Genomic DNA, 1,153,433 nt, shown 5'->3' with positions numbered 1-1,153,433 from the left:
ATGTGCTGTCAAAGCAGCTAGTTCAAAGGGAGTGTGTCAAACGCCAGGTGGTAATGTAATATCAAAAAAGAGAAAGGTGGCTAAACAGTGCTGATACCATGATTCAAACTAAATATGCAGGACAATCAAATGGTAATGGTGGCAATAAATAAATTATTGATGACTCTCCTAGTTGAAAATTCAATATGGCTTGGTTCATAATATGCAGTATATAATAGTAAACCTTGACATAAAAATGAATACATAAAAAATCAGTACATAAAAAATCAGAACATGGGGATTAGTAGACAACAATGTTCTGATCCTGAGACGGATAAAATGAATAAATGAGCTCAGTCTATTGCAATCCATAGTCCATTTAGAGTATGCAAATAAATAAAAGTTACCGTGACTGGGTCACATATAATTCACGTTTGTAAAGGGGAAACGGAGTCAGAAATTGGGGCAATCCGGATAATTATCCAGCAAATGATGGAGTGAATTACAGCCATCAGAGATAGTTTAGGGCTTGGTCTCCTATGCAGCAGGTGTATGCCAGTGCCGGTGGCTGGAACAGGATGATGAAAAGATGCTGGTCTGGAACCTCCCGTAAAGTCTCTGATACAGTAACAAATCCAGGGGTGCTAAACGCGTTTCGTTGTGGAAACCCCCCACAACTTCATCAGTAGCTTTATAAAAAATGCTTCCAATATGGGGCTTATATACCCTCTGTTGAAGCTGGTTTAGTGGCTGAGACAGAATCAGTGTAAAATTAGCTTGGAGCGATGCCATCTTGTGAATGGAAACCAGACTCCATCTTAAAAATAAGAATCTGCACGATGCCATTTTGCGAATGGCCATCCAGTGCCATTTTAAGTTACAACTCACGAGCTAAGTACAGATGGCAATGTTTTTGGTAATCCTTTTAGAAGCCATGACAAGCCCATTCTGGGGACAACCTTGCATAGAAAAATACCAAAACAACTAGAAAAAAACAGCTTCCTGAGAAAAGTAATTAGAAAAGACAATACACCAGGAACTGTGGGTGTTTTTGCACGTAAAGGGAGAGACCCCACATGTGGACAGGTGTAGCTGTGGCAATTGTAATATGGCCCAGACACTTGAATTTGACTGAACAATGGTAAGAAATCTGCATGAAAAGAACTGACACAGGTATCCTAATTAGGCTGAAGAAAACTTTTAAAGTCACTGCCAGACAGGCTGGCACCAGCAATTGGCAGGGGGTCTCCACCCTGTTTGAGAGTGAAGCTCACTGCCCATAACACATTGAATTGCAGTTTGTTAGTAAGGGATGAGATATATATATATATTAGGGATGTGCAGGCTCGGTTCTACTCGGTTCCGTTCGGTTTTTTTTCCCGAATCTTATTGGGTTTCAGCTGTCACGAGTTTTGAATAGCCAATAAGATTCGGTAAAAAAAACCGAACGGAACCGAGTAGAACCGAGCCTGCACATCCCTAATATATATATATATATTAAATCCATCATAAATAGACTCACATGCATAGACACCGCACATTACGCACAGTTTTGCTGTTAACATAACGCACATCAGTGAATGCATGATATCCTGCATGTGAACGCTGTTTATTAGCTTCATGCATATGCATCTGCCACAAGGTAACTAGCATCTTTTCCCAAACCCATAATACTTACACACTGCACGCTCACATAAAAGGTTCCATAGCTTCAAAGTGTAATATCCAGGGTTTATTCATTTATTGCTATTGTTGTGAAATAAAAGATTATTTGGTATCTAAGGTTTAGTACATGATAAGCAAACAGTGTTTGGTGTTGTACTGATCGACTCTTTCTCAACAGCTTTCCGGTATCATCGGTGAGAAGATCGCAACCTGCATTCTCAACTTATGAACAGTAGAGAGTTAAAACACTAAAATGTACTTTGTAAAATTAACAGCTTAGATTTGCATGCAGGGGGAATAGAGGAGACAATAGGCTGTCAGAGGCTGATCTGTGTCCATTTGAATCAACCTGGTAAATGTCCTGTAACAGATGCACCCGCACTGGGAACCAATGAAACCATGCCAAACTTTTCTATTGTGTTGCTTAATGTTGTAAGGGTATATAATTATATATATATATATATATATATATATATATATATATATATAATATGTGTGTTCTGACCCCAATCTGGAGTCTTCATGCTGATGCTGTTGATGGAGGTTTCTTATGGATGCCGGTAACTGGTCCCAGTGCGCGTGCATATGTATAACTGTACCTTGGGTCTGTATAATTTCTTTGCGCTAAATTGTCTTTACATCACAGCATGTAACCTACTGGTTTTATGTTGAGTTATATACTTTGAGCTTTGGAAACACATTTTCAAGGTCTGAAGGCTTTTATTTTACTGTATGACTGCGTACGCAAATAGCGTCAATTTTAGAAGGTATAGGCAGGAGCATATAGAGGTTTAAATTCAGTATCCTTACCTCCTACAGATTGTAAAGTGAAAACAGCTGCAAACATTGCAATCAATCAGAATTAAGCCGTATGAAACTAAAATATATGTACTCATAGAGAGCATCAACAGATATATCATACATGTATTGTGTTGTTAATTCATAATATAAAACATATATAAAGTAAAGTATAATGCATACCTGCACTCATTTACTTCTGTGTCACGTGACAGGGACCTCTCCTGTACAGTCACGTGCACCGCTAGAGACATAGATGGAGCAGCTCAGTACGTCAGCGGTCACGTGCTGTGAAAAAACCCGTGCCACTTAAACATTGCTCGTTCCATGAATAGCTCAGTCCGTCAGTGGTCACATGGTGTAAACAAACCAATGCCACTTGACGTCACTTGCTTATGAGATCTAACTTTCCATGCATAGCTTTGTTTTAATATCTAGGGAGAATCTCCCTGAAAATATCCTCTGTATTCATTAGTATATGTGTACATAAGCTCCATATTCAAATATCCCGGGCATCACATATGGTTATGGTCACAATCTATTACATAGTATCAATATTCTCATGCTATTAGTCAAAATGACTATTGATTTTAACAATAGTGTGGGCAAATGATACTATATAATATGACCAAAAATCAAACTACTTTACTCACAACTTATCATGATAATAAGAATATGGGTATAGAAAATGGTGAACATAATAACAATGATGTGTAACATCTGTACTGTGCATATATAGACCAAAGCGGTATACCAAACAGGTTATATACTAATATAGGGAAAATACCTGACAAAGTAATAAATCATATCTATCGAGTCTAACAAATCCATAATAGTGTGCAAGACATGTTCTGTAGAGAAGTATAGTATATATTGTGTTCTCTAATTAGTCAAAGCATTAATGTAAAATAATTCAAATCGAAGCTGATGTCCCTATTAATAAGAAGGGGGGAACAGAAAGTAGGTGATGGGGACCCTATCTACCTCATCTGACCCCGTAATATAGGGTTAGATAATGTAATTAAATTCAGCTTATTTGTTTAAGCCATCTGGATGCAATGAGTTTAATTTGAACATCCAGTAAACCTCTTGGCGACAGAGAGTCCTGAACCTATCCCAACCTCTGGGGGTGGTACTGATTATCTCAGGACCCACTATCCTCATTGTTTGAGCATCACTGTTATGTTTGTTCAAAAAATGTAAAGATAAACTATGTTCTCACAACTTTAATACTATTTTGATGGTGCTCCATGAACCGTGTCTTGAGTGGTCTAATGGTGCGGCCCACATACTTGAGGCCGCAATCACATGTAATAAGATAATAATATAAGAAGAATAACAGTTCATGAAGCTGCCTAATGTATATGAACCCTGATCTGTATCTAGAGGTATGGTAGTTGTTTTCTTGGATGTGTAAGCACACATCGTACATCTTCCCTTCCCACAACAGTGAAAACCAAGGGGTCTAATCGGGAGCCTTTGTTCTCAAGGCTCAGAGGTTAAAGTGTATGATAGATTCCTTGAGGTCTTTAAATAGCTGGATTTTAGGGACTTATTCTTTCTATAGGCCATAGAGGGTCTAATAGGTAAGACATTCCTTAAGATATTATCGTGGTGTAGGATTCGATAGTTTTTGTGAATAATCTCTTTAATTTCCTTATAACAGGAATTATATTTGCAGATAACGATATATCCCTTTTGGTTGCAGATTTTTATTTTTGGTAGTCAGAATCCTTCCTTTTGGCATGTAATAGATTGAATCTGTCCAGCTCAGAAACTTCCTCCACAGCCTTCTTTAGAATATGTGAAGGATATTCTCTCTTCTCAAAGGAAGCTAGCATATTGGATGCTTGTGTCTGGAAAACCTCCAATGTGGACTCTGTGGAGCAGTTTCTTTGAAGGCGCACCAACTGTCCCTTGGGGATATTACTTTTCCAAGATTGGTAATGACCGCTTTAGAAGTGTAGATACAATTGAGTATCCACTGACTTAATGAAGTTGGATGTATGGATAGCACCATCATGAACCTCAAGGGTCACATCTAGGAAGTCCATACGTGGCAAATGGTATTGATGAGTGAAGGAAAGATTAACTACTGCACCCAACATATTGCTGCTTTGGTTTTTATTAGCACAGCCATATAAATCTGCTAAGTAATTATCTACTGCACCCAACATACTGATTACATAGTATTTCACATTATTTTAAAATCTGTATCAAGGCAGGAAATTACTCTGTATCTGTGTTGGTATATAGTCCTCTCACCATTTGTTTATTTTACTGCTCACCATTTGTTGTGTGAGGAGGATGTTAGGGGTGGGGGTGGAATCAGTGTGGACACCTGGCTTGAGTCATAGTTATTTGTCACTACTAGGCTGCCATAGCCGGGGCTGCTATAACATCAGAGCCTAGATTTGAAGTGCTTAGTTTAAAGTGTAAATAGAACATTTAAGTTAAAGCTGGAGTTATTCAGGAGTTAAACAAGAGGAGAACAGAAGGAGAATTTAACAGATTAGCAAATTCTGCTATTAAAGACTGTTTTTACCTACCACCACACTTCCACCATGCCTATGGATTGTGCCTGCATCTGGATCTTTAATGCTGCCTGCATCTCTCATGATCTCCCCATGCAATCTGCTTATCCACTCCAACTATACCTTACCAAACCACGCAACAAGATGACCTCTCAAATGGTCCTTGGCTGTTGCCCCCAAACCATGAGGCTTGGTGCAATTTTGCTGTACTCGTTTGTTTTTGTTTTTTTCATTTACTCTTAAGTTTAGACTAACCTTTCCATAGATGTTAGACTACTGTGACCCTTGTACCCAGCCCATCTGTGTCACCCATGTTTGTCTGCCCCCTCCCCTTTAGAATGTAAGCTCTCACGAGCAGGGCCCTCTTCCCTCACGTGCTTCTCCTTCACTTAATTATACTCTAATTTACAACAGCACCCAACCCTTGGTTACACTCACCATGCTGCTTATCTTGTGCTGGGCATGCACTGTGCAGTTTTCTGTCGGATATCTGTCCTGTCTGGCTGGTTGGAATGAAAACCTGATAATGTATGGGAGCAAATGACAATAGAATTTTGCTCCCATGCACTAGAAAATAGACCTGGTTATCCTTCCCACCAGACAGATTTGGTGGGTATCTGATAGATGGTTGTGGGGTGTATGCCGAGCATTATTGTTATTCAGAAATGTATAAATCATGTCTCTGTCCTGCATTGTTTGTACTGTTAATATCTGTTTTCTTGTGTGCTTATTGGTTTATGTAATGTGTAAGGAGCTGTGGAACCCTTGTGGTGCCATATAAATAAAGGATAATAATAATAATAATAATAATAATAATAATAATAATAATAAAGTGATTATTGTTAAAAAAAAGAAGCAAAAAACTTAAAGCGGTAGATAGATCCCCATCCCAAATAAAAAATAGATCGTCTATGTACATAGAAAACCAGGTTTGTGCTGAACCCGCTTCCCCACACATTGGACCTCGAACTCTCCCATATATAGGTTCATGTAGCTTGGCGCAAACCTGGTTCCCATGGCCGTCCCCATGACTTGAAGGTAAAAGGTGTCTTGAAACAAAAAATAATTGTGAGAAAGGATAAAGGAAATAGAATCTATGGTGAATTCCTTATGTTCCCGGCGTAGGTTACTATCTGGGTACAACCAGGCAGAGATGTTTTCAATGCCAAACTGATGAGGGATGTCTATATATAGGACTTTAACATCCATGGTTAGTAAGTCATATGTAGGATTCCATTGAATAGACTGAATGCATTGAAGAAAGTGTGAGGTGTCCCTGAGATGCGACCTAAGCCGTGGAACATAAGGCTGTAAGAAAGTGTCAACGAGGAACAAGTTTAGGAACCTTTGGAATAGATGTAATATGCACTTTTTGGATTCCATGCACATATTTAGCATAATGTACAGTTAACTGTACCCAATAATTGGAGGCTATTTTCAGTCACCAGGTACGATATTTTATGGTTGACAATCCAGTAATGCTCATTAACAACCTGGTGCATCAAGGAAACCTGTTTCCAAAGATTTAAGTACAAAGAAACCTTGAGTCAGAGGGCATCCAGGTAAGGATATATGTTCAACCCCTCCAGTCTCTCCAGTCTTTCCAGTCAGTAGGGGATGAGCATATTTCCTTAACTGTTAAAACAAGTATCTTTTAACAAGATAATGACTGGTGATTGCATATCTCCATGTGCAATCAACAGTCATTATCTTGTTAAAGTGTGCTGAAGGCTGGCTGCAGGGCAGAGCCCATTACTGCTAATGAGAATCCACCTCTATAAAAGTGAACATAGGTGTTACGATCCTCTAGCAAGTGCTAGGACAGAGATGGAGGTATTGGAGACATGTGTAACATAGAAGAACAGTCACAAGCAGAATATTAGAATAATGGCAGTTTACTTAATAAATGATATGGTGGACCAGGAGGGCCAGTACAAACACAACATGCCCATGATGTAATAAGGAGTTGAAACAATAGGACAGTCAATAGAATATACTGTAGACTTACAGTCCAAACTGAAGTTGTTAAGTGGCCAGGAGGCCTAGTTGACAGCGATGCTTGAAACGTGGTGTTGAAGCAGGATTGCTGGATGGCCTGGAGGGCCTAGTAGACAGCGATGCTTGAAATGTGGTGTTGAAGCAGGATTGCTGTATGGCCTGGAGGTCCTAGTAGACAGTGATGCTTGAAACGTGGTATTGAAGCAGGATTGCTGTATGGCCTGGAGGGCCTAGTAGACAATGATGCTTGGAACGTGGTGTTGAAGCAGGATTGCTGTATGGCCTGGAGGGCCTAGTAGACAGCGATGCCTGAAACATGGTGTAGAAGCAGGATAGCTGTATGGCCTGGAGGGCCTAGTAGACAGCGATGCTTGAAATGTGGTATTGAAGCAGGGTAGCGTGTATGGCCTGGAGGGCTCTGCAGACAGCGATGATTGAACCCAGGGTACTTGGGTCACTTAGAAGCCGGTGAGCAGAATACACGCAGCATGTACAAATTATAGCTGGAAGTCTGGATGCACAGAGAGCAGGTGCATAACCAAAATTTCCACATGAAAACTCTATAGGTGACAGGGTGGCAACAGTCCAGGAAGTTCACATAGGATTAGCTGCCAATCAGGCAACACTAGGAGGAAACATGTGAAATCCTCTGATGTCTGGGTCTCCTAGCAACTGGCAACCTAGAAGCATGGTCAGGAGCAGGAGGAATACTGACTGGAGACAAGTCTTGGACTGGACTTGTAACAGTACCCCCCCTTGACGAGGGGTTGAAGAACCCCCAGATCCAGGTTTATCAGGAAACTTCTGAAAGAAAAGTCTTTTCAGTCTGGGAGCATGGAGTGCATCTTTCAAAACCCAGGAATGTTCCTCTGGGTCATAACCCCTCCAATGAACCAAAAACTGTACTTTACCTCTGGAAAACTTGGAGTCCAGAATTCTTTAAACAACAAATTCCTGTTGACCATGGACAGCCACTGGACCAGGTATGGCACTAGGCTTACTTCCAAATCTCGTGGAAGAAAAAAATAGTTTGAGGAGAGAGCAATGAAAAGTGTTGTTAATACGTAAATAATTGGGTAGTTGCAACTTGAAAGTGACAGGATTCACTTGAGCAATGATGCAAAAAGGCCCGATGAATCTAGGTCCCAATTTATGAGTTGGTTGGTGCAGCTTGATATTCTTAGTAGAAAGCCAGACCAAATCTCCCTTTTTAAATAAACACGGTCTTCTATGCCTGTCAGCAATACTCTTGGAACTAAGAGAAACTTTGCAGAGACTTTGATGAACTTTGCAGCAAATACGGCGTAGCTGAGACACAGATGATGGAGTAGACACACTGGAAACATTAGGTTCAAAGAAGTTAGCTCTGGGATGCTGACCAGTGACACAGAAAAATGGAGACACAGATGAAGGTGAATGACAAGCATTGTTGAACGCAAATTCTGTCAGAGGCAAATGCAGTGTCAAATCTGAATGACATCTGGAAATGAAACAACGTAAATATTGCTCAAGAGACTGGTTGGCACATTCCATCTGACCATTGGACTGTGGATGATATCCTGTAGAGAGACTGATAGAAATACCCATCGAGGAATAAAATGCTCTCCAAAATTGTGCAATGAATTGAGTGCCACGATCAGACACAATATCTAAAGGCAATCTATGAAGTCTAAAATGTGTTGTATAAATAATGAAGAAAGTTCTCTGGCCGATGGCAGCTTGGGCAAAGGAACAAAATGTGCCATTTTACTAAATCGGTCCACAACCATCCAGACAACCGAACATCAAGAGGAAACTGGAAGATCCACAATGAAGTCCATGGCATTGTGCGTCCAAGGTCTCTTAGGTGTAGACAATGGAAGAAGAAGACCAGGAGGAGCTGTCCGAGGAGTCTTATTATGGGCACAGACTTCACATGCTAACACAAACTCACGGACATCTTTAGCTAAGGATGGCCACCAGACAGAACAAGAGAGAATGTCCATAGTCTTAGTAATGCCTGGATGACCAAAGGCTTTTTTAGAATGAAAATCCAAAAGGACTGTTTTCCTAAGTCTCTCAGGAACAAAAAGAAGATGAGCAGGAACATTCGATGGAGCTTCAGATTGGCATCTCTGGAGTGTCTCAGCTAGAGTCCGGGTTAAGGCAAAATGAATGAAATCTTTAGGAATGATGGGTTCTTCAGAAACGGAGACTTGTTGGTCAGAGAAGAAACTTCTGGAGAGAGCATCAGCTTTAACATTTTTAGAACCAGGACGAAAGGAAATAACAAAATTTAAAGGAGTAAAAAATAAAGCCCAACGTGCTTGTCTGGAATTGAGATGCTTAGCTGTTTCAATATAGGCCAGATTTTTATGATCAGTGAGAAACATGACTTGATGTTTGGCCCCCTCAAGCCAGTGTCTCCAATCTTCAAAAGCCCATTTAATGGCTAGCAATTCTCTGTTCCCCACACCGTAATTACATTCAGCAGTGGCAAATTTGCGTGAAAAAAAAGCACATGGATGCAATTTCTTATCTGGAGGATTTCTTTGAGAAAGAATTATTCCAGCCCCAACCTCTGATGCATCAACTTCCAAAATAAATGGCAACTCAGGATCAGGATGATGTAGAACAGGTGCATGAGTAAAGGCAGTCTTCAGATCTTCAAAGGCCTGGATAGCCTTCAAAGGCCAATTAGCTGTATCCGCTCCTTTATTGGTAAGGTCCACAATAGGAGCCACAATGATAGAGAAAGAATTGATAAATCTCCTGTAATAATTAGCAAATCCAAGGAAACGCTGGATGCCCTTCAAAGTATTGGGCTGAACCCATTCAAGAACTGCTTTGACTTTACTGTGATCCATTGAAATCCCTCAGTAGAGCTGACATAACCCAGAAAGTATACTTGAGCGACGTGGAATTCACATTTCTCCAATTTAGCAAAAAGGTGATGCTCACGAAGCTGTTGCAAAACCAAACGAACATGTTGAACATGGAGCTCTTCTGTCTTGGAGTAAATAAGGATATCATCCAACTAGACAACCACGAAAACACCCAGGAACTCTCGAAGGATGTCATTAATTAATCCAGAAAAACAGGAGGAGCGTTAGCAAGTCCAAATGGCATGACGAGATATTCATAGTGACCTGAATGGGTGTTGCAAGCGGTCTTCCACTCATTACCTTCCTTAATGTGATTAAGGTTATAAGCTCCTCTGAGATCAATTTTGGAGAAAATTGTTGCTTCTCTGAGTTGATAAAAAAGTACAGACATAAGAGGTTGCGGGTATGAGTTCTTGATGGTTATATTGTTAAATCCTCTAAAGTCTATACATGGACGTAGAGACCAATCCTTCTTTTGGACAAAAAAGAATCCTGCACTGACCGGGGACTTGGATGGATGAATAAATCCTCTGCCTAAATCCACTTTAATATAATCCTCCATAGCTTTACTCTCAGGAATGGACAGAGAATACAAACGACCTTTAGGCAACTTGGCTCCAGGAACCAGATTGATGGCGCAATCATTAGGTTGATGTGGAGGCAATGCATTAGCTTTTTGTTTAGAAAACACATCAGCAAAATCCAAATATTGAGGAGGAATGCTACAAGCGGACAAAACTTCAGGACATTGTAGCATCCGCACACTGAGAGAAAGGCATGAGGACTGACATTCAGGGCTCCACTTAATAATCTCCCCAGAGGACCAGTCAATGGATGGATTGTGTAATTTAAGCCATGGAAGGCCCAATACAATTGGAACCAAAGGACAATGCAGAAGAAAAAATGAAACAAGTTCAATCTGTAAAACACCCACGGTAAGCCGAATAAGAGGTGTCATAGCCTTAAGAGTTCCTTTTGAGTTCAAGCCTCCATCCAGGCCACAAATGGAAACTTCTTGCTTTAATGGAACTGCTGGAATCTTTAACTTCTGAAAGAATGCATAGTCCATAAAATTAGCTGCTGCTCCTCTATCCAAAAAAGCCCATGTCTTGAACTCTTTATCAGCTAAATGAATGGATACAGGAACAAGTACTGAATTCTAGGAGGAAATTGAGGCTAGACCTAAGTGTAATCCCTTCTGTACACTTAGACCCTGCCTTTTAACGAATATCAAAGGACAGTCTTTTATGGAATGAGCCTTCCTCCACAGTATATACAGAGACCTTGTGAACGTCTTCTATGCCTTTCTCCCGGAGACAGGCAAGAAGCTCCAACTTGCATAGGCTCCTCACGATCCAGTGAAGGGGGCCACAAAGAATATCGGGGAGACCTAGTAGGCAACTGCTGCTCACTCCGTCTTTCACGTAAACGACGGTCAATAAGGATAACTGTCTGCATGAAGTCATCCACAGTCTTTGCCAGGGAATGTTATACAAGAATGTCCTTTATTACCTCAGAAAGACCAATCCGAAACTGACTACGCAAAGCTGAATCATTCCAGCCTGATTCCATTGCCCATCTACGAAATTCAGAACAGTTTTTTGAGCCTGTTTAAGAAAGCAAAGCTTGGATTCTGCAAGTAATACCTTATCTGGGTCATCATATAACAGGCCCAGCTGGAGGAAAAAGGCATCCACAGTCTGAAGGGCAACATGCGAGGAAGGCAGTCCAAATGCCCATTCTTGCAGATCACCCTGAAGCAGGGAAATAATAAGTCCAACTCTTTGTGTCTCAGAACCAGAAGAGACTGGATGCATGCAGAAATAAAGTTTACAACTATTACGGAAATTCACAAACAAGTTTCTGTCCCCAGCAAATCGATCAGGCAAGTTCATTTTGGGCTCTTTAAGAGCAGCTTGTAATGAGGAGGTACGGACATCTTCAACCTGAAGTGAGAGTTCATTAACTTTTTGAGTAAGTGTCTGAATTTGAGCTGCCAGAATTTGTGCTGGATTCTGTGCATGCTCCATCGTAGTCCAAAAATTTGGTCGGCTATAATGTTACAATCCTCTAGCAATTGCTAGGACCGAGATGGAGGTATTGGAGATACGTGGCACATTGAATAACAGTCACAAGCAGAATATTAGAATAATGGCAGTTTACTTAATAAATGATATGGTGGACCAGGAGGGCCAGTACAAACACAACATGTCCATGATGTAATAAGGAGTTTAAACAATAGGACAGTCAATAGAATATACTGTAGACTTACAGTCCAAATTAAAGTTGTTAAATGGCCTGGAGGCCTAGTTGACAGCGATGCTTGAAACGTGGTGTAGAAGCAGGATTTGCTGGATGGCCTGGAGGGCCTAGTAGACAGCGATGCTTGAAATGTGGAGTTGAAGCAGGATTGCTGTATGGCCTGGAGAGCCTAGTAGACAGCGATGCTTGAAACGTGGTGTTGAAGCAGGATTGCTGGATGGCCTGGAGGGCCTAGTAGACAGAGATGCTTGAAACGTGGTGTTGAGGCAGGTTTGCTGTATGGCCTGGAGGGCCTAGTAGACAGTGATGCTTGAAATGTAGTGTTGAAGCAGGCAGGATTGCTGTATGGCCTGGAGGGCCTAGTAGACAGTGATGCTTGAAATGTGGATGACAGCGATGCTTGAAATGTGGTGTTGAAGCAGGATTGCTGTATGGCCTGGAGGGCCTAGTAGACAGCGATGCTTGAAATGTGGTGTTGAAGCAGGATTGCTGTACAGCCTGGAGGGCCTAATTGACAGCGGTGCTTGAAACGTGGTATAGAAGCAGGATAGCTGTATGGCCTGGATGGCCTAGTAGACAGTTATGCCTGAAACATGGTGTAGAAGCAGGATAGCTGAATGGCCTGGAGGGCCTAGTAGACAGCAATGCCTGAAACGTGGTATTGAAGCAGGGTAGCGTGTATGGCCTGGAGGGCTCTATAGACAGCGATGCTTGGACCCAGGGTACTTGAGTCACTTAGTAGCCGGTGAGCAGAATACACGCAGCATGTACAAATTATAGCTGGAAGTCTGGATGCACAGAGAGCAGGTGCATAACCAGAAGTTCCACATGAAAACTCTACAGGCGACAGGGCGGCGACAGTCCAGGAAGTTCAAATAGGATCAGCTGCCAATCAGGCAACACTAGGAGGAAACATGTGACATCCTCTGACGTCTGGGTCTCCGAGCAACCGGCAACCTAGAAGCATGGTCAGGAGCAGGAGGAATACTGGCAGGAGACAAGTCCTGGACTGGACTTGTAACAATAGGGCTGTCACAATACCTAAAGAATGGAGACCCCCACCAAGTACAAACCCTAACTTAATACTGTTTCACACTCTACTTTAATAATTTAAATGACAGTGTTAATATACAGATGAATGAATAAAGTAGAGTGCAGAATTAGTGTATATTAATTTATTTACAGTTTATTATGTAACACAGAAAATTTCCATACGGTTTACAAATGGAGACAAAAGTTTGGAAATAACATGGGTAAGAACATTCAGACACAGAGGGTGAAAGGCCCTGCTTACAATCTTTAGATAAATAGCCATTAACTTTACCACATAATATTTAGCTGTTCCAGATAATCACTGGTACCTTTCAAATGTTCTACTCCATGGTTAAAATCATTTATTGTGGGATCAATTTGCAGACAAAGATTTGTTATCTCATTAACATCTAAGCAAATGGTATTATCTGGCACAACCACATTATTATTGGTTTGGATTGTGGCTATAGAGCCATAGTTATCTATGCCATACTCAGCAATGGTCACATCTGTGTCACACATAGGATTATGAAGCATTCCAATAGTCCATAACTGCATTGGGGAATGATATCGTTCAGTACTCATGGGGTGATTATTCCATTGTTGTACAAACTCTGTAACTGAACTGTTAATTATTCAAAAATATACATAATGCAAAGCAAATACATGGCACTCATTGATAGTATTAAGTATTCCTGTTTGCTCCATCCATGGAAATAAATCTTTAAAGTATTAGATAACAACTCTGTTTAATTCTGCCCATAAGCGTTCAATATGTTGATTGTGAAGCTCCCCTGTTAGGCCCTCTTCTGTTAATCATGTAACATGCTACTTATATCATATCCATTCCATCATATGACATATCCATTCAAGCATACCTCATATCCATTCCAGCATACGTCATATCCATTCCATCATACGTCATATCCATTCTATCATACCTCATATCCATTCCAGCATACCTCATATCCATTCCAGCATAAGTCATATCCATTCCATCATACCTCATATCCATTCCATCATACCTCATATCCATTCCATCATACCTCATATCCATTCCAGCATACGTCATATCCTTCCATCAAACCTCATATCCATTCCATCATACCACATATCCATTCCAGCATATGTCATATCCATTCCGTCATACGTCATATACATTCCATCATACCTCATATCCATTACAGCATATGTTATATCCATTCCATCATACCTCATATCCATTCCAGCATACCTCATATCCATTCCAACATATGTCATATCCATTCCAGCATATGTCATATCCATTCCATCATACGACATATCCATTCAAGCATACCTCATATCCATTCCAGCATACGTCATATCCATTCCATCATACCTCATATCCATTCCATAATACCTCATATCCATTCCAGCATACCTCTTATCCATTCCAGCATACGTCATATCCATTCCATCATACCTCATATCCATTCCATCATACCTCATATAAATTCCAGCATATGTCATATCCATTCCGTCATACGTCATATCCAATCCATCATACCTCATATCCATTCCATCATACCTCATATCCATTACAGCATATGTCATATCCATTCCATCATACCTCATATCCATTCCAGCATACCTCATATCCATTCCAACATATGTCATATCCATTCCGTCATACATCATATTCATTAAATTATACGTCATATCCATTCTAGCATTCCATATATCCATTCCAGCATACCGCATATACATTCCAGCATACGTCATATCTATTCCATCATATGTCCAATACATTACAGCATATGTCATATCCATTCCATCATATGTCCAATCCATTACAGCATATGTCATATCCATTCCAGCATATGTCACATCAATTATAGTATACATTACGTCATATCCATTCCATTATACGTCCTATCCATTACAGCATATGTCAAATCCATTACATCATACCTCATATCCATTCCAGCATATGTCATAACCATTCCATCATACATCATATCCATTCAAGCACACATCATATCCAATCCTACATATGTCATATCCATTCCAGCATACCTCATATAAATTCAAGTTTACATCATATCCATTCCATCATACCTCAAATCTATTACAGCTTACCTCACATCCATTCCAGCATACGTCATATCTATTCCAGCATACCGCATATCCATTCCAGCATACCTCATATCCATTCCATCATACGTCATATCCATTCCATCATACGTCATATCCATTCCATCATATGTCATATCTATTCCAGAATATGTCATATCCATTTCAGAATACGTCATATCCATTTCAGCATACGTCATATCCATTCCAGCTTTCCTCATATCCATTCCATGATACGTCATTTCCATTCCGGCATATCTCATATCCATTCTGGCAAACCTCATATCCATTCCATCATACGTCATATCCATTACATTATACCTCATATCCATTCCATCATACCTCATATCCATTCCAGCATTCCTCATATCCATTCCATTTAACCTCATATCCATTCCAGCATACCTCATATCCATTCCAGCATTCCTCATATCCATTCCATCATACCTCATATCCATTCCAGCATTCCTCATATCCATTCCATTATACCTCATATCCATTCCAGCATACCTCATATCCATTCCAGCATTCCTCATATCCATTCCATCATACCGCATATCCATTCTAGCATTCCTCATTTCCTTTCCATTTTACCTCCTATCCATTCCAGCATATGTCATATCCATTCCATCTTACCTCATATCCATTCCATCAGACCTTGAACATGTGTTCCAAAAGCATAAAGTATTATTCAAGTAAATTACAGTCAGTTAAACGCTGTGATCTAAATACAATTTAGCGCATTGAATTATACAGACCCAAGATACAGTCATACATACGCACGCGCTCTGGACCAGATCCCGGCATCAGCAAGAAACCTCCGTCAATCGGCAATCAGCAAGAAGACTCCAGACTGGGGTCACAACACACACATTTATACCCTTACAGAAACAGACAACACAATAGAGAAGTTTGTTGCTGATCCCATTGGTTCCGTATCGTGGTGCGCATGTTACAGGGCATTTAACAGGTTGATTCAAATGGACACCGAACAGCCTCTAACAGCTTGCTGCCTCCATTTTCCCACCTCATGCAAATCTTGGCTGTTGGTTTTACAATGTACATTCTGGTGCTTTAAGTCTCTACGGTCCATAAGTTGCAAATGCATGTTGCGATCTCCACACCAATGATACTGGGAAGCTGTTGAGAGAGTGCAGATCATATAATACCAAACACGGCTTACTTATCATGTATTAAACTTTAGAGAACAAAATAGCCTTTATTTCACAGCATTTGTAATAAATGAATAAAACTTGTATCTTTTACTTAATAGCTATGGAACCTTTTGTGTTTGTGTGCATTATGTAAGTATTAGGTATATGGGTAAAGACGCTAGTTTGCTTCGTGCAGAAGCGTGCGAACTAAGCTAATGAAAAGCGTTCGCATGCTGGGCATTATGCATTCGCTAATGTGCGACATTTTAACAGCGCAACTCTGTGTATTTCTCATATCCATTCCAGCATACATCATATCCATTCCAGCATACCTCATATCCATTCCAGCATACCTCATATCCATTCCATCAAACCTCATATCAATTCCAGCATATGTCATATCCATTCCACAATTCATCATATCCATTTCAGCATTCCATATATCCATTCCATCATACCTCATATCCATTTCAGCATACGTCATATCCATTCCAGCATACCTCATATCCATTCCTTCATACCTCATATACATTCCAGCAAACCTCATATCCATTCCATCAAACCTCATATCCTTTCCATCATACCTCATATCGATTCCAGCATACCACATATACATTTCAGCATAACTCATATCCATTCCAGCATTCGTCATATCCATTCCAGCATACCTCATATCCATTCCATCATACCTCATATCAATTCCAGCATGTGTCATATCCATTCCACAATTCGTCATATCCATTCCAGCATATGTCATATCCATTCCACAATTCATCATATCCATTTCAGCATTCCATATATCCATTCCATCATACCTCATATCCATTTCAGCATACGTCATATCCATTCCAGCATACCTCATATCCATTCCTTCATACCTCATATACATTCCAGCAAACCTCATATCCATTCCATCAAACCTCATATCCTTTCCATCATACCTCATATCGATTCCAGCATACCACATATACATTTCAGCATAACTCATATCCATTCCAGCATTCGTCATATCCATTCCAGCATACCTCATATCCATTCCATCATACCTCATATCCATTACAGCATACCTCATATCAATTCCAGCATGTGTCATATCCATTCCACAATTCGTCATATCCATTCCAGCATATGTCATATCCTTTCTATCATACCTCATATCCATTACAGCATATGTCATATCCATTGCATCATACCTTATATCCATTCCAGCATATGTCATATCCATTCCATCATTCCATATATCCATTCCAGCATACATCATATCCTTTCCAGCATACTAATATCCATTCCAGCATAACAGCGCAACTCTGTGTATTTCTCATACCCATTACAGCATACCTTATATCCATTCCAGCATATGTCATATCCATTCCACATTTCATCATATCCATTCCAGCATATGTCATATCCATTCCATCATACTTCATATCCATTACAGCATACGTCATATTCATTACATTATACATCATATCCATTCTAGTATTCCATATATCCATTCCAGCATACCGCATATAAATTCCACCATACGTCATATCCATTCCAGCATACGTCATAACCATTCCAGCATACGTCAAATCCATTCCAGCATACGTCAAATCCATTCCAGCATACCTCATATCCATTCCAGCTAAGGATACTGGATTTCTACCTCTATACGCACCTACCAATACCTTCTAAAACCTGCCTATATACCTCTAAAGTTGACGCTATTTGCGTACACAGTCATACAGTAAAATAAAGACTTTAGACCTTGAACATGTGTTCCAATAGCATAAAGTATTATTCAAGTAAAGTACAGTCAGTTACACGCTGTGATCTAAATAAAATATAGCGCATAGAATTATACAGACCCAAGATACAGTCATACATACGCACGCGCTCTGGACCAGATCCCGGCATCAGCAAGAAACCTCCGTCAATCAGCACATGTCATATCCATTCTATCATACGTCATAACCATTCCATCAAACCTCAAATCCATTCCAGCATACCTCAAATCCATTCCAGACAACACAATAGAGAAGTTTGTTGCTGATCCCATTGGTTCCCCATCGTGGTGCGCATGTTACAGGGCATTTAACAGGTTAATTCAAATGGACACAGAACAGCCTCTAACAGCTTGCTGCCTCCATTTTCCCACCTCATGCAAATCTTGGCTGTTGGTTTTACAATGTACATTCTGGTGCTTTAAGTCTCTATGGTCCTTAAGTTGTGAATGTATGTTGCGATCTCCACACCAATGATACCGGGAAGCTGTTGAGAGAGTGCAGATAAGTATAATATCAAACAACGCTTATTTATCATGTATTAAACCTTAGATACCAAAATAGCCTTTATTTCACAGCATTTGTAATAAATGAATAAAACTTGTATCTTTTACTTAATAGCTATGGAACCTTTTGTGTTTGTCTGCATTATGTAAGTATTAGGTATATGGGTAAAGACGCTAGTTTGCTTCGTGCAGAAGCGTGCGCACTAAGATAATGAAAAGCGTTCGCAAGCTGGGCATTATGCATTCGCTAATGTGCGACATTTTAACAGCGCAACTCTGTGTATTTCTCATATCCATTCTAGCATACATCATATCCATTCCAGCATACCTCATATCAATTCCATCATACCTCATATCAATTCCAGCATATGTCATATCCATTCCACAATTCATCATATCCATTCCAGCATATGTCATATCCATTCCAGCATACATCATATCCATTCCATCATACGTAATATCCATTCCAGCATACATCATATCCATTCCAGCATACCTCATATCAATTCCAGCATACCTCATATCAATTCCAGCATACGGCATATCCATTCCATCATACCTCATATCCAATCCATCATACCTCATATCAATTCCATCATACCTCATATCCATTTCAGCATACGTCAAATCCATTCCTTCATACCTCATATACATTCCAGCAAACCACATATCCATTCCATCAAACCTCATATCCTTTCCATCATACCTCATGTCCATTCCAGCATACGTCATATCCATTCCAGCATACGTCATATCCTTTGCATCATACGTCATATCTATTCCAGCATACCTCATATACATTCCAGCATAGGTAATATCCATTCCATCATACCTCATATTCATTCCATCATAAGTCATATCCATTCCAGCATATATCATATACATTCCAGCATAGGTCATATCCATTCCATCATACCTCATATTCATTCCATCATAAGTCATATCCATTCCAGCATACCTCAGATCCATTCCAGCAAACCTCATATACATTCCAGCATAGGTCATATCCATTCCAGCATATGTCATATCCATTCCATCATACCTCATATTCATTCCATCATAAGTCATATCCATTCCAGCATATGTCATATCCATTTTGCATACATCATAACCATTGCATCATACCTCATATCCATTCCAGTTTACATCATGTCCATTCCAGCATACGCCATATCTATTCCAGTATACAGTATGTCATATCCATTCCATCATATGTCCTATCCATTCCAGCATACGTCCTATCCATTCCAGCATGTGTTAAACCCATTCCATCATACTTAATATCTATTCAAGCATACAGTACATCATATCCGCTCCAGCATACATCATATCCATTCTAGAAAACCACATATCCATTCCAGCATACGTCATATCCATTCCAGCATACGTCATATCCATTCCAGCAATCCTCATTTCCATTCCATCATACGTCATATCCATTCCATCATACATCATATCCATTCCAGCATACGTCATATCCATTCCAGCATATATCATATCCATACCAGCATACGTCATATGCATTCCAGTATACCTCATATCCATTCCAGCATACACTATCCCATTCCTACATTCCTCATATCCATTCCAGCATTCGTCATATCCATTCCAGCACACCTCATATCCATTCCAGCATACGTCATATCCATTCCAGCATTCCTCATATCCATTCAATCATAACACATATCCATTCCAACATACGTCATATCCATTTCAGCATACCTCATTTCCAGTGCAGCATAACTCATATCCATTCCAGCATTACAGATATCCATTCCATCAAACCTGATATCCATTCCAGCATTCCTCATATCCGTTCCAGCATACGTCATATCAATTCCATCATATCTCATATCCATTCCATCATACCTCATATCCATTCCATCATACCTCATATCCATTCTTGAAAACCACAAATCCATTCCAGCATGTGTCATATCCATTCCATCATACCTCATATCCATTCCATCATACTTCATATCCATTCCATCATACCTCATATCCATTCCATCATACCTCATATCCATTCCATCTTACTTCATATCCATTCCATCATACCTCATATCCATTCCAGCATACCTCATATCCATTCCATCTTACCTCATATCCATTCTAGAAAACCACATATCCATTCCAGCATGCGTCATATCCATTCCAGCATTCCTCATATCCATTCCAGCATTCCTCAAATCCATTCCAGCATTCCTCAAATCCATTCCAGCATACGTCATATCCATTCCAGCATACGTCATATTCATTCCATTATATGTCATATCCATTACATCACACATTATATCCATAGCATCATATGTCATATCCATTCCATCTTACGTCATATCCATTTCCATTATACGTAATATCCATTTCCATCATACCTCATATCCATTCCAGCATACCTAAAATCCATTCCAGCATACGTCAGATCCATTCCATCATATGTCATATCCATTCCGGCATACGTTATATTCATTCCATCATAGTTCATTACCATTCCAGCATTCCTCATATCCATAATACCTAATATCCATTCCAGCATACTTCATTTCCATTCCAGCATTCCTCATATTCAGCATACCTCATATCCATTCTAGCATACGTCATATCCATTCCAGCATTCCTCATATCCATTCCAGCTTACATCAAATACATTTCATCATACCTAATGTTCATTCCATCATACATCACATACATTCCAGCATACATCATAACCATTCCTTCATACCTCATATTCATTCCATCATAGGTCGTAACCATTCCAGCATACGTCATATCCATTCCAGCATACGTCATATCTATTCCAGTATACAGTGCATCATATCAATTCCATCATATGTCCTATCCATTCCAGCATAAGTCATATCCGCTCCAGCATACATCATGTCCATCCCAGCATATGTCATATCCATGCTAGCATATGTAAAATCCATTCCAGAATAGGTCATATCCATTCCAGCATACGTCATAACCACTCCATCATACGTCATATCCATTCCATCATAAATCATATATATTCAAGCATACATCATATCCATTCCAGCATATGTCGTATCCTTCCCACCATTCTTCATATCCAGCATATCTCATATCCATTCCAGCATACATCAAATGTCTTCCAGCATACGTCATATCCATTCCAGCATACGTCATAACCATTCCAGCATTCCTCATATCCATTCCAGCATACCTCATATCCATTCCATCATACCTCATATCCATTCCATCATACGTCATATACATTTCATCATACTTCATATCCATTCCATCATACCTCATACCCATTCCATCATACCTCATGTCCATTCCATCATACGTCATAACCATTCCATCATACCTCATATCCATTTCAGCATAAGTCATATCCATTCCAGCATACGTCATATCCATTCCAGCATACGTTATATCCATTCAAGCATACATCATATCCATTCCAGCATATGTCATATCCATTCCAGCATCTCTCATATCCATTCCAGCATACCTCATATCCATTCCATCATACCCATTCCATCATACATCATATCCATTCCATCTTACATCATATCCATTCCATCATACATCATATCCATTCCAGCATACCTCATATCCATTCCAGCATACCTCATATCCATTCCAGTATACGTCTTATCAATTCCAGCATATGTCATATCCATTCCACAATTCATCATATCCATTCCAGCATATGTCATATCCATTCCAGCATACGTCATATCTATTCCAGTATACAGTGCATCATATCAATTCCATCATATGTCCTATCCATTCCAGCATACGTCATATCCACTCCAGCATACATCATGTCCATTCCAGCATATGTCATATCCATGCTAGCATATGTAAAATCCATTCCAGAATAGGTCATATCCATTCCAGCATACGTCATAACCACTCCATCATACGTCATATCCATTCCATCATAAATCATATATATTCAAGCATACATCATATCCATTCCAGCATATGTCGTATCCTTCTCACCATTCTTCATATCCAGCATATCTCATATCCATTCCAGCATACATCAAATGTCTTCCAGCATACGTCATATCCATTCCAGCATACCTCATATCCATTCCATCATACCTCATATCCATTCCATCATACGTCATATCCATTCCATCATACTTCATATCCATTCCATCATACCTCATGTCCATTCCATCATATGTCATAACCATTCCATCATACCTCATATCCATTTCAGCATACGTCATATCCATTCCAGCATACGTCATATCCAAACCAGCATACGTCATATCCATTCCAGCATATGTCATATCCAAACCATCATACGCCATATCTATTCAAGCATACATCATATCCATTCCAGCATATGTCATATCCATTCCAGCATCTCTCATATCCATTCCAGCATACGTCATATCAATTCCAGCATACGTCAAATCCATTCCATCATACCTCATATCCATTCCAGCATACGTCATAATCATTCCAGCATATCTCATGTCCATTCCAGCATACGTCATATCCATTCCAGCATACCTCATATCCATTCCAACATATGTCATATCCATTTCAGCATACCTCATATCCATTCCAACATACGTCATGTCCATTCCATCATACCTCATATCCATTCCATCATACGTCATATCCATTCCAGCATACGTCATATCTTTTCCAGCATATGTCATATCCATTCCAGCATATGTCACATCCATTCCAGCATTCCTCATATCCATTACAGCATACATCATATCCATTCCAGAATACGTCATATCCATTCCAGCATACTTCATATCCATTCCAGCATACGTCATATCCATAACAGCATACGTCATATCCATTCCAGCATATGTCATATCCATTCCAGCATACGTCATATCCATTTCAGCATACGTCATATCCATTCCATCATACATCATATCTATTCAAGCATATGTCATATCCATTCCACCATATGTCATATCCTTCGCACCATTCTTCATGTCCAGCATATCTCATATCCATTCCAGCATACGTCATATCAATTCCAGCATACCTCATATCCATTCCAGCCTACGTCATATCAATTCTAGCATACGTCATATCCATTCCATCATACCTCATATCCCTTTCATCATACCTCATATCCATTCCATCATACCTCATATCCATTCCATCATACCTCATATCTATTCCAGCATACATTATATCCATTTCAGCATACATCATATCCATTCCAGCATACATCATTTCCAGTGCAGCATACGTCATATCCATTTCAGCATAAGTCATATCCATTTCAGCATACGTCATATCTATTCCAGCATACCTCATATCCATTTCAGCATACCTCATATCCATTTCAGCATACGTCATATCCATTCCAGCATACGTCATATCTATTCCAGCATACCTCATATCCATTTCAGCATACCTCATATCCATTTCAGCATACGTCTTATCAATTTCAGCATACGTCATATCCATTTCAGCATACGTCATATCCATTCCAGCATCCATCATATCCTTTCCATCATACCTCACATCTATTCCAGCATACCTCATATCCATTTCAGCATACCTCATATCCATTTCAGCATAAGTCATATCCATTTCAGCATACGTCATATCTATTCCAGCATACCTCATATCCATTTCAGCATACCTCATATCCATTTCAGCATACGTCTTATCAATTTCAGCATACGTCATATCCATTTCAGCATACGTCATATCCATTCCAGCATCCATCATATCCTTTCCATCATACCTCACATCTATTCCAGCATACCTCATATCCATTCCAGCATACCTTATATCCATTTCAGCAAAGGATACTGGATTTCTACCTCTATACGCACCTACCTATACCTTCTAAAACCTGCCTATAAACCTTTAAAGTTGACGCTATTTGCGTACGCAGTCATACAGTAAAATAAAGACTTTAGACCTTGAACATGTGTTCCAAAAGCATAAAGTATTATTCAAGTAAAGTACAGTCAGTTACACGCTGTGATCTAAATAAAATATAGCGCATAGAATTATACAGACCCAAGATACAGTCATACATACGCACGCGCTCTGGACCAGATCCAGGCATCAGCAAGAAACCTCCGTCAATCAGCATATGTCATATCCATTCTATCATACGTCATAACCATTCCAGCATACCTCAAATCCATTCCAGACAACACAATAGAGAAGTTTGTTGCTGATCCCATTGGTTCCGTATCGTGGTGCGCATGTTACAGGGCATTTAACAGGTTAATTCAAATGGACACAGAACAGCCTCTAACAGCTTGCTGCCTCCATTTTCCCACCTAAGGCAAATCTTGGCTGTTAGTTTTACAATGTACATTCTGGTGCTTTAAGTCTCTATGGTTCATAAGTTGCGAATGTATGTTGCGATCTCCACACCAATGATACCGGGAAGCTGTTGAGAGAGTGCAGATAAGTATAATATCAAACAACGCTTATTTATCATGTATTAAACCTTAGATACCAAAATAGCCTTTATTTCACAGCATTTGTAATAAATGAATAAAACTTGTATCTTTTACTTAATAGCTATGGAACCTTTTGTGTTTGTCTACATTATGTAAGTATTAGGTATATGGGTAAAGACGCTAGTTTGCTTCGTGCAGAAGCGTGCGCACTAAGATAATGAAAAGCGTTCGCATGCTGGGCATTATGCATTCGCTAATGTGCGACATTTTAACAGCGCAACTCTGTGTATTTCTCATATCCATTCCAGCATACATCATATCCATTCCAGCATACCTCATATCCATTCCATCATACCTCATATCCATTCCAGCATATGTCATATCCATTCCACAATTCATCATATCCATTCAATAATACGTAATATCCATTCCAGCATACGTCATATCCATTCCAGCATACCTCATATCCAATACATCATACCTCATATCAATTCCAGCAAATGTCATATCCATTCCAGCATACGTCATATCCATTCAATCATACGTCAAATCCATTCCAGCATACCTCATATCCATTCAATCATAAAACATTTCCATTCCAGCATATGTCATATCCATTCCAGCATACGTCATGTCCATTCCTTCATACCTCATATACATTCCAGCAAACCTCATATCCATTCCATCAAACCTCATATCCATTCGATCATACCTCATGTCTATTCCAGCATAGGTCATATCCATTCCAGCATACGTCATATCCATTCCAGCATACGTCATATCCTTTGCATCATACGTCATATCCATTCCAGCATACGTCATATCCATTCCAGAATACGTCAAATCCATTCCAGCATACATCAGATCAATTCCATCATATGTCAAATCCATTCCAGCATACCTCATATCCATTCCATCATACCTCATATCAATTCCAGCATATGTCATATCCATTCCACAATTCATCATATCCATTCCAGCATATGTCATATCCATTCCAGCATACGTCATATCTATTCCAGTATACAGTGCGTCATATCAATTCCATCATATGTCCTATCCATTCCAGCATACGTCATATCCGCTCCAGCATACATCATGTCCATTCCAGCATATGTCATATCCATGCTAGCATATGTAAAATCCATTCCAGAATAGGTCATATCCATTCCAGCATACGTCATAACCACTCCATCATATGTCATATCCATTCCATCATAAATCATATATATTGAAGCATACATCATATCCATTCCAGCATATGTCGTATCCTTCCCACCATTCTTCATATCCAGCATATCTCATATCCATTCCAGAATACATCAAATGTCTTCCAGCATACGTCATATCCATTCCAGCATACGTCATAACCATTCCAGCATTCCTCATATCCATTCCAGCATACCTCATATCCATTCCATCATACCTCATATCCATTCCATCATACGTCATATCCATTCCATCATACTTTATATCCATTCCATCATACCTCATGTCCATTCCATCATATGTCATAACCATTCCATCATACCTCATATCCATTTCAGCATACGTCATATCCATTCCAGCATACCTCATATCCATTCCATCATACGTCATATCCATTTCAGCATACGTCATATCCATTCCAGCATACGTCATATACATTCCAGCATACGTCATATCCATTCCAGCATACATCATATCTATTCCAGCATACGTCATATCCAAACCAGCATACGCCATATCTATTCAAGCATACATCATATCCATTCCAGCATATGTCATATCCATTCCAGCATATGTCATATCCATTCCAGCATCTCTCATATCCATTCCAGCATACGTCATATCAATTCCAGCATACGTCATATCCATTCCATCATACCTCATATCCATTCCAGCATACGTCATAATCATTCCAGCATACCTCATATCCATTCCAGCATACGTCATATCCATTCCAGCATACCTCATATCCATTCCAACATATGTCATATCCATTTCAGCATACCTCATATCCATTCCAACATACGTCATGTCCATTCCATCATACCTCATATCCATTCCATCATACGTCATATCCATTCCAGCATACGTCATATCTTTTCCAGCATATGTCATATCCATTCCAGCATATGTCACATCCATTCCAGCATTCCTCATATCCATTACAGCATACATCATATACATTCCAGCATACGTCATATCCATTCCAGCATACGTCATATCCATAACAGCATACGTCATATCCATTTCAGCATACGTCATATCCATTCCATCATACATCATATCTATTCAAGCATATGTCATATCCATTCCACCATATGTCATATCCTTCGCACCATTCTTCATGTCCAGCATATCTCATATCCATTCCAGCATACGTCAAATGTCTTCCAGCATACGTCATATCAATTCCAGCATACCTCATATCCATTCCAGCATACGTCATATCAATTCTAGCATACGTCATATCCATTCCATCATACCTCATATCCCTTTCATCATAACTCATATCCATTCCATCATACCTCATATCCCTTTCATCATACCTCATATCTATTCCAGCATACATTATATCCATTTCAGCATACGTCATATCCATTCCAGCATATGTCATATCCATTCCAGCATACATCATATCCATTCCAGCATAACTCATATCCATTCCAGCATACTTCATTTCCAGTGCAGCATACGTCATATCCATTTCAGCATACGTCATATCCATTTCAGCATACGTCATATCTATTCCAGCATACCTCATATCCATTTCAGCATACCTCATATCCATTTCAGCATACGTCATATCCATTCCAGCATACGTCATATCCATTCCATCATACATCATATCTATTCAAGCATATGTCATATCCATTCCACCATATGTCATATCCTTCGCACCATTCTTCATGTCCAGCATATCTCATATCCATTCCAGCATACGTCAAATGTCTTCCAGCATACGTCATATCAATTCCAGCATACCTCATATCCATTCTAGCATACGTCATATCCATTCCATCATACCTCATATCCCTTTCATCATACCTCATATCCATTCCATCATACCTCATATCCCTTTCATCATACCTCATATCCATTTCAGCATACGTCATATCCATTCCAGCATATGTCATATCCATTCCAGCATACATCATATCCATTCCAGCATAACTCATATCCATTCCAGCATACTTCATTTCCAGTGCAGCATACGTCATATCCATTTCAGCATACGTCATATCCATTTCAGCATACGTCATATCTATTCCAGCATACCTCATATCCATTTCAGCATACCTCATATCCATTTCAGCATACGTCATATCCATTCCAGCATACGTATTATCCATTTCAGCATACGTCATATCCATTTCAGCATACGTCGTATCCATTCCATCATACCTCATATTCATTCCATCATAAGTCATATCCATTCCAGCATATGTCATATCCATTTAGCATACATCATTACCATTGCATCATACCTCATATTCTTTCCAGTTTACGTCATGTCCATTCCAGCATACGCCATATCTATTCCAGTATACAGTACGTCATATCCATTCCATCATATGTCCTATCCATTCCAGCATACGTTCTATCCATTCCAGCATATTTTAAATCCATTCCATCATACATCATATCTATTCAAGCATACAGTACATCATATCCGCTCCAGCATACATCATATCCATTCTAGAAAACCACATATCCATTCCAGCATACGTCATATCCATTCCAGCATACGTCAAATCCATTCCAGCAATCCTCATTTCCATTCCATCATACGTCATATCCACTCCATCATACATCATGTCCATTCCAGCATACGTCATATCCATTCCAGCATACATCATATCCGTACCAGCATACGTCATATGCATTCCAGTATACCTCATATCCATTCCAGCATACACTATCCCTTTCCAGCATTCCTCATATCCATTCCAGCATACGTCATATCCATTCCAGCACACCTCATATCCATTCCAGCAAACGTCATATCCATTCCAGCACACCTCATATCCATTCCAACATACGTCATATCCATTTCAGCATACGTCATTTCCAGTGCAGCATAACTCATATCCATTCCAGCATTCCTTATATCCATTCCATCAAACCTGATATCCATTCCAGCATACGTCATATCAATTCCATCATATCTCATATCCATTCCAGCATACCTCATATCCTTTCCATCATACCTCATATCCATTCTAGAAAACCACATATCCATTCCAGCATGCGTCATATGCATTCGATCATACCTCATATCCATTCGATAATACTTCATATCCATTCCATCATACCTCATATCCATTCCATCATACCTCATATCCATTCCATCATACTTCATATCCATTCCATCATACCTCATATCCATTCCAGCATACCTCATATCCATTCCATCATACCTCATATCCATTCTAGAAAACCACATATCCATTCCAGCATGCGTCATATCAATACCAGCATTCCTCATATCCATTCCAGCATACGTCATATCCATTCCTGCATACGTCATATTCATTCCATTATATGTCATATCCATTACATCACACATTATATCCGTAGCATCATACGTCTTATCCATTCCATCATACATCATATCCATTCCATCTTACGTCATATCCATTTCCATCATACCTCATATCCATTCCTGCATACATAAAATCCATTCCAGCATACGTCAGATCCATTCCATCATATGTCATATCCATTCCAGCATATGTCATATTCATTCCATCATAGGTCATAACCATTCCAGCATTCCTCATATCCATAATACCTAATATCCATTCCAGCATACTTAATTTCCATTCCAGCATTCCTCATATTCAGCATACCTCATATCCATACTAGCATATGTCATATCCATTCCTGCATTCCTCATATCCATTCCAGCTTACATCAAATACATTTCAGCATACCTAATGTTCATTCCATCATACTTCACATACATTCCAGCATACATCATAACCGTTCCTTCATACCTCATATTCAATCCATCATAGGTCGTAACCATTCCAGCATATGTCATATCCATTCCAGCATACGTCACATCCATTCCAGCATTCCTCATATCCATTACAGCATACTTCATATCCATTCCAGCATACGTCATATCCATTTCAGCATACGTCATATCCATTCCAGCATACGTCATATCCATTCCAGCATACCTCATATCCATTCCAGCATACGTCATATCCATTTTAGCATACCTCATATCCATGCCAGCATACGTCATATCCATTCCAGCATACGTCATATCCATTCCATCATACCTCATATCCATTCCATCATACATCATATCCATTCCAGCATACATCATATCCATTCCAGCATACGTCATTTCCATTCCATCATACGTCATATCCATTCCATCATACGTCATATCCATTCCAGCATACGTCATATCCATTCCATCATACGTCATTTCCATTCCATCATACGTCATATACATTAAATAAATAAATGAATAAAACTTGTATCTTTTACTTAATAGCTATGGAACCTTTTGTGTTTGTCTGCATTATGTAAGTATTAGGTATATGGGTAAAGACGCTAGATTGCTTCGTGCAGAAGCGTGCGCACTAAGATAATGAAAAGCGTTCGCATGCTGGGCCTTATGCATTCGCTAATGTGCGACATTTTAACAGCGCAACTCTGTGTATTTCTCATATCCATTCCAGCATACATCATATCCTTTCCAGCATTCAATCATAATGCATATCCATTCAAACATACGTCATATCCATTTCAGCAATCCTCATTTCCATTCCATCATGCGTCATATCCATTCCATCATACATCATGTCCATTCCAGCATACATCATATCCATTCCAGCATATATCATATCCATACCAGCATACATTATCCCTTTCCTACATTCCTCATATCCATTCCAGCATATGTCATATCCATTCCAGCACACCTCATATCCATTCCAGCATACGTCATATCCATTCCAGCATACCTAATATCCATTCAATCATAACGCTTATCCATTCCAGCATACGTCATATCCATTCCAGCAATCCTCATTTCCATTCCATCATGCGTCATATCCATTCCATCATACATCATATCCATTCCAGCACACGTTATCCCTTTCCTACATTCCTCATATCCATTCCAGCATACGTCATATCCATTCCAGCACACCTCATATCCATTCCAGCATATGTCATATCCATTCCAGCATACATAATATCCATTCAATCATAACGCATATCCATTCCAACATACGTCATATCCATTTCAGCATACGTCATTTCCAGTGCAGTATAACTCATATCCATTCCAGCATTCCTGATATCCATTCCATCAAACCTGATATCCATTCCTGCATTCCTCATATCCGTTCCAGCATACGTCATATCCATTCCATCATACCTCATATCCATTCCAACATAAGTCATGTCCATTCCATCATACCTCATATCCATTCCATCATACGTCATATCCATTCCAGCATACGTCATATCTATTCCAGCATATGTCATATCCATTCCAGCATACGTCACATCCATTCCAGCATTCCTCATATCCATTACAGCATACCTCATATCCATTCCAGCATACGTCATATCCATTCCAGCATACATCATATCCATTCCAGCATACGTCATATCCATTCCAGCATACGTCATATCCATAACAGCATACGACATATCCATTCCAGCATACGTCATATCCATAACAGCATACGTCATATCCATTCCAGCATATGTCATATCCATTCCAGAATACGTCATATCCATAACAGCATACGTCATATCCTTTGCATCATACGTCATATCCATTCCAGTATACGTCATATCCATTCCAACATACGTCATATTCTTTGCATCATACGTCATATCCATTCCAGCATACATCATATCCATTCCAGCATACGTCATATCCATTCCAGAATACGTCAAATCCATTGCAGTATACATCATATCAATTCCATCATATGTCATATCCATTCCAGCATACCTCATATTCATTCCATCATAAGTCATATCCATTCCAGCATATGTCATATCCATTTAGCATACATCATAACCATTGCATCATACCTCATATCCATTCCAGTTTACGTCATGTCCATTCCAGCATACGCCATATCTATTCCAGTATACAGTACGTCATATCCATTCCAGCATACGTTCTATCCATTCCAGCATAGGTTCTATCCATTCCAGCATATTTTAAATCCATTCCATCATACTTCATATCTATTCAAGCATACAGTACATCATATCCGCTCCAGCATACATCATATCCATTCTAGAAAAACACATATCCATTCCAGCATACGTCATATCCATTCCAGTATACGTCATATCCATTCCAGCAATCCTCATTTCCATTCCATCATACGTCATATCCATTCCATCATACATCATATCCATTCCAGTATACGTCATATCCATTCCAGCATACATCATATCCATACCAGCATACGTCATATGCATTCCAGTATACCTCATATCCATTCCATTATACATTATCCCTTTCCAGCATTCCTCATATCCATTCCAGCATACGTCATATCCATTCCAGCACACCTCATATCCTTTCCAGCATACGTCATATCCATTACAGCACACCTCATATCCATTCCAGCATTCGTCATATCCATTCAATCATAACGCATATCCATTCCAATATACGTCATATCCATTTCAGCATACGTCATTTACTTTGCGACATACGTCATATCCATTCCAGCATACGTCATATCCATTCCAGCATACGTCATATCTATTCCAGCATACTTCATATCCTTTGCATCATACGTCATATCCATTCCAGCATACGTCATATCCATTCCGGAATACGTCAAATCCATTCCAGCATAGGTCATATCCTTTCCAGCATAGGTCATATCCATTCCATCATATCTCATATTCATTCCATCATAAGTCATATCCATTCCAGCATACATCATATCCATTCCAGCATACCTCATATACATTCCAGCATAGGTCATTTCCATTCCAGCATATGTCATATCCATTCCATCATACCTCATATTCATTCCATCATAAATCATATCCATTCCAGCATATGTCATATCCATTTAGCATACATCATAACCATTGCATCATACCTCATATTCATTCCAGTTTACGTCATGTCCATTCCAGCATACGCCATATCTATTACAGTATACAGTACGTCATATCCATTCCATCATATGTCCTATCCATTCCAGCATACGTTCTATCCATTCCAGCATATTTTAAATCCATTCCATCATACTTCATATCTATTCAAGCATACAGTACATCATATCCGCTCCAGCATACATAATATCCATTCTAGAAAACCACATATCCATTCCAGCATACTTCATATCCATTCCAGCATACGTCATATCCATTCCAGCAATCCTCATTTCCATTCCATCATACGTCATATCCATTCCATCATACATCATGTCCATTCCAGCATACGTCATATCCATTCCAGCATACATCATATCCGTACCAGCATACGTCATATGCATTCCAGTATACCTCATATCCATTCCAGCATACACTATCCCTTTCCAGCATTCCTCATATCCATTCCAGCATACTTCATATCCATTCCAGCATACGTCATATCCATTCCAGCACACCTCATATCCATTCCAACAAACGTCATATCCATTCCAGCACACCTCATATCCATTCCAGCATACGTCATATCCATTCAATCATAACGCATATCCATTCCAACATACGTCATATCCATTTCAGCATACGTCATTTCCAGTGCAGCATAACTCATATCCATTCCAGCATTCCTGATATCCATTCCATCAAACCTGATATCCATTCCAGCATGCGTCATATCAATTCCATCATATCTCATATCCATTCCAGCATACCTCATATCCATTCCATCATACCTCATATCCATTCTAGAAAACCACATATCCATTCCAGCATGCGTCATATGCATTCGATCATACCTCATATCCATTCGATAATACTTCATATCCATTCCATCATACTTCATATCCATTCCATCATACCTCATATCCATTCCATAATACCTCATATCCATTCCATCATACTTCATATCCATTCCATCATACCTCATATCCATTCCAGCATACCTCATATCCATTCCATCATACCTCATATCCATTCTAGAAAACCACATATCCATTCCAGCATACGTCATATCCATTCCATCATACATCATATCCATTCCATCTTACGTCATATCCATTTCCATTATACGTAATATCCATTTCCATTATACCTCATATCCATTCCAGCATACATAAAATCCATTCCAGCATACGTCAGATCCATTCCATCATATGTCATATCCATTCGAGCATATGTCATATTCATTCCATCATAGGTCATAACCATTATAGCATTCCTCATATCCATAATACCTAATATCCATTCCAGCATACTTCATTTCCATTCCAGCATTCCTCATATTCAGCATACCTCATATCCATTCTAGCATATGTCATATTCATTCCAGCATTCCTCATATCCATTCCAGCTTACATCAAATATATTTCAGCATACCTAATGTTCATTCCATCATACTTCACATACATTCCAGCACACATCATAACCGTTCCTTCATACCTCATATTCATTCCATCATAGGTCGTAACCATTCCAGCATACGTCATATCCATTCCAGCATATGTCATATCTATTCCAGTATACAGTGCGTCATATCAATTCCATCATATGTCCTATCCATTCCAGCATATGTCATATCCATTCCAGCATACGTCACATCCATTCCAGCATTCCTCATATCCATTACAGCATACTTCATATCCTTTCCAGCATACGTCATACCATTTCAGCATACGTCATATCCATTCCAGCATACGTCATATCCATTCCAGCATACCTCATATCCATTCCAGCATACATCACATCCATTCCAGTATTCCTCATATCCATTACAGCATACTTCATATCCATTCCAGCATACGTCATATCCATTCCAGCATACGTCATATCCATTCCAGCATATGTCATATCCATAACAGCATACGTCATATCCATTCCAGCATACGTCATATCCATTCCAGCATACGTCATATCCATTCCAGCATATGTCATATCCATGCAAGCATATGTAAAATCCATTCAAGAATAGTTCATATCCATTCCAGCATACGTCATAACCACTCCATCATACGTCATATCCATTCCATCATAAATCATATATATTCAAGCATACATCATATCCATTCCAGCATATGTCATATCCTTCCCACCATTCTTCATATCCAGCATATCTCATATCCATTCCAGCATACGTCATAACCATTCCAGCATTCCTCATATCCATTCCAGCATACGTCATATCCATTTCAGCATACCTCATATCCATTCCATCATACGTCATATCCACTTCAGCATACGTCATATCCATTCCTGCATACATCATATCCATTCCAGCATATGTCATATCCATACCAGCATACGTCATATCTATTCAAGCATACATCATATCCATTCCAGCATATGTCATATCCATTCCAGCATCCCTCATATCCATTCCAGCATACGTCATATCCATTCCATCATACGTCATATCCATTCCATCATACGTCATATCCATTCCATCATACATCATATCCATTCCATCATTTGTCATATCCATTCCATCATACCTCATATCCATTCCAGCATACCTCGTATCCATTCCAGCATACCTCGTATCCATTCCAGCATACGTCATATCAATTCTAGCATATGTCATATCCATTCCATCATACCTCATATCCATTCCAGCATACCTCATATCCATTCCAGCATATGTCATATCCATTCCATCATACGTCATATCCATTCCTTCATACCTCATATCAATTCTAGCATACATCATATCCATTCCATCATACCTCATATCCATTCCAGCATACCTCATATCCATTCCAGCATATGTCAGATCCATTCCATCATACGACATATCCATTCCATCATACCTCTTCTCCATTCCAGCATACAGCATATCCATTTCAGCATACGTCATATCCATTCCATCATACGTCATATCCATTCCGTCATACGTCATATCCATTCCATCATACGTCATATCCATTGCAGCATACGTCACATCCATTGCAGCATACATCATATCCATTTCAGCATACGTCATATCCATTCCATCATATGTCATATCCATTCCCGCATACCTCATATCCATTCCAGCATACGTCATATCCATTCCAGCATACTTCATATCCATTCAGCATACGTAATATCCATTCCAGCATACCTCATATCCATTCCAGCATACGTCACATCCATTCCAGCATTCCTCATATTCATTACAGCATACTTCATATCTATTCCAGCATACGTCATATCCATTCCAGCATACGTCATATCCATACCAGCATACATCATATCCATTCCAGCATACGTCATATCCATTCCAGCATACGTCATATCCATTCCAGCATACGTCATATCCATAACAGCATACATCATATCCATTCCAGCATATGTCATATCCATTCCAGCATACGTCACATCCATAACAGCATACATCATATCCATTCCAGCATATGTCATATCTTTCCAACCATTCTTCATTTTCAGCATATCTCATATCCATTCCAGCATACGTCAAATGTCTTCCAGCATACGTCATATCCATTCCAGCATACGTCATATCAATTCTAGCATACGTCATATCCATTCCATCATACCTCATAGCCATTCCATCATACCTCATATCCCTTTCAACATACCTCATATCTATTCCAGCATACATCATATCCATTTCAGCATACGTCATATCCATTCCAGCTTACGTCATATCCATTCCGCATACGTCTTATCCATTCCAGCATACGTCATATCCATTCCAGCATACGTCATATCCATTCCATCATACCTCATATCCATTCCATCATACGTCATATCCATTCCAACATATGTCATATCCATTTCAGCATACATCATATCCATTCCATCATATGTCATATCCATTCCATCATACCTCATATCCATTCCAGCATACGTCATATCCATTCCAGCATACCTCATGTCCTTTCCAACATATGTCATATCCATTCCAGCATACCTCATATCCATTCCATCATAGGTCATATCCATTCCATCATAACTCATATCCATTCCAGCATACATAATTTCCAGTGCAGCATACCTCATATCCATTCCAGCATACGTCATATCCATTTCAGCATACATCATATCCATTCCAGCATACGTCATATCCATTTCAGCAAACGTCATATCCATTCCAGCATACGTCATATCCATTTCAGCATACGTCATGTCCATTCCAGCATACGTCACGTCCATTTCAGCATACGTCATGTCCATTTCAGCATACATCATGTCCATTCCAGCATACGTCATGTCCATTCCAGCATACGTCACGTCCATTTCAGCATACGTCACATCCATTTCATCATACCTCATATCCATTCCATCATACGTCACGTCCATTCCAGTATACGTCATATCCATTTCAGCATACGTCATATCCATTTCAGCATACGTCATGTCCATTTCAGCATACGTCATGTCCATTTCAGCATACGTCATGTCCATTTCAGCATACATCATGTCCATTCCAGCATACGTCATGTCCATTCCAGCATACGTCACGTCCATTTCAGCATACGTCACATCCATTTCATCATACCTCATATCCATTCCATCATACGTCACGTCCATTCCAGTATACGTCATATCCATTTCAGCATACGTCATGTCCATTTCAGCATACGTCATGTCCATTTCAGCATACGTCATGTCCATTCCAGCATACGTCATGTCCATTCCAGCATACGTCACGTCCATTTCAGCATACGTCACATCCATTTCATCATACCTCATATCCATTCCATCATACGTCATATCCATTCCAGCTTACGTCATATCCATTCCAGCATACGTCCTGTCCATTCCAGTCATGTCCATTCCAGCTTATGTCATATCCATTCCAGCATACGTCATATCCATTCCAGCATATGTCATACACAGAAAGCAATAACTTAGGTATATGATATATCCAGAAAGCGGTAATTTTTACTTGAGTGGCCCCTCATACACCTACAGTAAGTTATTGCTTTATAAATGTGATTTTGCGACCACAATTTAGCATATAGTGTACTATGACTGTACCATTTAAGATTTGAAATAATATGTAGATATTCTGTTTGGTCCCTATAGTGTCACTTTGTATTAGCTGCAGTAACTAATGTTGAAGTCAAATAATTGGTTATGATCACTTGCAAATTATGATCTGATGATCTCGTCGTCGATGGTCTGTTGAAGAGCGATTTGGATGCTACTCTGCATCGGCGCAATCCAATACACACAATTGTGTTCCCACCACACCCACATACACGGACGCACACTTTCACACATATGTATAGATGCATACACATAGACGATCGCATGTGTATCCTCATACATACACACAGACGCTTTTATGCGTACACACATATACACAGTTGCTATTACAATATATAGATGGACAACGCACTTTAGTGAATAAAATATAAACACACACACAGCGCATTTTTGCACTGTACACAACACATGCCCACAGCGCACATTTTGCGCTGCGTTCAGACGCACAACACATACTGGCAAATTCATGTAAATATTACACATCTTACAAATGTAAGCAGATATGCAAAGGTTCCCAAGCATGAAGGTTAATATTGAGGGTTTTGTTAGCCAATAATTAGGTTGCAAAATGTATGTATTTGATATTAAAGGTATAGAACATCGTAGATATGTCATGTTTAGCATTATACTGACACCATGTTTATTTGCAGTCTTCCGGTCCAATCAGCAAGGGAGTCGCATCATGCGCCCGCAAGATATGGCTTATAGGGAGATATTGGTTAGATATTGTCACTCTGGGCCTGATGCAAACCCGCTCACGAGCGAAGGACGCTCACAAGCGGGTTGACGGTGGCCGAATGCGCATGTGCACGATGGAGCTAGCTCCGTCGTGCGCATGCGCGAGACTTGGTGAGCGACGAGGAATTCGTCACTCGGGGTCTCACACCAAAGGCGGCGTGCTGTCGATGGTGACTGACAGCACGCCCCCTTTGGTGGGCGTGCCGTGGGCGTGGCTGCCAGGTGGAGGCGTTCCCATGGGAACGCCTACCATCTGAGTCCGGCCCCACTGACATCACTAGTGATGTCAGTGGGAGTGATTTTGGCTCTGATAGAGCCAAAATCACTCCAGGGCTTGCGGTTTCCAAGTCCCTACTGCAGGGTCTCGTTGCAAGCCCGATGGTCGTGATGGTCTTGACCATCGCGCCCATCATCATTGACGCACGCATAGCTGTGGGTTGTAATCCACAGCTATGTGAGCGTCCAAGAGGCCGCTCCATTTTTAGGGAGGAGGGCCCTGATTCAGAGCGAGCGCTCTGGTCAGAGCGTTTGGCTCTGAATCAGGCCCTCTGTATGTTGTGTCTTAGCTAGATTCAACCAGTTGTTTGGTGGGAAAACTGCATAAAGAGACATTTGGAGAATGAAGCCATACCCCTAGTGACACAGGGAGTCATTCAGACCCACTCGCGAGCGGCTGTCCGCTCGCAAGTGGGTCGATGGTCCCCAATGTGCATGCGCACGATGGATCGAGCTCCATCGTGCGCATGCGCGAGACCCGATGAGCGAAGGACTTTCCTTCGCTCGGAGTGTCTCATCAAAGGGGGCGTGCTGTCGATAGTGACTGACAGCACGCCCCCTTTGGTGGGCGTGCCGAGGGGGTGGCTGCCAGACGGAGGCGTTCCCAAGGGAACGCCTACCGTCTGAAGCCGGCCCCACTGACATCACTAGTGATGTCAGTGGGAGTGATTTTGGCTCTGATAGAGCCAAAATCACTCCTGGCCTTGTGGTTGAAAAACCCAACCGCAGGCTTTTACTCGCAGTTCTGATGGTCGCGATGGTCAAGACCATCGCGACCTTCATTTTGCACGCGCGTATATGCTGTGGGTGGTGACCCACAGCTATACGAGCGTCCAGGAGGACGCTCCATATTAATGGAGTTGGGCCCTGATTCAGAGCGAGCGCTCTGGTCAGAGCGTCCGGCTCTGAATGAGGGCCACAGTATGAACTGACCAATAACAAAGATCATCCAGAAGAATGAACCAATGAAGACCTGCAAACTAGCTCCTTTGTTTATGTAAGATTCTGTGAGGTATATAGCTTGCTTCCCGACCCCAGTCTACAGCCATTCTTTTGGATGACCACAGACCTCTGGATTGACGACTGTAGACTGGGACCAGTGCGCATGCGTATATATTGAGCTGTACCTTGTAATATACTTGCTTCTTTGCACTAATTGTTTAGATCAAAGCGCGTATTACTTTTTATTGAATAATATAACTTTTTGTGCTTTGAAATCACAATTGGACTGGAAAGCAATTATTTCTTTAGTGACTCGCAGCGCTAAAAAGCAACTAGCGATTAAGGGGTATCAATACTAAATATTTTTTACTTATGTAGTTATAAAGCAGAATGTGATAGTAAAGAGTTAGGATTTGGGTAGAGACAACGCAATTTACTTTTATTGGTTAGAAGCAACTTACTGTACACCCACAAACACCCCGACTTATATACAGACACTCCAATTGTAAGACTCACATAGCACTATATAGTATGTAGTTGGCATCCCAACATCCGTTCAGAATCTCGGTACCAGTATCCAGCTGTCTGCACCCTTACAATAAGTATTGGGGATAGGGGAGGGTTAGGATTAGGCTGTCTGGAGGTGTAGGTTTATGGTCAGGCACTCTGGGGTAGGGTTTGGTTTAGGCTGCAGGGGAGAGGGTTAGGTTTAGGCTGCAGGGGAGAGGGTTAGGTTTAGGCTGCAGGGGAGAGGGTTAGGTTTAGGCTCTGGGTAGGGAGGGTTAGGTTTAGGCTGCAGGGGGAGGGTTAGGTTTAGGCTGCAGGGGGAGGGTTAGGTTTAGGCTGCAGGGGGAGGGTTAGGTTTAGGCTCTGGGTAGGGAGGGTTAGGTTTAGGCTGCAGGGGGAGGGTTAGGTTTAGGCTGCAGGGGGGAGGGTTAGGTTTAGGCTCCGGGTAGGGAGGGTTAGGGTTATGGTAATGTAATGTAAACAGGAACAAAATAGCTGTTTCCTTTATTTTTAAGGAATTCAAAACTGAACCCAAACCAAAACACTTGAGGGTGGTTATTGCCAAAACACGATGATGACTTAGAACACAAAACAAAAACTCAGGGGTCTGCGCACATCTCTAGTTTTTAGATCCGATTTCCACACTTGGCGATAAGACCTGAGTCAGGACTCATTCTAATCTGAGTTCCAACGTTCGAATGTGTTCTGTTCTCAGTTATACAGAATCGCTCATCTCTATGTAGAACCTTTCCTGCTTTATATCATCTGTATGTTTCTCTGTAGTTATATCATTTATCATTTATTAATGTGTTATACTAAATATATAACTGCATATATATTGGAGGCATGAGACAGTGGTGGCAGCTTACACATGGAGGTAGTGTATATACCTATATACTGTATATAACGCATCACTACTGACTGCGAGCGCTCACTGCCGCAACCTATTCCTATAAACAAATGATACCCCCAGCAAGCCAGGGACACAATACAGACAAGACGGAGTAATGGATCTATTCATTACAATCACATACATGTGACCATCCTCAGGATAGACATGTACATGTACAACACGTATGTTACTGTGTAATGTGTGATAATGCTATGTAGCAAGTTTATGTGACACAATGTAATCAGAATCCCCACTTAGTGGTGAGGTGTAAACCGGCATCAGTGCTCATGCAGGATGGTAATAGTCTGGGGACAGTGTGTTGTGTCGCCCTAGTCCGTCAAAATACAGCAATAAGTATTAGAAAAGCAGTGTGCAACTGCGCAGTCTCCAGCAATATCAATCGCCAAGGGATACTTTGTTTCCCCTACCAAGATGGCCACCAATACTATACCTGGGCATGCACGGCAGCATCTTGTTCACTGTGTATGAGCGATACAGTGGAGGATGGCTGCATTTCCTTAGCTCCTGAGACCTCAGACATGTACACGAATTTCACCAAACTGTTACCACAATACCTGAGACAGTCATTGGCTGGTTGAGCTGCCTATCCCCGCTCCCCTACAAGCTCCACTACAAGCTCACCTATCAGCTCCCCTACAAGCTCTGATACAAGCTCGCCTACAAGCTCACCTACCAGCTCCCCTACAAGCTCTGATACAAGCTCCCCTACAAGCTCACCTATCAGCTCCCCTACAAGCTCTGATACAAGCTCCCCTACAAGCTCACCTACCAGCTCCCCTACAAGTTCTGATACAAGCTCCCCTACAAGCTCACCTATCAGCTCCCCTACAATCTCCCCTACAAGCTCACCTACCAGCTCCCCTACAAGCTCTCTACAAGCTCTGATACAAGCTCCCCCACAAGCTCCCGTACAAGCTCCCCTATATGCTCCCCTACATGCTCCTCTACAATCTCTGCTACAAGTTCCCCTACAAGCTCCCCTACAAGCTCACTACAAGCTCCCTTATAAGCTTCCCCATAAGCTCCCCTACAAGCTCCCCTACAAGCTCCCTTACAAGCTCCCCTACAAGCTCCCCCATAAGATCCCCTACAAGCTCCCCTACAAGCTCCCCTACATGCTCTCCTACATGCTCCCCTACATTCTCCCCTACATGATATCCTACAAACTCTCCTACAAGATCCCTACAAGCTCCTCTACTAGCTCTGCTAAAAGATCCCCTACATGCTCCCTGACAAGCTACCCTACAAGCTCACATAGATACTCCACTACATGCTCCACTACAAGATCCCCTACATGCACCCCTACATGCTCCCCTACAAGCTCCACTACATGGTCCCCTATAATCTCCCCTACATGCTACCCTACATGATCCCCTACAAGTACCACTACAAGCTCCAATACAAGCTCCCTTTTAAGCTCCTGTAAAAGCTCCCCTACATGCTCCCCTACATGCTCCCCGACAATATTCAGTAAATGTTCCCCTACATGCTCCCCTACAAGCTCCAATACAAACTCTCCTACAATCTCCCCCACAAGCTCCCCTACATGCTCTCCTACATGCACCCCTACATGCTCCCCTACATGATATCCTACAAACTCCCCTGCAAGATCCCTACAAGCTCCTCTACAAGTTCTGCTAAAAGATCCCCTACATGCTCCCTGACAAGCTCCCCTACAAGCTCCCATAGATACTCCCCTACATGCTCCACTACAAGATCCCCTACATGCACCCCTACATGCTCCCCTACAAGCTCCACTACATGGTCCCCTATAATCTCCCCTACATGCTACCCTTCATGCTCCCCTACAAGCACCACTACAAGCTCCGATACAAGCTCCCTTTTAAGCTCCCGTAAAAGCTCCCCTACATGCTCCCCGACAAGCTTCAGTAAATGCTCCCCTACATGCTCCCCTACAAGCTCCAATACAAACTCTCCTACAATCTCCCCCACAAGCTCCCATAGATACTCCCCTACATGCTCCACTACAAGATCCCCTACATGCACCCCTACATGCTCCCCTTCAAGCTCCACTACATGGTCCCCTATAATCTCCCCTACATGCTACCCTACATGTTCCCCTACAAGCACAACTACAAGCTCCGATACAAGCTCCCTTTTAAGCTCCCATAAAAGCTCCCCTACATGCTCCCTTACATGCTCCCCGACAAGCTTCAGTAAATGCTCCCCTACAAGCTCCAATACAAACTCTCCTACAATCTCCCCCACAAGCTCCCCTACATGCACCCCTACATGCTCCCCTACAAGGTCCCCTACAAACTCCCCTGCAAGATCCCTACAAGCTCCTCTACAAGCTCTGCTAAAAGATCCCCTACATGCTCCCTGACAAGCTACCCTACAAGCTCCCATAGATACTCCCCTACATGCTCCACTACAAGATCCCCTACATGCACCCCTACATGGTCCTCTATAATCTCCCCTACATGTTCCCCTACAAGCTCCCCTACAAGCTCCCATACAAGCTACCCTACATGCTCCCCTACAAGCACCACTACAAGCTCCAATACAAGCTCCCTTTTAAGCTCCCGTAAAAGCTCCCCTACATGCTCCCCCTACATGCTCCCCGACAAGCTTCAGTAAATGCTCCCCTACATGCTCCCCTACAAGCTCCTGTACATGCTCCCCTACAAGCTCCAATACAAACTCTCCTACAATCTCCCCCACAAGCTCCCCTACAAGCTCCCCTACATGCTCTCCTACATGCACCCCTACATGCTCCCCTACAAGCTCCCCTACATGATATCCTACAAACTCCCCTGCAAGATCCCTACAAGCTCCTCTACAAGCTCTGCTAAAAGATCCCCTACATGCTCCCATAGATACTCCCCTACATGCTCCCCCACAAGCTCCCCTACATGCTCCACTACATGCTCCCCTACAAGCTACCCCACAAGCTCCCCCACAAGCTGTGGACATCCAGTGTAGCAGTGACTACAGCTGTACACAATAAACCACACACTATGGACTTCCCTGGACTAGGCCGCTGGTTTGTACAAGAACAACACGGAATCATTTCCCCTCTGTTACTAGGAAGCTGCTGCCGTGGTTTAAAGAGAAGGGAGATCTGCTCAGCTCAGTACATTACATGTCACAATGGCAGGAGGAGATTGTTTTTACTGTAGTAATTGTGACTTATACATTCATCATCACTTAGGTCCATTTACTGCCAACTTATCATATTCAAGTGTAATTTATTAGTAACTGACCCATTTATCCAGCTTGTAATGCAGGAGATATCACTGTCATCTGTTATAATTGTTGCTCGATAGTGTGCGCCGTACACAGACTTAGGGGTATATTTACTATATAGTGAAGATTTTGCCCATAGCAACCAATCAGATTCTAGCTATATATGTGCTGTTATTATGCAGTAAATTAATTTGTAATTATATGACCCAGAGTGGGTGCTACTATTAGGTAACAATAATTATTTTGGGGTGAGCATTTGGGCGTGGGGCCCCCGGAGTTGCTCTGCCTGGGCCTTTTTCAGGGTATCATCACTTAATTCACATAGAAATATTTTCATCACCTTTCTATTTGTTTGTCTATTATTTATGTAATTTAAATTTTCTCTCATTATATTAACATTTATTGATTTATCTTTACACATCTATACTTTACACTTCACTATCACCATTCTTCCCTTTTTGTGTGATGCCCTGGGGATGGTCTTTGGCTGGATTATTATTGGGGTGCCTTGTGCCTCTGACGTGAACCCGTTAATGTTAGGGACGCCAGTATAGAGGAGCCTTGATGTTGGCCTGGCGCTTATTCATATATTTGCAAATGTATGTAACTAATACCTCTGAATTTCTATTATTATGTAGGATTCAAGTATTTTTGCTGACATTGCTGCAGTGTGCTGGTGGGAAAATAACTTTTTTTCTGTAGTTCAGTGTAACCCCCGCCCTTTACAAGCACCTGTGCTATATCATTAAGCTGATCTGAGCGACCACCATACTTTTTATTTGAGATTCTACTTATTATCTGCTAGAAGGTGGTAGAGAAATGTTAAGTAGAATATTATTGGTTGTTATGGGCAACATCTCCATTTCTAAAACCATTTAGTAAGGGGACAGAGGAATTATACCATTGATAAAGTTCCAAAAAAGGTTTTTCCTGGATAATGTGAGTGTTACTGTATAGCATACTGAGATGACGTACAGCTCCCATTTCCCTTCACAATCTGCGGTTTACATGCCAGATCCCTCCCCGCTATCTCCACACTTATCATCCGGGCACTACCAGCAGCAGGAGGGCAGCGACTGTCTTATGTATATACCTGTCAACCGGGAAATACTAGCAGCAGGAGGGCAGCGACTGCCTCATGTATATACCTGTCACCTGGGCAGTACCAGCAGTAGGAGGGCAGTAACTGTCTTATGTATATACCTGTCACCGGGGCAGTACCATCAGTAGGAGGGCAGCGACTGTCTTATGTATATACCTGTCACCAGGGCAGTATCAGCAGCAGGAGGACAGTGACTGCCTTATGTATATACCTGTCACCTGGGCAGTACCAGCAGCAGGAGGGCAGTGGCTGCCTCATGTATATACCTGTTACCCGGGCAGTACCAGCAGCAGGAGGGCAGTGGCTGCCTCATGTATATACCTGTTACCCGGGCAGTACCAGCAGCAGGAGGGCAGCGGTGCCTAATGTATATATCTGTCACCTGGGCAGTACCAGCAGCAGGAGGGCAGAGGTGCCTAATGTATATACCTGTCACACGGGCAGTACCAGCAGTAGGAGGACAATGACTGCCTCATGTATATACCTGTCACCCGGGCAGTATCAGCATAAGGATGGCAGCGGCTGCCTCATGTATATACATGTCACCCGGGCAGTACCAGCAGCAGGAGGGCAGCGGCTGCCTCATGTATATACATGTCACCTGGGCAGTACCAGCAGCAGGAGGGCAGCGGCTGCCTCATCTATATACCTGTCACCCGGGCAGTACTAGCAGCAGGAGGGCAGCGGCTTCCTCTTGTATATACCTGTCACCCGGGCAGTACCAGCAGCAGGAGGGCAGCGGCTGCCTCATGTATCTACCTGTCACCTGGGCAGTACCAGCAGTAGAATGACAGCGGCTGTCTCATATATATACCTGTCACCCGGGCAGTACCAGCAGCAGGAGGGCAGTGACTGTCTCATGGATATACCTGTCACCCAGCCAGTACCAGCAGCAGGAGGGCAGCAACTGCCTCATGTATCTACCAGTCAACTTGGCAGTACCTGAAGCAGGAGGGCAGCGACTGTCTCGTGTATATACCTTTCACCCGGGCAGTACCAGCAGCAGGATGGCAGTGGCTGCCTCATGTATACACTTGACACCCGGGAAATACCAGAAGCAGGAGTAAAGCGGTTGTCTCAGGTATATACATATAACCCGGGCAGTACCAGCAGAAGGAGGGCAGCGACTGTCTCGTGTATATACCAGTCAACCGGGCAGTAAATGCAGAAGGATGCAGCGGATGCCTCATGTATATACCTGTCACCATTACCAGCAGCAGGAGGGCAGCACCAGTCTCGTGTATATACCTGTCACCCGGGCAGTACCAGCAGCAGGAGGGCAACGGCTGCCTTATGTATCTACCAGTCAACTGGGCAGTACCAGCAGCAGGAGGGCAGCAACTCTTTTGTGTATATACCTTTCACCCGGGCAGTACCAGCCGCTGGATTGCAGCGGCTGCCTCATGTATTCACTTGTCACCCGTGAAGTACCAGCAGCAGGAGGGCAGCGACTGTCTCGTGTATATACCTGTCACCCGGGCACTAAAAGCAGAAGGATGCAGCGGCTGCCTGAAGTATATACCTGTCACCATTACCAGCAGCAGGAGGGCAGCACCTGTCTCATGTATATACCTGTCACCCGGGCAGTACCAGCAGCAGGAGGGCAGCAACTGTCTCTTGTATATACCTGTCACCCAGACAGGACCAGCAGGAGGAGGGCAGCGATTGCCTCATGTTTATACCTGTCACCCGGGCATTACCAGCAGCAGGTGGGCAGCGGCTGGCTCATGTATATACCAGTCACCCGGGTAGAACCAGTAGCAGGAGGGCAGCGGCTGTCTCATCTATATACCTGTCACCCGGGCAGTACCAGCAGCAGGAGGGCAGCGACTGTCTCATGTATATACCTGTCACCATTACCAGCAGCAGGAGGGCAGCACCTGTCTCATGTATATACCTGTCACCCGGGCAGTACCAGCAGCAGGAGGGCAGCGGCTGGCTCATGTATATACCAGTCACCCGGGTAGAACCAGTAGCAGGAGGGCAGCGGCTGTCTCATCTATATACCTGTCACCCGGGCAGTACCAGCAGCAGGAGGGCAGCGACTGTCTCATGTATATACCTGTCACCATTACCAGCAGCAGGAGGGCAGCACCTGTCTCATGTATATACCTGTCACCCGGGCAGTACCAGCAGCAGGTGGGCAGCGGCTGGCTCATGTATATACCAGTCACCCGGGTAGAACCAGTAGCAGGAGGGCAGCGGCTGTCTCATCTATATACCTGTCACCCGGGCAGTACCAGCAGCAGGAGGGCAGCGACTGTCTCATGTATATACCTGTCACCATTACCAGCAGCAGGAGGGCAGCACCTGTCTCGTGTATATACCTGTCACCCAGGCAGTACCAGCAGCAGTTGGGCAGCGGCTGGCTCATGTATATACCTGTCACCTGGGTAGAACCAGTAGCAGGAGGGCAGCGGCTGCATCAAATGTATACCTGTCACCCGGCCAGTTCAGTAGAAGGAGGGCAGCGGCTGCCTCATGTATCTACCTGTCAATTGGGCAGTAACAGCAGCAGGAGGGCAGTGACTGTCTCGTGTATATACCTTTCACCTGGGCAGTACCAGCAGCTGGATGGCAGTGGGTGCCTCATGTATACACTTGTCACCCGGGCAGTACCAGCAGCAGGAGGGCTGCGGCTGCCTCATGTATTTACCTGTCACCCGGGCAGTACCAGCAGCAGGAGGGCAGCGGTGTCTCACGTATATACCTGAAACCCAGGCAGTACCAGCAGTAGTAGGGCAGCGACTGTCTCGTGTATATACCTGTCACCTGGGTATTACCAGCAGCAGGAGGGCAGCGACTGTCTCTTGCATATACTTATCACCCAGACAGGACCAGCAGCAGGAGGGCAGCGATTGCCTCATGTATATACCTGTCACCCGGGCATTACCAGCAGTAGGTGGGCAGCAGGTGGCTCATGTATATACCTGTCACCCATGTAGAACCAGTAGCAGGAGGGCAGCGGCTGTCTCATCTATATACCTGTTACCCAGGCAGTACCAACTGCAAGAGGGCAGCGGCTACCTCATGTTTATACCTAAGACCTGGGCAGTACCAGCAGCAGGAGGGCAGCAGTGCCTCATGTTTCTACCTGTCACCTGGGCAGTACCAGCAGCAGGAGGGTAGCGGCTCCTTCATGTATATTCCTGTAATCCGGGCAGTACCACCAGCAGGAGGGCAGTGGCTGCATCATGTATATACCTGTCACCCGGGCAGTACCAGCAGCAGGGCAGCGGCTGCCTCATGCATATACCTGTCACCCGGGCAGTACCAGCAGCAGGAGGGTAGCGGCTCCTTCATGTATATACCTGTAATCCAGGCAGTACCACCAGCAGGAGGGCAGTGGCTGCATCATGTATATACCTGTTACCCTGGCAGTAATAGCAGCAGCAGGGCAGCGGCTGCCTCAGGTATATACCTATCACCCGGGCAGTACCAGCAGCAGGAGGGCAGTGACTGTCTCATGTATATACCTGTCATCCGGACATTACCAGCAGCAGGATGCCAGTGGCTTCCCCATGTTTCTACCTGTCAACCCGGCAGTACCAACAGCAGGAGGCAGAAGCTGTCTCATGTATATACCTGTCACCCGGGCAGTACCAGCAACAGGAGGGCAGCAGCTGTCTCATGTATATACCTGTCACCCGGGCAGTACCAACAGCAGAAGGGTAGCAACTGTCTCATGTATGTACCTGTCATCCAGGCAGAACCAGCAGCATGAGGGCAGCGGCTGTCTCACGTATATACCTGTCACCAGGGCAGTTCCAGCAGCATGAGGGCAGCGGCTGTCTCATGTATATACCTTTCACCCGGGCAGTACCAGTAGAAGGAGGGCAGCGACTGTCTCATGTACATACCTGGAGAGTTTAGTGATCCTGGACACACTTCCATAAATCTGTCTCCGCTGAGCAGTGGGTATAAACCATAAATATCACACATCACATTATGATCATGAGGAATAGGCCTAATAATGTGCATCTAATGACATTATCCAACGTGGGGGTAATGCTGTGGTGTCGGACATATTAATAGCTTTTATTTATATTGTGACACAAAATGTTCTCATCGATGTTCAGAGTAATACCAAACATTTCACATTAACAGGGTCCCATTTATCAAAGATACATATGACCTCATTCAGACCGGGTGTCAAGTGCTGAGCGCTCATAACAGGGTCAATGTTTGCCCACTGGGCATGCGCACGTCGGAGCCGGCTCTGACGTACGCATGCGTGAGACCTGGCTAGCAATGGGTGCTCTGTCGCTACAGGTCTCGCACCAAAGGGGGCGAACTGTCGATGGTGAATGACATCTCACTTCATTTGGGAGGCAAGCAGGGGGGGTGGTCAGCCAAATGGAGGCGTTCCCAACAGAACACTTGCCATTTGGGGGTGGCCCCACTGACATCAGCAGGAAGCTCCCTGGGGCTTCCGGTTGCCGAGACCCAACCTTAGGGTTCTCGTTGCAAGCCCCGATGGTCTCGATGGACTTGACCATCAACCTGGTCACTTGCTAGAGCTGTTGATGGTAACCCACAGCTTAGCTAGAGACCATGAAGCTGCACTTCACAACACAAGTGGCAACCCTCATTCAGAGTGACCGCTTCTATCTAGCGATCAACTCTGAATGAGGGCCATAATCCCTTTATCACTCGCTAATGGGGTTACATCCTCCTTTCAGTATTCACCATACAGCGGTAATATAAGATCACAGCTGTTTGTCACTGTACAAGCGCTAATGCCATCTTTACATGGCGAGAATGATATGACCCCCCCCTACCGGTAATGGTGTCCTAGCAGTGTCCTCTCCGGCTTCAGTGGACTGAACTGCGATCCTTACTGAATCAGGCCCTCAGAGTGATGTTCTACTCGAATGGAGGACTTGACATTAAGTGTTCTCACTATTCTGACCAGCCCAACAGGTCCTGAAACCCCTAATTACTACTGTTATGGGAAGCCAGAATGCCCTGTGATGAGGAGGGTGGTAGATATCTGCCCCTGGCAGGAATAGACCCTCATAATTTATTACTTTCCTAAAACATCTGGTGGACTTTTGAATCTTGGGTGGCTCTCCTGGATGCCCAGAAAAGTAGGTAAAAACTCCTGGGGCCCCTTACTGCCACCCATTTCCTGAGTGCAGGTGGCAGTATGGGTGACTTGTTCATGAGGTTGGTGATGAATTGCTTCATGGTGGCCTCTTCCCTGATTTACAATGTTGGCAATTACAGCTGTATGTATAAAAGGAGGTGGAAGGGGACAGCGAAGATGCCGCAACCATGTATTACAGGCAGGACTCAGCTCTGGGCTGTCTGGTGAGACTCAGTGCCACGCAATAAAGCCCCACTTGTCCATACAAAGGAGCCTGATTTCCCCAGAGACACTTCTTGGTTTATCATCTTAAAGTCTTCTTTATTTGCCTTAAGTTTCAGCCCAATTGGCACTTCTGGTGAAGTGTGGTGCCGGCACACTGGCGCGTTAAATAGAGCTAAGAACTAGAGCTGAGCTACAGGAGGCTCAGGAGATGCATCTGCTATGGAATCCATAAGTGGGGCAACTCCTAAGCTGGCACCAACACCCACTGTGCAGGCTAGAGCTTCATCACTGGTACACTACCCACATTATAAGGTTGGGGGTCTGCTCCTTGGAACAAGATCAGGGATGTCATGCACAGAGAATAAATAGTTTGCCCACTGTACACCCCCTTCTAGCCATACTGTGTAGTAATATTGCTGTAATGTGCATTTGTGTGTGCATTGTAATTTTGTAATGAATGACATCATTTTGTATGTATTATTATATGTCACCAGGCAGGGTGCCCACACTGCCATTGTGATGCCTATGTGTGATACCCCCAATCTTGGGAGTATCACTAATGGGTACCTGCTTTTGTGATACATTGTAAATGTGTTTTTATAAAGTATATTGGCATTGACATGCCCCATTATATGCCATCTGGATATTCTCTATGCCCCCCCTGGACTTATGGACTACTCCCTGCTATGGACTAGTGATATAGGTGGGGCACGAGGCCAGGACTTCCCCACTTGATTGAAGAGGGGAGCCCAGCTTTCCCTCCTGCAATAACATGGCCAGTGACTGTTTTGTAGCACGCGTGCCTGGCAGGAAGAACAGCCAGCTTGTGCCAAGTACCCAGAAGGAGTCTTCAAACGAAGCTGCACAGCTGACTCTGAGGAGAGTCCTGAAGTGGCCAAGTACAGTGCAGTGTCCGTGTGCTCACCTGTGGGGCGGAGGAAATCGCTGTTGGGAGTCAGAGGAGTGGGGTGAGCCCATTGCTAACTGGAAAGCAGCAGCGGAGTATGACATAAGAAGATCGGTGCCTGCTGGGAGAGTAGGCGGGCTAGAGCTATATCAAAGGTGGGCTGTGGGAGGTCCAAGTGGTGGAGGCTGCTCCAGAGAAGGGAGGATCCCTCTACCCTGCTGTCTGTGCAAGCTTCCAGAGAGGCCTGTAATAAACAAACACCTACACAAAGTTGCATTATATTGGTGCTACCCTTCAGCCAGGTTAGCTGAACATTTAGTGAAGAGAAGGGACAACTATTGTGCCACTGAGCTTCAGTGTTAATAAACTCTTTGGATAATTCCCTCAGGCAGTAATAGCCTTATAGACAGAATATAGACTGCGATCATCTACTGTCAGCATTAGACTCACCACTCAGTCAAGAACCCCCTCCCTCCGTCCGTGTGGGGAGTGTATAAGCTCCATAGTTCTGTCAATCAAACAAAGCCAAATTATCCTCCTATACTAAAGCACCAGCATATTGCAGAAAAGTTGCAGTTATAAAAGCAGGGATTATTTCCTAGACTGGTCACTGGTTAGCTGTAACTTACTGTCACAGATGCCCGCTATCGACATAAAGTATTAGCTGAAATTATCTTAATTGCAGCCAGCATGTGAGAGCAGGAAGTCTAAAATACTTATCAGGGTGGGTAATAGTGACAGTACAGCTGCCCCTACAGTTCAGAAAGCCATACAGGAAAAGATACCTAGAGAGTGTCTGGACACAGGAATTACTCACAGCCAGCGCCCTGTTGCCCTAGGAGTTACCATACTGTAACAAATACTAATTATCATCTGCATAGAGAGCGTATCCTCACTGAACTCAGCAAAGCCAGTACCAGAGCAGTAATATTGCAACAGTGTTGACAGTGCAAAGCTGTGTTTATAGGTAAGCAGGGATCTGCAAATGATTCCGATGCAGATAAGCGCTGTAGTATTGTGGGGATAGTGTGTAAGAGTTGTTCGGCTATCTGTAGTACACATGAAAGGAAGTAATGATTAGTGTGTCAGGGGACAGTGACTTCAGGAAAACGCAGGGTTAAAGGTGGAATTTCAAGACAAGGGAGGTCCAAGGGGCATGGAAGGGGTGGCGACTTGGAAGGACAAAAGGCTGATGTACAGATCCAGCATCCTCTTTTACAAGAGATCACGTGGGACAGGATAAGTACCAATCGCTGGGGCCTAGTTTGGGCTGATTGTTTAAATATCCCTTGTGGGCTTACACTGTTTTCTCTAGGGGTTTAATCCTTACCTCTGCATTCTAAGCTGCCCTACCACATTTCTCAGCTTTCATTTCCGTACCTTCCAGCTCTCACCCCTTTCCAAAAAAAAAAAAAAGAAAGAAACCTTTAAAAACATTTAGGGCCTGATTCAGACCCACTCGCGAGCGGCTGTCCGCTCGCAAGTGGGTCGATGTTATGCACTGAGCATGCGCACGACGGAGGGAGCTCCGTCGTGCGCATGCGCCAGACGCGACGAGCGAAGGAAAGTCCTTCGCTCATTGTGTCCGATCAAAGGGGGCGTGCTGTCAATGTTGATTGACAGCACGCCCCCTTTGGTGGGCGTGCCGGGGGCGTTCCCACGGGAACGCCTCCCGTCAGAAGCCGGCCCACTGACATCACTAGTGATGTCAGTGGGAGTGATTTTGGCTCTGATAGAGCCAAAATCACTCCGGAGCTTGCGGTTGAAAACCTCAACCGCAGGCTCCGGTTCGCAATTTCGATGGTCGCGATGGTCTCGACCATCGCGGCCATCACAAAGCACGCTTGTATAGCCTGTGGGTGGTGACCCACAGCTATACGAGCGTCCAGGAGGACGCTCCATGAAAATGGTGCCCGGCCCTCATTCAGAGCGTGCGCTCTGCTCAGAGCGTACGGCTATGAATGAGGGCCTTAGTCTCTCCCTCTACTTTTCATCCCATAACCCCTGTCTCTTTCTTCATACCTATTGAATACTGTCGTACCTTATCTGGGTTCTTTGCATCTTGTAACATCAATTGCTGTTGTTTCATAATCGCTGCATATCGTATTTTAAATTGTTATAAGTTAGAGTTTGCATTTGGTAACATCAATTGCTGCATGATTGTTATATAATCGCTGCATATCGTATTTTAAATTGTTAAATTGAGTTTAAGTTGTTGGGATTGGTTTTGCATTGGTTTTGCATTTGGAACATAGGGCCTGATTCAGAGCTGGACGCTATTTGTGCTCGCTCGTCAAGAAAATAGGGGTGGCTATTCAAATGAACCGTTCGCTGTTTGCGGGCTGTTCACGCCTCTAGGTCTGAACGAGCGTACAAAACTTGCGGTCGTTTTTTGGGAAACTACGCCCCCTGGCCACTCGCATCCTACGTCATATCCGCTATTTATTAGATTAATCGAGTACATCGAACAGGGTATGAGCTGCTCACTATTCTTGTGGTTGGTTTTTGCTACCACAATTTTGCGAGCAGTTCTGGCTATAAAATAGCCCAGTGACGTGGTCAATGACGCTGCTGTTTTAAATATTCACACCCATAAAACGCCCGTTTTGACCTTTAAGCACGTCTGCGATCGGATCTCCACTCCCCGTTTTCAAGCACCTTCCCCTGTTACCACCCACATACGCCTCCTCCTGTCACTCAAATTATCAGGCATTCGCTATTTTGCGAGCACATGAATTTCGGCCGCACTGAGTGGTTCACGCATGCGTATAACGATCCGTACGCATGCGCAGTTGGGCAAACATCGCTCTGAGCGAACGAGCAGCCACTTGCGTCCGGCTCTGAATCAGGGCCATAAATCGCTGCATGTATTGTTATATAAATGCTGTGCATTAGAATTTGAATTGTTAAACTAAGGTTTGCATTGTGCAACAACAATCGGTGCACATATGATTGAGAATCGCTGTATATCATAGTAAATGTAGTAAAACTATGGGTCAGATTAAGTTCCCTTTAACAGCCCTTACCATAAATGCCCCATCCCCCGACTGCCTTGTGCTCTCTGGTTTCACTGTCCCAGTTTGTCAGGCCATTTCCCCAAGCAACTGGGAGCCCCCTCTGCTGCATTTAATAGGAAGTAGGTGCAACTCCCCAACATTCTGTTTCGCTAAACTATTTCATAAAAACAACCAGCCTAATGACATTGGCCCGGCGAGGCCCATCCATTATACACTTTATAACAAAAACTGAGCCCTCCTGAGCAGGGAAATTGCTTCAGGCCAGCATTCAGTTTGTTCATTCACCAAGTTTCTGCCACATATATTTAGTTTTGTCCCCATCACCCCCCTTTTCTAAATAATTAGTAATTTGAGGTAGCTGTATATCTATTTGACTTATCGCCCGCTCTGTCCTCACCTATCTGTGGCTTGCTTTTCAAATGTCTGATAACAATATAAAGTATGTGGTCTTCTCTTCTGTTTTCTTGTAAGCAAAAAGACCCCCCTGTGTCCTTCCTTTGTTCATAACAACACACACTAATTTGAAGTCCTGAGTCTGGCATATTCGTGACAGTTTTCTACCCTAATGATTCTGCGCATGCTTTCTTTGGTCCCTATTTTCTGCTCTCTTGCGAACAATGTGGATTTTTCTTTGAATTCCTTAAAAATCTAAATTGTGCCTTTGTAGTCTCGTATGCATAGTTAACCAGGGCTTAGTAATCTGCCATATATGGTTTGACAAACAGCAATTGGCAGATGTTAAAAGAAGGGCCATGGCTTCATGGGGAAGGGCAAAGGAAGAGACAGGGGAGGCCAGGAGATGCTGGGGATATAGAGGGACATAATATAGTGCACCTGAGAGAGGGCCATGGCCTCATGGGGAAGGGCCAGGGAAGAGATAGGGGAGGCCAGGAGATGCTGGGGATATAGAGGGACATAATATAGTGCACCTGAGAGAGGGCCATGACCTCATGGGGAAGGGCCAGGGAAGAGATAGTGAGGCCAGGAGATGCTGGGGATAAATAGGGACATAATATAGTGCACCTGAGAGAGGGCCATGGCCTCAGGGAGAAGGGCCAGGGAAAAGATAGGAGAGGCCAGGAGATGCTGGGGATAAATAGGGACATAATATAATGCACCTGAGAGAGGGCCATGGCCTCATGGGGAAGGGCCAGGGAAGAGATAGGGGAGGCCTGGAGATGCTGGGGATATAGAGGGACATAATATAGTGCACCTGAGAGAGGGCCATGGCCTCATGGGGAAGGGCCAGGGAAGAGATAGGGGAGGCCAGGAGATGCTGGGGATATAGAGGGACATAATATAGTGCACCTGAGAGAGGGCCATGACCTCATGGGGAAGGGCCAGGGAAGAGATAGTGAGGCCAGGAGATGCTGGGGATAAATAGGGACATAATATAGTGCACCTGAGAGAGGGCCATGGCCTCAGGGAGAAGGGCCAGGGAAAAGATAGGAGAGGCCAGGAGATGCTGGGGATAAATAGGGACATAATATAATGCACCTGAGAGAGGGCCATGGCCTCATGGGGAAGGGCCAGGGAAGAGATAGGGGAGGCCTGGAGATGCTGGGGATATAGAGGGACATAATATAGTGCACCTGAGAGAGGGCCATGACCTCATGGGGAAGGGCCAAAAAGAGATAGGGGAGGCCAGGAGACGCTGGGGATAAATAGGGACATAATATAGTGCACCTGAGAGAGGGACATGGCATCATGGGGAAGGGTCAGGGAAGAGATAGGGGAGGCCAGGAGATGCTGGGGATAAATAGGGACATAATACAGTGCACCTGGGAGAGGGCCATGGCTTCATGGGGAAGGGCCAGGGAAGAGATAGTGAGGCCAGGAGATGCTGGGGATAAATAGGGACATAATATAGTGCACCTGAGAGAGGGCCATGGCTTCATGGTGAAGGGCCAGGGAAGAGATAGGGGAGGCCAGGAGATGCTGGGGATAAATAGGGACATAATATAGCGCACCTGAGAGAGGGCCATGACCTCATGGGGAAGGGCAAGGGAAGAGATAGGAGAGGCCAGGAGATGCTGGGGATAAATAGGGACATAATATAGTGCACCTGAGAGAGGGCCATGGCCTCATGGGGAAGGGCCAGGGAAGAGATAGGGGAGGCCTGGAGATGCTGGGGATATAGAGGGACATAATATAGTGCACCTGAGAGAGGGCCATGACCTCATGGGGAAGGGCCAGGGAAGAGATAGTGAGGCCAGGAGATGCTGGGGATAAATAGGGACATAAAATAGTGCACCTGAGAGAGGGCTATGGCCTCATGGGGAAGGGCCAGGGAAGAGATAGGAGAGGCCAGGAGATGCTGGGGATAAATAGGGACATAATGTAGTACACCTGTGAGAGGGCCATGGCCTCATGGGGAAGGGCCAGGGAAGAGATAGGGGAGGCCAGGAGATGCTGGGGATAAATAGGGACATAATATAGTGCACCTGAGAGAGGGCCATGGCCTCATGGGGATGGGCCAGGGTAGAGATAGGGGAGGCCAGGAGATGCTGGGGATAAGCAGGGACATAATATAGTGCACCTGAGAGAGGGCCATGGCCTGATGGGGAAGGGCCAGGGAAGAGATAGGGGAGGCCAGGAGATGCTGGGAATAAATAGGGACATAATATAGTGCACCTGAGAGAGGGCCATGGCCTCATGGGGAAGGGTCAGGGAAGAGATAGGGGAGGCCAGGAGATGCTGGGGATAAATAGGGACATAATATAGTGCACCTGAGAGAGGGCCATGGCCTCATGGGGAAGGGCCAGGGAAGAGATAGGGGAGGCCAGGAGATGCTGGGGATAAATAGGGACATAATATAGTGCACCTGAGAGAGGGCCATGGCCTCATGGGGAAGGGCCAGGGAAGAGATAGGGGAGGCCAGGAGATGCTGGGGATAAATAGGGACATAATATAGTGCACCTGAGAGAGGGCCATGGTCTCATGGGGAAGGGCCAGGGAAGAGATAGGAGAGGCCAGGAGATGCAGGGGATAAATAGGGACATAATGTAGTGCACCTGAGAGAGGGCCATGGCCTCATGGGGAAGGGCCAGGGAAGAGATAGGGGAGGCCAGGAGATGCTGGGGATGAAATAAGAGGAAGCTACAAGCAAGAATGAAAATAAACAGAAATATGAGAGGCCCAAACAGTGCCCCCTGACCTGTGGTGCCCTGTGCGATGGCACCGGCCGCACTACACCCTAGCTACGGCCCTCACTGAGAGACACGCATGGGTCAGTGCATATATGTAGGAATAATTAAATACTGTAGGCATGTTGCTATGTTATTGTGTCAATTATATAGGTAAGCTTATATATGAATATGTGCATGTATGTGTAGGTAGGTATATTGTAGTTGCATATATATGGGTGGGTATATATACAATTTTAAATTAGGTACATGGGGATATACATGTTTATGTGCACGGGCACATATGTTCAAATCTAGTGGAATGTAAGGGTATGCTTGCGGGTGTATATATATATATATATATATATATATGCTAGTAGGAAGCCATATGTACATAGATATAGAAATGTACACATATAGATAGAAGTTAGGCACTTAGGTATGTGTATAGATGGGTATACATATATAGATAGGTGTGGGTATATTCCTGGGCACAGCAAAGTGGAGACACATCATAGGCTAGATAAATTTAATATGTGGCTGCTTATGCACGAAGACTGGTGCAGTCCAAACCCTAATCTTTCTGCCTCCTCAGGTGAGGTGCAGGACAATGTACAGAAGCGGCTTAGCCTCGGATGACTCAAGAACAGAGACCTGGAATCGGGGTAGTAGCCGGTCCTCAACAGTGGCGTAAGTTCATCCCAGACGCCCAGAGTCAAGTTCTAATTTGGTGCCCCCCCTGTCACAGCTGCTGACACTGCAATGTAGCAATTTGCATGCAGACAGTCTATAGATAGACGAAGGCAGCAGCTGACTGTCTTACATGGAGCTCTCCACTAGTGTATTGTGACTTCTCAGGTGCCTGGAGGGGTGCCAAGTATTGGGCGGCCGTGACGGTACACTCTGGGTGCATAGTTACAGCCCTAAGTGGGGTGAATATGTTGTGGACAATGGAGGAGGTGCCCCTTCAGAGCTGGAGCCCGGCGGCAGGCGCCTCCATTGTCTTCCATAGTTCTGCCCCTGGTCCTCAATCCTGGCTGGCTCATGGGGTCACATGCTGGCAGCATATTTCCCATTGTAGATTTTGAGTATGATAATGTGCAAATCTTGGATTTGTACGTATTGCCTGGGTATATAAACTCTGATAACAAAACTCGGTCTAGGAAAGCTCATGTGCTTGGTGTTCCACAGAGTGCAGAACAGGCACAAATGCATGAGTACAGTGTCAGTAGTAAGGGTTAGATATTGGGGCCAAACAGAAGATGCCAAAGCAAGCAGACCTCATCCCTATACATCACTTCCTCTTACTTAGGTCTTACTTAAGTTTACCAGCCCCCTGCTTTCCTTTGGTGGGCAGGCTACATATTTAGCTTAGCCACAGTGTTTATCCACTGACTCCCCATTTACAGGCTGCTGTGGGCTGGAGGATTCTCCCCATCATTAAGCAGGCTCACTGTCTTGGCTGGGTATAATTTGAATCCTCACGGGACCAATGAACCCCTCATAGAAATATTGGAGCTCCCAGCTAAGATGTCCCCCCCCCTGTTCTCATCCACAGAAATCTCTACAGCTCAGCCCCTCATTCTCTGTAATAATATATGAATCAGAGTTTTCTATAATCTGATTCTCACAGCTTTGCTAACACTGACATTCTTACAAAGCAAACTGCGCAGGCAGACAGGAGTGTAAAGTAGGTGGTAAGGTCTGTCTGGTAGTGCCTATGCTCACATATAATAGAATGGGGATTAACCACAGGCTACAGTATACCAGTATATAACTGGGGTGATGTGTATCATGGTAGAAATAATCTGCCAATAGCAGTTCCAGCCCACAGTACAAACTGTGCAATCTTTGAGGGCAGCAAATGAGAGTCCTTTTTGCTTTAATAATTAATGAAAAAATCACTATGTGTACAAGAAAACATACCGAGTGTCATGGGTATGTACTATGTTGGGGCAGATAGAGGACATGTTGTCGAGATTTCAGTGGGAAAGTGTGGGTTCAGTTTCTCGATATGAATCTAGGTAAAACCAGAAGTCGAGTTATATTAGATTACATCTGGTAGAATTACATTTAAGGTCATTCATACTGTAGGTGTTGGTCCATGAACTTACGAGGTAAGAAGGACATCACCAGAGGTTTTCTGATCTCAAAAGCACCGGAAGTTTAGGTGAGATGTTAACCCATAAAAGAGGATATAGAGAGATCTATGGACCCACAAATGTTAACATTGGTGGGTTCGAGCAGCAGGGTTGCTAGAAACCCCATATGGGTGCCTTTTTCCACTGGCTTCGTGTGGGTGGCTGTACCAGAAATGATCAGGAGTTGGGAATGATTTCCACAGTTCACAAGTCTCAAACAAATTAGGGTATGGCACTGGCATAACATGAGAACAAGGAAATATGCCACTCCACCTGCCATCACATTACACAGTTCTAAAGCTGTGTAGTAGCAGGTGAGAAATGGCCGGGTGGTTTAACTTTTTTAATTTGCCTACTTCGGGGCTGTCAGGATGGAAGAATTGGTGGCAGCATTCAGAAGGTCACACAACAGAGTTTTGCTTTACGTTAGCATCATGATCAGGGAAGCAAGAGTGCTATAAAAAATTGAAAGATCCAGAATGGATCAGGCGGATTGGTGGTGTGGGAAATGCAGTTGCAAACTAAATCATCATAAAGTTACAATGATAATCATGTGGTGCGGGGATGATATGTCCTCGGGGGGCCGTGTAGCGATTTTGCAAGTTATTTGGCTCATCTGCCTAGCAACGGGAAGCGGGCACCTATGTCGATGGGTGACACCTATGCCAGTGCATGCAGCAATGCTGCGGTGATTGTCACAGCCCCCATTGATATTGGAGATCATGAAGGCTCCTCCCAAAATAAAGGACTGTGGGGCACTTTGCACTGCGCAGTGAGGTAAGAGTTTTGCTGACTTCATGATCAGTGGGATTGGAAGAACCCAATCCATGGGTAGGATTACCCATTCGGTTGACCAAATTTGAGTAGTACAGTTTGCAACTGTTTTTTTCCCTAGGCCACAAACTTTATTGAGGGAAATAGTTACAGGAGTTACATTAGACCAGGGAAATAGGCAGATGTGGACTCACACTCATCATGATTTCGGGTGAAGTGAGGGGACCTACCTCTGAGGGGGTTTTTATTTTTACTCATGTCGCTATAAATTCTAACTTCTCCAATTGGCTCTAGACATGAGGTTTTTGTTTTCACCCCCTTCAAGGGTCTTGAACCTCAAGTGAGCACGCATTAGTAGTAGTTAGAACAAAGGAAGAGGGGTTGAAAGTTTTCTGCATTACAATGTTACTGACATGTTTTTTCCAAATTTCAGAGTCGCACAGTGGCGGAGACACCTGGATCGTGGGGAATTCTTTTGTCTTATGGGCGGAGAGATATGTAACAGAGAATGGTTTAGTGCAAACTGCAGAGAGACAGTGGGGTCGGATCAGGTGGTTGGGAAGGAGAGGAATGAAGTGGGAACAACTAGACACAGAAATTGCTAGGGCGGCTAGGCAATATGGATATCCAAGGAAGATAATATTACACTTGGGGGAAATGACTTAGGCAAGACAAGTTTCTGGAGCCTAGTTAGGGCAATCAAAATAGACATAAACAAGGTACACTCATGTTGGCCAGACACACTTCTAGTTTGGTCAAACATAGTTCCTAGAAGGCAGTGGCAGGGACAAGCAGGGCAAGCTATGCTTAGGACAGGGTGGAAGGTAAATAGGATAATAGGCAAATTCATAACCAACTTAGGAGGTAGGGTCATTAGGCACCCTCAAATAGTGGCTTCGCTGGAATCACTATACAGGGCAGGTGGAGTACATCTGTCAGACCACGGAATGGCCTGGTTGATAGAGGATCTACTAGCAGAGGGCGGGGAGTAGGTGGTAAGTTGGTGGTGGGCTAGTTCCTAAAAAGGCTCTAGCTGTGGCGGGAAACGCAATTGCAAACTAAATCATAATAAAGTTACAATGATAATCATGTGGTGCGAGGATGATATGTCCTCCGGGGAGCGTGTAGTGATTTTGAAAGTGATTTGGCTCATCTGCCTAGCAACGGGCAGTGGGCACCTACGTCGATGTGTGACACCTATGCCGGTGAATGCAGCAGTGCTGCGGTGATTGTCACGGCCCCCATTGATATTGAAGATCGTGAAGGCTCCTCCCTAAACGAAGCGGTGCATGAGTCTAGATACGGACTTTACACTGCGTAGTGAGGGAGGAGTTTTGGCTGACTTCACGATCAGTGGGATTGGAAGAACCCAATCCGTGGGTAGGATTACCCACTTGGTTGACCAAATTTTGAGTAGTACAGTTTGCAATTGCTTATCCTAGGCCACCAACTTTATGGAAGTGATAAATAAAATTTGGACCTTCTTCCTGCCAGCTATGGTGTGTAGTGTCTTTATTTTATTGGGTTTTAAGAGGTAATGATGAAGGAATCTATAGGTGGCTAACAAATTATGCAAACACACAGAAGCCATCATACTTAAGCGGCTTATCAGCACTTCATTATACAGGGAGGCTTAAGAGGAGAGACAGGAAAGTACAGCAGAGACAGTAACAAAGACTTAACAAGTTTATTGAGGAAAGTCATCCATGTTTCTCATGAGCTAATAGACTCATTAAAACAACGATTGTGCACCACCGATTAGAGTAAAAGCTGGCCAGCAATTTCTGAACTCAATTGACATTATAACTGTTCTAGTTATTTATGATAAGTTGTAGGATCATATTGTATTGTTTAAGAATTATTGTCTGGTTAACCTTGATTCATGTTCTAGGAACTGTGAGCGGATGAATCAGCAGTCAGCAGAGTTCCAGCATAATAAAAGCTGACATGTTCTAGGTGTACTTACTTACCTACATATATATTTCTGTATTTCTATGTTACAAAGTATTGAGATTTGTTTTATTGCCTATACTGTTAGCTTAACAATTGTGAAGGCAAATAAAGCACCACAAACTCGTAGACACTTTTAGGTCACTTTATTGTGTGAGGACTTGGTTTTCCTAATCTCCATTTAGAAAGCACATCACTGAAGGGAAAGTTTGTGAGGGCTACCTACTCCATCAGTGGTAAGAAACCCACACCTCACTACACAATACAACCGCAGTTAGCTGGGTATTACAAATGTTCTACAGGAAATGCATCTTTGTACATCCAGTGGGCATCTCACATGGCAACAAGGATCATGGTGGCTGTAAATAGACTAAGAAGCCTCTACAAACTTGGTTACTTTGTGCACCCTCCAAACGGGGAAAGATGCTGGGCATCTTCCCCTTCACATGAAGATGAGACTCAGCAGATGGGATTGCACATTGGTGTGACTGAGACAAATGCACTGGTGAGTGATTGGGGAGGGGGGTGTAATTTAAAGCATAGTGAGCCCCCATATATTAATGCCATTTTTGGCTATTGTATAGTGTTGCAAATTTATATATACAGAACCTTTTACACTGGCTGAGAGTCTGTGTGAGACCCCAACGTGTCCAGATTAAAGTGAATATATTCATGGACATAGCACAGAGTACAGTGGTGCCTAGTAATGTGCTAACATTAATATATGACACATATAGAGCCTTGTGCTTAGCACAGACTAATAATACAGTAATAGTAATATTATGAAATATTTATACTGTGCTGAATCTGCAGTTGGTGTCTTTTAGGGATGTGCGGACAAACTCTCAACAATGATGAAACTAAACAATCTGACAAATTTCCTAATTCTGAAGAATTTTGAATGAAGGAGGAGGGAGTGGTGTAGGGCAAAGGAAAGGGGGTGACACATAAGGGCAGTAAGGTATATTAGAGTTTAAACATAAAAAATAATTGGGCCCCACCTTCTATATAAAAATATCTGCAGTCTACTAGCAGTAGCACTAAACTACAGCAGTAACAGATACAGAGGGGACCTGACACCAGGAGCTGATACCAGGAGAGGACACAGACAGAGCTGATACCAGGTGAGGACACAGAGCTGATTCTAGGTGAGCACAGAGACAGAGCTTATACCAGGTGAGGATAAAGACAGAGCTGATACCAGGTAAGGACACAGAACTGAGCAGATACCAGGTGATGGCACAGACAGAGCTGATACCAGGTAAGGATACAGAACTGAGCTGATACCAGGTGAGGGCACAGACAGAGCTGATACCAGGTGAGGGCACAGACAGAGCTGATACCAGGTGAGGGCACAGACAGAGCTGATACCAGGTGAGGGCACAGACAGAGCTGATACCAGGTGAGGGCACAGACAGAGCTGATACCAGGTGAGGGCACAGACAGAGCTGATACCAGGTGAGGGCACAGACAGAGCTGATACCAGGTGAGGACACAGACAGAGCTGATACCAGGTGAGGACACAGACAGAGCTGATACCAGGTGAGGACACAGACAGAGCTGATACCAGGTGAGGACACAGACAGAGCTGATACCAGGTGAGGACACAGACAGAGCTGATACCAGGTGAGGACACAGACAGAGCTGATACCTGGTGGGGGCACAGACAGAGCTGATACCAGGTGAGGGCACAGACAGAGCTGATACCAGGTGAGGGCACAGACAGAGCTGATACCAGGTGAGGGCACAGACAGAGCTGATACCAGGTGAGGGCACAGACAGAGCTGATACCAGGTGAGGGCACAGACAGAGCTGATACCAGGTGAGGGCACAGACAGAGCTGATACCAGGTGAGGGCACAGACAGAGCTGATACCAGGTGAGGACACAGACAGAGCTGATACCAGGTGAGGACACAGACAGAGCTGATACCAGGTGAGGACACAGACAGAGCTGATACCAGGTGAGGACACAGACAGAGCTGATACCAGGTGAGGACACAGACAGAGCTGATACCAGGTGAGGACACAGACAGAGCTGATATAAGGTGAGGACAAGAACAGAGCTAATACCAGGTGTGGAGATAGACAAAGCTGATACCAGGTGAGGACACAGACAAAGCTGATTCTAGGTGAGCACAGAGACAGAGCTTATACCAGGGGAGGACACAGACAGAGCTGATACCAGTAAGGACACAGAACTAAGCTGATTCCAGGTGAGGGCACAGACAGAGCTGATACGAGGTGAGGACAAGAACAGAGCTGATACCAGGTGTGGAGAAAGACAGAGCTGATACCAGGTGAGGACACAGACAGAGCTGATACGAGGTGAGGACAAGAAAAGAGCTGATACCAGGTGTGGAGAGAAACAGAGATGATACCAGGTGTGGAGATAGACAGAGCTGATACCAGGTGAGGGCACAGACAGAGCTGATACCAGGTGAGGACAGAGACAGAACTGATACCAGGTGAGGACAGAGACAGAGCTGATACCAAGTGAGGACACAAAGCTGATACCAGATGAGGATACAGAAAGAGCTTATACATGGTGATGACACAGCCATAGCTGATAACAAGTGAGGGTACAGACAGCTGATACTAGATGAGGGCTGAGACCGAGCTGATACCAGGTGAGGGCAAAGAAAGAGCTGATACCAGGTGAGGAGAGAGACAGATCTGATACAAGTGAGGCCATAGACAGAGCTGATACCAGGGTAGGACAGAGACAGAGCTGATACCAGGTGAGGTTAGAGACAGAGCTGATACCAGATGAGGGCACAGACAGAGCTGATACCAGGTGAGGGCACAGACAGAGCTTATACCAGGTGAGGGCACAGACAGAGCTGATACCAGGTGAGGACACAGACAGAGCTGATACCAGGTGAGGACACAGACAGAGCTGATACCAGGTGAGGACACAGACAGAGCTGATACCAGGTGAGGACACAGACAGAGCTGATACCAGGTGAGGACACAGACAGAGCTGATACCTGGTGAGGGCACAGACAGAGCTGATACCAGGTGAGGGCACAGACAGAGCTGATACCAGGTGAGGGCACAGACAGAGCTGATACCAGGTGAGGGCACAGACAGAGCTGATACCAGGTGAGGGCACAGACAGAGCTGATACCAGGTGAGGGCACAGACAGAGCTGATACCAGGTGAGGGCACAGACAGAGCTGATACCAGGTGAGGGCACAGACAGAGCTGATACCAGGTGAGGGCACAGACAGAGCTGATACCAGGTGAGGGCACAGACAGAGCTGATACCAGGTGAGGACACAGACAGAGCTGATACCAGGTGAGGACACAGACAGAGCTGATACCAGGTGAGGACACAGACAGAGCTGATACCAGGTGAGGACACAGACAGAGCTGATACCAGGTGAGGACACAGACAGAGCTGATACCAGGTGAGGACACAGACAGAGCTGATACCAGGTGAGGACACAGACAGAGCTGATATAAGGTGAGGACAAGAACAGAGCTAATACCTGGTGTGGAGATAGACAAAGCTGATACCAGGTGAGGACACAGACAAAGCTGATTCTAGGTGAGCACAGAGACAGAGCTTATACCAGGGGAGGACACAGACAGAGCTGATACCAGTAAGGACACAGAACTAAGCTGATTCCAGGTGAGGGCACAGACAGAGCTGATACGAGGTGAGGACAAGAACAGAGCTGATACCAGGTGTGGAGAAAGACAGAGCTGATACCAGGTGAGGACACAGACAGAGCTGATACGAGGTGAGGACAAGAAAAGAGCTGATACCAGGTGTGGAGAGAAACAGAGATGATACCAGGTGTGGAGATAGACAGAGCTGATACCAGGTGAGGGCACAGACAGAGCTGATACCAGGTGAGGACAGAGACAGAACTGATACCAGGTGAGGACAGAGACAGAGCTGATACCAAGTGAGGACACAAAGCTGATACCAGATGAGGATACAGAAAGAGCTTATACATGGTGATGACACAGCCATAGCTGATAACAAGTGAGGGTACAGACAGCTGATACTAGATGAGGGCTGAGACCGAGCTGATACCAGGTGAGGGCAAAGAAAGAGCTGATACCAGGTGAGGAGAGAGACAGATCTGATACAAGTGAGGCCACAGACAGAGCTGATACCAGGGTAGGACAGAGACAGAGCTCATACCAGGTGAGGTTAGAGACAGAGCTGATACCAGATGAGGACACAGAGAGAGCTGATACAAGTTGAGGACACAGAGCTGATACCAGGTGAGAACAGAGACAGAGCTGATACCAGGTGAGAATAGAAACAGTGCTGATAACAGGTGAGGACAGAGACAGAACTGATACCAGGTGTGGGCAAACACAGAGATGATAGCAGGTGAGGACATAGACAGAGTTTATACCAGGTGAGGACACAGAGCTGATACCAGATGAGGGCACATACAGAGCTGATCCCCGTTGAGGACACAGACAAAGCTGCAACCACGTGAGGACAGAGAAAGAGCTGATACTAGGTGAGGACACAGACAGCTAATACCAGGTGAGGGCACAGACAGAGCTGACACCAGGTGATGACACAGAGAGAGACAATTTCAGGTGAGGACACAGACAGAGCTTATACCAGGTGAGGACACAGAAAGAGTGGATACCAGGTGAGGACAGAGACAGAGACAGATGATACCAGGTGATGACACATACAGAGCTAATACCAGGTGATGACACTGAGAGAGACAATTTCAGGTGAGGACACAGACAGAGCTGTTACCAGGTGAGGACACAGAAAGAGTGGATACCAGGTGAGGACATACCGAGCTTATAACAGGTGAGGACAGAGACAGAGACAGATGATACCAGGTGATGACACATACAGAGCTAATACCAGGTGAGGACACAGAGCAGAGCTGATACCAGGTGAGGACAGAGACAGAGCTGATAACAGGTGAGGACAGAGACAGAGCTTATACCAGGTGAGGACACAGACAGAGCTTATACCAGGTGAGGACACAGACAGAGCTGATACCAGGTGAGGCCATAGACAGAGCTGATAACAGGTGAGGACACAGACAGAGCTGATACTAAGTGAGGAGAGAGACAGAGCTGATACCAGATAAGGACACAGAACAGAGCTGATACCAGGTGAGGAGACAGACAGAGCTGATACCAGATGAGGACACAGAGCAGAGCTGATACCAGGTGAGGAAACAGACAGAGCTGATACCAGGTGAGGGTATAGACAGAGCTGATAACAGGTGAGGACACAGACAGAGCTGATACTAAGTGAGGAGACAGACAGAGCTGATACCAGATAAGGACACAGAGCAGAGCTGATACCAGGTGAGGAGACAGACAGAGCTGATACCAGATAAGGACACAGAGCAGAGCTGATACCAGGTGAGGAGACAGACAGAGCTGATACCAGGTGAGGAGACAGACAGAGCTGATACCAGATGAGGACACAGACAGAGCTGATACCAGGTGAGGACACAGACAGTGCTGATACAAGGTGAGGACACAGACAGTGCTGTTACCAGGTGGGATGAGAGAGAGAGATAGAGAGACCAGAGATGACACCAAGGGCCCCATATAACAAGCCATGACACCTTTAGCAATTACTACAGTAGTTATGTCCTCCTTTCAGTAACAGCAGTAAAATAAGATTACCGCTGGTTGTCACTGTAATGTTTTGCCATATATATAGCAATTGGGGGCTCAGCACAACCTTCCTGGCTTTAGTGAATCTTTCCAGGCACTGCCAGCACCCCACTAGGTATTGTGTAATACACATGACATAGCAGCCCGTCACTGGCAGATTGACCGTACGCTCTTTCTGAGAGGTATCTGTACAGGGACCATGTAGATGCATAGAATCATTCTGTCTCATAGGACTCTATCTGGTGGTCTCTCTTTAGTCCTCTCTTCCCCGCCCCTCTACTGTTCTTTTTTATCTACCCTCCTCCTGGTTGTCACCTATCCCGCTCTCTTGTTACCACATTTATCTACCATAACTGGTCCTCTCTCACACCCCTTCCCATGTGTGGATCTGTTTTGCCTCCTCCCATCTGATTCCGCCCTGTCTTACCCCTCTCTTTTTCTCTGTTTTATCTCCCACCCTCCGAACCTCATTCTTACTACTCTTCTGGTCCTCTCTTCTTTCTCCACCTCTCTAGTTCTCTCTCCTTGTGATTCTTTATTATTCTAATCCCTCTAATACTTTGCTTCACCCTCAGACTCTCTCTCGTTCCCCTCTGAATCCCTGTGCCCCCTTTCTGATTCTCTCTGTATCTCTCTAATCTCCCTCTGTATCTCTCTGCTCCCCCCCTCCAAATCTCTGTGCTCCCATCTGATTCCCTCTGCTCAACCTGTGATTCTCTCTGATCCCCCGCTCACTCTCTCCGACCCCTCTGATTCCTCTGATCCACCTCTGTCTCTCTCTGACCCTCTCTGATTCCTCTGATCCCCCTCTGATTCCTCTGATCCCTCTCTAATTCCTCTGATCCCTCTCTAATTCCTCTGATCCCCCTCTGACTCTCTCCGACCCCCTCTGATTCCCCTGATCCCCCTCTGACCCTCTCTGATTCCTCTGATCCCCCTCTGACTCTCTCTACTCAACCCTCTGAATCTCTCTAATCTTCCTCTGTAACTCTCAGAAAAAAAAGTGGATTTTCCCTCCAGCACACTGCAGCAAAAACAAAAATACTTGAATCCTACATGATAATAGAAATTCAGAGGTATTGGTTTACATACATTTGCAAATATATGAATATGTAGGATTCAAGTATTTTTGTTTTTGCTGCAGTGTGCTGGAGGGAAAATCTCCTTTTTTTTTCTGTAGCTCAGTGTAAACCCCACCCTTTACAAGCACCTGTGCAATGTCATTAAGTTGATGTGAGCGACCACCATACTTTTTGTTTGCTCCCCTCTGATACTCTCTGCTCTCCCATCTGATTCTCTGCTCCCCCTCTCTGTTTCTTGCTGCTCTCCCCTCAGATTATCTCTGCTCTTTCCTCTGATTCTCTCTGCTCCCCTCTCTGATTCTTCTGCTCTCCCCTCTGAATCTCTCTGCTCTCCCCTCTGAATCTCTCTGCTCCCCCCTCTGATTCTCTCTGCTACCCCCTCTGATTCTCTCTGCTACCCCCTCTGATTCTCTCTTCTTACACCTCATATTCTCTCTGCTCTCCCCTCTGATTTTCTCTGCTACCCCTGATTCTCTGTTCTTATCCCTCAGTTTCTCTCTGATTCTATCTTCTCACCCAATGCATCTGTCTGCTACCCCTCTGATTCTGTCTGCTCCAGTTGATTATCTCTTCCCCCCCTCAGATTTTTTCTGCTCCACCTCTGATTCTGTGTACACTCTCTCTTATACTGTCTGCTTCCCCTGATTCTCTTTTCTCACCCATCAGATTCTGATTCCCCCTCTGATTCTTTCTGCTCCCCCTCAGATTATCACTATTCCCCCTCTGATTCTCTCTGCCCCAACCTCTGATTCTCTTTACTCCCCCTCTTATTCTCTGTGCTCCCCCCTCTGATTCTCGCTACTCACCCTCTGATTCTCTCTGCTCACCCTCTGATTCTCTCTGCTCACCCCCTCTGATTCTCTCTGCTCCCCCCCTCTGATTCTCTCTGCTTACCCTTTTAATTCTCTATGTTCACACTTTTATTGTCTCTGCTCCCCCTGATTCTCTATTCTTATCCATCAGACTCTCTCTGATTCCCCCTCTGATTCTCTCTTCTCACCCAATGCATCTGTCTGCTCCCCCTCTGATTCTGTCTGCTCCCCTTGATTAATTCTTCTCCCCCACTGATTCACTCTGCTCTACCTCAGATTCTCTCTGATTCCCCCTCTGATTCTATCTTCTCACCCAATGCATCCGTCTGCTACCCCTCTGATTCTGTCTACTCCAGTTGATTATCTTTGCTCCCCCTCTGATTTTTTCTGCTCTCCCTCTGATTCTGTATACTCTCCCTCTCATACTTTCTGCTCCCTCTGGTTCTCTTTTCTCACCATCTCAGATTCTCTGATTCCTCCTCTGATTCTCTCTGCTCCCCCCTCTTATTCTCTCTGCTTCTCCTTCTATTTCTCTCTGCTCCCTCCTCTGATTCTCTATGCTCCTGCCTTTGAATCTGTCTGCTCTCCCTGATTATCTCTGGTCCCCCGTCTGATTCTCCCTGCTCCCCATCTGATTCTCCCTGCTCTCCACTCTAAATCTCTCTGCTCCCCCCTCTGATTCTGTCTGCTCTCCCCACCCCCCCTCTGTTTCTGTCTGCTCTCCCCTCTGATTCTCTCTGCGCTCCCCCCTCAGAATCTCTCTGCTCTAACCTCTGATTCTCTCTGCTCCCCCCTCTGATTCCCTATATTCCCCCTCTGTTTCACTCTGCTCCCCCTCTGATTCTCTCTGCTCCCCCTTCTGTTTCTATCGACTCTCCCCTCAGATTATCTCTGCTCTCCCCTCTGATACTCTCTGCTCTCCCCTCTGATTCTCTGCTCTCCCTCTATGTTTCTTGCTGCTCTCCCCACAGATTTTCTCTGCTCTCCCCTCTGATTCTCTCTGCTCCCCTCCCTGATTCTTTCTGTACTCCCCTCTGATTTTCTCTGCTTCCCCCTCTAATTCTGTCTGCTCTCCCTCTGATTCTCTCTGCTCCCCCCTCTGATTCTCTCTGCTCTCCCCGCCCCCCTCTGTTTCTGTATGCTCTCCCCTCTGATTCTCTCTGCTCCCCCTCTGAATCTCTCTGCTCTCCCATCTGACTCTCTCTGCTCCCCCCTCTGATTCTCTCTGCTCCCCCCTCTGATTCACTCTGCTCCCCCCTCTGATTCACTCTGCTCCCCCTTCTTTTTCTATCTACTCTCCCCTCAGATTATCTCTGCTCTCCCCTCTGATACTCTCTGCCCCCCCATCTGATTCTCTCTGCTACCCCTGATTCTCTCTTCTTACACCTCAGATTCTCTCTGCTCTCCCCTCTGATTCTCTCTGCTACCCATGATTCTCTATTCTTATCCCTCAGTTTCTCTCTGATTCTATCTTCTCACCCAATGCATCAGTCTGCTACCCCTCTGATTCTGTCTGCTCCAGTTGATTATCTCTGCCCCCCCTCTGATTTTTTTCTGCTCCCCTTTTGATTCTGTTTACTCTCTTTCTCATACTGTCTGCTCCCCCTGATTCTCTCTTCTCACCCATCAGATTCTCTCTGATTCCCCTTCTGATTCTTTCTGCTCCCCCCTCTGATTCTCTCTGCTCCCCCTCTGATTCACTCTGCTCTCCCCTCTGATTCTCTCTACTCCCCCCTCTGATTCTCTCTACTCCCCCCTCTGATTCTCTCTACTCCCCCCTCTGATTCTCTCTACTCCCCCCTCTGATTCTCTCTTCTCTCCCCTCTGATTCTTTCTGCTCCCCCCTCTGATTCTTTCTGCTCCCCCCTCTGATTCTCTCTACTCTCTAAGGAAGACTGCTATAGATCATATACCAGGGATGTGTGTGTGTATACAGAATACACACACCTCCATGGTAATTACAATGACTAGCATAGACCAGTGAATTTTAATGAAGTTTTCTTCTCACAGAACATGTCAAAGGATTATCAAGAACTCCAGAACTTTCACAGGGACTCAACACAAGGCAGCATTGCAGGATCCAATTGGTGGAAAAAACAAGGTGATAGTAATATGGGAACGCTCTCTTGCGCCCTTACAATGCAAGAGAGTATTGTAAGGGTGCTGGCTCTCAATGTACCATATATGGCAAGTTTGTCCTTCTCTTTGCGGGGGGATCTGGGCACTTTTTATACAGAAGCATTCTGACTGGGCCCAGGAGGGAGGCGAGTCCTTTGCAGCATGAGACTGTTTTTAGGGGGGCATTTCAGTTGTCCCCCAAGTATGTCTCCATCTAGAAGGCTGGAACTGGAATTGCAGTGTCTCCTGGCCACTTTGGTTAGGTGAATTCATAAATAAAAGCTGTGACCTTTAGCCAAGCTGTGATTATGTCCATCTAGTTATTAGTTATGTTTGGTGTTAAGGTAAGTAAGGATGTTTTAAGGGGTTAATCAGCGATAAACCAATGGAGGTCTTAATATATTCCTGGAGTGGTTGATGAAATGTAGAACTTTCAGTCCCATCAGTGACCGGTCCTAGGGACAGGCCTGTGGCAGATCCTCTCATCCTTCTCCCTCTCCATCTCCGCAGGTGCCATGATGAGCAGAGGGGTCTCACAGTCCCCCTATCTGACCTGTGCTCTGTCCTTGCTCTGTGCTGGTCTCCTTGTCATCATCATCCTCATTGTGGCCATGACAAGTGAGTGCGTCACATCCACAGATTCATATTATAGTAACACTCACCTTATATCTACATACTATGGGGAATACTTACCAAACACATGATGCAGAGAACACCTTAAGTAAGTATCCCCAGATGTACATTGGAGGCGCCACAGCAGGTATTTCTGTAGTAGGAGTGTCACACAGTGATGTTACTGGGGTAGATGACATACAAAGGGAGCCAATTAGACTCCCTGCATTAGCACATGTGGCCAAAAAAGAGGATGTGGCACCATAGGGGAATTTTGAATGGATTCAGGGAAAGGATGTGGTGTCATAGGGGAAAGGGCATGGACTCAGGGAAAAGGACATGGCGTCATAGGGGAAAGGGCAGGGACTCAGGGAAAAAGATGTGGCATCTAAGGGGAAAGGGCAAGGACTCAGGGAAAAGGATGTGGTGTCATAAGGGAAAGGGCATGGACTCATGAAAAATGACGTGGCATCATAGGGGAAAGGGCATGGACTCAGGAAAAAGGACGTGGCATCATAGGGGAAAGGGCATGGACTCAGGGTAAAGGATGCGGTGTCATAGGGGAAAGGGCATGACTCAGGGAAAAGGATGTGGCGTTATAGGGGAAAGGGCATGGACTCAGGGAAAAGGATGTGGCGTTATAGGGGAAAGGGCATGGACTCAGGGAAAAGGACATTGCATCATAGGGGAAAGGGCTTGGACTCAGGGAAAAGGACATGGCATCATACGGGAAAGGGCTTGGACTCAGGGAGAAGGACGTGGCGTCATAGGGGAAAGGGCATGGATTCAGGAAGGACATGGCAACATAGAGGAAAGGGCATGGACACAGGGAAAAGGACGTTGCATCATAGGGGAAAGGACGTGGTGTCATAGGGGAAAAGGCATGGACTCATAGGGAACAGGGCATGGCACCACAACCCCTCCCCCCATTTTAATCACTCTAGGGGAAGGCCCAGCACTCACAGATATGCCCCGAGAGATTCTGCCCACACCACCAGCTCCTCAGTGACTGAGGAGATATAAATCACAGTGCAGCGCCCAGCTCTAGGTCAATGAGGAGGAGCCAGTATTTTGATTTCTCCCCTTAAGAGAAATCGTATGGTATCGTATGTACATATCAAGGCCGTAGCTAGGGCAGTGTGGCCGGTGCCATTGCACAGGGAACCACAGGTCAGGGGGCCTGTCAAATTTCTATTTATTATCATTCTTGCTTGTAGCTCCTCTTATTTCATCCCCAGCTTCTCCTGGCCTCTCCTATCTCTTCCCTGGCATTCCCCATGAGGCCATGGTCCTCGCTCAGGTGCCCTAACTTTTGTCCCTATTTATCCCCAGCATCTCCTGGCCACCCCTATCACTTCCCTTGCCCTTCCCCTTGATGCCATGACCCTCTCTCAGGTGCACAATATTATGTCCCTATTTATCCCCAGCATCTCCAGGCCTCCCCTATCTCTTCCCTGGCCCTTCCCCATGAGGCCATGGCCCTCTCTCAGGTGCACTATATTATGTCCCTATTTATCCCCAGTGTTTCCTGGCCTCCCCTGCCTCTTCCCTGGCTCTTCCCCAAGAGGCCATGGCCCTCTCTCAGGTGCACTATATTATGTCCCTATTTATCCCCTGCATCTCCTGGCCTCCCATATCTCTTCCCTGGCCCTTCCCCATGAGGCCTTGGCCCTCTCTCAGGTGCACTATATGATGTCCCAATTTATCCACAGCATCTCCTGGCCTCCCCTATCTCTTCCCCGGCCCTTCCCCATGAGGCCATGGCCCTCTCTCAGGTGCACTATATTGTGTCAGTATTTATCGACAGCATCTCCTGGCCTCCCCTATCTCTTCCCCGGCCCTTCCCAATGAGGCCATGGCTCTCTCTCAGGTGCACTATATTGTGTCAGTATTTATCCCCAGTATCTCCTGGCCTCCCCTATCTCTTCGCTGGCCCTTCTTTCAGGTGCACTATTATATATATCCCTATTTATCCCCAGCATCTCATGGCCTCCCCTATCTCTTCCCTGGCCCTTCCCCATGAGGCCATGGCCATCTCTCAGGTGCACAATATTATGTTCCTATTTATTCCCAGCATCTCCTGGTCTCCCCTATCTCTTCACTGGCCCTTCCCCATGAGGCCATGGCCCTCTCTCATGTGCACTATATTATGTCCCTATTTATCCCCAGCATCTCCTGGCCTCTTCTATCTCTTCCCTGGCCCTTCCCCATGAGGCCATGGCCCTCTCTCAGGTGCACTATATTATGTCCCTATTTATCCCCAGCATCTCCTGGCCTCTCCTATCTCTTCCCTGGCCCTTCCCCATGAGGCCATGGCCATCTCTCAGGTGCACTATATTATGTCCCTATTTATCCCCAGCATCTCCTGGCCTCCCCTATCTCTTCCCTGGCCCTTCCCCATGAGGCCATGGTCCTCTCTCAGGTGCACTATATTATGTCACTATTTATCCCCAGCATCTCCTGGCCTCCCCTATCTCTTCCCTGACTCTTCCACATAAGGCCATGGCCCTCTGTCATGTGCACTATATTATGTCCCTATTTATCCCCAGCATCTCCTGGCCTACCCTATCTCTTCCCTGGCCCTTCCCCATGAGGCCATGGTCCTCTCTCAGGTGCGCTATGTTATATCCATATTTATCCCCAGCATCTCCTGGCCTCCCCTATCTCTTCCCTGGCCCTTCCCCATGAGGCCATGGCCCTCTCTCAGGTGCACTATATTATGTCCCTGTTTATCCCAAGCTTCTCCTTGCCTCCCTATCACTTCCATGACCTTTCCCATGAGGCCATGGTCCTCTCTCAGGTGCACTATATTATGTTTCTATTTATCCCCAGCTTCTCCTGGCCTCCTCTTTCTCTTCCCTGGCCCTTCCCAAAGAGGCCATGGCGCTCTCTCAGGTGCACTATTTTATGTCCCTATTTATCCCAAGCATCTACTGGCCTCCCCTATCTCTTCGCTGGCCCTTCCCCATGAAGCTGTGTCCCTTTTTTGGATACATTATGTCCCTTTGAAAAATTATGGGGGCACCAATGCTCTTTCTGGCACAGGGCACCAAAAAGTCTACCTCCGGCTCTGGTACCTACTTTCCCTAGTGAAATCACTGGCACAATGTAACCTGAAGATATTTCATGTGTTACAGGAATGATAAATGGGGCTAACACTCAAATGATACAAAATTAGGTGAAAATGTTATTTTCCCCTTTTTTGGTATACATACAGGGGGTGATGTATGAAGCTCCAAAGCAGTATCAGTGCACGTTAAGTGCACTGATACCGCTTCTCCCCGATGTAAGCAGAGCCCCTGTCATTATCGGTGCTACTATCTACAAGATAGCAAAGCCGAATGGCAGGGCATGTATGAACGGTCAGTTATCCGGAAAGTTATGCCCACTGTAGCTGTCCCTATCAACAGCAGGGACAGCGATATCACTGTTGAAGGGGCTGCTGGCTCCAGGGCTGCACACGGGATCTTGCAATACTTGCGAGATCCGCGCATGCTCAGGGTAGCCAAACAGGACTGAGACACAGGGCATCAGCACTAGGCACCTGCACTGTGTACTCGGGCAGAGATCGCTGGAGGGGGGAGTTATCACTCCCCTGATCGGGCCGAAGAGATATTAATACATCTCATCATTAGTGCTTCCTGTTTCTCCTCGGTAAAGAGGCGAAGCAGGAATCAATATAGCGGCACTTAACATGCAGCTATAATACATCACCCCCTAAGTGAAGATGTATAGACTATCACACACATTGAGAATAAATGTTGCTTTCCTTTCTACCAAAGACAGTGCAGCAAACCGGACAGAGCTGAGCTTCAATTCCAGGCTGGATAATCTTAGTGTGATTCTAAACTCAATGGCGGAGCATCAGTCTCAGGATGGTGAGTGATTCTTCAGAGGGTGGTCTGGTCAGACGGGGTGCTTGTTATTCTAACCCTGTAACCAAATCCTGTCTACAGGTGCCGGCATGATGGAAAAACTAAACGACATTGAGACAACAATAACACAAATATCTAAAGGTGAGAGATGGAGCTGGCAATAATGTGTGTGACACTTACACATGGCTGGGGAGAGTGAGAGGTGAGAGATGGAGCTGGCAGTAATGTGTGTGACACTTATACATGGCTGGGGAGAGTGAGAGGTGAGAGATGGATCTGGCAGTAATGTGTGTGACACTTATACATGGCTGGGGAGAGTGAGAGGTGAGAGATGGTGCTGGCAGTAATGTGTGTGACACTTATACATGGCTAGGGAGAGTGAGAGGTGAGAGATGGAGCTGGCAATAATGTGTGTGACACTTATACATGGCTGGGGAGAGTGAGAGGTGAGAGATGGTGCTGGCAGTAATGTGTGTGACACTTATACATGGCTGGGGAGAGTGAGAGGTGAGAGATGGTGCTGGCAGTAATGTGTGTGACACTTATACATGGCTGGGGAGAGTGAGAGGTGTGAGATGGTGCTGGCAGTAATGTGTGTGACACTTATACATGGCTGAGGAGAGTGAGGGGTGAGAGATGGAGCTGGCAGTAATGTGTGTGACACTTATACATGGCTGGGGAGAGTGAGAGGTGAGAGATGGAGCTGGCAGTAATGTGTGTGACACTTATACATGTCTGGGGAGAGTGAGAGATGGAGCTGGCAGTAATGTGTGTGACACTTATACATGTCTGGGGAGAGTAAGAGATGGAGCTGGCAGTAATGTGTGTGACACTTATACATGTCTGGGGAGAGTGAGAGATGGAGCTGGCAGTAATGTGTGTGACACTTATACATGGCTGGGGAGAGTGAGAGGTGAGAGATGGTGCTGGCAGTAATGTGTGTGACACTTATACATGGCTGGGGAGAGTGAGAGGTGAGAGATGGTGCTGGCAGTAATGTGTGTGACACTTATACATGGCTGGGGAGAGTGAGAGGTGAGAGATGGAGCTGCAGTAATGTTTGTGACACTTATACATGGCTGGGGAGAGTGAGAGGTGAGAGATGAAGCTGGCAGTAATGTGTGTGACACTTATACATGGCTGGGGAGAGTGAGAGGTGAGAGATGGAGCTGGCAGTAATGTGTGTGACACTTATACACGGCTGGGGAGAGTGAGAGGTGAGAGATGGAGCTGGCAGTAATGTGTGTGACACTTATACATGGCTGGGGAGAGTGAGAGGTGAGAGATGGTGCTGGCAGTAATGTGTGTGACACCAATACATGGCTGGGGAGAGTGAGAGGTGAGAGATGGAGCTGCAGTAATGTTTGTGACACTTATACATGGCTGGGGAGAGTGAGAGGTGAGAGATGAAGCTGGCAGTAATGTGTGTGACACTTATACATGTCTGGGGAGAGTGAGAGATGGAGCTGGCAGTAATGTGTGTGACACTTATACATGGCTGGGGAGAGTGAGAGGTGAGAGATGGTGCTGGCAGTAATGTGTGTGACACTTATACATGGCTGGGGAGAGTGAGGGGTGAGAGATGGAGCTGGCAGTAATGTGTGTGACACTTATACATGGCTGGGGAGAGTGAGGGGTGAGAGATGGAGCTGGCAGTAATGTGTGTGACACTTATACATGGATGGGGAGAGTGAGAGGTGAGAGATGGTGCTGGCAGTAATGTGTGTGACACTTATACATGGCTTGGGAGAGGGAGAGGTGAGAGATGGATCTGGCAGTAATGTGTGTGACACTTATAAATGCTGGGGAGAGTGAGAGGTGAGAGATGGTGCTGGCAGTAAGGAGTTTGACACTTATACATGGCTGGGGAGAGTGAGAGGTGAGAGATGGAGCTGGCAGTAATGTGTGTGACACTTATAAATGCTGGGGAGAGTGAGAGTTGAGAGATGGAGCTGGCAGTAATGTGTGTGACACTTACACATGGCTGGGGAGAGTGAGGGGTGAGAGATGGTGCTGGCAGTAATGTGTGTGACACTTATACATGGCTGGGGAGAGTGAGAGGTTAGAGATGGAGCTCGCAGTAAGGTGTGTGACACTTATACAAGGCTGGGGAGAGTGAGGGGTGAGAGGTGGTGCTGGCAGTAATGTGTGTGACACTTATACACGGCTGGGGAGAGTGAGGGGTGAGAGGTGGTGCTGGCAGTAATGTGTGTGACACTTATACACGGCTGGGGAGAGTGAGAGGTGAGAGGTGGTGCTGGCAGTAATGTGTGTGACACTTATACATGGCTGGGGAGAGTGAGAGGTGAGAGATGGAGCTGGCAGTAAGGTGTGTGACACTTATACATGGCTGGGGAGAGTGAGAGGTGAGAGATGGAGCTGTCAGTAAGGTGGGTGACACTTATACATGGCTGGGGAGAGTGAGAGGTGTGAGATGGTGCTGGCAGTAATGTGTGTGACACTTATACATGGCTGGGGAGAGTGAGAGGTGAGAGATGGTGCTGGCAGTAATGTGTGTAACACTTATACATGGCTGGGGAGAGTGAGAGGTGAGAGGTGGTGCTGGCAGTGATGTGTGTGACACTTATACATGGCTGGGGAGAGTGAGAGGTGAGAGATGGAGCTGGCAGTGGTGTGTGTGACACTTATACATGGCTGGGAAGAGTGAGAGGTGAGAGATGGTGCTGGCAGTGGTGTGTGTGACACTTATACATGGCTGGGGAGAGTGAGAGGTGAGAGATGGAGCTGGCAGTAATGTGTGTGACACTTATACATGGCTGGGGAGAGTGAGAGGTGAGAGATGGTGCTGGCAGTAATATGTGTGACACTTATACATGGCTAGGGAGAGGGAGAGGTGAGAGATGGAGCTGGCAGTAATGTGTGTGACACTTATAAATGCTGGGGAGAGTGAGAGGTGAGAGATGGTGCTGGCAGTAAGGAGTTTGACACTTATACATGGCTGGGGAGAGTGAGAGGTGAGAGATGGAGCTGGCAGTAAGGTGTGTGACACTTATACATGGCTGGGGAGATTGAGAGGTGAGAGATGGTGCTGGCAGTTATGTGTGTGACACTTATACATGGCTGGGGAGAGTGAGGGGTGAGAGATGGTGCTGGCAGTAATGTGTGTGACACTTATACATGGCTGGGGAGAGTGAGAGGTGAGAGATGGAGCTGGAAGTAATGTGTGTGACACTTATACATGGCTGGGGAGAGTGAGAGGTGAGAGATGGTGCTGGCAGTAATGTGTGTGACACTTATACACGGCTGGGGAGAGTGAGAGGTGAGAGATGGTGCTGGCAGTAATGTGTGTGACACTTATACACGGCTGGGGAGAGTGAGAGGTGAGAGATGGAGCTGGCAGTAATGTGTGTGACACTTATACATGGCTGGGGAGAGTGAGAAGTGAGAGATGGAGCTGGCAGTAATGTGTGTGACACTTATACACGGCTGGGGAGAGTGAGAGGTGAGAGATGGAGCTGGCAGTAATGTGTGTGACACTTATACACGGCTGGGGAGAGTGAGAGGTGAGAGATGGTGCTGGCAGTAATGTGTGTGACACTTATACATGGCTGGGGAGAGTGAGGGGTGAGAGATGGAGCTGGCAGTAATGTGTGTGACACTTATACACGGCTGGGGAGAGTGAGAGGTGAGAGATGGTGCTGGCAGTAATGTGTGTGACACTTATACACGGCTGGGGAGAGAGAGAGGTGAGAGATGGTGCTGGCAGTAATGTGTGTGACACTTATACATGGCTGGGGAGAGTGAGAGTGAGAGATGGTGCTGGAAGTAATGTGTGTGACACTTATACATGGCTGGGGAGAGTGAGAGGTGAGAGATGGAGCTGGCAGTAATGTGTTTGACACTTATACATGGCTGGGGAGAGTGAGAGGTGAGAGATGGTGCTGGCAGTAATGTGTGTGACACTTATACATGGCTGGGGAGAGTGAGAGGTGAGAGATGGAGCTGGCAGTAATGTGTGTGACACTTATACATGGCTGGGGAGAGTGAGAGGTGAGAGATGGAGCTGGCAGTAATGTGTGTGACACTTATACACGGCTGGGGAGAGTGAGAGGTGAGAGATGGTGCTGGCAGTAATGTGTGTGACACTTATACACGGCTGGGGAGAGAGAGAGGTGAGAGATGGTGCTGGCAGTAATGTGTGTGACACTTATACACGGCTGGGGAGAGTGAGAGGTGAGAGATGGTGCTGGCAGTAATGTGTGTGACACTTATACATGGCTGGGGAGAGTGAGAGGTGAAAGATGGAGCTGGCAGTAATGTGTTTGACACTTATACATGGCTGGGGAGAGTGAGAGGTGAGAGATGGAGCTGGCAGTAATGTGTGTGACACTTATACATGGCTGGGGAGAGTGAGAGGTGAGAGATGGAGCTGGCAGTAATGTGTGTGACACTTATACATGGTTGGGGAGAGTGATGGGTTAGAGGTGGTGCTGGCAGTAATGTTTGTGACACTTATACACGGCTGGGGAGAGTGAGGGGTGAGAGATGGTGCTGGGAGTAATGTGTGTGACACTTATACATGGCTGGGGAGAGTGAGAGGTGAGAGATGGAGCTGGCAGTAATGTGTGTGACACTTATACATGGCTGGGGAGAGTGAGAGGTGAGAGATGGAGCTGGCAGTAATGTGTGTGACACTTATACACGGCTGGGGAGAGTGAGAGGTGAGAGATGGTGCTGGCAGTAATGTGTGTGACACTTATACACGGCTGGGGAGAGTGAGAGGTGAGAGATGGTGCTGGCAGTAATGTGTGTGACACTTATACATGGCTGGGGAGAGTGAGAGGTGAGAGATGGTGCTGGCAGTAATGTGTGTGACACTTATACATGGCTACGGAGAGTGACGGGTGAGAGATGGAGCTGGCAATAATGTGTGTGACACTTATACATGGCTGGGGAGAGTGAGGGGTGAGAGATGGTGTTGGCAATAATGTGTGTGACACTTATACATGGCTGGGGAGAGTGAGAGGTGAGAGATGGAGCTGGCAGTAATGTGTTTGACACTTATACATGGCTGGGGAGAGTGAGAGGTGAGAGATGGTGCTGGCAGTAATGTGTGTGACACTTATACACGGCTGGGGAGAGTGAGAGGTGAGAGATGGAGCTGGCAGTAATGTGTGTGACACTTATACATGGCTGGGGAGAGTGAGAGGTGAGAGATGGTGCTGGCAGTAATGTGTGTGACACTTATACATGGCTGGGGAGAGTGAGAGGTGAGAGATGGAGCTGGCAGTAATGTGTTTGACACTTATACATGGCTGGGGAGAGTGAGAGGTGAGAGATGGTGCTGGCAGTAATGTGTGTGACACTTATACATGGCTGGGGAGAGTGAGAGGTGAGAGATGGAGCTGGCAGTAATGTGTGTGACACTTATACATGGCTGGGGAGAGTGAGAGGTGAGAGATGGAGCTGGCAGTAATGTGTGTGACACTTATACATGGCTGGGGAGAGTGAGAGGTGAGAGATGGAGCTTGCAGTAATGTGTGTGACACTTATACATGGTTGGGGAGAGTGAGGGGTTAGAGGTGGTGCTGGCAGTAATGTTTGTGACACTTATACACGGCTGGGGAGAGTGAGAGGTGAGAGATGGAGCTGGCAGTAATGTGTGTGACACTTATACACGGCTGGGGAGAGTGAGAGGTGAGAGATGGTGCTGGCAGTAATGTGTGTGACACTTATACATGGCTAGGGAGAGTGACGGGTGAGAGATGGAGCTGGCAATAATGTGTGTGACACTTATACATGGCTGGGGAGAGTGAGGGGTGAGAGATGGAGCTGGCAATAATGTGTGTGACACTTATACATGGCTGGGGAGAGTGAGGGGTGAGAGATGGTGCTGGCAATAATGTGTGTGATACTTATACATGGCTGGGGAGAGTGAGGGGTATTAGATGGTGTTGGGTGTAAAGTGAGTTACATATAACATCTCTGTATCCCCTTCACCAGATTCCTCAGTGATGAACAAACTGACAGAGATCGATACATCGGTGAAGAGGATTCTTTCTGAAGAAGTCACAGGTAAGAGACAGGGAATGGAGATGACATATACTTTAGTTTTCTGAGTGTGCAGGCGGCTCAGTGAAAGGTTTGCACATACACACACACATATTTATAGGTTCCCATTGACCTACTTATACTGTATTTAGTCTGTGTGATTGTGGAATCTCCTTAGCTGAGGGAGGTCCCTGATAGGGAATGTAAATAATTCTCATAGCAGTTATTAACTATTGGGTTTGTTTTGTTACTGTCCCTGAGCCCCTGAGATCTCCCGGCCTGAGAGTCTGGTGACCGAGACATGGGTAATACGAAGTGTTATAGTGGGATGTAGTGATTGCTGCTTCCTATGGAGATTGGGTGGGTGAGATAGAGCTGTGGGGGGCAGCGTGTTATATACATGGGGCTGTGGGGGGCAGCATGTTATATACATGGGGCTGTGGGGGGCAGAGTATTATATACATGGGGCTGTGGGGGCAGCTTGTTATATACATGGGGCTGTGGGGGGCAATGTGTTATATACATGGGGCTGTGTGGGGCAGCATGCTATATACATGAGGCTGTGGAGGGCAGTGTGTTATATACATGGGGCTGTGGGGGGCAGCTTGTTATATACATGGGGATGTGGGGGGCAGCATGTTATATACATGGGGCTGTAGGGGCAGTGTGTCATATGTACATGGGGCTGTGGGGGGCAGTGTGTTATATACATGGGGCTGTGGGGGACAGTGTGTTATATACATGGGGCTGTGGGGGGCAGTGTGTTATATACATGGGGCTGTGGGGGACAGTGTTTTATATACATGGGGCTCTAGGGGGCAGCGTGTTATATACATGGGGCTGTGGGGGGCAGTGTGTTATATACATGGGGCTGTGTGGGGTAGCATGTTATATACATAGGGCTGTGGGGGGGCAGCATGTTATATACATGGGACTGTGGGTGGCAGCGTGTTATATACATGGGGCTCTAGGGGGCAGCGTGTTATATACATGGGGCTGTGGGTGGCAGCGTGTTATATACATGGGGCTTTTGGGGGCAGCATATTATATACATGGGGCTGTGGGGGGCAGCGTATTATATACATGGGGATGTGGGGGGCAGCGTGTTATATACATGGGGATGTGGGGGGCAGTGTGTTATATACATGGGGTTGTGGGGGGCAGCATGTTACATACATGGGGCTGTGGGGGGCAGCGTGTTATATACATGGGGATGAGGGGAGCAGCGTGTCATATACATGGGGCTGAGTAACTGATATTCTCCATATCACAGGTGTATTGCAGAGCGATATACAGAGGATATTAAGTTCTATTGGAAGATTGAGAGAAGAGGTCCGTAAAGAGAATGGTGAGTAAATATTCTTCCATGCATCGGGGCACTTACCCACCAAGCCTATTTCCCAATACATGCTGCTCTATAAGTTACTAAACAAGTAACATTTTGCTGGAAAGGTCTATTCTATCTATGGGAAACCAGCACCGCTAGGGGTATAATTGTGTCAGATTGGTATGATGAAATAAGGACATGTATGAACAGCATAAAACGTGTGTGCAAAATACACACGGGTCTGATAATCGCTTTTAAGAGTATTTGCATTCTGGGCATGTTGCAGATTGAGTTCATGCGATGTGACTCAGCCCAGTACAACAGTGTCCATTGCTAATACTGAGGACTATGGTGATCATTGTGAGTACTGAAGACTGTGGTAACCATTGCTAATACTGGAGCCTGCAGGATCATTGCTAATACTGGTGACTGTGGTAACCATTGCTAATACTGGGGCCTGTGGTATCATTGCTAATACTGGGGACTGTTTCAACCATTGCTAATACTGGGGACTGCAGTATCCATTGTGAGTACTGAGGACTATGGTAACCATTGCTAATACTGGGGACTGTGGTAACCATTGCTAATACTGGGGCCTGTGGTATCATTGCTAATACTGGGGACTGTTTCAACCATTGCTAATACTGGGGACTGCAGTATCCATTGTGAGTACTGAGGACTATGGTAACCATTGCTAATACTGGGGACTATGGTAACTATTGCTAATACTGGAGCCTGCAGGATCATTGCTATTACTGGGGACTGTGGTAACCATTGCTAATACTGGGGCCTGCGGTAGCATTGCTAATACTGGGGACTGTGGTAACCATTGCTTATACTGGGGACTGCGGTATCCATTGTAAGTACAGAGGACTATGATAACCATTGTGAGTACTGGGGACTATAATAACCATTGTGAGTACTGGGGACTAGGGCTGGCAACAGAAATATTGGGGCCAGGTACTGTAGGTATATGGTGTGCGAATACATGGTTCTAGTTTCCATCACCAATATATTTTGCCAGGCCTGTGACAAATAGTGAGGACACTGAGGAAACAGACTTGAAGCTGAAATTGGGCGACTCAGTCAGTTGGCTCTGGCATTCATGCGGGTCAGTCCTCCTCTGCTGCTCATCTTCACACCACCATAAAAATGAGACACTGACAGACATCGCATCATAAGGTCACCTACAGTGCACCTCATTCATGGTATGCCATGAGTGGGGGAAGTTGGGCAACATGTAGTGTTAGTGCCACTCACAACATCTGTTAAATCAGGTGTCACAGCAGAAACCACAGTAAGCAATCTGGTCAGCAAGAATTGTGTGCAGGGTCACAACAGAGGCAGAACTCATTACCCCAAAAACAAATGATGGAAGGCAGCCCATTTTATCTCCCCATTGGTGTGACCATGAGTGGTTAGGGACTACCCAATATTGAGGGATACACTGAAAATGCAGTCCCTGTGCATTGCAAGTACTGTGGACTATGATATTTCTTAACAAAGTGGCTCACAGTGTTCCTAGTAATGGAAGCCTAATATGCCTGAACACAAAACAGTGCCACACAGTGCTCCTGGTAATGGCAGCCTAATGTGCCTGAACACAACACAGTGCCTCACAGTGCTCCTAGTAATGGAAGCCTAATGTGCCTGAACACAATACAGTGCCTCACAGTGCTCCTAGTAATGGAAGCCTAATGTGCCTGAACACAATACAGTGCCTCACAGTGCTCCTAGTAATGGAAGCCTAATGTGCCTGAACACAACACAGTGCATCACAGTGCTCCTGGTAATGGCAGCCTAATGTGCCTGAACACAACACAGTGCCTCACTGTGCTCCTAGTAATGACAGCCTAATGTGCCTGAACACAACACAATGCCTCCCAGTGCTCCTGGTAATGGCAGCCTAATGTGCCTGAACACAACACAGTGCCTCACAGTGCTCCTAGTAATGGCAGCCTAATGTGCCTGAACACAACACAGTGCCTCCCAGTGCTCCTGGAAATGGCAGCCTAATGTGCGTGAACACAACACAGTGCCTCACAGTGCTCCTGGTAATGGCAGCCTAATGTGCCTGAACACAACACAGTGCCTCCCAGTGCTCCTAGTAATGACAGCCTAATGTGCCTGAACACAACACAGTGCCTCCCAGTGCTCCTAGTAATGGCAGCCTAATGTGCTTGAACACAACAAAGTGCCTCACAGTGCTCCTGCTAATGGCAGCCTAATGTGCCTGGACACAACATAGTGGCTCACAGTGCTCCTGGTAATGGCAGTTTAATGTGCCTGAACACAAAACAGTGCCTCATAGTGCTCCTAGTAATGGCATCCTAATGTGCCTGAACACAAAACAGTGCCTTACAGTGTTCCTAGCAATGGCAGCTTAATGTTCCTGAACACAACACTGTGCCTCACAGTGCTCCTGGTAATGGCAGCCTACTGTGCCTGAACACAACATAGTGCACCACAATGCTCCTGGGAATGGCAGCCTAATGTGCTGGAACACATAATAGTGCATCACAGTGCTCCTGGTACTGGCAGCCTAATGTGCCTGAACACAACACAGTGCTTCACAGTGCTCCTAGTAATGGCAGCCTAATGTGCCTGAACACAACACAGTGGCTCACAGTGTTCCTAGTAATGGAAGCCTAATATGCCTGAACACAACACAGTGGCTCACAGTGTTCCAAGTAATGGAAACCTAATATGCCTGAACACAACACAGTGGCTCACAGTGCTCCTAGTAATGGCAGCCTAATGCGCCTGAACACAACACAGTGCCTCACAGTGCTCCTAGTAATGGAAGCCTAATGTGACTGAACACAACACAGTGCCTCTCAGTGCTCCTGGTAATGGCAGCCTAATGTACCTGAACACAACACAGTGCCTCACAGTGCTCCTGGTAAAGGCAGCCTTATGTGCCTGAACACAACACAGTGCCGCCCAGTGCTCCTAGTAATGGCAGCCTAATGTGCCTGGCCACAACACAGTGCCTCATAGTGCTCCTGGCATTGGCAGCCTAATGTACCTTAACACAACACAGTGCCTCACAGTACTCCTGGCAATGGCAGCCTAATGTGCATGAACACAACACAGTACCTCACTGTGCTCCTAGTAATGGAAGCCTAATATGCCTGAACACAACACAGTGGCTCACAGTGTTCCTAGTAATGGAAGCCTAATATGCCTGAACACAACACAGTGGCTCACAGTGTTCCTAGTAATGGAAGCCTAATATGCCTGAACACAACACAGTGGCTCACAGTGCTCCTGGTAATGGCAGCCTAATGTGCCTGAACACAACACAGAGCCTCACAGTGCTCCTTCTAATGGAAGCCTAATGTGCCTGAATACAACACAGTGCCTCCCAGTGCTCCTGGTAATGGCAGCCTAATGTGCCTGAACACAACACAGTGCTTCATAGTGCTCCTGGTAATGGCAGCCTAATGTACCTGAACACAACACAGTGCCTCACAGTGCTCCTGGTAATGGCAGCCTAATGTCCCTAAACACAACACAGTGCCTCACAGTGCTCCTGGTAATGGCAGCCTAATGTACCTGAACACAACACAGTGCCTCACAGTGCTCCTGGTAATGGCAGCCTAATGTCCCTAAACACAACACAGTGCCTCACAGTGCTCCTGGTAATGGCAGCCTAATGTGCCTGAACACAACACAGTGGCTCACAGTACTCCTAGTAATGGCAGCCTGAAGTGCCTGAACACAACTCAGTACCACACAGTGCTACTAGTAATGGTAGCCTAATGTGCCTGAACACAGCACAGTACCTCACAGTGCTCCTAGTAATGTATTAATAACTCTGTACATGCAGTAGTGCTTGAGTGAAATTTTTTGTTTCAACACAGTGCCTTCTTGTACCTACATACACAATGCAGTTATTTTTTGAATCTCTGAACACATAACACAGTGCCTCACAGTGCTCATATGGCACTTTTTTATATAGCATAGTACCACTTTAACATGGCTCTCCTAGGGGTATTTTTAGCTCCTGATAGTGAAGTGACAATGCATCAAAGTGCTACAGCCCACAGCCTTACACCCTCTTCCTCTGATCTCCTGTGTGAAATGTCACCCAATCACAAGAGAGGTACTTTTATATTCATTCTAAAAAAAAAATAATCTGATGCCAGGGAGATGATGTTTTGCCTCATTTTGGGATCTAAAGTTGTCAGGAACCCTGAGGTGGGGCTCAATTCGACTCATAATCCCTTTGTTCGGGTGTGTTGGTATTCTAGTAATCCAAAACTGCACATCTCTAGTCCTTACAGCCACAAAAGTTGGGACAATCATAGTGTGCCTTAAAATTAAAAGTAAAACCATAGTCACTGGCATCCAGGATGTGTTATTTGTACCAGGTTTGGGGACCAACTCATAGCTATATGTGTCCTAGAAGATGAAGGATTAAAGGTCAAATTCACTAAGGACGACAACTGTGTTGTGCAGACCTATAATGGGACTGTGATAGTAACAGCAACCCAGTGCCAGCAACCGTATGTCCTAGACATGGAGGAGTGTTATGTGATGGCAGCCTCTGATTCCACACAACCTATGGAGCTGTTACACAGGTGATTAGGTCAGCCAGGGTGTTATAATGTCCAGGATCTCCTTCATGAATAGACATGAGCAATTCAGAGAGACTGGCATGTGAGAGCTGTATAAAGGGTAAACAGCCCCGTTGCCCCTTTCCGAAGTCAGTGACCAGTGCTGAGGCTCCCCTAGCATTGGTGCATACAGATGTGTGTGGTCTAATGGAGGTGGAATTAATAGGTGAATACCAATACTTCTTTATATTCATTGATGACTTTATAAGAATAACACACAGTTACTTATAATGATTATATTAATAGTAATAAACAACATTTCACACTAGAAGAGTTTAGTAAAGGCTCAAACAGATCAGTAACTGAAGAACTTGAGATCTTACAATGGTGGGCAATATGAGAATAAAATTCTAGCCATCTTCTTAAAGAAATATGGCATTGAGCACCAGCTAACTATTGCACACATGCCATAACAAATTGAGAGAGCGCAGACTATGCTGAGTGACTCTGGCCTAGAAAAGCATTTTGGGCAGAAGCAGACATGCACCCACATTAGCTGCGAAAAGCAGAACACCACTACTGGTGTGGTATGGAAGGAAGCTAAGTGACAATCATCTCAGAGTCTTTGGGTGCAAAGCATATGTACAAATCCCTAAGGAGAAGAGTTTTAGGGGCCTATTCATGATGTTAATTATTGGGTTCCAATGCAAAATCAGCAGTCCATGCAAGTGGCTTCACTGCTCCTTTTTGGAGCAGTGAATCTTTTCACTGCCTCCGTTGTGACTCTGCACACAGTTCTTGCTGACCTACTGGTCATGCATGCACACAGTAGCCCCTACATCTGCCCGAAGGAACCAGACAGGGGCGGATGGATCCAGAAGGACAGGAACGGGTTTCAGGAGCATTCACCTTCTGAAGATGGCAAATGCTACCACAATCAAGCTCCAAAAATGTTATATTTTTGGAGCTTGATGAATTATGTCCCTATATTAGTATGTGGGGACAGTGGGCCATTCCGCAAAAGGGAGGTAAGTAGAAGATATCTGTGATATTTCCTGCTTTACCTTCTTGATGAATGGCCCAAAAACTTAATTTTTACAATTGCTGTTGAAAATGTTCACTTTCACCTGCTTTTGTAAAAAGTAAGTGATGATGAATAGGTCCCATAAACTGGAATCCAAGTCAGTTTATCATGTTACGATACTGCCAGAAAAGTAAAGGATACAGACTATGTGACATTACAAACAAAAAGCTTATAAAATCCAGGTATGTTGTGTTCCATGAAACAGTATCACTATAATGTAAAGATGGAACAAGAACCACAAAACAAGTTTATTATACTTGATATGCCGACAACTGGATGCCTTATTGAGTTAGAGACAACCAATTGGGATATCCAATTACAGTGCAGGAGCTCTCTAAAAGCAATAAAAAGAAAAGCCCCTTGGAGATATAATGAGGAGTTAGAAAATAAAATTTTCTTAGAACCGCAAAATAACCAAGAGGCAAAATCAAAGAACAACTGCAAGAAATGGAAATCAGCAATAGATAAAGACTGAACTATTATAAGTTACAGATCCTATCTTTATGCTAAATGTTATACACAATACTTGGGATTGACTAAGGTGAAATCTACTCTCCTGTTGCCAGGTACAGTACATTACATTTAGTCATTGCCATATCTTCCATGCATAATTTACTGCTGTACTAATTAGATTTTGATTCAGCTTTCATAAATTGAGAATTAGTTGAGTAAATTTATATAAAACCATATCAGAGTATGTTCCAAGAGGAAATAGCATTGTATGGTCTAAAACAGAGTGGTCATTGTTGGTACATTAAGCTAGATGTTGTACTATTAATAATGGACTTTATATGCTCAGAGACTGATCACTGTCTATACTACAAGATAATAGAGCAAAACATTTTTTATCATCATTAAAACATGGATAATCTGTTTGTAGCAGGTCAGGAGAAACACATAGCCAGTGTCAAGCATCTGTTAGAACGAAAAGTCAAGTTAAAAAACCGAGGGGTAAACATTATTAAGAAATGTGTCTGATCATGATATCATTCACTGGTGTGTTTGGCTATTTTTGTACAACTCGCAAATTTACTAAAGGCAAATTCAGGTGAGAAATATTGAAATATTGAAGCTCTCTGGAACAAATAAGTGAAAACGCAAAAAAAAATAAATGCACCATCGGCCAAACTCGCAGCAAATTTCCTTAGACAGGAATACAACACGGAATATACCAAGAATCATGATTATAATCAGGAGTGTAATTTTAGCAAACTCTGTCATAATTAGAAGTTTTACATAGATTACCTCCCGAGCAGCTTATTTAACAGAAACATACATAGATCAGTGTGATCCGTGTATGGTTCTGCCTCTAAATAATGGAAAAAGGGTTCATTTTAGAAAAAAAACAGCATGCAGTTCCCCCCCAAATGCATAACCAGCCCCAGATCCTGTGAGAGAGTCCTGGTTCTAAAAAAACAGGGGTCAAAATGTTTAGAGGTCCCCCATATTTTATTAACCAACACTGGACTCTGTGAGCTAGCTCTGGTTTTTATAATAATACGGTTTGATCTGGTTGCTGGTTTTAAAAATACAGCGAACACCATTCAATTTTTCCCCATTATTTTAAAAAACAGGAAAAGCTCAAGGAGCCTGGTGCCAGTTTGTAAATTACGGGGGACCCCTACACATTTTGTTTCCCATATTTTTAAACCCAGTACTTGCTCACAGAGCCTGTAGCAGGTTATGTTTATTTGGTGAAAACCCAAACCTTTTTTTCTTACATTTTACACTTTTAAAAAAAATGCAAGCAACCTGCTTGAACATGGGAAGGAAACAGGATCACATACAACATCAGAAAACACGATTCAGCAAAATATGATTCCTAGTAAATTTTGTTTGTGTCTGCTAACACAAGTCACCAGAGTTCCTTGCGATGCTGTGCGGGTTTAAGCTTGGGCAATCTCAGGCCAGACATGATTCTTAGTAAATTTACCCCTATGGCCTGCACTTCACCTATTCGGCTTAAATATCTTACAAAACTTGAATGCAGGAACTGTCACAATTGATCAGCAAATATAGATATAATGATAACGTATGGGTGTGACATTACATATCAATCTTAAAATAAGGAGCGTACACAGTCCCACAATTCATTTCCATATATATAGATGCAGTGTTTTTGGAAACTTCAAATCTTTATGAAAAATTCTCTCTTCTCCAAGACATTAACCCAAATATGGATGAAGGTGGTAGTATTACTTCATGAAAAGATACAATAAAAAAATGCACCAATAGGGCATTATGGTAAAATCTATAAGGATGCTAACAAGTCTGCACCACAAATTTCCAATGTTATGTTTGAATAATTATAATAATCACTTACTGCAGAGACCCAGAATCCTCTGTGCAGCCAAGACTGGAGACATTCTGCGATGAGCTGCTATTATCTGTCCAAGCGAATCCGAACATGGGCTGGGGCCAAGAAAGACTGTGAAGATAAGAAGTCTCATCTGGTCGTAATCACCAGTGCTGAGGAGCAGGTGAGCTAATAGGGAGCAGCCCAGAACAGGAAATCATTCAATATAATAGAAGAGACTGAAAGGTGTGTAAAAAAACTGTGAGAGTACAGAGATGGTGTATAAGTAACTGTGGGAGCACAGAGATGGTGTATAAGTAACTGTGGGAGCATAGAGTACAGAGATGGTGTATTAGTAACTGTGGGAGCATAGAGTACAGAGATGGTGTATAAGTAAATGTGGGAGCACAGAGTACAGAGATGGTGTATTAGTAACTGTGGGAGCATAGAGTACAGAGATGGTGTATTAGTAACTGTGGGAGCATAGAGTACAGAGATGATGTATAAGTAAATGTGGGAGCACAGAGTACAGAAATGGTGTATAAGTAACTGTGGGAGAACAGAGTACAGAGATGGTGTATAAGTAACTGTGGGAGCACAGAGTACAGAGATGGTGTATAAGTAACTGTGGGAGCACAGAGTACAGAGATGGTGTATAAGTAACTGTGGGAGCACAGAGTACAGAGATGGTGTATAAGTAACTGTGGGAGCACAGAGTACAGAGATGGTGTATAAGTAACTGTGGGAGCACAGATTACAGAGATGGTGTATAAGTAACTGTGGGAGAACAGAGTACAGAGATGGTGTATAAGTAACTGTGGGAGCAAAGAGTACAGAGATGGTGTATAAGTAACTGTGGGAGCACAGAGTACAGAGATGGTGTATAAGTAACTGTGGGAGCACAGAGTACAGAGATGATGTATAAGTAACTGTGGGAGAACAGAGTACAGAGATGGTGTATAAGTAACTGTGGGAGCAAAGAGTACTGAGATGGTGTATAAGTAACTGTGGGAGCACAGAGTACAGAGATGGTGTATAAGTTACAGTGGGAGCACAGAGTACAGAGATGGTGTTTAAGTAACTGTGGGAGCAAAGAGTACTGAGATGGTGTATAAGTAACTGTGGGAGTACAGAGATGGTGTATAAGTAACTGTGGGAGCACAGAGTACAGAGATGGTGTATAAGTAACTGTGGGAGCACAGACTACAGAGATGATGTATAAGTGACTGTGAGAGCACAGAGTACAGAGATGGTGTATTAGTAACTGTGGGAGCACAGAGTACAGATATGGTGTATAAGTAACTGTGGGAGCACAGAGTACAGAGATGGTGTATAAGTAACTGTGGGAGCACAGAGTACAGAGATGGTGTATAAGTAACTGTGGGAGCACAGAGTACAGAGATGGTGTATAAGTAACTGTGGGAGCACAGAGTACAGTGATGGTGTATAAGTAACTGTGGGAGCACAGAGTACTGAGATGGTGTATAAGTAACTGTGGGAGCACAGAGTACAGAGATGGTGTATAAGTAACTGTGGGAGCACAGAGTACAGAGATGTTGTATTAGTAACTGTGGGAGCACAGAGTACAGATATGGTGTATAAGTAACTGTGGGAGCATAGAGTACAGAGATGGTGTATAAGTAACTGTGGGAGCACAGAGTACAGAAACGGTGTATAAGTAACTGTGAGAGCACAGAGTACAGAGATGGTGTATAAGTAACTATGGGAGCACATATTACAGAGATGGTGTATAAGTAATTGTGGGAGTACAGAGATGGTGTATAAGTAACTGTGGGAGTACAGAGATGGTGTCTAAGTAACTGTGGGAGCACAGAGTATAGAGATGGTGTATAAGTAACTGTGGGAGCACAGAGTACAGAGATGGTGTATAAGTAACTGTGGGAGCACAGAGTATAGAGATGGTGTATAAGTAACTGTTGGAGCACAGAGTACAGAGATGGTGTGTAAGTAACTGTGGGAGCACAGAGTATAGAGATGGTGTATAAGTAACTGTGGGAGCACAGAGTACAGAGATGGTGTATAAGTAACTGTTGGAGCACAGAGTACAGAGATGGTGTATAAGTAACTATGGGAGCACAGAGTATAGAGATGGTGTTTAGGTAACTGTGGGAGCACAGAGATGGTGTATAAGTAACTGTAGGAGCACAGAGTACAGAGATGGTGTAAAAGTAACTGTGGGAGCACAGAGTACAGAGATGGTGTAAAAGTAACTGTGGGAGCACAGAGTACAGAGATGGTGTAAAAGTAACTGTGGGAGCACAGAGTACAGAGATGGTGTATAAGTAACTGTAGGAGCACAGAGTACAGAGATGGTGTAAAAGTAACTGTGGGAGCACAGAGTACAGAGATGGTGTATAAGTAACTGTAGGAGCACAGAGTACAGAGATGGTGTAAAAGTAACTGTAGGAGCACAGAGTACAGAGATGGTGTATAAGTAACTGTGGGAGCACAGAGTATAGAGATGGTGTATAAATAACTGTGGGAGTACAGAGTACAGAGATGATGTATAAGTAACTGTGGGAGTACAGAGCACAGAGATGGTGTATAAGTAACTGTGGGAGCAAAGAGTATAGAGATGGTGTATAAGTAACTATGGGAGCACAGAGTATAGAGATGGTGTATAAGTAACTATGGGAGCAAAGAGTATAGAGATGGTGTATAAGTAACTATGGGAGTACAGAGTACAGAGATGGTGTATAAGTAACTGTGGGAGCACAGAGTACAGAGATGGTGTATAAGTAACTGTGGGAGCACAGAGTACAGAGATGGTGTATAACTAATTGTGGGAGTACAGAGTACATAGATGGTGTATAGGTAACTGTGGGAGCACAGAGATGCTGTATAAGTAACTGTGGGAGCAAAGAGTATAGAGATGGTGTATAAGTAACTATGGGAGCACAGAGTATAGAGATGGTGTATAAGTAACTGTCGGAGCACAGAGTACAGAGATGGTGTATAAGTAACTATGGGAGCACAGAGTATAGAGATGGTGTATAAGTAACTGTGAGAGCACAGAGTACAGAGATGGTGTATAAGTAACTGTGAGAGCACAGAGTACAGAGATGGTGTATAAGTAACTGTCGGAGCACAGAGTACAGAGATGGTGTATAAGTAACTGTGGGAGCACAGAGTACAGAGATGATGTATAAGTAACTGTGTGAGCACAGAGTACAGAGATGGTGTTTAAGTAACTGTGAGAGCACAGAGTACAGAGATGGTGTATAAATAAAAGTAGGAGTACAGAGTACAGAGATGGTGTATAAGTAACTGTGGGAGCACAGAGTACAGAGATGGTGTATAAGTAACTGTCGGAGCACAGAGTACAGAGATGGTGTATAAGTAACTGTGGGAGCACAGAGTACAGAGATGATGTATAAGTAACTGTGAGAGCACAGAGTACAGAGATGGTGTATAAATAAAAGTAGGAGTACAGAGTACAGAGATGGTGTATAAGTAACTGTGAGAGCACAGAGTACAGAGATGGTGTATAAGTAACTGTGGGAGCAAAGAGTATAGAGATGGTGTATAAGTAACTATGGGAGCACAGAGTATAGAGATGGTGTATAAATAACTGTGGGAGCACAGAGTACAGAGATAGTGTATAAGTAACTGTGGGAGCACAGAGTACAGAGATGGTGTATAAGTAACTGTGGGAGCACAGAGTACAGAGATGGTGTATAACTAATTGTGGGAGTACAGAGTACATAGATGGTGTATAGGTAACTGTGAGAGCACAGAGATGCTGTATAAGTAACTGTGGGAGCAAAGAGTATAGAGATGGTGTATAAGTAACTATGGGAGCACAGAGTATAGAGATGGTGTATAAGTAAATGTAGGAGCACATAGTACAGAGATGGTGTATAAGTAACTGTGGGAGCAAAGAGTATAGAGATGGTGTATAAGTAACTATGGGAGCACAGAGTATAGAGATGGTGTATAAATAACTGTGGGAGCACAGAGTACAGAGATAGTGTATAAGTAACTGTGGGAGCACAGAGTACAGAGATGGTGTATAAGTAACTGTGGGAGCACAGAGTACAGAGATGGTGTATAACTAATTGTGGGAGTACAGAGTACATAGATGGTGTATAGGTAACTGTGAGAGCACAGAGATGCTGTATAAGTAACTGTGGGAGCAAAGAGTATAGAGATGGTGTATAAGTAACTATGGGAGCACAGAGTATAGAGATGGTGTATAAGTAACTGTCGGAGCACAGAGTACAGAGATGGTGTATAAGTAACTGTGAGAGCACAGAGTACAGAGATGGTGTATAAGTAACTGTGGGAGCACAGAGTACAGAGATGGTGTATAAGTAACTGTGGGAGCACAGAGTACAGAGATGGTGTATAAGTAACTGTGGGAGTACAGAGTACAGAGAGGGTGTATAAGTAACTGTGGGAGCAGAGAGTACAGAGAGGGTGTATAAGTAACTGTGGGAGCACAGAGTACAGAGATGGTGTATAAGTAACTGTGGGAGCACAGAGTACAGAGATGGTGTATAAGTAACTGTGGGAGCACAGAGTACAGAGATGGTGTATAAGTAACTGTGGGAGCACAGAGTACAGAGATGGTGTATAAGTAACTGTGGGAGCACAGAGTACAGAGATGGTGTATAAGTAACTGTGGGAGCACAGAGTACAGAGATGGTGTATAAGTAACTGTGGGAGCACAGAGTACAGAGATGGTGTATAAGTAAATGTGGGAGCACAGAGTACAGAGATGGTGTATAAGTAACTGGGAGTACAGAGTACAGAGATGGTGTATAAGTAACTGTGGGAGCACAGAGAACAGAGATGGTGTATAAGTAACTGTGGGATTACAGAGTATAGAGATGATGTATAAGTAAATGTGGGAGCACAGAGTACAGAGATGGTGTATAAGTAACTGGGAGTACAGAGTACAGAGATGGTGTATAAGTAACTGTGGGAGCACAGAGAACAGAGATGGTGTATAAGTAACTCTGGGAGAACAGAGTACAGAGATGGTGTATAAGTAACTGTGGGAGCACAGAGTACAGAGATGGTGTATAAGTAACTGTTGGAGCACAGAGTACAGAGATGGTGTATAAGTAACTGTGGGAGCACAGAGTACAGAGATGGTGTATAAGTAATTGTGGGAGTACAGAGATGGTGTATAAGTAACTGTGGGAGCACAGAGTACAGAGATGATGTATAAGTAACTGTGGGAGCACAGAGTGCAGAGATGGTGTATAAGTAACTTTGGGAGCACAGAGTACAGAGATGGTGTATAAGTAACTGTGGGAGCAAAGAGTACAGAGATGGTGTATAAGTAACTGTTGGAGCACAGAGTACAGAGATGGTGTATAAGTAACTGTGGGAGCACAGAGTACAGAGATGGTGTATAAGTAACTGTGGGAGTACAGAGATGGTGTATAAGTAACTGTGGGAGCACAGAGTACAGAGATGGTGTATAAGTAACTGTGGGAGTACAGAGATGGTGTATAAGTAACTGTGGGAGTACAGAGATGGTGTCTAAGTAACTTTGAGAGCACAGAGTACAGAGATGGTGTATAAGTAACTGTGGGAGCACAGAGTATAGAGATGGTGTATAAGTAACTGTGGGAGCACAGAGTACAGAGATGGTGTATAAGTAACTGTCGGAGCACAGATTACAGAGATGGTGTATAAGTAACTGTGAGAGCACAGAGTACAGAGATGGTGTATAAGTAACTGTCGGAGCACAGATTACAGAGATGGTGTATAAGTAACTGTGGGAGCACAGAGTATAGAGATGGTGTATAAGTAACTGTGGGAGCACAGAGTACAGAGATGGTGTATAAGTAACTGTAGGAGCACAGAGTACAGAGATGGTGTATAAGTAACTGTGGGAGCACAGAGTACAGAGATGGTGTATAAGTAACTGTGGGAGCAAAGAGTACAGAGATGGTGTATAAGTAACTGTTGGAGCACAGAGTACAGAGATGGTGTATAAGTAACTGTGGGAGCACAGAGTACAGAGATGGTGTATAAGTAACTGTGGGAGTACAGAGATGGTGTATAAGTAACTGTGGGAGTACAGAGATGGTGTATAAGTAACTGTGGGAGCACAGAGTATAGAGATGGTGTATAAGTAACTGTGGGAGCACAGAGTACAGAGATGGTGTATAAGTAACTGTCGGAGCACAGAGTACAGAGATGGTGTATAAGTAACTGTGGGAGCACAGAGTATAGAGATGGTGTATAAGTAACTCTGGGAGAACAGAGTACAGAGATGGTGTATAAGTAAATGTAGGAGCACATAGTACAGAGATGGTGTATAAGTAAATGTGGGAGCACAGAGTACAGAGATGGTGTATAAGTAACTGTGGGAGCACATAGTACAGAGATGGTGTATAAGTAACTGTGGGAGCACAGAGTACAGAGATGGTGTATAAGTAACTGTGGGAGCACAGAGTACAGAGATGGTGTATAAGTAACTGTGGGAGCACAGAGTACAGAGATGGTGTATAAGTAACTGTGGGAGCACAGAGTACAGAGATGGTGTATAAGTAACTGTGGGAGCACAGAGTACAGAGATGGTGTTTAAGTAACTGTGGGAGCACAGAGTACAGAGATGGTGTATAAGTAACTGTGGGAGTACAGAGTACAGAGATGGTGTATAAGTAACTGTGGGAGCAAAGAGTATAGAGATGGTGTATAAATAACTGTGGGAGTACAGAGTACAGAGATGGTGTATAAGTAACTGTGGGAGCACAGAGTACAGAGATGGTGTATAAATAACTGTGGGAGTACAGAGTACAGAGATGGTGTATAAGTAACTGTGGGAGCACAGAGTACAGAGATGGTGTATAAGTAACTGTGGGAGCACAGAGTACAGAGATGGTGTATAAGTAACTGTGGGAGCACAGAGTACAGAGATGGTGTATAACTAATTGTGGGAGTACAGAGTACATAGATGGTGTATAGGTAACTGTGGGAGCACAGAGATGCTGTATAAGTAACTGTGGGAGCAAAGAGTATAGAGATGGTGTATAAGTAACTATGGGAGCACAGAGTATAGAGATGGTGTATAAGTAACTGTCGGAGCACAGAGTACAGAGATGGTGTATAAGTAACTGTGAGAGCACAGAGTACAGAGATGGTGTATATGTAACTGTGGGAGCACAGAGTACAGAGATGGTGTATAAGTAACTGTGGGAGCAGAGAGTACAGAGATGGTGTATAAGTAACTGTGGGAGCACAGAGTACAGAGATGGTGTATAAGTAACTGTGGGAGCAGAGAGTACAGAGATGGTGTATAAGTAACTGTGGGAGCACAGAGTACAGAGATGGTGTATAAGTAACTGTGGGAGCACAGAGAACAGAGATGGTGTATAAGTAACTGTGGGAGCACAGAGTATAGAGATGGTGTATAAGTAAATGTAGGAGCACATAGTACAGAGATGGTGTATAAGTAAATGTGGGAGCACATAGTACAGAGATGGTGTATAAGTAACTGTGGGAGCACAGAGTACAGAGATGGTGTATAAGTAACTGTGGGAGCACAGAGTACAGAGATGGTGTATAAGTAACTGTGGGAGCACATAGTACAGAGATGGTGTATAAGTAACTGTGGGAGCACAGAGTACAGAGATGGTGTATAAGTAACTGTGGGAGCATAGAGTACAGAGATGGTGTATAAGTAACTGTGGGAGCACAGAGTACAGAGATGGTGTATAAGTAACTGTGGGAGCACAGAGTACAGAGATGGTGTATAAGTAACTGTGGGAGCATAGAGTACAGAGATGGTGTATAAGTAACTGTGGGAGCACAGAGTACAGAGATGGTGTATAAGTAAATGTGGGAGCACATAGTACAGAGATGGTGTATAAGTAACTGTGGGAGCACAGAGTACAGAGATGGTGTATAAGTAACTGTGGGAGCACAGAGTACAGAGATGGTGTATAAGTAACTGTGGGAGCACAGAGTACAGAGATGGTGTATAAGTAACTGTGGGAGCACATAGTACAGAGATGGTGTATAAGTAACTGTGGGAGCAAAGAGTATAGAGATGGTGTATAAGTAACTGTCGGAGCACAGAGTACAGAGATGGTGTATAAGTAACTGTGAGAGCACAGAGTACAGAGATGGTGTATAAGTAACTGTGGGAGCACAGAGTACAGAGATTGTGTATAAGTAACTGTGGGAGCACAGAGTACAGAGATGGTGTATAAGTAACTGTTAGAGCACAGAGTACAGAGATGGTGTATAAGTAATTGTGGGAGTACAGAGATGGTGTATAAGTAACTGTGGGAGCACAGAGTACAGAGATGGTGTATAAGTAACTTTGGGAGCACAGAGTACAGAGATGGTGTATAAGTAACTGTTGGAGCACAGAGTACAGAGATGGTGTATAAGTAACTGTGGGAGCAAAGAGTACAGAGATGGTGTATAAGTAACTGTTGGAGCACAGAGTACAGAGATGGTGTATAAGTAATTGTGGGAGCACAGAGTACAGAGATGGTGTATAAGTAACTGTTGGAGCACAGAGTACAGAGATGGTGTATAAGTAACTGTTGGAGCACAGAGTACAGAGATGGTGTATAAGTAATTGTGGGAGCACAGAGTACAGAGATGGTGTATAAGTAACTGTGGGAGTACAGAGATGGTGTATAAGTAACTGTGGGAGCACAGAGTACAGAGATGGTGTATAAGTAACTGTGGGAGCACAGAGTACAGAGATGGTGTATAAGTAACTGTGGGAGCACAGAGTACAGAGATGGTGTATAAGTAACTGTGGGAGCACAGAGTACAGAGATGGTGTATAAGTAACTGTGGGAGCACAGAGTACAGAGATGGTGTATAAGTAACTGTGGGAGCACATAGTACAGAGATGGTGTATAAGTAACTGTGGGAGCACATAGTACAGAGATGGTGTATAAGTAACTGTGGGAGCACAGAGTACAGAGATGGTGTATAAGTAACTGTGGGAGCACAGAGTACAGAGATGGTGTATAAGTAACTGTGGGAGCACAGAGTACAGAGATGGTGTATAAGTAACTGTGGGAGCAAAGAGTACAGAGATGGTGTATAAGTAACTGTTGGAGCACAGAGTACAGAGATGGTGTATAAGTAACTGTGGGAGCACAGAGTACAGAGATGGTGTGTAAGTAACTGTGGGAGCACAGAGTACAGAGATGATGTATAAGTAACTGTGGGAGCACATAGTACAGAGATGGTGTATAAGTAACTGTGGGAGCACATAGTACAGAGATGGTGTATAAGTAACTGTGGGAGCACAGAGTACAGAGATGGTGTATAAGTAACTGTGGGAGCAAAGAGTACAGAGATGGTGTATAAGTAACTGTTGGAGCACAGAGTACAGAGATGGTGTATAAGTAACTGTTGGAGCACAGAGTACAGAGATGGTGTATAAGTAATTGTGGGAGCACAGAGTACAGAGATGGTGTATAAGTAACTGTGGGAGTACAGAGATGGTGTATAAGTAACTGTGGGAGCACAGAGTACAGAGATGGTGTATAAGTAACTGTGGGAGCACAGAGTACAGAGATGGTGTGTAAGTAACTGTGGGAGCACAGAGTACAGAGATGGTGTATAAGTAACTGTGGGAGCAAAGAGTACAGAGATGGTGTATAAGTAACTGTTGGAGCACAGAGTACAGAGATGGTGTATAAGTAACTGTGGGAGCACAGAGTACAGAGATGGTGTATAAGTATCTGTGGGAGCACAGAGTACAGAGATGGTGTATAAGTAACTGTGGGAGCACAGAGTACAGAGATGGTGTATAAGTAACTGTCAGAGCGCAGAGTACAGAGATGGTGTATAAGTAACTGTGGGAGCACAGAGTATAGAGATGGTGTATAAGTAACTGTGGGAGCACAGAGTACAGAGATGGTGTATAAGTAACTGTCAGAGCGCAGAGTACAGAGATGGTGTATAAGTAACTGTGGGAGAACAGAGTACAGAGATGGTGCATAAGTAACTGTGGGAGCACAGAGTACAGAGATGGTGTATAAGTAACTGTGGGAGCACAGAGTACAGAGATGGTGTATAAGTAACTGTGGGAGAACAGAGTACAGAGATGGTGTATAAGTAACTGTGGGAGAACAGAGTACAGAGATGGTGTATAAGTAACTGTGGGAGCACAGAGTACAGAGATGGTGTATAAGTAACTGTGGGAGAACAGAGTACAGAGATGGTGTATAAGTAACTGTGGGAGCACAGAGTACAGAGATGGTGTATAAGTAACTGTGGGAGCACAGAGTACAGAGATGGTGTATAAGTAACTGTGGGAGCAAAGAGTACTGAGATGGTGTATAAGTAACTGTGGGAGCACAGAGTACAGAGATGGTGTATAAGTAACTGTGGGAGCAAAGAGTACTGAGATGGTGTATAAGTAACTGTGGGAGCACAGAGTACAGAGATGGTGTATAAGTTACAGTGGGAGCACAGAGTACAGAGATGGTGTATAAGTAACTGTGGGAGCAAAGAGTACTGAGATGGTGTATAAGTAACTGTGGGAGTACAGAGATGGTGTATAAGTAACTGTGGGAGCACAGAGTACAGAGATGGTGTATAAGTAACTGTGGGAGCACAGACTACAGAGATGATGTATAAGTGACTGTGAGAGCACAGAGTACAGAGATGGTGTATTAGTAACTGTGGGAGCACAGAGTACAGATATGGTGTATAAGTAACTGTGGGAGCACAGAGTACAGAGATGGTGTATAAGTAACTGTGGGAGCACAGAGTACAGAGATGGTGTATAAGTAACTGTGGGAGCACAGAGTACAGAGATGGTGTATAAGTAACTGTGGGAGCACAGAGTACAGTGATGGTGTATAAGTAACTGTGGGAGCACAGAGTACTGAGATGGTGTATAAGTAACTGTGGGAGCACAGAGTACAGAGATGGTGTATAAGTAACTGTGGGAGCACAGAGTACAGAGATGTTGTATTAGTAACTGTGGGAGCACAGAGTACAGATATGGTGTATAAGTAACTGTGGGAGCATAGAGTACAGAGATGGTGTATAAGTAACTGTGGGAGCACAGAGTACAGAAACGGTGTATAAGTAACTGTGAGAGCACAGAGTACAGAGATGGTGTATAAGTAACTATGGGAGCACATATTACAGAGATGGTGTATAAGTAATTGTGGGAGTACAGAGATGGTGTATAACTAATTGTGGGAGTACAGAGTACATAGATGGTGTATAAGTAACTGTGGGAGCACAGAGTATAGAGATGGTGTACAGGTAACTGTGGGAGCACAGAGATGGTGTATAAGTAACTGTGGCAGCACAGAGTACAGAGATGGTGTATAAGTAACAGTGGGAGCACAGAGTACAGAGATGGTGTATAAGTATCTGTGGGAGCACAGAGTACAGAGATGGTGTATAAGTAACTGTGGGAGCACAGAGTACAGAGATGGTGTATAAGTAACTCTGGGAGCACAGAGTACAGAGATGGTGTATAAGTAACTGTGGGAGCACAGAGTACAGAGATGGTTTATAAGTAACTGTTGGAGCACAGAGTACAGAGATGGTGTATAAGTAACTGTGGGAGCACAGAGTACAGAGATGGTGTATAAGTAACTGTGGGAGTACAGAGATGGTGTCTAAGTAACTGTGGGAGCACAGAGTATAGAGATGGTGTATAAGTAACTGTGGGAGCACAGAGTACAGAGATGGTGTATAAGTAACTGTGGGAGCACAGAGTATAGAGATGGTGTATAAGTAACTGTTGGAGCACAGAGTACAGAGATGGTGTGTAAGTAACTGTGGGAGCACAGAGTATAGAGATGGTGTATAAGTAACTGTGGGAGCACAGAGTACAGAGATGGTGTATAAGTAACTGTTGGAGCACAGAGTACAGAGATGGTGTATAAGTAACTATGGGAGCACAGAGTATAGAGATGGTGTTTAGGTAACTGTGGGAGCACAGAGATGGTGTATAAGTAACTGTAGGAGCACAGAGTACAGAGATGGTGTAAAAGTAACTGTGGGAGCACAGAGTACAGAGATGGTGTAAAAGTAACTGTGGGAGCACAGAGTACAGAGATGGTGTAAAAGTAACTGTGGGAGCACAGAGTACAGAGATGGTGTATAAGTAACTGTAGGAGCACAGAGTACAGAGATGGTGTAAAAGTAACTGTAGGAGCACAGAGTACAGAGATGGTGTAAAAGTAACTGTGGGAGCACAGAGTACAGAGATGGTGTATAAGTAACTGAAAGAGCGCAGAGTACAGAGATGGTGTATAAGTAACTATGGGAGCACAGAGTATAGAGATGGTGTATAAATAACTATAGGAGCAAAGAGTATAGAGATGGTGTATAAGTAACTGTGGGAGCAAAGAGTATAGAGATGGTGTATAAGTAACTGTGGGAGCACAGAGTATAGAGATGGTGTATAAATAACTGTGGGAGTACAGAGTACAGAGATGATGTATAAGTAACTGTGGGAGTACAGAGCACAGAGATGGTGTATAAGTAACTGTGGGAGCAAAGAGTATAGAGATGGTGTATAAGTAACTATGGGAGCACAGAGTATAGAGATGGTGTATAAATAACTGTGGGAGTACAGAGTACAGAGATGGTGTATAAGTAACTGTGGGAGCACAGAGTACAGAGATGGTGTATAAGTAACTGTGGGAGTACAGAGTACAGAGATGGTGTATAAGTAACTGTGGGAGCACAGAGTACAGAGATGGTGTATAAGTAACTGTGGGAGCACAGAGTACAGAGATGGTGTATAAGTACCTGTGGGAGTACAGAGTACAGAGAGGGTGTATAAGTAACTGTGGGAGCAGAGAGTACAGAGAGGGTGTATAAGTAACTGTGGGAGCACAGAGTACAGAGATGGTGTATAAGTAACTGTGGGAGCACAGAGTACAGAGATGGTGTATAAGTAACTGTGGGAGCACAGAGTACAGAGATGGTGTATAAGTAACTGTGGGAGCACAGAGTACAGAGATGGTGTATAAGTAACTGTGGGAGCACAGAGTACAGAGATGGTGTATAAGTAACTGTGGGAGCACAGAGTACAGAGATGGTGTATAAGTAACTGTGGGAGCACAGAGTACAGAGATGGTGTATAAGTAAATGTGGGAGCACAGAGTACAGAGATGGTGTATAAGTAACTGGGAGTACAGAGTACAGAGATGGTGTATAAGTAACTGTGGGAGCACATAGTACAGAGATGGTGTATAAGTAACTGTGGGAGCACAGAGTACAGAGATGGTGTATAAGTAACTGTGGGAGCACAGAGAACAGAGATGGTGTATAAGTAACTGTGGGAGCACAGAGTATAGAGATGGTGTATAAGTAACTCTGGGAGAACAGAGTACAGAGATGGTGTATAAGTAAAAGTAGGAGTACAGAGTACAGAGATGGTGTATAAGTAACTGTGGGAGCACAGAGTACAGAGATGGTGTATAAGTAAATGTAGGAGCACATAGTACAGAGATGGTGTATAAGTAAATGTGGGAGCACAGAGTACAGAGATGGTGTATAAGTAACTGTGGGAGCACATAGTACAGAGATGGTGTATAAGTAACTGTGGGAGCACAGAGTACAGAGATGGTGTATAAGTAACTGTGGGAGCACATAGTACAGAGATGGTGTTTAAGTAACTGTGGGAGCACAGAGTACAGAGATGGTGTATAAGTAACTGTGGGAGCACAGAGTACAGAGATGGTGTATAAGTAACTGTGGGAGCACAGAGTACAGAGATGGTGTATAAGTAACTGTGGGAGCACAGAGTACAGAGATGGTGTATAAGTAACTGTGGGAGCACATAGTACAGAGATGGTGTATAAGTAACTGTGGGAGCACAGAGTACAGAGATGGTGTATAAGTAACTGTGGGAGCACATAGTACAGAGATGGTGTATAAGTAACTGTGGGAGCACATAGTACAGAGATGGTGTATAAGTAACTGTGGGAGCACAGAGTACAGAGATTGTGTATAAGTAACTGTGGGAGCACAGAGTACAGAGATGGTGTATAAGTAACTGTTAGAGCACAGAGTACAGAGATGGTGTATAAGTAATTGTGGGAGTACAGAGATGGTGTATAAGTAACTGTGGGAGCACAGAGTACAGAGATGGTGTATAAGTAACTTTGGGAGCACAGAGTACAGAGATGGTGTATAAGTAACTGTGGGAGCAAAGAGTACATAGATGGTGTATAAGTAACTGTTGGAGCACAGAGTACAGAGATGGTGTATAAGTAATTGTGGGAGCACAGAGTACAGAGATGGTGTATAAGTAACTGTGGGAGCACAGAGTACAGAGATGGTGTATAAGTAACTTTGAGAGCACAGAGTACAGAGATGGTGTATAAGTAACTGTGGGAGCACAGAGTATAGAGATGGTGTATAAGTAACTGTGGGAGCACAGAGTACAGAGATGGTGTATAAGTAACTGTGGGAGCACAGAGTACAGAGATGGTGTGTAAGTAACTGTGGGAGCACAGAGTACAGAGATGGTGTATAAGTAACTGTGGGAGCACAGAGTACAGAGATGGTGTATAAGTAACTGTGGGAGCAAAGAGTACAGAGATGGTGTATAAGTAACTGTGGGAGCACAGAGTACAGAGATGGTGTATAAGTAACTGTGGGAGCACAGAGTACAGAGATGGTGTATAAGTAACTGTGGGAGTACAGAGATGGTGTATAAGTAACTGTGGGAGTACAGAGATGGTGTATAAGTAACTTTGAGAGCACAGAGTACAGAGATGGTGTATAAGTAACTGTGGGAGCACAGAGTATAGAGATGGTGTATAAGTAACTGTGGGAGCACAGAGTACAGAGATGGTGTATAAGTAACTGTAAGAGCGCAGAGTACAGAGATGGTGTATAAGTAACTGTGGGAGCACAGAGTACAGAGATGGTGTATAAGTAACTGTGGGAGCAAAGAGTACAGAGATGGTGTATAAGTAACTGTTGGAGCACAGAGTACAGAGATGGTGTATAAGTAACTGTGGGAGCACAGAGTACAGAGATGGTGTATAAGTAACTGTGGGAGTACAGAGATGGTGTATAAGTAACTGTGGGAGTACAGAGATGGTGTATAAGTAACTTTGAGAGCACAGAGTACAGAGATGGTGTATAAGTAACTGTGGGAGCACAGAGTATAGAGATGGTGTATAAGTAACTGTGGGAGCACAGAGTACAGAGATGGTGTATAAGTAACTGTGGGAGCACAGAGTACAGAGATGGTGTGTAAGTATCTGTGGGAGCAAAGAGTACAGAGATGGTGTATAAGTAACTGTGGGAGCACAGAGTACAGAGATGGTGTATAAGTAACTGTGGGAGCACAGAGTACAGAGATGGTGTATAAGTAACTGTGGGAGCACAGAGATGGTGTATAATTAACTGTGGGAGCACAGAGTACAGAGATGGTGTATAAGTAACTGTGAGAGCACAGAGTACAGAGATGGTGTATAAGTAACATTGGGAGCACAGAGTACAGAGATGGTGTATAAGTAACTGTGGGAGCACTGAGTAAAGAGATGGAGTATAAGTAAAAGTGGGAATACAGAGTAAAGAGATGGTGTATAAGTAACTGTGAGAGCACAGAGTACAGAGATGGTGTATAAGTAACTGTGGGAGCACAGAGTACAGAGATGGAGTATAAGTAAAAGTGGGAATACAGAGTAAAGAGATGGTGTATAAGTAATTGTGGGAGCACAGAGTACAGAGATGGTGTATAAGTAACTGTGGGAGCACAGAGTACAGAGATGGTGTATTAGTAACTGTGGGAGCACAGAGTACAGAGATGATGTATAAGTAACTGTGGGAGCACAGAGTACAGAGATGGTGTATAAGTAACTGTGGGAGCACAGAGTACAGAGATGATGTATAAGTAACTGTGGGAGCACAGAGTACAGAGATGGTGTATAAGTAACTGTGGGAATACAGAGTACAGAGATGGTGTATAAGTAAAAGTGGGAATACAGAGTACAGAGATGTGTATAAGTAACTGTGAGAGCACAGAGTACAGAGATGGTGTATAAGTAACTGTGGGAGCACAGAGTACAGAGATGGTGTATAAGTAACTGTGGGAGCACAGAGTACAGAGATGGTGTATAAGTAACTGTGGGAGCACAGAGTACAGAGATGGTGTATAAGTAACTGTGAGAGCACAGAGTATAGAGATGGTGTATAAGTAACTGTGGGAGCACAGAGTACAGAGATGGTGTATAAGTAACTGTGGGAGCACAGAGTACAGAGATGGTGTATAAGTAACTGTGGGAGCACAGAGTACAGAGATGGTGTATAAGTAACTGTGGGAGCACAGAGTACAGAGATGGTGTATAAGTAACTGTAGGAGCACAGAGTACAGAGATGGTGTAAAAGTAACTGTAGGAGCACAGAGTACAGAGATGGTGTATAAGTAACTGTAAGAGCGCAGAGTACAGAGATGGTGTATAAGTAACTGTGGGAGCACAGAGTGCAGAGATGGTGTATAAGTAACTGTGGGAGCACAGAGTGCAGAGATGGTGTATAAGTAACTGTGGGAGCACAGAGTACAGATATGGTGTAAAAGTAACTGTGGGAGCACAGAGTACAGAGATGGTGTATAAGTAACTGTGGGAGCACAGAGTACAGAGATGATGTATAAGTAACTGTGGGAGCACAGAGTACAGAGATGGTGTATAAGTAACTGTGAGAGCACAGAGTACAGAGATGGTGTATAAGTAACTGTGGGAGCACAGAGTATAGAGATGGTGTATAAGTAACTGTCGGAGCACAGAGTACAGAGATGGTGTATAAGTAACTGTGAGAGCACAGAGTACAGAGATGGTGTATAAGTAACTGTCGGAGCACAGAGTACAGAGATGGTGTATAAGTAACTGTGGGAGCACAGAGTACAGAGATGGTGTATAAGTAACTGTGGGAGTACAGAGTACAGAGAGGGTGTATAAGTAACTGTGGGAGCACAGAGTACAGAGATGGTGTATAAGTAACTGTGGGAGCACAGAGTACAGAGATGGTGTATAAGTAACTGTGGGAGCACAGAGTACAGAGATGGTGTATAAGTAACTGTAGGAGCACAGAGTACAGAAATGGTGTATAAGTAACTGTGGGAGCACAGAGTACAGAGATGGTGTATAAGTAACTGTGAGAGCACAGAGTATAGAGATGGTGTATAAGTAACTGTGGGAGCACAGAGTACAGAGATGGTGTATAAGTAACTGTGGGAGTACAGAGTACAGAGAGGGTGTATAAGTAACTGTGGGAGCACAGAGTACAGAGATGGTGTATAAGTAACTGTGGGAGCACAGAGTACAGAGATGGTGTATAAGTAACTGTGGGAGCACAGAGTACAGAGAGGGTGTATAAGTAACTGTGGGAGCACAGAGAACAGAGATGGTGTATAAGTAACTGTGGGAGCACAGAGTATAGAGATGGTGTATAAGTAACTCTGGGAGAACAGAGTACAGAGATGGTGTATAAGTAAAAGTAGGAGTACAGATTACAGAGATGGTGTATAAGTAACTGTGGGAGCACAGAGTACAGAGATGGTGTATAAGTAACTCTGGGAGAACAGAGTACAGAGATGGTGTATAAGTAACTCTGGGAGAACAGAGTACAGAGATGGTGTATAAGTAAAAGTAGGAGTACAGAGTACAGAGATGGTGTATAAGTAACTGTGGGAGCACAGAGTACAGAGATGGTGTATAAGTAAATGTAGGAGCACATAGTACAGAGATGGTGTATAAGTAAATGTGGGAGCACAGAGTACAGAGATGGTGTATAAGTAACTGTGGGAGCACATAGTACAGAGATGGTGTATAAGTAACTGTGGGAGCACATAGTACAGAGATGGTGTATAAGTAACTGTGGGAGCACAGAGTACAGAGATGGTGTATAAGTAACTGTGGGAGCACAGAGTACAGAGATGGTGTATAAGTAACTGTGGGAGCACATAGTACAGAGATGGTGTATAAGTAACTGTGGGAGCACAGAGTACAGAGATGGTGTATAAGTAACTGTGGGAGCACAGAGTACAGAGATGGTGTATAAGTAACTGTGGGAGCACAGAGTACAGAGATGGTGTATAAGTAACTGTGGGAGCACAGAGTACAGAGATGGTGTATAAGTAACTGTGGGAGCACATAGTACAGAGATGGTGTATAAGTAACTGTGGGAGCACAGAGTACAGAGATGGTGTATAAGTAACTGTGGGAGCACAGAGTACAGAGATGGTGTATAAGTAACTGTGGGAGCACAGAGTACAGAGATTGTGTATAAGTAACTGTGGGAGCACAGAGTACAGAGATGGTATATAAGTAATTGTGGGAGTACAGAGATGGTGTATAAGTAACTGTGGGAGCACAGAGTACAGAGATGGTGTATAAGTAACTGTGGGAGCACAGAGTACAGAGATGATGTATAAGTAACTGTGGGAGCACAGAGTACAGAGATGGTGTATAAGTAACTGTGGGAATACAGAGTACAGAGATGGTGTATAAGTAAAAGTGGGAATACAGAGTACAGAGATGGTGTATAAGTAATTGTGGGAGTACAGAGATGGTGTATAAGTAACTGTGGGAGCACAGAGTACAGAGATGGTGTATAAGTAACTGTGGGAGCACAGAGTACAGAGATGATGTATAAGTAACTGTGGGAGCACAGAGTACAGAGATGGTGTATAAGTAACTGTGGGAATACAGAGTACAGAGATGGTGTATAAGTAAAAGTGGGAATACAGAGTACAGAGATGGTGTATAAGTAACTGTGAGAGCACAGAGTACAGAGATGGTGTATAAGTAACTGTGGGAGCACAGAGTACAGAGATGGTGTATAAGTAACTGTGGGAGCACAGAGTACAGAGATGGTGTATAAGTAACTGTGGGAGCACAGAATACAGAGATGGTGTATAAGTAACTGTTAGAGCACAGAGTACAGAGATGGTGTATAAGTAATTGTGGGAGTACAGAGATGGTGTATAAGTAACTGTGGGAGCACAGAGTACAGAGATGGTGTATAAGTAATTGTGGGAGTACAGAGATGGTGTATAAGTAACTGTGGGAGCACAGAGTACAGAGATGGTGTATAAGTAATTGTGGGAGTACAGAGATGGTGTATAAGTAACTGTGGGAGCACAGAGTACAGAGATGGTGTATAAGTAACTTTGGGAGCACAGAGTACAGAGATGGTGTATAAGTAACTGTTGGAGCACAGAGTACAGAGATGGTGTATAAGTAACTGTGGGAGCACAGAGTACAGAGATGGTGTATAAGTAACTGTGGGAGTACAGAGATGGTGTATAAGTAACTGTGGGAGCACAGAGTACAGAGATGGTGTATAAGTAACTGTGGGAGTACAGAGATGGTGTATAAGTAACTGTGGGAGCACAGAGTACAGAGATGGTGTATAAGTAACTGTGGGAGCACAGAGTACAGAGATGGTGTATAAGTAACTGTGGGAGCACATAGTACAGAGATGGTGTATAAGTAACTGTGGGAGCACAGAGTACAGAGATGGTGTATAAGTAACTGTGGGAGCACTGAGTAAAGAGATGGAGTATAAGTAACTGTGAGAGCACAGAGTACAGAGATGGTGTATAAGTAACTGTGGGAGCACAGAGTACAGAGATGGTGTATAAGTAACTGTGGGAGCACAGAGTACAGAGATGGAGTATAAGTAAAAGTGGGAGCACAGAGTAAAGAGATGGTGTATAAGTAACTGTGGGAGCACAGAGTACAGAGATGGTGTATAAGTAACTGTGGGAGCACAGAGTACAGAGATGGTGTATAAGTAACTGTGAGAGCACAGAGTATAGAGATGGTGTATAAGTAACTGTGGGAGCACAGAGTACAGAGATGGTGTATAAGTAACTGTGGGAGCACAGAGTACAGAGATGGTGTATAAGTAACTGTAGGAGCACAGAGTACAGAAATGGTGTATAAGTAACTGTGGGAGCACAGAGTACAGAGATGGTGTATAAGTAACTGTGAGAGCACAGAGTATAGAGATGGTGTATAAGTAACTGTGGGAGCACAGAGTACAGAGATGGTGTATAAGTAACTGTGGGAGCACAGAGTACAGAGATGGTGTATTAGTAACTGTGGGAGCACAGAGTACAGAGATGGTGTATAAGTAACTGTGGGAGCACAGAGTACAGAGATGATGTATAAGTAACTGTTGGAGCACAGAGTACAGAGATGGTGTATAAGTAACTGTGGGAGCACAGAGTACAGAGATGGTGTATAAGTAACTGTGGGAGTACAGAGATGGTGTATAATTAACTGTGGGAGTACAGAGATGGTGTCTAAGTAACTTTGAGAGCACAGAGTACAGAGATGGTGTATAAGTAACTGTGGGAGCACAGAGTATAGAGATGGTGTATAAGTAACTGTGGGAGCACAGAGTACAGAGATGGTGTATAAGTAACTGTGGGAGCACAGAGTACAGAGATGGTGTGTAAGTATCTGTGGGAGCAAAGAGTACAGAGATGGTGTATAAGTAACTGTGGGAGCACAGAGTACAGAGATGGTGTATAAGTAACTGTGGGAGCACAGAGTACAGAGATGGTGTATAAGTAACTGTGGGAGCACAGAGATGGTGTATAATTAACTGTGGGAGCACAGAGTACAGAGATGGTGTATAAGTAACTGTGAGAGCACAGAGTACAGAGATGGTGTATAAGTAACTGTGGGAGCACAGAGTACAGAGATGGTGTATAAGTAACTGTGGGAGCACTGAGTAAAGAGATGGAGTATAAGTAAAAGTGGGAATACAGAGTAAAGAGATGGTGTATAAGTAACTGTGAGAGCACAGAGTACAGAGATGGTGTATAAGTAACTGTGGGAGCACAGAGTACAGAGATGGAGTATAAGTAAAAGTGGGAATACAGAGTAAAGAGATGGTGTATAAGTAATTGTGGGAGCACAGAGTACAGAGATGGTGTATAAGTAACTGTGGGAGCACAGAGTACAGAGATGGTGTATTAGTAACTGTGGGAGCACAGAGTACAGAGATGGTGTATAAGTAACTGTGGGAGCACAGAGTACAGAGATGATGTATAAGTAACTGTGGGAGCACAGAGTACAGAGATGGTGTATAAGTAACTGTGGGAATACAGAGTACAGAGATGGTGTATAAGTAACTGTGAGAGCACAGAGTACAGAGATGGTGTATAAGTAACTGTGGGAGCACAGAGTACAGAGATGGTGTATAAGTAACTGTGGGAGCACAGAGTACAGAGATGGTGTATAAGTAACTGTGAGAGCACAGAGTATAGAGATGGTGTATAAGTAACTGTGGGAGCACAGAGTACAGAGATGGTGTATAAGTAACTGTGGGAGCACAGAGTACAGAGATGGTGTATAAGTAATTGTGGGAGCACAGAGTACAGAGATGGTGTATAAGTAACTGTGGGAGCACAGAGTACAGAGATGGTGTATTAGTAACTGTGGGAGCACAGAGTACAGAGATGGTGTATAAGTAACTGTGGGAGCACAGAGTACAGAGATGATGTATAAGTAACTGTGAGAGCACAGAGTATAGAGATGGTGTATAAGTAACTGTGGGAGCACAGAGTACAGAGATGGTGTATAAGTAACTGTGGGAGCACAGAGTACAGAGATTGTGTATAAGTAACTGTGGGAGCACAGAGTACAGAGATGGTGTATAAGTAACTGTTAGAGCACAGAGTACAGAGATGGTGTATAAGTAATTGTGGGAGTACAGAGATGGTGTATAAGTAACTGTGGGAGCACAGAGTACAGAGATGGTGTATAAGTAACTGTGGGAGCACAAAATACAGAGATGGTGTATAAGTAATTGTGGGAGTACAGAGATGGTGTATAAGTAACTGTGGGAGCACAGAGTACAGAGATGGTGTATAAGTAACTTTGGGAGCACAGAGTACAGAGATGGTGTATAAGTAACTGTGAGAGCACAGAGTATAGAGATGGTGTATAAGTAATTGTGAGAGAACAGAGTACAGAGATGCTGTATAAGTAACTGTGGGAGCACAGAGTACAGAGATTGTGTATAAGTAACTGTGGGAGCACAGAGTACAGAGATGGTGTATAAGTAACTGTTAGAGCACAGAGTACAGAGATGGTGTATAAGTAATTGTGGGAGTACAGAGATGGTGTATAAGTAACTGTGGGAGCACAGAGTACAGAGATGGTGTATAAGTAACTTTGGGAGCACAGAGTACAGAGATGGTGTATAAGTAACTGTGGGAGCAAAGAGTACAGAGATGATGTATAAGTAACTGTTGGAGCACAGAGTACAGAGATGGTGTATAAGTAATTGTGGGAGCACAGAGTACAGAGATGTTGTATAAGTAACTGTGGGAGTACAGAGATGGTGTATAAGTAACTGTGGGAGCAAAGAGTACAGAGATGGTGTATAAGTAACTGTTGGAGCACAGAGTACAGAGATGGTGTATAAGTAACTGTGGGAGCACAGAGTACAGAGATGGTGTATAAGTAACTGTGGGAGCACAGAGTACAGAGATGGTGTGTAAGTAACTGTGGGAGTACAGAGATGGTGTCTAAGTAACTTTGAGAGCACAGAGTACAGAGATGGTGTATAAGTAACTGTGGGAGCACAGAGTATAGAGATGGTGTATAAGTAACTGTGGGAGTACAGAGATGGTGTATAAGTAACTGTGGGAGCACAGAGTATAGAGATGGTGTATAAGTAACTGTGGGAGCACAGAGATGGTGTCTAAGTAACTTTGAGAGCACAGAGTACAGAGATGGTGTATAAGTAACTGTGGGAGCACAGAGTACAGAGATGGTGTATAAGTAACTGTTAGAGCACAGAGTACAGAGATGGTGTATAAGTAACTGTGGGAGCAAAGAGTATAGAGATGGTGTATAAGTAACTGTCGGAGCACAGAGTACAGAGATGGTGTATAAGTAACTGTGAGAGCACAGAGTACAGAGATGGTGTATAAGTAACTGTGGGAGCACAGAGTACAGAGATGGTGTATAAGTAACTGTGGGAGCACAGAGTACAGAGATGGTGTATAAGTAAATGTGGGAGTACAGAGATGGTGTATAAGTAACTGTGGGAGCACAGAGATGGTGTATAAGTAACTGTGGGAGCACAGAGTACAGAGATGGTGTATAAGTAACTGTGGGAGTACAGAGATGGTGTATAAGTAACTGTGGGAGTACAGAGATGGTGTATAAGTAACTGTGGGAGTACAGAGATGGTGTATAAGTAACTGAGGGAGTACAGAGATGGTGTATAAGTAACTGTGGGAGTACAGAGATGGTGTATAAGTAACTGTGGGAGCACAGAGTACAGAGATTGTGTATAAGTAACTGTGGGAGCACAGAGTACAGAGATGGTGTATAAGTAACTGTTAGAGCACAGAGTACAGAGATGGTGTATAAGTAATTGTGGGAGTACAGAGATGGTGTATAAGTAACTGTTAGAGCACATAGTATAGAGATGGTGTATAAGTAACTGTGGGAGCACAGAGTACAGAGATGGTGTATAAGTAACTGTGGGAGCACAGAGTACAGAGATGGTGTATAAGTAACTGTGGGAGCACAGAGTACAGAGATGGTGTATAAGTAACTGTGGGAGCACAGAGTACATAGATGGTGTATAAGTAACTGTGGGAGCACAGAGTACAGAGATGGTGTATAAGTAACTGTGGGAGCACAGAGTACAGAGATGGTGTATAAGTAACTGTTAGAGCACAGAGTACAGAGATGGTGTATAAGTAACTGTGGGAGCACAGAGTACAGAGATGGTGTATAAGTAACTGTGGGAGCACAGAGTACAGAGATGGTGTATAAGTAACTGTTAGAGCACAGAGTACAGAGATGGTGTATAAGTAACTGTGGGAGTACAGAGATGGTGTATAAGTAACTGTGGGAGCACAGAGTATAGAGATGGTGTATAAGTAACTGTTAGAGCACAGAGTACAGAGATGGTGTATAAGTAACTGTGGGAGCACAGAGTATAGAGATGGTGTATAAGTAACTGTGGGAGCACAGAGTATAGAGATGGTGTATAAGTAACTGTGGGAGCACAGAGTACAGAGATGGTGTATAAGTAACTGTGGGAGCAAAGAGTACAGAGATGGTGTATAAGTAACTGTGAGAGTACAGAGATGGTGTATAAGTAACTGTGGGAGTACAGAGATGGTGTATAAGTAACTGTGGGAGCACAGAGTACAGAGATGGTGTATAAGTAACTGTGGGAGCACAGAGTACAGAGATGGTGTATAAGTAACTGTGGGAGCAAAGAGTATAGAGATGGTGTATAAGTAACTGTCGGAGCACAGAGTACAGAGATGGTGTATAAGTAACTGTGAGAGCACAGAGTACAGAGATGGTGTATAAGTAACTGTGGGAGCACAGAGTACAGAGATGGTGTATAAGTAACTGTGGGAGCACAGAGTACAGAGATGGTGTATAAGTAACTGTGGGAGCACAGAGTACAGAGATGGTGTATAAGTAACTGTGGGAGCACAGAGTACAGAGATGGTGTATAAGTAACTGTGGGAGCACAGAGTACAGAGATGGTGTATAAGTAACTGTGGGAGCACAGAGTACAGAGATGGTGTATAAGTAAATGTGGGAGCACAGAGTACAGAGATGGTGTATAAGTAACTGTGGGAGTACAGAGATGGTGTATAAGTAACTGTGGGAGTACAGAGATGGTGTATAAGTAACTGTGGGAGTACAGAGATGGTGTATAAGTAACTGTGGGAGCACAGAGTACAGAGATTGTGTATAAGTAACTGTGGGAGCACAGAGTACAGAGATGGTGTATAAGTAACTGTTAGAGCACAGAGTACAGAGATGGTGTATAAGTAATTGTGGGAGTACAGAGATGGTGTATAAGTAACTGTGGGAGCACAGAGTACAGAGATGGTGTATAAGTAACTGTGGGAGCACAGAGTACAGAGATGGTGTATAAGTAACTGTGGGAGCAAAGAGTACAGAGATTGTGTATAAGTAACTGTGGGAGCACAGAGTACAGAGATGGTGTATAAGTAACTGTTAGAGCACAGAGTACAGAGATGGTGTATAAGTAACTGTGGGAGCACAGAATACAGAGATGGTGTATAAGTAACTGTGGGAGCACAGAGTATAGAGATGGTGTATAAGTAACTGTGGGAGCACAGAGTACAGAGAGGGTGTATAAGTAACTGTGGGAGCACAGAATACAGAGATGGTGTATAAGTAACTGTGGGAGCACAGAGTATAGAGATGGTGTATAAGTAACTGTGGGAGCAAAGAGTACAGAGATGGTGTATAAGTAACTGTTGGAGCACAGAGTACAGAGATGGTGTATAAGTAACTGTGGGAGCACAGAGTACAGAGATGGTGTATAAGTAACTGTGGGAGTACAGAGATGGTGTATAAGTAACTGTGGGAGCACAGAGTACAGAGATGGTGTATAAGTAACTGTGGGAGCACAGAGTACAGAGATGGTGTATAAGTAACTGTGGGAGCAAAGAGTACAGAGATGGTGTATAAGTAACTGTGGGAGCACAGAGTACAGAGATGGTGTATAAGTAACTGTGGGAGTACAGAGATGGTGTCTAAGTAACTTTGAGAGCACAGAGTACAGAGATGGTGTATAAGTAACTGTGGGAGCACAGAGTATAGAGATGGTGTATAAGTAACTGTGGGAGCACAGAGTACAGAGATGGTGTATAAGTAACTGTGGGAGCACAGAGTACAGAGATGGTGTATAAGTAACTGTAGGAGCACAGAGTACAGAGATGGTGTAAAAGTAACTGTAGGAGCACAGAGTACAGAGATGGTGTAAAAGTAACTGTGGGAGCACAGAGTATAGAGATGGTGTATAAGTAACTGTGGGAGCACAGAGTACAGAGATGGTGTATAAGTAACTGTGGGAGCACAGAGTACAGAGATGGTGTGTAAGTAACTGTGGGAGCACAGAGTACAGAGATGGTGTATAAGTAACTGTAGGAGCACAGAGTACAGAGATGGTGTATAAGTAACTGTCAGAGCGCAGAGTACAGAGATGGTTTATAAGTAACTGTAAGAGCGCAGAGTACAGAGATGGTGTATAAGTAACTGTGGGAGCTCATAGTACAGAGATGGTGTATAAGTAACTGTGGGAGCACAGAGTACAGAGATGGTGTATAAGTAACTGTTGGAGCACAGAGTACAGAGATGGTGTATAAGTAACTGTGGGAGCACAGAGTACAGAGATGGTGTATAAGTAACTGTGGGAGCAAAGAGTACAGAGATGGTGTATAAGTAACTGTTGGAGCACAGAGTACAGAGATGGTGTATAAGTAACTGTGGGAGCACAGAGTACAGAGATGGTGTATAAGTAACTGTGGGAGTACAGAGATGGTGTATAATTAACTGTGGGAGTACAGAGATGGTGTCTAAGTAACTTTGAGAGCACAGAGTACAGAGATGGTGTATAAGTAACTGTGGGAGCACAGAGTATAGAGATGGTGTATAAGTAACTGTGGGAGCACAGAGTACAGAGATGGTGTATAAGTAACTGTGGGAGCACAGAGTACAGAGATGGTGTGTAAGTATCTGTGGGAGCAAAGAGTACAGAGATGGTGTATAAGTAACTGTGGGAGCACAGAGTACAGAGATGGTGTATAAGTAACTGTGGGAGCACAGAGTACAGAGATGGTGTATAAGTAACTGTGGGAGCACAGAGATGGTGTATAATTAACTGTGGGAGCACAGAGTACAGAGATGGTGTATAAGTAACTGTGAGAGCACAGAGTACAGAGATGGTGTATAAGTAACTGTGGGAGCACTGAGTAAAGAGATGGAGTATAAGTAAAAGTGGGAATACAGAGTAAAGAGATGGTGTATAAGTAACTGTGAGAGCACAGAGTACAGAGATGGTGTATAAGTAACTGTGGGAGCACAGAGTACAGAGATGGAGTATAAGTAAAAGTGGGAATACAGAGTAAAGAGATGGTGTATAAGTAATTGTGGGAGCACAGAGTACAGAGATGGTGTATAAGTAACTGTGGGAGCACAGAGTACAGAGATGGTGTATTAGTAACTGTGGGAGCACAGAGTACAGAGATGGTGTATAAGTAACTGTGGGAGCACAGAGTACAGAGATGATGTATAAGTAACTGTGGGAGCACAGAGTACAGAGATGGTGTATAAGTAACTGTGGGAATACAGAGTACAGAGATGGTGTATAAGTAAAAGTGGGAATACAGAGTAAAGAGATGGTGTATAAGTAATTGTGGGAGCACAGAGTACAGAGATGGTGTATAAGTAACTGTGGGAGCACAGAGTACAGAGATGGTGTATTAGTAACTGTGGGAGCACAGAGTACAGAGATGGTGTATAAGTAACTGTGAGAGCACAGAGTACAGAGATGGTGTATAAGTAACTGTGGGAGCACAGAGTACAGAGATGGTGTATAAGTAACTGTGGGAGCACAGAGTACAGAGATGGTGTATAAGTAACTGTGAGAGCACAGAGTATAGAGATGGTGTATAAGTAACTGTGGGAGCACAGAGTACAGAGATGGTGTATAAGTAATTGTGGGAGCACAGAGTACAGAGATGGTGTATAAGTAACTGTGGGAGCACAGAGTACAGAGATGGTGTATTAGTAACTGTGGGAGCACAGAGTACAGAGATGGTGTATAAGTAACTGTGGGAGCACAGAGTACAGAGATGATGTATAAGTAACTGTGAGAGCACAGAGTATAGAGATGGTGTATAAGTAACTGTGGGAGCACAGAGTACAGAGATGGTGTATAAGTAATTGTGAGAGAACAGAGTACAGAGATGCTGTATAAGTAACTGTGGGAGCACAGAGTACAGAGATTGTGTATAAGTAACTGTGGGAGCACAGAGTACAGAGATGGTGTATAAGTAACTGTTAGAGCACAGAGTACAGAGATGGTGTATAAGTAATTGTGGGAGTACAGAGATGGTGTATAAGTAACTGTGGGAGCACAGAGTACAGAGATGGTGTATAAGTAACTCTGGGAGCACAGAGTACAGAGATGGTGTATAAGTAACTGTGGGAGCAAAGAGTACAGAGATGGTGTATAAGTAACTGTTGGAGCACAGAGTACAGAGATGGTGTATAAGTAATTGTGGGAGCACAGAGTACAGAGATGGTGTATAAGTAACTGTGGGAGTACAGAGATGGTGTATAAGTAACTGTGGGAGCACAGAGTACAGAGATGGTGTATAAGTAACTGTGGGAGTACAGAGATGGTGTATAAGTAACTGTGGGAGTACAGAGATGGTGTCTAAGTAACTTTGAGAGCACAGAGTACAGAGATGGTGTATAAGTAACTGTGGGAGCACAGAGTATAGAGATGGTGTATAAGTAACTGTGGGAGCACAGAGTACAGAGATGGTGTATAAGTAACTGTGGGAGCACAGAGTACAGAGATGGTGTGTAAGTAACTGTGGGAGCACAGAGTACAGAGATGGTGTATAAGTAACTGTAGGAGCACAGAGTACAGAGATGGTGTAAAAGTAACTGTAGGAGCACAGAGTACAGAGAAGGTGTATAAGTAACTGTGGGAGCACAGAGTACAGAGATGGTGTATAAGTAACTGTAAGAGCGCAGAGTACAGAGATGGTGTATAAGTAACTATGGGAGCACAGAGTGCAGAGATGGTGTATAAGTAACTGTGGGAGTACAGAGTGCAGAGATGGTGTATAAGTAACTGTGGGAGCACAGAGTACAGATATGGTGTAAAAGTAACTGTGGGAGCACAGAGTACAGAGATGGTGTATAACTAATTGTGGGAGTACAGAGTACATAGATGGTGTATAGGTAACTGTGGGAGCACAGAGATGGTGTATAAGTAACTGTGGGAGCAAAGAGTATAGAGATGGTGTATAAGTAACTGTCGGAGCACAGAGTACAGAGATGGTGTATAAGTAACTGTGAGAGCACAGAGTACAGAGATGGTGTATAAGTAACTGTGGGAGCACAGAGTACAGAGATGGTGTATAAGTAACTGTGGGAGCACAGAGTACAGAGAGGGTGTATAAGTAACTGTGGGAGCAGAGAGTACAGAGAGGGTGTATAAGTAACTGTGGGAGCACAGAGTACAGAGAGGGTGTATAAGTAACTGTGGGAGCACAGAGTACAGAGATGGTGTATAAGTAACTGTGGGAGCACAGAGTACAGAGATGGTGTATAAGTAACTGTGGGAGCACAGAGTACAGAGATGGTGTATAAGTAACTGTGGGAGCACAAAGTACAGAGATGGTGTATAAGTAACTGTGGGAGCACAGAGTACAGAGATGGTGTATAAGTAAATGTGGGAGCACAGAGTACAGAGATGGTGTATAAGTAACTGGGAGTACAGAGTACAGAGATGGTGTATAAGTAACTGTGGGAGCACAGAGAACAGAGATGGTGTATAAGTAACTGTGGGAGCACAGAGTACAGAGATGGTGTATAAGTAACTGTGGGAGCACAGAGTATAGAGATGGTGTATAAGTAACTCTGGGAGAACAGAGTACAGAGATGGTGTATAAGTAAAAGTAGGAGTACAGAGTACAGAGATGGTGTATAAGTAACTGTGGGAGCACAGAGTACAGAGATGGTGTATAAGTAACTCTGGGAGAACAGAGTACAGAGATGGTGTATAAGTAACTCTGGGAGAACAGAGTACAGAGATGGTGTATAAGTAACTCTGGGAGAACAGAGTACAGAGATGGTGTATAAGTAACTGTGGGAGCACAGAGTACAGAGATGGTGTATAAGTAAATGTAGGAGCACATAGTACAGAGATGGTGTATAAGTAACTGTGGGAGCACATAGTACAGTGATGGTGTATAAGTAACTGTGGGAGCACAGAGTACAGATATGGTGTATAAGTAACTGTGGGAGCACATAGTACAGAGATGGTGTATAAGTAACTGTGGGAGCACAGAGTACAGAGATGGTGTATAAGTAACTGTGGGAGCACAGAGTACAGAGATGGTGTATAAGTAACTGTGGGAGCACATAGTACAGAGATGGTGTATAAGTAACTGTGGGAGCACAGAGTACAGAGATGGTGTATAAGTAACTGTGGGAGCACAGAGTACAGAGATGGTGTATAAGTAACTGTGGGAGCACATAGTACAGAGATGGTGTATAAGTAACTGTGGGAGCACAGAGTACAGAGATGGTGTATAAGTAACTGTGGGAGCACATAGTACAGAGATGGTGTATAAGTAACTGTGGGAGCACATAGTACAGAGATGGTGTATAAGTAACTGTGGGAGCACAGAGTACAGAGATGGTGTATAAGTAACTGTGGGAGCACAGAGTACAGAGATTGTGTATAAGTAACTGTTAGAGCACAGAGTACAGAGATGGTGTATAAGTAACTGTCGGAGCACAGAGTACAGAGATGGTGTATAAGTAACTGTCGGAGCACAGAGTACAGAGATGGTGTATAAGTAACTGTGGGAGCAAAGAGTACAGAGATGGTGTATAAGTAACTGTTGGAGCACAGAGTACAGAGATGGTGTATAAGTAACTGTGGGAGCACAGAGTACAGAGATGGTGTATAAGTAACTGTCGGAGCAAAGAGTACAGAGATGGTGTATAAGTAACTGTCGGAGCAAAGAGTACAGAGATGGTGTATAAGTAACTGTGGGAGCAAAGAGTACAGAGATGGTGTATAAGTAACTGTTGGAGCACAGAGTACAGAGATGGTGTATAAGTAACTGTGGGAGCACAGAGTACAGAGATGGTGTATAAGTAACTGTGGGAGCACAGAGTACAGAGATGGTGTATAAGTAACTGTGGGAGTACAGAGATGGTGTCTAAGTAACTTTGAGAGCACAGAGTACAGAGATGGTGTATAAGTAACTGTGGGAGCACAGAGTATAGAGATGGTGTATAAGTAACTGTTTGAGCACAGAGTACAGAGATGGTGTATAAGTAACTGTGGGAGCAAAGAGTACAGAGATGGTGTATAAGTAACTGTGGGAGCACAGAGTACAGAGATGGTGTATAAGTAACTGTGGGAGCACAGAGTACAGAGATGGTGTATAAGTAACTGTGGGAGCACAGAGTACAGAGATGGTGTATAAGTAACTGTGGGAGCACAGAGATGGTGTATAATTAACTGTGGGAGCACAGAGTACAGAGATGGTGTATAAGTAACTGTGAGAGCACAGAGTACAGAGATGGTGTATAAGTAACTGTGGGAGCACAGAGTACAGAGATGGTGTATAAGTAACTGTGGGAGCACAGAGTACAGAGATGGTGTATAAGTAACTGTGGGAGCACAGAGTACAGAGATGGAGTATAAGTAAAAGTGGGAATACAGAGTAAAGAGATGGTGTATAAGTAATTGTGGGAGCACAGAGTACAGAGATGGTGTATAAGTAACTGTGGGAGCACAGAGTACAGAGATGGTGTATAAGTAACTGTGGGAGCACAGAGTACAGAGATGGTGTATAAGTAACTGTGGGAGCACAGAGTACAGAGATGGTGTATTAGTAACTGTGGGAGCACAGAGTACAGAGATGGTGTATAAGTAACTGTTGGAGCACAGAGTACAGAGATGATGTATAAGTAACTGTGGGAGCACAGAGTACAGAGATGGTGTATAAGTAACTGTGGGAATACAGAGTACAGAGATGGTGTATAAGTAAAAGTGGGAATACAGAGTACAGAGATGGTGTATAAGTAACTGTGAGAGCACAGAGTACAGAGATGGTGTATAAGTAACTGTGGGAGCACAGAGTACAGAGATGGTGTATAAGTAACTGTGGGAGCACAGAGTACAGAGATGGTGTATAAGTAACTGTGAGAGCACAGAGTATAGAGATGGTGTATAAGTAACTGTGGGAGCACAGAGTACAGAGATGGTGTATAAGTAATTGTGAGAGAACAGAGTACAGAGATGCTGTATAAGTAACTGTGGGAGCACAGAGTACAGAGATGGTGTATAAGTAACTGTTAGAGCACAGAGTACAGAGATGGTGTATAAGTAACTGTTAGAGCACAGAGTACAGAGATGGTGTATAAGTAACTGTTAGAGCACAGAGTACAGAGATGGTGTATAAGTAACTGTGGGAGCACAGAGTACAGGGATGGTGTATAAGTAACTGTGGGAGCACATAGTACAGAGATGGTGTATAAGTAACTGTGGGAGCACATAGTACAGAGATGATGTATAAGTAACTGTGGGAGCACAGAGTACAGAGATGGTGTATAAGTAACTGTGGGAGCACATAGTACAGAGATGGTGTATAAGTAACTGTGGGAGCACATAGTACAGAGATGGTGTATAAGTAACTGTGGGAGCACAGAGTACAGAGATGGTGTATAAGTAACTGTGGGAGCACAGAGTACAGAGATGGTGTATAAGTAACTGTGGGAGCACAGAGTATAGAGATGGTGTATAAGTAACTGTGGGAGCAAAGAGTACAGAGATGGTGTATAAGTAACTGTGGGAGCAAAGAGTACAGAGATGGTGTATAAGTAACTGTTGGAGCACAGAGTACAGAGATGGTGTATAAGTAACTGTTAGAGCACAGAGTACAGAGATGGTGTATAAGTAACTGTGGGAGTACAGAGTATAGAGATGGTGTATAAGTAACTGTGGGAGTACAGAGATGGTGTATAAGTAACTGTGGGAGCACAGAGATGGTGTATAAGTAACTGTGGGAGCACAGAGATGGTGTATAAGTAACTGTGGGAGCACAGAGATGGTGTATAAGTAACTGTGGGAGCACAGAGATGGTGTATAAGTAACTGTGGGAGTACAGAGATGGTGTATAAGTAACTGTGGGAGCACAGAGATGGTGTATAAGTAACTGTGGGAGCACAGAGTACAGAGATGGTGTATAAGTAACTGTGGGAGCACAGAGATGGTGTATAAGTAACTGTGGGAGTACAGAGATGGTGTATAAGTAACTGTGGGAGTACAGAGATGGTGTATAAGTAACTGTGGGAGCACAGAGATGGTGTATAAGTAACTGTGGGAGTACAGAGATGGTGTATAAGTAACTGTGGGAGCACAGAGATGGTGTATAAGTAACTGTGGGAGCACAGAGTACAGAGATGGTGTATAAGTAACTGTGGGAGCACAGAGTACAGAGATGGTGTATAAGTAACTGTGGGAGCACAGAGTACAGAGATGGTGTATAAGTAACTGTGGGAGCAAAGAGTACAGAGATGGTGTATAAGTAACTGTTGGAGCACAGAGTACAGAGATGGTGTATAAGTAACTGTGGGAGCACAGAGTACAGAGATGGTGTACAAGTAACTGTGGGAGCACAGAGTACAGAGATGGTGTATAAGTAACTGTGGGAGTACAGAGATGGTGTATAAGTAACTGTGGGAGCACAGAGATGGTGTATAAGTAACTGTGGGAGCACAGAGTACAGAGATGGTGTATAAGTAACTGTGGGAGCAAAGAGTACAGAGATGGTGTATAAGTAACTGTTGGAGCACAGAGTACAGAGATGGTGTATAAGTAACTGTGGGAGCACAGAGTACAGAGATGGTGTATAAGTAACTGTGGGAGTACAGAGATGGTGTATAAGTAACTGTGGGAGTACAGAGATGGTGTCTAAGTAACTTTGAGAGCACAGAGTACAGAGATGGTGTATAAGTAACTGTGGGAGCAAAGAGTACAGAGATGGTGTATAAGTAACTGTGGGAGCACAGAGTACAGAGATGGTGTGTAAGTAACTGTGGGAGCAAAGAGTACAGAGATGGTGTATAAGTAACTGTGAGAGCACAGAGTACAGAGATGGTGTATAAGTAACTGTGGGAGCACAGAGTACAGAGATGGTGTATAAGTAACTGTGGGAGCACTGAGTAAAGAGATGGAGTATAAGTAAAAGTGGGAATACAGAGTAAAGAGATGGAGTATAAGTAAAAGTGGGAATACAGAGTAAAGAGATGGTGTATAAGTAATTGTGGGAGCACAGAGTACAGAGATGGTGTATAAGTAACTGTGGGAGCACAGAGTACAGAGATGGTGTATTAGTAACTGTGGGAGCACAGAGTACAGAGATGGTGTATAAGTAACTGTGGGAATACAGAGTAAAGAGATGGTGTATAAGTAAAAGTGGGAATACAGAGTAAAGAGATGGTGTATAAGTAATTGTGAGAGCACAGAGTACAGAGATGGTGTATAAGTAACTGTGGGAGCACAGAGTAAAGAGATGGTGTATAAGTAAAAGTGGGAATACAAAGTAAAGAGATGGTGTATAAGTAATTATGAGAGCACAGAGTACAGAGATGGTGTATAAGTAAATGTAGGAGCACAGAGTACAGAGATGGTGTATAAGTAACTGTGGGAGCACAGAGTACAGAGATGGTGTATAAGTAAATGTAGGAGCACATAGTACAGAGATGGTGTATAAGTAACTGTGGGAGCACAGAGTATAGAGATGGTGTATAAGTAACTGTGGGAGCAAAGAGTACAGAGATGGTGTATAAGTAACTGTTGGAGCACAGAGTACAGAGATGGTGTACAAGTAACTGTGGGAGCACAGAGTACAGAGATGGTGTATAAGTAACTGTGGGAGTACAGAGATGGTGTATAAGTAACTGTGGGAGCACAGAGATGGTGTATAAGTAACTGTGGGAGCACAGAGTACAGAGATGGTGTATAAGTAACTGTGGGAGCAAAGAGTACAGAGATGGTGTATAAGTAACTGTTGGAGCACAGAGTACAGAGATGGTGTATAAGTAACTGTGGGAGCACAGAGTACAGAGATGGTGTACAAGTAACTGTGGGAGCACAGAGTACAGAGATGGTGTATAAGTAACTGTGGGAGTACAGAGATGGTGTATAAGTAACTGTGGGAGCACAGAGATGGTGTATAAGTAACTGTGGGAGCACAGAGTACAGAGATGGTGTATAAGTAACTGTGGGAGCACAGAGTACAGAGATGGTGTATAAGTAACTGTGGGAGCACAGAGTACAGAGATGGTGTATAAGTAACTGTGGGAGCAAAGAGTACAGAGATGGTGTATAAGTAACTGTTGGAGCACAGAGTACAGAGATGGTGTATAAGTAACTGTGGGAGCACATAGTACAGAGATGGTGTATAAGTAACTGTGAGAGCACAGAGTACAGAGATGGTGTATAAGTAACTGTGGGAGCACAGAGTACAGAGATGGTGTATAAGTAACTGTGGGAGCACTGAGTAAAGAGATGGAGTATAAGTAAAAGTGGGAATACAGAGTAAAGAGATGGAGTATAAGTAAAAGTGGGAATACAGAGTAAAGAGATGGTGTATAAGTAATTGTGGGAGCACAGAGTACAGAGATGGTGTATAAGTAACTGTGGGAGCACAGAGTACAGAGATGGTGTATTAGTAACTGTGGGAGCACAGAGTACAGAGATGGTGTATAAGTAACTGTGGGAATACAGAGTAAAGAGATGGTGTATAAGTAATTGTGAGAGCACAGAGTACAGAGATGGTGTATAAGTAACTGTGGGAGCACAGAGTAAAGAGATGGTGTATAAGTAAAAGTGGGAATACAAAGTAAAGAGATGGTGTATAAGTAATTATGAGAGCACAGAGTACAGAGATGGTGTATAAGTAACTGTGGGAGCACAGAGTACGGAGATGGTGTATTAGTAACTGTGGGAGCACAGAGTACAGAGATGGTGTATAAGTAATTGTGAGAGCACAGAGTACAGAGATGGTGTATAAGTAATTGTGGGAGCACAGAGTACAGAGATCGTGTTTAAGTAACTGTGGGAGCACAGAGTACAGAGAGGGTGTATAAGTAACTGTGGGAGCACAGAGTACAGAGATGGTGTATAAGTATCTGTGAGAGCACAGAGTATAGAGATGGTGTATAAGTAACTGTGGGAGCAGAGAGTACAGAGATGGTGTATAAGTATCTGTGAGAGCACAGAGTACAGAGATGGTGTATAAGTATCTGTGAGAGCACAGAGTATAGAGATGGTGTATAAGTAACTATGGGAGCACATATTACAGAGATGGTGTATAAGTAATTGTGGGAGTACAGAGATGGTGTATAAGTAACTGTGGGAGCACAGAGTATAGAGATGGTGTATAGGTAACTGTGGGAGCACAGAGATGGTGTATAAGTAACTGTGGGAGCACAGAGTACAGAGATGGTGTATAAGTAACTGTGGGAGCACAGAGTACAGAGATGGTGTATAAGTAACTGTGAGAGCAGAGTACAGAGATGGTGTATAAGTAACTGTGGGAGCACAGAGTACAGAGATGGTGTATAAGTAACTGTGGGAGCACAGAGTACAGAGATGGTGTATAAGTAACTGTGGGAGCACAGAGTACAGAGATGGTGTATAAGTAACTGTGAGAGCACAGAGTACAGAGATGGTGTATAAGTAACTGTGGGAGCACAGAGTACAGAGATGGTGTATAAGTAACTGTGAGAGCACAGAGTACAGAGATGCTGTATAAGTAACTGTGGGAGCACAGAGTACAGGGATAGTGTAAAAGTAAAAGTGGGAATACAGAGTAAAGAGATGGTGTATAAGTAACTGTGGGAGCACAGAGTACAGATATGGTGTATAAGTAACTGTGAGAGCACAGAGTACAGAGATGGTGTATAAGTAACTGTGAGAGCACAGAGTACAGAGATGGTGTGTAAGTAACTGTGGGACCACAGAGTACAGAGATGGTGAATATGTTACTGGGAGAGCACAGAGTACAGAGATGGTGTACAAGTAACTGTGAGAGCACAGAGTACAGAGATGGTGTATTAGTATCTGTGAGAGCACAGAGTACAGAGATGGTGCATTAGTAACTGTGAGAGCACAGAGTACAGAGATGGTGTATAAGTAACTGTGGGAGCACAGAGTACAGAGATGGTGTATAAGTAACTGTGGGAGCACAGAGTACAGAGATGGTGTGTAAGTAACTGTGGGACCACAGAGTACAGAGATGGTGAATATGTTACTGGGAGAGCACAGAGTACAGAGATGATGTATAAGTAACTGTGGGAGCACAGAGAACAGAGATGTTGTATAAGTAACTGTGTGAGCACAGAGTACAGAGATGGTGTTTAAGTAACTGTGAGAGCACATAGTACAGAGATGATGTATAAGTAACTGTGGGAGCACAGACTACAGAGATGGTGTATAAGTAACTGTGGGAGCACAGAGTACAGAGATGGTGTATAAGTAACTGTGGGAGCACAGAGTACAGAGATGGTGTATAAGTAACTGTGGGACCACAGAGTACAGAGATGGTGAATATGTTACTTGGAGAGCACAGAGTACAGAGATGGTGTTTAAGTAACTGTGAGAGCACAGAGTACAGAGATGATGTATAAGTAACTGTGGGAGCACAGACTACAGAGATGGTGTATAAGTAACTGTGGGAGCACAGAGTACAGAGATGGTGTATAAGTAACTGTGGGAGCACAGAATACAGAGATCGTGTATAAGTAACTGTGGGACCACAGAGTACAGAGATGGTGAATATGTTACTTGGAGAGCACAGAGTACAGAGATGATGTATAAGTAACTGTGGGAGCACAGAGAACAGAGATGGTGTATAAGTAACTGTGTGAGCACAGAGTACAGAGATGGTGTTTAAGTAACTGTGAGAGCACAGAGTACAGAGATGGTGTATAAGTAACTGTGAGAGCACAGAGTACAGAGATGATGTATAAGTAACGGTGTGAGCACAGAGTACAGAGATGGTGTATAAGTAACTGTGAGAGCACAGAGTACAGAGATAGTGTAAAAGTAACTGTGGGAGCACAGAATACAGAGATGGTGTATAAGTAACTGTGGGAGCACAGAGTACAGAGATGATGTATAAGTAACTGTGGTTGTACAGAGTACAGAGATGGTGTATAAGTAACTGTGGGAGCACAGAGTACAGAGATAGTGTAAAAGTAACTGTGGGATCACAGAATACAGAGATGGTCTATAAGTAACTGTGAGAGCACAGAGTACAGAGATGGTGTATAAGTAACTGTGGGAGCACAGAGTACAGAGATGGTGTATAAGTAACTGTGGGAGCACAGAGTACAGAGATGGTGTATAAGTAACTGTGGGAGCACAGAGTACAGAGATGGTGTATAAGTAACTGTGGGAGCACAGAGTACAGAGATAGTGTAAAAGTAACTGTGGGAGCACAGAGTACAGAGATGATGTATAAGTAACTGTGGGAGCACAGACTACAGAGATGGTGTATAAGTAACTGTGAGAGCACAGAGTACAGAGATGATGTATAAGTAACTGTGGGAGCACAGACTACAGAGATGGTGTATAAGTAACGGTGGGAGCACAGAGTATAGAGATGTTGTATAAGTAACTGTGAGAGCACAGAGTACAGAGATGATGTATAAGTAACTGTGGGAGCACAGACTACAGAGATAGTGTAAAAGTAACTGTGGGAGCACAGAGTACAGAGATGGTGTATAAGTAACTGTGGGAGCACAGAGTACAGATATGGTGGATAAGTAACTGTGAGAGCACAGAGTACAGAGATGTTGTATAAGTAACTGTGGGAGCACAGAGTACAGATATGGTGGATAAGTAACTGTGAGAGCACAGAGTACAGAGATGGTGTATAAGTAACTGTGGGAATACAGAGTACAGAGATGGTGAATATGTTAATGGGAGAGCACAGAGTACAGAGATGTTGTATAAGTAACTGTGGGAGCACAGAGTACAGATATGGTGGATAAGTAACTGTGAGAGCACAGAGTACAGAGATGGTGTATAAGTAACTGTGGGACCACAGAGTACAGAGATGGTGAATATGTTACTGGGAGAGCACAGAGTACAGAGATGATGTATAAGTAACTGTGGGAGCACAGAGTACAGAGATGGTGTATAAGTAACTGTGGGAGCACTGAGTACAGAGATGGTGTATAAGTAACTGTGGGAGCACAGAGTACAGAGATGGTGTATAAGTAACTGTGGGAGCACAGAGTACAGAGATGGTGTATAAGTAACAGTGGGAGCACAGAGTACAGAGATGGTGTATTAGTAACTGTGGGAGCACAGAGTACAGAGATGGTGTATAAGTAACTGTGGGAGCACAGAGTACAGAGATGATGTATAAGTAACTGTGGGAGCACAGAGTACAGAGATGGTGTTTAAGTAACTGTGAGAGCACAGAGTACAGAGATGATGTATAAGTAACTGTGGGAGCACAGAGTACAGAGATGGTGTATAAGTAACTGTGGGAGCACAGAGTACAGAGATGGTGTATAAGTAACTGTGGGAGCACAGAGTACAGAGATGGTGTATAAGTAACTGTGGGAGCACAGAGTACAGAGATGATGTATAAGTAACTGTGTGAGCACAGAGTACAGAGATGGTGTTTAAGTAACTGTGAGAGCACAGAGTACAGAGATGATGTATAAGTAACTGTGGGAGCACAGACTACAGAGATGGTGTATAAGTAACTGTGGGAGCACAGAGTACAGAGATGATGTATAAGTAACTGTGGGAGCACAGAGTACAGAGATGGTGTATAAGTAACTGTGGGAGCACAGAGTACAGAGATGGTGTATAAGTAACTGTGAGAGCACAGAGGACAGAGATGGTGTATAAGTAACTGTGGGAGCACAGAGTACAGAGATGATGTATAAGTAACTGTGAGAGCACAAAGTACAGAGATGGTGTATAAGTAACTGTGGGAGCACAGAGTACAGAGATGGTGTATAAGTAACTGTGGGACCACAGAGTACAGAGATGGTGAATATGTTACTGGGAGAGCACAGAGTACAGAGATGATGTATAAGTAATTGTGGGAGCACAGAGAACAGAGATGTTGTATAAGTAACTGTGGGAGCACAGAGTACAGAGATGGTGTTTAAGTAACTGTGAGAGCACAGAGTACAGAGATGATGTATAAGTAACTGTGGGAGCACAGACTACAGAGATGGTGTATATGTTACTGTGGGAGCACTGAGTACAGAGATAGTGTATAAGTAACTGTGGGAGCACAGAGTACAGAGATAGTGTATAAGTAACTGTGGGAGCACAGAGTACAGAAATGGTGTATAAGTAAAAGTGGGAATACAGAGTAAAAAGATGGTGTATAAGTAATTGTGAGAGCACAGAGTACAGAGATGGTGTATAAGTAACTGTGGGAGCACAGAGTAAAGAGATGGTGTATTAGTAACTGTGGGAGCACAGAGTACAGAGATGATGTATAAGTAACTGTGGGAGCCCAGACTACAGAGATGATGTATAAGTAACTGTGGGAGCACATAGCACAGAGATGGTCTATAAGTAACTGTGGGAGCACAGAGTACAGAGATGGTGTATAAGTAACTGTGGGACCACAGAGTACAGAGATGGTGAATATGTTACTGGGAGAGCACAGAGTACAGAGATCGTGTATAAGTAACTGTGGGACCACAGAGTACAGAGATGGTGTATAAGTAAATGTGGGAGCACATAGTACAGAGATTGTCTATAAGTAAATGTGGGAGCACAGAGTACAGAGATGATGTATAAGTAACTGTGGGAGCCCTGACTACAGAGATGATGTATAAGTAACTGTGGGAGCACAGAGTACAGAGATGGTGTATAAGTAAATGTGGGAGCACATAGCACTGAGATGGTCTAAAAGTAAATGTGGGAGCACAGAGTACAGAGATGGTGTATAAGTAACTGTGGGAGCACAGACTACAGAGATGGTGTATAAGTAACTGTGGGAGCACAGAGTACAGAGATGGTGTATAAGTAACTGTGGGAGCACAGACTACAGAGATGGTGTATAAGTAACTGTGAGAGCACAGAGTACAGAGATGGTGTATAAGTAACTGTGGGAGCACAGAGTACAGAGATGATGTATAAGTAACTGTGGGAGCACAGAGAACAGAGATGGTGTATAAGTAACTGTGTGAGCAAAGAGTACAGAGATGGTGTATAAGTAACTGTGGGAGCACATAGTACAGAGATGGTGTATAAGTAACTGTGGGAGCACAGAGTACAGAGATGGTGTTTAAGTAACTGTGAGAGCACAGAGTACAGAGATGGTGTATAAGTAAATGTGGGAGCACAGAGTACAGAGATGGTGTATAAGTAACTGTGGGAGCACAGAGTACAGAGATGATGTATAAGTAACTGTGGGAGCACAGAGAACAGAGATGGTGTATAAGTAACTGTGTGAGCAAAGAGTACAGAGATGGTGTATAAGTAACTGTGGGAGCACAGAGTACAGAGTTGATGTATAAGTAACTGTGGGAGCACAGAGTACAGAGATGGTGTTTAAGTAACTGTGAGAGCACAGAGTACAGAGATGGTGTATAAGTAAATGTGGGAGCACAGAGTACAGAGATGGTGTATAAGTAACTGTGGGAGCACAGACTACAGAGATGGTGTATAAGTAACTGTGGGAGCACAGAGTACAGAGATGGTGTATAAGTAACTGTGGGAGCACAGAGTACAGAGATGGTGTATAAGTAAATGTGGGAGCACATAGCACAGAGATGGTCTAAAAGTAAATGTGGGAGCACAGAGTACAGAGATGGTGTATAAGTAACTGTGAGAGCACAGAGTACAGAGATGGTCTATAAATAACTGTGAGAGCACAGAGTACAGAGATGGTGTATAAGTAACTGTGGGAGCACAGAGTACAGAGATGGTGTATAAGTAACTGTGGGAGCACATAGTACAGATATGGTGGATAAGTAACTGTGGGAGCACAGAGTACAGAGATGGTGTATAAGTAACTGTGGGAGCACAGAGTACAGAGATGGTGTATTAGTAACTGTGGGAACACAGAGTACAGAGATGGTGTATAAGTAACTGTGGGAGCACAGAGTACAGAGATGGTGTATAAGTAACTGTGGGAGCACTGAGTACAGAGATGGTGTATAAGTAACTGTGGGAGCACAGAGTACAGAGATGGTGTATAAGTAACTGTGGGAGCACAGAGTACAGAGATGGTGTATAAGTAACTGTGGGAGCACAGAGTACAGAGATGGTGTATAAGTAACTGTGGGACCACAGAGTACAGAGATGGTGAATATGTTACTTGGAGAGCACAGAGTACAGAGATGGTGTATAAGTAACTGTGGGAGCACAGAGTACAGAGATGGTGTTTAAGTAACTGTGAGAGCACAGAGTACCGAGATGATGTATAAGTAACTGTGGGAGCACAGACTACAGAGATGGTGTATAAGTAACTGTGGGAGCACAGAGTACAGAGATGGTGTATAAGTAACTGTGAGAGCACAGAGTACAGAGATGATGTATAAGTAACTGTGAGAGCACAGAGTACAGAGATGGTGTATAAGTAACTGTGGGAGCACAGAGTACAGAGATGGTGTATAAGTAACTGTGGGAGCACAGAGTACAGAGATGGTGTATAAGTAACTGTGGGAGCACAGAGTACAGAGATGGTGTATAAGTAACTGTGGGAGCACAGAGTACAGAGATGGTGTATTAGTAACTGTGGGAGCACAGAGTACAGAGATGGTGTATAAGTAACTGTGGGAGCACAGAGTACAGAGATGGTGTATTAGTAACTGTGGGAGCACAGAGTACAGAGATGGTGTATTAGTAACTGTGGGAGCACAGAGTACAGAGATGGTGAATATGTTACTTGGAGAGCACAGAGTACAGAGATGGTGTATAAGTAACTGTGGGAGCACAGAGTACAGAGATGGTGTTTAAGTAACTGTGAGAGCACAGAGTACAGAGATGATGTATAAGTAACTGTGGGAGCACAGACTACAGAGATGGTGTATAAGTAACTGTGGGAGCACAGAGTACAGAGATGGTGAATATGTTACTTGTAGAGCACAGAGTACAGAGATGATGTATAAGTAACTGTGGGAGCATTGAGTACAGAGATGATGTATAAGTAACTGTGAGAGCACAGAGTACAGAGATGGTGTATAAGTAACTGTGGGAGCACAGAGTACAGAGATGATGTATAAGTAACTGTGAGAGCACATAGTACAGAGATGATGTATAAGTAACTGTGAGAGCACATAGTACAGAGATGGTGTTTAAGTAACTGTGGGAGCACAGAGTACAGAGATGATGTATAAGTAACTGTGAGAGCACAGAGTACAGAGATGATGTATAAGTAACTGTGGGAGCACAGACTACAGAGATGGTGTATAAGTAACTGTGGGAGAACAGAGTACAGAGATGGTGTATAAGTAACTGTGAGAGCACAGAGTACAGAGATGGTGTATAAGTAACTGTGGGAGCACAGAGTACAGAGATGGTGTATAAGTAACTGTGGGAGCACAGAGTACAGAGATGGTGTATAAGTAACTGTGGGAGCACAGAGTACAGAGATGGTGTTTAAGTAACTGTGAGAGCACAGAGTACAGAGATGATGTATAAGTAACTGTGGGAGCACAGACTACAGAGATGGTGTATAAGTAACTGTGGGAGCATTGAGTACAGAGATGATGTATAAGTAACTGTGGTGGCATTGAGTACAGAGATGGTGAATATGTTACTGGGAGAGCACAGAGTACAGAGATGATGTATAAGTAACTGTGTGAGCACAGAGTACAGAGATGGTGTTTAAGTAACTGTGAGAGCACAGAGTACAGAGATGATGTATAAGTAACTGTGGGAGCACAGACTACAGAGATGGTGTATAAGTAACTGTGGGAGCATTGAGTACAGAGATGATGTATAAGTAACTGTGGTGGCATTGAGTACAGAGATGGTGAATATGTTACTGGGAGAGCACAGAGTACAGAGATGATGTATAAGTAACTGTGAGAGCACAGAGTACAGAGATGATGTATAAGTAACTGTGGGAGCACAGACTACAGTGATGGTGTATAAGTAACTGTGGGAGCACAGAGTACAGAGATGGTGTATAAGTAACTGTGGGAGCACAGAGTACAGAGATGGTGTATAAGTAACTGTGGGAGCACAGAGTACAGAGATGGTGCATAAGTAACTGTGGGAGCACAGAGTACAGAGATGGTGTATAAGTAACTGTGTGAGCACAGAGTACAGAGATGATGTATAAGTAACTGTGGGAGCACAGACTACAGTGATGGTGTATAAGTAACTGTGGGAGCACAGAGTACAGAGATGGTGTATAAGTAACTGTGGGAGCACAGAGTACAGAGATGGTGTATAAGTAACTGTGGGAGCACAGAGTACAGAGATGGTGTATAAGTAACTGTGAGAGCACAGAGTACAGAGATGGTGTATTAGTAACTGTGGGAGCACAGAGTACAGAGATGGTGTATAAGTAACTGTGGGAGCACAGAGTACAGAGTTGATGTATAAGTAACTGTGGGAGCACAGAGTACAGAGATGGTGTTTAAGTAACTGTGAGAGCACAGAGTACAGAGATGGTGTATAAGTAACTGTGGGAGCACAGACTACAGAGATGGTGTATAAGTAACTGTGGGAGCACAGAGTACAGAGATGGTGTATAAGTAACTGTGGGACCACAGAGTACAGAGATGGTGAATATGTTACTTGTAGAGCACAGAGTACAGAGATGATGTATAAGTAACTGTGGGAGCACAGACTACAGAGATGGTGTATAAGTAACTGTGGGAGCATTGAGTACAGAGATGATGTATAAGTAACTGTGAGAGCACAGAGTACAGAGATGGTGTATAAGTAACTGTGGGAGCACAGAGTACAGAGATGATGTATAAGTAACTGTGAGAGCACAGAGTACAAAGATGATGTATAAGTAACTGTGGGAGCACAGAGTACAGAGATGATGTATAAGTAACTGTGAGAGCACAGAGTACAGAGATGATGTATAAGTAACTGTGGGAGCACAGACTACAGAGATGGTGTATAAGTAACTGTGGGAGAACAGAGTACAGAGATGGTGTATAAGTAACTGTGGGAGCACAGAGTACAGAGATGGTGTATAAGTAACTGTGGGAGCACAGAGTACAGAGATGGTGTATAAGTAACTGTGGGAGCACAGAGTACAGAGATGGTGTATAAGTAACTGTGGGAGCACAGACTACAGAGATGGTGTATAAGTAACTGTGGGAGCATTGAGTACAGAGATGATGTATAAGTAACTGTGGTGGCATTGAGTACAGAGATGGTGAATATGTTACTGGGAGAGCACAGAGTACAGAGATGATGTATAAGTAACTGTGTGAGCACAGAGTACAGAGATGGTGTTTAAGTAACTGTGAGAGCACAGAGTACAGAGATGATGTATAAGTAACTGTGGGAGCACAGACTACAGAGATGGTGTATAAGTAACTGTGGGAGCATTGAGTACAGAGATGATGTATAAGTAACTGTGGTGGCATTGAGTACAGAGATGGTGAATATGTTACTGGGAGAGCACAGAGTACAGAGATGATGTATAAGTAACTGTGAGAGCACAGAGTACAGAGATGATGTATAAGTAACTGTGGGAGCACAGACTACAGTGATGGTGTATAAGTAACTGTGGGAGCACAGAGTACAGAGATGGTGTATAAGTAACTGTGGGAGCACAGAGTACAGAGATGGTGTATACGTAACTGTGGGAGCACAGAGTACAGAGATGGTGCATAAGTAACTGTGGGAGCACAGAGTACAGAGATGGTGCATAAGTAACTGTGGGAGCACAGAGTACAGAGATGGTGTATAAGTAACTGTGTGAGCACAGAGTACAGAGATGTTGTTTAAGTAACTGTGAGAGCACAGAGTACAGAGATGATGTACTAGTAACTGTGAGAGCACAGAGTACAGAGATGGTGTACAAGTAACTGTGGGAGCACAGAGTACAGAGATGGTGTATAAGTAACTGTGGGAGCACAGAGTACAGAGATGGTGTACAAGTAACTGTGGGAGCACAGAGTACAGAGATGGTGTATAAGTAACTGTGGGAGCACAGAGTACAGAGATGGTGTATTAGTAACTGTGGGAGCACAGAGTACAGAGATGGTGTATAAGTAACTGTGGGAGCACAGAGTACAGAGTTGATGTATAAGTAACTGTGGGAGCACAGAGTACAGAGATGGTGTTTAAGTAACTGTGAGAGCACAGAGTACAGAGATGGTGTATAAGTAACTGTGGGAGCACAGACTACAGAGATGGTGTATAAGTAACTGTGGGAGCACAGAGTACAGAGATGGTGAATATGTTACTTGTAGAGCACAGAGTACAGAGATGATGTATAAGTAACTGTGGGAGCACAGACTACAGAGATGGTGTATAAGTAACTGTGGGAGCATTGAGTACAGAGATGATGTATAAGTAACTGTGAGAGCACAGAGTACAGAGATGGTGTATAAGTAACTGTGGGAGCACAGAGTACAGAGATGATGTATAAGTAACTGTGAGAGCACAGAGTACAGAGATGATGTATAAGTAACTGTGGGAGCACAGAGTACAGAGATGATGTTTAAGTAACTGTGAGAGCACAGAGTACAGAGATGATGTATAAGTAACTGTGGGAGCACAGACTACAGAGATGGTGTATAAGTAACTGTGGGAGAACAGAGTACAGAGATGGTGTATAAGTAACTGTGGGAGCACAGAGTACAGAGATGGTGTATAAGTAACTGTGGGAGCACAGAGTACAGAGATGGTGTATAAGTAACTGTGGGAGCACAGAGTACAGAGATGGTGTATAAGTAACTGTGGGAGCACAGACTACAGAGATGGTGTATAAGTAACTGTGGGAGCATTGAGTACAGAGATGATGTATAAGTAACTGTGGTGGCATTGAGTACAGAGATGGTGAATATGTTACTGGGAGAGCACAGAGTACAGAGATGATGTATAAGTAACTGTGTGAGCACAGAGTACAGAGATGGTGTTTAAGTAACTGTGAGAGCACAGAGTACAGAGATGATGTATAAGTAACTGTGGGAGCACAGACTACAGAGATGGTGTATAAGTAACTGTGGGAGCATTGAGTACAGAGATGATGTATAAGTAACTGTGGTGGCATTGAGTACAGAGATGGTGAATATGTTACTGGGAGAGCACAGAGTACAGAGATGATGTATAAGTAACTGTGAGAGCACAGAGTACAGAGATGATGTATAAGTAACTGTGGGAGCACAGACTACAGTGATGGTGTATAAGTAACTGTGGGAGCACAGAGTACAGAGATGGTGTATAAGTAACTGTGGGAGCACAGAGTACAGAGATGGTGTATAAGTAACTGTGGGAGCACAGAGTACAGAGATGGTGCATAAGTAACTGTGGGAGCACAGAGTACAGAGATGGTGTATAAGTAACTGTGAGAGCACAGAGTACAGAGATGGTGTATAAGTAACTGTGGGAGCACAGAGTACAGAGATGGTGTATAAGTAACTGTGGGAGCACAGACTACAGAGATGGTGTATAAGTAACTGTGGGAGCACAGAGTACAGAGATGATGTATAAGTAACTGTGGGAGCACAGAGTACAGAGATGGTGTATAAGTAACTGTGGGAGCACAGAGTACAGAGATGGTGTATAAGTAACTGTGGGAGCACAGAGTACAGAGATGGTGAATATGTTACTTGTAGAGCACAGAGTACAGAGATGACGTATAAGTAACTGTGGGAGCACAGAGTACAGAGATGGTGCATAAGTAACTGTGGGAGCACAGAGTACAGAGATGGTGTATAAGTAACTGTGGGAGCACAGAGTACAGAGATGGTGTATAAGTAACTGTGGGAGCACAGAGTACAGAGATGGTGTATAAGTAACTGTGTGAGCACAGAGTACAGAGATGTTGTTTAAGTAACTGTGAGAGCACAGAGTACAGAGATGGTGTACAAGTAACTGTGGGAGCACAGAGTACAGAGATGGTGTATAAGTAACTGTGGGAGCACAGAGTACAGAGATGGTGTATAAGTAACTGTGGGAGCACAGAGTACAGAGATGGTGTATAAGTAACTGTGGGAGCACAGAGTACAGAGATGGTGTATTAGTAACTGTGGGAGCACAGAGTACAGAGATGGTGTATAAGTAACTGTGGGAGCACAGAGTACAGAGTTGATGTATAAGTAACTGTGGGAGCACAGAGTACAGAGATGGTGTATAAGTAACTGTGGGAGCACAGAGTACAGAGTTGATGTATAAGTAACTGTGGGAGCACAGAGTACAGAGATGGTGTTTAAGTAACTGTGAGAGCACAGAGTACAGAGATGGTGTATAAGTAACTGTGGGAGCACAGACTACAGAGATGGTGTATAAGTAACTGTGGGAGCACAGAGTACAGAGATGGTGTATAAGTAACTGTGGGACCACAGAGTACAGAGATGGTGAATATGTGACTTGTAGAGCACAGAGTACAGAGATGATGTATAAGTAACTGTGGGAGCACAGACTACAGAGATGGTGTATAAGTAACTGTGGGAGCATTGAGTACAGAGATGATGTATAAGTAACTGTGAGAGCACAGAGTACAGAGATGGTGTATAAGTAACTGTGGGAGCACAGAGTACAGAGATGATGTATAAGTAACTGTGAGAGCACAGAGTACAAAGATGATGTATAAGTAACTGTGGGAGCACAGAGTACAGAGATGATGTATAAGTAACTGTGAGAGCACAGAGTACAGAGATGATGTATAAGTAACTGTGGGAGCACAGACTACAGAGATGGTGTATAAGTAACTGTGGGAGAACAGAGTACAGAGATGGTGTATAAGTAACTGTGGGAGCACAGAGTACAGAGATGGTGTATAAGTAACTGTGGGAGCACAGAGTACAGAGATGGTGTATAAGTAACTGTGGGAGCACAGAGTACAGAGATGGTGTATAAGTAACTGTGGGAGCACAGACTACAGAGATGGTGTATAAGTAACTGTGGGAGCATTGAGTACAGAGATGATGTATAAGTAACTGTGGTGGCATTGAGTACAGAGATGGTGAATATGTTACTGGGAGAGCACAGAGTACAGAGATGATGTATAAGTAACTGTGTGAGCACAGAGTACAGAGATGGTGTTTAAGTAACTGTGAGAGCACAGAGTACAGAGATGATGTATAAGTAACTGTGGGAGCACAGACTACAGAGATGGTGTATAAGTAACTGTGGGAGCATTGAGTACAGAGATGATGTATAAGTAACTGTGGTGGCATTGAGTACAGAGATGGTGAATATGTTACTGTGAGAGCACAGAGTACAGAGATGATGTATAAGTAACTGTGAGAGCACAGAGTACAGAGATGATGTATAAGTAACTGTGGGAGCACAGACTACAGTGATGGTGTATAAGTAACTGTGGGAGCACAGAGTACAGAGATGGTGTATAAGTAACTGTGGGAGCACAGAGTACAGAGATGGTGTATACGTAACTGTGGGAGCACAGAGTACAGAGATGGTGCATAAGTAACTGTGGGAGCACAGAGTACAGAGATGGTGCATAAGTAACTGTGGGAGCACAGAGTACAGAGATGGTGTATAAGTAACTGTGTGAGCACAGAGTACAGAGATGTTGTTTAAGTAACTGTGAGAGCACAGAGTACAGAGATGATGTACTAGTAACTGTGAGAGCACAGAGTACAGAGATGGTGCACAAGTAACTGTGGGAGCACAGAGTACAGAGATGGTGTATAAGTAACTGTGGGAGCACAGAGTACAGAGATGGTGTACAAGTAACTGTGGGAGCACAGAGTACAGAGATGGTGTATAAGTAACTGTGGGAGCACAGAGTACAGAGATGGTGTATTAGTAACTGTGGGAGCACAGAGTACAGAGATGGTGTATAAGTAACTGTGGGAGCACAGAGTACAGAGTTGATGTATAAGTAACTGTGGGAGCACAGAGTACAGAGATGGTGTTTAAGTAACTGTGAGAGCACAGAGTACAGAGATGGTGTATAAGTAACTGTGGGAGCACAGACTACAGAGATGGTGTATAAGTAACTGTGGGAGCACAGAGTACAGAGATGGTGAATATGTTACTTGTAGAGCACAGAGTACAGAGATGATGTATAAGTAACTGTGGGAGCACAGACTACAGAGATGGTGTATAAGTAACTGTGGGAGCATTGAGTACAGAGATGATGTATAAGTAACTGTGAGAGCACAGAGTACAGAGATGGTGTATAAGTAACTGTGGGAGCACAGAGTACAGAGATGATGTATAAGTAACTGTGAGAGCACAGAGTACAGAGATGATGTATAAGTAACTGTGGGAGCACAGAGTACAGAGATGATGTTTAAGTAACTGTGAGAGCACAGAGTACAGAGATGATGTATAAGTAACTGTGGGAGCACAGACTACAGAGATGGTGTATAAGTAACTGTGGGAGAACAGAGTACAGAGATGGTGTATAAGTAACTGTGGGAGCACAGAGTACAGAGATGGTGTATAAGTAACTGTGGGAGCACAGAGTACAGAGATGGTGTATAAGTAACTGTGGGAGCACAGAGTACAGAGATGGTGTATAAGTAACTGTGGGAGCACAGACTACAGAGATGGTGTATAAGTAACTGTGGGAGCATTGAGTACAGAGATGATGTATAAGTAACTGTGGTGGCATTGAGTACAGAGATGGTGAATATGTTACTGGGAGAGCACAGAGTACAGAGATGATGTATAAGTAACTGTGTGAGCACAGAGTACAGAGATGGTGTTTAAGTAACTGTGAGAGCACAGAGTACAGAGATGATGTATAAGTAACTGTGGGAGCACAGACTACAGAGATGGTGTATAAGTAACTGTGGTGGCATTGAGTACAGAGATGGTGAATATGTTACTGGGAGAGCACAGAGTACAGAGATGATGTATAAGTAACTGTGAGAGCACAGAGTACAGAGATGATGTATAAGTAACTGTGGGAGCACAGACTACAGTGATGGTGTATAAGTAACTGTGGGAGCACATAGTACAGAGATAGTGTATAAGTAACTGTAGGAGCACATAGTACAGAGATGGTGTATAAGTAACTGTGGGAGCACAGAGTACAGAGATGGTGTATAAGTAACTGTGGGAGCACAGAGTACAGAGATGGTGCATAAGTAACTGTGGGAGCACAGAGTACAGAGATGGTGTATAAGTAACTGTGGGAGCACAGAGTACAGAGATGGTGTATAAGTAACTGTGAGAGCACAGAGTACAGAGATGGTGTATAAGTAACTGTGGGAGCACAGAGTACAGAGATGGTGTATAAGTAACTGTGAGAGCACAGAGTACAGAGATGGTGTATAAGTAACTGTGGGAGCACAGACTACAGAGATGGTGTATAAGTAACTGTGGGAGCACAGAGTACAGAGATGATGTATAAGTAACTGTGGGAGCACAGAGTACAGAGATGGTGTATAAGTAACTGTGGGAGCACAGAGTACAGAGATGGTGTATAAGTAACTGTGGGAGCACAGAGTACAGAGATGGTGAATATGTTACTTGTAGAGCACAGAGTACAGAGATGACGTATAAGTAACTGTGGGAGCACAGAGTACAGAGATGGTGTATAAGTAACTGTGGGAGCACAGAGTACAGAGATGGTGTATAAGTAACTATGGGAGCACAGAGTACAGAGATGGTGTATAAGTAACTGTGGGAGCACAGAGTACAGAGATGGTGTATAAGTAACTGTGAGAGCACAGAGTACAGAGATGGTGTATAAGTAACTGTGGGAGCACAGAGTACAGAGATGGTGTATAAGTAACTGTGGGAGCACAGAGTACAGAGATGGTGTATAAGTAACTGTGAGAGCACAGAGTACAGAGATGGTGAATATGTTACTTGTAGAGCACAGAGTACAGAGATGACGTATAAGTAACTGTGGGAGCACAGAGTACAGAGATGGTGTATAAGTAACTGTAGGAGCACAGAGTACAGAGATGGTGTATAAGTAACTGTGAGAGCACAGAGTACAGAGATGGTGTATAAGTAACTGTGGGAGCACAGAGTACAGAGATGGTGTATAAGTAACTGTGGGAGCACAGAGTACAGAGATGATGTATAAGTAACTGTGGGAGCACAGAGTACAGAGATGGTGTATAAGTAACTGTGGGAGCACAGAGTACAGAGATGGTGTATAAGTAACTGTGGGAGCACAGAGTACAGAGATGGTGAATATGTTACTTGTAGAGCACAGAGTACAGAGATGACGTATAAGTAACTGTGGGAGCACAGAGTACAGAGATGGTGTATAAGTAACTGTGGGAGCACAGAGTACAGAGATGGTGTATAAGTAACTGTGGGAGCACAGAGTACAGAGATGGTGAATATGTTACTTGTAGAGCACAGAGTACAGAGATGACGTATAAGTAACTATGGGAGCACAGAGTACAGAGATGGTGTATAAGTAACTGTGGGAGCACAGAGTATAGAGATGGTGTATAAGTAACTGTGGGAGCACAGAGTACAGAGATGGTGTATAAGTAACTGTGGGTGCACAGTGTACAGAGATGGTGTATAAGTAACTGTGGGAGCACAGAGTACAGAGATGGTGTATAAGTAACTGTGGGAGCACAGAGTACAGAGATGGTGTATAAGTAACTGTGGGAGCACAGAGTACAGAGATGGTGTATAAGTAACAGTGGGAGCTCAGAGTACAGAGATGGTGTATAAGTAACTGTGGGAGCACAGAGTACAGAGATGGTGTATAAGTAACTGTGGGAGCACAGAGTACAGAGATGGTGTATAAGTAACTATGGGAGCACAGAGTACAGAGATGGTGTATAAGTAAGTGTAGGAGCACAGAGTACAGAGATGTTGTATAAGTAGCACAGAGTACAGAGATGATGTATAAGTAACTGTGGGAGCACAGAGTACAGAGATGGTGTATAAGTAACTGTGGGAGCACAGAGTACAGAGATGGTGTATAAGTAACTGTGGGAGCACAGAGTACAGAGATGGTGTATAAGTAACTGTGGGAGCACAGAGTACAGAGATGGTGTATAAGTAACTGTGGGAGCACAGAGTACAGAGATGGTGTATAAGTAACTGTGGGACCACAGAGTACAGAGATGATGTATAAGTAACTGTGGGAGCACAGAGTACAGAGATGGTGTATAAGTAACTGTGGGAGCACAGAGTACAGAGATGGTGTATAAGTAACTGTGGGAGCACAGAGTACAGAGATGGTGTATAAGTAACTGTGGGAGCACAGAGTACAGAGATGGTGTATAAGTAACTGTGGGAGCACAGAGTACAGAGATGGTGTATAAGTAACTGTGGGAGCACAGAGTACAGAGATAGTGTATAAGTAACTGTGGGACCACAGAGTACAGAGATGATGTATAAGTAACTGTGGGAGCACAGAGTACAGAGATGGTGTATAAGTAACTGTGGGAGCACAGAGTACAGAGATGGTGTATAAGTAACTGTGGGAGCACATAGTACAGAGATAGTGTATAAGTAACTGTGGGAGCACATAGTACAGAGATGGTGTATAAGTAACTGTGGGAGCACAGAGTACAGAGATGGTGTATAAGTAGCACAGAGTACAGAGACGGTGTATAAGTAACTGTGGGAGTACAGAGTACAGAGATCTATATAATCAAGTACAGTATGTAGATAGAACTGAAATGTGTTTTCATTATTATGTACTGACCTCTTAATATACTTTATGCAGGAGTTTGTAAGTCTGATGACCCAGCAGATGAGAACATGGATTGGTCTATCCTTACAGGGTGGCAGCTGGAAATGGGAGGACGGGACACCCTTTAGCTCCTCACCAAAGTAAGATATTGAACAGTCCATCTACCATGTACAGAATAGTAATTGTTACTGACCCCATGTATGTAGTGTGATGGACACACTATTACTTTATTCACAATGAGGGAGTAGTCAGTCTGACTTATAGTAAAATCTGAATGGAGCTCTCCAGAAAGGCTCTGGCTATCCCCTGATTGGTAGTACAGTCAGATTGGAAACATATTTATTTTGAAAAAAATACAACAATAAAATATGATGCAAAAATAATCATTAGATGAAATGAAACAATTTAAAATAAACAATTTTTGTTAATGAACTCTGTGATGTTATAATACTCAGGGGCCTATTCATTAAACCTTAATATTCTCTGGAGATAATTAGGTTTAGAGCTCTCATGGAGTTCTAGCTAATTCTAGGTGGAATTCATCATTCCACCTCTCCATAAGTATCTATTCCGAAAAGCTGTCATTTTTGCGATGACAGCTTTTCGTGAAATAGATACTTTTCCTGCCTGCACTACCTTATCGCATCTGGAAACAGTGCTGCGCATGCGCTGTTACATCTGTAAAACCAGCGCATGCCTACAGATGCGTTAAGTTTCGTACCCCCCCCGATTCCCCCCCACCCCCCTCCGCTCACCTCCCCCCCCCGACTTACCTGTCCGCGCAGCAGCCTCCGGCTCCGTCCTGCTGCGCTGTCATGTGGTTTCCCAGCAGATCACATGACAGATTAGAAAAAAAAAATATATATTTTTTTTTTGTCTGAACTTTCTTGTGCTCTGCTGGGGAGCACACATGTCCGACCAGCCTCCGGAGCCTGAGGATGGAGCAGAGTGCCGGAGTGACTCATCGGGGGACCTGCACACGCTGATACAGGTAAGTGTTACCTGCTATTCGCTACCTCACAGTGGTGAATAGTAACTGCATCAAATTCCGAAAATTGATAATTTTCGTAATTTGATTAATACCACAATTTTCACAAATTAATTAACGCAGGGGAACTTAGCAAGGAGATATCTGTGATATCTCCTGTGCTAAGTCTGTTCATGAATACCAAAATAATGTTATTTAAGGAAAATGTCCTTAAAACCTTATTTTAGTGTTGATGAATAGGCCCCTCAGTGAGACAATAATGCCTCAAATTATATTCAAAGGTTATATGAATAAACAAACAGTGCAGTCCATGAGAGTGCTGAATCTTCAGCTAACCACAGAGTGTGATAGCACCAGATCTGTATTGCACAAGGAATACGACCATTAAGGCATCATCCATAATGATTGGATTTTCATTGCTTTTTGAGTTTGAGTTGAAGAGTCACAACATGTTCCTAAAATTTCGGATCATGTGTAAGAAGCCTTAATGGGACATGTGACACCGTAAGGCTTTTTGTCTATGGATTTTCATTGTTTTTTAATTTTTTTTCTTTTTTCTTTTTAACTTCAATAAACAAATTTTATTACCATAAAAAAAATTCTGCTTAATTTTTTTTTAGAATTCTTGAAATTATTATTGTAACATTTCTTCCATTCCTTTACTATGCAGAATTAAAAAAATATTTAATTTCTATACACTATTATCTTTGTCCTAAAATGCTTTGCATCCTTTAAATATCATGTAAAATGTCTGCTACAAGGTCTTATAAATAGGGGACACTTTTTATTTCTTTTGTCTACATGTTTAACTCAGCACAGTCTGTACACGTGACACATCTCTGGCACACAGCAACCCCCCTATCCCCGCGTACTGCTTTGTCTAGGTACACAGACAGCCACAGGGGTATGTAGTCACATTGCCGGTGGACAGAATGCCAGGCGTCGATATCCCAAAACCTGAATCCTGCCACCCGGCAATATACAGTACAGTACAGGATACCGACTCCAGCATCATGAAGCAGCAGAGTCCTGAACATCCAAACGGGTAAGTAATGGCAAAACCCACGGGGAAGGGGGGGTTAGGTTTAGGCACCACTGGGGGGGTTAGAATCAGGCACCCCCTTGGAGGGTTAGGGTTAGGCTAGTAGAAGGGAGGTTAGGGTTTGGCACCACTGCGGGGGGGTTAGGCACCACCTAGGGAGGGTTAAGGTTAGGCACCACCAAGAGAGGGCTAGGGTTTGGGAGGGTAGGATTAGGTTAGCCTACTTGCCCACCACTGCCAGCATTCTGATCCACCTGGCATTTCGCTGTAGGGATTTCAGCCAGCGGCTATCCAGCTACTGGCTAATCATACCGATTCTGCCACAGGGAATCGGTATGAATTACCGCTGGCCGCATGGCCGGCGGCTCAATGCCTGGCATCAGCAGGCCGACAGAAGCAGAGTTCCCGGCAGCGGAAGCCCGACAGCTTTGGAATCCTGATCGTCCCTAAGGTAAGTATAAACTTACCGAACCTAACCCCTAACCCTAACCCTCCTTCGGGGTGCCTAACCCTAACCTCCCACCCAAGTGCCTAACCCTAATATCCCTTCCAAGTGCCTAACCCTAACACCCCCTTCCCCACTGCCTAAACCTAAGTTCCCCGGGGGGGTGCCTAACCCTAAATTGCCCCTGGGGGTGCCTAACCCTAACCCTCCCTCTCCCTAGTCTAACCCTAATCCTTCTCGGAGGGTGCCTAACCATAAGTCTGCCCCAGGTGCCTAAACCTAACCCTCCCCCTGCAGCTGTCCGCTCGCAGAGCCCGGCATCCCTTAGATCGGAATGCCGGGCGCCTGTCTCCCGGCGTCGGGAAAATGTCAGGCAACTACATTTGGATGCCTGGCATTTCACCCTCACAGGGATATGACAGTTGGGAAGCCGGCTGCCGGTGTTAAGGCAGCCGGTTTCCCGATTGCATCCCCGCCACAGGAGCCACCCATGTGAGAATGAATTCTATTGCGTGCTGAATTTTCCCATTAAAGCCTCTTCTGCGCATGTGGATTATTATATAATGTATACTATGAGGCGGGATAATGTAGTATTATATAATGTGTAGTATGAGGCAGCATAGTGGAGTATTATAGAATGTGTAGTATGAAACTGGATAATGGACTATTATATAATGTGTAGTATGAGGCAGGATAATGGAGTATTATACAATGTGTAGTATGAGGAAGGATAATCGTGTATTATAGAATGTGTAGTATGGTGCAGGATAATGGAGTATTTTAGAATGTGTAGTTGTTATGATATCCGATGCCTACTCCCTGTGAAAAACTCTAGATCCAGGCTAGCAAGATCTTCTGCCACTAACAACCGCCCTTTGTTCCCTTAGAACTGGGATATGTTCACCTGTACTTAGGCAGCCACCAGGACTTATAGCTCAAGTACGGTTAGGGTAGTAGCAATTCACATGGAGGAGCGAAAGGATACAATGGTGAGAGCAACAGTAGGAATGGAGACAAAATCGTGGATAGTAGATATGAGTATAGATCCAGAAAAGAAGGTGGTTCAATATCGATGCGGCAAGAAGCTGGTTCAAGATGCTGTTGGTCGTAATTGTGGTATGATTATAAGAATAGAAAAGGCAGCATGAGGCCCATACTGAAGAGTCAAATAATTGATTTTGCTTTTAGAGCTGTTGTTGTGGCTTGGAGCCAGTGCTGAGGAGAGGAAGATATTTGAGATGACTTTGAGAGCCGATGGTGCGGTTTGTAGCCGATGCTGAAGAGTTTGACAATTGATTTGGTTTGGAGAGCCGATGTTGTGACTTGAGCACTGAACTAGATACAATGTCCTGATAAATAGTACACAGATTTGAGTACGAGTTTATGTACAAGTTTGTGTACAAATTAGCATCCACAGTCCTGACAGAAAATGAATAGGTTTGAGTACAAGTTTAAGTACAGGTTTGTACAAATTAGCATCCATAGTCCTGATGGACAATACATAAAGTTGAGTACAAGTTAGTGTACAAATTAGCATCCCCTGACCTGCCGAGAATGCTGCTTCAGCCTGGAGGGCAGTCACTGCCAGTACAACTAGGAAGCCGTAGGTAGAATAACGAAGCCAGAGCACAGCACAGGAGTTGATGGTGCAGTGAGGAAGCCGTAGGTGGAATAACGAAGCCAGAGCACAGCACAGGAGTTGATGGTGCGGTGAGGAAGCCGTAGGTGGGATAACAAAGCCGGAGCACAGCACAGGAGTTGATGGTGCAGCTAGGAAGCCGTAGGTGGGATAACAAAGCTGGAGCACAGCACGGGAGTTGATGGTGCAGCTAGGGAGCCGTAGGTGGGATAACAAAGCCGGAGCACAGCACAGGAGTTGATGGTGCGGCTTGGAAGCCATAGGTGGGATAACAAAGCTGGAGCACAGCATGGGAGTTGATGGTGCAGCTAGGGAGCCGTAGGTGGGATAACAAAGCCGGAGCACAGCACAGGAGTTGATGGTGTGGCTAGGAAGCAGTAGGTGGGATAACAAAGCCAGAGCACAGCACGGGAGTTGATGGTGCGGCTAGGAAGCCATAGGAGAAGCCACAAGAGCCGGAGACAGCTGGAAGACAAAACCAAAGAGACGGAGATCCTTCCAACAGAGTCGACAGGATACTGCTCATGCCACTGAGCCAAGAGAACCCACAGGAATGCTATAGTCAGCGAGGCGGCAAAAGTCCAATTAGTACAATTAGGAGGATGGACCAATCAACTGCACTGAGGATGATACAACACTTTCTGAGGTGTGCCGATCACCTAGCAACAGAAGAAACTGAAGTATCCCTGTCCTGACTGGGTAATCTGCTTGAAGGAGACAAGTCATGACCGTGACTTGTAACAGTAGTATGAGGCAGGATAGCAGGGTATTATATATTATGTATTGTGTGGAAGGAGAATTACATTTTATATAAGTAGTAAAAAATAAATTAGATACATCTATATTCTCATTTGTTTTTTACAGGTTCTGGCAGAAGAATGAGCCCGATAACTGGTTTGGTCAAGAAGACTGCGTCCATTTGCAGAATGATGAAGATGGCTCTCCATGGAATGATGACCTCTGTTCTTGGAGCTTTCAGTACATTTGTGAAAAGAAAATTTAGTGTATCATCTAATCTCCTGGATCAACCTCATTTTTCTATACCCGCACATAGGCTGCTCAGATGTTTAGTCTGATGAGAACTGTATCTACTAATGTTAATTTCAGTTACCTTAAAGTATTACAGGATATGTCCATGTTATGCCCCTGATATCCCATATTTGGTAGTAAGAATGTTCTGGCTTTCACATCCATATAGAGCACAAAGTGTAGTTCACATGTAGTCATTTAGTGTCACCTCAAACAGGACCTCCATCATTAGTGCCATCCACTCAGGATTACCTTCAATAATTCCATTCATTCAGATTCTTTATGTGTGATGCCCCCTCCTTTACACCTCCATCATAAATGGACTGTACTCATATCCTGCATCATCAATTTTCTCCTTACAAGACCTTCAGCAAAAATGCAACTAAATCAGAACCTCTTTCATTAATGCCACCCACTCTGCACATTCTTTCTTAAAGCCTTTCTCTAAGGACATTCATCAATATAGGATTTCACCCTTATGTCCATACACTCTGGTCCTCCATCATTAGGGCCGTACACTCTGGTCCTCCATCATTAGGGCTGTACACTCTGGTCCTCCATTATGAAGGTCGTACACTCTTGTCCACCATAATTAGGTCTGCACACTCTTGTCCACCATAATTAAGGCCGTACACTCTGGTCCTCCATTACTAGATCCATACACTCTGGTCCTCCATCATTAGGTCCATACACTCTGGTCTTCAATCTTTAGGGTTGTACACATTCACTCTGGTCCTCCATTGTTAGGGCTGTACACTCTGTTCCTCAATCATTAAGGCTGTATACTCTGGTCCTTCATCATTAGGGCTATACACTCCGGTCCTCTATCATTAGGGCTATACACTCCGGTCCTCTATCATTAGGGCTATACACTCTGGTCCCCCATCACGAAGGCCGTAACTCTATTCCTCCATCATTTTGGCTATATACTCTGTTCCTCCATCATTAAGGCCGTACTCTCTGGTCCTCCATCATTAGGGCTATACACTCTGTTCCTCCATCATTATGGCCATACTCTCTGGTCCTACATCATTAGGGCTATACACTCTGTTCCTCCATCATTAAGGCTGTACACTCTGGTCCTCCATCATTAGGGTTATATACTCTCTTGCTCCATCATTAGGGCTATACACTTTGGTTCTCCATTATTAGGTCTGTACACTTTGGTACTCCATCATTAAAGCTGTACAGTCTGGTCCTTCATCCTTAAGGCTGTACAATTTGGTCCTCCATCATTAGAGCCATACACTCTGGTCCTCAATCATTAGGGCTGTACACTCTCTTACTCCATTACGGCTGTACACTCTGGTCCTCCATCTTTAGGGCTGTACACTCTCTTACTCCATCATTAAGGCTGTACACTCTAGTCCTCCATCATTAGAGCTGTACACTCTAGTCCTCCATCATTAGGGCTGTACTCTCTCTTACTCCATTACGGCTGTACACTCTGGTCCTCCATCTTTAGGGCTGTACACTGTCTTACTCCATCATTAGGGCTGTACATTCTGGTTCTACATCATTAAGGCTGTACAATCTCGTCCTCCATCATTAATGCCTTGCACTCTTTTCCTCTATCACACTTCTATCATTAGGGCCATAAACTCTTAGCATCCATCATTAATGCTGCCCACTCTGGACTAACACAATTTACTCTGCACTGACATCATAAATTTCTTCCATTTTGGGTCTCCTTCATTCAACCATCCACTCTGTGCCTCCAATATTCAGACCATCTATTCTAACCTCTTTCATTCTGGCCTCCATCATTAAGGTCATCCACTCTCAGCCACCATCATTCAGGCCATGCACACTGAGCCACCATCATTTAGGTCATCCACTATGGGTCTCCATCATTCACTCTAAACTTTAATAATATCCAATGATAAATACCAACGCCTATGTTAATACTGACACTGGAAGACATACAGACGCCAGACCAATCAAGGTTAGTCCTGCACATCTGAACTGTAAGCTGTGGGGTGGGGGTGTTAGGTATAGGAACCCCTGGGGGGATTTAGAGTTAGGCACCTCCTCAGGAAATATTAGGCTAGGGGAAAGTGGGGTTAGGGTTAGGCGCCACTGGGGGGTGGTTAGGGATAGACACCCCTCAAGAGGGTTAGGTTTAGGGTGCAGGAAGGGGGGTTAGGATTAGGCACCCCAAAAGGATTTAGGGTTAGGCACCACCCTGAGAGTTTAAGGGTTAGGCACCACCAAGGGAGGGTAAGGGGGGTAGAAAGGAGGATTGAAATGCTTACCACACCCAATCAGGATATTCTTCTTTTGGGCTTGTGCAGTTCAGATTTCAATCCCAATCCCTGTACTGCACCTGCCTCCTGCCCTGCACAGCACAGGCTTCCTGCTCCATACAGAACTGGCCTCCTGCCCTGCACAGCAATGGCCTCCTGCTCCGTACAGAACTGGCCTCCTGCACCGCACATCACTGGCCTCCTGCACTGCACAGCACTTTCCTCCTGCATTATAAAGCACTAGCCTCCTGCACCATACAGGACCAGCCATCTGCACCAAAGAACACCTGCCTCCTGCACAGTACCTGCCTCCTGCACTACACAGCACCTGCCTTCTGTACATCACCTGCCTCCTGCACTACACAGCACCTGCCTTCTGTACATCACCTGCCTCCTGCACTACACAGCACCTGCCTTCTGTACATCACCTGCCTCCTGCACTACACAGCACCTGCCTGCTGTACATCACCTGCCTCCTGCACTACACAGCACCTTCCTTCTGTACATCACCTGCCTCCTGAACCACAAAGCACTTACCTCCTGCCATACACAACACCTGCCTTCTGCACAGTAACTGCCTCTTGCACAGCAACTGCCTCTTGGACCACAAGGCACTTACCTCCTGCACCACACAGCACCTGCCAACTAGACAGCACCTGCCTCCTGCACAGCACCTACCACCTGGACCACAAAGCACTTACCTCCTGCACCGCACAGCACCAACCTCCTGCACAGTACCTACCACCTGGACCACAAAGCACTTACCTCCTGCACCGCACAGCACCAGCCTCCTGCACAGTACCTACCACCTGGACCACAAAGCACTTACCTCCTGCACCGCACAGCACCAGCCTCCTGCACAGTACCTGCTTCCTGGACCCAAAGCACTTACCTCCTGCAGGGCACCTGCCTCCTAGACCCAAAGCATTTACCTCCTGCACAGCACCTGCCTCCTGCAAAGCACCTGCAATCTGGACCCAAACACTTACCTCCTGCACAGCACCTGCCCCTGTGGTCCAAGTTACTGGTGATGGTCAGAATAAAGGGACATTACTGAGGCTCACTGCTACACAGCCACTCTCTGCACTAATGTAGGCCAAGCTTCATAGTCTTTCTGTGAGAAGACGGTCCAGGAAGTCATTTATAATTTAAAGTATGTGAAAAAGGTGATTAATAACTTGTTTTATCTGACAGTATTACATCGGCCATCAGGATATGTATTATACATTGCTCTTTTTTCTGTTTTTCCTAAAAAATAAATTATACTTTGTTTAAAGTCAAAATGCTTTGAAGAATGTTTCCTTAATTGCACAAAGATGTTAAAATGCCGTATTTAGAAAACACAATAATAACTGTCATGAAAAAAAATATTTAAGATTCGCTAGTAATGAGCTGATGTATTTATATGTGAAACAATATAATGTGGTCAAAAAGATCTGACAATGAGGAGCAGTGAGAGATTTATTGGTGACTGACATGTTACAATAAACAAAGGGCCCGATTCAGACCCACTCGCTAAGCCGCGTTCACCTGCAGCTGTACAGCTCCAAGTATGCAAATCATGTGATCACATGGCAAGACATTAGTATGTATACTATATCTTAGCTTGCGATTGCGGACTGTATTAAAGACGCCCACCAGCCAGTCATAAGACGCCCCCTTTATCTTCGCAGCATACATCATCTCCAGGAAGTGTATAAGACAATCGGTAACATTGAGCACCATTGGAGGTATACGCTGCATTTGTGGTTATACCTACCCTATCGCAAGCATTGCGAGTGCTGCAGTGTTTTAAACAGCCAGGTGACGTGTACAGTGACGCTTCTTCTGAATTATGCATGGCCTAGGAATGGCGATTTGACACTCAGGCACGCCTGCATTCCCACCACCACACCCCCTGTCACCACCCACAAACGGCACATTCTGTCACTCAAACTAGCGGGCCATCTGTGTATTCTGTGTGATCACTTCCCAATCACAATAACTGGTTCACCCACATGCACAGATAGCAAAAATCATCCATCAGCGTGCGAATGCAGCCTATCGATGGATCTGAATCAGGCCCAAAGTCCCATCTGAAAAGTTATCATCCAGTCCGATAGGGATATCAGCATCCATCAGTTGTGATACAGCTATAATTGCACAATAATACTTCCCCCAGTACTCATACAGTAGCATATTGTGGTGTATTGCGGGATATTGCTATAGGTTTTCTTGATTACTTACATAATAGTCAGATCTTACCAGTGACAATTAGACAAAGAGAAGATAATGGCTGCTTGTTATGGTTACCTAGTGTACCCCATGTAAACCCCTAGAACCCAATGTATAAGGTCTTCCGCCACTAACAAACGCCCACTGTTTCCTTAGAATAAATTTTGTTCACCCATACTCAGGCAGTCGCATGGACTTGGGGTATTAGCAGTATACACAGATCCCCTAGGAAGACCCAAGTTACATGTGACAGCTAAAGAACAGTTAGGCCACCTGAAGGCTTAGATGTGGCTAGTATCGCCAGAGGTGATGCAATCTGGTGACTGAGGTGGAGCTTTGGGAGCTGATGGAGCAGCTTGAGAGACGGAGATGCGGCTGTGCGCATGTGATGTGGCTAAAGAGCCGGTAGTGCGGCTTTGAGAGCCGGTGATGTGATGCAGCTTAGAGAATCGGAAGTGTGGCTGAGAACCGGTGCAGTGACTTCAGAGCTGGTTTTGTGATGTAGCTTTGAAAGCCGTAGGTGCAGCTGAGAGCCGGTGGAGTGGCTAGTGAGCCAGCGATTTGTTGCGGATATGAGAGCCGGAGGTGTGGCTGATTGTTGGTAGTGTGGCTTTAGAGCCGGTGATTTGATGCAGCTTTTTGAGCTGGTGAAGTGACTTGAGAGCCAGTAATGTGATTCGACCTTGACAGCAGGAGGTGCGGCTAAGAACCGGTGGAGTGACTTGAGAGCTGTTGGTGCAGCTTGAGAGCCCGAGAAGCACGTGGAAGCTGGAAAGAGGGGATCCACTTCAAAAACCAGGTTCTAGGAGACACCCAGACCATGCAGCAATGCACCAGGAATGGTAGATGTCCTCGAGAGAACCTGAAATCTAAAATCATCTCAATCACGAACTCCTGTTGTCCTTGAACCATGATCAGAGAAGGTCTAACTGGACATCTGGACTTAAATGTTGTTGAGGAAAAGACCAGTTTCAATAAGGAACAATGAAAAGCATTATTAATACACAGAGACTTAGGCAGTTTAAGGGGGGTATTCAATTAGTTTTGCGTCCGTGAAAAAGTATCACCTGCCAGACTTTATGCCTCATGTTTTGGAAATGGATACTTATCATGCACACCCCTGCTATTTGCCCTATTCAATTCCAAACCACGCAAAAGTGGCAAGCAGAAAGTCAGAACCGGCGGAAAGTGCTGTTAGAATTGGGGAAATTAGCCTGAACCCCCCAAAAAGATGCACTAACATTGGAGATCAATGTAGATGTGTCCGAATAGCCCTAATAAAACTATTTGAGGTACTGAAGTTGTTTCAATATCTTCTTATTAGTGTCTTTGCAGTGGTAAAGAATAGCATTAAGCAGTAGTTTTTGGAGAAAATAAGTAGTCCAGTCAAATTTTGGGTAATTAAAAATGGGTGCTACCATATTTTAAAGTCTTTAAAGTGAAGTTTTAAAATTGTGAAAAACACTGTTGCAAGCACCTGCAATCCTAAAAACACCTGACCCATCCTCGCTAGTCTATTTAGCTAGTTTTAACGCTTGTGCCCCCACTTTGTACTTTTTCATTCCCAAAATGAAAGTACTTTTTTGGGGTGTTCTTAAGTTTTTGTTCAGGATTTTTTTACATATTTATTTTATTTATTACCAGTTATTTATAAGTCGGAAAGCAACAGTATTAACCTAAGCAATAATCCGGAAAGGACCAATGAATCTGGAACCTAATTTTTGTGTTGGTTGTCACAGTTTGATATTCTTCGTAGCCAGACAAACCCAATCTCCAATCTTGAATCCACATGGTCTCCAATGTTTGTCTGCATGGTTCTTTGAGGGTATGGAGGATTTAAGCAGACACTGGTGAACCTAGTTCCAAATGGAGCGCAGCTGGATAATGGAGGATAGAGATGTAGACCCCCTGGAATTGGGCTCAAATGCATTGCCTCTGGGATGTTGTCCAGTGACACAGAACAGAGAAACTGAGAATGCAGAATGACATGAGCTATTAAAGGCAAACTCTGCCAAAGGCAAATGTGCAACCCCATGATATATAGACAAAACAACAGAGATATTGCTCCAGAGACTGATTGGCTAGTTCCGTCTGACCGCTGGACTGCAGGTTATAACCAGAGGAAAGTGTAAGGCAAATCCCTAATGAGGAACAAAAATTCTTCCAGATTTGGGCAATGAACTGTGGCCCTGATTCAGAGCCAGTCGCTCTGACAGAGCGCTCGCTCTGAATCAGGGCCAGTCTTTTTTTTTTTAGAACGGCCTGCTGGTCGCTCGCATAGCTGTGGGTGACCACCCACAGCTATAGCGAGCAGGCCATGATCATGGTTGTGATGGTCAAGACCATCGCAATCATTGGGCTTGTGACAAGACCCTTGTGGTAGGGTCTCATTGCCGCAAGCCCCAGAGAGCTTTCGGCTCAAACAGAGCTGAAAGCTCTCCCACTGACATCACTTGTGATGTCAGTGGGGCCACCCACAGACAGTAAATGTTCTCATGGGAATGCCTCCATCTGGGCAGCCACCCCCCCGGCCCGCCCACCAAAGGGGGCATGCTGTTACTCAACATTGACAGCATGCCTCCTTTGGTGCGAGACCCGGAGTGACGGATTGCCCAGCTCCATCATGCGCATGCACTCTGGGCCACCATCAACCCAGTTGCGAGTGCTCAGCGCTTGCGACCGGGTATGAATCAGGCCCTGTGTTCCCCGGTCGGACATAATATCTGAAGGTAAACCGTGAAGATGGAAAATATGCTGGAGAAACAAGACAGAAAGTTCCTTGGCAGTAAGAAGCTTGAGCAGAGCAATGCAATATGCCATTTTGCTGAAGCGATACACCACTGTCCAAATAACATAACATTGAGAAAATGTAGGGAGATCGACAATGAAGTTATGGCAATGTGCATCCACGGTCTCCTGGGTATGGATAATGATAGCAGGAAGCCAAGAGGGGCTACCCGTGGAGTCTTATTCCAAGCACAGGTGTCATAGGCAAGAACAAACACACAGGTGTCTCTAGACAATGAAGGCCACCATACCAAGCAGGAAAGTAATTCCATCATCTTGGAAATGCCCGGAAGGCATGGCCTTTTGGGAGTAGAATTCCAACAGAACTGCTTCTCAAAGTCTATCCAGAACGAACAATAGTTCGGTAGGTTTTTCAGATGAAGCTGCTGACTGACAAGTTTGAAGTAATCAGCCAAATTGCGTGCAACAGCCAGATGAATACCAGAAGTGGGAGTAATAGGTTAATCTGAGAACACAGTATGTTGGGCAGGTAAAAAAACTCCTGGAAAGTGCCTGCACCTTGATATTCTTTGACCCTGGATGAAAATAGATGAAAAAATTGAAACGAGTGAAAAATAAAGCCCAAAATGCCTGCCTAGAATTGACTTATTTTGCTGTCTCGATATATGCCAAATTCTTATAATTGGTAAGAACAGTGATCTGAAACTTGGCCCCCTCTAACCAGTGCCTCCAGTCCTCAAAAGCCTATTTGATTGCCTGTAACTCACGATTGCCCACATCGTAGTTCCTTTTGGCAGAAGAAAATTATTAGGAGAAAAAGCACAAATATGGAGCTTTATGTCTTGAGGATCTTTCTGGGATAATATGGCTCCTGCTCCAACTTCTGAGGCATCAACTTCAATAATAAATGGCAGGTCCAGAATAGGGTGATGAAGAACTGAGGCATTCATAAAAGCTACTTTCAGGGCATCAAAAGCTTGCACAGCATTGAGAGGCCAGTTAATGGTATCGGCTCCTTTTTTGGTCAATTCAACTATTGGGGCCAAGATGGTAGAAAACAAATTGATGAACCTCCGATAATAAATGGCGAACCTGATAAAGCATTGGATGGCTTTTAAAGTCATGGGCTGTACCCAAACTAGGATAGCCTCGACCTTACTCGTGTTCATGGAGAAACCCCAAGAGGAAGTGACGTATCCTAGGAAGGAATCCTCTGTGACTTCAAATTCACATTTCTCGAGTTTAGCAAAGAGATGGTTTTCACACAGCTTCTGCAATACCTGCTGGACATGAAGATGATGTCAATCAAGAGATTGGGAAAAGATCAGGATATTGTCTAGATAAACGACTGCAAAGTCACCCAAGAATTCCTGGAGAACATCATTTATAAAATCCTGGAAGACATCTGGAGCATTAGAAAGCCCAAATGGCATGACCAGGTACTTATAATGGCCAGAATGAGTATTAAATGCTGTCTTCCCTTCATCTCCTCTTCGAATCAAATTGTAAGCTCCCCGGAGGTTGATCTTGGAGAAGTATTTGCTCAAACAGAATGGAAATTAAAGGCAGAGGATAGGAATTTTTTACTCTTATGTTGTTTAGACCCCTGTAATCAAAACAAGGTCTGAGTGACCCATCTTTCTTCTCAACAAAAAGGAATCGCACCCTGGCAGGTAACTTGGAAGGGCAGATGAACCCCTTGGCCAATGTGTCTTGAATATATTCTTCCATGGCCTTACTTTCTGGAATTGACAAGGCATAAAGGTATCCCTTAGGAATCTTAGGGCCAGGTAACAGGACATTGACTTTTTGTTTAGAAAAAACATCAAAGAAATCATAGTATTAAAGATGAAACACGGAAGATGGTTCTAGAGCAGACAGTTGTAATACCCGAACAGGTACTGAGAGGAACTGAGAAAAACATCTGTAGCTCCACATGGTGATATCACCGGTCTTCCAGTTAATAATGGGATTATGAACCCTGAGCCAGGGAAGACCCAGGATGATTGGTGCCAAGGGGCAGTGTATAAGAAAAAAGAAGATCTCTTCGGAATGTAATAGACTAACAGTAAGACGGATGGGTGGCGTTCGAGAAGTTACAACTCCATCAGGGAAGATCTGTCCATCTAAACAGCAAATGGAAATTGATTGATTCGGAGCCGCTCCACTATCCGTAAATGCGGTGGTAGAAAATTTATTTCCAGAGATCCGATGAAGTGCAGGAACTAGAACAGAATCCATCCAGGAAACTGAAATGAGACCTAAGTGTAATTCCCCTGAACTCTTAGGCCCTCCTTTTTACTGGTTTGTTTGGACAGTTATTAACTGAGTGTCCTCTGGCACCACAGCACATACAAAGACCAGATGCCTTCTATGTTTCTCCTCAGGAGGCAAATGGAAGGCTCCTGTGAGGATATGGGGTTCTCTCAATCACCCAGACACCGAGCAGATGAAATCAAAGCGGTGGATTATTTTTCATGGCACATAGGAATAGGTAATATGCAATGGCAAAGGGGTAAATATAGCGAACAGGCTATACGCAGGTAGCAGTCCAGACAGAGGCAGTCCCAGCAGAGTATAAAATACCAGAACAATTGCACTAAATAGCTAGAAACACACAGTCCCCACAGGAGAAACTATTACCCAATCCACACAGCAGTAATAGCATATTCTTCCACACAGAATTTCCAAAGTATAAATCCACACATAACTGGGAATGCGTTCCACTAAGCACCTTTGTAAGAGTGATACCTCTCAGCCAAGGTCAGTGACTAACATGAGGAGCTGCCTTCGGTGAACTCTTTTGAAAATGTCCAATTTCTCATGGTCCTTGTGACTACCTAGGGGAGTTGCACCATTTCCTGATTGGTGTGGGTCACTTATCCTCTAAGGTCCTCCTACCTCCCGCAGATATTACTTTCTTGAAGAACACCTGCTGGGTCAGCTTCATGCAGTCTGACAGGTTCCCGTGAGGGACAAAGGCAGGCAAAAGGAAGGAGGTGTAAGTGCTGAGTGCACTTGTAGAGGTGGAAATTAACCCATGAGGTCTTTTGTCCTGTGAGGTGTTACCTTGCTCTACTGGTTAGGAATAAAACAGGCATATGGACAAGAGCTAAACAAAGGCTAAAAAGTATTGCACAGTACATTTCCTCATATTATTACAGTATATAATATACCTGCTACTACAAATGTATAAGTCCTGTCAATGAACACACATCTCATTTCCTTACATTCCTCCCTCACTTTTTTGGCCCTGTTACCTTGGGTGATCAGAAAGCATTACTGACTGGGTGAGGTGGTGATTGGTCCTCCAGTGTTGCGTAGAACTGGGTCTGGTTCCTACTGATGCGACAAGCATTCCGCGTTTCCATGAACCCTACCCTTTTTGTGGGAAATAGAGAAGTTTTACAGTTGCAGGACCAAACTCCATCTTAGCAATCATCTGTTGTCTCCTGCGGTACGTTGTAGCCAACTAAGGGGGTTATGATCTGTGAACACAGAGAACTCGCACCCATATACATATGGCTGCAGCTTCTTAAGGGCCCAGTCTGTGGCCAGACACTCCTTTTCAATAGTGGTGTAAGCTACCTCACAGTCGACAAGCTTCCGTGAGAGAAAGGCCACTTGGTTTTCACATCCATCTTCCTCTACTTGGCTCAACACAGCTCCTATTCCATAACCTGAGGCATCTGTTTTCACAATGAACCGCTTGCGAAATTTGGGGGGCTGCTAATACTGGGAACTGGAACAAAATAAGCTGGGAAAAAGCCAGTTCACACTCAGGGGTCCAGTCAATTTCTTGGGTGTACTTTTTCGTTGTCAGGTCAGTTAATGGCTTGGCAATGGTGCTGTACTGGGGCACAAACTTCTGATAGTATCCTGCCATCCCAAGGAAGGCATGTACCTGTTTTTGGTAAGTGGGGTGATGCCACTTTTTTGATGGCTCTGGATGAATTTGGCCTCCACCATCCGTGTGCCCGAGATACAACACCTCTGCCACCCCATATGACATTTGTCAGGTCTGATAGTCAACCCTGCCTGGTTAATTCGTGCTAGCACCTGGGAAACATGCTGCAGATGTTCCTCGCAGGTCTCACTAAAAATGGCTATGTCATCCAGGTATGCATGGGTGAACTCCTGACACCCTGTCAGCATGTGATCTACTGTATGCTAAAAGGTGGCTGGGGCATACTTTATTCCAAAGGGCATGGCTGCAAATTCGAATAGCCCAAATGGGGTGCTGAATGCAGACCTCTCTTGAGCCTCCCTGGTAAGGGGTATCTGCCAGTACCCCTTACTAAGGTTCACAGTGGACACATAGTGCACCATCCCCAACCTGTCTAGCAACTCATCTACCCGGGGCATGGGGTATGCATCCATCACATTCACCTCATTCAGCTTTCTATAGTCCACACAGAAGTGGGTGCTCCCATCCTTCTTAGGCACTAAGACTAGACTGGCAGCCCAGGGACTATTGGACGATACAATGACCCCAAGCACCAGCATTTCATCATCCTCTTTTTTGATCATGTCAAGCACCTCGGTACTCACCAAATATGCAGGTTGCCTAATGGGCCGAGCCTCCTCAGTGTCGACATGATGGGCCACTACATGGGTGTGCCCTGGTCTGCTGGTGAATTGAGGTCTTTCTACCTACAACACCTCCCTCATCTCTCTGGCCTGGGTTTCTGTTAACTGTTAGCCTATGGGCACTGCCTCTACCCCTAGATCCTTTTTGGTTGCTGCTAAAATGTCAGGGATAGGGTCAGTCTCTGGGTCATCCATAGGTGGAAGGCAAATTGCCACAGCCCCTATTTCCCTGGTGACATACTCCTTTAACCTATTTATGTGGTTATTTACCCACCCACTTCCCTGTTGGACCTAGGGCAATAATATAATCTACCTGGCCCTGATGACCCACTTTGGTATAAAGCCCTGCCCAGGTTGCCTGTAACTTGTGCTTTCGGGCAGGTACTAGAACCATCACTTTCTGCCCAATGTCTAGCTCCATTTCTTGTGTCTGCTGGATATAGTACTGGTGCTGCCATTCCTGTGCCCCCAGCATGTGGTCATGCACAAGCTGCATCAAACGCTGCAATCTCTCCCTCATTTGGACTACGTACTCCAGGACGGGAACCTCAGGATCCTGAAATGTCCCTTCCCAGCTTCCCCAGACTAGGTCTAGAAACCCTCGTACCTTTCATGCATATAATAACTCAAAAGGAGAGAATCCGGTGGAATCTTGCAGCACTTCACAGTATGTGAATAATAGCTGCTGCAATGACTTCTCCCAATCGGTATGCAGTCATGATGCCAACAGTCTACATGCTGACCGTCAGCATCCTGACTGTCTAATCCCGGCACATGTCTAATGACTGGCATCGAAATCCTGATGCCTGTCATTAGACCTACACTGGGAGCTTGACACCCAGCTTACCAATTGAAGGTAAGCCGGGCATGGACAGCCGTGGGGGGAGGGTTAGATTAGGGGCTAGGGAGGAATTAAATTAGTTGATACTTACCTTTAGACAATTGGGATCTTCACCTCTGTCAGGTTTCTGCTGCCTGCAGTAAATCATACTGATTCCTCCCAATCCCCCCCTCTGATTCAGCATATGCCCGCAGCAACTGCTTTAGGGTTCCATTAAACCTCTCGCATAGCCCATTCGTCTGGGGATGGAAGACTGTCGAGTGGAAGGGATGGACCCCAAATTTGTCCCAAACTGTTTGCAGCAAGTCCCCTTGAAATTGTGTACCCTGATCGGTAACTACTTCTTGGGGAAATCCTACATGGCTTAAGATATCCAAAAGAGCCTGGGCGATATGCTCATCATTTATGGATGCCAGGGCTACTGCCTCAGGGTATCTAGTCATGTAGTCAACTATGGTCAGTATGTATTTCTTCCCTTTACATCTTGGCTTCTTAAAAGGCCCTACAATATCCATGGCCACTCTCTTAAATAGCTCGCTTATGATAGGCATGGGTTGTAGGGGAGCACAAAGTGGTGGTCCCCCGAGGCATTGGCATACCTCACAGAATTCCCTATACCATTTTACCTCCTGGCTTATTCCAGGCCAGAAGAAGTGCCGTAACAGCCAGGCACTGGTTTTACAAACCCCTAAGTGTCCTACTAAGGGAGTGTCATGGGCAAGTGCTAGAAACTGGGTATGGTACTGCTGGGGAACAATTAACTGTTTCTTTAAAACTTTGGGCTCTAAGGGGTCTACTTTTGCAGGAACCCTGTACAGTCTCCCCTCCTCCCACTTGATGCAATCCTCCTGAGGTCCCCAATCTGTCCGTTCTGTCACCCTGTGGAGACTAGTTAGAGAAGGGTCTGTTCGATGGGCTTCCCTAAATGCCGCTGTATATAACTCCCCTAGATTCCCATTACAGTCAAGCAAGTCTGTTATAGTGTTACTCACCAGTGACAGGTCAGGGGTTGAGGCCATTGATCCAACCAAGACCCCCAGTGCTGGCCTGAGAGGGTCCTCCTTTGCTGTCACCAATGACTGTGCTTGGCTCTGGGTGATAGCTCCATCAAAATATCTAGCCAATCCACTGCCCAGATCATTTCCCAGAATAACATGGGTGGATAACCAACTCAAAAGTACCCAGGCCATGGGGTTAACTGTGATCTGCTCTCCTGCCATGGATATTTTAATTTTCTGTTTATCCAACATTTGGCAGGAAGGAATTAACTCCGGTTGGACTAGGGTGATGGAGGCCCCAGAATCTCTCAACACTTGCAGTTCCTGCCCATTGACTTTAACAGGCTGTAGGTGGGCCTTCATGTTATCCGGGGTAGCTTTCTCAATATTTGTTACCACCTCCACTTGGTATGCTACTTCATCCACCTTTGGCGCATCAGGAACGCAGTTCCCCTCCCAACCCCCAAATGTAATTTCCTGGCACACAGCTACCATGGACAGTCTCATTGCACATGCCCTACCTGGTGACAGTTGTAGCACCACTAATGCTCAGGAAGTGCTGGGACCCGTGGCCTTGAATTGGTCGTTTACAGAGCTGGGCTGTGTAGTGAGGCTGGGTGCTGGGTTGCCAGGGAATGATTCTGGTCTTGTTGGGGCCATTGGGGGGGCTGACCTCTCCACTGAGGCCTGTTAGCTGTGATCTTGTCGGCTATTTGTGCTGCTTGGGTTCCAATCCACTACCCACACTCTAATTTATGGGGGCATCTTGTTAAGCAACTGTTCCAGGATAATAACATTATTAACATCCACCACAGTAAGTGCCTGCATTCCGGCCAGCCACCTGTCATAGTTCCACCACAACATGTTATTAAACTCCATTAATGAGGAATCCCCTTTCCATGACATTGACCGGAACTTGGTGTGGTACAATTCAGCAGTCACCACATATCTGGCAAGCAGCACCCCCTGTACCTCCTCATATGCCAATATCTGTTCTGGACTCAAAGCATGGCATGCATCCAGTGCCCATCCCCTCAGACTGGGTAGTAAATATCAAGGCCACTCTGCTTCCTCAATCCCATGCATAGTCATTACTGATTCAAATATCTGCAAATGGGTATAAATATCCAAGCTGGCCTCATCAAAAGGTGGGATGTCATGATATCGCAGCCTGGCTGTCTGCCTTACTGATACTGATCAGGCAGGGGTCTAGGTTTGTGCTCCCAAGGTGGGCACAAGTACCACTGCTTCTTGTCCTAGTGCTGCCAGCAACTCCTGCAACTGATCTGCCCCTCCAATGGTAGGCATAGCCCCTGAAGCAGTTGTCCCACTGATTCCCTGACCCTTGGTCGGCTCCGGTACATCATCCTCATCATCCTCCTCTTCTGGGTGATCTTAGTCCCACTGGGCTAGTTTTGCCATTAATATTTATCTGGTGTCCTGTGCATAAAACTCAATCTGTTTTGTTCGGCAGAGATCCTGCAGTTGGCTTTTCTTGAGGTATCGGTAGCATAGTGGTGCTGATTCCATTCCCTGCTGTATTTTATGACTTTATGCTCGAAGGCTGGTGTCAGAATGATCCCACTGTTGCTGCCACCAAATGTGTGGATATGGGGTTCTCTCAATCACCCAGACACAGAGCAGATGAAACTAAAGTGGTGGTTCATTTTTCACAGCACACAGGAATATGTAATATGCAATGGCAAAGGGGTAAATACAGTGAACAGGCAATACGCAGGTAGCAGTCCAGACGGAGGCAGTCCCAGAACAATTTCACAAAATACTGTAGCTAGAGACACACAGCCCCCACAGGAGAAGCTATCACCAAATCCACACAGCTGTAATAGCGTATTTGTCCACACAGAATTTCCAAAGTATAAATCCACACAGAACTGGTGATGCATTCCACTAAGCACCTTTGCAAGAGTGATACGTCTTAGCCAAGGTCAGTGACTAACATGAGGAGCTGCCTTTGGTGACCTCTTTTGAAACCTTCCGATTTACCATGGACCTTGTGACCACCCAGGGGAATTGTACCATTTCGTGATTGGTGTGGGACCCTTAACCTCTAACTTCCTCCTTCCTCTCCTAGATATTACTTCCCTGAGGAACATCTGCTGGGTTGGCTCCATTCAGTCTGCCAGACAACAGTGAGGGACAAAGGCAGGCAAATCGTAGGAGGTGTAAGTCCTAAGTGTCCCATGTGGAGGACACTATCTTATGTCTATGTATTTATCTATCTGTCTCATACTGTATCTATTTCATATATTTTTCTCTCTCTCTCTTATCTATCTATCTATCTATCTATCTATTGTTATGGTCAGGATAGGGGTCCCCTGTCCTGGGGTAGGTGGACTCCATCTCTACACACACACAACAGCTGGGAAAACAGCACACCAATCCATGGTTCTCATTCAAGATGGTCAGAGTCAGACTTTATTGTGCCAGATAAATATAACAAAACATAAAATAAACTCCTAGCCCGTCTGTGCACTAACTGAACAGTAGTTACCCTCACTACAAGAATGGTAGGGCCTTCTGCCCTCACCATCAACAACAGCATGTGCACAGTACTCACAGTGTCTCTGGACATGCTAGCCTGCATGTCTGCCTCAGCAGGTGTGAGACACTGCATCTAAACTCTTTCACAGCTATATTGAGCCACTTCCAGGTGTAAGGCTAATTAGCTTGCTCTCAGGTGGATAGGCCTAACACCTGAAATGGACTTGTGGATGGAGCCCTCCCTTCTCTCTCACATCCACACCCCCAGGACCCATTTTCCGGCTTTTACCAAAAGCTGACTCTCAAATCTGTTTGCAAAACAGACTTTTCCTGGGGGTTACAATACATATTAGAGGAATCTGGGACACATATACTCACCATCCCTAACTTTTCCAGTGATTCTGTCAGATATCCCCTCCTTTGTTTCGACCTGTGGGTGGAACAATTGCAACCCCAAAACAATGGGCTCGTGACAGAGAATCTGCATTGACCAGCTGGCTTCCTGGCCAGCTGTGGCTTTATTATACCTCTGCCAATGGTGTAACCAAGACACTCTACTTCTTCCACCCATAGGCAACATTTCTTTGGGTTGGCTGTCAATCCTGCCCTATAGATGGAGTCCAGCACTGCTTGTACTCTGGGAAAATGAGACTGCCAATCAGGACTATGAATAACTACCTCACCCAGACAAGTCACAGCATACCATCTATGGGGTCCTAGAATTCTGTCCATCATCCTTTGGAAGGTAGCCGGTGCCCCACGTAACCCAAAGGGCAACATCTTGTACTGGAACAACCCTTCTGGCATTGAAAAAAGTTGTCTTTTCTTTGGCATTCTCAGTTAACGGCACTTGCCAATACTCTTTGGTTAAGTCTACAGTGGTTAAATACATGGCTGTTCCTAGCCTTTAAATTAGCTTATCCACCCTGAGCACTGGGTAGGCATCGAACTTTGACACACTGTTCAATTTTCAAAAATCGTTGCTGAAACTTACACTCCCATCAGGCTTTGGAATAAGCACAATGGGTCTTGACCACTCACTATGCGATTTTTCAATTACACCCAGATCCAACATTTTTGAAATTTCTTTAGACACTGAAGGCCTGATTCAGACCCGCTCACGAGCACTGAGCGCTCGCAAGCGGGTCGATGTTGGGCAAGTGCGCATGCGCATGACGGAGGCTGCTCCATCATGCGCATGCGCGAGACCCGAATAACGATGGCCATGCCATCATTATGGGTCTTGCACCAAAGGGGGCATGCTGTCGATGGTGAGTGACAGTACGCCCCCTTTTGTGGGCATGCTGGGGGCGTTGCTGCCCAGATGGAGGCGTTCCCATGGGAACGCCTAATGTCCCACACAGTGGGAGTGCTTTGGGCTCTGATAGAGCCAAAAGCACTCCTGGGCTTGCGGAAGACGAGACCCTACCTCAAGGGTCTCGTCGCAAGCCCAATGGTGGCGTTTGATTTGACCATTGCAACCATCATCATGGATGCTCGCATAAGCAGTGGGCGGTAACCCACAGCTATGTGAGCGTCCAAGAGGCCGCTACAAAAAATGAGAAAAAAAAACGCCCTGATTCAGAGCGGGCGCTCGTTCAGAGCGTCTGGCTCTGAATCAGGCCCTGATTCTCTTAGGGCTTCTGGTAACCTATAGGACTGTAGGTTTATTTTAACCCCTGGGTTAGTAATTATGTCATGTTTAATGACTGTGGTTTTTCCTGGTATGTCAGAAAACAACACCCTATTTCTGATAAGAAATTCCTTAACTTCCGGCTGTTGAACTTGTTTTTAAATACATCAGAAACCACACAGACTCTAAGTGAGTCGCAAGACTGTATACTCTGCAACAATTTGTGTTTTTAATGTTTATGTTAAAACATGTACTAATAGAGGCATAATATATGTTTTGATACATTTTTGACAATAAATATTATACAAAACTAACGAACCTGTTACATTGTTTACACAACCTGATTTTTCCAGCTGCTTCTTCTATTTTATGCTGTTGAACTGCTGACAGGGTTTTTGCTACTGTCAGCCAAATGCCCTAAGTTTACTGGCTTTCTTTTCCTAGGCTTAATGATAGTTTCATAGGGACTGGACTGCCCCTCCCATGTCTCTTTGGCAATGTCAGGTAATCCCCTTGGATCTCTCCCGTACAAAAAATCCTGGCATACTGCCATGTGAGGACCTGACAATGGACTATCAGGGTCTATGGATTTACCATCGATAACATTTACATTTTCCCTGGCTTTCAGCAGAGTAGGGTCAATTAACTGCTCCACCACCAAGATCTCTTTTCTGACCTCAAGATCAGTCAGACGACCAACTGGCTTAGCAATACTTCCCATCTCAGAAATCTCTGGTGCACCAATCACACTAGAAACAGAACATTTCTCAGACTTGGAAGAAACTTCCCCTGCTACTGCGTCAGCAACCTTCTCAAACACACAGAGACTATAGCAGAACCACACTGTGTTTCTATGTTCACTTCCACAGTAACATAATACCGAGTATCCCCATGTATGCAGGTCACACCAACAGCTCTTCCCTTGCGCTTTAAGGGCAGTTCAGCTCTCATAAGTGTAACCAGGCTACCAGAATCTAATAGAGCTGCTACCTTGATTGCCTTCTACAGTAACCTTACACATTTGCTTATCTGTCTCAGCCTGTCAGTCAGCAGCACAGGCAGGCTGTGTAAAGAAAGACATTCTTCGACGGACATAAGCAGTATCACATTGCATAGGTTCAGAAGTGAGTGGACAATTAGCACAATATGGCCCAATTCACTACATTGAAAACATTGTATCATTGTATCATATTATCATCAAGTCTATGGGGTAAGAACCTTCCTGGCCTGGCTGGTCTGTCCCCAGGTTCCAAACCCACAGTCTTAAGTTCATTCCACCACCCAGCACCCTTCGCCCCTGGAACAGTCTTACCAGAATTCACAGGAGATCACCATTGCAGAATCAGGGCCCGGTGGGACACATTCAACAGTTCCTCAGCCACCACGTTCCTCTCCACCAGTTTGACTAACTGGTCTGGGGATTTAGGGTCTACATGGCTCACCCACTTGCGCAGAGATGCAGGTAACGATCGCAGATACTGGTCCATCACGACTCTTTCCACTATTTGTGGTCCTGTCAGCGTCTTGGGCTGTAGCCATTTGGTGGTCAGATGGATGAGGTCATGCATCTGTAAGTATGGAGGATTTTTTATTTGGAACTCCCAGCGGTGGACTCATTGGGCCCAAACAAATGAGGTAACTCCCGAGCGAGTTAGGATCTCCCATTTTAGCTTTGCATAGTCCTTGGCATCAGCCAGGCACAAATTATACTAGGCCTTTTGTGGTTCTCCAGACAGGAAGAGACAGGAAGTGTGCCAACTCTTCCTTTCTGCGGTTCTCTCAAAGGTCGCAAGATACGCTTCAACATCATCACCCTCGGTCATCTTTTGCAGAAAGAGACCGAAGCGTATGGAGCGAGTCTTGTTTGGAAGTCCAGTGGAAGGAACTCCAGACCTAACTACTAGCTGTTGTACCACGTCTTTTAAGGCCTGGCGGGTTTCCTCTATGGCGACTTGCTGAGCCCTGTTTGTTTCCTGCTGAGCAATGATAGCTTCTTGCAGAGTTTTGTTAGACTGCAGCAAGGCCTTAACTATATCCTCCATGCAGTCGTTATGTGTAGGTTTGTAGCAAAACCTGGCTTCTCTCAGCATCTGCCGACAACACCTCTATAGACCTCAAAAGACACAGTTTTTATCCACACTGAGGAACTGGTGTCTGTCCATTTCAATTTTAAATATAAAAAATGTTCTTGATGCACCTTTCAGTGTGTAGATGCCCACATTCTCCACCATATGTGACGGTCAGGATAGGGGTCCCCTCTCCTGGGGTAGGCGGACTCCCTCTCTGCACACACTGCAGCTGGGAAAACAGCACACCAGTCCATGGTTCTCATGCAAGCTGGTCAGAGCCAGACTTTATTGTGCCAGATAAATATTATTATTATTATTATTATTAAAATTATTATCCTTTATTTATATGTCACTACAAGGGTTCCACAGCGCCTAACAAGTACATAAAAAAGTACAGAAACAGTTGAACAGAACAAGAAAACACTGACATACAGTATCAGACATTGCAGGACAAGTACATGGTATATAAACATTGCTGCAACAGTAGCAGGATGGCAAAAGTCACAGGTTAGGTGCTGTTATAAGGAGTATAGAGTAGATAACAATATAAGTAAGGGAAGGAAAACCACATGAGGGAAGAGGGCCCTGCTCGTGAGAGCTTACATTCTAAAGGGAAAGGCCATACAAATAGGGGTGACACAAATGGGGTAGACAGTGAGCATGGAACAGAGGGTTAGGATGACAGATGGGTGGATTCCTGTTTTACATTATGTGAGCAAGTAAGATGGAGTAAGATTTACACCTCTGACATTCTACTTTACATGACAGTTTTTGTAGGTGTCTGTTGAAAGCCATGGTTGTTACTATAGGTGTCTGGGGAAAGCCATGGTTGTTACTGTAGGTGCCTGGGGAGAGCCATGGTTGTTACTGTAGGTGTCTGGGGAAAGCCATGGTTGTTACTGTAGGTGTCTGGGGAGAGCCATGGTTGTTAATGTAGGTGTCTGTGGAAAGCCATGGTTGCTACTGCAGGTGTCTGTGGAAAGCCATGGTTGCTACTGTAGGTGTCTGTGGAAAGCCATGGTTGTTATTCTAGGTGTCTGTGATAAGACATGTTTGTTACTGTAGGTGTCTGTTGAAGCCATGGTTGTTACTGTAGGTGTCTGGGGAGAGCCATGGTTGTTACTGTAGGTGTCTGGGGAAAGTCATGGTTGTTACTGTAGGTGTCTGGGGAAAGCCATGGCTGTTACTGTAGGTGTCTGTGGAGAGCCATGGTTGTTACTGTAGGTGTCTGGGGAAAGCCATGGTTGTTACTATAGGAGTCTGGGGAGAGCCATGGTTGTTACTGTAGGTGCCTTGGGAGAGCCATGGTTGTTACTGTAGGTGTCTGGGGAAAGCCATGGTTGTTACTGTAGGTGTCTGGGGAAAGCCATGGTTGTTACTGTAGGTGTCTGGGGAAAGCCATGGTTGTTAATGTAGGTGTCTGGGGAAAGCCATGGTTGTTAATGTAGGTGTCTGTGGAAAGCCATGGTTGCTACTGTAGATGTCTGTGGAAAGCCATGGTTGCTACTGTAGGTGTCCGTGGAAAGCCATGGTTGTTTCTCTAGGTGTCTGGGGAAAAGCCATGGTTGTTATTCTTGGTGTCTGTGATAAGCCATGTTTGTTACTGTAGGTGTCTGTTGAAAGCCATGGTTGTTACTGTAGGTGTCTGGGGAGAGCCATGGTTGTTACTGTAGGTGTCTGGGGAAAGCCATGGTTGTTACTGTAGGTGTCTCGGGAAAGTCATGGTTGTTACTGTAGGTCTCTGGGGAAAGCCATGGCTGTTACTGTAGGTCTCTGGGGAAAGCCATGGTTGTTACTGTAGGTGTCTGTGGAGAGCCATGGTTGTTACTGTAGGTGTCTGTGGAGAGCCATGGTTGTTACTGTAGGTGTCTGGGGAAAGCCATGGTTGTTACTGTAGGTGTCTGGGGAAAGCCATGGTTGTTACTGTAGGTGTCTGGGGAGATCAATGGTCGTTACTGTAGGTGTTTGTGGAAAGCCATGGTTATTACTGTAGGTGTCTGGGGAAAGCCATGGTTGTTAATGTAGGTGTCTGTGGAAAGCCATGGTTGCTACTGTAGGTGTCTGTGGAAAGCCATGGTTGCTACTGTAGGTGTCTGTGGAAAGCCATGGTTGTTACTGTAGGTGTCTAGGGAAATACATGGTTGTTACTGTAGGTGTCTGTGGAAAGCCATGGTTGTTACTGTAGGTGTCTGTGGAAAGCCATGGTTGTTACTGTAGGTGTCTGGGGAAAGCCACAGTTGTTACTGTAAGTGTCTGGGGAAAGACTCGGTTGTTATTGTAGGTGTCTGGGGAAAGACATGGTTGTTACTGTATGGTTAAGGTGTGAACCAGCAGTCTCAGGTACATGTTGAAATTGGTGAAAGTAGTTGTTGTAAAGAGATTTTCAGATGTAAAATAATGATAAGTTGTGATGGAGTGTGGATTCCATAAGGCACATTTATTGATTTGGAGGGTGATGGGGGACACATGGGGTTTGCAGGGTATTTATTCCATATTAAAACCGCTGTGTATGTGTGTGGGGCCTGGATTTGGTGATATGTCACCAGATAATAAAAGCAGAAGTAGATATAGTTGTAGGTGTGTAAAAGTTTTTTTATAGTGACACAATGAGGCTGTAATAGTCAGTGTATGATGAAAAGAAAGCTCATGAATTTTAAGAGGAAGGGAGAGAATCAATACGGCTGCAATCAGCACAGAGAGGTGAGATAGAGGGAGAGTTAAGGATGTTATAGCCTTAGAGAAAATATAAAGAATAGTTTTGATGAAAAGAAATGTGTAGTACATGGTGAGTATTAGGTTTTTCACTTTAAAACTGATTTCCTTATAAATTTCTAAAACTTAAATTACCTTAGATGTTGGTCAATGTTTGTTCAACTGTTTGATGAACTGTTATGTTATCACACTATTAGGGGTATTCAATATGGGAGCGAAAACTCAGTTTTTGCATTAATATCGCACCTATGATGTAATTATCGCAGGTTTTAGTTTTACACCGTATTCAATTTCAAAGACTTTTCGCAGGTTCGAAAAGTCTTTGAAAAAAAATGGGGATAACTTTTCACCACTGAATAGGTGGTGAAAAGAATAGAATTGGAGTTTTAGGGGCGCAGGCTTAAAAAAAATAGCCTGCACCCTTCAGAATGAAGCCTTGAAACGATCTGTGTCCAAAAAAAAAATGGGGACACCCCAAAAAAAGCACTTTGAATTTGGGGGCCCAAATAAAAAATGTTGGGGAACAAAGTTAAAAAATAGCGAACTTGACTCTGGGGGGGTCCCCAAGTATGCCCCAGGTGTTTTTTCATTGCAGCTCCTTGCGCAAGTGGGTTTTTCACATTTTTTCAAGTCTCTTTAGCAACTTTAAAATATGCTGACCCCCATTTTAAAGTACCCCAAATTTGCTGGTCATAGTTATTTCCCCCCCCAAAAAAAATCTAAATGCTCTTCTGCACCACTTTCTTCAAAGTCGCATTTATGCACTTGCCGCGGCTATTAGAAACCCCGACTTCCTTCAGGAGTTAAAAATGGGGGTACCCATAGTGATCCCCCATGTCTAGACATCATTAGGGGGGTCCCTAGAATATTTCCCGAAAATTCCTGTTTTTGTTAACCTCTAAAAAAAATTTGTAAAAATTTAGAAAAAAAATGACATAAGGTCCCCCCCCCAAAAGCCAAACCAGCCCCAGGCTAGCCAGCCAGTGGTGGATTCTAAAAATACGGGGAACAAAATGTGTAGGGTTCCATCGTATTTTAGAAACCAACACCAGGCTGCAGGGACTAGTGCTGGTTTTAAATATAGGAGGCAAAAACGACGTGGGGTACCTCCTATATTTAAGACCAGCACCAGACCCAACCAACCAGGGTGTAATGCCACAGCCCGGAGACCCAATCACTGGGGCTCCAGGTCCAAAGCATTAGCAGCCCAAGTCGGTCAGCGCAAGCCGGTGATCTCGGGGGAGTTGGAGTATCCCTTAATAAAAATAAAAAAAAAAATTGGGTAAAAAAAAAAAAATTTAGGTAAAAAAATTGCCAAACTAACGAAATTATTTCTGGTGGGGTCCCCAAGTATGGGGCAGGTGTTTTATTCATTGCGCAAAGTAGCGGCAGGTGCATTTTTTGCAAAATTTTTACAAATTACCTTTAGGGACTTAAAAATATGCTAGTACCCATTTTCATGTACCCCAAATTTGATGGGACCACTTAAAAAAATGAAAAAAAAAACCTAAGTGCTCTTCTGCATCACTTCTTCAATGTCGGGAAATAAAACACCTGCGCTGCTATTTAAAAAACCCGACTTTCTTCTGCAGGCAAAAATGGGGGTACCCATAGTGATCCCCGAGGTCTGGACAACTTTAGGTGGCTCCTACGATTATTTCCAGAAAATTCCATTTTTTTTTCGCCGATCAAAGTATCGCTGGGTCCCGTTTTCGAAGATTTCAAATTGAATACGGGGATAAGCGGATGCGCGCGTGATACTTTTTCGCTGGCAAAACCTCCGAAGTGTGGCGAAAATCTCGCTAGCGAGGTTAACGTTTCATATTGAATAACCCTCTTTGTGCCTTTAACACTTGGTGCTTTTAACCCCAGCTGCCAAATAGCCCCAGCTGCCCCTATACTGAATATAAAGGAATTTTATCCTTGATTAAGACAGGCTATATCTGGCTCAATTGGTATGCTGATCAAAGGAGATAACTTGCTCTGAGTTGGAGCAAAAACCAGGCCAGATATATACCATAAACTAAGCTTCACTGACCAATATAGACTACACATATACAAACAAATCTATGCAAGAGATGAAATATCACATACATTTAAAAACTGCACCTGATTGCATGAAGGTCTATGCAGAGTATATATGCAGTAGGCAGGATGAGATAACAAAAAATATAACAAAACATAAAATAAACTCCTAGCCTGTCTGGGCACTAACTAAACAGTAGTTACCCTCACTACCAGAACGGTAGGGCCTACCGCAATCACCGTCAAAACAGCACGTGCACAGTACTCACAGTGTCTCTGGACATGCTAGCCTGCATGCCTGCCTCTGCAGGTGTGAGACACTGCATCTAAACTCTTTCACAGCTATATTGAGCCACTTCCAGGTGTAAGCCTAATTAGCCTGCTCTTAGGTGGATAGGCCTAACACCTGAAATGGACTTGTGGATGGAGCCCTCCCTACTCTTTCACATCCACACCCCCAGAACCCATTCTCCGGCTTCTACAAAAAGCCGACTCTCAAATCTGTTTGCAAAACAGACTTTTCCTGGGGGTTACAATACATATTAGAGGAATCTGGGACACATATACATGCCATCCTTAACTTCTCCAGTGATTCTATAACACTATCTATCTATATAGCTATATATATCTATCTATTTTTCTTTATATATATATATATATACATACAAGCAGCGGCACTCGAGCATAAATCAAAAATAACCACACGGAAGATCCGTATCCAGTCAACGTTTCAATTCAATAAATGACTTTTCATCAGGACAAAGAACAAGTAAAAGTGACTTACCTAAATACATCCCTACACCAAAGACACCCAATGTGCAGACCAACTCCGTCTCTCTGAACAGACCCCATCAGCGTCCGCGCGGCACTCCATCGCTGCCATATGATGTCAGTCTGTCAGAGCCCGGTTGCTGGGAAACCAAAATACATAAAAATGAATGAACATGAAAAAACAACATTGCAATGTCAACAAATAACACAGGGATGTCCAAAAAGCACAATGGTATTATCCTAAAGGCATAGAATGGCCTGCATACTATTAGAGTATTGATGACAAATATGTTAATAAAAATACATGCATGGCCAGCTAACTAACAAATACTGAATACCAGATGTCAAAAATTCATAAATGAAATCTAATAGGATCATAAATGAATAAAATGCCATAATTAGGGCAATATTCATGAGAAATATAAAATGTTCATTAAATAGTATAATATACTGCTTAACACAACAATCTCAGATAAAACAATTTAGAACTAATTGTTCATTGAGACCCTTAGGACTAAGGGTCCCTAATTCATGGATCCAGCGTGCCTCCTTCTGCAACAATAATTTCGATCGATCTCCACCCCGTAGGGATTCCTGTACAGTGTCAATCATTTTGTACCTTAGTGATGATAGGTTATGCTTTTTATCACGGAAATGCTTTGCTACCGGTTGATCACATGTTCTGCCTTCTAAGGCCAAACGTATCGCACTCCTATGTAGCGCCATACGCTCTTTAAATTGGCGCATTGTTTTGCCTATTTAAAGAAATCCGCCTGGACAATGGATAAAATAAATTACGCATTTAGAGGTACAGGTAAAAATATGATGAATCTTGATCTTTTTCCTAGTAAAAGGATGCGGAAAGGTGTCTCCAACTTCTAGGAAACTACATGTTGTGCACCCTAGGCATCGATAGTTGCCTGGTTTTTTAGTTAGAAAGTGTGGAACAGATGTTTTATCCCAGCCGGAGATATCCGTTCTCACGACCCAATCCTTGATATTTTTAGCACGTTTATAACAAGGTAGTAAAGTGGCCTCTTTTCATAGCGTCAGGTCACGTTCATTATTAATTAAAGTCCAATAAATTTCGATTGACGATTGACGATTGAATTTGCTTATTTCAATTTTACTTTGGAAGCTATTGTGGTAATTAGTTGGTACAAAGCTCAATCCTCGTTTCAATACTTTAAGTTCATCAGCAGTTAAAGTGCGCGCGGAGAGATTAAAAATTATTTTTTCTTCTTTAAACTCTGCTTTCCTCTGCCGCGCAGATGAACTTAAATAAGCAAATTCAATCGTCAATTAAGATTAAAGGAAATTTTTGGTAATAATGAAACAGCTAAAATGGTTCTCTCTTCAAGTGAAAGCTGCCCGATTAAAACTAAATCATTTTTTGATCCACCTTCCAACAATATGAATATTAGATATTTTACTAAAGCAATGCAGAAAACTATTGAGCAGGTGGAATCAGGTCCAAGCAAACATTTGTATAATCTGACCCATGGAGAACGTACGGCATTGAAGAACCTGTCTGGGTATAATGATATAGTGATACGCCAGGCAGATAAAGGTGGAGGCATTGTGGTTTGGGGGATCAATGAGTATAAATATGAAGCGTATCGTCAGCTCAATGATACGTCTGTATATAAACGGCTGAAGAAAGATCCAACTCAAATGTGTTACAATGAATTAAAAGATCTACTGGAGGAAGCAGTACTCAATAATGTGATTAAAAGAGAAGTGTTAGAAACTCTCTTGTCGGAAACACCAAAAGTGCCTGTATTTTATTTGTTACCAAAACTGCATAAAAACAGTGAACAACCTCCGGGAAGGCCGATAATCTCGGCAAGGGATTCGTTATACTACGTGATATCCAAATACTTGGATATATATCTGCAGCCTGTTATACAAGATGAACGAACCTATTTAAGGGATACCACGATGTTCATTAATGAGCTTAAAAAGTTACAATACTTACCTCGTAATTTCTGTATGGCGACCATCGATGTTGTAAGTCTGTACACGAGTCTCCCCCACATAACGGGGTTAGATGCCATGAAAAGATTATTGACTAACAATCTGAATTATGTAGGACCGGATATTAATTTCTTTTTAGACTTACTCAATTTAGTTTTGACAAGGAATTTTTTCATTTTTAATGGAGAATTATTTATGCAACTACAAGGTTGCGCTATGGGCTCATGTGTAGCTCCAGCCTATTCTAATGCCTTTATGTTTTCTTTGGAAAGAGATTTATTTTTCAGCGATCTGGAAAGTGCGGCTAAACTACTGTTCTTCAAAAGGTACATAGATGACATTTTTGTGATCTGGACAGGTACCAAGGCTGAATTTAATGATTTAATGATGAAAATCAATGGGCTGGACGCAGATATTAAATTTACATACGAAGTAAGTGAGGAAAGTGTGCATTTTTTGGATGTATTGATACAACAAAAGTAAGGAAAATTGATTTAATCCATCTATCATAAACCCACAGATTGCAATTCCATCTTCTCTGCTACCAGTCATCATCCACTGGCACTAAAAAAAGGATTACCATACTCACAATTTTTGAGGGTACACAGAATTTGTGATGATGACATGGATGTGATAAAGCAACTTGATATAATGCAGAACCGTTTTCTACAAAGGGGCTATTCCAGGACTTCTGTGATTGCTGCAAGGAACAAGGCTATGGAAATACCCAGAGAGAACACTTAATAAACAAAGTGACTCAACAAAGAAGAATTCTATTATCTGGATTAATCAATTTTCTACAGCAAGTTCTGCAATCACGAGAGCTGCTAAAAATTATTGGCCTTTAATTAATAATGAACCTGACCTGCCATTATTAAAAGAGGCTACTTTACTACCTCGTAATAAACGTGCCCAAAATATCAAGGATTGGGTCGTGAGAACGGATATCTCTGGCTGGGATAAAACATCTGTTCCACACTTTCTAACTAAAAAGCCAGGCAACTATCGATGCCTAGGGTGCACAACATGTAGTTTCCTAGAAGTTGGAGACACCTTTCCGCATCCTCTTACTGGGAAAAAGATCAAGATTCATCATATTTTTACTTGTACCTCTAAATGCGTAATTTATTTTATCCATTGTCCTTGCAGATTTCTTTAAATAGGCAAAATAATGCGCCAATTTAAAGAGCGTATGGCGCTACATAGGAGTGCTATACGTTTGGCCTTAGAAGGCAGAACATGTGATCAACCGGTAGCAAAGCATTTCCGTGATAAAAAGCATAACCTATCATCACTAAGGTACAAAATGATTGACACTGTACAGGAATCCCTACGGGGTGGAGATCGATCGAAATTATTGTTGCAGAAGGAGGCACGCTGGATCCATGAATTAGGGACCCTTAGTCCTAAGGGTCTCAATGAACAATTAGTTCTAAATTGTTTTTTCTGAGATTGTTGTGTTAAAGCAGTATATTATACTATTTAATCAACATTTTATATTTCTCATGAATATTGCCCTAATTATGGCATTTTATTCATTTATGATCCTATTAGATTTCATTTATGAATTTTTGACATCTGGTATTCAGTATTTGTTAGTTAGCTGGCCATGCATGTATTTTTATTAACGTATTTGTCATCGATACTCTAATAGTATGCAGGCCATTATATGCCTTTAGGATAATACCATTGTGCTTTTTGGACATCCCTGTGTTATTTGTTGACATTGCAATGTTGTTTTTTCATGTTCATTCATTTTTATGTATTTTGGTTTCCCAGCAACCGGGATCTGACAGACTGACGTAATACGGCAGCGACGGAGTGCCGCGCGGACGCTGACGGGGTCTGTTCAGAGAGACGGAGTTGGTCTGCACATTGGGTGTCTTTGGTGTGGGGATGTAGTTAGGTAAATCACTTTAACTTGTTCTTTGTCCTGATGTAAAGTCGTTTATTGAATTGAAACGTTGACTGGATACGGATCTTCCGTGTGGTTATTTTTGATTTATGCTCGAGTGCCGCCGTTTGTATGTATACCTGTTATTTATTAAGGAGGTCACCGGCAGCAGTTGACATACATATAGGCCAGTGCCGAGTATTTGGACTCATATATATATATATATATATATATATATAGATAGATATAGACAGTGGTCGAAGTGGGAATTTTGTAGTGGGGGTATGGAAAATCCAAGACAGCACCTATGTGTGCGCCAGAGGCACGCATGCACCAGAAAAGGGGGTGTGACCACTCAAATGGGGGCGTGTCCGTAAACACACACCCTTTTCATTAGTGTAGTGTACCATACCGTAGTACCCCTTACACACATTATGCCACACAATAGTAGTGCCCCTTATAACACATTATGCCACACATCAAAGCCCCTTATACACATTATGCCGCACACAGAGTAATGCCCTTTAAAAGTAATGTCCTTTACAAAATTTGTAGTACACATTATGCCACCAAGTATATAAATGTCCCTTACACATTATGCCACATAGTAATGCCCCTTATGCTGCTATTTCTCCATCCATGGATGTCATCCAGTGTGCCGTGTGCCAGTAATAAGCTGGCGGCCTGGCACCAGACCTTTCGCATGATGGATACAATTAGAGCAACTCTCACTATAGGGGGATCATTGATCTATATCTATTAAGTGCAACCTAAGAGCAGAGTACACTAGCTAAAATAATACATACAAAATTTTAAATGTGAAAGTACATCCCCCCGTGCACAGTCTCTGTGCCCACCTCCCCTCTCTGGATGAGGGCTTGGTCTAAACAGCAGGTCAGTATCTGTAGTGCAGTGTAATAAGGATGGAAAGCAAGGGACTGACCTGCAGCCTGATCCAGAAATCCAGTGTGGCTCCAGGACCACACACAGCCCAGGAGGGAGAGACTGGGGAGTCATGTCTGCAATCCTTGCTTTGTTTCCCTGTCACCACCCCCACTACTCGCTCCCGCACCACTAAAACCACCCCCACTACTCGCTCCCAGCACCACTAAAACCACCCCCACTACTCACCACTAAAAGGGAGGCAATCGGGAAGCCGACTGCCTAAATACCGGCAGCCGGCTTCCCGACTGTCATTTCCCGGCAAGGGTGAAATGCCGGGCATCTAGATGTAGACGCCCGCATTTCCCCGACGCTGGGAGAACGGCGCCCTGCATCCCGATCGTAGGGATGCCGGACAGCCGCGAGCGGACAGCAACGGGGGGAGGGTTAGGTTTAGGGCTCCCGGGGGGGACTTAGGGTTAGGCACCCCCCTGGGAGGGTTAGGGTTAGGCTAGGGGGAGGGAGGGTTAGGGTTAGGCACCCCCAGGGGGGACATAGGGTTAGGCACCCCTGGGGGGGACATAGGATTAGGCACCCCCTCCCCGGGGGACTTAGGTTTAGACAGTGGGGAAGGGGGTGGTTAGGGTTAGGTACTTAGAGGGGGGATTAGGGTTAGGCACTTGGGGGGAGGTTAGGTTTAGGCACCCCTAAGGAAGGTTAGGGTTAGGGGGGTTAGGTTAGGTTAGTAAATACTTACCTATCCACAATCGGGATTTCCAACGCTGTCGGGCTTCTGCTGCGTCGCACTCTGCTCCTGTCGGGCTGCCGCAGACGGGAATCGAACCGCCGGTTTCATACCGATTCCCCACTAAAACCATCCCCACTACTCGCTCCCAGCACCACTAAAACCACCCCCACTACTCGCTCCCAGCACCATTAACAACACCCCAAATACTCGCTCCCAGCACCACTAACACCACCCCCACTACTCGCTCCCAGCACCACTAACACCACCCCCACTACTCGCTCCCAGCACCACTAACACCACCCCCACTACTTGCTCCCAGCACCAATAACACCACCCCCACTACTCCCTCCCAGCACCACTAACCCCACCCCCACTACTCCCTCCCAGCACCACTAGCACCACCCCCACTACTCCCTCCCAGCACCACTAACACCACCCCCACTACTCCCTCCCAGCACCACTAACCCCACCCCCACTACTCCCTCCCAGCACCACTAACACCACCCCACTACTCGCTCCCAGCACCACTAACACCACCCCCAATTCTCGCTCCCAGCACCACTAACACCACCCCCACTACTCGCTCCCAGCACCACTAACACCACCCCCACTACTCCCTCCCAGCACCACTAACCCCACCCCCACTACTCCCTCCCAGCACCATTAACACCACCCCCACTATCCCTCCCAGCACCACTAACACCACCCCCACTACTCGCTCCCAGCACCACTAACACCACCCCCAATACTCCCTCCCAGCACACCCCCAATGCTCCCTCCCAGCACTACTATCACCAGCCCCACTACTCCCTCCCAGCACTACTGTCACCAACCCCACTACTCCCTCCCAGCACCAATAACACCACCCCCACTACTCCCTCCCAACACCACTAACACCACCCCCACTACTCACTCCCAGCACCACTAACACCACCCCCAATACTCCCTCCCAGCACACCCCCAATGCTCCCTCCCAGCACTACTATCACCACCCCCACTACTCCCTCCCAGCACCACTAACACCACCCCCACTACTCCCTCCCAACACCACTAACACCACCCCCACTACTCACTCCCAGCACCACTAACACCACCCCCACTACTCACTCCCAGCACCAATAACACCACCCCCACTACTCCCTCCTAGAACCACAAACACCACCCCCGCTACTCCCTCCCAGCACCACTAACACCACCCCTGCTACTCCCTCCCAGCACCACTAACACCACCCCCACTACTCACTCCAAGCACCAATAACACCACCACCAATACTCCCTCCCAGCACCACTAACACCACCCCCACTGCTCCCTCCCAGCACCACTAACACCACCCCCACTACTCACTCCCAGCACCAATAACACCACCCCCGCTACTCCCTCCTAGTACCACTAACACCACCCCCACTACTCACTCCCAGCACCAATAACACCACCCCCAATACTCCCTCCTAGAACCACTAACACCACCCCCACTACTCCCTCCTAGAACCACTAACACCACCCCCGCTACTCCCTCCCAGCACCACTAACACCACCCCTAATACTCCCTCCCAGCACCACTAACACCACCCCCACTACTCACTCCCAGCACCACTAACATCACCCCCAAAACTCACTCCCTGCACCAATAACACCACCCCCACTACTCCCTCCTAGAACCACTAACACCACCCCCAATACTCCCTCCTAGCACCAATAACACCACCCCCACTACTCACTCCCAGCACCACTAACACCACCCCCGCTACTCCCTCCCAACACCACTAACACCACCCCCACTACTCCCTCCTAGCACCAATAACACCACCCCCACTACTCCCTCCCAGCACCAATAACACCACCCCCGCTACTCCCTCCCAGCACCACTAACACCACCCCCACTACTCCCTCCCAACACCACTAACACCACCCCCACTACTCCCTCCCAACACCACTAACACCACCCCCACTACTCACTCCCAGCACCAATAACACCACCCCCACTACTCACTCCTAGAACCACTAACACCACCCCCACTACTCACTCCCAGCACCAATAACACCACCCCCACTACTCGCTCCCAGCACCACTAACACCACCCCCAATACTCCCTCCCAGCACCACTAACACCACCCCCACTACTCAATCCCAGCACCACTAACACCACCCCCACTACTCCCTCCCAGCACCACTAACACCACCCCCACTACTCGCTCCCACCACCACTAACACCACCCCCACTACTCCCTCCCAGCACCATTAACAAGAACCAACAACCTGCACTACTCCCAACATCATTAACCTGCCTCCACCGCTGTCATTATTTTTCTTTAGGGAGGAAGCAGCTGCCAAGGAGCGCCGGCTCCCGACATTGAATCCAGCAAGCGCCGCTCCGTGAAGGGTATCTACTGTAGCTGATGCCGACAGGAGAGATGCGCCCAGACCCCAGGCTGCTTTGTGCCAGATGTGGAAGCGTGATGTGACGTCATGACGTCACCCTCACGCTTCCATAAGCCCAAGAAGGCTGGAAGGTACTGCAGGAGGCAGCGGAGCCGGAGATGCTGTCACAATGCCGAGCACCATGTACTTGCTTGGCGGCGCAGTCTGGGTCTGGCAGCAATGGCTCGCTAATGGCGGCTACATAGTGAGTGGTGATGCGGCGTACCGGCAGCAAAATTCTTAACAGTACGTCGCACCCATGCTTGAAACTTTTAGAAAAAAAACATAAAAATGTTTAGTGCTGGAAGTGGCGGTATGCCATACCGCTGCATACCGCCACACTTCGAGCACTGGATATAGATATAGATATATATATATTAGGGGTGTGCACCGGCCACTTTTCGTGTTTTGTGTTTTGGTTTTGGATCTGGATCTTTCTTCGTGTTTTGGATCTGGATTGGTTTTGCCAAAACCACCCTTCCGTGTTTTGGGTTCTGGGTTTTGTGTTTTGGATCTGTATTTTTTTGAAAAAAGCATAAAAACAGCTTAAATCACAGAATTTGTGGGTTTTTCTGCTCCTATGCTATTATTAACCTCAATAACCTTAATTTCCACTCATTTCCAGTCTATTCTGAACACCTCACAATAGTGTTTTTATGTCCAAAAAGTTGCACTGAGGTAGCTGGAAGACTATGCTAAGAGATATGAGTGGGTGGCACAAACACGTGGCCCATCTAGGAGTGGCACTGCAGTGGCAGACAGGATGGCAGTTTGAAAAACTAGGCCCCAAACAGTACATACTGCAAAGAAAAAAAAGAGGTGCAAGATGGAATTGTATCTCATATCTATCTATCTATCTATCTATCTATCTATCTATCTATCTATCTATCTATCTATCTATCTATCTATCTATCTATCTATCTCAATCTCATATATATCTATCTATCATATCTATCTATCTCATATCTATCTATCTATCTATCTTATATCTATATCATATCTATCAATCTATCTATCTCATATCTATCTATCCAATTTATATCCATCTATCTCAAATCTATCTATCCAATTTTGAACCATTTCATATCTATATATATTAGGGGTGAGCGGGTTCGGATTTCTGAAATCCAAACCCCCCCGAGCCCCCCCGATCCGAGTCCGATCCGAATCAGGCTCGACTTTTCCCGCCTGACTCGGATCTGAAATCGAGGCAAAACGTCATCATCCCGCCTTCCGAGTCTCGCGGGTTTTGGATCCTATATAAGGTACCCGCGTCGGCGCCATTTTCTCACTCGGCTGTGGACAGTGAAGAGGGAGGGTGGGAGTTAGGGCTGTGTAGTTTAGTGTAGTGTAGTGCTGCTGTTGTCCACTACTTCAAAGTCCATAGGGGCTGGCTGTGTTGTGCTGTGCTGATGTTGTTAATAGGGGCTGTGTCCACTACTTCAAAGTCCATAGGGGCTGGCTGGACTGTGTTGTGCAGTCAGTTCTCCATAGGGGCTGTGTCCACTCCAAAGTCCTGTGCAGTGTCCCAGTCCTAAAGGGGTGCTGTAGTGTTGTCCAGGGGGTGCTCTGTCCATCAGGGGTGCTCCCCCCAAGTGCTAAAAAAATAATATATTTTCTGTGTTTGTGAATTGTGTGCGCAGTAGCCGCACGTGCATCAACAAAGTAGTGCCAAGCGTGTGCCTGTGTCATAAGTAAAGGGCCGGCTGGCTTGACCGTTAAAGGGTGCTGTAACCCCCGAAAGTACACTCCAATCCAAACCAAAAAAAAATTATTTTCTGTGTTTGTGAATTGTGTGCGCAGTAGCCGCACGTGCATCAACAAAGTAGTGCCAAGCGTGCGCCTGTGTCATAAGTAAAGGGCCGGCTGGCTTGACCATTAAGGGTGCTGGAACCCCCGAAAGTACACTCCAGTCCAAACCAAAAAAAAAAATATTTTCTGTGTTTGTGAATTGTGTGCGCAGTAGCCGCACGTGCATCAACAAAGTAGTGACAAGAGTGCGCCTGTGTCATAAGTAAAGGGCCGGCTGGCTTGACCGTTAAAGGGTGCTGTATCCCCCAAAGTACACTCCAGTCCAAACCAAAAAAAAAATTATTTTCTGTGTTTGTGAATTGTGTGCGCAGTAGCCGCACGTGCATCAGCAAAGTAGTGCCAAGCGTGCGCCTGTGTCATAAGTAAAGGGCCGGCTGGCTTGACCGGTAATGGGTGCTGTAACCCCCGAAAGTACACTCCAGTCCAAACCAAAAAAAAATTATTTTCTGTGTTTGTGAATTGTGTGCGCAGGAGCCGCACGTGCATCAACAAAGTAGTGCCAAGCGTGCGCCTGTGTCATAAGTAAAGGGCCGGCTGGCTTGACCGTTAAAGGGTGCTGTAACCCCCGAAAGTACACTCCAGTCCAAACCAAAAAAAAATTATTTTCTGTGTTTGTGAATTGTGTGCGCAGTAGCCGCACGTGCATCAACAAAGTAGTGCCAAGCGTGTGCCTGTGTCATAAGTAAAGTGCCGGCTGGCTTGACCGTTAAAGGGTGCTGTAACCCCCAAAGTACACTCCAGTCCAAACCAAAAAAAAAATTATTTTCTGTGTTTGTGAATTGTGTGCGCAGTAGCCGCACGTGCATCAACAAAGTAGTGCCAAGCGTGCGCCTGTGTCATAAGTAAAGGGCCGGCTGGCTTGACCGTTAAGGGTGCTGTAACCCCCAAAAGTACACTCCAGTCCAAACCAAAAAAAAAATTATTTTCTGTGTTTAGCCGCACGTATATATCAAATCGATATAACATAAATGGAGGACCAAACTTTCTCCGATAAAAATAAAATAGAGAAAGATCAAGAACCACTTCCTCCTAGTGCTGAAGCTGCTGCCACTAGTCATGACATAGACGATAACATGCCATCAACGTCGTCTGCCAAGGCTGATGCCCAATGTCATAGTAGAGGGCACATACAATCCCAAATGGCAAAGTTCAGGAAAATGACCTTGAAAAAGACATTTAAATCATCTGAAGAGAAACGTAAACTTGCCAATATGCCATTTACGACACGGAGTGGCAAGGAACGGCTAAGGTCGATCCCTAGTATGTTCATGACTAGTGGTTCAGCTTCACATGACGATGGAAGCCCTCCTCCCACTAAAAAAATCAAAAGAGTTAAGCTGGCAAAAGCACAGCGAAGAACTGTGCATTCTAAGAAGATATCACAAATCCCCAAGGAGAGTCCAAGTGTGGTGGTGGTTGCGATGCCTGACCTTCCCAGCACTGGACGGGAAGAGGTGGCTCTTTCCACCATTTGCACGCCCCCTGCAAGTGCTGAAAGGAGCACCCACAGTCCACTTGCTGATATGCAAATTGAAGATGTCACTGTTGAAGTACAACAGGATGAGGATACTGGTGTAGCTGGCGCTGAGGAGGAAGTTGGCGAGGAGGATTCTGATGGTGATGTGGTTTGTTTAAATCAGGCTCCGGGGGAGACAGTTGTTGTCCGTGGGATGAAAAAGCCCATCACGGTCATGCCTGGGCAGAAGACCAAACATTCCACCTCTTTGGTCTGGCAATATTTCTATCCAAATCCGGACAACTGTCTTGCCATATGTACCATATGTAAAGGTGAAATAAGTAGGGGTAGGGACGTCAACCACCTAGGAACATCCTCCCTTATACGGCACCTGCAGCGCGTTCATAAAAAGTTACTGTCAAGTTCAGAAACTTTGGCTAAGACCGTAAGCAGTCCAGGGACACCTAAATCCCGTTGTCCTGTTGTATCCAAGCGCCTGCAAACCACACCGTCAACTCCCTCCTCGTCAATTTCCTCCTTAGTCAGGATCGGAAGTAGTCCTGCAGGCCATGTCACTGGCATGACTGACTCTCCTATCCGGGATTCCTCTGGAGGATCCTGCATTGCTACGCCTACTGCTGCCGCTGCTGCTGTTGCTGCTGCTGGGAGTCGTTCATCATCCCAGAGAGGAAGAAGGAACACCACTACTTTTACTAAACAATTGACCCTCCAACAGTCCTTAGCGAGGAGGATGAAGTACGACAGCAGTCATCCTGAAGCAAAACGTATAACTGAGGCCTTGACTGCTATGTTGGTGCTAGACGTGCATCCGGTATCCGCCATTAGTGCAGTGGGATTTAGACAATTGATGGAGGTAGTGTGTCCCCGGTTCCAAATCCCGTCTAGATTCCACTTCACTAGGCAGGCGATACCGAGACTGTACAGAAACGTCAGAAAAAGTGTCCTCAGTGTCCTGAAAAATGCCATTGTACACAATGTCCACTTAACCACGGACATGTGGACAAGTGGAACAGGGCAGACTAAGGACTATATGACTGTGACAGCCCACTGGGTAGATGTATCACCTTACGCAGCAACAGCAGCAGCGTCACCAGTAGCAGCATCTCAGAAACGCCAGCTCGTTACAAGGCAGGCTACGCTGTGTATCACCGGTTTCAGTAAGAGGCACACCGCCGACAACCTCTTAGAGAAACTGAGGGAAATCATCACCCAGTGGCTTACCCCACTTAGACTCTCCTGGGGATTTGTGATATCTGACAACGCCACCAATATTGTGCGGGCATTACATCTGGGCAAATTCCAGCACGTCCCATGTTTTGCTCACACAATAAACTTGGTGGTGCAGAATTTTCTGAAAAGCGACAGGGGCGTGCAGGAGACGCTTTGGGTGGCCCGAAAAATTTCTGGCCACTTTCGCCATTCAGCGACTGCGTGCCGAAGACTGGAGCGCCAGCAAACACTCTTGAACCTGCCCCGCCATCACCTGAAGCAAGAGGTTGTGACGCGGTGGAACTCAACCCTCTATATGCTTCAGAGGATGGAGGAGCAGCAAAAGGCCATACAAGCCTATACATCCACCTATGACATAGGCAAAGGAGGGGGTATGCACCTGACTCAAGCGCAGTGGAGAATGATTTCCGTGTTGTGCAAGGTTCTCCAGTCCTTCGAACTTGCCACACGTGAAGTCAGTTCAGACACAGCCAGCTTGAGTCAGGTCATTCCCCTCATCAGGCTTTTGCAGAAGCAGCTGGAGAAAGTGAAGGAGGAGCTAAGACGGAGCGATTCCGCTCGGCATGTGGGACTTGTGGATGAAGCCCTTCATTCGCTTTGCCAGGATTCCAGGGTGATCAATCTGTTGAAATCAGACCACTACATTTTGGCCACCGTGCTTGATCCTAGGTTTAAAGCCTATGTGGTGTCTCTCTTTCCGGCCGACACAAGCCTGCAGAGGTGCAAAGACCTGCTGGTGAACACACTGTCAGCTGAAGCGGAACGTGACATGTCAACGGCTCCTTCTTCATTTTCTCCCGCAACTGGGGCTGCCAGGAAAAAACTTAGGTATCCTAAGCAACCCGCTGGCGGTGATGCAGGGCAGGCAGGACCAAGTTTGGACATCTGGTCCGGACTGAAGGACCTGGCAACAATTTCTGACATGTCTACTGTCACTGCATATGATACTGTCACCATTGACAGAATGGTGGAGGATTACATCGGTGACAGCATCCAAGTAGGCATGTCAGACAGTCCATACCTGTACTGGCAGGAAAAAGAGGCAATTTGGAGGCCCCTGTACAAGCTGGCTATATTTTACCTGAGTTGCCCCCCCTCCAGTGTGTACTCCGAAAGAGTGTTTAGTGCAGCCGGGAACCTTGTCAGCGAAAGGCGTAGGAGGTTGCTTCCTCAGAATGTGGAGAAGATGATGTTCATCAAAATGAATTATCAGCTCTTCCAGGGAGACCAGCCTCCAGAAGGTACAGAGGGACCTGTGGTGGTGGATTCAAGTGGGGACGAGTTAATACTTTGTGAGGATGAGGATGTACACACTGAAGAGGGTGAGGAATCGGTGGATGAGGAGGATGAGGATGACATCTTGCCTCCGTAGAGCCAGTTTGTGCAGGGACACATTAATTGCCAGCTTGTTTTGTGGGGGCCCAAACGAACCAATCATTTCAGCCACAGTTGTGTGGCAGACCCTGGCGCTGAAATGATTGATTTGTTAAAGTGTGCATGTCCTGTTTATACAACATAAGGGTGGGTGGGAGGGCCCAAGGACAATTAAATCTTGCACTTCTTTTTTTTCTTTGCATTATGTACAGTTTGGGGCCTAGTTTTTCTAACTGCCATCCTGTCTGCCACTGCAGTGTCACTCCTAGATGGGTCACGTGTTTGTGCTGCCCACTCGTGTTGCTTAGCATAGTCATCCAGCTACCTCGGTGCAACCTTTTGGACATAAAAACACTATTGTGAGGTGTGAGGTGTTCAGAATAGACTGGAAATGAGTGGAAATTAAGGTTATCGAGGTTAATAATAGCATAGGAGCAGAGAAACCAACAAATTCTGTGATTTTAGCTGTTTTTATGCTTTTTTAAAAAAAAATACAGATCCAAAACACAAAACCCCGAACCCAAAACACGGAAGGGTGGTTTTGGCAAAACCAATCCAGATCCAAAACACGAAGAAAGATCCAGATCCAAAACCAAAACACTAAAAGTGGCCGGTGCACACCCCTAATATATATATATATATATATATATATATATATATATATATATATATATTCAATTTCTATCCATCTATCTCATATCTATCTATCTATCTATCTATCTCATTTCTATCTATCTATCTATCTATCTATCTATCTATCTATCTATCTATCTATCTATCTATCTATCTATCTATCTATCTTTCTATCCAATTTCTATCTCATATCTATCTATCTATCTATCTATCTCATATCTATCTATCTATCTATCTATCTATCTATCTCATATCATATGGCTTGGGCATGAGAGCGGGCGTTCAAAGGATTCTGTGTCTTGCACTTTCCTATTTCTCATGGCTGAATGGTTTGACTGATCCTACAAAGTCCTTTATTATTACTTTAGCCCTTAGATGCTGGGTGAGGGAGCAGGCAACTTTAGGTGATTTATGTTGGCCACAGGTTCTCAAACTCGGTCCTCAGGACCCCAAACAGTGCATGTTTTCCATGTCTCTTCACAGAATCACAAGTGAAATAATTAGCTCCACCTGTGGATCTTTTAAAATGTGTCAGTGAGTAATGAATACACCTGTGCACCTGCTGGGTGACCTACAAAACGTGACCTGTGTGGGGTCCTGAGGACCGAGTTTGAGAAGCACTGATGTAGGCCAATAGATGTGGGTATGTTGAAGGATTTAGTTTTTGCAGTGTCAGGCATTGCTAGGAATAATTTTGAAGTGGCTTTGTTAGCTTGTCCTTTCTGCTGGCATTTTTTGGTGCAGTATGGGTTGGGGAGTAAGTAGCAGTGAGTAAAAAATCAGTCAACTCAGGGTCGCTAATGGGTAATGTTATAGTTAAGGCTAATTTAATTTTGTTAAAAATTCAAAAGTCAAAAATGGATCAGATGGAGAGGGGGCATTGGATTTCTGTCCCCTCAAATCCAGAGCCGAGCATCTGCCCAGTAACTCTGGCCAACAAGTATAATCAGCAGCATCCAAAAGGGGGGGCTCAATGGTTTGTTCATGAAGATCTTTGCCCACTATCTAAGTACCAGTTTACAAGAGTATTCAATAGTTGCCTAATAGCCTTAGACATGCTGACTGAAGATTATGGCACCCATTTGTTTAGGATTGGGGAGGCAACTTGTGCTGCAGCATCAGGTTCATCCGCGGAGTCAATTAAGCACTTAGGTAGATGGAAATCTTTGGCTTACAAGAGTTATTTAAGGGGGGATAAGTTGCAGAAGTAGTAGAGCTCCTGTGGGTTTGTTCTTTGGGAAACCCAGTGCCTTGTGCTTCCTGCCACTAGGGGGGATTGGAGTTCTTTTCACTTTTGCCCTCAAATATAGAGGTTTGTGTTGTTCACCTCCATCTGGGTCACCTAAACAACTCAGTTCCCCCCCTGTTTTCGTTACTGGTTAAGAATTGTTTAATATTAATTTTATATCTTAATAATGCTATATTATATGATTTTTTTTCCACTGCAGGTTTTTTGAGGAAAGATTGCCAGGTGTGGATTGTTGTCCATTATTTTGTGTACTGGGCTAACAGGCATAACTGTGCCAGCTTTGCCCATTTTAAGGTCAAATGGATTGGGTTAAGAGGTTTCAGGTAGAGCGGCCTTTGGAACTTCTGTGGCAGTCTGAGAGCACTTGGGGGACCCCTGACTGTCTAGTCATGCACTTAGGTAGTACTGACCTGGGCACATGTAAAGGAGTTAAACAAATAATCGCCATTAATTCCTAGGAGATTCTTGCATGGTACCCAAGGTGGGGCAGCCCTAGAGAGAGTTAGAAGGAAGCTGAACTCTGCGGTGTCTAAGTTTGTGGTTGGTTTGGATGGACATGTTATCAGGCACCCTCGTCTTCATTACGAGGAAGCACATTTATACAGGCCGGATGGAGTGCACCTCACTGAGGAAGGTTTGGAGATTTTTGTATTGGATATCATGGCCTCATTGGAATAATTCAGAGGGGCTAGGTTTTTTCTTTGGTGGCATTATGTGGCCAATTGCTTGACCACGTCATTGGCAGAAAGCAGTGCTCCTCGGTGGCTCAATTTAGCGCAGCAGAACTTGGCTAGCATTCCTCTTTTGAGAGAGGCAAGTTGGTTTCTACTTTAGGGGAGAACCAGGTCTTCATCCTAGGGAGGGATCAGCACTATGCTAGTTAAGGGGAGGTGGTACTACCCAGGATGGCTAGCGCACGGGGTGGAAAACTCCACCCATTTTGGTAAAGTGAATAATTAATTACGAGCTGTAGACCGAGGTAGCACTGCTTTTTCACCACCAGGACTAATTAATGATTAAATGCTAATTCATATAAATAAATTGGCTGTGACCTCTTGTTCCAATTCTATACAGTTGTCTGTGTCTTATTTATCTAGTTAAGTTAAGCTTAAGAGTGGTGTTTAAAATAATAAAACTATGGGGGACTTAACAATATTTGTAGTTTACACAAAAACAAACCTTGCACTAGTTTTCTTTTGGACATTCCATACATTGGCAAACTGACCAAACCAACTAACATAGGCCAACAGCTGGAGATAGTTCACTTAGGGGGAGATGTATCATCAGCAAAAATGCAGTAAAACCCCCGAAAATGCAGTTTTCGGGGGTTTTACCGCATTCCCTGTATGTATTAAGCAGCAGAATGTGCTGCATTCTGCTGCTTTGCGTTGCTAGGCAATGCCACCTTCAGGTGGTATTACCCAATAGAAGCCCATGGGCTTCTTAGCGCGATGCTTGGGGCTGGGAGGGATCTGAACAGATCCCTCCCATGAGCCCCTGTGGCCCACAGAAGTCCCTCTGCCCGGCAGCATCGCAAAGGACAGCTCTCATTGAGAGAGCTGTTCTTTGCGATATTCTTGGTACATACCGTGGTAATTAACCTTGGTATGTATGCGAAGTCAGGGGGAATGTACTGCATCGGCGATGATACATCTCCCCCTTAGTCCATGAAATTATATTAAACACAGTTATTCTATCACTTATTTAAGATATATGTGATATTTATTATCTAATTTCCTTGTTTGTGAAAATTTAAACATTGATTCTAATGGAAAAACCACATTAATTACCCAGGTGTCTCTTATAGATTCTCCGGAACAACCTGGACTTCCACAAGACACCTTTTCAGATGTTGAAGGGCTCTATGAAAATGAAGATAATGAAACATTAACAGTAATCCCTCAAACTCCAACTATGCCAACAAAAAATACTGTGCCATCTACCCCACCCATTTTACTCTGTACAGCACAACCTCCACCTCCACCTCCCCCTCCCCAGCCAGAATCAATATTGTGGCAAGATACGTTTACTTCCCAACAGCAACAAATTGATTTACTAAGTACACACATCACTCAAAATCAAACCATAAATAAAATAGGCCACTGACACAACAAGAACCAGATGGCTCAGAGGGAGAAGCCAACACTATGGAGCATTGTTCATTTGGAGTGGTGACACTTACGGCAAACTGATCTTTCTAATAGGTTCATTGATAATTTTCTGCGCCTAATAGAAACTAAAAACGCTGCATTTAGGGATTTTTCAGGCATTTAACAAAAATTAGGAACACAAATTTTTGGCCGCTTACATGAAAGTACTCGAACAAGAGGTGGCAGCCAGCAAAGTCTGGGTGGCACGGGCCACTGTAAGTGAGTTCTGGCAGATTGTAAATAAAAAGTCTTTGTTAAAATATGCTGGGTACAGAACATATATTGCCATTGCAAACATTGCAGAACCAATCTAATCTACCTCAAGCATTGTACATTATTTTTGTTTTGTTGCAAAAAACACTCCTAACCATTGTGTGTAGTCAAAAACTGAAGATGTTTCTGATGTGGTTGTACATTTTATCAGTTTGCCAAACATTATGGGCAATTTGTTTGGTTTGTTTTCACAATGATGGGTTAACATATCTTTCATAAAAGTACAATGTAAAAATATGTTCTTTTATTATGTGAACTAACCTTTATCATTATTATTTTTGTGTAACAAAAAAACCAAAAAGTTTGCTGACCAAACATCAAAAATAAACTTGATGAAAAGCAAAGACATGTCTCATTTTTATGCTTACATCCCATATTCTATGTTCTTACCTTTAAGCTAAGTTTAAAGTTTGGATTGGGATGTTACAGTGTGAAAATCTTTCCAAGGTGGCCAAAAAATACATTGGCCACCATTGTTCTTTCTCTCTCTGAGTCACAAGCTGTGTTATGCCTGGTTATTTATTTCCCAGTAGTCCTGTTTCCCCTCAGTTCGGTCCCTGGCTCTATTCATTTTACCCTGTCCGCGCAGTCAACCCCCACCACCAGCTGTCTGGCTTGCTCCCACCCGCTGTGCCGTGCTTGTGCACGTGTTCAGCTCACCCCCTCTTCTCCCTGCCATTAAGCACCCTCATTCTAGGTTCAGGCTCCCCAGCATGCCTTACCCGGGAGTCACGCTATTTGTCCATGCCAGCGGGTATGGTGGCTCCCACTTGGCGCACTGCATGGGTAATCTTCCCCCTACCGGTGTCCACCTCACCTCCTCCACCTTCTTGGGCTCCCTCATGTCTGCGGGTCCCCCTGCCTACCCGGCCCCGGTGGCACTACCGCCTCCGCGTGCCAGTGGGAGCTCCCGCGGCTCCCACTGTGCATCCTTTGACCTGCCCTCCAGCCTCCCCCTGGCTCCTCCTGTGGGGGCGAGCGCTCCCTCCCCCCCGCCGGCGCCGTTTTACCCGCTGCTTGCCGGTGCCCTTTATCCTTGCCCTCGGGGTGCCCCCCTCACCTGCCAGGGCCCCCTGTGCTTGAGGGGCCCTCCCTGCCTCCCAGCAGTGGCCATTTCCCATGGCAGCCATTTTGCATCCCACCTTTGAAGTGGGATCCAGCCCCAGCGTTCATTCCCCAGGCTGTGTTTGCAGTTACGCTAGCATTTTCAGCCATATACTGGCCCTCATCCCGTCTTTTTCCTATTTGTTCTTTCTTCACCCCCTACAACCTGCTATTTCATGTCCCTTTCTCTACCTCACCCCCCCTCTTACTCACTCCAAACCCCACCCATTTCCCCCCCTTCTTACCTCAGGTTCATTGTTTCCTTGCTCTGTCACCGCCCAATTTTTGTTTCTGATCTGCTGCCCCTCCTTCCTCTGGCTATCTTAACTTTAACCTTCTTCCCTGCCTGCACCAAATAAAAAAAAAATCTCCAATTTGGACCCTGCTCCTCTTTTATGTATTCTGCTCCCTGTACTCCATCTTCCGCATTCATCCATTATCCTCCCACCCCCTGTTGGTCCCCTGTACCCTCCCTGCCTGCACCCCCGCTTCTGCACCAGGGGTTGCCACCATCCCAACCAAGCGGCAGATGCACCCCTGTCTTCGTGTCTTTAACACCCTGGTAGGTTTATCGTGGCAGGGCGTGCGATCATTCAAGTTTATTTAGTGGTCCTGTATGGGTTGCGCAAGTGTGTGCGAGTTAACATTGGCGTAGGTATGTATATAATTTTTTCTTTCTTTCCGTTTTTATTACATAGGTCGGGTGCTTGCTAGGGCCCAGGTTATGTACTGTAGGTAGGGAAGCGTATTTTGGAGGCACTTTCTTAGCTACATACCAAGGATGATTCTTATTTTGTACTTTTTCTTTATAGATCTTTGTCTTTGCTACTTGCTATCTTGTATACACGTATTTAGGGACATGTTAACTTGTTAAAAACTTCTATTTGGTTCCTGATATTTTCATCCGGGCAATGGGCCTCCTTGTGGGGTATGTAATTAGTATTTCTTTTTTACTTATTATAGCTCTAAGAACACTTTAAGGGGGGTTTAGCTCCCGACTTAGAGATTAGCTTCAAGGGAGGTAGTTAAGGCTCAGTCTCCATTTTGTTTGGATATTTTTTCTTTGTCGTTGGTATAGCCCCTCCTTGACAGGACGAACCGTAGTTTGCACTTGGTCGGGATTTATTACTGAGGTTGGTGGCCAATGTTGGGACGTAGGGGTTGCGGGGGCGAATTGAGGTGCTTTTCCTCATTCCCCTTCGCAGGATCTCTTTATCTCTATGGTGGGGTGGTCCCCACGCAGGTTGCGGATTAGTTTCAGTTAGTGCAGCATTCATTGCTTTCCTATACTTGGAGGTATCTTCTATTTTGTGTAGTTCCATTAATTATGCCATCCCCGTAGGTCCTTCAGAGCAGTTTCCACATTTGGACAATTTTTGGTTTTAGTTCGCAGTTTTGGTTATGTTTATGTTCTGGTTACGTTAATTCAGGGTCGGCTTTTCATTTGTTTTGCTCTCGGAGGCCGGCCAATGCATGGGGGTCGGCAGGTTTTCAGGTGAATTAGCAAATAAATGTTTGCCTTCGGGCGGTGCGGTTTCCAGCACCTATTTCGAGGAATCGATTTTCTCTTTTTTTGGTGTGTTCATGCCAGCACAGAACAGGTCAGTGTAGCACGTCATCTGTCCTGGTTTCTCTTCATAGGTACAGGAAGGAGTTTCGTCTTTTCGTACCTCCTCTTTTCTTCACAGCACCTTCTTTCCATGTTTTGGGGGTTTCAGTTGCACATGACATGATTGTAGGTTTTGTATCCTGTTTGTCTGTTGGTGTTTGAGATATATCGCGATAGCAGGTAATGGTTGTTTGGTAGGTTTTGTAGCATTCACATTAGACATTTAGGTTTCAAGTCTCAGTGGAAACACTTATAAAAAAAAAAGTGACTGGGTTTGTAAGTTGTTTGTTATAGTGCGGGTTGTTTATAGGTTTACACAGTTGGAGCAAGCACTTAGTTGTTTGCTTATAGTGCGGGTTGTTTATAGGTTTACACAGTTGGAGCGAGCACTTAGTTGTTTGTTTATAGTGCGGGTTGTTTATAGGTTTACACAGTTGGAGCGAGCACTTAGTTGTTTGCTTATAGTGCGGGTTGTTTATAGGTTTACACAGTTGGAGCGAGCACTTAGTTGTTTGCTTATAGTGCGGGTTGTTTATAGGTTTACACAGTTGGAGCGAGCACTTAGTTGTTTGCTTATAGTGCGGGTTGTTTATAGGTTTACACAGTTGGAGTGAGCACTTAGTTGTTTGTTTATAGTGCGGGTTGTTTATAGGTTTACACAGTTGGAGTGAGCACTTAGTTGTCTGTTTATAGTGCGGGTTGTTTATAGGTTTACACAGTTGGAGCGAGCACTTAGTTGTTTGCTTATAGTGCGGGTTGTTTATAGGTTTACACAGTTGGAGTGAGCACTTAGTTGTTTGCTTATAGTGCGGGTTGTTTATAGGTTTACACAGTTGGAGCGAGCACTTAGTTGTTTGTTTATAGTGCGGGTTGTTTATAGGTTTACACAGTTGGAGTGAGCACTTAGTTGTTTGCTTATAGTGCGGGTTGTTTATAGGTTTACACAGTTGGAGTGAGTACTTAGTTGTTTGCTTATAGTGCGGGTTGTTTATAGGTTTACACAGTTGGAGCGAGCACTTAGTTGTTTGCTTATAGTGCGGGTTGTTTATAGGTTTACACAGTTGGAGCGAGCACTTAGTTGTTGGGCCAGGTTTCTGTTTCAATTTAACGGTGAACTAATTCGGCCTCCAGTGGCAATTTGTGCTGCAAATTTATTTTTACCAATGTGGCTGGCTGGCCAGTATTTTTGGCTTTCAGATGTAGGGAAATGTTTCTGCGTGGTTTATTACGATGCACGTCTTGCGAGTAATTGTTGCTTTTGGATTCTTTCCCAATTTTCGTGGCCATATAAATATGGTCAGGGCTACTGAGTTTTTGGAATTATTTTTTAGTGCAAAAGAATTGGGTTTGGCTCATCTTATCAACAACCGAGGCTCGTGCTTTTGGCGTTTTCGTCATCGTTTATTTTTGTGTGTTCAGTGTCCGAAGTTTAGATTTCGTACATACAATTTGGCGCTGCAGTCTCTAGTTCCAATGATACCCGGGACGTAATCGCCGCCTGGCAATCTTGGCTATCTTCGGAGGGTAGTTTTTCAATCTTGAACAAGAATATCTATAAATCTGATGGCGCTAAAAAATTCCAATGTATCACATATAATTCGATCAAAATCACCCACAGTTTGCAGCAATGAAAGAGCTAACTGCAACCTCCAAAAAAAAGGGGTGGGGACCAAATATACAAATTATTGCGCTATACTTGAGGGTGTTAATGATCAAAAAATCCGGTCTGGTTTATAAACAATTTATTAGAAACATACACAGAATAATGACTAAAACATTTAAATACACATAAATGAAAAATAATTAAGGAATAAGTTATTAAAATTAAAATGAATAAATGAATACAATATACTCAACAAAAGTATTTAGCTTCAATAAGTATTAGAAAAGCACATATGCACTATTTATATGCTTGTGAATCATGTCCACTCTGTAAAATTGTATCAACTTAGCTGTTATTTGGTTTTCACATCAGCAGCTGGAGAAGTAAAAAAACTTATTATGTTGTTGAAATGTTGCAAAAAAAAAAAAGGGGGATAATTAATCAGTTTTGCTTCCCTGATAAGTAATTGTAGCGTTTATCACTGGCTGTGCACAAGCACAGTGATCATCACAATACAATCAATTAATAGCCACCAGAATAAGCTGCGGTGATTAGATAATGTGGTTACTAATCGGGGGGCGAATCTCAACCCTCAGTCCAACAGTGCCAGATCACTGATAAGTACAAATAGAGTCTAGCAATCCACAGTGAATAATACACTTACTGCGTCCTAACCGGACATGCCGTTTGTTCCAGCCTGGTAGCGTGACGGAGAATAATGTTCCCTACAGCGGGGATACTTTACTTTGCCTCAGCGAAATTCATTTGAATAGGCATCTAGATGTGTCAGTGCCTGTAGTAGATGTGTCAGTCCCTGTAGTAGATGTGTCAGTGCCTGTAGTAGATGTGTCAGTGGCTGTAGTAGATGTGTCAGTGGCTGTAGTAGATGTGTCAGTGCCTGTAGGAGATGTGTCAGTGCCTGTAGGAGATGTGTCAGTGCCTGTAGGAGATGTGTCAGTGCCTGTAGGAGATGTGTCAGTGCCTGTAGTAGATGTGTCAGTCCCTCTAGTAGATGTGTCAGTGCCTGTAGTAGATGTGTCAGTGCCTGTAGTAGATGTGTCAGTCCCTATAATAGATGTGTCAGTGCCTGTAGTACATGTGTCAGTGCCTGTAGAAGATGTGTCAGTGCCTGTAGTAGAAGTGTCAGTGCCTGTAGTACATGTGTCAGTGCCTGTAGTACATGTGTCAGTGCCTGTAGTAGATGTGTCAGTGCCTGTAGTAGATGTGTCAGTCCCTGTAGTACATGTGTCAGTGCCTGTAGCAGATGTGTCAGTGCCTGTAGTACATGTGTCAGTACCTGTAGTAGATGTGTCAGTCCCTGTAGTACATGTGTCAGTGCATGTAGTACATGTGTCAGTGCCTGTAGTAGATGTGTCAGTGCCTGTAGTGCATGTGTCAGTGCCTGTAGTACATGTGTCAGTGCCTGTTGTAGATGTGTCAGTGCATGTAGTAGATGTGTCAGTGCCTGTAGTAGATGTGTCAGTGCCTGTAGTAGATGTGTCAGTCCCTGTAGTAGATGTGTCAGTGCCTGTAGTAGATGTGTCAGTGCCTGTAGTAGATGTGTCAGTCCCTGTAGTAGATGTGTCAGTGCCTGTAGTAGATGTGTCAGTGCCTGTAGTAGATGTGTCAGTGCCTGTAGTACATGTGTCAGTGCCTGTAGTAAATGTGTCAGTGCCTGTAGTAGATGTGTCAGTCCCTGTAGTACATGTGTCAGTGCCTGTACCAGATGTGTCAGTGCCTGTAGTACATGTGTCAGTGCCTGTAGCAGATTTGTCAGTGCCTGTAGCACATGTGTCAGTGCCTGTAGTAGATGTGTCAGTCCCGGTAGTAGATGTGTCAGTGCCTGTAGTAGATGTGTCAGTGCCTGTAGTACATGTGTCAGTGCATGTAGTAGATGTGTCAGTTCTTGTAGTAGATGTGTCAGTGCCTGTAGCAGATGTGTCAGTGCCTGTAGTACCTGTGTCAGTGCCTGTAGCAGATTTGTCAGTGCCTGTAGCACATGTGTCAGTGCCTGTAGTAGATGGGTCAGTCCCGGTAGTAGATGTGTCAGTGCCTGTAGTACATGTGTCAGTGCATGTTGTAGATGTGTCAGTGCCTGTAGTAGGTGTCAGTGCCTGTAGGAGATGTGTCAGTGCCTGTTGTAGATGTGTCAGTGCCTGTAGTAGATGTGTCAGTCCCTGTAGTAGATGTGTCAGTGCCTGTAGTAGATGTGTCAGTGCCTGTAGTACATGTGTCAGTGGCTGTAGTACATGTGTCAGTGCCTGTAGTACATGTGTCAGTACCTGTAGTAGATGTGTCAGTCCCTGTAGTACATGTGTCAGTGCCTGTAGTAGATGTGTCAGTGCCTGTAGTACATGTGTCAGTGCCTGTAGTAGATGTGTCAGTGCCTGTAGTAGATGTGTCAGTGCCTTTAGTACATGTGTCAGTGCCTGTAGTACATGTGTCAGTGCCTGTAGTAGATGTGTCAGTGCCTGTAGTAGATGTGTCAGTGCCTGTAGTAGATGTGTCAGTGCCTGTAGTACATGTGTCAGTGCCTGTAGTACATGTGTCAGTGCCTGTAGTACATGTGTCAGTGCCTGTAGTACATGTGTCAGTGCCTGTAGTAGATGTGTATGTGCCTGTAGTATGTCTGACCTGACAGTCAGTGTGCCGTAAGAGAGCAAGGGCTGGCGTGTCCAATCATGTCTCCATAAGTCCCGTCAGTGCCAGAATATGTAGCTGGTAGTTACCAGTGGTAATACCCGTTAATGATATTGGATCAGAACCTCTATACACACCTTCCTATACCTCCTAATATCCTGCCTATACCTTCTAATGATGATGCTAATTTGCGTACACAGTCAGTCCATAAATAAAGACTTAGACGTGGAATCTGTGGTTCCAAAGCACAAGTGTTATTCAGGAAAAAGTTAAGACAGTTACACGCAATTGATCAAGACACAATTTAGGCGCAAAAGGAAATAATACAGACCCAAGTACAGTATACATACGCAGTTCTTCCGGACCCGGAGTTAGGCATTAGCAAGAGACCCCTAGTCATACAGCATTCAGCATGAAGACTAAAAACTAGCGTTCGGGCACACATATTTATACCCCCCCAGAATAAACAGGACAATAGGGAAGTTTGTTGCTGATATCATTGGTTCCCAGGGGAGAAGCATCTGTTACAGCACATTTAACAGGCTGGTTCAAATAGACTCTCCCTGGCTCTAACAGCTGGGGATCTTTCTATTCACGCCCCCTGCAACATCCTAACAGTTGTTCCTAAAATATACATTTTGTTGCTTGTAGGCTCTGCGATCCATAACTTGAGTTTGCATGATGCGACCTCCCCACCGATAACACCGGAATACTGTAAAAAGAATACGCATCAGTACAAAACCAAACACAACTTGTTTAGCATGTATAATACCTTAGATATCAAATATCTTTATTTCTCAGCTTTTAAATTAATTGAACAAACTTAAATCATACACTTTAAAGCTTAATGAACCTTATGTGTGAATATGTAATGTGTGGGTATTCAGGGTTTGATATAAGGATGCTAGTTAACTTGGGGCAGACTCGTGCACATAAAGCTAATAATACAGCGGTTTCATACAAAGTCTTATGCATTCGCTAATATGCGACTTGTTAACAGCGCAATTGTGAGTATTAATGTGTGTATGAGAAATAATGAAAGATGCAATCGCATGTTGCTAATAGTAATATCGCCACATGCACTAAAGGGTAAGTTTATCTAAAATGGTGCTTAGGCGGCCATTCTCAAAATGGCATCTTGCGATCTTATTTCCAAAATGGAGTCTTGCGGCCAGTCGCAAGATGGCGTCGCTGCGATTAAATTTCAAACTGAACTTGTCTCAGCCAATTATTCAGCTTCGACATTAAATGATGGTATTTCCTAGCTCAGAGTTGTAATGCAGTTCTGTATCTACCTCGGTATACATATTGTCATTTCTGACCACCATCATAGTTTCATTCTTTCGTTTCACTCTGTTCTTACATTTTCCACACTTCAACACAATAGGAACACAACGGACGCATATGCCAATTATTGTGATGACAATCAGTATAAGGATTAAGAATTTGCCTATGCTGGCGATCACTTCCTGGACCCATTCCCCTAGACCTGAGAACCATTTCACTGGGTTCAGCCTTGACACCCATCCTTCTATCTATTCCCCTACTTCAGCCACTGAAGCATTATGGTTCTTTCGAAATTCCCATTTTAGCTGCAGGATCTCATCCATCTTCCGGTCTATCACCTCCTTGGGGTCACTGGTATCATTGGTGACATAGGTGCAACATTTCACTCCAAATTGGGTGGCCAAGGTTACGCAATATCCTCTAGTAACAGCAGTTAAATAATTCAACACTAGCCTATGTTGCACCAGTTCTTTCTTGTGCGCTTGCAATTCTCTCCCTGTATACCTGAATGTGTCATCTTACATCTCGGTGATATTATCTATTAATTTAGCAAGTTCCTGGATATATCTAAAATTTAATGTACCCCGAGCGATCCTGGTGGGGTCCAATGCGACCAGAACTTGAAAGCCAGTTGTCTCACTGATTAACTGAGTGGCTTTATGTATATCACCAGGTACCATATTTCTTTTGCCTCTGTGTTCATATTGTGTGTGAAGATATGGTGACGGTGTGTTTTTATGTATTCCCAGCATTTCTACATGTGTGAGGGTCATAACTTCTGGGACTACTCTTCCCAGGTAACACATAGCTTCGGAATTCGGGGAGAGCCATTTATACGCTTTTCTTCCACAGATGAAATATACATTATCAGGGAGAACATAAGGAATGGTATGCATCAGTATCATTAAGCACATTTCCCTTGCAAACAATCCTATTTCTGGTTCCTCCATCTGGTATATGCAAGTTTCTGGCTGTATTTTTTTACCACAATAACCATTTGGAACCTTACCAATAATTTCTTTGGTGGAACTCAATGTATACCGATACCTAAAATGTTTCCCACCAGACTTAATGGAGCGTAACAGATCATGGTTTATGGACTCATTATCAGCTCTTTGTGAGAAGGTCATCGTCTGATTATTCCCCGTCACTTCCCAACTCCCGGGTTTATTGGGGTTGGTTATGTTTAGACACAAAAATGATCTATCTACTTGTAATTGATAGAGTTTGAAATGAGGTGGTTTGGATGAGAGGAATTTTCCATCCAATGTTTTCCCTTTTTGTAATTCTAAAATTTCCGTGATATTCAGCGGAAATGGCACCAACCCTACATTATGCTGTCCCTGTGGCACATGTGAACACACCCAGCAATCAGTTTGATTTAACACTTTGCCTACCATCCTATGATAATCCTCTAGAGGATACCCACCCCAGTATGGATTATATTTAGGTTGGCACCATTGGATACAGTTCTCATCAACTAGGGACCCACAAAGCTCACAAACACAGGAATCTTCAGATGATAAACCTCCACACCTTCCCCGAGTATCTGGAATGACAGCTCTCTTAACAATAACAGTACTAAGATTGGTCAGACACTCCCCTGATTGGCATTGCACTCCTCCTGTCTCCACTCCATCAGCACTGCCATCAGCTCCTGTTTCCTCAACTGGTCCCCCATCACAGACACTGGATATCCCCGAACTGACTAGGATGGTGAACACTCTAAAAGAGAATATGAAAATGAACACAGCAGAAGCCCCATCCACTTTAACAACAAGTCCTGCAAAATTTCTCTCAGTTCAGGTATCTCACTACGACCTTTTCAATCCTCCCGGAACAAGCTCGCGAGCGACAGGTCCACACTATCAGCCTTGTCTCCAACTTGTTTCTCCACTGGTTGATTTACCTTTTTGCAGTGAGTGCAATGGACCCAGGTATCTCTCTCGGCCACCTTCAAAGATGTAGTACTTGTCAGCAGCACCTGGTATGGACCTTCCCAGCAATCAGTCAAACAACCTGAATGCAAGAAATTTCTGATCATAACATATTCTCCTGGTTCAACATCATGACAGTTAGTTTCAGGCATATCATTAGACAACAATTTCAGTTTCTGCTGCTGCTGTTGCTTTAACTGCTTACTCATTGATATAAGATACTTTACAGTTACCTCGTTGTTACCCTTCAAGTCTTCCTGAGGACTTATAATCAAATTAGGTTGTCTACCGAATAGTATTTCAAATGGGGACAGATTTAGAGGGGGTCTAGGAGTGGTCCTTATGCTATGTAGGACCAAAGGTAACGCTTCTGGCCATCCTAGTCCAGTCTCTGCCATAATTTTACTTAATTTATTTTTAATAATCCCGTTCATCCTCTCTACCTTGGCACTGGCTTGCGGTCGGTAGGGGGTATGAAGTCGGCTATTAATACCCATCAGCTTACACATATTTTGGAACACATCACCTGTGAAATGAGTACCCCTGTCACTTTCGATGATCTTAGGGATACCGTACCTGCATACAAATTCCTGGACTATTTTCTTGGCAGTAAACGCAGCAGAATTAGTGGCCACTGGGTAGGCCTCAACCCAGTTACAAAATAAGTCTGTGCACACTAATACATACTTAAGGTTCCTGCAGGGTGGTAATTGGATGAAATCAACTCGTATCACCTGGAAAGGTCCATCAGTCGGTGGAATGTTGGATGGTTTGGTAGGGATCGCTTTCCCTATGTTCTTTCTCAAGCAGGTCAGAAAGGACATTGCTATCTTCTCTGCTTGTGAAGAAAAACCTGGTGCGCACCAGTATGCCCTCACCAATTTGCACATACCCTGTTTACCCAGATGAGTTAGACCATGTGCTGCCTTAGCCAGGCTGGGGTAATATGCCTTGGGGGCTACTGGCTTACCATGTCCGTCCCTCCAGAGCCCAGAGGACTCTTGCCCACATCCCTTGGACTTCCAAATGGATTTTTCATGAATTAAACACAAACTTTGCATCTCAATTAATTTCAGCATATCAATAGTTTGGAATTACATAATTGTTTCAGTTGGAGAAAACATTTTTAACCCTGCTGCCCATTTTGCAGCTTCGTCAGCTCTGTTGTTGCCCAGTGACACTGGGTCATCCTCACATGTGTGGGCTTTGCATTTAATTACTGCCACTGCCTTGGGCAGTTGGATTGCTTCTAAAAGATGTTTTATGTGTCGGGAATGTGCAACTGGTGTGCCTGCTGCTGTCATAAAATTTCTCAGACACCATAGAGCCCCAAAATCATGCACCACCCCGAACGCGTACCTCGAGTCAGTGTAAATGTTAGCAGATTTGCCTGCTGTCAGTTCACATTCTCTAGTCAGTGCTACTAACTCTGCCACCTGGGCTGAGTGAGGAGGACCGAGAGGTTTAGCTTCTATGATGTCTGTGTCATTTACAACAGCATAACCTGTACATAATTCACATGTCTGTTTGTCTATGACAACTCCCATCCGTATAAAAAGATACATCCACATTCTCTAAAGGTGTGCCATGTATGTCAGGTCTAGCAGTAAAGGTCTGATTCAGATATGTCATACAATCGTGCGTATCATTATGTCTGCCGAACTCACCTCCCACCAGCAACTCCTCTCCTTCCACCCTTTGTACATCATGTTGTACATATGGTAGGTATGTTGTTGGATTCAGTGTACTGCAATGTTTAACAGTAATATTTGCAGGAGCGATTAGAGCTAGTTCCCATTTGGTGAACCTAGCCGAGGAGACGTGTCTGGTTTGAGCTGAGTTCAACAGAGCAGATACAGCATGGGGAGTGTAGACAATCTTATCAAGGCCCAATACTACGTCCTCACTTTTACTCATCAATAGAGTGGTAGATGCTACACTTCTCAAACAGGTGGGGAGTGATCTTGGTACCGTGTCCAATTGGGCACTGTAGTATGCTACGGGCCTACTGGCATCACCATGTTTTTGTGTAAGGACACCTGCAGCACAACCATCGGCTTCCGTACAATACAAATCAAAGGTTTTTCATAATCGGGTATTCCCAATGCAGGAGCTTTTGTCAGGCTATCCTTAAGATTAAGGAAAGCCTGCTCCGATTCCTCTGTGTGTATGACATGTTCGGGCTTTGAGGAATAGACTAGTGCCTGTAAAGGTAAGGCCAGAATAGAAAAACCTGGCATCCACACTCTACAATATCCACACATTCCCAAGAAGGTACAAATTTGCTATTGATTCTGCGGCAGTGTCATGTTTTGTATGGCCTGGATTCTATCTGTTGTAAGGTGTCGTAACCCCTGGGTTAGGCAGTGTCCCAAAAATTTTACTCTGGATTGGCATGGTTGTAGCTTGTCCTTAGCCACCTTGTGTCCTGTATGCGAGAGATGAAGTAACAAAAGTTTAGTATCATTAAAACATGACATAAACGAGTCAGAACATAGCAATAAATTGTCCACATATTGAATTAGAACAGATCCATTGGCAGGTTGAAAAGATTGTAAACAGTCGTGCAATGCCTGGGAGAAGATACTGGGGCTGTCTATGAAATCTTGGGGTAATCGTGTCCATGTATATTGCACACCTCTGTATGTGAATGCGAATAGGTAATGACAGTCAGGATGGAGAGGCACAGAGAAGAAAGCAGAACAAAGGTCAATGACAGTGAAATGGGTTGCATTTGGTGGGATCTGCATCAGGATGACAGCTGGATTTGGCACTACAGGGAATTGGCTCTCTACTACCTTATTAACACCTCTAAGGTATTGCACCAGCCTATAACCCCTCCCACCACTCTTAATTACTGGAAAGATGGGACTGTTGGCTACACTAGCTGTACGAACTAAAATTCCCTGTTGCAATAATCGCTCAATTATTGGAAATACCCCTAATTCTACCTCCTGTTTTAGTGGGTACTGGGGAAATTTTGGAGCTTGCCTACCACTTTTTAAGTTTACCATTACAGGGCTTACATTTGCCATTAATCTAGTGTCCTGTCCATCCTTAGTCCAAAGAGAATTTGGAATTAGGGACAACATTTCATCTACTTGTGATGGATTTTCTTTTAAAACTGTAGAGTGATATATTATCCTTTGAGGAGTGTCTAACATTTCCCACACCTCGTATACCATTCTCCATGGGATATCTAAATATACACCGTCAGGGGTGCAATATATTACACATCCCATTTTACATAACAAGTCTCTTCCCATTAGGTTAGTAGGAGTCGCAGCAGCCAGAAGGAAAGAATGTCTGGTATGCAATGGCCCAATAGTAACCTCTGTGGACTTTGTTAAAGGATAACGTTCCACTTTACCTGTTACAACCATTGTTGGTACTGTCTCATTGGTCACCTGTAAATTAATGGGAGATTTCACCACTGACCTGGTCGCCCCTGTGTCTACAAGAAAAGGATATTCAGTACCAGCTACATCAACCATCATGACCGGTTCTTCCCTAGTACTTCCCGTTAACCTGACTATCTGTAGACTACAGGTATGACCTGACCCCTAGCGTTGGCTACCATTCTCCAGTAAAGCATTTACGGCTACAATTGGAGCTGGTGCCTGCTGAACATTTGCTGGCCTCTGTGCATATACTTTATGGGGATATCTAGGTCTTCCCTGATGTGGGAACCCTACTCCTTTTACTTTACAGTTTCTACTTAAGTGTCCTGTTTGTTTACAGTTAAAACATGTTTGTGTTTCGGGTGAAGTCATGTGTTGTTGTGAGGTTTGTGCAGAGGGTAAAGGTGGTGGATATGGGTAAGGATAGGCAGGGTAAGGGTATTGTGGGGGATAAGAAGTTGGTGGATAGCCTGGGACCTGTGGTTGCATCGGGATAGTGGGATAGAGTTATGTTTGTTGTTGCGTGGGGTTAGTGAGAGCACATACTTGTTCAGACATGAGTGTGTGTGCAAGTGCAAATGTGTCTGTTGGCTGTGATGTTACTGTCATTCCCTCCAGAGCTTGTATACTGACAGCCATTAGTTTTTTGCTCTGGGCTTCTCTCTTTTTGGAGATGTTTTTATCATGTTCAATGGCGGTTTCTATGAGGGTATCTATTGTGAGTCCCCGCCAGCCAGGCTGTGAGGTCTGAAGCTGAGTTTTTAAACTCTCTTTCAGACCATCCACAAGTACTGTGACTATCATCCCCTGGTGGTGAAGGCTATCTTTAATATCCTCTATCCCAGTGTACTGGGTGATAGCCTGCAGAGCCCAATCACAATAATCTTCTGCAGTCTCATTCTCTTTCTGTTTAATGGTGAAAATTTTGTTCCAGTTAACTACTACTGGAAAATATATACCCAATTGAGTTACAATGCGGGAAATGTTACCTTGGTTTACTTGGTCTTTTAAGGGAACATCACCATCCAATACACAATCCGTGATAAATTTTGTCACGTCGGTATTGCGTAGCAGACAGGCCCTTAACACCACATGCCAATCTTTATTGGTGGGCTCATGTGAACTACCCAAATTTCTCAAAAATCTTTGAGATTTGGCTAATTCCTTTTTGGGATCGGGGAAATCATTTATGATGGAATTTAGTTCTGCTCTTGTCCAAGGACAATGCATTACTACTTCCCTCGTGGGCACTACACCATTTGCATCTGCATTTCCATTTGGAACAGTTATTGTCCGAATGGGATGCAGACCGGTAGCGCTGCTACCTTTGACCTGGTTACCTGGCTGGGGGTTTAGTCTGCTGCTGCTACGTATGGTATTAACAACTTCCTCTATGGGTGCAGAGGGCACTAACACTACCCTTGCTGTCGTGATTGTGGTGATGCAGCATCCATCATCTGTACAGCAAGGGAAATGGCAGACATTACAATAGGCTCATCATCCGCATCATGAACATGTTCTTTATAGTTGCTTAAGAGAGGGTACAAGTTGCTTGTTACATTTTTATGGGTATTTTTGGTAACTGTACTTGCACCTCCATTCACATAAGGTGGGGGAGGTGAGTGTGAACTGCTGGCAATACTCTCCACGATGCTACCTTGCTGCACGTGTGCGCCATTTTGCAGCTCGCCCATATTGCAATTTAGCGTTGCGGATGTATTTTCTGGCAATGCGCTCACGACGCTAGTTTCCTTCATTTGCACATTTTTAAGCCACGCATCCCCTTCATGCTGCCACAGTTTTAAACATTCAAAATACTTAACCTTTTTCTCTCTGGAGCGCATCAAACTGATGTGATCCCGGATATTGTCTAACACATTTTTATCAAAACTACCAATTCTGGGAAACGGTCTAACACTCTTCCTTGTCATATTAAACCATAAATCACAATACCTTATTGCAAAAGTACCATACTTAGTATGCATGATTCGACGGGCTGATCTGATCGGCGCCTCCATTAGCAGCACATCATTGCCTAACATCTCTACTGTTTGCATGGCTCCCATTCTGAGACAACTCCTACACTTTTCAATAAAGATTTAAACCGGTGAAAGACAATCAAGATACTTTCACTTACCTGTGGATGATTTAAGTCGGCGGCGCCCCCACACCTGGATAAGATTTAGTAAGATTTACATGTCATCTACTCTCACGCACCTCTCTACAACAAAGACAACATGTACACCTGCTACTGTGTATAGAACGGTAAAGCTGCTTACCGAGCGGCTAGACTAACCCTTGCACCTAGCCCTTAAGGATCATATGATACCCTTAACTTTGTTCAACAAATATTCACTGTTACACACTTTTTTCCTGCGCAGAAAAATACACATTAACCAAGATATTGGTAATAGAAAAAAAAACTGTAAACCTCAATGGTTTTGTTTAAACACGTGGCAGCACAACCGGAAGTACGTATACGCTATTGTGCGACAAGTCGCATACACAATAATGCGACTACCACACAACCGTATAATGGCTTTTTAACTGCGTACACAAAAGTGTTTTTTTTTTCTATGCGCAAACCTGTGACTTAGCCATGTACTCAGTACTGCAACACCCCTTTAAACGTAAGGTTCTGTCAACAGAGGAAAACACTTTTTCCTCTTGTCCCTGGATTCTAGTCAGCTTCCTTGATTCACATGGAGACGGACAGTGATCTTTCAGCACAAAGCGGTTGCTGGCAAACCCTGCATGTGGCCACTCCACCCTTTGCTGAAATATCGATGGACGTATGTACCGTGTGAGTAGGTAAGTGACTTCACTACAAGCCTCCAACTAATGATACTGGATCAGAACCTCTATACACACCTTCCTATACCTCCTAATATCCTGCCTATACCTTCTAAGGATGACGCTAATTTGCGTACGCAGTCAGACCGTAAATAAAGACTTAGACGTGGAATCTATTGTTCCAAAGCACAAGTGTTATTCAGGTAAAATTTCAGACAGTTACACACAATTGATCCATACACAATTTAGGCGCAAAAGGAAATAATACAGACCCAAGTACAGTATACATACGCAGCGCTTCTGGACCCGGAGATAGGCATCAGCAAGAGACCCCTAGTCATACAGTATTCAGCACGAAGACTAAAAACTAGCATTCGGGCACACATATTTATACTCACCCAGAATAAACAGGACGATAGGGAAGTTTGTTGCTGATGTCATTGGTTCCCAGGGGAGAAGCATCTGTTACAGCACATTTAACAGGTTGGTTCAAATAGACTCTCCCTGCCTCTAACAGCTGGGGATCTTTCTCTTCACGCCCCTTGTAACATCCTAACAGTTGTTCCTGAAATATACATTTTGTTGCTAGTATGCTCTGCAATCCATAACTTGAGTTTGCATGATGCGATCTCCCCACTGATAACAACGGAATACTGTAAAAAGAGTACGCATCAGTACAACTCCAAACACGACTTGTTTAGCATGTATAATACCTTAGTTATCAAATACCTTTATTTCTCAGCATTTAAACTAACTGAACCAACTTAAATCCTACACTTTAAAGCTTATTGAACCATATGTGTGAATATGTAATGCGTGGGTATTCAGGGTTTGATATAAGGACGCTAGTTAACTTGGGGCAGACTCGTGCGCATAAAGCTAATAATACAGCGGTTTCATACAAAGTCCTAAGCATTCGCTAATATGCAACTAGTTAACAGCGCAATTGTGAGTATTAATGTGTGTATGAGAAATGATGTAAATGCAATCGCATGTTGCTAATAGTAATATCGCCACATGTACTAAAGGGTAAGTTTATCTAAAATGGCGCTTAGGCGGCCATTCGCAAAATGGTGTCTTGCAATCTTATTTCCAAAATGGAGTCTTGCGGCCAGTCGCAAGATGGCATCGCTGCGATTAAATTTCAAACTGAACTTGTCTCAGCCAACAATTCAGCTTTGACACCGTCAGTGCTGGAATATGCGGCTGGTAGTTACCGGTGGTAATACCCATCAGTGCCGGAATATGCTGCTGGTAGTTACCGGTGGTAATATCCGTCAGTGCCGGAATATGCGTCTGGTAGTTACCGTTGGTAATACCCGTCAGTGCTGGAATATGCTGCTGGTAGTTACCGGTGGTAATACCCGTCAGTGCCGGAATATGCTGCTGGTAGTTACCGGTGGTAATACCCGTCAGTGCCGGAATATGCGTCTGGTAGTTACCGGTGGTAATACCCATCAGTGCCGGAATATGCGGCTGGTAGTTACCGGTGGTAATACCCGTCAGTGCCGGAATATGCGTCTGGTAGTTACCGGTGGTGATACCTGTCAGTGCTGGAATATGCAGCTGGTAGTTACCGGTGGTGATACCCGTCAGTGCTGGAATATGCGGCTAATGATTGCCAGCAGTCATGCAGAGCAGGTAGATAGGTAGAGCCCAGGTACTTGCGCATTTCGCTTCATTCATGAAGGTTCATCAGAGTTTTTCAATCTTGCTTTACTTCTTTGTTTTGTACCAGTCATGTCAGGGTGGGTCCAAAGCCTCTGCGCTGGCGACATCGGTGTGGTTCCCTTCTATTGTAAGCTTTAAGGTATTTATGACAAACCCAGTCATTTATTTAATGTTGGGCTATGGGTTCCCCGCTTACGTCGTCCCCTTTCATGTGCAGCTTTTTATGCCATTGCTTTTGGTTCGGTCAGGTATCTTCTTACATTTGAACATTTCAGCTGCCTTTAGTTGGTTGCTTCCAATGAGGCATCTTCATTGTTAGGGATTTTGTTTACAGATATTGTTATAAGGAGATCAGTGGTGCTTTCCAAGTTGTCGGTGGGCAAAAGAGACCAAACAGGTGGGGTTGGATAGTTTACTTTTCTCAGAATTCAGAATAATTATTTGCCTGATACACCTTACAGTGCATTATTGATGTGGCATTCCGCAAGTAGAACACAAGGGTGGTTTACATGCCAATCTTACCCTGCCTACCATATTTCAATTAGAACACAAGTGCGGTTTAAAGACCAAGGTCGCTTCTATGCTTCAGCTTTTAGTACTCATTCCTTTCAAATGGGGGGCAGCTATTGGTGCAGCGATTGCAGGGGCATAACCTGCAGAGTTTAGAATGTTCAATCGGCTTCCTGTTGAGAAATATACCCATTGCAGCTAGGGCTAGTTGCGCACCAGGTGCCAACCTGAAACGTTGTTTGCCAACCAATCGTTGAATGTCTAGCATTCAACAATTGGGGGTGGTGAAGGGATTTTTTATTTTTTCCTCCCAGGAGCCTTGGTGTGATGCTCATGGTACAGAACTTTGTTGCTCACTGGGAGTGCAGCAGTTGACAGTTTGGTTGAGAATGACGTGCGCGGTTTGGGGTAGAATTTTGTGCTTGATTTTCTAGTGTCCTCGGTGGCTTGATAGGATGTGCCTGACTAGGGGGTGTTGCCTGTCAGGAGCAATGATGTGCGACAGCAGAAAGGTGCGAGGTGATCGTTCATGGTGAGAAATTTTTTTGGGATAAATGCCGAATGGAAGGATTGTGTGATCTGTATGGTGTATGATTTGACTTGGAGAGTTGTGTGTAAGATGGGTGCGTAAGACTGACATGGTGCGTTAAACACGGTGAGGAAGAAGGTGAATGTCAGAAGCCTGTCATGCTGTGTCACTGGGTGGCTTGGTTGTGAGTCATAGCTTTTAGTTGGGGATTTAACTCGATATTTGTGAGCCTGATTGAGGGCATCTTGATGACTTGGATTCAGTTTGCTAATTAAGGAATTCTTGTTCTGGGCTAGGTCGTGTTGGGTGGCGGGCCAGTTTCCTTTGGAGTCTAGCTTTGGCGGGAGTACGCTGCAGCTCAGTGGCTTTATGTGGCGTAAGATACGTTGTGGGGGCACTTGCCCTCGATGAACCTGGCAAATTTGTCCTGCTCCGCACGGGTGGACCCGGGCGCTTTTGTACGAAAGAGTCTTGGATTGGCCCAGGAGGGAAGTGGGACCCTCGCAGCGTTAGTGCATCTAGAGAGGGGACGTTTCAGTCGTTCCCCGAGTATTTGAGCAAAGTAAAAGCTAGAACTGAGTCTGCAGCGTCTCGTTGCCACCCTGGTTAGGTTAATTAATTAATTCATTATAAATAAAAGCTGTGACCTTTTAGCCAAGCTCTTGTTGTCTGTGTCGTTATTTATTAGTTTAATCTAAGTAAGCTATACAAGGTTGTTAGGGGTTAGAAGCAATAAACCAATGTATATCTTATGGTTTAAAAAAACATATTGTTACAAACATACAGCACAATCGATAAGGTGGAAATTACAAGTAAAAATACATATTGACTTAATATTGAAAGGCCAAATTATTTGGTGTACAGTTTATGCTTATGAATGCAACATGCAGGTATTTAAAAGGGACAACACAATGTAACAACAACAAAGTCCTCTGAAAATAAAGAACAATAATACACTTAGGAAACCAAACTATTATTACATTTAGAGAAGACGCATTTCAGCAAACATGTGATAAATGACACTTACCAGTAAAGTGCTCCACAATGAGATTCTGCCTCACCTGTCTTCCAGTCTCTGTGCTCACGCTGTCACCTGATGTGTCCAGAAATCCAGCCTGCTCGCTGTCCTCCACATAATCAGCAGATAAAGACCACTGCAAACACATATTATGCAAAATACAGCAGCAGAGCACAATATCTGACACTTTATTGGGCTCATACAATAAAATTCCACCAGATTTATCTAGACAATGGAACCTAGACTTTAACAGACCAAACGTACGTTCTATCACACATCTGGTGGACTTATGTGCATCATTATGCTTAAGCTCAGCTGGCGAATTTGTAAGTGACAGTGGAGTCAGTAACCAAGAGCAACAGCCATAGCCAGAGTCACCTATTGTGCAGAAAAGACAAATGTGTGTATTTAGATTGTACTTGCTCAAAAAGGTAGTTACAAATACTTACCCAGCAGCCATCCTTCCGGCATTTGACCAGCCTTGAATTTGTCATGGAGTGATGAATAACTGAGGACAAAGGCATCATGACATGAGCCAGGGTAGCCGACTACAACACTCATGATTTTGAGTTTGGCATCATAAGCCACCTGCACGTTGGTAGAATGGGCATGGTGCTGATTCAAATAAACGTGCGCCCTACCCAGAGGAGGTCTCAGCTCAATGTGTGTGCAGTCTATTGTACCCAGGACACTTGGCATGCCTGCAATGCCATAAAAACCTACCTTGACTGCATGTCAGTGTGACACTTGGTTAGGGAAGCAGATTAAGGCTTGGAGCAGGGGCAGAAATTAGCCCATAACCTGGGTTAAGTATCTAGAGAATGTGGACTGTATATAATTTAGAAGGGTTATGCTGTGTTTATTACCCATCCATATCATGTTGGATAATTCCATTTAAATACCCCTCTATGTACTAAAAAATACTGAAAGGGACAGCAGTAGTGATAACTGAAATTCCTGTGAGTTAGATCCTGTCTCAGTCACATTGGTGTGACTGAGACAAATGCACTGGTGAGTGATTGGGGAGGGGGGTGTAATTTGCAGGTAGTAAGCCCCCAGGTATTGATAACAATTTTTGGCTACTGTTTAGTGTTGTGTGCACAATTATATATGCACAGTACCTCTTACACTAGCTGAGAGTCTGTATGAGACCCCAACGTGCCCAGATTAAAGTGGATATATTCCTGGACATAGTAGAGAATACAGTGGTGCCTAGTAATTTGCTAACATTAATATATGATACATATAGAGCCCTGCGCTCAGCACAGACTAATAATAATAATAATAATACAGTAATAATAAGATTATGCAATATTTATACTGTGCTGATTCTGCAGTTACTGCACTTTTAGGGATGTTGTGAGGACAAACTGGCAACAATGAAATAAAAAAAACTGACAAATTTCCTAATTCTGAGGAATTTTGAATGTAGGAGGGGGGAGTGGAGGAATGCAGGGGAAATGGGGTCACACATGTGGACCGTAAAGGACATGAGAGTTTAAACTAAAATAATAATTGTGCCACTCCTTCTATATAAAAATATCTGCAGTTTACTAGCAGTAGCCCAAAACTATAGCAGTAACAGATACAGAGGGGACCTAACACCAGGAGCTGATACCAGGAGAGGACACAGACAGAGCTGATACCAGGTGAGGATACAGACAGAGCTGATACCAGATGAGGACAAAGACAGAGCTGATACCAGGTGAGGATACAGACAGAGCTGATACCAGATGAGGACAAAGACAGAGCTGATACCAGGTGAGAAAAACAGACAGAGCTGATACCAGGTGAGGACACAGACAGAGCTTATACCAGGTGAGGACACAGACAGAGCTGATACCAGGTGAGGGCAAAGACAGAGCTGATACCAGGTGAGAAAAACAGACAGAGCAGATACCAGGTGAGGACAAAGACAGAGCTGATACCAGGTGAGAAAAACAGACAGAGATGATACCAGGTGAGAAAAACAGACTGAGCTGATACCAGGTGAAGCCACAGACAGAGCTGATACCAGGTGAGGACACAGACAGAGCTTATACCAGGTGAGGACACAGACAGAGCTGATACCAGGAGAGAAAAACAGACAGAGCTTATATTAGGTGAGGATACAGACAGAGCTGATACCAGGTGAGGACACAGACAGTGCTGATACCAGGTGAGGACACAGACAGAGCTTATACCAGGTGAGGATACATACAGAGCTTATACCAGGTGAGAACACATACAGAGCTTATACCAGGTGAGGACACATACAGAGCTGATACCAGGTGAGAACACATACAGAGCAGATACCAGTTGAGGACACATACAGAGCTGATACCAGGTGAGAACACATACAGAGCTTATACCAGGTGAGGACATAGACAGAGCTGATACCAGGTGAGGACATAGACAGAGCTGATACCAGGCAAAGACACAGACAGAGCTGATACCTGGTGAGGACACAGACAGAGCTGTTACCAGGTGAGGACACAGATAGTGCTGATAACAGGTGAGGACACAGACAGAGCTGATACCAGGTGAGGACACAGACAGAGCTGATACCAGGTGAGGACACAGACAGAGCTGATACCAGTTGAGGACACATACAGAGCTGATACCAGGTGAGAACACATACAGAGCTTATACCAGGTGAGGACATAGACAGAGCTAATACCAGGTGAGGACAGAGCAGAGCTGATACCAGGTGATACCAGGTGAGGAGACAGACAGAGCTGTTACCAGGTGAGTACACAGACAGAGCTGATACCAGGTGAGGACACAGACAGAGCTGATACCAGGTGAGGACAAAGACAGAGCTGATACCAGGTGAGGAGACAGACAGAGCTGATACCAGGTGAGAAAAACAGACAGAGCAGATACCAGGTGAGGACACAGACAGAGCTGATACCAAGTGATACCAGGTGAGGAGACAGACACAGCTGATACTAAGTGAGTACAGAGCAGAGCTGATACTAGGTGAGGACACAGACAGAGCTGATACAAGGTTGAGGACACAGACAGAGCTGATACAAGGTTGAGGACACATACAGAGCTGATACCAGGTGAGGACAAAGACAGAGCTGATACCAGGTGAGGAGACAGACAGAGCTGATACCATGTGAGAAAAACAGACAGAGCTGATACCAGGTGAGGACATAGACAGAGCTAATACCAGGTTAGGACACAGACAGAACTGATACCAGGTGAAGACACAGACAGAGCTGTTACCAGGTGAGGACACAGATAGTGCTGATACCAGGTGAGGACACAGACAGAGCTGATACCAGGTGAGGACACAGACAGAGCTGACACCAGGTGAGGACACAGACAGAGCTGATACCAGTTGAGGACACATACAGAGCTGATACCAGGTGAGAACACATAAAGAGCTTATACCAGGTGAGGACATAGACAGAGCTAATACCAGGTGAGGACAGAGCAGAGCTGATACCACGTGATACCAGGTGAGGAGACAGACAGAGCTGATAACAGGTGAGGACACAGACACAGCTGTTACCAGGTGAGGACACAGACAGAGCTGATACCAGGTGAGGACACAGACAGAGCTGATAATAAGTGAGGACAGAGCAGAGCTGATACTAGGTGAGGACACAGACAGAGCTGATACAAGGTGAGAACACATACAGAGCTTGTACCAGGTGAGGACACAGACAGAGCTAATACCAGGTGAGGACACAGACACAGCTGTTACCATGTATGGACACAGACAGAGATGATACCAGGTGATGACACAGACAGAGCTGATACCAGGTGAGGACAAAGACAGAGCTGATACCAGGTGAGGAGACAGACAGAGCTGATACCAGGTGAGAAAAACAGACAGAGCTGATACCAGGTGAGGACACAGACAGAGCTTATACCAGATGAGGACACAGACAGAGCTGATACCAGGTGAGGGCAAAGACAGAGCTGATACCAGGTGAGAAAAACAGACAGAGCTTATACCAGGTGAGAAAAACAGACAGAGCTGATACCTGGTGAAGCCACAGACAGACAGTGGAGACTGTGTCCTCCAGGTGAGGACACAGACAGAGCTGATACTAGGTGAGGACACAGACAGAGCTGATACCAGGTGAGGACAAAGACAGAGCGGATACCAGGTGAGGAGACAGACAGAGCTGATACCAGGTGAGAAAAACAGACAGAGCTGATACCAGGTGAGGACACAGACAGAGCTTATACCAGGTGAGGACACAGACAGAGCTGATACCAGGTGAGGACACAGACAGAGCTGATACCAGGTGAGGACACAGACAGAGCTGATACCAGATGAGGACACAGACAGAGCTGATACCAGGTGAGGACACAGCCATAGCTGATACCAGGTGAGGACACAGACAGAGCTGATACCAGATGAGGACACAGACAAAGCTGATACCAGGTGAGGACAAAGACAGAGCTGATACCAGGTGAGGAGACAGACAGAGCTGATACCAAGTGAGAAAAACAGACAGAGCTGATACCAGGTGAGGACACAGACAGAGCTTATACCAGGTGAGGACACAGACAGAGCAGATACCAGGTGACGACAAAGACAGAGCTGATACCAGGTGAGAAAAACAGACAGAGCTGATACCAGGTGAGAAAAACAGACAGAGCTGATACCAGGTGAAGCCACAGACAGAGCTGATACCAGGTGAGGACACAGACAAAGCTGATACCAGGTGATGACACAGACAGAGCTTATACCAGGAGAGGACACAGACAGAGCTGATACCAGGAGAGACAAACAGACAGAGCTTATATTAGGTGAGGATACAGACAGAGCTGATACAAGGTGAGGACACAGACAGAGCTGATACCAGGTGAGGACACAGACAGTGCTGATACCAGGTGAGGACACAGACAGAGCTTATACCAGGTGAGGATACAAACAGAGCTTATACCAGGTGAGAACACATACAGAGCTTATACCAGGTGAGGACACATACAGAGCTGATACCAGGTGAGAACACATACAGAGCAGATACCAGTTGAGGACACATACAAAGCTGATACCAGGTGAGAACACATACAGAGCTTGTACCAGGTGAGGACATAGACAGAGCTAATACCAGGTGAGGACACAGACAGAGCTGATACCAGGTGAAGACACAGACAGAGCTGTTACCAGGTGAGGACACAGATAGTGCTGATACCAGGTGAGGACACAGACAGAGCTGGTACCAGGTGAGCACACAGACAGAGCTGATACCAGGTGAGCACACAGACAGAGCTGATACCAGGTGAGGACACAGACAGAGCTGATACCAGTTGAGGACACAGACAGAGCTGATACCAGGTGAGAACACATACAGAGCTTATACCAGGTGAGGACATAGACAGAGCTAATACCAGGTGTGGACAGAGCAGAGCTGATACCAGGTGATACCAGGTGAGGAGACAGACAGAGCTGACAACAGGTGAGGACACAGACAGAGCTGATACTAAGTGAGGACAGAGCAGAGCTGATACTAGATGAGGACACAGACAGAGCTGATACCAGTTGAGGACACATACAGAGCTGATACCAGGTTAGAACACATACAGAGCTTATTCCAGGTGAGGACATAGACAGAGCTAATACCAGGTGAAGACACAGACAGAGCTGTTACCAGGTGAGGACACAGATAGTGCTGATACCAGGTGAGGACACAGACAGAGCTGATACCAGGTGAGGACACAGACAGAGCTGATACCAGGTGAGGACACAGACAGAGCTTATACCAGTTGAGGACACATACATAGCTGATACCAGGTGAGAACACATACAGAGCTTATACCAGGTGAGGACATAGACAGAGCTAATACCAGGTGAGGACACAGACAGAGCTGATACCAGGTGAAGTAACAGACAGAGCTGATACCAGGTGAGGACACAGATAGTGCTGATACCAGGTGAGGACACAGAGTAGAGCTGATACCAGGTGAGGACAGAGCAGAGCTGAAACTAGGTGAGGACACAGACAGAGCTGATACCATGTAAGAACAGAGACAGAGCTGATACCAGGTGAGGAGACAGACAGAGTTGATACCAGGTGAGGAGACAGAGAGAGCTGATACCAGGTGAGGAGACAGACAGAGCTGATATACCAGGTGAGGAGACAGACAGAGCTGATACCAGGTGAGGAGACAGACAGAGCTGATACTAAGTGAGGACAGAGCAGAGCAGATACTAGGTGAGGACACAGACAGAGCTGATACCAGGTGAGGACACAGACAGAGCTGATACCAGGAGAGGACACAGACAGAGCTGATACCAGGTGTGGACACAGACAGTGCTGATACCAGGTGAGGACATAGATAGAGCTGATACCAGGTGAGGACACAGACAGAGCTGATACCAGGTGAGGACACAGACAGAGCTTATACCAGTTGAGGACACATACAGAGCTGATACCAGGTGAGAACACATACAGAGCTTATACCAGGTGAGGACATAGACAGAGCTAATACCAGGTGAGGACACAGACAGAGCTGATACCAGGTGTAGAAACAGACAGAGCTGATACCAGGTGAGGACACAGAGTAGAGCTGATACCAGGTGAGGACAGAGCAGAGCTGAAACTAGGTGAGGACACAGACAGAGCTGATACCATGTAAGAACAGAGACAGAGCTGATACCAGGTGAGGAAACAGACAGAGTTGATACCAGGTGAGGAGACAGAGAGAGCTGATACCAGGTGAGGAGACAGACAGAGCTGATATACCAGGTGAGGAGACAGACAGAGCTGATACCAGGTGAGGAGACAGACAGAGCTGATACTAAGTGAGGACAGAGCAGAGCAGATACTAGGTGAGGAGACAGACAGAGCTGATACCAGGTGAGGACACAGACAGAGCTTATACCAGGTGAGCACACAGACAGAGCTTATACCAGGTGAGCACACAGACAGAGCTGATACCAGGTGAGGACACAGACAGAGCTGATACCAGGAGAGGACACAGACAGAGCTGAAACCAGGTGAGGACACAGACAGTGCTGATACCAGGTGAGGACATAGATAGAGCTGATACCAGGTGAGGACACAGACAGAGCTGATACCAGGTGAGGACAGAGCAGAGCTGAAACTAGGTGAGTACACAGATAGAGCTGATACCATGTAAGAACAGAGACAGAGCTGATACCAGGTGAGGAGACAGACAGAGTTGATACCAGGTGAGGAGACAGAGAGAGCTGATACCAGGTGAGGAGACAGACAGAGCTGATATACCAGGTGAGGAGACAGACAGAGCTGATACCAGATGAGGACACAGACAGAGCTGATACCAGGTGAGGACACAGCCATAGCTGATACCAGGTGAGGACACAGATAGAGCTGATACCAGATGAGGACACAGACAGAGCTGGTACCAGGTGAGGACAAAGACAGAGCTGATACCAGGTGAGGAGACAGACAGAGCTGATACCAGGTGAGAAAAACAGACAGTGCTGATACCAGGTGAGGACACAGACAGAGCTTATAACAGGTGAGGACACAGACAGAGCTGATACCAGGTGAGGGCAAAGACAGAGCTGATACCAGGTGAGAAAAACAGACAGAGCAGATACCAGGTGAGGACAAAGACAGAGCTGATACCAGGTGAGAAAAACAGACAGAGCTGATACCAGGTGAGAAAAACAGACAGAGCTGATACCAGGTGAAGCCACAGACAGAGCTGATACCAGGTGAGGACACAGACAAAGCTGATACCAGGTGAGGACACAGACAGAGCTGATACCAGGAGAGAAAAACAGACAGAGCTTATATTAGGTGAGGATACAGACAGAGCTGATACAAGGTGAGGACACAGGCAGAGCTGATACCAGGTGAGGACACAGACAGTGCTGATACCAGGTGAGGACACAGACAGAGCTTATACCAGGTGAGGATACATACAGAGCTTATACCAGGTGAGAACACATACAGAGCTTATACCAGGTGAGGACACATACAGAGCTGATACCAGGTGAGAACACATACAGAGCAGATACCAGTTGAGGACACATACAAAGCTGATACCAGGTGAGAACACATACAGAGCTTGTACCAGGTGAGGACATAGACAGAGCTAATACCAGGTGAGGACACAGACAGAGCTGATACCAGGTGAAGACACAGACAGAGCTGTTACCAGGTGAGGACACAGATAGTGCTGATACCAGGTGAGGACACAGACAGAGCTGGTACCAGGTGAGCACACAGACAGAGCTGATACCAGGTGAGCACACAGACAGAGCTGATACCAGGTGAGGACACAGACAGAGCTGATACCAGTTGAGGACACAGACAGAGCTGATACCAGGTGAGAACACATACAGAGCTTATACCAGTTGAGGACATAGACAGAGCTAATACCAGGTGTGGACAGAGCAGAGCTGATACCAGGTGATACCAGGTGAGGAGACAGACAGAGCTGATAACAGGTGAGGACACAGACAGAGCTGATACTAAGTGAGGACAGAGCAGAGCTGATACTAGGTGAGGACACAGACAGAGCTGATACCAGTTGAGGACACATACAGAGCTGATACCAGGTGAGAACACATACAGAGCTTATTCCAGGTGAGGACATAGACAGAGCTAATACCAGGTGAAGACACAGACAGAGCTGTTACCAGGTGAGGACACAGATAGTGCTGATACCAGGTGAGGACACAGACAGAGCTGATACCAGGTGAGGACACAGACAGAGCTGATACCAGGTGAGGACACAGACAGAGCTTATACCAGTTGAGGACACATACAGAGCTGATACCAGGTGAGAACACATACAGAGCTTATACCAGGTGAGGACATAGACAGAGCTAATACCAGGTGAGGACACAGACAGAGCTGATACCAGGTGAAGTAACAGACAGAGCTGATATCAGGTGAGGACACAGATAGTGCTGATACCAGGTGAGGACACAGAGTAAAGCTGATACCAGGTGAGGACAGAGCAGAGCTGAAACTAGGTGAAGACACAGACAGAGCTGTTACCAGGTGAGGACACAGATAGTGCTGATACCAGGTGAGGACACAGACAGAGCTGGTACCAGGTGAGCACACAGACAGAGCTGATACCAGGTGAGCACACAGACAGAGCTGATACCAGGTGAGGACACAGACAGAGCTGATACCAGTTGAGGACACAGACAGAGCTGATACCAGGTGAGAACACATACAGAGCTTATACAAGGTGAGGACATAGACAGAGCTAATACCAGGTGTGGACAGAGCAGAGCTGATACCAGGTGATACCAGGTGAGGAGACAGACAGAGCTGATAACAGGTGAGGACACAGACAGAGCTGATACTAAGTGAGGACAGAGCAGAGCTGATACTAGGTGAGGACACAGACAGAGCTGATACCAGTTGAGGACACATACAGAGCTGATACCAGGTGAGAACACATACAGAGCTTATTCCAGGTGAGGACACAGATAGTGCTGATACCAGGTGAGGACACAGAGTAGAGCTGATACCAGGTGAGGACAGAGCAGAGCTGAAACTAGGTGAGGACACAGACAGAGCTGATACCATGTAAGAACAGAGACAGAGCTGATACCAGGTGAGGAGACAGACAGAGTTGATACCAGGTGAGGAGACAGAGAGAGCTGATACCAGGTGAGGAGACAGACAGAGCTGATATACCAGGTGAGGAGACAGACAGAGCTGATACCAGGTGAGGAGACAGACAGAGCTGATACTAAGTGAGGAGAGAGCAGAGCAGATACTAGGTGAGGACACAGACAGAGCTGATACCAGGTGAGGACACAGACAGAGCTGATACCAGGAGAGGACACAGACAGAGCTGATACCAGGTGTGGACACAGACAGTGCTGATACCAGGTGAGGACATAGATAGAGCTGATACCAGGTGAGGACACAGACAGAGCTGATACCAGGTGAGGACACAGACAGAGCTTATAACAGTTGAGGACACATACAGAGCTGATACCAGGTGAGAACACATACAGAGCTTATACCAGGTGAGGACATAGACAGAGCTAATACCAGGTGAGGACACAGACAGAGCTGATACTAGGTGAAGAAACAGACAGAGCTGAAACCAGGTGAGGACACAGAGTAGAGCTGATACCAGGTGAGGACAGAGCAGAGCTGAAACTAGTTGAGGACACAGATAGTGCTGATACCAGGTGAGGACACAGAGTAGAGCTGATACCAGGTGAGGACAGAGCAGAGCTGAAACTAGGTGAGTACACAGACAGAGCTGATACCATGTAAGAACAGAGACAGAGCTGATACCAGGTGAGGAGACAGACAGAGTTGATACCAGGTGAGGAGACAGAGAGAGCTGATACCAGGTGAGGAGACAGACAGAGCTGATGTACCAGGTGAGGAGACAGACAGAGCTGATACCAGGTGAGGAGACAGACAGAGCTGATACTAAGTGAGGACAGAGCAGAGCAGATACTAGGTGAGGACACAGACAGAGGTGATACCAGGTGAGGACACAGACAGAGCTTATACCAGGTGAGCACACAGACAGAGCTGATACCAGGTGAGGACACAGACAGAGCTGATACCAGTTGAGGACACAGACAGAGCTGATACCAGGAGAGAACACATACAGAGCTTATTCCAGGTGAGGACATAGACAGAGCTAATACCAGGTGAAGACACAGACAGAGCTGTTACCAGGTGAGGACACAGATAGTGCTGATACCAGGTGAGGACACAGACAGAGCTGATACCAGGTGAGGACACAGACAGAGCTGATACCAGGTGAGGACACAGACAGAGCTTATACCAGTTGAGGACACATACAGAGCTGATACCAGGTGAGAACACAAACAGAGCTTATACCAGGTGAGGACATAGACAGAGCTAATACCAGGTGAGGACACAGACAGAGCTGATACCAGGTGAAGTAACAGACAGAGCTGATACCAGGTGAGGACACAGATAGTGCTGATACCAGGTGAGGACACAGAGTAAAGCTGATACCAGGTGAGGACAGAGCAGAGCTGAAACTAGGTGAAGACACAGACAGAGCTGTTACCAGGTGAGGACACAGATAGTGCTGATACCAGGTGAGGACACAGACAGAGCTGGTACCAGGTGAGCACACAGACAGAGCTGATACCAGGTGAGCACACAGACAGAGCTGATACCAGGTGAGGACACAGACAGAGCTGATACCAGTTGAGGACACAGACAGAGCTGATACCAGGTGAGAACACATACAGAGCTTATACAAGGTGAGGACATAGACAGAGCTAATACCAGGTGTGGACAGAGCAGAGCTGATACCAGGTGATACCAGGTGAGGAGACAGACAGAGCTGATAACAGGTGAGGACACAGACAGAGCTGATACTAAGTGAGGACAGAGCAGAGCTGATACTAGGTGAGGACACAGACAGAGCTGATACCAGTTGAGGACACATACAGAGCTGATACCAGGTGAGAACACATACAGAGCTTATTCCAGGTGAGGACACAGATAGTGCTGATACCAGGTGAGGACACAGAGTAGAGCTGATACCAGGTGAGGACAGAGCAGAGCTGAAACTAGGTGAGGACACAGACAGAGCTGATACCATGTAAGAACAGAGACAGAGCTGATACCAGGTGAGGAGACAGACAGAGTTGATACCAGGTGAGGAGACAGAGAGAGCTGATACCAGGTGAGGAGACAGACAGAGCTGATATACCAGGTGAGGAGACAGACAGAGCTGATACCAGGTGAGGAGACAGACAGAGCTGATACTAAGTGAGGAGAGAGCAGAGCAGATACTAGGTGAGGACACAGACAGAGCTGATACCAGGTGAGGACACAGACAGAGCTGATACCAGGAGAGGACACAGACAGAGCTGATACCAGGTGTGGACACAGACAGTGCTGATACCAGGTGAGGACATAGATAGAGCTGATACCAGGTGAGGACACAGACAGAGCTGATACCAGGTGAGGACACAGACAGAGCTTATAACAGTTGAGGACACATACAGAGCTGATACCAGGTGAGAACACATACAGAGCTTATACCAGGTGAGGACATAGACAGAGCTAATACCAGGTGAGGACACAGACAGAGCTGATACTAGGTGAAGAAACAGACAGAGCTGAAACCAGGTGAGGACACAGAGTAGAGCTGATACCAGGTGAGGACAGAGCAGAGCTGAAACTAGTTGAGGACACAGATAGTGCTGATACCAGGTGAGGACACAGAGTAGAGCTGATACCAGGTGAGGACAGAGCAGAGCTGAAACTAGGTGAGTACACAGACAGAGCTGATACCATGTAAGAACAGAGACAGAGCTGATACCAGGTGAGGAGACAGACAGAGTTGATACCAGGTGAGGAGACAGAGAGAGCTGATACCAGGTGAGGAGACAGACAGAGCTGATGTACCAGGTGAGGAGACAGACAGAGCTGATACCAGGTGAGGAGACAGACAGAGCTGATACTAAGTGAGGACAGAGCAGAGCAGATACTAGGTGAGGACACAGACAGAGGTGATACCAGGTGAGGACACAGACAGAGCTTATACCAGGTGAGCACACAGACAGAGCTGATACCAGGTGAGGACACAGACAGAGCTGATACCAGTTGAGGACACAGACAGAGCTGATACCAGGAGAGAACACAGACAGAGCTTATTCCAGGTGAGGACATAGACAGAGCTAATACCAGGTGAAGACACAGACAGAGCTGTTACCAGGTGAGGACACAGATAGTGCTGATACCAGGTGAGGACACAGACAGAGCTGATACCAGGTGAGGACACAGACAGAGCTGATACCAGGTGAGGACACAGACAGAGCTTATACCAGTTGAGGACACATACAGAGCTGATACCAGGTGAGAACACAAACAGAGCTTATACCAGGTGAGGACATAGACAGAGCTAATACCAGGTGAGGACACAGACAGAGCTGATACCAGGTGAAGTAACAGACAGAGCTGATACCAGGTGAGGACACAGATAGTGCTGATACCAGGTGAGGACACATACAGAGCTGATACCAGGTGAGAACACATACAGAGCTGATACCAGGTGAGAACACATACAGAGCTTATACCAGGTGAGGACATAGACAGAGCTAATACCAGGTGAGGACACAGACAGAGCTGATACTAGGTGAAGAAACAGACAGAGCTGAATCCAGGTGAGGACACAGAGTAGAGCTGATACCAGGTGAGGACAGAGCAGAGCTGAAACTAGTTGAGGACACAGATAGTGCTGATACCAGGTGAGGACACAGAGTAGAGCTGATACCAGGTGAGGACAGAGCAGAGCTGAAACTAGGTGAGTACACAGACAGAGCTGATACCATGTAAGAACAGAGACAGAGCTGATACCAGGTGAGGAGACAGACAGAGTTGATACCAGGTGAGGAGACAGAGAGAGCTGATACCAGGTGAGGAGACAGACAGAGCTGATGTACCAGGTGAGGAGACAGACAGAGCTGATACCAGCTGAGGAGACAGACAGAGCTGATACTAAGTGAGGACAGAGCAGAGCAGATACTAGGTGAGGACACAGACAGAGGTGATACCAGGTGAGGACACAGACAGAGCTTATACCAGGTGAGCACACAGACAGAGCTGATACCAGGTGAGGACACAGACAGAGCTGATACCAGTTGAGGACACAGACAGAGCTGATACCAGGAGAGAACACATACAGAGCTTATTCCAGGTGAGGACATAGACAGAGCTAATACCAGGTGAAGACACAGACAGAGCTGTTACCAGGTGAGGACACAGATAGTGCTGATACCAGGTGAGGACACAGACAGAGCTGATACCAGGTGAGGACACAGACAGAGCTGATACCAGGTGAGGACACAGACAGAGCTTATACCAGTTGAGGACACATACAGAGCTGATACCAGGTGAGAACACAAACAGAGCTTATACCAGGTGAGGACATAGACAGAGCTAATACCAGGTGAGGACACAGACAGAGCTGATACCAGGTGAAGTAACAGACAGAGCTGATACCAGGTGAGGACACAGATAGTGCTGATACCAGGTGAGGACACAGAGTAGAGCTGATACCAGGTGAGGACAGAGCAGAGCTGAAACTAGGTGAGGACACAGACAGAGCTTATACCAGTTGAGGACACATACAGAGCTGATACCAGGTGAGAACACATACAGAGCTGATACCAGGTGAGGACATAGACAGAGCTAATACCAGGTGAGGACACAGACAGAGCTGATACCAGGTGAAGTAACAGACAGAGCTGATACCAGGTGAGGACACAGATAGTGCTGATACCAGGTGAGGACACAGAGTAGAGCTGATACCAGGTGAGGACAGAGCAGAGCTGAAACTAGGTGAAGACACAGACAGAGCTGTTACCAGGTGAGGACACAGATAGTGCTGATACCAGGTGAGGACACAGACAGAGCTGGTACCAGGTGAGCACACAGACAGAGCTGATACCAGGTGAGCACACAGACAGAGCTGATACCAGGTGAGGACACAGACAGAGCTGATACCAGTTGAGGACACAGACAGAGCTGATACCAGGTGAGAACACATACAGAGCTTATACAAGGTGAGGACATAGACAGAGCTAATACCAGGTGTGGACAGAGCAGAGCTGATACCAGGTGATACCAGGTGAGGAGACAGACAGAGCTGATACCAGGTGAGAACACATATAGAGCTTATACCAGGTGAGGACATAGAGAGAGCTAATACCAGGTGAGGACACAGACAGAGCTGATACTAGGTGAAGAAACAGACAGAGCTGAAACCAGGTGAGGACACAGAGTAGAGCTGATACCAGGTGAGGACAGAGCAGAGCTGAAACTAGTTGAGGACACAGATAGTGCTGATACCAGGTGAGGACACAGAGTAGAGCTGATACCAGGTGAGGACAGAGCAGAGCTGAAACTAGGTGAGTACACAGACAGAGCTGATACCATGTAAGAACAGAGACAGAGCTGATACCAGGTGAGGAGACAGACAGAGTTGATACCAGGTGAGGAGACAGAGAGAGCTGATACCAGGTGAGGAGACAGACAGAGCTGATATACCAGGTGAGGAGACAGACAGAGCTGATACCAGGTGAGGAGACAGACAGAGCTGATACTAAGTGAGGACAGAGCAGAGCAGATACTAGGTGAGGACACAGACAGAGGTGATACCAGGTGAGGACAGAGACAGAGCTTATACCAGGTGAGCACACAGACAGAGCTGATACCAGGTGAGGACACAGACAGAGCTGATACCAGGAGAGGACACAGACAGAGCTGATACCAGGTGAGGACACAGACAGTGCTGATACCAGGTGAGGACATAGATAGAGCTGAGACCAGGTGAGGACACAGACAGAGCTGATACCAGGTGAGGACACAGATAGAGCTTATACCAGTTGAGGACACATACAGAGCTGATACCAGGTGAGAACACATACAGAGCTTATACCAGGTGAAGACATAGACAGAGCTAATACCAGGTGAGGACACAGACAGAGCTGATACCAGGTGAAGAAACAGACAGAGCTGATACCAGGTGAGGACACAGATAGTGCTGATACCAGGTGAGGACACAGAGTAGAGCTGATACCAGGTGAAGAAACAGACAGAGCTGATACCAGGTGAGGACACAGATAGTGCTGATACCAGGTGAGGACACAGAGTAGAGCTGATACCAGGTGAGGACAGAGCAGAGCTGAAACTAGGTGAGGACACAGACAGAGCTGATACCATGTAAGAACAGAGACAGAGCTGATACCAGGTGAGGAGACAGACAGAGTTGATACCAGGTGAGGAGACAGAGAGAGCTGATACCAGGTGAGGAGACAGACAGAGCTGATATACCAGGTGAGGAGACAGACAGAGCTGATACCAGGTGAGGAAACAGACAGAGCTTATACCAGTTGAGGACACAGACAGAGCTTATACCAGGTGAGCACACAGACAGAGCTGATACCAGGTGAGGACACAGACAGAGCTGATACCAGGAGAGGACACAGACAGAGCTGATACCAGGTGAGGACACAGACAGTGCTGATACCAGGTGAGAACACAGACAGAGCTGATACCAGGTGAGGACACATACAGAGCTTATACCAGTTGAGGACACATACAGAGCTGATACCAGGTGAAAACACATGCAGAGCTTATACCAGGTGAGGACATAGACAGAGCTAATACCAGGTGAGGACACAGACAGAGCTTATACCAGGTGAAGAAACAGGCAGAGCTGATACCAGGTGAGGACACAGATAGTGCTGATACCAGGTGAGGACACAGAGTAGAGCTGATACCAGGTGAGGACAGAGCAGAGCTGAAACTAGGTGAGTACACAGACAGAGCTGATACCATGTAAGAACAGAGACAGAGCTGATACCAGGTGAGGAGACAGACAGAGTTGATACCAGGTGAGGAGACAGAGAGAGCTGATACCAGGTGAGGAGACAGACAGAGCTGATATACCAGGTGAGGAGACAGACAGAGCTGATACCAGGTGAGTAGACAGACAGAGCTGATACTAAGTGAGGAAAGAGCAGAGCAGATGCTAGGTGAGGACACAGACAGAGCTGATACCAGGTGAGGACACAGACAGAGCTTATACCAGGTGAGCACACAGACAGAACTGATACCAGGTGAGGACACAGACAGAGCTGATACCAGGAGAGGTCACAGACAGAGCTGATACCAGGTGTGGACACAGACAGTGCTGATACCAGGTGAGGACATAGATAGAGCTGATACCAGGTGAGGACACAGACAGAGCTGATACCAGGTGAGGACACAGACAGTGCTTATACCAGTTGAGGACACATACAGAGTTGATACCAGGTGAGAACACATACAGAGCTTATACCAGGTGAGGACATAGACAGAGCTAATACCAGGTGAGGACACAGACAGAGCTGATACCAGGTGAAATAACAGACAGAGCTGATACCAGGTGAGGACACAGATAGTGCTGATACCAGGTGAGGACACAGAGTAGAGCTGATACCAGGTGAGGACAGAGCAGAGCTGAAACTAGGTGAGGACACAGACAGAGCTGATACCATGTAAGAACAGAGACAGAGCTGATACCAGGTGAGGAGACAGACAGAGTTGATACCAGGTGAGGAGACAGAGAGAGCTGATACCAGGTGAGGAGACAGACAGAGCTGATATACCAGGTGAGGAGACAGACAGAGCTGATACCAGGTGAGGAGACAGACAGAGCTGATACTAAGTGAGGACAGAGCAGAGCAGATACTAGGTGAGGACACAGACAGCTGATACCAGGTGAGGACACAGACAGAGCTTAAACCAGGTGAGCACACAGACAGAGCTGATACCAGGTGAGGACACAGACAGAGCTGATACCAGGAGAGGACACAGACAGAGCTGATACCAGGTGAGGACACAGACAGTGCTGATACCAGGTGAGGACATAGCTAGAGCTGATACCAGGTGAGGACACAGACAGAGCTGATACCAGGTGAGGACACAGACAGAGCTTATACCAGTTGAGGACACATACAGAGCTGATACCAGGTGAGAACACATGCAGAGCTTATACCAGGTGAGGACATAGACAGAGCTAATACCAGGTGAGGACACAGACAGAGCTGATACCAGGTGAAGAAACAGACAGAGCTGATACCAGGTGAGGACACAGATAGTGCTGATACCAGGTGAGGACACAGAGTAGAGCTGATACCAGGTGAGGACAGAGCAGAGCTGAAACTAGGTGAGGACACAGACAGAGCTGATACCATGTAAGAACAGAGACAGAGCTGATACCAGGTGAGGAGACAGACAGAGCTGATACCAGGAGAGGACACAGACAGAGCTGATACCAGGTGTGGACACAGACAGTGCTGATACCAGGTGAGGACATAGATAGAGCTGATACCAGGTGAGGACACAGACAGAGCTGATACCAGGTGAGGACACAGACAGAGCTTATACCAGTTGAGGACACATACAGAGCTGATACCAGGTGAGAACACATACAGAGCTTATACTAGGTGAGGACATAGACAGAGCTAATACCAGGTGAGGACACAGACAGAGCTGATACTAGGTGAAGAAACAGACAGAGCTGAAACCAGGTGAGGACACAGAGTAGAGCTGATACCAGGTGAGGACAGAGCAGAGCTGAAACTAGTTGAGGACACAGATAGTGCTGATACCAGGTGAGGACACAGAGTAGAGCTGATACCAGGTGAGGACAGATCAGAGCTGAAACTAGGTGAGTACACAGACAGAGCTGATACCATGTAAGAACAGAGACAGAGCTGATACCAGGTGAGGAGACAGACAGAGTTGATACCAGGTGAGGAGACAGAGAGAGCTGATACCAGGTGAGGAGACAGACAGAGCTGATATACCAGGTGAGGAGACAGACAGAGCTGATACCAGGTGAGGAGACAGACAGAGCTGATACTAAGTGAGGACAGAGCAGAGCAGATACTAGGTGAGGACACAGACAGAGGTGATACCAGGTGAGGACACAGACAGAGCTTATACCAGGTGAGCACACAGACAGAGCTGATACCAGGTGAGGACACAGACAGAGCTGATACCAGTTGAGGACACAGACAGAGCTGATACCAGGTGAGAACACATACAGAGCTTATTCCTGGTGAGGACATAGACAGAGCTAATACCAGGTGAAGACACAGACAGAGCTGTTACCAGGTGAGGACACAGATAGTGCTGATACCAGGTGAGGACACAGACAGAGCTGATACCAGGTGAGGACACAGACAGAGCTGATACCAGGTGAGGACACAGACAGAGCTTATACCAGTTGAGGACACATACAGAGCTGATACCAGGTGAGAACACATACAGAGCTTATACCAGGTGAGGACATAGACAGAGCTAATACCAGGTGAGGACACAGACAGAGCTGATACCAGGTGAAGTAACAGACAGAGCTGATACCAGGTGAGGACACAGATAGTGCTGATACCAGGTGAGGACACAGAGTAGAGCTGATACCAGGTGAGGACAGAGCAGAGCTGAAACTAGGTGAAGACACAGACAGAGCTGTTACCAGGTGAGGACACAGATAGTGCTGATACCAGGTGAGGACACAGACAGAGCTGGTACCAGGTGAGCACACAGACAGAGCTGATACCAGTTGAGGACACATACAGAGCTGATACCAGGTGAGAACACATACAGAGCTGATACCAGGTGAGGACATAGACAGAGCTAATACCAGGTGAGGACACAGACAGAGCTGATACCAGGTGAAGTAACAGACAGAGCTGATACCAGGTGAGGACACAGATAGTGCTGATACCAGGTGAGGACACAGAGTAGAGCTGATACCAGGTGAGGACAGAGCAGAGCTGAAACTAGGTGAAGACACAGACAGAGCTGTTACCAGGTGAGGACACAGATAGTGCTGATACCAGGTGAGGACACAGACAGAGCTGGTACCAGGTGAGCACACAGACAGAGCTGATACCAGGTGAGCACACAGACAGAGCTGATACCAGGTGAGGACACAGACAGAGCTGATACCAGTTGAGGACACAGACAGAGCTGATACCAGGTGAGAACACATACAGAGCTTATACAAGGTGAGGACATAGACAGAGCTAATACCAGGTGTGGACAGAGCAGAGCTGATACCAGGTGATACCAGGTGAGGAGACAGACAGAGCTGATACCAGGTGAGAACACATATAGAGCTTATACCAGGTGAGGACATAGAGAGAGCTAATACCAGGTGAGGACACAGACAGAGCTGATACTAGGTGAAGAAACAGACAGAGCTGAAACCAGGTGAGGACACAGAGTAGAGCTGATACCAGGTGAGGACAGAGCAGAGCTGAAACTAGTTGAGGACACAGATAGTGCTGATACCAGGTGAGGACACAGAGTAGAGCTGATACCAGGTGAGGACAGAGCAGAGCTGAAACTAGGTGAGTACACAGACAGAGCTGATACCATGTAAGAACAGAGACAGAGCTGATACCAGGTGAGGAGACAGACAGAGTTGATACCAGGTGAGGAGACAGAGAGAGCTGATACCAGGTGAGGAGACAGACAGAGCTGATATACCAGGTGAGGAGACAGACAGAGCTGATACCAGGTGAGGAGACAGACAGAGCTGATACTAAGTGAGGACAGAGCAGAGCAGATACTAGGTGAGGACACAGACAGAGGTGATACCAGGTGAGGACAGAGACAGAGCTTATACCAGGTGAGCACACAGACAGAGCTGATACCAGGTGAGGACACAGACAGAGCTGATACCAGGAGAGGACACAGACAGAGCTGATACCAGGTGAGGACACAGACAGTGCTGATACCAGGTGAGGACATAGATAGAGCTGAGACCAGGTGAGGACACAGACAGAGCTGATACCAGGTGAGGACACAGATAGAGCTTATACCAGTTGAGGACACATACAGAGTTGATACCAGGTGAGAACACATACAGAGCTTATACCAGGTGAAGACATAGACAGAGCTAATACCAGGTGAGGACACAGACAGAGCTGATACCAGGTGAAGAAACAGACAGAGCTGATACCAGGTGAGGACACAGATAGTGCTGATACCAGGTGAGGACACAGAGTAGAGCTGATACCAGGTGAAGAAACAGACAGAGCTGATACCAGGTGAGGACACAGATAGTGCTGATACCAGGTGAGGACACAGAGTAGAGCTGATACCAGGTGAGGACAGAGCAGAGCTGAAACTAGGTGAGGACACAGACAGAGCTGATACCATGTAAGAACAGAGACAGAGCTGATACCAGGTGAGGAGACAGACAGAGTTGATACCAGGTGAGGAGACAGAGAGAGCTGATACCAGGTGAGGAGACAGACAGAGCTGATATACCAGGTGAGGAGACAGACAGAGCTGATACCAGGTGAGGAAACAGACAGAGCTTATACAAGTTGAGGACACAGACAGAGCTTATACCAGGTGAGCACACAGACAGAGCTGATACCAGGTGAGGACACAGACAGAGCTGATACCAGGAGAGGACACAGACAGAGCTGATACCAGGTGAGGACACAGACAGTGCTGATACCAGGTGAGAACACAGACAGAGCTGATACCAGGTGAGGACACATACAGAGCTTATACCAGTTGAGGACACATACAGAGCTGATACCAGGTGAAAACACATGCAGAGCTTATACCAGGTGAGGACATAGACAGAGCTAATACCAGGTGAGGACACAGACAGAGCTTATACCAGGTGAAGAAACAGGCAGAGCTGATACCAGGTGAGGACACAGATAGTGCTGATACCAGGTGAGGACACAGAGTAGAGCTGATACCAGGTGAGGACAGAGCAGAGCTGAAACTAGGTGAGTACACAGACAGAGCTGATACCATGTAAGAACAGAGACAGAGCTGATACCAGGTGAGGAGACAGACAGAGTTGATACCAGGTGAGGAGACAGAGAGAGCTGATACCAGGTGAGGAGACAGACAGAGCTGATATACCAGGTGAGGAGACAGACAGAGCTGATACCAGGTGAGTAGACAGACAGAGCTGATACTAAGTGAGGAAAGAGCAGAGCAGATGCTAGGTGAGGACACAGACAGAGCTGATACCAGGTGAGGACACAGACAGAGCTTATACCAGGTGAGCACACAGACAGAACTGATACCAGGTGAGGACACAGACAGAGCTGATACCAGGAGAGGTCACAGACAGAGCTGATACCAGGTGTGGACACAGACAGTGCTGATACCAGGTGAGGACATAGATAGAGCTGATACCAGGTGAGGACACAGACAGAGCTGATACCAGGTGAGGACACAGACAGTGCTTATACCAGTTGAGGACACATACAGAGTTGATACCAGGTGAGAACACATACAGAGCTTATACCAGGTGAGGACATAGACAGAGCTAATACCAGGTGAGGACACAGACAGAGCTGATACCAGGTGAAATAACAGACAGAGCTGATACCAGGTGAGGACACAGATAGTGCTGATACCAGGTGAGGACACAGAGTAGAGCTGATACCAGGTGAGGACAGAGCAGAGCTGAAACTAGGTGAGGACACAGACAGAGCTGATACCATGTAAGAACAGAGACAGAGCTGATACCAGGTGAGGAGACAGACAGAGTTGATACCAGGTGAGGAGACAGAGAGAGCTGATACCAGGTGAGGAGACAGACAGAGCTGATATACCAGGTGAGGAGACAGACAGAGCTGATACCAGGTGAGGAGACAGACAGAGCTGATACTAAGTGAGGACAGAGCAGAGCAGATACTAGGTGAGGACACAGACAGCTGATACCAGGTGAGGACACAGACAGAGCTTAAACCAGGTGAGCACACAGACAGAGCTGATACCAGGTGAGGACACAGACAGAGCTGATACCAGGAGAGGACACAGACAGAGCTGATACCAGGTGAGGACACAGACAGTGCTGATACCAGGTGAGGACATAGCTAGAGCTGATACCAGGTGAGGACACAGACAGAGCTGATACCAGGTGAGGACACAGACAGAGCTTATACCAGTTGAGGACACATACAGAGCTGATACCAGGTGAGAACACATGCAGAGCTTATACCAGGTGAGGACATAGACAGAGCTAATACCAGGTGAGGACACAGACAGAGCTGATACCAGGTGAAGAAACAGACAGAGCTGATACCAGGTGAGGACACAGATAGTGCTGATACCAGGTGAGGACACAGAGTAGAGCTGATACCAGGTGAGGACAGAGCAGAGCTGAAACTAGGTGAGGACACAGACAGAGCTGATACCATGTAAGAACAGAGACAGAGCTGATACCAGGTGAGGAGACAGACAGAGCTGATACCAGGAGAGGACACAGACAGAGCTGATACCAGGTGTGGACACAGACAGTGCTGATACCAGGTGAGGACATAGATAGAGCTGATACCAGGTGAGGACACAGACAGAGCTGATACCAGGTGAGGACACAGACAGAGCTTATACCAGTTGAGGACACATACAGAGCTGATACCAGGTGAGAACACATACAGAGCTTATACTAGGTGAGGACATAGACAGAGCTAATACCAGGTGAGGACACAGACAGAGCTGATACTAGGTGAAGAAACAGACAGAGCTGAAACCAGGTGAGGACACAGAGTAGAGCTGATACCAGGTGAGGACAGAGCAGAGCTGAAACTAGTTGAGGACACAGATAGTGCTGATACCAGGTGAGGACACAGAGTAGAGCTGATACCAGGTGAGGACAGATCAGAGCTGAAACTAGGTGAGTACACAGACAGAGCTGATACCATGTAAGAACAGAGACAGAGCTGATACCAGGTGAGGAGACAGACAGAGTTGATACCAGGTGAGGAGACAGAGAGAGCTGATACCAGGTGAGGAGACAGACAGAGCTGATATACCAGGTGAGGAGACAGACAGAGCTGATACCAGGTGAGGAGACAGACAGAGCTGATACTAAGTGAGGACAGAGCAGAGCAGATACTAGGTGAGGACACAGACAGAGGTGATACCAGGTGAGGACACAGACAGAGCTTATACCAGGTGAGCACACAGACAGAGCTGATACCAGGTGAGGACACAGACAGAGCTGATACCAGTTGAGGACACAGACAGAGCTGATACCAGGTGAGAACACATACAGAGCTTATTCCTGGTGAGGACATAGACAGAGCTAATACCAGGTGAAGACACAGACAGAGCTGTTACCAGGTGAGGACACAGATAGTGCTGATACCAGGTGAGGACACAGACAGAGCTGATACCAGGTGAGGACACAGACAGAGCTGATACCAGGTGAGGACACAGACAGAGCTTATACCAGTTGAGGACACATACAGAGCTGATACCAGGTGAGAACACATACAGAGCTTATACCAGGTGAGGACATAGACAGAGCTAATACCAGGTGAGGACACAGACAGAGCTGATACCAGGTGAAGTAACAGACAGAGCTGATACCAGGTGAGGACACAGATAGTGCTGATACCAGGTGAGGACACAGAGTAGAGCTGATACCAGGTGAGGACAGAGCAGAGCTGAAACTAGGTGAAGACACAGACAGAGCTGTTACCAGGTGAGGACACAGATAGTGCTGATACCAGGTGAGGACACAGACAGAGCTGGTACCAGGTGAGCACACAGACAGAGCTGATACCAGTTGAGGACACATACAGAGCTGATACCAGGTGAGAACACATACAGAGCTGATACCAGGTGAGGACATAGACAGAGCTAATACCAGGTGAGGACACAGACAGAGCTGATACCAGGTGAAGTAACAGACAGAGCTGATACCAGGTGAGGACACAGATAGTGCTGATACCAGGTGAGGACACAGAGTAGAGCTGATACCAGGTGAGGACAGAGCAGAGCTGAAACTAGGTGAAGACACAGACAGAGCTGTTACCAGGTGAGGACACAGATAGTGCTGATACCAGGTGAGGACACAGACAGAGCTGGTACCAGGTGAGCACACAGACAGAGCTGATACCAGGTGAGCACACAGACAGAGCTGATACCAGGTGAGGACACAGACAGAGCTGATACCAGTTGAGGACACAGACAGAGCTGATACCAGGTGAGAACACATACAGAGCTTATACAAGGTGAGGACACAGACAGAGCTAATACCAGGTGTGGACAGAGCAGAGCTGATACCAGGTGATACCAGTTGAGGAGACAGACAGAGCTGATACCAGGTGAGAACACATATAGAGCTTATACCAGGTGAGGACATAGACAGAGCTAATACCAGGTGAGGACACAGACAGAGCTGATACTAGGTGAAGAAACAGACAGAGCTGAAACCAGGTGAGGACACAGAGTAGAGCTGATACCAGGTGAGGACAGAGCAGAGCTGAAACTAGTTGAGGACACAGATAGTGCTGATACCAGGTGAGGACACAGAGTAGAGCTGATACCAGGTGAGGACAGAGCAGAGCTGAAACTAGGTGAGTACACAGACAGAGCTGTTACCATGTAAGAACAGAGACAGAGCTGATACCAGGTGAGGAGACAGACAGAGTTGATACCAGGTGAGGAGACAGAGAGAGCTGATACCAGGTGAGGAGACAGACAGAGCTGATATACCAGGTGAGGAGACAGACAGAGCTGATACCAGGTGAGGAGACAGACAGAGCTGATACTAAGTGAGGACAGAGCAGAGCAGATACTAGGTGAGGACACAGACAGAGTTGATACCAGGTGAGGACACAGACAGAGCTTATACCAGGTGAGCACACAGACAGAGCTGATACCAGGTGAGGACACAGACAGAGCTGATACCAGGAGAGGACACAGACAGAGCTGATACCAGGTGAGGACACAGACAGTGCTGATACCAGGTGAGGACATAGATAGAGCTGAGACCAGGTGAGGACACAGACAGAGCTGATACCAGGTGAGGACACAGATAGAGCTTATACCAGTTGAGGACACATACAGAGCTGATACCAGGTGAGAACACATACAGAGCTTATACCAGGTGAAGACATAGACAGAGCTAATACCAGGTGAGGACACAGACAGAGCTGATACCAGGTGAAGAAACAGACAGAGCTGATACCAGGTGAGGACACAGATAGTGCTGATACCAGGTGAGGACACAGAGTAGAGCTGATACCAGGTGAAGAAACAGACAGAGCTGATACCAGGTGAGGACACAGATAGTGCTGATACCAGTTGAGGACAAAGAGTAGAGCTGATACCAGGTGAGGACAGAGCAGAGCTGAAACTAGGTGAGGACACAGACAGAGCTGATACCATGTAAGAACAGAGACAGAGCTGATACCAGGTGAGGAGACAGACAGAGTTGATACCAGGTGAGGAGACAGAGAGAGCTGATACCAGGTGAGGAGACAGACAGAGCTGATATACCAGGTGAGGAGACAGACAGAGCTGATACCAGGTGAGGAAACAGACAGAGCTGATACTAAGTGAGGACAGAGCAGAGCAGATACTAGGTGAGGACACAGACAGAGCTGATACCAGGTGAGGACACAGACAGAGCTTATACCAGGTGAGCACACAGACAGAGCTGATACCAGGTGAGGAGACAGACAGAGCTGATACCAGGAGAGGACACAGACAGAGCTGATACCAGGTGAGGACACAGACAGTGCTGATACCAGGTGAGAACACAGACAGAGCTGATACCAGGTGAGGACACATACAGAGCTTATACCAGTTGAGGACACATACAGAGCTGATACCAGGTGAGAACACATGCAGAGCTTATACCAGGTGAGGACATAGACAGAGCTAATACCAGGTGAGGACACAGACAGAGCTTATACCAGGTGAAGAAACAGGCAGAGCTGATACCAGGTGAGGACACAGATAGTGCTGATACCAGGTGAGGACACAGAGTAGAGCTGATACCAGGTGAGGACAGAGCAGAGCTGAAACTAGGTGAGTACACAGACAGAGCTGATACCATGTAAGAACAGAGACAGAGCTGATACCAGGTGAGGAGACAGACAGAGTTGATACCAGGTGAGGAGACAGAGAGAGCTGATACCAGGTGAGGAGACAGACAGAGCTGATATACCAGGTGAGGAGACAGACAGAGCTGATACCAGGTGAGGAGACAGACAGAGCTGATACTAAGTGAGGACAGAGCAGAGCAGATACTAGGTGAGGACACAGACAGCTGATACCAGGTGAGGACACAGACATAGCTTAAACCAGGTGAGCACACAGACAGAGCTGATACCAGGTGAGGACACAGACAGAGCTGATACCAGGAGAGGACACAGACAGAGCTGATACCAGGTGAGGACACAGACAGTGCTGATACCAGGTGAGGACATAGCTAGAGCTGATACCAGGTGAGGACACAGACAGAGCTGATACCAGGTGAGGACACAGACAGAGCTTATACCAGTTGAGGACACATACAGAGCTGATACCAGGTGAGAACACATGCAGAGCTTATACCAGGTGAGGACATAGACAGAGCTAATACCAGGTGAGGACACAGACAGAGCTGATACCAGGTGAAGAAACAGACAGAGCTGATACCAGGTGAGGACACAGATAGTGCTGATACCAGGTGAGGACACAGAGTAGAGCTGATACCAGGTGAGGACAGAGCAGAGCTGAAACTAGGTGAGGACACAGACAGAGCTGATACCATGTAAGAACAGAGACAGAGCTGATACCAGGTGAGGAGACAGACAGAGTTGATACCAGGTGAGGAGACAGAGAGAGCTGATACCAGGTGAGGAGACAGACAGAGCTGATATACCAGGTGAGGAGACAGACAGAGCTGATACCAGGTGAGGAGACAGACAGAGCTGATACTAAGTGAGGACAGAGCAGAGCAGATACTAGGTGAGGACACAGACAGAGCTGATACCAGGTGAGGACACAGACAGAGCTTATACCAGGTGAGCACACAGACAGAGCTGATACCAGGTGAGGACACAGACAGAGCTGATACCAGGAGAGGACACAGACAGAGCTGATACCAGGTGAGGACACAGACAGTGCTGATACCAGGTGAGGACATAGATAGAGCTGATACCAGGTGAGGACACAGACAGAGCTGAACCAGGTGAGGACACAGACAGAGCTTATACCAGTTGAGGACACATACAGAGCTGATACCAGGTGAGAACACATGCAGAGCTTATACCAGGTGAGGACATAGACATACCTAATACCAGGTGAGGACACAGACAGAGCTGATACCAGGTGAAGAAACAGACAGAGCTGATACCAGGTGAGGACACAGATAGTGCTGATACCAGGTGAGGACACAGAGTAGAGCTGATACCAGGTGAGGACAGAGCAGAGCTGAAACTAGGTGAGGACACAGACAGAGCTGATACCATGTAAGAACAGAGACAGAGCTGATACCAGGTGAGGAGACAGACAGAGTTGATACCAGGTGAGGAGACAGAGAGAGCTGATACCAGGTGAGGAGACAGACAGAGCTGATATACCAGGTGAGGAGACAGACAGAGCTGATACCAGGTGAGGAGACAGACAGAGCTGATACTAAGTGAGGACAGAGCAGAGCAGATACTAGGTGAGGACACAGACAGAGCTGATACCAGGTGAGGACACAGACAGAGCTTATACCAGGTGAGCACACAGACAGTGCTTATACCAGTTGAGGACACATACAGAGCTGATACCAGGTGAGAACACATACAGAGCTTATACCAGGTGAGGACATAGACAGAGCTAATACCAGGTGAGGACACAGACAGAGCTGATACCAGGTGAAGAAACAGAAAGAGCTGATACCAGGTGAGGACACAGATAGTGCTGATACCAGGTGAGGACACAGAGTAGAGCTGATACCAGGTGAGGACAGAGCAGAGCTGAAACTAGGTGAGGACACAGACAGAGCTGATACCATGTAAGAACAGAGACAGAGCTGATACCAGGTGAGGAGACAGACAGAGTTGATACCAGGTGAGGAGACAGAGAGAGCTGATACCAGGTGAGGAGACAGACAGAGCTGATATACCAGGTGAGGAGACAGACAGAGCTGATACCAGGTGAGGAGACAGACAGAGCTGATACTAAGTGAGGACAGAGCAGAGCAGATACTAGGTGAGGACACAGACAGCTGATACCAGGTGAGGACACAGACAGAGCTTATACCAGGTGAGCACACAGACAGAGCTGATACCAGGTGAGGACACAGACAGAGCTGGTACCAGGTGAGGACACAGACAGTGCTGATACCAGGTGAGGACATAGATAGAGCTGATACCAGGTGAGGACACAGACAGAGCTGATACCAGGTGAGGACACAGACAGAGCTTATACCAGTTGAGGACACATACAGAGCTGATACCAGGTGAGAACACATGCAGAGCTTATACCAGGTGAGGACATAGACAGAGCTAATACCAGGTGAGGACACAGACAGAGCTGATACCAGGTGAAGAAACAGACAGAGCTGATATCAGGTGAGGACACAGATAGTGCTGATACCAGGTGAGGACACAGAGTAGAGCTGATACCAGGTGAGGACAGAGCAGAGCTGAAACTAGGTGAGGACACAGACAGAGCTGATACCATGTAAGAACAGAGACAGAGCTCATAAAAGGTGAGGAGACAGACAGAGTTGATACCAGGTGAGGAGACAGAGAGAGCTGATACCAGGTGAGGAGACAGACAGAGCTGATACTAAGTGAGGAGACAGAGAGAGCTGATACCAGGTGAGGAGACAGACAGAGCTGATACTAAGTGAGGACAGAGCAGAGCAGATACTAGGTGAGGACACAGACAGAGCTGATACCAGGTGAGGACACAGACAGAGCTTATACCAGGTGAGCACACAGACAGAGCTGATACCAGGTGAGGACACAGACAGAGCTGATACCAGGAGAGGACACAGACAGAGCTGATACCAGGTGAGGACACAGACAGTGCTGATACCAGGTGAGGACATAGATAGATCTGATACCAGGTGAGGACACAGACAGAGCTGATACCAGGTGAGGACACAGACAGAGCTTATACCAGTTGAGGACACATACAGAGCTGATACCAGGTGAGAACACATGCAGAGCTTATACCAGGTGAGGACACAGACAGTGCTGATACCAGGTAAGGACATAGATAGAGCTGATACCAGGTGAGGACACAGACAGAGCTGATAACAGGTGAGGACACAGACAGAGCTTATACCAGTTGAGGACACATACAGAGCTGATACCAGGTGAGAACACATGCAGAGCTTATACCAGGTGAGGACATAGACAGAGCTAATACCAGGTGAGGACACAGACAGAGCTGATACCAGGTGAAGAAACAGACAGAGCTGATACCAGGTGAGGACACAGATAGTGCTGATACCAGGTGAGGACACAGAGTAGAGCTGATACCAGGTGAGGACAGAGCAGAGCTGAAACTAGGTGAGGACACAGACAGAGCTGATACCATGTAAGAACAGAGACAGAGCTGATACCAGGTGAGGAGACAGACAGAGTTGATACCAGGTGAGGAGACAGAGAGAGCTGATACCAGGTGAGGAGACAGACAGAGCTGATATACCAGGTGAGGAGACAGACAGAGCTGATACCAGGTGAGGAGACAGACAGAGCTGATACTAAGTGAGGACAGAGCAGAGCAGATACTAGGTGAGGACACAGACAGAGCTGATACCAGGTGAGGACACAGACAGAGCTTATACCAGGTGAGCACACAGACAGAGCTGATACCAGGTGAGGACACAGACAGAGCTGATACCAGGAGAGGACACAGACAGAGCTGATACCAGGTGAGGACACAGACAGTGCTGATACCAGGTGAGGACATAGATAGAGCTGATACCAGGTGAGGACACAGACAGAGCTGATACCAGGTGAGGACACAGACAGAGCTTATACCAGTTGAGGACACATACAGAGCTGATACCAGGTGAGAACACATGCAGAGCTTATACCAGGTGAGGACACAGACAGTGCTGATACCAGGTGAGGACATAGATAGAGCTGATACCAGGTGAGGACACAGACAGAGCTGATACCAGCTGAGGACACAGACAGAGCTTATACCAGTTGAGGACACATACAGAGCTGATATTAGGTGAGAACACATACAGAGCTTATACCAGGTGAGGATATAGACAGAGCTAATACCAGGTGAGGACACAGACAGAGCTGATACCAGGTGAAGAAACAGACAGAGCTGATACCAGGTGAGGACACAGATAGTGCTGATACCTGGTGAGGACACAGAGTAGAGCTGATACCAGGTGAGGACAGAGCAGAGCTGAAACTAGGTGAGGACACAGACAGAGCTGATACCATGTAAGAACAGAGACAGAGCTGATACCAGGTGAGGAGACAGACAGAGTTGATACCAGGTGAGGAGACAGAGAGAGCTGATACCAGGAGAGGAGACAGACAGAGCTGATATACCAAGTGAGGAGACAGACAGAGCTGATACCAGGTGAGGAGACAGACAGAGCTGATACTAAGTGAGGACAGAGCAGAGCAGATACTAGGTGAGGACACAGACAGAGCTGATACCAGGTGAGGACACAGACAGAGCTTATACCAGGTGAGCACACAGACAGAGCTGATACCAGGTGAGGACACAGACAGAGCTGATACCAGGAGAGGACACAGACAGAGCTGATACCAGGTGAGGACACAGACAGTGCTGATACCAGGTGAGGACATAGATAGAGCTGATACCAGGTGAGGACACAGACAGAGCTTATACCAGGTGAGGACACAGACAGAGCTTATACCAGTTGAGGACACAGACAGAGCTGATACCAGGTGAGAACACAGGCAGAGCTTATACCAGGTGAGGACATAGACAGAGCTAATACCAGGTGAGGACACAGACAGAGCTGATACCAGGTGAAGAAACAGACAGAGCTGATACCAGGTGAGGACACAGATAGTGCTGATACCAGGTGAGGACACAGAGTAGAGCTGATACCAGGTGAGGACAGAGCAGAGCTGAAACTAGGTGAGGACACAGACAGAGCTGATACCATGTAAGAACAGAGACAGAGCTGATACCAGGTGAGGAGACAGACAGAGTTGATACCAGGTGAGGAGACAGAGAGAGCTGATGCCAGGTGAGGAGACAGACAGAGCTGATATAAAAGGTGAGGAGACAGACAGAGCTGATACCAGGTGAGGAGACAGACAGAGCTGATACTAAGTGAGGACAGAGCAGAGCAGATACTAGGTGAGGACACAGACAGAGCTTATACCAGGTGAGGACACAGACAGAGCTTATACCAGGTGAGCACACAGACAGAGCTGATACCAGGTGAGGACACAGACAGAGCTGATACCAGGAGAGGACACAGACAGAGCTGATACCAGGTGAGGACACAGACAGTGCTGATACCAGGTGAGGACATAGATAGAGCTGATACCAGGTGAGGACACAGACAGAGCTGATACCAGGTGAGGACACAGATAGAGCTTATACCAGTTGAGGACACATACAGAGCCGATACCAGGTGAGAACACATACAGAGCTTATACCAGGTGAGGACATAGACAGAGCTAATACCAGGTGAGGACACAGACAGAGCTGATACCAGGTGAAGAAACAGACAGAGCTGATACCAGGTGAGGACACAGATAGTGCTGATACCAGGTGAGGACACAGAGTAGAGCTGATACCAGGTGAATAAACAGACAGAGCTGATACCAGGTGAGGACACAGATAGTGCTGATACCAGGTGAGGACACAGAGTAGAGCTGATACCAGGTGAGGACAGAGCAGAGCTGAAACTAGGTGAGGACACAGACAGAGCTGATACCATGTAAGAACAGAGACAGAGCTGATACCAGGTGAGGAGACAGACAGAGTTGATACCAGGTGAGGAGACAGAGAGAGCTGATATACCAGGTGAGGAGACAGACAGAGCTGATACCAGGTGAGGAGACAGACAGAGCTGATACTAAGTGAGGACAGAGCAGAGCAGATACCAGGTGAGGACACAGACAGAGCTGATACCAGGTGAGGACACAGACAGAGCTTATACCAGGTGAGCACACAGACAGAGCTGATACCAGGAGAGGACACAGACAGAGCTGATACCAGGTGAGGACACAGACAGTGCTGATACCAGGTGAGGACATAGATAGAGCTGATACCAGGTGAGGACACAGACAGAGCTGATACCAGGTGAGGACACAGACAGAGCTTATACCAGTTGAGGACACAGACAGAGCTGATACCAGGTGAGAACACAGGCAGAGCTTATACCAGGTGAGGACATAGACAGAGCTAATACCAGGTGAGGACACAGACAGAGCTGATACCAGGTGAAGAAACAGACAGAACTGATACCAGGTGAGGACACAGATAGTGCTGATACCAGGTGAGGACACAGAGTAGAGCTGATACCAGGTGAGGACAGAGTAGAGCTGAAACTAGGTGAGGGTACAGACAGAGCTGATACCATGTAAGAACAGAGACAGAGCTGATACCAGGTGAGGAGACAGACAGAGTTGATACCAGTTGAGGAGACAGAGAGAGCTGATGCCAGGTGAGGAGACAGACAGAGCTGATATACCAGGTGAGGAGACAGACAGAGCTGATACCAGGTGAGGAGACAGACAGAGCTGATACTAAGTGAGGACAGAGCAGAGCAGATACTAGGTGAGGACACAGACAGAGCTTATACCAGGTGAGGACACAGACAGAGCTTATACCAGGTGAGCACACAGACAGAGCTGATACCAGGTGAGGACACAGACAGAGCTGATACCAGGAGAGGACACAGACAGAGCTGATACCAGGTGAGGACACAGACAGTGCTGATACCAGGTGAGGACATAGATAGAGCTGATACCAGGTGAGGACACAGACAGAGCTGATACCAGGTGAGGACACAGATAGAGCTTATACCAGTTGAGGACACATACAGAGCCGATACCAGGTGAGAACACATACAGAGCTTATACCAGGTGAGGACATAGACAGAGCTAATACCAGGTGAGGACACAGACAGAGCTGATACCAGGTGAAGAAACAGACAGAGCTGATACCAGGTGAGGACACAGATAGTGCTGATACCAGGTGAGGACACAGAGTAGAGCTGATACCAGGTGAATAAACAGACAGAGCTGATACCAGGTGAGGACACAGATAGTGCTGATACCAGGTGAGGACACAGAGTAGAGCTGATACCAGGTGAGGACAGAGCAGAGCTGAAACTAGGTGAGGACACAGACAGAGCTGATACCATGTAAGAACAGAGACAGAGCTGATACCAGGTGAGGAGACAGAGAGAGCTGATACCAGGTGAGGAGACAGAGAGAGCTGATACCAGGTGAGGAGACAGACAGAGCTGATATACCAGGTGAGGAGACAGACAGAGCTGATACCAGGTGAGGAGACAGACAGAGCTGATACTAAGTGAGGACAGAGCAGAGCAGATACTAGGTGAGGACACAGACAGAGCTGATACCAGGTGAGGACACAGACAGAGCTTATACCAGGTGAGCACACAGACAGAGCTGATACCAGGTGAGGACACAGACAGAGCTGATACCAGGAGTGGACACAGACAGAGCTGATACCAGGTGAGGACACAGACAGTGCTGATACCAGGTGAGGACACAGACAGAGCTGATACCAGGTGAGGACACAGACAGAGCTTATACCAGTTGAGGACACATACAGAGCTGATACCAGGTGAGAACACATGCAGAGCTTATACCAGGTGAGGACATAGACAGAGCTAATACCAGGTGAGGACACAGACAGAGCTGATACCAGGTGAAGAAACAGACAGAGCTGATACCAGGTGAGGACACAGATAGTGCTGATACCAGGTGAGGACACAGAGTAGAGCTGATACCAGGTGAGGACAGAGCAGAGCTGAAACTAGGTGAGTTCACAGACAGAGCTGATACCATGTAAGAACAGAGACAGAGCTGATACCAGGTGAGGAGACAGACAGAGTTGATACCAGGTGAGGAGACAGAGAGAGCTGATACCAGGTGAGGAGACAGACAGAGCTGATATACCAGGTGAGGAGACAGAAAGAGCTGATACTAAGTGAGGACAGAGCAGAGCAGATGCTAGGTGAGGACACAGACAGAGCTGATACCAGGTGAGGACACACACAGAGCTTATACCAGGTGAGCACACAGACAGAGCTGATACCAGGTGAGGACACAGACAGAGCTGATACCAGGTGAAGAGACAGACAGAGCTGATACCAGGTGAGGACACAGATAGTGCTGATACCAGGTGAGGACACAGAGTAGAGCTGATACCAGGTGAGGACAGAGCAGAGCTGAAACTAGGTGAGGACACAGACAGAGCTGATACCATGTAAGAACAGAGACAGAGCTGATACCAGGTGAGGAGACAGACAGAGTTGATACCAGGTGAGGAGACAGAGAGAGCTGATACCAGGTGAGTAGACAGACAGAGCTGATATACCAGGTGAGGAGACAGACAGAGCTGATATACCAGGTGAGGACACAGACAGAGCTGATACCAGGTGAGGAGACAGACAGAGCTGATACTAAGTGAGGACAGAGCAGAGCAGATACTAGGTGAGGACACAGACAGAGCTGATACCAGGTGAGGACACAGACAGAGCTTATACCAGGTGAGCACACAGACAGTGCTTATACCAGTTGAGGACACATACAGAGCTGATACCAGGTGAGAACACATACAGAGCTTATACCAGGTGAGGACATAGACAAAGCTAATACCAGGTGAGGACACAGACAGAGCTGATACCAGGTGAAGAAACAGACAGAGCTGATACCAGGTGAGGACACAGATAGTGCTGATACCAGGTGAGGACACAGAGTAAAGCTGATACCAGGTGAGGACAGAGCAGAGCTGAAACTAGGTGAGGACACAGACAGAGCTGATACCATGTAAGAACAGAGACAGAGCTGATACCAGGTGAGGAGACAGACAGAGTTGATACCAGGTGAGGAGACAGAGAGAGCTGATACCAGGTGAGGAGACAGACAGAGCTGATATACCAGGTGAGGAGACAGACAGAGCTGATACCATGTGAGGACACAGACAGAGCTGATACTAAGTGAGGACAGAGCAGAGCAGATACTAGGTGAGGACACAGACAGAGCTGATACCAGGTGAGGACACAGACAGAGCTGATACTAGGTGAGCACACAGTCAGAGCTGATACCAGGTGAGGACACAGACAGAGCTGATACCAGGAGAGGACACAGACAGAGCTGATACCAGGTGAGGACACAGACAGTGCTGATACCAGGTGAGGACATAGATAGAGCTGATACCAGGTGAGGACACAGACAGAGCTGATACCAGGTGAGGACACAGACAGAGCTTATACCAGTTGAGGACACATACAGAGCTGATACCAGGTGAGAACACATACAGAGCTTATACCAGGTGAGGACATAGACAGAGCTAATACCAGGTGGGGACAAAGACAGAGCTGATACCAGGTGAAGAAACAGACAGAGCTGATACCAGGTGAGGACACAGATAGTGCTGATACCAGGTGAGGACACAGAGTAGAGCTGATACCAGGTGAGGACAGAGCAGAGCTGAAACTAGGTGAGGACACAGACAGAGCTGATTCCATGTAAGAACAGAGACAGAGCTGATACCAGGTGAGGAGACAGACAGAGTTGATACCAGGTGAGGAGACAGAGAGAGCTGATACCAGGTGAGGAGACAGACAGAGCTGATATACCAGGTGAGGAGACAGACAGAGCTGATACCAGGTGAGGAGACAGACAGAGCTGATACTAAGTGAGGACAGAGCAGAGCAGATACTAGGTGAGGACACAGACAGAGCTGATACCAGGAGAGGACACAGACAGAGCTGATACCAGGAGAGGACACAGACAGAGCTGATACCAGGTGAGGACACAGACAGTGCTGATACCAGGTGAGGACATAGATAGAGCTGATACCAGGTGAGGACACAGACAGAGCTGATACCAGGTGAGGACACAGGCAGAGCTTATACCAGTTGAGGACACAGACAGAGCTTATACCAGTTGAGGACACATACAGAGCTGATACCAGGTGAGAACACATACAGAGCTTATACCAGGTGAGGACATAGACAGAGCTAATACCAGGTGAGGACACAGACAGAGCTGATAACAGGTGAAGAAACAGACAGAGCTGATACCAGGTGAGGACACAGATAGTGCTGATACCAGGTGAGGACAAAGAGTAGAGCTGATACCAGGTAAGTACAGAGCAGAGCTGAAACTAGGTGAGGACACAGACAGAGCTGATACCATGTAAGAACAGAGACAGAGCTGATACCAGGTGAGGAGACATACAGAGTTGATACCAGGTGAGGAGACAGAGAGAGCTGATACCAGGTGAGGAGACAGACAGAGCTGATATACCAGGTGAGGAGACAGACAGAGCTGATACCAGGTGAGGAGACAGACAGAGCTGATACTAAGTGAGGACAGAGCAGAGCAGATACCAGGTGAGGACACAGACAGAGCTGATACCAGGTGAGGACACAGACAGAGCTTATACCAGGTGAGCACACAGACAGAGCTGATACCAGGTGAGGACACAGACAGAGCTGATACCAGGAGAGGACACAGACAGAGCTGATACCAGGTGAGGACACAGACAGTGCTGATACCTGGTGAGGACATAGATAGAGCTGATACCAGGTGAGGACACAGACAGAGCTGATACCAGGTGAGGACACAGACAGAGCTTATACCAGTTGAGGACACATACAGAGCTGATACCAGGTGAGAACACATGCAGAGCTTATACCAGGTGAGGACATAGACAGAGCTAATACCAGGTGAGGACACAGACAGAGCTGATACCAGGTGAAGAAACAGACAGAGCTGATACCAGGTGAGGACACAGATAGTGCTGATACCAGGTGAGGACACAGAGTAGAGCTGATACCAGGTGAGGACAGAGCAGAGCTGAAACTAGGTGAGGACACAGACAGAGCTGATACCATGTAAGAACAGAGACAGAGCTGATACCAGGTGAGGAGACAGACAGAGTTGATACCAGGTGAGGAGACAGAGAGAGCTGATGCCAGGTGAGGAGACAGACAGAGCTGATATACCAGGTGAGGAGACAGACAGAGCTGATACCAGGTGAGGAGACAGACAGAGCTGATACTAAGTGAGGACAGAGCAGAGCAGATACCAGGTGAGGACACAGACAGAGCTGATACCAGGTGAGGACACAGACAGAGCTTATACCAGGTGAGCACACAGACAGAGCTGATACCAGGTGAGGACACAGACAGAGCTGATACCAGGAGAGGACACAGACAGAGCTGATACCAGGTGAGGACACAGACAGGGCTGATACCAGGTGAGGACATAGATAGAGCTGATACCAGGTGAGGACACAGACAGAGCTGATACCAGGTGAGGACACAGACAGAGCTGATACCAGTTGAGGACACATACAGAGCTGATACCAGGTGAGAACACATACAGAGCTTATACCATGTGAGGACATAGACAGAGCTAATACCAGGTTAGGACACAGACAGAGCTGATACCAGGTGAAGAAACAGACAGAGCTGATACCAGGTGAGGACACAGATAGTGCTGATACCAGGTGTGGACACAGATAGTGCTGATACCAGGTGAGGACACAGAGTAGAGCTGATACCAGGTGAGGACAGAGCAGAGCTGAAACTAGGTGAGGACACAGACAGAGCTGATACCATGTAAGAACAGAGACAGAGCTGATACCAGGTGAGGAGACAGACAGAGTTGATACCAGGTGAGGAGACAGAGAGAGCTGATACCAGGTGAGGAGACAGACAGAGCTGATATACCAGGTGAGGAGACAGACAGAGCTGATACCAGGTGAGGAGACAGACATAGCTGATACTAAGTGAGGAGACAGACATAGCTGATACTAAGTGAGGACAGAGCAGAGCAGATACTAGGTGAGGACACAGACAGAGCTGATACCAGGTGAGGACACAGACATAGCTTATACCAGGTGAGCACACAGACAGAGCTGATACCAGGTGAGGACACAGACAGAGCTGATACCAGGAGAGGACACAGACAGAGCTGATACCAGGTGAGGACACAGACAGTGCTGATACCAGGTGAGGACATAGATAGAGCTGATACCAGGTGAGGACATAGATAGAGCTGATACCAGGTGAGGACACAGACAGAGCTGATACCAGGAGAGGACACAGACAGAGCTGATACCAGGTGAGGACACAGACAGTGCTGATACCAGGTGAGGACATAGATAGAGCTGATACCAGGTGAGGACACAGACAGAGCTGATACCAGGTGAGGACACAGACAGAGCTTATACCAGTTGAGGACACATACAGAGCTGATACCAGGTGAGAACACATACAGAGTTTATACCAGGTGAGGACATAGACAGAGCTAATACCAGGTTAGGACACAGACAGAGCTGATACCAGGTGAAGAAACAGACAGAGCTGATACCAGGTGAGGACACAGATAGTGCTGATACCAGGTGAGGACACAGAGTAGAGCTGATACCAGGTGAGGAAAGAGCAGAGCTGAAACTAGGTGAGGACACAGACAGAGCTGATACCATGTAAGAACAGAGACAGAGCTGATACCAGGTGAGGAGACAGACAGAGTTGATACCAGGTGAGGAGACAGAGAGAGCTGATACCAGGTGAGGAGACAGACAGAGCTGATATACCAGGTGAGGAGACAGACAGAGCTGATACCAGGTGAGGAGACAGACAGAGCTGATACTAAGTGAGGACAGAGCAGAGCAGATACTAGGTGAGGACACAGACAGAGCTGATACCAGGTGAGGACACAGACAAAGCTTATACCAGGTGAGCACACAGACAGAGCTGATACCAGGTGAGGACAAAGACAGAGCTGATACCAGGAGAGGACACAGACAGAGCTGATACCAGGTGAGGACACAGACTGTGCTGATACCAGGTGAGGACATAGATAGAGCTGATACCAGGTGAGGACATAGATAGAGCTGATACCAGGTGAGGACACAGACAGAGCTGATACCAGGAGAGGACACAGACAGAGCTGATACCAGGTGAGGACACAGACAGTGCTGATACCAGGTGAGGACATAGATAGAGCTAATACCAGGTGAGGACACAGACAGAGCTGATACCAGGTGAGGACACAGACAGAGCTTATACCAGTTGAGGACACATACAGAGCTGATACCAGGTGAGAACACATACAGAGTTTATACCAGGTGAGGACATAGACAGAGCTAATACCAGGTGAGGACACAGACAGAGCTTATACCAGGTGAAGAAACAGGCAGAGCTGATACCAGGTGAGGACACAGATAGTGCTGATACCAGGTGCGGACACAGAGTAGAGCTGATACCAGGTGAGGACAGAGCAGAGCTGAAACTAGGTGAGTACACAGACAGAGCTGATACCATGTAAGAACAGAGACAGAGCTGATACCAGGTGAGGAGACAGACAGAGTTGATACCAGGTGAGGAGACAGAGAGAGCTGATACCAGGTGAGGAGACAGACAGAGCTGATATACCAGGTGAGGAGACAGACAGAGCTGATACCAGGTGAGGAGACAGACAGAGCTGATACTAAGTGAGGAAAGAGCAGAGCAGATGCTAGGTGAGGACACAGACAGAGCTGATACCAGGTGAGGACACAGACAGAGCTTATACCAGGTGAGCACACAGACAGAACTGATACCAGGTGAGGACACAGACAGAGCTGATACCAGGAGAGGTCACAGACAGAGCTGATACCAGGTGTGGACACAGACAGTGCTGATACCAGGTGAGGACATAGATAGAGCTGATACCAGGTGAGGACACAGACAGAGCTGATACCAGGTGAGGACACAGACAGTGCTTATACCAGTTTAGGACACATACAGAGTTGATACCAGGTGAGAACACATACAGAGCTTATACCAGGTGAGGACATAGACAGAGCTAATACCAGGTGAGGACACAGACAGAGCTGATACCAGGTGAAATAACAGACAGAGCTGATACCAGGTGAGGACACAGATAGTGCTGATACCAGGTGAGGACACAGAGTAGAGCTGATACCAGGTGAGGACAGAGCAGAGCTGAAACTAGGTGAGGACACAGACAGAGCTGATACCATGTAAGAACAGAGACAGAGCTGATACCAGGTGAGGAGACAGACAGAGTTGATACCAGGTGAGGAGACAGAGAGAGCTGATACCAGGTGAGGAGACAGACAGAGCTGATATACCAGGTGAGGAGACAGACAGAGCTGATATCAGGTGAGGAGACAGACAGAGCTGATACTAAGTGAGGACAGAGCAGAGCAGATACTAGGTGAGGACACAGACAGCTGATACCAGGTGAGGACACAGACAGAGCTTAAACCAGGTGAGCACACAGACAGAGCTGATACCAGGTGAGGACACAGACAGAGCTGATACCAGGAGAGGACACAGACAGAGCTGATACCAGGTGAGGACACAGACAGTGCTGATACCAGGTGAGGACATAGCTAGAGCTGATACCAGGTGAGGACACAGACAGAGCTGATACCAGGTGAGGACACAGACAGAGCTTATACCAGTTGAGGACACATACAGAGCTGATACCAGGTGAGAACACATGCAGAGCTTATACCAGGTGAGGACATAGACAGAGCTAATACCAGGTGAGGACACAGACAGAGCTGATACCAGGTGAAGAAACAGACAGAGCTGATACCAGGTGAGGACACAGATAGTGCTGATACCAGGTGAGTACACAGAGTAGAGCTGATACTAGGTGAGGACAGAGCAGAGCTGAAACTAGGTGAGGACACAGACAGAGCTGATACCATGTAAGAAAAGAGACAGAGCTGATACCAGGTGAGGAGACAGACAGAGTTGATACCAGGTGAGGAGACAGAGAGAGCTGATACCAGGTGAGGAGACAGACAGAGCTGATATACCAGGTGAGGAGACAGACAGAGCTGATACCAGGTGAGGAGACAGACAGAGCTGATACTAAGTGAGGACAGAGCAGAGCAGATACTAGGTGAGGACACAGACAGAGCTGATACCAGGTGAGGACACAGACAGAGCTTATACCAGGTGAGCACACAGACAGAGCTGATACCAGGTGAGGACACAGACAGAGCTGATACCAGGAGAGGACACAGACAGAGCTGATACCAGGTGAGGACACAGACAGTGCTGATACCAGGTGAGGACATAGATAGAGCTGATACCAGGTGAGGACACAGACAGAGCTGAACCAAGTGAGGACACAGACAGAGCTTATACCAGTTGAGGACACATACAGAGCTGATACCAGGTGAGAACACATGCAGAGCTTATACCAGGTGAGGACATAGACATACCTAATACCAGGTGAGGACACAGACAGAGCTGATACCAGGTGAAGAAACAGACAGAGCTGATACCAGGTGAGGACACAGATAGTGCTGATACCAGGTGAGGACACAGACAGAGCTGATACCAGGTGAGGACACAGACAGAGCTTATACCAGTTGAGGACACATACAGAGCTGATACCAGGTGAGAACACATACAGAGTTTATACCAGGTGAGGACATAGACAGAGCTAATACCAGGTGAGGACACAGACAGAGCTTATACCAGGTGAAGAAACAGGCAGAGCTGATACCAGGTGAGGACACAGATAGTGCTGATACCAGGTGCGGACACAGAGTAGAGCTGATACCAGGTGAGGACAGAGCAGAGCTGAAACTAGGTGAGTACACAGACAGAGCTGATACCATGTAAGAACAGAGACAGAGCTGATACCAGGTGAGGAGACAGACAGAGTTGATACCAGGTGAGGAGACAGAGAGAGCTGATACCAGGTGAGGAGACAGACAGAGCTGATATACCAGGTGAGGAGACAGACAGAGCTGATACCAGGTGAGGAGACAGACAGAGCTGATACTAAGTGAGGAAAGAGCAGAGCAGATGCTAGGTGAGGACACAGACAGAGCTGATACCAGGTGAGGACACAGATAGAGCTTATACCAGGTGAGCACACAGACAGAACTGATACCAGGTGAGGACACAGACAGAGCTGATACCAGGAGAGGTCACAGACAGAGCTGATACCAGGTGTGGACACAGACAGTGCTGATACCAGGTGAGGACATAGATAGAGCTGATACCAGGTGAGGACACAGACAGAGCTGATACCAGGTGAGGACACAGACAGTGCTTATACCAGTTTAGGACACATACAGAGTTGATACCAGGTGAGAACACATACAGAGCTTATACCAGGTGAGGACATAGACAGAGCTAATACCAGGTGAGGACACAGACAGAGCTGATACCAGGTGAAATAACAGACAGAGCTGATACCAGGTGAGGACACAGATAGTGCTGATACCAGGTGAGGACACAGAGTAGAGCTGATACCAGGTGAGGACAGAGCAGAGCTGAAACTAGGTGAGGACACAGACAGAGCTGATACCATGTAAGAACAGAGACAGAGCTGATACCAGGTGAGGAGACAGACAGAGTTGATACCAGGTGAGGAGACAGAGAGAGCTGATACCAGGTGAGGAGACAGACAGAGCTGATATACCAGGTGAGGAGACAGACAGAGCTGATATCAGGTGAGGAGACAGACAGAGCTGATACTAAGTGAGGACAGAGCAGAGCAGATACTAGGTGAGGACACAGACAGCTGATACCAGGTGAGGACACAGACAGAGCTTAAACCAGGTGAGCACACAGACAGAGCTGATACCAGGTGAGGACACAGACAGAGCTGATACCAGGAGAGGACACAGACAGAGCTGATACCAGGTGAGGACACAGACAGTGCTGATACCAGGTGAGGACATAGCTAGAGCTGATACCAGGTGAGGACACAGACAGAGCTGATACCAGGTGAGGACACAGACAGAGCTTATACCAGTTGAGGACACATACAGAGCTGATACCAGGTGAGAACACATGCAGAGCTTATACCAGGTGAGGACATAGACAGAGCTAATACCAGGTGAGGACACAGACAGAGCTGATACCAGGTGAAGAAACAGACAGAGCTGATACCAGGTGAGGACACAGATAGTGCTGATACCAGGTGAGTACACAGAGTAGAGCTGATACTAGGTGAGGACAGAGCAGAGCTGAAACTAGGTGAGGACACAGACAGAGCTGATACCATGTAAGAAAAGAGACAGAGCTGATACCAGGTGAGGAGACAGACAGAGTTGATACCAGGTGAGGAGACAGAGAGAGCTGATACCAGGTGAGGAGACAGACAGAGCTGATATACCAGGTGAGGAGACAGACAGAGCTGATACCAGGTGAGGAGACAGACAGAGCTGATACTAAGTGAGGACAGAGCAGAGCAGATACTAGGTGAGGACACAGACAGAGCTGATACCAGGTGAGGACACAGACAGAGCTTATACCAGGTGAGCACACAGACAGAGCTGATACCAGGTGAGGACACAGACAGAGCTGATACCAGGAGAGGACACAGACAGAGCTGATACCAGGTGAGGACACAGACAGTGCTGATACCAGGTGAGGACATAGATAGAGCTGATACCAGGTGAGGACACAGACAGAGCTGAACCAAGTGAGGACACAGACAGAGCTTATACCAGTTGAGGACACATACAGAGCTGATACCAGGTGAGAACACATGCAGAGCTTATACCAGGTGAGGACATAGACATACCTAATACCAGGTGAGGACACAGACAGAGCTGATACCAGGTGAAGAAACAGACAGAGCTGATACCAGGTGAGGACACAGATAGTGCTGATACCAGGTGAGGACACAGAGTAGAGCTGATACCAGGTGAGGACAGAGCAGAGCTGAAACTAGGTGAGGACACAGACAGAGCTGATACCATGTAAGAACAGAGACAGAGCTGATACCAGGTGAGGAGACAGACAGAGTTGATACCAGGTGAGGAGACAGAGAGAGCTGATACCAGGTGAGGAGACAGACAGAGCTGATATACCAGGTGAGGAGACAGACAGAGCTGATACCAGGTGAGGAGACAGACAGAGCTGATACTAAGTGAGGACAGAGCAGAGCAGATACTAGGTGAGGACACAGACAGAGCTGATACCAGGTGAGGACACAGACAGAGCTTATACCAGGTGAGCACACAGACAGTGCTTATACCAGTTGAGGACACATACAGAGCTGATACCAGGTGAGAACACATACAGAGCTTATACCAGGTGAGGACATAGACAGAGCTAATACCAGGTGAGGACACAGACAGAGCTGATACCAGGTGAAGAAACAGACAGAGCTGATACCAGGTGAGGACACAGATAGTGCTGATACCAGGTGAGTACACAGAGTAGAGCTGATACTAGGTGAGGACAGAGCAGAGCTGAAACTAGGTGAGGACACAGACAGAGCTGATACCATGTAAGAAAAGAGACAGAGCTGATACCAGGTGAGGAGACAGACAGAGTTGATACCAGGTGAGGAGACAGAGAGAGCTGATACCAGGTGAGGAGACAGACAGAGCTGATATACCAGGTGAGGAGACAGACAGAGCTGATACCAGGTGAGGAGACAGACAGAGCTGATACTAAGTGAGGACAGAGCAGAGCAGATACTAGGTGAGGACACAGACAGAGCTGATACCAGGTGAGGACACAGACAGAGCTTATACCAGGTGAGCACACAGACAGAGCTGATACCAGGTGAGGACACAGACAGAGCTGATACCAGGAGAGGACACAGACAGAGCTGATACCAGGTGAGGACACAGACAGTGCTGATACCAGGTGAGGACATAGATAGAGCTGATACCAGGTGAGGACACAGACAGAGCTGAACCAAGTGAGGACACAGACAGAGCTTATACCAGTTGAGGACACATACAGAGCTGATACCAGGTGAGAACACATGCAGAGCTTATACCAGGTGAGGACATAGACATACCTAATACCAGGTGAGGACACAGACAGAGCTGATACCAGGTGAAGAAACAGACAGAGCTGATACCAGGTGAGGACACAGATAGTGCTGATACCAGGTGAGGACACAGAGTAGAGCTGATACCAGGTGAGGACAGAGCAGAGCTGAAACTAGGTGAGGACACAGACAGAGCTGATACCATGTAAGAACAGAGACAGAGCTGATACCAGGTGAGGAGACAGACAGAGTTGATACCAGGTGAGGAGACAGAGAGAGCTGATACCAGGTGAGGAGACAGACAGAGCTGATATACCAGGTGAGGAGACAGACAGAGCTGATACCAGGTGAGGAGACAGACAGAGCTGATACTAAGTGAGGACAGAGCAGAGCAGATACTAGGTGAGGACACAGACAGAGCTGATACCAGGTGAGGACACAGACAGAGCTTATACCAGGTGAGCACACAGACAGTGCTTATACCAGTTGAGGACACATACAGAGCTGATACCAGGTGAGAACACATACAGAGCTTATACCAGGTGAGGACATAGACAGAGCTAATACCAGGTGAGGACACAGACAGAGCTGATACCAGGTGAAGAAACAGACAGAGCTGATACCAGGTGAGGACACAGATAGTGCTGATACCAGGTGAGGACACAGAGTAGAGCTGATACCAGGTGAGGACAGAGCAGAGCTGAAACTAGGTGAGGACACAGACAGAGCTGATACCATGTAAGAACAGAGACAGAGCTGATACCAGGTGAGGAGACAGACAGAGTTGATACCAGGTGAGGAGACAGAGAGAGCTGATACCAGGTGAGGAGACAGACAGAGCTGATATACCAGGTGAGGAGACAGACAGAGCTGATACCAGGTGAGGAGACAGACAGAGCTGATACTAAGTGAGGACAGAGCAGAGCAGATACTAGGTGAGGACACAGACAGCTGATACCAGGTGAGGACACAGACAGAGCTTATACCAGGTGAGCACACAGACAGAGCTGATACCAGGTGAGGACACAGACAGAGCTGGTACCAGGTGAGGACACAGACAGTGCTGATACCAGGTGAGGACATAGATAGAGCTGATACCAGGTGAGGACACAGACAGAGCTGATACCAGGTGAGGACACAGACAGAGCTTATACCAGTTGAGGACACATACAGAGCTGATACCAGGTGAGAACACATGCAGAGCTTATACCAGGTGAGGACATAGACAGAGCTAATACCAGGTGAGGACACAGACAGAGCTGATACCAGGTGAAGAAACAGACAGAGCTGATACCAGGTGAGGACACAGATTGTGCTGATACCAGGTGAGGACACAGAGTAGAGCTGATACCAGGTGAGGAAAGAGCAGAGCTGAAACTAGGTGAGGACACAGACAGAGCTGATACCATGTAAGAACAGAGACAGAGCTGATACCAGGTGAGGAGACAGACAGAGTTGATACCAGGTGAGGAGAGAGAGAGAGCTGATACCAGGTGAGGAGACAGACAGAGCTGATATACCAGGTGAGGAGACAGACAGAGCTGATACCAGGTGAGGAGACAGTCAGAGCTGATACTAAGTGAGGACAGAGCAGAGCAGATACTAGGTGAGGACACAGACAGAGCTGATACCAGGTGAGGACACAGACAGAGCTTATACCAGGTGAGCACACAGACAGAGCTGATACCAGGTGAGGACACAGACAGAGCTGATACCAGGAGAGGACACAGACAGAGCTGATACCAGGTGAGGACACAGACAGTGCTGATACCAGGTGAGGACATAGATAGAGCTGATACCAGGTGAGGACACAGACAGAGCTGATACCAGGTAAGGACACAGACAGAGCTTATACCAGTTGAGGACACATACAGAGCTGATACCAGGTGAGAACACATGCAGAGCTTATACCAGGTGAGGACACAGACAGTGCTGATACCAGGTGAGGACATAGATAGAGCTGATACCAGGTGAGGACACAGACAGAGCTGATACCAGGTGAGGACACAGACAGAGCTTATACCAGTTGAGGACACATACAGAGCTGATATTAGGTGAGAACACATACAGAGCTTATACCAGGTGAGGATATAGACAGAGCTAATACCAGGTGAGGACACAGACAGAGCTGATACCAGGTGAAGAAACAGACAGAGCTGATACCAGGTGAGGACACAGATAGTGCTGATACCTGGTGAGGACACAGAGTAGAGCTGATACCAGGTGAGGACAGAGCAGAGCTGAAACTAGGTGAGGACACAGACAGAGCTGATACCATGTAAGAACAGAGACAGAGCTGATACCAGGTGAGGAGACAGACAGAGTTGATACCAGGTGAGGAGACAGAGAGAGCTGATACCAGGAGAGGAGACAGACAGAGCTGATATACCAGGTGAGGAGACAGACAGAGCTGATACCAGGTGAGGAGACAGACAGAGCTGATACTAAGTGAGGACAGAGCAGAGCAGATACTAGGTGAGGACACAGACAGAGCTGATACCAGGTGAGGACACAGACAGAGCTTATACCAGGTGAGCACACAGACAGAGCTGATACCAGGTGAGGACACAGACAGAGCTGATACCAGGAGAGGACACAGACAGAGCTGATACCAGGTGAGGACACAGACAGTGCTGATACCAGGTGAGGACATAGATAGAGCTGATACCAGGTGAGGACACAGACAGAGCTGATACCAGGTGAGGACACAGACAGAGCTTATACCAGTTGAGGACACAGACAGAGCTGATACCAGGTGAGAACACAGGCAGAGCTTATACCAGGTGATGACATAGACAGAGCTAATACCAGGTGAGGACACAGACAGAGCTGATACCAGGTGAAGAAACAGACAGAGCTGATACCAGGTGAGGACACAGATAGTGCTGATACCAGGTGAGGACACAGAGTAGAGATTATACCAGGTGAGGACAGAGCAGAGCTGAAACTAGGTGAGGACACAGACAGAGCTGATACCATGTAAGAACAGAGACAGAGCTGATACCAGGTGAGGAGACAGACAGAGTTGATACCAGGTGAGGAGACAGAGAGAGCTGATGCCAGGTGAGGAGACAGACAGAGCTGATATACCAGGTGAGGAGACAGACAGAGCTGATACCAGGTGAGGAGACAGACAGAGCTGATACTAAGTGAGGACAGAGCAGAGCAGATACTAGGTGAGGACACAGACAGAGCTTATACCAGGTGAGGACACAGACAGAGCTTATACCAGGTGAGCACACAGACAGAGCTGATACCAGGTGAGGACACAGACAGAGCTGATACCAGGAGAGGACACAGACAGAGCTGATACCAGGTGAGGACACAGACAGTGCTGATACCAGGTGAGGACATAGATAGAGCTGATACCAGGTGAGGACACAGACAGAGCTGATACCAGGTGAGGACACAGATAGAGCTTATACCAGTTGAGGACACATACAGAGCCGATACCAGGTGAGAACACATACAGAGCTTATAACAGGTGAGGACATAGACAGAGCTAATACCAGGTGAGGACACAGACAGAGCTGATACCAGGTGAAGAAACAGACAGAGCTGATACCAGGTGAGGACACAGATAGTGCTGATACCAGGTGAGGACACAGAGTAGAGCTGATACCAGGTGAATAAACAGACAGAGCTGATACCAGGTGAGGACACAGATAGTGCTGATACCAGGTGAGGACACAGAGTAGAGCTGATACCAGGTGAGGACAGAGCAGAGCTGAAACTAGGTGAGGACACAGACAGAGCTGATACCATGTAAGAACAGAGACAGAGCTGATACCAGGTGAGGAGACAGACAGAGTTGATACCAGGTGAGGAGACAGAGAGAGCTGATACCAGGTGAGGAGACAGACAGAGCTGATATACCAGGTGAGGAGACAGACAGAGCTGATACTAAGTGAGGACAGAGCAGAGCAGATACTAGGTGAGGACACAGACAGAGCTGATACCAGGTGAGGACACAGACAGAGCTTATACCAGGTGAGCACACAGACAGAGCTGATACCAGGTGAGGACACAGACAGAGCTGATACCAGGAGAGGACACAGACAGAGCTGATACCAGGTGAGGACACAGTCAGTGCTGATACCAGGTGAGGACACAGACAGAGCTGATACCAGGTGAGGACACAGACAGAGCTTATACCAGTTGAGGACACATACAGAGCTGATACCAGGTGAGAACACATGCAGAGCTTATACCAGGTGAGGACATAGACAGAGCTAATACCAGGTGAGGACACAGACAGAGCTGATACCAGGTGAAGAAACAGACAGAGCTGATACCAGGTGAGGACACAGATAGTGCTGATACCAGGTGAGGACACAGAGTAGAGCTGATACCAGGTGAGGACAGAGCAGAGCTGAAACTAGGTGAGTTCACAGACAGAGCTGATACCATGTAAGAACAGAGACAGAGCTGATACCAGGTGAGGAGACAGACAGAGTTGATACCAGGTGAGGAGACAGAGAGAGCTGATACCAGGTGAGGAGACAGACAGAGCTGATATACCAGGTGAGGAGACAGACAGAGCTGATACTAAGTAAGGACAGAGCAGAGCAGATGCTAGGTGAGGACACAGACAGAGCTGATACCAGGTGAGGACACACACAGAGCTTATACCAGGTGAGCACACAGACAGAGCTGATACCAGGTGAGGACACAGACAGAGCTGATACCAGGTGAAGAAACAGACAGAGCTGATACCAGGTGAGGACACAGATAGTGCTGATACCAGGTGAGGACACAGAATAGAGCTGATACCAGGTGAGGACAGAGCAGAGCTGAAACTAGGTGAGGACACATACAGAGCTGATACCATGTAAGAACAGAGACAGAGCTGATACCAGGTGAGGAGACAGACAGAGTTGATACCAGGTGAGGAGACAGAGAGAGCTGATACCAGGTGAGTAGATAGACAGAGCTGATATACCAGGTGAGGAGACAGACAGAGCTGATATACCAGGTGAGGAGACAGACAGAGCTGATACCAGGTGAGGAGACAGACAGAGCTGATACTAAGTGAGGACAGAGCAGAGCAGATACTAGGTGAGGACACAGACAGAGCTGATACCAGGTGAGGACACAGACAGAGCTTATACCAGGTGAGCACACAGACAGTGCTTATACCAGTTGAGGACACATACAGAGCTGATACCAGGTGAGAACACATACAGAGCTTATACCAGGTGAGGACATAGACAGAGCTAATACCAGGTGAGGACACAGACAGAGCTGATACCAGGTGAAGAAACAGACAGAGCTGATACCAGGTGAGGACACAGATAGTGCTGATACCAGGTGAGGACACAGAGTAGAGCTGATACCAGGTGAGGACAGAGCAGAGCTGAAACTAGGTGAGGACACAGACAGAGCTGATACCATGTAAGAACAGAGACAGAGCTGATACCAGGTGAGGAGACAGACAGAGTTGATACCAGGTGAGAAGACAGAGAGAGCTGATACCAGGTGAGGAGACAGACAGAGCTGATATACCAGGTGAGGAGACAGACAGAGCTGATACCAGGTGAGGAGACAGACAGAGCTGATACTAAGTGAGGACAGAGCAGAGCAGATACTAGGTGAGGACACAGACAGCTGATACCAGGTGAGGACACAGACAGAGCTTATACCAGGTGAGCACACAGACAGAGCTGATACCAGGTGAGGACACAGACAGAGCTGATACCAGGAGAGGACACAGACAGAGCTGATACCAGGTGAGGACACAGACAGTGCTGATACCAGGTGAGGACATAGATAGAGCTGATACCAGGTGAGGACACAGACAGAGCTGATACCAGGTGAGGACACAGACAGAGCTGATACCAGGTGAGGACACAGACAGAGCTTATACCAGTTGAGGACACATACAGAGCTGATACCAGGTGAGAACACATGCAGAGCTTATACCAGGTGAGGACATAGACAGAGCTAATACCAGGTGAGGACACAGACAGAGCTGATACCAGGTGAAGAAACAGACAGAGCTGATACCAGGTGAGGACACAGATAGTGATGTTACCAGGTGAGGACACAGAGTAGAGCTGATACCAGGTGAGGACAGAGCAGAGCTGAAACTAGGTGAGGACACAGACAGAGCTGATACCATGTAAGAACAGAGACAGAGCTGATACCAGGTGAGGAGACAGACAGAGTTGATACCAGGTGGGGAGACAGAGAGAGCTGATACCAGGTGAGGAGCCAGACAGAGCTGATATACCAGGTGAGGAGACAGACAGAGCTCATACCAGGTGAGGAGACAGACAGAGCTGATACTAAGTGAGGACAGAGCAGAGCAGATACTAGGTGAGGACACAGACAGAGCTGATACCAGGTGAGGACACAGACAGAGCTTATACCAGGTGAGCACACTGACAGAGCTGATACCAGGTGAGGACACAGACAGAGCTGATACCAGGAGAGGACACAGACAGAGCTGATACCAGGTGAGGACACAGACAGTGCTGATACCAGGTGAGGACATAGATAGAGCTGATACCAGGTGAGGACACAGACAGAGCTGATACCAGGTGAGGACACAGACAGAGCTTATACCAGTTGAGGACACATACAGAGCTGATACCAGGTGAGAACACATGCAGAGCTTATACCAGGTGAGGACATAGACATAGCTAATACCAGGTGAGGACACAGACAGAGCTGATACCAGGTGAAGAAACAGACAGAGCTGATACCAGGTGAGGACACAGATAGTGCTGATACCAGGTGAGGACACAGAGTAGAGCTGATACCAGGTGAGGACAGAGCAGAGCTGAAACTAGGTGAGGACACAGACAGAGCTGATACCATGTAAGAACAGAGACAGAGCTGATACCAGGTGAGGAGACAGACAGAGTTGATACCAGGTGAGGAGACAGAGAGAGCTGATACCAGGTGAGGAGACAGACAGAGCTGATATACCAGGTGAGGAGACAGACAGAGCTGATACCAGGTGAGGAGACAGACAGAGCTGATACTAAGTGATGACAGAGCAGAGCAGATACTAGGTGAGGACACAGACAGAGCTGATACCAGGAGAGGACACAGACAGAGCTGATACCAGGAGAGGACACAGACAGAGCTGATACCAGGTGAGGACACAGACAGTGCTGATACCAGGTGAGGACATAGATAGAGCTGATACCAGGTGAGGACACAGACAGAGCTGATACCAGTTGAGGACACAGGCAGAGCTTATACCAGTTGAGGACACAGACAGAGCTTATACCAGTTGAGGACACATACAGAGCTGATACCAGGTGAGAACACATACAGAGCTTATACCAGTTGAGGACATAGACAGAGCTAATACCAGGTGAGGACACAGACAGAGCTGATACCAGGTGAAGAAACAGACAGAGCTGATACCAGGTGAGGACACAGATAGTGCTGATACCAGGTGAGGACAAAGATAGTGCTGATACCAGGTGAGGACACAGAGTAGAGCTAAAACCAGGTGAATACAGAGCAGAGCTGAAACTAGGTGAGGACACAGACAGAGCTGATACCATGTAAGAACAGAGACAGAGCTGATACCAGGTGAGGAGACAGACAGAGTTGATACCAGGTGAGGAGACAGAGAGAGCTGATACCAGGTGAGGAGACAGACAGAGCTGATATACCAGGTGAGGAGACAGACAGAGCTGATACCAGGTGAGGAGACAGACAGAGCTGATACTAAGTGAGGACAGAGCAGAGCAGATACCAGGTGAGGACACAGACAGAGCTGATACCAGGTGAGGACACAGACAGAGCTTATACCAGGTGAGCACACAGACAGAGCTGATACCAGGTGAGGACACAGACAGAGCTGATACCAGGAGAGGACACAGACAGAGCTGATACCAGGTGAGGACACAGACAGTGCTGATACCTGGTGAGGACATAGATAGAGCTGATACCAGGTGAGGACACAGACAGAGCTGATACCAGGTGAGGACACAGACAGAGCTTATACCAGTTGAGGACACATACAGAGCTGATACCAGGTGAGAACACATGCAGAGCTTATACCAGGTGAGGACATAGACAGAGCTAATACCAGGTGAGGACCCATACAGAGCTGATACCAGGTGAAGAAACAGACAGAGCTGATACCAGGTGAGGACACAGATAGTGCTGATACCAGGTGAGGACACAGAGTAGAGCTGATACCAGGTGAGGACAGAGCAGAGCTGAAACTAGGTGAGGACACAGACAGAGCTGATACCATGTAAGAACAGAGACAGAGCTGATACCAGGTGAGGAGACAGACAGAGTTGATACCAGGTGAGGAGACAGAGAGAGCTGATGCCAGGTGAGGAGACAGACAGAGCTGATATACCAGGTGAGGAGACAGACAGAGCTGATACCAGGTGAGGAGACAGACAGAGCTGATACTAAGTGAGGACAGAGCAGAGCAGATACCAGGTGAGGACACAGACAGAGCTGATACCAGGTGAGGACATTAGACAGAGCTTATACCAGGTGAGCACACAGACAGAGCTGATACCAGGTGAGGACACAGACAGAGCTGATACCAGGAGAGGACACAGACAGAGCTGATACCAAGTGAGGACACAGACAGTGCTGATACCAGGTGAGGACATAGATAGAGCTGATACCAGGTGAGGACACAGACAGAGCTGATACCAGGTGAGGACACAGACAGAGCTGATACCAGTTGAGGACACATACAGAGCTGATACCAGGTGAGAACACATACAGAGCTTATACCAGGTGAGGACATAGACAGAGCTAATACCAGGTTAGGACACAGACAGAGCTGATACCAGGTGAAGAAACAGACAGAGCTGATACCAGGTGAGGACACAGAAAGTGCTGATACCAGGTGAGGACACAGATAGTGCTGATACCAGGTGAGGACACAGAGTAGAGCTGATACCAGGTGAGGACAGAGCAGAGCTGAAACTAGGTGAATACACAGACAGAGCTGATACCATGTAAGAACAGAGACAGAGCTGATACTAGGTGAGGAGACAGACAGAGTTGATACCAGGTGAGGAGACAGAGAGAGCTGATACCAGGTGAGGAGACAGACAGAGCTGATATACCAGGTGAGGAGACAGACAGAGCTGATACCAGGTGAGGAGACAGACAGAGCTGATACTAAGTGAGGACAGAGCAGAGCAGGTACTAGGTGAGGACACAGACAGAGCTGATACCAGGTGAGGACACAGACATAGCTTATACCAGGTGAGCACACAGACAGAGCTGATACCAGGTGAGGACACAGACAGAGCTGATACCAGGAGAGGACACAGACAGAGCTGATACCAGGTGAGGACACAGACAGTGCTGATACCAGGTGAGGACATAGATAGAGCTGATACCAGGTGAGGACATAGATAGAGCCGATACCAGGTGAGGACACAGACAGAGCTGATACCAGGAGAGGACACAGACAGAGCTGATACCAGGTGAGGACACAGACAGTGCTGATACCAGGTGAGGACATAGATAGAGCTGATACCAGGTGAGGACACAGACAGAGCTGATACCAGGTGAGGACACAGACAGAGCTTATACCAGTTGAGGACACATACAGAGCTGATACCAGGTGAGAACACATACAGAGTTTATACCAGGTGAGGACATAGACAGAGCTAATACCAGGTTAGGACACAGACAGAGCTGATATCAGGTGAAGAAACAGACAGAGCTGATACCAGGTGAGGACACAGATAGTGCTGATACCAGGTGAGGACACAGAGTAGAGCTGATACCAGGTGAGGACAGAGCAGAGCTGAAACTAGGTGAGGACACAGACAGAGCTGATACCATGTAAGAACAGAGACAGAGCTGATACCAGGTGAGGAGACAGACAGAGTTGATACCAGGTGAGGAGACAGAGAGAGCTGATACCAGGTGAGGAGACAGACAGAGCTGATATACCAGGTGAGGAGACAGACAGAGCTGATACCAGGTGAGGAGACAGACAGAGCTGATACTAAGTGAGGACAGAGCAGAGCAGATACTAGGTGAGGACACAGACAGAGCTGATACCAGGTGAGGACACATACATAGCTTATACCAGGTGAGCACACAGACAGAGCTGATACCAGGTGAGGACCCAGACAGAGCTGATACCAGGAGAGGACACAGACAGAGCTGATACCAGGTGAGGACACAGACAGTGCTGATACCAGGTGAGGACATAGATAGAGCTGATACCAGGTGAGGACATAGATAGAGCTGATACCAGGTGAGGACACAGACAGAGCTGATACCAGGAGAGGACACAGACAGAGCTGATACCAGGTGAGGACACAGACAGTGCTGATACCAGGTGAGGACATAGATAGAGCTGATACCAGGTGAGGACACAGAAAGAGCTGATACCAGGTGAGGACACAGACAGAGCTTATACCAGTTGAGGACACATACAGAGCTGATACCAGGTGAGAACACATACAGAGTTTATACCAGGTGAGGACATAGACAGAGCTAATACCAGGTTAGGACACAGACAGAGCTGATACCAGGTGAAGAAACAGACAGAGCTGATACCAGGTGAGGACACAGATAGTGCTGATACCAGGTGAGGACACAGAGTAGAGCTGATACCAGGTGAGGACAGAGCAGAGCTGAAACTAGGTGAGGACACAGACAGAGCTGATACCATGTAAGAACAGAGACAGTGCTGATACCAGTTGAGGAGACAGACAGAGTTGATACCAGGTGAGGAGACAGAGAGAGCTGATACCAGGTGAGGAGACAGACAGAGCTGATATACCAGGTGAGGAGACAGACAGAGCTGATACCAGGTGAGGAGACAGACAGAGCTTATACCAGTTGAGGACACATACAGAGCTGATACCAGGTGAGAACACATACAGAGCTTATACCAAGTGAGGACATAGACAGAGCTAATACCAGGTGAGGACACAGACAGAGCTGATACCAGGTGAAGAAACAGACAGAGCTGATACCAGGTGAGGACACAGATAGTGCTGATACCAGGTGAGGACAGAGAGTAGAGCTGATATACCAGGTGAGGAGACAGACAGAGCTGATACCAGGTGAGGAGACAGACAGAGCTGATACTAAGTGAGGACAGAGCAGAGCAGATACCAGGTGAGGACACAGACAGAGCTGATACCAGGTGAGGACACAGACAGAGCTTATACCAGGTGAGCACACAGACAGAGCTGATACCAGGTGAGGACACAGACAGAGCTGATACCAGGAGAGGACACAGACAGAGCTGATACCAGGTGAGGACACAGACAGTGCTGATACCTTGTGAGGACATAGATAGAGCTGATACCAGGTGAGGACACAGACAGAGCTGATACCAGGTGAGGACACAGACAGAGCTTATACCAGTTGAGGACACATACAGAGCTGATACCAGGTGAGAACACATGCAGAGCTTATACCAGGTGAGGACATAGACAGAGCTAATACCAGGTGAGGACCCATACAGAGCTGATACCAGGTGAAGAAACAGACAGAGCTGATACCAGGTGAGGACACAGATAGTGCTGATACCAGGTGAGGACACAGAGTAGAGCTGATACCAGGTGAGGACAGAGCAGAGCTGAAACTAGGTGAGGACACAGACAGAGCTGATACCATGTAAGAACAGAGACAGAGCTGATACCAGGTGAGGAGACAGACAGAGTTGATACCAGGTGAGGAGACAGAGAGAGCTGATGCCAGGTGAGGAGACAGACAGAGCTGATATACCAGGTGAGGAGACAGACAGAGCTGATACCAGGTGAGGAGACAGACAGAGCTGATACTAAGTGAGGACAGAGCAGAGCAGATACCAGGTGAGGACACAGACAGAGCTGATACCAGGTGAGGACACAGACAGAGCTTATACCAGGTGAGCACACAGACAGAGCTGATACCAGGTGAGGACACAGACAGAGCTGATACCAGGAGAGGACACAGACAGAGCTGATACCAAGTGAGGACACAGACAGTGCTGATACCAGGTGAGGACATAGATAGAGCTGATACCAGGTGAGGACACAGACAGAGCTGATACCAGGTGAGGACACAGACAGAGCTGATACCAGTTGAGGACACATACAGAGCTGATACCAGGTGAGAACACATACTGAGCTTATACCAGGTGAGGACATAGACAGAGCTAATACCAGGTTAGGACACAGACAGAGCTGATACCAGGTGAAGAAACAGACAGAGCTGATACCAGGTGAGGACACAGAAAGTGCTGATACCAGGTGAGGACACAGATAGTGCTGATACCAGGTGAGGACACAGAGTAGAGCTGATACCAGGTGAGGACAGAGCAGAGCTGAAACTAGGTGAATACACAGACAGAGCTGATACCATGTAAGAACAGAGACAGAGCTGATACTAGGTGAGGAGACAGACAGAGTTGATACCAGGTGAGGAGACAGAGAGAGCTGATACCAGGTGAGGAGACAGACAGAGCTGATATACCAGGTGAGGAGACAGACAGAGCTGATACCAGGTGAGGAGACAGACAGAGCTGATACTAAGTGAGGACAGAGCAGAGCAGATACTAGGTGAGGACACAGACAGAGCTGATACCAGGTGAGGACACAGACATAGCTTATACCAGGTGAGCACACAGACAGAGCTGATACCAGGTGAGGACACAGACAGAGCTGATACCAGGAGAGGACACAGACAGAGCTGATACCAGGTGAGGACACAGACAGTGCTGATACCAGGTGAGGACATAGATAGAGCTGATACCAGGTGAGGACATAGATAGAGCCGATACCAGGTGAGGACACAGACAGAGCTGATACCAGGAGAGGACACAGACAGAGCTGATACCAGGTGAGGACACAGACAGTGCTGATACCAGGTGAGGACATAGATAGAGCTGATACCAGGTGAGGACACAGACAGAGCTGATACCAGGTGAGGACACAGACAGAGCTTATACCAGTTGAGGACACATACAGAGCTGATACCAGGTGAGAACACATACAGAGTTTATACCAGGTGAGGACATAGACAGAGCTAATACCAGGTTAGGACACAGACAGAGCTGATACCAGGTGAAGAAACAGACAGAGCTGATACCAGGTGAGGACACAGATAGTGCTGATACCAGGTGAGGACACAGAGTAGAGCTGATACCAGGTGAGGACAGAGCAGAGCTGAAACTAGGTGAGGACACAGACAGAGCTGATACCATGTAAGAACAGAGACAGAGCTGATACCAGGTGAGGAGACAGACAGAGTTGATACCAGGTGAGGAGACAGAGAGAGCTGATACCAGGTGAGGAGACAGACAGAGCTGATATACCAGGTGAGGAGACAGACAGAGCTGATACCAGGTGAGGAGACAGACAGAGCTGATACTAAGTGAGGACAGAGCAGAGCAGATACTAGGTGAGGACACAGACAGAGCTGATACCAGGTGAGGACACAGACATAGCTTATACCAGGTGAGCACACAGACAGAGCTGATACCAGGTGAGGACACAGACAGAGCTGATACCAGGAGAGGACACAGACAGAGCTGATACCAGGTGAGGACACAGACAGTGCTGATACCAGGTGAGGACATAGATAGAGCTGATACCAGGTGAGGACATAGATAGAGCTGATACCAGGTGAGGACACAGACAGAGCTGATACCAGGAGAGGACACAGACAGAGCTGATACCAGGTGAGGACACAGACAGTGCTGATACCAGGTGAGGACATAGATAGAGCTGATACCAGGTGAGGACACAGAAAGAGCTGATACCAGGTGAGGACACAGACAGAGCTTATACCAGTTGAGGACACATACAGAGCTGATACCAGGTGAGAACACATACAGAGTTTATACCAGGTGAGGACATAGACAGAGCTAATACCAGGTTAGTACACAGACAGAGCTGATACCAGGTGAAGAAACAGACAGAGCTGATACCAGGTGAGGACACAGATAGTGCTGATACCAGGTGAGGACACAGAGTAGAGCTGATACCAGGTGAGGACAGAGCAGAGCTGAAACTAGGTGAGGACACAGACAGAGCTGATACCATGTAAGAACAGAGACAGTGCTGATACCAGTTGAGGAGACAGACAGAGTTGATACCAGGTGAGGAGACAGAGAGAGCTGATACCAGGTGAGGAGACAGACAGAGCTGATATACCAGGTGAGGAGACAGACAGAGCTGATACCAGGTGAGGAGACAGACAGAGCTTATACCAGTTGAGGACACATACAGAGCTGATACCAGGTGAGAACACATACAGAGCTTATACCAAGTGAGGACATAGACAGAGCTAATACCAGGTGAGGACACAGACAGAGCTGATACCAGGTGAAGAAACAGACAGAGCTGATACCAGGTGAGGACACAGATAGTGCTGATACCAGGTGAGGACAGAGAGTAGAGCTGATACCAGGTGAGGACAGAGCAGAGCTGAAACTAGGTGAGGACACAGACAGAGCTGATACCATGTAAGAACACAGACAGAGCTGATACCAGGTGAGGAGACAGACAGAGCTGATACTAAGTGAGGACAGAGCAGAGCAGATACTAGGTGAGGACACAGACAGAGCTGATACCAGGTGAGGACACAGACAGAGCTTATACCAGGTGAGCACACAGACAGAGCTGATACCAGGTGAGGACACAGACAGAGCTGATACCAGGAGAGGACACAGACAGAGCTGATACCAGGAGAGGACACAGACAGAGCTGATACCAGGTGAGGACACAGACAGTGCTGATATCAGGTGAGGACATAGATAGAGCTGATACCAGGTGAGGACACAGACAGAGCTGATACCAGGTGAGGACACAGACAGAGCTTAAACCAGTTGAGGACACATACAGAGCTGATACCAGGTGAGAACACATACAGAGCTTATACCAGGTGAGGACATAGACAGAGCTAATACCATGTGAGGACACAGACAGAGCTGATACCAGGTGAAGAAACAGACAGAGCTGATACCAGGTGAGGACACAGAAAGTGCTGATACCAGATGAGGACACAGAGTAGAGCTGATACCAGGTGAGGACAGAGCAGAGCTGAAACTAGGTGAGGACACAGACAGAGCTGATACCATGTAAGAACAGAGACAGAGCTGATACCAGGTGAGGAGACAGACAGAGTTGATACCAGGTGAGGAGACAGAGAGAGCTGATACCTGGTGAGGAGACAGACAGAGCTGATATACCAGGTGAGGAGACAGACAGAGCTGATACCAGGTGAGGAGACAGACAGAGCTGATACTAAGTGAGGACAGAGCAGAGCAGATACTAGGTGAGGACACAGACAGAGCTGATACCAGGTGAGGACACAGACAGAGCTTATACCAGGTGAGCACACAGACAGAGCTGATACCAGGTGAGGACACAGACAGAGCTGATACCAGGAGAGGACACAGACAGAGCTGATACCAGGTGAGGACACAGACAGTGCTGATACCAGGTGAGGACATAGATAGAGCTGATACCAGGTGAGGACACAGACAGAGCTGATACCAAGTGAGGACACAGACAGAGCTTTTACCAGTTGAGGACACATACAGAGCTGATACCAGGTGAGAACACATACAGAGCTTATACCAGGTGAGGACATAGACAGAGCTAATACCCTGTGAGGACACAGACAGAGCTGATACCAGGTGAAGAAACAGACAGAGCTGATACCAGTTGAGGACACAGATAGTGCTGATACCAGGTGAGGACACAGAGTAGAGCTGATACCAGGTGAGGACAGAGCAGAGCTGAAACTAGGTGAGGACACAGACAGAGCTGATACCATGTAAGAACAGAGACAGAGCTGATACCAGGTGAGGAGACAGATGGAGTTGATACCAGGTGAGGAGACAGAGAGAGCTGATACCAGGTGAGGAGACAGACAGAGCTGATATACCAGGTGAGGAGACAGACAGAGCTGATACCAGGTGAGGAGACAGACAGAGCTGATACTAAGTGAGGACAGAGCAGAGCAGATACTAGGTGAGGACACAGACAGAGCTGATACCAGGTGAGGACACAGACAGAGCTTATACCAGGTGAGCACACAGACAGAACTGATACCAGGTGAGGACAGAGACAGAGCTGATACCAGGAGAGGACACAGACAGAGCTGATACCAGGTGAGGACACAGACAGTGCTGATACCAGGTGAGGACATAGATAGAGCTGATACCAGGTGAGGACACAGACAGAGCTGATACCAGGTGAGGACACAGACAGAGCTTATACCAGTTGAGGACACATACAGAGCTGATACCAGGTGAGAACACATACAGAGCTTATACCAGGTGAGGACATAGACAGAGCTAATACCAGGTGAGGACACAGATAGTGCTGATACCAGGTGAGGACACAGAGTAGAGCTGATACCAGGTGAGGACAGAGCAGAGCTGAAACTAGGTGAGGACACAGACAGAGCTGATACCAGGTGAGGACACAGACAGAGCTTATACCAGGTGAGCACACAGACAGAGTTGATACCCGGTGAGGACACAGACAGAGCTGATACCAAGTGAGGACAGAGACAGAGCTGATACCAGGTGGGATGAGAGAGAGAGATAGAGAGACCAGAGATGACACCAAGGGCCCCATATAACAAGCCATGACACCTTTAGCAATTACTACAGTAGTTATGTCCTCCCTTCAGTAACAGCAGTATAATAAGATTACCGCTGGTTGTCACTGTAATGTTTTGCCATATATATAGCAATTGGGGGCTCAGCACAACCTTTCCGGCTTTAGTGAATCTTTCCAGGCACTGCCAGCACCCCACTAGGTATTGTGTAATACACATGACATAGCAGCCCGTCACTGGCAGATTGACCGTACGCTCTTTCTGAGTGGTATCTGTACAGGGACCATGTAGATGCACAGAATCATTCTGTCTCATAGGACTCTATCTGGTGGTCTCTCTTTAGTCCTCTCTCCCCCTCTACTGTTCTTTCTGCTCTCCCCTCCACCTGGTTGCAGGGGTGCCGAGGAGGGGGGTGGGTACATATTACCCGGGCCTGGGTCTGGCACCACCCTCCTCCCTCACAGTAGTCCAGCACACTGCGTGTGCTGAGCTGCAGTGGAGACTGCTCGTGGCTGCTGAGCAGCAGCTACAGCAGTCTCCTATGCCCGTGGGGGGGAAAAATCACCCTGATCATGTCCCCCCTGGGCTTTGAGCAGGGCTGGAGGGGCTTAGAGTGCCCCCTCCCCAGAGCGCAGCGCCGCTGCAAAGTTTTTAGTTTTCTTTTCCGGGAAGGGAGCGTGGCCACGCCTCCTAAGATTAGGCCACGCCCCCTGTTACCCAGGCCCTCTGCTGCTCTTGGCAGGCCTGCCTGGTTGTCACCTATCCTGCTCTCTTGTTATCACATTTATCTACCATAACTGGTCCTCTCTCACTGCCCTTTCCATGTATGGATCTGATTTGCCTCCTCCCCTCTGATTCCGGCCTATCTTACCCCTCTCTTTTTCCCTTTTTTATCTCTGACCAAATGATCCTTATTCTTACTCTTCCTCTGGTTCTCTTGTAAGAGGGGCAAGGGGTGGACTATTGTGTGCGACTGCTGCCAAGCAGTTGTGGCAAGATACTTACCTCTCGCACCCCATGGCTCTCACTTTCAGGCCATCAAGGTACTCCTACTGATGGTCCTGGTCTCTCTCTGGTTCGACACAGCCAGGATGGTCTACACTGTAAGACACACTGAACCTCTAGAAGGGACCTTGGTGCCACAACTACTGACTGATAGATAGACCTTATGGGGACTAGAAGATGGTCATCATTGGCAATTTTGGCCTCAGACTGGTTACACCCACATGACAGGCACCAGGGTGCAACCCGAACGAGAACACCCGAGGAGGGAAAAGGGGTAGTAGGGATAACACACACAACAAAAATGCAACACACGAACACACAATGCGCTCACCGGGTATGCTCTTGTCCCCTTGATGGGCATGTGGTCCTGGTCACGACACCTGCTAAAGATCACAGCAGCCTTACACCATGTGAGAGCAATACCTGCAACCTAGTGCTGAACAACAATGATCCCTGTGACCCAGCGCCAAATGAGGGTGATCCCTGTGGCCTGGTGCCTAACAATAATGCCAGCTGTGGCCTAGCGCTGAAAGAGGGCAATCCCTGTGGCCTGGTGCCAAACAATAAAGCTACCTGTGGCCTAGTGCCACATAGTGAGTGACAATGGTACACAGCAGCCTAACAAAGGAAAACAATGGCTTTGGCCTAACACTGCATGGTGGTGATACAGTGGATGACAATGATGCACAGTAGCCTAACAAAAGAATACAGTGGATGACAATGATGCACAGTGCCTAACATAAGAAGCAAAAGAGCCTCACTGAGGGCTTACCTGACCTGCTGACCATGTCCTGGATTCCCTCCAGTGACAATGCGTGTCCTCAGCCTGCTACTGAACACACTACCATGCTGGGCCGTATGCAGGGGTTAAATAACCTGCCCCACAGCCTTCTGGGGTTGATGACGTGGTGGACCCTCATTGGCCCATCACGTTGCCTGTTGATGATGTGCCAAACCATGTGGGCATGCCCGGCAAAGCAGGGTACAGTCCTTGCCATCATCTTCATGGGAACAGGGGCGGCCTACCCTGGGCCTTCCACACTCTCCCCACAAAGACTGGGGTGGCACAACCACTCGAAGTTGGGGTCGGCGAACCATGGTGGCAGCACTCCCAGGATTGAACTTGTGAACCTCCGGACTGGAGCACGGGGGATGGGGTGGCTGGTTCGGCTGGTGGTGGGCTTCCTTATGGTCCGGGCTGTGGGATTCTTGCCCCCCATGCTTCTGGTAGGGGTGGTTCGGTTCCGGCCAGCTCCTCTGCGGAGACTGGAGCGTTCGGGTCCCTGGAATGGGTGAATGGGGTGACCTCGGGGACCCTGGTCCTGCAGGGAGGGTGGGTGGCTAAGTGTTGCAGCCCAGGTCCTGTGGCTCTGGCTCGAGTGAGTCCCCAAACTCCCAGGGTCGCAACATGTCTTGGTGCAGGGTGTGTGTGTGATCGCTGCCGTCTTTGGCATGCACCTCATAGACTGGGTTGTTGGGGGAAACTTGTCACTGCATGATATAGAGCAGTACCTCCCATTGCAGACTTAGCATATTCCTTGGGCGCTTCTCACTAACCAGTACTTGTTCTTCAACTGGGACGGACTCCGCCACATGCCCCCGGGCTGGGGGTGCCTTGAGGTATTGTTGTTGCACTCTGCCACTTCCAATGACTTCCTCAGCCATTGCCTTTCTGCAGTACAGCTCACTTGGGGACAGTGCTCTGCAGCTGGAGGCCACAACTGGTGGCTTCCGGGGGTCTGTGGGGTGGTCCCTAAGATCAGGGATTTCCAGGCCTTCCTGGTCTTCATCGAATGGGCCCTTGGTAAAACAGTACAGGGTATCGGCATTGGCATTGTCCTTCCCCGGACGGTACCTGATCTTGAGGGAAAACTTTGCCAGAAGGGCAATCCACCGCTACTCCAGTGCCCCCAACTTGGCCATGTCCAGGTGTGCCAAAGGGTTGTTATCCATAATGACCTCAAACTCTACCACAGTCAAGTACTTGGCAAACGTCTCCATCATGGCCCACACCACAGCCAGCAGCTTGAGTTTGAATGAGCTGTAGTTTTCCATGAGCAGTTGGAAGGTAGCTGGTGTATTGGAGAGTCCAAAGGGCATTCGGCAGAAATAAAATAGGTCCATGGGGGTGATAAAGGCCATCATTGATTGGCCCCTTTCAGCCACTGGCATTTGCCAATAGCCGCTGGCCAGGACTAGGGCTGCCAATGCTTATTTAATGCAGGGTAGAGGGTATGCATCCTGCATGGTGCAGTTGTTCAACTTCCGATAGTCCACGCAGAAGCATTCGGCCCTGTCCTTTCCTAAACCAGGACAATCAGAGTTGCCCACGGGCTCTTGCTCTCTTTGATGAAGTGGTTATCCAGCATCTGGCAGATCATGATCTTTACCTCCTGGTACGGCTTTTGTGGGATGGGTCTGTTTCACTCCCGGATGGGTGGCTGGTTCCCGCTGTTGATCTCATGTTCCAACACCCAGGTGTAACAAAAGTCATCTTTGCTGCGTGAGATTGCCTGTTGTCTCCTCCACAGTAGCCACTTGAGCTTCTTGACATCGGTTGGGCTGAGCTCTCCATGGGGCATGTCTATTTGTTTGAGTATTATTCACCCATTCCAGTCTTCATTGGGCTCTTCTCGTGCTTCCTCCCTCACAGCCAGCATCCATGGTTTCAGCACATTGGGCTTCGGGAGCATGTTTCACCCTGACTCAATGCTGCCATTGGGCACAGCCTCCACCTCTGATAAGATGGTCCTGGGGGAATCCAGGCAGGGGAGTCCCCCATCTTACAGATCCGGATGGGCACCACCCCATGCCTGACTGCTGCCATAGACTGAGGCACGTTCAATTAGGCATTGGTCTGGCCAAACCAGGAAGTTTCTATTATGACATCCCTTCCCTCCAGTGGCTGTTGCACCCACACAGGCAGGTCCAAGACAACCTCCTGCCTGGTGGGAATCCTCACCCATTGGCTATGGCTGGTCTTGATACATCCCAGGGGCCCTGAATTATTGGCTGGAGATGGTCCCTCACACAGCTGCATCACCTTTTGCAGGGCCTGCTGCACAAGCTTCTGCACCCCTAGGTGTCTCCAATACATGGGGCCTTTTCCAGGACTAGGGCTTGATCCAAGCAACAAAGTATATTCATTCCCAAGATGACAGACCCATGCTTCAAGTCCTCCCTGCGACAACCATGATGCCTTTCCTTCCCAGGGACTGGGCGTATAGTTCCACCTCGACCCACACCATGCCCAAGATGGGAATCGGTTGGTTGTTTGCGGCCATGAGGATTACAAAATGCCCCACGTTGGTTCACTGCAGGCAGGCCTAGTTCTCCTGGAAGCATTGCTGGCACATGGTCAACACTTGGATACCTGTATCCTGGAGACAGCACTGGCTTTTTCCCACCAGCTGGGCTATTACCATGGGGAAATCTCCAATGAGATCTGATGAGTGGGTAATGTCCAATCGTTTGTCTGTCCTTGCTTGTAGTTTGGCCCACAACTGCAAGGGACATTAGTTTGAAAGCCTTCGGTGGTTGTCCCAGATAGGTCGTACCACTGGACATTCACAGGCGAAATGGCCGGGTCGATCGCACTCCAAGCAGACTGGACCCCTAGTGTCCTGTTGGCCTGTTCCCATCAATTCCCTGCACCTGGATGGGTCTCGCTCGAGGGGCTTTTGACGTGGTGCCTCTCTTCTTCGGCTTAGTTCTCCGTCGTGGCCTGATGGTCCTCCAACTGCTCAACTCGCTGCCTAAGCTTTGATACTTCCTACTGGACCAGCAGGAGAGTGTTGGTCAACTCCTTGATGCAACTCTCCTGTGGGTTGAGGTGTGGTTTGGGGGTGTGGCCATCATGGTGCAGGAACCAAACTCCTTTGCCAAGGTCTTCTCCAGCACCTTGTGGAACATAAGCCAGGGGTCCCCTTCAATCCTGTCCTGGAGGTGGTGGCATAGAATACTACTCCTCAGACCTTCCATGAATATGTCCTCTAAGACTGTGTCTGGGTTTCTGGTCAGCCAGTCTGTGTCCTGCCGTGCCTATACCTGATCTGTGCAACATTGGAGGGCATTGGCAAATTAGGATATCGACACACTGGATCCAAGCGAATAGACGTTTCTGGAGGTTGGTCAGTGTGGACTGTTCCCCGTCAGTGGCCTTCAAGATTTTGAAAACCCCCTTGAGGTCCTTCCTCTGCTCAAGGGCTGGTTGCTGATGGATTGTTTTGCTTCCGCCAGCAGGGCCTGCAGCACCTTGTCTACCTGTACAATCATGGGGAGATGATACAGATGGATTGCCGACTCCACCTGGTCCATCCAGTCATCCAGTTCCATGTTCCGTCCATCGAACTTCTGGAGGAGTTGCATGGTGTCTCCAATGGCCGGGGTAACATGGAGGTCGAAAATTGGGTCCACCTTTTCTGATGGGTGTCCTTTGGTCAGAGGGTAGGAGGCTGGATCCAGCATCTTAATGGGTGGTCTTCCAGCTTGCGTCTATTTCCTGTCGAGGGGTGAGAGGGTGGACTATTGCAGGTGTAGAAGGACACTTTCCTCTCGCAACCCATAGCTCTCACTTCAGGCCACCAAGGTACTCCTACCGAGAGTCTGGGTCTCTCTCTGGTTCAACACAGCCGGGATGGTCTATTCTATAAGAGAGGTCGGACACACTGAGCTTCTAGAAGGGACCTTGGTTCCACAACTACTGACAGACAGACCTTACAGGGACTAGTAGATGGTCATCAATGGCAATTTTGGCCTCAGACTGGTTACATCCATGTGCCAGGCACCAGGGTGCAACCCATACTGAGCCTGAGGAGGGAAAAGGGGTAGAGGGGATAACATGCACAACAATATTGCAACACACGAACACAGAATGTATTCACTGGGTATGCTTTTGTCCCCTTGATGGGCAGGTGGTCCTGGTCAAAACTCCTGCAAGAGAGCACAGCAACCTAGCACCATGTGAGAGTAATACCTCTGGCCTAGCTCTGAACAACAATGATCCCTGTGGCCTAGCACTGAATGAGGGTGATCCCTGTTGCCTGGTGCCGAACAATAATACTAACTGTGGCCTAGCGCCACATGGTGGGGATACAGTGGGAGACAATGATACACAGTAGCCTAACAAAGGAAAACAATGGCCTTGGTTTAACGCCCGATGGTGGTGATTTAGTGGATGACAATGATGCACAGTAGCCTAGCAAAATAATACAGTGGATAACAATGATGCTCAGTGCCTAACAAAAGAAGCAGAAGGGCCTCACTGAGGGCTTACCTGACCCGCTGACTGCATCCAGAACTCCCTCCAGCGACAATGCGTGTCCTCCAGCTGCTACCAAACACACCACCTCTCCAGGCTGCACGTTTAAATAACCCATTGCATGACCTTTTGGGATTGATGACACAGTGGGCCCTCATTGGCCAACCACGTCATCTGGTGATGATGCGCCATACCCCCGAGGCATGCCCGGTGATGCAGGATCTGGTCCTAACCAGCATCTTCGTGGGAGGAGGGCCACCTTACCCAGGACCTCCCACATTGTCTTCTTTCTCCACCTCTCTAGTTCGCTCTCCATGTGATTTTTTATTATTCTCATCCCTCTAATTCACTTTGCTTCATCCTCTGACTCTCTCTCATTCCCCTCTGAATCACTGTGCCCCCTCTCTGATTCTCTCTATTTCCCTCTCTGAATCTCTCTAATCTCCCTCTGTATCTCTATGCCCACCTAAATCTCTGTGCTCCCCCTCTGATTCCCTCTGCTCCACATGTAATTATCTCTGATCCCCCTCTGATTCTCTTCGATTCCCTCTGATTCCTCTGATCCACCTTCTGATTCTCACTACTCCACCCTCTGAATCTCTCTAATTTCCTTCTATATCAATCTCATCCCCCCCACCATGGGAATCTCTGTGCTCTCTCCTATGAATCTTTGTAATCTCCCTCTATATCTCCCCCCACACCCCCTTAATATCTGTTCTCCTCTTATTTTCACTTCTCCAGGTCTGAATCTCTCTAAACCCCTTCTGAAGCTATCTGACTCCCATCTGATTATCTCTACTCCACCATCTGATTCACTCTTATACCCACCTGATTCTCTCTGCTCCACTTCTGATTCTCTCTGACCCCACTCTGATTACTCTGAACCCCCTCTCAATCTCTCTGACCCCCCTCTGATTCCTCTGACCCCCCTCTGATCCATTTCTTATTCCTCTGATCCATCTCTAATTACTCTGATCCTCTTATCGCTAATTCACCTTCTGATTCTCTCTGCTCCCCCTTTGATTTTTACTGCTCCTTCTCTGAATCTCTCTGTTCCGCATTTAAATCTCTATGCTCACCTTTCTGGTTCTCTCTGATCCCCATATTATTCGTTATGCTTCCCCTCTGATTCTCTCTACTCCCACGCTGATTATTTCTGCTCCCCCCTCTGATTATTTCTGCTCCCCCATCTGATTCTCTCTGCTCCTCCCTCTGATTCTCTCTGCTCCCCCCTCTGATTCTCTCTACTCTCCCTCTGAAGCTGTCTGCTCCTCCACTGATTCTCTCTGCTCCTCCACTGGTTCACTCTGCTCCCCACTCTGATTATCTCTGCTCCCCCATCTGATTCCCTCTGCTCGTCCCTCTGAATCTCTCTGCTCGTCCCTCTGATTCTCTCTAGTCTCCCTCTGAAGCTGTCTGCTCCTCCACTGATTCTCTCTGCTCCTCCACTGATTCTCTCTGCTCCCCCTCTAATTCTCTCTGCTTCCTCTGTGATTCTTTCTGCCCCCCTTTGATTCTATCTTCTCTCCCACTCTGATAATCCCTGCTCCCCCTCTGGTTCTCTCTGCTCACCCTCTGTATCTGTCTGCTCCCCCTCTGATTCTCTCTGTTCCCCCCTTTGATTTTCTCTGCTCCCCCTGTGATTCTCTTAGCTCTCCCCTGTGATTCTCCCAGCATCCCCTCTGATTCTGTCTGCTCCCCTTCTGATTCTGTCTACTCCCCCTCTGATTCTCTCTGCTCTCCCCTCTGATTGGATCTGCTCCCCCCTCTGATTGTCTCAGCTCCACCTCTGATTCTCTCTGCTCCCCCCTCTGATTCTCTCTGCTCATCCACTGATTTTCTCTGCTCTCCCCTCTGATTCTCTCAGCTCTCCATTTGATTCTCTCTGATCACCCTCTGATTCCCTCTGCTTCCCCTTTTAATTTTCTTTGTTCACACTCTGATTGTCTCTGCTCCCCCCTCTGATGCTCTCTACCCTTCCTCTGAATCTGTCTGCTCCTCCACTGATTCTCTCTACTCCTCCACTGATTCTCTCTGCTCACTATTTGATTATATCTTCTCACCCTCTGATTCTCTTTGCTCACCATTTGATTTTCTCTGTTCACACTGTGATTTTCTCTGCTCCACCCTCTGATACTCTCTATTCTCCATCTGAGTCTGTCTGCTCCTCCACTGATTCTCTCTGCTCCCCCCTCTAATTCTCTCTACTCTCTCTCTGATTCTCTCTGCTCCTCCGTTGATTCTCTCTGCTCCTCCTCTGATTCTCTCTGCTTCCCCCTCTTATTCTCTCTACTCTCCCTCTGATTCTCTCTGCTCCTCCACTGATTCTCTCTGCTCCTCCTCTGATTCTCTCTGCTTCCCCCTCTTATTCTCTCTACTCTCCCTCTGATTCTCTCTGCTCCTCCACTGATTCTCTCTGCTCCCCCCTCTGATTCTCTCTGCTTCCCACTCTGATTCTCTCTGCTCCTCCACTGATTCTCTCTGCTCCTCCTCTGATTCTCTCTGCTCACCCTTTGAGTCTATCTACTCTCCCACTCTGATAATCTCTGCTCCCCCTTTGGTTCTCTCTGCTCCCTTTGATTCTCTCTGCTCAACCCACTGATACTCTCTGGTCCCCCTCTGATTCTCCCTTCTACCTCCTCTGAATCTGTCTGCTCCCCCTCTAAATCTGTCTGCTCCCCCTCAGAATCTCTCTGTTCCCCCATCTAATTCTCTTTGCTTCCCTTTATTTTCTCTACTCCCCCTGTGATTCTCCCATCTCCCCCTTCTGATTCTCCCAGCTTCCACTCTGATTCTGTCTGCTCCCTTTCTGATTCTGTCTACTACCCCTCTGATTCTCTCTGCTCCCCCCCTCTGATTCTCTCTGCTCTCCCCTCTGATTCTCTCTGTTTACGTTTTTAATTCTCTCTGTTCACACTCTTATTCTCTCTACTCTCCCTCTGAATCTGTCTGCTCCCCCCTCTGATTCTTTCTGCTCCCACCTCTGATTCTCTCTGCTCCCCCCTCTGATTCTGTCTGCTCTACCTCTGATTCTGTCTACTACACCTCTGATTCTCTCTGCTCCCCCCCTCTGATTCTCTCTGCTCATCCACTGATTCTCTCTGCTCTCCCCTCTGATTATCTCTACTCCACTCTGTAATTCTCTCTTGTACTCACCTGACTCTCTCTGCTCCCCCCTCTGATTCTTTCTACTCTCCATCTGAATCTGTCTGCTCCTACACGGATTTTCTCTGCTCCACCCTGTGATTCTCCCAGCTCTCCCCTGTGATTCTCCCAGCTTCCCCTCTGATTCTGTCTGCACCCCTTCTGATTCTGTCTACTCACCCTCTGATTCTCTCTGCTCTCCCCTCTGATTCTTTGTGTTCCCCCCTCTGATTCTCTCTGCTCATCCACTGATTCTCTCTGCTCTCCCCTCTGATTCTCTCTGCTCTCCATTTGATTCTATCTGATCACCCTCTGATTCCCTCTGCTTCCCCTTTTAATTTTCATTGTTCACACTCTGATTGTCTCTGCTCCCCCCTCTGATGCTCTCTACCCTCCCTCTGAATCTGTCTGCTCCTCCACTGATTCTCTCTACTCCTCCACTGATTCTCTCTGCTCACTATTTGATTCTATCTTCTCACCCTCTGATTCTCTTTGCTCACCATTTGATTTTCTCTGGTCACACAGTGATTTTCTCTGCTCCACCCTCTGATACTCTCTATTCTCCATCTGAGTCTGTCTGCTCCTCCACTGATTCTCTCTGCTCCCCCCTCTAATTCTCTCTACTCTCCCTCTGATTCTCTCTGCTCCTCCTCTGATTCTCTCTGCTTCCCCCTCTTATTCTCTCTACTCTCCCTCTGATTCTCTCTGCTCCTCCTCTGATTCTCTCTGCTTCCCCCTCTGATTCTCTCTGCTCCTCCACTGATTCTCTCTGCTCCTCCTCTGATTCTCTCTGCTCACCCTTTGATTCTATCTACTCTCCCACTCTGATAATCTCTGCTCCCCCTCTGGTTCTCTCTGCTCCCTTTCTGATTCTCTCTGCTCAACCCACTGATACTCTCTGGTCCCCCTCTGAATCTCTCTGTTCCCCCATCTAATTCTCTTTGCTTCCCTTTATTTTCTCTACTCGCCCTGTGATTCTCCCATCTCCCCCCTCTGATTCTCCCAGCTTCCACTCTGATTCTGTCTGCTCCCCTTCTGATTCTGTCCACTACCCCTCTGATTCTCTCTGCTCCCCCCTCTGATTCTCTCTGCTCTCCCCTCTGATTCTCTCTGTTTACGCTTTTAATTCTCTCTGTTCACACTCTTATTCTCTCTACTCTCCCTCTGAATCTGTCTGCTCCTCCACTGATTCTCTCTACTCCTCCACTGATTCTCTCTGCTCACTATTTGATTCTATCTTCTCACCCTCTGATTCTCTTTGCTCACCATTTGATTTTCTCTGTTCACACTGTGATTTTCTCTGCTCCACCCTCTGATACTCTCTATTCTCCATCTGAGTCTGTCTGCTCCTCCACTGATTCTCTCTGCTCCCCCCTCTTATTCTCTCTACTCTCCCTCTGATTCTCTCTGCTCCTCCGCTGATTCTCTCTGCTCCTCCTCTGATTCTCTCTGCTTCCCCCTCTTATTCTCTCTTCTCTTCCTCTGATTCTCTCTGCTCCTCCTCTGATTCTCTCTGCTTCCCCCTCTGATTCTCTCTGCTTCCCCCTCTGATTCTCTCTGCTCACCCTTTGAGTCTATCTACTCTCCCACTCTGATAATCTCTGCTCCCCCTCTGGTTCTCTCTGCTCCCTTTCTGATTCTCTCTGCTCAACCGACTGATACTCTCTGGTCCCCCTCTGATTCTCCCTTCTACCTCCTCTGAATCTGTCTGCACCCCCTCTAAATGTGTCTGCTCCCCCTCTAAATCTGTCTGCTCCCCCTCTGAATCTCTCTGTTCCCCCATCTAATTCTCTTTGCTTCCCTTGATTTTCTCTACTCCCCCTGTGATTCTCCAATCTCCCCCCACTTATTCTCCTAGCTTCCACTCTGATTCTGTCTGCTCCCCTTCTGATTCTGTCTACTACCCCTCTGATTCTCTCTGCTCCCCCCTCTGATTCTCTCTGCTCTCCCCTCTGATTCTGTCTACTACCCCTCTGATTCTCTCTTCTCCCCCCCCTCTGATTCTCTCTGCTCCCCCACTCTGATTCTCTCTGCTCATCCCCTGATTCTCTCTGCTCTCCCCTCTGATTATTTCTACTCCACTCTGTAATTCTCTCTGCTCCCCCATGTTTTTCTACCTGCTTACCCTGTGGGTCTCTCTTCTCCCCACTCTGATTCGCGCTGCTCTCCCCTCTGATTCTCTCTGCTCCCCCCTCTGATTCTCTCTGCTCCCCCCTCTCATTCTGTCTGCTCCCTTCTGATTCTGTCTAATACCCCTCTGATTCTCTCTGATCCACCCTCTGATTCTTTCTGCTCCCCCATCTTATTCTCTCTGCTCCCCCCTCTGATTCTTTCTGCTCCCCCATCTTATTCTCTCTGAACTCCTTTGATTCTCTCTACTCTCCCCCTCTGATAATCTATGCTCCCTCTTGTGATTCTCTTTGCTAACCCTATGATTCTGTCTAGTCTCCCTCTGAATCTGTCTGTTCTCCCCCTAATTCTCTCTGCTCCCCCATCTTATTCTCTCTGCTCCCCCCTCTGATTCTCTCTGCTCCCCCCTCTTACTCTCTCTGCTCTCAGGAAGCCTGCCATAGATCATATACCAGGGATATGTGTGTATGTGTGTGTGTGTATGTATACAGTATACACCTTACTGGTAATTACAATGACTAGCATAGACCAGTGAGTGGTAATGAAGTTTTCTCCTCACAGAACATGTCACTGGATAATCAAGAATTCCAGAACTTTCACAGGGTCGCAACACAAGGCAGAATCACAGGATCCAATTGGTGGAAAAAACAAGGTGATAATAATATGGGAAGAAGATGGATCTCCGCTATAACGATGTATTTATTAGCAGTTCCTTATATAGCGCACACTTGTTACACAGCGCAGTAATGGGAGTGTTCCACAGCTATTCACATCAGTGACTGCCAAGTGGAGATTACAGCCCATGTTCCCTACCATGCACTGGGATCAAGGGCCTGACTCAGCAGCGTACACAAATGGAAATATGTACTGATTGTGATCAACTGATTGTTTGCACTGCATGTGCACTGCAATCACTCTGCAATTACACACACAGGTAGAGGTGTGGTATGAGCTTAGGGGTGGAGTAGGGGGCATGACTGTGATTATGGCCCTGCCCCTCTACACAGTGCTGAGATACCTGGCAATGTGCAGCTGAGGGCAGGGCCTCAGTGACACAATTTAGTGTGAATGGGATCTTCGGATCCCCCCAGACCACCCACTTGTATTGTTAATCACTTTTCTGTGGCTGTGCGCGGTGACTAAAGGCTTCCACCATAATATACACTGTACCCTATATAAACAGCAGTAACAGTATGCACTTATACACAGATCACGCTCAGGAACATGCCTTATACATGTACATACTAGTACACGCACCTTCATTTTACATTTGTGATTGTGACAGTACAGGAGACGGGAAACAGCTGAGGTTGGTAGCGAATATCCTCCTTTACCATTCATTATTAGGTTATACTGGGCCCAGTATGTACAGTATGTGGGATGTGACTCTGTAATGGGACCTCTCATCCTGACACGGGACCCGAATCTCCTTGTGTGGCGGATGTGTAGATCTCAGTGTTTCCGGTCCTCATAGCAATGGCACTGGAGGACGTGCTTGAAATCCTAAGACTAGATTGTTAGCTCTGCTGGATACAGAATCTGTGCCTGTGTAACTCATAGTGTGTTATAAACATGTTTTCTAACTTTTAAATTATTTTTTTTGTTTAATTTTTGTTTAATGCACCAATATAACAGACGAAAGCTGAATAGGCTGAGAATAGATAAGATTCCTGGGTTCTTTGCTAATTGGCTGGTTTGACAGCCTTGTTACTATGTAGATTAGCTTTTTGGTCAGGTGGTTGGTTGTCTGACCAATGAGCGGACTGTGGGTGTGTCTAAATTGGCTGTATAAAAGTGGTAGTGTTGCCTGTGTTTGGCCTCTTTTCATTTGTGGAGCCCATCCTCCCGCCCAAAGCCTTTACTGCTGTTTTGGTCACTATGCTAACTTTTTATTCATTTTTAGGGAAGGCGCAGCATTGACAGGAGATTGCTGCATCTTAGTAGCTTTATTGTGGCGCAAGAGAGCGTTGTGAGGGTGATGGCCCTCAATGTACAGTATATGGCGAGTTTGTCCATCTATGTGTGGGGGATCCGGGCACTTTTTATATGGAAGCATTTGGACTAGGCCCAGGAGGCAAGTCCTTTGCAGCAAGAGAGTGCCTTTAGAGGGGGTGTTTCAGTTGTCCCCCAAATATGTCTCCATCTAGAAGACTGGAACTGAGATTGCAGCGTCTCCTGGCAACCTCAGTTAGATAAATTCATAAATAAGAACTGTGACCTTAAGCCAAGGTGTGATTGTGTCCATCAATTTATTATAGGGATAAGTGGGTTTGGAATTCCAAAATCTGAAAACCCCCGACCCCCCCCTAATCCAAGTTGGCAACCGAGTCCAACTCGCGTTTTCCCGCCATACTCGGTTCCCAAAATGAGGCAAAACATCATCATCCAGCTGTCAGTTCTTGTGGGTTTTGGATTCTATAAAGGTCCTGTGATCGCCGCTATTTTTCATTCCAGCTGTGGAGTGTGCAGAGTTAGGGAGCTGGGAGCTCAGTGTTATGTGTTACTTACTTACACTTAGTTATAAAAAATAATAAAGTACTGCTGGCTGGCTACTGTGAAGAGGGAGGAAGGGAGCTGGGAGCTGCTGCTGATGCTGACCATAGGGGCTGACTGGCTACTGTTGTCCTTGTCCATATAGGGGCTGGCTGTCTGTAGTGCTGTGTTGTCCAGGGTGTGCTCTGTCCTTCAGAGGTGCTCTCTTCACCCACCCCCAGTGTGAAAAGCTGGGCTGGCTGGCTACTGTTGTCCATACACATAGGGCCTGGCAGGCTGCTGTTATCCTGTCCATAGGGGCTGACTGGCTGTAGTGCTGTGTTGTCCAGAGGGTGCTCTGTCCTTCAGGGGTGCTCTGTTGACCCACCCCCAGTGTGAAAAGCTGCCATTCATCAAACTATTTTTTATAGGAGCAGTCCTGTGGGTTGTACGCTGCCCTTCATCAAACTAATTTTTACAAGGGATGTCCTGTGGTGTACACTGCCCTTCATCAAACTAATTTTTACTGGGGATGTCCTGTGGGTTGTACGCTGCCATTCATCAAACTAATTTTTACCTAAAAATTTTTACACAAAAATAAAGCACTTCATAAAAAAAATGGAGGACAAAAATGTGGAGGATAAAATAGGGGAAGATCAAGAACCACTTCCTCCTAGTGCTGAAGCTGCTGCCACTAGTCATGACATAGACAATGAAATGCCATCAACGTCGGCTGCCAAGGCCGATGCCCACTGTTATAGTAGAGGGCATGTAAAATCCAAAAAGCCAAACTTCAGTAAAATGACCCTAAAAAAAAATGTAAATCATCTAATGAGAAACGTAAACTTGCCAGTATGCCATTTACGACACGGAGTGACAAGGAATGGCTAAGATCCTGGCCTATGTTCATTACTAGTGGTTCAGCTTCACATAATGATGGAAGTCCTCCTCCTACTACTAGAAAAATGAAAATTTTTAAGTTGGCAAAAGCACAGGAACCTACATTTCTACACCTACTGCTGCCACTGCTGCTGTTGTTGCTGGGAGTCATTCATCATCCTAGAGAGGAAGTAGGAACACTACTTCTTTTACTAAGCAATTGACCATCCAACAGTCCATTGTGAGGAGGATGAAGTACGATGGCAGTCATCCTGTTGCAAAGCAGATAACTGAGGCCTTGACAGCTATGTTGGTGTTAGACATGCATCCGGTACCCACCATTAGTGCAGTGGGATTTAGACAATTGATAGAGGTAGTGTGTACCTGGTACCAAATCCCATCTAGATTCCATTTCACTAGGCAGGTGATACTGGGAATGTACAGAGATGTCAGAAAAAGTGTCCTCAGTGTCCTAAAAAATGTGGTTGTACCCAATGTCCACTTAACCACAGACATGTGGACAAGTGGAACAGGGCAGACTAAGAACTATATCACTGTGACAGCCCATTGGGTAGATTTATACAGCAACAACAGCAGCGTCACAAGTAGCAGCATCTCAGAAACGCCAGCTCATTCCAAGGCAGGCTACGCTGTGTATCACCGGTTCCAGTAAGAGGCACACCACCGACAACCACTTAGAGAAACTGAGGGAAATCATCACCCAATGGCTTACCCCACTTAGACTCTCCTGCTGATTTGTGATATCTGACAATGCCACCAATATTGTGTGGGCATTACATCTGGGCAAATTCCAGCACATCCCATATTTTGCTCACACAATAAATCTGGTGGTGCAACTTTTTTTTAAAAATGACAGGGGCATGCAGGAGACTCTTTGGGTGGCCCCAAAATTTCTGGCCACTTTTGCCATTCAGCGACTGCGTGCCGAAGATTGGAGCGCCACCAAACACTCTTGAACTTCCCTGCCATCACCTGAAGCAAGAGGTTGTAATGTGGTGGAACTCAATGCTCTATATGCTACAGAGGATGGAGGAGCAGCAAAATGCCATTCAAGCCTATACATCCACCTATGACATAGGCAAAGGAGGGGGTATGCACCTGACTCAAGCATAGTGGAGAATGATTTCTGTGTTGTGCAAGGTTCTCCAGCCCCACATACTTGCCACATGTGAAGTCAGTTCAGACACTGCCAGCTTGAGTCAGATCATTCCCCTCATCAGACATTTGCAGAAGCAGCTGGATTAAGTGAAGGAGGAGCTAAGATGGAGTGATTCTGCTCGGCATGTGGGACTTGTGGATGAAGCCTTTCATTTGATTTCCCAGAATTCAAGGGTGGTCAATCTGTTGCAAGCAGACCACTACATTTTGCCCACTGTGCTTGATGCTAGATTTAAAGCCTACATGGTGTCTCTCTTTCTGGTGGACAAAAGCCTGCAGAGGTGCAAAGACATGCTGGTAAAAACACTGTCAGCTGAAGCGGAACGTGACACATCAACAGCTCCGTCTTCATTTTCTCCCGCAACTGGGGCTGCCAGGAAACAACTTAGGTATCCTAAGCAACCCGCTGGCGGTGATGCAGGGCAGGGCAGGCAGGACCAAGTTTGGACATCTGTTCCAGACTGAAGGACCTGGCAACAATTTCCGACATGTCTACTGTCACTGCATATGATACTGTCACCATTGACAGAATGGTGAAGGATTACATCAGTGACCGCATCCAAGTAGGTATGTCAGACAGTCCGTACTTGTACTGGCAGGAAAAAGAGGTAATTTGGAGGCCCCTGTACAAACTGGCTCTATTTTATCTAAGTTGCCCCCCCCCTCCAGAGTGTACTCCGAAAGAGTTTTTTAGTGCAGCCGGGAACCTTGTCAGTGAAAGGCGTAGGAGGTTGCTTCCACAAAATGTGGAGAAGATGATGTCCATGGAAATTAATTATTCTTCTAGGAAGACCAGCCTCCAGAAGACCAGCCTCCAGAACGTACAGAGGGACCTATGGTGGTGGATTCCAGCGGGGACGAATTAATACTCTGTAAGGATGAGGATGTAAATAACACTGAAGAGGGTGAGGAATTGGTGGATGAAGATGAGGACAACATCTTGCCTCCGTAGAGCCAGTTTGTACAGTGACAGATTCATTGCCAGCTTATTTTGTGGGGGCCCAAACAAAGTAATTTTTTCTGGCCACAGTCATGTGGCAGACCCTGCTGAAATGATTGGTTTGTTAAAGTGTGCATGTCCTGTTTAAGCAACATAATGGTGGGTGGGAGGGCCCAAGGACAATTCCATCTTGCATTTTTTTTTTTTCTTTGCATTATGTACTGTTTGGGGCCTAGTTTTTCAAATTGCCATCCTGTCTGCCACTGCAGTGTCACTCCTAGATGGGTCACGTGTTTGTGCCGCCCACTCGTGTCGCTTAGCATAGTCATCCAGCTACCTCGGTGCAACCTTTTGGACATAAAAACACTATTGTGAGGTGCAAGGTGTTCAGAATAGACTGAAAATTAGTATTATTGAGGTTAATAATAGTATAGGAACAAAAAAAATTGTGATTTTAGCTGTTTTTATGCTTTTTTCCAAAAAATACAGATCCAAAACACAAAACCCTAAATGCCCTATCGTTATATGTGAGCATAACTTAACTCAGTGCAGCATAACCTTAACCTTATCCTTAACTTATCTAAAATAAAGACACTGACAACTGTTTTGCTATAAAGAACTTGATCAGCCTTTATTTAAAATATCAAATCTCAAAATACTGGTGGCAAAAAGAAAGAGCGACATAAGACAAAAATGGTCAAATCCACTTAAGGCAATTCCACTGATCCTCCGCCATACTTGCAGGGCCAATTGCCGTTTAAGCAAGTAACATTATTCCGGTCTCCAAATTTGCACTAGTGCATTTGAACAAATGCCCGGCCAGTAGGCCAGTGCTGCTAAGCCCAGTAGGGTAAAATCAGCCATACAATGATGCACATTGCATCCGTAATTAATTACCGTAATATTAACCACCATTCTGACGCTCTTTCCCATCACCCAAAAAATTAACAATTGGGGAGGAAGGGAGGGAAAGTCCAAGAAAAAAGAGGCAGAGCCCTGCCTGACCTTGTACTAAATAAAATAAAACTCATCCCACAATCTATAACCCCACTGATTCTAATAGACTGACAAGAACCTCCAAATAATACCTTATAATTACCAGTACACTTTAACCTATTTATGCTCCTAAATACCTAGGGGTTTAAGCTTGTTCCTGTACATAAAGTACACTCTCTCCTCAGGAAGGGTGGTTTTGGCAAAACCAATCCAGATCCAAAACATGAAGAAAGATCCAGATCCAAAACCAAATCACAAAATATGAAAAGTGGCCGGTTCACACAGTCTGTACTTATTTATAAGTTATGTTTAATGTTAAATAAGGATGTTTTAAGAGGTTAATCAGCGATAAACCAATGGAGGTCTTAATATATTCCTGGAGTGGTTGATGAAATGGTCCCATGGACAGGAATGCGGCAGATCCACTCATCCTTCTCTCTCTCCATCTCTGCAGGTGCCATGATGAGCAGAGGGGTCTCACAGTCCCCCTATCTGACCTGTGCTCTGTCCTTGCTCTGTGCCGGTCTCCTCGTCATCATAATCCTCATTGTGGCCTTGACAAGTGAGTGCGTCACACAAACAGATTCATATTATAAAACACTCACCTTATATCTACATACTATGGGGAATACTTACCAAACACATGATGCAGAGAACACCTTAACTAAGTATCCCCAGATGTACAATGGTGGCACCACAGCAGGTATTTCTGTAGTAGGAGTGTCACATAGTGATGTTACTGGGGTCAGAGACACACAGGGAGAAAATTAAAATCATCACATTAATGCCTGTGGCCAAAAAAGAGGAGGTAGCCTCATAGGGGAAAGCATCTGCCCGCACTGCTGGCTCCTCAGAGGTTGACACCTGGTATCGTACTTACCTCCCTAGTGACATCACTGGAACATTGTTACCTGCAGATATTTCTAATATCTCCTCCGTTACAGGAATGATGAATAGGGCTGACACGTAAATTCTATAAAATTTTAAGCAAATTTTATTTTTCATCTGCTTGTGTATAAATGAAGTGATGATGAATAGACTATCACACACATGGAGAATAAATGTTGCTTTCCTTTCTACCATAGACAGTGCAGCAAACCGGACAGAGCTGAGCTTCAATTCCAGGCTGGATAATCTTAGTGTGATTCTAAACTCAATGGCGGAGCATCAGTCTCAGGATGGTGAGTGATTCTTCAGAGGGTGGTCTGGCCAGACGGGGTGCTTGTTATTCTAACCCTGTAACCAAATCCTGTCTACAGGTGACGGCATGATGGAAAAACTAAAGGACATTGAGATAACAATAAAAAAAAACTCTAAAGGTGAGAGATGGAGCTGACAGTAATGTGTGTGACACTTATACACGGCTGGGGAGAGTGAGAGGTGAGAGATGGAGCTGGCAGTAATGTGTGTGACACTTATACATAGCTGGGGAGAGTGAGAGGTGAGAGATGGAGCTGGCAGTAATGTGTGTGACACTTATACATGGCTGGGGAGAGTGAGAGGTGAGAGATGGAGCTGGCAGTAATGTGTGTGACACTTATACATGGCTGGGAAGAGTGAGAGGTGAGAGATGGAGCTGGCAGTAATGTGTGTGACACTTATACATGGCTGGGGAGAGTGAGAGGTGAGAGATGGTGCTGGCAGTAATGTGTGTCACTTATACACGGCTGGGGAGAGTGAGAGGTGAGAGATGGTGCTGGCAGTAATGTGTGTGACACTTATACATGGCTGGGGAGAGTGAGAGGTGAGAGATGGAGCTGGCAGTAATGTGTGTGACACTTATACATGGATGGGGAGAGTGAGAGGTGAGAGATGGAGCTGACAGTAATGTGTGTGACACTTATACATGGCTGGGGAGAGTGAGAGGTGAGAGATGGTGCTGGCAGTAATGTGTGTCACTTATACACGGCTGGGGAGAGTGAGAGGTGAGAGATGGTGCTGGCAGTAATGTGTGTGACACTTATACATGGCTGGGGAGAGTGAGAGGTGAGAGATGGAGCTGGCAGTAATGTGTGTGACACTTATACATGGATGGGGAGAGTGAGAGGTGAGAGATGGTGCTGGCAGTAATGTGTGTGACACTTATACATGGCTGGGGAGAGTGAGAGGTGAGAGATGGTGCTGGCAGTAATGTGTGTGACACTTATACATGGCTGGGGAGAGTGAGAGGTGAGAGATGGTGCTGGCAGTAATGTGTGTGACACATACATGGCTGGGGAGAGTGAGAGGTGAGAGATGGTGCTGGAAGTAATGTGTGTGACACTTATACATGGCAGGGGAGAGTGAGAGGTGAGAGATGGTGCGGGCAGTAATGTGTGTGACACTTATACATGGCTGGGGAGAGTGAGAGGTGAGAGATGGTGCTGGCAGTAATGTGTGTGACACTTATACATGGCTGGGGAGAGTGAGAGGTGAGAGATGGAGCTGGCAGTAATGTGTGTGACACTTCTACATGGATGGGGAGAGTGAGAGGTGAGAGATGGTGCTGGCAGTAATGTGTGTGACACTTATACATGGCTGGGGAGAGTGAGAGGTGAGAGATGGTGCTGGCAGTAATGTGTGTGACACTTATACATGGCTGGGGAGAGTGAGAGGTGAGAGATGGTGCTGGCAGTAATGTGTGTGACACATACATGGCTGGGGAGAGTGAGAGGTGAGAGATGGTGCTGGAAGTAATGTGTGTGACACTTATACATGGCAGGGGAGAGTGAGAGGTGAGAGATGGTGCGGGCAGTAATGTGTGTGACACTTATACATGGCTGGGGAGAGTGAGAGGTGAGAGATGGTGCTGGCAGTAATGTGTGTGACACATATACGGCTGGGGAGAGTGAGGGGTGAGAGATGGTGCTGGCAGTAATGTGTGTGACACTTAAACATGGATGGGGAGAGTGAGAGGTGAGAGATGGTGCTGGCAGTAAGGTGTGTGACACATAAACATGGATGGGGAGAGTGAGGGGTGAGAGATGGTGCTGGCAGTAAGGTGTGTGGCACATATACGGCTGGGGAGAGTGAGGGGTGAGAGATGGTGCTGGCAGTAATGTGTGTGACACTTAAACATGGATGGGGAGAGTGACGGGTGAGAGATGGAGCTGGCATTAAGGTGTTTGACACATATACGACTGGGGAGAGAGAGAGGTGAGAATGGTGCTGGCAGTAATGTGTGTGACACTTATACATGGCTGGGAAGAGTGAGAGGTGAGAGATGGAGCTGGCAGTAAGGTGTGTGACACTTATACATGACTGGGAAGAGTGAGAGGTAAGAGATGGAGCTGGCAGTAAGGTGTGTGACACTTATACATGGCTGGGAAGAGTGAGAGGTGAGAGATGGTGCTGGCAGTAATGTGTGGGACACTTATACATGGCTGCGGACAGTGACGGGTGAGAGATGGAGCTGGCAGTAATGTGTGGGACACATATACATGGCTGCGGACAGTGACGGGTGAGAGATGGAGCTGGCAGTAATGTGTGTGACACTTATACATGGCTGGGGAGAGTGAGAGGTGAGAGATGGATCTGGCAGTAATGTGTGTAACACTTATACATGGCTGGGGAGAGGTGAGAAGTGAGAGATGGAGCTGGCAGTAATGTGTGTGACACTTATACATGGCTGGGGAAAGTGACGGGTGAGAGAAGGAGCTGGCAGTAATGTGTGTGACACTTATACACGGCTGGGGAGAGTGAGAGGTAAGAGATGGAGCTGGCAGTAATGTATGTGACACTTATACATGGCTGGGGAGAGTGAGAGGTGAGAGATGGAGCTGGCAGTAAGGTGTGTGACACTTATACATGGCTGCGGAGAGTGACGGGTGAGAGATGGAGCTGGCAGTAATGTGTGTGACACTTATACATGGCTGAGGAGAGTGAGAGATGGAGCTGGCAGTAATGTGTGTGACACTAACACATGGCAGGGGAGAGTGAGAGGTGAGAGATGGTGCTGGCAGTAATGTGTGTGACAATTATACATGGCTGGGGAGAGTGAGAGGTGAGAGATGGTGCTGGCAGTAATGTGTGTGACACTTATACATGGCTGGGAAGAGTGAGAGGTGAGCGATGGAGCTGCCAGTAATGTGTGTGACACTTATACATGGCTGGGGAAAGTGAGAGCTGAGAGATGGTGCTGGCAGTAATGTGTGTGACACTTATACATGGCTGGGAAGAGTGAGAGGTGAGAGATGAAGCTGGCAGTAATGTGTGTGAAACACTTTTACATGGCTGGGGAGAGTGAGAGGTCTGAGATGGAGCTGGCAGTAATGTGTATGACACTTATACATGGCTGGGGAGAGTGAGGGGTGAGAGATGGTGCTGGCAGTAATGTGTGTGACACTTATACACGGCTGGGAAGAGTGAGAGGTGAGCGATGGAGCTGCCAGTAATGTGTGTGACACTTATACATGGCTGGGGAAAGTGAGAGCTGAGAGATGGTGCTGGCAGTAATGTGTGTGACACTTATACATGGCTGGGAAGAGTGAGAGGTGAGAGATGAAGCTGGCAGTAATGTGTGTGAAACACTTATACATGGCTGGGAAGAGTGAGAGGTGAGAGATGGTGCTGGCAGTAATGTGTGTGACACTTATACACGGTTGGGGAGAGTGAGAGGTGAGAGATGGTGCTGGCAGTAATGTGTGTGACACTTATACATGGCTGGGGAGAGTGAGAGGTGAGACATGGTGCTGGCAGTAATGTGTGTGACACTTATACATGGCTGGGGAGAGTGAGAGGTGAGAGATGGTGCTGGCAGTAATGTGTGTGACACTTATACATGGCTGGGGAGAGTGAGAGGTGAGAGATGGAGCTGGCAGTAATGTGTGTGACACTTATACATGGCTGGGGAGAGTGAGAGGTGAGAGATGGTGCTGGCAGTAATGTGTGTGACACTTATACATGGCTGGGGAGAGTGAGAGGTGAGAGATGGTGCTGGCAGTAATGTGTGTGACACTTGTACATGGCTGCGGAGAGTGACGGGTGAGAGATGGAGCTGGCAGTAATGTGTGTGACACTTATACATGGCTGGGGAGAGTGAGAGATGGAGCTGGCAGTAATGTGTGTGACACTTACACATGGCTGGGGAGAGTGAGAGGTGAGAGATGGTGCAGGCAGTAATGTGTGTGACACTTATACGTGGTTGGGGAGAGTGAGAGGTGAGAGATGGAGCTGGCAGTAATGTGTGTGACACTTATACATGGCTGGGGAGAGTGAGAGGTGAGAGATGGTGCTGGCAGTAATGTGTGTGACACTTATACATGGCTGGGGAGAGTGAGAGGTGAGAGATGGTGCTGGCAGTAATGTGTGTGACACTTATACATGGTTGGGGAGAGTGAGAGGTGAGAGATGGTGCTGGCAGTAATGTGTGTGACACTTATACATGGCTGGGGAGAGTGAGAGGTGAGAGATGGTGCTGGCAGTAATGTGTGTGACACTTATACATGGCTGGGGAGAGTGAGGGGTGAGAGATGGAGCTGGCAGTAATGTGTGTGACACTTATACATGGCAGGGGAGAGTGAGAGGTGAGAGATGGAGCTGGCAGTAATGTGTGTGACACTTATACACGGCTGGGGAGAGTGAGAGTTGAGAGATGGTGCTGGCAGTAATGTATGTGACACTTATACACGGCTAGGGAGAGTGAGAGGTGAGTGATGGTGCTGGCAGTAATGTGTTTGACACTTATACACGGCTGGGAAGAGTGGGGGGTGAGAGATGGTGCTGGCAGTAATGTGTGTGACACCTATACATGGCTGGGGAGAGTGAGAGGTGAGAGATTGTGCTGGCAGTAATGTGTGTGACACCTATACATGGCTGGGAAGAGTGAGAGGTGAGAGATGGAGCTGGCAGTAATGTGTGTGACACTTATACACGGCTGGGAAGAGTGAGAGGTGAGAGATGGTGCTGGCAGTAATGTGTGTGACACTTATACATGGCTGGGGAGAGTGAGAGGTGAGAGATGGTGCTGGCAGTAATGCGTGTGACACTTATACACGGTTGGGGAGAGTGAGAGGTGAGAGATGGTGCTGGCAGTAATGTGTGTGACACTTATACATGGCTGGGGAGAGTGAGAGGTGAGAGATGGTGCTGGCAGTAATGTGTGTGACACTTATACATGGCTGGGGAGAGTGAGAGGTGAGAGATGGTGCTGGCAGTAATGTGTGTGACACTTATACATGGCTGGGGAGAGTGAGAGGTGAGAGATGGTGCTGGCAGTAATGTGTGTGACACTTATACATGGCTGGGGACAGTGAGAGGTGAGAGATGGAGCTGGCAGTAATGTGTGTGACACTTATACATGGCTGGGAAGAGTGAGAGGTGAGAGATGGAGCTGGCAGTAATGTGTGTGACACTTATACATGGCTGGGGAGAGTGAGAGGTTTGCGATGGAGCTGCCAGTAATGTGTGTGACACTTATACATGGCTGGGGAGAGTGAGGGGTGAGAGATGGTGCTGGCAGTAATGTGTGTGACACTTATACACGGTTGGGGAGAGTGAGAGGTGAGAGATGGAGCTGGCAGTAATGTGTGTGACACTTATACACGGCTGGGAAGAGTGAGAGGTGAGCGATGGAGCTGGCAGTAATGTGTGTGACACTTATACATGGCTGGGGAAAGTGAGAGCTGAAAGATGGTGCTGGCAGTAATGTGTGTGACACTTATACATGGCTGGGAAGAGTGAGAGATGGAGCTGGCAGTAATGTGTGTGACACTTATACATGGCTGGGAAGAGTGAGAGGTGAGCGATGGAGCTGCCAGTATTGTGTGTGACACTAATACATGGCTGGGGAGAGTGAGAGGTGAGAGATGGTGATGGCAGTAATGTGTGTGACACTTATACATGGCTGGGAAGAGTGAGAGGTGAAAGATGGAGCTGGCAGTAATGTGTGTGACACTAATACATGGCTGGGGAGAGTGAGAGGTGAGAGATGGAGCTGGCAGTAATGTGTGTGACACTTATACATGGCTGGGAAGAGTGAGAGGTGAGAGATGGAGCTGGCAGTAATGTGTGTGACACTTATACATGGCTGGGGAAAGTGAGAGCTGAGAGATGGTGCTGGCAGTAATGTGTGTGACACTTATACATGGCTGGGGAGAGTGAGGGGTAAGATATGGTGCTGGCAGTAATGTGTGTGACACTTATACACGGCTGGGGAGAGTGAGAGGTGAGAGATGGTGCTGGCAGTAATGTGTGTGACTCTTATACATGGCTGGGGAGAGTGAGAGGTGAGAGATGGAGCTGGCAGTAATGTGTGTGACACTTATACATGGCTGGGAAGAGTGAGAGGTGAGAGATGGAGCTGGCAGTAATGTGTGTGACACTTATACATGGCTGGGGAGAGTGAGAGGTGAGAGATGTAGCTGGCAGTAATGTGTGTGACACTTATACATGGCTGGGGAGAGTGAGAGGTGAGAGATGGTGTTGGCAGTAATGTGTGTGACACATATACATGGCTAGGGAGAATTAGAGGTGAGCGATGGAGCTGCCAGTAATGTGTGTGACACTTATACATGGCAGGGGAGAGTGAGGGGTGAGAGATGGTGCTGGCAGTAATGTGTGTGACACTTATACATGGCTGGGGAGAGTGAGAGATGGAGCTGGCAGTAATGTGTGTGACACTTATACATGGCTGGGGAGAGAGAGAGGTGAGAGATGGAGCTGGCAGTAATGTGTGTGACACTTATACATGGCTGGGAAGAGTGAGGGGTGAGAGATGGTGCTGGCAGTAATGTGTGTGACACTTATACATGGCTGCGGAGAGTGACGGCTGAGAGATGGAGCTTGCAGTAATGTGTGTGACACTTATACATGGCTGGGGAGAGTGAGAGATGGAGCTGGCAGTAATGTGTGTGACACTTACACATGGCTGGGGAGAGTGAGAGGTTAGAGATGGTGCTGGCAGTAATGTGTGTGACACTTATACATGGCTGGGGAGAGTGAGGGGTGAGAGATGGTGCTGGCAGTAATGTGTGTGACACTTATACATGGTTGGGGAGAGTGAGAGGTGAGAGATGGAGCTGGCAGTAATGTGTGTGATACTTATACATGGCTGGGAAGAGTGAGAGGTAAGAGATGGTGCTGGCAGTAATGTGTGTGTCACTTATACATGGCTGGGGAGAGTGAGAGGTGAGTGATGGTGCTGGCAGTAATGTGTGTGACACTTATACATGGTTGGGGAGAGTGAGAGGTGAGAGATGGTGCTGGCAGTAATGTGTGTGACACTTATACATGGCTGGGGAGAGTGAGAGGTGAGAGATGGTGCTGGCAGTAATGTGTGTGACACTTATACATGGCTGGGGAGAGTGAGGGGTGAGAGATGGAGCTGGCAGTAATGTGTGTGACACTTATACATGGCAGGGGAGAGTGAGTTGTGAGAGCTGGAGCTGGCAGTAATGTGTGTGACACTTATACACGGCTGGGGAGAGTGAGAGGTGAGAGATGGTGCTGGCAGTAATGTGTGTGACACTTATACATGGCTGGGGAGAGAGAGAGGTGAGAGATGGAGCTGGCAGTAATGTGTGTGACACTTATACATGGCTGGGGAGAGAGAGAGGTGAGAGATGGAGCTGGCAGTAATGTGTGTGACACTTATACATGGCTGGGAAGAGTGAGAGGTGAGAGATGGAGCTGGCAGTAATGTGTGTGACACTTATACATGGCTGGGAAGAGTGAGGGGTGAGAGATGGTGCTGGCAGTAATGTGTGTGACACTTATACATGGCTGCGGAGAGTGACGGGTGAGAGATGGAGCTTGCAGTAATGTGTGTGACGCTTATACATGGCTGGGGAGAGTGAGAGATGGAGCTGACAGTAATGTGTGTGACACTTACACATGGCTGGGGAGAGTGAGAGGTGAGAGATGGTGCTGGCAGTAATGTGTGTGACACTTATACATGGCTGGGGAGAGTGAGGGGTGAGAGATGGTGCTGGCAGTAATGTGTGTGACACTTATACATGGTTGGGGAGAGTGAGAGGTGAGAGATGGAGCTGGCAGTAATGTGTGTGATACTTATACATGGCTGGGGAGAGTGAGAGGTGAGAGATGGTTCTGGCAGTAATGTGTGTGACACTTATACATGGCTGGGGAGAGTGAGAGGTGAGAGATGGTGCTGGCAGTAATGTGTGTGACACTTATACATGGTTGGGGAGAGTGAGAGGTGAGAGATGGTGATGGCAGTAATGTGAGTGACACTTATACATGGCTGGGGAGAGTGAGGGGTCTGAGATGGAGCTGGCAGTAATGTGTATGACACTTATACATGGCTGGGGAGAGTGATGGGTGAGAGATGGTGTTGGCAGTAATGTGTGTGACACTTATACACGGCTGGGAAGAGTGAGAGGTGAGCGATGGAGCTGCCAGTAATGTGTGTGACACTTATACATGGCTGGGGAAAGTGAGAGCTGAGAGATGGTGCTGGCAGTAATGTATGTGACACTTATACACGGCTAGGGAGAGTGAGAGGTGAGTGATGGTGCTGGCAGTAATGTGTTTGACACTTATACACGGCTGGGAAGAGTGGGGGGTGAGAGATGGTGCTGGCAGTAATGTGTGTGACACCTATACATGGCTGGGGAGAGTGAGAGGTGAGAGATTGTGCTGGCAGTAATGTGTGTGACACCTATACATGGCTGGGAAGAGTGAGAGGTGAGAGATGGAGCTGGCAGTAATGTGTGTGACACTTATACACGGCTGGGAAGAGTGAGAGGTGAGAGATGGTGCTGGCAGTAATGTGTGTGACACTTATACATGGCTGGGGAGAGTGAGAGGTGAGAGATGGTGCTGGCAGTAATGCGTGTGACACTTATACACGGTTGGGGAGAGTGAGAGGTGAGAGATGGTGCTTGCAGTAATGTGTGTGACACTTATACATGGCTGGGGAGAGTGAGAGGTGAGAGATGGTGCTGGCAGTAATGTGTGTGACACTTATACATGGCTGGGGAGAGTGAGAGGTGAGAGATGGTGCTGGCAGTAATGTGTGTGACACTTATACATGGCTGGGGAGAGTGAGAGGTGAGAGATGGTGCTGGCAGTAATGTGTGTGACACTTATACATGGCTGGGGACAGTGAGAGGTGAGAGATGGAGCTGGCAGTAATGTGTGTGACACTTATACATGGCTGGGAAGAGTGAGAGGTGAGAGATGGAGCTGGCAGTAATGTGTGTGACACTTATACATGGCTTGGGAGAGTGAGAGGTGAGAGATGGAGCTGGCAGTAATGTGTGTGACACTTATACATGGCTGGGGAGAGTGAGAGGTGAGAGATGGTGTTGGCAGTAATGTGTGTGACACTTATACATGGCTGGGGAGAGTGAGAGGTTTGCGATGGAGCTGCCAGTAATGTGTGTGACACTTATACACGGCTGGGAAGAGTGAGAGGTGAGCGATGGAGCTGGCAGTAATGTGTGTGACACTTATACATGGCTGGGGAAAGTGAGAGCTGAAAGATGGTGCTGGCAGTAATGTGTGTGACACTTATACATGGCTGGGAAGAGTGAGAGATGGAGCTGGCAGTAATGTGTGTGACACTTATACATGGCTGGGAAGAGTGAGAGGTGAGCGATGGAGCTGCCAGTATTGTGTGTGACACTAATACATGGCTGGGGAGAGTGAGAGGTGAGAGATGGTGATGGCAGTAATGTGTGTGACACTTATACATGGCTGGGAAGAGTGAGAGGTGAAAGATGGAGCTGGCAGTAATGTGTGTGACACTAATACATGGCTGGGGAGAGTGAGAGGTGAGAGATGGAGCTGGCAGTAATGTGTGTGACACTTATACATGGCTGGGAAGAGTGAGAGGTGAGAGATGGAGCTGGCAGTAATGTGTGTGACACTTATACATGGCTGGGGAAAGTGAGAGCTGAGAGATGGTGCTGGCAGTAATGTGTGTGACACTTATACATGGCTGGGGAGAGTGAGGGGTAAGAGATGGTGCTGGCAGTAATGTGTGTGACACTTATACACGGCTGGGGAGAGTGAGAGGTGAGAGATGGTGCTGGCAGTAATGTGTGTGACTCTTATACATGGATGGGGAGAGTGAGAGGTGAGAGATGGAGCTGGCAGTAATGTGTGTGACACTTATACATGGCTGGGAAGAGTGAGAGGTGAGAGATGGAGCTGGCAGTAATGTGTGTGACACTTATACATGGCTGGGGAGAGTGAGAGGTGAGAGATGTAGCTGGCAGTAATGTGTGTGACACTTATACATGGCTGGGGAGAGTGAGAGGTGAGAGATGGTGTTGGCAGTAATGTGTGTGACACATATACATGGCTAGGGAGAATTAGAGGTGAGCGATGGAGCTGCCAGTAATGTGTGTGACACTTATACATGGCAGGGGAGAGTGAGGGGTGAGAGATGGTGCTGGCAGTAATGTGTGTGACACTTATACATGGCTGGGGAGAGTGAGAGATGGAGCTGGCAGTAATGTGTGTGACACTTATACATGGCTGGGGAGAGAGAGAGGTGAGAGATGGAGCTGGCAGTAATGTGTGTGACACTTATACATGGCTGGGAAGAGTGAGGGGTGAGAGATGGTGCTGGCAGTAATGTGTGTGACACTTATACATGGCTGCGGAGAGTGACGGCTGAGAGATGGAGCTTGCAGTAATGTGTGTGACACTTATACATGGCTGGGGAGAGTGAGAGATGGAGCTGGCAGTAATGTGTGTGACACTTACACATGGCTGGGGAGAGTGAGAGGTTAGAGATGGTGCTGGCAGTAATGTGTGTGACACTTATACATGGCTGGGGAGAGTGAGGGGTGAGAGATGGTGCTGGCAGTAATGTGTGTGACACTTATACATGGTTGGGGAGAGTGAGAGGTGAGAGATGGAGCTGGCAGTAATGTGTGTGATACTTATACATGGCTGGGAAGAGTGAGAGGTAAGAGATGGTGCTGGCAGTAATGTGTGTGTCACTTATACATGGCTGGGGAGAGTGAGAGGTGAGAGATGGTGCTGGCAGTAATGTGTGTGACACTTATACATGGCTGGGGAGAGTGAGGGGTGAGAGATGGAGCTGGCAGTAATGTGTGTGACACTTATACATGGCAGGGGAGAGTGAGTTGTGAGAGCTGGAGCTGGCAGTAATGTGTGTGACACTTATACACGGCTGGGGAGAGTGAGAGGTGAGAGATGGTGCTGGCAGTAATGTGTGTGACACTTATACATGGCTGGGGAGAGAGAGAGGTGAGAGATGGAGCTGGCAGTAATGTGTGTGACACTTATACATGGCTGGGGAGAGAGAGAGGTGAGAGATGGAGCTGGCAGTAATGTGTGTGACACTTATACATGGCTGGGAAGAGTGAGAGGTGAGAGATGGAGCTGGCAGTAATGTGTGTGACACTTATACATGGCTGGGGAGAGTGAGAGGTGAGAGATGGAGCTGGCAGTAATGTGTGTGACACTTATACATGGCTGGGAAGAGTGAGGGGTGAGAGATGGTGCTGGCAGTAATGTGTGTGACACTTATACATGGCTGCGGAGAGTGACGGGTGAGAGATGGAGCTTGCAGTAATGTGTGTGACGCTTATACATGGCTGGGGAGAGTGAGAGATGGAGCTGACAGTAATGTGTGTGACACTTACACATGGCTGGGGAGAGTGAGAGGTGAGAGATGGTGCTGGCAGTAATGTGTGTGACACTTATACATGGCTGGGGAGAGTGAGGGGTGAGAGATGGTGCTGGCAGTAATGTGTGTGACACTTATACATGGTTGGGGAGAGTGAGAGGTGAGAGATGGAGCTGGCAGTAATGTGTGTGATACTTATACATGGCTGGGGAGAGTGAGAGGTGAGAGATGGTTCTGGCAGTAATGTGTGTGACACTTATACATGGCTGGGGAGAGTGAGAGGTGAGAGATGGTGCTGGCAGTAATGTGTGTGACACTTATACATGGTTGGGGAGAGTGAGAGGTGAGAGATGGTGATGGCAGTAATGTGAGTGACACTTATACATGGCTGGGGAGAGTGAGGGGTCTGAGATGGAGCTGGCAGTAATGTGTATGACACTTATACATGGCTGGGGAGAGTGAGGGGTGAGAGATGGTGTTGGCAGTAATGTGTGTGACACTTATACATGGCTGGGAAGAGTGAGAGGTGAGCGATGGAGCTGCCAGTAATGTGTGTGACACTTATACATGGCTGGGGAAAGTGAGAGCTGAGAGATGGTGCTGGCAGTAATGTGTGTGACACTTATACATGGCTGGGAAGAGTGAGAGGTGAGAGATGAAGCTGGCAGTAATGTGTGTGAAACACTTATACATGGCTGGGAAGAGTGAGGTGAGAGATGGTGCTGGCAGTAATGTGTGTGACACTTATACACGGTTGGGGAGAGTGAGAGGTGAGAGATGGTGCTGGCAGTAATGTGTGTGACACTTATACATGGCTGGGGAGAGTGAGAGGTGAGACATGGTGCTGGCAGTAATGTGTGTGACACTTATACATGGCTGGGGAGAGTGAGAGGTGAGAGATGGTGCTGGCAGTAATGTGTGTGACACTTATACATGGCTGCGGAGAGTGACGGGTGAGAGATGGAGCTGGCAGTAATGTGTGTGACACTTATACATGGCTGGGGAGAGTGAGAGGTGAGAGATGGAGCTGGCAGTAATGTGTGTGACACTTGTACATGGCTGCGGAGAGTGACGGGTGAGAGATGGAGCTGGCAGTAATGTGTGTGACACTTATACATGGCTGGGGAGAGTGAGAGATGGAGCTGGCAGTAATGTGTGTGACACTTATACGTGGTTGGGGAGAGTGAGAGGTGAGAGATGGAGCTGGCAGTAATGTGTGTGATACTTATATATGGCTGGGGAGAGTGAGAGGTGAGAGATGGTGCTGGCAGTAATGTGTGTGACACTTATACATGGCTGGGGAGAGTGAGAGGTGAGAGATGGTGCTGGCAGTAATGTGTATGACACTTATACATGGTTGGGGAGAGTGAGAGGTGAGAGATGGTGCTGGCAGTAATGTGTGTGACACTTATACATGGCTGGGGAGAGTGAGAGGTGAGAGATGGTGCTGGCAGTAATGTGTGTGACACTTATACATGGCTGGGGAGAGTGAGGGGTGAGAGATGGAGCTGGCAGTAATGTGTGTGACACTTATACATGGCAGGGGAGAGTGAGAGGTGAGAGATGGAGCTGGCAGTAATGTGTGTGACACTTATACACGGCTGGGGAGAATGAGAGGTGAGAGATGGTGCTGGCAGTAATGTATGTGACACTTATACACGGCTAGGGAGAGTGAGAGGTGAGTGATGGTGCTGGCAGTAATGTGTTTGACACTTATACACGGCTGGGAAGAGTGGGGGGTGAGAGATGGTGCTGGCAGTAATGTGTGTGACACCTATACATGGCTGGGGAGAGTGAGAGGTGAGAGATTGTGCTGGCAGTAATGTGTGTGACACCTATACATGGCTGGGGAGAGAGAGGGGTGACAGATGGAGCTGGCAGTAAAGTGTATGACACTTATACATGGCTGGGGAGAGTGAGGGGTGAGAGATGGTGCTGGCAGTAATGGGTGTGACACTTATACATGGCTGAGGAGAATGAGGGGTGAACAATGGTGCTGGCAGTAATGTGTGTGACACTTATACATGGCTGAGGACAGTGAGGGGTAAGAGATGGTGCTGGCAGTAATGTGTGTGACAATTATACATGGCTGGGGAGAGTGAGAGGTGAGAGATGGTGCTGGCAGTAATGTGTGTGACACTTATACATGTCTGGGGAGATTGAGAGGTGAGAGAAGGTGCTGGCAGTAATGTGTGTGACACTTTTACATGGCTGGGGAGAGTGGGGGGTGAGAGATGGAGCTGGTAGTAATGTGTATGACACTTATACATGGCTGGGGAGAGTGAGGGGTGAGCGATGGAGCTGCCAGTAATGTGTGTGACACTTATACACGGCTGGGAAGAGTGAGAGGTGAGCGATGGAGCTGCCAGTAATGTGTGTGACACTTATACATGGCTGGGGAGAGTGAGAGGTGAGAGATGGAGCTGGCAGTAATGTGTGTGACACTTATACATGGCTGGGGAGAGTGAGAGGTGAGAGATGGAGCTGGCAGTAATGTGTGTGACACTTAGACATGGCTGGGGAGAGTGAGAGGTGAGAGATGGAGCTGGCAGTAATGTGTGTGACACTTAGACATGGCTGGGGAAAGTGAGAGCTGAGAGATGGTGCTGGCAGTAATGTGTGTGACACTTATACATGGCTGGGAAGAGTGAGAGGTGAGAGATGGAGCTGGCAGTAATGTGTGTGACACTTATACACGGCTGGGAAGAGTGAGAGGTGAGCGATGGAGCTGCCAGTATTGTGTGTGACACTAATACATGGCTGGGGAGAGTGAGAGGTGAGCGATGGTGCTGGCAGTAATGTGTGTGACACTTATACATGGCTGGGGAGAGTGAGAGGTGAGAGATGGAGCTGGCAGTAATGTGTGTGACACTTATACATGGCTGGGAAGAGTGAGAGGTGAAAGATGGAGCTGGCTGTAATGTGTGTGACACTAATACATGGCTGGGGAGAGTGAGAGGTGAGAGATGGAGCTGGCAGTAAAGTGTGTGACACTTATACATGGCTGGGAAGAGTGAGAGGTGAGAGATGGAGCTGGCAGTAATGTGTGTGACACTTATACATGGCTGGGGAAAGTGAGAGCTGAGAGATGGTGCTGGCAGTAATGTGTGTGACACTTATACATGGCTGGGGAGAGTGAGGGGTGAGAGATGGTGCTGGCAGTAATGTGTGTGACACTTATACATGGCTGGGGAGAGTGAGAGGTGAGAGATGGTGCTGGCAGTAATGTGTGTGACACTTATACATGGCTGGGGTGAGTGAGAGGTGAGAGATGGAGCTGGCAGTAATGTGTGTGACACTTATATATGGCTGGGAAGAGTGAGAGGTGAGAGATGGAGCTGGCAGTAATGTGTGTGACACTTATACATGGCTGGGGAGAGTGAGAGGTGAGAGATGTAGCTGGCAGTAATGTGTGTGACATTTATACATGGCTGGGGAGAGTGAGAGGTGAGAGATGGTGTTGGCAGTAATGTGTGTGACACATATACATGGCTGGGGAGAGTGAGAGGTGAGCGATGGAGCTGCCAGTAATGTGTGTGACACTTATACATGGCAGGGGAGAGTGAGGGGTGAGAGATGGTGCTGGCAGTAATGTGTGTGACACTTATACATGGCTGGGGAGAGTGAGAGATGGAGCTGGCAGTAATGTGTGTGACACTTATACATGGCTGGGGAGAGAGAGAGGTGAGAGATGGAGCTGGCAGTAATGTGTGTGACACTTATACATGGCTGGGAAGAGTGAGGGGTGAGAGATGGTGCTGGCAGTAATGTGTGTGACACTTATACATGGCTGCGGAGAGTGACGGGTGAGAGATGGAGCTGGCAGTAATGTGTGTGACACTTATACATGGCTGGGGAGAGTGAGAGGTGAGAGATGGAGCTGGCAGTAATGTGTGTGACACTTATACATGGCTGGGAAGAGTGAGGGGTGAGAGATGGTGCTGGCAGTAATGTGTGTGACACTTATACATGGCTGCGGAGAGTGACGGGTGAGAGATGGAGCTTGCAGTAATGTGTGTGACGCTTATACATGGCTGGGGAGAGTGAGAGATGGAGCTGACAGTAATGTGTGTGACACTTACACATGGCTGGGGAGAGTGAGAGGTGAGAGATGGTGCTGGCAGTAATGTGTGTGACACTTATACATGGCTGGGGAGAGTGAGGGGTGAGAGATGGTGCTGGCAGTAATGTGTGTGACACTTATACATGGTTGGGGAGAGTGAGAGGTGAGAGATGGAGCTGGCAGTAATGTGTGTGATACTTATACATGGCTGGGGAGAGTGAGAGGTGAGAGATGGTTCTGGCAGTAATGTGTGTGACACTTATACATGGCTGGGGAGAGTGAGAGGTGAGAGATGGTGCTGGCAGTAATGTGTGTGACACTTATACATGGTTGGGGAGAGTGAGAGGTGAGAGATGGTGATGGCAGTAATGTGAGTGACACTTATACATGGCTGGGGAGAGTGAGGGGTCTGAGATGGAGCTGGCAGTAATGTGTATGACACTTATACATGGCTGGGGAGAGTGAGGGGTGAGAGATGGTGCTGGCAGTAATGTGTGTGACACTTATACACGGCTGGGAAGAGTGAGAGGTGAGCGATGGAGCTGCCAGTAATGTGTGTGACACTTATACATGGCTGGGGAAAGTGAGAGCTGAGAGATGGTGCTGGCAGTAATGTGTGTGACACTTATACATGGCTGGGAAGAGTGAGAGGTGAGAGATGAAGCTGGCAGTAATGTGTGAGAAACACTTATACATGGCTGGGAAGAGTGAGAGGTGAGAGATGGTGCTGGCAGTAATGTGTGTGACACTTATACACGGTTGGGGAGAGTGAGAGGTGAGAGATGGTGCTGGCAGTAATGTGTGTGACACTTATACATGGCTGGGGAGAGTGAGAGGTGAGACATGGTGCTGGCAGTAATGTGTGTGACACTTATACATGGCTGGGGAGAGTGAGAGGTGAGAGATGGTGCTGGCAGTAATGTGTGTGACACTTATACATGGCTGGGGAGAGTGAGAGGTGAGAGATGGAGCTGGCAGTAATGTGTGTGACACTTGTACATGGCTGCGGAGAGTGACGGGTGAGAGATGGAGCTGGCAGTAATGTGTGTGACACTTATACATGGCTGGGGAGAGTGAGAGATGGAGCTGGCAGTAATGTGTGTGACACTTACACATGGCTGGGGAGAGTGAGAGGTGAGAGATGGAGCTGGCAGTAATGTGTGTGACACTTACACATGGCTGGGAAGAGTGAGAGGTGAGAGATGGAGCTGGCAGTAATGTGTGTGACACTTATACATGGCTGGGAAGAGTGAGAGGTGAGCGATGGAGCTGCCAGTATTGTGTGTGACACTAATACATGGCTGGGGAGAGTGAGAGGTGAGCGATGGTGCTGGCAGTAATGTGTGTGACACTTATACATGGCTGGGGAGAGTGAGAGGTGAGAGATGGAGCTGGCAGTAATGTGTGTGACACTTATACATGGCTGGGAAGAGTGAGAGGTGAAAGATGGAGCTGGCAGTAATGTGTGTGACACTAATACATGGCTGGGGAGAGTGAGAGGTGAGAGATGGAGCTGGCAGTAAAGTGTGTGACACTTATACATGGCTGGGAAGAGTGAGAGGTGAGAGATGGAGCTGGCAGTAATGTGTGTGACACTTATACATGGCTGGGGAAAGTGAGAGCTGAGAGATGGTGCTGGCAGTAATGTGTGTGACACTTATACATGGCTGGGGAGAGTGAGGGGTGAGAGATGGTGCTGGCAGTAATGTGTGTGACACTTATACATGGCTGGGGAGAGTGAGAGGTGAGAGATGGTGCTGGCAGTAATGTGTGTGACACTTATACATGGCTGGGGTGAGTGAGAGGTGAGAGATGGAGCTGGCAGTAATGTGTGTGACACTTATATATGGCTGGGAAGAGTGAGAGGTGAGAGATGGAGCTGGCAGTAATGTGTGTGACACTTATACATGGCTGGGGAGAGTGAGAGGTGAGAGATGTAGCTGGCAGTAATGTGTGTGACATTTATACATGGCTGGGGAGAGTGAGAGGTGAGAGATGGTGTTGGCAGTAATGTGTGTGACACATATACATGGCTGGGGAGAGTGAGAGGTGAGCGATGGAGCTGCCAGTAATGTGTGTGACACTTATACATGGCAGGGGAGAGTGAGGGGTGAGAGATGGTGCTGGCAGTAATGTGTGTGACACTTATACATGGCTGGGGAGAGTGAGAGATGGAGCTGGCAGTAATGTGTGTGACACTTATACATGGCTGGGGAGAGAGAGAGGTGAGAGATGGAGCTGGCAGTAATGTGTGTGACACTTATACATGGCTGGGAAGAGTGAGGGGTGAGAGATGGTGCTGGCAGTAATGTGTGTGACACTTATACATGGCTGCGGAGAGTGACGGGTGAGAGATGGAGCTGGCAGTAATGTGTGTGACACTTATACATGGCTGGGGAGAGTGAGAGGTGAGAGATGGAGCTGGCAGTAATGTGTGTGACACTTATACATGGCTGGGAAGAGTGAGGGGTGAGAGATGGTGCTGGCAGTAATGTGTGTGACACTTATACATGGCTGCGGAGAGTGACGGGTGAGAGATGGAGCTTGCAGTAATGTGTGTGACGCTTATACATGGCTGGGGAGAGTGAGAGATGGAGCTGACAGTAATGTGTGTGACACTTACACATGGCTGGGGAGAGTGAGAGGTGAGAGATGGTGCTGGCAGTAATGTGTGTGACACTTATACATGGCTGGGGAGAGTGAGGGGTGAGAGATGGTGCTGGCAGTAATGTGTGTGACACTTATACATGGTTGGGGAGAGTGAGAGGTGAGAGATGGAGCTGGCAGTAATGTGTGTGATACTTATACATGGCTGGGGAGAGTGAGAGGTGAGAGATGGTTCTGGCAGTAATGTGTGTGACACTTATACATGGCTGGGGAGAGTGAGAGGTGAGAGATGGTGCTGGCAGTAATGTGTGTGACACTTATACATGGCTGGGGAGAGTGAGAGGTGAGAGATGGTGATGGCAGTAATGTGAGTGACACTTATACATGGCTGGGGAGAGTGAGGGGTCTGAGATGGAGCTGGCAGTAATGTGTATGACACTTATACATGGCTGGGGAGAGTGAGGGGTGAGAGATGGTGCTGGCAGTAATGTGTGTGACACTTATACACGGCTGGGAAGAGTGAGACGTGAGCGATGGAGCTGCCAGTAATGTGTGTGACACTTATACATGGCTGGGGAAAGTGAGAGCTGAGAGATGGTGCTGGCAGTAATGTGTGTGACACATATACATGGCTGGGGAGAGTGAGAGGTGAGCGATGGAGCTGCCAGTAATGTGTGTGACACTTATACATGGCAGGGGAGAGTGAGGGGTGAGAGATGGTGCTGGCAGTAATGTGTGTGACACTTATACATGGCTGGGGAGAGTGAGAGATGGAGCTGGCAGTAATGTGTGTGACACTTATACATGGCTGGGGAGAGAGAGAGGTGAGAGATGGAGCTGGCAGTAATGTGTGTGACACTTATACATGGCTGGGAAGAGTGAGGGGTGAGAGATGGTGCTGGCAGTAATGTGTGTGACACTTATACATGGCTGCGGAGAGTGACGGGTGAGAGATGGAGCTGGCAGTAATGTGTGTGACACTTATACATGGCTGGGGAGAGTGAGAGGTGAGAGATGGAGCTGGCAGTAATGTGTGTGACACTTATACATGGCTGGGAAGAGTGAGGGGTGAGAGATGGTGCTGGCAGTAATGTGTGTGACACTTATACATGGCTGCGGAGAGTGACGGGTGAGAGATGGAGCTTGCAGTAATGTGTGTGACGCTTATACATGGCTGGGGAGAGTGAGAGATGGAGCTGACAGTAATGTGTGTGACACTTACACATGGCTGGGGAGAGTGAGAGGTGAGAGATGGTGCTGGCAGTAATGTGTGTGACACTTATACATGGCTGGGGAGAGTGAGGGGTGAGAGATGGTGCTGGCAGTAATGTGTGTGACACTTATACATGGTTGGGGAGAGTGAGAGGTGAGAGATGGAGCTGGCAGTAATGTGTGTGATACTTATACATGGCTGGGGAGAGTGAGAGGTGAGAGATGGTTCTGGCAGTAATGTGTGTGACACTTATACATGGCTGGGGAGAGTGAGAGGTGAGAGATGGTGCTGGCAGTAATGTGTGTGACACTTATACATGGTTGGGGAGAGTGAGAGGTGAGAGATGGTGATGGCAGTAATGTGAGTGACACTTATACATGGCTGGGGAGAGTGAGGGGTCTGAGATGGAGCTGGCAGTAATGTGTATGACACTTATACATGGCTGGGGAGAGTGAGGGGTGAGAGATGGTGCTGGCAGTAATGTGTGTGACACTTATACACGGCTGGGAAGAGTGAGAGGTGAGCGATGGAGCTGCCAGTAATGTGTGTGACACTTATACATGGCTGGGGAAAGTGAGAGCTGAGAGATGGTGCTGGCAGTAATGTGTGTGACACTTATACATGGCTGGGAAGAGTGAGAGGTGAGAGATGAAGCTGGCAGTAATGTGTGAGAAACACTTATACATGGCTGGGAAGAGTGAGAGGTGAGAGATGGTGCTGGCAGTAATGTGTGTGACACTTATACACGGTTGGGGAGAGTGAGAGGTGAGAGATGGTGCTGGCAGTAATGTGTGTGACACTTATACATGGCTGGGGAGAGTGAGAGGTGAGACATGGTGCTGGCAGTAATGTGTGTGACACTTATACATGGCTGGGGAGAGTGAGAGGTGAGAGATGGTGCTGGCAGTAATGTGTGTGACACTTATACATGGCTGGGGAGAGTGAGAGGTGAGAGATGGAGCTGGCAGTAATGTGTGTGACACTTGTACATGGCTGCGGAGAGTGACGGGTGAGAGATGGAGCTGGCAGTAATGTGTGTGACACTTATACATGGCTGGGGAGAGTGAGAGATGGAGCTGGCAGTAATGTGTGTGACACTTACACATGGCTGGGGAGAGTGAGAGGTGAGAGATGGAGCTGGCAGTAATGTGTGTGACACTTACACATGGCTGGGAAGAGTGAGAGGTGAGAGATGGAGCTGGCAGTAATGTGTGTGACACTTATACATGGCTGGGAAGAGTGAGAGGTGAGCGATGGAGCTGCCAGTATTGTGTGTGACACTAATACATGGCTGGGGAGAGTGAGAGGTGAGCGATGGTGCTGGCAGTAATGTGTGTGACACTTATACATGGCTGGGGAGAGTGAGAGGTGAGAGATGGAGCTGGCAGTAATGTGTGTGACACTTATACATGGCTGGGAAGAGTGAGAGGTGAAAGATGGAGCTGGCAGTAATGTGTGTGACACTAATACATGGCTGGGGAGAGTGAGAGGTGAGAGATGGAGCTGGCAGTAAAGTGTGTGACACTTATACATGGCTGGGAAGAGTGAGAGGTGAGAGATGGAGCTGGCAGTAATGTGTGTGACACTTATACATGGCTGGGGAAAGTGAGAGCTGAGAGATGGTGCTGGCAGTAATGTGTGTGACACTTATACATGGCTGGGGAGAGTGAGGGGTGAGAGATGGTGCTGGCAGTAATGTGTGTGACACTTATACATGGCTGGGGAGAGTGAGAGGTGAGAGATGGTGCTGGCAGTAATGTGTGTGACACTTATACATGGCTGGGGTGAGTGAGAGGTGAGAGATGGAGCTGGCAGTAATGTGTGTGACACTTATATATGGCTGGGAAGAGTGAGAGGTGAGAGATGGAGCTGGCAGTAATGTGTGTGACACTTATACATGGCTGGGGAGAGTGAGAGGTGAGAGATGTAGCTGGCAGTAATGTGTGTGACATTTATACATGGCTGGGGAGAGTGAGAGGTGAGAGATGGTGTTGGCAGTAATGTGTGTGACACATATACATGGCTGGGGAGAGTGAGAGGTGAGCGATGGAGCTGCCAGTAATGTGTGTGACACTTATACATGGCAGGGGAGAGTGAGGGGTGAGAGATGGTGCTGGCAGTAATGTGTGTGACACTTATACATGGCTGGGGAGAGTGAGAGATGGAGCTGGCAGTAATGTGTGTGACACTTATACATGGCTGGGGAGAGAGAGAGGTGAGAGATGGAGCTGGCAGTAATGTGTGTGACACTTATACATGGCTGGGAAGAGTGAGGGGTGAGAGATGGTGCTGGCAGTAATGTGTGTGACACTTATACATGGCTGCGGAGAGTGACGGGTGAGAGATGGAGCTGGCAGTAATGTGTGTGACACTTATACATGGCTGGGGAGAGTGAGAGGTGAGAGATGGAGCTGGCAGTAATGTGTGTGACACTTATACATGGCTGGGAAGAGTGAGGGGTGAGAGATGGTGCTGGCAGTAATGTGTGTGACACTTATACATGGCTGCGGAGAGTGACGGGTGAGAGATGGAGCTTGCAGTAATGTGTGTGACGCTTATACATGGCTGGGGAGAGTGAGAGATGGAGCTGACAGTAATGTGTGTGACACTTACACATGGCTGGGGAGAGTGAGAGGTGAGAGATGGTGCTGGCAGTAATGTGTGTGACACTTATACATGGCTGGGGAGAGTGAGGGGTGAGAGATGGTGCTGGCAGTAATGTGTGTGACACTTATACATGGTTGGGGAGAGTGAGAGGTGAGAGATGGAGCTGGCAGTAATGTGTGTGATACTTATACATGGCTGGGGAGAGTGAGAGGTGAGAGATGGTTCTGGCAGTAATGTGTGTGACACTTATACATGGCTGGGGAGAGTGAGAGGTGAGAGATGGTGCTGGCAGTAATGTGTGTGACACTTATACATGGCTGGGGAGAGTGAGAGGTGAGAGATGGTGATGGCAGTAATGTGAGTGACACTTATACATGGCTGGGGAGAGTGAGGGGTCTGAGATGGAGCTGGCAGTAATGTGTATGACACTTATACATGGCTGGGGAGAGTGAGGGGTGAGAGATGGTGCTGGCAGTAATGTGTGTGACACTTATACACGGCTGGGAAGAGTGAGACGTGAGCGATGGAGCTGCCAGTAATGTGTGTGACACTTATACATGGCTGGGGAAAGTGAGAGCTGAGAGATGGTGCTGGCAGTAATGTGTGTGACACTTATACATGGCTGGGAAGAGTGAGAGGTGAGAGATGAAGCTGGCAGTAATGTGTGTGAAACACTTATACATGGCTGGGAAGAGTGAGAGGTGAGAGATGGTGCTGGCAGTAATGTGTGTGACACTTATACACGGTTGGGGAGAGTGAGAGGTGAGAGATGGTGCTGGCAGTAATGTGTGTGACACTTATACATGGCTGGGGAGAGTGAGAGGTGAGACATGGTGCTGGCAGTAATGTGTGTGACACTTATACATGGCTGGGGAGAGTGAGAGGTGAGAGATGGTGCTGGCAGTAATGTGTGTGACACTTATACATGGCTGGGGAGAGTGAGAGGTGAGAGATGGAGCTGGCAGTAATGTGTGTGACACTTGTACATGGCTGCGGAGAGTGACGGGTGAGAGATGGAGCTGGCAGTAATGTGTGTGACACTTATACATGGCTGGGGAGAGTGAGAGATGGAGCTGGCAGTAATGTGTGTGACACTTACACATGGCTGGGGAGAGTGAGAGGTGAGAGATGGTGCAGGCAGTAATGTGTGTGACACTTATACGTGGTTGGGGAGAGTGAGAGGTGAGAGATGGAGCTGGCAGTAATGTGTGTGATACTTATATATGGCTGGGGAGAGTGAGAGGTGAGAGATGGTGCTGGCAGTAATGTGTGTGACACTTATACATGGCTGGGGAGAGTGAGAGGTGAGAGATGGTGCTGGCAGTAATGTGTATGACACTTATACATGGTTGGGGAGAGTGAGAGGTGAGAGATGGTGCTGGCAGTAATGTGTGTGACACTTATACATGGCTGGGGAGAGTGAGAGGTGAGAGATGGTGCTGGCAGTAATGTGTGTGACACTTATACATGGCTGGGGAGAGTGAGGGGTGAGAGATGGAGCTGGCAGTAATGTGTGTGACACTTATACATGGCAGGGGAGAGTGAGAGGTGAGAGATGGAGCTGGCAGTAATGTGTGTGACACTTATACACGGCTGGGGAGAGTGAGAGGTGAGAGATGGTGCTGGCAGTAATGTGTGTGACACTTATACACGGCTAGGGAGAGTGAGAGGTGAGTGATGGTGCTGGCAGTAATGTGTTTGACACTTATACACGGCTGGGAAGAGTGGGGGGTGAGAGATGGTGCTGGCAGTAATGTGTGTGACACCTATACATGGCTGGGGAGAGTGAGAGGTGAGAGATTGTGCTGGCAGTAATGTGTGTGACACCTATACATGGCTGGGGAGAGAGAGGGGTGACAGATGGAGCTGGCAGTAAAGTGTATGACACTTATACATGGCTGGGGAGAGTGAGGGGTGAGAGATGGTGCTGGCAGTAATGTGTGTGACACTTATACATGGTTGGGGAGAGTGAGAGGTGAGAGATGGAGCTGGCAGTAATGTGTGTAATACTTATACATGGCTGGGGAGAGTGAGAGGTGAGAGATGGTTGTGGCAGTAATGTGTGTGACACTTATACATGGCTGGGGAGAGTGAGAGGTGAGAGATGGTGCTGGCAGTAATGTGTGTGACACTTATACATGGTTGGGGAGAGTGAGAGGTGAGAGATGGTGATGGCAGTAATGTGAGTGACACTTATACATGGCTGGGGAGAGTGAGGGGTCTGAGATGGAGCTGGCAGTAATGTTTATGACACTTATACATGGCTGGGGAGAGTGAGGGGTGAGAGATGGTGCTGGCAGTAATGTGTGTGACACTTATACACGGCTGGGAAGAGTGAGAGGTGAGCGATGGAGCTGCCAGTAATGTGTGTGACACTTATACATGGCTGGGGAAAGTGAGAGCTGAGAGATGGTGCTGGCAGTAATGTGTGTGACACTTATACATGGCTGGGAAGAGTGAGAGGTGAGAGATGAAGCTGGCAGTAATGTGTGTGAAACACTTATACATGGCTGGGAAGAGTGAGAGGTGAGAGATGGTGCTGGCAGTAATGTGTGTGACACTTATACACGGTTGGGGAGAGTGAGAGGTGAGAGATGGTGCTGGCAGTAATGTGTGTGACACTTATACATGGCTGGGGAGAGTGAGAGGTGAGACATGGTGCTGGCAGTAATGTGTGTGACACTTATACATGGCTGGGGAGAGTGAGAGGTGAGAGATGGTGCTGGCAGTAATGTGTGTGACACTTATACATGGCTGGGGAGAGTGAGAGGTGAGAGATGGAGCTGGCAGTAATGTGTGTGACACTTGTACATGGCTGCGGAGAGTGACGGGTGAGAGATGGAGCTGGCAGTAATGTGTGTGACACTTATACATGGCTGGGGAGAGTGAGAGATGGAGCTGGCAGTAATGTGTGTGACACTTACACATGGCTGGGGAGAGTGAGAGGTGAGAGATGGTGCAGGCAGTAATGTGTGTGACACTTATACGTGGTTGGGGAGAGTGAGAGGTGAGAGATGGAGCTGGCAGTAATGTGTGTGATACTTATATATGGCTGGGGAGAGTGAGAGGTGAGAGATGGTGCTGGCAGTAATGTGTGTGACACTTATACATGGCTGGGGAGAGTGAGAGGTGAGAGATGGTGCTGGCAGTAATGTGTATGACACTTATACATGGTTGGGGAGAGTGAGAGGTGAGAGATGGTGCTGGCAGTAATGTGTGTGACACTTATACATGGCTGGGGAGAGTGAGAGGTGAGAGATGGTGCTGGCAGTAATGTGTGTGACACTTATACATGGCTGGGGAGAGTGAGGGGTGAGAGATGGAGCTGGCAGTAATGTGTGTGACACTTATACATGGCAGGGGAGAGTGAGAGGTGAGAGATGGAGCTGGCAGTAATGTGTGTGACACTTATACACGGCTGGGGAGAGTGAGAGGTGAGAGATGGTGCTGGCAGTAATGTATGTGACACTTATACACGGCTAGGGAGAGTGAGAGGTGAGTGATGGTGCTGGCAGTAATGTGTTTGACACTTATACACGGCTGGGAAGAGTGGGGGGTGAGAGATGGTGCTGGCAGTAATGTGTGTGACACCTATACATGGCTGGGGAGAGTGAGAGGTGAGAGATTGTGCTGGCAGTAATGTGTGTGACACCTATACATGGCTGGGGAGAGAGAGGGGTGACAGATGGAGCTGGCAGTAAAGTGTATGACACTTATACATGGCTGGGGAGAGTGAGGGGTGAGAGATGGTGCTGGCAGTAATGGGTGTGACACTTATACATGGCTGAGGAGAATGAGGGGTGAACAATGGTGCTGGCAGTAATGTGTGTGACACTTATACATGGCTGAGGACAGTGAGGGGTAAGAGATGGTGCTGGCAGTGATGTGTGTGACAATTATACATGGCTGGGGAGAGTGAGAGGTGAGAGATGGTGCTGGCAGTAATGTGTGTGACACTTATACATGTCTGGGGAGATTGAGAGGTGAGAGAAGGTGCTGGCAGTAATGTGTGTGACACTTTTACATGGCTGGGGAGAGTGGGGGGTGAGAGATGGAGCTGGTAGTAATGTGTATGACACTTATACATGGCTGGGGAGAGTGAGGGGTGAGCGATGGAGCTGCCAGTAATGTGTGTGACACTTATACACGGCTGGGAAGAGTGAGAGGTGAGCGATGGAGCTGCCAGTAATGTGTGTGACACTTATACATGGCTGGGGAGAGTGAGAGGTGAGAGATGGAGCTGGCAGTAATGTGTGTGACACTTATACATGGCTGGGGAGAGTGAGAGGTGAGAGATGGAGCTGGCAGTAATGTGTGTGACACTTATACACGGCTGGGAAGAGTGAGAGGTGAGAGATGGAGCTGGCAGTAATGTGTGTGACACTTATACACGGCTGGGAAGAGTGAGAGGTGAGAGATGGTGCTGGCAGTAATGTGTGTGACACTTATACATGGCTGGGGAGAGTGAGAGGTGAGAGATGGTGCTGGCAGTAATGTGTGTGACACCTATACATGGCTGGGGAGAGTGAGAGGTGAGAGATGGTGCTGGCAGTAATGTGTGTGACACCTATACATGGCTGGGGAGAGTGAGAGGTGAGAGATTGTGCTGGCAGTAATGTGTGTGACACCTATACATGGCTGGGGAGAGAGAGGGGTGACAGATGGAGCTGGCAGTAAAGTGTATGACACTTATACATGGCTGGGGAGAGTGAGGGGTGACAGATGGTGCTGGCAGTAATGGGTGTGACACTTATACATGGCTGAGGAGAATGAGGGGTGAACAATGGTGCTGGCAGTAATGTGTGTGACACTTATACATGGCTGAGGACAGTGAGGGGTAAGAGATGGTGCTGGCAGTAATGTGTGTGACACTTTTACATGGCTGGGGACAGTGAGAGGTGAGAGATGGAGCTGGCAGTAATGTGTGTGACACTTATACATGGCTGGGAAGAGTGAGAGAAGAGATATGGAGCTGGCAGTAATGTGTGTGACACTTATACATGGCTGGGGAGAGTGAGGGGTGAGAGATGGTGCTGGCAGTAATGTGTGTGACACTTATACACGGTTGGGGAGAGTGAGAGGTGAGAGATGGAGCTGGCAGTAATGTGTGTGACACTTATACATGGCTGGGGAGAGTGAGAGGTGAGAGATGGTGCTGGCAGTAATGTGTGTGACACTTATACATGGCTGGGGAAAGTGAGAGCTGAAAGATGGTGCTGGCAGTAATGTGTGTGACACTTATACATGGCTGGGAAGAGTGAGAGGTGAGAGATGGAGCTGGCAGTAATGTGTGTGACACTTATACATGGCTGGGGAGAGTGAGAGGTGAGCGATGGTGCTGGCAGTAATGTGTGTGACACTTATACATGGCTGGGGAGAGTGAGAGGTGAGAGATGGAGCTGGCAGTAATGTGTGTAACACTTATACATGGCTGGGAAGAGTGAGAGGTGAAAGATGGAGCTGGCAGTAATGTGTGTGACACTAATACATGGCTGGGGAGAGTGAGAGGTGAGAGATGGAGCTGGCAGTAAAGTGTGTGACACTTATACATGGCTGGGAAGAGTGAGAGGTGAGAGATGGAGCTGGCAGTAATGTGTGTGACACTTATACATGGCTGGGGAAAGTGAGAGCTGAGAGATGGTGCTGGCAGTAATGTGTGTGACACTTATACATGGCTGGGGAGAGTGAGGGGTGAGAGATGGTGCTGGCAGTAATGTGTGTGACACTTATACATGGCTGGGGAGAGTGAGAGGTGAGAGATGGTGCTGGCAGTAATGTGTGTGACACTTATACATGGCTGGGGAGAGTGAGAGGTGAGAGATGGAGCTGGCAGTAATGTGTGTGACACTTATATATGGCTGGGAAGAGTGAGAGGTGAGAGATGGAGCTGGCAGTAATGTGTGTGACACTTATACATGGCTGGGGAGAGTGAGAGGTGAGAGATGTAGCTGGCAGTAATGTGTGTGACACTTATACATGGCTGGGGAGAGTGAGAGGTGAGAGATGTAGCTGGCAGTAATGTGTGTGACATTTATACATGGCTGGGGAGAGTGAGAGGTGAGAGATGGTGTTGGCAGTAATGTGTGTGACACATATACATGGCTGGGGAGAGTGAGAGGTGAGCGATGGAGCTGCCAGTAATGTGTGTGACACTTATACATGGCAGGGGAGAGTGAGGGGTGAGAGATGGTGCTGGCAGTAATGTGTGTGACACTTATACATGGCTGGGGAGAGTGAGAGATGGAGCTGGAAGTAATGTGTGTGACACTTATACATGGCTGGGGAGAGAGAGAGGTGAGAGATGGAGCTGGCAGTAATGTGTGTGACACTTATACATGGCTGGGAAGAGTGAGGGGTGAGAGATGGTGCTGGCAGTAATGTGTGTGACACTTATACATGGCTGCGGAGAGTGACGGGTGAGAGATGGAGCTGGCAGTAATGTGTGTGACACTTATACATGGCTGGGGAGAGTGAGAGGTGAGAGATGGAGCTGGCAGTAATGTGTGTGACACTTATACATGGCTGGGAAGAGTGAGGGGTGAGAGATGGTGCTGGCAGTAATGTGTGTGACACTTATACATGGCTGCGGAGAGTGACGGGTGAGAGATGGAGCTTGCAGTAATGTGTGTGACGCTTATACATGGCTGGGGAGAGTGAGAGATGGAGCTGACAGTAATGTGTGTGACACTTACACATGGCTGGGGAGAGTGAGAGGTGAGAGATGGTGCTGGCAGTAATGTGTGTGACACTTATACATGGCTGGGGAGAGTGAGGGGTGAGAGATGGTGCTGGCAGTAATGTGTGTGACACTTATACATGGTTGGGGAGAGTGAGAGGTGAGAGATGGAGCTGGCAGTAATGTGTGTGATACTTATACATGGCTGGGGAGAGTGAGAGGTGAGAGATGGTTCTGGCAGTAATGTGTGTGACACTTATACATGGCTGGGGAGAGTGAGAGGTGAGAGATGGTGCTGGCAGTAATGTGTGTGACACTTATACATGGTTGGGGAGAGTGAGAGGTGAGAGATGGTGATGGCAGTAATGTGAGTGACACTTATACATGGCTGGGGAGAGTGAGGGGTCTGAGATGGAGCTGGCAGTAATGTGTATGACACTTATACATGGCTGGGGAGAGTGAGGGGTGAGAGATGGTGCTGGCAGTAATGTGTGTGACACTTATACACGGCTGGGAAGAGTGAGAGGTGAGCGATGGAGCTGCCAGTAATGTGTGTGACACTTATACATGGCTGGGGAAAGTGAGAGCTGAGAGATGGTGCTGGCAGTAATGTGTGTGACACTTATACATGGCTGGGAAGAGTGAGAGGTGAGAGATGAAGCTGGCAGTAATGTGTGTGAAACACTTATACATGGCTGGGAAGAGTGAGAGGTGAGAGATGGTGCTGGCAGTAATGTGTGTGACACTTATACACGGTTGGGGAGAGTGAGAGGTGAGAGATGGTGCTGGCAGTAATGTGTGTGACACTTATACATGGCTGGGGAGAGTGAGAGGTGAGACATGGTGCTGGCAGTAATGTGTGTGACACTTATACATGGCTGGGGAGAGTGAGAGGTGAGAGATGGTGCTGGCAGTAATGTGTGTGACACTTATACATGGCTGGGGAGAGTGAGAGGTGAGAGATGGAGCTGGCAGTAATGTGTGTGACACTTGTACATGGCTGCGGAGAGTGACGGGTGAGAGATGGAGCTGGCAGTAATGTGTGTGACACTTATACATGGCTGGGGAGAGTGAGAGATGGAGCTGGCAGTAATGTGTGTGACACTTACACATGGCTGGGGAGAGTGAGAGGTGAGAGATGGTGCAGGCAGTAATGTGTGTGACACTTATACGTGGTTGGGGAGAGTGAGAGGTGAGAGATGGAGCTGGCAGTAATGTGTGTGATACTTATATATGGCTGGGGAGAGTGAGAGGTGAGAGATGGTGCTGGCAGTAATGTGTGTGACACTTATACATGGCTGGGGAGAGTGAGAGGTGAGAGATGGTGCTGGCAGTAATGTGTATGACACTTATACATGGTTGGGGAGAGTGAGAGGTGAGAGATGGTGCTGGCAGTAATGTGTGTGACACTTATACATGGCTGGGGAGAGTGAGAGGTGAGAGATGGAGCTGGCAGTAATGTGTGTGACACTTATATATGGCTGGGAAGAGTGAGAGGTGAGAGATGGAGCTGGCAGTAATGTGTGTGACACTTATACATGGCTGGGGAGAGTCAGAGGTGAAAGATGGAGCTGGCAGTAATGTGTGTGACACTAATACATGGCTGGGGAGAGTGAGAGGTGAGAGATGGAGCTGGCAGTAAAGTGTGTGACACTTATACATGGCTGGGAAGAGTGAGAGGTGAGAGATGGAGCTGGCAGTAATGTGTGTGACACTTATACATGGCTGGGGAAAGTGAGAGCTGAGAGATGGTGCTGGCAGTAATGTGTGTGACACTTATACATGGCTGGGGAGAGTGAGGGGTGAGAGATGGTGCTGGCAGTAATGTGTGTGACACTTATACATGGCTGGGGAGAGTGAGAGGTGAGAGATGGTGCTGGCAGTAATGTGTGTGACACTTATACATGGCTGGGGAGAGTGAGAGGTGAGAGATGGAGCTGGCAGTAATGTGTGTGACACTTATATATGGCTGGGAAGAGTGAGAGGTGAGAGATGGAGCTGGCAGTAATGTGTGTGACACTTATACATGGCTGGGGAGAGTGAGAGGTGAGAGATGGTGCTGGCAGTAATGTGTGTGACATTTATACATGGCTGGGGAGAGTGAGAGGTGAGAGATGGTGTTGGCAGTAATGTGTGTGACACATATACATGGCTGGGGAGAGTGAGAGGTGAGCGATGGAGCTGCCAGTAATGTGTGTGACACTTATACATGGCAGGGGAGAGTGAGGGGTGAGAGATGGTGCTGGCAGTAATGTGTGTGACACTTATACATGGCTGGGGAGAGTGAGAGATGGAGCTGGCAGTAATGTGTGTGACACTTATACATGGCTGGGGAGAGAGAGAGGTGAGAGATGGAGCTGGCAGTAATGTGTGTGACACTTATACATGGCTGGGAAGAGTGAGGGGTGAGAGATGGTGCTGGCAGTAATGTGTGTGACACTTATACATGGCTGCGGAGAGTGACGGGTGAGAGATGGAGCTGGCAGTAATGTGTGTGACACTTATACATGGCTGGGGAGAGTGAGAGGTGAGAGATGGAGCTGGCAGTAATGTGTGTGACACTTATACATGGCTGGGAAGAGTGAGGGGTGAGAGATGGTGCTGGCAGTAATGTGTGTGACACTTATACATGGCTGCGGAGAGTGACGGGTGAGAGATGGAGCTTGCAGTAATGTGTGTGACGCTTATACATGGCTGGGGAGAGTGAGAGATGGAGCTGACAGTAATGTGTGTGACACTTACACATGGCTGGGGAGAGTGAGAGGTGAGAGATGGTGCTGGCAGTAATGTGTGTGACACTTATACATGGCTGGGGAGAGTGAGGGGTGAGAGATGGTGCTGGCAGTAATGTGTGTGACACTTATACATGGTTGGGGAGAGTGAGAGGTGAGAGATGGAGCTGGCAGTAATGTGTGTGATACTTATACATGGCTGGGGAGAGTGAGAGGTGAGAGATGGTTCTGGCAGTAATGTGTGTGACACTTATACATGGCTGGGGAGAGTGAGAGGTGAGAGATGGTGCTGGCAGTAATGTATGTGACACTTATACATGGTTGGGGAGAGTGAGAGGTGAGAGATGGTGATGGCAGTAATGTGAGTGACACTTATACATGGCTGGGGAGAGTGAGGGGTCTGAGATGGAGCTGGCAGTAATGTGTATGACACTTATACATGGCTGGGGAGAGTGAGGGGTGAGAGATGGTGCTGGCAGTAATGTGTGTGACACTTATACATGGCTGGGAAGAGTGAGAGGTGAGCGATGGAGCTGCCAGTAATGTGTGTGACACTTATACATGGCTGGGGAAAGTGAGAGCTGAGAGATGGTGCTGGCAGTAATGTGTGTGACACTTATACATGGCTGGGAAGAGAGAGAGGTGAGAGATGAAGCTGGCAGTAATGTGTGTGAAACACTTATACATGGCTGGGAAGAGTGAGAGGTGAGAGATGGTGCTGGCAGTAATGTGTGTGACACTTATACACGGTTGGGGAGAGTGAGAGGTGAGAGATGGTGCTGGCAGTAATGTGTGTGACACTTATACATGGCTGGGGAGAGTGAGAGGTGAGACATGGTGCTGGCAGTAATGTGTGTGACACTTATACATGGCTGGGGAGAGTGAGAGGTGAGAGATGGTGCTGGCAGTAATGTGTGTGACACTTATACATGGCTGGGGAGAGTGAGAGGTGAGAGATGGAGCTGGCAGTAATGTGTGTGACACTTGTACATGGCTGCGGAGAGTGACGGGTGAGAGATGGAGCTGGCAGTAATGTGTGTGACACTTATACATGGCTGGGGAGAGTGAGAGATGGAGCTGGCAGTAATGTGTGTGACACTTACACATGGCTGGGGAGAGTGATAGGTGAGAGATGGTGCAGGCAGTAATGTGTGTGACACTTATACGTGGTTGGGGAGAGTGAGAGGTGAGAGATGGAGCTGGCAGTAATGTGTGTGATACTTATATATGGCTGGGGAGAGTGAGAGGTGAGAGATGGTGCTGGCAGTAATGTGTGTGACACTTATACATGGCTGGGGAGAGTGAGAGGTGAGAGATGGTGCTGGCAGTAATGTGTATGACACTTATACATGGTTGGGGAGAGTGAGAGGTGAGAGATGGTGCTGGCAGTAATGTGTGTGACACTTATACATGGCTGGGGAGAGTGAGAGGTGAGAGATGCTGCTGGCAGTAATGTGTGTGACACTTATACATGGCTGGGGAGAGTGAGGGGTGAGAGATGGAGCTGGCAGTAATGTGTGTGACACTTATACATGGCAGGGGAGAGTGAGAGGTGAGAGATGGAGCTGGCAGTAATGTGTGTGACACTTATACACGGCTGGGGAGAGTGAGAGGTGAGAGATGGTGCTGGCAGTAATGTATGTGACACTTATACACGGCTAGGGAGAGTGAGAGGTGAGTGATGGTGCTGGCAGTAATGTGTTTGACACTTATACACGGCTGGGAAGAGTGGGGGGTGAGAGATGGTGCTGGCAGTAATGTGTGTGACACCTATACATGGCTGGGGAGAGTGAGAGGTGAGAGATTGTGCTGGCAGTAATGTGTGTGACACCTATACATGGCTGGGGAGAGAGAGGGGTGACAGATGGAGCTGGCAGTAAAGTGTATGACACTTATACATGGCTGAGGAGAATGAGGGGTGAACAATGGTGCTGGCAGTAATGTGTGTGACACTTATACATGGCTGAGGACAGTGAGGGGTAAGAGATGGTGCTGGCAGTAATGTGTGTGACAATTATACATGGCTGGGGAGAGTGAGAGGTGAGAGATGGTGCTGGCAGTAATGTGTGTGACACTTATACATGTCTGGGGAGAGTGAGAGGTGAGAGAAGGTGCTGGCAGTAATGTGTGTGACACTTTTACATGGCTGGGGAGAGTGGGGGGTGAGAGATGGAGCTGGTAGTAATGTGTATGACACTTATACATGGCTGGGGAGAGTGAGGGGTGAGCGATGGAGCTGCCAGTAATGTGTGTGACACTTATACACGGCTGGGAAGAGTGAGAGGTGAGCGATGGAGCTACCAGTAATGTGTGTGACACTTATACATGGCTGGGGAGAGTGAGAGGTGAGAGATGGAGCTGGCAGTAATGTGTGTGACACTTATACATGGCTGGGGAGAGTGAGAGGTGAGAGATGGAGCTGGCAGTAATGTGTGTGACACTTAGACATGGCTGGGGAGAGTGAGAGGTGAGAGATGGAGCTGGCAGTAATGTGTGTGACACTTAGACATGGCTGGGGAAAGTGAGAGCTGAGAGATGGTGCTGGCAGTAATGTGTGTGACACTTATACATGGCTGGGAAGAGTGAGAGGTGAGAGATGGAGCTGGCAGTAATGTGTGTGACACTTATACACGGCTGGGAAGAGTGAGAGGTGAGAGATGGTGCTGGCAGTAATGTGTGTGACACTTATACATGGCTGGGGAGAGTGAGAGGTGAGAGATGGTGCTGGCAGTAATGTGTGTGACACCTATACATGGCTGGGGAGAGTGAGAGGTGAGAGATGGTGCTGGCAGTAATGTGTGTGACACCTATACATGGCTGGGGAGAGTGAGAGGTGAGAGATTGTGCTGGCAGTAATGTGTGTGACACCTATACATGGCTGGGGAGAGAGAGGGGTGACAGATGGAGCTGGCAGTAAAGTGTATGACACTTATACATGGCTGAGGAGAATGAGGGGTGAACAATGGTGCTGGCAGTAATGTGTGTGACACTTATACATGGCTGAGGACAGTGAGGGGTAAGAGATGGTGCTGGCAGTAATGTGTGTGACAATTATACATGGCTGGGGACAGTGAGAGGTGAGAGAAGGTGCTGGCAGTAATGTGTGTGACACTTTTACATGGCTGGGGACAGTGAGAGGTGAGAGATGGAGCTGGCAGTAATGTGTGTGACACTTATACATGGCTGGGAAGAGTGAGAGAAGAGATATGGAGCTGGCAGTAATGTGTGTGACACTTATACATGGCTGGGGAGAGTGAGAGGTTTGCGATGGAGCTGCCAGTAATGTGTGTGACACTTATACATGGCTGGGGAGAGTGAGGGGTGAGAGATGGTGCTGGCAGTAATGTGTGTGACACTTATACACGGTTGGGGAGAGTGAGAGGTGAGAGATGGAGCTGGCAGTAATGTGTGTGACACTTATACATGGCTGGGAAGAGTGAGAGGTGAGCGATGGAGCTGCCAGTAATGTGTGTGACACTTATACATGGCTGGGGAAAGTGAGAGCTGAAAGATGGTGCTGGCAGTAATGTGTGTGACACTTACACATGGCTGGGAAGAGTGAGAGGTGAGAGATGGAGCTGGCAGTAATGTGTGTGACACTTATACATGGCTGGGAAGAGTGAGAGGTGAGCGATGGAGCTGCCAGTATTGTGTGTGACACTAATACATGGCTGGGGAGAGTGAGAGGTGAGAGATGGTGCTGGCAGTAATGTGTGTGACACTTATACATGGCTGGGGAGAGTGAGAGGTGAGAGATGGAGCTGGCAGTAATGTGTGTGACACTTATACATGGCTGGGAAGAGTGAGAGGTGAAAGATGGAGCTGGCAGTAATGTGTGTGACACTAATACATGGCTGGGGAGAGTGAGAGGTGAGAGATGGAGCTGGCAGTAAAGTGTGTGACACTTATACATGGCTGGGAAGAGTGAGAGGTGAGAGATGGAGCTGGCAGTAATGTGTGTGACACTTATACATGGCTGGAGAAAGTGAGAGCTGAGAGATGGTGCTGGCAGTAATGTGTGTGACACTTATACATGGCTGGGGAGAGTGAGGGGTGAGAGATGGTGCTGGCAGTAATGTGTGTGACACTTATACATGGCTGGGGAGAGTGAGAGGTGAGAGATGGTGCTGGCAGTAATGTGTGTGACACTTATACATGGCTGGGGAGAGTGAGAGGTGAGAGATGGAGCTGGCAGTAATGTGTGTGACACTTATATATGGCTGGGAAGAGTGCGAGGTGAGAGATGGAGCTGGCAGTAATGTGTGTAACACTTATACATGGCTGGGGAGAGTGAGAGGTGAGAGATGTAGCTGGCAGTAATGTGTGTGACATTTATACATGGCTGGGGAGAGTGAGAGGTGTGAGATGGTGTTGGCAGTAATGTGTGTGACACATATACATGGCTGGGGAGAGTGAGAGGTGAGCGATGGAGCTGCCAGTAATGTGTGTGACACTTATACATGGCAGGGGAGAGTGAGGGGTGAGAGATGGTGCTGGCAGTAATGTGTGTGACACTTATACATGGCTGGGGAGAGTGAGAGATGGAGCTGGCAGTAATGTGTGTGACACTTATACATGGCTGGGGAGAGAGAGAGGTGAGAGATGGAGCTGGCAGTAATGTGTGTGACACTTATACATGGCTGGGAAGAGTGAGGGGTGAGAGATGGTGCTGGCAGTAATGTGTGTGACACTTATACATGGCTGCGGAGAGTGACGGCTGAGAGATGGAGCTTGCAGTAATGTGTGTGACACTTATACATGGCTGGGGAGAGTGAGAGATGGAGCTGGCAGTAATGTGTGTGACACTTACACATGGCTGGGGAGAGTGAGAGGTTAGAGATGGTGCTGGCAGTAATGTGTGTGACACTTATACATGGCTGGGGAGAGTGAGGGGTGAGAGATGGTGCTGGCAGTAATGTGTGTGACACTTATACATGGTTGGGGAGAGTGAGAGGTGAGAGATGGAGCTGGCAGTAATGTGTGTGATACTTATACATGGCTGGGAAGAGTGAGAGGTAAGAGATGGTGCTGGCAGTAATGTGTGTGTCACTTATACATGGCTGGGGAGAGTGAGAGGTGAGAGATGGTGCTGGCAGTAATGTGTGTGACACTTATACATGGTTGGGGAGAGTGAGAGGTGAGAGATGGTGCTGGCAGTAATGTGTGTGACACTTATACATGGCTGGGGAGAGTGAGAGGTGAGAGATGGTGCTGGCAGTAATGTGTGTGACACTTATACATGGCTGGGGAGAGTGAGGGGTGAGAGATGGAGCTGGCAGTAATGTGTGTGACACTTATACATGGCAGGGGAGAGTGAGAGGTGAGAGCTGGAGCTGGCAGTAATGTGTGTGACACTTATACACGGCTGGGGAGAGTGAGAGGTGAGAGATGGTGCTGGCAGTAATGTGTGTGACACCTATACATGGCTGGGGAGAGAGAGGGGTGACAGATGGAGCTGGCAGTAAAGTGTATGACACTTATACATGGCTGGGGAGAGTGAGGGGTGAGAGATGGTGCTGGCAGTAATGGGTGTGACACTTATACATGGCTGAGGACAGTGAGGGGTGAGAGATGGTGCTGGCAGTAATGTGTGTGACAATTATACATGGCTGGGGAGAGTGAGAGGTGAGAGAAGGTGCTGGCAGTAATGTGTGTGACACTTTTACATGGCTGGGGACAGTGAGAGGTGAGAGATGGAGCTGGCAGTAATGTGTGTGACACTTATACATGGCTGGGAAGAGTGAGAGAAGAGATATGGAGCTGGCAGTAATGTGTGTGACACTTATACATGGCTTGGGAGAGTGAGAGGTGAGAGATGGAGCTGGCAGTAATGTGTGTGACACTTATACATGGCTGGGGAGAGTGAGAGGTGAGAGATGGTGTTGGCAGTAATGTGTGTGACACTTATACATGGCTGGGGAGAGTGAGAGGTTTGCGATGGAGCTGCCAGTAATGTGTGTGACACTTATACATGGCTGGGGAGAGTGAGGGGTGAGAGATGGTGCTGGCAGTAATGTGTGTGACACTTATACACGGTTGGGGAGAGTGAGAGGTGAGAGATGGAGCTGGCAGTAATGTGTGTGACACTTATACACGGCTGGGAAGAGTGAGAGGTGAGCGATGGAGCTGCCAGTAATGTGTGTGACACTTATACATGGCTGGGGAAAGTGAGAGCTGAAAGATGGTGCTGGCAGTAATGTGTGTGACACTTATACATGGCTGGGAAGAGTGAGAGGTGAGAGATGGAGCTGGCAGTAATGTGTTTGACACTTATACATGGCTGGGAAGAGTGAGAGGTGAGCGATGGAGCTGCCAGTATTGTGTGTGACACTAATACATGGCTGGGGAGAGTGAGAGGTGAGAGATGGTGCTGGCCGTAATGTGTGTGACACTTATACATGGCTGGGGAGAGTGAGAGGTGAGAGATGGAGCTGGCAGTAATGTGTGTGACACTTATACATGGCTGGGAAGAGTGGGAGGTGAAAGATGGAGCTGGCAGTAATGTGTGTGACACTAATACATGGCTGGGGAGAGTGAGAGGTGAGAGATGGAGCTGGCAGTAAAGTGTGTGACACTTATACATGGCTGGGAAGAGTGAGAGGTGAGAGATGGTGCTGGCAGTAATGTGTGTGACACTTATACATGGCTGGGAAGAGTGAGAGGTGAGCGATGGAGCTGCCAGTATTGTGTGTGACACTAATACATGGCTGGGGAGAGTGAGAGGTGAGAGATGGTGCTGGCAGTAATGTGTGTGACACTTATACATGGCTGGGGAAAGTGAGAGCTGAGAGATGGTGCTGGCAGTAATGTGTGTGACACTTATACATGGCTGGGGAGAGTGAGGGGTGAGAGATGGTGCTGGCAGTAATGTGTGTGACACTTATACATGGCTGGGGAGAGTGAGAGGTGAGAGATGGTGCTGGCAGTAATGTGTGTGACACTTATACATGGCTGGGGAGAGTGAGAGGTGAGAGATGGAGCTGGCAGTAATGTGTGTGACACTTATATATGGCTGGGAAGAGTGAGAGGTGAGAGATGGAGCTGGCAGTAATGTGTGTGACACTTATACATGGCTGGGGAGAGTGAGAGGTGAGAGATGTAGCTGGCAGTAATGTGTGTGACATTTATACATGGCTGGGGAGAGTGAGAGGTGAGAGATGGTGTTGGCAGTAATGTGTGTGACACATATACATGGCTGGGGAGAGTGAGAGGTGAGCGATGGAGCTGCCAGTAATGTGTGTGACACTTATACATGGCAGGGGAGAGTGAGGGGTGAGAGATGGTGCTGGCAGTAATGTGTGTGACACTTATACATGGCTGGGGAGAGTGAGAGATGGAGCTGGCAGTAATGTGTGTGACACTTATACATGGCTGGGGAGAGAGAGAGGTGAGAGATGGAGCTGGCAGTAATGTGTGTGACACTTATACATGGCTGGGAAGAGTGAGGGGTGAGAGATGGTGCTGGCAGTAATGTGTGTGACACTTATACATGGCTGCGGAGAGTGACGGCTGAGAGATGGAGCTTGCAGTAATGTGTGTGACACTTATACATGGCTGGGGAGAGTGAGAGATGGAGCTGGCAGTAATGTGTGTGACACTTACACATGGCTGGGGAGAGTGAGAGGTTAGAGATGGTGCTGGCAGTAATGTGTGTGACACTTATACATGGCTGGGGAGAGTGAGGGGTGAGAGATGGTGCTGGCAGTAATGTGTGTGACACTTATACATGGTTGGGGAGAGTGAGAGGTGAGAGATGGAGCTGGCAGTAATGTGTGTGATACTTATACATGGCTGGGAAGAGTGAGAGGTAAGAGATGGTGCTGGCAGTAATGTGTGTGTCACTTATACATGGCTGGGGAGAGTGAGAGGTGAGAGATGGTGCTGGCAGTAATGTGTGTGACACTTATACATGGTTGGGGAGAGTGAGAGGGGAGAGATGGTGCTGGCAGTAATGTGTGTGACACTTATACATGGCTGGGGAGAGTGAGAGGTGAGAGATGGTGCTGGCAGTAATGTGTGTGACACTTATACATGGCTGGGGAGAGTGAGGGGTGAGAGATGGAGCTGGCAGTAATGTGTGTGACACTTATACATGGCAGGGGAGAGTGAGAGGTGAGAGCTGGAGCTGGCAGTAATGTGTGTGACACTTATACACGGCTTGGGAGAGTGAGAGGTGAGAGATGGTGCTGGCAGTAATGTGTGTGACACTTTTACATGGCTGGGGAGAGTGACGGGTGAGAGATGGAGCTTGCAATAATGTGTGTGACACTTATACATGGCTGGGGAGAGTGAGAGGTGAGAGATGGAGCTGGCAGTAATGTGTGTGACACTTATACATGGCTGGGGAGAGAGAGAGGTGAGAGATGGAGCTGGCAGTAATGTGTGTGACACTTATACATGGCTGGGAAGAGTGAGAGGTGAGAGATGGAGCTGGCAGTAATGTGTGTGACACTTATACATGGCTGTGGAGAGTGAGAGGTGAGAGATGGAGCTGGCAGTAATGTGTGTGACACTTATACATGGCTGGGAAGAGTGAGGGGTGAGAGATGGTGCTGGCAGTAATGTGTGTGACACTTATACATGGCTGCGGAGAGTGACGGGTGAGAGATGGAGCTTGCAGTAATGTGTGTGACACTTATACATGGCTGGGGAGAGTGAGAGATGGAGCTGACAGTAATTTGTGTGACACTTACACATGGCTGGGGAGAGTGAGAGGTGAGAGATGGTGCTGGCAGTAATGTGTGTGACACTTATACATGGCTGGGGAGAGTGAGGGGTGAGAGATGGTGCTGGCAGTAATGTGTGTGACACTTATACATGGTTGGGGAGAGTGAGAGGTGAGAGATGGAGCTGGCAGTAATGTGTGTGATACTTATACATGGCTGGGGAGAGTGAGAGGTGAGAGATGGTTCTGGCAGTAATGTGTGTGACACTTATACATGGCTGCGGAGAGTGAGAGGTGAGAGATGGTGCTGGCAGTAATGTGTGTGACACTTATACATGGTTGGGGAGAGTGAGAGGTGAGAGATGGTGATGGCAGTAATGTGTGTGACACTTATACATGGCTGGGGAGAGTGAGAGGTGAGAGATGGTGCTGGCAGTAATGTGTGTGACACTTATACATGGCAGGGGAGAGTGAGAGGTCAGAGATGGAGCTGGAAGTAATGTGTGTGACACTTATACACGGCTGGGGAGAGTGAGAGGTGAGAGATGGTGCTGGCAGTAATGTGTGTGACACTTATACATGGCTGGGAAGAGTGAGAGGTGAGAGATGGAGCTGGCAGTAACGTGTGTGACACTTATACACGGCTGGGAAGAGTGAGAGGTGAGAGATGGTGCTGGCAGTAACGTGTGTGACACTTATACATGGCTGGGGAGAGTGAGAGGTGAGAGATGGTGCTGGCAGTAATGTGTGTGACACTTATACATGGCTGGGGAGAGTGAGAGGTGAGAGATGGTGCTGGCAGTAATGTGTGTGACACTTATACATGGCTGGGGAGAGTGAGAGGTGAGAGATGGTGCTGGCAGTAATGTGTGTGACACTTATACATGGCTGGGGACAGTGAGAGGTGAGAGATGGAGCTGGCAGTAATGTGTGTGACACTTATACATGGCTGGGAAGAGTGAGAGGTGAGAGATGGAGCTGGCAGTAATGTGTGTGACACTTATACATGGCTTGGGAGAGTGAGAGGTGAGAGATGGAGCTGGCAGTCATGTGTGTGACACTTATACATGGCTGGGGAGAGTGAGAGGTGAGAGATGGTGTTGGCAGCAATGTGTGTGACACTTATACATGGCTGGGGAGAGTGAGAGGTTTGCGACGGAGCTGCAAGTAATGTGTGTGACACTTATACATGGCTGGGGAGAGTGAGGGGTGAGAGATGGTGCTGGCAGTAATGTGTGTGACACTTATACACGGTTGGGGAGAGTGAGAGGTGAGAGATGGAGCTGGCAGTAATGTGTGTGACACTTATACACGGCTGGGAAGAGTGAGAGGTGAGCGATGGAGCTGCCAGTAATGTGTGTGACACTTATACATGGCTGGGGAAAGTGAGAGCTGAAAGATGGTGCTGGCAGTAATGTGTGTGACACTTATACATGGCTGGGAAGAGTGAGAGGTGAGCGATGGAGCTGCCAGTATTGTGTGTGACACTAATACATGGCTGGGGAGAGTGAGAGGTGAGAGATGGTGCTGGCAGTAATGTGTGTGACACTTATACATGGCTGGGGAGAGTGAGGGGTGAGAGATGGTGCTGGCAGTAATGTGTGTGACACTTATACACGGCTGGGGAGAGTGAGAGGTGAGAGATGGTGCTGGCAGTAATGTGTGTGACACTTATACATGGCTGGGGAGAGTGAGAGGTGAGAGATGGAGCTGGCAGTAATGTGTGTGACACTTATACATGGCTGGGAAGAGTGAGAGGTGAGAGATGGAGCTGGCAGTAATGTGTGTGACACTTATACATGGCTGGGGAGAGTGAGAGGTGAGATATGTAGCTGGCAGTAATGTGTGTGACACTTATACATGGCTGGGGAGAGTGAGAGGTGAGAGATGGTGTTGGCAGTAATGTGTGTGACACATATACATGGCTGGGGAGAGTGAGAGGTGAGCGATGGAGCTGCCAGTAATGTGTGTGACACTTATACATGGCTGGGGAGAGTGAGAGATGGAGCTGGCAGTAATGTGTGTGACACTTATATATGGCTGGGGAGAGTGAGAGGTGAGAGATGTAGCTGGCAGTAATGTGTGTGACACTTATACATGGCTGGGGAGAGTGAGAGGTGAGAGATGGTTTTGGCAGTAATGTGTGTGACACATATACATGGCTGGGGAGAGTGAGAGGTGAGCGATGAAGCTGCCAGTAATGTGTGTGACACTTATACATGGCTGGGGAGAGTGAGGGGTGAGAGATGGTGCTGGCAGTAATGTGTGTGACACTTATACACGGCTGGGGAGAGTGACAGGTGAGAGATGGTGCTGGCAGTAATGTGTGTGACACTTATACATGGCTGGGGAGAGTGAGAGGTGAGAGATGGAGCTGGCAGTAATGTGTGTGACACTTATACATGGCTGGGAAGAGTGAGAGGTGAGAGATGGAGCTGGCAATAATGTGTGTGACACTTATACATGGCTGGGGAGAGTGAGAGGTGAGAGATGTAGCTGGCAGTAATGTGTGTGACACTTATACATGGCTGGGGAGAGTGAGAGGTGAGAGATGGTGTTGGCAGTAATGTGTGTGACACATATACATGGCTGGGGAGAGTGAGAGGTGAGCGATGGAGCTGCCAGTAATGTGTGTGACACTTATACATGGCAGGGGAGAGTGAGGGGTGAGAGATGGTGCTGGCAGTAATGTGTGTGACACTTATACATGGCTGGGGAGAGTGAGAGATGGAGCTGGCAGTAATGTGTGTGACACTTATACATGGCTGGGGAGAGAGAGAGGTGAGAGATGGAGCTGGCAGTAATGTGTGTGACACTTATACATGGCTGGGAAGAGTGAGGGGTGAGAGATGGTGCTGGCAGTAATGTGTGTGACACTTATACACGGCTGGGGAGAGTGAGAGGTGAGAGATGGTGCTGGCAGTAATGTGTGTGACACTTATACATGGCTGGGGAGAGTGAGAGGTGAGAGATGGAGCTGGCAGTAATGTGTGTGACACTTATACATGGCTGGGAAGAGTGAGAGGTGAGAGATGGAGCTGGCAGTAATGTGTGTGACACTTATACATGGCTGGGGAGAGTGAGAGGTGAGATATGTAGCTGGCAGTAATGTGTGTGACACTTATACATGGCTGGGGAGAGTGAGAGGTGAGAGATGGTGTTGGCAGTAATGTGTGTGACACATATACATGGCTGGGGAGAGTGAGAGGTGAGCGATGGAGCTGCCAGTAATGTGTGTGACACTTATACATGGCTGGGGAGAGTGAGAGATGGAGCTGGCAGTAATGTGTGTGACACTTATATATGGCTGGGGAGAGTGAGAGGTGAGAGATGTAGCTGGCAGTAATGTGTGTGACACTTATACATGGCTGGGGAGAGTGAGAGGTGAGAGATGGTTTTGGCAGTAATGTGTGTGACACATATACATGGCTGGGGAGAGTGAGAGGTGAGCGATGAAGCTGCCAGTAATGTGTGTGACACTTATACATGGCTGGGGAGAGTGAGGGGTGAGAGATGGTGCTGGCAGTAATGTGTGTGACACTTATACACGGCTGGGGAGAGTGACAGGTGAGAGATGGTGCTGGCAGTAATGTGTGTGACACTTATACATGGCTGGGGAGAGTGAGAGGTGAGAGATGGAGCTGGCAGTAATGTGTGTGACACTTATACATGGCTGGGAAGAGTGAGAGGTGAGAGATGGAGCTGGCAGTAATGTGTGTGACACTTATACATGGCTGGGGAGAGTGAGAGGTGAGAGATGTAGCTGGCAGTAATGTGTGTGACACTTATACATGGCTGGGGAGAGTGAGAGGTGAGAGATGGTGTTGGCAGTAATGTGTGTGACACATATACATGGCTGGGGAGAGTGAGAGGTGAGCGATGGAGCTGCCAGTAATGTGTGTGACACTTATACATGGCAGGGGAGAGTGAGGGGTGAGAGATGGTGCTGGCAGTAATGTGTGTGACACTTATACATGGCTGGGGAGAGTGAGAGATGGAGCTGGCAGTAATGTGTGTGACACTTATACATGGCTGGGGAGAGAGAGAGGTGAGAGATGGAGCTGGCAGTAATGTGTGTGACACTTATACATGGCTGGGAAGAGTGAGGGGTGAGAGATGGTGCTGGCAGTAATGTGTGTGACACTTATACATGGCTGCGGAGAGTGACGGGTGAGAGATGGAGCTTGCAGTAATGTGTGTGACACTTATACATGGCTGGGGAGAGTGAGAGATGGAGCTGACAGTAATTTGTGTGACACTTACACATGGCTGGGGAGAGTGAGAGGTGAGAGATGGTGCTGGCAGTAATGTGTGTGACACTTATACATGGCTGGGGAGAGTGAGGGGTGAGAGATGGTGCTGGCAGTAATGTGTGTGACACTTATACATGGTTGGGGAGAGTGAGAGGTGAGAGATGGAGCTGGCAGTAATGTGTGTGATACTTATACATGGCTGGGGAGAGTGAGAGGTGAGAGATGGTTCTGGCAGTAATGTGTGTGACACTTATACATGGCTGCGGAGAGTGAGAGGTGAGAGATGGTGCTGGCAGTAATGTGTGTGACACTTATACATGGTTGGGGAGAGTGAGAGGTGAGAGATGGTGATGGCAGTAATGTGTGTGACACTTATACATGGCTGGGGAGAGTGAGAGGTGAGAGATGGTGCTGGCAGTAATGTGTGTGACACTTATACATGGCAGGGGAGAGTGAGAGGTCAGAGATGGAGCTGGAAGTAATGTGTGTGACACTTATACACGGCTGGGGAGAGTGAGAGGTGAGAGATGGTGCTGGCAGTAATGTGTGTGACACTTATACATGGCTGGGAAGAGTGAGAGGTGAGAGATGGAGCTGGCAGTAACGTGTGTGACACTTATACACGGCTGGGAAGAGTGAGAGGTGAGAGATGGTGCTGGCAGTAACGTGTGTGACACTTATACATGGCTGGGGAGAGTGAGAGGTGAGAGATGGTGCTGGCAGTAATGTGTGTGACACTTATACATGGCTGGGGAGAGTGAGAGGTGAGAGATGGTGCTGGCAGTAATGTGTGTGACACTTATACATGGCTGGGGAGAGTGAGAGGTGAGAGATGGTGCTGGCAGTAATGTGTGTGACACTTATACATGGCTGGGGACAGTGAGAGGTGAGAGATGGAGCTGGCAGTAATGTGTGTGACACTTATACATGGCTGGGAAGAGTGAGAGGTGAGAGATGGAGCTGGCAGTAATGTGTGTGACACTTATACATGGCTTGGGAGAGTGAGAGGTGAGAGATGGAGCTGGCAGTCATGTGTGTGACACTTATACATGGCTGGGGAGAGTGAGAGGTGAGAGATGGTGTTGGCAGCAATGTGTGTGACACTTATACATGGCTGGGGAGAGTGAGAGGTTTGCGACGGAGCTGCAAGTAATGTGTGTGACACTTATACATGGCTGGGGAGAGTGAGGGGTGAGAGATGGTGCTGGCAGTAATGTGTGTGACACTTATACACGGTTGGGGAGAGTGAGAGGTGAGAGATGGAGCTGGCAGTAATGTGTGTGACACTTATACACGGCTGGGAAGAGTGAGAGGTGAGCGATGGAGATGCCAGTAATGTGTGTGACACTTATACATGGCTGGGGAAAGTGAGAGCTGAAAGATGGTGCTGGCAGTAATGTGTGTGACACTTATACATGGCTGGGAAGAGTGAGAGGTGAGCGATGGAGCTGCCAGTATTGTGTGTGACACTAATACATGGCTGGGGAGAGTGAGAGGTGAGAGATGGTGCTGGCAGTAATGTGTGTGACACTTATACATGGCTGGGGAGAGTGAGGGGTGAGAGATGGTGCTGGCAGTAATGTGTGTGACACTTATACACGGCTGGGGAGAGTGAGAGGTGAGAGATGGTGCTGGCAGTAATGTGTGTGACACTTATACATGGCTGGGGAGAGTGAGAGGTGAGAGATGGAGCTGGCAGTAATGTGTGTGACACTTATACATGGCTGGGAAGAGTGAGAGGTGAGAGATGGAGCTGGCAGTAATGTGTGTGACACTTATACATGGCTGGGGAGAGTGAGAGGTGAGATATGTAGCTGGCAGTAATGTGTGTGACACTTATACATGGCTGGGGAGAGTGAGAGGTGAGAGATGGTGTTGGCAGTAATGTGTGTGACACATATACATGGCTGGGGAGAGTGAGAGGTGAGCGATGGAGCTGCCAGTAATGTGTGTGACACTTATACATGGCTGGGGAGAGTGAGAGATGGAGCTGGCAGTAATGTGTGTGACACTTATATATGGCTGGGGAGAGTGAGAGGTGAGAGATGTAGCTGGCAGTAATGTGTGTGACACTTATACATGGCTGGGGAGAGTGAGAGGTGAGAGATGGTTTTGGCAGTAATGTGTGTGACACATATACATGGCTGGGGAGAGTGAGAGGTGAGCGATGAAGCTGCCAGTAATGTGTGTGACACTTATACATGGCTGGGGAGAGTGAGGGGTGAGAGATGGTGCTGGCAGTAATGTGTGTGACACTTATACACGGCTGGGGAGAGTGACAGGTGAGAGATGGTGCTGGCAGTAATGTGTGTGACACTTATACATGGCTGGGGAGAGTGAGAGGTGAGAGATGGAGCTGGCAGTAATGTGTGTGACACTTATACATGGCTGGGAAGAGTGAGAGGTGAGAGATGGAGCTGGCAGTAATGTGTGTGACACTTATACATGGCTGGGGAGAGTGAGAGGTGAGAGATGTAGCTGGCAGTAATGTGTGTGACACTTATACATGGCTGGGGAGAGTGAGAGGTGAGAGATGGTGTTGGCAGTAATGTGTGTGACACATATACATGGCTGGGGAGAGTGAGAGGTGAGCGATGGAGCTGCCAGTAATGTGTGTGACACTTATACATGGCAGGGGAGAGTGAGGGGTGAGAGATGGTGCTGGCAGTAATGTGTGTGACACTTATACATGGCTGGGGAGAGTGAGAGATGGAGCTGGCAGTAATGTGTGTGACACTTATACATGGCTGGGGAGAGAGAGAGGTGAGAGATGGAGCTGGCAGTAATGTGTGTGACACTTATACATGGCTGGGAAGAGTGAGGGGTGAGAGATGGTGCTGGCAGTAATGTGTGTGACACTTATACATGGCTGCGGAGAGTGACGGCTGAGAGATGGAGCTTGCAGTAATGTGTGTGACACTTATACATGGCTGGGGAGAGTGAGAGATGGAGCTGGCAGTAATGTGTGTGACACTTACACATGGCTTTAGAGAGTGAGAGGTTAGAGATGGTGCTGGCAGTAATGTGTGTGACACTTATACATGGCTGGGGAGAGTGAGGGGTGAGAGATGGTGCTGGCAGTAATGTGTGTGACACTTATACATGGTTGGCGAGAGTGAGAGGTGAGAGATGGAGCTGGCAGTAATGTGTGTGACACTTATACATGGCTGGGAAGAGTGAGAGGTAAGAGATGGTGCTGGCAGTAATGTGTGTGTCACTTATACATGGCTGGGGAGAGTGAGAGGTGAGAGATGGTGCTGGCAGTAATGTGTGTGACACTTATACATGGTTGGGGAGAGTGAGAGGTGAGAGATGGTGCTGGCAGTAATGTGTGTGACACTTATACATGGCTGGGGAGAGTGTGAGGTGAGAGATGGTGCTGGCAGTAATGTGTGTGACACTTATACATGGCTGGGGAGAGTGAGGGGTGAGAGATGGAGCTGGCAGTAATGTGTGTGACACTTATACATGGCAGGGGAGAGTGAGAGGTGAGAGCTGGAGCAGGCAGTAATGTGTGTGACACTTATACACGGCTGGGGAGAGTGAGAGGAGAGAGATGGTGCTGGCAGTAATGTGTGTGACACTTTTACATGGCTGGGGAGAGTGATGGGTGAGAGATGGAGATTGCAGTAATGTGTGTGACACTTATACATGGCTGGGGAGAGTGAGAGGTGAGAGATGGAGCTGGCAGTAATGTGTGTGACACTTATACATGGCTGGGGAGAGTGAGAGGTGAGAGATGGAGCTGGCAGTAATGTGTGTGACACTTATACATGGCTGGGAAGAGTGAGGGGTGAGAGATGGTGCTGGCAGTAATGTGTGTGACACTTATACATGGCTGGGGAGAGTGAGAGGTGAGAGATGGTGCTGGCAGTAATGTGTGTGACACTTATACATGGCTGGGGAGAGTGAGGGGTGAGAGATGGTGCTGGCAGTAATGTGTGTGATACTTATACATGGCTGGGGAGAGTGAGAGGTGAGAGATGGTTCTGGCAGTAATGTGTGTGACACTTATACATGGCTGGGGAGAGTGAGAGGTGAGAGATGGTGCTGGCAGTAATGTGTGTGACACTTATACATGGTTGGGGAGAGTGAGAGGTGAGAGATGGAGATGGCAGTAATGTGTGTGACACTTATACATGGTTGGGGAGAGTGAGAGGTGAGAGATGGAGATGGCAGTAATGTGTTTGACACATATACATGGTTGGGGAGAGTGAGAGGTGAGAGATGGAGCTGGCAGTAATGTGTGTGATACTTATACATGGCTGGGGAGAGTGAGAGGTGAGAGATGGTTCTGGCAGTAATGTGTGTGACACTTATACATGGCTGGGGAGAGTGAGAGGTGAGAGATGGTGCTGGCAGTAATGTGTGTGACACTTATACATGGCTGGGGAGAGAGAGAGGTGAGAGATGGAGATGGCAGTAATGTGTGTGACACTTATACATGGCTGGGGAGAGTGAGGGGTCTGAGATGGAGCTGGCAGTAATGTGTATGACACTTATACATGGCTGGGGAGAGTGAGGGGTGAGAGATGGTGCTGGCAGTAATGTGTGTGACACTTATACACGGCTGGGAAGAGTGAGAGGTGAGCGATGGAGCTGCCAGTAATGTGTGTGACACTTATACATGGCTGGGGAAAGTGAGAGCTGAGAGATGGTGCTGGCAGTAATGTGTGTGACACTTATACATGGCTGGGAAGAGTGAGAGGTGAGAGATGAAGCTGGCAGTAATGTGTGTGAAACACTTATACACGGCTGGGAAGAGTGAGAGGTGAGAGATGGTGCTGGCAGTAATGTGTGTGACACTTATACACGGTTGGGGAGAGTGAGAGGTGAGAGATGGTGCTGGCAGTAATGTGTGTGACACTTATACATGGCTGGGGAGAGTGAGAGGTGAGACATGGTGCTGGCAGTAATGTGTGTGACACTTATACATGGCTGGGGAGAGTGAGAGGTGAGAGATGGTGCTGGCAGTAATGTGTGTGACACTTATACATGGCTGGGGAGAGTGAGAGGTGAGAGATGGAGCTGGCAGTAATGTGTGTGACACTTGTACATGGCTGCGGAGAGTGACGGGTGAGAGATGGAGCTGGCAGTAATGTGTGTGACACTTATACATGGCTGGGGAGAGTGAGAGATGGAGCTGGCAGTAATTTGTGTGACACTTACACATGGCTGGGGAGAGTGAGAGGTGAGAGATGGTGCAGGCAGTAATGTGTGTGACACTTATACGTGGTTGGGGAGAGTGAGAGGTGAGAGATGGAGCTGGCAGTAATGTGTGTGATACTTATACATGGCTGGGGAGAGTGAGAGGTGAGAGATGGTGCTGGCAGTAATGTGTGTGACACTTATACATGGCTGGGGAGAGTGAGAGGTGAGAGATGGTGCTGGCAGTAATGTGTGTGACACTTATACATGGCTGGGGAGAGTGAGGGGTGAGAGATGGAGCTGGCAGTAATGTGTGTGACACTTATACATGGCAGGGGAGAGTGAGAGGTGAGAGATGGTGCTGGCAGTAATGTGTGTGACACTTATACACGGCTAGGGAGAGTGAGAGGTGAGTGATGGTGCTGGCAGTAATGTGTGTGACACTTATACACGGCTGGGAAGAGTGGGGGGTGAGAGATGGTGCTGGCAGTAATGTGTGTGACAATTATACATGGCTGGGGAGAGTGAGAGGTGAGAGATGGTGCTGGCAGTAATGTGTGTGACACTTATACATGTCTGGGGAGAGTGAGAGGTGAGAGAAGGTGCTGGCAGTAATGTGTGTGACACTTTTACATGGCTGGGGAGAGTGGGGGGTGAGAGATGGAGCTGGTAGTAATGTGTATGACACTTATACATGGCTGGGGAGAGTGAGGGGTGAGCGATGGAGCTGCCAGTAATGTGTATGACACTTATACACGGCTGAGAAGAGTGAGAGGTGAGCGATGGAGCTGCCAGTAATGTGTGTGACACTTAGACATGGCTGGGGAAAGTGAGAGCTGAGAGATGGTGCTGGCAGTAATGTGTGTGACACTTATACATGGCTGGGAAGAGTGAGAGGTGAGAGATGGAGCTGGCAGTAATGTGTGTGACACTTATACATGGCTGGGAAGAGTGAGAGGTGAGAGATGGTGCTGGCAGTAATGTGTGTGACACTTATACATGGCTGGGGAGAGTGAGAGGTGAGAGATGGAGCTGGCAGTAATGTGTGTGACACTTATACATGGCTGGGAAGAGTGAGAGGTGAAAGATGGAGCTGGCAGTAATGTGTGTGACACTAATACATGGCTGGGGAGAGTGAGAGGTGAGAGATGGAGCTGGCAGTAATGTGTGTGACACTTATACATGGCTGGGGAAAGTGAGAGCTGAGAGATGGTGCTGGCAGTAATGTGTGTGACACTTATACATGGCTGGGGAGAGTGAGGGGTGAGAGATGGTGCTGGCAGTAATGTGTGTGACACTTATACACGGCTGGGGAGAGTGAGAGGTGAGAGATGGTGCTGGCAGTAATGTGTGTGACACTTATACATGGCTGGGGAGAGTGAGAGGTGAGAGATGGAGCTGGCAGTAATGTGTGTGACACTTATACATGGCTGGGAAGAGTGAGAGGTGAGAGATGGAGCTGGCAGTAATGTGTGTGACACTTATACATGGCTGGGGAGAGTGAGAGGTGAGAGATGGAGCTGGCAGTAATGTGTGTGACACTTATACATGGCTGGGGAGAGTGAGAGGTGAGAGATGGTGTTGGCAGTAATGTGTGTGACACATATACATGGCTGGGGAGAGTGAGAGGTGAGCGATGGAGCTGCCAGTAATGTGTGTGACACTTATACATGGCAGGGGAGAGTGAGGGGTGAGAGATGGTGCTGGCAGTAATGTGTGTGACACTTATACATGGCTGGGGAGAGTGAGAGATGGAGCTGGCAGTAATGTGTGTGACACTTATACATGGCTGGGGAGAGAGAGAGGTGAGAGATGGAGCTGGCAGTAATGTGTGTGACACTTATACATGGCTGGGAAGAGTGAGGGGTGAGAGATGGTGCTGGCAGTAATGTGTGTGACACTTATACATGGCTGGGGAGAGTGATGGGTGAGAGATGGTGCTGGCAGTAATGTGTGTGACACTTATACATGGCTGGGGAGAGTGAGAGATGGAGCTGGCAGTAATGTGTGTGACACTTACACATGGCTGGGGAGAGTGAGAGGTTAGAGATGGTGCTGGCAGTAATGTGTGTGACACTTATACATGGCTGGGGAGAGTGATGGGTGAGAGATGGTGCTGGCAGTAATGTGTGTGACACTTATACATGGTTGGGGAGAGTGAGAGGTGAGAGATGGAGCTGGCAGTAATGTGTGTGATACTTATACATGGCTGGGAAGAGTGAGAGGTAAGAGATGGTGCTGGCAGTAATGTGTGTGTCACTTATACATGGCTGGGGAGAGTGAGAGGTGAGAGATGGTGCTGGCAGTAATGTGTGTGACACTTATACATGGTTGGGGAGAGTGAGAGGTGAGAGATGGTGCTGGCAGTAATGTGTGTGACACGTATACATGGCTGGGGAGAGTGAGAGGTGAGAGATGGTGCTGGCAGTAATGTGTGTGACACTTATACATGGCTGGGGAGAGTGAGGGGTGAGAGATGGAGCTGGCAGTAATGTGTGTGACACTTATACATGGCAGGGGAGAGTGAGAGGTGAGAGCTGGAGCTGGCAGTAATGTGTGTGACACTTATACACGGCTGGGGAGAGTGAGAGGTGAGAGATGGTGCTGGCAGTAATGTGTGTGACACTTTTACATGGCTGGGGAGAGTGACGGGTGAGAGATGGAGCTTGCAGTAATGTGTGTGACACTTATACATGGCTGGGGAGAGTGAGAGGTGAGAGATGGAGCTGGCAGTAATGTGTGTGACACTTATACATGGCTGGGGAGAGAGAGAGGTGAGAGATGGAGCTGGCAGTAATGTGTGTGACACTTATACATGGCTGGGAAGAGTGAGAGGTGAGAGATGGAGCTGGCAGTAATGTGTGTGACACTTATACATGGCTGAGGAGAGTGAGGGGTGAGAGATGGAGCTGGCAGTAATGTGTGTGACACTTATACATGGCTGCGGAGAGTGAGAGGTGAGTGATGGTGCTGGCAGTAATGTGTTTGACACTTATACACGGCTGGGAAGAGTGGGGGGTGAGAGATGGTGCTGGCAGTAATGTGTGTGACACCTATACATGGCTGGGGAGAGTGAGAGGGGAGAGATTGTGCTGGCAGTAATGTGTGTGACACCTATACATGGCTGGGGAGAGAGAGGGGTGAGAGATGGAGCTGGCAGAAAATTGTATGACACTTATACATGGCTGGGGAGAGTGAGGGGTGAGAGATGGTGCTGGCAGTAATGTGTGTGACACTTATACATGGCTGAGGAGAATGAGGGGTGAACAATGGTGCTGGCAGTAATTTGTGTGACACTTATACACGGCTGAGGACAGTGAGGGGTAAGAGATGTTGCTGGCAGTAATGTGTGTGACAATTATACATGGCTGGGGAGAGTGAGAGGTGAGAGATGGTGCTGGCAGTAATGTGTGTGACACTTATACATGTCTGGGCAGAGTGAGAGGTGAGAGATGGTGCTGGCAGTAATGTGTGTGACACTTATACATGGCTGGGGAGAGTGAGAGATGGAGCTGGCAGTAATGTGTGTGACACTTATACATGGCTGGGAAGAGTGAGAGGTGAGAGATGGAGCTGGCAGTAATGTGTGTGACACTTATACACGGCTGGGGAGAGTGAGAGGTGAGAGATGGTGCTGGCAGTAATGTGTGTGACACTTTTACATGGCTGGGGATAGTGACGGGTGAGAGATGGAGCTTGCAGTAATGTGTGTGACACTTATACATGGCTGGGGAGAGTGAGAGGTGAGAGATGGAGCTGGCAGTAATGTGTGTGACACTTATACATGGCTGGGGAGAGTGAGAGGTGAGAGATGGAGCTGGCAGTAATATGTTTGATACTTATACATGGCTGGGAAGAGTGAGAGATGGTGCTGGCAGTAATGTGTGTGACACTTATACATGGCTGCGGAGAGTGACGGGTGAGAGATGGAGCTTGCAGTAATGTGTGTGACACTTATACATGGCTGGGGAGAGTGAGAGATGGAGCTGACAGTAATGTGTGTGACACTTATACATGGCTGGGGAGAGTGAGGGGTGAGAGATGGTGCTGGCAGTAATGTGTGTGACACTTATACATGGTTGGGGAGAGTGAGAGGTGAGAGATGGAGCTGGCAGTAATGTGTGTGATACTTATACATGGCTGGGGAGAGTGAGAGGTGAGAGATTGTTCTGGCAGTAATGTGTGTGACACTTATACATGGCTGGGGAGAGTGAGAGGTGAGAGATGGTGCTGGCAGTAATGTGTGTGACACTTATACATGGTTGGGGAGAGTGAGAGGTGAGAGATGGTGATGGCAGTAATGTGTGTGACACTTATACATGGCTGGGGAGAGTGAGAGGTGAGAGATGGTGCTGGCAGTAATGTGTGTGACACTTATACATGGATGGGGAAAGTGAGGGGTGAGAGATGGAGCTGGCAGTAATGTGTGTGACACTTATACATGGCTGGGGAGAGTGAGAGGTGAGAGATGGTGTTGGCAGTAATGTGTGTGACACTTATACATGGCTGGGGAGAGTGAGAGGTTTGCGATGGAGCTGCCAGTAATGTGTGTGACACTTATTCATGGCTGGGGAGAGTGAGGGGTGAGAGATGGTGCTGGCAGTAATGTGTGTGACACTTATACACGGTTGGAGAGAGTGAGAGGTGAGAGATGGAGCTGGCAGTAATGTGTGTGACACTTATACACGGCTGGGAAGAGTGAGAGGTGAGCGATGGAGCTGCCAGTAATGTGTGTGACACTTATACATGGCTGGGGAAAGTGAGAGCTGAAAGATGGTGCTGGCAGTAATGTGTGTGACACTTATACATGGCTGGGAAGAGTGAGAGGTGAGAGATGGAGCTGGCAGTAATGTGTGTGACACTTATACATGGGTGGGAAGAGTGAGAGGTGAGCGATGGAGCTGCCAGTATTGTGTGTGACACTAATACATGGCTGGGGAGAGTGAGAGGTGAGAGATGGTGCTGGCAGTAATGTGTGTGACACTTATACATGGCTGGGGAGAGTGAGAGGTGAGAGATGGAGCTGGCAGTAATGTGTGTGACACTTATACATGGCTGGGGAGAGTGAGAGGTGAGAGATGTAGCTGGCAGTAATGTGTGTGACACTTATACATGGCTGAGGAGAGTGAGAGGTAAGAGATGGTGTAGGCAGTAATGTGTGTGACACATATACATGGCTGGGGAGAGTGAGAGGTGAGCGATGGAGCTGCCAGTAATGTGTGTGACACTTATACATGGCTGGGGAGAGTGAGGGGTGAGAGATGGTGCTGGCAGTAATGTGTGTGACACTTATACATGGCTGGGGAGAGTGAGAGATGGAGCTGGCAGTAATGTGTGTGACACTTATACATGGCTGGGGAGAGAGAGAGGTGAGAGATGGAGCTGGCAGTAATGTGTGTGACACTTATACATGGCTGGGGAAAGTGAGAGCTGAGAGATGGTGCTGGCAGTAATGTGTGTGACACTTATACATGGCTGGGAAGAGTGAGAGGTGAGAGATGGAGCTGGCAGTAATGTGTGTGACACTTATACACGGCTGGGAAGAGTGAGAGGTGAGAGATGGTGCTGGCAGTAATGTGTGTGACACTTATACATGGCTGGGGAGAGTGAGAGGTGAGAGATGGTGCTGGCAGTAATGTGTGTGACACTTATACATGGCTGGGGAGAGTGAGAGGTGAGAGATGGTGATGGCAGTAATGTGTGTCACACTTATACATGGCTTGGGAGAGTGAGAGGTGAGAGATGGTGCTGGCAGTAATGTGTGTGACACTTATACATGGCTGGGGAGAGTGAGAGGTGAGAGATGGTGCTGGCAGTAATGTGTGTGACACTTATACATGGCTGGGGACAGTGAGAGGTGAGAGATGGAGCTGGCAGTAATGTGTGTGACACTTATACATGGCTGGGAAGAGTGAGAAGAGATATGGAGCTGGCAGTAATGTGTGTGACACTTATACATGGCTTGGGAGAGTGAGAGGTGAGAGATGGAGCTGGCAGAAATGTGTGTGACACTTATACATGGCTGGGGAGAGTGAGAGGTGAGAGATGGTGTTGGCAGTAATGTGTGTGACACTTATACATGGCTGGGGAGAGTGAGAGGTTTGCAATGGAGCTGCCAGTAATGTGTGTGACACTTATACATGGCTGGGGAGAGTGAGGGGTGAGAGATGGTGCTGGCAGTAATGTGTGTGACACTTATACACGGTTGGAGAGAGTGAGAGGTGAGAGATGGAGCTGGCAGTAATGTGTGTGACACTTATACACGGCTGGGAAGAGTGAGAGGTGAGCGATGGAGCTGCCAGTAATGTGTGTGACACTTATACATGGCTGGGGAAAGTGAGAGCTGAAAGATGGTGCTGGCAGTAATGTGTGTGACACTTATACATGGCTGGGAAGAGTGAGAGGTGAGAGATGGAGCTGGCAGTAATGTGTGTGACACTTATACATGGCTGGGAAGAGTGAGAGGTGAGCGATGGAGCTGCCAGTATTGTGTGTGACACTAATACATGGCTGGGGAGAGTGAGAGGTGAGAGATGGTGCTGGCAGTAATGTGTGTGACACTTATACATGGCTGGGGAGAGTGAGAGGTGAGAGATGGAGCTGGCAGTAATGTGTGTGACACTTATACATGGCTGGGAAGAGTGAGAGGTGAAAGATGGAGCTGGCAGTAATGTGTGTGACACTAATACATGGCTGGGGAGAGTGAGAGGTGAGAGATGGTGCTGGCAGTAATGTGTTTGACACTTATACATGGCTGGGGAGAGTGAGAGGTGAGAGATGGTGCTGGCAGTAATGTGTGTGACACTTATACATGGCTGGGGACAGTGAGAGGTGAGAGATGGAGCTGGCAGTAATGTGTGTGACACTTATACATGGCTGGGAAGAGTGAGAGAAGAGATATGGAGCTGGCAGTAATGTGTGTGACACTTATACATGGCTTGGGAGAGTGAGAGGTGAGAGATGGAGCTGGCAGTAATGTGTGTGACACTTATACATGGCTGGGGAGAGTGAGAGGTGAGAGATGGTGTTGGCAGTAATGTGTGTGACACTTATACATGGCTGGGGAGAGTGTGGAGGTTTGCGATGGAGCTGCCAGTAATGTGTGTGACACTTATACATGGCTGGGGAGAGTGAGGGGTGAGAGATGGTGCTGGAAGTAATGTGTGTGACACTTATACACGGTTGGAGAGAGTGAGAGGTGAGAGATGGAGCTGGCAGTAATGTGTGTGACACTTATACACGGCTGGGAAGAGTGAGAGGTGAGCGATGGAGCTGCCAGTAATGTGTGTGACACTTATACATGGCTGGGGAAAGTGAGAGCTGAAAGATGGTGCTGGCAGTAATGTGTGTGACACTTATACATGGCTGGGAAGAGTGAGAGGTGAGAGATGGAGCTGGCAGTAATGTGTGTGACACTTATACATGGCTGGGAAGAGTGAGTGGTGAGCGATGGAGCTGCCAGTATTGTGTGTGACACTAATACATGGCTGGGGAGAGTGAGAGGTGAGAGATGGTGCTGGCAGTAATGTGTGTGACACTTATACATGGCTGGGGAGAGTGAGAGGTGAGAGATGGAGCTGGCAGTAATGTGTGTGACACTTATACATGGCTGGGAAGAGTGAGAGGTGAAAGATGGAGCTGGCAGTAATGTGTGTGACACTAATACATGGCTGGGGAGAGTGAGAGGTGAGAGATGGTGCTGGCAGTAATGTGTGTGACACTTATACATGGCTGGGGAGAGTGAGAGGTGAGAGATGGAGCTGGCAGTAATGTGTGTGACACTTATACATGGCTGGGGAGAGTGAGAGGTGAGAGATGGAGCTGGCAGTAATGTGTGTGACACTTATACATGGCTGGGGAAAGTGAGAGCTGAGAGATGGTGCTGGCAGTAATGTGTGTGACACTTATACATGGCTGGGGAGAGTGAGGGGTGAGAGATGGTGCTGGCAGTAATGTGTGTGACACTTATACACGGCTCGGGAGAGTGAGAGGTGAGAGATGGTTCTGGCAGTAATGTGTGTGACACTTATACATGGCTGGGGAGAGTGAGAGGTGAGAGATGGAGCTGGCAGTAATTTGTGTGACACTTATACATGGCTGGGAAGAGTGAGAGGTGAGAGATGGAGCTGGCAGTAATGTGTGTGACACTTATACATGGCTGGGGAGAGTGAGAGGTGAGAGATGTAGCTGGCAGTAATGTGTGTGACACTTATACATGGCTGGGGAGAGTGAGAGGTGAGAAATGGTGTTGGCAGTAATGTGTGTGACACATATACATGGCTGGGGAGAGTGAGAGGTGAGCGATGGAGCTGCCAGTAATGTGTGTGACACTTATACATGGCAGGGGAGAGTGAGGGGTGAGAGATGGTGCTGGCAGTAATGTGTGTGACACTTATACATGGCTGGGGAGAGTGAGAGATGGAGCTGGCAGTAATGTGTGTGACACTTATACATGGCTGGGAAGAGTGAGAGGTGAGAGATGGAGCTGGCAGTAATGTGTGTGACACTTATACATGGCTGGGGAGAGTGAGAGGTGAGAGATGTAGCTGGCAGTAATGTGTGTGACACTTATACATGGCTGGGGAGAGTGAGAGGTGAGAGATGGTGTAGGCAGTAATGTGTGTGACACATATACATGGCTGGGGAGAGTGAGAGGTGAGCGATGGAGCTGCCAGTAATGTGTGTGACACTTATACATGGCTGGGGAGAGTGAGGGGTGAGAGATGGTGCTGGCAGTAATGTGTGTGACACTTATACATGGCTGGGGAGAGTGAGAGATGGAGCTGGCAGTAATGTGTGTGACACTTATACATGGCTGGGGAGAGAGAGAGGTGAGAGATGGAGCTGGCAGTAATGTGTGTGACACTTATACATGGCTGGGGAAAGTGAGAGCTGAGAGATGGTGCTGGCAGTAATGTGTGTGACACTTATACATGGCTGGGAAGAGTGAGAGGTGAGAGATGGAGCTGGCAGTAATGTGTGTGACACTTATACACGGCTGGGAAGAGTGAGAGGTGAGAGATGGTGCTGGCAGTAATGTGTGTGACACTTATACATGGCTGGGGAGAGTGAGAGGTGAGAGATGGTGCTGGCAGTAATGTGTGTGACACTTATACATGGCTGGGGAGAGTGAGAGGTGAGAGATGGTGATGGCAGTAATGTGTGTCACACTTATACATGGCTAGGGAGAGTGAGAGGTGAGAGATGGTGCTGGCAGTAATGTGTGTGACACTTATACATGGCTGGGGACAGTGAGAGGTGAGAGATGGAGCTGGCAGTAATGTGTGTGACACTTATACATGGCTGGGAAGAGTGAGAAGAGATATGGAGCTGGCAGTAATGTGTGTGACACTTATACATGGCTTGGGAGAGTGAGAGGTGAGAGATGGAGCTGGCAGTAATGTGTGTGACACTTATACATGGCTGGGGAGAGTGAGAGGTGAGAGATGGTGTTGGCAGTAATGTGTGTGACACTTATACATGGCTGGGGAGAGTGAGAGGTTTGCGATGGAGCTGCCAGTAATGTGTGTGACACTTATACATGGCTGGGGAGAGTGAGGGGTGAGAGATGGTGCTGGCAGTAATGTGTGTGACACTTATACACGGTTGGAGAGAGTGAGAGGTGAGAGATGGAGCTGGCAGTAATGTGTGTGACACTTATACACGGCTGGGAAGAGTGAGAGGTGAGCGATGGAGCTGCCAGTAATGTGTGTGACACTTATACATGGCTGGGGAAAGTGAGAGCTGAAAGATGGTGCTGGCAGTAATGTGTGTGACACTTATACATGGCTGGGAAGAGTGAGAGGTGAGAGATGGAGCTGGCAGTAATGTGTGTGACACTTATACATGGCTGGGAAGAGTGAGAGGTGAGCGATGGAGCTGCCAGTATTGTGTGTGACACTAATACATGGCTGGGGAGAGTGAGAGGTGAGAGATGGTGCTGGCAGTAATGTGTGTGACACTTATACATGGCTGGGGAGAGTGAGAGGTGAGAGATGGAGCTGGCAGTAATGTGTGTGACACTTATACATGGCTGGGAAGAGTGAGAGGTGAATGATGGAGCTGGCAGTAATGTGTGTGACACTAATACATGGCTGGGGAGAGTGAGAGGTGAGAGATGGTGCTGGCAGTAATGTGTGTGAGACTTATACATGGATGGGGAGAGTGAGAGGTGAGAGATGGTGCTGGCAGTAATGTGTGTGACACTTATACATGGCTGGGGACAGTGAGAGGTGAGAGATGGAGCTGGCAGTAATGTGTGTGACACTTATACATGGCTGGGAAGAGTGAGAGAAGAGATATGGAGCTGGCAGTAATGTGTGTGACACTTATACATGGCTTGGGAGAGTGAGAGGTGAGAGATGGAGCTGGCAGTAATGTGTGTGACACTTATACATGGCTGGGGAGAGTGAGAGGTGAGAGATGGTGTTGGCAGTAATGTGTGTGACACTTATACATGGCTGGGGAGAGTGAGAGGTTTGCGATGGAGCTGCCAGTAATGTGTGTGACACTTATACATGGCTGGGGAGAGTGAGGGGTGAGAGATGGTGCTGGCAGTAATGTGTGTGACACTTATACACGGTTGGAGAGAGTGAGAGGTGAGAGATGGAGCTGGCAGTAATGTGTGTGACACTTATACACGGCTGGGAAGAGTGAGAGGTGAGCGATGGAGCTGCCAGTAATGTGTGTGACACTTATACATGGCTGGGGAAAGTGAGAGCTGAAAGATGGTGCTGGCAGTAATGTGTGTGACACTTATACATGGCTGGGAAGAGTGGGAGGTGAGAGATGGAGCTGGCAGTAATGTGTGTGACACTTATACATGGCTGGGAAGAGTGAGAGGTGAGCGATGGAGCTGCCAGTATTGTGTGTGACACTAATACATGGCTGGGGAGAGTGAGAGGTGAGAGATGGTGCTGGCAGTAATGTGTGTGACACTTATACATGGCTGGGGAGAGTGAGAGGTGAGAGATGGAGCTGGCAGTAATGTGTGTGACACTTATACATGGCTTGGAAGACTGAGAGGTGAAAGATGGAGCTGGCAGTAATGTGTGTGACACTAATACATGGCTGGGGAGAGTGAGAGGTGAGAGATGGAGCTGGCAGTAATGTGTGTGACACTTATACATGGCTGGGAAGAGTGAGAGGTGAGAGATGGAGCTGGCAGTAATGTGTGTGACACTTATACATGGCTGGGGAAAGTGAGAGCTGAGAGATGGTGCTGGCAGTAATGTGTGTGACACTTATACATGGCTGGGGAGAGTGAGGGGTGAGAGATGGTGCTGGCAGTAATGTGTGTGACACTTATACACGGCTGGGGAGAGTGAGAGGTGAGAGATGGTTCTGGCAGTAATGTGTGTGACACTTATACATGGCTGGGGAGAGTGAGAGGTGAGAGATGGAGCTGGCAGTAATGTGTGTGACACTTATACATGGCTGGGAAGAGTGAGAGGTGAGAGATGGAGCTGGCAGTAATGTGTGTGACACTTATACATGGCTGGGGAGAGTGAGAGGTGAGAGATGTAGCTGGCAGTAATGTGTGTGACACTTATACATGGCTGGGGAGAGTGAGAGGTGAGAAATGGTGTTGGCAGTAATGTGTGTGACACATATACATGGCTGGGGAGAGTGAGAGGTGAGCGATGGAGCTGCCAGTAATGTGTGTGACACTTATACATGGCAGGGGAGAGTGAGGGGTGAGAGATGGTGCTGGCAGTAATGTGTGTGACACTTATACATGGCTGGGGAGAGTGAGAGATGGAGCTGGCAGTAATGTGTGTGACACTTATACATGGCTGGGGAGAGAGAGAGGTGAGAGATGGAGCTGGCAGTAATGTGTGTGACACTTATACATGGCTGGGAAGAGTGAGGGGTGAGAGATGGTGCTGGCAGTAATGTGTGTGGCACTTATACATGGCTGCGGAGAGTGACGGCTGAGAGATGGAGCTTGCAGTAATGTGTGTGACACTTATACATGGCTGGGGAGAGTGAGAGATGGAGCTGGCAGTAATGTGTGTGACACTTACACATGGCTGGGGAGAGTGAGAGGTTAGAGATGGTGCTGGCAGTAATGTGTGTGACACTTATACATGGCTGGGGAGAGTGAGAGGTGAGAGATGGTGCTGGCTGTAATGTGTGTGACACTTATACATGGTTGGGGAGAGTGAGAGGTGTGAGATGGAGCTGGCAGTAATGTGTGTGATACTTATACATGGCTGGGAAGAGTGAGACTTAAGAGATGGTGCTGGCAGTAATGTGTGTGTCACTTATACATGGCTGGGGAGAGTGAGAGGTGAGAGATGGTGCTGGCAGTAATGTGTGTGACACTTATACATGGTTGGGGAGAGTGAGAGGTGAGAGATGGTGCTGGCAGTAATGTGTGTGACACTTATACATGGCTGGGGAGAGTGAGAGGTGAGAGATGGTGCTGGCAGTATTGTGTGTGACACTTATACATGGCTGGGGAGAGTGAGGGGTGAGAGATGGAGCTGGCAGTAATGTGTGTGACACTTATACATGGCTGGGAAGAGTGAGAAGAGATATGGAGCTGGCTGTAATGTGTGTGACACTTATACATGGCTTGGGAGAGTGAGAGGTGAGAGATGGAGCTGGCAGTAATGTGTGTGACACTTATACATGGCTGGGGAGAGTGAGAGGTGAGAGATGGTGTTGGCAGTAATGTGTGTGACACTTATACATGGCTGGGGAGAGTGAGAGGTTTGCGATGGAGCTGCCAGTAATGTGTGTGACACTTATACATGGCTGGGGAGAGTGAGGGGTGAGAGATGCTGCTGGCAGTAATGTGTGTGACACTTATACACGGTTGGAGAGAGTGAGAGGTGAGAGATGGAGCTGGCAGTAATGTGTGTGACACTTATACACGGCTGGGAAGAGTGAGAGGTGAGCGATGGAGCTGCCAGTAATGTGTGTGACACTTATACATGGCTGGGGAAAGTGAGAGCTGAAAGATGGTGCTGGCAGTAATGTGTGTGACACTTATACATGGCTGGGAAGAGTGAGAGGTGAGAGATGGAGCTGGCAGTAATGTGTGTGACACTTATACATGGCTGGGAAGAGTGAGAGGTGAGCGATGGAGCTGCCAGTATTGTGTGTGACACTAATACATGGCTGGGGAGAGTGAGAGGTGAGAGATGGTGCTGGCAGTAATGTGTGTGACACTTATACATGGCTGGGGAGAGTGATAGGTGAGAGATGGAGCTGGCAGTAATGTGTGTGACACTTATACATGGCTGGGAAGAGTGAGAGGTGAAAGATGGAGCTGGCAGTAATGTGTGTGACACTAATACATGGCTGGGGAGAGTGAGAGGTGAGAGATGGTGCTAGCAGTAATGTGTGTGACACTTATACATGGCTGGGGAGAGTGAGAGGTGAGAGATGGTGCTGGCAGTAATGTGTGTGACACTTATACATGGCTGGGGACAGTGAGAGGTGAGAGATGGAGCTGGCAGTAATGTGTGTGACACTTATACATGGCTGGGAAGAGTGAGAGAAGAGATATGGAGCTGGCAGTAATGTGTGTGACACTTATACATGGCTTGGGAGAGTGAGAGGTGAGAGATGGAGCTGGCAGTAATGTGTGTGACACTTATACATGGCTGGGGAGAGTGAGAGGTGAGAGATGGTGTTGGCAGTAATGTGTGTGACACTTATACATGGCTGGGGAGAGTGAGAGGTTTGCGATGGAGCTGCCAGTAATGTGTGTGACACTTATACATGGCTGGGGAGAGTGAGGGGTGAGAGATGGTGCTGGCAGTAATGTGTGTGACACTTATACACGGTTGGAGAGAGTGAGAGGTGAGAGATGGAGCTGGCAGTAATGTGTGTGACACTTATACACGGCTGGGAAGAGTGAGAGGTGAGCGATGGAGCTGCCAGTAATGTGTGTGACACTTATACATGGCTGGGGAAAGTGAGAGCTGAAAGATGGTGCTGGCAGTAATGTGTGTGACACTTATACATGGCTGGGAAGAGTGAGAGGTGAGAGATGGAGCTGGCAGTAATGTGTGTGACACTTATACATGGCTGGGAAGAGTGAGAGGTGAGCGATGGAGCTGCCAGTATTGTGTGTGACACTAATACATGGCTGGGGAGAGTGAGAGGTGAGAGATGGAGCTGGCAGTAATGTGTGTGACACTTATACATGGCTGGGGAGAGTGAGAGGTGAGAGATGGAGCTGGCAGTAATGTGTGTGACACTTATACATGGCTGGGAAGAGTGAGAGGTGAAAGATGGAGCTGGCAGTAATGTGTGTGACACTAATACATGGCTGGGGAGAGTGAGAGGTGAGAGATGGAGCTGGCAGTAATGTGTGTGACACTTATACATGGCTGGGAAGAGTGAGAGGTGAGAGATGGAGCTGGCAGTAATGTGTGTGACACTTATACATGGCTGGGGAAAGTGAGAGCTGAGAGATGGTGCTGGCAGTAATGTGTGTGACACTTATACATGGCTGGGGAGAGTGAGGGGTGAGAGATGGTGCTGGCAGTAATGTGTGTGACACTTATACACGGCTGGGGAGAGTGAGAGGTGAGAGATGGTTCTGGCAGTAATGTGTGTGACACGTATACATGGCTGGGGAGAGTGAGAGGTGAGAGATGGAGCTGGCAGTAATGTGTGTGACACTTATACATGGCTGGGAAGAGTGAGAGGTGAGAGATGGAGCTGGCAGTAATGTGTGTGACACTTATACATGGCTGGGGAGAGTGAGAGGTGAGAGATGTAGCTGGCAGTAATGTGTGTGACACTTATACATGGCTGGGGAGAGTGAGAGGTGAGAGATGGTGTTGGCAGTAATGTGTGTGACACATATACATGGCTGGGGAGAGTGAGAGGTGAGCGATGGAGCTGCCAGTAATGTGTGTGACACTTATACATGGCAGGGGAGAGTGAGGGGTGAGAGATGGTGCTGGCAGTAATGTGTGTGACACTTATACATGGCTGGGGAGAGTGAGAGATGGAGCTGGCAGTAATGTGTGTGACACTTATACATGGCTGGGGAGAGAGAGAGAGGTGAGAGATGGAGCTGGCAGTAATGTGTGTGACACTTATACATGGCTGGGAAGAGTGAGGGGTGAGAGATGGTGCTGGCAGTAATGTGTGTGGCACTTATACATGGCTGCGGAGAGTGACGGCTGAGAGATGGAGCTTGCAGTAATGTGTGTGACACTTATACATGGCTGGGGAGAGTGAGAGATGGAGCTGGCAGTAATGTGTGTGACACTTACACATGGCTGGGGAGAGTGAGAGGTTAGAGATGGTGCTGGCAGTAATGTGTGTGACACTTATACATGGCTGGGGAGAGTGAGGGGTGAGAGATGGTGCTGGCAGTAATGTGTGTGACACTTATACATGGTTGGGGAGAGTGAGAGGTGTGAGATGGAGCTGGCAGTAATGTGTGTGATACTTATACATGGCTGGGAAGAGTGAGAGGTAAGAGATGGTGCTGGCAGTAATGTGTGTGTCACTTATACATGGCTGGGGAGAGTGAGAGGTGAGAGATGGTGCTGGCAGTAATGTGTGTGACACTTATACATGGTTGGGGAGAGTGAGAGGTGAGAGATGGTGCTGGCAGTAATGTGTGTGACACTTATACATGGCTGGGGAGAGTGAGAGGTGAGAGATGGTGCTGGCAGTAATGTGTGTGACACTTATACATGGCTGGGGAGAGTGAGGGGTGAGAGATGGAGCTGGCAGTAATGTGTGTGACACTTATACATGGCAGGGGAGAGTGAGAGGTGAGAGCTGGAGCTGGCAGTAATGTGTGTGACACTTATACACAGCTGGGGAGAGTGAGAGGTGAGAGATGGTGCTGGCAGTAATGTGTGTGACACTTTTACATGGCTGGGGAGAGTGACGGGTGAGAGATGGAGCTTGCAGTAATGTGTGACACTTATACATGGCTGGGGAGAGTGAGAGGTGAGAGATGGAGCTGGCAGTAATGTGTGTGACACTTATACATGGCTGGGAAGAGTGAGGGGTGAGAGATGGTGCTGGCAGTAATGTGTGTGACACTTATACATGGCTGCGGAGAGTGACGGGTGAGAGATGGAGCTTGCAGTAATGTGTGTGACACTTATACATGGCTGGGGAGAGTGAGAGATGGAGCTGACAGTAATTTGTGTGACACTTACACATGGCTGGGGAGAGTGAGAGGTGAGAGATGGTGCTGGCAGTAATGTGTGTGACACTTATACATGGCTGGGGAGAGTGAGGGGTGAGAGATGGTGCTGGCAGTAATGTGTGTGACACTTATACATGGTTGGGGAGAGTGAGAGGTGAGAGATGGAGCTGGCAGTAATGTGTGTGATACTTATACATGGCTGGGGAGAGTGAGAGGTGAGAGATGGTTCTGGCAGTAATGTGTGTGACACTTATACATGGCTGGGGAGAGTGAGAGGTGAGAGATGGTGCTGGCAGTAATGTGTGTGACACTTATACATGGTTGGGGAGAGTGAGAAGTGAGAGATGGTGATGGCAGTAATGTGTGTGACACTTATACATGGCTGGGGAGAGTGAGAGGTGAGAGATGGTGCTGGCAGTAATGTGTGTGACACTTATACATGGCTGGGGAGAGTGAAGGGTGAGAGATGTAGCTGGCAGTAATGTGTGTGACACTTATACATGGCAGGGGAGAGTGAGAGGTCAGAGATGGAGCTGGCAGTAATGTGTGTGACACTTATACACGGCTGGGGAGAGTGAGAGGTGAGAGATGGTGCTGGCAGTAATGTATGTGACACTTATACATGGCTGCGGAGAGTGAGAGGTGAGTGATGGTGCTGGCAGTAATGTGTTTGACACTTATACACGGCTGGGAAGAGTGGGGGGTGAGAGATGGTGCTGGCAGTAATGTGTGTGACACCTATACATGGGTGGGGAGAGTGAGAGGGGAGAGATTGTGCTGGCAGTAATGTGTGTGACACCTATACATGGCTGGGGAGAGAGAGGGGTGAGATATGGAGCTGGCAGTAAATTGTATGACACTTATACATGGCTGGGGAGAGTGAGGGGTGAGAGATGGTGCTGGCAGTAATGTGTGTGACACTTATACATGGCTGAGGAGAATGAGGGGTGAACAATGGTGCTGGCAGTAATTTGTGTGACACTTATACACGGCTGAGGACAGTGAGGGGTAAGAGATGGTGCTGGCAGTAATGTGTGTGACAATTATACATGGCTGGGGAGAGTGAGAGGTGAGAGATGGTGCTGGCAGTAGTGTGTGTGACACTTATACATGTCTGGGCAGAGTGAGAGGTGAGAGATGGTGCTGGCAGTAATGTGTGTGACACTTTTACATGGCTGGGGAGAGTGAGGGGTGAGAGATGGAGCTGGCAGTAATGTGTATGACACTTATACATGGTTGGGGAGAGTGAGAGGTGAGAGATGGTTCTGGCAGTAATGTGTGTGACACTTATACATGGCTGGGGAGAGTGAGAGGTGAGAGATGGTGCTGGCAGTAATGTGTGTGACACTTATACATGGCTGGGGAGAGTGAGGGGTGAGAGATGGAGCTGGCAGTAATGTGTGTGACACTTATACATGGCAGGGGAGAGTGAGAGGTGAGAGCTGGAGCTGGCAGTAATGTGTGTGACACTTATACACGGCTGGGGAGAGTGAGAGGTGAGAGATGGTGCTGGCAGTAATGTGTGTGACACTTTTACATGGCTGGGGAGAGTGACGTGTGAGAGATGGAGCTTGCAGTAATGTGTGTGACACTTATACATGGCTGGGGAGAGTGAGAGGTGAGAGATGGAGCTGGCAGTAATGTGTGTGACACTTATACATGGCTGGGGAGAGTGAGAGGTGAGAGATGTAGCTGGCAGTAATGTGTGTGACACTTATACATGGCTGGGGAGAGTGAGAGGTGAGAGATGGTGTTGGCAGTAATGTGTGTGACACATATACATGGCTGGGGAGAGTGAGAGGTGAGCGATGGAGCTGCCAGTAATGTGTGTGACACTTATACATGGCAGGGGAGAGTGAGGGGTGAGAGATGGTGCTGGCAGTAATGTGTGTGACACTTATACATGGCTGGGGAGAGTGAGAGATGGAGCTGGCAGTAATGTGTGTGACACTTATACATGGCTGGGGAGAGAGAGAGAGGTGAGAGATGGAGCTGGCAGTAATGTGTGTGACACTTATACATGGCTGGGAAGAGTGAGGGGTGAGAGATGGTGCTGGCAGTAATGTGTGTGGCACTTATACATGGCTGCGGAGAGTGACGGCTGAGAGATGGAGCTTGCAGTAATGTGTGTGACACTTATACATGGCTGGGGAGAGTGAGAGATGGAGCTGGCAGTAATGTGTGTGACACTTACACATGGCTGGGGAGAGTGAGAGGTTAGAGATGGTGCTGGCAGTATTGTGTGTGACACTTATACATGGCTGGGGAGAGTGAGGGGTGAGAGATGGTGCTGGCAGTAATGTGTGTGACACTTATACATGGTTGGGGAGAGTGAGAGGTGTGAGATGGAGCTGGCAGTAATGTGTGTGATACTTATACATGGCTGGGAAGAGTGAGAGGTAAGAGATGGTGCAGGCAGTAATGTGTGTGTCACTTATACTTGGCTGGGGAGAGTGAGAGGTGAGAGATGGTGCTGGCAGTAATGTGTGTGACACTTATACATGGTTGGGGAGAGTGAGAGGTGAGAGATGGTGCTGGCAGTAATGTGTGTGACACTTATACATGGCTGGGGAGAGTGAGAGGTGAGAGATGGTGCTGGCAGTAATGTGTGTGACACTTATACATGGCTGGGGAGAGTGAGGGGTGAGAGATGGAGCTGGCAGTAATGTGTGTGACACTTATACATGGCAGGGGAGAGTGAGAGGTGAGAGCTGGAGCTGGCAGTAATGTGTGTGACACTTATACACGGCTGGGGAGAGTGAGAGGTGAGAGATGGTGCTGGCAGTAATGTGTGTGACACTTTTACATGGCTGGGGAGAGTGACGGGTGAGAGATGGAGCTTGCAGTAATGTGTGACACTTATACATGGCTGGGGAGAGTGAGAGGTGAGAGATGGAGCTGGCAGTAATGTGTGTGACACTTATACATGGCTGGGGAGAGAGAGAGGTGAGAGATGGAGCTGGCAGTAATGTGTGTGACACTTATACATGGCTGGGAAGAGTGAGAGGTGAGAGATGGAGCTGGCAGTAATGTGTGTGACACTTATACATGGCTGGGGAGAGTGAGAGGTGAGAGATGGAGCTGGCAGTAATGTGTGTGACACTTATACATGGCTGGGAAGAGTGAGGGGTGAGAGATGGTGCTGGCAGTAATGTGTGTGACACTTATACATGGCTGCGGAGAGTGACGGGTGAGAGATGGAGCTTGCAGTAATGTGTGTGACACTTATACATGGCTGGGGAGAGTGAGAGATGGAGCTGACAGTAATTTGTGTGACACTTACACATGGCTGGGGAGAGTGAGAGGTGAGTGATGGTGCTGGCAGTAATGTGTGTGACACTTATACATGGCTGGGGAGAGTGAGGGGTGAGAGATGGTGCTGGCAGTAATGTGTGTGACACTTATACATGGTTGGGGAGAGTGAGAGGTGAGAGATGGAGCTGGCAGTAATGTGTGTGATACTTATACATGGCTGGGGAGAGTGAGAGGTGAGAGATGGTTCTGGCAGTAATGTGTGTGACACTTATACATGGCTGGGGAGAGTGAGAGGTGAGAGATGGTGCTGGCAGTAATGTGTGTGACACTTATACATGGTTGGGGAGAGTGAGAGGTGAGAGATGGTGATGGCAGTAATGTGTGTGACACTTATACATGGCTGGGGAGAGTGAGAGGTGAGAGATGGTGCTGGCAGTAATGTGTGTGACACTTATACATGGCTGGGGAGAGTGAGGGGTGAGAGATGTAGCTGGCAGTAATGTGTGTGACACTTATACATGGCAGGGGAGAGTGAGAGGTCAGAGATGGAGCTGGCAGTAATGTGTGTGACACTTATACACGGCTGGGGAGAGTGAGAGGTGAGAGATGGTGCTGGCAGTAATGTATGTGACACTTATACATGGCTGCGGAGAGTGAGAGGTGAGTGATGGTGCTGGCAGTAATGTGTTTGACACTTATACACGGCTGGGAAGAGTGGGGGGTGAGAGATGGTGCTGGCAGTAATGTGTGTGACACCTATACATGGGTGGGGAAAGTGAGAGGGGAGAGATTGTGCTGGCAGTAATGTGTGTGACACCTATACATGGCTGGGGAGAGAGAGGGGTGAGAGATGGAGCTGTCAGTAAATTGTATGACACTTATACATGGCTGGGGAGAGTGAGGGGTGAGAGATGGTGCTGGCAGTAATGTGTGTGACACTTATACATGGCTGAGGAGAATAAGGGGTGAACAATGGTGCTGGCAGTAATTTGTGTGACACTTATACACGGCTGAGGACAGTGAGGGGTAAGAGATGGTGCTGGCAGTAATGTGTGTGACAATTATACATGGCTGGGGAGAGTGAGAGGTGAGAGATGGTGCTGGCAGTAGTGTGTGTGACACTTATACATGTCTGGGCAGAGTGAGAGGTGAGAGATGGTGCTGGCAGTAATGTGTGTGACACTTTTACATGGCTGGGGAGAGTGAGGGGTGAGAGATGGAGCTGGCAGTAATGTGTATGACACTTATACATGGTTGGGGAGAGTGAGAGGTGAGAGATGGTTCTGGCAGTAATGTGTGTGACACTTATACATGGCTGGGGAGAGTGAGAGGTGAGAGATGGTGCTGGCAGTAATGTGTGTGACACTTATACATGGCTGGGGAGAGTGAGGGGTGAGAGATGGAGCTGGCAGTAATGTGTGTGACACTTATACATGGCAGGGGAGAGTGAGAGGTGAGAGCTGGAGCTGGCAGTAATGTGTGTGACACTTATACACGGCTGGGGAGAGTGAGAGGTGAGAGATGGTGCTGGCAGTAATGTGTGTGACACTTTTACATGGCTGGGGAGAGTGACGTGTGAGAGATGGAGCTTGCAGTAATGTGTGTGACACTTATACATGGCTGGGGAGAGTGAGAGGTGAGAGATGGAGCTGGCAGTAATGTGTGTGACACTTATACATGGCTGGGGAGAGTGAGAGTTGAGAGATGGAGCTGGCAGTAATGTGTGTGACACTTATACATAGCTGGGAAGAGTGAGGGGTGAGAGAAGGTGCTGGCAGTAATGTGTGTGACACTTATACATGGCTGCGGAGAGTGACGGGTGAGAGATGGAGCTTGCAGTAATGTGTGTGACACTTATACATGGCTGGGGAGAGTGAGAGATGGAACTGACAGTAATGTGTGTGACACTTACACATGGCTGGGGAGAGTGAGAGGTGAGAGATGGTGCTGGCAGTAATGTGTGTGACACTTATACATGGCTGGGGAGAGTGAGGGGTGAGAGATGGTGCTGGCAGTAATGTGTGTGACACTTATACATGGTTGGGGAGAGTGAGAGGTGAGAGATGGAGCTGGCAGTAATGTGTGTAATACTTATACATGGCTGGGGAGAGTGAGAGGTGAGAGATGGTTCTGGCAGTAATGTGTGTGACACTTATACACGGCTGGGGAGAGTGAGAGGTGAGAGATGGTGCTGGCAGTAATGTGTGTGACACTTTTACATGGCTGGGGAGAGTGACGGGTGAGAGATGGAGCTTGCAGTAATGTGTGTGACACTTATACATGGCTGGGGAGAGTGAGAGGTGAGAGATGGAGCTGGCAGTAATGTGTGTGACACTTATACATGGCTGGGGAGAGAGAGAGGTGAGAGATGGAGCTGGCAGTAATGTGTGTGACACTTATACATGGCTGGGAAGAGTGAGAGGTGAGAGATGGAGCTGGCAGTAATGTGTGTGACACTTATACATGGCTGGGGAGAGTGAGAGGTGAGAGATGGAGCTGGCAGTAATGTGTGTGACACTTATACATGGCTGGGAAGAGTGAGGGGTGAGAGATGGTGCTGGCAGTAATGTGTGTGACACTTATACATGGCTGCGGAGAGTGACGGGTGAGAGATGGAGCTTGCAGTAATGTGTGTGACACTTATACATGGCTGGGGAGAGTGAGAGATGGAGCTGACAGTAATGTGTGTGACACTTACACATGGCTGGGGAGAGTGAGAGGTGAGAGATGGTGCTGGCAGTAATGTGTGTGACACTTATACATGGCTGGGGAGAGTGAGGGGTGAGAGATGGTGCTGGCAGTAATGTGTGTGACACTTATACATGGTTGGGGAGAGTGAGAGGTGAGAGATGGAGCTGGCAGTAATGTGTGTAATACTTATACATGGCTGGGGAGAGTGAGAGGTGAGAGATGGTTCTGGCAGTAATGTGTGTGACACTTATACATGGCTGGGGAGAGTGAGAGGTGAGAGATGGTGCAGGCAGTAATGTGTGTGACACTTATACATGGTTGGGGAGAGTGAGAGGTGAGAGATGGTGATGGCAGTAATGTGTGTGACACTTATACATGGCTGGGGAGAGTGAGAGGTGAGAGATGGAGCTGGCAGTAATGTGTGTGACACTTATACACGGCTGGGGAGAGTGAGAGGTGAGAGATGGTGCTGGCAGTAATGTGTGTGACACTTATACATGGCTGGGGAGAGTGAGGGGTGAGAGATGGAGCTGGCAGTAATGTGTGTGACACTTATACATGGCAGGGGAGAGTGAGAGGTCAGAGATGGAGCTGGCAGTAATGTGTGTGACACTTATACACGGCTGGGGAGAGTGAGAGGTGAGAGATGGTGCTGGCAGTAATGTATGTGACACTTATACATGGCTGCGGAGAGTGAGAGGTGAGTGATGGTGCTGGCAGTAATTTGTTTGACACTTATACACGGCTGGGAAGAGTGGGGGGTGAGAGATGGTGCTGGCAGTAATGTGTGTGACACCTATACATGGCTGGGGAGAGTGAGAGGGGAGAGATTGTGCTGGCAGTAATGTGTGTGACACCTATACATGGCTGGGGAGAGAGAGGGGTGAGAGATGGAGCTGGCAGTAAATTGTATGACACTTATACATGGCTGGGGAGAGTGAGGGGTGAGAGATGGTGCTGGCAGTAATGTGTGTGACACTTATACATGGCTGAGGAGAATGAGGGGTGAACAATGGTGCTGGCAGTAATGTGTGTGACACTTATACACGGCTGGGGAGAGTGAGAGGTGAGAGATGGTGCTGGCAGTAATGTATGTGACACTTATACATGGCTGCGGAGAGTGAGAGGTGAGTGATGGTGCTGGCAGTAATGTGTTTGACACTTATACATGGCTGGGAAGAGTGGGGGGTGAGAGATGGTGCTGGCAGTAATGTGTGTGACACCTATACATGGCTGGGGAGAGTGAGAGGGGAGAGATTGTGCTGGCAGTAAATTGTATGACACTTATACACGGCTGAGGACAGTGAGGGGTAAGAGATGGTGCTGGCAGTAATGTGTGTGACAATTATACATGTCTGGGCAGAGTGAGAGGTGAGAGATGGTGCTGGCAGTAATGTGTGTGACACTTTTACATGGCTGGGGAGAGTGAGGGGTGAGAGATGGAGCTGACAGTAATGTGTATGACACTTATACACGGCTGGGAAGAGTGAGAGGTGAGCGATGGAGCTGCCAGTAATGTGTGTGACACTTATACATGGCTGGGGAAAGTGAGAGCTGAGAGATGGTGCTGGCAGTAATGTGTTTGACACTTATACATGGCTGGGAAGAGTGAGAGGTGAGAGATGGAGCTGGCAGTAATGTGTGTGACACTTATACACGGCTGGGAAGAGTGAGAGGTGAGAGATGGTGCTGGCAGTAATGTGTCTGACACTTATACACGGTTGGGGAGAGTGAGAGGTGAGAGATGGTGCTGGCAGTAATGTGTGTGACACTTATACATGGCTGGGGAAAGTGAGAGCTGAGAGATGGTGCTGGCAGTAAAGTGTGTGACACTTATACATGGCTGGGGCGAGTGAGAGGTGAGAGATGAAGCTGGCAGTAATGTGTGTGACACTTATACATGGCTGGGGAGAGTGAGAGGTGAGAGATGGAGCTGGCAGTAATGTGTGTGACACTTATACATGGCTGGGGAAAGTGAGAGCTGAGAGATGGTGCTGGCAGTAATGTGTGTGACACTTATACATGACTGGGGAAAGTGAGAGCTGAGAGATGGTGCTGGCAGTAATGTGTGTGACACTTATACATGGTTGGGGAGAGTGAGAGGTGAGAGATGGAGCTGGCAGTAATGTGTGTGACACTTATACATGGCTGGGAAGAGTGAGAGGTGAGAGATGGAGCTTGCAGTAATGTGTGTGACACTTATACATGGCTGGGGAGAGTGAGAGATGGAGCTGACAGTAATTTGTGTGACACTTACACATGGCTGGGGAGAGTGAGAGGTGAGAGATGGTGCTGGCAGTAATGTGTGTGACACTTATACATGGCTGGGGAGAGTGAGGGGTGAGAGATGGTGCTGGCAGTAATGTGTGTGACACTTATACATGGTTGGGGAGAGTGAGAGGTGAGAGATGGAGCTGGCAGTAATGTGTGTGATACTTATACATGGCTGGGGAGAGTGAGAGGTGAGAGATGGTTCTGGCAGTAATGTGTGTGACACTTATACATGGCTGGGGAGAGTGAGAGGTGAGAGATGGTGCTGGCAGTAATGTGTGTGACACTTATACATGGTTGGGGAGAGTGAGAGGTGAGAGATGGTGATGGCAGTAATGTGTGTGACACTTATACATGGCTGGGGAGAGTGAGAGGTGAGAGATGGTGCTGGCAGTAATGTGTGTGACACTTATACATGGCTGGGGAGAGTGAGGGGTGAGAGATGTAGCTGGCAGTAATGTGTGTGACACTTATACATGGCTGGGGAGAGTGAGAGGTCAGAGATGGAGCTGGCAGTAATGTGTGTGACACTTATACACGGCTGGGGAGAGTGAGAGGTGAGAGATGGTGCTGGCAGTAATGTATGTGACACTTATACATGGCTGCGGAGAGTGAAAGGTGAGTGATGGTGCTGGCAGTAATGTGTTTGACACTTATACACGGCTGGGAAGAGTGGGGGGGGGAGAGATGGTGCTGGCAGTAATGTGTGTGACACCTATACATGGGTGGGGAGAGTGAGAGGGGAGAGATTGTGCTGGCAGTAATGTGTGTGACACCTATACATGGCTGGGGAGAGAGAGGGGTGAGAGATGGAGCTGGCAGTAAATTGTATGACACTTATACATGGCTGGGGAGAGTGAGGGGTGAGAGATGGTGCTGGCAGTAATGTGTGTGACACTTATACATGGCTCAGGAGAATGAGGGGTGAACAATGGTGCTGGCAGTAATTTGTGTGACACTTATACACGGCTGAGGACAGTGAGGGGTAAGAGATGGTGCTGGCAGTAATGTGTGTGACAATTATACATGGCTGGGGAGAGTGAGAGGTGAGAGATGGTGCTGGCAGTAATGTGTGTGACACTTTTACATGGCTGGGGAGAGTGAGGGGTGAGAGATGGAGCTGGCAGTAATGTGTATGACACTTATACATGGTTGGGGAGAGTGAGAGGTGAGAGATGGTTCTGGCAGTAATGTGTGTGACACTTATACATGGCTGGGGAGAGTGAGAGGTGAGAGATGGTGCTGGCAGTAATGTGTGTGACACTTATACATGGCTGGGGAGAGTGAGGGGTGAGAGATGGAGCTGGCAGTAATGTGTGTGACACTTATACATGGCAGGGGAGAGTGAGAGGTGAGAGCTGGAGCTGGCAGTAATGTGTGTGACACTTATACACGGCTGGGGAGAGTGAGAGGTGAGAGATGGTGCTGGCAGTAATGTGTGTGACACTTTTACATGGCTGGGGAGAGTGACGGGTGAGAGATGGAGCTTGCAGTAATGTGTGTGACACTTATACATGGCTGGGGAGAGTGAGAGGTGAGAGATGGAGCTGGCAGTAATGTGTGTGACACTTATACATGGCTGGGGAGAGAGAGAGGTGAGAGATGGAGCTGGCAGTAATGTGTGTGACACTTATACATGGCTGGGAAGAGTGAGAGGTGAGAGATGGAGCTGGCAGTAATGTGTGTGACACTTATACATGGCTGGGGAGAGTGAGAGGTGAGAGATGGAGCTGGCAGTAATGTGTGTGACACTTATACATGGCTGGGAAGAGTGAGGGGTGAGAGATGGTGCTGGCAGTAATGTGTGTGACACTTATACATGGCTGCGGAGAGTGACGGGTGAGAGATGGAGCTTGCAGTAATGTGTGTGACACTTATACATGGCTGTGGAGAGTGAGAGATGGAGCTGACAGTAATGTGTGTGACACTTACACATGGCTGGGGAGAGTGAGAGGTGAGAGATGGTGCTGGCAGTAATGTGTGTGACACTTATACACGGCTGGGGAGAGTGAGAGGTGAGAGATGGTGCTGGCAGTAATGTATGTGACACTTATACATGGCTGCGGAGAGTGAGTGGTGAGTGATGGTGCTGGCAGTAATGTGTTTGACACTTATACACGGCTGGGAAGAGTGGGGGGGGAGATATGGTGCTGGCAGTAATGTGTGTGACACCTATACATGGGTGGGGAGAGTGAGAGGGGAGAGATTGTGCTGGCAGTAATGTGTGTGACACCTATACATGGCTGGGGAGAGAGAGGGGTGAGAGATGGAGCTGGCAGTAAATTGTATGACACTTATACATGGCTGGGGAGAGTGAGGGGTGAGAGATGGTGCTGGCAGTAATGTGTGTGACACTTATACATGGCTGAGGAGAATGAGGGGTGAACAATGGTGCTGGCAGTAATTTGTGTGACACTTATACACGGCTGAGGACAGTGAGGGGTAAGAGATGGTGCTGGCAGTAATGTGTGTGACAATTATACATGGCTGGGGAGAGTGAGAGGTGAGAGATGGTGCTGGCAGTAGTGTGTGTGACACTTATACATGGCTGGGGAGAGTGAGGGGTGAGAGATGGAGCTGGCAGTAATGTGTATGACACTTATACATGGTTGGGGAGAGTGAGAGGTGAGAGATGGTTCTGGCAGTAATGTGTGTGACACTTATACATGGCTGGGGAGAGTGAGAGGTGAGAGATGGTGCTGGCAGTAATGTGTGTGACACTTATACATGGCTGGGGAGAGTGAGGGGTGAGAGATGGAGCTGGCAGTAATGTGTGTGACACTTATACATGGCAGGGGAGAGTGAGAGGTGAGAGCTGGAGCTGGCAGTAATGTGTGTGACACTTATACACGGCTGGGGAGAGTGAGAGGTGAGAGATGGTGCTGGCAGTAATGTGTGTGACACTTTTACATGGCTGGGGAGAGTGACGGGTGAGAGATGGAGCTTGCAGTAATGTGTGTGACACTTATACATGGCTGGGGAGAGTGAGAGGTGAGAGATGGAGCTGGCAGTAATGTGTGTGACACTTATACATGGCTGGGGAGAGAGAGAGGTGAGAGATGGAGCTGGCAGTAATGTGTGTGACACTTATACATGGCTGGGAAGAGTGAGAGGTGAGAGATGGAGCTGGCAGTAATGTGTGTGACACTTATACATGGCTGGGGAGAGTGAGAGGTGAGAGATGGAGCTGGCAGTAATGTGTGTGACACTTATACATGGCTGGGAAGAGTGAGGGGTGAGAGATGGTGCTGGCAGTAATGTGTGTGACACTTATACATGGCTGCGGAGAGTGACGGGTGGGAGATGGAGCTTGCAGTAATGTGTGTGACACTTATACATGGCTGGGGAGAGTGAGAGATGGAGCTGACAGTAATGTGTGTGACACTTACACATGGCTGGGGAGAGTGAGAGTTGAGAGATGGTGCTGGCAGTAATGTGTGTGACACTTATACACGGCTGGGGAGAGTGAGAGGTGAGAGATGGTGCTGGCAGTAATGTATGTGACACTTATACATGGCTGCGGAGAGTGAGTGGTGAGTGATGGTGCTGGCAGTAATGTGTTTGACACTTATACACGGCTGGGAAGAGTGGGGGGGGAGAGATGGTGCTGGCAGTAATGTGTGTGACACCTATACATGGGTGGGGAGAGTGAGAGGGGAGAGATTGTGCTGGCAGTAATGTGTGTGACACCTATACATGGCTGGGGAGAGAGAGGGGTGAGAGATGGAGCTGGCAGTAAATTGTATGACACTTATACATGGCTGGGGAGAGTGAGGGGTGAGAGATGGTGCTGGCAGTAATGTGTGTGACACTTATACATGGCTGAGGAGAATGAGGGGTGAACAATGGTGCTGGCAGTAATTTGTGTGACACTTATACACGGCTGAGGACAGTGAGGGGTAAGAGATGGTGCTGGCAGTAATGTGTGTGACAATTATACATGGCTGGGGAGAGTGAGAGGTGAGAGATGGTGCTGGCAGTAGTGTGTGTGACACTTATACATGGCTGGGGAGAGTGAGGGGTGAGAGATGGAGCTGGCAGTAATGTGTATGACACTTATACATGGTTGGGGAGAGTGAGAGGTGAGAGATGGTTCTGGCAGTAATGTGTGTGACACTTATACATGGCTGGGGAGAGTGAGAGGTGAGAGATGGTGCTGGCAGTAATGTGTGTGACACTTATACATGGCTGGGGAGAGTGAGGGGTGAGAGATGGAGCTGGCAGTAATGTGTGTGACACTTATACATGGCAGGGGAGAGTGAGAGGTGAGAGCTGGAGCTGGCAGTAATGTGTGTGACACTTATACACGGCTGGGGAGAGTGAGAGGTGAGAGATGGTGCTGGCAGTAATGTGTGTGACACTTATACATGGCTGGGGAGAGAGAGAGGTGAGAGATGGAGCTGGCAGTAATGTGTGTGACACTTATACATGGCTGGGAAGAGTGAGAGGTGAGAGATGGAGCTGGCAGTAATGTGTGTGACACTTATACATGGCTGGGGAGAGTGAGAGGTGAGAGATGGAGCTGGCAGTAATGTGTGTGACACTTATACATGGCTGGGAAGAGTGAGGGGTGAGAGATGGTGCTGGCAGTAATGTGTGTGACACTTATACATGGCTGGGGAGAGTGAGAGATTGAGCTGACAGTAATGTGTGTGACACTTACACATGGCTGGGGAGAGTGAGAGGTGAGAGATGGTGCTGGCAGTAATGTGTGTGACACTTATACATGGCTGGGGAGAGTGAGGGGTGAGAGATGGTGCTGGCAGTAATGTGTGTGACACTTATACATGGTTGGGGAGAGTGAGAGGTGAGAGATGGAGCTGGCAGTAATGTGTGTAATACTTATACATGGCTGGGGAGAGTGAGAGGTGAGAGATGGTTCTGGCAGTAATGTGTGTGACACTTATACATGGCTGGGGAGAGTGAGAGATGGAGCTGACAGTAATGTGTGTGACACTTACACATGGCTGGGGAGAGTGAGAGGTGAGAGATGGTGCTGGCAGTAATGTGTGTGACACTTATACATGGCTGGGGAGAGTGAGGGGTGAGAGATGGTGCTGGCAGTAATGTGTGTGACACTTATACATGGTTGGGGAGAGTGAGAGGTGAGAGATGGAGCTGGCAGTAATGTGTGTAATACTTATACATGGCTGGGGAGAGTGAGAGGTGAGAGATGGTTCTGGCAGTAATGTGTGTGACACTTATACATGGCTGGGGAGAGTGAGGGGTGAGAGATGGTGCTGGCAGTAATGTGTGTGACACTTATACATGGTTGGGGAGAGTGAGAGGTGAGAGATGGAGCTGGCAGTAATGTGTGTAATACTTATACACGGCTGGGGAGAGTGAGAGGTGAGAGATGGTGCTGGCAGTAATGTATGTGACACTTATACATGGCTGCGGAGAGTGAGAGGTGAGTGATGGTGCTGGCAGTAATTTGTTTGACACTTATACACGGCTGGGAAGAGTGGGGGGTGAGAGATGGTGCTGGCAGTAATGTGTGTGACACCTATACATGGCTGGGGAGAGTGAGAGGGGAGAGATTGTGCTGGCAGTAATGTGTGTGACACCTATACATGGCTGGGGAGAGAGAGGGGTGAGAGATGGAGCTGGCAGTAAATTGTATGACACTTATACATGGCTGGGGAGAGTGAGGGGTGAGAGATGGTGCTGGCAGTAATGTGTGTGACACTTATACATGGCTGAGGAGAATGAGGGGTGAACAATGGTGCTGGCAGTAATGTGTGTGACACTTATACACGGCTGGGGAGAGTGAGAGGTGAGAGATGGTGCTGGCAGTAATGTATGTGACACTTATACATGGCTGCGGAGAGTGAGAGGTGAGTGATGGTGCTGGCAGTAATGTGTTTGACACTTATACATGGCTGGGGAGAGTGAGGGGTGAGAGATGGAGCTGGCAGTAATGTGTGTGACACTTATACATGGCAGGGGAGAGTGAGAGGTGAGAGCTGGAGCTGGCAGTAATGTGTGTGACACTTATACACGGCTGGGGAGAGTGAGAGGTGAGAGATGGTGCTGGCAGTAATGTGTGTGACACTTATACATGGCTGAGGAGAATGAGGGGTGAACAATGGTGCTGGCAGTAATGTGTGTGACACTTATACATGGCTGGGGAGAGTGAGGGGTGAGAGCTGGAGCTGGCAGTAATGTGTGTGACACTTATACACGGCTGGGGAGAGTGAGAGGTGAGAGATGGTGCTGGCAGTAATGTGTGTGACACTTATACATGGCTGGGGAGAGTGAGAGGTGAGAGATGGTGCTGGCAGTAATGTGTGTGACAATTATACATGGCTGGGGAGAGTGAGAGGTGAGAGATGGTGCTGGCAGTAGTGTGTGTGACACTTATACATGGCTGGGGAGAGTGAGGGGTGAGAGATGGAGCTGGCAGTAATGTGTATGACACTTATACATGGTTGGGGAGAGTGAGGGGTGAGAGATGGAGCTGGCAGTAATGTGTGTGACACTTATACATGGCAGGGGAGAGTGAGAGGTGAGAGCTGGAGCTGGCAGTAATGTGTGTGACACTTATACACGGCTGGGGAGAGTGAGAGGTGAGAGATGGTGCTGGCAGTAATGTGTGTGACACTTATACATGGCTGGGGAGAGAGAGAGGTGAGAGATGGAGCTGGCAGTAATGTGTGTGACACTTATACATGGCTGGGAAGAGTGAGAGGTGAGAGATGGAGCTGGCAGTAATGTGTGTGACACTTATACATGGCTGGGGAGAGTGAGAGGTGAGAGATGGAGCTGGCAGTAATGTGTGTGACACTTATACATGGCTGGGAAGAGTGAGGGGTGAGAGATGGTGCTGGCAGTAATGTGTGTGACACTTATACATGGCTGGGGAGAGTGAGAGATTGAGCTGACAGTAATGTGTGTGACACTTACACATGGCTGGGGAGAGTGAGAGGTGAGAGATGGTGCTGGCAGTAATGTGTGTGACACTTATACATGGCTGGGGAGAGTGAGGGGTGAGAGATGGTGCTGGCAGTAATGTGTGTGACACTTATACATGGTTGGGGAGAGTGAGAGGTGAGAGATGGAGCTGGCAGTAATGTGTGTAATACTTATACATGGCTGGGGAGAGTGAGAGGTGAGAGATGGTTCTGGCAGTAATGTGTGTGACACTTATACATGGCTGGGGAGAGTGAGAGATGGAGCTGACAGTAATGTGTGTGACACTTACACATGGCTGGGGAGAGTGAGAGGTGAGAGATGGTGCTGGCAGTAATGTGTGTGACACTTATACATGGCTGGGGAGAGTGAGGGGTGAGAGATGGTGCTGGCAGTAATGTGTGTGACACTTATACATGGTTGGGGAGAGTGAGAGGTGAGAGATGGAGCTGGCAGTAATGTGTGTAATACTTATACATGGCTGGGGAGAGTGAGAGGTGAGAGATGGTTCTGGCAGTAATGTGTGTGACACTTATACATGGCTGGGGAGAGTGAGGGGTGAGAGATGGTGCTGGCAGTAATGTGTGTGACACTTATACATGGTTGGGGAGAGTGAGAGGTGAGAGATGGAGCTGGCAGTAATGTGTGTAATACTTATACACGGCTGGGGAGAGTGAGAGGTGAGAGATGGTGCTGGCAGTAATGTATGTGACACTTATACATGGCTGCGGAGAGTGAGAGGTGAGTGATGGTGCTGGCAGTAATTTGTTTGACACTTATACACGGCTGGGAAGAGTGGGGGGTGAGAGATGGTGCTGGCAGTAATGTGTGTGACACCTATACATGGCTGGGGAGAGTGAGAGGGGAGAGATTGTGCTGGCAGTAATGTGTGTGACACCTATACATGGCTGGGGAGAGAGAGGGGTGAGAGATGGAGCTGGCAGTAAATTGTATGACACTTATACATGGCTGGGGAGAGTGAGGGGTGAGAGATGGTGCTGGCAGTAATGTGTGTGACACTTATACATGGCTGAGGAGAATGAGGGGTGAACAATGGTGCTGGCAGTAATGTGTGTGACACTTATACACGGCTGGGGAGAGTGAGAGGTGAGAGATGGTGCTGGCAGTAATGTATGTGACACTTATACATGGCTGCGGAGAGTGAGAGGTGAGTGATGGTGCTGGCAGTAATGTGTTTTACACTTATACATGGCTGGGAAGAGTGGGGGGTGAGAGATGGTGCTGGCAGTAATGTGTGTGACACCTATACATGGCTGGGGAGAGTGAGAGGGGAGAGATTGTGCTGGCAGTAAATTGTATGACACTTATACACAGCTGAGGACAGTGAGGGGTAAGAGATGGTGCTGGCAGTAATGTGTGTGACACTTATACATGGCTTGGGAAAGTGAGAGCTGAGAGATGGTGCTGGCAGTAAAGTGTGTGACACTTATACATGGCTGGGGCGAGTGAGAGGTGAGAGATGAAGCTGGCAGTAATGTGTGTGACACTTATACATGGCTGGGAAGAGTGAGAGGTGAGAGATGGAGCTTGCAGTAATGTGTGTGACACTTATACATGGCTGGGGAGAGTGAGAGATGGAGCTGACAGTAATTTGTGTGACACTTACACATGGCTGGGGAGAGTGAGAGGTGAGAGATGGTGCTGGCAGTAATGTGTGTGACACTTATACATGGCTGGGGAGAGTGAGGGGTGAGAGATGGTGCTGGCAGTAATGTGTGTGACACTTATACATGGTTGGGGAGAGTGAGAGGTGAGAGATGGAGCTGGCAGTAATGTGTGTGATACTTATACATGGCTGGGGAGAGTGAGAGGTGAGAGATGGTTCTGGCAGTAATGTGTGTGACACTTATACATGGCTGGGGAGAGTGAGAGGTGAGAGATGGTGCTGGCAGTAATGTGTGTGACACTTATACATGGTTGGGGAGAGTGAGAGGTGAGAGATGGTGATGGCAGTAATGTGTGTGACACTTATACATGGCTGGGGAGAGTGAGAGGTGAGAGATGGTGCTGGCAGTAATGTGTGTGACACTTATACATGGTTGGGGAGAGTGAGAGGTGAGAGATGGTGATGGCAGTAATGTGTGTGACACTTATACATGGCTGGGGAGAGTGAGAGGTGAGTGATGGTGCTGGCAGTAATGTGTTTGACACTTATACACGGCTAGGAAGAGTGGGGGGGGAGAGATGGTGCTGGCAGTAATGTGTGTGACACCTATACATGGGTGGGGAGAGTGAGAGGGGAGAGATTGTGCTGGCAGTAATGTGTGTGACACTTATACATGGCTGGGGAGAGTGAGAGGTGAGAGATGGTGATGGCAGTAATGTGTGTGACACTTATACATGGTTGGGGAGAGTGAGAGGTGAGAGATGGTGATGGCAGTAATGTGTGTGACACTTATACATGGCTGGGGAGAGTGAGAGGTGAGAGATGGTGCTGGCAGTAATGTGTGTGACACTTATACATGGTTGGGGAGAGTGAGAGGTGAGAGATGGTGATGGCAGTAATGTGTGTGACACTTATACATGGCTGGGGAGAGTGAGAGGTGAGTGATGGTGCTGGCAGTAATGTGTTTGACACTTATACACGGCTAGGAAGAGTGGGGGGGGAGAGATGGTGCTGGCAGTAATGTGTGTGACACCTATACATGGGTGGGGAGAGTGAGAGGGGAGAGATTGTGCTGGCAGTAATGTGTGTGACACCTATACATGGCTGGGGAGAGAGAGGGGTGAGAGATGGAGCTGGCAGTAAATTGTATGACACTTATACATGGCTGGGGAGAGTGAGGGGTGAGAGATGGTGCTGGCAGTAATGTGTGTGACACTTATACATGGCTGAGGAGAATGAGGGGTGAACAATGGTGCTGGCAGTAATTTGTGTGACACTTATACACGGCTGAGGACAGTGAGGGGTAAGAGATGGTGCTGGCAGTAATGTGTGTGACAATTATACATGGCTGGGGAGAGTGAGAGGTGAGAGATGGTGCTGGCAGTAGTGTGTGTGACACTTATACATGTCTGGGCAGAGTGAGAGGTGAGAGATGGTGCTGGCAGTAATGTGTGTGACACTTTTACATGGCTGGGGAGAGTGAGGGGTGAGAGATGGAGCTGGCAGTAATGTGTATGACACTTATACATGGTTGGGGAGAGTGAGAGGTGAGAGATGGTTCTGGCAGTAATGTGTGTGACACTTATACATGGCTGGGGAGAGTGAGAGGTGAGAGATGGTGCTGGCAGTAATGTGTGTGACACTTATACATGGCTGGGGAGAGTGAGGGGTGAGAGATGGAGCTGGCAGTAATGTGTGTGACACTTATACATGGCAGGGGAGAGTGAGAGGTGAGAGCTGGAGCTGGCAGTAATGTGTGTGACACTTATACACGGCTGGGGAGAGTGAGAGGTGAGAGATGGTGCTGGCAGTAATGTGTGTGACACTTTTACATGGCTGGGGAGAGTGACGGGTGAGAGATGGAGCTTGCAGTAATGTGTGTGACACTTATACATGGCTGGGGAGAGTGAGAGGTGAGAGATGGAGCTGGCAGTAATGTGTGTGACACTTATACATGGCTGGGGAGAGAGAGAGGTGAGAGATGGAGCTGGCAGTAATGTGTGTGACACTTATACATGGCTGGGAAGAGTGAGAGGTGAGAGATGGAGCTGGCAGTAATGTGTGTGACACTTATACATGGCTGGGGAGAGTGAGAGGTGAGAGATGGAGCTGGCAGTAATGTGTGTGACACTTATACATGGCTGGGAAGAGTGAGGGGTGAGAGATGGTGCTGGCAGTAATGTGTGTGACACTTATACATGGCTGCGGAGAGTGACGGGTGAGAGATGGAGCTTGCAGTAATGTGTGTGACACTTATACATGGCTGGGGAGAGTGAGAGATGGAGCTGACAGTAATGTGTGTGACACTTACACATGGCTGGGGAGAGTGAGAGGTGAGAGATGGTGCTGGCAGTAATGTGTGTGACACTTATACATGGCTGGGGAGAGTGAGGGGTGAGAGATGGTGCTGGCAGTAATGTGTGTGACACTTATACATGGTTGGGGAGAGTGAGAGGTGAGAGATGGAGCTGGCAGTAATGTGTGTAATACTTATACATGGCTGGGGAGAGTGAGAGGTGAGAGATGGTTCTGGCAGTAATGTGTGTGACACTTATACATGGCTGGGGAGAGTGAGAGGTGAGAGATGGTGCTGGCAGTAATGTGTGTGACACTTTTACATGGCTGGGGAGAGTGACGGGTGAGAGATGGAGCTGGCAGTAATGTGTGTGACACTTATACATGGCTGGGGAGAGTGAGAGGTGAGAGATGGAGCTGGCAGTAATGTGTGTGACACTTATACATGGCTGGGGAGAGAGAGAGGTGAGAGATGGAGCTGGCAGTAATGTGTGTGACACTTATACATGGCTGGGAAGAGTGAGAGGTGAGAGATGGAGCTGGCAGTAATGTGTGTGACACTTATACATGGCTGGGGAGAGTGAGAGGTGAGAGATGGAGCTGGCAGTAATGTGTGTGACACTTATACATGGCTGGGAAGAGTGAGGGGTGAGAGATGGTGCTGGCAGTAATGTGTGTGACACTTATACATGGCTGCGGAGAGTGACGGGTGAGAGATGGAGCTTGCAGTAATGTGTGTGACACTTATACATGGCTGGGGAGAGTGAGAGATGGAGCTGACAGTAATGTGTGTGACACTTACACATGGCTGGGGAGAGTGAGAGGTGAGAGATGGTGCTGGCAGTAATGTGTGTGACACTTATACATGGCTGGGGAGAGTGAGGGGTGAGAGATGGTGCTGGCAGTAATGTGTGTGACACTTATACATGGTTGGGGAGAGTGAGAGGTGAGAGATGGAGCTGGCAGTAATGTGTGTAATACATATACATGGCTGGGGAGAGTGAGAGGTGAGAGATGGTTCTGGCAGTAATGTGTGTGACACTTATACATGGCTGGGGAGAGTGAGAGGTGAGAGATGGTGCAGGCAGTAATGTGTGTGACACTTATACATGGTTGGGGAGAGTGAGAGGTGAGAGATGGTGATGGCAGTAATGTGTGTGACACTTATACATGGCTGGGGAGAGTGAGAGGTGAGAGATGGTGCTGGCAGTAATGTGTGTGACACTTATACATGGCTGGGGAGAGTGAGGGGTGAGAGATGGAGCTGGCAGTAATGTGTGTGACACTTATACATGGCAGGGGAGAGTGAGAGGTCAGAGATGGAGCTGGCAGTAATGTGTGTGACACTTATACACAGCTGGGGAGAGTGAGAGGTGAGAGATGGTGCTGGAAGTAATGTATGTGACACTTATACATGGCTGCGGAGAGTGAGAGGTGAGTGATGGTGCTGGCAGTAATGTGTTTGACACTTATACACGGCTGGGAAGAGTGGGGGGTGAGAGATGGTGCTGGCAGTAATGTGTGTGACACCTATACATGGCTGGGGAGAGTGAGAGGGGAGAGATTGTGCTGGCAGTAATGTGTGTGACACCTATACATGGCTGGGGAGAGAGAGGGGTGAGAGATGGAGCTGGCAGTAAAGTGTATGACACTTATACATGGCTGGGGAGAGTGAGGGGTGAGAGATGGTGCTGGCAGTAATGTGTGTGACACTTATACATGGTTGGGGAGAGTGAGAGGTGAGAGATGGAGCTGGCAGTAATGTGTGTGACACTTATACATGGCTGGGGAGAGTGAGAGGTGAGAGATGGTTCTGGCAGTAATGTGTGTGACACTTATACATGGTTGGGGAGAGTGAGAGGTGAGAGATGGTGATGGCAGTAATGTGTGTGACACTTATACATGGCTGGGGAGAGTGAGAGGTGAGAGATGGTGCTGGCAGTAATGTGCGTGACACTTATACATGGCTGGGGAGAGTGAGGGGTGAGAGATGTAGCTGGCAGTAATGTGTGTGACACTTATACATGGCAGGGGAGAGTGAGAGGTCAGAGATGGAGCTGGCAGTAATGTGTGTGACACTTATACACGGCTGGGGAGAGTGAGAGGTGAGAGATGGTGCTGGCAGTAATGTATGTGACACTTATACATGGCTGCGGAGAGTGAGAGGTGAGTGATGGTGCTGGCAGTAATGTGTTTGACACTTATACACGGCTGGGAAGAGTGGGGGGTGAGAGATGGTGCTGGCAGTAATGTGTGTGACACCTATACATGGGTGGGGAGAGTGAGAGGGGAGAGATTGTGCTGGCAGTAATGTGTGTGACACCTATACATGGCTGGGGAGAGAGAGGGGTGAGAGATGGAGCTGGCAGTAAATTGTATGACACTTATACATGGCTGGGGAGAGTGAGGGGTGAGAGATGGTGCTGGCAGTAATGTGTGTGACACTTATACATGGCTGAGGAGAATGAGGGGTGAACAATGGTGCTGGCAGTAATTTGTGTGACACTTATACACGGCTGAGGACAGTGAGGGGTAAGAGATGGTGCTGGCAGTAATGTGTGTGACAATTATACATGGCTGGGGAGAGTGAGAGGTGAGAGATGGTGCTGGCAGTAGTGTGTGTGACACTTATACATGTCTGGGCAGAGTGAGAGGTGAGAGATGGTGCTGGCAGTAATGTGTGTGACACTTTTACATGGCTGGGGAGAGTGAGGGGTGAGAGATGGAGCTGGCAGTAATGTGTATGACACTTATACATGGTTGGGGAGAGTGAGAGGTGAGAGATGGTTCTGGCAGTAATGTGTGTGACACTTATACATGGCTGGGGAGAGTGAGAGGTGAGAGATGGTGCTGGCAGTAATGTGTGTGACACTTATACATGGCTGGGGAGAGTGAGGGGTGAGAGATGGAGCTGGCAGTAATGTGTGTGACACTTATACATGGCAGGGGAGAGTGAGAGGTGAGAGCTGGAGCTGGCAGTAATGTGTGTGACACTTATACACGGCTGGGGAGAGTGAGAGGTGAGAGATGGTGCTGGCAGTAATGTGTGTGACACTTTTACATGGCTGGGGAGAGTGACGGGTGAGAGATGGAGCTTGCAGTAATGTGTGTGACACTTATACATGGCTGGGGAGAGTGAGAGGTGAGAGATGGAGCTGGCAGTAATGTGTGTGACACTTATACATGGCTGGGGAGAGAGAGAGGTGAGAGATGGAGCTGGCAGTAATGTGAGTGACACTTATACATGGCTGGGAAGAGTGAGAGGTGAGAGATGGAGCTGGCAGTAATGTGTGTGACACTTATACATGGCTGGGGAGAGTGAGAGTTGAGAGATGGAGCTGGCAGTAATGTGTGTGACACTTATACATGGCTGGGAAGAGTGAGGGGTGAGAGATGGTGCTGGCAGTAATGTGTGTGACACTTATACATGGCTGCGGAGAGTGACGGGTGAGAGATGGAGCTTGCAGTAATGTGTGTGACACTTATACATGGCTGGGGAGAGTGAGAGATGGAGCTGACAGTAATGTGTGTGACACTTACACATGGCTGGGGAGAGTGAGAGGTGAGAGATGGTGCTGGCAGTAATGTGTGTGACACTTATACATGGCTGGGGAGAGTGAGGGGTGAGAGATGGTGCTGGCAGTAATGTGTGTGACACTTATACATGGTTGGGGAGAGTGAGAGGTGAGAGATGGAGCTGGCAGTAATGTGTGTGACACTTATACATGGTTGGGAAGAGTGAGAGGTGAGAGATGGTTCTGGCAGTAATGTGTGTGACACTTATACACGGCTGGGGAGAGTGAGAGGTGAGAGATGGTGCTGGCAGTAATGTGTGTGACACTTATACATGGCTAGGGAGAGTGACGGGTGAGAGATGGAGCTTGCAGTAATGTGTGTGACACTTATACATGGCTGGGGAGAGTGAGAGGTGAGAGATGGAGCTGGCAGTAATGTGTGTGACACTTATACATGGCTGGGGAGAGAGAGAGGTGAGAGATGGAGCTGGCAGTAATGTGTGTGACACTTATACATGGCTGGGAAGAGTGAGAGGTGAGAGATGGAGCTGGCAGTAATGTGTGTGACACTTATACATGGCTGGGGAGAGTGAGAGGTGAGAGATGGAGCTGGCAGTAATGTGTGTGACACTTATACATGGCTGGGAAGAGTGAGGGGTGAGAGATGGTGCTGGCAGTAATGTGTGTGACACTTATACATGGCTGCGGAGAGTGACGGGTGAGAGATGGAGCTTGCAGTAATGTGTGTGACACTTATACATGGCTGGGGAGAGTGAGAGATGGAGCTGACAGTAATGTGTGTGACACTTACACATGGCTGGGGAGAGTGAGAGGTGAGAGATGGTGCTGGCAGTAATGTGTGTGACACTTATACATGGCTGGGGAGAGTGAGGGGTGAGAGATGGTGCTGGCAGTAATGTGTGTGACACTTATACATGGTTGGGGAGAGTGAGAGGTGAGAGATGGAGCTGACAGTAATGTGTGTAATACTTATACATGGCTGGGGAGAGTGAGAGGTGAGAGATGGTTCTGGCAGTAATGTGTGTGACACTTATACATGGATGGGGAGAGTGAGAGGTGAGAGATGGTGCAGGCAGTAATGTGTGTGACACTTATACATGGTTGGGGAGAGTGAGAGGTGAGAGATGGTGATGGCAGTAATGTGTGTGACACTTATACATGGCTGGGGAGAGTGAGAGGTGAGAGATGGTGCTGGCAGTAATGTGTGTGACACTTATACATGGCTGGGGAGAGTGAGGGGTGAGAGATGGAGCTGGCAGTAATGTGTGTGACACTTATACATGGCAGGGGAGAGTGAGAGGTCAGAGATGGAGCTGGCAGTAATGTGTGTGACACTTATACATGGCTGGGGAGAGTGAGAGGTGAGAGATGGTGCTGGCAGTAATGTATGTGACACTTATACATGGCTGCGGAGAGTGAGAGGTGAGTGATGGTGCTGGCAGTAATGTGTTTGACACTTATACACGGCTGGGAAGAGTGGGGGGTGAGAGATGGTGCTGGCAGTAATGTGTGTGACACCTATACATGGCTGGGGAGAGTGAGAGGGGAGAGATTGTGCTGGCAGTAATGTGTGTGACACCTATACATGGCTGGGGAGAGAGAGGGGTGAGAGATGGAGCTGGCAGTAAATTGTATGACACTTATACATGGCTGGGGAGAGTGAGGGGTGAGAGATGGTGCTGGCAGTAATGTGTGTGACACTTATACATGGCTGAGGAGAATGAGGGGTGAACAATGGTGCTGGCAGTAATGTGTGTGACACTTATACACGGCTGGGGAGAGTGAGAGGTGAGAGATGGTGCTGGCAGTAATGTATGTGACACTTATACATGGCTGCGGAGAGTGAGAGGTGAGTGATGGTGCTGGCAGTAATGTGTTTGACACTTATACATGGCTGGGAAGAGTGGGGGGTGAGAGATGGTGCTGGCAGTAATGTGTGTGATTCCTATACATGGCTGGGGAGAGTGAGAGGGGAGAGATTGTGCTGGCAGTAATGTGTGTGACACCTATACATGGCTGGGGAGAGAGAGATGGGTGAGAGATGGAGCTGGCAGTAAATTGTATGACACTTATACACGGCTGAGGACAGTGAGGGGTAAGAGATGGTGCTGGCAGTAATGTGTGTGACAATTATACATGTCTGGGCAGAGTGAGAGGTGAGAGATGGTGCTGGCAGTAATGTGTGTGACACTTTTACATGGCTGGGGAGAGTGAGGGGTGAGAGATGGAGCTGACAGTAATGTGTATGACACTTATACACGGCTGGGAAGAGTGAGAGGTGACTGATGGAGCTGCCAGTAATGTGTGTGACACTTATACATGGCTGGGGAAAGTGAGAGCTGAGAGATGGTGCTGGCAGTAATGTGTTTGACACTTATACATGGCTGGGAAGAGTGAGAGGTGAGAGATGGAGCTGGCAGTAATGTGTGTGACACTTATACATGGCTGGGAAGAGTGAGAGGTGAGAGATGGTGCTGGCAGTAATGTGTCTGACACTTATACACGGTTGGGGAGAGTGAGAGGTGAGAGATGGTGCTGGCAGTAATGTGTGTGACACTTATACATGGCTGGGGAAAGTGAGAGCTGAGAGATGGTGCTGGCAGTAAAGTGTGTGACACTTATACATGGCTGGGGCGAGTGAGAGGTGAGAGATGAAGCTGGCAGTAATGTGTGTGACACTTATACATGGCTGGGGAAAGTGAGAGCTGAGAGATGGTGCTGGCAGTAATGTGTGTGACACTTATACATGACTGGGGAAAGTGAGAGCTGAGAGATGGTGCTGGCAGTAATGTGTGTGACACTTATACATGGCTGGGGAGAGTGAGAGGTGAGAGATGGAGCTGGCAGTAATGTGTGTGACACTTATACATGGCTGGGAAGAGTGAGAGGTGAGAGATGGAGCTTGCAGTAATGTGTGTGACACTTATACATGGCTGGGGAGAGTGAGAGATGGAGCTGACAGTAATTTGTGTGACACTTACACATGGCTGGGGAGAGTGAGAGGTGAGAGATGGAGCTGGCAGTAATGTGTATGATACTTATACATGGCTGGGGAGAGTGAGGGGTGAGAGATGTAGCTGGCAGTAATGTGTGTGACACTTATACACGGCTGGGGAGAGTGAGAGGTGAGAGATGGTGCTGGCAGTAATGTATGTGACACTTATACATGGCTGCGGAGAGTGAGAGGTGAGTGATGGTGCTGGCAGTAATGTGTTTGACACTTATACACGGCTGGGAAGAGTGGGGGGTGAGAGATGGTGCTGGCAGTAATGTGTGTGACACCTATACATGGGTGGGGAGAGTGAGAGGGGAGAGATTGTGCTGGCAGTAATGTGTGTGACACCTATACATGGCTGGGGAGAGAGAGGGGTGAGAGATGGAGCTGGCAGTAAATTGTATGACACTTATACATGGCTGGGGAGAGTGAGGGGTGAGAGATGGTGCTGGCAGTAATGTGTGTGACACTTATACATGGCTGAGGAGAATGAGGGGTGAACAATGGTGCTGGCAGTAATTTGTGTGACACTTATACACGGCTGAGGACAGTGAGGGGTAAGAGATGGTGCTGGCAGTAATGTGTGTGACAATTATACATGGCTGGGGAGAGTGAGAGGTGAGAGATGGTGCTGGCAGTAGTGTGTGTGACACTTATACATGTCTGGGCAGAGTGAGAGGTGAGAGATGGTGCTGGCAGTAATGTGTGTGACACTTTTACATGGCTGGGGAGAGTGAGGGGTGAGAGATGGAGCTGGCAGTAATGTGTATGACACTTATACATGGTTGGGGAGAGTGAGAGGTGAGAGATGGTTCTGGCAGTAATGTGTGTGACACTTATACATGGCTGGGGAGAGTGAGAGGTGAGAGATGGTGCTGGCAGTAATGTGTGTGACACTTATACATGGCTGGGGAGAGTGAGGGGTGAGAGATGGAGCTGGCAGTAATGTGTGTGACACTTATACATGGCAGGGGAGAGTGAGAGGTGAGAGCTGGAGCTGGCAGTAATGTGTGTGACACTTATACACGGCTGGGGAGAGTGAGAGGTGAGAGATGGTGCTGGCAGTAATGTGTGTGACACTTTTACATGGCTGGGGAGAGTGACGGGTGAGAGATGGAGCTTGCAGTAATGTGTGTGACACTTATACATGGCTGGGGAGAGTGAGAGGTGAGAGATGGAGCTGGCAGTAATGTGTGTGACACTTATACATGGCTGGGGAGAGAGAGAGGTGAGAGATGGAGCTGGCAGTAATGTGAGTGACACTTATACATGGCTGGGAAGAGTGAGAGGTGAGAGATGGAGCTGGCAGTAATGTGTGTGACACTTATACATGGCTGGGGAGAGTGAGAGTTGAGAGATGGAGCTGGCAGTAATGTGTGTGACACTTATACATGGCTGGGAAGAGTGAGGGGTGAGAGATGGTGCTGGCAGTAATGTGTGTGACACTTATACATGGCTGCGGAGAGTGACGGGTGAGAGATGGAGCTTGCAGTAATGTGTGTGACACTTATACATGGCTGGGGAGAGTGAGAGATGGAGCTGACAGTAATGTGTGTGACACTTACACATGGCTGGGGAGAGTGAGAGGTGAGAGATGGTGCTGGCAGTAATGTGTGTGACACTTATACATGGCTGGGGAGAGTGAGGGGTGAGAGATGGTGCTGGCAGTAATGTGTGTGACACTTATACATGGTTGGGGAGAGTGAGAGGTGAGAGATGGAGCTGGCAGTAATGTGTGTGACACTTATACATGGTTGGGAAGAGTGAGAGGTGAGAGATGGTTCTGGCAGTAATGTGTGTGACACTTATACACGGCTGGGGAGAGTGAGAGGTGAGAGATGGTGCTGGCAGTAATGTGTGTGACACTTATACATGGCTAGGGAGAGTGACGGGTGAGAGATGGAGCTTGCAGTAATGTGTGTGACACTTATACATGGCTGGGGAGAGTGAGAGGTGAGAGATGGAGCTGGCAGTAATGTGTGTGACACTTATACATGGCTGGGGAGAGAGAGAGGTGAGAGATGGAGCTGGCAGTAATGTGTGTGACACTTATACATGGCTGGGAAGAGTGAGAGGTGAGAGATGGAGCTGGCAGTAATGTGTGTGACACTTATACATGGCTGGGGAGAGTGAGAGGTGAGAGATGGAGCTGGCAGTAATGTGTGTGACACTTATACATGGCTGGGAAGAGTGAGGGGTGAGAGATGGTGCTGGCAGTAATGTGTGTGACACTTATACATGGCTGCGGAGAGTGACGGGTGAGAGATGGAGCTTGCAGTAATGTGTGTGACACTTATACATGGCTGGGGAGAGTGAGAGATGGAGCTGACAGTAATGTGTGTGACACTTACACATGGCTGGGGAGAGTGAGAGGTGAGAGATGGTGCTGGCAGTAATGTGTGTGACACTTATACATGGCTGGGGAGAGTGAGGGGTGAGAGATGGTGCTGGCAGTAATGTGTGTGACACTTATACATGGTTGGGGAGAGTGAGAGGTGAGAGATGGAGCTGACAGTAATGTGTGTAATACTTATACATGGCTGGGGAGAGTGAGAGGTGAGAGATGGTTCTGGCAGTAATGTGTGTGACACTTATACATGGATGGGGAGAGTGAGAGGTGAGAGATGGTGCAGGCAGTAATGTGTGTGACACTTATACATGGTTGGGGAGAGTGAGAGGTGAGAGATGGTGATGGCAGTAATGTGTGTGACACTTATACATGGCTGGGGAGAGTGAGAGGTGAGAGATGGTGCTGGCAGTAATGTGTGTGACACTTATACATGGCTGGGGAGAGTGAGGGGTGAGAGATGGAGCTGGCAGTAATGTGTGTGACACTTATACATGGCAGGGGAGAGTGAGAGGTCAGAGATGGAGCTGGCAGTAATGTGTGTGACACTTATACATGGCTGGGGAGAGTGAGAGGTGAGAGATGGTGCTGGCAGTAATGTATGTGACACTTATACATGGCTGCGGAGAGTGAGAGGTGAGTGATGGTGCTGGCAGTAATGTGTTTGACACTTATACACGGCTGGGAAGAGTGGGGGGTGAGAGATGGTGCTGGCAGTAATGTGTGTGACACCTATACATGGCTGGGGAGAGTGAGAGGGGAGAGATTGTGCTGGCAGTAATGTGTGTGACACCTATACATGGCTGGGGAGAGAGAGGGGTGAGAGATGGAGCTGGCAGTAAATTGTATGACACTTATACATGGCTGGGGAGAGTGAGGGGTGAGAGATGGTGCTGGCAGTAATGTGTGTGACACTTATACATGGCTGAGGAGAATGAGGGGTGAACAATGGTGCTGGCAGTAATGTGTGTGACACTTATACACGGCTGGGGAGAGTGAGAGGTGAGAGATGGTGCTGGCAGTAATGTATGTGACACTTATACATGGCTGCGGAGAGTGAGAGGTGAGTGATGGTGCTGGCAGTAATGTGTTTGACACTTATACATGGCTGGGAAGAGTGGGGGGTGAGAGATGGTGCTGGCAGTAATGTGTGTGATTCCTATACATGGCTGGGGAGAGTGAGAGGGGAGAGATTGTGCTGGCAGTAATGTGTGTGACACCTATACATGGCTGGGGAGAGAGAGATGGGTGAGAGATGGAGCTGGCAGTAAATTGTATGACACTTATACACGGCTGAGGACAGTGAGGGGTAAGAGATGGTGCTGGCAGTAATGTGTGTGACAATTATACATGTCTGGGCAGAGTGAGAGGTGAGAGATGGTGCTGGCAGTAATGTGTGTGACACTTTTACATGGCTGGGGAGAGTGAGGGGTGAGAGATGGAGCTGACAGTAATGTGTATGACACTTATACACGGCTGGGAAGAGTGAGAGGTGACTGATGGAGCTGCCAGTAATGTGTGTGACACTTATACATGGCTGGGGAAAGTGAGAGCTGAGAGATGGTGCTGGCAGTAATGTGTTTGACACTTATACATGGCTGGGAAGAGTGAGAGGTGAGAGATGGAGCTGGCAGTAATGTGTGTGACACTTATACATGGCTGGGAAGAGTGAGAGGTGAGAGATGGTGCTGGCAGTAATGTGTCTGACACTTATACACGGTTGGGGAGAGTGAGAGGTGAGAGATGGTGCTGGCAGTAATGTGTGTGACACTTATACATGGCTGGGGAAAGTGAGAGCTGAGAGATGGTGCTGGCAGTAAAGTGTGTGACACTTATACATGGCTGGGGCGAGTGAGAGGTGAGAGATGAAGCTGGCAGTAATGTGTGTGACACTTATACATGGCTGGGGAAAGTGAGAGCTGAGAGATGGTGCTGGCAGTAATGTGTGTGACACTTATACATGACTGGGGAAAGTGAGAGCTGAGAGATGGTGCTGGCAGTAATGTGTGTGACACTTATACATGGCTGGGGAGAGTGAGAGGTGAGAGATGGAGCTGGCAGTAATGTGTGTGACACTTATACATGGCTGGGAAGAGTGAGAGGTGAGAGATGGAGCTTGCAGTAATGTGTGTGACACTTATACATGGCTGGGGAGAGTGAGAGATGGAGCTGACAGTAATTTGTGTGACACTTACACATGGCTGGGGAGAGTGAGAGGTGAGAGATGGAGCTGGCAGTAATGTGTATGATACTTATACATGGCTGGGGAGAGTGAGAGGTGAGAGATGGTTCTGGCAGTAATGTGTGTGACACTTATACATGGCTGGGGAGAGTGAGAGGTGAGAGATGGTGCTGGCAGTAATGTGTGTGACACTTATACATGGTTGGGGAGAGTGAGAGGTGAGAGATGGTGATGGCAGTAATGTGTGTGACACTTATACATGGCTGGGGAGAGTGAGAGGTGAGAGATGGTGCTGGCAGTAATGTGTGTGACACTTATACATGGCTGGGGAGAGTGAGGGGTGAGAGATGTAGCTGGCAGTAATGTGTGTGACACTTATACATGGCTGGGGAGAGTGAGAGGTCAGAGATGGAGCTGGCAGTAATGTGTGTGACACTTATACACGGCTGGGGAGAGTGAGAGGTGAGAGATGGTGCTGGCAGTAATGTATGTGACACTTATACATGGCTGCGGAGAGTGAGAGGTGAGTGATGGTGCTGGCAGTAATGTGTTTGACACTTATACACGGCTGGGAAGAGTGGGGGGTGAGAGATGGTGCTGGCAGTAATGTGTGTGACACCTATACATGGGTGGGGAGAGTGAGAGGGGAGAGATTGTGCTGGCAGTAATGTGTGTGACACCTATACATGGCTGGGGAGAGAGAGGGGTGAGAGATGGAGCTGGCAGTAAATTGTATGACACTTATACATGGCTGGGGAGAGTGAGGGGTGAGAGATGGTGCTGGCAGTAATGTGTGTGACACTTATACATGGCTGAGGAGAATGAGGGGTGAACAATGGTGCTGGCAGTAATTTGTGTGACACTTATACACGGCTGAGGACAGTGAGATGTAAGAGATGGTGCTGGCAGTAATGTGTGTGACAATTATACATGGCTGGGGAGAGTGAGAGGTGAGAGATGGTGCTGGCAGTAGTGTGTGTGACACTTATACATGTCTGGGCAGAGTGAGAGGTGAGAGATGGTGCTGGCAGTAATGTGTGTGACACTTTTACATGGCTGGGGAGAGTGAGGGGTGAGAGATGGAGCTGGCAGTAATGTGTATGACACTTATACATGGTTGGGGAGAGTGAGAGGTGAGAGATGGTTCTGGCAGTAATGTGTGTGACACTTATACATGGCTGGGGAGAGTGAGAGGTGAGAGATGGTGCTGGCAGTAATGTGTGTGACACTTATACATGGCTGGGGAGAGTGAGGGGTGAGAGATGGAGCTGGCAGTAATGTGTGTGACACTTATACATGGCAGGGGAGAGTGAGAGGTGAGAGCTGGAGCTGGCAGTAATGTGTGTGACACTTATACACGGCTGGGGAGAGTGAGAGGTGAGAGATGGTGCTGGCAGTAATGTGTGTGACACTTTTACATGGCTGGGGAGAGTGACGGGTGAGAGATGGAGCTTGCAGTAATGTGTGTGACACTTATACATGGCTGGGGAGAGTGAGAGGTGAGAGATGGAGCTGGCAGTAATGTGTGTGACACTTATACATGGCTGGGGAGAGAGAGAGGTGAGAGATGGAGCTGGCAGTAATGTGTGTGACACTTATACATGGCTGGGAAGAGTGAGAGGTGAGAGATGGAGCTGGCAGTAATGTGTGTGACACTTATACATGGCTGGGGAGAGTGAGAGGTGAGAGATGGAGCTGGCAGTAATGTGTGTGACACTTATACATGGCTGGGAAGAGTGAGGGGTGAGAGATGGTGCTGGCAGTAATGTGTGTGACACTTATACATGGCTGCGGAGAGTGAGAGGTGAGTGATGGTGCTGGCAGTAATGTGTTTGACACTTATACACGGCTGGGAAGAGTGGGGGGTGAGAGATGGTGCTGGCAGTAATGTGTGTGACACCTATACATGGCTGGGGAGAGTGAGAGGGGAGAGATTGTGCTGGCAGTAATGTGTGTGACACCTATACATGGCTGGGGAGAGAGAGGGGTGAGAGATGGAGCTGGCAGTAAATTGTATGACACTTATACATGGCTGGGGAGAGTGAGGGGTGAGAGATGGTGCTGGCAGTAATGTGTGTGACACTTATACATGGCTGAGGAGAATGAGGGGTGAACAATGGTGCTGGCAGTAATGTGTGTGACACTTATACACGGCTGGGGAGAGTGAGAGGTGAGAGATGGTGCTGGCAGTAATGTATGTGACACTTATACATGGCTGCGGAGAGTGAGAGGTGAGTGATGGTGCTGGCAGTAATGTGTTTGACACTTATACATGGCTGGGAAGAGTGGGGGGTGAGAGATGGTGCTGGCAGTAATGTGTGTGATTCCTATACATGGCTGGGGAGAGTGAGAGGGGAGAGATTGTGCTGGCAGTAATGTGTGTGACACCTATACATGGCTGGGGAGAGAGAGATGGGTGAGAGATGGAGCTGGCAGTAAATTGTATGACACTTATACACGGCTGAGGACAGTGAGGGGTAAGAGATGGTGCTGGCAGTAATGTGTGTGACAATTATACATGTCTGGGCAGAGTGAGAGGTGAGAGATGGTGCTGGCAGTAATGTGTGTGACACTTTTACATGGCTGGGGAGAGTGAGGGGTGAGAGATGGAGCTGACAGTAATGTGTATGACACTTATACACGGCTGGGAAGAGTGAGAGGTGACTGATGGAGCTGCCAGTAATGTGTGTGACACTTATACATGGCTGGGGAAAGTGAGAGCTGAGAGATGGTGCTGGCAGTAATGTGTTTGACACTTATACATGGCTGGGAAGAGTGAGAGGTGAGAGATGGAGCTGGCAGTAATGTGTGTGACACTTATACATGGCTGGGAAGAGTGAGAGGTGAGAGATGGTGCTGGCAGTAATGTGTCTGACACTTATACACGGTTGGGGAGAGTGAGAGGTGAGAGATGGTGCTGGCAGTAATGTGTGTGACACTTATACATGGCTGGGGAAAGTGAGAGCTGAGAGATGGTGCTGGCAGTAAAGTGTGTGACACTTATACATGGCTGGGGCGAGTGAGAGGTGAGAGATGAAGCTGGCAGTAATGTGTGTGACACTTATACATGGCTGGGGAAAGTGAGAGCTGAGAGATGGTGCTGGCAGTAATGTGTGTGACACTTATACATGACTGGGGAAAGTGAGAGCTGAGAGATGGTGCTGGCAGTAATGTGTGTGACACTTATACATGGCTGGGGAGAGTGAGAGGTGAGAGATGGAGCTGGCAGTAATGTGTGTGACACTTATACATGGCTGGGAAGAGTGAGAGGTGAGAGATGGAGCTTGCAGTAATGTGTGTGACACTTATACATGGCTGGGGAGAGTGAGAGATGGAGCTGACAGTAATTTGTGTGACACTTACACATGGCTGGGGAGAGTGAGAGGTGAGAGATGGAGCTGGCAGTAATGTGTATGATACTTATACATGGCTGGGGAGAGTGAGAGGTGAGAGATGGTTCTGGCAGTAATGTGTGTGACACTTATACATGGCTGGGGAGAGTGAGAGGTGAGAGATGGTGCTGGCAGTAATGTGTGTGACACTTATACATGGTTGGGGAGAGTGAGAGGTGAGAGATGGTGATGGCAGTAATGTGTGTGACACTTATACATGGCTGGGGAGAGTGAGAGGTGAGAGATGGTGCTGGCAGTAATGTGTGTGACACTTATACATGGCTGGGGAGAGTGAGGGGTGAGAGATGTAGCTGGCAGTAATGTGTGTGACACTTATACATGGCTGGGGAGAGTGAGAGGTCAGAGATGGAGCTGGCAGTAATGTGTGTGACACTTATACACGGCTGGGGAGAGTGAGAGGTGAGAGATGGTGCTGGCAGTAATGTATGTGACACTTATACATGGCTGCGGAGAGTGAGAGGTGAGTGATGGTGCTGGCAGTAATGTGTTTGACACTTATACACGGCTGGGAAGAGTGGGGGGTGAGAGATGGTGCTGGCAGTAATGTGTGTGACACCTATACATGGGTGGGGAGAGTGAGAGGGGAGAGATTGTGCTGGCAGTAATGTGTGTGACACCTATACATGGCTGGGGAGAGAGAGGGGTGAGAGATGGAGCTGGCAGTAAATTGTATGACACTTATACATGGCTGGGGAGAGTGAGGGGTGAGAGATGGTGCTGGCAGTAATGTGTGTGACACTTATACATGGCTGAGGAGAATGAGGGGTGAACAATGGTGCTGGCAGTAATTTGTGTGACACTTATACACGGCTGAGGACAGTGAGATGTAAGAGATGGTGCTGGCAGTAATGTGTGTGACAATTATACATGGCTGGGGAGAGTGAGAGGTGAGAGATGGTGCTGGCAGTAGTGTGTGTGACACTTATACATGTCTGGGCAGAGTGAGAGGTGAGAGATGGTGCTGGCAGTAATGTGTGTGACACTTTTACATGGCTGGGGAGAGTGAGGGGTGAGAGATGGAGCTGGCAGTAATGTGTATGACACTTATACATGGTTGGGGAGAGTGAGAGGTGAGAGATGGTTCTGGCAGTAATGTGTGTGACACTTATACATGGCTGGGGAGAGTGAGAGGTGAGAGATGGTGCTGGCAGTAATGTGTGTGACACTTATACATGGCTGGGGAGAGTGAGGGGTGAGAGATGGAGCTGGCAGTAATGTGTGTGACACTTATACATGGCAGGGGAGAGTGAGAGGTGAGAGCTGGAGCTGGCAGTAATGTGTGTGACACTTATACACGGCTGGGGAGAGTGAGAGGTGAGAGATGGTGCTGGCAGTAATGTGTGTGACACTTTTACATGGCTGGGGAGAGTGACGGGTGAGAGATGGAGCTTGCAGTAATGTGTGTGACACTTATACATGGCTGGGGAGAGTGAGAGGTGAGAGATGGAGCTGGCAGTAATGTGTGTGACACTTATACATGGCTGGGGAGAGAGAGAGGTGAGAGATGGAGCTGGCAGTAATGTGTGTGACACTTATACATGGCTGGGAAGAGTGAGAGGTGAGAGATGGAGCTGGCAGTAATGTGTGTGACACTTATACATGGCTGGGGAGAGTGAGAGGTGAGAGATGGAGCTGGCAGTAATGTGTGTGACACTTATACATGGCTGGGAAGAGTGAGGGGTGAGAGATGGTGCTGGCAGTAATGTGTGTGACACTTATACATGGCTGCGGAGAGTGACGGGTGAGAGATGGAGCTTGCAGTAATGTGTGTGACACTTATACATGGCTGGGGAGAGTGAGAGATGGAGCTGACAGTAATGTGTGTGACACTTACACATGGCTGGGGAGAGTGAGACGTGAGAGATGGTGCTGGCAGTAATGTGTGTGACACTTATACATGGCTGGGGAGAGTGAGGGGTGAGAGATGGTGCTGGCAGTAATGTGTGTGACACTTATACATGGTTGGGGAGAGTGAGAGGTGAGAGATGGAGCTGGCAGTAATGTGTGTAATACTTATACATGGCTGGGGAGAGTGAGAGGTGAGAGATGGTTCTGGCAGTAATGTGTATGACACTTATACATGGCTGGGGAGAGTGAGAGGTGAGAGATGGTGCTGGCAGTAATGTGTGTGACACTTATACACGGCTGGGAAGAGTGAGAGGTGAGCGATGGAACTGCCAGTAATGTGTGTGACACTTATACATGGCTGGGGAAAGTGAGAGCTGAGAGATGGTGCTGGCAGTAATGTGTGTGACACTTATACATGACTGGGGAAAGTGAGAGCTGAGAGATGGTGCTGGCAGTAATGTGTGTGACACTTATACATGGCTGGGGAGAGTGAGAGGTGAGAGATGGAGCTGGCAGTAATGCGTGTGACACTTATACATGGCTGGGAAGAGTGAGAGGTGAGAGATGGAGCTGGCAGTATTGTGTGTGACGCTTATACATGGCTGGGGAGAGTGTGAGGTGAGAGATGGAGCTGGCAGTAATGTGTGTGACACTTATACATGGCTGGGGAGAGTGAGAGGTGAGAGATGGAGCTGGCAGTAATGTGTGTGACACTTATACATGGCTGGGAAGAGTGAGAGGTGAGAGATGGAGCTGGCAGTAATGTGTGTGACACTTATACATGGCTGGGGAGAGTGAGAGGTGAGAGATGGAGCTGGCAGTAATGTGTGTGACACTGATACATGGCTGGGGAGAGTGAGAGGTGAGAGATGGAGCTGGCAGTAATGTGTGTGACACTTATACATGGCTGGGAAGAGTGAGGGGTGAGAGATGGTGCTGGCAGTAATGTGTGTGACACTTATACATGGCTGCGGAGAGTGACGGGTGAGAGATGGAGCTTGCAGTAATGTGTGTGACACTTATACATGGCTGGGGAGAGTGAGAGATGGAGCTGACAGTAATGTGTGTGACACTTACACATGGCTGGGGAGAGTGAGAGGTGAGAGATGGTGCTGGCAGTAATGTGTGTGACACTTATACATGGCTGGGGAGAGTGAGGGGTGAGAGATGGTGCTGGCAGTAATGTGTGTGACACTTATACATGGTTGGGGAGAGTGAGAGGTGAGAGATGGAGCTGGCAGTAATGTGTGTAATACTTATACATGGCTGGGGAGAGTGAGAGGTGAGAGATGGTTCTGGCAGTAATGTGTGTGACACTTATACACGGCTGGGGAGAGTGAGAGGTGAGAGATGGTGCTGGCAGTAATGTGTGTGACACTTTTACATGGCTGGGGAGAGTGACGGGTGAGAGATGGAGCTTGCAGTAATGTGTGTGACACTTATACATGGCTGGGGAGAGTGAGAGGTGAGAGATGGAGCTGGCAGTAATGTGTGTGACACTTATACATGGCTGGGGAGAGAGAGAGGTGAGAGATGGAGCTGGCAGTAATGTGTGTGACACTTATACATGGCTGGGAAGAGTGAGAGGTGAGAGATGGAGCTGGCAGTAATGTGTGTGACACTTATACATGGCTGGGGAGAGTGAGAGGTGAGAGATGGAGCTGGCAGTAATGTGTGTGACACTTATACATGGCTGGGAAGAGTGAGGGGTGAGAGATGGTGCTGGCAGTAATGTGTGTGACACTTATACATGGCTGCGGAGAGTGACGGGTGAGAGATGGAGCTTGCAGTAATGTGTGTGACACTTATACATGACTGGGGAGAGTGAGAGATGGAGCTGACAGTAATGTGTGTGACACTTACACATGGCTGGGGAGAGTGAGAGGTGAGAAATGGTGCTGGCAGTAATGTGTGTGACACTTATACATGGCTGGGGAGAGTGAGGGGTGAGAGATGGTGCTGGCAGTAATGTGTGTGACACTTATACATGGTTGGGGAGAGTGAGAGGTGAGAGATGGAGCTGGCAGTAATGTGTGTAATACTTATACATGGCTGGGGAGAGTGAGAGGTGAGAGATGGTTCTGGCAGTAATGTGTGTGACACTTATACATGGCTGGGGAGAGTGAGAGGTGAGAGCTGGAGCTGGCAGTAATGTGTGTGACACTTATACATGGTTGGGGAGAGTGAGAGGTGAGAGATGGTGATGGCAGTAATGTGTGTGACACTTATACATGGCTGGGGAGAGTGAGAGGTGAGAGATGGTGCTGGCAGTAATGTGTGTGACACTTATACATGGCTGGGGAGAGTGAGGGGTGAGAGATGGAGCTGGCAGTAATGTGTGTGACACTTATACATGGCAGGGGAGAGTGAGAGGTCAGAGATGGAGCTGGCAGTAATGTGTGTGACACTTATACACGGCTGGGGAGAGTGAGAGGTGAGAGATGGTGCTGGCAGTAATGTATGTGACACTTATACATGGCTGCGGAGAGTGAGAGGTGAGTGATGGTGCTGGCAGTAATGTGTTTGACACTTATACACGGCTGGGAAGAGTGGGGGGTGAGAGATGGTGCTGGCAGTAATGTGTGTGACACCTATACATGGCTGGGGAGAGTGAGAGGGGAGAGATTGTGCTGGCAGTAATGTGTGTGACACCTATACATGGCTGGGGAGAGAGAGGGGTGAGAGATGGAGCTGGCAGTAAAGTGTATGACACTTATACATGGCTGGGGAGAGTGAGGGGTGAGAGATGGTGCTGGCAGTAATGTGTGTGACACTTATACATGGCTGAGGAGAATGAGGGGTGAACAATGGTGCTGGCAGTAATGTGTGTGACACTTATACACGGCTGGGGAGAGTGAGAGGTGAGAGATGGTGCTGGCAGTAATGTATGTGACACTTATACATGGCTGGGAAGAGTGAGAGGTGAGAGATGGAGCTGGCAGTAATGTGTGTGACACTTATACACGGCTGGGAAGAGTGAGAGGTGAGAGATGGTGCTGGCAGTAATGTGTCTGACACTTATACACGGTTGGGGAGAGTGAGAGGTGAGAGATGGTGCTGGCAGTAATGTGTGTGACACTTATACATGGCTGGGGAAAGTGAGAGCTGAGAGATGGTGCTGGCAGTAATGTGTGTGACACTTATACATGGCTGGGGAGAGTGAGAGGTGAGAGATGGAGCTGGCAGTAATGTGTGTGACACTTATACATGGCTGGGAAGAGTGAGAGGTGAGAGATGGAGCTGGCAGTATTGTGTGTGATTCTTATACATGGCTGGGGAGAGTGAGAGGTGAGAGATGGAGCTGGCAGTAATGTGTGTGACACTTATACATGGCTGGGAAGAGTGAGAGGTGAGAGATGGAGCTGGCAGTAATGTGTGTGACACTTATACATGGCTGGGGAGAGTGAGAGGTGAGAGATGGAGCTGGCAGTAATGTGTGTGACACTGATACATGGCTGGGAAGAGTGAGAGGTGAGCGATGGAGCTGCCAGTAATGTGTGTGACACTTATACATGGCTGGGGAAAGTGAGAGCTGATGGATGGTGCTGGCAGTAATGTGTGTGAAACTTACACATGGCTGGGGAGAGTGAGAGGTTAGAGATGGTGCTGGCAGTAATGTGTGTGACACTTATACATGGCTGGGGAGAGTGAGGGGTGAGAGATGGAGCTGGCAGTAATGTGTGTGACACTTAGACATGGCTGGGGAGAGTGAGAGGTGAGAGATGGTGCTGGCAGTAATGTGTGTGACACTTATACATGGCTGCGGAGAGTGAGAGGTGAGAGATGGTGCTGGCAGTAATGTGTGTGACACTTATACATGGCTGGGGAGAGTGAGGGGTGAGAGATGGAGCTGGCAGTAATGTGTGTGACACTTATACATGGCAGGGGAGAGTGAGAGGTCAGAGATGGAGCTGGCAGTAATGTGTGTGACACTTATACATGGCTGGGGAGAGTGAGAGGTGAGAGATGGTGCTGGCAGTAATGTATGTGACACTTATACATGGCTGCGGAGAGTGAGAGGTGAGTGATGGTGCTGGCAGTAATGTGTTTGACACTTATACACGGCTGGGAAGAGTGGGGGGTGAGAGATGGTGCTGGCAGTAATGTGTGTGACACCTATACATGGCTGGGGAGAGAGAGGGGTGAGAGATGGAGCTGGCAGTAAATTGTATGACACTTATACATGGCTGGGGAGAGTGAGGGGTGAGAGATGGTGCTGGCAGTAATGTGTGTGACACTTATACATGGCTGAGGAGAATGAGGGGTGAACAATGGTGCTGGCAGTAATTTGTGTGACACTTATACACGGCTGAGGACAGTGAGGGGTAAGAGATGGTGCTGGCAGTAATGTGTGTGACACTTATACATGTCTGGGCAGAGTGAGAGGTGAGAGATGGTGCTGGCAGTAATGTGTGTGACAATTATACATGTCTGGGCAGAGTGAGAGGTGAGAGATGGTGCTGGCAGTAATGTGTGTGACACTTTTACATGGCTGGGGAGAGTGAGGGGTGAGAGGTGGAGCTGGCAGTAATGTGTATGACACTTATACATGGCTGGGGAGAGTGAGGGGTGAGAGATGGTGCTGGCAGTAATGTGTGTGACACTTATACACGGCTGGGAAGAGTGAGAGGTGAGCGATGGAGCTGCCAGTAATGTGTGTGACACTTTTACATGGCTGGGGAAAGTGAGATCTGAGAGATGGTGCTGGCAGTAATGTGTTTGACACTTATACATGGCTGGGAAGAGTGAGAGGTGAGAGATGGAGCTGGCAGTAATGTGTGTGACACTTATACACGGCTGGGAAGAGTGAGAGGTGAGAGATGGTGCTGGCAGTAATGTGTGTGACACTTATACACGGTTGGGGAGAGTGAGAGGTGAGAGATGGTGCTGGCAGTAATGTGTGTGACACTTATACATGGCTGGGGAGAGTGAGAGGTGAGAGATGGAGCTGGCAGTAATGTGTGTGACACTTATACATGGCTGGGAAGAGTGAGAGGTGAGAGATGGAGCTGGCAGTAATGTGTGTGACACTTATACATTGCTGGGAAGAGTGAGAGGTGAGAGATGGAGCTGGCAGTAATGTGTGTGACACTTATACACGGCTGGGAAGAGTGAGAGGTGAGAGATGGTGCTGGCAGTAATGTGTGTGACACTTATACACGGTTGGGGAGAGTGAGAGGTGAGAGATGGTGCTGGCAGTAATGTGTGTGACACTTATACATGGCTGGGGAGAGTGAGAGGTGAGAGATGGAGCTGGCAGTAATGTGTATGACACTTATACATGGCTGGGGAGAGTGAGGGGTGAGAGATGGTGCTGGCAGTAATGTGTGTGACACTTATACATGGCTGGGGAGAGTGAGAGGTGAGAGATGGAGCTGGCAGTAATGTGTGTGACACTTATACATGGCTGGGAAGAGTGAGAGGTGAGAGATGGAGCTGGCAGTATTGTGTGTGACGCTTATACATGGCTGGGAAGAGTGAGAGGTGAGAGATGGAGCTGGCAGTAATGTGAGTGACACTTATACATGGCTGGGGAGAGTGAGAGGTGAGAGATGGAGCTGGCAGTAATGTGTGTGACACTTATACATGGCTGGGAAGAGTGAGAGGTGAGAGATGGAGCTGGCAGTAATGTGTGTGACACTTATACATGGCTGGGGAGAGTGAGAGGTGAGAGATGTAGCTGGCAGTAATGTGTGTGACACTTATACATGGCTGGGGAGAGTGAGGGGTGAGAGATGGTGCTGGCAGTAATGTGTGTGACACTTATACATGGCTGGGGAGAGTGAGAGGTGAGAGATGGTGTTGGCAGTAATGTGTGTGACACATATACATGGCTGGGGAGAGTGAGAGGTGAGCGATGGAGCTGCCAGTAATGTGTGTGACACTTATACATGGCTGGGGAGAGTGAGGGGTGAGAGATGGTGCTGGCAGTAATGTGTGTGACACTTATACATGGCTGGGGAGAGTGAGAGATGGAGCTGGCAGTAATGTGTGTGACACTTATACATGGCTGGGGAGAGAGAGAGGTGAGAGATGGAGCTGGCAGTAATGTGTGTGACACTTATACATGGCTGGGAAGAGTGAGGGGTGAGAGATGGTGCTGGCAGTAATGTGTGTGACACTTATACATGGCTGCGGAGAGTGACGGCTGAGAGATGGAGCTTGCAGTAATGTGTGTGACACTTATACATGGCCTGGGGAGAGTGAGAGATGGAGCTGGCAGTAATGTGTGTGACACTTACACATGGCTGGGGAGAGTGAGAGGTTAGAGATGGTGCTGGCAGTAATGTGTGTGACACTTATACATGGCTGGGGAGAGTGAGGGGTGAGAGATGGTGCTGGCAGTAATGTGTGTGACACTTATACATGGTTGGGGAGAGTGAGAGGTGAGAGATGGAGCTGGCAGTAATGTGTGTGATACTTATACATGGCTGGGAAGAGTGTGAGGTAAGAGATGGTGCTGGCAGTAATGTGTGTGTCACTTATACACGGCTGGGGAGAGTGAGAGGTGAGAGATGGAGCTGGCAGTCATGTGTGTGACACTTAGAAATGGCTGGGGAGAGTGAGAGGTGAGAGATGGTGCTGGCAGTAATGTGTGTGACACTTATACATGGCTGGGGAGAGTGAGAGGTGAGAGATGGAGCTGGCAGTAATGTGTATGACACTTATACATGGCTGGGGAGAGTGAGGGGTGAGAGATGGTGCTGGCAGTAATGTGTGTGACACTTATACATGGCTGGGGAGAGTGAGAGGTGAGAGATGGAGCTGGCAGTAATGTGTGTGACACTTATACATGGCTGGGAAGAGTGAGAGGTGAGAGATGGAGCTGGCAGTATTGTGTGTGACGCTTATACATGGCTGGGAAGAGTGAGAGGTGAGAGATGGAGCTGGCAGTAATGTGAGTGACACTTATACATGGCTGGGGAGAGTGAGAGGTGAGAGATGGAGCTGGCAGTAATGTGTGTGACACTTATACATGGCTGGGAAGAGTGAGAGGTGAGAGATGGAGCTGGCAGTAATGTGTGTGACACTTATACATGGCTGGGGAGAGTGAGAGGTGAGAGATGTAGCTGGCAGTAATGTGTGTGACACTTATACATGGCTGGGGAGAGTGAGGGGTGAGAGATGGTGCTGGCAGTAATGTGTGTGACACTTATACATGGCTGGGGAGAGTGAGAGGTGAGAGATGGTGTTGGCAGTAATGTGTGTGACACATATACATGGCTGGGGAGAGTGAGAGGTGAGCGATGGAGCTGCCAGTAATGTGTGTGACACTTATACATGGCTGGGGAGAGTGAGGGGTGAGAGATGGTGCTGGCAGTAATGTGTGTGACACTTATACATGGCTGGGGAGAGTGAGAGATGGTGCTGGCAGTAATGTGTGTGACACTTATACATGGCTGGGGAGAGTGAGAGGTGAGAGATGGAGCTGGCAGTAATGTGTGTGACACTTATACACGGCTGGGGAGAGTGAGAGGTAAGAGATGGAGCTGACAGTAATGTGTGTGACACTTATACATGGCTGCGGAGAGTGACGGATGAGAGATGGAGCTGGCAGTAATGTGTGTGACACTTATACATGGCTGGGGAGAGTGAGAGATGGAGCTTGCAGTAATGTGTGTGACACTTACACATGGCTGGGGAGAGTGAGAGGTGAGAGATGGAGCTGGCAGTAATGTGTGTGACACTTATACATGGCTGGGGAGAGTGAGGGGTGAGAGATGGTGCTGGCAGTAATGTGTGTGCCACTTATACATGGTTGGGGAGAGTGAGAGGTGAGAGATGGAGCTGGCAGTAATGTGTGTGATACTTATACATGGCAGGGGAGAGTGAGAGGTGAGAGATGGAGCTGGCAGTAATGTGTGTGACACTTATACATGGCTGGGGAGAGTGAGAGGTCAGAGATGGTGCTGGCAGTAATGTGTGTGACACTTATACATGGCTGGGGAGAGTGAGAGGTGAGAGATGGTGCTGGCAGTAATGTGTGTGACACTTATACATGGTTGCGGAGAGTGAGAGGTGAGAGATGGTGCTGGCAGTAATGTGTGTGACACTTATACATGGCTGGGGAGAGTGAGAGGTGAGAGATGGTGTTTGCAGTAATGTGTGTGACACTTATACATGGATGGGGAGAGTGAGGGGTGAGAGATGGAGCTGGCAGTAATGTGTGTGACACTTATACATGGCAGGGGAGAGTGAGAGGTGAGAGATGGAGCTGGCAGTAATGTGTGTGACACTTATACACGCATGGGGAGAGTGAGAGGTGAGAGATGGTGCTGGCAGTAATGTATGTGACACTTATACACGGCTAGGGAGAGTGAGAGGTGAGTGATGGTGCTGGCAGTAATGTGTGTGACACCTATACATGGCTGGGGAGAGAGAGGAGTGAGAGATGGAGCTGGCAGTAAAGTGTATGACACTTATACATGGCTGGGGAGAGAGAGGAGTGAGAGATGGTGCTGGCAGTAAGGTGTGTGACACTTATACATGGCTGGGGAGAGTGAGGGGTGAGAGATGGTGCTGGCAGTAATGTGTGTGACACTTATACATGGCTGAGGAGAGTGAGGGGTGAACAATGGTGCTGGCAGTAATGTGTGTGACACATACATGTCTGGGGAGAGTGAGAGGTGAGAGATGGTGCTGGCAGTAATGTGTGGGACACTTTTACATGGCTGGGGAGAGTGAGAGGTGAGAGATGGTGCTGGCAGTAATGTGTGTGACACTTATACATGGCTGGGGAGAGTGAGAGGTGAGAGATGGTGCTGGCAGTAATGTGTGTGACACTTATACATGGCTGGGGAGAGTGAGAGGTGAGAGATGGTGCTGGCAGTAATGTGTGTGACACATATACGGCTGGGGAGAGTGAGAGGTGAGAGATGGTGTTGGCAGTAATGTTTGTGACACTTATACATGGCTGGGGAGAGTGAGAGGTGTGAGATGGTGCTGGCAGTAATGTGTGTGACACTTATACATGGCTGGGGAGAGTGAGAGGTGAGAGATGGAGCTGGCAGTAATGTGTGTGACTCATACATGGCTGGGAAGAGTAAGAGGTGAGAGATGGAGCTGGCAGTAATGTGTGTGACACTTATACATGGCTGCGGAGAGTGACGGGTGAGAGATGGAGCTGGCAGTAATGTGTGTGACACTTATACATGGCTGGGGAGTGTGAGAGATGGAGCTGGCAGTAATGTGTGTGATACTTATACATGGCTGGGGAGAGTGAGAGGTGAGAGATGGTGCTGGCAGTAATGTGTGTGACACTTATACATGGCTGGGGAGAGTGAGAGGTGAGAGATGGTGCTGGCAGTAATGTGTGTGACACTTATACATGGCTGGGGAGAGTGGGAGGTGAGAGATGGTGTTGGCAGTAATGTGTGTGACACTTATACATGGCTGGGGAGAGTGAGAGGTGAGAGATGGTGCTGGCAGTAATGTGTGTGACACTTATACATGGCTGAGGACAGTGAGGGGTAAGAGATGGTGCTGGCAGTAATGTGTGTGACACTTATACATGTCTGGGGAGAGTGAGAGGTGAGAGATGGTGCTGGCAGTAATGTGTGTGACACTTTTACATGGCTGGCGAGAGTGAGGGGTGAGAGATGGAGCTGGCAGTAATGTGTATGACACTTATACATGGCTGGGGAGAGTGAGGGGTGAGAGATGGTGCTGGCAGTAATGTGTGTGACACTTATACACGGCTGGGAAGAGTGAGAGGTGAGCGATGGAGCTGCCAGTAATGTGTGTGACACTTATACATGGCTGGGGAGAGTGAGAGGTGAGAGATGGTGCTGGCAGTAATGTGTGTGACACTTATACATGGCTGGGGAAAGTGAGAGCTGAGAGATGGTGCTGGCAGTAATGTGTGTGACACTTATACATGGTTGGGGAGAGTGAGAGGTGAGAGATGGTGCTGGCAGTAATGTGTGTGACACTTATACATGGCTGGGGAGAGTGAGAGGTGAGAGATGGTGCTGGCAGTAATGTGTGTGACACTTATACATGGTTGGGGAGAGTGAGAGGTGAGAGATGGTGCTGGCAGTAATGTGTGTGACACTTATACATGGTTGGGGAGAGTGAGAGGTGAGAGATGGTGCTGGCAGTAATGTGTGTGACACTTATACATGGTTGGGGAGAGTGAGAGGTGAGAGATGGTGCTGGCAGTAATGTGTGTGACACTTATACATGGCTGGGGAGAGTGAGAGGTGAGAGATGGTGCTGGCAGTAATGTGTGTGACACTTATACATGGCTGGGGAGAGTGAGAGGTGAGAGATGGTGATGGCAGTAATGTGTGTCACACTTATACATGGCTAGGGAGAGTGAGAGGTGAGAGATGGTGCTGGCAGTAATGTGTGTGACACTTATACATGGCTGGGGAGAGTGAGAGGTGAGAGATGGAGCTGGCAGTAATGTGTGTGACACTTATACATGGCTGGGAAGAGTGAGAGGTGAGAGATGGAGCTGGCAGTAATGTGTGTGACACTTATACATGGCTGGGAAGAGTGAGAGGTGAGAGATGGAGCTGGCAGTAATGTTTGTGACACTTATACATGGCTGGGGAGAGTGAGAGGTGAGAGATGTAGCTGGCAGTAATGTGTGTGACACTTATACATGGCTGGGGAGAGTGAGAGGTGAGAGATGGTGTAGGCAGTAATGTGTGTGACACATATACATGGCTGGGGAGAGTGAGAGGTGAGCGATGGAGCTGCCAGTAATGTGTGTGACACTTATACATGGCTGGGGAGAGTGAGGGGTGAGAGATGGTGCTGGCAGAAATGTGTGTGACATTTATACATGGCTGGGGAGAGTGAGAGATGGAGCTGGCAGTAATGTGTGTGACACTTATACATGGCTGGGGAGAGAGAGAGGTGAGAGATGGAGCTGGCAGTAATGTGTGTGACACTTATACATGGCTGGGGAAAGTGAGAGCTGAGAGATGGTGCTGGCAGTAATGTGTGTGACACTTATACATGGCTGGGAAGAGTGAGAGGTGAGAGATGGAGCTGGCAGTAATGTGTGTGACACTTATACACGGCTGGGAAGAGTGAGAGGTGAGAGATGGTGCTGGCAGTAATGTGTGTGACACTTATACATGGCTGGGGAGAGTGAGAGGTGAGAGATGGTGCTGGCAGTAATGTGTGTGACACTTATACATGGCTGGGGAGAGTGAGAGGTGAGAGATGGTGATGGCAGTAATGTGTGTCACACTTATACATGGCTAGGGAGAGTGAGAGGTGAGAGATGGTGCTGGCAGTAATGTGTGTGACACTTATACATGGCTGGGGAGAGTGAGAGGTGAGAGATGGTGCTGGCAGTAATGTGTGTGACACTTATACATGGCTGGGGACAGTGAGAGGTGAGAGATGGAGCTGGCAGTAATGTGTGTGACACTTATACATGGCTGGGAAGAGTGAGAAGAGATATGGAGCTGGCAGTAATGTGTGTGACACTTATACATGGCTTGGGAGAGTGAGAGGTGAGAGATGGAGCTGGCAGTAATGTGTGTGACACTTATACATGGCTGGGGAGAGTGAGAGGTGAGAGATGGTGTTGGCAGTAATGTGTGTGACACTTATACATGGCTGGGGAGAGTGAGAGGTTTGCGATGGAGCTGCCAGTAATGTGTGTGACACTTATACATGGCTGGGGAGAGTGAGGGGTGAGAGATGGTGCTGGCAGTAATGTGTGTGACAATTATACACGGTTGGAGAGAGTGAGAGGTGAGAGATGGAGCTGGCAGTAATGTGTGTGACACTTATACACGGCTGGGAAGAGTGAGAGGTGAGCGATGGAGCTGCCAGTAATGTGTGTGACACTTATACATGGCTGGGGAAAGTGAGAGCTGAAAGATGGTGCTGGCAGTAATGTGTGTGACACTTATACATGGCTGGGAAGAGTGAGAGGTGAGAGACGGAGCTGGCAGTAATGTGTGTGACACTTATACATGGCTGGGAAGAGTGAGAGGTGAGCGATGGAGCTGCCAGTATTGTGTGTGACACTAATACATGGCTGGGGAGAGTGAGAGGTGAGAGATGGTGCTGGCAGTAATGTGTGTGACACTTATACATGGTTGGGGAGAGTGAGAGGTGAGAGATGGAGCTGGCAGTAATGTGTGTGACACTTATACATGGCTGGGAAGAGTGAGAGGTGAAAGATGGAGCTGGCAGTAATGTGTGTGACACTAATACATGGCTGGGGAGAGTGAGAGGTGAGAGATGGTGCTGGCAGTAATGTGTGTGACACTTATACATGGCTGGGGAGAGTGAGAGGTGAGAGATGGTGCTGGCAGTAATGTGTGTGACACTTATACATGGCTGGGGACAGTGAGAGGTGAGAGATGGAGCTGGCAGTAATGTGTGTGACACTTATACATGGCTGGGAAGAGTGATAGAAGAGATATGGAGCTGGCAGTAATGTGTGTGACACTTATACATGGCTTGGGAGAGTGAGAGGTGAGAGATGGAGCTGGCAGTAATGTGTGTGACACTTATACATGGCTGGGGAGAGTGAGAGGTGAGAGATGGTGTTGGCAGTAATGTGTGTGACACTTATACATGGCTGGGGAGAGTGAGAGGTTTGCGATGGAGCTGCCAGTAATGTGTGTGACACTTATACATGGCTGGGGAGAGTGAGGGGTGAGAGATGGTGCTGGCAGTAATGTGTGTGACACTTATACACGGTTGGAGAGAGTGAGAGGTGAGAGATGGAGCTGGCAGTAATGTGTGTGACACTTATACACGGCTGGGAAGAGTGAGAGGTGAGCGATGGAGCTGCCAGTAATGTGTGTGACACTTATACATGGCTGGGGAAAGTGAGAGCTGAAAGATGGTGCTGGCAGTAATGTGTGTGACACTTATACATGGCTGGGAAGAGTGAGAGGTGAGAGATGGAGCTGGCAGTAATGTGTGTGACACTTATACATGGCTGGGAAGAGTGAGAGGTGAGCGATGGAGCTGCCAGTATTGTGTGTGACACTAATACATGGCTGGGGAGAGTGAGAGGTGAGAGATGGTGCTGGCAGTAATGTGTGTGACACTTATACATGGCTGGGGAGAGTGAGAGGTGATGGAGCTGGCAGTAATGTCTGTGACACTTATACATGGCTGGGAAGAGTGAGAGGTGAAAGATGGAGCTGGCAGTAATGTGTGTGACACTAATACATGGCTGGGGAGAGTGAGAGGTGAGAGATGGAGCTGGCAGTAATGTGTGTGACACTTATACATGGCTGGGAAGAGTGAGAGGTGAGAGATTGAGCTGGCAGTAATGTGTGTGACACTTATACATGGCTGGGGAAAGTGAGAGCTGAGAGATGGTGCTGGCAGTAATGTGTGTGACACTTATACATGGCTGGGGAGAGTGAGGGGTGAGAGATGGTGCTGGCAGTAATGTGTGTGACACTTATACACGGCTGGGGAGAGTGAGAGGTGAGAGATGGTTCTGGCAGTAATGTGTGTGACACTTATACATGGCTGGGGAGAGTGAGAGGTGAGAGATGGAGCTGGCAGTAATGTGTGTGACACTTATACATGGCTGGGAAGAGTGAGAGGTGAGAGATGGAGCTGGCAGTAATGTGTGTGACACTTATACATGGCTGGGGAGAGTGAGAGGTGAGAGATGTAGCTGGCAGTAATGTGTGTGACACTTATACATGGCTGGGGAGAGTGAGAGGTGAGAGATGGTGTTGGCAGTAATGTGTGTGGCACATATACATGGCTGGGGAGAGTTAGAGGTGAGCGATGGAGCTGCCAGTAATGTGTGTGACACTTATACATGGCAGGGGAGAGTGAGGGGTGAGAGATGGTGCTGGCAGTAATGTGTGTGACACATACATGGCTGGGGAGAGTGAGAGATGGAGCTGGCAGTAATGTGTGTGACACTTATACATGGCTGGGGAGAGAGAGAGGTGAGAGATGGAGCTGGCAGTAATGTGTGTGACACTTATACATGGCTGGGAAGAGTGAGGGGTGAGAGATGGTGCTGGCAGTAATGTGTGTGACACTTATACATGGCTGCGGAGAGTGACGGCTGAGAGATGGAGCTTGCAGTAATGTGTGTGACACTTATACATGGCTGGGGAGAGTGAGAGATGGAGCTGGCAGAAATGTGTGTGACACTTACACATGGCTGGGGAGAGTGAGAGGTTAGAGATGGTGCTGGCAGTAATGTGTGTGACACTTATACATGGCTGGGGAGAGTGAGGGGTGAGAGATGGTGCTGGCAGTAATGTGTGTGACACTTATACATGGTTGGGGAGAGTGAGAGGTGTGAGATGGAGCTGGCAGTAATGTGTGTGATACTTATACATGGCTGGGAAGAGTGAGAGGTAAGAGATGGTGCTGGCAGTAATGTGTGTGTCACTTATACATGGCTGGGGAGAGTGAGAGGTGAGAGATGGTGCTGGCAGTAATGTGTGTGACACTTATACATGGTTGAGGAGAGTGAGAGGTGAGAGATGGTGCTGGCAGTAATGTGTGTGACACTTATACATGGCTGGGGAGAGTGAGAGGTGAGAGATGGTGCTGGCAGTAATGTGTGTGACACTTATACATGGCTGGGGAGAGTGAGGGGTGAGAGATGGAGCTGGCAGTAATGTGTGTGACACTTATACATGGCAGGGGAGAGTGAGAGGTGAGAGCTGGAGCTGGCAGTAATGTGTGTGACACTTATACACGGCTGGGGAGAGTGAGAGGTGAGAGATGGTGCTGGCAGTAATGTGTGTGACACTTTTACATGGCTGGGGAGAGTGACGGGTGAGAGATGGAGCTTGCAGTAATGTGTGACACTAATACATGGCTGGGGAGAGTGAGAGGTGAGAGATGGAGCTGGCAGTAATGTGTGTGACACTTATACATGGCTGGGGAGAGAGAGAGGTGAGAGATGGAGCTGGCAGTAATGTGTGTGACACTTATACATGGCTGGGAAGAGTGAGAGGTGAGAGATGGAGCTGGCAGTAATGTGTGTGACACTTATACATGGCTGGGGAGAGTGAGAGGTGAGAGATGGAGCTGGCAGTAATGTGTGTGACACTTATACATGGCTGGGAAGAGTGAGGGGTGAGAGATGGTGCTGGCAGTAATGTGTGTGACACTTATACATGGCTGCGGAGAGTGACGGGTGAGAGATGGAGCTTGCAGTAATGTGTGTGACACTTATACATGGCTGGGGAGAGTGAGAGATGGAGCTGACAGTAATTTGTGTGACACTTACACATGGCTGGGGAGAGTGAGAGGTGAGAGATGGTGCTGGCAGTAATGTGTGTGACACTTATACATGGCTGGGGAGAGTGAGGGGTGAGAGATGGTGCTGGCAGTAATGTGTGTGACACTTATACATGGTTGGGGAGAGTGAGAGGTGAGAGATGGAGCTGGCAGTAATGTGTGTGATACTTATACATGGCTGGGGAGAGTGAGAGGTGAGAGATGGTTCTGGCAGTAATGTGTGTGACACTTATACATGGCTGGGGAGAGTGAGAGGTGAGAGATGGTGCTGGCAGTAATGTGTGTGACACTTATACATGGCTGGGGAGAGTGAGGGGTGAGAGATGGAGCTGGCAGTAATGTGTGTGACACTTATACATGGCAGGGGAGAGTGAGAGGTGAGAGCTGGAGCTGGCAGTAATGTGTGTGACACTTATACACGGCTGGGGAGAGTGAGAGGTGAGAGATGGTGCTGGCAGTAATGTGTGTGACACTTTTACATGGCTGGGGAGAGTGACGGGTGAGAGATGGAGCTTGCAGTAATGTGTGTGACACTTATACATGGCTGGGGAGAGTGAGAGGTGAGAGATGGAGCTGGCAGTAATGTGTGTGACACTTATACATGGCTGGGGAGAGAGAGAGGTGAGAGATGGAGCTGGCAGTAATGTGTGTGACACTTATACATGGCTGGGAAGAGTGAGAGGTGAGAGATGGAGCTGGCAGTAATGTGTGTGACACTTATACATGGCTGGGGAGAGTGAGAGGTGAGAGATGGAGCTGGCAGTAATGTGTGTGACACTTATACATGGCTGGGAAGAGTGAGGGGTGAGAGATGGTGCTGGCAGTAATGTGTGTGACACTTATACATGGCTGCGGAGAGTGACGGGTGAGAGATGGAGCTTGCAGTAATGTGTGTGACACTTATACATGGCTGGGGAGAGTGAGAGATGGAGCTGACAGTAATGTGTGTGACACTTACACATGGCTGGGGAGAGTGAGAGGTGAGAGATGGTGCTGGCAGTAATGTGTGTGACACTTATACATGGCTGGGGAGAGTGAGAGGTGAGAGATGGAGCTGGCAGTAATGTGTGTGACACTTATACATGGCTGGGAAGAGTGAGGGGTGAGAGATGGTGCTGGCAGTAATGTGTGTGACACTTATACATGGCTGCGGAGAGTGACGGGTGAGAGATGGAGCTTGCAGTAATGTGTGTGACACTTATACATGGCTGGGGAGAGTGAGAGATGGAGCTGACAGTAATGTGTGTGACACTTACACATGGCTGGGGAGAGTGAGAGGTGAGAGATGGTGCTGGCAGTAATGTGTGTGACACTTATACATGGTTGGGGAGAGTGAGAGGTGAGAGATGGAGCTGGTAGTAATGTGTGTAATACTTATACATGGCTGGGGAGAGTGAGAGGTGAGAGATGGTTCTGGCAGTAATGTGTGTGACACTTATACACGGCTGGGGAGAGTGAGAGGTGAGAGATGGTGCTGGCAGTAATGTGTGTGACACTTATACATGGCTGGGGAGAGTGAGAGGTGAGAGATGGAGCTGGCAGTAATGTGTGTGACACTTATACATGGCTGGGGAGAGAGAGAGGTGAGAGATGGAGCTGGCAGTAATGTGTGTGACACTTATACATGGCTGGGAAGAGTGAGAGGTGAGAGATGGAGCTGGCAGTAATGTGTGTGACACTTATACATGGCTGGGGAGAGTGAGAGGTGAGAGATGGAGCTGGCAGTAATGTGTGTGACACTTATACATGGCTGGGAAGAGTGAGGGGTGAGAGATGGTGCTGGCAGTAATGTGTGTGACACTTATACATGGCTGCGGAGAGTGACGGGTGAGAGATGGAGCTTGCAGTAATGTGTGTGACACTTATACATGGCTGGGGAGAGTGAGAGATGGAGCTGACAGTAATGTGTGTGACACTTACACATGGCTGGGGAGAGTGAGAGGTGAGAGATGGTGCTGGCAGTATTGTGTGTGACACTTATACATGGCTGGGGAGAGTGAGAGGTGAGAGATGGAGCTGGCAGTAATGTGTGTGACACTTATACATGGCTGGGAAGAGTGAGGGGTGAGAGATGGTGCTGGCAGTAATGTGTGTGACACTTATACATGGCTGCGGAGAGTGACGGGTGAGAGATGGAGCTTGCAGTAATGTGTGTGACACTTATACATGGCTGGGGAGAGTGAGAGATGGAGCTGACAGTAATGTGTGTGACACTTACACATGGCTGGGGAGAGTGAGAGGTGAGAGATGGTGCTGGCAGTAATGTGTGTGACACTTATACATGGTTGGGGAGAGTGAGAGGTGAGAGATGGAGCTGGTAGTAATGTGTGTAATACTTATACATGGCTGGGGAGAGTGAGAGGTGAGAGATGGTTCTGGCAGTAATGTGTGTGACACTTATACACGGCTGGGGAGAGTGAGAGGTGAGAGATGGTGCTGGCAGTAATGTGTGTGACACTTTTACATGGCTGGGGAGAGTGACGGGTGAGAGATGGAGCTTGCAGTAATGTGTGTGACACTTATACATGGCTGGGGAGAGTGAGAGGTGAGAGATGGAGCTGGCAGTAATGTGTGTGACACTTATACATGGCTGGGGAGAGAGAGAGGTGAGAGATGGAGCTGGCAGTAATGTGTGTGACACTTATACATGGCTGGGAAGAGTGAGAGGTGAGAGATGGAGCTGGCAGTAATGTGTGTGACACTTATACATGGCTGGGGAGAGTGAGAGGTGAGAGATGGAGCTGGCAGTAATGTGTGTGACACTTATACATGGCTGGGAAGAGTGAGGGGTGAGAGATGGTGCTGGCAGTAATGTGTGTGACACTTATACATGGCTGCGGAGAGTGACGGGTGAGAGATGGAGCTTGCAGTAATGTGTGTGACACTTATACATGGCTGGGGAGAGTGAGAGATGGTGCTGGCAGTAATGTGTGTGACACTTATACATGGCTGGGGAGAGTGAGGGGTGAGAGATGGTGCTGGCAGTAATGTGTGTGACACTTATACATGGTTGGGGAGAGTGAGAGGTGAGAGATGGAGCTGGCAGTAATGTGTGTAATACTTATACATGGCTGGGGAGAGTGAGAGGTGAGAGATGGTTCTGGCAGTAATGTGTGTGACACTTATACATGGCTGGGGAGAGTGAGAGGTGAGAGATGGTGCAGGCAGTAATGTGTGTGACACTTATACATGGTTGGGGAGAGTGAGAGGTGAGAGATGGTGATGGCAGTAATGTGTGTGACACTTATACATGGCTGGGGAGAGTGAGAGGTGAGAGATGGTGCTGGCAGTAATGTGTGTGACACTTATACATGGCTGGGGAGAGTGAGGGGTGAGAGATGGAGCTGGCAGTAATGTGTGTGACACTTATACATGGCAGGGGAGAGTGAGAGGTCAGAGATGGAGCTGGCAGTAATGTGTGTGACACTTATACATGGCTGCGGAGAGTGAGAGGTGAGTGATGGTGCTGGCAGTAATGTGATTGACACTTATACACGGCTGGGAAGAGTGGGGGGTGAGAGATGGTGCTGGCAGTAATGTGTGTGACACCTATACATGGCTGGGGAGAGAGAGATGGGTGAGAGATGGAGCTGGCAGTAAATTGTATGACACTGATACACGGCTGAGGACAGTGAGGGGTAAGAGATGGTGCTGGCAGTAATGTGTGTGACAATTATACATGTCTGGGCAGAGTGAGAGGTGAGAGATGGTGCTGGCAGTAATGTGTGTGACACTTTTACATGGCTGGGGAGAGTGAGGGGTGAGAGATGGAGCTGACAGTAATGTGTATGACACTTATACATGGCTGGGGAGAGTGAGGGGTGAGAGATGGTGCTGGCAGTAATGTGTGTGACACTTATACACGGCTGGGAAGAGTGAGAGGTGAGCGATGGAGCTGCCAGTAATGTGTGTGACACTTATACATGGCTGGGAAGAGTGAGGGGTGAGAGATGGTGCTGGCAGTAATGTGTGTGACACTTATACATGGCTGCGGAGAGTGACGGGTGAGAGATGGAGCTTGCAGTAATGTGTGTGACACTTATACATGGCTGGGGAGAGTGAGAGATGGAGCTGACAGTAATGTGTGTGACACTTACACATGGCTGGGGAGAGTGAGAGGTGAGAGATGGTGCTGGCAGTAATGTGTGTGACACTTATACATGGCTGGGGAGAGTGAGGGGTGAGAGATGGTGCTGGCAGTAATGTGTGTGACACTTATACATGGTTGGGGAGAGTGAGAGGTGAGAGATGGAGCTGGTAGTAATGTGTGTAATACTTATACATGGCTGGGGAGAGTGAGAGGTGAGAGATGGTTCTGGCAGTAATGTGTGTGACACTTATACACGGCTGGGGAGAGTGAGAGGTGAGAGATGGTGCTGGCAGTAATGTGTGTGACACTTTTACATGGCTGGGGAGAGTGACGGGTGAGAGATGGAGCTTGCAGTAATGTGTGTGACACTTATACATGGCTGGGGAGAGTGAGAGGTGAGAGATGGAGCTGGCAGTAATGTGTGTGACACTTATACATGGCTGGGGAGAGAGAGAGGTGAGAGATGGAGCTGGCAGTAATGTGTGTGACACTTATACATGGCTGGGAAGAGTGAGAGGTGAGAGATGGAGCTGGCAGTAATGTGTGTGACACTTATACATGGCTGGGGAGAGTGAGAGGTGAGAGATGGAGCTGGCAGTAATGTGTGTGACACTTATACATGGCTGGGAAGAGTGAGGGGTGAGAGATGGTGCTGGCAGTAATGTGTGTGACACTTATACATGGCTGCGGAGAGTGACGGGTGAGAGATGGAGCTTGCAGTAATGTGTGTGACACTTATACATGGCTGGGGAGAGTGAGAGATGGTGCTGGCAGTAATGTGTGTGACACTTATACATGGCTGGGGAGAGTGAGGGGTGAGAGATGGTGCTGGCAGTAATGTGTGTGACACTTATACATGGTTGGGGAGAGTGAGAGGTGAGAGATGGAGCTGGCAGTAATGTGTGTAATACTTATACATGGCTGGGGAGAGTGAGAGGTGAGAGATGGTTCTGGCAGTAATGTGTGTGACACTTATACATGGCTGGGGAGAGTGAGAGGTGAGAGATGGTGCAGGCAGTAATGTGTGTGACACTTATACATGGTTGGGGAGAGTGAGAGGTGAGAGATGGTGATGGCAGTAATGTGTGTGACACTTGTACATGGCTGGGGAGAGTGAGAGGTGAGAGATGGTGCTGGCAGTAATGTGTGTGACACTTATACATGGCTGGGGAGAGTGAGGGGTGAGAGATGGAGCTGGCAGTAATGTGTGTGACACTTATACATGGCAGGGGAGAGTGAGAGGTCAGAGATGGAGCTGGCAGTAATGTGTGTGACACTTATACACAGCTGGGGAGAGTGAGAGGTGAGAGATGGTGCTGGCAGTAATGTATGTGACACTTATACATGGCTGCGGAGAGTGAGAGGTGAGTGATGGTGCTGGCAGTAATGTGATTGACACTTATACACGGCTGGGAAGAGTGGGGGGTGAGAGATGGTGCTGGCAGTAATGTGTGTGACACCTATACATGGCTGGGGAGAGAGAGATGGGTGAGAGATGGAGCTGGCAGTAAATTGTATGACACTGATACACGGCTGAGGACAGTGAGGGGTAAGAGATGGTTCTGGCAGTAATGTGTGTGACAATTATACATGTCTGGGCAGAGTGAGAGGTGAGAGATGGTGCTGGCAGTAATGTGTGTGACACTTTTACATGGCTGGGGAGAGTGAGGGGTGAGAGATGGAGCTGACAGTAATGTGTATGACACTTATACATGGCTGGGGAGAGTGAGGGGTGAGAGATGGTGCTGGCAGTAATGTGTGTGACACTTATACACGGCTGGGAAGAGTGAGAGGTGAGCGATGGAGCTGCCAGTAATGTGTGTGACACTTATACATGGCTGGGGAAAGTGAGAGCTGAGAGATGGTGCTGGCAGTAATGTGTTTGACACTTATACATGGCTGGGAAGAGTGAGAGGTGAGAGATGGAGCTGGCAGTAATGTGTGTGACACTTATACATGGCTGGGAAGAGTGAGAGGTGAGAGATGGTGCTGGCAGTAATGTGTCTGACACTTATACACGGTTGGGGAGAGTGAGAGGTGAGAGATGGTGCTGGCAGTAATGTGTGTGACACTTATACATGGCTGGGGAAAGTGAGAGCTGAGAGATGGTGCTGGCAGTAATGTGTGTGACACTTATACATGGCTGGGGCGAGTGAGAGGTGAGAGATGAAGCTGGCAGTAATGTGTGTGACACTTATACATGGCTGGGGAAAGTGAGAGCTGAGAGATGGTGCTGGCAGTAATGTGTGTGACACTTATACATGACTGGGGAAAGTGAGAGCTGAGAGATGGTGCTGGCAGTAATGTGTGTGACACTTATACATGGCTGGGGAGAGTGAGAGGTGAGAGATGGAGCTGGCAGTAATGTGTGTGACACTTATACATGGCTGGGAAGAGTGAGAGGTGAGAGATGGAGCTGGCAGTATTGTGTGTGACGCTTATACATGGCTGGGGAGAGTGAGAGGTGAGAGATGGAGCTGGCAGTAATGTGTGTGACACTTATACATGGCTGGGAAGAGTGAGAGGTGAGAGATGGAGCTGGCAGTAATGTGTGTGACACTTATACATGGCTGGGGAGAGTGAGAGGTGAGAGATGGAACTGGCAGTAATGTGTGTGACACTTATACATGGCTGGGAAGAGTGAGAGGTGAGAGATGGAGCTGGCAGTAATGTGTGTGACACTTATACATGGCTGGTGAGAGTGAGAGGTGAGAGATGTAGCTGGCAGTAATGTGTGTGACACTTATACACGGCTGGGGAGAGTGAGGGGTGAGAGATGGAGCTGGCAGTAATGTGTGTGACACTTATACACGGCTGGGAAGAGTGAGAGGTGAGCGATGGAGCTGCCAGTAATGTGTGTGACACTTATACATGGCTGGGGAAAGTGAGAGCTGATGGATGGTGCTGGCAGTAATGTGTGTGAAACTTACACATGGCTGGGGAGAGTGAGAGGTTAGAGATGGTGCTGGCAGTAATGTGTGTGACACTTATACATGGCTGGGGAGAGTGAGGGGTGAGAGATGGAGCTGGCAGTAATGTGTGTGACACTTAGACATGGCTGTGGAGAGTGAGAGGTGAGAGATGGTGCTGGCAGTAATGTGTGTGACACTTATACATGGCTGGGGAGAGTGAGAGGTGAGAGATGGTGCTGGCAGTAATGTGTGTGACACTTATACATGGCTGGGGAGAGTGAGGGGTGAGAGATGGAGCTGGCAGTAATGTGTGTGACACTTATACATGGCAGGGGAGAGTGAGAGGTCAGAGATGGAGCTGGCAGTAATGTGTGTGACACTTATACACGGCTGGGGAGAGTGAGAGGTGAGAGATGGTGCTGGCAGTAATGTATGTGACACTTATACATGGCTGCGGAGAGTGAGAGGTGAGTGATGGTGCTGGCAGTAATGTGTTTGACACTTATACACGGCTGGGAAGAGTGGGGGGTGAGAGATGGTGCTGGCAGTAATGTGTGTGACACCTATACATGGCTGGGGAGAGAGAGGGGTGAGAGATGGAGCTGGCAGTAAATTGTATGACACTTATACATGGCTGGGGAGAGTGAGGGGTGAGAGATGGTGCTGGCAGTAATGTGTGTGACACTTATACATGGCTGAGGAGAATGAGGGGTGAACAATGGTGCTGGCAGTAATTTGTGTGACACTTATACACGGCTGAGGACAGTGAGGGGTAAGAGATGGTGCTGGCAGTAATGTGTGTGACACTTATACATGTCTGGGCAGACTGAGAGGTGAGAGATGGTGCTGGCAGTAATGTGTGTGACACTTTTACATGGCTGGGGAGAGTGAGGGGTGAGAGATGGTGCTGGCAGTAATGTGTGGAACACTTATACATGGCTGGGAAGAGTGAGAGGTGAGCGATGGAGCTGCCAGTAATGTGTGTGACACTTTTACATGGCTGGGGAAAGTGAGAGCTGAGAGATGGTGCTGGCAGTAATGTGTTTGACACTTATACATGGCTGGGAAGAGTGAGAGGTGAGAGATGGAGCTGGCAGTAATGTGTGTGACACTTATACACGGCTGGGAAGAGTGAGAGGTGAGAGATGGTGCTGGCAGTAATGTGTGTGACACTTATACACGGTTGGGGAGAGTGAGAGGTGAGAGATGGTGCTGGCAGTAATGTGTGTGACACTTATACATGGCTGGGGAGAGTGAGAGGTGAGAGATGGAGCTGGCAGTAATGTGTGTGACACTTATACATGGCTGGGAAGAGTGAGAGGTGAGAGATGGAGCTGGCAGTAATGTGTGTGACACTTATACATGGCTGGGAAGAGTGAGAGGTGAGAGATGGAGCTGGCAGTAATGTGTGTGACACTTATACACGGCTGGGAAGAGTGAGAGGTGAGAGATGGTGCTGGCAGTAATGTGTGTGACACTTATACACGGTTGGGGAGAGTGAGAGGTGAGAGATGGTGCTGGCAGTAATGTGTGTGACACTTATACATGGCTGGGGAGAGTGAGAGGTGAGAGATGGAGCTGGCAGTAATGTGTGTGACACTTATACATGGCTGGGGAGAGTGAGGGGTGAGAGATGGTGCTGGCAGTAATGTGTGTGACACTTATACATGGCTGGGGAGAGTGAGAGGTGAGAGATGGAGCTGGCAGTAATGTGTGTGACACTTATACATGGCTGGGAAGAGTGAGAGGTGAGAGATGGAGCTGGCAGTATTGTGTGTGACGCTTATACATGGCTGGGGAGAGTGAGAGGTGAGAGATGGAGCTGGCAGTAATGTGTGTGACACTTATACATGGCTGGGAAGAGTGAGAGGTGAGAGATGGAGCTGGCAGTAATGTGTGTGACACTTATACATGGCTGGGGAGAGTGAGAGGTGAGAGATGGAGCTGGCAGTAATGTGTGTGACACTTATACATGGCTGGGAAGAGTGAGAGGTGAGAGATGGAGCTGGCAGTAATGTGTGTGACACTTATACATGGCTGGGGAGAGTGAGAGGTGAGAGATGTAGCTGGCAGTAATGTGTGTGACACTTATACATGGCTGGGGAGAGTGAGGGGTGAGAGATGGTGCTGGCAGTAATGTGTGTGACACTTATACATGGCTGGGGAGAGTGAGAGGTGAGAGATGGTGTTGGCAGTAATGTGTGTGACACATATACATGGCTGGGGAGAGTGAGAGGTGAGCGATGGAGCTGCCAGTAATGTGTGTGACACTTATACAAGGCTGGGGAGAGTGAGGGGTGAGAGATGGTGCTGGCAGTAATGTGTGTGACACTTTTACATGGCTGGGGAGAGTGAGAGATGGAGCTGGCAGTAATGTGTGTGACACTTATACATGGCTGGGGAGAGAGAGAGGTGAGAGATGGAGCTGGCAGTAATGTGTGTGACACTTATACATGGCTGGGAAGAGTGAGGGGTGAGAGATGGTGCTGGCAGTAATGTGTGTGACACTTATACATGGCTGCGGAGAGTGACGGCTGAGAGATGGAGCTTGCAGTAATGTGTGTGACACTTATACATGGCCTGGGGAGAGTGAGAGATGGAGCTGGCAGTAATGTGTGTGACACTTACACATGGCTGGGGAGAGTGAGAGGTTAGAGATGGTGCTGGCAGTAATGTGTGTGACACTTATACATGGCTGGGGAGAGTGAGGGGTGAGAGATGGTGCTGGCAGTAATGTGTGTGACACTTATACATGGTTGGGGAGAGTGAGAGGTGAGAGATGGAGCTGGCAGTAATGTGTGTGATACTTATACATGGCTGGGAAGAGTGTGAGGTAAGAGATGGTGCTGGCAGTAATGTGTGTGTCACTTATACACGGCTGGGGAGAGTGAGAGGTGAGAGATGGAGCTGGCAGTCATGTGTGTGACACTTAGAAATGGCTGGGGAGAGTGAGAGGTGAGAGATGGTGCTGGCAGTAATGTGTGTGACACTTATACATGGTTGGGGAGAGTGAGAGGTGAGAGATGGTGCTGGCAGTAATGTGTGTGACACTTATACATGGCTGGGGAGAGTGAGAGGTGAGAGATGGTGCTGGCAGTAATGTGTGTGACACTTATACATGGCTGGGGAGAGTGAGAGGTGAGAGATGGAGCTGGCAGTAATGTGTGTGACACTTATACATGGCAGGGGAGAGTGAGAGGTGAGAGCTGGAGCTGGCAGTAATGTGTGTGACACTTATACATGGCTGCGGAGAGTGAGAGGTGAGAGATGGTGCTGGCAGTAATGTGTGTGACACTTATACATGGCTGGGGAGAGTGAGGGGTGAGAGATGGAGCTGGCAGTAATGTGTGTGACACTTATACATGGCAGGGGAGAGTGAGAGGTGAGAGCTGGAGCTGGCAGTAATGTGTGTGACACTTATACATGGCTGCGGAGAGTGAGAGGTGAGAGATGGTGCTGGCAGTAATGTGTGTGACACTTTTACATGGCTGGGGAGAGTGATGGGTGAGAGATGGAGCTTGCAGTAATGTGTGTGACACTTATACATGGCAGGGGAGAGTGAGAGGTGAGAGCTGGAGCTGGCAGTAATGTGTGTGACACTTATACATGGCTGGGGAGAGTGAGAGGTGAGAGATGGAGCTGGCAGTAAGGTGTGTGACACTTATACACGGCTGGGGAGAGTGAGAGGTAAGAGATGGAGCTGACAGTAATGTGTGTGACACTTATACATGGCTGCGGAGAGTGACGGATGAGAGATGGAGCTGGCAGTAATGTGTGTGACACTTATACATGGCTGGGGAAAGTGAGAGCTGAGAGATGGTGCTGGCAGTAATGTGTGTGACACTTATACATGGCTGGGGCGAGTGAGAGGTGAGAGATGAAGCTGGCAGTAATGTGTGTGACACTTATACATGGCTGGGGAAAGTGAGAGCTGAGAGATGGTGCTGGCAGTAATGTGTGTGACACTTATACATGACTGGGGAAAGTGAGAGCTGAGAGATGGTGCTGGCAGTAATGTGTGTGACACTTATACATGGCTGGGGAGAGTGAGAGGTGAGAGATGGAGCTGGCAGTAATGTGTGTGACACTTATACATGGCTGGGAAGAGTGAGAGGTGAGAGATGGAGCTGGCAGTATTGTGTGTGATGCTTATACATGGCTGGGGAGAGTGAGAGGTGAGAGATGGAGCTGGCAGTAATGTGTGTGACACTTATACATGGCTGGGAAGAGTGAGAGGTGAGAGATGGAGCTGGCAGTAATGTGTGTGACACTTATACATGGCTGGGGAGAGTGAGAGGTGAGAGATGGAGCTGGCAGTAATGTGTGTGACACTTATACATGGCTGGGAAGAGTGAGAGGTGAGAGATGGAGCTGGCAGTAATGTGTGTGACACTTATACATGGCTGGGGAGAGTGAGAGGTGAGAGATGTAGCTGGCAGTAATGTGTGTGACACTTATACATGGCTGGGGAGAGTGAGGGGTGAGAGATGGAGCTGGCAGTAATGTGTGTGACACTTATACACGGCTGGGAAGAGTGAGAGGTGAGCGATGGAGCTGCCAGTAATGTGTGTGACACTTATACATGGCTGGGGAAAGTGAGAGCTGATGGATGGTGCTGGCAGTAATGTGTGTGAAACTTACACATGGCTGGGGAGAGTGAGAGGTTAGAGATGGTGCTGGCAGTAATGTGTGTGACACTTATACATGGCTGGGGAGAGTGAGGGGTGAGAGATGGAGCTGGCAGTAATGTGTGTGACACTTAGACATGGCTGGGGAGAGTGAGAGGTGAGAGATGGTGCTGGCAGTAATGTGTGTGACACTTATACATGGCTGGGGAGAGTGAGAGGTGAGAGATGGAGCTGGCAGTAATGTGTGTGACACTTATACATGGCTGGGGAGAGTGAGGGGTGAGAGATGGAGCTGGCAGTAATGTGTGTGACACTTATACATGGCAGGGGAGAGTGAGAGGTCAGAGATGGAGCTGGCAGTAATGTGTGTGACACTTATACACGGCTGGGGAGAGTGAGAGGTGAGAGATGGTGCTGGCAGTAATGTATGTGACACTTATACATGGCTGCGGAGAGTGAGAGGTGAGTGATGGTGCTGGCAGTAATGTGTTTGACACTTATACACGGCTGGGAAGAGTGGGGGGTGAGAGATGGTGCTGGCAGTAATGTGTGTGACACCTATACATGGCTGGGGAGAGAGAGGGGTGAGAGATGGAGCTGGCAGTAAATTGTATGACACTTATACATGGCTGGGGAGAGTGAGGGGTGAGAGATGGTGCTGGCAGTAATGTGTGTGACACTTATACATGGCTGAGGAGAATGAGGGGTGAACAATGGTGCTGGCAGTAATTTGTGTGACACTTATACACGGCTGAGGACAGTGAGGGGTAAGAGATGGTGCTGGCAGTAATGTGTGTGACACTTATACATGTCTGGGCAGAGTGAGAGGTGAGAGATGGTGCTGGCAGTAATGTGTGTGACAATTATACATGTCTGGGCAGAGTGAGAGGTGAGAGATGGTGCTGGCAGTAATGTGTGTGACACTTTTACATGGCTGGGGAGAGTGAGGGGTGAGAGATGGAGCTGGCAGTAATGTGTATGACACTTATACATGGCTGGGGAGAGTGAGCGGTGAGAGATGGTGCTGGCAGTAATGTGTGTGACACTTATACACGGCTGGGAAGAGTGAGAGGTGAGCGATGGAGCTGCCAGTAATGTGTGTGACACTTTTACATGGCTGGGGAAAGTGAGAGCTGAGAGATGGTGCTGGCAGTAATGTGTTTGACACTTATACATGGCTGGGAAGAGTGAGAGGTGAGAGATGGAGCTGGCAGTAATGTGTGTGACACTTATACACGGCTGGGAAGAGTGAGAGGTGAGAGATGGTGCTGGCAGTAATGTGTGTGACACTTATACACGGTTGGGGAGAGTGAGAGGTGAGAGATGGTGCTGGCAGTAATGTGTGTGACACTCATACATGGCTGGGGAGAGTGAGAGGTGAGAGATGGAGCTGGCAGTAATGTGTTTGACACTTATACATGGCTGGGAAGAGTGAGAGGTGAGAGATGGAGCTGGCAGTAATGTGTGTGACACTTATACATGGCTGGGAAGAGTGAGAGGTGAGAGATGGAGCTGGCAGTAATGTGTGTGACACTTATACACGGCTGGGAAGAGTGAGAGGTGAGAGATGGTGCTGGCAGTAATGTGTGTGACACTTATACATGGCTGGGGAGAGTGAGAGGTGAGAGATGGAGCTGGCAGTAATGTGTGTGACACTTATACATGGCTGGGGAGAGTGAGGGGTGAGAGATGGTGCTGGCAGTAATGTGTGTGACACTTATACATGGCTGGGGAGAGTGAGAGGTGAGAGATGGAGCTGGCAGTAATGTGTGTGACACTTATACATGGCTGGGAAGAGTGAGAGGTGAGAGATGGAGCTGGCAGTATTGTGTGTGACGCTTATACATGGCTGGGGAGAGTGAGAGGTGAGAGATGGAGCTGGCAGTAATGTGTGTGACACTTATACATGGCTGGGAAGAGTGAGAGGTGAGAGATGGAGCTGGCAGTAATGTGTGTGACACTTATACATGGCTGGGGAGAGTGAGAGGTGAGAGATGGAGCTGGCAGTAATGTGTGTGACACTTATACATGGCTGGGAAGAGTGAGAGGTGAGAGATGGAGCTGGCAGTAATGTGTGTGACACTTATACATGGCTGGGGAGAGTGAGAGGTGAGAGATGTAGCTGGCAGTAATGTGTGTGACACTTATACATGGCTGGGGAGAGTGAGGGGTGAGAGATGGTGCTGGCAGTAATGTGTGTGACACTTATACATGGCTGGGGAGAGTGAGAGGTGAGAGATGGTGTTGGCAGTAATGTGTGTGACACATATACATGGCTGGGAAGAGTGAGGGGTGAGAGATGGTGCTGGCAGTAATGTGTGTGACACTTATACATGGCTGCGGAGAGTGACGGCTGAGAGATGGAGCTTGCAGTAATGTGTGTGACACTTATACATGGCCTGGGGAGAGTGAGAGATGGAGCTGGCAGTAATGTGTGTGACACTTACACATGGCTGGGGAGAGTGAGAGGTTAGAGATGGTGCTGGCAGTAATGTGTGTGACACTTATACATGGCTGGGGAGAGTGAGGGGTGAGAGATGGTGCTGGCAGTAATGTGTGTGACACTTATACATGGTTGGGGAGAGTGAGAGGTGAGAGATGGAGCTGGCAGTAATGTGTGTGATACTTATACATGGCTGGGAAGAGTGTGAGGTAAGAGATGGTGCTGGCAGTAATGTGTGTGTCACTTATACACGGCTGGGGAGAGTGAGAGGTGAGAGATGGAGCTGGCAGTCATGTGTGTGACACTTAGAAATGGATGGGGAGAGTGAGAGGTGAGAGATGGTGCTGGCAGTAATGTGTGTGACACTTATACATGGTTGGGGAGAGTGAGAGGTGAGAGATGGTGCTGGCAGTAATGTGTGTGACACTTATACATGGCTGGGGAGAGTGAGAGGTGAGAGATGGTGCTGGCAGTAATGTGTGTGACACTTATACATGGCTGGGGAGAGTGAGAGGTGAGAGATGGAGCTGGCAGTAATGTGTGTGACACTTATACATGGCAGGGGAGAGTGAGAGGTGAGAGCTGGAGCTGGCAGTAATGTGTGTGACACTTATACATGGCTGCGGAGAGTGAGAGGTGAGAGATGGTGCTGGCAGTAATGTGTGTGACACTTATACATGGCTGGGGAGAGTGAGGTGTGAGAGATGGAGCTGGCAGTAATGTGTGTGACACTTATACATGGCAGGGGAGAGTGAGAGGTGAGAGATGGAGCTGGCAGTAATGTGTGTGACACTTATACATGGCTGCGGAGAGTGAGAGGTGAGAGATGGTGCTGGCAGTAATGTGTGTGACACTTTTACATGGCTGGGGAGAGTGATGGGTGAGAGATGGAGCTTGCAGTAATGTGTGTGACACTTATACATGGCAGGGGAGAGTGAGGGGTGAGAGATGGAGCTGGCAGTAATGTGTGTGACACTTATACACGGCTGGGAAGAGTGAGAGGTGAGCGATGGAGCTGCCAGTAATGTGTGTGACACTTATACATGGCTGGGGAAAGTGAGAGCTGATGGATGGTGCTGGCAGTAATGTGTGTGAAACTTACACATGGCTGGGGAGAGTGAGAGGTTAGAGATGGTGCTGGCAGTAATGTGTGTGACACTTATACATGGCTGGGGAGAGTGAGGGGTGAGAGATGGAGCTGGCAGTAATGTGTGTGACACTTAGACATGGCTGGGGAGAGTGAGAGGTGAGAGATGGTGCTGGCAGTAATGTGTGTGACACTTATACATGGCTGGGGAGAGTGAGAGGTGAGAGATGGTGCTGGCAGTAATGTGTGTGACACTTATACATGGCTGGGGAGAGTGAGGGGTGAGAGATGGAGCTGGCAGTAATGTGTGTGACACTTATACATGGCAGGGGAGAGTGAGAGGTCAGAGATGGAGCTGGCAGTAATGTGTGTGACACTTATACACGGCTGGGGAGAGTGAGAGGTGAGAGATGGTGCTGGCAGTAATGTATGTGACACTTATACATGGCTGCGGAGAGTGAGAGGTGAGTGATGGTGCTGGCAGTAATGTGTTTGACACTTATACACGGCTGGGAAGAGTGGGGGGTGAGAGATGGTGCTGGCAGTAATGTGTGTGACACCTATACATGGCTGGGGAGAGAGAGGGGTGAGAGATGGAGCTGGCAGTAAATTGTATGACACTTATACATGGCTGGGGAGAGTGAGGGGTGAGAGATGGTGCTGGCAGTAATGTGTGTGACACTTATACATGGCTGAGGAGAATGAGGGGTGAACAATGGTGCTGGCAGTAATTTGTGTGACACTTATACACGGCTGAGGACAGTGAGGGGTAAGAGATGGTGCTGGCAGTAATGTGTGTGACACTTATACATGTCTGGGCAGAGTGAGAGGTGAGAGATGGTGCTGGCAGTAATGTGTGTGACAATTATACATGTCTGGGCAGAGTGAGAGGTGAGAGATGGTGCTGGCAGTAATGTGTGTGACACTTATACACGGTTGGGGAGAGTGAGAGGTGAGAGATGGTGCTGGCAGTAATGTGTGTGACACTTATACATGGCTGGGAAGAGTGAGAGGTGAGAGATGGAGCTGGCAGTAATGTGTGTGACACTTATACATGGCTGGGAAGAGTGAGAGGTGAGAGATGGAGCTGGCAGTAATGTGTGTGACACTTATACACGGCTGGGAAGAGTGAGAGGTGAGAGATGGTGCTGGCAGTAATGTGTGTGACACTTATACATGGCTGGGGAGAGTGAGAGGTGAGAGATGGAGCTGGCAGTAATGTGTGTGACACTTATACATGGCTGGGGAGAGTGAGGGGTGAGAGATGGTGCTGGCAGTAATGTGTGTGACACTTATACATGGCTGGGGAGAGTGAGAGGTGAGAGATGGAGCTGGCAGTAATGTGTGTGACACTTATACATGGCTGGGAAGAGTGAGAGGTGAGAGATGGAGCTGGCAGTATTGTGTGTGACGCTTATACATGGCTGGGGAGAGTGAGAGGTGAGAGATGGAGCTGGCAGTAATGTGTGTGACACTTATACATGGCTGGGAAGAGTGAGAGGTGAGAGATGGAGCTGGCAGTAATGTGTGTGACACTTATACATGGCTGGGGAGAGTGAGAGGTGAGAGATGGAGCTGGCAGTAATGTGTGTGACACTTATACATGGCTGGGAAGAGTGAGAGGTGAGAGATGGAGCTGGCAGTAATGTGTGTGACACTTATACATGGCTGGGGAGAGTGAGAGGTGAGAGATGTAGCTGGCAGTAATGTGTGTGACACTTATACATGGCTGGGGAGAGTGAGGGGTGAGAGATGGTGCTGGCAGTAATGTGTGTGACACTTATACATGGCTGGGGAGAGTGAGAGGTGAGAGATGGTGTTGGCAGTAATGTGTGTGACACATATACATGGCTGGGAAGAGTGAGGGGTGAGAGATGGTGCTGGCAGTAATGTGTGTGACACTTATACATGGCTGCGGAGAGTGACGGCTGAGAGATGGAGCTTGCAGTAATGTGTGTGACACTTATACATGGCCTGGGGAGAGTGAGAGATGGAGCTGGCAGTAATGTGTGTGACACTTACACATGGCTGGGGAGAGTGAGAGGTTAGAGATGGTGCTGGCAGTAATGTGTGTGACACTTATACATGGCTGGGGAGAGTGAGGGGTGAGAGATGGTGCTGGCAGTAATGTGTGTGACACTTATACATGGTTGGGGAGAGTGAGAGGTGAGAGATGGAGCTGGCAGTAATGTGTGTGATACTTATACATGGCTGGGAAGAGTGTGAGGTAAGAGATGGTGCTGGCAGTAATGTGTGTGTCACTTATACACGGCTGGGGAGAGTGAGAGGTGAGAGATGGAGCTGGCAGTCATGTGTGTGACACTTAGAAATGGCTGGGGAGAGTGAGAGGTGAGAGATGGTGCTGGCAGTAATGTGTGTGACACTTATACATGGTTGGGGAGAGTGAGAGGTGAGAGATGGTGCTGGCAGTAATGTGTGTGACACTTATACATGGCTGGGGAGAGTGAGAGGTGAGAGATGGTGCTGGCAGTAATGTGTGTGACACTTATACATGGCTGGGGAGAGTGAGAGGTGAGAGATGGAGCTGGCAGTAATGTGTGTGACACTTATACATGGCAGGGGAGAGTGAGAGGTGAGAGCTGGAGCTGGCAGTAATGTGTGTGACACTTATACATGGCTGCGGAGAGTGAGAGGTGAGAGATGGTGCTGGCAGTAATGTGTGTGACACTTATACATGGCTGGGGAGAGTGAGGTGTGAGAGATGGAGCTGGCAGTAATGTGTGTGACACTTATACATGGCAGGGGAGAGTGAGAGGTGAGAGCTGGAGCTGGCAGTAATGTGTGTGACACTTATACATGGCTGCGGAGAGTGAGAGGTGAGAGATGGTGCTGGCAGTAATGTGTGTGACACTTTTACATGGCTGGGGAGAGTGATGGGTGAGAGATGGAGCTTGCAGTAATGTGTGTGACACTTATACATGGCAGGGGAGAGTGAGGGGTGAGAGATGGAGCTGGCAGTAATGTGTGTGACACTTATACACGGCTGGGAAGAGTGAGAGGTGAGCGATGGAGCTGCCAGTAATGTGTGTGACACTTATACATGGCTGGGGAAAGTGAGAGCTGATGGATGGTGCTGGCAGTAATGTGTGTGAAACTTACACATGGCTGGGGAGAGTGAGAGGATAGAGATGGTGCTGGCAGTAATGTGTGTGACACTTATACATGGCTGGGGAGAGTGAGGGGTGAGAGATGGAGCTGGCAGTAATGTGTGTGACACTTAGACATGGCTGGGGAGAGTGAGAGGTGAGAGATGGTGCTGGCAGTAATGTGTGTGACACTTATACATGGCTGGGGAGAGTGAGAGGTGAGAGATGGTGCTGGCAGTAATGTGTGTGACACTTATACATGGCTGGGGAGAGTGAGGGCTGGGGAGAGTGAGGGGTGAGAGATGGAGCTGGCAGTAATGTGTGTGACACTTATACATGGCAGGGGAGAGTGAGAGGTCAGAGATGGAGCTGGCAGTAATGTGTGTGACACTTATACACGGCTGGGGAGAGTGAGAGGTGAGAGATGGTGCTGGCAGTAATGTATGTGACACTTATACATGGCTGCGGAGAGTGAGAGGTGAGTGATGGTGCTGGCAGTAATGTGTTTGACACTTATACACGGCTGGGAAGAGTGGGGGGTGAGAGATGGTGCTGGCAGTAATGTGTGTGACACCTATACATGGCTGGGGAGAGAGAGGGGTGAGAGATGGAGCTGGCAGTAAATTGTATGACACTTATACATGGCTGGGGAGAGTGAGGGGTGAGAGATGGTGCTGGCAGTAATGTGTGTGACACTTATACATGGCTGAGGAGAATGAGGGGTGAACAATGGTGCTGGCAGTAATTTGTGTGACACTTATACACGGCTGAGGACAGTGAGGGGTAAGAGATGGTGCTGGCAGTAATGTGTGTGACACTTATACATGTCTGGGCAGAGTGAGAGGTGAGAGATGGTGCTGGCAGTAATGTGTGTGACAATTATACATGTCTGGGCAGAGTGAGAGGTGAGAGATGGTGCTGGCAGTAATGTGTGTGACACTTTTACATGGCTGGGGAGAGTGAGGGGTGAGAGATGGAGCTGGCAGTAATGTGTATGACACTTATACATGGCTGGGGAGAGTGAGGGGTGAGAGATGGTGCTGGCAGTAATGTGTGTGACACTTATACACGGCTGGGAAGAGTGAGAGGTGAGCGATGAAGCTGCCAGTAATGTGTGTGACACTTTTACATGGCTGGGGAAAGTGAGAGCTGAGAGATGGTGCTGGCAGTAATGTGTTTGACACTTATACATGGCTGGGAAGAGTGAGAGGTGAGAGATGGAGCTGGCAGTAATGTGTGTGACACTTATACACGGCTGGGAAGAGTGAGAGGTGAGAGATGGTGCTGGCAGTAATGTGTGTGACACTTATACACGGTTGGGGAGAGTGAGAGGTGAGAGATGGTGCTGGCAGTAATGTGTGTGACACTTATACATGGCTGGGGAGAGTGAGAGGTGAGAGATGGAGCTGGCAGTAATGTGTGTGACACTTATACATGGCTGGGAAGAGTGAGAGGTGAGAGATGGAGCTGGCAGTAATGTGTGTGACACTTATACATGGCTGGGAAGAGTGAGAGGTGAGAGATGGAGCTGGCAGTAATGTGTGTGACACTTATACACGGCTGGGAAGAGTGAGAGGTGAGAGATGGTGCTGGCAGTAATGTGTGTGACACTTATACATGGCTGGGGAGAGTGAGAGGTGAGAGATGGAGCTGGCAGTAATGTGTGTGACACTTATACATGGCTGGGGAGAGTGAGGGGTGAGAGATGGTGCTGGCAGTAATGTGTGTGACACTTATACATGGCTGGGGAGAGTGAGAGGTGAGAGATGGAGCTGGCAGTAATGTGTGTGACACTTATACATGGCTGGGAAGAGTGAGAGGTGAGAGATGGAGCTGGCAGTATTGTGTGTGACGCTTATACATGGCTGGGGAGAGTGAGAGGTGAGAGATGGAGCTGGCAGTAATGTGTGTGACACTTATACATGGCTGGGAAGAGTGAGAGGTGAGAGATGGAGCTGGCAGTAATGTGTGTGACACTTATACATGGCTGGGGAGAGTGAGAGGTGAGAGATGGAGCTGGCAGTAATGTGTGTGACACTTATACATGGCTGGGAAGAGTGAGAGGTGAGAGATGGAGCTGGCAGTAATGTGTGTGACACTTATACATGGCTGGGGAGAGTGAGAGGTGAGAGATGTAGCTGGCAGTAATGTGTGTGACACTTATACATGGCTGGGGAGAGTGAGGGGTGAGAGATGGTGCTGGCAGTAATGTGTGTGACACTTATACATGGCTGGGGAGAGTGAGAGGTGAGAGATGGTGTTGGCAGTAATGTGTGTGACACATATACATGGCTGGGAAGAGTGAGGGGTGAGAGATGGTGCTGGCAGTAATGTGTGTGACACTTATACATGGCTGCGGAGAGTGACGGCTGAGAGATGGAGCTTGCAGTAATGTGTGTGACACTTATACATGGCCTGGGGAGAGTGAGAGATGGAGCTGGCAGTAATGTGTGTGACACTTACACATGGCTGGGGAGAGTGAGAGGTTAGAGATGGTGCTGGCAGTAATGTGTGTGACACTTATACATGGCTGGGGAGAGTGAGGGGTGAGAGATGGTGCTGGCAGTAATGTGTGTGACACTTATACATGGTTGGGGAGAGTGAGAGGTGAGAGATGGAGCTGGCAGTAATGTGTGTGATACTTATACATGGCTGGGAAGAGTGTGAGGTAAGAGATGGTGCTGGCAGTAATGTGTGTGTCACTTATACATGGCTGGGGAGAGTGAGAGGTGAGAGATGGAGCTGGCAGTCATGTGTGTGACACTTAGAAATGGCTGGGGAGAGTGAGAGGTGAGAGATGGTGCTGGCAGTAATGTGTGTGACACTTATACATGGTTGGGGAGAGTGAGAGGTGAGAGATGGTGCTGGCAGTAATGTGTGTGACACTTATACATGGCTGGGGAGAGTGAGAGGTGAGAGATGGTGCTGGCAGTAATGTGTGTGACACTTATACATGGCTGGGGAGAGTGAGAGGTGAGAGATGGAGCTGGCAGTAATGCGTGTGACACTTATACATGGCAGGGGAGAGTGAGAGGTGAGAGCTGGAGCTGGCAGTAATGTGTGTGACACTTATACATGGCTGCGGAGAGTGAGAGGTGAGAGATGGTGCTGGCAGTAATGTGTGTGACACTTATACATGGCTGGGGAGAGTGAGGGGTGAGAGATGGAGCTGGCAGTAATGTGTGTGACACTTATACATGGCAGGGGAGAGTGAGAGGTGAGAGCTGGAGCTGGCAGTAATGTGTGTGACACTTATACATGGCTGCGGAGAGTGAGAGGTGAGAGATGGTGCTGGCAGTAATGTGTGTGACACTTTTACATGGCTGGGGAGAGTGATGGGTGAGAGATGGAGCTTGCAGTAATGTGTGTGACACTTATACATGGCAGGGGAGAGTGAGAGGTGAGAGCTGGAGCTGGCAGTAATGTGTGTGACACTTATACACGGCTGGGGAGAGTGAGAGGTGAGAGATGGTGCTGGCAGTAATGTGTGTGACACTTTTACATGGCTGGGGAGAGTGAGAGGTGAGAGATGGAGCTGGCAGTAATGTATGTGACACTTATACATGGCTGGGGAGAGAGAGAGGTGAGAGATGGAGCTGGCAGTAATGTGTGTGACACTTATACATGGCTGGGAAGAGTGAGAGGTGAGAGATGGAGCTGGCAGTAATGTGTGTGACACTTATACATGGCTGGGGAGAGTGAGAGGTGAGAGATGGAGCTGGCAGTAAGGTGTGTGACACTTATACACGGCAGGGGAGAGTGAGAGGTAAGAGATGGAGCTGACAGTAATGTGTGTGACACTTATACATGGCTGCGGAGAGTGACGGATGAGAGATGGAGCTGGCAGTAATGTGTGTGACACTTATACATGGCTGGGGAAAGTGAGAACTGAGAGATGGTGCTGGCAGTAATGTGTGTGACACTTATACATGGCTGGGGCGAGTGAGAGGTGAGAGATGAAGCTGGCAGTAATGTGTGTGACACTTATACATGGCTGGGGAAAGTGAGAGCTGAGAGATGGTGCTGGCAGTAATGTGTGTGACACTTATACATGACTGGGGAAAGTGAGAGCTGAGAGATGGTGCTGGCAGTAATGTGTGTGACACTTATACATGGCTGGGGAGAGTGAGGGGTGAGAGATGGAGCTGGCAGTAATGTGTGTGACACTTATACATGGCTGGGAAGAGTGAGAGGTGAGAGATGGAGCTGGCAGTATTGTGTGTGACGCTTATACATGGCTGGGGAGAGTGAGAGGTGAGAGATGGAGCTGGCAGTAATGTGTGTGACACTTATACATGGCTGGGAAGAGTGAGAGGTGAGAGATGGAGCTGGCAGTAATGTGTGTGACACTTATACATGGCTGGGGAGAGTGAGAGGTGAGAGATGGAGCTGGCAGTAATGTGTGTGACACTTATACATGGCTGGGAAGAGTGAGAGGTGAGAGATGGAGCTGGCAGTAATGTGTGTGACACTTATACATGGCTGGGGAGAGTGAGAGGTGAGAGATGTAGCTGGCAGTAATGTGTGTGACACTTATACACGGCTGGGGAGAGTGAGGGGTGAGAGATGGAGCTGGCAGTAATGTGTGTGACACTTATACACGGCTGGGAAGAGTGAGAGGTGAGCGATGGAGCTGCCAGTAATGTGTGTGACACTTATACATGGCTGGGGAAAGTGAGAGCTGATGGATGGTGCTGGCAGCAATGTGTGTGAAACTTACACATGGCTGGGGAGAGTGAGAGGTTAGAGATGGTGCTGGCAGTAATGTGTGTGACACTTATACATGGCTGGGGAGAGTGAGGGGTGAGAGATGGAGCTGGCAGTAATGTGTGTGACACTTAGACATGGCTGGGGAGAGTGAGAGGTGAGAGATGGTGCTGGCAGTAATGTGTGTGACACTTATACATGGCTGGGGAGAGTGAGAGGTGAGAGATGGTGCTGGCAGTAATGTGTGTGACACTTATACATGGCTGGGGAGAGTGAGGGGTGAGAGATGGAGCTGGCAGTAATGTGTGTGACACTTATACATGGCAGGGGAGAGTGAGAGGTCAGAGATGGAGCTGGCAGTAATGTGTGTGACACTTATACACGGCTGGGGAGAGTGAGAGGTGAGAGATGGTGCTGGCAGTAATGTATGTGACACTTATACATGGCTGCGGAGAGTGAGAGGTGAGTGATGGTGCTGGCAGTAATGTGTTTGACACTTATACACGGCTGGGAAGAGTGGGGGGTGAGAGATGGTGCTGGCAGTAATGTGTGTGACACCTATACATGGCTGGGGAGAGAGAGGGGTGAGAGATGGAGCTGGCAGTAAATTGTATGACACTTATACATGGCTGGGGAGAGTGAGGGGTGAGAGATGGTGCTGGCAGTAATGTGTGTGACACTTATACATGGCTGAGGAGAATGAGGGGTGAACAATGGTGCTGGCAGTAATTTGTGTGACACTTATACACGGCTGAGGACAGTGAGGGGTAAGAGATGGTGCTGGCAGTAATGTGTGTGACACTTATACATGTCTGGGCAGAGTGAGAGGTGAGAGATGGTGCTGGCAGTAATGTGTGTGACAATTATACATGTCTGGGCAGAGTGAGAGGTGAGAGATGGTGCTGGCAGTAATGTGTGTGACACTTTTACATGGCTGGGGAGAGTGAGGGGTGAGAGATGGAGCTGGCAGTAATGTGTATGACACTTATACATGGCTGGGGAGAGTGAGGGGTGAGAGATGGTGCTGGCAGTAATGTGTGTGACACTTATACACGGCTGGGAAGAGTGAGAGGTGAGCGATGGAGCTGCCAGTAATGTGTGTGACACTTTTACATGGCTGGGGAAAGTGAGAGCTGAGAGATGGTGCTGGCAGTAATGTGTTTGACACTTATACATGGCTGGGAAGAGTGAGAGGTGAGAGATGGAGCTGGCAGTAATGTGTGTGACACTTATACACGGCTGGGAAGAGTGAGAGGTGAGAGATGGTGCTGGCAGTAATGTGTGTGACACTTATACACGGTTGGGGAGAGTGAGAGGTGAGAGATGGTGCTGGCAGTAATGTGTGTGACACTTATACATGGCTGGGGAGAGTGAGAGGTGAGAGATGGAGCTGGCAGTAATGTGTGTGACACTTATACATGGCTGGGAAGAGTGAGAGGTGAGAGATGGAGCTGGCAGTAATGTGTGTGACACTTATACATGGCTGGGAAGAGTGAGAGGTGAGAGATGGAGCTGGCAGTAATGTGTGTGACACTTATACACGGCTGGGAAGAGTGAGAGGTGAGAGATGGTGCTGGCAGTAATGTGTGTGACACTTATACATGGCTGGGGAGAGTGAGAGGTGAGAGATGGAGCTGGCAGTAATGTGTGTGACACTTATACATGGCTGGGGAGAGTGAGGGGTGAGAGATGGTGCTGGCAGTAATGTGTGTGACACTTATACATGGCTGGGGAGAGTGAGAGGTGAGAGATGGAGCTGGCAGTAATGTGTGTGACACTTATACATGGCTGGGAAGAGTGAGAGGTGAGAGATGGAGCTGGCAGTATTGTGTGTGACGCTTATACATGGCTGGGGAGAGTGAGAGGTGAGAGATGGAGCTGGCAGTAATGTGTGTGACACTTATACATGGCTGGGAAGAGTGAGAGGTGAGAGATGGAGCTGGCAGTAATGTGTGTGACACTTATACATGGCTGGGGAGAGTGAGAGGTGAGAGATGGAGCTGGCAGTAATGTGTGTGACACTTATACATGGCTGGGAAGAGTGAGAGGTGAGAGATGGAGCTGGCAGTAATGTGTGTGACACTTATACATGGCTGGGGAGAGTGAGAGGTGAGAGATGTAGCTGGCAGTAATGTGTGTGACACTTATACATGGCTGGGGAGAGTGAGGGGTGAGAGATGGTGCTGGCAGTAATGTGTGTGACACTTATACATGGCTGGGGAGAGTGAGAGGTGAGAGATGGTGTTGGCAGTAATGTGTGTGACACATATACATGGCTGGGGAGAGTGAGAGGTGAGCGATGGAGCTGCCAGTAATGTGTGTGACACTTATACATGGCTGGGGAGAGTGAGGGGTGAGAGATGGTGCTGGCAGTAATGTGTGTGACACTTATACATGGCTGGGGAGAGTGAGAGATGGAGCTGGCAGTAATGTGTGTGACACTTATACATGGCTGGGGAGAGAGAGAGGTGAGAGATGGAGCTGGCAGTAATGTGTGTGACACTTATACATGGCTGGGAAGAGTGAGGGGTGAGAGATGGTGCTGGCAGTAATGTGTGTGACACTTATACATGGCTGCGGAGAGTGACGGCTGAGAGATGGAGCTTGCAGTAATGTGTGTGACACTTATACATGGCCTGGGGAGAGTGAGAGATGGAGCTGGCAGTAATGTGTGTGACACTTACACATGGCTGGGGAGAGTGAGAGGTTAGAGATGGTGCTGGCAGTAATGTGTGTGACACTTATACATGGCTGGGGAGAGTGAGGGGTGAGAGATGGTGCTGGCAGTAATGTGTGTGACACTTATACATGGTTGGGGAGAGTGAGAGGTGAGAGATGGAGCTGGCAGTAATGTGTGTGATACTTATACATGGCTGGGAAGAGTGTGAGGTAAGAGATGGTGCTGGCAGTAATGTGTGTGTCACTTATACACGGCTGGGGAGAGTGAGAGGTGAGAGATGGAGCTGGCAGTCATGTGTGTGACACTTAGAAATGGCTGGGGAGAGTGAGAGGTGAGAGATGGTGCTGGCAGTAATGTGTGTGACACTTATACATGGTTGGGGAGAGTGAGAGGTGAGAGATGGTGCTGGCAGTAATGTGTGTGACACTTATACATGGCTGGGGAGAGTGAGAGGTGAGAGATGGTGCTGGCAGTAATGTGTGTGACACTTATACATGGCTGGGGAGAGTGAGAGGTGAGAGATGGAGCTGGCAGTAATGTGTGTGACACTTATACATGGCAGGGGAGAGTGAGAGGTGAGAGCTGGAGCTGGCAGTAATGTGTGTGACACTTATACATGGCTGCGGAGAGTGAGAGGTGAGAGATGGTGCTGGCAGTAATGTGTGTGACACTTATACATGGCTGGGGAGAGTGAGGGGTGAGAGATGGAGCTGGCAGTAATGTGTGTGACACTTATACATGGCAGGGGAGAGTGAGAGGTGAGAGCTGGAGCTGGCAGTAATGTGTGTGACACTTATACATGGCTGGGGAGAGTGAGAGGTGAGAGATGGTGCTGGCAGTAATGTGTGTGACACTTATACATGGTTGGGGAGAGTGAGAGGTGAGAGATGGTGCTGGCAGTAATGTGTGTGACACTTATACATGGCTGGGGAGAGTGAGAGGTGAGAGATGGTGCTGGCAGTAATGTGTGTGACACTTATACATGGCAGGGGAGAGTGAGAGGTGAGAGCTGGAGCTGGCAGTAATGTGTGTGACACTTATGCACGGCTGGGGAGAGTGAGAGGTGAGAGATGGTGCTGGCAGTAATGTGTGTGACACTTTTACATGGCTGGGGAGAGTGAGAGGTGAGAGATGGAGCTGGCAGTAATGTATGTGACACTTATACATGGCTGGGGAGAGAGAGAGGTGAGAGATGGAGCTGGCAGTAATGTGTGTGACACTTATACATGGCTGGGAAGAGTGAGAGGTGAGAGATGGAGCTGGCAGTAATGTGTGTGACACTTACACATGGCTGGGGAGAGTGAGAGGTGAGAGATGGAGCTGGCAGTAAGGTGTGTGACACTTATACACGGCTGGGGAGAGTGAGAGGTAAGAGATGGAGCTGACAGTAATGTGTGTGACACTTATACATGGCTGCGGAGAGTGACGGATGATTGATGGAGCTGGCAGTAATGTGTGTGACACTTATACATGGCTGGGGAGAGTGAGAGATGGAGCTTGCAGTAATGTGTGTGACACTTACACATGGCTGGGGAGAGTGAGAGGTGAGAGATGGAGCTGGCAGTAATGTGTGTGACACTTACACATGGCTGGGGAGAGTGAGGGGTGAGAGATGGTGCTGGCAGTAATGTGTGTGCCACTTATACATGGTTGGGGAGAGTGAGAGGTGAGAGATGGAGCTGGCAGTAATGTGTGTGATACTTATACATGGCTGGGGAGAGTGAGAGGTGAGAGATGGTGCTGGCAGTAATGTGTGTGACACTTATACATGGTTGGGGAGAGTGAGAGGTGAGAGATGGTGCTGGCAGTAATGTGTGTGACACTTATACATGGCTGGGGAGAGTGAGAGGTGAGAGATGGTGTTTGCAGTAATGTGTGTGACACTTATACATGGATGGGGAGAGTGAGGGGTGAGAGATGGAGCTGGCAGTAATGTGTGTGACACTTATACATGGCAGGGGAGAGTGAGAGGTGAGAGATGGAGCTGGCAGTAATGTGTGTGACACTTATACACTCATGGGGAGAGTGAGAGGTGAGAGATGGTGCTGGCAGTAATGTATGTGACACTTATACACGGCTAGGGAGAGTGAGAGGTGAGTGATGGTGCTGGCAGTAATGTGTGTGACACCTATACATGGCTGGGGAGAGAGAGGAGTGAGAGATGGAGCTGGCAGTAAAGTGTATAACACTTATACATGGCTGGGGAGAGAGAGGAGTGAGAGATGGTGCTGGCAGTAAGGTGTGTGACACTTATACATGGCTGGGGAGAGTGAGGGGTGAGAGATGGTGCTGGCAGTAATGTGTGTGACACTTATACATGGCTGAGGAGAGTGAGGGGTGAACAATGGTGCTGGCAGTAATGTGTGTGACACATACATGTCTGGGGAGAGTGAGAGGTGAGAGATGGTGCTGGCAGTAATGTGTGGGACACTTTTACATGGCTGGGGAGAGTGAGAGGTGAGAGATGGTGCTGGCAGTAATGTGTGTGACACTTATACATGGCTGGGGAGAGTGAGAGGTGAGAGATGGTGCTGGCAGTAATGTGTGTGACACTTATACATGGCTGGGGAGAGTGAGAGGTGAGAGATGGTGCTGGCAGTAATGTGTGTGACACTTATACATGGCTGGGGAGAGTGAGAGGTGTGAGATGGTGCTGGCAGTAATGTGTGTGACACTTATACATGGCTGGGGAGAGTGAGAGGTGAGAGATGGAGCTGGCAGTAATGTGTGTGACACATACATGGCTGGGAAGAGTAAGAGGTGAGAGATGGAGCTGACAGTAATGTGTGTGACACTTATACATGGCTGCGGAGAGTGACGGGTGAGAGATGGAGCTGGCAGTAATGTGTGTGACACTTATACATGGCTGGGGAGTGTGAGAGATGGAGCTGGCAGTAATGTGTGTGATACTTATACATGGCTGGGGAGAGTGAGAGGTGAGAGATGGTGCTGGCAGTAATGTGTGTGACACTTATACATGGCTGGGGAGAGTGAGGGGTGAGAGATGGTGCTGGCAGTAATGTGTGTGACACTTATACATGGCTGGGGAGAGTGGGAGGTGAGAGATGGTGTTGGCAGTAATGTGTGTGACACTTATACATGGCTGGGGAGAGTGAGAGGTGAGAGATGGTGCTGGCAGTAATGTGTGTGACACTTATACATGGCTGAGGACAGTGAGGGGTAAGAGATGGTGCTGGCAGTAATGTGTGTGACACTTATACATGTCTGGGGAGAGTGAGAGGTGAGAGATGGTGCTGGCAGTAATGTGTGTGACACTTTTACATGGCTGGCGAGAGTGAGGGGTGAGAGATGGAGCTGGCAGTAATGTGTATGACACTTATACATGGCTGGGGAGAGTGAGGGGTGAGAGATGGTGCTGGCAGTAATGTGTGTGACACTTATACACGGCTGGGAAGAGTGAGAGGTGAGCGATGGAGCTGCCAGTAATGTGTGTGACACTTATACATGGCTGGGGAGAGTGAGAGGTGAGAGATGGTGCTGGCAGTAATGTGTGTGACACTTATACATGGCTGGGGAAAGTGAGAGCTGAGAGATGGTGCTGGCAGTAATGTGTGTGACACTTATACATGGTTGGAGAGAGTGAGAGGTGAGAGATGGTGCTGGCAGTAATGTGTGTGACACTTATACATGGCTGGGGAGAGTGAGAGGTGAGAGATGGTGCTGGCAGTAATGTGTGTGACACTTATACATGGTTGGGGAGAGTGAGAGGTGAGAGATGGTGCTGGCAGTAATGTGTGTGACACTTATACATGGCTGGGGAGAGTGAGAGGTGAGAGATGGTGCTGGCAGTAATGTGTGTGACACTTATACATGGTTGGGAGAGTGAGAAGTGAGAGATGGTGCTGGCAGTAATGTGTGTGACACTTATACATGGTTGGGGAGAGTGAGAGGTGAGAGATGGTGCTGGCAGTAATGTGTGTGACACTTATACATGGCTGGGGAGAGTGAGAGGTGAGAGATGGTGTTTGCAGTAATGTGTGTGACACTTATACATGGATGGGGAGAGTGAGGGGTGAGAGATGGAGCTGGCAGTATGGTGTGTGACACTTATACATGGCAGGGGAGAGTGAGAGGTGAGAGATGGAGCTGGCAGTAATGTGTGTGACACTTATACACGCATGGGGATAGTGAGAGGTGAGAGATGGTGCTGGCAGTAATGTATGTGACACTTATACACGGCTAGGGAGAGTGAGAGGTGAGTGATGGTGCTGGCAGTAATGTGTGTGACACTTATACATGGCTGGGGAGAGAGAGGAGTGAGAGATGGAGCTGGCAGTAAAGTGTATGACACTTATACATGGCTGGGGAGAGAGAGGAGTGAGAGATGGTGCTGGCAGTAAGGTGTGTGACACTTATACATGGCTGGGGAGAGTGAGGGGTGAGAGATGGTGCTGGCAGTAATGTGTGTGACACTTATACATGGCTGAGGAGAGTGAGGGTGAACAATGGTGCTGGCAGTAATGTGTGTGACACATACATGTCTGGGGAGAGTGAGAGGTGAGAGATGGTGCTGGCAGTAATGTGTGGGACACTTTTACATGGCTGGGGAGAGTGAGAGGTGAGAGATGGTGCTGGCAGTAATGTGTGTGACACTTATACATGGCTGGGGAGAGTGAGAGGTGAGAGATGGTGCTGGCAGTAATGTGTGTGACACTTATACATGGCTGGGGAGAGTGAGAGGTGAGAGATGGTGCTGGCAGTAATGTGTGTGACACATATACGGCTGGGGAGAGTGAGAGGTGAGAGATGGTGTTGGCAGTAATGTGTGTGACACTTATACATGGCTGGGGAGAGTGAGAGGTGTGAGATGGTGCTGGCAGTAATGTGTGTGACACTTATACATGGCTGGGGAGAGTGAGAGGTGAGAGATGGAGCTGGCAGTAATGTGTGTGACACATACATGGCTGGGAAGAGTAAGAGGTGAGAGATGGAGCTGGCAGTAATGTGTGTGACACTTATACATGGCTGCGGAGAGTGACGGGTGAGAGATGGAGCTGGCAGTAATGTGTGTGACACTTATACATGGCTGGGGAGTGTGAGAGATGGAGCTGGCAGTAATGTGTGTGATACTTATACATGGCTGGGGAGAGTGAGAGGTGAGAGATGGTGCTGGCAGTAATGTGTGTGACACTTATACATGGCTGGGGAGAGTGAGGGGTGAGAGATGGTGCTGGCAGTAATGTGTGTGACACTTATACATGGCTGGGGAGAGTGGGAGGTGAGAGATGGTGTTGGCAGTAATGTGTGTGACACTTATACATGGCTGGGGAGAGTGAGAGGTGAGAGATGGTGCTGGCAGTAATGTGTGTGACACTTATACATGGCTGAGGACAGTGAGGGGTAAGAGATGGTGCTGGCAGTAATGTGTTTGACACTTATACATGTCTGGGCAGAGTGAGAGGTGAGAGATGGTGCTGGCAGTAATGTGTGTGACACTTTTACATGGCTGGCGAGAGTGAGGGGTGAGAGATGGAGCTGGCAGTAATGTGTATGACACTTATACATGGCTGGGGAGAGTGAGGGGTGAGAGATGGTGCTGGCAGTAATGTGTGTGACACTTATACACGGCTGGGAAGAGTGAGAGGTGAGCGATGGAGCTGCCAGTAATGTGTGTGACACTTATACATGGCTGGGGAGAGTGAGAGGTGAGAGATGGTGCTGGCAGTAATGTGTGTGACACTTATACATGGCTGGGGAAAGTGAGAGTTGAGAGATGGTGCTGGCAGTAATGTGTGTGACACTTATACATGGCTGGGAAGAGTGAGAGGTGAGAGATGGAGCTGGCATTATTGTGTGTGACACTTATACATGGCTGCGGAGAGTGACGGGTGAGAGATGGAGCTTGCAGTAATGTGTGTGAAACATACATGGCTGGGGAGAGTGAGAGGTGAGAGATGGAGCTGCCATTAATGTGTGTGACACTTATACATGGCTGCAGAGAGTGACGGGTGAGAGATGGAGCTTGCAGTAATGTGTGTGACACTTATACACGGCTGGGGAGAGTGAGAGATGGAGCTGGCAGTAATGTGTGTGACACTTATACATGGCTGGGGAGAGTGAGAGGTGAGAGATGGAGCTGGCAGTAATGTGTGTGACACTTATAAATGGCTGGGAAGAGTGAGAGGTGAGAGATGGAGCTGGCAGTAATGTGTGTGACACTTATACATGGCTGGGAAGAGTGAGAGGTGAGAAATGGAGCTGCCAGTAATGTGTGTGACACTTATACATGGCTGGGGAGAGTGAGAGGTGAGAGATGGAGCTGGCAGTAATGTCTGTGACACTTATACATGGCTGGGGAGAGTGAGAGGTGAGAGATGGTGCTGGCAGTAATGTGTGTGACACTTATACATGGCTGGGGAGAGAGAGAGGTGAGAGATGGAGCTGGCAGTAATGTGTGTGACACTTATACATGGCTGGGAAGAGTGAGAGGTGAGAGATGGAGCTGGCAGTAATGTGTGTGACACATATACATGGCTGGGGAGAGTGAGAGGTGAGAGATGGAGCTGGCAGTAATGTGTGTGACACTTATACATGGCTGGGAAGAGTGAGAGGTGAGAGATGGAGCTGGCAGTAATGTGTGTGAGACTTATACATGGCTGGGAAGAGTGAGAGGTAAGAGATGGAGCTGGCAGTAATGTGTGGGACACTTATACATGGCTGCGGACAGTGACGGGTGAGAGATGGTGCTGGCAGTAATGTGTGTGACAATTATACATGGCTGGGGAGAGTGAGAGGTAAGAGATGGAGCTGGCAGTAATGTGTGGGACACTTATACATGGCTGCGGACAGTGACGGGTGAGAGATGGAGCTGGCAGTAATGTGTTTGACACTTATACATGGCTGGGGAGAGTGAGAGGTGAGAGATGGATCTGGCAGTAATGTGTGTAACACTTATACATGGCTGGGGGCAGTGAGAAGTGAGAGATGGAGCTGGCAGTAATGTGTGTGACACTTATACATGGCTGGGGAGAGTGAGAGGTGAGAGATGGATCTGGCAGTAATGTGTGTGACACTTATACATGGCAGGGGAGAGTGAGAGGTGAGAGATGGAGCTAGCAGTAATGTGTGTGATACTTATACATGGCTGGGGAGAGTGAGAGGTGAGAGATTGGATCTGGCTGTAATGTGTGTGACACTTATACATGGCTGGGGAGAGTGAGAGGTGAGAGATTGGATCTGGCAGTAATGTGTGTGACACTTATACACGGCTGAAGAGAGTGAGGGGTGAGAGATGGAGCTGGAAGTAATGTGTGTGACACTTATACATGGCTGGGGAGAGTGAGAGGTTAGAGATGGTGCTGGCAGTAATGTGTGTGACACTTACACACGGTTGGGGAGAGTGAGAAGTGAGAGATGGTGCTGGCAGTAATGTGTGTGACACTTATACATGGCTGGGGAGAGTGAGAGGTGAGAGATGGAGCTGGCAGTAATGTGTGTGACACTTATACATGGCTTGGGAGAGTGAGAGGTGAGAGATGGAGCTGGCAGTAATGTGTGTGACACTTATACATGGCTGGGGAGAGAGAGAGGTGAGAGATGGAGCTGGCAGTAATGTGTGTGACACTTATACATGGCTGGGAAGAGTGAGGGGTGAGAGATGGTGCTGGCAGTAATGTGTGTGACACTTATACATGGCTGCGGAGAGTGACGGCTGAGAGATGGAGCTTGCAGTAATGTGTGTGACACTTATACATGGCCTGGGGAGAGTGAGAGATGGAGCTGGCAGTAATGTGTGTGACACTTACACATGGCTGGGGAGAGTGAGAGGTTAGAGATGGTGCTGGCAGTAATGTGTGTGACACTTATACATGGCTGGGGAGAGTGAGGGGTGAGAGATGGTGCTGGCAGTAATGTGTGTGACACTTATACATGGTTGGGGAGAGTGAGAGGTGAGAGATGGAGCTGGCAGTAATGTGTGTGATACTTATACATGGCTGGGAAGAGTGTGAGGTAAGAGATGGTGCTGGCAGTAATGTGTGTGTCACTTATACACGGCTGGGGAGAGTGAGAGGTGAGAGATGGAGCTGGCAGTCATGTGTGTGACACTTAGAAATGGCTGGGGAGAGTGAGAGGTGAGAGATGGTGCTGGCAGTAATGTGTGTGACACTTATACATGGTTGGGGAGAGTGAGAGGTGAGAGATGGTGCTGGCAGTAATGTGTGTGACACTTATACATGGCTGGGGAGAGTGAGAGGTGAGAGATGGTGCTGGCAGTAATGTGTGTGACACTTATACATGGCTGGGGAGAGTGAGAGGTGAGAGATGGAGCTGGCAGTAATGTGTGTGACACTTATACATGGCAGGGGAGAGTGAGAGGTGAGAGCTGGAGCTGGCAGTAATGTGTGTGACACTTATACATGGCTGCGGAGAGTGAGAGGTGAGAGATGGTGCTGGCAGTAATGTGTGTGACACTTATACATGGCTGGGGAGAGTGAGGTTTGAGAGATGGAGCTGGCAGTAATGTGTGTGACACTTATACATGGCAGGGGAGAGTGAGAGGTGAGAGCTGGAGCTGGCAGTAATGTGTGTGACACTTATACATGGCTGCGGAGAGTGAGAGGTGAGAGATGGTGCTGGCAGTAATGTGTGTGACACTTTTACATGGCTGGGGAAAGTGATGGGTGAGAGATGGAGCTTGCAGTAATGTGTGTGACACTTATACATGGCAGGGGAGAGTGAGAGGTGAGAGCTGGAGCTGGCAGTAATGTGTGTGACACTTATACATGGCTGGGGAGAGTGAGAGGTTAGAGATGGTGCTGGCAGTAATGTGTGTGACACTTACACACGGTTGGGGAGAGTGAGAAGTGAGAGATGGTGCTGGCAGTAATGTGTGTGACACTTATACATGGCTGGGGAGAGTGAGAGGTGAGAGATGGAGCTGGCAGTAATGTGTGTGACACTTATACATGGCTTGGGAGAGTGAGAGGTGAGAGATGGAGCTGGCAGTAATGTGTGTGACACTTATACATGGCTGGGGAGAGAGAGAGGTGAGAGATGGAGCTGGCAGTAATGTGTGTGACACTTATACATGGCTGGGAAGAGTGAGGGGTGAGAGATGGTGCTGGCAGTAATGTGTGTGACACTTATACATGGCTGCGGAGAGTGACGGCTGAGAGATGGAGCTTGCAGTAATGTGTGTGACACTTATACATGGCCTGGGGAGAGTGAGAGATGGAGCTGGCAGTAATGTGTGTGACACTTACACATGGCTGGGGAGAGTGAGAGGTTAGAGATGGTGCTGGCAGTAATGTGTGTGACACTTATACATGGCTGGGGAGAGTGAGAGGTTAGAGATGGTGCTGGCAGTAATGTGTGTGACACTTACACATGGTTGGGGAGAGTGAGAAGTGAGAGATGGTGCTGGCAGTAATGTGTGTGACACTTATACATGGCTGGGGAGAGTGAGAGGTGAGAGATGGAGCTGGCAGTAATGTGTGTGACACTTATACATGGCTTGGGAGAGTGAGAGGTGAGAGATGGAGCTGGCAGTAATGTGTGTGACACTTATACATGGCTGGGGAGAGAGAGAGGTGAGAGATGGAGCTGGCAGTAATGTGTGTGACACTTATACATGGCTGGGAAGAGTGAGGGGTGAGAGATGGTGCTGGCAGTAATGTGTGTGACACTTATACATGGCTGCGGAGAGTGACGGCTGAGAGATGGAGCTTGCAGTAATGTGTGTGACACTTATTACATGGCCTGGGGAGAGTGAGAGATGGAGCTGGCAGTAAATGTGTGTGACCACTTACACATGGCTGGGGAGAGTGAGAGGTTAGAGATGGTGCTGGCAGTAATGTGTGTGACACTTATACATGGCTGGGGGAGAGTGAGGGGTGAGAGATGGTGCTGGCAGTAATGTGTGGTGACACTTATACATGGTTGGGGAGAGTGAGAGGTGAGAGATGGAGCTGGCAGTAATGTGTGTGATACTTATACATGGCTGGGAAGAGTGTGAGGTAAGAGATGGTGCTGGCAGTAATGTGTGTGTCACTTATACACGGCTGGGGAGAGTGAGAGGTGAGAGATGGAGCTGGCAGTCATGTGTGTGACACTTAGAAATGGCTGGGGAGAGTGAGAGGTGAGAGATGGTGCTGGCAGTAATGTGTGTGGGACACTTATACATGGTTGGGGAGAGTGAGAGGTGAGAGATGGTGCTGGCAGTAATGTGTGTGACACTTATACATGGCTGGGGAGAGTGAGAGGTGAGAGATGGTGCTGGCAGTAATGTGTGTGGACACTTATACATGGCTGGGGAGAGTGAGAGGTGAGAGATGGAGCTGGCAGTAATGTGTGTGACACTTATACATGGCAGGGGAGAGTGAGAGGTGAGAGCTGGAGCTGGCAGTAATGTGTGTGACACTTATACATGGCTGCGGAGAGTGAGAGGTGAGAGATGGTGCTGGCAGTAATGTGTGTGACACTTATACATGGCTGGGGAGAGTGAGGGGTGAGAGATGGAGCTGGCAGTAATGTGTGTGGACACTTATACATGGCAGGGGAGAGTGAGAGGTGAGAGGCTGGAGCTGGCAGTAATGTGGTGTGACACTTATACATGGCTGCGGAGAGTGAGAGGTGAGAGATGGTGCTGGCAGTAATGTGTGTGACACTTTTACATGGCTGGGGAAAGTGATGGGTGAGAGATGGAGCTTGCAGTAATGTGTGTGACACTTATACATGGCAGGGGAGAGTGAGAGGTGAGAGCTGGAGCTGGCAGTAATGTGTGTGACACTTATACACGGCTGGGGAGAGTGAGAGGTGAGAGATGGTGCTGGCAGTAATGTGTGTGACACTTTTACATGGCTGGGGAGAGTGAGAGGTGAGAGATGGAGCTGGCAGTAATGTATGTGACACTTATACATGGCTGGGGAGAGAGAGAGGTGAGAGATGGAGCTGGCAGTAATGTGTGTGACACTTATACATGGCTGGGAAGAGTGAGAGGTGAGAGATGGAGCTGGCAGTAATGTGTGTGACACTTATACATGGCTGGGGAGAGTGAGAGGTGAGAGATGGAGCTGGCAGTAAGGTGTGTGACACTTATACACGGCTGGGGAGAGTGAGAGGTAAGAGATGGAGCTGACAGTAATGTGTGTGACACTTATACATGGCTGCGGAGAGTGACGGATGAGAGATGGAGCTGGCAGTAATGTGTGTGACACTTATACATGTCTGGGGAAAGTGAGAGCTGAGAGATGGTGCTGGCAGTAATGTGTGTGACACTTATACATGGCTGGGGCGAGTGAGAGGTGAGAGATGAAGCTGGCAGTAATGTGTGTGACACTAATACATGGCTGGGGAAAGTGAGAGCTGAGAGATGGTGCTGGCAGTAATGTGTGTGACACTTATACATGACTGGGGAAAGTGAGAGCTGAGAGATGGTGCTTTCAGTAATGTGTGTGACACTTATACATGGCTGGGGAGAGTGAGAGGTGACAGATGGAGCTGGCAGTAATGTGTGTGACACTTATACATGGCTGGGAAGAGTGAGAGGTGAGAGATGGAGCTGGCAGTATTGTGTGTGATGCTTATACATGGCTGGGGAGAGTGAGAGGTGAGAGATGGAGCTGGCAGTAATGTGTGTGACACTTATACATGGCTGGGAAGAGTGAGAGGTGAGAGATGGAGCTGGCAGTAATGTGTGTGACACTTATACATGGCTGGGGAGAGTGAGAGGTGAGAGATGGAGCTAGCAGTAATGTGTGTGACACTTATACATGGCTGGGAAGAGTGAGAGGTGAGAGATGGAGCTGGCAGTAATGTGTGTGACACTTATACATGGCTGGGGAGAGTGAGAGGTGAGAGATGTAGCTGGCAGTAATGTGTGTGACACTTATACACGGCTGGGGAGAGTGAGGGGTGAGAGATGGAGCTGGCAGTAATGTGTGTGACACTTATACACGGCTGGGAAGAGTGAGAGGTGAGCGATGGAGCTGCCAGTAATGTGTGTGACACTTATACATGGCTGGGGAAAGTGAGAGCTGATGGATGGTGCTGGCAGTAATGTGTGTGAAACTTACACATGGCTGGGGAGAGTGAGAGGTTAGAGATGGTGCTGGCAGTAATGTGTGTGACACTTATACATGGCTGGGGAGAGTGAGGGGTGAGAGATGGAGCTGGCAGTAATGTGTGTGACACTTAGACATGGCTGGGGAGAGTGAGAGGTGAGAGATGGTGCTGGCAGTAATGTGTGTGACACTTATACATGGCTGGGGAGAGTGAGAGGTGAGAGATGGTGCTGGCAGTAATGTGTGTGACACTTATACATGGCTGGGGAGAGTGAGGGGTGAGAGATGGAGCTGGCAGTAATGTGTGTGACACTTATACATGGCAGGGGAGAGTGAGAGGTCAGAGATGGAGCTGGCAGTAATGTGTGTGACACTTATACACGGCTGGGGAGAGTGAGAGGTGAGTGATGGTGCTGGCAGTAATGTGTTTGACACTTATACATGGCTGGGAAGAGTGGGGGGTGAGAGATGGTGCTGGCAGTAATGTGTGTGACACATATACATGGCTGGGGAGAGAGAGGGGTGAGAGATGGAGCTGGCAGTAAATTTTATGACACTTATACATGGCTGGGGAGAGTGAGGGGTGAGAGATGGTGCTGGCAGTAATGTGTGTGACACTTATACATGGCTGAGGAGAATGAGGGGTGAACAATGGTGCTGGCAGTAATTTGTGTGACACTTATACACGGCTGAGGACAGTGAGGGGTAAGAGATGGTGCTGGCAGTAATGTGTGTGACACTTATACATGTCTGGGCAGAGTGAGAGGTGAGAGATGGTGCTGGCAGTAATGTGTGTGACAATTATACATGTCTGGGCAGAGTGAGAGGTGAGAGATGGTGTTGGCAGTAATGTGTGTGAAAACTTTTACATGGCTGGGGAGAGTGAGGGGTGAGAGATGGAGCTGGCAGTAATGTGTATGACACTTATACATGGCTGGGGAGAGTGAGGGGTGAGAGATGGTGCTGGCAGTAATGTGTGTGACACTTATACACGGCTGGGAAGAGTGAGAGGTGAGCGATGGAGCTGCCAGTAATGTGTGTGACACTTTTACATGGCTGGGGAAAGTGAGAGCTGAGAGATGGTGCTGGCAGTAATGTGTTTGACACTTATACATGGCTGGGAAGAGTGAGAGGTGAGAGATGGAGCTGGCAGTAATGTGTGTGACACTTATACACGGCTGGGAAGAGTGAGAGGTGAGAGATGGTGCTGGCAGTAATGTGTGTGACACTTATACACGGTTGGGGAGAGTGAGAGGTGAGAGATGGTGCTGGCAGTAATGTGTGTGACACTTATACACGGCTGGGGAGAGTGAGAGGTGAGAGATGGAGCTGGCAGTAATGTGTGTGACACTTATACATGGCTGGGGAGAGTGAGGGGTGAGAGATGGTGCTGGCAGTAATGTGTGTGACACTTATACATGGCTGGGGAGAGTGAGAGGTGAGAGATGGAGCTGGCAGTAATGTGTGTGACACTTATACATGGCTGGGAAGAGTGAGAGGTGAGAGATGAAGCTGGCAGTATTGTGTGTGACGCTTATACATGGCTGGGGAGAGTGAGAGGTGAGAGATGGAGCTGGCAGTAATGTGTTTGACACTTATACATGGCTGGGAAGAGTGAGAGGTGAGAGATGGAGCTGGCAGTAATGTGTGTGACACTTATACATGGCTGGGGAGAGTGAGAGGTGAGAGATGGAGCTGGCAGTAATGTGTGTGACACTTATACATGGCTGGGAAGAGTGAGAGGTGAGAGATGGAGCTGGCAGTAATGTGTGTGACACTTATACATGGCTGGGGAGAGTGAGAGGTGAGAGATGTAGCTGGCAGTAATGTGTGTGACACTTATACATGGCTGGGGAGAGTGAGGGGTGAGAGATGGTGCTGGCAGTAATGTGTGTGACACTTATACATGGCTGGGGAGAGTGAGAGGTGAGAGATGGTGTTGGCAGTAATGTGTGTGACACATATACATGGCTGGGAAGAGTGAGGGGTGAGAGATGGTGCTGGCAGTAATGTGTGTGACACTTATACATGGCTGCGGAGAGTGACGGCTGAGAGATGGAGCTTGCAGTAATGTGTGTGACACTTATACATGGCCTGGGGAGAGTGAGAGATGGAGCTAGCAGTAATGTGTGTGACACTTACACATGGCTGGGGAGAGTGAGAGGTTAGAGATGGTGCTGGCAGTAATGTGTGTGACACTTATACATGGCTGGGGAGAGTGAGGGGTGAGAGATGGTGCTGGCAGTAATGTGTGTGACACTTATACATGGTTGGGGAGAGTGAGAGGTGAGAGATGGAGCTGGCAGTAATGTGTGTGATACTTATACATGGCTGGGAAGAGTGTGAGGTAAGAGATGGTGCTGGCAGTAATGTGTGTGTCACTTATACACGGCTGGGGAGAGTGAGAGGTGAGAGATGGAGCTGGCAGTCATGTGTGTGACACTTAGAAATGGCTGGGGAGAGTGAGAGGTGAGAGATGGTGCTGGCAGTAATGTGTGTGACACTTATACATGGTTGGGGAGAGTGAGAGGTGAGAGATGGTGCTGGCAGTAATGTGTGTGACACTTATACATGGCTGGGGAGAGTGAGAGGTGAGAGATGGTGCTGGCAGTAATGTGTGTGACACTTATACACGGCTGGGAAGAGTGAGAGGTGAGCGATGGAGCTGCCAGTAATGTGTGTGACACTTTTACATGGCTGGGGAAAGTGAGAGCTGAGAGAGGTTCTGGCAGTAATGTGTTTGACACTTATACATGGCTGGGAAGAGTGAGAGGTGAGAGATGGAGCTGGCAGTAATGTGTGTGACACTTATACACGGCTGGGAAGAGTGAGAGGTGAGAGATGGTGCTGGCAGTAATGTGTGTGACACTTATACACGGTTGGGGAGAGTGAGAGGTGAGAGATGGTGCTGGCAGTAATGTGTGTGACACTTATACATGGCTGGGGAGAGTGAGAGGTGAGAGATGGAGCTGGCAGTAATGTGTGTGACACTTATACATGGCTGGGAAGAGTGAGAGGTGAGAGATGGAGCTGGCAGTAATGTGTGTGACACTTATACATGGCTGGGAAGAGTGAGAGGTGAGAGATGGAGCTGGCAGTAATGTGTGTGACACTTATACACGGCTGGGAAGAGTGAGAGGTGAGAGATGGTGCTGGCAGTAATGTGTGTGACACTTATACATGGCTGGGGAGAGTGAGAGGTGAGAGATGGAGCTGGCAGTAATGTGTGTGACACTTATACATGGCTGGGGAGAGTGAGGGGTGAGAGATGGTGCTGGCAGTAATGTGTGTGACACTTATACATGGCTGGGGAGAGTGAGAGGTGAGAGATGGAGCTGGCAGTAATGTGTGTGACACTTATACATGGCTGGGAAGAGTGAGAGGTGAGAGATGGAGCTGGCAGTATTGTGTGTGACGCTTATACATGGCTGGGGAGAGTGAGAGGTGAGAGATGGAGCTGGCAGTAATGTGTGTGACACTTATACATGGCTGGGAAGAGTGAGAGGTGAGAGATGGAGCTGGCAGTAATGTGTGTGACACTTATACATGGCTGGGGAGAGTGAGAGGTGAGAGATGGAGCTGGCAGTAATGTGTGTGACACTTATACATGGCTGGGAAGAGTGAGAGGTGAGAGATGGAGCTGGCAGTAATGTGTGTGACACTTATACATGGCTGGGGAGAGTGAGAGGTGAGAGATGTAGCTGGCAGTAATGTGTGTGACACTTATACATGGCTGGGGAGAGTGAGGGGTGAGAGATGGTGCTGGCAGTAATGTGTGTGACACTTATACATGGCTGGGGAGAGTGAGAGGTGAGAGATGGTGTTGGCAGTAATGTGTGTGACACATATACATGGCTGGGAAGAGTGAGGGGTGAGAGATGGTGCTGGCAGTAATGTGTGTGACACTTATACATGGCTGCGGAGAGTGACGGCTGAGAGATGGAGCTTGCAGTAATGTGTGTGACACTTATACATGGCCTGGGGAGAGTGAGAGATGGAGCTGGCAGTAATGTGTGTGACACTTACACATGGCTGGGGAGAGTGAGAGGTTAGAGATGGTGCTGGCAGTAATGTGTGTGACACTTATACATGGCTGGGGAGAGTGAGGGGTGAGAGATGGTGCTGGCAGTAATGTGTGTGACACTTATACATGGTTGGGGAGAGTGAGAGGTGAGAGATGGAGCTGGCAGTAATGTGTGTGATACTTATACATGGCTGGGAAGAGTGTGAGGTAAGAGATGGTGCTGGCAGTAATGTGTGTGTCACTTATACACGGCTGGGGAGAGTGAGAGGTGAGAGATGGAGCTGGCAGTCATGTGTGTGACACTTAGAAATGGCTGGGGAGAGTGAGAGGTGAGAGATGGTGCTGGCAGTAATGTGTGTGACACTTATACATGGTTGGGGAGAGTGAGAGGTGAGAGATGGTGCTGGCAGTAATGTGTGTGACACTTATACATGGCTGGGGAGAGTGAGAGGTGAGAGATGGTGCTGGCAGTAATGTGTGTGACACTTATACATGGCTGGGGAGAGTGAGAGGTGAGAGATGGAGCTGGCAGTAATGTGTGTGACACTTATACATGGCAGGGGAGAGTGAGAGGTGAGAGCTGGAGCTGGCAGTAATGTGTGTGACACTTATACATGGCTGCGGAGAGTGAGAGGTGAGAGATGGTGCTGGCAGTAATATGTGTGACACTTATACATGGCTGGGGAGAGTGAGGGGTGAGAGATGGAGCTGGCAGTAATGTGTGTGACACTTATACATGGCAGGGGAGAGTGAGAGGTGAGAGCTGGAGCTGGCAGTAATGTGTGTGACACTTATACATGGCTGCGGAGAGTGAGAGGTGAGAGATGGTGCTGGCAGTAATGTGTGTGACACTTTTACATGGCTGGGGAGAGTGATGGGTGAGAGATGGAGCTTGCAGTAATGTGTGTGACACTTATACATGGCAGGGGAGAGTGAGAGGTGAGAGCTGGAGCTGGCAGTAATGTGTGTGACACTTATACACGGCTGGGGAGAGTGAGAGGTGAGAGATGGTGCTGGCAGTAATGTGTGTGACACTTTTACATGGCTGGGGAGAGTGAGAGGTGAGAGATGGAGCTGGCAGTAATGTATGTGACACTTATACATGGCTGGGGAGAGAGAGAGGTGAGAGATGGAGCTGGCAGTAATGTGTGTGACACTTATACATGGCTGGGAAGAGTGAGAGGTGAGAGATGGAGCTGGCAGTAATGTGTGTGACACTTATACATGGCTGAGGAGAGTGAGAGGTGAGAGATGGAGCTGGCAGTAAGGTGTGTGACACTTATACACGGCTGGGGAGAGTGAGAGGTAAGAGATGGAGCTGACAGTAATGTGTGTGACACTTATACATGGCTGCGGAGAGTGACGGATGAGAGATGGAGCTGGCAGTAATGTGTGTGGCACTTATACATGGCTGGGGAAAGTGAGAGCTGAGAGATGGTGCTGGCAGTAATGTGTGTGACACTTATACATGGCTGGGGCGAGTGAGAGGTGAGAGATGAAGCTGGCAGTAATGTGTGTGACACTTATACATGGCTGGGGAAAGTGAGAGCTGAGAGATGGTGCTGGCAGTAATGTGTGTGACACTTATACATGACTGGGGAAAGTGAGAGCTGAGAGATGGTGCTGGCAGTAATGTGTGTGACACTTATACATGGCTGGGGAGAGTGAGAGGTGAGAGATGGAGCTGGCAGTAATGTGTGTGACACTTATACATGGCTGGGAAGAGTGAGAGGTGAGAGATGGAGCTGGCAGTATTGTGTGTGATGCTTATACATGGCTGGGGAGAGTGAGAGGTGAGAGATGGAGCTGGCAGTAATGTGTGTGACACTTATACATGGCTAGGAAGAGTGAGAGGTGAGAGATGGAGCTGGCAGTAATGTGTGTGACACTTATACATGGCTGGGGAGAGTGAGAGGTGAGAGATGGAGCTGGCAGTAATGTGTGTGACACTTATACATGGCTGGGAAGAGTGAGAGGTGAGAGATGGAGCAGACAGTAATGTGTGTGACACTTATACATGGCTGGGGAGAGTGAGAGGTGAGAGATGTAGCTGGCAGTAATGTGTGTGACACTTATACACGGCTGGGGAGAGTGAGGGGTGAGAGATGGAGCTGGCAGTAATGTGTGTGACACTTATACACGGCTGGGAAGAGTGAGAGGTGAGCGATGGAGCTGCCAGTAATGTGTGTGACACTTATACATGGCTGGGGAAAGTGAGAGCTGATGGATGGTGCTGGCAGTAATGTGTGTGAAACTTACACATGGCTGGGGAGAGTGAGAGGTTAGAGATGGTGCTGGCAGTAATGTGTGTGACACTTATACATGGCTGGGGAGAGTGAGGGGTGAGAGATGGAGCTGGCAGTAATGTGTGTGACACTTAGACATGGCTGGGGAGAGTGAGAGGTGAGAGATGGTGCTGGCAGTAATGTGTGTGACACTTATACATGGCTGGGGAGAGTGAGAGGTGAGAGATGGTGCTGGCAGTAATGTGTGTGACACTTATACATGGCTGGGGAGAGTGAGGGGTGAGAGATGGAGCTGGCAGTAATGTGTGTGACACTTATACATGGCAGGGGAGAGTGAGAGGTCAGAGATGGAGCTGGCAGTAATGTGTGTGACACTTATACACGGCTGGGGAGAGTGAGAGGTGAGAGATGGTGCTGGCAGTAATGTATGTGACACTTATACATGGCTGCGGAGAGTGAGAGGTGAGTGATGGTGCTGGCAGTAATGTGTTTGACACTTATACACGGCTGGGAAGAGTGGGGGGTGAGAGATGGTGCTGGCAGTAATGTGTGTGACACCTATACATGGCTGGGGAGAGAGAGGGGTGAGAGATGGAGCTGGCAGTAAATTGTATGACACTTATACATGGCTGGGGAGAGTGAGGGGTGAGAGATGGTGCTGGCAGTAATGTGTGTGACACTTATACATGGCTGAGGAGAATGAGGGGTGAACAATGGTGCTGGCAGTAATTTGTGTGACACTTATACACGGCTGAGGACAGTGAGGGGTAAGAGATGGTGCTGGCAGTAATGTGTGTGACACTTATACATGTCTGGGCAGAGTGAGAGGTGAGAGATGGTGCTGGCAGTAATGTGTGTGACAATTATACATGTCTGGGCAGAGTGAGAGGTGAGAGATGGTGCTGGCAGTAATGTGTGTGACACTTTTACATGGCTGGGGAGAGTGAGGGGTGAGAGATGGAGCTGGCAGTAATGTGTATGACACTTATACATGGCTGGGGAGAGTGAGGGGTGAGAGATGGTGCTGGCAGTAATGTGTGTGACACTTATACACAGCTGGGAAGAGCGAGAGGTGAGCGATGGAGCTGCCAGTAATGTGTGTGACACTTTTACATGGCTGGGGAAAGTGAGAGCTGAGAGATGGTGCTGGCAGTAATGTGTTTGACACTTATACATGGCTGGGAAGAGTGAGAGGTGAGAGATGGAGCTGGCAGTAATGTGTGTGACACTTATACACGGCTGGGAAGAGTGAGAGATGAGAGATGGTGCTGGCAGTAATGTGTGTGACACTTATACACGGTTGGGGAGAGTGCGAGGTGAGAGATGGTGCTGGCAGTAATGTGTGTGACACTTATACATGGCTGGGGAGAGTGAGAGGTGAGAGATGGAGCTGGCAGTAATGTGTGTGACACTTATACATGGCTGGGAAGAGTGAGAGGTGAGAGATGGAGCTGGCAGTAATGTGTGTGACACTTATACATGGCTGGGAAGAGTGAGAGGTGAGAGATGGAGCTGGCAGTAATGTGTGTGACACTTATACACGGCTGGGAAGAGTGAGAGGTGAGAGATGGAGCTGGCAGTAATGTGTGTGACACTTATACATGGCTGGGAAGAGTGAGAGGTGAGAGATGGAGCTGGCAGTAATGTGTGTGACACTTATACATGGCTGGGGAGAGTGAGAGGTGAGAGATGGAGCTGGCAGTAATGTGTGTGACACGTATACATGGCTGGGAAGAGTGAGAGGTGAGAGATGGAGCTGGCAGTAATGTGTGTGACACTTATACATGGCTGGGGAGAGTGAGAGGTGAGAGATGGAGCTGGCAGTAATGTGTGTGACACTTATACATGGCTGGGAAGAGTGAGAGGTGAGAGATGGAGCTGGCAGTAATGTGTGTGACACTTATACATGGCTGGGGAGAGTGAGAGGTGAGAGATGTAGCTGGCAGTAATGTGTGTGACACTTATACATGGCTGGGGAGAGTGAGGGGTGAGAGATGGTGCTGGCAGTAATGTGTGTGACACTTATACATGGCTGGGGAGAGTGAGAGGTGAGAGATGGTGTTGGCAGTAATGTGTGTGACACATATACATGGCTGGGGAGAGTGAGAGGTGAGCGATGGAGCTGCCAGTAATGTGTGTGACACTTATACATGGCTGGGGAGAGTGAGGGGTGAGAGATGGTGCTGGCAGTAATGTGTGTGACACTTATACATGGCTGGGGAGAGTGAGAGATGGAGCTGGCAGTAATGTGTGTGACACTTATACATGGCTGGGGAGAGAGAGAGGTGAGAGATGGAGCTGGCAGTAATGTGTGTGACACTTATACATGGCTGGGAAGAGTGAGGGGTGAGAGATGGTGCTGGCAGTAATGTGTGTGACACTTATACATGGCTGCGGAGAGTGACGGCTGAGAGATGGAGCTTGCAGTAATGTGTGTGACACTTATACATGGCTGGGGAGAGTGAGGGATGGAGCTGGCAGTAATGTGTGTGACACTTACACATGGCTGGGGAGAGTGAGAGGTTAGAGATGGTGCTGGCAGTAATGTGTGTGACACTTATACATGGCTGGGGAGAGTGAGGGGTGAGAGATGGTGCTGGCAGTAATGTGTGTGACACTTATACATGGCTGGGGAGAGTGAGAGGTGAGAGATGGAGCTGGCAGTAATGTGTGTGATACTTATACATGGCTGGGAAGAGTGTGAGGTAAGAGATGGTGCTGGCAGTAATGTGTGTGTCACTTATACACGGCTGGGGAGAGTGAGAGGTGAGAGATGGAGCTGGCAGTCATGTGTGTGACACTTAGAAATGGCTGGGGAGAGTGAGAGGTGAGAGATGGTGCTGGCAGTAATGTGTGTGACACTTATACATGGTTGGGGAGAGTGAGAGGTGAGAGATGGTGCTGGCAGTAATGTGTGTGACACTTATACATGGCTGGGGAGAGTGAGAGGTGAGAGATGGTGCTGGCAGTAATGTGTGTGACACTTATACATGGCTGGGGAGAGTGAGAGGTGAGAGATGGAGCTGGCAGTAATGTGTGTGACACTTATACATGGCAGGGGAGAGTGAGAGGTGAGAGCTGGAGCTGGCAGTAATGTGTGTGACACTTATACATGGCTGCGGAGAGTGAGAGGTGAGAGATGGTGCTGGCAGTAATGTGTGTGACACTTATACATGGCTGGGGAGAGTGAGGGGTGAGAGATGGAGCTGGCAGTAATGTGTGTGACACTTATACATGGCAGGGGAGAGTGAGAGGTGAGAGCTGGAGCTGGCAGTAATGTGTGTGACACTTATACATGGCTGGGGAGAGTGAGAGGTGAGAGATGGTGCTGGCAGTAATGTGTGTGACACTTATACATGGTTGGGGAGAGTGAGAGGTGAGAGATGGTGCTGGCAGTAATGTGTGTGACACTTATACATGGCTGGGGAGAGTGAGAGGTGAGAGATGGTGCTGGCAGTAATGTGTGTGACACTTATACATGGCAGGGGAGAGTGAGAGGTGAGAGCTGGAGCTGGCAGTAATGTGTGTGACACTTATGCACGGCTGGGGAGAGTGAGAGGTGAGAGATGGTGCTGGCAGTAATGTGTGTGACACTTTTACATGGCTGGGGAGAGTGAGAGGTGAGAGATGGAGCTGGCAGTAATGTATGTGACACTTATACATGGCTGGGGAGAGAGAGAGGTGAGAGATGGAGCTGGCAGTAATGTGTGTGACACTTATACATGGCTGGGAAGAGTGAGAGGTGAGAGATGGAGCTGGCAGTAATGTGTGTGACACTTACACATGGCTGGGGAGAGTGAGAGGTGAGAGATGGAGCTGGCAGTAAGGTGTGTGACACTTATACACGGCTGGGGAGAGTGAGAGGTAAGAGATGGAGCTGACAGTAATGTGTGTGACACTTATACATGGCTGCGGAGAGTGACGGATGAGAGATGGAGCTGGCAGTAATGTGTGTGACACTTATACATGGCTGGGGAGAGTGAGAGATGGAGCTTGCAGTAATGTGTGTGACACTTACACATGGCTGGGGAGAGTGAGAGGTGAGAGCTGGAGCTGGCAGTAATGTGTGTGACACTTACACATGGCTGGGGAGAGTGAGGGGTGAGAGATGGTGCTGGCAGTAATGTGTGTGCCACTTATACATGGTTGGGGAGAGTGAGAGGTGAGAGATGGAGCTGGCAGTAATGTGTGTGATACTTATACATGGCTGGGGAGAGTGAGAGGTGAGAGATGGAGCTGGCAGTAATGTGTGTGACACTTATACATGGCTGGGGAGAGTGAGAGGTGAGAGATGGTGTTTGCAGTAATGTGTGTGACACTTATACATGGATGGGGAGAGTGAGGGGTGAGAGATGGAGCTGGCAGTAATGTGTGTGACACTTATACATGGCAGGGGAGAGTGAGAGGTGAGAGATGGAGCTGGCAGTAATGTGTGTGACACTTATACACGCATGGGGAGAGTGAGAGGTGAGAGATGGTGCTGGCAGTAATGTATGTGACACTTATACACGGCTAGGGAGAGTGAGAGGTGAGTGATGGTGCTGGCAGTAATGTGTGTGACACCTATACATGGCTGGGGAGAGAGAGGAGTGAGAGATGGAGCTGGCAGTAAAGTGTATGACACTTATACATGGCTGGGGAGAGAGAGGAGTGAGAGATGGTGCTGGCAGTAAGGTGTGTGACACTTATACATGGCTGGGGGAGAGTGAGGGGTGAGAGATGGTGCTGGCAGTAATGTGTGTGACACTTATACATGGCTGAGGAGAGTGAGGGGTGAACAATGGTGCTGGCAGTAATGTGTGTGACACATACATGTCTGGGGAGAGTGAGAGGTGAGAGATGGTGCTGGCAGTAATGTGTGGGACACTTTTACATGGCTGGGGAGAGTGAGAGGTGAGAGATGGTGCTGGCAGTAATGTGTGTGACACTTATACATGGCTGGGGAGAGTGAGAGGTGAGAGATGGTGCTGGCAGTAATGTGTGTGACACTTATACATGGCTGGGGAGAGTGAGAGGTGAGAGATGGTGCTGGCAGTAATGTGTGTGACACTTATACATGGCTGGGGAGAGTGAGAGGTGTGAGATGGTGCTGGCAGTAATGTGTGTGACACTTATACATGGCTGGGGAGAGTGAGAGGTGAGAGATGGTGCTGGCAGTAATGTGTGTGACACATACATGGCTGGGAAGAGTAAGAGGTGAGAGATGGAGCTGGCAGTAATGTGTGTGACACTTATACATGGCTGCGGAGAGTGACGGGTGAGAGATGGAGCTGGCAGTAATGTGTGTGACACTTATACATGGCTGGGGAGTGTGAGAGATGGAGCTGGCAGTAATGTGTGTGATACTTATACATGGCTGGGGAGAGTGAGAGGTGAGAGATGGTGCTGGCAGTAATGTGTGTGACACATATACATGGCTGGGGAGAGTGAGAGGTGAGCGATGGAGCTGCCAGTAATGTGTGTGACACTTATACATGGCTGGGGGAGAGTGAGGGGTGAGAGATGGTGCTGGCAGTAATGTGTGTGACACTTATACATGGCTGGGGAGAGTGAGAGATGGAGCTGGCAGTAATGTGTGTGACACTTATACATGGCTGGGGAGAGAGAGAGGTGAGAGATGGAGCTGGCCAGTAATGTGTGTGACACTTATACATGGCTGAGAAGAGTGAGGGGTGAGAGATGGTGCTGGCAGTAATGTGTGTGACACTTATACATGGCTGCGGAGAGTGACGGCTGAGAGATGGAGCTTGCAGTAATGTGTGTGACACTTATACATGGCCTGGGGAGAGTGAGAGATGGAGCTGGCAGTAATGTGTGTGACACTTACACATGGCTGGGGAGAGTGAGAGGTTAGAGATGGTGCTGGCAGTAATGTGTGTGACACTTATACATGGCTGGGGAGAGTGAGGGGTGAGAGATGGTGCTGGCAGTAATGTGTGTGACACTTATACATGGTTGGGGAGAGTGAGAGGTGAGAGATGGAGCTGGGCAGTAATGTGTGTGATACTTATACATGGCTGGGAAGAGTGTGAGGTAAGAGATGGTGCTGGCAGTAATGTGTGTGTCACTTATACACGGCTGGGGAGAGTGAGAGGTGAGAGATGGAGCTGGCAGTCATGTGTGTGACACTTAGAAATGGCTGGGGAGAGTGAGAGGTGAGAGATGGTGCTGGCAGTAATGTGTGTGACACTTATACATGGTTGGGGAGAGTGAGAGGTGAGAGATGGTGCTGGCAGTAATGTGTGTGACACTTATACATGGCTGGGGAGAGTGAGAGGTGAGAGATGGTGCTGGCAGTAATGTGTGTGACACTTATACATGGCTGGGGAGAGTGAGAGGTGAGAGATGGAGCTGGCAGTAATGTGTGTGACACTTATACATGGCAGGGGAGAGTGAGAGGTGAGAGCTGGAGCTGGCAGTAATGTGTGTGACACTTATACATGGCTGCGGAGAGTGAGAGGTGAGAGATGGTGCTGGCAGTAATGTGTGTGACACTTATACATGGCTGGGGAGAGTGAGGGGTGAGAGATGGAGCTGGCAGTAATGTGTGTGACACTTATACATGGCTGGGGAGAGTGAGAGGTGAGAGCTGGAGCTGGCAGTAATGTGTGTGACACTTATACATGGCTGGGGAGAGTGAGAGGTGAGAGATGGTGCTGGCAGTAATGTGTGTGACACTTATACATGGTTGGGGAGAGTGAGAGGTGAGAGATGGTGCTGGCAGTAATGTGTGTGACACTTATACATGGCTGGGGAGAGTGAGAGGTGAGAGATGGTGCTGGCAGTAATGTGTGTGACACTTATACATGGCAGGGGAGAGTGAGAGGTGAGAGCTGGAGCTGGCAGTAATGTGTGTGACACTTATGCACGGCTGGGGAGAGTGAGAGGTGAGAGATGGTGCTGGCAGTAATGTGTGTGACACTTTTACATGGCTGGGGAGAGTGAGAGGTGAGAGATGGAGCTGGCAGTAATGTATGTGACACTTATACATGGCTGGGGAGAGAGAGAGGTGAGAGATGGAGCTGGCAGTAATGTGTGTGACACTTATACATGGCTGGGAAGAGTGAGAGGTGAGAGATGGAGCTGGCAGTAATGTGTGTGACACTTACACATGGCTGGGGAGAGTGAGAGGTGAGAGATGGAGCTGGCAGTAAGGTGTGTGACACTTATACACGGCTGGGGAGAGTGAGAGGTAAGAGATGGAGCTGACAGTAATGTGTGTGACACTTATACATGGCTGCGGAGAGTGACGGATGAGAGATGGAGCTGGCAGTAATGTGTGTGACACTTATACATGGCTGGGGAGAGTGAGAGATGGAGCTTGCAGTAATGTGTGTGACACTTACACATGGCTGGGGAGAGTGAGAGGTGAGAGATGGAGCTGGCAGTAATGTGTGTGACACTTACACATGGCTGGGGAGAGTGAGGGGTGAGAGATGGTGCTGGCAGTAATCTGTGTGCCACTTATACATGGTTGGGGAGAGTGAGAGGTGAGAGATGGAGCTGGCAGTAATGTGTGTGATACTTATACATGGCTGGGGAGAGTGAGAGGTGAGAGATGGTGCTGGCAGTAATGTGTGTGACACTTATACATGGTTGGGGAGAGTGAGAGGTGAGAAATGGTGCTGGCAGTAATGTGTGTGACACTTATACATGGCTGGGGAGAGTGAGAGGTGAGAGATGGTGTTTACAGTAATGTGTGTGACACTTATACATGGATGGGGAGAGTGAGGGGTGAGAGATGGAGCTGGCAGTAATGTGTGTGACACTTATACATGGCAGGGGAGAGTGAGAGGTGAGAGATGGAGCTGGCAGTAATGTGTGTGACACTTATACACGCATGGGGAGAGTGAGAGGTGAGAGATGGTGCTGGCAGTAATGTATGTGACACTTATACACGGCTAGGGAGAGTGAGAGGTGAGTGATGGTGCTGGCAGTAATGTGTGTGACACCTATACATGGCTGGGGAGAGAGAGGAGTGAGAGATGGAGCTGGCAGTAAAGTGTATGACACTTATACATGGCTGGGGAGAGAGAGGAGTGAGAGATGGTGCTGGCAGTAAGGTGTGTGACAATTATACATGGCTGGGGAGAGTGAGGGGTGAGAGATGGTGCTGGCAGTAATGTGTGTGACACTTATACATGGCTGAGGAGAGTGAGGGGTGAACAATGGTGCTGGCAGTAATGTGTGTGACACATACATGTCTGGGGAGAGTGAGAGGTGAGAGATGGTGCTGGCAGTAATGTGTGGGACACTTTTACATGGCTGGGGAGAGTGAGAGGTGAGAGATGGTGCTGGCAGTAATGTGTGTGACACTTATACATGGCTGGGGAGAGTGAGAGGTGAGAGATGGAGCTGGCAGTAATGTGTGTGACACTTATACATGGCTGGGGAGAGTGAGAGGTGAGAGATGGTGCTGGCAGTAATGTGTGTGACACTTTTACATGGCTGGGGAGAGTGAGAGGTGTGAGATGGTGCTGGCAGTAATGTGTGTGACACTTATACATGGCTGGGGAGAGTGAGAGGTGAGAGATGGTGCTGGCAGTAATGTGTGTGACACATACATGGCTGGGAAGAGTAAGAGGTGAGAGATGGAGCTGGCAGTAATGTGTGTGACACTTATACATGGCTGCGGAGAGTGACGGGTGAGAGATGGAGCTGGCAGTAATGTGTGTGACACTTATACATGGCTGGGGAGTGTGAGAGATGGAGCTGGCAGTAATGTGTGTGATACTTATACATGGCTGGGGAGAGTGAGAGGTGAGAGATGGTGCTGGCAGTAATGTGTGTGACACTTATACATGGCTGGGGAGAGTGAGGGGTGAGAGATGGTGCTGGCAGTAATGTGTGTGACACTTATACATGGCTGGGGAGAGTGGGAGGTGAGAGATGGTGTTGGCAGTAATGTGTGTGACACTTATACATGGCTGGGGAGAGTGAGAGGTGAGAGATGGTGCTGGCAGTAATGTGTGTGACACTTATACATGGCTGAGGACAGTGAGGGGTAAGAGATGGTGCTGGCAGTAATGTGTGTGACACTTATACATGTCTGGGGAGAGTGAGAGGTGAGAGATGGTGCTGGCAGTAATGTGTGTGACACTTTTACATGGCTGGCGAGAGTGAGGGGTGAGAGATGGAGCTGGCAGTAATGTGTATGACACTTATACATGGCTGGGGAGAGTGAGGGGTGAGAGATGGTGCTGGCAGTAATGTGTGTGACACTTATACACGGCTGGGAAGAGTGAGAGGTGAGCGATGGAGCTGCCAGTAATGTGTGTGACACTTATACATGGCTGGGGAGAGTGAGAGGTGAGAGATGGTGCTGGCAGTAATGTGTGTGACACTTATACATGGCTGGGGAAAGTGAGAGCTGAGAGATGGTGCTGGCAGTAATGTGTGTGACACTTATACATGGTTGGGGAGAGTGAGAGGTGAGAGATGGTGCTGGCAGTAATGTGTGTGACACTTATACATGGCTGGGGAGAGTGAGAGGTGAGAGATGGTGCTGGCAGTAATGTGTGTGACACTTATACATGGTTGGGGAGAGTGAGAGGTGAGAGATGGTGCTGGCAGTAATGTGTGTGACACTTATACATGGCTGGGGAGAGTGAGAGGTGAGAGATGGTGCTGGCAGTAATGTGTGTGACACTTATACATGGTTGGGGAGAGTGAGAGGTGAGAGATGGTGCTGGCAGTAATGTGTGTGACACTTATACATGGTTGGGGAGAGTGAGAGGTGAGAGATGGTGCTGGCAGTAATGTGTGTGACACTTATACATGGCTGGGGAGAGTGAGAGGTGAGAGATGGTGTTTGCAGTAATGTGTGTGACACTTATACATGGATGGGGAGAGTGAGGGGTGAGAGATGGAGCTGGCAGTAATGTGTGTGACACTTATACATGGCAGGGAAGAGTGAGAGGTGAGAGATGGAGCTGGCAGTAATGTGTGTGACACTTATACACGCATGGGGATAGTGAGAGGTGAGAGATGGTGCTGGCAGTAATGTATGTGACACTTATACACGGCTAGGGAGAGTGAGAGGTGAGTGATGGTGCTGGCAGTAATGTGTGTGACACTTATACATGGCTGGGGAGAGAGAGGAGTGAGAGATGGAGCTGGCAGTAAAGTGTGTGACACTTATACATGGCTGGGGAGAGAGAGGAGTGAGAGATGGTGCTGGCAGTAAGGTGTGTGACACTTATACATGGCTGGGGAGAGTGAGGGGTGAGAGATGGTGCTGGCAGTAATGTGTGTGACACTTATACATGGCTGAGGAGAGTGAGGGGTGAACAATGGTGCTGGCAGTAATGTGTGTGACACATACATGTCTGGGGAGAGTGAGAGGTGAGAGATGGTGCTGGCAGTAATGTGTGGGACACTTTTACATGGCTGGGGAGAGTGAGAGGTGAGAGATGGTGCTGGCAGTAATGTGTGTGACACTTATACATGGCTGGGGAGAGTGAGAGGTGAGAGATGGTGCTGGCAGTAATGTGTGTGACACTTATACATGGCTGGGGAGAGTGAGAGGTGAGAGCTGGTGCTGGCAGTAATGTGTGTGACACATATACGGCTGGGGAGAGTGAGAGGTGAGAGATGGTGTTGGCAGTAATGTGTGTGACACTTATACATGGCTGGGGAGAGTGAGAGGTGTGAGATGGTGCTGGCAGTAATGTGTGTGACACTTATACATGGCTGGGGAGAGTGAGAGGTGAGAGATGGAGCTGGCAGTAATGTGTGTGACACATACATGGCTGGGAAGAGTAAGAGGTGAGAGATGGAGCTGGCAGTAATGTGTGTGACACTTATACATGGCTGCGGAGAGTGACGGGTGAGAGATGGAGCTGGCAGTAATGTGTGTGACACTTATACATGGCTGGGGAGTGTGAGAGATGGAGCTGGCAGTAATGTGTGTGATACTTATACATGGCTGGGGAGAGTGAGAGGTGAGAGATGGTGCTGGCAGTAATGTGTGTGACACTTATACATGGCTGGGGAGAGTGAGGGGTGAGAGATGGTGCTGGCAGTAATGTGTGTGACACTTATACATGGCTGGGGAGAGTGGGAGGTGAGAGATGGTGTTGGCAGTAATGTGTGTGACACTTATACATGGCTGGGGAGAGTGAGAGGTGAGAGATGGTGCTGGCAGTAATGTGTGTGACACTTATACATGGCTGAGGACAGTGAGGGGTAAGAGATGGTGCTGGCAGTAATGTGTGTGACACTTATACATGTCTGGGGAGAGTGAGAGGTGAGAGATGGTGCTGGCAGTAATGTGTGTGACACTTTTACATGGCTGGCGAGAGTGAGGGGTGAGAGATGGAGCTGGCAGTAATGTGTATGACACTTATACATGGCTGGGGAGAGTGAGGGGTGAGAGATGGTGCTGGCAGTAATGTGTGTGACACTTATACACGGCTGGGAAGAGTGAGAGGTGAGCGATGGAGCTGCCAGTAATGTGTGTGACACTTATACATGGCTGGGGAGAGTGAGAGGTGAGAGATGGTGCTGGCAGTAATGTGTGTGACACTTATACATGGCTGGGGAAAGTGAGAGCTGAGAGATGGTGCTGGCAGTAATGTGTGTGACACTTATACATGGCTGGGAAGAGTGAGAGGTGAGAGATGGAGCTGGCATTAATGTGTGTGACACTTATACATGGCTGCGGAGAGTGACGGGTGAGAGATGGAGCTTGCAGTAATATGTGTGAAACATACATGGCTGGGGAGAGTGAGAGGTGAGAGATGGAGCTGCCATTAATGTGTGTGACACTTATACATGGCTGCAGAGAGTGACGGGTGAGAGATGGAGCTTGCAGTAATGTGTGTGACACTTATACACGGCTGGGGAGAGTGAGAGATGGAGCTGGCAGTAATGTGTGTGACACTTATACATGGCTGGGGAGAGTGAGAGGTGAGAGATGGAGCTGGCAGTAATGTGTGTGACACTTATACATGGCTGGGAAGAGTGAGAGGTGAGAGATGGAGCTGGCAGTAATGTGTGTGACACTTATACATGGCTGGGAAGAGTGAGAGGTGAGAAATGGAGCTGCCAGTAATGTGTGTGACACTTATACATGGCTGGGGAGAGTGAGAGGTGAGAGATGGAGCTGGCAGTAATGTCTGTGACACTTATACATGGCTGGGGAGAGTGAGAGGTGAGAGATGGTGCTGGCAGTAATGTGTGTGACACTTATACATGGCTGGGGAGAGAGAGAGGTGAGAGATGGAGCTGGCAGTAATGTGTGTGACACTTATACATGGCTGGGAAGAGTGAGAGGTGAGAGATGGAGCTGGCAGTAATGTGTGTGACACATATACATGGCTGGGGAGAGTGAGAGGTGAGAGATGGAGCTGGCAGTAATGTGTGTGACACTTATACATGGCTGGGAAGAGTGAGAGGTGAGAGATGGAGCTGGCAGTAATGTGTGTGAGACTTATACATGGCTGGGAAGAGTGAGAGGTAAGAGATGGAGCTGGCAGTAATGTGTGGGACACTTATACATGGCTGCGGACAGTGACGGGTGAGAGATGGTGCTGGCAGTAATGTGTGTGACAATTATACATGGCTGGGGAGAGTGAGAGGAAAGAGATGGAGCTGGCAGTAATGTGTGGGACACTTATACATGGCTGCGGACAGTGACGGGTGAGAGATGGAGCTGGCAGTAATGTGTTTGACACTTATACATGGCTGGGGAGAGTGAGAGGTGAGAGATGGATCTGGCAGTAATGTGTGTAACACTTATACATGGCTGGGGACAGTGAGAAGTGAGAGATGGAGCTGGCAGTAATGTGTGTGATACTTATACATGGCTGGGGAGAGTGAGAGGTGAGAGATTGGATCTGGCTGTAATGTGTGTTACACTTATACATGGCTGGGGAGAGTGAGAGGTGAGAGATTGGATCTGGCAGTAATGTGTGTGACACTTATACACGGCTGAAGAGAGTGAGGGGTGAGAGATGGAGCTGGAAGTAATGTGTGTGACACTTATACATGGCTGGGGAGAGTGAGAGGTTAGAGATGGTGCTGGCAGTAATGTGTGTGACACTTACACACGGGTGGGGAGAGTGAGAAGTGAGAGATGGTGCTGGCAGTAATGTGTGTGACACTTATACATGGCTGGGGAGAGTGAGAGGTGAGAGATGGAGCTGGCAGTAATGTGTGTGACACTTATACATGGCTTGGGAGAGTGAGAGGTGAGAGATGGAGCTGGCAGTAATGTGTGTGACACTTATACATGGCTGGGGAGAGAGAGAGGTGAGAGATGGAGCTGGCAGTAATGTGTGTGACACTTATACATGGCTGGGAAGAGTGAGGGGTGAGAGATGGTGCTGGCAGTAATGTGTGTGACACTTATACATGGCTGCGGAGAGTGACGGCTGAGAGATGGAGCTTGCAGTAATGTGTGTGACACTTATACATGGCCTGGGGAGAGTGAGAGATGGAGCTGGCAGTAATGTGTGTGACACTTACACATGGCTGGGGAGAGTGAGAGGTTAGAGATGGTGCTGGCAGTAATGTGTGTGACACTTATACATGGCTGGGGAGAGTGAGGGGTGAGAGATGGTGCTGGCAGTAATGTGTGTGACACTTATACATGGTTGGGGAGAGTGAGAGGTGAGAGATGGAGCTGGCAGTAATGTGTGTGATACTTATACATGGCTGGGAAGAGTGTGAGGTAAGAGATGGTGCTGGCAGTAATGTGTGTGTCACTTATACACGGCTGGGGAGAGTGAGAGGTGAGAGATGGAGCTGGCAGTCATGTGTGTGACACTTAGAAATGGCTGGGGAGAGTGAGAGGTGAGAGATGGTGCTGGCAGTAATGTGTGTGACACTTATACATGGTTGGGGAGAGTGAGAGGTGAGAGATGGTGCTGGCAGTAATGTGTGTGACACTTATACATGGCTGGGGAGAGTGAGAGGTGAGAGATGGTGCTGGCAGTAATGTGTGTGACACTTATACATGGCTGGGGAGAGTGAGAGGTGAGAGATGGAGCTGGCAGTAATGTGTGTGACACTTATACATGGCAGGGGAGAGTGAGAGGTGAGAGCTGGAGCTGGCAGTAATGTGTGTGACACTTATACATGGCTGCGGAGAGTGAGAGGTGAGAGATGGTGCTGGCAGTAATGTGTGTGACACTTATACATGGCTGGGGAGAGTGAGGGGTGAGAGATGGAGCTGGCAGTAATGTGTGTGACACTTATACATGGCAGGGGAGAGTGAGAGGTGAGAGCTGGAGCTGGCAGTAATGTGTGTGACACTTATACATGGCTGCGGAGATTGAGAGGTGAGAGATGGTGCTGGCAGTAATGTGTGTGACACTTTTACATGGCTGGGGAAAGTGATGGGTGAGAGATGGAGCTTGCAGTAATGTGTGTGACACTTATACATGGCAGGGGAGAGTGAGAGGTGAGAGCTGGAGCTGGCAGTAATGTGTGTGACACTTATACACGGCTGGGGAGAGTGAGAGGTGAGAGATGGTGCTGGCAGTAATGTGTGTGACACTTTTACATGGCTGGGGAGAGTGAGAGGTGAGAGATGGAGCTGGCAGTAATGTATGTGACACTTATACATGGCTGGGGAGAGAGAGAGGTGAGAGATGGAGCTGGCAGTAATGTGTGTGACACTTATACATGGCTGGGAAGAGTGAGAGGTGAGAGATGGAGCTGGCAGTAATGTGTGTGACACTTATACATGGCTGGGGAGAGTGAGAGGTGAGAGATGGAGCTGGCAGTAAGGTGTGTGACACTTATACACGGCTGGGGAGAGTGAGAGGTAAGAGATGGAGCTGACAGTAATGTGTGTGACACTTATACATGGCTGCTGAGAGTGACGGATGAGAGATGGAGCTGGCAGTAATGTGTGTGACACTTATACATGGCTGGGGAGAGTGAGAGATGGAGCTTGCAGTAATGTGTGTGACACTTACACATGGCTGGGGAGAGTGAGAGGTGAGAGATGGAGCTGGCAGTAATGTGTGTGACACTTATACATGGCTGGGGAGAGTGAGGGGTGAGAGATGGTGCTGGCAGTAATGTGTGTGCCACTTATACATGGTTGGGGAGAGTGAGAGGTGAGAGATGGAGCTGGCAGTAATGTGTGTGATACTTATACATGGCTGGGGAGAGTGAGAGGTGAGAGATGGTGCTGGCAGTAATGTGTGTGACACTTATACATGGCTGGGGAGAGTGAGAGGTGAGAGATGGTGTTTGCAGTAATGTGTGTGACACTTATACATGGATGGGGAGAGTGAGGGGTGAGAGATGGAGCTGGCAGTAATGTTTGTGACACTTATACATGGCAGGGGAGAGTGAGAGGTGAGAGATGGAGCTGGCAGTAATGTGTGTGACACTTATACACGCATGGGGAGAGTGAGAGGTGAGAGATGGTGCTGGCAGTATGTATGTGAAACTTATACACGGCTAGGGAGAGTGAGAGGTGAGTGATGGTGCTGGCAGTAATGTGTGTGACACCTATACATGGCTGGGGAGAGAGAGGAGTGAGAGATGGAGCTGGCAGTAAAGTGTATGACACTTATACATGGCTGGGGAGAGTGAGGGGTGAGAGATGGTGCTGGCAGTAATGTGTGTGACACTTATACATGGCTGGGGAGAGAGAGGAGTGAGAGATGGTGCTGGCAGTAAGGTGTGTGACACTTATACATGGCTGGGGAGAGTGAGGGGTGAGAGATGGTGCTGGCAGTAATGTGTGTGACACTTATACATGACTGAGGAGAGTGAGGGGTGAACAATGGTGCTGGCAGTAATGTGTGTGACACATACATGTCTGGGGAGAGTGAGAGGTGAGAGATGGTGCTGGCAGTAATGTGTGGGACACTTTTACATGGCTGGGGAGAGTGAGAGGTGAGAGATGGTGCTGGCAGTAATGTGTGTGACACTTATACATGGCTGGGGAGAGTGAGAGGTGAGAGATGGTGCTGGCAGTAATGTGTGTGACACTTATACATGGCTGGGGAGAGTGAGAGGTGAGAGATGGTGCTGGCAGTAATGTGTGTGACACATATACGGCTGGGGAGAGTGAGAGGTGAGAGATGGTGTTGGCAGTAATGTGTGTGACACTTATACATGGCTGGGGAGAGTGAGAGGTGTGAGATGGTGCTGGCAGTAATGTGTGTGACACTTATACATGGCTGGGGAGAGTGAGAGGTGAGAGATGGAGCTGGCAGTAATGTGTGTGACACATACATGGCTGGGAAGAGTAAGAGGTGAGAGATGGAGCTGGCAGTAATGTGTGTGACACTTATACATGGCTGCGGAGAGTGACGGGTGAGAGATGGAGCTGGCAGTAATGTGTGTGACACTTATACATGGCTGGGGAGTGTGAGAGATGGAGCTGGCAGTAATGTGTGTGATACTTATACATGGCTGGGGAGAGTGAGAGGTGAGAGATGGTGCTGGCAGTAATGTGTGTGACACTTATACATGGCTGGGGAGAGTGAGGGGTGAGAGATGGTGCTGGCAGTAATGTGTGTGACACATATACATGGCTGGGGAGAGTGAGAGGTGAGAGATGGTGCTGGCAGTAATGTGTGTGACACTTATACATGGCTGAGGACAGTGAGGGGTGAGAGATGGAGCTGGCAGTAATGTGTATGACACTTATACATGGCTGGGGAGAGTGAGGGGTGAGAGATGGTGCTGGCAGTAATGTGTGTGACACTTATACACGGCTGGGAAGAGTGAGAGGTGAGCGATGGAGCTGCCAGTAATGTGTGTGACACTTATACATGGCTGGGGAGAGTGAGAGGTGAGAGATGGTGCTGGCAGTAATGTGTGTGACACTTATACATGGCTGGGGAAAGTGAGAGCTGAGAGATGGTGCTGGCAGTAATGTGTGTGACACTTATACATGGTTGGGGAGAGTGAGAGGTGAGAGATGGTGCTGGCAGTAATGTGTGTGACACTTATACATGGCTGGGGAGAGTGAGAGGTGAAAGATGGTGCTGGCAGTAATGTGTGTGACACTTATACATGGTTGGTGAGAGTGAGAGGTGAGAGATGGTGCTGGCAGTAATGTGTGTGACACTTATACATGGCTGGGGAGAGTGAGAGGTGAGAGATGGTGCTGGCAGTAATGTGTGTGACACTTATACATGGTTGGGGAGAGTGAGAGGTGAGAGATGGTGCTGGCAGTAATGTGTGTGACACTTATACATGGTTGGGGAGAGTGAGAGGTGAGAGATGGTGCTGGCAGTAATGTGTGTGACACTTATACATGGCTGGGGAGAGTGAGAGGTGAGAGATGGTGTTTGCAGAAATGTGTGTGACACTTATACATGGATGGGGAGAGTGAGGGGTGAGAGATGGAGCTGGCAGTAATGTGTGTGACACTTATACATGGCAGGGGAGAGTGAGAGGTGAGAGATGGAGCTGGCAGTAATGTGTGTGACACTTATACACGCATGGGGAGAGTGAGAGGTGAGAGATGGTGCTGGCAGTAATGTATGTGACACTTATACACGGCTAGGGAGAGTGAGAGGTGAGTGATGGTGCTGGCAGTAATGTGTGTGACACCTATACATGGCTGGGGAGAGAGAGGAGTGAGAGATGGAGCTGGCAGTAAAGTGTATGACACTTATACATGGCTGGGGAGAGAGAGGAGTGAGAGATGGTGCTGGCAGTAAGGTGTGTGACACTTATACATGGCTGGGGAGAGTGAGGGGTGAGAGATGGTGCTGGCAGTAATGTGTGTGACACATACATGTCTGGGGAGAGTGAGAGGTGAGAGATGGTGCTGGCAGTAATGTGTGGGACACTTTTACATGGCTGGGGAGAGTGAGAGGTGAGATACGGTGCTGGCAGTAATGTGTGTGACACTTATACATGGCTGGGGAGAGTGAGAGGTGAGAGATGGTGCTGGCAGTAATGTGTGTGACACTTATACATGGCTGGGGAGAGTGAGAGGTGAGAGATGGTGCTGGCAGTAATGTGTGTGACACATATACGGCTGGGGAGAGTGAGAGGTGAGAGATGGTGTTGGCAGTAATGTGTGTGACACTTATACATGGCTGGGGAGAGTGAGAGGTGTGAGATGGTGCTGGCAGTAATGTGTGTGACACTTATACATGGCTGGGGAGAGTGAGAGGTGAGAGATGGAGCTGGCAGTAATGTGTGTGACACATACATGGCTGGGAAGAGTAAGAGGTGAGAGATGGAGCTGGCAGTAATGTGTGTGACACTTATACATGGCTGCGGAGAGTGACGGGTGAGAGATGGAGCTGGCAGTAATGTGTGTGACACTTATACATGGCTGGGGAGTGTGAGAGATGGAGCTGGCAGTAATGTGTGTGATACTTATACATGGCTGGGGAGAGTGAGAGGTGAGAGATGGTGCTGGCAGTAATGTGTGTGACACTTATACATGGCTGGGGAGAGTGAGGGGTGAGAGATGGTGCTGGCAGTAATGTGTGTGACACTTATACATGGCTGGGGAGAGTGGGAGGTGAGAGATGGTGTTGGCATTAATGTGTGTGACACTTATACATGGCTGGGGAGAGTGAGAGGTGAGAGATGGTGCTGGCAGTAATGTGTGTGACACTTATACATGGCTGAGGACAGTGAGGGGTAAGAGATGGTGCTGGCAGTAATGTGTGTGACACTTATACATGTCTGGGGAGAGTGAGAGGTGAGAGATGGTGCTGGCAGTAATGTGTGTGACACTTTTACATGGCTGGCGAGAGTGAGGGGTGAGAGATGGAGCTGGCAGTAATGTGTATGACACTTATACATGGCTGGGGAGAGTGAGGGGTGAGAGATGGTGCTGGCAGTAATGTGTGTGACACTTATACACGGCTGGGAAGAGTGAGAGGTGAGCGATGGAGCTGCCAGTAATGTGTGTGACACTTATACATGGCTGGGGAAAGTGAGAGCTGAGAGATGGTGCTGGCAGTAATGTGTGTGACACTTATACATGGCTGGGAAGAGTGAGAGGTGAGAGATGGAGCTGGCATTAATGTGTGTGACACTTATACATGGCTGCGGAGAGTGACGGGTGAGAGATGGAGCTTGCAGTAATGTGTGTGAAACATACATGGCTGGGGAGAGTGAGAGGTGAGAGATGGAGCTGCCATTAATGTGTGTGACACTTATACTTGGCTGCAGAGAGTGACGGGTGAGAGATGGAGCTTGCAGTAATGTGTGTGACACTTATACACGGCTGGGGAGAGTGAGAGGTGAGAGATGGAGCTGGCAGTAATGTGTGTGACACATATACATGGCTGGGGAGAGTGAGAGGTGAGAGATGGAGCTGGCAGTAATGTGTGTGACACTTATACATGGCTGGGAAGAGTGAGAGGTGAGAGATGGAGCTGGCAGTAATGTGTGTGACACTTATACATGGCTGGGAAGAGTGAGAGGTGAGAAATGGAGCTGCCAGTAATGTGTGTGACACTTATACATGGCTGGGGAGAGTGAGAGTTGAGAGATGGAGCTGGCAGTAATGTCTGTGACACTTATACATGGCTGGGGAGAGTGAGAGGTGAGAGATGGTGCTGGCAGTAATGTGTGTGACACTTATACATGGCTGGGGAGAGTGAGAGGTGAGAGATGGAGCTGGCAGTAATGTGTGTGACACATACATGGCTGGGAAGAGTAAGAGGTGAGAGATGGAGCTGGCAGTAATGTGTGTGACACTTATACATGGCTGCGGAGAGTGACGGGTGAGAGATGGAGCTGGCAGTAATGTGTGTGACACTTATACATGGCTGGGGAGTGTGAGAGATGGAGCTGGCAGTAATGTGTGTGATACTTATACATGGCTGGGGAGAGTGAGAGGTGAGAGATGGTGCTGGCAGTAATGTGTGTGACACTTATACATGGCTGGGGAGAGTGAGAGGTGAGAGATGGAGCTGGCAGTAATGTGTGTGACACATACATGGCTGGGAAGAGTAAGAGGTGAGAGATGGAGCTGGCAGTAATGTGTGTGACACTTATACATGGCTGCGGAGAGTGACGGGTGAGAGATGGAGCTGGCAGTAATGTGTGTGACACTTATACATGGCTGGGGAGTGTGAGAGATGGAGCTGGCAGTAATGTGTGTGACACTTATACATGGCTGGGGAGAGTGAGAGGTGAGAGATGGTGCTGGCAGTAATGTGTGTGACACTTATACATGGCTGGGGAGAGTGAGAGGTGAGAGATGGAGCTGGCAGTAATGTGTGTAATACTTATACATGGCTGGGGAGAGTGAGAGGTGAGAGATGGTGCTGGCAGTAATGTGTGTGACACTTATACATGGCTGGGGAGAGTGAGAGGTGAGAGATTGGATCTGGCAGTAATGTGTGTGACACTTATACATGGCTGGGGAGAGTGAGAGGTGAGAGGTGGAGCTGGCAGTAATGTGTGTGACACTTATACATGGTTGGGGAGAGTGAGAGGTGAGAGATGGTGATGGCAGTAATGTGTGTGACACTTATACATGTCTGGGGAGAGTGAGAGGTGAGAGATGGTGCTGGCAGTAATGTGTGTGACACTTATACACGGCTGGGAAGAGTGAGAGGTGAGCGATGGAGCTGCCAGTAATGTGTGTGACACTTATACATGGCTGGGGAAAGTGAGAGCTGAGAGATGGTGCTGGCAGTAATGTGTGTGACACTTATACATGGCTGGGAAGAGTGAGAGGTGAGAGATGGAGCTGGCATTAATGTGTGTGACACTTATACATGGCTGCGGAGAGTGACGGGTGAGAGATGGAGCTTGCAGTAATGTGTGTGAAACATACATGGCTGGGGAGAGTGAGAGGTGAGAGATGGAGCTGCCATTAATGTGTGTGACACTTATACATGGCTGCAGAGAGTGACGGGTGAGAGATGGAGCTTGCAGTAATGTGTGTGACACTTATACACGGCTGGGGAGAGTGAGAGATGGAGCTGGCAGTAATGTGTGTGACACTTATACATGGCTGGGGAGAGTGAGAGGTGAGAGATGGAGCTGGCAGTAATGTGTGTGACACTTATACATGGCTGGGAAGAGTGAGAGGTGAGAGATGGAGCTGGCAGTAATGTGTGTGACACTTATACATGGCTGGGAAGAGTGAGAGGTGAGAAATGGAGCTGCCAGTAATGTGTGTGACACTTATACATGGCTGGGGAGAGTGAGAGGTGAGAGATGGAGCTGGCAGTAATGTCTGTGACACTTATACATGGCTGGGGAGAGTGAGAGGTGAGAGATGGTGCTGGCAGTAATGTGTGTGACACTTATACATGGCTGGGAAGAGTGAGAGGTGAGAGATGGAGCTGGCAGTAATGTGTGTGACACATATACATGGCTGGGGAGAGTGAGAGGTGAGAGATGGAGCTGGCAGTAATGTGTGTGACACTTATACATGGCTGGGAAGAGTGAGAGGTAAGAGATGGAGCTGGCAGTAATGTGTGGGACACTTATACATGGCTGCGGACAGTGACGGGTGAGAGATGGTGCTGGCAGTAATGTGTTTGACACTTATACATGGCTGGGGAGAGTGAGAGGTAAGAGATGGAGCTGGCAGTAATGTATGGGACACTTATACATGGCTGCGGACAGTGACGGGTGAGAGATGGAGCTGGCAGTAATGTGTTTGACACTTATACATGGCTGGGGAGAGTGAGAGGTGAGAGATGGATCTGGCAGTAATGTGTGTAACACTTATACATGGCTGGGGACAGTGAGAAGTGAGAGATGGAGCTGGCAGTAATGTGTGTGACACTTATACATGGCTGGGGAGAGTGAGAGGTGAGAGATGGATCTGGCAGTAATGTGTGTGACACTTATACATGGCAGGGGAGAGTGAGAGGTGAGAGATGGAGCTAGCAGTAATGTGTGTGATACTTATACATGGCTGGGGAGAGTGAGAGGTGAGAGATTGGATCTGGCTGTAATGTGTGTGACACTTATACATGGCTGGGGAGAGTGAGAGGTGAGAGATTGGATCTGGCAGTAATGTGTGTGACACTTATACATGGCTGAAGAGAGTGAGGGGTGAGAGATGGAGCTGGAAGTAATGTGTGTGACACTTATACATGGCTGGGGAGAGTGAGAGGTTAGAGATGGTGCTGGCAGTAATGTGTGTGACACTTACACACGGTTGGGGAGAGTGAGAAGTGAGAGATGGTGCTGGCAGTAATGTGTGTGACACTTATACATGGCTGGGGAGAGTGAGAGGTGAGAGATGGAGCTGGCAGTAATGTGTGTGACACTTATACATGGCTTGGGAGAGTGAGAGGTGAGAGATGGAGCTGGCAGTAATGTGTGTGACACTTATACATGGCTGGGAAGAGTGAGGGGTGAGAGATGATGCTGACAAAAATGTGTGTGACACTTATACATGGCTGGGGAGAGTGAGAGGTGAGAGATGGAGCTGGAAGTAATGTGTGTGACACTTATACATGGCTGAGGACAGTGAGGGGTAAGAGATGGTGCTGGCAGTAATGTGTGTGACACTTATACATGGCTGGGGAGAGTGAGAGGTGAGAGATGGTGCTGGCAGTAATGTGTGTGACACTTATACATGTCTGGGGAGAGTGAGAGGTGAGAGATGGTGCTGGCAGTAATGTGTGTGACACTTTTACATGGCTGTGGAGAGTGAGGGGTGAGAGATGGAGCTGGCAGTAATGTGTATGACACTTATACATGGCTGGGGAGAGTGAGAGGTGAGAGATGGAGCTGGAAGTAATTTGTGTGACACTTATACATGGCTGAGGACAGTGAGGGGTAAGAGATGGTGCTGGCAGTAATGTGTGTGACACTTATACATGGCTGGGGAGAGTGAGAGGTGAGAGATGGTGCTGGCAGTAATGTGTGTGACACTTATACATGTCTGGGGAGAGTGAGAGGTGAGAGATGGTGCTGGCAGTAATGTGTGTGACACTTTTACATGGCTGTGGAGAGTGAGGGGTGAGAGATGGAGCTGGCAGTAATGTGTATGACACTTATACATGGCTGGGGAGAGTGAGGGGTGAGAGATGGAGCTGGCAGTAATGTGTATAACACATATACGGCTGGGGAGAGTGAGAGGTGAGAGATGGTGTTGGCAGTAATGTGTGTGACACTTATACATGGCTGGGGAGAGTGAGAGGTGTGAGATGGTGCTGGCAGTAATGTGTGTGAAACTTATACACGGCTGGGAAGAGTGAGAGGTGAGCGATGGAGCTGCCAGTAATGTGTGTGACACTTATACATGGCTGGGGAAAGTGAGAGCTGAGAGATGGTGCTGGCAGTAATGTGTGTGACACTTATACATGGCTGGGAAGAGTGAGAGGTGAGAGATGGAGCTGGCATTAATGTGTGTGACACTTATACCTGGCTGCGGAGAGTGACGGGTGAGAGATGGAGCTTGCAGTAATGTGTGTGACACTTATACATGGCTGGGGAGAGTGAGAGGGAGAGATGGAGCAGCCATTAATGTGTGTGACACTTATACATGGCTGCGGAGAGTGACGGGTGAGAGATGGTGCTGGCAGTAATGTGTGTGACACTTACACACGGCTGGGGAGAGTGAGAGGTTAGAGATGGTGCTGGCAGTAATGTGTGTGACACTTACACACGGTTGGGGAGAGTGAGAAGTGAGAGATGGTGCTGGCAGTAATGTGTGTGACACTTATACATGGCTGGGGAGAGTGAGAGGTGAGAGATGGAGCTGGCAGTAATGTGTGTGACACTTATACATGGCTGGGGAGAGTGAGAGGTGAGAGATGGAGCTGGCAGTAATGTGTGTGACACTTTTACATGGCTGGGGAGAGTGAGGGGTAAGAAATGGAGCTGGCAGTAATGTGTGTGAAACTTACACACGGCTGGGGAGAGTGAGAGGTTAGAGATGGTGCTGGCAGTAATGTGTGTGACACTTACACACGGTTGGGGAGAGTGAGAAGTGAGAGATGGTGCTGGCAGTAATGTGTGTGACACTTATACACGGCTGGGGAGAGTGAGGGGTGAGAGGTGGTGCTGGCAGTAATGTGTGTGACACTTATACATGGCTGGGGAGAGTGAGAGGTGAGAGATGGAGCTGGCAGTAATGTGTGTGACACATATACGGCTGGGGAGAGTGAGAGGTGAGAGATGGTGCTGGCAGTAATGTGTGTGACACTTATACATGGCTGGGGAGAGTGAAAGGTGAGAGATGGTGCTGGCAGTAATGTGTGTGACACTTATACATGGCTGGGAAGAGTGAGAGGTGAGAGATGGAGCTTGCAGTAAGGTGTGTGACACTTATACACGTCTGGGGAGAGTGAGAGGTAAGAGATGGAGCTGGCAGTAATGTGTGTGACACTTATACATGGCTGCGGAGAGTGACGGGTGAGAGATGGAGCTGGCAGTAATGTGTGTGACACTTATTCATGGCTGGGGAGAGTGAGAGATGGAGCTGGCAGTAATGTGTGTGACACTTACACATGGCTGGGGAGAGTGAGAGGTGAGAGATGGTGCTGGCAGTAATGTGTGTGACACTTATACATGGCTGGGGAGAGTGAGGGGTTAGAGATGGTGCTGGCAGTAATGTGTGTGACACTTATACATGGTTGGGGAGAGTGAGAGGTGAGAGATGGAGCTGGCAGTAATGTGTGTGATACTTATACATGGCTGGGGAGAGTGAGAGGTGAGAGATGGTGCTGGCAGTAATGTGTGTGACACTTATACATGGCTGGGGAGAGTGAGAGGTGAGAGATGGTGCTGGCAGTAATGTGTGTGACACTTATACATGGCTGGGGAGAGAGGGGTGAGAGATGGAGCTGGCAGTAATGTGTGTAACACTTATACATGGCAGTGGAGAGTGAGAGGTGAGAGATGGAGCTGGCAGTAATGTGTGTGACACTTATACACGGCTGGGGAGAGTGAGAGGTGAGAGATGGTGCTGGCAGTAATGTGTGTGACACTTATACATGGCTGGGGAGAGTGAGAGGTGAGAGATGGAGCTGGCAGTAATGTGTGTGACACTTATACACGGCTGGGGAGAGTGAGAGGTGAGAGATGGTGCTGGCAGTAATGTGTGTGACACTTATACTTGGCTGGGGAGAGTGAGAGGTGAGAGATGGAGCTGGCAGTAATGTGTGTGACACTTATACATGGCTGGGGAGAGTGAGAGGTGAGAGATGGAGCTGGCAGTAATGTGTGTGACACTTATACATGGCTGGGGAGAGTGAGAGGTGAGAGATGGAGCTGGCAGTAATGTGTGTGACATTTATACTTGGCTGGGGAGAGTGAGAGGTGAGAGATGGAGCTGGCAGTAATGTGTGTGACACTTATACATGGCTGGGGAGAGTGACGGGTGAGAGATGGAGCTGGCAGTAATGTGTGTGACACTTATACATGGCTGGGGAGAGTGAGAGGTGAGAGATGGAGCTGGCAGTAATGTGTGTGATACTTATACATGGCTGAGGAGAGTGAGGGGTGAGAGATGGAGCTAAAAGTAATGTGTGTGACACTTATACATGGCAGGGGAGAGTGAGGGGTAAGAAATGGAGCTGGCAGTAATGTGTGTGACACTTACACACGGCTGGGGAGAGTGAGAGGTGAGAGATGGTGCTGGCAGTAATGTGTGTGACACATACACACAGCTGGGGAGAGTGAGAGGTGAGAGATGGTGATGGCAGTAATGTGTGTGACACTTATACATGGCTGGGGAAAGTGAGAGCTGAGAGATGGAGCTGGCAGTAATGTGTGTGACACTTATACATGGCTGGGGAGAGTGAGAGGTGAGAGATGGAGCTGGCAGTAATGTGTGTGACACTTATACATGGCTGGGGAGAGTGAGAGGTGAGAGATGGTGCTGGCAGTAATGTGTGTGACACTTATACATGGCTGGGGAGAGTGAGAGGTGAGAGATGGTGCTGGCAGTAATGTGTGTGACACTTACACACGGCTGTGGAGAGTGAGAGGTGAGAGATGGTGCTGGCAGTAATGTGTGTGACACTTACACACAGCTGGGGAGAGTGAGAGGTGAGAGATGGTGATGGCAGTAATGTGTGTGACACTTATACATGGCTGGGGAGAGTGAGAGGTGAGAGATGGAGCTGGCAGTAATGTGTGTGACACTTATACATGGCTGGGGAGAGTGAGAGGTGAGAGATGGTGCTGGCAGTAATGTGTGTGACACTTATACATGGCTATGGAGAGTGAGAGGTGAGAGATGGAGCTGGCAGTAATGTGTGTGACACTTATACATGGCTTGGGAGAGTGAGAGGTGAGAGATGGAGCTGGCAGTAATGTGTGTGACACTTATACATGGCTGCGGAGAGTGACGGGTGAGAGATGGAGCTTGCAGTAATGTGTGTGAAACATACATGGCTGGGGAGAGTGAGAGGGAGAGATGGAGCTGCCATTAATGTGTGTGACACTTATACATGGCTGCGGAGAGTGACGGGTGAGAGATGGAGCTTGCAGTAATGTGTGTGACACTTATACACGGCTGGGGAGAGTGAGAGATGGAGCTGGCAGTAATGTGTGTGACACTTATACATGGCTGGGGAGAGTGAGAGGTGAGAGATGGAGCTGGCAGTAATGTGTGTGACACTTATACATGGCTGGGAAGAGTGAGAGGTGAGAGATGGAGCTGGCAGTAATGTCTGTGACACTTATACATGGCTGGGGAGAGTGAGAGGTGAGAGATGGAGCTGGCAGTAATGTGTGTGACACTTATACATGGCTGGGAAGAGTGAGAGGTGAGAGATGGAGCTGGCAGTAATGTGTGTGACACTTATACATGGCTGGGGAGAGTGAGAGGTGAGAGATGGAGCTGGCAGTAATGTGTGTGACACTTATACATGGCTGGGAAGAGTGAGAGGTGAGAGATGGAGCTGGCAGTAATGTGTGTGACACTTATACATGGCTGGGGAGAGTGAGAGGTAAGAGATGGAGCTGGCAGTAATGTGTGGGACACTTATACATGGCTGCGGACAGTGACGGGTGAGAGATGGTGCTGGCAGTAATGTGTGTGACACTTATACATGGCTGCGGAGAGTGATAGGTAAGAGATGGAGCTGGCAGTAATGTGTGTGAAACTTACACACGGCTGGGGAGAGTGAGAGGTTAGAGATGGTGCTGGCAGTAATGTGTGTGACACTTACACACGGTTGGGGAGAGTGAGAAGTGAGAGATGGTGCTGGCAGTAATGTGTGTGACACTTATACATGGCAGGGGAGAGTGAGAGGTGAGAGATGGAGCTAGCAGTAATGTGTGTGATACTTATAAATGGCTGGGGAGAGTGAGAGGTGAGAGATTGGATCTGGCAGTAATGTGTGTGACACTTATACACGGCTGAAGAGAGTGAGAGGTGAGAGATGGTGTTGGCAGTAATGTGTGTGACACTTATACATGGCTGGGGAGAGTGAGAGGTGTGAGATGGTGCTGGCAGTAATGTGTGTGACACTTATACATGGCTGGGGAGAGTGAGAGGTGAGAGATGGAGCTGGCAGTAATGTGTGTGACACATACATGGCTGGGAAGAGTAAGAGGTGAGAGATGGAGCTGGCAGTAATGTGTGTGACACTTATACATGGCTGGGGAGAGTGAGAGGTGAGAGATTGGATCTGGCAGTAATGTGTGTGACACTTATACACGGCTGAAGAGAGTGAGAGGTGAGAGATGGTGTTGGCAGTAATGTGTGTGACACTTATACATGGCTGGGGAGAGTGAGAGGTGTGAGATGGTGCTGGCAGTAATGTGTGTGACACTTATACATGGCTGGGGAGAGTGAGAGGTGAGAGATGGAGCTGGCAGTAATGTGTGTGACACATACATGGCTGGGAAGAGTAAGAGGTGAGAGATGGAGCTGGCAGTAATGTGTGTGACACTTATACATGCCTGCGGAGAGTGACGGGTGAGAGATGGAGCTGGCAGTAATGTGTGTGACACTTATACATGGCTGGGGAGTGTGAGAGATGGAGCTGGCAGTAATGTGTGTGATACTTATACATGGCTGGGGAGAGTGAGAGGTGAGAGATGGTGCTGGCAGTAATGTGTGTGACACTTATACATGGCTGGGGAGAGTGAGGGGTGAGAGATGGTGCTGGCAGTAATGTGTGTGACACTTATACATGGCTGGGGAGAGTGGGAGGTGAGAGATGGTGTTGGCAGTAATGTGTGTGACACTTATACATGGCTGGGGAGAGTGAGAGGTGAGAGATGGTGCTGGCAGTAATGTGTGTGACACTTATACATGGCTGAGGACAGTGAGGGGTAAGAGATGGTGCTGGCAGTAATGTGTGTGACACTTATACATGTCTGGGGAGAGTGAGAGGTGAGAGATGGTGCTGGCAGTAATGTGTGTGACACTTTTACATGGCTGGCGAGAGTGAGGGGTGAGAGATGGAGCTGGCAGTAATGTGTATGACACTTATACATGGCTGGGGAGAGTGAGGGGTGAGAGATGGTGCTGGCAGTAATGTGTGTGACACTTATACACGGCTGGGAAGAGTGAGAGGTGAGCGATGGAGCTGCCAGTAATGTGTGTGACACTTATACATGGCTGGGGAAAGTGAGAGCTGAGAGATGGTGCTGGCAGTAATGTGTGTGACACTTATACATGGCTGGGAAGAGTGAGAGGTGAGAGATGGAGCTGGCATTAATGTGTGTGACACTTATACATGGCTGCGGAGAGTGACGGGTGAGAGATGGAGCTTGCAGTAATGTGTGTGAAACATACATGGCTGGGGAGAGTGAGAGGTGAGAGATGGAGCTGCCATTAATGTGTGTGACACTTATACATGGCTGCAGAGAGTGACGGGTGAGAGATGGAGCTTGCAGTAATGTGTGTGACACTTATACACGGCTGGGGAGAGTGAGAGATGGAGCAGGCAGTAATGTGTGTGACACATATACATGGCTGGGGAGAGTGAGAGGTGAGAGATGGAGCTGGCAGTAATGTGTGTGACACTTATACATGGCTGGGAAGAGTGAGAGGTGAGAGATGGAGCTGGCAGTAATGTGTGTGACACTTATACATGGCTGGGAAGAGTGAGAGGTGAGAAATGGAGCTGCCAGTAATGTGTGTGACACTTATACATGGCTGGGGAGAGTGAGAGGTGAGAGATGGAGCTGGCAGTAATGTCTGTGACACTTATACATGGCTGGGGAGAGTGAGAGGTGAGAGATGGTGCTGGCAGTAATGTGTGTGACACTTATACATGGCTGGGGAGAGTGAGAGGTGAGAGATGGAGCTGGCAGTAATGTGTGTGACACATACATGGCTGGGAAGAGTAAGAGGTGAGAGATGGAGCTGGCAGTAATGTGTGTGACACTTATACATGGCTGCGGAGAGTGACGGGTGAGAGATGGAGCTGGCAGTAATGTGTGTGACACTTATACATGGCTGGGGAGTGTGAGAGATGGAGCTGGCAGTAATGTGTGTGATACTTATACATGGCTGGGGAGAGTGAGAGGTGAGAGATGGTGCTGGCAGTAATGTGTGTGACACTTATACATGGCTGGGGAGAGTGAGGGGTGAGAGATGGTGCTGGCAGTAATGTGTGTGACACTTATACATGGCTGGGGAGAGTGGGAGGTGAGAGATGGTGTTGGCAGTAATGTGTGTGACACTTATACATGGCTGGGGAGAGTGAGAGGTGAGAGATGGTGCTGGCAGTAATGTGTGTGACACTTATACATGGCTGAGGACAGTGAGGGGTAAGAGATGGTGCTGGCAGTAATGTGTGTGACACTTATACATGTCTGGGGAGAGTGAGAGGTGAGAGATGGTGCTGGCAGTAATGTGTGTGACACTTATACATGGCTGGGGAGAGTGAGGGGTTAGAGATGGTGCTGGCAGTAATGTGTGTGACACTTATACATGGTTGGGGAGAGTGAGAGGTGAGAGATGGAGCTGGCAGTAATGTGTGTGATACTTATACATGGCTGGGGAGAGTGAGAGGTGAGAGATGGTGCTGGCAGTAATGTGTGTGACACTTATACATGGCTGGGGAGAGTGAGAGGTGAGAGATGGTGCTGGCAGTAATGTGTGTGACACTTATACATGGCTGGGGAGAGTGAGGGGTGAGAGATGGAGCTGGCAGTAATGTGTGTAACACTTATACATGGCAGTGGAGAGTGAGAGGTGAGAGATGGAGCTGGCAGTAATGTGTGTGACACTTATACACGGCTGGGGAGAGTGAGAGGTGAGAGATGGTGCTGGCAGTAATGTGTGTGACACTTATACATGGCTGGGGAGAGTGAGAGGTGAGAGATGGAGCTGGCAGTAATGTGTGTGACACTTATACATGGCTGGGGAGAGTGAGAGGTGAGAGATGGTGCTGGCAGTAATGTGTGTGACACTTATACTTGGCTGGGGAGAGTGAGAGGTGAGAGATGGAGCTGGCAGTAATGTGTGTGACACTTATACACGGCTGGGGAGAGTGAGAGGTGAGAGATGGTGCTGGCAGTAATGTGTGTGACACTTATACTTGGCTGGGGAGAGTGAGAGGTGAGAGATGGAGCTGGCAGTAATGTGTGTGACACTTATACATGGCTGGGGAGAGTGAGAGGTGAGAGATGGAGCTGGCAGTAATGTGTGTGACACTTATACATGGCTGGGGAGAGTGAGAGGTGAGAGATGGAGCTGGCAGTAATGTGTGTGACATTTATACTTGGCTGGGGAGAGTGAGAGGTGAGAGATGGAGCTGGCAGTAATGTGTGTGACACTTATACATGGCTGGGGAGAGTGACGGGTGAGAGATGGAGCTGGCAGTAATGTGTGTGACACTTATACATGGCTGGGGAGAGTGAGAGGTGAGAGATGGAGCTGGCAGTAATGTGTGTGATACTTATACATGGCTGAGGAGAGTGAGGGGTGAGAGATGGAGCTAAAAGTAATGTGTGTGACACTTATACATGGCAGGGGAGAGTGAGGGGTAAGAAATGGAGCTGGCAGTAATGTGTGTGACACTTACACACGGCTGGGGAGAGTGAGAGGTGAGAGATGGTGCTGGCAGTAATGTGTGTGACACTTACACACAGCTGGGGAGAGTGAGAGGTGAGAGATGGTGATGGCAGTAATGTGTGTGACACTTATACATGGCTGGGGAAAGTGAGAGCTGAGAGATGGAGCTGGCAGTAATGTGTGTGACACTTATACATGGCTGGGGAGAGTGAGAGGTGAGAGATGGAGCTGGCAGTAATGTGTGTGACACTTATACATGGCTGGGGAGAGTGAGAGGTGAGAGATGGTGCTGGCAGTAATGTGTGTGACACTTATACATGGCTGGGGAGAGTGAGAGGTGAGAGATGGTGCTGGCAGTAATGTGTGTGACACTTACACACGGCTGTGGAGAGTGAGAGGTGAGAGATGGTGCTGGCAGTAATGTGTGTGACACTTACACACAGCTGGGGAGAGTGAGAGGTGAGAGATGGTGATGGCAGTAATGTGTGTGACACTTATACATGGCTGGGGAGAGTGAGAGGTGAGAGATGGAGCTGGCAGTAATGTGTGTGACATTTATACATGGCTGGGGAGAGTGAGATGTGAGAGATGGTGCTGGCAGTAATGTGTGTGACACTTATACATGGCTGGGGAGAGTGAGAGGTGAGAGATGGTGCTGGCAGTAATGTGTGTGACACTTCTACATGGCTGGGGAGAGTGAGAGGTGAGAGATGGTGCTGGCCGTAATGTGTGTGACACTTACACACGGCTGGGGAGAGTGAGCGGTGAGAGATGGTGCTGGCAGTAATGTGTGTGACACTTACACACAGCTGGGGAGAGTGAGAGGTGAGAGATGGTGATGGCAGTAATGTGTGTGACACTTATACATGGCTGGGGAGAGTGAGAGGTGAGAGATGGAGCTGGCAGTAATGTGTGTGACACTTATACATGGCTGGGGAGAGTGAGAGGTGAGAGATGGTGCTGGCAGTAATGTGTGTGACACTTATACATGGCTATGGAGAGTGAGAGGTGAGAGATGGAGCTGGCAGTAATGTGTGTGACACTTATACATGGCTTGGGAGAGTGAGAGGTGAGAGATGGAGCTGGCAGTAATGTGTGTGACACTTATACATGGCTGCGGAGAGTGACGGGTGAGAGATGGAGCTTGCAGTAATGTGTGTGAAACATACATGGCTGGGGAGAGTGAGAGGGAGAGATGGAGCTGCCATTAATGTGTGTGACACTTATACATGGCTGCGGAGAGTGACGGGTGAGAGATGGAGCTTGCAGTAATGTGTGTGACACTTATACACGGCTGGGGAGAGTGAGAGATGGAGCTGGCAGTAATGTGTGTGACACTTATACATGGCTGGGGAGAGTGAGAGGTGAGAGATGGAGCTGGCAGTAATGTGTGTGACACTTATACATGGCTGGGAAGAGTGAGAGGTGAGAGATGGAGCTGGCAGTAATGTCTGTGACACTTATACATGGCTGGGGAGAGTGAGAGGTGAGAGATGGAGCTGGCAGTAATGTGTGTGACACTTATACATGGCTGGGAAGAGTGAGAGGTGAGAGATGGAGCTGGCAGTAATGTGTGTGACACTTATACATGGCTGGGGAGAGTGAGAGGTGAGAGATGGAGCTGGCAGTAATGTGTGTGACACTTATACATGGCTGGGAAGAGTGAGAGGTGAGAGATGGAGCTGGCAGTAATGTGTGTGACACTTATACATGGCTGGGGAGAGTGAGAGGTAAGAGATGGAGCTGGCAGTAATGTGTGGGACACTTATACATGGCTGCGGACAGTGACGGGTGAGAGATGGTGCTGGCAGTAATGTGTGTGACACTTATACATGGCTGCGGAGAGTGATAGGTAAGAGATGGAGCTGGCAGTAATGTGTGTGAAACTTACACACGGCTGGGGAGAGTGAGAGGTTAGAGATGGTGCTGGCAGTAATGTGTGTGACACTTACACACGGTTGGGGAGAGTGAGAAGTGAGAGATGGTGCTGGCAGTAATGTGTGTGACACTTATACATGGCAGGGGAGAGTGAGAGGTGAGAGATGGAGCTAGCAGTAATGTGTGTGATACTTATAAATGGCTGGGGAGAGTGAGAGGTGAGAGATTGGATCTGGCAGTAATGTGTGTGACACTTATACATGGCTGGGGAGAGTGAGAGGTGAGAGATTGGATCTGGCAGTAATGTGTGTGACACTTATACACGGCTGAAGAGAGTGAGAGGTGAGAGATGGTGTTGGCAGTAATGTGTGTGACACTTATACATGGCTGGGGAGAGTGAGAGGTGTGAGATGGTGCTGGCAGTAATGTGTGTGACACTTATACATGGCTGGGGAGAGTGAGAGGTGAGAGATGGAGCTGGCAGTAATGTGTGTGACACATACATGGTTGGGAAGAGTAAGAGGTGAGAGATGGAGCTGGCAGTAATGTGTGTGACACTTATACATGGCTGCGGAGAGTGACGGGTGAGAGATGGAGCTGGCAGTAATGTGTGTGACACTTATACATGGCTGGGGAGTGTGAGAGATGGAGCTGGCAGTAATGTGTGTGATACTTATACATGGCTGGGGAGAGTGAGAGGTGAGAGATGGTGCTGGCAGTAATGTGTGTGACACTTATACATGGCTGGGGAGAGTGAGGGGTGAGAGATGGTGCTGGCAGTAATGTGTGTGACACTTATACATGGCTGGGGAGAGTGGGAGGTGAGAGATGGTGTTGGCAGTAATGTGTGTGACACTTATACATGGCTGGGGAGAGTGAGAGGTGAGAGATGGTGCTGGCAGTAATGTGTGTGACACTTATACATGGCTGAGGACAGTGAGGGGTAAGAGATGGTGCTGGCAGTAATGTGTGTGACACTTATACATGGCTGGCGAGAGTGAGGCGTGAGAGATGGAGCTGGCAGTAATGTGTATGACACTTATACATGGCTGGGGAGAGTGAGGGGTGAGAGATGGTGCTGGCAGTAATGTGTGTGACACTTATACACGGCTGGGAAGAGTGAGAGGTGAGCGATGGAGCTGCCAGTAATGTGTGTGACACTTATACATGGCTGGGGAAAGTGAGAGCTGAGAGATGGTGCTGGCAGTAATGTGTGTGACACTTATACATGGCTGGGAAGAGTGAGAGGTGAGAGATGGAGCTGGCATTAATGTGTGTGACACTTATACATGGCTGCGGAGAGTGACGGGTGAGAGATGGAGCTTGCAGTAATGTGTGTGAAACATACATGGCTGGGGAGAGTGAGAGGTGAGAGATGGAGCTGCCATTAATGTGTGTGACACTTATACATGGCTGCAGAGAGTGACGGGTGAGAGATGGAGCTTGCAGTAATGTGTGTGACACTTATACACGGCTGGGGAGAGTGAGAGATGGAGCAGGCAGTAATGTGTGTGACACATATACATGGCTGGGGAGAGTGAGAGGTGAGAGATGGAGCTGGCAGTAATGTGTGTGACACTTATACATGGCTGGGAAGAGTGAGAGGTGAGAGATGGAGCTGGCAGTAATGTGTGTGACACTTATACATGGCTGGGAAGAGTGAGAGGTGAGAAATGGAGCTGCCAGTAATGTGTGTGACACTTATACATGGCTGGGGAGAGTGAGAGGTGAGAGATGGAGCTGGCAGTAATGTCTGTGACACTTATACATGGCTGGGGAGAGTGAGAGGTGAGAGATGGTGCTGGCAGTAATGTGTGTGACACTTATACATGGCTGGGGAGAGTGAGAGGTGAGAGATGGAGCTGGCAGTAATGTGTGTGACACATACATGGCTGGGAAGAGTAAGAGGTGAGAGATGGAGCTGGCAGTAATGTGTGTGACACTTATACATGGCTGCGGAGAGTGACGGGTGAGAGATGGAGCTGGCAGTAATGTGTGTGACACTTATACATGGCTGGGGAGTGTGAGAGATGGAGCTGGCAGTAATGTGTGTGATACTTATACATGGCTGGGGAGAGTGAGAGGTGAGAGATGGTGCTGGCAGTAATGTGTGTGACACTTATACATGGCTGGGGAGAGTGAGGGGTGAGAGATGGTGCTGGCAGTAATGTGTGTGACACTTATACATGGCTGGGGAGAGTGGGAGGTGAGAGATGGTGTTGGCAGTAATGTGTGTGACACTTATACATGGCTGGGGAGAGTGAGAGGTGAGAGATGGTGCTGGCAGTAATGTGTGTGACACTTATACATGGCTGGGGAGAGTGAGAGGTGAGAGATGGTGCTGGCAGTAATGTGTGTGACACTTTTACATGGCTGGCGAGAGTGAGGGGTGAGAGATGGAGCTGGCAGTAATGTGTATGACACTTATACATGGCTGGGAAGAGTGAGGGGTGAGAGATGGTGCTGGCAGTAATGTGTGTGACACTTATACATGTCTGGGGAGAGTGAGAGGTGAGAGATGGTGCTGGCAGTAATGTGTGTGACACTTTTACATGGCTGGCGAGAGTGAGGGGTGAGAGATGGAGCTGGCAGTAATGTGTATGACACTTATACATGGCTGGGGAGAGTGAGGGGTGAGAGATGGTGCTGGCAGTAATGTGTGTGACACTTATACACGGCTGGGAAGAGTGAGAGGTGAGCGATGGAGCTGCCAGTAATGTGTGTGACACTTATACATGGCTGGGGAAAGTGAGAGCTGAGAGATGGTGCTGGCAGTAATGTGTGTGACACTTATACATGGCTGGGAAGAGTGAGAGGTGAGAGATGGAGCTGGCATTAATGTGTGTGACACTTATACATGGCTGCGGAGAGTGACGGGTGAGAGATGGAGCTTGCAGTAATGTGTGTGAAACATACATGGCTGGGGAGAGTGAGAGGTGAGAGATGGAGCTGCCATTAATGTGTGTGACACTTATACATGGCTGCAGAGAGTGACGGGTGAGAGATGGAGCTGGCAGTAATGTGTGTGACACTTATACACGGCTGGGGAGAGTGAGAGATGGAGCTGGCAGTAATGTGTGTGACACTTATACATGGCTGGGGAGAGTGAGAGGTGAGAGATGGAGCTGGCAGTAATGTGTGTGACACTTATACATGGCTGGGAAGAGTGAGAGGTGAGAGATGGAGCTGGCAGTAATGTGTGTGACACTTATACATGGCTGGGAAGAGTGAGAGGTGAGAAATGGAGCTGCCAGTAATGTGTGTGACACTTATACATGGCTGGGGAGAGTGAGAGGTGAGAGATGGAGCTGGCAGTAATGTCTGTGACACTTATACATGGCTGGGGAGAGTGAGAGGTGAGAGATGGTGCTGGCAGTAATGTGTGTGACACTTATACATGGCTGGGGAGAGAGAGAGGTGAGAGATGGAGCTGGCAGTAATGTGTGTGACACTTATACATGGCTGGGAAGAGTGAGAGGTGAGAGATGGAGCTGGCAGTAATGTGTGTGACACATATACATGGCTGGGGAGAGTGAGAGGTGAGAGATGGAGCTGGCAGTAATGTGTGTGACACTTATACATGGCTGGGAAGAGTGAGAGGTGAGAGATGGAGCTGGCAGTAATGTGTGTGAGACTTATACATGGCTGGGAAGAGTGAGAGGTAAGAGATGGAGCTGGCAGTAATGTGTGGGACACTTATACATGGATGCGGACAGTGACGGGTGAGAGATGGTGCTGGCAGTAATGTGTGTGACAATTATACATGGCTGGGGAGAGTGAGAGGTAAGAGATGGAGCTGGCAGTAATGTGTGGGACACTTATACATGGCTGCGGACAGTGACGGGTGAGAGATGGAGCTGGCAGTAATGTGTTTGACACTTATACATGGCTGGGGACAGTGAGAAGTGAGAGATGGAGCTGGCAGTAATGTGTGTGACACTTATACATGGCTGGGGAGAGTGAGAGGTGAGAGATGGATCTGGCAGTAATGTGTGTGACACTTATACATGGCAGGGTAGAGTGAGAGGTGAGAGATGGAGCTAGCAGTAATGTGTGTGATACTTATACATGGCTGGGGAGAGTGAGAGGTGAGAGATTGGATCTGGCTGTAATGTGTGTGACACTTATACATGGCTGGGGAGAGTGAGAGGTGAGAGATTGGATCTGGCAGTAATGTGTGTGACACTTATACACGGCTGAAGAGAGTGAGGGGTGAGAGATGGAGCTGGAAGTAATGTGTGTGACACTTATACATGGCTGGGGAGAGTGAGAGGTTAGAGATGGTGCTGGCAGTATTATGTGTGACACTTACACACGGTTGGGGAGAGTGAGAAGTGAGAGATGGTGCTGGCAGTAATGTGTGTGACACTTATACATGGCTGGGGAGAGTGAGAGGTGAGAGATGGAGCTGGCAGTAATGTGTGTGACACTTATACATGGCTTGGGAGAGTGAGAGGTGAGAGATGGAGCTGGCAGTAATGTGTGTGACACTTATACATGGCTGGGAAGAGTGAGGGGTGAGAGATGATGCTGACAAAAATGTGTGTGACACTTATACATGGCTGGGGAGAGTGAGAGGTGAGAGATGGAGCTGGAAGTAATGTGTGTGACACTTATACATGGCTGAGGACAGTGAGGGGTAAGAGATGGTGCTGGCAGTAATGTGTGTGACACTTATACATGGCTGGGGAGAGTGAGAGGTGAGAGATGGTGCTGGCAGTAATGTGTGTGACACTTATACATGTCTGGGGAGAGTGAGAGGTGAGAGATGGTGCTGGCAGTAATGTGTGTGACACTTTTACATGGCTGTGGAGAGTGAGGGGTGAGAGATGGAGCTGGCAGTAATGTGTATGACACTTATACATGGCTGGGGAGAGTGAGAGGTGAGAGATGGAGCTGGAAGAAATTTGTGTGACACTTATACATGGCTGAGGACAGTGAGGGGTAAGAAATGGTGCTGGCAGTAATGTGTGTGACACTTATACATGGCTGGGGAGAGTGAGAGGTGAGAGATGGTGCTGGCAGTAATGTGTGTGACACTTATACATGTCTGGGGAGAGTGAGAGGTGAGAGATGGTGCTGGCAGTAATGTGTGTGACACTTTTACATGGCTGTGGAGAGTGAGGGGTGAGAGATGGAGCTGGCAGTAATGTGTATGACACTTATACATGGCTGGGGAGAGTGAGGGGTGAGAGATGGAGCTGGCAGTAATGTGTATAACACATATACGGCTGGGGAGAGTGAGAGGTGAGAGATGGTGTTGGCAGTAATGTGTGTGACACTTATACATGGCTGGGGAGAGTGAGAGGTGTGAGATGGTGCTGGCAGTAATGTGTGTGACACTTATACACGGCTGGGAAGAGTGAGAGGTGAGCGATGGAGCTGCCAGTAATGTGTGTGACACTTATACATGGCTGGGGAAAGTGAGAGCTGAGAGATGTAGCTGGCAGTAATGTGTGTGACACTTATACATGGCTGGGGAGAGTGAGGGGTGAGAGATGGAGCTGGCAGTAATGTGTGTGACACTTATACATGGCTGGGAAGAGTGAGAGGTGAGAGATGGAGCTGGCATTAATGTGTGTGACACTTATACATGGCTGCGGAGAGTGACGGGTGAGAGATGGAGCTTGCAGTAATGTGTGTGAAACATACATGGCTGGGGAGAGTGAGAGGGAGAGATGGAGCAGCCATTAATGTGTGTGACACTTATACATGGCTGCGGAGAGTGACGGGTGAGAGATGGTGCTGGCAGTAATGTGTGTGACACTTACACACGGCTGGGGAGAGTGAGAGGTTAGAGATGGTGCTGGCAGTAATGTGTGTGACACTTACACACGGTTGGGGAGAGTGAGAAGTGAGAGATGGTGCTGGCAGTAATGTGTGTGACACTTATACATGGCTGGGGAGAGTGAGAGGTGAGAGATGGAGCTGGCAGTAATGTGTGTGACACTTTTACATGGCTGGGGAGAGTGAGGGGTAAGAAATGGAGCTGGCAGTAATGTGTGTGAAACTTACACACGGCTGGGGAGAGTGAGAGGTTAGAGATGGTGCTGGCAGTAATGTGTGTGACACTTACACACGGTTGGGGAAAGTGAGAAGTGAGAGATGGTGCTGGCAGTAATGTGTGTGACACTTATACACGGCTGGGGAGAGTGAGGGGTGAGAGGTGGTGCTGGCAGTAATGTGTGTGACACTTATACATGGCTGGGGAGAGTGAGAGGTGAGAGATGGAGCTGGCAGTAATGTGTGTGACACATATACGGCTGGGGAGAGTGAGAGGTGAGAGATGGTGCTGGCAGTAATGTGTGTGACACTTATACATGGCTGGGGAGAGTGAAAGGTGAGAGATGGTGCTGGCAGTAATGTGTGTGACACTTATACATGGCTGGGAAGAGTGAGAGGTGAGAGATGGAGCTTGCAGTAATGTGTGTGACACTTATACATGGCTGCGGAGAGTGACGGGTGAGAGATGGAGCTGGCAGTAATGTGTGTGACACTTACACATGGCTGGGGAGAGTGAGAGATGGAGCTGGCAGTAATGTGTGTGACACTTACACATGGCTGGGGAGAGTGAGAGGTGAGAGATGGTGCTGGCAGTAATGTGTGTGACACTTATACACGTCTGGGGAGAGTGAGAGGTAAGAGATGGAGCTGGCAGTAATGTGTGTGACACTTATACATGGCTGCGGAGAGTGACGGGTGAGAGATGGAGCTGGCAGTAATGTGTGTGACACTTACACATGGCTGGGGAGAGTGAGAGATGGAGCTGGCAGTAATGTGTGTGACACTTACACATGGCTGGGGAGAGTGAGAGGTGAGAGATGGTGCTGGCAGTAATGTGTGTGACACTTATACATGGCTGGGGAGAGTGAGGGGTTAGAGATGGTGCTGGCAGTAATGTGTGTGACACTTATACATGGTTGGGGAGAGTGAGAGGTGAGAGATGGAGCTGGCAGTAATGTGTGTGATACTTATACATGGCTGGGGAGAGTGAGAGGTGAGAGATGGTGCTGGCAGTAATGTGTGTGACACTTATACATGGCTGGGGAGAGTGAGAGGTGAGAGATGGTGCTGGCAGTAATGTGTGTGACACTTATACATGGCTGGGGAGAGTGAGGGGTGAGAGATGGAGCTGGCAGTAATGTGTGTGACACTTATACATGGCAGTGGAGAGTGAGAGGTGAGAGATGGAGCTGGCAGTAATGTGTGTGACACTTATACACGGCTGGGGAGAGTGAGAGGTGAGAGATGGTGCTGGCAGTAATGTGTGTGACACTTATACACGGCTGGGGAGAGTGAGAGGTGAGAGATGGTGCTGGCAGTAATGTGTGTGACACTTATACTTGGCTGGGGAGAGTGAGAGGTGAGAGATGGAGCTGGCAGTAATGTGTGTGACACTTACACACGGTTGGGGAGAGTGAGGGGTGAGAGGTGGTGCTGGCAGTAATGTGTGTGACACTTATACATGGCTGGGGAGAGTGAGGGGTGAGAGGTGGTGCTGGCAGTAATGTGTGTGACACTTATACATGGCTGGGGAGAGTGAGAGGTGAGAGATGGAGCTGGCAGTAATGTGTGTGACACATATACGGCTGGGGAGAGTGAGAGGTGAGAGATGGTGCTGGCAGTAATGTGTGTGACACTTATACACGGCTGGGGAGAGTGAGGGGTGAGAGGTGGTGCTGGCAGTAATGTGTGTGACACTTATACATGGCTGGGGAGAGTGAGAGGTGAGAGATGGAGCTGGCAGTAATGTGTGTGACACATATACGGCTGGGGAGAGTGAGAGGTGAGAGATGGTGCTGGCAGTAATGTGTGTGACACTTATACATGGCTGGGGAGAGTGAAAGGTGAGAGATGGTGCTGGCAGTAATGTGTGTGACACTTATACATGGCTGGGAAGAGTGAGAGGTGAGAGATGGAGCTTGCAGTAAGGTGTGTGATACTTATACACGTCTGGGGAGAGTGAGAGGTAAGAGATGGAGCTGGCAGTAATGTGTGTGACACTTATACATGGCTGCGGAGAGTGAGAGGTGAGAGATGGAGCTGGCAGTAATGTGTGTGACACTTTTACATGGCTGGGGAGAGTGAGGGGTAAGAAATGGAGCTGGCAGTAATGTGTGTGAAACTTACACACGGCTGGGGAGAGTGAGAGGTTAGAGATGGTGCTGGCAGTAATGTGTGTGACACTTACACACGGTTGGGGAAAGTGAGAAGTGAGAGATGGTGCTGGCAGTAATGTGTGTGACACTTATACACGGCTGGGGAGAGTGAGGGGTGAGAGGTGGTGCTGGCAGTAATGTGTGTGACACTTATACATGGCTGGGGAGAGTGAGAGGTGAGAGATGGAGCTGGCAGTAATGTGTGTGACACATATACGGCTGGGGAGAGTGAGAGGTGAGAGATGGTGCTGGCAGTAATGTGTGTGAAACTTATAAATGGCTGGGGAGAGTGAGAGGTGAGAGATTGGATCTGGCAGTAATGTGTGTGACACTTATACATGGCTGGGGAGAGTGAGAGGTGAGAGATTGGATCTGGCAGTAATGTGTGTGACACTTATACACGGCTGAAGAGAGTGAGAGGTGAGAGATGGTGTTGGCAGTAATGTGTGTGACACTTATACATGGCTGGGGAGAGTGAGAGGTGTGAGATGGTGCTGGCAGTAATGTGTGTGACACTTATACATGGCTGGGGAGAGTGAGAGGTGAGAGATGGAGCTGGCAGTAATGTGTGTGACACATACATGGTTGGGAAGAGTAAGAGGTGAGAGATGGAGCTGGCAGTAATGTGTGTGACACTTATACATGGCTGCGGAGAGTGATGGGTGAGAGATGGAGCTGGCAGTAATGTGTGTGACACTTATACATGGCTGGGGAGTGTGAGAGATGGAGCTGGCAGTAATGTGTGTGATACTTATACATGGCTGGGGAGAGTGAGAGGTGAGAGATGGTGCTGGCAGTAATGTGTGTGACACTTATACATGGCTGGGGAGAGTGAGGGGTGAGAGATGGTGCTGGCAGTAATGTGTGTGACACTTATACATGGCTGGGGAGAGTGGGAGGTGAGAGATGGTGTTGGCAGTAATGTGTGTGACACTTATACATGGCTGGGGAGAGTGAGAGGTGAGAGATGGTGCTGGCAGTAATGTGTGTGACACTTATACATGGCTGAGGACAGTGAGGGGTAAGAGATGGTGCTGGCAGTAATGTGTGTGACACTTATACATGTCTGGGGAGAGTGAGAGGTGAGAGATGGTGCTGGCAGTAATGTGTGTGACACTTTTACATGGCTGGCGAGAGTGAGGCGTGAGAGATGGAGCTGGCAGTAATGTGTATGACACTTATACATGGCTGGGGAGAGTGAGGGGTGAGAGATGGTGCTGGCAGTAATGTGTGTGACACTTATACACGGCTGGGAAGAGTGAGAGGTGAGCGATGGAGCTGCCAGTAATGTGTGTGACACTTATACATGGCTGGGGAAAGTGAGAGCTGAGAGATGGTGCTGGCAGTAATGTGTGTGACACTTATACATGGCTGGGAAGAGTGAGAGGTGAGAGATGGAGCTGGCATTAATGTGTGTGACACTTATACATGGCTGCGGAGAGTGACGGGTGAGAGATGGAGCTTGCAGTAATGTGTGTGAAACATACATGGCTGGGGAGAGTGAGAGGTGAGAGATGGAGCTGCCATTAATGTGTGTGACACTTATACATGGCTGCAGAGAGTGACGGGTGAAAGATGGAGCTTGCAGTAATGTGTGTGACACTTATACACGGCTGGGGAGAGTGAGAGATGGAGCAGGCAGTAATGTGTGTGACACATATACATGGCTGGGGAGAGTGAGAGGTGAGAGATGGAGCTGGCAGTAATGTGTGTGACACTTATACATGGCTGGGAAGAGTGAGAGGTGAGAGATGGAGCTGGCAGTAATGTGTGTGACACTTATACATGGCTGGGAAGAGTGAGAGGTGAGAAATGGAGCTGCCAGTAATGTGTGTGACACTTATACATGGCTGGGGAGAGTGAGAGGTGAGAGATGGAGCTGGCAGTAATGTCTGTGACACTTATACATGGCTGGGGAGAGTGAGAGGTGAGAGATGGTGCTGGCAGTAATGTGTGTGACACTTATACATGGCTGGGGAGAGTGAGAGGTGAGAGATGGAGCTGGCAGTAATGTGTGTGACACATACATGGCTGGGAAGAGTAAGAGGTGAGAGATGGAGCTGGCAGTAATGTGTGTGACACTTATACATGGCTGCGGAGAGTGACGGGTGAGAGATGGAGCTGGCAGTAATGTGTGTGACACTTATACATGGCTGGGGAGTGTGAGAGATGGAGCTGGCAGTAATGTGTGTGATACTTATACATGGCTGGGGAGAGTGAGAGGTGAGAGATGGTGCTGGCAGTAATGTGTGTGACACTTATACATGGCTGGGGAGAGTGAGGGGTGAGAGATGGTGCTGGCAGTAATGTGTGTGACACTTATACATGGCTGGGGAGAGTGGGAGGTGAGAGATGGTGTTGGCAGTAATGTGTGTGACACTTATACATGGCTGGGGAGAGTGAGAGGTGAGAGATGGTGCTGGCAGTAATGTGTGTGACACTTATACATGGCTGGGGAGAGTGAGAGGTGAGAGATGGTGCTGGCAGTAATGTGTGTGACACTTTTACATGGCTGGCGAGAGTGAGGGGTGAGAGATGGAGCTGGCAGTAATGTGTATGACACTTATACATGGCTGGGAAGAGTGAGGGGTGAGAGATGGTGCTGGCAGTAATGTGTGTGACACTTATACATGTCTGGGGAGAGTGAGAGGTGAGAGATGGTGCTGGCAGTAATGTGTGTGACACTTTTACATGGCTGGCGAGAGTGAGGGGTGAGAGATGGAGCTGGCAGTAATGTGTATGACACTTATACATGGCTGGGGAGAGTGAGGGGTGAGAGATGGTGCTGGCAGTAATGTGTGTGACACTTATACACGGCTGGGAAGAGTGAGAGGTGAGCGATGGAGCTGCCAGTAATGTGTGTGACACTTATACATGGCTGGGGAAAGTGAGAGCTGAGAGATGGTGCTGGCAGTAATGTGTGTGACACTTATACATGGCTGGGAAGAGTGAGAGGTGAGAGATGGAGCTGGCATTAATGTGTGTGACACTTATACATGGCTGCGGAGAGTGACGGGTGAGAGATGGAGCTTGCAGTAATGTGTGTGAAACATACATGGCTGGGGAGAGTGAGAGGTGAGAGATGGAGCTGCCATTAATGTGTGTGACACTTATACATGGCTGCAGAGAGTGACGGGTGAGAGATGGAGCTTGCAGTAATGTGTGTGACACTTATACACGGCTGGGGAGAGTGAGAGATGGAGCTGGCAGTAATGTGTGTGACACTTATACATGGCTGGGGAGAGTGAGAGGTGAGAGATGGAGCTGGCAGTAATGTGTGTGACACTTATACATGGCTGGGAAGAGTGAGAGGTGAGAGATGGAGCTGGCAGTAATGTGTGTGACACTTATACATGGCTGGGAAGAGTGAGAGGTGAGAAATGGAGCTGCCAGTAATGTGTGTGACACTTATACATGGCTGGGGAGAGTGAGAGGTGAGAGATGGAGCTGGCAGTAATGTCTGTGACACTTATACATGGCTGGGGAGAGTGAGAGGTGAGAGATGGTGCTGGCAGTAATGTGTGTGACACTTATACATGGCTGGGGAGAGAGAGAGGTGAGAGATGGAGCTGGCAGTAATGTGTGTGACACTTATACATGGCTGGGAAGAGTGAGAGGTGAGAGATGGAGCTGGCAGTAATGTGTGTGACACATATACATGGCTGGGGAGAGTGAGAGGTGAGAGATGGAGCTGGCAGTAATGTGTGTGACACTTATACATGGCTGGGAAGAGTGAGAGGTGAGAGATGGAGCTGGCAGTAATGTGTGTGAGACTTATACATGGCTGGGAAGAGTGAGAGGTAAGAGATGGAGCTGGCAGTAATGTGTGGGACACTTATACATGGATGCGGACAGTGACGGGTGAGAGATGGTGCTGGCAGTAATGTGTGTGACAATTATACATGGCTGGGGAGAGTGAGAGGTAAGAGATGGAGCTGGCAGTAATGTGTGGGACACTTATACATGGCTGCGGACAGTGACGGGTGAGAGATGGAGCTGGCAGTAATGTGTTTGACACTTATACATGGCTGGGGACAGTGAGAAGTGAGAGATGGAGCTGGCAGTAATGTGTGTGACACTTATACATGGCTGGGGAGAGTGAGAGGTGAGAGATGGATCTGGCAGTAATGTGTGTGACACTTATACATGGCAGGGTAGAGTGAGAGGTGAGAGATGGAGCTAGCAGTAATGTGTGTGATACTTATACATGGCTGGGGAGAGTGAGAGGTGAGAGATTGGATCTGGCTGTAATGTGTGTGACACTTATACATGGCTGGGGAGAGTGAGAGGTGAGAGATTGGATCTGGCAGTAATGTGTGTGACACTTATACACGGCTGAAGAGAGTGAGGGGTGAGAGATGGAGCTGGAAGTAATGTGTGTGACACTTATACATGGCTGGGGAGAGTGAGAGGTTAGAGATGGTGCTGGCAGTATTATGTGTGACACTTACACACGGTTGGGGAGAGTGAGAAGTGAGAGATGGTGCTGGCAGTAATGTGTGTGACACTTATACATGGCTGGGGAGAGTGAGAGGTGAGAGATGGAGCTGGCAGTAATGTGTGTGACACTTATACATGGCTTGGGAGAGTGAGAGGTGAGAGATGGAGCTGGCAGTAATGTGTGTGACACTTATACATGGCTGGGAAGAGTGAGGGGTGAGAGATGATGCTGACAAAAATGTGTGTGACACTTATACATGGCTTTGGAGAGTGAGAGGTGAGAGATGGAGCTGGAAGTAATGTGTGTGACACTTATACATGGCTGAGGACAGTGAGGGGTAAGAGATGGTGCTGGCAGTAATGTGTGTGACACTTATACATGGCTGGGGAGAGTGAGAGGTGAGAGATGGTGCTGGCAGTAATGTGTGTGACACTTATACATGTCTGGGGAGAGTGAGAGGTGAGAGATGGTGCTGGCAGTAATGTGTGTGACACTTTTACATGGCTGTGGAGAGTGAGGGGTGAGAGATGGAGCTGGCAGTAATGTGTATGACACTTATACATGGCTGGGGAGAGTGAGAGGTGAGAGATGGAGCTGGAAGAAATTTGTGTGACACTTATACATGGCTGAGGACAGTGAGGGGTAAGAAATGGTGCTGGCAGTAATGTGTGTGACACTTATACATGGCTGGGGAGAGTGAGAGGTGAGAGATGGTGCTGGCAGTAATGTGTGTGACACTTATACATGTCTGGGGAGAGTGAGAGGTGAGAGATGGTGCTGGCAGTAATGTGTGTGACACTTTTACATGGCTGTGGAGAGTGAGGGGTGAGAGATGGAGCTGGCAGTAATGTGTATGACACTTATACATGGCTGGGGAGAGTGAGGGGTGAGAGATGGAGCTGGCAGTAATGTGTATAACACATATACGGCTGGGGAGAGTGAGAGGTGAGAGATGGTGTTGGCAGTAATGTGTGTGACACTTATACATGGCTGGGGAGAGTGAGAGGTGTGAGATGGTGCTGGCAGTAATGTGTGTGACACTTATACACGGCTGGGAAGAGTGAGAGGTGAGCGATGGAGCTGCCAGTAATGTGTGTGACACTTATACATGGCTGGGGAAAGTGAGAGCTGAGAGATGTAGCTGGCAGTAATGTGTGTGACACTTATACATGGCTGGGGAGAGTGAGGGGTGAGAGATGGAGCTGGCAGTAATGTGTGTGACACTTATACATGGCTGGGAAGAGTGAGAGGTGAGAGATGGAGCTGGCATTAATGTGTGTGACACTTATACATGGCTGCGGAGAGTGACGGGTGAGAGATGGAGCTTGCAGTAATGTTTGTGAAACATACATGGCTGGGGAGAGTGAGAGGGAGAGATGGAGCAGCCATTAATGTGTGTGACACTTATACATGGCTGCGGAGAGTGACGGGTGAGAGATGGTGCTGGCAGTAATGTGTGTGACACTTACACACGGCTGGGGAGAGTGAGAGGTTAGAGATGGTGCTGGCAGTAATGTGTGTGACACTTACACACGGTTGGGGAGAGTGAGAAGTGAGAGATGGTGCTGGCAGTAATGTGTGTGACACTTATACATGGCTGGGGAGAGTGAGAGGTGAGAGATGGAGCTGGCAGTAATGTGTGTGACACTTTTACATGGCTGGGGAGAGTGAGGGGTAAGAAATGGAGCTGGCAGTAATGTGTGTGAAACTTACACACGGCTGGGGAGAGTGAGAGGTTAGAGATGGTGCTGGCAGTAATGTGTGTGACACTTACACACGGTTGGGGAAAGTGAGAAGTGAGAGATGGTGCTGGCAGTAATGTGTGTGACACTTATACACGGCTGGGGAGAGTGAGGGGTGAGAGGTGGTGCTGGCAGTAATGTGTGTGACACTTATACATGGCTGGGGAGAGTGAGAGGTGAGAGATGGAGCTGGCAGTAATGTGTGTGACACATATACGGCTGGGGAGAGTGAGAGGTGAGAGATGGTGCTGGCAGTAATGTGTGTGACACTTATACATGGCTGGGGAGAGTGAAAGGTGAGAGATGGTGCTGGCAGTAATGTGTGTGACACTTATACATGGCTGGGAAGAGTGAGAGGTGAGAGATGGAGCTTGCAGTAATGTGTGTGACACTTATACATGGCTGCGGAGAGTGACGGGTGAGAGATGGAGCTGGCAGTAATGTGTGTGACACTTACACATGGCTGGGGAGAGTGAGAGATGGAGCTGGCAGTAATGTGTGTGACACTTACACATGGCTGGGGAGAGTGAGAGGTGAGAGATGGTGCTGGCAGTAATGTGTGTGACACTTATACACGTCTGGGGAGAGTGAGAGGTAAGAGATGGAGCTGGCAGTAATGTGTGTGACACTTATACATGGCTGCGGAGAGTGACGGGTGAGAGATGGAGCTGGCAGTAATGTGTGTGACACTTACACATGGCTGGGGAGAGTGAGAGATGGAGCTGGCAGTAATGTGTGTGACACTTACACATGGCTGGGGAGAGTGAGAGGTGAGAGATGGTGCTGGCAGTAATGTGTGTGACACTTATACATGGCTGGGGAGAGTGAGGGGTTAGAGATGGTGCTGGCAGTAATGTGTGTGACACTTATACATGGTTGGGGAGAGTGAGAGGTGAGAGATGGAGCTGGCAGTAATGTGTGTGATACTTATACATGGCTGGGGAGAGTGAGAGGTGAGAGATGGTGCTGGCAGTAATGTGTGTGACACTTATACATGGCTGGGGAGAGTGAGAGGTGAGAGATGGTGCTGGCAGTAATGTGTGTGACACTTATACATGGCTGGGGAGAGTGAGGGGTGAGAGATGGAGCTGGCAGTAATGTGTGTGACACTTATACATGGCAGTGGAGAGTGAGAGGTGAGAGATGGAGCTGGCAGTAATGTGTGTGACACTTATACACGGCTGGGGAGAGTGAGAGGTGAGAGATGGTGCTGGCAGTAATGTGTGTGACACTTATACACGGCTGGGGAGAGTGAGAGGTGAGAGATGGTGCTGGCAGTAATGTGTGTGACACTTATACTTGGCTGGGGAGAGTGAGAGGTGAGAGATGGAGCTGGCAGTAATGTGTGTGACACTTACACACGGTTGGGGAAAGTGAGAAGTGAGAGATGGTGCTGGCAGTAATGTGTGTGACACTTATACACAGCTGGGGAGAGTGAGGGGTGAGAGGTGGTGCTGGCAGTAATGTGTGTGACACTTATACATGGCTGGGGAGAGTGAGAGGTGAGAGATGGAGCTGGCAGTAATGTGTGTGACACATATACGGCTGGGGAGAGTGAGAGGTGAGAGATGGTGCTGGCAGTAATGTGTGTGACACTTATACATGGCTGGGGAGAGTGAAAGGTGAGAGATGGTGCTGGCAGTAATGTGTGTGACACTTATACATGGCTGGGAAGAGTGAGAGGTGAGAGATGGAGCTTGCAGTAAGGTGTGTGACACTTATACACGTCTGGGGAGAGTGAGAGGTAAGAGATGGAGCTGGCAGTAATGTGTGTGACACTTATACATGGCTGCGGAGAGTGAGAGGTGAGAGATGGAGCTGGCAGTAATGTGTGTGACACTTTTACATGGCTGGGGAGAGTGAGGGGTAAGAAATGGAGCTGGCAGTAATGTGTGTGAAACTTACACACGGCTGGGGAGAGTGAGAGGTTAGAGATGGTGCTGGCAGTAATGTGTGTGACACTTACACACGGTTGGGGAAAGTGAGAAGTGAGAGATGGTGCTGGCAGTAATGTGTGTGACACTTATACACGGCTGGGGAGAGTGAGGGGTGAGAGGTGGTGCTGGCAGTAATGTGTGTGACACTTATACATGGCTGGGGAGAGTGAGAGGTGAGAGATGGAGCTGGCAGTAATGTGTGTGACACATATACGGCTGGGGAGAGTGAGAGGTGAGAGATGGTGCTGGCAGTAATGTGTGTGACACTTATACATGGCTGGGGAGAGTGAAAGGTGAGAGATGGTGCTGGCAGTAATGTGTGTGACACTTATACATGGCTGGGAAGAGTGAGAGGTGAGAGATGGAGCTTGCAGTAAGGTGTGTGACACTTATACACGTCTGGGGAGAGTGAGAGGTAAGAGATGGAGCTGGCAGTAATGTGTGTGACACTTATACATGGCTGCGGAGAGTGACGGGTGAGAGATGGAGCTGGCAGTAATGTGTGTGACACTTACACATGGCTGGGGAGAGTGAGAGATGGAGCTGGCAGTAATGTGTGTGACACTTACACATGGCTGGGGAGAGTGAGAGGTGAGAGATGGTGCTGGCAGTAATGTGTGTGACACTTATACATGGCTGGGGAGAGTGAGGGGTTAGAGATGGTGCTGGCAGTAATGTGTGTGACACTTATACATGGTTGGGGAGAGTGAGAGGTGAGAGATGGAGCTGGCAGTAATGTGTGTGATACTTATACATGGCTGGGGAGAGTGAGAGGTGAGAGATGGTGCTGGCAGTAATGTGTGTGACACTTATACATGGCTGGGGAGAGTGAGAGGTGAGAGATGGTGCTGGCAGTAATGTGTGTGACACTTATACATGGCTGGGGAGAGTGAGGGGTGAGAGATGGAGCTGGCAGTAATGTGTGTGACACTTATACATGGCAGTGGAGAGTGAGAGGTGAGAGATGGAGCTGGCAGTAATGTGTGTGACACTTATACACGGCTGGGGAGAGTGAGAGGTGAGAGATGGTGCTGGCAGTAATGTGTGTGACACTTATACACGGCTGGGGAGAGTGAGAGGTGAGAGATGGTGCTGGCAGTAATGTGTGTGACACTTATACTTGGCTGGGGAGAGTGAGAGGTGAGAGATGGAGCTGGCAGTAATGTGTGTGACACTTATACACGGCTGGGGAGAGTGAGAGGTGAGAGATGGAGCTGGCAGTAATGTGTGTGACACTTACACATGGTTGGGGAAAGTGAGAAGTGAGAGATGGTGCTGGCAGTAATGTGTGTGACACTTATACACGGCTGGGGAGAGTGAGGGGTGAGAGGTGGTGCTGGCAGTAATGTGTGTGACACTTATACATGGCTGGGGAGAGTGAGAGGTGAGAGATGGAGCTGGCAGTAATGTGTGTGACACATATACGGCTGGGGAGAGTGAGAGGTGAGAGATGGTGCTGGCAGTAATGTGTGTGACACTTATACATGGCTGGGGAGAGTGAAAGGTGAGAGATGGTGCTGGCAGTAATGTGTGTGACACTTATACATGGCTGGGAAGAGTGAGAGGTGAGAGATGGAGCTTGCAGTAAGGTGTGTGACACTTATACACGTCTGGGGAGAGTGAGAGGTAAGAGATGGAGCTGGCAGTAATGTGTGTGACACTTATACATGGCTGCGGAGAGTGACGGGTGAGAGATGGAGCTGGCAGTAATGTGTGTGACACTTATACATGGCTGGGGAGAGTGAGAGATGGAGCTGGCAGTAATGTGTGTGACACTTACACATGGCTGGGGAGAGTGAGAGGTGAGAGATGGTGCTGGCAGTAATGTGTGTGACACTTATACATGGCTGGGGAGAGTGAGGGGTTAGAGATGGTGCTGGCAGTAATGTGTGTGACACTTATACATGGTTGGGGAGAGTGAGAGGTGAGAGATGGAGCTGGCAGTAATGTGTGTGATACTTATACATGGCTGGGGAGAGTGAGAGGTGAGAGATGGTGCTGGCAGTAATGTGTGTGACACTTATACATGGCTGGGGAGAGTGAGAGGTGAGAGATGGTGCTGGCAGTAATGTGTGTGACACTTATACATGGCTGGGGAGAGTGAGGGGTGAGAGATGGAGCTGGCAGTAATGTGTGTGACACTTATACATGGCAGTGGAGAGTGAGAGGTGAGAGATGGAGCTGGCAGTAATGTGTGTGACACTTATACACGGCTGGGGAGAGTGAGAGGTGAGAGATGGTGCTGGCAGTAATGTGTGTGACACTTATACACGGCTGGGGAGAGTGAGAGGTGAGAGATGGTGCTGGCAGTAATGTGTGTGACACTTATACTTGGCTGGGGAGAGTGAGAGGTGAGAGATGGAGCTGGCAGTAATGTGTGTGACACTTATACATGGCTGGGGAGAGTGAGAGGTGAGAGATGGAGCTGGCAGTAATGTGTGTGACACTTATACATGGCTGGGGAGAGTGAGAGGTGAGAGATGGAGCTGGCAGTAATGTGTGTGACATTTATACTTGGCTGGGGAGAGTGAGAGGTGAGAGATGCAGCTGGCAGTAATGTGTGTGACACTTATACATGGCTGGGGAGAGTGACGGGTGAGAGATGGAGCTGGCAGTAATGTGTGTGACACTTATACATGGCTGGGGAGAGTGAGAGGTGAGAGATGGAGCTGGCAGTAATGTGTGTGATACTTATACATGGCTGAGGAGAGTGAGGGGTGAGAGATGGAGCTAAAAGGAATGTGTGTGACACTTATACATGGCAGGGGAGAGTGAGGGGTAAGAAATGGAGCTGGCAGTAATGTGTGTGACACTTACACACGGCTGGGGAGAGTGAGAGGTGAGAGATGGTGATGGCAGTAATGTGTGTGACACTTACACACAGCTGGGGAGAGTGAGAGTGAGAGATGGTGATGGCAGTAATGTGTGTGACACTTACACACAGCTGGGGAGAGTGAGAGGTGAGAGATGGTGATGGCAGTAATGTGTGTGACACTTATACATGGCTGGGGAGAGTGAGAGGTGAGAGATGGAGCTGGCAGTAATGTGTGTGACACTTATACATGGCTGGGGAGAGTGAGAGGTGAGAGATGGTGCTGGCAGTAATGTGTGTGACACTTATACATGGCTGGGGAGAGTGAGAGGTGAGAGATGGTGCTGGCAGTAATGTGTGTGACACTTATACATGGCTGGGGAGAGTGAGAGGTGAGAGATGGTGCTGGCAGTAATGTGTGTGACACTTATACATGGCTGGGGAGAGTGAGAGGTGAGAGATGGTGCTGGCAGTAATGTGTGTGACACTTATACATGGCTGGGGAGAGTGAGAGGTGAGAGATGGTGCTGGCAGTAATGTGTGTGACACTTACACACGGCTGGGGAGAGTGAGAGGTGAGAGATGGTGCTGGCAGTAATGTGTGTGACACTTACACACAGCTGGGGAGAGTGAGAGGTGAGAGATGGTGATGGCAGTAATGTGTGTGACACTTATACATGGCTGGGGAGAGTGAGAGGTGAGAGATGGAGCTGGCAGTAATGTGTGTGACACTTACACATGGCTGGGGAGAGTGAGAGGTGAGAGATGGTGCTGGCAGTAATGTGTGTGACACTTATACATGGCTGGGGAGAGTGAGAGGTGAGAGATGGAGCTGGCAGTAATGTGTGTGACACTTATACATGGCTTGGGAGAGTGAGAGGTGAGAGATGGAGCTGGCAGTAATGTGTGTGACACTTATACATGGCTGCGGAGAGTGACGGGTGAGAGATGGAGCTTGCAGTAATGTGTGTGAAACATACATGGCTGGGGAGAGTGAGAGGGAGAGATGGAGCTGCCATTAATGTGTGTGACACTTATACATGGCTGCGGAGAGTGACGGGTGAGAGATGGAGCTTGCAGTAATGTGTGTGACACTTATACACGGCTGGGGAGAGTGAGAGATGGAGCTGGCAGTAATGTGTGTGACACTTATACATGGCTGGGGAGAGTGAGAGGTGAGAGATGGAGCTGGCAGTAATGTGTGTGACACTTATACATGGCTGGGAAGAGTGAGAGGTAAGAGATGGAGCTGGCAGTAATGTCTGTGACACTTATACATGGCTGGGGAGAGTGAGAGGTGAGAGATGGAGCTGGCAGTAATGTGTGTGACACTTATACATGGCTGGGAAGAGTGAGAGGTGAGAGATGGAGCTGGCAGTAATGTGTGTGACACTTATACATGGCTGGGGAGAGTGAGAGGTAAGAGATGGAGCTGGCAGTAATGTGTAAGACACTTATACATGGCTGCGGACAGTGACGGGTGAGAGATGGTGCTGGCAGTAATGTGTGTGACACTTATACATGGCTGCGGAGAGTGATAGGTAAGAGATGGAGCTGGCAGTAATGTGTGTGAAACTTACACACGGCTGGGGAGAGTGAGAGGTTAGAGATGGTGCTGGCAGTAATGTGTGTGACACTTACACACGGTTGGGGAGAGTGAGAAGTGAGAGATGGTGCTGGCAGTAATGTGTGTGACACTTATACATGGCAGGGGAGAGTGAGAGGTGAGAGATGGAGCTGGCAGTAATGTGTGTGACACTTATACATGGCTGGGGAGAGTGAGGGGTAAGAAATGGAGCTGGCAGTAATGTGTGTGAAACTTACACACGGCTGGGGAGAGTGAGAGGTTAGAGATGGTGCTGGCAGTAATGTGTGTGACACTTATACATGGCTGGGGAGAGTGAGAGGTGAGAGATGGTGCTGGCAGTAATGTGTGTGACACTTATCCATGGCTGGGGAGAGTGAGAGGTGAGAGATGGAACTGGCAGTAATGTGTGTGACACATATACGGCTGGGGAGAGTGAGAGGTGAGAGATGGTGCTGGCAGTAATGTGTGTGACACTTATACATGGCTGGGGAGAGTGAGAGGTGAGAGATGGTGCTGGCAGTAATGTGTGTGACTCTTATACATGGCTGGGGAGAGTGAGAGGTGAGAGATGGAGCTGGCAGTAATGTGTGTGACACTTATACATGGCTGGGAAGAGTGAGAGGTGAGAGATGGAGCTTGCAGTAAGGTGTGTGACACTTATACACGTCTGGGGAGAGTGAGAGGTAAGAGATGGAGCTGGCAGTAATGTGTGTGACACTTATACATGGCTGCGGGGAGTGACGGGTGAGAGATGGAGCTGGCAGTAATGTGTGTGACACTTATACATGGCTGGGGAGAGTGAGAGATGGAGCTGGCAGTAATGTGTGTGACACTTAAACATGGCTGGGGAAAGTGAGAGCTGAGAGAAGGTGCTGGCAGTAATGTGTGTGACACTTATACATGGCTGGGAAGAGTGAGAGGTGAGAGATGGAGCTGGCATTAATGTGTGTGACACTTATACATGGCTGCGGAGAGTGACGGGTGAGAGATGGAGATTGCAGTAATGTGTGTGAAACATACATGGCTGGGGAGAGTGAGAGGGAGAGATGGAGCTGCCATTAATGTGTGAGACACTTATACATGGCTGCGGAGAGTGACGGGTGAGAGATGGAGCTTGCAGTAATGTGTGTGACACTTATACACGGCTGGGGAGAGTGAGAGATGGAGCTGGCAGTCATGTGTGTGACACTTATACATGGCTGGGGAGAGTGAGAGGTGAGAGATGGAGCTGGCAGTAATGTGTGTGACACTTATACATGGCTGGGAAGAGTGAGAGGTGAGAGATGGAGCTGGCAGTAATGTGTGTGACACTTATACATGGCTGGGAAGAGTGAGATGTGAGAAATGGAGCTGCCAGTAATGTGTGTGACACTTATACATGGCTGGGGAGAGTGAGAGGTGAGAGATGGTGCTGGCAGTAATGTGTGTGACACTTATACATGGCTGGGAAGAGTGAGAGGTAAGAGATGGAGCTGGCAGTAATGTGTGGGACACTTATACATGGCTGCGGACAGTGACGGGTGAGAGATGGTGCTGGCAGTAATGTGTGTGACACTTATACATGGCTGGGGAGAGTGAGAGGTAAGAGATGGAGCTGGCAGTAATGTGTGGGACACTTATACATGGCTGCGGACAGTGACGGGTGAGAGATGGTGCTGGCAGTAATGTGTGTGACACTTATACATGGCTGGGGAGAGTGAGAGGTAAGAGATGGAGCTGGCAGTAATGTGTGGGACACTTATACATGGCTGCGGACAGTGACAGGTGAGAGATGGAGCTGGCAGTAATGTGTTTGACACTTATACATGGCTGGGGAGAGTGAGGGGTGAGAGATGGTGCTGGCATTAATGTGTGTGACACTTATACACGGCGGGGAAGAGTGAGAGGTGAGCGATGGAGCTGCCAGTAATGTGTGTGACACTTATACATGGCTGGGGAAAGTGAGAGCTGAGAGAAGGTGCTGGCAGTAATGTGTGTGACAATTATACATGGCTGGGAAGAGTGAGAGGTGAGAGATGGAGCTTGCATTAATGTGTGTGACACTTATACATGGCTGGGGATAGTGACTGGTGAGAGATGGAGCTGGCAGTAATGTGTGTGAAACATACATGGCTGGGGAGAGTGAGAGGGAGAGATGGAGCTGCCACTAATGTGTGTGACACTTATACATGGCTGCGGAGAGTGACGGGTGAGAGATGGAGCTTGCAGTAATGTTTGTGATACATACATGGCTGGGGAGAGTGAGAGGGAGAGATGGAGCTGCCATTAATGTGTGTGACACTTATACATGGCTGCGGAGAGTGACGGGTGAGAGATGGAGCTTGCAGTAATGTGTGTGACACTTATACATGGCTGGGGAGAGTGAGAGGTGAGAGATGGTGCTGGCAGTAATGTGTGTGACACTTATACATGGCTGGGGAGAGTGAGAGGTGAGAGATGGTGCTGGCTGTAATGTGTGTGACACTTTTACATGGCTGGGGAGAGTGAGGGGTGAGAGATGGTGCTGGCAGTAATGTGTGTGACACTTATACACGGCGGGGAAGAGTGAGAGGTGAGCGATGGAGCTGCCAGTAATGTGTGTGACACTTATACATGGCTGGGGAAAGTGAGAGCTGAGAGAAGGTGCTGGCAGTAATGTGTGTGACACTTATACATGGCTGGGAAGAGTGAGAGGTGAGAGATGGAGCTGGCATTAATGTGTGTGACACTTATACATGGCTGCGGAGAGTGACGGGTGAGAGATGGAGCTTGCAGTAATGTGTGTGAAACATACATGGCTGGGGAGAGTGAGAGGGAGAGATGGAGCTGCCATTAATGTGTGTGACACTTATACATGGCTGCGGAGAGTGACGGGTGAGAGATGGAGCTTGCAGTAATGTGTGTGACACTTATACACGGCTGGGGAGAGTGAGAGATGGAGCTGGCAGTCATGTGTGTGACACTTATACATGGCTGGGGAGAGTGAGAGGTGAGAGATGGAGCTGGCAGTAATGTGTGTGACACTTATACATGGCTGGGAAGAGTGAGAGGTGAGAGATGGAGCTGGCAGTAATGTGTGTGACACTTATACATGGCTGGGAAGAGTGAGAGGTGAGAAATGGAGCTGCCAGTAATGTGTGTGACACTTATACATGGCTGGGGAGAGTGAGAGGTGAGAGATGGTGCTGGCAGTAATGTGTGTGACACTTATACATGGCTGGGGAGAGAGAGAGGTGAGAGATGGAGCTGGCAGTAATGTGTGTGACACTTATACATGGCTGGTAAGAGTGAGAGGTGAGAGATGGAGCTGGCAGTAATGTGTGTGACACTTATACATGGCTGGGGAGAGTGAGAGGTGAGAGATGGAGCTGGCAGTAATGTGTGGGACACTTATACATGGCTGCGGACAGTGACGGGTGAGAGATGGTGCTGGCAGTAATGTGTGTGACACTTATACATGGCTGGGGAGAGTGAGAGGTAAGAGATGGAGCTGGCAGTAATGTGTGGGACACTTATACATGGCTGCGGACAGTGACGGGTGAGAGATGGAGCTGGCAGTAATGTGTTTGACACTTATACATGGCTGGGGAGAGTGAGAGGTGATAGATGGATCAGGCAGTAATGTGTGTGACACTTATACATGGCTGGGGACAGTGAGAAGTGAGAGATGGAGCTGGCAGTAATGTGTGTGACACTTATACATGGCTGGGGAGAGTGAGAGGTGAGAGATTGGATCTGGCAGTAATGTGTGTGACACTTATACATGGCTGGGGAGAGTGAGAGGTGAGAGATGGTGCTGGCAGTAATGTGTGTGACACTTATACACGGCTGAAGAGAGTGAGGGGTGAGAGATGGAGCTGGAAGTAATGTGTGTGACACTTATACATGGCTGGGGAGAGTGAGGGGTAAGAAATGGAGCTGGCAGTAATGTGTGTGAAACTTACACACGGTTGGGGAGAGTGAGAAGTGAGAGATGGTGCTGGCAGTAATGTGTGTGACACTTATACATGGCTGGGGAGAGTGAGAGGTGAGAGATGGTGCTGGCAGTAATGTGTGTGACACTTATACATGGCTGGGGAGAGTGAGATTTGAGAGATGGAGCTGGCAGTAATGTGTGTGATACTTATACATGGCTGAGGAGAGTGAGGGGTGAGAGATGGAGCTAAAAGTAATGTGTGTGACACTTATACATGGCAAGGGAGAGTGAGGGGTAAGAAATGGAGCTGGCAGTAATGTGTGTGACACTTACACACAGCTGGGGAGAGTGAGAGTGAGAGATGGAGCTGGCAGTAATGTGTGTGACACTTATACATGGCTGGGGAGAGTGAGAGGTGAGAGATGGAGCTGTCAGTAATGTGTGTGACACTTATACATGGCTGGGGAGAGTGAGAGGTGAGAGATGGTGCTGGCAGTAATGTGTGTGACACTTATACATGGCTGGGGAGAGTGAGAGGTGAGAGATGGTGCTGGCAGTAATGTGTGTGATACTTTTGCATGGCAGGGGAGAGTGAGAGGTGAGAGATGGTGCTGGCAGTAATGTGTGTGACACTTATCCATGGCTGGGGAGAGTGAGAGGTGAGAGAAGGTGCTGGCAGTAATGTGTGTGACACTTTTGCACTGCTGGGGAGAGTGAGAGGTGAGAGAAGGTGCTGGCAGTAATGTGTGTGACACTTATACATGGCTGGGGAGAGTGAGAGGTGAGAGATGGAGCTGGCAGTAATGTGTGTGACACTTATCCATGGCTGGGGAGAGTGAGAGGTGAGAGAAGGTGCTGGCAGTAATGTGTGTGACACTTTTGCACTGCTGGGGAGAGTGAGAGGTGAGAGATGGTGCTGGCAGTAATGTGTGTGACACTTATACATGGCTGGGGAGAGTGAGAGGTGAGAGATGGAGCTGGCAGTAATGTGTGTGACACTTATACATGGCTGGGGAGAGTGAGAGGTGAGAGATGGTGCTGGCAGTAATGTGTGTGACACTTTTGCACGGCTGGGGAGAGTGAGAGGTGAGAGATGGTGCTGGCAGTAATGTGTGTGACACTTATACATGGCTGGGGACAGTGAGAGGTGAGAGATGGTGCTGGCAGTAATGTGTGTGACACTTTTGCACGGCTGGGGAGAGTGAGAGGTGAGAGAAGGTGCTGGCAGTAATGTGTGTGACACTTATACATGGCTGGGGAGAGTGAAAGGTGAGAGATGGTGCTGGCAGTAATGGTGCTGGCAGTAATGTGTGTGACACTTATACACGGCTGGGGAGAGTGAGAGGAGAGAGATGGTGCTGGCAGTAATGTGTGTGACACTTATACATGGCTGGGGAGAGTGAGGGGTGAGAGATGGTGCTGGCAGTAATGTGTGTGTCACTTATACATGGCTGGGGAGAGTGAGAGGTGAGAGATGGTGCTGGCAGTAATGGTGCTGGCAGTAATGTGTATGACACTTATACACGGCTGGGGAGAGTGAGAGGTGAGAGATGGTGCTGGCAGTAATGTGTGTGACACTTAAACATGGCTGGGGAGAGTGAGAGGTGAGAGATGGAGCTGGCAGTAATGTGTGTGACACTTATCCATGGCTGGGGAGAGTGAGAGGTGAGAGAAGGTGCTGGCAGTAATGTGTGTGACACTTTTGCACGGCTGGGGAGAGTGAGAGGTGAGAGATGGTGCTGGCAGTAATGTGTGTGACACTTATACATGGCTGGGGAGAGTGAGAGGTGAGAGATGGAGCTGGCAGTAATGTGTGTGACACTTATACATGGCTGGGGAGAGTGAGAGGTGAGAGATGGTGCTGGCAGTAATGTGTGTGACACTTTTGCACGGCTGGGGAGAGTGAGAGGTGAGAGATGGTGCTGGCAGTAATGTGTGTGACACTTATACATGGCTGGGGACAGTGAGAGGTGAGAGATGGTGCTGGCAGTAATGTGTGTGACACTTTTGCACGGCTGGGGAGAGTGAGAGGTGAGAGAAGGTGCTGGCAGTAATGTGTGTGACACTTATACATGGCTGGGGAGAGTGAAAGGTGAGAGATGGTGCTGGCAGTAATGGTGCTGGCAGTAATGTGTGTGACACTTATACACGGCTGGGGAGAGTGAGAGGAGAGAGATGGTGCTGGCAGTAATGTGTGTGACACTTATACATGGCTGGGGAGAGTGAGGGGTGAGAGATGGTGCTGGCAGTAATGTGTGTGTCACTTATACATGGCTGGGGAGAGTGAGAGGTGAGAGATGGTGCTGGCAGTAATGGTGCTGGCAGTAATGTGTATGACACTTATACACGGCTGGGGAGAGTGAGAGGTGAGAGATGGTGCTGGCAGTAATGTGTGTGACACTTACACACAACTGGGGAGAGTGAGAGTGAGAGATGGTGATGGCAGTAATGTGTGTGACACTTACACACAGCTGGGGAGAGTGAGAGGTGAGAGATGGTGATGGCAGTAATGTGTGTGACACTTATACATGGCTGGGGAGAGTGAGAGGTGAGAGATGGAGCTGGCAGTAATGTGTGTGACACTTATACATGGCTGGGGAGAGTGAGAGGTGAGAGATGGTGCTGGCAGTAATGTGTGTGACACTTATACATGGCTGGGGAGAGTGAGAGGTGAGAGATGGTGCTGGCAGTAATGTGTGTGACACTTACACACAGCTGGGGAGAGTGAGAGTGAGAGATGGTGATGGCAGTAATGTGTGTGACACTTACACACAGCTGGGGAGAGTGAGAGGTGAGAGATGGTGATGGCAGTAATGTGTGTGACACTTATACATGGCTGGGGAGAGTGAGAGGTGAGAGATGGAGCTGGCAGTAATGTGTGTGACACTTATACATGGCTGGGGAGAGTGAGAGGTGAGAGATGGTGCTGGCAGTAATGTGTGTGACACTTATACATGGCTGGGGAGAGTGAGAGGTGAGAGATGGTGCTGGCAGTAATGTGTGTGACACTTACACACGGCTGGGGAGAGTGAGAGGTGAGAGATGGTGCTGGCAGTAATGTGTGTGACACTTACACACAGCTGGGGAGAGTGAGAGGTGAGAGATGGTGATGGCAGTAATGTGTGTGACACTTATACATGGCTGGGGAGAGTGAGAGGTGAGAGATGGAGCTGGCAGTAATGTGTGTGACACTTATACATGGCTGGGGAGAGTGAGAGGTGAGAGATGGTGCTGGCAGTAATGTGTGTGACACTTACACACGGCTGGGGAGAGTGAGAGGTGAGAGATGGTGCTGGCAGTAATGTGTGTGACACTTACACACAGCTGGGGAGAGTGAGAGGTGAGAGATGGTGATGGCAGTAATGTGTGTGACACTTATACATGGCTGGGGAGAGTGAGAGGTGAGAGATGTAGCTGGCAGTAATGTATGTGACACTTATACATGGCTGGGGAGAGTGAGAGGTGAGAGATGGTGCTGGCAGTAATGTGTGTGACACTTATACATGGCTGGGGAGAGTGAGAGGTGAGAGATGGAGCTGGCAGTAATGTGTGTGACACTTATACATGGCTTGGGAGAGTGAGAGGTGAGAGATGGAGCTGGCAGTAATGTGTGTGACACTTATACATGGCTGCGGAGAGTGACGGGTGAGAGATGGAGCTTGCAGTAATGTGTGTGAAACATACATGGCTGGGGAGAGTGAGAGGGAGAGATGGAGCTGCCATTAATGTGTGTGACACTTATACATGGCTGCGGAGAGTGACGGGTGAGAGATGGAGCTTGCAGTAATGTGTGTGACACTTATACACGGCTGGGGAGAGTGAGAGATGGAGCTGGCAGTAATGTGTGTGACACTTATACATGGCTGGGGAGAGTGAGAGGTGAGAGATGGAGCTGGCAGTAATGTGTGTGACACTTATACATGGCTGGGAAGAGTGAGAGGTAAGAGATGGAGCTGGCAGTAATGTCTGTGACACTTATACATGGCTGGGGAGAGTGAGAGGTGAGAGATGGAGCTGGCAGTAATGTGTGTGACACTTATACATGGCTGGGAAGAGTGAGAGGTGAGAGATGGAGCTGGCAGTAATGTGTGTGACACTTATACATGGCTGGGGAGAGTGAGAGGTGAGAGATGGAGCTGGCAGTAATGTGTGTGACACTTATACATGGCTGGGAAGAGTGAGAGGTGAGAGATGGAGCTGGCAGTAATGTGTGTGACACTTATACATGGCTGGGGAGAGTGAGAGGTAAGAGATGGAGCTGGCAGTAATGTGTGGAACACTTATACATGGCTGCGGAGAGTGATAGGTAAGAGATGGAGCTGGCAGTAATGTGTGTGAAACTTACACACGGCTAGGGAGAGTGAGAGGTTAGAGATGGTGCTGGCAGTAATGTGTGTGACACTTATACATGGCAGGGGAGAGTGAGAGGTGAGAGATGGAGCTAGCAGTAATGTGTGTGATACTTATAAATGGCTGGGGAGAGTGAGAGGTGAGAGATTGGATCTGGCAGTAATGTGTGTGACACTTATACATGGCTGGGGAGAGTGAGGGGTAAGAAATGGAGCTGGCAGTAATGTGTGTGAAACTTACACACGGCTGGGGAGAGTGAGAGGTTAGAGATGGTGCTGGCAGTAATGTGTGTGACACTTATACATGGCTGGGGAGAGTGAGAGGTGAGAGATGGTGCTGGCAGTAATGTGTGTGACACATATACGGCTGGGGAGAGTGAGAGGTGAGAGATGGAGCTGGCAGTAATGTGTGTGACACATATACGGCTGGGGAGAGTGAGAGGTGAGAGATGGTGCTGGCAGTAATGTGTGTGACACTTATACATGGCTGGGGAGAGTGAGAGGTGAGAGATGGAGCTGGCAGTAATGTGTGTGACACTTATACATGGCTGGGAAGAGTGAGAGGTGAGAGATGGAGCTTGCAGTAAGGTGTGTGACACTTATACACGTCTGGGGAGAGTGAGAGGTAAGAGATGGAGCTGGCAGTAATGTGTGTGACACTTATACATGGCTGGGGAGAGTGAGAGATGGAGCTGGCAGTAATGTGTGTGACACTTAAACATGGCTGGGGAAAGTGAGAGCTGAGAGAAGGTGCTGGCAGTAATGTGTGTGACACTTATACATGGCTGGGAAGAGTGAGAGGTGAGAGATGGAGCTGGCATTAATGTGTGTGACACTTATACATGGCTGCGGACAGTGACGGGTGAGAGATGGTGCTGGCAGTAATGTGTGTGACACTTATACACGGCTGGGGAGAGTGAGAGGTAAGAGATGGAGCTGGCAGTAATGTGTGGGACACTTATACATGGCTGCGGACAGTGACGGGTGAGAGATGGTGCTGGCAGTAATGTGTGTGACACTTATACATGGCTGGGGAGAGTGAGAGGTAAGAGATGGAGCTGGCAGTAATGTGTGGGACACTTATACATGGCTGCGGACAGTGACGGGTGAGAGATGGTGCTGGCAGTAATGTGTGTGACACTTATACATGGCTGGGGAGAGTGAGAGGTAAGAGATGGAGCTGGCAGTAATGTGTGGGACACTTATACATGGCTGCGGACAGTGACAGGTGAGAGATAGAGCTGGCAGTAATGTGTTTGACACTTATACATGGCTGGGGAGAGTGAGGGGTGAGAGATGGTGCTGGCATTAATGTGTGTGACACTTATACACGGCGGGGAAGAGTGAGAGGTGAGCGATGGAGCTGCCAGTAATGTGTGTGACACTTATACATGGCTGGGGAAAGTGAGAGCTGAGAGAAGGTGCTGGCAGTAATGTGTGTGACAATTATACATGGCTGGGAAGAGTGAGAGGTGAGAGATGGAGCTTGCATTAATGTGTGTGACACTTATACATGGCTGGGGATAGTGACTGGTGAGAGATGGAGCTGGCAGTAATGTGTGTGAAACATACATGGCTGGGGAGAGTGAGAGGGAGAGATGGAGCTGCCATTAATGTGTGTGACACTTATACATGGCTGCGGAGAGTGACGGGTGAGAGATGGAGCTTGCAGTAATGTTTGTGATACATACATGGCTGGGGAGAGTGAGAGGGAGAGATGGAGCTGCCATTAATGTGTGTGACACTTATACATGGCTGCGGAGAGTGACGGGTGAGAGATGGAGCTTGCAGTAATGTGTGTGACACTTATACATGGCTGGGGAGAGTGAGAGGTGAGAGATGGTGCTGGCAGTAATGTGTGTGACACTTATACATGGCTGGGGAGAGTGAGAGGTGAGAGATGGTGCTGGCTGTAATGTGTGTGACACTTTTACATGGCTGGGGAGAGTGAGGGGTGAGAGATGGAGCTGGCAGTAATGTGTATGACACTTATACATGGCTGGGGAGAGTGAGGGGTGAGAGATGGTGCTGGCAGTAATGTGTGTGACACTTATACACGGCGGGGAAGAGTGAGAGGTGAGCGATGGAGCTGCCAGTAATGTGTGTGACACTTATACATGGCTGGGGAAAGTGAGAGCTGAGAGAAGGTGCTGGCAGTAATGTGTGTGACACTTATACATGGCTGGGAAGAGTGAGAGGTGAGAGATGGAGCTGGCATTAATGTGTGTGACACTTATACATGGCTGCGGAGAGTGACGGGTGAGAGATGGAGCTTGCAGTAATGTGTGTGAAACATACATGGCTGGGGAGAGTGAGAGGGAGAGATGGAGCTGCCATTAATGTGTGTGACACTTATACATGGCTGCGGAGAGTGACGGGTGAGAGATGGAGCTTGCAGTAATGTGTGTGACACTTATACACGGCTGGGGAGAGTGAGAGATGGAGCTGGCAGTCATGTGTGTGACACTTATACATGGCTGGGGAGAGTGAGAGGTGAGAGATGGAGCTGGCAGTAATGTGTGTGACACTTATACATGGCTGGGAAGAGTGAGAGGTGAGAGATGGAGCTGGCAGTAATGTGTGTGACACTTATACATGGCTGGGAAGAGTGAGAGGTGAGAAATGGAGCTGCCAGTAATGTGTGTGACACTTATACATGGCTGGGGAGAGTGAGAGGTGAGAGATGGTGCTGGCAGTAATGTGTGTGACACTTATACATGGCTGGGGAGAGAGAGAGGTGAGAGATGGAGCTGGCAGTAATTTGTGTGACACTTATACATGGCTGGTAAGAGTGAGAGGTGAGAGATGGAGCTGGCAGTAATGTGTGTGACACTTATACATGGCTGGGGAGAGTGAGAGGTGAGAGATGGAGCTGGCAGTAATGTGTGGGACACTTATACATGGCTGCGGACAGTGACGGGTGAGAGATGGTGCTGGCAGTAATGTGTGTGACACTTATACATGGCTGGGGAGAGTGAGAGGTAAGAGATGGAGCTGGCAGTAATGTGTGGGACACTTATACATGGCTGCGGACAGTGACGGGTGAGAGATGGAGCTGGCAGTAATGTGTTTGACACTTATACATGGCTGGGGAGAGTGAGAGGTGATAGATGGATCAGGCAGTAATGTGTGTGACACTTATACATGGCTGGGGACAGTGAGAAGTGAGAGATGGAGCTGGCAGTAATGTGTGTGACACTTATACATGGCTGGGGAGAGTGAGAGGTGAGAGATGGATCTGGCAGTAATGTGTGTGACACTTATACATGGCAGGGGAGAGTGAGAGGTGAGAGATGGAGCTAGCAGTAATGTGTGTGATACTTATACATGGCTGGGGAGAATGAGAGTTTAGAGATTGGATCTGGCAGTAATGTGTGTGACACTTATACATGGCTGGGGAGAGTGAGAGGTGAGAGATTGGATCTGGCAGTAATGTGTGTGACACTTATACATGGCTGGGGAGAGTGAGAGGTGAGAGATGGTGCTGGCAGTAATGTGTGTGACACTTATACACGGCTGAAGAGAGTGAGGGGTGAGAGATGGAGCTGGAAGTAATGTGTGTGACACTTATACATGGCTGGGGAGAGTGAGGGGTAAGAAATGGATCTGGCAGTAATGTGTGTGAAACTTACACACGGTTGGGGAGAGTGAGAAGTGAGAGATGGTGCTGGCAGTAATGTGTGTGACACTTATACATGGCTGGGGAGAGTGAGAGGTGAGAGATGGTGCTGGCAGTAATGTGTGTGACACTTATACATGGCTGGGGAGAGTGAGAGGTGAGAGATGGAGCTGGCAGTAATGTGTGTGACACTTATACATGGCTGGGGAGAGTGAGAGGTTAGAGATGGTGCTGGCAGTAATGTGTGTGACACTTACACACGGTTGGGGAGAGTGAGAAGTGAGAGATGGTGCTGGCAGTAATGTGTGTGACACTTATACATGGCTGGGGAGAGTGAGAGGTGAGAGATGGAGCTGGCAGTAATGTGTGTGACACTTATACATGGCTGGGGAGAGTGAGAGGTGAGAGATGGAGCTGGCAGTAATGTGTGTGATACTTATACATGGCTGAGGAGAGTGAGGGGTGAGAGATGGAGCTAAAAGTAATGTGTGTGACACTTATACATGGCAAGGGAGAGTGAGGGGTAAGAAATGGAGCTGGCAGTAATGTGTGTGACACTTACACACAGCTGGGGAGAGTGAGAGTGAGAGATGGAGCTGGCAGTAATGTGTGTGACACTTATACATGGCTGGGGAGAGTGAGAGGTGAGAGATGGTGCTGGCAGTAATGTGTGTGACACTTTTGCACTGCTGGGGAGAGTGAGAGGTGAGAGAAGGTGCTGGCAGTAATGTGTGTGACACTTATACATGGCTGGGGAGAGTGAGAGGTGAGAGATGGAGCTGGCAGTAATGTGTGTGACACTTATCCATGGCTGGGGAGAGTGAGAGGTGAGAGAAGGTGCTGGCAGTAATGTGTGTGACACTTTTGCACTGCTGGGGAGAGTGAGAGGTGAGAGATGGTGCTGGCAGTAATGTGTGTGACACTTATACATGGCTGGGGAGAGTGAGAGGTGAGAGATGGAGCTGGCAGTAATGTGTGTGACACTTATACATGGCTGGGGAGAGTGAGAGGTGAGAGATGGTGCTGGCAGTAATGTGTGTGACACTTTTGCACGGCTGGGGAGAGTGAGAGGTGAGAGATGGTGCTGGCAGTAATGTGTGTGACACTTATACATGGCTGGGGACAGTGAGAGGTGAGAGATGGTGCTGGCAGTAATGTGTGTGACACTTTTGCACGGCTGGGGAGAGTGAGAGGTGAGAGAAGGTGCTGGCAGTAATGTGTGTGACACTTATACATGGCTGGGGAGAGTGAAAGGTGAGAGATGGTGCTGGCAGTAATGGTGCTGGCAGTAATGTGTGTGACACTTATACACGGCTGGGGAGAGTGAGAGGAGAGAGATGGTGCTGGCAGTAATGTGTGTGACACTTATACATGGCTGGGGAGAGTGAGGGGTGAGAGATGGTGCTGGCAGTAATGTGTGTGTCACTTATACATGGCTGGGGAGAGTGAGAGGTGAGAGATGGTGCTGGCAGTAATGGTGCTGGCAGTAATGTGTATGACACTTATACACGGCTGGGGAGAGTGAGAGGTGAGAGATGGTGCTGGCAGTAATGTGTGTGACACTTAAACATGGCTGGGGAGAGTGAGAGGTGAGAGATGGAGCTGGCAGTAATGTGTGTAATACTTATACATGGCTGGGGAGAGTGAGAGGTGAGAGAAGGTGCTGGCAGTAATGTGTGTGACACTTTTGCACGGCTGGGGAGAGTGAGAGGTGAGAGATGGTGCTGGCAGTAATGTGTGTGACACTTATACATGGCTGGGGAGAGTGAGAGGTGAGAGATGGAGCTGGCAGTAATGTGTGTGACACTTATACATGGCTGAGGAGAGTGAGAGGTGAGAGATGGTGCTGGCAGTAATGTGTGTGACACTTTTGCACGGCTGGGGAGAGTGAGAGGTGAGAGATGGTGCTGGCAGTAATGTGTGTGACACTTATACATGGCTGGGGACAGTGAGAGGTGAGAGATGGTGCTGGCAGTAATGTGTGTGACACTTTTGCACGGCTGGGGAGAGTGAGAGGTGAGAGAAGGTGCTGGCAGTAATGTGTGTGACACTTATACATGGCTGGGGAGAGTGAAAGGTGAGAGATGGTGCTGGCAGTAATGGTGCTGGCAGTAATGTGTGTGACACTTATACACGGCTGGGGAGAGTGAGAGGAGAGAGATGGTGCTGGCAGTAATGTGTGTGACACTTATACATGGCTGGGGAGAGTGAGGGGTGAGAGATGGTGCTGGCAGTAATGTGTGTGTCACTTATACATGGCTGGGGAGAGTGAGAGGTGAGAGATGGTGCTGGCAGTAATGGTGCTGGCAGTAATGTGTATGACACTTATACACGGCTGGGGAGAGTGAGAGGTGAGAGATGGTGCTGGCAGTAATGTGTGTGACACTTAAACATGGCTGGGGAGAGTGAGGGGTGAGAGATGGTGCTGGCAGTAATGTGTGTGACACTTATACATGGCTGGGGAGAGTGAGAGGTGAGAGATGGTGCTGGCAGTAATGTGTGTGACACTTATACACGGCTGAAAAAAGTGAGGGGTGAGAGATGGAGCTGGAAGTAATGTGTGTGACACTTATACATGGCTGGGGAGAGTGAGGGGTAAGAAATGGATCTGGCAGTAATGTGTGTGAAACTTACACACGGTTGGGGAGAGTGAGAAGTGAGAGATGGTGCTGGCAGTAATGTGTGTGACACTTATACATGGCTGGGGAGAGTGAGAGGTGAGAGATGGTGCTGGCAGTAATGTGTGTGACACTTATACATGGCTGGGGAGAGTGAGAGGTGAGAGATGGAGCTGGCAGTAATGTGTGTGACACTTATACATGGCTGGGGAGAGTGAGAGGTTAGAGATGGTGCTGGCAGTAATGTGTGTGACACTTACACACGGTTGGGGAGAGTGAGAAGTGAGAGATGGTGCTGGCAGTAATGTGTGTGACACTTATACATGGCTGGGGAGAGTGAGAGGTGAGAGATGGAGCTGGCAGTAATGTGTGTGACACTTATACATGGCTGGGGAGAGTGAGAGGTGAGAGATGGAGCTGGCAGTAATGTGTGTGATACTTATACATGGCTGAGGAGAGTGAGGGGTGAGAGATGGAGCTAAAAGTAATGTGTGTGACACTTATACATGGCAAGGGAGAGTGAGGGGTAAGAAATGGAGCTGGCAGTAATGTTTGTGACACTTACACACAGCTGGGGAGAGTGAGAGTGAGAGATGGAGCTGGCAGTAATGTGTGTGACACTTATACATGGCTGGGGAGAGTGAGAGGTGAGAGATGGAGCTGTCAGTAATGTGTGTGACACTTATACATGGCTGGGGAGAGTGAGAGGTGAGAGATGGTGCTGGCAGTAATGTGTGTGACACTTTTGCACTGCTGGGGAGAGTGAGAGGTGAGAGAAGGTGCTGGCAGTAATGTGTGTGACACTTATACATGGCTGCGGAGAGTGAGAGGTGAGAGATGGAGCTGGCAGTAATGTGTGTGACACTTATCCATGGCTGGGGAGAGTGAGAGGTGAGAGAAGGTGCTGGCAGTAATGTGTGTGACACTTTTGCACTGCTGGGGAGAGTGAGAGGTGAGAGATGGTGCTGGCAGTAATGTGTGTGACACTTATACATGGCTGGGGAGAGTGAGAGGTGAGAGATGGAGCTGGCAGTAATGTGTGTGACACTTATACATGGCTGGGGAGAGTGAGAGGTGAGAGATGGTGCTGGCAGTAATGTGTGTGACACTTTTGCACGGCTGGGGAGAGTGAGAGGTGAGAGATGGTGCTGGCAGTAATGTGTGTGACACTTATACATGGCTGGGGACAGTGAGAGGTGAGAGATGGTGCTGGCAGTAATGTGTGTGACACTTTTGCACGGCTGGGGAGAGTGAGAGGTGAGAGAAGGTGCTGGCAGTAATTTGTGTGACACTTATACATGGCTGGGGAGAGTGAAAGGTGAGAGATGGTGCTGGCAGTAATGGTGCTGGCAGTAATGTGTGTGACACTTATACACGGCTGGGGAGAGTGAGAGGAGAGAGATGGTGCTGGCAGTAATGTGTGTGACACTTATACATGGCTGGGGAGAGTGAGGGGTGAGAGATGGTGCTGGCAGTAATGTGTGTGTCACTTATACATGGCTGGGGAGAGTGAGAGGTGAGAGATGGTGCTGGCAGTAATGGTGCTGGCAGTAATGTGTATGACACTTATACACGGCTGGGGAGAGTGAGAGGTGAGAGATGGTGCTGGCAGTAATGTGTGTGACACTTAAACATGGCTGGGGAGAGTGAGAGGTGAGAGATGGAGCTGGCAGTAATGTGTGTGACACTTATCCATGGCTGGGGAGAGTGAGAGGTGAGAGAAGGTGCTGGCAGTAATGTGTGTGACACTTTTGCACGGCTGGGGAGAGTGAGAGGTGAGAGATGGTGCTGGCAGTAATGTGTGTGACACTTATACATGGCTGGGGAGAGTGAGAGGTGAGAGATGGAGCTGGCAGTAATGTGTGTGACACTTATACATGGCTGGGGAGAGTGAGAGGTGAGAGATGGTGCTGGCAGTAATGTGTGTGACACTTTTGCACGGCTGGGGAGAGTGAGAGGTGAGAGATGGTGCTGGCAGTAATGTGTGTGACACTTATACATGGCTGGGGACAGTGAGAGGTGAGAGATGGTGCTGGCAGTAATGTGTGTGACACTTTTGCACGGCTGGGGAGAGTGAGAGGTGAGAGAAGGTGCTGGCAGTAATGTGTGTGACACTTATACATGGCTGGGGAGAGTGAAAGGTGAGAGATGGTGCTGGCAGTAATGGTGCTGGCAGTAATGTGTGTGACACTTATACACGGCTGGGGAGAGTGAGAGGAGAGAGATGGTGCTGGCAGTAATGTGTGTGACACTTATACATGGCTGGGGAGAGTGAGGGGTGAGTGATGGTGCTGGCAGTAATGTGTGTGTCACTTATACATGGCTGGGGAGAGTGAGAGGTGAGAGATGGTGCTGGCAGTAATGGTGCTGGCAGTAATGTGTATGACACTTATACACGGCTGGGGAGAGTGAGAGGTGAGAGATGGTGCTGGCAGTAATGTGTGTGACACTTAAACATGGCTGGGGAGAGTGAGGGGTGAGAGATGGTGCTGGCAGTAATGTGTGTGACACTTATACATGGCTGGGGAGTGTGAGAGGTGAGTGATGGTGCTGGCAGTAATGTGTGTGACACTTATACATGGCTGGTGAGAGTGAGAGGTGATAGATGGTGCTGGCAGTAATGTGTGTGACACTTATACATGGCTGGGGAGAGTGAGAGGTGAGAGATGGTGCTGGCAGTAATGTGTGTAACACTTATACACAGCTGGGGAGAGTGAGAGGTGAGAGATGGTGCTGGCAGTAATGTGTGTGACACTTATACACGGCTGGGGAGAGTGAGAGGTGAGAGATGCTGCTGGCCGTAATGTGTGTGACACTTATACACGGCTGGGGAGAGTGAGAGGTGAGAGATGGTGCTGGCAGTAATGTGTGTGACACTTATACACGGCTGGGGAGAGTGAGAGGTGAGAGATGGTGCTGGCAGTAATGTGTGTGACACTTATACACGGCTGGGGAGAGTGAGGGGTGAGAGATGGTGCTGGCAGTAATGTGTGTGACACTTATACATGGCTGGGGACAGTGAGAGGTGAGAGATAGTGCTGGCAGTAATGTGTGTGACACTTATACATGGCTGGGGAGAGTGAGAGGTGAGAGATGGAGCTGGCAGTAATGTGTGTGACACTAATACATGGCTGGGGAGAGTGAGGGGTGAGAGATGGAGCTGGCAGTAATGTGTGTGACACTTATACATGGCTGTGGACAGTGAGAGGTGAGAGATGGTGCTGGCAGTAATGTGTGAGACACTTATACATGGCTGGGGAGAGTGAAAGGTGAGAGATGGTGCTGGCAGTAATGGTGCTGGCAGTAATGTGTGTGACACTTATACATGGCTGGGGAGAGTGAGAGGTGAGAGATGGTGCTGGCAGTAATGTGTGTGACACTTATACATGGCTGGGGAGAGTGAGGGGTGAGAGATGGTGCTGGCAGTAATGTGTGTGTCACTTATACATGGCTGGGGAGAGTGAGAGGTGAGAGATGGTGCTGGCAGTAATGGTGCTGGCAGTAATGTGTGTAACACTTATACACAGCTGGGGAGAGTGAGAGGTGAGAGATGGTGCTGGCAGTAATGTGTGTGACACTTATACACGGCTGGGGAGAGTGAGAGGTGAGAGATGCTGCTGGCAGTAATGTGTGTGACACTTATACACGGCTGGGGAGAGTGAGAGGTGAGAGATGGTGCTGGCAGTAATGTGTGTGACACTTATACACGGCTGGGGAGAGTGAGAGGTGAGAGATGGTGCTGGCAGTAATGTGTGTGACACTTATACACGGCTGGGGAGAGTGAGAGGTGAGAGATGGTGCTGGCAGTAATGTGTGTGACACTTATACACGGCTGGGGAGAGTGAGAGGTGAGAGATGGAACTGGCAGTAATGTGTGTGACACTTATACACGGCTGGGGAGAGTGAGGGGTGAGAGATGGTGCTGGCAGTAATGTGTGTGACACTTATACATGGCTGGGGACAGTGAGAGGTGAGAGATAGTGCTGGCAGTAATGTGTGTGACACTTATACATGGCTGGGGAGAGTGAGAGGTGAGAGATGGAGCTGGCAGTAATGTGTGTGACACTTATACATGGCTGGGGAGAGTGAGAGGTGAGAGATGGTGCTGGCAGTAATGTGTGTGACACTTATACATGGCTGGGGAGAGTGAGAGGTGAGAGATGCTGCTGGCAGTAATGTGTGTGACACTTATACATGGCTGGGGAGAGTGAGAGGTGAGAGATTGAGCTGGCAGTAATGTATGTGACACTTATACATGGCTGGGGAGAGTGAGAGGTGAGAGATGGAGCTGGCAATAATGTGTGTGACACTTACACATGGCTGGGGAGAGTGAGGGGTGAGAGTTGGTGCTGGCAGTAATGTGTGTGACACTTATACATGGCTTGGGAGAATGAGAGGTGAGAGATGGTGCTGGCAGTAATGTGTGTGACACTTATACATGGCTGGGGAGAGTGAGAGGTGAGAGATGGAGCTGGCAATAATGTGTATGACACTTATACATGGCTGGGGAGAGTGAGAGGTGAGAGATGGTGCTGGCAGTAATGTGTGTGACACTTATACATGGCTGGGGAGAGTGAGAGGTGAGAGATGGAGCTGGCAGTAATGTGTGTGACACTCATACATGGCAGGGTAGAGTGTGAGGTGAGAGATGGAGCTGGCAGTAATGTGTGTGACACTCATACATGGCTGGGGAGAGTGTGAGGTGAGAGATGGAGCTGGCAGTAATGTGTGTGACACTTATACACGGCTGGGGAGAGTGAGAGGTGAGAGATGGTGCTGGCAGTAATGTGTGTGACTCTTATACATAGCTGGGGAGAGTGAGAGGTGAGAGAAGGTGCTGGCAGTAATGTGTGTGACACTTATACACGGCTGGGGAGAGTGAGAGGTGAGAGATGGTGCTGGCAGTAATGTGTGTGACACTTATACATGGCTGGGGAGAGTGAGAGGTGAGAGATGGTGCTGGCAGTAATGTGTGTGACACTTATACACGGCTGGGGAGAGTGAGAGGTGAGAGATGGAGCTGGCAGTAATGTGTGTGACACTCATACATGGCAGGGGAGAGTGTGAGGTGAGAGATGGAGCTGGCAGTAATGTGTGTGACACTCATACATGGCTGGGGAGAGTGTGAGGTGAGAGATGGAGCTGGCAGTAATGTGTGTGACACTTATACATGGCTGGGGAGAGTGAGAGGTGAGAGATGGTGCTGGCAGTAATGTGTGTGACTCTTATACATAGCTGGGGAGAGTGAGAGGTGAGAGAAGGTGCTGGCAGTAATGTGTGTGACACTTATACATGGCTGGGGAGAGTGAAAGGTGAGAGATGGTGCTGGCAGTAATGTGTGTGACACATACATGGCTGGGGAGAGTGAGGGGTGAGAGTTGGTGCTGGCAGTAATGTGTGTGACACTTATACATGGCTTGGGAGAATGAGAGGTGAGAGATGGTGCTGGCAGTAATGTGTGTGACACTTATACATGGCTTGGGAGAGTGGGAGGTGAGAGATGGAGCTGGCAATAATGTGTGTGACACTTATACATGGCTGGGGAGAGTGAGAGGTGAGAGATGCTGCTGGCAGTAATGTGTGTGACACTTATACACGGCTGGGGAGAGTGAGAGGTGAGAGATGGTGCTGGCAGTAATGTGTGTGACACTTATACACGGCTGGGGAGAGTGAGAGGTGAGAGATGGTGCTGGCAGTAATGTGTGTGACACTTATACACGGCTGGGGAGAGTGAGAGGTGAGAGATGGAACTGGCAGTAATGTGTGTGACACTTATACACGGCTGGGGAGAGTGAGGGGTGAGAGATGGTGCTGGCAGTAATGTGTGTGACACTTATACATGGCTGGGGACAGTGAGAGGTGAGAGATAGTGCTGGCAGTAATGTGTGTGACACTTATACATGGCTGGGGAGAGTGAGAGGTGAGAGATGGAGCTGGCAGTAATGTGTGTGACACTTATACATGGCTGGGGAGAGTGAGAGGTGAGAGATGGTGCTGGCAGTAATGTGTGTGACACTTATACATGGCTGGGGAGAGTGAGAGGTGAGAGATGGTGCTGGCAGTAATGTGTGTGACACTTATACATGGCTGGGGAGAGTGAGAGGTGAGAGATGCTGCTGGCAGTAATGTGTGTGACACTTATACATGGCTGGGGAGAGTGAGAGGTGAGAGATGGAGCTGGCAGTAATGTATGTGACACTTATACATGGCTGGGGAGAGTGAGAGGTGAGAGATGGAGCTGGCAATAATGTGTGTGACACTTACACATGGCTGGGGAGAGTGAGGGGTGAGAGTTGGTGCTGGCAGTAATGTGTGTGACACTTATACATGGCTTGGGAGAATGAGAGGTGAGAGATGGTGCTGGCAGTAATGTGTGTGACACTTATACATGGCTGGGGAAAGTGAGAGGTGAGAGATGGAGCTGGCAATAATGTGTGTGACACTTATACATGGCTGGGGAGAGTGAGAGGTGAGAGATGGTGCTGGCAGTAATGTGTGTGACACTTATACATGGCTGGGGAGAGTGAGAGGTGAGAGATGGAGCTGGCAGTAATGTGTGTGACACTCATACATGGCAGGGTAGAGTGTGAGGTGAGAGATGGAGCTGGCAGTAATGTGTGTGACACTCATACATGGCTGGGGAGAGTGTGAGGTGAGAGATGGAGCTGGCAGTAATGTGTGTGACACTTATACACGGCTGGGGAGAGTGAGAGGTGAGAGATGGTGCTGGCAGTAATGTGTGTGACTCTTATACATGGCTGGGGAGAGTGAGAGGTGAGAGAAGGTGCTGGCAGTAATGTGTGTGACACTTATACACGGCTGGGGAGAGTGAGAGGTGAGAGATGGTGCTGGCAGTAATGTGTGTGACACTTATACATGGCTGGGGAGAGTGAGAGGTGAGAGATGGTGCTGGCAGTAATGTGTGTGACACTTATACACGGCTGGGGAGAGTGAGAGGTGAGAGATGGAGCTGGCAGTAATGTGTGTGACACTCATACATGGCAGGGGAGAGTGTGAGGTGAGAGATGGAGCTGGCAGTAATGTGTGTGACACTCATACATGGCTGGGGAGAGTGTGAGGTGAGAGATGGAGCTGGCAGTAATGTGTGTGACACTTATACATGGCTGGGGAGAGTGAGAGGTGAGAGATGGTGCTGGCAGTAATGTGTGTGACTCTTATACATAGCTGGGGAGAGTGAGAGGTGAGAGAAGGTGCTGGCAGTAATGTGTGTGACACTTATACATGGCTGGGGAGAGTGAAAGGTGAGAGATGGTGCTGGCAGTAATGTGTGTGACACATACATGGCTGGGGAGAGTGAGGGGTGAGAGTTGGTGCTGGCAGTAATGTGTGTGACACTTATACATGGCTTGGGAGAATGAGAGGTGAGAGATGGTGCTGGCAGTAATGTGTGTGACACTTATACATGGCTTGGGAGAGTGAGAGGTGAGAGATGGAGCTGGCAATAATGTGTGTGACACTTATACATGGCTGGGGAGAGTGAGAGGTGAGAGATGCTGCTGGCAGTAATGTGTGTGACACTTATACACGGCTGGGGAGAGTGAGAGGTGAGAGATGGAGCTGGCAGTAATGTGTGTGACACTTATACATGGCTGGGGAGAGTGAGAGGTGAGAGATGGTGCTGGCAGTAATGTGTGTGACACTTATACATGGCTGGGGAGAGTGAGAGGTGAGAGATGGAGCTGGCAGTAATGTGTGTGACACTCATACATGGCAGGGTAGAGTGTGAGGTGAGAGATGGAGCTGGCAGTAATGTGTGTGACACTCATACATGGCTGGGGAGAGTGTGAGGTGAGAGATGGAGCTGGCAGTAATGTGTGTGACACTTATACACGGCTGGGGAGAGTGAGAGGAGAGAGATGGTGCTGGCAGTAATGTGTGTGACTCTTATACATAGCTGGGGAGAGTGAGAGGTGAGAGAAGGTGCTGGCAGTAATGTGTGTGACACTTATACACGGCTGGGGAGAGTGAGAGGTGAGAGATGGTGCTGGCAGTAATGTGTGTGACACTTATACATGGCTGGGGAGAGTGAGAGGTGAGAGATGGTGCTGGCAGTAATGTGTGTGACACTTATACACGGCTGGGGAGAGTGAGAGGTGAGAGATGGAGCTGGCAGTAATGTGTGTGACACTCATACATGGCAGGGGAGAGTGTGAGGTGAGAGATGGAGCTGGCAGTAATGTGTGTGACACTTATACATGGCTGGGGAGAGTGAAAGGTGAGAGATGCTGCTGGCAGTAATGTGTGTGACACTTATACACGGCTGGGGAGAGTGAGAGGTGAGAGATGGAGCTGGCAGTAATGTGTGTGACACTTATACATGGCTGGGGAGAGTGAGAGGTGAGAGATGGTGCTGGCAGTAATGTGTGTGACACTTATACATGGCTGGGGAGAGTGAGAGGTGAGAGATGGAGCTGGCAGTAATGTGTGTGACACTCATACATGGCAGGGTAGAGTGTGAGGTGAGAGATGGAGCTGGCAGTAATGTGTGTGACACTTATACACGGCTGGGGAGAGTGAGAGGAGAGAGATGGTGCTGGCAGTAATGTGTGTGACTCTTATACATAGCTGGGGAGAGTGAGAGGTGAGAGATGGTGCTGGCAGTAATGTGTGTGACACTTATACACGGCTGGGGAGAGTGAGAGGTGAGAGATGGAGCTGGCAGTAATGTGTGTGACACTCATACATGGCAGGGGAGAGTGTGAGGTGAGAGATGGAGCTGGCAGTAATGTGTGTGACACTCATACATGGCTGGGGAGAGTGTGAGGTGAGAGATGGAGCTGGCAGTAATGTGTGTGACACTTATACATGGCTGGGGAGAGTGAGAGGTGAGAGATGGTGCTGGCAGTAATGTGTGTGACTCTTATACATAGCTGGGGAGAGTGAGAGGTGAGAGAAGGTGCTGGCAGTAATGTGTGTGACACTTATACATGGCTGGGGAGAGTGAAAGGTGAGAGATGGTGCTGGCAGTAATGTGTGTGACACATACATGGCTGGGGAGAGTGAGGGGTGAGAGTTGGTGCTGGCAGTAATGTGTGTGACACTTATACATGGCTTGGGAGAATGAGAGGTGAGAGATGGTGCTGGCAGTAATGTGTGTGACACTTATACATGGCTTGGGAGAGTGAGAGGTGAGAGATGGAGCTGGCAATAATGTGTGTGACACTTATACATGGCTGGGGAGAGTGAGAGGTGAGAGATGCTGCTGGCAGTAATGTGTGTGACACTTATACATGGCTGGGGAGAGTGAAAGGTGAGAGATGGTGCTGGCAGTAATGTGTGTGACACATACATGGCTGGGGAGAGTGAGGGGTGAGAGTTGGTGCTGGCAGTAATGTGTGTGACACTTATACATGGCTTGGGAGAATGAGAGGTGAGAGATGGTGCTGGCAGTAATGTGTGTGACACTTATACATGGCTTGGGAGAGTGAGAGGTGAGAGATGGAGCTGGCAATAATGTGTGTGACACTTATACACGGCTGGGGAGAGTGAGAGGTGAGAGATGGAGCTGGCAGTAATGTGTGTGACACTTATACATGGCTGGGGAGAGTGAGAGGTGAGAGATGGTGCTGGCAGTAATGTGTGTGACACTTATACATGGCTGGGGAGAGTGAGAGGTGAGAGATGGAGCTGGCAGTAATGTGTGTGACACTCATACATGGCAGGGTAGAGTGTGAGGTGAGAGATGGAGCTGGCAGTAATGTGTGTGACACTCATACATGGCTGGGGAGAGTGTGAGGTGAGAGATGGAGCTGGCAGTAATGTGTGTGACACTTATACACGGCTGGGGAGAGTGAGAGGAGAGAGATGGTGCTGGCAGTAATGTGTGTGACTCTTATACATAGCTGGGGAGAGTGAGAGGTGAGAGAAGGTGCTGGCAGTAATGTGTGTGACACTTATACACGGCTGGGGAGAGTGAGAGGTGAGAGATGGTGCTGGCAGTAATGTGTGTGACAATTATACATGGCTGGGGAGAGTGAGAGGTGAGAGATGGTGCTGGCAGTAATGTGTGTGACACTTATACACGGCTGGGGAGAGTGAGAGGTGAGAGATGGAGCTGGCAGTAATGTGTGTGACACTCATACATGGCAGGGGAGAGTGTGAGGTGAGAGATGGAGCTGGCAGTAATGTGTGTGACACTTATACATGGCTGGGGAGAGTGAGAGGTGAGAGATGCTGCTGGCAGTAATGTGTGTGACACTTATACACGGCTGGGGAGAGTGAGAGGTGAGAGATGGAGCTGGCAGTAATGTGTGTGACACTTATACATGGCTGGGGAGAGTGAGAGGTGAGAGATGGTGCTGGCAGTAATGTGTGTGACACTTATACATGGCTGGGGAGAGTGAGAGGTGAGAGATGGAGCTGGCAGTAATGTGTGTGACACTCATACATGGCAGGGTAGAGTGTGAGGTGAGAGATGGAGCTGGCAGTAATGTGTGTGACACTTATACACGGCTGGGGAGAGTGAGAGGAGAGAGATGGTGCTGGCAGTAATGTGTGTGACTCTTATACATAGCTGGGGAGAGTGAGAGGTGAGAGAAGGTGCTGGCAGTAATGTGTGTGACTCTTATACACGGCTGGGGAGAGTGAGAGGTGAGAGATGGTGCTGGCAGTAATGTGTGTGACACTTATACATGGCTGGGGAGAGTGAGAGGTGAGAGATGGTGCTGGCAGTAATGTGTGTGACACTTATACACGGCTGGGGAGAGTGAGAGGTGAGAGATGGAGCTGGCAGTAATGTGTGTGACACTCATACATGGCAGGGGAGAGTGTGAGGTGAGAGATGGAGCTGGCAGTAATGTGTGTGACACTCATACATGGCTGGGGAGAGTGTGAGGTGAGAGATGGAGCTGGCAGTAATGTGTGTGACACTTATACATGGCTGGGGAGAGTGAGAGGTGAGAGATGGTGCTGGCAGTAATGTGTGTGACTCTTATACATAGCTGGGGAGAGTGAGAGGTGAGAGAAGGTGCTGGCAGTAATGTGTGTGACACTTATACATGGCTGGGGAGAGTGAGAGGTGAGAGATGGTGCTGGCAGTAATGTGTGTGACACTTATACATGGCTGGGGAGAGTGAGAGGTGAGAGATGGTGCTGGCAGTAATGTGTGTGACACTTATACACGGCTGGGGAGAGTGAGAGGTGAGAGATGGAGCTGGCAGTAATGTGTGTGACACTCATACATGGCAGGGGAGAGTGTGAGGTGAGAGATGGAGCTGGCAGTAATGTGTGTGACACTCATACATGGCTGGGGAGAGTGTGAGGTGAGAGATGGAGCTGGCAGTAATGTGTGTGACACTTATACATGGTTGGGGAGAGTGAGAGGTGAGAGATGGAGCTGGCAGTAATGTGTGTGACACATACATGGCTGGGGAGAGTGAGAGGTGAGAGATGGAGCTGGCAGTAATGTGTGTGACACTTATACATGGCTGGGGAGAGTGAGAGGTGAGAGATGGAGCTGGCAGTAAGGTGTGTGACACTTATACATGGCTGGGGAGAGTGAGAGGTGAGAGATGGAGCTGGCAGTAATGTGTGTGACACTTATACATGGCTGGGGAGAGTGAGAGGTGAGAGATGGAGCTGGCAGTAATGTGTGTGACACTTATACATGGCTGGGGAGAGTGAGAGGTGAGAGATGGTGCTGGCAGTAATGGGTGTGACACTTATACATGGCTGGGGAGAGTGAGAGGTGAGAGATGGTGCTGGCAGTAATGTGTGTGACACTTATACATGGCTGGGGACAGTGAGAGGTGAGAGATGGTGCTGGCAGTAATGTGTGTGACACTTTTGCACGGCTGGGGAGAGTGAGAGGTGAGAGAAGGTGCTGGCAGTAATGTGTGTGACACTTATACATGGCTGGGGAGAGTGAGAGGTGAGAGATGGAGCTGGCAGTAATGTGTGTGACACTTATACATGGCTGGGGAGAGTGAGAGGTGAGAGATGGTGCTGGCAGTAATGTGTGTGACACTTATACATGGCTGGGGAGAGTGAAAGGTGAGAGATGGTGCTGGCAGTAATGGTGCTGACAGTAATGTGTGTGACACTTATACACGGCTGGGGAGAGTGAGAGGAGAGAGATGGTGCTGGCAGTAATGTGTGTGACACTTATACATGGCTGGGGAGAGTGAGGGGTGAGAGATGGTGCTGGCAGTAATGTGTGTGTCACTTATACATGGCTGGGGAGAGTGACAGGTGAGAGATGGTGCTGGCAGTAATGTGTGTGACACTTATACACGGCTGGGGAGAGTGAGAGGTGAGAGATGGTGCTGGCAGTAATGTGTGTGACACTTATACATGGCTGGGGAGAGTGAGGGGTGAGAGATGGTGCTGGCAGTAATGTGTGTGACACTTATACATGGCTGGGGAGTGTGAGAGGTGAGAGATGGTGCTGGCAGTAATGTGTGTGACACTTATACATGGCTGGGGAGAGTGAGGGGTATTAGATGGTGTTGGATGTAAGGTGAGTTACATATAACATCTCTGTATCCCCTTCCCCAGATTCCTCAGTGATGAGCAAACTGACGGAGATTGATGCATCGGTGAAGAGGATTCTCTCTGAAGAAGTCACAGGTAAGAGACAGGGAATGGAGATGACATATACTTTAGTTTTCTGAGTGTGCAGGCGGCTCAGTGAAAGGTTTGCACATACACACACACATATTTATAGGTTCCCATTGACCTACTTATACTGTATTTAGTCTGTGTGATTGTGGAATCTCCTTAGCTGAGGGAGGTCCCTGATAGGGAATGTAAATAATTCTCATAGCAGTTATTAACTATTGGGTTTGTTTTGTTACTGTCCCTGAGCACCTGAGATCTCCCGGCCTGAAATTCTGGTGACCGAGACATGGGTAATATGAGGTGTTATAGTGGGATGTAGTGATTGCTGCTTCCTATGGAGATTGGGCATTCAGTACGAAACACCGGCGGCCGCATGGCCGGTGGTTCAAGTCCCGGCAGCGCCAGCCCGACATGGAAGGAAATCCCGATCATCTAGAAGGTAAGTATAGACTAACCTTACTGAACCCCCTAACCCTAACACTCCTTTATGGTGCCTAACCCTAACCTCCCCCTCTGTGCCTAACCCTAATCCCCCTTCTAAGTGCCTAAACCTAACCCCCCCTTTCCCCGCTGCCTAAACCCCCCCGGGGGGTGCCTAACCCTATGTCCCCCCTGGGAACCCTAAACCTAACCCTCCCCACCCGCGGCTGTCCGATTGGGGTGCCGGGCGCCGGTCTCCCGGCGTAGGTTAGTTAACCCTCACCAGGATTCTGTAGTCTAGATGCTGGCAGTTGGTATTGTGAGCAACGGCATCATAAATGTACACAGGAGATTGGGGGGTGAGATAGAGCTGTGGGGTGCAGCGTGTTATATACATGGGGATGAGGGGGGCAGCGTGTTATATACATGGGGATGAGGGGGGCAGCGTGTCATATACATGGGGCTGAGTAACTGATATTCTCCATATCACAGGTGTATTGCAGAATGATATACAGAGAATATTAAGTTCTACTGGAAGATTGAGAGAAGAGGTCCGGAAAGAGAATGGTGAGTAAATATTCTTCCATGCATCGGGGCACTTACCCACCAAGCCTATATCCCAATACATGCTGCTCTATAAGTTATTAAACAGGTAACATTTTGCTGGAAAGGTCTATTCTATCTATGGGAAACCAGCACCGCTAGGGGTATAATTGTGTCAGATTGGTATGATGAAATAAGGACATGTATGAACAGCATAAAACGTATGTGCAAAATACACACGGGTCTGATAATCGCATTTGAGGGTATTTACATTCTGGGCATGTGCAGATTGAGGGCCTGATTCAGAGCCGGACGCTATGACAGAGCGCTCGCTCTGAATCTGGGCCAGCCTTCTTGTTTTTCAGAGCGGCCTAGCTAACGGCCAGGAAGATGGTCGCGATGGTTAAGACCTTTGCGACCATCACGCTTGCGACAAGACCCTTATGGTAGGGTCTCATTGCCGCAAGCCCCAGAGTGCTTTTAGCTCTAACAGACCCAAAAGCACTCCCACTGACATCACTTGTGATGTCAGTTGGGCCGGCCCCAGATGGTAGGCATTCCCCAACGCCTCCAACTAGGCAGCCACGCCCCCAGCCCGCTCACCTAAGGGGGCGTGCTGTCACTCAACATCGACAGCATGCCCCCTTTGGTTCGAGACCCGGAGTGACGAATTGCCCATCACTATCCGGGTCTCGCGCATGCGCACGATGGAGCTGGCTCCGTCGTGCGCATGTGCACTGGACCACCATCGACCTGCTTGCGAGCGCATAGTGCTCGCCAGCTGGTCTGAATCAGGCCCTGAGTCCATGCGATGTGACTCAGCCAATTACTACAGTGTCCATTGCAAGTACTGAGGACTATGGTAACCATTGCTAATACTGGGGACTATGGTAACCATTGCTAATACTAGGGACTGTGGTAACCATTGCTAAAACTAGGGACTGTGATAACCATTGCTAATACTGTGGACTATGGAAACCATTGCTAATACTGGGGACTATGGTAACCTTTGCTAATACTAGGGACTATGGTAACCATTGCTAATACTAGGGACTGTGGTAACCATTGCTAATACTGTGGACTATGGTAATCATAGCTAATACTGGGGACTGCGGCATCCATTGCAAGTACTATGGCAACCATTTGCATCCATTGCAAGTACTATGGCAACCATTGCTAATACTATGGACTATGGTAATCATTACTAATACTGGGGACTGTGGCATCCATTGCAAGTGCTGAGTACTATCGCAACCATTGATAATACTGTGGACTATGGTAATCATTACTAATACTGGGGACTGTGGTATCCATTGTGAGTAGAGATGTGCGCTGACCCCCATGTTTTGGTTTTGGATCAGGATCTCCCCTGGTTTAGGATCTGGATTGGTTTTGCCAAAACCTCACCTTCGTGTTTTAAAAAAAAAACAGCTATAATCACATAAAATGGGCCTTTTTTTGTTCCTACAGTATTAATAATCTCAATAAAATTTATTTCCACTCATTTCCAGTCAATTTTGACCACCTCACAACTCACAAGGGGACCAGGAAGTGTGCTTTCCAAAAATAAATCTTCTGTTCTGTTTCCCAACCTGTAAAGGGACATTAAAAAAAAAGAGTTAGTTTGTTCAAAATTCCATTGTACCCACGGTCCACTTCTCTTAGATATGTGAATGTTAGTTGCATGTTGAAGGCCAAAAATTGGGTGGACCACACATAACAACAGAATACAAGGCGCTTTAAGAGAGTCCAATAATAATCAGTGAAATATATGTCCTCAGCGCTGCAGGTCCAGAGAAACCTACTGTGAAGGTTCCCAAGTAACAAGCAAGAAATGAATACAAAGAAGACTTGCGCTTCTGTTGTATAATAGATCACTGTTTATTAATAGATTCCAAAGTGGAATATCAAAGTATAAAATGCACAATAAATTATATGTGGTAAAAATTAGTTATAAAGTAAGAGAAGATCTATAAAAATAAATAAGTAGGAACACGTATTGAGAATGAATCCAAATAAACAGATATGCAGATTCAAAATAAAACCATGACATGAAACAATGTATTGTTTCTTTAAAAAAGAAAAAAGAAAAAACCAGCTGGTGACTAAAAAAAAAAAAAAATTATGGAAGTTCCTAATAATTAAGAAGTGGGCCTCCTTGGCACAACAGAGTCTATAAGGATATGAAGATAATCCCTAAATAAGGGTGCAAATCCTCAATATGCACACTGTAAGTTTACCTCTGTATATGAGTACAAAAAAGCAAATAATGGAGGATATTTTAGAAGGTAATAGGCCCCCTTACCACAACATAGTCAGTTGAAAGTTAGAATATATTCCCTTTAATTGGGCACAGTTCCTCAATTGGTACACAGAATGTTCACCTTAATGTAAAAATGGTGAGTATATACTCACAGTGAGAAAGATGGAACTTAAATAGTACCTACATCAGGCACAAACTTCAATGTATATGGTCCCGTAGATAATGGACAGGAAACAACTCACAGTTAGATGAATAAGTCCTGGAGTGTAGGTATAGCTGTGTATCCTCGGTATACAGCACGGACTTGTAAATTCTGCGCTGTAGATGAAGCGCATGTAGTAGCAAACGACTGTAGAATGATGCACTAGATCTATCCGAGCGTCCTCGGAGATCAGTGAAGGTTGGATCAACCGTGCTGGAGTCCGGTGTAGGTCCAGAAGGGACAGATAGATGACGTGGTTCCAAGTGAACAGATGCGATCTCCGCTCGCAGGACCAGAGGTCTCCCGCTAATCTCCACAGCACAGGTGTAGGACAGGAAAGCCGGCAATAGTAGCTGGAACAGCCGGACACTCCGGTCTCCCTGGATGTAGACAGGGTGGTCTCCGATAAGGGACCAAGGTTATCCGCTTGTCTCCACTGTACAGGTGCAATGAATAAAAGCTGGCAGAGGTAGCTGGAGCGGCCAGACACTCCGGTGTCTCTAAAGGTCAGAAGTCCACGAAGCCTTTAACGCGTTTCGTCATGCTCACGTGACTTTCTCAAAAGGTGTGGCTTCAAACCTTAGATGCTTCCTATATATAGATCCCATTGAATAGTAGCAGGTGTGGGAATTAATCAAATCAAAGTAATCGTTCTTTTTAAAGGGACATGAGGTGATAATTGCATGTTAAGCACTCATAAACTATTATTATAATAAGAAAGTATATATACATATTTAAATATATTGACCAGCAAAAAATCACTGAAGTAAAAATAATTATTCTAAACACTAATCATATCAAAAATTATATACATATCTAGACAAATAAACATATATAGATAATACAACAATATAATAATGTAAGGGGGTATCATTAATAAAGAATTAATAAAGATGCAGATGAGAAAAAAATATATAAAAAAAGGAGAAAATATATATATATATAAAAAAAAAAAAAAGAAAATAGATAACAAGACCATAGTCTCAAATATCAAAAAAGAAGGAGATAAAGAATAAATAAGAAATCATAATGGATATCTATTGCATAGTATAGTGAGACCAGAAACTTATCTTAAAATCTAGCATCGTTAATTAAATTAGATACTATTAATCCACAATAACTATGTAATAATTTCGTATCCCTGCAGTGATTACGATAGATAATAAACATAATGCATTTATATTAAACCAGATATGTTGTATATGTCTCCAATAGAGAGAGCATCAAGTTCAATACAGATTAAAAAAATTTATTCAAATAACAACATATAAGAGAATAAATAAATAAGAAAGTCTGCATTCATATAAGAAAAAACCACAAGAAAGAACATTGCATAATTTCTCCTTGTGGAGTGATTGAAACAAATCCACAGATAACTTAAACAAATCTACAACGGCTTGACTCCATATTATGGGTCAAATTCTATACATTCATTTAGTCCCCCGGGAATGAGGGTCCTAAGTTTATGTATCCAGAAATTTTCCCTAGTACATAATAGTTTGAATCTATCACCTCCGCAGGAGGTGGGTTTGATCCATTCTATTCCTATCAAGGATAGTCCATGTGGATTATTGCCATGAAGGTCTACAAAATGTCTGGAGAGCCCATGAGTACAAAGACCCTTTATAATGTTCCTTCTATGCTCGAGGAATCTTGTTTTGAGGCAGCGTGATGTTCTACCTACATACATTAATTGGCATTTACAGATCAGCACATATATAACAAATGTAGACTTGCAGTTAATATGTGACTGTATCTCAAATGATTCATCGTCGTTTGAAGTTTTAAAAAAATGTGTTTTATTCTTAATAAAAGAACATGTTATACATTTTGTTGACCCACATTTATAGCAACCTTTTACATTGCTTGGTAACCAGGATAATTGTGAGGGCAAGGCAGTTATTGAAGGATTCCTTTTATCTATAAAGAAGCTTTGTGTTAATTGATCTTTAAGATTATCCGATTTTTTAAACACAACTGAGGGTTTATTTGAGAGACAAGAGTTGAGTATATTATCTGTTTGGAGTATACTATGATTCCTTGTTATTATATTCTTTATCTTGCTAGACGCAATATTGTACTTAGAAATAAATATAGGTTGGTCTACATTAAAAGTTGACTTTTTACTCTTATATTGTAATAAGTCGTCTCTATTAAGATCCCTGGTTTCCTTAAGTGCTGTATCCAAAAGGGATAGCGGATATCCTTTGGATCTAAGACCATCACAAAGCTCTCCTGCCTGTTCTTCAAAGATGTCATTATTAGTGCAATTTCTGCGGATGCATTTTAATTGCCCCCGGGGTATGTTGTTAATCCAGGGTCTATGATGTGAGCTTTTAAAATGTAGAAAATTAAAGTTATCTACTTCTTTTCTGAAGGTTCTAGATATGATGGCATCACTTTCTATGGACAGTGAAATATCAAGAAACAAAATATTTTCTTTGTGTATACAGGTAGTGAATTTCAAATTAAAATCATTACTATTAAGTGTATCAGTGAACCGTGAACAAAAATCATGTGTATCACCATCAAAAATAAAAAATAAATCGTCTATATACCGGCCATAGAGGACGAGGTCCGCGGCCAGGCTCCGCCCCCAAATGTGCGCGTCCTCGAACGCGCCCATATAAATGTTGGCGAAGCTGGCAGCGAACCTCGTCCCCATCGCCGTGCCGAGTGTCTGCAAGTAATAAACGTGATTAAAAATGAAATAATTATGTGATAATATAAACTCAATAGAATCCAAAATAAATTCACGCAGTCTCTCCGTCACATCTAAAGAGCATTCCAAACGTTTTCTCACTGCCTCTATACCTTTATGGTGTGGAATATTAGAATAAAGTGCTTGTACATCACTAGTAACAAAAAATATGATTTTTTTCCACTTAATTTTGGAAGTAAGATTCAAAAAAGTAGTAGTGTCTCTAATATGTGACGGTTGAGAGACTGCGAGTGGTTGTAAAAAATAATCTATAAAATGTGATAAATTAGCAGTGAGGGACCCAACACCAGAGATGATAGGACGTCCAGGGGGTGCATTAAGTGATTTATGTATTTTAGGAAGGTGATAATAGGTAGGAGTGATAGGGTGTTTAGGAACTAAATAATGTTATTCGTCCAAAGTATTAATACCATCAGATCTAGCCTTCTCTACTAGATTTTTCAACCTCAAAGCAAAATCCCTCGTAGGGTCCATTCCAAGAACTTGATAAGTAATCGGATCATTCAATTGTCTAGTAGCTTCTATGACATAGTCATCTGTATCTTGTATCACTATACCTCCTCCCTTGTCAGCAGGCTTGATGACAAGGGAGGGGTCTGAGGCTAAATTTTTTAAAGCCTCTCTTTCACTCTTAGACAGATTATTTTTATACTTAAAGCGTTTTTGTTCCTTTTTACACAGTGTGTTAAATTCGTCTAGAGTTTTCTTATAGAATATGTTAATCTGATTGCTTCTATAATGATAAGGAAAAAAATTGGATTGCAATTTGAACTTGTTTCTCTCATTTCCAGATCTATCTACATCAAAAATTCTTACATCACTTTCTGTTAAATTACCTTCTAATTGTAAAGATTCTAGGATCTCAAGAGTTTCTTTATCTGTGTCATCTAAAATATTGCTATCCCCTACTATACCTTTATTTTTTAATTTTTTAGTAGCGAAATATCTTTTTCTCGTGAGGCTCCTTATATATCTATTCAATTCAACAAATAGATGAAAAAAGTCAGGAGGTTTGGTGGGAGCAAATTTAAGACCTTTCTCTAACAGACTAATAGCATGTGAATTGAGTGGTTTGGAAGCTAAATTATATATATTTGACCCTTTTATGTTCTTATATCTTTTCTTTTTCTGTATTCCAAAACCTCCTCTACAGCCTCTGGCTTTGTTCTCTTCTTCTTTTGGGAGTTTCTACTCTCAGGATATCGTATCGATTCCTTTGCAATGGATACGGGTAGTGAGTTCTCAGGGGTCTTTCCTCTAAAAAAGAGGTCTGTCTCTGTGTATTCAAATAATGGGACTGACTATCTAAATTAAATGTTTTGGGTCTGGGATCTATATATAGGAAGCATCTAAGGTTTGATGCCACACCTTTTGAGAAAGTCACGTGAGCATGACGAAACGCGTTAAGGGCTTCTTGGACTTCTGACCTTTAGAGACACTGGAGTGTCTGGCTGCTCCAGCTACCTCTGCCGGCTTTTATTCATTGCACCTGTACAGTGGAGACAAGCGGATAACCTTGGTCCCTTATTGGAGACCACCCTGTCTACATCAAGGGAGACCGGAGTGTCCTGCTGTTCCAGCTACTATTGCCAGCTTTCCTGTCCTACACCTGTGCTGTGGAGATTAGCGGGAGACCTCTGGTCCCGCGAGCGGAGACCGCATCTGTTCACTTGGAACCACGTCATCTATCTGTCCCTTCTGGACCTACACCGGACTCCAGCACGGTTGATCCAACCTTCACTGATCTCCGAGGACGCTCGGATAGATCTAGTGCATCATTCTACAGTCGTTTGCTACTACACGCGCTTCATCTACAGCGCAGAATTTACAAGTCCGTGCTGTATACTGGGGATACACAGCTATACCTACACTCCAGGACTTATTCATCTAACTGTGAGTTGTTTCCTGTCCATTATCTACGGGACCATATACATTGAAGTTTGTGCCTGATGTAGGTACTATTTAAGTTCCATCTTTCTCACTGTGAGTATATACTCACCATTTTTACATTAAGGTTAACATTCTGTGTACCAATTGAGGAACTGTGCCCAATTAAAGGGAATATATTCTAACTTTCTACTGACTATGTTGTGGTAAGGGGGCCTATTACCTTCTAAAATATCCTCCATTATTTGCATTTTTGTACTCATATACAGAGGTAAACTTACAGTGTGCATATTGAGGATTTGCACACTTATTTAGGGATTATCTTCATATCCTAATAGACTCTGTTGTGCCAAGGAGGCCCACTTCTTAATTATTAGGAACTTCCATAATTTTTTTTTTTTTTAGTCACCAGCTGGTTTTTTCTTTTTTTCTTTTTTAAAGAAACAATACATTGTTTCATGTCATGGTTTAATTTTGAATCTGTATATCTGTTTATTTGGATTCATTCTCAATACATGTTCCTACTTATTTATTTTTATAGATCTTCTCTTACTTTATAACTAATTTTTACCACATATAATTTATTGTGCATTTTATACTTTGATATTCCACTTTGGAATCTATTAATAAACAGTGATCTATTATACATCAGCAGCGCAAGTCTTCTTTGTATTCATTTTTTGCTTGTGGACCACACATGGCTGATTGATCATCCATGGTGACTGGATTAGTATCATAAACTGGGTGTCATGTTATATTATGACTGAGTTAGCCATATGTGGTATGTTGCTGTTAAGGGATCAGGCTGGTTATATTATTATAATTTATTTATTATAAGTGGACAGTGAACATTATGGTTGTTGTTATTCTGGGTTGCCATCTCCTGAAGGGTGTTTAGCAACAGACAGAGACTACTACATATCTACCTATCAGCTCAAGCATAGACAGTTCCTGAGGAACAGAGCTCTGTTCTCTGAATGGAAGCCAAATAGGTGAGAGCCCCTGTTCCAAGTCCAGCATTCTCCACATCATCTTTGATAGAAGAAAAAAAATGTCATTGGGGACATCTAGCTCCTCTTTCTGTACCCTGCTTACCCTTTTTGGACAGTAAGTCCAGCATGGATGGTTTGGAAGAAGACCTAGCAACAGATGGGGATGGTCATTATTATGATTATGATCATTACCTGGTCCCCCCAGTGGGTGTAGTATGGGAGGTATTGGTTGGCATGCCGGCAGCGGAATAACAATGGCCTCCGTCTGTGCTTACTATTCCGTATTTCAGTTTGCCATTCAGGTAGGATTATAAACTAGTGGGCTACAGAACACAGTGACAAAAACACTGGATGTCTTAGTGCATTCAGGCCAAATACGATCCATGAATTTCCGGACAGATGAATCCTTTGCTTGTATTAATCTTTGGCTATAACTATAACACCCACCTTTGCCAGGAATTACTAGACACTTTGAAGGCTGTAACTTTGAACTGCTTTATAGAAAACATGTGAATGAAACCTTTCCATACTGCAGAACATGATGGAGAAATCCCTTGAAGTTCAGAACCTAGAGCATCTTTTTTCATGTTCTCTGAGGCTTTTCCTGACTGTGAAGAAAGATTCTCCACACTGTAGTCTACCATTGTGACTTTTTAATGGTGATTTCAATGTTGTCCACTGGCTGAGATCCATCGCATCTGAGGGTTGTGTTTTCCCCATGCAAATGAGACAATTCACATCCAGAAGGTGACTCTTATGTTTAGCCGTGGTGTCAGTCTCTCTTTTGGCAGAATTAGGCTTTCGTTTTTTACAAATATTATAAATATAGGCTTTAGTTTTTTAGAGCATATAACTTTATAAGGTGTTAGGATAACATTTCTGCTATGTTTAATATTAAAACAAAAAAAAACTTTTTGTAACCCTATAACTTAAAAAAAGTTTTAATTGCAATATTCATGCAGCCCCTTGCCAGATAACAGCACAGTACCCTTGCGCAGCTATGCCAATGACAGATGTGGCTGACTCGCACATAAAAAAAATTGTTTATTTATTATTTTGGGCAGAAGCCCCTCGACAGACAGGAGCACAGCACCCCTGCGCAGCTACGCCGATGACAGTGACAGCCAAGTGTAAAATTGATCATAAATTAATTAAAAAACAATTAATTGGTTGCAGCCCCTGGCTGTTAAATTGATCATTAATTAATTAAAAAACAATTAATTGGTTGCAGCCGTTGGCTGTTAAATTGATCATAAATTGATTTAAAAAAATAATTGGTTCCTAAACCAATCATAACATTCATTTAAAATGACAGGCAGCAATGCCTCAATCAGCATGTAATGGAATGGAAAAAGGTGCAAGATGGAATAGTCCTTGGGCCCACCCACCCTTATGTTGTATACGCAACAGGACAGTTTAATAAACCAATCATTTCCGCGACAAGGACTGTCAATTGTGGCAGAAATTATTGGTTTATTTGGACCCCCATAAAACAAGTTGCCAATGTGCTTTGGACATGGAAAAGAAAATAATCCCATACACAAACTGGCTTTACATTATTTACAAGTTGTCATCATCCTCATCCTTGTCCTCCCCATCAATGTGTACATCCTCTTCTTCACACAATATCAATTCATCCCCGCTTGATTCCACCATAGGCGCCTCTGTAATTTTTTTATATAATTGTTGGTCGAGGTCTTCCACGTTGAATTTGTAATTCATTTTAATGAACATCATCTTTTCCACATTTTGAGGAAGTAACCTCCTACGCCGATCACTGACAAGGTTGCCAGCTGCACTGAAAACTTTTTCAGAGTACACACTGGAGGGTGGGCAACTTAAGTAATGCAAAGCCAGTTTGTGTATGGGACTCCAAATTGTATCTTTTTCCTGCCAGTACTGAAAGGGACTGTCTGACATGTCTATTAGGATGTTATCTCTGAAATAGTCCTTCACCATTCTGTGAATGGAGACTGTATCACACAGAGTCACAGTAGAAGACATGTCACTAATAGGCAGTTCTCTCAGGCCCGACCAGATGTCATTTTTTTAGTGACTGATCTGCATGACCAGCAGGCATTCTGTAAGGAAAATTTAGTTTTTTCCTGGCAGCTGTTGAAACTGAAGGAGGAGATGAAGGCGTTTCACATGCGGCTGCAGCTGACAATTTTTTGACCAACAGCTCTTTGCATAGTTTTAGATTTTGGTCTTTTGGGAAAAAAATCAAAAGGAAGGACTTAAACCAAGGATCCAGAATGGTGGCCAAAATATATTTTCAGATTTCAATAGACTCTTGGATCCTGGTGAAGTGAATCAAGGGCTTGATCCACCAGTCCGACATACTTTGCGCAATCGCTCCGTTTCAGCTCCTTCTTCAGTTTCTCCTGCTGTTTTTGCAAAAGTCTGATGAGGGGAATCGCCTGACTCAAACTGGCAGTGTCTGAACTAACTTCACGTGTGGCAAGTTCAAAGGGTTTGAGAACCTTGTACAACATGGAAATTATTCTCCACTGCACTTGAGTAAGGTGAATTCCCCCTCCACGGCCTATGTCATAGGGCCTGATTCAGACCCACTCGCGAGCGGCTGTACGCTCGCAAGTGGGTCGATGGTCTGCACTGAGCATGCGCACGACGGAGGGAGCTCCGTCGTGCGCATGCGCCAGACACGACGAGCGAAGGACTTTCCTTCGCTCGTTGTGTCCGATCAAAGGGGGCGTGCTGTCAATGTTGATTGACAGCACGCCCCCTTTGGTGGGCGTGCCAGGGGCGTGCCTCCCTGACGGGGGCGTTCCCACGGGAACGCCTCCCGTCAGAAGCCGGCCCACTGACATCACTAGTGATGTCAGTGGGAGTGATTTGGGTTCTGATAGAGCCAAAATCACTCCGGAGCTTGCGGTTGAAAACCTCAACCGCAGGCTCCGGCTCGCAATTTTGATGGTCGCGATGGTCACGACCATCGCGGCCATCAAAATGCACGCTCGTATAGCCTGTGGGTGGTGACCCACAGCTATAAGAGCGTCCAGGAGGACGCTCCATGAAAAAGGAGCCCGGCCCTCATGCAGAGCGTGCGCTCTGCTCAGAGCGTACGGCTCTGAATGAGGGCCATAGTCCACTGTATATGCCTGGATGGTCTTTTGCTGTTCCTTCATCCGCTGAAGCATATAGAGGGTAGAATTCCACCGAGTTACTACCTCTTGTTTCAGCTGATGGAAGGGCAAATTTAACTGTACCTGCTGGTCATGCAATCTTCGACAAGCGGTTGCAGAATGTCTAAAATGACCGGATATTTTGCGTGCCACTGAGAGCATCTCCTGCACGCCCCTGTCATTTTTAAAAAAATTTTGCACCACCAAATTAATTGTGTGAGCAAAATATGGTACATTTTGGAATTTTCCCAGATGTAATGCTCTCTCAATATTGGTGGCATTGTCCGAAATCACAAATCCCGAGGAGAGTCCAAGTGGGGTAAGCCATTTATCAATGATTTCCCTGAGTTTTTCGAAGAGGTTCTCAGTGGTATGGCTCTTAGTGAAACCAGTTATACAAGAGTAGCCTGCCTCTGTATCAGTTGTCTTTTGGGAGATGTTGCTGCTGCTGTTGCTGTTGTTGGTAGAGCCATAACTAGACATTTTAGTGCCCTGTGCCAGAAAGAGCATTGGCGCCCCCTCATTTTTCAAAGGGACATAATGCACCCAAAAAAGGGCTATGGCTTTATGGGGAAGGGCCAGGGAAGAGATAGGAGAGGTCAGGAGATGCTGGGGATGAAATAAGAGGAAGCTACAAGCAAGAATGATAATTAGTGAAATTTGACAGGTCCAAACAGCGCCCCCTGACCTGTGGTGCCCTGTGCAATGGCACCGGCCGCACTACCCTAGCTACAGCCCTGGTTTTAGGCAATACTTCTTGCAGTGGGAAGTCACAGTCATGTAATCCTTAGTTTGCCCTGTCCCACTTGTCCACATATCAGTGGTCAAGTGGACAGTGAGTACAACGGCATTTCTGAGGAAATTAATAAGGTTTTTTTTAATATCCTTGTACAGATTTGGAATTGTACTTCTAGCAAAGTGGAATCTAGAAGGGATCTGGTAGCGAGGACACAGGACCTGAATTAACTGTTGAAAACCCACTGCAGTAATGGCGGATACTGGACGCACATCTAATACCAGCATAGCTGTTATGGCGTCAGTAATCCACTGTGCAACTGTGTGATTGCTGTCATACTTGTTTGCCCTTGTAAATGATTGTTTAACAGTTAATTGCTTTTTGGAGGATACGCTACAAGAAGTCTTCCTCCTGGTCCCCATCTGGGATGAAGATCCACTGACAGCAACAGCAGCAGCAACAGGCATAGTCATCAAGGATCCTTCTGAGGAATCACAGATAGGAGAGGAGTCAATCATGTTTGAAATACCAACATTGGACTTACTTCCTCTATCAAAGGACTGTTTAATATTCAATTGTTTTTTTAAATTACTTCCGATAACAAATGAGGATGTTGATGATGCAAGGGTTGGTGTTGGAGATCGAAGGTGCTTGGATCTCACAGAGAAGGAGCAGGTAGGTGACACTGGACTTGTTACGTTTTGAGTTTTTGAACTTGGCAACGTACACTTTGATATTTGATGAATGCGCTCCAAGTGACATAACAAGGAGGAGGTTCCTAGGTGGTTTAGGCCCCTCCCTTTACTCACTCTTGAATGACAATGGGCACATATGGCTTGACAACTGTTGTACGGATCGAGGTGGAAATAATTCCACACATGAGAAGTAGATTTCTTTGTCTTTTGTCCCGGCATGACAACAATGGGCTTTGGCTTTTTCAAACCATGGGCAAGAGCTGTTGTCTTACTTACACAAAGGACATCCTCGACATCAACATCCTCATCACCAAAACCAACATCATCATTATCATTAGAGCCTTCATCCACCAAAATATCCTCTCCTCCATGTGCAATTCCACAGAAGCATCCTCAATAACTACATGTGCAAGATGTCGACTGCCCTTCCCCACATTTACAGGGGGCACACAAATGTTGGAACTTGGAGGATCCTCCAGTACACTAGTATTTAGGTCGGGCTCACACATGGCAACTGCGGACACACTTGCACTCTCCTCGGGTATTTGTGATTTTGATTTCTCAGGGCACACAGTTGGTTTTTCCGGAGCTGTCTTAACAACTTTCACATTTTTAATTGGACCACCACCACTACTACTACAAGCAGAAGGGCTATCAGAAGAATCAGCAGTCTTCTTCATAAAGTAAGAAGGCCAAGGACTTCGTGTAGTGAATGGCATATTGCCAATTTTTTATTTACCTAAAGTCAAATATCCTTTCAATATTTTTTGTTAATTTCGGTAAAACCTGCTTTACTACCATATTGATGGCGTGACTTAAGCCCTAGGGTATGGGCCTTCCTAGAGGTCGAGGAAGTTGACGGCCTTGCACTGCTGGCGGCAGCTACAACATGTGGTTTTTGGCCTTGCTCTCCTGTCATGTGACAGCCCTCCATATTTTTTCTGCAGTCTAGAAGCAGTGTCACAATCACCAATAGTGTAGCCAATATGCTGTTACAAAATTCACACACATGCAGTCATGCGCAACACACAAAAATATTTGTAAAACAGGACAAATGATGATTTTATATTTTTTTGGCAGCTAAAGAAGAATTTGGCCCCAGAGTAACGATTGATCACTACTGGAGTCTGGCAGCACAAGGTTGCAAGTTCCCGTTAGTTTATAGATCTTGTCCACTACTGTGGTTAAGCCAAAAACCCTCCCACACACAGAAGAAAAAAATATATATATAGCACTGAGTACTGAGGACTGTGGTATCCATTACAAACACTGAGGACTATGGTAACCATAGCTAATACTGGGGACTATGGTAACCATTGCTAATACTGGGGACTATGGTAACCATTGCTAATACTGAGGACTGCATAACCATTGCTAATTCTAGGGACTGCAGTATCCAATGTGAGTACTGAGGACTGTGGTAACCATTGCTAATACTGGGGACTATGGTAACCATTACTAATACTGGGAACTGCGGTATCCATTGCAAGTACTGAGTACTATGGCATCCATTGCTAAAACTGTGGACTATGGTAACCATTGCTAATACTAGGGACAGTGGTATCCATTGTGAGTAGAGAGGATGGCGGTAACCATTGCTAATACTGGGGACTATGGTAACCATTGCTAATAATGGGGACTATGGTAACCATTGCTAATACTGGGGACTATGGTAACCATTGCTAATACTGGGGACTATGGTAACCATTGCTTATACTGAGGGACTGCGGTATCCATTGTGAGTACTGTATGACTGTGGTAGCCATTGCTAATTCTGGGGACTATGGTACCCATTGTTAATAATGGGGACTATGTTAACCATTGCTAATACTGGGGACTGCGGTATCCATTGCAAGTACTGAGGACTATATTGACTATTGCTAATACAGGGGACTGCAGTATGAATTGTGAGTACTGAGGACTATGGTAACCTTTGCTAATACTGGGGAATGCGGTATGCACTGTGAGTGCTGAGGACTATGATAACCATTGTGAATACTGGGGACTATGGTAACCATTGCTATTACTGGGGACTGCGGTATCCATTGTGAGTACTGGGGACAATGGTAACCATTGTGAATACTGGGGACTATGATAACCATTGCTAATACTGGGGACTTTGATAACCATTGTGAATACTGGGGACTATGATAACCATTGTGAATACTGGGGACTATGATAACCATTGTGAATACTGGGTTAAGCTGAAAACCCACCCACACACAGAAGAAAAAAATATATAAGACAGTGACACCTGTTTTTTTTTAAGAACAAGTCGGGCTGCACAAGGTTGCAAGTGCAACGTGCATTGCTGGCTGGCTCTTGTGTGCTACTGTGGTTAGCCCTAACACGCATGCACACACAGATAAATATAAAAATACACTTTTTTTTTTGGAGTCCAGAACTTGGACCCAGATATGGACACAGCACAAGCCCAGGACACAGCACAAGCCCAGGACACAGCACAAGCCCAGGACACAGCACAAGCCCAGGACACAGCACAAGCCCAGGACATACCAGACAGCCCAGATGCATCACCAGACAGCACAGTGACAGCACCATGACCAGAGACCAGAATGGATCAGCACAGACAGCACAGTGATAGTGACAGCACCGTGACCAGAGACCAGAATGGATCAGCACAGACAGCACAGTGACAGTGACAGCACCGTGACCAGAGACCAGAATGGATCAGCACAGACAGCACAGTGATAGTGACAGCACCGTGACCAGAGACCAGAATGGATCAGCACAGACAGCACAGTGATAGTGACAGCACCGTGACCAGAGACCAGAATGGATCAGCACAGACAGCACAGTGATAGTGACAGCACCGTGACCAGAGACCAGAATGGATCAGCACAGACAGCACAGTGATAGTGACAGCACAGTGACCAGAGACCAGAATGGATCAGCACAGACAGCACAGTGACAGTGACAGCACCGTGACCAGAGACCAGAATGGGTCAGCACAGACACCACAGTGATAGTGACAGCACCGTGACCAGAGACAAGAATGGATCAGCACAGACAGCACAGTGACAGTGACAGCACCGTAACCAGAGACCAGAAAGGATCAGCACAGACAGCACAGTGACAGTGACAGCACCATGACCAGAGACCAGAATGGATCAGCACAGACAGCACAGTGATAGTGACAGCACCATGACCAGAGACCAGAATGGATCAGCACAGACAGCACAGTGAAAGTGACAGCACCGTGACCAGAGACCAGAATGGATCAGCACAGACAGCACAGTGATAGTGACAGCACCGTGACCAGAGACCAGAATGGATCAGCACAGACAGCACAGTGACAGTGACAGCACCGTGACCAGAGACCAGAATGGATCAGCACAGACAGCACAGTGATAGTGACAGCACCGTGACCAGAGACCAGAATGGATCAGCACAGACAGCACAGTGACAGTGACAGCACCGTGACCAGAGACCAGAATGGATCAGCACAGACAGCACAGTGATAGTGACAGCACCATGACCAGAGACCAGAATGGATCAGCACAGACAGCACAGTGAAAGTGACAGCACCGTGACCAGAGACCAGAATGGATCAGCACAGACAGCACAGTGAAAGTGACAGCACCGTAACCAGAGACCAGAATGGATCAGCACAGACAGCACAGTGATAGTGACAGCACCGTGACCAGAGACAAGAATGGATCAGCACAGACAGCACAGTGACAGTGACAGCACCGTGACCAGAGACAAGAATGGATCAGCACAGACAGCACAGTGATAGTGACAGCACCGTGACCACAGACCAGAATGAATCAGCACAGACAGCACAGTGATAGTGACAGCACCGTGACCAGAGACCAGAATGGATCAGCACAGACAGCACAGTGATAGTGACAGCACCGTGACCAGAGACCAGAATGGATCAGCACAGACAGCACAGTGATAGTGACAGCACCGTGACCAGAGACCAGAATGGATCAGCACAGACAGCACAGTGATAGTGACAGCACCATGACCAGAGACCAGAATGGATCAGCACAGACAGCACAGTGACAGTGACAGCACCAGGACCAGAGACCAGAATGGATCAGCACAGACAGCACAGTGACAGTGACAGCACCGTGACCAGAGACCAGAATGGATCAGCAGACAGCACAGTGATAGTGACAGCACCATAACCAGAGACCAGAATGGATCAGCAGAAAGCACAGTGATAGTGACAGCACCATGACCAGAGACGAGAATGGATCAGCACAGAAAGCACAGTGATAGTGACAGCACCATGACCAGAGACCAGAATGGATCAGCAGACAGCACAGTGACAGCACCGTGACCAGAGACCAGAATGGATCAGCACAGACAGCACAGTGACAGTGACAGCACCGTGCAGAGACCAGAATGGATCAGCACAGACAGCACAGTGACAGTGACAGCACCGTGACCAGAGACCAGAATGGATCAGCACAGACAGCACAGTGATAGTGACAGCACCGTGACCAGAGACCAGAATGGATCAGCACAGACAGCACAGTGATAGTGACAGCACCGTGACCAGAGACCAGAATGGATCAGCACAGACAGCACAGTGATAGTGACAGCACCGTGACCAGAGACCAGAATGGATCAGCACAGACAGCACAGTGATAGTGACAGCACCGTGACCAGAGACCAGAATGGATCAGCACAGACAGCACAGTGATAGTGACAGCACCGTGACCAGAGACCAGAATGGATCAGCACAGACAGCACAGTGACAGTGACAGCACCGTGACCAGAGACCAGAATGGATCAGCACAGACAGCACAGTGACAGCACCGTAACCAGAGACCAGAATGGATCAGCACAGACAGCACAGTGATAGTGACAGCACCGTGACCAGAGACCAGAATGGATCAGCACAGACAGCACAGTGATAGTGACAGCACCGTGACCAGAGACCAGAATGGATCAGCACAGACAGCACAGTGATAGTGACAGCACCATGACCAGAGACCAGAATGGATCAGCAGACAGCACAGTGATAGTTACAGCACCGTGACCAGAGACCAGAATGGATCAGCACAGACAGCACAATGACAGTGACAGCACCGTGACCAGAGACCAGAACGGATCAGCAGACAGCACAGTGACAGTGACAGCACCGTGACAAGAGACCAGAAAGGATCAGCACAGACAGCACAGTGACAGTGACAGCACCGTGACCAGAGACCAGAATGGATCAGCACAGACAGCACAGTGATAGTGACAACACCATGACCAGAGACCAGAATGGATCAGCAGACAGCACAGTGATAGTGACAGCACCATGACCAGAGACCAGAATGGATCAGCACAGACAGCACAGTGATAGTGACAGCACCATGACCAGAGACCAGAATGGATCATCACAGACAGCACAGTGATAGTGACAGCACCGTGACCAGAGACCAGAATGGATCAGCACAGACAGCACAGTGATAGTGACAGCACCGTGACCAGAGACCAGAATGGATCAGCACAGACAGCACAATGACAGTGACAGCACCGTGACCAGAGACCAGAATGGATCAGCAGATAGCACAGTGATAGTGACAGCAACGTGACCAGAGACCAGAATGGATCAGCACAGACAGCACAGTGACAGTGACAGCACCGTAACCAGAGACCAGAATGGATCAGCACAGACAGCACAGTGACAGTGACAGCACCATGACCAGAGACCAGAATGGATCAGCAGACAGCACAGTGATAGTGACAGCACCGTGACCAGAGACCAGAATGGATCAGCAGACAGCACAATGACAGTGACAGCACCGTGACCAGAGACCAGAACGGATCAGCAGACAGCACAGTGACAGCACCGTGACCAGAGACCAGAATGGATCAGCACAGACAGCACAATGACAGTGACAGCACCGTGACCAGAGACCAGAATGGATCAGCAGACAGCACAGTGATAGTGACAGCACCATGAACAGAGACCAGAATGGATCAGCACAGACAGCACAGTGATAGTGACAGCACCGTGACCAGAGACCAGAATGGGTCAGCACAGACAGCACAGTGATAGTGACAGCACCATGAACAGAGACCAGAATTGATCAGCACAGACAGCACAGTGATAGTGACAGCACCGTGACCAGAGACCAGAATGGATCAGCACAGACAGCACAGTGATAGTGACAGCACCGTGACCAGAGACCAGAATGGATCAGCACAGACAGCACAGTGATAGTGACAGCACCGTGACCAGAGACCAGAATGGATCAGCAGACAGCTCAGTGACAGCACCGTGACCAGAGACCAGAATGGATCAGCAGACAGCTCAGTGACAGCACCGTGACCAGAGACCAGAATGGATCAGCAGACAGCTCAGTGACAGCACCGTGACCAGACACCAGAATGCATCAGCACAGACAGCACAGTGACAGTGACAGCACCGTGACCAGACACCAGAATGGATCAGCACAGACAGCACAGTGACAGTGACAGCACCGTGACCAGAGACCAGAATGGATCAGCACAGACAGCACAGTGACAGTGACAGCACCGTGACCAGAGACCAGAATGGATCAGCAGACAGCACAGTGATAGTGACAGCACCGTGACCAGAGACCAGAATGGATCAGCACAGACAGCACAGTGACAGTGACAGCACCATGACCAGAGACCAGAATGGGTCAGCACAGACACCACAGTGATAGTGACAGCACCGTGACCAGAGACAAGAATGGATCAGCACAGACAGCACAGTGATAGTGACAGCACCATGACCAGAGACCAGAATGGATCAGCACAGACAGCACAGTGAAAGTGACAGCACCATGACCAGAGACCAGAATGGATCAGCACAGACAGCACAGTGATAGTGACAGCACCATGACCAGAGACCAGAGTGCATCAGCACAGACAGCACAGTGATAGTGACAGCACCGTGACCAGAGACCAGAATGGATCAGCAGACAGCACAGTGATAGTGACAGCACCATGAACAGAGACCAGAATGGATCAGCACAGACAGCACAGTGACAGTGACAGCACCGTGACCACAGACCAGAATGGATCAGCACAGACAGCACAGTGACAGTGACAGCACCGTAACCAGAGACCAGAATGGATCAGCACAGACAGCACAGTGACAGCACCATGAACAGAGACCAGAATGGATCAGCACAGACAGCACAGTGATAGTGACAGCACCGTGACCAGAGACCAGAATGGATCAGCACAGACAGCACAGTGATAGTGACAGCACCGTGACCAGAGACCAGAATGGATCAGCACAGACAGCACAGTGATAGTGACAGCACCGTGACCAGAGACAAGAATGGATCAGCACAGACAGCACAGTGATAGTGACAGCACCATGACCAGAGACCAGAATGGATCAGCACAGACAGCACAGTGATAGTGACAGCACCATGACCAGAGACCAGAATGGATCAGCACAGACAGCACAGTGACAGTGAAAGCACCGTGACAAGAGACCAGAATGGATCAGCACAGACAGCACAGTGATAGTGACAGCACCGTGACCAGAGACCAGAATGGATCAGCACAGACAGCACAGTGACAGTGACAGCACCGTGACCAGAGACCAGAATGAATCAGCACAGACAGCACAGTGATAGTGACAGCACCGTGACCAGAGACAAGAATGGATCACCACAGACAGCACAGTGATAGTGACAGTACCGTGACCAGAGACCAGAACGGATCAGCAGATAGCACAGTGATAGTGACAGCAACGTGACCAGAGACCAGAATGGATCAGCAGACAGCACAGTGATAGTGACAGCACCATGACCAGAGACCAGAATGGATCAGCACAGACAGCACAGTGATAGTGACAGCACCATGACCAGAGACCAGAATGGATCAGCACAGACAGCACAGTGACAGTGACAGCACCATGACCAGAGACCAGAATGGATCAGCAGACAGCACAGTGATAGTGACAGCACCATGACCAGAGACCAGAATGGATCAGCAGAGACAGCACAGTGATAGTGACAGCACCGTGACCAGAGACCAGAATGGATCAGCACAGACAGCACAGTGATAGTGACAGCACCATGACCAGAGACCAGAAAGTATCAGCAGACAGCACAGTGATAGTGACAGCACCGTGACCAGAGACCAGAATGGATCAGCACAGACAGCACAGTGATAGTGACAGCACCGTGACCAGAGACCAGAATGGATCAGCACAGACAGCACAATGACAGTGACAGCACCATGACCAGAGACCAGAATGGATCAGCAGATAGCACAGTGATAGTGACAGCACCGTGACCAGAGACCAGAATGGATCAGCACAGACAGCAAAATGACAGTGACAGCACCGTGACCAGAGACCAGAATGGATCAGCACAGACAGCACAGTGACAGTGACAGCACCGTGACCAGAGACCAGAATGGGTCAGCACAGACACCACAGTGATAGTGACAGCATCGTGACCAGAGACAAGAATGGATCAGCACAGACAGCACAGTGACAGTGACAGCACCGTAACCAGAGACCAGAATGGGTCAGCACAGACACCACAGTGATAGTGACAGCACCGTGACCAGAGACCAGAATGGATCAGCACAGACAGCACAATGACAGTGACAGCACCGTGACCAGAGACCAGAATGGATCAGCAGATAGCACAGTGATAGTGACAGCACCGTGACCAGAGACCAGAATGGATCAGCACAGACAGCACAATGACAGTGACAGCACCGTGACCAGAGACCAGAATGGATCAGCACAGACAGCACAGTGACAGTGACAGCACCGTGACCAGAGACCAGAATGGGTCAGCACAGACACCACAGTGATAGTGACAGCACCGTGACCAGAGACAAGAATGGATCAGCACAGACAGCACAGTGACAGTGACAGCACCGTGACCAGAGACCAGAATGGATCAGCACAGACAGCACAATGACAGTGACAGCACCGTGACCAGAGACCAGAATGGATCAGCACAGACAGCACAGTGACAGTGACAGCACCGTGACCAGAGACCAGAATGGGTCAGCACAGACACCACAGTGATAGTGACAGCACCATGACCAGAGACCAGAATGGATCAGCACAGACAGCACAGTGATAGTGACAGCACCGTGACCAGAGACCAGAATGGATCAGCACAGACAGCACAGTGATAGTGACAGCACCGTGACCAGAGACCAGAATGGATCAGCACAGACAGCACAATGACAGTGACAGCACCGTGACCAGAGACCAGAATGGATCAGCAGACAGCACAGTGATAGTGACAGCAACGTGACCAGAGACCAGAATGGATCAGCACAGACAGCACAGTGACAGTGACAGCACCGTAACCAGAGACCAGAATGGATCAGCACAGACAGCACAGTGACAGCACCGTGACCAGAGACCAGAATGGGTCAGCACAGACAGCACAGTGATAGTGACAGCACCATGACCAGAGACCAGAATGGATCAGCAGACAGCACAGTGATAGTGACAGCACCATGACCAGAGACCAGAATGGATCAGCAGACAGCACAGTGATAGTGACAGCACCGTGACCAGAGACCAGAACGGATCAGCACAGACAGCACAATGACAGTGACAGCACCGTGACCAGAGACCAGAACGGATCAGCAGACAGCACAGTGACAGCACCGTGACCAGAGACCAGAATGGGTCAGCACAGACAGCACAGTGATAGTGACAGCACCATGACCAGAGACCAGAATGGATCACTAGACAGCACAGTGATAGTGACAGCACCATGACCAGAGACCAGAATGGATCAGCAGACAGCACAGTGATAGTGACAGCACCGTGACCAGAGACTAGAACGGATCAGCACAGACAGCACAATGACAGTGACAGCACCGTGACCAGAGACCAGAACGGATCAGCAGACAGCACAGTGACAGCACCGTGACCAGAGACCAGAATGGATCAGCACAGACAGCACAGTGATAGTGACAGCACCGTGACCAGAGACCAGAATGGATCAGCACAGACAGCACAATGACAGTGACAGCACCGTGACCAGAGACCAGAATGGATCAGCAGAGACAGCACAGTGATAGTGACAGCACCGTGACCAGAGACCAGAATGGATCAGCACAGACAGCACAGTGATAGTGACAGCACCGTGACCAGAGACCAGAATGGATCAGCACAGACAGCACAGTGATAGTGACAGCACCATGAACAGAGACCAGAATGGATCAGCACAGACAGCACAGTGATAGTGACAGCACCGTGACCAGAGACCAGAATGGATCAGCACAGACAGCACAGTGATAGTGACAGCACCGTGACCAGAGACCAGAATGGGTCAGCACAGACAGCACAGTGATAGTGACAGCACCATGAACAGAGACCAGAATGGATCAGCACAGACAGCACAGTGATAGTGACAGCACCGTGACCAGAGACCAGAATGGATCAGCACAGACAGCACAGTGATAGTGACAGCACCGTGACCAGAGACCAGAATGGATCAGCACAGACAGCACAGTGATAGTGACAGCACCGTGACCAGAGACCAGAATGGATCAGCAGACAGCTCAGTGACAGCACCGTGACCAGAGACCAGAATGGATCAGCAGACAGCTCAGTGACAGCACCGTGACCAGAGACCAGAATGGATCAGCAGACAGCTCAGTGACAGCACCGTGACCATACACCAGAATGCATCAGCACAGACAGCACAGTGACAGTGACAGCACCGTGACCAGACACCAGAATGGATCAGCACAGACAGCACAGTGACGGTGACAGCACCGTGACCAGAGACCAGAATGGATCAGCACAGACAGCACAGTGACAGTGACAGCACCGTGACCAGAGACCAGAATGGATCAGCAGACAGCACAGTGATAGTGACAGCACCGTGACCAGAGACCAGAATGGATCAGCACAGACAGCACAGTGACAGTGACAGCACCATGACCAGAGACCAGAATGGATCAGCACAGACAGCACAGTGATAGTGACAGCACCATGACCAGAGACCAGAATGGATCAGCACAGACAGCACAGTGAAAGTGACAGCACCATGACCAGAGACCAGAATGGATCAGCACAGACAGCACAGTGATAGTGACAGCACCATGACCAGAGACCAGAGTGCATCAGCACAGACAGCACAGTGATAGTGACAGCACCGTGACCAGAGACCAGAATGGATCAGCACAGACAGCACAGTGATAGTGACAGCACCATGACCAGAGACCAGAGTGCATCAGCACAGACAGCACAGTGATAGTGACAGCACCGTGACCAGAGACCAGAATGGATCAGCAGACAGCACAGTGATAGTGACAGCACCATGAACAGAGACCAGAATGGATCAGCACAGACAGCACAGTGACAGTGACAGCACCGTGACCAGAGACCAGAATGGATCAGCACAGACAGCACAGTGATAGTGACAGCACCGTGACCAGAGACCAGAATGGATCAGCACAGACAGCACAGTGATAGTGACAGCACCGTGACCAGAGACCAGAATGGATCAGCACAGACAGCACATTTATACTGACAGCACCGTGACCAGAGACCAGAATGGATCAGCACAGACAGGACAGTGATAGTGAAAGCACCGTGACCAGAGACCAGAATGGATCAGCACAGACAGCACAGTGATAGTGACAGCACCATGACCAGAGACCAGAATGGATCAGCAGACAGCTCAGTGACAGCACCGTGACCATACACCAGAATGCATCAGCACAGACAGCACAGTGACAGTGACAGCACCGTGACCAGAGACCAGAATGGATCAGCACAGACAGCACAGTGACAGTGACAGCACCGTGACCAGAGACCAGAATGGATCAGCAGACAGCACAGTGATAGTGACAGCACCGTGACCAGAGACCAGAATGGATCAGCACAGACAGCACAGTGACAGTGACAGCACCATGACCAGAGACCAGAATGGATCAGCACAGACAGCACAGTGATAGTGACAGCACCATGACCAGAGACCAGAATGGATCAGCACAGACAGCACAGTGAAAGTGACAGCACCATGACCAGAGACCAGAATGGATCAGCACAGACAGCACAGTGATAGTGACAGCACCATGACCAGAGACCAGAGTGCATCAGCACAGACAGCACAGTGATAGTGACAGCACCGTGACCAGAGACCAGAATGGATCAGCAGACAGCACAGTGATAGTGACAGCACCATGAACAGAGACCAGAATGGATCAGCACAGACAGCACAGTGACAGTGACAGCACCGTGACCACAGACCAGAATGGATCAGCACAGACAGCACAGTGATAGTGACAGCACCGTGACCAGAGACCAGAATGGATCAGCACAGACAGCACAGTGACAGTGACAGCACCGTAACCAGAGACCAGAATGGATCAGCACAGACAGCACATTTATAGTGACAGCACCGTGACCAGAGACCAGAATGGATCAGCACAGACAGGACAGTGATAGTGACAGCACCGTGACCAGAGACCAGAATGGATCAGCACAGACAGCACAGTGATAGTGACAGCACCATGACCAGAGACCAGAATGGATCAGCACAGACAGCACAGTGATAGTGACAGCACCGTGACCAGAGACCAGAATGGATCAGCACAGACAGCACAGTGATAGTGACAGCACCGTGACCAGAGACCAGAATGGATCAGCACAGACAGCACAGTGACAGTGACAGCACCGTGACAAGAGACCAGAATGGATCAGCACAGACAGCACAGTGATAGTGACAGCACCGTGACCAGAGACCAGAATGGATCAGCAGACAGCACAGTGACAGTGACAGCACCGTGACCAGAGACCAGAATGTATCAGCACAGACAGCACAGTGATAGTGACAGCACCGTGACCAGAGACCAGAATGGATCAGCAGACAGCACAATGACAGTGACAGCACCGTGACCAGAGACAAGAATGGATCACCACAGACAGCACAGTGACAGTGACAGCACCGTGACCAGAGACCAGAATGGATCAGCACAGACAGCACAGTGATAGTGACAGCACCGTGACCAGAGACCAGAATGTATCAGCACAGACAGCACAGTGATAGTGACAGCACCGTGACCAGAGACCAGAATGGATCAGCACAAACAGCACAGTGATAGTGACAGCACCGTGACCAGAGACCAGAATGGATCAGCACAGACAGCACAGTGATAGTGACAGCACCGTGACCAGAGACAAGAATGGATCACCACAGACAGCACAGTGATAGTGACAGTACCGGGACCAGAGACCAGAACGGATCAGCAGACAGCACAGTGACAGTGACAGCACCGTGACCAGAGACCAGAATGGATCAGCAGACAGCACAGTGATAGTGACAGCACCATGACCAGAGACCAGAATGGATCAGCAGAGACAGCACAGTGATAGTGACAGCACCGTGACCAGAGACCAGAATGGATCAGCACAGACAGCACAGTGATAGTGACAGCACCATGACCAGAGACCAGAAAGTATCAGCAGACAGCACAGTGATAGTGACAGCACCGTGACCAGAGACCAGAATGGATCAGCACAGACAGCACAGTGATAGTGACAGCACCGTGACCAGAGACCAGAATGGATCAGCACAGACAGCACAATGACAGTGACAGCACCGTGACCAGAGACCAGAATGGATCAGCAGATAGCACAGTGATAGTGACAGCACCGTGACCAGAGACCAGAATGGATCAGCACAGACAGCACAATGACAGTGACAGCACCGTGACCAGAGACCAGAATGGATCAGCACAGACAGCACAGTGATAGTGACAGCACCGTGACCAGAGACCAGATTGGATCAGCACAGACAGCACAGTGATAGTGACAGCACCGTGACCAGAGACCAGAATGGATCAGCACAGACAGCACAGTGATAGTGACAGCACTGTGACCAGAGACCAGAATGGATCAGCACAGACAGCACAGTGACAGTGACAGCACCGTGACCAGAGACCAGAATGGATCAGCACAGACAGCACAGTGATAGTGACAGCACCGTGACCAGAGACCAGAATGGATCAGCAGACAGCACAGTGATAGTGACAGCACCATGAACAGAGACCAGAATGGATCAGCAGAGACAGCACAGTGATAGTGATAGCACCGTGACCAGAGACCAGAATGGGTCAGCACAGACAGCACAGTGATAGTGACAGCACCGTGACCAGAGACCAGAATGGATCAGCACAGACAGCACAGTGATAGTGACAGCACCGTGACCAGAGACCAGAATGGATCAGCAGACAGCTCAGTGACAGCACCATGACCAGAGACCAGAATGGATCAGCACAGACAGCACAGTGATAGTGACAGCACCGTGACCAGAGACCAGAGTGCATCAGCACAGACAGCACAGTGATAGTGACAGCACCATGACCAGAGACCAGAATGGATCAGCACAGACAGCACAGTGATAGTGACAGCACCGTGACCAGAGACCAGAATGGATCAGCACAGACAGCACAGTGACAGCACCGTGACCAGACACCAGAATGGATCAGCACAGACAGCACAGTGATAGTGTCAGCACCGTGACCAGAGACCAGAATGGATCAGCACAGACAGCACAGTGATAGTGACAGCACCATGACCAGAGACCAGAATGGATCAGCACAGACAGCACAGTGACAGCACCGTGACCAGAGACCAGAATGGATCAGCACAGACAGCACAGTGACAGCGCCGTGACCAGAGACCAGAAAAGATCAGCAGTCACCACCTACCTACACTACCCACCCTCCCTATTGACTTTACACAGCCAGAGTGAAATGGCGTCTATTGCGTGGTCCCTTATATAGTACATTGATCATAGAGACGAAAGCTCGTGAACCGCGAGATTTCCGTCTCTATGGTTTTGCCTTGGTTTCAAGAACCGAGTAAGGCGGGAAACTCCGAGCCTGTTTGGATCTGACTCGGATATGCTAAATTTGGGTGAGTTCGGTTCTCGGAGAACCGAACCCGCTCATCACTAATTGTGAGTACGGAAGACTGCGGTAACCATTGCTAATACTGGTGAATATGGTAACCATTGCTAATACTGGTGAATATGGTAACCATTGCTAATACTGGTGAATATCGTAACCATTGCTAATACTAGGGACTATGGTAACCATTGCTAATACTAGGGACTATGGTAACCATTGCTAATACTAGGGACTATGGTAACCTTTGCTAATACTAGGGACTATGGTAACCATTGCTAATACTAGGGACTGCGGCAGGGGTGGATTGGGCCACCGGGATGCCGGGCAGTTCCCGCTGGGCCGGTGCCTTTGATGGCCGGTGGCTGCTCATCCCACCTTTCACTAACTGACCCCTCTCCCGGGCTTCCACTGTCCCGTGCCGCGATCGGAGCTTAAACTTCGATCGGGTAGCTACACTGTACTCAGCAGTGTGTCCGAAGTTAACAAAATATGGCCAATGGGGGAAACTCCTCCCATAATCCTTTGCAGAGCCTGGAGCCATCACCACTGATGGCTCTGCCTCCAGCCCCTCCGTGGCCCGCGCGATGTCACACCCGGCAGCAGCAGCAAATGCTGCATGGCATGCACACAGTGCTAGGCTGTCAGCACCCAGCAGCAAGCTGCCACAGTAGAGGTGGTAGGCAAATATTACAGTGCCCAGTCCACTGCCCCCGGTTCTCCTGAGCCAGGACCGCTGGATACCTCCTCGGATGCCCGTGCACGGCCTTGTCCCTGGTTGCAGGGGCATTGTCCGTGACCGCGCTACACAGAGCGCCACAGCACAGAGTGATCCCCGCTGTTGGCTCCAGCCAGCCATTCCCGGACCGCAAGAGGATCACCCCGGGCAACGTGCGAGCATCAAACTATATTGAACACAAGTCACAGGTATCCTTCACTAAGAGTAGCGGGACGCCGCTATATCGCCACACATATATTGACTATACTACCAGCGGACTTTTATACTTGGTGGTGCGGTACAGGATAAATACTGGCCCATGTGAATACATCTTCCCCCGACCATTTCCATCCAATCTCCCACTATTGATTTATGCTTATGTATGTTTAACATTGCTATATCTAATAACTGGCACTGTATATTTCCACATGACATATGTGTGTCCACCACACCGTGCTGGTATTAGAGACACCTGTATTGATGTATGTCTTTCTGACATTATAAGTAAAAGTTCTTTTTTAATACATCCTATTCTGTGCATAATTATAGCTATCAATCATCATCACACTGTATATAAATACATTACCAGAGATTTGTACGCACATTAGTTGCAGACGGCACGACCCAACAAATAATGCTGCCCATCCACTAGTCGATTAAACCTAGCGGTGGAGCGATAATTACGGTCGTTATCGCTCCATCGCTTGGTAATCACCTGCAAATCTGGCAGTAAAAGGTTTTTAAAACGACCAGCAATGTGTGCGCCCGCTGGTCGTTTTTAACATCAATCATCACCGAAACATGACCGTCAACCTGACCACCACCGTCAGGTTGCCATGTTTGGGGATGATTGATCTGCATACACTGAACGTTCAGTGTATGCACTTCACCCCGCGGGAGACGACGGCATCGTAATCGTGCCGTCATCCCCGCATCGTGTAATGGATGGGCAGCTTAACAGGAGAAAGGTTGTGCGCAGCATCTGGTCACTTTTACCTACTCAGAATCAGGTCCTATGAGGAGGGATGCCACCCCCTTAACAGACCCTACCCCCTCAACAGACCCCGCCCCCATTAGGGCTGCATCTATTAATTTCCCAGGCTGGTTTTCCATCCCAATCCGCCCCTGGACTGCGGTATCCATTGTGAGTACTGAGGACTGTGGTAACCATTGCTAATACTGGTGAATATGGTAACCATTGCTAATAATAGGGACTATGGTAACCATTGCTAATACTAGGGACTGCAGTATCCATTGTGAGTACTGAGGACTGCGGTAACCATTGTTAATACTGGGGACTATGGTAACCATTGCTAATACTGGGGACTACGGTATCCATTGTGAGCATTGAGGACTGTGGTAACCATTGCTGATTCTGGGGACTATGGCAACCATTACTAATTCTGGGTACTATGGTTACCATTTCTAATACTAGGGACTGCGGTAACCATTGATAATACTAGGGACTGTGGTATCCATTGTGAGTAATGAGGACCGTGGTAACCATTACAAACACTGAGGACTATGGTGACCATTGCTAATACTAGGGACTATGGTAACCATTGCTAATACTGAGGACTGCATAACAATGGCTAATTCTAGGGACTGCAGTATCCATTGTGAGTACTGAAGACTGCGGTAACCATTGCTAATACTAGGTACTATGGTAACCATTGCTAATACTAGGGACTGCAGTATCCATTGTGAGTACTGAGGACTGCGGTAACCATTGCTAATACTGGGGACTGCGGTAACCATTGCTAATACTAGGGACTGCGGTATCCATTGTGAGTACTGAGGACTGTGGTAAACATTGCTAATTCTGGGGACTATGGTAACCATTGATAATACTGGGGACTATGGTAACCATTGCTAATACTAGGAACTGCGGTAACCACTGCTAATACTAGGGACTGTGGTATCCATTGTTAGTACTGAGGACAGTGGTAACCATTACAAACACTGAGGACTATGGTAACCATTGCTAATAAGCGGGACTATGGCAACCATTGCTAATACTGGGGACTATGGTAACCATTAATAATTCTGGGGACTATGGTAACCATTAATAATTCTGGGGACTATGGTAACCATTGCTAATACTAGGGACTGTGGTATCCATTGTGAGTACTGAGGACTGTGGTAACCATTGCAAACACTGAGGACTATGGTGAGCATTGCTAATACTGGGGACTATGGTAACCATTGCTAATACTGAGGACTGCATAACAATGGCTAATTCTAGGGACTGCAGTATCCATTGTGAGTACTGAAGACTGCGGTAACCATTGCTAATACTAGGTACTATGGTAACCATTGCTAATACTAGGGACTGCGGTATCCATTGTGAGTACTGAGGACTGCGGTAACCATTGCTAATACTAGGGACTGCGGTATCCATTGTGAGTACTGAGGACTGTGGTAAACATTGCTAATTCTGGGGACTATGGTAACCATTGATAATACTGGGGACTATGGTAACCATTGCTAATACTAGGAACTGCGGTAACCACTGCTAATACTAGGGACTGTGGTATCCATTGTTAGTACTGAGGACAGTGGTAACCATTACAAACACTGAGGACTATGGTAACCATTGCTAATAAGGGGGACTATGGCAACCATTGCTAATACTGGGGACTATGGTAACCATTAATAATTCTGGGGACTATGGTAACCATTAATAATTCTGGGGACTATGGTAACCTTTGCTAATACTAGGGACTGTGGTATCCATTGTGAGTACTGAGGACTGTGGTAACCATTGCAAACACTGAGGACTATGGTGAGCATTGCTAATACTGGGGACTATGGTAACCATTGCTAATACTAAGGACTGCATAACCATTGCTAATTCTAGGGACTGCAGTATTCATTGTGAGCACTGATGACTGTAGTAACCATTCCTAATACTGGGGACTATAGTAACCATTACTAATACTGGGGACTGCAGTATCCATTGCAATTCCTGAGTGCTATGGCAAACATTGCTAAAACTGTGGACTATGGTAACCATTGCTAATACTAGGGACTATGATAACCATTGATAATACTGGGGACTTTGATAACCATTGCTAATACTGGGGACTATGGTAACCATTGCTAATACAAGGGACTGCAGTATCCATTGTGAGTACTGTATGACTGTGGTAACAATTGCTAATTCTGGGGACTATGGTAACCATTGCTGATACTGGGGACTATGGTAACCATTGCTAATACTGGGGACTGTGGTATCCATTGAAAGTACTGAGGACTATGGTAACCATTGCTTATACTGAGGACTGCAGTATGAATTGTGAGTACTGAGGACTATGGTATCCATTGCTATGACTGAGGACTATGGTAACCATTGCTAATACTGGAGACTGCAGTATGCATTGTGAGTACTGAGGACTAAGATAACCATGGCTACTATGAGGACTATGGCAACCATTGCTAATATTGGGGAAAGCGGTATGCATTGCTTATACTGTGGACTATGTTAACCATTGCTAATACTAGGTACTGCGGTATCCATTGTGAATACTGAGGACTGTGGTAACCATTGCTAATACTGGGGACTACAGCAACCGTTACTTTTTCTGGGGACTATGGTAACCATTGCAAATACTAGCGACAGCGGTAACCATTGCTAATACTAAGGACTTAAGGACTGTGGTATCCATTGTGAGTACTGAGGACTGTGGTATCCAGTACAGACACTGAGGACTATGGTGACCATTGCTAATACTGGGGACTATGGTAACCATTACCAATACTGGTGACTGTGGTATCAATTGCAAGTACTGAGTAATATGGCAACCATTGCTAAAATGGTGGACTTTGGTAAACATTGCTAATACTAGGGACCGTGGTATCCATTGTGAGTACTGAGGGCTGTGGTAACCATTGCTAAAATGGTGGACTTTGGTAAACATTGCTAATACTAGGAACTGCAGTATCCATTGTTAATACTGAGGACTATGGTAACCATTGCTAATACTGGAGACTGCAGTATGCATTGTGAGTACTGAGGACTAAGGTAACCATTGCTAATACTGAGGACTATGGTAACCATTGCTAATACTGGGGATTGCGGTGTCCATTGCAACTATCAGGACTACTGGGGAATGTGGTATGCATTTTGAGTACTGAGGACTATGGTAACCAATGCTTTTACTGGGGACTGCAGAATCCTTTGCAAGTACAGTGGACTATGGCAAAAATTACTAATACTGGGGACTGCGGTATCCATTTTGAGTAGTGGTGACTATGATATCCATCGCTAATACTGGGGACTGTGGTATCCATTGTGAGTACTGAGGAATATGGCAACCATTGCTAATACTGTGGACTGCAGTATCCATTGTGAGTACTGGGAACAATGGTAACCATTGCTAATTCTAGGGACTGTGCTATGCATTGTGAGTACTGGGGACAACGGTGTCCATTGCTAATACTGGGGACTATGTTAACCATTGTGAGTTCTGGGGACTAGGGCTGGCAGCATAAATATTGGGGCCTGGTAGGTATATGGTGTGCTAATACATGGTTCTAGTGTCATCACCAATATATATTGGCAAACATTGCTAAAACTGTGGACTAGGGTAACCATTGCTAATACTAGGGACTATGATAACCATTGCTAATACTGGGGACTATGATAACCATTGCTAATACTGGGGACTATGATAACCATTGCTACTACTAGGGACTGCGGTATCCATTGTGAGTACTGTATGACTGTGGTAACCATTGCTAATTCTGGGGACTATGGTAACCATTGTTAATACTGGGGACTATGGTAACCATTGCTGATACTGGGGACTATGGTAACCATTGCTAATACTGGGGACTGCGGTATCCATTGAAAGTACTGAGGACTATGGTAACCATTGCTTATACTGAGGACTGCAGTATGAATTGTGAGTACTGAGGACTATGGTATCCATTGCTATTACTGAGGACTATGGTAACCATTGCTAATACTGGGGACTGCAGTATGCATTGTGAGTACTGAGGACTAAGGTAACCATTGCTGATACTGAGGACTATGGTAACCATTGCTAATACTGGGAACTGCAGTATCCATTGCTACTATGAGGACTATGGCAACCATTGCTAATATTGGGGAAAGCGGTATGCATTGTGAGTACTCAGTAGAGGACTATGGTAACCATTGCTAATACTGGGGACTGCAGTATCCATTGCAAGTACTGAGGACTGTGGTAACTATTGCTAATACTGGGGACTATGGTAACCATTCGTAATACTGGGGACTATGTTAACCATTGCTAATACTCTGGACTGCGGTATCCATTGTGAGTACTGAGGACTGTGGTAACCATTGCTAATACTGGGTACTACAGCAACCATTGCTAATTCTGGGGACTATGGTAATCATTACTTATTCTGGGGAGTATGGTAACCATTGCTAATACTAGGAACTGCGGTAACCATTGCTAATACTAGGGACTGTGGTATCCATTGTGTGTACTGAGGACTGTGGTATCCAGTACAGACACTGAGGACTATGGTGACCATTGCTAATACTGGGGACTATGGTAACCATTACTAATACTGGGGACTGTGGTATCAATTGCAAGTACTGAGTACTATGGCAACCATTGCTAAAATGGTGGACTATGGTAAACATTGCTAATACTAGGGACCGTGGTATCCATTGTGAGTACTGAGGGCTGTGGCAACCATTGCTAATACTGGGGACTATGGTAACCATTGCTAATACTGGGGACTATGGTAACCATTGCTAATACTGAGGACTGCATAACCATTTGCTAATTCTAGGAACTGCAGTATCCATTGTTAATACTGAGGACTGCAGTATGCATTGTGAGTACTGAGGACTGAGGTAACCATTGCTAATACTGAGGACTATGGTATCCATTGCTAATACTGGGGATTGCGGTTTCCATTGCAACTATCAGGACTTTTGGGGAATGTGGTATGCATTGTGAGTACTGAGGACTATGGTAACCATTGCTAGTACTGGGGACTGCAGAATCTTTTGCAAGTACTGAGGACTATGGCAACCATTACTAATACTGGGGACTGCGGTATCCATTTTGAGTACTGGGGACTATGATATCCATTGCTAATAATGGGGACTGTGGTATCCATTGTGAGTACTGGGGACTATGGTGACTGTTGCTAATACTGGGGACTGCGGTATCCATTGTGAGTACTGAGGATTATGGCAACCATTGCTAATACTGTGGACTGCATTATCCATTGTGAGTACTGGGAACAATGGTAACCATTGCTAATTCTAGGGACTGTGCTATGCATTGTGAGTACTGGGGACTACGGTGTCCATTGCTAATACTGGGGACTATGTTAACCATTGTGAGTACTGGGGACTAGGGCTGGCAACATAAATATTGGGGCCTGGTAGGTATATGGTGTGCTAATACATGGTTCTAGTATTATCACCAATATATTTTGCCAGGCGTGTGACAAATAGTGATGCACACTGACAAACAGACTTGAAGCTGGTATTGGGGACTCAGTCAGTTGGCTCCAGCGTCCGTGCGTGCCAGTCCTCCTCTGCTGCTCATCTTCATGCTGCCCTAAAATTGAGACACTGACAAACATCTCATCATAAGGTCACTCACAGTGCATCTCATCAGGGTATGCCATGGGTGGGGGAAATTAGTACTCCTAGTAATGGCACGTATTGATGTTTTTTTTTAACACAATGCCTCAACACACAACACAGTGCCCAATAGCGCTCCTAGTAATGGTACAATAATGGCTTGTTTTTAACATAGTGCATGCAGTAGTGTTTTATTTCACATTTTTTTAACATTGTGCCTGAAAAACACAGTGCTGTCTGATGGCTTTTTTCTAACACAGGCCCTGATTCAGAGTTGGACGCTCTGACAGAGTGCTCGCTCTGAATCAGGCCGTCCTTCTGTTTTTTTAGAGTGGCCTCCTGGCGGCCTCCTGGCCGCTCGCATAGCTGTGGGTGACTACCCACAGCTACAGCGAGTGGCAAGGAAGATGGTCGCGATGGTCTAGACCATCATGACCATCGGGCTTGCGACAAGACCCTTGTGGTAGGGTCTCATAGCCGCAAGCCCCAGAGCCGGCTCCGTCGTGCGCATGCACAATGGGCCACCATCGACCCGCTTGCGAGCGCTCAGCACTTGCGAGCGGGTCTGAATCAGGACACAGGGCCTGATTCAGACCCACTCGCAAGCAGCTGTCCGCTCGCAAGTGGGTCGATGTTATGGACTGAGCATGCGCACGACGGAGGGAGCTCCGTCGTGCGCATGCGCCAGACGCGACGAGCGAAGGAAAGTCCTTCGCTCATTGTGTCCGATCAAAGGGGGCGTGCTGTCAATGTTGATTGACAGCACGCCCCCTTTGGTGGGCGTGCCGGGGGCGTGCCTCCCTGACGGGGGCGTTCCCACGGGAACGCCTCCCATCAGAAGCCGGCCCACTGACATCACTAGTGATGTCAGTGGGAGTGATTTTGGCTCTGATAGAGCCAAAATCACTCCGGAGCTTGCAGTTGAAAACCTCAACCGCAGGCTCCGGCTCGCAAATTCGATGGTCGCGATGGTCTCGACCATCGCGACCATCACAATGCACGCTCGTATAGCCTGTGGGTGGTGACCCACAGCTATACGAGCGTCCAGGAGGACGCTCCATGAAAATGGAGCCCGGCCCTCATTCAGAGCGTGCGCTCTGCTCAGAGCGTACGGCTCTGAATGAGAGCCACAGTTCCATGAGGCCCACAGTTCCATGAAACACATCTCAGTGGCACCCCATGGCATCTCAGTGGCACCGCATGGCATGTTTTTAATAACACAGTGCCCCTTTTAAACAGTGCTCCTAATGTCTGCCTGAACACACAACACAGTGCCTCACAATGCTCCTATGGCATTTAAAAAAAAACAGTTTTCCTTTAACTTGCTGTAGCACTTGTAGTGGCATTTCAGTTGCCTGAAAGTGAAGTAACAGTGCCTTAAAGTGCTTTATCCCACAGTCCCACACCCTCTTCCTCTGATATCCTGTGTGAAATTGCACCCAATCACAAGGGATGAACTTTGATATTCATTCTGAAAGCAAAAATTAGATCAGATGTCGGGAAGATGATGTTTTGCCTCATTTTGGGATCTAAGGTTGGCAGGAACCCTGAGCACACAATCATGGTGCACCTTAAAACTAAAGGTGAAACCATAGTCACTGACATCCAGGATGTGTTAGGACAACCCTGCTGTGCAGACCAAAATTGAGACTGTGATAGCAACAGCAACCTATTGCCAGCAGCTATACATCCCAGACTTGGAGGAGTGTTATGTGATGGCAGCCTCTGATTCCAGACAACCTATGGAGCTGTGACACAGGTGACTAGGTCAGTCAGGGTACGATAATGTCCAGGAAATCCTGCATGGGGTGATGGAAGGAATAATCATGAGCAATCCAGAGAGACTGGCATGTGAGAGATGTATAAAGGGTAAACAGTCCCATTGTCCCTCTCCGAAGTCAGTGACCAGCGCTGAGGCTCCCCTAGCATTGGTGCATACAGATGTGTGTGGTCTAATGGAGGTGGAATTAATAGGTGAATACCAATACTTCTTTGTATTCATTGATGACTTAACAAGAATGACACAAATTTACTTATAATTATTATAATAATAGTAATAAACAATTTCACACTACAAGAGTTTGAAGGAGAGTCAACCAGGTCAGAAACTGAAGATCTTGAGATCCTACAATGGCGGGGAATATGATAATAAAATTGTAGCCTTTTTCTTAAAGAAATATTGTATAGAGCACCAACTACTGTAACTATAGCACATACGTCATAACAAATTGGTGTCAGTGAGCGTGCCAACCACACAATTGTTTAGAGAGCACGGACCATGCAGAATGACTCAGGCCTAGAAAAGAGTTCTTGGGCAGAGGCAGTGTCTATAGCAGTATATCTGAAAAAGATGTACAAGCCAAGTGACAATCATCTCTGAGTCTTTGGGAGCAAAGCATATGTGTGCATATGTGTGCATATGGTACCTAAGGAGAAGAGATGTAAATGGGATTCCAAATCAGTCAGTCTATCATGTTAGGATACTGCCTGAAAAGTAAAGGATACAGACTATGGGACATTACAAACAAAAAGCTTACAAAATCTAGAAACATTGTTGTCACGACCAGCCGGCCGATTCTCCAGATACCTCAATCTGAGAATCGTCACCAGTGACTTATGGTTACCTCAGCACGAGCGGTTACTCTAACATGATTCTGCCACCACCAAAGAAGTTAACGGGAATCGTTAGGTTCTCCCCTTAAATCTCAATATGCACACTCACTTACATATAGGTACGTAGCTTTGACCTCACAGGCTCGTGAATTCGACAAGAACACAGAGAAAACACTTGATTAAGAATGTTTAATCCGAAAAATATTTCCAAGGTTATTGATTATAGAAAAAAGGTAATACAAATATGGACAATACAAATATATCACAAATAGGTTTCAGAAAGTAAAAGGAATTAAAAATGAAAAAGAACCCAGAGTCTTTACATCTAGACTCAGTCGTGAAGGAGACACAGGAGCATTAGATTCCGGCCAGTCGTCAGGACTCTCCTTGGGCACAAGAACACTTATCACTGAGGGAGATGCATAGTTATACCCTCACAGCTGCACTTGCCCCCACCTTTGGGTTTTTCACTCTTTCATTGCTGTACACTGGGCATTAAGAAATCAGCCACACCCTTCCATATTGCCTATAGGAAGTAGGGGGTCTTGAAACAGTGTGAAGTTGTCTTTAGAAACCAATAAGCAGGTATCATACCCTACAATCCTTTCATCTCCCTTCTAAAGGATTTTATATCCCATGACCTGGCTTGACCAGGTCTGACCATCTGCATTAAGGATGTAACTCTCCCCAAACTTTATGGCCTGTAGAGATAAGAGATGGTCATCTAGATGTCTGGTTCCAGGAAGACAAATCTCCTCCAAGCGTTGTATTCCTACAGGTCAAATACAGGACACTGCCTAGAAACCATGTGGATACACACATTTATATATATATATATATATATATATATAGTTACATGTAAAATAGCAAAGTATTTCGGTGCGCTGTCACTATAGCAGCCAACCAGAGGTAGTCGGCCTCTACACCAATACGGAAAAAATAAATTAAATGACTGGCGCTATGAATATTGAATAATAAAACTGTACTAAAAATTGAGTAGGAAGCGGAAGTCTAATAAAACATATTTAGACACATTTTAATAACAATTAGACATATAAATAACATATTCAATGAAAGGAAATATAAAAATGAGAAAATAAATCAATGTAAAATCACTATTTGCGGAGCATCGATGGTGAGTCAAACGATTATTCACTATCTATGGACATCCTGGGTATGAATCTTTGAGATAGTATCCAGATGATATAGTCAGGAGACAATGTTATTATAGTTCAAATAGCCACAAATAATTACCAGCTTGAAGTCCTTCGGGATAGCTGTCCAATTAGCAGATAACTGCAAGATTTGGTATCAATGATGTTGTTGGTAAGACTGGTATTTAATCTTCAGTCCATAAGGAAGGTCCCTCAGGATTAGGTCCGCTGAGCAGAACACTGTATTGCTGGTCGTGGGTATAGATGTAGAAACTGTTGTCTCCTTGTATGTGAAAATGGAGCCTGGTATATTCACAAGATTCTTTGGATCTGCAATCAGATAGTACCAACATCCATAGAGAGGATAAATGGTTGCTTAACGCGTTTCGCTGAATGACAGAACTCCAGCTTCGTCAGAAGCATAAATGGACTGACTCTGAAAAGCTCCATATATACCCCTTTAAAGGGTGTAACAAGAAACACCTGTATGTCTAATTAATAGACTTCCGCTTCATTAAAGTCCTTATGAGCCAAATATAAATAAAATAATGAAGGCAATCCTTTTCTACATAATATTTATTTATACATACAAATAAATGTATTAACCAACCTCGTTTAGTTGTATTATACATTGTTATTAGAAACCCATTCCGAATATCAATCCGATCACGTGACTACAAAGTGTCACGTGATCAGATTGGACCCAATGAAAATTCCCATCATGTTTATAAGTGGTTGCTAGGTAACCAAAGGAAAATCTGAATATCCCGGATCATACTACTGCAGCGGGTTTATATAGAAAGGCTGATGTTAAACTAATGACATTAGAAGATAGATGTTAACTAACCGTTTGGTCGCCATCTTGTATAGTCATGTTCATATCAATAACTGATATGTGGCAAGCGCTCATATTTATGATTCGTAAATGTGTCAAATACGGCAATCTATCTTTATTATATTGTTTGTTGTTATTGGCCCTCATTCAGAGCCGTACGCTCTGAGCAGAGCGCACGCTCTGAATGAGGGCCGGTCTCCATGAAAATGGAGCGTCCTCCTGGATGCTCGTATAGCTGTGGGTCACCACCCACAGGCTACACGAGCGTGCATTTTGGTGGCCGCGATGGTCGTGACCATCGCGACCATCGAAACTGCGAGCCGGAGCCTGCGGTTGAGGTTTTCAACCACAAGCTCCAGAGTGATTTTGGCTCTATCAGAACCAAAATCACTCCCACTGACATCACTAGTGATGTCAGTGGGCCGGCTTCTGACGGGAGGCGTTCCCGTGGGAACGCCCCCATCAGGGATGCACGCCCCCGGCACGCCTACCAAAGGGGGCGTGCTGTCAATCAACATGGACAGCACGCCCCCTTTGATCAGACACAACGAACGAAGGACTTTCCTTCGCTCGTCGCGTCTGGCGCATGCGCACGACAGAGTTCCCTCCGTCGTGCGCATGCTCAGTCCAGAACATCGACCCACTTGCGAGCGGACAGCCGCTCGCAAGTGGGTCTGAATCAGGCCCATTATCCATAAAACAACTCCAAATATAAGTATGGTACAATGATTGCAGGTCTCATATAGTAAAAAACACCTGCATTCATATCTTATTAGACAGGTTACCAAGCAACCAGCTTGTCATAAATTTCTCCGGTCACATGTCTTCGTCACATGTCAAGCGGAAGTCAATATCACATTAATATCATTAAACTAAGGTTGCTAGGCAACCTTATGCGTACCACTCGATAAGGTTATATTTTCACATAATGAAAAAGCTAGATAGCGTTTAGTATTATTAAGAATTACTTAGACACGTAACCCTTTCAGTTATCTAAAAAACCAACAATATTCCACAAGGTAGGACATAAACTATAACCAGTGAGAGAGAATATACTAATATCCCAAGTACAATGATATTTAGTAATAGATTTTACTATATGTTTAATAAACATCTGAAAGCAGCCATCGATCGTATATCCACTCATGGCTATCTCAAAATTTAACCACTAAAACCCCAATTGAGAGATAGAACAACATAATATTATCTACTATAATGAATAGAATAGACATGTGTTACAGATTAAGTTTAGCAATACATACCAAATACTTAGTATTCACATTCAGCATTTAATATGTATCTCATTCTACACGTCATATATACATAGACTGTATTATATCATATTATGTATATATAGACCGTCACATTGATTATCCACTATACAATAAAAATAATAAAATAAAATCAAATCTAAATATATATCATCATCATCTTATTGACCCAAAAATATCTCATTATATAGTAAATAAATCTAAAGGACTATATATAAGATGTTTTTAAATGACAGAGTTTAATTCGATTGTTTCATTCAAACCCGTCGGATGTAAAGAATTAAATTGCAAAGTCCAATACACCTCTTGGCGACATAATTTATTATATCTGTCTCCTCCTCGTAACGTATGTGGGATTATTTCAATCCCTACAATCGAAAGGCAGCTGGGATTACCATCATGTTTCGTAGAGTAATGTCTTGAGACGCTATGATATTGATAGCGTCTCGAGATATTCCGTTTATGTTCCATAAATCGCACTCGTAACGATCTAATAGTGCGACCTACATAATAAAGTCCACATCCACAGGTAAGTACGTATATTACGTAACCACTATCACAATTCATAAAATATCGTAAGGTATATTGTCCGTTGGTAGTTGGTATCATAATTATAGTAGTCCTTCTGTCTACATGGGAACACATATTACATCTGGATTTTCCACATTTATAAAAACCAGTTGGTCTTTGAACTAACCAATCCGAACCCTTATCTTGTATTTTATCTGTCTTTTCTATTGTAAGATGACTAGGAGCCAAAATGGTTTTAATCGATCTATTTTTCTTGTAAATTATCTGAGGATTTGTTGGTAAAAGAGTATTAAGTAAAAAATCCTGTTTTAATATAGGATAATTACGTTTAATAATAGCTTTAATAGCCGAAGCTTGGTTATTATATTTACAGATAAATGACAGATGTTTATTATCCTCCTTATCTATAAACTTTGGTATCTTGGATTGAAGTAATTTATCTCTTTCCATTAGTAAAACCTCTGAAAAGGCTCGTTCTAATAAATCCTCCGGATAACCACATTTTCGGAAGGAGTTTAGCATGCTTTGAGCTTGAATCTTGAAAGTCTCTGTATAAGAGCAGTTGCGTCGAAGGCGCATAAGTTGGCCCTTAGGGATGTTACGTTTCCAAGGGCCATAATGTGCGCTTTCATAATGTAAATAAGAAAATGTATTGACTTCTTTGACATAATTAGAAGTCACGATCTGATTATCAATAATCTCGAGGGTCACATCCAGGAAGTCAATGCGGGTGGGGTGAAAACAATGAGTGAAGGACAAATTATAAGTGTTGGAGTTAAGTGATTGTACAAATGAAGTGGCTGAACAAAGATCCCCTTCCCAAATAATAAAAAGGTCATCTATATAACGGCCATAGAAGACCAGAGACGCGGCCCAGTCGCTCTCCCACACATGGGTGTTCTCAAACTCACCCATGTATAGATTCGCGTAACTGGGCACGAATCTGGTCCCCATGGCCGTTCCCATCACCTGTAAATACACGTGGTCGAGAAAAATAAAATAATTGTGTGATAGTATAAAAGAAATAGAATTCAAAATAAAAGAACGGTGAGCATCACTAAGGTCACCATCTGAAAGTAACCTCCTCAATATAACATCACAGCCCTGGATATGAGGGATGTGTGTATAAAGAGCTGACACATCTAATGTGAGAAATGCAAATGTGTCTTTCCAATGAATGGAACGGATGGACTGAAAGAAGTGGGTGGTGTCCTACAGATGTGACCTCAGTGTGCTCACCCGAGGTTGGAGAAAAGAATCAACATAAAATGAAAGATTGGCAGTAAGAGAATTAACACCCGAGACTATAGGACGACCAGGAGGTGAGGAAAGGGATTTGTGGATTTTGGGAAGACAATAAAAGGTGGGGATGGTGGGAAAGGATGGACAGAGAAACCTGCTTTCTTCCCTGGATATGACCCCCGAATCTACCGCTGCACCCAATAATCCCATCAAAGATGTCAAATATTCCAATGTAGGATCATTTTTAAGAATGGTATAGAATCTTGAATCTTGCAATTGACTGAGGACCTCAGATATATAATCTACTCGATTCATAATTACCAGGGCACCCCCCTTATCAGCCTCTTTGATAATTATTGATGTATCTTTAGTTAGAGTTTTTATAGCCCTTTTTTCCTCCCTAGAGAGATTAGTATTATATTTAGTTGTATTTTTACTCCTGCAGCATAGATTTTTAAAATCCTGTAATGTGATTTTGTAGAAAGCTTCAATATTGGTACTTTTAGCACAAATGGGAAAAAAATCAGATTTTAATTTGAATTGTTTGTGGTTCTTCTGAACATCAAAATTTTTTTTCCATTACTGGAGCCATTTCATTCATTATATTATTTTCCTCCCAAAGTTCCTCAAGAGAGGATAAGGCCATATCATCTGTTTTATCCAAAATAATTGGAACCGAATCATCTCTTTGTTTCTTAAGATTTTTGCTGGCAAAAAATCTTTTACGACATAATGTTCTAATGAACCTATTAAGGTCCACAAACAAATCGAAAATATTGGGAGATGCAGTGGGAGAAAACTTAAGACCCTTACTGAGGAGAGAAAGTTGAGCACTATCTAATTGTTTAGATTATAAATTTACAACATTATTAAACTTATTATGTTGATCATTTCCTCGTGTAGTTAGATTCTTCTTGAATTCTTTTTTCCTATGTTTCCCTCCTCTCATTCCTCTGAATGTATTTCTCTTTGTCTTTTGGTAGTATATATATGTCTCTGACTGTGATACTCCAATCTGTCGCGACTGGGACATCTGAGACGGTTCCCTAAAAAAACCCTCCATTCTACTGAATTCCTTTGTTCACCTTGTTCTCTATTTATTAGATCATTTGGGTCATCTCTCTCTCTTATTATTATTTATTTTCTTCTAGCACCCATAATGTTCGGAGAAGAGTATTTGTGGATCAAAGGTTTCTCATAAATAGCTCTAAAATGAGGTTTATTATTTTTAAACCTATCATTATCATTATATTTGGGATAAGAATCTTTTCTATTGTATGATTTCTGTGAATGATCATTTATATTATCAGTGGTCTCACGGGTAACAAATGTATATCTATACTTATTCCTAAAATTTCTAACTTCATTATTTTTGAAATCCTCCAAATCCCTCTTAAATTTCCTTTGTTTAGTATCCATTAGGTTCTTTTCAAAGCCCATTATTCTCTCACTAAGTTTGTGATATTTCTCACGATATTCAGGTAATGTATTGTATTTATCCATTGAGGACTTAAGTCCCTCTATTTCTTTTTCTAACTGTTCTACTTTTTCATTTCTGAACTTAATAACTAACTTCATTAGCGAAAGCAAACATTCATCTAATAGTTGGTCCCATTCTCGCTGATAAACCACATTGTCCTGAAATATAGATGCCTTAAAAATCCTCAGTCCTCGTGGTACCATTTTTTTGTCTATATATTGTTGGATATTCACACTATCTAGCCAATTCCTAGATTCAGATTTCAATAAATCCTCCAATTTATAGAAACATTTAATCATATCAGAATTGGGACTTTCAAGGATAACCTCTTTTTGTTCATTCCAAAGAGTAAAATAGGATTGCCTTCTATTTTTCCTATCATCATAGTTAGAAAAACAAGACATGACTGCAGCACCAAAATTGATGAAAATAACCAAGTAAAATAGCAAAGTATTTCAGTGTGCTGTCACTATAGCAGCCAACCAGAGGTAGTCGGCCTCTACACCAATACGGAAAAAATAAATGAAATGACTGGCGCTATGAATATTGAATAATAAAACTGTACTAAAAATTGAGTAGGAAGCGGAAGTCTAATAAAACATATTTAGACACATTTTAATAACAATTAGACATATAAATAACATATTCAATGAAAGGAAATATAAAAATGAGAAAATAAATCAATGTAAAATCACTATTTGTGGAGCATCGATGGTGAGTCAAATGATTATTCACTATCTATGGACATCCTTGGTATGAATCTTTGAGATAGTATCCAGATGATATAGTCAGGAGACAATGTTATTATAGTTCAAATAGCCACAAATAATTGCCAGCTTGAAGTCCTTCGTGATAGCAGTCCAATTAGCAGATAACTGCAAGATTTGGTATCAATGATGTTGTTGGTAAGACTGGTATTTTTTTACTATATGAGACCTGCAATCATTGTACCATACTTATATTTGGAGTTGTTTTATGGATAATAACAACAAACAATATAATAAAGATAGATTGCCGTATTTGACACATTTACGAATCATAAATATGAGCACTTGCCACATATCAGTTATTGATATGAACATGACATCATTCCTGGCGATTATTCTCGGGAATAAATGCCACAATTGAGTACCATAAAACAGTATCACCATAATGTAATGTAATTGAACAAAAACCACAGAACAAGTTTATTATGCTGTATATGCCAACAGCTGGAAGCCTGACTGAGTTAGAGCCAACCAAATGGGATATCCAATCACAGAGCAGGTGCTCTCTGAAAGCAATAAAGAAAAACCTCTTGGAGATATTATAAGGAGTTAGCTTTCTGAGAAGCACAAAATATCCAAGAGGCAAATTCAATCAACAACTGCATGAAATGAGAATCAGCAATAGATAAAGAGCTAGCTTCATAAGACCATAACAATACATGGACTGTTGTTAACAGGCTGAATCAGCACAAGACAGTAAAGTTGGTATTTTGTAAAAAGCTAAATACAGACTGAACTTTTGCCTGTTTAAAAATCCTATCTTTTTGCTAAATGTTATACACAATACCTGGGATTGACTATGGTGAAATCTACTATCCTGCTGCCAGGTACAGTACATTACATTTAGTTATTGCCATATCTGCTGTGCATGATTTGCTGCTATACTATTTAGACTTTGATTCAGCTTTCTTAAATTGACAGTTGAGTCAATTTATATAAAACCATCACAATTTGCTCCAAGAGGGAATAGCATTGTATGACTTAAAACAGAGTGGTCATTGTTGGTACATTAAGCTAGAAATTGCACTATTAAAGATGGACTTTATGTGCTCAGAGACTGATCACTGTCTATACCACATGATAATGGAGCAAAACATTTTTTATCATCGATATACACATGGATAATCTGTTGGTAGCAAGTCAGGAGAAACACATAGCCAGTGTCAAGCATCTGTTAAAACAAAAAATTAAAGTTAAAAAACCTAGGAGTAAATTTACTAAGAATCGTGTCTGGTCATGATGTCAATTTTGGGTGTGTTCTGCCATTTTTAAAACTCGCAAACTCGGGCGAGAAATCTTGAAACTCTCTGCAAAGCATGGGAAGAAATAGAACAAACACAGATAGAAATAGCACACGTAGAAATAAATACACCATTGGCCAAACTCGCAGGTACTTTCCATAAATAGGAATACAACAAAGGAATTTACTAAGAATCGTGATTATAATCACGGGTGTAATTTTAGTAAACACGGTCCAAAATCAAAGTTTTAAATAGACTACCTCCTTAGCAGAAATATACACAGATCAGTGAGATCTTTATATATTTCTGCATCTAAATAATGAAAATCATGGTTACATTTAGAAAACAAAATGGAGTGGGGTTCCCCAACACCAAAAAAAGCCTACCCAGCCCCATGCTTTGTGAGCCAGTTATGGTTCTAAAAATACAGGGAAAAAATGTGTATGGGTCCCTATTTTTTTATGAACCAGCACTGGGCTCTGTGAGTCGGTTCTGATTTTAATAATACAGTTTGATCTCATTGCTATTTTTAAAATTACAGGGAATCACAGAGCCCGATGCTGGTTTAAAAAATACGGGACACCCCTAAACATGTTGTACCCCATATTATTAGAACCACCATTGGTTCATAGAGCCTGGGGCTGGTTATGCTTTTTAGGGCAACCGCAAGCCAATTTTTTTTCATAATTTTTCACTTTAATAAGAAAACACACAAGCATCTTGTATGTATCTCACTGATATGTCCAGGCTGCATGATCGGGAGTACAGAGGAATAGAGGGAACATGGGGAATAGAGAGAAAATGGGGAGGAGACAGGATCACATACACCATCAAAAAACACAATTCAGTAAAACACAATTCTTGGTAAATTTTAAGTGTTTCAGCTGACACAAGTCGCCAGAGTTCCTGAGATGCGGTGCAGGTTTAAAGTTTGGCAATCTCGGGCAAGACATAATACTTAGTAAATTTACCCTCTATGGCTTACACATCACCAGTAAGGCTTAAGGATCTTACAAAACTTGAATGCAGGAACTGTCCTGTACTCAACTTTCAGGTGATAATAAATTATGGGTGTGACATTACATATCAATCTTAAATTAAGTAGAGTACATAGGGCCTCATTCAGAGGCGGTCGGAGGATGCAAGCGGTCGCTCAGAAACTGGGCAGCCACTTGCATCCTGACTGCTCACCTCTGTTGCGGTTGTTAGGCTGTGGGTTAACATCCACAGCTCTAACGACTGCTCGGGTGATGGTCGCGATGGTCAGAGACCATCGCGACCATCGGGGCTTACGATGAGACCCTAGGGTAGGGTCTCACATGTCGTAAGCCCAGGAGAGCTTCTGACTCTGTCTGAGCTGGAAGCTCTCCACTGACAGTGGGGCCTCCCCCAAATGGCAGGCATTCCCATGGGAACACCTCCATTTGGACTGCCACCCCCCCGGCCCACCTTCCAAATGGGGCGAGCTGTCAATCATCATCGACAGCTTGCCCCCTTTGGATCGAGACCCGCTACAACCGGCGCTGTTGGTCGTAGTGGGTCTCACGCATGCACATGACGGCACCGGCTCCATCGTGCGCATGCTCTAAAGGGGGGCCATCGACCCGGTCCGAGTGCATCGGCGCTAACGACCAGGTCTGAATGACCCCCTTAGTCCCACAATTCAATTCCATATACAAGGACACAGGGCCTTATTCAGACCCACTCACAAGCGCTAGGTGCTCGCAAGTGGGTCAATGTTTGCCCACCGGGCATGCGCACGTCGGAGCTGACTCCGACATGCGCATGCATGAAACCCGGTTAGCGATGGGTGCTCCATCACTATGGGTCTCGCCACAAAAGGGGCGAGCTGTCGATGTTGATTGACAGCTCACCCCGTTTGGTAGGCGGGGAGGGGTGGGTGGCTGGGCAAACGGAGGCGTTCCTTTAGGAATGCATGTCGTTTTGTGGGCGGCCACACTGACATCAGCAGTGATGTCAGTGGGGAGCTTCCTGCTCGATCAGAGCAGGAAGCTCCCTGGGGCTTGCAGTTGCTGAGACCCAACCTTAGGGTCTCGTTGCAAGCCCCAATGGTCATGATGGTCTTGACCATCACGACCGTTATCCTGGTCGCTCGCTAGAGCTGTGGGTGGTAACCCACAGCTTAGCTAGTGACCAGGAGGCCGCACTTAAAAATTTAAGTGGCTGCCCTCATTCAGAGCGAGCGCTCGCTTCTTGCGACCACCTCTGAATGAGGGCCACAGTCCTTTTGGAACCTTCAAATCATTATTAAAAAAATATCTCTTCTACAAGACATTAATCCAAAAAAGGATGTATGTGGTAGCATTACCTCAAAAACAGAGGAATTAAACAAATGCACTAATAGGACATTATGATACAATCTATAAAGGTGCTAACAAGTCTGCACCACAAAAGTCCAATGTTATGTTTGAAGATTTAAAATAATCACTTCCTGCAGGGACCCAGGATCCTCTGTGCAGCCAAGATTGGAGACATTATGGATCAAGCTGCTACTATCTGTCGAAGTTTGTTGAACAATGGATGGAGGCAAAGATAGACTGCGAACATAAGAATTCTCATCTGGTTGTAATTAACAGTGCTGAGGAGCAGGTGAGCAAATAGCAGCTCAGAACTAGAGATCATTAGATATAATGGAAGAGTATGATAGATGTATAAGTAACTGTGGGAGCACAGAGTACAGAGATGGTGTATAAGTAACTGTGGGAGCACAGATTACAGAGATGGTGTATAAGTAACTGTGGGAGCACAGAGTACAGAGATGGTGTATAAGTAACTGTGGGAGCACATAGTACAGAGATGGTGTATAAGTAACTGTGGGAGCACAGAGTACAGAGATGGTGTATAAGTAACTGTGGGAGCACAGAGTACAGAGATGGTGTATAAGTAACTGTGAGAGCACAGAGTACAGAGATGGTGTATAAGTAACTGTGGGAGCACAGAGTACAGAGATGGTGTATAAGTAACTGTGGGAGCACAGAGTACAGAGATGGTGTATAAGTAACTGTGAGAGCACAGAGTACAGAGATGGTGTATAAGTAACTGTGGGAGCACATAGTACAGAGATGGTGTATAAGTAACTGTGGGAGCACAGAGTACAGAGATGGTGTATAAGTAACTGTGGGAGCACAGAGTACAGAGATGGTGTATAAGTAACTGTGGGAGCACAGAGTACAGAGATGGTGTATAAGTAACTGTGGGAGCACACAGGACAGAGATGGTGTATTAGTAACTGTGGGAGCACAGAGTACAGAGATGGTGTATAAGTAACTGTGAGAGCACAGAGTACAGAGATGGTGTATAAGTAACTGTGGGAGCACAGAGTACAGAGATGGTGTATAAGTAACTGTGGGAGCACAGAGTACAGAGATGGTGTATAAGTAACTGTGGGAGCACAGAGATGGTGTATTAGTAACTGTGAGAGCACAGAGTACAGAGATGGTGTATAAGTAACTGTGGGAGCACACAGGACAGAGATAGTGTATAAGTAACTGTGGGAGCACAGAGTACAGAGATGGTGTATAAGTAACTGTGGGAGCACAGAGTACAGAGATGCTGTATAAGTAACTGTGGGAGCACAGAGTACAGAGATGGTGTATAAGTAACTGTGGGAGCACAGAGTACAGAGATGGTGTATAAGTAACTGTGGGAGCACACAGGACAGAGATAGTGTATAAGTAACTGTGGGAGCACAGAGTACAGAGATGGTGTATAAGTAACTGTGGGAGCACAGAGTACAGAGATGCTGTATAAGTAACTGTGGGAGCACAGAGTACAGAGATGGTGTATAAGTAACTGTGGGAGCACAGAGTACAGAAATGGTGTATAAGTAACTGTGGGAGCACAGAGATGGTGTATAAGTAACTGTGGGAGCACAGAGTACAGAGATGATGTATAAGTAACTGTGGGAGCACAGAGTACAGAGATGGTGTATAAGTAACTGTGGGAGCACAGAGTACAGAGATGGTGTATAAGTAACTGTGGGAGCACAGAGTACAGAGATGGTGTATAAGTAACTGTGGGAGCACAGAGTACAGAGATGGTGTATAAGTAACTGTGGGAGCACAGAGTACAGAGATGGTGTATAAGTAACTGTGGGAGCACATAGTACAGAGATGGTGTATAAGTAACTGTGGGAGCACATAGTACAGAGATGGTGTATAAGTAACTGTGGGAGCACAGAGTACAGAGATGGTGTATAAGTAACTGTGGGAGCACATAGTACAGAGATGGTGTATAAGTAACTGTGGGAGCACATAGTACAGAGATGGTGTATAAGTAACTGTGGGAGCACAGAGTACAGAGATGGTGTATAAGTAACTGTGGGAGCACATAGTACAGAGATGGTGTATAAGTAACTGTGGGAGCACATAGTACAGAGATGGTGTATAAGTAACTGTGGGAGCACAGAGTACAGAGATGGTGTATAAGTAACTGTGGGAGCACAGAGTACAGAGATGGTGTATAAGTAACTGTGGGAGCACATAGTACAGAGATGGTGTATAAGTAACTGTGGGAGCACAAAATACAGAGATGGTGTATAAGTAACTGTGGGAGCACAGAGTACAGAGATGGTGTATAAGTAACTGTGGGAGCACAGAGTACAGAGATGGTGTATAAGTAACTGTGGGAGCACAGAGTACAGAGATGGTGTATAAGTAACTGTGGGAGCACAGAGTACAGAGATGGTGTATAAGTAACTGTGGGAGCACAGAGTACAGAGATGGTGTATAAGTAACTGTGGGAGCACAGAGTACAGAGATGGTGTATAAGTAACTGTGGGAGCACAGAGTACAGAGATGGTGTATAAGTAACTGTGGGAGCACATAGTACTGAGATGGTGTATAAGTAACTGTGGGAGCGCAGAGTACAGAGATGGTGTATAAGTAACTGTGGGAGCACCTAGTACAGAGATGGTGTATAAGTAACTGTGGGAGCACAGAGTACAGAGATGGTGTATAAGTAACTGTAGGAGCACATAGTACAGAGATGGTGTATAAGTAACTGTGGGAGCACAGAGTACAGAGATGGTGTATAAGTAACTGTAGGAGCACAGAGAACAGAGATGGTGTATAAGTAGCACAGAGTACAGAGATGATGTATAAGTAACTGTAGGAGCACAGAGAACAGAGATGGTGTATAAGTAGCACAGAGTACAGAGATGATGTATAAGTAACTGTGGGAGCACAGAGTACAGAGATGATGTATAAGTAACTGTAGGAGCACAGAGTACAGAGATGGTGTATAAGTAACTGTGGGAGCACAGAGTACAGAGATGGTGTATAAGTAACTGTTGGAGCAGAGAGTACAGAGATGATGTATAAGTAACTGTGGGAGCACAGAGTACAGAGATGGTGTATAAGTAACTGTGGGAGCACAGAGTACAGAGATGGTGTATAAGTAACTGTGGGAGCACAGAGTACAGAGATGGTGTATAAGTAACTGTGGGAGCACAGAGTACAGAGATGGTGTATAAGTAACTATGGGAGCACAGAGTACAGAGATGGTGTATAAGTAAGTGTAGGAGCACAGAGTACAGAGATGTTGTATAAGTAGCACAGAGTACAGAGATGATGTATAAGTAACTGTGGGAGCACAGAGTACAGAGATGATGTATAAGTAACTGTAGGAGCACAGAGTACAGAGATGGTGTATAAGTAACTGTGGGAGCACAGAGTACAGAGATGGTGTATAAGTAGCACAGAGTACAAAGATGGTGAATAAATAACTGTTGGAGCACAGAGTACAGTGATGGTGTATAAGAAACTGTGGGAGCACAGAGTACAGAGATGGTGTATAAGTAACTGTGGGAGCACAGAGTACTGAGATGGTGTATAAGTAACTGTAGGAGCACAGAGTACAGAGATGGTGTATAAGTAACTGTGGGAGCACAGAGTACAGAGATGGTGTATAAGTAACTGTGGGAACACATAGTACAGAGATGGTGTATAAGTAACTGTGAGATCACAGAGTACAGAGATGGTGTATAAGTAACTGTGGGAGCACAGAGTACAGAGATGGTGTATAAGTAACTGTGGGAGCACAGAGTACAGAGATGGTGTATAAGTAACTGTGAGATCACAGAGTACAGAGATGGTGTATAAGTAACTGTGGGAACACAGAGTACAGAGATGGTGTATAAGTAACTGTGGGAGCACAGAGTACAGAGATGGTGTATAAGTAACTGTGGGAGCACAGAGTACAGAGATGGTGTATAAGTAACTGTGGGAGCACATAGTACAGAGATGGTGTATAAGTAACTGTGGGAGCACAGAGTACAGAGATGGTGTATAATTAACTGTGGGAGCACAGAGTACAGAGATGATGTATAAGTAACTGTGGGAGCACATAGTACAGAGATGGTGTATAAGTAACTGTGGGAGCACAGAGTACAGAGATGGTGTATAAGTAACTGTAGGAGCACATAGTACAGAGATGGTGTATAAGTAACTGTGGGAGCACAGAGTACAGAGATGGTGTATAAGTAACTGTGGGAGTACAGAGATGGTGTATAAGTAACTGTGGGAGCACAGAGTACAGAGATGGTGTATAAGTAACTGTGGGAGCACAGATTACAGAGATGGTGTATAAGTAACTGTGGGAACACAGAGTACAGAGATGGTGTATAAGTAACTGTGGGAGCACAGAGTACAGAGATGGTGTATAAGTAACTGTGGGAGCAGAGAGTACAGAGATGGTGTATAAGTAACTGTGGGAACACATAGTACAGAGATGGTGTATAAGTAACTGTGGGAACACATAGTACAGAGATGGTGTATAAGTAACTGTGGGAGCACAGAGTACAGAGATGGTGTATAAGTAACTGTGGGAACACAGAGTACAGAGATGGTGTCTAAGTAACTGTGGGAGCACAGAGTACAGAGATGGTGTATAAGTAACTGTGGGAGCACAGAGTACAAAGATGGTGTATAAGTAACTGTGGGAACACAGAGTACAGAGATGGTGTATAAGTAACTGTGGGAGCACAGAGTACAGAGATGGTGTATAAGTAACTGTGGGAGCACAGAGTACAGAGATGGTGTATAAGTAACTGTGGGAGCACAGAGTACAGAGATGGTGTATAAGTAACTGTGGGAGCACAGAGTACAGAGATGGTGTATAAGTAACTGTGGGAGCACAGAGTACAGAGATGGTGTATAAGTAACTGTGGGAGCACATAGTACAGAGATGGTGTATTAGTAACTGTGGGAGCACAGAGTACAGAGATGGTGTATAAGTAACTGTGGGAGCACCTAGTACAGAGATGGTGTATAAGTAACTGTGGGAGCACAGAGTACAGAGATGGTGTATAAGTAACTGTAGGAGCACATAGTACAGAGATGGTGTATAAGTAACTGTGGGAGCACAGAGTACAGAGATGGTGTATAAGTAACTGTAGGAGCACAAAGTACAGAGATGGTGTATAAGTAACTGTAGGAGCACAGAGAACAGAGATGGTGTATAAGTAGCACAGAGTACAGAGATGATGTATAAGTAACTGTGGGAGCACAGAGTACAGAGATGATGTATAAGTAACTGTAGGAGCACAGAGTACAGAGATGGTGTATAAGTAACTGTGGGAGCACAGAGTACAGAGATGGTGTATAAGTAACTGTAGGAGCACAGAGAACAGAGATGGTGTATAAGTAGCACAGAGTACAGAGATGATGTATAAGTAACTGTAGGAGCACAGAGAACAGAGATGGTGTATAAGTAGCACAGAGTACAGAGATGATGTATAAGTAACTGTGGGAGCACAGAGTACAGAGATGATGTATAAGTAACTGTAGGAGCACAGAGTACAGAGATGGTGTATAAGTAACTGTGGGAGCACAGAGTACAGAGATGGTGTATAAGTAACTGTTGGAGCACAGAGTACAGAGATGATGTATAAGTAACTGTGGGAGCACAGAGTACAGAGATGGTGTATAAGTAACTGTGGGAGCACAGAGTACAGAGATGGTGTATAAGTAACTGTGGGAGCACAGAGTACAGAGATGGTGTATAAGTAACTGTGGGAGCACAGAGTACAGAGATGGTGTATAAGTAACTATGGGAGCACAGAGTACAGAGATGGTGTATAAGTAAGTGTAGGAGCACAGAGTACAGAGATGTTGTATAAGTAGCACAGAGTACAGAGATGATGTATAAGTAACTGTGGGAGCACAGAGTACAGAGATGATGTATAAGTAACTGTAGGAGCACAGAGTACAGAGATGGTGTATAAGTAACTGTGGGAGCACAGAGTACAGAGATGGTGTATAAGTAGCACAGAGTACAAAGATGGTGAATAAATAACTGTTGGAGCACAGAGTACAGAGATGGTGTATAAGAAACTGTGGGAGCACAGAGTACTGAGATGGTGTATAAGTAACTGTAGGAGCACAGAGTACAGAGATGGTGTATAAGTAACTGTGGGAGCACAGAGTACAGAGATGGTGTATAAGTAACTGTGGGAACACATAGTACAGAGATGGTGTATAAGTAACTGTGGGAGCACAGAGTACAGAGATGGTGTATAAGTAACTGTGGGAGCACAGAGTACAGAGATGGTGTATAAGTAACTATGGGAGCACAGAGTACAGAGATGGTGTATAAGTAACTGTGGGAACACAGAGTACAGAGATGGTGTATAAGTAACTGTGGGAACACATAGTACAGAGATGGTGTATAAGTAACTGTAGGAGCACAGAGTACAGAGATGGTGTATAAGTAACTGTGGGAGCACAGAGTACAGAGATGGTGTATAAGTAACTGTGGGAACACATAGTACAGAGATGGTGTATAAGTAACTGTAGGAGCACAGAGTACAGAGATGGTGTATAAGTAACTGTGGGAGCACAGAGTACAGAGATGGTGTATAAGTAACTATGGGAGCACAGAGTACAGAGATGGTGTATAAGTAAGTGTAGGAGCACAGAGTACAGAGATGTTGTATAAGTAGCACAGAGTACAGAGATGATGTATAAGTAACTGTGGGAGCACAGAGTACAGAGATGATGTATAAGTAACTGTAGGAGCACAGAGTACAGAGATGGTGTATAAGTAACTGTGGGAGCACAGAGTACAGAGATGGTGTATAAGTAGCACAGAGTACAAAGATGGTGAATAAATAACTGTTGGAGCACAGAGTACAGAGATGGTGTATAAGAAACTGTGGGAGCACAGAGTACTGAGATGGTGTATAAGTAACTGTAGGAGCACAGAGTACAGAGATGGTGTATAAGTAACTGTGGGAGCACAGAGTACAGAGATGGTGTATAAGTAACTGTGGGAGCACAGAGTACAGAGATGGTGTATAAGTAACTGTAGGAGCACAGAGTACAGAGATGGTGTATAAGTAACTGTGAGAGCACAGAGTACAGAGATGGTGTATAAGTAACTGTGGGAGCACAGAGTACAGAGATGGTGTATAAGTAACTGTGGGAGCACAGAGTACAGAGATGGTGTATAAGTAACTGTGGGAGCACAGAGTACAGGGATGGTGTATAAGTAACTGTGGGAGCACAGAGTACAGGGATGGTGTATAAGTAACTGTGGGAGCACAGAGTACAGAGATGGTGTATAAGTAACTGTGGGAGCACAGAGTACAGAGATGATGTATAAGTAACTGTGGGAGCACAGAGTACAGAGATGGTGTATAAGTAACTGTGGGAGCACAGAGTACAGAGATGGTGTATAAGTAACTGTGGGAGCACAGAGTACAGAGATGGTGTATAAGTAACTGTGGGAGCACAGAGTACAGAGATGGTGTATAAGTAAATGTGGGAGCACAGAGTACAGAGATGGTGTATTAGTAACTGTGGGAGCACAGAGTACAGAGATGGTGTATAAGTAACTGTGGGAGCACAGAGTACAGAGATGGTGTATAAGTAACTGTAGGAGCACATAGTACAGAGATGGTGTATAAGTAACTGTAGGAGCACAGAGAACAGAGATGGTGTATAAGTAGCACAGAGTACAGAGATGATGTATAAGTAACTGTAGGAGCACAGAGAACAGAGATGGTGTATAAGTAGCACAGAGTACAGAGATGATGTATAAGTAACTGTGGGAGCACAGAGTACAGAGATGATGTATAAGTAACTGTAGGAGCACAGAGTACAGAGATGGTGTATAAGTAACTGTGGGAGCACAGAGTACAGAGATGGTGTATAAGTAACTGTTGGAGCACAGAGTACAGAGATGATGTATAAGTAACTGTGGGAGCACAGAGTACAGAGATGGTGTATAAGTAACTGTGGGAGCACAGAGTACAGAGATGGTGTATAAGTAACTGTGGGAGCACAGAGTACAGAGATGGTGTATAAGTAACTGTGGGAGCACAGAGTACAGAGATGGTGTATAAGTAACTATGGGAGCACAGAGTACAGAGATGGTGTATAAGTAAGTGTAGGAGCACAGAGTACAGAGATGTTGTATAAGTAGCACAGAGTACAGAGATGATGTATAAGTAACTGTGGGAGCACAGAGTACAGAGATGATGTATAAGTAACTGTAGGAGCACAGAGTACAGAGATGGTGTATAAGTAACTGTGGGAGCACAGAGTACAGAGATGGTGTATAAGTAGCACAGAGTACAAAGATGGTGAATAAATAACTGTTGGAGCACAGAGTACAGTGATGGTGTATAAGAAACTGTGGGAGCACAGAGTACAGAGATGGTGTATAAGTAACTGTGGGAGCACAGAGTACTGAGATGGTGTATAAGTAACTGTAGGAGCACAGAGTACAGAGATGGTGTATAAGTAACTGTGGGAGCACAGAGTACAGAGATGGTGTATAAGTAACTGTGGGAACACATAGTACAGAGATGGTGTATAAGTAACTGTGAGATCACAGAGTACAGAGATGGTGTATAAGTAACTGTGGGAGCACAGAGTACAGAGATGGTGTATAAGTAACTGTGAGATCACAGAGTACAGAGATGGTGTATAAGTAACTGTGGGAACACAGAGTACAGAGATGGTGTATAAGTAACTGTGGGAGAACAGAGTACAGAGATGGTGTATAAGTAACTGTGGGAGCACATAGTACAGAGATGGTGTATAAGTAACTGTGGGAGCACAGAGTACAGAGATGGTGTATAATTAACTGTGGGAGCACAGAGTACAGAGATGATGTATAAGTAACTGTGGGAGCACATAGTACAGAGATGGTGTATAAGTAACTGTGGGAGCACAGAGTACAGAGATGGTGTATAAGTAACTGTAGGAGCACATAGTACAGAGATGGTGTATAAGTAACTGTGGGAGCACAGAGTACAGAGATGGTGTATAAGTAACTGTGGGAGTACAGAGATGGTGTATAAGTAACTGTGGGAGCACAGAGTACAGAGATGGTGTATAAGTAACTGTGGGAGCACAGAGTACAAAGATGGTGTATAAGTAACTGTGGGAGCACATAGTACAGAGATGGTGTATAAGTAACTGTGGGAACACATAGTACAGAGATGGTGTATAAGTAACTGTGGGAGCACAGAGTACAGAGATGGTGTATAAGTAACTGTGGGAACACATAGTACAGAGATGGTGTATAAGTAACTGTGGGAGCACAGAGTACAGAGATGGTGTATAAGTAACTGTGGGAACACAGAGTACAGAGATGGTGTATAAGTAACTGTGGGAGCACAGAGTACAGAGATGGTGTATAAGTAACTGTGGGAGCAGAGAGTACAGAGATGGTGTATAAGTAACTGTGGGAACACATAGTACAGAGATGGTGTATAAGTAACTGTGGGAGCACAGAGTACAGAGATGGTGTATAAGTAACTGTGGGAACACAGAGTACAGAGATGGTGTCTAAGTAACTGTGGGAGCACAGAGTACAGAGATGGTGTATAAGTAACTGTGGGAGCACAGAGTACAAAGATGGTGTATAAGTAACTGTGGGAACACAGAGTACAGAGATGGTGTATAAGTAACTGTGGGAGCACAGAGTACAGAGATGGTGTATAAGTAACTGTGGGAGCACAGAGTACAGAGATGGTGTATAAGTAACTGTGGGAGCACAGAGTACAGGGATGGTGTATAAGTAACTGTGGGAGCACAGAGTACAGGGATGGTGTATAAGTAACTGTGGGAGCACAGAGTACAGAGATGGTGTATAAGTAACTGTGGGAGCACAGAGTACAGAGATGATGTATAAGTAACTGTGGGAGCACAGAGTACAGAGATGGTATATAAGTAACTGTGGGAGCACAGAGTACAGAGATGGTGTATAAGTAACTGTGGGAGCACAGAGTACAGAGATGATGTATAAGTAACTGTGGGAGCACATAGTACAGAGATGGTGTATTAGTAACTGTGGGAGCACAGAGTACAGAGATGGTGTATAAGTAACTGTGGGAGCACCTAGTACAGAGATGGTGTATAAGTAACTGTGGGAGCACAGAGTACAGAGATGGTGTATAAGTAACTGTAGGAGCACATAGTACAGAGATGGTGTATAAGTAACTGTGGGAGCACAGAGTACAGAGATGGTGTATAAGTAACTGTAGGAGCACATAGTACAGAGATGGTGTATAAGTAACTGTAGGAGCACAGAGAACAGAGATGGTGTATAAGTAGCACAGAGTACAGAGATGATGTATAAGTAACTGTGGGAGCACAGAGTACAGAGATGATGTATAAGTAACTGTAGGAGCACAGAGTACAGAGATGGTGTATAAGTAACTGTGGGAGCACAGAGTACAGAGATGGTGTATAAGTAACTGTAGGAGCACAGAGAACAGAGATGGTGTATAAGTAGCACAGAGTACAGAGATGATGTATAAGTAACTGTAGGAGCACAGAGAACAGAGATGGTGTATAAGTAGCACAGAGTACAGAGATGATGTATAAGTAACTGTGGGAGCACAGAGTACAGAGATGATGTATAAGTAACTGTAGGAGCACAGAGTACAGAGATGGTGTATAAGTAACTGTGGGAGCACAGAGTACAGAGATGGTGTATAAGTAACTGTTGGAGCACAGAGTACAGAGATGATGTATAAGTAACTGTGGGAGCACAGAGTACAGAGATGGTGTATAAGTAACTGTGGGAGCACAGAGTACAGAGATGGTGTATAAGTAACTGTGGGAGCACAGAGTACAGAGATGGTGTATAAGTAACTGTGGGAGCACAGAGTACAGAGATGGTGTATAAGTAACTATGGGAGCACAGAGTACAGAGATGGTGTATAAGTAAGTGTAGGAGCACAGAGTACAGAGATGTTGTATAAGTAGCACAGAGTACAGAGATGATGTATAAGTAACTGTGGGAGCACAGAGTACAGAGATGATGTATAAGTAACTGTAGGAGCACAGAGTACAGAGATGGTGTATAAGTAACTGTGGGAGCACAGAGTACAGAGATGGTGTATAAGTAGCACAGAGTACAAAGATGGTGAATAAATAACTGTTGGAGCACAGAGTACAGAGATGGTGTATAAGAAACTGTGGGAGCACAGAGTACAGAGATGGTGTATAAGTAACTGTGGGAGCACAGAGTACTGAGATGGTGTATAAGTAACTGTAGGAGCACAGAGTACAGAGATGGTGTATAAGTAACTGTGGGAGCACAGAGTACAGAGATGGTGTATAAGTAACTGTGGGAACACATAGTACAGAGATGGTGTATAAGTAACTGTGAGATCACAGAGTACAGAGATGGTGTATAAGTAACTGTGGGAGCACATAGTACAGAGATGGTGTATAAGTAACTGTGGGAGCACAGAGTACAGAGATGGTGTATAAGTAACTGTAGGAGCACATAGTACAGAGATGGTGTATAAGTAACTGTGGGAGCACAGAGTACAGAGATGGTGTATAAGTAACTGTGGGAGTACAGAGATGGTGTATAAGTAACTGTGGGAGCACAGAGTACAGAGATGGTGTATAAGTAACTGTGGGAGCACAGAGTACAAAGATGGTGTATAAGTAACTGTGGGAGCACATAGTACAGAGATGGTGTATAAGTAACTGTGGGAACACATAGTACAGAGATGGTGTATAAGTAACTGTGGGAGCACAGAGTACAGAGATGGTGTATAAGTAACTGTGGGAACACATAGTACAGAGATGGTGTATAAGTAACTGTGAGAGCACAGAGTACAGAGATGGTGTATAAGTAACTGTGGGAACACAGAGTACAGAGATGGTGTATAAGTAACTGTGGGAGCACAGAGTACAGAGATGGTGTATAAGTAACTGTGGGAGCAGAGAGTACAGAGATGGTGTATAAGTAACTGTGGGAGCACAGAGTACAAAGATGGTGTATAAGTAACTGTGGGAGCACATAGTACAGAGATGGTGTCTAAGTAACTGTGGGAACACAGAGTACAGAGATGGTGTCTAAGTAACTGTGGGAGCACAGAGTACAGAGATGGTGTCTAAGTAACTGTGGGAGCACAGAGTACAAAGATGGTGTATAAGTAACTGTGGGAACACAGAGTACAGAGATGGTGTATAAGTAACTGTGGGAGCACAGAGTACAGAGATGGTGTAAAAGTAACTGTGGGAGCAGAGAGTACAGAGATGGTGTATAAGTAACTGTGGCAGCACAGAGTACAGAGATGGTGTATAAGTAACTGTGGGAGCACAGAGTACAAAGATGGTGTATAAGTAACTGTGGGAACACAGAGTACAGAGATGGTGTCTAAGTAACTGTGGGAACACAGAGTACAGAGATGGTGTCTAAGTAACTGTGGGAGCACAGAGTACAGAGATGGTGTCTAAGTAACTGTGGGAGCACAGAGTACAAAGATGGTGTATAAGTAACTGTGGGAACACAGAGTACAGAGATGGTGTATAAGTAACTGTGGGAGCACAGAGTACAGAGATGGTGTATAAGTAACTGTGGGAGCAGAGAGTACAGAGATGGTGTATAAGTAACTGTGGCAGCACAGAGTACAGAGATGGTGTATAAGTAACTGTGGGAGCACAGAGTACAAAGATGGTGTATAAGTAACTGTGGGAACACATAGTACAGAAATGGTGTATAAGTAACTGTGGGAGCACAGAGTACAGAGATGGTGTATAAGTAACTGTGGGAGCACATAGTACAGAGATGGTGTATAAGTAACTGTGGGAGCACAGAGTACAAAGATGGTGTATAAGTAACTGTGGGAGCACATAGTACAGAGATGGTGTATAAGTAACTGTGGGAGCACAGAGTACAGAGATGGTGTATAAGTAACTGTGGGAACACAGAGTACAGAGATGGAGTATAAGTAACTGTGGGAGCACAGAGATGGTGTATAAGTAACTGTGGGAGCACAGATTACAGAGATGGTGTATAAGTAACTGTGAGAGGACAGAGTACAGAGATGGTGTATAAGTAACTGTGGGAGCACAGAGTACAGAGATGGTGTATAAGTAACTGTGAGAGAACAGAGTACAGAAATGGTGTATAAGTAACTGTGGGAGCTCATAGTACAGAGATGATGTATAAATAACTGTGGGAGAACAGATTACAGAGATGGTGTATAAGTAACTGTGGGAGCACAGAGGACAGAGATAGTGTATAAGTAACTGTGGGAGCACAGAGTACAGAGATGGTGTATAAGTAACTGTGAGAGAACAGAGTACAGAAATGGTGTATAAGTAACTGTGGGAGCTCATAGTACAGAGATGATGTATAAGTAACTGTAGGAGCACAGAGTACAGAGATGGTGTATAAGTAACTGTGGGAGCACAGAGTACAGAGATGGTGTATAAGTAACTGTGGGAGCACATAGTACAGAGATGGTGTATAAGTAACTGTGGGAGCACAGAGTACAGAGATGGTGTATAAGTAACTGTGGGAGCACAGAGTACAGAGATGGTGTATAAGTAACTGTGGGAGCACAGAGATGGTGTATAAGTAACTGTGGGAGCACAGAGATGGTGTATAAGTAACTGTGGGAGCACAGAGATGGTGTATAAGTAACTGTGGGAGCACAGAGATGGTGTATAAGTAACTGTGGGAGTACAGAGATGGTGTATAATTTACTGTAAGAGCACAGAGTACAGAGATAGTGTATAAGTAACTGTGGGAGCACAGAGTACAGAGATGGTGTATAAGTAACTGTGGGAACACAGAGTACAGAGATGGTGTATAAGTAACTGTGGGAGCACAGAGTACAGAGATGATGTATAAGTAACTGTGGGAGCACAGAGTACAGAGATGGTGTATAAGTAACTGTGGGAGCACAGAGTACAGAGATGGTGTATAAGTAACTGTGGGAGCACAGAGTACAGAGAAGGTGTATAAGTAACTGTGGGTGCACAGAATACAGAGATGATGTATAAGAAACTGTGGGAGCACAGAGTACAGAGATGGTGTATAAGTAACTGTTGGAGCACAGAGATGGTGTATAAGTAACTGTGGGAGCACAGAGTACAGAGATGGTGTATAAGTAACTGTGGGAGCACAGAGTACAGAGATGGTGTATAAGTAACTGTGGGAGCACAGAGTACAGGGATGGTGTATAAGTAACTGTGGGAGCACAGAGTACAGGGATGGTGTATAAGTAACTGTGGGAGCACAGAGTACAGAGATGGTGTATAAGTAACTGTGGGAGCACAGAGTACAGAGATGATGTATAAGTAACTGTGGGAGCACAGAGTACAGAGATGGTGTATAAGTAACTGTGGGAGCACAGAGTACAGAGATGGTGTATAAGTAACTGTGGGAGCACAGAGTACAGAGATGGTGTATAAGTAACTGTGGGAGCACATAGTACAGAGATGGTGTATTAGTAACTGTGGGAGCACAGAGTACAGAGATGGTGTATAAGTAACTGTGGGAGCACCTAGTACAGAGATGGTGTATAAGTAACTGTGGGAGCACAGAGTACAGAGATGGTGTATAAGTAACTGTAGGAGCACATAGTACAGAGATGGTGTATAAGTAACTGTGGGAGCACAGAGTACAGAGATGGTGTATAAGTAACTGTAGGAGCACATAGTACAGAGATGGTGTATAAGTAACTGTAGGAGCACAGAGAACAGAGATGGTGTATAAGTAGCACAGAGTACAGAGATGATGTATAAGTAACTGTAGGAGCACAGAGAACAGAGATGGTGTATAAGTAGCACAGAGTACAGAGATGATGTATAAGTAACTGTGGGAGCACAGAGTACAGAGATGATGTATAAGTAACTGTAGGAGCACAGAGTACAGAGATGGTGTATAAGTAACTGTGGGAGCACAGAGTACAGAGATGGTGTATAAGTAACTGTTGGAGCACAGAGTACAGAGATGATGTATAAGTAACTGTGGGAGCACAGAGTACAGAGATGGTGTATAAGTAACTGTGGGAGCACAGAGTACAGAGATGGTGTATAAGTAACTGTGGGAGCACAGAGTACAGAGATGGTGTATAAGTAACTGTGGGAGCACAGAGTACAGAGATGGTGTATAAGTAACTATGGGAGCACAGAGTACAGAGATGGTGTATAAGTAAGTGTAGGAGCACAGAGTACAGAGATGTTGTATAAGTAGCACAGAGTACAGAGATGATGTATAAGTAACTGTGGGAGCACAGAGTACAGAGATGATGTATAAGTAACTGTAGGAGCACAGAGTACAGAGATGGTGTATAAGTAACTGTGGGAGCACAGAGTACAGAGATGGTGTATAAGTAGCACAGAGTACAAAGATGGTGAATAAATAACTGTTGGAGCACAGAGTACAGTGATGGTGTATAAGAAACTGTGGGAGCACAGAGTACAGAGATGGTGTATAAGTAACTGTGGGAGCACAGAGTACTGAGATGGTGTATAAGTAACTGTAGGAGCACAGAGTACAGAGATGGTGTATAAGTAACTGTGGGAGCACAGAGTACAGAGATGGTGTATAAGTAACTGTGGGAGCACAGAGTACAGAGATGGTGTATAAGTAACTGTGAGATCACAGAGTACAGAGATGGTGTATAAGTAACTGTGGGAGCACAGAGTACTGAGATGGTGTATAAGTAACTGTAGGAGCACAGAGTACAGAGATGGTGTATAAGTAACTGTGGGAGCACAGAGTACAGAGATGGTGTATAAGTAACTGTGGGAGCACAGAGTACAGAGATGGTGTATAAGTAACTGTGGGAGCACAGAGTACAGAGATGGTGTATAAGTAACTGTGGGAGCACAGAGTACAGAGATGGTGTATAAGTAACTGTGGGAGCACAGAGTACAGAGATGGTGTATAAGTAACTGTGGGAGCACAGAGTACAGAGATGGTGTATAAGTAACTGTGGGAACACAGAGTACAGAGATGGTGTATAAGTAACTGTGGGAGCACAGAGTACAGAGATGGTGTATAAGTAACTGTGGGAGCACAGAGTACAGAGATGGTGTATAAGTAACTGTGGGAGCACATAGTACAGAGATGGTGTATAAGTAACTGTGGGAGCACAGAGTACAGAGATGGTGTATAATTAACTGTGGGAGCACAGAGTACAGAGATGATGTATAAGTAACTGTGGGAGCACATAGTACAGAGATGGTGTATAAGTAACTGTGGGAGCACAGAGTACAGAGATGGTGTATAAGTAACTGTAGGAGCACATAGTACAGAGATGGTGTATAAGTAACTGTGGGAGCACAGAGTACAGAGATGGTGTATAAGTAACTGTGGGAGTACAGAGATGGTGTATAAGTAACTGTGGGAGCACAGAGTACAGAGATGGTGTATAAGTAACTGTGGGAGCACAGAGTACAAAGATGGTGTATAAGTAACTGTGGGAGCACATAGTACAGAGATGGTGTATAAGTAACTGTGGGAACACATAGTACAGAGATGGTGTATAAGTAACTGTGGGAGCACAGAGTACAGAGATGGTGTATAAGTAACTGTGGGAACACATAGTACAGAGATGGTGTATAAGTAACTGTGGGAGCACAGAGTACAGAGATGGTGTATAAGTAACTGTGGGAACACAGAGTACAGAGATGGTGTATAAGTAACTGTGGGAGCACAGAGTACAGAGATGGTGTATAAGTAACTGTGGGAGCAGAGAGTACAGAGATGGTGTATAAGTAACTGTGGGAACACATAGTACAGAGATGGTGTATAAGTAACTGTGGGAACACATAGTACAGAGATGGTGTATAAGTAACTGTGGGAACACATAGTACAGAGATGGTGTATAAGTAACTGTGGGAGCACAGAGTACAGAGATGGTGTATAAGTAACTGTGGGAACACAGAGTACAGAGATGGTGTCTAAGTAACTGTGGGAGCACAGAGTACAGAGATGGTGTATAAGTAACTGTGGGAGCACAGAGTACAAAGATGGTGTATAAGTAACTGTGGGAACACAGAGTACAGAGATGGTGTATAAGTAACTGTGGGAGCACAGAGTACAGAGATGGTGTATAAGTAACTGTGGGAGCACAGAGTACAGAGATGGTGTATAAGTAACTGTGGGAGCACAGAGTACAGGGATGGTGTATAAGTAACTGTGGGAGCACAGAGTACAGGGATGGTGTATAAGTAACTGTGGGAGCACAGAGTACAGAGATGGTGTATAAGTAACTGTGGGAGCACAGAGTACAGAGATGATGTATAAGTAACTGTGGGAGCACAGAGTACAGAGATGGTGTATAAGTAACTGTGGGAGCACAGAGTACAGAGATTGTGTATAAGTAACTGTGGGAGCACAGAGTACAGAGATGGTGTATAAGTAACTGTGGGAGCACATAGTACAGAGATGGTGTATTAGTAACTGTGGGAGCACAGAGTACAGAGATGGTGTATAAGTAACTGTGGGAGCACCTAGTACAGAGATGGTGTATAAGTAACTGTGGGAGCACAGAGTACAGAGATGGTGTATAAGTAACTGTAGGATCACATAGTACAGAGATGGTGTATAAGTAACTGTGGGAGCACAGAGTACAGAGATGGTGTATAAGTAACTGTAGGAGCACATAGTACAGAGATGGTGTATAAGTAACTGTAGGAGCACAGAGAACAGAGATGGTGTATAAGTAGCACAGAGTACAGAGATGATGTATAAGTAACTGTGGGAGCACAGAGTACAGAGATGATGTATAAGTAACTGTAGGAGCACAGAGTACAGAGATGGTGTATAAGTAACTGTGGGAGCACAGAGTACAGAGATGGTGTATAAGTAACTGTAGGAGCACAGAGAACAGAGATGGTGTATAAGTAGCAGAGAGTACAGAGATGATGTATAAGTAACTGTAGGAGCACAGAGAACAGAGATGGTGTATAAGTAGCACAGAGTACAGAGATGATGTATAAGTAACTGTGGGAGCACAGAGTACAGAGATGATGTATAAGTAACTGTAGGAGCACAGAGTACAGAGATGGTGTATAAGTAACTGTGGGAGCACAGAGTACAGAGATGGTGTATAAGTAACTGTTGGAGCACAGAGTACAGAGATGATGTATAAGTAACTGTGGGAGCACAGAGTACAGAGATGGTGTATAAGTAACTGTGGGAGCACAGAGTACAGAGATGGTGTATAAGTAACTGTGGGAGCACAGAGTACAGAGATGGTGTATAAGTAACTGTGGGAGCACAGAGTACAGAGATGGTGTATAAGTAACTATGGGAGCACAGAGTACAGAGATGGTGTATAAGTAACTGTGGGAGCACAGAGTACAGAGATGGTGTATAAGTAACTGTGGGAGCACAGAGTACAGAGATGGTGTATAAGTAACTATGGGAGCACAGAGTACAGAGATGGTGTATAAGTAACTGTGGGAGCACAGAGTACAGAGATGATGTATAAGTAACTGTAGGAGCACAGAGTACAGAGATGGTGTATAAGTAACTGTGGGAGCACAGAGTACAGAGATGGTGTATAAGTAACTGTTGGAGCACAGAGTACAGAGATGATGTATAAGTAACTGTGGGAGCACAGAGTACAGAGATGGTGTATAAGTAACTGTGGGAGCACAGAGTACAGAGATGGTGTATAAGTAACTGTGGGAGCACAGAGTACAGAGATGGTGTATAAGTAACTGTGGGAGCACAGAGTACAGAGATGGTGAATAAATAACTGTTGGAGCACAGAGTACAGAGATGGTGTATAAGAAACTGTGGGAGCACAGAGTACAGAGATGGTGTATAAGTAACTGTGGGAGCACAGAGTACTGAGATGGTGTATAAGTAACTGTAGGAGCACAGAGTACAGAGATGGTGTATAAGTAACTGTGGGAGCACAGAGTACAGAGATGGTGTATAAGTAACTGTGGGAACACATAGTACAGAGATGGTGTATAAGTAACTGTGAGATCACAGAGTACAGAGATGGTGTATAAGTAACTGTGGGAGCACAGAGTACAGAGATGGTGTATAAGTAACTGTGGGAGCACAGAGTACAGAGATGGTGTATAAGTAACTGTGGGAGCACAGAGTACAGAGATGGTGTATAAGTAACTGTGGGAGCACATAGTACAGAGATGGTGTATAAGTAACTGTGGGAGCACAGAGTACAGAGATGGTGTATAATTAACTGTGGGAGCACAGAGTACAGAGATGATGTATAAGTAACTGTGGGAGCACATAGTACAGAGATGGTGTATAAGTAACTGTGGGAGCACAGAGTACAGAGATGGTGTATAAGTAACTGTAGGAGCACATAGTACAGAGATGGTGTATAAGTAACTGTGGGAGCACAGAGTACAGAGATGGTGTATAAGTAACTGTGGGAGTACAGAGATGGTGTATAAGTAACTGTGGGAGCACAGAGTACAGAGATGGTGTATAAGTAACTGTGGGAGCACAGAGTACAAAGATGGTGTATAAGTAACTGTGGGAGCACATAGTACAGAGATGGTGTATAAGTAACTGTGGGAACACATAGTACAGAGATGGTGTATAAGTAACTGTGGGAGCACAGAGTACAGAGATGGTGTATAAGTAACTGTGGGAACACAGAGTATAGAGATGGTGTATAAGTAACTGTGGGAGCACAGAGTACAGAGATGGTGTATAAGTAACTGTGGGAGCAGAGAGTACAGAGATGGTGTATAAGTAACTGTGGGAGCACAGAGTACAGAGATGGTGTATAAGTAACTGTGGGAGCACAGAGTACAAAGATGGTGTATAAGTAACTGTGGGAGCACATAGTACAGAGATGGTGTCTAAGTAACTGTGGGAACACAGAGTACAGAGATGGTGTCTAAGTAACTGTGGGAGCACAGAGTACAGAGATGGTGTATAAGTAACTGTGGGAGCACAGAGTACAAAGATGGTGTATAAGTAACTGTGGGAACACAGAGTACAGAGATGGTGTATAAGTAACTGTGGGAGCACAGAGTACAGAGATGGTGTATAAGTAACTGTGGGAGCACCTAGTACAGAGATGGTGTATAAGTAACTGCGGGAGCACAGAGTACAGAGATGGTGTATAAGTAACTGTGGGAGCAGAGAGTACAGAGATGGTGTATAAGTAACTGTGGCAGCACAGAGTACAGAGATGGTGTATAAGTAACTGTGGGAGCACAGAGTACAAAGATGGTGTATAAGTAACTGTGGGAACACATAGTACAGAGATGGTGTATAAGTAACTGTGGGAGCACAGAGTACAGAGATGGTGTATAAGTAACTGTGGGAGCACATAGTACAGAGATGGTGTATAAGTAACTGTGGGAGCACAGAGTACAAAGATGGTGTATAAGTAACTGTGGGAGCACATAGTACAGAGATGGTGTATAAGTAACTGTGGGAGCACAGAGTACAGAGATGGTGTATAAGTAACTGTGGGAGCACAGAGTACAGAGATGGTGTATAAGTAACTGTGGGAGCACAGAGTACAAAGATGGTGTATAAGTAACTGTGGGAGCACATAGTACAGAGATGGTGTATAAGTAACTGTGGGAGCACAGAGTACAGAGATGGAGTATAAGTAACTGTGGGAGCACAGAGTACAGAGATGGTGTATAAGTAACTGTGGGAGCACAGATTACAGAGATGGTGTATAAGTAACTGTGGGAGCACAGAGTACAGAGATGGTGTATAAGTAACTGTGAGAGAACAGAGTACAGAAATGGTGTATAAGTAACTGTGGGAGCACATAGTACAGAGATGATGTATAAATAACTGTGGGAGAACAGATTACAGAGATGGTGTATAAGTAACTGTGGGAGCACAGAGGACAGAGATAGTGTATAAGTAACTGTGGGAGCACAGAGTACAGAGATGATGTATAAGTAACTGTAGGAGCACAGAGTACAGAGATGGTGTATAAGTAACTGTGGGAGCACAGAGTACAGAGATGGTTTATAAGTAACTGTGGGAGCACATAGCACAGAGATGGTGTATAAGTAACTGTGGGAGCACAGAGTACAGAGACGGTGTATAAGTAACTGTGGGAGCACAGAGTACAGAGATGGTGTATAAGTAACTATGGGAGCACAGAGTACAGAGATGGTGTATAAGTAACTGTAGGAGCACAGAGTACAGAGATGGTGTATAAGTAACTATGGGAGCACAGAGTACAGAGATGGTGTATAAGTAACTGTAGGAGCACAGAGTACAGAGATGGTGTATAAGTAACTGTTGGAGCACAGAGTACAGAGGTGGTGTATAAGAAACTGTGGGAGCACAGAGTACAGAGATGGTGTATAAGTAACTGTGGGAGCACAGAGTACAGAGATGGTGTATAAGTAACTGTGGGAGCACAGAGATGGTGTATAAGTAACTGTGGGAGTACAGAGATGGTGTATAAGTAACTGTGGGAGCAGAGAGTACAGATATGGTGTATAATTTACTGTAAGAGCACAGAGTACAGAGATAGTGTATAAGTAACTGTGGGAGCACAGAGTATAGAGATGGTGTATAAGTAACTGTTGGAGCACAGAGTACAGAGATGGTGTATAAGTAACTGTGGGAACACAGAGTACAGAGATGGTGTATAAGTAACTGTGGGAGCACAGAGTACAGAGAAGGTGTATAAGTAACTGTGGGTGCACAGAATACAGAGATGATGTATAAGAAACTGTGGGAGCACAGAGTACAGAGATGGTGTATAAGTAACTGTTGGAGCACAGAGATGGTGTATAAGTAACTGTGGGTGCACAGAGTACAGAGATGGTGTATAAGTAACTGTGGGAGCACAGAATACAGAGATGGTGTATAAGAAACTGTGGGAGCACAGAGTACAGAGATGGTGTAAAAGTAACTGTGGGAGCACAGAGTACAGAGATGGTGTGTAAGTAACTGTGGGAGCACAGAGTACAGAGATGGTGTGTAAGTAACTGTGGGAGCACAGAGTACAGAGATGGTGTATAAGTAACTGTGGGAGTACAGAGTACAGAGATGATGTATAAGTAACTGTGGGAGCACAGAGTACAGAGATGGTGTATAAGTAACTGTGGGAGCACAGAGTACAGAGATGGTGTATAAGTAACTGTGGGAGCAAAGAGTACTGAGATGGTGTATAAGTAACTGTGGGAGCACATAGTATAGAGATGGTGTATAAGTAACTGTGGGAGCACAGAGTACAGAGATGGTGTATAAGTAACTGTGGGAGCACAGAGTACAGAGATGGTGTATAAGTAACTGTGGGAGCACAGAGTACAGAGATGGTGTATAAGTAACTGTGGGAGCACAGAGTACAGAGATGGTGTATAAGTAAATGTGAGAGCACAGAGTACAGAGATGATGGATAAGTAACTGTGGGAGCACAGAGTACAGAGATGGTGTATAAGTAACTGTGGGAGAACAGAGTACAGAGATGGTGTATAACTAACTGTGGGAGCACAGAGTACAGAGATGGTGTATAAGTAACTGTGGGAGCACATAGTACTGAGATGGTGTATAAGTAACTGTGGGAGCACATAGTACAGAGATGGTGTATAAGTAACTGTGGGAGCACAGAGTACAGAGAAGGTGTATAAGTAACTGTGGGAGCACAGAGTACAGAGATGGTGTATAAGTAACTGTGGGAGTAAAGAGTACAGAGATGGTGTATAAGTAACTGTGGGAGCACAGAGTACAGAGATGGTGTATAAGTAACTGTGGGAGCACAGAGTACAGAGATGGTGTATAAGTAAATGTGGGTGCACAGAATACAGAGATGATGTATAAGAAACTGTGGGAGCACAGAGTACAGAGATGGTGTATAAGTAACTGTTGGAGCACAGAGATGGTGTATAAGTAACTGCGGGAGCACAGAGTACAGAGATGGTGTATAAGTAACTGTGGGAGTACAGAGTACAGAGATGGTGTATAAGTAACTGTGGGAGTACAGAGTACAGAGATGGTGTATAAGTAACTGTGGGTGCACAGAGTACAGAGATGGTGTAAAAGTAACTGTGGGAGCACAGAATACAAAGATGGTGTATAAGAAACTGTGGGAGCACAGAGTACAGAGATGGTGTAAAAGTAACTGTGGGAGCACAGAGTACAGAGATGGTGTATAAGTAACTGTGGGAGCACAGAGTACAGAGATGGTGTATAAGTAACTGTGGGAGCACAGAGTACAGAGATGGTGTATAAGTAACTGTGGGAGTACATAGTACAGAGATGGTGTATAAGTAACTGTGGGAACACATAGTACAGAGATGGTGTATAAGTAACTGTGGGAGCACAGAGTACAGAGATGGTGTATAAGTAACTGTGGGAGCACATAGTACAGAGATGGTGTATAAGTAACTGTGGGAGCACAGAGTACAAAGATGGTGTATAAGTAACTGTGGGAGCACATAGTACAGAGATGGTGTATAAGTAACTGTGGGAGCACAGAGTACAGAGATGGTGTATAAGTAACTGTGGGAACACAGAGTACAGAGATGGAGTATAAGTAACTGTGGGAGCACAGAGTACAGAGATGGTGTATAAGTAACTGTGGGAGCACAGATTACAGAGATGGTGTATAAGTAACTGTGGGAGCACAGAGTACAGAGATGGTGTATAAGTAACTGTGAGAGAACAGAGTACAGAGATGATGTATAAATAACTGTGGGAGAACAGATTACAGAGATGGTGTATAAGTAACTGTGGGAGCACAGAGGACAGAGATAGTGTATAAGTAACTGTGGGAGCACAGAGTACAGAGATGATGTATAAGTAACTGTAGGAGCACAGAGTACAGAGATGGTGTATAAGTAACTGTGGGAGCACAGAGTACAGAGATGGTTTATAAGTAACTGTGGGAGCACATAGCACAGAGATGGTGTATAAGTAACTGTGGGAGCACAGAGTACAGAGACGGTGTATAAGTAACTGTGGGAGCACAGAGTACAGAGATGGTGTATAAGTAACTATGGGAGCACAGAGTACAGAGATGGTGTATAAGTAACTGTGGGAGCACAGAGTACAGAGATGGTGTATAAGTAACTATGGGAGCACAGAGTACAGAGATGGTGTATAAGTAACTGTAGGAGCACAGAGTACAGAGATGGTGTATAAGTAACTGTTGGAGCACAGAGTACAGAGGTGGTGTATAAGAAACTGTGGGAGCACAGAGTACAGAGATGGTGTATAAGTAACTGTGGGAGCACAGAGTACAGAGATGGTGTATAAGTAACTGTGGGAGCACAGAGATGGTGTATAAGTAACTGTGGGAGTACAGAGATGGTGTATAAGTAACTGTGGGAGCAGAGAGTACAGATATGGTGTATAATTTACTGTAAGAGCACAGAGTACAGAGATAGTGTATAAGTAACTGTGGGAGCACAGAGTACAGAGATGGTGTATAAGTAACTGTGGGAACACAGAGTACAGAGATGGTGTATAAGTAACTGTGGGAGCACAGAGTACAGAGAAGGTGTATAAGTAACTGTGGGTGCACAGAGTACAGAGATGGTGTATAAGTAACTGTGGGAGCACAGAATACAGAGATGGTGTATAAGAAACTGTGGGAGCACAGAGTACAGAGATGGTGTAAAAGTAACTGTGGGAGCACAGAGTACAGAGATGGTGTGTAAGTAACTGTGGGAGCACAGAGTACAGAGATGGTGTGTAAGTAACTGTGGGAGCACAGAGTACAGAGATGGTGTATAAGTAACTGTGGGAGTACAGAGTACAGAGATGATGTATAAGTAACTGTGGGAGCACAGAGTACTGAGATGGTGTATAAGTAACTGTGGGAGCACAGAGTACAGAGATGGTGTATAAGTAACTGTGGGAGCAAAGAGTACTGAGATGGTGTATAAGTAACTGTGGGAGCACATAGTATAGAGATGGTGTATAAGTAACTGTGGGAGCACAGAGTACAGAGATGGTGTATAAGTAACTGTGGGAGCACAGAGTACAGAGATGGTGTATAAGTAACTGTGGGAGCACAGAGTACAGAGATGGTGTATAAGTAACTGTGGGAGCACAGAGTACAGAGATGGTGTATAAGTAAATGTGAGAGCACAGAGTACAGAGATGATGGATAAGTAACTGTGGGAGCACAGAGTACAGAGATGGTGTATAAGTAACTGTGGGAGAACAGAGTACAGAGATGGTGTATAACTAACTGTGGGAGCACAGAGTACAGAGATGGTGTATAAGTAACTGTGGGAGCACATAGTACTGAGATGGTGTATAAGTAACTGTGGGAGCACATAGTACAGAGATGGTGTATAAGTAACTGTGGGAGCACAGAGTACAGAGAAGGTGTATAAGTAACTGTGGGAGCACAGAGTACAGAGATGGTGTATAAGTAACTGTGGGAGTAAAGAGTACAGAGATGGTGTATAAGTAACTGTGGGAGCACAGAGTACAGAGATGGTGTATAAGTAACTGTGGGAGCACAGAGTACAGAGATGGTGTATAAGTAAATGTGGGTGCACAGAATACAGAGATGATGTATAAGAAACTGTGGGAGCACAGAGTACAGAGATGGTGTATAAGTAACTGTTGGAGCACAGAGATGGTGTATAAGTAACTGCGGGAGCACAGAGTACAGAGATGGTGTATAAGTAACTGTGGGAGCACAGAGTACAGAGATGGTGTATAAGTAACTGTGGGAGCACAGAGTACAGAGATGGTGTATAAGTAACTGTGAGAGCACAGAGTACAGAGATGGTGTATAAGTAACTGTGGGAGCACAGAGTACAGAGATGGTGTATAAGTAACTGTGGGTGCACAGAGTACAGAGATGGTGTAAAAGTAACTGTGGGAGCACAGAATACAAAGATGGTGTATAAGAAACTGTGGGAGCACAGAGTACAGAGATGGTGTAAAAGTAACTGTGGGAGCACAGAGTACAGAGATGGTGTGTAAGTAACAGTGGGAGCACAGAGTACAGAGATGGTGTATAAGTAACTGTGGGAGCACAGAGTACAGAGATGGTGTATAAGTAACTGTGGGAGCACAGAGTACAGAGATGGTGTAGAAGTAACTATCGGAGCACAGAGTACAGAGATGGAGTATAAGTAACTGTGGGAGCACATAGTACAGAGATGGTGTATAAGTAACTGTGGGAGCACAGAGTACTGAGATGGTGTATAAGTAACTGTAGGAGCACATAGTACAGAGATGGTGTATAAGTAACTGTGGGAGCACAGAGTACAGAGATGGTGTATAAGTAACTGTGGGAGTACAGAGTACAGAGATGGTGTATAAGTAACTGTGGGAGCACAGAGTACAAAGATGGTGTATAAGTAACTGTGGGAGCACATAGTACAGAGATGGTGTATAAGTAACTGTGGGTGCACAGAATACAGAGATGATGTATAAGAAACTGTGGGAGCACAGAGTACAGAGATGGTGTATAAGTAACTGTTGGAGCACAGAGATGGTGTATAAGTAACTGTGGGAGCACATAGTACAGAGATGGTGTATAAGTAACTGTGGGTGCACAGAGTACAGAGATGGTGTATAAGTAACTGTGGGAGCACAGAATACAGAGATGGTGTATAAGTAACTGTGGGAACACAGAGTACAGAAATGGTGTATAAGTAACTGTGGGAGCACAGAGATGATGTATAAGTAACTGTGGGAGCACAGAGATGATGTATAAGTAACTGTGGGAGCACAGAGATGATGTATAAGTAACTGTGGGAGCACAGAGATGATGTATAAGTAACTGTGGGAGCACAGAGGACAGAGATAGTGTATAAGTAACTGTGGGAGCACAGAGTACAGAGATGATGTATTAGTAACTGTAGGAGCACAGAGTACAGAGATGGTGTATAAGTAACTGTGGGAGCACATAGTACAGAGATGGTGTATAAGTAACTGTGGGAGCACAGAGTACAGAGATGGTGTATAAGTAACTGTGGGAGCACAGAGTACAGAGATGGTGTATAAGTAACTATGGGAGCACAGAGTACAGAGATGGTGTATAAGTAACTGTAGGAGCACAGAGTACAGAGATGGTGTATAAGTAGCACAGAGTACAGAGATGGTGTATAAGTAACTGTGGGAGCACAGAGTACAGAGATGGTGTATAAGTAACTGTTGGAGCACAGAGTACAGAGATGTTGTATAAGAAACTGTGGGAGCACAGCGTACAGAGATGGTGTATAAGTAACTGTGGGAGCAGAGAGTACAGATATGGTGTATAATTTACTGTGAGAGCACAGAGTACAGAGATAGTGTATAAGTAACTGTGGGAACACAGAGTACAGAGATGGTGTATAAGTAACTGTGGGAGCACAGAGTTTAGAGATGATGTATAAGTAACTGTGGGAGCACAGAGTACAGAGAAGGTGTATAAGTAACTGTGGGAGCACTGAGTACAGAGATGGTGTATAAGTAACTGTGAGAGCACAGAGTACAGAGATGGTGTATAAGTAACTGTGGGAGCACAGAATACAGAGATGATGTATAAGAAACTGTGGGAGCACAGAGTACAGAGATGGTGTATAAGTAACTGCGGGAGCACAGAGTACAGAGATGGTGTATAAGTAACTGTGAGAGCACAGAGTACAGAGATGGTGGATAAGTAACTGTGGGAGCACAGAGTACAGAGATGGTGTATAAGTAACTGTTGGAGCACAGAGTACAGAGATGGTGTATAAGTAACTGTGGGTGCACAGAGTACAGAGATGGTGTATAAGTAACTGTGGGAGCACAGAATACAGAGATGGTGTATAAGAAACTGTGGGAGCACAGAGTACAGAGATGGTGTATAAGTAACTGTGGGAGCACAGAGTACAGAGATGGTGTATAAGTAACTGTGGGAGCACAGAGTACAGAGATGGTGTGTAAGTAACAGTGGGAGCACAGAGTACAGAGATGGTGTATAAGTAACTGTGGGAGCACAGAGTACAGAGATGGTGTATAAGTAACTGTGGGAGCACAGAGTACAGAGATGGTGTATAAGTAACTGTGGGAGCACAGAGTACAGAGATGGTGTATAAGTAACTGTGGGAGCACAGAGTACAGAGATGGTGTATAAGTAACTGTGGGAGCACAGAGTACAGAGATGGTGTATAAGTAACTGTGGGAGCAAAGAGTACTGAGATGGTGTATAAGTAACTGTGGGAGCACATAGTACAGAGATGGTGTATAAGTAACTGTCGGAGCACAGAGTACAGAGATGGTGTATAAGTAACTGTGGGAGCACAGAGTACAGAGATGGTGTATAAGTAACTGTGGGAGCACAGAGTACAGAGATGGTGTATAAGTAACTGTGGGAGCACAGAGTACAGAGATGGTGTATAAGTAAATGTGAGAGCACAGAGTACAGAGATGGTGGATAAGTAACTGTGGGAGCACAGAGTACAGAGATGGTGTATAAGTAACTGTGGGAGCAAAGAGTACTGAGATGGTGTATAAGTAACTGTGGGAGCACATAGTACAGAGATGGTGTATAAGTAACTGTCGGAGCACAGAGTACAGAGATGGTGTATAAGTAACTGTGGGAGCACAGAGTACAGAGATGGTGTATAAGTAACTGTGGGAGCACAGAGTACAGAGATGGTGTATAAGTAACTGTGAACACAGTACAGAGATGGTGTATATGTACCTGTAGGAGCACAGAGAACAGAGATGGTGTATAAGTAGCACAGAGTACAGAGATGATGTATAAGTAACTGTGGGAGCACAGAGTACAGAGATGATGTATAAGTAACTGTAGGAGCACAGAGTACAGAGATGGTGTATAAGTAACTGTTGGAGCACAGAGTACAGAGATGATGTATAAGTAACTGTGGGAGCACAGAGTACAGAGATGGTGTATAAGTAACTGTGGGAGCACAGAGTACAGAGATGGTGTATAAGTAACTGTGGGAGCACAGAGTACAGAGATGGTGTATAAGTAACTGTGGGAGCACAGAGTACAGAGATGGTGTATAAGTAACTATGGGAGCACAGAGTACAGAGATGGTGTATAAGTAAGTGTAGGAGCACAGAGTACAGAGATGGTGTATAAGTAGCACAGAGTACAGAGATGATGTATAAGTAACTGTGGGAGCACAGAGTACAGAGATGATGTATAAGTAACTGTAGGAGCACAGAGTACAGAGATGGTGTATAAGTAACTGTGGGAGCACAGAGTACAGAGATGGTGTATAAGTAACTGTGGGAGCACAGAGTACAAAGATGGTGAATAAATAACTGTTGGAGCACAGAGTACAGAGATGGTGTATAAGTAACTGTGGGAGCACAGAGTACAGAGATGATGTATAAGTAACTGTGGGAGCACAGAGTACAGAGAAGGTGTATAAGTAACTGTGGGTGCACAGAATACAGAGATGATGTATAAGAAACTGTGGGAGCACAGAGTACAGAGATGGTGTATAAGTAACTGTTTGAGCACAGAGATGGTGTATAAGTAACTGCGGGAGCACAGAGTACAGAGATGGTGTATAAGTAACTGTGGGAGTACAGAGTACAGAGATGGTGTATAAGTAACTGTGGGAGTACAGAGTACAGAGATGATGTATAAGTAACTGTAGGAGCACAGAGTACAGAGATGGTGTATAAGTAACTGTGGGAGCACAGAGTACAGAGATGGTGTATAAGTAACTGTGGGAGCACAGAGTACAAAGATGGTGAATAAATAACTGTTGGAGCACAGAGTACAGAGATGGTGTATAAGTAACTGTGGGAGCACAGAGTACAGAGATGATGTATAAGTAACTGTGGGAGCACAGAGTACAGAGAAGGTGTATAAGTAACTGTGGGTGCACAGAATACAGAGATGATGTATAAGAAACTGTGGGAGCACAGAGTACAGAGATGGTGTATAAGTAACTGTTTGAGCACAGAGATGGTGTATAAGTAACTGCGGGAGCACAGAGTACAGAGATGGTGTATAAGTAACTGTGGGAGTACAGAGTACAGAGATGGTGTATAAGTAACTGTGGGAGCACAGAGTACAGAGATGGTGTATAAGTAACTGTGGGAGTACAGAGTACAGAGATGGTGTATAAGTAACTGTGGGAGCACAGAGTACAGAGATGGTGTATAAGTAACAGTGGGAGCACAGAGTACAGAGATGGTGTATAAGTAACTGTGGGAGCACAGAGTACAGAGATGGTGTATAAGTAACTGTGGGAGCACAGAGTACAGAGATGGTGTATAAGTAACTGTGGGAGCACAGAGTACAGAGATGGTGTATAAGTAACTGTGGGAGCACAGAGTACAGAGATGGGGTATAAGTAACTGTGGGAGTACATAGTACAGAGATGGTGTATAAGTAACTGTGGGAGAACAGAGTACAGAGATGGTGTGTAAGTAACTGTGGGAGCACAGAGTACAGAGATGGTGTATAAGTAAATGTGGGAGCACAGAGTACAGAGATGGTGTATAAGTAACTGTGGGAGCACAGAGTACAGAGATGGTGTATAAGTAACTGTGGGAGCACATAGTACTGAGATGGTGTATAAGTAACTGTGGGAGCACAGAGTACAGAGATGGTGTATAAGTAAATGTGGGAGCACAGAGTACAGAGATGGTGTATAAGTAACTGTGGGAGCACAGAGTACAGAGATGGTGTATAAGTAACTGTGGGAGCACATAGTACTGAGATGGTGTATAAGTAACTGTGGGAGCACAGAGTACAGAGATGGTGTATAAGTAACTGTGGGAGCACAGAGTACAGAGAAGGTGTATAAGTAACTGTGGGAGCACAGAGTACAGAGATGGTGTATAAGTAACTGTGGGAGCACAGAGTACAGAGATGGTGTATAAGTAACTGTGGGAGCACAGAGTACAGAGAAGGTGTATAAGTAACTGTGGGAGCACAGAGTACAGAGATGGTGTATAAGTAAATGTGGGAGCACAGAGTACAGAGATGGTGTATAAGTAACTGTGGGAGCACAGAGTACAGAGATGGTGTATAAGTAACTGTGGGAGCACATAGTACTGAGATGGTGTATAAGTAACTGTGGGAGCACAGAGTACAGAGATGGTGTATAAGTAACTGTGGGAGCACAGAGTACAGAGAAGGTGTATAAGTAACTGTGGGAGCACAGAGTACAGAGATGGTGTATAAGTAACTGTGGGAGCACAGAGTACAGAGATGGTGTATAAGTAACTGTGGGAGCACAGAGTACAGAGAAGGTGTATAAGTAACTGTGGGAGCACAGAGTACAGAGATGGTGTATAAGTAACTGTGGGAGCACAGAGTACAGAGATGGTGTATAAGTAACTGTGGGAGCACAGAGTACAGAGATGGTGTATAAGTAACTGTGGGAGAACAGAGTACAGAGATGGTGTATAAGTAACTGTGGGAGCACAGAGTACAGATATGGTGTATAAGTAACTGTGGGAGAACATAGTACTGAGATGGTGTATAAGTAACTGTGGGAGCACAGAGTACAGAGATGGTGTATAAGTAACTGTGGGAGCACAGAGTACAGAGATGGTGTATAAGTAACTGTGGGAGTAAAGAGTACAGAGATGGTGTATAAGTAACTGTGGGAGCACAGAGTACAGAGATGGTGTATAAGTAACTGTGGGAGCACAGAGTACAGAGATGGTGTATAAGTAACTGTGGGAGCAAAGAGTACAGTGATGGTGTATAAGTAACTGTGGGAGCACAGAGTACAGAGATGGTGTATAAGTAACTGTGGGAGCACAGAGTACAGAGATGGTGTATAAGTAACTGTGAACACAGTACAGAGATGGTGTATAAGTAACTGTAGGAGCACAGAGAACAAAGATGGTGTATAAGTAGCACAGAGTACAGAGATGATGTATAAGTAACTGTAGGAGCACAGAGAACAGAGATGGTGTATAAGTAGCACAGAGTACAGAGATGATGTATAAGTAACTGTGGGAGCAAAGAGTACAGTGATGGTGTATAAGTAACTGTGGGAGCACAGAGTACAGAGATGGTGTATAAGTAACTGTGGGAGCACAGAGTACAGAGATGGTGTATAAGTAAATGTGGGAGCACAGAGTACAGAGATGGTGTATAAGTAACTGTGGGAGCACAGAGTACAGAGAAGGTGTATAAGTAACTGTGGGAGCACAGAGTACAGAGATGGTGGATAAGTAACTGTGGGAGCACAGAGTACAGAGATGGTGTATAAGTAACTGTGGGAGCACAGAGTACAGAGATGGTGTATAAGTAACTATGGGAGCACAGAGTACAGAGATGGTGTATAAGTAACTGTGGGAGAACAGAGTACAGAGATGGTGTATAAGTAACTGTGGGAGCACAGAGTACAGATATGGTGTATAAGTAACTGTGGGAGAACATAGTACTGAGATGGTGTATAAGTAACTGTGGGAGCACATAGTACAGAGATGGTGTATAAGTAACTGTGGGAGCACAGAGTACAGAGATGGTGTATAAGTAACTGTGGGAGCACAGAGTACAGAGATGGTGTATAAGTAACTGTGGGAGTAAAGAGTACAGAGATGGTGTATAAGTAACTGTGGGAGCACAGAGTACAGAGATGGTGTATAAGTAACTGTGGGAGCACAGAGTACAGAGATGGTGTATAAGTAACTGTGGGAGCAAAGAGTACAGTGATGGTGTATAAGTAACTGTGGGAGCACAGAGTACAGAGATGGTGTATAAGTAACTGTGGGAGCACAGAGTACAGAGATGGTGTATAAGTAACTGTGAACACAGTACAGAGATGGTGTATAAGTAACTGTAGGAGCACAGAGAACAAAGATGGTGTATAAGTAGCACAGAGTACAGAGATGATGTATAAGTAACTGTAGGAGCACAGAGAACAGAGATGGTGTATAAGTAGCACAGAGTACAGAGATGATGTATAAGTAACTGTGGGAGCACAGAGTACAGAGATGATGTATAAGTAACTGTGGGAGCACAGAGTACAGAGATGGTGTATAAGTAACTGTGGGAGCACAGAGTACAGAGATGGTGTATAAGTAACTGTGGGAGCACAGAGTACAGAGATGGTGTATAAGTAACTGTGAGAGCACAGAGTACAGAGATGGTGTATAAGTAACTATGGGAGCACAGAGTACAGAGATGGTGTATAAGTAAGTGTAGGAGCACAGAGTACAGAGATGGTGTATAAGTAGCACAGAGTACAGAGATGATGTATAAGTAACTGTGGGAGCACAGAGTACAGAGATGATGTATAAGTAACTGTAGGAGCACAGAGTACAGAGATGGTGTATAAGTAACTGTGGGAGCACAGAGTACAGAGATGGTGTATAAGTAACTGTGGGAGCACAGAGTACAAAGATGGTGAATAAATAACTGTTGGAGCACAGAGTACAGAGATGGTGTATAAGTAACTGTGGGAGCACAGAGTACTGAGATGGTGTATAAGTAACTGTAGGAGCGCAGAGTACAGAGATGGTGTATAAGTAACTGTAGGAGCGCAGAGTACAAAGATGGTGAATAAATAACTGTTGGAGCGCAGAGTACAGAGATGGTGTATAAGTAACTGTAGGAGCACAGAGTACAGAGATGGTGTATAAGTAACTGTGGGAGCATAGAGTACAGAGATGGTGTATAAGTAACTATGGGAGCACAGAGTACAGAGATGGTGTATAAGTAGCACAGAGTACAGAGAAGATGTATAAGTAACTGTTGGAGCACAGAGTACAGAGATGGTGTATAAGTAACTGTTGGAGCACAGAGTACAGAGATGGTGTATAAGAAACTGTGGGAGCACAGCGTACAGAGATGGTGTATAAGTAACTGTGGGAGCACAGAGATGGTGTATAAGTAACTGTGGGAGCACAGAGTACAGAGATGGTGTATAAGTAACTGTGGGAGCACAGAGTACAGAGATGGTGTATAAGTAACTGTGGGAGCACAGAGTACAGAGAAGGTGTATAAGTAACTGTGGGAGCACAGAGTACAGAGATGGTGTATAAGTAACTGTGGGAGCACAGAGTACAGAGAAGGTGTATAAGTAACTGTGGGAGCACAGAGTACAGAGATGGTGTATAAGTAACTGTGGGAGCACAGAGTACAGAGATGGTGTATAAGTAACTATGGGAGAACAGAGTACAGAGATGGTGTATAAGTAACTATGGGAGAACAGAGTACAGAGATGGTGTATAAGTAACTGTGGGAGCACAGAGTACAGAGATGGTGTATAAGTAACTATGGGAGAACAGAGTACAGAGATGGTGTATAAGTAGCACAGAGTACAGAGATGGTGTATAAGTAACTGTTGGAGCACAGAGTACAGAGGTGGTGTATAAGAAACTGTGGGAGCACAGAGTACAGAGATGGTGTATAAGTAACTGTTGGAGCACAGAGTACAGAGATGTTGTATAAGAAACTGTGGGAGCACAGAGATGGTGTATAAGTAACTGTGGGAGCACAGAGATGGTGTATAAGTAACTGTGGGAGTACAGAGATGGTGTATAAGTAACTGTGGGAGCACAGAGTACAGAGATAGTGTATAAGTAACTGTGGGAGCACAGAGATGGTGTATAAGTAACTGTGGGAACACAGAGTACAGAGATGGTGTATAAGTAACTGTGGGAGCACAGAGTACAGAGATGATGTATAAGTAACTGTGGGAGCACAGAGTACAGAGAAGGTGTATAAGTAACTGTGGGAGCACAGAGTACAGAGATGGTGTATAAGTAACTGTGGGAGCACAGAGTACAGAGATGGTGTATAAGTAACTGTGGGAGCACAGAATACAGAGATGGTGTATAAGAAACTGTGGGAGCACAGAGTACAGAGATGGTGTAAAAGTAACTGTGGGAGCACAGAGTACAGAGATGGTGTGTAAGTAACAGTGGGAGCACAGAGTACAGAGATGGTGTATAAGTAACTGTGGGAGCACAGAGTACAGAGATGGTGTATAAGTAACTGTGGGAGCACAGAGTACAGAGATGGTGTATAAGTAACTGTGGGAGCACAGAGTACAGAGATGGTGTATAAGTAACTGTGGGAGCAAAGAGTACTGAGATGGTGTAGAAGTAACTGTGGGAGCACAGAGTACAGAGATGGTGTATAAGTAACTGTCGGAGCACAGAGTACAGAGATGGTGTATAAGTAACTGTGGGAGCACAGAGTACAGAGATGGTGTATAAGTAACTGTGGGAGCACAGAGTACAGAGATGGTGTATAAGTAACTGTGGGAGCACAGAGTACAGAGATGGTGTATAAGTAACTGTGGGAGCACAGAGTACAGAGATGATGTATAAGTAACTGTGAGAGCACAGAGTACAGAGATGGTGGATAAGTAACTGTGGGAGCACAGAGTACAGAGATGGTGGATAAGTAACTGTGGGAGAACAGAGTACAGAGATGGTGTATAAGTAACTGTGGGAGCACAGAGTACAGAGATGGTGTATAAGTAACTGTGGGAGCACATAGTACTGAGATGGTGTATAAGTAACTGTGGGAGCACAGAGTACAGAGAAGGTGTATAAGTAACTGTGGGAGCACAGAGTACAGAGATGGTGTATAAGTAACTGTGGGAGAACAGAGTACAGAGATGGTGTATAAGTAACTGTGGGAGCACATAGTACAGAGATGGTGTATAAGTAACTATGGGAGCACAGAGTACAGAGAAGGTGTATAAGTAACTGTGGGAGCACAGAGTACAGAGATGGTGTATAAGTAACTGTGGGAGCACAGAGTACAGAGATGGTGTATAAGTAACTGTGGGAGTAAAGAGTACAGAGATGGTGTATAAGTAACTGTGGGAGCACAGAGTACAGAGATGGTGTATAAGTAACTGTGGGAGCACAGAGTACAGAGATGGTGTATAAGTAACTGTGGGAGCACAGAGTACAGAGATGGTGTATAAGTAACTGTGGGAGCACAGAGTACAGAGATGGTGTATAAGTAACTGTGGGAGCACAGAGTACAGAGATGGTGTATAAGTAACTGTGAACACAGTACAGAGATGGTGTATAAGTAACTGTAGGAGCACAGAGAACAGAGATGGTGTATAAGTAGCACAGAGTACAGAGATGATGTATAAGTAACTGTGGGAGCACAGAGTACAGAGATGATGTATAAGTAACTGTAGGAGCACAGAGTACAGAGATGGTGTATAAGTAACTGTTGGAGCACAGAGTACAGAGATGATGTATAAGTAACTGTGGGAGCACAGAGTACAGAGATGGTGTATAAGTAACTGTGGGAGCACAGAGTACAGAGATGGTGTATAAGTAACTGTGGGAGCACAGAGTACAGAGATGGTGTATAAGTAACTGTGGGAGCACAGAGTACAGAGATGGTGTATAAGTAACTATGGGAGCACAGAGTACAGAGATGGTGTATAAGTAAGTGTAGGAGCACAGAGTACAGAGATGGTGTATAAGTAGCACAGAGAACAGAGATGATGTATAAGTAACTGTGGGAGCACAGAGTACAAAGATGGTGAATAAATAACTGTTGGAGCACAGAGTACAGAGATGGTGTATAAGTAACTGTGGGAGCACAGAGTACAGAGATGATGTATATGTAACTGTGGGAGCACAGAGTACAGAGAAGGTGTATAAGTAACTGTTGGAGCACAGAGATGGTGTATAAGTAACTGCGGGAGCACAGAGTACAGAGATGGTGTATAAGTAACTGTGGGAGTACAGAGTACAGAGATGGTGTATAAGTAACTGTGGGTGCACAGAGTACAGAGATGATGTATAAGTAACTGTTGGAGCACAGAGATGGTGTATAAGTAACTGCGGGAGCACAGAGTACAGAGATGGTGTATAAGTAACTGTGGGAGTACAGAGTACAGAGATGGTGTATAAGTAACTGTGGGTGCACAGAGTACAGAGATGATGTATAAGAAACTGTGGGAGCACAGAGTACAGAGATGGTGTAAAAGTAACTGTGGGAGCACAGAGTACAGAGATGGTGTGTAAGTAACAGTGGGAGCACAGAGTACAGAGATGGTGTATAAGTAACTGTGGGAGCACAGAGTACAGAGATGGTGTATAAGTAACTGTGGGAGCACAGAGTACAGAGATGGTGTATAAGTAACTGTGGGAGCACAGAGTACAGAGATGGTGTATAAGTAACTGTGGGAGCACAGAGTACATAGATGGTGTATAAGTAACTGTGGGAGTACATAGTACAGAGATGGTGTATAAGTAACTGTGGGAGCACAGAGTACAGAGATGGTGTGTAAGTAACAGTGGGAGAACAGAGTACAGAGATGGTGTATAAGTAACTGTGGGAGCACAGAGTACAGAGATGGTGTATAAGTAACTGTGGGAGCACATAGTACTGAGATGGTGTATAAGTAACTGTGGGAGCACAGAGTACAGAGATGGTGTATAAGTAACTGTGGGAGCACAGAGTACAGAGAAGGTGTATAAGTAACTGTGGGAGCACAGAGTACAGAGATGGTGTATAAGTAACTGTGGGAGCACAGAGTACAGAGAAGGTGTATAAGTAACTGTGGGAGCACAGAGTACAGAGATGGTGTATAAGTAACTGTGAGAGCACAGAGTACAGAGATGGTGGATAAGTAACTGTGGGAGCACAGAGTACAGAGATGGTGTATAAGTAACTGTGGGAGCACAGAGTACAGAGATGGTGTATAAGTAACTATGGGAGCACAGAGTACAGAGATGGTGTATAAGTAACTGTGGGAGAACAGAGTACAGAGATGGTGTATAAGTAACTGTGGGAGCACAGAGTACAGATATGGTGTATAAGTAACTGTGGGAGAACATAGTACTGAGATGGTGTATAAGTAACTGTGGGAGCACATAGTACAGAGATGGTGTATAAGTAACTGTGGGAGCACAGAGTACAGAGATGGTGTATAAGTAACTGTGGGAGCACAGAGTACAGAGATGGTGTATAAGTAACTGTGGGAGTAAAGAGTACAGAGATGGTGTATAAGTAACTGTGGGAGCACAGAGTACAGAGATGGTGTATAAGTAACTGTGGGAGCACAGAGTACAGAGATGGTGTATAAGTAACTGTGGGAGCACAGAGTACAGAGATGGTGTATAAGTAACTGTGAACACAGTACAGAGATGGTGTATAAGTAACTGTAGGAGCACAGAGTACAGAGATGGTGTATAAGTAGCACAGAGTACAGAGAAGATGTATAAGTAACTGTGGGAGCACAGAGTACAGAGATGGTGTATAAGTAACTGTGGGAGCACAGAGTACAGAGATGGTGTATAAGTAACTGTTGGAGCACAGAGTACAGAGATGTTGTATAAGAAACTGTGGGAGCACAGCGTACAGAGATGGTGTATAAGTAACTGTGGGAGCACAGAGTACAGAGATGGTGTATAAGTAACTGTGGGAGCACAGAGTACAGAGATGGTGTATAATTTACTGTGAGAGCACAGAGTACAGAGATAGTGTATAAGTAACTGTGGGAGCACATAGTACTGAGATGGTGTATAAGTAACTGTGGGAGCACAGAGTACAGAGATGGTGTATAAGTAACTGTGGGAGCACAGAGTACAGAGAAGGTGTATAAGTAACTGTGGGAGCACAGAGTACAGAGATGGTGTATAAGTAACTGTGGGAGCACAGAGTACAGAGATGGTGGATAAGTAACTGTGGGAGCACAGAGTACAGAGATGGTGTATAAGTAACTGTGGGAGCACAGAGTACAGAGATGGTGTATAAGTAACTATGGGAGCACAGAGTACAGAGATGGTGTATAAGTAACTGTGGGAGAACAGAGTACAGAGATGGTGTATAAGTAACTGTGGGAGCACAGAGTACAGAGATGTTGTATAAGAAACTGTGGGAGCACAGCGTACAGAGATGGTGTATAAGTAACTGTGGGAGCACAGAGATGGTGTATAAGTAACTGTGGGAGCAGAGAGTACAGATATGGTGTATAATTTACTGTGAGAGCACAGAGTACAGAGATGGTGTATAAGTAACTGTGGGAGCACAGAGTACAGAGATGATGTATAAGTAACTGTGGGAGCACAGAGTACAGAGATAGTGTATAAGTAACTGTGGGAGCACAGAGTACAGAGATGGTGTATAAGTAACTGTGGGAACACAGAGTACAGAGATGGTGTATAAGTAACTGTGGGAGCACATAGTACAGAGATGGTGTATAAGTAACTGTGGGAGCACATAGTACAGAGATGGTGTATAAGTAACTGTGGGAGCACATAGTACAGAGATGGTGTATAAGTAACTGTGGGAGCACATAGTACAGAGATAGTGTATAAGTAACTGTGGGAGCACAGAGTACAGAGATGGTGTATAAGTAACTGTGGGAGCACAGAGTACAGAGATGGTGTATAAGTAACTGTGGGAGCACATAGTACAGAGATGGTGTATAAGTAACTGTGGGAGCACAGAGTACAGAGAAGGTGTATAAGTAACTGTGGGTGCACAGAATACAGAGATGATGTATAAGAAACTGTGGGAGCACAGAGTACAGAGATGGTGTATAAGTAACTGTTGGAGCACAGAGATGGTGTATAAGAAACTGTGGGAGCACATAGTACAGAGATGGTGTATAAGTAACTGCGGGAGCACAGAGTACAGAGATGGTGTATAAGTAACTGTGGGTGCACAGAGTACAGAGATGGTGTATAAGTAACTGCGGGAGCACAGAGTACAGAGATGGTGTATAAGTAACTGTGGGTGCACAGAGTACAGAGATGGTGTATAAGTAACTGTGGGAGCACAGAGTACAGAGATGGTGTATAAGTAACTGTGGGAGCACAGAATACAGAGATGGTGTATAAGTAACAGTGGGAGCACAGAGTACAGAGATGGTGTATAAGTAACTGTGGGAGCACAGAGTACAGAGATGGTGTATAAGTAACTGTGGGAGCACAGAGTACAGAGATGGTGTATAAGTAACTGTGGGAGCACAGAGTACAGAGATGGTGTATAAGTAACTGTGGGAGCAAAGAGTACTGAGATGGTGTATAAGTAACTGTGGGAGCACAGAGTACAGAGATGGTGTATAAGTAACTGTCGGAGCACAGAGTACAGAGATGGTGTATAAGTAACTGTGGGAGCACAGAGTACAGAGATGGTGTATAAGTAACTGTGGGAGCACAGAGTACAGAGATGGTGTATAAGTAACTGTGGGAGCACAGAGTACAGAGATGGTGTATAAGTAAATGTGAGAGCACAGAGTACAGAGATGGTGGATAAGTAACTGTGGGAGCACATAGTACAGAGATGGTGTATAAGTAACTGTGGGAGCACAGAGTACAGAGATGGTGTATAAGTAACTGTGGGAGCACAGAGTACAGAGATGGTGGATAAGTAACTGTGGGAGAACAGAGTACAGAGATGGTGTATAAGTAACTGTGGGAGCACAGAGTACAGAGATGGTGTATAAGTAACTGTGGGAGCACATAGTACTGAGATGGTGTATAAGTAACTGTGGGAGCACATAGTACAGAGATGGTGTATAAGTAACTGTGGGAGCACAGAGTACAGAGAAGGTGTATAAGTAACTGTGGGAGCACAGAGTACAGAGATGGTGTATAAGTAACTGTGGGAGTAAAGAGTACAGAGATGGTGTATAAGTAACTGTGGGAGCACAGAGTACAGAGATGGTGTATAAGTAACTGTGGGAGCACAGAGTACAGAGATGGTGTATAAGTAACTGTGGGAGCACAGAGTACAGAGATGGTGTATAAGTAACTGTGGGAGCACAGAGTACAGAGATGGTGTATAAGTAACTGTGAACACAGTACAGAGATGGTGTAAAAGTAACTGTAGGAGCACAGAGAACAGAGATGGTGTATAAGTAGCACAGAGTACAGAGATGATGTATAAGTAACTGTGGGAGCACAGAGTACAGAGATGATGTATAAGTAACTGTAGGAGCACAGAGTACAGAGATGGTGTATAAGTAACTGTTGGAGCACAGAGTACAGAGATGATGTATAAGTAACTGTGGGAGCACAGAGTACAGAGATGGTGTATAAGTAACTGTGGGAGCACAGAGTACAGAGATGGTGTATAAGTAACTGTGGGAGCACAGAGTACAGAGATGGTGTATAAGTAACTGTGGGAGCACAGAGTACAGAGATGGTGTATAAGTAACTATGGGAGCACAGAGTACAGAGATGGTGTATAAGTAAGTGTAGGAGCACAGAGTACAGAGATGGTGTATAAGTAGCACAGAGTACAGAGATGATGTATAAGTAACTGTGGGAGCACAGAGTACAGAGATGATGTATAAGTAACTGTAGGAGCACAGAGTACAGAGATGGTGTATAAGTAACTGTGGGAGCACAGAGTACAGAGATGGTGTATAAGTAACTGTGGGAGCACAGAGTACAAAGATGGTGAATAAATAACTGTTGGAGCACAGAGTACAGAGATGGTGTATAAGTAACTGTGGGAGCACAGAGTACAGAGATGATGTATAAGTAACTGTGGGAGCACAGAGTACAGAGAAGGTGTATAAGTAACTGTGGGTGCACAGAATACAGAGATGATGTATAAGAAACTGTGGGAGCACAGAGTACAGAGATGGTGTATAAGTAACTGTTGGAGCACAGAGATGGTGTATAAGTAACTGCGGGAGCACAGAGTACAGAGATGGTGTATAAGTAACTGTGGGAGTACAGAGTACAGAGATGGTGTATAAGTAACTGTGGGTGCACAGAGTACAGAGATGGTGTATAAGTAACTGTGGGAGCACAGAGTACAGAGATGGTGTATAAGTAACTGTGGGAGCACAGAGTACAAAGATGGTGTATAAGAAACTGTGGGAGCACAGAGTACAGAGATGGTGTAAAAGTAACTGTGGGAGCACAGAGTACAGAGATGGTGTATAAGTAACTGTGGGAGCACAGAGTACAGAGATGGTGTATAAGTAACTGTGGGAGAACAGAGTACAGAGATGGTGTATAAGTAACTGTGGGAGCACAGAGTACAGAGATGGTGTATAAGTAACTGTGGGAGCACAGAGTACAGAGATGGTGTATAAGTAACTGTGGGAGCACAGAGTACAGAGATGGTGGATAAGTAACTGTGGGAGCACAGAGTACAGAGATGGTGGATAAGTAACTGTGGGAGCACAGAGTACAGAGATGGTGTATAAGTAACTATGGGAGCACAGAGTACAGAGATGGTGTATAAGTAACTGTGGGAGAACAGAGTACAGAGATGGTGTATAAGTAACTGTGGGAGCACAGAGTACAGATATGGTGTATAAGTAACTGTGGGAGAACATAGTACTGAGATGGTGTATAAGTAACTGTGGGAGCACATAGTACAGAGATGGTGTATAAGTAACTGTGGGAGCACAGAGTACAGAGATGGTGTATAAGTAACTGTGGGAGCACAGAGTACAGAGATGGTGTATAAGTAACTGTGGGAGCACAGAGTACAGAGATGGTGTGTAAGTAACAGTGGGAGAACAGAGTACAGAGATGGTGTATAAGTAACTGTGGGAGCACAGAGTACAGAGATGGTGTATAAGTAACTGTGGGAGCACAGAGTACAGAGAAGGTGTATAAGTAACTGTGGGAGCACAGAGTACAGAGATGGTGTATAAGTAACTGTGGGAGCACAGAGTACAGAGAAGGTGTATAAGTAACTGTGGGAGCACAGAGTACAGAGATGGTGTATAAGTAACTGTGAGAGCACAGAGTACAGAGATGGTGGATAAGTAACTGTGGGAGCACAGAGTACAGAGATGGTGTATAAGTAACTGTGGGAGCACAGAGTACAGAGATGGTGTATAAGTAACTATGGGAGCACAGAGTACAGAGATGGTGTATAAGTAACTGTGGGAGAACAGAGTACAGAGATGGTGTATAAGTAACTGTGGGAGCACAGAGTACAGATATGGTGTATAAGTAACTGTGGGAGCACATAGTACAGAGATGGTGTATAAGTAACTGTGGGAGCACAGAGTACTGAGATGGTGTATAAGTAACTGTGGGAGCACATAGTACAGAGATGGTGTATAAGTAACTGTGGGAGCACAGAGTACAGAGATGGTGTATAAGTAACTGTGGGAGCACAGAGTACAGAGATGGTGTATAAGTAACTGTGGGAGTAAAGAGTACAGAGATGGTGTATAAGTAACTGTGGGAGCACAGAGTACAGAGATGGTGTATAAGTAACTGTGGGAGCACAGAGTACAGAGATGGTGTATAAGTAACTGTGGGAGCAAAGAGTACAGTGATGGTGTATAAGTAACTGTGGGAGCACAGAGTACAGAGATGGTGTATAAGTAACTGTGGGAGCACAGAGTACAGAGATGGTGTATAAGTAACTGTGGGAGCACAGAGTACAGAGATGGTGTATAAGTAACTGTGAACACAGTACAGAGATGGTGTATAAGTAACTGTAGGAGCACAGAGAACAGAGATGGTGTATAAGTAGCACAGAGTACAGAGATGATGTATAAGTAACTGTAGGAGCACAGAGAACAGAGATGGTGTATAAGTAGCACAGAGTACAGAGATGATGTATAAGTAACTGTGGGAGCACAGAGTACAGAGATGATGTATAAGTAACTGTAGGAGCACAGAGTACAGAGATGGTGTATAAGTAACTGTGGGAGCACAGAGTACAGAGATGGTGTATAAGTAACTGTTGGAGCACAGAGTACAGAGATGATGTATAAGTAACTGTGGGAGCACAGAGTACAGAGATGGTGTATAAGTAACTGTGGGAGCACAGAGTACAGAGATGGTGTATAAGTAACTGTGGGAGCACAGAGTACAGAGATGGTGTATAAGTAACTGTGAGAGCACAGAGTACAGAGATGGTGTATAAGTAAGTGTAGGAGCACAGAGTACAGAGATGGTGTATAAGTAGCACAGAGTACAGAGATGATGTATAAGTAACTGTGGGAGCACAGAGTACAGAGATGATGTATAAGTAACTGTAGGAGCACAGAGTACAGAGATGGTGTATAAGTAACTGTGGGAGCACAGAGTACAGAGATGGTGTATAAGTAACTGTGGGAGCACAGAGTACAAAGATGGTGAATAAATAACTGTTGGAGCACAGAGTACAGAGATGGTGTATAAGTAACTGTGGGAGCACAGAGTACAGAGATGGTGTATAAGTAACTGTGAGAGCACAGAGTACTGAGATGGTGTATAAGTAACTGTAGGAGCGCAGAGTACAGAGATGGTGTATAAGTAACTGTGGGAGCACAGAGTACTGAGATGGTTTATAAGTAACTGTAGGAGCACAGAGTACAGAGATGGTGTATAAGTAACTGTGGGAGCACAGAGTACAGAGATGGTGTATAAGTAACTGTGGGAGCACAGAGTACAGATATGGTGTATAATTTACTGTGAGAGTACAGAGTACAGAGATGGTGTATAAGTAACTGTGAGAGAACAGAGTACAGAGATGGTGTAGAAGTAACTATCGGAGCACAGAGTACAGAGATGGAGTATAAGTAACTGTGGGAGCACAGAGATGGTGTATAAGTAACTGTGGGAGCACAGATTACAGAGATGTTGTATAAGTAACTGTGGGAGCACAGAGTACAGAGATGGTGTATAAGTAACTGTTGGAGCACAGAGTACAGAGATGGTGTATAAGTAACTGTGGGAGCACAGAGTACAGAGATGGTGTATAAGTAACTGTGGGAGCACAGAGTACAGAGATGGTGTATAAGTAATTGTTGGAGCACAGAGTACAGAGATGGTGTATTAGTAACTGTGGGAGCACAGAGTACAGAGATGGTGTATAAGAAACTGTGGGAGCACAGAGTACAGAGATGGTGTATAAGTAACTGTGGGAGCACAGATTACAGAGATGGTGTATAAGTAATTGTTGGAGCACAGAGTACAGAGATGGTGTATAAGTAACTGTGGGAGCACAGAGTACAGAGATGGTGTATAAGTAATTGTTGGAGCACAGAGTACAGAGATGGTGTATTAGTAACTGTGGGAGCACAGAGTACAGAGATGGTGTATAAGAAACTGTGGGAGCACAGAGTACAGAGATGGTGTATAAGTAACTGTGGGAGCACAGATTACAGAGATGGTGTATAAGTAATTGTTGGAGCACAGAGTACAGAGATGGTGTATAAGTAACTGTGGGAGCACAGCGTACAGAGATGGTGTATAAGTAACTGTGGGAGCACAGCGTACAGAGATGGTGTATAAGTAACTGTGGGAGCACAGAGATGGTGTATAAGTAACTGTGGGAGCACAGATTACAGAGATGTTGTATAAGTAACTGTGGGAGCACAGAGTACAGAGATGGTGGATAAGTAACTGTGGGAGCACAGAGTACAGAGATGGTGTATAAGTAACTGTGGGAGCACAGAGTACAGAGATGATGTATAAGTAACTGTGGGAGCACAGAGTACAGAGATGGTGTATAAGTAACTGTGGGAGCACAGAGTACAGAGATGGTGTATAAGTAACTGTGGGAGCAGAGAGTACAGATATGGTGTATAAGTAACTGTGGGAGCACAGAGTACAGAGATGATGTATAAGTAACTGTGGGAGCACAGAGTACAGAGAAGGTGTATAAGTAACTGTGGGAGCACAGAGTACGGAGATGATGTATAAGAAACTGTGGGAGCACAGAGTACAGAGATGGTGTATAATTAACTGTGTGAGCACAGAGTACAGAGATGATGTATAAGTAACTGTGGGAGCACAGAGTACAGAGACACATATACTCAGTTACAGTATGTATACAGCACTTAGATATTTATTTAATAATGTACTGATCACTAATACTATTCTTGTTTAAGGCATTTGTAGGTGAGATGACCCTGCAGATAAGAACATGGATTGGTCTCACGGATTGGAGCGGCAACTGGAAATGGGTGGACGGGACACCCTATGACTCCTCACCGAAGTAAGTTATGGAACAGTCCATCTACCATGTGCAGAATAGTAATTGTTACTGACCCCATGTATGTAGTGTGAGGGACACAATATTACTTTATACACAATGAGGGAGTAGTCAGTTTGACTTATAGTAAAATCTGAATGCAGCTCCCCTGAAAGGCTCTGGCTATCCCCTGATATGAAATGCAGTAAGATTGGATACATATTTATTTTGTAAAAAATACAACAGTAAAATATGATGCAAAAATAATCTTTAGATGAAATGAAACAATTTTAAATGAACACATACTGTAGTAGATAACCTACAGCCAGTGTAATGGGTTTTATACTGTGCTATTCTATGAACCAGACTTATATTGTTAATGAACTCTGTGATCTGATCATATTCAATGAGACATTGATCCCACAAATTAAATACAAAGGTTATATATATATAAACAAACAATGCAGTCCATGAGAGTGCTGAATCTTCAGGTAACCGCAGAGTGTGATGGCATATCATATATTTATTGCGCATGGAACACAACCATTAAGATGTCAGCCTTAATGATCTGAATTTTATTGTTTTTTTGAGTTTGAGTGGAAGACTTACAAGTTTCTGAAAAGTCCGATCATGTGTAAGAAGCCTTATTGGGACATCTGACACCATAAGGCTTTTTGTCTATGGATTTTCATTGCTTATTTTTTTTTTATTCTGAAAACAATTATTATTACCAGAAAAAATATTTGTTTTAATTCTTTTATATAATTCTGTAAACTAAAATTGTAACATTTTTAAATTACTTCACTATGCAGAATTAAACAATTATTTTATTTCAAAACAGATTTGTATACACTATTATTTTTGTATCAAATGCTTTGCATCCTCTAAATATCATGTAAAATGTCTACCACAAGGTCTAATAAATAGAGGCCATTTTTTTTTTGTCTACATATTTAGCATAGCACAGTCCATATATGTGACACATCTCTGCCACACAGCAGCCTCCCCTGTCCCTGCATACTGCTTTGTCTATGTACACAGACAGCCGCAGGAGCCACGCATGCACTGCTGAAAACTACTGCATGCCGACTTTTCCCATCAAAGCCTCTTCTACGCATGTGCAGCTATTCAATGGTAGCATAGTTTCTAACCATCGATGGTTCCAGCTAAAACGCCCATCAATTGCAACCATCGATGGGCATCACATTAAACAGTCTTAAAACTGTTCAGCCCAGAGGTGGAATCCTTATAAAATAGGGACTCCAACAAATAAGTTGGAGGCCTACCCTCTCCCAAGTAACAACCAGCCCTGGTATCGGTGGGTACGGAGTTCATTATACCTTAATAATATTCTTTACAGGCTGCCTATAGATCCCAGCTGGCCATGCCCTGGCAGGCCGTCACTTAAAATACAACAAATCCTTGCAAACACAGCACCTATAGACTGACTATAAAGAAAATATTAAAATAAGACAAGACATATATTGGTTTAATAGTTTATTAACCAGCACCTTCAGCTGGTGAGTTGGAGGCTATTAGGCTCTTTTGCATGCCGCAGCTTTTCCCAGGATGTCTATGGCATCTTCAACTATTGTCTTCTTCCTCTGCCCTCATCACCTGGGGATGCAGCAGCTATTAATCTCTTTTTCCCGGTCCCTGTGGAAGGCGTCAATCTTGAATTTTTAAAATGGAAAAGCTGCCAAAGTTCGCTGCTGGCAAACTCTGCATTAATGGGTGATGGAGACTGGATCCTTCAGAATCTTAATCCACCAATGCCATGCCTACCACAACCCACCACCATGCCTACCACCAGGACCCAGAACATTAGGAACCCATAGACTAGGCTGACTGAGAACAGTCAATGCTGAACCAACTGCCCCCACCTCTGCCCCGGGAGAGCCAGGAGCGCTGGGTGAGGAGGCAGTGGGGGAAAGCAAAGCCATCAGCAGCCACATCCTCCATACAGGAGGGAGCACCGAAGGCTATGGCCATGATAAGAAGGGGCTGCATCATACGGGTTCTACAATCAATGCTGGGTGAAGAGGCATCATTGGCGGGTTAGAGCTGAGCACTGCAGCAATGAGGGGCCGCACTTCTGCCTTGTGCCTGCCGACAGTGGCCACATACTTATCTTTAATTACAGTGGTGCAAGGTTTAATAAATATACATTGTGACCCTCCCATAAACCTCAAAACACCACCCAACCCCCTATGTAACATATATATTGCTAATTCTCCTTCAGCTAACAGAACAAATTCTTATGTGTCCCTTCTGTCTACACCTGTAACAAGTCAGATTCTCAGTCTCCACTTGTGGAGCAGAGGGCTGAAATACAGTTTGACCGTGCTCACGATACGCATGGTGGCGTTCTTTCCATATGCCTCCGTGTATATCATGTTCCCTAACTTGGACAGATTTCTTAGAACTCAATAGTTCTCTTCTGAATTCCTCAATTATTCTGGCTGCACCTGCAATTTTGGTTTCCCTTTCTGCCATTGTGTGCAGACTGACATTTGTGTATGTGAATTTTTCCTGTGCGAATCATGCCTGGCGGAGTATGGAATCTATGGTCATTGGTTATAGTCCTATACATGGCTTCAAACCTACCACACAGAGCTAATGGCTCATGTTGTATGGTGCGTTTAATCAGAGGTGTCACTAGGGTTGGTGTCACCCGGTGCTGTGCTGCACGGTGACACCCCCCCCAACCAAAATAAAAATTTGGGACCAAGATGCACAGCTCTGCGATCTCTTCCCCCTTACCAGTCCAGCAGACACACTGTGCTCCTCCCAGAATGACAGGCGCACCTGTCGTGCATGATGATGCCATGCCCGATATTCTGGGTAGCAGTGCTTAAAGTGGTCCTAGAGACGTGGTGGAACAACCCCCCCTTCCTCGGCGATTTGTCAATAAAAGGACAGCATGCACCTAAGGTGTGTGGCGCAAAAAATGGGCGTGATCTCGAAAGAAAGGGGCATGGTCATACAATACTATCCCAAATTCAAATTACACCACACAGTGGCACAATCGTATCCACATTACTCCACACAGTGCCCCTGAATCACATTACACCACAAAGTAGTGTCCCTTATTTATGTTCTGACACAGTAGTGCCCATTTTACACAATGACCACATTATTGACCCTTAAACACAATGCCCACTGCAGTGCCCCTTGTACAATGCCCACAGTAGTAGGGCCCCTTTTTCAATGCCATCTGTAGTAGTGTCCCTTATGCAGTGCCCCTATGCAATGCCCCCAGTAGTAGTGCCCCTTATGCAATGCCCCTTGTAGCTGTGCCCATTATGCAGTTCCCCCTTTAGTAGTGCCCCTTTATGCACTGCCCCATGTATTATAGCCCTTTATGCAATGCCCCCTGTATTAAAGTTCTTTATGCAATGCCCCCTGTATTAAAGCCCCTTATGCTGTTCTCCTTATGCAGTGCCCCCAGTAGTGCCCCTTTTACAATACCCCCAGGAGCTCCCCTTATGAAGTGCCCCCCTGTAGTGCCCTTGTACAGTACCCCCAGTAGTGCTCTTATGCAATGCCCGGCCCCAGGAGCTCCCCTTATGCAGTGCCCCCAGACAGTAGTGCCCTTATACTGTGCCCCCATACAGTACCCTCAGTAGTGCCCCCAGACAGTAGTGCCCTTATACTGTGCCCCCATACAGTTCCCCCAGTAGTGCCCCCAGACAGTAGAGCCCTTATACTGTGCCCGCATACAGTACCCCCAGTAATGCCCCTTATGCTGTGCCCCCTCCCCTGTGCAATAGTACTTACCTCTCTTCACGATGTCCGGGCGCACTTCTCCTTCTTCTTCTCCCTCCGGCGTGCCGCATGCGTGATGACGTCACCGCGGCCGGTGTCCAGAGCCACACACAGGCACAGAGAGATTCTCTGTGCTCTGTGTCTGTGTGTGGCGCTGGACGCCGGCTGTGGTGAGAGTGACTCCAGGCGGCGGTGGGGTGCGGTGGTGCCGGGGAAGGGAGTGCGGATCAGGTGCGTCCCACGGGTGTGTGTACGCTGCTCTTTGGTGTCACCCCCTTGAAGCATGACACGGTGGGGGCTGCAACCCCCGCTCCCCCCTTGTGACGCCACTGCGTTTAATGTTAGCAAGGATGTTGGGAGTTACTTCCTTATGTCCTGTTGTTAAAATCATAAGTGCAGAAAGTCTTTCCTCTCTGTCATGGTAACAGCCATTTTTGGGGGCAGAGTCCCCAGAGATGTTATACCTTTGACTGAGGTGAATGGGTAACCACAATTTGAACAAATCCATGTGATCTTCTGGGGTTACACTAAGTTGTGTGCAATGTCCCTCAAAAATATCATATGAAGTGAAAGGATCTAAAAGACCATCATATTGTGGGAATTATCTCTTGAGATCTAACAGGACATGTGTTCTCTTTATATAATTTCCTTGAGGAGGTTGATTAAAAGAAAACAAATCCTTTGTCCTATTGTGGGCTTGTACAGAGATAGAAGTGGCATCTAATACTTCCCATCCACTTCTATTCTCTGGTACCCCTAAAACCAATAGTATTTTCCCCCATTGTTAATGGGTTTTCCAGTGTATGTACCACTGGTAATGCAGGACAAATCATAGGGGTACTTAAACCCTGCTGATCATCCCTGATATCATGTAGTGTTGCATGAGGCGCCATATCCGATGAATTTGATTGGTTCCTTGTTGCACCTCTACTCTCCCTGTTATATACACAAACCTGTTTTGTGGGTATTGATCCAGTGAGATCAATCCGAGGATTATTTGTAGACAAATTTTTGATTGCATTAGAAAGATCAGTTATTAAACCCTGCATATTCATCATCATTTGGGCTCTACTATCCAGATCTTGTTGCATCTGTGCCATATGGGCCTCAGTAGTAGCCATTTTCTCATCCGCAGTATTAAGTTCAGTGCGTAACTGCGCAATTTCAAATTCTCTTTCTATGCAGTCTTTACAATTGTCTTTCTAATCTAGCATTATTTCTTTCTTAGTCATCATACTTCTAGCTAACATTCTGCATGCTCTGGTGTCCAAATTATGTCTTCATAAACTTCTACTAGCTTAGCTAACATTTTTAACTTTTTAGATTTGTTATTAATATTCCATCAATCATTACAAAGTTTATCCTGACTGTGGCGGTCGGTTGCCCCCCCCCCCCCCCCCAAGCATCGTACAACCCTGCTACTCAGCCCACCCTAGAATTGTGTACTTTTTACAGCCTGTTTCTGCTTTCCAGTGTATAAGGGCAGGAAGGACATATACTGTAAGCAGGAGAGGGCCCAGATGAGGCAGCTCACTCTTTGTGCTAGTGATACATGACCCATTATAGTGCAGATGGGGTGTGTGTGCTTCACATACTGGGTGGGGACAGAACTGTGTATGGTACATTAATATGAGCTTATACAAATGGGCCTGACCATGTTGTGTACTGTGTGTAATAATGCAGGTAACCATGTATACAAGTGTTTGTGCCTATCAGTGTATAATATCTCTAAAGCCTGATATGTTACTTATGCGACGAGGGCCAGTATTCGAAAATAATGCACACATAAACCCGGGATCCTCACACTGACTATAAACCTGATCTAACAATTGTGACCACAGATTCTCAGCTGAGCTAGTTGGTAAAACTGGATTAAACATGTTGGCCCTCATTCAGATCCGTACACTCTGAGCAGAGCGCACGCTCTGAATGAGGGCCGCCCTCCATAATTATGGAGCGTCCTCCTGGACGCTCGTATAGCTGTGGGTCACCACCCACAGCCTATACGAGCGTGCAGTTTGATGGCCGCGATGGTCTTGACCATCGCGACCATCGGCACTGCGAGCAGAAGCCTGCGGTTGAGTTTTTCAACCGCAAGGCCCGGAGTGATTTTGGCTCTATCAGAGCCAAAATCACTCCCACTGACATCAGTAGTGATGTCAGTGGGGCCGGCTTCTGACGGTAGGTGTTCCCTTGGGAATGCCCCCGTCAGGGAGGCACGCCCCCGACACGCCCACCAAAGGGGGCGTGCTGTCAATCAACATCGAAAGCACGCCCCCTTTGATCAGACACAAGGAGCGAAGGAAAGTCCTTCGCTCGTCGCGTCTGGCGCATGCGCACGACGGAGCTCCCGCCGTCGTGCGCACGCGCAGTGCACATCATCGACCCACTTGCGAGCGGACAGCCGCTTGCGCGTGGGTCTGAATCAGGCCCTAAGTCCTCAATCCTGGTTCAGATTGGAGAATTTATCTTACAGACCTGAGATCACCCAGCGAAAGTTGCAAACTCACGCCTTACTAGAGATTCCCAGTGCGTGATGTCTGCTCAAAATTCTTATCACGTCGCCTAAGCCGTATCTGCTAAATCACTTTCAAAGATATGCTTCTGTAGGAAATACAGGTTAGAAATGTTTTTCTTTACAGGTCCAGTAGGAGGCGCCCTGAAAAAAATAAATAAAAAATAACCGGAATAAAGTCGCAAGTAAATATTCAGATAAGAAGAGAAGAAAAAAAAAAGAAAATTTGTTGTAACGTTCATTATAAAATATCTCAAGTTTGTTATCAATCAAACCTAGTGCTAACCAACTCTCATAGTAACATAGAATGTGACGGCACTTGGCCCATCTAGTCTGCCCCATTTTTAAACATATTGTTACCTCAACCCTTATTGATCCTTACTTCTTCTGAAGGATTCCTCATATCTATCCCATGTGTGTTTACATTGCTCTAGTGTCTTAGCCTCTACCACCTCTGATGTGGGCTGTTCCACTTGTCCACTACCCTTCCTGTGACATAAATTTTCCTCACATTTCCCCTGAACCTACCACCCTCCAGTTTTAGAACATGTCCTCTTGTTCTAATACTTCTCTTTCTGTGAAGAATGTCTCCTTCCTTTACCTTGATAAAACCCTTTATATATATATGAATGCTTCTGTCATGTCCCCCCTTTCCCTTCTCTGCACCAAACTATACATATTAAGATCTTTTAGTCTTTCCTGGTACGTTTTGTGGTGTAGACCTTGCACTATTAGTCGCCCTTCTTTGTACAGTCTCTAATGTATTAATATCCTTCTCGAGATATGGCCTCCAGAACTGAACACAGTATTGGAGATGAGGACGTACCAATGACCTATACAGTGGTATTATCACTTCTTTCTTTCTATTACTGATTCCTCTCCCTATGTACCAAGCATCTGACCTGCCTTCCTCATTGCTTTGTTACACTGTTTGCTTGCCTATAAGTCACCTGAAATAGTGATTCATAGATCCCTTTCCTCCTCAGTACTTTCCAGTATAGTGCCATTAATACTATATTTAGCCTATAAGTCACCTGAAATAGTGGCTCCTAGATCCCTTTCCTCCTCAGCAGTTTCCAGTATAGTGCCATTAATACTATATTTAGCCTATAAGTCACCTGAAATAGTGGCTCCTAGATCCCTTTCCTCTTCAGCAGTTTCCAGTATAGTGCCATTAATACTATATTTAGCCTTTATGTCACCGGAAATAGTGACTCCTAGATCCCTCTCCTCCTCAGTAGTTACCAGTATAGTGCCATTAATACTATATTTAGCCTTTAGGTCACCTGAAATAGTGACTCCTAGATCCCTTTCCTCCTCAGTACTTTCCAGTATAGTGCCATTAATACTATATTTAGCCTATAAGTCACCAGAAATAGCAACTCCTAGATCCCTTTCCTCCTCAGTACTTTCCAGTATAATGCCATTAATACTATATTTAGCCTATAAGTCACCTGAAATAGTGACTCCGAGATCCCTTTCCTCCTCAGCAGTTTCCAGTATAGTGCCATTAATACTATATTTAGCCTATAAGTCACCTGAAATAGTGATTCCTAGATCCCTTTCCTCTTCAGCAGTTTCCAGTCTAGTGCCATTAAAACTATATTTAGCCTTTATGTCACCGGAAATAGTGACTCCTAGATCCCTTTCCTCCTCAGTAGTTACCAGTATAGTGCCATTAATACTATATTTAGCCTATAAGTCACCTGAAATAGTGACTCCTAGATCCCTTTCCTCTTCAGCAGTTTCAAGTATAGTGCCATTAATACTATATTTAGCCTATAAGTCACCTGAAATAGTGACTCCTAGATCCCTTTCCTCCTCAGTAGTTTCCAGTATAGTGCCATTAATACTATATTTTGCCTTTATGTCACCTGAAATAGTGACTCCTAGATCCCTTTCCTCCTCAGCAGTTTCCAGTATAGTGCCATTAATACTATATTTAGCCTATAAGTCACCTGAAATAGTGATTCCTAGATCCCTTTCCTCTTCAGCAGTTTCCAGTATAGTGCCATTAATACTATATTTAGCCTATAAGTCACCTGAATTAGTGACTCCTAGATCCCATACCTCCTCAGTAGTTACCAGTATAGTGCCATTAATACTATATTTAGCCTTTTTGTCACCTGAAATAGTGACTCCTAGATCCCTTTCCTCCTTAGTAGTTACCAGTATAGTGCCATTAATACGATATTTGGCCTTTGGATTTTTGAGACCCAAGTGCATTATCTTGCTCTCAGTTCCCTAGTACAGCTAGAGAAAAAAATGTTACAGCATTAACCATAGGCAGAATACTATTACGTTTTCCCTTGAGAATATTTTACTAACATATTAAAGTTGTTTTTGTGTAACCATTATAGTAAATAAAAAAAGTTTAATTGTGATTCTCCATGGCCTTTTGAGATCACAATTCTAAACATGACTGGTCAGGTGCCATATGTTAGAGTGTATTTTTACGGTGGACTGTGCGACCTCCACTCCTATCTTAGGGTCTAATAGTTACACAAAATCTTCTCTTCATCAATAGGGATTATTATAATTAATTATAGGAATATGACACAATATACTCCTCTTTACTCTATTTTCTCTGTTTAATATTGCTACATCTGTTACCCCCTAGATTACTTTATTAATGTTCCATACAGTCTATTTACGTATTCCATCCTTTACCATGAAAAACCAAGACAGAGGGTTGCCGCTGTTACGCTATACATAACAACCAAAGCTCCATGTGAGCTAAACATGCGGGCCAAAAGCACCCAAATATCCCTTGACAAATCTATCAAGTCCCCTGCATATCTTACCCATAATGTATTATTGCATACTAATTAAACCTTGAAATCATACTCAGTTATTAAAGACAATGTACATGATATAAAAGTATTTTAGTACATAAACGGGAATTGAAAGTTAATAGATGGTTTACATGCAAATAATACAAAGTTAATATATTATACAGTACAGTACATAACTCAAGTGATTTTCTACCTTTAATCACAGTAATGAGTTACCCCATGCAGTTGCTAAATAAATTTCCATGCAGATTCAATATAATATTTCACCAGTATATAACCTTGGTGTTCATGCAAATATATATATTATGGACCAGCCAGCCCCTATAATAAGTAACAGCAGCCAGACCCTATAACAAGTGACAACAGCCAGCCCCAATAACAAGTGACAACAACCAGCCCCTATAACAAGTGACAACAGCCAGCCAGCCCCTATAACAAGTGACAACAGCCAGCCAGCTCCTATAACAAGTGACACCAGCCAGCCCCTATAACAAGTGACAACAGCCAGCAAGACCTTATAACAAGTGATACCAGCCAGCCCCTATAACAAGTGACACCAGCCAGCCAGCCCCTCTAACATGTGACAACAGCCAGCCAGACCCTATAACAAGTGACAACAGCCAGCCAGTCCCTATAACAAGTGACAACAGCCAACCAGCCCCTATAACAAGTGACAATAGCCAGCCCCTATAACAAGTGACAACAGCCAGGCCCAATAACAAGGGCAAAAGCCAGCCCCTATAACAAGTGACAACAGCCAGCCAGCCCCTATAACAAGTGACACCAGCCAGCCAGCCCCTATAACAAGTGAAAACAGACAGCAAGACCCTATAACAAGTAACACCAGCCAGCCCCTATAACAAGTTACAACAGCCAGCCAGCCCCTATAACAAGCGACAACAGCCAGCCACTATGACAAGTGACAACAGCCAGCCAGCCCCTATAACAAGTAACAACAGCCAGCCAGCCCCTATAACAAGTGACAACAGCCAACCCCTATAACAAGTGACAACAGCCAGCCCCTATAACAAGTGACAACAGCCAGCCACAATAACAAGTGACAACAGCCAGCCAGCCCCTATAACAAGTGACAACAGTCAACCAGACCCTATAACAAGTGACACCAGCCAGCCAGCCCCTATAACAAGCAACACCAGCCAGCCCCTATAACAAGTGACAACAGCCAGCCAACCCCTATAACAAGTGACAACAGTCAGCCAGACCCTATAACAAGTGACACCAGCCAGCCCCTATGACAAGTGACAACAGCCAGCCCCTATGACAATTGACAACAGCCAGCCAGCCCCTATAACAAGTGACAACAGCCAGCCAGCCCCTATAACAAGTGACACCAGCCAGCCAGCCCCTATAACAAGTGACAACAGCCCGCCAGCCCCTATAACAAGTGACAACAGCCAGCCAGCCTCTATAACAAGTGACAACAGCCAGACCCTATAACAAGTGACAACAGCCAGCCAGCCCCTATAACAAGTGACAACAGCCAGCCCCAATAACAAGTGACAACAGCCAGCCAGCCCCTATGACAAATGACAACAGCCAGCCCCTATAACAAGTGACAACAGTCAGCACCTATAACAAGTGACACCAGCCAGCCAGCCACTATAACAAGTGACAACAGCCAGCCAGCCCCTATAACAAGTGACAACAGCCAGCCCCAATAACAAGTGACAACAGGCTGCCAGCCCCTATGACAAGTGACAACAGCCAACTAGCCCATATAACAAGTGACAACTGTCAACCCCTATAACAAGTGACACCAGCCAGCCACAATAACAAGTGACAACAGACAGCCAGCCCCTATGACAAGTGACAACAGCCAACCCCTATAACAAGTGACAACAGCCAGCTAGCCCCTATAACAAGTGAAAACAGCCAGCCCCTATAACAAATGACAACAGCCAGCCAGCCCCTATAACAAGTGACACCAGCCAGCCAGCCCCTATAGCAAGTGACAACAGCCAGCCAGCCCCTATAACAAGTGACAACAGCCAGCCCCAATAAAAAGTGACAACACCCAGCCAGCCCCTATGACAAGTGACAACAGCCAGCCCACCCCTATAAAAAGTGACAACAGCCAGCACCTATGACATTTGACAACAGCCAGCCAGCCCCTATGCAGTATGGATGGACATTAAGAAGCCAGACCCTGACAAGTGACAACAGTAGCCAGCCCCTATGCACACGAAGCAACAGCACAGCAATCACAGCCCCCTCCTTCCTCTTCACTATCCACAGCCAGAGTGAAAATTTATACAACCCATAACCCGCGAGAATCCAAAAGAGGGATGATGATGTTTTGACATACGAGTCAGGTGGGAAAATTCGAGCCGACTCGGATCTTTGCTTGGATTGTTAAATTTGGGTGGGTTCAGATCTCTGATATCCATACCCGCACATCTTTAGATATTATAGAATGTGTAGTATAAGGCAGGATAATGGGATAAAGGAGAATGTGTAGTATTAGGCAGCATAATGGAATATAAAAGAATTTGTAGTATAAAGCAGGATAATTGACTATTATATAATGTGCAGTACGAGGCAGGATAATAGTATATTATAGTATGTGTAGTATGAAACAGGATAATGGAGTATTATATAATGTGTAAAATGATGCAGGATAATGGGATAATTTAGAATATGTAGTGTATTTATATAATGTGCACTATGATGGAGGATAATGGAGTATTATATAATGGGCAGTATCAGGTAGGATAATGGAGTATTATAGAATGTGTAGTATAAGGCAGGATAATGGAGTATTATAGAATGTGTAGTATAAGGCAGGATAATGGAGTATTATAGAATGTGTAGTGTGAGGCAGGATAATGGAGTAGTATAGAATATGTAGTATGAGGCAGGATAATGGAGTATTATAGTATAGAATGTATAGTATGAGGCATTATAATGGAGTATTATAGAATGTGTAGTATGAGGCAGGATAATGGAGTATTATAGAATGTGTAGTATGAGCAGGATAATGTAGTAGAATAGAATGTGTAGTATGAGACAGGATATTGGAGTATTATAGAATGTGTAGTATGAGGCAGGATATTGGAGTATTATAGAATGTGTAGTATGAGGCAGGTTAATGTAGTAGTATAGAATGTGTAGTATGAGGCATTATAATGGAGTATTATATAATGTGTAGTATGAGGCAGGATAATGGAGTATTATATAATGTGTAGTATGAGGCAGGATAATGGAGTATTATATAATGTGTAGTATGAGGCAGTATAATGGAGTATTATATAATGTGTAGTATGAGGCAGTATAATGGAATATTATATAATGTGTAGTATGAGGCAGTATAATATAATGTGTAGTATGAGGCAGGATAATGGAGAATTATATAATGTGTAGTAAGAGGCAGGATAATGGAGTAGTATAGAATGTGTAGTATGAGCAGGATAATGTAGTAGTATAGAATGTGTAGTATGAGCAGGATAATGTAGTAGTATAGAATGTGTAGTATGAGGCAGGAAAATGGAGTAGTATATAATGTGAAGTTTGAGACAGGATAATGGAGTAGGATAGAATGTGTAGCATGAGGCAGGATAATTCAGTAGTATAGAATGTGTAGTATGAGGCAGTATAATATAGTATAGAATGTGTAGTATGAGGCAGGATAATATAGTATAGAATGTGTAGTATGAGGCAGTATAATATAGTATAGAATGTGTAGTATGAGGCAGGATAATGGAGTAGTATAGAATGTGTAGTATGAGGCAGGATAATGGAGTAGTATAGAATGGATACAATGAGGCAGTATAATATAGTATAGAATGTGTAGTATGAGGCAGGATAATGGATTATTATAGAATGTATAATATGAGGCAGGATAATGGAGTAGTATAGAATGTGTAGTATGAGGCAGGATAATGGAGTAGTATAGAATGTGTACTATGAGGCAGTATAATATAGTATAGAATGTGTAGTATGAGGCAGGATAATGGAGTAGTATAGAATGTGTAGTATGAGCAGGATAATGTAGTAGTATAAAATGTATAGTATGAGGCAGGATAATGGAGTATTATATAATTTGTAGTATGAGGCAGGATAATGGAGTATTATAGAATGTGTAGTATGAGGCAGCATAATGGAGTATTATATGTGAAGTATGAGGCAGGATAATAGAGTATTATAGAATGTGTAGTATGAGGCAGGATAATGGAGTATTATAGAATGTGTAGTATGAGGAAGGATAATGGAGAAGTATAGAATGTATACTATGAGGCAGGATAGTGGAGTAGTATATAATGTATACTATAAGGCAGGATAATGGAGTAGTATAAAATGTATAGTATGAGGCAGGATAATGGAGTATTATATAATTTGTAGTATGAGGCAGGATAATGGAGTATTATAGAATGTGTAGTGTGAGGCAAGATAATGGAGTGTTATAGAATGTGTAGTATGAGGAAGGATAATGGAATACTATATAATGTGTAGTATGAGCTGGATAATGTAGTAGTAAATAATGTGCAGTATGAGACAGGATAATGGAGTAGTATATAATGTGTACTATGAGGCAGGATAATGTAGTAGTATAGAATGTGTAGTATGAAGCAGGATAATGGAGTATTATAGAATGTGTAGTATGAGACAGGATAATGGAGTATTATAGAATGTGTAGTATGAAGCAGGATAATGGAGTATTATAGAATGTGTAGTATGAGACAGGATAATGGAGTATTATAGAATGTGTTGTATGAGGCAGGATAATGTAGTAGTATAGAATGTGCAGTATGAGGCAGGAAAATGGAGTATTATAGAATGTGTAGTGTGAGGCAGGATAATGGAGTATTATAGAATGTGTAGTATGAGGCAGGATAATTGAGTATTATATGTGTAGTATGAGGCAGGATAAAGGGGTATTATAGAATGTGTAGTATGAGGAAGGATAATGGAGTATAATAGAATGTGTAGTATGAGACAGGATAATGGAGTATTATATAATGTGTAGTATGAGGCAGCATAATGGAGTATTATAGAATGTGTTGTATGAGGCAGGATAATGGAGTATTATATAATGTGTAGTATGAGGCAGGATAATGGAGTATTATATAATGTGTAGTATGAGGCAGGATAATGGATTAGGTTAGAATGTGTAATATGAGGCAGGATAATGGAGAAGTATATAATGTGTAGTATGAGCAGGATAATGTAGTAGTATAGAATGTGTAGTATGAGGCAGGATAATGGAGTATTATATAATGTGTAGTATGAGGCAGGATAATGGAGTATAATAGAATGTGTAGTATGAGACAGGATAATGGAGTATTATATAATGTGTAGTATGAGGCAGCATAATGGAGTATTATAGAATGTGTTGTATGAGGCAGGATAATGGAGTATTATATAATGTGTAGTATGAGGCAGGATAATGGAGTATTATATAATATGTAGTATGAGGCAGGATAATGGATTAGGTTAGAATGTGTAGTATGAGGCAGGATAATGGAGAAGTATATAATGTGTAGTATGAGCAGGATAATGTAGTAGTATAGAATGTGTAGTATGAGGCAGGATAATGGAGTATTATATAATGTGTAGTATGAGACAGGATAATGGAGTAGTATAGAATGTGTAGTATGAGGCAGGATAATGGAGTATTATAGAATGTGTAGTATGAGGCAGGATAATGGAATATTATAGAATGTGTATTATGAGGCAGGAAAATGGAATATTATAGAATGTGTAGTATGAGGCAGGATAATGGAGTATTATATAATGTGTAGTATGAGGCAGGATAATGTAGTATTATTGAATGTTTAGAATGAGCAGGATAATGTAGTAGTATAGAATGTGTAGTATGAGGCAGGATAATGAGGTATTATAGAATGTGTAGTAGGAGGCAGGATAATGAGGTATTATAGAATGTGTAGTATAAGGCAGGATAATGGAGTAGTATATAATGTGTAGTATGAGGCAGGATAATGGAGTATTAAAGATTGTTTAGTATGAGCAGGATAATTGAGTAGTATAGAATGTATACTATGAGGCAGTATAATATAGTATAGAATGTGTAGTATGAGGCAGGATAATGGATTATTATAGAATGTATAATATGAGGCAGGATAATGGAGTAGTATAGAATGTGTAGTATGAGGCAGGATAATGGAGTAGTATAGAATGTGTACTATGAGGCAGTATAATATAGTATAGAATGTGTAGTATGAGGCAGGATAATGGAGTAGTATAGAATGTGTAGTATGAGGCAGGATAATGGAGTATTATATAATTTGTAGTATGAGGCATGATAATGGAGTATTATAGAATGTGTAGTATGAGGCAGGATAATGGAGTATTATATGTGAAGTATGAGGCAGGATAATAGAGTATTATAGAATGTGTAGTATGAGGCAAGATAATGGAGTGTTATAGAATGTGTAGTATGAGGAAGGATAATGGAATGCTATAGAATGTGTAGTATGATGCAGGATAATGGAGAAGTATAGAATGTATACTATGAGGCAGGATAATGGAGGAGTATATAATGTATACTATAAGGCAGGATAATGGAGTAGTATAAAATGTATAGTATGAGGTAGGATAATGGAGTAGTATATAATGTATAGTATGAGGTAGGATAATGGAGTATTATAGAATTTGTAGTATGACTCAGGATAATGGAGTATTATAAAATGTATACTATGAGGTAGGATAATGGTGTAGTATATAATGTATACTATGAGGTAGGATAATAGAGTAGTGTATAATGTATAGTATGAGGAAGGATAATGGAGTAGTATATAATGTGTATTTTGAGGCAGGAAAATGGAGTATTATAGAATGTGAAATGTGAGGCAGGATAATGGAGTAGTATATAATGTGTAGTATGAGGCAGGATAATGGAGTATTATAGAATGTGTAGTATGAGGCAGGATAATGGAGTATTATATAATTTGTAGTATGAGGCAGGATAATGGAGTATTATAGAATGTGTAGTGTGAGGAAGGATAATGGAATACTATATTATGTGTAGTATGAGCTGGATAATGTAGTAGTAAATAATGTGCAGTATGAGACAGGATAATGGAGTAGTATATAATGTGTACTATGAGGCAGGATAATGGAGTATTATATAAAGTGTAGTATGAAGCAGGATAATGGAGTATTATAGAATGTGTAGTATGAGACAGGATAATGGAGTATTATATAATGTGTAGTATGAGGCAGCATAATGGAGTATTATAGAATGTGTTGTATGAGGCAGGATAATGTAGTAGTATATAATGTGTAGTATGAGGCAGCATAATGGAGTATTATAGAATGTGTTGTATGAGGCAGGATAATGTAGTAGTATAGAATGTGTAGTATGAGGCAGGATAATGGCATATTATAGAATGTGTAGTATGAGGCAGGATAATGGAATATTATAGAATTTGTAGTATGAGGTAGGATAATAGAGTAGTATATAATGTATAGTATGAGGTAGGATAATGGAGTAGTATATAATGTGTAGTATGAGGCAGGATAATGGAGTATTATAGAATGTGTAGTGTGAGGCAGGCTAATTGAGTATTATATGTGTAGTATGAGGCAGGATAATGGAGTATTATAGAATGTGTAGTATGAGGAAGGATAATGGAATACTATATAATGTGTATTATGAGCAGGATAATGTAGTAGTAAATAATGTGCAGTATGAGGCAGGATAATGGAGTATTATATAATGTGTAGTATGAGGCAGGATAATGGAGTATTATAGAATGTGTAGTATGAGGCAGCATAATGAAGTATTATAGAATGTGTTGTATGAGGCAGGATAATGGAGTATTATAGAATGTGTAGTATGAGGCAGGATAATGGAGTATTATATAATGTGTAGTATGAGGCAGGATAATGGTGTATTATATAATGTGTAGTATGAGGCAGGATAATGGATTAGTGTAGAATGTGTAGTATGAGGCAGGATAATGGAGAAGTATATAATGTGTAGTATGAGCAGGATAATGTAGTAGTATAGAATGTGTAGTATGAGGCAGGATAATGGAGTATTATATAATGTGTAGTATGAGACAGGATAATGGAGTAGTATAGAATGTGTGGTATGAGGCAGGATAATGGAGTATTATAGAATGTGTAGTATGAGGCAGGATAATGGAATATTATAGAATGTGTAGTATGAGGCAGGAAAATGGAATATTATAGAATGTGTAGTACGAGGCAGGATAATGGAGTAGTATATAATGTATAGTATGAGGTAGGATAATGGAGTAGTATATAATGTGTAGTATGAGGCAGGATAATGGAGTATTATAGAATGTGTAGTGTGAGGCAGGCTAATTGAGTATTATATGTGTAGTATGAGGCAGGATAATGGAGTATTATAGAATGTGTAGTATGAGGAAGGATAATGGAATACTATATAATGTGTATTATGAGCAGGATAATGTAGTAGTAAATAATGTGCAGTATGAGGCAGGATAATGGAGTATTATATAATGTGTAGTATGAGACAGGATAATGGAGTATTATATAATGTGTAGTATGAGGCAGCATAATGGAGTATTATAGAATGTGTTGTATGAGGCAGGATAATGGAGTATTATAGAATGTGTAGTATGAGGCAGGATAATGGAGTATTATATAATGTGTAGTATGAGGCAGGATAATGGATTAGTGTAGAATGTGTAGTATGAGGCAGGATAATGGAGAAGTATATAATGTGTAGTATGAGCAGGATAATGTAGTAGTATAGAATGTGTAGTATGAGGCAGGATAATGGAGTATTATATAATGTGTAGTATGAGACAGGATAATGGAGTAGTATAGAATGTGTGGTATGAGGCAGGATAATGGAGTATTATAGAATGTGTAGTATGAGGCAGGATAATGTAGTATTATTGAATGTTTAGTAAGAGCAGGATAATGTAGTAGTATAGAATGTGTAGTATGAGGCAGGATAATGAGGTATTATAGAATGTGTAGTAGGAGGCAGGATAATGAGGTAATATAGAATGTGTAGTATAAGGCAGGATAATGGAGTAGTATATAATGTGTAGTATGAGGCAGAATAATGGAGTATTAAAGATTGTTTAGTATGAGCAGGATAATTGAGTAGTATAGAATGTGTAGTATGAGGCAGGATAATTGAGTATTAAAGAATGTGTAGTATGAGGCAGGGCAATGGAGTATTATAGTATGTGTAGTATGAGGCAGGACAATGGAGTATTATTGAATGTGTAGTATGAGCAGGATAATGTAGTAGTATAGAATGTGTAGTATGAGACAGGATATTGGAATATTATAGAATGTGTAGTATGAGGCAGGATAATGTAGTAGTATAGAATGTGTAGTATGAGCAGGATAATGTAGTAGTATAGAATGTGTAGTATGAGGCAAGAAAATTGAGTAGTATAGAATGTGTAGTATGAGGAAGGATAATGGAGAAGTATATAATGTGAAGTATGAGACAGGATAATGGAGTAGTATAGAATGTGTAGCATGTGGCAAGAAAATTGAGTAGTATAGAATGTGTAGTATGAGGAAGGATAATGGAGTAGTATAGAATTTGTACTGTGAGGCAGTATAATATAGTATAGAATGTGTAGTATGAGGCAGGATAATGGATTAGTATAGAATGTGTAGTATGAGGAAGGATTAAGGAGTAGTATAGATTTTGTACTGTGAGGCAGTATAATATAGTATAGAATGTGTAGTATGGGGCAGAATAATGGAGTAGTATAGAATGTGTAGTATAAGGCAGGATAATGGAATAGTATAGAATGTTTAGTATGAGGCAGGATAATGGAGTAGTATAGAATGTGTAGTATGAGGCAGGATAATGGAATAGTATAGAATGTGTAGTATGAGGCAGGATAATGGAGTAATATAGAATGTGTAGTATGAGGCAGGATAATGGATTATTATAGAATGTATAATATGAGGCAGGATAATGTAGTGGTATTGAATGTGTAGTATGAGGCTGGATAATGGAGTAGTATGTAATGGATAGTATGAGGCAGGATAATAGAGTAGTATAGAATGTGTAGTATGAGGCAGGATAATGGAGTATTATATGTGTAGTATGAGGCAGGATAATGGAGTATTATAGAATGTATAGTATGAGGCAGGATAATTGAGTTTTATAGAATTTGTAGTATGAGGAAGGATATTGGAATAGTATAGAATGTATAGTATGAGGTAGGATAATGGAGTAGTATATAATGTATAGTATGAGGTAGGATAATGGAGTAGTATATAATGTATAGTATGAGGTAGGATAATGGAGTATTATAGAATGTATAGTATGAGGCAGGATAATTGAGTTTTATAGAATTTGTAGTATGAGGAAGGATATTGGAATAGTATAGAATGTATAGTATGAGGTAGGATAATGGAGTAGTATATAATGTATAGTATGAGGTAGGATAATGGAGTATTATATAATGTGTAGTGTGAGGCAGGCTAATTGAGTATTATATGTGTAGTATGAGGCAGGATAATGGAGTATTATAGAATGTGTAGTATGAGGAAGGATAATGGAATACTATATAATGTGTATTATGAGCAGGATAATGTAGTAGTAAATAATGTGCAGTATGAGGCAGGATAATGGAGTATTATATAATGTGTAGTATGAGACAGGATAATGGAGTATTATATAATGTGTAGTATGAGGCAGCATAATGGAGTATTATAGAATGTGTTGTATGAGGCAGGATAATGGAGTATTATAGAATGTGTAGTATGAGGCAGGATAATGGAGTATTATATAATGTGTAGTATGAGGCAGGATAATGGATTAGTGTAGAATGTGTAGTATGAGGCAGGATAATGGAGAAGTATATAATGTGTAGTATGAGCAGGATAATGTAGTAGTATAGAATGTGTAGTATGAGGCAGGATAATGGAGTATTATATAATGTGTAGTATGAGACAGGATAATGGAGTAGTATAGAATGTGTGGTATGAGGCAGGATAATGGAGTATTATAGAATGTGTAGTATGAGGCAGGATAATGGAATATTATAGAATGTGTAGTACGAGGCAGGATAATGGAGTATTATATAATGTGTAGTATGAGGCAGGATAATGTAGTATTATTGAATGTTTAGTAAGAGCAGGATAATGTAGTAGTATAGAATGTGTAGTATGAGGCAGGATAATGAGGTATTATAGAATGTGTAGTAGGAGGCAGGATAATGAGGTAATATAGAATGTGTAGTATAAGGCAGGATAATGGAGTAGTATATAATGTGTAGTATGAGGCAGAATAATGGAGTATTAAAGATTGTTTAGTATGAGCAGGATAATTGAGTAGTATAGAATGTGTAGTATGAGGCAGGATAATTGAGTATTAAAGAATGTGTAGTATGAGGCAGGGCAATGGAGTATTATAGTATGTGTAGTATGAGGCAGGACAATGGAGTATTATTGAATGTGTAGTATGAGCAGGATAATGTAGTAGTATAGAATGTGTAGTATGAGACAGGATATTGGAATATTATAGAATGTGTAGTATGAGGCAGGATAATGTAGTAGTATAGAATGTGTAGTATGAGCAGGATAATGTAGTAGTATAGAATGTGTAGTATGAGGCAAGAAAATTGAGTAGTATAGAATGTGTAGTATGAGGAAGGATAATGGAGAAGTATATAATGTGAAGTATGAGACAGGATAATGGAGTAGTATAGAATGTGTAGCATGTGGCAAGAAAATTGAGTAGTATAGAATGTGTAGTATGAGGAAGGATAATGGAGTAGTATAGAATTTGTACTGTGAGGCAGTATAATATAGTATAGAATGTGTAGTATGAGGCAGGATAATGGATTAGTATAGAATGTGTAGTATGAGGAAGGATTAAGGAGTAGTATAGATTTTGTACTGTGAGGCAGTATAATATAGTATAGAATGTGTAGTATGGGGCAGAATAATGGAGTAGTATAGAATGTGTAGTATAAGGCAGGATAATGGAATAGTATAGAATGTTTAGTATGAGGCAGGATAATGGAGTAGTATAGAATGTGTAGTATGAGGCAGGATAATGGAATAGTATAGAATGTGTAGTATGAGGCAGGATAATGGAGTAATATAGAATGTGTAGTATGAGGCAGGATAATGGATTATTATAGAATGTATAATATGAGGCAGGATAATGTAGTGGTATTGAATGTGTAGTATGAGGCTGGATAATGGAGTAGTATGTAATGGATAGTATGAGGCAGGATAATAGAGTAGTATAGAATGTGTAGTATGAGGCAGGATAATGGAGTATTATATGTGTAGTATGAGGCAGGATAATGGAGTATTATAGAATGTATAGTATGAGGCAGGATAATTGAGTTTTATAGAATTTGTAGTATGAGGAAGGATATTGGAATAGTATAGAATGTATAGTATGAGGTAGGATAATGGAGTAGTATATAATGTATAGTATGAGGTAGGATAATGGAGTAGTATATAATGTATAGTATGAGGTAGGATAATGGAGTATTATAGAATGTATAGTATGAGGCAGGATAATTGAGTTTTATAGAATTTGTAGTATGAGGAAGGATATTGGAATAGTATAGAATGTATAGTATGAGGTAGGATAATGGAGTAGTATATAATGTATACTATGAGGTAGGATAATAGAGTAGTATATAATGTATAGTATGAGGTAGGATAATGGAGTAGTATAAAATGTGTAGTATGAGGCAGGATAATGGAGTATTATAGAATGTGTAGTATGAGGCAGGATAATGGAGTAGTATATAATGTGAAGTATGAGGCAGATTAATGGAGTATTATAGAATGTGTAGTATGAGGCAGGATAATGGAGTATTATATAATTTGTAGTATGAGGCATGATAATGGAGTATTATAGAATGTGTAGTATGAGGCAGGATAATTGAGTATTATATGTGTAGTATGAGGCAGGATAATGGAGTATTATAGAATGTGTAGTATGAGGCAGGATAATGGAGTATTATAGAATGTGTAGTATGAGGCAGGATAATGGAGTAGTATATAATGTGAAGTATGAGGCAGATTAATGGAGTATTATAGAATGTGTAGTATGAGGCAGGATAATGGAGTATTATATAATTTGTAGTATGAGGCATGATAATGGAGTATTATAGAATGTGTAGTATGAGGCAGGATAATTGAGTATTATATGTGTAGTATGAGGCAGGATAATGGAGTATTATATAATGTATATTATGAGCAGGATAATGTAGTAGTAAATAATGTGCAGTATGATGCAGGATAATGGAGTAGTATATAATGTGTAGTATGAGGCTGGATAATGGAGTATTATATAATGTGTAGTATGAGGCAGCATAATGGAGTATTATAGAATGTGTTGTATGAAGCAGGATAATGGAGTATTATAGAATGTGTAGTATGAGGCAGGATAATGGAGTATTATATAATGTGTAGTATGAGCAGTATAATGTAGTAGTATAGAATGTGTAGTATGAGGCAGGATAATGGAGTATTATATAATGTGTAGTATGAGACAGGATAATGGAGTAGTATAGAATGTGTAGTATGAGGCAGGATAATGGAGTATTATAGAATGTGTAGTATGAGGCAGGATAATGGAGTATTATATAATGTGTAGTATGAGGCAGGATAATGTAGTATTATTGAATGTTTAGTATGAGCAGGATAATGTAGTAGTATAGAATGTGTAGTATGAGGCAGGATAATGAGGTATTAAAGAATGTGTAGTAGGAGGCAGGATAATGAGGTATTATAGAATGTGTAGTATAAGGCAGGATAATGGAGTAGTATACAATGTGTAGTATGAGGCAGGATAATGGAGTATTAAAGATTGTTTAGTATGAGCAGGATAATACAGTAGTATAGAATGTGTAGTATGAGGCAGGATAATGGAGTATTATAGAATGTGTAGTATGAGGCAGGGCAATGGAGTATTATAGAAAGTGTAGTATGAGGCAGGACAATGGAGTATTATTGAATGTGTAGTATGAGCAGGATAATGTAGTAGTATAGAATGTGTAGTATGAGACAGGATATTGGATTATTATAGAATGTGTAGTATGAGGCAGGATAATGTAGTAGTATAGAATGTGTAGTATGAGCAGGATAATGTAGTAGTATAGAATGTGTAGTATGAGGAAGGATAATGGAGTAGTATAGAATTTGTACTGTGAGGCAGTATAATATAGTATAGAATGTGTAGTATGAGGCAGGATAATGGATTAGTATAGAATGTGTAGTATGAGGAAGGATAATGGAGTAGTATAGAATTTGTACTGTGAGGCAGTATAATATAGTATAGAATGTGTAGTATGAGGCAGGATAATGGAGTAGTATAGAATGTGTAGTATGAGGCAGGATAATGGAGTAGTATAGAATGTGTAGTATGAGGCAGGATAATGTAATAGTATAGAATGTGTAGTATGAGGCAGGATAATGGAGTAGTATAGAATGTGTAGTATGAGGCAGGATAATGGAATAGTATAGAATGTGTAGTATGAGGCAGGATAATGGAGTAATATAGAATGTGTAGTATGAGGCAGGATAATGGATTAGTATAGAATGTATAATATGAGGCAGGATAACGGAGTAATATAGAATGTGTAGTATGAGGCTGGATAATGGAGTAGTATTGAATGTGTAGTATGAGGCTGGATAATGGAGTAGTATATAATGGATAGTATGAGGCAGGATAATAGAGTAGTATAAAATGTGTAGTATGAGGCAGAATAAAGGAGTATTATATAATTTGTAGTATGAGGCAGGATAATGTAGTATTATAGAATGTGTAGTATGAGGCAGGATAATGGAGTATTATAGAATGTATAGTATGAGGCAGGATAATGGAGTTTTATAGAATTTGTAGTATGAGGAAGGATAATGGAATAGTATAGAATGTGTAGTATGAGGCAGAATAATGGAGTAGTATATAATGTATAGTATGAGGTATGATAATGGAGTCGTATATAATGTATAGTATGAGGTAGGATAATGGAGTATTATATAATGTATACTATGAGGCAGGGTAATGGTGTAGTATATAATGTATACTATGAGGTAGGATAATAGAGTAGTATATAATGTATAGTATGAGGTAGGATAATGAAGTATTATATAATGTGTAGTATGAGGCAGGATAATGGTGTATTATAGAATGTGTAGTATGAGGCAGGATAATGTAATACTATAAAATGTGTAATATGAGGCAGGATAATGGAGTAATATAGAATGTGTAGTATGAGGCAGGATAATGGAGTATTATATAATGTGTAGTATGAGGCAGGATAATGGAATATTATAGAATGTGTAGTATGAGGCAGGAAAATGGAATATTATAGAATGTGTAGTATGAGGCAGGATAATGGAATATTATAGAATGTGTAGTATGAGGCAGGATAATGGAGTATTATAGAATGTTTAGTATGAGCAGTATAATAGAGTAGTATAGAATGTGTAGTATGTGGCAGGATAATGGAGTATTATATAATGTGTAGTATGAGGCAGGATAATGGAGTAGTATAGAATGTTTAGTATGAGCAGGACAATGGAGTATTATAGAATGTTTAGTATGAGCAGGATAATAGAGTATTATATAATGTGTAGTATGAGGCAGGGCAATGGAGTATTATAGAATGTTTAGTATGAGCAGGACAATGGAGTATTATAGAATGTTTAGTATGAGCAGGATAATAGAGTATTATATAATGTATAATATTAGGCTGGATAATAGAGTAGTATATAATGTGTAGTATGAGGCAGGATAATGGAGTATTATAGAATGTGTAGTATGAGGCTGGATAATAGAGTATTATGTAATGTATAATATTAGGCAGGATAATAGAGTATTATATAATGTATAATATTAGGCAGGATAATAGAGTAGTATATAATGTGTAGTATGAGGCAGGATAATGGAGTATTATAGAATGTGTAGTATGAGGCAGGGCAATGTAGTATTATAGAATGTGTAGTATGAGGCAGGACAATGGAGTATTATAGAATGTTTAGTATGAGGCAGGATAATGGAGTAGTATAGAATGTTTAGTATGAGCAGGACAATGGAGTATTATAGAATATTTAGTATGAGCAGGATAATAGAGTAGTATATAATGTGTAGTATAAGGCAGGATAATGGAGTATTATAGAATGTGTAGTATGAGGTAGGATAATAGAGTATTATATAATGTATAATATTAGGCAGGATAATAGAGTAGTATATAATGTGTAGTATGAGGCAGGATAATGGAGTATTATAGAATGTGTAGTATGAGGCAGGGCAATGTAGTATTATAGAATGTGTAGTATGAGGCAGGACAATGGAGTATTATAGAATGTTTAGTATGAGGCAGGACAAAGGAGTATTATAGAATGTTTAGTATGAGGCAGGACAATGGAGTATTATAGAATGTTTAGTATGAGCAGGACAATGGAGTATTATAGAATGTATAGTATGAGCTGGATAATAGAGTAGTATAGAATGTGTAGTATGAGGGAGGATAATGAGATATTATATACTGTGTGATTGGAGAATATTTGTACGGTATAATAATAAAAAATAATTAAGATATGTCCCTATTCTCTTATGTTTTTTACAGGTTCTGGGGGGAGGATCAGCCAGATTACGAGGTTTTAGGAGATAAATTCTGCGCTGAGATGATTAATATTGGCGATCGCTACCCATGGGTTGATATGGACTGTTCGTCTTTGTCTCAGTACATTTGTGAAAAGAAAATTTAGTGTATCATCTAATTGCCAGTATCAACCTCATTTTTCTATACCCGCACATAGGCTGCACAGCTGATTAGTCTGATGAGAACTGTATCTACTAACATTAATTTCAGTTACCTTATAGTATTACAGGACATGTCCATGTTATGCCCCTGATATCCCCTCCCCAGGTAGTAAGAAATTTGTGGCTGTCACATTCGTACAGAGCACAAAGTGTACTTCACATATAGGGGGAGATGTACTAAGCATCGCTACCGCGATGTGGTACATCCCCCCTCGCGTACGTACCATGCTTCATTAGCGCAGTATGTACATAGGATTTCACAAAGGACAGCTCTCTCGATAAGTGCTATCCTTTGCGATGCTGCCAGGCAGAGGGGCTTCCGGGTTGAACACCCAGAAGTCCTTCTGCGCATGTGCCGCGGGGGCTCATGGGAGGGATCCGATTGGATCCCTCCAAGCCAGGAGCGTTGCAATAAGAAGCCCTGAAGGTGGCGTTATCTAGCAACACTGCTTAGTACATACAGGGAATGCGATAAAACCCCCGAAAACTAAATTTTGGGGGGTTTTACCGCATTTTCGCCATTAGCACATCTCTCCCATAGTCATTTGGTGTCTCCTTAACCAGGACCTCCATCATTAGTGCCATCTACTCAGAATTACCATCAATAATGCCATTTATTCAGGTTCTTTATGAGTGATGTCCCCTACTTTGGATCTCCATCAAGAATGGACTGTACTCATATCCTGCATAATCAATGTTCTCCCCACAAGACCTTCAGCAAAAATGCATCTAAATTAGAAACTCTAATTGATGCCACCCACTCTGCACATTCATTATTAAGGCCTCTCTCTAAGGACCTTCATCATTATAGGATTTCACCCTAGTTGTCAATCATTAGGTCCATACACCATGGTCCTCCATCTTTAAGGCCATACACTCTGGTCCTCTATTATTAGGGCTGTACACTCTGGTCCTCCATCATTATGGTTATACACTTTGGTCCTCCATCATTAAGGCTTAACACTCTGGTTCTCCATCATTAAGGCTGTACACTTTGGTCCTCCATCATTAGGATTATACACTATGTTCCTCCATCATTAAGGCCGTACACTCTGGTCCTCCATCATTATGGTTATACACTTTGGTCCTCCATCATTAAGGCTGTTTACTCTGGTCCTCCATCATTAAGGCTGTACACTCTAGTCCTCCATCATTAGGGTTATACACTATGTTCCTCCATCATTAAGGCCATACACTCTGGTCCTCCATCATTAAGGGTGTACAATCTAGGCTTCCATAATTAGGTCTGTACACTCTCATCCAGCATCAATAAGGCCGTACACACTCATCCACCATCATTAAGGGCATACACTCTGGTCCTCCATCATTAAGGCAGTACACTCTGGTCCTCCATCATTTAGACTGTACACTCTTGTCCTCCATCATTAGGGATGTACACTCTAATCCTTCATCATTAAGGCTGTACACTATGGTCCTCCATCATTAGGAATGTACACTCTGATACTCCATCATTAAGGCTGTACACTCTGGTCCTCCATCATTAGGGATGTACACTCTGGTCCTCCATCATTAAAGCTGTACACTGTGGTTATCTATCATTAAGGCTGTATACTCTGGTCCTCCAACATTAAGGCTGTACACTCTGGTCCTTCATCATTAAAGGCTATTAACTCTGACCCTCCACCATTATTGCTTCCCACTGTGGACTAACACAATTTATGCCTTCTACTCTGGACTAACATCATAACATTTTTCCACTTTGGGTCCCATAACATTTTTCCACTTTGGGTCTCCTTCATTCAACTATCCACTCTGGGCCTCCAATATTCAGACTATCTACTCTAACCTCCATGATTCCGGTCTTCCATTCTGGCCTCCATCATTATGGTCATCCATTCTGGGCTTCCATCATTCAGGCCATCCATTCTGGGCCACCATCATTCAGGCCATTCAAACTGAGCTACCATCATTCAGGCCATTCAATCTGAGCCACCATCATTCAGATGATCCACTCTGAGCCACCATTTTTCAGGCCATACACTCTGAGCCTCCATCATTCAGGCCATCCCCTTTGAGCCACCATCATATAGGCCTTCCACTCTGGGCCACCATCATATAGGCCTTCCACTCTGAGCCACCATCATATAGGCCATCCACTCTGAGCCACCATCATTCAGGGCATCCACTCTGAACAAACATCATTCAGGCAATCCACACTGAGCCATCATCATTCAGGCCATACACTATGGGTCTCCATCATTCACTCTAAACTTCAATCATATGCAGACCATGTTGGACCTTCAAACCCACACACAAACAGCTCTGTCACTATATCTCCATCCTGTTCTGTATCTCTCTACTATTCCTGTACTGACCCCACACACAGCTCTGTCACTACACCTCCATCCTGTCCTGTATCTCTCTACTATTCCTGTACTGACCCCACACACAGCTCTGTCACTACACCTCCATCCTGTCCTGTATCTCTCTACTATTCCTGTACTGACCCCACACACAGCTCTGTCACTACACCTCCATCCTGTCCTGTATCTCTCTACTATTCCTGTACTGACCCCACACACAGCTCTGTCACTACACCTCCATCCTGTACTGTATCTCACTACTATTCCGGTACTGAACTCACACACAGCTCTGTCACTACACCTCCATCCTTCCTGTATCTCTCTACTATTCCTGTACTGACCTCACACACAGCTATGTCACTACACCTCCATCCTGTACTATATCTATCTACTATTCCTGTACTGACCTCACACACACACACACAGCTATATCACTAGACCTCCATCCTGTCTTGTATCTCTCTACTATTACTGTACTGACCCCACACACACAGCTTTGTCACTACACATCCATCCTGTCCTGTATCTCTCTACTATTCCTGTACTGACCCCACACACAGCTCTGTCACTACACCTCAATCCTGTCCTGTATCTCTCTACTATTCCTGTACTGACCCACACACAAACAGCTCTGTCACTACACCTCCATCCTGTCCTGTATCTCTCTACTATACCTGTACTGACCACACACACACAGTTCTGTCACTACATCTCCATCCAGTCCTGTATCTCTCTACAATTCATGTGACCACCCACAGCTATAGCGAGCAGCCATGATGATGGTCGTGATGGTCAAGACCATCGCGACCATCGGGCTTGCGACGAGACCCTTGTGGTAGGGTCTCGTTCATCGCAAGCCCCAGAGATCTTTCGGCTCTAACAGAGCCGTAAGCTCTCCACTGACATCACTCGTGATGTCAGAGGGCCGCCCCCAAATGGCAAGAGTTTCCTCGGGAATGCCTCTGATTGGGCAGCCACCCCCGGCCCACCCACCAAATGGTGCGAGCTGTCACTCAACATCCACAGCTCGCCCCCTTTGGTGTGAGACCTGGAGCAATGGATTGCCCTGCTTCGTCAGGCGCATGCGCTGTGGGCCACCATCAACCCGGTTGCATGTGCTCAGCGCTTGCGACCGGGTCTGAATCAGGCCCAGTGTTCTTTGGTAAGCTCCATGCATTGTATTTCTGTCATTGGAATGTTTGTTGCATTGTATATTGGTCTATGGAATGCTCTTTGTATTGTATATTGTCTCTGAAATGTTCCATGTAATATATATTGTTCTTTCTGGAATACTCTCTGTATTGTATATCAGTCTCTGCTGTGCTCTATTTATTTTATAACTTTCTATGATAAATGTCTTCCAGTTCTCTGCATTTATAGCCTAGCATCAGACACATCAATTGTAGATAATCTTAGGATACATATACAGGAAAATAACTCTAACATATCCATTATAATGAACTGTAAGAACAGTTAGAAGAATAAGAATAATAAAAGCGAACAATTGAGGGGAAGGCTGTTTATGGCCACACGAGGGAAAGACAGATTAGGAAAGAGAAGGAAAGAGGGGGACATGGGGGAGCTGTCTGTCATAGATCACAAATGCAGGAAGATATGAAACACAATAATCTTAAAATGTAGAATATATAGATCTAAAATCAAGGTATAGGAGGAGTACAAGGAGAGGGATAGATTTAAATCCTATATAATCAATCAGAAGCCAATCTACGTCTAAGATGGCACCGATCAGTAGATTCAAAGAGTTTGATAATATGGTTTTGAGACGTTTCTTGTAAAGTATTAATAAAAGGTTCCGATATCTGATAACATTTCTCAACATTTTTATTAATATCCGGTATGGTTGTACGACGATCATAATAAAGAGTTTGCAACAGTCTACATTTAACTTCAGAAAGCGAAGGAGAGGATTTACTAGTCCAGTGGAGGAGAAGAACTTTTTTGGCAATAGTTATACAAATAGTCATTAGACAAAGTTTTGGAGTTCTATTTGGGCCAAGATCCCATAATGTAAAATGACCACACACACATACTAGTGGGTTAAGTGACAACGACAGGGAAAGAATATTGCTTAGAAATTGGACTATTTTGAGCCACAATTTTTTTACTTTCCTGCAACTCCAAATACAATGGAAAAACGTAGAGTTTACCGAACTTATAGTTATGTACATGTGATTTCTCAGGTTTCTTTTTATTATTAAATTTGCAAAAATCTCAAAAAATCTTTTTACACGTTGTCATTATGGGGTATTGTGTGTAGAATTTTGAGGACAAAAATGACTTTATTCCATTTTGGAATAAGGCTGTAACATAACAAAATATGGAAAAAGTGACGCGCTGTGAATAATTTCTGGATGCACTGTATATAATTTATCATTTATTTATGTGTTATACAAATATATTTCTGCATATATTTTGGAGGCATAAGAAAGTGGTGGAAGCTTACACATGGAGGTAGTGTATATACCTATATACTGTATATAACGTGTCGCTACTGACTGCGAGCGCTCACTGCCGCAACCTATTCCTATAAACACACGATGCCCCCAGCAAGCCAGGGACACAATACAGACAAGACGGAGTAATGGATCTATACATTACAATCACATACATGTGACCATCCTCAGGACAGACATGTACATGGACAACACGTATGTTACTGTGTAATGTGTGATAATTCTATGTAGCAAGTTTATGTGAATCTGTGAAATGAAAATGGGTAAATGTCAGGGTACCCGGTATAACACAATGTAATCAGAATCCCCACTTACTGGTGAGGCGTAAACCGGCATCAGTGCCCATGCAGGATGGTAATAGTCTGGGCACAGTATGTTGTGCCCCCCTAACCCGGCCAAATACAGCAATAAGTAATAGAAGAGGAGAGCGCTACTGCCCCGTCTCCAACAATACCAATCGCCAAGGTGTGATACCCCACCAAAGTACTGTGTACTGTCTTTTGTGTGATATCCAAATGTAATGAGAACCCTATGCACATGTATGTATCCCCAACCTCCTACACTAATGTGGCGATTAACATGGAAAGGTACTGAGGAGGGGATTGCTGAGTGTATTATATTCCTGCCTGATTTAGGGTGTCTGACAGCCACCCTATACACATATATCATACCTCCCAACTGTCCTGCATTCAGCTGGACAGTCCTGTTTTTCAGGGACTTTCCCGCTATCCCACCCGCGGGCTGCAGTGTCCCTGTAAACCTGTGTATGGAGAGCCTGGGGGCTGCCCAGCATCTCGGAGAGTGCTGGGCACACCCCCATAGTGACATCAACGAGGGGGTTGCCGCGAGGCTCAGCCCCATTTCTAAGAGGCCACGCCCCCTTCAAGTGAAGCTCCGCCCCTTTTTCGGGGGTGCGTGTCTCCGGCACGCAAAGTGTCACTCTTCATGAAGAAGAAAAGTTGGGAGGTATGATATATCATTGGTGGCAGTGGACACTAGTGCAGCTGCTGCAGGAGCCAGCACACAGATGAAGAGTTCTGGAAGCCCACATGCTGCAACCTCCCAGCAGGAAACATCCTGGCACTGGGGCAGAGGAGATAAAGAGGGGCCCTCACTGACCATTGGGGAGTCCAGTAGAAGTGAGCTGAGGAGTGGAGCTGACAGAGTTGCTGCATCTTATCAGGAGCTGTGTAAGGGGAGCATCCACCTTCCCCCTGTGTGAGAATTAGAGGCTGGGGCATGTCTGGGTGGAGCCAAAGTCAGATGAGAGTGGCCGGAGGCGGGCCTATGGGAGTGGCTCAGTGAGAGGAGACAGCCCCCAGGCTCTAGCTGGGACTGAGGAGAGGGGCGTGGCTTGCAGAGAGTGACAGCAGGAGGAGGAGCTGTCACTGCTAAGTTGATGAAACGCTGCCTAAAGCTGCATATACACGTAAAGATTTTCAGTCCAACCATCCAACTAGGTGATTGGTTGGAATGATAATCTGGTAATGTATGGGAGTAACTGATGATCAGCAATTTGCTCCCAAACACCGGAAAATGGACAAAAACTGTTGTTTGAACAAATTATTTAGATAAAACATTTAACAAACTTGTCTGACACCATTTTCATCTGTTTTCTGGTATTTAGGAGCAAATTGCTGATCATCAGTTACTCCCATACGTTACCAGATTCTCATTCCAACCAATCAATTAGTTGGATGCAAAAATGGAAAATACAAAGATGTCTTTGTTTCAGGCACTCTAATAGGTAATTTTTCCAGCAGCTGTATAGATTTGGGCTAGTCAACCCTAATGTGATGTACAAATGGCTTGAAAAGTGTGTACAGCGCTAGTGTGAGGATAATCAATTCTGAAAATCACAAAAAGATGAATTGTGTCATGAACAATTCACAAACAATTTATTACAAAATGAATATAAAATACAGATTCAACTGTAAGCAAATTGAGTATTAAAAACAATATAGCAATCATATATCATATGCACCTATAGCTGTGTTGGGAAGATATGGAATATTCATTTTGGATGATGAAAAAACCCATTCCTGTGTGACTCCTTATTGGTGGACAACAGTTAGTGTGGACTTTGAATAGTGTGTCCAATGTTATGGTACAGTCTCAAAGCAACTCACAATATGAGGGTCCTCCTAGCAGTTTGAGGAGCAGTATACTCGCTCTGGCAGGTCCCTTGGAGTATTGTAGGAGAATGACTAGTGTACTTGTAATCCAAATGTCCGCATTCCAGAAAATGGGAGGGAGAGGGTGCTTGACCTTTGATAAAGCTGGGAGTTGCCCAGCAAAACGCGTTAGGGTGCAGCACCCTCACCCTGTTTGGCATCATTGAATTACCATGTTCTGGAATGTGGACTTTGTTACCTGAACCAGACTCCTGGACATCAATTGCCTGTCCACTTGCAAGTGGTTAACATTTGGATTACAAGTACACAAGTCTCCGGGAATCATTCTCCTACAATACTCCAAGGGACCTGCCAGAGCGAGAATAATATGAGATATGGTAAGAACTTACCTTTGTTATCTCTATTTCTACAAAGTCCATAGGGTTCCACAGGATACCTTGGGGTATAGGTGATGACGTCAGGCATCGGGCACCATAGAGATAAAGTTTTCAGCCTCCCAGGATGCACTAGGGTCCCCCTCCTATACCCTGCCCCTGAGTCAAGGCATCTCAGTTACGTACCAAGCCATAGGCCGGAGGAGGAGAAGGAAGAGAGAGAAAAAAGATCTGGACACAAGAATCACATTCTCACCAGAGGGAGACGGAAAAACCAGTGACCAGAGCAAAGCCCATCTGCAGCACAGGTGCGACAGGGCAGGAGTCCTGTGGAACCCTATGGACTTCATAGAAATAGAGATAACAAAGGTAAGTTCTTACCATATCTCATATTTTCTACATCAGGGTCCATAGGATGTCCCAAAGCAGTATCCTTTAAGGGTGGGGATGCTCCTGTGCTGAAAGGAGAATCCGCCGCCCAAAGGAAGCAACCTGAGAGGCAAAGGTGTCAAACGTGTAATACCTAACAAAGGTATGGACCGAAGACCATGTGGCAGCCTTGCAGATCTGGACTGCAGAGGCACCACGTCGAGCAGCCCACGAAGGACCCACAGACCTAGTGGAATGAGCCCTTACAGAGGAAGGAACCGGAAGGCCTTCATGAAGATAAGCTTCTGAATTGGCCATACGAATCCATGTCGCCAAAGTTTGTTTTGAAGCAGGCCAACCCTTTTTACGGAAGCCATAGAGGACAAACAAGGAGTCCGACTTCCTAAACGAAGAAGTGCGGTCAACATAGATCCTTAAGGCCCGCACAACGTCCAAAGTGGCCTCACCCACTGAAAGATCGGGTGAGTTAAAAGCCGGCACAATGATTTCTTCGTTGATGTGAAAGCTGGAAACAACTTTAGGAAGGAAACCAGGATGAGTGCACAGCACCGCCCTGTTCCTATGAAAAATCAGAAAAGGGGATCTACAGGAAAGAGCCCCTAAGTCAGAAACATGTCTGGCCGAAGCAATGGCCAGAAGGAAAATTGTCTTAGCTGTCAGCCACTTGAGGTCCACTGAGCCCAGTAGTTCAAACGGCGGTCCCTGGAGAGCCCTCAGGACCACAGCTAAATCCCAAGGCGCCACCGGTGGAACAAAAGGTGGCTGAATTCTGAGAACACCTTGCATAAAGGTGCGCACATCAGGGATTGCAGCAATCCTACGATGGAACCAGATGGACAGGGCAGACACCTGCACCTTCAGAGACGCAAGGCGAAGGCCATGGTCCAGTCCCGCCTGCAGGCTGCTAGCTCGGGAGAGATTTGTAGAGAGAAAACACTACAATCTCAGGTGAGTAATCTCCTGCAAAATTAGTTACTCAGGAGAGATATCTCGTTCTGCTTCACCATTGGCAAACTCGTTTAGCCTCAAATTGCCTGTTGGTAAATTTGGGGAAATAAAAGGGATCAAATCACTTGAGTTATGGCGAGTTCCAGTGAGATGAACCATTTGCAAATCGGGACCTTCTCGATTCTTAGTAAATTTACCCCTAGGAGTTTAAACTCCCCTGTTAATATGTAGGTACCTTTACTAAGAACCTATGTCAGCTGTTCCCATATTTCAGGTCAGTCACTACTGTATATTTGACTGTTATTGCACTTAGGTCCTGATTCAGACCCGCTCGCTAGGCTGCATTCACACGTAGCCTGAGTGTTTGCAATCTGAGCATGCGTACAAGACACATTGCGGGTGCGCAAACTAGTCGATGTGTTTGGGAAGTGTTTGCACCCTGTACATAGACGCTCCACAAACATGAGTGACAAGATGTGCCATTTGTGGGTGGTGACAGGTGGTGGTTGATGGTAACGGGGGTGTGGTGGTGCGAATGCAGGCATGTCTGTGCATCATGGGCGTGCATAATTAAAACACATCATCAGCGTACATATCACATGGCTGAATTATACACAGCAGCACACGCAGTGTTTGCGGTAGGGTTTGGTCAGCCACAAGTGCTGCGTATGGGTCCAATGTTACTCGATGTTACCGATTGTTTAATACAGTTACTGGAGATGACTTATGTTATTAAGGGAAAGTGGGCATCTTGTGTCAGGCTGGTGGGCATCTAAAAACATACCGCGATCACACGGCAAAACATAGTGGGCGTGCTAATGTCTTTTGCTAGTGATCGTGGTATTTGTATACTTTGACTGCTGACAGCTCCATGCGAACGCATCCTAGCGAACAGGTCTGAATCAGACCCTTAGCCCGTTGATTAGTATTTAATCAATAAATCATAATAACATACAAATATCAAATTCATAAGCACTGTAGGGTAAATCCTATAAGATTCATGAGCACCATAGGATAAATCATAAATAAGTGCACAAACTGTATTGCATACAAGAAAATTATTGCACTTCGCCCGACATTTTAAAAAGTGCCCCAGAAAAGGCGTTTCATATCTAGCTGTAGCCTTGAGGTTTTTCTTTTTCTTTTTAGCTATTCCCAATGGTAAGGTGTGTTACCTAAAAAAAGAAAAAAAAAATTATATATATAATATTCCATTTATTTTCCTTTAGCCACTTACAGTATTATACTGGCTACACTCAGGCTAAAAGACACCACACGCACCAGAACCATGGGCTCCAGCCTGTCATACAGTCATCTCCACATCTCTCAAACTTGGGGTTAAACAGCTTTCAGGCTTATAAACAGCCTTCTATAACTGTACCTGGCCGATCAGCTGAGGACAGATTGTGACCCATGTCACTTACTAAGTTACTAATCATTTCTAATAACAGTAAATAAACAGGGGAACCTACCTTCTCTATTCCAGCTATCCCCTATTAAATCAGTAAAGTAGTTACTTCATCTTTTAATGGTCTGTATACAAAGTGACTCATGTACTATACCACTATATATATCAAGTGTTTGTTTGATTCATATAAGTTACAGACCCGATGGGCTTTGCACATAGTGCTACTACCACCCCAAATAAAGAAATTCAAGTCATCTTAAACTAGAAAGCAGAAGGGCGGAGGAGGGTGTGCATGGTGCAAAGTCATTTCCTAATTACTCTGCACATATTATTCTAAGTCTACATGATATTGTCCACAAACATCTGAGTTACAACCACAACATCCTGTATTTTATTTGCTTTCTAAACTGAGTGTTAAAATATAATCTTCTTCCCCTCCTATAATGGAGCAGAGATCTCCCCCCTCTATAATGGAGTAGAGATCTTCCCCCTTCTATAATGGAGCAGAGATCTTCCCCCTTCTATAATGGAGCAGAGATTTTCCCCCTTCTATAATGGAGCAGAGATCTTCCCCCTTCTATAATGGAGCAGAGATCTTCCCCCTTCTATAATGGAGCAGAGATCTTCCCCCTTCTATAATGGAGCAGAGATCATCCCCCTTCTATAATGGAGCAGAGATATTCCCCCTTCTATAATGGAGCAGAGATCTTCCCCCTTCTATAATGGAGCAGAGATCTTCCCCCTTCTATAATGGAGCAGAGATCTTCCCCCTTCTATAATGGAGCAGAGATCTTCCCCCTTCTATAATGGAGCAGAGAACTTCCCCCTTCTATAATGGAGCAGAGATCTTCCCCCTTCTATAATGGAGCAGAGATCTTCCCCCTTCTATAATGGAGCAGAGATCTTCCCCCTTCTATAATGGAGCAGAGATCTTCCCCCTTCTATAATGGAGCAGAGATCTTCCCCCTTCTATAATGGAGCAGAGATCTTCCCCCTTCTATAATGGAGCAGAGATCTTCCCCCTTCTATAATGGAGCAGAGATCTTCCCCCTTCTATAATGGAGCAGAGATCTTCCCCCTTCTATAATGCAGCAGAGAGCTTCCCCCTTCTATAATGGAGCAGAGATCTTCCCCCTTCTATAATGGAGCAGAGATCTTCCCCCTTCTATAATGGAGCAGAGAGCTTCCCCCTTCTATAATGGAGCAGAGATCTTCCCCTTCTATCGGCTTAAAAAAACAATACTCTTCTAAATTTTCATTTTCAGATATTAAATATGAATGGAAAATATATTGTTCAGTCTCTGCTGAAGAATTAGTAGCTCCTGGCCATGATATGGGGACACCTACAGGCTACCTACCCCCATTACCTGTGACACTTCTAACTGTGATCTGCCTGTTGTCAGTAGGATTGTGGGTGCTGCATTTGCCAGGCATCTGCCTTCCACTCTGCCTTGGCTATAAGGTGTCCATTTGTTATTGCAATTATATAAAACTCTTATAACAGTAAATGAAATAACCACACGGACAACAACTGTTTGGATTAGTAGGTCATAGCTTTTATTAATTATGATCAAATTATGTTTCTGAGAGGTGGCAAAGAAGACTCTATCAGATCAGCTCCAGCCAGGGGCGGATTGAGCCACCATGACAATGGGATAATTCCCACTGGGCCAGTCCCCTCTTCCCTTTGATGGGCCGCTTAACACATTGAACATTGGCTCTAATGGCTGCTGCCACAATCGGAGCGGCCATAAGCAGCTCATCTTGGACATGATATGTAAAATGGCCTTGGGAGGGCTGCTGTGCATGTGCAGCTACAGCAGTTCCTCCCATCAGCCATATCTGAGCCCATGACTGGCAGCTCATGGCTCTGCCTCCAGCAGTGACCAGCCACATAAGGCAGCTGCTGGACTCAGGAGCGGCCATGGCTGGCTGGCATAGGGCAGCTGCTGGACTTTGGAGTGTCCATTGCTGGCTGGTATAGGGCTGCTTCTGGATTCAGGAGCAGCTGGGGATGACTGGCATAGGGTTGCTTCTGGACTCGGGAGCAGCTGTGGCTGGCTAGCATTGGGCAGCTGCTGGACGCGGGAGCATCCATGGTTGACTGGCATAGGGCTGCTGATGGACTTTGGAGTGTCCGTGGCTGGCTGGTATAGGGCTGCTTCTGGATTCAGGAGCAGCTGTGACTGGCTGACATAGGGCTGCTGCTGGACTCGGAGCAGGCGCAGCCGGCTGGCATAGCACTGCTGCTGAACTCGGGAGCTGCCACGGCTGGCTGGCAAAGGGCTGCTGCTGGACTCTGGAGAGAGCACAGCTGGCTGGCATAGGGAAGCTGCTGGACTCGGGAGTGGCCTCAGCTGGCTGGCATTGACTGAGTCTTTATTCATAAACAGGGAAATCCATGTCATTCTTCTCTGGAGGGTCTTCATGTACCAGCTGTGGAGTGGTAAGCTGTACTGGGTGCTGGGCAGGTTATATTGGGTGCATGGCATGCTACTATGGGTACTTGGCAAGTTATATTGGGAGCTGGGCTGGCTGCATTATATGCTGGGTAAGTTACATTGGGTGCTGCCCAGGTGACATTGGGTGCAGGGCAGGCTACATTCGGTGCATAGTAGGTTACATTGGGTGCATGGAAGGTTTCATTGGGTGCTGAGCAGGTTACATTGGGTGCTGCACAGGTTACATTGGGTGCAGGGCAGGCTACAATGGGTGCTGGGCAAGCAACATTGTTTTCTGGGAATGCTACATTGGGTGCTGGTCATGCTACATTTGGTGCATAGTAGGTTACATTGGGTACATGGCAGGTTACATTGGGTGCTGCACAGGTTACATTGGGTGCTAGGCAGACTTCAATGCGTGCTGGCAGGGTACATTGGGTGCTGGGCAGGCTACTTTGGGTGCTGGTCAGACTGCTTTTGGTGCTGGCCAGGGCACATTGGGTGCTGGCCAGAGCACATTTGGTGCTGGCCATTGCACATTTGGTGCTGGTCAGGCTACACTGGGTGCTGGTCAGGTTACATTGGGTGCTGGTCAGGTTACATTGGTTGATGGGCAGGCACCATTGAGTGCTTTTGAAGGCTACACTGTGTGCTGGGCAGGCTACATTGGGGGCTGGGGAGGCTACATTGGGGGCTGCGTAGGCTACATTGGGGGCTGCGTAGGTTACATTGGGTGTTGGGCAGGCTACAAATGGTGCTAAGCAGGGTACATTGGTTGGTTTGCACTCTAAAATGGGTGCAGGCCAGAATTCAATGGGTAGTAGCAGGGTATATTGAGTGCTGGGCAGGCTACATTGGGTGCTGGCCAGGCTACATTGGGTACTGGCCAGGCTATGTTCGGTGCTGGCCAGGCTACATTGGGTTCTTAGCAGGTTACATTAGGTGCTGGGCAGGCTACATTGGGTAAGGGGCAACTTACATTGGGTGCTGGGAAGGTGACCTTGGCTGCTAGAATGGCCATATTGTGTGCTGTGCAGGTTAAATTTGGTACAGGGCAGGTTAAATTTTTGTGCAGGGCAGGCTACTTTGGATTTTGGGCAGGCTTCAATGGGTTCTGGGCAGGGTACATTGGTTGCTGGGCAGGCTAATTTGGGTGCTGAGAAGGCTATGTTGGGTGCTGGGCATGCTACATTGGGTGCTGGGTAAGTTACATTGGGTGCTGGCCAGGTTACATTGGAAGAAGTGCAGGTTACATTTGTTGCTGGCAGGCTACATTGGATGCTGGGCAGGTTACATTGGGCACAGGGCATGTTACATTGGGTGCTAAGCAGGCTGCATTGGGTGCTGGGCAGTTTACATTGGGTGCTGCGCAGATTACATTGGGTGCTTGGCAGACTTCAATGGGTGCTGGGTAGGCTGTATTGGGTGCTGGGCAGGCTTCCTTGGGTGCTGGGCAGGCTACTTTGTGTGCTGGGCAGGCTACATTGGGTGCTAGGCATGCTTTAATGGGTGCTGGGCAGGGTACATTGGCGGTTGGGCAGGCTACAGTTACATTTAGCCCTGAGCAGGCTGAATTGGATGTAGGACAGGCTACTTTGGGTGCTGGGCAGGTTACATTGAGTGCTTGGCAGTCTACATTGGGAATAGTCAGGTTACATTCCGTGCTAGCAGGCAAAATTGTCTGCTGGGCAGGCTAAATTGGGTGCTGGGCAGGCTACATTGGGTGATGGGCAAGCACCATTGGGTGATGGGCAGGCTACATTGGGTGCTGTGTAGGCTACAATAGGTGCTGGGCAGGCTACAAACAGTCCTGGGCAGGGTACATTGGTTGCTATGCAGTGGAAATTGGGTGCAGGGCAGACATCAGTGGGTACTAACAGGGTATATTGAGTGCTGGGCAGGCTGCATTTGGTGCTGGGCATGCAACTTTGGGTCCTGGGCAGGCTACATTAGGTGCTGGCATGTTTCATTCGGTGCTGGGCAGGTGACTCTGGGTGTTGGGCAGGTTACATAGGGTATTGGGCAGGAAACATTGAGTGCTGGGCAGGTTACATTAGGTATTGGGCAGGCTACATTGGGTGCTGGGCAAGCTACATTGGGTGCTGGACAGGCTTCAATTGGAGCTGGGCAGGCTACATTGGGTGCTAGGCAAGTTACATTGAGTGCTGGGCATGGTGCATTGGGTGATTGGTTGGCTACATTGGGTGCTGGGCATGCTACATTGGGTGCTAGGAAAGTTACATTTGGTGCTGGGCATGCTGCATTGGGTGCGGGGCAGGCTGCATTGGTTTCTGGGCAGGCTACATTGGGTGCTAGGCAAGTTAAACTGGATGCTGGGCAGGCTACATTTGGTGCTTAGCAGTCTACCAAAGGTGCTGGGTAGGGTACATTGCGTGCTGGTCAGGCTACTTTAAAAGCTGGGCAGCCTACATTGGGTGCTGGGCAGGCTATATTTGGTGATATACAATTGATATTGGGTTATGGGAAGGCTGCATTGGGTGCTAGGCAAGTTACATTGGGTGCTGGGCAGGTTACATTGTGTTCTAGGTAAGTTACATAGGGTGCAGGGCCGGTTACATTGGGTGCTGGGCAGGTGACATTGGGTGTCGGACAGGTGACATTGGGTGCAGGGCAGGTGACATTGGGTGCTGGGTAGGTTACACTGTGTTCTAGGTAAGTTACATAGGGTGCAGGGCAGGTTACATTTGGCGCTGGGCAGGTTACATAGGGTGCTGGGCAGGTTACATAGGGTGCTGGGCAGGTTACATAGGGTGCTGGGCAGGTTACATAGGGTGCAGGGCAGGTTACATTGGGCGCTGGGCAGGTTACATTGTGTTCTAGGTAAGTTACATATGGTGCAGGGCAGGTTACACTGTGTTCTTGGTAAGTTACATAGGGTGCAGGGCAGGTTACATTTGGCGCTGGGCAGGTTACATAGGGTGCTGGGCAGGTTACATAGGGTGCTGGGCAGGTTACATAGGGTGCTGGGCAGGTTACATAGGGTGCAGGGCAGGTTACATTGGGTGCTGGGCAGGTTACATAGGGTGCTGGGCAGGTTACATAGGGTGCAGGGCAGGTTACATTGGGTGCTGGGCAGGTTACATAGGGTGCTGGGCAGGTTACATAGGGTGCAGGGCAGGTTACATTGGGTGCTGGGCAGGTTACATAGGGTGCAGGGCAGGTTACATTGGGTGCTGGGCAGGTTACATTTGTTGCTGGCAGGCTACATTGGATGCTGGGCAGGTTACATTGGGCACAGGGCATGTTACATTGGGTGCTAAGCAGGCTGCATTGGGTGCTGGGCAGTTTACATTGGGTGCTGCGCAGATTACATTGGGTGCTTGGCAGACTTCAATGGGTGCTGGGTAGGCTGTATTGGGTGCTGGGCAGGCTTCCTTGGGTGCTGGGCAGGCTACTTTGTGTGCTGGGCAGGCTACATTGGGTGCTAGGCATGCTTTAATGGGTGCTGGGCAGGGTACATTGGCGGTTGGGCAGGCTACAGTTACATTTAGCCCTGAGCAGGCTGAATTGGATGTAGGACAGGCTACTTTGGGTGCTGGGCAGGTTACATTGAGTGCTTGGCAGTCTACATTGGGAATAGTCAGGTTACATTCCGTGCTAGCAGGCAAAATTGTCTGCTGGGCAGGCTAAATTGGGTGCTGGGCAGGCTACATTGGGTGATGGGCAAGCACCATTGGGTGATGGGCAGGCTACATTGGGTGCTGTGTAGGCTACAATAGGTGCTGGGCAGGCTACAAACAGTCCTGGGCAGGGTACATTGGTTGCTATGCAGTGGAAATTGGGTGCAGGGCAGACATCAGTGGGTACTAACAGGGTATATTGAGTGCTGGGCAGGCTGCATTTGGTGCTGGGCATGCAACTTTGGGTCCTGGGCAGGCTACATTAGGTGCTGGCATGTTTCATTCGGTGCTGGGCAGGTGACTCTGGGTGTTGGGCAGGTTACATAGGGTATTGGGCAGGAAACATTGAGTGCTGGGCAGGTTACATTAGGTATTGGGCAGGCTACATTGGGTGCTGGGCAAGCTACATTGGGTGCTGGACAGGCTTCAATTGGAGCTGGGCAGGCTACATTGGGTGCTAGGCAAGTTACATTGAGTGCTGGGCATGGTGCATTGGGTGATTGGTTGGCTACATTGGGTGCTGGGCATGCTACATTGGGTGCTAGGAAAGTTACATTTGGTGCTGGGCATGCTGCATTGGGTGCGGGGCAGGCTGCATTGGTTTCTGGGCAGGCTACATTGGGTGCTAGGCAAGTTAAACTGGATGCTGGGCAGGCTACATTTGGTGCTTAGCAGTCTACCAAAGGTGCTGGGTAGGGTACATTGCGTGCTGGTCAGGCTACTTTAAAAGCTGGGCAGCCTACATTGGGTGCTGGGCAGGCTATATTTGGTGATATACAATTGATATTGGGTTATGGGAAGGCTGCATTGGGTGCTAGGCAAGTTACATTGGGTGCTGGGCAGGTTACATTGTGTTCTAGGTAAGTTACATAGGGTGCAGGGCCGGTTACATTGGGTGCTGGGCAGGTGACATTGGGTGTCGGACAGGTGACATTGGGTGCAGGGCAGGTGACATTGGGTGCTGGGTAGGTTACACTGTGTTCTAGGTAAGTTACATAGGGTGCAGGGCAGGTTACATTTGGCGCTGGGCAGGTTACATAGGGTGCTGGGCAGGTTACATAGGGTGCTGGGCAGGTTACATAGGGTGCTGGGCAGGTTACATAGGGTGCAGGGCAGGTTACATTGGGCGCTGGGCAGGTTACATTGTGTTCTAGGTAAGTTACATATGGTGCAGGGCAGGTTACACTGTGTTCTTGGTAAGTTACATAGGGTGCAGGGCAGGTTACATTTGGCGCTGGGCAGGTTACATAGGGTGCTGGGCAGGTTACATAGGGTGCTGGGCAGGTTACATAGGGTGCTGGGCAGGTTACATAGGGTGCAGGGCAGGTTACATTGGGTGCTGGGCAGGTTACATAGGGTGCTGGGCAGGTTACATAGGGTGCAGGGCAGGTTACATTGGGTGCTGGGCAGGTTACATAGGGTGCTGGGCAGGTTACATAGGGTGCAGGGCAGGTTACATTGGGTGCTGGGCAGGTTACATAGGGTGCAGGGCAGGTTACATTGGGTGCTGGGCAGGTTACATAGGGTGCAGGGCCGGTTACATTGGGTGCTGGGCAGGTGACATTGGGTGCTGGGCAGGTGACATTGGGTGTCGGACAGGTGACATTGGGTGCAGGGCAGGTGACATTGGGTGCAGGGTAGGTTACACTGTGTTCTAGGTAAGTTACATAGGGTGCAGGGCAGGTTACACTATGTTCTAGGTAAGTTACATTGGGTGCTGGGCTGGTTACATAGGGTGCAGGGCAGGTGACATTGGGTGCTGGGCAGGTTACATTGTGTTCTAGGTAAGTTACATAGGGTGCAGGGCAGGTTACACTATGTTCTAGGTAAGTTACATTGGGTGCTGGGCTGGTTACATAGGGTGCAGGGCAGGTGACATTGGGTGCTGGGCAGGTTACATTGTGTTCTAGGTAAGTTACATAGGGTGCAGGGCAGGTTACACTATGTTCTAGGTAAGTTACATTGGGTGCTGGGCTGGTTACATAGGGTGCAGGGCAGGTGACATTGGGTGCTGGGCAGGTTACATTGTGTTCTAGGTAAGTTACATAGGGTGCAGGGCAGGCTATTTTGGGTTCTAGGCAAGTTACATTGGGTACTGGGTAGGTTACATTTGGTGCTGGGCAGCCTACATTGGGTATTTGGTAGGATACATTGTTTGCTGGGTAGGCTACTTTGGGAGCTGGGCAGACTACATTTGGTGATAGGCAAGTAACTTTAGTTTCTGGGCTGGCTGCATTGTGTCCTGGTTAGGCTACTTTGGGTTCTAGGCAAGTTACATTGGGTGCTGGGCAGGCAACATTGTGTGCTGGGCAGGCAACATTGGGTGCTGGGCTGGCGACATTGGGTGCTGGGCAGGTGACATTGTGTGCTGGGCAGGTTACATTGTGTTCTAGGTAAGTTACATAGGGTGCAGGGCAGGTTACACTGTGTTCTAGGTAAGTTACATTGGGTGCTGGGCAGGTTACATTGTGTGCTGGGCAGGTTACATTATGTACTGGGCAGGTTACATTGTGTTCTAGGTAAGTTACATATGGTGCAGGGCAGGTTACACTGTGTTCTTGGTAAGTTACATAGGGAGCAGGGCAGGTTACATTGGGCTCTGGGCAGGTTACATTGTGTTCTAGGTAAGTTACATATGGTGCAGGGCAGGTTACACTGTGTTCTTGGTAAATTACATAGGGTGCAGGGCAGGTTACATTGGGCGCTGGGCAGGTTACATAGGGTGCTGGGCAGGTTACATAGGGTGCTGGGCAGGTTACATAGGGTGCTGGGCAGGTTTCATAGGGTGCTGGGCAGGTTACATAGGGTGCTGCGCAGGTTACATTGGGCGCTGGGCAGGTTACATCGGGCGCTGGGCAGGTTACATAGGGTGCTGGGCAGGTTACATAGGGTGCTGGGCAGGTTAAATAGGGTGCAGGGCAGGTTACATTGGGTGCTGGGCTTGTTACATAGGGTGCTGGGCAGGTTACATAGGGTGCAGGGCAGGTTACATTGGGTGCTGGGCAGGTTACATAGGGTGCAGGGCAGGTTACATTGGGTGCTGGGCAGGTGACATTGGGTGCTGGGCAGGCTGCTTTGGATGCTGGGCAGTCTGCTTTGGGTGCTGGGCAGGCTACTTTGGGTGCTGGGCAGGCTACTTTTGGTGCTGGGCCGGTTACTTTGGGTGCTGGGCAGGATACTTTTGGTGCTGGGCAGGCTACTTTGGATGCTGGGCAGGCTACTTTGGATGCTGGGCAGGCTGCTTTGGTTGCTGGGCAGGTTGCTTTGGATGCTGGGCAGGCTACTTTGGATGCTGGGCAGTCTGCTTTGGGTGCTGGGCAGGCTGCTTTGGGTGCTGGGCAGGTTACTTTGGGTGCTGGGCAGGATACTTTGGGTGCTGGGCAGGCTACTTTGGGTGCTGGGCAGGCTACTTTGGATGCTGGGCAGGCTGCTTTGGATGCTGGGCAGGTTACTTTGGATGCTGGGCCGGCTACTTTGGATGCTGGGCAGGATACTTTGGATGCTGGGCAGGCTGCTTTGGGTGCTGGGCAGGCTACTTTGGATGCTGGGCTGGCTAGTTTGGATGCTGGGCTGGCTACTTTGGATGCTGGGCAGGATACTTTGGATGCTGGGCAGGCTGCTTTGGGTGCTGGGCAGGATACTTTGGATGCTGGGCAGGCTGCTTTGGGTGCTGGGCAGGCTACTTTGGATGCTGGGCAGGTTACTTTGGATGCTGGGCTGGTTACTTTGGATGCTGGGCAGGATACTTTGGATGCTGGGCAGGCTACTTTGGATGCTGGGCTGGCTGCTTTGGGTGCTGGGAAGGTTACATTGGGTGCTGGGCAGGCTGCTTTGGATGCTGGGCCGGTTACTTTGGGTGGTGTGCATGCTACTTTGGGTGCTGGGCTGGCTACTTTGGGTGCTGGGCAGGCTACTTTGGGTGCTGGGCAGGTTACATTGGGTGCTGGGCAGGCTACATTGGGTGCTGGGCAGGCTACTTTGGGTAAGACAAAGAAAAAGAAAAGATTTGTGTCTGGTGCACTTTAAGGGTCACAATAGTTCAAAATATAATTGATTTCTCTGATTTCATGGTAAAACATAACTTTTATTATCTTATTAAGTAAAAGGGATTGGTCTAGGTCCAAAAAAATGAAAAGGTGAATTATGTTTAAAAATAGATTAAAGTACAGTACACTGTATGTGTTTTATAGATATATATATATATATATATATATATATATATATATATATATATATATATGTGATTTAAAATATCACATGTCGTCGGTCTGTTACACGTAATAGATTACAATATCCGGGATTGTTAAATGTACTGCACTGCTCTGATAAAGCCATTCACTGGCGAAACGCGCATTGGCGCTCCAAACTGCCGCCGGTCACGAGCACAATTTAATGTAAACACGTTGATAACAAATATGTATATATGTATGTGATCGGGTGAATGGGAACTGTCTATGTCTATGTGGCTACATGTGTAATAACGCTGAGCGGTGATATCCACGAGCTGGAATGAAGAAACATACAGAGTATATATATGGTTATATAAATAACTGATAATACTAATTCATACATCCACCAGTATATCCTGCAGTTTGAGGTCAATTAATATCTTACAATAAAATATACAGTAATTCTATAACGGAGCTGGAATTTATAATCTAACACATGAATATATGAGAGTGCATCCAAATACAGACACATGTGTAGCGCAGCTGCTGAAAATTAATACAATTGTCTTGTCATTATAATACCATGTTTGCAGAGTATAAGACCATGATATATATATATATATCTAATTACTTTATTATTCTGTATCCTCTGATTGAAACATCACTGAACATTATTGAAACTGTATTTAATTGAAAGACAATCCTGCAGGGTTTGAGATATGTATGTGTGTATATATATATATATATATTAGGGGTGAGCGGGTTCGGATTTCTGAAATCCGAACCCCCCCGAGCCCCCCCGATCCGAGTCCGATCCGAATCAGGCTCGACTTTTCCCGCCTGACTCGGATCTGAAATCGAGGCAAAACGTCATCATCCCGCCTTCCGAGTCTCGCGGGTTTTGGATCCTATATAAGGTACCCGCGTCGGCGCCATTTTCTCACTCGGCTGTGGACAGTGAAGAGGGAGGGTGGGAGTTAGGGCTGTGTAGTGTAGTGTAGTGTAGTGTAGTGTAGTGTAGTGTAGTGCTGCTGTTGTCCACTACTTCAAAGTCCATAGGGGCTGGCTGTGTTGTGCTGTGCTGCTGTTGTTAATAGGGGCTGTGTCCACTACTTCAAAGTCCATAGGGGCTGGCTGGACTGTGTTGTGCAGTCAGTTCTCCATAGGGGCTGTGTCCACTCCAAAGTCCTGTGCAGTGTCCCAGTCCTAAAGGAGTGCTGTAGTGTTGTCCAGGGGGTGCTCTGTCCATCAGGGGTGCTCCCCCCAAGTGCTAAAAAAATAATATATTTTCTGTGTTTGTGAATTGTGTGTGCAGTAGCCGCACGTGCATCAACAAAGTAGTGCCAAGCGTGCGCCTGTGTCATAAGTAAAGGGCCGGCTGGCTTGACCGTTAAAGGGTGCTGTAACCCCCGAAAGTACACTCCAGTCCAAACCAAAAAAAAAAATATTTTCTGTGTTTGTGAATTGTGTGCGCAGTAGCCGCACGTGCATCAACAAAGTAGTGCCAAGCGTGCACCTGTGTCATAAGTAAAGGGCCGGCTGGCTTGACCGTTAAGGGTGCTGTAACCCCCGAAAGTACACTCCAGTCCAAACCAAAAAAAAATTATTTTCTGTGTTTGTGAATTGTGTGCGCAGTAGCCGCACGTGCATCAACAAAGTAGTGCCAAGCGTGCGCCTGTGTCATAAGTAAAGGGCCGGCTGGCTTGACCGTTAAAGGGTGCTGTAACCCCCGAAAGTACACTCCAGTCCAAACCAAAAAAAAAATATTTTCTGTGTTTGTGAATTGTCTGCGCAGTAGCCGCACGTGCATCAACAAAGTAGTGCCAAGCGTGTGCCTGTGTCATAAGTAAAGGGCCGGCTGGCTTGACCGTTAAGGGTGCTGTAACCCCCGAAAGTACACTCCAGTCCAAACCAAAAAAAAATTATTTTCTGTGTTTGTGAATTGTGTGCGCAGTAGCCGCACGTGCATCAACAAAGTAGTGCCAAGCGTGCGCCTGTGTCATAAGTAAAGGGCCGGCTGGCTTGACCGTTAAGGGTGCTGTAACCCCCGAAAGTACACTCCAGTCCAAACCTAAAAAAAAAAATATTTTCTGTGTTTGTGAATTGTGTGCGCAGTAGCCGCACGTGCATCAACAAAGTAGTGCCAAGCGTGCGCCTGTGTCATAAGTAAAGGGCCGGCTGGCTTGACCGTTAAGGGTGCTGTAACCCCCGAAAGTACACTCCAGTCCAAACCAAAAAAAAAATTATTTTCTGTGTTTGTGAATTGTGTGCACTGTGGCTGCACGTGCATCAACAAAGGAGCAGCGCCAAGCGTGCGCCTGTGTCCCATAAGTAAAGAGCCGGCTGGCTCATTTCTTAAAGGGTGGTGTAACCCACAAAGTGCACTACTCTCCAGCCAAAATAAAATAATATTTTCTGTGTTTGTGTGCGCTTTAGCCGCACGTATATATATCAATATAACATAAATGGAGGACCAAACTTTCTCCGATAAAAATAAAATAGGGAAAGATCAAGAACCTCTTCCTCCTAGTGCTGTTGCTACTGCTGGGAGTAGTTCATCATCCCAGAGAGGAAGTAGGAACATCACTACTTTTACTAAACAATTGACCCTCCAACAGTCCCTAGCGATGAGGATGAAGTACGACAGCAGTCATCCTGAAGCAAAACGTATAACTGAGGCCTTGACTGCTATGTTGGTGTTAGACGTGCGTCCGGTATCCGACATTAGTGCAGTGGGATTTAGACAATTGATGGAGGTAGTGTGTCCTCGGTTCCAAATCCCGTCTAGATTCCACCTGCATCCTCAAAGCAGCAGCGACAAGCGTGCGTCTGTCTGTTAAAGGGTGGTGACACCCTCAAAGTGTGCTACACAAACAATTAAAATATTGTTCTTTTTTCTGTCTTTGTGAATTGTGTGGGCTGTAGCCGCACCTGCATCCTTAAAGCAGCAGCGACAAGCGTGCGTCTGTCTGTTAAAGGGTGGTGACACCCTCAAAGTGTGCTACACAAACAATTAAAATATTGTTCTTTTTTTTCTGTCTTTGTGAATTGTGTGGGCTGTAGCCGCACCTGCATCCTTAAAGCAGCAGCGACAAGCGTGCGTCTGTCTGTTAAAGGGTGATGACACCTCAAAGTGTTCTACACAAACAATTAAAATATTGTTCTTTTTTTTTTCGGTCTTTGTGAAATGTGTGGGCTGTAGCCGCACCTGCATCCTTAAAGCAGCAGCGACAAGCGTGCGTCTGTCTGTTAAAGGGTGGTGACACCCTCAAAGTGTGCTACACAAACAATTAAAATATTGTTCTTTTTTTTTCTGTCTTTGTGAATTGTGTGGGCTGTAGCCGCACCTGCATCCTTAAAGCAGCAGCGACAAGCGTGCGTCTGTCTGTTAAAGGGTGGTGACACCCTCAAAGTGTGCTACACAAACAATTAAAATATTCTTCTTCTTTTTTCTGTCTTTGTGAATTGTGTGGGCTGTAGCCGCACTTGCATCCTCAAAGCAGCAGCGACAAGCGTGCGTCTGTCTGTTAAAGGGTGGTGTAACCCTCAAAGTGTGCTCCACAAACAATAAAAATATTCTTTTTTTTTTCTGTCTTTGTGAATTGTGTGGGCTGTAGCCGCACTTGAATCCTCAAAGCAGCAGCGACAAGCGTGCGTCTGTCTGTTAAAGGATTACATCGGTGACAGCATCCAAGTAGGCATGTCAGACAGTCCGTACCTGTACTGGCAGGAAAAAGAAGCAATTTGGAGGTCCCTGTACAAACTGGCTCTATTTTACCTGAGTTGCCCCCCCTCCAGTGTGTACTCCGAAAGAGTGTTTAGTGCAGCCGGGAACCTTGTCAGCGAAAGGCGTAGGAGGTTGCTTCCACAAAATGTGGAGAAGATGATGTTCATAAAATGAATTATCAACTCTTCCAGGGAGACCAGCCTCCAGAACGTACAGAGGGACCTGTGGTTCCAGCAGGGACGAATTAATACTCTGTGAGGATGAGGATGTACACACTGAAGAGGGTGAGGAATCGGTGGATGAGGAGGATGAGGATGACATCTTGCCTCCGTAGAGCCAGTTTGTGCAGGGACACATTAATTGCCAGCTTGTTTTGTGGGGGCCCAAACGAACCAATCATTTCAGCCACAGTTGTGTGGCAGACCCTGGCGCTGAAATGATTGATTTGTTAAAGTGTGCATGTCCTGTTTATACAACATAAGGGTGGGTGGGAGGGCCCAAGGACAATTCCATCTTGCACTTCTTTTTTTTCTTTGCATTATGTACAGTTTGGGGCCTAGTTTTTCTAACTGCCATCCTGTCTGCCACTGCAGTGTCACTCCTAGATGGGTCACGTGTTTGTGCCGCCCACTCGTGTCGCTTAGCATAGTCATCCAGCTACCTCGGTGCAACCTTTTGGACATGAAAACACTATTGTGAGGTGTGAGGTGTTCAGAATAGACTGGACATGAGTGGAAATTAAGGTTATTGAGGTTAATAATAGCATAGGAGCAGAGAAACCAACAAATTCTGTGATTTTAGCTGTTTTTATGCTTTTTTAAAAAAAAATACAGATCCAAAACACAAAACCCAGAACCCAAAACACGGAAGGGTGGTTTTGGCAAAACCAATCCAGATCCAAAACACGAAGAAAGATCCAGATCCAAAACCAAAACACAAAACACGAAAAGTGGCCGGTGCACACCCCTAATATATATATATATATGTATATATATAGTCCACAGGCAGCACTCCACATGAAAGAAATGATACACAATCATCAAGATGGCTGTCTGATTGTGTATCATTTCTTTCGTCCTGAGTGCCGCCTGTGGTCCTTTGCATTTCAGCGTGTCTCTAAGAGTACAGACTGTGGAGGGCACCTGGCTCTGTTGTTCCTGTAACCAGTGGCGTGCCGGATCGTTATATCGTGTATATATATATATAGTGCCGTATCGTGTTATCGTATATATATATATATATATATATATATATATATATATGAAGTCAACACTGGGTGCTGGGCAGGCTAAAAATTGTACTGGGCAGGCTAAATTGGGTGCAGGACAGACTTCAATGGGTGCTGGGAGGGTACATTGAGTGCTGGGCAGGCTGCCTTTGGTGCTGGGCAGGCTACTTTGGGTGCTGGGCAGGCTAGATTGGGTGCTGGCCAGGCTGCATTGGGAAATGGGCAGGTTGCATTGGGTGCTGGGCAGGCTATCAAATGTGCTGGACAGGGTACTTTGGGTACTGGGCAATAGGAAACATTGGGTGCTGGGCAGGCAATCTTGGGTGCAGTGAAGGCTACATTGGGTGCTGTCCAAGCTACGTTGGGTGCTGGGCAGGTTATATTGTTTATTGGGCAGGTCTTTTCTGGGTGCTGGCCAGGATACATTGGGTGCTGGACAGGTTACATTGGGTGCTGGGCAGGCTACATTGGGTTCTGGGCAGTTTACATTGGGTGCTGGGCAGGATACCTTGGGAGCTGGACAGGATATCTTGGGTGCTGGGGAGGCTACATTTGGTGCTGGGCAATTTACATTGGGTGCTGAGTAGGCTGCATTGTGTGCTGGACAGGCTAAATTATGTGCCAGTCAAATTACATTGGGTGCTGGGTAGGCTGCATTGGGTGCTGGGCAAGTTACATTGGGTGCTTGGCAGGCTACATATGCTGCAGACAGGCTACAATGGGTGCTGGGCAAATTACATTAGGCTCTGGATAGGCTGCATTGGGTAATGGGCAGGGTACATAAGGTGCTAGGCAAGTTACATTGGGTGCTGGGCAGGCTGCATTGAGTGCTGGGCTATGGTTCCATCTAGTGCTGGGCAGGCTGGGTCTAAGTCAGGCTATTTTGGGTGCTGGGCAGGTTACATTGGTTCTGGTTAGGTTACATTGGGTGCTGGGCAGGCTACATTGGGTGCTGGACAGGTAACATTGGGTGATGGGAAGGTTACATTCTGTGCTGGAGAGGCTACATTGGTTGCTGGGCAGGTTATAATGGGTGCTAGGCAGGCTACATTGGGTGCAAGGCAAGCTTCATTGGGTGCTGGGCAGGCTACATTGGGTGCTAGACAAGTTACATTGGGTGCTGAGCAGGCTGCATTGGGTGATTGGTTGGCTCCATTGGGTGCCTGGCAGGCTTTAATGGGTGCTAGGTAAGTTACATTGGGTACTGGGCATGCTACAATGGGTTCTGGGCCAATTTCATTAGGTTCTGGATTGGCTGCATTGTGTGATGGGCAGAGTACATAAGGTGCTAGGCAAGTTACATTGGGTGCTGGACAGGCTATATTGGGTGTTAGGCAAGTTACATTGGGTGCTGGGCAGGTTACATTGGGAGCTGAGCAGGCTACATTGGGTGATAGGAAAATTACATTGGGTGCTGGGCAGGTTACATTGGGTGCTTGTCAGGCTACAATGGGTGCTGGGCAAATTACATTAGGTTCTGGATAGGCTGCATTGGGTTATGGGTAGGGTACATAAAGTGCTAGGCAAGTTACATTGGCTGCTGGGCAGGCTGCATTGGGTGCTGAGCAGGCTACACAGGGTGCTGGGCAGGTGACATTGGGTGCTGGGCAGGTTACATTGGGTGTTGAGCAGGCTGCATTGGGTGCTGAGCAGGCTGCATTGGGTGATTGGTTGGCAAGCTACATTGGGAGCTGGGCAGGCTATATTGGGTGCTAGGCAAGTTACATTGGGTGTTGGGCAGGCTACTTTGGGTACTGGGCAGGCTACATTCGGTGCTAGGCAAATTACATTGGGTGCTGGGCAGTTTTCATTGGGTGCTGGGCAGGTTACATTGGTTGCTGGGCAGACTTCAATTTGTGCTGGCAGAGCACATTGAGTGTGGGGCAAGCTACATTGGGTGATGGGCAGCCTACATTGAATGTTGAGCAGGCTTAATTGGGGGAGGGCAGGGTACATTGGGTGCTGTGCAAGCTATGGTTACATCTAGTGCTGGGCATGCTGCATTGGGTGCTAGGCAAGTTACATTGGGTGCTGAGCAGGCTGCATTTGGTGATTGGTTGGCTACAATGGGTGCTTGTTAGGCTACATTGGGTACTAAGCAAGTTACTTAGGGTGCTGGACAGGCTGCAATGGGTGCTGGGCAGGCTACATTGGGTGCTGGACTGGCAACATTGGGTGTTAGGCAGGCTACATTGAGTCCTAGGCAAATTACTTTGGGTGCTGGGCGGCCTACATTGGGTGTTGGTGAGGCTACATTGGGTGCTAGGCAAATTACTTTGGGTGCTGGGGAGACTACTTTGGGTGCTAAGCAATTTACTTTGGGTGCTGGGCAGGCTACATTGGTTGCTGGGGAGGCTACAGTGGGTGCTGCGCAGGCTGCATTGGGTGCTGGTCAGGCTACATTGGGTGCTGGGCAGGCTACATTGGGTGCAGGGCAGGTCACATTGGTTGCCGGGTAGGCTACATTGGGTGCTGGGCAGGTTACATTGGGCACTGGGCAGGTTACATTGTGTGCTTGGCAGGTTAGATTGGGCGCTGGGCAGGTTAGATTGGGCACTGGGTAGGCTAGATAGGGTGCTGATCATGTTACATTCGGCATTGAGCAGGTTACATTGGGTGCTGGGCAGGTTACTTTGAGCGCTGGGCAGGATACATTGGGTACTTGACAGGTAACATTGGGTGCTGGGCAGGCTACATTGGGCACTGGGCAGGTTACACTGTGTGCTGGGCAGGTTACATTGGGCGCTGGGCAGGTTACACTGGGTGCTGGGCAGGTTACATTGGGTGCTGGTCAGGTTACATTAGGTGCTGTGCAGGTTACATTGGGTGCTGGGCAGGTTTAATTGGGTGCTGGGCAGGTTACATTGGGCGCTGGGCAGGTTACATTGGGTCCTGGGCAGGGTACCTTGGGTGCTGGGCATGTTACATTGGGCGCTGGGCAGGTTACATTGGGTGCTGGGCAGATTACATTGGGCGCTGGGCAGATTACATTGGGCGCTGGGCAGGTTACATTGGGTGCAGGGCAGGTTACATTGGGTGCTCTCTGGTATGGATTTTGCTTTGCAGCACAGTGTGATGACAATAGGAGAATGTGGTTAGATAATCAGTTACCAATCACAACATTGTATAACGCATAGTACATATGGCCAGACCACTCCTCTTCCTCTTGTGGTCATGTACTTTAGTATATTGTATCTGATGCTATTACACATTGACACCACAGGCACTGGGGATAATTCCCACCCACACATTCACGGGAATAATAATGTAAACTGTCCATAAAAGAAACCTTTTGATTTATTGGTACTTTCAACAAAAGCAATGTAACAACATAACAAATGATGTAGTATGTAGTGTAACGTGAGTATTACGGATTCCACCTCCCTCTTCTCCAGCTTTCAGTGTAGGTTCTGCTGTGCCCTGCAGCTGTGATTACAGTATGGGGGCCTCCTGAGAGAGGGGCACAGGGGGATGTGTTATCTGTGCCCCCCTTTTTCCGGCTCTGTGCCTGCAGGCTGGTAAGCAGGTAGAGAAGCCTCCGTATACTCTGTGTGTAACTGACAGAGGGGCTGAGGAACGTCTTTCTCTACCTGCCCCTCAGCTGGGTGCCCAATGTACAGAGCACTGCTCAAAGGCCCCTAGAATCGTGCGGCCCTGGGCAACTGCCCTGTGTGTCTATACAGCACATTACGATGGCCCTGCTTACCAGTCCCTATTATCTGCTTGTGAATCTCCTCCTCACCCCTGATAGCCAGCAGCTCATGGGCTTCAGCATCTATGCAGTAGCTAGCCATGCTAATTGGTCTGCAGCTTGAAGATGACATCATCTGGAAGCGCCCCCGTCCAGCCAACAAGCTTTTTTAAGTGTTGTTCAGGCTGAATAACCCAGGTTGCAGCGTTCACACTAAAGCCAACCTGAGAATTAACCCTGGTTGTGACCCTGGTAGCAGACATATGGGTCACGCTTTCCGTACTGGTCCTGGGTAGCTGACACAGGAGTCATGGAGGCGGGCAGATACACCAGGGAGGGCGCTGATTGCTCTGCCTGCAGCTGTGGTACCATGCCTCCCGCAGGCTCCCGGTAATATGAACAACCGTTTATAAGCATAGTTAGGGGATTATTATTATTGTTATTATTATTTTCAGTTTCTTATATAGCGCAGTATATTCCGTTGCGCTTTACAATTGAAAGTATAAATAGAACAAAACTGGGTAATAACAGACAGGTAGATAGGAAGGCCCTGCTCGCAAGCTTACACTCTATAGGGAAATAGGCAATGATACACAAGGATAGGTGCTATATTTTGGCCCAGTCAGAATGCAGAGTTTCTTGGTGGCTGCATGATCCAGTCACACAGGAATGTCGGCCAAATATCAGGAGGATGTGAAAGAAAGACAATGTGTGAGGTTATGTGTGGACTGTGGGCCTGATTCAGAGCCGGACGCTCTTTCAGAGCGCTCGCTCTGAATCAGTGCCCGCCTATTGTTTTTTTAGAGCGGCCTCCTGGCCTCTCACATAGCTAGCGCAAGTGGCCAGCATGATGGTTGCGATGGTCAAGACCATCGCGACCATCGGACTTGCGACGAGACCCTTGTGGTAGGGTCTCATTGCCGCAAGTCCCAGTGGACTTCTTGCGAGACTCGGAGCAATAGCTTGCCCGTCGCTATCCAGGTCTCGCGCATGTGCACGATGGAGCAGCCTCCGTCGTGAGCATGCGCACTTGCCCAACATCAACCCGCTTGCGAGCACTCGCGAGCGGGTCAGAATCAGGCCCTGTGAGAGGGGATGTAATTAGATATGGAAGCTATGAACGTTATGTGGGCAGCTCTGGGATCTGATAAGCTTGCCTGAAGAGGTGAGTTTTCAGGGAACGCTTGAAGGACTGGAGACTAGAGCAAAGTCTTATTGTGCATGGTAAGGCATTCCATAGAGTTGGTGCAGCCCGAAGAAAGTCCTGTAACCGTAAATGGGAGCAAGTAATGCGCAGGGATGAGAGACTGCTCCCCTCTGCTAGTTATGGAGTGTGCTTCAGCCCCTCCATTACACCTGCCACTGGTCAGCGGTTAGGGGGTAGATGTAGGGTTAGGGGTAGATGTAGAGTTAGGGGGTAGATGTAGGGTTAGGTGTTAGGGTTAGCATTAGTCACACAACACTACTGGATACATGGCGTGATTCACTGCCGTACACAATCGGATGATTTTTTCGCACTGCACTTTCGTATGCATCGTAGTGCGAGAACCAGCAACTGTGATCGCAGTGACTACACAGATCCATCGCAGAGTGATAGACAGGAACTGCCATTTGTGGGAGGTGACGGGGGGCGGTCTGTGAAAGCAGGCATCCTAGTGCATTCGGACGCCATTACAGGGGAGTGCATAAATTATCCAATGCAATGCTGTGGAAGGTCAGAGCCTGTGTAAGTGTGTGTGCGGCTGTGATGATACTCCATGTTACCGATGAGTTCGCAGTCTTACTAAACATTACATATGCATGCTAAGTAAAGTGGGCGTCCTTATGTAGTGCTGTGACAGGAGGGCGATCGCAATGGATTAGCATACTATCGCAGTTGAACTGCTTGCGTAATCGCAATTGCATACGCAGTTTCGATCCATTGTGAATCAGGCCCACAGTACACATTGATGACTGTGGTCACAGCAGATGCGACTATGGGAGCAGAGAGGGGGGAAAGCGGCTACTAAAGGCGATCATCCTGAATGTTGGCAAGTATGGTGTTAGTGTATATGTGTATGTATGTTTATGTGTGTATACTGTATATGTGTGTTTATGTGTGTACACTGTATATGTGTGTTTATGTGTGTATACTGTATATGTGTGTATGTGTTTGTGTGTGTATACTGTATATGTGTGTTTTTATATGTGTGTATGTTTTTGATTATGTGTGTATACTGTATATGTGTGTATGTATGTGTTTATGTTTGTATACTGTATATGTGTGTATGTATGTGTTTGTGTGTATACTATATATGTGTGCGTGAATGTGTTTATGTGTGTATACTGTATAAATGTGTGTGTATGTGTTTATGTATGTATGTGTTATGTGTGTATACTGTGTATGTGTGTATACTGTGTTTGTGTTTATGTATGTATGTGTTATGTGTGTATACTGTGTATGTGTGTATAATGTATATGTGTGTATGATGAATGTGTTTATGTGTGTATACTGTATGTGTGTATGTATGTGATTGTGTGTATATTGTATATGTGTGTATTTGTGTGTATACTGTATATGTGTGTGTTTATGTGTGTATACTGTATGTGTGTATGTTTGTGTTTATACTGTATATGTATGTGTTTATGTGTGTATACTGTATGTGTGTATGTATGTGATTATGTGTGTATATTGCATATGTGTGTATTTGTGTGTATACTGTATATGTGTGTATGTATGTGTTTGTGTGTAATATGTTTATGTGTTTATACTGTATATGTGTGTATGTGTTTATGTGTGTATAATGTATGTGTTTGTATATATTAGGGGTGAGCGGGTTCGGATTTCTGAAATCCGAACCCCCCCGAGCCCCCCCGATCCGAGGCAGATCCGAGTCAGGCTCGACTTTTCCCGCCTGACTCAGATCTGAAATCGAGGCAAAACGTCATCATCCCGCCTTCCGAGTCTCGCGGGTTTTGGAACCTATATAAGGTACCCGCGTCGGCGCCATTTTCTCACTCGACTGTGGACAGTGAAGAGGGAGGGTGGGAGTTAGGGCTGGCTGGGCTGTGTAGTGTAGTGTAGTGTAGTGCAGAGTAGTGTTGTGCTGTGCTGTGCTGTGCTGTGCTGCTGTTGTTAATAGGGGCTGTGTCCACTACTTCAAAGTCCATAGGGGCTGGCTGGACTGAGTTGTGCAGTCAGTTCTCCATAGGGGCTGTGTCCACTCCAAAGTCCTGTGCAGTGTCCCAGTCCTAAAGGGGAGCTGTAGTGTTGTCCAGGGGGTGCTCTGTCCATCAGGGGTGCTCCCCCCAAGTGCTAAAAAATTTATATTTTTTGTGTGTTTGTGAATTGTGTGCGCAGTAGCCGCACGTGCATCAACAAAGTAGTGCCAAGCGTGCGCCTGTGTCATAAGTAAAGGGCCGGCTGGCTTGACCGTTAAAGGGTGCTGTAACCCCCAAAGTACACTCCAGTCCAAACCAAAAAAATATATATTTTCTGTGTTTGTGAATTGTGTGCGCAGTAGCCGCACGTGCATCAACAAAGTAGTGCCAAGCATGCGCCTGTGTCATAAGTAAAGGGCCAGCTGGCTTGACCGTTAAAGGGTGCTGTAACCCCCGAAAGTACACTCCAGTCCAAACCAAAAAACTATATATTTTCTGTGTTTGTGAATTGTGTGCGCAGTAGCCGCACGTGCATCAACAAAGTAGTGCCAAGCGTGCGCCTGTGTCATAAGTAAAGGGCCGGCTGGCTTGACCGTTAAAGGGTGCTGTAACCCCCAAAGTACATTCCAGTCCAAACCAAAAAAATATATATTTTCTGTGTTTGTGAATTGTGTGCGCAGTAGCCGCACGTGCATCAACAAATTAGTGCCAAGCGTGCGCCTGTGTCAAAAGTAAAGGGCCGGCTGGCTTGACCGTTAAAGGGTGCTGTAACCCCCAAAGTACACTCCAGTCCAAACCAAAAAAATATATATTTTCTGTGTATGTGAATTGTGTGCGCAGTAGCCGCACGTGCATCAACAAGGTAGTGCCAAGCGTGCGCCTGTGTCATAAGTAAAGGGCCAGCTGGCCTGACCGTTAAAGGGTGCTGTAACCCCCAAAGTACACTCCAGTCCAAACCAAGAAACTATATATTTTCTGTGTTTGTGAATTGTGTGCGCAGTAGCCGCACGTGCATCAACAAAGTAGTGCCAAGCGTGCGCCTGTGTCATAAGTAAAGGGCCGGCTGGCTCATTTCTTAAAGGCTGTTGTAACCCACAAAGTGCACTACTCTCCAGCAAAAACAAAAAAAAAAATTCTGTGTTTAGCCGCACGTATATATCAAATCGATATAACATAAATGGAGGACCAAACTTTCTCCGATAAAAATAAAATAGAGAAAGATCAAGAACCACTTTCTCCTAGTGCTGAAGCTGCTGCCACTAGTCATGACATAGACGATAACATGCCATCAAAGTCGTCTGCCAAGGCCGATGCCCAATGTCATGATAGAGGGCACATACAATCCCAAATGACAAAGTTCAGGAAAATGACCTTGAAAAAAATATTTAAATCAGCTGAAGAGAAACGTAAACTTGCCAATATGCCATTTACGACACGGAGTGGCAAGGAACGGCTAAGGTCGATCCCTAGTATGTTCATGACTAGTGGTTCAGCTTCACATGACGATGGAAGCCCTCCTCCCTCTAAAAAAATCAAAAGAGTTAAGCTGGCAAAAGCACAGCGAAGAACTGTGCTTTCTAAGAATATATCACAAATCCCCAAGGAGAGTCCAAGTGTGGTGGTGGTTGCGATGCCTGACCTTCCCAGCACTGGACGGGAAGAGGTGGCTCTTTCCACCATTTGCACGCCCCCTGCAAGTGCTGAAAGGAGCACCCACAGTCCACTTGCTGATATGCAAATTGAAGATGTCACTGTTGAAGTACAACAGGATGAGGATACTGGTGTAGCTGGCGCTGAGGAGGAAGTTGGTGAGGAGGATTCTGATGGTGATGTGGTTTGTTTAAATCAGGCTCCGGGGAAGACAGTTGTTGTCCGTGGGATGAAAAAGCCCATCACGGTCATGCCTGGGCAGAAGACCAAACATTCCACCTCTTTGGTCTGGCAATATTTCTATCCAAATCCGGACAACAACTGTCTTGCCATATGTACCTTATGTAAAGGTGGAATAAGTAGGGGTAGGGACGTTAACCACCTAGGAACATCCTCCCTTATACGGCACCTGCAGCGCGTTCATAATAAGTTACTGTCAAGTTCAGAAACTTTGGCTAAGACCGTAAGCAGTCCAGGGACACCTAAATCCCGTTGTCCTGTTGTATCCAAGCGCCTGCAAACCACACCGTCAACTCCCTCCTCGTCAATTTCCTCCTTAGTCAGGATCGGAAGTAGTCCTGAAGGCCATGTCACTGGCATGACTGACTCTCCTATCCGGGATTCCTCTGGAGGATCCTGCAATGCTGCGCCTCCTGCTGCCGCTGCTGCTGTTGCTGCTGCTGGGAGTCGTTCATCATCCCAGAGAGGAAGTAGGAACACCACTACTTTTACTAAACAATTGACCCTCCAACAGTCCTTAGCGAGGAGGATAAAGTACGACAGCAGTCATCCTGAAGCAAAATGTATAACTGAGGCCTTGACTGCTATGTTGGTGTTAGACGTGCGTCCGGTATCCGCCATTAGTGCAGTGGGATTTAGACAATTGCTGGAGGTAGTGTGTAACCGGTTCCAAATCCCATCTAGATTCCACTTCACTAGGCAGGCGATACCGAGACTGTACAGAAACGTCAGAAAAAGTGTCCTCAGTGTCCTGAAAAATGCCGTTGTACCCAATGTCCACTTAACCACGGACATGTGGACAAGTGGAACAGGGCAGACTAAGGACTATATGACTGTGACAGCCCACCAGGTAGATGAATCACCTTACGCAGCAACAGCAGCAGCATCACCAGTCGCAGCATCTCAGAAATGCCAGCTCGTTCCAAGGCAGGCTACGCTGTGTATCACCGGTTTCAGTAAGAGGCACACCGCCAACAACCTCTTAGAGAAACTGAGGGAAATCATCGCCAAGTGGCTTATCACACTTATACTCTCCTGGGGATTTGTGATATCTGACAACGCCACCAATATTGTGCGGGCATTACATCAGGGCAAATTCCAGCACGTCCCATGTTTTGCTCACACAATAAATTTGGTGGTGCAGAATTTTCTGAAAAGCGACAGGGGCATGCAGGAGATGCTTTGGGTAGCCCGAAAAATTTCAGGCCACTTTCGCCATTCAGCGACTGCGTGCCGAAGACTGGAGCGCCAGCAAACACTCTTGAACCTGCCCCGCCATCACCTGAAGCAAGAGGTTGTGACATGGTAGAACTCAACCCTCTATATGCTTCAGAGGATGGAGGAGCAGCAAAAGGCCATTCAAGCCTATACATCCACCTATGACATAGGCAAAGGAGGGGGTATGCACCTGACTCAAGCGCAGTGGAGAATGATTTCCGTGTTGTGCAAGGTTCTCCAGCCCTTTGAACTTGCCACACGTGAAGTCAGTTCAGACACTGCCAGCTTGAGTCAGGTCATTCCCCTCATCAGGCTTTTGCAGAAGCAGCTGGAGAAAGTGAAGGAGGAGCTAAGACGGTGCGATTCTGCTCGGCATGTGGGACTTGTGGATGAAGCCCTACATTCACTTTGCCAGGATTCCAGGGTGGTCAATCTGTTGAAATCAGACCACTACATTTTGGCCACCGTGCTCGATCCTAGGTTTAAAGCCTATGTGGTGTCTCTCTTTCCGGCCGACACAAGCCTGCAGAGGTGCAAAGACCTGCTGGTGAACACACTGTCAGCTGAAGCGGAACGTGACACGTCAACAGCTCCTTCTTCATTTTCTCCCGCAACTGGGGCTGCCAGGAAAAAACTTAGGTATCCTAAGCAACCCACTGGCGGTGATGCAGGGCAGGCAGGACCAAGTTTGGACATCTGGTCCGGACTGAAGGACCTGGCAACAATTTCTGACATGTCAACTGTCACTGCATATGATACTGTCACCATTGACAGAATGGTGGAGGATTACATCGGTGACAGCATCCAAGTAGGCATGTCAGACAGTCCATACCTGTACTGGCAGGAAAAAGAGGCAATTTGGAGGCCCCTGTACAAACTGGCTCTATTTTACCTGAGTTTCCCCCCCTCCAGTGTGTACTCCGAAAGAGTGTTTAGTGCAGCCGGGAACCTTGTCAGCGAAAGGTGTAGGAGGTTGCTTCCACAGAATGTGGAGAAGATGATGTTCATCAAAATGAATTATCAGCTCTTCCAGGGAGACCAGCCTCCAGAATGTACAGAGGGACCTGTGGTGGTGGATTCCAGTGGGGACGAGTTAATACTCTGTGAGGATGAGGATGTACACACTGAAGAGGGTGAGGAATCGGTGGATGAGGAGGATGAGGATAACATCTTACCTCCGTAGAGCCAGTTTGTGCAGGAACAGATTAATTGCCAGCTTTTTTTGTGGGGGCCCAAACGAACCAATCATTTCAGCCACAGTTGTGTGGCAGACCCTGGCGCTGAAATAATTGGTTTGTTAAAGTGTGCATGTACTGTTTATACAACATAAGGGTGGGTGGGAGGGCCCAAGGACAATTCCATCTTGCACCTCTTTTTTTTCTTTGCATTATGTACAGTTTGGGGCCTAGTTTTTCAAACTGCCATCCTGTCTGCCACTGCAGTATCACGCCTAGATGGGTCACGTGTTTGTGCCGCCCACTCGTGTCGCTTAGCATAGTCATCCAGCTACCTCAGTGCAACCTTTTGGACATAAAAACACTATTGTGAGGTGTGAGGTGTTCAGAATAGACTGGAAATGAGTGGAAATTAAGGTTATTGAGGTTAATAATAGCATAGGAGCAGAAAAACCTACAAATTCTGTGATTTTAGCTGTTTTTATGCTTTTTTTCAAAAAAATAAAGATCCAAAACACAAAACCCAGAACCAGGAACACGGAAGGGTGGTTTTGGCAAAACCAATCCAGATCCAAAACACAAAGAAAGATCCAGATCCAAAACACGAAAAGTGGCCGGTGCACACCACTAGTATATATGTGTTTGTGTGTATACTGTATATGTGTGTATGTATGTGTTTGTGTGTATACAGTATGTGTGTGTGTTTGTGTGTATACTGTGTATGTATGTGTATGTGTGTATACTGTATGTGTGTATGTGTTTGTGTGTATACTGTATATTTGTGTATGTAGGTGTTTGTGTGTATACTGTATATGTGTCTATGTATGTGTTTATGTGTGTATACTGTATATGTGTGTATGTGTTTATGTGTGTATACTGTATATGTGTGTGTCTGTGTTTATGTATGTATGCTGTATATGTGTGTATGTGTTTATGTGTGTATACTGTATATGTGTGTATGTGTTTATATGTGTATACTGTATATGTGTATGTATGTGTTTATGTGTGTATACTGTATATGTGTGTATGTGTCTATATGTGTATACTGTATATGTGTGTATACTGTATATGTGTGTGTTTGTATGTTTATATGTGTATACTGTTTATGTGTGCATGTGTCTATATGTGTATGTATGTGTTTATGTGTGTATACTGTATATTTGTGTATGTTTTATTTATTTATTAACAGTTTCTTATATAGCGCAGCATATTCCGTTGCGCTTTACAGACCTCAAGCTGATTGCTGAAAAAAAAAGAAAAAAAAAAATGAAACATTTTTTTTTTACTTAGCTGAATCCAGGGACCGGTGATCAGGCCTCCGGTGATGGCTCCTCTCCGGTCAGCTGGTCTCCCACAGTGCACTGCTGCCTGGTCATCAGGTGATCAGGTCCCAGTGCAGTATGGGAGATCACCTGATCGGGAAGCACGGAGAAGATCACCGGAGGCCAGGAGGATGCAGGTAAGTGTAATGAAGGGAGGGGGGGTCGTGGGAGGGGGGGAGGGGGGGTCGCAGGGGTCTGTGATCGCGGGGGGCTTAGCACCAGGGGGCGGGGCTTATTGTTGGAGGGGGTAGCAGCGACGGAGGATCGGCGCATGCGCGGGCTCTTAGTGTGTGGATGGTATCCGCAGGGACAGAGCTTTATCGCAAGCTCTGTCCCTGCAAGGGATTTATAGTAAATCTCTGTGATATTGCCTGTATTCGCAATGCGAATTCACTCGGTAATATCACACTACAATCCGCATTCAATATGCAGATTGTAGTAAATAGAGCCCTATGTGTGAGGTTGTGTGTGGACTGTGAAAGGGGATGTAATTAGACATGGAAGCTATGAAGGTTATGTGGGTGGTTCTGGAATCTGATAAGCTTGCCTGAAGAGGTGAGTTTTCAGGGATTGCTTGAAGGATTGAAGAGTAGAGGTAAGTCTTATTGTGTGTGGTAAGGCATTCCATAGAGTGGGTGTAGCCCGAAGAAAGTCCTGTAACCATAAATAGGAGCAAGTAATGCGTGGGGATGAGAGACGCATATCTTGTGCTGAGCGGAGAGGTCGGGTTGGGAGATATTTTGAGATGAGTGAAGAGATGTATGTTAGTGTGGTTTGGTTAATAGCCTTATGTGTAAGTGAAAGTATTTTGTATTGAATACAGTAGAAAACCGGCAACCAATGGAGGGACTGACAGAGCGGGGCAGCAGACGGTGAACATTTGGCAAGGAAGATAAGCCTCGCAGCTGCATTCATAATGGATTGTAATGGCGATAGCCTGTTTTTGGGAAGACCAGTAAGGAGGCGATTGCAATAGTCAATGCGGGAAATAATAAGTGCATGGATTAGAGTTTTAGCAGTGTCTTATATGAGAAAGATGGTCACGATGGTCAAGAACATTGCGACCATCAGGCTTGCGATGAGTCCCTGCGGTAGGGTCTAGCTGCCACAAGCCCAGGAGTGCTTTTGGTTCTATCAGAGCCAAAAGCACTCCCACTGACATCACTAGTAATGTCAGTGGGGCCGGACCCAGACAGTAGGCATTCCCATGGGAACGCCTCCGTCTGGGAAGCCATGCCCCCGGCACGCCCACCAAAGGGGGTGTGCTGTCAATCACCATCGACAGCACACCCCCTTTGGTGCGAGAGCCTTAACGACAGCTTGGCTCAGCACTTGCGAGTGGGTCTGAATCAGGCCCAGAGCTTTACTGATTTGTGAGGGTATAGGATCTAGAGGAGAGGTAATAGAGTAGGAGGATGACAAGAGTGCAGATACTTAATCTTCATTTGTGGGGTCAAACAAAGAGCATGTGCCAGAGGGTTCACATGGGGAATTGAGCAGGTCATTAGCTGAGGAAGAGTATACCATTTCATTTCGGACCTTATCAATCTTGTCCTTGAAATAGGAAGCAAGATCATGCGCACTGATAGTAGCAGGTGGTTGGGTGAAGGAGGGGAAAGAAGCAGTTTAAATGTATGAAAAAGTCACTTGGGGTTAAATTCTTGAGCAGAGATTAGAGATTGGAAATATGTTTGTTTGGCAGTGTCCAGAGCAGTACGATAAGAGTTGTAGAAAGTCTTATATGTGAGGAAGTAACTTGGAGTACGAGACTTTCGCCACTGTCATTCTTCATTATGTGAGAGATTTTGTAGATACCTTGTAAAGTTAGAATGCCACGGTTGATGTGTAAGTCTACATGGTGTGTGATGGGTAGCTGGAGCAACTTCATCAAGGGCTTTTTCTAGAATCTGGTTTAGGTGTGATGGAGCAGTCACAGGAAAAGTGAATGTAGAAATTGGTGAGAGTCGTTGTTGTAGAGAGGTAGATAGTTGTAGAAAGTTAATAGCATTAATATTTCTGCAAGTTTTAGGAGGTTTGGTGATTTCAATGACACTGAGATTGATGTAATGGAGGAGAGCGTGCAGGTGATAAGGTTGTGTGATCTGAGAGAGGGAAAGGAACATTAGTGAAATCAGAAACTGAGCATAGTCTGGTGAGTATAAGATCAAGGCAGTGATCCTCCTGATGAGTGGAGGAGTCAGTCCATTGGGAGAGGCCAAGAGAGGAGGTCAAAGAGAGTAGTTTGGAGGCATGAGGAGTTTGTGGACTCTCAATGGGGATATTGAAATCACCCATAATTATGGTGGAGATGTCTAAGGATTGGAAGTGACGGAGCCTAGCAGAAAAGTGTTCCAGAAATTGTTGAGGTGGCCCAGGTGAGCCATAGATAGCAGCAACTCGCAGAAAGAAAGGGTTGAAAGTCCTGATAGAATATACTTCAAATGATGTAAATGTGAGTGAAGGTATCTGTGGGAGAACTGTGTATGTGAAAGATTGTGAGAGTAATATTCCTACCCCACCTCCTTTACAATTACCAGGCCTGGAGGTGTGTTAGAAGCATAGGTCACCATGTGAGAGTGCAGCAAGGGAGACAGTGTCTGATTGTGTGAGCCATGTTTTTGTTATTGCCAGAAGGATATTAGAAATAAAGAGGTCGTGGATGGATGTTAGCTTATTGCAGACAGAGCGTGCATTCCATAGGGCACATTTTAGTGACTTGGATGGTGACGGTAGACACGCAATGTTTATGAGGTTAGCTGGATTTGTAGTTCGTTGTGGGTGTGGAATGTGGGTTGGTCCTGGATTAGGCAATATGTCACCAGCTAATAGAAGCAGCAGGAGAGAGATATAAGTATAATTGTTGGATTTGTATGATAGATTTTTATGACGACAGATTGTGGATGTTAATGTCAGTGTGTATAGATAAGGTAAAAGCTCATATGTGTTTGTAAGAGGAGAGTAGATTAATGAGGCAGCAATATGTACAGAAGGATGAGCTGCAGGGAGAGAACAGGATAAAGTAGCCTTAGAGATGAATCCATGGAGTGAGATAATAAAGCAAGTTTTTGATACATTGGGCTCTATTTACTACAATCCGCATTGGTAATGCAGATTGTAGTGTGATATTACCGAGTGAATTCGCATTGCGAATTCAGGCAATATCACAGGGATTTACTACAAATCCCTTGCAGGGACAGAGCTTGCAATAAAGCTCTGTCCCTGCGAATCACCTTCGGAGCCTTATCACTGTATTTTCTCAAAAAATACCGTGATTAAGTGCCCGCGCATGCGCCGATCGGTCGCCGCTGCTAACCCCCCTCCGGCACTAAGCCCCGCCCCCTGGTGCTAAGCCCTGCCCCCCACGATCCCGGACCCCCCTCCCCCCACGACCTCCCTCTCCCCTCCGTGACCCCCCTCACCCTTACTTACACTTACCTGCATGCTCCAGGCCTCCAGTGATGTTCTCCATTCCTCCGGTCAGGTGATCTCCCACACTGCACTGGAGCCCGATCACCTGATGACCGGGCCACAGTGCACTGTGGGAGACCAGCTGACCAGAGGGGAGTCATCACTGGAGGCCTGATCACCGGTCCCTGGAGTCAGGTAAGTAATTTTTTTTTTTTACTATTTTTTTTTCTTTTTTTTACAGTAATCAGCTTGTGGTCTGTGTAGCAGTGATCAGTGTATGATCTGTTTAGACCACACAGCTGATTACAGGGACCGACTCCCGGCTCTGCTCTCCCCGTTAGAGCAGGCCAGGAGGCCAGTAACCGGGGGAGACCCTGGATAACGCCACCTCCAGGTAACATTATTATCACAGGGTTATCCCCGATATTTTTTTAACATTTATTTTTAGTAACTCTGGTCGGATCACATTTCCCATTACAATTATGGGAAATGTGACCTGCTTTACTAAAAATAAGTGATACTGGGGGTTGGAGTAGAATTTTATGAATTCTACTCCAATTGCCCTGTAATAACTACAGGTGATACTAACATAATGTGACAAGGGTGTGACAACACAAAACACCCTTTTTCACTTTATTTTAGTAACAATAATGTTAATAAATAGAGCCCATTGTGTATTAAATATTTTTGAATGTTTTTAAACAAAATGAAACTACTATAAAGAAAATAAGCTGTAATTAACTGATTTTAGATGTTGGTCAATGTTTGTTCAATTATTATTTAACTGTTCAGTAATCACACTAAGTTATAAGTACACTTTGTTCATAACTACATCAAGTTGCTACCCTCAGCAAGCTGCCCTTAAGAAATAGTATGGCTGATTAAGACACTGGCCTCATCTGAGCCAATTGGTCAGTTGATTGAAATGCAAATTGATCAATGGACATATATTACCCTAAGTTTCATGAAACAGTCAGTATGACACTATGGGCCTGATTCAGAGCCGTTCGCTATTTGCGGTCGTTCGTTCAAAAACAAGGGGTGGCTATTCAAATGATCCATTCGCAAATTGCAGTCTGTTCACACCTCTAAGTCTGAACGAACGAGCAAAACATACGCTCGTTTATTTGTTAAAAACGCCCCCTGGCCGCTCGCACCATACATCATGTCCGCTATTTATTAGATTAATCGAGTACATCGACCAGCGTATGAACTGCTCGCTATTCTTGTGGTTGGTTTTTGCTACCACAATCTTGCGAGCAGTTCTGGCTATAAAATAACCCAGTGACGTGGTCAATGACGCTGCTGTATTAATTATGCACACCCATAAAACGCCCGTTTTGACCTTTAGGCACGCCTGCGTTCGGATCTCCACTCCCCATTTTCAAGCACCTTCCCCTGTTACCACCCACATACGCCTCATTCTGTCACTCAAAATAGCAGGCATTCGCTATATTGCGAACAAACGATTTTTGGCCGCACTGACTGGTTCGCGCATGCGTACTAAAAACCGTACGCATGCGCAGATGTGCAAATATCGATCGGAACGAGCGTACTGCCGCTTACGAGCGGCTCTGAATGAGGGCCTATAAACTATGCTTCAGTGATTCCCATCAAAACACAGCTAATGACTATTGCTAGCAAGTCATAAAAGATTCACATACATTTAAACAGATGAATAATAGTAGTTTGCAGATGCAGAGTTTGAAAATGCTAGCATGGAAGGATCACCTACCTGGAAGATGAAATAAGATGAAGAGAGATGATTAGTCCAGTTTCATGCAGGGTAGAACTGTTTTATAACTGTTCAGTAATCACACTTAGGGCCTGATTCAGAGTCGCTCATAAGCGGCGGCTCGTTCGTTCTGACCGATGTTCGCACATCTGCGCATGCGTACGGTTTGTAATACGCATGCGCGAACCAGTCAGTCCGGCCGAGAATCGTTTGTTCGCTATATAGCGAATGCCTGCTACTTTGAGTGACAGAAGGAGGCGTATGTGGGTGGTAACAGGGGAAGGTGGTTGAAAACGGGGAGTGGAGAACAGAACGCAGGCGTGCTTAAAGGTCAAAACGGGCGTTTTAAGGGAGTGCATAATTAATCCAGCAGCGTCATTGACCACGTCACTTGGTTTTTTTTTACTCAGAACTGCTCGCAAAATAGCGGTTGAAAAAACCAACCACAAGAATAGCGAGCAGTTCATACGCTGTACAATGTACTCGATTAATCTAATAAATAGCGGACATGACGTATGGTGCGAGCGGCAAGGGGGCGTATTTTTCAAAATTACAACCGCAAGTTTTGCTAACTCGTTCAGACTTAGAGGCGTGAACAGACCGCAAAGTGCGAATGGTTCATTTGAATAGCCACCCCTTTTTATAAAACGGACGACCGCAAATAGCGAGCGGCTCTGAATCAGGCCCTTAGTTATAACTACACTTTGTTATTATTATTATCCTTTATTTATATGGCACCACAAGTGTTCCGCAGCTCCTTACATAGTACATAAAACTAATAAGTGAACAAGAAACAACAAAAAACAAACAAGTACATTACAGTACAGTGGAGGACATTATATACATTGCTGCAATAGTGATTAAAACACTCACAATAAGCTGCCTGGAGTTGGCAGTCATGTGTTATGTGCCCTTATGATGAGTAGAAGAAAATGTAAAGAGAAGCACATGAGGGAAGAGGTCCCTGCTCGTGAGAGCTTACATTCTAAAGGGGAGGGGCAGACAGACAGGCGTGACACAGAAGGGGAGGGGCAGACAGACAGACAGGTGTGATACAGAAGAAGATAGGGAGGAGATAGTATTATGTGGGTTAGGATGAGAGCCGGAAGCCCTTGATGAAGTAGTGGGGTCTTGAGAGCCCGTTTGAAGATTTGTAGAGAGGTGGAGAGTCTGATAGGGAGAGGGAGAGAGTTCCAAAGGTAGGGAGCAGCATGGGCAAAATCTTGGAGGTGGGAGTGGGAGGAAGTAATCAGTTGGTAAGAGAGGCAACATGCATTAGATGAGCAAAGTGGACAGGCGGGAGTGTGAGGGGAGAGAAGGTCAGAAATGTATGTGGGGGAGGATTTAGTGAGGGCTTTGTAGGCGAGTGTAAGAACCTTGAACTGGCATCTGAAGGGGAAGGGGAGCCAGTGTAGGGCTTGAAGGAGAGGGGAAGCAGATGTAGAACATCTGGAGTGGAAGATGACCCAAGCAGCAGCATTGAGGACCGATTGTAGTGGAGAGAAGTGGGAGACTGGGAGGCCAGCTAGGAGAAGGCTACAGTAGTCCAATCTGGAGATAACCAGTGAGTGGATGAGGGTTTTAGTGGCATCCTGGGTGAGGAAGGGTCTAATCCTGGAAATATTTTTTAGGTGGAAGCGGCAGGAATGCAAGAGGTGCTGAATGTGTGGTTTAAAGGAGAGGGAGGAGTCAAGAATAACTCCAAGACAGCGCACTTTGGGTATAGAGGAGATAGTTGTGCCGTCAATAGATAAAGATATTGTGGGAATTAGGTAATGGAAGAGGGTGGGAAGATGATCAGCTCAGTCTTAGACATGTTAAGTTTAAGAAAGCGCTGGGACATCCATGAAGAGATAGCAGAGAGACAGTTGGAGATACGGGTAAGAAGCAAGGGGGAAAGGTCAGGGGTGGAAAGGTAAATTTGAATATCATCAGCATAGAGATGATATTGGAGGTCAAAAGAGTTAATGAGTTCACCTAGAGAGGACGTATATAGGGAAAAAAGGAGAGGTCCAAGAACAGAACCTTGGGGAACTCCTACTGTTAGTGGAAGTGGGAGGGAAAAGGAGTCATGAGAGGAGACAGAGAAGGAATGATCAGAGAGGTAGGAGGACAGCCAGGAGAGGGCAATGCCATGGAAACCAAGAGAGTGAAGGATTTGCAGGAAGAGAGGGTGGTCTACAGTGTCAAAAGCAGCAGAGAGGTCAAGGAGAATGAGCAGAGTAGTGGCCCTTGGATTTGGCAGCAAGGAGGTCATTGCTGATTTTCATGAGGGCAGTTTCAGTGGAGTGGAGAGAACAGAAGCCAGATTGAAATGAGTCAAGGAGGGAGTTGGAAGAAAGAAAGGTGGTAAGGCGGTTGTAAACAATACACTCAAGGAGTTTGGAAGCAAAAGGGAGGAGAGAGATGGGTCGGTAGTTGGAGAGTATGTTAGTATCCATGGTAGGTTTTTTAAGAATGGGGGAGACAAGGGCATGTTTGAATGCAGAAGGGACAGTGCCAGATGATAGGGAGAGATTGAGGAGATGGGCAAGATGGGAACAGGCAGAGGGAGACAGGTAACAGAGGAGACAGGAAGTTATAGGGTCAAGGGGGGAGGTGGAAGGAGGGGAGGACCGGATGAGGGCCATGACTTACTCTCCAGAAACAGGGGAGAAGGATGTCAGAGTTGGTGAGACAGAAGGGGAGGGGTGGTCAGGGAAGGGAGGGGCAGTTGTGCTGAGGGTCTGATGGGATAAGATGTCCTCATGTATGGAGTCAATTTTAGATGTAAAGTAGGTGGCAAAGTCAAGGGCAGAGAGTGAGGAGGGGAGGCGATGAGGACAAGGGCAGAGGAGGGAGTTGAAAGTGGCATAGAGATGCCGGGGGTTTGTGGACTGGGAGGAGATGAGGTTCTTGAAATATGATTGTTTGGAGAGAGACAGGGCAGCACTGTAGGAAGAGAGATTAAATTTGAAATGAAGGAAGTCAGCCTTAGAGCGTGACTTTCTCCACCGATGCTCGGCAATTCTTGAACACTTCTGCAGGTATCTGGTGCATTTGGAATGCCAGGGTTGTGGTGTGGATCTGCGAGGGTGAGTAGTTATTGCCGGAGCAACAGAGTCAAGAGCAGAAGTAAGGGAGGAATTGTACAGGGAAGTGGCTTTTTCAGGATGAGAGAGAAAGGATAGAGGAGAGAAGAGGGTCCAACAGGGAGGAAAAAGCAACAGTGTCAATAGCCTCAATATTATGTTTAGTAATGGTGGCCTTAGGAGGTAAAGGAGGGAAAGGAGAGAGGGATATGTTAAAAGAGAGAAGGTGATGGTCAGAGAGGGGGAATGGGCAATTGGAGTAATCAGTAATATCCCACTCACATGGGAGGGTGATGAGGTCCATTGTGCGAGACCAAATGAAGAGGTGAGGGTAAGGAGTTTGGAGGCAGAGGATTTTGTGGGAATGTCAATAGGAATATTGAAGTCACCTAGGATAATGGAGGGAAGATCTGAGGAGAGAAAGTGAGGGAGCCAGGAAGAGAAGATATCAAGGAATTTGGAGGGAGAGCCAGGGGGATGGTAAATGATAGCTCCTCTGAGGTTTACTGATTGGAAGAGGTGTATAGCATGAACCTCAAATGTGGGGAATGTAAGGGATGGTTCAGAGGGTATTAGCTGGTAGGAGTAATTGGCGGATAGAAGGACACCAACACCACCCCCATGGCTACCCCCAGGCTGGGGGGGTTGGGAGAAGGTGAGGCCCCCATAACTACATCAAGCTGCAACACTCAGCAAGCTGCCCATAAGACTGACTGTGTACTGTTTGTATGTGTTTCTGTATATATACTGTATATGTGTGTGTATGTATGTGTGTATACTTTATATGTGTGTATGTATGTGTTTGTGTGTATATTATATATGTGTGTATGTATGTATGTATTTATGTGTGTATACTGTATATATGTGTAAGTATGTGTTTATGTGTGTATACTGTATATGTGTGTATGTATGTGTTTATGTTTGTATACTGTATATGTGTGCATGTATGTGTTTGTGTGTATACTGTATATGTGTGTATGTGTTTATTTGTGTATACTGTATATGTGTGTTTGTATGTGTTTGTGTGTATACTGTATATGTGTGTATGTATGTTTGTATACTGTATATATGTGTATGTATGTATACTGTATATGTGTGCATGTATGTGTTTATGTTTGTATACTGTATTTGTGTGCATGTATGTGTTTATATATGTATACTGTATATGTGTGTATGTATGTATTTGTGTGTATACTGTATATGTGTGTATGTATGTTTATGTATACTGTATATGTGTGTATGTATGTTTATGTATACTGTATATATGTGTATGATTATGTATGTATACTGTATATGTGTGTATGTATGTGTTTATGTGTGTATACTGTATATGTGTGTATGTATGTGTTTATGTGTGTATACTGTATTTGTGTGCATGTATGTGTTCATATATGTATACTGTATATGTGTGTATGTATGTTTTATGTGTGTATACTGTATATGTGTGTATGTATGTGTTTGTGTGTATACTCTATATGTATTTGTTTGTGTATATACTGTATATGTGTGTATATATGTGTTTATGTCTGTATACTGTATATGTATGTGTTTATGTGTGTGTACTGTATATGTGTGTATGTATGTGTTTATGATTTGTGGCAGTATCACCATAGATGACTCTGGTGGCAGGAGAGATCCACCCACACAGAGAAGAAAAGGATTCTGGGAGATTGTGTAATATACGTCATCTCCGCTGTTTATTAGATTAATCGAGTACATCGAAAGGCATCTGAACTGCTCGCAGTGCTTGTGGTATGGTTTACTTCCCGCAATCACTGCGAGCAGTTCAGGCTAAAAGACAACCAAGTGACGTGGTCGAGGACGCTGCTTTTTTATTTATGCACACCCATTAAACACCCGTTTTGACCATTTGGCACGCCTGCGTTCGGATATCCACTCCCCGTTTTCAAGCACCTTCCCCTGTTACCACCCACCAACGCCTCATTCTGTCACTCAAATTAGCAGGTCCTCACTGTTTTGTGAGCGCACGATTTCTCACCGCAATGACTGGTTGGCACATGCGCATTACGACTATATGCATGCGCAGATGTGCAAACATCACTCGGAGCAAACGAGTGGCCACTTATGAGCGGCTCTGAATCAGGCCCTCGGTCCAGGAAGGACTGAGGAGCTCATTGTGCCAGGAAACAATTGGGGGCCAGGAGGCCTGAGCCTAGACCTGTGAGATACAGGGAAGGCCATCAAACTCTGGGACTGAGCTATGGTACCTGCAAGGAAGCAGGCCAGACTGTGAGGCAGCTAGCCAACTAAAGACCCGGTCGGAGCCTGTGTTAACCTGCCTGGAGCAGGGCTAAACTGACTTTGGACTTTTATTTGCCGACAAGCTGCACTTTAATAGTGAGGGTTCAAGAAGTGAGCTAGTGCCATAAACAAGGGCTAGGTTGTTTATTGTTTTTTCTGTTTCCTGATTTCACACACTGGAAGGAAATCACCATGTATGTTTATTTAACTGGAATGCTATGTGTGGACTCTGATTCTGCACCACTTACATATGGTGGAGAATGCGGGCAATAAAGATTCTACTCACACAAGTAAAAGTGGCAGGTCTGGCTCTGCTGTGAAGATAAGTACCAAAGAACTGGAGTTGCAGAGTGAATTGGATGTGGCAGAGTCTGAAATAATTGTACAAAAGTTGAGACTTGCTGAACATGAAGTTGTGGAGCACAGTCTGCGGCAATCTGAGAACAAGGTGGAAAGCGCCATGGCGAAAATTGCCCAGCTGGAAGAGCATCTGTCTGTGGCTCAAATAAGGTTCCACTAGGTATTGGGAAAATCAGAAGAGGAGAAGTTAAATCATATTCTGAAGTTGGATTCGGGACCTAAAATGGCGTCCGATGTCTTCGCTGTACCCAGTGTGGCAGAAGTACATAAACACAAGCAGCAATTGTTACAGGTTGATCCTGAAAAGGCTGGCACACAGAGTGATATGCTACCGGTACAGAGTGTCTTGTGTGATGAGCGCGGACAAACAGTGAATTGCGGGAACTAAGTAAGATGTTCCAGAATGAGGTCTTTCAGCAGCAATGGGACCATAGAGATGTTAACGATACCAGGGTACAAGAAGGGACAGAAGTGTCAGAGTTGGGAAATTCCTTAAAGGTCTGTATTGGAAAAGTGGATGAGATTCCTTGCAGTGACTTTCAGCTTACAGTGATAGCTGAGGGTATGAAGTCCTCCAAAAGGGGCACAGGTCCAGATTGCAAAACAAGTTGATAATAAAGAACTGACGTATACAGATGGTGATCGCATGACTTGTCAAGCAAAGGTGCAGGATGTACAGAAGACTATGGAGATAGTGATGGCTTCAGAGGATGAGACTCTCTTGTTGCCGAGTGTTCCGTGTGATGAGAAGGTGACTCAATCGCACAGTTTTGCAGGACAAAGCTGAACCTTGGAGAAAGTTAATTCTGAGAATCTTGTGAAGAATAATACTCTTCACCATCTGGGCTCTCTGTCTATGGGCTCTATTTACTACAATCCACATATTGAATGCAGATTGTAGTGTTATATTAATGACTGAATTCACAGTGCAAATTCAGGCAATATCACAGGGATTTACTACAAATCCCTTGCAGGGACAGAGCTTGCGATAAAGCTCTGTCCCTGCGAATCCCCTTTGCAACCTTATCACGATATTTTCACAAAAAATACCGTGCTTAAGTGCCCACACATGCGCTGATCAGTCGGCACTGCTAACCCCGGCACTAAGCCCCGCCCCTGGCACTAAGCCCCACCCCCCACGATCGCGGACCCCCCGCAACCCCCCTTCCCCCCCTTAATCCCCCTCTCCCTTAATTACACTTACCTGCATGCTCTGGGACTCCGGTGATGTTCTCAATTCCTTTGGTCAGGTGATCTCCCATACTGCACTGGGGCCCGATCACCTGATGACCGGGCAGCAGTGTACTAGGGGAGACCAGCTGACCGGAGGGGAGTCATCACCGGAGGCCCGATCACCGGTCCCTGGAGTCAGGTAAGTACATTTTTTTTCTTACTATTTTTTTTTTTTGCAGTGAACAGCTTGCGGTCTGTTTAGCAGTAATCAGTTTGCAGTCTGTTTAGCAGTGGTCAGCGTGTGGTCTGTTTAGCAGTAATCAGCTTGCAGTCTGTTTAGCAGTGATCAGCGTGTGGTCTGTTTAGCAGTAATCAGTTTGCAGTCTGTTTAGCAGTAATCAGCTTGTGGTCTGTTTAGCAGTGATCAGCGTGTGGTCTTTTTAGCAGTGATCAGCGTGTGGTCTGTTTAGCAGTAATCAGCTTGCAGTCTGTTTAGCAGTGATCAGCATGCGGTCTGTTTAGCAGTAATCAGCTTGCGGTCTGTTTAGCAGTAATCAGCTTGCGGTCTGTTTAGCAGTAATCAGCTTGCAGTCTGTTTAGCAGTGGTCAGCGTGTGGTCTGTTTAGCAGTAATCAGCTTGCAGTCTGTTTAGCAGTGATCAGCGTGTGGTCTGTTTAGCAGTAATCAGTTTGCAGTCTGTTTAGCAGTAATCAGCTTGTGGTCTGTTTAGCAGTGATCAGCGTGTGGTCTTTTTAGCAGTGATCAGCGTGTGGTCTGTTTAGCAGTAATCAGCTTGCAGTCTATTTAGCAGTGATCAGCATGCGGTCTGTTTAGCAGTAATCAGCTTGCGGTCTGTTTAGCAGTAATCAGCTTGCGGTCTGTTTAGCAGTAATCAGCTTGCGGTCTGTTTAGCAGTAATCAGCTTGCGGTCTGTTTAGCAGTGGTCAGTGTGTGGTCTGTTTAGCAGTAATCAGCTTGCAGTCTGTTTAGCAGTGGTCAGCGTGTGGTCTGTTTAGCAGTAATCAGCTTGCAGTCTGTTTAGAAGTGATCAGCGTGTGGTCTGTTTAGCAGTAATCAGTTTGCAGTCTGTTTAGCAGTGATCAGCTTGTGGTCTGTTTAGCAGTGATCAGCGTGTGGTCTTTTTAGCAGTGATCAGCATGCGGTCTGTTTAGCAGTAATCAGCTTGCGGTCTGTTTAGCAGTAATCAGCTTGCGGTCTGTTTAGCAGTAATCAGCTTGCGGTCTGTTTAGCAGTAATCAGCTTGCGGTCTGTTTAGCAGTAATCAGCTTGCGGTCTGTTTGCTAAACAGACCGCTAGCTGATTACTGCTAAACAGACCACAAGCTGATTACTGCTAATCAGCTAGCGGTTTGTTTAGCAGTGCATCAGCTTGTGGTCTGTTTAGCAGTAATCAGCTTGTGGTCTGTTTAGCAGTGTATCAGCTTGCGGTCTGTTTAGCAGTGATCAGCTTGCGGTCTGTTTAGCAGTGATCAGCTTGCGGTCTGTTTAGCAATAATCAGCTTGCGGTCTGTTTAGCAGTAATCAGCTTGCGGTCTGTTTAGCAGTGTATCCGCTTGCGGTCTGTTTTGCAGTGTATCAGCTTGCAGTCTGTTTAGCAGTGATCAGCTTGTGGTCTGTTTTGCAGTGATCAGCTTGCGGTCTGTTTTGCAGTGTATCAGCTTGCGGTCTGTTTTGCAGTGTATCAGCTTACGGTCTGTTTAGCAGTGATCAGCTTGCGGTCTGTTTTGCAGTGTATCAGCTTGCAGTCTGTTTAGCAGTGATCAGCTTGTGGTCTGTTTTGCAGTGATCAGCTTGCGGTCTGTTTTGCAGTGTATCAGCTTACGGTCTGTTTAGCAGTGATCAGCTTGCGGTCTGTTTAGCAGTGATCAGCTTGCGGTCTCTTTAGCAGTGATCAGCTTGCGGTCTGTTTTGCAGTGTATCAGCTTGCGGTCTGTTTTGCAGTGTATCAGCTTGCGGTCTTTTTAGCAGTGATCAGCTTGCGGTCTGTTTTGCAGTGTATCAGCTTGCGGTCTGTTATGAGTGTATCAGCTTGCGGTCTGTTTTGCAGTGATCAGCTTGCGGTCTGTTTAGCAGTGATCATCTTGCAGTCTGTTTTGCAGTATATCAGCTTGCGGTCTGTTTTGCAGTGATCAGCTTGCGGTCTGTTTAGCAGTGATCATCTTGCAGTCTGTTTTGCAGTGTATCAGCTTGCGGTCTGTTTTGCAGTGATCAGCTTGCGGTCTGTTATGCAGTGTATCAGCTTGCGGTCTGTTTTGCAGTGATCAGCTTGCGGTCTGTTTAGCAGTGATCATCTTGCAGTCTGTTTTGCAGTATATCAGCTTGCGGTCTGTTTAGCAGTGATCAGCTTGCGGTCTGTTTAGCAGTGATCATCTTGCAGTCTGTTTTGCAGTGTATCAGCTTGCGGTCTGTTTTGCAGTGATCAGCTTGCGGTCTGTTATGCAGTGTATCAGCTTGCGGTCTGTTTTGCAGTGATCAGCTTGCGGTCTGTTTAGCAGTGATCATCTTGCAGTCTGTTTTGCAGTATATCAGCTTGCGGTCTGTTTTGCAGTGATCAGCTTGCAGTCTGTTTATCAGTGATCATCTTGCAGTCTGTTTTGCAGTATATCAGCTTGCGGTCTGTTTAGCAGTGATCATCTTGCAGTCTGTTTTGCAGTGTATCAGCTTGCGGTCTGTTTTGCAGTGATCAGCTTGCGGTCTGTTATGCAGTGTATCAGCTTGCGGTCTGTTTTGCAGTGATCAGCTTGCGGTCTGTTTAGCAGTGATCATCTTGCGGTCTGTTTTGCAGTATATCAGCTTGCGGTCTGTTTTGCAGTGATCAGCTTGCGGTCTGTTTAGCAATGATCATCTTGCGGTCTGTTTTGCAGTGTATCAGCTTGCGGTCTGTTTTGCAGTGATCAGCTTGCGGTCTGTTATGCAGTGTATCAGCTTGCGGTCTGTTTTGCAGTGATCAGCTTGCGGTCTGTTTAGCAGTGATCATCTTGCAGTCTGTTTTGCAGTATATCAGCTTGCGGTCTGTTTTGCAGTGATCAGCTTGCGGTCTGTTTAGCAGTGATCAGCTTGCGGTCTGTTTTGCAGTGTATCAGCTTGCGGTCTGTTTTGCAGTGATCAGCTTGTGGTCTGTTTTGCAGTGATCAGCTTGCGGTCTGTTTTGCAGTGATCAGCTTGCGGTCTGTTTAGCAGTAATCAGCTTGCAGTCTGTTTAGCAGTAATCAGCTTGCAGTCTGTTTTGCAGTGATCAGCTTGCGGTCTGTTTTGCAGTGTATCAGCTTGCGGTCTGTTTTGCAGTGATCAGCTTGCGGTCTGTTTTGCAGTGTATCAGCTTGCAGTCTGTTTTGCAGTGATCAGCTTGCGGTCTGTTTTGCAGTGATCAGCTTGCAGTCTGTTTTGCAGTGATCAGCTTGCGGTCTGTTTAGCTGTTTATGAATTCTACTCCAATTGCCCTGTAATAACTACAGGTGATACGATCATAATGTGAAAAGGGTGTGACAACACAAAACAGCCTTTATCACTTTATTTTATTAAAAATAATGTTAATAAATAGAGCCCTATATGTGAAACAATAGAAAAAACAAAGACTCAGCACCTGCACTTCAGTGAACTCAGTGAATGAATTAAGTATAAACAGTAGGTAGGTTATTTAGCAATGAGATGTATATAAAATAAACATATTTATTAGCCAGTGCTGGCAAATAAAAACAGTTTTCTAGACAATGACATAAATAACAATCTAAAAATACAGGCAATAAACCAATAATAATTATAACTGAACGCTGTGTATATACTGTCACGTCTGAGACTGGAGAAGAGGACGTGGTGGACCTAAGTTGGGGAAGGAAGCGGAGACGAGGGGCCTGGATATATGTTCTCCTCATCCACAGGTCTTGAGTGTTGGCGAGACCTGGGCAAAGGTGCGGAGTCTAACCCACAGGATGGTGTTCACCAGTGACCCCCCAAATTGGGATTTGGGCTTAGCTGCACCCCGTGAGCAGGTCGCGGTCCTTTGACCAGGTACCCATGCCCTGAAGGGATAGAGACACTACACCCATGGCCCAGAGAGGTTATGCCTGTTAGGCACAACACAGTCCCTTTAAACACTGTGCAGTAATACACCTTGACACGAGGATCAATATCAATAAGGATTACAAGTGGGAAGCGACTCACGGTTACTTGAGAATTCACCAGAGATAGAAGGCACACAGGTAGAGGTGGTATACGCAGTAGCACGGATGTTCACTGGAGACATAAGGTACACAGGTAGAGGTGGTATACGCAGTAGCACGGATGTTCACTGGAGACATAAGGTACACAGGTGGAGATGGTATCACTGCTGCACTGGTATTCACCAGAGACATTTAAGGCACACAGGTAAAGATGATAACGCTGTTGCACAGGTATTCGCCAGAGACGTATAGGCACACAGGTAAAGATGGAAACACTGCTGCACCGGTATTCACCAGAGACGTATAGGCACACAGGTAAAGATGGTAACACTGCTGCACCGGTATTCACCAGAGACGTATAGGCACACAGGTAAAGATGGTAACACTGCTGCACGGGTATTCACCAGAGACGTATAGGCACACAGGTAAAGATGGTAACACTGCTGCACGGGTATTCACCAGAGACATATAGGCACACAGGTAAAGGTGGTAATGCTGTTGCATGGGTATTCACCAGAGACGTATAGGCACACAGGTAAAGGTGGTAACACTGCTGCACGGGTATTCACCAGAGACGTATAGGCACACAGGTAAAGGTGGTAACACTGCTGCACGGGTATTCACCAGAGACGTATAGGCACACAGGTAAAGATGATAACGCTGTTGCATGGGTATTCACCAGAGACGTATAGGCACACAGGTAAAGGTGGTAACACTGCTGCACGGGTATTCACCAGAGACGTATAGGCACACAGGTAAAGATGGTAACACTGCTGCACGGGTATTCACCAGAGACGTATAGGCACACAGGTAAAGGTGGTAACACTGCTGCACAGGTATTCACCAGAGACATATAGGCACACAGGTAAAGGTGGTAACGCTGTTGCACGGGTATTCACCAGAGACATATAGGCACACAGGTAAAGGTGGTAACACTGCTGCATGGGTATTCACCAGAGACGTATATGCACACAGGTAAAGGTGGTAACACTGCTGCACGGGTATTCACCAGAGACGTATAGGCACACAGGTAAAGGTGGTAACACTGCTGCTGTAAGGAGAATTGGAACCTGGACCGGGAACTCACTAAGGCACGCTAGGAGACGACCGTTGTTCAGGCAATTTCCCATAACCTGTGGAACAGTTTTATACCCAGGGGAACCCTTAGACAGGTGTACAGCATCAGCTGATCACAGACCTATCAGGGAGAAGGATACAGTCACATGGGCCGACTGTCATGGCGGCGCCCATGTCCGGACTTGCGATGCCAGACACCAGCCCACCAGGAAGTCACTGCATGCGAGGAGAATACTCAGCTTCTCCCCCGCCGTCGCACAGGCTGCCCGACCACCCAGGATGACAGGGGAAGCCGGCGGTGCGGTAAGCGGGAGCCGATCCCCAGCTGAGCCCTGACATATACCAATTAATATTATAACTGAACACTGTGCTCCTTTTTGCAAACAATTCAGAGAATCGTTTGTCTTAAACAGCTTTGTGTTAAGCTTTAATACAAAGTAACTTTGTGCTCCTATGAGCAGATGTTGCAGCAGATAGAATTTAGCTGAATGATCCAGAATATCTAGATATCGGAAAAAATATTGTAGGAATCAGATGATCTGTCCACAGGTATACATGTATGTTTTTCCGTAAGTCAGTCTGTGTATATTACATCAAAACAAAATGCCGGCTCCTATTTGTATAGTCAAAAACATGTGCTTTCAGCTGTGCCTATTACCACTTCCACCACTAATCAAAACTGGAAATAGTTCTCTTGCTGGTAAGTATATTAGTATACAGCCCTTCGAGGAAGAGTGATGAGTGTATTATATAGTCAAATATAAATTAAATACGAGTTGTACAGCTGGTCATAATGAGTGTCCAACAGAGGCTCGTGAAATAGGACTGTGAGCCGGACCATCCATAAATAGAGGAACTGTGAGTACTCATGATATAGATAGAAAGTGGGGGCCCCTTTTGGTCCTCTGTAATCCAAAGTAATCCTGTCTAGTACCACGCTAGATGTAGAAGCTGGTCCGCACATCACAGTGTGATTTTCTGTATCACACGCACCGGAGCATGAACCTGGACAAAACATCGGAGCATGGACCTGATCGGAGCATCAAGCAATCACAGGAAGCAACAGTGTATCAGTGAATAATTAGTGATGAGATGTTCCCACCTAACGCGTTTCATGTGACTTTATCAAAGGTTGTATAATGCCTTCATGCAAGCAGGATGGACTTTGCAATGCTGCTGGATTTATCTATGAGGAAGTGGAGAGGTCTCACATGATAAAGATTGAAGCAAGTAGTCCAGCAAGACAGTATTTGGAAATAAAGACCTCTGTGGAGAGTGAACTTCAACCTGTGCTTGTGAAACATGTTGAAATTGTTCATCGGATTTTCAAGGCTCAAAAATCAGAAGCACAAAATGTCCAAGAGATCTATGCCTTAATGAAGTTGCAGATAGCCATCAAAGCCGCGAGATTAAGTCTGCGGACCAATGGAAAGAGGATTCAAGTATCTTACCTGGACATGAGAGTCTGGAACCTGAGGGTGGCAGTGCCAGTACATGGTCGGTTGACATATAATGTATATGTGTGTATTAGAGATGAGCAGGTTCAGAGATCTCTGAGATACGAATCCACCCGAATTTAGCATTTCCATGTCGGATCCAAGCAGGCTCGATTTTTCCCGCCTGACTCGTATCTCAAACTGAGGCAAAACTATAGAGTCTGAAATTTCACGATTCATGAACTTTCATCTCTATGATCAATGTACAGTAGTATATAAGGGTCCATGCGATGGACGCCATTTCACTCAGGCTGTGGAGACTGAACAGGGAGGGTGGGGATTGTAGGGCTGGGAGAGGTGCTGGTGCTGTCTGCTGTGTCCTGGGCTGGTGCTCATCCATTCTGGGCTGGTGCTGTTGCTATGCTGTCTGCTGTGTCCATCTGGGCTGGTGCTGATCTATCTGGGCTGTCTGTGCTGTCTGCTGTGTCCTGGGCTGGTGCTGCTGATCCATTCTTGGCTGGTGCTTTGCTGTCTGCTGTGTCCATATGAGCTAGTGCAGAACTGCAGATACATCTGGGCTGGTGCTGTGTCCATCTGGACCCAAGTTCTGGACTAAAAAAAAAGATATATATATATATATATATATATATCTATATAGTAAAAAAAAACAATAAAAGTTTATTTTTTATTTTTCTGTGTGTGTGTGTGTGCGTGTTAGGCTTATCCGCAGTACCACGCAAGATCCAGCCAGCAACGCAAGTTGCAACCTAGTGCTGCCCGACTCCAGTAGTGCTAAAAAAAAAAAATCAATCAAAGTGTCTTTTATCTTTTTCTGTGTGTGTGTGTGCGTGTTAGGCTTAACCACAGTACCTGGACTTCCTGTCCAAAAAGGGTGAGCAGGGTATAGAAAGATGAGCTAGATGTCCCCGATGACATTTTTTTTTCATCTATTATAGATGATGTGGAGAGATAAGCGCTTCAGATGTTGGAACAGGGGCTCCCACCTATTTGGCTTTCCTCCAGAGAACAGAGCTCTGTTCCTCAGGAAGTGTCTATGTCTGAGCTGATAGGTAGTCTGTCTGTTGGTAAACACCCTTCAGGAGATGGCAACCCAAAATAACAACAACTATAATAATAATGTGTACACTGATAATTAGCCTGATCCCTTAACAGCAACATACCCCATATGGCCAACTCATAACATGACACCCAGTTTGCAGCCTCCTCTTCCCTATGACACTAATCCAGTCGCCATGGTTGATTAATCAGCCATGTATGGTCCACCCAATTTTTGGCCTTCTACATTCTAACATTCACATATCTAAGAACTGGACAGTGGGAACAATGGCAATTTGAAGGCACCCCCCCAGGAGGGTTAGGGTTAGGCACCCCTGGGGGGGACTTAGGGTGGAATCAGTATGAAATACCACCAGCCCTGTGGCTGAAAGTTCGAATCCCAGCAGCGCCTGGCCGACAAAAGCAGAGTTCCCGGCAGCGGAAGCCCGACAGCGCTGGAAATCCCAATCGTCCATAAGGTAAGTATCTACTAACCTAACCTAACCCCCTATCCCTCCTTAGGGGTGCCTAACCCTAACCCTAATCCCCCCTCTAAGTGCTAAACCCTAATCCCCCCTCTAAGTGCTAAACCCTAACCCCCCCTTCCCCACTGCCTAAACCTAAGTCCCCCCCAGGGAAAAAGTGGTTTATTCTGCTGAATGCGCAGGATCTGCTCGTTAATTTTAAGGTGTGCTATTCTGTGTACTGGACTTTTTCTTTTGCAATTAAAGGGAAACTGTGTGCTAAAAAAAAGCATTTAAACCTTAAAGTGACAGACACCCAATGTGTTGTGGCTGAAAAGACTATTGTCCCATGTTCCCCATGAAGGTGTCATCCAATGATTATTAGGCAAGTCAAATTCTGCTTCACTCTTACCCCTTTGAGACAACATGGATGACATGGTGAGGACCTTGCTGCTGGCTACAGCAGCTCAGCAAAAAGTCAACAAGCAACAGTGGGCAAAGCTCATTGTGCAAAAATAAAGTGGTCAGTGTATGGTGCAAGGTCCATCCAGAAAGCACTATATCAGCCTGGAAGAATTTAACAGTTTTGAATGAAGGTAATGCGTATTATGCTGGGAAGATTGATGACTTAATGGAACAATTGGCTGATGAGAGAAATGTTTATGAACAAGCTGAAAAGAAATTATGGAGTGAATTGTCCTCTTTGAAAATGGCATTTGAGCAGGAAGAAATATAAAAAACGTGAAGTTCTTAAAGAGACAGACCTCAAATTGGCAGCTATGTCTGAACACCTTGAGGAAGCTAAACTTTTCAAATGTGTTACAAAGTATGAGAATGACATACTTCTAACAAAGAATAAAGTATCAGAGCTAGATGTTGTTGAATTGCAGCAAAAGTGTGTGATACATCGGCAGGAAGTGGAGGAATTGAAAGAAGGTGTTCAGAGGCATCAGAATGATGCAGAGCACGCACAAGTGAAAGTGCCAAATCTGACTCTGGTGTTAAAGGAAAAAGACTCTTTAATTGTGTCCACACAAGTAAAACTTAAAGACTGTGAATTGTAGAAAGTTATCTGGCAGAAAAGTTTTGTGAAGTAAACAAGCAGTGTCTCCAGATGATGCAGATTCGCACTCAGTGTGAGACAGGCCATGAAGAAAAAGAGATGGAGATGATCTGATTTAAAGATAACTGTAAGGAGCAAGTACAAACTCTCCAGTCCAATTTATTTGCAGCTAAAGCAGTTTCAGAATGACTGATGTAAAGAAATGTATTCCTGGAGGAAAGTCTGCATAAAGGCACCAAGCAAAGAGAATTTTTAGAGAGAGAGCTTAACCTTGCCCATGACAGGACTTGGAAGTTGCAAGAACAGAGTGAGAACCTTGAGAATTGTCTGCTAAGTACATAGAACCAGTTGCAAAGATTCCAAGTGGAGAGGAGTACCAAAGAACTTGAGTTGCAAAGTTAATTAAACGTGGCAGAGTCTGAAATAATTGTACTAAAGTTGAGACTTGCTGAACGTGAAGTTGTGGAGTGCAATCTGCTACAATCTGAGAGCAAGTTGGAAAGTGCCATGGTGAAAATTGCCCAGCTGAAAGAGCAGCTGTCTATGGCTCAGAAATAGTTCCACAAGATAGTGGGAAAATCAGAAGAGGAAAAGAAGTTAAATAACATTCTGAAGTTGGATTCGGGACCTAAAATGGTGTCTGATGTCTTCGCTGTACCCAGTGTGGCAGAAGTACATAAACACAAGCAGCAATTGTTACAGGTTGATTCTGAAAAGGCTGGCATGCAGAGTGATATGCTACTGGTGCAGAGTGTGTTGTGTGATGAGCAATGGACAAACAGTGAATTGCGGGAACTAAGTAAGATGTTCCAGAATTATGTCTTTCAGCAGCAATGGGACCATAGAGATGTCCTCATTAACAATACCAGTGTACAAGAAGGGACAGAAGTGTTGGAGTTGGGAAATTCCCTAAAGATCTCTCTTGGAAATGTGGATGAGATTCCTTGCAGTGACTTTCAGCTTACAGTGATAGCTGAGGGTATGAAGTCCTCCAAAAGGGGCACAGGTCCAGATTGCAAAACTGTGTCTGACGTTGATAATAAAGAACTGACATATACAAATGCTGATCGCATGACTTGTCAAGCAAAGGTGCAGGATGTACAAAAGCCTACGAAGATTGAGATGGCTTCAAATGATAAGTCTTACTTGTTACTATGTATTCAGAGTGATGTGAATAGGACTCAATTGCACAGTTTTGCAGTGCAAAGCAGAACCTTGGAGAAAGTTAATTCTGAGAGTCTTGTGAAGAATACTACTCATGTTTGTGAAACAATGCCTACATTCAAGCAGGATGGAATTTGCAGTGCTGCTGGATTTGTCTATGAGGAAGTGGAGAGGTCTCACATGATAAAGTTTGAAGCAAGTAGTCCAGCAAAAGTGAATTGGAAAATAAAGAATTCTGTGGAGAGTGAACTTCAACCTGTGCTGGTGGAACATGTTGAAATTGTTCATCATATTTTCAAGGCTCAAAAAGTGGGAGCACAAGAAAGTCCAATGAAGTGCCTTAATGAAGTGGCAGATAGCCATCAAAGCCGTGAGATAAATTCTGTGGATCAATGGAGTAAATACTCAAGTACTTATGTGGACATGGGAGTCTGGAATCTGAGTGTGGCAGTGCCAGTACATGGTCGGTTGACCTAAAGCCAAGGTCCAGAAGTTGTGATGCTGATGAATCTTTGGATACTGTTAGCTCCTCCTCTTTCAAGAGTCCATCAGTGAAGTATGCCAGTAGCTAAAACAGGGCTTTAAAGCTGAAGGTTAAAGATGTGACAAGCAGAAGTTGGCCAAAAGGTGTGCCTTTTAGAGGTTTAAGCAACAAGAACCTTTGTTCTATTAAAAAGAAGCAAAGAAAAAGCTGTTATTGGTCTGAATCAGAAGATTCAGAGGAAAATAACTTTCTTGATTTTGATGTAGGTGGCAAAAGTAAAGATAAAGTATGTCACTTTGGCAAGTTACTTCAAGTTCTTTATGCGTGATGTGGTACCCAAGGGTGAGCCTCAAGTACTGCATAAAAAAAACAAGTACCACCATTGGTATAATAAAGTGAGGGAAAAAAGAAAGGGGAAAAATGATCTCTGATACTTGGAGGATGTGACCCCCAGAGATTACCAGAGTCTGGATGATCTTGGATGCGGTGGAAGGTTCTAAAAATAATGAAGAGGGACTTCGCAATGAGAATGCCTCATCCCATGTAGCTGAACCCAGGGGTTTCAACCTGGGGAGGGGGATATGTGGCAGTATCACCAGAGATGGCGCTGGTGAGCAGCAGATTCTGTGTGTGGCAGGAGAGATCCGCCCACACAGAGTACAAAAGCATTGTGGGAAGCTGTGTCATGGCTGCCATAGGACCAGAGCCCAGGTGAGGCTGCTGGTGGACACAGTCAGATAGTCCAGGTGGGGCTGCAGTGTGAGTGAAGCACACCAGGTGGTCGGGATCATACCTGCAAGGAGGCAGGGAGATCCCTATACCTCTGACACTGTCCTTGTAAGAGGCAGCAGCTAACAAGCTAAGGAAGCTATACAAGGCCAGGAGGCCAGTGTCCAGTCCTGCATGTGGCAGGAAGGACCACCAATCTCAGAGACTGTGAGAGACTTTCATGGAGATTAGCTGCTTCTACAGAGAGGGTTCAAGAAGTGAGCTCGTGCCCTAGGAGAGGGCTAGGTTGTTTATTATTTTCTATTTTTGTTTACTTGTTTCCATGCTGGAAGTAAAGCACCATTATCATTTATTTTTACTGGAACGCAATGTGTGGACTCTAATTCTGCACCTAATAACAGCACCACTGACACCAATCTACCGAGATAATTACCCCCAAGATATCACAGTGTATACTGTATATGTGTGTATATATGTGTTTATGTGTGTATACTGTATATGTGTGTATGTATGTGTTTATGTGTGTATACTGTATATGTGTTTATGTGTGTATACTGTATATATGTGTTTGTGTGTATACTGTATATGTGTGTATGTGTTTATGTGTGTATACTGTAAATGTGTGTATGTATGTGTTTGTGTGTATACTGTATATATGTGTATGTATGTGTTTATGTGTGTATACTGTATATGTGTGAATGTATGTGTTTATGTGTGTATACTGTATATGTGTGTATGTATGTGTTTATGTGTGTATACTGTATATGTGTGTATGTATGTGTTTATGTGTGTATACTGTATATGTGTGTATATATGTGTTTCTGTGTGTATACTGTATAGGGGTGTATGTATGTGTTTCTGTTTGTATACTGTATATGTGTGTATGTATGTGTTTATGTGTGTATACTGTATATGTGGGTATGTACAGTATGTGTTAGTGTGTATACTGTATATGTGTGTATGTACAGTATGTGTTTGTGTGTATACAGTATATGTGTTAGTGTATATGTATGTGTTTATGTGTGTGTATTGTACGTGTGTATGCATATGTTTATGTGTGTATACTGTATATGTGTGTATGTACAGTATGTGTTTATGTGTGTATACTGTATATGTGTTAGTGTGTATGTATGTTTGTGTGTATACTTTATATGTGTCAGTGTGTATGTATGTGTTTATGTGTGTATACTGTATATGTGTGTGTATATGTGTTAGTGTGTATGTATGTGTTTATGTGTGCATACTGTATATGTGTGTATGTATGTGTTTATGTGTGTATACTGTATATGTGTGTGTATATGTGTTAGTGTGTATGTATGTGTTTATGTGTGTATATACTAGAGATGAGCAGGTTCAGATTCCAGAGATCAGAACCCACCCGAATTTAGCATAACCGAGGCGGACCCAAGCAGGCTCGGATGTTCCCACCTTACTCGGATCTTTCAAATCGAAGCAAAACAACAGAGACAAAATCTCGTGGTTCACAAGCTTTTGTCTCTATGATCAATGTAGTATATAAGGGACCACGCGATGGACGCCATTTCACTCCGGCTGTGTAAAGTGAACAGGGAGGGTGGGTAGTGTAGGGCTGGGAGAGGTGCTGGTGCTGTCTGCTGTGTCCTGGGCTGGTGACTGCTGATCTATTCTGGTCTCTGGTCACGGTGCTGTCACTGTCACTGTGCTGATCCATTCTGGTCTCTGGTCACGGTGCTGTCACTGTCATTGTGCTGTCTGTGCTGATCTATTCTGGTCTCTGGTCACGGTGCTGTCACTGTGCTGTCTGTGCTGATCTATTCTGGTCTCTGGTCATCTATTCTGGTCTTCTGTGTGTGCATGTTAGGCTTAACCGCAGTAGCACACAAGAGCCAGCCAGCAACGCTATTTACAACCTTGTGCTGCCCGACTCCAGTAGTGATCAATCGATGCTCGGGGACCAAGTTCTTCTGGAGCTGTCAAAAAATAAAAATCATCATTTGTCTTTTTTTCTAATATTTTTGTGTGTGCGCACGACTGCACGTGTGTGAATTTTGTAACTGCACCTTGGCTACACTATTGGTGATTGTGACACTGCTTCTAGACCGCAGAAAATATGGAGGGCTGTCACATGACAGGAGAGCAAGGCCAAGAACCACATGTTGTAGCTGCCGCCAGCAGTGCAAGGCCGTCAACTTCCTCATCCTCTAGGAAGGCCCATGCCCCAGGGCTCAAGTCTCGCCATCGATATGGTAAAGCAAGTTTTACTGAAGTTAAGAAAAAAATATTGAAATTATATTTGCAATTAGATTAACAAAAAATTGGCAATATGCCATTCACTGCACGAAGTGGCAAGGAAAGGATAAGGCCCTGGCCTTCTTACTTTATGAAGAAGACTGCTGATTCTGACAGCTCTTCTGCTTGTAGTAGTAGTGGTGGTGGTCCAATTAAAAATTTGAACGTTGTTAAGACAGCTCCGGAAAAACCAACTGTGTGCCCTGAGAAATCGAAATCACAAATCCCCGAGGAGAGTGCAAGTGTGTCCGCGGTTGCCATGTGTGAGCCCGACCTAAATACTAGTGTACTGGAGGATCCTCCAAGTTCTACCATTTGTGTGCCCTCTGTAAATGTGGGGAAGGGCAGTCAACATCTTGCACACATAGTCATTGAGGATGCTTCTGCGTAATTGCACATGGAGGAGGAGGATACTTTGGTAGTTGAAGGCGCTAACGATGATGAGGATGTTGATGATGAAGATGTTGGTGATGAGGATGTTGATGCCGAGGATGTCCTTTGTGTAAGTAAGGCAACAGCTGTTGCCCATAGTTTGAAAAAGCCAAAGCCCATTGTTGTCATGCCGGGACAAAAGACTAAAAAATCTACTTCTCACGTGTGGAATTTTTCCCATCCCGATCCGGACAACAGTTGTCAAGCCATATGTGCCCATTGCAAAGCAAGAGTGAGTAGATGGAGGGACCTAAACCACCTAGGAACCTCCTTCTTGTAACGTCACTTGGAGCGCATTCATTAGATATCAAAGTGTACGTCGCCAAGTTCCAAAACTCAAAACATATGTCTAGTGTCACCTACCTGCTCCCTCTATGTGAGATCCAAGCACCTTCAATCTCCAACACCAACACCTGCATCATCACCTACATCCTCATTCGTGATCGGAAGTAATTTAAAAAAACAATTGAGTATTAAACGGTCCTTTGATAGAGGAAGTAAGTATAACAGCTGTCACCCAGTTTCACAGTGGATCACTGATGCCATGACGGCTGTGCTAGTATTAGATGGTGAAATAATAAAAAATGAGGAAGATAGTGTGGAGGAAGTGCAAAAGGAGGATGGGGGAAATTTGTGTCCTATCTGATGCTAATGTGGATGTTGATGATAAGGATGTGGTTTGCGTAAATCAGCCACCAGTGGCAGCAGTTTTTGTCATGATAAAAAGAAAGCCAGAAAAGCCACGTCTTGGGTGTGGAATTATTTTAATCTAAATTCTGACAACAGTTCTGAAGGCATCTGTTCTATTTGTAAAGTCACAGTTAGCAGAGGAAGGGACTTTAACCATCTAGGCACCTCCTCCCTGTTACATCATTTGCAGCGAGTTCATGCAATTACAATTTAACAAAATTATAATTTGTAAATTAATAACAAGCACTCCAGTATCAGCTACCAGCAGTTTGGACCAGCACATGCAATCTCCACCACCAGCACGCTCCTCCTTAATAATTGAAGGTAGTCCTTCCAAAAACTGTTTTCTGGGGCCCAAACAAACCAAGGAGTTCAGCCACGAAAGTGTCAGTCCTAGTGGCTAAAGTGCTTGGTTTGTTAAACTGTGCATGTCCTTTATAATATCCCACATAAGAGTGGGTGGGAGGGACAATTCCATCTTGCACCTCTTTCCTTTACATTTGGCACAAATAGGAGCATTGCCGACTGATATTGTTATAGTTTATTAAACTGCCATCCTGTCTGCCACTGCTGTGTGGCAATGTTTCATAGATGTCCTATATTAATGTAAACTGCTGTGTGTTTGTGCCGCTGCTCTGTCACTTACTTTAGCACGCCAGCTCGCTGCAGCCTTTGGCCTATATTGGTGAAAAATAGTAAATTCAATATTGTGAGGTGGTTAAAAATGCCTAGCAAAGCCTAAAAACAATATTTATTTAAGGTTAATAATACTGTAGGAACAAAAACAGGCCCAAATTATGTGGTTTTAGCTGTTTATATATTTTTTTGGAAAAAATACAGATCCAAAACCAAAACCTAAAAACAAAATACCAAGGAAAAAAATCCAAAACCAGATTCAGATCAAAAACCAGGGGAGATATAGATCCAAAACCAAAACACGGGGGTCGGCGCACATCTCTAATAAACACATTCTGTACATACACACATGTACAGTATACACACATAAACACATACATACACACATATACAGTATACACACATATACAGTAAACACACATAAACACATACATACACACATATACAGTATACACCAGTGGTGTAACTAGGGTATTTGTAGCCCAGGGCAAACTTGAAAGGGGCACCCCAACATCCCGATATGTGCACGCGGTGAAGGCGCGCATGTAAAAAAAATGGGCGTGGTCACTTAAAAATGGGGTGTTGCCCACGGTGCCCAGGGCACGCATCCTGCTCGCCCTGCCCTAGCTACACCACTGGTATACACACATATACATTATACACACATAAACACATACATACACACATATACAGTAATCACACATAAAAACATGCATACACACATATACAGCATACACACAAACACATACGTACACACATATACAGTATACACACATAAACACATACATACACACATATACAGTATACACACATAAACACATACATACAAATTAGGGATGAGCGGGTTTGGATTTCTGAAATCTGAATGCCCCCGAACCCCACCGATCCGAGCCGGGAAAAGAGTCCGGCTCAGGTTTTCCCACCAGACTCGGAACTGAAATCGAGGCAAAACGTCATCATCCCGCCTTCCGGATCTTGCGGGTTTTGGATTCTATAAAAGGTCCCCGCATCGGCACCATTTCCCACTCCGGCTGTGGACAGTGAAGAGGGAGGGTGGGAGCTTGGGCTGGCTGGGCTGTGTTGTGCTGCTGTTGTCCATAGGGCTGTGTCCACTCAGTCCATAGGGGCTGACTGGGCTGTGTTGTGTTGCTGTTGTCCATAGGGGCTGGCTGGGCTGTGTTGTGCAGTGTCCCATAAAGGCTGTAGTCCTAAAGGGGTGCTGTAGTGTTGTCCAGAGGGTGATATGTCCATCAGTGGTGCTCTGTCAAAGTGCACTCCAAAAAAAAAAAAATTCTGTGTTTGTGAATTGTGGGCCTAATTCAGACCCACTCGCAAGCGGGTCGATGTTGGCCAAGTGCGCATGCACACAACGGAGGCGGCTCTGTCATGCGCATGCGCGAGACCCGAATAACGATGGCCAAGCCGTCACTATGGGTCTCGCACCAAAGGGGGCGTGCTGTCGATGGTGAGTGACAACACACCCCCTTTGGAGGGCATGCCCAGATGGAGGCATTCCCATGGGAACGCCTACCATCTTTGCCCGGCGTCACTGACATCACAAGTGATGTCAGTGGGAGTGCTTTTGGCTCTGATAGAGCCAAAAGCACTCCAGGGCTTGCGGCAATGAGACCCTACAGCAAGGGTCTCGTCGCAAGCCCAATGGTTGCGATGGTCTTGACCATCGCGGCCATCTTTTTGGCCGCTTGCTATAGCTGTGGGTGGTCACGCACAGCTATGTGAGCGGCCCGGAGGCCACTCTAAAAATCCAGAGGGCCGGCCCTGATTCAGAGTGAGCGCTCTGTCAGAGCGTCCGGCTCTGAATCAGGGCCAGTGTGTGCTGTAGCCGCACGTGCATCAACAAAGTAGCACCAAGCGTGCGCCTGTGTTATAAATCAAGGGCCAGCTGGCTTGTCCGCTAAAGGGTGCTGTAACCCCCAAAATGCACTCCAAACAAATTAAAAAATAAAATGTTTCTGTATTTGAGAATAGTGTGCGCAGTAGCCGCATGTGCATCAACAAAGTAGCGCCAAGCTTCCGCCTGTGTCATAAGTAAAGGGCCGGCTGGCTCATCTGTTAAAGGGTGCTGTAACCCCCAAAGTACACTCCAAACAAATAAAAAAATATTTTTTTCTGTGTTTGTGAATTGTGTGCGCTGTAGCCGCACGTCCATCAAAAAAGTAGCGCCATGCTTGCGCCTGTGTCATAAATAAAGGGCCAGCTGGCTTGACCATTAAAGGGTGTTATGTTTGTGAATAGTGTGCACTGTGGCTGCACGTGCATCCACAAAGGAGCAGTGTCAAGCGTGGTTATGTTTGTGAATAGTGTGCACTGTGGCTGCACGTGCATCCACAAAGGAGCAGTGTCAAGCGTGTGCCTGTGTCCCATAAGTAAAGGGCCGGCTGGCTCATCTCTTAAAGGGTGGTGTAACCCCAAAAGTGCACTCCAAAAAAAATAAAAAAATATTTTCTATGCTTGTGAATTGTGTGCACTGTGGCTGCACATGCATCAACAAAGGAGCAGCGCCAAGCGTGGGCCTGTGTCATAAATCAAGGGCCGGCTGGCATGACCATTAAAGGGTGCTGTAAATTAAAAATTCTTCTTTTCTGTGTTTCTGTGTGCCTTAGCCGCATGTATATATCAATATAACATAAATGGAGGACCAAACTTTGTCCCCTAAAAATAAAATAGGGAAATATCAAGAACCACTCCCTCCCTAGTGCAGAAGCTGCTGCCACTAGTCATGACATAGATGATAACATGCCATCAACGTCATCTGCCAAGGCCGATGCCCAATGTCATAGAAGAGGGCACATACAATCCCAAATGACAAAGTTCAGGAAAATGACCTTAAAAAAATATTTAAATCATCTAAGGAGAAACGTAAACTTGCCAATATGCCATTTACGACACGGAGTGGCAAGGAACGGCTAAGGTCTTTCCCTATGACTAGTGTGTGTCATAGTAGTATGACTAGTATGTTCATGGCTAGTGGTTCAGCTTCACGTGACGATGGAAGCCCTCATCCCACTAAAAAAATGAAACGAGTTAAGCTGGCAAAAGCACAGCGAATAACTGCATTCTTAGAAGATATCACAAATCCCCAAGGAGAGTCCAAGTGTGGTGGTGGTTGCGATGCCTGACCTTCCCAGCACTGGATGGGAAGAGGTGGCTCTTTCCACCATTTGAATGCCCTCTGCAAGTGCTGAAAGGAGCACCCACAGTCCACTTGCTGATATGCAAATTGAGGATGTCACTGTTGAAGTACAACAGGATGAGGATACTGGTGCAGCTGGCGCTGAGGAGGAAGTTGGTGAGGAGGATTCTGATGGTGATGTGGTTTGTTTAAATCAGGCTCCGGGGGAGACAGTTGTTGTCCGTGGGATGAAAAAGCCCATCACGGTCATGCCTGGGCAGAAGACCAAACATTCCACCTCTTTGGTCTGGCAATATTTCTATCCAAATCCAGTCAACAAATGTCTTGCCATATGTACCATATGTAAAGGTGAAATTAGTAGGGGTAGGGACGTTAACCACCTAGGAACATCCTCCCTTATACGTCACCTGCACCACGTTCATAAAAAGTTACTGTCATGTTAAGAAACTTTGGCTAAGACCGTAAGCAGTCCAGGGATACCTAAATCCCTTTGTCCTGTTGTATCCAAGCACCTGCAAACTACACCGTCAACTCCCTCCTCGTCAATTTCCTCCTTAGTCAGGATCGGAAGTAGTCCTGCAGGCCATGTCACTGGCATGACTGACTCTCCTATCCAGGATTCCTCTGGAGGATCCTGCATTGCTACGCCTCCTGCTGCCGCTGCTGCTGTTGCTGCTGGGAGTCGTTCTTCATCCCAGAGAGGAAGTAGGAACACCACTACTTCTACTAAACAATTGACCCTCCAACAGTCCTTAGCGAGGAGGATGAAGAATGACAGCAGTCATCCTGAAGCAAAATGTATAACTGAGGCCTTGACTGCTATGTTGGTGTTAGACATGCGTCCGGTATCCGCCATTAGTGCAGTGGGATTTAGACAATTGCTGGAGGTAGTGTGTCCCCGGTTCCAAATCCCATCTAGATTCCACTTCACTAGGCTGGCGATACCGAGACTGTACAGAAACGTCAGAAAAAGTGTCCTCAGTGTCCTGAAAAATGCCGTTGTACCCAATGTCCACTTAACCACAGACATGTGGACAAGTGGAACAGGGCAGACTAAGGACTATATGACTGTGACAGCCCACTGGGTAGATGTATCACCTTATGCAGCAACAACAGCAGCGTCAGCAGTAGCAGCATCTCAGAAACAATAGCTTGTTCCAAGGCAGGCTACGCTGTGTATCACCGGTTTCAGTAAGAGGCACACCGCCGACAACCTCTTAGAGAAACTGAGGGAAATCATCACCAAGTGGCTTATCACACTTATACTCTCCTGGGGATTTGTGATATCTGACAACGCCACCAATATTGTGCGGGCATTACATCAGGGAAAATTCCAGCACGTCCCATGTTTTGCTCACACAATAAATTTGGTGGTGCAGAATTTTCTGAAAAGCGACAGGGGCGTGCAGGAGACGCTTTGGGTAGCCCGAAAAATTTCTGGCCAATTTCGCCATTCAGCGACTGCATGCCGAAGACTGGAGCACCAGCAAACACTATTGAAACTGCCCCGCCATCACCTGAAGCAAGAGGTTGTGACGCGGTGGAACTCAACCCTCTATATGCTTCTAAGGATGGAGGAGCAGCAAAAGGCCATTCAAGCCTATACATCCACCTATGACATAGGCAAAGGAGGGGGTATGCACCTGACTCAAGCACAGTGGAGAATGATTTCCATGTTGTGCAAGGTTCTCCAGCCCTTCGAACTTGCCACACATTGTCAAAACCGTATAAATTGGTTGCGATCGCTTAATTGCGCATGAATCGCAACACAACATCCATTGGACGATTTGATCATCCACGGCCATTTTATGCGAACACACACTCCCGCCGCATTCACGCACTTGCGCACGCGCAATTGCACATGCTCGCTATACATGCACACGCATCCCATGCCCCCGCAACTCGCCATATTGTGAATGGCAAGCCATGCTTCTATGCTCACAATGGTTAAGCACCATTTTACATTACATAAACACATAACAAAGAAAGTACAGCAATACTGTTTAAATACTGTTCTGCGCTTCAATCGCATAGCCAGCTTTTAAGTATTATTGTCGGAAACCTTACCCCGACGGACAGCAGCCTTTCCTTACAATAAACTTATGTCCCATTTAAAACTAAACTGACTGAGATACGCACAATGCTATTCAGTACATAAACACCTCTTTCCTCTCATACAAATATTCACCCACTTACACAATAAATGTTCCAAACATAGAAGTTTATGTGTTTTAAAGGTATACAGTGAATGTTACATGTTAAATAGCAGTTATATGATATCTGGGCTTAGGAATAAGATAAATGGGTCATGAGTAGTATCTACCGATTTCCCTCTGTCTCAACAGGAATATGAAACCAACAGAATGAATATGGAAGGGATCACTATCGAGTTATGAAGACCTGCCAAGAATTATACTCTATACTGTAAAAATCACTGTATACCTCCCCTGTAGATTTGCATGCCAAGGGTAGTACAAAGGGATTTTCTAACACAGTTCAACCTCCAATGACATCAACCATTTACTAACAAATGAATAGCAACAACCATTGTGACTCAGTAATAAAGGGACAATAGGGGGCCCCTCTGAGTATTCAGCTTATGTTCAATTGAAATTGTACACCTATAAATTCCTTTGCAGTCTGGATCCCAACCCCCTTCCTACCTCTTTCTCTGCTTGACCCTAAAGAAACATGCAGCAATCCTGATGTACAGCTGTTAGTCTAGGATCCAGACTGCATGGCGAAGTATTGGTAATTGTATCTTTGTCTTTATCCTGTCTATAGCTGCATTGCATAGACTAAGGCTGATTATACCCTTTTTACAATATAATACCTTTGTGTGTGTTGGAACCGCAAACTGTTTCTGTGTGACAAAGTTATTTTATATTGGGATGTGAGGTATGGGCAATATGGTCTGTGCAATCAAATCTCTCTCTAATATTGATACTGTTTAAACGGTATCAATAACATGAAGTCAGTTCAGACACTGCCAGCTTGAGTCAGGTCATTCCCCTCATCAGGCTTTTGCAGAAGCAGCTGGAGAAAGTGAAGGAGGAGCTAAGATGGAGCGATTCTGCTCAGCATGTGCGACTTGTGGATGAAGCCCTTCATTCGCTTTGCCAGGATTCCAGGGTGGTCAATCTGTTGAAATCAGGCCACTACATTTTTGCCACCGTGCTCGATCCTAGGTTTAAAGTCTATGAGGTGTCTCTCTTTCTGGCCAACACAAGCCTGCAGAGGTGCAAAGGCCTGCTGGTGAAAACACTGTCAGCTGAACCGAACGTGACGTGAACGTGACACGTCAACAGCTCCTTCTTCCTTTTCTCCCACAACTGGGGTTGCCAGGAAAAACTTAGGTATCCTAAGCAACCCGCTGGTGGTGATGCAGGGCAGGCAGGACCAAGTTTGGACATCTGGTCCGGACTGAAGAACCTGGCAACAATTTCTGACATGTCTACTGTCACTGCATATGATACTGTCACCATTGACAGAATGGTGGAGAATTACATCGGTGACAGCATGAAAGTAGGCATGTTAGACAGTCCGTACCTATAATGGCAGGAAAAGGAGGCAATTTGGAGGCCCCTGTACAAACTGGCTCTATTTTACCTGAGTTGTCCCTCCTCCAGTGTGTACTCCAAAAGAGTGTTTAGTGCAGCCGGGAACCTTGTCAGTGAAAGGCGTATGTGGAGATGATGTTCATCAAAATGAATTATCAACTCTTCCAGGGAGACCAGCCTCAGAACTTCTTGAGGGACCCGTGGTGGTGGATTCCAGTGGGGACGAATTAATACTCTGTGAGGATGTGGATGTACACAACACTGCAGAGGGTGAGGAATCGGTGGATGAGGAGGATGAGGACGACATCTTGCCTCCATAGAGCCAGTTTGTGCAGGGACAGATTCATTGCCAGCTTGTTTTGTGGGGGCCCAAACAAACCAATCATTTCAGCCACAGTCATATGGCAGACCCTGGCGCTGAAATGATTGGTTTGTTAAAGTGTGCATGTCCTGTTTATACAACATAAGGGTGGGTGGGAGGGCCCAAGGACAATTCCATCTTGCACCTCTTTTGTCTCTTTGCATTATGTACTGTTTGCGGCCTAGTTTTTCAAACTGCCATCCTGTCTGCCACTGCAGTGTCACTCCTAGATGGGTCACGTGTTTGTGCCGCCCACTTGTGTCGCTTAGCATAGTCATCCAGCTACCTCAGTGCAACCTTTTGGACATAAGAACACTATTGTGAGGTGTGAGGTGTTCAGAATAGACTGGAAATGAGTGGAAATTAAGGTTATTGAGGTTAATAATAGCATAGGATCAGAAAAACCCACAAATTCTGTGATTTTAGCTGTTTTTATGCTTTTTTTCAAAAAAATAAAGATCCAAAACACAAAACCCAGAACCAGGAACACGGAAGGGTGGTTTTGGCAAAACCAATCCAGATCCAAAACGCGAAGAAAGATCCAGATCCAAAACATGAAAAGTGGCCGGTGCACACCCCTAGTATATATGTGTATACTGTATATGTGTGTATGTATGTGTTTGTGTGTATACTGTATATCTATGTATCTACAGAATGTGTTTATTTGTGTATACTGTGTATGTGTGTATGTATGTGTTTATGTGTGTATACTGTACATGTGTGTATGTATGTGTTTATGTGTGTATACTGTATGTGTATGTATGTGTATTGTACATTATGTGTTTGTGTGTATACTGTATATGTGTGTATGTGTTTGTGTGTATACTGTTAATGTTTGTATGTATGTGTTTTACTGTATATGTATGTACAGTATGTGTTTGTGTGTATACTGTATATGTGTTTATGTGTGTATACTGTATGTGTATGTATATTATCTTTATGTGTGTATACTGTATATGTGTGTATGGATGTGTTTATGTGTGTATACTGTATATGTGTTGTGACACAGTCAGATTAGGGGTTCCCTCTCCTGGGTAGAAGGACTCCTTTCTTACACACACCCACAGCAGCAGGGAAGCAGCACACCAGTCTGGATGCAAGTACAAGCTGGTGGGCGCCAGTCTTTATTGTACAATGTCAGAAACAATATAAAGAAAACATAAACATAAATCCTAGCCCTGTCGGGGCACTAACTTCACAGGTAGTTCCCTCACTACCAGAACCTGGCAGGGCCTAATGCCCTCACCAGCAACAAAAGCAAAGCACAACACTCACAGTTAGGTTTTCAAGTGTCTCTGAGCAAACTCCCTGTCTGCTCTCCCAGGTGAGACACTCAGCCCTAAACACACTAGGCTTATATTGGCCACTCTCAGTTGGAAACCCTAACAAGCCTGTAACCAGGCTGCGAGAACCAAAACCTGGAGTGGCCGTGGGTGGAGCCCTCCCTCTCCTCTCACCCACAACCCCCAGGTCCCAAACCGGCTTTTCAAAAAGCCGAGACTCAAGCCTGCTACACTGCAGACTTTCTCCTGGGGATTTAAAACACATAAGACAGGAATCTGGGATAAATGTCCCTGTCACAGACCACTTTACCAGTGATCCTATCACATATCCCCCCCCTTTGTTTCGACCTATGGGGCGGAACAACTGAAACCCCCAAACAATGAACGTGTGACAACGTGTCTGCATTAAACAACAGGCCCCTTGGCCTGTGTTTCACTGAAAATGTAAAAGTTTGTAACGCCAAGAACCATCTCGTAATTCTCGCATTACTCTCCTTATTTCCGGACATCCACTTCAAAGGGCATGGTCAGTGATCAATTTGAACTTTCTTCCAACCAAGTAGTACCTGAGAGCCTCTAACGCCCACTTTATGGCCAATGCCTCCTTCTCCACTGTGGCATCGGGTAGGCATCGAATTTTGAAACACTGTTTAACTTTCGGAAGTCATTGCAGAAATGCACACTCCCGTCGGGCTTTGGAATCAACACAATGGGACTTGACCATTCACTATGTGATACTTCAATAACCCTTAACTCTAGCATATTTTTCATTTCTTTCGACACCGATGCTCTTTGTGCTTCTGGTAACCTATAGGGCTTTAGATTAACTTTAACCCCTGGGTCAGTGATGATGTCATGTTTAACGACCGAGGTTTTCCCAAGTACATCAGAGAACAGCACCCTATTTCTGACCAGAAACTCCATGACCTCTCGTTGTTGAATTGCCAACAGGGTTTTTGCCACTGTCACTTCGGGAACTAAGGGCCCTGAACTTACTGGAGGGGCTCGGATGGCCGACAGTATCTGTTCCGGCTTTCTTTTCCCCGGCTGGTAAACTTTGTAATTGACCTTTCCCACTCTTTCTAAGATTTCAAAGGGCCCTTGCCATTTAGCCAAAAGTTTATTTTCCACCGTGGGAACCAACACTAACACTCTGTCCCCAGGAGCAAAGCTGTGTAACCGAGCATTGCGGTTGTATACCCTCTGCCGTGCCTGTTGAGCCGATTCCAGGTGCTCTCTTACTATCGGCACCTCTATAATAGGCACTGGAACTAGTGGACCCTTAAAATGTGGCCTGGGAGCATGATACTGACACTCAGGGCAGGATGCGCAAAAGTCAGACACCTCTTTATGAAGCCCGGGCCAGAAAAACCTCTGCATTATTCGCTCAGTGGTTTTCTCTTCCCCTAGATGGCCTGCTGTTATATGACCATGGGCCAGGTCCAACACTGTTCTTCTGTAGGCTTTGGGAACTATTAGTTGTTCCACAATATCTTCTTAGTCACCTGATATAACAAATCCTGACCCACTGCCATGTGGGGATAGGACAAAGGACTATCAGGGTGTACGGGTTTACCATCAACTACTTTTACATTCTCCCTGGCTTTAACCAAAGTAGGGTCATTCAACTGCTCCACGGCAAAGACCTCTCTTCTGACCTCTAAATCAGGCAGACGATAACCTGGCCCAACAACACTTCCCACCTCAATGGGAGGCACATCAATTGGCGGGCCACCGTCACGCTCTGCATTCTCTAGTTTGCCAATCATAGTAGAAAAAGGGAATAACTCTGACTCAGAAGAAACTCCCTCCTCCACTACACCGAGAACCTTCTCAAATGGATCGGGGTTGATCACTTCTGGAACAAAACGGCTTTCCCACAACTTCCAGAAGTGAGCAAAGTCTCTCCCCAATATTGCATCGTACATCAGACCATGCACCAAACCCACAGAAACTATAACAGAACCACATGGTGTCTTGATGTTCACCTCAGCAGTAACATAATATTGAGTATCCCCATGTATGCAGGTCACACCAACAGTTTTCCCTGTACGCCTCAAGGGGTTCACCAGCTCAGGTTTTATAAGTGTCACCAAGCTACCAGATTCTAACAGTGCCTCTACTCGGTTGCCATCTACAGTGAGTACACACATGTGCTTATCAGTCTCAGCCTGCCGGTCAGCCGTACAGGCTGTCTGTGCAAAGAAAGACCCCCTGCGGTAGACATGAGCAGTATCACATTGCATAGGTTCAGTTGTAAGTGAACAATTAGCGGCAATATGGCCGAAGCCACCACATCGGAAACACTGAGTCATATTAATGTCTAGTCGTTTATGGGGCAAGAACCTTCCTGGCCTGGCAGGCCTGTCTCCAGGTTCTACACCCTCAGTCTTAGGTACATTCCACCGCCCAGCACCCTTCTCCCCTGGAACAGTCTTACCAGTGTCTGTGGGAGTTCACCGGTGCGCCATCGGGGCTCGGTGGGGCATACTCATCAGCTCCTCAGCCGCCACGTACCTCTCCACCAGCTCGACCAACTGGTCTGCGGACTTAGGGTCTGCATAGCTCACCCACTTGCGCAGAGTCACAGGTAATGATCGCAGGTACCGGTCCATCACGACCCTTTCCACGATCTGTGGTCCCGTCAGCGTCTCGGGCTGTAGCCATTTTGAGGACAGATGGATGAGGTCATGCATCTGTGAATGTGGAGGCTTGTCCCTATGGAACTCCCAGCGGTGGACCCGTTGGGCACGAACAAAGGTGGTGACTCCCAAGTGAGTTAGGATCTCCTGTTTTAGTTTTTTATAGTCCTTGGCATCAGCCAGGCATAAGTCAAAATAGGCCTTTTGTGGCTCCCCAGACAAAAAAGGTGCCACCAGACTTGCCCACTGCTCCTTGGGCCAACTCTCCCTTTCGGCCATTTCAAACGCGGTGAGATAGGCCTCCACATCATCGCCTGAAGTCATCTTTTGGAGGAAGTGACTGGCTCGTACGGAGTGAGTGGGGGTGGGAGGACCAGTAGTAACCTCTCTGGGCCGGGCGACCAGGTACTGTACCACCTCTCTTATGGCCTGGCTGTTTTCCGCTAAGGCCTGGCAGGTTTCCTCAATGGCGACCTGTTGAAGTCTGTTAGTCTCCTGCTGAGCCCTAGTAGATTCCTGCTGAGCTGCTGTAGCTTGGAGCAAGGCCGTTAACAATTTCCTCCATTTTGTCCTGGGGTGTAGGTTGGAAGCTGAACCTTGCCTCTCTGAGCATTGGCTGACGCCTCCTCTATGGGACACAGTGTTATTTCCACACTCACAAATTGGGTGTCTGTCCCTTTAATTTTTAAACGGAAAGTTTCCTCTTGCTGCAACTTCAGTGTGGGTGGGTGCCCGCATTCTCCACCATATTGTGACACAGTCAGATTAGGGGTTCCCTCTCCTGGGTAGAAGGACTCCTTTCTTACACACACCCACAGCAGCAGGGAAGCAGCACACCAGTCTGGATGCAAGTACAAGCAGGTCGGCGCCAGTCTTTATTGTAGAATGTCAGAAACAACATAAAGAAAACATAAACATAAATCCTAGCCCTGTTGGGGCACTAACTTCACAGGTAGTTCCCTCACTACCAGGACCTGGCAGGGCCTAATGCCCTCACCAGCAACAAAAGCACAGCACAACACTCACAGTTAGGTTTTCAAGTGTCTCTGAGCAAACTCCCTGCCTGCTCTCCCAGGTGAGACACTCAGCCCTAAACACACTAGGCTTATATTGGCCACTCTCAGGTGGAAACCCTAACAAGCCTGTAACCAGGCTGCGAGAACCAAAACCTGGAGTGGCCGTGGGTGGAGCCCTCCCTCTCCTCTCACCCACAACCCCCAGGTCCCAAACCGGCTTTTCAAAAAGCCGAGACTCAAGCCTGCTACACTGCAGACTTTCTCCTGGGGATTTAAAACACATAAGACAGGAATCTGGGATAAATGTCCCTGTCACAGACCACTTTATCAGTGATCCTATCACAGTGTGTATGTATGTGTATACTGTATATGTGTGTATGTATGTGTTTGTGTGTATACTGTATATGTGTGTATGTGCAGTATGTGTTTGTGTGTATACTTTATATGTGTTAGTGTGTATGTATGTGTTTGTGTGTGATTGCTGTATGTGTGTATGTATGTGTTTGTGTGTGTACTGTATGTGTGTATACTGTATATGTGTGTATGTATGTGTTTGTGTGTATACTGTATATGTGTGTATGTGCAGTATGTGTTTGTGTGTATACTTTATATGTGTTAGTGTGTATGTATGTGTTTGTGTGTGATTACTGTATGTGTGTATGTATGTGTTTGTGTGTGTACTGTATGTGTGTATACTGTATATGTGTGTGTGTATGTGTTTATGTGTGTATACTGTATATGTGTGTATGTATATGTTTGTGTGTAGTGTATATTTTATTTTATTATATTTGTTATATATATATATATATATATATATATATATATATATATATGTGTGTGTGTGCATGTTTAATACACACGTGTATAAAAAAATTTTGGGGTGACCCTGAGGAGAGCAGGTGTCCAGTGTCTCCTGTTCCCAGGTGGTGGCTGAGCTGTCGCTGATCTGTGTTCTGAATTCAAAAGCACAGTCAGTGCTGCCACATAGAGCTCAGAGCGGCTCCCGAGTCCCCTCATCAGCATCACATGACACATCCTATCCGCGACACTGATCACTGATATCGGGCCTCAGTAGCCGCTCTGCGCTCTATGCAACAGCGCTGACTGTGGTGCTTCAATCACAACACAGAGCCAGAAGTTAAGTAATCAGGGAGGGTGGGAGTAGGGGTAGTCTCCATGTGGTGGGGGAGGGAGGGTAGGCTCCATGTGGCTTGGTGGGGCCCCCACAATTTAGTTGTCCCAGTGCCTCCACAAGCCTTAAATCAGCCCTGCCCCCAATAGTAGTCCCCCTTATATAGTGCCCCCTGTACTAAACTCCTGGTGCAGGGCCATTTGTAGTGGTCCCACCAGTGCAGTGCCCCCTGTAGTAGTCCCTTCAGCAGTGTCCCCAGTAGTAGTCCCCCCCAGCAGTACCTCCGACAGTGATCCCAGGGCCAGACAGATACACGTAAAAAAAAACCTCCACTTACCTTAATCCCCAGTCCAGCGGCCGCTTCTCTGTCCCCCCAGGCCGGCCCGCTTTGCACGATGGGGAGACGTCATGACATCTCTCCCAGCACCCACTGTGGGAGTTTGAAAATGGAGCTCATGAGTGAGCTGCAGCCCGGCTCAGGCAGTGGGCACAGCATCCGATGAGAATCTGTCTGACTCTCTTCGGCTGCTAAAACAAACACACAGCTGCCTAAGTTTGCCTAGTGGTAACTTCGGCCCTGATGCCATGCATTACATTCTCTAATCATGGTAGAATATCTGGTCCTTGCGTGGCCTCAGTGAGCCAATTAAAAGAATTACTGTAGAAGATGACAATGGTTGACGAAATATGAATAGGATTGAGGAGAGTTAAGATTACTGGTTTATTACTGACTGATTGTGTATAACTGACAGCCTTGTTGCTGGGTAAGTTGCTTTCAGTGTGAATGTGGTCATCTGCTTCCAAGGGCCAGTCATATAGTTTGGGGGAGTGGTTAGATCAGTCTATATAGGAGATTGTGGTCCTTGGGATCAGCCTCTTTGCAGGATTCTCATATAGGCTAAGTATCTGTCCCGTTAGGTTAAGCACAGCATTGTTTTCCACGTTAACATCCCCCTGCAATTTCAACATGCCTCGTCCCCGGTGCTCTGCTCCCCCACCCTGGCAGCTGGCTGATTATGCCAGGTCACTCAGCTCTCCCCCAGCACGGCCGCACACCCCCCTTTTCCCTTCCATCCTCTCTCCGCGTCCTCCTTCCCTCCCGGTACCTTCTGCTGGCAGTTTGTCAGCCCCGGCAGCTGTGCCTCCCTCCGGGGACCCTGCTGCATCCTCCTCGGCACCCCTTGCGGGTCCCGTGTCTATGGCGGGGGTTGCACCCTTGGCTTCCCCTGTCCGGAATTTCATGCACGCGGCTCTGGCGGGAGCGTCCGATGGACGCTTCTTGCCAGCGCTGCACACTCACGTGGCAACTATCGCTTCCACTGCAACAGCGGGAGTGTGAGTGCTCGTGGCTCCCACTGGGTACTCTGCATCAGATCCGCCGGCAGTTAGTGCCGCGGGTCACGTGGTACCAACAGGCAGGGCTGCCATCAGAAGTTGTGGGGCCCGGGACTGACAAAATTGGCAGGGCCCCACTACCTTATTCCTACAAAAAAAATTTGCCCCAAAAATATCGAACCTGTCCACTTATGTGTGTCAAGCAAGCCCCCCTTATGGTCATCCAGCAAGACCCCCCTTATGTGCGTCAAGCAAGGCCCCCCTTATGTGCATCAAGTCAGGCCCCTCTTGTGTACATACAGCCAGCCACCCTTGTGTGTGTGTCCAGCCAGCCCCCCTTATGTGTCCAACTAGGCCCCCCTTCTGTGTATGTCCACCCAGCTCCCCTTCTGTGTCCAGCCAGGCCCCCCTTCTGTGTCCAGCCAGCCATGCCCCCCCTCTCCTCCGCTTTCACTAGCACAGCACATTTGACTTACCATCTGCTGCTGTGCTGTCTCCTTTTCAATGGCCGGCCCTTCCTGGGGTCAGGCTTCCTGGAGCTCTGGGGTGGTGCCCCCTGTTTATCCCTCCACCTCAGTTGTATCTTCTTCCCCTTTTTATCCTACCTATTCTGCGCCAACTTTTGGATCCTACCCTTACCCGGGGTATTATCCGCAACTTTATTATCCTTATTTGCCAACCTCACAACAGAATTCATTGATAGCCTCCATGCCTCTGCTCCCTCCTGCGCCACCTGTCATGTTTAGTCAAACCACCAGTGTGCCCTCTGCATCCGGGCTAGGGCTGGTTCTGCCGGCTCATCTATTAATCACACCTTCACCCCTTCCCTTCCAGTTGCAGGTAACGGAATGGCAGATGATGCTCCTTCAAGTGACCCGTTAATTTGTGCGTCTACTGATCCTGTGCATGTGCTGTTATGAGTGGTCAAGTCGAGGAAGTGGTTCTGGGTCCTTCTGGTGCTGGTGAGCATGATTTGTCTTGTTCATCATTTTCTGACTCTTCCTCTTCTTCTCATTCTTCTGGTTCCCCTGCGCGCCCACATAAAATAGCCAGAATGGTTGCTAGGCGTTTAGCCAAAAAATTCAGGTGGTGCGAATACACAAGGCATGATTGCTGAGCAAGTAACAGTAGTGGCAGGGGCTGATTCAGTGCATTGTGCAAACACCTCTGTTCTTCGCAGATTTTCGCAAAAGTGTGAGGTAGAGAATTCACAAAGGTACATTTTTCGACTTCTTTACACTCACCGATGATATGAAAAAGGTTTTTAGTCAAGCTAAGAAGGCATCGGGTATTGGCGAAGAGGCTTTCTGTAGTTTCACTAGTTGGTTGAAGGGCATGCTGCTATTTGCGGCGTGCTATTTGGAGACACGGGCGGATGAACATGTGAACATAGTGAAATATATTTTTTTAGTCCTGGACATGTTTGTCCATTCGCGGGCCTTGGCATGGCGTGAATATGATGTGCAATTTGGAAGGAAACATGACTGTAGCATGATTATTCCTTTTGGAGCAAAAGATGTGGAGGTGTGGTTAGAGGTGTCACAGCAGCGTCGGCCCCCCTTGGATGCGATGCCTCCTCACAGGGGATATCCTACCAGTAAACCGGAGGCGACAGGAGTGATGAGGGGCAAATGTTTTGCCTTTAATGACTCCCGGTGTATACGGGGGTTGTCCTGTCGTTTTTGACACTCCTGTCATCTCTGTGGAGGAGAGCATCTGGCCAGGGATTGCCATCGAGGGTCTGCTGGCGCCACCCAGGATCGTAGGGAAGGGTCAAAAGGAGCTGCTTAAAGCTAATTTGCCTATTTGTTTAGCTGCACTGGCTCGCTGGTTGGATATATATCCTCACAAAGAGGACGCTTCATTTTTGTTAGAAGGTTTTTTGTTCGGTTTTCCTCTGCCAATAATGGGGCCTTTATGGGTCAGGGACCCCCGGAACTTGCACTCGGCTAGGGACTACCCAGAAGTTTTGTAGGATAAGGTGAAAGAGGAGGTGCTGCAGGGGAGGATGGAGTGTCCTTTCCCTGGTCCTCCGTTGCAGGACCTTTGTATCCCTCTGGTAGGTGTAGTGCCCAAGAAGGCACCTGGTAAGTTTTGTTTGATCCAGCACCTGTCATATCTGGCTGGTTGTTTGGTGAATGATGCCATACCAGATAGTTTTTGTAGAGTGGAATATCAAGGCTTTGATGAGGTGTTTGGTTTAGTGCACAGTTTTGGGCACGGCGCTCTACTTGCAAAATTAGAAATTGAGTCAGCTTTCCGTTTATTGCCGTTACACCCAGATGCTATGCAGTTTATGGGATTCAAGCTGGATTCCGGTTACTTGGTTGACAAATGTTTACCTATGGGTTGTGCGGTTTCCTGTGCCTATTTTGAGAAATTCAGCTCTTTTCTGCACTGGTGTGTTCATGCCGGCACGAGACAGGCAGGCGTGGTGCACTATTTGGATGACTTTCTCTTTATAGGTCCAGGAGAGAGCGACGTCTGTTCAGATCTCCTCTTTTCCACACAAACTCTTTTTCATGTTTTAGGGGTTCCCATTGCGCATGATAAGGTCCCGTTTCTTGTCTGTCATACTTGGGAATTGAGATAGACACGGTTGCGGGTTGTTGTAGGTTGCAGAGTGATAAAGTGTGCAGGTTGCTTGAGCAAATTGCGGGTTGCTTAGCAGTAGACAAGGTTAGATTGCGCGGAGTACAGTCACTACTAGGTTCCTTTAATTTTGCTTGTTGTATAATTCCCATGGGCAGGGTTTTCTGTAGGAAATTGGAGAGGGCCACTGCTGGGTCGACACAGCCGCATCATCATGTTCGTTTGTTGGCTGAGATAAAGGATGATCTTCATGTTTGGGCCAAGTTTCTGGTTCAATTCAATGGTGAATGTATTTGGCCGGCTGCTCGGTAGCAAATGGGTCATTACAGCTTTTTACTGATGTGGCTGGATAGTCTGGTTTTGGTGCCTTTTTCAATGGGGAATGGTGCGCTGTTGCTTGGCCTTTAGTTTGGCGCGAGGAAGGCCTAACGAGTAATTTGTTGCTCTTGGAACTTTTCCCAATTGTTGTTGCTGTGGAACTCTGGTCAGCACGACTGAGTAACCGGCATGTGATATTTTGGTGCGACAATCTGGGAGAGGTCCACGCCATCAACAACCAGCGATCGTCCTCTCCGTTAGTTTTGTGATTGCTATGACATTTAATTTTGCGCTGTTTAGAGGCCAATATTCGACTTAGAGTTCGTCATGTGCCAGGTGTTGTTAACGAGATCGTAGATGCATTGTCTCGTTTTCAATTTGAGCGTTTTCGGGCGCTTGAACCATCTGCTTCTGCTGTTGGTTTGATATGACCCCGTTTTGGCGATGCAATTGCTCGCTCCATCAACTCTCCACAAGTACTCAGCTGCATGGCGAGAATGGAGCGGTCACTGTGCGCACCCAGATTTGGAGGTAAGTCTCCAAAGGAGTTGCTTTCCTCCTTTGTTTGGGAGAGGTATCAGCAAGGGAGGTCCAGGGCCTATGTGGGGTCAGTGCTGGCGGGAGTCTCCTTCTTTTGCGACCTAAAAGGTTTACACGACCCAACAGAATCTTTTCTTCTAGTTAAGGCTCTGAAGGGTTGGGCGAGGGATGCTCCTGCTCGCGCCGATTCCCGTCGGCCGGTTGACACCCAGCTTTTGGCAGCATTGCTTAGGATCATGGAGAAGGTAGCTTCTGACATGTTTAAGGCTTCTCTTTTCCATTTGGCTTTTTCTTCTGCATTTTTTGGAGCTTGCAGGGTCAGCGAATTAGTGGCGGTCAATAAAACTTCTGTGTCCTCTGGGCTGTTGTTCAAGGACATTGTGTTCAGAGATTCAGCGGTGCTTTACTTCTCTAAAATGGACCAGACAGGTACGGGGAAATGGGTTACGCTTGCACAGCAGCAAGATAGTAATATTTGCCCAGTTCATTTAGCATCTCAGTATATGATTGTACTCCCTGTTGGGGGTCTCAGCGGTTGGTGCATGCGAATTCCAGGCCTCTCACGAAGTTTCAGTTCGCTGCAGTTTTTAAGCGAGGTTTAGCAGAGTTCGGTTTAGACCATACAGCTTATGGCACCATTCGTTTCGAATAGGGCCAGCCACTTGCACAGCGCTTGCTGGGGCATCTCCTGTGGACATTCAAAAAGTGGGGTGTTGGAAGTCAGGGAGTTATAAGAAATATGTGCGCTGTGATAAGTTGTAGATGCGCACCTTGCAAAACCCAAAAATGTAGCTTACAACGGCTAACGTTCAACAATTGGTGGTGTGAAGGGATTTTTTTATTTTTCCTCCCGTTAGCTATGATCTGGCCCAATTTGGTTCTCGGGTAGGTTTTTTAGTTGTTTCTTCTTCACTCGGGTTCCTGTTTTCCCCCCTTTTTTGCATCCCTGCTAGTTAGTTGCTATGTGTGGTTCTTAAGTTGTGTTGTTTTGATGCAGGTTTGGTGTGGTTTCTCGCCCAGCATAGAGAGCCCATCTGAATGAGTGACAGGAGAGGCCGTTTGTGGGTGGTAACTGGGGCAGTCCACTGGTAACGGGGAGTGGAGGTGCGAACGCAGACGTGCCTGAGTGTAACAATGCCATTTCAGAGGCGTACATAATTTAAAGGCAGTGTCATAGTGAGATACCCTGATCACTAGGATTGAATTGTGTAGTAAGGTGTGGATTTCTTACCACTGAAGGAGTCGGTAGCCCTCACAAACTTTCCCCTCAGTGACGTGCTTTCCCAATGGAGATTAGGAAAACCAAGTTCTCTCACAATAAATTGACCTAAAAGTGTCAACAAGTTTGTGGTGCTTTATTTGCCTTCACAATGGTTAAGCTAACCCTATAGGCAATGAAATAAATCTCAATACTTTGTAACATGGAAATACAGAAATATATTTGCAGATAAGTAAGTACACATAGAACAATTGAATTTTATTATGCTGGAACTCTGCTGACTAACAAGTCACCCGATGACCGTTCCTAAAACATGAGTCAAGGTTAGCAAAACAACAATTTTTAGACAATATAGTATTATCCTGCAACTTATCTTAAATAACTAAAACAGCCTACATATCAATTAAGTTTATTAAATGCTGGCCAGCTATTACTTTAACAGTGGTGCACAATCGTTGTTTTAATGAGTCTATTCTCTCAGGAGAAACACGGATGACTTTCCTCAATAAACTTATTAGGTCCCTGTTATAGTCTCTGCTGCACTTTCCTGTCTCTCCTCTTAAGACTGCTTGTTTTACAAAGCACTGGTAAATTCTGTTTTACCCTGTCAATACTGTTGCAATATTACGGCGCTGGTACTGGTTTGCTGAGTTCAGTAAGGATGTACTCTCTATGCAGACTATAATTAGTATTTATTACAGTATTGCAGTTCATAGGGCAACCGTGCGCTGGCGGTGGGTAAGTGCAGAGAACCGACACTCTCTCATGTACATTAGCTGCTTTTCCTGAAATGGCTTCCTGAACTGCAGGGGCAGCTATACTGTCACTATTATGTTGGTAGCGAGTGACTGACGGTAGGATATGGTGCAATGCAATTAACCAGTGACCGGTAATCATATTTTAATCTCCTGTTCAGAATCGTAGTTATCTCTAGGAAATAGTCCCTGTTTTTTAACACTGCAACTCTTCTGCAATTTGCTGGTACTTTTATTTAAAAAGGTTTAGGCTATGGAGCTTATATACTGCCCACATGGATGGAGGGTATCCTTGACTGGGTGCAGAGTCTAATGCAGGCAGCTGAGGGTCACAGTCTCTATTCTGTCTATCATGCTATTACTGCCTGAAGTAATTATCCATGGAGGTTATTACAACTGAAGCTCACTGGCACAGTAGCTGTCCCTTCTTGTAACTAAATGTTCAGTTAACCTGGCCAAAGGGTAGCGCCACTCTAATGTGGGATGATGTTATGTGCTTTTTACTTTACAGACCTCTCTGGCAGCTTTTACATGCGATAGGAGGGATCACTTGGGAAGTCTCCACCTCTGGCACACCTCCTTCCTCTGAGTCAGTCTCCGACACCTCTTGCCTCCCACAGCCCACCTTCACATCCCTCTGGCCCGCCTCCTCTCCCAGAAGGCACCGGACTGCTCTAAGCACTGCTGATGGCTGCGTCCTGGACAGTGGACCAACAGCACAGCTCCCGCTGATGATCTCCACGGGTCTCCAGGGTAAGTGTGCCTGGACCCTGCACCACACTCTGCTGCCTCAGGACTGCCCAACAGTCAGCTGGGCAGCTCCTCTTATCTCCTCTGTCTGGGTCCTGATGCATTCACCAGCTGTATTCCTGCCGGGCGTGCAAGTTATAATACAGTCACTGGCCATAACTCACTACAAGAGGGCAAACCGGGCTCCCCTATAAAGTCCAGTGGAGGAGTCCTAGCCTCATGCCCCTTCATTATGAATAGTCTACACCAGGGGCTAGTCCACAAGCTCACGGGGGGTGGTGCATAGACATTTTGGCTAACGTATAAGAGCATAAAAATGCCTATTTAAAATATACATGCAAGGAAGCACAATTGAATAGTACCCTAAAAACACATGGATACATATATGGGTGTTCTATACTATGAGACATCTATTAGTGATACTCCTAAGACTGGGGATATCACAATAGTACACGTAACTTGGTAGAATTTCAAACTGAAGTGCTCGCAGTGCTTGCGGCAGGGTATAGTCATCCTCAAGTGCTGTGATCGCATTTAATGGTGCTCGATGTACCAATGTTTTCAGGCACTTCCAGGAGATGACATGCGCTAGTGGGCATCTTCAGAATGGCTGGTGGGAGTCTACATACACAAAGACATAGTGGGCATGCTATTGCCTTGCCGTGCGATCGCCTGCCTTGCTGGGCGTATGCTGGATGTGCATATGCTGGGAGCGAGCGTATGCATCTAGCAACCAGGTCTGAATCGGGCCCAAAGCACCTAGCTTTTATTTGTTAGTGAATCTGCAGGAAAAACCAAACTGACAGGTTGAGATACAGGAAGGTCCAACATCCCCTCATTAGCCTAATGAAGCTGAGCATTGGCACAATCCCAGTCATTAACTGGTGACCCATCCAGGATTCACCACAATTATCAGAAGAGAAATCTGTGCACCAACGAGGATGCCCCAGATTTATACCCTGAGAGACCTATTATTGCAGCCAGGGCTTATTACTGCACTATAGAATATAGTCAGTAGGAAAATGTGAGGAAATGAGATATGTGTTAAAAATTTATTTGCAGCATCTCATTCCCTGCAGCCAATAATGAACGTTTTAGCCCATTTGTTCCCCTCTCTGCCTGCTGTTGTATGTGTGTTTATTCACAGGACTTATACTTTTGCAGTAGCAGGTATATTATATACTGTAATAATGTGAGGAAATGTAATGTTTAATACTTTGTAAGCCTTTATGTTTAGCCCTTATCCATACCGTATGTCTATTTTATCCATACATTATTCTCACCTGGCCACATAGGAAGAAACCAGTAGATCAATGTAACATCTCATAGAAAAAGGACCTCGGGGTTACTTTCTACCTCTGCAGGGGACACTCAGGACTTAAACCAATTACCTGGTCATTGTTCCTTCCAGTTGCTCTCTTTTGTTCCTCTCTGAACTTTGGCAGTCAGCACGGAGCCAAGCCACCATGTGTTCATCAGGAACATGACATCAGAGGAAGGAAGGAGGGATGGATAGGATAAGGGACCCACACCAATCAGGGAACTTTGCAAATACTCTAGGTGGGTGCAAGCACCGTGGGAAATTGGAAGGTTTAAAAGAGGTTGCCTAGGGGAGCTCAGGATGTTAGTCACTAACCTTGGCTAGGAGTTGACACTTCCAGGGTGCTTAGTGGAACGCATGACCAGTCCTGTGTGGACTTATACGCTATCACTGCTGTCTAAAATGTGATAGTTTATCCTGTGTGAAACTATGTGTCATTAGCTCTTCCATGGACTTGTCCTGGACTTTTCCGTCTCAGGGGTCTGGTTCTATCTGGACTGCTATCTGCATATTGCCCTTTTGCTTGATTTACCTCTTGCCATTGCATATTACCTATTTCTGTGTGCCGTGAAAAATAAACCATCATTTTGGTTTCATCTGCTCGGTATCTGGGTGATTGAGAGAACCCTGTATCCTCATAGAAAGTTAAATTATTCCTGTTATAAGTTGTAATATATGGTAGGATTGTGTAAGATATGACATTTATTTCTTCAATTTCATATTAAGTGCTAAAGGCTGCAAATACTGACATACTCTCATGTATTCCAGCAGCAGTGCCGGCTCGTAGGTTGTTACATTTAGCCCTAAGTATCTGATGTTAGGAAACTTTTATTGAATAGTAAACTTGGGTGATTCTACAAACATCTCATTTAAATTGTGAATGTAAGCATGGCATTTAATGTGTTATTGCATTGAAGTGTATTTGTTACATGGTGGTGAGTTACATAGAGACTCATTACCGTGGTCATTCTGGGAATCTGCATTCCTGAAAAATAAAGCTCTACTGTTTATGTGCTGGGATTGGGGACCTCCTGTCCCTCTGCTGTGAGTGTAGAAAGTCCAGAAGACAACAGGTACAGTATATCCAAGACAGAGCACACAGCACTAGAGTGTTATACCAGCAGTATTATCTAGCAGTGTGTACAGTACTGTAGTGATGGAAGCCTGGGAGTGCAGTATAATAAAGCACATAATGGTGATCTGGTCTATATATACAACATATACTATACTTAATAGGGGGCCCCCATACACACAATCATGGAGGATAGAGGGTCACAGGAATAAACAGATGGTCAGTTATTATGTAACAGTGAGTGATGGTGGCTGTTACTATTTGTATGGTGCTAACACCTATTTTATCACATTATCTATATGCAGGGCACTTATTTCCCCTTCCCATTTTCTGTGGTCATCTTAGTTTTGAGGAAACTAAACATTAAATGCTTTTACTGCATAATTCTACAAGATCTCTGAAGTACAGATCGCAGAACAACCCGAGTGGGGACAGAATCACACGCGGAGAGAATAATGGACATCAGTGACCAGGAGATGAGGGCAGGTACAGTAATTACATTTTATTGTGACCAGTACAACATCAGTCATGAGGATAGGGAGGTTTGGTCCTTTCACACAGGAGATATAAATATAATGAACTATGAATAATGTTTTAGTAAAATTGAGGATGGCCATCTTCAGCAGGACCTCTGGTGGTGCACTGAGATGGCACCAGCACTAACTGCGTATTCCTAGTGTATACTCTAGGTCTAGAGCAGGGAGATGAAAATAATACTGATAGGAACCTTGCTAGATACTGCTTTCATAAAAACTACCTAAGGGTACATAGATGGGTCGGTGCAGGGTAGAAATTAGGACAGCCACATCCCCAAAAATAAAACAAACATATAATAGAAATATATGTTCATTCATTAGTTATTAATCCTGTAAAGCCAAAATGTGCCAAACACATTCACTGTGTGCTCCCCTAACACGCATTTCATTAAATAATAGATGTCTAAATGCTTAATATACAGTATAATACTAGATACAGTATTTGTGTGAGGTTCAGAGATTATAATATCAGTTTGTAATTGTAGATGTCAATAACAGTGAACATACTGATACATTCTAGATTGAAGAGATAACTAGAAATGTGCACTAACCCCCGTGTTTTGGTTTTGATTTTAATTCATCGTCATGTTTTGTTTTTTGATCTGTATTTTTATTTTAGAAAAAACATATTATCCCTCAAACTCAGACTCTCGGGTGCACCTCATTAATGTACTACAGGGCTGTGTTACCCACTTAGGAGTGAGGGAGGGAGGGAGAGAGAGGGAGGAGGGGGTGGTATGGCCAGCAGATCAGCCTCCTAATACTTGTCACTGGGGAGTTTGGAGCTCTGCAGTGCAACTGTTAATTTTCTTGGGTTCTTGTTTCAACCCTAGTTAGGAATCCTTGGCTATTAACATTTTATTATTTTCTGGTTAAACATGTGTTTCAAATTAGTAATGTATTAGAGCAATAAGCCATAAAAATGTTTGTCTATGCAAATGAGACTGTCCCCAATGCTCCCCCAAAATACTGCCCATAATGAAAAGAAAAGTATTGCAAGATGGAATTGCCCTTGGGCCCTCCCACTCACCCTTATATTGTATATTCAAAGAACATGCACAGTTTAATAAACCAAGCACTTCAGTGATAGGGACTGCCACTATTCTGGCAAAAACAAGCTACCATAGGGCTAAAAGCAGCTAACAGTAGTGTTAATGATCACTACAGTGGCAATATGAAATCATTATCCTTCTCAACCTCATCAGTTTTAACATCATCATCACACAATATTACCTCATCCCCACTGGAATTTGCCATTACAGAAGTATATGTACTTTGCCATAATTGGCAGGAAAGGTCTTCCACATAGAATTTGTAATTTATGTTTTATTATATTTTACACATTTGGAGGAATTAGCCTCCTACATCGATTGCTTACAAGGTTTCCACTAGAGGGTGGGAAGCTCAAGTACACCAAGTGAGTTTGTACAAGAGCCATCAAATTGCCTTTTTTTCCTCCCAGTAGTAGTCAAGGGGACTGTTTGATATGCTTAATTGTACAATGTCAGTAAAATAATTCTCCACCATTATATGGATTGTTACCATATATTGAGTCACGGTAGAGGTGTCACTAATTTTGTGCATTTCTTTTAGACCTGAGCAGATATTAAAATGTGTTACTCTGGTACATCCTCATGACCAGTGGGTCTCTTGGGAAAGCCCAATTCCTGACAGCAACAGTTGCAAGAGAAATGGAAGAAAGCGATGTAGTTGTATCATGTTCTACTTGAGCTGACAAATTGCTCACAAGGAGCTCTTTGCATCTTTTAAGATCTACACATGTGCCTGATACACCTATCCTTTTTTGCTTCATTTGGCATGAGATTCCAAAATGGCTAAGGCACTTCATGACAAGTAGCAATTGGATGAATCTCAATTGTTTTTCCTGGATATCCATACATTTATGTTGGGCAAAAGGGTTGTGGTAATTCAGCAATTATTTCAGAGAGACTAATTTTTACTGTCCTGATGAGATCTACCTTACAGAGAATGGACTTTCCTTTTTTTTGTGGGATATTTTTAGGGCTTAGGTCAGATCTTTATGGTGGCGGTGCTTAGTAGCCTTACTCCGAAATCTCATAGAGATCAACCTCTTTTTCTGCTGTACTTCCCTTCCTCAATCCCCCTAGTTTATATTTTTTTACAGTTGTCTGTTGTGGTTATAAGCGAAGCCAACCAGTTGTGGTACCTTTTTGGTTTGTGTTAGCTTTGGGTCCTTCCTCCTTCTAGTTGTAGGGTGTTGCTGACACCATGTGGCCAGGAGGATATCATGTCATGCATGACATGAGATACATAATATGAAGGAGGGAAATGATAACATATGTTGGGGATCGATAGCCTGGCCAAAAGTCACATTTTCTCTGTTCAATAAATATAATGGTTGTATTGAACTGTCAACACGATGTTCATAACAAATAGTTTTAAATGTTATCAATATAGATGACCCAGTTGAGCACCTCTCAGGTCTTTTTATTATAAGTTGTGTTCTATAACGTGAGATGTCTAGAGCCAAGTCACCATCCGCCATTAATGCAGTTATTACTGCTAGCACAATATATATCATCTTCTATCCTGCTCATTATTGTCTCTAATCTTTAGTTAACTCTTATCAGGAAGATGAGGATGATGTATACGTCAATGTGAGTGACCGCAAAGCACCACAAATACTGTTGCGGCCAGTTAAGGCGCCAGGAGTAAAAGGTAAATATTTGGTAGTGATCTTCATGCTGATCAGGAGCCATGAACCCTGTCCGAGGTGCTGAGCTTTAATCATCCTAGTTTGGTGCAACTTATCCCTAGAGCGCAGAGTCTAATGCAGCGCAGGTACCCAACAGTGACCTCTGCAAGGGGATATGGAGTTTACTGGTACACAGACACTGCCCCGCAAATTAGTACCAGACATGACTGGTAAAGTTGAGTGGGACACCAGAACACAGTGGAGGTAGTATATGGTAGCAAGGTCAAAGTAGCTGAGTCTGTGGGGTTTGGTATAAAAGATAGACAGGAATTACATAGAACTGTGTCTAGATAGACAACAGGTGTTAGACAGGCAATAGGTCGACAGGGACAAAAAGTCAAAACAGAAAAGGTCCACATGGATAAAAAATTAACAGGTACAAAATGTTGACAGGATCAAAATGTTGACACAAAATGTAACCACAATAATGGTCGACATCTGATTTGTTTTTCTTCACCCTAATCCTAACCCTCCCTCTTGGTGTCTAACCCTAACCGTCCTTTCTAGTGCTTAACCTTAACCCTCCAGTACGTGCCTAACCCCCTCCCTCCTGGTGCTTAATCCTAACCATCAGGGTAAGTGCTTGATCCTAACCCTCCAGTAAGTGACTAAGCCTAACTCTATGTTAAGTCCCTAACCCAAAAAAAAAACAAAAAAAGTGTCAACCATTTTTGTGTAGACCATTTTTTTGTTGACCCTTATCCATGTCGACCTTTTTCTGTGTCAACCTTTTGTCCCTGTCTACCTATTGCCTGTCTAACATCTGTTGTCTATCTAGATGTTGTCTATCTAATTACTGTCCATCTTTTGGCTGGAACACGAGCATGGGCAGGTGGCAGGAAAGAATAGTTTGGAGACTGCAGGTAATATGAAGGGAGGCAGATAGGAACACAGTGATGAAGCTGAGGTCAGGGTTGGAGAGGTTAGAGTAATGGAAAGTATATCCAGGTAACAAGGAATCAGGCAGTTAAGGGCAGGGTAAGCACTAGGCTAAACACACCAGTGGTTTTTATTTTGGGACCGTGATATCATAACTCTAACAATGCTATGAGAGATGAGCACCCATCTAACTGGGGATCAGGTTGTAAATGGGGGAGGTAGGGCTAGTCCATGAATGTCAGTCCTGCTGTGCTCAGCTTGTCATAGGAGAGAATCATGACCAGGTTCTTCTGTGGACATAGGTATGAGATGCAGGGAGGGAGCTGCAGGTTAGTGGTTTTTGGGGGTTGGGTATATTTTTCAAAATATAGACACCATAATGTCAACAGCAAGGTTCTATCTATAATGGGTGCAGGGTGTGCGGGGCACACGGGCGCCTGGGTCCAGAGGGGCCCACACCGCACCCATAGTCTTATACTTAGCTGTCCATATTGCTACTCTTCAGCCATTTTCCCAGACACCCCGGGCATGCACTGTAAATTCTAGCACTAAGCCAGAATCTACTGCACTGTGGGACTGCCAGAGAGAGTAGGGGGCCTGCACTTAGTTTGGACATAGGCCCCCTCCTCTCTTAAAACGCCCCTGGTCTACAGGTACAATATTTAGACAATTGAAATGTTAACATAGACATAATATAGACAGGGACATAACACCAGGGTTGTAACTAGGGTAGTGCGATCAGTGCCATGACATAGGGCACTGCAGGGCAGGGGGCGCTGTTTGGGCCTGTCAATTTTCCTGTTTATTATCATTCTCACTTTAAGCTTCCTCTTATTTTATCCCCAGCATCTTCTGTCCACCCCTATCTCTTCCCTGGCCCTTCCCCATGAGGCCATGGCCCTTTTCCAGGTGCTCTATCTTATGTCCATATTTATCCCCAGCATCTCCTGGCCTCCCCTATCTCTTCCCTGGCTCTTCCCCATGAGGCCATGGCCCTCTCTTAGGTGCACTATATTATGTCCTTATTTATCCCCAGCATCTCCTGGCCTCCCCTATCTCTTCCCTGGCCCTTCCCCATGAGGCCATGGCCCTCTCTCAGGTGCACTATATTGTGTCCCTATTTATCCCCAGCATCTCCTGCCTCCACTATCTCTTCCCTGGCCCTTCCCCATGAGACAATGGCCCTCTCTCAGTTGCACTATATTATGTCCATATTTATCCCCAGCATCTCCTGGCCTCTCCTATCTCTTCCCTGGCCCTTCCCCATGAGGCCATGGCCCTCTCTCTGGTGCACTATTTTATTTCCCTATTTATCCCCAGCATCTCCTGGCCACCCCTATCTCTTCCCTGTCCCTTCCCCATGAGGCCATGGCCCTCTCTCAGTTGCACTACATTATGTCCCTATTTATCCCCAGCATCTTCTGGCCTCCCCTATCTCTACTCTGGCCATTCCCCATGAGGCCATGGCCCTCTCCCAGCTGCACTGTATTATGTCCCTATTTATCCCCAGCATCTCCATGCCTCCCCTATCTCTTCCCTGGCCCTTCCCCATGAGGCCATGGCCCTCTCTCAGGTGCACTATATTATGTCCCTATTTATCCCCAGCATCTCCTGGCCTCCCCTATCTCTTCCCTGGCCCTTCCCCATGAGGCCATGGTCCTCTCTCAGGTGCACTATATTATGTCCATTATGTCCCTATTTATCCCCAGCATCTCCTGGCCTCCCCTATCTCTTCCCTGGCCCTTCCCCATGACGCCATGGCCCTCGCTCAGGTGCACTATATTATGTCCCTATTTATCCCCATCATCTCCTGGCCTCCCCAGTCTCTTCCCTGGTCCTTCCCCATGAGGCCAAGGCCCTCTCTCAGGTGCACTATATTGTGTCCCTATTTATCCCCAGCATCTCCTGGCCTCTCCTATCTATTCTCTGGCCCTTCCCCATGAGGCCATGGCCCTCTCTCAGGGACACTATATTATGTTCCTATTTATCCCAAGCATCTCCTGGCCTCCCCTATCTCTTCCCTGGCTCTTCCCCATGAGGCCATGGCCCTCTCTTAGGTGCACTATATTATGTCCCTATTTATCCCCAGCATCTCCTGCCTCCTCTATCTCTTCCCTGGCCCTTCCCCAAGAGACAATGGCCCTCTCTCAGTTGCACTATATTATGTCCCTATTTATCCCCAGCATCTCCTGGCCTCTCCTATCTCTTCCCTGGCCCTTCCCCATGAGGCCATGGCCCTCTCTCTGGTGCACTATTTTATTTCCCTATTTATCCCCAGCATCTCCTGGCCACCCCGATCTCTTCCCTGTCCCTTCCCCATGAGGCCATGGCCCTCTCTCAGTTGCACTACATTATGTCCCTATTTATCCCCATCATCTCCTGGCCTCCCCAGTCTCTTCCCTGGTCCTTCCCCATGAGGCCAAGGCCCTCTCTCAGGTGCACTATATTGTGTCCCTATTTATCCCCAGCATCTTCTGGCCTCCCCTATCTCTACTCTGGCCATTCCCCATGAGGGCATGGCCCTCTCCCAGCTGCACTGTATTATGTCCCTATTTATCCCCAGCATCTCCATGCCTCCCCTATCTCTTCCCTGGCCCTTCCCCATGAAGGCCATGGCCCTCTCTCAGGTGCACTATATTATGTCCCTATTTATCCCCAGCATCTCCTGGCCTCCCCTATCTCTTCCCTGGCCCTTCCCCATGAGGCCATGGTCCTCTCTCAGGTGCATTATATTATGTCCATTATGTCCCTATTAATCCCCAGCATCTCCTGGCCTCCCCTATCTCTTCCCTGGCCCTTCCCCATGAGGCCATGGCCCTCGCTCAGGTGCACTATATTATGTCCCTATTTATCCCCATCATCTCCTGGCCTCCCCAGTCTCTTCCCTGGTCCTTCCCCATGAGGCCAAGGCCCTCTCTCAGGTGCACTATATTGTGTCCCTATTTATCCCCAGCATCTCCTGGCCTCCCCTATCTCTTCCCTGGCCCTTCCCCATGAGGCCATGGTCCTCTCTCAGGTGTAGTATATTATGTCCCTATTTATCCCCAGCATCTCCTGGCCTCCCCTATCTCTTCCCTGGCCCTTCCCCATGAGGCCAAGGCCCTCTCTCAGGTGCACTATATTGTGTCCCTATTTATCCCCAGCATCTCCTGGCCTCTCCTATCTCTTCCCTGGCCCTTCCCCATGAGGCCATGGCCCTCTCTCAGGGGCACTATATTATGTTCCTATTTATCCCAAGCATCTCCTGGCCTCCCCTATCTCTTCCCTGGCCCTTCCCCATGAGGCCACGGCCCTCTCTCAGGTGCACTATATTATGTCCCTATTTATCCCCAGCATCTCCTGGCATCCCCTATCTCGTCCCTGGTCCTTCCCCATGAGGCCATGGCCCTTTCTCTTGTGCACTCTATTATGTCCCTATTTATCCCCAGCATCTCCAGGCCTCCCCTATCTCTTCCCTGGCCCTTCCCCATGAGGCCATGGCCCTCTCTCAGGTGCACTATATTGTGTCCCAATTTATCCCCAGCATCTCCTGGCCTCCCCTATCTCTTCCCTGGCCCTTCCCCATGAGGCCATGGCCCTCTCTCAGGTGCACTATATTATGTCCCTATTTATCCCCAGCATCTCCTGGCCTCCCCTCTCTCTTCCCTGGCCCTTCCCCATGAGGCCATGGCCCTCTCTCTGGTGCACTATTTTATTTCCCTATTTATCCCCAGCATCTCCTGGCCACCCCTATCTCTTCCCTGTCCCTTCCCCATGAGGCCATGGCCCTCTCTCAGTTGCACTACATTATGTCCCTATTTATCCCCAGCATCTTCTGGCCTCCCCTATCTCTACTCTGGCCATTCCCCATGAGGCCATGGCCCTCTCCCATCTGCACTGTATTATGTCCCTATTTATCCCCAGCATCTCCATGCCTCCCCTATCTCTTCCACGGCCCTTCCCCATGAGGCCATGGTCCTCTCTCAGGTGTAGTATATTATGTCCCTATTTATCCCCAGCATCTCCTGGCCTCCCCTATCTCTTCCCTGGCCTTTCCCCATGAGGCCAAGGCCCTCTCTCAGGTGCACTATATTGTGTCCCTATTTATCCCCAGCATCTCCTGGCCTCTCCTATCTCTTCCCTGGCCCTTCCCCATGAGGCCATGGCCCTCTCTCAGGGGCACTATATTATGTTCCTATTTATCCCAAGCATCTCCTGGCCTCCCCTATCTCTTCCCTGGCCCTTCCCCATGAGGCCACGGCCCTCTCTCAGGTGCACTATATTATGTCCCTATTTATCCCCAGCATCTCCTGGCATCCCCTATCTCATCCCTGGTCCTTCCCCATGAGGCCATGGCCCTTTCTCTTGTGCACTCTATTATGTCCCTATTTATCCCCAGCATCTCCAGGCCTCCCTTATCTCTTCCCTGGCCCTTCCCCATGAGGCCATGGCCCTCTCTCAGGTGCACTATATTGTGTCCCAATTTATCCCCAGCATCTCCTGGCCTCCCCTATCTCTTCCCTGGCCCTTCCCCATGAGGCCATGGCCCTCTCTCAGGTGCACTATATTATGTCCCTATTTATCCCCAGCATCTCCTGGCCTCCCCTATCTCTTCCCTGGCCCTTCCCCATGAGGCCATGGTCCTCTCTCAGGTGCACTATATTATGTCCATTATGTCCCTATTTATCCCCAGCATCTCCTGGCCTCCCCTATCTCTTCCCTGGCCCTTCCCCATGAGGCCATGGCCCTCGCTCAGGTGCACTATATTATGTCACTATTTATCCCCATCATCTCCTAGCCTCCCCAGTCTCTTCCCTGGTCCTTCCCCATGAGGCCAAGGCCCTCACTCAGGTGCACTATATTGTGTCCCTATTTATCCCCAGCATCTCCTGGCCTACCCTATCTCTTCCCTGGCCCTTCCCCATGAGGCCATGGTCCTCTCTCAGGTGTAGTATATTATGTCCCTATTTATCCCCAGCATCTCCTGGCCTCCCCTATCTCTTCCCTGGCCCTTCCCCATGAGGCCATGGCCCTCTCTCAGGTGCACTATATTATGTCCCTATTTATCCCCAGCATCTCCTGGCATCCCCTATCTCGTCCCTTGTCCTTCCCCATGAGGCCATTGCCCTTTCTCATGTGCACTCTATTATGTCCCTATTTATCCCCAGCATCTCCAGGCCTCCCCTATCTCTTCCCTGGCCATTCCCCTTGAGGCCATGGCCCTCTCTCAGGTGCACTATATTGTGTCCCAATTTATCCCCAGCATCTCCTGGCAACCCCTATCTCTTCCCTGGCCCTTCCCCATGAGGCCATGGCCCTCTCTCAGGTGCACTATATTGTGTCCCTATTTATCACCAGCATCTCCTGCCTCCACTATCTCTTCCCTTGCCCTTCCCCATGAGGCCATGGCCCTCTCTCAGGTGCACTATATTATGTCCCGATTTATCCCCAGCATCTCCTGGCCTCTCCTATCTCTTCCCTGGTCCTTCCCCATGAGACCATGGCCCTTTTTGAGGTGCACCTTATGTCCCTATTTAAAAAATGAGGGGGTCACCAATGCTCTCTCTAGCACAGGGCATCAAAAAGTCTAGTTACGGCTCTGCGTAATATAGACATGGACATAATATAGAAATGTACATACAGATGTGTCATCTTACATATTTACAGATTGCGCTATAAACTTGTTCTCGTACTGCGCCACGCGATTACTCATAGCAGCATACACTATGGTGCACAGTTGATGCACCATGCAATCCTGTGGAGTCGCGGGTGCGAACTTGTGCATGTACCTCGCGCCATGCGTGTTTCAATTTGCCATGTATGCAGCAAAGATGTAGCAGGACACACCTGTAATACAGACAATTAATATAGTGGGCGGGATGCAGCAATGTCAGAAATGCGATCAAACCCCTGTAACTGACCTCATTGGGGGTGTGACTGCATTTCTCATATGTACCAAGCGCCAGAATGCGATACAATCCGGGGCTTGGATCCGGTGCCTGGGGGCTTCTATTCGTAACAACCCCCCTGGGAGGGATCAAATCAGATCCCACCCATCTCCCCCACGATACGCATGTCCTTCCATGCTTGCGCAGAAGGACGCTAAAGGAGCTTCTGGGTCATAGACCCTCACTTGCAAAGGAAAGAGCTTACCGGGGGACCTGCTCTTACCGGGGGACCTGCTCTTACCGGGGGATCTGCTCCTTACCGGGGGATCTGCTCCTTACCGTGGGAGCTGCTCTTACCAGGGGAGCTGCTCTTACCAGGGGAGCTGCTCCTTACCAGGGGAGCTGCTCCTTACCAGGGGAGCTGCTCTTACCGGGGGAGCTGCTCTTACCGGGGGAGCTGCTCCTTACCGGGGTAGCTGCTCTTACCATGGGGAGCTGCTCTTACCGGGGGAGCTGCTCTTACCGGGGGATCTGCTCTTACAGGGGGACCTGCTCTTACAGGGGAACCTGCTCTTACCGGGGGACCTGCTCTTACCGGGGGATCTGCTCTTACCGGGGGACCTGTCCTTTACATTTTTCATCATCCATACCATTGTACTTAACACCAACATGCATGTGAAGAATGGGGGATTACATTCAGATTACAATGTGTCATGCATCCTGCCCAGGTACAAATTAGTGAAGTGCGGGAACCCTATGTTTTAGTTTTGGCCAACCCACCCACAAAAGTTTTAGTTCTGATTCCGTTTTGGATACATTCAAAATGTATAAGAAAATCAATAAAACAAATATTTTTTACTTGATTACATGCAATTTCAAATTCCGAGTACACCATTTACATCAGTGTTTCGAAATGACAGCATACCTGCCTCGGAACCCTACATTCCAATGTGTTCATATTTGAGGAAAACTGAACCGCACATCTCTAGTAAATATGTATGCATATAAAATCTAAAGAAATCAAAAGTTCGACAAACAAAATAAAAATGACAAAGTCATAATGTCGACATAAGACAATCTGAGGCAATGATTATAGGCCCCCATACATCAGCAATCTGAGGCAATGACTATAGGCCCCCATACTTCAGCAATCTGAGGCAATGACTATAGACCCCCATACATCAGCAATCTGAGGCAATGACTATAGACCCCCATACATCAGCAATCTGAGGCAATGATTATAGGCCCCCATACATCAGCAATCTGAGGCAATGATTATAGGCCCCCATACATCAGCAATCTGAGGCAATGATTGTAGGCCCCCATACATCAGCAATCTGAGGCAATGATTATAGGCCCCCATACATCAGCAATCTGAGGCAATGATTATAGGCCCCACATACATCAGCAATCTGAGGCAATGTTTATAGGCCCCCATACATCAGCAATCTGAGGCAATGACTATAGACCCCACATACATCAGCAATCTGAGGCAATGACTATAGACCCCACATACATCAGCAATCTGAGGCAATGATTATAGGCCCCCATACATCAGCAATCTGAGGCAATGATTATAGGCCCCACATACATCAGCAATCTGAGGCAATGATTATAGGCCCCCATACATCAGCAATCTGAGGCAATGATTATAGGCCCCCATACATCAGCAATCTGAGGCAATGACTATAGACCCCCATACATCAGCAATCTGAGGCAATGATTATAGGCCCCCATACATCAGCAATCTGAGGCAATGATTATAGGCCCCCATACATCAGCAATCTGAAGCAATGATTAAAGGCCCCCCATACATCAGCAATATGAAGCAATGACTATAGGCCCCTCATACATCAGCAATCTGAGGCAATGACTATAGGCCCCACACACATCAGCAATCTGAGGCAATGACTATAGGCCCCCATACATCAGCAATATGAAGCAATGACTATAGTCCAATTATACATCAGCAATCTGAAGCAATGATTATAGGCCCCCCATACATCAGCAATATGAAGCAATGACTTAAGGCCCCACATACATCAGCAATATGAGGCAATGATTATAGGCCCCCATACATCAGCAATCTGAGGCAATGACTATAGGCCCCCATACATCAGCAATCTGAAGCAATGACTAAAGGCCCCCATACATCAGCAATATGAAGCAATGACTATAGGCCCCTTATACATCAGCAATCTTAGGCAATGATTATAGGCCCCCCATACATCTGCAATATGAAGCAATGACTATAGGCCCCACATACATCAGCAATATGAGGCAATGATTATAGGCCCCCATACATCAGCAATCTGAGGCTATAACTATAGGCCCCCATACATCAGCAATCTGAAGCAATGACTATAGGCCCCCATGCATCAGCAATCAGAGGCAATGAATATAGACCCCCATACATCAGCAATATGAAGCAATGACTATAGGCCCCACATACATCAGCAATCTGAGGCAATGATTATAGGCCCCCATACATCAGCAATCTGAGGCAATGAATATAGACCCCCATACATCAGCAATCTGAGGCAATGATTATAGGCCCCCATACATCAGCAATCTGAGGCAATGATTATAGGCCCCACATACATCAGCAATCTGAGGCAATGATTATAGGCCCCCATACATCAGCAATCTGAGGCAATGACTATAGGCCCCCATACTTCAGCAATCTGAGGCAATGACTATAGACCCCCATACATCAGCAATCTGAGGCAATGATTATAGGCCCCCATACATCAGCAATCTGAGGCAATGATTATAGGCCCCACATACATCAGCAATCTGAGGCAATGATTATAGGCCCCCATACATCAGCAATCTGAGGCAATGATTATAGGCCCCCATACATCAGCAATCTGAGGCAATGACTGTAGACCCCCATACATCAGCAATCTGAGGCAATGATTATAGGCCCCCATACATCAGCAATCTGAGGCAATGATTATAGGCCCCACATACATCAGCAATCTGAGGCAATGATTATAGGCCCCCATACATCAGCAATCTGAGGCAATGTTTATAGGCCCCCATACATCAGCAATCTGAGGCAATGACTATAGACCCCACATACATCAGCAATCTGAGGCAATGATTATAGGCCCCCATACATCAGCAATCTGAGGCAATGATTATAGGCCCCACATACATCAGCAATCTGAGGCAATGATTATAGGCCCCCATACATCAGCAATCTGAGGCAATGATTATAGGCCCCCATACATCAGCAATCTGAGGCAATGACTATAGACCCCCATACATCAGCAATCTGAGGCAATGATTATAGGCCCCCATACATCAGCAATCTGAGGCAATGATTATAGGCCCCCATACATCAGCAATCTGAGGCAATGACTATAGACCCCCATACATCAGCAATCTGAGGCAATGACTATAGACCCCCATACATCAGCAATATGAAGCAATGACTATAGGCCCCACATACATCAGCAATCTGAGGCAATGACTATAGGCCCCACATACATCAGCAATCTGAGGCAATGACTATAGGCCCCCATACATCAGCAATCTGATGCAATGACTATAGACCCCCATACATAAGCAATCTGAGGCAATGACTATAGACCCCCATACATCAGCAATCTGAGGCAATGACTATAGACCCCCATACATCAGCAATCTGAGGCAATGACTATAGACCCCCATATATCAGCAATATGAAAAACACAATTGAACAATTTGCAGATTTATTGCCCGATTTTAGGATTTCCCAATCTAGCAACCTGCACCCATACATTGCAGATCTTTTTCAATGATTTGCAGATCGAGTGCAGCAAACACTGATCTGCCAATCGTGAAAGGCTCCATCATTTTACGAGTAATGGTCTGCAAATCTGCAGATTATGGGCCTGATTCAGAGGTGCTTGCTAGTTGCGATTTAAAAAATCCGCTGTGGGTGACCATCAACAGCTTTTACGAACGGTGATGGTTGCGATTATCGGGTTCAGATTCTGAAATCCGAGCCCCCCTGATCCGAGCCGAGAACCGAGTCAAGCCTGACTCGGAACTGAAATTGAGGCAAAACGTCATCATCCCGCCTTTCCGGATCTCGCTGGTTTTTTTATTCTATAAAAGGTCCTGCGTTGGTGCCATTTCTCACTCTGGCTGTGGACAGTGAAGAGGGAGGGTGGGAGCTAGGACTGGCTGTGTTGTGCTGCTGTTGTCCATAGGGGCTGGCTGGGCTGTGCTGTTCTGCTGTTGTCCATAGGGGCTGGCTGGGCTGTGTTGTGCTGCTGTCATAGGGGCTGACTGGGCTGTGTTGTGCTGCTGTAATAGGGGCTGGCTGGGCTGTGTTGTGCTGCTGTCATAGGGGCTGGCTGGGCTGTGTTGTGCTGCTGTTGTCCATAGGGGCTGGCTGGGCTGTGTTGTGCTGCTGTTGTCCATAGGGGCTGGGCTGGGCTGTGTTGTGCTGCTGTTGTCCATAGGGGTGACTGGGCTGTGTTGTGCTGCTGTTGTCCATAGGGGCTGGCTGGGCTGTGTTGTGATGTTGTCCATAGGGGCTGGCAGGGCTGTGTTGTGCTGCTGTTGTCCATAGGGGCTGGCTGGGCTGTGTTGTGCTGTTGTCCATAGGGGCTGGCTGGGCTGTGTTGTGCTGTTGTCCATAGGGGCTGGCTGGGCTGTGTTGTGCTGCTGTTGTCCATAGGGGCTGACTGGGCTGTGTTGTGCTGCTGTCATAGGGGCTGGCTGGGCTGTGTTGTGCTGCTGTTGTCCATAGGGGCTGGCTGGGCTGTGTTGTGCTGCTGTTGTCCATAGGGGCTGACTGGGCTGTGTTGTGCTGCTGTTGTCCATAGGGGCTGGCTGGGCTGTGTTGTGCTGTTGTCCATAGGGGCTGGCTGGGCTGTGTTGTGCTGCTGTTGTCCATAGGGGCTGGCTGGGCCGTGTTGTGCTATTGTCCATAGGGGCTGGCTGGGCTGTGTTGTGCTGCTGTAATAGTTGCTGACTGGGCTGTGTTGTGCTGCTGTCATAGGGGCTGGCTGGGCTGTGTTGTGCTGCTGTCATAGGGGCTGGCTGGGCTGTGTTGTGCTGCTGTCATAGGGGCTGGCTGGGCTGTGTTGTGCTGCTGTTGTCCATAGGGGCTGGGCTGGGCTGTGTTGTGCTGCTGTTGTCCATAGGGGCTGACTGGGCTGTGTTGTGCTGCTGTTGTCCATAGGGGCTGGCTGGGCTGTGTTGTGCTGTTGTCCATAGGGGCTGGCTGGGCTGTGTTGTGCTGCTGTTGTCCATAGGGGCTGGCTGGGCTGTGTTGTGCTGTTGTCCATAGGGGCTGGCTGGGCTGTGTTGTGCTGCTGTCATAGGGGCTGACTGGGCTGTGTTGTGCTGCTGTCATAGGGGCTGGCTGGGCTGTGTTGTGCTGCTGTCATAGGGGCTGGCTGGGCTGTGTTGTGCTGCTGTTGTCCATAGGGCCTGGCTGGGCTGTGTTGTGCTGCTGTTGTCCATAGGGGCTGGCTGGGCTGTGTTGTGCTGCTGTTGTCCATAGGTGCTGGCTGGGCTGTGTTGTGCTGCTGTTGTCCATAGGGGCTGACTGGGCTGTGTTGTGCTGCTGTCATAGGGGCTGGCTGGGCTGTGTTGTGCTGCTGTTGTCCATAGGGCCTGGCTGGGCTGTGTTGTGCTGCTGTTTTCCATAGGGGCTGGCTGGGCTGTGTTGTGCTGCTGTTGTCCATAGGTGCTGGCAGGGCTGTGTTGTGCTGCTGTTGTCCATAGGGGCTGGCTGGGCTGTGTTGTGCTGCTGTTGTCCATAGGGGCTGGCTGGGCTGTGTTGTGCTGCTGTTGTCCATAGGGGCAGGCTGGGCTGTGTTTTGCTGCTGTCATAGGGGCTGGCTGGGCTGTGTTGTGCAGTCAGTTATACATAGGGGCTGTGTCCACTCCAAAGTCTATAGGGGCTGGCTGGACTGTGTTGTGCAGTGTCCCATAAAGGCTGCCGCACATGCATCAAGAAAGTATTGCCAAGCATGTGCCTGTGTCATAAGTAAAGGGCTGGCAGTCTTGACCGTTAAAGGGTGCTGGAACCCCCACAGTGCACTCCAAAAAAATGTAAAAATTATTATTTTCTGTGTTGTGCATTGTGGGCCTGATTCAGAGCCGGACGCTCTGACCAGAGCGCTAGCTCTGAATCAGGGCCCTCCTACCTCAACTTGGTGCGGCCTCTTGGATGCTCGCATAGCTGTGGGTTACCACCCACAGCTATAGCAAGCATCCATGATGATGGTCGCGATGGTCAAGACCATCGGGCTTGCGACGAGACCCTGCGGTAGGGTCTCGCTGCCGCAAGGTCTGGAGTGATTTTGGCTCTATCAGAGCCAAAATCACTCCCACTGACATCACTACTAATGTCAGTGGGGCCGGACCCAGATGGTAGGTGTTCCCATGGGAACACCTCCGTCTTGCAGCAACGCCCCTGGCACACCCTCCAAAGGGGGCATGCTGTCACTCACCATCAACAGCACGCCCCCTTTGGTGCGAGACCCCATCGCTCGCCGGGTCTCGCGCATGCGCACGACGGAGCTCCCTACATCGTGCGCATGCGCATTAGGGCACCATTGACCCGCTTGCAAGCGTCCTGCACTCGGGAGCGGGTCTGAATTAGGCCCAGTGTGCACTGTAGCCGCACGTCCATCAACTAAGGAGCAGCGCCAAGTGTGCGCCTTTGTCATAAATCAAGAGCCGGCTGGCTTGACCGTTAAAGGGTGCTGTAACCCCCAAAGAGCACTTTTTAAATTCTTCTTTTCTGTGTTTGTGTGCTCCTTAGCCACACGTATATATCAATTAATATAACATTACTGGAGGACCAAACTTTGTCCCCTAAAAATAAAATAGGGAAAGATCAAGAACCACTTCCTCCTAGTGCTGAAGCTGCTGCCACTAGTCATGACATAGACGTTAAAATGCCATCAACGTCGTCTGCCAAGTTCGATGCCCAATGTCATAGTAGAGGGCACATACAATCCCAAATGACAAAGTTCAGGAAAATGACCTTAAAAAAACATTTAAATCATCTGAGGAGAAACGTAAACTTGCCAATATGCCATTTACGACACGGAGTGCCAAGGAACGGCTAAGGTCTTTCCCTGTGTTCATAACTAGTGGTTCAGCTTCACATGACGATGGAAGCCCTCCTCCCACTACAAAAATAAAATGAGTTAAGCTGGCAAAAGCACAGTGAAGAACTGTGCGTTCTATGCGTTCTAAGAAGATATCACAAAACCCCAAGGAGAGTCCAAGTGTGGCGACGGTTGCGATGCCTGACCTTCCCAGCACTGGACGGGAAGAGGTGGCTCTTTTCACCATTTGCACGCCCCCTGCAAGTGCTGAAAGGATCACCCACAGTCCACTTGCTGATATGCAAATTGAAGATGTCACTGTTGAAGTACAACAGGATGAGGATACTGGTGTAGCTGGCACTCAGGAGGAAGTTGGCGAGGAGGATTCTGATGGTGATGTGGTTTGTTTAAATCAGGCTCCGGTGGAGACAGTTGTCCATGGGATGAAAAAGCCCATCACGGTCATGCCTGGGCAGAAGACCAAACATTCCACCTCTTTGGTCTGGAAAAATTTCTATCCAAATCTGGAGAACAACTGTCTTGCCATATGTACCACATGTAAAGGTGGAATAAGTAGGGGTAGGGATGTTAACCACCTAGGAACATCCTCACTTATATATCACCTGTAGCGCGTTCATAAAAAGTTACTGTCAAGTTCAGAAACTTTGGCTAAGACTATAAGCAGTCCAGGGACACCTAAATCCCTTTGTCCTGTTGTATCCAAGTGCCTGCAAACCACACTGTCAACTCCCTCCTCGTCAATTTCCTCCTTAGTCAGGATCGGAAGTAGTCCTGCAGGCCATGTCACTGGCATGACTGACTCTCCTATCCGGGATTCCTCCGGAGGATCCTGCATTGTTACGCCTCCTGCTGCGGCTGCTGCTGTTGCTGCTGCTGGGAGTCGTTCATCATCCCAGAGAGGAAGTAGGAACACCACTACTTTTACTAAACAATTTACCCTCCACCAGTCCTTAGCGAGGAGGATGAAGTACGACAGCAGTCATCCTGAAGCAAAACGTATAACTGAGGCCTTGACTGCTATGTTGGTGTTAGACGTGCGTCTGGTATCCGCCATTAGTGCAGTGGGATTTAAACAGTTTTTGAAGGTAGTGTGTCCCCGTTTCCAGGGCCGGATTGAGGGCCACATGGGCCTGGAGCTGAAAATGACCAAGGGCCTATTATGAGAAGAGAGGAGGTGTGACAAGTGCCATGTGGGCGTGGCCAGAGCCATGTGGGCATGTACACAACTATACTCTCAGACCCAATGTCTCCCTAAACATGTAAAAGAAATAAAATACTTAATTTTGTGAGGTAAATAGAAATACAATTTTTTCATACTTATGATTTATGGCCGACTGTGTGGAGAGCAGATGGCCAGTCAACATCATGTTGTCATGACAATGGGCCTATTTTTATGTGGAGGCCTGGAGCTGTAGCTCCATCCGCCCCATTGTTAATCTGGCCCTGCCCGTTTCCAAATTCCATCTAGATTCCACTTCACTAGGCAGGCGATAACGAGACTGTACAGAAACGTCAGAAAAAGTGTCCTCAGTGTCCTGAAAAATGCGGTTGTATCCAATGTTCACTTAACCACGGACATGTGGACAAGTGGAACAGGGCAGACTAAGGACTATATGACTGTGACAGCCCACTGGGTTGATGTATCACCTTATGCAGCAACAACAGCAGCGTCACCAGTAGCATCTCAGAAACGCCAGCTCGTTCCAAGGCAGGCTACGCTGTGTATCACCGGTTTCAGTAAGTGGCACACCACCGACAACCTCTTAGAGAACTTGAGGGAAATTATCGCCCAGTTGAATACCCCACTTAGACTCTCTGGGGGATTTGTGATATCTGGCATCGCCACCAATATTGTGCGGGCATTACATCAAGGCAAATTCCAGAATATCCCATGTTTTGCTCACACAATAAATTTGGTGATGCAGAATTTTCTGAAAAGCGACAGGGGTATGCAGGAGATGCTTTGGGTGGCCCAAAAAATTTCTGGCCACTTTCGCCATTCAGCGACTGCATGCCGAAGACTGGAGCACCAGCAAATACTCTTGAACCTGAACCGCCATCACCTGAAGCAAGAGCTTGTGACACGGTGGAACTCAACCCTCTATATGCTTCAGAGGATGGAGAAGCAGCAAAAGGCCATTTAAGCCTATACATCCACCTATGACATAGGCAAAAGTGGGGGTATTCACCTGACTCAAGCGCAGTGGAGAATGATTTCCGTGTTGTGCAAGGTTCTCCAGCCCTTTGAACTTGCCACACGTGAAGTGAGTTCAGACACTGCCAGCTTGAGTCAGGTCATTCCCCTCTTCAGGCTTTTGTAGAAGCAGCTGAAGAAAGTGAAGGTGGAGCTAAGACGAAGCGATTCCGCTTGGCATGTGGGACTTGTGGATGAAGCCCTTCATTTGCTTTGCCAGGATTCCAGGGTGGTCAATCTTTTGAAATCAGACCACTACATTTTGGCCACCATGCTCGATCCTAGGTTTAAAGCCTATGTGATGTCTCTCTTTCTGGCCGACACAAGCCTGCAGAGGTGCTAAGACCTGCTGGTGAAAACACTGTCAGCTGAAGCGGAACGTGACACGTCAACGGCTCCTTCTTCATTTTCTCCTGCAACTGGGGCTGCCAGGAAACAACTAAGGTATCCTAAGCAACCTGTTGGTGGTGATGCAGGGCAGGCAGAACCAAGTTTGGACATCTGGTCCGGACTCAAGGACCTAGCAACAATTTCTGACATGTCTACTGTCACTGCATATGATACTGTCACCATTGACAGAATGGTGAAGGATTATATCGGTGACAGCATCCAAGTAGGGATGTCAGACAGTCCGTACCTGTACTGGCAGGAAAAAGAGGCAATTTGGAGGCCCCTGTACAAACTGGCTCTATTTTACTGAGTTGCCCCCCTCCAGTGTGTACTCCGAAAGAGTGTTTAGAGCAGCCGGGAACCTTGTCAGTGAAAGGCATATAAGGTTGCTTCCACAAAATATGGAGAAGATGATGTTCATAAAAATGAATTATCAGCTCTTCCAGGGAGACCAGCCTCCAGAACATACAGAGGGACCTGTGGTTGTGGATTCCAGCGGGGACAAATTAATACTCTGTGAGGATGAAGATGTACACAACACTGAAGAGGGTGAGGAATCGGTGGATGAGGAGGATGAGGATGACATCTTGCCTCCGTAGAGCCAGTTTGTGCAGGGACAGATTAATTGCCAGCTTGTTTTGTGGGGGCCCAAACGAACCAATCATTTCAGCCACAGTTGTGTGGCAGACCCTGGCGCTGAATTATTGGTTTGTTAAAGTGTGCATGTCCTGTTTATACAACATAAGGGTGGGTGGGAGGGCCCAAGGACAATTCCATCTTGCACTTCTTTTTTTTCTTTGCATTATGTACAGTTTGGGGCCTAGTTATTCAAACTGCCATCCTGTCTGCCACTGCAGTATCACTCCTAGATGGGCCACGTGTTTGTGCCGCCCACTCGTGTCGCTTAGCATAGTCATCCAGCTACCTCGGTGCAACCTTTTGGACATAAAAACACTATTGTGAGGTGTGAGGTGTTCAGAATAGACTGGAAATGAGTGGAAATTAAGGTTATTGAGGTTAATAATAGCATAGGATCAGAAAAACCCACAAATTCTGTGATTTTAGCAGTTTTTATGCTTTTTTTCAAAAAAATACAGATCCAAAACACAAAACCCAGAACACAAAACACGGAAGGGCGGTTTTGGCAAAACCAATCCAGATCCAAAACATGAAGAAAGATCCAGATCCAAAACCAAAACATGAAAAGTGGCCGGTGCACACCCCTAATCGAGACCCTTGTGGTAGGTTCTTGGTTCCCGCAAGTCCGAGTAAACTTCCTGCTCTAACAGAGAATGATGTCATTAGGGCCACCCACAAACGGCAGGCGTTCCTTCGGGAATGCCTCCTTTTGTCCAGCCACCCCCCCTCCCCACCTACAAAACTGGGCGAGCTGTCGATCAACATCGACAGCCGCCCTGTTTTCTAGTAAGCCCTGGAGCCAGTGAAGTTCTCAGTCACTCCAGGGCACAAGACCATCAACCAGCTTGCGAGTGCTATGCGCTTGCGAGCGGCTCTGAATCAGGACCTATGTCCATACACTAGCAATCTACAGCCCCAATCCATCTGTGACATCCAACGTGTTGGACAATCTGATTCAACAATTTGAATCTCTATTTGGTTGCAATCTGTGATCTGTGGAGCCTCATACATTGCAGATATTTATACACAATCATCTGCAAATTGCAGAATTACCATGATGGATTGCTGACATATGGGTGCGGCCATGTACGCAGGAGATGTGCGAAATCCTGCGCCAGGTCAGGACATCCTCTATTGTGCGTCTGAGTCCGATGGTTCTCGATGTTACCACTATCCTGTGTACTGATTGAGCATTGAGTAAAGGGAGATGGGTGGCACTATGTATTGCTGGGCATCTGAATCCTTGTGCTGCGGATGGCGTGCTATTGCATTGATTAGCATATACACGCAGTGGCGGTCCATGCGATTGCTCACATGCATCCCTTGCTGGATCAGGCCCTGAATATAATAAATGGAAAATCACACCAGGGAATGTTATAAGGCGTCCATAACTTTATTGCAATTAAACACAATATATAACAGCTTACACTAACTTATACTAAAACAAAGACAGGACACAGACTGCTTTGGTTAAATGGTCATAACTTTCTTTATTAAAGGTATGACCCTGAATTATACTTAAATTATTGAATTTACTTTATTGGGAGGCAAAGAAGGATGCTACAACCAGCTCCAGCCATATGATCTTAGCAAATATTGTGACCAATATTAGCGAGCAACTGAAACGCCCCCTGTGGTCATTGTAAGCTAAGCGGCGAAGACTCACAACCCCTATGATATTGCATAGTACGAGCGAGTCCACAGAGACTGACGCCCAAAGTCCTCCCGCACAGGTAGGCGATACTACGACCATTTAAAGGATATGTGTTCCACAACAAATACTCTTACACTTTACGTGGCCGCTGAATTGTAGCACCTTCCCGCCACCGCCAGGTTCCAAAGAACCGCAGCCTGCCACCCAAATCAAAACACTAGACCGCATCCAAACAGGAAAAAACATCACCCAAAAACACACCTAACCCCAAATCTGATAAATGCACCACATCAGGGCAAAAAAATGGAGCCTGTTCTAAACGTAAACTTGGGTGCCGAACCACCAAACCACCTGACCCGGAGACAAAATGAGAAACAGCCTTGTTTATCTTCCTGCGAGCCTTATCCAAAGCCAACAGGTCCCTTGAACCCCTCCATACATGGCGAGGGATAATTTCCGACAATACCAAGCGCACCTCCGGCCACAGGGACCGAAGGGCGCACAAATCAGCCTGCATCCGCAAGATCAGATCTATACCCATAGACTGCCCCACATCATTGCCTCCGAGGTGAATCACCAGTCATGCCGGGCGCCCACAGCGCATCTCCTGCTGAAACAAGAATTTTAAAAGAGCTGGCCACCGCATGCCCCTGACTCCAAACCAACGAACCTGACGCCCCCCTAACAACAGGGATGCCCTTTTTGCCATCGCATGCCTTTCAGCCCAATAAATAAACGAATGGCCCACAAGCCAGACTTGCTCAGAAGACACGGACATAGCTGTAAAAGAGCAAAAAGAACTAAAACGTCAGTAAAGGAACATTATATAAAGAGGATAGAGTGTTAACTTAGGAGGAGAATGTTAGTAACAATGCCCAGGCGAAGGAGAAAATCCAAAAAACCTCCTTTTTGTCCTAGTGATCCATGAGCCGTGTATAATAAGCCAATTGAATTACGGCCCCTATTTGGAGGAAAAATTAAAAAATCCCTTCACACCCTCAATTTTTGAATGCTAGCCATTCAAAAACTGGCGGGTAAACTACGTCTCTGGGTGAGAAAAACGCAACTTAAAGCTTATCACATCTAACATATGTTTTATAGGTGGATGACCTCCATCTCCCAATCGCTTGAATGGCAGATGGAGGCAACCCGCTAGCTGCTGCACAAGTAGCCGCGCCAATACGGAAAGAATGCGTACCGTAATGCGCAACATCTAAACCCAGCTGACCCAAACAGCGCTTAAACACGGCAGCAGAATGAAACTTAGTCAAAGGGGAGGAGTCAGCATGTAATAACCATTGCGCGCCAACTGACGGGCGCAGACCCGCATATATCCCAGCCAAGCGCAAAGGGCAAATCTCAGAATTAGAATGAGGCTTGATGGTAACCCAACGCCCACGCCCTAACTGATCAGTTTTGGAACGTGGAATTTTGCACAGGATAGCCCCCGCCTGGATCACCACATGCTTAAATAATAGCCCTGAATCAGCAGACCTCTTACTAGATGCCACAAGCTCACTAATCCAAAACGCGCCAAAAAAAGCAAGCGCAAACGCTAAATGGAACAAAAAAGACTCAAAATCGGAAGATGTAATCAACGAAACTACCCCTATCAACAGCTGCAGCAGTGCCAGGTCAATCGGCCGGCGAGAATCAGCCACCATGGGACTCTCCTTAGCCCAACCCTTAAGGGCCTTAGACAGCACAAAAGACTTTGTGGGATCATGACCTCCGTGAAGGCGAGAGAAAAAAGCAATACCTGCAAGGGCGGAAGCCATGGCCGCCTTAGATCGGCCCCTCTGATAATGGTCCCACACAAATTCAACTAAACGCTGATCTAAAGACTTACGCACCGCAGGATGCCTAACCTGATAAGCCTCCCAGTCGCGCCAAGCTGCCTCGTAAACTCGCAAAGTTGACGGAGCCAGGGAATTCCGGGCCAGACCAATTAGGCCGGCTCGACAATCTGCCAGACAGAAGACGGACAGGTCATCCCAATCGGATTAGCCACAGGGGCCAACACCCGAAACGTATCGAATTGAAAGCGGGATAATGAATCCGCTATCCCGTTTTCAATGCCCGGTACATGCTGCGCCCTAAAGACAATATTCGCCTTCAAACATCTCAAAACTAAAAACCTCAACAGACGCAGTGCCATAGGAGAAGAAGAACGCTGATTATTAATAGCGTGCACCATGCCCAGGTTGTCGCACCAAAAAATGATGTTCCGGTTAGACAAACTGTCAGCCCATAAATCCACAGCCACTATTATCGGAAAGAGTTCCAATAACAATAGGTTATACTGCAATCCGCGAGCTATCCATGATGCCGGCCATGGAGCAGCGCACCATTCCCCTTGAAAATAAGCCCCGAAGCCAGTTGAACCTGCAGCATCGGTGAACAACTGCAATTCAGCATTGTCAACCGGCTGCAATGGCCAAATCAACTCCAGGTTAAAATCCAACAAAAATGAAGCCCACACCCGGAGATCATCTAGGATTTCCCTGGAAAGGCGAACACTAAAATGCGGGTTGTAGACCCCCGCAATGGCCCGCTCCAGTTTACGGCAAAACACCCTCCCCATCGGAATGATCCGGCATGCAAAGTGAAATGAACCGAGGACCGACTGCACATGGCGCAATTTAACTCGCCGAGAATCTAAGCAACATTGAATCTGACCTAGCAATCGCTGCGCCTTATCATCTGGCAAACGGCAGCACCCAGCAACTGTGTCCACTCCGATACCTAGGTAAGACAAGCAAGAAGTCGGGCCCTCTGTCTTGTCTGTGGCCACCGGAACGCCGAGCACCCGAAAAAGGGCCTGCGCAGAAAACAACACGTCCCCACAAACTGTGCTATCATGTGGGCCGACGAACAAAAAGTCGTCCAAATAATGGCCCTCATTCAGAGCCACTCGCAATTAGCGCTCGCTCGTTCAGAAAAAGGGGGTGGCTATTCAAATGAACCGTATGCTCCTTGCGGTCTGTTGCCGCCTCCATGTCTGAACGAGCGAACAAAACATGCGCTCGTTTATTTGATAAAAACGCCCCCTGGCCGCTCGCATCATACGTCATGTCCGCTATTTATTAGATTAATCGAGTACATCGACCAGCGTATGATCTGCTCGCTATTCTTGTGGCTGGTTTTTCCTACCACTATATTGCGAGCAGTTCTGACTATACAATAACCAAGTGACGTGGTCAATGATGCTGCTGTATTAATTATGCACACCCATAAAACGCCCGCTTTGACCTTTAAGCACGCCTGCGTTCTGATCTCCACTCCCCGTTTTCAAGCACCTTCCCCTGTTACCACCCACATACGCCTCATTCTGTCACTCAAAATAGCAGGCCCTCGCTATATAGCGAGCAAACAATTTTCAGCCGCACTGACTGGTTCACGCATGCGTACTAAAAACCGTACGCATGCGCAGATGTGCGAACATCGCTCAGAACGAGCGTACTGCCGCTAACGAGCGGCTCTGAATGAGGGCCAATGTGCGATACCAGCATGGCCAGTGCCAGCCTGGATACACCAATGCAAAAAGGTGCTGAACTTTTCAAAATAAGCACACGAGATAGCACAGCCCATGGGGAGGCACCTGTCGACAAAAAATTGACCATCTAACATAAAACCCATAAAACGTAGGGACTCGGGGTGCAACGGAAGCAGGCGGAAAGCAGATTCCACATCCAATTTTGCCATCATCGCCCGAGGACCATAACCCCTAATCATAGCGAGCGCCTCGTCAAGTAGCTGGTACTGGATGCATAGGTCCTGCAAAGGAGGGGAGGGAAAAGGCCCGGACATACGGCCCAACGCCACTTCAGCAAAGACTTTCTGTTGTACCACATGGGGAAGCTCTCTGGCCGACCGCAAATTCCGGGAGGAGACTACATGCAAAGCGCCAGCTATGGGTAAACGGAAACCCAAACGAAAACCATCCAGCAACAATTGGGAATCGTCCCGCAAAGGATACCCGCCCAACAATTTCGCTAATTCGTCTAGCACCACCGGAGAATAGGCCTTACTTGTCAACTCCGGTAGCGTCAGACTTGCCCCCTGAACCGCCCTTTGCTCCTGACTTACAGTCTTTAGCGGGGTGACTACCGTTACAGATGTGGCCGGAGTGACGAAAATGACACCCCGACCCCCGGTAACACCGAGAGTCATTATAGGCGAATCACTTCCCTTTACCGAGCATGCTCGCTCCAGCACGCGAAGGGAGAGAAGCCTTCCTACCCTGTGCCCCTTCCACAGGCGCCTTAGATTCCTGGGTAACAGCTAACCAGATGTCCACATCCTTACGGCCCAGAGGCATAACCAGCTGACCGTCCTGCTTCCTACAAAACGGCTCGTCGTAATCTCTCCAAACAAAGCCCTTGGATTTGATAAAAATATCATGCACCAAATGAATATACTTTATTACATTATGGTGCTCCGTTGGGCGCATTTCAAGGTAGCAGGCCAAAAAAACCAGTATACCGCTAAGCCAATGATGAAAACCACGACAAGAATCCTCCCCGCCACCCCCAGGTTTTTTGGCTTTATCTAAAGCTTTCTTCGTGTCGTCGGTTAGGGAAAAAACGTCCACAAACTTACCCTTGCGAATCTTGTCCCTAACTCACTTACGCAAACCCCTGTCCACTGCCGTATTGGCACAGTGAACCATACCGGCATCTTCAACAGGCGCTACAATAGCAGCAGGAGCTGACTGACGCTTAGCTGCTTTCCGAACCAAACACTGCGCAACCAGTTTAGCTAATTTACGTGGGCGCGGCGGAGAGCTAGATGAGGAGCTACTATCGCTAGACCCTGAAGATTCCGTATCGAACTGCAAAGGAGGGACAGCAGACTCACCACCAGCCAGACCCGACTTTCCGTCACCGACAGCCTCCGGCACCGCAACATCGGGGCAACGATGACGTCACCTGTAGCAGGACTGACCCCGGCGCTATCACTCGAGATCCCAGCACCACCAGAAGCCATCACTGGAGCACTAGGCAAAACACTGCGGCGAGACATAGAAGATGGTTAATCACTGGACACCACAGCAGGGGTACTCGGAACTGCCGCTGGGTGAAAAATCGGGACAGGAGGAGAAGGAGGTAAAGGGGGAGGGGCGGCGCAAACCGCACTGAGAGAAGGCGCTGGTGGGCGTGGGGCAGGACCCTGTGGGGGAACAAACTGTTGCGGCCAAGATGGGGCGGAAGGAGAATTAACGGGCACAGGGTAATTTTGGAATTGGTAAGGCTGAGCAAAAGAGGGGTGCCAATAAGGAAAAGGGGCCCCCGTAGGAGGATAAAGAGGGTAATTGGAAAATTGGCCAGGAAAAGTAGGAAAAACCGAAGGTTGGGAAACTGAATGAAAAACTGGGGAGGACCATGAAGTGAGGGAAGGAGCAGAGGAAAAAATGGGGAGAGAAGGATGGGCTGCTGAAAGAGGAAAGGGGGGGAGGGAGGAAACAGGCTGGGAGAGGAGGCTGGGAGGAACGGGAGGGGGGTTATAGAGAGGGGGGGCAGCACCCACGCCGGCAGGAACTGTAGGGTGGCAAGTAACAGGGCCCCCAGGGTAATTGGCCCCCATGTAAATAGGGGCTGAAGGCTGGTGATATGGGGCGGGGCCCGGAGGCAAAATGGCGGCCGCGGGGGGAAGGGGGGGCGGCGCTGGCCGCATGGAGGACTGGGCCCCTGCCGCTTGAAGGAGCGTCACATGGGTGAAGGGGCATGAAGCGCTGGCCGCAAGGAGGGCTGGGCCCCCGCAGCTTTATACAGCACCGCGGTGGGGCGCCCGGCAGCGGGGGACAGTGGAACAGGAGCAGAGGGAGGAAAGGCCAGGCTGGAGCTGCACATGGGTGCGATGAAGTCCGGGCCCCCCGCAGCTTTATACAGGGGGGGGGCCCGGCAGCGGGGAACAGAATGAGGCAAGGAGCGGGGGGAGGAAGGGCCTGGCTGGGGCTGCACGCGGCGCCGGAAGTAACCGCGCGCCCGCGGGGAGGTAGTGAGAGGCTGACGGGGTGAGCGGTGACCCCGCAGGAGACGGGGACCGCTCGCCCGTAGAAGAAAATGGCCCAGCAGGAGGGAGAACACAGTCGGCGGCGGGGAGCGTGGCCAGTCCCCATGAAGCATTGGAGACTTCGGCCGGGGACAAAATGGACGGCAAACTAAGGCGCCGTCATGCAGGGGGGGTGGGGGGTAACAGGTGAATCCATGAAATGGCGGGGGGGGGGTACTGAATGTTTTGGGTGAGGCATGAAAAAAACTAAGGACTCTTATATAGATTTAAACTTAGTCAGTTCTCATCTCTTCTAAAAAAAATTTTGAATCTTTGAAATTAGTTTTTGTTTAATCCATCAATAATATATGTATGAAGAATTATTATTGGTCCCTTGTGTGACCGGCCCTAGGGACAGGACTGCGGCAGCTCCTCTCATCCATCTCCCTCTCTGTCTCCGCAGGTCCCATGATGAGCAGATGGGTCTCACAGCCCCGATATCTGGTCTGCGCTCTTACCTCGCTCTGTGCTGGTCTCCTCGTCATCATCATCCTCCTTCTCATTGTGATTATGACAAGTGAGTGTGTCACTCCCACATATTCCTAACCCACCATATATCTACTATAGACCTTATACCCCGACATTAGCAGCCCACGTGCAGTAAGGGCGTGACATGGGCGTATATTCAGTAACTGAGAATCACATGGCTGCTGAAAGTTCCTCCTGGAGGGGTCCGAGCTGCATGTGCTCTGACCCTGGTGTAGGAGTAAGATGCTAATGATGACAGTATACGCCTGGACTCACAATGAAACCACACCCATTTATGTAACAGTCCCCTGAGCACAGCAGTAAGCAGCACACATACAAATTGGGGATGGGGGAGCGGGAACATATGGTTGTAAGAGTCGCAGATGCATCAGTCTGCACTGTCTGGCCATAGACATTGTACAGTCTCACCTCCCCTAGGTATGGGGGAAGGGGAGGGAATCACAGCTGGACCTCCCCCAGGGATGAGGGAAGGGGAGGGAATCACAGAAACAACTCCCCCAGGTACGAAGGAAGGGGAGGGAATCACAGAAACACCTCCCCCAGGTACGAAGGAAGGGGGGAGGAATCACAGCCACACCTCACCCAGGTACGAGGGAAGGGGAGGGAATCACAGCCGCACCTCCCCATGGACGAGGGAATCACAGACACACCTCCCCCAGGTATGAGGGAAGGGGAGGGAATCACAGCCGTGCCTCCCCCAGGTATGAGGGAAGGGGAGGGAATCACAGCCGTGCCTCCCCTAGGTATGAGGGAAGAGGAGGGAATCACAGCCGTGCCTCCCCCAGGTATGAGGGAAGGGGAGGGAATCACAGCCATGCCTCACACAGGTACGAGGGAAGGGGAGGGAATCATAGCTGTGCCTCCCCCAGGTACGAGGGAAAGGGAGGGAATCACAGCCGTGCCTCCCCTAGGTATGAGGGAAGAGGAGGGAATCACAGCCGTGCCTCCCCCAGGTATGAGGGAAGGGGAGGGAATCACAGCCATGCCTCACACAGGTACGAGGGAAGGGGAGGGAATCATAGCTGTGCCTCACACAGGTACGAGGGAAAGGGAGGGAATCACAGCCGTGCCTCACACAGGTATGAGGGAAGGGGAGGGAATCACAGCCATGCCTCACACAGGTACTAGGGAAGGGGAGGGAATCACAGCCGTGCCTCACACAGGTACTAGGGAAGGGGAGGGAATCACAGCCGTGCCTCACACAGGTACTAGGGAAGGGGAGGGAATCACAGCTGTGCCTCTGCCAGGTACGAGGGAAGGGGAAGGAATCACATCCGTGCCTCACACAGGTAAAAGGGAAGGGGAGGGAATCACATCGGTACCCCACACAGGTACGAGGGAAGGGGAGGGAATCACAGCCATGCCTCACACAGGTACGAGGGAAGGGGAGGGAATCACAGCTGTGCCTCACACAGGTACTAGGGAAGGGGAGGGAATCACAGCCGTGCCTCACACAGGTACTAGGGAAGGGGAGGGAATCACAGCCGTGCCTCACACAGGTACTAGGGAAGGGGAGGGATCACAGTCGTGCCTCACACAGGTACTAGGAAAGGGGAGGGAATCACAGCCGTGCCTCACACAGGTACTAGGGAAGGGAATCACAGCCGTGCCTCACTCACAGCCGTGCCTCACACAGGTACTCGGGAAGGGGAGGGAATCACAGCCATGCCTCACACAGGTACTAGGGAAGGGGAGGGAATCACAACCGTGCCTCACACAGGTACCAGGGAAGGGGAGGGAATCACAGCCGTGCCTCACACAGGTACAAGGGAAGGGGAGGTAATCACAGCCGTGCCTCACACAGTTACTGGGGAAGGGGAGGGAATCACAGCCGTGCCTCACACAGTTACTGGGGAAGGGGAGGGAATCACAGCCGTGCCTCACACAGGTACGAGGGAAGAGGAGGGAATCACAGCCGTGCCTCACACAGGTACTAGGGAAGGGGAGGGAATCACAGCCATGCCTCACACAGGCACCAGGGAAGGGGAGGGAATCACAGCCATGCCACACACAGGTACGAGGGAAGGGGAGGGAATCACAGCCGTGCCTCACACAGGTACTAGTGAAGGGGATGGAATCACAGCCATGCCTCACACAGGTACGAGGGAAGGGGAGGGAATCACAGCCGTGCCTCACACAGGTACCAGGGAAGGGGAGGGAATCACTTCCGTGCCTCACACAAGTACTAGGGAAGGGGAGGGAATCACAGCCGTGCCTCACACAGGTACTAGGGAAGGGGAGGGAATCACATCTGTGCCTCACACATGTACGAGGGAAGGGGAGGGAATCACAGCTGTGCCTCACACAGGTATGAGGGAAGGGGAGGGAATCACCTCCGTGCCTCACACAGGTACGAAGGAAGGGGAGGGAATCACATCCATGCCTCACACAGGGACAAGGAAAGGGGAGGGAATCACAGCTGTGCCTCACACAGGTATGAGGGAAGGGGAGGGGATCACAGCCGTGCCTCACACAGGTACTAGGGAAGGGGAGGGAATCACAGCCGTGCCTCACACAGGTACGAGGGAAGGGGAGGGAATCACAGCCGTGCCTCACACAGGTACTAGTGAAGGGGATGGAATCACAGCCATGCCTCACACAGGTACGAGGGAAGGGGAGGGAATCACATTCGTGCCTCACACAGGTACGAGGGAAGGGGAGGGATTCACAGCCGTGCCTCACACAGGTACGAGGGAAGGGGGGGGAATCACAGCTGCAGACATCTATATGACAGTGACTCTGAATTGACTGCAAAAAATCCAAACTAATATTCAAGCCCAAATGATATATGGCCCGGTAACCATGAGGAAATGCTAGTTTTCGAATTTTGAAGTTACCAGGCCATTCATCATCAAGGGTCCGAATAGGACCCCCTGATATTAGGCAAACTCCAAAAACTGAAAGTTTTGGGCGTTTACCTGCAATAACAAGTGCCATCTTCAGATGACACTTGTCCATGAATCTATGCTCCTTTCTATGGTAAGGACTAGATCCGGGGATGTGAAGAGAGATCCAAGTGGATCCCTCCGCCACCTCCTCACTACCGCCACGCCGATAAAGAATAAGGTCCAAAGAGTTTACAAATTGTGAATCCAGAAATAGCATATATAAACACTCACCAGTGGCGTAACTAGGGTATTTCGAGCCCAGGGCAAATTTGAAAAGGGAGCCCCACACACCCCGATGTGTGCGCGCGGGAAAAAAAATGGGCGTGGTCACTTAAAAATGGGGCGTTTCAACATGACACACCCCTTTATTTTCATGCTGAACATTCCTATCCATATGCACCTTAACCCCAGTAGTACCCCTTATACAGTACCCCAAGTATGCAGTTGTGGTCCCTCTTATGCAGGCCCATAGTAGTGCCCCTTATACAGTATCCCCAGTAGTGGTCCCCCTTATACAGCCCCCAATTAGTTCCCCTTACTCAGTACCCCCAATAGTGGCCCCCCCAAATGCAGTGCCCCATGTAGTGTTCCCCCTTATGCAGTGCCCCAGTAGCAGTCACCACAATGTAGTTCACCCAGTAGTGGTATCCCCTTATACAGTGCCCTTTATATGGTGCCCCCAGTAGTAGTCCCCCCCTATGCAGTGCCCTTTATATAGAGCCCCCAGTAGTAGTCCCCCCCTATGCAGTGCCCTTTATATAGTGCCCCCAGCAGTAGTCGACCCATGCAGTTTTCCAAGTAGTGGTCCCCCTTATGCAGGCACCCAGTAGTGATCCCCCCAGTGCAGTGCCTCTAGTAGTAGGCCCCTATTATAATGACCCCAGAGGTAGTTCCCCCTCCCGATTAAGTGCCCCCAGTAGTAGCCCCCCCCAGTAGAGGTCCGACCAATAATGGTGCCCCCGGTAGTAGCCACCCCTCCCCCGTTGTGCCCCCACCCCTAGTAGAGGTCCCCCCAGTAGTAGCCACCCCCCCATTGTGCCCCCACCCCCAGTAGAGGTCCCCCCAGTAGTAGCCACCCCCCCCCCCCGTTGTGCCCCCAGTAGTGCAGACAGGTTTAAAAATTATATATATAAAAATGTACTTACCTGAATCCACGTTGCTGCTGCTCCGGTCCGTGACACCGCTCCCGCCACCCGCCAGTCCTCCCAGGTTGGCGCGCTCAGTATTATGGGACAGACGTCATGATGTCATGATGTCTGTCGCATTACCCACTGCAGGAGCCGGACGGAAGTCCGGCTCTTGCAGTGGGTGCTGCAGCAGTTAATGAGAGTCTATCTGACTCTCATTGGCTGCTGTTCAACACATGCATCGTCGCCAGCGCTGGTGGCGATGCGTGATTTATGCACAGCCTGAGCCCGCCTCCTGGCTTTATTGGGCAAGTGCTCAGGGGGAGGGAATGGGCTCAGGCATGCAGCACAGGACCGTCGCTGGAAGCCTAGCGCCGGTCCTGTGTAAATGTGTAGCGCTGACCGCACTCATTGCGGTCGGGGCTACACTGGTGGCTAACTGGGGAGGGCCGGGCCGTGGCCGGCGGTGCCCCCCCCCCGCTGCCGGTCCCATGGCGGCCAGGGCACGTACCCCGCCCAACCATCTCTAGTTAGGCCACTGATTATTCACCCACACAATCATGCATATCCTTTGTACACATAGTCAGATCTGTCAGACGAATGACGTACAATGAACTACGAATGATTTTAATGTTTTTACCAATGATTTCATGAACTACGAACTATGGGCCTGATTAAGACGCGGTCGCAAGCGCTGAGCGCTCGCAACTGGGTCGATGGTGGCCCAGAGCGCTTGCGTCACGCGCATGCGTGAGACCCAGATAGCGACGGGCACCCCGTCGCTCCGGGTCTCACACCAAAGGGGGCGTGCTGTCGATGTTGAGTGACAGCACGCCCCCTTTGGTGGGCGGGCGTGGGGGGTGGCTGCCCAGACGGAGGCATTCCCATGGAAACGCCTACCATTTGGGGGCGGCCCCACTGACATCACAAGTGATGTCAGTGGGAGAGCTTTCGGCTCAGTTTGAGCTGAAAGCTCGCTGGGGCTTGAGGCCATGAGACCCTACCACAAGGATCTCATTGCAAGCCCAATGGTCTTGACCATTGTGACCATCATCCTGGCCGCTCGCATTAGCTCTGGGTGGCTCTGAATCAGGGCCTATGAACGATTTTTATTAGGATGAATGAAAATCTGACAAATCAGATGTCAGATATGTCCGATTTTTTTTCAGATATGAACAAATTATTGTTCAAATCTGAAGGAAAATCTGACCATGTGTATCCACAAATACACTGTAATAACAATCACTCTACCATACTGTACATTCATGTTTACACTATATACACACTCACTCTACCATACATTCATGTTTACACTATATACACACTCACTCTACCATACATTCATGTTTACACTATATATACACTCACTCTGCCATACATTCATGTTTACACTATATACACACTCACTCTACCATACATTCATGTTTACACTATATACACACTCACTCTACCATACATTCATGTTTACACTATATACACACTCACTCTGCCATACATTCATGTTTACACTATATACACACTCACTCTACCATACATTCATGTTTACACTATATACACACTCACTCTACCATACATTCATGTTTACACTATATACACACTCACTCTGCCATACATACATGTTTACACTATATACATACCCACTCTACCATACATTCATGTTTACACTATATACACACTCACTGTACCATACATTCATGTTTACACTATATACACACTCACTCTGCCATACATTCATGTTTACACTATATACACACTCACTGTACCATACATTCATGTTTACACTATATACACACTCACTCTGCCATACATTCATGTTTACACTATATACACACTCACTCTACCATACATTCATGTTTACACTATATACACACTCACTGTACCATACATTCATGTTTACACTATATACACACTCACTCTGCCATACATTCATGTTTACACTATATACACACTCACTCTGCCATACATTCATGTTTACACTATATACACACTCACTCTACCATACATTCATGTTTACAGTATTCACATTCACTCTACCATAAATTAAAGCTTACAATTTATACACACTCACTCTACCACACATTCATGTTTACACTATATACACACTCACTCTACCATACATTCATGTTTACACTATATACACACTCACTCTACCACACATTCATGTTTACACTATATACACACTCACTCTACCATACATTCATGTTTACACTATATACACACTCACTCTGCCATACATTCATGTTTACACTATATACACACTCACTCTGCCATACATTCATGTTTACACTATATACACACTCACTCTGCCATACATTCATGTTTACACTATATACACACTCACTCTACCATACATTCATGTTTACACTATATACACACTCACTCTACCATACATTCATGTTTACACTATATACACACTCACTCTACCATACATTCATGTTTACACTATATACACACTCACTCTACCACATATTCATGCTTACACTATATACACACTCACTCTACCATACATTCATGTTTACACTATATACACACTCACTCTACCACACATTCATGCTTACACTATATACACACTCACTCTACCATAAATTAATGCTTACACTATATACACACTCTCTCTGCCATACATTCATGTTTATACTATATACACACTCAATCTATCATACATTCATGCTTACAATATATACAGACTCACTCTACCATACATTAATGTATACACTATTTACACATGCACTCAATCATTCATTAATGCTTACACAATATACACACTCACTCTACCATACATTAATGTATACACTATATACACACTCACACTACTATACATTAATGCATACGCTATATATACACTCACTCTACCATACATTCATGCTTATACTATATATACACTCACTCTACCATACATTAATGCTTACACTATATACACACTCACTCTGCCATATATTCATGCTTACACTATATACACACTCACTCTGCAATACATTCAACCTTACACTATATACACACTCACTCTGCCATTCATTCATGTTTAAACTTAATACACACTCACTCTGCCATACATTCATGTTTAAACTTAATACACACTCACTCTGCCATACATTCATGCTTACAATATATACACACTCACTCTGCCATACATTAATGCTTACACAATATACACACACTCAATCATACATTAATGCTTACACTATATACACACACATTCTACCATACATTAATGCTTACACTACAGTATACACACTCATTCTACCATACATTCATGCTTTCACTACTGTATACACTCTCACTCTACCATACATTCATGCTTATACTAGATACACACTCAATCTACCACACATTTGTGCGCATGTGTATGGTCCGATATGAACATGTGCGACCGAGTCCTTGCGAGCAGATTTATGGTTGCTCATCCGGACTGCGAGCAGGAAGTGACTCCCAATAGTTGATTGACAGGAAGGTCCATTTAAGGGTGGTAACAGGGGAAAGTCAATGGAAACAGGGGAGTGGAGGTGCAAACGCAGGCGTGCCTAAAAATCTTAATGCCGTTACAGAGGCATGCATAATTAACAAGGAGCGTCATAGTACACGTCACCTGGCTGATTTTTACACTGAAGTGCTTGCAGTAGTGTATGGTCTGCCACAAGCGCTGCGATTGTATCCTGATGGTACCAATGTACCAATGTTTGCATTCACTTCCTGTAGATGACGTGCACAATTGGGAAGTCTTAAGACAGGCTGGTGGGCATGTACGTACACAAAGTGATTGCTTGCCAAGACATACTGGGCGTGCTTATGACTTGCCATGCGAACGACTGCCTTGACGTCACTTAGCCAAATTTGCATACGCTGGGAGCGAGCGATCACATCTAGCGAACGGGTCTGATTCAGGCCCTATATTCACACTCACACTACCATACATTCATGCTTATACTATGTACACACTTACACTATAAACACACCAGAGTTGCCTACCTTTGTAAATCTCTTCCCAGGAGAAGCCCGGGTAAGAGAAGCAGGAAGGGGACGATGACGGCGGGGCCTGATAATTTGCGTCATTATGCCCCGCCCCTCGTGGTAAAATTGCTGCGATTGGCTAGAATTTGCATAAGGGGCAGGGCCAAATGACGTGGTTCATGTAGAATCACGTTTTAAGCCCCGCTTCCTACACGGAGACCCGTGATCACCTTGGGTATTCTCCTCATTCTGCCCACTTCACTAGGAAGTGGGCAGAATGCGGGAGAAATGCCTACCCTTCAGGGGGTGCAGGGGGTTACCCAAAAAATCGGGAGCCTCCCACGAAAACCGGGAGGGTAGGCATGTATAATACAATACACACTCACTCTACCATACATTCATGCTTATACTATTTTCACACTCACACTATATACAGTCATTCTTATACTACATACACACTCACTGTTCATTTCATGAATACAAATAGCCAGTTTTAGCAAATTGCGAAAGCACACATAAATTTATGCATATTTGTGTATTTGGATGACTCAGATTGGGGCAGATCTTAGCCTGGTAACTTTGACGGGTAAAGAATAAATGTTGTTTTTCTATCTACCACAGACATCGGCTTAAAAGGGACCGGAAAGGGTTCGGATTCCAGGCATGGAAATCTGAGTGTGAGTGAAAGTTCAATAGCGGAGGGTCAGTCTCAGGATGGTGAGTGACCTCACGGAGGGTGGTCTGGGCAAGCTGGAGGGTCGGTACTTTTCCCTGTAATCATTTCCTGCCCACAGACCAGGATTAAGCATTTGATCTGGGGATATCAATCTATTTGTGGTTGGGGTGAGCGAGGGGCCAGAGGTGTGAGTGAGGGGCAGGAGGTGGTACTGGGGTTAGGAATCTGACAGCTGAACCTGGGTATGGAGAAGCAAAGAGTGAGAAATAGACCTTGAGGTAACTACTGTAGTCCAGCATTCCTGGAGATTAACACTGGAAACCTGGAGATTCACAATATGACCCTTGCCCATATCTGAGGGGAATGGAGGGGAAATATATGGAGCTAGGGGGTATGACACAGTATCTGACACTAGAAGTCCATGTAATTTGTACATAGATGAATACAGTTGAGGGCAATGTCATATTATTGTTGGCAAAAATCCATACATATAATAATGAGAGAGTGAGGAGTAAATAGATGGTTCCAGGAATGAGGATCCTGAGACTTGTGGATGAGGATAGTTGGGTGCAAGAAATTAAACTGAGGATAAGGAATCTGGCACTAACATTGGCTAAGGAGCTTTAGGGGCAAAGATAGATCATACCAGGCTGAGTGGAGTTTAGGGACAGAGAGGGAACAAACCAGGAAAGTAGATGGAATATACAGGGCTGAGTGGAGTTGAGGGGTAGTGATGAAACATACCGGGAAAGTAGATGGAACATACTGGGCTTTGTAGAATTGAGGGGCAGTGATGGAACATACTGGGCTTTGTGGAGTTGAGCGGCAGTGATGGAACATACCAGGCTTTGTAGAATTGAGGGGCAAGGATGGAACATACTGGGCTTTGTGGAGTTGAGCGGCAGTGATGGAACATACCAGGCTTTGTGGATTTGAAGGGCAGTGATGGAAAATACTGGGCTTTGTGGAGTTGAGGGGCAGTGAGGGAACATACTGGGCTTTGTAGAGTTGAGGGGCAGTGATGGAACATACTGGTCTTTGTGGAGTTGAGCGGCAGTGATGGAACAAACCGGGCTCTGTGGAGTTGAAGTGCAGTGATGGAACATACCGGGCTGAGTTTAGTTGAGTGGCAGAGATGGAACATACTGGGCTTTGTGGAGATGAGGGGCAGTGATGGAACATATCGGGCTTTGTGGAGTTGAGGGATAGTGATGGAACATACAGGGCTTTGTGGAGTTGAGGGGCATTATTATATAGAGATATAGTGGCCGATCCGATGGATTGCAACAATATTGCTGCTATATCGTTCCATGTGTGGGCATGATATTGGCCAGTGTGCACTCCCATGGGATTGTTCATCGCTCCTCCAGATCTTTCATGTTGGACAGTGTTTCTGGAGTAGTGATATATGATCCCATGCAGCACTATGCAGGGGGGGAGGGGTTGCCAGCATATCAGGTGGTTGGACAGCGGATCTCTACGTGTGTGGGGACTGCCTGATATGTCAGCAGTCGGATCGGCTGTTGCATCGCCGGTTACACATTGTACCGTGTGTAGCTGGCATTAGACTCTTATTTTCTGACTCCCTGCCATACAGAATTACCTTTATCACAGAATGATGGAATCCATGCTCGCAGGACCTCAGGAATGAGAGCAAATTTACCCATACAATCTCTGTCTCCCCCTTATCCCAGGCACCGCTATGATGGGGAAACTGACGGAGATAGACTCATCAGTGAAGAGGATTCTGTCTGATTCAGTCACAGGTAAATTAGCAAAATAGAAAAGGGATTGGTGCCACAAAGGTGCATTTATATCTGCAGCCTAAGGAGAAAGGGTTTCATAGCTAAACCCAGGGGTTACCTGTAATAGGTTAAGTACTCCTGATCAGAACACTGATCGGAACACTTATAAAATGTATTTAGAAATTCACTACAGAGTGTCTGTGACACTGATTGCATCTGGGGTGATGCCCCTGGTGCCCATGAATGTCAGTCATCTATTATATTCAGCAGGATTAACACATTACACACATATAGGGGTCTGTAGCGGGTAAGTTCAGATGACCAATGGGAGATGATGCAAACACGTAAGCTTTTTATTCTAGGCTTGAAAGGGCTCGGATTCCAGGCATGGAGATCTGAGTGTGAATGAAAGTTCAATAGCGGAGGGTCAGTCTCAGGACGGTGAGTGATACCATGGAGGGTGGTCTGGGCAGGCTGGATGGTCGGTCTTCTTCCCTGTAACCATTTCCTGCCCACAGACCAGGATTAAGAGTTTGATCTGGGGATATGAATCTATTTGTGGCTGGAGTGAGTGAGGGGCAAGAGGTGTGAGTGAGGAGCACTGGTGGCACTGGGGTTAGGTATCTGACAGCTGAACCTGGATATGAAGAGGCAGTGGGTAATAAATAGACCTGGAGGTAATTACTGTAGTCCAGCATTCCTGGAGATTCACAATATGACACTTGTCCATGTCTGAGGGGAATGGTGGGAAAATATATGGAGATAAGGGGAATGACACTAGGAGTATCTGACACTAGGCATCTCTGTAATTTGTACATAGATGAATACAGTTGAGGGCAATGTCATATTACTGTTGGCAAAAATCCAGACACATTAAGATGGGAGAGTGAGGAGTAAATAGATGGTTCCAAGGATGAGGATCCTGAGACTTGTGGCTGAGGAGAGTTGGGTACAAGAAATTAAACTGAATATAAGGAATCTGGCACTAACATTGGCTAAGGAGCATTAGGCGCAAAGATAGATCATACTGGGCTGAGTGGAGTTGAAAGGCAGAGATGGAACATACCGGGGAAGTAGATGGAACATACTGCATTTTGTGGCATTGAGGTGCAGGAATGGAACATACTGGGCTTTGTGGAGTTGAGGGGCAGTGATGGAACATACTGTGCATTGTGGAGATGAGGGGCAGTGATGGAACATACTGTGGATTGTGGCATTGAGGGGCAGTGATGGAACAAACTGGGCTTTGTGGAGTTGAGGGGCAGTGATGGAACATACTGGGCTTTGTGGAGTTGAGGGGCAGTGATGGAACATACTGGGTTTTGTGGAGTTGAGGGGCAGTGATGGAACATACCGGGCTGAGTAGGGTTAAGGGGCATTCTTATTTGAATTATTTGATGTCTATTATCATTACTTAAGGGCCAAACACACGGAGAGGTATAGTGGATGATCTGATGGTTTGGATCGATATTGCGACTATATCATTGTGTGTGTGGGCATGATATTGGCCAATGTGCACTTCCATGGGATTGTTTATTGCTCCTCCAGATCTTTCATGTTGGACAGTGGATCTGGAGTAGTGATATATGATCCCATGCAGCACTATGCAGGGTGGGAGGGGTTGCCAGCATATCAGGTGGCTGGATAGTGGATCGCTACATGTGCGGGGACTGCTTGATATGTCGGCAGTCAGATCGGCTGTCGCATCACCGGTTACATATCGTACAGTGTGTAGCCGGCTTGAGACTCTCATTTTCTTTATCATGGAATGCCATGCTCGCAGGACTTCAGGAATGAGAGCAAATTTATCTCTTTCTCCCCCTTATCCCAAGCACCGCTAGTATGGTGGGGAAACTAACAGAGATGAACTCATCAGTGAAGAGGATTCTATCCTTTTCATTCACAGGTAAATTAGCAATATAGAAAAGGGATTGGTGTCACAAAGGTGCATTTATATATTGGGCCTAATGAGAAAGGGTCTCATAGCTAAACCCTGGGGGTACCTGTAATAGGTAAAGTACTCCTGGCGCTGATCGGAACACTTATAAAATGTGTTTAGAAATTCACTAGAGAGTTTATGTGATCTGAGGTTATGCCCCTGGTGCCCATGAATGTCAGTCATCTATTATACTCAGTAGGACAAACACATATAGGGGTCTGTAGCATGTAAGTTCACATGACCAATGAGATATGATACAAACACATAAGCTTTTTATTCCAGGCTTGAAAAGGCAGTTATTACACTGACTTCTTACATAAGGCAAACACAGTTCAGGAACAATAATTCAACTTACATGAGACTGCAGTTCTAATGAGCATAGTATTCTTAGCACTGTCATGGTTCAGATTGTCCAGCATAGAGAGAGCTGCTGAAGGTGCAACCTCCCCCTCACATTTCCACTGACTAACAAAACTTACCAGGCACCTTAGCTGGTCTTAATTGAGGTAAGGGTGTGTTTCCTCTGTGGCTACAGGAGGTTATCCCTTTCCTTAGAGTGTGGGAAAGAGACCCACTCTGTCACATACTTCCCTTGTTAAAGGGTGAACCTAAATTGCTCATGATGGAAGCCCGACCCTCCAGGCAAGTTTGGGACATAAACTCTGCATTCATATGTAGACGTCCCAGTCTGTGCCGGACTTCAAAAGAAAAAGGCTGGAGAGCCAGGTACCACCTTCTCAGTCTTGCATTAGAAATTTTAATGGACTGTAACCATTTTAACAGTGCATGATCAGTAACCACAGTAAACCTGGCCCCAGAAAGATAATATCTCAATGACTCCAGAGCCCATTTTATATCGAGGCATTCTTTTTCTATTGCAGAATTCCTAGTGGGAACAACTTTCTACTAAGATACAGAATAGGGAGTTCAATGCCATCAAACTCCTGCTGGAAAACTGCCCACATCTGAGGTGTCTGTTTGTACGACAAAATGCTTGGTAAAAGCTGGGGACTTTAAAACCGGGCCTTTACACAAAAGATGTATAATTTTGGTGAATGCAGACTGACAGTCCTTAGACCACTAAAGTTTATTTATAGCAGAATTTTTCAAATGATCTGTCAAGGTGGAAGCTAAGGTAGAAAATTGAGCCAAAAACCTTCTGTAATAGCCTCCTAAATCCAAGAAGGACCATAACTATATCTTTATAGTCAGAATTGGGGCATCAGCTAGTGCCTGTACCTTACTCACAAGGGGCTTCAGACACCCACTGCCCACCACATACCCTAAGTACTTGGTTTCACTTTTACCTAGAACACATTTCTTCAAATTAGCAGTTAAACCTGCCTCTCTCAAAGACTGAAGAACACCCTAAGTCTATTAGCATGGACATTCCAATGCTGACTATATATGACAATATTGTCCAAGTATGCTGCAGCATAATTCTGATGAGGACGAAGCTCCTGGTTCATTAGCCTCTGAAAAGGGCAGTGTTTTCCACTGAAAGAGGCCCAATGGATTAGAAAAAGTAGTTTTCTTCCTAGCTTTCTCTGTCAACTCAATTTGCTAATATCCCTTTGTAAGTTCAAGGGTAGAAATACTGTATATCTGACCGAACCTAATTTATCAAGCAGGTCATCAACTCTTGCCATTGGGTAGACATCAAATTTGGATACTGCATTAACTTTGCGGAAGTCTATGCAGAGTCTTGTAGAACCATCTGGTTTTCGGTACCAAGACAATAGGGCTACACCAGTCGCTAGACGACTCCTCAATTACCCCTAATTTCAAAATTTCTTGTATTTCCTTGATTACTTGCACTTGTTTATCCCTTGGAAGCCTATAGGGTCTTTGTAACCCCACCTGGGGTAGTAGTTTAACAATGTCATGTAAAACTAAATTGGTCCTCCCTAGTTTATCAGAAAAAAAATCTGAAAATGCATTAATAACGTTCCCTAAGGGAGTCTTCAGCTTATCTGAATCCTAAGATTCAAGGGGTGGAGAGACCCCATCGGACTGAGGAATCTGTGGACAAAGTTCACTTTGTCCATTACCAGGGTCTACAAAAAAAAACACCTCTTGATCCTTCCATGCTTTCAGCAGGTTAACATGGTAGATCTGCCTACCTCTACGGGAGTCAGGTTGAGAGACTTCATAATTTACTTCACCAACCTTACTAATTATTTCAAATGGCCCTTGCCATTTTGCTAGTAATTTCTTTCCCTGAGTAGGTAACAGCGAAATGACTTTATCCTAAGGTGAAAAAACTTGAATACAAGTGTGAAGATACCGGGTGACCTGGGTATCCTGGGGTTCAGGGATCACACAGTAGAGCAAGTTATAATGAAGGCAAGATGAAATTTATTCATGGAGACACAGAAATCCAGCAAACAGTAAACAGAGTTATATCAACACAGTCCACTCAGAGTTCAGCAAAGTCTATTCCAGCTGCTCTATATCTCCTCCCTACCTGGTCAGCAGTGACAGCTGTAGCAGGGCACACAGAGCTGCTGTATATCTCCTCCCTACATGGCCAGCAATGACAGCTGTAGCAGGGCACACAGAGCTGCTGTATATCTCCTCCCTACCTGGCCAACAATGACAGCTGTAGCAGGGCACACAGAGCTGCTCTATACCTTCTTCCTACCTGGCAGGCAATGACAGCTGTAGCAGGGCACACAGAGCTGCTATATATCTCCTCCCTACCTGGCAGGCAATGACAGCTGTAGCAGGACACACAGAGCTGCTATATATCTCCTCCCTACCTGGCCAACAATGACAGCTGTAGCAGGGCACACAGAGCTGCTATATATCTCCTCCCTACCTGGCAGGCAATGACAGCTGTAGCAGGGCACACAGAGCTGCTATATATCTCCTCCCTACCTGGTCAGCAATGACAGGTGTAGCAGGGCACACAGAGCTGCAAAATATATCCTTCCTACATGGCCAGCAATGATAGCTGTAGGAGGAGACACAGAGCTGCTCTATATCTCCTCCCTACCTGGACAGCAGACAGCTGTAGCAGGGCATACAGACCTATATATCTATAGACACAGAGTGGACAACACCCCAACCTCCAGAGTCACACTGTACTCACACACTATCCCACAATTCCCCTTGCTGCACCACCCTTCTTCCCTCTTTCTCTCTCATTGGTGGGTCCTGGTGTCAGTCTTTCCAGAGAGGAAGGAGGAGGGTTTTGTAACAGAAACACTCCCTTGCTGACTGCTGCTGACAAACTTCATATATGAGACGTAACTCCATGACCAAGTTCTGTGTTCTTAACTCTTTTTAACATGCAGCAAGTCCTAGAAGCCTTATTCCCTTGCCTCCCCACAATGAGCATTACAGTTATAGAGAAGTTTTTGAACCTCCTGTGTAATTGCCAAATTTTCCCGGGCCAATTGACCTAGTAGGTCTATGTGATTACGCATCTGGAGCACACATTGAAGGATGCTTTCACCCTCTATTGGCTGTTCTTCCCATGATTCCCACAGAAGGTTGAGAACACCCTGCGGCTTCCTCCCATCTCAAAAAGGGCAAAGGGCCTGATTCAGAGCCACCCGCTAGCGCTTTGCGTTCGCAAGCGGCCCGATGGTCTGCTTACGCGCATGCCTTGTTCTGCGCGTGCGCGAACTACACAGTGCGTTCACAACCCTTTCCTTCACCCAGCAAAGGCAGCCCAAGTTAATGAGTGACAGGAGAGGCCGTTTGTGGGTAGTAACAGGGGCAGTCCAGTAATAATGGGGGGTTGGAGATGCAAACGCAGACGTGTCTGGGTGTTTCGACGCCGTTTCAGAGGCGTGTATTATAAACAGGCAGCATCATAGTACACGCCACTTGCCATTTTTTTACACTGATTTCCTTGCAAAGCTTGCGGTAGGGTAAAGCAACTGCAAGCACTCTTTTGACTAAGCCATCCGTTTGGGGATGATATACGGAAGTTGTGTATGGAGAATTGTGTTGCTAATTGTTACTTGTGCTATGTTATAGTTGGTTACTGTATTGTAATGTAAATTTTTTGGTACCCTGCCCTGTATGTACGGTGCGCTGGACCTCTTGTGGTGCCCTATAAATATAATGAAATAATAATGAGAGTCTGACAAATTTAATTTAACAACTTTAACATTTATTACGATATCTTGGTCACTAAGAATTTCTTCAGGTAATCCAACCCTGGAAAACAGCTTTAATAATTTAGGGCCTGATTCAGAGCCGCTCGCTAGATTCAATCTCTTGCACGATGTGTACGCAAATTGCGTAGGTAGTGCTATCACACAGCAATGCATTAGCCCGCCCAGTATTTCTTAGAGAGCGATGACATAGTGTATGCAGACACCCACCAGCCTGTATTAAGACGCCCACTTGTGCACTTCATGTCCAGGAAGTGTATGCAACCATCGGTGCCATCGGGTAACATCGGGTGCTATTGCAGTGCTTGAGGTTGACCCTACTCTTCCGCAAGCACTGCGAGCACTTCAGTTTAAAAATGTCTCTCCCATCACCCGCTGCAGAGGGAGCTAGAAGATGGAGCTCATGAGTGACTCTCATTGGCTGTTATAACAAACACCGCTGGCAGCTGTGTGTTTGTTACTGTGTAGGGCAGACCACTCTCACTGCAGTCTGCCCTACACTTGTGGGGTCCAGGGGACTAGCAGTGGGTGCAGGGGTGGCTATGGGCCCCTGCACCATAGCAGGCCCTGGTGCAATGCACCGGCTGCACCACCACAAGTTCCACCCCTGCATTGACATGAACAGGAACATCAGCATTTACAGGCACATTGTGAGCAGTAGCATTATGGGAAGAGATTTTTTCCCAATAAAACATCACGAGCAAGACAGCCTCTGTGATCCCTTCTCTGTTTCTTAGATTTAGGAGCCTTTACCCGAGTCAGAAACAAATCAGGGGAGAAGGGAAATGTCTCTCCAAGGGCTGCTGCAGGCTCCTGTTCCTCCGGCAAAACGAGAGCCGGAAATGAGGCCAGTCAGGAACTATAAGGTGTCCATAACTTTATTGCAATTCAAATACAATATATAACAGCTTACTACTAAGTTATACTAAAATAAAGACAGGGACACAGACTGCTTTGCTTAAATGGTCATAACTCACTTTTATTGAAGGTATGACCCTGAGCTTTACTTTGATTATTGATTTAATTTAATTTTGGGAGGCAAAGAAGAACACTACAGACACTCAGATCCAGCCATATGTTACTTAACAAATATTAGGGAGCGACTGATACGCCGCCGCCCCCCCCCCCCCCCCCTCCGTGGTCATTGTAAGCTGAGCTGTGAAGACTCACAACCCCCTATATGAGCGTGTCCGCAGAGATGGACCCGCAGAGTTAGGCCATACTATGACCCTTCAAAAGGAAATGTGCTCCACGGCGTTTTCTTACACCTTACGTGGCCGCTGGTTTGTAGCACCTTCTCACCACCGCCAGGTTCTAAGAACCACAGCCTGCCACCCAAACCAAACCTAGACAGCATCCAAACAAGAAAAAACATCCACCCAAAAACACACCTAACCCTAACTCTGATACATGCACCCCATCAGGGCACAAAAAAATGAAGCCTATTCCAGCCGTAAACGTGGGTGCCGCACCACCAAACCACCAGACTGTTAAGGCTCAGAGCAAACAGTGGGGGAAAAAGTCTTGCACAGCCTTGAGGGCTGGAGTATCTTCGCTAGATGCGGCCGTATAGTGGTGGTGCGGGCTTTGGGCCGGTAGCAGCCACTGGGCTGTTTTGAGGCCTGTGGGCCAATAAGTTGTGGTGTGGCCTTTGGGCCAGTAGCAGCCCAGGGACTGTTGAAGCCTGTAGGCAAACAAATTGAGGTGTGGCCTTTGGACTGGTAGCAGCATCTGAGCTGGTTGAGGCCTGTGGGCCAATAAGCTGTGGTGCAGCCTTTCAGCTGGATGCTGCCTTGAGGTCAGAATGGCTTGTCAAGAGGACTCTGAGATGCGCACAATGTCGCAGGGATGACACCAGCGGATGGATGCAGAGTGGCACACACAGGATGCTGAGGTGTGCTTAATGCCACCCAGATGAGACCAGCGGTATACACAAGGTTGTGTTCTCTGATGTGCGGCCTGTGTCGCCAGTTTGACCCAAAAAGCTTTGTTGTGAACTCAGAGTGCGGGCTGTGCCATCTGAATGACACAAATGACAGCCAGGGGCACCGAGAGGAGGGGGAGCGGGTATAATTTACCCAGGCTTCCAGAGGGGCGAGGCAGGGGCCCGGGTCAGGCACCGCCCCCCTCCCTCCCTCGCAGCCCTCCTTCTTTACTGGGGCCTGGCAGCGCTCTCTACGGCCCTGACGACAGCTAGAGCAAATGCAGCCCGTGCCACCTGGATGACACAAATGACAGCTCGAGCAAATGCAGACCGTGCCACCTGGTTGACACAAATGACAGCTGGAGCAAATGCAGACCGTGCCACCTGGATGACACAAACGACAGCTGGAGCAAATGCAGACCGTGCCGCCTAGATGACACAAATGACAGCTGGAGCAAATGCAGGTCATGCCGCCTGGTTGACACAAATGACAGCTGGAGCAAATGCAGACCGTGCCGCCTGGATGACACAAATGACAGCTGGAGCAAATGCAGACCGTGCCACCTGGATGACACAAATGACAGCTGGAGCAAATGCAGACCGTGGCGCCTGGATGACACAAACGACAGCTGGAGCAAATGCAGACCGTGCCGCCTGGATGACACAAACGACAGCTGGAGCAAATGCAGAACGTGCCGCCTGGATGACACAAATGACAGCTGGAGCAAATGCAGAACGTGCCACCTGGATGACACAAATAACAGCTGGAGCAAATGCAGTCCGTGCTGCCTGGATGACACAAATGACAGCTGGAGCAAATGGAGACCGTGCCGCCTGGATGACACAAACGACAGCTGGAGCAAATGCAGACTGTGCTGCATGGATGACACAAATGACAGCTGGAGCAAATGGAGACCGTGCCGCCTGGATGACACAAACGACAGCTGGAGCAAATGCAGACCGTGCCGCCTGGATGACACAAATGACAGCTGGAGCAAATGCAGACCGTGCCACCTGGATGACACAAATGACAGCTGGAGCAAATGCAGACCGTGGCGCCTGGATGACACAAACGACAGCTGGAGCAAATGCAGACCGTGCCGCCTGGATGACACAAACGACAGCTGGAGCAAATGCAGAACGTGCCGCCTGGATGACACAAATGACAGCTGGAGCAAATGCAGAACGTGCCGCCTGGATGACACAAATGACAGCTGGAGCAAATGCAGTCCGTGCTGCCTGGATGACACAAATGACAGCTGGAGCAAATGGAGACCGTGCCGCCTGGATGACACAAACGACAGCTGGAGCAAATGCAGACTGTGCTGCATGGATGACACAAATGACAGCTGGAGCAAATGGAGACCGTGCCGCCTGGATGACACAAACGACAGCTGGAGCAAATGCAGACTGTGCTGCATGGATGACACAAATGACTGCTGGAGCAAATGCAGACCATGCCACCTGGATGACACAAACAACAGCTGGAGAAAATGCAGACTGTGCCGCCTGAATGACACAAACGACAGCTGGAGCAAATGCAGACCGTGCCGCCTGGATGACACAAACGACAGCTGGAGCAAATGCAGACCGTGCCACCTGGATGACACAAATTACAGCTGGAGCAAATGCAGACCGTGCCACCTGGATGACACAAATTACAGCTGGAGCAAATGCAGACCGTGCCGCCTGGATGACACAAATGACAGCTGGAGCAAATGCAGACTGTGCCGCCGGGATGACACTTATGGCAGGAACAGGGAAGCAGGTTAGGTGCTGGGAACTTGACTGTGAAACAGGAGACCAAAACGACAACCGGAAACACGTGACAACTATCACTGGCAAGGAGTGAAGGGCTGGCTGGAATTTAACAGGAATAGGGCCCAACCAGAGCAAGTCTCCCTAATGACAGATTATAGAGTACCTGGGTGTTCAGAGCAAATGCAGCCAGTGCTGCCTGGATGACAAAAAAACGACAGCTGGAGCAAATGCAGACCATGCCGCCTGGTTGACACAAATGACAGCTGGAGCAAATGCAAACCGTGCCGCCTGGATGACACAAACGACAGCTGGAGCAAATGCAGACCGTGCTGCCTGGATGACACAAACGACAGCTGGAGCAAATGCAGACCGTGCCGCCTGGATGACACAAATGACAGCTGGAGCAAATGCAGACTGTGCCACCTGGATGACACATATGGCAGGAACAGGGAAGCAGGTTAGGTGCTGGGAACTTGACTGTGAAACAGGAGACCAAAACGACAACCGGAAACACGTGAACACTATCACCAGCAAGGAGTGAAGGGCTGGCTGGAATTTAACAGGAACAGGGCCCAACCAGAGCAAGTCTCCCTAATGACAGATTATAGAGTACCTGGGTGTTCAGACAGGAGAATCAATCAGTGTGTACCGATAGAGCACACAGACAGGCAGTAATTAGTGCAGAGCCTCCGCAGCAACCAAGACTGCAACTGCAAACAATATGCTGCTACCACAGATCCTAACAGGAGGAAGGAGAAGACTTCAGCGAACGCTTGTCCGGCGTTCACCCATCACAGCATTGGCAGTACACCGGCTTGTGACACAGACCCATAGACAAAATGAGAAACAGCCTTGTTAATCTTCCTGCGAGCCCTATCCACCACCAAAAGGTCCCTAGAACCCCTCCATACATGGCTAGAGACAATGTCCAACCACACCAAGTGCACCTCCAGCCACTGCGACCGAAGGGCATCCAAGTCAGCCTGTATTCACAAGATCAGTTCTATGCCCTTAGACTGCCCAACATCATTGCCTTCAAGGTGAATCACCATGATGGGCTCCCCCTGCACTTTTCCTGCTGAAACAAAAAGATCCAAAAGAGCTGACCAATGCATTGAAAAATTAAAAAATCCATTCACACCCTCAATTTTTGAATGCTAGCCATTCAAAAACTGGCGGGTAAACTTTTCTGGGTAGGAAAAAACACAACTTAAAGCTTATCACATCTAACATATTACTTAAAGGCGAATTACTTCCAGCTGCCAACAGCTTGAATGGCAGATGGAGGCAACTCACTGGCAAGGAGCTGCGCCAATACGAAAAGAGTCAGTTCCATATTGTGCAACATCCAAACCGAACTGACCCAAACAGCGCTTAAACACAGCAGCAAACTGGAACTTAGTCAAGGGGGAGGAGTCTGCATGCAATAACCATTGCGGGCTGGCCGATAGGCGCAGACCAGCATATAAACCAGCCAAGCGCAAATCTCAGTATTAGGATGAGGATCATAGGCAACCCAACACCCGCACCCTAACTGATTGGTTTTAGAATGGGGAATTTTTTACACAGGACAGCCCTGGCCTGGAGTGCCACATGCTTAAATAATAGACCAGAGTCAGCTGACCTCTTAGTAGACGCCACAAGTTCACAAAATGCGCCAAAAAAAGCCAGCATAAACGCTAATTTTAACAACATATATTCAAAGTCAGAAGAAGTAATCTACAAACTACCCATGCCAGATGCTGCAGCAATGCCACATCAATTGGCCGGCAAGAATTTCCCACTGTGGGACTTTCTTTAGCCCAACCCTTAAGGGCCTTAGACAGCACAAAATACTTTGTGGGGTCCTGACTGCCATGAAGGTGCGAGAAAAAGGCAATACCCACAAGGGAGGAAGCCATGGCCACCTTTGATCGGCCCCTCTGAAAATGGCCCCACACAAACTCAACTAAGTGCTGATCTAAAGGCGTACCTACAGAGGGATATCTAACCTGAAAAGCTTCCCAGTCGCGCCAAGCTGCCTCATAAATCCGCAAAGTTGACGAAGGCAGGGACCTCTGGGCCAGACCAACTAGTCCGACTCGACAATCTGCCAAAGAGAAGATGGACAAGTCATCCCTAACGGATTAGCCCCAGGTGTCAACATCCGAAACCTATCAATTTGAAAATGGGATAGGGAATATCTGGTTCTCAATGCCTGGGACATGTCGTGCCCTGAACACGATATTCGCCTGCAAACATTTCAAAACTAGGAACCTTAACAGATGAAGCGCCATAGGAGAAGAAGAACACTGATTATTAATAGCATGTACCACGCCCAGGTTATCACACCAAAAAGTTATGTTCCGGTTAGACAACCTGTCAACCCACAGCCACTATTATTGGAAAAAGCTCCAACAGCAGCAGGTTGGACTGGAAGCCATGAGATATCCATGATGCAGGCCATGGAGCAGCACACCAGTGAAAAAATGCTCCGAAGCCATTTGAACCTGCAGCATCGGTGAACAAGTGCAACATGGCATTGTCAACCGGCTACTAGGGCCAAATCAACTCCAAATAGAAATCCACCAAAAACTAAGCCCACACCCGGAGGTCATCCAGGATTTCCCTGGAAAGGCGAACACTGAAATGTTGATTGGAGACCCCTGCAATGGCACGCTCCAACTTACGGCAAAACACCCGCCCAATCGTAATGATCCAGCATGCAAAATTAAATGAACTGAGGACCGACTGCACCTGGAGCAATTTAACCCGCCGCGAATCTCAGCAACACTAAATCTGACCTAGCCATCGCTGCACCTTGTCGGCCGCCAACCAGCTGCACCCGGCAACTGCGTCCACTTCGATACCAAGGTAAGACAAGCAAGAAGTCAGACCTTCCATCTTGTCCAAGGCAACCGGCATGCCAAGCACCCGGAAAGGGCCTGTGCAGAAAACAAAACATACCCACACACAGCACTATCTGATGGGCCGACGAACAAAAAGTTGTCCAAATAATCAAATAATGTGCAATGCCTGCATGGCCCATACCAGCCTGGATACACCAATGTAAGAAAGTGCTAAACTTTTCAAAATATGCAGAGAGATAGATAGTAACTGCTAACCAGACCTCGACATCCTTATGGCCCAGAGGAATTAGCAGCTGACCGTCCTGCTTCCCACAAAACTGTTCATCGTAATCTCTCCAAACAAAGCCCTTGGATTTGACGAAAGGATTGTGCACCAAATGATTATACTTAATTACATTACGGTGCTCCATTGGGCGCGTTTCGAGATAGCAGGCCGAAAAAACCAGTATGCCGCTAAGCCAATGGTGAAAACCACAACAAGAATCCTGCCCGCCCCCCCCCCCAGGTTTCTTGGCTCTATCTAAAGCTTTCTTGCTTTCTTCATGTCATCGGTTAGAGAAAAAACATCCACAAACTTACACTTGTGAATCTTGTCCCTAACCCGCTCTCGCAAACCCCTGTCCTCTGCCGTATTGGGACAGTGGTCCATACCAGAATCCTCAACAGGCGCCACAATATTAATAGGAGCTGACTGATGCTTAGCTGCCTTCTTAACCAAACGGCGCTCAACTAACTTAGCTAATTTATGTGGGCATGCAGGCAAACTGGATGAGGAGCTACTATCGCTAGATCCACAAATTCCGTATCAAATAGCACAGGAGGGACAGTAGACTCACCACCATCCGGCCCCAACATCCAGTCACCGACAGCCGCAGGCACCGCAACATCATGGGCAATGATCACGTCACCTGTAGAAGGATCAGCCACAGTGCTTCCACTTGATTTCCCATCATGGGAACACTAGGCAAAATACTGTGGCAAGACACAGAAAGTGTTACATCACTGGACACCACAGCGGGGGTACCTGGAACTGCCACCGGGGGAGGAGAAGGTGCAGCGGGAGAAGGAGGTAAAGGGGGAGGGGTGGCGCAAACTGCACTGGGAGGGAAAGGCATCAGTGAGAGTGGGGCTGGACCCTGTGGAGGAGCAAAGTTCTGTGACTATGATGGGGCAGGAGGCAACCCTGAAAAAGCGGGTGCAGGGTAATGGGGGAAAGGGTAAGGCTGAGGAAAAGAGGGGTGCAAGTAAGGAAAAATGGTTGCTCCAGCAGAAGATTAGTAGGGAGATGGGGAACCTTGGCCAGAAAAAGGGAAATAAAACAGATGGTTGGGAAACAGAAGGCAAAATTGAGGAGGGCCAGGCAGGGAGAGAAGGAGCAGAGGAACAAGCAGGAAAAGCTGTATGGGCTAATAGGGGAAAAGGGGATGGGAGGTGATAAGGGGTGGGAGCTGTCCCCTCCAGTGGAAAAAGGGGGGTGCTGAAAATAGGAACCCCCAGCAAAATTGCCCCCAAAAAGGCCAACAGGGGCTGAACCCTGATATGAAGGGGTGGGGCCGTGAGGCAAAATGGTGGCCACTATCCCTGCAGGGGGGAGGGGGGATGCAGATAAAGGACTGGAAAATGTCCCACTTGCAGCTGGATAAAGCACTGTGGAGGGGCGCCCGGCGGAGGGGGACGCCAGGAGGACACATGCTGACAAGATCAGGGCAGCGGAGGTAGGCGGGCGATGCCCATGGGTTCCGGAAGGATCCGGGGTGGTACACCAGAGCCGGGAGGCTGAGGCAGTGCTGGGCATGGGCAAAAGGGGGGCAGGGGGAATCCATAAACTAGTGGGGGAGAGCGGAGCACTTAGGGTGAGGCATGATAAAGGGGGAGTAGTGCAATGAAAAGGGGAGGAATGCAATGAAAGATAGGGGGATGTAAAAGGAAAGTGTGGGGGATGTAAAAGGAAAGAGTGGGGGATGTAAAAAGGAAAGAGTGGGGGATGTAAAAAGGAAAGCATGGGGGATGTAAAAGGAAAGCGTGGGGGATGTAAAAGGAAAGCGTGGGGGATGTTAAATGAAAGAGTGGGGATGTAAAAAGGAAAGAGTGGGGGATGTAAAAGGAAAGAGTGGGGGATGTAAAAAGGAAAGAGTGGGGGATGTAAAAAGGAAAGAGTGGGGGATGTAAAAAGGAAAGAGTGGGGGATGTAAAAGGAAAGAGTGGGGGATGTAAAAGGAAAGAGTGGGGGATGTAAAAAGGAAAGAGTGGGGGATGTAAAAAGGAAAGAGTGAGGGATGTAAAAGGAAAGAGTGGGGGATGTAAAAAGGAAAGAGTGGGGGATGTGAAAAGGAAAGAGTGGGGGATGTAAAAGGAAAGAGTGGGGGATGTAAAAAGGAAAGAGTGGGGGATGTAAAAGGAAAGAGTGGGGGATGTAAAAAGGAAAGAGTGGGGGATGTAAAAAGGAAAGAGTGGGGGATGTAAAAAGGAAAGAGTGGGGGATGTAAAAAGGAAAGAGTGGGGGATGTAAAAGGAAAGAGTGGCGGATGTAAAAGGAAAGAGTGGGGGATGTAAAAAGGAAAGAGTGGGGGATGTAAAAAGGAAAGAGTGGGGGATGTAAAAGGAAAGAGTGGGGGATGTAAAAGGAAAGAGTGGGTGAATTAGAGAAAATGAGAAACAAAGAGAAGCAAAGGGAGTAATAGAAGATCTAGAAACACACAGACAGGGAGAAAGAATAGTAATAAATATCATCAAACACCGTCCAGAATGGAAGTTATGTCCCACGACTTCACACATGATCAACAACCAACCAATCTTGATCAACAACCCAAACTACTCTACCTAGCAACTTCAGACCAAATTTCAGCCAATTACAAAAAACTAAGGACTCTTACATATCCTTACGCTTATTCAGCTCTGTTCTTAGCATAGGGGCTGGTAACCAAGGACACACCCCCAAATGTAGTTATCAGGCAGTGTGTATGGAGAAGGTGCACCTGTCTATGATGGGACCCTTGTATGTGGCACCATATGATCACACAGAGCTGTCTTGGGAGTGATGTGTGCTGTGCTCTGCTCTGCACCAGTCTGAGCGGTGTGTATGGAGATGGTGTGCCTGTCTATGATGGGACGCCTGTATGTGGCTGGTGCACACGCTGATACTAATGATGACACTCACGGCTGTGGACAGATTGTGTGGAGCCACTTCCCTCTTGTAGCCGCATGGTTCCTGGCATTAGCTATATGCATTAGTGCACAGGTTCTCAAACTCGGTCCTCAGGACCCCAAACAGTGCATGTTTTGCAGGTCTCCTCAAATAATTACCAGTGAAATAATTAGCTGCACCTGTAGATCTTTTAAAACATGTCAGTGAGTAATGACTACACCAGTGCTCCTGCTGGGTGACTTGGAAAATGTGAACTGTGTGGGGTCCTGAGGACAGAGTTTGAGAACCCCTGCATTAGTGTAAGGCACAGAAGTAAATTTGACATCATGTAATCACAGCCACACTGAGTCCTACTGGTTTATCAGTGTGGGACTGGATCTGATGCATCTTTGTGTGAGTTTGTCTTTATTTGGAGACAGGGGGCCTCATTCAGAGGCAGTCGGAGGATGCAAGCGGTTGCTCAGAAACTGGGCGGCCACTTGCCTCCTGACCGCCTGCCTCTGTTGCGGTCATTAGGCTGTGGGTTAACTCCCACAGCTCTAACGACCGCTCGGGTGATGGTCGCGATGGTCACTGACCATCGCGACCATCTGGGCTTACGACGAGACCCTAGGGTAGGGTCTCACTTGTCGTATGCCCCGGAGAGATTCTGGCTCTGTCAGAGCCGGAAGCTCTCCACTGACATCACTAGTGATAGGATCTAGGAACGCCTCCATTTGGGCTGCCACCCCTTCGGCCCGCCTTCCAAACGGGGTGAGCTGTCAATCAACATCGACAGCTCGCACCCTTTGGAAAGAGACCCGCTACGACTGGCGCTGTCGGTCGTAGTGGGTCTCACGCATGCACACGAGGGAGCCGGCTCCCTCGTGCACATGCGCACTGGCAAAACATTGAGGCGGCCGTGCGGTCGTAGACCGTACGGCCACCTCTGAATAAGGTCCAGGGACTTTCTGTGCCTACAGTACAGTATGTTCTTCTTACTGGTAAATTGTATTTCTCTGACACTGAATAAGTAGTTATGTTGCGGTTAATGTGACCTTAGTTCTGGTTCATTAGAAGCGCTTTCTGTTCACGGCAAATACAATAATTTATTTATATTAGGGAATATGAGTGACACTGGCATAAGAATAAAGTTGCGCATTGACACTGGCACCAGGTACATTGTGTGACATAGACAATATGACTATTGGGTGCTGACTTGCAGCACAGTGGAACCTAGAGAACCAGGAACACTCCCCCTCTGTCGGACGTGATGCTATTAGGTTCCGTCACCGGCCTGTTTATGGACGCTGTGTATAATTCTGATTTACAGGTGAGTTCAGGCAGGTTAGATTGGTTGTGTTTGGCGCTGTTAAGTACAGGTACTTTGCAGAGTTTTGTTAGGAGCCCTTAGGAAAGATCCTATTGTAGCAATGAAACGCATCACTACTACTATCAACCAGTACTGCTGCTCATACTACAGGCATAGTGACTACAGGCATAGTGACATGGAATGGCTGATAAGGACTGAAACTCCGCAGAACAAGGACTGTGTGGTATGTGTGTGCAGTAATGTGTAATTGGTCAAGCTGCCAGCTAGATAGTGAGGGGCCATAAAGTGAGGTCATGTCATGAATTAGTGGTAGCGGGCTTTTTGCCTTCCAAATAAAACCTAATTTTCAGTATGTTCTGCTCCTTAAGGGGTCCTGGGTGGGAGAGAGAGACTTTTGGGTTATCGGCGGTCACCTATTGGGGGGCAGCATGTTCTATATTGGCAGCTGTGAGTAACTGATATTCTCCTCATCACAGGCTCATTTCAGAGCGATATTCAGAGGATATTAGATGCTGTTGCAAAATTGCAAGGTAAGAAGTGAAAACAACTTATGGATACAAACTATTCCACCCTCCAGGACATTTACCCACCAAGCCTGGTTCCCGATAACACTGAATCCCCTAATTACCAGCAACAGTCTCCTTCCCTCCAACATGACCCATTCCATTAGGTACAAAACACTCAGCAATCATACATTAAGGGGGAATTCCAGGAGCTGTCACCTGTGCTGAACTAGGTACAGTAATTGATGAGACAGGTGGCTGCAGTCAAACGTTAGGTGGGACGTCCAGGAGCAGAGCATTGTGTACCTAATGGAACGGGTCATGTTGGAGGGACTGCAGTAGCCCAAAATATCTCACAATACACCTTTTAGGTCTCTATACTGTATTTATAGAATATAAAGCAAAACACTGTATAGAAAATACAGTTATTACCAAGTTTCAAAGCAGGAGAAACCATTTGTGTTTCTCTATTTCCATGTATGTTATGTAGAGCTGCACAGAGAACGATCAATCATGAGTCCTCACCACATAACGGTCTAATAACATAACCCACCCACAGAAGCGCACTCACCCACTGCAACCAGCCAGCCAAACAATATATTCAGGGACTGTGGGAGGAGACTGGGACACCTGGAGGGACCATGCAAACAGAGAGAACATATAAACTCCACTAAGGCGTAGGTCCAAACTTCACCCCATAACCTTAGTGCTGTTCTTACTATTGAAACTACTGAACAAATATTGGATTTGAATTTGGGGGTTTTTTCTGTTTTATTTTTAAAAAGATAAAAAAATATTTTTTGTAATCAAATACCCAAAATCCGTCCACGAGAAGATGAGAACCGCGATCCAGATCTGTTGAGTTTCAAAGTTTGGTTGTTGTCGGATCTCTGGGAACTGGAGCCGCACACCTGTAGTTGTATCATGTTCTTACTACCGAACTGTATCACTCCCTGCAGGTAAACTAGACACTATCTGCAGCTGTGAATGGAAACAATATGGTCTGAGCTGCTACTATATGTCCAAAAGATCCCAGCCATGGACGGTGGCCAAGAAACACTGCGAAGATATGAAGTCTCATCTGGTTGTAATTACCAGCACTGAGGAGCAGGTGAATATGTAACAGCCCAGGAGATAGTGAGGCCAGGGGTGTCTGTACCAAGGGAATAATGACATCATATAATATGGTGCCGTAGTATTTGGTAATATGCAGTTACTGTAACATCAGGAGATATAAAGCTGTAACATAGGGAACCAGAAAATTACTGTAAAATTACTATTCTGGTACAGAGATGGTGTATAAGTAACTGTGGGAGCACAGAGTACAGAGATGGTGTATAAGTAACTGTGGGAGCACATAGTACAGAGATGATGTATTAGTAACTGTGGGAGCACAGAGTACAGAGATGGTGTATAAGTAACTGTGGGAGCACAGAGTACAGAGATGGTGTATAAGTAACTGTGAGAGCACAGAGTACAGAGATGGTGTATAAGTAACTGTGGGAGCACAGAGTACAGAGATGGTGTATAAGTAACTGTGAGAGCACAGAGTACAGAGATGGTGTATAAGTAACTGTGGGAGCACAGAGTACAGAGATGGTGGATAAGTAACTGTGGGAGCACATAGTACAGAGATGATGTATAAGTAACTGTGGGAGCACAGAGTACAGAGATGGTGTATAAGTAACTGTGGGAGCACAGAGTACAGAGATGGTGTATAAGTAACTGTGGGAGCACAGAGTACAGAGATGGTGTATAAGTAACTGTGGGAGCACAGAGTACAGAGATGGTGTATAAGTAACTGTGGGAGCACATAGTACAGAGATGGTGTATAAGTAACTGTAGGAGCACATAGTACAGAGATGGTGTATAAGTAACTGTGGGAGCACAGAGTACAGAGATGGTGTATAAGTAACTGTGGGAGCACAGAGTACAGAGATGGTGTATAAGTAACTGTGGGAGCACAGAGTACAGAGATGGTGTATAAGTAACTGTGGGAGCACAGAGTACAGAGATGGTGTATAAGTAACTGTGGGAGCACAGAGTACAGAGATGGTGGATAAGTAACTGTGGGAGCACAGAGTACAGAGATGGTGTATAAGTAACTGTAGGAGCGCAGAGTACAGAGATGGTGTATAAGTAACTGTAGGAGCACATAGTACAGAGATGGTGTATAAGTAACTGTAGGAGCACATAGTACAGAGATGGTGTATAAGTAACTGTGGGAGCACAGAGTACAGAGATGGTGTATAAGTAACTGTGGGAGCACAGAGTACAGAGATGGTGTATAAGTAACTGTGGGAGCACAGAGTACAGAGATGGTGTATAAGTAACTGTGGGAGCACAGAGTACAGAGATGGTGTATAAGTAACTGTGGGAGCACAGAGTACAGAGATGGTGTATAAGTAACTGTGGGAGCACAAAATACAGAGATGGTGTATAAGTAACTGTGGGAGCACAGAGTACAGAGATGGTGTATAAGTAACTGTGAGAGCACAGAGTACAGAGATGGTGTATAAGTAACTGTAGGAGCACAGAGTACAGAGATGGTGTATAAGTAACTGTGAGAGCACAGAGTACAGAGATGGTGTATAAGTAACTGTGGGAGCACAGAGTACAGAGATGGTGTATAAGTAACTGTGGGAGCACAGAGTACAGAGATGGTGTATAAGTAACTGTGGGAGCACAAAATACAGAGATGGTGTATAAGTAACTGTGGGAGTACAGTGATGGTGTATAAGTAACTGTGGGAGCACATAGTACAGAGATGGTGTATAAGTAACTGTGGGAGCACAGAGTACAGAGATGGTGTATAAGTAACTGTGGGAGCACAGAGTACAGAGATGGTGTATAAGTAACTGTGGGAGCACAAAATACAGAGATAGTGTATAAGTAACTGTGAGAGCACAGAGTACAGAGATGGTGTATAAGTAACTGTGGGAGCACAGAGTACAGAGATGGTATATAAGTAACTGTGGGAGCACATAGTACAGAGATGGTATATAAGTAACTGTGGGAGCACATAGTACAGAGATGATGTATAAGTAACTGTGGGAGCAAAGAGTACAGTGATGGTGTATAAGTAACTATCGGAGCACAGAGTACAGAGATGGTGTATAAGTAACTGTGGGAGCACAGAGTACAGAGATGGTGTATAAGTAACTGTGGGAGCACAGAGTACAGAGATGGTGTATAAGTAACTGTGGGAGCACAGAGTACAGAGATGGTGTATAAGTAACTGTGGGAGCACAGAGTACAGAGATGGTGTATAAGTAACTGTGGGAGCACAGAGTACAGAGATGGTGTATAAGTAACTGTGGGAGCACAGAGTACAGAGATGGTGTATAAGTAACTGTGGGAGCACAGAGTACAGAGATGGTGTATAAGTAACTGTGGGAGCACAAAATACAGAGATGGTGTATAAGTAACTGTGGGAGTACAGTGATGTTGTATAAGTAACTGTGGGAGCACAGAGTACAGAGATGGTGTATAAGTAACTGTGGGAGCACAGAGTACAGAGATGGTGTATAAGTAACTGTGGGAGCACAGAGTACAGAGATGGTTTATAAGTAACTGTGGGAGCACAGAGTACAGAGATGGTTTATAAGTAACTATGGGTGCACAGAGTACAGAGATGGTGTATAAGTAACTGTGGGAGCACAGAGTACAGAGATGGTGTATAAGTAACTGTGGGAGCACAGAGTACAGAGATGGTGTATAAGTAACTGTGGGAGCACAGAGTACAGAGATGGTGTATAAGTAACTGTGGGAGCACAGAGTACAGAGATGGTGTATAAGTAACTGTGGGAGCACAGAGTACAGAGATGGTGTATAAGTAACTGTGAGAGTACAGAGATGGTGTATAAGTAACTGTGGGAGCACATAGTACAGAGATGGTGTATAAGTAACTGTGGGAGCACATAGTACAGAGATGGTGTATAAGTAACTGTGGGAGCACAGAGTACAGAGATGGTGTATAAGTAACTGTGGGAGCACAGAGTACAGAGATGGTGTATAAGTAACTGTGGGAGCACAGAGTACAGAGATGGTATATAAGTAACTGTGAGAGCACAGAGTACAGAGAGGGTGTATAAGTAACTGTGGGAGTACAGAGTACAGAGATGGTGTATAAGTAACTGTGGGAGCACAGAGTACAGAGATGGTGTATAAGTAACTGTGGGAGCACAGAGTACAGAGATGGTGTATAAGTAACTGTGGGAGCACAGAGTACAGAGATGGTGTATAAGTAACTGTGGGAGCACAGAGTACAGAGATGGTTTATAAGTAACTATGGGAGCACAGAGTACAGAGATGGTGTATAAGTAACTGTGAGAGCACAGAGTACAGAGAGGGTGTATAAGTAACTGTGGGAGCACAGAGTACAGAGATGGTGTATAAGTAACTGTGGGAGCACAGAGTACAGAGATGGTTTATAAGTAACTATGGGAGCACAGAGTACAGAGATGGTGTATAAGTAACTGTGGGAGCACAGAGTACAGAGATGGTTTATAAGTAACTGTGGGAGCACAGAGTACAGAGATGGTGTATAAGTAACTGTGAGAGCACAGAGTACAGAGATGGTGTATAAGTAACTGTGGGAGCACAGAGTACAGAGATGGTTTATAAGTAACTATGGGTGCACAGAGTACAGAGATGGTGTATAAGTAACTGTGGGAGCACAGAGTACAGAGATAGTGTATAAGTAACTGTGGGAGCAGAGAGTACAGAGATGGTTTATAAGTAACTGTGGGAGCACAGAGTACAGAGATGGTGTATAAGTAACTGTGGGAGCACAGAGTACAGAGATGGTGTATAAGTAACTGTGGGAGCACAGAGTACAGAGATGGTGTATAAGTAACTGTGGGAGCACAGAGTACAGAGATGGTGTATAAGTAACTGTGGGAGCACAGAGTACAGAGATGGTGTATAAGTAACTGTGAGAGTACAGAGATGGTGTATAAGTAACTGTGGGAGCACAGAGTACAGAGATGGTATATAAGTAACTGTGGGAGCACAGAGTACAGAGATGGTGTATAAGTAACTGTGGGAGCACAGAGTACAGAGATGGTATATAAGTACCTGTGGGAGCACAGAGTACAGAGATGGTGTATAAGTAACTGTAGGAGCACAGAGTGCAGAGATGGTGTATAAGTAACTGTAGGAGCACAGATTGCAGAGATGGTATATAAGTAACTGTAGGAGCACAGAGTGCAGAGATGGTATATAAGTAACTGTAGGAGCACAGAGTGCAGAGATGGTGTATAAGTAACTGTGGGAGCACAGAGTGCAGAGATGGTGTAGAAGTAACTGTGGGAGCACAGAGTGCAGAGATGGTGTATAAGTAACTGTAGGAGCACAGAGTGCAGAGATGGTGTATAAGAAACTGTGGGAGCACAGAGTGCAGAGATGGTGTATAAGTAACTGTAGGAGCACAGAGTGCAGAGATGGTGTATAAGTAACTGTGGGAGCACAGAGATGGTGTATAAGTAACTATGAGAGAACAGAGAACAGAGATGGTGTATAAGTAACTGTGGGAGCACAGAGTACAGAGATGGTGTATAAGTAACTGTGAGAGCACAGAGTACAGAAATGGTGTATAAGTAACTGTGGGAGCACAAAATACAGAGATGGTGTATAAGTAACTTTGGGAGTACAGAGTACAGTGATGTTGTATAAGTAACTGTGGGAGCACAGAGTACAGAGATGGTGTATAAGTAACTGTGGGAGCAAAGAGTACAGTGATGTTGTATAAGTAACTATCGGAGCACAGAGTACATAGATGGTGTATAAGTAACTGTGGGAGCACAGAGTACAGAGATGGTGTATAAGTAACTGTGGGAGCACAAAATACAGAGATGGTGTATAAGTAACTGTGGGAGTACAGTGATGTTGTATAAGTAACTGTGGGAGCACAGAGTACAGAGATGGTGTATAAGTAACTGTGGGAGCACAAAATACAGAGATGGTGTATAAGTAACTGTGGGAGCACAAAATACAGAGATGGTGTATTAGTAACTGTGGGAGCACAGAGTACAGAGATGGTGTATAAGTAACTGTGGGAGCACAGAGTACAGAGATGGTGTATAAGTAACTGTGGGAGCACAGAGTACAGAGAGGGTGTATAAGTAACTGTGGGAGCACAGAGTACAGAGATGGTGTATAAGTAACTGTGGGAGCACAGAGATGGTGTATAAGTAACTGTGAGAGTACAGAGATGGTGTATAAGTAACTGTGGGAGCACAGAGAACAGAGATGGTATATAAGTAACTGTGGGAGCACAGAGTACAGAGATGGTGTATAAGTAACTGTGGGAGCACAGAGTACAGAGATGGTATATAAGTAACTGTGGGAGCACAGAGTACAGAGATGGTGTATAAGTAACTGTGGGAGCACAGAGTACAGAGATGGTGTATAAGTAACTGTGGGAGCACAGAGATGGTGTATAAGTAACTGTGAGAGTACAGAGATGGTGTATAAGTAACTGTGGGAGCACAGAGAACAGAGATGGTATATAAGTAACTGTGGGAGCACAGAGTACAGAGATGGTGTATAAGTAACTGTGGGAGCACAGAGTACAGAGATGGTATATAAGTACCTGTGGGAGCACAGAGTACAGAGATGGTATATAAGTAACTGAGGGAGCACAGAGTGAAGAGATAGTGTATAAGTAACTGTAGGAGCACAGAGTGCAGAGATGGTGTATAAGTTGCTGTGGGAGCACAGAGTGCAGAGATGGTGTAGAAGTAACTGTAGGAGCACAGATTGCAGAGATGGTATATAAGTAACTGTAGGAGCACAGAGTGCAGAGATAGTGTATAAGTAACTGTGGGAGCACAGAGTGCAGAGATGGTGTAGAAGTAACTGTAGGAGCACAGAGTACAGAGATGGTATATAAGTAACTGTAGGAGCACAGAGTGCAGAGATGGTGTATAAGTAACTGTGGGAGCACAGAGTGCAGAGATGGTGTAGAAGTAACTGTGGGAGCACAGAGTGCAGAGATGGTGTATAAGTAACTGTAGGAGCACAGAGTGCAGAGATGGTGTATAAGAAACTGTGGGAGCACAGAGTGCAGAGATGGTGTATAAGTAACTGTAGGAGCACAGAGTGCAGAGATGGTGTATAAGTAACTGTGGGAGCACAGAGATGGTGTATAAGTAACTATGAGAGAACAGAGAACAGAGATGGTGTATAAGTAACTGTGGGAGCACAGAGTACAGAGATGGTGTATAAGTAACTGTGAGAGCACAGAGTACAGAGATGGTGTATAAGTAACTGTAGGAGCACAGAGTGCAGAGATGGTGTATAAGTAACTGTGGGAGCACAAAATACAGAGATGGTGTATAAGTAACTTTGGGAGTACAGAGTACAGTGATGTTGTATAAGTAACTGTGGGAGCACAGAGTACAGAGATGGTGTATAAGTAACTGTGGGAGCAAAGAGTACAGTGATGTTGTATAAGTAACTATCGGAGCACAGAGTACATAGATGGTGTATAAGTAACTGTGGGAGCACAGAGTACAGAGATGGTGTATAAGTAACTGTGGGAGCACAAAATACAGAGATGGTGTATAAGTAACTGTGGGAGTACAGTGATGTTGTATAAGTAACTGTGGGAGCACAGAGTACAGAGAGGGTGTATAAGTAACTGTGGGAGCACATAGTACAGAGATGGTGTATAAGTAACTGTGGGAGCACAGAGTACAGAGATGGTGTATAAGTAACTGTGGGAGCACAGAGTACAGAGATGGTGTATAAGTAACTGTGGGAGCACAGAGTACAGAGATGGTGTATAATTAACTGTGGGAGCACAGAGTACAGAGATGGTGTATAAGTAACTGTGGGAGCACAGAGTACAGAGATGGTGTATAAGTAACTGTGGGAGCACAGAGTACAGAGATGGTGTATAAGTAACTCTGGGAGAACAGAGTACAGAGATGGTGTATAAGTAACTGTGGGAGCACAGAGTACAGAGATGGTGTATAAGTAACTGTGGGAGCACAGAGTACAGAGATGGTATATAAGTAACTGTGGGAGCACAGAGTACAGAGATGGTATATAAGTACCTGTGGGAGCACAGAGTACAGAGATGGTATATAAGTAACTGAGGGAGCACAGAGTGAAGAGATAGTGTATAAGTAACTGTAGGAGCACAGAGTGCAGAAATGGTGTATAAGTTGCTGTGGGAGCACAGAGTGCAGAGATGGTATATAAGTAACTGTAGGAGCACAGAGTGCAGAGATGGTATATAAGTAACTGTAGGAGCACAGAGTGCAGAGATGGTATATAAGTAACTGTAGGAGCACAGAGTGCAGAGATAGTGTATAAGTAACTGTGGGAGCACAGAGTGCAGAGATGGTGTAGAAGTAACTGTAGGAGCACAGAGTACAGAGATGGTGTATAAGTAACTGTGGGAGCACAGAGTACAGAGATGGTATATAAGTAACTGTAGGAGCACAGAGTGCAGAGATGGTGTATAAGTAACTGTGGGAGCACAGAGTACAGAGATGGTGTATAAGTAACTGTGGGAGCACAGAGTACAGAGATGGTATATAAGTAACTGTAGGAGCACAGAGTGCAGAGATGGTGTAGAAGTAACTGTGGGAGCACAGAGTACAGAGATGGTGTATAAGTAACTGTAGGAGCACAGAGTGCAGAGATGGTGTATAAGAAACTGTGGGAGCACAGAGTGCAGAGATGGTGTATAAGTAACTGTGGGAGCACAGAGATGGTGTATAAGTAACTATGAGAGAACAGAGAACAGAGATGGTGTATAAGTAACTGTGGGAGCACAGAGTACAGAGATGGTGTATAAGTAACTGTGGGAGCACAGAGTACAGAGATGGTGTATAAGTAACTGTGGGAGCACAGAGTACAGAGATGGTGTATAAGTAACTGTGGGAGCACAGAGTACAGAGATGGTGTATAAGTAACTGTGGGAGCACAGAGTACAGAGATGGTGTATAAGTAACTGTGGGAGCACAGAGTACAGAGATGGTGTATAAGTAACTGTGGGAGCACAGAGTACAGAGATGGTGTATAAGTAACTGTGGGAGCACAGAGTACAGAGATGGTATATAAGTAACTGTGGGAGCACAGAGTACAGAGATGGTGTATAAGTAACTGTGGGAGCACAAAATACAGAGATGGTGTATAAGTAACTGTGGGAGTACAGTGATGTTGTATAAGTAACTGTGGGAGCACAGAGTACAGAGAGGGTGTATAAGTAACTGTGGGAGCACAGAGTACAGAGATGGTGTATAAGTAACTGTGGGAGCACAGAGTACAGAGATGGTGTATAAGTAACTGTGGGAGCACAGAGTACAGAGATGGTATATAAGTAACTGTGGGAGCACAGAGTACAGAGATGGTATATAAGTACCTGTGGGAGCACAGAGTACAGAGATGGTGTATAAGTAACTGTGGGAGCACAGAGTACAGAGATGGTATATAAGTACCTGTGGGAGCACAGAGTACAGAGATGGTATATAAGTAACTGAGGGAGCACAGAGTGAAGAGATAGTGTATAAGTAACTGTAGGAGCACACAGTGCAGAAATGGTGTATAAGTTGCTGTGGGAGCACAGAGTGCAGAGATGGTATATAAGTAACTGAGGGAGCACAGAGTGAAGAGATAGTGTATATGTAACTGTAGGAGCACACAGTGCAGAGATGGTGTAGAAGTAACTGTAGGAGCACAGATTGCAGAGATGGTATATAAGTAACTGTAGGAGCACAGAGTGCAGAGATGGTATATAAGTAACTGTAGGAGCACAGAGTGCAGAGATAGTGTATAAGTAACTGTGGGAGCACAGAGTGCAGAGATGGTGTAGAAGTAACTGTAGGAGCACAGAGTACAGAGATGGTGTATAAGTAACTGTGGGAGCACAGAGTACAGAGATGGTATATAAGTAACTGTAGGAGCACAGAGTGCAGAGATGGTGTATAAGTAACTGTGGGAGCACAGAGTGCAGAGATGGTGTAGAAGTAACTGTGGGAGCACAGAGTGCAGAGATGGTGTATAAGTAACTGTAGGAGCACAGAGTGCAGAGATGGTGTATAAGAAACTGTGGGAGCACAGAGTGCAGAGATGGTGTATAAGTAACTGTAGGAGCACAGAGTGCAGAGATGGTGTATAAGTAACTGTGGGAGCACAGAGATGGTGTATAAGTAACTATGAGAGAACAGAGAACAGAGATGGTGTATAAGTAACTGTGGGAGCACAGAGTACAGAGATGGTGTATAAGTAACTGTGAGAGCACAGAGTACAGAGATGGTGTATAAGTAACTGTAGGAGCACAGAGTGCAGAGATGGTGTATAAGTAACTGTGGGAGCACAAAATACAGAGATGGTGTATAAGTAACTTTGGGAGTACAGAGTACAGTGATGTTGTATAAGTAACTGTGGGAGCACAGAGTACAGAGATGGTGTATAAGTAACTGTGGGAGCAAAGAGTACAGTGATGTTGTATAAGTAACTATCGGAGCACAGAGTACATAGATGGTGTATAAGTAACTGTGGGAGCACAGAGTACAGAGATGATGTATTAGTAACTGTGGGAGCACAGAGTACAGAGATGGTGTATAAGTAACTGTGGGAGCACAGAGTACAGAGATGATGTATTAGTAACTGTGGGAGCACAGAGTACAGAGATGGTGTATAAGTAACTGTGGGAGCAAAGAGTACAGTGATGTTGTATAAGTAACTATCGGAGCACAGAGTACATAGATGGTGTATAAGTAACTGTGGGAGCACAGAGTACAGAGATGGTGTATAAGTAACTGTGGGAGCACAAAATACAGAGATGGTGTATAAGTAACTGTGGGAGTACAGTGATGTTGTATAAGTAACTGTGGGAGCACAGAGTACAGAGAGGGTGTATAAGTAACTGTGGGAGCACAGAGTACAGAGATGGTTTATAAGTAACTGTGGGAGCACAGAGTACAGAGATGGTGTATAAGTAACTGTGGGAGCACAGAGTACAGAGATGGTGTATAAGTAACTGTGAGAGTACAGAGTACAGAGATGGTTTATAAGTAACTGTGGGAGCACAGAGTACAGAGATGGTTTATAAGTAACTGTGGGAGCACAGAGTACAGAGATGGTGTATAAGTAACTGTGGGAGCACAGAGTACAGAGATGGTATATAAGTACCTGTGGGAGCACAGAGTACAGAGATGGTTTATAAGTAACTGTGGGAGCACAGAGTACAGTGATGTTGTATAAGTAACTGTGGGAGCACAGAGTACAGAGAGGGTGTATAAGTAACTGTGGGAGCACAGAGTACAGAGATGGTTTATAAGTAACTGTGGGAGCACAGAGTACAGAGATGGTTTATAAGTAACTGTGGGAGCACAGAGTACAGAGATGGTGTATAAGTAACTGTGGGAGCACAGAGTACAGAGATGGTATATAAGTACCTGTGGGAGCACAGAGTACAGAGATGGTATATAAGTAACTGAGGGAGCACAGAGTGAAGAGATAGTGTATAAGTAACTGTAGGAGCACAGAGTGCAGAAATGGTGTATAAGTTGCTGTGGGAGCACAGAGTGCAGAGATGGTGTAGAAGTAACTGTAGGAGCACAGATTGCAGAGATGGTATATAAGTAACTGTAGGAGCACAGAGTGCAGAGATGGTATATAAGTAACTGTAGGAGCACAGAGTGCAGAGATAGTGTATAAGTAACTGTGGGAGCACAGAGTGCAGAGATGGTGTAGAAGTAACTGTAGGAGCACAGAGTACAGAGATGGTGTATAAGTAACTGTGGGAGCACAGAGTACAGAGATGGTATATAAGTAACTGTAGGAGCACAGAGTGCAGAGATGGTGTATAAGTAACTGTGGGAGCACAGAGTGCAGAGATGGTGTAGAAGTAACTGTGGGAGCACAGAGTGCAGAGATGGTGTATAAGTAACTGTAGGAGCACAGAGTGCAGAGATGGTGTATAAGAAACTGTGGGAGCACAGAGTGCAGAGATGGTGTATAAGTAACTGTAGGAGCACAGAGTGCAGAGATGGTGTATAAGTAACTGTGGGAGCACAGAGATGGTGTATAAGTAACTATGAGAGAACAGAGAACAGAGATGGTGTATAAGTAACTGTGGGAGCACAGAGTACAGAGATGGTGTATAAGTAACTGTGAGAGCACAGAGTACAGAGATGGTGTATAAGTAACTGTAGGAGCACAGAGTGCAGAGATGGTGTATAAGTAACTGTGGGAGCACAAAATACAGAGATGGTGTATAAGTAACTTTGGGAGTACAGAGTACAGTGATGTTGTATAAGTAACTGTGGGAGCACAGAGTACAGAGATGGTGTATAAGTAACTGTGGGAGCAAAGAGTACAGTGATGTTGTATAAGTAACTATCGGAGCACAGAGTACATAGATGGTGTATAAGTAACTGTGGGAGCACAGAGTTCAGAGATGGTGTATAAGTAACTGTGGGATCAAAGAGTACAGTGATGTTGTATAAGTAACTGTGGGAGCACAGAGTACAGAGATGGTGTATAAGTAACTGTGGGAGCACAGAGTACAGAGATGGTGAATAAGTAACTGTGGGAGCACAGAGTACAGAGATGGTGTATAAGTAACTGTGGGAGCACAGAGTACAGAGATGGTGTATAAGTAACTGTGGGAGCACAGAGTACAGAGATGGTGTATAAGTAACTGTGGGAGCACAGAGTACAGAGATGGTGTATAAGTAACTGTGGGAGCACAGAGTACAGAGATGGTGTATAAGTAACTGTGGGAGCACAGAGTACAGAGATGGTGTATAAGTAACTGTGGGAGCACAGAGTACAGAGATGATGTAGAAGTAACTATCAGAGCACAGAGTACAGAGATGGTGTATAAGTAACTGTGGGAGCACAGAGTACAGAGATGGTGTATAAGCAACTGTGGGAGCACAGAGTACAGAGATGATGTATAAGCAACTGTGAGAGCACAGAGTACAGAGATGATGTATAAGCAACTGTGAGAGCACAGAGTACAGAGATGGTGTATAAGTAACTGTGGGAGCACAGAGTACAGAGATGGTGTATAAGTAACTGTGGGAGCACAGAGTACAGAGATGATATATAAGCAACTTTGAGAGCACAGAGTACAGATATGATGTATAAGCAACTGTGGGAGCACAGAGTACAGAGATGGTGTATAAGTAACTGTGGGAGCACAGAGTACAGAGATGATGTATAAGCAACTGTGAGAGCACAGAGTACAGAGATGGTGTATAAGTAACTGTGGGAGCACAGAGTACAGAGATGGTGTATAAGTAACTGTGGGAGCACAGAGTACAGAGATGATGTATAAGCAACTGTGAGAGCACAGAGTACAGAGATGGTGTATAAGCAACTGTGGGAGCACAGAGTACAGAGATGGTGTATAAGTAACTGTGGGAGCACAGAGTACAGAGATGGTGTATAAGTAACTGTGGGTGCACAGAGTACAGAGATGGTGTATAAGCAACTGTGGGAGCACAGAGTACAGAGATGGTGTATAAGTAACTGTGGGAGCACAAAATACAGAGATGGTGTATAAGTAACTGTGGGAGTACAGTGATGTTGTATAAGTAACTGTGGGAGCACAGAGTACAGAGATGGTGAATAAGTAACTGTGGGAGCACAGAGTACAGAGATGGTGTATAAGTAACTGTGGGAGCACAGAGTACAGAGATGGTGTATAAGTAACTGTGGGAGCACAGAGTACAGAGATGGTGTATAAGTAACTGTGGGAGCACAAAATACAGAGATGGTGTATAAGTAACTGTGGGAGTACAGTGATGTTGTATAAGTAACTGTGGGAGCACAGAGTACAGAGAGGGTGTATAAGTAACTGTGGGAGCACAGAGTACAGAGATGGTTTATAAGTAACTGTGGGAGCACAGAGTACAGAGATGGTGTATAAGTAACTGTGGGAGCACAGAGTACAGAGATGGTGTATAAGTAACTGTGGGAGCACAGAGTACAGAGATGGTGTATAAGTAACTGTGGGAGCACAGAGTACAGAGCTGGTGTATAATTAACTGTGGGAGCACAGAGTATAGAGATGGTGTATAATTAACTGTAGGAGCACAGAGTGCAGAGATGGTGTATAAGTAACTGTGGGAGCACAGAGAACAGAGATGGTGTATAAGTAACTGTGGGAGCACAGAGAACAGAGATGGTGTATAAGTAACTGTGGGAGCACAGAGTACAGAGATGGTGTATAAGTAACTGTGAGAGCACAGAGTACAGAGATGGTGTATAAGTAACTGTAGGAGCACAGAGTGCAGAGATGGTGTATAAGTAACTGTGGGAGCACAAAATACAGAGATGGTGTATAAGTAACTTTGGGAGTACAGAGTACAGTGATGTTGTATAAGTAACTGTGGGAGCACAGAGTACAGAGATGGTGTATAAGTAACTGTGGGAGCAAAGAGTACAGTGATGTTGTATAAGTAACTATCGGAGCACAGAGTACAGAGATGGTGTATAAGTAACTGTGGGAGCACAGAGTTCAGAGATGGTGTATAAGTAACTGTGGGATCAAAGAGTACAGTGATGTTGTATAAGTAACTATCGGAGCACAGAGTACAGAGATGGTGTATAAGTAACTGTGGGAGCACAGAGTACAGAGATGGTGAATAAGTAACTGTGGGAGCACAGCGTACAGAGATGGTGTATAAGTAACTGTGGGAGCACAGAGTACAGAGATGGTGTATAAGTAACTGTGGGAGCACAGAGTACAGAGATGGTGTATAAGTAACTGTGGGAGCACAGAGTACAGAGATGGTGTAAAAGTAACTGTGGGAGCACAGAGTACAGAGATGGTGTATAAGTAACTGTGGGAGCACAGAGTACAGAGATGGTGTATAAGTAACTGTGGGAGCACAGAGTACAGAGATGATGTAGAAGTAACTATCAGAGCACAGAGTACAGAGATGGTGTATAAGTAACTGTGGGAGCACAGAGTACAGAGATGGTGTATAAGCAACTGTGGGAGCACAGAGTACAGAGATGATGTATAAGCAACTGTGAGAGCACAGAGTACAGAGATGATGTATAAGCAACTGTGAGAGCACAGAGTACAGAGATGGTGTATAAGTAACTGTGGGAGCACAGAGTACAGAGATGGTGTATAAGTAACTGTGGGAGCACAGAGTACAGAGATGATATATAAGCAACTTTGAGAGCACAGAGTACAGATATGATGTATAAGCAACTGTGGGAGCACAGAGTACAGAGATGGTGTATAAGTAACTGTGGGAGCACAGAGTACAGAGATGATGTATAAGCACCTGTGAGAGCACAGAGTACAGAGATGGTGTATAAGTAACTGTGGGAGCACAGAGTACAGAGATGGTGTATAAGTAACTGTGGGAGCACAGAGTACAGAGATGATGTATAAGCAACTGTGAGAGCACAGAGTACAGAGATGGTGTATAAGCAACTGTGGGAGCACAGAGTACAGAGATGGTGTATAAGTAACTGTGGGAGCACAGAGTACAGAGATGGTGTATAAGTAACTGTGGGTGCACAGAGTACAGAGATGGTGTATAAGTAACTGTGGGAGCACAGAGTACAGAGATGATGTATAAGCAACTGTGAGAGCACAGAGTACAGAGATGGTGTATAAGCAACTGTGGGAGCACAGAGTACAGAGATGGTGTTTAAGTAACTGTGGGAGCACAGAGTACAGAGATGGTGTATAAGTAACTGTGGGAGCACAGAGTACAGAGATGGTGTTTAAGTAACTGTGGGAGCACAGAGTACAGAGATGGTGTATAAGTAACTGTGGGAGCACAGAGTACAGTGATGTTGTATAAGTAACTGTGGGAGCACAGAGTACAGAGATGGTGTATAAGTAACTGTGGGAGCAAAGAGTACAGTGATGTTGTATAAGTAACTATCGGAGAACAGAGTACAGAGATGGTGTATAAGTAACTGTGGGAGCACAGAGTACAGAGATGGTGTATTAGTAACTGTGGGAGCACAGAGTACAGGGATGGTGTATAAGTAACTGTGGGAGCACAGAGTACAGAGATGGTGTATAAGTAACTGTGGGAGCACAGAGTACAGAGATGGTGTATAACAAACTGTGGGAGCACAGAGTACAGAGATGGTTTATAAGTCACTGTGGGAGCACAGAGTACAGAGATGGTGTATAAGTAACTGTGGGAGCACAGAGTACAGAGAAGGTGTATAAATAACTGTGGGAGCACAGAGATGGTGTATAAGTAACTGTGGGAGCACAGAGTACAGAGATGGTGTATAAGTAACTGTGGGAGTACAGAGATGGTGTATAAGTAACTGTGGGAGTACAGAGATGGTGTATAAGTAACTGTGGGAGTACAGAGATGGTGTATAAGTAACTGTAGGAGCACAGAGTACAGAGATGGTGTATAAGTAACTGTAGGAGCACAGAGTACAAAGATGGTGTATAAGTAACTGTAGGAGCACAGAGTACAGAGATGGTGTATAAGTAACTGTAGGAGAACAGAGTACAGAGATGGTGTTTAAGTAACTGTGGGAGCACAGAGTACAGTGATGTTGTATAAGTAACTGTGGGAGCACAGAGTACAGAGATGGTGTATAAGTAACTGTGGGAGCAAAGAGTACAGTGATGTTGTATAAGTAACTGTGGGAGCACAGAGTACAGAGATGGTGTATAAGTAACTGTGGGAGCACATAGTACAGAGATGGTGTATAAGTAACTGTAGGAGCACAGAGTACAGAGATGGTGTATAAGTAACTGTAGGAGCACAGAGTACAGAGATGGTGTATAAGTAACTGTGGGAGCACATAGTACAGAGATGGTGTATAAGTAACTGTAGGAGCACAGAGTACAGAGATGGTGTATAAGTAACTGTAGGAACACAGAGTACAGAGATGGTGTATAAGTAACTGTGGGAGCACAGAGTACAGTGATGTTGTATAAGTAACTGTGGGAGCACAGAGTACAGAGATGGTGTATAAGTAACTGTGGGAGCACAGAGTACAGAGATGGTGTATAAGTAACTGTGGGAGCACATAGTACAGAGATGGTGTATAAGTAACTGTAGGAGCACAGAGTACAGAGATGGTGTATAAGTAACTGTAGGAGCACAGAGTACAGAGATGGTGTATAAGTAACTGTTGGAGCACAGAGTACAGAGATGGTGTATAAGTAACTGTTGGAACACAGAGTACAGAGATGATGTATAAGTAACTGTTGGAGCACAGAGTACAGAGATGGTGTATAAGTAACTATGGGAGCACAGAGTACAGAGATGGTGTATAAGTAACTGTTGGAGCACAGAGTACAGAGATGGTGTATAAGTAACTATGGGAGCACAGAGTACAGAGATGATGTATAAGTAACTATGGGAGCACAGAGTACAGAGATGGTATATAAGTAACTGTGGGAGCACAGAGTACAGAGATGGTGTATAAGTAACTGTGGGAGCACAGATTACAGAGATGGTGTATAAGTAACTGTGGGAGCACAGAGTACAGAGATGGTGTATAAGTAACTGTGGGAGCACAGAGTACAGAGATCGTGTATAAGTAACTGTGGGAGCACAGAGTACAGAGATGGTGTATAAGTAACTATGGGAGCACAGAGTACAGAGATGGTGTATAAGTAACTATGGGAGCACAGAGTACAGAGATGGTGTATAAGTAACTGTAGGAGCACAGAGTACAGAGATGGTGTATAAGTAACTGTAGGAACACAGAGTACAGAGATGGTGTATAAGTAACTGTGGGAGCACAGAGTACAGTGATGTTGTATAAGCAACTGTGGGAGCACAGAGTACAGAGATGGTGTTTAAGTAACTGTGGGAGCACAGAGTACAGAGATGGTGTTTAAGTAACTGTGGGAGCACAGAGTACAGAGATGGTGTATAAGTAACTGTGGGAGCACAGAGTACAGAGATGGTGTTTAAGTAACTGTGGGAGCACAGAGTACAGAGATGGTGTATAAGTAACTGTGGGAGCACAGAGTACAGTGATGTTGTATAAGTAACTGTGGGAGCACAGAGTACAGAGATGGTGTATAAGTAACTGTGGGAGCAAAGAGTACAGTGATGTTGTATAAGTAACTATCGGAGAACAGAGTACAGAGATGGTGTATAAGTAACTGTGGGAGCACAGAGTACAGAGATGGTGTATTAGTAACTGTGGGAGCACAGAGTACAGGGATGGTGTATAAGTAACTGTGGGAGCACAGAGTACAGAGATGGTGTATAAGTAACTGTGGGAGCACAGAGTACAGAGATGGTGTATAACAAACTGTGGGAGCACAGAGTACAGAGATGGTTTATAAGTCACTGTGGGAGCACAGAGTACAGAGATGGTGTATAAGTAACTGTGGGAGCACAGAGTACAGAGAAGGTGTATAAATAACTGTGGGAGCACAGAGATGGTGTATAAGTAACTGTGGGAGCACAGAGTACAGAGATGGTGTATAAGTAACTGTGGGAGTACAGAGATGGTGTATAAGTAACTGTGGGAGTACAGAGATGGTGTATAAGTAACTGTGGGAGTACAGAGATGGTGTATAAGTAACTGTAGGAGCACAGAGTACAGAGATGGTGTATAAGTAACTGTAGGAGCACAGAGTACAAAGATGGTGTATAAGTAACTGTAGGAGCACAGAGTACAGAGATGGTGTATAAGTAACTGTAGGAGAACAGAGTACAGAGATGGTGTTTAAGTAACTGTGGGAGCACAGAGTACAGTGATGTTGTATAAGTAACTGTGGGAGCACAGAGTACAGAGATGGTGTATAAGTAACTGTGGGAGCAAAGAGTACAGTGATGTTGTATAAGTAACTGTGGGAGCACAGAGTACAGAGATGGTGTATAAGTAACTGTGGGAGCACATAGTACAGAGATGGTGTATAAGTAACTGTAGGAGCACAGAGTACAGAGATGGTGTATAAGTAACTGTAGGAGCACAGAGTACAGAGATGGTGTATAAGTAACTGTGGGAGCACATAGTACAGAGATGGTGTATAAGTAACTGTAGGAGCACAGAGTACAGAGATGGTGTATAAGTAACTGTAGGAACACAGAGTACAGAGATGGTGTATAAGTAACTGTGGGAGCACAGAGTACAGTGATGTTGTATAAGTAACTGTGGGAGCACAGAGTACAGAGATGGTGTATAAGTAACTGTGGGAGCACAGAGTACAGAGATGGTGTATAAGTAACTGTGGGAGCACATAGTACAGAGATGGTGTATAAGTAACTGTAGGAGCACAGAGTACAGAGATGGTGTATAAGTAACTGTAGGAGCACAGAGTACAGAGATGGTGTATAAGTAACTGTTGGAGCACAGAGTACAGAGATGGTGTATAAGTAACTGTTGGAACACAGAGTACAGAGATGATGTATAAGTAACTGTTGGAGCACAGAGTACAGAGATGGTGTATAAGTAACTATGGGAGCACAGAGTACAGAGATGGTGTATAAGTAACTGTTGGAGCACAGAGTACAGAGATGGTGTATAAGTAACTATGGGAGCACAGAGTACAGAGATGATGTATAAGTAACTATGGGAGCACAGAGTACAGAGATGGTATATAAGTAACTGTGGGAGCACAGAGTACAGAGATGGTGTATAAGTAACTGTGGGAGCACAGATTACAGAGATGGTGTATAAGTAACTGTGGGAGCACAGAGTACAGAGATGGTGTATAAGTAACTGTGGGAGCACAGAGTACAGAGATCGTGTATAAGTAACTGTGGGAGCACAGAGTACAGAGATGGTGTATAAGTAACTATGGGAGCACAGAGTACAGAGATGGTGTATAAGTAACTATGGGAGCACAGAGTACAGAGATGGTGTATAAGTAACTGTAGGAGCACAGAGTACAGAGATGGTGTATAAGTAACTGTAGGAACACAGAGTACAGAGATGGTGTATAAGTAACTGTGGGAGCACAGAGTACAGTGATGTTGTATAAGCAACTGTGGGAGCACAGAGTACAGAGATGGTGTTTAAGTAACTGTGGGAGCACAGAGTACAGAGATCTTGTATAAGTAACTGTGGGAGCACAGAGTACAGAGATGGTGTTTAAGTAACTGTGGGAGCACAGAGTACAGAGATGGTGTATAAGTAACTGTGGGAGCACAGAGTACAGTGATGTTGTATAAGTAACTGTGGGAGCACAGAGTACAGAGATGGTGTATAAGTAACTGTGGGAGCAAAGAGTACAGTGATGTTGTATAAGTAACTATCGGAGAACAGAGTACAGAGATGGTGTATAAGTAACTGTGGGAGCACAGAGTACAGAGATGGTGTATTAGTAACTGTGGGAGCACAGAGTACAGGGATGGTGTATAAGTAACTGTGGGAGCACAGAGTACAGAGATGGTGTATAAGTAACTGTGGGAGCACAGAGTACAGAGATGGTGTATAACAAACTGTGGGAGCACAGAGTACAGAGATGGTTTATAAGTCACTGTGGGAGCACAGAGTACAGAGATGGTGTATAAGTAACTGTGGGAGCACAGAGTACAGAGAAGGTGTATAAATAACTGTGGGAGCACAGAGATGGTGTATAAGTAACTGTGGGAGCACAGAGTACAGAGATGGTGTATAAATAACTGTGGGATCACAGAGTACAGAGAAGGTGTATAAATAACTGTGGGAGCACAGAGATGGTGTATAAGTAACTGTGGGAGCACAGAGTACAGAGATGGTGTATAAGTAACTGTGGGAGTACAGAGATGGTGTATAAGTAACTGTGGGAGTACAGAGATGGTGTATAAGTAACTGTGGGAGTACAGAGATGGTGTATAAGTAACTGTAGGAGCACAGAGTACAGAGATGGTGTATAAGTAACTGTAGGAGCACAGAGTACAAAGATGGTGTATAAGTAACTGTAGGAGCACAGAGTACAGAGATGGTGTATAAGTAACTGTAGGAGAACAGAGTACAGAGATGGTGTTTAAGTAACTGTGGGAGCACAGAGTACAGTGATGTTGTATAAGTAACTGTGGGAGCACAGAGTACAGAGATGGTGTATAAGTAACTGTGGGAGCAAAGAGTACAGTGATGTTGTATAAGTAACTGTGGGAGCACAGAGTACAGAGATGGTGTATAAGTAACTGTGGGAGCACATAGTACAGAGATGGTGTATAAGTAACTGTAGGAGCACAGAGTACAGAGATGGTGTATAAGTAACTGTAGGAGCACAGAGTACAGAGATGGTGTATAAGTAACTGTGGGAGCACATAGTACAGAGATGGTGTATAAGTAACTGTAGGAGCACAGAGTACAGAGATGGTGTATAAGTAACTGTAGGAACACAGAGTACAGAGATGGTGTATAAGTAACTGTGGGAGCACAGAGTACAGTGATGTTGTATAAGTAACTGTGGGAGCACAGAGTACAGAGATGGTGTATAAGTAACTGTGGGAGCACAGAGTACAGAGATGGTGTATAAGTAACTGTGGGAGCACATAGTACAGAGATGGTGTATAAGTAACTGTAGGAGCACAGAGTACAGAGATGGTGTATAAGTAACTGTAGGAGCACAGAGTACAGAGATGGTGTATAAGTAACTGTTGGAGCACAGAGTACAGAGATGGTGTATAAGTAACTGTTGGAACACAGAGTACAGAGATGATGTATAAGTAACTGTTGGAGCACAGAGTACAGAGATGGTGTATAAGTAACTGTTGGAGCACAGAGTACAGAGATGGTGTATAAGTAACTATGGGAGCACAGAGTACAGAGATGGTGTATAAGTAACTGTTGGAGCACAGAGTACAGAGATGGTGTATAAGTAACTATGGGAGCACAGAGTACAGAGATGATGTATAAGTAACTATGGGAGCACAGAGTACAGAGATGGTATATAAGTAACTGTGGGAGCACAGAGTACAGAGATGGTGTATAAGTAACTGTGGGAGCACAGATTACAGAGATGGTGTATAAGTAACTGTGGGAGCACAGAGTACAGAGATGGTGTATAAGTAACTGTGGGAGCACAGAGTACAGAGATCGTGTATAAGTAACTGTGGGAGCACAGAGTACAGAGATGGTGTATAAGTAACTATGGGAGCACAGAGTACAGAGATGGTGTATAAGTAACTATGGGAGCACAGAGTACAGAGATGGTGTATAAGTAACTGTAGGAGCACAGAGTACAGAGATGGTGTATAAGTAACTGTAGGAACACAGAGTACAGAGATGGTGTATAAGTAACTGTGGGAGCACAGAGTACAGTGATGTTGTATAAGTAACTGTGGGAGCACAGAGTACAGAGATGGTGTATAAGTAACTGTGGGAGCACAGAGTACAGAGATGGTGTATAAGTAACTGTGGGAGCACATAGTACAGAGATGGTGTATAAGTAACTGTAGGAGCACAGAGTACAGAGATGGTGTATAAGTAACTGTAGGAGCACAGAGTACAGAGATGGTGTATAAGTAAATGTTGGAGCACAGAGTACAGAGATGGTGTATAAGTAACTGTTGGAACACAGAGTACAGAGATGATGTATAAGTAACTGTTGGAGCACAGAGTACAGAGATGGTGTATAAGTAACTGTTGGAGCACAGAGTACAGAGATGGTGTATAAGTAACTATGGGAGCACAGAGTACAGAGATGGTGTATAAGTAACTGTTGGAGCACAGAGTACAGAGATGGTGTATAAGTAACTATGGGAGCACAGAGTACAGAGATGATGTATAAGTAACTATGGGAGCACAGAGTACAGAGATGGTGTATAAGTAACTGTGGGAGCACAGAGTACAGAGATGGTGTATAAGTAACTGTGGGAGCACAGAGTACAGAGATCGTGTATAAGTAACTGTGGGAGCACAGAGTACAGAGATGGTGTATAAGTAACTATGGGAGCACAGAGTACAGAGATGGTGTATAAGTAACTATGGGAGCACAGAGTACAGAGATGGTGTATAAGTAACTGTAGGAGCACAGAGTACAGAGATGGTGTATAAGTAACTGTAGGAACACAGAGTACAGAGATGGTGTATAAGTAACTGTGGGAGCACAGAGTACAGTGATGTTGTATAAGTAACTGTGGGAGCACAGAGTACAGAGATGGTGTATAAGTAACTGTGGGAGCACAGAGTACAGAGATGGTGTATAAGTAACTGTGGGAGCACAGAGTACAGAGATGGTGTATAAGTAACTGTGGGAGCACATAGTACAGAGATGGTGTATAAGTAACTGTAGGAGCACAGAGTACAGAGATGGTGTATAAGTAACTGTAGGAGCACAGAGTACAGAGATGGTGTATAAGTAACTGTTGGAGCACAGAGTACAGAGATGGTGTATAAGTAACTGTTGGAACACAGAGTACAGAGATGATGTATAAGTAACTGTTGGAGCACAGAGTACAGAGATGGTGTATAAGTAACTATGGGAGCACAGAGTACAGAGATGGTGTATAAGTAACTGTTGGAGCACAGAGTACAGAGATGGTGTATAAGTAACTATGGGAGCACAGAGTACAGAGATGATGTATAAGTAACTATGGGAGCACAGAGTACAGAGATGGTATATAAGTAACTGTGGGAGCACAGAGTACAGAGATGGTGTATAAGTAACTGTGGGAGCACAGATTACAGAGATGGTGTATAAGTAACTGTGGGAGCACAGAGTACAGAGATGGTGTATAAGTAACTGTGGGAGCACAGAGTACAGAGATCGTGTATAAGTAACTGTGGGAGCACAGATTACAGAGATGGTGTATAAGTAACTGTGGGAGCACAGAGTACAGAGATGGTGTATAAGTAACTGTGGGAGCACAGAGTACAGAGATCGTGTATAAGTAACTGTGGGAGCACAGAGTACAGAGATGGTGTATAAGTAACTGTGAGAGTACAGAGATGGTGTATAAGTAACTGTGGGAGCACAGAGTACAGAGATAGTGTATAAGTAACTGTGGGAGCACAGAGTACAGAGATGGTGTGTAAGTAACTGTGGGAGCACAGAGTACAGAGATGGTGTATAAGTAACTGTGGGAGCACAGAGTACAGAGATGGTGTATAAGTAACAGTGGGAGCACAGAGTACAGAGATGGTGTATAAGTAACTATGGGAGCACAGAGTACAGAGATGGTGTATAAGTAACAGTGGGAGCCCTGTAGTTAGGTGGATGTATTGTGAGTTAGAATGGACATTAATGTGTATTGATTAACAAACTAACTTCTCTTTCTCCTTTTGATGAAGGAACATGCAAATCAGATGGCGCAGGGAAATGCATCGTGGATTGGTCTTACAGATGTAGATGGCAGCTGGAAATGGGTGGATGGGACACCGTATCAGTATGTGGCAGAGTAAGATGTGGAAAGCATCACACCCATGTTCTGTCTTCAGCTAGCTGCAAACATGTCCCACCAGCAGTGACTGTGCTGCCCCCTCTGCATTATGCCCTTTTGGTGGGATCAGTCACACTCACATTGTTACTGGTTGATGAGGCAGGATAATGGAGTATTGTAGAATGTGTAGTATGAGGCAGGATAATAGAGTAGTATAGAATGTGTAGTATGAGGCAGGATAATGTAGTAGTATAGAATGTGTAGTATGAGGCAGTATAATGTAGTAGTATAGAATGTGTAGTATGAGGCAGGATAATGGAGTATTATATAATGTGTAGTATGTGGCAGGATAATGTAGTGTTATAGAATGTGTAGTAAGAGGCAGGATAATGTAGTAGTATAGAATGTGTAGTAAGAGGCAGGATAATGGAGTATTATAGAATGTATAGTATGAGGCAGGATAATAGAGTAGTATAGAATGTGTAGTATGAGGCAGGATAATGGAGTAATATAGAATGTGTAGTATGAGGCAGGATAATGGAGTAGTATATAATGTGTAGTATGTGGCAGGATAATGGAGTATTATAGAATGTATAGTATGAGGCAGGATAATAGAGTAGTATAGAATGTGTAGTATGAGGCAGGATAATGGAGTAATATAGAATGTATAGTATGTGGCAGGATAATGGAGTAATATAGAATGTGTAGTATGTGGCAGGATAATGGAGTATTATAGAATGTATAGTATGCGGCAGGATAATAGAGTAGTATAGAATGTGTAGTATGAGGCAGGATAATGGAGTAATATAGAATGTGTAGTATGTGGCAGGATAATGGAGTATTATAGAATGTATAGTATGAGGCAGGCTAATAGAGTAGTATAGAATGTGTAGTATGAGGCAGGATAATGGAGTATTATAGAATGTATAGTATGAGGCAGGATAATAGAGTAGTATAGAATGTGTAGTATGAGGCAGGATAATGGAGTAATATAGAATGTGTAGCATGAGGCAGGATAATGGAGTATTATAGAATGTGAAGTATGAGGCAGGATAATGAAGTATTATATAATGTGTAGTATGAGGGAGGATAATGGAGTATTATAGAATGTGAAGTATTAGGCAGGATAATGGAGTATTATAGAATGTGTAGTTTGAGGCAGGATAATGGAGTATTATAGAATGTGGACTATGAGGCAGGATAATGGAGTATTATAGAATGTGTAGTAAGAGGCAGGATAATGTAGTAGTATAGAATGTGTAGTATGAGGCAGGATAATGTAGTAGTATAGAATGTGTAGTATGAGGCAGTATAATGTAGTAGTATAGAATGTGTAGTATGAGGCAGGATAATGGAGTAGTATATAATGTGTAGTATGTGGCAGGATAATGTAGTATTATAGAATGTGTAGTAAGAGGCAGGATAATGTAGTAGTATAGAATGTGTAGTAAGAGGCAGGATAATGGAGTATTATAGAATGTATAGTATGAGGCAGGATAATAGAGTAGTATAGAATGTGTAGTATGAGGCAGGATAATGGAGTAATATAGAATGTGTAGCATGAGGCAGGATAATGGAGTAATATAGAATTTGTAGCATGAGGTAGGATAATGTAGTAGTATATAATGTGTAGTATGAGGCAGGATAATGTAGTAGTATATAATGTGTAGTATGAGGCAGGATAATGGAGTATTATTGAATGTGTAGTATGAGGCAGGATAATGGAGTAGTATACAATGTATAGTATGAGGCAGGATAATGGAGTATTATAGAATGTGTAGAATGAGGCAGGATAATGTAGTATTATAGAATGTGTAGTATGAGGCAGGATAATGGAGTAGTATAGAATGTGTAGTATGAGGCAGGATAATGTAGTATTATATAATGTGTTGTATGAGGCAGGATAATGGAGTAATATATAATGTATAGTATGAGGCAGGATAATGGAGTAATATAGAATGTGTAGTGTGAGGATGGATAATGTAGTATTATAGAATGTGTAGTATGATGCAGAATAATGTAGTATTATAGAATGTGTACTATGAGGCAGGATAATGGAGTATTATAGAATGTATAGTATGAGGCAGGATAATGGATTATTATAGAATGTGTAGTATGAGGCAGGATAATGGAGTATTATATAATGTATAGTATGAGGTAGGATAATGGAGTATTATATAATGTATAGTATGAGGCAGGATAATGGAGTATTATATAAAGTATAGTATGAGGCAGGATAATGGAGTAGTATAGAATGTGTAGTATGAGGCAGGATAATGGGATATTATATGATGTATACTATGAGGCAGGATAATGGAGTATTATATAATGTATAGTATGAGGCAGGATAATGGAGTATTATAGAATGTATAATATGAGGCATGATAACGGAGTAGTATAGAATATTTAGTATAAGGGAGGATAATGGAGTATTATTGAATGTGTAGTATGAGGCAGGATAATGGAGTATTATATAATTTGTAGTAGGAGGCAGGATAATGGACTATTATATAATGTGTAGTATGAGGCAGGATAATGGGGTATTATAATTTGTGTAGTATGACACAGGATAATGGAGTATTATATAATGTGTAGTATGAGGCAGGATAATGGACTATTTTATAATGTGTAGTATGAGGCAGGATAATGGGGTATTATAATTTGTGTAGTATGACACAGGATAATGGAGTAGTATATAATGTGTAGTATGAGGCAGGATAATGGACTATTATATAATGTGTAGTATGAGGCAGGATAATGGGGTATTATATAATGTGTAGTATGAGGCAGGATAATGGGGTATTATATAATGTGTAGTATGAGGCAGGATAATGGAGTTTTATAGAATATGTAGTATAATGGGATATTACAGAATGTGTAATATGAGGCAGGATAATGTACTATTATAGAATGTGTAGTATAATGGGATATTACAGAATGTGTAATATGAGGCAGGATAATGTAATATTATAGAATGTGTAATATGAGGATTCTGTATTCTGTGTTATCAGGTCTATGACTGATGGAATATTCTCAGACATGTAAGAAGTCTCTGGTGTCTATTGCAGGTTCTGGGAGGACGGTCAGCCGGATGACTGGCATGATCATAACCTTGGAGGAGGCGAGGACTGCGCACACTTAAGATATGGCAAAAAGTGGAATGATGATCACTGCTCTCGGAATTACCAATACATATGTGAGAAGGAAATGGCATGATAGAGAATGTCTGCTGGGGGTGCTATTTACTAATCACCTGTCCAGTTTCTGCTATTTACAGAAGGGATGATTACATGTATACCATGTTCCATTATCTGCAGATTGGAGGAGTGTTCAGTCTTTATACTACTCTGTTTAAGCTTCAAATAAACACAGCATCATATAAATGTATCCTGTATGTACAGTAATAACAGGATTTTGGTACTTACTGATGAATCCCTTTATCCAATTCCACAGGGGACACTGAAGTTCAAGACAGTGGGGTATAGACGGTGGTAGAGTAGAGCCTGGCACTTTAAATAATTTTGGAGTGTGACTGGCTCCTCCCCCTCTATGCCCCATCAGCACCAGTTTAAGAACTGAGCCCGAGAGAAGACGGAGGACAACAGGAAAATGAGGAGTAGGAGAGGACCTCAGAACTTAACAATACTGACTGAAGGAGAACAGAGGAACCCACTGCAGGGAACATATTCAGTCACGCAACCATATTTGAAACCAACAAAACAGCAGGTATGCAGCGCTGGGTGGGCATCCAGTGTCCCCTGTGGAATCGGAGAAAGGGATTTATCAGTAAATACCAAATTCCTGTTTTCTCCTTCATCCACTAGGGGATACTGGAGTTCAAGAAAGTAGGGATGTCCCAAAGCCAACCTCCCGGGTGGGAAGCGCGGAGAACTTGCCGACCCCTCAGGAAAACCAAGAACTGTAGGCCCAATGGAAGGCAAGAGCTGAGGATCAAGTTTCATAGAGCAGAGGAGACAAGCAGAACTCCCTGCTGAACAGCCACAGAAATTCCACAACTTACAGCATAACTGAATGGAATAACGGCTAGCGAGAGAACTACCGCAGATGAGAAGCATCAGAACACCGTAAGCTCAGCTGAAAACAGACCAAGCCCAAATGAGAGTCAAAAACAGGAAGCTGCATCAGACTCAGCAGAATCCCAGCATTGCTGGACATAAATCAGATAGATATATGGATAACAATACCAATCTACAGATACAGAGCAGATCCTGTCCACAGACTCCTAACAAAAAATATATAGGGAGGGAAAAGTCAAGACCGAACAGTGGCCCTGGACCATCCTTGAGGTCCAACTACTACAAGGTTGTCAAACAGCAGAACGTTAGACCATAGTAGTCTCCAACGAGTGGAGATCCCACTGGGCATGCGGCAGAGGCAGTTTCGAAACGATTGAGACTACAATTCCTTTCCGGTGGTCAGGCAGTAGTACAACCCATTCTGAAACAGAGGGATAAAGCAGCAACTGAAACACTGCAGCTTTAAATCCCCATTCCAGGCCACTGGCAGCGCTTCTATCACCCCTTCAGTCACCTGCCTATGGAGTGGTCACAACCGCTTGGGGCGGGTCTCAAATTCGTGCATGCGGTGCCCCAGATGGGGACTTTAAGGTAGATGCCACTGTGCCAGCCTGAAAAGAAAACCACAGCCACAAACCCCAAACAACAGATAACTGCCAACATGATGGAAGTGCGTAGTCTGTACCAGCTGTTGCCAGGTTACCCGAGCAGTTAAAGAGCATGGATGCAACAGCCAGCCAGGGAGAGCTACCAATATAGGGAAGCATCCGATATAGCAAGGCTAGAGCACTATCCATGAAGGTACCCATCAAGTACCTGTCAGTGTGATGAGAATATCAATAGATACTGAAACTGTCTGGTACATAGTGACTGTCACACTTTAATGTAAAGATTTGCACTAGACCACAGATGCGCTTCAGTCCATAACCCCAACAGATTCTAGTAGAATAGTGTCACTAATCTCAATGTTGGAACTATACACCTACACACCAGGAAAGCTCTAATGTGTAGAGCCAACTAACTAAAAGAGCGATGGCTGCTAGGACTGCAGCTAGGGTGCGGAAGGGAGATGAAATAGGAGCATCTTCCACGGCATTAGTGGGGCAACCCCACTTACCTGTGAATGATCAGGTGCCCTCTGGACGCTATGTAGCATGTCACTGACCTTTTCCATCTCATACCAACCTGCCCTGTCAGGTATAGAGAGTAGCTTCAGTGGGCTGAGACCAATGCTCTACAGCACGGCCTTCAGTCTAGCGATGTTGCAGAAGAAAATACTGTAGAAAAATTAGAAAAATGTTAGTAGAGACAAGAAGGTTGTAGAACAGGACTCTATACCTGGGCTTGTTCCATTAGGGATGTGTATCCATATAGAGAGTATACATATACCCCACAAATGGTCTGCTAGTGTAATTATCAGTACATTAAACACTTATAATGGCGTATAAGTTAAGAGGCGGGATAGCGAAAGAAATTAAATACAACCTTGTACCAGTCAAGATACACAAAGAAATATTACATATTTGATGATTGAACCCCACCAGTGACCTTTGACATTTATAGTGGTCACAAGGGAAGGGATTTAAATTGAATCGCAGGGCCAAGGATTTACATGATGCCCACCAATCTAATGAAGCCAAGCCTTACCCTGCCTATATCGGTGGGTGGCCCTAGCCTTCAGGCACAGAAGTAGTAACTGCAGTCTGCTGTAATTTAACAAATTAAGCCCTGAGGATGGAATAGAACCTGGATTCTCTATGTACTGATAGGAAATGTACCTAGGGGCCATGTTAGAGACTCATTTTATTGAGATATGCGACAAGACCATAATATGGAGTACCGGAACCTATACTGAGAAGGGTACCTGTATATAGACATAGACATATAATGTGTTAGTTATCCCAAGTAAAGAAGGGATATATCTGTAGTGATAACCCCAGTTAAGGTTAAAAAAAACAGGTTTTCCCAATTATTAGGAAATATTGATACAAGGAATGGGAGTATATCAGTATATATACACACGTACACACAGACAACCATAGTTGCATGAGAAGGCAATCTCATTGAAAGGAAGAGTTAGTACCAACATAATAAGATTACTTGTCAGACTCCTGCACCAGGAGATCAACATGAGATATATATATATATTGATTTATTTAATTTTTTTAGGGGTGTGCACCGGCCACTTTTCATGTTTTGTGTTTTGGATCTGGATAAGTTTTGCCAAAACCACCCTACCGTGTTTTTGTTTTGTGTTTTGGATCTGTATTTTTTTTTTTAAAAAGCATAAAAACAGCTAAAAATCACAGAATCTGTGGGTTTTTCTGCTCCTATGCTATTATTAACCTCAATAACATTTATTTCCTCTCATTTCCAGTCTATTCTGAACACCTCACAATATTGTTTTTAGTCCAAAAGGTTGCACCCTGGAAGCTGGATGACTACGCTAAGCGACATGAGTGGGCGGCACAAACATGTGGCCCATCTAGGAGTGACACTGCAGTGGCAGACAGGATGGTAGTTTGAAAAACTAGGCTCCAAACAGTACATAATGCAAAGAAAGAAAAAAAAAAAAAAGAGGTGCAAGATGGAATTGTCCTTGGGCCCTCTCACCCACCCTTATGTTGTATAAACAGGACATGCACACTTTAACAAACCAATCATTTCAGCGCCATGGTCTGCCACACGACTGTGGCTGAAATGATTGGTTTGTTTGGGCCCCCACAAAACAAGCTGGCAATTAATCTGTCCCTGTACAAACTGGCTCTATGGAGGTAAGATGTCATCCTCATCCACCAATTCCTCACCCTCTTCAGGGTTGTGTACATCCTCACAAAGTATTAATTCCTCCCCACTGGAATCCACCACCATAGGTTCCTCTTCTGTACGTTCTGGAGGCTGGACTCCCTGGAAGAATTCATAATTCATTTTGATGAACATCATCTTCTCCACATTTTGGGAACCAACCTCCTATGCCTTTCGCTGATAAGGTCCCAGGCTGCACTAAACACTCTTTCGTAGTACACACTGGAGGGGGGGCAACTTAGGTAAAATTGAGCCAGTTTGTACAGGGATTTCCAATTTGCCTCTTTTTCCTGCCAGTACAGGAACAGACTGTCTGACAAGCCTACTTGGATGCCGTCACCGATGTAATCCTCCACCATTCTGTCAATGGTGACAGTATCATATGCAGTGACAGTAGACATGTCAGAAATTGTTGCCAGGTCCTTCAGTTCAGATCAGATGTCCAAACTTGGTCCAGCCTGCCCTGCATCACTGCCAGCGGGTTGCTAGGGATACCTAAGTTTTTTCCTGGCAGCCCCAGTTGCGAGAGAAAATGAAGAAGGAGCTGTTGACGTGTCACGTTCCGCTTCAGCTGACAGTGTGTTCACCAGCAGGTCTTTGCACCTCTGCAGGCTTGTGTCAGCTGGAAAGAGAGACACCACATAGGCTTTAAACCCTAGGATTGAGCATGGTGGCCAAAATGTAGTGGTCTGATTTCAACAGATTGACCAACCTCGAATTCTGGCAAAGCGAATGAAGGGCTTCATCCACAAGTCCCACATGCCGAGCGGAATCGCTCCGTCTTAGCTCCTCTTTCACTTTCTCCAGCTGCTTCTGCAAAAGCCTGAAGAGGGGAATGACCTGACTCAAGCTGGCAGTGTCTGAACTGACTTCACGTGTGGCAAGTTCGAAGGGCTGGAGAACCTTGCACATCATGGAAATCATTCTCCGCTGTGCTTGAGTCAGGTGCATACCCCCTTCTTTGCCTATGTCATAGGTGGATGTATAGGTCTTAATGGCCTTTTGCTGCTCCTCCATCCTCTGAAGCATATAGAGGGTTAAGTTCCACCGCATCACAACCTCTTGCTTCAGGTGTTGGCAGGGCAGGTTCAAGTGTGTTTGCTTTGACTCCAGTCTTCGGCATTCAGTCGCTGAATGGCGAAAGTGGTCAGAAATTTTTCAGGCCACCCAAAGCGTCTCCTGCACGTCCTTGTTGAGTTTCAGAAAATTCTGCACCACCAAATTTATTGTGTGAGCAAAACATGGGACGTGCTGGAATTTGCCCAGATGTATTGCCCGCACAATATTGGTGGTGTTGTCAGATATCACAAATCCCCAGGAGAGTCTAAGTGGGGTAAGCCACCGGGCAATGATTTCCCTCAGTTTCTCTAAGAGGTTGTCGGCGGTGTGCCTCTTACTGAAACCGGTGATACACGGCGTAGCCTGCCTTGGAACGAGCAGGCGTTTCTGCTACTGGTGACACTGCTGTTGTTGCTGCATAAGGTGATACATCTACCCAGTGGGCTGTCACAGTCATATAGTCCTTAGTCTGCCCTGTTCCACTTGTCCACATGTCCGTGGTTAAGTCGACATTGGATACAACTGCATTTTTTAGGACACTGAGGACACTTTTTCTGTCGTCTCTGTACATTCACGGTATCGCCTGCCTAGTGAAGTGGAATCTAGACAGGATTTGGTACCAGAGACACACTACCTCCATCAATTGTCTAAATCCCACTGCACTAATGACGGATACCGGATGCACGTCTAACACCAACATAGCAGTCAAGGCCTCAGTTATTCACTTTGCTTCAGGATGACTGCTGTCATACTTCATCCTCCCCTCGCTACAGACTGTTCGAGGATCAATTGCTTAGTAAAAGAAGTAGTGGTGTTCCTACTTTCTCTCTGATGAATGACTCCCAGCAGCAGTAGGCGTAGCAATGCAGGATCCTCTAGATGAATCCTGGATAGGAGAGTCAGTCATGCCAGTGACATGGCCTGCAGGAATACTTCCGATCCTGACTAAGGAGGAAATTGACTAGGAGGGAGTTGACGGTGTGGTTTGCAGATATTTGGATTCAACATGACAAAGGGATTGAGGTGTCCCTGGACTGCTTATGGTCTTAGTCAAAGTTTCTGAACTTGACAGTAACTTTTTATGAATGCACTGCAGGTGACGTATAAGGGAGGATGTTCCTAGGTGGTTAACGTCCCTACCCCTACTTATTCCACCTTTACATATGGTACAAATGGCAAGACAGTTGTTGTCCAGATTTAGATAGAGGTGTAATGTTTGGTCTTCTACCCAGGCATTACCGTGATGGGCTTTTTCATCCCATGGACAACAACTGTCTCTCCCAGAGCCTGATTTAAACAAACCACATCACCATCAGAATCCTCCTCGCCAACTTCCTCCTCAGCGCCAACTACACCAGTATCCTCATCCTGTTGTGCTTCAACAGTGACATCTTCAATTTGAATATCAGCAAATGGACTGTGGGTGATCCTTCCAGCACTTGCAGAGGGCGTGCAAATGGTGGAAAGAGCCACCTCTTCCCGTCCAGTGCTGGGAAGGTCAGGCATCGCAACCGCCACCACACTTGGACTCTCCTTGGGGATTTGTGATATCTTCTTAGAATGCACAGTTCTTTGCTGTGCTTTTGCCAGCTTAACTCTTGATTTTTTTAGTGGGAGGAGGGCTTCCATCGTCATGTGAAGCTGAACCACTAGTCATGAACATAGGGAAAGACCTTAGCCATTCCTTGCCACTCTGTGTCGTAAATGGCATGTGGGCAAGTTTACATTTCTCCTCAGATGATTTAAATGTTTTTTTTAAGGTCATTTTCCTGATCTTTGTCATTTGGGATTTTATATGCCCTCTACTATGACATCAGGCATCGACCTTGGCAGACGACATTGATGGCATTTTATCATCTATGTCATGACTAGTGGCAGCAGCTTCAGCACTAGGAGGAAGTGGTTCTTGATCTTTCCCTTTTTTACTTTTTTTGGACAAATTTTTGTCCTCCATTTATGTTATATTGATATATACGTGCGGCTAAGGAGCACACAAACACAGAAAATAAGAATTTTTTATTTTTGTTGGAGTGCACCTATGGGGTTACACCACTCTTTAACAGAATTATGACACAGGTGGACACTTGTCGCTGCTACTTTGTTGATGCACGTGTGGCTACAGCATACACAAGTCACAAACACACACCACCCTTCAACAGATGAGCCAGTCGGCCCTTGACTTATGACACAGGCACATGCTTGGCACCCCTTTAGGACTACAGCCTTTATGGGACACTGCACAACACAGCCCAGCCAGCCCCTATGGACAATAGCAGCACAACACATCCCAGCCAGCCCCTATGGACAACAGCAGCACAACACAGCCTAGCCAGCCCCTATGGACAACAGCAGCACAACACAGCCCAGCCAGCCCCTATGGACAACAGCAGCACAACACAGCCCTGCCAGCCCCTATGGACAACAGCAGCACAACACAGCCCAACCAGCCCCTATGGACAATAGCAGCACAACACAGCCCAGTCAGCCCCTATGACAGCAGCACAACACAGCCCAGCCAGCCCCTAAGACAGCAGCACAACACAGCCCAACCAGCCCCTATGACAGCAGCAAAACACAGCCCAGGCAGCCCCTATGACAGCAGCACAACACAGCCCAGCCAGCCCTTATGACAGCAGCACAACACAGCCCAGCCAGCCCCTATGACAGCAGCACAACACACCCCAGCCAGCCCCTATGACAGCAGCACAACACACCCCAGCCAGCCCCTATGACAGCAGCACAACACAGCCGAGCCAGCCCCTATGACAGCAGCACAACACAGCCCAGCCAGCCCCTATGACAGCAGCACAACACACCCCAGCCAGCCCCTATGACAGCAGCACATCACAGCCGAGCCAACCCCTATGACAGCAGCACAACACAGCCCAGCCAACCCCTATGACAGCAGCACAACACAGCCCAGCCAGCCCCTATGACAGCAGCACAACACAGCCCAGCCAACCCCTATGACAGCAGCACAATACAGCCCAGTCAGCCCCTATGACAGCAGCACAATACAGCCCAACCAGCCCCTATGGACAATAGCATCACCACACAGCCCAGTCTGCCTCTATGGACAACAGCAGCACAACATGGCCCAGCCAGCCCCTATGACAGCAGCACAACACAAATACGGATCCAAAATACAAAACCAAGAACCCAAAACACAAAAGGGTGGTTTTGGCAAAACCAATCCAGATCCGTTTGGGGGCGGCCCCACTAACATCACGAGTGATGTCATCACATGATGTCAGTGGTAGAGATTTTGGCTCTGTTAGAGCTGAAATCTCTCTGGGGCTTGAGGCAGTGAGACCCTACCACAAGGGTCTCGTCATAAGCCCGATGGTCGCGATGGTCTTTACCATCACGAGCATCTTCCTGGCCGCTGGCTATAGCTGTGGGTTGTCACCCACAGCCATGCGAGCGGCCAGGAGGCCATTCTAAAAAATACGAAGGCTGGCCATGATTCAGAGCGAGCGCTCTGTCAGAGCATTCGGCTCTGAATTAGGGCCTGTGTCCACTCCAAAGTCTATAGGGGCTGGCTGGACTGTGTTGTGCAGTGTCCCATAAAGGCTGTAGTCCTAGAGGGGTGCTGTAGTGTTTCCCAGGGGGTGATCTGTGCATCAGGGGTGCTCCACCAAAGTGCTCTCCAAAAAAAAAAATATTATTTTTTCTGTTTGTTAATTGTGTGCGCAGTAGCCGCACATGCATCAACAAAGTAGCGCCAAGCATGCGTCTGTGTCCCATAAGTAAAGGGCCAGCTGGCTCATCTCTTAAAGGGTGGGTAAGCCCCCAAAGTGCACTTCAAACAAAAAAATATATATTTTCTGTGTTTGTGAATTGTGTGCACTGTACGTGCATCCTCATAGCAGCAGCGCCAAGCATGCGTCTGTTAAAGGGTGGTGTAACCCACAAAGTGCGCTCCACAAAAAATAAAAAAATATTTTTTTTTCTGTCTTTGTGAATTGTGTGCACTGTAGCTGCACATGCATCTACAAAGGAGCAGCGCCAAGCGTGCGCCTGTGTCCCATAAGTAAAGAGCTGGCTGGCTCATTTCTTAAAGGATGGTGTAACCCACAAAGTGCACTAGTCTCCAACAAAAATAAAAAATAATTTTCTGTGTTTTTGTGCGCCTTAGCCACACGTATATATCAATATAACATAAATGGAGGACCAAACTTTCTCCTATAAAAATAAAATAGGAAAAGATCCAGAACCACTTCCTCCTAGTGCTGAAGCTGCTGCCACTAGTCATGACATAGACGATAAAATGCCATCAACGTCGTCTGCCAAGGCCGATGCCCAATGTCATAGTAGAGGGCACATACAATCCCAAATAACAAAGTTCAGGAAAATGACCTTGAAAAAAACATTGAAATCATCTGAAGAGAAATGTAAACTTGCCAATATGCCATTTATGACACGGTGTGGCAAGGAATGGCTAAGGTCTTTCCCTATGTTCATGTCTAGTGGTTCAGCTTCACATGATGATGGAAGCCCTCCTCCCGCTAAAAAAATCAAACGAGTTAAGCTGGCAAAAGCACAGCGAAGAACTGTGCGTTCTAAGAAGATATCACAAATCCCCAAGGAGAGTCCAAGTGTGGTGGCGGTTGCGATGCCTGACCTTCCCAGCACTGGATGGGAAGAGGTGGTTCTTTCCACCGTTTGCACACCTTCTGCAATTGCAGGAAGGAGCACCCACAGTCCACTTGCTGATATGCAAATTGAAGATGTCACTGTTGAAGTACAACAGGATGAGGATACTGGTGTAGCTGGCACTGACGATGAAGTTGGCTAGGAGGATTCTGATGGTGATGTGGTTTGTTTAAATCAGGCTCTGGGGGAGACAGTTGTTGTCCATGGGATAAAAAAGCCGATCACGGTCATGCCTGGGCAGAAGACCAAACATTCCACCTCTTTGGTCTGGAAATATTTCTATCCAAATCTGGACAACAACTGTCTTGGCATATGTACCATATGTAAAAGGTGAAATAAGTAGGGGTAGGGACATTAACCACCTAGGAATATCCTCCCTTATAAGTCACCTGCAGCGTGTTCATAAAAAGTTACTGTCAAGTTCTGAAACTGTGGCTTAGACCGTAAGCAGTCCAGGGACACCTAAATCCCTTTGACCTGTTGTATCCAAGCACCAGAAAAACCAGACTGTCAACTCCCTCCTCGTCAATTTCCTCCTTAGTCAGGATCGGAAGTAGTCCTGCAGGCCATGTCACTGGCATGACTGACTCTCCTATCCAGGATTCCTCTAGAGGATACTGCATTGCTACGCCTACTGCTGCGACTGCTGCTGGGAGTCGTTCATCATCCCAGAGAGGAAGTAGGAACACCACTGCTTTTACTAAACAATTGACCCCCCAATAGTCCTTAGCGAGGAGGATGAAGTACGACAGCAGTCATCCTGAAGCAAAACGTATAACTGAGGCCTTGACTGCTATGTTGGTGTTATACATACGTCCGGTATCCATCATTAGTGCAGTGGGATTTAGACAATTGATGGAGGTAGTGTGTCCCCTGTTCTAAAACCCGTCTAGATTCCACTTCACTAGGCAGGCGATACCGAGACTGTACAGAAACGTCAGAAAAAGTGTCCTCGTTGTCATGAAAAATGCGGTTGTACCAAATGTCCACTTGACCATGGACATGTGGACAAGTGGAACAGGGCAGACTAAGGACTATATGACTGTGCCAGCCCACTGGGTAGAAGTATCGCCTTATGCAGCGACAACAACGTCACCAGTAAAAGCATCTCAGAAATGCCAGCTCGTTCCAAGGCAGGCTACGCTGTGTATCACTGGTTTCAGTAAGAGGCACACTGCTGACAACCTCTTAAATAAACTGAGGGAAATCATCGCCCGGTGGCTTACCCCACAGACTCTCCTGGGGATTTGTGATATCTGACAACGCAACCAATATTGTGCGGGCATTATATCTGGGCAAATTCCAGCATGTCCATGTTTTGCTCACACAATAAATTTGGTGGTGCAGAATTTTCTGAAAAACAACAGGGGCATGCAGGAGACGCTTTGGGTTGCCCAAAAAATTTCTGCCCACTTTCACCATTCAGCCACTGCATACCGAAGACTGGAGCACCAGCAAACACTCTTGAACCTGCCCCGCCATCACCTGAAGCAAGAGGTTGTGACGTGGTGGAACTCAACCCTCTATATGCTTCAGAGGATGGAGGAGCAGCAAAAGGCCATTCAAGCCTATATATCCACCTATGACATAGCAAAGGAGGGGGTATGCATCTGACTCAAGCACAGTGCAGAATGATTTCCTTGTTGTGCATGGTTCTCCAGCCTTTTGAACTTGCCACATGTGAAGTCAGTTCAGACACTGCCAGCTTGAGTCAGGTCATTCCCCTCATCAGGCTTTTGCAGAAGCAACTGGAGAAAGTGAAGGAGGAGCTAAGACAGAGCGATTCAGCTCGGCATGTGGGACTTGTGGATGAAGCCCTTCATTCGCTTTGCCAGGATTCCAGGGTGGTAAATCTTTTGAAATCAGACCACTACATTTTGGCCACCATGCTCGATCCTAGGTTTAAAGCCTATGTGGTGTCTCTCTTTCTGGCCGACACAAGCCTGCAGAGGTGCAAAGACCTGCTGGTGAAAACACTGTCAGCTGAAGTGGAACGTGACACATCAACAGCTCCTTCTTCATTTTCTCCATCATCTGGGGCAGCCAGGAAACAACTTAGGTATCCTAAGCAACCCACTGGCGGTGATGCAGTGTCACTCCTAGATGGGCCACATGTTTGTGCCGCCCACTCATGTCGCTTAGCATAGTCATCCAGCTGCCTCGGTGCAACCTTTTGGACATAACATCACTATTGTGAGGTGTTCAGAATAGACTGGAAATGAATGTAAATTAAGGTTATTGAGGTTATTAATAGCATAGGAGCAGAAAAACACACAATTTCTGTGATTTTAGCTGTTTTTATGCTTTTTTTCAAAAAAATACGGATCCAAAATACAAAACCCAGAACCCAAAACACGAAAGGGTGGTTTTGGCAAAACCAATCCAGATCCAAAACACGAAGAAAGATACAGATCCAAAACACAAAAAGCGGCTGGTGCACTCCCCTAATAATATATATATATATATATATATATATATATACACACACATATATACATACACATACACACACACACATACATACTGTATATGTCCTGCATTCTTACAGACTTCCAAGTTTGCTGCCATGTGCGCCACTGAATCCCCAAAAAGGGGGTGCCATAGATATGGACTTGTGGGAATAGAACTATGACCCCAGGATGGTGTAAGTACATGTATAGGGTCCATACTAGAAGCAATGCCTTAGGGAATTGTTACTATCACTATGTAAACTGCAGAACATGACTCTATAGAGCCACTATTTATTATATATGGATATAGCCTACAGCTTCTGGTAATCCCAGGTGGCTTCCCGTCCATGGTATTATAGGTAATAAATGCAGAGGCACTCGGAGACTTGTATTAAATCAAAAAAGCATATATTTACTCCAATGTTTCAGAGCCTCCAGGCTCTTTTTTCAAGGAATGCAGAAAATATATAACACAAATGCCTAGCCCCTATTTAGGGCATCTAACTCACTCCTTGAGCCCTCTCTATAAGGGGTGCAGCTAATCTGCCAACACAGTCTCTGTGATTGGTGGTCCTTCCTGCCACATGCAGGACTGGACCCTGGCCTGCAGCTTCACTGCTTCAATGTCACACGGTCTCTGAGAGTTTGTGGTCCCTTTTGTCTCCAGTAAGGTCCAGACACAGGCCACCTGGCCCCCAATGGCTCACTCAGCTTCACTGAGCTTTCTGTGGCTGCCACAATCCCACATGGACTGTTTCCAGCAGCCTCCTCGTCAGCCCACATCTGAGCTCTCTCCCTAAGGCAGCAATTAGGCATATACCCACAATGCTTTTCTAGTCTGTGTGGGCGGATCACCCCTGCCCCACACAGAATCTGCTGCTCACCAGTGCCACCTCTGGTGACACTGCCACATATCCCCCTCCCCAGCTTGAAACCCCTGGGTTCAGCTACATGGGATGAGGCATTCTCATGACGATGTCCCTCTTCACACTCGTCATGAGGGAAATCTACCGCATCCACGGTCATCCAGACTCTGGTAATCTCTGGGGGTCTCATTCTCCAAATTCCAGAGTTAATTTTCCTCTTTACTTTTTTCCTCACTTTATGGTACCAATGGTGTTACTTGTTTTCTTTATGCAGTACTTGAGGCTCACCCCTGGGTACCACATCAGGCATTAAGAACTTAAAGTACCTTTTACCAAAGTGACACACTTCATATTTAGAAGCCATCAACATATCTGTAGACTTTTGTACATCTTGTACCTTTGCCTCACGGGTTATGCGATCACCACCTGTATACGTTATTTTTTTATCGCCAATTTCAGACACGGTTTTGCCACCTGGACCTGTGTCTCTTTGGGCGAAATTCACACCCTCAGTTTTTACTGTCCCTTCTTGTACACCGGTACCATTAATGAGGACATCTCTATGATCACATTGCTGTTTGTGGTTATGTACTTCTGCCACACTGGGTTTAGCAAAGACATCGGACGCCATTTTGGTTCCAGAATCCAACTTCAGAATGTTATTTAATGTATTTTCCTCTTCTGGTTTTCCCACTACCATGTGGAACTTTTCCTGAGACATAGACAGCTGCTTTTCCAGCTAGGCAATTTTCACCATGGCGCTTTCCAACTTGCTCTCAGCTTGCAGTAGATTGCGCTCCATAACTTTGGTATTACTCTCCACTTGGAATCTTTGCAACTGAGCCTGTGTACTTAGCAGACACTTCTCAAGGTTCTCACTCTGTTCTTGCAACTTCCAAGCCCTGCGCTGGGCAAGGTTAAGCTCTCTCTCCAAAGATTCATTTTGCTTTGTGGCTTTATGCAGACTTTCCTCCAGGAATACATTTCTTTCCGCTAAACATTCTGAAACTGCTTTAGCTGTAACTAAATTGGAGTGGAGAGTTTGTACTTGCTCCTTACAGCTGACTTTAAGACAGATCATCTCCATCTCTTTTCCTTCACGGTCAGTTTCCCACTGAGCACGAGTCTGCAGCATCTGGAGATGCTTCTCTTTCACTTCACAACATTTTTCAGCCAAAAGAACTTTTCTCCAGTTCACAAGCTTTAAGCTGTATTTGTGTGGACAGAATTAAATAGTCTTTCCTTTTAACTCCAGAGTCAGATCCACCACTTTCACTTGCATGCACTCTACATCTCTCTGATGTCTCTGGACACATTCTTTTGACTCTTCTACTTCCTGCTGAACTGCCACACACTTTTGATGCACTTCAACAATATCTTGCTCTAATACATCATTCTCATACTTTGTAATACATTGGAACATTTTAGTGTCCTCAAGGCATTCAGACATCACTGCCAATTTGAGGTCTGTCTCTTTAAGAACTTCACGTATTTTTTTTATTTCTTGCTGCCCAAATGCCATTTTCAAAGAGGACAGTTCACTCCGTAATTTCTTTTCAGCTTGTTCATGAACATTTCTCTCATCAACCATTTGTTCCATTAAGTCATCAACCTTCCCAGCATAATACGAATTGCCTTCATTCAAAGCTTAACACATACTGTCAAATTCCTCCAGGCTGATATAGCCCTCTTTTGATGGACCTTGCACCATACATTGACCACACATACTGACATTTTTACATTCAGACTGTAAACTCCAGCCTGGGTTTTCCATCTCTCTAGACTGAGAATGAAACTTGGTGGGAAAAATTCTGCCTTTACAATTTTTCTTTTTATTTCCCATGATTCTTGGCCCAAAACACACATGAACAACTTGTTTTTGTTTCCACTGTATCACACTTTTCCTTCAAAGTATTTTCAATACATCAAAAAATTTTCTTCATGTGGCACTACAATTACTAGCATAGATCAATCAGTCTCAATAGCCTTTCAATAGAAATCTCTGCTCCACACTACATTTGATTAGCCACACCTGACTTAACGAGCTTGAGGATTTCAACAGCACTTTAAACCACACAATTTCTTTTAACCCTTCCAATCCTGAGGAAAAGTGCACATTTCTCTTCACAGACAATATACTTGCAGCAATAGTGCCCATTTGCAGACAATTTTTGTTTAAACAAAACTGCACTCACCACCCTGATGAGCTTTGCACTGTTGAGTCCACTATGCAGGTGCAGTAAACATTCATATTTCCATTAGCTGCTGTAATCCACTTTCTTTGCAGATCTTGTTGTGTAGACCTGTGTGCATAAAATCTGTATGCCCGCATTCTCCACCATATTGTGATGGACTTGAGGTTAATTAGCTCGGCAAAGGGTGGATGGGTGCAATAATTAGGTGCTTATTGAGGGTCCACAGAGAGCTTTCTAGTAAACAAATGATGCTTCTACTTCCAGCATAATCTGAAAACAGACATAGAAAATAACAAATGCCTAGCCCCTATTTAGGGCATCTACTGTAACTCACTCCTTGAGCCCCTCTCTATAAGGGGTGCAGCTAATCTGCCAACACAGTCTCTGTGATTGGTGGTCCTTCCTGCCACATGCAGGACTGGACCCTGGCCTCCTGCTTCAATGTCACATGGTCTGAGAGTTTGTGGTCCCCCTTGCCTCCTGCAAAGTCCAGACACAGGCCTCCTGGCCCCCCAATGGCTCACTTAACTTCACTGGGCTCTATGGCTGCCACAGCCCCATATGGACTGTTCCCAGCAACATCCTGACCAGTCTGCCTCCTCGTCAGCCCACACCTGAGCTCTCTCCCTGAGGCAGCCATTAGGTATATTCCCACAATGCTTTTCTAGTCTGTGTGGGTGGATCTCCCCTGCCCCACATAGAATCTGATGCTCACCAGTGCCACTGCCACCATATAATAAATTATATATATATATATATATATATATATATATGTATATACACACACATATACACACACACATGCCTACATACAAGATCAATAGGCGACGATGATGTTTTAAAATAGAATATGAGCAATAGTTAGAGCAATGGAAGGAACTGAGCCAAGACCTTTGTTGAGCCCAGGACAAAATTCACTCCAGACATGTATATGTTTTAAAGCAGGGTGTAGTATAAAATACAGATATATACTGTACATACATGTGTCTTACCTCCAGGCAGGGAAACTGCTCATGTGCCGGTCATTGCTACAGCATAGAGGGCAGGATACTTTAGCAGCATGCTGTCCCAGATGGGTTTAGATCCTGGGACCCATCTGTCCTTGGTGTCCTCACCTTATCTGGTGAGCCATTTGAGCTCCAGTTGAACCCGCTCTTTCAAGTGGGAATCAAAACTACGACCTCAGGCCCTGATTCAGAGCTGGATGCTCTGACAGAGTGCTCGCTCTGAATCAGGGCCGGCCTTCTGGTTTTTTAGAGTGGCCTCCTGGTCGCTCGCATAGCTGTGGGTGACCACCCACAGCTATAGCGAGTGGCCAGGAAGATGGTCGCGATGGTCAAGACCATCGTGACCATTGGGCTTGCGACGAGACCCTTGTGGTAGGGTCTCGTGGCCACAAGCCCCAGAGAGATTTCGGGTCTAACAGAGCCGAAATCTCTCCCACTGACATCACTCGTGATGTCAGTGGGGCCACCCCCAAATGGAGGCGTTCACATGGGAACACCTCCATTTGGGCAGCCACTCCCCAGGCCCGCCCACCAAAGGGGGCGAGCTGTCTCTCAACATCGACAGCTCACCCCCTTTGTGGCGAGACCTGGAGTGACGGAGTGCCCGTCGCTATCCGGGTCTCGCACATGCGCACGACGGAGCAGGTTCCATTGTGCGCATGCACACTGGGTCACCATCGACCCAGTTGTGAGCGCACAGCGCTCGCGACCGGGTCTGAATCAGGCCCTCAGTGCTGTGAGGCAGTAATGCCAACCACTACACTGGCTGTGCCTCACTAACTTCTTGTATGTGCTGCTGAAGGGAGCACATAAGATATTGGACCTCATTCAGACCCAGTTGCAAGTGCTAAGCGCTCGCAACCGGGTCAATATTTTGGTCCTGTGCACACACAGCGGCCGAACTGCGCGTGTGCAAGCCCAGGAGTGACAGAGAAACTGTCTCGCTCCGGAGCTCACTACAAAAGGGCAGGTTGTCGATGTCGATCGACAGTTTGGGGGGGTGGCCACACAAACGGAGGTGATCCTGATGGAACGCTTGCTGTTTTGTGGGCGACCGCACTGACATCAGTAGTGATGTCAGTGGGGAGCTTCCTGCTCAATCAGAGCAGGAAGCTCCCTTGGGCTTGCGGTTGCAAAGACCCAACCTTAGGGTCTCGTCACAAGCCCCGATGGGGACCATCACCCTGGTCGGTCGCTAAGCTATTCGTGGTAACACACAGCTTAGCTAGCAACCAGGAGGCCACACTAAAAAAAAAGAAGCGCCCGCCCTCATTCAGAGAGAGCGATCGTTTCTTGCAAACGACTCTGAATGAGGGCCATAATCTATATAGATGCACATATGCATACCTTCTAAGGTAAGCACAGGAGGCTGGTGATAATTGGTAGGTTTTAAAAACCATCCTATAATTTAGTTTATGTGCTGGCACATATATGCATGGGATGGGTACTGCCCCTCTATTAGGAGACCCAATATGAGGCATTAGCCTGGGGATGGGTGCAGAAATATGCTATAACCATAAGTTCTTGCTGCAGCACCAGAACAGTGGTCATTACTAATATACTATACTTAATTAGGCCAGGCCATTAGATTAAGCTAGGCGCCCTTTGTTATAGAACAAAGGGGAAACCTGACACGGGTAATACCCGGCGCTGTAATTGGCATGACTGTGTCTTGACAGCCAGCGCTTTAAGCCGGGAATGTGCACCGGCTGAATAAACTGGCCCCTCTCAGAACCGCATATCGTGGTGTTACAGTTCTGACAACTAGCTATCCACTGTAGATGGCATACCCTAGCGCTGAAGCACGCCAAGTGTGGGAGGAGGGCGCCGCCTAGGAGACCCGCATTAATATGCATGATGTGCTGTTCATTTTGAGAGTTTTAAGAGCCGGCGCCAGTGACTCCTCCATACAAGTACCGGCGCAGTAAAAAACATAGGCCCTCATTCAGAGCCTTACGCTCTGAGCAGAGCGCACGCTCTGAATGAGGGCCGGGCTCCATTTTCATGGAGCGTCCTCCTGGACGCTCGTATAGCTGTGGGTCACCACCCACAGGCTATACGAGCGTGCTTTGTGATGGCCACGATGGTCGAGACCATCGCGACCATCGAAATTGCGAGCCAGAGCCTGTGTTTGAGGTTTTCAACCGCAAGCTCCGGAGTGATTTTGGCTCTATCAGAGCCAAAATCACTCCCACTGACATCACTAGTGATGTCAGTGGGCCGGCTTCTGACGGGAGGCGTTCCCATGGGAACGCCCCGGTCAGGGAGGCACGCCCCCGGCACGCCCACCAAAGGGGGCGTGCTGTCAATCAACATTGACAGCACGCCCCCTTTGATCAGACACAACGAGCGAAGGACTTTCCTTCGCTCGTTGCGTCTGGCGCATGCGCACGACGTAGCTCCCTCCGTCATGCGCATGCTCAGTGCATAACATCGACCCACTTGAGAGCGGACAGCCGCTCGCGAGTGGGTCTGAATCAGGCCCATAGAGCGCTGTGAATAACAGTCACGCTCTCCATCAGCTCATGAGCATAAGCCAACGCCGATGCTTCTACAAACACCAGCATGGCAATGAGTAGCCGTGCTGAGCTGCTCCTTGAGCCCAACCTCCAGTCTTGTTTATTTGGGCTATAATTATTGAATAGCTGTATATGTTGACTCCTGTTATAGGAGTAGCGGAATGCGGCAGTCTCCCTCCCTGTGCATAGAGGAGAGAGGAGCAGGCGTCCTCAGTGACAGCCATGGCAGCATCGCTCTGTCACCAACACCCACCTTCTCATTAAATAAGAGGGGGTACAGTGTGTATAACACACAAAGAGGGGCCCTTGTTTAAGCCAGAGACCTGGACACTGATTGCTGAGTGCATCGGTGGGTCTCGTCAGCAGCTCCGACACTGGCACGTTAGCAACACTGGCAGGAGGAAGGAGCCTGTTGGTGTGACAGACGCTCAGCGTGCCCCGTCCCTGAGCCCAGCGTTTTGGCCCACCACTTCAGGAGTGGTGGGATATACTCACAGGTTGCTGGGCTGGGGGGCAAAAGAGGAACCCCGGACACAAACCAGTTTCAATTGTGGCGGTCCTCATGGAGTCCGATGACTCATGTTTAAAGTAGGGGTGAGCGGGTTTGGATTTCTGAAATCCGAACCCCCCCGAGCCCCCCCGATCCGAGGCCGATCCGAGTGAGGCTCGACTTTTCCCGCCTGACTCGGATCTGAAATCGAGGCAAAACGTCATCATCCAGCCTTCTGGATTCTATATAAGGTACCCGCGTCGGCGCCATTTTCTCACTCGGCTGTGGACAGTGAAGAGGGAGGGTGGGAGTTAGGGCTGGCTGGGCTGTGTAGTGTAGTGTTGTGCTGTGCTGTGCTGCGCTGTGCTGCTGTTGTCCATAGGGGCTGTATCCACTCCTCCAAAGTCCATAGGGGCTGGCTGTGTTGTGCTGTGCTGCTGTTGTCCATAGGGGCTGTGTCCACTCCTCCAAAGTCCATAGGGGCTGGCTGTGTTGTGCTGTGCTGCTATTGTCCATAGGGGCTGTGTCCACTCCTCCAAAGTCCATAGGGGCTGGCTGTGTTGTGCTGTGCTGCTGTTGTCCATAGGGGCTGTGTCCACTCCTCCAAAGTCCATAGGGGCTGGCTGTGTTGTGCTGTGCTGCTGTTGTCCATAGGGTCTGTGTCCACTCCTCCAAAGTCCATAGGGGCTGGCTGGACTGTGTTGTGCAGTCAGTTGTCCATAGGGGCTGTGTCCACTCCAAAGTCCTGTGCAGTGTCCCAGTCCTAAAGGGGTGCTGTAGTGTTGTCCAGGGGGTGCTCTGTCAATTAGGGGTGCTCCCCCCAAGTGCAAAGAAAATAAATATTTTTTCTGTGTTTGTGAATTGTGTGCGCAGTAGCCGCACGTGCATCAACAAAGTAGTGCCAAGCGTGCGCCTGTGTCATAAGTAAAGGGCCGGCTGGCTTGTCTATTAAAGGGTGCTGTAACCCCCAAAGGGCACTCCAAACAAAATAAAAAAATATTTTCTGTGTTTGTAAATTGTGTGCACTGTGGCTGAATGTGCATCAATAAAGGAGCAGCACCAAGCATGCATCTGTCTGTTAAAGGGTGGTGTAACCCCCAAAGTGCGCTCCACAAAGAATAAAAAATTCTTATTTTTTTTTCTGTCTTTGTGAATTGTGTGGGCTGTAGCTGCACGTGCATCAACAAAGGAGCAGTGCCAAGCAAGCTCCTGTGTCCCATAAGTAAAGAGCCAGCTGGCTCATTTCTTAAAGGGTGGTGAAACCCACAAAGTGCACTAGTCTCCAACAAAAATAAAAAATAATTTTCTGTGTTTGTGTGCACCTTAGCTGCACGTATATATATCAATATAACATAAATGGAGGACCAAACTTTCTCCGATAAAAATAAAATAGGGAAAGATCAAGAACCACTTCCTCCTAGTGTTGAAGCTGCTGCCACTAGTCATGACATAGATGATAACATGCCATCAACGTCGTCTGCCAAGACCGATGCCCAATGTCATAGTAGAGGGCACACACAATCCCAAATGACAAAGGGCCTGATTCAGACCCACTCGCGAGCGGCTGTCCGCTCGCAAGTGGGTCGATGTTATGCACTGAGCATGCGCACGATGGAGGGAGCTCCGTCGTGCGCATGCGCCAGACGCGACGAGCGAAGGAAAGTCCTTCGCTCTTTGTGTCCGATCAAAGGGGGCGTGCTGTCAATGTTGATTGACAGCACGCCCCCTTTGGTGGGCGTGCCGGGGGCGTGCCTCCCTGACGGGGGCGTTCCCACGGGAACGCCTCCCGTCAGAAGCCGGCCCACTGACATCACTAGTGATGTCAGTGGGAGTGATTTTGGCTCTGATAGAGCCAAAATCACTCCGGAGCTTGCAGTTGAAAACCTCAACCGCAGGCTCCGGCTCGCAATTTCGATGGTCGCGATGGTCTCGACCATCGCGGCCATCAAAAAGCACGCTCGTATAGCCTGTGGGCGATGACCCACAGCTATACGAGCATCCAGGAGGACGCTCCATGAAAATGGAGCCCGGCCCTCATTCAGAGCGTGCGCTCTGCTCAGAGCGTACGGCTCTGAATGAGGGCCAAAGTTCAGGAAAATGACCTTGAAAAAAACATTTAAATCATCTGAAGAGAAACGTAAACTTGCCAATATGCCATTTACGACACGGAGTGGCAAGGAACAGCTAAGGTCTTTTCCTATGTTCATGACTGGTGGTTCAGCTTCACATGATGATGGAAGCCCTCCTCCCACTAAAAAAATCAAACATTAAGCTGGCAAAAGCACAGCGAAGAACTGTGCGTTCTAAGAAAATATCACAAATCCCCAAGGAGAGTCCAAGTGTGATGGCGGTTGCGATGCCTGACTTTCCCAGCACTGGACGGGAAGAGGTGGCTCTTTCCACCATTTGCACGCCCCCTGCAAGTGCTGAAAGGAGCACCCACAGTCCACTTGCTGATATGCAAATTGAAGATGTCACTGTTGAAGTACAACAGGATGAGGATACTGGTGTAGATGGCACTGAGGAGGAAGTTGGCGAGGAGGATTCTGATGGTGATGTGGTTTGTTTAAATCAGGCTCCGGGGGAGACAGTTGTTGTCCGTGGGATGAAAAAGCCCATCACGATCATGCCTGGGCAGAAGACCATGCATTCCACCTCTTTGGTCTGGCAATATTTCTATCCAAATCCAGACAACAACTGTCTTGCCATATGTTCCATATGTAAAGGTGAAATAAGTAGGGGTAGGGACGTTATCCACCTAGGAACATCCTCCCTTATACGGCACCTGCAGCGCATTCATAAAAAGTTACTGTCAATTTCAGAAACTTTGGCTAAGACCGTAAGCAGTCCAGGGACACCTAAATCCCTTTGTCCTGTTGTATCCAAGTGTCTGCAAACCACACCGTCAACTCCCTCCTCGTCAATTTCCTCCTTAGTCAGGATCGGAAGTAGTCCTGCAGGCCATGTCACTGGCATGACTGACTCTACTAACCGGGATTCCTCCGGAGGATCCAGCATTGCTACGCCTCCTGCTGCAGCTGCTGCTGTTGCTGCTGCTGGGAGTCATTCATCATCCCAGAGAGGAAGTAGGAACACCACTACTTTTACTAAACAATTGACCCTCCAACAGTCCTTAGCGAGGAGGATGAAGTACGACAGCAGTCATCCTGAAGCAAAACATATAACTGAGGCCTTGACTGCTATGTTGGTGTTAGACGTGCGTCCGGTATCCGCCATTAGTGCAGTGGGATTTAGACAATTGATGGAGGAAGTGTTTCCCCGGTTCCAAATTCCATCTAGATTCCACTTCACTAGGCAGGCGATAACGAGACTGTACAGAAACGTCAGAAAAAGTGTCCTCAGTGTCCTGAAAAATGCAGTTGTACCCAATGTCCACTTAACCACGGACATGTGGACAAGTGGAACAGGGCAGACTAAGGACTATATGACTGTGACAGCCCACTGGGTAGATGTATCACCTTACGCAGCAACAGCAGCAGTGTCACCAGTAGCAGCATCTCAGAAATGCCAGCTCATTCCAAGGCAGGCTACGCTGTGTGTTACTGGTTTCAGTAAGAGGCACACCGCCGACAACATCTTTGAGAAACTGAGGGAAATCGTTGCCCAGTGGCTTACCCCACTTAGACTCTCCTGCGGATTTGTGATATCTGACAATGCCACCAATATTGTGCGGGCATTACATCTGGGCAAATTCCAGCACGTCCCATGTTTTGCTCACACAATAAACTTGGTGGTGCAGAATTTTCTGAAAAGCGACAGGGGCATGCAGGAGACGCTTTGGATGGCCTGAAACATTTCTGGCCACTTTTGCCATTCAGCGACTATGTGCCGAAGACTGGAGCACCAGCAAACACTCTTGAACCTGACCCGCCATCACCTGAAGCAAGAGGTTGTGACGCGGTGGAACTCAACCCTCTATATGCTTCTAAGGATGGAGGAGCAGCAAAAGGCCATTCAAGCCTATACATCCACCTATGACATAGGCAAAGGAGGGGGTATGCACCTGACTCAAGCACAGTGGAGAATGATTTCCGTGTTGTGCAAGGTTCTCCAGCCCCTTGAACTTGCCACACGTGAAGTCAGTTCAGACACTGCCAGCTTTAGTCAGGTCATTCCCCTCATCAAGATTTTGCAGAAGCATCTGGAGAAAGTGAAGGAGGAGCTAAGACGGAGCGATTCAGCTCAGCATGTGGGACTTGTGGATGAAGACCTTCAGTCGCTTTGCCAGGATTCCAGGGTGGTCAAGCTGTTGAAATCAGACCACTACATTTTGACCACCGTGCTCGATCCTAGGTTTAAAGCCTATGTGGTGTCTCTCTTTCCAGGCAAACACAAGCCTGCAGAGGTGCAAAGACCTGCTGGTGAAAACACTGTCAGCTGAAGCGGAACGTGACACATCAATAGCTCCTTATTCATTTTCTCCCGCAACTGGGGCTGTCAGGAAAAAACTTTAGGTATCCTAAGCAACCCGCTGGCGGTGATGCAGGGTAGGAAGGACCAAGTTTGGACATCTGGTCCGGACTGAAGGACCTTGCAACAATTTCTGACATGTCTACTGTCACTGCATATGATACTGTCACCATTGACAGAATGGTGGAGGATTACATCAGTGACAGCATCCAAGTAGGCATGTCAGACAGTCTTTACCTGTACTGGCAGGAAAAAGAGGCATTTTGGAGGCCCCTTTACAAACTGGATCTATTTTTACCTGAGTTGCCCCCCCTCCAGTGTGTACTCCGAAAGAGTGTTTAGTGCAGCCGGGAACCTTGTCAGCGAAAGGCGTAGGAGGTTGCTTCAACAAAATGAGGAGAAGAAGATGTTCAGAAAAATGAATTATCATCTCTTCCAGGGAGACCAGCCTCCAGAACGTACAGAGGGACCTGTGGTGGTGGATTCCAGCGGGGACGAGTTAATACTCTGTGAGGATGAGGATTTACACAACACTGAAGAGGGTGAGGAATCAGTGGATGAGAAGGATGAGGATGACATCTTGCCTCTGTAGAGCCAGTTTGTGCAGGGACAGATTAATATGCCAGCTTGTTTTGTGGGGGCCCTAACGAACCAATCATTTCAGCCACAGTCATGTGGCAGACCCTGGCGCTGAAATGATTGGTTTGTTAAAGTGTGCATGTCCTGTTTATACAACATATGTGTGGGTGGAAGGGCCCAAGGACAATTCCATCTTGCACCTCTTTTTTTTCTTTGCATTATGTACAGTTTGGGGCCTAGTTTTTCAAACTGCCATCCTGTCTGCCACTGCAGTGTCACTCCTAGATGGGTCACGTGTTTGTGCCGCCCACTCGTATCTCTTAGCATAGTCATCCAGCTACCTCGGTGCAACCTTTTGGATATAAAAACACTATTGTGAGGTGTGAATTGTTCAGAATAGATTGGAAATGAGTAGAAATTAAGGTTATTGAGGTTAATAATAGCATAGGAGCAGAAAAACCCACAAATTCTGTGATTTTAGCTGTTTTTATGCTTTTTTAAAAAAAAATACATATCCAAAACACAAAACACGGAAGGGTGGTTTTGGCAAAACCAATTCAGATCCAAAACACGAAGATAAAGTCTGTCTCCGGACAGAAGGTAATTGCCTGTGCAACATTGTCGCTACCTAGTGTCTACTGCTGCTACCTCGTTCCAGGTTCCCTCTTTGTGATATCCCTGAGTCTACGAACACCAACTCCTTCTGCAACAGTGCATCCTATCATCTTGCCTGTGTGCTAACAAGTGCCAACTCCTTGTGCAACAGTGCATCCTAACATCAAGTCTGTGTGCTAAGAAGTGCCAACTATTTGTACAACAGTGCATCCTAACATCTTGCCTGTGTGCTAAACAAGTGCCTATACATTGTGCAACAGAGAATATTTACATCTTTGCCTGTGTACCCACCAAGTTCCCTATTGGTGCTCAATTGTGCGTCAGAACACCACACCAGTGAGTGATCACCAGCGCCACCTCTTGGTGCAACTCCGCTTCAAACCACCTTCATTTGAGTACTATTACGATTGCCACCTCTTGGTGCAACTGTGCATCAAAAGACCTTTCCAGTGCACGAGTTGCAATCTCCTCATTGGTGCCGTTAACTTCTTATTGGAGAAATTCTCAAGGGCCACTTTTGTAATTTCTCTATTCCCGTGGGTACCGGACACCTGACCAAAGGACCACTACCTGCCATCTGGGTGCAGCTAAACCCATATCCTGTTTGGAGGGGTCACTGGTGAACATGTCCCAGCTGGTTAGACTCCACACCATTGATCAGGCCTCGTCAGCGTTCAGTATTCGTGGATGAGGAGATCTTACATACAGGCAACACGCCTCCGATTTCTTCCCCAGCCTGGGACCTCAGATTTCATCCCCTGAGCAGGGGATTCACACAGCCAGTCATGACATCCGCTGTCCCCATACACTAGTATAACAGATATCTCCTGCTTACCTTCTTCTCCCGGAATGGCCGCTGTCCCTATACACTAGTATCACAGATATCTCCTGCTTATCTTCCTCTCCTGGAATGTCCTGCTGTCCTCATACACTAGTATCATAGATATCTCCTACTAACCTTTCTCTCCCGGAAAGTCCCACTGTCCCCATACACTATTATCACCCATATCTCCTGCCTACCTTTATCTCCCGGAATGTCCCGCTGTCCTCATACACTAATATCACAGATATCTCCTACTTACCTTTCTCTCCCGGAATGGCCGCTGTCCTCATACACTAGTATTACAGATATCTCCTGCTTACCTTTCTCTCCCGGAATGGCCGCTGTCCCCATACACTAGTATCATAGATATCTCCTGCTTACCTTCCTCTCCCGGAATGGCTGTCCCCATACACTAGTATCACAGATATCTCCTGCTTACCTCTCTCTCCCGGAATGGCCTGCTGTCCCCATACACTAGTATCACAGATATTTCCTGCTTACCTTTCTCTCCCGGAATGGCCGCTGTCCCCATACACTATTATCACAGATATCTCCTGCTCACCTTTCTCTCCCGGAATGGCTGCTGTCCCCATACACTATTATCACAGATATCTCCTGCTTACCTTTCTCTCCCGGAATGGCCGCTGTTCCCATACACTAGTATCACAGATATTTCATGCTTACCTTCCTCTCCCGGAATGTCCCACTGTCCCCATACAAGCTTTCTCTCCCGGAATGTCCCGCTGTCCCCATACAAGCTTTCTCTCCCGGAATGTCCCGCTGTCCCCATACACTAGTATTACAGACATCTCCTGCTTACCTTCCTCTCCCGGAATGGCCGTTGTCCCCATACACTAGAATCACAGACATCTCCTGCTTACCTTCCTCTCCCGGAATGTCCCGCTGTCCCCATACAATAATATCACAGATATCTCCTGCTTACCTTTCTCTCCCGGAATGGCCGCTGTCCCCATACACTAGTATAAAAGATATCTCATGCTTAGCTTTCTCTCCCGGAATGGCCGCTGTCCTCATACACTAGTATCACAGATATCTCCTACTTACCTTCCTCTCCCGGAATGTCCCGCTGACCCAATACACTATTATCACAGATATCTCATGCTTAGCTTTCTCTCCCGGAATGGCCGCTGTCCCCATAGACTAGTATCACAGACATCTCCTGCTTACCTTTCTCTCCAGGAATGGCCCACTGTCCTCATACACTAATATCATAGATATCTCCTACTTACCTTCCTCTCCCAAATGTCCCGCTATCCCCATACACTAATATCACAGATCTCTCCTGCTTACCTTTCTCTCCCGGAATGGCCGCTGTCCCCATACACTAGTATAACAGATAACTCCTGCTTACCTTTCTCTCCTGGAATGGCCGCTGTCCCCATACACTAGTATTACAGATATCTCCTACTTACCTTTTTGTCCCGGAATGGCCGCTGTCCCTATACACTAGTATCACAGATATCTGTGATACTAGTGTATGGGGACAGCGGGCCATACCAGGAGAGAAAGGTAAGCAGGAGATATCGGTGATACTAGTTTATGGGGACAGCGGGCCATACCAGGAGAGAAAGGTAAGCAGGAGTTATCTCCTGCTTACCTTTCTCTCACGATGTGGCCCGCTGTCCCCATACACTAGTATCACAGAAATCTCCTGCTTACCTTTCTCTCCCGGAATGGCCCGCTGTCCCCATACACTAGAATCACAGACATCTCCTGCTTACCTTTCTCTCCTGGAATGGCCCGCTGTCCCCATACACTAGTATCACAGATATCTCCTGCTTACCTTTCTCTCCCGGAATGGCCCGCTGTCCTCATACACTAGTATCACAGATAACTCCTACTTACCTTTCTCTCCCGGAATGGCCGCTGTCCCCATACACTAGTATAAAAGATATCTCATGCTTAGCTTTCTCTCCCGGAATGGCCGCTGTCCTCATACACTAGTATCACAGATATCTCCTACTTACCTTCCTCTCCCGGAATGTCCCGCTGACCCAATACACTATTATCACAGATATCTCATGCTTAGCTTTCTCTCCTGGAATGGCCCGCTGTCCCCATACACTAGTATCACAGATATCTCCTGCTTACCTTTCTCTCCCGGAATGGCCCGCTGTCCTCATACACTAGTATCACAGATATCTCCTACTTACCTTTCTCTCCCGGAAAGTCCCGCTGTCCCCATTCACTAGTATCACAGATATCTCCTACTTACCTTTCTCTCCCAGAATGGCTGCTGTCCCCATACACTAGTATCACAGATATCTCCTACTTACCTATCTCTCCCGGAATGGCTCACTAACCATTAAAGCCCCACAAAATGCTACTGCAAAAGCCAAATGAAACAGCAAGGCCACGAAAGAATCTGAAGCCACACTGTCCATCACACCCAGCAAGCGAACAAGGAGATGAAGATCGATAGGCCTGCGGGAATCAACCCTGGTGGAAAACTCCTTGGCCCAACCTTTAAGCGCTATAGAAAGAAGGAATGACTTTGTGAGGTCTGGCAAACCCCTATATTTGCTAAAAAAGGAAATACCCACCAGAGCGAAGGTGATGGAAGCCTTGGAATGACCATGCTGCTAATGCCCCAAAATGAACATAGAAATCAGCTCTGCAGAAGACTTACCCCCACTGAGGACCCTGCGAACAGAAAGCCTGCCAGTCATGCCACGCCGCAGAATAAGCCCTCCGAGTTGCTGGAGCCAGCGACCTCTGCGCCAGGCCCTCTATTCCGGCTGGATGATCTGCTATACAAAAGGAGGGCAAGATAACCCAACTGCAGAAGCCACAGGCACCAGCAAATGGAAACTTGAAAAATTGGAATTGGGACAATGAATCATCAATCGCATTGTGCATGCCAGGGACGTGGCGCACGCGAAACCGAATGTTGGCCTACAAGCAACGCAAAGCCAAATGTCTAAGGAGACGCACAGCTGGAGGGGAGGAAGAATGCAGATTGTTAATGGTCTGAACTACCCCTAGACTGTCGCACCAGAAAACTACATGCTGACTACCCAAACGCTCCCTCCATAGCTCATCAGGTACTACAATAGGGAAAATTTCCAACAAAAGCAAATTGCCAGTAAGGCCTTCCGAATGCCACTCAGGATGCCAGGGCCCTGCGCACCATTCCCTGTTAAAAAAGGCCCAAAACCAGAGGAACCAGCTGCATTGGTGAAAAGCTGCAAAGTAACATTTGCCACTGGAGCAGAAGGCCAATTGCGCTTACCATTAAAATAAATAAAAAAACTCGACCAAGTTCAAAGATCCTCCTTAATCTAAGAAGACAAAAGAACGTAGTGATGAGGCTGGCTCACCCCGGCCGTGGACCTCTCTATCTTCCTACAATAAACCTGTCCCATGGGGATAATGCGACAGGCAAAATGAAATGACCCCAGCAAAGACTGAACCACGCTCAATTTAATGCTATCTGGTCCTAAACAAACCGCAATTTGTTTGAGCAACTTACTGATCTTATCACGTGGCAAATGACACCAACCTGCCACAATATCTATCTCTATGCCCAAATAAGAAAGGCAGGATGAGGGGCCCTCAGTTTTGTCATGCGCAACAGGAACCCCTAAAACCCTAAACAAAGCTGTGGCATAAAAGAGGAGATCTGTACAAAACTCCCTCCTGTACCTATAATGAGATAATCGTCAAGGTAATGCGCAACACCGACATGGCCAGTGCCGGAACTATGCACCAGTATAAAAACAAACAGAATTTCTCAAAATAGGCACAGGAGACTGCGCAACCCATGGGCAGACATTTACCCACAAATAAATCACCCCCGAGCCTAAAACCCATATATTGCATTGCTTCAGGGTGTAAAGGTAACAAGTGAAATGCGGACTCAACATCTAACTTCACCGGCAAAACAATGAACCAGACCTAAAGCATCAAAGGACTGCTGGACCACCCTGCAAACTGAATTGGGTATAGCATCGTTGACCAAATTACCATGTGGGTAGGATTAATGTTGAATCAGATGAAACTTCACAGGCACCTTCTTAGGGATGACCCCAAAAGGCTAGATGCAAAGATTCAGCAATGGAGGACAAGGGAATGGGCCCTCCATCCTGCCCAGCGAAACTTCCGCCTTAGATCTCAAAACTTGAGGGAACTCCAGGGTAGAGCGCAAATTATGGAGCGCATTACGTGGAGTGGGCCGGAAATAGGCAAACTGATACCAACTGTAAAACCATTCAAAAGAAAGGCAGCAGTCTCTCTATCAGGATAACGAGCCAACCACTTAGTAAGCTCCGGCAAAGAAATGGGTGACCTATAGTAAAAATATATAAAAGAGAGAGCGCTGAGACAGCTATTAAAATTAAAAAATTAATTTATTATAAATCCCTTTACTTCAATAGTTTTAATAAGACCATATACCAGATATGACCGGCAATACTGTAACCAATTGTCTATCGTATCACACAATTGGTTATATAAAAACAAAAATACTTAAAACACAATGGTGGCTAGTCAGACCTATACATCATATAACATCAATTGACATACATGTGTGAATGCTCTGTGAGGATACCTATAGTTACTGTAATTCACAGAAAGAAACAATAGTTTCTATAGTATAACGCATACAGTATTATACACTTATATTCCTATTACATATAAGTACAATAATAGTATTTTGTATAACCAATGCAAATAATTCCAATTGTTGAGAACATATATTATTGACAAATGCACAATATTTAGTCTAGTTGTACATAATAATTCTCATCTAGTAGATGTAAATTACTTCAAAAATTGTGAAATATACATTAGAGCTGAAACAAACCAGACAAAATACAGCACTATGTACATAGATCTAAGATGGTATCTGTAAATATGGAACAACGGCTTCTGTGGTAATCCAGAAATAGTTAAAGCAGTTTATATACAGCAAATGCAGATTATCACAGTGTTTTCACCGGCCTCCCCTCCACTTCCTTAGTTGGTTTTCGGCAGTGACTATCTGGAATGTTTATATAGATCCTTGTGTAGCACTTAGAGTAATAAGACTTCCTCTATAGCAATCACTTGTTTTCTTTATACGGTACTTATTCTCCCCGCTCACATGGGTACAATTTGTACAATTTCACAGACACCTTATATCGGCTTCTGGATAATGTATTCTCACAAGGAATTCCTTAGATTCATTTTTAAAGCATATGCATAAAAATGCTATTCACCATGGCCACACAAGTCGGTATATATAGCCACAGTCACTGTGGAACTTTCAAACAGAGCCACTGTAGTTACACTCCATTGTAGATACAATTAAATCACCTGTGTAACAGCAAGAAGTCCGTTCACACCAGCAGTAAGGATCCTTCTGGCACTTAGCTTGTGGCTGTTACCAATAGTATATCACTCGGCTCTCAGGGTACCCTGTATATTGGCAGACAATCAGAGCAAAGCAGTATTAGTCAGCGTCTCTGGGTATTCAAAAACGTGTTTCTCCACCTATCTATTCAGCAGCTTCCTCAGTCAATATTCTCCACATTGAATGAGACTCTTCTTTTATCAGTCTCACGGAGTTCGCGCATGTGTGTTTGGGTTATCACTCAGGGCTCAATTGAGCCTCACCTGTGTATCACAGATCATAAGTGTGCATAGGTTGATCTGTTTATTTGACAGATTAACTCTTTATTATATCACTCCAAATATTGAAATCAAATCCAGGATTTTATTTTATCTGTATCATTATTTTTAACAAGAAATCATAATGTGTACAGATTGCATGATACCATTCAATATTAAGCTAATGAGGTATGATATAATTATGTCATGTGGATTAATAAAAAACAAACATGAGACACTAAAAAAAAAAAATTTTTGAAACATGAAAAAGAGGGAATTAAAATATATATATATATATATATATATATATATTAAATCCATCAAGATGAGGAGAGAGAGAAATATGTCATACGCCTACAAAATACTTTCATCAGCCCACCGTGAGAACACTAGGGGTGATGTAATTTTGATATTCATCATAATAAGGCAACTAGGTATGAGAATAATAAAAAAAAATATATATATATACGAAACTAAATGTATATGCGTATACTTTTGCACATATAAGGTGAAAACAAAGAAAGGAGACAGCATCTAACTAAACTAATCCCAGAAAATACTACCTAGCCCAAAGGGAACTTTGATCCTAGCCAGTAGACACCAGGACATAACCAAGACATCTAATGGACATTGTTGAGTTCGATGGTATCATTTAAACCTTCTGGGAAAAGCGTTCCCAGTTGGTATATCCAGATAGCTACTCTTTTACAGAGCCGATTGTATTTGTCATTAAGCCAGCAGATAAGGGAGGTGGGATTGTGATAATGAATACAGCAGACTATTTGGTGGAAGCAAATAGGCAGCTGCTGGATTTATCCTTTTATATCAAGATGGATCACAATCCCACCTCCCTATGTCAACTAGAACTTAGAAACCTGCTTGATGAAGCTCTGATTGATGGCACAATTACCAAGGAAATATCCCTTTTTTATTTAATACACACCACACGATACCCACATTTTATTTTTTAACTAAAATTCGCAAATCACTTACTGCACCACCAGGGCGTCCTATTATTTCTGGTGTTGGTTCACTCACTAATAATTTATCATCATTTGCAGATTATTATCTTCAGGGTCATGTAAAGAATCTGAAATCTTATATAAAAGATACTAAACACTTTTTGAATAAAATAAACAATATAATTTGGAAAGAAAATTACATTCTATTAACGTGCGATGTAGAAGCACTGTATTCAAATATTCCCCACAAAAAGGGAATAGAAGTGGTTGAATACTATCTTGGACAAATGAAAACATTTCGGGTTCTTTGCGTGACTTTATCATATGTTCTATAAAGTTTATTTTGGAACACAATTATTTTGTTTTTAATTCTGATTTTTACTTACAAACCAAAGGAACGGCCATGGGGACCAGGTTCGCTCCGAGCTTCGCTAACCTCTACATGGGATGTCTGGAGGAGGAGCATGTTTGGGGAAGCGAGTTCGGGGTGAGCCTGGTCTACTATGGAAGATTTATAGATAATTTATTCATTATTTGGGATGGGGATATTTTACAATTGGATTGTTTTATTAATAATCTAAATCACAATTCTTTTGGTTTAAATTTCACATTCCACATTAGTACTCAAGAGATTAGTTTTTTGGACATTGCGCTTAAGATCATAGATGGTAGGTTAACCACAGAGACATATGTAAAACCAGTTGATCAAAACTTAAATTATAAAAGCTCACATGCATAGTCATGGAAAAGAAATATTCCAAAGGGACAGTTCATGAGAGTAAAAAGAAATTGCTCTACAGAAGAAGCCTTTGATAGACAAGCTAGCTTACTTTTCAATTCTTTTAGAGAACAAGGTTATCCTATTAGTATTCTACAACAAGCTTTAGAGGAAGTGAAAACTATTAATAGAACAGATTTACTAAAGATGGAAGATAGGGAGAGGATACAAGATAATAAAAGAGGAAATAAAATTAGTGATAGGTCAGCATTATTTATCACGAAATATAATCTTTGTGAACAAGAGATTAAATCAGTTATAAAAATGAATTCACTTATCCTACAAATTGATACAGTTTTAAAAGGAGAAGTTGTCCTAGGTGGTAAGGTTATATTTAGGAGGTCGGACAATCTAAAATCCAGTCTTGTATCCAGTCCCTTCTGTGATAACAGTAAAATCATAGGAAACTCTAATACCTGGTTACCTGTAAAACCACAGGGTTTCCATAAATATGGGAGAAATCGTTGTAACACATGTAATCACACAAAACAAAAAACAACGGAGTGTATTTCATTCACGTATAGCACAAAATTCCCTATTAAGGAATTTATAAATTGTAAATCTTCTTATGTGATATATGTAATACAATGTAACTGTGGGAAACAGTATGTAGGGAGGACTACCCGACAATTAAATACTAGATTTATGGAACACTGGAGGAATATATGCAAAGGAATAAAAACACATCCACTCTCTAGCCATTTTGTCTATTGTAAGGATGCAACTCATGAAGCTATTAACATTATAGGAATAGAACAGATAAAATCTACAGCAAGAGGAGGTGACAGATACAATCGGCTCTGTAAAAGAGAAGCTTTCTGGATATACCAACTGGGAACGCTTTTCTCAGAAGGTTTAAATGATACCATCGAACTCAACAATGCCCATTAGATGTCCTGGTTATGTCCTGGTGTCTACTGGCTAGGATCAAAGTTCCCTTTGGGCTAGGTAGTATTTACTGGGATTAGTTTAGTTAGATGCTATCTCCGTTCTTTGTTTTCACCTTATATGTGCAAATGTATATGCATCTACATTTAGTTTAGTATATATATATATATATATATTTTTTATTATTCTCATGCCTGGTTGCCTTATTATGATGAATATCAAAATTACATCACCCCTAGTGTTCTCACGGTGGGCTGATGAAAGCATGTTGTAGGCATATGACAAATTTCTCTCTCTCCTCATCTTGATGGATTTTTTATATATACATATTTTTTATATATACATATTTTTTAAGTCCCTCTTTTTTTGTTTTTTATGTTTTAAAAAATTTTTTTTTAGTATCTCATGTTTTATGTATTTGATTAATCCACATGATAGAATTATATCGTACCTCATTAGCTTAATATTGATTGGTATCATGCAATCTGTACACATTATGATTTCTTGTTAAAAATAATGATACAGATAAAATAAAATCCTGGATTTGATTTCAATATTTGGAGTGATATAATGAAGAGTTAATCTGTTGAATAAACAGATCAACCTATGCACACTTATGATCTGTGATACACGGGTGAGGCTCAATTGAGCCCTGAGTGATAACCCAAACACACATGCGCGAACTCCGTGAGACTGATAAAAGAAGAGTCTCATTCAATGTGGAGAATATTGACTGAGGAAGCTGCTGAATAGATAGGCGGAGAAACGCGTTTTTGAATACCCAGAGACGCTGACTAATACTGCTTTGCTCTGATTGTCTGCCAATATACAGGGTACCCTGAGAGCCGAGTGATATACTATTGGTAACAGCCACAAGCTAAGTGCCAGAAGGATCCTTACTGCTGGTGTGAACGGACTTCTTGCTGTTACACAGGTGATTTAATTGTATCTACAATGGAGTGTAACTACAGTGGCTCTGTTTGAAAGTTCCACAGTGACTGTGGCTATATATACCGACTTGTGTGGCCATGGTGAATAGCATTTTTATGCATATGCTTTAAAAATCAATCTAAGGAATTCCTTGTGAGAATACATTATCCAGAAGCCGATATAAGGAGTCTGTGAAATTGTACAAATTGTACCCATGTGAGCGGGGAGAATAAGTACCGTATAAAGAAAACAAGTGATTGCTATAGAGGAAGTCTTATTACTCTAAGTGCTACACAAGGATCTATATAAACATTCCAGATAGTCACTGCCGAAAACCAACTAAGGAAGTGGAGGGGAGGCCGGTGAAAACACTGTGATAATCTGCATTTGCTGTATATAAACTGCTTTAACTATTTCTGGATTACCACAGAAGCCGTCGTTCCATATTTACAGATACCATCTTAGATCTATGTACATAGTGCTGTATTTTGTCTGGTTTGTTTCAGCTCTAATGTATATTTCACAATTTTTGAAGTAATTTACATCTACTAGATGAGAATTATTATGTACAACTAGACTAAATATTGTGCATTTATCAATAATATATGTTCTCAACAATTGGAATTATTTGCATTGGTTATACAAAATACTATTATTGTACTTATGTGTAATAGGAATATAAGTGTATAATACTGTATGCGTAATACTATAGAAACTATTGTTTCTTTCTGTGAATTACAGTAACTATAGGTATCCTCACAGAGCATTCACACATGTATGTCAATTGATGTTATATGATGTATAGGTCTGACTAGCCACCATTGTGTTTTAAGTATTTTTGTTGTTATATAACCAATTGTGTGATACGATAGACAATTGGTTACAGTATTGCCGGTCATATCTGGTATATGGTCTTATTAAAACTATTGAAGTAAAGGGATTTATAATAAATTCATTTTTTAATTTTAATAGCTGTCTCAGCGCTCTCTCTTTTATATATTTTTTCTATGTGTCAGATTAGGAGATCGTGAATAGATTTCCTTTTAGAGAGCTGCAGTCTCAGCTTTAGTTATTTATCTAGAACAGTGCCAGGTATTCTTTTTTCTGTTTTATAAATGGGTGACCTAGCCTTAACCGGCTGTCTTGGAGCTATCGCCCCTATCAGACATTGTGCCTCCGGAGCACCGACTGCAATCCCCGGGCTGGTGTTCCCCGTTATAAATGGGTGACCTAGCCTTAGCTGGCTGTCTTGGAGCTATCGCCCCTATCAGACATTGTGCCTCCGGAGCACCGACTGCAATCCCCGGGCTGGTGTTCCCCATTATAAATGGGTGACCTAGCCTTAGCCGGCTGTCTTGGAGCTATCGCCCCTATCAGACATTGTGCCTCCGGAGCACCGACAGCAATCCCCGGGCTGGTGTTCCCCATTATAAATGGGTGACCTAGCCTTAACCAGCTGTCTTGGAGCTATCACCCCTATCAGACATTGTGCCTCCGGAGCACCGACAGCAATCCCCGGGCTGGTGTTCCCCATTATAAATGGGTGACCTAGCCTTAACCAGCTGTCTTGGAGCTATCGCCCCTATCAGACATTGTGCCTCCGGAGCACCGACAGCAATCCCCGGGCTGGTGTTCCCCATTATAAATGGGTGACCTAGCCTTAACTAGCTGCCTTGGAGCTATCGCCCCTTTCAGACATTGTGCCTCCAGAGCACCAACAGCAATCCCCGGGCTGGTGTTCCCTGTTACAAATGCGGCAGGAGTGACAATAACGACCAAAGGCGTCATGAGTGCACCTTGACTTATTGAAAGCAAAACACCTCCCTCTCGTCACCCCTGACGCGCCAGATCTAGGTAAAGAAACCATTTTGGGGGAGCACAGAGTCCACAGAAGGCCGCCGCCCCTGTTGCGAAACCTTGAGCCAAAACTCGTCATCTTTAACACCGAAAGGAACTATGCCATGGCCCTCATGCTTGTGCCTGAACTGACAATCATAATCCTTCCAAGACGTGCCCTGCGACCGAGCGAACATATCATGCACTAAGTAAATATATCTGATAACATTCTGATGTTCTCCGGTCGCGTCTCTAAATAACAAGCCGCAAAAATGAGCATCCCTTTGAGCCAGGAATTGTAACCACCTGGCTTCCAGAGCTAAACCCTTCTTCATATCATCCGTCAGAGTGAAAAAATCAATGAACTTACCCCTGCGGATCCTTTCCCTAACGCTTTTGTGCAAACCCCGAAGGACAGCAGTATTAGCGCAACGCACAGAATCAGCTCCCGGCAGCGGCTCAATATGGCGGGAAGCCTGACCTGTTTTACTCCCGCCCTCAGCCTTTTCAGCTAAATGCCGTGCAACCAATCTAGCAATCTTATTTCACCATAGACAATGACATATATTAATTAGGAGACTATTAATCTAGACCTGTTTTACAAGATATTAAGACATATACAAACCACACATTAAATATAGCAAACTAGCTGCAAAGATAGGAGTTGATCAGCCTCCTAGTCTCAGATTAGTAACAGTGGCCAATTGTAATTCACAGCAAAACATATGTCAATTGTATCAAATCCTAAATATGAGGATGTTAGATACTAATTGAGTTACAAAGATTGTGTAATATTCCATGGATTTTATCCCTGTAGATGTAACATATTCCTGATAGATAATAAAGTCTTTTATGGAGCAGCTGATAATTTGTTTTGTGGTATATATATATATATATATATATATATATATATACACACACACACACACACACACACACTACCGTTCAAAAGTTTGGGGTCACTTAGAAATTTCCTTATTTTTAAAGGCAAAGCACTGTTTTTTTTCAATGAAGATAACATTAAATTAATCAGAAATACACTCTATACATGGGGTTAATGTTAATGTTAATGTGGTAAAAGACTATACTAGCTGCAAACGTCAGGTTTTTAAAGGAATATCTACCTAGGTGTATAGAGGCCCTTTTCCAGCAACCATCATTCCAGTGTTCTAATGGTACATTGGGTTTGCTAAGCGCTGTAGAAGACTAATGGATGATTAGAAAACCCTTGTGCAATTATGTTAGCAGAGCTGAAAACGGGTTTGCTCATTAGAGAAGCTATGAAACTGGCCTTCCTTTGAGCTAGTTGAGTATCTGGAGCATCACATTTGTGGGTTTTGTTATACTCTCCAAATGGCCAGAAAAAGAGAACTTTCATGTGAAACTCAACAGTCTATTCTTGTTCTTAGAAATGAAGGCTATTCCATGCGAGAAATTTCCAAGAAACTGAACATTTCCTACAACAGTGTGTACTACTCCCTTCAGAGAACAGCAGAAACAGGCTCTAACCAGAGTAGAAAGAGAAGTGGGAGGCCCCGGTGCACAACTGTGCAAGAAGACAAGTACATTAGAGTCTCTAGTTTGAGAAATAGATGCCTCACAAGTTCTCAACTGGCAGCTTCATTAAACAGTACCCGCAAAACGCCAGTGTCAACGTCTACAGTGAAGAGGCGACTCCGGGATGCTGGCCTTCTAGGCAGAGTGGCAAAGAAAAAGCCATATCTGAGACTGGCCAATAAAAGGAAAAGATTAATATGGGCAAAAGAACACAGACATTGGACAGAGGAAGATAGAAAAAAGTGTTATGGACAGACGAATCAAAGTTTGTGGTGTTTGGATCACACAGAAGAACATTTGTGAGACAGAACAAGTGAAAAGATGCTGGAAGAATGCCTGACGCCATCTGTCCAGCATGGGGGAGGTAATGTGATGGTCTGGGGCTGCTTTTCTGATTTATACAAGGGTAAAAGGGATTTTGAATAAGGAAGGCTATCACTCCATTTGGCAACACCATGCCATACCCTGTGGACAGTGCTTGATTGGAGCCAGTTTACACTTCCAACACAACAATGACCCGAAGCACACCTCCAAATTATAAAAGAACTATTTAGGGAAGAAGCAGGCAGCTGGTATTCTGTCTATAATGCAGTGGCCAGCGCAGTCACCAGATCTCAACACCATTGAGCTGTTGTGGGAGCAGCTTGACCGTATGGTACGTAAGAAGTGCCCATCAAGCCTATCCAACTTCTGGGAGGTGCTTCAGGAAGTGTGGGGTGACATTTCTTTAGATTACCTCAACAACTTAACAGCTAGAAAGCAAAGTTTGAAAGACAAAATTATTATATCAAATAAAAATTGTTATTTCTAACCTTGCCAATGTCCTGACTATATGTTCGATTCATTTTGCAACTCATTTGATAAAAAAAAGTCAGTTTTCATGTAAAATATGAAATTGTCTGGGTGACCCCAAACTTTTGAACGGTAGCGTGTATATATATGTACTGTATATAAGACAGAATACACAGGTTATACTTAGCTTCTGCTAGGTGTTCAAGCAATACAGATCACTCAGCTTCTTCTTAAAATGGGGTATGGTACCAGGGATAACTCGTTTATCTTCAGCCAATATACATTGGCGATACCCTACTACAGTCTCAGGTCCACCACATGCTAAAGGGCCTTTGTCTAAGTCTTGATTTATATACCATAATCTGGGTGTTGGCTTTCCAGATATTAAACCAACATTAGTTACCAACTGGGTACCAACAAAAGTACAGGCGCAATGCTGTTTTCTGCCCTTAGCGTGGCAGAAACAGCACTGCACCATGAAGTTGAGTCGGAGAATGCCAATTCTCACTACTAAACACCCTGTTTAAGGCATGAGGGGTGGGAGAACAGGCATTCTCTGACCTAACAGCGCACAGCATTGGATAGCTCTGGGAGCTCCCTCCCGGCGCTATATAATTCGCGTTAAATTGAATCGAGCCCAGTGACAATGTTGGACACAGTGTAGTGATGTTTTTGTCTGCGTTGCATCGTGCATACATCCTGACGGTGGTCATACAGAGTCCTGGTACTTACTCAGAAGGGAATTATAAATGTGTTGGGCATTCCTGGGCAGTTACAGGTGATTGGCTAATCAGACGCAGATGTAATGTAGTATGGGTGTGTTATTGGGGTGTCACGGGTGTGTTATAGAGGTGTTGTGGGTGTGTTATTGGGGTGTCGCAGATGTGTTATTGGAGTGACGCGGGTATGTTATTGGGGTGTCGTGGGTGTGTTATTGGGGTGTCACGGGTGTGTTATTGGAGAGTCACAGCAGTGTCACTGTAAGTGGTTGTGTACAGAGACATGGAATCGCTCACATTGGAGGCCATACTCAGACAGATGATTTGCACCTAGGATAGGACTGGTGCAAGTTTCACTGATGTACTCTACATGGCGAACCCCATAAATACACCATATTCCAGGGAAACAGACATTGGCAGTTTCAGTTTTGAAAAAAACTCTTGCTTCTGGGGAGAGTGTATCCCACCGCCCTCAAAAGACCCTGCCCCCCCAACAGACCCCACCCCCTTTAGGGCTGCTTCCTGAAGTTTACCGGGCTGGTTTTCTTTCCTAGTCTGCCCCTGGCTCCAGCCATATTAAATATATGAAAGGTAAGGGAGGACTAAAATGCCCTCCTGAAGATGCAACTGAGCTACGAAGGACCTACTACCCCTTGCTCGGGTACAGAGTGAGCGGCACTGCAAAGAGCACATAAGTAGGAGACCTGACCTTACTTAAAAGGGACAAGTGCCCCACAGCGACCCCTTCCTACCACAGCTAGGTTAACAAAAAAAATGAGCCTACCACCACAAAATAAAACAATTCAAGCTACCCTAGAAAAGAAAAAATCTCCATAATAAAAATTCCCAAACATAAATTAGATAAATGAACCCCACCCGGTCTGTACAACTGCAGCTCATCCAACCAGATCATGGGGGTGTCTTACCACTATGCCCTCAGAACACTTGAAAAAATGGGATACAGCGATGATTTTCTTTCTGCTTTTATCCAGAGCTGCATGGTACCTGGACCCTCGCCAAACCAAACATGGCACTATCTCACACCATACCAGCTGCATAGCCGGCCACCGTTTTCTCAAAACAGAGATATCCACCTTTACTTTCAAGATCAACTCAATACCTTCCACCTGCCCAACTTCATTTCCACCAAGATGAATCAATAACCAGTCTTGGAGCCCTCAGTTCTGCTCTGAAAAGAAAAGTACTTCAAGTGAAGATGGCAACCAAGACCCGTAACACCTATCCACCTAACCCTATGCCCCCCAATAACAAAGTGTTCTTCCTAGTTAGGGGGTAGTTCTCGGTCCAATTAACGTATAAGCAGCACACAAACACACTGTTCTGGCAGAACGCTGTAACAAAAATTAACCCCTAATGTCAGAAACCACAACCAAAACCATTACAGGAACAGGAGAAGAAAACCTACTATAGGGAAAGAAAGAAACAGAACCCAAGTGAAGGAGGAAACTTAAAAAACCTCCCGTGGACCATGTTATGAGCCAGTTGTGATAGAAGGTCCCTTCGGAGGAAAAATTAAAAATACCTTCACACCCTCCATTTTTGAATATGAATCATTCAAACACTGGCAGGTAAACAACGTTTCTGGGTCAATGTGGAAGAGCAAAACTAGAGCGAATGTACTGTGTTCTTTGTATGTCACTGACTTTCATCTACTAACCCTCTGAATGTCTATTGTGGAGAAACCATCAGCCGCAGCACATGTAGCAGCACCTATCCTATAAAATGCATGCCATAATCTTTATCCTTTAAACTGGACTGACCCAAACAGTGCTTAAAAACTGCTGTGAACTAAAACTTAGTAAGCGGGGAAATAACCTGTATGAACGGATCAATGGCTGCAACCTTGAGGCTGCAAAATGGAATAAACAGAGCAAAGATTAAATGGGCATATTGTGCTATTAGACTGGACTCTCAACATAGACCAGGCTTGCCTACCCTTCTGATTTGCTCGGGAGCCTCCCGAATATCGGATGCTGTTCCCGACCCCAGGAACGGCAGGCAAGCTTCCTGGATGCCGCCTGCCCCCTCCCCATCCACTAACAGAAATCCCCACAGCGGCGGGGAGTGATGATGCAATTCACGCTGAATCGTGTCATCACAGCCCCACCCCCTGCTTCACAATGCCTTTAATGATGGCATTATAAAGAGGGGATGTGGCCACGATGTGATCGTGTGGCTCCGCCCCAATCCGTCATCAGTGTCTGGCCACATTCCACACACTATGCAGGCATTCAGCTCCCTCCTGGAAGGGCAAGTATGACTTTGACCACTGCAATGACTTTTACATAAAAACCTCACTCTCCCTAATTTGCATGCAAGCAAACGCATTGATGCTGACAGGGGTGTAGAGAGCCCTGCCGGGCCCAGGTGATGAGGGGTGTGTGATCTAATCATCGGAGGCATGGCCACGCTTCCTTGAGCTTAAAAAATATACAACACTTTTGCAGCGCCGTGTAACACGTGACAAAGGGCAGGCATGCTAGCACCTGTAGTCCCACTGTAAAATACAATAGTTTCCTTCTATTCTTCACTTTATTACCCCCATACCCACTGCTACAGAGGTGCGGGGTAGAGCCCCAGACTTCAGACCAAGCCTGGAGTTTCAGGAGAGGTTTACTCCTTTTTTGGGGGGTCCCTACCTCCCCTGAAATCCCCGGCTTGGCCTGAGCGAATTTGGGTGAGAATACTTTGGCCCTGGACACCCGGTAATAAGGTCTCCTGGCTGTGGCATTACACCCCGGCTGTTTTGGGTCCAGTGCTGGTTTTAAATATAGGAGGACCCCTACGCATTTTTTATCCTTCTATATTTAAAACCAGGACTGGCCCTGCAGCCAGGTGCTGGTTCTTAAATTATGGTGGAACCCTACTTATTTTATTCCCCGTAATTTTAGGAACCTGGACTGGCTGGCTGGCTGGCAAGTCTGAGGCTGGTTATGCTTTTGGGGGGGACCCTACGTCATTTTTTTTGTACAATTAAACTGGTTTTTACAGGTACAACACAAGCAGCTTACACATATATCTCACTGATATATCTCACTGATAAGTGCAGGCTGCTTGCTAGGAAGAGTTGTGCAGAGAGAGATCACTACAATCTCAGGGGAGATAACTCACTCGAACTTGCTTAAAAATAACCCGAGATACTCGACCTACATCACCTCAAATCGCCTGATTGTAAATTTGAGAGATTAAAAGTGAGTAAATCACCCAGGTTTTAGAGAGTTCCAGAGACTAATCTCTTTGAAAATCGGGACAATCTTAGTAAATTTAACCCATTAGTGTTATACTCAAATATAAAATGAGTATTATCCATGTAACCATAAAATGTTTGTAATTTTATGTGGAATATATGATCTGATTTGTGCCGGTCGGCAATTATATTATAATAGCTGCAAACTAAAAATTGTGTTTTAAATAAATTTGTTTGGACAATCAGCACCTCTATTATCTATATTTATTTGGTTGCTTTCTGGGGATTCGTAATTACCCCATTATAAAGGCTGCATATTACCAATGTAGATAATTAGTAAAGTGCCAGCTGTTTACCTATTCTACATTGGGTGCTGGGCAGGTTACATTTGGTTCTGGACAGGCAAGATCTGGTGCTGGGCAGGTTACATTGGGTGCTGGCCAGGTTACATTGGGTGCTGGACAGGCTAGATCTGGTGCTGGGCAGGTTACATTGGGTGCTGGCCAGGTTACATTGGGTGCTGGACAGGCTAGATCTGGTGCTGGGCAGGTTATATTGGGTGCTAGACAAGCTAGATTGGGTGTTGACCAGGCTAGATTTGGTGATGGGCAGGTTAGTTTGGGTGCTGACCAGGCTAGAATGGGTGCTAGGCAGGTTACATTGGGAGCTGGGTGGGCTAGATTTGGTGCTGGGCAAGTTACACTGGGTGCTGGGAAGGCTAGATCTGGTGCAGGGTCGGTTACACTGGGTGCTGTGCAGGGCACATTTGGTGATGGGTAGGTTACATTGGCTGCTGGTCAGGCTACATTGTGTGGTGGGTTGGCTAGATTTGGTGATGGGCAGGTTATATTGGGTGCTGGGCAGGTTAAATTGGGTGCAGGGCAGGTTAACTTGGGTGCTGGGCAAGCTAGCTTTGGTGCTGGGCAGGTTAGGTCTGGTGCCTGGCAGGTCAGATTTAGTGATGGGCAGGTTACATTGGGTGCTAGGCAGGTTACATTGTGAGCTGGGTGGGCTAGATTTGGTGCTGGGCAGGTTACATTGTGTGCGGGGAAGATTACATTGGGTGCTGGGCAGGTCACATTGGGTGCCTGACTGGCTAGATTGGGTGCTGGGCAGGATACATTGGGTACTGGGCAGGAGACACTGTGTGCTGGACATGTGACATTGGGTGCTGGGCAGGCTACAATGGGTGCTGGGCAGGTTACATTGGGTCCTGGGCAGGAAACATTGGGGGCTGGGCAGGCTACATTGGGTGCAGGGCAGGTTACATTGGGTGATGGGCAGGCTAGATTTTGCACTGGGCAGGTTACATTGGGTTCTGGACAGGCTAGATTTGGTGCTATGCAGGTTACATTGGGAGCTGGGCAGGTTACATTGGGTGCTGGGAACGCTAGATCTGGTGCATGGCAGGTTTAACTGGCTGCTGGACAGATTACATTGGGTGCTGGGCAGGATACATTGGGTGCTGGGCAGGCTAGATTTGCTGCTTGGCAGGTTACTTTGGGTGCTGGGCAGGCTTCATTGGGTGCTGTGTATATTATATTGAGTGCTGGGCAGGCTACATTGGGGGCTGGCTATGTTATATTGGGTGCTGGGCAGTCTACATTGGGTGCTGGGCAGATTACATTGGGTGCTGGGCAGGCTAAATTGGATACTGGGCAGGCTACTTTGTGTGCTGGGCAGGTTAGGTCTGGTGCCTGGCAGGTCAGATTTAGTGATGGGCTGGTTACTAAGGGTGCTGTGCAGGTTACATTGGGTGCTAGGCAGGTTACATTGTGAGCTGGGTGGGCTAGATTTGGTGCTGGGCAGGTTACATTGTGTGCGGGGAAGATTACATTGGGTGCTGGGCAGGTCACATTGGGTGCCTGACTGGCTAGATTGGGTGCTGGGCAGGATACATTGGGTACTGGGCAGGAGACACTGTGTGCTGGACATGTGACATTGGGTGCTGGGCAGGCTACAATGGGTGCTGGGCAGGTTACATTGGGTCCTGGGCAGGAAACATTGGGGGCTGGGCAGGCTACATTGGGTGCAGGGCAGGTTACATTGGGTGATGGGCAGGCTAGATTTGGTGATGGGCAGGTTACTTTGGGTGCTGGGAAGGCTAGATTTGGCACTGGGCAGGTTACATTGGGTTCTGGACAGGCTAGATTTGGTGCTATGCAGGTTACATTGGGAGCTGGGCAGGTTACATTGGGTGCTGGGAACGCTAGATCTGGTGCATGGCAGGTTTAACTGGCTTCTGGACAGATTACATTGGGTGCTGGGCAGGATACATTGGGTGCTGGGCAGGCTAGATTTGCTGCTTGGCAGGTTACTTTGGGTGCTGGGCAGGCTTCATTGGGTGCTGTGTATATTATATTGAGTGCTGGGCAGGCTACATTGGGGGCTGGCTATGTTACATTGGGTGCTGGGCAGTCTACATTGGGTGCTGGGCAGATTACATTGGGTGCTGGGCAGGCTAAATTGGATACTGGGCAGGCTACTTTGTGTGCTGGGCAGGTTACATTGGGTGCTGGGCAGGTTACATTGGGTGGTTAGGCAAATTATGTTATGGACTTCCGGTGGACTGAGCAAGTGAGTTGGCCGCATCTTAGCTCAACTCCGTTTCTGGCATTTTTACTATGCAAAATTATGCTTTCCCGAGTGACAACCTTCTACCATATGTGTCCCCCCGGACAGGGGAATGACTGACTCGGAGACATATTTATAGCCAGTTCAGAGTGCACATATATCCCCGGAGTCTGGCCTCAGAGTGTGGCCCGCTTGGCGATTAAACACTCGGCGCCATTTATGCCGACACACAGCCCTGAATCTAATGTGAGGATTTCACTGCTCGACGATACCCAACCACAGCAGCCAGTGTTCAAAACTCAACACAATCATAGAGGAAAGAAGGTCACTGGAAAAAAAGAGATGGTCACTTAGTATGTAACAGTGGGTGACAGTGGCTGTTACTATTTGTATGGTGCTAACGCCCATTTTGTCACACTATCTACATGCAGGGCACTTATTTCCCCTTTTCATTCTTTGTGGTCATCTTAGTTTTAAGGAAACTAAATATTAAATGCTTTAACTTTGTAATTCTGCAAAATCTCAGAAGTACAGATCACAGAACAACCCGAGCGGCATCTGATTCACCCGCAGAGAGAATAATGGACATCCATGAACAGGAGATGAGTGCAGGTACAGTAATTATGTTTTATTGTGACCAGTAGCAACATCAGTCATGAGGACAGGTCCTTGTACACAGGATATATAAATATAATGAACTATGAATAATGTTTTAGTAACATTGAGGATGGCCATCTTCAGCAGGACCTCTGGTGGTGCACTGAGATGGCACCAGCACTAACTGCGTATTCCTAGTGTATATTCTAAGTCAAGAGCAGGGAGATGAAAATAATACTGATAGGAACCTGGCTAGATAATGCTTTCATAAAGCTGTCTGAGGAAGCTGCTGAGACTCAAAAGAGAGGTGGGGAAATGCGTTACAAACTCCCACAAGTGTATGGATCCATGCTGCATGCAGAAAAGGAACATTCAGCTGAAAGTGCGCTGCTGCTGAGAACAGAAAGGATTAATAATATCTCATTCATACGGCTCCTAGTGAGTATAATCACAAAGATTGAGTGACTCAGAGATCACTAGAGCAGGGGTTCCCAACCACAGTCCTCAAGGCACACTAAAGCTGGCAACACACTAGACCAACTTTCATCCAAACATCCAACTAGTTGATTGCTTGGAATGAAAATCTGGTAACGTATGGGAGTAACTGGTGATCAACAATTTGCTCCTAAATGCCAGAAAACAGATGAAAATGGTCATCAGACAAGTTTGTTAAATGTTTGACATAAACAATTTGTTCAAACAGCTTTTGTCCATTTTCCAGCGTTTGGGAGCAAATTGCTGATCCTCAGTTACTCCCATACGTTAGCAGATTATCATTCCAATCAATCATCTAGTTGGCTGGTTGGATCTAAGTTGGTCTAGTGTGTGGCCAGCTTAACAGTCCAGGCTTTAAGCATAGCCATACTTGAGCAGGTGACTTAATTTGTACCTCAGTTATTTTGATTTTATCATCTGTGCTTTATCATGGATATCACTAAAACCAGGAATGTTAGTGTGCCTTGAGGACCGAGGTTGGGAATCACTGGGTTAGAGGATTGAGCTAAATATTCCATTAAAAGTGTATGCTGAGGAATTGGACTATCGGCAATATACCACTGGTGCAACACTATCAGCACACCGAATAGAAGGAGCAGACTGCTAACTGCACTTTTTAAAAAGAGAAGAAATTTAAACATAAATTGCCAGTGAAAACACTGATGAAACAATCCTATGTGTGGCTCTCTGCTTAATAAGTATATTACAGGGGAGAAGGAGTGTTAAAATCCTGAAAACATCTAGTAGCTTCAAAGGCACTGTTTATATGTTGTTTATATGCTGTTTATATGTTGTTTATATGTTGTTTATATGCGGTTTATATGTTTTTTATATGTTGTTTATATGCTGTTTATATGTTGTTTATATGTTGTTTATATGTTGTTTATATGTTGTTTATATGCGGTTTATATGTTGTTTATATGTTGTTTATATGCTGTTTATATGCTGTTTATATGTTTTTTATATGTTGTTTATATGTTGTTTATATGCTGTTTATATGTTTTTTATATGCTGTTTATATGTTTTTTATACTGAAGTAATAAATAAATTATATCCATTCGAAGGAAAAACTTTCCACACCAAATAATCACCAGACTGTGTGGTTCTCTTCAGTCAAATAAGGAAACGTATTAATTGGCAATGTAATCCTGTATGCTTGTTATTCAATGTTTTGGCATAAGAAGTGTGAAGCTGTTATATAACAATTTTGCAGTTATTATATTGATGGTTTGGTTATAAGTACTAATAGCTGTTCAAATATATTACCAACTAGATTGAGCCATCGCTGTATGTATGTGAGCTGTATTTGTAATTTTTTGGGGTATATCCCAATATATTGTCTATTTTGGAGAATCTATGGTCATTTTTATTTTGTAATCTTATTAAACATTTAATTATCTGAACCAAATGTGTGATTAATGTAACCAATTTGCAGCGTTTCTGTCACATTGTTCTTTTTTTATCTTGTATTACTAAGAGGGGTGACAATTTCCTCTACACAGTTATCTGCCGCAATAATTGGATTAATTAAATACCGGTGTTTGTCAGACTAGGCGCCAGGTTGTATTTCAGTTCTATGCTTTTATAAAAACTGCCTAAAGGGTAGATAGATGGGTGGGTGCAGGGCAAAAATTAGGACAGTCACAACCCCAAAAATAAACATATGATAGAAATATCTGTACATTCATTAGTTATTAATCCTGTAAAAGCCAAAATGCACAAAACACATTCACTGTGTGCTCCCCTAACACGCGTTTCACTAAATGATAGATGTCTAAATACTTAATATACAGTATAATTCTAGATATTTGTGTGAGGTTCAGAGATTATATTATCAGCGTGTAATTGTAGATGTCTATAACAGTGAACATGCTGATACATTCTAGATTGAGGAGATAACTAGAGATGTGCACTAACCTCTGTGTTTTGGTTTTAATTCATCGTCATGTTTTGTTTTTTGATCTGTATTTTTATTTTAGAAAAAACATATTATCCCTCATACTCAGACTCTCTTGTGCACCTCATTAATGTACTACAGGGCTGTGTTACCCACTTTGGAGGGAGGGGGAGAGAGGGAGGAGGGGGTGGTATGGCCAGCAGATCAGCCTCCTAATATTTGTTACTGTGGAGTTTGTAGATCTGCAGTGAAACTGTTAATTTTCTTGGTTTCTTGTTTCAACCCTAGTTAGTAATCCTTGTCTATTAACATTTTATTATTTTCTGGTTAGACATGTGTTGCAAATTAGAAATGTATTAGAGCAATAAGCAATAAAAATGTTTGTCTATGCAAATGAGACCGTACCCAATGCTCCCCCAAAATACTGCCCATAATGAAATGAAAAGTATTGCAAGATGGAATTGCCCTTGGGCCCTCCCACTCACCCTTATATTGTATATTAAAAAAAACATGCACAGTTTAATAAACCAAGCACTTCAGTGATAGGGACTGCCACTATTCTGGCTGAAGTGCTTGGTTTGTTTGAGCCCCCACAAAACAAGCTACTATAGGGCTTAAGGCAGCTAACAGTGGTGTTAAAGATCACTACAGTGGCTATATGAAATCATTATCCTTCTCAACCTCATCAGTTTTAACATCATCATCACACAATATTACCTCATCCCTACTGGAATTCACCATTACAGAAGTATCTGGACTTTTCCATAATTGGCAGGAAAGGTCTTCCACATAGAATTTACAATTTATTTTATATAACATTTTGCACATTTGGAGGCTGTAGCCTCCTACATTGATCACTTACAAGGTTCCCTCTAGAGGGTGGGAAGCTTAAAGTACACCAAGTGAGTTTGTACAAGAACCACCAAATTTCCTTTTGTTCCCTCCCAGTAGTAGTCAAAGGGACTATTTGATATGCTTATTTGTACAATGACAGTAAAATAATCCTCCACCATTATATGGATTGTTACCATATCATATTGAGTCACGGTAGAGGTGTCACTAATTTTGTGCAATTCTTTTAGACCTGATCAGATGTTAAAATGTGTTACTCTGGTACATCCTCATGACTAGTGGGTCTCTTGGGAAAGCCCTTTTCCTGACAGCAACAGTTGCAAGAGAAATGGAAGAAAGAGATATTGTTGTGTCGTGTTCTACTTGAGCTGACATCATGCTCACAAGGAGCTCCTTGCATCTTTTAAGATCTACACATATGTCCTCATACATGTTTCCTTTGATCTGTTTCATGGCACCACATTATAACACATTTTCTTTTATAACACATTTTAACCCTTCACTGTTTGTTTATTATACATGACTTCACTTTTTTATTTTCATTCTTTACATGCAGCTGTGGCTGCTCTTAACTATCTCTTTTACACTGCACTTTTCTTACTATGGTGGTGCCCCGGGGAGGCTTGGCTGGGCCAGTTTGGAGGTGTCCTGCAATCTGGATTTTAACCCTAGTATGTTAGGGACCTACCCTAAAGAGGTTACCTGGATATGGTGGGTAAACCCATAACCTTGGCCATGATTAAGCTAAAAACCTCTATTGATTGCAAATTTTATTGCATTTATATATTATCAATAATTTAGAGTTGTGCACCTGAGATTTGTCTGTTTCTGTGCCAGCAATTAGTCTCATCAGGTAGCACCTCCCATTATATATAGGGTGTGCAGTCCAGGAATCTTTTCCATATACACCTTTCCTTTCTTGCTTCATTTGGCATGAGATGCCAAAATGGCTAAGACACTTCATGACAAGTAGCAATTGGATGCATCTCAAAGCATGGTCACCAAAATGTAGTGATGTAGTGCTTCAATTTCAAGATGTTGACAACCCTTTGATCCTGGCAAAGCAAATAAAGAACTTGATCTACAAGTCCAACATCATTGGCAGCATCTCTACATTTCATCTTCAGTTTCTTGGAATTCATTTATGGAATCACCTGACTCAAGCTGGCTGTGTCTGAACTCTCTCCATAGGTGACTACTTCAAATGGTCTCAGTGCCTTGCATAAAATGGAAAGTATTCTCCACTGAGCTGGGTTAAGGTACATTCCTCCTCTTCTCCCTATGTCATGGCTTGATGTGTAGGTTTGGATAGCTTGGTGCTGTTCCTCTATTCGCTGAAGCATATGAAGGGTGGAATTTCACCTTGTTACTACCTCTTGCTTCAGTTGGTGGCATGTCAAATTGAATTGTTCTTGCAGGTGCTGCAATCTTCTACATGCAGTTGCTGAATGGTGAATATGTCCCACAGTCAGCATCTTCTGCACGTACTTGTCTATTTTTAAAACATTCTGTCCCACCAAGTTGATTGTATGAGCAGAATATGGGATGTGTTCAAGTTCACCCAGTTTTCTTTTTTCCTCTCGGATTTATTGGCCAGGTATAACAGGAATTTATCTCTGGTTTATTGAATGCCAAGAACTCACATAAATGAAAACTCACAATATAGTCATAAAACAATACATAACTACTGTAATAACAATAAAAAGTAAAATATCCTATTCTTTAAACACTACTACAAGACTAAGCAGACCCTACCGTCAATTGATCAACAGGCGAATGGTTTGCAGGAAAAAACTATTTTGACGTCTGGAAGTTTTTGCAGGCAGTGCTCTATAGCGCTTGCCTAATGGAAGAAGATGAAATAGGGAACAACCAGGATGTGACTGATCCCTTACAATGGATTGCCAACTTCCTCACTCTGGACAAGTACAACTCCTGAACTGGTGGGAGACATACCCCAATAATCCTTTCAGCTATTCTCACAACCCTTTGGAGCCTAAACTTATCTGTCACGCTTGCTGAGCCAAACCAGACTATAACCAAAGAACATAACAAGACTCCAATATGGCACAATAAAAAAGAATCAGCAACTCTCGGGGAAGATTAAACTTTTTAAACTGCAACAAAAAATATAATTGTTACTGAGCTTTTTTGACAATGAAATCAATATTGGGCCCCCACTCAGGGCCGAAACTAGGATTTTGGCCACCAGGGGCAAGATAGTAATTTGGCGCCCACCCCCGCACGTCATAAGATGGCCTTTTCTGACATAAATTTAATATCCATCTATCTATAAATATTTAAATATATAAGTATTAATATATATATATATATATATATATAAATATAAATATGGATATATATCTATATATGGATAGAGGGTCCAGGATAGAGGTGACAAGGCCAAGACAGAACAGACGGGACAGCATAAAGGAGTAACAGGGACAGGAAAGAGGTGACAAGGCCAGGAGAGAGGGGATAAAGCCAGGGCCGAGGTGTCAGGACAGAGGTGACAGAACAAAGAGGGCAGGGTAGGACAGAGGTGAGAGGTCCAGGACAGGGGAGACAGCAACAGGACCGAGACAGGACAGTGCCAGGACTGAACCCCTTACCTTATTGGGCTCACTTGACACATTCCCTTCCCTTAGTGAGCACACTTAACAATCATCCCCTTTTTACTCAGCACACATAGCAACCCCTCATTTAGTTTGCCCTTACTAGGCAAACTTATCCCCTGGGTACACTCACCCCCACCATCTGGGCACACATAGCAACCCCTCTCTCAATGGCAACATTTAGCACCCCCCTCCCCTTCCATTGCTGGGTACACTTAGCCCCCCACCCTCTTCTCCATACTGGGCACTTAGAACCCCCCTCCACCTTCCTGGACAAAATTATAATCCCTCCACCCTTGCCAGGAGACTTACCTCCATAATCCTTTCTTTCCCGGTGCAGAGAGCCACCGGGTACACCTGTCCGCATCTTCTCTGGAGTCCCACTGCCTGGCTGCCTCCCGACTATCCAAACAGCCCCTCTGCAGTCACTGGCACTCCGGCTCCTGTCAAGGCCCTTCCAGCCAGGCTTCTCCTGCTTCCAACAGAAGAGTGGTCACCGGTCAGGTGCAGCGCAGCAGAGGAGCGGGAAGCAAAGTAGAGAGGAGGAAGGAAGGGAGAGGGAAGTTAAAACAGCAGGGGGTGGGGCTGTGCGAAGAGCCTGTCAGGCAGGCTCAGCCGCACTTCTCTGCAGCAGGCTGCCGCTGCATGTAATACTGCTTGACAGGCGCAGCGGCAGCCTCCAGGATCCACTGAGTGGTTTGCGCTGGCACTGCGGGGATGTGTATAGCAAGTTTGGTGGTCATGGGGGTGACCGCTCATGCCGCCCGCCCCCGCACATAATTTCGGAACTGGACATCGGCACCTGAATAATCCGGCACCCGGTGCATGTGCACCTCCAGCCCCCCCTAGTTGTGGCCCTGCCCCACTTAAGGTCTTGTTAAATTGTAGACCCCATAGACATTAAGGAGTCCACCATAGATTCAACATTGCCATCTATCATAAGTGGGGACATAGGAGCAGAACTCCTCCTAAAGTCCACAATCATCTCTACGGTTTTAAGTGGATTTAGCTCCAGATTGTTCCTGCAGCACCACTCGGACAGTTGTAAAGATCTCACAATATTTGTTGCATTATGACACCATTATGTCTCTTAGTAAACCAGTGATACAGTGAGTATCCTGCCTGTGAATGAGCTTGTATCGTTTGCTAGATGCTGATGCTGTTTCTGCTGCTAAAGATGATACATCCACCCAGTGGGCTGTCACAGTCATGCAATCTTTCATTTGATCACTACCGCTGGACAGTGGGTACAATGATATTTTGTAGGTCAATAATTAGGGTTTTTTATGTCCTGGTACAGACAAGGAATGGTTTTTCTGGAATTGAGTTGAAATTTGATAGCGGGAACACCGGACCTCAATTTATTGTCTAAAATCCACAGCACTAATGATGGATATTGGATGGACATCTAATACCAGCATAGATGTTATGGTGTCAGTGATCCACTGTGCAACTGGGTGGCAGCTGTCATACTTGCTTCCTCTTGCAAAGGGATGTTTCATAGTCAATTGTTTTTTGAAACTACTAGAAGTCTTCTTGGTCCCCTTCTGGGATGAAGATTTACCCCCAGCAGCATCAGGCTTAGCGCTCAAGAATTCTTATGAGGAATCCTATATAGGGGAGGACTCAGTCAGCCTTAGCAAATTGAATGCAGTTCTACTTCCGATCATTAATGAAGAAATTGATGATCAAGGTGTTGGCAGTGGACATTACAGGTGCTGGGATCTAGAGATGGGAGCTAGCTGATGCTGGACTGCTTGGTGTTATTACTTTAGCATAATTTTTCAATTTTGCCAAGAACTTTACATGAACTCGCTGAAAATGATATAATAAGTAGAAGGTTCCTAGATGGTTAACATGCCTACCTCTACTTACTGCTGCTTTACAAACACTATAGATGGCTTGACAATTGTTATCAGTATTTGGGTAAAAATAATTACACACATAAGATGTGGATTTTTTTGACTTATGCCCAGGCATGACAATGGCCTTCTTCTTATAATGGGTAAGAATTGCTTCCACTGGTGCCTGACTTAAACAAACAACATCATCATCAATATCCTCTTTAGCGCCGATATCAGCTACACAAATATTACCCTCATCCTGTTGTACTTCCTCAGGCACATCCTCATTTTCTATGTCACCATCTTTAATTGTGCTTCTAATTTTCAAATCTACAGAGGGTGCAGAAATGGTGAAAGGAGACTTCTCTATGAGTACAGTATCATAAATATCAGACTCACACATAGCACTAATGGACACCCTTAAACTCTCTTTAGGGATTTGTGACATTTCTGAACACACAGTTTTTTCTTCAGTCTGTTTTTTACTGCACCGATTTGCCTGTTTTAATTTTTATACCTCTTCTAGACTCTGAGAGGTGTTGTATCATCATGTGAGTTTACAGAAGATGCCTGACTGACAGCAGTTGCAGAATCACCACTCACAAAGAGAGGCCAAAGTCTGAGTCTATCCTTGCCACTGTGTGAGGTGTATGGCATGTTGGCAATTTTATAACTTTCCCTTTATTATTAGATGTGATGTTTTTTCTTTAACATTGTGAAATATTGTTTTGATTTTAGATGCCCTGACTTAAATCTGCTATGCCCTTGAACACCGGCTTTAGTAGATGTTTTAGAACTAGTATCATCATGACTGGCAGCAGCTGAAGCACTAGTACTTGCTGCTCCTGCTCTTCTATCGACTGATTGTGATTCATATTGACTCACAGTGCTTATATTATTAACATGGTAACACAGCACCTTCTGACCATTATTGTTGTTAAACACAGTACCATTGCCAGTGCCTGGCCTGTCTGAAGTTCTGCACACAGATAAGTTTTAAAAATAATGTGCTTATTTTCTTTCAATATTTTTAACAAATTATAACAAAACTGCGATTCACAGTGATGACATTAACAAAGTGACATGGCACCTACTGACCATTATTGTTGTTAAACACAGTACCAGTGCCTGGCCTTTCTTAAGTTCTAAACACACAAATTTTACCATAATAATAATGTTTTAGTTCTTTATATTTTCTTTTAACAAATGACCACAAAATTGCAACACACAGTGCCGAAACACACAGTGCCGAAACACACAGTGCCGAAACACACAGAGCCGAAACACACAGAGCCGAAACACACAGAGCCGAAACACACAGTGCCGAAACACACAGAGCCGAAACACACAGTGGCATGGCACCTACTAACCATTATTGTTGTTTAACACAGTGCCACTGCCACTGCCTGGCCTATCTGAAAAAACACAAGTAGTAGTAGTAGTATTTTATTTTCTATTTTTTAACACAATGCCAGTGCCTGGCCCTGAACAAACACAAACGTTTTACCAAAGAAAACATTTTTTCTTTTTAAAACAAATGATCCCAAGATCAGTAGATCACTGCTCATAAATTACTTTGTTTTAATGAAAGATTACACAAAATGTGCTCCTAATGGTGGTGTTTATTATACACAGACTACTGCCCCTTTACCACAATGCTTCCTCCCTGAGGAGCTCATTCAGACCCACTCGCTAGATGCGTTCTTTCGCACCCAGTGTATGCAAATTTGGCTAAGTGATGGCACGGCAGGCGATCGCAATGCAAGACATAAGCACGCCCACTATGCCTTCGCATATGATCACATAGTGTATGCAGACGCCCACCAGCCTGTCTTAAGATGCCCATTAGTGCACGTCATCTCCAAGAAGTGTATGCAACCATCGGTACATCGGATAACATTGGAAGCAAACGCAGCACTTGAGGTTGACTATACCCTTCAGCAAGCACTGCGATCACTTGAGTATAAATACAGCCAGGTGATGTGTACAATGACGCTTCCTGTTAATTATGCATGCCTCTGAAATGTCTTTGAGACACTCAGGCACGCCTGCATTCACACCTTCACTCCCCCATTTCTAGAGGCTAGCCCCTGTTACCACCCACAAACGGCCTCTCCTGTCACTCACTCTGCTGGGTGGCCTATGAGGGAACCCTTCCCGTTCTCTCGCACTGGTTCGCGTGCATGCACTACGATGCATACACATGTTTAGAATGCGAACATCGGCCAGCTACAAGCAAACGCTTCTTAGCGTCCAAATCTGAATCAGCTCTGGAGTCCACAGACACAGTGGCTCTGCCTTTACAGGCTTTAGGTACACTGTGGACCTCATTCAGAGTCGGTCGTAAGCGGCCGCTCGGTCATACGCATCTGATGTTTCCAAACCACGCATGCGTATGGTTAATTGTGCGCATGTGCGTAAAAGACCTTGCGATCCAAAATGCTGTAGATCGTATGGCTTACGTGCAGGAAGTGGCTTCCGAGAGTTGATTGACATGAAAGGGCGTTTGTGGGTGGTGACGGGGTTGGTGGTCTAAAAACGCAGGTGTTCCTCACCGTTTTCAGGGCGTTTTAGAGGCGTACATAACTTACCTGCTACGACCGACATAGAAGGCCAGAAGTAGTAAGACGTCACTCTGCGAGCAGGTTAGAGGCCTGGCTGATCGTACAGCTTGAGGTTGGGTACATGCTCTCTCAAGCCCCAGAGTACAATCGATACTATCGAATGTGACTGATGGTAGGAGTGATGTTTCTATTTTGTGTCACACAATGCAAGCAGCTAATAATCGTTTGTTGTTGCTAATAACACTGCTAATTGGTTGTAATTCATTCAGTTGCGTTTGCATTAGATAATAATAAGAATAAATGTATATCATGGGGACGGCTTATTCTACGCGTTTTTTTGTTAATTTTTGGTGTCATTTGCACACAACACAAGCGGCCGCAACCATCAGGAGAAAATTAACATACAGCGACTGACAACGACTGACAACGACTGACAACGACTGACAGCGACTGACAACGACTGACAACGATTGACTCGATCGCTAGCTAGAGGAGGTGCATTGTTCACGTATGGGCGTCACTTTAGTTGTGACCGACCGGCCGTGTGATTGCTTCCTTTTTCAGTTTCTCGGTCGTTAGGCGTATGGCTGACTCTGAATGAGGTCCAGTGTGTGGTAATTCTGTATCTGCCGATTACCACTTTCACTGTTTTTAGCTTCAAAACAACTAAGAGCCCTTTCTACCTACAACCTATCTGTGGGAAGGACTATTATATGCAATCCAAAAACACACAAGTTTTGCCTCATTTTAGGATCCAAACCCTCCGGAGATAACAGGGTTGGGACTTAGGATCTCATTCAGAGTCGGTCGTTGCGGCCGCACGGTCGTAGGGGAATGGGGCCGGATATGCAAATGAAGCGATCACAAGTTGCGGTCCTAAGATGAGATAGTTAGCTGAACGACCGAGGGTAAGAAGCGGTCGTAAGACTAAATCACGCCCCCTTCTCGATCCCAACACACGTCATCTCCTGGGATATAAGGATTAATTGCGACCATCGGGAACCATCGGAGCTGATCGTAGAGCTTAAGGTTGAGCACTACGATCAAGTCAGTGTACAAACCTCCCATGTCACATGTGCCATGACACTACTTTGTTAATTATGCACTCCCATTAAACGCCGTTCGCATAATTAGGCATGCCTGCGTTCGGATCTCCACTCCCCCATTTTCAAGCACCTTTCCCTGTTACCACCCACAAACGCCTCATCCTGTCACTCAAACTAATGACCTGGCTGTGTTCAAGGAGAGAGAAATATCTGATCGTAACAGCTAGATTGCGCACACGCATTGCAAACTTTACGCATGCGCAGTTCAGCGAACATCGGCTGCGTACGACCGTGCGTCCGCAACGACCGACTCTGAATGAGGTCCTTAGATCCCATCCAAAAGCTGAAATTCTGTTGATAACAGAAAGATCTCAGACAGAATCACCTTATTCAGGCATTATTATACCTCAACATTAACCCTATACTATATAATATGGATCCCAGCTTCCATTATTACTAATCTACCCCACGGTCCATTTACTACTTTCCAGCAATAAGGGAGAAAATCACCTCCCAATGGTCTATTATTGGGACAGCTGACTGATCCTTTCATGGAGTTATGAGGGGAGACTTGGTGCCTTGTCAGAGGCACATACATGACCCAGGTCACTGAGGATGCCACCTGCGGAGCATATCTTGCACGTGTGCATACTGCATATGGTTCAGAGCAAAGTGAACACTAGTACAAGGGATGCACAGTAGTATGCATTTCGTTTGCATTTCCCTTTGACTGAGAGGTATAAAAGCGTTTTCTCAATGAAGGGCACGTTGGCACAACTGTGGGCTATACCTAATTGGACAAGTATGGGCACAACGTATAGCTGGTGTAAGCGTGCAGTGATTATTATAACGAGTATCAAACCAAGCCTAGACAAAGGGGAAGGGTGCACAACAATATGCGCACAATCTGCGTGTGTGCGAATATACAGAGCTACTTCTGTGCATGCAATGGATAAGCTCATATCCAGATGATTTACACTAAACTGTGCATCAGGTCCTTAGTGAGCAAAAATAATTATAACTGTAAAAAACAGACGATAAAACTATTTTAAAAAATGAGAGGCGATAACAGAAAATGGTGTGCATTGGCACCTGCACCTCCATGATGCTTGTTAAATAAACCAATCCAGTGTATTGATCCTTGGTGTAAAATTAGTATTTGCTCCCTAATAACAGACCCTTATGCTCTCTAGTCTCATTTATTTTATTGGAAGTGATTACTGTCTCTATGGGTCCATTTTATCTGTGGAAGCAGTTTGTTCATTCCATAATGGGCGTAGTAACTCGCAAATTGTGTGTGAGGAAATTAATGTTTAAGCTTTTCTTTCTATGTCGTTATACAGAAGTGTCACGACCCTGGCTAGTTTTTCACCTTTTTGCCTTATGACTTACCCCTGTCAGCTGTCCCGTGGATCTGTATGTGTAATTCGCCTGGGAGATCTGTCCTGATCATGCTGGCTGTAACACTTCTGTGTGTGCATTTGGACTATGCTCTCATTTCCACAGTGATTATTCACCTGGGTCCTTTCCTGTCCATGAACACTGCTGGTCTTGATTGGAATTGCAGGCGTAGTTCTGACTCTCAGTACTGCAGGGATTATTGCTCCCTCTGCATGTTGTGCCTCCACCACTCAGAGTGCTACTGCCAGACCACCTGACTGAATCCACCAATTCCTGCCAGACCACCTGACAGTATCCACCAATTCCTGTGAGACCCAGTGTATAACAATCCTCCTCTGATAGCATTCAGGGCCTGAGCATCTTGTTACTTCCTGTAGTGTACAGATTGTGCTACTTCTGTCTCACTGTGTACAAGTGTATTCCAGGCTGCCTTGTGAATCTGGAAATCCTGCTGGTTCCCAGACCAGTTCATCCAGTAATCCTGCTGGCAGCTATACCGGGCACATCTGGAAATCCTGCTGATTCCCAGACCAGTTCATCCAGTAATCCTGCTGGCAGCAATACCTGCTGCATCCAGAAATCCTGCTGGTTCACAGACCAGTTCATCCAGTAATCCCACTGCCAACTATACCTGGCCCATCTGGGAATCCTGCTGGTTCCCAGACCAGTTCATTCAGTAATCCTGCTGATAGCTATATCTAGCACTACTGGAAATCCTACTGGTTCTCAGTCCAATTCTGCAAGCCCACCTACTCATACCCTGTCGAGCTCAGCAAGCCTTCCTGCCGGTCCCAGTCTGGTTCCTCCAAGTTTTCTACTGGTTCCACTCCAACGTTACAAATTTCCGGTTCCTGTCCTTTATCATCAAAGGCAGTTCTCACTACCATACAATTCATATGCAAATAGAGCTAGTTACATTATCCATGGTTCCAGTCAAGCTGGTCTCCGCTGAATCCAGTTCAACATCTGAGTCAGGTAACTCAAACACCAACTATGACAAGAAGGACTTGGCAGCAGACAGTGCAGTTGGAGGTGTCGGGAAGGGGGCTGTAATTATCTCAAAGGCCCGTATACCTTTATGACTTGTTATCTACTGTGTGATGCTATTATGAAAAGAGCTTCGGCATAACCTGGATGTGTGTAGGTGACAAACTTTAGCTGCAAAGAGGTGAGGCTGGTGCCGCAGCCCTCCTATGTGTTTCTGATTCAGTCTGCAGCTCAGCATTTCCCCATCCTGCTCACTCTGTTCAGACCCCAGCATTTAGGGGCAGGTGCTATTCTGGTGCTATGGGAGTCACCCCAGCAGAGTGCAGTGTCATATTTGAAAGTTCTGCATTTGCTGAGGGAGCCAAGAAATGTCCAAACGGCTCCACTGCCCCCCAGGAAACAGTCCAGCCCTGGGAACACTGTAATGAGCCTGGTTCCTGATGCAGATGGACACCATGGAATGGTGCTTGTGCTGAGATTAGCTAAGGTTCATTGCTCATTTCCAGGATGTTCTCTGAGGACGACTCCTGGAACCTCCGCTCTGCTTTCAACTACAGATGTGCGCTGCAGTTCTCCAGTAATCTGAATCCACCCGAATTTCGTGAATCCAAATCCAAGTCGCGGTTCTGATCTTCCCACGGGGTGGAATTTGGATTTTAGCCATTTTTAAAAACTTTCTATCAATTAAAAAAAAAAAAACAGGATCAAAACCATGGGGGTCAGCACACATCTCTACTTCCAACCTACCCCTTGTAGCAGAGGAGAGGATGATGAAGGATGGGCAACTGAGTTGTTGGAATGACCTGTGTGTGTGGCCACTCTGGTGTTTGACTTCAGGGGGTTTGTTTTATCTATGAATACTCCTGACAAGTTCTGTCTGACTCAGCACCTCTTCTGCCCTCATGGGTGGTGAGATAATCATGAAGATCAGCAGCATCTTGTAGTCCTCTCAATAGGTCCTTCCCATAGTTGTTTTAATGAGTTTGGGTGCTTTTATTAGTAAGGTTGAGATTGAATCTGCCTTCTTCCCATACATCCTGTTTTGGGTTCATGGGTTTCTGGTTTGAGACAAATGGCTTCTACTGTACATAGACAGGTGTTTGTCTAATGGATGCTTGTGGTCTTGTACTTACTTAGCTTCCATATCTAATTACATCCCCTTTTTACAGTCCACACACAATCTCACACATCGTCTTTCTCTCACATCCTCATGACATTTGGTCGACATTCCTGTGTGACTGGATCATGCAGCCAACCAAGAAACTCTGCATTCTGGCCGGACCAAATGCAATATATAGCACCTATCCTTGTGTATCAATGCCTATTTCCCTATAGATTGTAAGCTTGCGAGCAGGGCCTTCCTACCTATATATCTGTCTGTTATATTACCCAGTTTTGTTCTATTAATGTTTACAATTGTAAAGCACAACGGAATATGCTGCGCTATATAAGAAACTGTTAATTAATAAATAATAAATAAATAAGTTAAGTGCTTTTCTTCATTAAGTTGGTGTACCTTGATATTGAGGTCCCTTGACTGCTGTTGCCGGCTTTGCATGGATAAAGTGCGGAAGTTGAGTCTGGTTATTGCCTCAGTCAATGTCTTCAGTAAATTGCAGGTCCAGTCTCTGCTGGGTCTCCTTAAGTTTGCCTGCATTGTTATTATTCAGTGGGTCAGATTTTCTGCAGGAAGCTCAAGCATGTCACTGCAGAGGTATTCTGTCCTGCTTTTTTGTTCTTTTCTCCAATTAGATTAAACATGATCCGGTTGCCTGGGATGCCGTTCTGACTGAATTCAGTTTGATGCATGTTTGGTTGACCCCTGTGGTCTCTAGTGCCCACAGACAGGTGTTTCCTGGTACTGTACTCTCTGGTCTATGCGTTCTCATTGCCCACCGTGCGTCTACTTGGTCAGTTGGTACTGTTCTGCGGTGTTTGGTGTGTAATATTATTTTTATGGCCAGTCACATTCTAAAGGTGGCGAACTCAAATGTTAATACCCTTACCCACTTTAATTGGGTTAAGCGTCTCCAACTGACCCCTAAAGCTGCACTGGCTGATACTTGCCCTCCATATGTTTGGCAGGTAATGAAGCTGCCATGGCAGACCTAGCCCGCATGGCTGCTCGCTGGATCTGAGCATGATAAGCCAATACCAGACAGCTTGGAGAGAGAGGAAGAAATTCTGGTAGATCCAACATCATAATTTGATCCTCTTTCTCTAGGACCCACCTGTTCATCAAAGTGTACCATTCCACCACGTAACTGTGTCACCAGGTCGCTCTCCCTCCTGCCTCAGCCATCTCTACCTTCCTTGCTTACTTCCTGCACTCAGGTCCCCCTCTACACACTCATGCCTCAGGTCATCTGTCCGTCTCCCCTCTCCCTTAGATTGTAAGCTCTTAGGAGCAGGGTCATCCTCCCTCTCTAGCACTTCTATGACAGCCTTCACCTTCCCAGCTGTATTGTGTATGGAGAATTGTGGTGCTAATTGTTACTTATGCTCTGTTTATATTTCGGTTATTGTATTGTAATTAGGGGTGAGCGGGTATGGATTTCTGAAATCCGAACCCCCCCGAGCCCCCCCGATCCAAGGCCAATCCGAGTCAGCCTCGACTTTTCCCGTCTGACTCGGATCTGAAATCGAGGCAAAACGTCATCATCCCGCCTTCCGGGTCTCGCAGGTTTTGGATCTTATATAAGGTACCCGCGTCGGCGCCATTTTCTCACTCGGCAGTGGACAGTGAAGAGGGAGGGTGGGAGTTAGGGCTGGCTGGGCTGTGTAGTGTAGTGTAGTGTTGTGCTATGCTGTGCTGCGCTGTGCTGCTGTTGTCCATAGGGGCTGTGTCCACTCCTCCCAAGTCTATAGGGGCTGGCTGTGTTGTGCTGTGCTGCTGTTGTCCATAGGGGCTTTGTCCACTCCTCCAAAGTCCATAGGGGCTGGCTGGACTGTGTTGTGCAGTCAGTTGTCCATAGGGGCTGTGTCCACTCCAAAGTCCTGTGCAGTGTCCCAGTCCTAAAGGGGTGCTGTAGTGTTGTCCAGGCGGTGCTCTGTCCATCAGGGGTGCTCCCCCCAAGTGCAAAAAAAAAAATATTTTCTGTGTTTGTGAATTGTGTGGGCAGTAGCCGCACGTGCATCAACAAAGTAGTGCCAAGTGTGCGCCTGTGTCATAAGTAAAGGGCCAGCTGGCTTGACTGTTAAAGGGTGCTGTAACCCCCAAAGTACACTCCAAACAAAATAAAAAAATATTTTCTGTGTTTGTGAATTGCGTGTGCAGTAGCCGCACGTGCATCAACAAAGTAGTGCCAAGCGTGCGCCTGTGTCATAAGTAAAGGGCCGGCTGGCTTGTCCGTTAAAGGGTGCTGTAACCTCCAAAGTACACTCCAAACAAGTAACATAAGTAAAGGGCTGGCTGGCTCATTTCTTAAAGGGTGGTGTAACCCACAAAGTGCACTAATCTCCTGCAAAAATAAAAAAATATTTTCTGTGTTTGTGTGCGCCTTAGCAGCACGTATATATCAATATAACATAAATGGAGGACCAAACTTTCTCCGATAAAAATAAAATAGGGAAAGATCTGGAACCACTTCCTCCTAGTGCTGTTGCTGCTGCTGGGAGTTGTTCATCATCCCAGAGAGGAATTAGGAACATCACTACTTTTACTAAACAATTGACCCTCCAACAGTCCCTAGCGAGGAGGATGAAGTACGACAGCAGTCATCCTGAAGCAAAACGTATAACTGAGGCCTTGACTGCTATGTTGGTGTTAGACGTGCGTCCGGTATCCGCCATTAGTGCAGAGGGATTTAGACAATTGATGGAGGTAGTGTGTCCACGGTTCCAAATCCCATCTAGATTCCACCTGCATCCTCAAAGCAGCAGCGACAAGCGTGCATCTGTCTGTTAAAGGGTGGTGTAACACTCCAAGTGCTCCAAAAAATAAAAAACTAATTTTTTTATGTGTTTGTGACTTGTGTGCGATGTAGCCGCACGTGCATCAACACAGTAGCAGGGCCAAGCGTGCGCCTGTGTCATAAGTCAAGGGCTGGTTTGGACATCTGGTCCGGACTGAAGGATGTGCCAACAATTTCTGACAAGTCTACTGTCACTGCATATGATACTGTCCTCAATGCAGCAGCAACAAGTGTGTGTCTGTCTGTTAAAGGGTGGTGTAACCTTCAAAGTGCGCTCCACAAACAGTAAAAAAATTCTTCTTTTTTTTCTGTCTTTGTGAAATGTGTGGGCTGTAGCCGCACCTGCATCCTTAATGCAGCAGCGACAAGCGTGCATCTGTTAAAGGATTACATCGGTGACAGCATCCAAGTAGGCATGTCAGACAGTCCGTACATGTACTGGCAGGAAAAAGAGGCAATTTGGAGGCCCCTGTACAAACTGGCTCTATTTTACCTGAGTTGCCCCCCCCTCCAGTGTGCACTCCGAAAGAGTGTTTAATGCAGCCGGGAACCTTGTCAGCGAAAGGCGTAGTAGGTTGCTTCCACAAAATGTGGAGAAGATGATGTTCATAAAAATGAATTATCAACTTTTCCAGGGAGACCAGCCTCCAGAACGTACAGAGGGACCTGTGGTGGTGGATTCCAGTGGGGACGAATTAATACTCTGTGAGGATGAGGATGTACACAACACTGAAGAGGGTGAGGAATCGGTGGATGAGGATGATGAGGACAACATCTTGCCTCCGTAGAGCCAGTTTCTGCAGGGACAGATTATTTGCCAGCTTGGTTCGTTTGGGCCCCCACAAAACAATCATTTCATCCACAGTCGTGTGGCAGACCCTGGCGCTGAAATGATTGGTTTGTTAAAGTGTGCATGTCCTGTTTATACAACATAAGGGTGGGTGGGAGGGCCCAAGGACAATGCCATCTTGCACCTTTTTTTTTTCTTTGCATTATGTACTGTTTGGGGCCTAGTTTTTCAAACTGCCATCCTGTCTGCCACTGCAGTGTCACTCCTAGATGGGCCACGTGTTTGTGCCGCCCACTCGTGTCGCTTAGCATAGTCATCCAGCTACCTCGGTGCAACCTTTTGGACATAAAAACACTATTGTGAGGTGTGAGGTGTTCAGAATAGACTGGAAATGAGTAGAAATTAAGGTTATTGAGGTTAATAATAGCATAGGATCAGAAAAACCTACAAATTCTGTGATTTTAGCTGTTTTTTAAAAAAAAATACAGATCCAAAACACAAAACCCAGAACCCAAAACACGGAAGGGTGGTTTTGGCAAAACCAATCCACATCCAAAACCAAAACACAAAACACGAAAAGTGGCCGGTGCACACCCCTAATTGTAATGTAATATTCTGTGCACCCTGTTCTGTATGTATGGCGCTGCGAACCTCTTGTGGCACCCTATAAATAAAATGTAGTAATAATAACAATAACAATAATAACAACAACAACAACAACAACAACAATAATAATAATAATAATAATAATAATAATAATAATAATAACCATTTGTGAAAATTATGTTTTAAACTCGCTGCGAGTTAAAAAAATGGTTTGGAGACTTTCCTCATTCTTCACTAACAAAAGTATCACTTCCGAAAAGCTGCTGTAGCCAAAAATATTTTTACTCTTCCCCCTACTCCTGAAGTGTTCCTATGGATTTCCTCACTGTCGCCACCACACTCCCAACCCCACTGCTGCGTGTACCCAGCTTATGGCCTTCCCAATGGGTATTGCTGCATGTACCCAGTTTAAGGACTCACCAATGGGTAATGCTGCATGTACCCAGCTTAAGGACTCACCAATGGGTAATGCTGCCTGTACCCAGCATTAGGACTCACCAATGGGTAATTTTGCATGTACCCACCTTAAGGTCCCTTGATGAAGCCATAGATTGACGAAACGCGTTGGATGGCTGATCATACATCCATGAAATCTTCAATTTATTTTTTATCTAAAAGATAAGCTTTTTTCAGTTTATTCCTCCTTTTTATCCTATGTATATCATTTTTGCTATGTTTTTATGTACTTTTCATGATTGTAGGTGTCATATTTATGAATTAAATAATTTTTTTAATATTTAGATATATTCCTATTATTTTAAACACGTATTTATTCACTTGCATATATTATTTATTGAGGTTAAATTATTCACTTGGCACTTTATGTGTTTATTTCTGCCCTTTGTTTTAAAACACTACATATGAATTACTAAGCGTTTTTCACAGATTTACTGAATTATTTAAATAGATAATAGAGTGTACTAAGCACTTTTGTCGCTCACATTTCAACCTTTGTGTACACTATATATATATATATATATATCTGTGTTTAAGATGTAGCTGCTCATAATTTTGCTGTGTATCAGTCAGGGCAGATCAGCAGCCTCAGCTTGTGCAAAAGATTCCGATTTCAAGTTCCTTGTACAGCTGTAAGTTATATATAGACAGTATATTCAGCCCATACATTTAATAACTGGCTTCTCGCATGAGCCAACTTGAAGCTTCGACTTCTCAGGAGGTGGAGGCCCTTGAAGGATTTTTTTTTTATGAGATTAGCCTGACATGAGGACCTGATTGGCTGTTGGCAAGTCTGAGTTAGTGTTTTGTGGTTTGCTATATTTGTCTTTAGTACATTTTTGTTCTACTGATCCATTTTCACAGGAGGAAAATGAACCTTATTTGCCCATTTGGATAATTGGGCATTCTTAAGTTTACAGGGCCACAGAATCCCTTTTGGCCAGATACCTGCCTCTTTTTTCTGGGGAACAATACTGAAGTGTTTGGATGTAAGGGGCCTTTGCTGGGATGGTTTATGGGAAAGCTTTAAGTCACCATCCGCCATTAATGCAGTTATAACTGATAGCATAATATGTCATCTTCTATTCTAGTCATTATTGTCTCTAATCTTCTTTAGTTAAATGTTATCAGGAAGATAAGGATGATGTATACGTCAATGTGAGTGACCGCAAAGCACCACAACTACTGTTGCGGACGGTTAAGGCGCCAGGAGCAAAAGGTAATTATTTGGTACTGAGTCTTCATGCTCATCAGGAGCCACAAACCCTGTCCGAGGTGTTGAGCTTTAGTTACCCTAGTTTGGAGCAACTTTCCCAAGAGCATAGAGTCTAACGCAGTGCAGGTACCCACCAGTGACCTCTGCAAGAGGATATGGAGTTCACTGGTTCACAGACACTGCCCCCAATTTAGTACCATACATGACTGGTAAAGGAGAGTGGTACACCAGAACACAGTGGAGGTAGCGTATGGTAGCAAGGTCAAAGTAGCTGAGTCTGGGGGGGTTGGTATAAAAGATAGACAGGAATTACATAGACAATGTCTAGATAGACAACACATGTTCGACAGGCAATAGGTTGACAGGGACAAAAGGTCCACATGGATAAAAATCAACAGGTACAAAATGTCGACAGGATCAAAATGTTGACACAAAATTGTAACAACAATAATGGTCGACATCTGATTTATTTTTTTCACCCTAATCCTAACCCTCCCTCCTGGTGTAAAAATAATAATAATAATAATAATAATAATAATAATAATATTAATAATAATAATACATAATTACCATTTGTGAAAATTATGTTTTAAACTCGCTGCGAGTTAAAAAAATGGTTTGGAGACTTTCCTCATTCTTCACTAACAAAAGTATCACTTCCGAAAAGCTGCTGTAGCCAAAAATATTTACCTGTCCATAGTGCTACTCTTCAGTCATTTTCCCGGAGACCCCAGACATGCGCAGTAGATTCTGGCACTAAGCTAGTATGTACTGCACCGTGGGACTGCCAGAGAGGGGGGGGGGGTCGCACTTAGGGCCTGATTCAGACTCGGTCGCATGCGCTGAGAGCTCGTAACCGGGTCGATGTTTGCCCACTGGGCATGCGCACGACGAAGCTGGCTCCATTGTGCGCATGCATGAGACCCGGCTAGCAATGGGCGCTCCATTGCTCCGGGTCTCGCACGAAAGGGGGCGAGCTGTCGATGGTGATTGACAGCTCGTCCCATTTGGGAGGCATGGCCGGGGGGTGGCTTCACAAATGGAGGCGTTCCCAAGTGAGTGCCTGCCATTTCTGGGCGGCCCCCTGACATCACCAGTTAGCTGGAAGCTCTCTGGGGCTTGCATCCACAAGACCCTACCACAAGGGTCTCGTCGCAAGCCCGATGGTCGCGATGGTCTTGACCATCATCCAGGCCGCTCGCTATAGCTGTGAGTGGTCACCTACAGCAATGCGAGCGGGCAGGAGGCCACACGCAAAAAAAAACACAGAGATTCAGAGCGAGCGCTCTTTCAGAGTGTCCGTCTGTGAATCAGGGCCTTAGTTTGCACATAGTCCCCCTCCTCTCTTAAAACGCCCCTGGTCTATCGGTACAGTATTTAGACAATCAAAATGTTGACAGGGACATAATATAAAATAGGGACATAATATATAAATGGACATACAGATGTGATTACCTGCAGCAGCATACGCTATGGCATGCACTGCGATCGCACTATGCAATCCTCTGGAGTTCCGGGTGCGAACATGTGCACGCACCCCGCGCCATGCGTGTTTCAATTTGCCATGTATGCAGCAAAGATTTAGCAGGACACACCTGTAATATAGACAATTGATATAGGTGGCGGGATGCAGTAATGTCAGAAATGCGGTCAAACCCCTGAAACTGCCCTTATTGGGGGTGTGACTGCATTTCTCATATGTACCAAGCGCCAGAATGCGACACATTCGGGGCTTGGATGCGGTGCCTGGGGGCTTCTATTCGCAACACCCCCCTGGGAGGGATCTAATCGGATCCCACTCATCTCCCCCACGATACGCATGTCCTTCTGTTCTTGCGTAGAAGGATGCCAAAGGAGCTTCTGGGTCATAGACCCTCACTCGCAAAGGACCGTTCTTACCGGGGGACCTGCTCTTACCGGGGGACCTGTCCTTTGCATTTTGCATCATGCATACCATTGTATATAATATAACACCAACATGCAGAATTACATGCTGATTCTAATGTGTCATGCATCCTGCCCAGATTCTCGATGTTACCGATGTTACCACTATCCTGTGTACTGACTGAGCATTGAGTAAAGGGAGATGGGTGGCACTATGTATTGCTGGGCGTCTGCGTCCTTGTGCTGCGGATGGCATGCGCATGCATTGATTAGCATATACACGCAGTGGCGGTCCATGCGATTGCTCACATGCGTCCCTTGCTGGATCAGGCCCTGAATATAATAAATGGAAAATCACACCAGGGAATGTTATAAACAATTTTTTGAATCTTTGAAATTAGTTTTTGTTTACTCCATCAATAATATATGTATGAAGAATTATTATTGGTCCCTTGTGTGACCGGCCCCAGGGACAGGACTGCGGCAGCTCCTCTCATCCATCTCCCTCTCTGTCTCCGCAGGTCCCATGATGAGCAGAGGGGTCTCACAGCCCCGCTATCTGGTCTGCGCTCTGACCTCGCTCTGTGCCGGTCTCCTCATCATCATCATCCTCCTTCTCATTGTGATTATGACAAGTGAGTGTGTCACACCCACATATTCCTAACCCACCATATATCTACTATAGACCTTATACCCCGACATTAGCAGCCCACGTACTTTAATGGTGTGACGTGGGCGTATATTCAGTAACTGAGAATCACATGGCTGCTGAAAGGTCCTCCTGGAGGGGTCCGAGCTGCATGTGCTCTGACGCCGGTGTAGGAGTAAGATGCTAATGATGACAGCATACGATTGGACTCACAATGAAACCACACCCATTTATGTAAAAGTCCCCTGAGCACAGCAGTACACAGCACACATACAACCATATGTGCCAGCTCCCCCATCCCCAATTTGTATGTGTCGCAGATGCATCAGTCTGCACTGTCTGGCCATAGACATTGTACAGTCTCACCTCCCCCGGGTATGGGGGAAGGGGAGGGAATCACAGCTGCACCTCCCCCAGGGATGAGAGGAGGGAATCACAGCTGCACCTCCCCCAGGGAAGAGGGGAGGGAATCACAGCTGCACCTCCCCCAGGGATGAGGGGAGGGAATCACAGCCGCACCTCCCCCAGGGATGAGGGGAGGGAATCACAGCCGCACCTCCCCCAGGGATGAGGGGAGGGGAGAGAATCACAGCCGGACCTCCCCCAGGGATGAGGGAAGGGGGGGTGGAATGGGCATTTTGGGGCAGAAGTTCTGTGGGCACATGGTAGCTCAGTCCCTTGGGAGTGTAGCTAGATTTCAATGTTATCATATGGGGGAAGTGCATCCTTGGTCTGATGGCTGTTGCTGTGGGTGGCTGGGTGTCCTGCTAGAAGCCACGTAGACTCCCGCATTAGCACAATTAGGCTTCTGTAACACCATACCGGAACAGCAATTGTGCGCCTGAGAGAATAAATGTTGTCTTTCTGTCTACCACAGACATCGGCTTAAATGCGACCAGAAAGGGCTCTGATTCCAGGCATGGAAATCTGAGTGTGAATGATAGCTCAATAGCAGAGTGTCAGTCTCAGGACGGTGAGTGACCCCACAGAGGGTGGTCGAGGCAGGTAGGATGGCCATTCTGCTTCCCAGTAACTATTTCTTTCCCACAGACAGGGACTAAGCATTTGATCTGGGGATATCAATCTATTTGTGGCTGGGGTGAGTGAGGGGCAAGGAGGTGGTACTGGGCTTAGGAATCTGACTTCTGAACCTGGCTATGGAGAGGCAGAGGGTTAGAAATAGAACTGGAGGTAACTAGTCCAACATTCCTACATTTCTTAGGGAAGTTGGGGGCAAATGTAAGAACTGGAGATTCACAATATGGCAAAGATGGGGAAATATTGTGAGCTAGGGGGTATCTGACACTAGGAGTATCTGACCTCAACTCTATTCATCTATGTACAAATGACAGAAACCCCTAATGGCAATGTTATATATTACTGGTGGCACAAAACCAGACATTACACTGAGAGAGTGAGGAGTAAATAAAATAATTCTGGGGTTGAGGAACTTGAGACTTGTGGCTGAGGAGAGTTAGGTGCAAGACATTAAAATGAGGATAATGAATCTGGCACTAACATTGGCTAAAGAGAATGAGGTCAGAGGTGGAACATTCCAGGCTGAGTGGAGTTGAGGGGCAGAGATGGAACATACCGGGCTGAGTGCAGTTGAGGGGCAGAGGTGGAACATTCCGGGCTGAGTGGAGTTGAGGGGCAGAGGTGGAACATTCCAGGCTGAGTGGAGTTGAGGGGCAGAGGTGGAACATTCCAGGCTGAGTGGAGTTGAGGGGCAGAGGTGGAACATTCCAGGCTGAGTGGAGTTGAGGGGCTGAGGTGGAACATTCCAGGCTGAGTGGAGTTGAGGGGCAGAGGTGGAACATTCCAGGCTGAGTGGAGTTGAGGGGGCAGAGATGGAACATACCGGTCTGAGTGAGTTGAGGGGCATTATTATTTTCTGACTCCCTGCCATGCAGCATTACCATTATCATAGAATGTCAGATGAGCAGGACCTCAGGACTGAGAGCAAATTTACCCATAAATCTCGGTCTCCACCTTTTCCCAGGCAATGCTATGATGGGGAAACTGACGGAGATAGACTCATCGGTGAAGAGGATTCTGTCCGATTCATTCACAGGTAAATTAGCAAAATATAAAAGGGATTGGTGCCACAAAGGTGCATTTATATCTGCAGCCTAAGGAGAAAGGGTATTGTAGCTAAACCCTGTGGGTACCTGTAATAGGAAAAGTACTCCTGGTGCTGATAGGAACACTTATAAAATGTATTTAGATATTCACTAGAGTATGTCTGTGACACTGATTCCATCTGGGATGATGCCCCTGGTGCCCATGAATGTCAGTCATCTATTATACTCAGTAGGATAAACACATTACACACATATAGGGGTCTGTAGTGGGTAAGTTCAGATGACCAATGGGAAATGATGCAAACATGTAAGCTTTTTATTCCATGCTTGAAAAGACAGAGTCAGTGTAATGACTTCTTACATAAGGCAAACACAGTTCAGGAACAATAATACAACTTACATGAGACAGCAGTTCAAATGAGCAGAGTATTCACAGCATAGTCATGGTTCAGATTGTCAAGCATAGAGAGAGCTGTTAGAGGTGCAAACTCTCCCTCACATTTCCACAGACTAACCATACTTACCAGGATTTTATACCTTAGCTGGTCTTAATTGAGGTGCGGGTGTGGTTCCTCCCTGGTTACAGGAGGTTAACCCTTTCCTCAGAATGTAGGAGAGACTCACTCTGTCACATACCTCCCCTGTTAAAGGGCAAACCTAAATTGCCTGCGGTCCAGTTCGGGACAAAAAAAATCTGCATTCATATGTAGACGTCCCGGTCTATGCCGGACTTCAAAAGAAAAAGGCTGGAGAGCCAGGTGCCAACTTGTCAGTCTTGCGATAGAATGTTTTATAGACTGGAACCACAGTAACGGTGCAGGCTCAGTCACCACGGTAACGGTGCAGGCTCAGTCACCACGGTAACGGTGCAGGCTCAGTCACCACGGTAACGGTGCAGGCTCAGTCACCACGGTAACGGTGCAGGCTCAGTCACCACGGTAACGGTGCAGGCTCAGTCACCACGGTAACGGTGCACTCTCAGTCACCTCGGTAACGGTGCAGGCTCAGTCACCACGGTAACGGTGCAGGCTCAGTCACCATGGTAACGGTGCACTCTCAGTCACCTCGGTAACGGTGCAGGCTCAGTCACCACGGTAACGGTGCACTCTCAGTCACCACGGTAACGGTGCAGGCTCAGTCACCACGGTAACGGTGCAGGCTCAGTCACCACGGTAACGGTGCAGGCTCAGTCACCACAGTTATCCTGGCCCCACAAAGATAATATCTCAATGACAAGAGCCCATGTTATAGCAAGGCACTCTTTTTTGATTACTGAATACCTAGTCTCTCATGGGAACAACTTTCTACTAACATAGAATAGGGTGTTCAATGCCATCAAACTCCTGGCACAAAACTGCCCCCAACCCCACATCTGAGGCATCTGTTTGTACGACAAAAGAATTGGTAAAATCTGGGAACATTAAAACCGGGCCTTTACACAAAGGTGTATAATTTTGGTGACCGCAGACTGACCCTAGACCACTCAAGTTTATTTGTGGCAGAATTTTTCAAACGATCTGTTAATGGAGTTGCTAAGGTAGAAAATTGAGGCAAAAACCTCCTGTAATAGTCTGCTAAACCCAAGAAGGACCATAAATCTTTCCTGGTAGTTGGAACTGGGGCATCGACTTTTGTCTATACCTTACTCATAAGGGACTTCAGACACCCACTGCCCACCACATACTCTAAGTACTTTTACCTATAATAATCATAATTCTGATGAGGACAAAGCACCCGGTCCATTACCCTCTAAAAAGAGGCTGGGGCACCATGTAAGCCAAAAGGCACTGTTTCCACTGAAAGAGGCCAAATGGAGTAGAAAAAGCAGTTTTATTCCTAGTTTCCTCTGTCAGGTCAATTTGCCAATATCCCTTCGTAAGATCAAGGGTAGAAATCTATCAGGCAAAGATTTCTGGACTGCACACCCTAAATATATATATATATAAATATAATGGGAGGTGCTACCTGATGAGACAAATTGCAGGCACAAAAACAGACAAATCTCAGGTGCACAACTCCAAATTATTAATAATATATAAGTGCAATAAAATTTTGCAATCAATAGAGGTTTTTAGCATAATCTTGGCCAAGGTTATGGGCCTACCCACCATATCCAGGTAACCTCTGTAGGGTAGGTCCCTAACATACTACAATTCAAATCCAGAGCGCAGGACACCCCCAAACTAGCCCAGCTAAGCCGCCCCATGGCACCGCCATAGTAAGAAAAGTGCAGTGTGAAAGAGATAGTGAGGAGCAGCTACTGCTGCATATAAAGAATGAAAATAAAAAGTGAGGTACATATATAATAAACAAACAGTGGAGGATTAAAATGTGTTATAAAAGAAAAATGTGTTATAATGCGGTGCCCTGAAACAGATCAACAAAGGCAATCCAGGGGGACCCATGCCCCAAAAATGAACCAGAGTTGCACTACAGTATATAAAACTTGTAGGACTTACCTAGAAATCTATCAGGCCAAGCCTAACCTATCAAGCAGATCGTCAACTCTTGGCATTGGCTAGGCATCAAATTTGGATACTGCAGTAACTTTGCGGAAGTCTATGCAGAATCTTGTAGAACCATCTGCATCCGGGACCAAGACAATGGGGCTACCCCAGTTGCTAGAGGACTCACAAATTACCCCTAACTTCAACATTTCTTGTATTTCCTTGGTTACCTGCGCTTGTTTTTCCCTTGGAAGCCTATAGGGTCTTTGTCGAACTATTACCCAAGGTGGGGTTACAATGTTATGCAAGACTAAATTGGTCCTCCCTGGTTTATCAAAAAAACATCTGAGAATTCTGTACCAAGGTTCCCCAAGGAAGGTTGCAACTTGTCTGAATCTAAAGATCAAAGGGGTGGAGAGACCCCATGGAACTTGGGAATCTGTGGACCAAGGTCACTATGGCCATTACCAGGGTCTACAAAAAACACCTCTTGATCCATGCTTTCAACAGCTTAACATGGTTGATATTCCTACCTCTATGGGAGCAAGGTTAACTTCATAAATTTACTTTGCCAACCTTTCTAATTACTTCAAATGGCCCTTCCCTCTTTGCTAGTAATTTTCTTCCCTGAGTAGGTAACAACAAAAGGACTTTATCCCCAGGTGAAAAAATCTTGAGTTCAGGAATTATGGTTATAGAGAAGTTTTTGAGTCTCCTGTGCATTTACCAAATTTTTCCCTGGCCAACTGACCTAGTAGGTCTATGTGATTACGGATCTGGAACACAAAATGAAGCATGCCTTCACCCTCTATTGGTTGTTCTTCCCATGCTTCCCACAGAAGGTCGAAAACACCCCGCAGATTCCTCTCATAAAGAAGCTCAAATGGGGCTAAGCCAGTAGAAGCCCAGGGCACTTCCCTAATTGCAAATAACAAATAGGGTAGAAGCTCATCCCACCTTTTTTCTGTCTCTATAAACTTCTTTAACATGGACTTTAGTGTATGGTTGAATCTTTTGACTAAGCCATCAATTAGTTAGTTCAGTTATAGATTAAATAGTTTAATTAAAAATAAATAAAGCTGACCTTCATTTCCCCTTATACAAGTCTCTGTATCCTTATTTCATTATGATTATGGTTAATGGTTTACCCTGCACTGTTAGGAGGGAGCACTCATCAGGCGATGGGGAGTTTAAGGTCCTATTGTAGCAATGAAACGCATCACTGCTATCAGCCAGTATTGCAGCTCATCATGACTGAACCTCTGCAGAGCAAGGACTGTGTGATGTGTGTGTGCAGTAATGTTTAAGTGGTCAAGCTACCCGCTGGATAGTGAGGGGCCAGAAAGTGAGGTCATGTCAAGTATTGGCAGTAGGGATGTAAAACCCCCCCTGAAGAGGGTATTGTCCCATTTCTAAAATATGTAGGTATTCAATTTCTATACAGTATGTTCACTTTAAGTATTTATATAAAAACACTGTTAATTCATGTATTTACACAGATAGTAGGGCAGTGAAGCTGCCTATATATATATATATATATGCGCATGTGTCTTCATCCCTCACGGAGGGGAACTTGAGGTGGACGGCCCACACTGGGCTATAAATAGTAAGGGAAACATGGCCAGGGACAGGACATTACAGCCGCAGCATAGGGGAAACCTCCCCCCTAAAGTAACATAGGTGGCCAGTGAGCAGAGTGGCGTGTGCAGTCAGCGGGAAGGGGACCAGTGCGCGTCCACTGATATAAAAGGAACACTCACGTGGGCCGCTGGGAAAGAGCCGTCTGAGATGAAGGAGAACAGGACTCACCAGAGTGCACGGGAAGGATCCAATCCAGCCGGAAGGAGAGCGCTCACTGCAGAGCAGCTGGAAGCTGTCAGAGTGTTGCCGAGAGGAGGCAGCATCAGCGGGGGCTGCCCCCAAGTACTTCCCTTCAAAGAGCTTGGCAGCAGGAGAGAGCCTGGTGCCGGGACATGGATAGGACAGACCAGCTGGTGACAGAGGTGGGCAATGAGTACTCTGGTCCAACCCTAATCCCTGTCAGCCAAACTCTAGTGTAACCCAAAGTGAAATGCACCAAGTCCAGAAGACAGTGTAGCTCATTCAGACCCGCTCACTAAGATGCATACTCTCGCTGCTGGCGATGGTATGCAGTGTGTATGTATTGTGTGCGCAGTTTGTATGCATTGTGCACGTGCATACCTTAGTGAAAGTTCGCAATGCGTTTGCTCGCTGCGCATAGACAGCCCAGCAGAGTGAGTGACAGGGGAAGCCGGTTGTAGGTGGTAACAGGGGCTGGCCATTAAAAACAGGGAGATGCAAATGCAGGCATGCCTGAGCGTCTCAGCGTCATGTTAGTGGCGTGCATAATTACAGGACAGCGTCATAGTACATGTCACCTGACTTGTTCTTACACTGAAGTGCTTGCGGCAGGGTATGGTCAACCTCAAGCGCTGCGATAGCATCCGATGTACTGATGGTTGCATACACTTCCTGGACATGACGTGCACAAGTGGGCGTCTTAAGACAGGCCAGTGGGTGTCTGCCTACACTATGTGATCGCTCTGTAAGAAATACTGGGCGTGCTAATGCATTGCTGTGTGACAGCCATGCCTGCGCAATTTGCATACAAATTATGTGAGCGATCGCATCTAGCGAGCGGCTCTGAATCAGGCCCAGTGTTCAATAAAGGGCTATCATTCAGGGAGAATATACTGTACAACTCTCGATAGATTGCCGACAGGGATTGGCAGAGACTGTGTATATTATACAGCTTTTATATCAAAATTCCGGATCAGACCCGAAATTTCACCAGCGCTCATCCAGGATATTTCTGAGTTGGCGCTGTTCACACGGGAGCTGGATATGCAGAGACCCGGCTTTTCTGGCATTGAAGTGGATGCTTGGTATCATCTCCAAGCGCCACTAAGCCGGCCAATCAGCAGGCATGCGGCGTGCTCCAGGTCAACATGTCCTGGATTGCGCCATTTATACTGCAGGTTTTCACGGGTTATTTCCCTGTTAACCTTGCAAGTTACCTGGGTCACTCCAAAAGGAATCCAACCCTGTCCCCTTTTACACCAAGGAGCTACCCGGGTTACCCTGCAAAAACCTGGGATTAGCGCTGGTGTAAAAGGGGTATCAGTGAGCAGCAGGACTCTCTGTCAAGACACAGGGAACTTAGGCCCTGATTCAGAGCCACTCACAAAAAGCGAGCGCTCACTCTGAATCAGGGTGACATTTAAAAAAATAAAAACGGCCTCCTGGCCACTCGCTAAGCTGTGGGTGACCACCCACAGCTTTTGCATGTGGCCAGGTGATGGTCGCGACCAACGGGCTTGCGACGAGACCCTTGCGGTAAGGTCTTGAACCCGTAGTTGAGCTTCCTGCTCTAATAGAGGAGGAAGCTCAACTACTGACATCACAAGTGAGGTCAGTAGGGCCGCCCTCAAATGCCTCCGTTTGACCAGCCACTCCCCCTCCCCCCCTATGAAACGGGGCGAGCTGTCGATCAACATAGACTGCCGCCCCGTTTTGGTGTGAGCCCCGGAGCACGTACACTCTGTCCGGCCATCGACCAGCTCGCGAGCGGGTCTGAATCTGGCCCATAGTCAGGAGAAAGTGCAACTAAATTGCTATAGTTAACTTTAATTGAGCCTAATCAGCTACAATGCAGCTGCTACTAAAGAGATAGGACCTCATTCATAGCCGCGTGATGCTGGCGGGCGCTCGCTCTGAATGTGGGCGTTTTTTTTTCCATTTGCCGGCCACTCTCAAAGCTGTGGGAGACCGTCCACAGCTTGTGCGAGCGGCCAGGATACTGTTGCGATAATCGCGACCATCGGGCTTGCGATGAGACCCTGGGGTAGCGTCTAGCTGCCGCAAGCCCGAGTGGACTTCCTGCTCTAATAGAGTAATCCCTCCCAACAAATGTCAGGAATTCCTTGGGGAACACAGTTTGTCTGGCCACCCCGCCCACCAAACGGGGTGAGCTGTCAATCACATCGACAACCGCCTCAACTTCAGTCGCTCAGCGGGGCTCATGCATCCGGACGTGGCGCATGCGCATGGCATTAACAATGAGCCGCTTGCGAGCCCCTCTGAATCAGGCCCATAGTGTTATAATTAAGGGTGAGCGGGTTCGGATTTCTGAAATCCAAACCCCCCCAATCCGAGGCCAATCCGAGTCAGGCTCAACTTTTCCCACCTGACTCGGATCTGAAATCGAGGCAAAACGTCATCATCCCGGGTCTCGCGGGTTTTGGACCCTATATAAAGGTACCCGCGTCGGCGCCATTTTCTCACTCGGCTGTGGACAGTGAAGAGGGAGGGTGGGTGTTAGGGCTGGCTGGGCTGTGTAGTGTAGTGTAGTGCAGAGTAGTGTTGTGCTGTACTGTGCTGCTGTTGTCCACTACATCAAAGTCCATAGGGGCTGGCTGTGTTGTGCTGTGCTGCTGTTGTTAATAGGGGCTGTGTCCACTACTTCAAAGTCCATACTGGCTGGCTGGACTGTGTTGTGCAGTCAGTTCTCCATAGGGGCTGTGTCCACTCCAAAGTCCTGTGCAGTGTCCCAGTCCTAAAGGGGTGCTGTAGTGCTCTGTCCGTCAGGGGTGCTCCCCCCAAGTGCAAAAAAATTAATATTTTTTCTGTTTGTGAATTGTGTGCGCAATTGCCGCATGTACATCAACAAAGTAGTGCCAAGCGTGCGCCTGTGTCATAAGTAAAGGGCCAGCTGGCTTGTCCGTTAAAGGGTACTGTAACCCCCAAAGTGCACTCCAAAAAAAAAATATATATATATATATTTGTGTTTGTGAATTGTGTGCGCAGTAGCCGCACATGCATCAACAAAGTAGCGCCAAGCGTGCGCCTGTGTCATAGGTAAAGGGCCAGCTGGCTTGACCATTAAAGGGTGCTGTAACCCCCAAAGTGCACTCCAAACCAAATAAAAAAATATTTTCTGTGTTTGTGAATTGTGTGCACTTTGGCTGCACGTGCATCAACAAAGGAGCAGCGCCAAGCGTGCGCCTGTGTCCCATAAGTAAAGGGCCAGCTGGCTTGTCCGTTAAAGGGTGGTGTAACCCTCAAAGTGCGCTCCACAAAAAATTAAAAATTCTTCTTTTTTTTTCTTTCTTTGTGAATTGTGTGGGCTATAGCTGCACCTGCATCCTCAAAGCAGCAGCGACAAGTGTGTGTCTGTCTGTTAAAGGGTGGTGTAACCCCCAAAGTGCACTCCAACAAAAATAAAACATTTTCTTCTGTGTTTGTCAATTGTCTGCACTGTACGTGCATCCTCAAAGCAGCAGCACCAAGCGTGCGCCTGTGTCCCATAAGTAAAGAGCCGGCTGGCTCATTTCTTAAAGGGTGGTGTAACCCACAAAGTGCACAAGTCTCCAACAATAATAAAAAATTATTTTCTGTGTTTGTGTGCGCCTTAGCCGCACGTATATATCAATATAACATAAAAATGGAGGACCAAACTTTCTCAGATAAAAATAAAATAGGGAAAGATCAAGAACCACTTCCTCCTAGTGCTGAAGCTGCTGCCACTAGTCATGACATAGACGATAACATGCCATCAACGTCGTCTGCCAAGGCCGATGCCCAATGTCATAGTAGAGGGCACATACAATCCCAAATGACAAAGTTCAGGAAAATGACCTTAAAAAAACGTTTAAATCATCTGAAGAGAAACGTAAACTTGCCAATATGCCATTTACGACACGGAGTGGCAAGGAACGGCTAAGGTCTTTTCCTATGTTCATGACTAGTGGTTCAGCTTCACATGACGATGGAAGCCCTCCTCCCACTAAAAAAATCAAACGAGTTAAGCTGGCAAAAGCACAGCGAAGAACAGTGCGTTCTAAGAAGATATCACAAATCCCCAAGGAGAGTCCAAGTGTGGTGGCGGTTGCGATGCCTGACCTTCCCAGCACTGGACGGGAAGAGGTGGCTCTTTCCACCATTTGCACGCCCTCTGCAAGTGCTGAAAGGAGCACCCACAGGGCACTTGCTGATATGCAAATTGAAGATGTCACTGTTGAAGTACAACAGGATGAGGATACTGGTGTAGCTGGCGCTGAGGAGGAAGTTGGTGAGGATTCTGATGGTGATGTGGTTTGTTTAAATCAGGCTCCGGGGAAGACAGTTGTTGTCCGTGGGATGAAAAAGCTCATTACAGTCATGCCTGGGCAGAAGACCAAACATTCCACCTCTTTGGTCTGGCAATATTTCTATCCAAATCCAGACAACTGTCTTGCCACATGTACCATATGTAAAGGTGAAATAAGTAGGGGTAGGGACGTTAACCACCTAGGAACATCCTCCCTTATACGGCACCTGCAGCGCGTTCATAAAAAGTTACTGTCAAGTTCAGAAACTTTGGCTAAGACCGTAAGCAGTCCAGGGACACCGAAATCCCGTTGTCCTATTGTATCCAAGCGCCTGCAAACCACACCGTCAACTCCCTCCTCGTCAATTTCCTCCTTAGTCAAGATCTTGCCTCCGTAGAGCCAGTTTGTGCAGGGACAGATTAATTGCCAGCTTGTTTTGTGGGGGCCCAAACGAACCAATCATTTCAGCCACAGTTGTGTGGCAGACCCTGGCGCTGAAATGTTTGGTTTGTTAAAGTGTGCATGTCCTGTTTATACAACATAAGGGTGGCTGGGAGGGCCCAAGGACAATTCCATCTTGCACCTCTTTTTTTTCTTTGCATTATGTACAGTTTGGGGCCTAGTTTTTCAAACTTCCATCCTGTCTGCCACTGCAGTGCCACTTCTAGATGGGTCACGTGTTTGTGCCGCCCACTCGTGTCGCTTAGCATAGTCATCCAGCTACCTCGGTGCAACCTTTTGGACATAAAAACACTATTGTGAGGTGTGAGGTGTTCAGAATAGACTGGAAATGAGTGGAAATGAAGGTTATTGAGGTTAATAATAGCATAGGAGCAGAAAAACCTACAAATTCTGAGATTTTAGCTGTTTTTATGCTTTTTATAAAAAAAAATACAGATCCAAAACACAAAACCCAGAACCCAAAACATGGAAGGGCGGTTTTGGCAAAACCAATCCAGATCCAAAACAGGAAGAAAGATCCAGATCCAAAACCAAAACACAAAACACGAAAAGTGGCCGGTGCACACCCCTAGTTATAATACACATTGTACCCAGGCAAGTGTCCAATGTTCCTCAGTAAGAGAAGTCAGAGAGGATTGTATTGTGCACACTTATACCAGAGACAAGTAACTAAGGGGTCTATGTACTAAGCAGTGTTAGGAGCTGATTGGCTGGCACCTTATCACTTTTCACTCTGTCTCCTAACACTGCTTAGTAAATAAACCCCTTAAGCTGTTTAAAAAGCATCAGCGCAGGATCTTGTATAAATAAAAGACTCTTCGTCTCATCCTTCAGAATTATTCTTCAGCCCGGGCGATCTTTTACAAACACTGACTACTAGGTATATAATCTCCTGCATGCAGTGAGGAACTTTGAGACTATAGTATTCGTTTTTTTTGGTGCACCAGGTAACTGTGGTAATAGATACATTCATGTATAATAGCATAAATGAAGTGATGCTATATGTATTGTCGAAGCCGGATGATTGGCTGAGACCAGATCTCAAGTTAATATCAGGTGACGCCATTTTATGGTGCCCCTGACGACGCCATCTTGCGTCGTCAGCATGAAACCATTGTGTGAAATGCTAATATGCTATTATTAGCATTGTGCGACTGCATTGCTACCGCATATTGTTAAAAGTCCTACCATACCCGACACGCATATTAAATCATACATATAATATACAAGACGCACAGCGCACAGTTGCGCTGTTTAGCAAAGCACTCTACACATAAAACGCACCACGCATATTAGCGACTACACGCAAGATCCTTACACTAACACATACCAAAATTTATAAAAAGGTTCCCTAAGCATTAAGGTTAATATTAGAGGTTTTATACATTATCAAGTCTATTGTGAAATACATATATTTGGTATCTAAGGTTTAGAACATGATAAGCAGACCGTGTTTGGTGTCATTCTAAACCACTGTTAATTTGCAGACTCCCGGTTCCATCGGCAAGGAGATCGCAACATGCGTCTGCGGATTATGGATCAAAGAGAGATAGGCATTGAAATGTACTCTGTAATGTAATGTTTATTAGTCAGTTTACACTTGTTCTTCGGCAGGAAAATGCACACAAAAAGCTGTTGGAGGCTGAACTTACAATACAAACTGACCTATGAACTGTATCGTAACAGAAGAGCCAGTAGGAAGAACCAATGGGATTATGCCAACTCGTTATATTGTATTGCCTATCTCTGCAAGGGTACATATGCAAGCACTCTAGATCTGGTAGTTAGTCATCTTTCTTTCTGTTGATGGAGGTTTCATAGTTGATGCCGGGAAATCTGGATCCAGAGCGCATGCGTATGTATCGACTGTACCTTGTATAACCTTTGCGCTAATTGTATTATAGATCAATGCATGTAACTATATGCTTTTTATGTGAATAACAACTTTCGTGCTTTGGAACCACACGCAAAGTCTGGAAAGCGATTATTTCATATGCGTACGCAATGCTAATCAGCGACTTTAAGATATAGAGGTTAATAGGAATTCATAGTTCGGGGCTCATAGAGTGAGTTCACGCTGGTAATTTACATGGTAACACACAGTTATCTGTCTCTCATCAAAGGGTGGAGGTGCCATACACAGGAAAGTACGCATTGCCTTCGAAAACCTGCTACCACTTGATGCTGAGAGACCGCTATCCGTTATTGTGCGAGTTCAAGGAGCGCTGATTAGAATCCAGGGACAAGGAAGGAAAAAATTTTGCTTGTTAAACCTCTGTATCATAGTGCTATATTAAAGGGAAAAGGTTCTATTTTCTGCTCAGGAAAGGTGTATGTAAATTGAAACGTGTGATTATGAAGGCTACTGTCTGTTAAGCCTAAATAGTGGAGGTTACTGTCTGTTAAACCTCAGTGAAAACTCTGTAGGTGCCTGATAGGGCCGTACAAACTACTGGGCCAGTGTACAAAGCAGGTACATTGTGGTTATCGAGAAACTAAGGGGTTTCTTGGTCCGGCACCCATTAATCGCAACATCCATTGATCAGTTAGGTTCTTTGGGCAATGCAATCGGACGGCATGGTTATATAAACCATGATTGTGAAGTGGATGTCATGGGAGTGAAACTGCTGGAAAGGTTAGGAGTTATTGGAACTTCTAGATGCTGCCAGTGGGAGTAAACTCAAAGTAGGAAGCAAATGACAGAAGCTTGAGTTAATATCATCGCAAGTAGAATAAGTTTCAATAGGGGGTTATTCTGCTCCTCATTATACAAGCCGAATTTAACGCCAGGCGGGTCTGCTGTGTATAACGGGAGTGCGTGAACGTAGGTCACTGAAAATCGTTCACCAATCGAAATTCTCTAGAAATTGCTAAGCGTTTTCTCAGATGGGTGCAAAGCAATCTCTAGTAATGGTCGATGGTGCGTATGCTACGGCGTACTGCGACATATGGGTCATAATGACCAAGAAATGTAGAACACCTTTTCCTAAGATTGGTAGCTTTGATTCGGAGGTTCTGAACAATGTCAGAGACAGTATATGTTTAGTGATGTCTCTGAAGAAAAGGGTAAAGTTTAATGATTGCTTGAAGTTATAGCAGCAAGAGAGGGAACCTGTGGCTTAGTGGTTTGCACGTGACACAAACTAGCGTTGCATGCACAACGCAAGAGAGCACGCATGCAATTAGCATTGCGTGCACGCCGTGAACACACGCACAGCAAGGTAGCGTTGCACAAGGTAATGTTAGTAGCACACGCACCACCACTGCCCTTAGCAGATGGGAGAGAAGGTACAGTCAATCTCAAAAACCATAAAAATGTAACAAGTAGCTTGTACTCTCTTCTAAGTACCTATAAGGAACATTTTTATGATGCAGATGATGAACCTGTTGTGATGTCCGCTCTTTCCCATGTTGCACAAATGTTAAATGAACCACCACAGGTAGCTGCCCCGCTAGTACTGGAAATGGAGGTAGCCCCTCCAGTGCAGGAAGTATTAACACCCTCTGTAACAATAGCGGAGATTGCTAATACCATACGTACTAGCAATAGGCTGAACCCCCAAACAGGCAGTAAGGTCAAAGGTAGCATTGTGGCAGGCATCCATCCCGTCCGGACAATAACTGTCCCAATGGGAATCCGGATGCACATGGTGTAGTGGCCACAAGGAATGTAGCGATGCATTGTCCATGGACAAGAGCAGAACTACTTTCCATAATGACAGATTTCCATGATCCTAGGAAAGAACTAGTAAAGTGCCAGAGATTTGTAAAAGATTTAGGTAATGCTCATGAGCCAACCAATAAAAATTGGCGAGTGGTATTACGAGCATGTCTTCCACACAATACCAATGTGAAAAAGTTTATCACGGCCTGTGTATTGGATGGAGATAGTCCCATAACTGATGAAGGTAATCAGGCCAAACAGAACCCACATTGTCACCCAATTGGCTGTATTTTTTCCATTAATTGTTAACTGGAGCAAAATCTTCACGATTAAGCAGAAAGAGAGTGAGTCTGCTGCAGATTATTTTACCAGAGCGCTGCAGACTATTACCCTATACACAGGGATAGAGAATATAAAAGACAACACACACCACAGGGAAATGACAATCACAGTGCTTATGGATGGTCTTAAGGACACTCTAAAAGCCAGGGTTCAGACCTCACTTCCTGGGTGGAGAGGAGTTACGGTAGACACACTCACAGAATCTGCAATTGAACATGATAAATACATCCTTAGGAAGAGAGAAATTCAGAGCAAGAAACTAATGGCTGTTAGTATCCAAGCTCTGGAAGGAATGCAAATAACACTGCAGCACTCTTATCACACCCAGCCACAATACACTCATCCCGTACAACCTCCAAACCCTTATCCCCATACACAACCACAATCTTTCCTCATTCCCCAGCCCACACAACAACAACAACCTTTCCCAACATGTCAACCATGAAGGTGTTATAGATGTAACAAGGAGGGCCACGTAAGTAAGTTCTGTAAGGCCAGAAATTGGGAAATGCCAAACCAGGGAACACCGAGATACCCACAGAAGGGGCACCCACAGCAGTCAGGACAATTCCAGCCATAACCTGCTCACGTCGCAGCAGTGAATGCTTTGCTGGAAGAAGATAGTCAGCTCTAGGGGTCAGGTCACACCTGTAGTCTACAGTCAGTCAGGTTAACTATTATTAGAGAAGAACCTGTAGTGATAGTTGATGTAGCTGGTACTAAACGCTCTTTTCTTGTAGACACAGGGGCGACCAGATCAGTGATAAAACCGCCATCTAATTACAGGTGACCAGCAAAACAGTACCAACAATGGGTGTAACGGGTAAAGTGCAACATTATCCTTTAACCAAATCTGCAGAGGTTACTATTGGTCCATTGCATACCAGGCATTCTTTTCTCCTGGTAGCAGCGAACCCTACTAACCTACTGGGAAGGGATTTGTTATGTACAATGGGATGTGTCATTTATTGTACACCTGATGGTGTATTTTTAGATATCCCCGAGAGAGATGCGCACGAGGTGAGGGATATATTGGACACTCCCCAAAGGTTAATGTTTTACTCTACTGTTTCAGATAAGAATCAATCTCAGGTAGAGCAGATCTCAAATACCAGGTTCACTTTGGACCAAAGATGGACAGGACACTGGATTAATGGCAAAAGTATCTCCCGTAATGGTAAATGTAAAAAGTGGTAAGCAAGCTACAAAAATTCCCCAGTACTCGTTAAAACAGGAGGTAGAGATAGGAGTTTATCCCATAATTGAGCAGTTATTACAACAGGGAATTTTAGTACATACAGTGAGTGTAGCCAACAGTCCCATCTTTCCTGTGAAGAAGAGTGGTGGGAGGGGATATAGGCTGGTACAGGACCTTAGAGGGGTTAATAAGGTAGTAGAGAGCCAATTCCCCGTAGTGCCGAATCCAGCTGTCTTTCTAATGCAGATCCCACCAAATGCATCCCATTTTACTGTCATTGACCTCTGTCCTGCCTTCTTCTCTGTCCCTCTTCATCCTGACTGTCAGTACCTATTTGCATTTACATACAGTGGGGTACAATAAACATGGACACGATTTCCCCAGGGCTTCATAGACAGCACCAGTATCTTCTCGCAGGCCTTACACGACTGTTTACAATCTTTTCAACCTGCCAATGGATGTGTTCTAATACAATATGTGGATGATTTGTTGTTGTGTTTTGATTCGTTTATGTCATGTTTAAATTATACTAAACTTTTATTGCTTCATCTCTCGCAAACAGGACACCAGGTTGCTAAGGACAAATTACAGCCATGCCAGTCCAGGGTTAAATACTTACCCAGGTATTACGACATCTGACCAATGACAGAATCCAAGCCATACAGACCATGACACTGCTGCAGAATCAACAACAAATCCGTACCTTCTTTGGAATGTGTGAATACTGCAGAATGTGGATCCCAGGTTTTTCTATTTTGGCCTTACCAATACAGGACGTAGGACCTCTTTCAGAGCCGGTCACAAGCGCTGAGCGCTCACAACTGGCTCAATGTTTTGGTCCTGCGCACGTGCAGAGGCCGCACTGTGCATACGCAAGCCCCATAGCGAGAGAGAAACTCTCTGGCTCCAGAGCTCACTACAAAAGGGGCGGCTGTTGATGCTGATCGATAGCTCGCCCCGTTTTGTAGGCGGGGCGGGGGGGCTACACAAATGGAGGCGTTCCTGATGTAACGCTTGCCGTTTTGTGGGCGGCCGCACTGTCATCACCAGTGATGTCAGTGGGGAGTTTCCTGCTCAATCAGAGCAGGAAGCTCCCTGGGGCTTGCGGTTGCTGAGACCCAACCTTAGGGTCTCATCGCAAGCCCTGTTGGTCTTGACCTTCGCGACCATCACCCTGGTCGGTCGCTAAGCTGTGGGTGGTAAACCACAGCTTAGCTAGCGACCATGAGGCCACACTTAAAAAAAAAAAGAAGCGGCCGTCCTCATTCAGAATAAACTGTCGTTTCTTGTGACCGCCTCTGAATGAGGGCCTTAGTCTCTTCCTCAAAGCTCGATCGTGATGTACACACAGAGGAAACAGAGCTGGCTTTCCTTAATCTTAAGGATAGTCTGACAAGAGCACCTGCATTGGAAATACTTGATTATGAAAAACCCTTTGATTTGTATTGTACGGAAGCTGACGGTTGTGCAGGTGTCCTCACACAAACATGGTGATGCCAGTAGGCCCGTAGCATACTACAGTGCACAATTGGACACTGTGGAAAGATCACTCCCAACGTGTTTAAGAAGTGTAGCAGCAACTGCTCTATTGGTTAGTAAGAGTGAGGATGTGGTATTAGGCCATGATATGATTGTCTATACTCCTCATGCTGTATCTGCTTTGCTGAATTCTGCCCAAACCAGACATGTTTCCTCAGCTAGGTTCACGAAATGGGAACTAGCCCTAATAGCACCTGCAAACATCACCATTAAGCAGTGCAGTACGTTAAATCCAGCAACATATTTACCATATGTGCCTAAGGATGCACAAAGGGTGGAGAGAGGTGAGTCGCTGGCGGAAGGCGAGTTCTGCAGGTTTATTGATGCACATGATTGTATGGAATATTTAAATCAGACCTTTACTGCATTACCTGACATACGTGATACACCTTTAGAAAATGTAGATGTGACATTTTACACGGATGGGAGTTGTCATTAGCAGACTGACACTGGAGAGTTATGTACAGGTTATGCTGTGGTAAATGACAAAGTCATCATAGAAGCCGAACCTTTAGGTCCACCTCACTCGCCCCAAGTGGCGGAGCTGGTGGCACTAAGGAGAGCATGTGAATTAGCAAGAGGCAAATCTGCTAATATCTACACTGACTCTAGGTACGCCTTTGGGGTAGTACATGATTTTGGTGCTCTATGGCGTCTAAGAAGTTTTATTACAGCAGCAGGCACACCAGTCACACAAGTCAAAACATATAAAAGAACCATTGACAGATATCCAAATGCCTAAGGCAGTGGCCGTCAATAAGTGTAAAGCCCATACATGTGAAGACGATCCGGTGTCACTGGGTAATAACAGGGCAGACGAAGCTGCCAAATGGGCAGCAGGTTTAAGAGTGAACATGCCAATTAATCAAATGATGATGGTTTTCCAAAAGATTGATATGCAGAAATTAATTGAGATGCAAAATTTGTGTTCCATTAAGGAAAAGGCAGTCTGGAGATCCAAGGGATGTGGGCAAGAGTCCTTTGGACTCTGGAGAGATGGACAAGGTAAGCCAGTGGCACACAAGGCATACTACCCAAGCTTGGCTGAGGCAGTGCATGGTCTGAGTCACCTGGGAGAGCAAGGTTTGTGCAAGTTGGTCAGGGCGTATTGATGTGCACCAGGTTTCTCTTTCCAAGCTGAAAAGAGGGCAATGTCCTGTTTGACATGCTTAAGGAAGAACGTTGGAAAACAGTACCAACTGAGCCATCCCATGTTCCTCCAACAGACGGACCTTTTCAGGTAATACAAATGGATTTTATCCAATTACAACCCTGCAGGAATCTGAAGTATGTATTAGTTTGTACAGATGAATTTTCTAATTGGGTTGAGGCATATCCAGCTGCTACCAATACTGCTGCGTTTACTGCTAAAAAGATTGTTCAAGAGTTTGTATGCAGATATGGAATCTCTAGAATTATTGAAAGTGATAGGGGTACTCATTTCAAAGGTGATGTCTTCCAGAACATGTGTAAATTGATGGGTATTAATAGTAGACTTCACAGCCCTTACCGACCGCAAGCCAGCGCCAAGGTGGAGAGGATGAACGGTACTATTAAAAATAAATGAAGAAAGATCATGGCAGAAACTGGACTGGGATGGCAAGAAGCCTTACCACTAGTCCTTCATAGCATCAGGACAACTCCCAGACTCCCTCTTAATCTGTCCCCCTTTGAAGTACTGTTTTGTAGACAACCTCATTTGATTATAAGTCCATGGGAAGATTTGAAAAGTAACAATGAGGTTACTGTAAGGTATCTTATAACAATGAATAAACAGTTGAAGCAGCAACAGCAGAAACTGAAATTGTTGTCACATGATATGCCAAAAACAAACTGTCATGATGTTGAACCTGGAGAATTTGTTATGATTAGCAATTTCGTGTGTTCAGGTTATTTTACAGATCAGTGGGAAGGTCCGTATTAAGTGTTGCTGATGAGTACAACTTCCTTGAAAGTGGCAGAGAGATACCTGGGTCCATTCCACTCACTGTAAGAAGGTCAACCAACCGGTGGAGAGACAAGGCGGAGTCGAGGCAGATAACATAGACCTGTCAATTGCAAGTCTGTTCCAGGAGGGTTAAAAGTTGCAGTGAGACACCTGAGCTAAAGAAATTTGTAGATCACTGATCCAGCATTGGAGTGGTATGCTGGGGTTACATTTGTGTCTTCTTCCAGAGTTATCATCCTAGTTTGTTTTGGGATTTCTGGTTTCTGTGATGGAGGACAGATGACGGAGAGGGGAGCTGATGTTGATATCGATGGAGTGGAGTTGGGAGAAGGAGTGCTAAACCAATCGGGGGAGTATCTGACCAAACCCCGTACAGTAATTGTTAAGAGATCTGTTATTTTGGAAACTCGGAGACAGTGTGAAGGTCTATCATCTGAGGATTATTGTATTTGTGAGTTTTGTGGGTCCCTACTCGATGAGAGATGCATCCAGCGGTGGCAACCTAAGTATAACCCATATTGGGGTGGGTATCCTTTAGAGGATTATCATACCATGGTGGGCAAAGTTTTAAACCAAACTGACTGTTGGGTGTGCTCTCACGTGCCCCAATGACAGCATAATGTAGGTTTGGTGCCATTTCCATTAAATGTCTCTGAGGTCTTAGACTTGCAACAAGGGAAGATGCTCAATGGAAACTTTCTTATGTCCAAACCACCACATTTTAAACTCCACCAGTACCAAGTAGATAGATCACTTTTATGTTTGAACACCACCAACTTCAATAAACCAGGAAGTTGTGAGGTGACTGGGAATAACCAGACGATGACCTTCTCACTAAGAACTGATAATGAGCCTATACATTTTGAACTGTTACACACAATTAGGTTAAGTGGGAAACACTTGCGGTATCGGTACACACTAAGTGACATCAAAGAAATGGTTGGTATAGTACCAGAAGGGTACTATACCAGGGTTATACAACCAGAAAGGTGTGTTAGCCAGATGGGAGAACCTGAGATAGGATCATTTGTTAGGGAAATGTGTTGGATGATTATGATGCATTCTATTCCTTATGTTCTCCCCAATGATGTATATTTTATATGTGGTAGGAAAGTGTATAAGTGGCTCTCTCAGAGTTCAGAAGTTTTGTGTTATCTGGGAAGAGTACTCCCAGAGGTTATGACCCTTACACATAGTGAAATGCTTGGTATTCATAAAAACATACCATCACCATATCTTCACACACAGTATGAACACAGCGACAAAAGAAATATGATAGCTGGTGATGTACATAAAGCCACACAGTTGATTAGTGAAACAACCGGCTTTCAAGTTTTAGTAGCATTAGATCCCACCAGGATCGCTTGGGGTAATCTAAATTTCAGATATATTCAAGATCTTGCTAAATTGATAGATAATATCACCGAGATGTATGATGACACGTTTAGGTACACAGGTAGGGAGTTACAAGCTTATAAGAAAGAACCTGCGTAACATAGGCTAGTGTTAAATTATTTAACAGCTGTCACTGGAGGGTATTGTGTAACTTTGGCCACCCAATTTGGTGTCAAGTGCTGCACGTATATTACAAAGAATACTAGTGACCCCAAGGAGGTAATACACTGGAAGATGGATGAAATTCTGCAGCTGAAATGGGAATTTCGGAAGAACCATAACACTTCAGTGGCTGAAGTAGAGGAGGAGAAGGTAGAGGAATGGGTTTTATGGTTGAACCCAGTGAAATGGTTCTCCGGTCTAGGGGAATGGGCCCAGGAAATGGTTGCTAGTATAGGTAAACTCCTGATCCTCATATTGGTTGTCATCTTAATAATTGACTTGTGTCAGGTGTGTTCCTACTGTGTTGAAATGTTGAAAATGTAAAACTAAGGCAAATCGAAGGAATGAAATTATGATGGTGGTCAGTAGTAACAATATGAATACTGAGGTAAATGAAGGACTGCATTACAACCCTGAACTATATTGTACCATCAGATGATGTATAGATTTAGGGGGTCATTCAGACCCACTCGCGAGCGGCAGTACGCTCGCAAGTGGGTCGATGTTCCCCACTGCGCATGCACATGACGGAGGGAGCTCCGTCGTGCGCATGCGTGAGACCCGGCGAGCGAAGGACTTTCCTTTGCTTGGAGTCTCGCACCAAAGGGGACGTGCTGTCGATGTTGATTGACAGGGAACGCCTACCATCTGAAGCCGGCCCCACTGACATCACTTGTTGGACGCTCATATATGCTGTGGGTGGTGACCCACAGCTATACGAGCATCCAGGAGGACGCTTCATTTTAATGGAGGTGGGCCCTGATTCAGAGCGAGCGCTCTGGTCAGAGCGTCCGGCTCTGAATCAGGGCCATAGTTATGCATGAAATGTTTTATGAAATGTTATTTTAAACATCTTATATAATGTAAGTCCCTATCCCCTTCAAGACTTCCTTTATAGGTTAGGTGCATCCCCACATGTTTCCCATGATCTTCCAAGATCTGCGGTGTGTGTATAAGGGTAGTTTTATGTCCCTCCCAGAGACACAATTGATGGTTTAAGAACCACCTTATGCCGTCCCAAAATATAACATTAAATAATATGTCATAGTGTAAGACTTAAAATAAATTTAAGACCAGAATGTGATAGCGTATTGTTTGCTATCAAAGGGTGGACTGTCGAAGCCAGATGATTGGCTGAGACCAGATCTCAAGTAAAAAAATCGGGCAGCGCCATTTTATGTTGCCCATGATGTCAGCATGAAACCATTGCGTGCGATGCTATTATTAGCATCGTGCAACTGCATTGCTACTGCATATTGTTAAAAATCCTACCATACCCCATACGCACATTAAATCATACATATAGTATACAAGACGCACAGCGCACAGTTGCGCTGTTTAGCAAAGCACTCTGCACATAAAACGGACCACGCAAATTAGCAGCTACACGCAAGATCCTTATACTTACCAAAATTTATAAGAAGCTTCCCTAAGCATTAAGGTTAATATTAGAGGTTTTATATGTATTTCACAATAGACTTGATAATATATATATATATCTAAGGTTTAGTATATGATAAGCAGACCGTGTTTGGTGTCATTCTAAACCACTGTTAATTTGCAGGCTCCCGGTTCCATCGGCAAGGAAATCACAACATGCGTCTGCAAATTATGGATCATAGAGAGATAGGCATTGAAATGTACTCTGTAATGTAATGTTTATTAGTCAGTTTAGACTTGTTCTTCGGCAGAAAACGCACACAAAGAGCTGTTGGAGGCTGAACTATTACAATACAAACTGACCTATGAACTGCATCGTAACAGAAGAGCCAGGAGTAAGAACCAATGGGATTATGCCAACTTGTTCTATTGTATTGCCTATCTCTGCAAGGGTACATATGCAAGCACTCTAGATCTGGTAGTTAGTCATCTTTCTTTTTTCTGTTGGTGGAGGTTTCATAGTTGATGCCGGGAAATCTGGATCCAGAGCGCATGCGTATGTATCAACTGTACCTTGTATAACCTTTGCACTAATTGTATTATAGATCAAGGTGTATAACTATATGCTTTTTATGTGAATAATAACTTTTGTGCTTTGGAACCACGCTCAAAGTCTGGAAAGCGATTATTTCATATGCGTACGCAATGCTATTCAGCGACTTTAAGATATAGAGGTTAATAGGAATTCATAGTATGTTTGCTGTTAACCTTTTTTTCTGCAGTTGGATCACAAGTCCAGAGTTTCCGTTCAATGAAATTCCCGGAAGCAAGTGTACTTTACTCGCTTAAAGTGTGTTAGGTCAATTGTAATTGTAACTGATATATTGTAATATTGGTGTGAAATTTGCTTCTGATTGCATAAATACTTGGTTTAGCCGTACCCTATTATCAAATCATCATCTTCCGGAAGATCTCAAAACTACTCAGATAGTGTTGATTGGTAAGGAAAGATTCTGACACCACACCTAGAACTGACTTAAGCATTAACTTTGTGGTGTGTGCAACAGGAGCTTTATGTCTTAAGGTGCATACACACACAACGATTTTTTGAATGATTATCGTTAAACAATATCATTTAACGATAATCGTTTGAAAAAATCGTTCTCTTTCTGAGTGAAACGATGAACGATTATTGTTCATGCGCGTTCACGTTTGTAGTTCAGTCAAACTTGTCAACTCAACGATTTTCATTAAGTTAAAATGCAAAAATCGTTTGTAGTTCATAAAAATCGTTCATTACATTTAAATGAATAGTAAATGAACAACTTTAGTAAACGATTTTAGTTAATTTTTTCAAGGTAGAAAATCGTTTACTAAAATCGTTCATTAACTCAGTCGTTGTGTGTGTATGCAGCTTTACTAATAAAACCTAATTTTCAATATGTTCTGCTCCGTAAGGGGTCCTGGGTGGGAGAGAGAAATTGTTGGGTTATCGGTGGTCACCTATTGGGGGGCAGCATGTTATATACTGTACTGGCAGCTGTGAGTAACTGATATTCTCCTTATCACAGGCTCATTTCAGAGCGATATACAGAGGATATTAGATGCTGTTGGAAGATTGCAAGGTAAGAAGTGAAAACAACTGATGGATTGGATACAAACTATTCCACCCTCCAGGACATTTACCCACCAAGCCTGGTTCCCGATAACACTCAATCCCCTAATTCCCAGCAACAGTCTAAGCCCTAAATATCTCCCAATACACCTTTTAGGTCTCTATACTGTATTCATCAGATATAAAGCAAAACACTGTATCGAAAATACAGTTATTACAAAATTTCAAAGCAGGAGAAACCATTTGTGTTTCTCTATTTCCATGTATGTTATGTAGAGCTGCACAGAGAACGATCAATCATGAGTCCTCACCACATAACGGTCTAATAACATAACCCACCCACAGAAGCGCACTCACCCACTGCAACCAGCCAGCCAAACGATATATTCAGGGACTGTGGGAGGAGACTGGGACACCTGGAGAGACCATGCAAACAGAGAGAACATATAAACTCCACACAGGGCCCGGTCCAAACTTCAACCTTAGTGCTGTTTTCACTATTGAAACTACTGAACAAATATTGGATTTGAATCTGGGGGGTTTTTTGTTTTATTTTTAAAAAGATTACAAAAATCAAATATCCAGAATCTGTCCATGGGAAGATTAGAACCACAATCCAGACCTGCAGAGATTCATAAAGTTTGGTTGTTGTCGGATCTCTGGGAACTGGAGCCGCACACCTGTAGTTGTATCATGTTCTTACTATAACCTCCGAACTGTATCACTCCCTGCAGGTAAACTAGACACTATCTGCAGCTGTGAATGGAAACAATATGGTCTGAGCTGCTACTATATGTCCAAAAGATCCCAGCCATGGACGGTGGCCAAGAAACACTGCGAAGATATGAAGTCTCATCTGGTTGTAATTACCAGCACTGAGGAGCAGGTGAGTATGTAACAGCCCAGGAGATAGCGAGGCCAGGGGTGTCTGTACCAAGGGAATAATAATGACATTATATAATATGGTGCCGTAGTATTTGGTAATATGCAGTTACTGTAACATCAGGAGATATAAAGCTGTAACATAGGGAACCAGAAAATTACTGTAAAATTACTATTCTGGTACAGAGATGGTGTATAAGTAACTGTGGGAGCACAGAGTACAGAGATGGTGTATAAGTAACTGTGGGAGCACATAGTACAGAGATGGTGTATAAGTAACTGTGGGAGCACAGAGTACAGAGATGGTGTATAAGTAACTGTGGGAGCACAGAGTACAGAGATGGTGTATAAGTAACTGTGGGAGCACATAGTACAGAGATGGTGTATAAGTAACTGTGGGAGCACAGAGTACAGAGATGGTGTATAAGTAACTGTGGGAGCACAGAGTACAGAGATGGTGTATTAGTAACTGTGGGAGCACAGAGTACAGAGATGGTGTATAAGTAACTGTGGGAGCACAGAGTACAGAGATGGTGTATAAGTAACTGTGGGAGCACAGAGTACAGAGATGGTGTATAAGTAACTGTGGGAGCACATAGTACTGAGATGGTGTATAAGTAACTGTGGGAGCACAGAGTACAGAGATGGTGTATTAGTAACTGTGGGAGCACAGAGTACAGAGATGGTGTATTAGTAACTGTGGGAGCACAGAGTACAGAGATGGTGTATAAGTAACTGTGGGAGCACAGAGTACAGAGATGGTGTATAAGTAACTGTGGGAGAACAGAGTACAGAGATGGTGTATAAGTAACTGTGGGAGCACAGAGTACAGAGATGGTGTATAAGTAACTGTGGGAGCACAGAGTACAGAGATGGTGTATAAGTAACTGTGGGAGCACAGAGTACAGAGATGGTGTATTAGTAACTGTGGGAGCACAGAGTACAGAGATGGTGTATAAGTAACTGTGGGAGCACAGAGTACAGAGATGGTGTATTAGTAACTGTGGGAGCACAGAGTACAGAGATGGTGTATAAGTAACTGTGGGAGCACAGAGTACAGAGATGGTGTATAAGTAACTGTGGGAGCACAGAGTACAGAGATGGTGTATAAGTAACTATGGGAGCACAGAGTACAGAGATGGTGTATAAGTAACTGTGGGAGCACAGAGTACAGAGATGGTGTATTAGTAACTGTGGGAGCACAGAGTACAGAGATGGTGTATAAGTAACTGTGGGAGCACAGAGTACAGAGATGGTGTATAAGTAACTGTGGGAGCACAGAGTACAGAGATGGTGTATTAGTAACTGTGGGAGCACAGAGTACAGAGATGGTGTATAAGTAACTATGGGAGCACAGAGTACAGAGATGGTGTATAAGTAACTGTGGGAGCACAGAGTACAGAGATGGTGTATTAGTAACTGTGGGAGCACAGAGTACAGAGATGGTGTATAAGTAACTGTGGGAGCACAGAGTACAGAGATGGTGTATTAGTAACTGTGGGAGCACAGAGTACAGAGATGGTGTATAAGTAACTGTGGGAGCACAGAGTACAGAGATGGTGTATTAGTAACTGTGGGAGCACAGAGTACAGAGATGGTGTATAAGTAACTGTGGGAGCACAGAGTACAGAGATGGTGTATAAGTAACTATGGGAGCACAGAGTACAGAGATGGTGTATAAGTAAGTGTGGGAGCACAGAGTACAGAGATGGTGTATAAGTAACTATGGGAGCACAGAGTACAGAGATGGTGTATAAGTAACTGTGAGAGCACAGACTACAGAGATGGTGTATAAGTAACTGTGAGAGCACAGAGTACAGAGATGGTGTATAAGTAACTGTGGGAGCACAGAGTACAGAGATGGTGTATAAGTAACTGTGGGAGCACAGAGTACAGAGATGGTGTATAAGTAACTGTGAGAGCACAGACTACAGAGATGGTGTATAAGTAACTGTGGGAGCACAGAGTACAGAGATGGTGTATAAGTAACTGTGGGAGCACAGAGTACAGAGATGGTGTATAAGTAACTGTGGGAGCACAGAGTACAGAGATGGTGTATAAGTAACTGTGGGAGCACAGAGTACAGAGATGATGTATAAGTAACTGTGGGAGCACAGAGTACAGAGATGGTGTATAAGTAACTGTGGGAGCACAGAGTACAGAGATGATGTATAAGTAACTGTGGGAGCACAGAGTACAGAGATGGTGTATAAGTAACTGTGGGAGCACAGAGTACAGAGATGGTGTATAAGTAACTATGGGAGCACAGAGTACAGAGATGGTGTATAAGTAACTGTGAGAGCACAGACTACAGAGATGGTGTATAAGTAACTGTGAGAGCACAGAGTACAGAGATGGTGTATAAGTAACTGTGGGAGCACAGAGTACAGAGATGGTGTATAAGTAACTGTGGGAGCACAGAGTACAGAGATGATGTATAAGTAACTGTGGGAGCACAAAATACAGAGATGGTGTATAAGTAACTGTGGGAGCACAGAGTACAGAGATGATGTATAAGTAACTGTGGGAGCACAGAGTACAGAGATGATGTATAAGTAACTGTGGGAGCACAGAGTACAGAGATGGTGTATAAGTAACTGTGGGAGCACAGAGTACAGAGATGGTGTATAAGTAACTGTGGGAGCACAGAGTACAGAGATGGTGTATAAGTAACTGTGGGAGCACAGAGTACAGAGATGATGTATAAGTAACTGTGGGAGCACAGAGTACAGAGATGGTGTATAAGTAACTGTGGGAGCACAGAGTACAGAGATGATGTATAAGTAACTGTGGGAGCACAGAGTACAGAGATGGTGTATAAGTAACTATGGGAGCACAGAGTACAGAGATGGTGTATAAGTAACTGTGAGAGCACAGACTACAGAGATGGTGTATAAGTAACTGTGAGAGCACAGAGTACAGAGATGGTGTATAAGTAACTGTGGGAGCACAGAGTACAGAGATGGTGTATAAGTAACTGTGGGAGCACAGAGTACAGAGATGGTGTATAAGTAACTGTGGGAGCACAGAGTACAGAGATGATGTATAAGTAACTGTGGGAGCACAGAGTACAGAGATGGTGTATAAGTAACTGTGGGAGCACAGAGTACAGAGATGATGTATAAGTAACTGTGGGAGCACAGAGTACAGAGATGGTGTATAAGTAACTATGGGAGCACAGAGTACAGAGATGGTGTATAAGTAACTGTGAGAGCACAGAGTACAGAGATGGTGTATAAGTAACTGTGGGAGCACATAGTACAGAGATGGTGTATAAGTAACTGTGGGAGTACAGAGTACAGAGATGGTGTATAAGTAACTGTGGGAGCACAGAGTACAGAGATGATGTATAAGTAACTGTGGGAGCACATAGTACAGAGATGGTGTATAAGTAACTGTGGGAGCCCTGTAGTTAGGTGGATGTATTGTGTGTTAGAATGGACATTAATGTGTATTGATTAACAAACTAACTTCTCTTTCTCCTCTTGGTGAAGGAACATGCAAATCAGATGGCGCAGGGAAATGCATCGTGGATTGGTCTTACAGATGTAGATGGCAGCTGGAAATGGGTGGATGGGACACCGTATCAGTATGTGGCAGAGTAAGATGTTGATAGCATCACACCCATGTTCCGTCTTCAGGTAGCTGCAAACATGTCCCACCAGCAGTGACTATACTTACCCCTCTGCATTATGCACTGATGGTGGGATCGGTCGCTCTCACATTGTTACTGGTCTGATCAGGCAGCATAATGGAGTATTATATAATGTGTAGTATGAGGCAGGATAATGGAGTATTATATAATGTGTAGTATTATGCAGGATAATGGAGTATTATAGAATGTGTAGTATGAGGCAGGATAATGAAGTATTATATAATGTGTAGTATGAGGGAGGATAATGGAGTATTATAGAATGTGTAGTTTGAGGCAGGATAATGGAGTATTATATAATGTGTAGTATGAGGCAGGATAATGTAGTAGTATAGAATGTGTAGTATGAGGCAGGATAATGGAGTAGTATAGAATGTGTAGTATGAGGCAGGATAATGGAGTATTATAGAATGTGTAGTAGGAGTTAGAATAATGGAGCATTATATAATGTGTAGTATGAGGTAGGATAATGAAGTATTATAGAATGTGTAGTAGGAGTTAGAATAATGGAGTATTATGTAATGTGTAGTATGAGGTAGGATAATGGAATATTATAGAATGTGTAGTATGAGGCAGTATAATGCAGTATTATATAATGTGTAGTATGAGGCAGGATAATGGAGTAGTATATAATGTGTAGTACGAGGCAGGATAATGTAATAGTATATAATGTGTAGTATGAGGCAGGATAATAGAGTATTATAGAATGTATAATATGAGGCAGGATAATGGAGTAGTATAGAATGTGTAGTATGAGGCTGGATAATTGAGTAGTATATAATGTGTAGTATGAGGCAGGATAATGGAGTATTATAGAATGTGTAGTATGAGTTAGAATAATGGAGTAGTATAGAATGTGTAGTATGAGGTAGAATAATACAATATTATAGAATGTGTAGTATGAGGTAGTATAATGGAGTAGTATAGAATGTGTAGTATGAGGCAGGATAATGTAGTAGTAAAGAATGTGTAGTATGAGGTAGTATAATGGAGTATTATATAATGTGTAGTATGAGGCAGGATAATGTAGTAGTATAGAATGTGTAGTATGAGGCAGGATAATGGAGTATTATAGAATGTGTAGTATGAGGAAGGATAATGGAGTAGTATTGAATGTGTAGTATGAGGCAGGATAATGGAGTATTATAGAATGTGTAGTAGGAGTTAGAATAATGGAGCATTATATAATGTGTAGTATGAGGTAGGATAATGGAGTATTATAGAATGTGTAGTAGGAGTTAGAATAATGGAGTATTATGTAATGTGTAGTATGAGGTAGGATAATGGAATATTATAGAATGTGTAGTATGAGGCAGTATAATGCAGTAGTATATAATGTGTAGTACGAGGCAGGATAATGTAATAGTATATAATGTGTAGTATGAGGCAGGATAATAGAGTATTATAGAATGTATAATATGAGGCAGGATAATGGAGTAGTATAGAATGTGTAGTATGAGGCCGGATAATTGAGTAGTATATAATGTGTAGTATGAGGCAGGATAATGGAGTATTATAGAATGTGTAGTATGAGTTAGAATAATGGAGTAGTATAGAATGTGTAGTATGAGGTAGAATAATACAATATTATAGAATGTGTAGTATGAGGCAGGATAATGTAGTAGTAAAGAATGTGTAGTATGAGGTAGTATAATGGAGTATTATAGATTGTGTAGTATGAGGCAGGATAATGGAGTAGTATATAATGTGTAGTATGAGGCAGGATAATGGAGTATTATAGAATGTGGACTATGAGGCAGGACAAAGGAGTATTATAGAATGTGTACTATGAGACACTACAATGGAGTATTATATAATGTGTAGTAAAAGGCAGGATATTGGAGTATTATGTAAGGTGTAGTATGAGGTAGGATAATGGAGTATTATAGAATGTGAAGTATTAGGCAGGATAATGGAGTATTATAGAATGTGTAGTATGAGGCAGGATAATGGAGTATTCTAGAATGTGTAGTATGAGGCAGGATAATGGAGTATTATAGAAAGTGTAGTATGAGTTAGAATAATGGAGTAGTATAGAATGTGTAGTATGAGGTAGGATAATGGAATATTATAGAATTTGTAGTATGAGGCAGTATAATGGAGTATTATATAATGTGTAGTATGAGGCAGGATAATGGAGTAGTATATAATGTGTAGTACGAGGCAGGATAATGTAGTAGTATATAATGTGTAGTATGAGGCAGGATAATGGGTTATTATAGAATGTGTAGTATGAGTTAGTATAATGGAGTATTATAGAATGTGTAGTATGAGGTAGTATAATGGAGTATTATAGAATGTATAATATGAGGCAGGATAATGGAGTATTATAGAATGTGTAGTATGAGGTAGTATAATGGAGTATTATAGAATGTGTAGTATGATGCAGGATAGAGTATTATAGAATGTGTAGTATGAGGCAGGATAATGGAGTATTATTGAATGTGTAGTATGAGGCAGGACAATGGGATATTATAGAATGTGTAGTATGAGGCAGGATAATGGAGTATTATAGAATGTGTAGTATGAGGCAGGATAATGGAGTATTATAGAATGTGTAGTATGAGGCAGGATAATGGAGTAATATAGAATGTGTAGTATGAGGCAGGATAATGCAGTATTTTTAGAATGTGTAGTTTGAGGTAGTATAATGGAGTGGTATAGAATGTGTAGTATGAGGCAGGATAATGGAGTATTATAGAATGTGTAGTATGAGGTAGTATAATGGAGTATTATAGAATGTATAATATGAGGCAGGATAATGTAGTAGTATAGAATTTGTAGTATGAGGCAGGATAATGGAGTATTATAGAATGTGTAGTATGAGATAGGATAATGGAGTAGTATAGAATGTGCAGTATGAGGCAGGATAATGCAGTATTTTTAGAATGTGTAGTATGAGGTAGTATAATGGAGTGGTATAGAATGTGTAGTATGAGGCAGGATAATGGAGTATTATAGAATGTGTAGTATGAGGTAGTATAATGGAGTATTATAGAATGTATAATATGAGGCAGGATAATGTAGTAGTATAGAATTTGTAGTATGAGGCAGGATAATGGAGTATTATAGAATGTATAATATGAGGCAGGACAATGGGATATTATAGAATGTGTAGTATGAGGCAGGATAATGGAGTATTATAGAATGTGTAGTATGAGGCAGGATAATGGAGTATTATAGAATGTGTAGTATGAGGCAGGATAATGGAGTATTATAGAATGTGTAGTATGAGGCAGGACAATGGGATATTATAGAATGTGTAGTATGAGGCAGGATAATGGAATATTATAGAATGTATAATATGAGGATTCTGTATTCTGTGTTATTAGGTCTATGACTGATGGAATATTCTCAGACATGTAACAAGTCTCTGGTGTCTATTGTAGGTTCTGGGAGGATGGTCAGCCAGACAACTATGATGGTCATAACCTTCGAGGAGGCGAGGACTGCGCATACTTAAGATATCGCAAAAAGTGGAATGATGCTCACTGCTCTCGGAATTACCAATACATATGTGAAAAGGAAATGGCATGATAGAGAATGTCTGCTGGGGGTGCTATTTACTAATGACCTGTCCCGTTTCTGCTATTGTCACCACCGTAATACAGGAGGGATGATTACATGTATACCATGTTCCATTATCTGCAGATTGGAGGAGTGTTCAGTCTTTATAATACTCTGTTAAAGCTTCAAATAAACACAGCATCATATTAATGTATCCTGTATGTAATACAACAATAATGCATTAAACTCCTACTTCTGTACCACATAATTAGGGTAAAAATGCTATATACTGTAGTGCAACAGTGTCAGATTATCCCCCACACGGAAACATCACCTTGCTTTACACACCTGTATAACACTACATCCATATAATGACACCCAGTGACAGAGCCGTCACCTGGCTGCACACACACCTGCATAACACTACATCCATATAATGACACCCAGTGACAGAGCCGTCACATGGCCGCACACACACCTGTATAACACTACATCCATATAATGACACCCAGTGACAGAGCCATCACCTGGCCGCACACACACCTGTATAACACTACATCCTTATAATGACACCCAGTGACAGAGCCGTCACCTGGCCGCACACACACCTGTATAACACTACATCCATATAATGAGACCCAGTGACAGAGCCGTCACCTGGCTGCACACACACCTGTATAACACTACATCCATATAATGACACCCAGTGAGAGCCATCACCTGGCAGCACACACACCTGTATAACACTACATCCATATAATGACACCCAGTGACAGAGCCGTCACCTGGCAGCACACACACAAGTATAACACTACATACATATAATGACACCCAGTGACAGAGCCATCACCTGGCTGCACACACACCTGTATAACACTACATACATATAATTATACCCAGTGACAGAGCCGTCACCTGGCTGCACACACACCTGTATAACACTACATACATATAATGACACCCAGTGACATACCCATCACCTGGCTGCACACACACCTGTATAACACTACATACATATAATGACACCCACACACACCTGTATAACACTACATACATATAATGACAACCACACACACCTGTATAACACTACATACATATAATGACACCCAGTGACAGAGCCATCACCTGGCAGCACACACACCTGTATAACACTACATACATATAATGACACCCAGTGACAGAGCCGTCACCTGGCTGCACACACACCTGTATAACACTACATACATATAATGACACCCAGTGACAGAGCCGTCACCTGGCTGCACACACACCTGTATAACACTACATACATATAATGACACCCAGTGACATACCCATCACCTGGCTGCACACACACCTGTATAACACTACATACATATAATGACACCCACACACACCTGTATAACACTACATACATATAATGACAACCACACACACCTGTATAACACTACATACATATAATGACACCCAGTGACAGAGCCATCACCTGGCAGCACACACACCTGTATAACACTACACACATATAATGACACCCAGTGACAGAGCAGTCACCTGGCTGCACACACACCTGTATAACACTACATCCATATAATGACACCCAGTGACAGAGCCATCACCTGGCTGCACACACACCTGTATAACACTACATCCATATAATGACACCCACACACACCTGTATAACACTACACACATATAATGACACCCACACACACCTGTATTACACTACATACATATAATGACACCCAGTGACAGAGCCATCACCTGGCTGCACACACACCTGTATAACACTACATACATATAATGACACCCAGTGACAGAGCCGTCACCTGGCAGCACACACACCTGTATAACACTACATCCATATAATGACACCCAGTGACAGAGCCATCACCTGGCTGCACACACACCTGTATAACACTACATCCATATAATGACCCCAGTGACAGAGCCATCACCTGGCTGCACACACACCTGTATAACACTACATCCATATAATGAGACCCAGTGACAGAGCCGTCACCTGGCCGCACACACACCTGTATAACACTACATCCATATAATGACACCCAGTGACAGAGCCATCACCTGGCTGCACACACACCTGTATAACACTACATCCATTTAATGACACCCAGTGACAGAGCCGTCACCTGGCCGCACACACACCTGTATAACACTACATCCATATAATGACACCCAGTGACAGAGCCGTCACCTGGCTGCACACACACCTGTATAACACTACATACATATAATGACAGCCAGTGACAGAGCCGTCACCTGGCCGCACACACACCTGTATAAAACTACATACATATAATGACCCCAGTGACAGAGCCGTCACCTGGCCGCACACACACCTGTATAACACTACATCCATATAATGACACCCAGTGACAGAGCCATCACCTGGCTGCACACACACCTGTATAACACTACATCCATATAATGACACCCAGTGACAGAGCCATCACCTGGCTGCACACACACCTGTATAACACTACATACATATAATGACACCCAGTGACAGAGCCGTCACCTGGCTGCACACACACCTGTATAACACTACACACATATAATGACACCCACACACACCTGTATAACACTACACACATATAATGACACCCAGTGACAGAGCCATCACCTGGCTGCACACACACCTGTATAACACTACATCCATATAATGACACCCAGTGACAGAGCCATCACCTGGCTGCACACACACCTGTATAACACTACATCCATATAATGACACCCACACACACCTGTATAACACTACACACATATAATGACACCCACACACACCTGTATAACACTACACACATATAATGACACCCAGTGACAGAGCCATCACCTGGCTACACACACACCTGTATAACACTACATCCATATAATGACACCCAGTGACAGAGCCGTCACCTGGCAGCACACACACCTGTATAACACTACATCCATATAATGAGACCCAGTGACAGAGCCGTCACCTGGCTGCACACACACCTGTATAACACTACATCCATATAATGACACCCAGTGACAGAGCCGTCACCTGGCAGCACACACACCTGTATAACACTACATCCATATAATGACACCCAGTGACAGAGCCGTCACCTGGCTGCACACACACCTGTATAACACTACATCCATATAATGACACCCAGTGACAGAGCCATCACCTGGCTGCACACACACCTGTATAACACTACATCCATATAATGACACCCAGTGACAGAGCCGTCACCTGGCTGCACACACACCTGTATAACACTACATCCATATAATGACACCCAGTTATGCTACTATATGACCTCGTTATGACTCCAACATGCCCAGTGTCCTGGGAGCTATAGTCTGCACAATCTTAGGGATGAGACCACCTAGGAATAGAGCATTTATTCACATCAATAGCAACCACACCTATTCTATAAATGTGCCAGTGGTGAGTGATGCAAACCTAACAAATATGACTGTGCTACAGTATCTGGCTATCCTGGCTCCCGTCACAGTGATTATATACTCAGTACAGTATCCGGCTATCCTGGCTCCCGTCACAGTGATTATATACTCTGTACAGTATCCGGCTATCCTGGCTCCCGTCACAGTGCTTATATACTCAGTACAGTATCTGGCTATCCTGGCTCCCGTCACAGTGCTTATATACTCAGTACAGTATCTGGCTATCCTGGCTCCCGTCACAGTGCTTATATACTCAGTACAGTATCTGGCTATCCTGGCTCCCGTCACAGTGATTATATACTCTGTACAGTATCCAGCTATCCTGGCTCCCGTCACAGTGCTTATATACTCAGTACAGTATCCGGCTATCCTGGCTCCCGTCACAGTGATTATATACTCAGTACAGTATCCGGCTATCCTGGCTCCCGTCACAGTGATTATATACTCAGTACAGTATCCGGCTATCCTTGCTCCCGTCACAGTGATTATATACTCAGTACAGTATCCGGCTATCCTGGCTCCCGTCACAGTGATTATATACTCAGTACAGTATCCGGCTATCCTGGCTCCCGTCACAGTGCTTATATACTCAGTACAGTATCCGGCTATCCTGGCTCCCGTCACAGTGCTTATATACTCAGTACAGTATCCGGCTATCCTGGCTCCCGTCACAGTGCTTATATACTCAGTACAGTATCCGGCTATTCTGGCTCCCGTCACAGTGCTTATATACTCAGTACAGTATCCGGCTATCCTGGCTCCCGTCACAGTGCTTATATACTCAGTACAGTATCCGGCTATCCTGGCTCCCGTCACAGTGCTTATATACTCAGTACAATATCTGGCTATCCTGGCTCCCATCACAGTGCTTATATACTCAGTACAGTATCTGGCTATCCAGGCTCCCGTCACAGTGCTTATATACTCAGTACAGTATCCGGCTATCCGGGCTCCCGTCACAGTGATTATATACGCAGTACAGTATCCGGCTATCCGGGCTCCCGTCACAGTGATTATATACGCAGTACAGTATCCCTCTATGCAAAGTTTAAGGAGGACCAAATGCCAGAGGGATGGTTGCTGGGTAAGTAAAGGAAATTATATCAGGAATGTTATGGAAGTACCCAGTAAACACACAGAAAATAATATACCTGGAGTAAAGTAGCAGGCAAGGTAGGGGTTAATTGCTGATGCAGGAGTGTGCTGGTGGCTGCTGCTGCTGGATGTAATCACCTGGCACAGGTGGATAAGCACAAAATCAGTTAGGATGAAGATCTGGACTTGTAGCAGGTTAGAACAATGGCAAAGCAGCAAAGTTGGATTTGGGCTTGGTTATGGCAGGCCAGCTACTCAGGATGCAGTTCTGAATAATGTTGGAGCAGAACCGGTACTTGATATGGTTGAACTGACAGGTGAATGCAGGCTGGAGCATATTGGAAGGATTTCTGGACTGCACACCCTGAAATAAAAAATAAAAAAAATATATATATATATATATATTGGGAGGTGCTACCTGATGAGACTAATTGCAGGCAAAAAAACAGACAAATCACAGGTGCACCTGAGATTTGTCTGTTTTTGTGCAGGTTGGAGCATGTAAAGGAATCAGTACTTGAAATAGTTGAACATTCTGGATGAATCCACACGTACACATTGGGACTAAACACAAACCGTAGGAGACAAAAGGTAAATTGGAGGGTCTTGGCAAGACACAGGCACAGAGCTGGGATGGACCCGGGAACAGGGCAGAATCCAGGTGGACACAGGTGTAGGACTGGCAGGGACAGGACACTGAGGACTGAGTGTGGGAGCACAGGTATCCCATTCAGGATGCTGGACACAGGAACAAGGGTTCAGGAACAAGCACAGCGTGCAGCGACCACATAACCATCCACCAGGTGCAGAAACTAGTAATATCACCGGCAGGCAGGCACAGACTTGAATCCCTAATAAAGGGAGAGGTCTCCTGTGATTGGTCCATTGGGCTGAGGTCAGGTAACGAGACTATCAACAGGTGAGTAACTGCACGTAGCAGCCAGAGTCCAGGTAACTTGGATAGTGACTTAAGGCCCCCATACATCACAGATGGATTGCAGCAATCGTGCAATTTGCAATCGATTGTGTATAAAAATCTTACCCTTTTTCAATCGATTGCAAATTGCACGATTGCTGCAATCCATCTCTGATGTATAGGGGCCTTAAGAGCCAATCAGGCAGAGAGCTGCAGCAGCACATGTAACAAAGTGCTCACTTTTTGAATGAACACTTAGTTAAGTATTGTAGTTTAATTAAAATATAACTTTATAAATAACTTAATAAATTATATATAATACTAAATTAAATAAGTCTAAAAATCAAAAGGCAAAGTAAACATAAAAAATAGACAAACTATGTGTTGGAAATGAAGAAAGAGGTGTCGAAATATAAACTTAAACCTACAATTTGTGTAACAGTGAACAAATACACTTAATAAGAATGGTCACACCTTAGACTCAATGTCAGTGATAATTAGATTTTATAATCCAAAATTATTCAGCGAGTTTAATTTGTTTCCTACAGTAGGTTTAAGGATAATGTCTGTTGAAATAAAGAGATAGGTATAAGAGAATATAAATGTAGTGTAGTAACTTTTGCTTATTACACTTCTGCTGTCCCGTTTATCTCGAGGACATCGACCATCAGAAATTATGTTCAGCGACTTCTGCTGTTCACCGTTTGCTGAATGCAGTGACAGTGAATGAGAGTCACATTTCTACCATCTTACATAGAACAGTAGGGATAGATACTGTAGGCTCCATATTCAATTAATCAAAGACCACAGGATTATACAGTATATGGAGTAGTTACACCAGGCTGATGCAGGATGACAGGACAATGGTTTACTGCAGGATACTACATGTGTACAGGATACTGGAGTTAGGGGTGGAAGGGTTCTCTCTGCATAGGAAGAAGACTGTGGGTTTGACCATAACAGATAAATGTGAGGTCTGGAGTGTAACACAATCCTTTAACACAGGTGAGAAGCAACTGATTAGTGATTACACATCTCTGAGCCAGGACTTGGAAGCAGAACAAGAATGCAGCACTGTGACTATAGTTCCTCATACATTAGCAATCAATTGTGGCAATTCTGCAATTTGCAGATGATTGTGTATAAAAATCTGCAATGTATGAGGCTACACAGATCACAGACTGCAACAAAAAAGTGATGAATTGTTAAATCAGATTGTCCAACATATTGGCTGTCACAGATTGATTGGGGCTGTAGAATGCTAGTGTATGGGGATGATCAGCAGATTTGCAGACCGTTACTAGTAACATGGAGCCTTTCAATATTGGCAGATCTGCTTTTGCTACAATCGATCTGTAATGTAATGTATGGACGCAGATTGCTAGATTGGGATATCCTAAAATCGGGCAAAAAATCTTCAAATTGTTCAATTGTGGTTTTCAGATTGCTATAGGTAATGATTGTCAGATTAATTCAAGCAGCATCATGGTAAAGTATAGCACAGTAATGCTGAAAGGTACTAGGTTATTGTAGCAGCATCATGGTAAGGTATAGTACAGTAATGTCAGTAAACCTGCAAGGTACAGGGTTATTATAGCAGCATCATGGTAAGGTATAGCACAGTAATGCCAGTAATCCTGCAAGGTACAAGGTTATAATAGCAGCATCATGGTAAGGTATAGCACAGTAATGCCAGTAATGCTGCAAGGTACAGGGTTATTATAGCAGCATCATGGTACGGTATAGCACAGTAATGTCAGTAAACCTGCAAGGTACAGGGTTATTATAGCAGCATCATGGTAAGGTATAGCACAGTAATGCCAGTAATCCTGCAAGGCACAAGGTTATTATAGCAGCATCATGGTAAGGTATAGCACAGTAATGCTGCAAGGTACAAGGTTATTATAGCAGCATCATGGTAAGGTATATCATGCAAGGTACAATCCTGCAAGGTACAGGGTTATTATAGCAGCATCATAGTAAGGTATAGCACAGTAATGCTACAAGGTACAGGGTTATTATAGCAGCATCATGGTAAGGTATAGCACAGTAATGTCAGTAATCCAGCAAGGTACAGGGTTATTATAGCAGTATCATGGTAAGGTAAAGCAAAGTAATGTCAGAAATCCTGCAAGGTACAGGGTTATTATAGCAGCAGCATGGTAATGTATAGCACAGTAATGCCAGTAATCCTGCAAGGTACAGGGTTATTATAGCAGTATCATGGTAAGGTATAGCACAGTAATGTCAGTAATCCTGCAAGGTACAGGGTTATTATAGCAGCATCATGGTAAGGAATAGCGCAGTAATGTCAGTAATCCTGCAAGGTACAGGGTTATTATAGCAGCATCATGGTAAGGAGTAGCACAGTAATGCCAGTAATGCTGCAAGGTACAGGGTTATTATAGCAGCATCATGGTAAGGTATATCATGCAAGGTACAATCCTGCAAGGTACAGGGTTATTATAGCAGCATCATGGTAAGGTATAGCACAGTAATGCCAGTAATCCTGCAAGGTACAAGGTTATTGTAGCAGCATCATGGTAAGGTATAGCACTTTAATGCCAATAATCCTGCAAGGTACAAGGTTATTATAGCAGCATCCTGGTAAGGTATAGCACAGTAATGCCAGTAATCCTGCAAGGTACAAGGTTATTATAGCAGCAACATGGTAAGGTATAGCACAGTAATGCCAGTAATCCTGCAAGGTACAAGGTTATTATAGCAGCATCACGGTAAGGTATAGCACAGTAATGCCAGTAATCCTGCAAATTTATTATAGCAGCATCATGGTAAGGTATAGCGCAGTAATGTCAGTAATCCTGAAAGGTACAGGGTTATTATAGCAGCATCATGGTAAGGTATAGCACAGTAATGGTACAGGGTTATTATAGCAGCATCATGGTAAGGTATAGCACAGTAATGTCAGTAATGCTGCAAGGTACAGGGTTATTATAGCAGCATCATGGTAAGGTATAGCACAGTAATGCCAGTAATCCTGCAAGGTACAGGGTTATTATAGCAGCATCATGGTAAGGTATAGCACAGTAATGCCAGTAATCCTGCAAGGTACACGGTTATTATAGCAGCATCATGGTAAGGTATAGCACAGTAATGCCAGTAATCCTGCTTGGTACAAGGTTATTATAGCATCATCATGGTAAGGTATAGCACAGTAATGGTACAGGGTTATTATAGCATCATCATGGTAAGGTATAGCACAGTAATGCCAGTAATCCTGCAAGGTACACGGTTATTATAGCAGTATCATGGTAAGGTATAGCACAGTAATGGTACAGGGTTATTATAGCAGCATCATGGTAAGGTATAGCACAGTAATATCAGTAACGCTGCAAGGTACAGGGTTATTATAGCAGCATCATGGTAAGGTATATCATGCAAGGTACAATACTGCAAGGTACAAGGTTATTATAGCAGCATCATGCTAAGGTATAGCACAGTAATATCAGTAATGCTGCAAGGTACAGGGTTATTATAGCAGCATCATGCTAAGGTATAGCACAGTAATATCAGTAATGCTGCAAGGTACAGGGTTATTATAGCAGCATCATGGTAAGGTATAGCACAGTAATGCCAGTAAACCTGCAAGGTACAGGGTTATTATAGCAGCATCATGGTAAGGTATAGCACAGTAATGCCAGTAATCCTGCAAGGTACAGGGTTATTATAGCAGCATCATGGTAAGGTATAGCACAGTAATGCCAGTAATCCTGCAAGGTACAGGGTTATTATAGCAGCATCATGGTAAGGTATAGCACAGTAATGCCAGTAATCCTGCAAGGTACAGGGTTATTATAGCAGCATCATGGTAAGGTATAGCACAGTAATGTCAGTAATCCTGCAAGGTACAAGGGTATTATAGCAGCATCATGGTAAGGTACAGCACAGTAATGTCAGTAATCCTGCAAGGTACAAGGTTATTATAGCAGCATCATGGTAAGGTATAGCACAGTAATGCCAGTAATCCTGCAAGGTACAGGGTTATTATAGCAGCATCATGGTAAGGTACAGCACAGTAATGTCAGTAATGCTGCAAGGTACAAGGTTATTATAGCATCATCATGGTAAGGTATAGCACAGTAATGCCAGTAATCCTGCAAGGTACAGGGTTATTATTGCAGCATCATGGTAAGGTATAGCACAGTAATGCTACAAGGTACAGAGTTATTATAGCAGCATCATGGTAAGGTATAGCACAGTAATGCCAGTAATCCTGCAAGGTACAGGGTTATTATAGCAGCATCATGGTAAGGTATAGCACAGTAATGCCAGTAATCCTGCAAGGTACAGGGTTATTATAGCAGCATCATGGTTAGGTATAGCACAGTAATGCTGCAACGTACAGGGTTATTATAGCAGCATCATGGTAAGGTATAGCTCAGTAATGTCAGTAATCCTGCAAGGTACAGGGTTTTTATAGCAGCATCATGGTAAGATATAGCACAGTAATGCCAGTAAAACTGCAAGGTACACGGTTATTAGAGGAGCATCATGGTAAGGTATAGCACAGTAATGTCAGTAATGCTGCAAGGTACAGGGTTATTATAGCAGCATCATGGTAAGGTATAGCACAGTAATGTCAGTAATCCTGCAATGCACAGGGTTATTATAGCAGCATCATGGTAAGGTATAGCACAGTAATGCCAGTAATGCTGCAAGGTACAGGGTTATTATAGCAGCATCATGGTAAGGTATAGCAAAGTAATGCCAGTAATCCTGCAAGGTTATTATAGCAGCATCATGGTAAGGTATAGCACAGTAATGTCAGTAATCCTGCATGGTACAGGGTTATTATAGCATCATCAAGGTAAGGTATAGCACAATAATGCCAGTAATCCTGCAAGGTACAGGTTTATTATAGCAGCATCATGGTAAGGTATAGCACAGTAATGCCAGTAATCCTGTAAGTTACAAGGTTATTATAGCAGCATCATGGTAAGGTATATCACAGATATGGTACAGGGTTATTATAGCAGCATCATGGTAAGGTATAGCACAGTAATGTCAGTAATACTGCAAGGTACAGGGTTATTATAGCAGCAACATCGTAAGGTATAGCACAGTAATGCCAGTAATCCTTCAAGGTACAGGGTTATTATAGCAGCATCATGGTAAGAAATAGCACAGTAATGTCAGTAATCCTGCAAGGTACAGGGTTATTATAGCAGCATCATGGTAAGGTATAGCACAGTAATGTCAGTAATCCTGCAAGGTACCGGGTTATTATAGCATCATCATGGTAAGGTATAGCACAGTAATGCCAGTAAACCTTCAAGGTACAGGGTTATTATAGCAGCATCATGGTAAGGTATAGCACAGTAATGGTACAGGGTTATTATAGCAGCATCATGGTAAGGTATAGCACAGTAATGGTACAGGGTTATTATAGCAGCATCATGGTAAGGTATAGCACAGTAATGCCAGTAATCCTGCAAGGTACAGGGTTATTATAGCAGCATCATGGTAAGGTATAGCACAGTAATGCTACAAGGTACAGGGTTATTATAGCAGCATCATGGTAAGGTATAGCGCAGTAATGCCAGTAATCCTGCAAGGTACAAGGTTATTATAGCAGCATCATGGTAAGGTATAGCACAGTAATGCCAGTAATCCTGCAAGGTACAGGGTTATTATAGCAGCATCATGGTAAGGTATAGCGCAGTAATGCCAGTAATCCTGCAAGGTACATAGTTATTAGAGCAGCATCACGGTAAGGTATAGCACAGTGATGCCAATAATCCTGCAAGGTACAGGGTTATTAGAGCAGTATCATGGTAAGAAATAGCACAGTAATGCCAGTAATGCTACAAGGTACAGGGTTATTATAGCAGCATCATGGTAAGGTACAGCGCAGTAATGCCAGTAATGCTACAAGGTACTGGGTTATTATAGCAGCTTCATGGTAAGGTATAACGCAGTAATGCCAGTAATCCTGCAAGGTAGAGGGTTATTATAGCAGCATCATGGTAAGGTATAGCACAGTAATGCCATTAATCCTGCAAGGTACAAGGTTATTATAGCAGCATCATGGTAAGGTATAGCGCAGTAATGCCAGTAATCCTGCATGGTACAGCGAATTATAGCAGCATCATGGTAAGGTATAGCACAGTAATGCCAGTAATCCTGCAAGGTACAGGGTTATTATAGCAGCATCATGGTAAGGTATAGCACAGTAATGCCAGTAATCCTGCAAGGTACAGGGAATTATAGCAGCATCATGGTAAGGTATAGCACAGTAATGTCAGTAATGCTGCAAGGTACAGGGTTATTATAGCAGCATCATGGTAAGGTTTAGCGCAGTAATGCCAGTAATCCTGCAAGGTACAAGGTTATTATAGCAGCTTCATGGTAAGGTATAGCACAGTAATGCCAGTAATCCTGCAAGGTTATTATAGCAGCATCATGGTAAGGTATAGCACAGTAATGGAACAGGGTTATTATAGCAGCATCATGGTAAGGTATAGCGCAGTAATGCCAGTAATCCTGCAAGGTACAAGGTTATTATAGCAGCATCATGGTAAGGTATAGCACAGTAATGCTGCAAGGTACAAGGTTATTATAGCAGCATCATGGTAAGGTATAGCACAGTAATGCCAGTAATCCTGCAATGTACAGGGTTATTATAGCAGCGTCATGGTAAGGTATAGCACAGTAATGCCAGTAATCCTGCAAGGTACAGGGTTATTATAGCAGTATCATGGTAAGGTATAGCACAGTAATGTCAGTAATCCTGCAAGGTACAGGGTTATTATTGCAGCATCATGGTAAGGTATAGCACAGTAATGCCAGTAATCCTGCAAGGTACAGGGTTATTATTGCAGCATCATGGTAAGGTATAGCACAGTAATGCCAGCAATGCTGCAAGGTACAGGGTTATTATAGCAGCATCATGGTAAGGTATAGCACAGTAATGCCAGTAATCCTGCAAGGTACAGGGTTATTATAGCAGCATCATGGTAAGGTATAGCATAGTAATGTCAGTAATCCTGCAAGGTACAGGGATATAATAGCATCATCATGGTAAGGTATAGCACAGTAATGCCAGTAAACCTTCAAGGTACAGGGTTATTATAGCAGCATCATGGTAAGGTATAGCACAGTAATGGTACAGGGTTATTATAGAAGCATCATGGTAAGGTATAGCACAGTAATGGTACAGGGTTATTATAGCAGCATCATGGTAAGGTATAGCACAGTAATGGTACAGGGTTATTATAGCAGCATCATGGTAAGGTATAGCACACTAATGCCAGTAATCCTGCAAGGTACAGGGTTATTATAGCAGCATCATGGTAAGGTATAGCACAGTAATGCCAGTAATCCTGCAAGGTACAGGGTTATTATAGCAGCATCATGGTAAGGTATAGCGCAGTAATGCCAGTAATCCTGCAAGGTACAAGGTTATTACAGCAGCATCATGGTAAGGTATAGCACAGTAATGCCAGTAATCCTGCAAGGTACAGGGTTATTATAGCAGCATCATGGTAAGGTATAGCACAGTAATGCTACAAGGTACAGGGTTATTATAGCAGCATCATGGTAAGGTATAGCGCAGTAATGCCAGTAATCCTGCAAGGTACAAGGTTATTATAGCAGCATCATGGTAAGGTATAGCGCAGTAATGCCTTTAATCCTGCAAGGTACAGGGTTATTATAGCAGCATCATGGTAAGGTATAGCGCAGTAATGCCAGTAATCCTGCAAGGTACAGGGTTATTACAGCAGCATCATGGTAAGGTATAGCGCAGTAATGCCAGTAATCCTGCAAGGTACAAGGTTATTACAGCAGCATCACGGTAAGGTATAGCGCAGTAATGCCAGTAATCGTGCAAGGTACAGGGTTATTAGAGCAGCATCACGGTAAGAAATAGCACAGTAATGCCAGTAATGCTACAAGGTACAGGGTTATTATAGCAGCATCATGGTAAGGTACAGCGCAGTAATGCCAGTAATGCTACAAGGTACTGGGTTATTATAGCAGCTTCATGGTAAGGTATAGCGCAGTAATGCCAGTAATCCTGCAAGGTACAGGGTTATTATAGCAGCATCATGGTAAGGTATAGCGCAGTAATGCCAGTAATCCTGCAAGGTACAGGGTTATTAGAGCAGCATCATGGTAAGGTATAGCACAGTAATGGCAGTAATCCTGCAAGGTACAGGGTTATTATAGCAGCATCATGGTAAGGTATAGCACAGTAATGCCAGTAATCCTGCAAGGTACATGGTTATTATAGCAGCATCATGGTAAGGTATAGCACAGTAATGCCAGTAATCCTGCAATGTACAGGGAATTATAGCAGCATCATGGTAAGGTATAGCACAGTAATGTCAGTAATGCTGCAAGGTACAGGATTATTATAGCAGCATCATGGTAAGGTATAGCGCAGTAATGCCAGTAATCCTGCAAGGTACAGGGTTATTATAGCAGCATCATGGTAAGGTATAGCGCAGTAATGCCAGTAATCCTGCAAGGTACAAGGTTATTATAGCAGCTTCATGGTAAGGTATATAATGCAAGGTACAATCCTGCAAGGTACAAGGTTATTATAGCAGTATCATGGTAAGGTATAGCACTGTAATGCCAGTAATCCTGCAAGGTACAAGGTTATTATAGCAGCATCATGGTAAGGTATATCACAGTAATGCTACAAGGTACAGGGTTATTATAGCAGCATCATGGTAAGGTATAGCACAGTAATGCCAGTAATCCTGCAAGGTACAAGGTTATTATAGCAGCATCATGGTAAGGTATAGCACAGTAATGCCAGTAATCCTGCAAGGTACAGGGTTATTATAGCAGCATCATGGTAAGGTATAGCACAGTAATGCCAGTAATCCTGCAAGGTACAAGGTTATTATAGCAGCATCATGGTAAGGTATAGCACAGTAATACCAGTAATCCTGCAAGGTACAGGGTTATTATAGCAGCATCATGGTAAGGTATAGCACAGTAATACCAGTAATCCTGCAAGGTACAAGGTTATTAAAGCAGCATCATGGTAAGGTATAGCACAGTAATGCCAGTAATCCTGCAAGGTACAGGGTTATTATAGCAGCATCATGGTAAGGTATAGCACAGTAATGCCAGTAAAACTGCAAGGTACAGGGTTATTATAGCAGCATCATAGTAAGGTATAGCACAGTAATGCCAGTAATCCTGCAAGGTACAGGGTTATTATAGCAGTATCATGGTAAGGTATAGCACAGTAATGCTGCAAGGTACAAGGTTATTATAGCAGCATCATGGTAAGGTATAGCAAAGTAATGCCAGTAATCCTGCAAGGTACAGGGTTATTATAGCAGCGTCATGGTAAGGTATAGCACTGTAATGCCAGTAATCCTGCAAGGTACAGGGTTATTATAGCAGCATCATGGTAAGGTATAGCACAGTAATGTAAGTAATGCTACAAGGTACAGGGTTATTATAGCAGCATCACGGTAAGGTATAGCTCAGTAATGCCAGTAATCCTGCAAGGTACAAGGTTATTATAGCAGCATCATGGTAAAATATAGCACAGTAATGTCAGTAATCCTGGAAGGGTACAGGGTTATTATAGCAGCATCATGGTAAGGTATAGCACAGTAATGCCAGTAATCCTGCAAGGTACAGGGTTATTATAGCAGCATCATGGTAAGGTATAGCACAGTAATGCCAGTAATCCTGCAAGGTACAGGGTTATTATAGCAGCATCATGGTAAGGTATAGCACAGTAATGCCAGTAATCCTGCAAGGTACAAGGTTATTATAGCAGCATCATGGTAAGGTATAGCACAGTAATGCCAGTAATCCTGCAAGGTACAAGGTTATTATAGCAGCATCATGGTAAGGTATAGCACAGTAATGTCAGTAATGCTGCAAGGTACAAGGTTATTATAGCAGCATCATGGTAAGGTATAGCACAGTAATGCCAGTAATCCTGCAAGGTACAGGGTTATTATAGCAGCATCATGGTAAGGTATAGCACAGTAATGCCAGTAATCCTGCAAGGTACAGGGTTATTATAGCAGTATCATGGTAAGGTATAGCACAGTAATGCCAGTAAATCTGCAATGTACATGGTTATTATAGCAGTATCATGGTAAGGTATAGCTCAGTAATGCCAGTAATCCTGCAAGGTACAGGGTTATTATAGCAGTATCATGGTAAGGTATAGCACAGTAATGCCAGTAATCCTGCAAGGTACAGGGTTATTATAGCAGCATCACGGTAAGGTATAGCACAGTAATGCCAGTAATCCTGCAAGGTACAGGGTTATAATAGCAGCATCATTGTAAGGTATAGCACAGTAATGCCAGTAATCCTGCAAGGTACAGGGTTATTATAGCAGCATCATGGTAAGGTATAGCACAGTAATGCCAGTAATTCTGCAAGGTACAGGGTTATTATAGCAGCATCATGGTAAGGAATAGCGCAGTAATGACAGTAATGCTGCAAGGTACAGGGTTATTATAGCAGCATCATGGTAAGGTATAGCACAGTAATGCCAGTAATTCTGCAAGGTACAGGGTTATTATAGCAGCATCATGGTAAGGTATAGCGCAGTAATGCCAGTAATCCTGCAAGGTACAGGGTTATTATAGCAGCATCATGGTTAGTTATAGCACAGTAATGCCAGTAATCCTGCAAGGTACAGGGTTATTATAGCAGCATCATGGTAAGGTATAGCACAGTAATGCCAGTAAAACTGCAAGGTACACGGTTATTATAGCAGCATCATGGTAAGGTATAGCACAGTAATGCTGCAAGGTACAAGGTTATTATAGCAGCATCATGGTAAGGTATAGCACAGTAATGCCAGTAAAACTGCAAGGTACACGGTTATTATAGCAGCATCATGGTAAGGTATAGCACAGTAATGCTGCAAGGTACAAGGTTATTATAGCAGCATCATGGTAAGGTATAGCACAGTAATGCCAGTAAAACTGCAAGGTACACGGTTATTATAGCAGCATCATGGTAAGGTATAGCACAGTAATGCCAGTAATCCTGCAAGGTACAGGGTTATTATAGCAGCATCATGGTAAGGTATAGCACAGTAATGCCAGTAATTCTGCAAGGTACAGGGTTATTATAGCAGCATCATTGTAAGGTATAGCGCAGTAATGCCAGTAATCCTGCAAGGTACAGGGTTATTATAGCAGCATCATGGTTAGTTATAGCACAGTAATGCCAGTAATCCTGCAAGGTACAGGGTTATTATAGCAGCATCATGGTAAGGTATAGCACAGTAATGCCAGTATTCCTGCAAGGTACAGGGTTATTATAGCAGCATCATTGTAAGGTATAGCACAGTAATGCCAGTAATCCTGCAAGGTACAGGGTTATTATAGCAGCATCATGGTAAGGTATAGCACAGTAATGCCAGTAATCCTGCAAGGTACAGGGTTATTATAGCAGCATCATGGTAAGGTATAGCACAGTAATGCCAGTAATCCTGCAAGGTACAGGGTTATTATAGCAGCATCATGGTAAGGTATAGCACAGTAATGCCAGTAATCCTGCAAGGTACAGGGTTATTATAGCAGCATCATGGTAAGGTATAGCACAGTAATGCTACAAGGTACAGAGTTATTATAGCAGCATCATGGTAAGGTATAGCACAGTAATGCCAGTAATCCTGCAAGGTACAGGGTTATTATTGCAGCATCATGGTAAGGTATAGCACAGTAATGCCAGTAATCCTGCAAGGTACAGGGTTATTATAGCAGCATCATGGTAAGGTATAGCACAGTAATGTCAGTAATCCTGCAAGGTACAGGGTTATTATAGCAGCATCATGGTAAGGTATAGCACAGTAATGTCAGTAATCCTGCAAGGTACAAGGTTATTATAGCATCATCATGGTAAGGTATAGCACAGTAATGCCAGTAATCCTGCAAGGTACAGGGTTATTATAGCAGCATCATGGTAAGAAATAGCACAGTAATGTCATAATCCTGCAAGGTACAGGGTTATTATAGCAGCATCATGGTAAGGTATAGCACAGTAATCCTGCAAGGTACAGGGTTATTATAGCAGCATCATGGTAAGGTATAGCACAGTAATGCCAGTAATCCTGCAAGGTACAGGGTTATTATAGCAGCATCATGGTAAGGTATAGCACAGTAATGCCAGTAATCCTGCAAGGTACAGGGTTATTATAGCAGTATCATGGTAAGGTATAGCACAGTAATGCGGCAAGGTACAAGGTTATTATAGCAGCATCATGGTAAAATATAGCACAGTAATGTCAGTAATCCTGGAAGGGTACAGGGTTATTATAGCAGCATCATGGTAAGGTATAGCACAGTAATGTCAGTAATGCTGCAAGGTACAGGGTTACTATAGCAGCATCACGGTAAGGTATAGCACAGTAATGCCAGTAATCCTGCAAGGTACAGGGTTATTATAGCAGCATCATGGTAAGGTATAGCACAGTAATGCCAGTAATCCTGCAAGGTACAGGGTTATTATAGCAGCATCATGGAAAGGTATAGCACAGTAATGCCAGTAATCCTGCAAGGTACAAGGTTATTATAGCAGCATCATGGTAAGGTATAGCACAGTAATGCCAGTAATCCTGCAAGGTACAAGGTTATTATAGCAGCATCATGGTAAGGTATAGCACAGTAATGTCAGTAATGCTGCAAGGTACAAGGTTATTATAGCAGCATCATGGTAAGGTATAGCACAGTAATGCCAGTAATCCTGCAAGGTACAGGGTTATTATAGCAGCATCATGGTAAGGTATAGCACAGTAATGCCAGTAATCCTGCAAGGTACAGGGTTATTATAGCAGTATCATGGTAAGGTATAGCACAGTAATGCCAGTAAATCTGCAATGTACATGGTTATTATAGCAGTATCATGGTAAAATATAGCACAGTAAAGTCAGTAATCCTGCAAGGTACAGGGTTATTATAGCAGCATCATGGTAAGGTATAGCACAGTAATGTCAGTAATCCTGCAAGGTACAGGGTTATTATAGCAGCATCATGGTAAGGTATAGCTCAGTAATGCCAGTAATCCTGCAAGGTACAGGGTTATTATAGCAGTATCATGGTAAGGTATAGCACAGTAATGTCAGTAATCCTGCAAGGTACAGGGTTATTATAGTAGCATCATGGTAAGGTATAGCACAGTAATGCCAGTAATCCTGCAAGGTACAGGGTTATTATAGCAGCATCACGGTAAGGTATAGCACAGTAATGCCAGTAATCCTGCAAGGTACAGGGTTATTATAGCAGCATCATGGTAAGGTATAGCACAGTAATGACAGTAATGCTGCAAGGTACAGGGTTATTATAGCAGTATCATGGTAAGGTATAGCACAGTAATGCCAGTAATTCTGCAAGGTACAGGGTTATTATAGCAGCATCATGGTAAGGAATAGCGCAGTTATGACAGTAATGCTGCAAGGTACAGGGTTATTATAGCAGCATCATGGTAAGGTATAGCACAGTAATGCCAGTAATTCTGCAAGGTACAGGGTTATTATAGCAGCATCATGGTAAGGTATAGCGCAGTAATGCCAGTAATCCTGCAAGGTACAGGGTTATTATAGCAGCATCATGGTTAGTTATAGCACAGTAATGCCAGTAATCCTGCAAGGTACAGGGTTATTATAGCAGCATCATGGTAAGGTATAGCACAGTAATGCCAGTAAAACTGCAAGGTACACGGTTATTATAGCAGCATCATGGTAAGGTATAGCACAGTAATGCTGCAAGGTACAAGGTTATTATAGCAGCATCATGGTAAGGTATAGCACAGTAATGCCAGTAAAACTGCAAGGTACACGGTTATTATAGCAGCATCATGGTAAGGTATAGCACAGTAATGCTGCAAGGTACAAGGTTATTATAGCAGCATCATGGTAAGGTATAGCACAGTAATGCCAGTAAAACTGCAAGGTACACGGTTATTATAGCAGCATCATGGTAAGGTATAGCACAGTAATGCCAGTAATCCTGCAAGGTACAGGGTTATTATAGCAGCATCATGGTAAGGTATAGCACAGTAATGCCAGTAATTCTGCAAGGTACAGGGTTATTATAGCAGCATCATTGTAAGGTATAGCGCAGTAATGCCAGTAATCCTGCAAGGTACAGGGTTATTATAGCAGCATCATGGTTAGTTATAGCACAGTAATGCCAGTAATCCTGCAAGGTACAGGGTTATTATAGCAGCATCATGGTAAGGTATAGCACAGTAATGCCAGTAATCCTGCAAGGTACAGGGTTATTATAGCAGCATCATGGTAAGGTATAGCACAGTAATGCCAGTAATCCTGCAAGGTACAGGGTTATTATAGCAGCATCATGGTAAGGTATAGCACAGTAATGCCAGTAATCCTGCAAGGTACGTAATGCCAGTAATCCTGCAAGGTACAGCGTTATTATAGCAGCATCATGGTAAGGTATAGCACAGTAATGCCAGTAATCCTGCAAGGTACAGGGTTATTATAGCAGGATCATGGTAAGGTATAGCACAGTAATGCCAGTAATCCTGCAAGGTACAGGGTTATTATAGCAGCATTATGGTAAGGTATAGCACAGTAATGCAGGTAATGCTGCAAGGTACAGGGTTATTATAGCAGCATCATGGTAAGGTATAGCACAGTAATGCCAGTAATCCTGCAAGGTACAGGGTTATTATAGCAGCATCATGGTAAGGTACAGCACAGTAATGCTACAAGGTACAGGGTTATTATAGCAGCATCATGGTAAGGTATAGCACAGTAAATGGCAGTAATCCTGCAAGGTACAGGGTTATTATAGCAGCATCATGGTAAGGTATAGCACAGTAATGCCAGTAATCCTGCAAGGTACAGGGTTATTATAGCAGCATCATGGTAAGGTATAGCACATTAATGCCAGTAATCCTGCAAGGTACAGGGTTATTATAGCAGCATCATGGTAAGGTATAGCACAGTAATGCTACAAGGTACAGAGTTATTATAGCAGCATCATGGTAAGGTATAGCACAGTAATGCCAGTAATCCTGCAAGGTACAAGGTTATTATAGCATCATCATGGTAAGGTATAGCACAGTAATGCCAGTAATCCTGCAAGGTACAGGGTTATTATAGCAGCATCATGGTAAGAAATAGCACAGTAATGTCGTAATCCTGCAAGGTACAGGGTTATTATAGCAGCATCATGGTAAGGTATAGCACAGTAATCCTGCAAGGTACAGGGTTATTATAGCAGCATCATGGTAAGGTATAGCACAGTAATGTCAGTAATCCTGCAAGGTACAGGGTTATTATAGCAGCATCATGGTAAGGTATAGCGCAGTAATGCCAGTAATCCTGCAAGGTACAGGGTTATTATAGCAGCATCATGGTTAGTTATAGCACAGTAATGCCAGTAATCCTGCAAGGTACAGGGTTATTATAGCAGCATCATGGTAAGGTATAGCACAGTAATGCCAGTAAAACTGCAAGGTACACGGTTATTATAGCAGTATCATGGTAAGGTATAGCACAGTAATGCTGCAAGGTACAAGGTTATTATAGCAGCATCATGGTAAGGTATAGCACAGTAATGCCAGTAAAACTGCAAGGTACACGGTTATTATAGCAGCATCATGGTAAGGTATAGCACAGTAATGCTGCAAGGTACAAGGTTATTATAGCAGCATCATGGTAAGGTATAGCACAGTAATGCCAGTAAAACTGCAAGGTACACGGTTATTATAGCAGCATCATGGTAAGGTATAGCACAGTAATGCCAGTAATCCTGCAAGGTACAGGGTTATTATAGCATCATCATGGTAAGGTATAGCACAGTAATGCCAGTAATCCTGCAAGGTACAGGGTTATTATAGCAGCATCATGGTAAGGTACAGCTCAGTAATGCCAGTAATCCTGCAAGGTACAGGGTTATTATAGCAGCATCATGGTAAGGTATAGCACAGTATTGCCAGTAATCCTGCAATGTACAGGGTTATTATAGCAGCGTCATGGTAAGGTATAGCACAGTAATGTCAGTAATCCTGCAATGTACAGGGTTATTATAGCAGCATCATGGTAAGGTATAGCACAGTAAATGGTACAGGGTTATTATAGCAGCATCATGGTAAGGTATAGCACAGTAATGCCAGTAATCCTGCAAGGTACAGGGTTATAATAGCATCATCATGGTAAGGTATAGCACAGTAATGCCAGTAATCCTGCAAGGTACAAGGTTATTATAGCAGCATCATGGTAAGGTATAGCACAGTAATGCCAGTAATCCTGCAAGGTACAGGGTTATTATAGCAGTATCATGGTAAGGTATAGCACAGTAATGCTACAAGGTACACGGTTATTATAGCAGCATCATGGTAAGGTATAGCACAGTAATGCCAGTAATCCTGCAAGGTACAGGGTTATTATAGCAGCATCATGGTAAGGTATAGCACAGTAATGCCAGTAATCCTGCAAGGTACAAGGTTATTATAGCAGCATCATGGTAAGGTATAGCACAGTAATGCCAGTAATCCTGCAAGGTACAGGGTTATTATAGCAGCATCATGGTAAGGTATAGCACAGTAATGCTACAAGGTACAGGGTTATTATAGCAGCATCATGGTAAGAAATAGCACAGTAATGCCAGTAATCCTGCAAGGTACAGGGTTATTATAGCAGCATCATGGTAAGGTATAGCACAGTAATGTCAGTAATCCTGCAAGGTACAGGGTTATTATAGCAGTATCATGGTAAGGTATAGCACAGTAATGCGAGTAATCCTGCAAGGTACAGGGTTATTATAGCAGCATCATGGTAAGGTATAGCACAGTAATGTCAGTAATCCTGCAAGGTACAGGGTTATTATAGCAGCATCATGGTAAGGTATAGCACAGTAATGCTGCAAGGTACAAGGTTATTATAGCAGCATCATGGTAAGGTATAGCACAGTAATGCCAGTAAAACTGCAAGGTACACGGTTATTATAGCAGCATCATGGTAAGGTATAGCACAGTAATGCCAGTAATCCTGCAAGGTACAGGGTTATTATAGCAGCATCATGGTAAGGTATAGCACAGTAATGTCAGTAATCCTGCAAGGTACAGGGTTATTATAGCAGCATCATTGTAAGGTATAGCACAGTAATGCCAGTAATCCTGCAAGGTACAGGGTTATTATAGCAGCATCATGGTAAGGTATAGCACAGTAATGCCAGTAATCCTGCAAGGTACAGTGTTATTATAACAGTATCATGGTAAGGTATAGCACAGTAATGCCAGTAATCCTGCAAGGTACTGGGTTATTATAGCAGCGTCATGGTAAGGTATAGCACAGTAATGTCAGTAATCCTGAAATGTACAGGGTTATTATAGCAGCATCATGGTAAGGTATAGCACAGTAATGCCAGTAATCCTGCAAGGTACAGGGTTATTATAGCAGCAACATGGTAAGGTATAGCACAGTAATGCCAGTAATCCTTCAAGGTACAGGGTTATTATAGCAGTATCATGGTAAGGTATAGCACAGTAATGCCAGTAATCCTGCAAGGTACAAGGTTATTATAGCAGCATCATGGTAAGGTATAGCACAGTAATGCCAGTAATCCTGCAAGGTACAGGGTTATAATAGCATCATCATGGTAAGGTATAGCACAGTAATGCCAGTAATCCTGCAAGGTACAAGGTTATTATAGCAGCATCATGGTAAGGTATAGCACAGTAATGCCAGTAATCCTGCAAGGTACAGGGTTATTATAGCAGCATCATGGTAAGGTATAGCACAGTAATGCTACAAGGTACAAGGTTATTATAGCAGCATCATTGTAAGAAATAGCACAGTAATGCCAGTAATCCTGCAAGGTACAGGGTTATTATAGCAGCATCATGGTAAGGTATAGCACAGTAATGCTACAAGGTACAGGGTTATTATAGCAGCATCATGGTAAGGTATAGCACAGTAATGCCAATAATCCTGCAAGGTACAGTGTTATTATAGCAGCATCATGGTAAGGTATAGCGCAGTAATGTCAGTAATCCTGAAAGGTACAGGGTTATTATTGCAGCATCATGGTAAGGTATAGCACAGTAATGCCAGTAATCCTGCAAGGTACAGGGTTATTATAGCAGCATCATTGTAAGGTATAGCACAGTAATGCTACAAGGTACACGGTTATTATAGCAGCATCATGGTAAGGTATAGCACAGTAATGCCAGTAATCCTGCAAGGTAAAGGGTTATTATAGCAGCATCATGGTAAGGTATAGCACAGTAATGCCAGTAATCCTGCAAGGTACAGCGTTATTATAGCAGCATCATGGTAAGGTATAGCACAGTAATGTCAGTAATGCTGCAAGGTACAGGGTTATTATAGCAGCATCATGGTAAGGTATAGCACAGTAATGCCAGTAATCCTGCAAGGTACAAGGTTATTATAGCAGCATCATGGTAAGGTATAGCACAGTAATGTCAGTAATCCTGCAAGGTACAGGGTTATTATAGCAGTATCATGGTAAGGTATAGCACAGTAATGCCAGTAATCCTGCAAGGTACAGGGTTATTATAGCAGCATCATGGTAAGGTATAGCACAGTAATGTCAGTAATCCTGCAATGTACAGGGTTATTATAGCAGCATCATGGTAAGGTATAGCACAGTAATGCCAGTAATCCTGCAAGGTACAGGGTTATTATAGCAACATCATGGTAAGGTATAGCACAGTAATGCCAGTAATCCTGCAAGGTACAGGGTTATTATAGCAGCATCATGGTAAGGTATAGCACAGTAATGTCAGTAATCCTGCAATGTACAGGGTTATTATAGCAGCATCATGGTAAGGTATAGCACAGTAATGCCAGTAAACCTGCAAGGTACAGGGTTTCTATAGCAGCATCATGGTAAGTTATAGCACAGTCATGCCAGTAATCCTGCAAGGTACAAGGTTATTATAGCAGCATCATGGTAAGGTATAGCACAGTAATGCCAGTAATCCTGCAAGGTACAGGGTTATTATAGCAGCATGATGGTACAGTATAGCACAGTAATGCTGCAAGGTACAAGGTTATTATAGCAGCATCATGGTAAGGTATAGCACAGTAATGTCAGTAATACTGCAAGGTACAGGGATATTATAGCAGCATCATGGTAAGGTATAGCACAGTAATGCCAGTAATCCTGCAAGGTACAGGGTTATTATAGCAGCATCATGGTAAGAAATAGCACAGTAAATGGTACAGGGTTATTATAGCAGCATCATGGTAAGGTATAGCACAGTAATGTCAGTAATCCTGCAAGGTACAGGGTTATTATAGCAGCATCATGGTAAGGTATAGCACAGTAATGCCAGTAATCCTTCAAGGTACAGGGTTATTATCACAGTATCATGGTAAGATATAGCACAGTAATGCCAGTAATCCTGCAAGGTACAGGGTTATAATAGCATCATCATGGTAAGGTATAGCACAGTAATGCCAGTAATCCTGCAAGGTACAGGGTTATTATAGCAGCAACATGGTAAGGTATAGCACAGTAATGCCAGTAATCCTTCAAGGTACAGGGTTATTATCGCAGTATCATGGTAAGATATAGCACAGTAATGCCAGTAATCCTGCAAGGTACAGGGTTATTATAGCATCATCATGGTAAGGTATAGCACAGTAATGCCAGTAATCCTGCAAGGTACAGGGTTATTATAGCAGCATCATGGTAAGGTATAGCACAGTAATGTCAGTAATCCTGCAAGGTACAGGGTTATTATAGCATCATCATGGTAAGGTATAGCACAGTAATGGCAATAATCATGCAAGGTACAGGGTTATTATAGCAGCATCATGGTAAGGTATAGCACAGTAATGCTACAAGGTACAGGGTTATTATAGCAGCATCATTGTAAGGTATAGCACAGTAACGCCAGTAATCCTGCAAGATACAGGGTTATTATAGCATCATCATGGTAAGGTATAGCACAGTAATGGCAATAATCATGCAAGGTACAGGGTTATTATAGCAGCATGATGGTAAGGTATAGCACAGTAATGTCAGTAATCCTGCAAGGTACAGGGTTATTATAGCAGCATCATTGTAAGGTATAGCACAGTAATGCTACAAGTTACAGGGTTATTATAGCAGCATCATGGTAAGGTATAGCACAGTAATGCCAGTAATCCTGCAAGGTACAGGGTTATTATAGCAGCATCATGGTAAGGTATAGCACAGTAATGCTAGAAGGTACAGGGTTATTATAGCAGCATCATTGTAAGGTATAGCACAGTAATGCCAGTAATCCTGCAAGGTACAGGGTTATTATTGCAGCATCATGGTAAGGTACAGCTCAGTAATGCCAGTAATCCTGCAAGGTACAGGGTTATTATAGCAGCATCATGGTAAGGTATAGCACAGTAATGCTACAAGGTACAGGGTTATTATAACAGTATCATGGTAAGGTATAGCACAGTAATGCCAGTAATCCTGCAAGGTACTGGGTTATTATAGCAGCGTCATGGTAAGGTATAGCACAGTAATGCCAGTAATCCTGCAAGGTACAGGGTTATTATAGCAACATCATTGTAAGGTATAGCACAGTAATGCCAGTAATCCTACAAGGTACAGGGTTATTATAGCAGCATCATGGTAAGGTATAGCACAGTAATGCCAGTAAACCTGCAAAGTACAGGGTTTCTATAGCAGCATCATGGTAAGGTAAAGCACAGTAATGCCAGTAATCCTGCAAGGTACAGGGTTATTATAGCAGCACCATGGTAAGGTATAGCACAGTAATGCCAGTAATCCTGCAAGGTACAGGGTTATTATAGTAGCATCATGGTAAGGTATAGCACAGTAATGCTACAAGGTACAGGGTTATTATAGCAGCATCATGGTAAGGTATAGCACAGTAATGCCAGTAATCCTGCAAGGTACAGGGTTATTATTGCAGCATCATGGTAAGGTATAGCACAGTAATGCCAGTAATCCTGCAAGGTACAGGGTTATTATAGCAGCATCATGGTAAGGTATAGCACAGTAATGTCAGTAATCCTGCAAGGTACAGGGTTATTATAGCAGCATCATGGTAAGGTATAGCACAGTAATGCCAATAATCCTGCAAGGTACAGGGTTATTATAGCAGCATCATGGTAAGGTATAGCACAGTAATGCCAATAATCCTGCAAGGTACAGGGTTATTATAGCAGCATGATGGTAAGGTATAGCACAGTAATGCTGCAAGGTACAAGGTTATTATAGCAGCATCATGGTAAGGTATAGCACAGTAATGCCAGTAAAACTGCAAGGTACACGGTTATTATAGCAGCATCACGGTAAGGTATAGCACAGTAATGCCAGTAATCCTGCAAGGTAAAGGGTTATTATAGCAGCATCATGGTAAGGTATAGCACAGTAATGCCAGTAATCCTGCAAGGTACAGCGTTATTATAGCAGCATCAAGGTAAGGTATAGCACAGTAATGTCAGTAATCCTGCAAGGTACAGGGTTATTATAGCATCATCATGGTAAGGTATAGCACAGTAATGCCAGTAATCCTGCAAGGTACAGGGTTATTATAGCAGCATCATGGTAAGAAATAGCACAGTAATGCCAGTAATCCTGCAAGGTACAGGGTTATTATAGCAGCATCATGGTAAGGTATAGCACAGTAATGTCAGTAATCCTGCAAGGTACAGGGTTATTATAGCAGCATCATGGTAAGGTATATCACAGTAATGCCAGTAATCCTGCAAGGTACAGGGTTATTATAGCAGCATCATGGTAAGGTATAGCACAGTAAATGGTACAGGGTTATTATAGCAGCAACATGGTAAGGTATAGCACAGTAATGCCAGTAATCCTTCAAGGTACAGGGTTATTATCGCAGTATCATGGTAAGATATAGCACAGTAATGCCAGTAATCCTGCAAGGTACAGGGTTATAATAGCATCATCATGGTAAGGTATAGCACAGTAATGCCAGTAATCCTTCAAGGTACAGGGTTATTATCGCAGTATCATGGTAAGATATAGCACAGTAATGCCAGTAATCCTGCAAGGTACAAGGTTAAAATAGCATCATCATGGTAAGGTATAGCACAGTAATGCCTGTTATCCTGCAAGGTACAAGGTTATTATAGCAGTATCATGATAAGGTATAGCACAGTAATGCCAGTAATCCTGCAAGGTACAGGGTTATTATAGCAGCATCATGGTAAGGTATAGCACAGTAATGTCAGTAATCCTGCAAGTTACAGGGTTATTATAGCAGCATCATGGTAAGGTATAGCACTGTAAGGCCAGTAATCCTGCAAGGTACAGGGTTATTATAGCAGCATCATGGTAAGGTACAGCTCAGTAATGCCAGTAATCCTGCAAAGTACAGGGTTATTATAGGAGCATCATGGTAAGGTATAGCACAGTAATGCTACAAGGTACAGGGTTATTATAGCAGCATCATGGTAAGGTAAGCACAGTAATGCCAGTAATCCTGCAAGGTACAGGGTTATTATAGCAGCATCATGGTAAGGTATAGCACAGTAATGCTACAAGGTACAGGGTTATTATAGCAGCATCATGGTAAGGTACAGCTCAGTAATGCCAGTAATCCTGCAAGGTACAGGGTTATTATAGCAGCATCATGGTAAGGTATAGCACAGTAATGTCAGTAATGCTGCAAGGTACAGGGTAATTATAGCAGAATCATGGTAAGGTATAGCAAAGTAATCCCAGTAATCCTGCAAGGTACAGGGTTATTATAGCATCATCATGGTAAGGTATAGCACAGTAATGTCAGTAATCCTGCAAGGTACAAGGTTATTATAGCAGCATCATGGTAAGGTATAGCACAGTAATGCCAGTAATCCTGCAAGGTACAGAGTTATTATTGCAGCATCATGGTAAGGTATAGCACAGTAATGCCAGTAATCCTGCAAGGTACAGGGTTATTATAGCATCATCATGGTAAGGTATAGCACAGTAATGTCAGTAATCCTGCAAGGTACAGGGTTATTATAGCATCATCATGGTAAGGTATAGCACAGTAATGGCAGTAATCCTGCAAGGTACAGGGTTATTATAGCAGCATCATGGTAAGAAATAGCACAGTAATGCCAGTAATCCTGCAAGGTACAGGGTTATTATAGCAGCATCATGGTAAGGTACATCACAGTAATGCCAGTAATCCTGCAAGGTACAGGGTTATTATAGCAGCATCATGGTAAGGTATAGCACAGTAATGCCAGTAATCCTGCAAGGTACAGGGTAATTATAGCAGCATCATGGTAAGGTATAGCACAGTAATGCCAGTAATCCTGCAAGGTACAGGGTTATTATAGCAGCAACATGGTAAGATATAGCACAGTAATGCCAGTAATCCTGCAAGGTACAGGGTTATTATAGCAGCATCATGGTAAGGTATAGCACAGTAATGCCAGTAATCCTGCAAGGTACAAGGTTATTATAGCAGCATCATGGTAAGGTATAGCACAGTAATGCTACAAGGTACAGGGTTATTATAGCAGCATCATGGTAAGGTATAGCTCAGTAATGCCAGTAATCCTGCAAGGTACAGGGTTATTATAGCAGCATCATGGTAAGGTATAGCACAGTAATGTCAGTAATCCTGCAAGGTACAGGGTTATTATAGCAGCATCATGGTAAGGTATATCACAGTAATGCCAGTAATCCTGCAAGGTACAGGGTTATTATAGCAGCATCATGGTAAGGTATAGCACAGTAAATGGTACAGGGTTATTATAGCAGCATCATAGTAAGGTTTAGCACAGTAATGCCAGTAATCCTGCAAGGTACAGGGTAATTATAGCAGCATCATGGTAAGGTATAGCACAGTAATGCCAGTAATCCTGCAAGGTACAGGGTTATTATAGCAGCAACATGGTAAGATATAGCACAGTAATGCCAGTAATCCTGCAAGGAACAGGGTTATTATAGCAGCATCATGGTAAGGTATAGCACAGTAATGTCAGTAATCCTGCAAGGTACAGGGTTATTATAGCAGCATCATGGTAAGATATAGAACAGTAATGTCAGTAATCCTGCAAGGTACAGGGTTATTATAGCAGCATCATGGTAAGGTATAGCACAGTAATGCCAGTAATCCTGCAAGGTACAAGGTTATTATAGCAGCATCATGGTAAGGTATAGCACAGTAATGCTACAAGGTACAGGGTTATTATAGCAGCATCATGGTAAGGTACAGCTCAGTAATGCCAGTAATCCTGCAAGGTACAGGGTTATTATAGCAGCATCATGGTAAGGTATAGCACAGTAATGCTACAAGGTACAAGGTTATTATAGCAGCATCATGGTAAGGTATAGCACAGTAATGCCAGAAATCCTGCAAGGTACAGGGTTATTATTGCAGCATCATGGTAAGGTATAGCACAGTAATGCCAGTAATCCTGCAAGGTACAGGGTTATTATAGCAGCATCATGGTAAGTATAGCACAGTAATGTCAGTAATCCTGCAAGGTACAGGGTTATTATAGCAGCATCATGGTAAGGTATAGCACAATAATGCCAGTAATCCTGCAAGGTACAGGGTTATTATAGAAGCATCATGGTAAGGTATAGCACAGTAATGCTACAAGGTACAGGGTTATTATAGCAGCATCATGGTCAGGTACAGCTCAGTAATGCCAGTAATCCTGCAAGGTACAGGGTTATTATTGCAGCATCATGGTAAGGTATAGCACAGTAATGCCAGTAATCCTGCAAGGTCCAGGGTTATTATAGCAGCATCATGGTAAGTATAGCACAGTAATGTCAGTAATCCTGCAAGGTACAGGGTTATTATAGCAGCATCATGGTAAGGTATAGCACAGTAATGCCAATAATCCTGCAAGGTACAGGGTTATTATAGCAGCATGATGGTAAGGTATAGCACAGTAATGCTGCAAGGTACAAGGTTATTATAGCAGCATCATGGTAAGGTATAGCGCAGTAATGCCAGTAATCGTGCAAGGTACAGGGTTATTATAGCAGCACCATGGTAAGGTATAGCACAGTGATGCCAATAATCCTGCAAGGTACAGGGTTATTAGAGCAGCATCATGGTAAGGTATAGCACAGTAATGCCAGTAATCGTGCAAGGTACAGGGTTATTATAGCAGCACCATGGTAAGGTATAGCACAGTAATGCCAGTAATCCTGCAAGGTAAAGGGTTATTATAGCAGCATCATGGTAAGGTATAGCACAGTAATGCCAGTAATCCTGCAAGGTACAGGGTTATTATAGCAGCATCATGGTAAGGTATAGCACAGTAATGCCAGTAATGCTACAAGGTACAGGGTTATTATAGCAGCATCATGGTAAGGTATAGCACAGTAATGCCAGTAATCCTGCAAGGTACAGGGTTATTATAGCAGCATCATGGTAAGGTATAGCACAGTAAATGGTACAGGGTTATTATAGCAGCATCATGGTAAGGTATAGCACTCTAATGCCAGTAATCCTGCAAGGTACAGGGTTCTTATAGCAGCATCATGGTAAGGTATAGCACAGTAATGCCAGTAATCCTGCAAGGTACAGGGTTATTATAGCAGCAACATGGTAAGGTATAGCACAGTAATGCCAGTAATCCTGCAAGGTACAGGGTTATTATAGCAGCATCATGGTAAGGTATAGCACAGTAATGCCAGTAATCGTGCAAGGTACAGGATTATTAGAGCAGCATCATGGTAAGGTATAGCACAGTAATGCCAGTAATCCTGCAAGGTACAGGGTTATTATAGCAGCATCATGGTAAGGTATAGCACAGTAAATGGTACAGGGTTATTATAGCAGCATCATGGTAAGGTATAGCACTCTAATGCCAGTAATCCTGCAAGGTACAGGGTTCTTATAGCAGCATCATGGTAAGGTATAGCACAGTAATGCCAGTAATCCTGCAAGGTACAGGGTTATTATAGCAGCAACATGGTAAGGTATAGCACAGTAATGCCAGTAATCCTTCAAGGTACAGGGTTATTATAGCAGTATCATGGTAAGGTATAGCACAGTAATGCCAGTAATCCTGCAAGGTACAAGGTTATTATAGCAGCATCATGGTAAGGTATAGCACAGTAATGTCAGTAATCCTGCAAGGTACAGGGTTATTATAGCAGCATCATGGTAAGGTATAGCGCAGTAATGCCAGTAATCCTGCAAGGTACAAGATTATTACAGCAGCATCATGGTAAGGTATAGCACAGTAATGCCAGTAACCCTGCAAGGTACAGGGTTATTATAGCAGCATCACGGTAAGGTATAGCACAGTAATGCCAGTAATCCTGCAAGGTAAAGGGTTATTATAGCAGCATCATGGTAAGGTATAGCACAGTAATGCCAGTAATCCTGCAAGGTACAGCGTTATTATAGCAGCATCATGGTAAGGTATAGCACAGTAATGTCAGTAATCCTGCAAGGTACAGGGTTATTATAGCATCATCATGGTAAGGTATAGCACAGTAATGCCAGTAATCCTGCAAGATACAGGGTTATTATAGCAGCATCATGGTAAGAAATAGCACAGTAATGCCAGTAATCCTGCAAGGTACAGGGTTATTATAGCAGCATCATGGTAAGGTATAGCACAGTAATGTCAGTAATCCTGCAAGGTACAGGGTTATTATAGCAGCATCATGGTAAGGTATATCACAGTAATGCCAGTAATCCTGCAAGGTACAGGGTTATTATAGCAGCATCATGGTAAGGTATAGCACAGTAAATGGTACAGGGTTATTATAGCAGCATCATGGTAAGTATAGCACAGTAATGCCAGTAATCCTGCAAGGTACAGGGTTATAATAGCATCATCATGGTAAGGTATAGCACAGTAATGCCAGTAATCCTGCAAGGTACAAGGTTATTATAGCAGTATCATGGTAAGGTATAGCACAGTAATGCCAGTAATCCTGCAAGGTACAGGGTTATTACAGCAGCATCATGGTAAGGTATAGCACAGTAATGCCAGTAATCCTGCAAGGTACAGGGTTATTATAGCAGCATCATGGTAAGGTACAGCTCAGTAATGCCAGTAATCCTGCAAAGTACAGGGTTATTATAGGAGCATCATGGTAAGGTATAGCACAGTAATGCTACAAGGTACAGGGTTATTATAGCAGCATCATGGTAAGGTATAGCACAGTAATGCCAGTAATCCTGCAAGGTACAGGGTTATTATAGCAGCATCATGGTAAGGTATAGCACAGTAATGCCAGTAATCCTGCAAGGTACAGGGTTATTATAGCAGCATCATGGTAAGGTATAGCACAGTAATGCTACAAGGTACAGGGTTATTATAGCAGCATCATGGTAAGGTACAGCTCAATAATGCCAGTAATCCTGCAAGGTACAAGATTATTACAGCAGCATCATGGTAAGGTATAGCACAGTAATGCCAGTAACCCTGCAAGGTACAGGGTTATTATAGCAGCATCACGGTAAGGTATAGCACAGTAATGCCAGTAATCCTGCAAGGTAAAGGGTTATTATAGCAGCATCATGGTAAGGTATAGCACAGTAATGCCAGTAATCCTGCAAGGTACAGCGTTATTATAGCAGCATCATGGTAAGGTATAGCACAGTAATGTCAGTAATCCTGCAAGGTACAGGGTTATTATAGCATCATCATGGTAAGGTATAGCACAGTAATGCCAGTAATCCTGCAAGGTCCAGGGTTATTATAGCAGCATCATGGTAAGTATAGCACAGTAATGTCAGTAATCCTGCAAGGTACAGGGTTATTATAGCAGCATCATGGTAAGGTATAGCACAGTAATGCCAATAATCCTGCAAGGTACAGGGTTATTATAGCAGCATGATGGTAAGGTATAGCACAGTAATGCTGCAAGGTACAAGGTTATTATAGCAGCATCATGGTAAGGTATAGCGCAGTAATGCCAGTAATCGTGCAAGGTACAGGGTTATTATAGCAGCATCATGGTAAGGTATAGCACAGTAATGCTACAAGGTACAAGGTTATTATAGCAGCATCATGGTAAGGTATAGCACAGTAATGCCAGTAATCCTGCAAGGTACAGGGTTATTATTGCAGCATCATGGTAAGGTATAGCACAGTAATGCCAGTAATCCTGCAAGGTACAGGGTTATTATAGCAGCATCATGGTAAGTATAGCACAGTAATGTCAGTAATCCTGCAAGGTAGAGGATTATTATAGCAGCATCATGGTAAGGTATAGCACAGTAATGCCAGTAATCCTGCAAGGTACAGGGTTATTATAGCAGGATCATGGTAAGGTATAGCACAGTAATGCTACAAGGTACAGGGTTATTATAGCAGCATCAATGTCAGGTACAGCTCAGTAATGCCAGTAATCCTGCAAGGTACAGGGTTATTATTGCAGCATCATGGTAAGGTATAGCACAGTAATGCCAGTAATCCTGCAAGGTCCAGGGTTATTATAGCAGCATCATGGTAAGTATAGCACAGTAATGTCAGTAATCCTGCAAGGTACAGGGTTATTATAGCAGCATCATGGTAAGGTATAGCACAGTAATGCCAATAATCCTGCAAGGTACAGGGTTATTATAGCAGCATGATGGTAAGGTATAGCACAGTAATGCTGCAAGGTACAAGGTTATTATAGCAGCATCATGGTAAGGTATAGCGCAGTAATGCCAGTAATCGTGCAAGGTACAGGGTTATTATAGCAGCACCATGGTAAGGTATAGCACAGTGATGCCAATAATCCTGCAAGGTACAGGGTTATTAGAGCAGCATCATGGTAAGGTATAGCACAGTAATGCCAGTAATCCTGCAAGGTAAAGGGTTATTATAGCAGCATCATGGTAAGATATAGCACAGTAATGCCAGTAATCCTGCAAGGTACAGCGTTATTATAGCAGCATCATGGTAGGGTATAGCACAGTAATGCCAGTAATCCTGCAAGGTACAGGGTTATTATAGCATCATCATGGTAAGGTATAGCACAGTAATGTCAGTAATCCTGCAAGGTACAAGGTTATTATAGCATCATCATGGTAAGGTATAGCACAGTAATGCCAGTAATCCTGCAAGGTACAGGGTTATTATAGCAGCATCATGGTAAGGTATAGCACAGTAATGCCAGTAATGCTACAAGGTACAGGGTTATTATAGCAGCATCATGGTAAGGTATAGCACAGTAATGCCAGTAATCCTGCAAGGTACAGGGTTATTATTGCAGCATCATGGTAAGGTACAGCGCAGTAATGCCAGTAATCCTGCAAGGTACAGGGTTATTATAGCAGCATCATGGTAAGGTATAGCACAGTAATGCTACAAGGAACAGGGTTATTATAGCAGGATCATGGTAAGGTATAGCACAGTAAATGGTACAGGGTTATTATAGCAGCATCATGGTAAGGTATAGCACACTAATGCCTGTAATCCTGCAAGGTACAGGGTTCTTATAGCAGCATCACGGTAAGGTATAGCGCAGTAATGCCAGTAATCGTGCAAGGTATAGGGTTATTATAGCAGCATCACGGTAAGGTATAGCACAGTAATGCCAGTAATCCTGCAAGGTACAGCGTTATTATAGCAGCATCATGGTAAGGTATAGCACAGTAATGCCAGTAATCCTGCAAGGTACAGGGTTATTATAGCAGCATCATGGTAAGAAATAGCACAGTAATGCCAGTAATCCTGCAAGGTACAGGGTTATTATAGCAGCATCATGGTAAGGTATATCACAGAAATGCCAGTAATCCTGCAAGGTACAGGGTTATTATAGCAGCATCATGGTAAGGTATAGCACAGTAATGCCAGTAATCCTTCAAGGTACAGGGTTATTATCGCAGTATCATGGTAAGATATAGCACAATAATGCCAGTAATCCTGCAAGGTACAGGGTTATAATAGCATCATCATGGTAAGGTATAGCACAGTAATGCCAGTAATGCTACAAGGTACAGGGTTATTATAGCAGCATCATGGTAAGGTATAGCACAGTAATGCCAGTAATCCTGCAAGGTACAAGGTTATTACAGCAGCATCATGGTAAGGTATAGCACAGTAATGCCAGTAATCCTGCAAGGTACAGCGTTATTATAGCAGCATCATGGTAAGGTATAGCGCAGTAATGCCAGTAATCCTGCAAGGTACAGGGTTATTACAGCAGCATCATGGTATGGTATAGCACAGTAATGCCAGTAATCGTGCAAGGTACAGGATTATTAGAGCAGCATCATGGTAAGGTATAGCACAGTAATGCCAGTAATCCTGCAAGGTACAGGGTTATTATAGCAGCATCATGGTAAGGTATAGCACAGTAAATGGTACAGGGTTATTATAGCAGCATCATGGTAAGGTATAGCACACTAATGCCAGTAATCCTGCAAGGTACAGGGTTCTTATAGCAGCATCATGGTAAGGTATAGCACAGTAATGCCAGTAATCCTGCAAGGTACAGGGTTATTATAGCAGCAACATGGTAAGGTATAGCACAGTAATGCCAGTAATCCTTCAAGGTACAGGGTTATTATAGCAGTATCATGGTAAGATATAGCACAGTAATGCCAGTAATCCTGCAAGGTACAGGGTTATAATAGCATCATCATGGTAAGGTATAGCACAGTAATGCCAGTAATCCTGCAAGGTACAAGGTTATTATAGCAGCATCATGGTAAGGTATAGCGCAGTAATGCCAGTAATCCTGCAAGGTACAGGGTTATTATAGCAGCATCACGGTAAGGTATAGCACAGTAATGCCAGTAATCCTGCAAGGTAAAGGGTTATTATAGCAGCATCATGGTAAGTTATAGCACAGTAATGCCAGTAATCCTGCAAGGTACAGCGTTATTATAGCAGCATCATGGTAAGGTATAGCACAGTAATGTCAGTAATCCTGCAAGGTACAGGGTTATTATAGCATCATCATGGTAAGGTATAGCACAGTAATGCCAGTAATCCTGCAAGGTACAGCGTTATTATAGCAGCATCATGGTAAGGTATATCACAGTAATGCCAGTAATCCTGCAAGGTACAGGGTTATTATAGCAGCATCATGGTAAGGTATAGCACAGTAAATGGTACAGGGTTATTATAGCAGCAACATGGTAAGGTATAGCACAGTAATGCCAGTAATCCTTCAAGGTACAGGGTTATTATCGCAGTATCATGGTAAGATATAGCACAGTAATGCCAGTAATCCTGCAAGGTACAGGGTTATAATAGCATCATCATGGTAAGGTATAGCACAGTAATGCCAGTAATCCTGCAAGGTACAAGGTTATTATAGCAGTATCATGGTAAGGTATAGCACAGTAATGCCAGTAATCCTGCAAGGTACAGGGTTATTACAGCAGCATCATGGTAAGGTATAGCACAGTAATGTCAGTAATCCTGCAAGGTACAGGGTTATTATAGCAGCATCATGGTAAGGTATAGCACAGTAATGCCAGTAATCCTGCAAGGTACAGGGTTATTATAGCAGCATCATGGTAAGGTACAGCTCAGTAATGCCAGTAATCCTGCAAAGTACAGGGTTATTATAGGAGCATCATGGTAAGGTATAGCACAGTAATGCTACAAGGTACAGGGTTATTATAGCAGCATCATGGTAAGGTATAGCACAGTAATGCCAGTAATCCTGCAAGGTACAGGGTTATTATAGCAGCATCATGGTAAGGTATAGCACAGTAATGCTACAAGGTACAGGGTTATTATAGCAGCATCATGGTAAGGTACAGCTCAGTAATGCCAGTAATCCTGCAAGGTATAGGGTTATTATAGCAGCATCATGGTAAGGTATAGCACAGTAATGTCAGTAATGCTGCAAGGTACAGGGTAATTATAGCAGAATCATGGTAAGGTATAGCACAGTAATGCCAGTAATCCTGCAAGGTACAGGGTTATTATAGCAGCATCATGGTAAGGTATAGCACAGTAATGCCAGTAATCCTGCAAGGTACAGAGTTATTATTGCAGCATCATGGTAAGGTATAGCACAGTAATGCCAGTAATCCTGCAAGGTACAGGGTTATTATAGCATCATCATGGTAAGGTATAGCACAGTAATGTCAGTAATCCTGCAAGGTACAGGGTTATTATAGCAGCATCATGGTAAGGTATAGCACAGTAATGGCAGTAATCCTGCAAGGTACAGGGTTATTATAGCAGCATCATGGTAAGAAATAGCACAGTAATGCCAGTAATCCTGCAAGGTACAGGGTTATTATAGCAGCATCATGGTAAGGTATAGCACAGTAAATGGTACAGGGTTATTATAGCAGCATCATGGTAAGGTATAGCACAGTAATGCCAGTAATCCTGCAAGGTACAGGGTAATTATAGCAGCATCATGGTAAGGTATAGCACAGTAATGCCAGTAATCCTGCAAGGTACAGGGTTATTATAGCAGCAACATGGTAAGATATAGCACAGTAATGCCAGTAATCCTGCAAGGTACAGGGTTATTATAGCAGCATCATGGTAAGGTATAGCACAGGAATGTCAGTAATCCTGCAAGGTACAGGGTTATTATAGCAGCATCATGGTAAGATATAGCACAGTAATGCCAGGAATCCTGCAAGGTGCAAGGTTATTATAGCAGCATCATGGTAAGGTATAGCACAGTAATGCTACAAGGTACAGGGTTATTATAGCAGCATCATGGTAAGGTACAGCTCAGAAATGCCAGTAATCCTGCAAGGTACAGGGTTATTATAGCAGCATCATGGTAAGGTATAGCACAGTAATGCCAGTAATCCTGCAAGGTACAAGGTTATTATAGCAGCATCATGGTAAGGTATAGCACAGTAATGCCAGTAATGCTACAAGGTACAGGGTTATTATAGCAGCAAAATGGTAAGGTATAGCACAGTAATGCCAGTAATCCTGCAAGGTACAAGGTTATTACAGCAGCATCATGGTAAGGTATAGCACAGTAATGCCAGTAATCCTGCAAGGTACAGCGTTATTATAGCAGCATCATGGTAAGGTATAGCGCAGTAAAGCCAGTAATCCTGCAAGGTACAGGGTTATTACAGCAGCATCATGGTAAGGTACAGCTCAGTAATGCCAGTAATCCTGCAAGGTACAGGGTTATTATAGCAGCATCATGGTAAGGTATAGCACAGTAATGCCAGTAATCCTGCAAGGTACAAGGTTATTATAGCAGCATCATGGTAAGGTATAGCACAGTAATGCCAGTAATGCTACAAGGTACAGGGTTATTATAGCAGCATCATGGTAAGGTATAGCACAGTAATGCCAGTAATCCTGCAAGGTACAGGGTTATTATAGCAGCATCATGGTAAGGTATAACACAGTAATGCCAGTAATCCTGCAAGGTACAGGGTTATTATAGCAGCATCATGGTAAGGTATAGCACAGTAAATGGTACAGGGTTATTATAGCAGCATCATGGTAAGGTATAGCACAGTAATGCCAGTAATCCTGCAAGGTACAGGGTAATTATAGCAGCATCATGGTAAGGTATAGCACAGTAATGCCAGTAATCCTGCAAGGTACAGGGTAATTATAGCAGCATCATGGTAAGGTATAGCACAGTAATGCTACAAGGTACAAGGTTATTATAGCAGCATCATGGTAAGGTATAGCACAGTAATGCCAGTAATCCTGCAAGGTACAGGGTTATTATTGCAGCATCATGGTAAGGTATAGCACAGTAATGCCAGTAATCCTGCAAGGTACAGGGTTATTATAGCAGCATCATGGTAAGTATAGCACAGTAATGTCAGTAATCCTGCAAGGTACAGGGTTATTATAGCAGCATCATGGTAAGGTATAGCACAGTAATGCCAGTAATCCTGCAAGGTACAGGGTTATTATAGCAGGATCATGGTAAGGTATAGCACAGTAATGCTACAAGGTACAGGGTTATTATAGCAGCATCAATGTCAGGTACAGCACAGTAATGCCAGTAATCCTGCAAGGTACAGGGTTATTATTGCAGCATCATGGTAAGGTATAGCACAGTAATGCCAGTAATCCTGCAAGGTCCAGGGTTATTATAGCAGCATCATGGTAAGTATAGCACAGTAATGTCAGTAATCCTGCAAGGTACAGGGTTATTATAGCAGCATCATGGTAAGGTATAGCACAGTAATGCCAATAATCCTGCAAGGTACAGGGTTATTATAGCAGCATGATGGTAAGGTATAGCACAGTAATGCTGCAAGGTACAAGGTTATTATAGCAGCATCATGGTAAGGTATAGCGCAGTAATGCCAATAATCCTGCAAGGTACAGGGTTATTAGAGCAGCATCATGGTAAGGTATAGCACAGTAATGCCAGTAATCCTGCAAGGTAAAGGGTTATTATAGCAGCATCATGGTAAGGTATAGCACAGTAATGCCAGTAATCCTGCAAGGTACAGCGTTATTATAGCAGCATCATGGTAAGGTATAGCACAGTAATGCCAGTAATCCTGCAAGGTACAGGGTTATTATAGCATCATCATGGTAAGGTATAGCGCAGTAATGTCAGTAATCCTGCAAGGTACAAGGTTATTATAGCATCATCATGGTAAGGTATAGCACAGTAATGCCAGTAATCCTGCAAGGTACAGGGTTATTATAGCAGTATCATGGTAAGGTATAGCACATTAATGCCAGTAATCCTGCAAGGTACAGGGTTATTATAGCAGCATCATGGTAAGGTATAGCACAGTAATGCCAGTAATCCTGCAAGGTACAGGGTTATTATTGCAGCATCATGGTAAGGTACAGCTCAGTAATGCCAGTAATCCTGCAAGGTACAGGGTTATTATAGCAGCATCATGGTAAGGTATAGCACAGTAAATGGTACAGGGTTATTATAGCAGCATCATGGTAAGGTATAGCACACTAATGCCAGTAATCCTGCAAGGTACAGGGTTCTTATAGCAGCATCATGGTAAGGTATAGCGCAGTAATGCCAGTAATCCTGCAAGGTACAGGGTTATTATAGCAGCATCACGGTAAGGTATAGCGCAGTAATGCCAGTAATCGTGCAAGGTACAGGGTTATTATAGCAGCATCATGGTAAGGTATAGCACAGTAATGCCAGTAACCCTGCAAGGTACAGGGTTATTATAGCAGCATCACGGTAAGAAATAGCACAGTAATGCCAGTAATCCTGCAAGGTACAGGGTTATTATAGCAGCATCATGGTAAGGTATAGCACAGTAATGCCAGTAATCCTTCAAGGTACAGGGTTATTATCGCAGTATCATGGTAAGATATAGCACAGTAATGCCAGTAATCCTGCAAGGTACAGGGTTATTATAGCAGCATCATGGTAAGGTATAGCACAGTAATGCCAGTAATCCTGCAAGGTACAAGGTTATTATAGCAGCATCATGGTAAGGTATAGCACAGTAATGTCAGTAATCCTGCAAGGTACAGGGTTATTATAGCAGCATCATGGTAAGGTATAGCACAGTAATGTCAGTAATCCTGCAAGGTACAGGGTTATTATAGCAGCATCATGGTAAGGTATAGCGCAGTAATGCCAGTAATGCTGCTAGGTACAGGGTTATTATAGCAGCATCATGGTAAGGTATAGCACAGTAATGCCAGTAATCCTGCAAGGTACAGGGTTATTATAGCAGCATCATGGTAAGGTACAGCTCAGTAATGCCGGTAATCCTGCAAAGTACAGGGTTATTATAGGAGCATCATGGTAAGGTATATCACAGTAATGCTACAAGGTACAGGGTTATTATAGCAGCATCATGGTAAGGTATAGCACAGTAATGCTACAAGGTACAGGGTTATTATAGCAGCATCATGGTAAGGTATAGCACAGTAATGCCAGTAATCCTGCAAGGTACAGGGTTATTATAGCAGCATCATGGTAAGGTATAGCACAGTAATGCTACAAGGTACAGGGTTATTATAGCAGCATCATGGTAAGGTACAGCTCAGTAATGCCAGTAATCCTGCAAGGTACAGGGTTATTATAGCAGCATCATGGTAAGGTATAGCACAGTAATGCTACAAGGTACAGGGTTATTATAGCAGCATCATGGTAAGGTATAGCACAGTAATGCCAGTAATCCTGCAAGGTACAGGTTTATTATTGCAGCATCATGGTAAGGTATAGCACAGTAATGCCAGTAATCCTGCAAGGTACAGGGTTATTATAGCAGCATCATGGTAAGGTATAGCACAGTAATGCCAGTAATCCTGCAAGGTACAGGGTTATTATACCAGCATCATGGTAAGGTATAGCACAGTAATGCCAGTAATCCTGCAAGGTACAGGGTTATTATAGCAGCATCATGGTAAGGTATAGCACAGTAATGTCAGTAATCCTGCAAGGTACAGGGTTATTATAGCAGCATCATGGTAAGGTATAGCACAGTAATGCTACAAGGTACAGGGTTATTATAGCAGCATCATGGTAAGGTATAGCACAGTAATGCCAGTAATCCTGCAAGGTACAGAGTTATTATTGCAGCATCATGGTAAGGTATAGCACAGTAATGCCAGTAATCCTGCAAGGTACAGGGTTATTATAGCATCATCATGGTAAGGTATAGCACAGTAATGTCAGTAATCCTGCAAGGTACAGGGTTATTATAGCAGCATCATGGTAAGGTATAGCACAGTAATGGCAGTAATCCTGCAAGGTACAGGGTTATTATAGCAGCATCATGGTAAGAAATAGCACAGTAATGCCAGTAATCCTGCAAGGTACAGGGTTATTATAGCAGCATCATGGTAAGGTATAGCACAGTAAATGGTACAGGGTTATTATAGCAGCATCATGGTAAGGTATAGCACAGTAATGCCAGTAATCCTGCAAGGTACAGGGTAATTATAGCAGCATCATGGTAAGGTAAAGCACAGTAATGCCAGTAATCCTGCAAGGTACAGGGTTATTATAGCAGCAACATGGTAAGATATAGCACAGTAATGCCAGTAATCCTGCAAGGTACAGGGTTATTATAGCAGCATCATGGTAAGGTATAGCACAGGAATGTCAGTAATCCTGCAAGGTACAGGGTTATTATAGCAGCATCATGGTAAGATATAGCACCGTAATGCCAGGAATCCTGCAAGGTGCAAGGTTATTATAGCAGCATCATGGTAAGGTATAGCACAGTAATGCTACAAGGTACAGGGTTATTATAGCAGCATCATGGTAAGGTACAGCTCAGTAATGCCAGTAATCCTGCAAGGTACAGGGTTATTATAGCAGCATCATGGTAAGGTATAGCACAGTAATGCCAGTAATCCTGCAAGGTACAGGGTTATTATAGCAGCATCATGGTAAGGTATAGCACAGTAATGCCAGTAATCCTGCAAGGTACAAGGTTATTATAGCAGCATCATGGTAAGGTATAGCACAGTAATGCCAGTAATGCTACAAGGTACAGGGTTATTATAGCAGCATCATGGTAAGGTATAGCACAGTAATGCCAGTAATCCTGCAAGGTACAAGGTTATTACAGCAGCATCATGGTAAGGTATAGCACAGTAATGCCAGTAATCCTGCAAGGTACAGCGTTATTATAGCAGCATCATGGTAAGGTATAGCGCAGTAATGCCAGTAATCCTGCAAGGTACAGGGTTATTACAGCAGCATCATGGTAAGGTACAGCTCAGTAATGCCAGTAATCCTGCAAGGTACAGGGTTATTATAGCAGCATCATGGTAAGGTATAGCACAGTAATGCCAGTAATCCTGCAAGGTACAAGGTTATTATAGCAGCATCATGGTAAGGTATAGCACAGTAATGCCAGTAATGCTACAAGGTACAGGGTTATTATAGCAGCATCATGGTAAGGTATAGCACAGTAATGCCAGTAATCCTGCAAGGTACAGGGTTATTATAGCAGCATCATGGTAAGGTATAGCACAGTAAATGGTACAGGGTTATTATAGCAGCATCATGGTAAGGTATAGCACAGTAATGCCAGTAATCCTGCAAGGTACAGGGTAATTATAGCAGCATCATGATAAGGTATAGCACAGTAATGCCAGTAATCCTGCAAGGTAAAGGGTTATTATAGCAGCATCATGGTAAGGTATAGCACAGTAATGCTACAAGGTACAAGGTTATTATAGCAGCATCATGGTAAGGTATAGCACAGTAATGCCAGTAATCCTGCAAGGTACAGGGTTATTATTGCAGCATCATGGTAAGGTATAGCACAGTAATGCCAGTAATCCTGCAAGGTACAGGGTTATTATAGCAGCATCATGGTAAGTATAGCACAGTAATGTCAGTAATCCTGCAAGGTACAGGGTTATTATAGCAGCATCATGGTAAGGTATAGCACAGTAATGCCAGTAATCCTGCAAGGTACAGGGTTATTATAGCAGGATCATGGTAAGGTATAGCACAGTAATGCTACAAGGTACAGGGTTATTATAGCAGCATCAATGTCAGGTACAGCACAGTAATGCCAGTAATCCTGCAAGGTACAGGGTTATTATTGCAGCATCATGGTAAGGTATAGCACAGTAATGCCAGTAATCCTGCAAGGTCCAGGGTTATTATAGCAGCATCATGGTAAGTATAGCACAGTAATGTCAGTAATCCTGCAAGGTACAGGGTTATTATAGCAGCATCATGGTAAGGTATAGCACAGTAATGCCAATAATCCTGCAAGGTACACGGTTATTATAGCAGCATGATGGTAAGGTACAGCACAGTAATGCTGCAAGGTACAAGGTTATTATAGCAGCATCATGGTAAGGTATAGCGCAGTAATGCCAATAATCCTGCAAGGTACAGGGTTATTAGAGCAGCATCATGGTAAGGTATAGCACAGTAATGCCAGTAATCCTGCAAGGTAAAGGGTTATTATAGCAGCATCATGGTAAGGTATAGCACAGTAATGCCAGTAATCCTGCAAGGTACAGCGTTATTATAGCAGCATCATGGTAAGGTATAGCATAGTAATGCCAGTAATCCTGCAAGGTACAGGGTTATTATAGCATCATCATGGTAAGGTATAGCACAGTAATGTCAGTAATCCTGCAAGGTACAAGGTCTTTATAGCATCATCATGGTAAGGTATAGCACAGTAATGCCAGTAATCCTGCAAGGTACAGGGTTATTATAGCAGTATCATGGTAAGGTATAGCACATTAATGCCAGTAATCCTGCAAGGTACAGGGTTATTATAGCAGCATCATGGTAAGGTATAGCACAGTAATGCCAGTAATGCTACAAGGTACAGGGTTATTATAGCAGCATCATGGTAAGGTATAGCACAGTAATGCCAGTAATCCTGCAAGGTACAGGGTTATTATTGCAGCATCATGGTAAGGTACAGCTCAGTAATGCCAGTAATCCTGCAAGGTACAGGGTTATTATAGCAGCATCATGGTAAGGTATAGCACAGTAATGCTACAAGGTACAGGGTTATTATAGCAGGATCATGGTAAGGTATAGCACAGTAAATGGTACAGGGTTATTATAGCAGCATCATGGTAAGGTATAGCACACTAATGCCAGTAATCCTGCAAGGTACAGGGTTCTTATAGCAGCATCATGGTAAGGTATAGCGCAGTAATGCCAGTAATCCTGCAAGGTACAGGGTTATTATAGCAGCATCACGGTAAGGTATAGCGCAGTAATGCCAGTAATCGTGCAAGGTACAGGGTTATTATAGCAGCATCATGGTAAGGTATAGCACAGTAATGCCAGTAACCCTGCAAGGTACAGGGTTATTATAGCAGCATCACGGTAAGGTATAGCACAGTAATGCCAGTAATCCTGCAAGGTACAGGTTTATTATAGCAGCATCATGGTAAGGTATAGCACAGTAATGCCAGTAATCCTGCAAGGTACAGCGTTATTATAGCAGCATCATGGTAAGGTATAGCACAGTAATGCCAGTAATCCTGCAAGGTACAGGGTTATTATAGCAGCATCATGGTAAGAAATAGCACAGTAATGCCAGTAATCCTGCAAGGTACAGGGTTATTATAGCAGCATCATGGTAAGGTATATCACAGTAATGCCAGTAATCCTGCAAGGTACAGGGTTATTATAGCAGCATCATGGTAAGGTATAGCACAGTAATGCCAGTAATCCTTCAAGGTACAGGGTTATTATCGCAGTATCATGGTAAGATATAGCACAGTAATGCCAGTAATCCTGCAAGGTACAGGGTTATTATAGCAGCATCATGGTAAGGTATAGCACAGTAATGCCAGTAATCCTGCAAGGTACAAGGTTATTATAGCAGCATCATGGTAAGGTATAGCACAGTAATGTCAGTAATCCTGCAAGGTACAGGGTTATTATAGCAGCATCATGGTAAGGTATAGCACAGTAATGTCAGTAATCCTGCAAGGTACAGGGTTATTATAGCAGCATCATGGTAAGGTATAGCGCAGTAATGCCAGTAATGCTGCTAGGTACAGGGTTATTATAGCAGCATCATGGTAAGGTATAGCACAGTAATGCCAGTAATCCTGCAAGGTACAGGGTTATTATAGCAGCATCAAGGTAAGGTACAGCTCAGTAATGCCAGTAATCCTGCAAAGTACAGGGTTATTATAGGAGCATCATGGTAAGGTATAGCACAGTAATGCTACAAGGTACAGGGTTATTATAGCAGCATCATGGTAAGGTATAGCACAGTAATGCCAGTAATCCTGCAAGGTACAGGGTTATTATAGCAGCATCATGGTAAGGTATAGCACAGTAATGCTACAAGGTACAGGGTTATTATAGCAGCATCATGGTAAGGTACAGCTCAGTAATGCCAGTAATCCTGCAAGGTACAGGGTTATTATAGCAGCATCATGGTAAGGTATAGCACAGTAATGCCAGTAATCCTGCAAGGTACAGGGTTATTATAGCAGCATCATGGTAAGGTATAGCACAGTAATGCTACAAGGTACAGGGTTATTATAGCAGCATCATGGTAAGGTATAGCACAGTAATGCCAGTAATCCTGCAAGGTACAGGTTTATTATTGCAGCATCATGGTAAGGTATAGCACAGTAATGCCAGTAATCCTGCAAGGTACAGGGTTATTATAGCAGCATCATGGTAAGGTATAGCACAGTAATGCCAGTAATCCTGCAAGGTACAGAGTTATTATAGCAGCATCATGGTAAGGTATAGCACAGTAATGCCAGTAATCCTGCAAGGTACAGGGTTATTATACCAGCATCATGGTAAGGTATAGCACAGTAATGCCAGTAATCCTGCAAGGTACAGGGTTATTATAGCAGCATCATGGTAAGGTATAGCACAGTAATGTCAGTAATCCTGCAAGGTACAGGGTTATTATAGCAGCATCATGGTAAGGTATAGCACAGTAATGCTACAAGGTACAGGGTTATTATAGCAGCATCATGGTAAGGTATAGCACAGTAATGCCAATAATCCTGCAAGGTACAGGTTTATTATAGCAGCATGATGGTAAGGTATAGCACAGTAATGCCAGTAATCCTGCAAGGTACAGGGTTATTATAGCATCATCATGGTAAGGTATAGCACAGTAATGGCAATAATCCTGCAAGGTACAGGGTTATTATAGCAGCATGATGGTAAGGTATAGCACAGTAATGCTGCCAGGTACAAGGTTATTATAGCAGCATCATGGTAAGATATAGCACAGTAATGCCAGTAATCCTGCAAGGTACAGGGTTATAATAGCATCATCATGGTAAGATATAGCACAGTAATGCCAGTAATCCTGCAAGGTACAGGGTTATAATAGCATCATCATGGTAAGGTATAGCACAGTAATTCCAGTAACCCTGCAAGGTACAGCATTATTATAGCAGCATCACGGTAAGGTATAGCACAGTAATGCCAGTAATCCTGCAAGGTAAAGGGTTATTATAGCAGCAACATGGTAAGGTATAGCACAGTAATGCCAGTAATCCTTCAAGGTACAGGGTTATTATAGCAGTATCATGGTAAGATATAGCACAGTAATGCCAGTAATCCTTCAAGGTACAGGGTTATTATAGCAGTATCATGGTAAGATATAGCACAGTAATGCCAGTAATCCTGCAAGGTACAGGGTTATAATAGCATCATCATGGTAAGGTATAGCACAGTAATGCCAGTAATCCTGCAAGGTACAAGGTTATTATAGCAGCATCATGGTAAGGTATAGCACAGTAATGTCTGTAATCCTGCAAGGTACAGGGTTATTATAGCAGCATCATGGTAAGGTATAGCGCAGTAATGCCAGTAATCCTGCAAGGTACAAGGTTATTACAGCAGCATCACGGTAAGGTATAGCACAGTAATGCCAGTAATCCTGCAAGGTACAGGGTTATTATAGCAGCATCATGGTAAGGTATAGCACAGTAATGCCAGTAATCCTGCAAGGTACAGGGTTATTATAGCAGCATCATGGTAAGGTATAGCACAGTAATGCCAGTAATCCTTCAAGGTACAGGATTATTATAGCAGTATCATGGTAAGATATAGCACAGTAATGCCAGTAATCCTGCAAGGTACAGGGTTATTATAGCAGCATCATGGTAAGGTATAGCACAGTAATGTCAGTAATCCTGCAAGGTACAGGGTTATTATAGCAGCATCATGGTAAGATATAGAACAGTAATGTCAGTAATCCTGCAAGGTACAGGGTTATTATAGCAGCATCATGGTAAGGTATAGCACAGTAATGCCAGTAATCCTGCAAGGTACAGGGTTATTATAGCAGCATCATGGTAAGGTATAGCACAGTAATGCCAGTAATCCTGCAAGGTACAAGGTTATTATAGCAGCATCATGGTAAGGTATAGCACAGTAATGCTACAAGGTACAGGGTTATTATAGCAGCATCATGGTAAGGTATAGCACAGTAATGTCAGTAATCCTGCAAGGTACAAGGGTATTATAGCAGCATCATGGTAAGGTATAGCACAGTAATGCCAGTAATCCTGCAAGGTACAAGGTTATTATAGCAGCATCATGGTAAGGTACATCTCAGTAATGCCAGTAATCCTGCAAGGTACAGGGTTATTATAGCAGCATCATGGTAAGGTATAGCACAGTAATGTCAGTAATTCTGCAAGGTACAGGGTTATTATAGCAGCATCATGGTAAGGTATAGCACAGTAATGCCAGTAATCCTGCAAGGTACAGGGTTATTATTGCAGCATCATGGTAAGGTATAGCACAGTAATGCCAGTAATCCTGCAAGGTACAAGGTTATTATAGCAGCATCATGGTAAGGTATAGCACAGTAATGCCAGTAATCCTGCAAGGTACAGGGTTATTATAGCAGCAACATGGTAAGGTATAGCACAGTAATGCCAGTAATCCTTCAAGGTACAGGGTTATTATAGCAGCATCATGGTAAGATATAGCACAGTAATGCCAGTAATCCTTCAAGGTACAGGGTTATTATAGCAGTATCATGGTAAGATATAGCACAGTAATGCCAGTAATCCTGCAAGGTACAGGGTTATAATAGCATCATCATGGTAAGGTATAGCACAGTAATGCCAGTAATCCTGCAAGGTACAAGGTTATTATAGCAGCATCATGGTAAGGTATAGCACAGTAATGTCTGTAATCCTGCAAGGTACAGGGTTATTATAGCAGCATCATGGTAAGGTATAGCGCAGTAATGCCAGTAATCCTGCAAGGTACAAGGTTATTACAGCAGCATCATGGTAAGGTATAGCGCAGTAATGCCAGTAATCCTGCAAGGTACAGGGTTATTATAGCAGCATCACGGTAAGGTATAGCGCAGTAATGCCAGTAATCATGCAAGGTACAGGGTTATTATAGCAGCATCATGGTAAGGTATAGCACAGTAATTCCAGTAACCCTGCAAGGTACAGGGTTATTATAGCAGCATCATGGTAAGGTATAGCACAGTAATGCCAGTAATCCTGCAAGGTACAGGGTTATTATAGCAGCATCATGGTAAGGTATAGCACAGTAATGCCAATAATCCTGCAAGGTACAGGGTTATTATAGCAGCATGATGGTAAGGTATAGCACAGTAATGCTGCAAGGTACAAGGTTATTATAGCAGCATCATGGTAAGGTATAGCGCAGTAATGCCAGTAATCGTGCAAGGAACAGGGTTATTATAGCAGCACCATGGTAAGGTATAGCACAGTGATGCCAATAATCCTGCAAGGTACAGGGTTATTAGAGCAGCATCATGGTAAGGTATAGCACAGTAATGCAGGTATTCCTGCAAGGTAAAGGGTTATTATAGCATCATCATGGTAAGGTATAGCACAGTAATGCCAGTAATCCTGCAAGGTACAGGGTTATTATAGCAGCATCATGGTAAGAAATAGCACAGTAATGCCAGTAATCCTGCAAGGTACAGGGTTATTATAGCAGCATCATGGTAAGGTACAGCTCAGTAATGCCAGTAATCCTGCAAGGTACAGGGTTATTATTGCAGCATCATGGTAAGGTACAGCTCAGTAATGCCAGTAATCCTGCTAGGTACAGGCTTATTATAGCAGCATCATGGTAAGGTATAGCACAGTAATGCTACAAGGTACAGGGTTATTATAGCAGCATCATGGTAAGGTATAGCGCAGTAATGCCAGTAATCCTGCAAGGTACAGGGTTATTATAGCAGCATCATGGTAAGGTATAGCACAGTAATGCCAGTAATCCTGCAAGGTACAGGGTTATTATAGCATCATCATGGTAAGGTATAGCACAGTAATGTCAGTAATCCTGCAAGGTACAAGGTTATTATAGCATCATCATGGTAAGGTATAGCACAGTAATGCCAGTAATCCTGCAAGGTACAGGGTTATTATAGCAGCATCATGGTAAGAAATAGCACAGTAATGCCAGTAATACTGCAAGGTACAGGGTTATTATAGCAGCATCATGGTAAGGTATAGCACAGTAATGCCAGTAATCCTGCAAGGTACAGGGTTATTATAGCAGCATCATGGTAAGGTATAGCACAGTAATGCCAGTAATCCTGCAAGGTACAGGGTTATTATTGCAGCATCATGGAAAGGTATAGCACAGTAATGTCAGTAATCCTGCAAGGTACAGGGTTATTATAGCAGCATCATGGTAAGGTACAGCTCAGTAATGCCAGTAATCCTGCAAGGTACAGGGTTATTATAGCAGCATCATGGTAAGGTATAGCACAGTAATGCTACAAGGTACAGGGTTATTATAGCAGCATCATGGTCAGGTACAGCTCAGTAATGCCAGTAATCCTGCAAGGTACAGGGTTATTATAGCAGCATCATGGTAAGGTATAGCACAGTAAATGGTACAGGGTTATTATAGCAGCATCATGGTAAGGTATAGCACACTAATGCCAGTAATCCTGCAAGGTACAGGGTTCTTATAGCAGCATCATGGTAAGGTATAGCACAGTAATGCCAGTAATCCTGCAAGGTACAGGGTTATTATAGCAGCAACATGGTAAGGTATAGCACAGTAATGCCAGTAATCCTTCAAGGTACAGGGTTATTATAGCAGTATCATGGTAAGGTATAGCACAGTAATGCCAGTAATCCTGCAAGGTACAAGGTTATTATAGCAGCATCATGGTAAGGTATAGCACAGTAATGTCTGTAATCCTGCAAGGTACAGGGTTATTATAGCAGCATCATGGTAAGGTATAGCGCAGTAATGCCAGTAATCATGCAAGGTACAGGGTTATTATAGCAGCATCATGGTAAGGTATAGCACAGTAATGCCAGTAATTCTGCAAGGTACAGGGTTATTATAGCAGCATCACGGTAAGGTATAGCACAGTAATTCCAGTAACCCTGCAAGGTACAGCGTTATTATAGCAGCATCACGGTAAGGTATAGCACAGTAATGCCAGTAATCCTGCAAGGTAAATGGTTATAATAGCAGCATCATGGTAAGGTATAGCACAGTAATGCCAGTAATCCTGCAAGGTACAGCGTTATTATAGCAGCATCATGGTAAGGTATAGCACAGTAATGTCATTAATCCTGCAAGGTACAGGGTTATTATAGCAGCATCATGGTAAGGTATAGCACAGTAATGGCAGTAATCCTGCAAGGTACAGGGTTATTATAGCAGCATCATGGTAAGGTATAGCACAGTAATGCCAGTAATCCTGCAAGGTACAGGGTTATTATAGCAGCATCATGGTAAGAAATAGCACAGTAATGCCAGTAATCCTGCAAGGTACAGGGTTATTATAGCAGCATCATGGTAAGGTATAGCACAGTAATGCCAGTAATCCTGCAAGGTACAAGGTTATTATAGCAGTATCATGGTAATGTATAGCACAGTAAATGGTACAGGGTTATTATAGCAGCAACATGGTAAGGTATAGCACAGTAATGCCAGTAATCCTTCAAGGTACAGGGTTTTTATCGCAGTATCATGGTAAGATATAGCACAGTAATGCCAGTAATCCTGCAAGGTACAGGGTTATAATAGCATCATCATGGTAAGGTATAGCACAGTAATGCCAGTAATCCTGCAAGGTACAAGGTTATTATAGCAGTATCATGGTAAGGTATAGCACAGTAATGCCAGTAATCCTGCAAGGTACAGGGTTATAATAGCATCATCATGGTAAGGTATAGCACAGTAATGCCAGTAATCCTGCAAGGTACAAGGTTATTATAGCAGCATCATGGTAAGGTATAGCACAGTAATGTCAGTAATCCTGCAAGGTACAGGGTTATTATAGCAGCATCATGGTAAGGTATAGCACAGTAATGCCAGTAATCCTGCAAGGTACAGGGTTATTATAGCAGCATCATGGTAAGGTACAGCTCAGTAATGCCAGTAATCCTGCAAAGTATAGGGTTATTATAGGAGCATCATGGTAAGTATAGCACAGTAATGCTACAAGGTACAGGGTTATTATAGCAGCATCATGGTAAGGTATAGCACAGTAATGTCAGTAATCCTGCAAGGTACAGGGTTATTATAGCAGCATCATGGTAAGGTATAGCACAGTAATGCTGCAAGGTACAAGGTTATTATAGCAGCATCATGGTAAGGTATAGCACAGTCTTGCCAGTAATCCTGCAAGGTACAGGGTTATTATAGCAGTATCATGGTAAGGTATAGCACAGTAATGCCAGTAATCCTGCAAGGTACAGGGTTATTATTGCAGCATCATGGTAAGGTATATCACAGTAATGTCAGTAATGCTGCAAGGTACAGGGTAATTATAGCAGAATCATGGTAAGGTATAGCACAGTAATGCCAGTAATCCTGCAAGGTACAGGGTTATTATAGCATCATCATGGTAAGGTATAGCACAGTAAAGCCAGTAATCCTGCAAGGTACAGGGTTATTATAGCAGCATCATGGTAAGGTACAGCTCAGTAATGCCAGTAATCCTGCAAGGTAAAGGGTTATTATAGCAGCATCATGGTAAGGTATAGCACAGTAATGCCAGTAATCCTGCAAGGTACAGGGTTATTATAGCAGCATCATGGTAAGGTATAGCACAGTAATGTCAGTAATCCTGCAAGGTACAGGGTTATTATAGCAGCATCATGGTAAGGTATAGCACAGTAAATGGTACAGGGTTATTATAGCAGCATCATGGTAAGGTATAGCACAGTAATGCCAGTAATCCTGCAAGGTACAGGGTTATTATAGCAGCATCATGGTAAGTTATAGCACAGTAATGTCAGTAATCCTGCAAGGTACAGGGTTATTATAGCAGCATCATGGTAAGATATAGAACAGTAATGTCAGTAATCCTGAAAGGTACAGGGTTATTATAGCAGCATCATGGTAAGGTATAGCACAGTAATGCCAGTAATCCTGCAAGGTACAAGGTTATTATAGCAGCATCATGGTAAGGTATAGCACAGTAATGTCAGTAATCCTGCAAGGTACAGTGTTATTATAGCAGCATCATGGTAAGTATAGCACAGTAATGTCAGTAATCCTGCAAGGTACAGGGTTATTATAGCAGCATCATAGTAAGAAATAGCACAGTGATGCCAATAATCCTGCAAGGTACATGGTTATTAGAGCAGCATCATGGTAAGGTATAGCACAGTAATGCCAGTAATCCTGCAAGGTAAAGGGTTATTATAGCAGCATCATGGTAAGGTATAGCACAGTAATGCCAGTAATCCTGCAAGGTACTGCGTTATTATAGCAGCATCATGGTAAGGTATAGCACAGTAATGTCAGTAATCCTGCAAGGTACAAGGTTATTATAGCATCATCATGGTAAGGTATAGCACAGTAATGCCAGTAATCCTGCAAGGTACAGGGTTATTATAGCAGCATCATGGTAAGAAATAGCACAGTAATGCCAGTAATCCTGCAAGGTACAGGGTTATTATAGCAGCATCATGGTAAGGTATAGCACAGTAATGCTACAAGGTACAGGGTTATTATAGCAGCATCATGGTAAGGTATAGCACAGTAATGCCAGTAATCCTGCAAGGTACAGGGTTATTATAGCAGCATCATGGTAAGGTATAGCACAGTAATGCCAGTAATCCTGCAAGGTACAGGGTTATTATAGCAGCATTATGGTAAGGTATAGCACAGTAATGCAGGTAATGCTGCAAGGTACAGGGTTATTATAGCAGTATCATGGTAAGGTATAGCACAGTAATGCCAGTAATCCTGCAAGGTACAGGGTTATTATAGCAGCATCATGGTAAGGTACAGCACAGTAATGCTACAAGGTACAGGGTTATTATAGCAGCATCATGGTAAGGTATAGCACAGTAAATGGCAGTAATCCTGCAAGGTACAGGGTTATTATAGCAGCATCATGGTAAGGTATAGCACAGTAATGCCAGTAATCCTGCAAGGTACAGGGTTATTATAGCAGCATCATGGTAAGGTATAGCACATTAATGCCAGTAATCCTGCAAGGTACAGGGTTATTATAGCAGCATTATGGTAAGGTATAGCACAGTAATGCTACAAGGTACAGGGTTATTATAGCAGCATCATGGTAAGGTATAGCGCAGTAATGCCAGTAATCGTGCAAGGTACAGGGTTATTAGAGCAGCATCATGGTAAGGTATAGCACAGTAATGCCAGTAATCCTGCAAGGAACAGGGTTATTATAGCAGTATCATAGTAAGAAATAGCACAGTAATGCCAGTAATCCTGCAAGGTACAGGGTTATTATAGCAGCATCATGGTAAGGTATAGCACAGTAATGTCAGTAATCCTGCAAGGTACAGGGTTATTATAGCAGCATCATGGTAAGGTATAGCACAGTAATGCGAGTAATCCTGCAAGGTACAGGGTTATTATAGCAGCATCATGGTAAGGTATAGCACAGTAATGCGAGTAATCCTGCAAGGTACAGGGTTATTATAGCAGCATCATGGTAAGGTATAGCTCAGTAATGCCAGTAATCCTGCAAGGTACAAGGTTATTATTGCAGCATCATGGTAAGGTACAGCTCAGTAATGCCAGTAATCCTGCAAGGTACAGGGTTATTATAGCAGCATCATGGTAAGGTATAGCACAGTAATGCTACAAGGTACAGGGTTATTATAGCAGCATCATGGTAAGGTATAGCACAGTAATGCTACAAGGTACAGGGTTATTATAGCAGCATCATGGTAAGGTATAGCACAGTAATGCCAGTAATCCTGCAAGGTACAGGGTTATTATTGCAGCATCATGGTAAGGTATAGCACAGTAATGCCAGTAATCCTGCAAGGTACAGGGTTATTATAGCAGCATCATGGTAAGTATAGCACAGTAATGCCAGTAATCCTGCAAGGTACAGGGTTATTATAGCAGCATCATGGTAAGAAATAGCACAGTAATGCCAGTAATCCTGCAAGGTACAGGGTTATTATAGCAGCATCATGGTAAGGTATAGCACAGTAATGCCAGTAATCCTGCAAGGTACAGGGTTATTATAGCAGCATCATGGTAAGGTATAGCACAGTAATGCCAGTAATCCTGCAAGGTACAGGGTTATTATAGCAGCATCATGGTAAGGTATAGCACAGTAATGTCAGTAATCCTGCAAGGTACAGGGTTATTATAGCAGCATCATGGTAAGGTATAGCACAGTAATGCCAGTAATCCTGCAAGGTACAAAGTTATTATAGCAGCATCATGGTAAGGTATAGCACAGTAATGCTACAAGGTACAGGGTTATTATAGCAGCATCATGGTAAGGTACAGCTCAGTAATGCCAGTAATCCTGCAAGGTACAGGGTTATTATAGCAGCATCATGGTAAGGTATAGCACAGTAATGCTACAAGGTACAAGGTTATTATAGCAGCATCATGGTAAGGTATAGCACAGTAATGCCAGTAATCCTGCAAGGTACAGGGTTATTATTGCAGCATCATGGTAAGGTATAGCACAGTAATGCCAGTAATCCTGCAAGGTACAGGGTTATTATAGCAGCATCATGGTAAGTATAGCACAGTAATGTCAGTAATCCTGCAAGGTACAGGGTTATTATAGCAGCATCATGGTAAGGTATAGCACAGTAATGCCAGTAATCCTGCAAGGTACAGGGTTATTATAGCAGGATCATGGTAAGGTATAGCACAGTAATGCTACAAGGTACAGGGTTATTATAGCAGCATCATGGTCAGGTACAGCTCAGTAATGCCAGTAATCCTGCAAGGTACAGGGTTATTATTGCAGCATCATGGTAAGGTATAGCACAGTAATGCCAGTAATCCTGCAAGGTACAGGGTTATTATAGCAGCATCATGGTAAGTATAGCACAGTAATGCCAGTAATCCTAAAAGGTACAGGGTTATTATTGCAGCATCATGGTAAGGTATAGCACAGTAATGCCAGTAATCCTGCAAGGTACAGGGTTATTATAGCAGCAACATGGTAAGGTATAGCACAGTAATGCCAGTAATCCTTCAAGGTACAGGGTTATTATAGCAGCATCATGGTAAGGTATAGCACACTAATGTCAGTAATCCTGCAAGGTACAGGGTTATTATAGCAGCATCATGGTAAGATATAGAACAGTAATGTCAGTAATCCTGCAAGGTACAGGGTTATTATAGCAGCATCATGGTAAGGTATAGCACAGTAATGCCAGTAATCCTGCAAGGTACAAGGTTATTATAGCAGCATCATGGTAAGGTATAGCACAGTAATGTCAGTAATCCTGCAAGGTACAGGGTTATTATTGCAGCATCATGGTAAGGTATAGCACAGTAATGTCAGTAATCCTGCAAGGTACAGGGTTATTATAGCAGCATCATGGTAAGGTATAGCACAGTAATGCCAATAATCCTGCAAGGTACAGGGTTATTATAGCAGCATCATGGTAAGGTACAGCTCAGTAATGCCAGTAATCCTGCAAGGTACAGGGTTATTATAGCAGCATCATGGTAAGGTATAGCACATTAATGCCAGTAATCCTGCAAGGTACAGGGTTATTATTGCAGCATCATGGTAAGGTATAGCACAGTAATGCTACAAGGTACAAGGTTATTATAGCAGCATCATGGTAAGGTATAGCACAGTAATGCCAGTAATCCTGCAAGGTACAGGGTTATTATTGCAGCATCATGGTAAATTATAGCACAGTAATGCCAGTAATCCTGCAAGGTACAGGGTTATTATTGCAGCATCATGGTAAGGTATAGCACAGTAATGTCAGTAATCCTGCAAGGTACAGGGTTATTATAGCAGCACCATGGTAAGGTATAGCACAGTAATGCTGCAAGGTACAAGGTTATTATAGCAGCATCATGGTAAGGTATAGCGCAGTAATGCCAGTAATCGTGCAAGGTACAGGGTTATTATAGCAGCATCATGGTAAGGTATAGCACAGTAATGCCAATAATCCTGCAAGGTACAGGGTTATTATAGCAGCACCATGGTAAGGTATAGCACAGTAATGCTGCAAGGTACAAGGTTATTATAGCAGCATCATGGTAAGGTATAGCGCAGTAATGCCAGTAATCGTGCAAGGTACAGGGTTATTATAGCAGCACCATGGTAAGGTATAGCACAGTGATGCCAATAATCCTGCAAGGTACAGGGTTATTATAGCAGCATCATGGTAAGGTATAGCACAGTAATGCCAGTAATCCTGCAAGGTACGTAATGCCAGTAATCCTGCAAGGTACAGCGTTATTATAGCAGCATCATGGTAAGGTATAGCACAGTAATGCCAGTAATCCTGCAAGGTACAGGGTTATTATAGCAGGATCATGGTAAGGTATAGCACAGTAATGCCAGTAATCCTGCAAGGTACAGGGTTATTATAGCAGCATTATGGTAAGGTATAGCACAGTAATGCAGGTAATGCTGCAAGGTACAGGGTTATTATAGCAGCATCATGGTAAGGTATAGCACAGTAATGCCAGTAATCCTGCAAGGTACAGGGTTATTATAGCAGCATCATGGTAAGGTACAGCACAGTAATGCTACAAGGTACAGGGTTATTATAGCAGCATCATGGTAAGGTATAGCACAGTAAATGGCAGTAATCCTGCAAGGTACAGGGTTATTATAGCAGCATCATGGTAAGGTATAGCACAGTAATGCCAGTAATCCTGCAAGGTACAGGGTTATTATAGCAGCATCATGGTAAGGTATAGCACATTAATGCCAGTAATCCTGCAAGGTACAGGGTTATTATAGCAGCATTATGGTAAGGTATAGCACAGTAATGCTACAAGGTACAGGGTTATTATAGCAGCATCATGGTAAGGTATAGCACAGTAATGCCAATAATCCTGCAAGGTACAAGGTTATTATAGCAGCATCATGGTAAGGTATAGCGCAGTAATGCCAGTAATCGTGCAAGGTACAGGGTTATTATAGCAGCATCATGGTAAGGTATAGCTCAGTGATGCCAATAATCCTGCAAGGTACAGGGTTATTAGAGCAGCATCATGGTAAGGTATAGCACAGTAATGCCAGTAATCCTGCAAGGAACAGGGTTATTATAGCAGCATCATAGTAAGAAATAGCACAGTAATGCCAGTAATCCTGCAAGGTACAGGGTTATTATAGCAGCATCATGGTAAGGTATAGCACAGTAATGCGAGTAATCCTGCAAGGAACAGGGTTATTATAGCAGCATCATAGTAAGAAATAGCACAGTAATGCCAGTAATCCTGCAAGGTACAGGGTTATTATAGCAGCATCATGGTAAGTTATAGCACAGTAATGTCAGTAATCCTGCAAGGTACAGGGTTATTATAGCAGCATCATGGTAAGGTATAGCACAGTAATGCGAGTAATCCTGCAAGGTACAGGGTTATTATAGCAGCATCATGGTAAGGTATAGCTCAGTAATGCCAGTAATCCTGCAAGGTACAAGGTTATTATTGCAGCATCATGGTAAGGTACAGCTCAGTAATGCCAGTAATCCTGCAAGGTACAGGGTTATTATAGCAGCATCATGGTAAGGTATAGCACAGTAATGCGAGTAATCCTGCAAGGTACAGGGTTATTATAGCAGCATCATGGTAAGGTATAGCTCAGTAATGCCAGTAATCCTGCAAGGTACAAGGTTATTATTGCAGCATCATGGTAAGGTACAGCTCAGTAATGCCAGTAATTCTGCAAGGTACAGGGTTATTATAGCAGCATCATGGTAAGGTATAGCACAGTAATGCTACAAGGTACAGGGTTATTATAGCAGCATCATGGTAAGGTATAGCACAGTAATGCTACAAGGTACAGGGTTATTATAGCAGCATCATGGTAAGGTATAGCACAGTAATGCCAGTAATCCTGCAAGGTACAGGGTTATTATAGCAGCATCATGGTAAGTATAGCACAGTAATGCCAGTAATCCTGCAAGGTACAGGGTTATTATAGCAGCATCATGGTAAGAAATAGCACAGTAATGCCAGTAATCCTGCAAGGTACAGGGTTATTATAGCAGCATCATGGTAAGGTATAGCACAGTAATGCCAGTAATCCTGCAAGGTACAGGGTTATTATAGCAGCATCATGGTAAGGTATAGCACAGTAATGCCAGTAATCCTGCAAGGTACAAAGTTATTATAGCAGCATCATGGTAAGGTATAGCACAGTAATGCTACAAGGTACAGGGTTATTATAGCAGCGTCATGGTAAGGTACAGCTCAGTAATGCCAGTAATCCTGCAAGGTACAGGGTTATTATAGCAGCATCATGGTAAGGTATAGCACAGTAATGCTACAAGGTACAAGGTTATTATAGCAGCATCATGGTAAGGTATAGCACAGTAATGCCAGTAATCCTGCAAGGTACAGGGTTATTATTGCAGCATCATGGTAAGGTATAGCACAGTAATGCCAGTAATCCTGCAAGGTACAGGGTTATTATAGCAGCATCATGGTAAGTATAGCACAGTAATGTCAGTAATCCTGCAAGGTACAGGGTTATTATAGCAGCATCATGGTAAGGTATAGCACAGTAATGCCAGTAATCCTGCAAGGTACAGGGTTATTATAGCAGGATCATGGTAAGGTATAGCACAGTAATGCTACAAGGTACAGGGTTATTATAGCAGCATCATGGTCAGGTACAGCTCAGTAATGCCAGTAATCCTGCAAGGTACAGGGTTATTATTGCAGCATCATGGTAAGGTATAGCACAGTAATGCCAGTAATCCTGCAAGGTACAGGGTTATTATTGCAGCATCATGGTAAGGTATAGCACAGTAATGCCAGTAATCCTGCAAGGTACAGGGTTATTATAGCAGCAACATGGTAAGGTATAGCACAGTAATGCCAGTAATCCTTCAAGGTACAGGGTTATTATAGCAGCATCATGGTAAGGTATAGCACACTAATGTCAGTAATCCTGCAAGGTACAGGGTTATTATAGCAGCATCATGGTAAGATATAGAACAGTAATGTCAGTAATCCTGCAAGGTACAGGGTTATTATAGCAGCATCATGGTAAGGTATAGCACAGTAATGCCAGTAATCCTGCAAGGTACAAGGTTATTATAGCAGCATCATGGTAAGGTATAGCACAGTAATGTCAGTAATCCTGCAAGGTACAGGGTTATTATAGCAGCATCATGGTAAGGTATAGCACAGTAATGCCAGTAATCCTGCAAGGTACAAGGTTATTATAGCAGCATCATGGTAAGGTATAGCTCAGTAATGCCAGTAATCCTGCAAGGTACAAGGTTATTATTGCAGCATCATGGTAAGGTACAGCTCAGTAATGCCAGTAATCCTGCAAGGTACAGGGTTATTATAGCAGCATCATGGTAAGGTATAGCACAGTAATGTCAGTAATCCTGCAAGGTACAGGGTTATTATAGCAGCATCATGGTAAGGTATAGCACAGTAATGCCAATAATCCTGCAAGGTACAGGGTTATTATAGCAGCATCATGGTAAGTATAGCACAGTAATGTCAGTAATCCTGCAAGGTACAGGGTTATTATAGCAGCATCATGGTAAGGTATAGCACAGTAATGCCAATAATCCTGCAAGGTACAGGGTTATTATAGCAGCATCATGGTAAGGTACAGCTCAGTAATGCCAGTAATCCTGCAAGGTACAGGGTTATTATAGCAGCATCATGGTAAGGTATAGCACATTAATGCCAGTAATCCTGCAAGGTACAGGGTTATTATTGCAGCATCATGGTAAGGTATAGCACAGTAATGCTACAAGGTACAAGGTTATTATAGCAGCATCATGGTAAGGTATAGCACAGTAATGCCAGTAATCCTGCAAGGTACAGGGTTATTATTGCAGCATCATGGTAAGGTATAGCACAGTAATGTCAGTAATCCTGCAAGGTACAGGGTTATTATAGCAGCACCATGGTAAGGTATAGCACAGTAATGCTGCAAGGTACAAGGTTATTATAGCAGCATCATGGTAAGGTATAGCGCAGTAATGCCAGTAATCGTGCAAGGTACAGGGTTATTATAGCAGCATCATGGTAAGGTATAGCACAGTAATGCCAATAATCCTGCAAGGTACAGGGTTATTATAGCAGCACCATGGTAAGGTATAGCACAGTAATGCTGCAAGGTACAAGGTTATTATAGCAGCATCATGGTAAGGTATAGCGCAGTAATGCCAGTAATCGTGCAAGGTACAGGGTTATTATAGCAGCACCATGGTAAGGTATAGCACAGTGATGCCAATAATCCTGCAAGGTACAGGGTTATTATAGCAGCATCATGGTAAGGTATAGCACAGTAATGCCAGTAATCCTGCAAGGTACGTAATGCCAGTAATCCTGCAAGGTACAGCGTTATTATAGCAGCATCATGGTAAGGTATAGCACAGTAATGCCAGTAATCCTGCAAGGTACAGGGTTATTATAGCAGGATCATGGTAAGGTATAGCACAGTAATGCCAGTAATCCTGCAAGGTACAGGGTTATTATAGCAGCATTATGGTAAGGTATAGCACAGTAATGCAGGTAATGCTGCAAGGTACAGGGTTATTATAGCAGCATCATGGTAAGGTATAGCACAGTAATGCCAGTAATCCTGCAAGGTACAGGGTTATTATAGCAGCATCATGGTAAGGTACAGCACAGTAATGCTACAAGGTACAGGGTTATTATAGCAGCATCATGGTAAGGTATAGCACAGTAAATGGCAGTAATCCTGCAAGGTACAGGGTTATTATAGCAGCATCATGGTAAGGTATAGCACAGTAATGCCAGTAATCCTGCAAGGTACAGGGTTATTATAGCAGCATCATGGTAAGGTATAGCACATTAATGCCAGTAATCCTGCAAGGTACAGGGTTATTATAGCAGCATTGTGGTAAGGTATAGCACAGTAATGCTACAAGGTACAGGGTTATTATAGCAGCATCATGGTAAGGTATAGCACAGTAATGCCAATAATCCTGCAAGGTACAAGGTTATTATAGCAGCATCATGGTAAGGTATAGCGCAGTAATGCCAGTAATCGTGCAAGGTACAGGGTTATTATAGCAGCATCATGGTAAGGTATAGCTCAGTGATGCCAATAATCCTGCAAGGTACAGGGTTATTAGAGCAGCATCATGGTAAGGTATAGCACAGTAATGCCAGTAATCCTGCAAGGAACAGGGTTATTATAGCAGCATCATAGTAAGAAATAGCACAGTAATGCCAGTAATCCTGCAAGGTACAGGGTTATTATAGCAGCATCATGGTAAGGTATAGCACAGTAATGCGAGTAATCCTGCAAGGAACAGGGTTATTATAGCAGCATCATAGTAAGAAATAGCACAGTAATGCCAGTAATCCTGCAAGGTACAGGGTTATTATAGCAGCATCATGGTAAGTTATAGCACAGTAATGTCAGTAATCCTGCAAGGTACAGGGTTATTATAGCAGCATCATGGTAAGGTATAGCACAGTAATGCGAGTAATCCTGCAAGGTACAGGGTTATTATAGCAGCATCATGGTAAGGTATAGCTCAGTAATGCCAGTAATCCTGCAAGGTACAAGGTTATTATTGCAGCATCATGGTAAGGTACAGCTCAGTAATGCCAGTAATCCTGCAAGGTACAGGGTTATTATAGCAGCATCATGGTAAGGTATAGCACAGTAATGCTACAAGGTACAGGGTTATTATAGCAGCATCATGGTAAGGTATAGCACAGTAATGCTACAAGGTACAGGGTTATTATAGCAGCATCATGGTAAGGTATAGCTCAGTAATGCCAGTAATCCTGCAAGGTACAGGGTTATTATAGCAGCATCATGGTAAGTATAGCACAGTAATGCCAGTAATCCTGCAAGGTACAGGGTTATTATAGCAGCATCATGGTAAGAAATAGCACAGTAATGCCAGTAATCCTGCAAGGTACAGGGTTATTATAGCAGCATCATGGTAAGGTATAGCACAGTAATGTCAGTAATCCTGCAAGGTACAGGGTTATTATAGCAGCATCATGGTAAGGTATAGCACAGTAATGTCAGTAATCCTGCAAGGTACAGGGTTATTATAGCAGCATCATGGTAAGGTATAGCACAATAATGCCAGTAATCCTGCAAGGTACAGGGTTATTATTGCAGCATCATGGTAAGGTATAGCACAGTAATGCCAGTAATCCTGCAAGGTACAGGGTTATTATAGCAGCATCATGGTAAGTATAGCACAGTAATGCCAGTAATCCTGCAAGGTACAGGGTTATTATAGCAGCATCATGGTAAGAAATAGCACAGTAATGCCAGTAATCCTGCAAGGTACAGGGTTATTATAGCAGCATCATGGTAAGGTATAGCACAGTAATGTCAGTAATCCTGCAAGGTACAGGGTTATTATAGCAGCATCATGGTAAGGTATAGCACAGTAATGCTACAAGGTACAGGGTTATTATAGCAGCATCATGGTAAGGTACAGCTCAGTAATGCCAGTAATCCTGCAAGGTACAGGGTTATTATAGCAGCATCATGGTAAGGTATAGCACAGTAATGCTACAAGGTACAAGGTTATTATAGCAGCATCATGGTAAGGTATAGCACAGTAATGCCAGTAATCCTGCAAGGTACAGGGTTATTATAGCAGGATCATGGTAAGGTATAGCACAGTAATGCCAGTAATCCTGCAAGGTACGTAATGCCAATAATCCTGCAAGGTAAAGGGTTATTATAGCAGCATCATGGTAAGGTACAGCTCAGTAATGCCAGTAATCCTGCAAGGTACAGGGTTATTATAGCAGCATCATGGTAAGGTATAGCACAGTAATGCTACAAGGTACAGGGTTATTATAGCAGCATCATGGTAAGGTATAGCACAGTAATGCTACAAGGTACAGGGTTATTATAGCAGCATCATGGTAAGGTATAGCTCAGTAATGCCAGTAATCCTGCAAGGTACAGGGTTATTATAGCAGCATCATGGTAAGGTATAGCACAGTAATGCCAGTAATCCTGCAAGGTACAGGGTTATTATTGCAGCATCATGGTAAGGTATAGCACAGTAATGCCAGTAATCCTGCAAGGTACAGGGTTATTATAGCAGCATCATGGTAAGTATAGCACAGTAATGCCAGTAATCCTGCAAGGTACAGGGTTATTATAGCAGCATCATGGTAAGAAATAGCACAGTAATGCCAGTAATCCTGCAAGGTACAGGGTTATTATAGCAGCATCATGGTAAGGTATAGCACAGTAATGCCAGTAATCCTGCAAGGTACAGGGTTATTATAGCAGCATCATGGTAAGGTATAGCACAGTAATGCCAGTAATCCTGCAAGGTACAAAGTTATTATAGCAGCATCATGGTAAGGTATAGCACAGTAATGCTACAAGGTACAGGGTTATTATAGCAGCATCATGGTAAGGTACAGCTCAGTAATGCCAGTAATCCTGCAAGGTACAGGGTTATTATAGCAGCATCATGGTAAGGTATAGCACAGTAATGCTACAAGGTACAAGGTTATTATAGCAGCATCATGGTAAGGTATAGCACAGTAATGCCAGTAATCCTGCAAGGTACAGGGTTATTATTGCAGCATCATGGTAAGGTATAGCACAGTAATGCCAGTAATCCTGCAAGGTACAGGGTTATTATAGCAGCATCATGGTAAGTATAGCACAGTAATGTCAGTAATCCTGCAAGGTACAGGGTTATTATAGCAGCATCATGGTAAGGTATAGCACAGTAATGCCAGTAATCCTGCAAGGTACAGGGTTATTATAGCAGGATCATGGTAAGGTATAGCACAGTAATGCTACAAGGTACAGGGTTATTATAGCAGCATCATGGTCAGGTACAGCTCAGTAATGCCAGTAATCCTGCAAGGTACAGGGTTATTATTGCAGCATCATGGTAAGGTATAGCACAGTAATGCCAGTAATCCTGCAAGGTACAGGGTTATTATTGCAGCATCATGGTAAGGTATAGCACAGTAATGCCAGTAATCCTGCAAGGTACAGGGTTATTATAGCAGCAACATGGTAAGGTATAGCACAGTAATGCCAGTAATCCTTCAAGGTACAGGGTTATTATAGCAGCATCATGGTAAGGTATAGCACAGTAATGTCAGTAATCCTGCAAGGTACAGGGTTATTATAGCAGCATCATGGTAAGATATAGAACAGTAATGTCAGTAATCCTGCAAGGTACAGGGTTATTATAGCAGCATCATGGTAAGGTATAGCACAGTAATGCCAGTAATCCTGCAAGGTACAAGGTTATTATAGCAGCATCATGGTAAGGTATAGCACAGTAATGTCAGTAATCCTGCAAGGTACAGGGTTATTATAGCAGCATCATGGTAAGTATAGCACAGTAATGTCAGTAATCCTGCAAGGTACAGGGTTATTATAGCAGCATCATGGTAAGGTATAGCACAGTAATGCCAATAATCCTGCAAGGTACAGGGTTATTATAGCAGCATCATGGTAAGGTACAGCTCAGTAATGCCAGTAATCCTGCAAGGTACAGGGTTATTATTGCAGCATCATGGTAAGGTATAGCACATTAATGCCAGTAATCCTGCAAGGTACAGGGTTATTATTGCAGCATCATGGTAAGGTATAGCACAGTAATGCTACAAGGTACAAGGTTATTATAGCAGCATCATGGTAAGGTATAGCACAGTAATGCCAGTAATCCTGCAAGGTACAGGGTTATTATTGCAGCATCATGGTAAATTATAGCACAGTAATGCCAGTAATCCTGCAAGGTACAGGGTTATTATTGCAGCATCATGGTAAGGTATAGCACAGTAATGTCAGTAATCCTGCAAGGTACAGGGTTATTATAGCAGCACCATGGTAAGGTATAGCACAGTAATGCTGCAAGGTACAAGGTTATTATAGCAGCATCATGGTAAGGTATAGCACAGTAATGCCAATAATCCTGCAAGGTACAGGGTTATTATAGCAGCACCATGGTAAGGTATAGCACAGTAATGCTGCAAGGTACAAGGTTATTATAGCAGCATCATGGTAAGGTATAGCGCAGTAATGCCAGTAATCGTGCAAGGTACAGGGTTATTATAGCAGCACCATGGTAAGGTATAGCACAGTGATGCCAATAATCCTGCAAGGTACAGGGTTATTATAGCAGCATCATGGTAAGGTATAGCACAGTAATGCCAGTAATCCTGCAAGGTACGTAATGCCAGTAATCCTGCAAGGTACAGCGTTATTATAGCAGCATCATGGTAAGGTATAGCACAGTAATGCCAGTAATCCTGCAAGGTACAGGGTTATTATAGCAGCATCATGGTAAGGTATAGCACAGTAATGCCAGTAATCCTGCAAGGTACAGGGTTATTATAGCAGCATTATGGTAAGGTATAGCACAGTAATGCAGGAAATGCTGCAAGGTACAGGGTTATTATAGCAGCATCATGGTAAGGTATAGCACAGTAATGCCAGTAATCCTGCAAGGTACAGGGTTATTATAGCAGCATCATGGTAAGGTATAGCACATTAATGCCAGTAATCCTGCAAGGTACAGGGTTATTATAGCAGCATTATGGTAAGGTATAGCACAGTAATGCTACAAGGTACAGGGTTATTATAGCAGCATCATGGTAAGAAATAGCACAGTAATGCCAATAATCCTGCAAGGTACAAGGTTATTATAGCAGCATCATGGTAAGGTATAGCGCAGTAATGCCAGTAATCGTGCAAGGTACAGGGTTATTATAGCAGCATCATGGTAAGGTATAGCTCAGTGATGCCAATAATCCTGCAAGGTACAGGGTTATTAGAGCAGCATCATGGTAAGGTATAGCACAGTAATGCGAGTAATCCTGCAAGGAACAGGGTTATTATAGCAGCATCATAGTAAGAAATAGCACAGTAATGCCAGTAATCCTGCAAGGTACAGGGTTATTATAGCAGCATCATGGTAAGTTATAGCACAGTAATGTCAGTAATCCTGCAAGGTACAGGGTTATTATAGCAGCATCATGGTAAGGTATAGCACAGTAATGTGAGTAATCCTGCAAGGTACAGGGTTATTATAGCAGCATCATGGTAAGGTATAGCTCAGTAATGCCAGTAATCCTGCAAGGTACAAGGTTATTATTGCAGCATCATGGTAAGGTATAGCACAGTGATGCTACAAGGTACAGGGTTATTATAGCAGCATCATGGTAAGGTATAGCACAGTAATGCTACAAGGTACAGGGTTATTATAGCAGCATCATGGTAAGGTATAGCTCAGTAATGCCAGTAATCCTGCAAGGTACAGGGTTATTATAGCAGCATCATGGTAAGGTATAGCACAGTAATGCCAGTAATCCTGCAAGGTACAGGGTTATTATTGCAGCATCATGGTAAGGTATAGCACAGTAATGCCAGTAATCCTGCAAGGTACAGGGTTATTATAGCAGCATCATGGTAAGTATAGCACAGTAATGCCAGTAATCCTGCAAGGTACAGGGTTATTATAGCAGCATCATGGTAAGAAATAGCACAGTAATGCCAGTAATCCTGCAAGGTACAGGGTTATTATAGCAGCATCATGGTAAGGTATAGCACAGTAATGCCAGTAATCCTGCAAGGTACAGGGTTATTATAGCAGCATCATGGTAAGGTATAGCACAGTAATGTCAGTAATCCTGCAAGGTACAGGGTTATTATAGCAGCATCATGGTAAGGTATAGCACAGTAATGCCAGTAATCCTGCAAGGTACAAAGTTATTATAGCAGCATCATGGTAAGGTATAGCACAGTAATGCTACAAGGTACAGGGTTATTATAGCAGCATCATGGTAAGGTACAGCTCAGTAATGCCAGTAATCCTGCAAGGTACAGGGTTATTATAGCAGCATCATGGTAAGGTATAGCACAGTAATGCTACAAGGTACAGGGTTATTTTTGCAGCATCATGGTAAGGTATAGCACAGTAATGCCAGTAATCCTGCAAGGTACACGGTTATTATAGCAGCATCATGGTAAGGTATAGCACAGTAATGTCAGTAATCCTGCAAGGTACAGGGTTATTACAGCAGCATCATGGTAAGGTATAGTACAGTAATGCCAATAATCCTGCAAGGTACAGGGTTATTATAGCAGCATGATGGTAAGGTAGAGCACAGTAATGCTGCAAGGTACAAGGTTATTATAGCAGCATCATGGTAAGGTATAGCACAGTAATGCCAGTAATCCTGCAAGGTACAGGGTTATTATAGCAGTATCATGGTAAGGTATAGCACAGTAATGCCAGTAATCCTGCAAGGTACAGGGTAATTATAGCAGCATCATGGTAAGGTATAGCACAGTAATGCCAGTAATCCTGCAAGTTACAGGGTTATTATTGCAGCATCATGGTAAGGTATAGCACAGTAATGCCAGTAATCCTGCAAGGTACAGGGTTATTATAACAGTATCATGGTAAGGTATAGCACAGTATTGCCAGTAATCCTGCAAGGTACTGGGTTATTATAGCAGCGCAATGGTAAGGTATAGCACAGTAATGCCAGTAATCCAGCAAGGTACATGGATATTATAGCAACATCATGGTAAGGTATAGCACAGTAAAGCCAGTAATCCTGCAAGGTACAGGGTTATTATAGCAGCATCATGGTAAGGTATAGCACAGTAATGCCAGTAATCCTGCAATGTACAGGGTTATTATAGCAGCATCATGGTAAGGTATAGCACAGTAATGCCAGTAATCCTGCAAGGTACAGGGTTATTATAGCAGCATCATGGTAAGGTATATCACAGTAATGCCAGTAATCCTGCAAGGTACAGGGTTATTATAGCAGCATCATGGTAAGGTATAGCACAGTAATGAGAGTAATCCTGCAAGGTACAGGGTTATTATAGCAGCATCATGGTAAGGTATAGCACAGTAATGCCAGTAATCCTGCAAGGTACAGCGTTATTATAGCAGCATCATGGTAAGGTATAGCACAGTAATGTCAGTAATCCTGCAAGGTACAGGGTTATTATAGCAGCATCATGGTAAGGTATAGCACATTAATGCCAGTAATCTTGCAAGGTACAAGGTTATTATAGCAGCATCATGGTAAGGTATAGCACAGTAATGCCAGTAATCCTGCAAGGTACAAGGTTATTATAGCAGCATCATGGTAAGGTATAGCACAGTAATGCCAGTAATCCTGCAAGGTACAGGGTTATTATAGCAGCATCATGGTAAGGTATAGCACAGTAATGCCAGTAATCCTGCAAGGTACAGGGTTATTATAGCAGCATCATGGTAAGGTATAGCACAGTATTGCCAGTAATGCTGCAAGGTACAGGGTTATTATAGCAGCATCATGGTAATGTATAGCACAGTAATGTCAGTAATCCTGCAAGGTAAAGGGTTATTATAGCAGCATCATGGTAAGGTATAGCACAGTAATGCCAGTAATCCTGCAAGGTACAAGGTTATTATAGCAGCATCATTGTAAGGTATAGCACAGTAAATGGTACAGGGTTATTATAGCAGCATCATGGTAAGGTATAGCACAGTAATGCCAGTAATCCTGCAAGGTACAGGGTTATTATAGCAGCAACATGGTAAGGTATAGCACAGTAATGCCAGTAATCCTGCAAGGTACAGGGTTATTATAGCAGCATCATGGTAAGGTATAGTACAGTAATGTCAGTAATCCTGCAAGGTACAGGGTTATTATAGCAGCATCATGGTAAGGTATAGCACAGTAATGTCAGTAATCCTGCAAGGTACAGGGTTATTATAGCAGCAACATGGTAAGGTATAGCACAGTAATGCCAGTAATCCTGCAAGGTACAGGGTTATTATAGCAGCATCATGGTAAGGTATAGCACAGTAATGCCAGTAATCCTGCAAGGTACAGCGTTATTATAGCAGCATCATGGTAAGGTATAACACAGTAATGCCAGTAATGCTGCAAGGTACATGGTTATTATAGCAACATCATGGTAAGGTATAGCACAGTAATGTCAGTAATCCTGCAAGGTACAGCGTTATTATAGCAGCATCATGGTAAGGTATAGCACAGTAATGCCAGTAATGCTGCAAGGTACATGGTTATTATAGCAACATCATGGTAAGGTATAGCACAGTAATGCCAGTAATGCTGCAAGGTACAGGGTTATTATAGCAGCATCATGGTAAGGTATAGCACAGTAATGTCAGTAATCCTGCAAGGTACAGGGTTATTATAGCATCATCATGGTAAGGTATAGCACAGTAATGTCAGTAATCCTGCAAGGTACAGGGTTATTATAGCAGCATCATGGTAAAGTATATCACAGTAATGTCAGTAATCCTGCAAGGTACAGGGTTATTATAGCAGCATCATGGTAAGGTATAGCACAGTAATGCCAGTAATCCTGCAAGGTACAGGGTTATTATAGCAGCATCATGGTAAAGTATATCACAGTAATGTCAGTAATCCTGCAAGGTACAGGGTTATTAAAGCAGCGTCATGGTAAGGTATAGCACAGTAATGCCAGTAATCCTGCAAGGTACAGGGTTAATATAGCAGCATCATGGTAAGGTATAGCACAGTAATGCTACAAGGTACAGGGTTATTATAGCAGCATCATGGTAAGGTATAGCACAGTAATGCTACAAGGTACAAGGTTATTATAGCAGCATCATGGTAAGGTATAGCACAGTAATGCTACAAGGTACAAGGTTATTATAGCAGCATCATGGTAAGGTATAGCACAGTAATGCTACAAGGTACAGGGTTATTATAGCAGCATCATGGTAAGGTATAGCACAGTAATGTCAGTAATCCTGCAAGGTACAGGGTTATTATAGCAGCATCATGGTAAGGTATAGCACAGTAATTCCTGTAATCCTGCAAGGTACAGCGTTATTATAGCAGCATCATGGTAAGGTATAGCACAGTAATGTCAGTAATGCTGAAAGGTACAGGGTTATTATAGCAGAATCATGGTAAGGTATAGCACAGTAATGTCAGTAATCCTGCAAGGTACAGGGTTATTATAGCAGCATCATGGTAAGGTATAGCACAGTAATGCTACAAGGTACAGGATTATTATAGCAGCATCATGGTAAGGTATAGCACAGTAATGTCAGTAATCCTGCAAGGTACAGGGTTATTATTGCAGCATCATGGTAAGGTATAGCACAGTAATGCCAGTAATCCTGCAAGGTACAGGGTTATTATAGCAGCATCATGGTGATGTATAGCACAGTAATGGCAGTAATCCTGCAAGGTACAAGGTTATTATAGCAGCATCATGGTAATGTATAGCACTGTAATGCCAGTAATCCTGCAATGTACAAGGTTAATATAGCAGCATCATGGTAAGGTATAGCACAGTAATGCCATTAATCCTGCAAGGTACAAGGTTATTTTAGCAGCATCACGGTAAGGTATAGCACAGTAATGCCAGTAATGCTGCAAGGTACAGGGTTATTATAGCAGCATCATGGTAAGGTATAGCACAGTAATGCCAGTAATCCTGCAAGGTACAAGGTTATTATAGCAGCATCATGGTAAGGTATAGCACAGTATTGCCAGTAATGCTGCATGGTACAGGGTTATTATAGCAGCATCATGGTAAGGTATAGCACAGTAATGCCAGTAATCCTGCAAGGTACAAGTTTATTATAGCAGCATCATGGTAAGGTATAGCACAGTAATGCCAGTAATCCTGCAAGGTACAAGGTTATTATAGCAGCATCATGGTAAGGTATATCATGCAAGGTACAATCCTGCAAGGTACAAGGTTATTACAGCAGCATCATGGTAAGGTATAGCGCAGTAATGCCATTAATGCTGCAAGGTACAAGGTTATTATAGCAGCATCATGGTAAGGTATAGCGCAGTAATGCCAGTAATCCTGCAAGGTACAGGGTTATTATAGCAGCATCATGGTAAGGCATAGCACAGTAATGTCATTAATCCTGCATGGTACAAGGTTATTATAGCAGCATCATGGTAAGGTATAGCACAGTAATGCCAGTAATCCTGCAAGGTACAAGGCTATTATAGCAGCATCATGGTAAGGTATAGCACAGTAATGCCAGTAATCCTGCAAGGTACAAGGTTATTATAGCAGCATCATCTTAAGGTATAGTGCAATTATGCCAATAATCCTGCAAGGTACAGGGTTATTATAGCAGCATCATGGTAAGGCATAGCACAGTAATGCTGCAAGGTACAAGGTTATTATAGCAGCATCATGGTAAGGTATAGCACAGTAATGCCAGTAATCCTGCAAGGTAAAGGGTTATTATAGCAGCATCATGGTAAGGTATAGCACAGTAATGCCAGTAATCCTGCAAGGTACAGCGTTATTATAGCAGCATCATGGTAAGGTATAGCACAGTAATGTCAGTAATGCTGCAAGGTACAGGGTTATTATAGCAGAATCATGGTAAGGTATAGCACAGTAATGCCAGTAATCCTGCAAGGTACAGGGTTATTATAGCATCATCATGGTAAGGTATAGCACAGTAATGCCAGTAATCCTGCAAGGTACAAGGTTATTATAGCAGCATCATGGTAAGGTATAGCACAGTAATGCCAGTAATCCTGCAAGGTACAGGGTTATTATAGCAGCATCATGGTAAGGTATAGCACAGTAATGCCAGTAATCCTGCAAGGTACAAGGTTATTATAGCAGCATCATGGTAAGGTATAGCACAGTAATGTCAGTAATCCTGCAAGGTACAAGGTTATTATAGCAGCATCATGGTAAGGTATAGCACAGTAATGCCAGTAATCCTGCAAGGTACAGGGTTATTATAGCAGCATCATGGTAAGGTATAGCACAGTAATGCCAGTAATCCTGCAAGGTACAGGGTTATTATAGCAGCATCATGGTAAGGTATAGCACAGTAATGTCAGTAATCCTGCAAGGTACAGGGTTATTATAGCAGCATCATGGTAAGGTATAGCACAGTAATGCTACAAAGTACAGGGTTATTATAGCAGCATCATGGTAAGGTATAGCACAGTAATGCCAGTAATCCTGCAAGGTACAGGGTTATTATAGCAGCATCATGGTAAGGTATAGCACAGTAATGCTACAAGGTACAGGGTTATTATAGCAGCATCATGGTAAGGTATAGCTCAGTAATGCCAGTAATCCTGCAAGGTACAGGGTTATTATAGCAGCATCATGGTAAGGTATAGCACAGTAATGCTACAAAGTACAGGGTTATTATAGCAGCATCATGGTAAGGTATAGCACAGTAATGCCAGTAATCCTGCAAGGTACAGGGTTATTATAGCAGCATCATGGTAAGGTATAGCACAGTAATGCTACAAGGTACAGGGTTATTATAGCAGCATCATGGTAAGGTATAGCACAGTAATGCCAGTAATCCTGCAAGGTACAGGGTTATTATTGCAGCATCATGGTAAGGTACAGCTCAGTAATGCCAGTAATCCTGCAAGGTACAGGGTTATTATAGCAGCATCATGGTAAGGTATAGCACAGTAATGCCAGTAATCCTGCAAGGTACAGGGTTATTATAGCAGCATCATGGTAAGGTATAGCACAGTAATGCCAGTAATCCTGCAAGGTACAGGGTTATTATAGCAGCATCATGGTAAGGTATAGCACAGTAATGCTACAAAGTACAGGGTTATTATAGCAGCATCATGGTAAGGTATAGCACAGTAATGCCAGTAATCCTGCAAGGTACAGGGTTATTATAGCAGCATCATGGTAAGGTATAGCACAGTAATGCTACAAGGTACAGGGTTATTATAGCAGCATCATGGTAAGGTATAGCACAGTAATGCCAGTAATCCTGCAAGGTACAGGGTTATTATAGCAACATCATGGTAAGGTATAGCACAGTAATGTCAGTAATCCTGCAAGGTACATGGTTATTATAGCAGCATCATGGTAAGGTATAGCACAGTAATGCCAGTAATGCTGCAAGGTACACGGTTATTATAGCAGCATCATGGTAAGGTATAGCACAGTAATGCCAGTAATGCAGCAAGGTACAAGGTTATTATAGCAGCTTCATGGTAAGGTATATCATGCAAGGTACAATCCTGCAAGGTACAAGGTTATTATAGCAGCATCATGGTAAGGTATAGCACAGTAATGCCAGTAATCCTGCAAGGTACAGGGTTTTTATAGCAGCATCATGGTAAGGTATAGCACAGTAATGTCAGTAATCCTGCAATGTACAAGGTTATTATAGCAGCATCATGGTAAGGTATAGCACAGTAATGTCAGTAATCCTGCAAGGTACAAGGTTATTATAGCAGCATCATGGTAAGGTATAGCACAGTAATGCCAGTAATCCTGCAAGGTACAGAGTTATTAGAGCAGCATCATGGTAAGGTATAGCACAGTAATGCCAGTAATCCTGCAAGGTACAGGGTTATTATAGCAGCATCATGGTAAGGTATAGCACAGTAATGTCAGTAATGCTGCAAGGTACAGGGTTATTATAGCAGCATCATGGTAAGGTATAACACAGTAATGTCAGTAATGCTGCAAGGTACAGGGTTATTATAGCAGCATCATGGTAAGGTATAGCACAGTAATGGCAGTAATCCTGCAAGGTACAGGGTTATTATAGCAGCATCATGGTAAGGTATAGCACAGTGATGCCAGTAATCCTGCAAGGTACAGGGTTATTATAGCAGCATCATGGTAAGGTACAGCGCAGTAATGCCAGTAATGCTACAAGGTACAGGGTTATTATAGCAGCATCATGGTAAGGTATAGCGCAGTAATGCCAGTAATCCTGCAAGGTACTGGGTTATTATAGCAGCATCATGGTAAGGTATAGCATAGTAATGCCAGTAATCCTGCAAGGTACAGGGAATTATAGCAGCATCATGGTAAGGTATAGCGCAGTAATGCCAGTAATCCTGCAAGGTACAAGGTTATTATAGCAGCATCATGGTAAGGTATAGCACAGTAATGCCAGTAATCCTGCAAGGTACAAGGTTATTATAGCAGCATCATGGTAAGGTATAGCACAGTAATGCCAGTAATCCTGCAAGGTACAGGGTTATTATAGCAGCATCATGGTAAGGTATAGCACAGTAATGCCAGTAATCCTGCAAGGTACAAGGTTATTATAGCAGCATCATGGTAAGGTATAGCACAGTAATGTCAGTAATCCTGCAAGGTACAAGGTTATTATAGCAGCATCATGGTAAGGTATAGCACAGTAATGCCAGTAATCCTGCAAGGTACAGGGTTATTATAGCAGCATCATGGTAAGGTATAGCACAGTAATGCCAGTAATCCTGCAAGGTACAGGGTTATTATAGCAGCATCATGGTAAGGTATAGCACAGTAATGTCAGTAATCCTGCAAGGTACAGGGTTATTATAGCAGCATCATGGTAAGGTATAGCACAGTAATGCTACAAAGTACAGGGTTATTATAGCAGCATCATGGTAAGGTATAGCACAGTAATGCCAGTAATCCTGCAAGGTACAGGGTTATTATAGCAGCATCATGGTAAGGTATAGCACAGTAATGCTACAAGGTACAGGGTTATTATAGCAGCATCATGGTAAGGTATAGCTCAGTAATGCCAGTAATCCTGCAAGGTACAGGGTTATTATAGCAGCATCATGGTAAGGTATAGCACAGTAATGCTACAAAGTACAGGGTTATTATAGCAGCATCATGGTAAGGTATAGCACAGTAATGCCAGTAATCCTGCAAGGTACAGGGTTATTATAGCAGCATCATGGTAAGGTATAGCACAGTAATGCTACAAGGTACAGGGTTATTATAGCAGCATCATGGTAAGGTATAGCACAGTAATGCCAGTAATCCTGCAAGGTACAGGGTTATTATTGCAGCATCATGGTAAGGTACAGCTCAGTAATGCCAGTAATCCTGCAAGGTACAGGGTTATTATAGCAGCATCATGGTAAGGTATAGCACAGTAATGCCAGTAATCCTGCAAGGTACAGGGTTATTATAGCAGCATCATGGTAAGGTATAGCACAGTAATGCCAGTAATCCTGCAAGGTACAGGGTTATTATAGCAGCATCATGGTAAGGTATAGCACAGTAATGCTACAAAGTACAGGGTTATTATAGCAGCATCATGGTAAGGTATAGCACAGTAATGCCAGTAATCCTGCAAGGTACAGGGTTATTATAGCAGCATCATGGTAAGGTATAGCACAGTAATGCTACAAGGTACAGGGTTATTATAGCAGCATCATGGTAAGGTATAGCACAGTAATGCCAGTAATCCTGCAAGGTACAGGGTTATTATAGCAACATCATGGTAAGGTATAGCACAGTAATGTCAGTAATCCTGCAAGGTACATGGTTATTATAGCAGCATCATGGTAAGGTATAGCACAGTAATGCCAGTAATGCTGCAAGGTACACGGTTATTATAGCAGCATCATGGTAAGGTATAGCACAGTAATGCCAGTAATGCAGCAAGGTACAAGGTTATTATAGCAGCTTCATGGTAAGGTATATCATGCAAGGTACAATCCTGCAAGGTACAAGGTTATTATAGCAGCATCATGGTAAGGTATAGCACAGTAATGCCAGTAATCCTGCAAGGTACAGGGTTTTTATAGCAGCATCATGGTAAGGTATAGCACAGTAATGTCAGTAATCCTGCAATGTACAAGGTTATTATAGCAGCATCATGGTAAGGTATAGCACAGTAATGTCAGTAATCCTGCAAGGTACAAGGTTATTATAGCAGCATCATGGTAAGGTATAGCACAGTAATGCCAGTAATCCTGCAAGGTACAGAGTTATTAGAGCAGCATCATGGTAAGGTATAGCACAGTAATGCCAGTAATCCTGCAAGGTACAGGGTTATTATAGCAGCATCATGGTAAGGTATAGCACAGTAATGTCAGTAATGCTGCAAGGTACAGGGTTATTATAGCAGCATCATGGTAAGGTATAACACAGTAATGTCAGTAATGCTGCAAGGTACAGGGTTATTATAGCAGCATCATGGTAAGGTATAGCACAGTAATGGCAGTAATCCTGCAAGGTACAGGGTTATTATAGCAGCATCATGGTAAGGTATAGCACAGTGATGCCAGTAATCCTGCAAGGTACAGGGTTATTATAGCAGCATCATGGTAAGGTACAGCGCAGTAATGCCAGTAATGCTACAAGGTACAGGGTTATTATAGCAGCATCATGGTAAGGTATAGCGCAGTAATGCCAGTAATCCTGCAAGGTACTGGGTTATTATAGCAGCATCATGGTAAGGTATAGCATAGTAATGCCAGTAATCCTGCAAGGTACAGGGAATTATAGCAGCATCATGGTAAGGTATAGCGCAGTAATGCCAGTAATCCTGCAAGGTACAAGGTTATTATAGCAGCATCATGGTAAGGTATAGCACAGTAATGCCAGTAATGCTGCAAGGTACAGGGTTATTATAGCAGCATCATGGTAAGGTATAGCACAGTAATGGAACAGGGTTATTATAGCAGCATCATGGTAAGGTATAGCACAGTAATGCCAGTAATCCTGCAAGGTACAGGGTTTTTATAGCAGCATCATGGTAAGGTATAGCACAGTAATGTCAGTAATGCTGCAATGTACAGGGTTATTATAGCAGCATCATGGTAAGGTATAGCACAGTAATGCCAGTAATCCTGCAAGGTACAAGGTTATTATAGCAGCATCATGGTAAGGTATAGCACAGTAATGTCAGTAATCCTGCAAGGTACATGGTTATTATAGCAGCATCATGGTAATGTATAGCACAGTAATGCCAGTAATCCTGCAAGGTACAGAGTTATTAGAGCAGCATCATGGTAAGGTATAGCACAGTAATGCCAGTAATCCTGCAAGGTACAAGGTTATTATAGCAGCATCATGGTAAGGTATAGCACAGTAATGTCAGTAATCCTGCAAGGTACATGGTTATTATAGCAGCATCATGGTAAGGTATAGCACAGTAATGCCAGTAATCCTGCAAGGTACAAGGTTATTATAGCAGCATCATGGTAAGGTATAGCACAGTAATGTCAGTAATCCTGCAATGTACATGGTTATTATAGCAGCATCATGGTAATGTATAGCACAGTAATGCCAGTAATCCTGCAAGGTACAAGGTTATTATAGCAGCATCATGGTAAGGTATAGTGCAATTATGCCAATAATCCTGCAAGGTACAGGGTTATTATAGCAGCATCATGGTAAGGTATAGCACAGCAATGCTGCAAGGTACAAGGTTATTATAGCAGCATCATGGTAAGGTATAGCACAGTAATGTCAGTAATCCTGCAAGGTACAGGGTTATTATAGCAGCATCATGGTAAGAAATAGCACAGTAATGCCAGTAATCCTGCAAGGTACAGGGTTATTATAGCAGCATCATGGTAAGGTATAGCACAGTAATGGAACAGGGTTATTATAGCAGCATCATGGTAAGGTATAGCACAGTAATGCCAGTAATCCTGCAAGGTACAGGGTTATTATAGCAGCATCATGGTAAGGTATAGCACAGTAATGCTGCAAGGTACAAGGTTATTATAGCAGCATCATGGTAAGGTATAGCACAGTAATGCCAGAAAAACTGCAAGGTACACGGTTATTATAGCAGCATCATGGTAAGGTATAGTGCAATTATGCCAATAATCCTGCAAGGTACACGGTTATTATAGCAGCATCATGGTAAGGTATAGCACAGTAATGTCAGTAATGCTGCAAGGTACAGGGTTATTATAGCAGCATCATGGTAAGGTATAGCACAGTAATGTTGCAAGGTACAAGGTTATTATAGCAGCATCATGGTAAGGTATAGCACAGTAATGCAATAAAACTGCAAGGTACACGGTTATTATAGCAGCATCATGGTAAGGTATAGCACAGTAATGTCAGAAATCCTGCAATGTACATGGTTATTATAGCAGCATCATGGTAATGTATAGCGCAGTAATGCCAGTAATCCTGCAAGGTACAAGGTTATTACAGCAGCATCATGGTAAGGTATAGCACAGTAATGCCAGTAATCCTGCAAGGTACAAGGTTATTACAGCAGCATCATTGTAAGGTATAGCACAGTAATGCCAGTAATCGTGCAAGGTACAGGGTTATTATAGCAGCATCACGGTAAGGTATAGCGCAGTAATGCCAGTAATCCTGCAAGGTACAGGGTTATTATAGCAGCATCACGGTAAGGTATAGCGCAGTAATGCCAGTAATCGTGCAAGGTACAGGGTTATTAGAGCAGCATCACGGTAAGATATAGAACAGTAATGTCAGTAATCCTGCAAGGTACAGGGTTATTAGAGCAGCATCATGGTAAGAAATAGCACAGTAATGCCAGTAATGCTGCAAGGTACAGGGTTATTATAGCAGCATCATGGTAAGGTATAGCACAGTAATGTCAGTAATCCTGCAAGGTACAAGGTTATTATAGCAGCATCATGGTAAGGTATAGCACAGTAATGTCAGTAATCCTGCAAGGTACAGGGAATTATAGCAGCATCATGGTAAGGTATAGCGCAGTAATGCCAGTAATCCTGCAAGGTACAAGGTTATTATAGCAGCATCATGGTAAGGTATAGCACAGTAATGCCAGTAATGCTGCAAGGTACAGGGTTATTATAGCAGCATCATGGTAAGGTATAGCACAGTAATGTCAGTAATCCTGCAAGGTACAAGGTTATTATAGCAGCATCATGGTAAGGTATAGCACAGTAATGTCAGTAATCCTGCAAGGTACAAGGGTATTATAGCAGCATCATGGTAAGGTATAGCACAGTAATGTCAGTAATCCTGCAAGGTACAGGGTTATTATAGCAGCATCATGGTAAGCTATAGCACAGTAATGTCAGTAATCCTGCAAGGTACAGGGTTATTATAGCAGCATCATGGTAGGGTATAGCACGGTAATGTCAGTAATGCTGCAAGGTACAGGGTTATTATAACAGCATCATGGTAAGGTATAGCACAGTAATGTCAGTAATCCTGCAATGTACAGGGTTATTATAGCAGCTTCATGGTAAGGTATAGCACAGTAATGCCAGTAATCCTGCAAGGTACAGGGTTATTATAGAAGCATCATGGTAAGGTATAGCACAGTAATGCCAGTAATGCTGCAAGGTACAGGGTTATTATAGCAGCATCATGGTAAGGTATATCATGCAAGGTACAATCCTGCAAGGTACAAGGTTATTATAGCAGCATCATGGTAAGGTATAGCACAGTAATGGAACAGGGTTATTATAGCAGCATCATGGTAAGGTATAGCACAGTAATGCCAGTAATCCTGCAAGGTACAGGGTTATTATAGCAGCATCATGGTAAGGTATAGCACAGTAATGCCAGTAATCCTGCAAGGTACAGGGAATTATAGCAGCATCATGGTAAGGTATAGCGCAGTAATGCCAGTAATCCTGCAAGGTATAAGGTTATTACAGCAGCATCATGGTAAGGTATAGCACAGTAATGTCAGTAATCCTGCAAGGTACAAGGGTATTATAGCAGCATCATGGTAAGGTATAGCACAGTAATGCCAGTAATGCTGCAAGGTACAGGGTTATTATAGCAGCATCATGGTAAGGAATAGCACAGTAATGTCAGTAATCCTGCAAGGTACAAGGTTATTATAGCAGCATCATGGTAAGGTATAGCACAGTAATGCCAGTAATCCTGCAAGGTACAGGGTTATTATAGCAGCATCATGGTAAGGTATAGCACAGTAATGTCAGTAATCCTGCAAGGTACAGGGTTATTATAGCAGCATCATGGTAAGGTATATCACAGTAATGTCAGTAATCCTGCAAGGTACATGGTTATTATAGCAGCTTCATGGTAAGGTATAGCACAGTAATGCCAGTAATGCTGCAAGGTACAGGGTTATTATAGCAGCATCATGGTAAGGTATAGCACAGTAATGGAACAGGGTTATTATAGCAGCATCATGGTAAGGTATAGCACAGTAATGCCAGTAATCCTGCAAGGTACAGGGTTATTATAGCAGCATCATGGTAAGGTATAGCACAGTAATGCCAGTAATCCTGCAAGTTACAAGGTTATTAAAGCAGCATCATGGTAAGATATAGCACAGTAATGCCAGTAATCCTGCAAGGTACAGGGTTATTATAGCAGCATCATGGTAAGGTATAGCACAGTAATGTCAGTAATTCAGCAAGGTACAGGGTTATTATAGCAGCATCATGGTAAGGCATAGCACAGTAATGTCAGTAATGCTGCAAGGTACAGGGTTATTATAGCAGCATCATGGTAAGGTATAGTGCAATTATGCCAATAATCCTGCAAGGTACAGGGTTATTATAGCAGCATCATGGTAAGGTATAGTGCAATTATGCCAATAATCCTGCAAGGTACAGGGTTATTATAGCAGCATCATGGTAAGGGTAAGCACAGTAATGCTGCAAGGTACAAGGTTATTATAGCAGCATCATGGTAAGGTATAGCACAGTAATGCCAGTAAAACTGCAAAGTACACGGTTATTATAGCAGCATCATGGTAAGGTATAGCACAGTAATGCCAGTAATCCTGCAAGGTACAGGGTTATTATAGCAGTATCATGGTAAGGTATAGCACAGTAATGCCAGTAATCCTGCAAGGTACAGGGATATTATAGCAGCATCATGGTAAGGTATAGCACAGTAATGCCAGTAATCCTGCAAGGTACAGGGTTATTATAGCAGCATCATGGTAAGGTATAGCACAGTAATGTCAGTAATCCTGCAAGGTACAGGGTTATTATACCAGCATCATGGTAAGGTATAGCACAGTAATGTCAGTAATCCTGCAAGGTACAGGGTTATTATAGCAGCATCATGGTAAGAAATAGCACAGTAATGCCAGTAATCCTGCAAGGTACAGGGTTATTATAGCAGCATCATGGTAAGAAATAGCACAGTAATGCCAGTAATCCTGCAAGGTACAGGGTTATTATAGCAGCATCATGGTAAGGTATAGCACAGTAATGCCAGTAATCCTGCAAGGTACAGGGTTATTATAGCAGCATCACGGTAAGGTATAGCACAGTAATGTCAGTAATGCTGCAAGGTACAGGGGTATTATAGCAGCATCATGGTAAGGTATAGCACAGTAATGCCAGTAATCCTGCAAGGTACAAGGTTATTATAGCAGCATCACGGTAAGGTATAGCACAGTAATGCCAGTAATCCTGCAAGGTACAGGGTTATTATAGCAGCATCACGGTAAGGTATAGCACAGTAATGCCAGTAATCCTGCAAGGTACAGGGTTATTATAGCAGCATCACGGTAAGGTATAGCACAGTAATGTCAGTAATGCTGCAAGGTACAGGGTTATTATAGCAGCATCATGGTAAGGCATAGCACAGTAATGTCAGTAATCCTGCAAGGTACAGGGTTATTATAGCAGCATCATGGTAAGGCATAGCACAGTAATGCCATTAATCCTGCAAGGTACAAGGTTATTATAGCAGCATCATGGTAAGGTATAGTGCAAATATTCCAATAATCCTGCAAGGTACAGGGTTATTATAGCAGCATCATGGTAAGGTATAGCACAGTAATGTCAGTAATGCTGCAAGGTACAGGGTTATTATAGCAGCATCATGGTAAGTTATAGCACAGTAATGCTGCAAGGTACAAGGTTATTATAGCAGCATCATGGTAAGGTATAGCACAGTAATGTCAGTAATCCTGCAAGGTACAGGGTTATTATAGCAGCATCATGGTAAGGTATAGCACAGTAATGCCAGTAATCCTGCAAGGTACAATGGTATTATAGCAGCATCATGGTAATGTATAGCACAGTAATGCCAGTAATCCTGCAAGGTACAGGGTTATTATAGCAGCATCATGGTAAGGTATAGCGCAGTAATGTCAGTAATCCTGCAATGTACAGGGTTATTATAGCAGCATCATGGTAAGGTATAGTGCAATTATGCCAATAATCCTGCAAGGTACAGGGTTATTATAGCAGCATCATGGTAAGGTATAGCACAGTAATGCCAGTAATCCTGCAAGGTACAGGGTTATTATAGCAGCATCATGGTAAGGTATATCATGCAAGGTACAATCCTGCAAGGTACAAGGTTATTATAGCAGCATCATGGTAAGGTATAGCACAGTAATGCCAGTAATCCTGCAAGGTACAGGGTTATTATAGCAGCATCATGGTAAGGTATATCATGCAAGGTACAATCCTGCAAGGTACAAGGTTATTATAGCAGCATCATGGTAAGGTATAGCACAGTAATGGCAGTAATCCTGCAAGGTACAAGGTTATTATAGCAGCATCATGGTAAGGTATAGCACAGTAATGCCAGTAATCCTGCAAGGTACAAGGTTATTATAGCAGCATCATGGTAAGGTATAGCACAGTAATGCCAGTAATCCTGCAAGGTACAGGGTTATTATAGCAGCATCATGGTAAGGTATAGCACAGTAATGTCAGTAATGCTGCAAGGTACAGGGTTATTATAGCAGCATCATGGTAAGGTATAACTCAGTAATGTCAGTAATGCTGCAAGGTACAGGGTTATTATAGCAGCATCATGGTAAGGTATAGCACAGTAATGGCAGTAATCCTGCAAGGTACAGGGTTATTATAGCAGCATCATGGTAAGGTATAGCACAGTGATGCCAGTAATCCTGCAAGGTACAGTGTTATTATAGCAGCATCATGGTAAGGTACAGCGCAGTAATGCCAGTAATGCTACAAGGTACAGGGTTATTATAGCAGCATCATGGTAAGGTATAGCGCAGTAATGCCAGTAATCCTGCAAGGTACTGGGTTATTATAGCAGCATCATGGTAAGGTATAGCATAGTAATGCCAGTAATCCTGCAAGGTACAAGGTTATTATAGCAGCATCATGGTAAGGTATAGCACAGTAATGTCAGTAATCCTGCAAGGTACAAGGGTATTATAGCAGCATCATGGTAAGGTATAGCACAGTAATGCCAGTAATGCTGCAAGGTACAAGGTTATTATAGCAGCTTCATGGTAAGGTATAGCACAGTAATGCCAGTAATCCTGCAAGGTACAGGGTTATTATAGCAGCATCATGGTAAGGTATAGCACAGTAATGCCAGTAATGCAGCAAGGAACAAGGTTATTATAGCAGCTTCATGGTAAGGTATAGCACAGTAATGCCAGTAATCCTGCAAGGTACAGGGTTATTATAGCAGCATCATGGTAAGGTATAGCACAGAAATGCCAGTAATCCTGCAAGGTACAGGGAATTATAGCAGCATCATGGTAAGGTATAGCGCAGTAATGCCAGTAATCCTGCAAGGTACAAGGTTATTATAGCAGCATCATGGTAAGGTATAGTACAGAAATGCCAGTAATGCTGCAAGGTACAAGGCTATTATAGCAGCATCATGGTAAGGTATAGCACAGTAATGGAACAGGGTTATTATAGCAGCATCATGGTAAGGTATAGCACAGTAATGCCAGTAATCCTGCAAGGTACAGGGTTATTATAGCAGCATCATGGTAAGGTATAGCACAGTAATGCCAGTAAAACTGCAAGGTACAGAGTTATTAGAGCAGCATCATGGTAAGGTATAGCACAGTAATGCCAGTAATCCTGCAAGGTACAAGGTTATTATAGCAGCATCATGGTAAGGTATAGCACAGTAATGTCAGTAATCCTGCAAGGTACATGGTTATTATAGCAGCATCATGGTAAGGTATAGCACAGTAATGCCAGTAATCCTGCAAGGTACAAGGTTATTATAGCAGCATCATGGTAAGGTATAGCACAGTAATGTCAGTAATCCTGCAAGGTACATGGTTATTATAGCAGCATCATGGTAATGTATAGCACAGTAATGCCAGTAATCCTGCAAGGTACAAGGTTATTATAGCAGCATCATGGTAAGTTATAGTGCAATTATGCCAATAATCCTGCAAGGTACAGGGTTATTATAGCAGCATCATGGTAAGGTATAGCACAGCAATGCTGCAAGGTACAAGGTTATTATAGCAGCATCATGGTAAGGTATATCACAGTAATGTCAGTAATCCTGCAAGGTACAGGGTTATTATAGCAGCATCATGGTAAGAAATAGCACAGTAATGCCAGTAATCCTGCAAGGTACAGGGTTATTATAGCAGCATCATGGTAAGGTATAGCACAGTAATGGAACAGGGTTATTATAGCAGCATCATGGTAAGGTATAGCACAGTAATGCCAGTAATCCTGCAAGGTACAGGGTTATTATAGCAGCATCATGGTAAGGTATAGCACAGTAATGCTGCAAGGTACAAGGTTATTATAGCAGCATCATGGTAAGGTATAGCACAGTAATGCCAGTAAAACTGCAAGGTACACGGTTATTATAGCAGCATCATGGTAAGGTATAGCACAGTAATGCCAGTAATCCTGCAAGGTACAAGGTTATTATAGCAGCATCATGGTAAGGTATAGCACAGTAATGCTGCAAGGTACAAGGTTATTATAGCAGCATCATGGTAAGGTATAGCACAGTAATGCCAGTAAAACTGCAAGGTACACGGTTATTATAGCAGCATCATGGTAAGGTATAGCACAGTAATGTCAGTAATGCTGCAAGGTACAGGGTTATTATAGCAGCATCATGGTAAGGTATAGCACAGTAATGCTGCAAGGTACAAGGTTATTATAGCAGCATCATGGTAAGGTATAGCACAGTAATGCAATAAAACTGCAAGGTACACGGTTATTATAGCAGCATCATGGTAAGGTATAGCACAGTAATGTCAGTAATCCTGCAAGGTACAGGGTTATTATAGCAGCATCATGGTAAGGTATAGCACAGTAATGGAACAGGGTTATTATAGCAGCATCATGGTAAGGTATAGCACAGTAATGCCAGTAATCCTGCAAGGTACAGGGTTATTATAGCAGCATCATGGTAAGGTATAGCACAGTAATGCCAGTAATCCTGCAAGGTACAAGGTTATTATAGCAGCATCATGGTAAGGTATAGCACAGTAATGCCATTAATCCTGCAAGGTACAAGGTTATTATAGCAGCATCATGGTAAGGTATAGTGCAATTATGCCAATAATCCTGCAAGGTACAAGGTTATTATAGCAGCATCATGGTAAGTTATAGCACAGTAATGTCAGTAATGCTGCAAGGTACAGGGTTATAATAGCAGCATCATGGTAAGGTATAGCACAGTTATGTCAGTAATTCTGCAAGGTACAGGGTTATTATAGCAGCTTCATGGTAAGGTATAGCACAGTAATGCCAGTAATCCTGCAAGGTACAGGGTTATTATAGCAGCATCATGGTAAGGTATAGCACAGTAATGTCAGTAATCCTGCAAGGTACAGGGTTATTATAGCAGTATCATGGTAAGGTATAGCACAGTAATGTCAGTAATCCTGCAAGGTACAGGGTTATTATAGCAGCATCATGGTAAGGTATAGCACAGTAATGGAACAGGGTTATTATAGCAGCATCATGGTAAGGTATAGCACAGTAATGCCAGTAATCCTGCAAGGTACAGGGTTATTATAGCAGCATCATGGTAAGGTATAGCACAGTAATGCCAGTAATCCTGCAAGGTACAAGGTTATTATAGCAGCATCATGGTAAGGTATAGCACAGTAATGCCATTAATCCTGCAAGGTACAAGGTTATTATAGCAGCATCATGGTAAGGTATAGTGCAATTATGCCAATAATCCTGCAAGGTACAAGGTTATTATAGCAGCATCATGGTAAGTTATAGCACAGTAATGTCAGTAATGCTGCAAGGTACAGGGTTATAATAGCAGCATCATGGTAAGGTATAGCACAGTAATGTCAGTAATTCTGCAAGGTACAGGGTTATTATAGCAGCTTCATGGTAAGGTATAGCACAGTAATGCCAGTAATCCTGCAAGGTACAGGGTTATTATAGCAGCATCATGGTAAGGTATAGCACAGTAATGTCAGTAATCCTGCAAGGTACAGGGTTATTATAGCAGTATCATGGTAAGGTATAGCACAGTAATGTCAGTAATCCTGCAAGGTACAGGGTTATTATAGCAGCATCATGGTAAGGTATAGCACAGTAATGCCAGTAATCCTGCAAGGTACAGGGTTATTATAGCAGCATCATGGTAAGGTATAGCACAGTAATGCCAGTAATTCTGCAAGGTACAGTGTTATTATAGCAGCATCATGGTAAGGTATAGCACAGTAATGCCAGTAATCCTGCAAGGTACAGGGTTATTATAGCAGCATCATGGTAAGGTATAGCACAGTAATGTCAGTAATCCTGCAAGGTACAGGGTTATTATAGCAGCATCATGGTAAGGTATAGCACAGTAATGCCAGTAATCCTGCAAGGTACAAGGTTATTATAGCAGCATCATGGTAAGGTATAGCACAGTAATGCCAGTAATCCTGCAAGGAACAGAGTTATTAGAGCAGCATCATGGTAAGGTATAGCACAGTAATGCCAGTAATCCTGCAAGGTACAGGGTTATTATAGCAGCATCATGGTAAGGAATAGCACAGTAATGTCAGTAATGCTGCAAGGTACAGGGTTATTATAGCAGCATCATGGTAAGGTATAACACAGTAATGTCAGTAATGCTGCAAGGTACAGGGTTATTATAGCAGCATCATGGTAAGGTATAGCACAGTAATGTTGCAAGGTACAAGGTTATTATAGCAGCATCATGGTAAGGTATAGCACAGTAATGCCAGTAAAACTGCAAGGTACACGGTTATTATAGCAGCATCATGGTAAGGTATAGCACAGTAATGTCAGAAATCCTGCAATGTACATGGTTATTATAGCAGCATCATGGTAATGTATAGCGCAGTAATGCCAGTAATCCTGCAAGGTACAAGGTTATTACAGCAGCATCATGGTAAGGTATAGCACAGTAATGCCAGTAATCCTGCAAGGTACAAGGTTATTACAGCAGCATCATGGTAAGGTATAGCACAGTAATGCCAGTAATCGTGCAAGGTACAGGGTTATTATAGCAGCATCACGGTAAGGTATAGCGCAGTAATGCCAGTAATCCTGCAAGGTACAGGGTTATTATAGCAGCATCACGGTAAGGTATAGCGCAGTAATGCCAGTAATCCTGCAAGGTACAGGGTTATTATAGCAGCATCATGGTAAGGTATAGCACAGTAATGCCAGTAATCCTGCAAGGTACAGGGTTATTAGAGCAGCATCACGGTAAGATATAGAACAGTGATGCCAGTAATCCTGCAAGGTACAGGGTTATTATAGCAGCATCATGGTAAGGTACAGCGCAGTAATGCCAGTAATGCTACAAGGTACAGGGTTATTATAGCAGCATCATGGTAAGGTATAGCACAGTAATGTCAGTAATCCTGCAAGGTACAGGGTTATTATAGCAGCATCATGGTAAGGTACAGCGCAGTAATGCCAGTAATGCTACAAGGTACAGGGTTATTATAGCAGCATCATGGTAAGGTATAGCACAGTAATGTCAGTAATCCTGCAAGGTACAGGGTTATTATAGCAGCATCATGGTAAGGTATAGCGCAGTAATGTCAGTAATCCTGCAAGGTACAGGGTTATTATAGCAGCATCATGGTAAGGTATAGCGCAGTAATGGCAGTAATCCTGCAAGGTACAGGGTTATTATAGCAGCATCATGGTAGGGTATAGCACGGTAATGTCAGTAATGCTGCAAGGTACAGGGTTATTATAACAGCATCATGGTAAGGTATAGCACAGTAATGTCAGTAATCCTGCAATGTACAGGGTTATTATAGCAGCTTCATGGTAAGGTATAGCACAGTAATGCCAGTAATCCTGCAAGGTACAGGTTATTATAGCAGCATCATGGTAAGGTATAGCACAGTAATTCCAGTAATCCTGCAAGGTACAGGGTTATTATAGCAGCATCATGGTAAGGTATAGCACAGTAATTCCAGTAATGCTGCAAGGTACAGGGTTATTATTGCAGCATCATGGTAAGGTATAGCACAGTAATGCCAGTAATCCTGCAAGGTACAGGGAATTATAGCAGCATCATGGTAAGGTATAGCGCAGTAATGCCAGTAATCCTGCAAGGTACAGGGTTTTTATAGCAGCATCATGGTAAGGTATAGCACACTAATTCCAGTAATGCTGCAAGGTACAAGGTTATTATAGCAGCATCATGGTAAGGTATAGCACAGTAATGTCAGTAATCCTGCAAGGTACAAGGGTATTATAGCAGCATCATGGTAAGGTATAGCACAGTAATGCCAGTAATGCTGCAAGGTACAGGGTTATTATAGCAGCATCATGGTAAGGTATAGCACAGTAATGTCAGTAATCCTGCAAGGTACAAGGTTATTATAGCAGCATCATGGTAAGGTATAGCACAGTAATGCCAGTAATCCTGCATGGTACAGGGTTATTATAGCAGCATCATGGTAAGGTATAACACAGTAATGTCAGTAATGCTGCAAGGTACAGGGTTATTATAGCAGCATCATGGTAAGGTATAGCACAGTAATGTTGCAAGGTACAAGGTTATTATAGCAGCATCATGGTAAGGTATAGCACAGTAATGCCAGTAAAACTGCAAGGTACACGGTTATTATAGCAGCATCATGGTAAGGTATAGCACAGTAATGTCAGAAATCCTGCAATATACATGGTTATTATAGCAGCATCATGGTAATGTATAGCGCAGTAATGCCAGTAATCCTGCAAGGTACAAGGTTATTACAGCAGCATCATGGTAAGGTATAGCACAGTAATGCCAGTAATCCTGCAAGGTACAAGGTTATTACAGCAGCATCATGGTAAGGTATAGCACAGTAATGCCAGTAATCGTGCAAGGTACAGGGTTATTATAGCAGCATCACGGTAAGGTATAGCGCAGTAATGCCAGTAATCCTGCAAGGTACAGGGTTATTATAGCAGCATCACGGTAAGGTATAGCGCAGTAATGCCAGTAATCCTGCAAGGTACAGGGTTATTATAGCAGCATCATGGTAAGGTATAGCACAGTAATGCCAGTAATCCTGCAAGGTACAGGGTTATTAGAGCAGCATCACGGTAAGATATAGAACAGTGATGCCAGTAATCCTGCAAGGTACAGGGTTATTATAGCAGCATCATGGTAAGAAATAGCACAGTAATGCCAGTAATGCTGCAAGGTACAAGGTTATTACAGCAGCATCATGGTAAGGTATAGCACAGTAATGCCAGTAATGCTGCAAGGTACAGGGTTACTATAACAGCATCATGGTAAGGTATAGCACAGTAATGTCAGTAATCCTGCAAGGTACAGGGTTTTTATAGCAGCATCATGGTAAGGTATAGCACACTAATTCCAGTAATGCTGCAAGGTACAAGGTTATTATAGCAGCATCATGGTAAGGTATAGCACAGTAATGTCAGTAATCCTGCAAGGTACAAGGGTATTATAGCAGCATCATGGTAAGGTATAGCACAGTAATGCCAGTAATGCTGCAAGGTACAGGGTTATTATAGCAGCATCATGGTAAGGTATAGCACAGTAATGTCAGTAATCCTGCAAGGTACAAGGTTATTATAGCAGCATCATGGTAAGGTATAGCACAGTAATGCCAGTAATCCTGCATGGTACAGGGTTATTATAGCAGCATCATGGTAAGGTATAACACAGTAATGTCAGTAATGCTGCAAGGTACAGGGTTATTATAGCAGCATCATGGTAAGGTATAGCACAGTAATGTTGCAAGGTACAAGGTTATTATAGCAGCATCATGGTAAGGTATAGCACAGTAATGCCAGTAAAACTGCAAGGTACACGGTTATTATAGCATCATCATGGTAAGGTATAGCACAGTAATGTCAGAAATCCTGCAATGTACATGGTTATTATAGCAGCATCATGGTAATGTATAGCGCAGTAATGCCAGTAATCCTGCAAGGTACAAGGTTATTACAGCAGCATCATGGTAAGGTATAGCACAGTATTGCCAGTAATCCTGCAAGGTACAAGGTTATTACAGCAGCATCATGGTAAGGTATAGCACAGTAATGCCAGTAATCGTGCAAGGTACAGGGTTATTATAGCAGCATCACGGTAAGGTATAGCGCAGTAATGCCAGTAATCCTGCAAGGTACAGGGTTATTATAGCAGCATCACGGTAAGGTATAGCGCAGTAATGCCAGTAATCCTGCAAGGTACAGGGTTATTATAGCAGCATCATGGTAAGGTATAGCACAGTAATGCCAGTAATCCTGCAAGGTACAGGGTTATTAGAGCAGCATCACGGTAAGATATAGAACAGTGATGCCAGTAATCCTGCAAGGTACAGGGTTATTATAGCAGCATCATGGTAAGAAATAGCACAGTAATGCCAGTAATGCTGCAAGGTACAGGGTTATTATAGCAGCATCATGGTAAGGTACAGCGCAGTAATGCCAGTAATGCTACAAGGTACAGGGTTATTATAGCAGCATCATGGTAAGGTATAGCACAGTAATGTCAGTAATCCTGCAAGGTACAGGGTTATTATAGCAGCATCATGGTAAGGTATAGCGCAGTAATGTCAGTAATCCTGCAAGGTACAGGGTTATTATAGCAGCATCATGGTAAGGTATAGCGCAGTAATGGCAGTAATCCTGCAAGGTACAGGGTTATTATAGCAGCATCATGGTAGGGTATAGCACGGTAATGTCAGTAATGCTGCAAGGTACAGGGTTATTATAACAGCATCATGGTAAGGTATAGCACAGTAATGTCAGTAATCCTGCAATGTACAGGGTTATTATAGCAGCTTCATGGTAAGGTATAGCACAGTAATGCCAGTAATCCTGCAAGGTACAGGGTTATTATAGCAGCATCATGGTAAGGTATAGCACAGTAATTCCAGTAATCCTGCAAGGTACAGGGTTATTATAGCAGCATCATGGTAAGGTATAGCACAGTAATTCCAGTAATGCTGCAAGGTACAGGGTTATTATTGCAGCATCATGGTAAGGTATAGCACAGTAATGCCAGTAATCCTGCAAGGTACAGGGTTATTATAGCAGCATCATGGTAAGGTATAGCACAGTAATGCCAGTAATCCTGCAAGGTACAGGGAATTATAGCAGCATCATGGTAAGGTATAGCGCAGTAATGCCAGTAATCCTGCAAGGTACAAGGTTATTACAGCAGCATCATGGTAAGGTATAGCACAGTAATGCCAGTAATCCTGCAAGGTACAGGGTTTTTATAGCAGCATCATGGTAAGGTATAGCACACTAATTCCAGTAATGCTGCAAGGTACAGGGTTACTATAACAGCATCATGGTAAGGTATAGCACAGTAATGTCAGTAATCCTGCAAGGTACAGGGTTTTTATAGCAGCATCATGGTAAGGTATAGCACACTAATTCCAGTAATGCTGCAAGGTACAAGGTTATTATAGCAGCATCATGGTAAGGTATAGCACAGTAATGTCAGTAATCCTGCAAGGTACAAGGGTATTATAGCAGCATCATGGTAAGGTATAGCACAGTAATGCCAGTAATGCTGCAAGGTACAAGGTTATTATAGCAGCATCATGGTAAGGTATAGCACAGTAATGCCAGTAATCCTGCATGGTACAGGGTTATTATAGCAGCATCATGGTAAGGTATAGCACAGTAATGTCAGTAATCCTGCAAGGTACAGGGTTATTATAGCAGCATCATGGTAAGGTATATCACAGTAATGTCAGTAATCCTGCAAGGTACAGGGTTATTATAGCAGCTTCATGGTAAGGTATAGCACAGTAATGCCAGTAATCCTGCAAGTTACAAGGTTATTAAAGCAGCATCATGGTAAGGTATAGCACAGTAATGTCAGTAATTCAGCAAGGTACAGGGTTATTATAGCAGCATCATGGTAAGGCATAGCACAGTAATGTCAGTAATGCTGCAAGGTACAGGGTTATTATAGCAGCATCATGGTAAGGTATAGTGCAATTATGCCAATAATCCTGCAAGGTACAGGGTTATTATAGCAGCATCATGGTAAGGTTAAGCACAGTAATGCTGCAAGGTACAAGGTTATTATAGCAGCATCATGGTAAGGTATAGCACAGTAATGCCAGTAAAACTGCAAGGTACACGGTTATTATAGCAGCATCATGGTAAGGTATAGCACAGTAATGCCAGTAATCCTGCAAGGTACAGGGTTATTATAGCAGTATCATGGTAAGGTATAGCACAGTAATGCCAGTAATCCTGCAAGGTACAGGGATATTATAGCAGCATCATGGTAAGGTATAGCACAGTAATGCCAGTAATCCTGCAAGGTACAGGGTTATTATAGCAGCATCATGGTAAGGTATAGCACAGTAATGTCAGTAATCCTGCAAGGTACAGGGTTATTATAGCAGCATCATGGTAAGAAATAGCACAGTAATGCCAGTAATCCTGCAAGGTACAGGGTTATTATAGCAGCATCATGGTAAGAAATAGCACAGTAATGCCAGTAATCCTGCAAGGTACAGGGTTATTATAGCAGCATCATGGTAAGGTATAGCACAGTAATGCCAGTAATCCTGCAAGGTACAGGGTTATTATAGCAGCATCACGGTAAGGTATAGCACAGTAATGTCAGTAATGCTGCAAGGTACAGGGTTATTATAGCAGCATCATGGTAAGGTATAGCACAGTAATGCCAGTAATCCTGCAAGGTACAGGGTTATTATAGCAGCATCACGGTAAGGTATAGCACAGAAATGCCAGTAATCCTGCAAGGTACAGGGTTATTATAGCAGCATCATGGTAAGGCATAGCACAGTAATGCCATTAATCCTTCAAGGTACAAGGTTATTATAGCAGCATCATGGTAAGGTATAGTGCAATTATGCCAATAATCCTGCAAGGTACAGGGTTATTATAGCAGCATCATGGTAAGGTATAGCACAGTAATGTCAGTAATGCTGCAAGGTACAGGGTTATTATAGCAGCATCATGGTAAGTTATAGCACAATAATGCTGCAAGGTACAAGGTTATTATAGCAGCATCATGGTAAGGTATAGTGCAATTATGCCAATAATCCTGCAAGGTACAGGGTTATTATAGCAGCATCATGGTAAGGTATAGCACAGTAATGTCAGTAATCCTGCAAGGTACAGGGTTATTATAGCAGCATCATGGTAAGGTATAGCACAGTAATGCCAGTAATCCTGCAAGGTACAATGGTATTATAGCAGCATCATGGTAAGGTATAGCACAGTAATGCCAGTAATCCTGCAAGGTACAGGGTTATTATAGCAGCATCATGGTAAGGTATAGCGCAGTAATGTCAGTAATCCTGCAATGTACAGGGTTATTATAGCAGCATCATGGTAAGGTATAGTGCAATTATGCCAATAATCCTGCAAGGTACAGGGTTATTATAGCAGCATCATGGTAAGGTATAGTGCAATTATGCCAATAATCCTGCAAGGTACAGGGTTATTATAGCAGCATCATGGTAAGGTATAGCGCAGTAATGCCAATAATGCTGCAAGGTACAGGGTTATTATAGCAGCATCATGGTAAGGTATAGCACAGTAATACCAGTAATCGTGCAAGGTACAGGGTTATTATAGCAGCATCATGGTAAGGTATAGCACAGTAATACCAGTAATCCTGCAAGGTACAGGGTTATTATAGCAGCATCATGGTAAGGTATAGCACAGTAATACCAGTAATCGTGCAAGGTACAAGGTTATTATAGCAGCATCATGGTAAGGTATAGCACAGTAATGCCAGTAATCCTGCAAGGTACAAGGTTATTATAGCAGCATCATGGTAAGGTATAGCACAGTAATGTCAGTAATGCTGCAAGGTACAGGGTTATTATAGCAGCATCATGGTAAGGTATAGCACAGTAATGCCAATAATCCTGCAAGGTACAAGGTTATTATAGCAGCATCATGGTAAGGTATAGCACAGTAATGCCAGTAATCCTGCAAGGTACAGGGTTATTATAGCAGCATCATGGTAAGGTATAGCACAGTAATGTCAGTAATCCTGCAAGGTACAGGGTTATTATAGCAGCATCATGGTAAGGTATAGCACAGTAATGTCAGTAATGCTGCAAGGTACAGGGTTATTATAACAGCATCATGGTAAGGTATATCACAGTAATGTCAGGAATCCTGCAATGTACAGGGTTATTATAGCAGCATCATGGTAAGGTATAGCACAGTAATGGAACAGGGTTATTATAGCAGCATCATGGTAAGGTATAGCACAGTAATGCCAGTAATCCTGCAAGGTACAGGGTTATTATAGCAGCATCATGGTAAGGTATAGCACAGTAATGCCAGTAATCCTGCAAGTTACAAGGTTATTAAAGCAGCATCATGGTAAGGTATAGCACAGTAATGCCAGTAATCCTGCAAGGTACAGTGTTATTATAGCAGCATCATGGTAAGGTATAGCACAGTAATGCCAGTAATCCTGCAAGGTACAGGGTTATTATAGCAGCATCATGGTAAGGTATAGCACAGTAATGCCAGTAATCCTGCAAGGTACAGGGTTATTATAGCAGCATCATGGTAAGGTATAGCACAGTAATGTTGCAAGGTACAAGGTTATTATAGCAGCATCATGGTAAGGTATAGCACAGTAATGTCAGTAAAACTGCAAGGTACACGGTTATTATAGCAGCATCATAGTAAGGTATAGCACAGTAATGCCAGTAATCCTGCAAGGTACAAGGTTATTACAGCAGCATCATGGTAAGGTATAGCACAGTAATGCCAGTAATCCTGCAAGGTACAGGGTTATTATAGCAGCATCATGGTAAGGTATAGCACAGTAATGTTGCAAGGTACAAGGTTATTATAGCAGCATCATGGTAAGGTATAGCACAGTAATGTCAGTAAAACTGCAAGGTACACGGTTATTATAGCAGCATCATAGTAAGGTATAGCACAGTAATGCCAGTAATCCTGCAAGGTACAAGGTTATTACAGCAGCATCATGGTAAGGTATAGCACAGTAATGCCAGTAATCCTGCAAGGTACAAGGTTATTACAGCAGCATCATGGTAAGGTATAGCGCAGTAATGCCAGTAATCGTGCAAGGTACAGGGTTATTATAGCAGCATCATGGTAAGGTATAGCACAGTAATGCCAGTAATCCTGCAAGGTACAGGGTTATTAGAGCAGCATCACGGTAAGATATAGAACAGTGATGCCAGTAATCCTGCAAGGTACAAGGTTATTATAGCAGCATCATGGTAAGGTATAGCGCAGTAATGTCAGTAATCCTGCAAGGTACAGGGTTATTATAGCAGCATCATGGTAAGGTATAGCACAGTAATGTCAGTAATCCTGCAAGGTACAGGGTTATTATAGCAGCATCATGGTAAGGTATAGCACAGTAATGCCAGTAATCCTGCAAGGTACAGGGTTATTATAGCAGCATCATGGTAAGGTATAGCACAGTAATGCCAGTAATCCTGCAAGGTACAAGGTTATTATAGCAGCATCACGGTAAGGTATAGCACAGTAATGTCAGTAATGCTGCAAGGTACAGGGTTATTATAGCTGCATCATGGTAAGGTATAGCACAGTAATGTCAGTAATTCAGCAAGGTACAGGGTTATTATAGCAGCATCATGGTAAGGCATAGCACAGTAATGTCAGTAATGCTGCAAGGTACAGGGTTATTATAGCAGCATCATGGTAAGGTATAGTGCAATTATGCCAATAATCCTGCAAGGTACAGGGTTATTATAGCAGCATCATGGTAAGGTATAATACAGTAATGTCAGTAATGCTGCAAGGTACAGGGTTATTATAGCAGCATCATGGTAAGGTATAGTGCAATTATGCCAATAATCCTGCAAGGTACAGGGTTATTATAGCAGCATCATGGTAAGGTATAGCACAGTAATGCCAGTAAAACTGCAAGGTACACGGTTATTATAGCAGCATCATGGTAAGGTATAGCACAGTAATGCCAGTAATCCTGCAAGGTACAGGGTTATTATAGCAGTATCATGGTAAGGTATAGCACAGTAATGCCAGTAATCCTGCAAGGTACAGGGATATTATAGCAGCATCATGGTAAGGTATAGCACAGTAATGCCAGTAATCCTGCAAGGTACAGGGTTATTATAGCAGCATCATGGTAAGGTATAGCACAGTAATGTCAGTAATCCTGCAAGGTACAGGGTTATTATAGCAGCATCATGGTAAGAAATAGCACAGTAATGCCAGTAATCCTGCAAGGTACAGGGTGATTATAGCAGCATCATGGTAAGAAATAGCACAGTAATGCCAGTAATCCTGCAAGGTACAGGGTTATTATAGCAGCATCATGGTAAGGTATAGCACAGTAATGTCAGTAATCCTGCAAGGTACAGGGTTATTATAGCAGCATCATGGTAAGGCATAGCACAGTAATGCCATTAATCCTGCAAGGTACAAGGTTATTATAGCAGCATCATGGTAAGGTATAGTGCAATTATGCCAATAATCCTGCAAGGTACAGGGTTATTATAGCAGCATCATGGTAAGGTATAGCACAGTAATGTCAGTAATGCTGCAAGGTACAGGGTTATTATAGCAGCATCATGGTAAGTTATAGCACAGTAATGCTGCAAGGTACAAGGTTATTATAGCAGCATCATGGTAAGGTATAGTGCAATTATGCCAATAATCCTGCAAGGTACAGGGTTATTATAGCAGCATCATGGTAAGGTATAGCACAGTAATGTCAGTAATCCTGCAAGGTACAGGGTTATTATAGCAGCATCATGGTAAGGTATAGCACAGTAATGCCAGTAATCCTGCAAGGTACAAGGGTATTATAGCAGCATCATGGTAAGGTATAGTGCAATTATGCCAATAATCCTGCAAGGTACAGGGTTATTATAGCAGCATCATGGTAAGGTATAGTGCAATTATGCCAATAATCCTGCAAGGTACAGGGTTATTATAGCAGCATCATGGTAAGGTATAGCGCAGTAATGCCAGTAATGCTGCAAGGTACAGGGTTATTATAGCAGCATCATGGTAAGGTATAGCACAGTAATGCCAGTAATCCTGCAAGGTACAGGGTTATTATAGCAGCATCATGGTAAGGTATAGCACAGTAATACCAGTAATCATGCAAGGTACAAGGTTATTATAGCAGCATCATGGTAAGGTATAGCACAGTAATGCCAGTAATCCTGCAAGGTACAAGGTTATTATAGCAGCATCATGGTAAGGTATAGCACAGTAATGCTACAAGGTACAAGGTTATTATAGCAGCATCATGGTAAGGTATAGCACAGTAATGTCAGTAATGCTGCAAGGTACAGGGTTATTATAGCAGCATCATGGTAAGGTATAGCACAGTAATGCCAATAATCCTGCAAGGTACAAGGTTATTATAGCAGCATCATGGTAAGGTATAGCACAGTAATGCCAGTAATCCTGCAAGGTACAGGGTTATTATAGCAGCATCATGGTAAGGTATAGCACAGTAATGTCAGTAATCCTGCAAGGTACAGGGTTATTATAGCAGCATCATGGTAAGGTATAGCACAGTAATGCCAGTAATCCTGCAAGGTACAGGGTTATTATAGCAGCATCATGGTAAGGTATAGCACAGTAATGGAACAGGGTTATTATAGCAGCATCATGGTAAGGTATAGCACAGTAATGCCAGTAATCCTGCAAGGTACAGGGTTATTATAGCAGCATCATGGTAAGGTATAGCACAGTAATGGAACAGGGTTATTATAGCAGCATCATGGTAAGGTATAGCACAGTAATGCCAGTAATCCTGCAAGTTACAAGGTTATTAAAGCAGCATCATGGTAAGATATAGCACAGTAATGCCAGTAATCCTGCAAGGTACAGGGTTATTATAGCAGCATCATGGTAAGGTATAGCACAGTAATGTCAGTAATGCTGCAAGGTACAGTGTTATTATAGCAGCATCATGGTAAGGTATAGCACAGTAATGCCAGTAATCCTGCAAGGTACAAGGTTATTATAGCAGCTTCATGGTAAGGTATAGCACAGTAATGCCAGTAATCCTGCAAGGTACAGAGTTATTAGAGCAGCATCATGGTAAGGTATAGCACAGTAATGCCAGTAATCCTGCAAGGTACAGGGTTATTATAGCAGCATCATGGTAAGGTATAGCACAGTAATGTCAGTAATGCTGCAAGGTACAGGGTTATTATAGCAGCATCATGGTAAGGTATAACACAGTAATGTCAGTAATGCTGCAAGGTACAGGGTTATTATAGCAGCATCATGGTAAGGTATAGCACAGTAATGTTGCAAGGTACAAGGTTATTATAGCAGCATCATGGTAAGGTATAGCACAGTAATGCCAGTAATCCTGCAAGGTACAAGGTTATTACAGCAGCATCATGGTAAGGTATAGCACAGTAATGCCAGTAATCGTGCAAGGTACAGGGTTATTATAGCAGCATCACGGTAAGGTATAGCGCAGTAATGCCAGTAATCCTGCAAGGTACAGGGTTATTATAGCAGCATCACGGTAAGGTATAGCGCAGTAATGCCAGTAATCGTGCAAGGTACAGGGTTATTATAGCAGCATCATGGTAAGGTATAGCACAGTAATGCCAGTAATCCTGCAAGGTACAGGGTTATTAGAGCAGCATCACGGTAAGATATAGAACAGTGATGCCAGTAATCCTGCAAGGTACAGGGTTATTATAGCAGCATCATGGTAAGAAATAGCACAGTAATGCCAGTAATCCTGCAAGGTACAGGGTTATTAGAGCAGCATCACGGTAAGATATAGAACAGTGATGCCAGTAATCCTGCAAGGTACAGGGTTATTATAGCAGCATCATGGTAAGGTATAGTACAGTAATGTCAGTAATGCTGCAAGGTACAGGGTTATTATAGCAGCATCATGGTAAGGTATAGCACAGTAATGTCAGTAATGCTGCAAGGTACAGGGTTATTATAGCAGCATCATGGTAAGGCATAGCACAGTAATGTCAGTAATCCTGCAAGGTACAGGGTTATTATAACAGCATCATGGTAAGGTATAGCACAGTATTGCCATTAATCCTGCAAGGTACAAGGTTATTATAGCAGGATCATGGTAAGGTATAGCACAGTAATGCCAGTAATGCTGCAAGGTACAGGGTTATTATAGCAGCATCATGGTAAGGTATAGCACAGTAATGTCAGTAATGCTGCAAGGTACAGGGTTATTATAGCAGCATCATGGTAAGTTATAGCACAGTAATGCTGCAAGGTACAAGGTTATTATAGCAGCATCATGGTAAGGTATAGCGCAGTAATGCCAGTAATCGTGCAAGGTACAGGGTTATTATAGCAGCATCATGGTAAGGTATAGCACAGTAATGCCAGTAATCCTGCAAGGTACAGGGTTATTAGAGCAGCATCACGGTAAGATATAGAACAGTGATGCCAGTAATCCTGCAAGGTACAGGGTTATTATAGCAGCATCATGGTAAGGTATAGCACAGTAATGCCAGTAATCCTGCAAGGTACAGGGTTATTATAGCAGCATCATGGTAAGGTATAGCACAGTAATGCCAGTAATCCTGCAAGGTACAGGGTTATTATAGCAGCATCACGGTAAGGTATAGCACAGTAATGTCAGTAATGCTGCAAGGTACAGGGTTATTATAGCAGCATCATGGTAAGGTATAGCACAGTAATGCCAGTAATCCTGCAAGGTACAGGGTTATTATAGCAGCATCACGGTAAGGTATAGCACAGTAATGTCAGTAATGCTGCAAGGTACAGGGTTATTATAGCAGCATCATGGTAAGGTATAGCACAGTAATGTCAGTAATTCAGCAAGGTACAGGGTTATTATAGCAGCATCATGGTAAGGCATAGCACAGTAATGTCAGTAATGCTGCAAGGTACAGGGTTATTATAGCAGCATCATGGTAAGGTATAGTGCAATTATGCCAATAATCCTGCAAGGTACAGGGTTATTATAGCAGCATCATGGTAAGGTATAATACAGTAATGTCAGTAATGCTGCAAGGTACAGGGTTATTATAGCAGCATCATGGTAAGGTATAGTGCAATTATGCCAATAATCCTGCAAGGTACAGGGTTATTATAGCAGCATCATGGTAAGGTATAGCACAGTAATGCCAGTAAAACTGCAAGGTACACGGTTATTATAGCAGCATCATGGTAAGGTATAGTACAGTAATGCCAGTAATCCTGCAAGGTACAGGGTTATTATAGCAGTATCATGGTAAGGTATAGCACAGTAATGCCAGTAATCCTGCAAGGTACAGGGATATTATAGCAGCATCATGGTAAGGTATAGCACAGTAATGCCAGTAATCCTGCAAGGTACAGGGTTATTATAGCAGCATCATGGTAAGGTATAGCACAGTAATGTCAGTAATCCTGCAAGGTACAGGGTTATTATAGCAGCATCATGGTAAGAAATAGCACAGTAATGCCAGTAATCCTGCAAGGTACAGGGTGATTATAGCAGCATCATGGTAAGAAATAGCACAGTAATGCCAGTAATCCTGCAAGGTACAGGGTTATTATAGCAGCATCATGGGAAGGCATAGCACAGTAATGTCAGTAATCCTGCAAGGTACAGGGTTATTATAGCAGCATCATGGTAAGGCATAGCACAGTAATGCCATTAATCCTGCAAGGTACAAGGTTATTATAGCAGCATCATGGTAAGGTATAGTGCAATTATGCCAATAATCCTGCAAGGTACAGGGTTATTATAGCAGCATCATGGTAAGGTATAGCACAGTAATGTCAGTAATGCTGCAAGGTACAGGGTTATTATAGCAGCATCATGGTAAGTTATAGCACAGTAATGCTGCAAGGTACAAGGTTATTATAGCAGCATCATGGTAAGGTATAGTGCAATTATGCCAATAATCCTGCAAGGTACAGGGTTATTATAGCAGCATCATGGTAAGGTATAGCACAGTAATGTCAGTAATCCTGCAAGGTACAGGGTTATTATAGCAGCATCATGGTAAGGTATAGCACAGTAATGCCAGTAATCCTGCAAGGTACAAGGGTATTATAGCAGCATCATGGTAAGGTATAGTGCAATTATGCCAATAATCCTGCAAGGTACAGGGTTATTATAGCAGCATCATGGTAAGGTATAGTGCAATTATGCCAATAATCCTGCAAGGTACAGGGTTATTATAGCAGCATCATGGTAAGGTATAGCGCAGTAATGCCAGTAATGCTGCAAGGTACAGGGTTATTATAGCAGCATCATGGTAAGGTATAGCACAGTAATGCCAGTAATCCTGCAAGGTACAGGGTTATTATAGCAGCATCATGGTAAGGTATAGCACAGTAATACCAGTAATCATGCAAGGTACAAGGTTATTATAGCAGCATCATGGTAAGGTATAGCACAGTAATGCCAGTAATCCTGCAAGGTACAAGGTTATTATAGCAGCATCATGGTAAGGTATAGCACAGTAATGCTACAAGGTACAAGGTTATTATAGCAGCATCATGGTAAGGTATAGCACAGTAATGTCAGTAATGCTGCAAGGTACAGGGTTATTATAGCAGCATCATGGTAAGGTATAGCACAGTAATGGAACAGGGTTATTATAGCAGCATCATGGTAAGGTATAGCACAGTAATGCCAGTAATCCTGCAAGTTACAAGGTTATTAAAGCAGCATCATGGTAAGATATAGCACAGTAATGCCAGTAATCCTGCAAGGTACAGGGTTATTATAGCAGCATCATGGTAAGGTATAGCACAGTAATGTCAGTAATGCTGCAAGGTACAGTGTTATTATAGCAGCATCATGGTAAGGTATAGCACAGTAATGCCAGTAATCCTGCAAGGTACAAGGTTATTATAGCAGCTTCATGGTAAGGTATAGCACAGTAATGCCAGTAATCCTGCAAGGTACAGAGTTATTAGAGCAGCATCATGGTAAGGTATAGCACAGTAATGTCAGTAATGCTGCAAGGTACAGTGTTATTATAGCAGCATCATGGTAAGGTATAGCACAGTAATGCCAGTAATCCTGCAAGGTACAGGGTTATTATAGCAGCATCATAGTAAGGTATAGCACAGTAATGTCAGTAATGCTGCAAGGTACAGGGTTATTATAGCAGCATCATGGTAAGGTATAACACAGTAATGTCAGTAATGCTGCAAGGTACAGGGTTATTATAGCAGCATCATGGTAAGGTATAGCACAGTAATGTTGCAAGGTACAAGGTTATTATAGCAGCATCATGGTAAGGTATAGCACAGTAATGCCAGTAATCCTGCAAGGTACAAGGTTATTACAGCAGCATCATGGTAAGGTATAGCACAGTAATGCCAGTAATCGTGCAAGGTACAGGGTTATTATAGCAGCATCACGGTAAGGTATAGCGCAGTAATGCCAGTAATCGTGCAAGGTACAGGGTTATTATAGCAGCATCATGGTAAGGTATAGCACAGTAATGCCAGTAATCCTGCAAGGTACAGGGTTATTAGAGCAGCATCACGGTAAGATATAGAACAGTGATGCCAGTAATCCTGCAAGGTACAGGGTTATTATAGCAGCATCATGGTAAGAAATAGCACAGTAATGCCAGTAATCCTGCAAGGTACAGGGTTATTATAGCAGCATCACGGTAAGGTATAGCACAGTAATGTCAGTAATGCTGCAAGGTACAGGGTTATTATAGCAGCATCATGGTAAGGCATAGCACAGTAATGTCAGTAATCCTGCAAGGTACAGGGTTATTATAGCAGCATCATGGTAAGGCATAGCACAGTATTGCCATTAATCCTGCAAGGTACAAGGTTATTATAGCAGCATCATGGTAAGGTATAGCACAGTAATGCCAGTAATGCTGCAAGGTACAGGGTTATTATAGCAGCATCATGGTAAGGTATAGCACAGTAATGTCAGTAATGCTGCAAGGTACAGGGTTATTATAGCAGCATCATGGTAAGTTATAGCACAGTAATGCTGCAAGGTACAAGGTTATTATAGCAGCATCATGGTAAGGTATAGCACAGTAATGCCAGTAATGCTGCAAGGTACAGGGTTATTATAGCAGCATCATGGTAAGGTATAGCACAGTAATGTCAGTAATGCTGCAAGGTACAGGGTTATTATAGCAGCATCATGGTAAGTTATAGCACAGTAATGCTGCAAGGTACAAGGTTATTATAGCAGCATCATGGTAAGGTATAGCGCAGTAATGCCAGTAATCGTGCAAGGTACAGGGTTATTATAGCAGCATCATGGTAAGGTATAGCACAGTAATGCCAGTAATCCTGCAAGGTACAGGGTTATTAGAGCAGCATCATGGTAAGATATAGAACAGTGATGCCAGTAATCCTGCAAGGTACAGGGTTATTATAGCAGCATCATGGTAAGGTATAGCACAGTAATGCCAGTAATCCTGCAAGGTACAGGGTTATTATAGCAGCATCATGGTAAGGTATAGCACAGTAATGCCAGTAATCCTGCAAGGTACAGGGTTATTATAGCAGCATCACGGTAAGGTATAGCACAGTAATGTCAGTAATGCTGCAAGGTACAGGGTTATTATAGCAGCATCATGGTAAGGTATAGCACAGTAATGCCAGTAATCCTGCAAGGTACAGGGTTATTATAGCAGCATCACGGTAAGGTATAGCACAGTAATGTCAGTAATGCTGCAAGGTACAGGGTTATTATAGCAGCATCATGGTAAGGTATAGCACAGTAAAGTCTGTAATTCAGCAAGGTACAGGGTTATTATAGCAGCATCATGGTAAGGCATAGCACAGTAATGTCAGTAATGCTGCAAGGTACAGGGTTATTATAGCAGCATCATGGTAAGGTATAACACAGTAATGTCAGTAATGCTGCAAGGTACAGGGTTATTATAGCAGCATCATGGTAAGGTATAACACAGTAATGTCAGTAATGCTGCAAGGTACAGGGTTATTATAGCAGCATCATGGTAAGGTATAGCACAGTAATGTCAGTAATGCTGCAAGGTACACGGTTATTATAGCAGCATCATGGTAAGGTATAGCACAGTAATGTCAGTAATCCTGCAAGGTACAGGGTTATTATAGCAGCATCATGGTAAGGTATAGCACAGTAATGTCAGTAATTCAGCAAGGTACAGGGTTATTATAGCAGCATCATGGTAAGGCATAGCACAGTAATGTCAGTAATGCTGCAAGGTACAGGGTTATTATAGCAGCATCATGGTAAGGTATAGTGCAATTATGCCAATAATCCTGCAAGGTACAGGGTTATTATAGCAGCATCATGGTAAGGTATAATACAGTAATGTCAGTAATGCTGCAAGGTACAGGGTTATTATAGCAGCATCATGGTAAGGTATAATGCAATTATGCCAATAATCCTGCAAGGTACACGGTTATTATAGCAGCATCATGGTAAGGTATAGCACAGTAATGCCAGTAATCCTGCAAGGTACAGGGTTATTATAGCAGTATCATGGTAAGGTATAGCACAGTAATGCCAGTAATCCTGCAAGGTACAGGGATATTATAGCAGCATCATGGTAAGGTATAGCACAGTAATGCCAGTAATCCTGCAAGGTACAGGGTTATTATAGCAGCATCATGGTAAGGTATAGCACAGTAATGTCAGTAATCCTGCAAGGTACAGGGTTATTATAGCAGCATCATGGTAAGAAATAGCACAGTAATGCCAGTAATCCTGCAATGTACAGGGTTATTATAGCAGCATCATGGTAAGGTATAGCACAGTAATGCCAGTAATCCTGCAAGGTACAGGGTTATTATAGCAGCATCACGGTAAGGTATAGCACAGTAATGTCAGTAATGCTGCAAGGTACAGGGTTATTATAGCAGCATCATGGTAAGGTATAGCACAGTAATGCCAGTAATCCTGCAAGGTACAGGGTTATTATAGCAGCATCATGGTAAGGCATAGCACAGTAATGTCAGTAATCCTGCAAGGTACAGGGTTATTATAGCAGCATCATGGTAAGGCATAGCACAGTAATGCCATTAATCCTGCAAGGTACAAGGTTATTATAGCAGCATCATGGTAAGGTATAGCACAGTAATGTCAGTAATGCTGCAAGGTACAGGGTTATTATAGCAGCATCATGGTAAGTTATAGCACAGTAATGCTGCAAGGTACAAGGTTATTATAGCAGCATCATGGTAAGGTATAGTGCAATTATGCCAATAATCCTGCAAGGTACAGGGTTATTATAGCAGCATCATGGTAAGGTATAGCACAGTAATGTCAGTAATCCTGCAAGGTACAGGGTTATTATAGCAGCATCATGGTAAGGTATAGCACAGTAATGCCAGTAATCCTGCAAGGTACAGGGTTATTATAGCAGCATCATGGTAAGTTATAGCACAGTAATGCCAGTAATCCTGCAAGGTACAGGGTTATTATAGCAGCATCACGGTAAGGTATAGCGCAGTAATGCCAGTAATCGTGCAAGGTACAGGGTTATTATAGCAGCATCATGGTAAGGTATAGAGCAGTAATGTCAGTAATCCTGCAATGTACAGGGTTATTATAGCAGCATCATGGTAAGGTATAGTGCAATTATGCCAATAATCCTGCAAGGTACAGGGTTATTATAGCAGCATCATGGTAAGGTATAGTGCAATTATGCCAATAATCCTGCAAGGTACAGGGTTATTATAGCAGCATCATGGTAAGGTATAGCGCAGTAATGCCAGTAATGCTGCAAGGTACAGGGTTATTATAGCAGCATCATGGTAAGGTATAGCACAGTAATGGAACAGGGTTATTATAGCAGCATCATGGTAAGGTATAGCACAGTAATACCAGTAATCATGCAAGGTACAAGGTTATTATAGCAGCATCATGGTAAGGTATAGCACAGTAATGCCAGTAATCCTGCAAGGTACAGGGTTATTATAGCAGCATCATGGTAAGGTATAGCACAGTAATGGAACAGGGTTATTATAGCAGCATCATGGTAAGGTATAGCACAGTAATGCCAGTAATCCTGCAAGGTACAGGGTTATTATAGCAGCATCATGGTAAGGTATAGCACAGTAATGCCAGTAATCCTGCAAGGTACAGAGTTATTAGAGCAGCATCATGGTAAGGTATAGCACAGTAATGCCAGTAATCCTGCAAGGTACAGGGTTATTATAGCAGCATCATGGTAAGGTATAGCACAGTAATGTCAGTAATGCTGCAAGGTACAGGGTTATTATAGCAGCATCATGGTAAGGTATAGCACAGTAATGTTGCAAGGTACAAGGTTATTATAGCAGCATCATGTTAAGGTATAGCACAGTAATGCCAGTAAAACTGCAAGGTACACGGTTATTATAGCAGCATCATGGTAAGGTATAGCACAGTAATGTCAGAAATCCTGCAATGTACAGGGTTATTATAGCAGCATCATGGTAATTTATAGCGCAGTAATGCCAGTAATCCTGCAAGGTACAAGGTTATTACAGCAGCATCATGGTAAGGTATAGCACAGTAATGCCAGTAATCCTGCAAGGTACAAGGTTATTACAGCAGCATCATGGTAAGGTATAGCACAGTAATGCCAGTAATCGTGCAAGGTACAGGGTTATTATAGCAGCATCATGGTAAGGTATAGAGCAGTAATGTCAGTAATCCTGCAATGTACAGGGTTATTATAGCAGCATCATGGTAAGGTATAGTGCAATTATGCCAATAATCCTGCAAGGTACAGGGTTATTATAGCAGCATCATGGTAAGGTATAGTGCAATTATGCCAATAATCCTGCAAGGTACAGGGTTATTATAGCAGCATCATGGTAAGGTATAGCGCAGTAATGCCAGTAATGCTGCAAGGTACAGGGTTATTATAGCAGCATCATGGTAAGGTATAGCACAGTAATGGAACAGGGTTATTATAGCAGCATCATGGTAAGGTATAGCACAGTAATACCAGTAATCATGCAAGGTACAAGGTTATTATAGCAGCATCATGGTAAGGTATAGCACAGTAATGCCAGTAATCCTGCAAGGTACAGGGTTATTATAGCAGCATCATGGTAAGGTATAGCACAGTAATGGAACAGGGTTATTATAGCAGCATCATGGTAAGGTATAGCACAGTAATGCCAGTAATCCTGCAAGGTACAGGGTTATTATAGCAGCATCATGGTAAGGTATAGCACAGTAATGCCAGTAATCCTGCAAGGTACAGAGTTATTAGAGCAGCATCATGGTAAGGTATAGCACAGTAATGCCAGTAATCCTGCAAGGTACAGGGTTATTATAGCAGCATCATGGTAAGGTATAGCACAGTAATGTCAGTAATGCTGCAAGGTACAGGGTTATTATAGCAGCATCATGGTAAGGTATAACACAGTAATGTCAGTAATGCTGCAAGGTACAGGGTTATTATAGCAGCATCATGGTAAGGTATAGCACAGTAATGTTGCAAGGTACAAGGTTATTATAGCAGCATCATGTTAAGGTATAGCACAGTAATGCCAGTAAAACTGCAAGGTACACGGTTATTATAGCAGCATCATGGTAAGGTATAGCACAGTAATGTCAGAAATCCTGCAATGTACAGGGTTATTATAGCAGCATCATGGTAATTTATAGCGCAGTAATGCCAGTAATCCTGCAAGGTACAAGGTTATTACAGCAGCATCATGGTAAGGTATAGCACAGTAATGCCAGTAATCCTGCAAGGTACAAGGTTATTACAGCAGCATCATGGTAAGGTATAGCACAGTAATGCCAGTAATCGTGCAAGGTACAGGGTTATTATAGCAGCATCACGGTAAGGTATAGCGCAGTAATGCCAGTAATCCTGCAAGGTACAGGGTTATTATAGCAGCATCACGGTAAGGTATAGCGCAGTAATGCCAGTAATCGTGCAAGGTACAGGGTTATTATAGCAGCATCATGGTAAGGTATAGCACAGTAATGCCAGTAATCCTGCAAGGTACAGGGTTATTAGAGCAGCATCACGGTAAGATATAGAACAGTGATGCCAGTAATCCTGCAAGGTACAGGGTTATTATAGCAGCATCATGGTAAGAAATAGCACAGTAATGCCAGTAATCCTGCAAGGTACATGGTTATTATAGCAGCATCACGGTAAGGTATAGCACAGTAATGTCAGTAATGCTGCAAGGTACAGGGTTATTATAGCAGCATCATGGTAAGGCATAGCACAGTAATGTCAGTAATCCTGCAAGGTACAGGGTTATTATAGCAGCATCATGGTAAGGCATAGCACAGTAATGCCATTAATCCTGCAAGGTACAAGGTTATTATAGCACCATCATGGTAAGGTATAGCACAGTAATGCTGCAAGGTACAAGGTTATTATAGCAGCATCATGGTAAGGTATAGCACAGTAATGCCAGTAATCCTGCAAGGTACAGGGTTATTATAGCAGCATCATGGTAAGGTATATCACAGTAATGTCAGGAATCCTGCAATGTACAGGGTTATTATAGCAGCATCATGGTAAGGTATAGCACAGTAATGGAACAGGGTTATTATAGCAGCATCATGGTAAGGTATAGCACAGTAATGCCAGTAATCCTGCAAGGTACAGGGTTATTATAGCAGCATCATGGTAAGGTATAGCACAGTAATGCCAGTAATCCTGCAAGTTACAAGGTTATTAAAGCAGCATCATGGTAAGGTATAGCACAGTAATGTCAGTAATCCTGCAAGGTACAGGGTTATTATAGCAGCATCATGGTAAGGTATAACACAGTAATGTCAGTAATGCTGCAAGGTACAGGGTTATTATAGCAGCATCATGGTAAGGTATAACACAGTAATGTCAGTAATGCTGCAAGGTACAGGGTTATTATAGCAGCATCATGGTAAGGTATAGCACAGTAATGTCAGTAATGCTGCAAGGTACACGGTTATTATAGCAGCATCATGGTAAGGTATAGCACAGTAATGTCAGTAATCCTGCAAGGTACAGGGTTATTATAGCAGCATCATGGTAAGGTATAGCACAGTAATGCCAGTAATCCTGCAAGGTACAGGGTTATTATAGCAGCATCATGGTAAGGTATAGCACAGTAATGTCAGTAATGCTGCAAGGTACAGGGTTATTATAACAGCATCATGGTAAGGTATAGCACAGTAATGTCAGGAATCCTGCAATGTACAGGGTTATTATAGCAGCTTCATGGTAAGGTATAGCACAGTAATGCCAGTAATGCAGCAAGGTACAGGGTTATTATAGCAGCATCATGGTAAGGTATAGCACAGTAATGGAACAGGGTTATTATAGCAGCATCATGGTAAGGTATAGCACAGTAATGCCAGTAATCCTGCAAGGTAAAGGGTTATTATAGCAGCATCATGGTAAGGTATAGCACAGTAATGGAACAGGGTTATTATAGCAGCATCATGGTAAGGTATAGCACAGTAATGCCAGTAATCCTGCAAGGTACAGGGTTATTATAGCAGCATCATGGTAAGGTATAGCACAGTAATCCTGCAAGGTACAGGGTTATTATAGCAGCATCATGGTAAGGTATAGCGCAGTAATGTCAGTAATCCTGCAATGTACAGGGTTATTATAGCAGCATCATGGTAAGGTATAGTGCAATTATGCCAATAATCCTGCAAGGTACAGGGTTATTATAGCAGCATCATGGTAAGGTATAGTGCAATTATGCCAATAATCCTGCAAGGTACAGGGTGATTATAGCAGCATCATGGTAAGGTATAGCGCAGTAATGCCAGTAATGCTGCAAGGTACAGGGTTATTATAGCAGCATCATGGTAAGGTATAGCACAGTAATGCCAGTAATCCTGCAAGGTACAGGGTTATTATAGCAGCATCATGGTAAGGTATAGCACAGTAATGCCAGTAATCCTGCAAGGTACAAGGTTATTATAGCAGCATCATGGTAAGGTATAGCACAGTAATGTCAGTAATGCTGCAAGGTACAGGGTTATTATAGCAGCATCATGGTAAGGTATAGCACAGTAATGCCAGTAATCCTGCAAGGTACAGGGTTATTATAGCAGCATCACGGTAAGGTATAGCACAGTAATGTCAGTAATGCTGCAAGGTACAGGGTTATTATAGCAGCATCATGGTAAGGCATAGCACAGTAATGTCAGTAATGCTGCAAGGTACAGGGTTATTATAGCAGCATCATGGTAAGGTATAGCACAGTAATGTCAGTAATCCTGCAAGGTACAGGGTTATTATAGCAGCATCATGGTAAGGCATAGCACAGTAATGCCATTAATCCTGCAAGGTACAAGGTTATTATAGCAGCATCATGGTAAGGTATAGTGCAATTATGCCAATAATCCTGCAAGGTACAGGGTTATTATAGCAGCATCATGGTAAGGTATAGCACAGTAATGTCAGTAATGCTGCAAGGTACAGGGTTATTATAGCAGCATCATGGTAAGTTATAGCACAGTAATGCTGCAAAGTACAAGGTTATTATAGCAGCATCATGGTAAGGTATAGTGCAATTATGCCAATAATCCTGCAAGGTACAGGGTTATTATAGCAGCATCATGGTAAGGTATAGCACAGTAATGTCAGTAATCCTGCAAGGTACAGGGTTATTATAGCAGCATCATGGTAAGGTATAGCACAGTAATGCCAGTAATCCTGCAATGTACAGGGTTATTATAGCAGCATCATGGTAAGGTATAGTGCAATTATGCCAATAATCCTGCAAGGTACAGGGTTATTATAGCAGCATCATGGTAAGGTATAGCACAGTAATGCCAGTAATCCTGCAAGGTACAGGGTTATTATAGCAGCATCATGGTAAGGTATAGCACAGTAATGCCAGTAATCCTGCAAGGTACAGGGTTATTATAGCAGCATCATGGTAAGGTATAGCACAGTAATGCCAGTAATCGTGCAAGGTACAGGGTTATTATAGCAGCATCACGGTAAGGTATAGCGCAGTAATGCCAGTAATCCTGCAAGGTACAGGGTTATTATAGCAGCATCACGGTAAGGTATAGCGCAGTAATGCCAGTAATCGTGCAAGGTACAGGGTTATTATAGCAGCATCATGGTAAGGTATAGCACAGTAATGCCAGTAATCCTGCAAGGTACAGGGTTATTAGAGCAGCATCACGGTAAGATATAGAACAGTGATGCCAGTAATCCTGCAAGGTACAGGGTTATTATAGCAGCATCATGGTAAGAAATAGCACAGTAATGCCAGTAATCCTGCAAGGTACATGGTTATTATAGCAGCATCACGGTAAGGTATAGCACAGTAATGTCAGTAATGCTGCAAGGTACAGGGTTATTATAGCAGCATCATGGTAAGGCATAGCACAGTAATGTCAGTAATCCTGCAAGGTACAGGGTTATTATAGCAGCATCATGGTAAGGCATAGCACAGTAATGCCATTAATCCTGCAAGGTACAAGGTTATTATAGCACCATCATGGTAAGGTATAGCACAGTAATGCTGCAAGGTACAAGGTTATTATAGCAGCATCATGGTAAGGTATAGCACAGTAATGCCAGTAATCCTGCAAGGTACAGGGTTATTATAGCAGCATCATGGTAAGGTATATCACAGTAATGTCAGGAATCCTGCAATGTACAGGGTTATTATAGCAGCATCATGGTAAGGTATAGCACAGTAATGGAACAGGGTTATTATAGCAGCATCATGGTAAGGTATAGCACAGTAATGCCAGTAATCCTGCAAGGTACAGGGTTATTATAGCAGCATCATGGTAAGGTATAGCACAGTAATGCCAGTAATCCTGCAAGTTACAAGGTTATTAAAGCAGCATCATGGTAAGGTATAGCACAGTAATGTCAGTAATCCTGCAAGGTACAGGGTTATTATAGCAGCATCATGGTAAGGTATAACACAGTAATGTCAGTAATGCTGCAAGGTACAGGGTTATTATAGCAGCATCATGGTAAGGTATAACACAGTAATGTCAGTAATGCTGCAAGGTACAGGGTTATTATAGCAGCATCATGGTAAGGTATAGCACAGTAATGTCAGTAATGCTGCAAGGTACACGGTTATTATAGCAGCATCATGGTAAGGTATAGCACAGTAATGTCAGTAATCCTGCAAGGTACAGGGTTATTATAGCAGCATCATGGTAAGGTATAGCACAGTAATGCCAGTAATGCTGCAAGGTACAGGGTTATTATAACAGCATCATGGTAAGGTATAGCACAGTAATGTCAGGAATTCTGCAATGTACAGGGTTATTATAGCAGCTTCATGGTAAGGTATAGCACAGTAATGCCAGTAATGCAGCAAGGTACAGGGTTATTATAGCAGCATCATGGTAAGGTATAGCACAGTAATGGAACAGGGTTATTATAGCAGCATCATGGTAAGGTATAGCACAGTAATGCCAGTAATCCTGCAAGGTAAAGGGTTATTATAGCAGCATCATGGTAAGGTATAGCACAGTAATGGAACAGGGTTATTATAGCAGCATCATGGTAAGGTATAGCACAGTAATGCCAGTAATCCTGCAAGGTACAGGGTTATTATAGCAGCATCATGGTAAGGTATAGCACAGTAATGCCAGTAATCCTGCAAGGTACAGGGTTATTATAGCAGCATCATGGTAAGGTATAGTGCAATTATGCCAATAATCCTGCAAGGTACAGGGTTATTATAGCAGCATCATGGTAAGGTATAGTGCAATTATGCCAATAATCCTGCAAGGTACAGGGTGATTATAGCAGCATCATGGTAAGGTATAGCGCAGTAATGCCAGTAATGCTGCAAGGTACAGGGTTATTATAGCAGCATCATGGTAAGGTATAGCGCAGTAATGTCAGTAATCCTGCAATGTACAGGGTTATTATAGCAGCATCATGGTAAGGTATAGTGCAATTATGCCAATAATCCTGCAAGGTACAGGGTTATTATAGCAGCATCATGGTAAGGTATAGTGCAATTATGCCAATAATCCTGCAAGGTACAGGGTGATTATAGCAGCATCATGGTAAGGTATAGCGCAGTAATGCCAGTAATGCTGCAAGGTACAGGGTTATTATAGCAGCATCATGGTAAGGTATAGCACAGTAATGCCAGTAATCCTGCAAGGTACAGGGTTATTATAGCAGCATCATGGTAAGGTATAGCACAGTAATGCCAGTAATCCTGCAAGGTACAAGGTTATTATAGCAGCATCATGGTAAGGTATAGCACAGTAATGTCAGTAATGCTGCAAGGTACAGGGTTATTATAGCAGCATCATGGTAAGGTATAGCACAGTAATGCCAGTAATCCTGCAAGGTACAGGGTTATTATAGCAGCATCACGGTAAGGTATAGCACAGTAATGTCAGTAATGCTGCAAGGTACAGGGTTATTATAGCAGCATCATGGTAAGGCATAGCACAGTAATGTCAGTAATGCTGCAAGGTACAGGGTTATTATTGCAGCATCATGGTAAGGTATAGCACAGTAATGTCAGTAATCCTGCAAGGTACAGGGTTATTATAGCAGCATCATGGTAAGGCATAGCACAGTAATGCCATTAATCCTGCAAGGTACAAGGTTATTATAGCAGCATCATGGTAAGGTATAGTGCAATTATGCCAATAATCCTGCAAGGTACAGGGTTATTATAGCAGCATCATGGTAAGGTATAGCACAGTAATGTCAGTAATGCTGCAAGGTACAGGGTTATTATAGCAGCATCATGGTAAGTTATAGCACAGTAATGCTGCAAAGTACAAGGTTATTATAGCAGCATCATGGTAAGGTATAGTGCAATTATGCCAATAATCCTGCAAGGTACAGGGTTATTATAGCAGCATCATGGTAAGGTATAGCACAGTAATGTCAGTAATCCTGCAAGGTACAGGGTTATTATAGCAGCATCATGGTAAGGTATAGCACAGTAATGCCAGTAATCCTGCAATGTACAGGGTTATTATAGCAGCATCATGGTAAGGTATAGTGCAATTATGCCAATAATCCTGCAAGGTACAGGGTTATTATAGCAGCATCATGGTAAGGTATAGCACAGTAATGCCAGTAATCCTGCAAGGTACAGGGTTATTATAGCAGCATCATGGTAAGGTATAGCACAGTAATGCCAGTAATCCTGCAAGGTACAGGGTTATTATAGCAGCATCATGGTAAGGTATAGCACAGTAATGCCAGTAATCCTGCAATGTACAGGGTTATTATAGCAGCATCATGGTAAGGTATAGTGCAATTATGCCAATAATCCTGCAAGGTACAGGGTTATTATAGCAGCATCATGGTAAGGTATAGCACAGTAATGCCAGTAATCCTGCAAGGTACAGGGTTATTATAGCAGCATCATGGTAAGGTATAGTGCAATTATGCCAATAATCCTGCAAGGTACAGGGTTATTATAGCAGCATCATGGTAAGGTATAGTGCAATTATGCCAATAATCCTGCAAGGTACAGGGTTATTATAGCAGCATCATGGTAAGGTATAGCACAGTAATGCCAGTAATGCTGCAAGGTACAGGGTTATTATAGCAGCATCATGGTAAGGTATAGCACAGTAATGCCAGTAATCCTGCAAGGTACAGGGTTATTATAGCAGCATCATGGTAAGGTATAGTGCAATTATGCCAATAATCCTGCAAGGTACAGGGTTATTATAGCAGCATCATGGTAAGGTATAATACAGTAATGTCAGTAATGCTGCAAGGTACAGGGTTATTATAGCAGCATCATGGTAAGGTATAGCGCAGTAATGTCAGTAATCCTGCAATGTACAGGGTTATTATAGCAGCATCATGGTAAGGTATAGTGCAATTATGCCAATAATCCTGCAAGGTACAGGGTTATTATAGCAGCATCATGGTAAGGTATATCATGCAAGGTACAATCCTGCAAGGTACAAGGTTATTATAGCAGCATCATGGTAAGGTATAGCGCAGTAATGCCAGTAATGCTGCAAGGTACAGGGTTATTATAGCAGCATCATGGTAAGGTATAGCACAGTAATGTCAGTAATCCTGCAAGGTACAAGGTTATTATAGCAGCATCATGGTAAGGTATAGCGCAGTAATGCCAGTAATGCTGCAAGGTACAGGGTTATTATAGCAGCATCATGGTAAGGTATAGCACAGTAATGTCAGTAATCCTGCAAGGTACAGGGTTATTATAGCAGCATCATGGTAAGGTATAGCACAGTAATGCCAGTAATCCTGCAAGGTACAGGGTTATTATAGCAGCATCATGGTAAGGTATAGCACAGTAATGCCAGTAATGCTGCAAGGTACAGGGTTATTATAGCAGCATCATGGTAAGGCACAGCACAGTAATGCCAGTAAAACTGCAAGGTACAGGGTTATTATAGCAGCATCATGGTAAGGTATAGAACAGTAATGCTGCAAGGTACAGGGTTATTATAGCAGCATCATGGTAAGGTATAGCACAGTAATGTCAGTAATCCTGCAATGTACAGGGTTATTATAGCAGCATCATGGTAAGGTATAGTGCAATTATGCCAATAATCCTGCAAGGTACAGGGTTATTATAGCAGCATCATGGTAAGGTATAGTGCAATTATGCCAATAATCCTGCAAGGTACAGGGTAATTATAGCATCATCATATTAAGGTATAGCACAGTAATCCTGCAAGGTACAGGGTTATTATAGCAGCATCATGGTAAGGTATATCATGCAAGGTACAATCCTGCAAGGTACAGGGTTATTATAGCAGCATCATGGTAAGGTATAGCACAGTAATGCCAGTAATCCTGCAAGGTACAAGGTTATTGTAGCAGCATCATGGTAAGGTATAGCAAAGTAATGCCAGTAATCCTGCAAGGTACAGGGTTATTATAGCAGCATCATTGTAAGGTATAGCACAGTAATGTCAGTAATGCTGCAAGGTACAGGGTTATTATAGCAGCATCATGGTAAGGTATAGCACAGTAATGCCAGTAATGCTGCAAGGTAAAGGGTTATTATAGCAGCATCATGGTAAGGTATAGTGCAATTATGCCAATAATCCTGCAAGGTACAGGGTTATTATAGCAGCATCATGGTAAGGTATAGCACAGTAATGTCAGTAATGCTGCAAGGTACAGGGTTATTATAGCAGCATCATGGTAAGGCATAGCACAGTAATGCCATTAATCCTGCAAGGTACAAGGTTATTATAGCAGCATCATGGTAAGGTATAATACAGTAATGTCAGTAATGCTGCAAGGTACAGGGTTATTATAGCAGCATCATGGTAAGGTATAGTGCAATTATGCCAATAATCCTGCAAGGTACAGGGTTATTATAGCAGCATCATGGTAAGGTATAATACAGTAATGTCAGTAATGCTGCAAGGTACAGGGTTATTATAGCAGCATCATGGTAAGTTATAGTGCAATTATGCCAATAATCCTGCAAGGTACAGGGTTATTATAGCAGCATCATGGTAAGGTATAGCACAGTAATGTCAGTAATGCTGCAAGGTACAGGGTTATTATAGCAGCATCATGGTAAGGTATAGCACAGTAATGCCAGTAATCCTGCAAGGTACAGGGTTATTATAGCAGTATCATGGTAAGAAATAGCACAGTAATGCCAGTAATCCTGCAAGGTACAGGGTTATTATAGCAGCATCATGGTAAGGTATAGCACAGTAATGCAGGTAATCCTGCAAGGTACAGGGTTATTATAGCAGCATCATGGTAAGGTATAGCACAGTAATGCCAGTAATCCTGCAAGGTACAGGGTTATTATAGCAGCATCATGGTAAGAAATAGCACAGTAATACCAGTAATCCTGCAAGGTACAGGGTTATTATAGCAGCATCATGGTAAGAAATAGCACAGTAATGTCAGTAATACTGCAAGGTACAGGGATATTATAGCAGCATCATGGTAAGGTATAGCACAGTAATGCCAGTAATCCTGCAAGGTACAGGGATATTATAGCAGCATCATGGTAAGGTATAGCACAGTAATGCAGGTAATCCTGCAAGGTACAGGGTTATTATAGCAGCATCATGGTAAGGTATAGCACAGTAATGTCAGTAATCCTGCAAGGTACAGGGTTATTATAGCAGCATCATGGTAAGGTATAGCACAGTAATGCCAGTAATCCTGCAAGGTACAGGGTTATTATAGCAGCATCACGGTAAGGTATAGCACAGTAATGTCAGTAATGCTGCAAGGTACAGGGTTATTATAGCAGCATCATGGTAAGGCATAGCACAGTAATGCCATTAATCCTGCAAGGTACAAGGTTATTATAGCAGCATCATTGTAAGGTATAGTGCAATTATGCCAATAATCCTGCAAGGTACAGGGTTATTATAGCAGCATCATGGTAAGGTATAGCACAGTAATGTCAGTAATGCTGCAAGGTACAGGGTTATTATAGCAGCATCATGGTAAGTTATAGCACAGTAATGCTGCAAGGTACAAGGTTATTATAGCAGCATCATGGTAAGGCACAGCACAGTAATGCCAGTAAAACTGCAAGGTACAGGGTTATTATAGCAGCATCATGGTAAGGTATAGCACAGTAATGCCAGTAATCCTGCAAGGTACAGGGTTATTATAGCAGCATCATGGTAAGGTATAGAACAGTAATGCTGCAAGGTACAGGGTTATTATAGCAGCATCATGGTAAGGTATAGCACAGTAATGTCAGTAATCCTGCAAGGTACAGGGTTATTATAGCAGCATCATGGTAAGGTATAGCACAGTAATGCCAGTAATGCTGCAAGGTACAGGGTTATTATAGCAGCATCATGGTAAGGTATATCATGCAAGGTACAATCCTGCAAGGTACAGGGTTATTATAGCAGCATCATGGTAAGGTATAGCACAGTAATGCCAGTAATCCTGCAAGGTACAAGGTTATTGTAGCAGCATCATGGTAAGGTATAGCACAGTAATGTCAGTAATCCTGCAAAGTACAGGGTTATTATAGCAGCATCATGGTAAGGTATAGCACAGTAATGCCAGTAATCCTGCAAGGTACAGGGTTATTATAGCAGCATCATGGTAAGGTATAGCACAGTAATGTCAGTAATGCTGCAAGGTACAGGGTTATTATAGCAGCATCATGTTAAGGTATAGCACAGTAACGCCAGTAATCCTGCAAGGTACAAGGTTATTATAGCAGCATCATGGTAAGGTATAGTGCAATTATGCCAATAATCCTACAAGGTACAGGGTTATTATAGCAGCATCATATTAAGGTATAACACAGTAATGTCAGTAATGCTGCAAGGTACACGGTTATTATAGCAGCATCAAGGTAAGGTATAGCACAGTAATGCCAGTAATCCTGCAAGGTACAGGGTTATTATAGCAGTATCATGGTAAGGTATAGCACAGTAATGCCAGTAATCCTGCAAGGTACAAGGTTATTATAGCAGCATCATGGTAAGGTATAGCACAGTAATGCCAGTAATCCTGCAAGGTACAGGGTTATTATAGCAGTATCATGGTAAGGTATAGCACAGTAATGCCAGTAATCCTGCAAGGTACAGGGTTATTATAGCATCATCATGGTAAGGTATAGCACAGTAATGCCAGTAATCCTGCAAGTTACAGGGTTATTATAGCAGCATCATGGTAAGGTATAGTGCAATTATGCCAATAATCCTGCAAGGTACAGGTTTATTATAGCAGCATCATGGTAAGGTATAGCACAGTAATGCTGCAAGGTACAAGGTTATTACAGCAGCATCATGGTAAGGTATAGCATAGTAATGCTGCAAGGTACAAGGATATTATAGCAGCATCATGGTAAGTCATAGCACAGTAATGCCAGTAAAACTGCAAGGTACAGGGTTATTATAGCAGCATCATGGTAAGGTATAGCACAGTAATGCCAGTAATCCTGCAAGGTACAGGGTTATTATAGCAGCATCATGGAAAGGTATAGCACAGTAATGCTGCAAGGTACAAGGTTATTACAGCAGCATCATGGTAAGGTATAGCATAGTAATGCTGCAAGGTACAAGGATATTATAGCAGCATCATGGTAAGTCATAGCACAGTAATGCCAGTAAAACTGCAAGGTACAGGGTTATTATAGCAGCATCATGGTAAGGTATAGCACAGTAATGTCAGTAATGCTGCAAGGTACAGGGTTATTATAGCAGCATCATGGTAAGGTATAGCACAGTAATGCTGCAAGGGTCAAGGTTATTACAGCAGCATCATGGTAAGGTATAGCATAGTAATGCTGCAAGGTACAAGGATATTATAGCAGCATCATGGTAAGTCATAGCACAGTAATGCCAGTAAAACTGCAAGGTACAGGGTTATTATAGCAGCATCATGGTAAGGTATAGCACAGTAATGCCAGTAATCCTGCAAGGTACAGGGTTATTATAGCAGCATCATGGTAAGGTATAGCACAGTAATCCTGCAAGGTACAGGGTTATTATAGCAGCATCATGGTAAGGTATAGCACAGTAATGCCAGTAATCCTGCAAGGTACAGGGTTATTATAGCAGCATCATGGTAAGGTATAGCACAGTAATGCCAGTAATCCTGCAAGGTACAGGGTAATTATAGCATCATCATGGTAAGGTATAGCACAGTAATGCCAGTAATCCTGCAAGGTACAGGGTTATTATAGCAGCATCATGGTAAGGTATAGCACAGTAATCCTGCAAGGTACAGGGTTATTATAGCAGCATCATGGTAAGGTATAGCACAGTAATGTCAGTAATCCTGCAAGGTACAGGGTTATTATAGCAGCATCATGGTAAGGTATGGCACAGTAATGCCAATAATCCTGCAAGGTACAGGGTTATTATAGCAGCATGATGGTAAGGTAAAGCACAGTAATGCTGCAAGGTACAAGGTTATTATAGCAGCATCATGGTAAGGTATAGCACAGTAATGCCTGTAATCCTGCAAGGTACAAGGTTATTATAGCAGCATCATTGTAAGGTATAGCACAGTAATGCCAGTAGTCCTGCAAGGTACAAGGTTATTATAGCAGCATCATGGTAAGGTATAGCACAGTAATGCCAGTAATCCTGCAAGGTACAGGGTTATTATAGCAGCATCATGGTAAGGTATAGTACAGTAATGCCAGTAATCCTGCAAGGTACAGGGTTATTATAGCAGCATCATGATAAGGTATAGCACAGTAATGCTGCAAGGTACAGGGTTATTATAGCAGCATCACGGTAAGGTATAGCACAGTAATGTCAGTAAAGCTGCAAGGTACAGGGTTATTATAGCAGCATCATGGTAAGGTATAGCACAGTAATGCCAGTAATCCTGCAAGGTACAGGGTTATTATAGCAGCATCATGGTAATGTATAGCACAGTAATGCCAGTAATCCTGCAAGGTACAGGGTTATTATAGCAGCATCATGGTAAGGTATAGTACAGTAATGCCAGTAATCCTGCAAGGTACAGGGTTATTATAGCAGCATCATGATAAGGTATAGCACAGTAATGCTGCAAGGTACAGGGTTATTATAGCAGCATCATGGTAAAGGTATAGCACAGTAATGCCAGTAATCCTGCAAGGTACAAGGTTATTATAGCAGCATCATTGTAAGGTATAGCACAGTAATGCCAGTAATCCTGCAAGGTAAAGGGTTATTATAGCAGCATCATGGTAAGGTATAGCACAGTAATGTCATTAATACTGCAAGGTACAGGGTTATTATAGCAGCATCATGGTAAGGCATAGCACAGTAATGCCAGTAATCCTGCAAGGTAAAGGGTTATTATAGCAGCATCATGGTAAGGCATAGCACAGTAATGCCAGTAATCCTGCAAGGTACAGGGTTATTATAGCAGCATCATGGTAAGGTATAGCACAGTAATGCCAGTAATCCTGCAAGGTACAGGGTTATTATAGCAGCATCATGGTAAGGTATAGCACAGTAATGCCAGTAATCCTGCAAGGTACAGGGTTATTATAGCAGCATCATGGTAAGGCATAGCACAGTAATGCCAGTAATCCTGCAAGGTACAAGGTTATTATAGCAGCATCATGGTAAGGTATAGCACAGTAATGCCAGTAATCCTGCAAGGTACAGGGTTATTATAGCAGTATCATGGTAAGGTATAGCACAGTAATGCCAGTAATCCTGCAAGGTACAGGGTTATTATAGCAGTATCATGGTAAGATATAGCACAGTAATGCCAGTAATCCTGCAAGGTACAGGGTTATAATAGCATCATCATGGTAAGGTATAGCACAGTAATGCCAGTAATCCTGCAAGGTACAAGGTTATTATAGCCGCATCATGGTAAGGTATAGCACAGTAATACCAGTAATCCTGCAAAGTACAGGGTTATTATAGCAGCATCACGGTAAGGTATAGCACAGTAATGCCAGTAATCCTGCAAAGTACAGGGTTATTATAGCAGCATCAAGGTAAGGTATAGCACAGTAATGCCAGTAATGCTGTAAGGTACAGGGTTATTATAGCAGCATCATGGTAAGGCATAGCACAGTAATGCCAGTAATCCTGCAAGGTACAGGGTTATTATAGCAGCATCATGGTAAGGCATAGCACAGTAATGCCAGTAATCCTGCAAGGTACAGGGTTATTATAGCAGCATCATGGTAAGGTATAGCACAGTAATGCCAGTAATCCTGCAAGGTACAGGGTTATTATAGCAGCATCATGGTAAGGTATAGCACAGTAATGGCAGTAATCCTGCAAGGTACAGGGTTATTATAGCAGCATCATGGTAAGGCATAGCACAGTAATGCCAGTAATCCTGCAAGGTACAGGGTTATTATAGCAGCATCATGGTAAGGCATAGCACAGTAATGCCAGTAATCCTGCAAGGTACAGGGTTATTATAGCAGTATCATGGTAAGGTATAGCACAGTAATGCCAGTAATCCTGCAAGGTACAGGGTTATTATAGCAGCATCACGGTAAGGTATAGCACAGTAATGCCAGTAATGCTGCAAGGTACAGGGTTATTATAGCAACATCACGGTAAGGTATAGCACAGTAATGGCAGTAATCCTGCAAGGTACAGGGTTATTATAGCAGCATCATGGTAAGGTATAGCACAGTAATGCCAGTAATCCTGCAAGTTACAGGGTTATTAAAGCAGCATCATGGTAAGGTATAGCACAGTAATGCCAGTAATCCTGCAAGTTACATGGTTATTATAGCAGCATCATGGTAAGGTATAGCACAGTAATGCCAGTAATCCTGCAAGGTACAAGGTTATTGTAGCAGCATCATGGTAAGGTATAGCACAGTAATGCCAATAATCCTGCAAGGTACAAGGTGATTATAGCAGCATCATGGTAAGGTATAGCACAGTAATGTCAGTAATCCTGCAAAGTACAGGGTTATTATAGCAGCATCATGGTAAGGTATAGCACAGTAATGTCAGTAATGCTGCAAGGTACAGGGTTATTATAGCAGCATCATGGTAAGGTATAGTGCAATTATGCCAATACTACAAGGTACAGGGTTATTATAGCAGCATCATATTAAGGTATAACACAGTAATGTCAGTAATGCTGCAAGGTACAGGGTTATTATAGCAGCATTATGGTAAGCTATAGCACAGTAATGCTGCAAGGTACAGGGTTATTATAGCAGCATCATGGTAAGGTATATCATGCAAGGTACAATCCTGCAAGGTACAAGGTTATTATAGCAGCATCATGGTAAGGTATTGCACAGTAATGCCAGTAATCCTGCAAGGTACAAGGTTATTGTAGCAGCATCATGGTAAGGTATAGCACAGTAATGCTGCAAGGTACAGGGTTATTATAGCAGCATCATGGTAATGTATAGCACAGTAATGCCAGTAATCCTGCAAGGTACAGGGTTATTATAGCAGCATCATGGTAATGTATAGCACAGTAATGTCAGTAATCCTGCAAGGTACAGGGTTATTATAGCAGCATCATGGTAAGGTATAGCACAGTAATGCCAGTAATCCTGCAAGGTACAGGGTTATTATAGCAGCATCATGGTAATGTATAGCACAGTAATGTCAGTAATCCTGCAAGGTACAAGGTTATTATAGCAGCATCATGGTAAGGTATAGCGCAGTAATGCCAGTAATCCTGCAAGGTACAGGATTATTATAGCAGCATCATGGTTAGGTATAGCACAGTAATGTCAGTAATACTGCAAGGTACAGGGTTATTATAGCAGCATCATGGTTAGGTATAGCACAGTAATGTCAGTAATACTGCAAGGTACAGGGTTATTATAGCAGCATCATGGTAAGGTATAGCACAGTAATGTCAGTAATCCTGCAAGGTACAGGGTTATTATAGCAGCATCATGGTAAGGTATAGCACAGTAATGCCAGTAATCCTGCAAGGTACAGGGTTATTATAGCAGCATCATGGTAAGGTATAGCACAGTAATGCCAGTAATCCTGCAAGGTACAGGGTTATTATAGCAGCATCATGGTAAGGTATAGTACAGTAATGCCAGTAATCCTGCAAGGTACAGGGTTATTATAGCAGCATCATGATAAGGTATAGCACAGTAATGCTGCAAGGTACAGGGTTATTATAGCAGCATCACGGTAAGGTATAGCACAGTAATGTCAGTAATCCTGCAAGGTACAGGGTTATTATAGCAGCATCATGGTAAGGTATAGCACAGTAATGTCAGTAATCCTGCAAGGTACAGGGTTATTATAGCAGCATCATGGTAAGGTATAGCACAGTAATGTCAGTAATCCTGCAAGGTACAGGGTTATTATAGCAGCATCATGGTAAGGTATAGCACAGTAATGCCAGTAATCCTGCAAGGTACACGGTTATTATAGCAGCATCATGGTAAGGTATAGCACAGTAATGCCAGTAATCCTGCAAGGTACACGGTTATTATAGCAGCATCATGGTAAGGTATAGCACAGTAATGCCAGTAATCCTGCAAGGTACACGGTTATTATAGCAGCATCATGGTAAGGTATAGCACAGTAATGTCAGTAATGCTGCAAGGTACAGGGTTATTATAGCAGCATCATGGTAAGGTATAGCACAGTAATGTCAGTAATGCTGCAAGGTACAGGGTTATTATAGCAGCATCATGGTAAGGTATAGCACAGTAATGTCAGTAATACTGCAAGGTACAGGGTTATTATAGCAGCATCATGGTAAGGTATAGCACAGTAATGTCAGTAATGCTGCAAGGTACACGGTTATTATAGCAGCATCATGGTAAGGTATAGCACAGTAATGTCAGTAATACTGCAAGGTACAGGGTTATTATAGCAGCATCATGGTAAGGTATAGCACAGTAATGCCAGTAATCCTGCAAGTTACAGGGTTATTATAGCAGCATCATGGTAAGGTATAGCACAGTAATGCCAGTAATCCTGCAAGGTACTGGGTTATTATAGCAGCATCATGGTAAGGTATAGCACAGTAATGCCAGTAATCCTGCAAGGTACAAGGTTATTATAGCAGCATCATGGTAAGGTATAGCACAGTAGTCAGTAATGCTGCAAGGTACAGGGTTATTATAGCAGCATCATGGTAAGGTATAGCACAGTAATGCCAGTAATCCTGCAAGGTACAGGGTTATAATAGCATCATCATGGTAAGGTATAGCACAGTAATGCCAGTAATCCTGCAAGGTACAAGGTTATTATAGCAGCATCATGGTAAGGTATAGCACAGTAATGCCAGTAATCCTGCAATGTACAGGGTTATTATAGCAGCATCATGGTAAGGTATAGCACAGTAATGCCAGTAATCCTGCAAGGTACAGGGTTATTATAGCAGCATCATGGTAAGGTATAGCTGAGTAATGCCAGTAATCCTGCAAGGTACAGGGTTATTATAGCAGTATCACGGTAAAATATAGCACAGTAATGTCAGTAATCCTGCAAGGTACATGGTTATTATAGCAACATCATGGTAAGGTATAACACAGTAATGCTACAAGGTACAGGGTTATTATAGCAGCATCACGGTTAGGTATATCACAGTAATGCCAGTAATCCTGCAAGGTATAGGGTTATTATAGCAGCATCATGGTAAGGTATAGCACAGTAATGCCAGTAATCCTGCAAGGTACAGGGTTATTATAGCAGCATCATGGTAAGGTATAGCACAGTAATGCCAGTAATGCTACAAGGTACAGGGTTATTATTGCAGCATCATGGTAAGGTATAGCACAGTAATGCTACAAGGTACAGGGTTATTATAGCAACATCATGGTAAGGTACAGCTCAGTAATGCCAGTAATCCTGCAAGGTACAGCGTTATTATAGCAGCATCATGGTAAGGTATAGCACAGTAATGCCAGTAATGCTGCAAGGAACAGGGTTATTATAGCAACATCATGGTAAGGTATAGCACAGTAATGGCAGTAATCCTGCAAGGTACAGGGTTATTATAGCAGCATCATGGTAAGGTATAGTGCAATTATGCCAATAATCCTGCAAGGTACAGGGTTATTATAGCAGCATCATGGTAAGGTATAGCACAGTAATGCCAGTAATGCTGCAAGGTACAGGGTTATTATAGCAGCATCATGGTAAGTTATAGCACAGCAATGGCAGTAATCCTGCAAGGTACAGGGTTATTATAGCAGCATCATGGTAAGGTATAGCACAGTAATGTCAGTAATCCTGAGAGGTACAAGGTTATTATAGCAGCATCATGATAAGGTATAGCACAGTAATGCCAGTAATTCTGCAAGGTACAGGGTTATTATAGCAGCATCATGGTAAGTTACAGCTCAGTAATGCCAGTAATCCTGCAAGGTACAGGGTTATTATAGCAGCATCATGGTAAGGTATAGCACAGTAATGCTACAAGGTACAGGGTTATTATAGCAGCATCATGGTAAGGTATAGCACAGTAATGCCAGTAAAACTGCAAGGTACAGGGTTATTATAGCAGCATCATGGTAAGGTATAGCACAGTAATGCCAGTAATCCTGCAAGGTACAGGGTTATTATAGCAGTATCATGGTAAGGTATAGCACAGTAATGCCAGTAATCCTGCAAGGTACAGGGTTATTATAGCAGCATCATGGTAAGGTATAGCACAGTAATGTCAGTAATCCTGCAAGGTACAGGGTTATTATAGCAGCAACATGGTAAGGTATAGCACAGTATTGCCAGTAATCCTTCAAGGTACAGGGTTATTATAGCAGTATCATGGTAAGAAATAGCACAGTAATGCCAGTAATCCAGCAAGGTACAGGGTTATTATAGCAGCATCATGGTAAGGTATAGCACAGTAATGTCAGTAATCCTGCAAGGTACAGGGTTATTATAGCAGCATCATGGTAAGGTATAGCTCAGTAATGTCAGTAATATTGCAAGGTACAGGGTTATTATAGCAGCATCATGGTAAGGTATAGCACAGTAATGCCAGTAATCCTGCAAGGTACAGGGTTATAATAGCATCATCATGGTAAGGTATAGCACAGTAATGCCAGTAATCCTGCAAGGTACAAGGTTATTATAGCAGCATCATGGTAAGGTATAGCACAGTAATCCTGCAAGGTACAGGGTTATTATAGCAGCATCATGGTAAGGTATAGCTCAGTAATGTCAGTAATACTGCAAGGTACAGGGTTATTGTAGCATCATGGTAAGGTATAGCACAGTAATGTCAGTAACCCTGCAAGGTACAAGGGTATTATAGCAGCATCATGGTAAGGTATAGCACAGTAATGCCAATAATCCTGCAAGGTACAAGGTTATTATAGCAGCATCATGGTAAGGTATAGCACAGTAATGCCTGTAATCCTGCAAGGTACAGGGTTATTATTGCAGCATCATGGTAAGGTATAGCACTGTAATGCTGCAAGGTACTGGGTTATTATAGCAGCATCATGGTAAGGTATAGCACAATAATGTCAGTATCCTGCAAGGTACAAGGTTATTATAGCAGCATCATGGTAAGGTATAGCACAATAATGCCAGTAATCCTGCAAGGTACAGGGTTATTATAGCAGCATCATGGTAAGGTATAGCGCAGTAATGCCAGTAATCCTGCAAGGTACAGGGTTATTATAGCAGCATCATGGTAAGGTATAGCACAGTAATGTCAGGAATCCTGCAAGGTACAGGGTTATTATAGCAGCATCATGGTAAGGTAGAGCACAGTAATGCCAGTAATCCTGCAAGGTACAGGGTTATTATAGCAGCATCATGGTAAGGTATAGCACAGTAATGCCAGTAATCCTGCAAGGTACAGGGTTATTATAGCAGCATCATGGTAAGGTATAGCACAGTAATGCCTGTAATCCTGCAAGGTACAAGGTTATTATAGCAGCATCATGGTAAGGTATAGCGCAGTAATGTCAGTAATTCTGCAAGGTACAGGGTTATTATAGCAGCATCATGGTAAGGTATAGCACAGTAATGCCAGTAATCCTGCCAGGTACAAGGTTATTATAGCAGCATCATGGTAAGGTATAGCACAGTAATGTCAGTAATGCTGCAAGGTACAGGGTTATTACAGCGGCATCATGGTAAGATATAGCACAGTAATGCCAGTAATGCTGCAAGGTACAGGGTTATTATAGCAGCATCATGGTAAGGTATAGCACAGTAATGTCAGGAATCCTGCAAGGTACAGGGTTATTATAGCAGCATCATGGTAAGGTAGAGCACAGTAATGCCAGTAATCCTGCAAGGTACAGGGTTATTATAGCAGCATCATGGTAAGGTACAGCACAGTAATGCCAGTAATCCTGCAAGGTACAGGGTTATTATAGCAGCATCATGGTAAGGTATAGTACAGTAATGCCAGTAATCCTGCAAGTTACAGGGTTATTATAGCAGCATCATGGTAAGGTATAGCACAGTAATGCCAGTAATCCTGCAAGGTACAGGGTTATTATAGCAGCATCATGGTAAGGTATAGCACAGTAATGCCAGTAATCCTGCAAGGTACAGGGTTATTATAGCAGCATCATGGTAAGGTATAGCACAGTAATGCTACAAGGTACAGGGTTATTATAGCAGCATCATGGTAAGGTATAGCACAGTAATGCCAGTAATCCTGCAAGGTACAGGGTTATTATAGCAGCATCATGGTAAGGTATAGCACAGTAATGCCAGTAATCCGGCAAGGTACAGGGTTATTATAGCAGCATCATGGTAAGGTATAGCACAGTAATGCTACAAGGTACAGGGTTATTATAGCAGCATCATGGTAAGGTATAGCACTGTAATGTCAGTAATCCTGCAAGGTACAGGGTTATTATAGCAGCATCATGGTAAGGTATAGCACAGTAATGCCAGTAATCCTGCAAGGTACAGGGTTATTATAGCAGCATCATGGTAAGGTATAGCACAGTAATGCCAGTAATCCTGCAAGGTACAGGGTTATTATAGCAGCATCATGGTAAGGTATAGCGCAGTAATGCCAGTAATTCTGCAAGGTACAGGGTTATTATAGCAGCATCATGGTAAGGTATAGCGCAGTAATGCCAGTAATCCTGCAAGGTACAGGGTTATTAAAGCAGCATAATGGTAAGGTATAGCACAGTAATGCCAGTAATCCTGCAAGGTACAGGGTTATTATAGCAGCATCATGGTAAGGTATAGCACAGTAATGCCAGTAATTCTGCAAGGTACAGGGTTATTATAGCAGCATCATGGTAAGGTATAGCACAGTAATGCCAGTAATCCTGCAAGGTACAGGGTTATTATAGCAGCATCATGGTAAGGTATAGCACAGTAATGTCAGTAATCCTGCAAGGTACAGGGTTTTTATAGCAGCATCATGGTAAGGTATAGCACAGTAATGCCAGTAATCCTGCAAGGTACAGGGTTATTATAGCAGCATCATGGTAAGGTATAGCACAGTAATGCCAGTAATCCTGCAAGGTACAGGGTTATTATAGCAGCATCATGGTAAGGTATAGCACAGTAATGCCAGTAATCCTGCAAGGTACAGGGTTTTTATAGCAGCATCATGGTAAGGTATAGCACAGTAATGTCAGTAATCCTGCAAGGTATAGCACAGTAATGCCAGTAATCCTGCAAAGTACAGGGTTATTATAGCAGCATCATGGTAAGGTATAGCACAGTAATGCCAGTAATCCTGCAAGGTACAAGGTTATTATAGCAGCATCATGGTAAGGTATAGCACAGTAATGCCAGTAATCCTGCAAGGTACAAGTTTATTATAGCAGCATCATGGTAAGGTATAGCACAGTAATGCCAGTAATCCTGCAAGGTACAGGGTTATTATACCAGCATCATGGTAAGGTATAGCACAGTAATGTCAGTAATCCTGCAAGGTACAGGGTTATTATAGCAGCATCATGGTAAGGTATAGCACAGTAATGTCAGTAATGCTGCAAGGTACAGGGTTATTATTGCAGCATCATGGTAAGGTATAGCACAGTAATGCCAGTAATGCTGCAAGGTACAGGGTTATTATAGCAGTATCATGGTAAGGTATAGCACAGTAATGTCAGTAATCCTGCAAGGTACAAGGTTATTATAGCATCATCATGGTAAGGTATAGCACAGTAATGTCAGTAATCCTGCAATGTACAGGTTTATTGTAGCAGCATCATGGTAAGGTATAGCACAGTAATGTCAGTAATCCTGCAAGGTACAAGGTTATTATAGCATCATCATGGTAAGGTATAGCACAGTAATGCCAGTAATGCTGCAAGGTACAGGGTTATTATAGCAGCATCATGGTAAGGTATAGCACAGTAATGCCTGTAATGCTGCAAGGTACAGGGTTATTATAGCAGCATCATGGTAAGGTATAGCACAGTAATGTCAGTAATCCTGCAAGGTACAGGGTTATTATAGCAGCATCATGGTAAAGTATAGCACAGTAATGCCAGTAATCCTGCAAGGTACAGGGTTATTATAGCAGTATCATGGTAAGGTATAGCACAGTAATGCCAGTAATCCTGCAAGGTACAGGGTTATTATAGCAGCATCATTGTAAGGTATAGCACAGTAATGCCAGTAATCCTGCAAGGTACAGGGTTATTATAGCAGCATCATGGTAAGGAATAGCACAGTAATGCCAGTAATGCTGCAAGGTACAGGGTTATTATAGCAGTATCATGGTAAGGTATAGCACAGTAATGTCAGTAATCCTGCAAGGTACAGGGATATTATAGCAGCATCATGGTAAGGTATAGCACAGTAATGCCAGTAATCCTGCAAGGTACAGGGTTATTATAGCAGCATCATGGTAAGGTATAGCACAGTAATGCCAGTAATCCTGCAAGGTACAAGGTTATTATAGCAGCATCACAGTAAGGTATAGCACAGTAATGCCAGTAATCCTGCAAGGTACAGGGTTATTATAGCAGCATCATGGTAAGGTATAGCACAGTAATGCCAGTAATCCTGCAAGGTACAGGGTTATTATAGCATCATCATGATAAGGTATATCACATTAATGCCAGTAATCCTGCAAGGTACAGGGTTATTATAGCAGCATCATGGTAAGGTATAGCACAGTAATGCCAGTAATCCTGCAAGGTACAAGGTTATTATAGCAGCATCATGGTAAGGTATAGCACAGTAATGCCAGTAATCCTGCAAGGTACAGGGTTATTATAGCAGCATCATGGTAAGGTATAGCACAGTAATGCTACAAGGTACAGTGTTATTATAGCAGCTTCATGGTAAGGTATAGCACAGTAATGCCAGTAATCCTGCAAGGTACAGGGTTATTATAGCAGCATCATGGTAAGGTATAGCACAGTAATGCCAGTAATCTGGCAAGGTACAAGGTTATTATAGCAGCATCATGGTAAGGTATAGCACAGTAATGCTACAAGGTACAGGGTTATTATAGCAGCATCATGGTAAGGTATAGCACTGTAATGTCAGTAATCCTGCAAGGTACAGGGTTATTATTGCAGCATCATGGTAAGATATAGCACAGTAATGCCAGTAATCCTGCAAGGTACAGGGTTATTATAGCAGCAACATGGTAAGGTATAGCACAGTATTGCCAGTAATCCTTCAAGGTACAGGGTTATTATAGCAGTATCATGGTAAGAAATAGCACAGTAATGCCAGTAATCCAGCAAGGTACAGGGTTATTATAGCAGCATCATGGTAAGGTATAGCACAGTAATGTCAGTAATCCTGCAAGGTACAGGGTTATTATAGCAGCATCATGGTAAGGTATAGCTCAGTAATGTCAGTAATATTGCAAGGTACAGGGTTATTATAGCAGCATCATGGTAAGGTATAGCACAGTAATGCCAGTAATCCTGCAAGGTACAGGGTTATAATAGCATCATCATGGTAAGGTATAGCACAGTAATGCCAGTAATCCTGCAAGGTACAAGGTTATTATAGCAGCATCATGGTAAGGTATAGCACAGTAATCCTGCAAGGTACAGGGTTATTATAGCAGCATCATGGTAAGGTATAGCTCAGTAATGTCAGTAATACTGCAAGGTACAGGGTTATTGTAGCATCATGGTAAGGTATAGCACAGTAATGTCAGTAACCCTGCAAGGTACAAGGGTATTATAGCAGCATCATGGTAAGGTATAGCACAGTAATGCCAATAATCCTGCAAGGTACAAGGTTATTATAGCAGCATCATGGTAAGGTATAGCACAGTAATGCCTGTAATCCTGCAAGGTACAGGGTTATTATTGCAGCATCATGGTAAGGTATAGCACTGTAATGCTGCAAGGTACTGGGTTATTATAGCAGCATCATGGTAAGGTATAGCACAATAATGTCAGTATCCTGCAAGGTACAAGGTTATTATAGCAGCATCATGGTAAGGTATAGCACAATAATGCCAGTAATCCTGCAAGGTACAGGGTTATTATAGCAGCATCATGGTAAGGTATAGCGCAGTAATGCCAGTAATCCTGCAAGGTACAGGGTTATTATAGCAGCATCATGGTAAGGTATAGCACAGTAATGTCAGGAATCCTGCAAGGTACAGGGTTATTATAGCAGCATCATGGTAAGGTAGAGCACAGTAATGCCAGTAATCCTGCAAGGTACAGGGTTATTATAGCAGCATCATGGTAAGGTATAGCACAGTAATGCCAGTAATCCTGCAAGGTACAGGGTTATTATAGCAGCATCATGGTAAGGTATAGCACAGTAATGCCTGTAATCCTGCAAGGTACAAGGTTATTATAGCAGCATCATGGTAAGGTATAGCGCAGTAATGTCAGTAATTCTGCAAGGTACAGGGTTATTATAGCAGCATCATGGTAAGGTATAGCACAGTAATGCCAGTAATCCTGCCAGGTACAAGGTTATTATAGCAGCATCATGGTAAGGTATAGCACAGTAATGTCAGTAATGCTGCAAGGTACAGGGTTATTACAGCGGCATCATGGTAAGATATAGCACAGTAATGCCAGTAATGCTGCAAGGTACAGGGTTATTATAGCAGCATCATGGTAAGGTATAGCACAGTAATGTCAGGAATCCTGCAAGGTACAGGGTTATTATAGCAGCATCATGGTAAGGTAGAGCACAGTAATGCCAGTAATCCTGCAAGGTACAGGGTTATTATAGCAGCATCATGGTAAGGTACAGCACAGTAATGCCAGTAATCCTGCAAGGTACAGGGTTATTATAGCAGCATCATGGTAAGGTATAGTACAGTAATGCCAGTAATCCTGCAAGTTACAGGGTTATTATAGCAGCATCATGGTAAGGTATAGCACAGTAATGCCAGTAATCCTGCAAGGTACAGGGTTATTATAGCAGCATCATGGTAAGGTATAGCACAGTAATGCCAGTAATCCTGCAAGGTACAGGGTTATTATAGCAGCATCATGGTAAGGTATAGCACAGTAATGCTACAAGGTACAGGGTTATTATAGCAGCATCATGGTAAGGTATAGCACAGTAATGCCAGTAATCCTGCAAGGTACAGGGTTATTATAGCAGCATCATGGTAAGGTATAGCACAGTAATGCCAGTAATCCGGCAAGGTACAGGGTTATTATAGCAGCATCATGGTAAGGTATAGCACAGTAATGCTACAAGGTACAGGGTTATTATAGCAGCATCATGGTAAGGTATAGCACTGTAATGTCAGTAATCCTGCAAGGTACAGGGTTATTATAGCAGCATCATGGTAAGGTATAGCACAGTAATGCCAGTAATCCTGCAAGGTACAGGGTTATTATAGCAGCATCATGGTAAGGTATAGCACAGTAATGCCAGTAATCCTGCAAGGTACAGGGTTATTATAGCAGCATCATGGTAAGGTATAGCGCAGTAATGCCAGTAATTCTGCAAGGTACAGGGTTATTATAGCAGCATCATGGTAAGGTATAGCGCAGTAATGCCAGTAATCCTGCAAGGTACAGGGTTATTAAAGCAGCATAATGGTAAGGTATAGCACAGTAATGCCAGTAATCCTGCAAGGTACAGGGTTATTATAGCAGCATCATGGTAAGGTATAGCACAGTAATGCCAGTAATTCTGCAAGGTACAGGGTTATTATAGCAGCATCATGGTAAGGTATAGCACAGTAATGCCAGTAATCCTGCAAGGTACAGGGTTATTATAGCAGCATCATGGTAAGGTATAGCACAGTAATGTCAGTAATCCTGCAAGGTACAGGGTTTTTATAGCAGCATCATGGTAAGGTATAGCACAGTAATGCCAGTAATCCTGCAAGGTACAGGGTTATTATAGCAGCATCATGGTAAGGTATAGCACAGTAATGCCAGTAATCCTGCAAGGTACAGGGTTATTATAGCAGCATCATGGTAAGGTATAGCACAGTAATGCCAGTAATCCTGCAAGGTACAGGGTTTTTATAGCAGCATCATGGTAAGGTATAGCACAGTAATGTCAGTAATCCTGCAAGGTATAGCACAGTAATGCCAGTAATCCTGCAAAGTACAGGGTTATTATAGCAGCATCATGGTAAGGTATAGCACAGTAATGCCAGTAATCCTGCAAGGTACAAGGTTATTATAGCAGCATCATGGTAAGGTATAGCACAGTAATGCCAGTAATCCTGCAAGGTACAAGTTTATTATAGCAGCATCATGGTAAGGTATAGCACAGTAATGCCAGTAATCCTGCAAGGTACAGGGTTATTATACCAGCATCATGGTAAGGTATAGCACAGTAATGTCAGTAATCCTGCAAGGTACAGGGTTATTATAGCAGCATCATGGTAAGGTATAGCACAGTAATGTCAGTAATGCTGCAAGGTACAGGGTTATTATTGCAGCATCATGGTAAGGTATAGCACAGTAATGCCAGTAATGCTGCAAGGTACAGGGTTATTATAGCAGTATCATGGTAAGGTATAGCACAGTAATGTCAGTAATCCTGCAAGGTACAAGGTTATTATAGCATCATCATGGTAAGGTATAGCACAGTAATGTCAGTAATCCTGCAATGTACAGGTTTATTGTAGCAGCATCATGGTAAGGTATAGCACAGTAATGTCAGTAATCCTGCAAGGTACAAGGTTATTATAGCATCATCATGGTAAGGTATAGCACAGTAATGCCAGTAATGCTGCAAGGTACAGGGTTATTATAGCAGCATCATGGTAAGGTATAGCACAGTAATGCCTGTAATGCTGCAAGGTACAGGGTTATTATAGCAGCATCATGGTAAGGTATAGCACAGTAATGTCAGTAATCCTGCAAGGTACAGGGTTATTATAGCAGCATCATGGTAAAGTATAGCACAGTAATGCCAGTAATCCTGCAAGGTACAGGGTTATTATAGCAGTATCATGGTAAGGTATAGCACAGTAATGCCAGTAATCCTGCAAGGTACAGGGTTATTATAGCAGCATCATTGTAAGGTATAGCACAGTAATGCCAGTAATCCTGCAAGGTACAGGGTTATTATAGCAGCATCATGGTAAGGAATAGCACAGTAATGCCAGTAATGCTGCAAGGTACAGGGTTATTATAGCAGTATCATGGTAAGGTATAGCACAGTAATGTCAGTAATCCTGCAAGGTACAGGGATATTATAGCAGCATCATGGTAAGGTATAGCACAGTAATGCCAGTAATCCTGCAAGGTACAGGGTTATTATAGCAGCATCATGGTAAGGTATAGCACAGTAATGCCAGTAATCCTGCAAGGTACAAGGTTATTATAGCAGCATCACAGTAAGGTATAGCACAGTAATGCCAGTAATCCTGCAAGGTACAGGGTTATTATAGCAGCATCATGGTAAGGTATAGCACAGTAATGCCAGTAATCCTGCAAGGTACAGGGTTATTATAGCATCATCATGATAAGGTATATCACATTAATGCCAGTAATCCTGCAAGGTACAGGGTTATTATAGCAGCATCATGGTAAGGTATAGCACAGTAATGCCAGTAATCCTGCAAGGTACAAGGTTATTATAGCAGCATCATGGTAAGGTATAGCACAGTAATGCCAGTAATCCTGCAAGGTACAGGGTTATTATAGCAGCATCATGGTAAGGTATAGCACAGTAATGCTACAAGGTACAGTGTTATTATAGCAGCTTCATGGTAAGGTATAGCACAGTAATGCCAGTAATCCTGCAAGGTACAGGGTTATTATAGCAGCATCATGGTAAGGTATAGCACAGTAATGCCAGTAATCTGGCAAGGTACAAGGTTATTATAGCAGCATCATGGTAAGGTATAGCACAGTAATGCTACAAGGTACAGGGTTATTATAGCAGCATCATGGTAAGGTATAGCACTGTAATGTCAGTAATCCTGCAAGGTACAGGGTTATTATTGCAGCATCATGGTAAGATATAGCACAGTAATGCCAGTAATCCTGCAAGGTACATGGTTATTATAGCAGCATCATGGTAAGGTATAGCACAGTAATGCCAGTAATCCTGCAAGGTACAGGGTTATTATAGCAGCATCATGGTAAGGTATAGCACAGTAATGCCAGTAATTCTGCAAGGTACAGGGTTATTATAGCAGCATCATGGTAAGGTATAGCGCAGTAATGCCAGTAATTCTGCAAGGTATAGGGTTATTATAGCAGCATCATGGTAAGGTATAGCGCAGTAATGCCAGTAATCCTGCAAGGTACAGAGTTATTAAAGCAGCATCATGGTAAGGTATAGCACAGTAATGCCAGTAATCCTGCAAGGTACAGGGTTATTATAGCAGCATCATGGTAAGGTATAGCACAGTAATGCCAGTAATCCTGCAAGGTACAGGGTTATTATAGCAGCATCATGGTAAGGTATAGCACAGTAATGCCAGTAATCCTGCAAGGTACAGGGTTATTATAGCAGCATCATGGTAAGGTATAGCACAGTAATGTCAGTAATCCTGCAAGGTACAGGGTTATTATAGCAGCATCATGGTAAGGTATAGCACAGTAATGCCAGTAATCCTGCAAGGTACAGGGTTATTATAGCAGCATCATGGTAAGGTATAGCACAGTAATGTCAGTAATCCTGCAAGGTACAGGGTTTTTATAGCAGCATCATGGTAAGGTATAGCACAGTAATGTCAGTAATCCTGCAAGGTATAGCACAGTAATGCCAGCAATCCTGCAAGGTACAGGGTTATTATAGCAGCATCATGGTAAGGTATAGCGCAGTAATGTCAGTAATCCTGCAAGGTACAGGGTTATTATAGCAGCATTATGGTAAGGTATAGCGCAGTAATGCCATTAATCCTGCAAGGTACAAGGTTATTATAGCAGCATCATGGTAAGGTATAGCGCAGTAATGTCAGTAATCCTGCAAGGTACAGGGTTATTATAGCAGCATCATGGTAAGGTATAGCGCAGTAATGTCAGTAATCCTGCAAGGTACAGGGTTATTATAGCAGCATTATGGTAAGGTATAGCGCAGTAATGCCATTAATCCTGCAAGGTACAAAGGTTATTATAGCAGCATCATGGTAAGGTATAGCGCAGTAATGCCAGTAATGCTGCAAGGTACAGGGTTATTATTGCAGCATCATGGTAAGGTATAGCACAGTAATGTCAGTAATCCTGCAAGGTACAGGGTTATTATAGCAGCATCATGGTAAGGTATAGCACAGTAATGTCAGTAATGCTGCAAGGTACAGGGTTATTATTGCAGCATCATGGTAAGGTATAGCACAGTAATGCCAGTAATGCTGCAAGGTACAGGGTTATTATAGCAGTATCAGGGTAAGGTATAGCACAGTAATGTCAGTAATCCTGCAAGGTACAAGGTTATTATAGCAGTATCATGGTAAGGTATAGCACAGTAATGCCAGTAATCCTGCAAGGTACAGGGTTATTATAGCAGCATCATGGTAAGGTATAGCACAGTAATGCCAGTAATCCTGCAAGGTACAGGGTTATTATAGCAGCATCATGGTAAGGTATAGCACAGTAATGTCAGTAATCCTGCAATGTACAGGGTTATTATAGCAGCATCGTGGTAAGGTATAGCACAGTAATGTCAGTAATCCTGCAAGGTACAAGGTTATTATAGCATCATCATGGTAAGGTATAGCACAGTAATGCCAGTAATGCTGCAAGGTACAGGGTTATTATAGCAGCATCATGGTAAGGTATAGCACAGTAATGCCTGTAATGCTTCAAGGTACAGGGTTATTATAGCAGCATCATGGTAAGGTATAGCACAGTAATGCCAGTAATCCTGCAAGGTACAGGGTTATTATAGCAGCATCATGGTAAGGTATAGCACAGTAATGCCAGTAATCCTGCAAGGTACAGGATTATTATAGCAGCATCATGGTAAGGTATATCATGCATGGTACAATCCTGCAAGGTACAAGGTTATTATAGCAGCATCATGGTAAGGTATACCACAGTAATGCCAGTAATCCTGCAAGGTACAGGGTTATTATAGCAGCATCATGGTAAGGTACAGCACAGTAATGCCAGTAATCCTGGAAGGTACAGGGATATTATAGCAGCATCATGGTAAGGTATAGCACAGTAATGCCAGTAATCCTGCAAGGTACAGGGTTATTATAGCAGCATCATGGTAAGGTATAGCACAGTAATGCCAGTAATGCTACAAGGTACAAGGTTATTATAGCAGCATCATGGTAAGGTATAGCACAGTCATGCCAGTAATCCTGCAAGGTACAAGGTTAATATAGCAGCATCATGGTAAGGTATAGCACAGTAATGCCAGTAATCCTGCAAGGTACAGGGTTATTATAGCATCATCACGGTAAGGTATAGCACAGTAATGTCAGTGACCCTGCAAGGTACAGGGTTATTATTGCAGCATCACGGTAAGGTATAGCACAGTAATGCCAGTAATCCTGCAAGGTACAGGGTTATTATAGCAGCATCACGGTAAGGTATAGCACAGTAATGTCAGTAATGCTGCAAGGTACAGGGTTATTATTGCAGCATCATGGTAAGGTATAGCACAGTAATGCCAGTAATGCTGCAAGGTACAGGGTTATTATAGCAGTATCATGGTAAGGTATAGCACAGTAATGTCAGTAATCCTGCAAGGTACAGGGTTATTATAGCAGCATCATGGTAAGGTATAGCACAGTAATGCCAGTAATCCTGCAAGGTACAGGGTTATTATTGCAGCATCATGGTAAGGTATAGCACAGTAATGTCAGTAATGCTGCAAGGTACAGGGTTATTATTGCAGCATCATGGTAAGGTATAGCACAGTAATGCCAGTAATGCTGCAAGGTACAGGGTTATTATAGCAGTATCATGGTAAGGTATAGCACAGTAATGTCAGTAATCCTGCAAGGTACAGGGTTATTATAGCAGCATCATGGTAAGGTATAGCACAGTAATGTCAGTAATCCTGCAAGGTACAGGGTTATTATAGCAGCATCATGGTAAGGTATAGCACAGTAATGTCAGTAATCCTGCAATGTACAGGGTTATTGTAGCAGCATCATGGTAAGGTATAGCACAGTAATGCCAGTAATGCTGCAAGGTACAGAGTTATTATAGCAGCATCATGGTAAGGTATAGCACAGTAATGTCAGTAATCCTGCAAGGTACAGGTTTTTATAGCAGCATCATGGTAAAGTATAGCACAGTAATGCCAGTAATCCTGCAAGGTACAGGGTTATTATAGCAGTATCATGGTAAGGTATAGCACAGTAATGCCAGTAATCCTGCAAGGTACAGGGTTATTATAGCAGCATCATGGTAAGGTATAGCACAGTAATGTCAGTAATCCTGCAAGGTACAAGGGTATTATAGCAGCATCATGGTAAGGTATAGCACAGTAATGCCAGTAATCCTGCAAGGTACAAGGTTATTATAGCAGCATCATGGTAAGGTATAGCACAGTAATGCCAGTAATCCTGCAAGGTACAGGGTTATTAAAGCAGCATCATGGTAAGGAATAGCACAGTAATGCCAGTAATCCTGCAAGGTACAGGGTTATTATAGCAGCATCATGGTAAGGTATAGCACAGTAATGCCAGTAATCCTGCAAGGTACAGGGTTATTATAGCATCATCATGATAAGGTATAGCACATTAATGCCAGTAATCCTGCAAGGTACAGGGTTATTATAGCAGCATCATGGTAAGGTATAGCACAGTAATGTCAGTAATCCTGCAAGGTACAGGGAATTATAGCAGCATCATGGTAAGGTATAGCACAGTAATGTCAGTAATCCTGCAAGGTACAGGGTTATTATAGCAGCATCACGGTAAGGTATAGCGCAGTAATGCCAGTAATCCTGCAAGGTACAGGGTTATTATAGCAGCATCATGGTAAGGTATAGCACAGTAATGCCAGTAATCCTGCAAGGTACAGGGTTATTATAGCAGCATCATGGTAAGGTATAGCACAGTAATGCTACAAGGTACAGTGTTATTATAGCAGCATCATGGTAAGGTATAGCACAGTAATGCCAGTAATCCTGCAAGGTACAGGGTTATTATAGCAGCATCATGGTTAGGTATAGCACAGTAATGCCAGTAATCCGGCAAGGTACAAGGTTATTATAGCAGCATCATGGTAAGGTATAGCACAGTAATGCTACAAGGTACAGGGTTATTATAGCAGCATCATGGTAAGGTATAGCACAGTAATGTCAGTAATCCTGCAAGGTACAGGGTTATTATTGCAGCATCATGGTAAGATATAGCACAGTAATGCCTGTAATGCTACAAGGTACAGGGTTATTATAGCAGCATCATGGTAAGGTATAGCACCGTAATGCCAGTAATCCTACAAGGTACAGGGTTATTATAGCAGCATCATGGTAAGGTATAGCACCGTAATGCCAGTAATCCTGCAAGGTACATGGTTATTATAGCAGCATCATGGTAAGGTATAGCGCAGTAATGTCAGAAATCCTGCAAGGTACAGGGTTATTATAGCAGCATCATGGTAAGGTATAGCACAGTAATGCCAGTAATGCTGCAAGGTACAGAGTTATTATAGCAGCATCATGGTAAGGTATAGCACAGTAATGCCAGTAATCCTGCAAGGTACAGGGTTATTATAGCAGCATCATGGTAAGGTATAGCACAGTAATGCCAGTAATCCTGCAAGGTACAAGGTTATTATAGCAGCATCATGGTAAGGTATAGCACAGTAATGTCAGTAATACTGCAAGGTACAGGGTTATTATAGCAGCATCATGGTAAGGTATAGCACAGTAATGTCAGTAATCCTGCAAGGTACAGGGTTATTATAGCACCATCATGGTAAGGTATAGCACAGTAATGCCAGTAATCCTGCAAGGTACACGGTTATTATAGCAGCATCATGGTAAGGTATAGCACACTAATGCCAGTAATCCTGCAAGGTACAAGGTTATTATAGCAGCATCATGGAAAGGTATAGCACAGTAATTCCAGTAATCCTGCAAGGTACAAGGTTATTATAGCAGCATCATGGTAAAGGTATAGCACAGTAATGCCAGTAATCCTGCTAGGTACAAGGTTATTATAGCAGCATCATTGTAAGGTATAGCACAGTAATGCCAGTAATCCTGCAAGGAACAGGGTTATTATAGCAGCATCATGGTAAGGTATAGCACAGTAATGTCATTAATACTGCAAGGTACAGGGTTATTATAGCAGCATCATGGTAAGGCATAGCACAGTAATGCCAGTAATCCTGCAGGGTACAGGGTTATTATAGCAGCATCATGGTAAGGTATAGCACAGTAATGTCAGTAATCCTGCAAGGTACAGGGTTATTATAGCAGTATCATGGTAAGGCATAGCACAGTAATGCCAGTAATCCTGCAGGGTACAGGGTTATTATAGCAGCATCATGGTAAGGCATAGCACAGTAATGCCAGTAATCCTGCAGGGTACAGGGTTATTATAGCAGCATCATGGTAAGGTATAGCACAGTAATGCCAGTAATCCTGCAAGGTACAGGGTTATTATAGCAGCATCATGGTAAGGTATAGCACAGTAATGCCAGTAATCCTGCAAGGTACAGGGTTATTATAGCAGCATCATGGTAAGGCATAGCACAGTAATGCCAGTAATCCTGCAAGGTACAGGGTTATTATAGCAGCATCATGGTAAGGTATAGCACAGTAATGCCAGTAATCCTGCAAGGTACAGGGTTATTATAGCAGTATCATGGTAAGGTATAGCACAGTAATGCCAGTAATCCTGCAAGGTACAGGGTTATTATAGCAGTATCATGGTAAGATATAGCACAGTAATGCCAGTAATCCTGCAAGGTACAGGGTTATAATAGCATCATCATGGTAAGGTATAGCACAGTAATGCCAGTAATCCTGCAAGGTACAAGGTTATTATAGCAGCATCATGGTAAGGTATAGCACAGTAATGCCAGTAATCCTGCAAAGTACAGGGTTATTATAGCAGCATCACGGTAAGGTATAGCACAGTAATGCCAGTAATCCTGCAAAGTACAGGATTATTATAGCAGCATCACGGTAAGGTATAGCACAGTAATGCCAGTAATGCTGTAAGGTACAGGGTTATTATAGCAGCATCATGGTAAGGCATAGCACAGTAATGCCAGTAATCCTGCAAGGTACAGGGTTATTATAGCAGCATCATGGTAAGGCATAGCACAGTAATGCCAGTAATCCTGCAAGGTACAGGGTTATTATAGCAGCATCATGGTAAGGTATAGCACAGTAATGCCAGTAATCCTGCAAGGTACAGGGTTATTATAGCAGCATCATGGTAAGGCATAGCACAGTAATGCCAGTAATCCTGCAAGGTACAGGGTTATTATAGCAGCATCATGGTAAGGTATAGCACAGTAATGCCAGTAATCCTGCAAGGTACAGGGTTATTATAGCAGTATCATGGTAAGGTATAACACAGTAATGCCAGTAATCCTGCAAGGTACAGGGTTATTATAGCAGCATCACGGTAAGGTATAGCACAGTAATGCCAGTAATGCTGCAAGGTACAGGGTTATTATAGCAACATCATGGTAAGGTATAGCACAGTAATGGCAGTAATCCTGCAAGGTACAGGGTTATTATAGCAGCATCATGGTAAGGTATAGCACAGTAATGCCAGTAATCCTGCAAGTTACAGGGTTATTATAGCAGCATCATGGTAAGGTATAGCACAGTAATGCCAGTAATCCTGCAAGTTACAGGGTTATTATAGCAGCATCATGGTAAGGTATAGCACAGTAATGCCAGTAATCCTGCAAGGTACTGGGTTATTATAGCAGCATCATGGTAAGGTATAGCACAGTAATGCCAGTAATCCTGCAAGGTACAAGGTTATTATAGCAGCATCATGGTAAGGTATAGCACAGTAGTCAGTAATGCTGCAAGGTACAGGGTTATTATAGCAGCATCATGGTAAGGTATAGCACAGTAATGCCAGTAATCCTGCAAGGTACAGGGTTATAATAGCATCATCATGGTAAGGTATAGCACAGTAATGCCAGTAATCCTGCAAGGTACAAGGTTATTATAGCAGCATCATGGTAAGGTATAGCACAGTAATGCCAGTAATCCTGCAATGTACAGGGTTATTATAGCAGCATCATGGTAAGGTATAGCACAGTAATGCCAGTAATCCTGCAAGGTACAGGGTTATTATAGCAGCATCGTGGTAAGGTATAGCTGAGTAATGCCAGTAATCCTGCAAGGTACAGGGTTATTATAGCAGTATCATGGTAAAATATAGCACAGTAATGTCAGTAATCCTGCAAGGTACATGGTTATTATAGCAACATCATTTTAAGGTATAACACAGTAATGCTACAAGGTACAGGGTTATTATAGCAGCATCACGGTAAGGTATATCACAGTAATGCCAGTAATCCTGCAAGGTATAGGGTTATTATAGCAGCATCATGGTAAGGTATAGCACAGTAATGCCAGTAATCCTGCAAGGTACAGGGTTATTATAGCAGCATCATGGTAAGGTATAGCACAGTAATGCCAGTAATGCTACAAGGTACAGGGTTATTATTGCAGCATCATGGTAAGGTATAGCACAGTAATGCTACAAGGTACAGGGTTATTATAGCAGCATCATGGTAAGGTACAGCTCAGTAATGCCAGTAATCCTGCAAGGTACAGCGTTATTATAGCAGCATCATGGTAAGGTATAGCACAGTAATGCCAGTAATGCTGCAAGGTACAGGGTTATTATAGCAGCATCATGGTAAGGTATAGTGCAATTATGCCAATAATCCTGCAAGGTACAGGGTTATTATAGCAGCATCATGGTAAGGTATAGCACAGTAATGCCAGTAATGCTGCAAGGTACAGGGTTATTATAGCAGCATCATGGTAAGTTATAGCACAGCAATGGCAGTAATCCTGCAAGGTACAGGGTTATTATAGCAGCATCATGGTAAGGTATAGCACAGTAATGTCAGTAATCCTGAGAGGTACAAGGTTATTATAGCAGCATCATGATAAGGTATAGCACAGTAATGCCAGTAATTCTGCAAGGTACAGGGTTATTATAGCAGCATCATGGTAAGTTACAGCTCAGTAATGCCAGTAATCCTGCAAGGTACAGGGTTATTATAGCAGCATCATGGTAAGGTATAGCACAGTAATGCTACAAGGTACTTGGTTATTATAGCAGCATCATGGTAAGGTATAGCACAGTAATGCCAGTAAAACTGCAAGGTACAGGGTTATTATAGCAGCATCATGGTAAGGTATAGCACAGTAATGCCAGTAATCCTGCAAGGTACAGGGTTATTATAGCAGTATCATGGTAAGGTATAGCACAGTAATGCCAGTAATCCTGCAAGGTACAGGGTTATTATAGCAGCATCATGGTAAGGTATAGCACAGTAATGTCAGTAATCCTGCAAGGTACAGGGTTATTATAGCAGCAACATGGTAAGGTATAGCACAGTATTGCCAGTAATCCTTCAAGGTACAGGGTTATTATAGCAGTATCATGGTAAGAAATAGCACAGTAATGCCAGTAATCCAGCAAGGTACAGGGTTATTATAGCAGCATCATGGTAAGGTATAGCACAGTAATGTCAGTAATCCTGCAAGGTACAGGGTTATTATAGCAGCATCATGGTAAGGTATAGCTCAGTAATGTCAGTAATATTGCAAGGTACAGGGTTATTATAGCAGCATCATGGTAAGGTATAGCACAGTAATGCCAGTAATCCTGCAAGGTACAGGGTTATAATAGCATCATCATGGTAAGGTATAGCACAGTAATGCCAGTAATCCTGCAAGGTACAAGGTTATTATAGCAGCATCATGGTAAGGTATAGCACAGTAATCCTGCAAGGTACAGGGTTATTATAGCAGCATCATGGTAAGGTATAGCTCAGTAATGTCAGTAATACTGCAAGGTACAGGGTTATTGTAGCAGCATCATGGTAAGGTATAGCACAGTAATGTCAGTAACCCTGCAAGGTACAAGGGTATTATAGCAGCATCATGGTAAGGTATAGCACAGTAATGCCAATAATCCTGCAAGGTACAAGGTTATTATAGCAGCATCATGGTAAGGTATAGCACAGTAATGCCTGTAATCCTGCAAGGTACAGGGTTATTATTGCAGCATCATGGTAAGGTATAGCACTGTAATGCTGCAAGGTACTGGGTTATTATAGCAGCATCATGGTAAGGTATAGCACAATAATGTCAGTATCCTGCAAGGTACAAGGTTATTATAGCAGCATCATGGTAAGGTATAGCACAATAATGCCAGTAATCCTGCAAGGTACAGGGTTATTATAGCAGCATCATGGTAAGGTATAGCGCAGTAATGCCAGTAATCCTGCAAGGTACAGGGTTATTATAGCAGCATCATGGTAAGGTATAGCACAGTAATGTCAGGAATCCTGCAAGGTACAGGGTTATTATAGCAGCATCATGGTAAGGTATAGCACAGTAATGCCAGTAATCCTGCAAGGTACAGGGTTATTATAGCAGTATCATGGTAAGGTATAACACAGTAATGCCAGTAATCCTGCAAGGTACAGGGTTATTATAGCAGCATCACGGTAAGGTATAGCACAGTAATGCCAGTAATGCTGCAAGGTACAGGGTTATTATAGCAACATCATGGTAAGGTATAGCACAGTAATGGCAGTAATCCTGCAAGGTACAGGGTTATTATAGCAGCATCATGGTAAGGTATAGCACAGTAATGCCAGTAATCCTGCAAGTTACAGGGTTATTATAGCAGCATCATGGTAAGGTATAGCACAGTAATGCCAGTAATCCTGCAAGTTACAGGGTTATTATAGCAGCATCATGGTAAGGTATAGCACAGTAATGCCAGTAATCCTGCAAGGTACTGGGTTATTATAGCAGCATCATGGTAAGGTATAGCACAGTAATGCCAGTAATCCTGCAAGGTACAAGGTTATTATAGCAGCATCATGGTAAGGTATAGCACAGTAGTCAGTAATGCTGCAAGGTACAGGGTTATTATAGCAGCATCATGGTAAGGTATAGCACAGTAATGCCAGTAATCCTGCAAGGTACAGGGTTATAATAGCATCATCATGGTAAGGTATAGCACAGTAATGCCAGTAATCCTGCAAGGTACAAGGTTATTATAGCAGCATCATGGTAAGGTATAGCACAGTAATGCCAGTAATCCTGCAATGTACAGGGTTATTATAGCAGCATCATGGTAAGGTATAGCACAGTAATGCCAGTAATCCTGCAAGGTACAGGGTTATTATAGCAGCATCGTGGTAAGGTATAGCTGAGTAATGCCAGTAATCCTGCAAGGTACAGGGTTATTATAGCAGTATCATGGTAAAATATAGCACAGTAATGTCAGTAATCCTGCAAGGTACATGGTTATTATAGCAACATCATTTTAAGGTATAACACAGTAATGCTACAAGGTACAGGGTTATTATAGCAGCATCACGGTAAGGTATATCACAGTAATGCCAGTAATCCTGCAAGGTATAGGGTTATTATAGCAGCATCATGGTAAGGTATAGCACAGTAATGCCAGTAATCCTGCAAGGTACAGGGTTATTATAGCAGCATCATGGTAAGGTATAGCACAGTAATGCCAGTAATGCTACAAGGTACAGGGTTATTATTGCAGCATCATGGTAAGGTATAGCACAGTAATGCTACAAGGTACAGGGTTATTATAGCAGCATCATGGTAAGGTACAGCTCAGTAATGCCAGTAATCCTGCAAGGTACAGCGTTATTATAGCAGCATCATGGTAAGGTATAGCACAGTAATGCCAGTAATGCTGCAAGGTACAGGGTTATTATAGCAGCATCATGGTAAGGTATAGTGCAATTATGCCAATAATCCTGCAAGGTACAGGGTTATTATAGCAGCATCATGGTAAGGTATAGCACAGTAATGCCAGTAATGCTGCAAGGTACAGGGTTATTATAGCAGCATCATGGTAAGTTATAGCACAGCAATGGCAGTAATCCTGCAAGGTACAGGGTTATTATAGCAGCATCATGGTAAGGTATAGCACAGTAATGTCAGTAATCCTGAGAGGTACAAGGTTATTATAGCAGCATCATGATAAGGTATAGCACAGTAATGCCAGTAATTCTGCAAGGTACAGGGTTATTATAGCAGCATCATGGTAAGTTACAGCTCAGTAATGCCAGTAATCCTGCAAGGTACAGGGTTATTATAGCAGCATCATGGTAAGGTATAGCACAGTAATGCTACAAGGTACTTGGTTATTATAGCAGCATCATGGTAAGGTATAGCACAGTAATGCCAGTAAAACTGCAAGGTACAGGGTTATTATAGCAGCATCATGGTAAGGTATAGCACAGTAATGCCAGTAATCCTGCAAGGTACAGGGTTATTATAGCAGTATCATGGTAAGGTATAGCACAGTAATGCCAGTAATCCTGCAAGGTACAGGGTTATTATAGCAGCATCATGGTAAGGTATAGCACAGTAATGTCAGTAATCCTGCAAGGTACAGGGTTATTATAGCAGCAACATGGTAAGGTATAGCACAGTATTGCCAGTAATCCTTCAAGGTACAGGGTTATTATAGCAGTATCATGGTAAGAAATAGCACAGTAATGCCAGTAATCCAGCAAGGTACAGGGTTATTATAGCAGCATCATGGTAAGGTATAGCACAGTAATGTCAGTAATCCTGCAAGGTACAGGGTTATTATAGCAGCATCATGGTAAGGTATAGCTCAGTAATGTCAGTAATATTGCAAGGTACAGGGTTATTATAGCAGCATCATGGTAAGGTATAGCACAGTAATGCCAGTAATCCTGCAAGGTACAGGGTTATAATAGCATCATCATGGTAAGGTATAGCACAGTAATGCCAGTAATCCTGCAAGGTACAAGGTTATTATAGCAGCATCATGGTAAGGTATAGCACAGTAATCCTGCAAGGTACAGGGTTATTATAGCAGCATCATGGTAAGGTATAGCTCAGTAATGTCAGTAATACTGCAAGGTACAGGGTTATTGTAGCAGCATCATGGTAAGGTATAGCACAGTAATGTCAGTAACCCTGCAAGGTACAAGGGTATTATAGCAGCATCATGGTAAGGTATAGCACAGTAATGCCAATAATCCTGCAAGGTACAAGGTTATTATAGCAGCATCATGGTAAGGTATAGCACAGTAATGCCTGTAATCCTGCAAGGTACAGGGTTATTATTGCAGCATCATGGTAAGGTATAGCACTGTAATGCTGCAAGGTACTGGGTTATTATAGCAGCATCATGGTAAGGTATAGCACAATAATGTCAGTATCCTGCAAGGTACAAGGTTATTATAGCAGCATCATGGTAAGGTATAGCACAATAATGCCAGTAATCCTGCAAGGTACAGGGTTATTATAGCAGCATCATGGTAAGGTATAGCGCAGTAATGCCAGTAATCCTGCAAGGTACAGGGTTATTATAGCAGCATCATGGTAAGGTATAGCACAGTAATGTCAGGAATCCTGCAAGGTACAGGGTTATTATAGCAGCATCATGGTAAGGTAGAGCACAGTAATGCCAGTAATCCTGCAAGGTACAGGGTTATTATAGCAGCATCATGGTAAGGTATAGCACAGTAATGCCAGTAATCCTGCAAGGTACAGGGTTATTATAGCAGCATCATGGTAAGGTATAGCACAGTAATGCCTGTAATCCTGCAAGGTACAAGGTTATTATAGCAGCATCATGGTAAGGTATAGCGCAGTAATGTCAGTAATTCTGCAAGGTACAGGGATATTATAGCAGCATCATGGTAAGGTATAGCACAGTAATGCCAGTAATCCTGCCAGGTACAAGGTTATTATAGCAGCATCATGGTAAGGTATAGAACAGTAATGTCAGTAATACTGCAAGGTACAGGGTTATTATAGCAGCATCATGGTAAGGTATAGCACAGTAATGCCAGTAATCCTGCCAGGTACAAGGTTATTATAGCAGCATCATGGTAAGGTATAGCACAGTAATGTCAGTAATGCTGCAAGGTACAGGGTTATTACAGCGGCATCATGGTAAGATATAGCACAGTAATGCCAGTAATGCTGCAAGGTACAGGGTTATTATAGCAGCATCATGGTAAGGTATAGCACAGTAATGTCAGTAATCCTGCAAGGTACAGGGTTATTATAGCAGCATCATGGTAAGGTATAGCACAGTAATGCCAGTAATGCTGCAAGGTACAGGGTTATTATAGCAGCATCATGGTAAGGTATAGCACAGTAATGCCAGTAATCCTGCAAGGTACAGGGTTATTATAGCAGCATCATGGTAAGGTATAGCACAGTAATGCCAGTAATCCTGCATGGTACAAGGTTATTATAGCAGCATCACGGTAAGGTATAGCGCAGTAATGCCAGTAATCCTGCAAGGTACAGGGTTATTATAGCAGCATCATGGTAAGGTATAGCGCAGTAATGCCAGTAATCCTGCAAGGTACAGGGTTATTATAGCAGCATCATGGTAAGGTATAGCACAGTAATGTCAGGAATCCTGCAAGGTACAGGGTTATTATAGCAGCATCATGGTAAGGTATAGCACAGTAATGCCAGTAATCCTGCAAGGTACAGGGTTATTATAGCAGCATCATGGTAAGGTATAGCACAGTAATGCCTGTAATCCTGCAAGGTACAAGGTTATTATAGCAGCATCATGGTAAGGTATAGCGCAGTAATGTCAGTAATTCTGCAAGGTACAGGGATATTATAGCAGCATCATGGTAAGGTATAGCACAGTAATGCCAGTAATCCTGCCAGGTACAAGGTTATTATAGCAGCATCATGGTAAGTTATAGAACAGTAATGTCAGTAATACTGCAAGGTACAGGGTTATTATAGCAGCATCATGGTAAGGTATAGCACAGTAATGCCAGTAATCCTGCCAGGTACAAGGTTATTATAGCAGCATCATGGTAAGGTATAGCACAGTAATGTCAGTAATGCTGCAAGGTACAGGGTTATTACAGCGGCATCATGGTAAGATATAGCACAGTAATGCCAGTAATGCTGCAAGGTACAGGGTTATTATAGCAGCATCATGGTAAGGTATAGCACAGTAATGTCAGTAATCCTGCAAGGTACAGGTTTTTATAGCAGCATCATGGTAAGGTATAGCACAGTAATGTCAGTAATCCTGCAAGGTACACGGTTATTATAGCAGCATCATGGTAAGGTATAGCACAGTAATGCCAGTAATGCTGCAAGGTACAGGGTTATTATAGCAGCATCATGGTAAGGTATAGCGCAGTAATGCCAGTAATCCTGCAAGGTACAGGGTTATTATAGCAGCATCATGGTAAGGTATAGCACAGTAATGTCAGGAATCCTGCAAGGTACAGGGTTATTATAGCAGCATCATGGTAAGGTATAGCACAGTAATGCCAGTAATCCTGCAAGGTACAGGGTTATTATAGCAGCATCATGGTAAGGTATAGCACAGTAATGCCTGTAATCCTGCAAGGTACAAGGTTATTATAGCAGCATCATGGTAAGGTATAGCGCAGTAATGTCAGTAATTCTGCAAGGTACAGGGATATTATAGCAGCATCATGGTAAGGTATAGCACAGTAATGCCAGTAATCCTGCCAGGTACAAGGTTATTATAGCAGCATCATGGTAAGGTATAGAACAGTAATGTCAGTAATACTGCAAGGTACAGGGTTATTATAGCAGCATCATGGTAAGGTATAGCACAGTAATGCCAGTAATCCTGCCAGGTACAAGGTTATTATAGCAGCATCATGGTAAGGTATAGCACAGTAATGTCAGTAATGCTGCAAGGTACAGGGTTATTACAGCGGCATCATGGTAAGATATAGCACAGTAATGCCAGTAATGCTGCAAGGTACAGGGTTATTATAGCAGCATCATGGTAAGGTATAGCACAGTAATGTCAGTAATCCTGCAAGGTACAGGTTTTTATAGCAGCATCATGGTAAGGTATAGCACAGTAATGTCAGTAATCCTGCAAGGTACACGGTTATTATAGCAGCATCATGGTAAGGTATAGCACAGTAATGCCAGTAATGCTGCAAGGTACAGGGTTATTATAGCAGCATCATGGTAAGGTATAGCACAGTAATGCCAGTAATCCTGCAAGGTACAGGGTTATTATAGCAGCATCATGGTAAGGTATAGCACAGTAATGCCAGTAATCCTGCATGGTACAAGGTTATTATAGCAGCATCACGGTAAGGTATAGCGCAGTAATGCCAGTAATCCTGCAAGGTACAGGGTTATTATAGCAGCATCATGGTAAGGTATAGCACAGTAATGTCAGGAATCCTGCAAGGTACAGGGTTATTATAGCAGCATCATGGTAAGGTAGAGCACAGTAATGCCAGTAATCCTGCAAGGTACAGGGTTATTATAGCAGCATCATGGTAAGGTATAGCACAGTAATGCCAGTAATCCTGCAAGGTACAGGGTTATTATAGCAGCATCATGGTAAGGTATAGTACAGTAATGCCAGTAATCCTGCAAGTTACAGGGTTATTATAGCAGCATCATGGTAAGGTATAGCACAGTAATGTCAGTAATCCTGCAAGGTACAGGGTTATTATAGCAGCATCATGGTAAGGTATAGCACAGTAATGCCAGTAATACTGCAAGGTACAAGGTTATTATAGCAGCATCATGGTAAGGTATAGAACAGTAATGTCAGTAATTCTGCAAGGTACAGGGTTATTATAGCAGCATCATGGTAAGGTATAGCACAGTAATGCCAGTAATCCTGCAAGGTACAGGGTTATTATAGCAGCATCATGGTAAGGTATAGCACAGTAATGCTACAAGGTACAGGGTTATTATAGCAGCATCATGGTAAGGTATAGCACAGTAATGCCAGTAATCCTGCAAGGTACAGGGTTTTTATAGCAGCATCATGGTAAGGTATAGCACAGTAATGTCAGTAATCCTGCAAGGTATAGCACAGTAATGCCAGTAATCCTGCAAAGTACAGGGTTATTATAGCAGCATCATGGTAAGGTATAGCACAGTAATGCCAGTAATCCTGCAAGGTACAAGGTTATTATAGCAGCATCATGGTAAGGTATAGCACAGTAATGCCAGTAATCCTGCAAGGTACAAGTTTATTATAGCAGCATCATGGTAAGGTATAGCACAGTAATGCCAGTAATCCTGCAAGGTACAGGGTTATTATACCAGCATCATGGTAAGGTATAGCACAGTAATGTCAGTAATCCTGCAAGGTACAGGGTTATTATAGCAGCATCATGGTAAGGTATAGCACAGTAATGTCAGTAATGCTGCAAGGTACAGGGTTATTATTGCAGCATCATGGTAAGGTATAGCACAGTAATGCCAGTAATGCTGCAAGGTACAGGGTTATTATAGCAGTATCATGGTAAGGTATAGCACAGTAATGTCAGTAATCCTGCAAGGTACAAGGTTATTATAGCATCATCATGGTAAGGTATAGCACAGTAATGTCAGTAATCCTGCAATGTACAGGTTTATTGTAGCAGCATCATGGTAAGGTATAGCACAGTAATGTCAGTAATCCTGCAAGGTACAAGGTTATTATAGCATCATCATGGTAAGGTATAGCACAGTAATGCCAGTAATGCTGCAAGGTACAGGGTTATTATAGCAGCATCATGGTAAGGTATAGCACAGTAATGTCAGTAATCCTGCAAGGTACAGGGTTATTATAGCAGCATCATGGTAAAGTATAGCACAGTAATGCCAGTAATCCTGCAAGGTACAGGGTTATTATAGCAGTATCATGGTAAGGTATAGCACAGTAATGCCAGTAATCCTGCAAGGTACAGGGTTATTATAGCAGCATCATTGTAAGGTATAGCACAGTAATGCCAGTAATCCTGCAAGGTACAGGGTTATTATAGCAGCATCATGGTAAGGAATAGCACAGTAATGCCAGTAATGCTGCAAGGTACAGGGTTATTATAGCAGTATCATGGTAAGGTATAGCACAGTAATGTCAGTAATCCTGCAAGGTACAGGGATATTATAGCAGCATCATGGTAAGGTATAGCACAGTAATGCCAGTAATCCTGCAAGGTACAGGGTTATTATAGCAGCATCATGGTAAGGTATAGCACAGTAATGCCAGTAATCCTGCAAGGTACAAGGTTATTATAGCAGCATCACAGTAAGGTATAGCACAGTAATGCCAGTAATCCTGCAAGGTACAGGGTTATTATAGCAGTATCATGGTAAAATATAGTACAGTAATGTCAGTAATCCTGCAAGGTACAGGGTTATTATAGCAGCATCATGGTAAGGTATAGCACAGTAATGCCAGTAATCCTGCAAGGTACAGGGTTATTATAGCATCATCATGATAAGGTATATCACATTAATGCCAGTAATCCTGCAAGGTACAGGGTTATTATAGCAGCATCATGGTAAGGTATAGCACAGTAATGCCAGTAATCCTGCAAGGTACAAGGTTATTATAGCAGCATCATGGTAAGGTATAGCACAGTAATGCCAGTAATCCTGCAAGGTACAGGGTTATTATAGCAGCATCATGGTAAGGTATAGCACAGTAATGCTACAAGGTACAGTGTTATTATAGCAGCTTCATGGTAAGGTATAGCACAGTAATGCCAGTAATCCTGCAAGGTACAGGGTTATTATAGCAGCATCATGGTAAGGTATAGCACAGTAATGCCAGTAATCCGGCAAGGTACAAGGTTATTATAGCAGCATCATGGTAAGGTATAGCACAGTAATGCTACAAGGTACAGGGTTATTATAGCAGCATCATGGTAAGGTATAGCACTGTAATGTCAGTAATCCTGCAAGGTACAGGGTTATTATTGCAGCATCATGGTAAGATATAGCACAGTAATGCCAGTAATCCTGCAAGGTACATGGTTATTATAGCAGCATCATGGTAAGGTATAGCACAGTAATGCCAGTAATCCTGCAAGGTACAGGGTTATTATAGCAGCATCATGGTAAGGTATAGCACAGTAATGCCAGTAATTCTGCAAGGTACAGGGTTATTATAGCAGCATCATGGTAAGGTATAGCGCAGTAATGCCAGTAATTCTGCAAGGTATAGGGTTATTATAGCAGCATCATGGTAAGGTATAGCGCAGTAATGCCAGTAATCCTGCAAGGTACAGAGTTATTAAAGCAGCATCATGGTAAGGTATAGCACAGTAATGCCAGTAATCCTGCAAGGTACAGGGTTATTATAGCAGCATCATGGTAAGGTATAGCACAGTAATGCCAGTAATCCTGCAAGGTACAGGGTTATTATAGCAGCATCATGGTAAGGTATAGCACAGTAATGCCAGTAATCCTGCAAGGTACAGGGTTATTATAGCAGCATCATGGTAAGGTATAGCACAGTAATGTCAGTAATCCTGCAAGGTACAGGGTTATTATAGCAGCATCATGGTAAGGTATAGCACAGTAATGCCAGTAATCCTGCAAGGTACAGGGTTATTATAGCAGCATCATGGTAAGGTATAGCACAGTAATGTCAGTAATCCTGCAAGGTACAGGGTTTTTATAGCAGCATCATGGTAAGGTATAGCACAGTAATGTCAGTAATCCTGCAAGGTATAGCACAGTAATGCCAGCAATCCTGCAAGGTACAGGGTTATTATAGCAGCATTATGGTAAGGTATAGCGCAGTAATGCCATTAATCCTGCAAGGTACAAGGTTATTATAGCAGCATCATGGTAAGGTATAGCGCAGTAATGCCATTAATCCTGCAAGGTACAAAGGTTATTATAGCAGCATCATGGTAAGGTATAGCGCAGTAATGCCAGTAATGCTGCAAGGTACAGGGTTATTATTGCAGCATCATGGTAAGGTATAGCACAGTAATGTCAGTAATCCTGCAAGGTACAGGGTTATTATAGCAGCATCATGGTAAGGTATAGCACAGTAATGTCAGTAATGCTGCAAGGTACAGGGTTATTATTGCAGCATCATGGTAAGGTATAGCACAGTAATGCCAGTAATGCTGCAAGGTACAGGGTTATTATAGCAGTATCAGGGTAAGGTATAGCACAGTAATGTCAGTAATCCTGCAAGGTACAAGGTTATTATAGCAGTATCATGGTAAGGTATAGCACAGTAATGCCAGTAATCCTGCAAGGTACAGGGTTATTATAGCAGCATCATGGTAAGGTATAGCACAGTAATGCCAGTAATCCTGCAAGGTACAGGGTTATTATAGCAGCATCATGGTAAGGTATAGCACAGTAATGTCAGTAATCCTGCAATGTACAGGGTTATTATAGCAGCATCGTGGTAAGGTATAGCACAGTAATGTCAGTAATCCTGCAAGGTACAAGGTTATTATAGCATCATCATGGTAAGGTATAGCACAGTAATGCCAGTAATGCTGCAAGGTACAGGGTTATTATAGCAGCATCATGGTAAGGTATAGCACAGTAATGCCTGTAATGCTTCAAGGTACAGGGTTATTATTGCAGCATCATGGTAAGGTATAGCACAGTAATGCCAATAATCCTGCAAGGTACAAGGTTATTATAGCAGCATCATGGTAAGGTATAGCACAGTAATGCCAGTAATCCTGCAAGGTACAGGGTTATTATAGCAGCATCATGGTAAGGTATATCATGCATGGTACAATCCTGCAAGGTACAAGGTTATTATAGCAGCATCATGGTAAGGTATACCACAGTAATGCCAGTAATCCTGCAAGGTACAGGGTTATTATAGCAGCATCATGGTAAGGTACAGCACAGTAATGCCAGTAATCCTGGAAGGTACAGGGATATTATAGCAGCATCATGGTAAGGTATAGCACAGTAATGCCAGTAATCCTGCAAGGTACAGGGTTATTATAGCAGCATCATGGTAAGGTATAGCACAGTAATGCCAGTAATGCTACAAGGTACAAGGTTATTATAGCAGCATCATGGTAAGGTATAGCACAGTCATGCCAGTAATCCTGCAAGGTACAAGGTTAATATAGCAGCATCATGGTAAGGTATAGCACAGTAATGCCAGTAATCCTGCAAGGTACAGGGTTATTATAGCATCATCACGGTAAGGTATAGCACAGTAATGTCAGTGACCCTGCAAGGTACAGGGTTATTATTGCAGCATCACGGTAAGGTATAGCACAGTAATGCCAGTAATCCTGCAAGGTACAGGGTTATTATAGCAGCATCACGGTAAGGTATAGCACAGTAATGCCAGTAATCCTGCAAGGTACAGGGTTATTATTGCAGCATCATGGTAAGGTATAGCACAGTAATGTCAGTAATGCTGCAAGGTACAGGGTTATTATTGCAGCATCATGGTAAGGTATAGCACAGTAATGCCAGTAATGCTGCAAGGTACAGGGTTATTATAGCAGCATCATGGTAAGGTATAGCACAGTAATGTCAGTAATCCTGCAAGGTACAGGGTTATTATAGCAGCATCACGGTAAGGTATAGCACAGTAATGTCAGTAATCCTGCAAGGTACAGGGTTATTATAGCAGCATCATGGTAAGGTATAGCACAGTAATGTCAGTAATCCTGCAATGTACAGGGTTATTGTAGCAGCATCATGGTAAGGTATAGCACAGTAATGCCAGTAATCCTGCAAGGTACAGAGTTATTATAGCAGCATCATGGTAAGGTATAGCACAGTAATGTCAGTAATCCTGCAAGGTACAGGTTTTTATAGCAGCATCATGGTAAAGTATAGCACAGTAATGCCAGTAATGCTGCAAGGTACAGAGTTATTATAGCAGCATCATGGTAAGGTATAGCACAGTAATGTCAGTAATCCTGCAAGGTACAGGTTTTTATAGCAGCATCATGGTAAAGTATAGCACAGTAATGCCAGTAATCCTGCAAGGTACAGGGTTATTATAGCAGCATCATGGTAAGGTATAGCACAGTAATGGCAGTAATCCTGCAAGGTACAAGGTTATTATAGCAGCATCATGGTAAGGTATAGCACAGTAATGCCAGTAATCCTGCAAGGTACAGGGTTATTAAAGCAGCATCATGGTAAGGAATAGCACAGTAATGCCAGTAATCCTGCAAGGTACAGGGTTATTATAGCAGCATCATGGTAAGGTATAGCACAGTAATGCCAGTAATCCTGCAAGGTACAGGGTTATTATAGCATCATCATGATAAGGTATAGCACATTAATGCCAGTAATCCTGCAAGGTACAGGGTTATTATAGCAGCATCATGGTAAGGTATAGCACAGTAATGTCAGTAATCCTGCAAGGTACAGGGAATTATAGCAGCATCATGGTAAGGTATAGCACAGTAATGTCAGTAATCCTGCAAGGTACAGGGTTATTATAGCAGCATCACGGTAAGGTATAGCGCAGTAATGCCAGTAATCCTGCAAGGTACAGGGTTATTATAGCAGCATCATGGTAAGGTATAGCACAGTAATGCCAGTAATCCTGCAAGGTACAGGGTTATTATAGCAGCATCATGGTAAGGTATAGCACAGTAATGCTACAAGGTACAGTGTTATTATAGCAGCATCATGGTAAGGTATAGCACAGTAATGCCAGTAATCCTGCAAGGTACAGGGTTATTATAGCAGCATCATGGTTAGGTATAGCACAGTAATGCCAGTAATCCGGCAAGGTACAAGGTTATTATAGCAGCATCATGGTAAGGTATAGCACAGTAATGCTACAAGGTACAGGGTTATTATTGCAGCATCATGGTAAGATATAGCACAGTAATGCCTGTAATGCTACAAGGTACAGGGTTATTATAGCAGCATCATGGTAAGGTATAGCACCGTAATGCCAGTAATCCTACAAGGTACAGGGTTATTATAGCAGCATCATGGTAAGGTATAGCACCGTAATGCCAGTAATCCTGCAAGGTACATGGTTATTATAGCAGCATCATGGTAAGGTATAGCGCAGTAATGTCAGAAATCCTGCAAGGTACAGGGTTATTATAGCAGCATCATGGTAAGGTATAGCACAGTAATGCCAGTAATGCTGCAAGGTACAGAGTTATTATAGCAGCATCATGGTAAGGTATAGCACAGTAATGCCAGTAATCCTGCAAGGTACAGGGTTATTATAGCAGCATCATGGTAAGGTATAGCACAGTAATGCCAATAATCCTGCAAGGTACAGAGTTATTATAGCAGCATCATGGTAAGGTATAGCACAGTAATGTCAGTAATCCTGCAAGGTACAGGGTTTTTATAGCAGCATCATGGTAAGGTATAGCACAGTAATGTCAGTAATCCTGCAAGGTATAGCACAGTAATGCCAGTAATCCTGCAAGGTACAGGGTTATTATAGCAGCATCATGGTAAGGTATAGCACAGTAATGCCAGCAATCCTGCAAGGTACAGGGTTATTATAGCAGCATCATGGTAAGATATAGCGCAGTAATGTCAGTAATCCTGCAAGGTACAGGGTTATTATAGCAGCATCATGGTAAGGTATAGCGCAGTAATGCCAGTAATTCTGCAAGGTACAGGGTTATTATAGCAGCATCATGGTAAGGTATAGCACAGTAATGCCAGTAATCCTGCAAGGTACAAGGTTATTATAGCAGCATCATGGTAAGGTATAGTACAGTAATGCCAGTAATCCTACAAGGTACAGGGTTATTATACCAGCATCATGGTAAGGTATAGCACAGTAATGTCAGTAATCCTGCAAGGTACAGGGTTATTATAGCAGCATCATGGTAAGGTATAGCACGGTAATGTCAGTAATACTGCAAGGTACAGGGTTATTATTGCAGCATCATGGTAAGGTATAGCACAGTAATGCCAGTAATTCTGCAAGGTACAGGGTTATTATAGCAGTATCATGGTAAGGTATAGCACAGTAATGTCAGTAATCCTGCAAGGTACAGGGTTATTATAGCAGCATCATGGTAAGGTATAGCACAGTAATGACAGTAATACTGCAAGTTACAGGGTTATTATAGCAGCATCATGGTAAGGTATAGCACAGTAATGTCAGTAATGCTGCAAGGTACAGGGTTATTATTGCAGCATCATGGTAAGGTATAGCACAGTAATGCCAGCAATGCTGCAAGGTACAGGGTTATTATAGCAGTATCATGGTAAGGTATAGCACAGTAATGTCAGTAATCCTGCAAGGTACAGGGTTATTATAGCAGCATCATGGTAAGGTATAGCACAGTAATGTCAGTAATCCTGCAATGTACAGGGTTATTATAGCAGCATCATGGTAAGGTATAGCACAGTAATGCCAGTAATCCTGCAAGGTACAGGGTTATTATAGCAGCATCATGGTAAGGTATATCATGCATGGTACAATCTTGCAAGGTACAAGGTTATTATAGCAGCATCATGGTAAGGTATAGCACAGTAATGCCAGTAATCCTGCAAGGTACAGGGTTATTATAGCAGCATCATGGTAAGGTACAGCACAGTAATGCCAGTAATCCTGCAAGGTACAGGGTTATTATAGCAGCATCATGGTAAGGTATAGCACAGTAATGCCAGTAATCCTGCAAGGTACAGGGTTATTATAGCAGCATCATGGTAAGGTATAGCACAGTAATGCCAGTAATGCTACAAGGTACAAGGTTATTATAGCAGCATCATGGTAAGGTATAGCACAGTAATGCCAGTAATCCTGCAAGGTACAGGGTTATTATAGCAGCATCATGGTAAGGTACAGCACAGTAATGCCAGTAATCCTGCAAGGTACAGGGTTATTATAGCAGCATCATGGTAAGGTATAGCACAGTAATGCCAGTAATCCTGCAAGGTACAGGGTTATTATAGCAGCATCATGGTAAGGTATAGCACAGTCATGCCAGTAATCCTGCAAGGTACAAGGTTATTATAGCAGCATCATGGTAAGGTATAGCACAGTAATGCCAGTAATGCTGCAAGGTACAGGGTTATTATAGCATCATCATGGTAAGGTATAGCACAGTAATGTCAGTGACCCTGCAAGGTACCGGGTTATTATAGCAGCATCATGGTAAGGTAAAGCACATTAATGTCAGTAATCCTGCAAGGTACAGGGTTATTATAGCAGCATCACGGTAAGGTATAGCACAGTAATGCCAGTAATCCTGCAAGGTACAGGGTTATTATAGCAGCATCACGGTAAGTTATAGCACAGTAATGCCAGTAATCCTGCAAGGTACAGGGTTATTATAGCAGCATCACGGTAAGGTATAGCACAGTAATGCCAGTAATCCTGCAAGGTAAAGGGTTATTGTAGCAGCATCACGGTAAGGTATAGCACAGTAGTGCCAGTAATCCTGCAAGGTACAGGGTTATTATAGCAGCATCACGGTAAGGTATAGCACAGTAATGCCAGTAATCCTGCAAGGTACAGGGTTATTATAGCAGCATCACGGTAAGGTATAGCACAGTAATGCCAGTAATCCTGCAAGGTAGAGGGTTATTATAGCAGCATCATGGTAAGGTATAGCACAGTAATGCCAGTAATCCTGCAAGGTACAGGGTTATTATAGCAGTATCATGGTAAGGTATAGCACAGTAATGTCAGTAATGCTGCAAGGTACAGGGTTATTATAGCAGCATCATGGTAAGGTATAGCACAGTAATGCCAGTAATCCTGCAAGGTACAAGGTTATTATAGCAGCATCATGGTAAGGTATAGCACAGTAATGCCAGTAATCCTGCAAGGTACAGGGTTATTATAGCAGCATCACGGTAAGGTATAGCACAGTAATGTCAGTAATCCTGCAAGGTACAGGGTTATTATAGCATCATCATGGTAAGGTATAGCACAGTAATGTCAGTAATCCTGCAAGGTACAGGGTTATTATAGCAGCATCATGGTAAGGTATAGCACAGTAATGCTACAAGGTACAGGGTTATTATAGCAGCATCATGGTAAGGTATAGCACAGTAATGGCAGTAATGCTGCAAGGTACATGGTTATTATAGCAGCATCATGGTAAGGTATAGCACAGTAATGCCAGTAATCCTGCAAGGTACAGGGTTATTATAGCAGCATCATGGTAAGGTATAGCACATTATTGCCAGTAATGCTGCAAGGTACAAGGTTATTATAGCAGCATCATGGTAAGGTATAGCACAGTAATGTCAGTAATGCTGCAAGGTACAGGGTTATTATAGCAGCATCATGGTAAGGTATAGCGCAGTAATGCCAGTAATCCTGCAAGGTACAGGGTTATTATAGCAGCATCATGGTAAGGTATAGCACAGTAATGCCAGTAATGCTGCAAGGTACAGGGTTATTATAGCAGCAGCACGGTAAGGTATAGCGCAGTATTGTCAGTAATCCTACAAGGTACAGGGTTATTATAGCAGCATCACGGTAAGGTATAGCACAGTAATGCCAGTAATCCTGCAAGGTACAGGGTTATTATAGCAGCATCACGGTAAGGTATAGCACAGTAATGCCAGTAATCCTGCAAGGTACAGGGTTATTATAGCAGCATCACGGTAAGGTATAGCACAGTAATGCCAGTAATCCTGCAAGGTACAGGGTTATTATAGCAGCATCACGGTAAGGTATAGCACAGTAATGCCAGTAATCCTGCAAGGTACAGGGTTATTATAGCAGCATCACGGTAAGGTATAGCACAGTAATGCCAGTAATCCTGCAAGGTACAGGGTTATTATAGCAGCATCACGGTAAGGTATAGCACAGTAATGCCAGTAATCCTGCAAGGTACAGGGTTATTATAGCAGCATCACGGTAAGGTATAGCACAGTAATGCCAGTAATCCTGCAAGGTACAGGGTTATTATAGCAGCATCACGGTAAGGTATAGCACAGTAATGCCAGTAATCCTGCCAGGTACAGGGTTATTATAGCAGCATCATGGTAAGGTATAGCACAGTAATGTCAGTATCCTTCAAGGTACAGGGTTATTATAGCAGCATCATGGTAAAGTATAGCAAAGTAATGACAGTAATCCTGCAAGGTACAGGGTTATTATAGCAGCATCATGGTAAGGTATAGTGCAGTAAGAAATAGCACAGTAATGCCTGTAATGCTACAAGGTACAGGGTTATTATAGCAGCATCATGGTAAGAAATAGCATAGTAATGCCAGTAATGCTACAAGGTACAGAGTTATTATAGCAGCATCATGGTAAGGTATAGCACCGTAATGCCAGTAATCCTGCAAGGTACATGGTTATTATAGCAGCATCATGGTAAGGTATAGCACAGTAATGCCAGTAATGCTGCAAGGTACAGAGTTATTATAGCAGCATCATGGTAAGGTATAGCACAGTAATGTCCGTAATCCTGCAAGGTACAGGGTTTTTATAGCAGCATCATGGTAAGGTATAGCACAGTAATGTCAGTAATCCTGCAAGGTATAGCACAGTAATGCCAGTAATCCTGCAAGGTACAGGGTTATTATAGCAGCATCATGGTAAGGTATAGCACAGTAATGCCAGCAATCCTGCAAGGTACAGGGTTATTATAGCAGCATCATGGTAAGGTATAGCGCAGTAATGTCAGTAATCCTGCAAGGTACAGGGTTATTATAGCAGCATCATGGTAAGGTATAGCGCAGTAATGCCATTAATCCTGCAAGGTACAAGGTTATTATAGCAGCATCATGGTAAGGTATAGCGCAGTAATGCCATTAATCCTGCAAGGTACAAGGTTATTATAGCAGCATCATGGTAAGGTATAGCGCAGTAATGCCAGTAATGCTGCAAGGTACAGGGTTATTATAGCAGCATCATGGTAAGGTATAGCACAGTAATGCCAGTAATCCTGCAAGGTACAAGGTTATTATAGCAGCATCATGGTAAGGTATAGCACAGTAATGCCAGTAATCCTGCAAGGTACAAGTTTATTATAGCAGCATCATGGTAAGGTATAGCACAGTAATGCCAGTAATCCTGCAAGGTACAGGGTTATTATACCAGCATCATGGTAAGGTATAGCACAGTAATGTCAGTAATCCTGCAAGGTACAGGGTTATTATAGCAGCATCATGGTAAGGTATAGCACAGTAATGTCAGTAATACTGCAAGGTACAGGGTTATTATTGCAGCATCATGGTAAGGTATAGCACAGTAATGCCAGTAATCCTGCAAGGTACAGGGTTATTATAGCAGCATCATGGTAAGGTATAGCACAGTAATGTCAGTAATGCTGCAAGGTACAGGGTTATTATTGCAGCATCATGGTAAGGTATAGCACAGTAATGCCAGCAATGCTGCAAGGTACAGGGTTATTATTGCAGCATCATGGTAAGGTATAGCACAGTAATGCCAGCAATGCTGCAAGGTACAGGGTTATTATAGCATCATCATGGTAAGGTATAGCACAGTAATGCCTGTAATGCTTCAATGTACAGGGTTATTATAGCAGCATCATGGTAAGGTATAGCACAGTAATGCCAGTAATCCTGCAAGGTACAGGGTTATTATAGCAGCATCATGGTAAGGTACAGCACAGTAATGCCAGTAATCCTGCAAGGTACAGGGTTATTATAGCAGCATCATGGTAAGTTACAGCACAGTAATGCCAGTAATCCTGCAAGGTACAGGGTTATTATAGCAGCATCATGGTAAGGTATAGCACAGTAATGCCAGTAATCCTGCAAGGTACAGGGTTATTATAGCAGCATCATGGTAAGGTATAGCACAGTAATGCCAGTAATGCTACAAGGTACAAGGTTATTATAGCAGCATCATGGTAAGGTATAGCACAGTCATGCCAGTAATCCTGCAAGGTACAAGGTTATTATAGCAGCATCATGGTAAGGTATAGCACAGTAATGCCAGTAATCCTGCAAGGTACAGGGTTATTATAGCATCATCATGGTAAGGTAAAGCACAGTAATGTCAGTGACCCTGCAAGGTACAGGGTTATTATAGCAGCATCATGGTAAGGTAAAGCACAGTAATGTCAGTAATACTGCAAGGTACACGGTTATTATAGCAGCATCATGGTAAGGTATAGCGCAGTATTGTCAGTAATCCTACAAGGTACAGGGTTATTATAGCAGCATCACGGTAAGGTATAGCACAGTAATGCCAGTAATCCTGCAAGGTACAGGGTTATTATAGCAGCATCACGGTAAGGTATAGCACAGTAATGCCAGTAATCCTGCAAGGTACAGGGTTATTATAGCAGCATCACGGTAAGGTATAGCACAGTAATGCCAGTAATCCTGCAAGGTAAAGGGTTATTATAGCAGCATCACGGTAAGGTATAGCACAGTAGTGCCAGTAATCCTGCAAGGTACAGGGTTATTATAGCAGCATCACGGTAAGGTATAGCACAGTAATGCCAGTAATCCTGCAAGGTACAGGGTTACTATAGCAGCATCACGGTAAGGTATAGCACAGTAATGCCAGTAATCCTGCAAGGTAGAGGGTTATTATAGCAGCATCATGGTAAGTTATAGCACAGTAATGCCAGTAATCCTGCAAGGTACAGGGTTATTATAGCAGCATCATGGTAAGGTATAGCACAGTAATGTCAGTATCCTTCAAGGTACAGGGTTATTATAGCAGCATCATGGTAAGGTATAGCGCAGTAATGCCATTAATCCTGCAAGGTACAAGGTTATTATAGCAGCATCATGGTAAGGTATAGCACCGTAATGCCAGTAATCCTGCAAGGTACATGGTTATTATAGCAGCATCATGGTAAGGTATAGCGCAGTAATGCCATTAATCCTGCAAGGTACAAGGTTATTATAGCAGCATCATGGTAAGGTATAGCGCAGTAATGTCATTAATCCTGCAAGGTACAAGGTTATTATAGCAGCATCATGGTAAGGTATAGCACAGTAATGCCAGTAATCCTGCAAGGTACAGGGTTATTATAGCATCATCATGGTAAGGTATAGCACAGTAATGTCAGTAATCCTGCAAGGTACAGGGTTATTATAGCATCATCATGGTAAGGTATAGCACAGTAATGCCAGTAATCCTGCAAGGTACAGGGTTATTATAGCAGCATCATGGTAAGGTATAGCACAGTAATGCCAGTAATGCTGCAATGTACAAGGTTATTATAGCAGCATCATGGTAAGGTATAGCACAGTAATGCCAGTAATCCTGCAAGGTACAGGGTTATTATAGCAGCATCATGGTAAGGTATAGCACATTATTGCCAGTAATGCTGCAAGGTACAAGGTTATTATAGCAGCATCATGGTAAGGTATAGCACAGTAATGTCAGTAATGCTGCAAGGTACAGGGTTATTATAGCAGCATCATGGTAAGGTATAGCGCAGTAATGTCAGTAATGCTGCAAGGTACAGGGTTATTATAGCAGTATCATGGTAAGGTATAGCACAGTAATGCCAGTAATCCTGCAAGGTACAGGGTTATTATAGCAGCATCATGGTAAGGTATAGCACAGTAATGCCAGTAATGCTGCAAGGTACAGGGTTATTATAGCAGCAGCACGGTAAGGTATAGCGCAGTATTGTCAGTAATCCTACAATGTACAGGGTTATTATAGCAGCATCACGGTAAGGTATAGCACAGTAATGCCAGTAATCCTGCAAGGTACAGGGTTATTATAGCAGCATCACGGTAAGGTATAGCACAGTAATGCCAGTAATCCTGCAAGGTACAGGGTTATTATAGCAGCATCACGGTAAGGTATAGCACAGTAATGCCTGTAATCCTGCAAGGTACAGGGTTATTATAGCAGCATCATGGTAAGGTATAGCACAGTAATGCCAGTAATCCTGCAAGGTACAGGGTTATTATAGCAGCATCACGGTAAGGTATAGCACAGTAATGCCAGTAATCCTGCAAGGTACAGGGTTATTATAGCAGCATCACGGTAAGGTATAGCACAGTAATGCCAGTAATCCTGCAAGGTACAGGGTTATTATAGCAGCATCACGGTAAGGTATAGCACAGTAATGCCAGTAATCCTGCAAGGTACAGGGTTATTATAGCAGCATCATGGTAAGGTATAGCACAGTAATGCCAGTAATCCTGCCAGGTACAGGGTTATTATAGCAGCATCATGGTAAGGTATAGCAAAGTAATGACAGTAATCCTGCAAGGTACAGGGTTATTATAGCAGCATCATGGTAAGGTATAGCAAAGTAATGACAGTAATGCTACAAGGTACAGGGTTATTATAGCAGCATCATGGTAAGAAATAGCATAGTAATGCCAGTAATGCTACAAGGTACAGGGTTATTAAAGCAGCATCATGATAAGGTATAGCACCGTAATGCCAGTAATCCTGCAAGGTACATGGTTATTATAGCAGCATCATGGTAAGGTATAGCACAGTAATGTCAGAAATCCTGCAAGGTACAGGGTTATTATAGCAGCATCATGGTAAGGTATAGCGCAGTAATGCCATTAATCCTGCAAGGTACAAGTTTATTATAGCAGCATCATGGTAAGGTATAGCACAGTAATGCCAGTAATCCTGCAAGGTACAGGGTTATTATAGCAGCATCATGGTAAGGTATAGCACAGGAATGTCAGTAATCCTGCAAGGTACAGGGTTATTATAGCAGCATCATGGTAAGGTATAGCACATTATTGCCAGTAATCCTGCAAGGTACAAGGTTATTATAGCAGCATCATGGTAAGGTATAGCGCAGTAATGTCAGTAATCCTGCAAGGTACAGGGTTATTATAGCAGCATCATGGTAAGGTATAGCACAGTGATGTCAGTAATCCTGCAAGGTACAAGGTTATTATAGCAGCATCATGGTAAGGTATAGCACAGTAATGCCAGTAATGCTGCAAGGTACAGGGTTATTATAGCAGCATCATGGTAAGGTATAGCACAGTAATGCCAGTAATGCTGCAAGGTACAGGGTTATTATAGCAGCATCATGGTAAGGTATAGCACAGTAATGCCAGTAATGCTGCAAGGTACAGGGTTATTATAGCAGCATCATGGTAAGGTATAGCACAGTAATGCCAGTAATGCTGCAAGGTACAAGGTTATTATAGCAGCATCATGGTAAGGTATAGCACAGTAATGCCAGTAATGCTGCAAGGTACAGGGTTATTATAGCAGCATCATGGTAAGGTATAGCACATTATTGCCAGTAATGCTGCAAGGTACAAGGTTATTATAGCAGCATCATGGTAAGATATTGCACAGTAATGCCAGTAATCCTGCAAGGTACAGGGTTATTATAGCAGCATCATGGTAAGGTATAGCACAGTAATAGCAGTAATCCTGCAAGGTACAGGGTTATTATAGCATCATCATGGTAAGGTATAGCACAGTAATGCCAGTAATCCTGCAAGGTACAAGGTTATTATAGCAGCATCATGGTAAGGTATAGCACAGTAATGCCAGTAATCCTGCAAGTTACAGGGTTATTATAGCAGCATCATGGTAAGGTATAGCACAGTAATGCTACAAGGTACAGGGTTATTATAGCAGCATCATGGTAAGGTATATCATGCAAGGTACAATCCTGCAAGGTACAAGGTTATTATAGCAGCATCATGGTAAGGTATAGCACAGTAATGCCAGTAATCCTGCAAGGTACAGGGTTATTATAGCAGCATCATGGTAAGGTATAGCACAGTAATGCCAGTAATGCTGCAAGGTACAGGGTTATTATAGCAGCATCATGGTAAGGTATAGCACAGTAATGTCAGTAATCCTGCAAGGTACAGGGTTATTATAGCAGCATCATGGTAAGGTATAGCACAGTAATTTCAGTAATCCTGCAAGGTACAGGGTTATTATAGCAGCATCATGGTAAGGTATAGCACAGTAATGCTGCAAGGTACAGGGATATTATAGCAGCATCATGGTAAGGTATAGCACAGTAATGTCAGTAATGCTGCAAGGTACAGGGTTATTATAACAGCATCATGGTAAGGTATAGCACAGTAATGTCAGTAATACTGCAAGGTACAGGGTTATTATTGCAGCATCATGGTAAGGTATAGCACAGTAATGCCAGTAATCCTGCAAGGTACAGGGTTATTATAGCAGCATCATGGTAAGTTATAGCACAGTAATGTCAGTAATGCTGCAAGGTACAGGGTTATTATTGCAGCATCATGGTAAGGTATAGCACAGTAATGCCAGCAATGCTGCAAGGTACAGGGTTATTATTGCAGCATCATGGTAAGGTATAGCACAGTAATGCCAGCAATGATGCAAGGTACAGGGTTATTATAGCATCATCATGGTAAGGTATAGCACATTAATGCCTGTAATGCTTCAATGTACAGGGTTATTATAGCAGCATCATGGTAAGGTATAGCACAGTAATGCCAGTAATCCTGCAAGGTACAGGGTTATTATAGCAGTATCATGGTAAGGTATAGCACAGTAATGCCAGTAATCCTGCAAGGTACAGGGTTATTATAGCAGCATCATGGTAAGGTACAGCACAGTAATGCCAGTAATCCTGCAAGGTACAGGGTTATTATAGCAGCATCATGGTAAGGTATAGCACAGTAATGCCAGTAATCCTGCAAGGTACAGGGTTATTATAGCAGCATCATGGTAAGGTATAGCACAGTAATGCCAGTAATGCTACAAGGTACAAGGTTATTATAGCAGCATCATGGTAAGGTATAGCACAGTCATGCCAGTAATCCTGCAAGGTACAAGGTTATTATAGCAGCATCATGGTAAGGTATAGCACAGTAATGCCAGTAATCCTGCAAGGTACAGGGTTATTATAGCATCATCATGGTAAGGTAAAGCACAGTAATGTCAGTGACCCTGCAAGGTACAGGGTTATTATAGCAGCATCATGGTAAGGTAAAGCACAGTAATGTCAGTAATCCTGCAAGGTACACGGTTATTATAGCAGCATCATGGTAAGGTATAGCGCAGTATTGTCAGTAATCCTACAAGGTACAGGGTTATTATAGCAGCATCACGGTAAGGTATAGCACAGTAATGCCAGTAATCCTGCAAGGTACAGGGTTATTATAGCAGCATCACGGTAAGGTATAGCACAGTAATGCCAGTAATCCTGCAAGGTACAGGGTTATTATAGCAGCATCACGGTAAGGTATAGCACAGTAATGCCAGTAATCCTGCAAGGTACAGGGTTATTATAGCAGCATCACGGTAAGGTATAGCACAGTAATGCCAGTAATCCTGCAAGGTAAAGGGTTATTATAGCAGCATCACGGTAAGGTATAGCACAGTAGTGCCAGTAATCCTGCAAGGTACAGGGTTATTATAGCAGCATCACGGTAAGGTATAGCACAGTAATGCCAGTAATCCTGCAAGGTACAGGGTTATTATAGCAGCATCACGGTAAGGTATAGCACAGTAATGCCAGTAATCCTGCAAGGTAGAGGGTTATTATAGCAGCATCATGGTAAGGTATAGCACAGTAATGCCAGTAATCCTGCAAGGTACAGGGTTATTATAGCAGCATCATGGTAAGGTATAGCACAGTAATGTCAGTATCCTTCAAGGTACAGGGTTATTATAGCAGCATCATGGTAAGGTATAGCAAAGTAATGACAGTAATCCTGCAAGGTACAGGGTTATTATAGCAACATCATGGTAAGGTATAGTGCAGTAAGAAATAGCACAGTAATGCCTGTAATGCTACAAGGTACAGGGTTATTATAGCAGCATCATGGTAAGAAATCGCATAGTAATGCCAGTAATGCTACAAGGTACAGGGTTATTATAGCAGCATCATGGTAAGGTATAGCACCGTAATGCCAGTAATCCTGCAAGGTACATGGTTATTATAGCAGCATCATGGTAAGGTATAGCGCAGTAATGCCATTAATCCTGCAAGGTACAAGGTTATTATAGCAGCATCATGGTAAGGTATAGCGCAGTAATGTCATTAATCCTGCAAGGTACAAGGTTATTATAGCAGCATCATGGTAAGGTATAGCACAGTAATGCCAGTAATCCTGCAAGGTACAGGGTTATTATAGCATCATCATGGTAAGGTATAGCACAGTAATGTCAGTAATCCTGCAAGGTACAGGGTTATTATAGCAGCATCATGGTAAGGTATAGCACAGTAATGGCAGTAATGCTGCAAGGTACAAGGTTATTATAGCAGCATCATGGTAAGGTATAGCACAGTAATGCCAGTAATCCTGCAAGGTACAGGGTTATTATAGCAGCATCATGGTAAGGTATAGCACATTATTGCCAGTAATGCTGCAAGGTACAGGGTTATTATAGCAGCATCATGGTAAGGTATAGCGCAGTAATGTCAGTAATGCTGCAAGGTACAGGGTTATTATAGCAGTATCATGGTAAGGTATAGCGCAGTAATGCCAGTAATCCTGCAAGGTACAGGGTTATTATAGCAGCAGCACGGTAAGGTATAGCGCAGTATTGTCAGTAATCCTACAAGGTACAGGGTTATTATAGCAGCATCACGGTAAGGTATAGCACAGTAATGCCAGTAATCCTGCAAGGTACAGGGTTATTATAGCAGCATCACGGTAAGGTATAGCACAGTAATGCCAGTAATCCTGCAAGGTACAGGGTTATTATAGCAGCATCACGGTAAGGTATAGCACAGTAATGCCAGTAATCCTGCAAGGTACAGGGTTATTATAGCAGCATCATGGTAAGGTATAGCACAGTAATGCCTGTAATCCTGCAAGGTACAGGGTTATTATAGCAGCATCATGGTAAGGTATAGCACAGTAATGCCAGTAATCCTGCAAGGTACAGGGTTATTATAGCAGCATCACGGTAAGGTATAGCACAGTAATGCCAGTAATCCTGCAAGGTACAGGGTTATTATAGCAGCATCACGGTAAGGTATAGCACATTAATGCCAGTAATCCTGCAAGGTACAGGGTTATTATAGCAGCATCATGGTAAGGTATAGCACAGTAATGCCAGTAATCCTGCCAGGTACAGGGTTATTATAGCAGCATCATGGTAAGGTATAGCAAAGTAATGACAGTAATCCTGCAAGGTACAGGGTTATTATAGCAGCATCATGGTAAGGTATAGTGCAGTAAGAAATAGCACAGTAATGCCTGTAATGCTACAAGGTACAGGGTTATTATAGCAGCATCATGGTAAGAAATAGCATAGTAATGCCAGTAATGCTACAAGGTACAGGGTTATTAAAGCAGCATCATGGTAAGGTATAGCACCGTAATGCCAGTAATCCTGCAAGGTACATGGTTATTATAGCAGCATCATGGTAAGGTATAGTGCAGTAATGTCAGAAATCCTGCAATGTACAGGGTTATTATAGCAGCATCATGGTAAGGTATAGCGCAGTAATGTCAGAAATCCTGCAATGTACAGGGTTATTATAGCAGCATCATGGTAAGGTATAGCACAGTAATGCCAGTAATGCTGCAAGGTACAGAGTTATTATAGCAGCATCATGGTAAGGTATAGCACAGTAATGCCAGTAATCCTGCAAGGTACAGGGTTATTATAGCAGCATCATGGTAAGGTATAGCGCAGTAATGCCATTAATCCTGCAAGGTACAAGGTTATTATAGCAGCATCATGGTAAGGTATAGCACAGTAATGCCAGTAATCCTGCAAGGTACAGGGTTATTATAGCAGCATCATGGTAAGGTATAGCACAGGAATGTCAGTAATCCTGCAAGGTACAGGGTTATTATAGCAGCATCATGGTAAGGTATAGCACATTATTGCCAGTAATCCTGCAAGGTACAAGGTTATTATAGCAGCATCATGGTAAGGTATAGCGCAGTAATGTCAGTAATCCTGCAAGGTACAGGGTTATTATAGCAGCATCATGGTAAGGTATAGCACAGTGATGCCAGTAATGCTGCAAGGTACAGGGTTATTATAGCAGCATCATGGTAAGGTATAGCACAGTAATGCCAGTAATGCTGCAAGGTACAGGGTTATTATAGCAGCATCATGGTAAGGTATAGCACGGTAATGGCAGTAATGCTGCAAGGTACAGGGTTATTATAGCAGCATCACGGTAAGGTATAGCACAGTAATGCCAGTAATCCTGCAAGGTACAGGGTTATTATAGCAGCATCACGGTAAGGTATAGCACAGTAATGCCAGTAATCCTGCAAGGTAGAGGGTTATTATAGCAGCATCATGGTAAGGTATAGCACAGTAATGCCAGTAATCCTGCAAGGTACAGGGTTATTATAGCAGCATCATGGTAAGGTATAGCACAGTAATGTCAGTATCCTTCAAGGTACAGGGTTATTATAGCAGCATCATGGTAAGGTATAGCAAAGTAATGACAGTAATCCTGCAAGGTACAGGGTTATTATAGCAACATCATGGTAAGGTATAGTGCAGTAAGAAATAGCACAGTAATGCCTGTAATGCTACAAGGTACAGGGTTATTATAGCAGCATCATGGTAAGAAATCGCATAGTAATGCCAGTAATGCTACAAGGTACAGGGTTATTATAGCAGCATCATGGTAAGGTATAGCACCGTAATGCCAGTAATCCTGCAAGGTACATGGTTATTATAGCAGCATCATGGTAAGGTATAGCGCAGTAATGCCATTAATCCTGCAAGGTACAAGGTTATTATAGCAGCATCATGGTAAGGTATAGCGCAGTAATGTCATTAATCCTGCAAGGTACAAGGTTATTATAGCAGCATCATGGTAAGGTATAGCACAGTAATGCCAGTAATCCTGCAAGGTACAGGGTTATTATAGCATCATCATGGTAAGGTATAGCACAGTAATGTCAGTAATCCTGCAAGGTACAGGGTTATTATAGCAGCATCATGGTAAGGTATAGCACAGTAATGGCAGTAATGCTGCAAGGTACAAGGTTATTATAGCAGCATCATGGTAAGGTATAGCACAGTAATGCCAGTAATCCTGCAAGGTACAGGGTTATTATAGCAGCATCATGGTAAGGTATAGCACATTATTGCCAGTAATGCTGCAAGGTACAGGGTTATTATAGCAGCATCATGGTAAGGTATAGCGCAGTAATGTCAGTAATGCTGCAAGGTACAGGGTTATTATAGCAGTATCATGGTAAGGTATAGCGCAGTAATGCCAGTAATCCTGCAAGGTACAGGGTTATTATAGCAGCAGCACGGTAAGGTATAGCGCAGTATTGTCAGTAATCCTACAAGGTACAGGGTTATTATAGCAGCATCACGGTAAGGTATAGCACAGTAATGCCAGTAATCCTGCAAGGTACAGGGTTATTATAGCAGCATCACGGTAAGGTATAGCACAGTAATGCCAGTAATCCTGCAAGGTACAGGGTTATTATAGCAGCATCACGGTAAGGTATAGCACAGTAATGCCAGTAATCCTGCAAGGTACAGGGTTATTATAGCAGCATCATGGTAAGGTATAGCACAGTAATGCCTGTAATCCTGCAAGGTACAGGGTTATTATAGCAGCATCATGGTAAGGTATAGCACAGTAATGCCAGTAATCCTGCAAGGTACAGGGTTATTATAGCAGCATCACGGTAAGGTATAGCACAGTAATGCCAGTAATCCTGCAAGGTACAGGGTTATTATAGCAGCATCACGGTAAGGTATAGCACATTAATGCCAGTAATCCTGCAAGGTACAGGGTTATTATAGCAGCATCATGGTAAGGTATAGCACAGTAATGCCAGTAATCCTGCCAGGTACAGGGTTATTATAGCAGCATCATGGTAAGGTATAGCAAAGTAATGACAGTAATCCTGCAAGGTACAGGGTTATTATAGCAGCATCATGGTAAGGTATAGTGCAGTAAGAAATAGCACAGTAATGCCTGTAATGCTACAAGGTACAGGGTTATTATAGCAGCATCATGGTAAGAAATAGCATAGTAATGCCAGTAATGCTACAAGGTACAGGGTTATTAAAGCAGCATCATGGTAAGGTATAGCACCGTAATGCCAGTAATCCTGCAAGGTACATGGTTATTATAGCAGCATCATGGTAAGGTATAGTGCAGTAATGTCAGAAATCCTGCAATGTACAGGGTTATTATAGCAGCATCATGGTAAGGTATAGCGCAGTAATGTCAGAAATCCTGCAATGTACAGGGTTATTATAGCAGCATCATGGTAAGGTATAGCACAGTAATGCCAGTAATGCTGCAAGGTACAGAGTTATTATAGCAGCATCATGGTAAGGTATAGCACAGTAATGCCAGTAATCCTGCAAGGTACAGGGTTATTATAGCAGCATCATGGTAAGGTATAGCGCAGTAATGCCATTAATCCTGCAAGGTACAAGGTTATTATAGCAGCATCATGGTAAGGTATAGCACAGTAATGCCAGTAATCCTGCAAGGTACAGGGTTATTATAGCAGCATCATGGTAAGGTATAGCACAGGAATGTCAGTAATCCTGCAAGGTACAGGGTTATTATAGCAGCATCATGGTAAGGTATAGCACATTATTGCCAGTAATCCTGCAAGGTACAAGGTTATTATAGCAGCATCATGGTAAGGTATAGCGCAGTAATGTCAGTAATCCTGCAAGGTACAGGGTTATTATAGCAGCATCATGGTAAGGTATAGCACAGTGATGCCAGTAATGCTGCAAGGTACAGGGTTATTATAGCAGCATCATGGTAAGGTATAGCACAGTAATGCCAGTAATGCTGCAAGGTACAGGGTTATTATAGCAGCATCATGGTAAGGTATAGCACGGTAATGGCAGTAATGCTGCAAGGTACAAGATTATTATAGCAGCATCATGGTAAGGTATAGCACAGTAATGCCAGTAATTCTGCAAGGTACAGGGTTATTATAGCAGCATCATGGTAAGGTATAGCACATTATTGCCAGTAATGCTGCAAGGTACAAGGTTATTATAGCAGCATCATGGTAAGATATTGCACAGTAATGCCAGTAATCCTGCAAGGTACAGGGTTATTATAGCATCATCATGGTAAGGTATAGCACAGTAATGCCAGTAATCCTGCAAGGTACAGGGTTATTATAGCAGCATCATGGTAAGGTATAGCACAGTAATAGCAGTAATCCTGCAAGGTACAGGGTTATTATAGCATCATCATGGTAAGGTATAGCACAGTAATGCCAGTAATCCTGCAAGTTACAGGGTTATTATAGCAGCATCATGGTAAGGTATAGCACAGTAATGCTACAAGGTACAGGGTTATTATAGCAGCATCATGGTAAGGTATATCATGCAAGGTACAATCCTGTAAGGTACAAGGTTATTATAGCAGCATCATGGTAAGGTATAGCACAGTAATGCCAGTGATCCTGCAAGGTACAGGGTTATTATAGCAGCATCATGGTAAGGTATAGCACAGTAATGCCAGTAATGCTGCAAGGTACAGGGTTATTATAGCAGCATCATGGTAAGGTATAGCACAGTAATGTCAGTAATCCTGCAAGGTACAGGGTTATTATAGCAGCATCATGGTAAGGTATAGCACAGTAATGCTGCAAGGTACAGGGATATTATAGCAGCATCATGGTAAGGTATAGCACAGTAATGTCAGTAATGCTGCAAGGTACAGGGTTATTATTGCAGCATCATGGTAAGGTATAGCACAGTAATGCCAGTAATCCTGCAAGGTACAGGGTTATTATAGCAGCATCATGGTAAGGTATAGCACAGTAATGCCAGTAATCCTGCAAGGTACAGGGTTATTATAGCAGCATCATGGTAAGGTATAGCACAGTAATGTCAGTAATCCTGCAATGTACAGGGTTATTATAGCAGCATCATGGTAAGGTATAGCACAGTAATGTCAGTAATCCTGCAAGGTACAAGGTTATTATAGCATCATCATGGTAAGGTATAGCACAGTAATGCCAGTAATCCTGCAAGGTACAGGGTTATTATAGCAGCATCATGGTAAGGTATAGCACAGTAATGCCAGTAATCCTGCAAGGTACAGGGTTATTATAGCAGCATCATGGTAAGGTATAGCACAGTAATGCCAGTAATCCTGCAAGGTACAGGGTTATTATAGCAGCATCATGGTAAGGTATAGCACAGTAATGCCAGTAATCCTGCAAGGTACAGGGTTATTATAGCAGCATCATGGTAAGGTATAGCACAGTAATGCCAGTAATCCTGCAAGGTACAGGGTTATTATAGCAGCATCATGGTAAGGTATAGCATAGTAATGTCAGTAATGCTGCAAGGTACAAGGTTATTATAGCATCATCATGGTAAGGTATAGCACAGTAATGCCAGTAATCCTGCAAGGTACAGGGTTATTATAGCAGCATCATGGTAAGGTATAGCACAGTAATGCCAGTAATGCTGCAAGGTACAGGGTTATTATAGCAGCATCATGGTAAGGTATAGCACAGTAATGTCAGTAATCCTGCAAGGTACAGGGTTATTATTGCAGCATCATGGTAAGGTATAGCACAGTAATTTCAGTAATCCTGCAAGGTACAGGGTTATTATAGCAGCATCATGGTAAGGTATAGCACAGTAATGTCAGTAATGCTGCAAGGTACAGGGATATTATTGCAGCATCATGGTAAGGTATAGCACAGTAATGCCAGTAATCCTGCAAGGTACAGGGTTATTATAGCAGCATCATGGTAAGGTATAGCACAGTAATGCCAGTAATCCTGCAAGGTACAGGGTTATTATAGCAGTATCATGGTAAGGTATAGCACAGTAATGTCAGTAATCCTGCAGTGTACAGGGTTATTATAGCAGCATCATGGTAAGGTATAGCACAGTAATGTCAGTAATCCTGCAAGGTACAGGGTTTTATAGCAGCATCATGGTAAGGTATAGCACAGTAATGTCAGTAATCCTGCAAGGTACAAGGTTATTATAGCATCATCATGGTAAGGTATAGCACAGTAATGCCAGTAATGCTGCAAGGTACAGGGTTATTATAGCAGCATCATGGTAAGGTATAGCACAGTAATGCTAGTAATCCTGCAAGGTACAGGGTTATTATAGCAGCATCATGGTAAGGTATTGCACAGTAATGCCAGTAATCCTGCAAGGTACAGGGTTATTATAGCAGCATCATGGTAAGGTATATTATGCAAGGTACAAACCTGCAAGGTACAGGGTTATTATAGCAGCATCATGGTAAGGTATAGCACAGTAATGCCAGTAATGCTGCAAGGTACAGGGTTATTATAGCAGCATCATGGTAAGGTATAGCACAGTAATGCCAGTAATCCTGCAAGGTACAGGGTTATTATAGCAGCATCATGGTAAGGTATATTATGCAAGGTACAAACCTGCAAGGTACAGGGTTATTATAGCAGCATCATGGTAAGGTATAGCACAGTAATGCCAGTAATCCTGCAAGGTACAGGGTTATTATAGCAGCATCATGGTAAGGTATAGCACAGTAATGCCAGTAATCCTGCAATGTACACGGTTATTATAGCAGCATCATGGTAAGGTATAGCACAGTAATGTCATTAATCCTGCAATGTACAGGGTTATTATAGCAGCATCATGGGAAGGTATAGCACAGTAATGTCAGTAATCCTGCAAGGTACAAGGTTATTATAGCATCATCATGGTAAGGTATAGCACAGTAATGCCAGTAATGCTGCAAGGTACAGGGTTATTATAGCAGCATCATGGTAAGGTATAGCACAGTAATGCCAGTAATGCTGCAAGGTACAGGGTTATTATAGCAGCATCATGGTAAGGTATAGCACAGTAATGCCAGTAATCCTGCAAGGTACAGGGTTATTATAGCAGCATCATGGTAAGGTATAGCACAGTAATGCCAGTAATCCTGCAAGGTACAGGGATATTATAGCAGCATCATGGTAAGGTATAGCACAGAAATGCCAGTAATCCTGCAAGGTACAGGGTTATTATAGCAGCATCATGGTAAGGTATAGCACAGTAATAGCAGTAATCCTGCAAGGTACATGGTTATTATAGCAGCATCATGGTAAGGTATAGCACAGTAATGCCAGTAATCCTGCAAGGTACAAGGTTATTATAGCAGCATCATGGTAAGGTATAGCACAGTAAATGGTACAGGGTTATTATAGCAGCATCATGGTAAGGTATAGCACAGTAATGCCAGTAATCCTGCAAGGTACAGGGTTATTATAGCAGCATCTTGGTAAGGTATAGCACAGTAATGCCAGTAATCCTGCAAGGTACAGGGTTATTATAGCAGCATCATGGTAAGGTATAGCACAGTAATGTCAGTAATCCTGCAAGGTACAGGGTTATTATAGCAGCATCATGGTAAGGTATAGCACAGTAATGCCAGTAATCCTGCAAGGTACAAGGTTATTATAGCATCATCTAGGTAAGGTATAGCACAGTAATGCCAGTAATGCTGCAAGGTACATGATTATTATAGCAGCATCATGGTAAGGTATAGCACAGTAATGCCAGTAATCCTGCAAGGTACAGGGTTATTATAGCAGCATCATGGTAAAGTATAGCACAGTAATGCCAGTAATCCTGCAAGGTACAGGGTTATTATAGCAGCATCATGGTAAGGTATAGTACAGTAAATGCCAATAATCCTGCAAGGTACAGGGTTATTATAGCAGCATCATGGTAAGGTATAGCACAGTAATGCCAGTAATCCTGCAAGGTACAGGGTTATTATAGCAGCATCATGGTAAGGTATAGCACAGTAATGCCAGTAATCCTGCAAGGTACAGGGTTATTATAGCAGCATCATGGTAAGGTATAGCACAGTAAATGCCAGTAATCCTGCAAGGTACAGGGTTATTATAGCAGCATCATGGTAAGGTATAGCACAGTAATGCCAGTAATCCTGCAAGGTACAGGGTTATTATAGCAGCATCGTGGTAAGGTATAGCACAGTAATGCTAGTAATCCTGCAATGTACAGGGTTATTATAGCAGCATCATGGTAAGGTATAGCACAGTAATTTCAGTAATCCTGCAAGGTACAGGGATATTATAGCAGCATCATGGTAAGGTATAGCACAGTAATGCCAGTAATCCTGCAAGGTACAAGGTTATAATAGCAGCATCATGGTAAGGTATAGCACAGTAATGCCAGTAATCCTGCAAGGTACAGGGTTATTATAGCAGTATCATGGTAAGGTATAGCACAGTAATGTCAGTAATCCTGCAATGTACAGGGTTATTATAGCAGCATCATGGTAAGGTATAGCACAGTAATGGAACAGGGTTATTATAGCAGAATCATGGTAAGGTATAGCACAGTAATGCCAGTAATCCTGCAAGGTACAGGGTTATTATAGCAGCATCATGGTAAGGTATAGCACAGTAATGCCAGTAATCCTGCAAGGTACAAGGTTATTATAGCATCATCATGGTAAGGTATAGCACAGTAATGCCAGTAATGCTGCAAGGTACAGGGTTATTATAGCAGCATCATGGTAAGGTATAGCACAGGAATGTCAGTAATCCTGCAAGGTACAGGGTTATTATAGCAGCATCATGGTAAGGTATAGCACATTATTGCCAGTAATCCTGCAAGGTACAAGGTTATTATAGCAGCATCATGGTAAGGTATAGCGCAGTAATGTCAGTAATCCTGCAAGGTACAGGGTTATTATAGCAGCATCATGGTAAGGTATAGCACAGTGATGCCAGTAATGCTGCAAGGTACAGGGTTATTATAGCAGCATCATGGTAAGGTATAGCACAGTAATGCCAGTAATGCTGCAAGGTACAGGGTTATTATAGCAGCATCATGGTAAGGTATAGCACGGTAATGGCAGTAATGCTGCAAGGTACAAGATTATTATAGCAGCATCATGGTAAGGTATAGCACAGTAATGCCAGTAATTCTGCAAGGTACAGGGTTATTATAGCAGCATCATGGTAAGGTATAGCACATTATTGCCAGTAATGCTGCAAGGTACAAGGTTATTATAGCAGCATCATGGTAAGATATTGCACAGTAATGCCAGTAATCCTGCAAGGTACAGGGTTATTATAGCAGCATCATGGTAAGGTATAGCACAGTAATAGCAGTAATCCTGCAAGGTACAGGGTTATTATAGCATCATCATGGTAAGGTATAGCACAGTAATGCCAGTAATCCTGCAAGGTACAGGGTTATTATAGCAGCATCATGGTAAGGTATAGCACAGTAATAGCAGTAATCCTGCAAGGTACAGGGTTATTATAGCATCATCATGGTAAGGTATAGCACAGTAATGCCAGTAATCCTGCAAGTTACAGGGTTATTATAGCAGCATCATGGTAAGGTATAGCACAGTAATGCTACAAGGTACAGGGTTATTATAGCAGCATCATGGTAAGGTATATCATGCAAGGTACAATCCTGTAAGGTACAAGGTTATTATAGCAGCATCATGGTAAGGTATAGCACAGTAATGCCAGTGATCCTGCAAGGTACAGGGTTATTATAGCAGCATCATGGTAAGGTATAGCACAGTAATGCCAGTAATGCTGCAAGGTACAGGGTTATTATAGCAGCATCATGGTAAGGTATAGCACAGTAATGTCAGTAATCCTGCAAGGTACAGGGTTATTATAGCAGCATCATGGTAAGGTATAGCACAGTAATGCTGCAAGGTACAGGGATATTATAGCAGCATCATGGTAAGGTATAGCACAGTAATGTCAGTAATGCTGCAAGGTACAGGGTTATTATTGCAGCATCATGGTAAGGTATAGCACAGTAATGCCAGTAATCCTGCAAGGTACAGGGTTATTATAGCAGCATCATGGTAAGGTATAGCACAGTAATGCCAGTAATCCTGCAAGGTACAGGGTTATTATAGCAGCATCATGGTAAGGTATAGCACAGTAATGTCAGTAATCCTGCAATGTACAGGGTTATTATAGCAGCATCATGGTAAGGTATAGCACAGTAATGTCAGTAATCCTGCAAGGTACAAGGTTATTATAGCATCATCATGGTAAGGTATAGCACAGTAATGCCAGTAATCCTGCAAGGTACAGGGTTATTATAGCAGCATCATGGTAAGGTATAGCACAGTAATGCCAGTAATCCTGCAAGGTACAGGGTTATTATAGCAGCATCATGGTAAGGTATAGCACAGTAATGCCAGTAATCCTGCAAGGTACAGGGTTATTATAGCAGCATCATGGTAAGGTATAGCACAGTAATGCCAGTAATCCTGCAAGGTACAGGGTTATTATAGCAGCATCATGGTAAGGTATAGCACAGTAATGCCAGTAATCCTGCAAGGTACAGGGTTATTATAGCAGCATCATGGTAAGGTATAGCATAGTAATGTCAGTAATGCTGCAAGGTACAAGGTTATTATAGCATCATCATGGTAAGGTATAGCACAGTAATGCCAGTAATCCTGCAAGGTACAGGGTTATTATAGCAGCATCATGGTAAGGTATAGCACAGTAATGCCAGTAATGCTGCAAGGTACAGGGTTATTATAGCAGCATCATGGTAAGGTATAGCACAGTAATGTCAGTAATCCTGCAAGGTACAGGGTTATTATTGCAGCATCATGGTAAGGTATAGCACAGTAATTTCAGTAATCCTGCAAGGTACAGGGTTATTATAGCAGCATCATGGTAAGGTATAGCACAGTAATGTCAGTAATGCTGCAAGGTACAGGGATATTATTGCAGCATCATGGTAAGGTATAGCACAGTAATGCCAGTAATCCTGCAAGGTACAGGGTTATTATAGCAGCATCATGGTAAGGTATAGCACAGTAATGCCAGTAATCCTGCAAGGTACAGGGTTATTATAGCAGTATCATGGTAAGGTATAGCACAGTAATGTCAGTAATCCTGCAGTGTACAGGGTTATTATAGCAGCATCATGGTAAGGTATAGCACAGTAATGTCAGTAATCCTGCAAGGTACAGGGTTTTATAGCAGCATCATGGTAAGGTATAGCACAGTAATGTCAGTAATCCTGCAAGGTACAAGGTTATTATAGCATCATCATGGTAAGGTATAGCACAGTAATGCCAGTAATGCTGCAAGGTACAGGGTTATTATAGCAGCATCATGGTAAGGTATAGCACAGTAATGCTAGTAATCCTGCAAGGTACAGGGTTATTATAGCAGCATCATGGTAAGGTATTGCACAGTAATGCCAGTAATCCTGCAAGGTACAGGGTTATTATAGCAGCATCATGGTAAGGTATATTATGCAAGGTACAAACCTGCAAGGTACAGGGTTATTATAGCAGCATCATGGTAAGGTATAGCACAGTAATGCCAGTAATGCTGCAAGGTACAGGGTTATTATAGCAGCATCATGGTAAGGTATAGCACAGTAATGCCAGTAATCCTGCAAGGTACAGGGTTATTATAGCAGCATCAAGGTAAGGTATATTATGCAAGGTACAAACCTGCAAGGTACAGGGTTATTATAGCAGCATCATGGTAAGGTATAGCACAGTAATGCCAGTAATCCTGCAAGGTACAGGGTTATTATAGCAGCATCATGGTAAGGTATAGCACAGTAATGCCAGTAATCCTGCAATGTACACGGTTATTATAGCAGCATCATGGTAAGGTATAGCACAGTAATGTCATTAATCCTGCAATGTACAGGGTTATTATAGCAGCATCATGGGAAGGTATAGCACAGTAATGTCAGTAATCCTGCAAGGTACAAGGTTATTATAGCATCATCATGGTAAGGTATAGCACAGTAATGCCAGTAATGCTGCAAGGTACAGGGTTATTATAGCAGCATCATGGTAAGGTATAGCACAGTAATGCCAGTAATGCTGCAAGGTACAGGGTTATTATAGCAGCATCATGGTAAGGTATAGCACAGTAATGCCAGTAATCCTGCAAGGTACAGGGTTATTATAGCAGCATCATGGTAAGGTATAGCACAGTAATGCCAGTAATCCTGCAAGGTACAGGGATATTATAGCAGCATCATGGTAAGGTATAGCACAGAAATGCCAGTAATCCTGCAAGGTACAGGGTTATTATAGCAGCATCATGGTAAGGTATAGCACAGTAATAGCAGTAATCCTGCAAGGTACATGGTTATTATAGCAGCATCATGGTAAGGTATAGCACAGTAATGCCAGTAATCCTGCAAGGTACAAGGTTATTATAGCAGCATCATGGTAAGGTATAGCACAGTAAATGGTACAGGGTTATTATAGCAGCATCATGGTAAGGTATAGCACAGTAATGCCAGTAATCCTGCAAGGTACAGGGTTATTATAGCAGCATCTTGGTAAGGTATAGCACAGTAATGCCAGTAATCCTGCAAGGTACAGGGTTATTATAGCAGCATCATGGTAAGGTATAGCACAGTAATGTCAGTAATCCTGCAAGGTACAGGGTTATTATAGCAGCATCATGGTAAGGTATAGCACAGTAATGCCAGTAATCCTGCAAGGTACAAGGTTATTATAGCATCATCTAGGTAAGGTATAGCACAGTAATGCCAGTAATGCTGCAAGGTACATGATTATTATAGCAGCATCATGGTAAGGTATAGCACAGTAATGCCAGTAATCCTGCAAGGTACAGGGTTATTATAGCAGCATCATGGTAAAGTATAGCACAGTAATGCCAGTAATCCTGCAAGGTACAGGGTTATTATAGCAGCATCGTGGTAAGGTATAGTACAGTAATGCCAGTAATCCTGCAAGGTACAGGGTTATTATAGCAGCATCATGGTAAGGTATAGCACAGTAATGCCAGTAATCCTGCAAGGTACAGGGTTATTATAGCAGCATCATGGTAAGGTATAGCACAGTAAATGCCAGTAATCCTGCAAGGTACAGGGTTATTATAGCAGCATCATGGTAAGGTATAGCACAGTAATGCCAGTAATCCTGCAAGGTACAGGGTTATTATAGCAGCATCGTGGTAAGGTATAGCACAGTAATGCTAGTAATCCTGCAATGTACAGGGTTATTATAGCAGCATCATGGTAAGGTATAGCACAGTAATTTCAGTAATCCTGCAAGGTACAGGGATATTATAGCAGCATCATGGTAAGGTATAGCACAGTAATGCCAGTAATCCTGCAAGGTACAAGGTTATAATAGCAGCATCATGGTAAGGTATAGCACAGTAATGCCAGTAATCCTGCAAGGTACAGGGTTATTATAGCAGTATCATGGTAAGGTATAGCACAGTAATGTCAGTAATCCTGCAATGTACAGGGTTATTATAGCAGCATCATGGTAAGGTATAGCACAGTAATGGAACAGGGTTATTATAGCAGAATCATGGTAAGGTATAGCACAGTAATGCCAGTAATCCTGCAAGGTACAGGGTTATTATAGCAGCATCATGGTAAGGTATAGCACAGTAATGCCAGTAATCCTGCAAGGTACAAGGTTATTATAGCATCATCATGGTAAGGTATAGCACAGTAATGCCAGTAATGCTGCAAGGTACAGGGTTATTATAGCAGCATCATGGTAAGGTATAGCACAGTAATGCCAGTAATGCTGCAAGGTACAGGGTTATTATAGCAGCATCATGGTAAGGTATAGCACAGTAAAGTCTGTAATCCTGCAAGGTACAGGGTTATTATAGCAGCATCATGGGAAGGTATTGCACAGTAATGCCAGTAATCCAGCAAGGTACAGGGTTATTATAGCAGCATCATGGTAAGGTATATTATGCAAGGTACAAACCTGCAAGGTACAGGGTTATTATAGCAGCATCATGGTAAGGTATAGCACAGTAATGCAAGTAATGCTGCAAGGTACAGGGTTATTATAGCAGCATCATGGTAAGGTATAGCACAGTAATGCCAGTAATCCTGCAAGGTACAGGGTTATTATAGCAGCATCATGGTAAGGTATAGCACAGTAATGTCAGTAATGCTGCAAGGTACAGGGTTATTATAGCAGCATCATGGTAAGGTATAGCACAGTAATGCCAGTAATGCTGCAAGGTACAGGGTTATTATAGCAGCATCATGGTAAGGTATAGCACAGTAATGCTGCAAGGTACAGGGTTATTATAGCAGCATCATGGTAAGGTATAGCACAGTAATGCCAGTAATCCTGCAAGGTACAGGGTTATTATAGCAGCATCATGGTAAGGTATAGCACAGTAATGCCAGTAATCCTGCAAGGTACAGGGTTATTATAGCAGCATCATGGTAAGGTATATCATGCAAGGTACAATCCTGCAAGGTACAAGGTTATTATAGCATCATCATGGTAAGGTATAGCATAGTAATGTCAGTAATGCTGCAAAGTACAGGGTTATTATTGCAGCATCATGGTAAGGTATAGCACAGTAATGCCAGTAATCCTGCAATGTACAGGGTTATTATAGCAGCATCATGGTAAGGTATAGCACAGTAATGTCAGTAATCCTGCAAGGTACAAGGTTATTATAGCATCATCATGGTAAGGTATAGCATAGTAATGTCAGTAATGCTGCAAAGTACAGGGTTATTATAGCAGCATCATGGTAAGGTATAGCACAGTAATGTCAGTAATCCTGCAAGGTACAAGGTTATTATAGCATCATCATGGTAAGGTATAGCACAGTAATGCCAGTAATCCTGCAAGGTACAGGGTTATTATAGCAGCATCATGGTAAGGTATAGCACAGTAATGCCAGTAATCCTGCAAGGTACAAGGTTATTATAGCATCATCTAGGTAAGGTATAGCACAGTAATGCCAGTAATGCTGCAAGGTACAGGGTTATTATAGCAGCATCATGGTAAGGTATAGCACAGTAATGCCAGTAATGCTGCAAGGTACAGGGTTATTATAGCAGCATCATGGTAAGGTATAGCACAGTAATGCCAGTAATGCTGCAAGGTACAGGGTTATTATAGCAGCATCATGGTAAGGTATAGCACAGTAATGCCAGTAATCCTGCAAGGTACAGGGTTATTATAGCAGCATCATGGTAAGGTATAGCACAGTAATGCCAGTAATCCTGCAAGGTACAGGGTTATTATAGCAGCATCATGGTAAGGTATAGCACAGTAATGCCAGTAATCCTGCAAGGTACAGGGTTATTATAGCAGCATCATGGTAAGGTATAGCACAGTAATGCCAGTAATCCTGCAAGGTACAAGGTTATTCTAGCATCATCTAGGTAAGGTATAGCACAGTAATGCCAGTAATGCTGCAAGGTACAGGGTTATTATAGCAGCATCATGGTAAGGTATAGCACAGTAATGTCAGTAATCCTGCAAGGTACAGGGTTATTATAGCAGCATCATGGTAAGGTATAGCACAGTAATGCCAGTAATCCTGCAAGGTACAGGGTTATTATAGCAGCATCATGGTAAGGTATAGCACAGTAATGCCAGTAATGCTGCAAGGTACAGGGTTATTATAGCAGCATCATGGTAAGGTATAGCACAGTAATGCCAGTAATCCTGCAAGGTACATGGTTATTATAGCAGCATCATGGTAAGGTATAGCACAGTAATGTCAGTAATCCTGCAAGGTACAGGGTTATTATAGCACCATCATGGTAAGGTATAGCGCAGTAATGGCAGTAATCCTGCAAGGTACAGGGTTATTATAGCAGCATCATGGTAAGGTATAGCACAGTAATGTCAGTAATCCTGCAAGGTACAGGGTTATTATAGCAGCATCATGGTAAGGTATAGCACAGTAATGCCAGTAATCCTGCAAGGTACAGGGTTATTATAGCAGCATCATGGTAAGGTATAGCACAGTAAATGCCAGTAATCCTGCAAGGTACAAGGTTATTATAGCAGCATCATGGTAAGGTATAGCACAGTAATGCCAGTAATCCTGCAAGGTACAGGGTTATTATAGCAGCATCATGGTAAGGTATAGCACAGTAATGCCAGTAATCCTGCAAGGTACAAGGTTATTATAGCATCATCTAGGTAAGGTATAGCACAGTAATGTCAGTAATCCTGCAAGGTACAGGGTTATTATAGCAGCATCATGGTAAGGTATAGCACAGTAATGCCAGTAATCCTGCAAGGTACAGGGTTATTATAGCAGCATCATGGTAAGGTATAGCACAGTAAATGCCAGTAATCCTGCAAGGTACAAGGTTATTATAGCAGCATCATGGTAAGGTATAGTACAGTAATGCCAGTAATCCTGCAAGGTACAGGGTTATTATAGCAGCATCATGGTAAGGTATAGCACAGTAATGCCAGTAATCCTGCAAGGTACAGGGTTATTATAGCAGCATCATGGTAAGGTATAGTACAGTAATGCCAGTAATCCTGCAAGGTACAGGGTTATTATAGCAGCATCATGGTAAGGTATAGCACAGTAAATGCCAGTAATCCTGCAAGGTACAAGGTTATTATAGCAGCATCATGGTAAGGTATAGCACAGTAATGTCAGTAATCCTGCAAGGTACAGGGTTATTATAGCAGCATCATGGTAAGGTATAGCACAGTAATGCCAGTAATCCTGCAAGGTACAGGGTTATTATAGCAGCATCATGGTAAGGTATAGCACAGTAATGCCAGTAATCCTGCAAGGTACAGGGTTATTATAGCAGCATCATGGTAAGGTATAGCACAGTAATGCCAGTAATCCTGCAAGGTACAAGGTTATTATAGCAGCATCATGGTAAGGTATAGCACAGTAATGCCAGTAATCCTGCAAGGTACAAGGTTATTATAGCAGCATCATGGTAAGGTATAGCACAGTAATGCTACAAGGTACAGGGTTATTATAGCAGCATCATGGTAAGGTATAGCACAGTAATGCCAGTAATCCTGCAAGGTACAGGGGTATTATAGCAGTATCATGGTAAGGTATAGCACAGTAATGCCAGTAATCCTGCAAGGTACAGGGTTATTATAGCAGCATCATGGTAAGGTATAGCACAGTAATGCCAGTAATCCTGCAAGGTACAAGGTTATTATAGCAGCATCATGGTAAGGTATAGCACAGTAATGCCAGTAATCCTGCAAGGTACAAGGTTATTATAGCAGCATCATGGTAAGGTATAGCACAGTAATGCCAGTAATCCTGCAAGGTACAGGGTTATTATAGCAGCATCATGGTAAGGTATAGCACAGTAATGCCAGTAATCCTGCAAGGTACAGGGTTATTATAGCAGCATCATGGTAAGGTATAGCACAGTAATGTCAGTAATCCTGCAAGGTACAGGGTTATTATAGCAGTATCATGGTAAGGTATAGCACAGTAATGTCAGTAATCCTGCAAGGTACAGGGTTATTATAGCAGGGCAGTATGATGTAGTTATACACAGCAGTTCAGCAGAGTATTTAATAATACATGGAATAAGAAAGCACAATTTTAGTCCAAGGCAGAGGGATTTGTAGTACAGAGTGAGATATCCAATGTGGGAAGGCAAAGTAGTAGTTACCCTGAAATTCCAGCAAGCACAGGTGGGAATCGCAGCTATAGGAATGCACTGGGCAAATACTTTAGTTGCAAGGATAGGAAATATCGCATTTGCACAGTCACTTAGCTGAGGGTCTTCAGGTATTAGACAAGGCAATGCAGGTTACAGGGAGCGGCAATCAAGGCTTCCAAACAGAGGCTTAAGCGTCTAGAGTCATAGGAATCACGGACTGGTACCTAGCGTTCAGGACACAGAAACTTAAGCTGGCCACACATGTAAAGATTATCTGTTCAACCAGCCAACTAGTTGATTGGTTGGAATGAAAATCTGGTAACGTATGAAAGCAAATGACAATCAGCAATTTTCTCCCAGATGACGGAAAATGGACAAAAACTGTTGTTTGAACAAATTGTTCAGCTCAAACATTTAAAAAACTTGTCTGACACCATTTTCATCTGTTTTCTGGCATTTTGGAACAAATTGCTGATCATCAGTTACTCCCATACATTACCAGATTTTCATTCCAACCAATCAACTAGGTGGCTGGCTGGACAGATAATCTTTACATGTGTGGCCAGCTTCAGTCACAGGAAGCATGTACTAATAAACCATCACCAGCCGGGCTGGCTGCCTATTATCAGAAGCCGAGGCCAATAGCAGAGCACCAGGCACCCCAGCCCCCTAAGTAATGACACAGATTGCAGCTGTAGAGCTGCACCACACACACAGGCATCAAGGCAAACAGGGAATACATACTGTAAGATGTAAGAATGCAAGGCTCTGATAGGGTGCTAATGTCAGCTGACACCAGGTGCATTCCGACTGCAGGTGAATGCAACCAGCTGACTCCTGATCCAACAGCATCAGGATCATATCAGTGACTTATATACAGATACACAATGGGCCTGAGCTGGGTACAATAGTACATGAAACAGTGATTTAAACAATGTCAATGATAACTTCATCTGGTTTTTATATACAAATAAATATATGTACAGTAAATGCAGAACACTCATTGGTTACTATCAATATTGTTGACTACTGTATATATCAGCAATGTGTGTAATTATCTAAGAGGAGCTCAGATGTTAGGATACAGTAATACGTTATAATATCGCATCTGTGTTTACTTCTTCCTTATTGATTAGGTGACATCTGCACAGGTTATTTGTTCACAATTATTTCAGTAAACTTTACAAATACCAGTATAATTGCAATTGTCTCATATAGGGCTCTATTTACTACAATATGTATTTCCCATAGCAAAAATATCACAGGGATTTATCAAAATTCCCCTGCTGCCACAGCCTCTGCCCTGGTGTACCACCTATGACACACACCACCTGCCGCCATCTCCGGCCAAGTGGGCCACCTGTAACACCCCCCGCCACCGTCTCTGCCCGAGTGTGTCACCTGTAACACCCCCCTGCCACCGTCTCTGCCCGAGTGTGCCACCTGTAACAAGCCCCTGCCACCGTCTCTGCTCGTGTGCCACCTATGACACCCCCCTGCCACCGTCTCTGCCCGAGTGTGCCACCTAATACACCCCCCTGCCACCGTCTCTGCCCGGGTGTGCCACCTAATACACCCCCCTGCCACCGTCTCTGCCCGAGTGTGCCACCTAATACACCCACCTGCCATCGTCTCTGCCGGAGTGTGCCACCTATGACACTCCCCCTGCCACCGTCTCTGCCCGAGTGTGCCACCTAATACACCCCCCTGCCACCGTCTCTGCCCGAGTGTGCCACCACTGAAATATCACCCCCCCACCACTGCTCACTGCAGCCGCTGAACCCCCTCACCTACCTGTGTGGCTGCTGCCTCTGCCCGTGGTTCACACTTGATCACCTGTACCAGGGACCGAGCGGAGATCTCCTCTGACCGGCCAATTAGCTGATATGCAGGAAAGTGCTGGACGGTCACAGGACAGTGGCAAATGCAGGATTTTGAAAGGGGGAGTTCCAAATCCATGAAATAGCAGCACTCTCCCCATCTCTCTAAAGAATCTAGTGATCTCCCTGATTGCACCTTACCCCCATTATGTAGCCGGTATATGCTTGGGGAAAAATAAATCAGACATATCAAATGGTAGAAATAGTATGATGTCCCTGCATTGAGTATAAGGCACAGTGATCCCTATGGTTACATGTATTAGTATGATGTCCCTGCATTGGGTATAAGGCACAATGATCCCTATGGCTACATGTAGTTTCATATAAGGCTTTTCTTGGATACTTGCATGGAACCCCATGTAAAACACAATACAGGAGTAAGCCCTGAGAAGTATCAGTGTTTTCATCAACATAAAGCTCTTACTGACTGCATTGGGGCTCATTTACATTTTGATGTAAGTCGGGTTTATGACATGCCCCTCAGATGTATGACACGCCTCTCAGATGTATGACACGCCTCTCAGATGTATGACACGCCTCTCAGATGTAGCAGTACACGCCCCCTTATACAGTGCCCCCAGTAGTGGTCCCCCTTATACTATGCCCCCAGTAGTGGTCCCCTGCATGCAGTGCCCCTTATAGAGTAGCCCCAGTAGTGCCCTTATACAGTGCTCCAGTAGTGCCCCTTATACAGTACCCCCAGTAGTGGTCCTCCCTATGCAGTGCTCCCAGTAGTGGACCCCCCTTATACAGTACCCCCAGTAGTGCCCTTATACAGTGCTCCAGTAGTGCCCCTTATACAGTACCCCCAGTAGTGGTCCTCCCTATGCAGTGCTCCCAGTAGTGGACCCCCCTTATACAGTACCCCCAGTAGTGGACCCCCTTTTCCAGTACCCTAGAAGTGCCCCTTATACAGTACCCCCAGTAGTGGACCCCCTTATACACTGCCCCTTATACAGTACCCCCAGTAGTGGTCCTCCCTATGCAATGCCCCCAGTAGTGCTCTTTATACTGTGGTCCCTGCAGTAATATTCCTATACAGTGGTCCCAGTAATGCCCCTTATACAGTGCCCCCAGTAGTGCCCTTTATACAGTTGTCCCAGTAATGCCCCTTATACAGTGCCCCCAGTAGTGCCCATTATACAGTTGTCCCAGTAATGCCCTTTATACAGTGCCCCCAGTAGTGCCCATGATACAGTGGTTCCAGTAATGCCCCTTATACAGTGCCCCCAGTAGTACCCTTTATACAGTGGTCCCAGTAGTGATCTGCAATATGCAGTGTCCCCAGTAGTTCCTCTTTTACATTGCTCCCAGTAGTGCTCCCCCCTATGCAGTGCCCCTTATACAGTGCTCCAGTAGTGCCCCTTATACAGTGCTCCAGTAGTGCCCCTTATACAGTACCCCCAGTAGTGGTCCTCCCTATGCAGTGCTCCCAGTAGTGGACCCCCTTATACAGTAGCCCCAGTAGTGCCCCTTATACAGTACCCCAGTAGTGGTCTTCCCTATGCAGTGCTCCCAGTAGTGGATCCCCCTTATACAGTAGCCCAAGTAGTGCCCCTTATGCAGTGCCCCAATAGTGCCCCTTATACAGTACCCCCAGTAGTGGACCCACTTATACAGTACCCTAGTGGTCCCCCTTATACAGTGCCCCAGTAGTGGTCCTCCCTATGCAATGCCCCAGTAGTGCACTTTATACAGTGGTCCCAGTAGTGCCCTTTATACAGTTGTCCCAGTAATGCCCCTTATACAGTGCCCCCAGTAGTGCCCATTATACAGAAGTCCCAGTAATGCCCCTTATACAGTGCCCCCAAAAGTAACCTTCATACAGTGCCCCCAGTAGTGCCCCTTATACAGTGGTCCCAGTAATGGCCCTTATACAGTGCCCCCAGTAGTACCCTTTATACAGTGCCCCCAGTAGTGCCTATTGTACAGTTGTCCCAGTAATGCCCCTTATACAGTGCCCCCAGTAGTACCCTTTATACAGTGCCCCCAGTAGTACCCTTTATACAGTGCCCCCAGTAGTGCCCATTATACAGTTGTCCCAGTAATGCCCCTTTATACAGTGCCCCCAGTAGTACCCTTTATACAGTGCCTCCAGTAGTGCCCCTTATACAGTGGTCCCAGTAATGCCCCTTATACAGTGCCCCCAGTAGTACCCTTTATACAGTGGTCCCAGTAATGCCCCTTATACAGTGCCCCCAGTAGTACCCTTTATACAGTGGTCCCAGTAATGCCACTTGTACAGTGCCCCCAGTAGTACCCTTTATACAGTGGTCCCAGTAATGCCCCTTATACAGTGCCCCCAGTAGTACCCTTTATACAGTGCCCCAGTAGTGCCCATTGTACAGTTGTCCCAGTAATGCCCCTTATACAGTGCCCCCAGTAGTACCCTTTATACAGTGCCCCAGTAGTGCCCCTTATACAGTGGTCCAAGTAATGCCCCTTATACAGTGCCCCCAGTAGTACCCTTTATACAGTGGTCCCAGTAATGCCCCTTATACAGTGCCCCCAGTAGTGCCCATTATACAGTTATCCCAGTAATGCCCCTTAATACAGTGCCCCCAGTAGTACCCTTTATACAGTGCCTCCAGTAGTGCCCCTTATACAGTGGTCCCAGTAATGCCCCTTATACAGTGCCCCCAGTAGTACCCTTTATACAGTGGTCACAGTAATGCCCCTTATACAGTGCCCCCAGTAGTACCCTTTATACAGTGGTCCCAGTAATGCCCCTTATACAGTGCCCCCAGTAGTACCCTTTATACAGTGCCCCCAGTAGTGCCCCTTATACAGTGGTCCCAGTAATGCCCCTTATACAGTGCCCCCAGTAGTACCCTTTATACAGTGGTCCCAGTAATGCCCCTTATACAGTGCCCCCAGTAGTACCCTTTATACATTGCCCCCAGTAGTGCCCCTTATACAGTGCCCTAATATATACAACACAATACACCTGAATCCCCGCTCCTGCCACGCCCGCCGCTGTCTGCTCCACTGTCCTCCCGATCAGTACTATAGAAGGGCATACAATCGGGAAACCGGCTGCCTTAATACCAACAGCCGGCTTCCTGACTGTCATATCCCGGCAAGCGTGAAATGCCGGGCGTCTATATCTAGACGCCTGTCATTTCCCCGACCCTGGGAGACAGGCGCCCGGCACTCCGATAGAAGAAATGCCGGGCGCCGTGAGCAGACAGCTATGGGGGGGTGGGTTAGGTTTAGGGCACCCAGGGGGCCTTAGGGTTAGGCACTGCCCTGGTAGGGTTAGGGTTACGCCAGGGGGAGGGAGGGTTAGGCACCCCCCCGGCCAGTGGGGAAGGGGGGGATTAGGCACTTAGATGGGGGATTAGGGTTAGGCACTTGGGGGGAGGTTAGGGTTAGGCCCCGCTAAGGAGGGTTAGGGGGTTAGGTTAGGTTAGTTTATACTTACCTTAGTGACTATCAGGATTTCCAGCGCTGTCGGGCTTCCGCTGCTGGGAACTCTGCTTTTGTCGGCCAGGCGCTGCCGGGAATCGAACCGTGTGACCGGCGGTATTTCATACCGATTCCTATAGAAGAGACATTATAACGTCTCTCCCATCACCCACTGCGGGAGCCGGAAGGCAGCGGTTTTATAAACGATGGTATTTTTTTTGTTTCAGCTTGTGATCCATTTACACCGCACAGCTGATCACTGGGGCCGGCTCTGCCTGTGAGAGTGGAGCAGGAGTCGGGGGACCGGGGGGAAAGCCCTGATAATGCCATCTCCAGGGGACATTATTATTACAGCGCTTTCCCACCTATTTTTTACAATTGAATTTTAGTGAATACCAGACAAATCACATTTCCCATTACAAGTATGAGAAATGCGATCTGTTTACTAAAAATATGTGAATTGAAGGGATTGGGGTAGTTTTTCACGAAAACTTCTCCAATTACCCTTTAATAACTATAGGTGATACTAAAATAATGTGAAAAGCGTGTGAAAACACAAAACACCCATTTACACATTATTTGAGTCTCCTTCCATATAAAATATTTACATAAAGAAAACTATTGCACAGCCTTTAGCAAAGGTCATTTATATATCTGTCAGTGTATCAGCAAAAATAGTCCTACATTGGCTTAATGATAATTATAACTGGTGATGGGATGACACTCTCTGGGTAGGTAATATTATTATAGCTATTGGCTGATGACTATCTGTCAGGGCATATAGACCCTCATTCAGAAGCGGTCGGAGGATGCAAGCGGTCGCTCAGAAACTGGGCGGCCGCTTGCATCCTGCCCGCCCGCCTGTTTCTGTCGTTAGGATGTGGGTGATCATAGACCATCGCGACCATCAGGGCTTACGGCAAGACCCTAGGGTAGGGTCTCACTTGTCGTAAGCCCCGGAGAGCTTCTGGCTCTGTCAGAGCCGGACGCTCAAAACTGACATCACTAGTGATATCAGTGGGGCCTCCCCCAAATGGCAGACGTTCCCATGGGAACGCCTCCTTTTGGGCTGCCACCCCCCTGGCCCGCCTTCCAAACAGGGCGAGCTGTCAATCAACATCTTTGGAAAGAGACCCGCAACAACCGGCGCTGCCGGTCGTAGCGGGTCTCACGCATACGCATGAAGGAGCCGGCTCCCTCGGGCGCATGCGTACTGGCAAAACATCGAGGTGGCTGTGCGGTCGTAGACCGTACGGCCGCCTCTGAATGAAGCCCATAATTCTCTAAGTAGACATATTCTGTATACAGAGGGTGCAGGTCCAATTCGTACAGTATGAGAGAAAGAAAGTAGAAAAAGGAGGGGGATTTAACCCCCTATTGTACCTCAGCACACTGAATAATACCTGCAACAATATATGAAGACTATATGGTCATAGAAATTCAGAGATATTAGTTGCATGCATTTGCAAATACATGGGAGGCTGCTGGGCCACGTCACGGCTTCTCTGTTACCAGCAGTCCCTAACACTAAGGGGTTCACGTCCGGGCGCAGTGCACCCCAAAAAAACGTCCAGCCCAGGACCCCCCCAGGGCATCACATGAAAATGGAAAAAGAGTGACAGTGCAGTGTTTTGGTTTTGGATCTGGATCTTTCTTCGTGTTTTGGATCTGGATTGGTTTTGCCAAAACCACCCTTCCGTGTTTTGGGTTCTGGGTTTTGTGTTTTGGATCTGTATTTTTTTGAAAAAAAGCATAAAAACAGCTAAAATCACAGAGGCCCTCATTCAGAGCCGTATGCTCTGAGCAGAGCGCACGCTCTGAATGAGGGCCGGGCTCCATTTTCATGGAGCGTCCTCCTGGACGCTCGTATAGCTGTGGGTCACCACCCACAGGCTATACGAGCGTGCATTGTGATGGTCGCGATGGTCGAGACCATCGCGACCATCGAATTTGCGAGCCGGAGCCTGCGGTTGAGGTTTTCAACCGCAAGCTCCAGAGTGATTTTGGCTCTATCAGAGCCAAAATCACTCCCACTGACATCACTAGTGATGTCAGTGGGCCGGCTTCTGACGGGAGGCGTTCCCGTGGGAACGCCCCCGTCAGGGAGGCACGCCCCCCGCACGCCCACCAAAGGGGGCGTGCTGTCAATCAACATTGACAGCACACCCCCTCTGATCGGACACAACGAGCGAAGGACTTTCCTTCGCTCGTCGCGTCTGGCGCATGCGCACGACGGAGCTCAGTCCATAACATCGACCCACTTGCAAGCGGACAGCCGCTCGCGAGTTGGTCTGAATCAGGCCCAGAATTTGTAGGTTTTTCTGCTCCTATGCTATTATTAACCTCAATAACCTTAATTTTCACTCATTTCCAGTCTATTCTGAACACCTCACACCTCACAATAGTGTTTTTATGTCCAAAAGGTTGCACCGAGGTAGCTGGATGACTATGCTAAGCGACACGAGTGGGCAGCACAAACACGTGACCCATCTAGGAGTGACACTGCAGTGGCAGACAGGATGGCAGTTAGAAAAACTAGGCCCCAAACTGTACATAATGCAAAGAAAAAAAAGAGGTGCAAGATGGAATTGTCCTTGGGCCCTCCCACCCACCCTTATGTTGTATAAACAGGACATGCACACTTTAACAAATCAATCATTTCAGCACCAGGGTCTGCCACACAACTTTAGCTGAAATGATTGGTTCGTTTGGGCCCCCACAAAACAAGCTGGCAATTAATGTGTCCCTGCACAAACTGGCTCTACGGAGGCAAGATGTCATCCTCATCCTCCTCATCCACCGATTCCTCACCCTCTTCAGTGTGTACATCCTCATCCTCACAAAGTATTAACTCGTCCCCACTTGAATCCACCACCACAGGTCCCTCTGTACCTTCTGGAGGCTGGTCTCCCTGGAAGAGCTGATAATTCATTTTGATGAACATCATCTTCTCCACATTCTGTGGAAGCAACCTCCTACGCCTTTCGCTGACAAGGTTCCCGGCTGCACTAAACACTCTTTCGGAGTACACACTGGAGGGGGGGCAACTCAGGTAAAATAGAGCCAGTTTGTACAGGGGCCTCCAAATTGCCTCTTTTTCCTGCCAGTACAGGTATGGACTGTCTGACATGCCTACTTGGATGCTGTCACTGATGTAATCCTCCACCATTCTGTCAATGGTGACAGTATCATATGCAGTGACAGTAGACATGTCAGAAATTGTTGCCAGGTCCTTCAGTCCGGACCAGATGTCCAAACTTGGTCCTGCCTGCCCTGCATCACCACCAGCGGGTTGCTTAGGATACCTAAGTTTTTTCCTGGCAGCCCCTGTTGCGGGAGAAAATGAAGAAGGAGCCGTTGACGTGTCACGTTCCGCTTCAGCTGACAGTGTGTTCACCAGCAGGTCTTTGCACCTCTGCAGGCTTGTGTCGGCCGGAAAGAGAGACACCACATAGGCTTTAAACCTAGGATCGAGCACAGTGGCCAAAATGTAGTGGTCTGATTTCAACAGATTGACCACCCTGGAATCCTGGCAAAGCGAATGAAGGGCTTCATCCACAAGTCCCACATGCCGAGCGGAATCGCTCCATCTTAGCTCCTCCTTCACTTTCTCCAGCTGCTTCTGCAAAAGCCTGATGAGGGGAATGACCTGACTCAAGCTGGCAGTGTCTGAACTGACTTCACGTGTGGCAAGTTCGAAGGGCTGGAGAACCTTGCACAACACGGAAATCATTATCCACTGCGCTTGAGTCAGGTGCATACCCCCTCATTTGCCTATGTCATAGGTGGATGTATAGGCTTGTATGGCCTTTTGCTGCTCCTCCATCCTCTGAAGCATATAGAGGGTTGAGTTCCACCGCATCACAACCTCTTGCTTCAGGTGATGGCGGGGCAGGTTCAAGAGTGTTTGCTGGCACTCCAGTCTTCGGTACGCAGTCGCTGAATGGTGAAAGTGGCCAGAAATTTTTCGGGCCACCCAAAGCGTCTCCTGCACGCCCCTGTCGCTTTTCAGAAAATTCTGCACCACCAAGTTTATTGTGTGAGCAAAACATGGGACGTGCTGGAATTTGCCCAGATGTAATGCCCGCACAATATTGGTGGCGTTGTCAGATATCACAAATCCCAAGGAGAGTCTAAGTGGGGTAAGCCACTGGGCGATGATTTCCCTCAGTTTCTCTAAGAGGTTGTTGGCGGTGTGCCTCTTACTGAAACCGGTGATACACAGCATAGCCTGCCTTGTAACGAGCTGGCGTTTCTGAGATGCTGCTACTGGTGACGCTGCTGCTGTTGCTGCGTAAGGTGATACATCTACCCAGTGGGTTGTCACAGTCATATAGTCCTTAGTCTGCCCTGTTCCACTTGTCCACATGTCCGTGGTTAAGTGGACATTGTGTACAACGGCATTTTTCAGGACACTGAGGACACTTTTTCTGACGTTTCTGTACAGTCTCGGTATCGCCTGCCTAGTGAAGTGAAATCTAGACGAGATTTGGAACCGGGGACACACTACCTCCATCAATTGTCTAAATCCCACTGCACTAATGGCGGATACCGGACGCATGTCTAACACCAACATAGCAGTCAAGGCCTCAGTTATACGTTTTGCTTCAGGATGACTGCTGTCGTACTTCATCCTCCTCGCTAAGGACTGTTGGAGGGTCAATTGTTTAGTAAAAGTAGTGGTGTTCCTACTTCCTCTCTGGGATGATGAACGACTCCCAGCAGCAGCAACAGCAGCAGCGGCAGCAGTAGGCGTAGCAATGAAGGATCCTCCAGAGGAATCCCGGATAGGAGAGTCAGTCATGCCAGTGACATGGCCTGCAGGACTACTTCCGATCCTGACTAAGGAGGAAATTGACGCGGAGGGAGTTGACGGTGTGGTTTGCAGGCGCTTGGATACAACAGGACAACGGGATTTAGGTGTCCCTGGACTGCTTACGGTCTTAGCCAAAGTTTCTGAACTTGACAGTAACTTTTTATGAACGCGCTGCAGGTGCCGTATAAGGGAGGATGTTCCTAGGTGGTTGACTTCCCTACCCCTACTTATTTCACCTTTACATATGGTACATATGGCAAGACAGTTGTTGCCCAGATTTGGATAGAAATATTGCCAGACCAAAGAGGTGGAATGTTTGGTCTTCTGCCCAGGCATGACCGTGATGGGCTTTTTCATCCCACGGACAACAACTGTCTCCCCCGGAGCCTGATTTAAACAAACCACATCACCATCAGAATCCTCCTCGCCAACTTCCTCCTCAGCGCCAGCTACACCAGTATCCTCATCCTGTTGTACTTCAACAGTGACATCTTCAATTTGCATATCAGCAAGTGGACTGTGGGTGCTCCTTTCAGCACTTGCAGGGGGCGTGCAAATGGTGGAAAGAGCCACCTCTTCCCGTCCAGTGCTGGGAAGGTCAGGCATCGCAACCACCACCACACTTGGACTCTCCTTGGGGATTTGTGATATCTTCTTAGAAAGCACAGTTCTACGCTGTGCTTTTGCCAGCTTAACTCTTTTGATTTTTTTAGTGGGAGGAGGGCTTCCATCGTCATGTGAAGCTGAACCACTAGTCATGAACATACTAGGGATCGACCTTAGCCGTTCCTTGCCACTCCGTGTCGTAAATGGCATATTGGCAAGTTTACGTTTCTCTTCAGCTGATTTAAATGTCTTTTTCAAGGTCATTTTCCTGAACTTTGTCATTTGGGATTGTATGTGCCCTCTACTATGACATTGGGCATCGGCCTTGGCAGACGACGTTGATGGCATGTTATCGTCTATGTCATGACTAGTGGCAGCAGCTTCAGCACTAGGAGGAAGTGGTTCTTGATCTTTCTCTATTTTATTTTTATCGGAGAAAGTTTGGTCCTCCATTTATGTTATATCAATTTGATATATACGTGCGGCTAAACACAGAAAATAATTTTTTTTTGGTTTGGACTGGAGTGTACCTTTGGGGGTTACAGCACCCTTAACGGTCAAGCCAGCCGGCCCTTTACTTAAGACACAGGCGCACGCTTGGCACTACTTTGTTGATGCACGTGCGGCTACTGCGCACACAATTCACAAACACAGAAAATAATTTTTTTTTGGTTTGGACTGGAGTGTACTTTCGGGGGTTACAGCACCCTTTAACGGTCAAGCCAGCCGGCCCTTTACTTATGACACAGGCGTACGCTTGGCACTACTTTGTTGATGCACGTGCGGCTACTGCGCACACAATTCACAAACACAGAAAATTATTTTTTTTTTGGTTTGGACTGGAGTGTACTTTCGGGGGTTACAGCACCCTTTAACGGTCAAGCCAGCCGGCCCTTTACTTATGACACAGGCGCACGCTTGGCACTACTTTGTTGATGCACATGCGGCTGCTGCGCACACAATTCACAAACACACAAAAAATATAATTTTTTAGCACTTGGGGGGAGCACCCCTGATGGACAGAGCACCCCCTGGATAACACTACAGCACCCCTTTAGGACTGGGACACTGCACAGGACTTTGGAGTGGACACAGCCCCTATGGAGAACTGACTGCACAACACAGTCCAGCCAGCCCCTATGGACTTTGACGTAGTGGACACAGCCCCTATTAACAACAGCAGCCCAGCACAACACAGCCAGCCCCTATGGACTTTGAAGTAGTGGACAACAGCAGCACTACACTACACTACACTACACAGCCCTAACTCCCACCCTCCCTCTTCACTGTCCACAGCCGAGTGAGAAAATGGCGCCGACGCGGGTACCTTATATAGGATTCAAATCCTGCGAGACTCGGAAGGCGGGATGATGACGTTTTGCCTCGATTTCAGTTCCGAGTCAGGCGGGAATAGTCGAGCCTGACTCGGATCGGACTCGGATCGGGGGGGCTCGGGGGGGTTCGGGTTTCAGAAATCCGAACCCGCTCACCCCTAGAAAAAATACAAGCCACACACAAGCTGCACACAAGCCGCACACTTGTAACTGCACACAAGCCACACACAAGCAGCTGCACACGAGCCACACACAAGCCGCACAATTGTTACTGCACACAAGCCGCACACTTGTTACTGCACACAAGCCGCACACAAGCAGCTGCACACAAGCCACACACAAGCCGCACACTTGTAACTGCACACAAGCCGCACACAAGCAGCTGCACACAAGCCGCACACAAGCCGCACACTTGTAACTGCACACAAGCCGCACACAAGCAGCTGCACACAAGCCGCACACAAGCCGCACACTTGTAACTGCACACAAGCGCGACACAAGCAGCTGCACACAAGCCGCACACTTGTTGTGAGGATCCCGGGTTTTGTTCGCCTACTGGCCCTCGTCGCCTTGAGAAAGGTAACTGTATATAGCTCTGCACAGTACCCCGGGTCCCTTATGAGTCCCTTTAGATCGCACAGGAAATGACACAATAGCAGAGGTATAACGATACCTTTATATTACACATACACTACTTCTACATATAACATCAGCAACTACAACTATATACAATATATACAGAAATGCCAGTAGTATTAGCTAACACCTTGGGGAACCCAGACACATGTCCCTATAGCAGAGGTCCCATTAGTGTGAGAAAGGTGGGCAGCTACACCATCCAGCTTACCCGCCTGGGCTGGGGACACCACACTGGTGTGAGGCTGCTGTGTGACTCCACGCTTCTCCAGGAAATGGCTCCTCCGTCCCTGACTTGCGGTTCCCGGCCGCTTGGCCTGATCGTCCTCTGCTCGCCAAGAGCAGGGCGTGCAGACCAGTCACCCCGCTCCAGCGGGCACACCAGTCCCACGCCATGGGACTGCTCTGGTGGGAGCGTACGCTTGGGCAGAATCTCCCAACTCCTGCCCAGCCTGGGTCCTCCCACGTAGGCTAGGGCTCCTCTCCCCTCAGGTCTCAGGGCAGAACTCCCTCAGAAAGCCTTATACCTGCCATTATGAAACCTCTGATGTTCCCACAATTAGGTGCCACCCCTGAGCCTTAGTACTGGTGGGTTTGAATGCAGGGGCTGGGGACTGAGGAGTTAGTGATCACATCATTCCCTGCTCCCCCCCTGTGGATATCGGTGCCAGCCCGTCTTGCAATGGCCACTTTGGTACAAAGGAACGTAATCAAGTTGATAAGAGGGCTGGCTCCCCTGGGGCTATAGAAGGAGTCCCTGTTACCCCTCATAGTCATTTGTGATGTCACATGCCGTCCAGCTGGCTATAGCTTCCTGTCTAGCGCTTATAGAGAGTGGGGGCTATGGGGGATATCAGCTTTGTCACTTCCTATGGGGGGATATCAGCAGGTGTACACAGATATTATACACTGATAGGCACAAACACTTGTATACACAGTTTACCTGCATATTACACACAGTAACACAACATGGTCAGACCCATTTATATAAGGTCATATTAACGTCCCATACACAGCCCTGTCCCCAGCACAATATGATGCACAAATACGTCATCTGCATATAATACGTCCCATTCCCCTGACACACATACAGTGGTGCTGAGCAGGAGAACCAGCTATTCCCCCTCCTGCCCTTATACACTGGGAAGCAGGAACAGGCTGTAATAAGTACACGATTATGGGACGGCCCAGGCTGCAGGCTTGTATCACGCTGGGGGGGGGGGGGGAGTACCTGGTTGTCACACTTGTAACTGCACACAAGCCTCACACAAGCCGCACACAAGCCGCAAACAAGCCGCAAACAAGCCGCACACAAGCCGCTTTACAATTCCATCCTTGCTAAAATGCACCAGGATTTACCTGACACTTCCTTCCTGCATTTGAGATCCCGGCGCTGCAACCGAGATCGCAGCTTGGAATCACCATCACAACCATCATGATGTTCGCCATGGTTGACCCTTTGGTCAGGCTGTAGTAGCTGTAGTAGCCTGGCCGGGTCCTGACAGCCTGTGGGGCCAGGAAGTTATTGCTGTTACTAAACATCGCTCAGACGTCTCCCTGTGATTATTCCTGCACCTGTTCGCTCACCTGGTCTGTTAGGCCAATGGCTAGAGGCCATTCCCTAGTTAAACCAACTCCTGTGTGCAGCCCAATACCTGAACAATGTGTTCCTACCCCGGATAGTTCATGGCTTCTGGTGTAGTCTGTATCCTGTATTCGTGTCCTTGGTGGCTTCATTGCTTCTTCGTTGATTCCAGCTATTTACCATCTTTGCTGACTATTGTTCAATCGGCATCACAGCGTCCACGCAGCTACAGACCTGCTTCTCACCTGCCGCTGTGGCTTCAACACCCGCCAGCATTGCAGCGTCCACGCTGTCTACCACCTTGGAACCATCCACCGCTGTGCACTGTTACCTGCCAGTCCTGCAGCTCCCATACTGCGTACAAGTCAGCCCAACCATCGCACTCCAGGATAAGTATACTACTGCTATATACCTGTGACCTGTGCTCATCTGTGAAAGTATCATTTCAGATATATGAGATATCTCAACAATCCCGCATCACAAATGAATGAAATTGACATTCATACGACAACTAAAACTAAGGATAATTCATGTGAACACCCCATATTTCAGGTTATGCTTCCACAGGAGAAGTTAGGAAGAATTATTTGGTTTTAAGTTAAAATGGGACTTAGTAGTCTGGGAGGGTCCTAGACCCCATTAACCAATCAGAGAAGACTGGGGTGACATCATCGTAGATGTGATGCTCTGCAGACAAAAGGTATTGGAGTCCTTTGTTGTGGGTTCAAACTGAGGGCTCAATGTCGCGTTGAAGTTTACCCAGCATTCCTTACATTTCTTACCGTTCCTCCAGGACAGATTAGCCGAGTGTTCACTTGTAAATTTCTCCTTTTTATTTTAAATTGCTATACATGTACAGTATGCAGTAAGTTTGTGCCCCCCCCCCCTCCGCTCACCTCCCCCCCGTCCAGCACTTACCTGCCCGCGCAGCAGCCTCCGGCTCCGTCTGCTATGCTGTCATGTGTTCTCCCCAGCAGAGCACAGTACTGTTTAGAAAAAAAAAAATAATTGTTTTTTTTTTCTAAACTTTATTGTGCTCTGCTGGGGAGAACACATGACAGCATAGCAGACGGAGCCAGAGGAGAGACCACAGTGCTGGAGGAAGATGCCGGGGGACCTGCACACGCTGACACAGGTAAGTGTTACCAGCTATTTGCCACCTCACAGTGGCGAATAGTAACTCCATCAAATTCCAAAAATACATAATTTTTGGAATTTGATGAATACCACAATTTCCATATCCCCATACTAATGTACTAATGTACCCATACTAATGTACTAATATCCCCATACTAATGTACTAATATCCCCATACTAATGTACTAATGTACCCATACTAATGTACTAATATCCCCATACTAATGTACTAATATCCCCATACTAATGTACTAATATCCCCATACTAATGTACCCATCCTAATGTACTAATGTACTAATATCCCCATACTAATGTACTAATATCCCCATACTAATGTACCCATCCTAATGTACTAATGTACTAATATCCCCATACTAATGTACCCATCCTAATGTACTAATGTACTAATATCCCCATACTAATGTACCCATCCTAATGTACTAATGTACTAATATCCCCATACTAATGTACTAATATCCCCATACTAATGTACTAATGTACTAATATCCCCATACTAATGTACTAATATCCCCATACTAATGTACTAATGTCCCCATACTAATGTACTAATATCCCCATACTAATGTACTAATATCCCCATACTAATGTACTAATATCCCCATACTAATGTACCCATCCTAATGTACTAATGTACTAATATCCCCATACTAATGTACTAATATCCCCATACTAATGTACCCATCCTAATGTACTAATGTACTAATATCCCCATACTAATGTACCCATCCTAATGTACTAATGTACTAATATCCCCATACTAATGTACCCATCCTAATGTACTAATGTACTAATATCCCCATACTAATGTACTAATATCCCCATACTAATGTACTAATGTACCCATACTAATGTACTAATATCCCCATACTAATGTACTAATATCCCCATACTAATGTACTAATATCCCCATACTAATGTACCCATCCTAATGTACTAATGTACTAATATCCCCATACTAATGTACTAATATCCCCATACTAATGTACCCATCCTAATGTACTAATGTACTAATATCCCCATACTAATGTACTAATATCCCCATACTAATGTACCCATCCTAATGTACTAATGTACTAATATCCCCATACTAATGTACCCATCCTAATGTACTAATGTACTAATATCCCCATACTAATGTACCCATCCTAATGTACTAATGTACTAATATCCCCATACTAATGTACTAATATCCCCATACTAATGTACTAATGTACTAATATCCCCATACTAATGTACTAATATCCCCATACTAATGTACTAATGTCCCCATACTAATGTACTAATATCCCCATACTAATGTACTAATATCCCCATACTAATGTACCCATCCTAATGTACTAATGTACTAATATCCCCATACTAATGTACTAATATCCCCATACTAATGTACCCATCCTAATGTACTAATGTACTAATATCCCCATACTAATGTACCCATCCTAATGTACTAATGTACTAATATCCCCATACTAATGTACCCATCCTAATGTACTAATGTACTAATATCCCCATACTAATGTACTAATATCCCCATACTAATGTACTAATGTACTAATATCCCCATACTAATGTACTATTATCCCCATACTAATGTACAAATGTCCCCATACTAATGTACTAATATCCCCATACTAATGTACTAATATCCCCATACTAATGTACTAATGTACTAATATCCCCATACTAATGTACTAATATCCCCATACTAATGTACTAATGTCCCCATACTAATGTACTAATATCCCCATACTAATGTACCCATACTAATGTACTAATATCCCCATACTAATGTACTAATATCCCCATACTAATGTACTAATATCCCCATAATAATGTACCCATACTAATGTACTAATGAACTAATATCCCCATACTAATGTACTAATATCCCCATACTAATGTACTAATTTCCCCATACTAATGTACTAATATCCCCATACTAAAGTACTAATGTACCCATACTAATGTACTAATGTACCCATACTAATGTACTAATATCCCCATACTAATGTACCCATACTAATGTACTAATGTACTAATATCCCCATACTAATGTACTAATATCCCCATACTAATGTACTAATGTACCCATACTAATGTACTAATATCCCCATACTAATGTACTAATATCCCCATACTAATGTACTATACCCATACTAATGTACTAATATCCCCATACTAATGTACTAATATCCCCATACTAATGTACCCATACTAATGTACTAATATCCCCATACTAATGTACCCATCCTAATGTACTAATTTACTAATATCCCCATACTAATGTACCCATCCTAATGTACTAATGTACTAATATCCCCATACTAATGTACCCATCCTAATGTACTAATGTACTAATATCCCCATACTAATGTACCCATACTAATGTACTAATATCCCCATACTAATGTACTAATATCCCCATACTAACGTACCCATACTAATGTACTAATATCCCCATACTAATGTACCCATACTAATGTACTAATATACTCATACTAATGTACCCATACCAATGTACTAATATCCCCATACTAACGTACCCATACTAATGTACTAATATACTCATACTAATGTACCCATACTAATGTACTAATATACTCATACTAATGTACCCATACTAATGTACTAATATCCCCATACTAATGTACCCATACTAATGTACTAATATCCCCATACTAATATCCCCATACTAATGTACTAATGTACCCATACTAATATCCCCATACTAATGTACTAATATCCCCATACCAATGTTCTAATGTACCCATACTAATGTACCCATACTAATGTACTTAAATCCCCATACTAATGTACTCATACTAATGTACTAATATCCCCATACTAATGTACTAATGTACTAATGTACCCATACTAATGTACCCATCCTAATGTACCCATAATTATGTACTAATGTACCCATCCTAATGTACTAACGTACCCATACTAATGTACTAATTTCCCCATACTAATGTACTAATATCCCCATACTAATGTACTAATGTACCCATACTAATGTACTAATGTACCCATACTAATGTACTAATATCCCCATACTAATGTACCCATACTAATGTACTAATGTACTAATGTACTAATATCCCCATACTAATGTACCCATCCTAATGTACTAATGTACTAATATCCCCATACTAATGTACTAATATCCCCATAATAATGTACCCATACTAATGTACTAATGAACTAATATCCCCATACTAATGTACTAATATCCCCATACTAATGTACTAATTTCCCCATACTAATGTACTAATATCCCCATACTAATGTACCCATACTAATGTACTAATGTACCCATACTAATGTACTAATATCCCCATACTAATGTACCCATACTAATGTACTAATGTACTAATATCCCCATACTAATGTACTAATATCCCCATACTAATGTACTAATGTACCCATACTAATGTACTAATATCCCCATACTAATGTACTAATATCCCCATACTAATGTACTATACCCATACTAATGTACTAATATCCCCATACTAATGTACTAATATCCCCATACTAATGTACCCATACTAATGTACTAATATCCCCATACTAATGTACCCATCCTAATGTACTAATGTACTAATATCCCCATACTAATGTACCCATCCTAATGTACTAATGTACTAATATCCCCATACTAATGTACCCATCCTAATGTACTAATGTACTAATATCCCCATACTAATGTACTAATATCCCCATACTAATGTACCCATACTAATGTACTAATATCCCCATACTAATGTACTAATATCCCCATACTAACGTACCCATACTAATGTACTAATATCCCCATACTAATGTACCCATACTAATGTACTAATATACTCATACTAATGTACCCATACCAATGTACTAATATCCCCATACTAACGTACCCATACTAATGTACTAATATACTCATACTAATGTACCCATACTAATGTACTAATATACTCATACTAATGTACCCATACTAATGTACTAATATCCCCATACTAATGTACCCATACTAATGTACTAATATCCCCATACTAATATCCCCATACTAATGTACTAATGTACCCATACTAATATCCCCATACTAATGTACTAATATCCCCATACCAATGTTCTAATGTACCCATACTAATGTACTAATGTACCCATACTAATATCCCCATACTAATGTACTAATATCCCCATACTAATGTACTCATACTAATGTACTAATATCCCCATACTAATGTACTAATGTACTAATGTACCCATACTAATGTACCCATCCTAATGTACCCATAATTATGTACTAATGTACCCATCCTAATGTACTAACGTACCCATACTAATGTACTAATCTCCCCATACTAATGTACTAATATCCCCATACTAATGTACTAATGTACCCATACTAATGTACTAATGTACCCATACTAATGTACTAATATCCCCATACTAATGTACCCATACTAATGTACTAATGTACTAATGTACTAATATCCCCATACTAATGTACCCATCCTAATGTACTAATGTACTAATATCCCCATACTAATGTACTAATATCCCCATACTAATGTACCCATACTAATGTACTAATGAACTAATATCCCCATACTAATGTACTAATATCCCCATACTAATGTACTAATTTCCCCATACTAATGTACTAATATCCCCATACTAATGTACTAATGTACCCATACTAATGTACTAATGTACCCATACTAATGTACTAATATCCCCATACTAATGTACCCATACTAATGTACTAATGTACTAATATCCCCATACTAATGTACTAATATCCCCATACTAATGTACTAATGTACCCATACTAATGTACTAATATCCCCATACTAATGTACTAATATCCCCATACTAATGTACTATACCCATACTAATGTACTAATATCCCCATACTAATGTACTAATATCCCCATACTAATGTACTAATATCCCCATACTAATGTACCCATACTAATGTACTAATGTACTAATATCCCCATACTAATGTACCCATCCTAATGTACTAATGTACTAATATCCCCATACTAATGTACCCATCCTAATGTACTAATGTACTAATATCCCCATACTAATGTACTAATATCCCCATACTAATGTACCCATACTAATGTACTAATATCCCCATACTAATGTACTAATATCCCCATACTAACGTACCCATACTAATGTACTAATATCCCCATACTAATGTACCCATACTAATGTACTAATATACTCATACTAATGTACCCATACCAATGTACTAATATCCCCATACTAACGTACCCATACTAATGTACTAATATACTCATACTAATGTACTAATATACTTATACTAATGTACCCATACTAATGTACTAATATCCCCATACTAATGTACCCATACTAATGTACTAATATCCCCATACTAATATCCCCATACTAATGTACTAATGTACCCATACTAATATCCCCATACTAATGTACTAATATCCCCATACCAATGTTCTAATGTACCCATACTAATGTACCCATACTAATGTACTAATATCCCCATACTAATGTACTCATACTAATGTACTAATATCCCCATACTAATGTACTAATGTACTAATGTACCCATACTAATGTACCCATCCTAATGTACCCATAATTATGTACTAATGTACCCATCCTAATGTACTAACGTACCCATACTAATGTACTAATATCCCGATACTAGGGCAGCACAGACGGTGTAATGGTTAGTGTTACTGCCTCACAGCACTGAGGTCATGGGTTCAATTCCCACTACGGCCCTAACTGTGTGGAGTTTGTATATTCTCCCTGTGCTTGCGTGGGTTTCCTCCGGGAACTCCGGTTTCCTCCCACACTCCAAATAAAATATACTGGAAGGTTAATTGGCTCCCCACAAAATTGACCCTCGTGTGTATATGTGTGTGAGCATGTGGTAGGGAATATAGATTGTAAGCTCCACTGGGGCAGGGACGGATGTGAATGGCCAAATATTCTCTGTAAAGCGCTGCGGAAAATGTGTACGCTATATAAATAACTGGTAATAATAATTACTAATGTACCCATACTAATGTACTAATATCCCCATACTAATGTACCCATACTAATGTACTAATATCCCCATACTAATGTACCCATACTAATGTACCAAAGTACTAATATCCCCATACTAATGTACTAATTTCCCCATACTAATGTACTAATGTACCCATACTAATGTACTACTGTACCCATACTAATGTACTAATGTACCCGTACTAATGTACCTGTACTAATGTACCCATACTAATGTACTACTGTACCCATACTAATGTACTAATATCCCCATACTAATGTACCCATACTAATGTACTAATATCCCCATACTAATATCACCATACTAATGTACTAATATCCCCATACCAATGTTCTAATGAATCCATACTAATGTACCCATACTAATGTACTAATGTACCCATACTAATGTACTAATATCCCCATACTAATGTACCCATACTAATGTACCAATGTACTAATTTCGCCATACTAATGTACCCATACTAATGTACTAATATACCCATACTAATGTACTAATGTACCCATACTAATGTACCCATACTAATGTACCCATGCTAATGTACTAATATCCCCATACTAATATTCCCATACTAATGTACCCATACTAATGTACTAATGTACTAATGTACCCATACTAATGTACTAATGTACCCATCCTAATGTACCCATCCTAATGTACTAATGTACTAATATCCCAATACTAATGTACCCATACTAATGTACTAATATCCCCATACTAATGTACCCATACTAATGTACTAATGTACTAATATCCCCATACTAATGTACTAATATCCCCATACTAATGTACTAATATCCCCATACTAATGTACCCATACTAATGTACTAATGTACCCATCCTAATGTACCCCATACTAATGTACCCATACTAATGTACTAATATCCCCATACTAATGTACCCATACTAATGTACTAATATCCCCATACTAATATCACCATACTAATGTACTAATATCCCCATACTAATGTACCCATACTAATGTACTAATATCCCCATATTAATGTTCTAATGTATCCTTACTAATGTACCCATACTAATATCCCCATACTAATGTACTAATATCCCCATACTAATGTACTAATGTACCCATACTAATGCACTAATGTACCCATCCTAATGTACCCATCCTAAGGTACCCATCCTAATGTACCCGTACTAATGTACCCATACTAATGTACTAATGTACCCATCCTAATGTACTAATGTACCCATACTAATGTACCCAACCTAATGTACTAATGTACCCATACTAATGTACTAATGTACCCATCCTAATCTACCCATACTAATGTACTAATGTACCCATCCTAATGTACTAATGTACCCATACTAATGTACTAATGTACCCATACTAATGTACTAATATACTCATACTAATGTACTAATATACTCATACTAATGTACCCATACTAATGTACTAATATACTCATACTAATGTACCCATACTAATGTACTAATATACTCATACTAATGTACCCATACTAATGTACTAATATATTCATACTAATGTACCCATACTAATGTACTAATATCCCCATACTAATGTACCCATACTAATGTACTAATATCCCCATACTAATATCCCCATACTAATGTACTAATGTACCCATACTAATATCCCCATACCAATGTTCTAATGTACCCATACTAATGTACCCATACTAATGTACTAATATCCCCATACTAATGTACCCATACTAATGTACTACTGTACTCATACTAATGTACTAATACTAATGTACTAATGTACCCATACTAATGTACTAATACTAATGTACTAATGTACTCATACTAATGTACTAATATCCCCATACTAATGTACTAATGTACTAATGTACCCATACTAATGTACCCATCCTAATGTACCCATAATTATGTACTAATGTACCCATCCTAATGTACTAACGTACCCATACTAATGTACTAATATCCCGATACTAGGGCAGCACAGATGGTGTAATGGTTAGTGTTACTGCCTCACAGCACTGAGGTCATGGGTTCAATTCCCACTACGGCCCTAACTGTGTGGAGTTTGTATATTCTCCCTGTGCTTGCGTGGGTTTCCTCCGGGAACTCCGGTTTCCTCCCACACTCCAAATAAAATATACTGGAAGGTTAATTGGCTCCCCACAAAATTGACCCTCGTGTGTATATGTGTGTGAGCATGTGGTAGGGAATATAGATTGTAAGCTCCACTGGGGCAGGGACGGATGTGAATGGCCAAATATTCTCTGTAAAGCGCTGCGGAATATGTGTACGCTATATAAATAACTGGTAATAATAAATACTAATGTACCCATACTAATGTACTAATATCCCCATACTAATGTACCCATACTAATGTACTAATATCCCCATACTAATGTACCCATACTAATGTACCAAAGTACTAATATCCCCATACTAATGTACTAATTTCCCCATACTAATGTACCCATACTAATGTACTAATATACCCATACTAATGTACTAATGTACCCATACTAATGTACTACTGTACCCATACTAATGTACCCGTACTAATGTACCTGTACTAATGTACCCATACTAATGTACTACTGTACCCATACTAATGTACTAATATCCTCATACTAATGTACCCATACTAATGTACTAATATCCCCATACTAATGTACCCATACTAATGTACTAATATCCCCATACTAATATCACCATACTAATGTACTAATATCCCCATACCAATGTTCTAATGAATCCATACTAATGTACCCATAGTAATGTACTAATGTACCCATACTAATGTACTAATATCCCCATACTAATGTACCCATACTAATGTACCAATGTACTAATATCCCCATACTAATGTACTAATTTCCCCATACTAATGTACCCATACTAATGTACTAATATACCCATACTAATGTACTAATGTACCCATACTAATGTACTACTGTACCCATACTAATGTACTAATGTACCCGTACTAATGTACCTGTACTAATGTACCCATACTAATGTACTACTGTACCCATACTAATGTACTAATATACCCATACTAATGTACCCATACTAATGTACTAATATCCCCATACTAATGTACCCATACTAATGTACTAATATCCCCATACTAATATCACCATACTAATGTACTAATATCCCCATACCAATGTTCTAATTAATCCATACTAATGTACCCATACTAATGTACTAATGTACCCATACTAATGTACTAATATCCCCATACTAATGTACCCATACTAATGTACCAATGTACTAATTTCGCCATACTAATGTACCCATACTAATGTACTAATATACCCATACTAATGTACTAATGTACCCATACTAATGTACTAATGTACCCATACTAATGTACTAATATCCCCATACTAATATTCCCATACTAATGTACCCATACTAATGTACTAATGTACTAATGTACCCATCCTAATGTACCCATACTAATGTACTAATGTACCCATCCTAATGTACTAATGTACCCATCCTAATGTACTAATGTACTAATATCCCAATACTAATGTACCCATACTAATGTACTAATGTACTAATATCCCCATACTAATGTACTAATATCCCCATACTAATGTACCCATACTAATGTACTAATGTACTAATATCCCCATACTAATGTACTAATATCCCCATACTAATGTACTAATATCCCCATACTAATGTACCCATACTAATGTACTAATGTACCCATCCTAATGTACCCCATACTAATGTACCCATACTAATGTACTAATATCCCCATACTAATGTACCCATACTAATGTACTAATATCCCCATACTAATATCACCATACTAATGTACTAATATCCCCATACCAATGTTCTAATGTATCCATACTAATGTACCCATAGTAATATCCCCATACTAATGTACTAATATCCCCATACTAATGTACTAATGTACCCATACTAATGCACTAATGTACCCATCCTAATGTACCCATCCTAATGTACCCATCCTAATGTACTAATGTACCCGTACTAATGTACCCGTACTAATGTACCCATACTAATGTACTAATGTACCCATCCTAATGTACTAATGTACCCATACTAATGAACCCAACCTAATGTACTAATGTACCCATACTAATATACTAATGTACCCATCCTAATGTACCCATACTAATGTACTAATGTACCCATGCTAATGTACCCATACTAATGTACTAATGTACCCATACTAATGTACCCAACCTAATGTACCCATACTAATATACTAATGTACCCATCCTAATGTACCCATACTAATGTACTAATGTACCCATCCTAATGTACCCATACTAATGTACTAATGTACCCATCCTAATGTACTAATGTACCCATACTAATGTACTAATGTACCAATACTAATGTACTAATGTACCCATACTAATGTACCCATACTAATGTACTAATGTACTAATGTACCTATACTAATGTACTCGTACTAATGTACTAATGTACCCATACTAATGTACTAATGTACCCGTACTAATGTACTAATGTACCTATAATAATGTACTAATGTACCTATACTAATGTACTCGTACTAATGTACTAATGTACCCATACTAATGTACTAATAGCCCCATACTAATGTACTAATGTACCCATACCAATGTACCCATACTAATGTACTCGTACTAATGTACTAATGTACTAATGTACCTATACTAATGTACTAATGTACCTATACTAATGTACTAATGTACCTATACTAATGTACTCGTACTAATGTACTAATGTACCCATACTAATGTACTAATGTACCTATACTAATGTACTCGTACTAATGTACTAATGTACCCATACTAATGTACTAATGTACCTATACTAATGTACTCGTACTAATGTACCCATACTAATGTACTAATGTACCCATACTAATGTACCCATACTAATGTACTTGTACTAATGTACTAATGTACCCATACTAATGTACCCATACTAATGTACTCGTACTAATGTACTAATGTACCCATACTAATGTACCCATACTAATGTACCCATACTAATGTACTAATGTACCTATACTAATGTACTCGTACTAATGTACTAATGTACCCATTCTAATGTACTAATGTACCTATACTAATGTACTAATGTACCCATACTAATGTACCCATACTAATGTACTAATGTACCTATACTAATGTACTCGTACTAATGTACTAATGTACCCATACTAATGTACTATTGTACCAATACTAATGTACTAATGTACCCATACTAATGTACTAATGTACCCATACTAATGTACTAATACTAATGTACCCATACTAATGTACTACTGTACCCATACTAATGTACTAATGTACCTATACTAATGTACTAATGTACTCGTACTAATGTACTAATGTACCCATACTAATGTACTAATGTACCCATACTAATGTAGTAATGTACCCATACTAATGTATCCATACTAATGTACTAATGTACCCATACTAATGTACTAATGTACCCATACTAATGTACTAATGTACCCATACTAATGTACTGATGTACCTATACTAATGTACTCGTACTAATGTACCCATACTAATGTACTAATGTATGGGGAGTGTGGAAAGTAACGCAGGGGGACTTAGGAAGGAGATGTCCTGTGTTAAGTGTCTTCATGAATACTAAAATAAAGTTATTTAAGGAAAATGTCCTTAGAAACGTTATGTTAGTGTTTATGAATATTCCCCTAGTATTGTATTTATCCCGGAGAATCCGGTGATCATGGCTTAGCACAGACTCTGGGACAGTGTCAGAGATGTACAACCCCGATGGTTAGCGTCTATCTCCAACTTATTGTAGTATGTACAAGGGTCCTGCGATCTCGCACACTGCTCCCCCGAGACGCTACATGATTGACAGGCAGAAGCATTTGGGGGAGTGCTGAGGCCAGGGTCCGCATCCATGGACGCAGACTTCCTGGCCTTGCAAGCTGCGAGTACCTGGTCAGGCTGCGGTAAGCCTTAGCTACCGCAGCCTGGCCAAAAGATCAACCATTGCGACTGATGGTTACGATTGTTGCTATGGTGATCCCAGGCTGTGACCTCGGTTGCAGTGCTGGGATTAGAGATGCAGCAAGGAGGGGTCTCATAGGCAAATGCAGGGGGGGGGTTTCCACCTGCCTGGAAGCCCCTCTCCCCAGCACACACCATGACCACAATAGAAATAGTAATATAATAGAATGTTACTAGTGCTGCATGTTCTTCTCAGTATCACAAATTAAATGATTAGCACCAACTGTGGATCTTTTAAAACGTGTCAGCCAGTAATATATACACCTGTGCACCAACTAGGAGATGTAGAAAACATGCACAGTTAGGGGTGCACTGCTATAGACCATCAATATTAATACTGTATAATAATACACTATCCAGTAAATAAGGTGGAGACCGATATGTACATATATGACCATGGCAGTGCTAGGTTCTTCTGCTGCTCCCCCAGACTCCCGAACTTGCTCCAATGCTCAGGAACAATGCCGCATCTAATGGTATACTGTGATCGCTGGTCCTGTATATTCTGGAATTATGCAACACAATATACTTTGTATGTAACATATTAAATCTGGATAAGTGGTAATTATACCCTCTTTATGGACCAGCCACTCTCACTCTAAAGTCAAGCATTTGGAAACCCCCCTCTAGAAATCCTACGTTTGCCACTTGGTCTGTTTCCTAAAGACACCTCCTACTGCGCTGCAATTCTAACCATCTCTGAATCAGGTCCTCTGTGTCTGTCCCTATAACTGACGCTATAACAGACATAAGCCGGACTGTCCCTATAACTGACGCTATAACAGACATAAGCCGGACTGTCCCTATAACTGACGCTATAACAGACATAAGCCGGACTGTCCCTATAACTGACGCTGTAACAGACATAAGCCGGACTGTCCCTATATCTGACGCTGTAACAGACATAAGGCGGAACGTCTCTATAACTGACGCTATAACAGACATAAGCCGGACCGTCCCTATAACTGACGCTATAACAGACATAAGCCGGACCGTCCCTATAACTGACGCTATAACAGACATAAGCCGGACCGTCCCTATAACTGACGCTATAACAGACATAAGCCGGACCGTCCCTATAACTGACGCTATAACAGACATAAGCCGGACCGTCCCTGTAGCTGACGCTATAACAGACATAAGGCGGACCGTCCCTATAACTGACGCTATAACAGACATAAGCCGGACCGTCCCTATAACTGACGCTATAACAGACATAAGCCGGACCGTCCCTATAACTGACGCTATAACAGACATAAGCCGGACCGTCCCTGTAGCTGACGCTATAACAGACATAAGCCGGACCGTCCCTATAACTGACGCTATAACAGACATAAGCCGGACCGTCCCTATAACTGACGCTATAACAGACATAAGCCGGACCGTCCCTATAACTGACGCTATAACAGACATAAGCCGGACCGTCCCTATATCTGACGCTATAACAGACATAAGCCGGACCGTCCCTATAACTGACGCTATAACAGACATAAGCCGGACCGTCCCTATAACTGACGCTATAACAGACATAAGCCGGACCGTCCCTATAACTGACGCTATAACAGACATAAGCCGGACCGTCCCTATAACTGACGCTATAACAGACATAAGCCGGACCGTCCCTATAACTGACGCTATAACAGACATAAGCCGGACTGTCCCTATAACTGACGCCGGACTGTCCCTATAACTGACGCTGTAACAGACATAAGCCGGACCATCCCTATAACTGACGCTGTAACAGACATAAGCCGGACCGTCCCTATAACTGACGCTGTAACAGACATAAGCCGGACTGTCCCTATAGCTGACGCTATAACAGACATAAGCCGGACCGTCCCTATAACTGACGCTGTAACAGACATAAGCCGGACTGTCCCTATAACTGACGCTATAACAGACATAAGCCGGACCGTCCCTATAACTGACGCTATAACAGACATAAGCCGGACCGTCCCTATAACTGACGCTATAACAGACATAAGCTGGACCGTCCCTATAACTGACGCTGTAACAGACATAAGCCGGACCGTCCCTATAACTGACGCTGTAACAGACATAAGCCGGACCGTCCCTATAACTGACGCTGTAACAGACATAAGCCGGACCGTCCCTATAACTGACGCTATAACAGACATAAGCCGGACCGTCCCTGTAGCTGACGCTATAACAGACATAAGGCGGACCGTCCCTATAACTGACGCTATAACAGACATAAGCCGGACCGTCCCTATAACTGATGCTATAACAGACATAAGCAGGACCGTCCCTATAACTGACGCTATAACAGACATAAGCCGGACCGTCCCTGTAGCTGACGCTATAACAGACATAAGCCGGACCGTCCCTATAACTGACGCTATAACAGACATAAGCCGGACCGTCCCTATAACTGACGCTATAACAGACATAAGCCGGACCGTCCCTATAACTGACGCTATAACAGACATAAGCCGGACCGTCCCTATATCTGACGCTATAACAGACATAAGCCGGACCGTCCCTATAACTGACGCTATAACAGACATAAGCCGGACTGTCCCTATAACTGACGCTGTAACAGACATAAGCCGGACTGTCCCTATAACTGACGCTGTAACAGACATAAGGCGGAACGTCCCTATAACTGACGCTATAACAGACATAAGCCGGACCGTCCCTATAACTGACGCTATAACAGACATAAGCCGGACCGTCCCTATAACTGACGCTATAACAGACATAAGCCGGACCGTCCCTATAACTGACGCTATAACAGACATAAGCCGGACCGTCCCTGTAGCTGACGCTATAACAGACATAAGGCGGACCGTCCCTATAACTGACGCTATAACAGACATAAGCCGGACCGTCCCTATAACTGACGCTATAACAGACATAAGCCGGACCGTCCCTATAACTGACGCTATAACAGACATAAGCCGGACCGTCCCTGTAGCTGACGCTATAACAGACATAAGCCGGACCGTCCCTATAACTGACGCTATAACAGACATAAGCCGGACCGTCCCTATAACTGACGCTATAACAGACATAAGCCGGACCGTCCCTATAACTGACGCTATAACAGACATAAGCCGGACCGTCCCTATATCTGACGCTATAACAGACATAAGCCGGACCGTCCCTATAACTGACGCTATAACAGACATAAGCCGGACCGTCCCTATAACTGACGCTATAACAGACATAAGCCGGACCGTCCCTATAACTGACGCTATAACAGACATAAGCCGGACCGTCCCTATAACTGACGCTATAACAGACATAAGCCGGACCGTCCCTATAACTGACGCTATAACAGACATAAGCCGGACTGTCCCTATAACTGACGCTATAACAGACATAAGCCGGACCATCCCTATAACTGACGCCGGACTGTCCCTATAACTGACGCTGTAACAGACATAAGCCGGACCGTCCCTATAACTGACGCTATAACAGACATAAGCCGGACTGTCCCTATAACTGACGCTGTAACAGACATAAGCCGGACCGTCCCTATAACTGACGCTGTAACAGACATAAGCCGGACCGTCCCTATAACTGACGCTGTAACAGACATAAGCCGGACCGTCCCTATAACTGACGCTATAACAGACATAAGCCGGACCGTCCCTGTAGCTGACGCTATAACAGACATAAGGCGGACCGTCCCTATAACTGACGCTATAACAGACATAAGCCGGACCGTCCCTATAACTGACGCTATAACAGACATAAGCAGGACCGTCCCTATAACTGACGCTATAACAGACATAAGCCGGACCGTCCCTTTAGCTGACGCTATAACAGACATAAGCCGGACCGTCCCTATAACTGACGCTATAACAGACATAAGCCGGACCGTCCCTATAACTGACGCTATAACAGACATAAGCCGGACCGTCCCTATAACTGACGCTATAACAGACATAAGCCGGACCGTCCCTATATCTGACGCTATAACAGACATAAGCCGGACCGTCCCTATAACTGACGCTATAACAGACATAAGCCGGACCGTCCCTATAACTGACGCTATAACAGACATAAGCCGGACCGTCCCTATAACTGACGCTATAACAGACATAAGCCGGACCGTCCCTATAACTGACGCTATAACAGACATAAGCCGGACCGTCCCTATAACTGACGCTATAACAGACATAAGCCGGACTGTCCCTATAACTGACGCTATAACAGACATAAGCCGGACCATCCCTATAACTGACGCCGGACTGTCCCTATAACTGACGCTGTAACAGACATAAACCGGACCGTCCCTATAACTGACGCTGTAACAGACATAAGCCGGACCATCCCTATAACTGACGCTGTAACAGACATAAACCGGACCGTCCCTATAACTGACGCTGTAACAGACATAAGGCAGACCGTCCCTATATCTGACGCTATAACAGACATAAGCCGGACCGTCCCTATAACTGACGCTATAACAGACATAAGCCGGACCGTCCCTATAACTGACGCTGTAACAGACATAAGCCGGACCGTCCCTATAACTGACGCTGTAACAGACATAAGCCGGACCGTCCCTATAACTTACGCTGTAACAGACATAAGCCGGACCGTCCCTATAACTGACGCTGTAACAGACATAAGCCGGACCGTCCCTATAACTGACGCTGTAACAGACATAAGCCGGACCGTCCCTATAACTGACGCTATAACAGACATAAGCCGGACCGTCCCTATAACTGACGCTATAACAGACATAAGCCGGACCGTCCCTATAACTGACGCTATAACAGACATAAGCCGGACTGTCCCTATAACTGACGCTATAACAGACATAAGCCGGACTGTCCCTATAACTGACGCTCTAACAGACATAAGCCGAACCGTCCCTATAACTGACGCTATAACAGACATAAGCCGGACCGTCCCTATAACTGACGCTATAACAGACATAAGCCGGACCGTCCCTATAACTGACGCTATAACAGACATAAGCCGGACTGTCCCTATAACTGACGCTATAACAGACATAAGCCGGACGTATGCACAGAGACTCAGAGTCTGTGTTATAGTAGCCCTCAGTTTCTGGGCTGAGGACCTGGACACATGGGCACAGTTTTATATTACCCTGGTTATTGGAAGAGGAGGTCCTGACCTGGAGGTTATGTAAGAGCTGGAAGCTACTCTTATTACCCACCTTTCTGGTCTTGGAAATGCCTCACTTGTTTACAGGGCGAGATCCTGGCAGCTGCCATGTGCTGGACAGCAGACCCGCATCCTGGACACCGATGCAGCAATATCCTAAAGGCAGTGCAGCGGCCCTCCATCTTGTGGGATCTGGTTCCTGCTCATCCTGGCAGTGGGATGCGGTGACTCCCTGCGAGGGTTGACCCGTGTGGTAGATGTTGGCGGCCCTGAATCAACCAAGATTGAGGACTTGCCAATCACAGTGCGGCATTTAGAACTTGGCGCCGGCTATGAGGCCCCTTGAGCTTGCTTATAACAGCCAGCATGTGCTTAAACAGGCAGCCGCCTACCGGGTGAAAATCAAAGAGCCACTACCCCCCAGAAGTGGGGTTGATGAAGACACTGAAAGCCCCAGGGTGGCAGTGGCCAATGTAAAAGTGCAACTGACAGCCACTGCTCCTTGGGTGAAGGCTACTGGAAGCTCAGAGGTGGTGGGAGGTGACCCCCTTCTGGCAAAGACAACACAGTGGGCATGGCTGGGCCAGACTTGTCTTCGATGATGTACCAGGACAGGTAATTCCAAAGCTGTATCCACCCTAGACCACCAGGGATCAGGCATAAGTCCCGGGGAGTTGTCAGAGGGGCACTAGGCCCCATAGCTTTACTAGAAACCTCTTGGCAGATGGGCATTAGGCCAAAGGGCAGCATTAGACCCCATAACATTGGGGCAAAACCTTGTTAGGCAGGCAATAGGCCTAAGGGCACCTTAAGGTACTAGGTCTGTTCTGTATTAGGCCCTCATGCTGGAGTATAAGTATATTGTTATCCAGATAGGTATAGAATTCCCCTCTGTACGTGGGCATTAAGCCGTATAGGTGGTTTTGGTTCAGTCCCCATATAAGGCGGTGCTAGGCTACACCACAGAGGGCTCTAGGCACTGTAGATTTAAAATTCCCATTTGTTTGGCAGCCAATTCCTATTAAAGGTAGGCTGCGGTATAGGGCACCTGCTTTGTACTGTACGGTGACTGTTACATTGTAGGAATTGTTAGAGGTATGTGTAGGGAGTGCACAACACCCAATCATCTGGGTCAGCAAAAGCCAGGGCCATGATGAATGTATGCATAAGTAGCCAGGCTGTCATGTGTGGCACAGACTAGGGTAGAGAGTATTGAAGACGCATGGGTGGGCTCTTGTCGGTATGATTATTTGCAGGCGCCTAGAGAGTAGGACCATTCGACCATCAAGGGGAGTTGAGTACAATTGATGTTGTGTGTGTGTGTAATCTGTGATGTGCATAATCCCTTCCCTCATTCCTTTGGACATTTTTGTTTCAGTTGCACCCCTTTTCTTGGCATGTCAGTATAACCAGTCTGAGGCCAAAAGTGCCAATGATGACCATCCACTGATCCACTGACCTTGTAGGTTCCGCGAATAGGTATTTCAACCTTCATCATCCACGTTTGACCTGAGGTTCCAGGACCATCGACCAAAATACCACCGGTGGCCTGAAGGTGAGAGCGAGTGGCTGAGGTATGTGCGCAAAGACACCTGCTCCATGGCAAACGGTTCGCACCGCCCCCTAGCCACTCTTACACACTCGCAGACTGATTTTATAGGATTGGATATATCTTGTTGCACCTAGATTCCTGGAGAAGCAGTTACTGTATTCATGTCACCTTTAATTTCTCCTTAAAATTCATGACCTAAGTCATTAGTGTGATCGGACATCAGGACACTTTATAACAAATGTAAAATATGTCAAGAAATGCGC

General features: G+C 45.5%; 3 protein-coding genes across 3 annotated transcripts; all 3 read left to right on the top strand.

Moving 5' to 3' along the window:
* Nucleotides 1–51,958: 51,958 nt before the first annotated feature.
* LOC148515062 (asialoglycoprotein receptor 1-like) lies at nucleotides 51,959–150,943 on the top strand. Its single transcript, XM_088480528.1, has 11 exons — nucleotides 51,959–52,085; nucleotides 63,286–63,605; nucleotides 72,631–72,721; nucleotides 73,249–73,356; nucleotides 77,133–77,228; nucleotides 77,307–77,366; nucleotides 83,190–83,261; nucleotides 84,511–84,585; nucleotides 92,539–92,690; nucleotides 145,860–145,966; nucleotides 150,805–150,943. The coding sequence occupies exons 1-11, from the start codon at nucleotides 51,959–51,961 to the stop codon at nucleotides 150,941–150,943; spliced, it is 1,347 nt and encodes a 448-aa protein (XP_088336654.1).
* Nucleotides 150,944–216,117: 65,174 nt separating this feature from the next.
* Nucleotides 216,118–829,054, top strand: LOC148515061 (asialoglycoprotein receptor 1-like). Its single transcript, XM_088480537.1, has 10 exons — nucleotides 216,118–216,188; nucleotides 288,369–288,459; nucleotides 294,728–294,835; nucleotides 295,359–295,454; nucleotides 295,533–295,592; nucleotides 535,871–535,942; nucleotides 536,846–536,920; nucleotides 585,310–585,461; nucleotides 630,755–630,861; nucleotides 828,899–829,054. Exons 2-10 carry the CDS (start codon nucleotides 288,372–288,374, stop codon nucleotides 829,044–829,046), a joined length of 906 nt encoding a protein of 301 aa, XP_088336663.1. The 5' UTR covers nucleotides 216,118–216,188; nucleotides 288,369–288,371; the 3' UTR covers nucleotides 829,047–829,054.
* Nucleotides 829,055–861,706: 32,652 nt separating this feature from the next.
* LOC148515060 (asialoglycoprotein receptor 1-like) lies at nucleotides 861,707–930,605 on the top strand. Its single transcript, XM_088480527.1, has 8 exons — nucleotides 861,707–862,034; nucleotides 895,398–895,499; nucleotides 898,907–899,002; nucleotides 900,032–900,103; nucleotides 922,332–922,385; nucleotides 923,110–923,261; nucleotides 926,752–926,858; nucleotides 930,299–930,605. The coding sequence occupies exons 1-8, from the start codon at nucleotides 861,707–861,709 to the stop codon at nucleotides 930,444–930,446; spliced, it is 1,059 nt and encodes a 352-aa protein (XP_088336653.1). The 3' UTR covers nucleotides 930,447–930,605.
* The last annotated feature ends 222,828 nt before the right edge of the window (nucleotides 930,606–1,153,433 follow it).

The sequence above is a fragment of the Taudactylus pleione genome, unplaced genomic scaffold, assembly GCF_031769625.1.
Source record: "Taudactylus pleione unplaced genomic scaffold, aTauple2 ptg000255l, whole genome shotgun sequence".
NCBI lineage: Eukaryota > Metazoa > Chordata > Amphibia > Anura > Myobatrachidae > Taudactylus > Taudactylus pleione.
Note: the sequence above shows the minus strand (reverse complement) of the source record. Positions and strands in the feature narration are given on the sequence as shown.

Excerpts from the sequence above, each read along its gene's own strand:
- LOC148515060 (XM_088480527.1), top strand. The coding sequence starts at position 861,707 with ATGAGAGTAAAAAGAAATTGCTCTACAGAAGAAGCCTTTGATAGACAA. Across the intron at positions 895,500-898,906 it reads TAAGGCGCCAGGAGCAAAAG|ACATCGGCTTAAATGCGACC; the intron begins GTAATTATTTGG and ends TGTCTACCACAG. Across the intron at positions 900,104-922,331 it reads TCTGTCCGATTCATTCACAG|GCTCATTTCAGAGCGATATA; the intron begins GTAAATTAGCAA and ends TCCTTATCACAG.
- LOC148515062 (XM_088480528.1), top strand. The coding sequence starts at position 51,959 with ATGGCCAGTGACTGTTTTGTAGCACGCGTGCCTGGCAGGAAGAACAGC. Across the intron at positions 63,606-72,630 it reads TGACTGAGACAAATGCACTG|AACATGTCAAAGGATTATCA; the intron begins GTGAGTGATTGG and ends TTCTTCTCACAG. Across the intron at positions 72,722-73,248 it reads CAATTGGTGGAAAAAACAAG|GTGCCATGATGAGCAGAGGG; the intron begins GTGATAGTAATA and ends CCATCTCCGCAG.
- LOC148515061 (XM_088480537.1), top strand. The coding sequence starts at position 288,372 with ATGTCACTGGATAATCAAGAATTCCAGAACTTTCACAGGGTCGCAACA. Across the intron at positions 294,836-295,358 it reads CCTCATTGTGGCCTTGACAA|ACAGTGCAGCAAACCGGACA; the intron begins GTGAGTGCGTCA and ends TTTCTACCATAG. Across the intron at positions 535,943-536,845 it reads TCTCTCTGAAGAAGTCACAG|GTGTATTGCAGAATGATATA; the intron begins GTAAGAGACAGG and ends TCCATATCACAG.